Source organism: Pipra filicauda, unplaced genomic scaffold, assembly GCF_003945595.2.
Source record: "Pipra filicauda isolate LSUMZ 115617 unplaced genomic scaffold, ASM394559v2 scaffold14_size4853619_pilon, whole genome shotgun sequence".
Lineage (NCBI taxonomy): Eukaryota > Metazoa > Chordata > Aves > Passeriformes > Pipridae > Pipra > Pipra filicauda.
This window is the reverse complement of record NW_024103985.1, coordinates 3289505-4442937: the sequence shown is the minus strand read 5'-3', so window position 1 is coordinate 4442937 and position 1153433 is coordinate 3289505. Positions and strand designations below refer to the sequence as shown.

At 45.0% G+C, this 1153433-nt stretch overlaps 10 protein-coding genes, 8 long non-coding RNA genes and 1 other non-coding gene across 37 annotated transcripts in view; 12 read left to right on the top strand and 7 right to left on the bottom strand.

Moving 5' to 3' along the window:
* The window catches only part of DGCR8 (DGCR8 microprocessor complex subunit), a 25034-nt gene extending 6759 nt beyond the window's left edge, over nucleotides 1–18275 (top strand). The window contains exons 2-14 of one of the 2 annotated variants that reach the window (XM_027733087.2): nucleotides 2701–3707; nucleotides 4136–4298; nucleotides 5476–5618; nucleotides 6315–6597; nucleotides 8175–8372; nucleotides 9752–9853; nucleotides 10396–10494; nucleotides 11479–11561; nucleotides 12461–12561; nucleotides 12933–13039; nucleotides 13342–13469; nucleotides 13858–13971; nucleotides 14310–18275. In XM_027733087.2, the coding sequence (XP_027588888.1) occupies nucleotides 2985–3707; nucleotides 4136–4298; nucleotides 5476–5618; nucleotides 6315–6597; nucleotides 8175–8372; nucleotides 9752–9853; nucleotides 10396–10494; nucleotides 11479–11561; nucleotides 12461–12561; nucleotides 12933–13039; nucleotides 13342–13469; nucleotides 13858–13971; nucleotides 14310–14393 (2328 nt within the window). In that variant the 5' untranslated portion in view covers nucleotides 2701–2984 and the 3' untranslated portion in view covers nucleotides 14394–18275. The remainder of the gene's footprint in view (nucleotides 1–2700; nucleotides 3708–4135; nucleotides 4299–5475; nucleotides 5619–6314; nucleotides 6598–8174; nucleotides 8373–9751; nucleotides 9854–10395; nucleotides 10495–11478; nucleotides 11562–12460; nucleotides 12562–12932; nucleotides 13040–13341; nucleotides 13470–13857; nucleotides 13972–14309) is intronic. The other variant, XM_039378919.1, reaches the window with a different exon arrangement.
* A 374-nt stretch (nucleotides 18276–18649) lies between these two features.
* LOC120322758 lies at nucleotides 18650–19680 on the top strand. Its single transcript, XR_005562651.1, has 3 exons — nucleotides 18650–18791; nucleotides 18910–19323; nucleotides 19523–19680. It is a non-coding gene; the product is annotated as an uncharacterized LOC120322758 (long non-coding RNA).
* Nucleotides 19681–19940: 260 nt separating this feature from the next.
* On the bottom strand, nucleotides 19941–27103 carry TRMT2A (tRNA methyltransferase 2 homolog A). The gene is made up of 11 exons (XM_027733094.2): nucleotides 26132–27103; nucleotides 25324–25432; nucleotides 24655–24836; nucleotides 23649–23763; nucleotides 23282–23397; nucleotides 22582–22693; nucleotides 21999–22121; nucleotides 21355–21430; nucleotides 20764–20880; nucleotides 20464–20560; nucleotides 19941–20313 (listed from the first exon to the last, which is right to left on the bottom strand). Exons 1-11 carry the CDS (start codon nucleotides 26722–26724, stop codon nucleotides 20097–20099), a joined length of 1857 nt encoding a protein of 618 aa, XP_027588895.1. The 5' UTR covers nucleotides 26725–27103; the 3' UTR covers nucleotides 19941–20096.
* A 63-nt stretch (nucleotides 27104–27166) lies between these two features.
* RANBP1 (RAN binding protein 1) lies at nucleotides 27167–37827 on the top strand. Of its 2 annotated transcripts, none has more exons than XM_027733096.2 (6): nucleotides 27167–27271; nucleotides 28954–29090; nucleotides 30853–31010; nucleotides 32903–33031; nucleotides 34935–35000; nucleotides 35952–37827. In XM_027733096.2, the coding sequence occupies exons 1-6, from the start codon at nucleotides 27257–27259 to the stop codon at nucleotides 36074–36076; spliced, it is 630 nt and encodes a 209-aa protein (XP_027588897.1). In that variant the 5' UTR covers nucleotides 27167–27256; the 3' UTR covers nucleotides 36077–37827. The 2 variants fall into 2 exon arrangements, with proteins under 2 accessions (XP_027588897.1, XP_027588896.1); XM_027733095.2 differs by lacking the exon at nucleotides 27167–27271 and adding an exon at nucleotides 27430–27736 and having other exon boundaries at nucleotides 35952–36107.
* LOC113994297 lies at nucleotides 35064–35194 on the top strand. The gene has a single exon (XR_003543008.1). It is a non-coding gene; the product is annotated as a small nucleolar RNA SNORA77 (small nucleolar RNA).
* A 625-nt stretch (nucleotides 37828–38452) lies between the features above and the next one.
* On the top strand, nucleotides 38453–43165 carry LOC120322757. The gene is made up of 3 exons (XR_005562650.1): nucleotides 38453–38600; nucleotides 42522–42633; nucleotides 43135–43165. It is a non-coding gene; the product is annotated as an uncharacterized LOC120322757 (long non-coding RNA).
* Nucleotides 43166–44177: 1012 nt separating this feature from the next.
* ZDHHC8 (zinc finger DHHC-type palmitoyltransferase 8) lies at nucleotides 44178–152261 on the top strand. Its single transcript, XM_027733088.2, has 11 exons — nucleotides 44178–44364; nucleotides 124020–124141; nucleotides 128330–128487; nucleotides 131569–131741; nucleotides 132683–132785; nucleotides 136086–136177; nucleotides 137839–137971; nucleotides 138842–138959; nucleotides 139550–139659; nucleotides 142531–143567; nucleotides 145970–152261. Exons 1-11 carry the CDS (start codon nucleotides 44261–44263, stop codon nucleotides 146139–146141), a joined length of 2322 nt encoding a protein of 773 aa, XP_027588889.1. The 5' UTR covers nucleotides 44178–44260; the 3' UTR covers nucleotides 146142–152261.
* On the top strand, nucleotides 99273–100390 carry LOC113994248. The gene is made up of 3 exons (XR_003542986.2): nucleotides 99273–99321; nucleotides 99411–99438; nucleotides 99946–100390. It is a non-coding gene; the product is annotated as an uncharacterized LOC113994248 (long non-coding RNA).
* A 10257-nt stretch (nucleotides 152262–162518) lies between the features above and the next one.
* PGAM5 (PGAM family member 5, mitochondrial serine/threonine protein phosphatase) lies at nucleotides 162519–171918 on the top strand. Of its 2 annotated transcripts, none has more exons than XM_039378905.1 (6): nucleotides 162519–162807; nucleotides 165841–166019; nucleotides 166917–167042; nucleotides 167491–167579; nucleotides 167863–167993; nucleotides 169828–171918. In XM_039378905.1, exons 1-6 carry the CDS (start codon nucleotides 162548–162550, stop codon nucleotides 169976–169978), a joined length of 936 nt encoding a protein of 311 aa, XP_039234839.1. In that variant the 5' UTR covers nucleotides 162519–162547; the 3' UTR covers nucleotides 169979–171918. The 2 variants fall into 2 exon arrangements, with proteins under 2 accessions (XP_039234839.1, XP_027588939.1); XM_027733138.2 differs by having other exon boundaries at nucleotides 167860–167993.
* Nucleotides 171919–172113: 195 nt separating this feature from the next.
* Nucleotides 172114–189092, bottom strand: ANKLE2 (ankyrin repeat and LEM domain containing 2). 2 transcript variants are annotated; one of them, XM_027733137.2, is made up of 13 exons: nucleotides 188970–189092; nucleotides 185189–185632; nucleotides 183976–184167; nucleotides 183040–183233; nucleotides 181957–182145; nucleotides 181549–181671; nucleotides 181132–181198; nucleotides 180374–180555; nucleotides 178875–178981; nucleotides 177811–178004; nucleotides 176267–176930; nucleotides 175724–175855; nucleotides 172114–175064 (listed from the first exon to the last, which is right to left on the bottom strand). In XM_027733137.2, exons 2-13 carry the CDS (start codon nucleotides 185619–185621, stop codon nucleotides 174827–174829), a joined length of 2715 nt encoding a protein of 904 aa, XP_027588938.2. In that variant the 5' UTR covers nucleotides 185622–185632; nucleotides 188970–189092; the 3' UTR covers nucleotides 172114–174826. The 2 variants fall into 2 exon arrangements, with proteins under 2 accessions (XP_027588938.2, XP_027588937.2); XM_027733136.2 differs by lacking the exon at nucleotides 188970–189092 and adding an exon at nucleotides 188570–188872.
* Nucleotides 189093–189753: 661 nt separating this feature from the next.
* GOLGA3 (golgin A3) lies at nucleotides 189754–217895 on the bottom strand. Of its 2 annotated transcripts, none has more exons than XM_027733134.2 (24): nucleotides 217646–217895; nucleotides 215523–215875; nucleotides 211907–212188; nucleotides 210906–211018; nucleotides 209736–210421; nucleotides 209152–209263; nucleotides 207494–207800; nucleotides 206698–206900; nucleotides 205807–205944; nucleotides 204716–204877; nucleotides 203588–203956; nucleotides 202409–202486; nucleotides 201184–201447; nucleotides 200634–200728; nucleotides 199752–199968; nucleotides 198898–199041; nucleotides 198071–198268; nucleotides 197442–197558; nucleotides 196826–196965; nucleotides 195924–196056; nucleotides 195595–195717; nucleotides 195287–195451; nucleotides 194930–195093; nucleotides 189754–193979 (listed from the first exon to the last, which is right to left on the bottom strand). In XM_027733134.2, exons 2-24 carry the CDS (start codon nucleotides 215650–215652, stop codon nucleotides 193772–193774), a joined length of 4548 nt encoding a protein of 1515 aa, XP_027588935.2. In that variant the 5' UTR covers nucleotides 215653–215875; nucleotides 217646–217895; the 3' UTR covers nucleotides 189754–193771. The 2 variants fall into 2 exon arrangements, with proteins under 2 accessions (XP_027588935.2, XP_027588936.2); XM_027733135.2 differs by having other exon boundaries at nucleotides 212030–212188; nucleotides 217646–217893.
* A 3939-nt stretch (nucleotides 217896–221834) lies between these two features.
* Nucleotides 221835–223527, bottom strand: LOC120322746. The gene is made up of 2 exons (XR_005562633.1): nucleotides 223333–223527; nucleotides 221835–221960 (listed from the first exon to the last, which is right to left on the bottom strand). It is a non-coding gene; the product is annotated as an uncharacterized LOC120322746 (long non-coding RNA).
* A 536-nt stretch (nucleotides 223528–224063) lies between these two features.
* On the top strand, nucleotides 224064–256515 carry LOC113994249. Its single transcript, XM_027733097.2, has 7 exons — nucleotides 224064–224157; nucleotides 241401–242398; nucleotides 248114–248165; nucleotides 248266–248368; nucleotides 249166–249329; nucleotides 253098–253340; nucleotides 253912–256515. The coding sequence occupies exons 1-7, from the start codon at nucleotides 224080–224082 to the stop codon at nucleotides 254638–254640; spliced, it is 2367 nt and encodes a 788-aa protein (XP_027588898.2). The 5' UTR covers nucleotides 224064–224079; the 3' UTR covers nucleotides 254641–256515.
* Nucleotides 256516–259877: 3362 nt separating this feature from the next.
* On the bottom strand, nucleotides 259878–282382 carry CHFR (checkpoint with forkhead and ring finger domains). Of its 2 annotated transcripts, XM_027733098.2 has the most exons (18): nucleotides 282364–282382; nucleotides 281824–281968; nucleotides 279648–279747; nucleotides 274422–274531; nucleotides 272822–272881; nucleotides 272456–272668; nucleotides 271759–271974; nucleotides 271306–271462; nucleotides 270922–271076; nucleotides 270253–270412; nucleotides 269212–269354; nucleotides 268740–268859; nucleotides 268346–268429; nucleotides 267559–267629; nucleotides 266564–266651; nucleotides 266279–266386; nucleotides 265126–265198; nucleotides 259878–262961 (listed from the first exon to the last, which is right to left on the bottom strand). In XM_027733098.2, exons 2-18 carry the CDS (start codon nucleotides 281954–281956, stop codon nucleotides 262919–262921), a joined length of 2034 nt encoding a protein of 677 aa, XP_027588899.1. In that variant the 5' UTR covers nucleotides 281957–281968; nucleotides 282364–282382; the 3' UTR covers nucleotides 259878–262918. The 2 variants fall into 2 exon arrangements, with proteins under 2 accessions (XP_027588899.1, XP_027588900.1); XM_027733099.2 differs by lacking the exon at nucleotides 282364–282382 and having other exon boundaries at nucleotides 281824–282291.
* A 17842-nt stretch (nucleotides 282383–300224) lies between these two features.
* LOC113994291 lies at nucleotides 300225–305217 on the top strand. Its single transcript, XR_003543002.2, has 2 exons — nucleotides 300225–300324; nucleotides 304740–305217. It is a non-coding gene; the product is annotated as an uncharacterized LOC113994291 (long non-coding RNA).
* A 10626-nt stretch (nucleotides 305218–315843) lies between these two features.
* FBRSL1 (fibrosin like 1) lies at nucleotides 315844–825283 on the bottom strand. 13 transcript variants are annotated; one of them, XM_039378903.1, is made up of 21 exons: nucleotides 825103–825283; nucleotides 824618–824890; nucleotides 688059–688256; nucleotides 601857–601958; nucleotides 590818–590853; nucleotides 488979–489008; nucleotides 411823–411876; nucleotides 372170–372215; nucleotides 342922–343318; nucleotides 341174–341427; nucleotides 336715–336950; nucleotides 334534–334584; nucleotides 333525–333620; nucleotides 330113–330184; nucleotides 329506–329544; nucleotides 328587–328658; nucleotides 327175–327307; nucleotides 323985–324062; nucleotides 322158–322241; nucleotides 320922–321156; nucleotides 315844–318898 (listed from the first exon to the last, which is right to left on the bottom strand). In XM_039378903.1, the coding sequence occupies exons 3-21, from the start codon at nucleotides 688248–688250 to the stop codon at nucleotides 317665–317667; spliced, it is 3441 nt and encodes a 1146-aa protein (XP_039234837.1). In that variant the 5' UTR covers nucleotides 688251–688256; nucleotides 824618–824890; nucleotides 825103–825283; the 3' UTR covers nucleotides 315844–317664. The 13 variants fall into 13 exon arrangements, with proteins under 13 accessions (XP_039234837.1, XP_027588867.1, XP_027588873.1 ...); XM_027733066.2 differs by lacking the exon at nucleotides 825103–825283 and having other exon boundaries at nucleotides 336715–337202; nucleotides 824618–824989; XM_027733072.2 differs by lacking the exons at nucleotides 336715–336950; nucleotides 825103–825283 and adding an exon at nucleotides 337042–337202 and having other exon boundaries at nucleotides 824618–824989.
* Nucleotides 825284–826138: 855 nt separating this feature from the next.
* Nucleotides 826139–827585, top strand: LOC113994266. Its single transcript, XR_005562638.1, has 2 exons — nucleotides 826139–826175; nucleotides 827093–827585. It is a non-coding gene; the product is annotated as an uncharacterized LOC113994266 (long non-coding RNA).
* A 220871-nt stretch (nucleotides 827586–1048456) lies between these two features.
* Nucleotides 1048457–1097699, top strand: LOC120322749. Its single transcript, XR_005562637.1, has 2 exons — nucleotides 1048457–1048523; nucleotides 1097504–1097699. It is a non-coding gene; the product is annotated as an uncharacterized LOC120322749 (long non-coding RNA).
* Nucleotides 1097700–1132020: 34321 nt separating this feature from the next.
* On the bottom strand, nucleotides 1132021–1132588 carry LOC120322748. Its single transcript, XR_005562636.1, has 3 exons — nucleotides 1132499–1132588; nucleotides 1132292–1132404; nucleotides 1132021–1132127 (listed from the first exon to the last, which is right to left on the bottom strand). It is a non-coding gene; the product is annotated as an uncharacterized LOC120322748 (long non-coding RNA).
* Between the last annotated feature and the right edge of the window lie 20845 nt (nucleotides 1132589–1153433).

The window sequence follows — 1153433 nt, the reverse complement described above, 5'->3', positions numbered from 1 at the left end:
TTTGTATGTGCCAGTTGTGTTCTTTTGATCTAAGGTCTGTTTGGCTGTTTGTAACCTACCAGCTTATCCAACTCATCCTTTCAGGTTTCATCCCTTCTGTCTGTCTTTGAAATACCTGATAGCTCAGGGAAAATCCTTACTGGTTTTGTTGTGGGATCTTTTTTCCCAGCCCCTGATATAAAGGGCATATTGTAGTGCCAGTTGGCAGGAAAGTCAGTGGGATTTGGACCTGTGTTACTCTGCTTCTCCCTGGCTTTTTATAGCTTATAGGAAGGTATTGTAGCCCACTGTAGCTGTAGAGCTACCAGGCTGTTATCTTATCCTGGGGATGTGGCAGGTTTATGGCTAGAAGTGGAAAAGCTCCTTTAAACTCCCCTTGGTTTAGTACTTTTCCTGACCACAGTATCTGTACCAAGTAGTCAACAATCCCTGGCAGTGATTTGGTATTCAGCTATTCATCATTTCCAGGCCAACAAGAAAGGGAAGAGAACAGGAATTTGTTAACAGTACTTGAAATAGAATAACAAGACATCTTTCCTGCAAAAAGCAGAGATGTTCTGTCAGTGAACTACCAAATCTAGGCAGGTGAAGTTCTCCTGTTTTGACATCGGTGGTAAGACACCCCTTGGTGCAGGAGCAGGACATGTCTCGGGGTGCAAAGGGCATCCACAGCATGGCTTGTGCCTTGGCAACATTAGTCTTTCTGCTTGGACCAGGTAGCAACACATGGGAAGGTATTACTCTTTCAAATTCTAGAATGCTGATTTCAGTACTGCGTTTCTGTGTGAATTGCTCGTTTGTTCTGTTCAGGAGTCTTTAAAAGACTCTTAGGGTGGAAAAATTAGATGACTTAGGTATTTAATTTCCAGGAGTTAGTGAACTCATGCTGTGACTTTTTGATTCTTTTGTTCAGAATTAACAATTAAGACACTAATGATTTACTGTGAAGAACTTTAATCATTTGTCATTCACTTTTTTTCTTTTTTAATCTGAAGATGAGGAAGGTTATTAGAGAATTATATTTCTAGAGGTGTTCTGTATAATGGTAGATGTTTGAGAACTTGCTGAAATAAGAAGCAATTGTTTGCTGCTGGGGTCACTGTGTGTTCATCCTGTAGGATGAATGTATAGAACTGCTTGTCTTACTGGTGAATGAGCCATTTTTCAATCTGAAAAGCAACACATTTGTATCAGAGAAGGCGGGATTGTTTTAGAGCTCTTATCAAATTGGAGCCTTTTTCCTTAGTGACTCTACAATGCATGTCAAGCTCAGCATGTTGAATGTGTCACAACCTTGAGTATGTTTAAAAAATGACCACGAAATATGAACTGCTCTGCTGCCCCAGCAGAACTTCTTTTATTGCCAAATCACTAATATAAGAGTTTGCTCTGTTGGATATTATGCTTTCTTCCAGTTTCCAGGTAGGTGGCTTGTGTATGTTGTTGAATTTTAATTGATCCCATTATAACTTCTTATTCCCAGCTTCCTGCCTTGCCCCAGTTGGTGTTTGGATTTTGCTGTTGGTTTGTTCCTCCTGGGCTGGCCTAGAGATACATGAGGCAATTATATTTGGTTTCTCCATAAGTCCCTCCTGACAACCCAGACGTTCTGCCCTGCTGCCTTCAGTGTTACACAGCAACCCGAAGGACCCGGAGCTTTCTTCCCACAGTACTTGGGTAGACTTTCTCTGCTGCTTTGAACAGAGCAGGCTGAGCCAGCTGCCTTGGGCAGAGGGACACTGCTTCATTTCTAGCTGGTTGGAAGATTTAAGCCTAGTTTGGGCTGGCATGGAGGGACTTGGAGAAACCAAAATAATCAGGTAAGAAATTATGCTTCCTTTCCCAGGTGCTTGTGGTCCTGCACAGATGACAAAAGTATAGTTGAAGAAGGCATCATAGACATGGTAGAAAGAACCCAGTTAACGTAAAAAATAAACAAGCCCTAAACACACACTCTCCATCTCCTGTAAAATTTCCTAGAGCAATTGAATATTTCTTCCAATTTAAATTACCTAAAACATTGGCTTCTAAATACCTTCCAAAATTATTTTGAGCTGCAGTGATATGTATCTGGACCTGAATTCCTTGGACATAACAAATAAATAGGTCTCTAGTAGTACAAAATACAAGATCAAATGTCTAATATCTGACTGTCTAGAGAGTAATTTTCTGTGAGATTTTAGTGAATTATGAGATTTCCTGTTAAAACATCCTGTGAGTTTTCAAAAATACCTAATGACTTAAACTTTGAAAAGCCATGTGTGTTACAGACCAGAGTTGTTAAAAACCTCTTGGTTTTGCAGATTGTCTTAAACTGTAAGCTAATTATCTTTTCTGCTGTGTGGGTAAGTATGGCTTGAGTACCAGGTTGTTTTAAATTATGGGAGAACCTCCCCAAAATGCACAGTTTTTAGTCTGTCGTGCTTAATGCCCTGCCTGCTAATCAAGCAGAGATAGTCAACTAATCATAACACAGGGCAGCTGTGTTAGCAAATTCCTGTGCTGGTGTACAGCTCGAGCAGTAAAACCAATGGAATTCCAGCCTCATTCAAAATGGGCTCTGGGTACCCTGCATTTTTTCACTGTAAAAATGTCGCTCTTCTGCTTGAAATTTATGCCAGGAGTTACGTGTTTTCTTTCTGCCTGGGATCATATTTCCATTTTTTCCTGTGACAAAATTTTTTTTTCTTCTTCTTGTAGGTTGAAAGAAGAAAAGGAGACCTGCTTGTCCAATGAAGATGCAGTCTTAGTCTTCAGCTATTTAAGCTGAATGCATTGTGATTTCCAATAATTGAGACAGTGATTCTGAAAGCTGTCTACATTAATGAAAAGAACAATGTAGTCAGCTTAACTGAATCATCAGTGTTGCATATTGAATAGAACACGATAAACCAATCCCGATGGACTCGTGCATGTTAGGAGTATAGATATAAACATTTATTAAAGCGTTGGTTTGTTTTTTTTAAGAGACAGTAGTTTTAAAGATGGAGAACTATGAAGGTGTACCACCCCTCCCTAAAGAACCCGCGAGAGAAATGAATGTGGAGAACCAGAGTTGTCCCCCACCTCTGCCGCCCAACGAACAGCCTCCACCACCTCCCCTGCAAACGTCCAGTGACGCAGAGGTAATGGACGTTGGCTCTGGTGGTGATGGACAGTCAGATAGCCCTGCTGGGGACACGCCCGGGCTCTGCAGGACTCAGCTGCTCACCAAGGGATCTGCCTGCTACAAGAGCCGCCTCATCGTAGACCCCGCCGGCGGCGACCAAAGCCCCAGGACCGCTCGTCACGCCCCGTCGGTCCGCAAGTTCACCCCAGATCTTAAGCTGCTGAAGGATGTGAAGATTAGTGTTAGCTTTACAGAGAGCTGCAAGAGCAAAGACAGGAAAGTTCTGTACACTGGAGTTGAGCAGGATTATAAGGCAGACGCAGAGTTTGGTGTTAATAATGTCAATGGGGATTTGCATGTTTGTCCTTTCGGTGGTAGTAATGGTAAAGCTGTAGGAATAGGGGGAGACAGTGAGGACAAGAAGGATGATGAAAATGATATTGATCAGGAAAAGAGAGTGGAATATGCAGTTCTGGATGAGCTAGAAGACTTTACCGACAATTTGATGGAAATAGATGAAGAAGGAGGAGGGTTCACATCTAAAGCAATCGTTCAAAGAGATAAAGTGGATGAAGAAACTTTGAATTTCTCATATGAGGTAAGCAAATCCACAGGGTTTTGGTGGGTAAGAGGTTTCCAAGTGGCTAGAAAAAAATACACAAAGAAACAGTCTCTTCTAGAAGTGTGCAGTATGTGAGTCAAAAATGCAGAATTTTCAGAGTCAGAGCTTTGGCTGAAAATTTCTTTAAACTATTTTGGTTAAACTCCTGAGATGTGTGGCAGCTTCTGTAGTTTGTTTAAAAATGACATTTAAAAGTCTTTTCACACAGTTGCAACTCATTTTATCATAAAAAATACAGCTCTCACAAAAACTTATTTTCTTATTTTTCAGTCTTTTTACTGGAATCATTGGAAGTGTCTAGTTTCTCTATGGAAGTGCATATCAAAAATGTGTACTTTCTCTTTGCAAGGGAAAAGGGAGGTTGGTAGACCCAGAAGGATAGTGTCTGATGAAGTCTCTTTCAGGATGACTTTGATAATGATGTGGATGCTCTGCTGGAAGAGGGTCTTCGAGCACCCAAAACAAGGAGACTAGATAATGAGAAATATGGTGGTGAGAGTGATCACCAGTCTGATGGAGAAACGAGTGTGCAGCCAATGATGACCAAAATTAAAACTGTCCTGAAGAGTAAGTTGATGTTCATTAAATAACTGTAGTTCTTGTATATGGCTTGTGTCTGTAGAACAAAAGTATATCAGCAAGCAGAGTGTGGGATAGCAATTCTCATGGAATTGTTAATGTGTTGGAGAATTTTATTGTTTGGAGCCAGCTTACTGTGGGATTTTTCGTGTTCCTAAACAGTGAAGTTGGTTTTTGCTTTTGATCTGTTTTATGTAATAAGAATGCATTTTAGTGTGTGGATTTGTGAAAAAGAATGAAGAATGTTACCTCAGTGGCAGGGAGGTGAACAAGGATGTTTGGGGCTTTTGTCTCCAATACCATGAATCAGCTGAAGACTTTGTGGGCATTGTGGACTTCTTCCCACTTCAACAACTCTGCTGTTGAAATGGCTCCATGTGAAGTCTATGCAGGCAATACTAGGTTACAAGTAATGACTAGAAAAGTCAGTGGCTTACATTTATCTAGTTTCATTGTGTAAATGTTAGAAACTACTAATAAAGAAGAGCTGAGAATATGAACCAAGCCAGAAGAATTTACCTGAAAATATTCTGAATTAGCATTAAAATTTGAACATGCTCTAGAGGAATACTTTACAGCTTCAGTATGTTTTGAAATAGGAAATCAAGCAGTTTTCCCCTCCAAAATTGTGTACTAACGCAGGATTGCCAGGAGGCTTCCAGCAAAGGTGAATGGTCTCTGATTTCTGGTGTACAGAGGAGTGAGACCTTGGCTTACAAAGGAACTCCTTGCTGGCTGTTTGGATCTGTAGGGTCTGGTGGTGACTCAATGCAAATTTATTCCCAGGTGTCAAGTGAAAAATTTTTTAATGGAAAATTCAGTTGTTTCTAAAGCAAGTGTGACTTCTCCAGTAAATATAGTGGTGCTTAAATACATTAAAAAGACTAGTGAGGAAATCCAGTGAAGAAACAAACAAAGCAGTCTGTATAAAACTTAGTTCTTTTGCCTTTCACCTGAGAACATAATGGAATCTGTAATTTTTCAGGATTTAGTGTGGGTTAGAAGCATATACCTTGTTATTAAAACAACTTCTCTCTAAAAAACATCTTTAATCTTGTTGCAGTGCAGTTTTATTCTTTGAGACAGAAAAGGCAATAAATAAAAACCTGGATTCTTGTTCTTTTAAGCAGTCTGTGCAAGTTTAAAGCCATTCTTTGCTTTCAAGGTCGTGGCCGCCCTCCTACAGAGCCTTTGCCAGATGGATGGATCATGACATTCCATAACTCGGGCATTCCTGTATATCTGCACAGAGAATCCAGAGTTGTTACCTGGTCTAGACCTTATTTCTTGGGAACAGGAAGCATAAGGGTGAGAGCTGTCAATTACTTACATACTTACTAAGATTTAAACATCAGGTGTGTTCCTGCAAGCAGTTGAATATTTTTCTACTTTAGTGGGCTTTTTTCCAGTGTTAAAACTAAGGTCCTTGAAAAGTAAACTCTTCTCTTTCTGAAAATTTGATATGATTTTTCTTAGGTGCTTGGGTTTTCTGTTTGGGCAGTTAAAGAGAATGGGATGATCTTGTTTGGTGCCTTTGTTTTTCTAGCATATGGCTGAAAACTTCTAGTTTTATTCCACTATGCAATATATATGCATCACTTATTTGTGGCTGTAAACTAGTCTGAGCTGTGGCTTATGGTCCACATTTGTAGAAGTAAGGATGTGACAGTCATGAACCCAAGGAATCTGCAGAAACTGGATTTAATGCCATGGGCTCATGCCCCAAGGAAGCTGGGTGGATTTTATGAAAGCATGTAGTGTGTGCATATAAGTGACCAGAATGTAGTTTGGATCCAAAGCAGCCAACACTCTCAGCAGGTTTGTGTCAGGGTACCACAGGAGGGACCCCACTCAGCTCTTGAGTAGAATGAGGTTGCTGACCAAAGAAGCCAGAGCCTGCACTGAGGAAAAGTAACTTCCATCTTAATTGCATCTCTTGGGTTTGACTCTTGCTTTTGGTGACCTTGAGATACTGATACCTTCTGTATTATTTTATATTTGCAGAAACATGATCCTCCCCTTAGTAGCATTCCTTGCTTTCATTACAAAAAAATGAAGGAAAATGAGGAAAGGGAACAAAACAATGACATAACCCCAAACGGGGAGGTATCACCCGTAAAGCATCTAGAGAAATCCTCAGAACTGGACTGCCAAACGGAAGAACCAGATTCCACTGCTGCTGATTCTGGGCCTTTAGATGACAAAGACCCCTCTGGGGGAGATGCAGCACAAGGAGCCTTGGGACAAGTTAAGGCCAAAGTTGAAGTATGTAAAGATGAATCTGTAGGTATGTATGGCAGATGGAGTCTTTTCTTGCCTGGAGTTGGGGTAATGACATTTGGGAGGCTTTATTCCTGACTTGGCAGCTGAGTGGTATCTTGCCTGAGATCAGGTGATCAGTTATCAGGCTGCATGCTCTGAGATCTGGAGAAACACATCCAGTATTAGAAATCAATTTTGATTTTAACAGAAAAGAAATACACAGTGAAGAATTTTGCTGAAGCCTTGAGAGTCCACACGGAAAGGTTTTACACAAAAAATGTGAATGTTTTGGAAGTTAGTCCTGTAGACTTTATCTCAGTTTAACGTCAGTTAAGTCAATGTATACATTTGAATTGCTGTTGTCAGGTGTGCTAGTGTGACTTCTTTAACTAGGCTTTTCTAGGCAGCCTCTGTGTTGGCTGAATTGTATCTATTTTCAGTATCAGCTCTTTAAGAAACTATATTTCCTTATTTGCACAACTCTATCAAAATAAGTCATGCAAATATAATTGGATGCATATGAAGGGGGTGATGCTTCGTTATTTTATTTGTACAAGTCTGATAGCCTTTGCACAAAAAGTTGGCTGAAGAAGTCATGCTAAAATTACTGCCTAACTTAGAGGAACTTGGAGAGGAAGCTCATGTGCCACGTACCACATCTGCATACCTGAGAGGCCCATCCATGTAAATTAATGCTCCTCAGAATATTGATATGGATCATAGGCTGCCACTTGCCTTTAGTATTCAAACATAAAACTTGCCCTTGACATTACGTGTGTCCTGTTCACTCAGAAAAACACGCCAAAAGATTTTAAAAAACCCAAATCACCAGTATTTAGCAGCAAAACTAAAACCAGTGAGCACTTACTTTTGTACGTGAAGTTCACCTCTGTATCTCTTTCTTCAAATAGGATCTGTGAGTGATCAAGCATAAGCATGACTTGCATATGGAGTTCCTTGTGGAAGGAAACAATACCAGCAGCTTGCTTTTGTTTGTTTACATCTGTGGATGCTACTCTTTATTTTTGCTGATTATATCTGCAGAAGTATCCTAGAAAGGAGAAGCAGCTGTATTTCAGCGGGGGAGTCTTTTAGTGCTCTGTGCGTGAAATGAATGTGTTAAATCGTGCTTAGAGGCTGCAGACACTCCTGGAGGACATGCAGCATCATTGTACAGAGTCTGATGGTTCACTGCTGAATAAATAGGCAGTGATAGTTGGGCTCAGGAAGCTGAGGCTGGAAGCAGAACTGTGCCCACTGTGTGCCTCGCTTCAGGGACAGGAAGGTGAACAGGTGTTGAAGCAGAACAATTGCCAGTGTTTGTTACAAACTGGGTTGGGTATTGTGCTAGATAGGACTTCCTAGAATCTTCAAGTGACAGAATAAAATGGTCTTTTGTTTTGTTTTCCAGTTTGCACAAATGTTTTGCATTTGACCCAGTAACAGGAAAACTTGTAATTAGTTCTGTTAGTGTAAAATAGCATCTTAACCTTTGGCTGCTGCTCTAAGACTGTAATTATAGCCTGTTTAAACAGTGGAAATAGAGAACTTACTGCTTGCTCAGTGGTCAAGAGGAGAGAGTAACTTGCCTGTGTTCCTCAGATCTGGAAGATTTCCGGCGCTACCTGGAGAAGCGTTTTGACTTCGAGCAGGTGACGGTGAAGAAGTTCCGGACGTGGGCGGAGCGGCGCCAGTTCAACCGCGAGATGAAGCGCAAGCAGGCCGAGGCCGAGCGGCCCATCCTGCCTGCCAACCAGAAACTCATCACCCTCTCCGTGCAGGATGCACCTATCAAGAAAGGTTGGCTTATCTGCCTGCAGTTCAAACGTTCTGCCTTCAACACTAATAGCAGCTCTAAGCTTGGCTGAAAATAAATCCTCCAATAAGTTCATTTTGTGTTCTTTGATCCGTCATATTACATAGTAAAGGGAAAATATTGTCCAAATGTGCTTCCTATTGAAAAGATAATTCCTAAATTAAAAGATTTTTATTTTATTTAAGGTTACAGTCCTGGTTACCAGTGACTACCTTCAGCTATACTTACTGTTGGCTGTTGCTAAAACCCTCCTGCCTTGTCACTCAGTGCTACTGCCTTCTCAGTTCTGTACCAGTTCTAATTGGTCCCAAATTAGGGATTGGTTACAAATGCCATATTAATCCAGATTAAAACCTCCTTTTAAAAGGAGGTTTTGTATTTAAAAATTGTATTTAAATATTGTATTTAAAAATACAAATGTGTGTGCAGTTGTGTCCTGTGGTATGATGAGTGGATATTGTATCTGACAAGAAGCTGGAGTGTTCCCTTGTGTATATTGGCTGTGTATCCATAATAGCACATCTGACTGCAGTCTGATGTTTAGAATGTCCATTAGACTTGTGATTTGGATTCTGGTTTTATTTTGTACATTGTCATGTTTCTGAGTTTCTTTAGCAGAATTAAAGCTCATGAGTTATAGGGAGGTACAGCTGAATTTTCACTTAATACATTTTTATCTTCAAGTGTAGCTTTAGAGCCCCATTGAAACTGTCTAAATTAAAGACGTATTTGCACTTTATCTATCTAATCTTGACTTTCTCCCCCATATTGCCATAGTGCCTGCTGAGCCAGGGTTTGTGCTCTTGACTAATGATACTGTTGCAGGGGATAAATCCCATCCAACCAAAAAATAATCTTTCCAATAAAAAGAGCACAGTCATGGCAAGGGAGCAGTGCCCTGGTCTGTGGCTTGCTAAACAGGGGTTTTGTGTGGGAGGGAAGGGAGAATGATTCTGGTTTTTGGATTTGAAGTCTATGTGCCCGTTGTTGTGTCTCCCTTCTGATGTGTTTGGAGCAAATTAGAGGATCTCTAATTGATGTTCGCTGCCAAAAATGCTGTGTCTAGAGGTCCAGAGGCCATGGGACTGCAAACATTGAAAGAATGTTTGACTTGGCTCATAATTAGTGCACTTCTAGTTGTTGATAGAAACATCTCACTCACACCTCAATACTTTGTCAATGAAAATGGCCTGGAAGGTCTTAATTACCTGCACCAGATTCAACAACAGCACATTTCATTTGAGCAAGCACTTATCCCTCGGAGCTTCTAATTTATTGATTGATTTATTTGTAGTAGAAATTGTCTTTTAAAGACTGGAACTACTTAGCTTCTTCCCCTCTCTTTGTCTTTTTTTCTTTGCAGAATTTGTCATTAATCCCAATGGGAAGTCTGAAGTTTGCATACTGCATGAATATATGCAACGAGTCCTGAAGGTTCGCCCTGTTTACAATTTCTTTGAATGTGGTAAGTCTGTTACGTTTTCTTAAAATATACCTGCAATCAAATTAACGTTGGGCTTTGTTTCCTGAAGTGCTATGATTAATGTTCCCTTAATTCTTACTGTTGCTGTTTTGTGTTTTTTTGGGGTTTTTTTGAGGGCACCTTATAATTTTTCAGAATTATGTTATTCCTATGTATTATTACATAATCTACCTGAATTTTCAATATCAGAATGTGTAGCTCTTGTATTCACACTGGGATATGGAAACTTTGGTGTTAATACTTGAATTCTGGCAGATTACCAGGGATCTCTTAAAATGTTCTTTATTTGGAAGAAGGAGTATATGGTGGTAAGTCTGTTAATGGAAAACTCTTGTTAGTCTTTCTTATACTGAAGTAAGCAATTTTGCAGTCTTTATGAAGAATAAACAATTTCCATCCCTCTTGAAGTTGAAATGAAGAAGAAAAGAAAGCCTTGACAGTGGTGGTATTTCATGTTCATGGTGAGTGTATTTTACACTGAGAGTTCTGCAAAGCTTTCTTTTACTTTCTTCCTCTGTTTCCAGAGAACCCAAGTGAACCTTTTGGAGCCTCAGTTATTATTGATGGAGTAACTTATGGGGCAGGAACTGCCAGCAGCAAAAAACTTGCCAAGAATAAAGCTGGTAACGTTTTTTCTTTCTTAATAACGACTCCTGATTTGTTTATCTGTTTTCATTTCTGCTTTGGAAATTACATATTTGCCATAGTAAGTGGGAATAATTTTGTTAACAGTCAAAGAAAATGTGTATATGGCCCTTTGGCAAAATTGATAAATGCTGGTGCAGAGACTTTGCTGACAAGCAAAGGTTCAGCAATGGACTGGGACAGAAAACCATGAAGAAACTTGCTCTGTTGACTTCCATGCAGACTCTTGATGTGCACTGGGCAGCAGTGTGAGAGTCTGTCTCTAATGATCACACCAGTAAGAACTTGTTGGTGGTTTTATGTCTCTGCTGTCACCTGCTGTATAAACACCTGGGGATGGATTGTAGCAAAATGAAAATATTTGCCTGTCTTTAAAAAAAAAAAAAAAAAGAAAAAATCCCTCCAGCTTTTGTTTGTATTGGTTTTCTTTCTGAAAATAAAACAGTTGCATTGAACTATGTGATTGTTGATTTCTAAGTACTTGTCTTCATTATCCCAATTGTGTAAGTCTGTAATAAATGTGCAAGTAGTTCTAGATGGGAATGTCTTGCCACATCTGCTATCTTAGGACTCCTCACTGAGCTCCAGGTTTCAATCTCTTTAGCACAAGGCTCAGGAAAAACCCCTCAGCACGTAAAGATGTATAACATCCATGTGGTGCTTTCTGCACGTGAGAATTCCATCAGTGCAGCCAAATCCCCAAAAAGCAGCCTGGGATTGTCTGTGCATGAGGAAAAGGGATTTTGCTGTGAAGGTTTAGGCAGATCCTGGGGGTGCTTTTTGTACCATGCTGGGGTTTGAATGCCCTGGGGATGCAGCACCAGGGCTCAGCTCTAACAACTGAGGGGCACAACTCTGATTTTTGCTGCTAAGGGCTCTGTGTCACTTACTAGAGGAGATTATTTTCTTTACAATCATTGTTTAAAGTAAACTTAACCAAGATGTTTAATCACTTTCTGCAGCTCGAGCTACACTGGAAATCCTTATTCCCGACTTTGTTAAACAGACCTCTGAGGAGAAGCCCAAAGACAGTCAAGAACTTGAGGTACTGAGCTTTTGCTTCCTGGCTGTCATTATTGGAGTCTGTTTTTAAAAACATTGCACCTTCAGTGTCAGAAATACAATGGAAAGTTCATAAGGTTGTTTTCTCAGTCAAAGGGAAATGTGAAATTCTTCCTTTAGAGGAAGATCTGTGGCAATGAAAATACCTTTTTTTAATTGGAATTGATCAGAAGATTTAATGTGATGCAGAGAACTAGTTCCTTACTGATTGTATCAGGTCACTTACTGAAGACCTGAAATGTTCCAAGATACCAGACTGCCTGTACTGTCCTGGCTTCCAAAATCCTCTGGTTGATGCTGTGAAAAGTTCAGAGTGAGGTGCTGTCTGGTTTTGTGTGATCATCTTAGGACACCAACAAAGAACTGAAAAGTGCTCAGGCTTCTGAGGCGTTTTTACCTACCTGTAAATCTCAGGCAGTGACATTTGAGAAAATCAAAGGAAAAGTTTCTTTAAGTGGAGAATATGTGCTATATTTTCAGGTACTGGAAGTATGAAATAGTTTGTTGATCAGTGGTACTTCTCACAGACCATCAGTGAGGAGTAAAGGACAAATCAGTGATCAGAAGATTAGTTGTTTGTACCTTTGCTTTAGCTTAAAACTGTGTTGTATCCCCTACACTACTGAAATGGTCATTAGGAAAATGCAAACCATTTTTTCCGTTGTTTTGCAATACAAAATGTGCCAATAGCTGTGTGATTAGGTGTGGCAGTTTTAAGGATGTTGATAAATACCTCCCATTATGGATTTAAAAGCCTTTTTTAAAGTATTAAGCACAGAGCAGCAGATCTTATAGAATGTTGCAAAAGAGAAATGAGAGTTAAGGACAGTTTTAGGGCCTTACTTGCACAAAGCACAATGACCCTTCTCAATTCCTTTGTAGTATTTTAACCATATCAGTATTGAGGACTCACGGGTATATGAACTCACCAGTAAAGCTGGACTCTTGTCTCCATATCAGATTCTCCATGAGTGCCTTAAAAGGTAAGGCTGCAGCAGGAGGGCAGTTTGGGGGCACAGTGTCCCTGCAGTGTTGGGCAGTGCCTGGGCACTGCTGGGCTGGCTGAGCTCCCTGTGCTTTGGGGGCACTCAGCTGGGCAATGCTGAGGCACTTTGAATTCATATTTGCTGTTTATGCCTCTTCTGAGATCAGAATTTAGTTGTGGGACAAATATTTGGTTTTCCTTCATACAGGCTTGCCTTTTCAAGTTACTGATCTAAAATACCCTTTTCATTAAAGAATGTTTTGGAATTTATTAACGTCTAATTTCATTGCAATTACTCTCAAAGATAACTGCAACCACTTCAGTTGTTTGTAGTTTTACTTAGTATGTGATCTTGATTTTGTGCTTAAGAAACCACGGAATGGGAGATACATCCATCAAGTTTGAAGTGATTCCTGGGAAAAATCAGAAGAGTGAATACGTGATGACGTGTGGGAAGCACACGGTGCGAGGCTGGTGTAAGTACAGGGCTGGGCAGTTCTGCCCTGCCTGGCTCCTGGGGGCTGGGGAGCCTTCACTGCTCTGCTGTCCCAGTTCTCACTGACACAAGGCAATGTTTGGGGTGCTGGCTCAGCTGGGGAATGTCCCTCTGCTCTGCTGTCCCAGTTCTCACTGACACAAGGCAATGTTTGGGGTGCTGGCTCAGCTGGGAGCTGTCACTGCTCTGCTGTCCCCGTTCTCACTGACACAAGGGAACATTTGTGTTCATCTCACTACATGATGGTCCAGAACTGACACACTGCCATGACTGTTTTTACAGGCAAAAATAAGAGAGTGGGGAAGCAATTGGCTTCCCAGAAAATCCTGCAGCTCCTGCACCCCCACGTGAAGAACTGGGGCTCTCTCTTGCGGATGTACGGGAGGGAGAACAGCAAGCTGGTTAAACAGGTGACTGTGCTCTTGTGTTGGTCATAACCTACCCTGGGACTGGAGTTTGGCCTTTGGGTCTTTCTGGGGGTTTAAATTTAACCCCAGCAAAGCTTTAGGCTGTCTGCTTTGGTGTGCTGGTCCCTGCTGGTAAAGGCAGTGCCCCTTTGGGGAGCAGTTCTCAGTTCAGAAGGGATCCTGGACCTTGCTGTTGCCAGAACACGAGAGGAGTGATTGCACTGGCAGGAATCACTGTTAATCTTGCATCTTCCAGATCAAAATTATATAACCTGGTAAATATTTAACATTGACCTGACTTGTGGAAATAGATGTTATTACTTAAGGAAGTACAACTATTGCTTCATGTACATTATTTTGATCAGCTGTTGCTTGTGGTTCTGTTGAATAGGAAACCTCTGATAGAAGTGTGATAGAGCTTCAGCAGTATGCCAAAAAGAACAAGCCAAATCTGCACATCCTGAACAAGTTACAGGAAGAAATGAAAAAACTGGCACAGGAAAGAGTGAGTAAATGTTGTTGTGGATTTACAAAGAGCACAAGTGCCACAGTTCACCTGTACCAATGGTCAGATGGTTTTGCTTGTTTTACCCGGTATCTCAAAATCTGAGCTCTTCAAAACTTGACTGGGGGGCGACTTCTAGAGAGATTTTCATCCTCTCTTTTAAACTGTCTTATAACTTAATTGTACCTACTTCAGTAAATTTGTTTTCAACATCAGCCCAAGTTAGCCTTTCACAACGATTGACAGAAGTTTGGCTAAAATTGTACAGAATTGGGATGGTGTTTATGATTACCTTCTCTTTATGACTGTGTGGTGGGGGCTGTTTCATATTTTTGTAGGAGGAAACACGAAAGAAACCCAAGATGACAATAGTGGAGTCGGCTCAGCCTGGGAGTGAACCTCTCTGCACTGTTGATGTGTGAGGAGAAAATGCAAGTGGGGAGCAATAACACAAATGGAGGAACTAGATTCTCAACAATTATTTAAAAATTGTTTGCTGCAGAATGCAAGATAACTTTTAAAATCCAAGCTGCTTCAGTTATGCATTGTTCTTTTTGCATCATCAGGGCAATATTACTTTTTCCTAGTTTCTTTTTCTTTGGTTAGGTATTTTTCCTTTTTTAATACCTCTGAGATATGTACGTTTAAAGGATCGATCATAAAGGTCTCTTACTTGGCAAATGCACAGAGCACAGGCATGTTCACACAGGATAAAATCAATCAAGCACTTTTCCCTGGAAAGCCATCCATGTTGTTTGAAATGGATGTATTTTAAGTATGAAATTCAGAATATCTATGTACAGGTTGAAGCCGATATTATATATATACACATTCATATATATGTATATATAAAAGAAATATATGTACATCTTCTTGTATGAACATGCCTAAAACTATTTTTGTGAAAAGTTTTGTTGCATTTCAGCACATAATAATATGCACTGATAAGACACTTTGGTGACAAATACAGGAAAGTGATGAGCAATGTTCCTAATGCCATAGGATTAGGCCAGTAATGCTGTTTTTGTTTTGCTTTTTGTCTCCTGCCAGGCTTAGTTATTTGAGAGCACAGGATACAGATTTTTTTACTACTTGAAAAGAACAAGTACACCTGGTAGTGTTAAGAGTAACAGGTTGGATATCCAAAATTACTGGACTTTATTTGAAATAAAAAGAGCCTGTGTTAGTTTACAGATCACTTGAACGGGGAAAATATGGCCCTAGTTGTATGATTAAAATAAAAACTGTAGTTTGAAAGGGTGTTTTCAAAGCTTGGAGCCAAAATGCAGCTGATGATGGTTGATAGTCTAAATATACTTTGCCAATGATGTGTTTAAAGACTTTCCACTCCCTTCTCCCAGCAATAAAACAATTTCCTATTTGTTTGGTGTCAGATTACATCTGACTTGATCAATTAAGTCTTAATTAATTTGCATCATAAAAGCAAGAATTTAAAAAAGAATCAACACAACCCTAAAATCTGAAATAACTGCAGCAATTTAGGTTTTTTTTAAGAAGCCTTTGTTTTTACTTTTTTTAATTACATTTTTAGTTTTTAAAGACAATGTGTAACTTCTGCAAACTAGAATGTAGATTTGGGTTATGACATAGAGTAATGAGTAGAATGAGACCATAACTGGCTATGCTCCTAACTAAGGAAGTCACAAATATGCAAAGTGTTCTCAGCTGCAGCCCAGGCAGTGTGGGCAGGAGGTGTTGGCAGCACAGCACAGGAGGAGCTGTGGCTGCAGCCAAGGCCCCGCTCGTGGGCTTTGTTCTTCACTGGGCTTCTCTGGGGCACTGCAGTGTCTGCCCTGGGAACCATCCCTGGGGGCTCTGGCACTGCAGTGTCTGCCCTGGGAACCATCCCTGGGGGCTCTGGCACTGCAGTGTCTGCCCTGGGAACCATCCCTGGGGTCTCTGGCACTGCAGTGTCTGCCCTGGGAACCATCCCTGGGGTCTCTGGCACTGCAGTGTCTGCCCTGGGAACTGCTCTGTGTTGGCTCTGCGAGGGGAGAGTGAAAGCTGAGCTGGTGCTTCAGTGACTCCTGGAGGAGCTGCTCTGCTCTGTCCTACCCTCCTGCTCTGGGGAGTGACCCAGCTCACTCCTCTGCACCTGCTGCAGCTCCTGCCCCTTACCTGGACAGGGACCTGGGGGCTCGAGGGGTTGTTTGCTTTGGTTTTTCTTTTGATTTTTGCTGGGGGGTTTTTGATTTCCTGTGTTACATGGAGAGTGCTGCAGTATATTGAATTTAGTGCCTACTGGATTTTAACAATGTTGGCATCAGTATTGTAAGACCTCCTTTTACATCATGCATTACTTTGGAAATACGTGGAGTTTAATTTATATTTCAAGCTGATGTTCTCTCACGTGTTGCATATGATGTTTGAGGTTAAACAGGAGGAGTCTTGGAGTCTCACCTGTTTCTGTGTTTGAGTGATACCCTCGGAGGTCTCTGCAAATACAAATCCATCCATTTTTTTATTACTGTATTTAGCTTTTTAGTTCCACGAGTTGTAATCCTGGTACAACAGGATACGGGTAGTTGGAAGACTATACATGAACTTATTATTTAAAGAAGTGGCCTGTCTTAAAAAAAAAAAAAAGAAACAAAAAACACTGCCTCTGCTTTTTTTTGTATAGCTTTAATAAATCTCCATCTTTTGAAGGGTATATAATATTGGTGCAGCAGTGACAAGCAGTGATTGCTGTTTGTCTCTTTGTTTTTATTGGATTTTTTTGTTGTTGTTTATTTTCCTAAAGACAGGGCTTATATCTTCTATGCCTAAATAGATAGGTTTTATTTCAGCTTCTCTGTTTTCAGCAGAAAAATCTGTACTTGGATGGCACTGTAAAAGACAAATCACCCTTGTAGATCTTTTTATTTTTCTGAAACCAGAATGTCAATGCATTTGCAGGTCACCTGCAGAATATCCATAGATGCCTCGCTTACCAATTTGTTTTCATTAATTTTAAGAGGATTGCTGTATTACCTCACTCTGCCACTATCAGATTCACAAGGTGACCATTGCCCTTAATAAACACCCAGAGATTTCATTGTGAACCAAAGCCTAGAACGTGTATTATGCATTCTAAACAAAAACCAACCACCACGATGGTATCAGACCTTGCTGCAGCCTTTAACTGGAGAGATGTCCAGGAACCCGCAATAACTGCTGGAACAAACAAGGAACTGCTGTTTATGTCTGTGGAGTATTCTTGTGTTTTAATGTTTACTATTGTTTGGAGTGTAACAGTCTTGCATTTGCACATAAGCACGAGCTGCTGTGATAGAGGATAGATCATTGCATTAACTTCAGCTTCTGCATGAACACTTACAGTGTGATTCAAGATGTATCCTAAACTTGTCTTGTAACTTGTGTGTTTTCTAGGTAATCGGCTGTAAAGGTTTAGATCTGATTGTATGAATGCATAAAACAACTGCTGCTTTTGTCACTGATACTTGTTATTTATCCCTTCTATATCCAGAGGAAGATGGGTATTTTTATAGGGATGGAGTGTATTTTTAAGAACTGTTCCATCCTTTGGGGATTAGACAGTTTTGCTTTGCATATTATGTGCTTCTTGACAAAAGTGTGGTTTATTGACTTTAAGGATTCAATTAGTGTGCATTCAAATCTTCATGGTACTGACAGAAAACTTACTGTGACTTGCAGTGACTAGTCAGATGCTACCTACTGAAACACCAGTCATCAGCTTTTTTACATATTTATTAGGCAGAACTGATGAATTAGTTGGGTACTCAGAAGTTTGGAAAGACTATTATGCATAAACTTAACTGTTGTATGTAAACTTCCATTCTCCTGTGATGCTGTTAGGCTTTATACAAATATATTTGTAACATCCAAGTATTTAAAAGCATCATGATTATCTTATTAATTCTCTAAACTGTACTTTGGTCCTGGAGTGAAGTTGAGGAAGTGATATCCTCCTGACTTTCCGTGGGAAGGAATGTGAAGTGCAAGAAGCCATGCTGTTATTAACCAAATAAATGATCAGTTGCAGTATTCCAGTGTGTATCTGGAGGTGGGAAAACAAAACAAACCAGAGTCCATCCGTACTGCCCGAGCAGGTAACAATGGTTGCTCTTTGAGTTGTGGTGGGTGCAGTTGCTTGATGCCAGTGCTAAATTGGTACAACTATAAAGCCTCATTTTCACTGAGCCTCTGCTTGCTTTTTTTCTGCACAATCATGTAATCCTCTGTGTTTGGTCTTTGAGTACTACATGTGTATTTTTCAGACAATTAGTTTTGAGCAATAAAGTTTGATATTATAAAATGCACCAGTGTGATCAGTATTACCATGGCTTAAGCATATCTAGAAAAAGGAACTTTTTTATTCCTTGAGTCCTGTAGGTGTTTTTAATAGAAAATTAAATTAGTGCAGGCTCTAACTTCTTGGTTAGGGAAGTACTTGATCCCCTTCTTGGTAAGGAATTGAATGTTTAAATGGTTAAACCCTTGGAATTAAATTACAGTGTTTTCTTGAACTGGGATTTGTATTTTTACTTAAATGATGTCAAGGTTGGGAGTGTCTCAGCCCAAAGTGCTGCTTTTGGTACCTGCTGTCACTGGACAGGTGGGGTGTCAGCACAGCTGTGGGCTGTTGTTGTTCAGGCCACATTAAATGTGTATCAGAAGTATGTTTGGTAACTTGAGATTTAAGATGGTTTTTCCTTCTCCCAGTCGGTGCTCTGTCTGCTCTGGAGTGTGGATCACAGTCTGTTCATGGCAGCTGCTGAGATCTGGAGAGTGACTGCCTGGAGAGCACCTCGGGCCGGGCTGGGACTCTCAGCCAGGTTTGTCTCCACGCACGGGAAGTGCAGCTGCAGGTGCTCAGTGGGGCCACTGTCCTGGTGTGTGTCTGTGCTGGGGGTTTGTCTCAAACACCAACTGCCTTTGTCTCCTGCTGCACAGGGCTACGCTAAAACAGCTGGGAAGATACCTGAGGAAAGATCCTTTGGAGCCCAGGGCAGAGGTTTGGGACAGAGCACCAGGATCCAGAAGTATTTCAGCTATAACTCAAACACTGAAGGAGATGAGGCTGTGCTCCTTGTTTTCTCATTCCTCAGTGATCCCTGAATTACACAGCTCTTCCAGAAATACACTTTCTGTGAGGCCAAGGTTACCTTTTCAGAGCTCCTGCAGGATCAGAACACTTCAGTGGGGCTACAGAAGTTCCTGGAGATCACTGTGCCAGGGGAGGTACTCGACTGAAGGCACCCCCTGAGCAGCCTCACTGACACTGAGAGGAGGAGGAGGAGCCTCTTGACCAAAAATGACAAGTGTCTTCCCTCTCCTGCCATGGCCTGACTGGGGGCAGTTTGCAGGGTGAGGGCCTGGCTCTGAGGTTTAGGACACTCAAGCGTTGATTGTCCCGTCCGTGCTGCTCCAGCCTGGTCAGACTGACTGTGGCTGAGGGGAGGGGGGCACTGAGGTTGGACTGAGCTCGTCACTTCCTAGGGAAAAGTCAGCAGTGAAATGATCTGTGGAAGGTTTAAGGTTGCTCCATCTTCACTTGCCTCCTCAGACAGGGTGTGGTTCTGACAGGCTGGCAGAGCCCAGGGGAGCAGTGGCAGTGGCAGTGACACCCTCCGGAGTGCCTGCTGTTGGCTGGGGTGAGTAGCAGCTGTTCACTAAGGGTGGGGTGTCACACTCACGGGAAGGGGGGGTGGTGCATTAAAAATCAGCCCAGGTTTCAAGTAGTTGTATCTGCACAGAGTTGTGGAATACTTTATTTAAAGCCACTTCAAAGAGGGAGACCACTATGGGCATGAGGAGAAAAGTAGATTTTGGGCTTAATAGTACCTAATGCCCCATCTCTGGAAGTGTCCGAGGCCAGGTTGGACGGGGCTCTGAGCAACCTGGTCTAGTGGAAGGTGTCCTTGCCCACGGCAGGGGGCTTGGTATGAGATGATCTTTAAGGTCCTTTCCAAAACAAACCATTCTGTGGTTCCACAATAATGAAATTTAATTCATGAGTATGATAAAAGAACTCAAAGCCTTGCACCTACTCTGCTGTACAGAGATTTATTCCCTGGGTGTTACAGACACGATGTTATGGACGCAGCTGGCAAGGCAGTGGTTTGTGCAGTGTCTCTGAGTCAGGGTGACTCTCCATGGCCAGCAGCTGCCTGGCTCCCTGAGGGGACCCCTCCCGCCGTGGGCTGAGCTGCTGCTGAGCTGCCATTGGGGTATTCCACGCGCTCGAAGCAGAGCAGTAACTCACAGTGCCTGGTCTGGGGGAACAGATCCACGGCCATGGCTCGCACGGGGCGGAAGGAGGCTCCTTTCACCCTGTTGGACGGGGCCCGGCAAAGGCTGAACGGGAAAGGACAGAAAGGGGAGGAAGAAATTAATCCGTGTTTTAGTCTGCTCATCACCACTGCTGTTCTTCTAAGAGCTCCCTCTCCCCAGCAAGCACAATTTGTCTTCTTAAGATTAAGTCAACCTAATGCAAGAAACACTCACTCTACAAAGTTGTTCATCGCGGCTCTGGGATTGCAGGAGACATAAATGAGCTTCTTCAGATGTTCTGCTCTTCTAATGGCAAGAATTACCTTGGAATCTGGATGATCAAAACCAAGACAGCTGTTTAGTGGCTCTGTGTGCAGCAACAGACTGGCAAAGAAATTCCAGGAACAAACTGCTGCAATACCCTGCTGGTCCAGGCCGTCCCTGCAGCCTCCACCTCATTTGTGTCCCGCTGGTGTTCCCTTGGGTTCCCCACCCAGCACCCCTGAGGAGAACAGCCCCAGCTGGGGAACTTACGCAGCCCTGCCCGTGGGGGATCCACAATAGTGACCAGGTTCTGAGGAGCCAAGACGTTCATCAGGGAAGGGACAACATCTTCTGCCTTCCCACAATAAAATTCAATATTGTTCAGTTCTGTAAGAACAAGAAGGGATGTCAGAGTACTTACCAAAGCATTTTCAGTACACTACATTGGATATTAAGTTCTGATGCCTTAGAAACTACAAATTGTTTAGTCTACCATGAAATCAGTGTCATTGAAACAATCACTGTTATTTCAGATCATTTAAACAACAGTAATTTGAGCATTTTCCATTATTTGGACAAAAGCAAAACCCCACAGCCAACAGCTACTGTTAATGTTTTATTTAGGAGGATAACTGGTTTCATTTCACTTCTACACTTGAAGAAGGAAAAAAAGCTAGCTTTTAGTCAATGGGCGAATTGATCTTGTGGGTTAACATGGTATTTGTTTTCAAGAGAGATTAAGTGTTTAAAATGGACAAGATCACTATCAACAACATGTAATTCCAGGCTGCTCAGATAAGGTAAAGAGCAACTGGCTGTACAACTACTGCTTAACAAACAGGGCACTTCAGCTCAACTCACCGTTGATCTGGGCATTGGCTTTGGCATCCTGCACAGCTTCTTGGCACAGCTCAATTCCAATCACCTTCTTCACTTTCTACAGAATCAAGGGGAAAAGCTCCCTCTGTGTAAGTTTAACCACTTTTCATAGCATCAGCAATTAACAGGAACTTTGCCCAGTACCTGGTCACGGAATTATTGCCTTGCAGGCAGAAAAAGGCTGAGAAGGGACTGTGCAAATCCATAGTGACTTTTTCAACTGAAATTGTGGGATGAACACCCTTTATCCCAACCTGTACGGGACAGACAGACTCCAGTTATGCTGGCATCTTTCTTTTTCGGGGGCCAGACTTCCTTACATGCTCTAGCAAACTCCACTCTACCCAGATGTAAGAAATGTTGGTTATTCATATCCAGAGCTTGCTGAGAAAGTCCAGACTAAATTAGTTTCAGAATAATTCAGGCTGCTCAACACAAGGGTGAGCTTCCATAATGACTTGGTAAAACAGCTGCAGGCAGTTTAATGAGACATTGTTTGAAAAAAATTAAGATCCAATGTGCTGCATTTCAGATGTATCGAGTATTTTCTTTCATTGTAACCACCCTTAAGATTAGCTAAGACAGGCAGTTACCCCAGCTTGTCCCCGGGAGGAGCAGGGGCTCACCTTGGCCAGGGAGATGCCGATGGTTCCTGTGCCACAGCAGATGTCCAGCACGGTGCTGTCGGGGCTCAGCTGGGCCCAGTCCCCGATGGCCGCGTACAGAACCTCTGCAGCCGCCGTGTTCACCTGCAGAGGGAGTTCCAAGGGATACACTTCCTCAGCAACAGGAAATGTGCTTGAGTGAGCCTTAGCAAAGCACCTTTTCTTGTTCTTAGGACACAACTTCACGTGTAAGTTAAAAACACACATTTAAAGTGCTGGAAGGCTCGAAATAAGTTTTGGAAAAGCAAACAAAAATGAGTCCTGCAAGATTCCCAAACCATCCACTGCATGTTCAGTGTTACCAAAAGCCTGCCATGGAACAGGAGGCAAACAAAACGAACTCGTATAAAGAAAAAGTTGTCTTCAGTGTGCTCCCATCGAGTTTACACTCCTTCACTGCTTTTACAGCCAAGAGAGATATTTAATCACACTAAATATAAAAGATTAAATCACTAGATATATAATATCTTGTTCCACAGCATTAGTCAAGCTCAGGGGCATTAATGCAAATCCAGTGAAATTAGGAACTTCACATCATCCTTACTTGAAAAAATGCATGAGGAGAAATTCTAAATTTTAGGCCAAGAAGTTCTTCATATATGTACTTGTCACCAGCCACATGCTCCAAAGGCAAGTCTTCTAGGTTGGGAGATTTCCTGAGGGTGGGGGAAGAATGGGGAGACAAAATAGGGGAGAAACAAAAAAAAGACAAACGTGTTTGTTACAATTTTTACCAAAGCTGTAGTCACCCCAAAAATTGTAGTGCTGCATCCTAAGCAGTAACATTTATCATCTCTTAGAGACTCTTCTTGGTCATTTAGCCCTGCAGTGTGCAATTGTTCCACTGCTGGTTGCTGTAGGACCTACCCTATCTCTGGATGAAGATGGTGTGAGCCTTGTGCTCTAGGAGGGAGGATGGGGAGATTAAAAGAATCACAGAAATAGGGAAGAAAGGATGTAGAAGTTACTTGATAATAATAAACCTCCATCTACTGCAGTAAACACCTCCACAGCTTGACAGCCAGCAACAACTGGTGGGTTCACCCACTGAAACTCTACCTGCCTTCATCCAGAGAATGGGGAATTCCAACAGTCCCTTGTGGAAAAGGTAAGTGACTTGCAGAAATGAGTAACACTGATGCTACTTCTCTGAAATAGCCCAAACAAGGCTGTGCAAGTGCTACCTGCTGTTCTGCAAACACAAAACATGCACCACCGTCCCCCAGAGACATCAACCCCCTCACCTTTGTCCTTCCTCCACAAAGTACAGAGAGGTGACACCACTGCTCCGTCCCAGCCCTTCTGTGAAGTATTTCGCCAGAGAGCTTTTCAGGTCAGTGAGCTCTTCTTTACCTAATTTCTACAGGTTTCATTGGAAAGAAGGGAGAATAATCACGGGAGTGACTTGGAGATGGGATTTAGTGTGTACTGTTTATAACATAGGAACGACTTGTTCGTTTCCAGGTATCAGTCTAAAGAGAATGGAGTAGCAGTGCAAGGCAGGCTACAGCAAGCAGTGGTTGTATTTCCTTCTGCCTGCACAGATCACAGACTCAGATGTAAGCACCTCAGAGCTGTGTGTGGGCTGCACCCCTGCCTGCAGGGCAGTACCTGGGGGTTGAAGTAGGCGATGGCCATGAGGTGGCCGCTCCTGCTGGTGCGCACAGTGAGCTGCTTCCAGTGCCCCTCGTAGGTCTCGGGGCTGTAAACCGAGTAGGGAGTTGACCTGCAATTTGCAGAAGCTCCATTACTTATACACAGAATTATTTGTTTTGCATAACATTAAACAGTTCATGGACACAAAAGAACATCACTATCCAAAGCGATGGAAAAAATGTTAAGTACAAACAGAGGCTGCACTGATTTGTCAAGAAAGGAATGACTCCCACACCTCAACTAAGAGAAAAGAACAAAAAGGACTGATGAAGAGATAACATCTCCTAAAGCAAAATAATGTGTGCCTAGTTCTCAAAATCCTTTTACCCATTTTAACCCATCTAAAATTACAGAGAGGCAACAGGCAGCTTCTTATCACGTTCAGAGAATAACACCACCCTTTATATCATTAGCTTCTCTGCTTCATACCAATTTCAAACCTTCCACCTTCATGATTCTTCTGAGGTTTCCATTTTTGAAGATTTAATTGCTTTTTAAAGAAAGCACTCATTTTTCTAAAAAAGTATTGCTGCTTAAATGTACAACTTCTGTTTTATTCCTTGCTGCAGGATGATTCTCTTCCTCCCAGGAAGCAGTGGACCTTTGTTATTCAAATTTCTCCTTTTAAAAGCATTTCTTTGCAGTTAGTGGAAGAAGCTCACAACTAACACACACTTTTTATTGTAGACTTACACGTCCCACTGCTTGCAATAAAACTGTGTCCAGTTTGTACCTGTCCCCCCATCTCAGAGCAGCCCAGAAAGAGCAAGGGAAAAATACCCCGTGAGCCCGTGATCCAGGCACAAGGTGGAAAGAAAGAATCACTGAAAATTGAGGCTGGTACATCTTAGGTCTTTGAGCTCAGAACAAACACTAAGCTTTTCATAATATTTCATTTTACAGATAATTTTTGAGTAAGATATCAAAGCCTTTACGGATAACTCATTTTACTTATGCTCACCTTATGAAGTCTTGGAAAGCTTTTACTACTTTTTTGGCAATAGCAGGAATGTGAACAGTATCAAATGGCTCCACTACAGCACATGTACCACCCTTATATTTGCCAAGACGACAACCCACAGTTTTGTCTTCTTGATTTACACCAATCCCAATCAAGAACTCACATTTGTTGCGATATTCAGTCTAGATTCAAAATAAAGTTATGTAAGATATTTATATAGCATTTATTTGTACATGCCAAGTTTCTCCTGAAACAAATCTCATATGGTTAAATGCATTTGCAAATGGACACAGGACATTTAGTTCATATGGAAGATACTTATGGATTTTGATGTGTGTGAACTAAGAGTAACACTGAAAAGCATTAGTAAGTCTTGTTATCTAAAGAGCAAACTATTGCCTCTGCTGAAGAATGTATTAGCTTACAGCACAGGCTTGCAGGGACAGCATATTCATTTTAAAGTTAGAATATCCAGTTAATTGTGTCTATTTTCTGCTTCCTATAAATATGTCCACACAGTATTTACATGAAAGGCAACAACGTCTAAAATTCATCATTTATTATTACAAGAAGTCGAATACTCACTGTCCACTGTCTCCTAAGGCCAAATAAGGAACGAACCCCTCAGCTCATGAACCCCAGCCCACACGTTACCTGGGCTGACGTTACCTGTAATGGTGACGCTTTCACTCCCTCCACCGGGCAACACAGTTTATTAAACTTCTGCTTCTGCAGGAACAACCAAGGTAATAAAGCTCTGTTGTTATTTCCTATTTCCCTGCCCAAATCAAAAACAAAAAGTATAAAGCACGCAGTTAGAAAAGTTGATGTCAACAGTTGCACAAAACATTTTCTTGTACAGGGCACAAAAACGCATCACATTATCACATGGAAGAGTATTTCTTCCAGAATTTTTTAACAGGCAAACCCTCTCCAACTTTATAAGAGTTGACCTGAAAAAATAAGGGTTAAATGTAGTTACTATGGTATTTACTGGATTTATCAATGTACCCATGCATGAAAAGAATGCCAATTTTATCCACGTAAGGCAAGAGACAGAAGTGATACTTTGATCTACAAAGACAGGTCATAAAATTTTGAGGGGATTTTAAAAGAGAAAAGCCCAATAGTAATTTACCATCTCTACAGATTGATTATCTCTTATACCCTTTGACAATGCCATTTTTTTAAGGGCACAAACATCCTCCTGCTTATGGAACAACAGACTTTAAAACCAATTCCCCTTCATTTAGCAATTTTTTGAAGCTGACCGAGAACAGCAAGTTTTGTCAACTAGAACAGCTTTTAGGCCCTACCATCGCAGGTTAATCTTCTATTTACTTTGACAGGGGATGTGAGTTTTGACCTACCTCTAACTCACTTCATTTTAGAGGTAGCAATTGGTGTGAATTTAGCTACATCCCATCACAAGGCCAAGTCCCGTACACACTACAGTAGCGTTACAAACAGGAATTACTTTGTCAGCTTCTGCAGCACTTGCTCGCACTCCTGCAGCTTCTGTGCCAGCTGCTCCTCGTAGGGCACGTTCCACAGCGGGGTCACCACGTCCGCGATCCGCTTGCTCAGGGGCTCGTCCCCCGCGGGAGCCGCGCGCTTCGCCTCCCCCGGCTCCGCGTCCTCCTCCTGCCGCCTCTTCTTGGCGATGGGGTCGGCTTTGGGCTTGGCGAGGCGCACGCTGAGCCGGCGGCTCTTCCAGAGCGCGCCCTGCAGCACCCGCACGGCCTTGTCCCGCTCCTCCTCGCTCTTGAACGTCACGAAGGAGAACGTCTGCTTCCCGAAGAGTTTGATCTTGTGCGGGTTGAGCCCGTACTTGGCGAGGAACTTTTTCACGTCGTTAAACCCGATGTACTTGGGCAGGTTCTGTATCTCTACTTTGTAGATCTCGGAGGTGAACAGGTCTCCCTTGATGTATCTGTACACGTCGGGGCTCTCAGCGGAGTCTCCCCCGGCCCGGCTCTCCGGCTCAGCGCCATCTCCAGCCCCATCTCCAGCCCCCTCCGCCGGCGCCGTGAGGCCGCCGGGCTCGCAGGGACCGCGTTCCTCCGCCATGCCCTCAGCCAGCCCCGCGCACCGCCCGGGGCGGGGCCGCGGCGTCACGGCCGGGCCGCTGCGAGGGGAACGGCGGCAGAGGGACGATCGGGCCGGTTTTTAATCTCTGCCCCTCGGCGCGGCCGCGGCCCTCAGACACCACAATGAAAGGACCGGCCCGGCCGCCGCCTCCCCCCTCACGCGGGCGCGCGCCATCTTGAGCCCCCCTCCCTGCCGCGGGCGGGCGCCGCCATGGCGCGGGGGGCGCCGGGAAAAGCGCCGGGGAACGGGGACGACGAAAACGCTTCTCGGGGGGACGGCGACACGGGGATGGCCGGCGGGGGCCGGTGACACGGGGAGCGGCGCCGGGGCGGGCTGCGGGGCCGGCGCGGCGGGGCCGGGCGGGCGGCGCGGTGGCCGCACCGGGGCGGGGCTGAGGGCAGCGGGCGTTTCCCATCGTGCCTCGCGGCGGCGCGGCGCGGGCTGCGGGAATGAGGTAAAGGCGGGCGGGGCGCGCGCAGGAAGCGGCGAGCGGAGCGCGGACAGCGGGGCCATGGCCGACACCGCGGTGAGGGACGGGCGGCGGGGCCGGGGGGCGGCGGGGCCGGGGGGAGAGGAGAGCGGGGAAACAGGTGGGGCCCGGGGCGGGGGGCCGGGGTCGGGCAGGGCCCGGGACGAGCGCTGGGCCGCGCCGGGGGCCGCGCGGGGCCGGGGCGTTGCGGCCGTTCCGCCCCACCCGCCGCGGCCGTTCCCCCGGGCGCTCTCGGGTGATCCCTCTCCCCCGTCTCCTTCCTTTCTTCTCCTCCTCCAACTTCTCCCTGTCCCGCCCCTCCCCCGGCCCGGCCGGACCCCTCGTGCCGCAGCCGCTCCCCCACGTGCTCCGTGTCGCGGGTATCGTGATAGCGGGACCCGCGTTCTCACGTGTGCTCCTGTGCATGGTGCCTTTCTCATGCCTTCTGTAACTAATCGCTCGGGCGCAGGATGGACGATGAATTGCCCGGCGGCATGTGCTGCTCACACAGGACAGGACAATGTATAAAAGTTTGGCTAATGCTTCTTTTCCTGTTTTTTGAAAACAGATGTGACGTAACGCCTTTCTTGCTTTTTTCCCCCCATTCTGGAACGCTGGGGACATAAAACTAACGATACCTCGTTTGATGTTGTTGATACAACTGGATTTTACTTTGCAACATTTCTTACCTCGTTCTCCTCCCTCTCCCCCCCCTTTTTTTTTCCCACTATTTAGTAGAAATAGGCTGCTTTATTTCAGTCGCTTTATGTACGTGTGGTGTATACCTGCACTGTAAAGGATGTTGTGCACAGAGCCTGTAAGAGTGGACTCCTTCATCTGTAAAGTAAAAGTAGGATTTAAGTGTCCCCAATGTACAGACTGTTTTTCCTTTTTCTATAATTCAAGAAGAAACAAAAAAAGCCAAACTCGAATCAGTTCCCTTGTCCCGAGATAGCTGTCTTGTGGCTTCATTAAACTTGCACATGAATCTCCCTTCTAGGCTTGCGTAGTGAGTGCTTCTCAGCAGCCCGTAGGTATGAAGCACTGGAGATGTTTATCACTTGCCTACTAGTCACACAGTAAAAACTGTTCTTAAGCTTAATGAATGCTATGACAGATTCCTAAAGAACTTAAATAGGCAGTAGCAATTTGGCCATTTACCAATAACCTAAAGTTCCTTGAAGAGTATTAAAGCAAAAAACTTAAATTATTGCATGAGGTTTAGAGCTGTGCCTCAAAAATATCTCTGGCTGTTGGTGATTCTAATACATAAAACAGAATGCTGAACTTGGGATGCAGTGTGTCCCTTAAGCTGGGTTAGGTGGTTGGTTTGGTGGTGTGGGGGATTTTTTTCTATTTTTCCCAGTAGTGATGGGTCATTAGACTCTAAGAAATAGTAGGGTTTTAGTAGCATAAAACACATTATATAGGAGAAATGGCTGAAGAAATTACTTTTCCATAACCAAGAGTTATTGCTCCAAGGCCAAGCCTCTGCACAATTCATGAGTGGTAGGATTAAAACATCCAGCACTGCATGAGCACCTTTTTTTTCATACTTTAACCATATGTTGACTTGAAAGCCACTTGTTTTCAGTTTTTCTTTACTGTTACAGGGTATTTCAGTTAATAAGATCTAATTGCTGAAAAGTCATAAAGGTTTTAATTTTAAATACAGGTATAAGTACTCCAGGCTTTAGGTTCACAGCATAGTTATTTGTTTGTGTTCTCTTTCTCCTCAGGAAGCACACGAGGAGCATGATACTTCTACTGAAAACACAGATGATTCTAACCACGACCCTCACTTTGAGCCCATAGTTTCCCTTCCTGAGCAAGAAATAAAAACTCTGGAAGAGGATGAGGAAGAACTCTTCAAGATGTAAGTGCAATAATTCTGTCTGTTATCTGAATGCTTATTATGCTTTAACTTGACTGTTTATAAAAAGCTGTATGAAGCTGTAATGCAATTTGGTTGGTGTTTACTGTGATGGCAGAGATTGACTGGGGGGTGACTGATAATAATGCCCCAAGAAACTGAAGTTTGGAACAATAGAAGGGAGCTGATAGTGCAGATCTGTCTTTAGAACTGTTTAGCATGAAACAAAACAGTAATTTGAATAATAATAAGAGGCTTGAAGCTGTGTGATCACAATGTAAAACAAGTGTCTTGTGAGGAAAGAAAGGAGATGTATATGGAGTTGCTGCCATGTATCCCCAGGTAGAGGGTGATGCACAATGTACTGAAATAATAAAAGCAATAGATGCAGCATTGGGGCATTTGTGGCAGTACCTCTTTCTTGTCTAAAACATAGTTTTATCCCTAGATTGGGCTTAGTGTCAAATCAGGATAGCTTGATCTGCCTGAAGAAAAGTGTAGCCTAAAGGCTTAAGAAGTGTTTTGAGTTTGATCCCTGATGTGCTTGATTTAAATAGCTTTAAAAAATACTGGTTTTACTTAATCACAGAATGGTATTGCTCATCTGGAAAAGAGGTTTGAGTTCTCCTTACACAGATGCTGGTAATAACTCAAGTGCTGGTCAGGTTCTGACAGGTACACGGTGAGATCTCTGACCCTTTGGCCTCTCTGCTTGTCAGGGCCAGCGTCACATGGAAGGATTTTTTAAAGAATTATTTTATTTTAAAAGATCGTGGTAGTGAAATAACAGTGTAAGTTCTGGTGTTCTGTAGGTTAATTTTCATGTCTGCAAAGGGGTGATGGAGGAAAGGAGTCCTTTTTTTTGTGAATGCTGGTGGTTCTGATAGTTAAACTTGGGGAATAACCTGCTGAATGCCAGCTGGCCTTGGAAGGAATGACTTGCTTTGGTCCAAGTAGTTAATGTGAGTCAGAGCCTCTGTCAGAGTAGCTTGCTCCAGCATCTGACACTTTCTCTTGAAGCCCCTGGTTTAGTACAAGTGCCTCTCCCTTGCATTTGTGTATCTGCCCTGCAGTGTGAGCAGGTGCCTCCTGTGCTATACCACTGTCTTAAACTCCTCACTAGCAGAGCTCAGGCTGTGTCTTGGCTCAGTTTTGACCAGTATCCCAAACTCCTCCTGTTTCTCCTCTGGCACACTGGCATCTTGGAAGGTTCAGCAGTGATGTTCTGAAGCAGACATGTTCCACTTTATTCCTGATTGAAGGAGAGCAGCAAGTAGGCTTTTGGAGTTAAAGGGAAATGAGTGACTCTAGAGGGTGAGGCACTTAAACAGCTGATCAAACACTGGGCTTGGAATTTTACAAGAGTCTCTACTTAGCATTAAGCTGCTAAAGTTTGTGAATTACTATTGCTGGGAAGATGAAGCAGTTGTACCTATATGTAAGAACTCTGGCTATAGCAACATCTGTTAATTAGCTCCCTGAATTTAAAAGGTTACCTAAACCAAATGTGTTTGTCATCTCAAAGAGTGTCCAGAACCTGTCGGATTTTAATATAGTCATTACATCATTTCTAATAGCTTATTATTAAAGTTTAATTTATCCCATCAGTTTCTAAATCTGTGCGATGAATTGGAACAGAGACCCTTATAAAAGGAATTGTTTTCTTCTGATGTGTGGCTTTCAAAACCACTGTGCTGTTCAGTCAGCTGTGAGGTTTCAGCAAATGTTTCTGCATGCAGAGTAATTAAACTGTCTCTTCCTGCAGGCGAGCGAAGCTGTTCCGGTTCGCATCCGAGAACGAGCATCCCGAGTGGAAGGAGCGAGGGACCGGTGATGTGAAACTCCTGAAACACAAGGAGAAGGGAACAATTCGCCTCCTCATGCGGAGGGATAAAACTCTCAAAATCTGTGCAAACCATTATAGTGAGTTCTACACCACAGTACTTCTTAGTTGGGTTTTAAACAATGGCTCTGCAGAATTGTACAGTGGAGGTTAAGAACTCCGTGGGGTTTTAGTAGCAGCTACAGAGGTGCTGTACATCTTTTGAACAGACATCAAATTTATATTAGACTGTAAATACAGTTGTCTCTTGCTCTTCACACAAGGCCACAAGCATCAAAAACCATTAGGGCTTATTTTTGTTAATGGAAGGAAGGTGCAATTTTTTTCCTTCGGACTCTGATACTGCTCTAAGACTAACTGAAGTCACTTTAAAATTTAGCTGGGATAGACAGGCATTATGTAACTTCCAGTTGTGTGTAGTTTACTTTAATGATTGATAGAGTATAGAAAATGCAGGCCTTAATACTGTTTGGGATAAGAATTTAGTGTATACTGGCTTGCTTTTGTAAAAGGGTGAGAAAACCCATCATGTAATAATTTACTACTTAGAGCTAAGTCTTGGAACTGCTAGAACCAATCCCTTAACCATCAGAAAACAGATACTGAGGTGCCAAACTAATCTCTGTCTGCCCTTCCCTGCTTGTGAAATAAACTGAAATGAATGTGGTACATTGGGCTGACTCACTCAAAAAAGAATCCTCTTTGAATAAAAAGAACATGAAAGTGCAGGACATACTTGAAAGTCAGCATAAATTGCAACAAGTAGATTAATTTGATAATACTTTGTTGCTTGCTTTGGTAACAGATTTTTATAGGAGGAGTATATAGTGGTCTGTGGAGTTAAACTACATTTAGATAACTTATATTAAGAAGTAGCTTAATACAAACCTCAAGTCAGAAGCAGTAATTCTTGTTTTCTTGGGGTAGATCCTTCAGAAAGTCAGACTGTTCAGAGGACACAGGTGTTCCTGTTTAGTAAATGAAATGGCAAATATGAAAGCAGTGCAGTCACCAACCAGCAAGAAAAAACCTTTTGTTTAAGGAAATAAATGTGCATATACAAAACAGAACTGATAAATTTATAATATTCATGTCAAATTTTGTTTGAGTTTTTTTCCTGGCAAAGCTGCTCTCAGTATAGATTTGTTCAATGAAGTTATGCTGACTCACAGGCAGACAAAAGGACTCTCTTCATTTTTGCAAAATACTGAATGGAACAAAATGTAATTTGATCTCTAGATTTTAAAAATGCAAGGGAGGGAGTAGACTCTTCAGATTTCTCCTGAACTAAACAGGACCCAAGGGATCAAGGATAAAAAAAACCCTCCCTAAACTTTGCATGTCTGGAATGCACCAAGTCTTAGAGCAGTGTGAGAACTTCTCCAGTCAGTCAGGTGAAGTAATTGGAGCATCTTGGAGGGAAAGGGCTCCATTTACTGGGAGGGAACAAAGGGATTGAAATACACTGTGCACACCTTGCAGGGCTGCAGAACTCTGTCATACCTTGTACTACAGCTTTAAATTGATGGCAGAGAAGTTAACTCAATTTGATGATTAATTGAAGGAATAATGCTTTTTTTTTTAACTAATTTTGGTAGTATTTTCAGTGTGTAAAGGAAGAATGAATGCTGTTTGTCGGTCTGGATACCTTTTCCTCCTAAATCATTTGCCTTCAAAGTTGTGCTTAATGACTGCATCTCAGTATCACAGTCATCTGTTTTAAACAAAAAATTGAATCAAACCCTCCGTTTTTTAACAGTAGGGAACCCTCTTACACAGTGATGGTGCATTGTTTTATTTGGTGATGTAAGGAAAATGATATATGGGCACCACTGTCTTTTATTTATCCAGAGTAACTTGTGTGAAGTGCTCTACATAACCACTGCAGGCTGTTGCCAGTGAGATTTCTGGAGGCTGGTGTGGAAAACCTTTCCTGTTGTGCTCTGTACATCTTCCAATGCTTTCCTTTCAGTCACACCCTTAATGGAGCTGAAGCCCAACGCCGGGAGCGACAGGGCCTGGGTCTGGAACACACACGCTGACTTTGCAGATGAGTGCCCCAAGCCTGAACTCCTGGCAATCCGCTTTCTAAACGCAGAGAGTGAGTGGATGGCACTGAACTTACCCTGCTTGTAAACTGTTGTGTCACACTGCCTGTCTGAACTGCTGTAAATCACTGCTGTAGGTACACTGTCCCACCATGCATGGCAGTGTTAGCTAATTACTTCTTTATCTGAGAGGAGTCTGGTAATCACTAAACATGTGTGTTGACAAACACTGTAGTAATTAGGCCTTTAGGAATATTTGTTCAATCTCTGCCCTAGGCACTTTTTTTAATCTAAGCCATTTTGTGCAAGTGCAATGCCAATTAGAATAAAACTAAAAGCAGTTTAGAGGCTCACATGCAGCTTGTGTTCATTTATCTCAGGTGCTGAATTGTAGTTAAGATATTTGCATTAGAAGCAGGGAAATCCTGATCTGATATTTCTGGTCCATCTGCATTAGCAGAACATCTACGTGTTTGTTGGGGTTTTTTTAAATGAAGTATGTAGTATCTTCTGTGTTTTGATTAAGTGGATCTCTCAGTGAGAAGTGCCAGTCAAACCCATCATACTAGTTTGTGTTTTTTTCTGGAGTAACTACACTGAGTACCACAACACCAAAGTAACTCTAATTATGGATCAGCTAGGATGAAATCAAAGTAGTGTCTGGGTGGGGGAGGGTTTATGTTGGTTTGGTTTGTTGTTTTTTGTTGGTTTTTTTAAAGAAGTGAAATGAAAAAGTGTTGCATTTCCTGCTTCACAATTTGCCACACCAGTTTAGTGTGTTAGCTTTCTTTTGTCCCCACATGTTAGATGGATCATAAAGTGTATTCTAAAACTAGATGAATTTGCCTACATCTGGGAAGAACTTAGTGTATCGTGCTTATGTCCAACATCATTGTTTAGCCAAACAAATCTCTGATCCACTTGCTTAGTGCTTGCTTCATGATCAAAAAGGAAATTAAAAGGGTTTGGTAATTATTTGCTCATCTTCTTTGAAAAGTCCCTCTTTCTGGTGGAGGCTGTTCAGCCTTTTGAATGTTGTGTCCTGGGGGAGAATTCCTGTCCTGCTGTTTGCCCTTTGCAGTACTGACTAAGGAGATGACAGGTGAACAGACAGAAGTGTGTCCTTCAAGTGTCTCCTCTGTTTGAGGTGCTTGAAAAGGAATCGATCCAAGCTCTTCCTGGGCTAGTTCCATAGTGCTTTCAGAATTCCTGTGGGGCAACAGTGACCTCGTGTGGGCAGCCAGCCCAGCCTGGCACGGGAAATTACCTCCCTTGTTGCTCTGGGGTTAGGAAGCACCGTGCCCATTCCTCTTTTGTCTCTTGTGCTGGTTATTACTTGTGTAGAAACATCAGTGTAACTAAATCAGCTGGTTGGAGTGAATTGAGTGGTGGCTTAGACCAAAACATCCTGACAGTTGTGCATTCTTAGCTCTTGTCTCAGGAGCAGCTGGAGTGCAGCCCTTGGGCCAGAGTGTGGGTGCTGTACTAATGGAACAGGCATTGGCTGCCCTTGTTCATGCTAAGAACCCAAGTCATGGGAAGGTTGTGGAAGACTCCTGGTGTATAACATAGCTCACAAAGATAGTAGTTCAGAGCTAATCTTCAGTCTTTTGCATACAGATAGTTGTGTGAGCAGTCTCTGACATCATGTTCCTATTCCTGTAGGCCAGAGACGGCTGGGAGTTGCAATAACTACAAAACAGCTCCTGCTGGCATTACATTTTGATTATTTTGCAAAATAAACTGCTTCAGTAGACTTGCTGAAGAAAATAAACTGCTTTTGCACAAAGATGTGATTGAAGAATTTTGCATCCTGTGTGATTTACTAGATTACTTCAGAGGTCCCTACAAAAGTTGTTTACACAGCTTCTCGTTGGGTGTCTTTCCTCAGGATCAGAAGTATTCAATGTTGTGAGGCAGCAAAACTAATGAAAAAATATTTTATCATTGAAACAGATGCACAGAAATTCAAGGCAAAATTTGAAGAATGCAGGAATGAAGTAGGCAAGAAAGCAAAGAAAGGTAAGGTGGTCTCAGTTTTCCAGCTGTGTGAGTGGTGACAGTGCCCTGGAGTGTCGTGTTCCAGCAGACTCACTCTGTGCTGAACTGCAGCCTTCAGTTCAGGTGCTTTTCTGTCTGCAAGAGTAAAGCTCACTCCAGTGACCATGGCCTTCTTTGCTGTAGAAGGCTGTTACAGTTGCTGTTGGGACATTGCTTCTTTTGAAAGCATACCAGGGAAGTATTTATGGTTTATGGTACACAAATGAACTGTGAACACTGCAACCACGGTCTTGTTTCTTCCTCCCAGTTCCCTTTCCCAAATTCCACAAAAATATAATCATGCAAGTATTATATTTAATGTTTTGTATAGTTGTTAATGTGTATGAAGTCATAGCATTTATTCACAGGTCTCTTAATAGATTGTTGCACCATCTTATAGAATTGCCTGTGTGCCAAGATGTGTCACCATATCAAATAAACAATTCCAGCTTTTCTAAGTACAGGCTACTTGTGGTCTGCATCAACATTATTCAAGGTATTTAGACTGGGCTTTGCCAGTCTTAAGAACTCCTGTTCCTTAGTTTCAGACTGGGGAACTTGACTTCTGGTTGTTGTGGTTCAGATGAGAAGAAGCTGGGTCTTGTCTGGACACTTGTGTGGAGCTTGTCATTGGCAGCAGCACAGCTGGCCAGTTGTTACACAGTTCTCAGTCCCTGTAATAGGCCCTCATGTGGTGATTAACATATGCAAGTGGTATTTCTTGAACTCTGACATCTGAGATAATAATTACCAGAGGAAAAGAAATGGAATGAGTCACTCCAGTGGTCGGTGGAGAATGTCTTTATTTTTGTTCACATTCTGAATACCAGCTGTCTGTCCCTTCCCCTCACCCTCCACTTCTCTACTCTTTCCCCTGTAACAGGAAAATCCATTACTGCCTCTATGTAACACTTTTCCTAATCAATCTTTTAGCAGGCACAGACAAAAATGATAGTGCTGATAAAGTTGCTGAAAAACTAGAAGAGCTTTCTGTAAAGGAAGAAAGCAGAGAATCTGAGAAGAAGGAGACCAAGGAAAAAACTGAAGAAAAGCAATAAAATCATCCTGGGCCTTGCAGTTTTTCCTTTACTTTTTTCTTTCTTTTCCTTTTTTTTTTTTTTTTTTGTTTTGTTTTGTTGGTTTTTTGGTTTTGGTTTTTTTAAATTTTTTTTACAAGGGACTTTATAAGGAACACAGATCAACATTCAGGTTGTTTTTTTCTAAGCTTTTGCCCTTTGGAAGGTGTCTTCAGAAAAATCCATTCCCCAGTCATGAAAATGTACTGTGCTAACTTTCTTTTCCATAGTGGAAACACTTATTTATAGTCATCCAAAAGAGTGAATAAAACAAACGTGAAAACAGCATCGGGGCAGAACTGTAAAGGCTTGTGAATGCACTTGTTTCCTTGGGTGTGAAGCTACATATCATCATTCCTGTGGATTTAGCAGGTTAACAGACTTTTACCAGCAGGGAAGGTCAGGATGCATTCATGGTTCTTGTCTGGCTTCTCCAAGTGTGATGTAGCAGAGCTTTCCCTGTGCTGTGTGTGTGCTGGGCAGGGATGTGCCAGGGAATGGGGCACCGAGAGCCTTCCTGGCACACTTGGTGCTGAGCCATCAGACAGGGAAAATGAAGGTGGGGGAGAAAATGCATTATGTGAGGTTTGTCAAGGATTTTCCTCTTAAGAAACAAAACCTGTGCTTCCCCCCTGCCCCAAATTTGCTAATACTACAAAGGCTTGATTCCAGCAGAAAGCTGCTGCTGTTGTCCCAGATCTTCCACGCCGTGCTCCTCGCTGGCTGAAGGCACAGCAGCCTGTTCTGCCGAGGTGTGTGTGCAAAGGAATCCAAACTGTGTGAGTACCTTCCCGTGAGATTCCCCGTGTCAGCAGATCCTGGCAGTTGTAGGCTAAAATCGAAAAGCTTTTTTTTCCCCAGGGCTTTGGAGCTCACATTGTTCTTACAAACCGGAGGAGTTCTGAACTCCTCAGATGCTTGGTAGGGAGGCTGTCCCTCTTGGAGAGTGGCAGTCACTTTGGAACAGTTAATGAAGTTGTACAAGCTTGAGGGACACTCTCCTTGCCAGAATGGGCAAATTGGATTAACAACAAACATGTGCAGTGAGGAGACTTGACCGATTTCAAGGTAGTGCTAGAGTAAGAAGATAAACTGTAGTAAGCAATAAAATCAACACAATTAAGTCTGATAGATGAAATGAACTTCGTTGTTGAACACTAATACAAGGATTGTGTTAGGATAGTGATGAAATTTTGTAATAGTTTCCAAAATAATTAATGAATACCAGACAAAAACTGCTAAACTGTAAGACTGAGTGATGTTAATGTTGGATAGCAAGACCTTTTTATCTTCATGAAGAGGCTTTTAACTTGGTCAGGTTCTGCAGCCTACTTGAGGAAAATATATTTTTTAAAAAATCATGTTTTAGCACTGTCTTTTAATGCTACCATGAATGAGTCTTAAATCTGGAACTGTAATTAAGGTACTCACTTCATTCAAACAGAGTAATTCCTTTGGTGTTTTGCACATTCCCCTTCAAGTACAGCAGATATCAAAAGTCTGTTAATTAACAAAGGTGGTTGAAAGGCAAAATGAAATGCTCCTTAGTGTTTCTGGTTTGGAAATAACAAGACAAAGCTACTCTGAAGTATTTAACATTTGAATGTAAAAGCCAAATCTTTATCCATGAGTCACTGTAAATTCTCTGATCTGATAATGTCAAACAGTGTGTCTAAATTGATAGAAATGACATTTTAAAAATTCAAAATAAACTTAAATTTTCATTTAAAGGATTTGCTTGTTGTTTTAAGAACTCTTCCTGGGAATGCATTTTTAATCTACAGGGGCAAAGTGATGAAGGCAGCAAAATGGGTGAGTTGGATTTCACTGTCAGACACTGGACAGGAGAGGGGAGGCAACACCTGAATTACTTAATTTGTCTTGATATTAGATATTGATGATTCCTGCTTAATGTTATTACCCTCTTCTTCCCCTCTTTTTTTATGCATGCTTAAATGATTTCAAGACATTTCCATTCCTGTTTAGGTTGATTGATCCATGTTTACAGCTCATGGATTGGAGCCATCCTTGCAGGTCTGCAGTCTCAAAGAGCAAAGTTATGAGAGACCACTAAGTGAACTGATTTCTCTGGATAACATTTGGCTGAAGAATGTTCTAGTCCCCTAAAGTAAAGGATGGTCAGGCAAAGTTCTGCTCACTTTAGAAGCCATAGGTGTGCTGTTCTACACCTTAAAAAGCAGTAAGTATTTTTAAAATTGATCTCAGAGAAACAGGACTTCCGTGCAAGTCGTTCTAATGATCAGCTTTCTTATATGTAAAGTAAACCAGCACGAGGAGTCCTTGAAATGTTTTTGTAGCTTGCTCTGTACTGAGTATTCTCCAGTTCCAGCTGATGCAGTGTTGTCTCGTCCCCCTGCCCAGGTCACCAGGGATTCATGGTTTCCCCCATCTTCACTGTTGACAGGGATATTGAGCTGACAGAACCTGCCCTGCCTTGTCAGGCAGTAACTTGGCTCCAGAACTGCAGTAGTCCTTTGACAGAAAGGTAGGCTTGTAGTGCAAAAGCTCCCTCTGGAATTTGTGGGCGCAAATACATCAGTTGCCTTATACTTGTTTCTGAAATGGCAATAACTTCAGTGTGATTAATGTCTGAACCTGTTTGAAAGTCTTGTGTCAGTAAAAATAGATCACACAGAAATTGCTCTAATTCACTGTTCAGACACAGCACAGAAATTCAACTAATTTCTGCAGTTCAGAGGAGTGTGGTGAGACTCTGTCTCTAGGATTTTAGAGGCAAATTTGATTCTAGGCTGTTTTAACACCTGCAGTTCAACAGTGGCAACTTTCTTTTTTACTCCCAGTGAGGCAAGGTAACTCATAGCATGTTTAAACTAAAATAGTGGGGAATATAGCTTTGTTGATGCAGCTGGATAGAGAATAAAGTCCTTTTAAGCATTTCCAACTTCAGTAACGGCGTTATTGAGAATATGAATCTTACAAAAGGTACAACTGCAGATTTTTTAAAGGTTTTAATCTATTTTCAGTAAAGAAGGCAAATACAGAGGGTTCATAAAGCATTGGCAGGTGCTAAAGTCTGCAATTTGTAAAAATCCTCTGCTTGAGAGGCTTAGAAAGATGCTTTCCAGGCCAGGCTTAGTGCCCCAGCCTTTAGAGCTACTGATGGGTTTGTTTGCACAAAGCTGGATGGGTGAGTATCTGAGGACACCTCAGTAATGAATGTAACCTTGAAATCAGTAAATTTTGACAAGCGTCAAAATAGTATCTTCTTAGCAGGTAGTTAAAGAAGCCTACTTACAGCAGTGAATTCAAACCAGTTCCCTCTAAATCCCATGGTAATGATTTTCAAGTCTACACTAATGTGTTGGGTCCTTTTCTTTTTTTCCCTCCAGGAATAAGCTTGTATTAGTGGTCCTGAATGTCCCATTAAGAAATTGCCAACACCACAGTTTGTTGTGTTTTAATACTGTAAATGACATTTTTTTTCCCTGGGTGATGAGGATATTTCTCAAGACTACCCAGTATAATTCAAGTTCCATTGCTTCATAGAAGCAGTGCTTATCAGTTTGAATATCTTGTTTGCTGGTATATGAACACTGTTGGCTTCCAGAGTTTCAGCAGCATCATTTAGAGGGATAGTTCATTCTAGTGGAGGACAATTACACTTAAGTAACGGTTTTAAACGGGATGGTTGGTGAATCTTCAAAACTGTTTGGAGGCTCCGGATTTTTCCGGAGTATGGAATGGGGGAAAACGCGGACTGGATTTTGGCCGGAGTACGGAATGGAGTGGGGAAAGGGGAAACCCGGACTGGATTTTGGTCAGAGTATGGAATGGAGTGGGAAGGGGGAAACCCGGACTGGATTTTGGCCGGAGTATGAAATGGAGTGGGGGAAGGGAAAACCCGGACTGGATTTTCTGGAGTACAGAATGGAGTGTGATGAAAACCCGGACTGGATTTTTCCAGAGTATGGAATGGGGGAAAACCCGGACTGGATTTAAAAAAAAAAAATTAAAAAAAAGTGAAGGGTTGGACTTGATGATCTCAGAGGTCCTTTCCAACCTGGCTGATTCTCTGATCATTGTGGTGTAAGTAGTTTCTTGTGGGGATCATTTAGGAATCAGTCTGTAGAGTTTCAAAGTCTCACAGTAAATGCAATCAGTGCCCCATCAGTGCAGTTGGGAAATTCTGCACAAATGCTATTCCATGGAAAATATCTATTGGAAGACTCTAGAAAACTTTGTGGGATATCTGTTTAGGCCACTGAAAAGGCATTATTAGGCAATAATTTCTTTATTTGCCTGGTAAGAAATGAACAACTAAATGAAAATTGTCATATTGAAGTTCCAGTGGGTAACTTAGTAGGTCTGGCTTGTACCCAGAACTATCTGGCCCTGCTTGGACTTTTTGGCAGGACTGGGCAGCACAAGATGATCCAAATGTTCTGAGCACTGCAAATTTGATGGAAAAATAGCTTTTCCTAACCAACTAGTTGCTGATCCTTGAGGGTTCTCCCAGCGACCCTGAACAGTTTGCAGGTCACCAGTACTATGTGGGCTGACAAATGCATTTAATGTAGTAAGCAAATCCAGTAAGAAAACTACAGTTATTTATTGTGGTCAGTGTTTAACGACAACAGCAAATATGAGCTAGGAGCTAAATTGCATAGTGACTGATATAATATTCCAGGGATTTTCAGTACTTTCAAGTGTGCAAAATAAAAGAATTTTCTTAACCGTGTAGCTAAGATTTCCAGCTAATACTAGTACCATGATTTGATATGAAAATTGCATGGCAATCAAGCTCTCCTGATGCTTGCTCTGCTGGGAGTTCCCTTTCATCTGCCCAGCTCTGGGTGGTGCCCTGCCACGTGGCTCCAGCACAGCTTCTGTGGTTGGCCCTTTCTCATTTGGGGTAAAACCTCAGAGTAAAATCTTGAAAGAAGACATGCAATTACTAGCCATGCTCTGCCAGATTATTTTTAGATTGCTCTTTGTAGCTGTATTTGTTCTTTGTGTAGTCATTAAATCTTTCCCTAGCTCATGCTGCCATTGCTGTTTACCTCAGTGCTGCCAAAACCTTCTGGCACGCCGATAAGGTAGTGTGAATCCAGAAACTGCAGTCCTTGAAATAAAGGTGTTCCAGGAGAGCAACTCTGAGACATGTCTGTTCTGCTTTAGTCAAGTCCTCCTCAGACATCCCCACACTTTGACTGGTAAAGTCATCTCATGGCTTTAAATACACTTGGCTTGTAACACTGAGATTGAGTGTTGCTCAGCAGTGCTTTATGCTGTCTTGAAAACAGACTTTCTCCAGAGCTGGAGTGTTAGTGGGAAGGAAAGGAGGTGAACTGCTGGACACCAAATTAACTATCAGAAGGCAATAATTTTCTGTAATCTGTGATGTGCAGCAGAAAAAAGTCATCTCAGCATAAGTAATGTTCAGCATAGCCCTGTAGACCTGTAACAGAGACTGTCTCAGCCCCCTCCTGGCAGTGCTGGTCCTGCACCGTGCACAGCACAAGTGTTGGGATCCACAGGATGGTTGTGCAGCCCAGCCCAGGCTGGCACAGTGTTCTTCAAGATCAGTTGAAGTTTGGAGAAGTTCCCCCTCTTGTTGCTGTGAAAGCTACAATTCTTTGTGCCCTGGCTCCACGTACTCACACAGTTTTATCTTTAGTCTCCATCTATAGAACTGTTGTGTGCTTAGGAGATAAAAAAAAGACCCAAGTGGCTGCTGAGAACCTCCTTTCAGAACGGGAGTGGCTTGAAAGACTGACCCCCCAAATAGGGGCAGATACAGCAAGAGCAGCATTAGTGTGTCAGAGTGAAGGGGAATCCATTCTGAAGGGTGGAACGAGCAGAAGCCCTGAATCCTCCCCACCTGCAAAGCTGCCTCTGACAGACTTTCTAGACAGGGAGGAATCCTAGTGGGAAAAGACAACTGAAAGTGTGGATTAGGCATAGTCTTAAGAATAACTCCTGTATTCACATGGAGGAATGTTACTGTCCCAGAAGGGCTTTGACAGATAATGAAATCTAAAATCATCAAACTTCAAATATGTATCTTAAAATGAGCTTGTGCTTATTGCTTCCCAACTCCTGCTAGAAACTTGGCAGGATGCTTATGTGGCTCACCTAGAAAGGAAATGGGCATGTCCATGCTAAAAATGCAGATATGACTTTTCTCTTGGGAGAGAAGTTTTTCAAGCCCTAAGAAATGCATTTGAGTAATTCTCGTACTGTCCATTACAGGATGCTGACCAAACATCAAAACTGGTCTATAATGCTGCTTAGGATAATATTTTCCAGTTTAAAATATCAGTGGAAAATTAATCAGAGTTCTGTTTGCAACTAAAATTCTTCACTAAGACTGTTGCTTGAGTGGGAAGGAGGAAGGGGCTTGAACTGATTTAAGTGATAAAGTCTCTGCTTTTTGTCATGCAAGTGGTGCTAAAGTAACTCCTGACCTGAGTGCTCCTGAGATGGATCTTCCAGCCTAGTTTTGAAGAGGAACCCAGTCCCTTCTTGGAGATCTCTCAGCAATACCATCAAACCTGGTAAGTGACAGACATTGAGAGACTTGCTTCCCAAGGATGCTTTTGATCCAGCTCCTGGAGCTAACTGTGCCTCAAGGCTTTCGGATTATTATTATGCAGAGCCTGGTTCTGTGTGAAATTGTTGACCTTTTGATTAGTTACACGGATTTTAAGAATAATTAATTTCAATAAGCTGGCATGACAAGGAGTAGTGAAGCATAGGAAACATTCAATGTCCCCCAAGCATTTAAAAATAACTTGGTTAGATGTTGTCCCTCCCTATCCTCATAAATCTAAGTCTGGTGTTCATTTTCAGTTGACATTTTTAAAGTTATTCTAGAGGGCTAGAGAATATATTTTTTTCCTCTGGTGGTTTGGTTTTTGGTTTTTTTCTGAAGTGGGGCAGTTGTTAGCAAAAGCTGAGATTTCACACAGCCATATGTCCTAGGCTGGAACTGGCTGGCTTTGTTAATGCTGATGCTCACAATTTTTTTTTTTTTTTTTTTTTTTTTCAAACTGCAGAGTTGAGGACCCCTATGGCTTTTTGGTTGGGTTTTACTTGTTCAGTTCTTAAGACCGCTAGAACAGGGGAACTAATCGAGTCTCTTGAAATGAGAAATGGTAACGTCCTTTCAGAAGAGAACCGCAGTGGATACCTTCTATACCTTCTGGGGCGAGCTTGCTTTTAACAACCAGCAGACACTGCAAATGTGGCTTTTGTTGTCTTACGAAGTGGTTACTTTATCTGCGTGTTGGCAGCTGCCAAAGGGGGATTAGCTGAGGGAGGGAGCAAGCTGCAGCTCCTGGTCTGGATTTCTAAACTTCCCGGTGGCCTTGGACCACTCTCCCTATGTGATGGTTTCCTCCTGACCAAGGCGAGCTGCTGGGTGGTGCCCCGAGCCTGAACAGAGGAGCCATTCACACACTGCTCTCGAGAATGCTGATTCGGTGAACTTCCTGATGTTACCTTAAATTACCTCTTCTGTCTGCCTCCTGATGCTAATGGATAGATTTAAAAAGCACAGAGCATAGTGCCATTTCAGTTATGCTCGCGCTCAGTTATTAATTTTGGAATCGGTTAAATTTGGCAGAGTGCAGCAGTCCCCCTAATACCGTGACTCCGTGTTTGGCAGAATGAAAAGCAGGGTTTATTGGCAGAGCTGCAGCGCACGGTCTGTGCCGAGCCGGCCCCGTCCCGCAGGGACCCCCCGGCCCCGCTCCCCGCCGGCCCCGCGGTGCTGCAGCGGCTGCACCGCCTCCTCCCTGTGCAGGGAGCTCTGCGAGGGCTGTCGTGTCCCGCACAGGGAGCTCCATACATCGCCTTTTTTTCTTGTAACAAGGAGAGAGCCGGCCCCGCGCTGTCCGCAGGGGCTGCCCCGCTGCGGGAGGGCGGCGGCTCGGCCGCCCCGGGAGCTCCCGCAGCCCCGCTCGCCGTCTCCCCGCAGCGCTACCTTAAGGGGCTGGTTGACATCAGCTGAGTGGGCTGGGCGGTGTGGGTGGGATTTCCTGTGCTGGAGGTCAGCTGCTCCCGTCCCTCTCCCGTCCCTCCCTGCCGCCCGGGTCCCGCTCTCCCCGCGCCGGAGGGACCCGCATCCTCCCGGCGCCCTCCTCTCGGGTTGGATTTACACAGTGATGTGTAAGCTACAGGATGCCCAGCAGCACTGGAAAGAGGTTTAAACCTACTAAATACATCCCGGTCTCCACTGCAGCTGCCTTATTAGTGGGTTCGACTACTTTATTTTTTGTTTTCACGTAAGTACGGCTCTGGCGGAGGGGGGGCCGTGCTGGGGCCGCCCGGCCCGGCGGGGAGAGGCGGCGGGGCTTGACAGCCCTGCGGGCCCTGCCGCTGCCGGTCCCGCTCCCCGCCCGCTCCCCCTGCCCGGCTGCGCTTTGCAGGGGCTCACGATCGCTCCGTATCGTGAAATGTGCCTGACAGGCAGATCCACCATTTCATGGCACACAAACCCCGTCCGCCTCCCGCCCTGCCGGCGGTGTGCGGCGGAGCTGCCGGAGCCCCTCGGAGCAGCCCCTCGGAGCGGGCAGGGCTGGGGAGGTGCAGCCCAGCCCGGGGCTCAGCCGGCCGGAGTCTCTGTGCTCCGGGAGGCAGCGCCGGCCTCCTCCCTCAGTCTCAGGGTTCATCCGGCAAAGCCTCTCCAAGTGGAAGGAATCCTATTCTAGGCATTACCCATTCTACATATTTTTATGTAACTGTTCCTGAAAGGCTGAGGATCTAATGAACAAATTTACATTTGCTTGAAGGAGAGACGGGGAAACTTTTTTTTCCCCCCCTTTCTGTTTCCTCTTCTCTCATTGCCTTCTCCCTTAAATGCGGGATTGGGCTCTGGCGGGCGGCTCGCAGCTCTCCAGTAGTTCCATTAATATGTGAGTGCTGTAGTGCTTCGGCTGTTTCCTCTCCCTTTCCATACACTGGAGTTCTGTCGCTCGTAAACCCTTCCTGTGCGGGGGTATCGGCAGCCTCCCTGCAGAGGTGTCAGTGTTTCCAGAGAGATGCTCTGAAAGGAGCCTTGACCAAGCTGCCTTTTGGGAAGGTGGAAAGACGGCTATTGCATATTGAGATTTATTGTTTCGCTTATTTTGAAGTTTTATTATTTCCGTTTTCCTTGTTTTGCCGTTGCTATTTTTTCACCGAGCTCAGTGAAGCTGTTGGAAGCAGAAGGCTCTGTAAGAGTGGGAGTTATGTGTCTATGTCATTATCCTTCGTGGTTTGGCTGTGATATGATTCTTGATGTTTCAAAATGCTGGTGTGGTAATCGCAATGTAGGATTTCAGAATAAATGTGGATGTTGTTTTGTCTAACAGTTTCTTAAATCAGAACAGATTTTGACACTGAGTAACGCTCTTGACTTGATGTGCCTTTATTTCTCATTGCTTGTTTTCAATGCATTTGATATGAAGTAGTGGTGACTCCTTTCAGGATATTATACTGTGTCAAGAACTGGTCAAGCCTCAAGAACTGGTACAAGTATCTCCCTATCGTTCATCATTTGGGCATCTAATTATAGTTTGGTGCTTGCAGGCAAACACAGGACAGAAGTTGGCTTTTGTGATGAACTTGGTTAACACTGGTGTGGGGAATATTAAATGGTTGCACAGTCGAAAAGAAAAGGGGATCTTAATGCCGGCATTTATTTTTCCTGCTGCCTGAGGAATGGATGTGTGCTGAGGCTGTTTTGGAAGCTGGATGCTTGTTTTCGTATGATACTTCCAGTGTAGAGCTACAAATTGCTTAGTGATGTAAGACTTTCCTGGTAACACAGTTGTTGTTGAAACATCCTTTTGGCAGCAGGACATCAACAGAGATGTTGGTTTTACAATTTGTTACTGCACGAAAGAGGCAATTGGCTTTAATTCATCACCGAATCTCAAACTTCACTCTGCTCCCTCTGTTATCAGTGAGTAATTACATGCAAAATGAACTATTTTAAGGATCTCTCCATATTGTAACTTGGCCTGTGTATCTTGAAGTGTTAGTAAATTTTTTGAGGACTGTCCCAGACATACGTTCTCTGCTGCTGCCAAGTCTTGTGTGTAATAAAAGTAACACATAATTGAGCAACTGTTGCCAGGCAGGATCTGAAGTCCTGTCCATTCAAAAATACTCAGATGAATTTGTATGGAATTGTTGTTTTTCATGCTGAGCAGTTTTAGTAAAATCTGTCTATGTTGTACCATCACAGCAAGCAGTACTCATGACATTAGTGTCTGTTGTGTGGTGGTGGGTTTGTTCCCCTTTTCCTGAGCATTTCCATTTTTATCTTTTTTCCACAGGCAGGGTTTTGTGTCTTGATCTTGTTGCTGTCATATGTTATTAAAGGCTGAGATAGATCTGAATTTTCAGGTGTGTTGACTTGCACAACTTGTTTGATGTTGGATAAATCTCTGATAATGCAGCAGTTGAAATGCTGGCCTAAAAATGCTTTTGATACAATCCATGCTTGCTTGTCAGAGCACAAGAACTTAATCAAATGAAGATTTACATGTGTGTTTATTACCTCCTTATTTGTGTTAATTATCTGTAAGGCTGCTGTGTCTATAATGAAGTAACCTGTGTATAAATACATGAAACCAAGGATGGATGGAACTCATATCAAATTTTGGATGCAGATCAGCTCAGTGGGATATCAGGGATTTGAGCAACTTCAGTGTGGTGAAACAGAATAACAGAGGTTAAAATATGTGGAAAAATGGAATAATAACTATTTTTAAACCACTAACTGAATAGAAAAAAAATCCTTTTAGGGCACTGGAAACATTTCTGAATAAATGTATGAAAACAGAGGACCTGACTTGGCTTTCTCCCTAGACACGTTTGTGGGCTCAAGCCACGTGTTATGAGTGTCTTCTGCTGAATGAAAAGCTCTTTGAACTTGAAGGGCAGAGTTTGCTTTTTTGCAGTGTGGTCTTTATTTTTAGCTTTTGTCCAAACACCTTTGCTAAAAAGCATCACATAAAGACTGGAATACACAGTGTCCACTATTAGTTCACGGTGGTGTTGATCAGTGCTACTGTTAAGCTTTGGGAAAATTCCATTATAGGTTCTCCTTTATTTTTTTTCCTCAGCTAACTATTTAGGATTCTCTGTTATATTCCTTCTGGTTTTATGAGGGGGAACTAAACTGTTTAGCTATCAAGATTATTGCCTGGAAAGGCAACTGAATATTGCAGTTGTATTACCACAGGCTTTTAGCACTCCATGTGTGTTCCTTCAGTAATAAATACAGTGTCTGAGTAGGTGGTCTAATTTGTCACAGTGAGAGAGTAAACAAGCATTAACTCTAAGCATTATGAAGGAACATATCAATAATGTTTTATAGAATGATTAGGTTAATTTACTTATATGAACAAATCAAATGGCATAATGAAGGAAGAACCAATTCTTCTTAACACTGAGAATCCAGAGCGAGTCAGTTCTAGCAGACATGAACTCTTCTACCAAAACCTTTTTTTCTTGGTATTTCTCATCAGGCTTTTTGTTAGAGATAACAACCTATTTCAGTGGAGTCTGCCTTGGACTCCCAATGGCTGTGATGGAAACCTGAGGGGGATCATTCAAAGACCCTGAGTTTCAAGAACTTGCCACCTTATTTTAGGCTGTGTAACTTCAGTATTAGTAGAGAATGCAACTTAATTATCAGTAAGCATAATGTTACCCAGTGAAAGGTTGGAATCAATGATCTGAAAGGACTTTTCCAACCTAAATGGTTCTGTAACTATTCTGGAGCTAATAGTTCTCTTCACCTGTTTAAATTGGCTACTTGCTGTAGTTGTTAGTGCTGAGAACCCCGGGGTTAGTTCAGCAGCTGCAGTGCTGTAGATTACACAGCAAGCTAAAAGCATATGGGTTTAAGGGAAAACTGTGGCTCATTTTAGTAAGGAGAAAAAAGCTTGTCATTCTCCCTGAATACTGCAGACTAGAAGTTTCTGATAAAATACCCATTTTCAGACTGTAATTTCTGCAGCATGCAGCATCTCTGAAGTACAGTAGAAACATGGAGCCCATGACAAAGGTCCAGGTGCCACTACTTTTTTGATATAATGGTAGTAACACTGCTGTATATTATTCCTTTAAATAGGATAATAAAATGGGTAATTTTCTCAGTGAAGTGAAAGCACAAATAAGGCGAAAACTCATTCAGTCAGTACTGAAAATGAGACTTCAACTTAGTTCTTAACAGTCATAATGGGAGATAATCATAGGTGTGCCCCACAGACAGCTGCAGTTGGCACTCTAATGCAGGCTGTGCCACGGGGAGTTTGATACCAATAACCTGCAGGAAATGACTGAGGAGTGATAAACTGGTGTAGAAGAGCAACTGAAGTTGCAGTAGGGATGGAAAGGCAATAGAAAAATAACCTGTACTTGTGCTGTTCCCATGGCTGGCAGACTGTGCTCTAGAGCAGGCCTGGGGGATTTACCTTAACAGGAAGGAAAGCTTGGCTTCAATTCATCAGTTTACAGAAAAATTGATATTCTCCCCACATTTGTATGTCATGTTTTACTGTATTTTATGAACTAGAAAGACTCAGCATTTCTGTAGCTGTGTATGAATTCAGGTACACTTGAGATAAATGCACCTCTTAAATCATAAGCACTACCCTGCTCCTGCAATTATCTGATCCTGCACTGGAACAGCCTTAAAATAAATATGTAACAGCACTTTAAAGTTCAAAACTGTAGTTACCATCCTGGATGGTAGTTAATGGAAATATAATTATATATGTACCTAGAGTTCTTGAACTATCTGTTGGATCTTTTCCTCCCATGACTTGCAAATGCTCACAGATCAAAAAAGGGAAGGTATCATCTGCTTTTTTGACTTGAGTTTGTTTAGTCACTAGCAAAGGTCAAGCTAATAGAAGATTATCTTTGCTTTAGTGAATTTGATTTGCATCCAAAATGTTTTTCTTACCTGAAGTATTTTAAAGCCTTCTGTAAACTCCAATTCCAGCTGTTCAGATGTTCACTTCTGCCAGTTCAGTGTTCTGATTTCAGTTAGAACAAATGATAAAATGTGATTTAAAATGAACTTTAAGGCTGACTTCACAAGCACACACTGATTTCAAGCAGTGCAGCTTAGCCTCCTGCGATATCTTAACATTTTCCATGTTAGATGCATCTTTAATGGCAGGCTTTTCCTGTCCACTCTACCTGGGGTTCAGAAGAGGGGACGCTTCCTCGGTTGACCTGAGTCATCTCAGCTGTCACGTCCATCAGCTTCTGTAAAATATTTACTTTTGTTATGACAAAGAAATGTCCTTTTAAGCTGTGGCAATTTCATCTTGCTATATAATTTTTGTAAATAGAATCTAGACAAACTTGTCATGCAACATAAGACAGGCAGTCTCAACAGGAAAACAGATTTCACTGAAGTGTGAAAAGTTTTTTTGTTTGCTGAGGGTTTTTTTTTATGCTCTAAGAAGCCTCAGTTTTACTGCTTTTAACTAGTTGATTCTATGATCTTTGCTTCCAAGGGCACCAGCCAGGTTGGCAATACAGGACATTTCTGAAAGCTATTAAATATCGTCCCTTTAGAAAAAAACCTTGATATTTATTATCAACAGGAATATTGGAGAAAGGGAGAAGGAGGATCATCTTTGGTGGTGGCAGCAAGTGGCTGGCCCTGTTGAGCTCTCTGTGTGCAGCCACTGCAGGGGCGTTTCAGTGCTCACTGTAAATCCTGGTTTAAAAAGGCAGAAGAGCTGCTGCAATGAAAGTTATTCCTGTACGTGGGCCACAGCTGTAGTCAGTGTGTGATTTATGCCAGGAGCAGCCTCCTTTCTATTTTACCTAATAAACAGAGATTAAGGTCATCTGGAAATAGGAATAAGTGTGTCTCAATTAGATCAGGGTGGGCCTCAGCCTTTGTACATGAATATATAAGCAATTTTTCTATTTTTGTTTAAAGTTCTTTTCAAGATGCTAATATAAATACTCTCCATGTTTGTCCAAGTATGCCACACGTGTATCCTCTTATAAATAGAACCAATCTCTGCAAAATTGTTCAAGCTCAGTTGGTTGGTTAGTAATGTATAAACTAAGGGATGTTACTGCTCAAAACACAAAACTTAAATTGAGAGGCAGATACATGTGGTGCCCTTGGAGATCTGATTTTTGAGGTTCATTACCTGGGGTGGTTGCTAATTATACACATAACATTGTTGTGTAAACAATTTATTCTGCTGCTGCTCTCTTCTCAGCTAGAGTGAGGTGTAGAACCCCGTGGTGTGGGGATCTCTGTAAGACCTGGGAGGGGTGGCCTGGGACGGGTTTTCTGGGCTTACTTTACTTAGAGTATAACCTACAAGGAAACTTTGCAAGGCCTACAGAGGGAAACCATGAGTGTTGTTTAGCTTGCTCTGGAAGATGTCAGGAATTCAGCAATAAGGTGGTGCAAGGCGATTTAGAGCACAAAGGAGGTGTAAACTGGAGGGGGGGAGAAGTATCCTAAAAGCCACCAGAGCAAAAGTGGAACTCTGATTTACTGTCCTTTGATTCGAGCCAGTAGATACAAGACTTATTTCTCTCTAATGCCAGAGTAATGTTCAATTTGGCTGCACTGGTACAGAGCTGCTCTGAGTTGCTCGTTTGTCAGTGGGAGCAGCTGATGACATGGAGAGGCAGGAGCGTGGGGGCTGAGGCAGCAATGCTGCAGCTTTTAATGGGAATTCTGTATTATTCCTTTGCAAAAAATACCATACACTGGAAAAACCTAGTCAGCCTGCATCTTATTTTACCGTGGAGGTTTTGGGGATCCTTGCTTGGTGATTGCAACAATTAATTCAAATGAGTACACCACAGTGTAGTGTATACTACATAAATCTTCAGCCAGTAATCTGTATCCAGAAAGAGGATTTAATTAGTCACTGATTGTTCTTATGCAATTACTAATGCAATTTAGCTAGTCTTGCTTCAAAAGCTGTCCAAAGTGCCTAAAATTCTGAGCTCTAAACCTATTATACAAACACTAGTGGGTACTTGATTCTTTGTTTTTCTCAGCATGGATATAATGGAATAAACTTTATGGTAACCCATACTTAGACACTGCGGTAGTTACCATGGTTTTCTGTTTGTCAAAGTGTAAACACAGAATTTGTGGATTTCAAATGTGGAATCCTTATGAAATACCTGTACTCTGCTGCTGTGTGTTGAGATCATCCAGTAACAAAGGACAGTGGAGCCAGGTGCAGTTCAAGTACCCCTTGAATTTTAGCTCCAGACCCCAAGGCAGCTGTCTGTGTGCACACCTGCACCGTTCTGGTGGGTACTTCAGTGTCACGTGAAGTACATCATCAGGAAATGCCCTTTGTTGCTCTGTAGAGCAAGGCAGGCAATATGAAGATGGGAATACATGAAATACAGATTTTTGTCAAGCCACATGTAGAATGATGTCATTTTCTGATGAAGGGAGGCGTTCATAGAGGCAGACTGCTCAGTCATTCCCATGGAAATAAGGTCTGTATGTGCCACTTTGAAGTGTCTGCTCTCCAGAAAACCCTGGTACTCACTCAGACTAAACTAATCACAGAATAGTCTTAAATGAGCAAATTATTTTTTAAGTTGGAAGCCCAACAAAGCAAGCTCGGGACTGCTTAAATATATAAGGGCTTTCATAAATAAAGTCAGACAAAGCCTTACTCTCTCAAGATTCTTAAAACTAAATGGGCATTTACATTAGCTCTTATTCATGTCTTCAGGGAAATAATCCAATGTAATATCAATATCAACACAATTTAAGTACAGTGCTGGGAATAAGGAAAGCTTGGACATTTCTATAAACAAGCATAATTTTAATTTAAACTTGGGTCAATCACAGAACTGCTTCAAAATGGAAAAGTTCAGCTTAAAACTTTTCTGTCTACTCTGCTCCCAGTCAGCTAGGAGAGGCAGGTATTTTCTTATGGAAAAACACTTCCAGTCCCCCTTCTCAGCCAGCTCAGTTTCAAAAGTTATTTAGGATTATTTTCATTGTGAATAACCTCCCTTTCAGTTCTTTCTCGTGAGCAAGATCTCATTCTGCATGTTTAGCTTTCTCTGAGGATTGATGTTTGCCCCAGCAATCAGACTCTCCAGATGTGTTGTGATCTAATAATGCTGTGGTTAACCCCTGTCTGCTGTCAGCAGCTGCTGAGCCACCTCCTGTGTTTTCCCAGCAGGCAGCATTTGCTGGGGTGGTTTCCTGGCTCCAGCAGGACCAGCAGTTGGGAGGTGGGTGTGCTCTCCCTCCAGGGGGTTTGTGTCTGGCGTTGGGCTCAGGAGCCACTGCCTGGAGACTTCCCTGGGGAACCACACTGTTAACTTGGCTTCTCTCCAACATTCCAAGGTACAACGAGGGAACAGGTACTTGTGGATGTCTGTATGATCGTCCTCGTGGTCAAACCTGTGACTTTGACCAGTAACTCTGGGTTCTTGTCTTGTTTTAAATGATCAGCTCATTTCTCCATTGTCTGGTGCATAAGTCTCACATCTTGCTTTTCTCTTTGAAGATCTTGCTGCAACCCCTGCCTTATCACCTGGCCACGTGCAAGCAATTACTGTTCCAAAGGGTCTCTCCTTGAATGGACAAAGTATGCCAATTACTCTGCAAAGAACCAAGTACAGGCTTGTGTAGTAAAGCAGCTCTAAAGAGACATTTCATAGTATGTATATAGTTTTTAAGTTGATCAGTGCACAAGTAGGCTGGCTTAGCACATGCTGCATCTTGTGTAAATGGCTAATGAGTCCGTGGCAAAAACAATAAAACCATCAACAGACACTGGATTTTTTTTTTTAATGACCAAGTTTTGCTCATTCCGTAGGAAGATGTGTATAAAATGGCTGCTTTCTGACATATAGTCAAATAGATATTAAGCCACTGAGTCTAATGAGGTGACTTCTAATTCATGTGCAGAAGTTGTAGCATCTGCAGCAGCAAAGGGGATTAATATTTGCCACAGAAATTTCACATTACAGGAATAAAATAACAGGACACTTAAATCTGCATGAATGTATGAGTGTGGAGGTATATGTACTAAAGCTTCATTGTCTCTCTTGAAAAGTTTAATGGTAACATTGTAGTCTTTAAACTTTTATTTGTATGTGATTCCACAATGACTAATTACTTTTGCCAAGTAATTTTTCTTGCATTGTATTACAAATGCTAGTGGGATAGAGCTAAACATGATATCTGTGGTTTGAGAACTGAAAAATTAATGATTCCTTCTCTAGCCTGCTGTGTTTGATTTATAATTCATCTCTGGTAAGAGACGTGCTCTTCTGAGCCCGCTGCCATCTCTCCATTTACTATCTAGGTGGGCGTTTTTTAATTCTTGCCATGGTGGATGTTGGGGAGTTGTGAATTCTGGGCTTAGAGTGCTCCTGAAGAAGTAGGTTTCCAGACCCACATTTTCTTCACCTCTCATTTCTCCTCTGTGGGATCTGGCCCCAGGACTTGTGTTGACCCCAAACCTCTCAGCTGCCGTTGCTGCCATGACCCTTGATTTCGAGCATAGCCCAAGTACATGGTTCACCTTTCAGAGGCCCTTGACAGCAGGAGGGAATGGAGAACTGCAGGGGTTCTGAGTGTCCTGAGTAGCTGCTCACAGCCACTCTCCATCTCGAGGAGTGCCACAGCTCTGAACTCAGCACTAACCCTTCACACAACACCTCTCACTCCTCTGTTTGGTCTTTAGTCACTCTGGATCTTCCTGGGCTATTTGGCTGCCTCTTATCTGCCTCTTACACTGGCTTTTTTGCTGTTCTCTGCCTCTCCTGGCAGGTGACCTCCAGGTCAGTCTGTTCAGGTGGTTAAGGCCTTTTGCCCAATACACACAGCATAGGGTGATCCACTGTTTACCTTCTGAAATGCCAGAATAGAGGCATTACAAGGTGCAATTCAAAATCTAATCCCATCTGTTGAGCTGGAGTGGCTTTTATGAGTTGATGAAACAACTCTTCTGTATTGAAACTGTAAGTGCTCTCTGTGGGCCACTGTCTTTACTGTGACTCACACACACTTGGCATCCTCTCCAGAGAAGCTGACCAACATTTCCATCTTCTTCCCCACTGAGAAGTTCTGTACTCTTAGGCTGTGAATTTATTTGCTCCAGAACAGTGACCTGAGTTGCAGCTGGTCCAGAGGGAAAGAGATGTCTTGCAATTTGCCAGTTCCACGGTCCTCTTCTGAGCACGGGAGAGCCCTGTTTAGTGGATTGAGGCACTGATCCTGCATTTTTGTGATTAATATGCTTTGTGCTTTTGTTTGCATCTCTCAGAGTGGCGTTATTTATTTTTGTTGTTCATCTGCTTTGGAAATGAGAAAAGGTTATTTTAAGTGCAGTATCAACTTGGCATCATTAAAAAAAAGTGTCTCTTCTTGCCAGTTTTTTTCCTGGTTCCCCTAGAAATGCATTCCTGTTGGGCTGCTTCTGCCACTGTGTGTTGTGCTGTGTCTCCAGAGCAGCATACTCTGCATGTGTGATGCTGGCATGTCTGAGGAGGGATTGATTCCCCCAGGCATGTGAGTCCTGCCAACTCCTCAGTTAGAAAACTTAAGGTTTTAATATACATTGTGCTTTTAGTCCCAGTTTGGCCCCTTCTTTTGGAAGGCATTTTTTCGGAGCAAGGAATGATATACTGCATTTTGTTGTGGTCTGTTTTGTTTGTTTGGGTTTTTTTTAATTAAAAAAAGAGTTTATGGTTATGTTCAAGTAGTTAATCAAAGTCTGCACCTCATTCAGACCTCTCCCCTCAATTCCCTTCTCACTCTTTCTTACCATGCCTGCTTCAATAATCTGAGCTGCATGGGAATTACTGAGATGGGATCCAAAGCTAGAATCTGAATCTGATCTCCTGACATGCCCATTAAAATCTCACTGCAAAATGATTATTCCAGGGTATCCAAGTGGCTGCATGCTTGGTTTAAATCCCTTGGAGGGCTGTTGGTCCTCCTGGCTGATTGTGTTACTTCAGCTGCCTTTATGATCCACATGTCCTGGGCCTTACCCTTCTGAAAGAGGACTGTCTGTGGCCCAAGGACAAGATCCTGTTCTGTAGCTCTGAAGTGATGAGCTTTTCAACAGGAAAAAAAAAATAACATTCTTCAGCTTCCTCTTGGAAATGTCTGAATCATTTTGGTTAAAGCCTTAAGTGGGACAGATACTTTGCTTGAAGGGCAGAGCTGGCAGAAAGACTGCAGCCTAACAGTTAATTTGGCAGAGTGATTCAGAATGGAAAATATGCAGCGGTGCTGTGTACCTGTGCCCTCTCAGTCCCATCAACAGAACACATTCCCATCAGCTTTTCCAGTGGCTGTTAGTCTGCAGATGCTTCTCTTCACTCCTCACTTTTCAAGTTGAACTTTATAAATTTCAGTAAATACTGAGCTCTCTCTCTGAAAGTCAGTCTTCTTAAATCTGCTTCTTCCCTAGGGTGACAGTCTTAAAAATGTATTGTTTGCCTTTTTTTTCTTTTCTGAGTTCAGAAAACAGTGATTTAAAGTAAATTATCTCTTAGAAGACACTTAGCCAATTTACAGTCTGTGCCCATTTAAGTGGTAGGGGGCAGGATGGAAAGACAGGAGAGTATAAATTGTGCTGTTGTGAATTATTGTGCCATAGCAAGGGTTTCTTTCGTTTTCCCCCCATCTTAACATTTAGTCAGAGGAAATGTAACTAAGGAAGAAGTTGCAGTGTGGGAAGGGATGTTCTGATTTCCATGGCAGTAACACAGGAGGTTTTTTTATATATATACAAACACTTCACTATCACTTCCCTGATATTACCTGTGATATTTTGAAGGCTGTTGGAGGGAAGGTACATCAAGGGAGGCCTAGTCTGTGTCACTGCTGATTCTTGCTCTGTACTCTTGTAGCCTTCACTGGGTCCATGTTCAGAAAGCAGAAACCTGTCAAAGTCAATATATCTACACTGAATATCCAAATTATTAGTAGTGTTCTACATGCAGATTAGCTTTTTTTTTGTGCTTATTTAACTGAATCTTGGAAGTAGCCTTCTAAAAATGTTATCCATAAATGAACACAGGATGAGTGCTGTGCTAGGCACACTTAAAATGCTCTCGTGTCTTTGAAATCTAAAATTCTTTATTTTGAACTGAAGAAAATAGAAAGAAAAAGTCAGAATCCCTAAGGGGAAAGTACTGCATGTTCAGATCTCTTGTCATGGCCTATTTGATTTATAAATATAAAAAAACCTGTTTGTGTTCTAGAGCTGGGGCTGGTCCAGCGTTCTCTGTTGTTCTCCCACAGTGTGACAATCATCCAGAAAGCTTCCATGAGGATACGGCAGGATTTTGGGTGCATTATGGTATAAATGTATCTCTGGCTATAAACTGTCAATCTCCATTTTTGGGTGAGCCTTAAAGGAAGATTCAGGCACAAGGAAACAGACTTGTTTGGTGACAGTTCAGCATCGCTTCACTTGCCATGTATGATCACCCTCTCAAGAACTGCATCCTGCTGCGATGACAGTTTGCTGGAAGCTCTCCACAGATTCATTGGAAGTTGGCTGAGCCCCAGCTCCACAAATTACTGGTCAGAAGAGAGTGTTTGTAGGGCACAAATCTATCCAATTTGTAGTGTTGATTTGATTCTTTTTTTAATTAACACTTTAAAAAGTGTGTCAGCAGAGTGCCAAAAAGACAAGAAATGATCAGCTAAAACATTTTATTGCAGCATATGATGCTGTTTTATATTATCATAGGAACATGGCACTTAGATATGGCAATATTTTTTTTCTGTTACTTTTGTTCATTTTATGGTCAGCAGCAATTTGAAATAGTCTTCAGAACAAATGCTGGGGTTTTGCCCTTTCTTCTTTTTACTTTTTCTCCTCAAATCTTATCTCCTTTCTCTGAATTTCCATTAAGTCCAGTATCTTGCTGAATTTAAAGCTAATAAGTTGAGATTTTTTCCCCTCTTTTTAATTTTTTTCACTGTAAGAGTGCTTTCTGTCTGGTGTTTCTGGCTTAAAGAGGTGATTGGCAGCTATTATGTAAAGAAGTACACTAGTCTGTAGTCCTCTGGAGATCCGGCAAGTACTGTCAGGATTAATAAAATCTGGCTGGCTGATTTTTTGATGAAATCATCTTTCTTCTTCTTTTTTGCTTTGAAGCATAATTTTTTCCTTTTTTTTTTTTTTTTAACTGCTGTTTCCTCAGTGCTCTGTGTGAGACCTGTAACTCCTCCATCCAGTCCTTCAGTGTAGGACTATGAGGGTAGCGAACGTCGGGGTGAAAGATCAGAGCTCGTGTTGACAGCAGTTTAAACGTACCCTTGCTTATGTTTCCTGCTGTAATGTTTCCCATAGAGTTGCCAGTTTATAGCTTCAGATTTTGGAAATACTCTGTGCGGGGAGGCTGTGCCAGGTGCTGGAGCCACCACTACAAAGCAGTGTCAGTGCCGTGTAAGGACTTGGTGCTGCTCCCAGCCCAGCGAATTCCCATTCAGAGCTCTCCCTCTGCCCTGCCCTTCCCAGGTGACCTCTGTTGGCTGGATGCCCACCCAGCCACTCTGGCACTCCTCCCCTCAACAGGACAGCAGAAAATAGACTGAAAAACCTCGTGGGTTGAGATAAAGACAGGGACATTGCTTACCAGTTCCCATCAGTCATGGACAAAACAGACTCAACTCGGGGAAAATTAATGTGTTGCCAATTAAAACACATTCGGATGGTGAAGAACAAAGATAAAACCTAAACGCCTTTTCCCCCATACCTTTTTTTTTTTTTCCTTTTTGCAAGCTCAGCTTCGTTCCTTTATTCCCAACTTCTCTACTTCTTCCTGCCCCCTGAGCGGTGCCGAGGGAATGGGGGCTGTGGTCGGTCCATGACAGGCCCTCTCTGCTGCTCCTTCCCCCCAGCGTGGGCTCTCCCCGGGTGCAGTTCCCTCAGGAGACCTGCTCCACACGGGCTCCTCTCACCGGCCACGTTCCCTCAGGAAATGTCCCCCTGCTCCTCCGGGGGTCTGCCCTGTGATGGCTGCAGGGGAAGCTGCCTCAGCCTCCCCCTGCTCAGCCCCAGCTGCTCTCAGGGACATTTCTCACACTTTCCCCCTCACTCCGTGCAGGTTTTGCTCTTCCCTGAGGTGCCCCGGCCTGGCTGAGGGCTCGGCTGGGCCCCCCTCACAGAGCCCCGGCAGCCCCCAGCGCCTGGGCACGGGCACCCAAAACCCCCCAAAATAAACATTTCTACATAGGTGTTCCAGCACTTCTACATTTATGTGATTCTTTACAAGCAGGAGAAGGAGACTGTGACCAAAAAAAGCCCTTTTGACCTTCGTCATCCCACAGCTGCACCACAAGGTCAGTCAAACAAGTGGGGAGGCAAATGGATTTTGGGGTTTTTTTCTGCATACAATCTAGTTGGTTTTTAGGAGCTCTTAACGATTTCTCTTCAGGAGAATTATCTAATGTCAGAGTGCAGCAGTGGCTCACTCTGATTTGTGAAATCCCTCAGAATTTCCACTGTGATTCTGTGAGTCACACTAACGTGGCTCCTTCAGCTGTGACTTGTGTGCTCCATTTCCAGACTCCGTCACAGCTTCTCTCTCATGGTCCTGGGGTTGTCAGAGGCCGAGCTGGGGGTTTTATTTGAGCACAGGGCACGGAGTACATCAGCTCTCGTGTTCTGTGAGCTGCTGGTGCAGGGGGGTCACTGGTGGAAGGTTGTGGCTGCACAGATGTGCCCCCACAGGGGCTGGCAGGTGCCCTGTGTACCCTCAGACATCACGGCACTGCTGCTGACCCACAGCCTGAACGCCTTGTGCTCCTGCTGACCTCTCAGAAAACCTGACGGGTTTAGTTTTAACCCCTGTTGAATGCTGGGTTTTGGTTACGGGGCTGAGATTTTTAGTGGAAACTTTCCAGAGAATTGCTGCCTCTGCTCTGAGGACGAGAAAAGGTTTGAAGATATGGAGGCTGCACACACTAAACACCCACTTAGTAGAAGGACAAAATGTGAAACATTTAGCAGGGATGTGTTTGGGTAACTTTGATGGCTGTACCCTGTTATTGGAAAGTATCCAGGAAGTGACAAGGAGGAATAATAATCATCTGTCAGTGTCAGGAAAAGTGACTAGGTCAAAAGCACCGTGAAAAATGAAGTTTCCAGAGCAGAAATACTGAAGCTTCAGCCTAGTTCACAGTTTCTTCTCTTCCTATCCTGAAGCACTCCATCATAATTGCCTTTGCTCATACTACACCTGTCAAGAGATGACACTGTTATGCATTAAACTTGGTAGGTGTGACAGCAGTGTGTTTTGCCCTGCCAGAACAGAGGCGGCTTGTGTCCATCTTTTAGTACTCGCCCAGGTCTACTACTTTTTTTTTTCCTAATCTAGAAATAACACCAAACAGTAACACATAGCATGTAAACTAAATAAACTGTCCTTCCTGGGCCCCTTTAAAAATACTGGAGAGCTGCTTTTAATGCCTCTGTTTATTTTGGTACAGTATCCAGACTGCTGGAAGTATGTTTATAGCATAGTCTAATGAGCTGAGGCTCCTCTCTAAGATTTCAGTGCCTGGATAGAAAAAGCTGATGCTCTCTAAATATGTATGCAAGACTCTGGCTTGCAGTAATAGTTCATGCCATGAGAAACTGCCTATTTAATGCCACCTGAGCTAAGTTTGAGCAGCAATTGTTCCTCAGCATATGACACAGTGATCCTCGTTACTGCAGCTTCATTTGCTTCTGCAGTAGTCAGACATAGCAACACCTGTGTTGTGAACAGCACCACTTACATTAGGTCATCTGTATTTAAGCTTGATGACTTCATGGGAAGCCATTTTAATTTGCTCTCTACCTGTGGAGCATGAATTCCAGGTCAACTTTGAAATCCGATTAATGATTTAGATGCAAGAAATGCAAGTATATGAAAATATTGTTCTTTATATTGAACTGAAGTTATAGTTCTGCTATGAGTGCCTGGAGCACATTTAAGTGAGGTATAAGCTGCTCTTTACTGTGCTAAGGCTGACTGGAGAAGAGAATTGATATGGAATATAGAATAGCTTTTCTGTCAGTGTTTTGGCCAGCCCTGCTTAGTAGGGGCAGTAGTTAAATCTTTCTGAACTTCAACAGAATTTAGGCATTTAAATGATTTACAGATTTTTAAAAACATTGTTATCATACCATGACAGCATTTTAATGAACTACTTTTTTAAATTACAACTGGAACTAATATCTGCTGGAGTAGTAGCTCCTTCAGTACATAGCAGAGTTGTTGCCAGGAATATATTGAATATTTGAAGCCCAAATTGGATGTAGTGAGTGAGTCTAGTTGGCTCATTCAATAACTTGTTAGCAAAGCACAAAAATTCTACTGGAGCAAACTCATCTTATGCTTTCGAAGAACATTCCTGTTCTTTATTAACAGATTGAAGATTGCTTAAGCAGTCTGGGGGTTTTGGGGGGGAATGTCCTTGTGTGTGCCTGCTACCTGGCTCTGATAGCCCACTGTGGGGTTGGGGTTTCCCAGTGCCCCGCTGTGCAAAGTGCTTGCCTTCCTCCCCACGCTCCTTCCTTCCCCTTTTCCATGCAGGAATAGCTGAGGGAGCAGCAGCCCCCCGGGGGCACAGCCCTGGCTGGCACCTGCAGCACCTGCTGAAAGGCAGGATGCTGTTGCTCAGGGATGACTCACAGGCACCTTAAACCCGCTCTGTCAGCAGCAGCAATCGCAGCTTCCTGAGGCAGCCAAACGTGATCCGTGTGTTCCACCTCAGGCTGCTGCCCTTCCCTGAGCACCTGGCAGGGCACGAGGCTGTTGTCTCACTCTGGGCTGCACTGCCCCTGCTATTCACCTGAGCAGGTTTTGCTTCAGCAGGTGAGGCCCAAATGAATGTTTTTTTTTGGGGAAAAGTGACTGTGAGCCCCTGGTATTTAATCTGTGTAATTTGTTTCATCAATGAGCTAACAGTGCTGTTCCTCACAGCAGGTTTTTTTGCTGGCTTGTAGGACAAACCTGCACAGGAGGGAGGAGGAGCGAGAGGTAACGTCAATCTGAGTGCTTTGGTCACTGTTCTGGGCTTTCATTTGGCACTGGCAATTTCAGAAGGGTGCTCAGGGGGTTGGCAGGGAGAGACCTTCCTTTGAAGTCCTTGGGCAGCAAGAGCACAAGCCTGTCCTGCTGCATCCTGTTTTGTTTCTGGGGTGAAATGTGATCCAGAGTGACCAGAGACAGGTGGACTCTGTCAGAGGTCCAAAAGAAGAGGCTAATAAAAAATCAGATCCTAGGCTTAAGTGTTTTTTACACATGTGCCAAGCTATATAAAAAACCTGTCCTGCATTAGCTATTTTAGCACACATTAGAAAAATTAAGTGACTCTGGTATATCATTTGGTGACTTCAGTTCTTTCTGTATACAAGCAGTTCCATTGATTTAAGGTAGTGCAAAGGAGTATTTGGAAATTTAGTGGAACTGATGCGTTTCTTTGTGTCATACTGAAAGAATTATAAGTTCTTGAAGGAGCAAATGATGCAAAGGACTGAAGTTGTCATGATGTTTAATTTGAAAGAAAAGAAGAGACCTAGTTACAATATGGCTTTTTTATATACCTGGTCCATCACTGAACAGCACATATGTACAGAAGAAATTAATATTTTTTTAATATTTGGCCCATATTCTTGCATCTGCAGTACAACAAAGAAATTTTAAGTGATAAGCTGCACTACAGTGATTACTAGTGTCATTCCTCTAGCTGTGTGAACAACTAATCTTCTTAAGTGGGTGCTGGTATGGATGGAGACCAGGACTGGGGATTTCAGGGTTGTAATTTGCAGCTTCTTCGATCAGTGGTGTGTACTGCATGATTTTTATATTCTACTTAGAAAATATGAAAAGGCACATCCTCAGAAAGTCATGTTCTTAATGAAAAGTACAATTTACTTGGCTGGAAGTTTGTTCTTTTATCTGCTTTGTGGTGAAAGGGAGTGAGTACTTGGCCTTGATAAGCTCTTGTGCCAAGCGTTCTTTTGGAAACAAAAACATATTATGGCCTGTAGTTATTTTCAGCTGAGCCTTGTTTGGGAAGCAAATAGAACTTCAGATTAAATAATTGCTCTCCATAGATTGAAGACATGTGGGTTTCTTCTCCACTATATGCTGCCTACTTGCTCAGTGCTTCAGTCTTACACTAAAATCTTAAGAGCCAGGATGCTCCTGGGTTAATCAATGAAAATGGTTTTCATTGATTGCTGTGGAAGGAAAATAACTAACTGGTTTAATTAACCCACTGTCGTGTATATCTAGAAGAGTGCTTATTGATTTGCATGTGTTTAATTAAAACAAAAAACTTGCAGTTTTTGCAGCCCTTGTCTCCTCACTCTCTGCTCTGGGTAGGACTTCCCCAAGTGCTGGTGTGCCCTGCACAGCAGCTCCTCTTGCTTCCCTCAAGCTGCAGCACCTGGGACTGGCACAAGGGCACAGGGAGCAGACACAGAGCTCCAGCTGGGCCTCAGAGCCACGGCAGCTGCAAGGGACACTTGAATTTTCTGCCCTTTGTTCTCCTGTCTGAGCAGCAAGCTTGGCTGGAATCAGATGACTAAAGCTGCAGGAAGCCACTATTTGTGCCATGTACTACGTTGTTTAGGACTGGCAGAAGGTGACTTACCCTGTGCTGCTTCTGAAAAAGGTGCCAGGCCTCCTCCCCTGTGGTGCCCCTTCACTCCCACTGTGCCAGCACCAGTCACTGTGGCACAGTGATGGTTTCCACCCAGATGTGTTGTCCTCGTCCAGTTTGCTGTGTAGCCAGTAGCAGAGAAGGTCCCTCTGCTCTCTCTGCAGTTGTCACTGATATTGGCATCAAGTTTTCATAGAGCAATGCCCTTAGCCTCCCTTGTGCATGGAAATCACCATTTTGAAATTTAAATTACAGGTTGCAGTGGCAGGCTACCTTAATGGTAATTAATTATCCCCAACACTTCCATTCTAAGACCTTATTTTTAATTCTGTGAAACGAGCCATTTGGGTGAAGAAATGTGCTTCACGCCGAGGGATTCTGTGTGTGCTTAGGCTAAAACAGAGTGATTTTAAGAAAAAATGTTTTTCCTGTCAGAATCTTCAAGTTCAGCCAGATGAAACCGTAGGGACTTGAAATGGGGCAAAAGGATCGCTTTTGTGCTTGGCTTTTTTTCTGTCCTCACAAAGATCTTCCTAAACTTGGCCAAGTTTTTAAATCTCTCAGAACAGTGGGGTTTGTGTCCGGTGGCTCTTCGTGCTTCACGCTCCCAGAGCATGAGGTGCTGCCTTGGAGGAGGAGGCTCTGCACACTGGAGATGTGGGGCAGGGAGGACAGGGCTCAGCTGGGGCTCTTTGCCCAGGCTTTGGAGCTTGCAACCAGCAGAAGTGAGAGCAGAAACACTTCACGTGTCTTCTCAGTGCTTCTAAGGTGGGAGTCAGGGAACCAGGCAAGGGATGGGGGGAAGGCAAAGAGCCTGGAAGTACCTGGGTGAGCTCTTGTCAGATCAATGCACAGTGACTGCAGTCTTGGTTTTTTTGAAAGAGCAATGTAATCCTGGGACTTCCAGCTCTGAGTGCTGCCAACTTCATGTTATGTTTGCATCGCAGCTTTCCCTGACTGCCAAATGCCAGGGTCCCTGAAGAGTCAGGTTCTGGGGGGCACACACCATTGTGGGTTCCCATCTGCAAAATCAGCCTAAGATGGAGAGATGGTAACAACTCCTAGGGTGTTCAAATGATAAATGCTGATGTGAGCAGAATCTTCATATGAAGTTAATTCTAACAGAACATCCCAGCAGGAGAACAATTCTCTACTGAGTCCAGAATGTGCAGGGCACGCAGCAGATACGGCCTGAGGCCACGTGTGACAGGGTACAGGTACCTGCTCAGTGAGCTTAGGGCAGCAGCCCTTTAGGGAACACAGGCAATAAAGAGATTAAATTTGGCCCTCTTGTTACATGCAAGTGACTTTAAAGATTCATGGACAGTTTTATTCCAGCAGTCCCAATGTTCTGAGCGCTTGCTCTTACGCCAGTGCTGTCACTTTAATACATTTTAAAAATATGATGGTGAATGTGAACTTTCAGTGTCGAGTTGCAAAAACAAGTGCTGGGCTTGGGGCTGTTTTTTCTTTTCCTCAGTCAATTATTAGGCTGAGGAAGGTGAGAAATCCAATATTGTATTTATCAAGTGGAAAAACTTAAAGGTTGTAAGCAGTTAGAGTTGCCTTGGATTGATCTGAGTTTTTTCAGTGCGTTTTTCCCGTATTGTCAAATCATCACAGCTGATCTTGGAGCAAGTACCAGATGTTACTGCATGCAGAAATACTGGGAAAAATGCTTGCTTCCCCAGGAATTACAGTAAAGTCTAATAATCTTAGCACACAGCCTATTTTTACAAATAGAATTATGGGTTTCAGTTTGTTGTGGTCACATTTCTGCAAGACTATCCTGGATAGTTCCATCTCTCACTTCTGAAAAGGGGCTCGTGTGGTGTATTAAGCAGTAAGCAGCATCATAAATTTAAGTCTTATATTTTAAGAACAAAACCTTAGACCTCCTTGCATTCCCCATGATGTTTAATATTTCACAAGTTTGATTCTTTTGCAATCCTTCATGACTTTATAATTGTGGTTTTATGGATTTGAGTTCAAAAACTGATTTTTTTTTTTATAACTTCAAATAGATTGGATGAAAGTAATTATTATTCTTTGAAATAATTACAAGCATAGCAACTATTTGAGACAGAAATAACTGGGATTTCAAATTCTTGCAGGCAAAGCTATTCACCCACCAAATAAATCAGTCCTGATGGAAAGGGGGAGAGGAGTAATCACCGTGGTTTTGTGGCACAAGAAAACAAGGAGGATATTGTGTCCTAAAAGTCCTACTGCACAGATTTAAGATACCTTTTTTCTCCTAGTACTTTTAGCTAAGGATTAGGGGGAAAAAAAAAAAAAGAGGTCAACTCTGTCTCTCAGGCTGTGAGATAAGGATAAATAATTTCTTGTCTCAGTGTAATTCCCCCCTTTCTCTAAAAATCTTCACAATGGTTTTTAGAATAAAAAGTGTATTGTGTATGAGAAGGCTAAACAGATTAAAACTTTGGTAAAACTTTGGTTTCCATGAAATTCCAATTTTTAAAAATGACAAGAAAGGGGCTTTCTCCCTACAGGAGTCAAACTGGAGTTGGCAGCAGCAGTGGGAAGGGGGGACAGGAGTAGAATGGGAGGACTTGCTGCTGGGAAAGTGGTTACCACTCCAGTCTGGAAGAGTATAATCAAAATTTCTTAATTCCGTTGCAAGAAAGAGCTTGGGAAGAAAAGAAATGCAGTGGGTTTATATTTAGACTGGTGTATGTGCTGCTGTTTGTTGGTTTGCATTAGGGAGCTGTGGGTTGCTGTGGGTATTGACAGCTGTCGCCTCCCTGTCTCCCGGCTGCGTGAGCAACCAGCCAGCTCCTCACAGCTTCTGAACCCCCAGGGACAGGAGGAAACCTTTGGACCGTTTCTTTTGGAAGGTAATTATTGCTCTAAGCAACCCCTCAAAGTTGATGCTTAAAATTGACACTATTACACTGATTTGAGCGTAAACATATGAAAAATGTTATGATACTGAAAAAGAACATTTAGACTAAGAATGTGTGTTGTGAAACAGTCACAAGTTTGAAATCATTCTTGCTCTTGTAGGAGTCCCGTTTCTTTTCTCTGTAGGAATATGGGTATAGAGGTCAGATTTTGATTGTTTGAACTCGAGCTAGAGGAACAGTTCAGGCAAGGATAGTTCTACTGTGGGACAACACTGAAGGTTTCAAAATTTGCTTTTGTTTTCTTGGGAAGCAAACGTTGGGAGTGAAGCACAATATTCTGTAAGATTCCAAGCCACCCTTGCAATAGTCGTGGGATTTTTCAATTCGACTCCTGCATGTCTGGAGTTTGGTCTTAATATAAATTTCATATAAACTTTAAACCTGGTTTTGCTTTTGCAAAAAAAGCATAACTAGATTTGGTCGATGTTGAGATGATCTCCAATACCAAAGTAAGCATTGCCTTGACTTCAGGAGGGCTTATAATAGTTCTCATGTTTATTGCTTGCCCTCCTCCCTCTCATGTAATTTATTTGTTGAAATGTAAAAGCCCGGTAAGTGTTGAATCATCTCATCAAATAAAAGCTATTCTGACCTCTTTTGACAGGGGAAGAGGAGGAAAGGGGGAAGAAAAAAATCTGCATATTCTGCACTTAGGAAAGGATTCTCTGAGAAACTCTGTACGTTCTCAAACAAATGCAACCATGCAGGTGGATCCTCCTGTCAGAGTCCTTGTCCTTCCCTCTTGGTTCTGTGTGTGCAGGGTTGTTTTAAAGTTCAGCTCTGCTGGACCCTCCCTGCCCCCAGTTATGCTTTTCTTCATTAAGTAATAATTCACAACAGGATGCGAGGATGTTGTCCAGTCTGGCCACACCTAATCTGTGCTGGGACACACTGACTTCATTCACTGGGAGGTGTGGTGATTATTAGACAGTTTGTCACCGCACCCTGGAGTGTTTTATTGCAATCATAAAGTGCTTCAGCTGAAGGAAACCTCGCTCTTTCTAGCGGAAAAACTGGGAACTTTCTGCTTCTAAAAGAACTCGTTCCAGGAATGTGTAGTGTAAAAATTTCACAGCCTGGAATAATCATTGAGCTTGTACCAAATATATAAAGAATTACATGGCTTTTTCCATTGAGTAACAGCATACCTCAATATTTTAAAATAATTATCTTGGTTTGTATGGTTCAGAATTTTCATCAAATCCTGTGTGGAGTGGCTGAAGGGGAGGGCTCACATTTCCCTCCCTCCTCTGGCACACAGAAAGGCTCATTTTATTGTGTGAACCTCTTTGTGGGCAATCCAGAAGGGAAACTGCCAAGCCTTGGAAGTGGAAATACTTTACTTTTTGGCTGGTAAGTTGTTCATGACAGAGTAACATTGGAGGGTAAGAATAAATAGAGTTATGTGTATTTCTGGTGCATATTGATGTTAATTGGGTTTTGAACATCAGATCAGTTTACAAAACTTTTTTGCCTGCTGTTAAAAGAGGCCTCTAACTTAATCAGAACTGATAAAAAGAAGATGCTGTCCCTTGCAGAGCACCAGAAATGCAGCTGATGAATGACCAGACTGAGGTATTTTTAAATTCCGGCTTGCTGGAGGGAACTGAACTTCAAGTCACTTCCAAGTAATTAAATCAGGAGGAACAACCTTTTTAGAATAGTGCAAGGGATGATCCATGCACCACGTGCTGGTTTCTTGGTGTGAAGGCAACTACACTGCTGAAATGATTTCCTGTGGTTCTAACTAGGGAAATTGGGTAAAAATAAGCAGCTGGAGGTGTGATTGCCTGTGTAAGTAGGAAAGGACATAAAATTCAGTCCAAAGCTGATTTGTGAACTTGAGGAAAACAAGATGAGACAAATGATAGAATTTCAGGAAGTGAAGAGATTCTCATGCCAACCACGTGGCCACCCACAAAGGATGGTTTCCTGTATCTTTTACTCCCTGGGCTTCATCCCATCTTGTTGTAAGTCAGTGCTGAGATTCCAGGAGAGTGCAGGGAGCTGGGCACCAAGAGGCTCAGTCTCCCTGAAGGACACTTACTGGATCTCTACCTGCCTGAGTTTAAGGCATGATAGTCAGCTAGTTAGGGATAGAGGCACATCTAATAAAATAAAACCAACCTGATAGTCCCATGTTTGTAGAAGAGGAATGAGAAGGGAATAGTTCTGTGACACAAAGCTGAGCTGTGATGCTGGTCTTCCTGTGAAATTTTCTGTCTTTTGTAACAATTTTCAGAAGCTGCTGACAGCTTCAAAGATGGGAAAATCTTTCATTTCACATATTGCTGTTGTCAAAAATCTGCTTCTGTTGATGCTATGCTGAATATCCTTTCCTGAGTCCTTACGTCTCCTTTCCCAAAAAAGTTTACACCAGAGGGAGAACAGGTTAACATGGACTGTCTTGCTGTTTGTCGCAGATCGGTTCCATTTCCTCATTTTTTGCCCATAAAATGAAATGTAGAAGCCAAATATGTTTGCCATGCACATTTGGCATGGTTAAAAGGCTGCTTTTGTTCCGAGGGGAGGAGCATTAAGAAATCGTGATGGAAAACATGGAGAGGCAGCACCACTGGAGCTGCTTTGAGGCCAAGGAGTAGCATTTATGTGCTGTTGATTCCTCTGCATTTATACATTGTCACTGAGGGAGTGGTCTGAGTTATTTATCTCCATTTATACATTCTAATTCAGGGAGTGGTCTCAGTTATTTGTCTCCATTTATACATTGTCATTGAGGGAGTGGTCTCAGTTATTGATCACCACCACTGGAAAGTCTCCTCTTCCTTGCAGTTAGTTTTTTCCAGTTGCCAAGCTGTTTCATGTGTCCCTATCCACGGGAAATCCCTGTTCCTAGGAAGGGAATGTATAAGCAGCCAAGATCTCCTCCCCTTTCTTCCAGCCTGAGAGGGTGTCCAGCTCCTCTGCTGCACTTCTTCCATCAGGAGAGGGCAGTTCCTTTCTCCCTGTGAGTGTGCCAGGCAGAGTCTGTGCAGGAGCACAGTGCAGGACCCCAGGCAGCCTTTCCCTGGCCACTTTTGTTTTCAGGAATCTTGAGAGGCTAGAGGAATTAAGCAAAAGATGCTTGCATGCCTCTGGAAGATAAGATCTGCTGGGTGCTGTGTAGTATTTTGGATGACTGCCACTCTCTAATGCTGGAGGTCCTGTAGTGCCTGAGCTTCAGGCAGTTTGATTATAAAATTGACTCTTGGCTCTCTCCACATCAAGTGTTTGGGCTACCTAACTGTAAATAATAGACATTTCCTGAGCTACTAGCATTTAGGGTAATTCATAACTGTCACTTCTCTTTTTATTTTATTTTATTTTATTTTATGTTTTTAATCATTTTGTACATCTGATTTCTCCATCAGTGTAAAAATACTGTCTGGAGAGCAATAAAAAAATTAGGAGCCTCACTGTGCTTGTATACAGCAAGGCAGGAAATGGACCTCCTAAAAGTGTGTGCAGGTGTGGCCATAAAAATGCTAGAGTGCTGTTGTTCATTGGAAAGGAGTTGTTCTGGTGAAAACCCTGGAGTGCTGAAATGTTCTGGAACCAAGAAAAAGAGAAACTAGACACAGTTGTGCTTTCCAGACCCCACAGCCCACACCCCATCCCTTCTGGAGCTGTTTGTGCTCAGGGGTTGTCTGAGGCAGCTTTTTCCCCCTGAGTTACTGAAAGTGTTGTGGACCAAAGAGAGCTTATCTTGCCTTGCCACTTGTGAATTTGCCTTATTAGGAGGCATTGTTCAGGTAAGGAACTCTCCCTCTTTTTGAGGCTAAGACTGAATATTTTGTCCAAGGGAACAACAGCTTTATAGCAAGAGCAGTTTCTCTGGCAGAGCTGTAGAAATAAGGCAGCTTAACAACACAGTTTTTTAGAAAGTATACTTTCTAAAACGTTTTCTGGAGGGAAACTTCACATCAACAGTTATTTATCTTCTTCTAGGGGAAGGAATAGAGGTAGTGCAACACTTTGCTGTTTGATATCCAGTGGCAGAAATGGCTTGACTTTCATACTGATGATGTTGTGTTGGTATCACTGAGGGCACACACCTCTGTGCCAGCCAGTCCACTGGGCTAAGTTCATTGTGGGTTCTTATGGAAGCTAAACAGTGTTTTCTTTTTGGGGAGAATATTTTTGTCTGGTCTTTGGCACTTCCCTTTGTGTTGGAAACATAACAGTTCCTTCCTAGGGCATGCATGATTTACAGTAATACCCTATTATTTAGGCATGGAGCACAAGGAATGTGTTTGCAGGAAAAGACCCTGCTTTTTAGTAGGACTGTAAATGAAGTGAAAAGGTGCATTATGGGGAGGCTGTTTTTTCAAGATTTCCAACAGACCATAGTTGTAAAGCTTTCTAAACAAATAAAAAGAAAACCACTCTATGTAAGTGGAGCCTTTTGTCCAAGTTACAGCTTGGAGAAATGTTTCATTGGGATGCTAATTTTAAAGGATTTTTACAATTTTAGGTTTTCAAAAATTTTATTTGTATTAATAACTTCCTAATTATTGCTTCAATTTGATGGCAGTGGTACAGTAAATACTCTTAAATAACAGATACACAAAGATTTTTTTGTGTGTTGTCAGGCTATAGTTAGAGCACCAATGAATCAGCCAACAATTGCTTTGGTTGTTGCTTTCACAATAAGAACTTTGAGATTTAAAAATTGTCTGCCCTTACCAAGAAAATGACGTACTTTGAAAGCTCTTGTTGAGCTTTGGTTTTGATCAGCAAACGGTGAGTTTGCTTTTGGCCCAGCTGAAGATCTGATCCAAAGCCTGTTGAATCTCACTGGAGTGATGCCAGTGGTTCTAAAGAAGTGCTGGATCTGGCCCATATTTTGAGCAAAGAGATGATGAAGGGCAGTAGTTAAACATCTGTCAGTTCTTTCCAGCAAGGCCACATCTGGTTTCTTTTGTAGCTTGCTTCTCCTTTATCTTAGAGTTCAGTCCCACTCCTGTGGGCCAGGAGCCCAAACTTGTATTGTTTTTCATGCTCCCATCCTCCCCCTCCTCTTGAACACCCAGGGTGAAGCAAGCAGGACAAAGTACCGGTGTATAAAACATAAGTTCTTCCAGACTTTGCATGGTTTGGATTTCTTTGTGTGTTTTCCCAAGTTTGTTTTTGAGAACATCTGCCTCCCGTGTCTCTCACATATTTGCTGTTTTTCTGAGATACTGGAGGAGCGTTTGTAACAAAGAACACCATGGATATAGCTACAAAACTGGCAATTTATTTCCTTGCTGGAAAAAAGCTCTGAAACAGTCTGCTCAGTTAGGATGTTAAGGGAATGATTTATCCTTTTCCTTCATACCAGGTTGTTTTGAAAGTATAGTGTAAGTGGGAGTGTGTGTTTACAACCCATGTTTTAGGAAAACATTTTCTTGTCTGTGTGGGCCTGACTGACCAGGCCAGTTTGACACTCCTGAGAGTTTCTTTGCAGTCAGGTAGGTTTGGGTCTGAATTAGTTCATGTCTTCAGTGTACGTCTGAAAATTACCATTTCATAAGCTTTGAGTTGTCTCAGAGGCGATGCTGGAATCCTGGTGTGTATTGTCACACGTGTCATGACTCTTTATTTAAGCAGTCTTGGGTGTAAAATTAGCTTAGAGATGTGTTGGACTGGGGAGTCGAGAGCCTCTGATGCCTCACTCTGCTGGCAGGCCTTGTACCACTGTGCTTGTGCAGTGCTCTGGAGGGGACACTGCTGCTGAACACCTCTGTGTCACCTGGCTGAAGGTTTCTGCTTCTGTCCTGAGTAACCTGCCTGAGGCTCTGTTAAGTAGAGTGGAAATGTGGCTTTGGGATACACTTGTTCAGCTGCTGGGATGTTCAGAGCACTCAGGGGAAGGAATGCAGAAAAGATCAGAAAATACTGCAGGGAAAAATTGCTGCAAAATTCCTAACTGTCAAAAACTGCCAGAAACTGTCAAAACCTTTAAATAGCTTGCTGGGCCAATAAAACATCAGTAGAAATACATTGCTGGAGAGCTCAGTTCCAGGCAGCCTCAGTGTTACTAAGAAATGAGGAGTTATCCTGTCTCCCATTTTGTCACTGGTACCTTAAAAAAGATTGCTGGATCCATTGATTGAGGTTTAAATGGGCTATAAATAGAGCCCACTTCCTTGTGTTAATGTTTCTGCAGTTAGAACGCTTAAGAAACTGTCATTTGGGGTGCCTTCCAGTTTCCTGGGACTGGGAAGGTGCTTCAGTAAGGGTTTAAGGTGACTGGGTAGGGAAGCAGGAAAATCAGCTTCTCTCTATAGTGTTTCCAATGGTTTATGCAGCACTAACATACATACATGCATACAAAAAATATATATACATACAATAGATATGTACTATATTTGTAATTATATATAATTATATAATATATATAAAAATATACATATATTTATTCTGTATATGTACAAATACAGACATCCAGGAAACCCATGACAGAAGTAGGACAATCATAGTTTGTTCAGAAGAGTCAGCAGTTCAATTTTTTCCTCATCCCTTGCAGTTTTAAACCCATCAAGCAGGACCTGCATTTCTCTCCACTTTCTTTCTGTTTCTCCCTCGCTGTTTGACCCAGCACAGTTTGTTGTTCCCTCCTCCTGCTGCACCTGAATGTTTTTCTAAATAATTTGCATATGAGGGAGATGTGAGTGAAAACCATGTCCAAACAGGAGAAAATGTTTTGAACATTTCAGGTGTCGGACCAGGGTATTGAAACTACTCCAGGATTTTGTTTGGTTTGGAAAAGGCAACTGTGGGGTTTTTTTTCTCTTAGTAATAAACTCTCCAAGGTGAATTGGAATGGCTGAGATCTGTTTCTTCTGAATTTAAGCATCCAGCATGTGTACCTGAGATATGCCAAGGCAACTGGAACTACTGTGATTGATCCCATGGAAAATGGAACCCCCTTCTTTATAGGAGTGAGGCCATGCCAGAGTGTTCCAGGTATCCTCAGGGGCTCGTGCTTTGTACTGTACTGTTTGACTCTGGTCCAAAGGACTACAAGAAGATGTGGATGTCTGAACAATATACTGGATAGGACACTTGGCTAAGAAAGCTCCAACAGCATCATGATGTTACTGGACACGGCCAGTGATTGTTTTTGGTTTGGGTCATGCTACAAATGACTCATTCTTTTTTGAGCTGAGCTAATTGGATCACAGAATGAGAAGGATATAGGGAGAAAGGAGAAATAACTAAAAATACTCCAGATGGCACGTGCTGTGAACTTGCTGTGTGGTTGAGGAAAGGCTCAAGGGCTGGGTGTGCACGAAGCTGTGCAGCAGTGGCTGGGAGCTGGGTAACTGCTCACCCAGGAGCTGCTGGCTCGGGGGCTGCAGCCTCCACTTGGCAACCGGATTCTGGACAAGAATGGGACTCGATCCTTCCTGTGTCCTTGAGGAGTGACACATGCTGTTTATCATGGCTATGCTGTACAAACACTGAGAAATCAATTCTGAAGGAGGAGAAAGAAATTTTAGCAGTCATGAGCATGTAGTGGAAGTGTAGGAACTCCATCTAATGTAAAAGAAAAACTAGAGGAAAGTGTGCACCTGGAACACTGTTAGTGCTGGTCTTGGTCAGGTAACTGTGCACTCTGACCTCTCAGCAAGTGCCATGGCCTTGTGTTTTCTCTGTGCTGTACTTGGTGAAAAGGCAGCACTTTGGCCAGACACTGAGCAGGAGCACAGTGAGACAGAGCGGTCTGGGCTGTGCTGCTGGGGGGAATCTTCTCCTGCTGCAAGGAAGAGTTTGCTCAGCTCTACTCTGAAATGGGCTGCCTGTAGGTGTGGAAGGAATAATTCATAGTGAGAGGGGGTCTGGGAACAAGACAGTTTAAACTCCTAAGCTATTCTTGTCCTATCCATGAGAAAGTGATATCCAAGCTTCTGCAAGAATTGAAATTACCTATAAATAATGGGATAGGGTGGCTTGAATCAGAACATGTATTTCTGTGCTGGCAATACACGGCATCTGCTTCTGCTTTAAGCAAGGACTGAAGAGACTTGGCAGAAACAGCCTTTGGCATCACATGCACAGGGAGCTAATAAAAGGCTATAAATCGAGCAAATATATGGGCCTCTTCACACTGACAGTTCCCTTTGAGAAAGTAATTAGGGATGGGGATGAAATCTTAAAGAAAACACATGCACTGGGAGACTCTGAGTGGATCTCAAACAACAGAAGAACAAAGAATGTATCAGTACTTTCTTGTGGAGTATAAAATAACTAGTCTTCAGAGACTGAGCTGGAAGTCAGAAGTTGTGCCCCAGACTCTGCTGCCTTCTTGACGAATGGCTTAGCCTATGGTGTGTCTTCCATTTCTGATGGACCTTTGAAGTGAACTGTGTTGCTGGATAGAACACATGGCATTTATGTTTTGACAGCAAAACAGATACCATGTATTCATATGCTTGGACACTAATCTTTTGAAGAGAAAAACAAAACCCAAACTCAACCATGATAAAATCTTGGCAGCAGAGTAGACCCAGATGAACTGCATTTTGTATGCAGTACAAAACAGCTCCAGTTTCTTCTTCCCCTTCCCTGGCTGAGGAGCCTGAACGCTTTCCAGTGGATTGTTTGCAGTCGCTTCCAGGTCCTTTTGCCAGCTGTAGTTAGCTTTGTGCTTATATTCCATATTCTATCTGTGAGAAAATTCCCCTGATGATTGTAAGGAGAGTCCATGCATGTGAGAAGCTACAGGACAACTAAGCAATGGAATTTTTAAAAGAATCACTCTTGGCTACGATTCAAACTGTTTGAAGTGTGTCCTAAAGCATGAACACTGTTCATGCTTCTACAGTGCATTTCTCAAAAGGATATTGCTTCCTGAGTAGTAATTTTAGGTGGAACTGCAGTGGAAGTGGTTATACTACACAAAGTTATAGTTAGAGAAAAATGTGCAAGATTGACTTTTCTGCTCTGGCAAGAGTGTTTTTATTCAATAAGTATCTGAAATAGTATTGAGCAAATTTGAAATACTCAAGGTCTGTGGGGAGAAAAGGCAGACAGTGGGAAATGGCTCAAAACCACCATGTGTTCTTTCCTGTATATCCCTGATACAGTCAAGGCTTTGAGCTGAAGTCTCGATTTCTAGAGGTGGGAGTTGTTCTAGAGGTCTTGTTCTATAGTGAGCTTTTTAGATTGCCATGGAAAGCTGATGACATCCTCAGAAAAAAACCCTGCATTAAAGGAAGGCATCAGCAGTACTTGTGCTGCTTTTAAAATCTGGGTTCAGTTTGCTTAACTCTTGGCCGTGCTTTAGAGCCATTAATTTCCGTGGGATTTAAGTAGCTCTTCAGTGTGACACAGGGCAGGCTCGCTGGCCTTTGGTGAGCAAAGCAGCAGTTGAATGAATCCCTTTTCTGGCAGTGTGCAAAGTACCCAGAGAGTTTGTACAGACATAACAGTAAATGACTGGTAATTACTCTGCCTTCCTAACCCAGCAGAGACCTCCATGCTGCATTAATCCCTGCCTGAGGAGTGACACAGAAAGGTGGCAGGCTGTGAAGGCTGCCATGTGCAAAGCTGGAAGCAAATCTCAGTCAGGAGATGATCATAACCAGCTGCTGCCTTTTGATCCAAGGAAACATGGGACTTGATTGACTCAATAGCAGGAAATAGATGCTCTCATTAGGTACCAAGTAATGTTGTTTCTTCAGTGGATTTCTGTAGAAGTTTGCAGTTTACTCTGCCCAGTACTGAAGGACTGGCTCAGGGGAGAGACAGGACTCCTGTATTTTTGGACAGCACTAGTCTGGGCTGCCACTCCATAGAGATCTTTAAAAAGGAGCTGTTTGGAAAGGCTGTCTTCTGGTGACAAAGTTCTGCAGAAGAGCACAGGAAGGTGTATTATGTATTTGGTTTAGGACTGCTGACCAGCTTTCCAATGTTTCAGGCTTCAGTGTTCAAGAAATCAAATGTCTGCTTTATGATTCAGCACAATAGAAGTTGTATATAATTTTAGAATACGCCATGTAGTAGAGGAACGGAAGGTTTTACCTACAGGGAGTGCTATGCTTAAAATAAGGGCTTTTAGTGAAATTTAGTACTTTGAAACATATCTGTGGATACTTTTTATACCATGCAGTTGTGCTGGGCAGGTCCCTCGCTGGCCGGGGTGTTCCAGCTGACACGTTCAGGATGGTTGGCAGTGCTCGGTGTGAACTGCCTAGATGCTGCAGGGCTGTGCTTTATTGCCCAGCTCTCACTGCTCAGTGTGAACTGCCTAGATGCTGCAGGGCTGTGCTTTATTGCCCAGCTCTCACTGCTCAGTGTGAACTGCCCGGATGCTGCAGGGCTGTGCTTCATTGCCCAGCTCTCACTGCTCAGTGTGAACTGCTGCATGGCTGTGGGGCTGTGCTTTATTGCACATCCCTCCCTGGGGCTGCTCTCCCTGCTACCAGGGGCGTGGCAGTGGTTCTGTTGTTAAAGTTGCTAGTAAAAGTCCTGGAACGTGTTTTGGCCCACTAGAAAGTATTTGACAATCTCATCCAAGAAACAGAATAGTGCAATCTGTTATTTTTGTGGGATGGTGGGTGGATTTACAATGTGGTTGAACAAAATAAGATCATGCATAGGCTTCTGAGGCTCTGTAGTGATTCTGCTTCTTTGAGAGCTCAGCTTTTATTTTGTCTTTTTGTAAACCATCTCAAACAGTACAGATTTAAATCTGTTTCTGGAATTGAAATGATCAATTTAGATCTGGGAAAAGCTGATCAGACAGTAAATTGCTGTCAGCCACAGCTGATGTGTTCAGACCAAAGGCTCTGACTTCTTGTTTGCCTGCAGAGACCTAGAGCACAGGGTAATCCCCAGTGCTGCAGAGCTGAATCAGTGATACATGGAAGTCATAACTCCCAAATGGCTGCTTATTTAGCTAGTTGTACTTATAAATAAAGAGATTGACCCTTTGAAAGCAGATTAGAGTGCATTTTTAGGCCATTTTTCAGTGCTATTTACCAGGATGGCTGGGCAAGATTCTATGGAATGTTGTATGTGCATTTGGGTGAAGATGACAAAAATCTTGTGTTTTCATACTTCCTCCCCTCTCTCCCTACTCACTGGACTTGAAATGTGGAAAAGGGCTAAATAAATCCTCTTTAACATCTCAAATGCTCTGAAACAGTCCCAAATTCTGTGCTTCAGTCTTGTGGAATACCCACAGCATGCATCAGCTTCCCCAGAGAGGATCTGGATCTCTGTACTTCATTCCTAAAAGGCTGTAAATCTGTTACTAAAACCCACAAAATCCCCGATGGGCTTTCTCAGACACTAAATATCGATCACACACGTAATCGAATATTCTATTTTTGGAGTTCATACCTGAACTAGTGTAGAACAGACAGCCTTAATTTAGCATTCAAGTATTGAAAACCTGGCCTATATTTTGAAACTGCAGGCCTTACTTCCCTAGTATTTCCCACAAAAGAATGCAATAATTTGGAGTTTTAAAGCCTGTGTGATATAAGCTGGGATCAGAATCAGTCTGCCCAGCTCCTGCTTCCTGAGCCCAGCTGTTTCCTTTCAGGGACAGCGTGGGAGGATACTGGTGGACCTGATTTCTCCTTCCCAAGAAGTGTGCCTGCAAAGTACAAAACTTTCCACGTTAGGTGAGCTGTACCTTGCTGATCTCTTGCCAGCAATGTCTAAATGTAAAGTCAGAAATGGGGAATTTAGTGAGTCTTACTGGCTGAAAGCTGAAGTTTGGTTTTCTGTTAATAAAGTGGGCTATGCTCAACAGAAAATTAGCTGTTACCACGTGTGCGACTTTTGAAGGAAATGCTTCTGGTAATTGATGTTGATGTTCTGCAATATTGTTCTGCTTTTATCCCTCTGAAAGTACAGGAGTGAAAGGTGTGGAAAGGGAAGCAGTGTTTAATGAGGGGGACAGAATTCACAGGATAGATGCTGTAAATGGAAGGAAACATGAGAGGCAAACACCTGAAAGCTCTTCAGGTGATTTACATGGGTCCAGTAGGTGCTAGCAAATTGTTGTTTTGAGCACAGATGAGTAGTAAAAACAGTTCTTACTACTTCTCACCTGTTTTTTAGGCGATTTTCCTTCCTTCCTCCTTCCACTGCAGGAAAAAACCCAATCCCTTATTGATGAAAGTATAGGAAATAGGAAGCATTATTACCCCAGGGGTTTTCCAGGGGGTGATTTGCTAATGAGCAAAAAACCCCCAAGCTGTCTGGATTGCAGATTTACCCAGATCCCAGGGTGCAGTTCAGTCTTCATTTTGATCTGTAAAGAAAAGCAGTCTCTTGTGGAGTGGTTTGGGAGACATCCTGCCTTGCATGGTCTTTCATAAGAATTGGGATGCATTTGAAATACAAAACAGATGCATTTGAAATACAAAACATTCTCTCTTCAAAGTATCTTTTCAGCTATGGATAAAAGTCAGACCTGCTGGGGTGGATTAGCTTTATCTGGGGTGAGATTCACTCTTCAGCTTAAATGCTAGAGTTCTTCTGCTCTGGATTTCTGGGCTTGCAGCTGAACTCGGGAGGATTTTGTAGAGGTGGCTGGTGATTTATTTCACCTCTGGAGCCAAGTGTCACCCTGCACACCGAAGTGGATGGGAAGTGCCTGGTGAATTGATTGTAATGGGATGTTTTTCTGCTCTCTAATCTTTCCTCTGTGCCTGTGCAAGGCAACCAGGCATGCAAGTGTTCAGAACATGTAACTCCTAAATTCCATGGGGCACGGGGCAGCCAAGGAAATAGTTCCTAAACCTACCCAGTGATTTGTGTCCCTGCTTAAACTGAAATCTCGGTGTTAAGCCTTTTAGCTGGAGGGTGATCAGAAACCCCTTTGTTTCCCTGTCAGGTTACAGTTTCAGTCTCACAGAACTACGCATTTTCACCCTTAAACTGCAGGTGCTGTTCGTATTGACTTATATTTGAATTAATTACTTCCATTTGTCATATATTGTCTATATAAGTCAACCAAAAAAAAAGCTAAAAGGACCTGTCCAAAATCTTTAGGGAGCTCATTTAATGTCTCACATAAATATTGACTTACAGAAAGGCTTGTCTTTTACGTTAAAGGATGAATATAAAATAACCAATAAACCATTTTCTGGATTTGTGATTCAGTGGCCATTTAAAAGAGCGTAAGATTTTCGTAGAGCTTGACCTGCTGCATCACAGGAGCTGAGGATCCCAGGGGCTGGGTTACATGTTGTCTCTGCTTGGACAGTGAGAGGGTAAAACAGAGAAACAGTGTGAAAGAAATACCAGTAGCTCATGAAAATTTAGAAATGGGCTAAACTTTTGAGGGCCTGAATTTGACATTGTTGATATAATATGTACAATAGGTGGGATTTGAAGATGTACAAAGCACTGCAGATACAATGAAAAGTGCATCTGCATAAGAAGCAACGTGATGAAAGCAATTTGCACCAGCAGATCCCAATGGTCAGAACCTGCCCCTCACTAAAAGTGCTGGTCTGGAGGCTCCAGAGCAGTGGTGCCACTGACCCTGAGGGTGCTGAGATTTCAAGGTTCAGGATACAAGAGGAATGGAAGAAAGAAACCCCTTCTTTATAGGAGGAGTGAAAGTAGCTTAATAAGCAAAGCAGCTGCCAAAACAAGATCCGTGATCGCCTGCTGCACGCTTGACTGCAGGTAAAAGGCAGCTCAGAGAGGGTTTCAGAGAACAGTAAGATCTTTGGATATTTTTAGTTGTCATAAATGGTCTTCAAGTGTGGTAGAACTGAGGGGGAAGAAGCCGAAATGAAAGGATGTTCCAGACAATTTTGAGCAGTGTGTAGATGGTTAAGGCTGTGGGACAGACACTGAGAGGCTGAGAACAAAGACTTGGTGGTGGCTTGAGTGCTTGAAAACCTGGGGGGGGGGGAAGCAGCTGTGTGTATGTGTTGGAATTGTTTATTAAGTAGAAACTGGCTGTTTGCAGTTAATAGTACCTCTCTGCTTCCCAAAGACCTAAAGGCCATTGGAGCTTGGAGCATATGTCATTCTGGGAGTTGGGAGCATTAGAGAGCAGTTGGAAGAGAGTTTTGTCTGGGAGCCTGGGCAGAAGGAGGTCAGACTTGTGTTAGTCCCTCTCAGCGTGATCCAGCTGCAATTGCTGTCTCTTTTCCACTGGATCCCATCCCTGGGCTGGGTGGCCCAGGGCTGTGCACACAGTGCTTCTCTGTGATTCCAGGATCAGCACTCTTTTTAAAGCTGAAGGCAGAGAAGAGTGAATCCTGCTCCAGATGGGAACTGACAAGTTTGAAAACGTGTCAGCATGTGTATATTTTTAATTTCAAAGGCGTCACGCTAGCGTTAGAGAGTTGCTTTAGTTCTAGAAGCAGCTTTGTAGAACTAAACAATTCCTAAACATCTCTACCATAGCACAGGCATGTTGGCACAACCACTAGCCTCTGTTGGCCACTTAATCTGTAATCAAGGGAAAATATTCTTATTCTGGTCTTTTGGACTGATCCACCACTTGATGAGGATGTTGTTCTTTGGATTAATCCCGACATTACACCAATTGCACAAAACTAGGGAGGAAAAATCTGTAATGGATAGCTGTGTAATCCTGACTCTTGGAGTTCAGTCCGTGGAGTTTGGTAAGGTTGTAACTGAAGATTAATCTAAACAGATTCTATTAATAGTGATGCTGCTAGGAGACTGAGCCTGAATTCTCGCTGCAACAGCTGATGTGTGCTCTGAAACGTGTTTGGTGTTGGTGCTTGAGATGTAGATTTGGAGGTGGGAAAGATTCTTAGTGCAAAGTTTCATCACATGAGGATTATTTTATTTCCTGGCTGATGACAAAATGACATTGGCCTCCAAGGCCATCCTTTGTCAGCAGGGGTGCTCAAAGGGGATGGAGGGTGTGCCTCCACTTTTGATCATGGGAGTCAAAATAGGGGACTATTTACAAGTGCTTCCCACTTCCACTGCAGGACCGAAGGGACAAACAGCAGCTCTGCAGGTCACGTCTGTGCCTGGGCTGTTGGCAGGAAGGCAGTGAAAGGCAGGATTGAGTGCTCAGTGTCTGTGGGTATTTGAGACCTTTAGGAATGCCAAAATGGAGGTTACAGTGAGGTACCAAACAGACCCGTGGGCTCAAACTTCCCTTCACGTCTACACCTGACTTGCTGAGTTGTGAGCTAAAGTGGAGTCTGAGTGTCTGATGCATTCCTTCACAACTTCTCTCCTGAGTATGCATCTTCATGAAATAAAAAGCTGGAAATATTTGGTATTGTTAAACAGTATCCTAATTCATGGCAGAAAACAAGATTTTTTTTCACTTTGCATTCATAGAGAAGCAACTTGTGTTGCTTCATCATGGGCTAAGAATGATTTTTGTTTCTTTGCTGTAGTTTGTCAGTGTATCTGTATCATTATATTTTTTTCACATGCTATATCAATAAGCCTCAGAAACCTGAAAAATGGTTCTAATTTTTCAGAAAAAGTTCTAATCCTGTGACTACAGAAAAGATTGAACCCAAATTTCCCTTAAAAGACAATTGAAACTGTTCCTGTATTAGGTTGGGTTTGAAATGGCTCACTGAGGTGGGGCAGGCTGTGTCCAGGTGGATACCCTTTGACACTGAGGACTAACCTGCCGGAGGAGAACACCACGAAATGTCATGGTTGGAGCTTGGATGCTGCTTGAATGATTCAGATGTTAGTATTTCCTAACTTCTCAGATATCTGCAAGTGTTAAATTCCTAGTTGCTGCTTTTAAAAAGACGTTTCTACTGAGCAACTTCTTATCTCTCTTTACTATTTTCGGTATTCAAACCGAAGATGCCCAGATTGAATCTGAGTACTATATAAGGCTCTTTCCTCTTTTTAGACTGCTTCCTAAGGAAATGCCAGGCTTTTGCAATGGCCCTCTCAGCTGAATAACTTCTGAATTCAATGGTCAGCTTTAACCACATTCAAAAGAGAGCTGTGAGCCTGGCAGGGTGACACAACTGAGCATTTCTGCTCAGGAAGAAGCACGGTGTGGGCAGCACTCAGCTGCTGCACATCACTGACAGGAGCTGCCCCGTGCACTGGCCAGTGTGGACAGAGGGTCACTCCACATCCACACTGCTCCTGCCTGCTGGGGCCATGTGCTGTCCTCTGCCTGCTGGAATTGCTGTAGAGAGGGGGGGTGTTGGAAGGAAGGGATGAATTGGCGAGAGGATAAAGGATGAAAATAGGAAATTAACCTCCTTCTGTGTCTGTGAATTAGTTTGTGCAGTTTGTTTTCCCTATTACCTGAGTAAATAATGCATTTTCTTCTGTGGTGTCTAACAGAGCATGGTCACGACGTGAGGTTACTGACAGAACCTGCTCAGGAAAGTTGCATGGGGAAAGATCTTTCATTTTTTCATCTACGTGTAATTTTCGAGTCAGAAGTTGTTTCACACATCTTTCAAAACCAACTTCTAGGAAACCTGGTTCTGACCACCCATGAACAGACTAATTTCTACAACCATTACTGATTATTGGTTCATTAGCAGTATCTTCTAGTTCATACAACCTTTGCACACTACAGGACATACAGTATCTTTTCCCTTTAATGCTTGGCCTTTGCTTAGATTTTTCTCTTTATATATGAGCTATATAAATGTATACTTATAAAATAGTGTGTGGAAAGAGCTGTAAGAAATACCTGAGAATATCAAATGGGACTAAATGGCAGAGAGAAGACACTACCTCAAACCTGAAACAAATTTCCTCTGAAATATAGCTGTGATCCTCAGGTTGTTTTTCTTTGGGGCTCATCTCACTGCTTGAAGTCAAAGAAAATGAAGTGCTTGTGTGCTTTGATATTATTGCAGGGAGGAACTTCATGGATCATCAAATTCATCCTATGAAAAAAATGCATTCAACCAAAAGCACAGTTGATAGATGTACCTGCCCTTCATCCTGTGTCTTGAACCGCTTCAAATTTCTGATAGCTCAGATGTCTTGCTTTGAATGGGAATGGAGGATTTGATGTTGGTGCTAAATTATGAGCTTGCCAGCTCTGTCTGCCCTGAGCTTTCCCATCAGTGGTGCAAGAATGCTGGAATAGATAAGATGTGATGAATGAGTAGTTCTTGGGGTTTTTTTCCTAAGCTGTTGGCCACTGTCAGAGATGGGAGGCTGAGCCTGCTGAACGTGTGCTCTGCTATCATACAAATGTTATTTACTGCAGAATTCTGAAAATCCTCTGTCCCTTTGAAGCAGAGGAGAGGAAGGAGCGGGGTCCTGCATGACTGGGCTGCTGTAATGTGTCCTGTGTGGGCTGCAGTTTCTAAACAAAGCATTCGTGTGGCCTCCCTTCCCCAAAGGACTGATGGTTGCACATTGTTCTTGTCTCCCTCCCACCACTGTCCCCTGCACTTACTCAGGCAAACAGCTTTGGCACATGTTTGCTTCCTCCATGGTGCTCATGTATCAGAGAATACCTGTGGAAATGAGGGGCTGTTGGAACTGGAAACTGTTCATAACACACCACCTTTGAAACAAAATGTTTATTCTTGTCTTTAACTTTTCAGAACTAGCTGCATCTTAGCCAGACTGTGGTTTCTACTTAAGAGGCATGATGGATGTGAGAAAGACTGAATTGGGACTTATGTGTACAAAATTTAAGACTGTAAATTATTAAATCTACCATCTATCTAATATCTGAGTTTCTCAGGGGATCTCTAGATTTCACGTGCACAAATGTGACCATTTTGAACATCTGAAATTGCAAATAAACAAGTGAAGCTTGGTGCTGTGAATAACAATGTTTTCACCATAAATAGTTTCTGAGTTTGCCGGTTCATTGTTTCACTGCCCTTCCTCCCTCCTGGATTAATGTGAATTTCTGAAATGTCCTGCCTTTAACATGTATGAATTTAAAAAGCTTGATCTTACAAACACATACACACATACAGGTCACTTTATCTTTTCACAGTAAAGCTTTGTGAGCAGTAAAAAAGTTGACATAATCTTAGTGCATTTGTTTCTAACTGGCTGATGAGTCCACTTCTGATTTAATAAGGCAATAGAGTAAAGCAGTGTTTTGCATCTGAACATCCACATGATAGATACACGTGAAATAATCTCTCAGTTAAACTTTTAATTGTTTTTTCCTTTGTAAATGTTCCAATTTAGTAGGCTTGAGTCTTGAACTCTTCCACTGCTCCTTGAGGGATCGTGTTGGATGAGCCTTGCACAAGGAACATGTGATGATCTCTAATATTGACAGGTCTTAAAAGCTCCTGAATAGAATAAATGTCTTTTACCTTCTTAGAAATGGCCTTTTTGCCCATTTTAGAGTTTGCATCTAATCCAGGAAAAGGCAAGAAATTACCTCAGCCACAAAAAAAACCTGCCTGCTTGCTCCTGAATCATGAATTGAAACCTCACATAATGGTAATTTGAGGCCCAGTAGTCTAAACAGAAAAGTGGCCTTGCTGTGTTTTTTTGCATGAGTGCAGGTAGTTTTGCTGGGGTTTTTTCTGCATGGCTTTTGCCTCCCTTCCTGTTTCATTCTTACTTGTTTTAATACCTGATTGTAGGCATACAATGGATAGAGCAAAAACATAATTGAGAGGCTGTGGTACAGGAAGCTTTCCAACTGCTGTAAAATTTGGAAAACATAGCTATTTAACTTCATGTTTAAAGGTACAGTGGGATAAGGGTTAAGGGAATGACTGCAAGATTATTTAAATGTGTATATAATACCAAACTAGCTTTTATACCATTTTTTCCCTATAATGTTCATGGGAGATTGTAATATTGATTTAGTATTCCCAAGAGCTAATTTTGGCTAGAAAATGTCAATATTAATTTAGTTACTTAATGTTTCGGTCCATCTCATCATCATAGCCTCAATCCTTTCTTTTTTCTCCAGTCTCAGATTTAATATTGAAGTAACTCAATTTTACCCCATCTCCAACCCTTAGAATGATAGGGTCCTGCATGCCCACAGGTGTCCCTGGAAGGACTTGTAGGATGTGACACAGATGTAAGAAAGGTACAGCAAGAAGGAATAAGCAATCATCTTGTTCCACCAGCTGTAACCCATGGGCATTACCATTATCCTTGTTGATTAAAGGACATTTTTCTGAAAAGCTGATAGTTTTGGTCTAATGACACCAAGTAAAGGATCTGCTGAATCACTTCTTCAGTTTTGTTCAGTAACTAGTTGGCCTCACCCATTAATTACTATCATATTTCTAATTTATCTTGCTTGAACTGTGCAGCAGCTTCTGGGACTGAGCCCCATTGTGCCTACTAGTAAAGAGTCCTGTAGGTCCTCCACAGGATTCCTTTTTGGTGTTTGTCTCTTCCCAGCAGATAGAGTGTTTAAGATCTCTTACAGAAACCTTTTATTTGAACCCTCAGATTTTTTTTCATGGTGGCTTCTTTTCTGCCACCTTCAATTTTCCGATGCAAATGTAAAAATTTGGATACCCAGATTTGAATGTAATACATGAGTGGTGCCACGGAATCGTGGCCTGACTTTCTGTTTGAGGTTGCTGAAGGCTGGGTTAGTCCTTTACCCACCGTGCTGCGGCAGTGACACAGCAAACTGCCCCTGCATCACCTGCCAGGATGCTGAAGTTCCAGACTCTTCCTCTCTCCTGGCAGTTGTCTGTTGTCTGTAGTGACAGAGCAAAATGCCCTGAAGTCACCTGCGGGATGCTGAAGTTCCATTCTCCTGTGTTACCAGAGGTGTAGCTCTGTCTCTGGCTTTCCCTGGTTTAGCTGATGTCACCTGACTGCACACTTCTGCTCTTCTTTGTATTTTGGTTTTTTATATCGCTCTGCCAGTCTGTGTTAGCAGAATATTTCCTCCAAGGAATTCGTTATATCTGGATTTCAGCAGTTTTCTGTATCTGGATGAGCATCTGTGTAGCTCTGATTAATGCAAAACCAAACTGAAGCAATTTCATTCCCCAGTGACTTTAGACTGTCAGCTACTTTGAGATCTGTCAGTTGGCCAACTCTTAATCCATTTAATATGTCCTTTATTGACACGTGAGCCAAATTTGTAGTCAGAATATCGTGTGGTGTAAGTCACGTTCCTTGAAAATCTTAACTACTCAACCAACTGTACCAGCCAAGCAAGAGATTTCAAATTCCGAAATCAGGTTTGTTTGAATACCAGTCTCATAAACCCCTTGAAATTGTCATTGGTTGCACTCCCATCTTTTGATAGAAACCTATTTGAATTTTTCACTTTCGGGCCAGTCTTGGTCTTGGAGAAACAAGGCTGCGGTGGCCAAGGCATGAAGTCAGCAGTCATTTCTTCTGGGAACCATGGAGAATTGCATCCAGGGAGATTTACTTTTAAAAATGAACTAATTACAGGCTGAGTGTCTGTTAATGCTGTTAAATACTGCAAACAGACTGGAGAATATGGAGCTGATACAACAAGTGTTGGGTGAGGAGTGTTTCAGATGGATCACAGGCTGTTGGCTTCCCTCAAGACATCGGTGACTCTTGTAATTGTGTTTCTGTGTTCCAAGTCCCAGTCAGGGGTCAGCAGCTCTGGGAAAGCCTGTTTGTACTTGATGTCATTGTTTATACTTTGATTCACAACTCTGGCTGCTTCTTGTGTTTTCTTCAGTGGAAAGAGATGTCAGTAAATGTTTCCAGATAGGAATGCTCATCCACAGCTTAGCTAAACTTAACATGCATTTGTTAAATCTTTGAACTCTGTGACAAGTGAAGAAACTGGCCTGGCCTTGCCTTGTAGCCAAAAGTTAAAGTGGGGGTACTGCAGGTTTCTGCTTGATCTCTTGCTTTAGATCCTGGGTTTAGTGGCTGTTGCAGCAGCTTCCCAGGACCCAGAATCCTGGGGAGGGGACCTCACTGTTCGCATCACACACCTTGAGGGTTGAGGAGCAGAAGCACAATTGATTTGATGAGATGGCTTTTACTGCTTGGAAGGTAATATTGAAGAGACTCCAGAATATTCAAGGGTTTGCCTCTTTGCAAATTTATATCATGAAACTGTAGTTTCAAAAGAATCTCTTACAATGAGGGAAGAGCAGCATGGAGTTTAAAATCAAGTCTATTTTAGTTTTGCATAAATCCATCCTTACTAATCTTAATCTGCCTTTACTAATCTTGCTGGCCTTCTGCAGAATTGGAAAAGGCTGGTCTGAAATCAAAATAGTGCCAACTCATGTCAGAAACCACCTCCTGAAGCCAGCTGGTCTGCAGGCAACACCCTTTACATACTTGTGATGGAGGTTCTGATAACTCGAGTTATCCATGGCTGATGTCTTTATCCCAGTGGTCATGGTGTAAGGTAGGGAGAGCCATCTGCTCCCAGCAGGATTAATCCAGCTGCTGGCCCCTGAGCGTGCTGCTGCTCCCTGATCTGCCTCTGTGAGCCATGGGAGTGGCTGTGGCTGTCACAGCACTGCAGAGACACGCACGGGGCCCACTGCTCTTGAAAGAATTCCCCCAGGATGCCCAATCGTTTGTTTTCTACACCAACAGCAAAAGAAACACTTGTTCTGGGTGTTTTCGTCTACTGGTTGTACTGCTGGAAAACAAGGATGGAACTAAAATGCACAGTAGGCTCAGTATTACTTTAAAACTGAACCATGGATTAAATCTTATTTTGCATAAGGAGTGCAATAAATATTTATTTTGGGGAAATGGGAATGTCAGCAGAAGACATAAATACAAAAAATAGTTTGAGATTTCTTTTTCTTCCTTTTAGTTCCTTTGAGTTTTTCCTTTAGGGTTTCATAATTAACAATGAAATAACAAACCTGCTCAAGGGCAGAATGTGCTCTGAGAATCATAAGTGTGGTTATAAAAACAATTTTTTCTCTCCATAGTACACCAGATAGCTTAAATTTTAACCCTGTAAAGCAGGATCCTTGACTTGGGCCATGTGAATTTTTGCTGATAAGGTTTTGAATTAATCCCATTTGTACAGACCTGTGCTTGCAGAAGCTTAAGGAAATTCATCACAGTTGCAGATTGTTTTCCAAGTAATATCCTCATGGACTACGAAGCCCATCATTTTATGGTAAATGTATAAAGATTTTGCTTAACTTCATTTTTGAGCCACTGCCTCTGTAATCTCCGTTGCTCAGTTTTCCAGCAGGCTTTGGCAGCCTGGCTGGAATTGCACAGGATCATGGGGGGGTGGGGATGGTAGGGGAGGTTCACTGCAGACACAAGCTTGGATTTTGCCTCCCCTTTGATACAGCTGAAACTCTTCCTTCCTGCACAGACAGGCAGTCAGTGTGATTTTTGAATATTTGGGTAGAGGATGATGTACAGCAAAGTAATTCAACTGTAATCCTAAGGGGGGATAACAAATAACATCCCTGCTCTACAGGCAGCTGCAATGATTCAGGAGGTGTAAAGGGGCTTTAATGTTGTGAGGAGCTGCCTCTCTAGGGTTCCTTTGAGCAGGCACATCTGTAGCTCTGCAGATGAAGTCCCTGGCAGGCCCAGGCGTGGCTGGGGTGGGTTTGCTCTGGGGAGGGGGTGGCTGAGCATCTGCACCCCCGAGATGTGCTCAGAGCTGCAGGGGGGCTGCCCAGGCCACTCTGGGAAACGGGCATTCACTTGCAGTCCTCAGGGCATTGATGTTACTGCTCATTCCAGAACAGTCATTGTTGATAAGATTACAGCATTAAGGTAATATTTTTATATCAGTGTGATTATTTGTTAATCTGACTAGGTAAGGGGGGAACAACAATACCTCAAGGAGGAGCTTCAGTGGAGAACTGTCTGTGGAGTGTTTGGCACAGCCATTCAGGTGGGTGTTACCGGGGTGAAGCACTTGGGCCAGCATTTATACTGCCAAAATCTGGCCAAAGCATGAATGGCTTTGCAAATCAACATTTCCATTTCAGATGCAGTTCCGTCTTACTTAATAGCAGCAGACACTAAAGTTTGAATTTCTCCTGATTGAACAACTGTCTGGAGATAACTGAGAAGGGGTTATGTGAGGGGATACCAATACACTGTCCTTGTCTGTGAGTACCCCTGAACAGAGAACCATCCAAACATTTTTTGTGTCACTTACCTGTCTCTGAGGCTGGTATATGCAGATGAAAGGCTTTCACTAAAAAAGACCAAGCCCAAAACTTAAAACTCACCCTCTGTAGCTCCATCCAAGGTAGTGTTTGTTAAAATGACTCTTAGTTGTAAAGAAGTGTGATGGCCTGTTCCTTGTTTGGTAGTTTGAATTTTACAGCCTGTGGTGTGGTGTTAAGCCATGGCAGAAGGGGGGCTGTGGGAGTGTGGGAATCCTGTGCACAGGCACAGTGTTGGCACAGAGATGAGCTCCATTTCCAATCCATTCACAATCAGATGGCCCAAACTCACCCCAGGTTCATTCATATTTCTACAGGTTTCCATTTAATTCCTTACTTCCTGCTGCCATCTAAGTTATTGTGATCACAGAACGGAGGCTGAGATGACAAATGGCAATGAAATGAAGTCATGTGCAAGTGGGTGCTGATAATTTCAGTTGTAGTCATTGAAAGGCTTTGAAGAAATTCAAAGGTTTGGTGTTGGTTGGTTTGTTTGTTGGGGTTTTTTTCCTGAGAAGATATAAATGAAAAGTGCACCTCTTAAACAGAATGATGTGTGAATGATGAGGAGGTAATCTGATCCATAAATATAAATGGAGTTTTGTCTACTTCTGGCTTCAAGCCAAAAAGCATTAGGTTAAAAATAACTTTAAATTAAACCCTCCTGCTGTAACTTGAAAATAGTTTTCCCTCTGAATGGAATATTTCATAGTGAATGACCAATTCTCATCTCTTGATGAGAATTGCTTTTCAACTGAGCATCTCTGTCAGGTAGATCTGAAAGTCGCAGCATGCTCAGCCTCTACCCTCATTGCCAAAGTTCTGCAGGCCAAATTGTTCCCAGTGTGACACCTAAAACAACTCATCTGTGTTGATGTGTGTGTCCTCTCACAGTGCTGTTCTTGCAGCTCTGGCTTCAGCTGGACTGGGTGCACAGAGCCCTCGATCCTTGTCTTTGGCTGTAGCCAGTGGCAGTTGCCTGAAGAGGGGCATTGGAACAAGCCAGATGAGATGCTTGGCCGAAATATTCTCCCTGATTCCTACAGCTGCAGTCCAGAGTGCTCTTAAATCAGCAGTGGTGTCTTTGCACAGTGTCAAGCAGGGATGGTGGAACATGTTGCAGGGAGTGCCCCAGCAGGAAGGCTCGTGCCAGGGCCAGGTCTGCCAGCACTGGGCTGCTCCTGGAGCCAGGAGGGCCAGCCCCGGGTGTCTCCATGGAGAAGGGCTAGTCCTGGGAGGGACAGTCTGCTCAGGCGAGCCTGTGGCTCCTCAGCATCACAGTCCCACACCACAGCCACTCAGAGCAGGCCTGGGAAGAGGATTTGCTTTTCTGAGCTCAAGCAGTAATATGTTTTGGGCATAATTGAAGAATAATGGACTCTTAATCTAAATAACTTATTTAGCCTTATTACAAAAATTAACTCCACCTTCTGTAGCCAAAAAACTATTCAGCTAAACTGGAGGGTTGAAATATGCAGAGCAGAAACCTCCTCCAGAAAAGCAAAGAGGCAGCAGATGTTATTAGGGTGTGTTTTGCTAACACAGGAGTGCTGATCTCCACTCTCCATTACATATTTAGGCTGTTGCTTTTCTTCCTGAGGAGGGTGTGGGGGTCATATGAACTGTGCTTCCTGCTGACAGCCCCACTGTTGAAAACTTAAGAGAGCTTTTCAATTTGCCAGACTTGTGGTGAAAGCCTCTGATCTGCACTAAACAATCGGGCCTCAGTTCCCGCCCGTCGTGGAGGCCAGAGCCTGGTAACGTGTGGGCAGCTCCAGCTGCCTCTGAGGAGGTTTTGTTCAGTGTGGGCCTCTGCTCGGCCCGTCGGGCCCTTGTGTTTTGCAAAATGTTAAGTGTTCAACTTTGCTCCAGTGCATTATCTGACAGATCTGCTATTGTTTGGCCCTTTTCTGAAGAGCACTTTGTGTGTGGTGGCAGGAACGGGGGCCAAGCTGTATCTGCAGTGCACGCAAAGGTGCTCTGGGCTTGAGCTGGTGCCACCCAGCCTGGGGTGGTGGAGCCCTGCTTGAGTCAGGGGTGCTTTGGACTTGTTCTTCTTGGCCTAAACTTGTGAATGAAAGCATAAAGTACCATGGCTTTGTTCAACGGGGACAAGCAGTGATAGGTCCATAACACTGCTATTCCTGGAGCTGTCAGATGGAAGGGAGCTAATGTGATAACCCATAATGCTTTGTCTTCTGTGATCTGGAGACATAACTGTGCCTGAGCGTCTCATTTCCAATGGAGAGGCTTGGAGGAAAGTGAAACAATCCCCGTTGAGGCTGCGATGCAGTCTGGCCAAGCTGCAGAGCTGTCATCAAAAGCAGGAAGCAGCTGGACCGGCACAACTGCAGGAGGTGCTGCAGCTTCCCTGGGAAAGCTCCCCAGGCCGGTGCTGCAAAGAGCACATCAGCACAGTGCTGCTGCTCTCCAAGGGCTCTGCCTGGTGCCACTGGGTGCAGAGGCTGCACAGCCCATGGTGCTCAGGGAGGTGCCTTTTCAGGGAGGAACCTGCCTGCTGTTCCTTCCAGCTCCCAGTGGTGTAGCTTGCCTGTTTTCCAGGATCTGCTCACTGCAGGAGAAGAAAAATGTGTCAAAAACTTATCAGTGTTTCTAAGTCTTGCCTCTCTGAAGGATGCTGTGCACCCTGTCCTGGGAAGCTTACCCTTCCAGGAGCACCTCACTGCTCTGTCTCCCTGCTGAACTCTCCACTTGGGAGTGGCCAGTTGAATGATGAAGCGGTCTTGTAGCTTGGTGGGCTCTCAGAGGCAGCCAGAGAACCTCTGGGATGCCCTGGGGTGATGTTTCTTACGTTCTTGAGACAGAAAAGGAAAGAGGGTCCAGTGGCCAAGCTGCATCCTCGGTCTCTGCCCAGCCACTCCCACAGAGCCATCGTTGCTCCAGTGAGAAATGAGTCAGTGCACGTTGTTTGTCTGGCACCTACAGTCCTTGACTCCTCATATTTACTTGAAAGGTGCAAATATTTAGATCTGTTCCAGAGCAAATCTGTGTTATTGTTATTTAGGAGGTTTCTTTTCTAAAACAGTTCAGTAATTTTTCTTCTTTTGTGTAGGCTTTGGCAAAATTAAAGACTTTTCCAAGGAAGGAGCCCATGTAAGCACAACTGTGTAGTGGGGGGAACATTTCTCAGCTTGCTTTCCCTTTTCTAAAGACAAAAGAGCCTTATTGAAATGTGCTTCCTTTCTGACTGCTAATGGGTTTTCCTTCCTTCCTCCTTGAAATGAGCTTAACATTCTCCCATCCTGTTGGGTAGAAATTTCAGCCGGGACTGTTTTCCCTGTTGAGGTGTTGAGTCACTGGCCTTGAATGGGAACCTGTGGTGAGATAGGGAGAAGTGAGGGCTTGGGAAGGAAGAGGTTTCCCAGCAGTTTGGTGGTACATGGGGTGGATTTTTAGAAAACAAGGATAAGGTGCTATTCATTCTAGCCTGGTGCTGCTCATATACTTTTTTTGTGGTTTTATTTCTGGATGCTTTCTTATGTTGGATCTGGATAAATTCCAGGACATCATACACAAAATACTTAGAGGAAGAGCTGGTTCCTGCTCAATAACAATGTTCCATTTTAAGCTGTCTCATGTTAAAGGGGGAAAAAATAGTACCATGTCACTGGAATTCATTTGTCTCCTGGAGGAAAGATGCTGAAATCTTGCTTCAAAGGCTCTGTGTGGAAATTATATCCTGAAACCTGGATATTCTCCAAGGCTTAATTGAGCTTATTCATAGAAACTCTAAACTTTATGAACTGGACAGCAGACCTCTCAATTTGGCTCTAACCGCAGAGAGGGTGTTGTTTTTGCACACTCTGATTGACAACACTGAGCACAGGCATACATTTTGGAATAATTAGGAAAATGGACAGGAATTAAAGCAGCCTTTGCTCTGACAACAGCCCAGGTGAGCTAAACAGGTCATCTTCCTGTCTGCATTTCTCCCTCTGAAGTAAGGTTTCATTTTGTGTGGTGTTGGGTTGTGTCCTGTGGGTGTATCTCTCTCTCTCTCCCCCCTCAGAACTTCTTTCTGGTCTAAAGTCTTCAGTGGCAGATTTGAGATAAAAATCTGCATCTCCTCCCCTACTACCTTGCTCTGCAAGATGAAGAACACAAGAGTGAGCAATGCCATTAAACCACCAAGAGTGAGATTGGGTTAGTGCCTCGCATACACTTTTGCCAGTCTCAATTTATTACTAATATTGTCTGTGTTCTGGAGGTTTCTCTTGCCTTCCTCCCCCCAGGCAACAGAGCTGAGAAATTAACTTCTAAAGAACAAACCTCAAATTATTATTGGGATTACTGTAAGCAATCTGAGCTTGTGTGAAAACAAACTATTGTTCAGTTGGCTTCAGCAAAAAAAGGGGCTTTTTCATTTGGCAGAAAAGCAGGTAAGACTTCAAAGCCAGTTGAAACCAATGTGGACTTCTTTATTTGCAGTCCTACCTCTGGAGAGCCAGGAGTGCAAGAGGGTCCCAAAGGTGGTTTAGAGGGCATTTGTATTGCTGTTTGGGTCTGTGATTGGTTTTTTGTTTGTTTGTTTTATCATTCTGCATTAATTGCTGATCGGTTTATAAGGGATAAGACTCTTTAGTAATATTTCCTTTTTAGAAAGCTCCTGTATGAGTGAAAGGGAAGGCTTTGCTTGGGGGGTTTTTAAGAGCTCTACCTTGAAGGAGAATTTCCTTATTTCCAGTGTTACTTGGGATTCATGTATCCAGAGATTTTTTTCTATATAGGCTTTCTCACAGCATCTTAGGTAAGTGTGTAAAAAAGCTGAACAGAAGGATCATTTGGACAAAACAAGTTCTGTGCTTTGCTTTTGTCACAGTTTAGTCAGTGTTGGGGCAAACTGGGAAAGGTGTACTGTTCAGAGTTTTGTCCACCCAGCATTGCACTGCAGATTAATTTTGAAACTTGCTGCTCAAGAGAATTTAACAAAAAATATCCTATGTAAAACTTAAAAATTTTTTGGGAGTGTTAACAGACAGAGATGTTGAGTGACTTATTTTTTTAATGGAAGTCAAAGCATTTAGACATGTAAGAATATAACTGCTTTTTAAAATGTGAAATATCTCCATGAGACTACTTAGCTATCCATACATGACATCCTCTAGGCTGCTTAACTCCTGGTTGCTTTGCCAGGGAGATGAAACAGGGACTCGAGAATGAAGGATAGTCATGGTGTGGAAGAGCAGTTGTTGTCAGTGAACTTTGTTTCTTGGAAAACCAGGACCCCTGAGCTGGTAACTTTGCTTTGGCACATGGAAGCCCACGTTCAGGCAGGTGAGCAGGGCCAGTGATGATCAAGGGTCACTCTGGATTTCAGTGAGCTGGTTCAATTCCCATCCTCCTTGGAAGTGTGCACCTTCTTCCTGGCTGGGCTGGAATAATCAGGAAAGAATCAGAGGCTGGGAAGCAGTTAAACTAATGCAGATTAGAGAGGCAGCACTTGGGGGTAGCTGAGGTCTCCTCACTCTGGCAACCGCCTGCCCAAGTGTGGAGGCTGATAAAGTGTCATTACAGGATTCACAAGTGACCTGAGATTGGAGCTGCTGACCTGATACTGGAAGATTTTAATCTAACAGAGAACAAGTATCATCATCATCATCTTTCATATCTCTGAAAGCAGCAGTGTGCACTGTATCTTTATGTTTGATTCTCGCAGGCACTGTGAGTGCATCTCTCCTGCCCTGTATCCGCATTGGAGTTTGCAGTGCAGTATCACACACTTCATCTCTCAGTGAAAGAGCCCCTTTAGGATGAAGCCTGGTGAAAACCTCAGGGTTACACTCTCCATCTGAACTGCTTTAGAGATCAACCCAGCTGAATTCTAATTTAGAGAAAAAAGCTTCCCCTGCTGCATTTGCACTGTGCACATTTAGGGAAGTTTGTAAGAGTTGATCTTGAAGTGTCATTTAGGCTGATTGTTCTGTTTTTATGAAAATTTTGCCTGTGAGAGCCCTTGAACACACACTAGTGAGGAAAGAGGTGAATAGAAGTGGACCACAGAATTCTGAATCCATGTTGTATCATGTATCAGGAGGCTTTGTAATAAATGTACTGAACAGCTCTATCCAAGCCTCTTCACAGTTCAAATTTGAATTTCAATAGTGTGGTGCCCATCTTGAATCATGTGTCCATCAAAAAAATAAGGTCAGGTGGCCCAGAACTACCAATCACTTCCTTTTTGGTTGGAAATGCTTGTAAGATGGCTCTTATTTTTAGTATCTGATGTTGGAGATTGGAACTGGAGTGAGTGGGGGGATGGAGGTCCTTGCAAGAAGGATCAGACTGAGTGACAGTGCTGTTCCATCCCTGAATAAGGACCCGGTGGTGGACAGCTGGCACACAGTCCTGCAGAGCTGCCAGCTCAGCAGTGTCTGAGTCAACACCAATGCTGAGGTGTTCCCCTCCTGTACCTTTTTATTAAGCACAATTCTTTGAACAGCAGTAATTTCAGCAAATCTAGGAGGATTTGGGAACTTTCCCCTTCCCTGCCCTTTGGCTTAAGGCTGCAGTTACCTGAAAACTGAAAAGACCATCATAAAAACCCCAAATCCAGCCGTCTGTGACAGGTCACCTGTCTGTCTGTAAGGAGTTGGCTGTGTGTGAGGGGGACACGGCCTGTGGTCTGGGCAGGCAGCAGGAGGGGGCTGGGAGGGCTCATGGTCGTGGGTAGTGGCAGCTCCTGAGCTGTCAGGCTCATTAGGGAAGTGCTGCTAATTTGGGCAGGCAGGCGCTGCCAGGCTGCATTGTTGGGGTTAAGCAGTGTGAATAGAGCCCGTAAGCAAAGCTGCTGGGATCTGCTTTGTGCTCCCTTTGGATGGCTGGCCTCTGCTCTTGGCTTCTTTTCCAGTTCCAAGTGGCCACGTGGAGTTCTGGCACTGTGAGTGCTGTCTGTAGATTAGTTATAGATTGCAGAAGAAATCAAACTTGTGCCGAGAGGAGTTACCCTGCTCCTCTTCTCAGCTCTATTTTTGCATACGTACATTTAGCCAGAGTGTCAGTTCACTACTTCATGTGACTTAATTAGAAATGGATTAAGCCCTCTCTCTTTAAAACCCCCTTTGAACTGCTATAGGTATTTTCCTTATCATCCCTGCTCACATGTGCTAAGCACTAGCTATATAGCAATTAAAGTTTGTGTTTCTTTTCTACTGTCAAAAGATAACCTTTCTCCCCTTCCCTCAGCCACAGTCCTGCAGGTGGGTTTGGAGGTCTGACAGTCTTTGCCTTCCAAATCCACTGCAGTCCCCAGGAGAGCTGGAGGAGAGCTGGGAGGTGATGGGCTGACCCTTGGGGCAGGGAAGAGGGGGCTCAGGGTGGGCGAAGCTGCCCAGTGCAGCCTGGCTGGGTGGGCTGTGCTGGCTCCATGTGTGCCCAGCTGGAGCAGTTCCTCCTGGGATTACTGGAAAAGGTTGAGCAAGGAGAAGAGATTGTTTTCATCTCATAAAGGCAACAACCAGATTGTCTCAGTGCTGTCTGTCCCCGGCGTGCGTCAGAACATACTGTTAATTTGGGAGTTGGAACCAGTGGAGGATTTGCTGATTCTCTACCATGTGTTTGCCTTTGTGACTCCAGTTTCTCTCTCATCCTTTGGGGGTGTTTTTCCCTGAGATCTTCAGTCTTACTAAAACTTACTTTTGTTTCTGCCAGAGAAAATGCTGAAATGAGTAATTTTCTGGTAATCATTTTCTACATTTTCACCCGATTGATCTGATTATGTTAAGGCTGAGTCAAATACTCCATTAAGAGTTTCAGATGCTATCAGAGCCGAAGCAGGAAGGTTTCCCAGGAGATTGACTGTGTGTGCTTGTGTGGAACAGACCTGGTGGGGAATTGGCCTGCACAGTCACCTGGCAGCTCCAGCACTTCTGTCACACCCAGGTCTGCCCTCCCCTCCAGAAACGAGGGGAATTCATGTCTCTGCCTGTTCATGTGCAGGGGGATCTATTTAATGCAGTGCCCCATTTTAGAAAGTAAAGTAGTGTTTTTCCAAGGGTGGAAAAATGTATGCTGTGTGGGAGGGAATCCTTCCTGCAAACAAGCACTGAATTTCCTCATCTTACTTTGCTAGGGATGTCTGTTAGCATAAGGCTGGAGGGGACTTTTGAAATGATTCTGGGAAGCTTTGACTCAGGAAAGGAGAATGATTCATATTATTACTGTTATTTATTAAGGAGAACAGACCATTGAATCTGACCTTTTACTTATCCTTCTCTTTGAAAACTTAAAGCACTTATGCAGTGACCCCAGAAGAGTTTGTGGGTTTGAACCCAAGGTCTTTCAGCATAAAAGCATAAATCCCAACTGTGGGAGCTAGCCTGCAATCATGTTAATAACATAAGGTAGTCAAAAGGTGTACATTAGAAAGAAATTTTGAAGTTTCAGCTCAACATAATACTAAGAACTGTGACTTACATTTGATTTTGTATTATGCTACAGTGCAGAAAAGATCAGTGCAACCTAAACTATATTTTAATCATAATTTGGCAAGAGAATTTAAACGAAGGAAAAATCAAAACTTGACTCAGTGTGTGTCACAACTGTAATTTCATTCTTGCACTTCTGGAGGTAATACAACTTAGTTGTTTAGGTAATTCCCCAGGTCAGTTCTTTAAAGAATCAATCAAACAAGATTCTGTCCATTTTATGAAGGTGGAAAGGCACCTGACCATGGCCACACGCTCTTGTCTTTTCCACTTATAGTATCCATCTTCATTATCCTTCTGAAAAATCCTGTTAGCAGTTTCCTCATATCTGAGCTACTGGCTTGAATTTTGCTCGTAGTGTCTGTTAAAGTGCAGCAGCTTCATCTCAGCAGAGATTGAGGAGCCATTCAAAGACTCTTCTGGTGAGGAAAAATGTACAGAAAGGGCAAAGTCCGTTGTCACAGCAAGTATAGAAGGTTGAATTTAAATCTGTATTTTACTGCACTGGGGAAGGCAGAAGTCCTCAGCTTCCAGAACTGTGAAGCAAACATTTCTGACCAACTCAACACCTATCCCAGAAAGATTTCCTTATAGGCTCAAGAAAACAGATTTTTGTCAGTAGCTGCAATAAACACATTGTGCAAAGTTAAGAAGTCTCCAGGGCTTTGGATTATCAACAGAAATCTTAATTATGTTCAACCTCAGATAAGAATTTATCAGTAATTACAGACATTTAGTTGACAGTCCTCTAAGATCACCAAAATCATTTCTTGGTTCATTCCTATTAATGCAGTTGAAAGTTTTCTTTGCTTAAAGGTCCAAAGTAATGTCAGCCACATGGCAGTGGAAGAGATGTGATAAGGCATCAAAAATCCATCAGTGGTTTCTTCATTAAGCTGCAAAATAAACTCATTGAACTCCTGTGGTCAGTGTATGGCTGGAATGAACTTATCCCATGTCCTGCCAGAGAATCTGAGTAACTGCTCTGGTAGAAATGAGATCTCTGTTAGGATTGTGAGAACCTCCCAAAACTGAACTCAAATGTGGGCTGTGCACTCAGGCCTTGGGGTCTGCGGGTGGAATTCTGAGGAGAGGCTGTGAAGAACAAACACATGTCAAACATGGGGTACAGGCTGTGAAGAACAAACACATGTCAAACATGGGGTACAGGCTGTGAAGAACAAACACATGTCAAACATGGGCTTGGATTTTGTAGCTCCCTTGTGTTGCCAGAATTAAACACGAGACACAGTTTGTGGCTGTTGTGTCATTTCTGAGTGCAGTGTATGATGTACAGATCATATATTGCAGCAAAATGTGGGCATCTGGAGTTACCCTACCAAGTGACCCGCCTCCTGTCCTTGGTTTGATCCCTGGTGTTCTCCTTGGCTGTCCTGAGCTCCTTCTCCAGATTAGCAATCTCTGTATAAAGAAAATGAGCATCAAGATCATTCCCAGCAAGACACATCCTCAAGATGAGACTAAAGGCTCCATTTCATGGGAAGATCTGGAGAGTCCACATGCTAAAATCCCCAGCCCAGGCAGTACATCCAGCCCAGGCAGATCATTATTAAGGAGTGTGGTTAAAAACTATTTCCCTGGGAGTGATTTTGCTGCTCGGGCAAATCTCTCCCAGGTGCAGTCCATTAGGAAGGCCAGACCACTTCCTATAAACAAGCAAGCAAGAATGATCCAAAGAATAGCAGGGATGTGTTGCCTTGCCAGCTGGGAAAGTCCGAGAGGAGACTGCAGATTTTAGTGGAGGTAGAATTTGGGTGGAAAAAATCCATAGCCTATAATGGGATTTTTGAAAAGAACTGTTTATTCTGTACAAAATGGTCAACTCAGTAGAACTGGTAGTTTTAATTAACAAGCAGAAGTACCCAAGGAAAAACTCAAGCAACCTAACCTGGTTATTGAATTGAATGCTGCCCTCTTTTTGGGTAGTACAGGTGGGACTGATAAAAGAGATTTAAGTCACCTGCTGTGCACCATGATTTGCTTTGCCATGGCCAATTTGAACTGCAGCAGCCAACACTGCTTGTTCAGGTTGGGCAACTCCAGCATTTGCAATCTGAGCTGCAGCTCCCTTTTTTTTTTTTTTTTTTTTTTTTTTTTTTTTTTGAAGATGATCAAAAGAGTCCAAATTACAGGGACCTTCCTCACCTGAGAGGCAGAGAGTTAGGTAAGTAGATCTTTTTGCAAATTCTCTTAAGAACATCCTCCAGCTTCAGCCTGGCAATACAACACTGATATGTTCCTCTTCTCTCCTAGGAATGAGAATTCAAGATCCAGCAAGAAGGTAAGCTGTATACTGAGTTATAACAAATTCACATCCATTCCAAAAAGATTTTTTTCCTAGAAATCCTTTGAATATGAAATTCAAATACTAATTGAAGTCAGTTGTCTTGGAAAATTTTCTGGTCCTTTTTTAATTTTTTTCCCCCTGTTCATGTAGAATGTGGTAATTTATTCTTTTGTTTCCCTGGCTAAGGGGAGTTCAGTGTGTAGTTTTGCTTTACCCCACTAGTTTGAGTGATTCATTTTGCCTTCCAGAATGATTACATGTCCATCAATCCAACCGCAACCCCTTTTTGAAAACTCCTTGCTGCTGTTGTATCTAGTGAATAAATGGCAGCCAGACTATCTCAAATGTATTGTTTCTGGGGCACAGTGAAATGATTGCAGGGATTATGGCTGGCTGTAGCTAGAACTGAGAGCAAATAAACCAAACAAACTTCCCATTGCCCACCCCCTCCCTGAAGCCTCTGGGCAGTGTGTATAACCAGTGTTTCACCTTTTCCTGCAGCATCCAGAGGAGCCTGTGGAAGCACCACCTGGAAGAGCTCCTCCCTGGTTTCCACCTGCAGCCTCACGTGCCTTTGGGCTTCCTCCTGCCCCTCAGTCTGCAGGATGTTCAGCACTCTCCCCTCTGGGTTTGGCTCCCCCACGGATTCCTCCTGGATCCTGGAAGGGGTGATCAGCTGTGAAGGAAAAGGACCCGACTGGAGCAGAATACAGTTTGAAGAGTCTCCCACATGTTGCTAAATCCTGGGAGCCTCCCTTCAGGATCAGTGGTTGCTCAGATGCTTCGCTGGCCAGGGCTGGCAGTGCTCTGGTGGGCAGAGCAGCTCTCAGGTGGCCTCCTTGGCTCTCGTTTGCCTCAGGTTGTCTTCACTTCTCAGAGCTGTCTTTCCTCCTCAGCTCCTCTTCTTCCTCTCTTACTCTTACACTCAACAATGGGTGTTGCTCTTCAAGTGCAAATACACATCATTTAAATCATGGTTGCTCTGGCTCCACCTTCCACTCTTTGAGTATTACATATCACTTTATTTTATATCAAACCATATCACATTTCTTTTTGGGGTCACAGAAGCATGTTTGACGTGTTTAAGTTGCCACTGTGATGTTCTTCTCCAAACAGAATTCAAACCATTATGTTGCAGTCTGTACCAGAGCCTCTCTAGCAGCTGTGTTTATACAGCTCCTAGTAAAATGGGTCCCTGATTAGGATTTTTGAATAGCTCATTCACTGAAAAAATGGTGTTTTGAACCAGCTAAAGCTATTTAAAAAATTGGGATAATATATGATTAAAAGTTTTGGTTTGAGGGAATGTCAGTGGCAACACCCTGCCAAATTTTAGGCCCAAAACATCATCACCATTAGTATCACAAAGATTAAGTTACTGGAATTTAACTGGGCAAGAAGTGCTTTTCTTTTGCTTGTTTAAAAAAGTAGCTGAAAAATTTCGTGCTGTGGACACTGGCACTGTCCAAAACCAGTAAGTGCACGTTAAGGCAGGAAACACAAGTGCTGCTCCTGCTCCATTAAACTGGAACACAGGATTAAAGGACCAAAGCTACTTCGACTGACAGAGTCCATATTTAAATGTTTTCTAGATCGTAAACTAAGGGCAAAGATTTATAAGTTTGTGTCGTGACCCATAAATCCAGATCTCCTCTTGTCCTTTGACTCTAGACAAATGGCTTGTAGAGGAATTTGTAGTGGTTTGGATAAATCTAGGTTTCAGCAGTCAGACATGTAAGAAACATCTGTAATTGTCTGAGGAATTTGGCAGACAATCTGGTACTTAAATCACATTTTCCCCTTTGAAAGTTGGAAATGTCCATGTATAAATCAGACACACAAGCCACATACCTCTGCACTTGTGGAATTAGACAAGGTATCAACCCTCTGTTACCTTTGCAAATCCTACTGCAAGGTAAGAGCAAGTTGATACCTTGCTGTAGTAAAAGAGACCAGCTTAAGGTTCTTTAAAACTGTTTACCTTTTTTGAGGCCCAGAATAAAATCTTAACAGCTTTAAGGGGAGTTGCTGTAAAATGGCAGGGCTACTTTAGTGTTCAGAATTTGCCACTTAGCCAGAAGACTAAGACTGAAATCAAAAGGTTCTTTGAGTAAAATTATACAAACCTTCCTTTCCAGGCAGAATTGCTCAGTTACGTGCAGAGTTGTCACATGCTGGGCCTCTGAGTACATTTAGCATGCAGTTGTGCAGAGTAGTCTGTCTAGAATCATCTCATCCTGTAATGAGATCATGTGAATTCAAAGCATATTAAACTTAATCCTAGTTCCCAGGATTATACCCTGCAAATTTAAAATTGCAGTGTATAAGAAAGGCATAATGTTCCTGACTGCTAATGATAAAAAATGAGGCCCAGCTCACTGTGAACCAGCTTTGGTTTTGCCACTGAAAGCAGAATTTGGTAAAGGGACTCCAGTGAGAGATTCAAGCTGATGCCTGGTGACCTTTGTCAAGCAGAACAAATGATTGCTATGTGTGCTAGAACTGTGTTAGTGCTGGATGCTTCTGGTACAGCCTGAGCAAACAGAGTTTAAAAGTCTGGCTGTCTATCAGCAAACTTTGCCTTTTGCTCGAGTCTCCAAATGCTGTAACGTGAACCCTCCAGGCAGGAATTTGAGGCTCTGCTTTATTTGATGCCAGGTCCTTTAATAGTTTCAGAAAGTGACTTTGCTTGTAGTAGAAAAGCATGATGAAAACAGACATGATCCTGAATAATGTGTTAAAATCAATTCCCGTGTGTCAGATTCCTGCAGAGCATGTCCTTTGGTGGGCACAGGAATTGTCTGAGCAACCGAGGGAGAGGCTGTCCCACAGATGCTGCATGAAGGCTGCACCTCTGTGCATTCCAGCTCAGGGATGATAAAGCAGAGCTACCAACTATTTAAGCTTAGCCCAGCTTGTAGTGGACAAAGAGCTAAAATTAGACAAGAAAAACCCCCACAAAAAAAAAGAAGAGCCAAAATTTGCAACTAGTCATTATCTTTTTGTATTAATAACCTCTAAGAGCTAAAGGCTACGTAATTCTGACCTTGACCACCAAAATGCTGTAAGTTTGCTGTGGAAGTACCCCTGGTAGCTTTAAGGTTGAGGATGTACTAGAGTTCTTGGCAGCATTCAGTGACCTGTCTGGTGGGATGGCAGGCCCTTCCATGTTCAGCTCCCTGTTTCACCCTAAAGACAAGTGGAGTTGGTTGTCAATAGTCCTTCTGAGGCAGAGGTTTTTACTGTGCCTGACTGAGCAGCATCAACTAAAGGGAATGAAGGTGGAAGAATTGTGTCCCATGAAGCCATTTCTGGAACAAAAAATACCTGCCCTGGCTCCAGTATGTCACTACTGTTGCACTGTGGAAAACAGACTTACTGTTTCCTTGCAACACTTTCTGTCACCTCTTTTACTCCAGCTTTCCTCTCTGACCTCTCTACTTTTGCCTTGCTGCTCTCTCTTCTACATCCAGTCTCTCTCTCCGTTTTCACTCACTGTTCCTTTACACACCTAATCCAAGGCAATCAGTTCTAAGTGGGGTTTTTTCCTTTGCTCCCTGGGAAACATCTACATCCTTTCTGTTGCCTTCCCAGGGTGTGTTTTGTGCCAGCTCTGGCAGGTCTCAGCCAGCTGCAAATTTCCCTTCTCCTCCAGCGGGTAAGAAGTTGATGGCAACAAGTGTGTGAGCCTGCAGGTCTCAGCTGAGCAACTCCCCTTTGGGGTGTTCCTGGTGGCTGCTGCCACACCCACCACAGCAGGGCCCAGCTTCTCTGGCCATGGTGGGGGTGGCAGGGAGTGTTGGCACAGAAGGGGTACAGCAACCTGGCATCTTCCACAGCTGCAGTTTTCTGCCCCTTGAAGAATACAGGTTTCCTTTTCAGGAAGACCAGCCTGTTTGGAAGATATTTTTTGCATCTAATTACAGTGGTTCTCTTGCAAGCCTCTCTGAAGCACTTCAGGAAGCTGCAGTGAGTTGGAGCTGATTGGCAGGTGTCAGACACATCAGCAGTGTTTTTCTTAGGCTGAATTGCCTGACACAGCTCTCTGGAATGTAGCAGGAGGCAGTGCAGTATTTTCATTTAATTGCTCATGGAGATAGCTGCAGGATTGTGGTGTCAGAAAATATTGCTAAATCTCAGGGGATTTCTTGGCATTTTGTTGCCACAATAGAGTCATAGTTGTCAAAGTGGCTTAGTACAACCACAGAATATATGTGCACTTATTTATGCAGCCTGGAAATGGGGTGTAATAATAAAATACTCTATTTACATTTCTGCGACTTGCATTCATTTGAGTCATCTAATGCTACTTTTGTCCTTTGCTGTATTGTTTAAATGCATATTTCTTATATTTGAAATTTATGTAGATGTTAAGAAGAATTATATGCTGTCAGTCTGGTCACATTTTGCAACCAGTCTGAAACATGATCCTACTAGTGGTTTTGTGTCTCTGTGCTGTCTTTATTACCTAGGCATTTCAGTTTTGGAAATCCATATTTATAAGGAATTTGCTCCACAGTAGAACTGCCATCACATTGTTAATACTGAGATGACAAGCAGCCTGAAAATGAGGTGTCGAGCAAACATGAGCAGTTTCCACTCGAGTTTTTTGGACTGTCCTGAAGCCCAGCGAGTCCAGGTTGTGGAGCATTTGCAAAGTAAGATTAATGCTGTGCAGAACTGCTGCTGAGTTACAGGAAGGCAGTCACCTGAGACCAAAAAATTGAAGTTCCTGTGTCTCCAGCTCTCCCCTGGCAGGTCAAAAGCTTGCTTGCCTTCAGGATGTAAAGGTATCTGCTTTGCTGTGTGTCACAGTTGAAATCTCCTTGTTCAGGGTTATGTTCACTATATGCAAAATATTGTCCTGCAGAAGGGGTGGGTTTTGTCTGTAGAAATTATCTTAGTTGCACAGGTGTAAAAAATACCTTCTCTGTATTGTGTTTTTGGAGATCCTTTTCTCACACACTGTTTGTGTCTATTCCTTTTGTCTCCAGTGAGATGTTTCAGCTAAAGCATTATGATTAAGTCAGGAGAGCATCCAGCCTGTAAGCAGCATGAAGAATGCTCCAATTACCTCCTTACCTGTGTCTGTGGGGTTAGACCATGAACTCTTTAGCTGGAAACATCCCTGGCAGGTTGCTCACGTGCACAGTTGTTCTGGCCCAAGCAGAATTGCTTACAGAAGTAAAAAATTCAGTGTGATCTTGCAGCGCTACTTAACAAAGTCATAGGCACACTGGTCATGGTAGAGTGGTACTGGAAGAGCTTTCTTGATGCTTATCTGTGCTTTTACTCCTTCCATTTGTCATGACCTTGCTGCCTCTCACTTCTGGCTTTATTTTGTAGCAGGAGCTTTGTTTCTCTGTTATGATACATTTGCAAATTCACTGCTTTTTCCCCCACGTTTAAGCTGGAGAGAGATTTTTAGTATGTCTTGCAGAACAGATCTGAAATCCAAGCTAATCAAACTAATCTGATAAAATAGGTTTTAGAATTAATCTAACACCAATCTGCTGCTCTGTGAAAAAGCATACATAAGCAGTATTTATTGTCTGTAGCCACAAGAGGGGGGGGGAAGCCTAAATGCATTCAGCTTCTGCAGAAGCAAGGAATGTCCTTAGAACAGTGAACATGATAATCACATTGTTAGCCTGAACTTGCTAGTAAAGGTTAGTGCACAGACCCAGCTGCTCTGAGAAAGGGAAAACTGAGCTGAAAATCATCCCTGGAAACCTGTCGGATTTGTAAAGGGAACAAGGAGAAGAGGAGATAAAATACGATTTTGGGGCTGTAATGAAAGATGGCTTTGGAGGACGAGGGTGTGTGCAGGGAGCCTGAGGGAGGAAGGCGAAGGTGGAAAATGCTGAACCCTGACAGGTCACTGGGCTGTGCTGAACGGTCTGACAGCACCTTCTCACCAGCTCCAGCAACAGCCAGGCTGTCCATCACCTGCAGAGTCAGAGCATTCATTAGGCAGCACAACTTTTCTATCAACACATAGTTTTTCCTGCCTGGTGAGCTGAAGAAAAGCTTCTTATAGTTACTTCAGCAGGGGAAGCACACAAACGGGCAGGTCGTACTCTGTGTCAGATTATGGGATTTATGTCTCAGAACTATTTTAGTCTGCCACAACCATTTGAAGCCTGGAACATGGATTCCAGAAACTGATATTTTGCTGTTCATCATCAAAGGTTTGGTCAAAGGTTTCTTCTGATCAAATTATTTATGTCTTTGCAACCCCTTCAGTTTTCACTAAGTATATTTGCATATCTGAATTTCCCCAAGAGAGACATTCTAAGCAGTGTTTAATTTAAACTTCAGCATTTGGCAGAATAAAAATGATCATTGTATAACTGATCACAAAAACTGCAGTTTTTGCAAGTATCAGAGAGGCCTTTGGCATAACTAACACAGTACCCTATGCAAATATTCCTAGTTGAAAAGGAATTAATCTCTTTCCAAAGGGTCAGCACGAATCTTTCAATGGCACATAAGCCTGCTTTTGAGGGAGCAGGTTCTTAGCAAGCCCTGAGGATTCAGATTGCCAAACTGTACACTGCACTGACACATATGCAAATACCTTGTTCTCTTACAAATATACCATAAATTCTGTATTTTGTGAATTTAGCTGTAACTTACATGGCATGCAGGAATTCTGTAAGAGCAGGATCATCTCAGTCTGGAACTGGACAATGTCAGCTGTAAGCTGGGATAGAACAAAGCTGGAATTGATGGTTGGCCAGGTCCCTTTGCCAAGCTACTCGTTTTCATCATTCATAGCAAGAGAGCCTTATTTTGTACAAATCCTTTTGTTGGTGGAGACAGCAGACAGGTTCCGTTCTGTCCTCGGAGAAGGTGGCTCGGTGCCAGCGCCAGCAGCCAGCAATCCAAAGTGTTGTGTTTAATCACCAGATTAATTTTTCCTTTTATTGGCTTTTCCTTTCAATAGCACCAAGCATGACATGTTGTAAAACAGCAACACTGGTTGCACAAGGGCTGGCGAGCATGTCTGAGCCCCCTGGCTGTGGTGATAGCTGAGTGAACACTTGGCTCCATGTGCAGCCAGTGGAGACTCCCAGGAAAGCAAACTGGGAACACCCCCTCGTGTCCGTGACTGAGCCGTGTGCTGGGGAAGGGTGAGGGGAGAGGAGGCACCTGCTCCTGGGTGGGAGAGCTGAGCTGGGGCTCACCTGCCTTCCCTCCTTCAACATCTCACGCAGCTGAAGGTTCAGTAGCATGGTGGATGCCTGAGCTCTCCTGCTCTATATCCAGTCCAGGAATGGTCTGTGCTTTCATTGGGATGTATTTATTTTAGCCTTAGTGTGTCCATATGCAAGTTATCTTCTAAAAGGAAATGGTGGTAGACCCAAAGCACGTTAAAGATTCGTGCTCATCCCACTGAACACAAGAGATTGTGCCTTGCATTGAATATAGGAAAAAAATGAATTTATTTTTTTCCCAGGAGGATGATGTTAGATTCAAAATTTCTTTATCCTCAGAGTTTTCAGCAATGACTACGTGACCATCCATGGTGTTCTGTGCCATCGAGCACAAATCTGGTCATGGGTGGGAATGCTTATGGTGGAGAGGTTTGGTCTGTCTGCTCCTATATCTGCCTTTCATCTTCATTCAAGGAACTCTGGTGGCCTTGGAATAGAAAGTTTAGCAGAGTTTGGTGTGAGTGCAAGAATGAATAACTCTCTGCTTGGCAAAGAGTTGTCAGCTTCCAGAACCCTGCACTTTGATGGTTATTAAACATTTTAAAACTTAAATTAATAGACTTCTGTCTTTCCACAGTCTATATTGTAACCTATGAATAGTATGTTCCAAATGGTCTGTGCTGCCAGAGACAGATGATAGAACTTTATTGTGCACAGAGGAAGGTAAGTGTACCTTCAGTGTAATGTCCCTTTAAATTAAGATTTCTGGGTTTGGATTGGACTCGTTTTACTGATATCTTCAGCTTAAAGGCACAGATTTGCATGTACCTTTTCCAGCCAAAGTTGTGTTTATTAGCTTTTCACGATCAATAGGTAGGGCAAACAGTAATGTTAATCTACTGTATGAGTAATACAGCTGCTGAAAGATCAGGGACCACTTCATGGTACAGACAGATGCTGGCTGTAGTTTGTCAAGGTTGGGTTCCCCTGAAAGCAGAGGTTAAAGAATGCAGCCCTGACTTGTGGTTGTTCCTATTTCCCATGTTTTACAGGAGCTGCTCTTGTCAATTCTTTCTTCTGCTGGAGATCCTTGTTCAATGAAAGTGTTCTGTGATTGATAATCTTGTGAAGTAAAAATCCACAAATGTCACTTTTTCAAACAGACACCATGTGGCAGCTCTCAAGGAAGTGGCCTAACCTTTTGTTTCAAGGATTAAACTTCTAAGCCCCTCTTTCCATCCCTGTGCCTGCTCTCTTGGGGGGCTGAGACTTGGGGGTGGGGGGATTATGGACGGTTATGCATTTATGTAAATATGAAACATTGACTGGAAATGGAAGGGGGGGAGACTGCAACCAAACAGCTGTCTTTGCAAACTTAGTATTTATTGCAGAGTTAAACAAAATGCCTTATTGTTTAGAGCACTTTTTGCCTTGGGCATTGGCTTAGACAGTCGGCGTTGGCTGAAAAGAATTTCCTAACTCCCTTTTCCACACAACAGAAGATTAAGTAGATAACAGCAACAATTGGCTGTTTGGATCTGGCCTTGACATATGTTCCAAGCATCTACTTCATGATCCAACAACAGTATTTTTCTCTTTCATGGCTCCAGCACTTCACTCCTCTTCTACCATCGCTGCCACTTATGTGCCAGCAGGGGCTTCTTTCTGAGCCTTCTTTCTGGTCAAAAGTGAACAACTATAAAGGAGTCTTGCTGCATAGTATGTAAATTCTTTATGCACAGGGAATATTCCTGTCACATTATTAGTATGCAAAGTCTTTCAGAGTTGCAAAAAAGCTCCATTACAGGAAACAAGTTCAAAGCAAAAGTGAGAGGAATTGCATGAAGAAGCTTTAGTATTCTTGGTAGTCAAAAGCCCAGAAGAGTTGGGATACTACCTGGTGATGGTACTGAAAGTTGGAGACAATGAACTGCAGGATATTTCTGTGGAGAGCTTTCCCCTCAGATTTCACTGGCTGTTCTCATGCTCTGTCCCACCTCCTGGTAGGAAAAGGCTTCTGATCAGCGGTGTAAGTGGGTCACACAAGTTTCCTGCATCTTGCCAGGCCCCCAGGCAGCTCTGATCAAACCTTTGTCGAAATGCTTACTTGGTTTCTGACCAGAATTTATCAGCTGGCATGGAGCAGTGTTTAACTGCTTCACTCCCTGATGCAGTTGGATGTTGTAGGAAGAGCTGCAGAAGTCCAGCTTTCCTCTCTGCCTGCTGCTGGGTGGAAGGGGCCCTCTGGTACAGCGAGGTGCTGGGACAGTGTTGCTGGCCATCTTCTCTAGAAGGCAAAGATTTGAGGCTTCTGTCTGCCCTTTTTACCAGAGTCAAGGCTGGTGCTCAGTTCCAGCTGTGCTGGCAGGTAGTTCCTTGATTCCTGTACTTGGCACTGCAGTCCTGTTCCTGTCAGAAGGAAGGGATGCACTTATACAGAGGAAAAATGATCTTCCTGTGTGTTAGGTGAAAATGTCGGTCTATTAGTCTGTTTTATATTACCAATAAATTGCCAAGCCCACATTATAATTGGCTTAAAAGTAAATAGGGAATGGACCTGGAGCCTGACACAGTGGAGTTGCAGCTGCTGGTTGCCAAAGGTTTCAGGGGCTGCAGTTCTCAGCCACGTTAAGACAGAGCAGAACTGGGAGTGTCTGGGAGCTGACGTGTGTCTTTCCTCGAACCACTTTCCTCTCCCACAGCTGTAGTGGTGGGGGATGAGGGAGCACTAAAGGATCATAACACCCACAGCACTGTGTTTCTTTATGCTTATTTAGTTGCTGTGTGTGACTCTCAGCAGTCTGCACACACTGCAGGCACGAGCACTGTCACTGTTTCAAACACCAGTTTCAACACACAGACCACCCAGGGACCAAGAATTAAGGTCAGTTATGCAGAGTCTGACACAGGGTGGAAGGTGCTGAGCAACAAACTGGTAGAGCTGCTTCAGTTATTGCAATTAAAATACTGAAGTGAACTGAGTAAATAGGCTTCTGCATCTGCATTGCAGATTTGCACTGCCCTGGCAGATCGATGTTAGGCTTGGCTGTGCTAATTCAAATTTTCTCCCAGCCTGCAGTTAATTACCCGGTGCTGGCTGGCAGCCCCCACGTGTGAGGGTGCAGCTCCTCTGCAGACAGGGGATGCTTCAGGAGCAAAGCAGTGCAAGGTGACTCTCCCAGCCTGGCCTCCACTCGGGAGCGGTGTGATACGGGAAAGTTCACACAGCGCTGGAGGCAACTCAGCCCCAACTGATTGGCTGAAATGGGACAGTGAGGGAACTAAGAATGAAGAGGCAGGTAAAGGAACACAGCATTGTAGGGTTGGCTTTCACTGAGTATAGAGAAAACATTGTCATAAAAGACAAATTTAAAACATGCTTTTCTAGTCACTAGAAAAAAAAGAATTTGTGCCTACTGAAAAGTCCAGAAATTTCCAAAATTCAGAAGTTGCCAGAGAAAGAATGAGCAAATGAATGTGCCCTTTCTGCAAACCTTTTTCAATCCAGGGGATGCAGTTCTTATTTTGCCTGTTTGTCTTTTGTGAACGTCTGTGGAGTCCCACTGCAGTAAACTAGGTGAGAAGCCAAACACGACTGACTGTAATATTGGTTGCACACAAAGCAAGGTGTGGTGTTAGAAGTCATTTTCAACCCAAAAGCAAATGACAAACAATAGATTTCAGTAGTGGAAAAAAAAGTGTTGGATTGTTCAGCCAACAACTTTACTAGTTAAAAAAAAAAAGGCCTGAACAAACCATGTACTTTCCAATGGAGGGTATCCAACAAATCTTTCACAATTTTTATCAGTCTGCAAATCAACTTGACAGAGGCATTGGTTCCTAAAATTTGAGCTCAGGTGGTCACTGCTGGACTCTGGGTTGCTCAGGACCCCGAGCACAGCCCCTCGGGCTGGCCCTGTCCCCTGGGCACGGCTGTGCCAGGCAGAGCAGGGCATTTCCTCTGCTCTGGAGTCACAGCTGAGGAACCCTTAATCCAAAATGAATGCTGGAAATTGTCCCCTGTGGACCTGGCAAAGTCATCCGAGCTGGAGACAGATGGGAAATTACAACAATTTGCAAGAGAGATGTTCCAGAGAGGTTCTGCTCTTCGTGCTTTGTGCTCCTAACTCGGGGAGGGGGAGCTGGGGGTTTGACTCTCTTGCAGACAACTGTGGGCCTGTGTGAGAGTTCTGCTGGACTTTCCCGAGCTTGTGTGGGGTGTGTGCATCATGGGCTGGGGGAAAAACAAATCACACATTCTCCAGCCTGTCACCACGGGCTTTCTTCCTGTTTGGAGGGAGCTGAGCCCTTTAAGTTCTCTTCTTTGTCCCTGGTTGTGCTGTGGTAAATGAGCCACACAAGATTCGGTGTAATTTGAACAGCCGTGTGTTTGCAAAGGCGGGTGTTAGGAATCCAGTCAAACACGCAGGAAACAAAATCCTGGTGGAAAGGGAATCTGTTTCTCCTTGGCTGCTCCTCCCCAGCGCTGCCCAGGCAGCCCTTCTGCCAGAAGTGCACACCCACACTGGGTTTTAGGAAGGCGCAGCTTTGCTGAAATGGTTGAACTGCACAGATGCCTCAGCCCGTGGGGAGAGTGGGACAGAGCCTGTGGGAGCACACTCTGGGCACTCTCTGCTTTTTCTGCATCTCTTGAAGAGGTTCTGAATTCACTTTAACCCCTGCCTTGTCTTGCTGGCACAAACTGTGAATAATTGAAAACATTTCCAGTAGAAGGCAGGGTTCTGCTGCTTTGGCATCTGTTACTGTTCAGAATGAGGATACTTGCATTTTCTTGCTGGCCATGTTTACTGTATCTTTAGCATAACCATATCATTATCTCTAGCCTTTTTTATTCCAACATTAACAAAAAGTCCCTGGGAAGCTAAGCCATGGTTCTGTGAATGCAAGAGAAGCAAGGAATACTAAAGGAGCTTCTGTGTGTTAGTTACTAAAGGCACAAGGCAGATGTGTCCTCTTGTCTTGCACACTTAAGACAACTAACATGGAGCTTTTATTTTCTTTTTAATAACCTTTTGAAGGAGGGCTGTGTTCTCTATAGCCTTTGCAAGCATGGAGTTTTGCAATTCAGAAATACTAACAAGTCTTAAATATTTATTAATTCAGCAAAGCTGGTTGCTTTTGTTCGTGGCAGGAAGGGATGCATTCAGACCACAACCTTCAGATGTCCCAGGGACTGTGGTTTGCCTTGAGCTGTCATGGGGAAGGAGAAGAGAGAAGGTGAGACTTTAGAAAGTAAAGACAGAGTTAAACTGCCTGTATTGGCAGTGCTCCATTTTGAGGGAAAAGGCAGGATCCAAACAATCTTTTGTTTAATTACAAAAAATCAAAGCAAAGCACCATGAAAAGCAAACAGATTTGTTAACTTGTCAATGACTTGACTGATTGTAAAAAAAACAAAACCTGCTGATATCTATGTTTAATGTTGAACAGCAAATGTTGAAGAGCTGATAAAATGAGTGTGTCACTCATGCCTGAGGAATAAGCAATGTCAGAGGCTCTTTTCCTCTCTGTAGTGTGTGGACACAGGCCTGGATGCATGTCAGAAAATTCCTATCACAAGTGAGCAGCTCTGGGAGGGCTGCTGTGATGGGAGTGAGGAAGAGGATGGGCCCCACTCCTCGCCTGCATCTCCATGCCCAACGTGCAGCTGTGGAAATCTCTTGTTTGAGGCTTTACTGCTCTGTTGCTGATAATCACTGATTTCAGCTGCTCTTCCAGTGAACTTGAGTCTGTCCCTAGCTGGTGAACTTCTCTTGAGATGGACTATAACACTTCCCAATTAATATTTATTGACATATCTTTGTGTATTGTTTTAAAAGGAAAACTTCCCAAAGCTGCTGAAGGAGGGCAGTTAATGTTAAAGGTGAGGTGTTTCCAGAGAAACAATTTGCTGAATTGTGGAATATATAAACAAACTGGTGAAAAAAATAACCCGCAACCAGATCACTCCAACTGCTTGACTGTGTTCTTCAGGTAAATGAACAAGAGCCTTTTTTTAGTCCAGTGGGTGACTGAGAAAAATATTATTTGGAGAATTCAAATATGCCTCCTGGAATTAAGACATGAAAAAGGGACTCTTTTGGCTCTAAAAAAGAAATTGCTTTTCATATTCACCCAAGGGTACTTCAGGGATTCAACTTCCCAGAGCACGGTTGGTTTTTACCTTGTTATTGCCCTTTGGAATCAGGGACAGGGTACTGCATTTTGAGAAATTACAAGTATTCTTCAAAGTTTCCTTCACAATATGAATTATAACTCTGTGCTTGGATTTTCTGATTACTTTGATTTTATTTTTTTTTTATTTTCTCCCCCCAGTCAAAGGAGATGATGGCACGGTTTTAGCTTTGCAAGCTTTGCTTGTGTCTCTGTGGTTGTTCTGCTGTGAAGTGCAGCTCCACACTTCCCCTAACCACGATGGTAGACTTGTCTGCTGGTGAAGAGGAATGTAAAGGAAAGTAGAGTACCCCAGAGTTTAGGAAGTTTCCTAGTATAAGCCAAAACTAGTTTGCTTGCGGCATATGATTTTCAGCAAATATTCAGGGGAAAGGCCAGGAGAGATAAGGGGTTCATTCAGGAAAGCTGAAGGGTAAATTATTTTCATTACACTGTTACAGCTGTTCAGCAAGAAGTAAATATTAATTTTTTTTTCTGAAAAGCAGAATGATGGTCTCTACCCTTTAAATTAAATCAAGATGGAAAAGCATGAATTGGGAATTTTAACAAAGTTCAGGAGCAACTGGGTATTTAAAAAGGGCACACGCTAATGCCAGCTATTGCCATTGGAAGGAATGGCAGAACTCCACAGACACAACATCCCACAGTTCAGATCTGTATCCAAACCTCTCGCTTGAAAATTTGGCCTGGAAATTTCTCAGCAGTTAAATCATCAGATGCTTAACGCTCCTCATTCTGGTCCCAGCTGGGAATCTGGAAAGTGTAATGTTTAAGCTGAATATTCGCTTTCATTCTTGGAAATGGGAACGAGTTTCATCAGGAAACTGTTTCTTTTTTTATTTTCCTTTTCTTTTCCTTCCCTGAATTGCTTTGCCTGTTGCATTTCGTTAGCAGATGGTGACACAAATGTCATTTCCATAGTCTTCTGTTTTGGCACAGGAGCTGCTAATTGTCCCATTTGGGCTTGGGAGTATTGAGCTTTGTTAATGCATCTCAGGTAACTGTAACTGGCTTATGTGCCTGAATTATGGCCACAGAGTCAGAAGATTTTTAGTTCATCAGGCCCAGTGCATAATTGTGTGTTTTCTGGGTACTCTGTGGTTCTTCCAAAAAATGAACCACACCCCAAAATGACAAAACCCATAGACTTTTAGTGAACAGTGAGGTATTAGTAGGAAAACAGCTCCCCTGTGTCCACTGCAGTGTGTGAGCAAGCTGCTCTTCTGCCTTCAGGAGTTGTGGGTTTGGGGATACAGTAAATAATACCCAGGTAAAGCAGTGAAACTCCCCCTGCCCCCATGGCTGCTGGCACATCTTCGCCTTGTGCACTTTGGAGGGGAATTGCCAAGAAGCAAACCTGTGTACCAGGCTGAATCCCATTTCCCTGTCTCTGTAATTAAGATGCTATCATCTCTTAGGATGTTTTCTAAGCAAAGTAATTTTGTTTTCTGTCAACCTGAATTGAATACCTGTGCACCAGCACAAATATTTTGTCCAAGCTGACAGACCCAGGATGGTGATGCTGCGTTTCATCATTTAAATAAAAACAATCCCTGTTACTGTGACAGTCACTGTGGGTTGTTTTAGGTTTTTATTGCTCCCCAAAAGCCTTTGGGTTTTTGATAGGTTCTGTAATAAGATTTTCCCTGCAGGAGAAGCTGTCTCCAGCAGCCTGCCCTAATCCTGTTAGATGAGAGCAGAGATGTTGCAGTCGTTGGCGTGCAGACAGGGAAGTCCTGGGACATGGTTTGTGCTGATACAGTTGGAAATGCTTGATCTAAGCCAGGGGGTAACAGTCATTTAATAGTTTGAGAAGGCTGTGACTGTGCTGTTACCTCAGTGACCTTCTGGGTGTTTGTTGAGGGAGTGCATGGGAACAGCCACGAGTCTCCTTTGCCTCTGAGCCTGGGACATCTGCCCAGGGGTGTGTCCAGGGGCTTCCAGAGCCGTGGAGGCACCTGAGGATGCCTTGGCATGGCCAAATGACAGCAGCCATTGCTGGGTGTTCCTCTGCTGCAGGAGGAGGGGGATGTCACTGCTCAGGCATTTGATTTAGCAACAGGACAAGGGGAGACAGAGAAGAGGAAACAGAGCCTGAAAGTCTGGGAGACTCAAGGAAAGGAGACCAGTTCCAAGACAGATTTCTGGTATGGATGTTCATAAAATGGCTGTTCTGCCCCTGCAGCTGCCCGGGGGTGTCCCTTCCCCAAATGAGAAAGGGGAATGAAGCTGGTGTTGTTACTGGGGAAGGGTGGAGATGATGAGAACGAGCTGGGTTTGATGTTTCCTCATTTGGCGAATGCAAACAGAGGACAGGGTTCAGTTTTGTAACATTCCCACCAGGCTGTGCCATTGTGGTTTTGCACCCTTGGTTTTGTTGGAACTGCCTCTGTCTCTTGCTTGCAATGTAATCCTATGTTGGTTTGCTGGCTTGTGTGTCCCACTACCCTCTGCTGGAAGAAATGAGGATTTTTCAGCTGTGTCTTTGTGCCCCAAAGCAGTCCCAGTCCTCCAGCAGAAACAGCCTGGGAGCCTGTTTGGGAGCACCCCGTTCTGCTTGGCTGTTGCTGAACATCCCTCCTGCAGAGAAGAGATGTGGGGTCTATAATATTGCTGGGTTTGAGGGCAGTGCCCGGCCAGCTGAGCTGGTGCTCGTGGGGTGTGATAGCAGGAGGCTGAACTGGGTGACGTGTCCTGTTCTTATTTGTTACTTTGGCCATAGTTGTTAGGTCTGTTCCAGTTTATGATTAGAGGTGTTGCCAAAATAGGCTGAATCACTGATTGTCCTCTGGTGTCCTGTCTTCAGAGGTGACTGGTACCAGCTGGTGGCTTGAGAAGGGGTAAAATGTCCCAAAGCAGGTGGCCACAGGAGCATGTTCTTTCCAAGTGCAGAGTTTGTTTTATATGTTGAAACATGAGGGTCTCTTATATTTTTATTTTCTTAAATCAGCAAAAGTAGTTTTGATTTTTTTATTCCCTGCTTAAAATCTTAACATGTTAGGCCCCTTTATACCAGCTATGCAAATGTTCTTTTACAGTGTAGTGAGAAATAAGGTATATGAATGTCATGCTCCCAGTTCAGGTTTCTGTCAAACTCTGTCAGGAGGATATTCCAGAGGGAAATTAAAGATGGGATCCTAAGAGAGGATTTTGGCTTATTATTATATATTTGCTCCAATACTTGATATGTGAGAATGTTTACACTTTCTACCCTATCTTCTGTATCTATTTGCTATAGAGGTACCTCTATCTCTGTTCCGTTCCTCTCTTCTATAAAATATGAAGTCCCTAATCTTTTTGCTTCACATGGGGAAACCTTGCAATAACTGCAGTAATTTTGCTGCACCATATGTCTAGAAATCTTCAAACAAGAGAGTTCAGATTAGAACTGGCTTCCTTTCCCTGGACAAGCAAGCTATTGCGGAGATAAAAGAGCTCGTGTGGCAGCTCTGAAGCGTGTTATTCAGGCCACAGACAGGTATTGTTTCCAGATTTCAAAGGCAATACATGATCCAGACAAGTCTGCAAGAACCTCTGGTCTCAATTAGTTGTAATTTTCCTGAACAGCGCTCTCCAGTCATGGCAGAAATGTCATTGCTGTCACCAACCTCGCAGGATTTTGCTTCCCCTCCTGTGGACGGGTCTCTCTGTGCCCCAGCACTGCAAAGAGCAGCTGGCAGAGCTGGCAGAGCCAGCGGGGTGTGGGGTGTGCCCTCCCCAACACCGGCGTTGTGGGGGCAGTGTCAGACCTCCCCTGCTGCTGGATGGTCCCTCCTGTCCTTCTGGCTGCTCACTGCCAGGCATGGAGCGAGTGGCACGTGTGGCAGAGAGGTGAGATCCTCTGAGGAGAGGTTTCCACTACTCCAGGCAGCCCCTGCAGCTCTGTTGCAGTGCAGAATTCTAACAAGGCAACTTGCTCCCTGAAGCAGCCCCTGACAGGGGCCCTGACACCCAGGCTGCCCAGGGCTGAGCTCAGACTGCTGGGCTGTCTCTGCTGGTGTCCCCTGCTTTCCTGCTTTCTCCCTGCATCTTTGTTACCCCATTCTCTTCTAACCCACCAAGGACACGATCACAAAGTTCAGAGCTCATACTGAACGTTTCTAATGCATATGGGCTCATTGGTAATTTAGGTGGTACGTAACTTAATCTAATAGATGCTGTCTTTAAATTAGGTAATTGCTCCAGGAGCTGTAAAGGGATGGTATCCTGTGAATTTAATTTCTTTCTACTGAGCTCCTGTGGAAAAGGAATATCTAAAAAATCAAATTAACTTTACAGCAAGGATAATATAAACTGTATCTTTTCACTGATGGCACCACCCCCCTTCTTATCTCATAATATTTCTTTACCTGTTTCTCTCTCTCATCACCACATACTTAAAATGAGCTGCCTTGCTTCCACTGCACCACTATCTCATGAGTTCAGGCACTGGGTGTGTACTGGATGTGTTCTGCCAGGATGTGGTTGGGGAATACAGCAAGCAAAGTGTGCAGATCCTTCTGTGCCAGGAGCTGGGATCACCTCAAGTGTGTCTGTGCTGATAATTTGACCTTGTTTTAAAAAGCAGCTCTGTGGGAGCAGCTCACCTCAGCTGCATTGCTGATTCATGCATGCATTGACAAGGATGGAGGCAACAGGGAAAACAGGAGAACAGCCCTCAGGCAGGGAGGAGCTATCCTGTGCTTTTTTCCCATCTTGGAATCTGGCAAATGCAATTCCATCTGTCCAACAAAAACTTGTGTTACAGATTGCTGAGAGGTCTGGAAGGTCACAAGGGTCACTAGTGGTGACCAAATAACCCGTGTTCCTTGTTACTCAGATGGGACTCTGGGGGACTCAGGATGAGGGGCTGTCTCTTTCTGGCACTGCTGCAGTAGATGTGGCATTAATTTAATAGTTCTGATGTTTGTACATTAGAAGCACGAGTTCTCATTCCACATGGTGTCTTCGAAAATGCTCAGAGAACCTCAGCTGTGCAGTGTGTGTGTATCCCTTTCGGACGCTGTGAATATCCTTTGGCCTCCCTGGCCACCACCAGGCTGGGCAGCTGGACTGTGACTGTTGCTGGAAGTGGTGCACATGGGAGCACAGACAGGGCAGTGCAGCCACAGGCACTGACAGCTCCGCTGGGTGAGGAATTATTGGTTCATACAGCATCCTTTGGAGGTAATTCAGCGAGGTTTCTGTGGCTGGGAAGTCATTCAGCTGTTGCAGCAGTGATGCTGGTGGCCAGCCATACACAGACAGAACTGCAAAGGAATTTCACTGGGCAGCAGTTCCTTCTTTTTCCAACCAAATGGATTTAAACCTCTCGATGTGACAGGGCAACTGGTGTCTCTCCTGCTGGGGTTGTTTTGCAGTGACTCCTCACTGCCCTCCTGTTCTGTCGTGACCCAATGACCACCCATACCCTCAGCTCTCTTTTCAGCTGCTGAAGGAGTGGGGTTCACTTCCAGCTGCTCAGCATGGTGCTGATAAAGGGTTGGTGCTTGGCTGAGAAGCCCTGCACACTACGCTTGGCCTTGCCTCTCCCAGGCTTTGCAAAGTCCAGGGCTGAGAAAGGAAACCAAGGGGGTTTGTCTGTGGATCTTTGCACTGCCTCTGTGTACCTGCACTTAAAATCTGCTCTGACTTACCCTGCACTGGCCATCGGCTCCTTCCCTGGGGCACTGGGGCATTTACTGCTGCTCTGGGTGACACTGCTCGTGCCCATCAGACACTGGAAGTGCTGTGAAGACCTTCTGCCTCTGATGTGAGCATCATCCTTCCCCTGATACAAACACGTTGTTGTGTCCTCTGAAATCCAGCCTGTCTATCCCTCACAGTCAGTGTGCAATGAATGCCTTCCATGGGAGGTGCAAGTAAAGAGCTGGGCATTTTGAGTGATGAATAATTGCACCTGAAAACTCAGGGTGGATGTTTTGATAGCTCCCATTTATGGCCAGCGTGAGCTGCTCCATGGAGCACTCAGCTCTCACAATTTACTGCTTTTCAGGGATAAATTTCCCTGTGTTTACTTGTCCTTCCCCCAGTTTTTGGTAACGTTTGTATTTGTTATCCTTTTCCTTGGTATCACTTTCTCTCAGTGGTGCTGTGCTCACAGTGACAGTGGAATGCTATGGCAACGATATATTATCTGCAGTCTTGCCAGTGAGTAAGATGTGCTGCAGAAATTAGTTCATTTATCAAAATCTGATGTGCAGAGCTGAGCAAAGGACTTGGCTATCCAGAACCTCCTGCTACTTTCACAAGACCTGCTGTTCTGCTTCCCATTGGTTATGGCACTCAGATAAATTCTCTCCTGACTGTTTCCAGTGATGCCTTGTTAAACCTACAGATGTCTCAGCACCTTGGAAAGTATTTTTGGATGTACAGTAATCTCCAAGCTATCTTTGGTGGTGACAAAAAATGGAAAAATGAGCAATTTTTTTTTCCCCTTCTGTTACTATTCCAGAAAGGTACTTTTCTGTGATTTCAGGGTAGGAAAGAGCATATAAATGGAAAAATCTCACCCAGATTGGGAAATGTGAGAAATGTGTTAGATTTGCACTGCTGAAGACTAAAAGAGCTCTGCCCTTCCCTGCTCCATGCTGCAGACTGGGCCATGTAGAGCCTTCAGGATGCTGTCTGGCACCTTCTCTGTCCCACATACACACTGGTGGAACGGCCTTTAGGTGCAATGTTGGCATCTAATTCCAAATTCCTCTCCAGTGTGGGTGTTCAGAGTCAGTCAGTTGACAGCCCTGGCATTTCTGGTCCTGTTGGCACGTGCTGGGTGAGGAGGACTCTGCTCTCTGTGCCTGTCCCTCCTGTGCTGTCCCTCCCAGCCATCCTGACTGCTGGGCCTGACAGGGCAGGGCAGCTTTTGAGCAGCCCAGGGCCAGGGCCAGCTCCCAGGGTTGCTGGGTCTGGGGTTGACATTAGAAATGTTAAACCTTTGGTCAGATGTTCAGAAACTGTTTACATGGGTTTTACAGTACTCACATGTTCTTAATAGTCAGGGTTTGGCCAGAAACTCCTGGAGAGGAATCAAGCCAGGACAGGCTGCTGCAGACTTATGGACATTGTCCTAAAGTTTCCAGGGAAATCAGTACTCTTGCTTAGTCAAATTATGTTTGCTTGTTGACCCCTCTTATCTAATTAGTCTGTACTTCACTGAGCTGCTTCTCCTTGCATGCACTGAAGCAATTATTTCACTTTACTGTTTTACCACTGTAATAATGGAAGAAGTTGAATTAAGAGATGCTTTCTTTTCCATGTTATAACCCCATGCCTTGTGATTTGTGCAGAAATGAATTGTTTTGTTGCACATCTGTCATCTGTTTGAGGTGAGGGGAGGATGTGTGAGCTGAGCAGCCAATTAGACAATCCTTGGGGGCTTCTTATTAGGTGTGGATAAGTATCCAAAGCTTGGATGCCCATCTGTAGTCTTGAGGTTCCCACATCTTCTCTGGGCACTGCACAAGCAGCTTCAAGAAAGGCAAGGGGCAGTAGTTTGGTCTCATTTGCAAAATGTGTAACTGGGCTGGGGAAGGAAGCAGATGGATTTTGGTTCCTCTGCAAGCCCATGTCAGAGCCAAGACTAAAACCTGGTTGTTGAAATCCCAGACTCCATCCTCTGTGGCCTGCTGCCTCTCTAAGCATGTGTACGGTTTTAATGAAAAACACCAATCTTAATTTAGAGCAGGATTCAAGGGAACTGTCCTATTCAGTTACTTAATTATAGGTGAACTATAATTACAAGACACAAACATGTCTTGCTACAAAGCACCAAGCAAAAGAGCAGAAAGGATTATTTGTTGTTTAATTTAGCAGAGGAAGGCAGCTGATCATGCTAAGTCTCTCTGACACCCAGCAAGTTGTGTGATCCTATTTGTTAATCTTTTTAACTTTCTGTTTTATTAGGATAGGGTTTCAGGAGCAAATAGGATAAATGAGATTAAATCTGTCACCCTGAATTACTCTCCTCTGACTTATGAACAGAGTCGCTCTATGTAAGAGAAGTATAATTATGAGGGAGATGCTGCCTGTGTAATTGTGTACTTCCTTGAGAAGAATTTGAGATCCCTAATTATCTCTGGGATTGCTCTGTGCTGGCCCTGAGTTTCCAAGGTAAACAAAGCCAAGGGAAGTTCCTCTGCTGAGCAGTTCCTGATGTAGCATGGCTTGTACCTGAACAGTAGCAACATTACCCTTCAGGTCTTCTGGTTCAAGTGAAGGATCCAAACTAACTTGGAGTAGGAGACACACACATATATATAAAATAACTGTTTTGGGTTCACCAACCAAAAAAAGCTTTGGATCCTATGTGTTGTTTATCTGAATTCACAGCAAGTTCTGTTAGGAAAAAGCAAATGAAAAGTTCAGCTGGATTTGTCCCATGGATAGGCATAATTGCTGCTGGAAGATCTCCTGGAGAAGGGATATGCACAAAGTAAAAAGAAACTCACTACAGGTCCCACTCAAACATTTCTGCAGATTCTTTCTTGAGGCAGAGGGGCAGAATCCAGATTTACATAATGGATTAGTGATAAAACAACCTGCTAGCCTTGGATTAGAGTTTCTGTTATTTTGCCTAAAACTGTGTGTGCATTAGTGGAGAGGATGCATCATTTTTGTGAATCCTAGTATCAGTTTTATTTTCTTTTTCAGACCTTTTTACAGTTACAAGCCAGGACTTGATCTCCACATCTGTTTTTATTGGCCAGCCTAGTTCACAAATGAGGCCCCTTTTGTTCCATCTAATTTTATGTAGTCTGTGATGCTGCATAAAGATTCTGGGAAGAAGAGATGGAAGGATTGTGAGCTGACCTTGTGGCTAGTATGTACAGTGACTCACTCTGTCCTGTATTTCAAGTTCCATGAAGTCTTTTCAGATACGCTGTTCAGCCATTAAATGAGCTGTTCAGTTTAGCTTATGGCTAAAGTTTTTCTTAATATTTTGATGTATTTGTTGTGAACATGACAAAGTAAATCACAAAGGAGAATGTTAACAAATGCTTGCATTAATCATCTGAGACAGTCTCTCTCGTTATAATCTCATTCAGAGTAACTAGTTGTCTGTAAGAAAGGGTTTCCTGTCCTTTAGTTTGCCAACTTATGTGACTCTACTGCCAAGGAAATCTCTCCTCCATGCTTGACAAGCAATGGGGAACTTCATCATCTTTCTCTGTGTAGGCAGCTTCTTCAAGGGAAGAAATTAAGTCAGTCATGCCCATTACTGAATCTAATTTTACTATAATTTAGAGGGAAGAACCCTTCCCTGAGTAGAATTGATTCTATAACCGCTTACTTAAGGATTTATTTTGCTTTCCTCCGAAGGATGTGGCAGAAACTGTTGTTAGTGACAGTGCCTGGCAAGGTCACTGCAGCACATTCCCTGCCAAGGGAGGAACTTCTGCCTTGCTTTGGTTTGCAGTCACTGGCAGCTGCTCTGAGGCAAACTGAGCGTGGCAGCAGGTCAGCAGGACTCAGGTCAGCAGGACTCAGGTCAGCAGGACTCAGGTCAGCAGGACTCGCTGCTTGTTGAAGTTCCACCTCTGGGGCATGGAAGGGTCTTAGGGTACCTGGTGGTGTCAAGCTGTCTTCAGCTGATTTGGTTTGTCCTTCTGCCCTAGTCAGCCTGGAGGTTTGGCCCTGGCCACAGAGGTTTCTTACTCTTGGCTTTACAGTTCATTCACCCTGAGTAGGACTTGTCCATCTTTTCCTCACTGCAGGTGGAGCTGATTGAAGCACACACAGGGAAAGGTCCTTTTGAAGGCAGTTTGCAGCAGTGTTAAAAGCCCAGCTACAAAGAGGAAGGGAGCACAAAACAGTCTTTTCCCTTACTGCTCACCAAGAAATGGGAGAAGAAAGTGTGGTGCCCTTCTATTAGTGGCCACAAGAGCATGTTTAACAGTGTCCCTTCAAGGTCAACAACGCCATTCTCAGCTGTTCAGAACAGCCTCTCAGTAGCAGGCCCAGTGAGAATTAGATCTGGAAGAAGGCTGCTTGTCTGTTGTTTTTTCCTTCTTTCCGCAGCCCTCAGCCTGGCAGACAACCAGGTTCAACTGTGGATGTAATTCAGGCAAAATACCATCCAGAAGACGTGGGCCAGGGTAGGATTTGTGCTAATGGCAGCAAGGCATTGCTGCTGAGTGGCTGCTTGGCAGCTTTGGAGGAGTCCCTGCCTGGCAAGGCAGGTGGAAATCTGAGGAGAAAGTCAGGGGTCTTTTTTCAAAGACATACTTGGTCCTACGTTATTCCTTATTTATATTTGCAAAATTCATGAGATTGATCAGATTTTTTCCTTCTGCAACCCTGTAACACCAAACCTCCTCCTGCAGACAAGAGCGGTGGCTTTGGTGTGGTGTTTGGAGAGGCTGTGAATGGCTGAGTGAATGCAACTCTGCTTTTTGTTGGGAGAAGCTCCCTGCAAGGCAGGCTCTTTGCTGCCTCGCTCCTGCCCTTCTCTGCTGCTGGGAAGTGTTCTTTCTTTGCAGTTAGAACAATTTTCCTATAACTGACAGCCATTTCTCCACACTCTTCCCAAAGTCTCCTATTTTTTCCTCCTTCACCCTTTGTCTTCAGTTCCTCTCAGTTCTCACCAGGTGAGCAACAGGTCTTTCTGGTGTTTCTGAAAATTGCTCATTTGTGGGATGCCATCCACTTTCATTTTGATATTACATTTTTATATTCTGCTGACACCTGCAAAGCCCCTGCTTGGTCTGACAAAGCTTTCCCCCAAGGAGAGGTTTTGTAGCGCTGGTTCTGAGTGTTGCAAACCAGTCCTGGAAGCTTAGTGAGAAGGGAGTGTGATTCTCTTTGCCCCTGCTCTGGGGATCAGTGATTTGAATCCTGTTCTGCTTTACCCCAGTGAAAATTGAAAGTAACACCAACTGCAACAAGGCTGTAGGGAAGGTGACAGAAATGCAACAATGGGATGAAGCTTTACACAGAGTAGCAAAACTCTGAGTAGCCAGGTTGCAAATGAGGCAATAGGGGGAAAGGCCTGTGAGCCCTGTGAACAATGGTTCACAGCTTTCTGTGCTCTGGAACAAAGCAGCTTTACAGAGGGTGTTGCAGTGATCACTGGAAGTGGCTCTGTGGAAATTTCTGTTCCCTTGCAGACCCAGCCTTGCTGCATGGCTGTGGGGAGGCCTGAGGGGAGATGGTGGTGAGCGGGCAGAACTCCGTGGTACAGCTGAAAGAGCCCTGACCCAAAACTTTTCTTCTCCACAGGTGCCCCTGGTTGACAAAAGCCATCTCCCCAGCCATCCCAGTATACAATGGGCTCGTGTTCTTGTTTGTACTGGCAAACTTCAGCATGGCAACTTTCATGGACCCTGGAGTATTCCCCCGAGGTAACAGAGAATGGGACTGGTGCGTGTGTGAGGGGGTGGGTTTGAAAATCCAAGCCAAGGGAGGAGCCAGGTATCCAAACACACTAGTTGCTAACTAATCCCCCTTTGTTTTTCTTATATTCTTTCTTATTCTGTTATTCTCAGCTGGCAGTAGAGGTGGGATGGCAGTGAAGTGCTGGGTACCCTCCAACTCTCTTCTGAGCTCAGAGGTGTCAGTTGGCCTTGCACTTGCTCAGACTGGCAGTCGGGGGCACAGGGTTGCTTCGGATGGTTCTCCTTGAGTAGCTCTCCTGAGGGATGTGATTTTGATTGCTATCCCCTGTGTCATGCTGGCACATTGGATTTAAGTCACTGTCTTCACAATAGGTAGCAGAGCATGGCAGAGGGGAGAGGCTAAACTTTAATCAAAGCAGATTTTCCAGGATACCTTAAAAGAAATGCAAAAGCACTGAGCACTAAAAAGATAATGATTAAGGCTTGCCTTAGAGTGTCTAAAAATGCATACATTTAGAAATATATTCCTGCTTAAATTAGTACTGATTCACAGCTGATTAAATAGGATAAAGATCGCTTGGCTTTTGTAGTGGGAGCCACAGTGCAGCTATCTCCTTTAACACATCCTAATGAGAGAATTATCACCTCATTTTATCTATCTTCCAATAATTATTCTCATGCAGTTTGCAGCAGAGACTGCTCTAGGCAGTCTCTATAAACCAATGGGTCTGTGCTATCTGCAAGCTGTGCTTTTTCACCTCTATTCACTGAATTCAATATCTATTTTGAATTACTACCTGACAAGAACGAGGTACTTGTCCTGCTGGCTTCCCTGAATAGCAAGTGCCAGGTTTCACCAGGTAGCCGAGTCTAATGATAAGCATCTGTCTGCCATTCCTTTCAGCTGAAGCTTCTGAACTCCTGATTAAGTGTTGCAGCACTCCAGTTAAGCAAATAATTGTATGTAAAGGCAAACTCAGGCAAAGGCAAGATTCAGTCACTTGTGCAAGATCAAGGTATTCAGTGTATAGGTACTTCAAGGTACAAATGCTAGTGAGTTTGAAGAGAACTCAAGCACACAGAGCTTTTAAGGAGTTTCCTGGACTTTTTAGTTTCTTCCTCTCAGCAGGGATAGCAGGTGTTAATTAAACCTGTGTGGGATGTGAGGTTATTAAAGGCATCAGTGCTCTTTGCCTTTGGTAGGAGGAAAGATTAAATAAAGATGTTCAGTTCTGAAGATCTCTGGCTGAGAATGCAGCATCTGTGTGCAGGGCAGTTCCCTCTGAGCAGAGCCTGCAGCCAGACATCCCCCTGCCCTGGGAGTGAGCAGGGCTGGGGGTCTTGGCAGTTCAGACCTTCCTTTGCACTTCTCCAGCTCCCTTTTGCAAACAGGTTCTTCATTTTGGGCTTTGTGTTTAAAGAAGAAACACCCAGGGAGATCAAGTAGAAACTCCCTCATCACCTTCCCTCCCTTCCACCTGCCTTCACACAAGGGAGCAAAGCAGGAAGAGAAGGAACTCCTGGAGCTCACCACTCTTGTGGCTCTTTCTCTTCCCTTGTGGCCTTGGCCTTTTTATCTCTGTGCTGTGCCTGTGCTTTGTGTGGAAGGTGCTGGAAACAAGGGGACTGGGGAAAGGACGAGGAAGGGGGTGCATTCTTCCTGGAAGAAAGTGATGGAGTAGGAGTTTAGATGTGTGAAGGAAGCAAACTGATAAGGGAAAAGATGGAAAAGACTATAAATACTAGTGCTGGGAAGGAAGAGGAGAAGATGTTATTTCAGATCACAAGTGTGCATGTGAAGAAAGCTTATCACCACCCCCTGCCACCCGCAGGGCTGCCAGTGCCAGGAGTTCAGGGGTTGTAGGAGTGATTCAAAATGAATATACAATCCGTCTGTTTGCTTTCTGGTTTTGAAATTAGGTTTAGTCTTGTTGGTTTTCAAACTTCTTAGCACATTTCTAATAGTTAGGAATTTACTTCAAAACCAACACAACAAGTGGGCAATACAAAAGCTGAGATTCTAATGAAATCACAGGGTTCCTTTAAGGAAGCCACCACAAATCCTAAGGTATGTTATAAAAACATGAGCTTTGTCTGCTCTGTGTCAGTGGATCCAAGTATGAGAATCTGTGTAGTAAGATACATTCCTCTGTCAGTGTATTCTTCTGCTCAGGTCCCTGAAAACTGGAAATAAGCCCATTTCTGGCTGTGTCATATGAGCTTGCAGGTTCTCTGCAGATAGAACTTGGCTGTGGGGGGAAATGATAGAACTTGGGCTGTGGTGACCCAGCCTGTTGAAGAGGGCCTCATTCAAACTCCAAGAGCCATTACTCATTTTTGGATATTTTTAATTTGGTGGCTCTCTGAATGTTTCTGGTGTGAATCAGGACTGGCTCTGTGAGTGAATTGCTCCAAATACACCAAAATGAACGAGAAGGAAAGGAAGTGTGAAGTGACTGAAATTGGGGCTGCCCTGACAAATCTGATTTACAGTCTAGGTTGAGACTGGCAGTGTTCAGTGCTGGCTAATTATACCCACTACAAAGTGGCTTTCAGTATTTTTGATGTGAATCTGTTTTACACAAACTCTTGAACCGTGTGTGAATCCTGCGAGAGCAACGTGTTTAAATGCACACAGGTATATGGAATGTACAGACTTTTTGTCTGCATAGTCAGGTTTTTTACAAAGAGCTTAAATGGTTTGACTGTTCCAATGTCTTGTTTTCATCTGCCCACATGTATTACACAGTATGGGTAGGTTTATAATGGTATTGAAGAACCTACAGACTGTATTTATAGAAGTGCCTCAGGGATTTAGAGTCTAGCTCTCTCTGAGTCCCACTGCCTAGTTATGAAGGAAAATTATAGGGAATGGTGCCAGTACAGCACTCTGCTTCCACACACAAACGTTAATCCAGAGAATACTCCTGCAAGATAAATACTGTAGCTGAGCCAGATCCCAAGCTCGTCTAAGTGAAGGGAGAAATTCCCTCTGAAGTCAATGGAAATTGGATCATGATAACACATCTAGAGAAGATTTAATATAGAAGTGAGTGACAGTAATTGATGCCCCGCTGGGACAATATTATCAAATTCCACCTAATTTGGAGCCAGTCAACCAATGCCAGCTGCACTATAATGTTTAACCAGGTGTTAAATAGAAGTGAGCTTCTTAGATTTTCTCTGTCAAGAGGAAACAAATAAAGATCACAGGAATCTAAAATAAAAGATGAACTTTCATGAACATCATTCTCATATTTTTTATCTTCTTCCCAATAATTGTCTATTACAGACAATCTTTTATTTTGTGCATTTATTTTTAAATGGACTCTTTTCTTAAACAGGGCAGTGCTTGGCTGAGATGATAAACCATGTGCCCTCTGCATTGTCCCTAATGAGGTGACTGTGATAATGTCATCCTCATCTTACTAATGGCAAAGAGAGGCTAAACGAGTAGCTCAGGGCCACAGGGGGAGAAAATTAAAATACAGGACTTCCTGAGTGCCACTGCTGTGCTCAGATCAGTAAACTGTGCTGCCTTTGAGAGAGGTGGGATCTTCCCAGTTCCTTACTGTTCCTGAAGCACGAGTGTTCCAGGTGGGCAGTGTGGAGGTGAGCACAGGCCATGCTGTACAGGAGTAAGCACTGATGCATGGGCACGTGGCTATCCCACTGTGGCCTCACACTCCCTGGAACAACAGGTCTTTGGGATGATTGAGGGTCATCTGGGTTGATTTTGGGGGTTTGAGCTAGCACAACATTCTTCTAATATATGCCTCTGTAATTTGTTTCCCATTATGTGCTGATGAGCTAGCACGTAGGCTGGCATTGAACTAATCCCAAATGGATGCAGCAGAACTTCTCACAGCCAGGGCTGGGGTGGTTTCTGCCCCCTCCTTGAGTCTGTGCTGCACCTCATCTTACTCATTCAGGTTGTAAATGCTGGCTAAGGTAGGACTCAGACCCCTCTCTCTGCCCAGATACTGGTGGTCAGGCTGCACAGCCCCCTGGGGGGGTGCCCACATGAGCCCTGCTCACTGGGGGGTTCTGACAGCCCATCACTCCCCACTCTGGGATTGCTCTGACAAGCCACGGAGCCCGGGCAGTGCCCCTGCATCCAGGGTACAGACAGGATGAGCTCTTTTCCCTTTGCTCCCTTTTATTTCCACTAACTTTTAGTTTTGCCTTGAGCAGCAGATGAAGATGAGGACAAAGATGACGACTTCCGAGCTCCGCTCTACAAGAACGTGGAGATCAAAGGGATCCAAGTTCGGATGAAGTGGTGCGCGACCTGCCACTTCTACCGCCCCCCGCGCTGCTCCCACTGCAGCGTCTGCGACAACTGCGTCGAGGTAACACCGGGCACTGGGCGTGCAGCTGGGGGCTTCCCCCAGCAGCCCAGTTCTTGGAGCTTCACAGCTGTAACCTTGTTGCTGGACTCCTCCTAGGTGGTGCCCTTTGAAGCACAGCCCTCAGCTGTGTGTGCTACATACACAGCTCGATGGCAGCTTTGTCACCAGGGCTAATCAGAATGAACATTTATAATGCTGGCTGTGTCTTCCTTGAAGTAGCCGTGGGATTGTGAATGTAAAGCAAGGGGTGAATGGGAGAGTCAGTTCAGAGGCAGGGTTCAGGAGAGCAGGAAATTCAGGGTGAACCGTTGTAACTTGTCTGTGTGAGCTTAGGGCTCATCATTTAACTGGGAGCAAACTGGTGACTGCATTAGTGGACAAACAGAGAAGCAAGAACAGTGTGTGAGCTTTAGGAAAACCAAACTTGGGATTCAGGGAGTGGTTCTCCAGTCACTGGAAGGAGCCCATTGTTTCAGCACCCCAGCTCAGACTATGAACTCATTCATGTTTCTAATGTTGGTTGCTCTGAATTATGGGACTTTCCTGATTCTCGATACCCTTAAGGTCTGGGTGAGTCACAGGGATTTTTAAAAAAGAACCCCTGACAGTAAATGTGCTTCTGGGCTACAGAATCTCCCAAACATGTAAGTGCAGAGCCCTGTACTCACTGCAGTGTATTGCCAGGGGACACTTTTTATTGCTGAGCTAAAAATTTCACTTCTTAAGGATCATTTCTGCTGCAAGGTCTATTTTTTTTTTTAATAGAAAGATGAAATCTTTAATATGTCTAAAATATATTCAGCTGTGCCATTAAAATGAAAGGAATTGCTAATCAGAGAAGGAAAAAATCCCCGAGTCAGCTGGAATGCTGTACACACTACCTTTGTCCTAATCCTCTTTGCCATAAGCAAGGGAATAGTCCCAAAGAAAGCAGCACAGTTACATGTGAGAGAAAGGCTGCCTGGATTTATCTTGTGTCAGTCGTTTTCTCCTTCAGGGCAATATATATCTAAGTTATAATTATCTGGAAGCAGTGCTGTGCCTGGGAACCATCGATAAATAGGACAAGGCTGTCCTGTTCTGGAAGGCTTTGGAAGGATGTGGGATTTCAGAAGCCTGAGAGGAAGGGCTGCCAAGGTCCCCGGGTAGAGGGGAATAGCCACAGCTATTCATAAGTGGTGACACACAATTTGTTTAGGCTGCTGTGAATTGTTGAATAGAGCTGGATTTTTTTGTAGAAAACTTGAATCATGTATTCCTGGTTTTAAAACAGAAATGCTCTCACTAATTCTTGATCCTGAGGATTGTTTAGATGATGGTAAATTCTCAGTTGTCCCGTGGAATTTCTTCCTTCCGCCTTCCCCAGTGGCTCGGCATAAAAATTCATTTGCAACAAATGAAGTTTTCTGAGGAAAAGATTACTCAAAACTCAGTGGTATAAACACTTAAGTTTCATGCTGCCATAAAGCCTCCATGGAGTCAGTTCTGCAGCAGCAATGAACAGGGGAGAGAATCCAAAATAGCAGAAGGCAAGGTGACTCTGGGTAGCCCTCCAGAAATTCTATTGATAGTCAGGTCAGTTGAACATTCCCTGCTATTCTGGGGCACAAGTAAGAAGCTCTGCTTGTAATTTAATTATGACTGCTGTGGAGGAATATAGGCAAAAAGCATTAATGACTTCTGAATCAATAAATCATGGTCTTAAACAGCATGTTTTATTGATTCTTGTGATGCTTATTTTCCACTCACCTGTCTATTTTAGGCCAGCACTGAGATGGCAGTGGGAGCCTCTCTGCTGATGTTCCCATGGAACCCACTCAGGGTTGTAATTCTTGTGTTTTCAGTTTCAGCCTAGAATGTACAATAAAAATTCTTTTCCCAAATATAAAACTTTTGAACTAATTTGATAAAAATGCACAAACAACAAAAGCAGACAACACTTGCAGCAATAAAAACAGTTAAAGCCTAAAGCCTGCTGTTACCAGAGGGAGCCAAAAATGGATCTCTGACAGAAGTAGTCAGATTTTTGTTTTCTTTACTGAAATGTTTGCAGTGGGTACTTATAGTTTCATACTCCATAGGTATTTTGGGCTGCATACAACCAGATTTGCTTAGCAGACAGATGTTGTGTCAGCATTTCAGATACAGCCTGAAATGATCTTTATTAAATTGCCCCTGCCATTTTTTAATGTGCTTTGAGAAAGCTCTAATCCATATTCTTGTATTTTGTAAATTTTTGGCAAATACATTGTGCAAAACTTAGAAATATCAAACCATCATTGAGCAGTGTTTAAAAACAGCATTACCACAAAGCAAATAAACAGTTCTCTTGCTTGATGCAGGGAGAGTGTAATGTCTGTTCTGCAGAACACAGAGGTAAGAAGGGGTTATTTCTTGCACCTGATCTTGTCCTCACGTCAAGAATAATCCCATTGAAGACAGTGGATTTACATGCTTACAGAACTCTGTAAAGGCCCCTGAAAGGTGTCTCTGGCTTGCCCTCATTATTAAATCTCCTGTTAAAAGGCATTTGGTCTTTTGTCTGAGACAAGTAGTCAGGTTTGGGTTCATAACTGTAAATGAACATGTGCAGAACTTTGCCTGTGTCTGATCCAGCTGTTGCTTTTCTTTGTGGATCTGCTTGGTAAAAAAGTATATTTGGTCATGTCCATTGTTTAGAGTGGATTAATTCAGTGATATCTAAATACTGAAATGTGGGGCAGGGAATTCTGCAGCAGTATTGCATCTTGAAACCATTCTAGGTTATAATAACTTCATTGTAATTGACTCGTGCTAAGGATGATAAAAAATTAGGGCTTCTGCTGCTAGCAGATAAATAGACTGTCTTTTTTTAATATATCCTCTCTTCAAACCCCATAAACACTCAAGTACCTCTCCATCCATAGACAGTGAAACAACTTGGTCCTAAAAAGAGTCTTACAAAGATAGTCAAGCATTTTGTAAAGCTGCAGAACTAGTCTGATGTAATTTTACATGACAGTGGTTTAGATTCATCTCTAAGACAATGTATTTTCTTTCACTGTTTGGATATTTTTCCCTGTGTCTCCCTTTCTTTACAAGGACTTTGACCATCACTGCCCATGGGTCAACAATTGCATAGGACGGAGGAACTACCGCTATTTTTTTCTCTTCTTGCTGTCCTTAAGTACACACATGGTTGGAGTGTTCACCTTCGGGCTCATCTTCGTGCTGAACCACATGGAAAAGCTGGGAGCAGCCCACACCACCATCACGTATCCTTCTTTCTGCTCTTCCAAGACTCCCGGTGACTGAGGAAAATGGGAAAGAAAGACTCTGAGGATTTGTCCTCCTGGAGCTGCTGGGGCCTCTCCTGATCCCCCTGTGCTCCTCTCCTGGAAATGCCCAGTGCAGGTTTCCCTCTGTCCTCATCGCGCTGTGTTCACATCCTTTACCCCAGAAACTGTGGCTGACCTTTTGTCTGTCTCAGTCTTTGTCATGCAGAAGGATATGCTGCCTCCCTGAATTTTACTCACAGTCAGGTGTGACTCAGAGCTGCTGGGTGCTGTTTACTGTGTTTAAAACTCCATCACTGTATTCTAGAGCAGAGTTTGCTCTGGGAGCAGCCCCTGCCTGCTGGTGTAGTGCTCTGAGGGGTGTCACTGCTCTTACTGGAGCAGTGCAGAACATTCCTTACAGGATGGTCAGAGCCAGACTCAATGAGTTCACAGTAGTACTTTTTACCAACTCAAGGGTAAGGACCCAGACTAGGAGCAGATGGACTTAACCTTGAGATAAAGTTTAGTTACCCTTGCTTAAAAGGGCTACAGGAGAGCTGGGGAGGGACTTTGGTTAAGGGCCTGGAGTGACAAGACAAGGGAGAGCAGGCATAGATTAGATATGAGGAAGAAATTCTTCACTATGAGGGTGGTGAGGCCCTGGCACAGGTTGCCCAGAGAAGCTGTGGCTGCTCCATCCCTGGGAGTGTCCAAGGCCAGGTTGGACAGGACTTGGAGCAACCTGGGATAGTGGGAGGTGTCCCTGCCCATGGCAGGGGGTGGAATGAGATGATCTTTAAGGTCCCTTCCAACCCACCCCATTCTGTGACTCTGACACTCTCCTTGTTTCCAATATTCGTTCTCTCCTTTTCCTCTCTCTGTCTTTCACAGCCTCTTTTGCCCTCAGTCATCCCAGTTTCTTTAACTCTTGGATGCAGGATGGCTGTCATGTGTGTGGCTGGGTTGTTCTTTATCCCAGTCATTGGTCTCACTGGCTTCCACATAGTTCTGGTGGCCCGAGGGCGCACAACGAATGAACAGGTAAGAAGCAACCCCTTCTCTGTGTTTGTGGCTGAGCTGTGGAGTTGGGAAGGAAAGTCAGCAAGTCAGCTTGGGTAAAGCAAAAAAAATGATCCAAATCTTAGCAGTAACACTCTTACTGGAGCTTTTGTGAAGATCTAGGAAGATTGCCAATTTTTTTTTATTTTCAGATATTTTTTTTTTTAATGCACTACAGGCAAAGATTTCCCCTTTCTAGCCACAGAGAATCATCCCAGGCTTATTTATCATTTAGAATCCACTCATGGCCTTGAAATAGGTTTTATGTGGTGAATACCATCCACCCCAGAAGTTCAAACTTTATGAGTCAGACTGAACAATCCATGAGACTGAGTGAAAGAAAGAAAGGAAAAGATTAAATCATGCCTTTGCCCTGTCTCCTGATATTTTGAACTCCCCCAGCAAGCCCACACTGCACATAATAAGGTCTGAGTTAGCTCTTTGTCTCTCTCTTGTTGTCCTGTGTATGAGCACACACACACTCGGCGCGATTGTGCCCAACTTGTTTTGCTTCTCCAAACCAAGTGCCAACACGGCATCTTGTGCCAAACAGGCTGTAAAACCTGAGTTCCCCTGCAGGTCCTGCAGTGTCCATGATGCACAGCCCCTGTGGGGGTGATCCAGACCCACATGTGCACATGGATGGCTCGATGTGGGTGACAGATCTAGTCTGGGGTCAGTGGCAGGTCCTGGCTGTTCCTGAGGGCACCCTTTGCCCTGGGGCAGGCACTGCCAGCCAGCTCACACAGCCCTTCCAGCCACGTTCCTCAGGCTCAGTAACTGTGTGCATTCTGGCGCCTTACCCTGCCACAGCTCCAGCTCCAAAGCACCCCTCACATCGGGGCTTTTTTCACCTTTTGTGCCCCATCATACTTCCTTTCCCTTGTGGTTTGTTTCTTTTTCAGATGTGTTTTTGCTGCCCTTGCAGCCATGGGTGCTCTGCAGCTCATCCTGAGCTGTCCTGGCAGTCCTGGGGGCTGCTGGCTTCCTGCCTGTGGAGCTGCAGGGCTGCCACTGGAGACATCTGTCTGAGGCCAGGCCCTGTAAACTGAGATGGCATTGTGTCCTGTCCCACCAGAGACAATAAAAACTCTTATCCACAATAGTGGGGGAGGTTTACATAAGCAAAGAGTCTGAAGTCATCCTGAACGGTTGCCTGACATGGCCTTTGAACAAAGCAGGCTTCCATAGCTGTCATCTCCAAATGCTTCTCTCTGTCCTGCTCAGAATCATCTGCTCTTCATTTTAAAATTGATTTTGGCCAAGTATTAGGCTTGATAGTGCTTACGATAGTAGCATGAAACTCAGGGCGTTTTGGACTCCTGGCCCACATCGTGGTTTGCCTTAGGCTTGTCTTTGTGCAGAGATGAAAATTTTAGGCTGAGGAAGAAGGAAAAATTTAACTTCAAAAAACCTAAAATTTAACTTCTTGTCTTTGTGGCTGCAGTAACATTTGGGAAGGTTGAGAATTTCTCATTTAACTTGATTGAAACAACTGTTAGAAAATGTATCCTAGCTTGGATTGGTTTCCCGAGCTACCAAACCACTTGAGATTTAATTTATCTTCCCATGCCATTCTGAAAATTAAATATGATCTGGTCTTAATTTCTGTTTAGTCATATGTAGTGGCTATCTGTAACTGAAAGATGGATGTTCCCAGCCTTCAGGTCCCTTTCAAAGGAAGTATATCTAAGTAATTAGAGCACCAGACCAGGAGTGATGGATATGAGATCTGCTCCTGGATTTGCCACTGTTCTAAAATATTCACTTTTTTCCTACAGCCAGTGTTGATTCTCTTTTCTTGCACTGGTAGTTATTTGTTGTCAGCTTTCCAGTTGCAATATGCTCTGTTTCACTTGTCCTCTTTTCCCAGTACATTTTATAGGCCAGTGGTACAGACATTTTTGGGTTTTTGTGCAAATTTTTGGTATTTGTTCATTCCAGAGTTTCTTCTGAGCATTCATAGTAGGCAGACTGTGATTTAAATGTGCATAGTGGCTGAGTTTAGATGTTTGTGAGCTTTCTGAATGCCTCCGAAATTCTTTTATGGAATCAAAATAACCCATAGTCCAACATCTGCTTATATCCTGGTATTTTTAGTTTCTGAATAGAGTAAATAAATATCCTTCCTTCTGAGACTGCTTTCTATCAGTGGATTTCAAACTACTTTAGAAACCAAATTGATATAATTAGTACTGTAATCTGTGAGTTAGAGAAATTTTATTTTTATTGTGTTTGAGAAAATGAGCACAGAGAGATAAAATGCTTTGCCAGCATCTGGCACAATTCAGCTTAAGCCTAGGATTGAATGCAGATGTGCCAAAGAGCCCAGGCCCACGTTTTAGTCATCAGGTTCTCTTCCAACTCTCAGAACTTTCAACATATCTCTCTTGGCCTTTTCAAGAGTTTTATGTTATATCAACAATGCCAGCAGAATATATTGCAAAGTCACTTAATTGTGAAAGTGACTTAATTGTGTTATTTCATGTGAAAGTAATTAAAGTATTTCTGGTACTCTGTAAACTTGTTGCTCCATCAGAACTACGAGCTGATTAAAAAGCCTTACATGCAAACAGCAACAGTAATGCTTTTAGAGGCAACCACTATTAATCTCCCTGGCTTTGTTGGGATCTGTCCCCATATGATTACTTTCAAGTATCTCTCTGTAGAGTACAAACTCTTTATAATGCTTGTGGAGCCTTGGATGGATCCCTCCCGTCTAACGAGGCGTGGCTTTTATTAAACGTGCTCATTTCCAAGCAAACATTGTAATCACCGGGGAGTTCTGGCACCCTCCTGCATAAAGCAGTGATTTGTACTGATTGCTGCTAGGGAGGGGATCTGAGAGAGAGGAAACATTGCTCTCATCCAGCATTACAAACGTGGATTTGACATTCCTGTTGGTTTGGAGAGGACTTGCCAAGGCAGAGGAGTGGAAGTGACGGGAATGAAAGGAGCCAAAACGGGCTGTTTGGCTGAGAGCAGGCACAAATCCAGGCAGGAGCAGCATGGAGAAGTGAACATATGCACTTTGAAACCCAGTCACATTGAGCACACTGTCCTTTTGGGAAGGATCTTCATTTGAGTGCCTCCTGGCTGAATTAGCTGACGGAGGTGATGTGTTAGAGCTGGAGAGAGGAAGTGCAGCATTCAAAGTAACATGATCTGTTTGGGAAGGACAGAAGGGTCAGAGCAAGGCAGACTTGTTCTTGGCTTGCTGAGGGTTGGATGATGACTTTGATATAAGCAGAGGTTTGAGCACTGTCCTGACTGTGTTTCCAGGTGACAGGTAAATTCCGCGGGGGAGTGAATCCTTTCACCCGAGGATGCTGTGGGAACGTGGAACACGTGCTCTGCAGCCCCTTGGCTCCCAGGTAGGAGAAACACTGGCAACTGGGAGTGAGGGAGGCAGAGCAGTTGTTGGGACAGAGGAAGAAAATGTGCTTGGTTGGGCTCACAAGCCAAAGATCATTGATGAAATAAGAGAAAAGTAAAGCGAAACAGTCCCGAAGGCAGAGCTCTGTGGTGGCTCTTCCCTCTTGCATGGCTGTGACCTGTCCAAGCTTTCTTCGTGTAATTCACAACCCTTATCCCAGAAATACTTATTTGGAATGAGCATGTCAAATTATGTCAGGAGCTGATACCTTTGTCTTCAATAACTTGTTTGTCCATATCAGTAACAAGGGAGGTTTCCATATGTTGTCATATTCCCCACATGACTTCTTACACTGTGCAGTCAAGGTCCGGTCTGCTGGAGAAAAGGAAGGAAGCTAAAATCAGCCTTTCTCCTTAAGACTTAAATCTAATTTAAGTCTTCTGTGGTTTTCAATCTCACTGGCACTTTCATTATCATAAAACAGATCATCAGTGAGGTCTACATCACGGAACTTGGGATTTTATTAATGGCTTTCTATTTTTGGGGAAATGGATTTATCGTGTCACATTTTGAAATCAGGATCTTAATGCAGGCGATCAGATGGACTATAAATATCCTAGGTGCTGGGCTGTCCAGCCTGCAAACGTGTTAATAATCTTACTACAAGACTTATTTGAGCCTTTTCAGGGTATTGAGCAGTTCCAGACCCTGACACTGTTATCTGCCTTTTTCCCCCCCCTTTATTATGCAACAGGTAAGTCCTAAAGGATTGCTACATGTGTTAATGTAAAGACACTGAAGTAGCTGCTTCTCAAACTTATCAAAACATGAAAATCAGGTCAAGATACATTAGAAGAGCCAGATATTAGAAATTGTGAGGCACTCCTATTAAGAGAGGGGTGTAAGTACCATCATTGTGGCTATTCACAGAATTGTAGCAAGCAGGACTTTAGTGTTTGGTGAAGACCTGTTCACATTGTCCTGCATATTGAAATCACTGAGCCATCACTACTAGAATGTCCTGTTCGCTACAAAACCCAGAGAAAGTTGGTGTGTGTCTTGATGTTTAAGCATTGTACAGCCACTGGCCACTTTCACTTACAGAATTCTGTTCCAATGGGAAGAAATTAGAGATCTGAAGTCAGCCATTTCCCTTTAGATTTCTTGCTTCCTACAGACCTGTCTGCCTCTGTTACCTCCATTTATTTGAACACTAAACATGCCTCAGAAACAAGTCACCACGTGGTAAGTTAGAACTGGCAGCACATCATCTTCTCCATGGTAACTCCCCACATGCTGGGTCTTATTCCCCCAGTCCTGGACTCCCATTGCAGGGCAGCTGGTTCATGTTCACTGGGTGAGATCTGGTCAGTCACTTCTGTTGGTGATAGGCCTCTCTTGCTCTCTTCATGCTCTTGTCCACCAGTGCTTTAAAAATTGTGCTTTTTACTGCATCCTCTCCTTTTGCTCACTAAAAAAGCCCCATTGATCTTTTTACTGCTGTTCAGTTATCACATCTGTTGAAATAAATGGAGGTTGCTTACCTAGATTCTGACACATTCTTAAATCATAACCTGGAAGCAGGAAGATTTGCTTGTCTCTAAGCCTCCTTCTTAGATTATTGTTTATTTTAATGATGACTGTTGCCCAATGAATCAGGTACGTAGTGGAGCCCAAGAAGAAGCAAGCTGTGAGTGTGAAGCCTCCTTTCCTCAGACCTGATTTATCTGAGCGACAGATCACAGTGAAGATCAGTGACAATGGGATCCAAGCCAACCTCAACCGGAGCAAGGTGAGGCAGCCTTCAGGAGCTGCTTTGGAAGGGCAGGGCTTATCAAGGGATATGGGAATGAGTCTGTCATTGACAAATCTCTTTGAGATGATGATGCATTTCTTGGAGAAGGTGACAGAGGTTGAGTCTTGTCATACACTTCATCCTCTGAAGGTAACCCAGGTTCAGCAGCAGCAGCTCTTGATCCAGGAGCAGTCGGTAACAGGCAGCTCTAGAATGGAAAGCCTCTGGGTTTCTCTTGGCAGAGGTGGCTGTTCTTTGCAGTGGTTGTTTTCTGTCCCAAGAGTTGTCATCTCTTGATGTTCAAATTAATTTTAATGAAACCCTGTACCATCAGGTCAGCTTTTCTGTTTCAAAGAATGTTCTGAGCTTCCAGGCTGCAGGAACACTTGTGGTCCAGTGAAAGCTGAGTTCTCTTATCTCCTCTTCTTTCTTCACTTTCTTCTGGCATGAAATAGAGAGAAGGATTTGTTTAGTCCTGTAGAAAGCAGTGGATTCAAAAGAAGCCAACTTGCAAGATTATTGTGGATAGTTACTTCTTACGGTCTTTGGAAAGTTGCTTGCTGAGAGCTACCTGGAAAGCTGCTGAAAAATGCTAGAAAACACCATTATCTTCTACCACATATGAACTAGTGTGATGATAATGGTATTTAGCATGCCAAGTAGACCAGCATAGTGCAGTTAAAATTATACTGGCTTGTTATGACAGTGCTGATTTGACATGTCCTTGTCTGCAGTGGATGCTAAATCCTGCTTGTCATTACAGGTATGGGTAGTTCTTGTTCTGTGATACATCCAGCACTCTGACACATGCTGTTGTTTAACCAAGTTTCATGCAATGATTGATTTTTTTTTTTTAATCATTTTCAGTCTAAAATTAGCCTGGAAGGTCTGGAGGATAAAAGTATGGAGGGCCAACCACCTCTCCCACCCAAAGGAGATCCAAGCAAGTACTCAGAGCTAAAAGGGCAGCTGGGTGCCAGTGAAGGTACAGTTGCATGATCAGTGTTTTATTTTTATTAATAAGAAAATATTTCAGCCTCTTTAAAAAGCCTATGGTATTCTTTCAAAACATTAACGGGACCTGGGTGAAGGGTTTTTTTCTATTTATAGGAGTTCCAAGCTAGGGAAATTTACAGCAGGAAAGGGAGAGAAAAGTCAGCTCGAAGTGGTTAATTCAAACCTAGGTTGGATATTTCTATCAGTTTTACTTAACACCTTGATGCTATTAGAAAAACCTTTTTTTTTTTTTTTTCAGATAAATCCAGTAGCTGATTTCAGCCCTAAGATCTAGTATTTCGAATTAGGCTAAATTACTACTCACCAAAATATGTCACCCCACTTAACATACTATACCTTGTTTCTTCTTCCCATTACCTTGCTGTTCTGGCAGCAATGTGCTGTTACTTCCACAGGGGCTCCTTGATTTTTGTGGAATTCTGCATAAAAGTACTGCGAGTTTTGTTCTTCCCGGAGCAGATCTGTTTGTGGAGGACCATGGATAGGGAGGAATGATGGATGGTAGCTTTCTGTGCACACCCATTCTAACAGAAAGTCCTTTTTTTTTTTCTTTTGCAGAAGGTGGCCTTTCACCCAAACTCATCAGCCCCCCCACCCCTGCCATGTACAAGTACCGACCCGCTTTCAGCAACAACCCCAAAGTTCACTACCACGCCACGGCCGAGCAGGTGAGTGAGCCTGGCAGTGGCTGCTCCCAGCCAGGGCAGTGTGGAGCTGGGGATGAACTCCTGCCGGGCCCCAGTGAGTGTCAGAGTGTCAGAGTTTTAATCAGGACCCGTGGCACTGTTGTGTGACGCTGCATTATTGTCACTGTGCTCCCCATGAACACAGGGCTGATGTCACAGCTCTCCTCTACCGAGCGTGACACGCCTGTCCTGCTGCTGGGCCAGTGTCTGGGCCTGATCCTGAGATGCTGACAAGTGTCACCTCCCACTGGCTTCTCCTGACACAGGTGCCACCCCACATTCCCCTCAGAGGAGCTGGGCATGCTGAGCACTCCTCTGGATCAGACCCCTCAGCCAGCAGTCACTATGCTCATGGATTCCTTAAGATGGCAGCTTGCAAAACAGAAAGAACTTTTAAAACATCGCAAGAGATATTTTAGTTAAAATTAGTGGAAGACTCCTCATATTTGACCTTCCTTAGTACCTTTTCAACACAGTTGGGTTATATGGAAAAAAACCGCCTTCCTAACACTTGGCATCATTTTCTCCTACAAAAAAAACTGAGGCCCAAAGAATGAGAGAGCTATGCTCTGGATTTTCGACAGTTTTCTCCTTTTTTAGGAGTTTTGGAGCATATTTTCTCATGGATTTATTGAAAATATTCCTTGGCTCCCAGGACCTGAGAACAGGAGTTTGAAAATCACTGGTCTAACTTGTATATTTGCACTACATATCCAAGTCTTCACCCACCAGTGGAGATGCCCTTAAAACACACACACCACACACAGTGCAGTTTTCTTACCATTAATTTCATCGACCCCTCCAGTGTCACCCCTGGAATAACAAGAAGGGGTGATAGGGAGGAGTGCTTTGAATAAGTAAGGAGAGGAAGATATGGTAGAGAAATATAATTGTCTGCAGCAACACTGTAGTGAGAAGAATGTTCCTTAAATGGTGAGGAAAGCTTTTTGTGAATGCTTCCCATTTTGAAAAGAAAGATGGTGATAGATGGTGGAATTCCAGCTACCACCATGTTCAAGTTTTAGTCTTACTGCAGGAATGGTAAATCTTATTCTCTGGACTTGTCCACTTAGTGCAGAAAAGATTGGCTTGTGAAAGGGAACTCAAAAACAACAGTGTGTTTCTGCATCCTAAAAGTTTAATATCCTATCATTTTCACTTTATTACATGAAAAATGGCTTGACATCCAATTGAAAATATTCTATTTACAGGCATCATCTAGCAATTTTGAGCTGTGTAAGCCACGACATTCTGAGTCATAATGCCAAAAGTCAGAGAGCCAAGGAAGGCAGGCTTGTTTTATTCATTCAGCCCAGAGCCAGAGATGCAATATAGATCCAGGAGAGGATCTGGTTAGGCCAGGAGCCTGGGCAGTGCTGGGAAGTGATAGCAGGGCCCAGCACCTTCACTCTGAGTTGCTGTTTCAATCCTGACCTACAACAGTGTTGTTGCTGTGGGCTGACTGGTGTGAATACAACCAGCTCTGGGGACTTGTTCAATTTTGTAGCAGTCACAACTGTCTGGTAGTCAAGCGGGAATATCCTGAAGTGGAGTTCACTTGGCAAGCTGATGGGAGGGCATGCCTTTGTCTGCCAAGCCTGAGCAGGGCACAGAGGGAAGGATGAGGTGAGGGATGCCCTGGTGTCTGTTCTGTGGCACTTCTTCACCTGTCACTGTGATTCTGCTTTTGAGCAGTGAAAGCTGGTAGGAAACAGGGATCGGGACAGAAGAATAAGTAGCACAAATAAATCACGTCCTTGCTCTCTCATCCTCCTCTACAGGCTGCCACTTGGTCTCCTTTTTCCAGAGAAGGCCAAATTTAGCACCATGCTCTGGAAGAGAGTGAGCTGTTTTGCATATTTCTCTATCTTCTAACTCAAAGAAAAAAACCTTTAAAAGCTTCACAAGAAAAGAGATTTTTATAATTTAGCTTTTTCTTTATAGCTTTCCTTTGAAAGAAACTAGATAAAGAATAACCTGTGTTGACTGCATTTGTGATTAAATATGTGACTGATAATAATTCCTGTTTGCAGAACCAGTGTAGCCAATTTATTGTGCATTATGGTAAACTCTTCTTCAAAAATAACAGCAAAAATTATTTGCTTAGCACAGAATGGCATTTTAAGTGAACAGAACTGTAAGCAATTTTCACAGAGTAAAACAAAGTGAAGTCCTATCTGTTTTCATTGCATAAATAAATTATGGCCTCTGATTCCTTCTCTGATGTGGCCACTTTCTCCTGCACAGGCAATAAAAAAGAGAAAATTGCTTCATTTTGTTGTCTAAATGGTAGGAAGGAGCCTCTCTGCTTTAATTAAACTTATGTGCCTAATTTTGAAGACCTATGACCAGAAATTCAGAATTACTGAATATTCATAGCACAGAGTAAAGTGGATAAGAGTGTTCTGGTCCCCAGTGTGTTGAAATGAAGCAGAACGTATTTCTGGCTCAGCACACAAAACCAGACATCCCTCAACTCAAGAGCTATTTGTAGAAAACTCTAAGTGCAGCGGTTTTTCCAAGGGCAGTATTATCAGATTACAATCTGATTTACCTTGACTGAGACTTGAGTCTCAGTTTAGGTCTCACATTCAGTGTTTTCAGTGTCCATGTATTAGCTTATCTATTACTGTCAATATTATTTAGCACTTAGTATGAATAGCTCCTCCTTGCTTCTAAGGTGCTAATCCAGGTGCTAAACAGGACTGAGGAGACTCCTTGTAATGAACCTGTGTCATAGCTGGGATCTGAGAGAAGACCTCCAGCTCTTTCCTTCCCCTGCACTCCCTGTGCAGAGCAAGCCTGTACTGACGTGACACTGGCTTCTGTTTCTCCTCTTCACCTCTGTTTTAGATCACCCTGCAGGAGGGACACAGCCAAGGGGCTTTGATAGAAGAGGATGGCAGGAGCCTTGATTACCAGTCCGAACCCAGCCTGGACATCCCCAGCTACAGGAAGAGCTCCCTCCACAAGACCTATCAGTCTTCCCCACTGCAGATAGATTCCTTTGCCATCAACTCACGATCCCTGAGCCTGAAATCTGCTGGCAGGAGAGGGACAGACAAAGTGCCCCTTCATCCCATAAAGTCTGAAGGGGCGGCTTCCACCCCTTACAAAAGCATCTTTTCTCCCAATTCCCTGTCCAACAGAAACGGGAGCCTTTCCTATGACAGTTTGCTGAACCCCATGTCCCCCTCGGGGAGGAAGTGCATGGCCCACTCTGCAGTGAGCTCTGTTGGGTACCACTCCCCGTATCTGTCAGCCAAAATGTGCCACCTGCGGGGCAGTGACCTGCAGCGCCAGCCCCCCCAGAGCTTCAGCCCCGTGCTGGGGGCTCCGGCTCCGCACCAGCGAGACCCCTCCCCGGTGCGCTACGACAACCTTTCCAAGACAATTATGGCATCCATCCAGGAAAGGAAGGAGATGGAAGAGAGGGAGAAGCTCCTCCACTCGCACCCCGACTCGGTGTTTGCAGACTCGGGTGTCTATGACACCCCCAGCTCCTACAGCCTGCAGCAGGTCAGCACGCTGTCCGAGGACCCGCGCGGCATGGCCATGAGATACGGGTCCAGGGACAATCTGATGGCCGCCACCAGCTTTAGCACAAGGAACCCTATACTGCAGTCCTCAGTGTCTTCACTCTCAAGTGCAATGACAAGAGCACCAAGGACTTCCACAACCTCTCTGCAAGCTGATTTAGCCAATAATAACGTGCAGTCCCATCAGGCGCTGCAGGGCAGGGTGAGCAATGGCTCCTACAAATCCCCGGGCCACCAGGTCCCGTCGTCCCCCACAGGGATGCCCAGGTCACCCTCCTACGGAGGCCCGAAGGCTGTGTCCTTTGTGAACACTGTGGAAATCACGGAGGTGCAAGCAGTGGGAGCACAGAGGTACGTACTGCCCCAGGGGTGCTTGGCCATGGCAACCTGCCCTTGGCTGGAGGCACGACCCAGGTGACACGTTTGCTGTAGGCCACGAGGGTGGGGGGTTGTGGGTGCTCTTCAGTTCCGTGACACCCCCACAGCAACGTCATCATGACAAAATGTTAGCACATGTGCTGTAGCTTGAACTGCAGGTGGTTGAGTCAGTTGTATAAGTCATAGTGAATTGTAGTCATAAAGATTATTTGTCTAAAGATTATTTGGAAGATCTAACTTTCAGGAGGCAGACAGCCATTTTCTCCTCTTCATATGTGTTTAAAAAATGAGCCTGTTTCAGCGAAAGAAGACCTGTGGACTTTCCTTTGCCTCTCTGCCCTCTGTTTGAGACCTGGCTGTGTCAGCTGCTGCTCTAGGAAAGATGATGACAGGAAAAGCTGTTTGCTTTTTCTCAGTCTCTGGTTCTTGGTTCTGTCGCTGCTTTTACACTGTGTTTGTTTAAAAGGTAGAGCCTGTAAATTCACTTCAATTCAGCTCTTTGAGGTTATGAAGAATACAATGTCTGGCAAAAGTGGTCTAGCTATTAAAATAGCTACAGGTCCCATCGGGTGTTAAAGAAAGTGGCAGACATATGAGAACATTGCAGAGGATCTTTTTTACTGAAGTTCCTAAAGTCAAGTACCTAGATTAATAAATAAATAGCTTAATAAACTAGTGAAGTAAACCTCCCACAAGCATTCTGTGCTTTGTAAACCTGGCACATTTTCTCTGGCAGTAACACTACAAATGACTTTCCCCTCTCTCCTTTCCCCTAAGATTCCCAAGCTCCTTCGTGCCTCATTTCAGGAGGCAGACTGTGTTCTTCAGGAGATTTCAGCACTAAACTAGGGCTTTGATAATACTCTGTTGAGGCAAATTTAGCATTTGGTCCCTACATATTTCAGCTGTTTGGGGACACAGCAGTGTTTTATGAAATCACGCCATTAGTTCCATCTCTGTCTGTGTGTTTTGCTGGTTCAGATGCCCACAGCTCCATTCTCTGGTGGAAGCACAGCTCAGCCACGTCGGGCTGGTGGGAGCGGATGGACCTGCTGCTCCAGCTCCAGGAGACAGCTGTCAGACCAGATTGCCACAGAAAAAGTGGCAAAAACTCCAAAACCCTCTGGCCTCCAGGAAAAGTCAGGGTGGTCTGAAATAGCTGGGACTGCCTCTGTCTGCAGGCAGCAGAAAGTGTTCCGTCCTGGAAGGGACGTCAGCCCCCGGTCACTGCTGTTGGCAGGAGCTGCTCTTAAACTTGAGAGTGAGGCAAAGCCCTGCAGACATCATCCAGCCCTGTGCAGGAGTGAGGCAAAGCCCTGCAGACATCATCCATCCCTGTGCAGGAGTGAGGCAAAGCCCTGCAGACATCATCCAGCCCTGTGCAGGAGTGAGGCAAAGCCCAGCAGACATCATCCAGCCCTGTGCAGGAGTGAGGCAAAGCCCAGCAGACATCATCCAGCCCTGTGCAGGAGTGAGGCAAAGCCCAGCAGACATCATCCAGCCCTGTGCAGGAGTGAGGCAAAGCTCATCCAGCCCTGTGCAGGAGTGAGGCAAAGCCCAGCAGACATCATCCAGCCCTGTGCAGGAGTGAGGCAAAGCCCAGCAGACATCATCCAGCCCTGTGCAGGAGGACACTGAGGACACAGCAGCCCCCAGTCATGCTGATACTTCCAGAACATACACAAGTTCTTTTGTAGGTTTTTATCTAATTACTTCAAGAATCCTGGGGAAGAGACACATTATGCTTTAGTGTGTAGTAGCCTGGATTTAGAAGATCTTTTGAGGAGAGCCTGTTGTCCATGCTCCATGGCAATAGGTCAGAAAAAAGGAAATTATTTTAAAGAGTCCGTCTGGATTATGGTCTTTAATTACAGGCATCCTAGAATACTTCCTGACTTGATTCAGTTTGTGTCTTCTGTCACAAAGAAGTCTTACCAATCCACCTGTCTTACGTGTTTTAGATATGAGCAACATAATTTTATCTCAATATTTAGCTAGGAAATGTTTTTTTCTGAATATTTTCTTTCTGATTGTAAGACACAATTTGGCTTAAGGTCAGTAGCGGTGACAGTTAAACCCTCCCGCATCCTACAGATGTTTATGCAATTAATTTAAATCAACAAAGCATTTAAGCAAGTAATTAAATGAACAAATATTACTGGGGTCTTATCCACTAGCCTAATGGTCAAATAAATTCTCTCATTTCAGTGGCTTTTCATCCAGTGCATTGGCTTCAACCAGCTTGCTCCCAGGCTTGAATATTTTGCAATCCTGGGACTCAGGGTAACAGGGGTAATTGTTTATCCTGAGCGAAGCCATTCTGCTATCACACTTTGTCACTAACATTGCATCTTTTGATGTTTCCTTTGATGCAGGGATGACATGCAGTTGAAGACACCTCACAGTAAAATCAATGGACAGCCAAAAGGAATAGTCAGGTTGGGCTCCACATCAAGTTCCCAGGGGACGCCTGTCAGCCCTGCTAGACACTCAAATGTTAAGAAGGTGTCTGGAGTTGGTGGAACAACCTATGAAATTTCAGTGTAAAATAAAATTAGTTAAAAATAAAGAGCCATCCACTCAGCCAGCCATGAAGCTAGGAGCACTGTGAAGACTCAAATAACAACAAAGAAGGAGCAGCAGCAGCCGGCCACTCTCCTTTTCTTGTTTTGGGTTTGTTCTGTTTTCATCTTTCTCTTCTGGCCAAAAACCAGCTGCAGCCTTATTCTTGAGGGAATGAAATTGTACAGTCTATCAGACTCTTCCTGAAGAGGGAAGGAACTGGCAGGAACTGGCTACGACCTGACACCAGGGCCCCGAGGGTTCCCTTCCTGCGGGGGAGCGCTGAAGCCATCGCGCGTCTGTCCAGCGAGTCTGTCGTGTACCAGTTGTGCTGTGACGGTCAGTCCGGGGTCATTCAGCTTTTCCCATGCCTGTTCCCAGTTCTCCTGGCCAGTGATGTGTCCAGCAGGAGCCAGAGGACCACCTGCTGTTTTCCTGCTGCCGTGGAAAGCAGGTTTCCTGTGTGAGAACTGCCCCGCGTCCCCCCGGCGCTGCCGCTTGGGTTCCTTCTCCTGGGAAGGAGCAAGGCAAGGGCACTTGGGCTGCAAACACCGTGTCGTCTTCAAAAACCTCCCTGGTCCTGGATGGGAGCAGGAGAAAGGATCTCAACAGCTTCTCACTGTCTGCCAGTCTCCTCCCTGTGTGTGACACTGTGTGTGTGTCTGTCTCTCGTGGAAAAGGACCAGGAAGGATCTTCCACTGACCTCTCGCTCCCTCTGGGTTCTAAAGGCTTCTCTGACTCGGAAGCAAAACCAAGCAGATAAGAAAGGAAATGTTTGGATGGGAACATACTTTAAACAGCCGTCAGCTGCTTTCCCTGCACCCTCCCTGTTCCCCGTTGGATTTAGGCAATAACCTGGTTTACTGCCCTGCCCTGGTGCCGTCTGTGTAATCCCACAACAAGGTTGTCATGAGCTGTTGAATTTACAGTGTGTGTAACTGAGCCAAGTGTACATCTAAAGGATATAAATTTTCTGTCTGCCTAATTACTAGCACATTCCCTTTGGTCTTCAATACTGTTAGACAAAGGATTTTCCATTTGGGTTTTTTCCCCGGGGAACAACTTTTTAAAATAGTATCAATCAAATCTATTTAACATTCTGAGGTTTCCTTTCGTGTCTCCAGAAAAGTACATTTACTTTGTTGGATTTAAAGACAACTTTACTATAAAAAAAACAAGAAAGGGGTGCATTACTTTTATCACAAATATGAGGACTCTGGCAAAGCTAATTTTGGGACAAATGGATTTTTATTTCTCTGTTCCTTATCTCCTTTTCCTTCCCATGCAGTTACCACCTCAGAAGTCAATAGTACTGAGATCTGGACCAATGCTAACTAGCCAGATCACGTGTGCAATTAAGAATATCCTGAGCGACTGTTGCCAAAGTCACTAAAAATTATTCTTTTATCACTGAGCCAGTCAGCATATGAAACCTCGACTTCCCACCTGGTTCTCCTGGTGAATGGTTTTGACTAGAGAGCTAAATCCATCATTTTTCAGGATATTTGTTTCAAGGGGTTAAATCCTTTTCAATCCTTGACTATAATGAGGAGCTCTCCAGGTATTTGGTAGCAATTCAGAATGTGTTGATAACATCTTATTTGTTTTCATGTATGTTGAGATTAATTGTTCTAGAAGGCAAATACTGACCTTAGTTTTGCCTGGTTAAAATTTATATTTTGATTTGATGAATCTTGACATCTGCTGCAATACATGGTTATTATGTCCCTTGTATATCACATTATTTTTTGGGGACAAAGGTTGAAGAGAACATAAGAAAGTTAATCATCTCTCTGTGGAATGCTCTGTGTTGCCTGAAGGGAGAAACCTGGAAAGCAATGCACCTGCAATAGGCCGAAGTTCTGAGAGAGGGAAGTAGAAGTCAGTGATATTTTCAGTGCCTACTGTAGGGACATTGCAGAGCAGAGAAGCAATAGTCCTTCTATGCAGATTTGCTCACTGGCATGTAGAATATTGTCTTTAGTTGGAGGCACCACGGTACCAGAAAGATGCTGGCAAACTGGATCAGGTACACATGGAGCAATATGTATTAAAGGACGGGCTGGGCTGGCTAATGAGATGATTTAAAGGGCTAAAATGTGCCACTGGCGAGGCAATGAAGGGGAAATCAAGTATCATAATTGTACAAATATGTTAATTAAAAGTTGCAAAACCAAAGGTAAATCAAAGGGTTGTCACTGGTAACCAATGGTCTCCATTTAGAAGGGGGCACAGAAGCTGGAGGAGAAGGGGCAGTGGAATAGTCTTCCAAGGCAGAGTTTTGGAGCCAAAGTATTCAGGACAGTCAAACTATATTTGGACAAGTCATTAAAAGAATTTCTGTGAGAGGTGAGCCTGTGGGGACAAGAGGCTAGACCAGATGGCCTTATAGATTTCTTCCATCTTTAACTGTTACTAATCTGCCATCTACCCTGATGTTAACTCCTCAGGAGGATGCAGTACTTCCTTAAGGACTGGAATTCACTCTGGTGCATAGAGTATCACAAGAATTACTTGTTTTTAAAGTATCACCTATGCCATATGTAAGCCCTGAAAAAGAGGGGATATGAGACACAGGGAGTTTGGGCTTGGGAGCTGGACAAGGGCACATCTGATCATGTATCTTTGAATACCTACATGAAATTCATGCAAGCAAGGCTGAAAATTTGCACCAGTGTAACATTTGAGATTTGCATCCCAGTGATGCTCCACTTTGATCGTTCTTTCTCTTGCATTTATAAATGAAAAAGCTACTGAGGAACTTGAAGGGCCAAAGAGCCTTTGAAGTTAACTACATTAGTTCATGAGAGAATTTCTCAGTAAGACTAAACACAGTATTGTGTGTATAAAGCACTAATATCCAGGGTTATTTTGACATAGTTCACAAGGGGTAAGGGAGGGAAAAATGAATGCACTGTGTCAGTACAGGTTCAGAAGTAAGGATTATGTATTTTGTGAGTAGTTTTGCCCACAGTTGAGAGACATTCAACTTCTTCATAGGTTTACAATGGTACCAAAGTCTTTTTTTTTTTCCTCTTGAGGTTTGCATTTAGTTCAGTGCACATAGCCTGGAGTAAATGATTCAAATTTTCTGAAAGAATAATCTAAGCAGAACTGTTAACAGGAGATTGCATGCAGCAAATCCAGCCTCATTTTCATCCAAGGCACTGAGCCTGCAGTTATTTTCTCATAAATCTAAGTGTCTGTTTCTATAGTTCCTGTTGTGGGACTGGGGACCTATTTATTAAATCCAGTTTTTGAGCAGATCCAGCCCATGTTAAAGTATAGTTCTTTAAGCAGTTTACAGATTAGCAGCAAGGTTCTTCTGCCCAGATAGCCTATTTTTACAGACACTGCAGGCCAAATCTTCAGCTGGTATAAATTGGTGTGGCTCCATCAAAGCTCATTTAATTGATGCTAATTTGTAGTAGGTGGGGATCAGCCATGAAAATCCAGCACGAGTTAACACATCCTGTAAAGTAGCTTCTTTATTTTTGTCATGCTTATTTCACGTGTCAGAAGTCTTAAATATTGTCAACATGTTTTTATTTGTAGCTGTGGATTGTATTACCTATTTAAAAAACAGCAATAGTTTTTGTTTAGTTTATGCATCAGTTTTCATTGCATATTGCATTTTATTAGCAGTTTGTTCCCTGTTCATACGCTCCCATTTAGCCTCCAGGTTTTCATTGTAGTACAACCTGCCTTGAAAAGTTGGATCTCTGTATCTTTAATTGTATAATATATTGAGTATTATGAAATTAAATGTACCTTACTACATGGGTGGGAGAGAGAGGAAATATTTTTACTTGAAGCCTTAATATTTTCTTTTTTTACTACTTTGTTTGTTGACCTCATAGGAAAGTCTGAATAGCAAAGACTTTGAAACTCCGGGCCAAATACTGCACTGACAGACAACCAGCATTTGGCCCCCATGTCAAAACTGGATGCAGACATAACCTGAAGTGAACAAGGGAAAAGCCTCAGGGTGGCATATCTTCCTGAAGATCATTGATACAGTCTCAAAATACGTCTGTAAGCAAGTACATTAAAGAATTCTTCAAGTCTTGAATTTTAAAGGAAGGTGATAGCAGGAACTGCCCTAATATCTTACATTTGCTTTTTTATTTATTTTTTTTTTTAAATTAAGCAAAACAAATGTATTTACTCAGTTTGGTTGAAGGCAGCTCTGAGGGTTGCACAGAGCTGTGTGTCAGTGGCCACGTGCAGCAAATGAGCTGGGCTGTGTTGCTGCTCTAATTGCTAACCAAGCATAACGTTGGGGCAGCTTGGCCTGAGAGAATCCCCTCCTGGGCGTTCCCGTGGACGTTCCTACTCTCCTGCAAGCCTAATGTGGAAATTGCAATGTGGTTTTCTTTGGACTATATCTGTGGGCCAGACTAGAGATATATAGAGAGATATATATATATAGTCAATATTTTTTTGTGTGTGTGGGAAAGATGGGGTCAAGCTTGCTGTCTCTGACAGTCTGGGAAGTTGATGTCGAACCGTTTTTATGGTCTGTATTTCACCTGTTCTGCCACCTTGAATTGTTGGAATGTATCCGTGCAGGCTTTGTGGAGCTCTGTCTGTAACCTTTTTTGTGGCTCTCGTAATACATATATATTTTTTAAACCTTTGAGTCACTTCAGTATTTTCGAGTGTCCGTTTCTGCCCCGGTGCATTCGTTTGCTGAGCTGGCTCGTGGTGCTCTGCCCTTCCTCACTTCCACTGGTGCACAACGTGCACTGAAAGAGTAGAACTGGAAAGGCCAGTTCCAGTGCAAAGTCTGCAAGTGACAAAACATTAAAAGAAGTGACTGCAGGTTAAATCTCATTTTCAAGATGCTTATGGTAGAGTAGGAAATATGCTCTGTCTTTAAAAGTGTCTCCTGGTTGTGACCAATGAACCGTGTTTGTGAGGTCACAGCAAGTGGTCCATGAAACAACACTAAGTTTTCTGTACTGTTTTTAATTCCAGTTGTGGGGTTAATAGGGATCCTGTGGTCCAGGACAATTGCAAATCATTGCTACAGAGCCACTGGAAAAAAATGTTATAATGGTATTTGCTGCAATGTTCTGTCCAGATCCTCTGGGTTTATAAATCCCAAAGATGTACAGTTCTTAGTCTATCTTCATCTGCCTGTTTCTGGTCTTTGAAAATATGTCCATTTGATCTGTCAGGCTGGCTTACAACACGCACAGTTGCCAAGCCCTGCAGCTGCTGCAGGATTTCTGATGCCATAATTTGCATATATAGGCTAATTGCATTAAGCAAGGATCCATTCAAGCATGTTCATCATAAATGCCAGTCATATTTGTGTGCTGTTGTGTCTTCACGTGGCAGACATTACCTTCTATATGAAATGGCCCAAACCGTAATCACCAGACCCCACTGATGTTGGCGACATCAAAGAGGATTATATTAGCTCATGATCTGTTTTAATACATTTTATTTAAAGATATCTTGGCTTACAGCAATCTTGGCTTTCTTCCCTCTAAGTGATGGATAAATCATCCAAGTTTGTATTCGTTTCTTCATTATTGTTATTTTTTATTCTGCAGGACAAGTTTAAGTTCACATTTTGGAACATAATAAGGAGAGACAAAGGAAACTATTTATACAGGTGAATATATCTTTTAAGAGAGAAGCAGTTTTATAATAAATAGATTAGAATTACTACTAGAATAGGTTTTGTTCATCTTGTCACAATAACTTGAAATTTAAAGCAAGGCTTATTTCACAGCTGATATCTCCAGCCCTGAAACATTTTTAAAATGTCTTGGTTAGACATTTCAAATTATGTGAAGAAATATGATCTACTTTTACAGATTAAAACAGTCCTAGAGAAGTGATGGTACATTTTCCAGTGCCTTATATATATGTGTATATATTTATATGTATATATATAATGCCTATATGTATATAATGTATATGTAATTGTGTACATATATTCAAGTAAAACTAGTTACAGGTGTCCTAATCTGGTGTATTTTAAATAGAACTGATCTGTGTTGATAAAAAAAAAGGTTGTGTCAGCAGCAAAATACAAAACGGAAATCACTTACTAAAATGTAAGCAAATAAAATAGACTGGAAACAGTGTTTCTGCCGGTGGTTATGTTCCAGGCCGTGGGAGACGCCATTTTAAGGAATGTCCAGAGAGAAGGGAAAGCAGTGCTGGAAGCTGGGAGGACGTGGAGAACTCCCTCGGTGCTCAGCCCTGTGAAGGGGGTGCAGGGGAGGGGACAGGAGGGTTTCAGGGGCCTCAGATGGACCATCAGAACCTGCCTCAAACAAGTGGCCTTGAGAGCTCCGGCTCTTGGCCTGCCAGGGATGTCACAGCCCCACAGGCGTGGGTGGGACTGTGGCAGTTCTTTCCAACAGGCAAATTGATTCCTCTCCCCCAGGGGGTCGGGTTTTTCTGCCCACAGGGATGCAATCCTGGGGACTCTGTCTACATACAGAACAGGGACCTTTCCAAAGCTTCAGGCAGTGGATCTGATCCAGAGAGAGAAAAGTGGCTGCTGTGGAAAAGACTCATCTCCTGACTGTAAGGAAGCTGATTCATGTTTCTTTGCCTTACAAGTTATTTCATGTTGTGTTGCCATCCTGTTCACCTTTTACACATGCATCCCTTGTGTGGATATTTCAGACAGTAATTTTGCCATTTATTTCCCAGGAATATGAAGCACTGACATAGCCTGTCCATGTGGTACTAGATCTAGAACACACCTGGCCTGGGATGGACAGTGTATGAGACCATGTGAGCACTGTGGGCACTGCTGAGGTTTACCAGTATTCCTGGACTGTGTTAAGATATTCTGTCCCTCCACTCCTCATTAATGAAAGTCATTTCTGCATTTGTGGGCATGGCCAGTTTGCTCAGACTACATGGCAGAAGTGCACAACATGACTTAGGCAGCAGATTCTGCCAGATCATGAGCTTTTCTAGGGGTTTAGTTGGATTTTTGAATAAAGGGGTACCACAGGTAAGTCTGGTATTTTAAAAATGCCCCCTTTCTTAAATAAAACAATTTGAGAAACATAAGTAATTCAAACCCCTTTCTTTCAGCAGACTTTATGCCCTGTAAAAGCCATAAGGGCCATATCCTACCTTCTGAGTGTGATTTCACACCTTTTAACTCCCAGCCTGCGCTGGGGCTTGGACTGTCCATCTATTCCTTCAATATGAGGTAAGAACAGGATTTTCAGGGATTTATTTGAGCATTGTATGTATGTGTGAAACCCTCCCATTGAGCTCAGTGAGAACTGAAAGAGATGATGGGAAGGCTAAGTCTGGTTGGCAATGCCTGAAAGTCTTTAAGGGAACAGTAGCCCTCCATACAAGTGAGGGCTGTCCTTTATTTAGCACAGTTGGTTTGGAACTGAAGGCTGGCTGTGAGTTTGGCTTCAGTAGATCATGTCATTGCACACAGTCAGCAGTGGGGACTCAGTGTAGGGCTTTCAACACCAAAATCACAGGCTTCGAATACCTTGGGTGAACACCTAAAGTGAGAATCCCTGTTTTCAGAATGGCACATAAGCTCATGAATGCTATTCCTAGCTCATGCTGAAACCTTAGTTCCTCTGAAATCAGTGGTAGTTTTTCCTTTAATAGTAATGGTGCCTCATTATACTTGATGTGCCTTTGGAAGTGGACTGTGGAAGCTCATAAAATTGCATTATAATCTGGTTCTAGTCCTGGGCACAGGTGGCTTAGCAGAATACAGCTTTGCTGTCAGCTTTTTCTCTTGTACAGTCATTGGAACAGATGGTAGAAGGGTTTTTGTTGATTTTTTTTTTTAAATACAAACCAATGCTACTTTTTCTTAGGAAAAGCTCATCTTGTAGAAACTGCAGTGTCTGAGTAAATTCAATGAGTAACAGCATGATCCAGTTTTTGCAGCCTGAATATTATGGATCCATCTGGCCCTGGGATCAGCCCTTGCTGTCTCATTGACAGTTATCTAAAATAACAGACTTAAAAACAAGAGAAGTAAGTAATTATAAATAGGTAGTACTTGGTTATGACTAATTTTTCAGGCACACTATGACATAGTGGAGACAAACTGCTCTGTTGTTGGCCACAATCTCCTACATCAACAAGCACGTGCTTTGCGCTGCTCTTGGTGGCAGCTCTGCAGCACTGAGCCGGAATTCCCAGTAAGAGAGGGACCAGTTGGACATTCTGCTGGAAACACGAGCTGCACTTAAGGCCCAGGAATGGGCTTCAGGCACTCTGGTAGCGGGTCCTGACTCCAGTGCAGATTCCTGCTGACTCCTGTGTCTGTCGGTGCCTCCTCGCTCCGTGTCAGGGGGAATTGTGACTTCCCGACCTCCCAAATGTGTTGTGTTTGTGGGAGGCTCCAGCCCTGTCGTTCTGGGACCAGCTGTGTAGCTGGAGCCAAGCAGATTCCTCCCGTAGGTCTTCAGGAGCAATAGGGCAGATTTGGGGCATATTTAACCTCAACTGAAAGCATAACTGAGGTCATGTACTTGGGGAGGAAGTTTTTGTGTGTTTGTGATGGGTGTTGCTGACAATAATCTCCCTCTTTCACACTGACTTAGGAAAGCTGTTTTAGTAAATACCTGAGAGGCATTTCTGCGTTGACACTTCCCTTGACCCCCAGCATATTTCCCTATAATGCAAACCCTCTGCACAATACCCACACTGCACAATCCTCATTCCAAGAGACCATATGCTTCATTGCCTTAAGCAGTTCTGCTCTTCCCTGCTTGCTTATTGGAATAGTTGTTCATGTAGATATAATAATAACTCAAATGACTGAGCAGAAATACAGTAAAAGAAATACATATATATATATTTATGCAAAAATACAGTAAAAAAATAGCTGTAGGTTGAGAGTGACCTCAAAAAGGGGGACACTGCAATGTGCTATTGAGGCACAAAACACGTTGACATGTCATGGGCAGCTGAGGAAATCCAGCCTTTTACATCTTCTCTTGAGAGCAAGGACTGAGCTGCTGTGTTGCCATGAGAAAACTGCTAATAATTCCTGTCTTTTTTTGTGTCTGTTTTACTTCTGTGCAGAAGTACATATCTGTTTATCTACAGCTCCTTATTCACAGCACATGAAGCTTGTTGAAGAAGGAATAACATTGTCTGTTACTGCACTAATTCTAGAGATATCTGTGCAGCTTCTCTTCATGTATCCCTAAAGCCTGGGTGGTGCAGGACTGCATTACAGCCCCATGTCACAAATGATGGAGAGACATTTATGGGTACAAGAGGCTTGGGATGTCCTCTCTGGTTTTGGTCTAGTTATATATATGTAAAAATATATATATGTAAAAATATACATACTGTCATTAGCAGTGCCCTGCGTGGGGCTGCGAAAGCAATGCTCTCCTTTAGCCTGGGTTGGCATGACTTGATTTTTGAAGCCTAGTTCCTTGGATGCTCCATGACTGTGCTTAAGGGTAAATTCATCACTTGAATCCTACAGCTGGTGACTTGAATAAATTAAAGCTAATGTGGTGGTCAGACTAGCACAGTACAGTGGGCTGATTTTCACCTGAAGGTCCTTAAAATTCCCCTAGGAAATGCATGAATACATTGGCAGAAATTCGACTGAATGAGCTCAGTAACATCATTTGGAAAAGAGAAAAAGCCACGATGCCATTTTGCCTGATCCATATGTAGAGCAATTTACAAATTGCTACACACACATATATATATACACATACATTTACATGCATATGTATGTGCAAAGATATTTATAAAACCAACCACAGCCTTTCAATTGTGTGTGCTGTGATTCATCAGCAGCAATAGTTTTTGGCAGGGACATAATTTCAAATCTTCTGCTGAGGATGCCTGCCAAAACATTGTTGGACAGAGATAGGACGAGAAAAGTTATTTATAAATGGGGATAATTAGGTCCTGTGGTTATTAGTGTAGGGAACGAGACAGAGAGACGACATGTGCAGTAATGAGTATTGTAATATGAAGAGATGCTCTCCATGATTTTCTATTTGATGACTGAAAAAATAAAAAAAATCAAAATCTCTCAGGTGAAATAACATGTGGTGCTCTCAGCTGGGAGAGTCATACTGTGGGACTGTGTGTGTCACGCAGGTCTCAGACTAATGGAAGCTTGGAATCCTTCCACAGGATCCAGGTGCTGACTGTCATAACTGAGGTTGGACTCTGTTTCCTCGGTCCTGGACTTTGCATTTTGTGTTCAGGGAAAAATAAACCCTGATCAGACATAGGAACTGTACTAATTCCTCTTATTTGGAAGCAGTGTCAGGGGAGAGCAGTGCTGGGGGTGATGCTCATCGTCTCTGCCAGCAGAGTCAGTCATGCACGTTACACCCCTTTGTTCTTCAGAAATACTGTCACTGGGACAAATTCATCTTTGCACTGGCCTTCTCCCTAGAGGTACAAATCCAGTGACCACAGAGTGCAGTTCATCCCCACAGGGTGTGAAAGGAGCCCGTGCTCACACCCAGGACAATGCTCGCAGGACATTCACTGCACAGGAGTTGGTCACATGGTGAGTCAAGAGAATGGCAACTAATATTAAAGAATTCTTAGCTCCTGGCTTTATCCCAAGCTTACTAGGTAGTGTGATTAACGTGCAGTAGACACTTAAGCACACCTCTGCATTTGAACAGTTGAATATCCCATTAACTTTTCTTACTTCCAAGCTACTTGGCCTGACCTCACAATGCTTGGGATTTTTAAGGCCCCAAGCTCCTGAAGTCTCAGTAAATGCTTGCTTATGGGGGCAGGTTTCTGAGTTTTTCACTAGAGGTGAGGGGAAAAGACATCTTCAGCATCGCAGAGAAGCTTGAAATACAAAAATGGTGTCTCTCCAAAGGTCATTATTCCTCCTGCAAAGTGTGGGGTTTTAATCGCTGGCACAATACTGAGGAGTTCCCTGCCCTCAGGAGGGTTATCCCAGTATTCAGAGGTGGGTGCAGTGTGAGCAAGTGCTGGGCTGGGGCCGGGCCGGTGTCTCTGGGGCGGGGGTGGTGCTGGGCCAGCTCGTCTGGCTCGGGCGGAGCCGCAGCTGCTGCTCCTGCCCCGTTGCCAGGGGAGAATGGCACGGATGGGGCTGAATACCCCACAGCTCCTCCGGGCCTGGAGGGAGCGGCACTTCCCCAAAACTATTTCATCCCAGGGTTGTGCCCACACATCCTCAATGCAGCTTGTATGTGAAAACACTGCATTTAAATGCTGCTTCCAGAAAAAGAAACAGCCTGTGCCAAGCTCATCCCTAGGGTGACTTTTTTTGAAGTTGCAAAGCAGGGAATATCTGAAACAGCTACTGAGAGGAAAGGATATTTTGGGGGAGCTAGAATTTTCCCTTTGTACTTCTTGTAAAGCATTACATGGATCCTTAAAACGAGAAATCTCCTGAAGTGTGTAATTATGTACGTCACGGTGCCTCAGATGGCTCTGCCAGCAGAGCACTCTCTCCTGGTAAGTGAATTTGGCAGCACAGGTCTTTCAGTGGTTTGCAAGTGCACCTAAAAGCAGTGCTGGGTTTATAGGGCATAGACTGCAGTGCCTAAGTATTAAGTGCTCAGTAATGACTGCAACAGAATCCAACACTGTCAAGACCATAACAACTGCAAATTTATTTTTTTTCTTTCTGAAACAGAAAAAAAAAATGGTGCAAAGAGAGATCAGTTGAACTTTGTCAAGGCAGCAAATGCTGTTGCAAAAGCAAATTCTCACCTGCTAATCAGGATTAGGAGAAGTGCCTGGGTTCTGTTTGGTTGTTGGGAGCTCTCAGCAGCACCTGTGCTTCATTATCAAAATCAAGGTTTACTGTTATCTAAGACAAAAACGTTGGGAGGGGGGGTGCTCCTTGAGGCAGTAATATCAAATCCCCTTTTGTTTCCTGGAGAATGATTACAGTGAAATACTTTGCTTATGTTTCCATTCCCTAGACCATCTGTTTCAAATTAAACCCTTCTGGCGTGATACATCATTATTTATTAGAGCATTACATTAGATAATGCAGTGTTAGTATTGCTGTTATAAACCCTTAGTTTCACAAGTGTGACCCCAGGGGCAGAACTAGATGTGTTTACTTAATGAAAGGGCCAGAGACTGTTAATAAAACTAGTTTTCCAGTTCACAAATTACCCTTTTTTTAGGTCTTTCACAACTACATTTTTGGTGTGTCTTTCAATTGCAGCTCTGACTGTGTTTGGTAGAGAGAAAACTTCTGGTTTTAGATGACTGAAGGTGAAAGTACCGAGGACTTGTTAGTGATAAACTATGAGGCAAAATTTAAGAAGTACAAGACTTTGCAAGGAGACTTTTTTTTTAGTTTTCAGTCCCAGTGTGTTAAAGAGCCTCACTCGATCCTTACTGGAGGAGTAAGGAAAGAGACTGAGACACAGCAAAGCAAATCACAGCTCTGTTTGAGATACTCCAGTTTACCAGTGATGCCCAGTGTTAGTAAAAATATTTCTTTCAATCTACTTCAGTTAGAAGGATGGTGACTGTGAGGAATGGATTAATCATTCCTGATGGAAAGACTGTGTATGCTTTAGATAAGACAAAGCCTACTTTTAATGTGCTTAGAGAGAGTGTGTCTGGGGAAGAGGACAAGTCTTTTATCTTAAATGAGCTTCTCTTTTTCTGGTCAAGGGAGATCTGAAGAATCCTCTAGTGGGTGATTCACAACACCTAGATTAAATTCAAGATCTGAATCACTGCTAAAATAGATAAATGCAGGCTTGCTTTCATGGCAAAATCTCCCAAAATTTTGTGCTGCATTTAACTGACGCAGAACTTGTGTAGTTCTGCTCACCCTTCAGTGAAGAGTCAGATACAGTCAGGAAGCCAGGATCCCCTAAAAAATATTTTCTTTTTTTTCTTTTTTTTTTTAATTGGTCAAATCATACCAACCAAAGTTGCTTAGAAGCAGTATTCTCTCTTGCTCTATAAAAAAAAATTGTATTAAGTGAGCTTAAGTAGCATAATTTTATAACCTGAAAGTTTAATCTAGTGTATCATTTAAATTTTGCAGGGTCTGAGGCAGGCCAGGATGACATCAATATTTCCTTTAAGAAAGCCAACAGTAAATCCTCAGTGTGTGTCTGAATACATGTGGATCAAATGACATAATGTTAACTTTTCTCTCTCTCTGTTTCTCTTTTGAAAATAAACTTGCACTTTTTTTTTTTTATGGGGAAGGTGATACATGGTGAGTAAATACTTTAAGGGTCATGGAAGAGGCTTTTCAAAACCACATTTTCCTGGTTTCAAATGTCCTTTTATTAGTCTGTTTTGTCTAAAAAAAATGCCTGAAAGTTCATAAGTTTTGCTTGCCAGTTGTAGGCTGGAGACCTGCCCTTGCTGTGCCTGTAGCTAATGGTAAAACATCCAAACACTGACTCATCCCCGCAGGATCCAGGGCCCAGCCAGAGCTGAGTTGTTTGTTTTCCCGGGGCAGTTCACCCCGAGGGTTGCCACGGACCTGCTGCTGCCACAGGGATTTCCTGCCTGCCAGGGAAAGCAGCACCATTTGTCAGGCCCCATTTGTGCTGACCTTTCTGCCAACCCTGCTGGCTTTCTGACTTCTCCTTGTGCTGGTCACAGCACAGTGAAGAGGCCACCCTAACCTTGGGCACCCTCCTTGAAGGTGTCTCTGCATCCAACCACAGAAATGGGATAACCCCCTGGGAATCATCCCCGAGTACTGGACCTATGGCATCAGTAGCACGAGCATTTACTGTTTTAGCTAACAGAATAATTCCATTAGTGGGTACTGTCAGTAGGTTGTTATCCTCTTAGGTGGATTTTCTGCTCACAGATGAAATACAACACAATAAAACTGGATTACAATAGCAGCAATATAAATATATATAAAAAGAACAAAGCTAGAGGTTAAGAAGTTCTTGATGAGATGCAGGACTGTATGTTCAAGCTAGTGGTAACTTTCAGTAAATTATTTTTAGAGTTTTTTTTTTTTAACGTGATTGAATTACAAGTTTTACAAAATAGTAAACATAATCTAATTAAAAATAACATTTTTGGACTTACTGAGTAAAATCTAAGGTAATCTCGAAAGACTTTTGCACATGAATTGTATAAGTGTATTAGTACCTAATCCAAGCAGAAACAAGCTGCAGAATGTGAGCACAGGCACAGGAGATTCCTAATGGTGAAGTGTTAGCACAGGAGAATGACATCCAAAATGCAGCACTGAGGCAAACAATCAATATTATCCATTTTCATTTTCTGGTGCAATGGGGTTACCCAGATGTTCAGCAATACTTTTTTTGCTGAGGAAACAGTTTTGACTGTTGCTTAACAACAGCCTCAAACTTTTCTGGTGGTGAGCAGAGCCCAGCCCTGGTATAAGTTGGTGACACCGGGAGACTGAGACCTGGGGAAAAGGGACTGTGCTATTTATGAGGAACTGTATGTGAGGTTTTGAAACTAAACTTTTTCCTTCTGGGCTCTTGGTAAGAAAGCACATACACTGCATAAATACATACACCTGCCTCTATGATAAGGGCTAACACTTCCAAGATAAATCTAAAGAAAAATAATAACAATTTAAAGCTATGTAAGAATAAACAGAAAGCTGAGTATCTTAAATACAGAGAATGAACAGGCAAGAAGGATAAAAGGAGAGAAAAATCATCTACTCTCTAGCAAATTTTCATCAAGGTCTGATTTACGTGAGTGGCCCCTGGGAGCCACTGTTGGTCTGTGAAATGCCCAAGAGCCAAAGGACCTGTGCTACAGTGAGAGCTGTATCTCCTCCGCACCATATGTGTGTGAGACAGAGACACAGAGCGGTGGACAGGGGAAAGACACTCCACTGGAAAGTGGTTTAACTTTAGCAGAAAGACCATTTCTTGTGGGCAGGCACAGCGTCCTTGTAGCCCTGCTGTCAGTGCCCAAGGCTCCGGGGGACAGGGGCTCGGGGGAACAGGCTTTGTTCTCAATTGCTCTGGGTCACTCACATGGCTGGAAATCTGGCTCTTGGAAACTGTCCTGCTGGCATATTGGTGGAATAACAGGAATAGTATTGGAGAATTTGTAGTGTGGGGAATGTGGTTATGGAGGTGAAGCTTGAACAGGTGGACAGGAATGGTAAGAATGCATAATGAAATATGTAAAGGCTGGATAATGGAATCTGTAAAATCTAAGGGCATCCCAAGGTCCACATTCAGCAGCATTTCTGTCACCATTTGCAAACTGCTGAATCTAACAGATAGAAACTGTTGAATTTGGGATGTCAGCTCAGAAAAAGGTGGCTCTGTTCTGCTTCTCTTTCCCCAGGGCCTCTGTTGTGAGGTTGTTAATTGTGCCATTGCCCATATACAGGTAATTAATGTTCCAGTTCAACCACAGAATGTATTCTGCACAAGGCAATGCCATGCAGCTGTGATGAGCTCTGGCTTCTGAAGGAAGTTCAGGCACAAGAGGTGGGATGGGAATGCCCGGGCAGTGCTGCCGCCTGGAGCAGATGACACAGGAACGTGTCCAGGTGGGTTTGGAACGTCTCCAGAGAGGGACACTCCACGACCTCCCTGGATACCCTGTTCCAGTGCTCTGCCACCCTCAATGTAAAGAACTTCTTCCTCATGTTGAGGTAAAAGTTCTTGTACTTCAGTTTATGGCCATTGCTCCTTGTCCTGTCACTGGCCACCACTGAATAGTCTGGCACCGTCCTCTTGGCACTCACTTTTGAGGTATTTATATGGATTGATGAGATCCCCTCTCAGTTTTCTCTAGACTAAGCAGGCCCAGCTCCCACAGCCTGTGTCATGAGAGAGAAGCTCCAGTCTCATCATCTTTGTGACCCTCTCGAGCAGCTCCTTGTCTTTCCTGTACTCAGGAGCCCAGAGCTGGACACAGTGGTGTGGCTCAGGGATTATAACTAAATACGATGGACCTGGCAGCGCTGGGTTACTGGTTGGACTCGATGATCTTACAGGTCTCTTCCAACCTAAAGGACTCTCTGACGCTCGCTTTACCCACGAAACCCGCACCCCGAGCGCTCACACCGGCACCGCGATAGGCAGGGCCGCAGGGGCTCCCGGTGCCCCGGGAAATGGTTGTGGGGCGGAAAATGGTTTTGGACCGGCTGGGCAGGAGCAGTCCCTTCTCCCTCCCTCGAGCCCGCGCAGCCCCGTCCTGAGGCGGGCGCAGGTCCGCGGGCACCGCGGCTGAGGGGAGAGGGGCCCGGGCCGGGTCCGTGAGGGTCTGTGGGACCCGGTGGGGGTCCGTGAGGGTCTATAGGGGTCCGCGGGGGTCCATGGGGGTCTGTGCCGCCCCGTCCTCCCCGTTCGCAGAGGAATCTTGCCCCGCGCCGCGCTCCGTCCGGGGCGGGGCGGGCGGCGCGGGGCGGGCTCGGCGCTGAGGGGCACGCGGCCGCCCCGCCATGTCGCTCCGCCGCGCCCTGGCGCTCGCCGCCTGCGGGCTGGCGGGCGGCTCCGTCCTGCTCTCCGCCGTCGTCGTGGGCAAGCAGCCGGCCCGCGGCGGTGAGGGCGAGCCGCGCCCGCCGGGTTCCGCCGTGCCCGCCGCCTCCGCCGCGCCGCCCGGCTTGCTGCTGCTGCCGCCCGCAGCCTCCTGCCCGCCGGCCGCCGGCTGGATCGAGAGACCCGCCGGCAGCGGCGGCTACTGGGACAGCAACTGGGACAGGTGGGCCCGGCGGTGGGGGGGCCGTGCGGGGTCGGGGTGCCCCCGAGCAGCCCCCGGCCCGGGCTGACAGGGCACCCCCGGGGCGAGGCGGGCCCGGGAACCCGCTCCGGGGGAACTCCGGGGGTGACTGCTCGGGGCACGGTGTCGGGGAGTTCCTGAGCACCCGGGAAACGCTGGAGTGCTCCGGAGGGATGTGCCAGCGCCGGGGTTTGTTTCAGACAGCTCGGAGACTTTCCCCTGGGCAGGTAGAGCCCTTTATTGTGATGCTGCTCAGCCTCGGGTTTGTGATACTGTGAGCACTGGGGAGAAGACGTGCGGGGTTTTTATGTTGGTTTGGTTTTTTGGTTTTGATTTTTGTGGTTTTTTTAGTCCATTTCTCACTGTTCTGTATCTGCAGCGAGGTTTCTCGGCTCGGTGGCAGTGCCCGTGTGGGTGCCAAGCGCTCTCAGGTGCTGGGTGTGCCCCGGGCCTGCTGCTCATGAGACTGCCAGGTACTGCTTTTAAATCCTGGTAAAGGTAATGGTGCTTTGAACCCGACTCAGTCGTGTTCTTCAGTGTTGAAACACATTCACACAAGGGTTAACTGCATTTTTTTATCGTTCTTTAATTAGAACGTGCAGATATCTGTACTGAGCTTTGGCTCATTTAGCTTCTGTCTGGTAGAATTATCTCCCTGGGGAGACTTATGTCAGGCTCCAGTTTAATCATGGTAAATCCAAACTTAAGCACTAACAGGTTTTTATTTTATAATGCATCCAGTTTTGGTTTCTGAGAGGCTACAGGATCAAATGGTCGTATAAGTAGGGCTATGTACACCACAGTGATAAAAATAAAACCTTTATTAAATAAGATTATATCTGGTTACACAGTTACATTGAGGGAGGTACTAAACCTGCTTGTTTAACTGTGGCTCCAGGCCTTCCTGCTTCTGCTGAAGGGTTGATTTTCTTCAGGGATTCTAAGCTACTTTCAGATTCCTTTTTTTTTTTTTTTAACCAAATCGGGAAGTAGGGGTTGTGCTATAAGCAATGGAGCTGTTGCAATTGCCTGAACAAATACAGCAGATGATACTGCATAGCAGTCGATGACAGTGCACAGTGTCACCATTTGTCATGGCATGCAAACAGTGGAAGTGTTAATATATTACCACAGATCAATTTTAGTTTTTTCTGCTTGGTGCCTACCAGTTGGTGTGCTGTGGCTTTGGCTGTGCCCTCTTGTAATCTCAGTTTTGATTTTTGGATGTTGTTGGCAGAAGCAACAGGAAAACGTGAACAATGTGCAAAGTTGTTGAATGGCTTATAAACACCCGGGGCATCTGACCACTCCCCTCTGGGGGCAGGGAGTGTTTACAAAGTCAAGTCGTGAGCAGACAACCAGGTATTACAATGTTCTTAGCAACTGATGGCTTTGCAAGTTTGAAACAGAAGAGTTGCAGGATATTTTGCATTTCAGACGTGCTGGTGGTGTGGATACCACGCCTGGAGTGTTGCACTGGTCTGTGCTCCCTGCACAGGAATTGTACAGCTCAGTTCGTGGAGAAGACTAGATACAGGTTTCATTCATGTGAAAAACAGCCATCAGATGAGTTAGTCCCTTTACTGCTTTACAGATGTGCTTGAATTTATTTTAAACCCTTCTTTTTGTTCTCCTAATGTGTCTTTCCAGCAGTATGGTTTCCACTGAATCAAAAGAAGCATCCTATGAAATAGGAATGGAATGTCTTGTTATTGGACTCTTGTTTTTAATGCCTTGCTGAACTTTAACAGCTTAAGAAATGTGTTGAGCCTCATTGTTTAGTGGAAATCTTGTGTTCACTAAAAGAAAATGGAGGCAGCAGGGCTTTTCAAAGTCAGTCTTGCTGTGAGCTGTAGAAATAGGTACAGGAAGCAGCAATTTTCTATTACTAGATTACTTTGTCTCAAACTGAATAAAAGTTGTATTTTTTATTTTAAAAAATCTATCAACAAATAAACAAGTTTAATGGAAGAAGTGAAATCTAGTATGAATTAAATGACCTAACTGGTTTTTAGGTATGAGATCAAGGGAAAGATTTACACTGTGAGGTGTGAACGTAGCAAAAGGACTTGTATCAGTGGGGTAAAGGATCAGTGCAGGGAGGGGCCCGGGCTCGTCTGTGGGAGGTTTGGGCAGGGGTGGTGGTGCCAGGGCAGTGTGGGTGTCGGTGGCACTCAGCTGAGACACCAGGGCACAGAGGGGAAGATCCTCCCTGTCCTCGGGAGGAACCAGGTCAGCTGTCTGGGTGAGGTGCACTGTGCCAAGGGGAAGAAAGATTAAAGTGGCACGAGGGGCAAGAGTAATGAAAAAGATGAAAGGATGAGTAACACACTTCAGGCTGACAGATAAAGTTACTGCAGAGACCTGAGGTGACCTGGTTTAAAGCAGAAGATAATTCTCAATGTGCACTGCAGAAGGTTGGAGCCTTTCTAGGATATTGTTGGGGGGATGGTTTTTCAGTCATTTGATGTAAATGTGATTGATAAAGTGCAGATTTTCTGAGTGTTATCACAGGGATATGGAACACTTTCTTTTCTTTATGATCAGTCAACACCTTTTCCTCTTTTCCCGGGTATCCTTCCTGATTAGTTAGTCACAAACCCTACTGTTACACCTGTGACTGAAAATCTCAAGAACAACTACTGAATCATCAGGAATTGAAATATAAAGTCTCTGCTAGTGTTTATAATCTTCTTGTCCAGACAGACTGTGGTTTTAGTGTACATGATTTCTTGGCGTTGGGATTTAACCTTTTCTGTTATGTTTTTGCTTTTATTTTCCAAGAATTAATTCAGAGGTGGCTTTTACTAAACAGCAAATTTATCTAAGTCGTTACACCTTTTAACCTATATTTATTTATACCTCTCACACAAAGGTTTGTGATACAAATGGCTAAATTGTCAATGTTAGTGTTTCAGTTATATCTGGACATAAGGCAAGGGTATCTACCTGTAAAATTCCTCTACCTTTTAGTCTCCCCTACCCAAAAATGACACTTTAAATGTGTTTGTTTAGACGTGAACCACTGGCTCTTATCAACCTCAAAAAGAAAAATGACGAAACTGGGGAAGAAGAACTTTCCTCTCGCTTGGATCACTGCAAAGCAAAAGCCACCAGGCACATATTCCTTATCCGTCATTCCCAGTATAACTTGGATGGCCGGGCTGACAAAGACAGAACTCTGACCCCACTCGGTACGTGTCACTCACAGCACCAGGCTTTGGAGTGTTTTATAATTAAATACATTTCACTTTTGCTACTGTCACTGTTTCTAGCAGTGCTGCTAATCAGGTAGTTGAACTGAGGATAACCTCTGTCTGTGTTAATTCATTGATCCTGTGAGTAGGTCTCAAATGCTAATTGGTATTACTTTTAGTAGTGTACTTTAAAAGCAGTGGATGCTTTTTTGATTATATATATGTCAACACTGTTTTGAGAGGGCAAAAAATTGTCCTTGTGGTGGTGTTTTCCTCCCAAACCTTAATTACCGGTGTGCAAACAGGAGTGAAACGCTAATTTGAGGCCTCAGGTGCTATCTTAAACTGGTAACAAAGTCTAATCTTAATCCTGTCTCATCCTGTGCCTTAAGTAAATGACTTAACCTGTCTGTTGTGTTTTCACCTGGGAGATGGGATGGAGCCTTTCCCGAGGGTGCCGTGACCTCTGGAGCTGGTGCTGCCCTGATGAGCAGGGCACTGTCAGGCCTGGGAGGGTCTGTCTGACACAGTCACTCTGTGCTCCCCAGACAGGAGGCTTGGCTTAGCACTGCCTTTTATTGGAAGTGACTTCCTTGGGATGGGGCTGGCAGGGATACTGAAGATTTCAGTGAAAGTTGTTCAATAAGTTTTGATTTTTTTTTTCCCCTAATTAAAAAAAGAATTTTTTTGTGCCAATGGAAATACAACTTGAAATCCAGCCAATAAGCTTGGTCTGAGTAAGTAGTGACTCTGGTAAAAATGATTTCCAGTTGCTTTTTGAAAGGAAGGACCCTGCCATCGATGGAGCCTTTCCTGTCTGCTGGACACCTTTTGTTGTGCTTTGTGTGAGACCCGAGAGTGTCCCCAGTTTATGTAATGAATATCCTTTTTAAGGTCGAGAGCAGGCTGAGCTGACTGGACACAGGCTGGCAAGCTTGGGATTAAAATTTGATCAGATTATCCACTCCTCCATGACTAGAGCAACTGAAACAACTGAAATTATAAGCAAACATCTCCCAGGTAAGACACTTCCCTTAATTTTTCATTGTCTTCTGATCCTTAAAAGTGCTTCCAGTAGAATTTTAAGCTTGTCCTTAAGGTTGAGGTGTTATTTAGCCATTTTCCAGCCCTATGTGAATATGTCTGTAATAAAGAAACCTACAACTGTAATTCTGCCTGTTTGCAGTATATCTTTAGAAGTACAAGTACACGTTTTCAAAGTGCAGCAGTCTGGGAAGACTCAGCTTGCTGTGCCAAGCTGGTCTGGCTGTTCTCAGCTGAAATAAACTTTGTCTTGCTGATGGCAAAACAGTTGTGTTGGAGAGATAGACTAAAATGGACTTTAGGATGGAGAGGAAGCTCCCTGGAAGAAAGACTATGAAAAATGCATTGATTGTAGAGTTGTGGGGCTGTTTGTAGTAGCATGTAAAGTAACAGCTCCTTTCTGAATGTGTATTTGATATTTCAGGAGTCAAAAAAATTAGTACTGATCTGCTGAGAGAGGGAGCCCCTATAGAACCAGACCCTCCAGTCTCCCACTGGAAACCAGAAGCTGTGGTAACTGTTTCTTTAAAGATTTTTTGTTGTTGTTTGTGATTTTTTTCAGTATACTCTGTATGGGCAGTAGTGATAACTTGCAGTGTCTGAGCTGATGGTTTTTAATCATAGGCTTTAGATAATTGCATGCTCTCCTCCTGCCCAGTGAGTGTACAGAGCAGTTAAAATCCCTTCAGTGTTAGTTCAGGCTCGTGTGCCTCCCCAGAAGGAAGAGCTGTGGGGCAGGTGAGGCCCTCTGGCAGTGCAGGGGGCTCTGAGCTGTGTGTGACTCTGCCCTCAGCAGTATTACGAAGATGGAGCTCGAATTGAGGCAGCTTTTCGGAACTTCATCCATAGAGCTGATGCCAAGCAGGAGGAGGACAGCTACGAGATCTTCGTGTGCCACGCCAACGTCATCCGCTACATCGTCTGCAGGTACGGCCGGGGCTGCAGGGCCAGCTCTGCCTCGCAGGGGGGCTTTACTGAGGTGCTGGGGGTTCTGGCTCCACTGAGGTGGGAGATGGGTTGGTTTGCCTTGTTTGAAGGGGTTGGAGATCGGTGCCTGCATTGTGAGCAGCTGCTTCTGCAACTTCATCGCGGGATTCATTTGCAGATACAAGATACACTTGAAAATTAGAACAATTTCATTCTAAGTCTAAAGCAAAAATGGCTAAATTGGTGAGACTTAACTTTTTGGTACATCTGAACATTTACTCTAATACCATGTGCTGCTGCTTCCAGTGCCTGTGCGACTGTTGGAAAAGACAACAAATAGAGCATCTGACTGGATGTGTCTCCTTGAGGTGACATGAATTTGATCTCACATAATGAAAGATTGATTTAGTTTGGGGAATTCTTTACTATTGGAGATTTTTGAGTTATGTTCAAGTTGCATTAGTGTGTTTTTGCAGTAACATCCAGTACTGGATTACGGGGAGAGTGGATCTTTCCGATAACATCAGGGTTGTTCACGAAGGAGAAAACAGTTCTGGATCCTTGCCTGTCTCTGTGTCCAGCCAGCTGAGTCTGTTTTATTCCTCTTCCCTCTCAACAAAGCACTGTCTGTAAGATCATTTGTCGTGAGCAGGACAGATGTGATTAAACTTTAATCTGATCAATACCTACAACAACTTCAGTTAGCTTTCTTTAGCTGAGCTAGTTAAGTGCTATCCTTTCTGCTCTCTTGGCTGCTTTAGAGCTCTTCAAAATTGCTGTACTTAAAATTATCGATCAGGTAAACAGAATATTCTTTCCTGTGCCAAAAAATATCATGTTGCTCCTACGGAGGCTTTTTCTGAAATACTTACATACTTTTTCTCTTTGCTGTTCCTTCCCTCTTCATTTTAACGTTTCTTCTGTGCCTCCTATTCCAGGCTGGCTGATAGCACAGTTGAACATGACCCATGTAACATTCCCTTTGGATCTAGCTTGGCTGGAGCTGGTATTTAATTTCTTGGGCTTTCTACAAGACTGTCATAAGAGCCAAAACCAAGTTATTCCTCAGTATCTGAGGCAAAAGGTGTTTGGGACAGTGTGGTGTTTTTTCCAACTGTTTAATCCAAGGGATGGGGGCTCCTGTTGGGTCAGGAATTTCAGAATAGCTGGGGACCAGCTGTGATACTGTGTTTCTATAGAAGGCACAAGGTACTTTTTCTTGCCCGTCACAGGGAATGATGTAGCTGAGGGAAAGGAGTTGGGTGAACTTATTCCAGAGACACCCTGAGGCCCCTGGAGTGAGCCTGTCTGTGTGCTCTGGTTGTTGCACCCCTGCCCGTGTTGGTGCCATGGTGTGTAACAAGCAGTACCCACCCACGCCCGGGCTCTGTGCAGGTGGCCCTTGGGGTGCTGAGCCTGCTGTCCACCTGTCCCCACCTGCCCAGGGTGTTGTGGTGCTGCAGCTGCCTCGGGCACAGCCTGGGCTGTGCTCTGCACTGTCCTGTCTGTGCTGAGGTCGCTGGGAGCGCCCCCGGCAACCTGCCTGGTTCAGCTCCTGCCTTCTGCCGGCCTGAACTAATCCTGTCAGCACTAATCACCCCCATCTGCTGGACTCTGCTTATCCCAGGGCACTGTTGGCCCCAGTCCAGTTGCCAACGCTGTGGTTTTACATCAATTCCACAAGAAGAGGATTTTTCTGAGGCTGGCTGGGAGCATTGACATGGAAACTGCAGAATGCCCAACCATTTATTTTTTTTCCTTCCCCCCTTATGTGGGGCAGAAGGCGATGCTGTGAAGGCACGTTACAGTAATACCTGTGTCTGTTTTTCCCCAGGGCACTGCAGTTCCCCCCAGAAGGCTGGCTGAGACTGTCCCTCAACAATGGCAGCATCACTCACCTGGTGATCCGTCCCAACGGGAGAGTGGCCCTGCGGACACTGGGGGACACGGGCTTCATGCCCCCAGACAAGATCACTCGCACCTGAAGGAGCAGACAGGATGGCTGTCCAGGAGCTGCCTCAGCCTCTTTGCACTAGCACGTTCTGCCACAGTACCACTAGAGTTTTTGTTACCTTGGGGTGTGATGCTGTCTTAAAATGTCCTTTAGCCCCTTGCCTCCTTCATATTCATATCTGCCTTTCAGTCCAGAAAAGAAGAAACCTTTGTAAGCCTGAAGCTGTCCAGTCCTTAAGTATTCCCCAGAACTCAAAGCTGAGCTGTGGAATACTGAGATTGAATGTCTGCTCAGCAGTTGCAAGAGCACTGACTTTTTCCCCACCCTGCCGTGAATTTCTCTAACCAAAGCTTGCTCCTGTGGATATTTTTCTTGTGCAGGAAAGTGATTGGTGTGGGAACAGCCTCTTATCTCACTGCAGCTAAAACAAAAGACAAGCCAGCTTGTTACAGCTCCTGCAGAAGAAGTGACAAACAGGGTATTCTGCTGTTCAAAGGACAAAGGGATAAAGCTTCAGTTTTGTAAGCTCTTAAGTGTGTATATTTATGTTGTGTCATTGTTCTCCTCTGCCCCCAAAAAGCCCATGTCAACTGTGCCTGGAGGTTATGAGCATAAAGCAGAGGGTAAAAACCCCATTTGCCTCAGAGCTGTGGTGCTAGAATTAACTGCTGCTTATATTAAGTGTTCTGCCATCCTCAGGATGTCCTTTAAGGTATTCTGAACGACGTTTTTCAGTTTTGTAAAGCCTTTAACTAAAACGTGGTCTGGAGAAGGCTGTAGAGGTGAGTCTGTAGCAGTAAGATGGAAGGAACACAGCAATCTTCTGAAAGTGCTTTCAGTTGCTGAGTGCCCTCTCCCACTGATTTGTGTTTGTTGATACCTTACCTTGACAGCAGAGAAATGGCACCCCTGCGCTGCAGGAGTGGTGCTGCAGGTCAGAGGCTCTGCAGTGCTGCAGTTGCTGCAGGGGTGCACAGGTGTCCCCGGGATGGCATTTCTAGGCTGATGTGTGGGACAGGCCTGGGGCAGAATGCTCCAAGTGCCTCCTTCCTACAGCTCTGACACTGTTGAGGGGAGGGCTCAGCACCATTCCAGCTCTTTGCTGGGCACCTGAACCCCTGGAGGAACTTGGCTCAGGTAAAAGCTGCAGTCTTGCAAAATTTCACTATATGCACAGTCTGCCTTGGGGACAGCAAACACAACTGACTTGTCTCACAGGTTCTCTTATCAATAAGGATGTTGGTTAGAGCCTGAACTCACTCCTGTCAGAGCTGTATGAAGCATAATCGGGGCACACAACCTCTGGAGACAGGGTTTGGGGCTTGTTTGATCCCACACTGCTACAGCAGGACGAGTTTGGGGAACTGGGGCCAGGAGGGAACAAACCACGATCGTTGTGTAGTGCAGGGTGTGGGGGCAAGAAGAAACCATCATGACGTATCTCTCATTGATGCAATGAGAATAATTTATCAGTTTTTGTCTATTAACTTTTTAAAAGTTTTGAATAAAATACTTGGTCTGTCTTTCTTTCCTGTCTCTTCAGCCGAGTGGCTGCATGAGCAGCTGTAGCACGTGTGGCTGCACAGGGAGTGTCCCAGGCTGCTGAGGGCAACACTTCACCTGCCAACTTTGTTCTTTTAGCTCCAACCATCTGAAATATAAACTTGGGATAGGAGCCAGCACCGAGGGAACTGCTGGAGCCTAAGCCCAGGGCTGTGTCACTTACCCCACGTGGAACAGGAGCACCAACACCAGTAAGATGAATGTGCTGGGTATTTTTATCTGTGTGTGTGGGTGTACACATACTCTCTCTCACACCCCCCTTACACTCCCTATGTCAGGCTCGTGGTGGGCAACCAGAAGACACACAACACCTCTCTGCACAAGTACACAAATTAATGAGTTTTGGTGACAGTTAAGGTGGAGGGGAAAGTATGAAATTTAAAATTAAATATATATTTTTTTACCAAATTCTGAGTTCCTGTCTCTTCAACACTAAGGCAGTCCTTTAAGCTCTGGGGATGTAGTGCAGTGTCACTGTGCACACACAGAGATGCAGGCAGTTGTGTGAACAAGGCCTGGACCAGCCAGGGAGTCACCCTGTCGTGGCATCAACCCAGCTCCTGCTCCCCTTGTCCCACACACTGAACACAGGGTGACACTTCCAGCTGTTCATTTGGTTTTTAATAGAAAGTGGGGTTGTTCTGCATTTTTAACATGACACTTTGCTAATTAAAAAACAACCAACAAAAACCACAGCTAATCTTTTGCACCTTTAAAAGTGAACTTTTGGCCAAGAAAACACAATTCAAGCACTATCACTCTGATTTAAAGTGTCTCCACAGGCTCAGTGTCCAAGGGCTTTCTTCACAATCACAAATGATCCAATCGCTACATAAATTGCTATTTCTGTCATAGCTGAAGTAACACACGGTTAGAAAAATGAGCTCTGCAGTACAACTGGACTAATGCACATTATAGAACACAGTTAAAAAAAATACTCGAGTGAACCAAACCAAAATTACAAAGTGAAAGGGAGGGGTGGGTGTGTGGAGGGGGGTGTGGAGGTGTCTGGCTACATGTACATACCAGTACCATACATTTAAATATTAAAAAAATGAAAGTAAAGCATAACAACAGTAAAAAGGACAAAGAACTAGAGTGTTAGTATCAGTCTCCTGGCTCAGTAACAAACTCTTAGCTCAGAAGGACCAGGGTGGAGAAGAGCAGCTGCCCCTGCAGCAACTTACCTGTCAGTGTGGCTGGAACAGGGGCTGAGCTGAGCTGTTTCTCCAGAATGATAAAGACGTAACTTATTAATGTTAAATTATTTAAAAAAAACCCAAACCAACTAACCAACTCCCCCCAAAAGAACCCAAACCAACCCCAACCCTCTCAAGGTAAAACTGTAGGTATGTGGGACCTTAAAATGTTTTAGACCATGGAGCTTGCTGCATCAAAAAAACAAATTAAAAAACAAACAAAAAAAACTACCAACAAAAAATACCTGTATAAAAAAAGTCAGTTAATGTAACAGCAGGTTATCTTTGTGAGTTGTATTTTGTTTTTAAATGTCTCTTAAAGCATGACACCCACCCAAGCCCCTGCTTGGTGTCTGGAATATGACTGAATGAGAAGCATTTATATAAAGTAGCTCTTTCTAATGTCCAGCTCAATGGAACTAGGCTTACTTTTAACAAAAGAGCAAAATGAGCCTGTTGGGTTTTTTTTAAGAATTTCTAGAAGAGGAGTCTCTCCCCCAGTGGAGAGCTATCGCACCAGATAATCAGACTTAAGAGACATTAAAAGACATCCTGTTCAGAAAGCCCAGAGAAAAACTGTGTTTTATCTGCCCAGAGTAAGTGGATGCCACTTTTTTTTTTTTTTCCAACTTCTAAAAGAACAAAAATTTAATTAAAAAAATATATTACAAAAGGCACTACTGAACTTGCCAAAGCATTAAGTGCAGTGTTGTAGTCTGTCCTACGGAGGGTGCACGGTTGGTGTACGAACAGTCACTGCCGTGTGAGCAGCCGGGGGGGCTGGAATCAGCCCCGGGACTGGGGGGACCCTCGAGGGGCAGCTGGGCCGACCCCTCCTGCCTCCCTCTGTGTTTTTAACCTGGTGCACTTCCCTGACAGCTCCAAGGTGCTTCCTCACAGCCTGTGGGGCACCAATGCTCCCTGATCCGTCCCTTCGTACCAGCACAGCTGTGCCAGAGCCTCACCTTCTCATACATTAATTTTTTTTTTACCTCAGAGCTCTGTTTCTGGAAGCCTTTCATGCAACATTACAACCATTAGGCTTGATATGGAAAACTCTGGAGTTTTGAAAAGCTTTCTTCACTCCCAGCATTGTGCTGTCCAAACAAGTCATTCTTACAGAAGGCTGAAGAATAAAACTATCGACTGCTGTAACAGAAACTCATTACCGTGTCAAGGCTGGAGACACAGTAAAAGCTTAGATTTCAAGAAAAATATTTATAGTCCTCACTCCTCTCTCTTCGCAGTTGGGAAATAAGGAGCCACCTCCTGGGCCACTGGCTACCACACTAACATATTACAAACTAGACCATTAAGGTATCTTGCTGGTAAATTTGCTGAGATTATTGCTCATGTGCTTTTGTGCAATAACTATTAAAATCTGTTAATGTTAAAAGCTTCTGTGGGGGAGGGAAAAATCAGCTAATTTTTATGGGTTTTTTTTTTCCTTAATCGACACAACCATGGAAAGGAATCCCAGCAGTTTCTACAGCACTGGGTTGATCCTGGTGTTGGTAACAAGCAAAGAGTCACATTCCCTGTGCACAGACACACGGACAGACAGGGGAGTGTGGGGAAGAACTGCCCAGCCCAGGCTGCTGCTACAAACACTTTGGTTCTGCACAGGGTTTCACAGCCCCGTTCCCTACTGGGAAGTTGTCCTTGCATTACCCAGACAGGTTTTGGCCTTTTCGCTCTCAGAGCTCCTGCTGCAAGCAGGAGAACATTTCCCTTCCTGCCATCTCTTTCCTCTCCTAAGGTTCTCTTTGCTGCTGCTGATTTTTCTGGCCTGTTCAAGGTAAAGAAAGGCAGTTGAGGGCCGTGTGTTCATTACAATAACAATAACTAGTGCTAGCAAATCCCACCATTGCTGCAACAAGGGTTAAATTGTAGCTACTGGATAACTGCGCTGTCACGAACTTCTTGCATGTCACCAGTAATGATCTATCTCCTATGTGGCATTAAGACATATATTCCATTTTTTTAAACATACAGTTGTCCTCAATTGAGGAAAAATAAATAGCCAAGTACAAACCTCCTGTCACTTCAGTAACATTGCAGTTTTCCCCCCAATCAAAGAGTGAGAACACAGGTGCAGTCTGGGCCATGCCTGGTGTTTAGTGGGCAGGGGGCTCTGCCAGGTAGCGCAGTTTGAGCAGGGCCTGGTGCACAGAGGCGGGGCTGTAGCGCCCGGGGCTGCCCGGCTCTGCAGGGAACGAGGTGGCACTGCCGTGTTTTCCTGGACTTCCGGGGATGGGACTGTTTCTTCCTGAACTGGGATACACTGAAGCATTTGGAAGGCCAGCAGCGGTGGTTTGGGACCGGAATTTTGCCTTCAGAGCTGGACTGGGCCAACTGAAAGAAACAAGAAGTGAGGTTGCATTTTTTAAGGAAGGCTGCAGTAAGGAGAGCAGCACTTTAACTCATCGTGACTGTGTATAAACTGTTGGCTGTCTAAGCAAGGGACTCCTCAGTGTTCTGGCCAGTGTCTGCCACAATGGAAATAAATCTTTATGTCAGTAAAATTACCACGGGGAGCCACTTGTGTGAAAAACTGTCACTTTGGGTCCCCAAAACCAGCAATATTAAAAATAAAACATATAAAGAGCATAATATGTCTTCAGGCCTCCCAACAGAGGCAGCCTATGTCCATTATTTGTGTGGCAAAACATGACATTCTCTCAAAAAACTTAACACACACCATCCTTCACACGAACAATTCCTTTAGACTGGGGTAATGAAGGGTAAAAATAAAAACAGTCATAAAAAAATGGCTGAACATAATAATTCACCTTAATATTGCTCTGCCCAAGCTAAGTACTGCAGAGCAATACAGAGTTCCTGCACTGCATCCACAACAGGGATGAACTACCAACCAACAGCACAACTACTGGCTGTGAACAGACACCAGCCAAAAGGGCCTGGTGATTAACTTCAGAAACACAGCAACAGTTAACACAGTTGAGTATTTAAAACAAGGTTTTGTGAGCATTTGACTGCATTTGCAGCAATACCTTTGCCTGTCAGAAGAGGAGTAGGACTGCACTGCGAGCTTCCACCTGGAAACCATCGGGTATTTCTGAGCATCGATCTCTGCTCCTTCCAGAGCTGCCAGGACATCCCCATCCAGCTTCGAGGGCTGCTCCCTACAACAGAAACAAAACTGCCTGAAAAGAGAACTGTGGATTTGTTTAGGCAATAAACACCCCAATTCCAAAACACTTGGTTTTTATCTAAGCAAAGAGATTACTGTGCTCCTCTACAAACACAGCTTCCTCATGAGCTCTGTGCAGCAGCCCCCCCACGAATGACTGTCTGTAATTACACAGAAGTCTCAGAATAAACTTCTCCCTTCTGTTTTATGGTCAGGTAATGAGGTGCAAGAGAACTGCACAGCTTCTGTACAAGCACTGGGGCCCTTTCAGATGACTGTTCAAGCCTGACTGCAATCAGTGGTGTTAAGTGTCACATCACCTCAACCTTTTGTCAAAAGCATCTTGTGTTTCCAAACAGAAACCCAAGGAAAAATAAGTGTTCAATATTAAGACAATTCTTACCCAAGCAGGAATAACTTAGAATTGTCATTTGTGGGTAAAGGCTTCAAGAGAAACTTCTGGGAAGAAAGTTCTTGACCGTGTTGTGCCTCCTTAGTCAGGATCCCAGATTGCCTGGACAGCCTCTCCTTTTCCAATGGCATTTTGTGTTCTGTCCTTAACTTGGCCTCTCCAGATTTTCCTGTAACACTTGGCTCAGAAGAACTTGCCAGTGACCCTGCACAGCAGGCCTTGTCCAGAATCCCCTCGTTCTCAGTTTTTTCAGTGATTTGATGAGACCCTCCTGCAAGCTCCTGTTCCTGGAAGGACAGGCTTTCGAACTCCGACATCAAATTGGAGACGGGCGACAGGAGATGTTCCTCCCCATCGTGCAGCTGCTTCCTGTCCCTGATGATCCTCTCACTGGACACGGGGCTGCAGAACCCGTTTTTGCTGGGGGCAGCCTCCTTGCCGCGGTGCGGGGCCGTGGGCAGGATGTTTGCCGCGCGCCCCACGGCCAGGATGTCGCGCTCGGCGATGTCGCCCGCGGGCTCCCGGGACGCCGCCGCGGGGCTGACGTTCCGCGCCGCGTTCTGCCTGTTTTTGATTTCCTCTAAGCTCATGTCATCCTCATCCTCGTCCAAAAATGCACCCACGGAAATGGAATTGCAGGATTTTTTGCTCTTCCCTGTAAAGCAGTTTTAGTAAGAGCAACACATAAGAAGACTTTCAATGGAGTATCGAGTAGACAAACTAGCAGCAAATACCCAATTTTTGTGCCTTATTCTATCTCCTGAAGCCCTCTCTAATTTTATTTATGTAACAACAGCATGAACTAACCTGACTAAAGCTACGAATGCAAAATGACAACATTATTGCTGTGTATTTTTTGCAAATAACCTTTCCTATCCTAGTCATTAGAGAACTGCATTTCCTCCACCCCCCCATTTCAACCATTAACCAGCAACAAAGGACAAGCTCAGGATAAAGCAGAATAGGGCAGGTAAATGTTACTAATACAGAACAGCCTATGTTTTCATCTCTTCCAAAGCACAAAGCCTTATGACTAGTCCAATGACTACCCCTCAGGGCCTTAGGCCAGGTTTATCCCAGCACCAGAGCCCTTCTGGATCTATAACTGCCCAGAAAAGGAGGAAGGAGCACAAAGATTTGGGACTAGTGTTGGCTTCCATGAACACATGGCAAGTAGTGGCCTAAGAAGGTATAAAAGCTTTCTTGGATTTTGCTCCTTGTCTTTCACCCTCAACTTACTGTAAAAAGTTATTTATTCTATACCCGTGGATTACAAAAGGTTTTCTCATAGGGATTTCATTTGGGGGCTATAATCAAATAAAGTACTTCATATGAAAGATAAAGAACATCTAATAAAGCCTGTTGTACTTCTCTTACATTCACAGTGTTGTTGGCTACTTTTCCAGACTGTTTGGATAACAGATTAACAATAGCAACCACAACAGGTGAATATGACTTCCCCTGGGCACCAAGCTTTTTCTCTCCCTCTTGTCCCTTGGCACAACGTGTTGTTTGCAGCTTTGCTCTTTCCTTACCCGAGGGCTGGGGTGTTTTATATCTGTTGCAGGTTTCATTTTCCCCTGTCTCCTGCTGAGCCTTTGCGCTCATTTCACGATGACTCAGGTACTCTTCTAATTTTCGCAGCCCCTCCTGGGAAGACAGATCAACAAAACAGCCCAGAAATTCCCAGTATTCAACCCACGGGAACCCCAGTTCATGAGCTAACTCCCTGCAATAAATAAAATAAAACGAATCATTTGTGAAGACAGAAATATCAGTTTGACAATAACGTTTCTGATCACATTCTATCAGCTACGAACAGGAGCACAAACGTGCAACTAGGCAACACAATTCTGCAACAATCAACAGTCTGCAAAAGCACAGAATACCCTCAGCAAACAAAGTATCATCTCATTCATTCTAGAGTATTTTTCAAATTTAATCTACTATTTTACAGTTTGCAGCACAAACATTGCCACCTTTAAGCTGACTGTACCTAGACATCAGATGGAGATGAACTCCCACTGATGGAGACCAAATTTGAATGATATTGCATTCAACAGCTTGTTCTATTTGGGAATGGGAGAGGCAGGAGGAAACGAGGGATTATTTTAAAGAATGAAATCTAGTCAGCTTTTAACAAAGTATGTTTTTTCCATATGTTGCTGATAGAAGGTATTTTAACAGCAAGGACACCCCCCCCCCCAGCTTTTATAAAGCAGCACATTTGTATTAGGATCTTTTCATTCTGCTCCCTTTTAACAATCCCTCACTTTCCCAGAACAAGCAGGCTGTAATTTTACATCTTCTGAAATATTCAGCAAGTCAATGTTTGAGAAAAGCATTCCATATATACCATCAATAACAGTTCAACTGTCTCTAATGCCAAAGCTAAGAAAGCCAGGTCTCACATTTTAGCTATTGTGTTTAGCATTGTGTTTACACAAAAATAAAAATCCAACTACAATATACCTCATTAAACATTTCTGCAGTAACTTCTGCCCCAACATGTTGTTCAGTAATAACTGTACTCTCAGCACAGTCTTTTGCTTTTAATTGCTCTATGATTAATTTTTTATACTGGTAGTCTTTTAGATACCTTCCAACTCTTTCAACACCTCTCTCCAGATCAGATTTCCTGACATTGTGAAAGAAGCCAGCTCTCTCTCGAGGTGGAGTTTTCCAAAGCCTGCGAAATTCTTCAGCCTTTAAAAAACAGAAATAATTTAAAAAACTACCCCCCACCACATGAAGCAACTCAGTCCTGGCTAAATATCTACCACTAGGTGTAGAAGACATTCAGCTGTTTGCTGTCCACAGGCAAAGAACTCAAGTTCTGCCACAGGTATTGCTCAACTCCAGCCATGAAGGATAAAGCTACTCCTCCCAGGATTATTTACCTCTGATCTCCTAACTGCTCATGACAAGAGAGGGACCATAACATGCAATCAACACTGTACAGATACCAGGTCTGCCTGGTTTTAATTTGTGTGCAGCAGGAAACAGAACTGTCTTGTAATTTTGCCACATCACTATAATTTTATTTAATTTCAAATGCCCTCCGGGTCACTGGTTTCTAGGATTTTTATATGCACAGAATCACTACAACTACTAGAATATATTCTTGCTATTTTGAAGTTGGAATGCCTCAAGGGAATTTTTTTGTACAATCCCACACTTTTTGACTTTATATGACAAAAATCACAACGATGACTAAGAATTACATTCAGACATTAAAAATATCTGTCAGCAATCAAAATGATGAACTGTTTACCCCCTAAAGTAATAGTTTTCAGAGTATAAATGGTATTTAAATTTCTGTCAGCTGAACAGAAAAATGATCATTTAGAAGAAAAAACATTAAGCATCTTGGTAAAACTCAGTCTTGAAAAATTCAAGCATCAGATGACACAGAGTCCTCCATTGTATTTATTCACCATTTTTAAAGCTGTCATACTTCCAGCACATTCCTGTTAGATAAATGAGTCAAAGAAATTCCTATAACTTTATAATATATTTAACAGGTATTTAAGTATTCCTCCTGAAAACTAAAGACTTTGCTTTTCTACTATACAATCAATACTTCTCCAAAACTATCCCAACACCTACTACTTGGTTGTCAGTTTTTCCACCTAGAAAAATATATAAATGTTAATTCAACAAGCAAAGGTGACAAACTGCTTCTAACATCCAGTGGCAATTTCTGGAAATTATATAAAGAGATAGTTTTTTCAACCTGATTCATAGCTGCATTGAAAGGCTTTGCTCCGTGTTAGAAAGTTACAGCAATTATCTGTAAGAAATGAAAGGTCTGACAAAGGTGCTCTTCAAAGAGATTCCAAGAGGAAGAAGAAAACTTTCTTTTGACTGAACTTCCATTCTTCTTCTTTACACCACATTCTGTTTTCAGCAATAAAAAATATGTACAGGCTTGTGTGCTTCTCCATGGAGGAAGAACAATCTCCTCAAGAAAAAGAGCCACAATCTGTACCAGGAGCAAGTTACACCACACAAGGAACTGTGCAGGATCTTCTAATGGTTCTTCACTCAGAAAGAGGAAAAAATAGGCATTAAAGTGGTATAAAGTTCTCTCCTTACCTTTGAGGGGCTCATGGGGCCTGCAAAAGCTCTTATGGACAACACTGGATCTTTGGGGTTGCCAGGGTATTTAAATAAAGTCCTCTGGGGACCATCATCCATCTGATCCGGTGACCAGGGCGCTCCAATGACAGGAGCTGAGGAATTGTCTTCTGCTCTCAAGAGTGGCACATAGTATCGGCCTAAAATAAAGAATACAAAGCTTTCTTAAGATGTTTATGTTACATCAGCCTGCTGCTTCTTCCTGGGGTATCAATGCACCCAGACACTTAACCACCTGACTTCATCTCATTAGTAAATTCAGTTGTAATTCAAACTCACTGTTTCAGTATTTATTGCCTGCTAACAGACGGGATGTGAGCAAGGATACACAGAGGCCTTCCCTCAGGATCTCCGACAAATTTCAAAACCTCCTTTTGCAACCCCCTGAACACACATGTGACAAGACAGAGAAAGTGCTGTGTCCAAGAAATGACAGGAGTCCCCAGGGTGACAGATCCACCTCCTGCCCTGCACAGGGCTTTGTTCCTTCCGGATTAAACGCTCTGCTCCAGGCTGGTTGAATGAGTCCAGAGCTGGGAGGGTAACCTTGTGATCCACACTAAGAGTTCTGACCACAGCACTTAAAACACAGCAAGTTTTCTGTTCCTGCTCAGTTTTGGTTTCCTTTTCACAGCACTGTACAGCAGCACACAGGACAGGACACAGCAAAGAGCCAGAATACATCTCTGATATAGCACAAAACTCTGCATACAGACCTTTCAAGTACTCTCTTAGCTTTTCTTTCAATTCTGCAGATTTATTCTTGCTTCTTTCACAAATTACCTGTTAATATAATTTTAGCTGTTAGTCAAGCATAAGACCCCATTTTCAAATCAACTGCAATGTGTCTTCTTGAACAGTCACAGTATTGGCCTCTCTCCATCTCACTCTGTACTTCTAATTCACAGAAGACCAAACCACTAAAACACATCCACATCTACAAAATCTAAAACTTTTCCACGGATACAGTCAACATAAAATACTTCTAATGTTATCAAAAATTTACACTTAAATCATAATACTAGTACCTTACTACAAGCCCTCTATCTACAGCACTTACTAAATGTCTGAACGTGAAAAATATTGATCAGGCATAACATTTTTGTGTTTGTTGAGGACATGGAGAGACTCACTTCTGCTGGAGTTTGATCATATTTGTTTCTTGGATTTTTCACAATAGCTGGGTGTGAGGTAAGCACGTTAACAACATCCAAATTCCCAAACTTGCAGGCAAAATGCAATGGAGTATCAAATCCCTGCAGTGGGAAAAGGGGAAAAATTCATATGCATTGAGAAAGATGATAAGGTCAATACCACACATTTGATTCTGAAACTAGGAAAATTAAATAAATGTCATGACTAATCATCCAGGTTCCTGATAAATCTTTTTCCACCATACTGCGGAATAATGATTATTAAGACCCACAAAATTCATGAATAGTTCATTTTGCTACAAGTGTCCCCTTCTGTCTTTCCATCTCACTTACACATCCTTAACACCTTCCATTACTATGACAACCAGGTCACCACCCAAATCTTACCATTTTATCTGGTGTGTTAAGGTAAAGGTCAACAATATATTGGATGCGGTTCTTCAGCATGGCATCGTTATCATCGGGGTACATGAGCCTCATAAACTCAGGATTTTCCAACGTGTCCAGCAGCAGCTGGCAGATCCCAGGTTGATTCTCCTTGGCAGCAACATGCATGACATTGTACCTACACCCTTCCTGGAAAAAAACCATCACCATTGGAATGAACCAAAATCTAAACAGCTCTCTCACACCCATACATGTAACTGACTTCACTGTGAAAATATAAAGGTTCCCACACTGAGTCTTATACTAATATTTTTGTAAAGACTAATGCATCTCTACACCCACATTATTCTCATAATTAATCCAATTGTTCTTATACTCAGCTATGGTCTTTTTCTACGTGCAGGGCAAAACTGTGGCAAAGAAGATATACTTAGATATCACAATAAAAGGAGGCAGGAAGTTGAGTGTATAAAAAGAGCAAGAAAATGTATATATATGTATACACACATATATATATAAAATTCAGCTGTGCTTTGTTGTATTACACAGAAAACTTTAACAGCTTCACAAAGCTGGTCTGACAGAAGGCATTTGTTAGCTAAGACTGTCAGTGTTTGCTAAATGGCACCTTATACATGGTTTTGAAATTTAATAGTGGTGCTTAGGTAAGCAGTGCTGTAGGAACAACTAATTACAGCCTGGGCCCTACCCTGGTCTTTAAAATCAGTCTATTTTTAAAAAGATTGCAATTATTTGGAGGAGACCAATACTATATGAAGACAAGACCATTCTGTCACTACGGAATAAAACTGTTCTTCACCTGCAGAACTGCACACAGTGCCTTTAGCTCTTCTGGAGCAGAGAACTCTCAGCCATCATGGGCGACTTACACAGGACAGAGAACTGCCTGGCTTCTCTTCATTTTCAGCTACTATCAACAAACACTGAGAAACCTTGCACTAGTTGAAACAAGACCTCTTGAAGGAAAGGTAGGAAACATTCCTTCCAGCTCTGCTATCACGCCTCAAAAGCTACACCACTGAACAGGAATGTGGATTTTCCTACTTTGTTGGGTTTTTTCACCTGTACAACCGTTGGATTGTCTCCTGACCCGATCAGGTAGCGAGGGTTACTCCAAATAAGTTCTGAAAACGTTGCTGTGTCTCCCTTCTCGACAGCTTTCCGAAGTTTAGCCGTGAGATCTTGAGTCCGTGGACTTTTATAGCTGTTGGCTCTCTCCTTATTAGCAGTTTCGGTCTCAGGGGAGCACAAGCCATCTATAAAACACAATCACTTGTTTCTAGATACATTCTTTTCAGTGATCACTGTCTTCAGACCCAGGCCATGAAAAGCTTTTAATCTAAACTCGATATTAACTTTGCATCTTTAATGTACAGGAGTAAGACACAGAGATCAATAACAAGACATTTAAGTACACTAGTAGTTAATAATAGGGAGGCAGAGGAAAATGATTAATCATCTTATAAAACTGTTTCAGGCTTTAATAGCTACTGGTAAATTCTATAATTACCAGTCTACTCCCATCCAAACTTAAAAGCAAAATTCAGCAAGAGGTAACAATCGCTTTTGCAGTTCTGTGACTCCTGGATCCCTTTAATCTAGCAACTGGGAACACTGGGAAGTATGATCAGTGCTTACCATTTTACTTCTGAACTTATAAATATACTTAACAATTAAATATAGTTTTAATATACTGTGCAATTTTATCAGTGTCTTATTAAACCTGAAAATCCTGAAGTCCATGAGTAAAACAAATATGACCAGGGACTACTAAGCAACATATTTATGCAGATCATGACCCACATTTCAGCTTTAGAAGAGTAGCAATGTTTTTTTCATTTAAAACAAATGTTGTTTTAAACTTCAGCTTATTAAGGTGCTTCACCCTTTGAGTTTTTCCTGTTATTAGTGTATTGGTAGTGCAGTCGTTGCTTCTTCTGTCACAAAAAAAATGAACAGACTATATAACATCTACTGTACAGAGATGAACCTCCTCACCTCTATTAAATGATCCCATTTTCACTGGTGACAAACATAAGGAAGACTTGCTTGGAGATGGGAAATAATCACAGATTCCTTTAGCAAATTTCTCAGCATCTTCTCTGTTTGTAAAAGCCTTAAAACGGGAACCCTTAATCATCTTAACAGCTTGGAGAGCTTCCTTTTTATCTTCATAAACATGTACTCTCTCTGCAGCAAAGAACAACCAAAGTTACATTACTTCAATAATCTCAGTTTTGATCCTAGAAACAGGTTACCAAATTCTCAGATTATCCTTCCAGCTTTGGTCTCAAACTGCTTCTCTTCCAAACCAAAAGAACCAAAAACCCCTTTCAATCTTCTCTCTCAGAAACTAAACAGAAGACTCTGCACACTCCTCACATCAGGGGACACGTGCACAGGGTTTGACCATTCCTACCAATCAATACCTGAACATCCTTTTTAATGGGCCAGCTTCAACAAGCATTTCACATCCAGACTGCAATGTAAACTCAAGTTTATTCACCCTGCATTACTTTTGATGTTCTCTTGTTCAGAAAGTCCAACTTTGTGGCTGTCACAACTTTACATCTCTACACAGAACCTCAGATATTAATCAAATCCTTCCCCTTCCTCCCCTTTTAATGATAATTTGTTCAAATTCCATTGTTCATAATATGTGAATATTCACTTTTTAACAGAAAGAAACTACTGTCTCAGAGTAAATAATTTAGTAATTCCTTACTACAGTCTTCATAAATAAAATGTGAAGAATGACTGATGCTTCCAGATACAATTTGGCATTTAATACCATTTGGCATTAAAATAGAAAGAAAATGTGAAAACTTTTAGACAAGATGCTTTAAACTTCAACTGATGAAAGTATAAATAGTTTTTTGATTGTTTATTTATAGGATTACTTTTTATTCTTGAGAGGCACAATATGGGCCCAAGAGTAGCAATAGGAAATCATTTTCTTCATCTGAGCTACACTAGGTAGAGGACCCTCGTGAGTAGGAACTACTATAGCAGAACACCTGGGATCTCTTATAACTGTGTTTCTATGCCTCAGAAGATCAAAGAAATACCGTTTACAGAAACAAAAAAATCTTTTCAGCAATGCTTACAAAACCAATGCAGTGGTGTTCATATCCCCTGCTACACAGAAAAGGTCTATTTAGACATGACTGTAAAATACTTATCACTGGAAATAAGGGAAATGAGTATTTACCATTCCTGGCCAGTATGTCATCATAAACTGGACAGACACCGTAGAACAGTGGAGGATCTCTGGATGGTGTCTGAGCACTGCTTTGTGAATCAACATTTCCTGCTCCACAGGCTGCAGCTGAACAGTTCATGTGTGTCACAGCATCTTCTTCTGGAGGGTTCAGACCCACACAGTACCCAAAGTCTGGCTCCTCAGCAGCACTTCCATGGCCGTTGTGATTTGCTGCCAAGACATTTCCAGCAGCCTCCTCTGGCAGAGCAGATCCTGGTTCCTCCAGTGCTCCTTGCTGCTCCAACAACGCCTGAGCCAACTTCTTTTCAAAAATAAACCTGGTAGTTGCAGTAATGGGGCCACATTTCAGTCCTGCTCTCACAATCTCTTCTCTAAGCTCATCCGGGCCAAGCTTCTTCAGTCGGGATAGTATTGTATCCATTGTTAGTTCTCCTGTAGGGAAGGTAAAAAAGACAGCAGAGAAACTGTTAAAAAACAGCACAACTTTTTTTCTGCTATTTAAAACCTGTATTAAAGCCAAGGAAAAAAGGGTCTCCTAACTATTTCTCTGATTTTTATGAGATTCTCACAGTGCAGAGAAGACAATTCAAAGCATTTAAAACATTTTTAAGCTGTCAGATCTATACCAAGTTTACTTCCTCCTCTCTCAACTACTTAACAGTACAGCCTACAGTTTATTCTCACTTGTCCTTTTCAAATTTCTTCTGGAGTGAAAATTCAATCCAGAATAATATTTGATTCCTGTCAAGAAAGGCACAACCTACGTGTGCAATGCAATACAAGGACATGGCAACCAGTCAACCCCAGGAAGAGGGGCAGCACCTACTGCTAGAAGCACAGCACTATTTCCATTATTTCCTTAAGAATTTCTACCTGACAAAAGCTTAAGGCATAAGTGTGATGCAGCAACCAGGGGAGGCTTTCACTGGCCATGATGCAAGGCTGGACTTATGTGCACAACATGTTGTTTCCCAGGCCCTGTTTGGAGAGCAAACAGCCAGAAGACAAAAACAACTGATCTTTTCAGATCTCCCTCTCCAAGAACAAGCAGAAGCTGGAAGAATTTCTCCCTTTCCAAAGGAAAATCCTTCTCTCTGCTATGATAATACACTTCCCTCCATGTAATCCACACTGACAGCTTCTGCACTGCTCAGTGAGAAGTGCAACATGATACCAATACAAATTTCTTGCTGCGAAAACCACAACTGAGGGAAATACTATGAAAATATACTTAATGCCAAACTTAAGTAGACTTTCAATTATTACAACTTGACAGTCATGCGAGTTTGACGGTTGCTTCCCTTGAGGGCTCTTTCCTTGGAGAGTTGTTTGTTTTTTATGAATGTCTGATTTTGAATGTCAGTGGTTAGAGAACATACCTCTGTTCCTGAACATTTCAAATATTAACTGGAACCTTGCTGAAACGATGGGAAATGAGAGTATTTCCGCTTAACAAACCCACCACACTGCACCAAAGCCACAGCTGGTGCTGCTGAGCCACCTCCCCAAAGGATTCCAGTTCCCTGAGGACTCCTGAGCCTCCAAGCAACCTCATTGTTTCGATTATCTGACTCGGCCACAAGATTGCAAAGACTGATGTGAAAGATCTTCTCACTTGTTTCCAATTCTTAATTGTCTATTTTTTTAAATAAATGTGGTGCCATTGTGTTTTAATCAAAGAATAAAATGCAGGCTTCAGGCAAAATAATATAAAAACTTGCCGTTCCAAGGATTTTCTTTTTGAGACTGCATAACTGAAAAAAACACAGTAAAGATGAAAACTCAGATGTGAGGAAGGTTATTGCAAAATCAACTCAATGAAAACACTTTAAAGAGTCAACGTAATCCTTAAAGAATTAACTCAGAAAGGCTCCTATTTTTAGGTTTCAGAACTAGCACAATCATTCTGCAGAAGAGCAGACCTGTACATATATATAATTCATGTATGGAAAACAGGCAGGAACACACAAAAATCCTTCCTCTCACCTTGTGGTTAAACAACCAAAAGTGTTGGGAAGGAGTGAATTCTCTGATTTCTTATGTGTTGATAGAACTTGGCACCTAAAATTTAATGCTCAAAATTTGCTTTCTCATTATGTAAAAGAAAGTATTTTGTGTGCCCATTACAACTCTGGCACAACTAAACCAAAGCAAAATGGCAAAGCAGACCAACAGTGAAGAAACCAATCTTTGGTTTAAGATCTTCTGTTAGGATGAAGCTTGCTGTGGAACGACAACACAGAACTCCCATGAAATCTGTATTTGACAGGATGATTTCAGCTACCCTGGGTAAGCATTCATTGATTTTTACCTGCATCACCTATTTTGATCTGCCCAAAACAGAAGGTGTGACTTGCAAACCTGAGAAACAGCAACTGCCTGTTTTAAGATAATCCTTCAATCGTTTTCTACATGCAGGTGCAAAAGGGGATTATCTGAACCTTAAAATGCATTTTATGTAACTACAAACGATCCAGAGTACAGCCAGTGCTGACGCAGCTCCCTCCTGCAGTTCAGCACACAAGCCCATGCAAGTTACCTCTACTAATAGGAATAACTGCTTTAACGACCGCGTGTTCGAGGGTTCTTCCAAAGCAACCAAAACCTGAAAGAATGGCCAGGAACTGTATTTTCCCTTGTCTCATTGCATCAGCATGAAACGACCAGAATCTGTTTCCAAAAAAAATTAAGACCAGTCCCACGGCAGAATGAACGACTGACTTTTAAGGATCACAGTATTATTGTACTCCACTACTCATTAAATCCTTCAATAAATTAGTAACGTAAGAAAACAGGGAGTTTTTTGTTTGTTTGTCTGTAGAGGCAGGAATCGAGACTCACATCCTGTCTTTGGCTGTACCGGGATTTGCACATGGCAGCGCAACCGTGGCTATGCCACGGGGTGGGGGTTTTGTCTGTACTGCCTGTGGCCAAATGAGCCAGCAGCAGTTCCGAACTACGCGGCTGAAAGAGAACCGAAAACAAACTCGGAATAAGCCACGGGAAAACAAGAAGGAGGGGGGGGGAATAAGAACAATTTCTCACGAAGGAAAACCGCGGGTCTGTGTGCAGCCCGGGGAGCGGGTGGGGCAGCGCCGGGGACCGGCCGGGACAAAGCGGGACCGGGACGGCGGGGCCGGGCCCGGCGGGGCCTGCGGGCGGTCCCCGAGCTCCGCCCGGGGCTGCAGCGCCGGGAGGCGGGAAGGGCCCCGGGAAGGGCCGCGGGAAGAGCGGCGGGAAGGGAAGGGCCGCGGAAAAGAAAGGGCCGAGGAAAGGAAAGGGCCGCGCGGCCTCGGCGGGCGGTGCCCGGTGCCGGCCCTCCCGCGGGCCGAGGGGCCGCGCCACCCCCGACCTGCCCGAGTGTCTCACCTGGGCGGGTCCCGCTGCAGCGCCGGCTCCCCGCGGCGGCGGTGGGAGCGGGGGAGGCGGCGGGAGCCGGGCACGGGGCGATGGCCGCCGCTCGGCGGCCGCCCGGCCTCCTGTCCCGCAGCCGCAGCAGCCAGCCCACGGCGCCGATGACGGCGCAGGCGGCCAGGAGCTCCCAGCACGGCCATCGGCCCCAGCCGGCTCCCCACAGCGAGCCCCAGCCGCCGGCGGCCCCGGCCCAGCGCTCCATGCCCGGCCCGCGGCCCCGGGCACGGACGGTACCGACGGTACCTCGGCGGCCTCGCGGCTTCCGCCTCCCCCGCCCCGCGCCCGCCCCCCCCCGCGGGCACCGCGGCGGCTCCGCCCGGCGCTGACGGGGCCCGGCCGCCTCCTCGCGCCTCACCGGGACAGCGGGCAGGGCCCTGGGGAGCCGGGGCGGGCGCGGCGCTGCCGCTCCGGCGGGACACGCGGCGGAGCTCCGAGCGGGGCCGGGCTGCCCTCGGCTGCGCTGCGGGCGGCGCTGAGGGCGCCCAGAGCGCCCGGGCCTGGCGGGCACGGCCTGAACTGCAGCCGCTCGTCCCTCGGGCAGCGCGCGGCTCGGCACAGGCACTTGGAGAGGCCTCCTTAGAAAGGAGGGCTCAGCCCAAGCAGTAAGCTCGAAATGCTGCCGTAGTCCCGGATAAGCCGGCAGAGAGGGAAAGCCATGAAGAAGGAAGCCTCTAATGCAGGAGAGGGGAAGCAGTCCCCTCACGGGTAAGAACCGGCCATCCCCTCAGGCACAACATTCCTGCCTCTCGTACCTGCACCGCGAGCAGCGCGGTCACGTGCTGGGTTAAGAGCCTGTCCTTAAAGAAGAAAATAACATCCCTTTAACTCACACAAATATCGCAGGCAAGGTAGAATAATTTCTCTCCTCATCACTGCAGTTGGCTAAACTGGAATCAAGGTGACATTTCTGCACTGTTCCATTTTGTACACTCAAGAAGTTAGCAAATTCAGGCCAGGGAATTTCGTTTTTCCCTGATGCGTTCAGCTGACTGGGAAAAAAAATAAATGCAATACAAATGCAACCACAAGGAAGTTTAGATGTGTGAAAAAACAGCGAAAACAGTGAAAAATTAATAAACATAAAAATTACTGCCCAAAACCAAATCGAAGATGGTAACTCTTAAAGGAGAAACAACATGGAGCCCTTTACCAAAAATAGTTTATTGCACAAAACTTTTAAAGGAATTCCCTATGCACATAATTTTTATAATCAACATGCTTTGTATGATCATAAACATTAAATGTACATAGTGTAACTCCTCCAGCCCCTGGGTTATCCATTCAAGAACATGAAATGATTAATTTCTATCTTTTACAAATACAGGCTAAGCAGACATTACTGAATGTCATATATGAAACAGAACCATTTCATTTACAATATCCAGAACATCCTTCCCTTCCTTAGAAATCTGTGCATCTGCATTGGAAATGAGGCTGCCCAAGACTCAAGTGTTACACATAAGTAAGAGACAGAGAGATGCTGATGAGCATTAGTAATTCCTTTGGACTGTAATTCCTTTCACATGAAATTATTTAAAGGCTCTGGTCACAATAAGTCACATGCAACTATTCCCACTTTCCCCACAAGGTTAATAAACGTACATCACAATCTTCTGCATCACCAGGAGTGAATCTGTCATCTTTAAGTTAAACTTACATTGATAATAGTCTGTCCCCAGCACACCTTTGATGTTGTCACAGCTAGCACTGAAGCACCCATGCCACTGCAGTTCTCTCCTCTAAGGAGAAATACATAATCCATGAAATTACGAACACCAGAACTTTCATCCCTGATATTACTTTACACATGTGAAAGTCTCACCGATTTCAGCTAGGATATTGCCTGAATAAAGTATGGGATCATTATATGAGTGGATAAGGGGCTCAGCTGATCCCAAATACAGTGCACAAATATTTCCAAGAAATCTGGAAGACAACAGAATGGAGCATTATGCAATGTTCAGCAACGCCAGAGACTCAGTAACATTTTTCACCACTGTAGGGTTTGCTGGTCTTTGTTGTGATTTTTTTTTTGAATACACAGTTACTCAAGAGTCCTCAAAAACTCAACAGCATCTGAAAAAGTAACACTGCAGCATTTACCAGCTTTCAGCACTTGGGAACATTCTCACTTTGCAGTGACATTTTTCCTTCATCAGTAAGACCTAGTTTAGTAGGTAGCAACTACTGAAGAGACAGACACAGGAAATACATTCTGTTGCAGTGCTTGAATAGGGAAAATAAAAAATCTTTAAGATATTATTCTTCAGATTCTCCTCTGATGTATTTGGCAGTGCTGTGACAGGCAGAGGGGGGAGGCAGTTTTCCTTTCTACAACTAGTTTGTTTTATTGCCTAGACAGGAGAGACCTGAAGCTTTGCAGACCAAGCATGCTCGGGGTGAGGCTTTTTAATAAAACAGCAACTACTGCTCTGGATAATTAGGAAACTTAAATGATGAGCTTCAAAGAAAAGGCCTTGCTATTATCACATGCTGCTGCTCCTTCTAGAAGACTTCCTAATGACTTAGTACCTCACCAGATTTAGACCCTCAAGTCTCACTGTCTGTCCTTCATTAAAGTAAATGACATGGTGCTTTTGTTTAGAGAAAAAACCACAGGCTGAATATAACACAAAAATACCCAGTGTCCATCCAGGTACTTCCAGAAGCAGGTGGGTCACTGTGGGAATCTAATCTGTGCACAACAGCTCCCTCATCTTGACAAGGGAAACACATCTAAGGGAACTGGACTGTACAAGCTCAGATGGCTTCAGGAGCTAGTGAGAAATGCAGCAGAGTGCAGAACTGATACAAAAAGGAGAGCAGACATTCAGAACAACTATGCAAGTTTATAACAATTCTGGCTTCTTTGATACCAGATAAAACCTTTATCCATACAACTGCTGCCAAACTTAACAGATTAAAACATAACAGATTCTTAACTGTAGCAATGTATTTAATAAAGTGAACAGCAACATTAACGCTGCACAAGTATTATTTTAAATCCTGGACATTTGGTAGTTTTTTGTCCTGAATATATTATTCATTAAATAGTTTTAATTTTTTCTTTAACAATACTGAGGTTTTTTTTTCTTCTTTGAGTTTAATATACAGGTAACTTCAAGAACATGACAACAGTGAGATAATCAGTACCATTTACTCTACAAAGTAGACTGCATCAGTATGCAGACACTACCATGTCTAAGCTAGTCAGTAAAGCTTTTGACTTCTCTTTGAATTGTTTGGTAGATCTGTAGGATGGGCACCAAATGCCACACAAATGCATTTCTTCCTTCAGTTCCAAACCCCTGACTGTCAGCACCACTTGACTTTGATCCCAATAAAATATAAGTCAAAATCCATAGCTGAAGGGCATGAAATCATTCAGTATAAACACTTTAAGTACAAAGTGTTCAACTGGACTAGAGCTTAAACTGGTAATTATAAGAAATCGGACTTTAGATAAATATAAGTGGGTTTGGGTTTTTCTTTGTTTGCTTATTTTTTGTCTTACTGCTAAACAAACTGCAATATCCTTCCCATTCCTCCACAATAACCAAACCCCTCCAAAAGCAGAAAGAGTCTCTTTGGAAAAATACATGAACTACAGTTTTTTTTCCCCCAGCCACTGAATCCACTTGTACTTTAACTAGATTATTTTTTTTTTGCAAACATCAAACTATAGTGGATATAACTAACCTGTTTTCTTTATGTTTTAAAGACAAAAACATTCTAGTACAGGAGTGGCTACTAAATCTTCCAAATGATGTCCCATGTATTTTGATTTGTGCTTTAGAACTCAGCACACTTGGCGAAGCAGGACCCTTCCACTGGATTTTTGAATGAGGAGAGCGTGGGCTTATCACTCACTACAAACCACTTGGAGAACGGGACCAAAGGGGAAGGAATCTGAAATGAGCTGCTTTAAAAATCACCTGGTCAAGGTGCTCTGCAGAGGGGCTGCCACAGTACCAACACTTCCATTCATGGTCGACACCTTGTAATAGAGGGTGCAAAAAGTAGGGCAAGAGTGTGTGGGGGAAGATAAAGCTATTAAAAATAATATTTTTATAGGCATTATAATTATGTCTTTTAAAGTAAAAATAATTACATTTCTGAAAGCTCTGGCTTTAGGAGCCAATTTCCGTAAGACATTTGTACAGTTATGTCGAAAAAGAGCAAACTTAAATGTAACATTAAAACAATGACAGTAACAAAAACCCTCACGTCAGCCTTAACTTACAGTATATAAGCATATTATACCAGATATTCAAAGTCAGAAAATTATGATCTTTTTCTTATATATATATATATACTTTTTTTTTTACACGCATACTTTTTTAAGGGTGTCTGTCTACTTCAAAACTTGAACTAAAAAGGTGCAAAGTGTTTGTGCAGTGAAGCAAAGCTCACTACTGGCCTGCAACTGTAAGGGAAAAACCAGTACTTCAGAAAACATCCCAGGCAAATCTGCCACAGACACCAACTGCTCTGCATGGCTCGTCTTTACAGTCTTGTTTCTTTTGCTATAGGTCAGAGGTCATCTTCATAACTGGAAATAGCTTACAATGAGGGTTTTTTTCTCTTTAAATACAGATATCTATAATCTGAACTTTGAGATTACAGGAGGGAAGAGAGAGGATGCTCAGCATATCCAGTTCTCAACCACTGCTAACGGCTGGACATGAGAACTTGTTGGAATTTGGCCATAACCAAAGATGGGAGAAAACAACACATCCCTCTCCCCCCCCAAATAAAAATAGAAAAAACCAAACACAAAAACCTAGATGTTACAAAATTAACAGTAGTTCCTCAATAAAATCACCTAGATTGAAAAAAATACAGACCTGGAACCAGATGCTCCTCTTGACCTCATTTTAAACCTTCATGTGAATCTCTTACTAAACCCACAACTGAGCTAGATTCAGCACTTGGCAGTCCCCAGCATGACAGAATTATTATGGCAAGGTTTCAAACAAACCCTTGGAATAGCACGTTCTGCATTTACTATTACCTCAGTTTCTCAAATCTGTGCCTTTTGCTTCTACAGGCAAAAGCACAACTCTGAACACCATTTAAAAAAATGAAATAAATAATTTTTATAAAGATTTGTTTATATACTTAAAGCAGTAGGAAGAAGGACAGCTGATGAGGAGGTTATAGTGTCAAACCTTCCTTGTCATTAACACTACAATTCTCTTTCTTTTCATCTACAGTAGGAATCTCCTGCTGGTCCGATGCAGGTGCAGGACGGGTAGAACCAAGGTCCATTAACTTCCCCTCAATCTGAGTCCACGAAGACATGGATTCATGTACTGTGATGGTGTGTTCCTCCATCTGACGCTGAAGGCTGTCCATTTCTTGCCTTTGAAAGTATTGAGAACAAAAAAGCAAAAATTAACAAGCAGAAAACTAAAAGCTACATGCACGATCAAAAGTTTACCTCTCTGATTCCTGATACCTACTCCAAGACGACCTGAGATACAGCTGATAACAAGAGAAAGAAATCCACAGGAAGCTTAGGAATTGTCTCCTTTAATTTAGAGCAAAACAAATACAATGTGCTTAATTCCAAAGTAAGGGCCAGCAATGCAGCAGCTCCTTTGCTGCACGTACTCATTGCCAGGGATGGTGAGCACCATTTCCTCAGGAAAGGCACTTAGTGACTGCAACCTGAACCACGGTGCTCCTGCAGGTATGGAACAACAACACCATGGGAGGCAGAGGGGAGGAAAGCAGCATGGAAAATGCTCTCAGGCACCTGGTGTGATTCTTGGGGTTGCCCTGTACAGGGCCAGGAGCTGGACTCGATGCTTGTGGGTCCCTCGCTCCCTCAGACATCAACTGAGGTGGTAAGAGTGGCTCAGTTCTCCTAATAACCTCAACTCCCCATCTCCCTGAAGTTGTAGCTTTCCTGTACCTTGCCTCACATATTTTTGCACAGACAGTAGAGACTTATTACCACACCCACTGCCTGGGCTCCCACTGCAAGCAGCCTTTCTGATGCTGGCAAGAGAGAAACACCAGCTTTTCCACCAGCAAAAACTAGAAATAGTTGTTTCTGGTTTGTTCTGCTGTGTACAATTTAGGATGGACTTTTTGTCTAGTTTATTGTAAAGTCTTTTTTTGCCATGGTAATGGCCATATAAGCAAGCACTTACAATGACAGAACATCCTACTGTCCTAAATATAGTCCTAATAAAATAATTCATTTTCCAAATCCTTTTTTCCCTTAGGCTGGCAGCTGGTTTCCTGGAAGCATTTTTAAGGTTATGGTTGAAAATAACACAAATAAATAACTAACTAAGGTCCTACTTTAATTGCTGGAGACAGCTGTTCAGGTTTTTCAAAGGCTCCTTGCTCACAGCTGTCGATGGTTTCAGCAGTTCTTCCAGCAAGGCAGCAGGCACTGGACAATCAGGAATCTTGACTGGAGTCACAGGATTGGAAGAGTTATTCTCTCCTTTGAGTTCCTTCCTCTGGTTAAAGGAAAAAAGTCAGAAATACAATTAAGTTATTTCATTAATGTAATTTTTACTACCTAGAAAGAGTCTCACATCACACTACTGGTACATATCTGCATTACAGAGCAGGAACCACAGGCACATTCATGGTAGGTAATTTAGGAGCATTAACAGAGTATTTGCCTGTGTGTTCTTCCTATTTAAATACCTTCTTCATCTTGCCATGCTTCAGGTCCTGCTTCAGTTGCTGGTTCTGCTGCAGCAGTGACTTCATGCTGTTCTTCAGTTCAGTCACTTTGGCCTGCAGCATAAACTTATCCTTTTGAGTCACTGACAGGTCTTCCCTCACCATCTCCAACTCAGTCTTGATATTCTAAGTGGGAGGAAAATCAATGTAAGATAGAGAAACAGTATAAAAATTCCAGCCAATGATTGGTTTTATAATTTATTTTTTTTCCAGTTTTCAGGGGAAAACCATAATTCCATCAGAATCTCCACTGGTTGCACATTAAGTACCTGCAAGACAACTTGCATCCCTTCTAACTCCTTGTGGCTGCGCTGTTCAGTCATGTCCAACTGCTGCTTAAGTGTTTCAATTTCTCTTTCTTTCTGTTCTACTTCCCACTTGAGATCTTCCACCTACCAGGGCAGATAAAAAAGAAAGTATCTTTAGAATTATCTACAGGTGCAATCAACCACAAAATCTAAAATATATTTTTATGTCTCATGAACCATTCCTGGTTCTAGGAAAACCTATCAAAACTTCATTAAAAATGCTGAATTAAAGATAAAGTCATACAGTGCAATATAAATAGGGGTGAACACAATCAGTGTTCACTTTTTACCTCTTGGCTTACTAGAGGCTGTTCACTAAGCTTGTCATCCAGGTTCTTCTGCAGAAGTTGGAGCTGAGCCCTGGCTTCTGCCAGCTCTTGCTGAAACTGTGATACCTCCTGGGAATGTTTTTCATCCTCTGCCCTGCACAGCAGGATCAACAGACACAGCAGTTACTCAACCTGTCCTTTAAAACAAGTACTTCACTGGGTTAGCCTTGTAAGTGCCATGACAGTGCATGGAACTGGTTAGTTATAGCTTTGACTGAAGACTTTGCCAACACATTCACAGCAAGAGTTAAATCACAAGAAGACTTTATGAAACAGATAATTAAATATTGAAAAAAAATTTTAAAGACTCCTCGACCACTGGTAATAGTCCAGTTACAAACAACAGATTATGCAGTAAAAAAATCAAAACAAAAACCTGTCAGCAATTTTGCTTGGTTTTAGGAGGAATAGGGTTAACCTTATATCCATTCTCATGTAGGTCTGAAAACTTCTTACAATTTAAGAAAACATCTTCTGTACAAGCAAACAAATTGAATTGTAATTTTTGTGGAATACAGTCAACAATCTAATTAATCCTCTATGTAGTTTGTCAGGGATGTGAAAGAGATAATAATAAATAGGATATATATGAAATGCTAATCCTTACTGGTAACATGAAATAGTACAAGTCTGTGTCGAAAGTAGAATAAAGCAGATGGTGAAGCCTAAATACAGTTCACTTCATCATTCAGTGGACTGATAAAGGGAGAAAAATGCAGTTCAAAAAGCATCTCACAGTCAGGCTCTGAACATTCAACATAACCCACTCCAGAGGGGCAAAGCCGAAAATTCACTAAGGTGTGGCTTTCTCCAGAGGATTTAATTACTGTTCTCTAAGAACCTTGTCCAAGAACTTTACTTACTGCAGTTTGTCCACTTCAGCCTGCAGGGCCTGGACGAGCAGGTCCTTGGCGTGGAGCTCCTTCTGCACCTCGCTGAGCTCCAGCATGGCCGCCCTGTGGTGCCGCCGGTTGTGCGCCGCGTCCGCCTTGGCCGCTGCCTCCTGCAGGGAAAAAAAACCAAAGAGGCAGTTTTATTTTGGTTTATCACTGTAGGTGACATAGACTAAAGCAGTACAAAACCAATCAAGAAGGAAACTGTGCAGCTGTTGACATTTTCTGTCTGAAAAACTTAAGCGCCGGTGTCTTTATTAATGCTAATGGCGATTAATGACGATCTGTAATTATAATGGAAGAAGCCTGTTTGCCAGACTGCTGCTTCATTGTGAATTTTTGGATGGTGTATCATCACTTCAAGAGGTCTCATGCATTCCAAGTCATAATGGAACTTTCTGGATAGTCAATGAGTATGACTAACACAGGGCACAACAGAGAAGACATCCCTGACCTTTCAGCCACTATCCATCATGACAAAGACCCTGCAAGCAGCAGTCTGTTATAAAGCATAGATTTTGTAAGATGCTTTTAAAATACATTTAAATCACCTTCTAAGCAAATAAATCAAAAGATAAGCCATTACCTGCTTCTGAAGGTCTTTAACTTTTAACTTTTCTTTCTCTAAGGAAGCCTGTAAAGCTTGAATAAGTTGTTGCATTTGCTGATCCTCTTCCTCTTTCCGCTTTAGAACTGCCTGAACCTGTAGCACATCATCACAAAAATCAATGCACATTTTGTGTGGGCTCACTGGAAGAAGAGGCAATACAAACACAAGCCAATGCAGGGATTGCAAAACCAACTTTCTGTCTCTCTGCTGTTCACTGATCACTCTTTCCACATGGTCCCCTTTAACCTTAAAGCTGCTGTGGTTAAATGGCAGCTCGTTGCCTACGTTCCCATTTGCTTATACCCCGTGAATACACTACTATTGGTATAAAAATTGTCCATCTCAATGAATCTGTAAGTAACACAGTCTGTATGTTCCAACTACCTAAAGTGAGCCACACTTTCACTACTGCAAATATTATAGTGCCATTCTGATAATTTTTTTTTCAAAGGAAACAAAGTCCCATCTCTGATCTCTGGTTTAGCCCCCCCCATATTGCTGCTGTTGCACAACACACGGGGGACCCAGAGCTGGAGAAAATGCACCAACATTGTATCATAAAAACTAGTTCCTTTCTTAAGTTGTTAGGTCAGAAAGTCAAATACCTGCAGATTCAGCTGCACCAAGTCTGCCTCTCTCTTTGCCAAAGCTGTTTCGAGGATATTATTGTGCTCCCGCAGAGCAGCGTTGGACTGACTGAGACCTGTAAGTTTGCCACGTTCATGCTCCAGTTCAAGGGCCAACTTCTTATTAATTTCTTCTAAACGTTTTATCTTCTTCCTGAAGCCTCTAGATTCCTGAAGCTACAGTCAAAGAAAAACACAAACCAAACAAACATAACCAAATCACTCCAGTCTACTACATAAAATAGTTGTGAGTTAAACTCATTAAATGTCTTGCTTTTCCAGAATGGGATTTCTTTTCTCTTTTCTTTTTAAATTTTTTTAATGAACATTAAATATAAGTTCACTTTGATATTTTTTTTGTGTTGGAAGACTAAAATGCTTGCTAGAAAGCAGAGTCCAGGAGTACTGTTTAGGTGCAGATCAAGAGTAGTCGATATATATAATTTTTTTGTGTAAACTCTACAATTGAACACCACTACCCTGCCCTCAAAATCACTGGGGATCCATGACTCCAGATAGTTCCAAAAGGTAATGATTCACGCATCCTCACTGTCTCATGACCAGACACAGCTGGTATCTAATACAGGAACTATTTTTTTCTCTCATCCTTTTTCCCTATACGACAATGACTCATGAAACCACAAAGAGCCAGCACAAGGCAGCAAAATCTGCAAGTATCCCTGACATGATGTTTCCTATCTAAGATTCTGATTTCCTGCACTGTTGGAATAAAATCACAGTACTAAAATTTCTCCCTGTCTCCCGGGCACTTTATGCTCATCTACCAAGCAAATTCAAGCAATCACCTCATCCTCAAGTTCCAGCACTTTCTCTCTGTACTCTTCAAGCTCCTGGCTGGTGAGTGAAATCACTTCTTGCAACTCCTTTTCCAGCATCAACTTACTGCTGCTCACAGCTCGCAATTCTGCCTTCAGAGCTTGAATCTTTTCCTAAAGACAAAGGGATCACATGTGTGGTTAGTGCCTCACCCATCTACAGGATTTTTGCTTTGGTTAAAAGCCCACTTCCCTAGCAAATATGAAATGAAGTGCTAGTGTTTAATTTAAAGGTCTTGCTCAGAGCTTTCCACTCCTGCATCCAGCTACTGCTGTTAGTGTATTTGATATCTTGCTCCACTGGTCCAAGGAATTGGAGCTTCCCCCAGCAAATTAATTTTCTTATCACAGCCATAACATATATGAATAAGTTATGGTTACCTTGAAAAACTTTTAACTCAATGAGTTAAATAAGAAAAAAGCAGTAATACTTAGAATTTTGGAAAATCTTCAGATACTGATCCTTTTAAAAAACCCAAAAAACCTCACCAAAAAAAAACAAAACCTAAAACCAAATCAACAATAAAAATTAATCAGGAAATCTAGCACAAAGGCTCATGATCCTCTTGAGGTCAGATTATAATTGGCAATCTGAAAGATACAAATAAAATATAAAAAAAACCCCACCAACCAAACCAAAGCCTGCCAAATCACCTCTCTCCAATGTAGTTAAATTCTCAGTGCTCAGAACACTGACACCATGTTATGATCTAGCCTTATATTGCAAATGTTTTCATCACTTCAGGGTAAAACAGTATTTCAAGACTTATATTCAATAACAAGATAGCCCTGTCTCTGCACAGTGTCACGGGACACCTGCACACCTGAGCAATCTGGTCGTTTCCACCATCAGTGATCTGTGCCCTGAGCTTGCTCAGCTCTGCCTCAGCAGATTCCTTGGCAGTGAGGGACTCCTGGAGCCGCCGGCTCAGGATGCCGACGGCGTTCTCGTAGGCTTTGTGCTTGGCTTTCATCTCCTTCTGAGCACTCGTCAGGTCCGACCCCAGGCGCTTCATCTTCTGCTTCTGCTCAGTAATGGCCCTGCAGTGAAAGGACAGAAACCACCAGGTGAAAACAGAAGCTGCTTGAAAAACAGCACTAAAAGATAATTTTTTTCACACGGCCCAACAAAACCCAACGTTCACTTCTCTCCCTTTGTCCCAGAGTCACCCCCCTCATCAGAGAAAGCCATCAGGTTGGCAAGACAGTACCTGAAAACTCTTGACAGCATTCTAAGAAAATACGTATGGGTAATTAAGAGGTCTTTGTCAGAGTTATTAAAACGCCAACATGAAGAAATATATTACTATCTCTAAAAATAACACTGAATTTAGAGTAAGAATCCAATCTAATCTATGATTCTTGATGGATATCATAAAAACCCTGTGATCACCAGTGGGGAAAAAAAAAAAGAATGATTCTCATTAATGCCAACATTCTAGCCAGTCAAGGCTAAAATTCAGTGAATGGTAATTAGGATTAGCTCCAATCTGTATGTTGTATGGCAGAGACTGCTGGTTAAAAGCATAAGTGAATCACAGAAGATGCAACTCCTGTGTACTGTACAGCCACCATTTTGCCATGAGTCTGACTATGTGAATTTCCCAAAGGAGAGAGTAGGGAATAAGAAAAGAGTGATTGCTAGAAAGGTGAATATATGAAAAACAAATGCTGTAGTTATTTGTCTGTGCTGAAAGAACACTTACTTTTTTGCTTCTTCTTGCATTTGTTCTACTTGTTGTTTTAATGCCTGATTTGCCTCAGCAAGAGATTCCATTTGTTCCTTATCAAACTGCAAAGACTTAAGAGGAAGGAAAAGAGCACCCATGAGAGTTAGAACAAAAGCATGTTTGCTATATGTTGGATAATAAAAGAGTAAGCATGAAATTTCAAAATCACTTTAATCTCTAAATATAAATTGTTCCACAGTTCTCCATGTTCTTTCCCTTTCATTTCTTCTTTTAACTCTTCCCTGTGAGGGCACCACCATAACATGTATGAACAGAGTTCTAGTCTGGTTTTTGCTCTCAAATGGGAGTTCACTTTGGGACCAAGGAAACTACTTCCACATCACACCTCTATCATTCCTGCGGTCAAGCAGTCGTGTCTTTACAGAATTTTGGTAGGTAAGTGTTCAAATGTCTAGAGAATATTAAGTATGTAACCAAGAACCTTATCTTGTAGGTGATCATTGTGCTTATTTCTAAAGTTAACAGAAGTAACACTCTCCAGAGCAAAGCTTTACACCTCCCATACCTGCAGGCGCGTTTCCAGATCGTCTCGTTCTCTCTGCACTGACTGAAGATGATTCTCTATTTCCACCATCTGCTGGTGAACCTGAGATACTTCCTTCTGTAGCTTTGAATGTTCGGATTCGAGCGACTGTTTTTCAACTTGCATTTTCAGCATCTCTTTTTTTATCTCCTTCAGTTCCGAGTCCAGCCGCTTCTTTGTAGCTTTCAGTTCGCTGATCAGCTGGTCCTTGGAACTGGCGTCTCTCCGATAAGCCTCCACCATGACCTTGGGCACAGGAGTTACAAGAGGACAATGTCACCTCTGTTACAGCCTTACAAATTTATGACAAATTTAGTGGAAAGTATTTAGTGATATTCCTTTAGTTTGGGGGAGGTGTGTCATACAAACCAGCGTTAGATGCTGTAACGTATTTACTCTGGTTCAAAGACTTTTGTGTAGGCTCAGATATCAAATAACACTCTGTACTAGGAGTTCATGAAAAACCCCCACCTCTGAGTGTTCATGGCAGTTTGGGATACTCTTCTTCACATTCTTTATGGAAGTGCACTAATTAGGTGTCATTTCTAAAAACTAAACTGTCAAAAATTAACCATCCTGTGCACACCACTAATAACTTTTGCCATGAGAAGAGGGCTTAACTGTGACTGACAGTTTAAACACCCTTCCCAAACTTAAACCTAACAAGCTAAACCAAACTTTGACACTAGGTTAATAAGCAATCAAGCAGTAAATTAATGGTGCCACCCCATAAATAAGACACATATATGTGCAATGCTAATGAAATACAAATTTTAAATGAATGTTTCAAAACTGTGCAAATTCAAAATAAAATTTTAAATAAAGCACTTAATTTCCATCTAATTACTGAAGCAACTACCACTTTTCAATGCTGCAAAGAAATGACAACACTTGAAGATTTTCATGAGTGCTTTGGCAAAAGCAAACCTAATCAACAAACTAGAGAGAGATTTTCTATGGTGGATCATTTGGCAAACTCCCAGAAGTTCTATCAAAACATGAACTGGTTGGTGGATCAGCTTTTACTTTAGTTACAGATAGAAGTTCAACTGTATATTATGCAGTTTCTTTATTTCAATGTCACATAGTTCTGTGATAAAGAATAGATTCAAATATTCTCACACTCCCCTAGAAGTACATGCCTTCACTGTAAAAAGAAGTATATTCCTTGGTTTTATGTCTGTGAAATTTCTTTGATTTTGCTTACCTTCTGCTGCAGGAACTGTTCCTTCACTTTTTGAACTTGTTTTTTGAGATTGGCATTTTCTTGTTGCAGATTTTCCACCTGCCAAAGGGGAAAAAAAGCAAACATTGCTTTACATGCCAAATGTCATATTCTACGTGACTTCTGCAGTGACAGCATCTGTGCCTTGTACCAACTGCCCAATCTAACAAGGATCCTGTTTCTGACTAAGTGTCTCAGTGGTTGATAACACAACATTTTATACAGAAATACATTCACACAGGTAGTGAGCCTTGTTAACCCTCAGGGATGTACATGTCATTAGTGTACAGATGTTGTATCTGGATGGCATCTGTTCACACATTCATGATCAAATGAAGAAACCAGCTGGTTCTTTGAAAGAAAAAAAACACGTTAAATATACTGTTATTGTTTTTCAATAATTCCATGGGTAATACTATCAAGTCCCATTATTATCTTCAAAAGAAATCTCTAAAGATTACCAGGAACTCATCACTACCAGTATTCAATAAGAAAGCTCTTCCTATGAAGCTTTGATGCTCTAAAAGACACAGAGCATACACAACTACAAAACTAGAGTGTGAACAGAAGACTCCCCATAATTTAAAGCAGATAGAAAAAAAAAATACAGATATGCTTTAGGCTTGTCCTTGTTCAATGACTAGAAAAAAGCCTTGGTTGGCTTTGAGAAAACAAGCCCTGATGAAAAGGCATAATTAAACGTGACCCAATTACTGCATAGGAAGGATGTTTGGCTTACAGTGCCACAGAAGAAGAGAACAATAAAAAATTACTTCCTGAACTGTCACCTGTACTCAAAATTTTTGTGTTTTAAAACTGATAGATTTCAGAAAGATGGTGGCTCTTGAAAACAGACAAAACAAGACTGATTAACCTCAGCTTCCCATCTCGTGCTACACAAATGCACAAGCACATACAGGTACCATGGGATATTAAACCCTAAGGTCACCAGTGATGTAACAGGATGCAAAGTGTCACTCTACAAACAAAGAAAATGATGGAACTGATTAAAATATTCCCCTTAGCTGAATCCCACAAGTACACAGGGACACAAACTCACACGTACCAATTTCCTCTCATGTAACTGGCTCTACCATGTGTCTGTGGCAATCCTTCCCTGCAACAGCTACTTTAAATAAGGTACCTTTAGGGATGCACTACCTGGCTTGTCTTGACTGCCATTTCTTGCTTCAGTTGGTCCAGGATCTGCGACGTGGCTTCTGTGTCTTCTCCAAGGCGCGCGGCTCCTTCGTCCAGCTGCTCTTTACTGGCCTTTGCTGCCTGCAGAGCTACTTCCAAGACAATCTTCTCGTTTTGCAAATACTGGATGGTGTCATCTTTAGAAGTAGCATCACTTTGGAACTCTTCTAATCTGGCCTTCAGTTCGTCATACTGTGTTTGCAGGTCATCCAGGGACTGCTCTTTGGTGTGCAGTGTCTCTTGGGCGAGGGTCAGTTGCTTCATCAGTTCCAGGTGCTCTTGCTGTAAAGATTCAAGCTGCAGATCCCGCTGATGCAAAGTCAACTTGACCTGAGAAGAAGTATTTTAAGATTAAATTAATACAAAGCCAAGGTTATCTTTGCAAATGACTCCAATCAAAGTCAAGTATTTTAATCAATATTTTAGCTTCTAGGAGAAAATAGCAGGAGGTGAAAATAGTTTTTAACTTTCCTAGGGCACTTCTATTTTCTCTATTAATTGCATTGATTGCCTTCTGCAGCATCTGTTATCTTCAAAATATTCACTGTATTCAAAATTTTTAGTTGCAAGACATGTCCACAGTAGATATTCAGGTAAATTCAGCATTATTAATGATCATTACATGGAATGTTGTACTGAGCTGTCATGTCGTTCATCTCATTCCAGCCCTTGACATGCTGCCATGTTACAAGGTTGAAGCAGGACTCTGTAGTGAAGTGCAGATTTATCCTGCTGTAAGTGTAAATGTATATAATGATATCTTGATTGCCTAACAACTTTGAACATGGATATATGGTTCTGGTCTATACTTATAATAATCACACACTGAATTCACTAAAAAACCCCAGCACCTGCAAGACAGTAGTTCTGAAATTTAAAAAAGGTACTGTTACTGAGATGGTTGGGAAAAAAAAAAAAAAAAAAGGCTTTTCACCTGAAATGGAGTGACTTTGATGTGGACTTCAGTTTTGCAGCCATCTTTCAGGTTTTAAAAAGGAGTTTAGAGCTCAGCATCTATTTACTATTGCTTTTTCAGCCAAACAAGTATTTCCCTTGAAACCCTTAGGAAGTTGATTAACAACAGTCTACCTGTCCCAGCTCTTGTTCCAATGTTGCTGCAGAATCAGCCATTTTCTGAAGCTGTTCTTTCTCATCCTCAAACTCCTCTAGTTTTCTCTGCAAGTCTTCTTCCACCATGGTTTTAGCCTCCTGGATCTGCATGAAGGCAGCTTCTTGATCTAACATGTCAGCCTGCACAGAAAAAGCAAGGAATCAACTTCTACAGTTTCAATGGAGGGGGAAGAGTGGGAAAAAGAAAAAAAAATAGGAAAAGAAAAAAATAAATTATCAAGAAAATTTGTAGAGGAAAGACACAAGCACAGATAATTCTGATGTCTGCCTTACACACCTGTATCCTCTTACTAAAGTCACCCATTCATATTCTTAAGACACCTCACAATAACAGTGAATGTCTTGCATATTTGTGACAATCTGAATTCCTATTAAATAACGCCATGTCCTTTCTCAATTGATGAAACAAGACAAAGAAAAGGAATCTTTATTAAAATTAAGCTGTTTGGAAAAATTCTAAAGCAAAAGGGATTCCTGGGATGCTGCAGCTACTCAGTGTAGCGACTGAGAGGACACAAACTCCTGTCATTTACACAACGTATCAGGAACGCTGGCCATGGGGTGCTCCCACTAACCTGCTGCTTTACTGCCCTTTCAGACTCAGGAGCAGGAATGTCACTGAAAAATCAGTGGAATTTAAGGTTCTAAGAGCTCTGAAAGTGATTTTACCCCACTTTTCTTACTGGAGGGCAAGAAGGACAAACCTGATTACTGAGCAACTTCACACACTTAAAAAGCACATTACTGATTTAGATTAACTTCCAGTTAAGCTTTCTCTTGAAAACATTCATGAATGGGCAAATGACAACATTTACATCTGAAAATGCAAGTATCACCACTGAATGGGTAATATATGGCCTTTCTCCCTCTTATTATTCATAATGCCATGCAAATTTATTTGTTCTGAAATATCTTCTGGTTTTATAATGCAGCATCTGAACCTGTTCATAAGAATTCTATGTTACTTTGTTGGAATAGCCTCGAGTTTGCAAAACATAAATACACAGCCTAGACAGAACAGAACTCAGGAAAACCATCCACGACCATACCTCAATATTTTGCAGCTGTGCTGCAATGCGTTCCTTCTCTTTAATGGATCTGTGCTGGGTTTCAGTCAGCTGCTGAGACAGTGCCACATTCTCTAGTTTGAGATGTTCCAACATACCTGCCTGAGTCATTTGCCCAGCCTAAAGGAAGGAAAAAAAAAGTCACAGATTAACACCAACGGCCAGAGTTTCAGAAAAAACAAAAAAATCACACTGAATCCATGTGTGCCTTATTTCAGGCACTTCTCATCCACAAAGGTAAGTGCTCTGGTTAAATCTATGCCTCATCATTAATGTGAACTAACATCTCAGGATGAAGAACAAAACATGACCTGGCCCCTTCTCTTGCCACCTGAAGAACACACAGGTTGATCCCCCAGCCTGTGCTGACCCCAGGGTTGCCCCAAGCCAGGTGCAGCACCTTGCCCTTGGCTTCCTCAAACCTCAGGAGGTTCCCATGGGCCCACTTCTCGAGCTCGTCCAGGCCCCCCGGACGGCATCTTGTCCTTCAGGTGTGTCAGCAGCACCACTCAGCTTGGGGGCACCTGCAAACTTGGAGGGTGCACTTGATCCCCTCCCTGGTCCCACTGCAGACCCCTGAGGGGCACCAATGTCCATCGGGACACTGAGCTGTTGATCACCACCCTCTGGATGTGACTGTCCAGCCAACTCCTTATCCACCAATACTGAATCCTTCTCTCTCCAATGCAGAGAGAAGGATGCTGTGGGGGACCATGTCAAAGGCTTTACAGAAGTCTAGTTAGATGACACCCATAGCCCTCCCCTTGCCCTGGTGCAGTCAGTCCATTGCAGAAGGCCACCAGGTTGTCCTCTGGATAAAAACACAGAAAAGAACAGACTCGCAGTTCTCCAGGTGCAAGTGAATCATAATACCTGTATATTGGCCATCTCACTCTGCAGCCTGACCCGGGCCTCCTGTGCCAGAACGAGCTGCTGCTGGTACCAGTGCCGCACATTTTGGAGGGACGTGATTTCTGTCTCAGATGCCTTCAGCTTGTTGGTCAGTGTGGTCCGTTCCAGCTGCACCTTCTGAAGCTGGTTCTGTAAGGAAGCCAACTGCTGTCGCAGATCATGAACTGGAGAAACAAAAAGAGAGAACTTGGACTAGAGCATCCACTGCTCTATTTTCCTGCACAAATTTCCAAGGATTATTGCCGTGTTCACAGCTTCTTTTTCTTTTCTTTTCGAACAAAAGCATATCTGCCTAATTACATGAAGACTGGCTTTTCCTGCAAAAGTGTTAGAATCTGAAGTATCAGGTCATAAGCAGAAATAAAATTAAACTAAATGAATCACTTCTGTAAGCATTCATTGTTCCTTAGAGGCAGAAAATATGAACTAATTAAACATCAGGAAGTAGGTGTCCTGTAGAGTCATCCTTACAAATCACTATTTGTACAATTTTCTAAGAAAACAATTAGGGCACTGTCAAACAGTGACTGGACTAAATATTTATGCCTCCAAGCTGGCAGTGGCAGTTTGCAAACTGTGGCACATCTGTGACACAAAATAAAAAAACAATCATCTTAAAATTCATACCATTTTAGTAGTATGACATCAATTAAACATGACTTAAAATTTCTTCCTCTTCCTGGACTTCAGAATTATGTTGAAAGAAAATGATTTATGGAACAACAAATTTTAAAGACTGACATTTACATCATCCCACCTGTGCTGTCTCTGGTGAGAACATTTTTTTGCATATCTTCAACCTTCTGCAGGAGTCTTTGGTACTGCTCCTCTGCTAACTGCAAATCATTATTTGAAGAAGCCAAACTGGCATTCTTTGCTTCCAAGGCATTTTGCAGGTCAGCCATTGCTCGTTCCAGATCCCAGCAAGACTGCTTTAATGTGGCCACTTCTGAGCTCAGAGATTCCTGCTTCTGCTGGCTGGTTTGGCTGTGCTCCATCTGCGCCTGAAGCTTCATGTTCAAAGCTGCAAGTTGGGCTTGTAGCTCAGTCTTCTCTTTGAGAGCCTGAATGTGTCCAGAAAATCAAAACAGAGAAGTCATAAGAGAAAATACACTAATGGCTGACTAAAAAAGATGCTAAGGCAAAGACCTTACTTCTTGTAAGAAGTTCTTTTTTAAATTGACATCTCACCTATCAGATATTTCAAATACCTGAAAAGTCAAAATACAGAGGAAAGCACAGACAAGACATACAGCGTTGTATGACAGTAATCACATCAGGATTTTTAATAATACACATATGTCTACACTTTAAGGAAGAATGCTTTCTAATATGTGTTATACCATCAATTAAAACAAAGAGAAAATACAGTTACATAGACATTGCCAGCATTGCTCCAGATTTATCATCTCTTTCAATTTGACTTTTTAAAAAAACATAAAAAAACCACCACTTTTTTTTTTTTTTAAGTAACCTTTGAAGGCTTTACAACTTTATATTTACCCTCTTCAGCATCTGCATTGGGTTTGCATGGCAAGGTTTTGGCAGTGGGGTTCTACAGGGGTGGTCTCTGTGAGAAGCTGCCAGAAGCTTCCCCCATGTCCAACAAAGCCAATGCCAGCTGGCTCCAAAATGGACCTGCCACTGGCCAAAGCTGAGCCCATCAGTGACAGTGGTAGTGCCTCTGGTATAAAGGATTTAAGAAAGTGAGAAAAAAATTGCAGAAGAACAATAGCAAAGATAAGAGCGAAAATATGTGAGAGAAACAGCCCTGCAGACACCAAGGTCAGTGCACAGAGGAGGAGGAGGTGCTCTGGGCAGTCATGGAAGACTGACTCCCATGGGAGGAACCCCATGCTGGAGCAGAGGAAGAGTTTAAGGAGTCCTTTCCATGAGAAGAAAGGAGCAGCAGAGACAACTTGTGATGAACTGACAGCAACTCCCATTCCCCGTTTCCCTGCACTGCTGAGGGGGAAGGAGGGAGAGAATTCAGGAGCAAAGTTGAGGCTGGGGAAAAAGAGGGGTGGGGGGAAAGGTGTTTTTAAGATTAGTTTTTCTTTCTCATTACCCTACTCTGATTTGATCAGTAATAAATTAAACTCATTTCCCCAGGTCGAGTCTCTCTTGCCTGTGATGGGAACTGGTGAGTGATCTCTCTGTCCTCATCTCAGTCAGAAGCCTTTCACTGTATTTCTTCTCTCCCCTGTCCAGCTGAGGAAGGGACTGACAGAGCAGCTCTGGTGGACATCTGGCATCCAGCCAGGGTCAGCCCACCACAGCATCCTTGTGAAGTGCCTTATTGAACAATGTTTTTACAAAACACAATTCCACGAGTAATGAGAAGGAGGCTCTTGAAAATTAATTTGAACTATTAATGTGATTTGCTAAACACAGAATTTCAAATTCATTTTCTACCTGATTAGCTTCTAGTGAGAGTGCCTCTAGTTGTCCTTCAAGTCTCATCTTCTCCTTCAGAACCTGCAGCATTTCATCATGAGTTCCTGCGACAGAGCTTTCCATAGAAACACTGGAGACAGAGACAGCACATACACAGTGACAGGGTTAGAATACAACACTCATCTGGTTGAAGAAAAGTTTAACTGAAATTAAGAGGGACTAAAGACTATCTGTGTGACCTAGACTGTAGGACATTTTTTCTGGCTTTATACACAGACCACAGTGTAACAACCTTAGTTACAAAGAGATAAAAAAATTATATTCATGCTAAGGTTTTATACTTTAGTCTTGTGTATTTGCAGCAACTAGAATCTAGTGTATTTGTTTTTTAGCAGTGCAATGGTTGACTTCATTAAATTCTGTATCTGCATATCCCATTTTAAGCAGATAAGCTGACATCCTGGGAGCACAAAACCTCCACAATTATTGTCCACAACTGTCTGCTTCAATGTGCCCAAAAAATACCAACAGCTACTGCAAAAGAAGGAAGAACAGGTATTTGGTGTAATGGCTAACAAAGGCCTCCCTGGGATCACTCTTACCTGCTAGAAATACTGTCTCTCCTGCTCCGTACTTCCCCGTTAACTTCTTGCTCTTGGGCTTGATGCTCCACTGCCGCAGCCTGCAGCACCTCCCTGATGGAAGGGAACTGCCCCATGGCTTCAGGGTGTATCTTCTGGCCATTTATTGTATATGGAGTATCCTGTTTGCTTTCTGAGCTCTGTAAACTGCTGTACAGCCCTTTCCCTGACACGCTGCTGTAGGTAGAGCTGTCACTCTCATTTCCATCCAGCCTCATTGCCACTTCACTCCCGTCAATCTCTGAAATGCTGTCTCCTGCCAAGGAGGAACTCTCTATTCGATCATCCACGTCAGAGGGCAGACTAATCTCAGAAACAATTGATGTTGGACCACTTCTGCTTTGCTTCAGAGTCCCACCAGATAAATCAGTAAAATTCCCAGCAGTGTTTCTGGTGTCTGAATCTTCAGTTCTGTAGTCAGCCAAGGACCGGATCTTACTGGACTTAGATTTTGAACTTTTCCTCTCTTTTGAGGACGCTGGAAGTCCCAAGCTACCCAGTTTTGGCCCCCTGGGGACACTGGTCCGCAAAAAGGAGTATTCTTTTGTCATTGCTACAGTGCTAGCTCTCGGCAGGATCTCTGGGTTTAACATCAGCTCAGGATCCAGGGTGCTGGAGGGCCGGTTTTTGGATGTGGACTGACTTGACTAAAAGAAGCAAAGAGACAACAATAAATTCCAGAATGTTAACTTTGAAGTAGCATCAAAGCCTTATTTTGCTCTCACTTAAGATGTAAAGCTCTTACATTTCTACACTGATATTAGATATACAGGTCCTTTTGTAAACAAGGTAAATTACACCAGCAATCAACCCTATCAAGGTTCTGTATATCATGTTGAAAATGTTCAAGGTACACTCCAAAAGCTAACTGAAAAATACAGGCAAAATGGAACATTTAGGTCACTTAAGTTTTGTGTTTGGTTTTGTCCCCCCTATTTTAAGTAGCACAAAATGGTATGTTACTGATGAGGTAAGAGAACCAAATTTTGCCTGTCAACAAGAAAAAAAAAAACCTGCTTTCTCTCATTTGAGAAAACTACTGAATGGTTTCATTCAAAGCACAGAAAGGGTAAAGTTTTCAAGCTTCTCCACAAAACACTGAATCTAGAAGATCTGTTGTGTGGTACTCACTCTTTCTTGATGTCTCTTCACTCTGTATTGTTTGAGCTGCTCCTCTAGACGCCTTCTTGCCTGAAGTCTGATTTGTTCTTCTTTCTCCAATGGCAGTGAAGACTCTACTGAGCCTGCAAGTGAAAGGTTTTCTTTACAGTCAAACAGAAAATGCCAACACAGGCAAGTGTGATGCAAAAGCTAAAAGCCCCTTCTACCATCAGCAACATGCATCATGCTTAAGCAAGGAAAGAAAGGAAAGCCCATTGACATGCACCTCAAACTACCCCCTTCAAATACAGACTTGTGTAAGCACTGATAAAGCTTGTGGACTTCCACTGCTCAGTTTGCAAATGCTGTAGTTTCCCCACACATATATGACAAGAAATTATACAGGAAGAAAAAAAATATTGCTGTCATTTAATCTCACCTGTCCTGCATTTCTGACAGTACTAAAATTATAAAACTAAGCAAGACCTATGCAGTCCACTCATTCCCTACAAGTCAGGGAAGGATGTTCCCTAAATACATTTGCTTACCTTTGGTTAACTCACATTAAATCTTTCCCATAGTAAAGTTTTTTAAAAACACTATTTCAGGAAACACCCACAGCATTAGACACCTTATTATAAAGGCTTCCCCTTCATTGCTCTTCCCTCTTTATTACTTAGCTTAAAATCCCCTGGTTCTGCTGTTCTGGTTTTTGTTTGTTTGTTTGTTTGTTTGTTTTTAATGTCACCTGTTACTCCTAATAATCAGGAAGATTAGAAAAGCTTCAGCCCTAGAAAGCATGAGCTCCCCTCAGCATAAGAGCCATCTTCAAATGGTAAGGCACATGCCTTAGCTGCAGCAGAGGGTGGTTTACTGAAAGAAAATGAATTGTAGTTCTAAGTAAAAGCTTACTGCAAAAATGAAGTTTAGTTCAAGCTTAAATGATGTTAGAGGAGTCCAGAGCCAGGCTCAGAGTAAACAGCTTTATGGAGCAAGAGAAAGCAGGGGCACCACCGTAAACAGATGCTTACACAATTCAGTTTCTTGCATGGGAAGACTTAGTTTGAGAGACTGCAAAGCTTCTTTTCTAAGAACTATGCCCTCAGCACTAGTTCCCTGAGACTTCCTTAGGCTGTCATGGAAACCAGTCACACCTGGGCATGACTCTTCACCCTGCTCACAGTTGGTGGGGTCAAAAGACACAGGAGAGTCAGGGAAGAGCGACTCTGGCCCATTCTGGCAGGCGTCCACTGTGCTGTTCTTCTCCAGACCTCCCTCCTCATTTGGCACTTCGTTGATGTTATTACAGGTAGCTGGAAAAGAAAGTTTTATTGAGCCACCCCTTAAGCCACCCCATTTATCTCCACGCCTCCACCCAAATACAATGCTACTGTTATTGCCTTTAAACTGTAAGAACATGGAAATCACTACTGACAGCAACTGGCAGGAGAAATTTTATAAAGACCAGAACAAGTACCTTTCACTGCTTTACCATGCTGCCTTCAATCAGGACCTCAAAAGTGATCATATAAAAATATCTTCAAAACTTCACACAGGTTCTTAAATCTTATTAGGTCTAGAAGCACGAAACACCGAGTGCAAGTAACTCTGAGGGGCAACCTACTACAAATTAGACTCACAACTGCAGGCCTGTGCTGAATGATTCAGCTGTTTGATATTCTGCTGGGCACTGGGCAGAAAACATCCACCATCCTGACTTCCAGCCTGAGCCAAGCAGTTTTTCAATTTTAAACTGAGTTTACATTTTTTCAAATGGGATGTCTTCATCAAAAATACAGCAGCAAAGCTCACATGGATCAAAATAATAGATCTACCAATTAAAATCTACAATTAAAATCTACCAAGTAAAATGCAATTCAAAAACCACTTTAACGCCAATTTTATCCCCACTTACTAATACTAGATTTTTCTTTTCCATCAGGAAAAAATGCATACTCAAAACCAGTTAAACATTTCACAGGTTTATACTTTGGATTTCTCACACATTTCTACTTTGCTTGGCTGGTGACTACTTACATTTATGAACCTGCTGTTGCAAAAAAACTGTGTATCTAAATTAATTACTATAGATCTCAAATGAGCAGAGTACTGAAATAGCCACTGCCTTTCTGTTCATTCCCACACTGTGTATCACTGGAGTAACTGGAACTCACTGGAATAACATGTAAGACTTCATTATTTTTTCTAAAAGATGTTTGAAAATATTTGACATTTATGATCACAAAGTATTTGCAAGTGCAAAAATCAAGTTTTCTGTTCCAATTTTTCATCTCCTCTCAGAGCTATAGACTTGAATAAGCAGTTTGCATTTTTTTAAAGTCTGCTCAAGGAAGATATGACAGGAAAGAAAAAACCCAAACTAGAACTGAGAAACATATCCTCCCAAAACAAAGTGTTTCTATGATGATGTTCTGTAGCCAGAAAGTTGATTACAAAGATTCAGTAAAACTTTAATTATTAATTTAGACTAGCCCACTAACCTATTGCTATTAAACTTTTTCTCCCCATATAATGAATCACTGCAAACTTCTGAAAGCAAAATCACCACTAAAAAATAAAGCTATTATCAATCAATGATGTATGTGGAGAACATTAAAGTGCACCCTGAAATTAAATGAGCCATATGGAAAAAAGTACAAGTAGAGGGGGTAAGATCTTTTCATTGTTTTCCCTTTCCTTATTGAAGAAAGCAGAAGGTTTCCTTTGAAGTGCAGTCAAATTTCACTGCAGAGTAATTTGAAGAGGAAAAGACAAATTCCCACCCCTGAGCATTTGTTCCCACCTCTGCAGTGCCTCCTCCCTTCAGCAGCACAGCTGTTTGTACAGTGACCCAGAATGAGGAAACCCAGTGGGGGTAAAAATAAAAAGCTTTCAGTCTTGGGCTGCCAAAACCCATAAACTCGCTAAGATTTGAATCAAAACACTTTTGAGTATCTGATTTGTCATGCAGACAACATTTTCAGGCCACTGTAGCCTGAATCAGTTCTCTGATTGAGATTATCGTGTCACAAAAACACTTACAGGCACAATGGAAAGGGAGGGTGCACCGAGTACGTAAAGGAGGACAGAGGACAAGACTGCTTAGTAATGACTAACATTTTCAAACTAAAAGATTGTCAAAACCAAATTTGACATAGAGGTCAGTGCTAAGAATAGCCACAAGAAACCAAAAATAAGAAGACAGCTCACACATTCAGAAATATCATTTCTGCCCATGTCTCAGAAAGTGCAGCCAGTGCTGCATCTGGTTTAATCTTTATTTACATTTTGTTCTTCACTACTGTCAGTGGTATACATATACAAAAGAGATGCTGGAGCAAAATTCTGGAGGAATGGTTTCCTGGCAACTTCCTGAGGCCACAAGACACTCAGAATCTAAACACTACTTGAACCAAAGTAATTTAATTGCAGTAGAGTCAATACAGCTGCGGTCTTTTTAGAACAGTGGAGATGCAATTAGAATAAAAGCAGTAGGAAGACACACTACCTATTTGTAAGCCACAATTCAATTGTCCAACACAAGAGAAAGCAGGAACACGTGATCTCCAAGTTCATAAAAGATGAATGAATCATCACATAACTCCACTCTGCCAGTCTGGTAATGGGCAGTGTAAGAAATGTAAATAAACTCTCAGGCATCCACTCTCTCCACTGGGACTGGATGACAAACCTGTGGAAGGCTGCAACTTCCTCCCGTCACCTCCCTTCACACAAGGAACCTTTTGTGTATCCACACAGCCACAGGGAAAACACCCCCTCCACCCACCACCACCACGGCCTCGTTACCAACATACCCTCACACTCCGGCCAGGGAAACAGGGAGACTCCAACTCATCCCAAGGAAAATGTGTACACAATGAAAGCACCTGAACACTGCAATGGGTAGAGAGGCTGTTGAACCTCCCTCTGCAGAGACTTCCAGAATTCAACAGGACAAGGCCCTGAGCAACCTGATCTTGCTCCAGAACCAGGTCTGCCCTGTGCCTGAGGCTGGACTAGACAACCCACAGAGCTCCCCTCCACCTCAAGTTTGATTCTATAACCTACTCAGATCAGTGGTCTCTCAAATTTCTTGTAAGCAGCTGCATGATGATTTTATTATAGAGCTCGTCTACATATAAAAGTTATTTTGAGATAATTTGGAGAGTACATGCCAGCATCTCTCTTCCATAAAGGGAAGTTTAGGGAGACTTTTAAAGTACATTTTGTTTTTTGCCTAAGACACTTACTTTATTAGGAAAATTTCTTTTGCCAGAATAAATTACTCCAGTCATGAGCTTCCTCTACAACAATCATTTCAGAACTGCTGGTTCTAGATAATTTCAGGTTTACCCTTTTGGAAACACTATCAGAAGACAGAGTAACACCCTGAAGAACAAATACTCAACTGACAGCAAACAGTACTTAAGTTAATAGTTGGGTTTTGCTTTCGAAAGAACAAGTTCTACAACAAAAATAATTTTCCTCATATAAAGAACCTTCACCAAACTCGCTTAAAACTGCTGTACAAGAAATTCCTGACCTCAAGGAAAAAAAGTCCTTCAGCATCACCTGAACAATAAAATGTGACTGTATAAACGCCTGAGTTAGTCTAGGAAATTATTTGGCGCATGTGAAATAACTTACCATTAATTTCATCTGTAATAACTGCCTGTGACTTGGCTTTACAATCCAGAAGTTCTTCAGAGCTGCCAGGAGCCCCATTACTGCTCCTGTTCCCCAGGTGAACATCCTGCTGGACAGATGAGGAGTCCATGGTAAAAACGATCCAGATCCCTGGAAAGTTTTTCTTCTGAATAATTTGCCACCAAGTGAACTACCAAGTCCTGTTTCTCTCCATCAGCAACAACGGCATCAAGGTGTTCCAGAGGAGCACAGTTCTGGGCTGTACAGCTGGTGGTGTGCAGCAGGCAGCTGCTAACCCCAGATCAGGAGAACAGCTCGCAGCCAAAGTCGTAATCACCAAGGACCTGCATCCTCTAGAAACAAAATTTACAAACATTTATTAGAGCTTTGAAAATATGAGATAAAAATAAAACAGTGCCCACAGACGGCTCTGCAGCTCAGCTTTGACACACGGAACCAGGATGTGGGGTAATAACAGAGCCAATGAAATACACCCAAGAATCCAGCTTTGGGGATAAAAAGTGATCTGTTTAACAGGTTTTTTTAAGGTCACTTTTTTTTTTTAGTAGCATTGATACACCGCATAACAATGCATGAAGATAATATTTAGCAAGACAGCTCATTTAAGATCACTGTCTCTTTTAATGGAAATGCCTCTCTGGCCTCTGCTTTAAGAAGCAAGCCAGTATTCAGAGCAGCATTTTGCTCTGTATATGACAGTCTGGACTTTCATACCATATATTTCATTTTAAGGACCTACTCCCATTTCAGTTCAGCTAGAATACAGTACAGAATTCAGAGGTTTTTTTAAATTAAATTACATCATTACTGTTTACTTGGCTGCAGAATGAGAAGTATGTATCACTGCACAGAACCTGAACTACTCATTACAGCACACACTGGCAGTCAGAACGTGGGCTGGGCTGCAGTTCAACACTGCCTTCTCCTATGACCACTCAAGAGGAAGATTTCCAAACACAGTTTATAGAATTTTCTATTTATTTTCCAGGCATGCAGATCTAACCCGTGGGTAATTATCCAGCCAACTAATAAAATCTGACAGAAACTGTTGTATTGTACACAGTCCCTTCAAGTATATAAATTTTGTTCAAGTAGTTACTGACAGATGAATTCATATTACAAAATGTCATGGTTCTTAATTACTAAAGAAATCTAAGAAATCCCTGGTTAAAAAAAAAAAAAAAAGAGGGAGCTGTGGGGAGAATGTCAAGTCAGGAATATTTTGATTGCATTTTTACATGAACACAAACACTCTGACCAACATTCCTTCCATATTTCCAGAGAGTACTTGTGTAACTGCTGCTGTGCCACCCTGCCCCGGTCACCCAAAACACCACCACCATCTCCCAAACGTTACTGAAGCTGCAAACAGCTCAGGGCACACAGGAGAACACGGTGATGTAGGTGAGCTGTGAAGGAGCCAGAAACCTGGAGAGCATTTCCAAAGGAGAAATCTCCACAAACAGAAAAAGATTTAACACCTTCACTGCGATTTGTTATTGATTTTTAAAGACTTTCAGTATAATAAATCTTACAATAAAACTTCTAGAAGGACTGCTGCTGTAGAGCAAATAGACACCACATGACAGGTCACCAGGAGGAATTACAGACAAAAGGCAACCAAGATTTTAACTGCTCACACCTCGGGAGAACCCCACCAGCACGAGATGGTTTGTTATCCTTGTCATAAAACACGTTTTAATAAGCGGGTGATGGAGAACAGCTTTCACCTGAACATCCCACTCCCGATACCAAAAGCTCGAGTATTTCGGCTTCAGAGTCCTTTTGTATCCCTGTGTTGCGCACAGACAGACAGACAGACATAGATGCAGGCACGCCAACCTCACGGGAGGGGAGATGCACGAAACCCACCGATTTTGCTTAAAAGCCCCCAAACCAAGAGAGCACCGGGGCTCGGTCACGGCCCAGCGGGCGCCCCGGGAGTGCCCGGCGGGGGCAGCGGGAGGCCCGGGGCCCGCAGCGCCCGGAGCCGGACCGGCGGCTCCCGCTCCCCGCCAGCCCCGACCGCCCCCGGGCCTCAGCCGGCCCCGGCCCCCCCAGCCGCCCCCGCCGCCCCCCGCCCCGGCCAGACCCCCGCGGACCTGGGGCCGCCCGCCCGGCGCCGGCTCCTGCCCGAGACGTGGCGCTGCCTCCGCCGGGAAGGGGAGGGAGGGAGGGAGGGAGGGCGCGGCGGTGCAACGCGGTTCTGCCTCCCCCGCCAGCCGGGCGCTGCCGCCGCCGCCGCGGGCCCGGGTGCGCGGCCCCTCCGCCCCGCGGTTCTCCCGCCCCGGCGCCCTCGAGGGGCCCGCGGCGCTCGGCGGGCACGGCAGCGGCTCCGCGCCGGGCGCTCCGGGGCAGCGGCAGCACCGCCGGGCCCGGGCACGGGCGGCGGCTTTTCCGGACGGACCCTTCCGGCAGCGCGGGGAGGGACGGACGGAGGGACGGACGGAGGGAGGGAACGGAGGGAGGGGCCGCGGCGCTCCCACCCCCTCAGGGCCGGGCCGCCCCCAGCGCGGCCCCTCCGTCCGCCCCGCGGGACCCCGCGCTGGCGCCTCCTCGCGTGAATTAAACTTAAGTGGTGCATAAATTAAACATTGACTCTGCCTGTGGGAGCGGTGCGCCCCTCGCAGCCTTCTGTGCCTGCGTTATTCATGTTCTTGCGTTAGTGTCTGCATTTACTGGGGAGTCCAGTGACATGTCCTGTTAATGTCATGTTTCCAGCATTCCCGATGGCCCTTTTCTCATAAATCAGTTCGTACAGTTTTCAGCATCTTTCTGGTTCTGGGCATCCAAGAAGTCCTGTGGGTACTGGGAGCCCCTCATTTCATAATGAAAACGCCTGCTGACATCGCACTGTCACACTAAATACAACTGCCAGGTAAACACACTTAGTCTGCTTTTCCAGGTATTCCTCTTTTATCGGCCTGTCCAAATTATCCTTATTATGAACATGAATCCCCGGAGCTGTTTCTCTAGGAAGATGTGAGGCTGTTCCACAAGTCAGGAGAGTTGATAAACCCAAACCACCAGCGAGTCTACATTGTTTAAACTGCAAACCTGTTAACCGAGCTCCTGGCACATGGATAATGCCAATGGATAATGGGTGTTTTCCTGTGCACACTGTGCAGCCCTCGAGGCGTGATTTGGAAGAGAACATTACTCTACAAACTAATTCAGGAAGAGGACTATTTTCAAGTGCAAATGCATGGATGTGAGAGAGGCTCCCAGCCTGATGATCAGAGGTAGGGACTAAATGAGCTTGATCAAGGAGGACTCCGTAGGGTGCACCTCAGTGCAATCTATTCTTAGAGATCTACTGAATGAAATCCTTTGCTGTTCACAAATTCACAAACATAATAAGGGATCTGAACAAGTATCCAGAGAAGGTACATCTGGATTCATGGAGCAGCAGCCTCCTGCTGTTCTGCTGCCTGAGCCAGATGCCTGTGTGAGTGGGCAGTCCCAGGCTGTGGCTCACCAATGTGAACTGAAGTTTGATCTTCTTGGCTGGATGCACATGCTCAGCACTGAGCTTGTAAACCATATGTGGGACTTGAATGGGTGAGGGAGAGCTGAGTGAAAGGGATGTTAACAGAGTGAGCCTCTGCTGAGATTTGAGAGGAAACCCTGGGAATGTTCTGTGTGTGTGTGTGTGTTTCAAATTCTTTAATAGTGACCTTCACTGGATACTCTTCCACAGAAGATGTCAAGAACATGAGGAAGACTTGAATGCATAATCTTCATTTGATCTGGGTTTGATTTTCTTTTAAGAATGTAAAAAGCTGGAACCATGCCTCTCGCAGAGAACTCAATAACTGTTGAGTCACTAAAGTAGCTGTTCTGTTCAGTTGGGAGTATTTGTCTATATTTGCTTCTTGACTTTGATCCCATCTCTCTAGAACAATGCAATGCTTGGGTAAAGCTCCAAAGTATCTCTTTTTAGTTTATTAGTCTGCTACATGGCATCAAGGCCCCAGCTACAGGAATAACCCCTTGTTTGGAGACTCGCCCAAGCTTGGCACAAAGCTGTAGCAGGCTTAAACAGGCTGCCTGAGAGAGAGAATCCTTCATACTGCAAGAGATCTATCATCAGCAATGTAAGTTTTAGCACAACAGAGGAATGTCGTGGTAGTTTTTTAAAAAGCCATAAAAATATGTCAAACAGCATTACAAATTAGGCCTTAAAGTGAAGGGATTGCTGTAAATTTGCAGGAGACTTGTTTGTGTAAACTGCAGTCTCTGTCTCCAGCAGAGAAAGAGCCCATGGCTTATCCCAAAGTCTGAGTTCTTCTTGCAGAGCTCTCTTTTGTTCTTCAAATAGAAAGATCAGAAGGTACCACAAGTCCTTTAACCACAGCCAGCTGCAGCATTCTCTCACCCTGCAACTAGACTGCATACAGGAGCCCTCGTGCTGCCTTCTCTCCAAGCGAGCTCGCTCAGACCTTAATAGGAACTGTCTTTTTCAGGAACCCACAGGGCCTTGCCCCTAAAAGGGGAAGGGAAATTTATTCATCTTGGCTCTGAGCGAAAAAAAGAGAAGGCATATAATGCCAAATTAAAGAGCTGACCTAACAAAATTACCAGGGAATGACAGACCATTTGCAGAGTTGCCTATCCGGGTGGGTAATTTTGTAACTCACTGCCTGTGTGAGAATTGCACTAGTGAAAGAGGAAGAGTCAGGTAAGAGGGAAAGGCTCCATTCTCTGCAGGAGCAGAGGGTGGCACTCTCTGCACAGCACAAAGCCTGTGCGTGGTGCTTTCCAGTTACAGCTTTTATAGCTACAAAGGCATTTTTCTAAATATTTCCGTAGGGATGTTCTTGTTCTCTAACCACTGACAGCACCATGTTCCAATTGCCTGTGCTTATTGCATGTTTTTCTGCTTGCATATTTCTATTATTTGGTGTCACTCAGTCTGCAAAACCTTCATTAAAAAAGAAACCCATGCTAACTACATATAAATAGCTCTATTACTGGCAGACTGAAATCAGGCTCAGGCATCCAGCTCGCCTCTCACAGCCACTGAGGAAAAAAATTTTGTATTAAATACAGATTATGGAACTAGAATTCAGGTCTTCAGAAATGGGCTTTGTTAAAGACTGCCTTAATATTTTATTTGCCTATAAATTTTATTTATATGTGTGAAACATTTTTACAGCATTCTACCTAAGCAATTTTTAGCATGTCTGTTCTAGCATGGATAAGTATTTAAAGTGTTACTTTCCTGACTCATTTCTATAAACAGAGGAGACAGATGCAACTGTGGTGTATCTGATATAACAACATAGCTCAGAATGGATTTAAGCAGCCTCTACTCTACATAAGAGAAGGCTGGAAAAGCATAAAAAGCCACATTGTGTAACCATAAGGTCTGCAGATGAGAGCTCTTGCGTACAGAGAATAAACTAAGATTTAAGGCCTTGTAACTGAAAGTATCTTGCCAATGCCCTCCTCCTGTTTAAATCTGGATTCAGTTTGGTCACACCAGCTGTTTTGAAAAACAGAAACTGCTAAGAGCTGCATTCATTTCTGTGGGACATTCCACAAGAGTCTCCATGGGCAAGGAGGGTTACTTTTGGTATCAGGATGCCTTACATATTCAGGGAAATTAATTCAGAAAGTTCTCTTCCCATCTATCTGTGTGTGTTTGTATCTTCCCATGTATCTGTGTATGTGTGTGTGTGTGGTAGAGAGAGAGTTGATGGAAATGACTGGGTTTTAGTGGTTTCAGGCTTAGCTTTCCCACAATAAATGATTTTTACTGCCAGTCTGGAAGCAGTAGGTTTCTGAATCTTTTTTTTTTTCCTGGAATTCCTCTCCCAGCCTGGGGCTACTGGTTAAGAAAGTGCTGCCATTATACACACAAGTCCTATCCACTAACTTCATAAATGTCACTATTTCACTGATATTTGGTGCTTGCTTCAGCATTTCAAGAGCCCTCAAAATGGCATAGTATAGTAGGTAACACTGGCCCTAGAATTCCACGCTGCCTGGTGTGGGAAGTTGTTCTAGCCCATACAGGGTCCTGCTGCCTGCTCACAGAGCGAGATCATATACATAAAACATAATCCTTGCTAAAAATATGGTTTGAAGGTGTCGCCAACCTGAGCTGAAAATACTTCTGAGCAGACTACTGTATGTCTGATCCTTAATTCTAGATGCGAAGTCATTGCTAATCCATAGTGATGAAGTGTGGTGTGGACAGGTCCTGCCAGCAAAGGGATGCTGGGATAAGGGATCAAAGACATACTGACAGAATTTGCTGGGCCAAGAACAGAGCAAACACCAACATGAGAAGTCGGCATACATTTGCATCTGTACCTCATGCTCAAGGTCTACAGCTTGGAATGGCAGCAGAGCCCACACAGCAGCCTCTTCGCCTCCAAAGGATTACAGGTGCCTGCACTCAGATGACCCCTGGAAAGGAATCCAAATGACAGGGGTGTAAGATCCTTAAAAAGAGAGCTGCATTGCTAGACTTGGACTGGTTCTCTCTCATTCAGATTTTCTTATATTATTATTCCAGTGCTGTCCAAGCAAAGATAAAAAACCACTTTTTGAATACCCTTTTCTGCCAGCTAGTCCTTGACTTATGTCCTCAACAACTGTGCATCAACATAAGGAAACAGCAGATGGAATCTGATCGTTTACTTCTGTCACACTGAGCCTCATGTAGAAAAAAGTAGATTTCTTGTTTCAGGGATTTTTCAAAGCTTACCATACATTTATGGTGACATCGCCCTGAGATTTAACTGTGAGTGTTAAGAAAAGCAATGTGCCACAGTGCTGTGCTACAGAGACCAGACTGCCCTTCAGGCAGAAGTGTTCTGCTTAGAAAAACCCTCCTGCCAAAGATGCCAAGTGTCTTGGGTTTTGTGTTTATTCAGAACGGATATAATGTAGTTATATATTCTATGATATATGCTTTTTCTGTTGACAGCTAACTCAAAGAAATATTACCCAGGAGGAGTGAAATGTAAATTTGAACATGAGCAGTCACAGTAAATAACTGACAAGGTCAGAGCCCAGGAACACCATTTACACAGAATTAGCCCTGAAAAAAGAAGGGTGAAATAAGGAGTGACCACACAAAGAATTATTTGCATCTTCCGCTTTCAGTGCAAGAAGTATAAACAACCCAATTAAGCTATTGAGACATTCCTTCTGTGCCCTTCCATGCAAGGGCTATTTCTGCATTAGCAGATGCAGATTTCCCAGGGAGCCAGCGTGGTCCCAGTGGGCAGTGAGCAGTCGGAGTCCCGGCCCTTCAGTCTCCCTCAGCCTTAGGCTAATCCTGTTGTTACGTTTTGTAGGTGTCCAATAAAGGAAAACAGGCACCTTCATCTCAGGAGCACTGCAAGGATTAGGTGGAGATCAACTTCGCCTCTCTGGGAGTCAACCATGACTTTCTATAGACAGGACATCAAACCCATGGCGTAGGTGAATGGCCCTGGATTACACATGAGCTCAGTGCCAGGGTGCCTTCAACACAATACTGCTGCCTCGGTGCCTGTGCCCACCTTCATTACAAAGTGTAAAATCAAGATGTTACTTCTGATTTACACAATGAAATGACAGTATGGAACGTCAAATACAAAGTACATCCATGCACTTCTGAAAAAGAAAATTGTTTTCTTTGACACTAGTTCTCCAAGTTCATGCTTACTATATGCACCCACCTGGACACCACCTGAAGGTACTAACCACTGTTTCCCATTGATTACGTTGTTGCCTGGCACTCAGGCAGGATGTGGTGTGAGTGGATGGGGTACAGGAGAGTGTGTCTCACCTGGAAAACCAGAAAGCTGCCTCAGAAATGAGGAGTGTTCCTTGCCTTCCCATGTTATCCAGAGAGGTTAAGTGACTGCTGTACCCTGACTGCTAGTTTTTGTGCAGCTCTTGCTCTTTGGGGTCCCGAGGATGCCCGGGAATGCTCCTTTTCTGTCCTTTGCTTCGTGCTCAGATGTAGCTGGGGTGATTTTTCCTCCTTGGAAAGACCCGAGCCGCTTTCCTATTTCGCATTCCTCTGACAGTTCACTCCCCTGACCGTGCTGCAGGGTCTGGCAGGTGACCGGAGCAGCGGCCGGGTGCGCTGTCCAGGGCAGCTGCCCCGCCGGTGCCAACACACCGGCCCCTCCATCTCCCACCGACCGCAGGAGACGCTTCCCCCGCAGAGCCCGCTCCCGACGGCTGCTCGGAGGGGCTGGGCTGCCTCCAGCCCGGCGCTTCCCGAGCCCGGAGAGGATGCACCCCGGGGCATCCCCACGGGGGGGCTCGGACCGGGCACCCCCCGCTCCCCTCCGGAGCTCCGCGCCGCAGGTGACCCCCCGGGGGAGGGCAGGGGCCGGGGGAGGGGGCGAGGGGCGGGGAGGCCGCGCTCGGGGGGTCGTTGTCAGCGGCGCCCGCTCGGGGCACGGCTCGGCGCGGCAGCTCCGCTCGCTCGGCGCGGCGGCAGCGCGGCTCGGCTCGGCTCGGCTCGGCTCGGCTCGGCTTGGCACGGCTCGGGCACGGCACGGCACGGCTCGCCCGGCTCGCCATGCAACGGAGCGGCCCCGGCGCGGGGCTCGTCCTGGCGGCGGCCGCCGCGCTCTGCCTCGGCGGGGCGGGAGCCAAGGTAACCCCGCGGCACCGCCGGCACCGGGCAGGGCAGGGCTGCCCCGGGAGCCTCCCCGGGAGGAGGGAAGGCACTGCGAGTCCCCAGGGGAGAGGGGTGCAGCGGAGCTGCCGGGAGTCCCGGGTGCGGGGGTGCTCCCGGGACGAAGGATGCGCCGCGGCCGCCGGGAGCGGGGATGCAGCGGGGCGGCCGGGCCGGGGCGGCTGCGGGTCCCTCTCGGCCCCTGCCCCTCGGCGGCGGGGTTTGGGGTGTCGGGCTGGCCGGTGACTCGCCTCGGAGTCCGAAAGGCACCGGGAGACAGGATGCTCCGGGAGTGTGACTCCGGGTCACCCTCCCCGCATCGATACAGCCGGACCCGAAATCCGGTGCAAGCCCCGTGGAAACCGATAGACCAGCGCCTACAGCCGAAATGAGAGCATTCCCCAAGGCACCCCGACCACGGCAGTGCCTGGCATGAGGAGTCCAAACAAACCACCTCGTGCTGTATTAGAGTCCCACGCCCTCCGCTCTTGAGCACCGGGGAGCAGGCAAACAGTGCCAGTGACAGGTACAGCTCCCAGGGCAGGGATCCTGGCAGAGCTGGGAGCCACTGGGTGAGCAGCGACGGAAAGGCAGACGAGGAAGCACAGAGCACCCCAAAACTAGGGGCAGCTACAGAGCAGACAGTCACTCTGAGCTTTAGGAAGGCTGAGCGTTCCTGGTCCTGCTGAAGTGAAGGGGACTGATCCTATGGACCCTGATAGGACCAAGGTTTGACACTTCTGGTAGAGATTATCAGATCTATAAAACATGAGCCACTACAGTATAAGAAAATTATACTCCATACATTTATGTCTTTTGTTACATATATATATATATGCATATACATATGCATATATATAAAGGTTTGGGGTTGCTTTCCCTGGTGAGAAACAACATTATAACTCTGCCTGATAAACCAAATCCCTGCCACAGCACATACACACAGCAATGGCTGTGGTTGAAATGAAGATGTTTTATCTCACTCTGGTATCCTGGTGAAGACAGCTATGATGAGAACTTAATTAAGCCACATTTCTGGCACTGAAATACTAAGTATTAACTTTACCAAGATCTATTGAATTGTATGGTTCTGGGGTTTTGTCTTTGGTTTCTCTTTTAAGTCAGAATTCAAACGCAGAACCTGCAAGCTTACCCTCACCCAGCTGCATACCTCTCTTATTAAACTACATAACTTCCTTGCTTCCCTGAATTATTGCATCCTTCCTGTGCTGTTTCTGTTCTAACTTTGCTTGTACAGTCATGAGGAGCAAGTACTGGCTGTGTGCTGTGCCTTTGGGCATGAGAGGCAATGGTGGGACACTGAATGCATCAGCAAGCTTGATTTGTCTTTTTTTTCTGTGTTTTCTAGTCAACTTCTGCTTTTCTCTAACTCTGAAATCAAGAGTGTTTGATTTCCCACCAGGCAGTATCTGAACTAAAGTATTGACCAACAGCACTACAGAAAAGAAACTGGCTCCTTAATGAAGAAGCAGCAGCCTCCTGCCTGGCTTCCTGACTTGACTTCTTACTGTGTCAATTATTCTTTTGATCACATGTTGTTTATAGGCTCTTAACACACTGGACAATTTCTTTGGCAGAATGAAACAAGCATTTTCTGTTGCTTTTCTTCCTAAATGTGGCAGGGAATTCTGTCCAAACAGACGTGTGTGTACATCTCTTGCTCCCTGTTTTTGTTATTTTTTGGAGTAAGTTGCACTTGCTTTTCACTCATCAAGGACTGCACTATGCTGCGTAGGCTTCACTATTTTTATCTCTTTTGGCTACACTGATAGTGTTGCTATGCTAGTAAAAAAATACACATCCCACTCTAAGTTACTTGCTCAAATGTAGTTCAATTCAGCAGCTGAACAAAGGTATTCAGAGATTTATGAGAAATTATTTGTCTCCTGGCTTAGAGTTAACAATATGAAAACATAACAGAAACTCCCTTGGCAAGGGCAAAGTCTGCATGAGGTACAGGGAACTGAACTGATCTTTTCATCCAGGGAGGTGGTCTCTGCCAGTCGGAGCTGAGAAACTCTGGGATGCTGTGAGGTAGCGTGGATGTTTGAAACATGTTTTGTGGCAAACTAGAGCTCTGTCTGGAATCCTTCACCTGGCACTACAGCAATTTAAAAATAGGAGTTAGATCAAATGAAAGAAAATTTGAGGATAAGGTGAATGATGCTTCCTCCCGCGTGTCTGTATCAGATGATGGAACAAGATGTGCAGATAAGTGGCTTGTTTATCCTGAAGGAAGAATGTAAGCCTGATGAAAGAGTAACACAGTCAAAATTATGTCTCTGTATGTCCATAAAATATTATCTGTTTAATCAAATCCCTGTGGAGGAGGTCGCTATGCCAGTGCCATCCTTCATCTGGTATTCTTCTGTTCACTTGCTGGCTTGAAGAAAAAAACAAGCCTTTCTTGTTCCTTTTAAGAGAAGAAATCTTAGCAATCCAAGACCCTCTAGTGAGAGTCCTAGCCCTGTTCCCAGCAAGAGCTATGGCAAAATTCCTGCTGGTTTCAGAGGAAGCAGGATCCTTCCCAAGATCAGTGAAAGATTAAAAAAAAATCAACTACTAAAATATGCACCTCAATTAGCAAAGAATGTGGCCTGATTAGTAAAGTGTATGAAATTTCAGCTATTAAATTCTACGACCCTGATCAACAAAGCACACTGCACAGTTGGCAATGTATCCAGAATCTCAACTGCTGTACTAGTCTCCTACCAGACCAACCAAGCATGCAGCTGAATCAGTAAATTATGCAACTGGAGCAGCAAAATATGCACTTCTGATTGGGGCGGGAGGACAGGGAAGTTCTCAAATGTTTTAAATTGGCACACAGTAGGTCTGCTAGTGGTCAGCCTCTGCCTTAAGAAAAGAGGAGGCAAAATGCCTTACTTCTACCAAGACTTTGCAGAAAATTGCTGGATTGGAAAAGTGTGTTCCTCCAGTGGCTCGGTGTTTGTTAGCAGCAGTCCCATTCCTCACCAGATGTGCTGCACATCTGGTTCCAATCCCAGCTGCTGCCAGGTGCGGGGGTTATTTTAGTAACACTTCCATGGGATTTTTAGGTCCAGGTAGCTTTTGCTTTATTAGTCACTGTAAAGCACACCAGGCTGTATTTCTGTCTCGAGAAATTAAGCCAGTCAAGTCAAACAAGACACCTTCAAAGAACCTGACAGTTTTGTTGCAATGAGCTTAATAGCTATTAATCTGTTTGTGAAAGTACTTTGGGCTTGAGGAGCAGAGAAATGATAAGTCTTTCCTATTTTCTTTGTATCTTGATTAATTGCCATAGCTGCATCCTGTTGTGTTTACAGTGCATCTTGGCAGATCAGATGTTTACTGTGAGGACAGTTTGGATGTCTGGGCAATTTGGGGAGCAGCTATATTAGTATATTCTGAAGCAGAGCTGTTTCTCCCTAGCTTCTGTTTATGAGCTTTAAAAATCCAGTCACAGTATCTGTTTCTGATCTTCAGAATTTGTTTTTGCTTTAAATTATTATTATTTTTGGTTTCTACAGAAGAGCTACAGGTTGTCCTATTTTAATAAAGATGCAGTTTCAGGGTTTCTATAAACTGTTGGTTTGGGTGTTTTTTGTAATGTCTGGAATTAAACTGTGTTACAGTGCTCAAGGAAGGCATGAGAATTGCTTTGTTTTATTGCACTTCTCACTTTAGCACCCAGGAGTCTGAAACATTATTTGAATCTAGGAAGTATCTGGGGTTGGGTTTTTTTTCTGGTTTTGGTTTGATTTTTGTTTTTATTTTTTTAATCCACTGCATTTGGTTCATAAAGCTGGCTTGCATTGAGCTTCTTATTTACCAAATTTCTGCCTCATTTCCAGGTCAGTTCAATGAATGATCCTATTTAGTTCTTTTTCCTGTTTAAAATATTTCCTACTGAGTCCAGAGCAGTGCCCTTAAAACATAATTGATTTGGGTCATTGAACCCTTATTTTTCATGCATGTTAGTTTACATCCCGCCACTGGTCTGACTGGTATTTAAATGAGAAAATTGGAGGCAGATTTCTTGTTGAGGCTAAAGTTCACGTGGAGTCCCTGGCAAAATAAGATCCTGGAGTACATATCCCTGGAACTGGGCAATGATTTGTAATTTTTTTTTAATTCTCTGTCTGGCCAGAGTGTTGTAAATCTGGCGCTCCCTTGTTAGCTTCACGCTAAGCAGCAAGAATGTCCACAGTGTTTTAGTCCTGATAATTCTAATTACTGAAGCACTGAAGAAGCTGAAAGCTGAGAAGATGGACAAGGCTGGCCTCAAGTCCTGCACAGCACATGGGACACTTTCTTTTTAGAGCTGAACCATAATTCTCTCGTTTGCCAAGGCTGGCAAAGGAAGCAGAAGCCAAGGTAAGAGAAACAAGCCCGTGGCAGAGGATTTCTGGAATGATGTGGGTAATCTTTCTGCAGAAGGAGCTAAAAGAGAGCAGTGCCTCTAGAGATGCCAACCTTCCTTGGGGTGGAAATGCTGAAATAATTTGTTTGTTTTTTTTTACTGTCTGTCAAATCCTGTTGCACTGGTAAAATATTCAGGTCTCTTTCTTCCTGCCTCCCTTTCCTCTTAAAAAAAGGAGCTCAGGGCATATTTGGTATCAGAGAGTGGCTACCCAGCACTAGTGTAGCTAGACCAGGTCTGGTAAAGCAATTCTACCCATTACACACTATTATTATTATGCACTGATATCTCAGACCTGTAAATAATAAATATTCAGCTTGGTGTTTAGATACTTCCTTGAGTATGGGGAGTACTAAATTAAAAAAATATTCCTCTTGTACAGATTCATGGCAGGAGGAGGGTGGAGTAGGGAAAGAGCACTGCACAGTCTTGCATTAGTGTGCATTCCTCTTACAAGCTCTCAGCAGCAAATGGCTTTATGGTTCATTTTGAATATCCTTACATCATTCCCAATGAAAAGGAGGTTCCAATTTTGAGAGGAGCAAAGGCTAATTCACCTATATTTCCTTTCTTGAATTGTTGGAGCCCTGCTGGAACTCACAAAAGTCATGTGGGATTTCAGGAAAACTTAAATCAGGCCACTAAATACTGCTGGTTTGGATTAGTAATGGTGTACATTGAGGACAACCTCTGTATTTTGGTTTGGGTGGAGCCCTTTCACGGTAGAAGAGTCGGTAATACTTCCAGAGCACCTTTCATCAGAGGATTTCAGAGTTTCACAAATATCTAATTACAGAAACTATTAAACTCTGTTAAATCCTTGGTCCTGGGGGAGTACAGGCAGTACCATTATGCTCCAATAGAAAGCAGGGGTGGGTGGTGTTCAAAGTGGCAAAACAAAAGCAAAATTTTCACATGCAAGCCATAACCTGCTGCACTATCTCATTTCCATCCAGTATTTTATTCCTCTCATTTCTTTATATTAGCAGCCAGGTTTCACCACCAAACCAGCTAAACAAAATGGGCTGGCACAAGCCTCCATTCAGAACTCCCTCCAGCCCTGAGGAAGGACTTTCAGCTGTTCATCAGTCTCTTCCTGATTTGTTTCTGTACTGTTTGGGTTTCTTTATTCTGTTAAGGAGTAGCAGGACTGTAGGCAGGGTCAGGTGCCAAGGATGGCAATAAGGGCAGCGTCCTGATTACAGGACATGTGGGATGAAATGCCTCTGGAAGTCCAGCCTGATCCAAATCCCAGGAAGCTGATTGCTCAGCCTCTCCGAGGAGGGTGTGCCTGCTCTGTAGTGTAGTTAATTTGGGGTTAGCAGTGGGAGATCTAATCCACCTGTTCTACCTAAATCCAGCTCCCTCCTAGTTTTAGGTTAGTAAATATTCCACTGTTTTGAGTGACTGTTTTTCTTAAAGGGATTTTTTTTCTGTATTTGACTGAAAACTTGGAGCCTTTACTGTTAGCATTGAGGGTTGAAGTCCAGGCTGCCCATGCCTTTGACTTCCTCCAGTGTCACAGATCTACATGGGTGGGCAGTTCAGGTGAATCTGAGACCTCACTATTTGAATACAAGGGCCCCAAGCAGTTGCTCATCAAGACTAACTTTAAATGCAAGCTTAGCAGGCTGAACACTTTGATTTGCCTCTAAAATCAACAGTAACTTATTCCAGGTTTCCTGGTTGAAACTTGAATGGGGAGGAAGAAAGGATGTCTGCAAAGCAGATTTATTTGGAAAAACAAACTGCTCACTGGTTGGGACCCTGTAACAACAAACCCAGGGCTTAGCTTTTCCTCTGTCTGCAGTATCTGTGATGTCTTTTTTCTGCTTTCTCCCAACACTCCCTGCTGTGCCCTCATGCTCTCTCCTTATGGGTAGGCAATAAAGTAAAATTTACAAGCATCCTGCTCTCTGAAATCCTGACAAAGGTGGAATCTTGGAAATTTCCCTTTTCAGAGTGTACAAGGGGAGACTAATCCTGCAAGAACGAGGTGGAGAGAAGTGCTGCTGTTTGTGTACCAACCAAAACTAAGGATGAGTGCTCAGACCACAACAGACTTCTGAAGGCCAGCCTCAGCTGCAGCAATGGCTCATTCAGAAGTCTAGTGAAAAATATTACATGAAAGGGAGGGGGTTTTCCTTTACTTGCATTTTAAGGATCACTGTCCATGTCTTCTGCATAAGCCTCCTCACCTGCTAGTGACATTTAGTGACACAACAACCTGGTTCCCAGGGATAACAGCTCTGCAGCAGGGCAGTGACAGCACAAAATATTTGCAGGTTTTGGCTTTCACAGGTGGAATGTTTCCTTCTCCATGTGTCTGCACAATAGACTTGCAACATGTGAAACATCTGAAGTGTCTGAATGAAACAATAGGGTCATGTAGCTGGAAAACCAAGCACAGAGAGCTTGCTTCTTTTGTCAGGCCAGTTTATGTGTGTATGTGTTGTGTTTTGTTTGCTTTTAAAGATCCAAATTTATTTCCCAGGAAGTGCCCAGCAAAATCTGCATGGGATTGCTTTTCAGTCTTCCTTTCTCCTGTTTCTGGTACTTTCAAAACAGAACAAAGCAATTTTGGGCACCTAAGCTGCATATGGATTTCATTATGTAAATCCCCCCCCCACATTTGGGAGGTGATATATATAAAGTTAATTTGGGAACATTAGTTTTACAGATTCCTATGGACATACTTGCTCAATGGACTTTTACACTGAACTCTACAAGCAAACAAACTTTTTCTGCAGGGCTATAGCTTTTGTTTTGTTATACCATCTGGCTACCAAGTAGTAGAAAACAATCTGACCATGTTTTCTACTCTTTAATTTGAGCTGCTTTAGCCTGTTCAGTTTGTAGAAAATGAAAACCAGATTGATCTTCTGGAAACTGCCTCATCACCCCTGTTAGTTCCCACCAACCCTAGAGTTTACTGTTAATTTTTCTATGGTGTGTTGAGTACACTTTGTTAATGAGAACTTGCTCTAGTGGAGAAAAGACCTATGTGACCTATTAAAGCCCTGAAGCAAATGGCCATGGCATCTTGAACTCTTCATTACACTGCCTTACTTTTATTTACGGTGGTCCCATCATATTCATGATTATTTGCCTGAGGAGACACTCTAAATGATGCCTTTGTTTCTCTTTCTAAGGCTTTACATTTTTTTGTATGTTTGAATGAGGGTATTTTCTGAAAAAGGAACCCAACAAACTAGAACATGGATAACAGCTTTGTATAGATGTAGGATCTTATTTGGTATGGCATCTTGCATCTTTGTTGGAGAATCTCTATTTGTCTGCTGAGTGTCCAGTCACAAGAGCTAGCTCTTTTTTTTTTCCTCCCTGCAAGGATTAGTCTGAAAAGTCTACAAGAAAAGGCTGGTTGTTGTTGGGAATTCCAGCACTCCCTGGTGGATGTTATGTTAAATATGCTGTATGCTTCCTTGGCCATAAAAGCTAATACTGGGATGAAAGGGGAATGCCAGTGTTCAGACTGCCCTCATATTGACATGACTCACGTGCATCTGTTGCATGAGCACGGCACAATAAATTTGTGAGACACTTATGAGAGGTTTCTGCTCAAAATAGTTCGACTTTGTGGGTGTAATAGTCACAGTCCCCAAGGGAGCACTGCCTAGTCAAGTGGGTCTTTCCAAGCACTAGATTTGCATATTTTATGTAGATTTTTAAAATCATTTGATAGAAAAACAGTCTGGCTTTTGTCCCTTTCAGAACCAAGGTGAGAAGAAGGAAATGAATATTGTAATGTGGGACTGTAGTGAAAGATGGAGAAGAGTTCAGAATGAGACCTTAGTTTCTAGTAAAAGCACCTGGATGTGAGTCAATTAAAAGAAAAAAAATGTCCTCTGCCTTAGCCTAGGCCTCTTCCAGAGCATTTCTATCTGGTTTTCACACTTGTACCAACATTTACGCACTTCATAAGCATATCTGCACCTTGGCATGCAACAGCTACTGGGCAATCAGTGAATGCCAGGCTTACTCCTGTGGTGGTAACTTCAAACTGGGAAAGTAATAGGCAGCAAATGCACCCATAAACTGCCAAGCCCAGAGAAAAACTATTCATCATAAGCATTTCTAGTCCTGAGGATCTAAATCACAGAAAGAACTGAATAAGGAGAGAGAACTCTGCTTGGCAAGACTTATGCACTGCAACTTGTAGGACATCTTGTAGGTAAATCCAACTCCATCTTAATTAAAGAAAGGGGAGAACTAAAAGTTCTGCCTATTTATGATATGGGGGTTTATAAACTAGCATGGGTTTATTCTCTTTTCAATGTTCTGAGACTTCACCTCTGAGGTTTTAGGTAGCTGAGTTAGCAATAAGCCTCCTGCAGTCCCACCTTTGCTGAAAGGAGAGGACATATTCTTTCAGAGGGCTGTTAAGACCATCTCGATTTCTCTGAAGTTCCCTCTGCAGGAAACAACCCTGGCTTCTGCCTGCAGAGGAAGGTGAGCCAAATCAGCCAGTGAAACCTTGCACCAGAGCTGGGTGATCTTTGTCTTGCATAGGAATCTGGCATCAGGTACTCATAAGTCTGTGGCTGCTGCACAGAATTCTGCCCACTGCTCATAACTGCAGTGGAGGTTGGCATCTCTGACCTGCTCAGGATGGACTGCTTTTCCTTCTCACCTGAGCCTCCCAAAGCAGAAGAGCACTCGCCTGCCTTTCCTCTGGGTGCTCTGAAGGCAACTACAGGATGTCAATGTATGCCTGGAGTGCATATGCTGCTGCTCATGCTATGGAAAGCTGGGCTGTTCCATGGGGGATTGTTTGGAAAACAGCCCCTGCTTGTGTCGCCGGGAACAAGCATTTTTTTGTTGTTTGGGAACAAGCATCTCTGGAGTTAAATGAGGAGGGCTGTTGTTCTCCACAGAGGCTGGAGTGCCCGTGTTTGTTTTTTTGTGATTTTCCTTTTCTCCACCTCCTGTTCTCAGGGAGGATCAAGGAGGAGGGATGGTGACCTCATGGTGCAGTTATGCAATCTGCCAGGGCCAGGTATCAAAACACACTGCAGCTGTGGGGCTGGGACCTCTGTGGCTGGGGGCCCTGGCCTCCTGGCTCTAATGAGATCACTGACCTTCTCCTGCCACTTCTCCTGCAGCTGCTTTGATTCCCAGGGATTTGTTGTGGCCATGCCTGCCTAACGGTTTGGCAGACTGCCTCAGGGAATGCTGCAGCCACAGCCAGGCACTGGGAAGTGGCCCCGGAGACCCAGAGCAGGTGAGAATATCCTGAGCCCTGCCAGCCTCTTTCCATCCTAACAGAGCTTATTTGCCTTCCTCCAAGGGTATGCAAACGTTACTGCCCTCCCTGATTATTCTTTTTTTCACAGGGAGTGAGGGGAATGTTGCCTGTTCTCCAGTGAAATAAAGCAGTGCCTGCCCAGCAATCTGGTTGTGATGTTTGAGCCCAGGGCTCAGCTGCAGCCCAGTCACATGTGGGAAGGATAAGAGAGAATAGCATGTCTGCAGTCTGAGGCATATTTGGGCCTCCAAGTCCTCAAGTCTCATTCAGACTTTTCATTCTTTGCTCTAATTGCTGAACTGCATTCCCATTTCCCTCCTCTACTCTTCTGACTGTATTTTTATTTCCCTTGTCTCCTACAGTAACAAGCTTTCACAGTCCCCTTCCTACCTGCATATTTGTTCTCTTCAAATGTCCTGCAAATCACGAAAAACAATAGAAAAGTTGGAGATAAGTGTGAAAACAGGGCCCCATGAAGCTGTCTAGTGTGTGCCAAGAAGGAATATAAGACAAGTTGGTTTCCTGGAAATGGAATTTACAGACTGGAAATGTCACATCCAGGATCGCTTTCATGTGGTGGAGCTGTTGCTGCCCACCACTGAAATAACAGAGCATCTGTTCAAAAATGTGGGTTTGGGGTTGCTTAAATCCAGCAGGTTGCACTCACTCCAATAAGTGTTAGATCCTTGTTTAAAAACAGGAGTGCAAATGCTCTGGTACCATAAATGTACTAAAAGCAAATGTATGCTTGGCCCAGCTTGAGAGTCCCACACTGAACCTGTTCAGAGCTTGTTTGTGTGAATGACTCAGGGAGTGAGGAGAGCACACGAGTGTGGGCAGCTTGAGAGTGGGTTTGTGTTGGGACAGGGATATGGGGAGGGCAAGGGAGAGCCCTCAGCAAGCAGGATGCTCTCAGAAGTGATGGGAACTCTTTTGAGATAAATCTGAAAATAATCACATTAAAGGCTGAAAAAGAGGAGGCAGGGAAAACTCTCTCCTAATAACTAAGCAAAGTGTCAGCAATTTTTGTTACACTCTGTCAGTCCCATGTCTGATCTGCTGCTGCTTTCAATCATCCAGAGATACTTGAAGAGTTGCCCTAATACAGGATAAGAGACTGTCCTTTTGCTCGTTCCTCATGCTTTACAGCAAAGGCAATTTGGCAAAGAGGGAAATGGTGATTCCAAGGCATTTCCAGGAATTTTTGTACTGCCAGGTGGAAATAATAGGTTAGATGTGCTGCAGCTGAATTTGGTTCATGCTAATGAAAGAAAACAAACGTTGCACGCAAAGATGAGCTGGAAATGCAAAATTAAACATAGCAGTATTTTTCTAAAGTCTCTGATCAACCTTGTCCTCTGCTTGGAAAAAGTCCTACCAGCTTTGATCTCTAGATCAGTCGGCTGGTGAAGTAAATGTGGTCATTTCTTAAACCAGCAGACTGGAGTTTTCTATCCTGCTCTTGGGATAGTGTTTCCTGAGATCCTGGATTTGACGAGCATCCAAAAAGTTCAGACTTCCCTAACTTGGAAATACCGTGAGAGGAGAACTTGGGGCTTGTGCTGGGAACCACAAGAATTGTATTTCTGGTGGCTTTGCAGCCAGTTCCAGCTATGTCAGCAAGTCAAGACTTTTATCTATATGATGTTTTTCCCCTGTAAGCTGGGGAATGAGAACGTTCCCTTTTTCCTTCTCGTTTTCTTTCTAAAACCCTGAGTTTGGCATTTTCTCTCTGCTCTGGCTGAATGTTTGGGCCACTTCATATTTCATCCAGGTGGCTGGCTCTGTTCAAATGTCCTCAGGAGTCCAAGGGATCTTTAGCTTGGAATGAACCTCCCATGTTTGGAGGGGAGAAGGGGGCAGTACTGAGATGCCTCCCTGTGTTTTGAGCAAAGATGTTGGTGTAGCCAGGGCTTTACAGAGGTCCCTGGGGCAGAATAAATGTGCAGGAGCTGGTGAGGCACCTCAAAGCACTGCCAGCTCTTTGAAGGAAACACACGTGTGTGCACGGAAGATGTTTTTAATTTTGGAGGGGTGAGAGATCCCAAACAATTTTCATCCCACTGATGCTACAGTGAGCTCAGATCGTTAAATTTAATCACCCAGGCTGAACAATCTTGGATTCTAGGACTGCATCCATCTCTGTGCAGAAACCCATTGCACACCCCTGGGACAGGATAAGGCTACTGTGGAATGCCCATACCCTGCCTGCAGTCCTGTTTTGGCACCAGGCAGCTGCAGTGGATTTTGATTTTTAAATTAAGCAAAAAAAAAATCTTCCTGCTGAGGGGTTCTTTCTTTTTTTTATGTAGTGGGGCTATTTTACCAGAAGGGACAAAACCTAAAATAATTACCATCAAAATCACAGGTTCATAACCAAGTATTTTGACTTCAGAGTGATTTTTGTTAGGGGCCTAATGTCTGCATAAAGAGCTTCTATCCTCACCTCCACTCATTACTCTAGTATTAAATTTTTCTGGTACAGTCTTTAGCAAAGACCAAAAAGTCCTTTAGCTTGGATAGGGAGTTAATACATGTCTGTTCCTGAAAGGACTAATAAATGCAGCACTTCTTAAATATTCAGTCAGTTTGAAATACAGTGGATTATTCCTTCTCTCATTTCTAAAAAGAAGTGGAAGTGACATTTTTAAATCTGCCTGAGACTTTAAACACATGTTGAGAAATGCACAGAAGTTGAGATGTGCATGAAGCATTAATGGTGGGTTATGAACCATAAAGTGGGTTATGAACTTTGCACATCATTTCCTTGCAAGCCTGCAACTGGGTCTCTCTATCAGGTGTGTGTGACTTGGCCCCTGAGGGTGTCTTGGAAATCCAGTGGCTCAGCTGTGTGTCTCCAGCTTCCTCTGCTGAGCTTTCACTCTGACTCTGGGTGTGCACCACAAGAACTTGCTATTTCTTGGGTATTTTATAAAAGAACACAAGCTACATTGGACAGGTCCCAAGCCAGAGAATCTGAGGTTATGCTCATAGAGGAATATCAAATATCAAGACAGGATGTCCTCTTTCCCCTTCTTTGAAATAAATACACTTAAAAAATAAACAGTCTTTGGGATGCAAGAGAGATGTGTCCTCTAAGATGTGGAAAACAGCAGCTCCTCATAACCAGCATTAGCATGAACAAAGAAAATGTACACTACCTTTTTGAGCTTCAGCAAAAACTAGGAACACAAATGGGCTGAGGGTTTCCTTGGCCAAGGCCTCACATCACTTTGTTTCCACTTCTCTTCAGCAGGGCTTGTATCTTTACAGGCTGAACCACACACTCATGTCCCTTTCTCTCACCAGCTACGTGTCAAAGCATCCCCCCCACGTTCCCTCACGGCTCCCGGTGTCACCTCGTGCCAGGAGCATTTCTCTTTTGGAGGCAAGACAGAGAAGATTGAGAAACAGCCCTGCCAGCTTCCAGTGGTGCAGGGAGAGGCTGAGACCCATCACCCAGCTAAAGGCTGCCACCACTTGCCATTTGTGGCATTCTGCAAGACCATCCTGCAGGTTTTGAGCGTGGCTTTGCTCTGGTGGGAGCAGCCAGGAGGGTTTGATGCAAAGTGCCACAAGAGCTTGTCCTGTCCTGGCAAAGCAAAGAGCTTGGTTCTGTGTGTGCCCCGGTCATAACTAAATTATTCTCAGAGAGAGTGGGATTCCTTTAGAATGTGTTGACTCCCTGAAAATGCTCCTACAGGAATAATGCAGGTGCTCCAGAGCTACATTTGTAGGTGTTGTGTAAGTGGAGAGCAGAGTTAGGGGTTATATTACCCTCAGATGATGACAACCACTCTTCCCTGTGCATATAATTGGTTGGGCCTTATAATAAACACCCACCTGGCCAAAACAATAATTCTCCCTTTTCTGCATGGAAATTCTGCTTTTCCTCAGGGCCTCCTGCTCAAAGAGCTCTTTGATGTGCAGTGTCCAGTGGGAAGAAATGACAGTAAGAAAAACTCCCAGGCTCTCTACAACTGCATCATACATGGGTTTGCTGCAAACATACACTTCAGAGGGCAGCAGAGCATTCTTACCACCACCCACTGCCAGAATCATCCATGAGGGACTAGCACAGGGTCATCCTTGTACTCCTTAGCCCTGTGTTTCCTGGTGTAGAGGCCTTATGACTCCTTACATATGTGTATCTTAATGGCATAGCTCAAAGCTGATGCCAACATCAAGTACTCGTTTCTAGAGAGTCCAAACACCATCACAGGAGGAGGTAAGTGCATGACAATGGGGCATGTTTCAGTAAAACAGATTTAAGCTGCTGAGTGGGCTGTGGAGTGTGAAAAGGGGAAATGCAACATCTTGGCTTGTTCTGAAACAGCCAAACAGTGTGGTAGTGGGCAAGCAGCAATAGCTGGGATTTGAGTTCCTTCTAAACCTACTAAATGCTGTTCCCCATTACCCTAATTCAGAAGACAGGTAGGATGTGTCTGACCATGATGGGCTGAAGGTTCAGTTCAACACAGTTGTTGGAAACATTTGGGGCTCCTGGCCAGAGAGGGAAGAACTGAAAAGCAGATGAACAGGACCAGTAATCTGGTTCTCCCTGCTCGTAATTGACCTAATTGGTGTGGGCATATATCAAGTGTTGTTTTTAAAAAGACAAAACCTATCATTTGCAAAGATTAAAAACGTGCTGAAGTTTTTACGTGCCTCTGTCAAAAGCACACGAGTCTATAACTTGCTGCAGAAGGGAACATCTGTGTCTAATTGGTGAAACTCAGGGTTTATAATGGATGATTCAAATGAACTAAACCATTTTGTCAGTCATTCAGTTGTGGATTATAAATTAATCAGAAACTCTTCCCCCCCCCCCTCCGATCTGTCTTGCATTTCCTGTCCCTTGTGGTTTGTTTTTTTCCCTCATCTCAGAGCAAGTCTTGAATCTTTTTGGTCTCACAAGCCATAATAAATGAACAATTTCCTCACTGCCATGACCTTTCAGCCGTAACTCTGGAATTCACACACGGCACTTCCCCCTGTGCCCGGGTTTGGGGGTGCAGGTTTGGGGTTCCACTCGATATTGTCCATTGGGGAACAAGGGACACCCGAGTTTGGGCACATCTAAGGAGTCTTGGATTCAGAGTGTGCAGGATATTTCCCTTCAAACTGTGACAGATTCAAGTGAAAATGAAGGCAGGAAAGGGAGCCTATCCCGAGGGCAGGGGAGAGATTTTTGGGGGGATGCACTCACCCGTTGAGCACTTTGGTGAATGATGCCACAGGACCCGCTGATCCGATGCTTTTGGGTGTTAACAAAGTCTTCTGGTAGTAGAGGTGGGGCTGTGAACGCCCCCCATCCCCCTCTCAGAGTCTGAAAAGAGACACACAGATCAGTCACATATTCCTCAAAATAAAACCTCACCCTTGATCACTGCTAATTTAGAGAGGCTTGAGCCAATCTGAAACCCTCCCACAGCCAGGGGTACCACCCTGGAACAGCAGCAGTGCTGGTGCACACTCTGCCTCCAAAACTGGGCACATATTTTAGTTGAAAAGTTAGTTATTTACTGTTTCTTGCTATGCAAATATATTATTTAAAAGTGAGCTCAAAAGATTAACAGGGAACAGAGGGAAGACTGCACTGATGTGCTGGGATGGAGGGAAGCGATAAAAGAAAAGTCACAGAAAATCCCTTTTTCCTTCTTCCAAGTGTAGGAGCCACCCATTCCCTGAGGAAAGTGGAGCATATTCACTGAAAACCAGCTAGTTTTCAATAGAATCCAAGTGGCAACAAATGTGTCTGTAATTCTGATATGAATTAGTAAATGGATCTAAATGTTAGGATCTGTAGCCTCTCAAATTGACATAAAGTTTTGCTATTTTTGCCTGGATTTTCACCATGAATTAACTAATCCAGACTAAGCCCCAAAATTTTACTTCCTAGAGAAAAGGTCACTAAATTTCTATTAATTTATTTTTGTATTGTGTGCTGTGGGACTCCTAAGGCATTAAGCAGAGAATAATATGTATGTGGCAGATGAATGTGGTTTCTTTTCCACTTCAAGCCACAGTTCAGCCCAGGTGCCTTAAATGAGAAGCCTGTAGATTATTCCACTGTAATTAACATAAGCTTTGATTTAAATGACATTTTTACAAATCAAGAACTGGATTTCAAGTTGAATACAGAACACAGTTTCCAGCCACATCGCTGTTTTGGTCCTTTCCTGTGGCCATCCTGCATCCATCCTGAAATCCCTCAGAATATGAGCAGCACCTGCTGGAAAACACAGGTTGTGCCTCTCAGAACAGGTCTGGCTTTTTGTTTCTATTTAGGGGCTTCTAACATTTGGCATTGCATTTTTTTTATTTCCATTTCAATATGAGCCAAGGGGAGGGACCAAGAGGAAAAAAATCTGGAGTATTTTGATCTTTGTGGCTTTATATGGATTTCACAAGCTTCGTTTGTTCTACTGCCAAGCTTCCTTTGTGTTTAAATAGATAACAGACCAAGACAACTAATCATTTCCAATAAAAAACCACACCAAACCCAAAGCATTCCCTTTCTTTTCCAATTAATTATTGTAAACCCATGCTCCTAGACAGGGTCTTGTGACCTAAGCACTTAGGATTTTTTTTCCCCCCCACTTTTCCAAAAAAATTGCCCAAGGCACAGTCAGAGCTCTGTGCTCTGCAAATTTATGAAGGGAGCTTGGAAAAAGACTCAGAGAGCATCTCTGGGAGAAGGCAGTTGTAAACATGATGTGCAAAAGCAGCCTTCTGTACCTTTAGAGAAGCAGCAGCGTGGGGGTTTGTGCCACCATTCATGGGCTTCCTTCCTCTTTGGAGGCTGAGAGGCTATTTCTGGAGAACGAAGGAATAGCACATTTCCCATGGAACTGTGGCTGTGTTCTGTAAAATGCATGTTGATTGCTGGTTTACTAGAGAGCTGTTATCTGCTATCACTATTTTGAGAGGCGATGAATTTGAAGAAGAGAAAAACCATCCAAAAAATCAAAACCACCCAGATTTTACTGCTTATTGAAGTAAAAAAGGCTGAATGTTCTTGAAACAGAAGATGAGTTGGGTGGATGAATCATGGGTAATCATCAATGCAAAGGTTCTTTTTTACATTAGCATGGTTTTCTAGTGAAAATAACACAGAGCTCGAGCTGCTGTGGTAACACATTTTTTCTTTAGCTTCTTAAGATTTTTGTCACACAACCAAATGTTTAGAGCAACACATTTGTGTGGTCAAAAAGTTGTATATTTGCCAACAGTGGAAATGATCAGTAGTAGGAAGTGAGAATTATGTGAATTACTTTTTTGGGTTATATTTCCGTGGAGGCTGACCATTCAATATACACTTCCATAGTCTCTAAGAGTGGCTTTCCATATTAGACATATCAGATTGATGCTGCACAAAAGTAGGAGTTAGACTTGCACAAGCTGAATGAACTTCCCTGCCTTATCTCTGAAGGGAAAGAAAAGAGCAGGACCTTCCAGAGGTCCAGCAGAACTGCATCCTGTGTATAATCTCTGGCAATCTGTAAGATGATTTGTTTTATTTCCCAGGTGTATTATTCCTGTGGTGCAGTGGTGCAATCGATGGAAAGAGGTCTGATTTTATCCCCAGGTTTTCCAAACAACTACTACCCAGGGATACACTGTGTTTGGCAGTTTTTCGTTCCCATGAGAACCCATCTCATCTTGGAAATTTTTGACTTCGACATTTTTGAGAGCTCTGGTGACACTCCAACCCCCTGGGATGGCTTTTCAGCCTCTGCTACAACAGGAAACAGTGACACATCTTCCTCTGAGGAAAACCTGGACTTTGCTCTCCATACTACAAAACCCTCTCTCCAGACCTGGATGTCAAAGGCAGCTCAGAATCTGAGCAGCACCAGAGATGAGTCAAAGGACCTTGCTGGTCACCTGGATGAACTTCCAGGAATCACCTCAAAAAAAGACGAAGCCAAACAAGCGGCTGAAGAAAACCAGTCAAAGCAGGTAAAGGAACCCAAAGTGATCACCAAGGCTCAAGCAGAGGAGCTGCCATTCCCAGTGGCTGGCAGTGCCACAGTGCAGAGGGAAAGTACCAGTGGCCTGGAAGCAGGAGATGATTTGGAAGGGAAAATCTTGCTTGCCCACCTAGCTGCTGCTAGTGAGAGAGATGAAGTTCCAGCAGAGAGCTGGACCCTTCCCTCAACAGCACTGCCCGTGGAAATCTCCTCCAGCCCTCAGCCAGCAGTGGATATCTGTCCCCACGATGTACTCTATGTTTCCGATCTCATCACATTTTCCTCTCGCTTCTGTGGACCAAATTCCCCTTTAAACAAGACCATGGTCTTTGGTTCCTCCTTGGAAATGGTGGAGGTCATCATGGAGCTGATCACCACCACGGACCGGGGCCGAGGCTTCGCGATGCTCTTCGAGTACAGGAACATCACAGAGCCCAGTGCTGTCGATGCTGTGAGGCAGGAGAGGAAGGAGAACATGATGCTGCTGGCAATTGTAACAGGGATCGTTGTCTTTGCACTTGCTTTGCTCTCTGCCCTCTGCATACTTTGCAGGTAAGGTGATACATATCAGAGCCTTTGAAGCCTGTGATATAATCCATAGGGAAAAGACCAGAAAACAGTTGTGTTTCCTTTGCTCCACTAATGTTTGCTGTCCTTCAAATGTAGTGAAGTGTGTGGGTACAGAGGAGGTCAGTGCCAGTCACTGCTCCTGCCCCAGGCTCCTCAGATTTCTATTTCTAAAGCTCCTGTTCCTCAGATGTATTTTCTTTTTCCAGCAGAAATACCTGAAAGGTCAGGACTTTCCTGGACATTCTTTCATTTCAGTGGCAGTGGTGCCTTTGGACCTCAGTTTTGGGACAATAACTGGCCAATGAACAAAAGCAGGACAGAGAGATCATCCTTCCCCGAGTCTCCCAAGCAGACTGAGCTGACAGGCACTGCATCTTTTCCCAGAGATCCCAGTTTGACTCTAACTAACCATCACTAACACCCTGCAGAAGAGTAAATAATAGCCAAAGTACTACCACTTAGAATTAAGATTAAAAGTTGTTTTCCATTCTGTAGCATATTTTATCCAAGAGCCTGTGCAGACATTCTAACTCCAATGCATTCAGTGTGCTCAGAAGTCATCTGCACAGCCCTGTGATGCTGGGGAGGAGCTGAGAGCCACGCTGCAGTGCCTCTCATTGTTCCCAAATGGGATCCAAAATGATACAGTCAAGGGATCTGATGGCCAGGCTGGGTTGCTCATTTCCAGGTCCTGGTGCTAACTAGTTAAATGGCTAAAACCAGACAGTTACAAAAGCATACCTCTCCAGTCAAGTGCTTTTATTTCATATGTTTCTTTCCTCTATATTTATCCAAAAAACACTTCTCCGCCCCCCAGCATATGTTTGCATTTTTCTTTCTAACTCCCTAGGGAAAACATTTTTGTAGAAACAGTGATTTTTTTCCCCCCCTTCCAACAAATTCAAAACAGAGACCGAGCTCCCCAGGTTTTTGTCAAAATAAAGAGCACCTTTCCAACGTTTGGGTTTCAATGAAAACATGGGGTAACCTGAAGCAAACCCTGTCCCTTGCAGGGTGGTGGCTGGGCACTGGCAGGAGCCTTCATTTCCCAGAGCCAGCAGGCAACTGGCCTGTCCTCCCTGTTCCTGCATCCCCTGCCTCAGTCACTGTGCATCCTCCAACCCAAAAGGTCTCAGGATTGCCCAGACACTCCTGGTCACTGAGGGTGGTTTGTTAGAGGAACTTCATTTTCCTTCTCCTTGTGGGGGCTGCATTTCTAGCTCTGGCTAAATAAATACAAAATATGGGCCATCCCACTGGGTATCAGAGAACACAGGCACAGTGGTGAAACTTAAATATAATCTCTCTTGCTGTATGTATAAAAATTCCTGCCTTCAGAGTCTGAGGTCTTCACAGTTGTAAGAGTTAAACTTGCATGTGTTACATCTAACTAACCTTTTTCCTTTTTTAAAGAGCTTGCAGAACACTAATTTAGACCACAATTTTTTTGCTAGCTCTAAAGGAAAACGTCTGGTGGAAAATGTCTTCCAGATACCAAATACTTTATTTTTATACCCTTGCCAATCTTCAAAAGAGGCAGAAACAGTCTCCCTTCACTATGGCAGCAGTCTGGGCTGATACACATGTTGAGTAGGCTGTTCTTGCTCCAACACTCCTATTTAATTTCACTGTAACCATCCATGAAGCACAGGATTATTCAAACCAAAAAGAACATGGACAATCTGAGGTTCCACTGGCTGAGGTTCACTCTGCACAGCCTGTTTAGAAAGTCAGGCCATGCTGCTCACGTTCACAGTTTGGCTTTTTGCTTGTCAGATGTTTACAAAATAATGTTCTGCTCTTGCTGACCAACAGAGAAAAAAGTGCACACGATTTCAGCCCCCCCCCCAAATGTTTGTGTGTTCTGGAAATACATCCTACCAAGAGCCCTATGGCACAGGGTCAGGATTAGACTCACTTCTTTTAACACTGGTGTTTATGTCTTTTGATTGCTCTACAACTCTTTTTTATTATTTTTTTTTTTTACAAGAAGATATCTATACCTCAGTCAGCTATTGACTGGATATAAATAGAGATTATCCCTACTCCTTTAGCCTCCTGAAAGGGCATTTACTATCCCAGCTGCCTGAATTCCCTGCGTGCTATTCCAGAAAGGTCTTGATTATAACACTGTATTTCTTGTCAGACTTAAAGCATTTAAGTGAGAGCTGACCCAGGTGGAAGCAGTGCCATGACCTGTGCTGAGTTACCTCACTGGTATTGCACTGGAAGAGCCTTTTTTTCCTCTTTGCTGTGCTCACTGCTTTGAGGATTTTGGTCTCTGGCCCCAGAACCACTGGCAGTGTTTGGAGCTTGCCTACCCCTCCCAGCTGTGGGGTTTTAATGCAGCTCAGAATAAGACTGCAGAGACCACTGAGCACATCTAAACTTCTCTCAGATTGAGCCCATCAAGCTCTGTTTTATGCTTCTTGCCCTGAGAAATCAGGTGTCAAATGTGTATCAGCCACAGCCTGTCCTCACTGCAGGAAATGTCAGGGTGGCAGGGGTGGGCTGACAATGTTTTAACAGGGCAGCACAAGCAAAACTGGCACCAGCTCCCTGAGGCACAGTGACACTCATCCTGGCCAGGCTGTGCCATTGCAGAGGATGCCAACAGTCACCTTGAAGCTCTTGTAAACTTGCCTTCCACTTTCTTTTCTCTTCATACTTGATTTGTTCCTCTGGTACCAGGTTTAGCTGTTGATTTTTTTTCCCCCCCATTTCTATCTGCTGCTCTTGCTCAGCTAAAAGTAGCAGGCTCTGCCTTGCCAGGAGTAGAAATGGCCTGGGATGGGCTTGGCATCCCCTGCCCCTCCAATGCACCAAGTCATCAGCAGTATCTGCTTGGGCTCATTGCATTCAGCCAGGGCAAAGCTCTCTGGGGAAACTCCAAGTCTCTGCCACACTGCAGCTTTTGTTTGCTACTTGGGGAAGGAATGAAAGCTTCAGTTGTTAGTTGGCCAATAATTCTAATTACTTTTGGCCATGAGGCCTGGCTCGAGTAATGGGGTATTTTTTATTTTCTTTCCCAAGCCCCCAGAACAACAGATATGTCCACCTTATTTAGTTCTAATCCTGTCCCATGCAGTCAAACCTTTGCTCTGTGGTTGCAACCCATGGATTGCAACTGCATTTTACATCTGCACAGCCTGCCAAGGACCTGTTCCCCATCACAGCCCTACAGGGACAGGGATGTGATCAAACCATCGCGTGCTGCCCTCTCTGCCCTGCCAGTCACTGCCTGCCACGCTGGCACCTGAGGATGAGAATGTGCCTTTGTCTTGTAATGCCCTCCTAGAGAATCCTCAGCACTTCTGGGCTAAAAGCAGACCTTTCCTCTGCCATCCTTGTGTTGGGCACAATGCAGACACCCCTTCCTGCCTGCTGGAGCTGTGTCCTCTGCTTCTCTCCTCCACACATCAGACTGATTTACTTAGACACCTGTCTGGAGCTGCCTGCTGGGGAGCACAGGCAATTTTCACAAAGCTTCCAAAAGACTTAATTTTTTGTTGTTGTTGTTTACTCAAGAATTTTGAAGCAACTTTTTTTTTTCTTTAATTACGTTTTCTTTTAAATTCTAGAAATTGGTCTGTTTTCACATTGGCTGTTTTATGTTCATGAGCTGTGCACTGATCCAAATCTCTGGTCTCCTTGGTGGAGAGGTCCTCAGTGGACCACAGAGCTGCAGTCCAGCTGGAGAATGAGCTAGAGAAACATTAAGTTCTCCAGCCCTGCAAACTAGAGCGTGTCTGTGTTGGTTTTTAGCAGTAAATACAACTGTTCAGTGAAAATCAGACTCTCAATACCCAAAGCATGATGAGGGAAGAAAAATTAAAACAGTGATATTTCAGCCAGTTACCATTTTCCAATCCTAATTTAAACTTTGTAAAGAACAGGACTCTCTCTCTCTTATTCTACCATACTCACACAGGAAACATCTTTGCTGGGGGCACCTTACTCTCCCTTTGGTTCATGCTGCCAAACTGCAGTGTGGTTTGCAGGTTAGTTATGGTGTCTGCTAAATTTATAAAGGGAAGGAGCCAAAAGAATGTGAGGTATTTCAGTTTCTTAAGGCAGAATTTGCCCGGTCTATCCACAGTTTAAATTTTTCTATGGGTTTTGACAGGGAAGAGCTGGGAGGAGAGGAAGATAATAAAAAAAAATACTTCCATGTGGACAAACAGGGGAGTTACACAGAGTTCTCCCACCATCTACCTGAACGCCTTGACCACCACACTAATTCATTTTTTTGGGTATGCTTGGCCAGGTCACTCCTGCTGAAATGATTCTGGTGGCCAAAAAGAGCTTCTGGGGGGGTGTGTGTGTTGAATATTGACATACACATTTTCTAGTCTGAAATATTTCCTGTGTTGTTTGATCTTGCTTGATAAGGCAACACTAATTCCAACTGGAAGCCTTTCCCTGCTCCCCCTTCCTGAATCAGTGCATTAAAAAAGAGCCTTCCCTGCTTCAGCCTTGAGTTTCCCTGAGAAGCCCAAGCAGTGGCTGTGCCTCCTGGAGTAACAGCTATCTGTCTGGATCTCCTCTGGATTAAATTCCCAAGTGCCAACTTGCTCTCCTCTTTTTTCTGTAATCCCCTCTGTATTCAGCAGGAATAGCATATGGGGTTTTTTCTCCCTCAATTCACTTGTCAGTCAATGAGCATTTTTTAAGAGATCCAATGACACGGTGCAGGAATGAAACCCATCATGCCCAAGACAGAGCAGACACTGGCTCACAGCCACCTCCTTAGGTGGTCCCTGAGCCCCTATTCTTACGAACAAACAGTAATGAAATGGTGACTGAAAACTCGACATCTTGGCTTCAACTCATAACTACCAAAAACACTTGCATGGAGGAGATTAAATGCCTTAAACCAACCCCCACAACAAGAAGCACAACAGCCAGCAGCACAGAGAGTAGGGAAAACAGTAACACTGGTTGCATCCCATCTGGTCAGTGCCTTAATGCTCCCATGTGTCTACTGTCCCACAGAGAACCACTGAACACAAAGGCAAAATATACTTGCCTCAGTCATTGTAACATTCATTAGTGCCAGTGGTATCTTTGAGTCTTATCCATCCAAAAGTTAATAACACTAGTTGTTTCATAGTCTCAGTTTTACAAAAATGTGAAAAAATGGTTGAGAACACGCGTGTGCCTCCCTTCAGCCAAGGGGCACATTCACCCCACAATGATCTGCCTCTTAGTGAAAGGGTCACACAAATGAGCAGCATCTGATGCTCTCTGCTTGCTAAAAATAGCCCAGCACACAGAATTAGCTCTGCAGATGAAATGTCCTGTCTAACAGGATCAGAGGGATGTCACTGCCCAGACTCAGGCAGGATCTCAGCCCCACTATTCCATTACTGATGGGGAAGAGCAGCTGGCAGGGGGAGCCTGGTGGGACTTGGCAGAGGTCTGAACTCTGTCCCTGCTTTTGCAGTGATCACGGGAAGAAGATGACAGGCTCTCCTCTTCTTCAGCTGGCTTCCCACCACATGAGCATATAATTTTCTCCCCTGGTTTGCAGGCCTTGCTGCCTTAGCCTTGGCAAGTATTTTGGCTGCTCCTGTAGGTGGGAGAGCTCACAACCTGCTGGGTTCCCCTCGCGGGATGAGCACAGCCGAGACCTTCCCCTCGGACCTTTCACTCACTTGTGGGCTGGTTGTTGTTGTCGCTGTCTCTCCTTTTCAGGCAGAGAACGTGCCCCAAAAGGAGCTCATCCAACGCATGCAGTGACCAGGAGGTTAGTGCTAATGGCTTCAGCAATTTCTGTTTCTCTCTTTCATATTGGCTGTTGCACTGTTTATCTGACGATGTTTACTGGGGCATGTTCTGAGTTGTAGAACAGGATCCAGAACTCCACTGTCGATATCAATGAGCTCCAGCTGGTGGTGCCAAGCCGGGAGAATGAGAACAACAACCACTCTGTGAGCCGGGAGCAGGCGGGTAAGCGCGGGGCAGCGGCGGAGCAGGTCAGGGCACCCGGAGCCCTGGGCCAGTTAATCGGATAGTTCCTTCCTTGCAATCCTCCTCTCTGTCTTGCCCGTGCACAGCTGGAGAGCTGCTTCACAGCAGAAAGCCTTTGTTGTGGGGACTCTCCCTTGCTGCTCTCCCCCCTCCCTGGGAGGGTGATTCCCCTGGCAAGGAGCACACACAAGCACAGCTCCAGCGTGCTGCCAACACAAGCTGTGACAGCACATGGCATTGCAGAGACACTGGGTTAGCAGAGCAGAGATGTTGGGTTCAGGCTGCTACAGATCCATGATCCTGTGCCTAACCTTGTCCAGAAAGGACCAGTCTTACAGTGCTCAGAGGGGCTCTGGTCAGCTCCAGCTCCTGGAGCTTACTGTTTTTTGTGGGTCTATGTGGAACTGCTTTGGGTGACTGCTCCCAGTATTAGCAGGGATGAGTAAATACAAATAAATGATGAGTTGAGAAGGCTGCAAGTTTCTGATCTGCAGCACAACCTTGTTTGTGTTTAATACAAAGGATTTCAGTTTACCTCTGTCTTTATTAGAAAGCAGACCCAAGGGTGTTCCTCCTCTCCTCTTCTGTTTCTAAAAACTTGCAGTTGCAGGAGAACAAACTGCTGGCTTGAATTTTGTTCTGGCTGGTGCGACAGGCAGCCAAAGCCTGCTCTAGATTGCCTGGGGAGGGAGGGAGGAGGGTTTGTCATGGAGGAGTTGGAAACAGATGTTTTGGACTCTTGCAAGCAGCCTTTATTGATTTTCTTCCTTTGTCAGTCCCTTCCTGCAGGGGCAGCACGGAACGGTCCCCTCAGGACACTGACCCAGACGTGCCCTCCTCCATCTCCGCCGTGACCACCGAGACCGGGAGCGACGAAGTGTTTATCATTTCTGCTGGACCTGGGGCCAGTGGGCTGAGCTTTACCACCTACAGGATACAGGTAGGAGTGCTCTCTAGCAAGCCACAACATGTCCCTCTCGGACAGCACCTGTCATATCTGTCCATGTACGACTACCACCCACTTTCTAAGCAGGGCAGTGGCTGAGCCGGGCAGTTCTCCCAACCCTCAAGCTGAGCTGCCATCGAATGCTGTGGGCTGGGATCCCCCAAGACAGTGCCTTCCCAGTTTTGGGAAGAGTAAGTACAGAAGTCTACCTTGAATCTGATAGCCAATAATGCAGATGTCTGCTGACAGGCAGTAGAACCAGCTCTCTGAAATATGTTAGTTGGCAAAGATGATGTTCCATTAAAAATATCACCTTAAAGACCTGGGAGTGAGACCTGCTCCTGCCCACCACTCCCAAGAGATCAGGGAAGGTACTCGGCTCCTCAGCTTGGCAGAAAGTTCACCAGGCTGATGTGAAAATTAACAGTGTAGGCTCCAAAAAAATCAAGTGCTTCAAGTGGAAGCTCTGGAGCCCTTTCAAATTCAGGCAGAAACCTGAATCAATTCAGCAAGTTCTTATTTTAGCCCTTTCCCCTGCACTCCTGGTCCTTTATCTGTTTAGGAACAGATGATGGCTCGGAAGCCTCAGGTCTGGCTGTCACCTCTTCAGCCTTGAGTGAGTGCAGACGGGGCACATCCATTACCAGTGTGTGCTAAAGCCTTTCCCAGGTCAATGTTCTCTTCTCCAGTGCCCTCTCTTTTTCCCACAAGAGGATAAACAAGCAGCACAAGGAACTCACATGCCCAGGACAGTCTGTGTAATACTTCTGTCACAGTTTACAAAACAAAAGCATTCTGTATCCCCGCACTTGATTAGGAAGTTAGCCAGGAGGCCACGCTGGTCAGGATTTTCCTACCCTGGTGTAAGACACGTGCTGAGCTTTTCCTCCAGTTGGCCACACTGACTAACAGGAAGAGAGAAAGAAGGGAAAACAGCTCTGGTGCCTTCCCTTGCCTAAACATTACCTTCTGTGGAGCAGGGAGGGCACTGTGAGCTGCACCCAAACTGGGCACCCTCGAGCACCTGAACTCCCTGGTCCTTCTTCCCAGGGCAGAGAGCTTCACCTGGTGACAGTCACATACACACACACCTTCTAGGCAGAGGGGAAACCCTCTTTCCTGCCTCTGTTCCTCACCCTAGTCAGGAAGACTCACAATCCCCATTTCTACTCTGCCATCACTTCTGCAAGCATCTTCAGAGGAGATTTATATTTAAAAAAAAATAAAATGAAAGAGTTAGTGCTAAAAGAGTGAAGGTAACCCAAGAATAAAAGTGACTTGCCTCATTATTGACTCGGGAGGCGTCTCCTCCTCAGTGATGTCCGTGCTGCACACAGATGAGTCCACACTCCCAACCAAATCCCCCAACGAGCAGAAAAACAGCCCAGAAACCATCGTAGGGCCTCTTTGAAAGCTCTGGGTCTCTCCCCACAGCTGAAGACTATCATCTCAGGGGAGTGAAAATCAAGCACAGCTGGCTAATTACAGACCTGCCATCATTGGGCCACTTCATACTCAGAGTTCCTGAATATTAAACATGCTCACAGTTTAATTTTTAAACGTGTATTTTTAGGGTGTAAAATGCAGCTGAGCAGCCAGCCCCTGAGCTCTGCAGAGGGGATGGTGCAGAGCTTTGGTGGCCCAGCACTAGGGAAGTGGGATGAGTTACCCACTGGAGCAGAGCCTGTTTCTTGGCAGGGATCCTCCTGCAGTTATCCTCTGTGAAAAGATGTGTGAAATCCTGAGCCTTCACGGTGCAGAAAATAACACCAGCAGACTCACCTCACCCAAAATGCTCCGCTAGACAAAGCCAGATATAAGGAGCTTTCATTAAATAAATTATCCCAATCTTTTCACTGAGCAATGGTGTCTGGCTGCTTGGCCCTGTGCCACCCAGCAAGTGTGAGCCCTGCTCTGCTGGGCCTGAGCCAGTGATGAACCAGCTTCTGCTTCTCAGCTCCTAAAACCTACTGGAAGACACCAGTCCCCTGTCAGGAGGAAGGAGCTGGGAGAGCAAACACGTGTCTCTGTGTGTGACCAGTGAGAGGAAACAGGGGGCAGGATGACTTTTGGGTGGCTTTTCCAGGAGATCACAGCTCCATAAGTCCCGTTTGTTTTAAGGCATCATTCAGCCTTTGGCCAACCTTTAACTGTGATCTTTGACTTCTGATCAGACATTGCAAGTTTCAGATGCAAAGGTTTCAGTAAAGAGAACGATCGTGGAGGTTTAAGAAACATTTTTTTCCCAAAACATTTTCCACAATGTATAAAATATATTATTCATCTTCACAGTTACTTCCAGTATATCTATCTCAAAACCAGTGGCTAATTTTTACATCAATTTGGAGGTATTTATAGTAACATTAGAATAATAAATCCCAAGACAGCCTGAAGGGGCTTCTGAGGAGAAGACAGCTGGCTTATAAATTTATAAAGATTGTTGCTTTAACCAAATCTGAGACTAGGAGCTTAATATTGAAACAAACTTATCCCGAACCTCTCCTGGCTTCCTACTGAGTTTTTTTTCTACTGTAGTAGCTAATTTCTTGCCTCTCTGCCCATCCATTTCCAATATGACATTTTCACTAAATAGTTTCTTTGATTTGCAGAAACTTGAAAGATTCAGTTTCTCAGAAATAACAAATGACAAGTTTCTGGTTTCTCAGGACTTTTAAATCCAGGACAGTGTGGGATTTATTTCAGACCCTTTTTAATGACTGTGTAAACTTTGGGAATGTGGATTTGGCATTCTTCTCATGACAACCATATCTGCACAGCTGAAAATTAAAAATATGTATAGAGTTGTGTAACAGGAGGCTTATATAAATAACAGGTGAAGTATTAGTGAGAATGAAAGGAAATTCACAGGACTGTCAGGGATTCTTTAACTTTAAACCCATATCAATATTAAGGACAAAAATTGTGATTTTAAATGCAACATCAGAACTTATAAAGTATGGAAGAGATCTTTGTCTGTAGTTCATTCCCGTGTCTGATCAGCTCTGCTTATGCACAGGGCTGGTGACAACATTTAATGTGGTCTCACCTTCTGATGATGCCAATTTTACCCCTGTCTGGATGTCTTGTTCTGCTGCTGAAGCACGTTTTCCACCTGAAGAGAATTTTTTATGCAAAATGAAAATCTCCTTGGCTCCAGTCCAGTCCCTGTGCTTCTTGTTCCATTCAGCACAGACACCGAGAACAGATTATTCCCTTTCTCTTTATTTTTAATTATTTTTCTTAATTCTTCCCTTACATAGAACAAAGAGCACTACTTCATCCTTTTCTCCTGAACTGTGCATTTTTCAGACTCCCGATTCTCTTGTTTCTTGCTTCTGGATTTCTTTCAGCAGGCCCCATCCCCCCTGAAGTTTCATTTCCCCAGACAGGCACACCTGGAGCCTTCCAAGAGCCAAGCTCAGTGGAAGAATTCCGTTTTACACAGAGAATTTTACTACTCTGATCTGTCACATATCTCCAGTAAAATTAAGCTGTAGGTATTTCATGTGTTTGGTTAGTGAGAGCGGTGTGATTGCTTATATAACTGAAATTTCCCAGTGATAAACCCAAAACTGGGGAAGCAAGGTAAAGGGGAAGGCAGCAAACTTCAGGCTGGAAGAGCAACGAGAAGTTGCATTCCCGTGTCCCCTGAGAACGACTGAGTAACTCAGCCTCTTGCACCAACAGCGTATTTTCTTTAAGTGTTTTAAAAGCGTCCCGATGAGAGACGCTGTAAACGATCTTTATTTTTACTCTTTTCAGGACAAAAACCTGAAGAGAAGCGTGACCAGCCCCGGCTCCGTGTGCGAGTGGCTGAGCTCGAACCCCGCGGGAGCCGCCGAGAGGGGGAACGTGCAGCTGGAGAACCCAAACCCCTGTCCCCGGCAGCGCACCTGGAGCGCCCGCACCTTCCACGACCTCCTGGCCCCCATCCCACAGCTGCAGAAGAAATGGTGCAGCTGGACCACCACCACCAGCCCCTTCACCAAGCTGGTTGACAGTGGCGTGAGTCCTGCGGGGAGGGGAGGGCGTGGTGGTCAGAGCCTGTGCCCCAGCACTGCTGCCAGGACATGTTTTCTCCTTGGCCACTGCTGTGCCTCTCCATCCTGCAATTCCACACGTTTCAGTCTGTCTTCCTCAGTGGATGGGAAATCCTTTTGCCCAACTGTACTGTAATTTAGCCAAGCTTTCCCCAAATGTTAAGAAGCCGTATTTTCCAGCAGTTAAGAAATTACCCCAGTCCTGAAAAAACATTAAAAAAATGCCTTCAGGCAAGATCATCTCCCTGAGTGTTCTGATATGTGCCTTTTCCCCTGGTTATGCCTTAAACTTAGTATAACTGATGTATTATTATTGCACTGCAAGAGCCCGTGGGTGTGGGAGGGATATCTAGGTCTCCTTGACTGTAACCATCAAACCAACAGCTTGTTACAAAGCTAATAGAGGATGTTTCTTCTTTTTGAGGTAGTAACATGGGTTTTTGCCAAAGAATGCATCTTACCTCTAACATAGCCAGGAATTTTAACTTTTAGTCCCCTTGGGATCAAAGTTTCTAATTTTGTGTTATTTTGTGCAGGGTTTTTCTACAGCTGCAAGATCCCAAGGTGTCCCAACCAGAAAGGTAATCTCAGCCACTGAGATAGAGGGAGCATCAGAGACCATTTACTCTGATTCATCTGCCAGTAACGCCTCCTACCCCCTCACTCAGTCTGCACAAAGGCAGCGCAAGCTAACCTCCTGCAATTTGAAGAAATCCAGATTTGGGAACTCTTATTTTGGATTTTTAGCCAGTTCCCCTGACAGCAAACCTGTGAGGTCCTTGGATCCCTCAAGACATCTAGGGGCAGCATCTCCAGTCAACAGCCAAAGCCCCAAAAACCTTCTAGAGAGCTCCAACCCACTGAAAATCAACTTGGTCAACGGTTCAAAAACAAAGGAGCTTCTGGTAGAAACAGATAAAAACAAACCTGTTTTTGTTATTTCTGAAGAAGGGGATGATCAGCAGCCTCTGGTCCTCGCAGAACATCTCAGTCAGTGTGGAGATCTGTCAGAGCAAAGTGCTGTGTATGCAGTGCCAGACAAACAGCCCGTGGCTCTGACTGTGGAGGGGAACAGTTCCACCACTTTCACATCCAATCTTCCCCTTTGGGCAAAATCTCCTGCTTTATACAAAGGTCACACAAAGGCCCCCGGCCCCTCCAGGGACCAGCAGAGCTCAGCAGGTGTAGATGCCAACACCACTGAGACCTCACAGGACTGTGACAGCCCAGCTGCTCCTACACTATGCCAAGCTTCAGTCCAGTGATGCCCTTGGAAAGACTGGAACATCAGTTCACCAAAACAGAGGGAACAGGGACTTGACCAGAGCAGAAGCTGTGCCAAGCAGTTGAGTGCAGCTTTGTTAAGAGCAGCCTTTGCTTCCCACACGCTGGGACTGAGATTATGAGGATACAAACCACAGCACAGCACAAATGCCATCGTCCCTTATGCTCACTGACCTCCTCTCTATTCTTTTGCATGAAATTTTGAAGTGGTTTGTACAAGAAAGCATCCTCTGAAAAGGCACTTCAGGCTGCAGAAACCCTGATCTGGAGTAGGAATGAAAGTCATCTGGGATGGTCACAGCGTGGTTTATATCTGAAATGTAAATCAGTCCCCTGTCCCTGTGGTGTCACTTGAGTCTTTCTGTTGGGAGCTCTGAGTTATCTATGCCTGTACAATCCAAGCCTTGCCAAGCCAAGGGTAAGAATTCAATCATGCATGTTTGCATACAGTTTTGTAAACTTAATTTTAAGCATTTCATAACTTCTGCACTCTAGCACAAAGCTTACCAAGCATTAGCATCTCTATTATCAAAGACCATGATTAGCTCATATCCTAACTCTTTAGAGGAGTGTACAGACGAGCTGAGCAACCCAACACCAGATGCTTGTTCTATAAAAGTCTGATGTAGCTTTATCTTTGTTAGATCTACATAGGCTTAGAACACCTCAGTCCACTACATTAAGTGACTCCTCATGGCAACAGGAGCATGTGTACAAAAACACTGAAATACTAGGAATAGTCTTCAGCATCCAACCCTTGGATATTTGCAGCTGCTCTGATCCTACATCCACCAGCTATTTATTGCTGGTAACGCACATTGACTGCAGAACTGTTTCCCTTCCTTTAGCAGGCAGGACTTAAAAGACAAAATTAAGTGGGGCAAACTTTGAGTGCTTTCTTTGGAAATTAACTCCTAAGTGGCTGTGCCTCCCTGAGTACAAAGCCAGGGCATTCAATGGAACACTGAACCAAAGGGAAGCCTGCTAGTCTCATTGCCTTTAATAACCCCATCAGTATTTTAATTGCCTCCTGGTGATATTTTCCTATCTCTGCAAGACTCCTGCATGTTTGGCCCACAATTTAGAATTATTTTCCTTTCTTAAATGAAAAAAATTCCTTCTGAAGCTGTATTTTGCAGCTGACACAGCACATTGTTTTGAAGCAATAGTATGTCATATAACAGGTGTCAGAAGGAAATCTTCCACCCGAGTCTTCCCCTGCATTGGCTACAGTGTGCACCCAGTTATTTTAATCCTTCTGTGTGAAGGCATTAAGACTGATTCCTGAAATATTTAACTGAATTATTTATGATTTCACCTGCTATTACAGCTTCCACTTGCCACCTATTAATGTCTAAGATATGCAGCACAAGTAGGTTTTGCCTTATATTTTGTGTGTGTGTTTACATGTCTACACAGACATAGAAGCCTCGCAGCAATGGAAGCAAAAACACATATGCCCTTTAGCAGTTGACTCGAACATGAACAGCAAACAAATCTCTGCATCTATTACTACCAGACTGTGTTGAGTAGTTTTGAAGTGCAGAAGTCTGGCTCCACGTTGGTTGCTTCTTTTTTGTGGGGTATTTTTTTGTTGTTTAAATTAATGCTACTTGATTCAAAGGGAAGAGTTAATATATTTATGATTTTAAAAATATTTAGAAGTCTTCAGCACTCTAACAATAACTCCCACTGCATTGTAATTCAGAGTCAGTGTTCTGTTACTTATTACATTTCTAAAGATTGAAGTACTAAAATCTACTTTTGACAAGTCCTTATGTTCAGTTATTGACAATAGCTACATTTGAAGGGCTGGAAAAAGTGGCTTTTTCAATAAAAGCATGTTTAACTATTAATTTGCACGGTGTAACAACACTTACTTTGTTTATTTTGCTGAAGGCCTGAGTTGCCTGGGCAGTGGCTCAGGGCAGAGGAGCCTCGGGGGGGTACCCCGGGACAGCAGCCGCGGGAGCAGCTGCACTGGGAGGAGCACGGGAGCAAACCCTCGAGGATTAGACCTCTCTCAACTTCTCCTCAGTAACTGAGCCAGATTTCAGGAGCTGGTTGTTTACACTGACCTCCCCTCCTACCTGTTGTGCAACCAAAGAGCAGATTTGGCTAAGTAGGTGCAGGTTCTGCCGGGGGGGTTCTGGGGGAGTTGGCTTTTCTTTCATATCCTGCTTGTCTGAACCCTGCGTGCCCCTTCCACCACTGCAGCAGCACAGGGCCAACTCCAGAGACATCAGACTGTGCACTGTCCACAGATCCGTGTGCAGAGAGCCCTCCTCCTGATGAATATGCAATATTGATGAATATTGCAATATGCAATATGCTGCCTGTTCCCAGAACAGACGGGGCTGATTTACCAACTGTTCCAAGGTGATGCCTTCTGGCACCAGGAGATGCTGAAGCCCAATGCCTGCAGGTGCTGCAGGTACACAGAGACCCCCCTGCCAGGTCAGCCCTGGAGAGCCCCCAGGGGAGACTCCAGTTCCTGACTTGCCTTTTGAAGTTTGGGGTTTTTTTTCCTTTGGCAGATCACAACTGCTAAAGAGGTAGTTGTGTTTTATTTTGAACCTCCAAAGACCGTATAAAATATTTTCTTCCTCTTACAGCTAAAGCAACACGTTCTCATGTTTTTCTCCCCCACCCAGGAACACAAACGGCTTCCACCCAAACTCTTCAAGAAAGTCACAGTGCAGAGTTAAGACATTCTGAAAGTGGAATAAAGTGCTCTAATACTCTCAGCTGTAAATATTGACTGGGATTACTTTTTAAATAGTATTACTTATGGCATTTGTTTTGTTCCTGACAGCTATTATTATTTCAGAGAGTTCTGCTGCCACTTGCAATGACAGAAATCCTCATCCCTCATGCAGGGGCTCAGGTTCAGTTTGAGCTTTGTGCAGGGCAGTCAGTTTGCTGTGCAATTCTGCATATTGTAACCAAGCAGCAAATGGGATAAACATGCTGAACACTCACTGAAGAGGAGGAAAGTCATTTCAATCACAACAAAATGTCACAAAAATGTTATGGAGCTAACAAAGAGAAGTATTCTTTTCAGCAAAACTGTGTTTGAATAGTGTGCACCTTTTTCTAAAAAAATTATTATTTTGGAATGTGCTAGGCAATCCCTCTAGATAATGTGTTAGGTAGATTAAATAGGATAAAAATATGCAGGCATTCCCTATGTTTTCATTTTTCAAACACAGTTTCAAAATAAAAGCTTGAAGTATACAGGCTGACAAGAATCCTGTGTGCCAGGCTCCTTACTGTCAGGTACTTAAAATGGTTGGGAAATGGAGGCTCAAAGGGCAAACAATCCAGTGGATTTAGCATGCAGGTAATACATCCTAACTTGGAGTATTCAGAGTAGCATTCAGCAAGAAAAATCCACTTATAACTTATTAGCGAATCATGAACTGAGGTTTCCTTTCAGAAAATTAACTTTCCTTTAGGAGCAGTTGCTTACAAAGCTTTCTACTCAAAACTCCTTTGGTTTTTTTTTTCCTCATGAGGGCAGCACATGAGCACTAACAAAACACATTTGACTCAAATAGTCCAGTCAGTCGATTTTATTCTAAACAATTAAAGATTAATTTGGATTGCAAGGAATAAAAAAAAGTTAAGTCCTAAGCCAACACTTACCTAACGAAAGCAAGTGAAACTCAGCAGCACTGAAAAGGATACCCAACAGAGACCAAATATAGCTTCAACATATATTCATGGTCTGTCTAGAAATGTCTTTGATGTTAAACCTCATATGGCACACTTAGCATTTTTTATAATTCATTTCCTATGGAAACTAATGAGCTTAAGGGTGAAATTACCTCATTGAAAGTCAAAATGGAAGTGTGAAGAAAAGAGGGATGACCTGGAAAGCAGATTTAGAAGCAATCTTTGCATATTAAGCATTGCTGTGGGAAATAGTATAATTAGTTTTCTTCAGAAGTTATTCCTTGGAATTGTGTAAGTGGTATTTCAGCTCCCAAACATCATGAAGAAAGAATGTTAGACAAAATAGGTGGAAAAAATGCAAAATCCCCACATGTTCAAGAGATCCTCTTCCTACCTTCCAGTGACTGTTGATTTACTTTTAAGAGGGCAGACTGTACAAAATAAGGCCCCTTTCCAGCAGAAGGTTCTCAGGGGCCACAGGAAACCTGATTTTCTGAGCATAATTTGGAATTAAGCATTCTCCTCCCAAATTCCTAAGTCCTTTTGCTTGAATCAACTTATGTCCCTCAGCTCTTGCTGCAGGCTAAGCCATCTGCCCTCCCCGGCTCTGCTGAAGACCAGACATTGATACAAAATGGATGTGTTCTGTTTGCTGAATGAAGAGCTAATGATTAACCCTGGAGTGCCAAATATCAATATTTTCCTATCAAATTCAATGAAAACAGTATCAGAGTTCAAACAAATTATCCTCTAAAAGTGCTGCTTCAACTGCTTGAGCCACCCCGAGGGCTCTGGGATTGCCCCGGACTGTTGGGATCAGCCCGGGGGCAGCTGCCAAGGGCCAGACCTTGAACTGCCTCTCCCATCACACCACCACCCTTCCTCATTCTGCACAGGGGAAGAGCTTGTGCTGTGCCAGAACAGATCACTCAACAGAGCATCAATCCAAAACCGGCAGCGTCCTCAAACCAAAGTAGTTACAGGTCATTTGTTGATATAATGGAGCATAAAACATTTAAACCCACCAATGGAAGTGCAGGACAAGCCCAAACTACCAGTTTTAAGGTCTATCAGCTTGACTTCATGGTGCACAGAACGCAGTGTTCTCACTTTTATGTTACTTGAATTTCATTTAAATTTAGTCTGAAGAACAAATGACTGCTGGTTTAAGAGCAGTAACACAGATTAGCCACAAACATTAAATGGTTTCCAGCTTCAAGTATGGGAATGGCAGCAGCACAAAAATCCTGGGATGCTGAACTGCAATTTGAAGCTTAACAACCCTGGCATCAGTCTTCCACCTCAGATACAACAGGGTGCAGACAAGTCCTCCTATTTACTCAGCAAGGGAAAAGTTCTACTCAGAAAAAGTTCTATTAACAATAGCCATTTGAAACCTTATAATTTATACAAATTAGATGGTTGCAAATATGAACACAATATGGCAATCATTTCCTCTAGCCTGCTGTTAAGTCCACAGTGGTATAATGCTTGTCACTTCAGAGTTCATGGTGTTGCAAGAAATTAAAATAGCATCTACTTTTTAAGAAGTAGTAAACCTTTTTATTTGTTAGCATCTTGAAGCCATCTTAATTTTGCTTATTCATTATAAATCTTGTAGAGACAACTGATGACCCTTTGCATTATCATGTGACACAAACTCCTGTAATTTTCAGTAACTACAAGTTCAGGGATGATATTCACTTGTAAAACCCCAGCATTCAAATAACTAACATGCTCATGACCAGGCATTAGCAAAGTGCTGCCTACATCCATTTCTGTGGGGAGGGGGCAGACACAAGAGAAACAGAAACAGACAACTTTTTTTTTTTTTTTAATTAATAAGTTCTTAGTTCAGGAAAAAAATAAATCACAAAAGAGAACTGGAAGAACTACTCTCCACCTTCTTTATAAAAGAACTTCCTCAAAGAGAGAGACTATATATACCTTGTTCACCACTATGTCAAATCCTATCAGAAGCACCTCGGTTTCCACAGCTATTCTACCACGTTTCATGCTCAGCTTCCAAACATCTCTTATAAAGGAGGTGGGGATGTGCTTTAGACAGGTTAAAAATATGCTGCACCTTTACAGTATTTAAACAATTACACCAAGCATAGTTCATACATTTATCACATTAACTATCACCTGGTAAACATACATTTGAAAAGGTCTAATGTAGAGTATGTAATACCCATGACAGATACTCTTACTTACTTAAGAGCATATAAAGATCAGGATTTATTCACCCTCCCTATCTGCAAGTTAATTTCTGATCTCTTCCTGGTACAATATAAATGAAAAAAAAATAAAAGAATCCCTTCATTCCATTGCACTACCGCAACCCTAAATGCATAGAAAGGCAGATTAATGACCTGTGACAGGGAAAAGGAAGAGGGGTTTATAAAAGGAATCTGAAGAGCATCTACTGCACAGGTAGTTTAGATGTTAAGCACAAGTTCTGTTGGTTGGTTTTCCCCCCCAGTTTTTTTTTCTTACAGTCACACAAAACACCCCAGTACAAACACAGCTCGAATAAGTGCAAGGCAGGTTGTACATTGTACTGCAGACACATTACTCTGGACCAACAAAGAAACTTCAGCACAAGAGGCCTGAACACTAGAACAGGGACAAGCCTATGCTGAAAGCCCATCTGGGGTGTGGGAGTGGTGAATGGGAATGCAAAGCACATTTCTGCACATAATGTGCAAAGGCTTGATCTCCACAACTGCACTCAATTTGCTACATGCACAGCCAGAGATGAAAATGAGATCAAAACCAGCTGGGAATGGTTGTCCTGAGAAGATACAATAACCATTAAAAAATCTAAACATAAAATACAAATACAGAAGCAACAGAACATTGTTAATAATACTAAAAGACAGAAACACACTTGTTGTTGTTAAAAGAAGTTTCAAGTAATATTCCAGATCCAACTTCAATCCTACTCACAGGAGAAAATGCCCAGAGATTAGGAAAAGAAGTCCATGCCAAAGTGTATTTTAATAGCATACAGGCATGGTCAACAGACCCATCCTTGCAACAGCTATTTTAAAAAATAAAAATCTGAACAGAAAGACGTAATTCTAATTAGCATTCATATTAACATGTGCATTGCTGGAAATAGTTGTTTAATTCACTGCGACCAGCAGACACGATGTGCTGCATCATTTGTGCTCCGTTATATCACAAGATATCGTGTGTGCACTTTTTAACACCCAAGTATAAATCCTGCTCATAAAATAAGGCATACTCAAAAACAACATGGTATCTACAGAGGTAACTTTGTATGCTTTCTTCTCATTCTGCTTCACTCTTCTAGGCGTGATGTAAAAGGAAAAATTGGTCCCAGTTGAGGCTTGTCAACATTATAAATCAGATTATGATGAACCAGATTAGATCATATCAATTTGGGGGGAGGGGGAGGAGGGGGATTTTTCTTATTTTTAATGACACTTGGGACATCTCCTGAATGAGCTCTGCAGAAGGCATGAAAAAAAATATCTACATTTATTATGTCAGTGACACCAGTGTTCCCCTTCATCATCCCTATCTCTACCCCTATCCAGAAATGCCTCCATATTGCTACAATTTGTCCAAACTGACTTATTTTGTGTAAGATTGTTCCTTCCAGTAAAGCTGCTATATTCTGTTTTAAATTATAGCTTTTTCTACATTTTCACCAGTGTATGCATGCTAGAGAACAGCTGCATTGCAGAGGTACATATTTATAGCACACGGTATCAAACCAAAAAAGAAATACAAAAAAAGGAACCAGTGTGTCCTACTGGCTGCTCTATGTCAAAAGCACTGTTTGGTCTTCTGATATAAAACAATACAGAAGTAATAGTAGCAGAAGTCTGTTCTGCTTCAAGTATTACCCCAACTTTAAACGTGATTTTCAAACTTTTGTGCAATTCTTTTTGTAATTTCATGTGAATAAAAACATCAACATGTCTAAACTAAGAAAAGAAACTGTCCTACTTCCACTGTAACACTGCACATATGGTAGGAGCTTTAAGTTGAAACAGCTGTTTAATGGATGGATTTTTTTGAATGAGCATTCATGTGGTTTCCAGCCCAAATGCAATGGGCAGCAATGAAAGATCAGACTACCACAAAATGCAGTTACAAATATCCACCGACAATTTCCTTCTTAAATATTAATGGCTCTTGAAATACCCATCAGATACTTTTACAAAACTTCTCTCTTTTAAGTCTAACGATTTTCCTTAGTTTCTCCACAAGTAGTGCAAATACACTCCTTATTCTTAGGTCATCCCAAGATATGGCTGGGTTTTGTGTGGGTGATTTCTGTTCGTGTTCTTCACTGAAGTGACACAGGGACACTGTAGTCATGAGGATGGAATGCAATGCCTGCTGGACTATCTTGGGAAAAAAAAAAATCTACCTTATTCATGTACAGCTGTAAAATTCTACAAATTAAAAATTTCACATCAGACTACCTGATGCAAAAATCATTGATTCCCTGCTATGGGGGAACTGAGAAGATCCCCTGAAACCTTAAACTGTACAAGCAGTGTAAGAGGTTTTTGTCCCCCCTCTACAGACTACAGGTATTCAGTTCTTGAATCGTGTTTGCTCACAAATGTGATTGAATTTCCTGAAAATAAAATAAAAACAACAAGTATTAAAATGTAACAAAAGTTCTCAGAAGTCAGGCAACAAAAGCAAGTCATCATCTTTCACAGGATATTTTAAATATTAAACAGTTTAAAGCAGAACATTCACACACTAAAATACCTGTTTTTCAGAACCTGATTATGTTGTACTCTATTACCATGTTATGTGTAACAGGATTTTCAACATCTCTCGTGCCCAACCCTTGTTAGTTTTCTTGTGCACACAAAAACCCTGTTATTAAACATTCCCCTATACTTCTGCATACTTAAACCCAGAAGGCAACTAAAACAGGAGTTGGTGAGTTAATTTTCCCCTGCAAGGTATTAGCAATTTTTAGCAGACAGCATTACACCAGTCACTAAGAACTGGCATTAACCAGGCTAAGGATACATTTCAACACAAATGTGTTCTCTCAGTGGCTCAGAATCTTCTGGAGAGAAGTTTTTCTCAGCCTGTATTATGTAAGTTTTATGGGAATGGCAAGCCTGTCTTCAGGGATTAAACAGATAACACAGTTTTTGTACAAGGCACTTCTCCCCAGTTCTCAAAAACCTCTCACTGTTCATTCTTTGTTTTTCTCTGACTGGGGTTTTGTGTCCCCTGACACACAAGTGAAACAGAAGTGGGGTGCTGAGTGTGTGTGTACCTGGGGAGGAGATGATGTCAAGGGGACCATGAATTTTCCCCCTCTTGCTGAATTAGACCAAAGATTACAAAAACCTTGCTGACATAACAAAACTACTCAGCAAAACAGTTTAGCTCAATTAAAAAAAACTTAACCGGGTATTTAGGAGTAGTATGACAAGACTGTTTGCTTTTGTGGATTTTAGGAAATAAGAGCAGCAGCCAGTAGAGTTCTAGGAACAACTGATGCTTGAAAGAAAAGATAAATTAAAAAAAAGAGAAGAAGAAAAAGGAAAGAAAAACCCTGAGTCATTTCTATTCTAGATGAAATTATCCCCCACAATATGACCAAAGACACACAGTGAGTACTTTGATATCGAATTAACTCCAACATTTCAAAACAGAATCTCCTCTGGGAACACAGACAGTCCTGTAATGTGAACTTACAGATAGCTGTGGTACTTCAAATTACATCTGCAACTTAAATCCAAAATTATTTTTGAAAGCTATTTGGTAAAACCCTCTGAATTTGTAAGAGACTGCCGATGAATATTTTACAAGTCTGTCTTATGATCTGCTTGCCTGAGATGTACAGACTGGTTATTTTCAACCCACAGTACCTGAAATATTAAAGGAATTATGCTAAGTGTGTATGTACATTGCAACATTAGAAAGATACTGCAGAATCTACTATTCATTAGGGCAATTTCTCAATAAGGGATAATTGCTCCTCTATCTTAAATTGCACTGAGCATTTAGAGAATTATTCATAAAGCAAGAAGGATTTTTCAACCCTCCCTGGAACCAGTTGGCTCCTAGGTAGAAAATTTTTGTTTTGGTTTTACGAGTCTTTAATATTTGTCAGTCCACATGTGCATCTTTTCATAAGAATAAAACTGCATTGGTCACCAGTGGCCTTGATTTTTTTTTTTTAATCAAGAAGCTTGATTTATTTTGGAAAAACATTTCTCATAAGTGACCAGATACCAAGAGTCCAAGTGCCCTTGAAAAGCAGAGGGTTAATCTCTCTTCAGGCTCAGTATTTCATTTTTAACACATGCCAGATTCCTTGGGTCAGGGTTGTAAGACCTAGAAACTCCTCCAAAACCAGGAACTGCTTAGGAACCTGCTGTGGTTTATGTTACCTGTTCTAAGCTTCTCTTGCTGCTAATTATTCCCACCAATTTATCCCTTCAATGTAAGCTGCACTTCACTAAAAAGAGGCACTCCTTCCACTCCAGTGGGTGCAAAAGTAGACTCAAGAAGTGTCAGCAATGGGTTACATCAACTTACAAGTGCTGGCAGTGCCCTTCTGACATGCACAAAGGGCTCACTTCAAAGCTGTGCTAAAAACAAAAATGACAACAAAATCCCCAAAGCTCACCCAGTTCTGCCTTATGCTGCAACAGTGTTACTCACACAATTCCTGGCACGTCAAAGGTTGCTTTTTGGGTTGTTGTTGGTGGTTTTTTTTTTAAAGAAACACAAACCAAACTCACTCTGTGCAGTGTCTGACTTACATGGCATGATGTGCTTTGACCTGAGTTCGGCAGTTGCGCCCCCAGTAGCAGTCGGGACGGGACGTGACAGTCACTGCAGGGAGAGAAATGAAAGGCTACATTTATTAAAAAAGTCATTCAGGAGGTGATCTATATTATTAAGCCACTGCTAATGGAGGTTACTCATCAGAGCAGGCTTTGTAGAGAAACAAGGCAGGATTGGCATAAAACACAACTATATTGGTTCACCTTACTGGGAACAAAGCAAACACTCTGTGAGGGACAAAAAACTAATTTTGAATATTAAACTCATGCAGACTTATGATGAAAGGATTTGGTTCTCAGTGCTGTCAACTGAAGTTTTACCATTCAGTTTAAGAGAGACTGACCTGACAGTTAAAGACACTGGGCATTTGTCTAGATACATTTCCATACAAGAGAAAAATTATTAATTTAGGTAGTTTGTTGCTTTCCCCCTACTTTCACATGCCTTACAACTCAGCTGTCCAACAGGTTGTTACTCTAAACTGAAAAGCAACATTAAGGAGAAACCAGGTTGTTGCTCATTCTGCACAGCAGCAGAAGCAGAGTTCTCAACAGCTGAAGACAGGGAAGCTGTTGTTAACAACAGGAACTACATGGACAAAATAATACTTGAAAGCAAACTGTTGGAATAGCTTCTGTTCCAAATGATTTAGGTCTGAAGGAGGAACACCTGGCTGCATGCTATTTTATACTAAAACTGTAAATGCAAACAGATTTAGAATTAGTTAATGAAAGCATTCTTGTTCCTAGTTGAGAGCTGGTAAAATGTGGAATTGTTCAAGAGGTGCATCATTTTATATATTTAAATGGGAAAATAAATTGTTACAGCAACTGGTTCCTGTTGACTATATCCTGGATTTTACTGACTTCCTCTTTTCGCTCTGCAGGTACACTTATCCTACAGATGAGAAATCACACTGAGAGAAAAGGTTCCATTCAGGAGTCTGACAACAACTACACACAGGCTTAGCAGCTGACAAGTAAAGCAATCAGCAAGAGATATTAGCCCTGTAAGGAGATTTGCACTGGGCTACATGAAAGGGCCAAGAGAACACGGATACAAACATAAAACTGATGCTACTTAACTTTAAGTGACTTTTCCCCCCTTACTGTGCAAAACAATCCCCACCTGGCAGTTCAGCAGCAGGAATATTCTGCCTGTACTGGTAGGCGAGTTCTCGGAAGCTGCGAAGGCCACAACAGTAGCAAAGCACTGTGTTCCCAGTAATTCTGTAATCTGGGGGCAAAACCAGTTTGTACAGAGTGTCAGTGTAAGGCTTGAGAAATCAGATGGAACTGAAGAGGCTGGACAGTACTTGCCATGCACACAGAGGTCCAAACCTCCTGGTAACATTACACTAGAGTTATGTACAAACAAGGAGTTACACACATGCAAACTGAACACAGCACGTACCTGACAACATAAAAACTCCTCTTTGAAGAGCTAAGAGGCTTTCATTTAACATGTTTTTCCATGTCAGACCCCTGGATGCCAGGTAATCCTGAAAAGAGCAACTTCAGTGCTTACTCTAGAAAAACCTTCAACCTTAAAGAGTAACCAAGCCATTTATTCTCAAATATTTCCACACCTAGATCTAACTAGGTTTTCAAAATGGGTTGATGCTGACTACAAGTAAATATTAAATATATTTAACTTAATTATCAAGATACTTTCAGACCACCAATAAAACCTTCTACTACCTTTTTTTTTTTTTTTCAGGAACAACCCCCACTTCTGCCAGAAGTTTGCAAATAGATTCACATCAGTCACACTTTCCTTTACCCCAAATCAAGATTTCACACAGCTTACATAACTTAGGTAACCCTGCTATGGTATAAGTAAAATCTTTCCCATGCAACTTAGCATGAAATTTTGTCTGGGACAGAACGTTTAACAAGCCTTGCTTTCCTGGAATATTTTTAGTGAATTGTTTTTCTCTTAACTAATATTTTGGATGTTACACCTTAGACTTTGGAAACTGGCTTCCCCAACAATAACAACTAAACATATCTGGACTCTACAGTGTGTCTACCAGTCATTTAAAGTCAAATTCAGAACCAGGTCTAGAATTTTGGCCTTCTTGGAAACTGTCAGGCATACACATTGGAGAAAATAAACACCAGGATTCCAGGGAAGTGATTTTTGCTGTTGCTAACTGATGCCCTCTTACACAGACAGGTGTGACAGAGACACTCCAAGATACTTCCAAAGCAGACACAGGAAACTGTGACTTTGCTCCAGCTGATCGCTTGGGGCTCATTTAATCTGCCTTTTAGAATCAGGTTCTGCAGGTGACACAAAGCTGCCACTGCAACTGTTGGGCAGCACAACAACCTTCATTTCATCAGTGAGTACATCTTAAACCTTGTACACTTGTAATTATCACACACAATGATTTTTAAACTTACCTTTAGGATATCTGACTCGTAGTGGTTGTTATTTAGGACTCCATCTAAACACTTATCACCAAGATTTATTTCTAATTAGAAAAAGAAGAAGAAAAGTTACTATTTCTTCCCCCCACCCCCGTGGCCCTCACACATTTTCTGAAGGTTCTTCTGTTGCCTGAAATAACGTGCACAGGCTCATGTGAGCACCAAGCACAGGACTACATTCAACATTTGCATGTGATATGTAACTTCCATTGGCAAAGATAAGACATTGACATTTTACAATTTCACCTTTAGTCCACAAACACTACAACTAAGCTGCATAAATTAACAGTGCTACTAAAGCATATTTTATTAGCCTCAAACTGCAGCCAAACCATTCCAGCTGTTCCAATTTAGTTCTGGAAAAAATGTCTAAAACCTTAAGTTTTAGAAGTCTGCATGTTTAAGAGGGCGAGGCTCTTTTCTAATCAGTTAACATGAGATGTTCAGTGCTCCTGCACTGATTTGTATGATTCTCTTCCTAGGCTGAAATAAACCATATTTTTAATATGGAAAAGCATTTTGCTTAACGAGTGTAGTTTCTAAGCCCAATCTGGTATGAAGACACAAAGTTGAACCCTCTGAGTTAGGACACATACCACTTGAATTTTTTGTGTTTGTGCTGTGAGGACACAGCTCTTGTTTCTTTTTGCATGACTGTGCTACAAATAAATGTATATTTCTTAAATTACCTAAAATTCAAGACAGACAGACATTATTGCAAAGTGAGCAGGCTCATAAGAAACAGATTATTCCACAATACCACAGAATGGTGCCAAACAGCCAAAACATGCCATCCGAGTGCAGCCCCAGTACAAGTGACAGAAGGGTTGCAGACAAACTGTACCTGTAAAATAACAAAGAAAATCCCTGTAAGGACCTCCACACAACAAAACTCAACAGTTACTTTTCTTTTAATCAATAACAACAGAGCCCTGATAAACTTGGCTTAAAAAAGGTACAACTTTCTCATTTAAAATACATTCTATAGAGAAATAAAATTCTACAAAACAAGATTCTTTTACTCTGTCTCTACAAGAGTTCAGATATAGAATACTCATCTAAAAAACAGTCTTCAAAGTAAATTTAATAAAAAGTAAGGAGAGAGTTAGTTCTGCAGCCAAGATTTAAAACAGTAAGATGAAAAATGTACACACACTGCTGAGGAGCAACATGAGGATTCTGCTCACGCTCTGCTCTGCGGTCAGGCATGGGCTGGAAGCAGCAGGTGCATATTACATGACTTCCTTGAGCAGGACACACATATTCCTGGACAGCTAGACGGGTTCAAAAGGGAAAAAAAAGATAGACTCAACAAGTTACACAACTGCAATCTGGACTAGAAGTCTTAGTGAATATTAACAACATAAAAATCTCAAAACTAGAGTCAAATGTCATGATATTTGCAAAGACACTGGTGTGATGGTGTTACCCTCAGTACCACGAGAGTGACCTTGATTAGTTCATAACTTAGCACAGGGTTATAACACAGCTCATTGCTCAGTTCAGGGGAGTTGGAGACAATCTTTGAGGCTGCCTTCCAACCCAAACCATTCTGTGATTCTGTAACAGTTATATGAGTTGTAGTGTTTCAGTCCCACACTCCTGGGATGATGCTGTGACACTGACCTGCAGGGAAGTTGGCAGATGTTGATGGTGCATCCCCCAGTGCCTGCATTCCTCCTGCCTCTGTCTCCTGGCCTGTGCCAGGCACAGTTGGAACAGAGTGTCTTCGATACCCTGGGCACTGTCTGCACACTATATATGGTTGACTGAAAAAATAAAATAAAGTCACAGGAAATCACACTGAACAAACACACATATAACTTACATCTGTATTCTAGATAAGGTTGGTCAGACTCTCAAAGTTTAAATTTGGAACTTCCTCATTCAGTAACAGATGGAAGTTTACATAACTCAGTACCTCACAGCTGTGAAGACTGCTGCAGTTGGACAGATAAGAATTTGGGGGTTTATAGTAGCAGTTTTAAAAAAGAGGGGGGGGAAAAAAAGCGCTCAATGTGACCGAAAGTGAGATGAACAAAAGACAGAGGTACAAAGATGGAATAATTATCTACATGAAGAATTCTTCTGTTCCCCTCCAGACATTGAGCAAAAAGTGTTTGCTGCTGGAAATAAAGAGGAGATATTTTGGTACTTGGGAATCTCCATCAGCTGCCTCAGTATCTTACACCCAGTGAAGGCAGCATTCCAGACACATAAAAAAGTACAACCATTGCAGCTGCACTCACAGGGCACAGACTGCTTTACCTCCTGACAAGATCTTAGCCAGAAACCTGTCTTCTCTACAGCAACAGTCAATTTGTAAGTGGAAAAGGTAATTTCATGTATCTCACATGAAGCTGTTGCACAGTTCAGGATAGAACTGATGGTCACAAACTGAATCTTGCTGAACTTCTGGGAAGTTCTAATTTTAATTATTTATTTTTTTTTGACTGCTCAGGGTTCAGTAGGATGGCCAGTAGAACTGCCAAGATAATTACTGCTAAGAATGAACTTACCTGAAAACAAAAAACTCAGATTCATTCTGACAATCAACACAGGAACACTACCAGCAATAACAGCACTACCAGCAGTAATAGCTCAGCCTGTGGGCTTATCCAAACATAAGTACATCTAATTTGGAACACAACCTAAAAGTAGACATACCTGATATCTGAAGATTCACTGTCTACATCTGACAACTCCAGTAAGTCTTCAGAACTTCCCTCCTCTGAAAAAGACCTGCGCACCTTGGGCTGCAACATGTCTTGAGTGATTTTGTTTCTCGCGTCCATGCTGCGAACATCGTCCTCGTTGCGACACTTATCTGGCACCAGAACCAAACCCACAGTTCAACAAAAACACCACCTCTCATCCTTTACCTGCACCCTACTTTGTTAACACAGCTCTGTTTACTGTGTTTCCATTTCCATAAAACTTAGTTCTGTATTACAGAGTTCTAGAAGACCTTAGTTAAACTCCCCTCTCTGTTAACGAAATGTACTATCAGGCAACCTAAGTTTTGTTTTCAAGAGGCCATGATCGAAGTTAATCACAAGAAGGATATCAGATACTTCTGAAAAATATACTTGAACGTGGATTTAATTAAGTAACAAATTAAAATGAAGAATTCTTAGATACTCAGTTATAGTATTATATCACTTTCCCTGAGTCATTATGTCACGTTAACTATGCTTCCTTTCTTACAGCCATGTCAGAGAAAACAGCAGAGTGGTAAAACACACAGGTATTGTACAGACAAGTGTGAGCATGTATCAGTTATGCAGCTCATGTGTGAAACACAAGCGATTCTGCCACACACACTGTTCAACTTGCCTGGATGCTGAATCAGATAAGCTTCAACCAAGTTGTTCAATATGTGATTTTTACAAATACGTTCTACTGGACAACGACAAGTTGGGCATAGGGAAGATCTTTCCATCCACCCTGAGTAGCAGGCAGCACAAAAAGTATGCATACAGGGCTGCAAGCTGGAAAAGAAACAAATGGAGTCAAAACATAAATATTTAATTTTTTCAGATCCATTCGGAACACTCAAAAAAACCTGTTTGGCATTGATTTGACTATATAGATGAGGTGGGGGACAGGGGACTCAGAAGGGCTTGTGAAAATGCTCATTATCCTGACCTCCTCAAACAGTTGTCACTGAATTTCAGGCATTATTACCACATGATTACAGCTTTTGTCACTCTTACATACCTTACACAGTCATGCAGCAGTTCTTGGCAGATAATGCAAGTTAATGTTTCTTCCATCTTATCTGGTTTCACATTTGATGTTTTTGCATCTTCAGAGCCAATTTTAATTATACATTCACTTGGAGGTGCTGGTGAAAGATCTGGACAAGTGTCTTCATCTACAAAGACAGAAGATTCCACAGGATATAGTTTTTGAAGCTTTTAATAAGTTACTTATTTTTATTCAAGTACTTAAAAAAAGACCTGAAAGATATACACTGATTCACTGTTCACTGGTAATGGTCCCACTAGAGGTTCTTGCTTTACACACAACAGCTTCTGCTACTGAAGACATTATTTTCACTGGACCAGAAACCAGAAGAAGCAAGAAACAAACTGAAGGACTGATGACAGTTGCTCTAATTCAGTCTGGAGGGGGTGGGGGTTAGGTTGCACAATACTGTAGTATACTTGCCTCCTTTTAGTTTCTTCTTTGCAGGTTCCAAACCTTCCTCCTCCCTTGTTCTTTGAGAATCCAATTCTGCTTCTTCTTTGTCAGTGATTTCTGAAGGGATTGCAGAAGTTTCAACATTCATATCCAGCTTTTCGTGTTTGTTGTGCAGTGCTCTTACACACCCAGATTCTGAGATGGAGAAAGCAGGCACAGGAGTGACAACTGGGGATTGTGAGCCTATAAAATAACAACAGAAACATGGACATGGCTTAATAGCAATACAGGACACGTGAAACCAAAAGGTACTCGAACCCTGATGAGGCACATGCATCAATCCAAACATCTGAACAGGAAAAAGGGCAGCAGAAAAGCAATGTCTGCATAACTTACTAAATGCATTCTGAACCAATCTCACTAATTGCAAGACCTGGGGAGAAACAACCTATTAGTTGTGTAACCCTACTTAAAATCCCCAATCATCTTTAAATTGTAGAGTATTTATTCTTAAGACTCACAATTGCTTTACTCATCCATTAGGATTTACCCCTGCCTGCTCATAGAAAGTTAAAATGCACTTATCCACCTGGTATTTTCACTGGAACTTTACAAAGCAAATGCTAAAGACCAAGAGAGGAGTAATAGATCATTCTATTAAAATTCAAAACTGGAGCAACAGTTGATGGGATATCAAACTTTCAGTACTTGACAAAATTCTTACCAGATGTAGATGGATTATCCTGCTGAACAGATGCAGACTCAATAAGAGAGGTAGAAGAAGCATTAAAGAGGTTAGATGTAGAAGTAGATGGCTGTGGTTCCTCATAGCAAGACTGAGTAGATGACTGTGATGAGGTAATTGGGGTCTCATCATTACTTCTTCCTGTACTTGAGGTATCTTTGGTCACATGGCATTGGTTTTCTACATTAACTTCTACAGTTGGAAGGGGGGAAAGGAAAGAAAAATATCTGTGTGACAGTCACCATATCATGCCTTCAAAATTCCAAGGAATCAAACTCTCTCAAGAGGGTTACATTAGTCATTGGAGCTTAACTCCTCTTCATGGATCTTGAATTACTTCCTTACCTACTGGTTCTTGAGTTGCATCACCTTTTGTGTTTAAGGATTCATAAAGATAAGCAACATCTGAAAGAGACAAGATAATATTTATCACAATCTTTAAACAAAAATTTGCTAACCCCCACATAAACAACTCACATAAACAACTTCTATTCACTAGTGGCTGCTTCCCCAAAGTGTCTGACAACGGAAGAGGCAAAAGAGGGGTCACCTCAACAGCACCATGTTAATACTCCTACTTAGGAGTCAATTAGGAGCTGCACAGCGAGATCTTTTCTTCTCAGGAAACCAGGCAGAGCAGTTTTTGTTTGATGTTTAACTTGTGCCAGCCATGGAACCAGAGGCTTAATCATTTCTTAAACCTAAAATCTGCTCTGTATCTGAACAAACTGTATTTTTACTCATAACGAATCAAAGTTCTTCGAAGAAGCTCGTTATTTCTGAGCTCAATTCTCATCTTCTTCAATCAGTATTATTTCATTTCTTTGTGAGATACATGAACTCAAAAATACAGATTAGGACATGCCATAAGATTTACCCAGAAACTAATTTAGAATCTATCAATAAAATTAACTCCATAATATCTTTTTCTTCTCCATCTTACTTCATATTGTTCCAAAGATTCCCCTAACTTGCTATTTTTTGCATCTCCAACCACCTCCAAGCAAGAAAGGCTCTCTTAGTTTGCAGCAACCCCTTTTCTGATCAAAAGTTAGAATATTGTCTCCTTCAGAACTACTCAGAATGGCCAAATAGGCACTTCAAATCTGAACTCTTCTCTGTCTTCGAAGATGAAAAAGCAAAACAGGAGGCTTGGTAATTCAAACACTTGTTAACCCACACAGAAGTCAGTGATTCAGTTCATTACAAAGTGCCTGGAAAATCGGTTAAGTGATTTCATCTAAGTAGCATCAAGTGCAATGGTGCCAACTTAGAAAGGATCTGTGAGATAAACAAGTCATACAGACAGAAACATAAGCTTAGCACTGCTTCATGTAACATTTGCATCAGACAGCAGAAATCTGTCTGATCTGTCTATATATAAATTAACAGCAACTTCAGAAAGGAAGTATTTCAGGGTATGTATGTATCTAGAATATTTTTCCAGGTTTACTAATTCTACTTACAGTGTAGGGCTTTCCCCACCTCCCCCTGGCTATTTTGCCTCTTCCCTCTTTGAAACAAAAAAACACAACACACCCAAAAACCCCCCAAAAACCACACACAAAACAAAAAGCTTTTGGAGCTTTTCCTTCTGGTGCCAAAAATTGCTTCACTGGGATATATAAAGTATCACTAAGTACCCCAGCAATTTGACTTCTAAAAGAAGCACTGGACATGTGATCAGAAGCTCATTAGTTACCACTCCATGCATTAGTTATACCAAAACTACTTCTAGGCACATTTCAATTTCAGACAGTTGCTCAGACTTGTCTCTGTAAAAATTGGCACATCTATGACCTCTTCTCTAGAGAATTGTTTTTAAACATTAGCAAATTATTTCTCGTATAATTGAGTAATTCTGTTTTAATTACACTGATATTTCTTTTCTCTCATGACTCAAAAGAAAATGACTCAGTATACCATTTAACAAATATTCACTTACTGTTCTCTGGCTCATTTTTTCTGTAAACAACATAGATCACATCTCCAGTCTGTAATGGGTATGTCTGCTTCTTAACCACTTTCTGTTTATTAATTACTGTTCCATTAGTACTGTAAAGATAAAGAAAAGATAACAGCATAAATGTTCCTGTAATTACATGGGAGAAGGAAGGGAAAACACTAGATACTTTCAAAGAAGAAAAACTATTGGCTACCCCCCAAAAAGTAAGTGGATTAAAAAAAAAAAAAAAGTCCAGAAACAAAGAAATTCTCCTAAAGACAGAAATGCAGAGCTACTGAAACTTCAAAGCTCATTTTCAGCTACTGGTAAAGAGGTGATAGTTGGCAGACAAAAGACCCCTGATATTTGGCACCCCTCTCAAAACAATTAGAGGATTGTTTCTGTACAATAGTCTCCACCCTTTAAGTATAAAACCCTAAGGGGCAATAGGAGTTCTATTCAAAAAGTTCTGGGCTATGTTTTCCAATTAACACTGGGAATCTCCTAAAACATCCCGTGACAAAGGAACTTTTCCTGTGCACTTAGGGATGCCACTCAGCATTATTTTTTCTCCCCTCTTCCTTCAAATAGTGAAAAAACTAAAATTCTGAGGTTACTTGGACTGTTTGCAACTCAAAACTGAGAAGTCAGTAAGGTGGAAAAAAGTTATGCATATTAAAAAATGAGTTGGAATTAATTATTTTGATACTAATAAAAAAATCAAAAACTTGTAGAAGAAATTAAACTGGGGAAGAGGAAAACGCAGAGCATTGACGATTATTTTCTTTACCTCCTTTACTGTGGGTGATGTTGTCCACACAAGCTACTAATGTTTTATAACCAAGTTATTCAAGTACTGAATAATTCCAGCTCGCTTGCAATAAGCCTCCTTCTGGGCTGCAGCACTTTCGAGTTTCAGACTTCAGCCATTCAAAATCTCAGCAAGTGGTACCAAATATAAACCTAATAAAAATATCTGCTTTTCCCCCTCGGCAGAGCTGCAGCACGAAATAACAGCAAACCTGTGCTGCCACCTCCTGGAGGCACCACCTGAGCCCAGGACACGGCAGTGCCTCCCTAGACAGGGATGCTTATTTAGAAATAAAGTGCCTTCCCTTCTCATTGTTTCTTCTTTTAAAAAGCAAACTGGAAAATTCTCTTCTCGTTTAGTAACATGAGCAGAGAAAGAAAACTAGAACTTTGTATTGTTGACTTTTTTTTGGACACAGAGTCAAAATCATGACATTAAAAAGCAAAGGGAAAGCAAGCCCTTTGGAATCACTACTACAAGTCCTGACCTAGGTATTAGTTCTTGGCATTAGTGCTGCAATTGCTTTCACCATCCACTGTCTTTCACTATCTACCTGGTTGCATCAACTAGTCCAACATAAAGGATCACAAAAAAAAATAGAAATGCTACTTTAAACATCAAGAAACAAACAAAAATCTTTGGGTCATATTGGTATTTGCTCTATTAAAGAAACTTCAAGCTTCTCCCACAAGCAAGAAAACTATTTTAAGCTTGTCTTTTAGCCTCAGGCATACAGATGTTGACTTGCCTGAAAGATATGAGGAGCAAAGAACCAGCAGAGCAGAGAAATCACTAAATGAATATCAAAGTTTAGCAATTAAGAGGAAAAAAGAATTTTAGCCAGTCTGTTAGGAACTACACTCATTTTTAATTTCACATTGATGATAGTGATAATATATTAAAAAGCTTATGTTGAAGTGAAGATTTTGCCTCCTTCAATCGCCAAAGAAGCAGCAAAGCTTACACCAACCCCTAGAACCTGTCAGAGGTCCTTTAACAAAACTAGGAAACATCATATCTGACCTCCTTTCCAGAAGGCACAACAAAGCATGAATCTCCTATATGCCCTAAGAGTTCTAGATGTAATCAGACAGCTAAACTCAAGTAACAAGACTTGTCTCTTACTGAGGTTTAGCTTCTACAGGCAATTCCGAGCCCAAATATTTCACTAAGCACAGGGGAAATATGTCACAATGATGTATCTTATGAAATCTCTCTGTCATGACTGCAAAGTTCCAAGATGGTTATGGGGGACAATAACTCAACTAAGGTATTCTTGGAAAAAGAAAAGAAAAAAACCCCAAAACATCACACATCTAGTGACCACTCAGGCTTGGCTTCACAAAGCAAGCTGCAGAAATAACTACACAACACCCTAAACCATCAACTGACTACAAATAGGCAAATGTTTTCAGTTCTGCACTACACAGACTCCAGTGAGAGCTGCCTAATGAATTACTTGGCACACACAGACCCAAATGAAGTAGGAACAAACTGATATCACCTAACACAGAAAACCATAAGCTTTTCTTCATTACATTAGCAGACTGAATCAGCTGTATTTATAGCTCAGCCAATAATCAAAGGGGAAAAAATTATCCAACTGCACCAGATAATTATATTGGCTTTTTATTTCCAGTTTCAGGCTTTAGCATGGGGCTTTTAACAGATATGGTGACATTTCAGATTAATGTTGTGGGTATTTTTCAACCAGACACACATGATAAATTGTGACATTTGCACATTCCTCTGATGTTTCAAATTAAGGTTCCCATAAAATAAGTAGAAACTACAATGAGAATCCCAAATATGAAGGCCATTCATTAGGAATTAATATTGAATTGAGGCCAACTGGCTGTACAATTTTTCAAGAGGAGATGAAAAACAGCACTATCAGATATAAATCATCTGTGCTGTGAAACAACGTCACAAAAGGTCCCAATGTCACTTTTCTAAAGAGTGGAAGAAAAAAAAAAGTCTGGCCTTGACTCAATTCCAATGTGGTTGGTGACTCTACAGTTTCATTAATGAACCATAAATTCCCTTTACTTCCCAATCTCAACTGCTGTGTAGAATTGATGTGAACACTCAGAACAGGCTCACTTTTGAAGTAGGTGAATTACCCATGTGTTGCAAAATACCTTGGTATCCTTCCAAGAAAAATGCCAGTCTGTAACTTTTTCATAATTACTCTCATCCAGGAAAAGATTGTGATTTATGTTAAAGCTTCTGGGTTAATAGTTTCAATAGTTATCAGCTATTTAAATATATATTATCCTGAACACACTGTAAACTTAAATGAGTTTTGAAGTCTTTTAAGGTACAGAATTCTGTCTGTACTGTAATTCTCCATTCTTTTAACATTCATGGATATAGTTTTGACTGGTAGGGTGAGAAGAATTCAGTAGCAGAAAGGACACCAACTGCAGATCAACCTCCAATTTACCCACAGAAAGGAAATATCAGCCTTGGGTAAATAATTTTCTGTTCTGAAACATCACTTACTACTTACAATCCTTAAAAAAAATTCCTAGAAGATAAAAAGAGGAGGTCTTTAAAAATAAATTACATTAGTTGCCTTCAAAATTTCTTTTTCAAAATGGAGAATCTTACAATTGCTTTTACTTGGGGCAAGCCAACTGCTGCCTCCACTGTGTTAGGACAGCTTGTATAATTTGTTTTCTTCCAAGAAGAATAAAGCAACCAGTGCATGGTTTGGAAAATAAAGCAGAAACATATCCCAAAAAAGGGCGAGTCTGGGAGTATATTATTGTACTATTTGCTAACTCTTGGCTTCTGTTACTTCCAAACTTCTATTTGCTCAACAATTTTGAGTTCTCTACACACTTTCTTTCACCTGCAAATTTATTGTAATTCTTTCCAGAGTAGATTCAAGAACTCACTATGCTAACAGGGAGATAGAAACCAATGCTGCCTGTCTCCATATATCTGATTATACTCTCTGGGTTAGCTACAGTACAGAAACAAAGTCCACTCAGTCCCACTGTCCCACACCCGCTGCCTCCTTCAATGCATTCCTCTTCACCAGAAAAATCTGAGCTTGACCACAGCAATTTTCCAAGCTGTTTTCCACTTCAGAGAAGAAAAAGCTGACATTGCAGTATTTTTCTGGGACTCTGGGCATCTGTACTGCCAACCTAAACATTCAAAAATCATCTTCTTTCAGCCTGCTTGATTTTTTGGAACTCATCTGATATTTGGCACAAACATTGCAAGACCCAGAAGAGTCTTGTGCAGGTTTGGTTTCTCGATTCAGCAAATGGCAGCCACACTTCACACCAACTCACAGGAGGCAGAACACAGGATCTTACTCCTCTTTGTTGTATGTACAGAGGTGTACCAGGCACCAGCAGCTCCCTGGCAACATTCAATGGGTGCAGCCTTTCTGCTACACTATCTGGTAACGAGCCTCACCTTTTCATGAATATACCACAGAAAATTAACTTTAATTTGGCTTTGTTAGTTTTCTACTAGCTGCACTTTCTGCCTTGGGGGGTGGGCAGGGGGATAAAAAAAAAAAACAAAAAACTAGGCAGGAATGTTTCTGCATTATGCACAACTTATTTAGCTTGTTTTATTCTACTGTTGGTCTAAACCAATTCTACCACGGACAGTTTCTCAAGCTTAGATTTACAGCTACACTCTGAGACTGTCATGATAGCCAATATGGCTTGATTTGTTGCTTGAAACATCTTGAAATTTAGGATTGTATAGGAGAATGACAATTATAAGCCATTTCCTAGATATCCCAGCTAGACCTTCTATTTGTCCCAAAAACTTAGCATTCTGTCCCACAGCTTCTTGGAGTATAATCCCTCCAGGAATCTATCCAGGATATCCTGGGCGTACCTGTAGCTACAACCTTGAAGAGGAGAGGAAATACACCCTCATCGAGTTTGTGGATGACAAGAAAGCAGGGGCAGGGCTGGGCTGCCCCCAGGGGCACTTTGGCCAAAGGAATGGGCAGATGGGAATGTCATGACATTCCACACAGACAAACTCCAAGTCCTGCACCTGGGACAGAATAACCACATGCAGGTTAGAGACTGCCCAGAGAGGGCTCCTGGTGGATCTTATGACTAAGCACAAGATCTCACCCCCTGGACTTCTGCCTAGGCTTAAGTCAGCAGCCTGCCCTGGCAGGGGTGAAGGCCTACAGCACACTGGGCTGGATTAACAGGAGTGCAGTCTGAACCTCAAGCAAAGTGGTTATTATTCCCCTTTACTTGGAATTCACTAGTCGACATCTAAATATCACATCTAGTTTTGGGTCACCTGGTACAAGGAAGGTCTTGATAAATTTGAGCAAGGCCAGCTATTGATGCTTCAAGCAACAAGATTTTTCTTCACAGACTAAAAGGAAGACAAGATTAGAAGCTCACAGAAGAACCAACCTTGTATCTTCCAATGACACTCGACCAGATTCTTCATCCACTATGATTTTACAGTGATCTCCAGACACCAACTTGTTGCCGGGGAAAGATAAGTCACAACCTTAAAAAGAAAGGAGATTTTTCCAGTGTGCTTAAAAATACACATTACGCAGTCAGATCAGCATTCTACATGGCTATAAATGCAACACAAACTGACTCATGTACATCTGCAATAGTTCAAAACTTCTCCTGTCACATAGGCAGCAACACAGTCTACTGTGTGATACAGGAATACAAGTGGTGAGATAGACCCATGTGCTGATATAAACTTATTTCAAACTTCTGAAGATGTTTCAGTTCCCTCCCCCCCCCAGATGTAGCCCTCACAGGTGGAAAACAAATTATAATAACTCTTTCTAGACTTGTACAGAAATAAACTCACAAACATTGGAAGTGTTCAATCCAAATCCTAAAGGCACACATCACAGAGCACCCAGCTCTTTTCTCACACCACTGTGATACTGTTTCATTGGATTTAACTTCTGTTTCATTTTGGTATACTGGGGGGAGTAGTAGGAACCAAGAACTGATAAACAGAAAAGTATCACTTTCTTATCTTACAGCCTTTTTCTTTTGTTTGTGTTTAAATAGGAAAATTTTCCTCATTGCTGTTGACAACACTATTATGTTAATAAAGTTGAAAAGAATCTCAAATCCAGGGCTAAGATTTACGGATACACAGGAGAAGTGTCATGACAATGTTGATGTGATATAAACCTTCCTACCTACGACTCCAGGGCTCTGACCAGATCTTGTCTTTTTACTTCACTTTAATGCTGAATGTTCAAGGCAACACTCAATTTTCCCACCGATCTCTCTCACAAATTACTCAAAGCACTTGCTTACACAAGAATTACAGTTAACAACCATGGTTCCCTTCCACCTATTCACACTGTGGGTGCACTGATCTCAGCCTTCCCAAACGTGTCCAGAAGGAAAGCAGCAGCCACTACACGTGCAGGGAATGGTTCATCACCAGTCTGCTCATACTATTCAAGGAAGAAGCAACAACTACTGTTCCCACACAACTTGTGATGCTGGGAAACCCACTGAAAGCAAGCAGATTAAATCTGATTCAGGAACATGCCACCATTTCCATTCTATTTTACAGAGTTAGACTGTCACATGGCAGCAGAAGGACAAAATGCTCTGAACAAGCAATTCTAATGCTCCTGAAGGTTTTATAAGCAGAACTTATGACCCAAAATTTGTAACCATTCATTTTATGAATACATTAGCTAATAGTTACAAAAGCAAAAGAAAATGCAAAAATTCATCTTTTTTTTTCTGCAAGATCACTCTCAACTAGACAACAATTTGAAGAATTTACCAACGGCTTAATGATAAGCAATCTCAATATCTATCACCAAATGTAAACTGGCAAAATGTTTTTCTTACAATACACTATCTGAACTTCTAACAGAGCTGTAGCATCAGGTGTTTGTTCAAGACTATTTACAGGATATGACTGATCAGCCAAATTGCTTGAACTGATAAACAGGAAAAAGAAAATTACTCCAGCCAGGGCAGAGTAAAAAACTTAAAACACTTCAATGATTGTTTCATATACAGTAAGCACGAAATCCTTTAAAATAAAGGCACACAGTAAAAGCCTTAGACTCTGGGAATAAAGCTTTCAAATCCACTCTCACAGAAACTTTCAGTACTTGCTGGCAGCCTTTATATGGCCAAAAGAATTAAGGGCTTTTATGTGGGTGTTTTCTTTTCTGTGAAGCAGAAGCATTTTGCATGGTAGTTCCAACTTATTTTAACCACAGAAACGAAATGAGAACGTAAACAGGGCTGGTGCACAGAAACCCTCTTGAATCAACAACCATTTTTCCTTATTTGTACAAAGAGCCACAGCCAGCCAAGCTAAAAGGCGTATTCACTTTAAACGTACCAGTGTCCCAAGCTAGTGAAAAAGGAAAGGTCGGCATGAAACTACTTCTTCACATAACCAAGAAAAACTACTTCACACAACCAAGAAGTAAATTAGGAATATGGGATGGCCTGGCAAGCACCTCCAAGAGCCGAAAGCACCAAACCCAGCTAGTTTCAGAGCACCTTCCTGTGTTTTAAAGGCCAGGAGGGGGTATCCCTGCTGTCCCCCGAACACCTCTCTTCCCTGTCCCACCTTTCTTCCTCCCGATGGTCCATTCCCTTTTCAGCAGTAGGACGTGCGGCTCTGCCCCCTCAGCGCCCAGCCGGGTCAGCTTCCCCCAGGGCTGCGGCTGCTGGCTCTGCTCGCCTCCTTCCGACCGCTCCATTTGGATTCACATCTGACAAAAACACAAACAAAGCCAACCCACGCCCCACCATCACGCAGCGCCCGGGGAGGGCTCAGGGAGGGGCCGGGCCCCCCGCGCCGCTGCCCCGCACCCCCGGGGGCTGCCCCGGCCCCTGCCCGGCCGCTTCCTTTTGTGCGGGGCTGGAAATCCTTCCCTCCCTCCCCTCGGCCCCCGCAGCCAGCCCGCCGCCTTCCCTGCGCCCCCACCCCGCTGGGCCGCTCCCTGCCCGGGGGGGGGCGAGCTGAGCCGGCTCCGTCTGTCTGTCCGTCTGTCTGTCTGTCTGTCTGTCTGTCTGTCTGTCCCTCCGCTCCCTCCCCCGCGGGGCAGGGGCGATGCCCGGGGGCGCGGCGCCCCCGCTCCCTCCCCGTTCCCGTCCCCGCTCTCACTCCAGCGCCGGGCCCGGGCGGCTCCTGTCAACAGACGGCGCCCCATCAGCTGATGCGCGCGGGGCGGGGCCAGCGCGCCCATTGGCCAGCGCGCCCCGAAGGGGCGGGCTTTCCGCCGCCTACCACCGAGACGCGCCGGCTGGAGCGGCTCTGCGTCCGGTGAGGCCGCGCTGCGCCGCCGCCCGTAGGAGAAAGCGGGCCCGCCGAGGGGCCGAGGCGGCGGGGACGCCCCGGCGGACATGTTGGGTCAGGGCAGGCTCGCAGGCGGGACAAGGCGCTCGCCGCCATCTTTGCTGCGGGCACGTGGATTCCTTCACAGAGGATGATGTGTGCCGGCAGCCGCCTGTCCCCCAAAAGCGGGGTCACATATCACCACGTGCAGCAAATTTAGTTCAGATCCTCGATGTTGAAGAGTTATTAGTTTATCAGCAGCGGCTACATTAAAGGAACATACTTGGTGTTCCAGGGACGGGCTTTAGAAAGCAAGATCCCTCTGAGGCGGGATCAGTGCCTGCTGATGGGGTTCATGCTCGGACAGCCCCAGTTTCACTCAGGGGGCTCTTCCAAACCCAAACCTGCCGTTACTGCGGAAAACAGCAGGCGACAGAGCTTTCTGCACCTTCACTTTACTCTTTGTTGCCCCATCAACCACCTCATTTCAACATCCTCATCCTCATCTTCAGTAGTTGGAAAGTAGCTTTGAAAAGACCCAAAACAGCAAGAAACCCACCCAAACCAGCAAACATACGCAGAAACAAAAGAGGTCCTTTCCCCTTTGTGTAAAACGCCATCATCCACTACTACCCACTGATTGATCTGCTTGTTTCTCTGTATTGGTTTGGGTTTTTTTCCTTGGGACATTTGTATCACCTGTACCATCATTTTTTAGGCGAATTAGCGCTCCACATAAAGTGGCTCTTTAACCAAACAAATTGTGATCCTTTTGCACACTATCACTAGCAACATTCCAGTTGTGAATTCCTTTACCGTATTCATCTGAAGGCCTCAAGCAGTGTTAAGTTCATCAAAACAGAGAAGGGAGAGTCTGAGCTCTCCTGGATGTCCCTACTGGTTGCTGGTTCTCTTCTTAATTAGTTACCTAACCTACAGAGAAAGTGAACCCTTTTTTCCCCTCCTTCACCCAAATGATTTTGAAGTCTGGATTAAACGAGAAAACAGAAGACATGAAAAGGGAAACAGAATACTGAAACCAAAACCACTTGCAATTCTTGGCATTGATACTCCTACTTGGTTCACAGGCCTGAGCTCTCAGATTTTGGTTTTACCTTAACCTTTCCTGGAAGCCCTGTAGATCCCCTCAGCCACACAAATCTCACAATAACTCCAGGCTGTGCAAGAGAGCTGCACGGCACCACTGATAAAGCAAAATTATTCAAATACAGCAGTGTTTGGGTCTGCAGTTTTAACTGATATCTAACACACAGTATTGCTCAGTTCTCAATTGCATGGGCCTCAGGTCAGGAAAAAAAAGCAGGCAGACATGTAAGTCAAAATTGATACATGTTCTTAAGAGCTTTGTGTTATTGACCTTAGCCTATAACTCTTCCCTTAGTAACAATACTGTGAAAAAAATGGTTCTTTGAGACCTAACTGTCTGCATTCCTCCAAAAGAATTTGTCTGTAAAATACCCTGCTTGCTTTCAACTTTGTCCTCACTGAGGAATTGTGCCTTTTATACATTCGAGGAGAGGCACATCAGTGGAAGTTACAATCACTCAAAAGCATTGTCATGGTGCTTCATTTTTATTACTGCTCACAGTGACTGGTAATTGTTATCTCTGAGTGGCAGAGGAAAATACCAGCACATGGGAGATGCAACTAACAGCCCAACAACCAAATCTTTTGTGTAAACTGTAGCATTAGCTAAGGGAGGAAGTTGTTTTGTTATATTGTGGCATTGAGAAAACGTATTTTCCAAATATTCCTGCCAAGAGATCCCTCTGCAATCGTACCAAGGAATTACTGCACCTCGGCGATAGCACAGAGCAAGCAAACGATTGGTCCAGCTCCTGCAGCTCTCCCACAGTATCCATGTAAAAAGACAGCAAGTGAAACATACAGCTGGCTTAACGAGTCCTGTGTGGATAGGAGACTCAATTAAAATTAAATTATACAACAAATTAGGTTTTAAATGCTGCGCTGCTTAGCCAGCCAGACAAATAATAATTAGAGATGTACTGATCTGCTGCTGTGTGCAGTTGACTGCTGTAACTGCTCTCTGTGTGCACTCACGACACTTCCCTCCCAGAGCAGGGTAGTTTTGTACCAGCTTCCAAGAAATCCATCCCTCACCAGGCCCATTTTGTACTTGTCACCCTCCTGAGCTGGGCAGAATGTACAGGATCTCTTTCTGGAGAACATCTTTCCCACCTGTTCCCTCAGTTAATATTTCTTTAGCAATATACCTCCCCCTCTTCTTTGTTTCTAGAATCCAGGTCACTCTAGATGGAATTAATTTTCAAGTTCTGAATTGTGTAGGTATACATACATTAGATTCAGGAGAAACAAAAGCTACAAATATTATTTCTTTTATAGCGATACACATACTAGCAGTTTGAAAATACTCCACCCTAGACAGATGGACACGAGCCAGAAACTGTCACCTCTAACATGGGTTCTGGCAAAAGAAATTTAGGATTCCTTATAAAGTACAACATTAAAATCAATTGGGTTTAAAAGGACCTGAAGGCAGCTACCCAAATCCTACTGTACATTTTCAAATGTATTTGTATTGCATAAATATCTGTTATAGAGAACATTCAGAAAGACTGATACTGTTTAATTTTCTCCTCAATTTTTCTTCACCTCTGGAGAAAGTAATATTAAATTCTTAATATCAGATCTGGCAAAAGCAACTTGGAAACCATGTTTCATGATTAAACTAATAATTATGTGTCCTGCATGGAAAATAAAGTATTTAAAACCATCCTAAGCCAGCAAGAATAGTGTTATCATACAGCCATCTTCAGCTCTGGTTTCTGACTGCTGGCTGCTTGTCTGTGGGTAAGGAAAAACAACTTTGTAGTGCAAAAGAAAACATACCAAGGACAACCTTTTACTCTAGCATTTTTCCAAATATTGATAGCCCAGTCCAGCAGAAATTCTATGTTCCTGCCATGCTGTAAATGAGAATACACCAGTAATGTGAAGGGTTTTCCAAATCAGGCAGCCAGCCCTAGATTTCTTCCTAATTATGTGGTAGAGAAAGGAAAACAGCCAGAGATGTCACATGAGGAGGAAACAAGAGAAGAATCATTTATGCCCTTTTTTTTTTACGCTGTTAATCCAGACATCCATTACAGGCCACTGCCAGTGTTTGGGAAATTTTTAGACTAGGGGAAAGCAGCATGTTCCTGTGTCATGACTCTCCATATCAGTCCCATGCAAAGCCTTGGAATTACCCGTGGGTTACAAGGTTAAGCAGCAGTGAGTTTAAGTACCTTAAAAGGAAGAACTCCCTGGGAATTCAGAGGACCTTCGAGGAAAACAAACCAAAGTGATACACCAAAATCATGCCCAAGGGAGCTGGTGGAGCAATGCAGTTCCCAGGAAGAAGTTCCTTTCAGCAGAATCGTGGCTGAGCTGTGTTGCTGGGGGAGGAAAAATGAGGAGAGACTGCTCTGTGCCCAGCTGGCAAACACAGATCAAAAGTAATGCCATTATTGTCCACATTTCCCAGGTTGGCTTCACTGGATGCAGCACATTTCCAGTTGTTTTTGAAACCACTTTGCATCCAGGTATTTCCCAGAGAGAGCTAATGATAATAATTTAAAAGAAAACTTGTTGACATTACTTTTTAGAAATTGCTAACATCCAACTATTTTGTTACGTTCAAATGGAATTTTAAAGCAGTATAAATACACTTTTTGGCATTATTTACATCCTTCTTTTCTTGCAGCCTGGAGGGAGAAAGCAGTTTAAATTTTTGCCTTTGGCACTTTTTGCTTTTCAAAGATCAAACTCTGTAAGTAGCTTGCAAGCCCAGCAGATGGTCTTCTCTGTCTAATAAAGAGAGCAATTCCACTTGATTAGCAGAATGGAAGTATTTTTAATAGCCTTAGGTTTTCTAAGACGTGGGTTTGTTTTGTTTTGTAGATCCAGGTACAGCCCTACAGGAAGGCCTTTCCCCATCTTACCTGGCATGAGCCCACCCCAGCCAGGAGCATAAGGATGTGTACTGATTCTCATATTTCTTGGACCAGATTCAAACAGACCTCTTCAGTGGTTTTTCTTGTCATTTATAGGTGACGTTCCAAGTTTTCTTTTTGATCATTGAATTCATGATGCTAAAGAAATCCTCCAGCACTTCCCCAGTCATCCTTAGAATGACATGTTTAGTCTGAGGAAGAAAAAAAATTGCATATGTTATCTCAGGACGAAAAACTGCCTACAGAAAAATTACATTAATATTTCTGCAAAGATTCTATAGAAAATTGGGAAAATTTACAGTCTAGTTAAAGAATCGATTGCATCAAAGGGGATTTTTAAAATATTTCCTTATTTTGAGTGTTTTGAAACATGCTTCCTCCAGGGGGTGCCAAGTTAACACCACTGGAAAATAAAAGTGTGTAAATTATCCCCACCAAGGACAGAACTGTCCATCCTGTCCATTCCACTGGTCCTCGTGAGGGATGCACCCCTCCAGTCTGGGCCAAAGGCACCAATCTAGGGTGACATTTCTCAGCTGTTCACCTGTGGAACTCTCTTGAAGTCAGAAACAGTGCTGACTGGTCCTGCAATAATGTCACACACATGATCTGCTGAGTTGGACAGGACACAGCCCTCGGAAAAGAGCTTTAAGAGCGTCTGTGTGGAGAAATGCATCCATCTCAGCCTCTGAAAGACAGAGACTCTGGGGAGGGAAGGAGTAACAAATGCAGTGACAGCTGTGTGGAACTAACTTCAACCAGCTTAAGGGTAGAAGTAACCAGAGTAAGGGCAGAAACCTGGACACGAGAACTAAAATGACATAAAAGCTGAAGAACACATGGTCAGGAGTGTCAGCAGGTTTTCTGTAGGTCTGTAGGGAATGTCAGCCCCGAGTAGGATGTCTGTAAATGTCATTAGAGCAGAGGAGAAGTTTCACTGGCTCAGAAAATAGAGATCTGTCCCTTAAAACAGAGACTTTGCTTTGAACAAGTGACACTTTACTCTTAGGGAAATCAATTTAATCACTGTTTCCAGACAAAGGAGCAAGAGAAAAAGAAAATGTTGAGAAGTAATATAAAAATATCTATACCTTTTCCACTTTTCAATGCCCATGTTTTTCTTTTATCTACACAGCAGCTAAAATAATCACAGTCAAGCCATTCTGGATCCTGAAAGAGTGCCTGGTTGTCTTCCACTTGACAGTAAAATCTCCACTGGATAATTATTTAAGTAGAAAACTTCTGTAAGACTCCAATAGTAAAAGACAAAATCTTTACTGTGTACGTAATTTGTCGTCTCATTCCAAAAGGCAAGTTTACTTTTCCTACTTGGAGATTAGCAACGACAGCCCACGCTTGCAGTGAAAACCAACATAATAAATCTGTAACATCATATTAGTGTGGACATTGACAGAATGGAAGAAGGGCCTGAATATTGTATTAATCCATTATTAGGGTGATCTCAGCCCCGGGGCTGTCAGTTAACACTGTACGGAAAAGATGCTCATTATCCCGAAAAAGTCACCTCTCTGAATTCTCAGCTGCATGTAACAGTGGAGCCCCACTGCAGCCCCTGAGCAGCAACTTCACATCAGATAAAAATGTGATCACTTGTCTGGACTCTGAAATGCTGTGGAAGCACAATGAGTCCATGAACCAAAACCTTGAGCACTGGGAGTGATTTCTGTGACCACGTAGGGAGCAATGGGCTCCAGAGGGAAGGCTTTCCCAGCTGTGCCCCTGGAGAGTAGGTGCTGAAAATTGTCAGCATCTTTGGGGAAAGGAGAGCACAACTTTGGTGGAGTTCAGGTGCAGCTCAGCCATGCAGGTGCTCTGCCTTGCAGATCCCCTCTCAGCTGAACATCTTGGCAATGCATTGTGTGTTTGCTACGCAACAACCCCAGGAAATGCTGTCCCTGGTACATGGGAGACAAATATCTTTCAAGCTGAGTGTGCTGAAAGGGAATTTAGAGGCAGAAAAGGCAAATAAAGGAAGTGAGAATGAAAGGCAACCAAAGGAAATGGGCTGCGTACAGTTCCTCCTCCCAAGCTGTTGAAGTAGGTATTTAAATCACAGCCTGGTAGCAGGCTGAGCAACACACAGTCAAGATGTTTAATGAGATTAATTTTTATTTTACATATTGCACAGTGTAATGATCTGTAAATTGACTGGTGTAGGCAATGAACCAGAGACAAGCAGATAAGAATTAGATATCACCTGCAGTACATACCTGGAAGCCTAGTCATTGGTTTTGTAAATGATAACATGCCCTAAATTGCATCATCTTCAGACTAGACACTGGGATTAATGAAACATTTTACCTTGTTCCTTACTTTCTCCCATGCCATATTCTAGAGATGCATCGATATTTTTGTTTTGCATTACCTTTGGAGATGCAGGCTTGCACACTAACCTGGTTGATGCTGAACTGTCTCCTGAGAAAGGCAAGAGTCTGTCTGCTACACCCTGTGCAAAAACAAAAGGTCCCATAAAACCTTGCCTGGATTATTACTGGCAGGGAGTCAGATCTGTCAGCCCTGAGAGATGTGGCAACATTTTTTATTTTTTTATTTGATTAGTTAAAAATCCCTGCTGTGGATATTAAGAGGAAATCGGCCATAATTCAGGAGCAGTAGTTCTGATGAACACTGAAATGGAAGCTTTCATATTAAAGCCTTAGGAGGCCAACAAGAAAATTGGAAATCTGGAGGTATTGGCTGATGGGCACTATACTTTCATTATAGAGAACACCAAGCTCTATAAACCTCTTGGCGGGAGGGATAAAGGCAGAATCAAAACAGTGACCTTGAGATCAGTGTCAGGCTGAAGAATGGCAGGTTTACAACAGGGGCCACATAAAGGAGAGGAAGAGAAAGCACAAGCCAAGACATCATCTTCAACTTGGACCTTGTTCTGGGCACTCCTGGTCAAAAAATGTCCACATTCTTTCAGTAAACCAAAACAGATACATAATATTTTCTTTCCATCCATGCAACTGGAACTCTTAACTCGGTTCTCTTTGCTTTGCATCTTCACTGCTGCATTATTCTCTCCTCTGCTTTTGTCATTTGATGCCTTGCCCCATTCCTTTCCCTGGCCAGTGCCCTGCTTTGACCAGATCCCTTTCTGTTTATGTCCCTCCTTTGATTCACCATTCTCCAGTGCAGCAAGGAAAAAGCTATTGGATTCATTTCCAAGACCTTTTTTGACCCATGTCTATTCCAGCCTATAATTTTAATTAACTTTTAGGAGTCAAAGCTCACCTCTTCCTAATCACATTGCCAGTCTGTATCACCTCTGTTACATTTTCTCACATTTCCTTCTAAGCCTGACCTCAGTCTAAAGACATCATATTGTAGACTCTTATTTGGGTTAGGCTTTGAGGAGCCAAAAGGCATATATCATTTGCTAGTTAACCCTGGAGGCAACTGGCTATGATTTATGGGGGTGTTGGAACACCCACAGCTCAGCATCCAAAGCCACTGAGAGCACAGGACAATGTGAGTGTTGGCTCACCATCACCATGTGCTTTTTCACATGTGAACACTGGTTACTTAAACACCCTGCATTCAGGTTTGACAGACTGTAAAGTACTGAAAGTCACAATATCCCCAAAACATTGCTCTTGATGTCTCTCATTTTATGGCATTCTCATCTTTTATAGCAGTGTATGCCTGGAGAAGTAATGGTTCAAGGGCTCACCTAAATCATTGGTTTCCAGTTTATGGTCTGCAGAGCCTGGCAAGCCCATGAAAAAACTTCTAAAGAGTCTGCAAAAAAGTGATTGAGAAAAAGAAAATTCATATGTGCCAGACAGCAATCTACATATGTGAAATTCCTAAAGGAGTCTGCACTACTGCTGGAAATTTTTTTAGGGGTCCACAAATCAAAAAAGGTTGAAAAACCACTGACCTAAATCTTCTCTTGCAACAGCAAATGGCCTAGAACTGCAGCAATATGAGAACTTGGCACTAAGAAATAGCATGACAGCTCAGCAGCACAAAACCTCTGCAACTTCTCACAGATGTAAGTGGAAGCAAACAGGACAGACACGTATCTGTTTTGCTTTTGTAAGTATTTGTTCAGGGATTAGTGTTAAAACAGACGCAGAGAACAAAAAGGGCAGCCCACTTGAGTGCTAACTAAGTAATCTTGACCACAGATTACTGTATGCAACAAACCTGGAGATGGATGTATTCCTTATAGAGATTGGTCATTTCAAAGGCCGAACTTTCACTAATTAAAAAGAAAAAGAATCAGACAAGGACAATCCCTATGAAGGCATCATGTAGTTATTTCAGGAGGTTCTCTGGAAATAAGCTTGTTTCTGTGCTAATTTTTCTTCTGGCAGAACCAATTCAATCTTGGCCTTTACAAGCTGGTCTTTTACATTTGCTTCAAAATTGGATTTGGGCCTCTGGAGATATCTGATGTCAGCCTTCCTAATGTAGTGTCAACAAGAAGACACAAAGAGATAAAAAGTCAGTTGCACTTAGAGATTCCTTTTGCCAGGGTCTAAGCTGGATTTTTCACTCTCTTTCACTTTTGCACTCTGGATCACTGCATCTTCTTGTCATGAGTCACATTAAGCAAGAGGGCAAGAGTGTGCTTAGCCAACCTCCTTGGTTTATAGGCAGGGTCACTAACACAGCTGGAACACATACTTATGCTTCATGATATCACCTCATAAAACGATCACATAGCAGACAAATTTTAAGTGCATATTTGAAAAGCAGAAACTCTGGGGTCAGGGTGGCGCAGACTGGAGGAAGGGTAAATGCGGGCTACAATGAGAAATAATGAGACTCCCTTTGCTGGAGGAAATGGTCAAACATTAGCATTTCAATAGAAGAGGTCAAACCATTTCATCCAATACAGGATGTCATTCCCTGCAGACCAAGTTAATACAACCCATAACATCTGTACTCTGCACCACACTTTTTAAATATGACATCCAAACTGTAGGTTACTCCCCACAAAGACTTACATTATCCCTCCTGCCTCCCTCCCTGGCCCAGCGTGCAGTCTGTGCTCATCTGGATCGTATGAACTAACCTACTGAAAATGGGACACAAAGGAAAAAGAGCAAGAACACAGAATATCTCAAAGATATTAAGGAGAACTGTGTAGGCACACAGCTCAGGATTTTCATAACACTCACAGAGAAAGACTGAATTACGATTCCTTGGACAACCTGAGTTCTGGACTTCCCTCACACATATATGACTTTGCAACAACAATGGTTGTGTCATTCCTTAGGGCAATAATATACATTATTTATTATTATTTATAAAATGAAGATATCCAATCCAGGCAGACTCCTAAACTCTTTTCCTGGAAGTGTGAAAATGCTGTGACCGAAAAGAAAAAAAGAAAAACAGAAAAACCCAAACCAAACAAACCCCCACAAAACACAAAAAAACAACCAAAAAAACCCCAACAAAACTAACCCAGAAACAAACTAACCTCCTCTTCCCACTGCATTTCCCAATCTGCAGCAGTTTCATGGTCCAAACACCTACAGAGTCAAACTTTTGCTACCACTGCCACAGAGCAGAAAGTGAAGCTGCTTTGTGCAATGCCCTGCTTAGCATGTTGTATTTCACAAAGGCACTAGAGAAGGTATTTTGTTCCAGGCCTCATACATGGCAATTGGGACAGGATTTTGGGCCACAGGTAGAACATCATCGCTGTGCCATATTGCTTACCTTCTTAAAAAGGTAAGGGAAACCCTCATGTTCAGATGAGCTGTACAGCTGTTCAGTTCTGCAGATCTGTGAATTTGCCTTGATGCTGTTTCTCCTCTGCTTACACCTCTGTGTCATTTAACCCCCCCATTTCACTGTTTTCTCGGCAGTCAGGGCCCAGCAGCACATCCTCCCGTCAGCCCCAGCCAGGAGCATGTTAAACGTTTGATTGGATTCAGCTGGATCTTCCTGCATTGTGGGAAGAGCAGACAAGCATTTGAATAGAGTTCCTGGGTGTTGGTCTGGTTATCCAGATCAATCCCTTGCCAGAAAGAGAAAAAGCAGCATCACATTTTTCATAGTGCTTTTCTTAAATGACATTTCCTTCCTTCCATTAAGCCAATGTCCAGGGGAGACAAATGAATTGCTTTGTGTATCTAGAGGATCTTTGAAATCCTTGATCTAGGCTAAGTGTGCAAGAATGAGAAAAATAACAGGGAGCAGAATGGAGGAAGGAGATTTAAACACAAACTTCCAGACTGAAAAAAAAAAAAAAAAGCTAGAAAATGGAGGCATGGCGCAAGAAAATAACTGAGACATAGGGATGCTCCAAATAACACAGCTGCTAGAGGAGAATAAAACCAACACAAAAGAACCTCACGCAGTAAAGGGAGAGCTGATGTTCAGCAGCGCTCAGAAATTTTAATACTGATGTGTAAAATTAAACCATGACAGCAGAACAGGCTTATCTGCAAGCGTCACGTTACTTCCCCTGGGATCACTACCTTCCCACTGGTGCTTCTGTCATCTTCTCCTCCCCCCTCCAAATCTCACTTGACCTGAATTCTCATGATTTGACTCCATAATCCTCTGGTTTCCACTGTATGCACACAAAAGATTATTGTACAAAAGCGAATTCCCAGGGCCTTGGGCTTTGCTTTCCATTTAGTTAAAGAATTATCTTACAGTAGTTTAGGTGCTGGGAAACTTGTCCTGTAGATTATTGCCTACAGGGCAAATGCTGAGGAGGCTGCTAACGAGAGAACAGATGTTCAGTGGCTTATGAGCCTTGCTGAATGTAAATATCTTCAGCACACTGCCTGTCAATAAGCCTCTGCCTAAGAATGGCCAACCTGATGGACAAAATTCACCCCCCGTGTAAATGCATGGGCTTAGGCAGAATTACACTCAGGAAGAAGCTGTTCCTTCATCTGCACCAGAGAGCCAGAGTTTAAAAGCTTGTATAGAAATTGAGATGAAATGTCATGAAAAGTTAATATTTTTAAACAAACCTTGTCTCTTTCCAAGAGAAAATGCAGCTCTTGGATCTGTTATGACACAGCAGGCCTAAAATAAACAGATTTCACTGAGACATTGATATTAGGGGTGAAAGATCTTACAGTGACTGGATCTCTAAAATTTTGCTTGTGTCCATAAAAGGATGTTCTGTTTACAGGGCTTCAGTGGTGATGTCTTTCCTGGCAGCAGCAATTTAAGGGGGGTGGGCAGCCCTGGACACCCCTGAGCATCACTGCCCATCCCTGCACACACCTCCCTGTAACACTACAAGACCTTAGGTGGTCTTCTAGGCAAAACATGGAAAGAATTTAAGCCCCCTCTTACAGTCCTCTGAACACAAACTTTCAGCTACCAAAGCAGTCCATTTGCTCCCCATTCCCTGAGGAGTGACCTCCAGAGCACAGACACGGAGTGAGGGCCGATTGCAGCTCATTGATGCTTCTGACTGGCTTTTTTTTTTATGAGGTTTCTTGACAGAAGACCAAGATATGCAAGGAGGGCACTTGCCCTCAAGCTTTACCCCTCCCAGCCACCCTTCCTGGGGCAAGGGCAGGCTGACCTTGCTCTACACCTCACCTTTGCCACGGCAAAGCTCAGTTGTACCAGAACTGCTGGAAAGCCACGAGCTCTGCTTGGTCTCAGGTTGCCACTTCACTGCTGAAGTTCAGTAGCTGCACTCTGTTGTCAAGTTGCTTGGTACAATTTTCAGGATTCACTAATGAATCCTTCCAGCCAAGTGTGCCAGATCTCTGTGTCTTTACCAAGTGGTGCTCAAAGTTCCCAGTTATGGCATGACAAGGGCAGGCAGGTGGGCAGGGGCTCTCTTCATTGAGCCTATGAAACCACGAAGGGGCTGCTTTTTTCTGGGAGCCCTCTGTTACAAGGGCATAACCACAGTCTGAAAAATAAACAAACTCCACCATGTACAATATTTAACTGAAAAGACTGGCTGGCAAGCTGAAACCTGGGAAACCTGGGTCAGCTACTGAACTATTTTATGATGTGGAACAAATCATTGTGCTTGTGTCATTCCTCTGTCCCATCCCAACCAGACTGCCAGCTTTGCACAGACAAGACTTGAGTTTTATTAAACATGTATACTCTACTGAGCACAGTGCAACACTTGTCTCACCTGAGGCTTCTAGGTGTTCTTGTAGCACACATAATAATAACACTTAACAGTTCAATCTCTTATGGTGGGAAGTCCCACCATCTATTAATACCCAGCCAAAGTCCTCTGCAGCACCTGATGATGCCCCTGTGGACACTAAACCTGCACCCACCCAGCTGTGCTCAGCACCGGGGGCACAGCAGGGCCACAGCAGCCAGGCTGAAGGTGTGGAGGTAAGAGGAACATCAGCACACAGACCTCCATGGAAATAGAGAACTGTGAGGTACTTCAGTCCCTGCAGAACCTTGCTTGAGTCGCACCGTTGTTAGGATGAGGTCTTCATAGCTGTAATAGCTCTTAAGCAAAGCTATCTGCATGTTTCTAAAGCCCTTTAGTATCCGTGGGACAAAGCAGGATCTATGGCAGGGCTGCACACGACTTACTGGGTTTTGGCAGAACAGCAGAACATTTACTTCCCCTCCTTGAGCTTCCACAGCGAAAGGAGTGACCGGTTCCAGAGCGAGCGGCCGGGCCGGCGCTGGAGCAGGAGCAGGAACGGGAGCAGGAACGGGAACAGGAGCAGGAGCAGGAGCAGGAGCAGGAGCAGGAGCAGGGAGGCGATGCCTCCCGGCTGTCCTTGTGCTCCAGAGGCGCTAGATGGCAATGTGGGTCTTCAGCAGCCGTGGGAAGGCAACCTTGGGGGAGCCCGGGGGTGGGTACCCCTGGGTACCCCTGAGCATCCCTGCACGCCCCTCTGCATCCCTCCCGCAAGACCTCAGGCGGTCTCCTAGGCAAAGTGGAAAAAAATGCTCCTCGGTGGCTGTCATTGCCCTCTGCCTCCAGCAACTGCCTCTCTTCCCAGATTGGAATTTATCCGTGTCTGGAAATAAAAGCTGCAGCTCGCGGCAGGGCTGGTTCGTGCTTGCTGCAACACGTGTTCTGGGGACAGGGAGCGTTATATCACTGCCCAGCTTAACCTGCTACTGCTGGGACCCACGGTATCCACGGGACACCAGGGCAGGAAACCTCATCTGCAGGCAGCACATGTGCCAGCAATGCATTTGTGTGCCCAGGCTGCTGTGAGACCACACACCCTGCAGCCCTGCAGGCAGTGCTGGTAGGGGCACACCAGCCTGGGCACCGCCAGGCACTGCCATCACTAGCTGCCTTCTGCAGCCTTTCTGCCCAGAAAAGATTAGCATTTCCTTTTCTGAGTACAGAATAATATTTCTGAGGGTTTGTTTCTGGACATTTTATTAATTACCCTCAATCCAGTGATTTTTTTTCTTAAGAAGGGAGCATTTTTCTTAATAAAAACTCACAGACAGAGCATTTTCTGTGGTTGCCTTTGGATGGAGTTTAATCTAGAAGTCACGGGCACGTTTTTAAGAGGAAATTTTAAAATTAATGACACCCTTAACTTGGCAACACAGATGATCTGCCACTGGGTTTCTGGTTTCTGTTTAGTTTTTTTAACCTGCCATATGATGGTATATTTAATATTTCAGTTTCAGAACTAACAGGCTTATCTCCTGTCTTACACCTTCCCTCAGTGGTGAAGTGTGTTACACGAGCTGCTTCCTCCAAGCTTGTCATAATTCTGTTGTACTTCTTAGTGTTGCCTCCTCTTCAAGCTCCCTGTGCCCATCACACAGATAGAATCAGTGTTTCACAGCAAGAGCTGCACTCCCCAGGACTGGGTGGTGAGCACTGGACTGGCAGTCCATGCACACAAGCTCCCCAGCCTGATTTGTGCTGCCTGTTGCACTGGGGACTTACCATTAACTCTGTTGTCATTCCTTGTCTGCTTTAACATGATTGCTTTCAAGATTTCTCTCTCCAGGAAAACATCTGTGTTTTGGATTAGTTTTCCCTAGACAGATTTACTTACCGCTTTTCCACATTAAATCTCCCCATTTTGTTGCTTTCTAGTCTATCTAGGTCCTTTTTCTGTTATTGTTCCTCCAGGTGCATTCAAAAATCTCCCCATTTAGTGGAGTCAGCAGAGTGCTCTGGTATCCCAATTTACTCTTTGTATTCGACTATGAATGAATCACACATTCCTGGATGTCCTTCTGTAGCACAGTCCATTCACTTCCTGCAGTCCTTTGTTTACAGTTCATGCTTTTGTCATCTGCATGATTGTGCCAATACCCAAAAGGATTTAAATTACTGTTCCCACCAGACACATGTGAAAAAGCTATAAAAACCAGAATAACTCCCCTGATTGTTCTGCTTATCAGCCATAGTTACATTATCTTCTGCACATTACAAGGCTTTCCTCTTAGTGTCTGTTTTATTTTATAAAATATAAGCTTGCAGTAACCTCCAGATGACTATTGATTTCTATTTGAAAATTGTTTGAAAATTTACTTTTTACCTTGTTTTCTGACAGTATAATATCAGTTGTCTGTTGCTTAGTTGTAACTAGCAGAAAATATTTCATCTTTTAATTCACGGATATAACACTATAAATAGGCCCATGAAAGAAATAAAAATTTTTGAATGGTAGCAACCTTGTCTCAAAACAGAATAAAATGAACCGGTGAGTGAATTTAAAGAGTGTACTTTTCTGCCCTTTGTTTTACCCACGTATTGAATTCAGGGTGAAAGCATGTGTAGACTGTGTCCCCAAAACACACATCCCCTTGTCAGCATTCCTGTATTTCATCCAGATATGCTTTTCTTTTTGACCCTCGTGCTCTGAGGTCAAACACTACACAACCTGTCTCGAAAAAACAGCAGAGCTGGAGGCTGTAGCTGTGGCAACAACCGGGGCTGTGCCGGCCCTGCAGCTCTCCCTTGAACACATGGGGGAAAGGACATGCAGGTGGCAGAGCTGCCCAGAGAGCTGTGGCAGTGCAGTGCCAGTGCACCCCAGAGACTGCTGGAAACAGGCCCTGGTTCTGCTCAGCACAGCTCCCCTTGGCCAAGAAGGGAGCAGAGGAAGGAGGCTCAGAGCTCACGTGCTGTGCTCCCCGCTGGTGGAGCAACGAGCAAAGCACAGCTCGCTCACCTTATTTTCTACTTTGTGTCCCAGCCTTGCTTCCAGTGAGAGCTGCTTCCATTTCCCTCTGCTCCTTTCTTAATACAGAGCCAGATACTCCATCCTGTGCTCACTCTTATTCCTGGTAGGTTTGCAATTTGAGCACTGCAGTGATTTACTCCAAGGTCTTGTTCTCTCAGGCATTTCATTGCTCTTTTCTCTTGAATGCACTTGAGAACCAGGACACAAGGACTGTATCCTTCTGATGAGTCACAGTAAGAGGATCTTCACCTCTACAGCTGGCCTATTGACCTATCAGGTCCTCAAAGCAACCACAGCCAAGACTATACAGGTTTGCACTCCATTGCTTCACTGTCACTCCCTCACCACTCCAGCAGGGCTTTTTAAATGTTCCTAAGATTCATTTGTTCATTATTATTTTAAAGCTGAGCACAGGACCAAGCAGCTCAGTCCTCAGTGTGCTTTTTAGATGACGTGGCTAAGCCACTGGTCACACACTGCCTTCCTCTGCCTGCCACAGACTGTGAATACGCCCTTCGTGTGGGAGAGGATGGCAACCTGTACCTAAAGACCTTGCTTGTTAGCCTGATACTGATCTTCGAGGCCCCTGTGCTTTGCCTTAAGTCCACTCGCAAGACCCTCCCACCCTTGCCCCCTTTATCTTCACAGAAGATGACAGCAAAGTGTGGGCACAGTGGGAGTTGAAGATTCACTGTAATCATTTGCAACAGCAATTAGTAAACGCCTGTGCTCACCTGAGGCCTCCATGGCGTGACAGAGTGTAGCACATGTCCTTCAAATCCCACCCCTGCTCCAGGCTGTGCAAAGTCCTGTAGGATCAGAACTCCCGGCTTAGCACTGCTGACAGGCAGACAAAGGCAGAGACAGACAGCCCTCCTCCCTCACCCTTATTCTGCTGTCCCTCCTCCTTCTCCTCCTCCCACCTGTGAGCCTTTTGCTGTTAGAGCTTAGTGCATTCAGCTGTCTTCCACCTCCATCATTGCTTTGATAACTGATAGCAGGGAAGGTATTACTTAAAGAATCTGGGTGACTGTTAGCAAAATAAACAGGAGATGAAAGATAAGGCAGTCTCCTTGGTGCGTAATTACCTTAAATGAAGGTCTGTTTGCTAATACTGTTGTTTTGATGTGCTAAATAGCTTGGGCTTAACGCCCCAGCAGATACTAAAACTAACTAATTCCCGATGATGTCATGCCACGATTACAGAGGCTGGGGAGGCAGGAGTTAGGGGAGGAGTGTGCACAGGGCAGCGGTGTGTGAGGAGTGCTCCCAAATCGCCCGACGTGGCGGGTGGGAGGCTCGTCCTCGCAGGCAGCTCTGCTGTCAGCGCAGCAAAACCCCCCAGGTGATGCCCCCAGGCAGGCGAGTGGCTCTCTCCAAGCCACCTCCTGCCTTCCCACCAGCCTGCTCCTGAGGACACGCTGGCAGGCGTGTGCCAAGGAGAGCCCTTCGCGTTCTCTCTGCGGAGCTCTGCAGGGCAGCGGTCGCTCCCCAGTTCTTGCTGCGAGGGGGACACTCTCCCTCCGCTCAGAGCTGGGCTGGAAAAGCTGCAGCTGGTCTGGAGGCAGCCGGGTTACCTGCGTGTGTGCACAGTGCGAGCTGTGTGGGATCGCAGGGTTCCTCTCTTTTATTCGATTGTCTGCCTGGGAGCATCCTCCGACCTATTTATGCCCGCAGTTGTGTCCCTTGGCCCGTCCCTCGTGCCCAGTGGCACCCCACGGGCAGGGTGCCCTGTGCCCATGCTGCACACAGCGGGGCTAAGGGAGACTGACAGTGGGCACCGGCTTTTTTAAGGCTGAGAAGTTTCCTGGGGTGTTAACTAATCCCCTAGAGGTGCCATTAGCTTATGATAACCACACCTTTGAAATTGTTTTATTGCTTTAATAATGTGGTGATGATGGAAAACGGGGAACATGCCACATTTATTATTTATGCTGGTAAAAGATGAAAGTTAGCAATTAGAAGCTTTAAACCACAGGTTCAGCAGAACTGCATGACTTACATTTATTCATTTTTGGACCTGTGCACCCCAGCACTGGAATGCCCTTACTGTCCAGGTTTGTTATGTTGAGCTGCCTACAGAAACCATGGCAAAGTGGCAGGGCCAGCACAATTAATGTTGTAAGATGGATACACATCTTACTGCAGGGATGGGTGGAGATTTCCTAGTGGGGAGCTGTTGGAAGTGGAACAGTGCTTTATGATATCTGAACTAATCTTGTGCTATGATAATTCTGTCTTGCTTAAGTGCTTGCAGCCTCTCTGTGCTGTAGTCATGCTGTGGCAGCTGCTGCGTGCATCTGATCCAAACTCGCTGCTTCCCCACACACTTAATTGGCAAAATTGCCACCTATTGTTTATAAAAAAGCATGGAAAGAGTGAGCAGAATCTTGGTCCCCAAGACTGTAGAGCAGTGGCTCTGCTGCCACACGGCTGGGAATCACACTCTGTCATCTCAAGGCAACACAGAGACGATGTATGTTGTACCATATGTGTTGTGACATCGCATCTGGATGGAGCAGCTCTAGTGAAATAAAAGAAGCTGGTGCAGCTCGTGGTAAAGCACAACATCAGGCCCTTCAAGGCTGCCGTGCTTCCAAAGCGTGGGGTTTTAACCTGAGCATCCAGAGAAAGGCACCAACACACCAGCAGGACTGAAGGGAAAGGTAGGAAAGTTAGGCTTGTTGTAAAAGAAACGTGCCAAGACAGGATATGTCCATCCTTGGAGCTGTAATGGAAGCGATTTCACTAATCTGCCTTGCAGCCCACTTTCTTATTCCGTGTGATCCTTCTGTGAGCCTGCAAGCTCGTTTGATCGCTTCACCTTAGGATCAAATAAGCAGAGGGCTGACTGGCTGTTTTATCTGCAGTTGGCAGAAAATGGAGGTGAGGGAGAGCAAGCGAGTTTCTATTAAAAATAGAGAGATTAATGCACCCAAATTTAATTGGAATTGCATGAGCAGGAGAGAGGTGTCAAGCTCTGAGTTCATGCATAGATTGTGTGGGTGTCCTATGTACTACATTTCAAACATTGGCAGCATGACTATCTCTGCCTTGTACTTTGGTACTTGCTACGAGCTTTCATGTGGGTTAGTGGTGTTGTACATCCTTATTTCCACTGTACCTCCTTCTGCCCTTTGCCTCATTGCACAACATCACTCCCACTGACGGGCTGTGTGCAGGCAGAGGTGACCCAGGACCTTGTCCATGACTTGGTTTCTCCTTGGCTCCAACATCCTCAGTGTTATCAGTGTCACACCCATGCCCTTACCACAGCCCTTCCCTGATGCAAAGCCTGAAGCAAACCTAGGCCAACTGCAGCCCATGTCCAAAGCCTGGTGTTGTGAGTGAGCAGTGCTGAAGTGCAGGGCAAAGTGGGACCCCTGAAGTCATTAACATGCTCCTAATGAGCATGGGCACTCTTACACCAGTGTGTTGTTAATTGGGACCCATGCTTCTCCTTTGGAAGGCTGGTTCAATGGCTTTACCCAGGAAGGTTGCACTTACATGAGTCACTGGCACCCACATCACCCAGGCAAGAAGCAGCCCTGTACACAGCCTGGGTTCCCAGCCTTCATCCCACACCTGACAAGGTCTCACTTTGCAGGACCTGCTGCACTTTGGTTGGAGAAAAACAGGCACCCACAAAGTCCTAGTGGCTGCACATGCCTTGCTGAAGAAATGACACACGATTCCAGGCAGGCTGCTGAGGGGTTGAAGCTGGTGCAGTCCGCACTGCGAGCGTGGGCTGCTGCCACTGACGGAGTGGAGTGGGTTTAGGCCCATCCGGCGCCTTCTCACACGAACACCACCCTTTGACAGAGCCCATGCTCTTGGTTCAGGTCATTCCTGTGAGGCTGGAGCTCAGCAATGGCAATGGGCTAAGCCTGGCCTGGGCATGGGCTTTGTTTCTTCTCCTCAAGGCTGCTGCCAGCCTTGGCCGTGCTCAGGGACCCTCGCTCAGAGGATTGTGCTGTGCTAGGAAAAATGTTTCTGGCTCTTCTCATGTGTATTTGGGGCAGAAAGAAGGTGTAGTTTAGATTAGAGCACTGCAGCTTTATCAGTGTTTATCAGTGTAGGAGTTCTGCTCCGTGTAGCATAACAGCCTCAAGTCCTTTTAAACCCTGACATCAATATGTGGTGATAAGATAACACTGGTTATCCTGTACTGGTTGCTCTAGATAAGATAAACCCTTTTATGCTTTAAAACAGGACTCAAAGTTTCTGCTATGTTTTCTTTTCCTTTTAATGTAGCAAACTCCAGAAACATTTTATTTCTAAGGGAGTTGTATTTGTTAAGAGCAGATAAAAACAGTACATATCATAAATAAGACTTTCCAAACTTGCCTAAGAAGCATGAAACATTTTCTTTCAAAGACTAAATAGAAATGAGCTAGTAGGAGGTAGATTTCAATGTCTTAGAAATTTGTTGGATTAATTAGAAGCTAAAATTATTCCAAGTAAATGGTCATGCCTACATTTATTTCATCAGAAGTGTGTCCACACAGTGATATTGCAGCAACACTGGATGTTAATTTTAAGGTGGTTACTTTTAATTAACATGAAATAACTTCTGTAGGAATATTGCTTGAGACAGCAGTATTTTGCATTTAAAGCTGGGACAGAATATCTCTGTACAAGCCAGTATATCCATTAATCTACAGCACTGACTCTTCAAGTAGAGACTATATCTTCTGAGAATTTAGCCATATCCATTCATTAGTGAGTTAAAATTAATAACTAGGTCCTTTATGAAATTTAGCACTTTAGTCTTGTTTGTCCCAAATGATTTTAACAATGGAATAACAGACTCTTCACATTTTCTGTATAATTAAAATTAATTGAAATGATGTGCATTAGTTGTAATTAAGCTATGCAGCTAAGAGTGGTTGTATCTAATTGCTATGATTATATAGGCTACAAACAAGCTAAAGGAATGAAAGTGGAGTTACTGTGACAGGAGAACTCAGGCTCTCCCCACACCTTCCTGTGACTGATGGTCTGCATCAGTCTGCATCATGGGATGAGGCAGTGCTCAGGAGCGGGATATGCTCAGCAGGTAGCTGAGCTGGCTCAGCTGGCCCCGTTTTTAAGCTCATTCTAGTGCCCCAAACCTGATCATTTAAGGTTGCCATTGCACCCTTTGTTCAGCTTTAGTGTAGCACTAGTGGGGAGAGAGGAACTACAATGGGAATGCAGCCCCTGTAAAGCACAGAAGCCTTTGGTGCAGTGTCTAGCACAGCCCATAAATCACTGCATTAGCTGCAAATTTAGCTCCATGTTCACCAATTCAGCCCAGTTACATCAGGCATCCCCTTATCCCAGCACCAGCTGCCCCTCAGGAACTGTACAGCTCACAGAAGGTGACCCTGGAACAGTGCAAGCAAACTCCTGGTTTTAACTCTGATGATTTCCACGTCCCTGTGGAAATGTTTTGTGGCTGCAAAGCACCTCTGGGCCACTTTGTCCAGCTGCTTCGCACCAAAACTGCCCACAGCAGTGCCACAAAGGGGAAAGCAAACCAAACAAAACACCCCCTCCCTGCTCCATTAGCTCAGGAAGGCTCAGTTTGATGTAATCAGGCCTAAACCACAAATCTGTGGTCATTCTGTAGGTCACTGCAGGGTCAGGCTGAGGTTGCTGGGGATGTCAGACCCATGCAATTATTTTTTTTTTGTGTGTGTGCTCTGCTTAAGCTTTCTGAGCAGTGTCTTGAAAGTGCAGCTCAAATTGTGGGTTTCTACATTCATAATGCATGGTCTGGGGAATAACAAGTGCCTTATATTATAATTTATTTTAGGGTTGGGGTTTTTTTGTTTGTTTGTTTGGGCTTTTTTGCTTTTCACCGCCCTGGGAATATTGAACTTCATTTCATGGAAAACCCAGGGAAAAATTTGGCTTATTCCCATGCCAGAAAAGCCTACAAACAAAGATTTGCAGTGATGCTGTTGTAATCTGCCCTCTCGCCACCTGCAGCTGGCTTGTGCATGACAGGCCCCAGAATGCAGGGCTGTGTCATGTCTTGCAGGGTGTTAGAAAAATGAACATTTCAGCAAGGTTTCAGCCTCTCCAGCACACGGGAGTGGGAGGGACATGGCTTAGCTTTGCCAGCTGTTCACGTGCCACCCCCACCACAAAGCAAAACAGCCCCCAGAGCACTCCCCTGGTGCATCAGCAGATGCAAAAGCCTGTGCTCAATGCACAGCAGGCAACAAAGATTTATAAACAGCCCAAATTTCCCTCCTTAGAGTGCATTGGGAATGACTGACAGGGCTGCCAAGCAAAGCCTCTCGGAATGTACAGCACATGGAAACCTTCCTGCTAATTAGTGGGAGATGGTGCTTTGGGCAAGTGATCCCAAAGTCTCTCTCCCACCCTGTATCTGTCCCTAACTCAGGGCTGGTCTCTGCCAAGGAAGCTCTGTTTATTCCCATGCTCCAAACACTCCAGAGGAGGATGTAACCATCAGTCATCCACTTTGGCCAAAACCTCTGGGCATGCTTCATTCTGCTTCTCCATAAAATCCCAAGAATCCACTTTTTGCAGTGCTGCTTCATAGCCCAGCATTGTAATTTCAGTTTTATCCTGCAAAGACTCAGCTGTCTACCTTCAGGCTTAGCAGTGTGATTGCAAGAAAATATTTATTTACACAGAGGTGTAAATTAGTGACCCTCTCTCACACAGATGTGGCAATCTGGCTGACTTCCCTCTTATCATTTCTTTGATAATCTGCATCCTGTGAAATTTAGGGTAGTGATTTAGGCAGCCCAGGGTAACCACATGGCCCATGTGTGCCAGCACTAAAGGAGCTGCACTGGTATTATGGTGGGGAAGCAGAGCCTTTAAAAAAAAATCGCCCCAAAACCAGGGTGGACAGACCACAATATTTGTTGGGGGTGGGTGGAAGAGCACACGAAAGTGAGAGGATCCATTAACATTTTGCACCATTAGTCAGGAGCCTGGGGACCAGCTATAGCAAATAAAAACTCTACATAATTTAGTCAAGGAAATTCAGCTAAAAAAAATTAGAAGTTTCATTTTTTTTTCCATGTAATAACTTTTTACTCCATTTAATCTCCAGTTCAGCCAGCTGAACAGATAATAGAAAAGTACTGTGAGCTAGGGAATAATCAGAACCGAGGAGAGGAGAGAAAAAAAATCCTCAGAAACATCCAGGCATGTTCACAAACAAGAGTCATCCAAGATATCAGAGAAACCAGGAAGCAAGTAAATCAGGACAAAACTAGATCTTCTTACCCCATCCCAGGAAACACAAGGAACCTGCTGTGCACTTCCATCTGGCAGCAGTGCAGACCAGCACAGGAGCTGTGTACACAAGATTCCATCAGCAGGCTCAGTAACCCAGTCTCCAGCTATTGCTGTGGGAAAGATGAAGTCACAAACTCACCAATGGGTTTTATTTTAATTTATTTTTTTCTGTTTAAAAGTTAAAATACTAGCTTCTGTACAACTTGCGGCTGTACTCCTCTGACACCTTTGCTAATAAATATCTTGAAATGGACAATGACTAAAAAGAAAAGCCCAGCAGTTGCCTCCCAGTTGCTCCTGTTGTGTACTCATTTAGTATTGGATAGCAATTTTTTTTTTCAAAGAAGTAGCTTTGATTAATGCTCTTTAAAGGCTGTATGGTGTTTTTGCTCCAGAAAGAATTTCACCTGAACAATGTAGTTTTTCAACATTCCCTAGTTAAGATGTTTAGGCCTTTGGTATCCAGGCTTTCTACAAACAAATAGTTCCTATCTTCCTCATGATACTTCCTTATCCTCTTCAAAACACTGAACACATCTTAAGAGTAATCAAGAAGCTACAGCAACTGCTCCTGGCAGGAAGCTGCCAAGCTGTTATCCAGAAGCCTGACCAGCATTATTTGGAACAGATGCTCTTTCGGCTTTGTAATTTTCAGCCAAAAACAATGGCAGTAAGTGAAAGTAAAGCTGTGGGTCAAAGGAAGGCTAAAACTGTATGAGAATCACATGAAAATATTTTTGATTTCATACATCCTCTCATTTACAGCATATGCTTCTGAACCGGTCTGTGAACACTAAAGCTGCAGGTTTGACCCTCATGTCCGTGACCTGGACTTGCCAACAGCTGAGACTCACTGGGAGCACAGGGTCACGTCCTGCTGGAGCCCTGGGCACACACTCACTGGGAGCACAGGGTCACGTCCTGCTGGAGCCCTGGGCACAAGCTGTGCCCCAGGAGGAAGCCCCTGTGCCTCTCTGACCTGGGGAGATGGGTCAGACCCAAGGCTCTGTTCTCCCTGTAACCCCTCCCAGCCCTTGAGGAGGCACTGCCTGGCCCTGGGGCTGAGCAGGGGGTGTCACTGCAGCCAGCAGTGTCTGCCTGAGTAAAACCTTCACCCTGTCCATGAGCCAAGAGCAGTCACAGATGCAGACAGAGGTGTCACCCTGCTCACCTGCCCGGCCATCCCAGCCCCCCGGGGCTCGTGTGCCCCATCCTCAGGGGCTCCCAGGGCTGCCCAGCGCAGGGCACAGCACAAGGGCTGCAAAGCAGAGCAAAACTTTCAGTCACTAGGGCCAGGCAGGCAAACTGTGCCCTCCCCAGCTGTGTGAAGGGTCCACTGGGCTCATGCTGTTCCTTCCTTTGCTAGGCAAGCTCAGTTTAACAGAGCTCAAGAAACAAGCAGGTCTCAGGAAATAAATGTTTTCAGTCTCTCTTTTTTATTGCCTGTAAAATAGCAGGAGGCTTTCAAAGCAACAGCAAATCCTGTTAAAAAAAGTAGAGAAAATTAAAGAAATGTTTCTTGTCTCAGATCCAGCCCTTTTCACCTTAACTTTCCATCATGGTACATAAAATTTTGTATGTTTTGGCAGAGCAGAGAAATAACTTTTCCCCCTTCTCTTCCTTGCACAGCCCAGGAGCTCTGAGTGAGCTTTAAACCAGTTTTGCACAAACACAGAACGGCCAAATAATAGAGCAAGAAAACAGCATTAAACTTTGTAGACAATCAACTTTATTCTGTGCACAGCAGCTAGTTTCTCCTGCTCTCAGCAGAAATAAAAAATTTACAAGTGTTCTGGGAAAACATTAAAAACCAAACACATCCAGACAAAGTCTAGTGCAAACTACTTGGAAATAGATCTGTGCATCACCTTCTGAAAGGCTCATTCCAGCTGTGCTGCTGTAGCCAAGCTGGTGGTGTCCAAAACAAATACACCCTGTGAGTTCAGGACAGGATTTGAGGGTTGAGATTTGGGTACCCGTCATCCGTGTCTCCCAGAGAGGCAGTCGCAGTTCTCTGCTGGTGAGAATCTCCTCATCAAAGAGGTTTTCTGCTTCTTTCCTTGCACGCTGCCACAGAGCAAGGGTGCCTACGTATTTGGGAGAAAATGGAACCTCCAGCACCAGGAGGAAAAAATCCAGCTACTGCAGAGAAGGGATCAAAGATAAGAGGGTAGGATGCATTCACAGGCACACACCCCAGCCCTTTCCACAGGGACCACATTAGGTTTGCTGTACACTGTTATTGCACTGAATGTCATCTTCCAAGCATAGCAAATAACATTTTCATAAAGCACTGCTTTTAATCAAGCACAACCCTCACATCCCCAAAGGAGCTATCTGGAGTCTATCCTTTTTCTCTACTGTTCTTTTTTGCCCCCTTTTAACTCCTTCCCTCAGAGGCTTGTGCCTCCAGCAAGGAGGGCTCCATGTGGTTCCCTTCGGAGCTCATTAACACGAGTCCATCCATCAGGCCACGAGTCTGAGTGCGTGGTGCCAGGATCCCAGGGGGTCCTGCACACGGCCTGAGCACAGGGCTGGGCTGTCACACAGCAGAGCATTAATAACCCCGGTGCTTACGTGGAAACACAGTGTGGTACCTGATTATACAGCCCCCTGCATGCTGGGACACTTAAGCAGGATGCCAGTCTTGATGGAGCAGTGGGATCCAGCAAGCCTTGTACTTATGCAGTATATTAAAAACACTAATTATACTTCAGTGTCATCCAAACAGAGTGGGTTATTTGCATACCCAGTCACTGTTGCAGCTGGGGTCTGGTTTGAAACTGCCTAAAATGCATTTCAGAACATCAAAATAATATTTTCATTACAACAGTAATGAAGACCAGTCCCTTCCCAAGCCCCAGCTCCATGACCTCCTGTGTGATCACCATTTGACTGGTGAGCAGCTTGTGTGGGTGAGAGTGAGACCATCTTCCCAGAGTCAGATGGTTATTTCCTGCATGGCAAATGCTTTCCACCCAATGCAAAGCGAAAAGCCTTCCAAGTATGTTTGCTTCTGCAGCAAACTAATGCTTGGGGCAAAGGGTCGAATCCCTTTTCATGCAGTCTGCAGAGCCACTGGTACAGAGCATAGGACTGGTGGCTGGTGAGAGTGGCCAAGGAGCACAGATATAAGCACATTTTTACCTAAACATGTAGCACTGCTGGTCAGATTTACCTGCCCTCATGGCTGGCTCCAGGCAGAACCCATCGAATGGTGGAGCAGGAGGACTGATCGGAAATGTAGGAGACTGAAGGCTTTTGCTCTCGGGTGCAAATGGCTCATTATGGCCTTTTTCAGACGGTGCTGATGAGAGGAATCATTCTTCATTGATGAGAAATCCTGCATTTTCTTCTCCAGGAGAACACAGCTTTGTTCCCTTCCCCATTTAATAACGCACAATTTATCAGGCTAAATTGGTGAGCCTGGTAGCAAGTGATTCAAATCAGCTTCAGCGGCTATGAGCAATCACATGTACTTGAAGAAACCCACTTATACCACTTTCTGCAAAACCTGAGGAAAGCTGGCTATGAATGCACTACTGCAGCCTATTAATGCTCAAGAAAACCCATTTAAATGAACCTCTAATGGCTGATTGAGACTTCTATAATGAAACCCCATAAAGAGTCAGCTCCTTCCTTCAGGCTCCTTCCAAGTGCCTCCTAGCTCTCCCTGTCTCTCTTGTTAGGTGTGGGTAGGAAAAGCAAATGCATGGAAGGACAACTGTGTTGTGGGCACGGAAAGAAGGGAAGGCTCCTGGCTTTTCAAGGGTTGACACTCTCAGCCTCACCAAGAAGGTCACAGAGCAGTGAGTCTCACCTGTGTCTGCTGGTACTGTAGCAAAGAGTTTATCAGTGGTGGTCACCGTGCCCCGAAGCGCTGATCACACCTTTCCCCTGCACAGAGCACAAGTGAGAAAGAGCTCCTGTTCCCTCCCCATCCCTATAAGTGCTTCAGGCTCCTGATGTTTCCCAGGTGCTTCTGTTCTGGGCAGATTGGCCTTGCCAGCAGCTGGGGGGTTTGGTTTGCCAGGCGCTGTGCCTGTGGGCAGCTGGCAGTGGGACCTGGAAAGCCTGGGTGCAGCATGAGCCTCCTCCCAAGTCTGGTCTTCCTGAGCCCCCTGCCTGGGCAACAACCAGCCCCGGTGGTCCCGGAGGACTCCCCTCACCCTGCTGGAGCTGTGGGTGGTCACCAGGACAGAGATGGGCACTGTGATCAGCGTGCCGGGCCCTAGAGCCTGCAAAGGCCACCGCTGCCTCCGGAAAAAGGGGACTGTCCTTCCATCCCTGCTTTTGTAGTAGCAACTGCTGCACCGAGATAAAAGCTTTTGTTTGCCTTTTTTCTCTTACATTCCTAATCTCCCTCTGTGCTGGTCTCCCCTATAGTCCATCAAGCACTTTTAATCTCTAATTGCATATGACTGATGAGCCTGAACTCCATACACAGCGTTGCCAAGAACCACTTTTTTCGGAGCCTGCTTTAGCTCTTTAGGCCAGTCATAACACACTGCAGGACCATTTAGAGTTTATAGTTTGTATACATAACACCCTGGGAGTACCAGAAGGTGGTTTATCCAAACAGAAAAGAATTGAGATGAATGAATGCAGAAATGACTTTTGGCCAGGAAATACTTTAATTTTAATTAGGGGGGAAGGGGGCGAGAGAGGAATGAAGAGGCTTTCTTCTCTCACAAAAGACAAGACTAATGAGTTTACAGCTGCAGGCGCTGACCTTGGAGCATCCCGAATAATGCTAGTGCTGAAATGTTTGGATGTGATGTTAGACCTGATAACCTCACTTCTAAAAGGAAGAAATAAAGGGAAATGGCTGAATGGGGAGGGGTTCATTTCAGGGGGATGTAGGGACGTATTTATTTATTTTTCCCCCTCTCACGTTCCCGTTCAGCTCCTTTGGGGACACAGCCGCTCACCCAGCTGCTGAGCCTCCCGTGGGCCTCATCTGCTCTGCAGAAAGCGTGAGCCAGGTCCGGCAGTTTTCCAGTGTTTAGGACCCTCCCTCATCCCAGAGCTGCTCTTGCAAGTCCCCACCTGTCTGGAGCCTGTGGCTGGAGGGAACGGGGTGCCAGGGCCAAGGGGAGCCCCGTGCACATTTTCATGTGCCACCCGAGCACGAGGGAAGATGCAGCTGGGGATCCTGAGGCAGTGCCTTGAAACAGGCTGAAAGGGGGTCGTCTTGGTGACTGGCTGGTGGTGTCTGAGCCCGTGCCAGCACCCACTGCAGTGCTGGGCTCCTGGTTGTCCCCAGCCCAGGAGGCTCCTGCCCCTGCCCTGGCAGTGTCACAGCGGGTCCCCCGTCCAGGCGAGGAGCAGGAGCGGAGCCGCCGTCCCGCCGGGCTGGGAGCTGACACCAGTTGGCAGTGGGGTCTTCCTGGGGCACATACTGGGGCAGCAGTAGCATGTCCCTGAACAGCCCTGGGCCTGCTGGGCTCCCCCTCCTGCCTGGGGACACGGCCGCTGGGAGATCCGGGCTGATCTTGCACCTCCATCCCTTGGCAAAGGGTGTGGCTTGCACGTCTTCCAAAAACTGCAGAGCTGCTGCTCCCACCTCCCTGCCCAGCCTGTTCCTTCTGGGCTGGGGACATCGGCCACAGTCTCCCAGCAGCCTCCAGGCACCCTGGCATCTCCTTCCTCGCCTGGAGCTCTTTCTGTGGCCCTGTAAAGCATCATCCGTGGATCCTCCCATGGGTGCTGCCACGCTACAGCCACGGTGATTGTTAAACTCTCGCACTGCTGTGAGCTGCTGTGGCTCTGAAGGCAGCTTTGCCTCCAGGGGACCAGCACCCCCTGCCCTGTGAGCTGGCAGCCAGACGGGCTGGAACAATAGTGCAACTTAGCGGAGCAAAACAACCATCGGTGTTTCCTATTAAAAGTATTTTTATGATGATGATGATTATTAATATTATATAGGGGCTGTAATTTTCTTCCGACTCACTCCAACATCTCACAAAATAAACAGTTGCTGTATTATCCCCTTGTAAATGAGACCACAGGATTGTAAACTTTAATTTGTTACTTTTGGCTGCTCTCAGGTTTGGCAGACAATTAAACCAATTCATTAGTTCACAGAGGCACATTTTTGGCCATGTCTGGCAGCGTGAAGTCATCCAGTGAACACACTGGAGACAGGGTGCGGAAAAACTGTTCCGTGCCTTTGCCACAGGATCTGTCAGTGACGGTCCAGACAGGCTGGGGTGGCTTTTGCAGACCCAGGTGGGAGGGGGATCTGCTTCCTCCTGTCACTCTGCTGTGCCCTGGGCATGGGCCATTGGCAGCCCAGTGCCCCGATGTGTCGGTATTGATTCTCTATCTGACCAGAAAGTAGTTATGTCGTGCCTGAGGCTTAACCTTTAAATTCTGCAGAGTTGGACTAGTGAAACTCCATAGGACATGGCAGAAAATGCTGAGCTCTGGGAAAGGCTGATCTGGCCGAGCGTGACCTCCAGAGCCAGCCCCAGCAGCTGAATTAATTCCTTCAATAGCTGGGCTGCTTTCAATCCCTGCTTTCCCAGCTGCAGATGCATGGCTAGCCTGCAGAGCCCCATGACAGCAATGCACAGCTTTTAGGCTTTTCAGGGCCACCAGTGGTATGTGCTGAGAGGTAAGGTGGGTTTCTTTGAAATGGAAGCCATAACAGTATGTTTTATGGCACTACCACCTCCCCTGACCAAAGGGCCTTTGTGCAAATCACCCCTCAGATGAGGTTCCCTTGTCAGACATTTTTCACTCTCAGTACTTTCTTAGATGTCCATTAACAAACCAAAAATCCTGAACCACCTCAGTTTTGGAAAAAGCCCCATAAAATTAATCCCTTTTCCTTTGTTCCCTCCACAGGAGGAGGCTTTTTTATAGCACTCGAAAAGAAAGAGTTTTGAATAATGAAACCTGAAAGCTTCCCCAAACTAGTTCCCCAACGCTGTGTTTCTCACTGGCCAGCACTTTGAGTTTGGATTTGCAGAGTTCTTCTGCTTTGCAATTTCCTTTGAGTGATCCCACCACCTCCAGCGTGTCTGGGGAGCATTGCTGGGCTCTGGTTCTCCATCGGCTGGGAATGCTGGAGAGAAGGGGAGGCTGCGGTAGGGAGAGGAGCATTTTTGAAAAGCTGGTCACTTCCTTCAGCGTCTTGTTTTTCCTTTTCTTGAAATAATAATAATATTTATTAACAAAAGTGTTTGGATAAAACTGTGAGCAAACGCTGCAGAAGAGCTAATTACAACTTTGTGTGTTACAACAACTCTGGAGAGCAGCTGCAGGACCCTGCCTGCCCTCGCTGAGCAGTGCTTTTCTTCCAGGGTTCCTCCTGCCACTGGTGTGAGGTGTGAGCTGGGTCCCGGCTCCTTTGGGTGTCAAACACATCCTCTGCCCCCCACCCTGCCGTGGGGGGAGATGGAGGCCTTCACCCCGCTGCGGGCAGCTGCAGTTCGCTGCGTGAGTTCCTATCAGGAGCCGGAGGAGGAGGATGAAGCTGGCTGGGTTTTGAGTAGAAAAATAAGCCCTGTATTTTTCTCCTTTCAGCTGTTTATCAAGGCTCGGGCAAAGGGCCTGACACGGCCGGCGCAGCCGTGATGTGTGTGACACACGGGCGGTAATGAGGGACCTGCTGCTGAACGGCCAATTGAGCAGCGGAGCTGCCTGGCGGGAGGGACGGCGGGGGTATCTCTATTTTGACACATCCTCGCTGAGTGAGGAAGAGAACAAGCAGAAAATGGCTGATGATAAATGCAGCAATTAGGGAAGCTTAATGGAGCAGAAGGTTTTTTGTGAGAAGACAAAGAAATTGCCACGCCGACACCTGCAAGGAGGTCCCAGCCGCTGCGAGGGAGCCTCCAGCTGTGCCGCAGCAGCAGGGGCTGGGATGAGGGGAGACGACCTTTATACTTCACACACGCATCCCTCAAAGGCCTTGGAAAAATATTTTCCAAGTTAAACTTCAAAACATCATTTGATTTTTCTTTTCGCCCATTATGTTCAGAAACGGGAGCCTGTAATTTAGGCCCGCTTGCAGCCTTCTCCCGCTCCCTGCTTTTCATTCTGCTTCACATAATACTCTGCGCTGCTGGGAAAGGCATTTTCCTGACAAAGTATTGATCTCGGTGGTATGAAAGAGCTGGGGCCTCAGCAGGGGGGTGCCATCTCGCTGGGCACAGATGGACATGAAGCAGAAGCTCTGGACACGGCTGCCGTGCCCACAGTGACACCCTGTTAAAGGCTGAGCCCGGCGCCTGCCGCATTATCTCCAAAGCACCACGTTCCTGAGCTAAGCCCTGGGCTACCACCTCCCCAGGATTTGGACAAAAGTGCTGAATTTGCTTGCCAAAGCCCCATTTATTTCCTTAGGCTCTCCCCAAAGCAAACTGCACGTGCAGAGGGGCACCAAGAAGCACTGAGGAGAGCTCTGTAAGGGGTGCTGGCGTGGGGACGCCCAGGTTTTGGCGACGGGTGATGCCATTTTGGTCTCTCACAAGACCATTACCAAAATTCCCCAACACTGCAGCGCAACTGTTTTCCTAAGACTTTGGCAAAAGGAATCTCCTGAAGGATGTAAGGGAAAGGTTTCCCTTTTTTTTGCTTGGCACAAGCCAAAGAAAACACAAACCCTGTTTTCCCCACCACCAAAGGCTTCCCGGCTCCAGCCTGAGCTGCACACCCCTGCTCTACCTCTGCTCCCACTCTGGCACTTGCTGGCCTGGCCGAAGCACAGCTGGTGTGTCTCACTCTTCCCTAAGCTCTCAGGATATTGCATTCCTGACTAGTTGGCTTCTTGTCTTTCCCTCCTCTGGGCCGGGGTGATGTTGGCGCTGCAGACCTGGAGGTGGAAGCTCAGCCTGCTGCCGAGTCCTTGGGCTCCCTGCACCAACCCTCTGTCTAACTCCAGGTCACCAACAGCTAACTCTAAATATTTATGGTATGGACATGAATGGACAATTCCCATATGCTTATTTTAGGCAATAAAGCTGGCTTTTTAGGGAAGCACTAGAACTTTTTGTCAAGGAACAGTTAATATTTTTGACAGGTGATCTGAGGGTTTGTTACAGCTTTACAGACTGGCTTTTTCCCTCACTCCATGATATCCTGGCTATTTGTTTATTTTATTGACTTGTCCAAGACTGGTTCCCATTAACTGAGGTGGCTGCACACATCTCCTTCCACCGAGCTGCAGTGGCCCGTGGCATTTTGGACAAAAATAATGCAAGTGCATGCACTAGTCTCCCTCCTTATGGCTTCCTGAGTATCTTTTTAAAAGCAGGTTGCCTAAGGCAAGCAATGAGCCTTCCAAATCCCATCCTCTTCCTCCCGCCATCATTTGTTTGCTAAATTCCACCCTTCCTCTGTGACTGAGGGAAGTCTCTAGGGAGACAGCCAAAAGTCAAATAAAAATGGTAAAAACGGCACAAAATGAAAGCTGAACAGTGGTAGAAATGCCTAAAACCCAGGAAGTCCTTCTGTATCAGTTCTTTTAGCAGAAGGCAGCTCAGCTGGGGTGGCTTAAAGGAATAAGGCTGAATTAATTAGTTTCTCTGTTTAGGTAATAATACCATTAATCACGATGAACCATTTTGTGAGAAGGCTGATACTCGACACTGCGTAATTCCACAGGAATCCCACTGTAGTGCAGCATTATTGATGGGTCATCCTCCACAGGCGTGAGGGCAATGCCTCCTAATACAGCAACTGGCAAACCGCTGATTTTCTTTTAATATTCAGACCACCACCACATCAGTCATGATGAATTCTTCTGGCACCGGGGTGGTTGCAATAAGCAATCCTTCAGGAATGCCAGGGGAGCATGGCATTGATTTAATGCTCACTTTTTAAATCGTACACAGACCAAATGCTTCCAAAAGGTACAGTTCACTTTTTTTTTTTTTTAAGTGTGCAGTAACAACCTCCTTGCTCACACTTATCCACATCAGGAAGATGCAGCTATGGACTCTAACAGAGGTTAGGGAGGCTCATTTATGCAGGTCCGTGTTAGTGGTGGTGTCAGGAAAGATCCCATGTTGGACACAGGCACTGGGAGAATTACAACCCCCCTGAGCCAGCATTATGAATATCTTTCTGCTGAGTCCAACACGCTTTTCACATCCACCATGTGTTCTATGTTCCTCCAATTTCAGCTGGGAGAGCAGGTGCTGATTTTTAATGCCTATTTTGTTTTAAGCCTCCTTTCATGAGATTAAGGACCCTGCTATTTTATTTCATTTTATTTTTTTATGCTCAGTAATTTAGTCACACGCAAACTTACAACCAGAAGCTGTAACATGCTGTTAAAGCACAGTCACCCACCGTTAAATCAGTCCCTGAGCACGAGGGGGGCTTGGGGCACTGTTCCATCCCCCTGCAGATGGCTGCTCTCAGCCTACGGGAAAAGCTGGGGAAGCAAATGGGAAGGCAAGTGGAGAACAGCGCTCGAGGCGAGAACCTTCCCGGAGCGATGCCGGCAGCGCCATCCCTTCAAACGAGCTGCTCACAGGGGCTCTGCTTCCTTTTCTGTCCTTCTTCCCCCCGGCAGCAGACGTGGGATCAGCCCACGGTGTGCAGAGCCTGAGGTGCCCCAGTGTCGTGGGGTGAGGAGCTGCAGAGCCAGGGGAGCACTGCCCCGCTCCCCAAATCCTGATCGCCACAGCGGCGGCCTCCGGGCATCCGATGGGCCACGGTCCTTCTGCCGGGAAAGATTCACAAGCAGAACCAAAACCCCTCTCCCAGCACCAGGGAAAAAAGATTCACAAGCAGAACCAAAACCCCTCTCCCAGCACCAGGGAAAAAAGATTCACAAGCAGAACCAAAACCCCTCTCCCAGCACCAGCCCCTCCTGCCAGCTGCCTCCTCCCAGCCGTCAATAAACCATTAGCCTCGAGTCAACAGCGCTGGCTACGACACACAAACACTCAACTGCCTTTTTCATCCAAAATCAATGTTGTATTTATCTTCATTGATCTACAAGGAAACTGAATGTTTAAAATTACAGGGGGTGCAGGGGGGAGGATGGGGAGGGGGGGGAAACAAGAGTTACAGAGCCAAGAAAATAGTAGCGGATGGCTGAATTAACTAGAGAGAAAAAGCCCAGGATATATAAAACATGGACACTGAAAAATAAAATAAGGGAAGGGGGGATGGTACAGCAAGTAAAACATGGCAAAATTTACATATGGATGAAAAGTAAAATTGGAAATAAAAAATAAATCATGCCAAAAAGCAGTTCAAGGCAGAACCACACTGAAACAAACATTTGCTTATGGTCTTCATGTACTATAGATAATATATCAGAATTTCTTTTTTTTTTAATCAACCATTAGACTTTTTTTTTTTGCACTCCTAAAATTCTACTTTGTCTTGTATACAGATTCCAATAAGAACACTGCACAATTAGCACAAGGGGTCCACGGAAAATTGTCCTTGCTTGCCAGCGATCCTGCCCACAACACAAAAAAAGAGAAAAAAAAAAGGAAAAAAAAATAAGGAAAGGGTCTGCCGCATGGTACTGTGCCAGTTCCATCTGCTTTTGCCAGCTTGAAAAGTAGGAAACCAAAATTCCCTTCCAGGAGCGTGTGTCTCTCTCTTTCCTTGACGAACTGTCCCTTGTGTTTGTACAAAAAAATTCAGTCTCTCTCTTTTTTTTTTTTTTTTTTTTTTTTGTTAAACACAAGCATCCTTCTTCCTGTTCACATGCCATTGCCATTCTGTCTCCAGAGTTGCGAGTTGGTTGTTTTTGGGTTGTTTTTTTTTTTATTATTTTTTTTAAAACCTTCCTCCCCCCAACATCCACTAAGACCTGCCTCCGAGTTCTTGCATAGTTGAAGTATATATGCCGTACTTAGCTTTCTGAGTGTGAATTTCTGACTGTGACAAGAGTATGAGTTGTAACCATGTTAAGAAATAACCAGAGTGGTTCTAGAAACCATTTTTATAAAGTTCTACCTATGTTAAGAATTTAATATTGGTGTACATTTATATTAACAGAATATTTACAGTTTGTTTTCTTTTTTTTTTCTTTTTTTGTTTAAAACAAGAAGTCAAAAAAAATTCATCTTAAATTTCTGCATAATATAATAAGGCAAAAAACAAACAGTTTTGTACATTATTATTATTATTAATATTTTAATATATATCTGTAACTTCGGTTCCAAAGTACCAAGGTAAGTGATCAATTGGCCTCAGAAGGGAACCTCACAGTGGACTGTAAAACTACAGTATTTCCATAAATAATACTTTTAAGAAACCCTGGGTATTTTTTTCTTAAGGATCTGAGGCCTTTAAAATGCAAATTTAACTAAAAACAAAAGCAAAATTTCTTCTCTTTTTTTAAGTGAATAAAGAGCACAAAATTAAAAAAAATACAAATCCATTAAAAATGTTTCTCACATTTGGGAAAAAATGTACAAACTTGATATTCTCAACTCATTTTTTTTTTTTTAGCACAGAAACAAAAAACAAAACCAAAAATCAATACCTATATATTAAATTCCCATTCTCAGCAACCTTCTTGTTGGAAAGTCCCCAACCCCGTTATTTATGGAAATGTGCTTAACTTCTACAAATTTTACATTAAAAAAAAAAGTTTACAGCAGTGCATTTTGTAAAAGGTTTGTTGGTTTTTTTTTTTTTGTTGATTTTTTTTTCCCTGTTTGTGGGGTTTTTTTTTGTTTGTTTGTTTGTTTGTTTGCTTGCTTGCTTGTTTTGTTTTATGTACAGGTGAGTTTAAAATTCAATGTCGGGGACTATCGTGCCTCTACTTCTTTGGGGTTCCTAGAGGGGGAGTAGTCCCTGGACTCTGAGTTTGTGAGTGGGGTAGTCCTGCGTGGGGAGGCAGGTCTGGTGCTGCTGGCTGGTACGAGAGGCGGTGGCGCGCTCAGCGCTGCGGTCGGCGGGTTCCTGTTTAAAATCCCGTTGTGCATGGCAGTGGATGGACTCAGTCTGGGGTAATGCATCCCGCTTAAATGAGGCATGAAGGATGGCACGTGTGCCAGGTGGCTTTCGATGGGGGACGAGTGCAAGTGGTGCATTCTGGCACGCTCAAGTTCTTCCCGTAAGTGCAAGCGCTCCCGCTCCTCCACTTGCCGCAACCGCTCCTGCTCTCGGCGGGCTTCAAGAAGGTTCTCGTGGTTGTAGTCGTGTGGTTCCCTGTCTCTGTAGGATCGCTCGTGGTCATAAAAGCCAGAGGTGGTAGGAAACCTATGGATAGGATCCGTCCGGAGCTGGAAGTCCATTCGACGGTGCAGGTCTAAGCTCCGGTAGGCATCTCGCAACGGGTCCCGCATCGGGTCCCAGGAAAATCCAGGATGTGGCAGCCTCTCTCTTCCTGACAAAGGGTTCATGCCTATAAGCGGGGTCATCATCCTGCTGCGGTCCAGGACGTTCATGTTGTTCATCTGGTGCACGCTGCCCATGGAGATGGGCATGGAGGCAGCCATTGAGTGAGGCAATGATAATCCATGGAGAGTAGGTGGTGGGGGATGCTCCACTGATCGGGAGTGCTGTGAAGGCTCAGACCCTACCACCAGCACGTCACTGTCTTCCTTCCTCTCCTCTTTGACTTTGATGTCATTCTTAATCTTCTGGAGGTCGCTGGGAAGCTCTGTCTTTCTCTCCATATCCTTGCTCATTAGATTGGTAAGCTTCAGGCTCTCACTTAGTGCAGGTTTGCTGTATGGGGATACAGACTGGATCACTGGCTTTGTGTTGTCCTCAGAGGGTCTCTTTTCATGGCTTGGAGTTTCCTTCACTGGGGAACGGCTCTCTTTGATCTTGTGTTCTGCTATGGGCGGCTCTCGCAGCCGCTCCGGGTGCTCCCGCTCGGGTTCCTTGGACCTTTCCCTCTCCCCGAGGCTGACCTGCCTGATGGGATCGCTGGAGGTCTGGCTGTTGCTGCGGATGAGATTGCTTATCTGATGTGTCACTGGAGCTGATGCCGGCGAGGATCTGTTTGAATGTCTGTTTTTATCCATGAGGTCTCTGCAAAAAGAGAGAGAAGGTACGTCCTTGGTTTTGTGTGAACAAACACACCCGCGATGTGGGACATGCACAGTGCTGTGTCCAGCTGTAAACTTCCCAAATTGCTTAGAAAATGATTTGGAAAGCTCTGCTAGCATCACCTATAGCTGTGATGCTACACCAAAGGACATGCACTACCTGCCTTTACATACTACATAGGAAAAAAAAAGTCAAATGTCCACAAATTTGGGACTAGACTGGGGATGTGTTTGAAAGAATACTATATTCATCCCAAGAGAAAGACCACTTCACTGGGAAATGGAGAGAAAAAAGGAATTCTAGACAGCTTATTTTAACTTTAAAAATGCCTATTGTGTGTTCATGTATACATCTTGCTGCCAGACAATGATCTTCTCAGCTGTAGAACTCTGAACTCAGGTTTCTTTCCTAAAACACAGATCCAGGCACACAAACCAGGAGCCTACAGAGATGTACGCAGGTCCTTCCCAAGACAGCCATGGCCACTGGAAGCACCCATAAGATGAGGCTTATTTTCCCTGGGAGCTGCAGGAGTTTCTGCTGTTGGAAAACCAGGTAAACCAGGTGCTTCAGGAGAAACATCCATGAACCTGAATAACTGACCTCTGTTTCAAGAGGACCTGCCAGGATGAACAAGGGGTTTGATGACAACGTCCCCAGTTCAGAGAAGCACGAGGGTCTACGTTTCTACTGCACCTCTGTCTCTGAGCAAGCCAATTAGTCACAGTTAATCCCACCTCTTTAAGAGGGGAATAAATAAAGTTCACCTTCTAAAAGCACTTTGCTCTGAATGAGAGACACTTTAAATGCAAAATATGATGGCGTGATTGAGAAAACTGCATTATGCAGCTGAGAGGCTCACTGACACCTAAGTTTTAAGCTGGGTTTGCTTTCCAGAGCTGTAAGACCTGAGAACTGAAAGCTGGAGGTGTTTTGAAAGTACATAAATACTGTGTAAGTATTTATCTCTTATGATTACATTTGCTAACCCAGATTTCTTTCTCTGCGGACGTCCTGATTGCTGGTCAAGGATGTGGTCTATGAAAACCACGACCAAACAGGGATGCTGGGGACAGCTTAAGCTGAATTAAGAGAAATGTAATAGAGCTGTTAACCCCTAGGTGAGCACTCTTGAGAGTAAAGTAACCTTGGTTTGCAAATGAATTCCACTAGAGCCAAGAAGGGAGCTTCCTATCCGTGCAAGGAGTGTCAGAGAATTTAACATTTGAAGCAAGATGATTTTCAGCCTATTGCTTCCGTGTAATCTTGTTCACAAGTACTGCCTGAAGATCTCATTAAAAGCACTCCAGGCAAGCTATGAACCCCCTAACACCAGTCAAGCACACACATCTAAGACTTGCAGGCTGTTATTGCCTACAAAGAAGTAGCCTGTTGGAGACAACTGGGCTCTGAAATATAAAGGGCTTCACAGCTTTAAAATCATATAACTGGAAGCTAATGAAGTAACTATAGCCCAGGTGATACAGTCCTGTCATTGTTAATAAGGGTTTGCCTACAATGCAATTTTTAAGATCAGTTTTGCTAATGGATTCATGCACACTGCTCCAGATACAGGCATTTGCATTTTTATCTCGTTAATGTCCAGCTAACATTTGAATTCATCAGCATATCTGTACATTAATGAGAACTATGACTGTCTCCAAAGGACCCATCACAATGCTACCCTTCATGATTTCAGAATACACAGCAATCCTAAAGCAGCTGCATTGAAAACAGCCAAGTATCCCCTGAAAACACAGCAACACACTCAATTCCTCAGCCTGGTGCTTTTTATTAACCTACTGGCAGGGACTGGCTTATTTCCACAGAGGAAAAATCCTAAAAGGCAAAGAGGTTTTTTTTTTTCTTTGTGTGTTGCTTGTGCTTATCTGAGGAAAAGGCCTATCAGCTGCTTTTAAGGACAAGCAACACTTTAGAAAAATTAGAAAAAACACAGAGTAAAAGCAGTCCCAGAAGGAAGTGCTCAGAAGCCCAGGCTGCTCACCTCTCTTTGTCTCTGTCGTCCTTGCTCAGAGAGAGATCCCTCTTCTCAGGCTCCCGCTCCCTGTCCCTGTCATGGTTTGTCACCGAGGAGCTTCGCTCCGAATCCGTGGGCTTGGGCCACTGGGGAGGTGTTGGGAAGGACGGCGGGGTCCGGTGGAGTCTGTTCCATGGCTCGTGGGGATTGTTGAAATTCTGCAGGTTTGGGCCATCTTTGTGGGTAAAAATGTTGTTGTGAGCTGGAACAGCGGTAGGGGGGAGGAAGAGTTAAAAACAATTCAAAGCCAGTGATTACAAAGACATTTTTCACAACACTAATCACAACCAGAAGTGTCCTTTCAAGACTTTTTAATGGTGAGGGGGAGCTTCTGGCAAGTGGACACAGATAATGCCAACAGTGGGTATAAGATCCACCAGCTCTTTTAAGGCTGTTGGTGGAGGAAGCTCTAACCATACATCTCAGTAACTCACAGGCGACTGAAAATGCCCAGCTTTTCTTCTCCCCCCACCCCAGGCAAGGGTTCCAGCACAAAAGCAGTATTTTTCCTCAGCTCCTCTCACTGCAGAAACTTTAATTTCTGGGTAGTTACAAGCAATCAGCTGCCTGCAGCTGAGGATTCAGGGACGATTTTGTTAACGAAACCAGACTATTTGGTGGTATGTATGCGTGTGTATAAACATAGAACTTGGCTGTAAGGCTTTTCAGAACAGTCACTTGATTTTCCTCCATCCATCTTCAGCTGATTCCTGTTGCACCATGAGATGCATAAGCATACTCTCTTATGTGTGGCTCTCAAGCATGTTTTGCCTACAGGTAACATGTTTTTGAAGTAAAATTATTTTATACAGGCAATTTAAACTTCAGACAGTGGTTACAGAGGAGGTCTGTGTGCTGAATGAGTATCAGTAGCTGTTCCACTATGCGTCTTCGCTGCTGAAGGGTGTGACTTTAGGTGCCCACAGGGCCTCAGAGCTCAGGGTCTTGCAGCTCCAGCACCTCTGCAAGCACACAAGGTACCAGCCTTCAGCAGAGAGGAGACAGAGCACAGCTACTCATCTCTGTGACATGCAGAAAAGCTCCCATCGCAGAGACCTGGAAATCTTAGGTGCAGTGTTTTCAGATAGGAGAATGGAGGTTAGGAATTAAACTTCTTTAAAAACTACCACCAGCTGCTGTAAATATTAGCATGTGGCTTTTCTGGAAGGGATGTTTGTCTGCAGTAACCCAGCCAGTACTTACTCAGAGCATGACTGCCTAATCCTCCAAAGGCATTGCTGCCTAAGTTCCCAAGGCCGCTGAAGGTGCTTGACCTGCTAAATGGATCTGGAAAGGCAAACAGGGATTTAGCAGGCATTTAGCCAAGAATGTTGGAGAATGAAACGCACCCCTCCCCTTCTTAACGGTCTGAATCCAAGTAGGATTAGGCCAGACTTTAAGCTGATCCTTCTCATTGCAAGGTTCTTTGCACAGAAAATTCCCATCATGTTAAAATGGAGAAGGGATTCAGTGCTCACTCTGCAAACAGGTGCTGTAATAAACTTTTGTATGCCAGTCAGAAGCGAGCTAGAAAATAAGGTCTAATAGCTGAAATTAGGGTGGCTGCTGCTGAGCTATAACTCTCCTTTCTTATCAGAATTAACAGCAGAAGCATTGCAATTGCCTCGAAAGAAGAATCTCAGCAGGCGCCTCGGCCAGCACTTGAGGGGATGCATTGTCTTGTTTCTGCAAACAATTCCCTACTCTTTTTGTAATATTGCATAGAGACAGTTCTAAGCTAATTGCTAATGACATCCATCCTAATGCCAACTAACTTTGTCCTGTTTGTGCCAAAATCCTCTCCCATAACAGCTTCATTCATCCCAGTGGTGGTGGGAATAACAGCACAGTCTTAGAATCTACTGTGATAAAGGAATGGGAGGTTTGTATCCTTCGAGGCAGAAGATTTATCTTGCCTTTCCTAGCCAAGTATCTGACTATTTGGCTACTGTCACTTTATTAACAGTCCTGCCTTCTTTTTCCCCCCCAGTAAATGTGCCCATCACCAGAAGAGGTTTCTCCAGAGACAGCTATGGGTTAAATCTTACCACTGTACTTGTTTTCTTTCCTACTGCTCTCTAAACAACTCCTCCTTCTGCCCACTGGCTTTCTGACTGCCCCTTTAAGGTCTTTAATTTGCCATGTTAGAGGAGATGTGTTGCTCTCCACTTCCTCACAGGTATCATGATATTTAAAATATCAAGGCAAATGGCACGAATAGCTTGGATCTTTGAGCAAACAGCTATTTGCTTATTTACTTATTTTAAAATAGATGTTCTTGCCCTTCCTCTTTGATATTAAGTATTTGAGTGACTCGGTAGAGATAGTTAATTTTGACAGAATGTTCAGGAATTGATGTAAATCTGGGTATTTGCAACAGAAAAAAAGTCTACTAGGTCATGTGGCATGCCACATTTACTGATTGGATGAGTGTTACTAAAACATTAATCAACAGAGCTTGAACTTTAATTGGCAATGAGCTGCTTGCGAGCTTCTAAAATGAGGAAATTTGAGAAAATCAGGCTCTACTTACTGCCAATTAGGAAACTGAAAGGCTGGCAAAATGTGCAGAACAGCTATTTGCCAGGAACTGTTCCCTGAACTCTTTTAAAGAGCATAGCCAAGAACTTTCATCGGTGGGAAATGGTAGGGGAGGAGCCCAGTTGAGGCTGCAGCTTGTCTGAGGTACCTTTGCATAAATTTCCCCCATTTCCTTGGCCATATTCAGCAGCACAGAAGGGCTCTGCAGCTCCCATTTTGGCTGCTGTGCAGTGCCCCAGCAGTGACAGAGGTGACTGCTCTGCAATGCCCTCTTCTCTCGCAGGAGAAGGTCTGCCAATCCTGCCCCTCTCCTCTGGGGGAGAGCAGGGGGATGTGCTGGGAGCTGGCAGGGGTGAGGAGCTGGCCAGCTTCTGGATCCTGAGGCAGTCTAAGCCCTTCCCTCCCGCAGTGCTACAGTGCAGGACCACGCTGGAGAGCCAGGAATGGGTCAGAGGTAGAGAGGTGAAGGCAGGGTTTACTTACACTTACCTGCCAAGTGGTTCGTAGGCAGGAAACTGCTGTGGTGAGGGGAAGGACCAAAAGGGGTGGTGGCTGGATGTGTCGCACCTGTGAGAACAAGGTCCCTTTTTAGTTCAGGGGCAAAACTCCTCGCACACACAGAGGTCCTGACATTCAGGAACTGGATGCAACGGTCAGATTTAAACACAGCAAAGGCAGAGGAAGACCCCAAACACCAGCTGAGCAAGCAACAGGCAGGATTTCTCCAAGAGCCCTATGGAGGAGCCCGTGGGCAGTAGGAGGCAGGAGGAGACCTTGCACTGAGTGCTGCTGCTCACCTGTAGTAAGGAGGAAGCGAATCTCTTTGTCTGACATTTTCAGTTACTCTGTGTTTACATTAAAAAGGGTCACCTCAGGTTATGGGCCCAGACAGAAGATGCTTGGAAGTGACTGATTAGAGTCTATATGAAACACCAGTTAATGACAGGCACGCAGGGAACATCAATCATGCCTCTCCCATGGGAGCTCCATCCACGCTCTCACATCTGTCTCTGCATCCACAGGCTCCCCCTGTGGTATTTTTTTCCCTTTCCCAGACACTGCTCATTGCCACGGTGCTGTGCTTCCTCGTGGGAAAGGAACACCACTGCTGAGCAAACCTTCAGATGCTGCCTGGATGCAAACACAACTTCTGCCTCCCTCGCAGAAATCAAGACCTGCCATACCTGTGCACTAACTGTCTCATTTTGTTAGAAACTAGTAATTCCACATAATGGCAGAAGCAGCGTTTTCCAGAGGACATGTTAAGTCATGTGCAAAATAGACCAATGTCTACATAAAGCTTTATAGTGCTTGTCTCATATACTTTGTTGGTAAAAAGTTAACTTCCCTTAATACTGGGAAGAATAACAGGTAAAATCTAGCAAACATGAGCAGCCACGTGTCCAGAACATGAGCAGGCTATGAAACTGGAGAAGGAGACAGAGCTCTGTGTCCCTCACCAGCTTGGGCACCTCAAACCTAAGCAGCCAGAAAATGAGTTGAGGAAACTTAAGAGAGACCCCAGCAACGAGGCCTATCTAGTACCTATCTATAAACATTCTGACTGCTCCAGTGCTTCAAGACGGATGGAGACTGTCATCTTTCTAATCCTTTAAGATTTCAGAAGGTGTATAATGGATGGGAGATTTCTTCAAAGGAGACGGCTTACAAACTCAACTACATGGGCTGATAATAAAAAATCCTCTGGAGGAAGCCGGGAGCAGCACTGCAGGCTGTCAGGCAGTTATTAAATGTAGCGTCTGCCAGGCAGCCCAACATCCGTCCTGGAGACAGGTGGCCCTAAGATAACTTATGTCTCCCACAGTAACCAGGCAATGCAGCAGAACCAATGATTCACACCAACTGCACACGTGCTCGATAAGGTGAAAAGAATGCCTCGGATATTGCAGAGTAAAAGATTTATTCATCTCTCTATTACAGCTGCAGTGTTTGCTCACGTTGATAGTGCTCTTTACCCAGATTTACCGTGTGATGGCTCTTGTGATTAATACGCTCACGGACAAGTTGCTGTAAGGTTGTTTATCTCTAGTGAAAGTTTTCTATTAATTTGCTTTCTCTAATGTTTCTCTTCCATGCTATTTCCCCTCTTGCTTTTGTGAATGAAAAGCTTGCATCTTTTAAGAGAAAAAATTCCAGATACCAACTGGACTGGTGGTTTTCTGCCTGTCAGGGTAAACTCTGCCCAGAGTAGCAAAACCAGGCATGAAATAAGGTCCTTGTAATGACAACACAGGACAGACTGAGGACAGTGATAAGGACGCACCTGCCATGAGAAAACAGCCAGGGGTTTGTAAATAAGCTGTGCTTATGCATCCAAGTAGGTGCAATAAATATCTTGGACCCGTACTATCAAAGTACCTTTATAGAGACCAAAATACAGCGTAGCACCCTAGGATGTAGAGCTGGCACCAGCACTGATTATATCTCCTAGAAATGTGCATTTGATGCTTAAGAATTTCCATGCACAGACAGAGCAGAAAGACAGACTGAAGCACTGGTGGAGCTCCCGACAGCTATCTGACATCTGTATTTGAAACTCAGTTCTCACAGAAATTTCAGTTTGATCCTCCTCTGCTGCTCTCCTGCCATGTTTGGGACAGAATTCTAACCTCATTCATCTCAACAGCTTGAACCAAGGCTGCATATGACCATGTCTGCACTCACGGTGATTGTGCAATACTGCATCATAAAACCAGAGTAGCACTAGGGAAGAAAATGTCATTATTTGCCAATAAATTACATACATAAAGAGCTAAGTTACATCTCATCAACTGATACAGCTCATTCAGAACACAGACTTTAGCATCTCAAGCACAGAAAAAAAAATAAGGAAGTCGAGGGGGATAGTTAAGCCTGAGAACAGAATGAAATCAACACTTGGCATTTGGTAGACAGATATCCAAGTGAATCCACAGTGACCTCCTAAACCAGAATGTCAGAGTTGCAGCCTCCCATGGTCAGAGCCAGTGAGAACAGCACAGTGAAGCTTACTGCCCTTTGGTAACTGCATAATTGTAATTACTTCTCCGACGGATTGGAAAGCAATTGATCAATGTGAACTGTATTTAATTCTCTGTTGGTTTTTTTTTTTAAATTCAATATATACCATTTTAAGCCCTAGAGTTTGCTGGACTTTGTAACACATAGGGGAATTTTCTATTTAAAAACCAAACACTTCACAAATACACCTTCTGTGATATTTTCAATGCTGTTATTGAAGTTTTCCTTTTACAAAAACCCCCTTGTTTTCAGAAAACAAACAGAAACTTGGTGAGTGGAGGAGCTGAGAAGAACATGGCAAATATAAAAGCAAGAAAGAGACTGGGGCCACTTCCAATCCTGTGCAATGGAAACATTTTCAAGTGTTTTGTCAAAATCGCTTTTAAAAATCACTCCATAGCCTATTAATCAGGCACATAAGAACCAGCTGCACAGACATGAATGTAAGCCAAGTGCTGCAGCTCAGTGACGTGCAGAGGATCCTGCACTGGAGGTGGTGGCAGAGCTCTGGTCACAGCGGTGGCCAGAGCGTCCACACCCCTCTGAACCAACCTTGCCTGCTCCTATTTCTGAGGCATGTGTAGCTGTAGGGACACACATGACATATACTGACTGTTTGTTGGGTATTTTTTTTCAACAAGTAACGATCTTCCCTTACCTGTGGTAGAAAACAGAGGCCTGGCAAGATCTTGTGGGTAATGGAAGCCTGGAAACACTCCAGGGGCGGGAGGTCTGCTGAACAGGTCAAGTTTACCACCTATCTCTAGCTTGTGGGGATCCAGCTGCATTTGCTGTCAAACGATATAAAAACAATCTCGTTACACACTTCCTTTTTTATGGGAGAAAAAGAGAGGGAGTTAAGGCTCACTCCTCCTTGGCCCTGCCAGGGAGAGTTAGTGAGAGTGACAGCCGTGTCTGGGGTCACACAGCCGTGCTCTGACAGCATCTGTGGGGCCATTTCGCTCCGCAGCCTCTCAGCTGCCGGCCCCATCCACACGGATAAGGTCTGAAGTGATCCCAGCCCCTCAGCACACACTGGAGCACAAAACATGATACACCAAGTGTTCTGCACCCCAGGATCAGTCGGTGCTCTCAGCCTGACAAAAATTGCTCTGCGGGCAGAAAGCTGCCGACACGAGTCTGGAGAGCTGGGTGATGGACTCGTCTGTTTTGCTTCTCCAGTTTGAAAGAGAGAGATGTGCCCACGCTGTGCCCTTCCTGCAGCTAGTACAGCTCAGTATGCAGGCAAGGGGCAAAGGAGAAAGAAAGCCATGAGGTCCTCCAGAGGCTATTTTTATCCTTGCCCCGTAGAAGTGAGCACGGCCAGGACCGCACCTAAGTCACACAAGTCTCTCAGTAGCCTAAAGATTATATATTTGCTTATAAAAATACATGGACATACCCCACTTGCAGAAGCACTGCTGACAGTGCACCTACTTAAGCACTGAGTAGTCTTCATTAATGGGACAAAAAAACTACAGCAGGGGCTATGAAAAAATAAAACCTACACAAACTCCCTTATCAGCTACTCCTCCTGCCACAGGAGCCTGTAACAGCACACCAACGTACCTGTGTCCTGTGACCTCTTGAATTTTAACCCCCTCCCTCTGCCCAACATCACAGCAGTGCAGGAAGCCCCACAACCTCTAACACTGGAGCCATCAATCTCCTCCCCTGCTCTGTGCTTTGTTAATGTGTTCTTCACTGTATCAGCCATTTCATTACCTCCTCCACGGGAGGTACTGGTACAGAAGGGAAATGACATTAAACGTGTGTGCTTTGTAAAAAAGATGGACTTGGGGAAATATTACTCTCTCCCTCACTTTCTTTGTCTCTTTCTGGCCGTGCACTTCGTATCTACTGCTCATTCTGCCACCCTCCAACCCAGCTCCTCTGCCCTTATATAAACTTTATGGTTGCTACAATAAATGTTAAAAGAGTGTAAGTATTAGTTAATCGATACAGGCAAGCTTGAGAATCACCACAGTAACTGTTTCCTGCCCATTACTCACTAAAATACAATCTGTAAGCTAAAAGACTTGGCTTTGTTCCAGAGACTGTCTGAATTACCTTCATCTTTTGCTGGTGATGGTAGATCTGCCAGGCGATCTGTACGTGAACCGCACACCACTTCCCGGGTTTCTGCAATGGAAAGCACAAGAATTTAGATTAATTTATACGTTAGCAATCTACATCAGACAGAACATTTCATTTCCCTCACTGTCAACCAGGCAGCTAAGCAATGAGAAAGGCTGATTACTGAAACAGCACAATGGGTGATCAACATCTTCTTCTGCACTGCAGCAGATGATGTTTAAATTAAGAAGGAAACAGGAAGAATGTGGGCTATCTTCCTCATCTCATGGACATCTGAGATCCCTGCCTTGTTCTTTCCTACTTGTGCTCCCCACATCATGAACTGAAATGAATGGCAGCAAAGAACAGTATGCCATGCTTAAGAGAAAGCAACTAATAGTTCACAGTTCTGCTTCTGAAAAGAGCCCTGTTCATTCATCCCTGCTGCACTGCAGGCTAAGTCATGCGTGGTTATTATGGCTACTTGCTTTTGGGGAGGAAAAGGGTTCAGACAAACAATCACCAGGATGAGCAGTGCCACAGCTGAACAAGTCACTGTTTTCTGCTGAGCTGTGGTGCTCACTGTAGGGTGTTTATGTGGAACATCAGAGGCACATTGACCTAAGCCACCATGAATCTGCTCACTGGTGAATGTCTGCCCATGGCACAGTCATTTATTTCTGTGACCCTTATTTCATACCGTGAACTATTAATGCACATAAATAGATGCAAAATAAGGCTGGGATTCAACCTAAATGTTATTAATCAGAAGCAGTGAAGAGCTAACGATGACATTTTGCTTTAAGTGAAGGATTAGCGTGAAATTTTCTACTGGACATGTGAAATTTCAAAAGCACATGCACAATACTCAAAGCATCTGTGTATAAATATGTATATAAAATCCCCCACAAACCTTACTTACTCTTACTGGAGGCCTATAAGGGTCTGACACCTATGGAAAAAGCAGAAATAAAACAATCAGTCTTTCTAAAACTAGCCAATGTACAGAAAGGTGGGGAACTTCCTTCCTCTGAACAAGTAAAAGCATTTAGAAAGCAATGTTCCACAGAAGTCCCCTGTGACATGGGAAACCCAAAAGGCTTAAAGAAGGCTTAAAACTTCTCTTTCATTCCTTGAACCAAACTCAGCAGAATTTTATGATAAACAAAGCAGCTTCATGCCAGCAACTGAACAGTGCCAGTGCTTTTCTGAACCTTGTAATCGTTCTGAAATGGAGCACATAAAACTACTCTCCAAGCAGTGCTTAGGGGAAAAGATATTGAAGGGGTTTCCTGCCCCATTTCCCTGTGACTTTGTTTAAAGAAGCCAATACATCCCTTTGAATTCATGACTGGTGGAGGCTACTGTCTCACCAGAAAAAGAAACTTCTGTCCTGACTGCATGTTCCAAGTCTGGAGGCCAATTTGCTCACCAGCTTGCCCTCCCTTTTCTTATGAGCAATCCCTCTGTTTACTGTAAAGCCAGATAAGCTGAAATGAAGGTTATATATTGTTGCCTACCCCTGGAGTCTTCTGCAGCAGCGTATGGTGGACTGTGCCTGGTCTACCTGCTACATCAATAGGGTTTGAAGTCTGAAAGACAAGAATAGAGCGTGAATAATACTGTATCACACCAGCAGTACATTTAACATCTCTATCTGATGTTAACAGCATTAATTAGGCCATGTTTGCACTGTGCTCTGAGCACGCATGTTGCTACATTAGTGCTAAATGTTATCTCTTACTGACAGCCAACAGCATTTAACCACCATGTCATCTGATATTATTGAGCAGCAGCAACAGTATTCCAGTAGCACCCCTAAGCCCCACTGAAATCACACCCCGTTGTGCTATGCAGTGTGCAAGTGCATGGGAAGAGACAGTCCCTGCCCCAGAAGCTTATTCTTTAGACAAAACAGGTAGGAGGTAGGAGAGAGGACGAGAGAGGTGGCCTGCCTCCCTCCATGTGTCAGGCAGCAACCAGTACAGCAGTCAGGAACAGAACAACTCGGGCATCCTAGTCCCATGAATATTCCACCCACTGGACCATGGCCCCTCTCTGACTCGGGCCAGGTAACACAATGCCTAAACCAGCAACAGCCCATCTATTTGCTTGGACAAGGCAAAATGAGAAACCTTAGAAGGTGCTTGTGGGTCTTTTATAGCTTTGCATTGTTTATCCCATCATTTTCCAGCGAGAATTAAACACCTCATTGAACGAATCCCTGTTCCTCCTCCTCCGGATCCCACCTGTTGCCCTGTCCTAGATGATCCCCAAGAACTCATTTATCTTCTCCCCCTGGCATTCATCCATCTCCCACTCCCAGAGCTCCTGCACCTGGTGCCTCCACACAGCTGAGTGTGGAGGGTTAAACCTCATCCCCCAGGAGATTACTCTGCTCACATTTTAGGTCAAATTATAGTAGATTTCAAACAGTGCAAGGCATGAGTATAATCATGGGCGTGGGAGGGAAGATAGGTTTTCATTTGTCTAAGGCTGGTAACTTCCAGACTCATTAAGAACAGAATTCTCGTGTGTGTGTGAGTGTGTGTAGGTAAGTCAATGCACTCCCCAGGCAGAGCTGAGCTCTCAGGGCCTCTCTGACAGCTGAGGTATATATAAGGTGGCAAATAAGTTACAGCTATCATACAGGCAAGAGCTTTAAGATCACAACATGTTAATAGCACGGTGTCATCCTGTCCCTTTGTCCCCCGGAGAAAGACGTGAATGCTTCCTCCAGCAAAGTAAACGGAATACTTCTGACCTTTTCAAGTTCTTAGCTCGTGAGAAATGGCCTTTGGGAAACTCACTGAGAATTCACCGTCAGCCTGGATTTATGTGCAGTGGACTTGCACAGCTGTAGGCAACGGACACGGGAAGGGGAAAAACAAAACCAAGACCTCTGCTTTGGAAAGCGAGAAGTGCAGGACTCAGCGTGCCAAAACCAAGTCATCAGGTCTGTAGTGATCAGGAAGGCTTTAGTCAAACAGCTTGGGAGGGAGAGAGCGTGGAAAAAGGATGCAGTAACAATAACTGGAGTGGCTCTGCCTAGCAGTTGAGCTCTGTCTCCTCTAGGAAACTGTAAAATAATGTGCCAAAGTGGCAGATCCACTTTTTAAGTTATCCCTCTCTTTTTCAAATGTTAGATTGTATGTAAATACAGCACAGTCCAGAGATCAAGTGATGTCAGTGATTAACCACAGCACCAGTGTGACCTTGCACTGCTTAAACTCAAGCTAGCAAATGTTGGAGGTATCTATCATTAAAATGAGTGAAAAGCTAGTTATAACACAGCACTAGGAACTGCTTAAAAATGTAAAGGGTCTGTGCTCACTTTTCCTTTCTTGCTATGTTAACTGCTTCTCCTTGGCCTAATGGTATTTTACAGTGAGGTGGAATCTGAGCAGCTCTGTAATGAAGATGGAGAGCAGAAGACCATGCCATCGGTGTACCAGCAGCTCCTCATCAAGAGGAAGCAGCCTTATGGCAAAACACAGCCCTAGCTGCCTGCTAGCAGAATTTGGCACTTCCACCTTATTTGTGCAACTCCTTTTCTTGGAAGATCGAGTTCACACCCTGACAACTCGGGGTCTGTAGGGATTCCCTGGCATCCCTTGCAAGAATAACAACAATTAACACTGGCAGACAAACTCCATCAAAGGATGGATGTGTTCTGTCCCTCTTCCTCTCTCTCCTTTGATGAACTGATCCTTTTCTAGGCCTGCGGCCACTACACACAGAACTCCCATTCGGGGGCACTGAGGAAATGCTCCAGCTTCCATTAAAAACATTAAGTTAAGGGGAGAGGTTGTAAGAAGCCTTATTTGCAGCAGTTGCTAATTACTGACTTGCACTGACATCAGGGAGACTGCTGAGGGAAGCACATCCCACAGACCTGCCTGGCATGGTTATGGAAACCACCTTCCAAATGCAAACAGGAATGGCCCGGCTACTGTGCTGGTCCTTCAAGCCTTCTAACACAGCAGCAGAGCTCTATGGAAATGCAGTCCAAGATAAGAAATCTCTAAAATCACAGCATGTGAGGAAGCTAAACATGTCACCTGACAAAGGAAGTAAGTGCTTCATTTTCAAACAAATACTGTGCAGATAAAGCCCGTTTTTTCCTTGTTTGGAGAAATTTAACAGTTCCGCACATTTATAAATAGTTAATAAAAAGAACATGTCTGGGAGGGGGAAAAAAAGCAGTGCACACCACAGAATTCGCCAAAAATGGGGGTTATCATGGCAACATTTCCAAATGCCAATCAGTGCTAGTTGTAATGACATGTTACAGCTGCAATGCACCTTTCAAACACATTATCTCAAAGAAGCTTGCAGGCATTAATCAACCCTTATAAAACCCACTGCAAGATAACTTTATAGATGAGGAAGCTGAGGAACAGAAGGTTTAAGCGACTTGCCCAAGGTCAGACAGTGTTGGAGCTGGGAATAAAAATTCAGCTCCTTCAAATTGCTCTACCCATTTAGAGCAGTCTCTCCCTATTGTTCCCACACTTATGTAGTCAAATTCTCATTGCTTTTTTTCTGGGAATAAACACAGTTTATCTTTTGCAATCTCAGACCATTAGATTTATAAAATGATTTGGGACTCATCGGTCTATTACGAGCTGTAAATGTTTCAATCAAATAATGCACTTGACTGTGTGCTTCTCCTCCAGTTTCAGCTGACCTCCCAAGTGAACCACTATATCCTTTTCCAAGGAAGGATCTGTAGTGCCAAGAGAAAATTTCTGCTAAAGTGTTGGCTGCTTTGTGCAGAGGATGCTCCCAGTTCTGTGGGGTGATCGCTTCCAACCCTGGGCTGCGTTTCTGCGGGTTAAATCATGCGCTACAAAATCACCAGAGACACCACTCTGAACACAGTTTCTCTCCCAGCAAAAGAACAAAGCCTTCAGAAGAAGAAGTTTGTACCTTCGGTTGAAATGCTCCCTGAAGTGACCCAAAGGGACCTGAATGTGGAAGCATGGGTGGCATTCCAGGCATTGCTGGAGGATAGGTTGGAAAGAACTACAAAAGAAAAAGAGATGCTTATGTCACAGGATGACTTGAACAATAATGGAGGTAGGTGCCAAGCCTGGCACATACAAAAATAGTACTGTGCTGAGCAAGTGCCACAGTGAAAATACACGCTAAATTTGCTTTCAAAATTTTTCAGAGCAAAGCCAAAACTTGGAAAATGCACTCATCTGATGAATTTTCTAGATAGTGCTGAACGAGTGTGCCTTTAGAAATTGTGGACTATTGCAGGAAGCACAGAGCATAATTTGGGGTTTATGTTCCTTTTCGTTAACTTTGCATTTTTCTGCAGTTGCAAACAAATCGATCCTGTTTTGAAATGTGACTTGCTTTAATTTTCAAAGCAAAAAAGAACCACAAGATGCTGCACTGCACTCTAACCACAGGCAACATGCACACCACCTTGTAGTTGTGTAGGCTGGGTTAAATTTTGCTTAGGCCTCTCCTGAGCACATACAGCAGTTTTACAAGTCCCAAAACATGTAGTTTTTGTGCTTTGGAGCAGTGGGGAGCACCAGGAAGAAACCACCAGTCTGACTTACTCCTGTGACCTGAGCAAAACCTTGTGAAAGAGCCATGCACTCCGGGCTGCTGCACTGGGAGAAGCACCAGCTGCAAAGATACTGCAATGACCACTGATTGAGCAATTCCTGCGCATTCCCTGCCATCCCAGGCACAGCCATACAGAGCCACAGCAGCAAAAATGCAGTAGACAAGAGATTTAAAAAAAAAAATTTAAAAAGCCCAAAGGAAATTTCGTACCTTAAAAAGATAAAAATCAAGACGGGGAAAAAAGAGCTTTAGGAATGAATGAACCAAAACACGACTCATCAACTGAAAACAAGCAAAAGAAGAGCAAGCAGAACCACTAACAAAGAAACCAACTGGAAAGGTGGGCACTCACGTTGGAATGTCGAAAGTAGGGGTTGTCTAATTTGGGAGCGTACTTGTCAAACTGGAAAGAAAAGAGAAAAAAAAACAGAAAAGAGGTGAGTTTGGTTTTGGCAGTAGCAGACACATCAGCATTTCAACACAGACAAATAATCACGGCCCGTGTGCACAGCATTGAACAGAGCAGAACTGACTGGTTATTCCACACTCGCTCATCGGGGAGCTCACTGACTTCCCAAAGCTAACAGAGGAGCCCCTGGGTCTCGCTGGGTGCTGCCAAGGCTCACTGCAGAACCCTGTCTCAGGCACTGCATGAAGAGCTTCCTTCACTGGGAAGAGAGCAGTCCTGACACCTGCAGCACAGCAAAATGTGGGGAGGTTCAGCTCCAGGTCTAGATCTGGGATCTGCCCCTGGATCACTGAACTAGGTCACAGACTAGCAGGTGAGGAACATTTTCCATTAGACCCCAACATCTACTGTGGGGCAGCCAATACCAATTCCTCTTTTTCTGGGTTCCTGTAAGAACCAAAATTGTTTGGGTAAGGGCTTAATTGCTTTAGATGCACAAATCTTGATATATTCCCCTTCCCCTGCAAAAGGGAGAGTGTCCCAGAGAAAAGGTGATTGCTAACCTTTCCCATTCCAGCATGGGGTTTTACCACCTCCATGTGTGTAGTCTGTGCCCCATTTGTCTTGTACCATCTCAGAAGCAAAACCAAAGCACAAACACATTGCATTTCTGAACAGTATGCACATTCTGCTGGGGAGGAGGGAGCGGGAAAGAAGGCAGGGAAGGGAGCTGTAGGACCCCATGAAAAGCTGCTTATTTGGCAAGTCAGCTGCTGTTTCACACTCCTCTATGTGCAGGAGAGTAGATTTGTAATTTCATTAATTACAGTTATTACTGGAGCCATGTCCCCTCCAGTGTAAATACCATAAATTACCAAACACATGCAGCTGTAAATTTCAACACTCCTCTCTGGTGTTGGGATTAGCAGCCCTGATCTAGTGGAATATAAGAAGATGTGAGTGAAATATAACAAAAGAGCCTTGCAAGTTGTTTTTGGTCTGAAGGCTGACATCAACGGGCACGGGTGGGAGGGAGGGAGCTGTTCGCAGGCTCGGGTATCAGAGTTCTTAAATAACACAGGAGACTTCTGAGAAAAGATTCAGGATTGTTTTACACAGCCCGAGAAAAGAAGGGAAGGTGTTTACACATGAGTACATTGAGCAAACACCTGGGGCTGGATTTTGGGTGGATGATATTGCTTTTAATTGTCTCACTGCTAAGCAGATTACAACCCAAGAATGTCATCGGGCAGTCAGCAGTGGGAAAGTGAGAAACATTATGCTCCTTGAGTCCTTGGTAGTTCTTCCCAAATGCTGCTTTGGCTGTTGCTCCTGGCATTTGCCAGCCTTAGCAGAACAGGGTTATTTCTGCATTTTGGACACAGTGTGAAACTGAGAGGGGGGGAAAAAGCTAAATCTTGTGCTTTCAATCTCACAAAGTAATTGCCAGAAATGGGGAGAGAGTGCATTTTAAAGTACTGACAAAATCCATTTGTAGCAGATCTCTAACAATTTTGTAACAGCTGCAGCAAAGTCCTGTTGTGTTACAAGCAAATTCAGTGACAAAATACTTATTACACTGTCAGGAGGATCTCTCCCACTAGAACCAGCCACACACAAATTAGTGGTTGTTGATGTAATCAAGTAATAAAATGCCAAAATCGATACAGATTAGAAATCAGGAGGAAGAGGGACAAAACTCGTATCGGATGAGATGCTGCACTGTGGTGAGAGCTCTAGGTGAGCCAGCACAGTCTGCCTGCACTGAGCAGTTGTGGGGACCGTGTCTGGGACTGGAAGCCACCCATCTTGTGGCATCCTTGTTGGTGTCTTTTGGTGTGTCACGGCAGCTGGCTCTGGGAAAGGGGGAATAGAAATACACACCACGACACATGAAAAGGAAACTAAAGGGACTCTGGACTTGTCTCGTGGGTGCTGTATCTGCTCATGGGTAGCAGCATGGGGGACCCAGAGGCTTGGTGTGGAGGCTGTGGATGGAAAGGAGGTCCCTTCAGGAGTGCTGAAGGGTGGGGACAGCACGCCTGGCTGAAATGAAGAGGGCTGGGTTTTGTTTGACAAGAGCGGGTTAGGCTTTTTGACCAGAGATGCTCTACTTATCCTCACATTTTGGGCTGGGGTACGCACCATGGGAGGTGCAGAGGGCGGCATGAGCGGCGTCTGGGGCAAGCTGGATGGAAAAGGAGTGAATGTGTGCTGGTGGGTGTGTTGGTGCTGATGCGTGTGTTGGTGCTGGTGAAACTCCGCTCTCAGCAGCGGCACCGGGCCAAGTGAGGCAGCGGCCCGGTCCGAACTCTGAACCAAAAACCGGTTGTTCAGCTCTTGCCTGAGCAGTTCGTGATCTAGAGGAGAGAGAGAGAGAAAAAAAAAAGACACAGAGGCCCGTGGGCCTGTGAGTACCACAAAGACGGAGGAGAAAGAGTCAATATTCACCTGGCATTCCCTGTTTCTGCAGGTCATGCTGTGGTGGTTTTCTACGTGAGGACTCATTGGTGGAGGTAAGAGAGATGCCTGTGACAAAGTACCAATCAGAATCCCCGAATGAGGCTGGCAATACATGATTGGTTGGTTGAATGATATCAACAGGCTGGTATCTAAAGGCAAGAGAGAACACCATGAGTCATCACAGCAGAAAACAAAACACGAGAACACCGTGAGGCAGCACAGCAGAAAACACGAGAACGCCGTGAGGCAGCACGGCAGGAAACACCGCGGGGCACGACCTCCGCCCGGCCCCGCCCGCGCACCCCGCCCCACCCCGCCCCAGGACACTCCTCCTCCTCCTCCTCCTCCCCGGCACCGAGGGGTCTCTGTGATCACACCTCGGAGCTCCGGTCTCACGCCGCGGTGGCCGGGCCTTCCCGCACCAGTGAGGTGCTGGGGATCCTCGCCCCGCCTGGAGGCCAAGAGCTCGCTCTGAAATGAGCCATACTGACCTGCTTCCGCCGGAGGGGAGACCCGCAGGCAAACACACACACACTGGTAATGGATGCTGGGCCTAACACGTGTGTTATGTGTGCATGTCAGGCCCCCTAAATGTACATACTTAAGAGGTAAAATTCTGACAAGATCTACAAGTGAGGTAACCATGGATTTGGGCGGCTGGAAACTACCTGCTCGGACAGCCATTCCTCAACAGATCCTCCCCCTCTCCTCAGCCCCAAGACATGCACACAGTGACCAGAAACATCCATCAAAATCGAGGCCTTCTTTGCAATAAGCGTTTTTTGAGATCTTAAATACCAAGCAGCCCTTTCCTCAATTTCTAACAGGCTGTAATTCTCATTTTCTGTCATCGCCTCCAGGATTTTCTCCTGTGAGAAAATACAAAGGAGGAATCAGTGGGAAGAGGAGAAACATTGAACTGGCTCAAGATGTCATGAGGGTTGCAATGACTGCTGAAACAAAATGTTCCATCATATGACGTGGCCTCTTCTCAGCATCTTCCTCTGGAATAAAAACTTCTACTGAATGTGAATGTGGTTTAGGGCAGTGGAAGATACCAGCACTTTAGAAATTATGTGACTGAAGACAATAAGGACCACTGTCTACTTGCCAAAAATGTCTGCTGGTATCAATTAAATCCATCTGTGGCTTTGCCTAAGAACTTCAAACAGGGATCAGCATTTAACGTTATATATTTTCTAAGCAAAGAGCAACCTGTGCCCAAAGCTGTGGATGACATACACCCAGTCCTGACTGACCTACTTGCTTCTGAATTTACATGAATCCACTTATTTCAGTGTAACAACCCTTTCAAACTACAGCTCTGAATACAAAGGGGCAAAAGAACACCTGCACTTTAAAGTTTTATTTCATGTTTTGCAGGGGTTTCTTTAAGTTCAATTTTTTACAGTAACATTAGAAATGTCTAAATCAATCACTTTCTGAAGTGATGTGGTTAAGATCTTTAAAAACAGGCACGCTGATGGGGAACTTCAAGGTCTCTACTACCACTTAGAAGCCTACATCCAATTGAAAGTCACATTTCAAAGCAAATTTTGGGTGCCTAAGTCATTTGCTTTTCAGTAATAAATGTACTGCTAAGAGTAGGTACTGTGTACTGCTACAATCATTATAATAATTCAAAAGCAGAAAGTATATATACTTGTGATACTGAGCCTAAGGCACTGAGCAAAACAGTCTATAATGGGTTCTCCTTGGATTGAGCAAATAAGAAAAAAACCCCACAGGCTGAAAGCACTTAGGTCCAAAACCTAACCTCTTTAGAGAATATGAGTATGATTTCATGTGTGCGTGTGTTTACGCATTTAAATCTGGCATGACTTAAAGAAACTGAATCCTTCTCTTAGCATCAAGATAATCCACTTCTCTGGAGGGAGAGATAAAAGCGAGTTGGCAGTTCTAAGTGCTCTGATATCCAATTTCTTTAAGAGACTTGAAGTCAGACTGATAGATTTGCAGCTGGCTCCAGCCCATAGCCCTGTACCACAGCTTTGGCCTCTGTCAGCAAAAGGAAAGGCCTGGAGATGTCTGGAGAAGCGGTGTGGCACTCGGAGGAGTGGCTGCTTCACAGGAAGGACGGGATGGCCAAGGAATAACCCAGCTCTGTGTGGGGCTCTGAGCAATGTCAGGGTCAGAACTAAGTTCTTGTATCTGCCAGTGATGCCTCATCCATCAGGTCCAGTCATGTAACAACACAACCAGGAGCAGAGAGCCTGAGCAGCCCTCTGGATGCCCAGACACCCCTGCTGTGTGTGCGCACGTGAGGCGGGCATGGCCCCAAAACGTCAGTCCTGCTCACGGTGCCCTCGCATTCTGAAGAGAAGAGACACAGACCACTGTTCCTCCGTGTATCCTACATCAGAGCAGCCTTGGTGCCCTTGAGCAGAGGGCAGAAACCCACGCAAGGGTTGCTCCTGTGTTACTTGTATTAGCTTTAGGTTTCAAAGGGAAGAAATGCCACCAGAAGCGCATTCCTGTCTCGCTCTTCAGGGCTGCTCAGAAGTATTGTTTGCTTTTAAGAAACTTTTATGTGAATGACAACAGAAGCTCCTGGCTCTGCAGCACTCTGTATTGATTTTATGATGTGCCACTTTGCAGGCATTTCATATAGTGCAGACAAGAGGCATTTCACTGTCTGCAGGGTTAGACGCCCAGACCTTTCCCTCCACTAACTTAGGCTTCTCCTACTTAAATTGCAGGAGAAATCCTTTTAGTAGGAGCAAGACTGTTACTGTTTCCTGGCAAGCTGCTGAATGTGAATAGGTCACTTGATCTTGCACCTCCTGAAGTTAATGGTGAAAACATACTTGCTTTCAGTGACTGCAATATCATGCTTTTAGTGAGCGCTTTGCTATTTCCTTTTGCAATGCTTTCAAAGTCTCCATCACAGTAGTCCTTTGCCTTAAACAGGGGAAGCAATGAATAGGTCTCCCACAGCGCTGCCAACATCTTCCCAGCCATGTGGTTGAAATTCTAGATGGTGCCAGGGCCCGTGAAAGCCGCCAGCTTTGGCCTATGTGGTCCTGCCTCTGGCTAGGAACCCACAGCACTTTTGGCTATCACGGTTCTGAGAGCTCACTTTGGACCAATTCATGTTTTTTCTTTCACTTAAAGAAGCAGTTATAAATAATGAGACATTATTTAGCTACTGGAAGAAAAAAAAGGGGTGCAAGGCCATCAGATTTTTCCACAGCAAATCTGCCCTTTCCTTATTCCTTTAACTGACTTCATAGGAAACACAGGGTGCGTTTTTTGCAAAATGCTTGTCCTGTTTAATCCCTGCTGAGTTAGTTGTGGAGTCAAATGCCAGATCAAAAGGAGGCCCCAGCAAGTGAAAGTTGCTGGGAAGTCTCCAGCTGCCAGGGTCTCTTCCAGGGACAGCTGCAGGCTAATGGATAAGCCATAAACAGGGCGTTCAGGGCAGAAGTGACAATATAATGGGGGCCAGGGTGAACAAAGGAAACTTTTTAAAAGGACGCAAAGATTGTGAGAGTTGAACAGCAGAGCTTGTCAGCTGAGCTGCCCCTGACTCGGACAGAAAGGCCATGGAGCCGTGGACACAGAGCACTGGTGCTGCTGCAGGCAGAGGATCCTGCTCTGCCAGCAGGATGTGCTGCTGGTTGAAGGATCAGAGCAGGGGATTCAGTCAGATTCAAGTGTTCAGTTACAACAACTGTCTGGGACAATTAGAAACAGTATTTTCACATCAGTTCCAACAGTAGCAGCTTTCATTAGAGTGGGGAGAGAGGAGAAGGGGAGAATGGCAAACTCCACATCAGTTCCCTCTTAATCTAAAAAATGCCTGATGACTGGAATGCCACTCTGCACAATTCACACCCTAAAAGGGACCTTTTTCTTTTTTAAATTTTTGTTCTGAAGACTTCTTATAGGAAGCTACAGTGCTGTGTCTACAATCCCTCATCTGGTGAAGCACGTGCAGGTGTCCTACCTGTTTCACGAGCGCTGCCCCAGTCGCAGCGCTCGCTGCCCGCGGAGGGCTCTGTGCCACGGGGTTGTACCTGCCCACCAGCCAGCCCATCTCTCCACACCCTCCAGCGCATGCACGGCACATCAGCCCTGGCAGAAGAAGGGAACCTACCCGCAGGGTGCCCTGGTATCACGAGGCTGTTGGTGGGTAACGCTGGTGGCGGTGGCAGCGTGGGTGGGGTGGCGAACATGGCCGGATGGTGCTGGTGCTGGGTCTGCGATCTGAGAGAGAAGTGCGAGGTAGCAAGATTGGAGATGGAGAGGGGCAGAGCCGGGCCGGAGGAATGGTGAGGAGGAATCTGGGGCGACAGGGGAAGGTGTTTCGGGAGGCTGATGCTTGTTGCACTGCTAGCACTGCTGCTCCGGCTGCAGAGAGAAAAAGATGGGAGGGAGAGGGGGGAGAGAGACAATGTTACCATACAAGACTGAAACAGTGTAAGAATAAACTGGCAGGAACACCACAACTATGAACACCCATCTCCCTAAGCTATGCTTTTGCTTGTCTTAATGGCAATGGAGGCAGTTAACGAATCTTAATGAACTTCTCCAACGAAGCAGGACGGGCCTGGGGCCCTCAGGAGTGATGTTTCCTCTGGTGCTTCAGCCCTCGTGGCTATCTTTGAGATGCTGGTGATGGCCACAGAGGCAGCTGGATTTTGCACCTTTCTTTAGCCTCTGATGACCTTGCAGTGGCCATGGATGTCCTTAAGATCACGTGATGCAATGATTCAGATCCCTTTTTCTGTTGCTCTGGGTGTGCAGAGCTGCACAGTGCCAGTGACTCTGGGACCACGTTGTATCTGCTGTGCAGCTGCAGTCACACAAACATGTAAAGGCACACCATGCTAATAGTTTTTCTCATAATAATGTGCATTTTACATCTTCTTCTATTATTATTACTACACTGCAAATGATCTAAGTTTTGTGGGCTGAAACACACTATCACTGCAGTTAATAGTTGTGTAATTCCCACAATACTGATTATTTGTTCCAATCTAAACTTCTGAGAGATCTTGAATAGTCTGAAATATTATTCACCATTTATACTGTGGTGGCATTTACACGGTAAAACCACAACAGACCTTAAGTATGCAGGATACTATGAAATACACATTAATGGCAGCTCTCTGTATTCATATTCTGACCTTTGTGCAGCCAAATATTATGCTTTAAATCAGTTTTCTCATCTTGTTTAAACAAGCTTAGTTAGCTCTTGTTTGGGAAGCAAGGCATGTTTTCTGTACCAGCAAAAAGACTATACAGGTTCCAGTTGACTGACTAAACTCTTTTCTCTAGAAATGTTTTATCCATACCATTTTGCCCATCCCACTTACTGGATGGAGGCAACTTAAACAGCAGAGCTAAGCCTCCTGTTAGATCTGGACATGTTAGATGGAAGCAGATTTCTCAGCCCACGTTCGATGGGACACAGCCTTCTCCAATCCAGGTATCCCTCTTTTGATGCTGGTGAACCAAAAAAACTGATAACTAAGAACACACGTACTTCAATGGAAGTACTTCTGAATATGAAACAAGAGTGTTTTGCTCAAACTGAAACCACCTTAAATTTCTAAGGCGAGAATTGGCCAGCTCTCCCGAGACAGTGCAAAATTCCTCTAGAAACTGGACTGAAAAGAACATGTGCCTTTCTCCCAGAACAGGAGCATTTATCACATGTTTCAAATGCACTGATCCACCACTGCTGGAAAATCCAGCCTGTGGAGTGAGCCCACAAAGCCCAACATCCAAACATGGACCATCTTACCCAGACGAGCGCTCGTCTCACCTATTCCTACCCCAGGTGAAACAAGCTCGAGCCCAGCAGCAGCACGAGGACGACACGAGTGTCCCTTCCCCTACCTGATATTGTTGAGTCCGTTGTGGGCCACCTGGTGATGCACTTGGTAGTTGAGAGGCGGAGGGATGTGGCTCGGAGGCTGGCTCCGAAGGTCTGGGATTAGCTGAGGCTGCGACTGCGGCCGAGGTTGAGGTTGTGACTGTGGCCGAGGCTGCGGCTGAGGCGTGAGCCTTGGTGGTGCTGGTGCTGAAATCACTGGCTCCTTCTTCAACAGTGGGCTTGCTCTGGCACTTGATGTGGGCGCTGAGGAAGTAGAAGTCACAACGGCAGCTACTGGCTGGGGGCTGGGGATGGGCAGGGCGAAGGGCACGTCGGTGCTCAGTTCCCGGCTCCGCTCTAGCCCAGACACCTTTGGGACATTGGCTGCTTTCGCTTCTGGCTTGTCATTCAAGGTGGGACCTGATGGAGCAACGAGAAAGAGAACAAAGTGCACGATGAAAGGTTTGCATTTCGTTCCCTGCTTGGTGGAACACATGCCTGGGAAAAAACAAGTCATGTTGGAGCTCGTGGGAGCGTCGTGGGAGCTCTGCTGCCACAAGATGGATGTGTGTTTGTGTCTGTCCTTCCGCTGTCCTTGACTGGCCAGTCTACAGTACTTTCAGCATGTGTGTGAGAGACTTAGCTGTCATTAAATGAATGCATACTACAGAGAACATCCAGCTCCGTGACTCCTTCCGAGTCCCAAGGCTGGGTACAGCAGGAGTGTGAACGTGTCTCAGGTTACTGCTACAGTATTTCCTGCTCCATGAAGTTTTAAGGCTGATAATGAACTCATGAACACAAGCCTGACCATTATAACATTTCACTTTCTCAACGCTCTTTCAGGGTAACCCATGTTGCATTTAGGCTCAGCTCCAGCTATGACACACTGACCCAAGCACTAACCATTAGTGATAACCCCACCTGCCTTCTGGGGAGGAGACTACCTGGGATGTCTGCGTGGGAAGTTCAGTGAGCACCCAAGTGTAGTCCTGCTCACCCTAAGTAGTGCACGCTGTAAGCATGGCATGCCAAAACACCAGGAATACTGTGACCTTGTAAAATGCACAGTGGGAATTCCATACGGAATTACTCCTTCTCTGATGCCAAATACTGCTGTTTTTCATAATTAAGTTAAACAAAGCAGCCCAAAGGGTTAAAAGGCTGGAAAGGGAAAAGGGAGGAAAGGAGAGATATTTCAGATCAAGCAGTATCCAAAAGGTCAAAGACAACTGAAAAGACCAACATGAAAGCAATTCAACTCCCACTGTAACTCCCTTTTCGACCTAATCTGTGTATCCAAGAAAAGCTCTTCAAGGGTTACAAGAACTGATGCTGTGGATGTGTTTCACATGCACACGTCCCACCCTGCACACACAGCTCTTCTGACTGTTAGGATACGTGGTTTTGTGACCCACCAAAATGTGCTGGGGGCTGTTTGCATTCTGCTGGCTTGTAGACATGCGAGAGATGATACCCACTCTCATTAACATGCTCCCAACACCCTCACAAACAAATTCCACCTTTGAAACTTTCCCATCTCATCAAAGGACTGAGCCAGTTCCTGATGTAGGAGGTGGAAATAACACACAACACACACCACGAGCTAATTCTGGCCGTGCAGATGCTCTGACCAGGCGTTTGTGAACCAGCCCAGGCAAGGCCAGCGCCCTCAGTGCTGCTCTGAGGACATGAGCACCCTCGTGCCCGTGGCAGATGAGAGGAGGACAGCGATGAATCAGAGCCTGCAGCACACCAGCTCGTGTTCTGTACCCAAAGTGCCCACATGGGGATGGCATCTCCTTCCCTGAGATAAAAGACAGCTTCCCACACTGCTTCTGGCTCTGCTTGCACTCTCACCATAGCACCATTTCCTTCAGCCCTCAATCAATCAAGTCATCATTACATATGTATAAATTCAGAACATGAGAAGATGAATGGAAACATATGAACCATATTTATCAGTTGAAAACGTCTGAGGTCTTGTGGCCTCAAACCCACAAATAACAGGAAAAGAAGCCTTTCTAAACACCAGTGTTTTGGCTGGCAAGAACTACTATCAACCCTGTACTTTACAGCACCTTATACATCTTTACAGGTTTGACACAATGTCTGGAGGTCCTACATTATTCTCTACAATAAATATAAGGCTAACTCTCATTTCAGTGAATTTGTTTTTCAAATATGAGTTCATGCATCACAGGTACCCTGGTTGTGAGATGTAACTAGACTTGGTTCCAGTGCTACTTAGAATTTATTTCTAAAATCAAATTCTCATCGCTCTTGTGCATTATTTTTTTAATGCCACCTATGTTTGTAAATGTTCCTCAGATTTTGTTACTAACAATTGAAAAATTGTCATTGCCTAGTCAAGCCAGGGCTCCCCACACTGCTTTTTGGAGAAAGTGTATTCCCAGCTGTAGATCCCACTGTTTTTCAGGAGCTACCCATTAAAAGCAACTGGGTTTCATTCCAGAGCAGAGGCTTCCTCAGAGCCCATTAGCTCTTTCTACCCAACAGGCCTCCTCCTACAGAGTTAAACTTCATATTGGGTAATTATGGGCAATGTAGACTAATGGTGTATATTCAAAACACACTGGCACCACAAAAGTTAGTTGAGTAAAAAGTCAATTAGATCCAAAACAAATCAATGAAGTCCCACATTAAAAGCAGCTGTTTGACCAGTTTTATGTACAACTATCGATTCCCTGTGGTTTCAGCATTAGTTCTCATTTGCAATTTTCTCAAAGCAAAAGCTCAGGCTCCCTTGCTGACTGAATTGACCAGCCAGCCTGGTTGTGTTTGTTAGTTCTAGGGGTACATGACTAATTTCTGCTGCCAACTCCCATCTCTCAGGCTGCAGGACTGCAATGTTTTTGTGCTTCATTCAAGACAACAATGAAAATATCCACATGCTTGTTTTCCCCCTTTCCCAGAAAAGCCGCAGGCACGAGTGTGAGTATCTTCTCTCCTGCTGCTGCACAAAAGCAGGAGCACTGAGAAGGGAAAGACATGGTGGGAATTCATGGGCAAGGGTGGAGAAACATTTGAGCCAGGGGAATCCCCAAGCCTTCTCAGCCACCACCCAGGAATGGGCAAAGCCCCGCTTTTTTGGTGACTTGCCATTTCTCTTTCTGATGGCTGTGATGTACACATGGAAGTCTCTGAGCTACCTTGCCTGGAATCCCTCAGAAAGTTAATGGTTTTAATGAGAGATGTTGCCCGTTCTGATCAGGGTCTCAAACTCTGCAGTTTCTCCACAGGATGCCTGAATATCCCTCCTAAGGGAACTACACTCTTGTGTGCCCAAGCTGTGACCAGGCTGAGTGCTGCTCACATATGGAGATGTCCCAAGGAAAGCAATCAAATATTTGCTTTTGTGCAAGGTGGATCAGATTGCATTGAGATCCTTTCAGAAATTTCTGTTCTTGGGCTCCTCATTGAGCCCTTCTGAGCAGATGGACCCATGGAGCTGAGCAGAACTGCCCCAACAAAAACACAGGCCCACCCGACCATGCCACAGCGTTCTAGAGGCAAAAATGTGTTTATTTTTACCAAGTCCTAGAGTAATTTTCATGCTTAATGATAACAGGCTGAGCCAATTTGACAGTCAGCTCCAATAATTCAACCTTAATTAAACCTGAACGCATGTCAGTTCAGCTTGTCCCTTCACAGGAAATCTGACATTTGTAATGATTCATGTTTCAGCCATGCTATGGGAAGGCTGGATCACATCTGCCATTCTCCACCATGCAGAGCGCTACCCCTTTTCAGCATGCCAACTTTTGTTTATTTTCTAACCAAACACTTTGGACTTCTTCCATTGAGAGGTTTTCTTAAATGCACAGACAGTGAAACATGTCTTGATCTCGGGGATGAATGATGACTGAGTGCGAGAGACAGGGGAGGGAGGGCTGAAACTGCTCTAACAAGAAAAATAACAACAACCTGGGATTAGTAATTCTTGCCTCCTTGATCAACTAATTTGTTCATTTGGAGCGTTGCAAAATGTTAACCTTCCTACGTCTTGGGCTACATCCAATTCCAGCTTAGGCTGGCAAAGATGAAAACTTCACAATTTTTAAAAGCACAGAGAGCTTTCGCTAGTGCTGGTGTAAATCTGTGGGAATCAGAGGTGAAGTTTAAGGGAAACCCTAAAGTCAACTACAGTTTAAATTGCTGTATAAAGAGGGTTTCAGAAGGAGTCACCTGAACCTGAAAGACCATCAGCCAATACCCCATGTGAAACTTGCCTGAATTCAGAATCTGTGACTGGAATAACCATGCACTGCCCATCCCCGGGGCTGTACAGGGTGACTTGCCTGCCAGTGTGTAACTACATGGCATCGCAGGCTAAACACAATACAGAAAGTCCCAGACACAAATTAAACCTTTCTGTTACAGGAATTTGCTTTCAAGCTGATTAAGAGTAGCTCAAGTGCAAGGGATTAAACATGTAAAAGCTGCTTTGAGAACTCCAATAAGCAGTTGCTGTGTTATACAAACAGTACTTAGGGCAACAGCAGTTCCAGCCCTGCCTCTTGCTCTTTGCAAGCTGCTGGTTGCTGCTGAAAGGAGACTGTCAACACACGTACAATGTGATTGGAAATAATCTAATCTTGCTTGCACGCCTTTCCTTTGTCTCTCGAAAAAAAGAAAAGTGGAGTCATTCAGACGGCTTTCTGCAGTCTCCCTGCAGCCTCCCTCGTTGCATTCAAACAGCAAGGGTGACGGGGTGATGTGAGAAAGAAATTCCTCTCCTACATCCATCAATGACATCTTTACCAATGGCAATTTCCCAAGAAACACAACAAGCACCATCTGCAGCCCATCTATCCACCCCGTACACATCCCTAAAAACAGACACAGGCCAGGCTGGCTATGATGAACCCTGCTCCATATTATAATTCCAGCAAGAAACGCTGCAAAAGCATCACCACAGGAATTATATGTGGCAAGAAGCTGAGTATTTCAGAGCGTGTTGATGAGTCCCAGAGAAGAGTTTGGAAGCATCAGCAAGGGGAACTAGTAAAGAAAAGCATGACTTTACAGCAGTAGGTCAAAACAAAGAAGTAACTAAAGGAGTGTATTCAGTGAACATCAGTAAACATTTAGTGTTTTATTATATTTTATATTGAATTTTAAGACTGCTGCATAATGTATTGTGGATATGCAACACAACATAAGCACAAGATTGCATTGGCAGCGATAACACTGACACTGCTAGAGTGCTTACAAGTGAAAATCAATATTTAAGTGCTAATTCTTTATCCCTAGCTGGCTTTTGCTTTTATATAGATGGCTTTTTCATTGCATTTTAGGAGGGTAGCACTACTTAAGACATTAAATGATTAGGCTGGTTTGCAAAGGCAAGGCAAGCAGAGCTACAATACAGAAGCACCCAACACATGGGGCACAGAATTCCTCCAGCTATTTTAACACAAATCAGCTCAAGATAAAAAATAAAGACCTGGGACTTGCACATCTAACTACTGTCTGGAAGGATCCATGGTGTGTAAAGCGAATGATTTTTAGCATTGAGAAGCAAAGGCCAAGTTGCCATCGTGACAGCAGAACTACACCCGTTAGGCTGCAGCAAAGCAACGTTCTCCTGTGACATGGGCTCCTCTGAACACCACGGGCTGCTGGTGGGCTCTCCACGAATAATTACAGTGTTTTCTCACTGAGAAAAGTAAGCTGAGTCCGAGCACAAACCCTCACACCTGGCTCTGAGCCTGCACTGCCGAGCTGGCCTTTGTTCCTGGCACTGCTCCCCCAGCCCATCCCTGAGACCCAGCGCTGCCTTGGCTTCCAGCGGGAAGCTCCTTCCCAGCCCGCTCTGGATTCGGCCCCTATCACTCAGTTCATTTGTACAGAGCTGTCTGTCAAGTCACATCGCTTTGCTGCAATCTGAAACACCCTCCCAACAGCTGCCACTATCAATTACTCTCCCAGACAGCCCTGACTATCAGGAAGAGAACTGGAGCGAGCACTTGCCAGTTTTAATAAACTGTGTTGCCCAAGTCATTTAACCTGCTAGATTGCTGTATGCTGGGGCTGTAACAAGCCTTCAGCTTTTCAACCCAGAAGAAAGCAGCAATGGCAAAAAGCTGTCAGCTTGGTCCTCAGAATTAACTTCCAAGGGTGTCTTCCCCCAGCCTCCCTTCCAAAGCGCCCGAGTTTAAAAGTGAAATATCTTCAAGTTATTTTCATAATGTCAGGACACGGAAAGCAGCTCACATTTTTAACAGAACCAGCAACTCCTGGGAGTGAAGGGCTGACATGCTCCACGACTTTCATGTTAGGAGCACTCCTGAGCAGAGAGAGCTCCTCTCACACCCACATGGACATGACCTGTGGGCACTCCCCAGTGCTGGCTCTGCACGTATCCCTCACCACCATCCCAGCCAGGGGCTCCAGGATGCCCTGACCACCTCCAGTTACAGTTTCTCTCCCCATCAAAAACTCAAACTTGGCAAATTCACATTTACTTCGGTTCTTTCAGGACCAGTAGGAAAGATTTCCTACAGAAACATTTATTTAAAATCAAAACACTTCCAATCCAGATCAGTGTTTTCAGTTTGTGGCTCACATATATACCAAGATGTGAACGTTAATCAAAAAGAAAAGGTCTACCATCATTAGGATTAAATTAACACACAGGAATCTGCACATCCACCAGAAAGTTTACTGGACTCTGCAAATCAAAAAGAAGATTCAGACTCACTATGCTAAATGTTTTCCTTGGCCAGCTCCAGAGATAAGAGCCTTTGTTGTGAAAGCTTGCAGCACAGAAAGGTTTCACCCCCTCCCCCAGAAACGGAGAGCATCAGCATCAGGACCTACGGACTTGACGCCGATTTGCTGCTTTATGGTTCTTTAATGGGATGTTTTATTCCTGGAGATTTGGGAGCTTTCCATGCTCTATCGAGGCGTGTTAGCTGTAAGCACACATGATGACACACCAAGGCTGCAGGAGCCGAATGAAAATGGGTGCCAAACACCAGGATTGGGGCCACAGCACAAAGAAGGAGGATCACCATTCAAATCCCCCCGAAGTAAGTCACACTGCATTTCTCCAGCAATGCTGCTTCTGGCAAGGTCTCAATGCAAAGCTGAAACTGGATTTGCAGCTAAAGCACCTACTGTAGATGCTGGCACTGTAATGAGATTGAAAGTTTCATACAGGCTTTTTAATCCAGGGCTATAATGGTGGATCAAATGGGTTGAATCTCCTCAGCGCTGCTCCTAAGCAGATGCTGAGTGCCTACAAACCAGTGACGTAGGAGCCACTCTATTTCCCTGGCCAGAAGACATTGCTAAAGCTTCTTGTAGTTACCAAAGGTGTGTTTGTCTTGTTTGGTTCTGGTTTTTTTGCCTGTGATGGCACATTGTGCCCCTCATCCAAGTGACAGACACGCAACACGGTAAATAAGCTGTTTAGAAAGACACCCCTCCAAAGATGAAAGCGAGCAAGCACACATCCTCAGCTCCAGATGGAAGCTTTTAAACAGACAGAACTGCTACGTACCAAGGAATCTTATGATTTTAATTAGGCAAACAAGGGCAAATAATAAACCATCAACTACCACATTACAGGAGAAAATGTACTACTTTTGCTGTTTGGAATCCTTATTGATTCCCATCTAGCCTGCGAGTGAGTTATTAATCACTCCAATTAAATCATGAACACAGGTCTTTACACTGAAATTGAACCCCCAACAATAGATCAATAACTCAAACCTCCAAGAGCAATTACTGCTCAGCATAATAGAGCAGCCTGTTACAGAGAGCTCCATGCAGACCACAATTCCCTCTGTCATATCCTTCACAGGCAGTGCAAACAAACTGGGAAAAGAAAGATTTTATAACTATTATTTTCAAAATAAACAGACATCTGCTTAGAGTTACCTAATCTCTCTCACATCACAGAGGCAGATCTGCCAAGGTCACATTGGAGACATGATTACATTTTTTCACAATTTGTTATTCTAGCAAAGCCCTGATAAGATTGAACTATTGAAGTTCACACTCTGGTTTAATTTCAAGAGGTTAAATGCCAAATCCTTTTCTTATTGCTACAAGGAAGGGATCTGCCAGGCTGCATAATACCCTGTGTGGGCTAAGACAACAATTTTGTTTCATCTGCACAGTCTTATGAAGGTTTTGACTTTATTTTTTTTTTAAATGACATCAGAGAACTCCAAACTCCCAAAGAATGATTTAAAGTAAAATCAGAAAGTGAGATTATTCCGGAGGAGCGTGAATGACCTTTCAGATCGTCCAGCCTGGAGAAGTTAAGTCAACGTCTGGCTGAGAAAGCACACTTGCTAACCAAAACCAGAAAAAGGCAGGAAAGAACATTCTGAAACACCAGATCATCTCTGCTGGGAACAGGAGATGATTGTCCTAACCAGCCAAGCGTATGCAGGGTCACAAAAATTCCCATCTCTGCCTTGGAAGACAACTGATGCTTGTCCTGATGTGAGGAAAAGAGGAACCATCCTCACTCAGGCTCTCCAGTGCCATTTAACTCCCTGTCCTTTCCAGGTGAGAGTCGTTTTTCTGCACACATCCTTGCTTTGACAGGCTGGCTCCTTCCAGCAGGCCCCTGAGCCCAATCCATCACCCTTCCTCAGGGGAGCTATCGGCAGCCAATGAAGTGGTGATGGACCCACACCACGGAGCTAATCAAGATGAGTTCATACCCTACCCTCCAGCCTAAGGGCACTGGCTCCTGTCCACCATGGGTGTCACATTACTGCTGCTTCCCTTGTCACTCACCATTGGATATGCTGGAACAGCCTTGGACAAGGCTCAGCACACACATGGAAAAATGACACCAGATCAGGCAACGCAAGAACAGGAGCAGGTAAGGGGGCAGACAGGTAAAGGCCAACAGACTGCAGCAAATGTCAGCAACAGTGAAGAGCGTTTCAACCAAAGGCTGCTGCAGGTTCTGCTAGAGGCAGGTCCTCATTCATGGAAACACAGTGGCATCAAGCTGGCTGTGCAGCCCTGGAAGCCAGCAAAACATCCACAGGACCAGCAGGAGGGATGTGCAGGGAACACACAGAGCACAGAGGACTGAAGATGCCATGGAAGAAAACTCACCTGGAGATCTTTGCTGAAGAGCCACAAAACCTGCCCATTCCCCACATGCTTGTGCCTTCCAGACCCACTGTTACAGCACATTGTTTAGGAGGCTCTGTGCTACATTCTGCCATTTAAATTTTTAGGGATAACAAGGACAGCAGCGATAATTTCTGCTGGATTTCAGTCTGCAGTGGTCCTTGCTAGTTGTCAGACTGCAGAGGACCCACTGCATGCAACGTGTGCAGTCAGTATGTGAAGTGCCAAAGCTGCTTTTCTGGCCCAGGGAAGCCAAACCTCAAAGACACAAAAGGGTGGAAAACAGATCTGTTTAGAAATGGCCTCAGTAACTTCACTAAGGTCCACACCTGATGTTATGGCTAGAGTTCTGAGAATGGAAAATTCTGCTGCAAGGTCACACAGTGTCTGCTGAACAGGCACTGAGGGGAGGGAATGACCATGCACAAACAAGCAAAATCCCATCTCGTTTATTTGTTATGTCCAGCCCTCACAGTTCAGTAACTGCTGTCACATTAGTGCTAATACACTTATAATTTGTGAAAACAACACTTGAGATCGAGTGCTTGTCAAGTGGGGCCACTGCCTTCCAGCCAGCAGCTCCTCATACCCTGTAGTCTCCCACTGCCCTCCCTCCGCATTCCCAGGCTCCAGGAGGCACCTTCCAGGGAGATCCCTCCCCTGGATTTAGCAGCAGCACATCACTACTCTAAATCAACATGTTTAGCTGTTACCAAATTGCCTCCATTTTGCTGGCAGTTGTGCAGTAGCACCTCTTTCCATTAACTTGGTTGAGAATCTAGGGTCAAGATGAAGAGAAACTGGAAGAATTTCCCTGCAAGTTCAGGAGCAATAAGCTCTCTCATCTCACACCTCTTGGCATGGTCAAAATCCAGCTCCAGACCTGCTTGAATGGCATCTTAAGAAAAAACTGAGATATTGAAATTAACAGACTGAATACATTAACAACATTTCCAGTTGCATCATGGATAATTAAAATATTTAAGGGACAAGCTGCAAGTTGTTAATCAAGGAACGTTTACTTGAATGGTGTGTGCCCTTTGGATTTGGTCCCTATGGCAACCAAATATTCACTCCAAAAGGATGAGCTGGAAGAAGGATGTCAGGAGCTGCCTCAACATTTTAATTCACACAGTGAGCAATGAATAAATACAGCTACTGACAGCACAGCACAGGCAAAAAAGGTTCATAAACAGCATCAGGAAGCCACAGATGGCCTTTTGCTTTTTTTTTAAGACTAAAAAAGTTCACTCTTCCTTTAAACACACCCACTGCAAAGATCAAGAAAATTGGACTGTGTTGCACGTGAATCACACGTATTAGCTACTGATAACAAAAGGGCTACAAGAGAGGAGCTTTTCTTGATTTTTCCTTGATTTTTTTCAGTTTTGTTTCCACTGCCCACACCGGAAGACGTCGTGTCTTCAGAAAAATCTTTTCCGTCCCACCTGGTTCCACAGGAACCACATTTTGAGAACACAACAGCATGTGAAGGATGCCTTTGCAGGATGCTTGGAAAGAAAAATGTGAGGGATGATTGGTTTTTCCTTCTAAACAGGAAGAGAGGTTTGGTATGCAATAAAGGAACAGAACACTTCACTGCACTGCAGAAGGCAAACTCCTTCAGCATGATCTCAGTGTGTGAAGTGCAGCTGCAAAGCTCCTTCCAGCTTTCTCCTTTGATGAAGTGTGAATTCTTCAATGGGCAGTAGAAATTTTGGAAATACTTCAGTGATGGATAGGCTGGAGGATAATGTATGATCTGGCATCTAATAAGACCTAAGAGAGGAACACTGTGTCGTGCATTGCAATGGAATCACACCTTATTAATGGAAAGGTGCTCTTGAATCTCTTCTTGTGTGAGGGTTTATGGCTGTGGAAAAAAGTCTTTCAAGGCTGGAGAGTGCAAGGCTGCATGGATTGCTGAAATGCCAGCCAGAATGAGCAAAAAGCCTTAAACAGGACCTCAGGACTTGCAAACCCACATATTTGCTCTACACTCTTCCTCCCACTGACTCCTTGGAGTCCCTTTACACCCACTGCAGTGGCCCTGCAATGAGCATCGGGCATAAGCACAACAATTTCTACAAGGCTGCTGCATGGAATCTGCTGCAGGTTGTCACAGCCATGGAAGGCCCTTGTGACTCTGCCATGCAGAAGGCTCCTCACTGCAGTGAGGGACAGTCACTCAGGACAGCCCTCACTGCCCTACTGACTGAGGTATTTGGCTTTCTTGGTGCCAGGGGTTTGCAGGGAGCCCCTGCAGCACATGGCTCTGTCCTGTCCCACTCCCCAGGCAGAGCCACAGCTCTCACAAACCCCACGTTACCCTCTGAGCTGGATTTGGGCAGGCACTGCCACAGCACTAAACCTCTGTCTTGGGCAACAAACAAGTACAGGCTCAGACTCCTGTAAGGATAATCACAGCAATGGCCTCACATGAAACTGCTGCACGTTTTTATTTCTGTATTGGGTGAAAGGAAGAGAGAAGTATTTGGGCTTAGCCTGCAGGTACTTTTCCAAGACAGTAATTGCTGCATAATTCATATTCTTGTTTTCACATGTTTGCCATGTGTACCAACAATTCCACTGAATTCACTCTAAGTTTTTCCCTCAAGTTCTCTCCATGTCACAGTTTTTCCAAACTGCAGAAACACAAACAAGCCAAAATCCAGCACTAAGCAGCAACTCGGGTTTGGCAAATTCCTGTAATCCCAGATTCTTGCATATTAGGAGGGGACAGTGGGGTCCAAGATAATTCTTGAGTTTCCACTCCCCATTAGCACAGCAGACAACATCTTTCACTCATTAGATCTGTATTTTCCTGCAAGCAGTTCTCTGTGATGTCAGAATTGAGTCTTTGTATGTCTACCCAAAGCCACCTGCTCCCCATCAACTCCAGATCCCACAGGCTGGAGGAGTGCTGCCCTCTACATGAGGGAAGGCTCAGAAATAATAAGTATTTGTGACTGATAGGAAATCTCAGCACAGTAAGAAGCAATTTATAGCTTCCGCAGCAAGGAGGCTCACAGAGAAGTGGCAGCAACGATGCAGGTCCTCAACTCAGCCCCTCAGCAATGGTTTGAGGCACCTTTACTCATATTAAATTGGAGATGACATCCTAGATCCTTGCAGGGAGGGGAAGTGCATTTGTTCTAAAGGACTCCAAATGGTTAATCAATCCAACAATTACAAATGAAACGCCTCATCTCTCCAGGGGCAGAATCCAAGTTGTGGTGCCACTGGTTTTGAGGACACAATATGGTTTTGTTTTTGAGGACACCACTCCAAACTGCCAGCGGTTAGTTGCAGGGAACCACCTCCTCCCACATTAACATATTCATTTGCAAAATCTATCACATATGTTGCGTGCAAACCGGCTGAGAGTTGATTCAGCTCTGACAGCATGAGAGCCTCTAGCCTAAATATCTGAAAGTAATAAAATCCACACCATCCTCCTGATTCCTCACCCTAACAGTGAAATGACCTATATTTGCTTTGCACTGTCAGTAGTGGGAAACCCACACAGATCCGTGCCCACAACCACAGACAAAATGAAGGGGCACCAGCTTCTAATATGCCTCCATTTTAGCTTCCTCCTCCCTGGCTTGCACTAAGGATGCTAATCTTTAATCTAGCACTTTGTCTGTCCACTAATTGTCTGCTGTAACAAGGAGAGAAATGGTAAGCCTTGGTCACCCCCCGATACAACTGTAACAAGGTGCCCCGATGGAGCTGGAGGCCCCAGGGTCCTCACACCAGAGTGACACAGGACTGGGACACTTCATAGTGGAAGAGAGCAAACGTGCCTGGCTGGTCTGCTGGGTCTGTAACACCCCGGGGCATCCTCAAGCCTCTGCCCAGCCTGCTTCCTTTCCTGGCCATTCCACTTAGGTTTTCTTGGGTACCTATCCAAATGGAGCAGCATCTCTTCATCCCACAGAGGCTTGTGCTTATTCCCAAAAGACAGGAAACAGTAGCACTGGTCCATTCTGGGGTTGAGGACCTCACAGTGGGTTAATTATCACAAGAAAAACACAAGCAACAGTGCTTTTGTTACAGACTATGGTCATGGCTAACGGCAATGCTGGGCTATCACAACCTACCTTGTGGTCAGTTCACAAATGGAAATTAGGCCAGGAAGGACAGAGCACCCATTATTTTATATATAGAGGTGGGAAGCAAGGACAATTATGGAACAATCTCTTGCAGACAGCAGGTGTTGCTGTGTTTTTAAAAGAGTTCTCCCATCCCTTTGTTTTGCAGGCAGGCTGGCTCTGAGCTGGGCTGTTCCCACAGAGCTCTCAGCCTGCCCGAGGCTCGGAGGACCTGCTCTGAATGAGAGTTTCTTCCCATTAATTTGTTAAAACCAAAGCCAGATTCCCTGTACATTAGGTGCTGCACGCTTCTGAAAAATCCTGGCCTCTTTTAAGACCGAACACAAGCAAGAGTGGCAGGAAGGAAAAAAGAATATTCCCCATCATGAAAGGAGGAAAAAGGCACCGAGGGAGCAGTCAGCCTCTCCTATGCCATACCACATCTCTGGGGACTAAAGCTTTGCTGCATCCACAAGATAAATCCACCTTCCCTCCCTGTTCCCACAGCAGCCCAGAGCAACTCCCCAGTTACCAGTGCTGGATGCTGGTAAAGGTCTCCCTTTTCTTCCCTGTGTAAGGCATTTCCCTCCCCTTCATTTTATAAATTACCAGAACAGACATTTAAATGTTCATGAGTAATCTGAACAGAGCATTCATGCCTTGGGCATTTTCATGCTCTACAAGGAGAGAAACAAAAGGGCCTCATTTAATACCTCCCTACAGCATTCCCTGTTCCTGCTCTTCCCTTGTGAATCTCCAAAGGCAAACTCTCAGTGGTTCAAGGCTTCTGCAATACCCCAGCCCTCCCTTCTCCCTTTTTAAGATGAGCTTCTAAAGCAAATCTCTCTGGCTGACTGGAACAGGTGGTAGGAATCCTTCAAAGGAGAGAAAAATCATTTGTAACTAATAAAAAGAGAAGAAAAGTCTGATTCCCGTGGTTTTACTAAGCACCCGCGGGACTCATTCGGATGGCAGGCACATCTGCTCCTTCTGTGGCCCCCCTGGCACTGCAGCCTGGGAGCTGCAGGACAGGGAGGATGAACAGTACCTGCACCCACCCAGGACAGGGAGGATGAACAGCCTCCCAGGATGCCAAGGAATGGGGTGGCTCTCTCTGCTTTACGGGGGATTTTAGGAATGCTGTATCAGTTCCAGAGCCTGATGGGCCAGGCTAAGGGCTGAGCCTGTCTTCTGCCCTGGATTTTGAGATCTAGCTTTACAAAATCAGCAAAAGCCTCTATCCTTTCCAACATACAGAAACCATCCACTGTTTGAACAAAGTTTTGTGCTAGATCAAAAAGCCAGACCTGCAAAACTGTCCTTGGGGCTTTGCTTTTATTCTTTAGCAAAACTCTCCTCTACAGTAACTTTCTGATCTGCTGCCTTGGAGAGAAACATCACAATACACAGAGATGAACAATATACCTTAATCTCTTGCCTTATACTTGACAGGTAAAGAAGTCTGACTTGGGAAGGACCCCCAGGGCATGGTTGGCAAAGGCTGGGCTTGCTGTGTGGTGCTTGGATACAGCAGTTCTCCTGGAAAGAAGTGCAGCCCCGGGACAGCAGCTCGCTCCCCACCTCCCCTCTCCAGCCGTGCCATCGGCCTTTCTTCTCCCCTTATTGTCAAAACTGATGAGGGGAGAGGTGACAAGCTGGAAAGGCTTGGCCAAGACTTAAGAGCGAGAATTCAAAGCACCCCTGCTGCGTTCCAAAGTGCTGTTATGGCTGCTCCCTGTGTGCAGGGAATTAGGATATGGTCTCCAATCGAGCTACAAGCCAAGGAGGCAGAGGAATAGATGTGCTTTCTGCAGAGACCTCAGGTACTGCTCCTTTCCTGTGTTTACTGGCAAGCACAAGGTACAGAAACATCCATGAGCAAGAGCAAATGCTGGAATCCAGGTTTATCTGGATGTGATCTAAAGGACACTTTGTTATGATGTGGCCGAAGCAGTTGTTTGTTCAAGAGTTAAAAGGAAGGGATATTTCTTCCCATGGAGGAGGATCAGGAAATTAAACCTGGACTCAACTCAGATCTTCCTCCTTTCTCATACGGGTTTCTCTCCACAAAGAGGGGGTGGCAGTGGGCTCAAATATTCTCCAAATATGATTTCCCTCTCTTCTACAAGAAATTTACAGAGAAAACAGTCTGAAATCCCTGCAGTCTTCTACAGATATGCCACATGCTGAAGCTCTGGGCTTCTCCCATACCAATTTTCTCTGGTTCTCCATATCAATTTTGCCTGTTCACAACCCGCACTGCAGTCACGTCGAGATCCATGTGCCCACCCCAGCCCATGCACAGCAGCTGGTCACGTCTGCACGTGTGTTTGGTGACACGCTACCAGTGACCAGCTCTTCAGCAGCCAGTCCCACAGCAGCGACAGAAAGTCTGTTCAGTTTGTAAGCCTGCAAAACCTGGCACACACCTTTACAGAGTCTGGAACGGCACTGCAGTATTTACATCCCTTCCAAAGAACCACAGAAACATTCATCACTGTATGGTCACGCTCTACTTGTCACACACCAGCACTGGCGTCCTGGAGAGAACTGTATCCCAAACAAGTACCCACCTCAGAAGTACCTTTGGGGTATTCAGTTCGTTGTGGCTGCACTGAACTGGTTTCTGACCAGAAAGGACAACACTTTCTTCAATCACCCTGTAGAAATGTTTTCTTCACGGCCAAACTTCAGAAATATTCACCACCCAATACTGAGGTTGGTTTTTCTAAGAGCTAAGGATCGTAAAGTAGCCACGTGTTTAAACAAGAGGTCATTATCCACCAGCTTCAGGGTTCAGTGCAAGCTTCTAAGCAAAGAGCAATTTGAAAATAGAGCTGTTAAAGCACTAACAGTAATTTAGAGTAGTTTAAGTTTCTGTTTTACTGATTTTTCTGGCTAAGATTCATAGGGCTATCAAATTAGCATCTGCGTATCTTGTTGAGTGGAGTGAAGTCAATAATCTAACAGGCCCATTTCGCTTCTCTTTACTGCTGCAATTGTGTGACTTCATCGATACTGAGACCTGAAGGCAAAGGACACAAAGCCAATGCCCTGCAGCAGATGGCAATCCCCTGTTCTGAGTGTCACTCAGCACAGTCCACCAGATGAGATCTGAGATGCTGCAATCAGAGGAAACTGTTCCTGCTCAAGATGCCATAATACCAAAGGTTTAACACTAACTTACTGGTTCCCAACACAACCATAGGAAGGGAGATTTCTCAAAGGCACCAAGTCAGCAAGAGATTGAGAATTTGACCCAAACCTTTAAAAGCTTTCTAACCACACCGTTCACCTGCACCATAACCTGGAAGCTTTTAAGGACCAACAACAGCAGCAAATAACATTTGTTATTTAAATAAATGTGCTCTATTAATTCTTTGCAGAGAAATCTGCATTATCCAATACCGACCTCCTCAGTCTCTCCAGCTTCATCTACCCAATGTGGTATGAAAAGAAGCTCTTCCACACCCTTCCTTCCTCTCCCTCTCCTCCATCTCCGGACAGCAAATCATTTTCAGCATTGGTCTGTGCTGCCCTCAGCGCTCCACGCTGCCAGACTGGTCAAACCCACAGATGGAGGGAAAGATGCCTTTCCAAGCCCACCTCTGGAAAGACATAGATGTGGTAGGAAAAGCCCTGCAAGCTCCCCTTGTTCCCTTTGAAACCCGAGGAGAACAGATGAGCAGCACATTTGAAATTAATTACAGCAAAACCTACTGCATTGTTCTCTCCTCCCCTTCCTTTTCCCCTGACCCCCTCATCGCAGAGCTCTCACTGGAACCTCTGTGGAGTGTATATTTTCCTAAAGTCGCCAGGGCCAGAGCGGTACAGCTGAGACATTCACAGAAGTCAAAGAAAGTGCAGGCCCAGGTTAGTGCACAGGGGCACAATAGTTCCTTAAGAGCGAGCGTCTCCCCCGCCGCCGCCCCCCTCCTCCCAAACCTTCCATCTCTAATGAACCTTTGGTGTCTGTCCACAAAAAACAAACATCAATCAGGCAACAGGCTGTTCCTTTTCCCCTGTTGCTAGTCTGAAATAACAGTCATCCCCCGCTGGGCTGGGAACGCCACTTCCCTCTCCAGCACACATACGGGATAATAAGGGGGAGACGAAGGAGGGAGGAAAACCCGCTCCGAGGTGCCAGAATACACAGCGAGCCGTGCCTTTCAGAGCCAGAGAAAACTTGGGAACACAACAGCTTTTGATTCCTCCTGCCCCACTGGGTACGTTAATTATTTAATAGTTGGCCTGTGAATTGGTGGTGGTGGTAGGAACAGGGTGGAAGGGAAATCAGGCTTTTCCTCCCTGCCCCCAGCCCCCTCCTTGTGCTGGCAGAATGGTGTGTGCACACACACGTGTGTGTGTGTGTGTGTACGAGGTTTTGGGCACGCCTGGGACCCTGCTCTGGCTGTGTCCTCCCTCCCCACCCACACAAGACCCTCCTTGTTGGCCTGTGACCACAGCGGCCGTGGACAGCACGGGACAGCATCTGGATGGAACGAGTTATGGGGCAGAGAAACGCACCCTGCCTGCTCTCCCTCTGCAGGAGGATATTTTTCACGTATTATGCTTGGGGGAAGGGCACTTCGGAGTTTATATTGGATTTCGACAGAGCTGGAAATGGAGCTGCAAATCAAACAGAGATCAGCTTATGATTTGCAACCAGGGCTTTCTAGGTGTCTGAGGCAACACTTTGGAAGGAGCGTAGGGAAAAGGAGAATGTAACTACATCTCATTTGGATGGAGAGGACTCACAGATGTTAGGAATATTTTTGATCAACAGCTTTCCTGGCACCGACTGTGGTGGAATCCACAACCTTGACGGCTAGCTGAGTAAGAAAGTGCTGGCAAGCTCCTGACTGCATGCAGGCAATTTGCAATGCTGCCAGTCAATATTTCAGTGAAAACAAAATTGCAGGGATCATATTAAAAAGAGAGGAAAACAGAAAATAAAACAAAACAAAACCCAGCCTGCCCTTTAAGAGAAACTCTGATACAACCTGATGGGACAGACCCTTCCAAATCCAAATGCACTCTTTGTTTAAAATGAACACACTGTGATGGGGGCCCTGCCGTGAGCATGCAAAGGAAAGCCCGCCAGCAGCAACAGAAGCAGACACAGCAAGAAGTGGCTTTACACCGAGACACCTGGGTGGCATGTTTAGTACACGCCTGCAGGAAATGATGCAGAAAGAGGTTTATAGTTGTGTCCATTTGGTGGAGGAAATGTATGCAGCAGGCACGGGCCTGAGCCAAAAACCTGGATCCACCCCTCTTCAGTCTTTGAGAGGAGAGGAAAAGTGATGGGAAGACAGGGGAGAGCTCCTCGGGCAGTATTTTCAAATTCTGGGTCTGCCATGCTGGCCTATTCTTAGTCTAAGCAATGGTATTACTGGGGAGACTGCCAGCAGTGTAGCCCAGGCAGTATTTCTCTCTGGACCAGCCTTGAGATAACTGACACAGGCTCCTGGGGGCATTTAAGCTGGTACAGCACACACCACCATTTGGAGTATCTTCAGAGTACCTCTGAATTACCCCCACCTGCACGGCTGGCAAAAGGGTGCTCTGCTGCTCACAGGCACTGAGTCAGGCCCTTTCCTGCCCTGGCCTCAGGACTAAGCTTGGCTGACTGGGTTGCCAGTCAGTGGGGGGTCCCCAGATGTCTGCTGAAGGCTGCTTTACAGCATGTACTGCTGGAATGACATGAACAGCCCAGAGACTGGCCTGCAACACAAAAGTATTTCAGGCCAAAAGGTACATTATGCTCAGAGAACTCTTTTGTTGATCTAAAGAAAAGTATAAAATAATCTGCTCCACTTAGGTTATTAAATTGATTGGTACAGAATGTGATGGACATATTCTAGTTGCTGGTTTCAGGTTTCTAGCTCGGTTTTAAAGACTGATTCAATAATAAAAATAATGACATGTTCATTATTGTATAAACATTCAATGCTCACACTGTAAATTTCTTCCTCCAGCGACTCAGCCTGTATTAGAGCAGGTTGTCTGTGCAGAGCTTGCACTGTGAGCGCCTCTCCTGCACCCAGAGAAGGCCAACCATGGAGGAAAGCAGCTGGCTGGGGATAGCTCAGCTGTTTGGAAGCCAAATCACAGAGTACTGAGAAAATGAAATGTTGGCTGCTTCATCCAACAAGGCTGGCCCTTCCCTGCCACCCTGCCTTCCTCGATTCCCAGGGAGCAGCCTCTGGCTTTGCTTCTGCAGTTTAACATTCACAAGCCAACACAGCTTGAGGTCAGTTTGCAAACTCTGATGTGAATTTTAGCGATGCTGCCTGGTCCTACACGTCCCAAGATGTCAGAAGGACAAGGACTCATGGGACTGAAGGGACAAACTCTTCTTCCACAGGTTTTGCACTACAAGACAAGGAGCATTCAGGAGACGGATCTCTCCCAGAACTGGATTGTCAATAAATATGGAAATACAGAACAAACTTAGCAGACACCAGCAGCAGATGCAGGTTCATAGATGTCTGCTTATTACCAAACCTCACTCCAGCTGAGACTTAAATAGCCTCCTTTATGCACAACGGGAGGGGGAGTGCAACGAAGGAAACTGGCAATTACACATTTTATTTCCCTCCCAGCCCATTCGCTGTTCATCAGGTGGCTCCGCACCCCTAGGAAAGGTGCTTGTGAGCACTAAGTTAAGCACAAAGCCAGCTTGATACTTTCCTTTCACTGGGAGGAAGTTTCTATGTGCTTTTCTGGATGTGGTGTAAAAGCACAGTGAACACATTGTTTTATATTATTTTGAAAGCACTGTGAGTGCCTGAGACACAGGGACTTCCAGCCTGCACTGTCTCTCTTTTCCAAGGCTGCAACCTCTCCTGAACACGATGGTGCTCAGAAACAGGGTCTAATACCACACAGGGATTTATCTGTAGAGATGCATCTGCAATCTTCTTCTTCCTCACCTTTCAAAACAAACTTCTCCTTTCTAAAATCTCCACCCAAACTCCAGTAGGCTGACCAGCAAAACACCAGCTCACAGTGCTCCATGATGTACTTGGGTGTAATCAGGCTTTCCCAGCTTTGCTGCTCACCTCTTAAGAATGGATCTTCAAATGTTACTGTCCATTTCATTGGAGAAAGATCTGGAACTCTTGACTATTCCCTTATGGATAAGCCTTTAAGAATTTATTAGTGATGAAACTAGTATGTTTCTTCAGAAACTTAATAGGGCTCCATAAAATTACTTCAATAACTTTTAAAATTTAATGGTGAGCAAGAACCTTTCCCCAGGCTTTTTGAACTGTCCGACAGAATCCCAGAGCGGAGATATAATTCTGCAATAAATTTTGCAGGATGGTTAAAAGAAATATAAAAAGATTTTAATTTCCTATTACCTCCTGTAAGACTTTGCCATCAGTTTAAAGCAAATACAGGAACTAAAAGCACCGTAGTCACTTTCCTCTCCCAGTGATTCACAGGAAAATATTTACTGTTTGGGGAAAAAAACCCAACAAACTAGAACAAATATCCTTTTCAGAAACACAGACACGCAAACATAAACACTCTGCCAAGTCCTGCTCTTATCCATTGGTGTAAACCCAAATAAACGCAGGGAAGTCAATGGAGTCAGTATGGCTTTACCTGGCTGAACAGAGCCCGCGAGCCAGGGCTGAGCACAGCAGAGGTGGAAGGAAAGCCTCACACTGTGAGTCCCTGGGCAGCTCGGCAGCAACATTAACAGGCTCCACAGGGAACGTGTTCAGCCCTTGTTAGCAGGAAGGATGGCCAGCGAAGCACGGAGCTGAGGGAAGCGGTGAGCACATGCATGACTAGCACAGTTATTAAGGAAAATGCCAGGAGCCCCACGGCTGAAAGCAAGCCCTGAGCCTGGCCTCCCTCCTCCCCTCCCACGGGACAGGAGCACAGAGCTCCACCACTTCCAGCACTGATTTCAAATGAAGCTAATAGAAACAGAAAAACCAAACCAGAAACATGGCACGAACTGCTGACTGGGACAGTGGGGATGTGTCATCAGCCCCAGCCCTGTCCTGGGAGGAAGGCCTTGGGGGCTCGGGAGGGGCAGTGAGAGGAGCAGGGACAGGCTGACAGCATCCTCTTTTACAGCATCCTCTTTTCCTGAAGTCTCTCACTGGGACTTACAGACCTCACCAGCACTGCACACAAAAGAGTAACCAGACCCATTTGCAATTAAACAGCACACCTTGGTCTCATTGATCACTGCCACTGATTGCCCAGAAGGAAACACCAGCCGAGCCAGGGTCAGATCCAGCTCCCCCAGCACCCGCACCCGGCACTGCCCTGTCAAACCCCCTGTGGATGGGGACCTGCAGAGTCCCCAGTGGGCTATTCCACAGCACAGCTGCCCACGGGTAACCCGTCAAACTGCTCCACCACAGAGACACAGAGCTCTGGGTGGAGGGTGGCCCTGAAAGGAGCATCGGAGAGCTGGAAAAACCAGCACAAGCCTGTGGCACACCCCTCCAGCACAGCTCAGGAGGATGCAGAGAACAAGGACTTCCCTTCAGGAGGAGCAAGCCTGGTTTAAATAGGGCTGTGGTGGGCACAGCTCAGACCTGTACAGGACACCCAGACACTTCCCCTCATGCCTGTCCATGTGAAGAGGGAATCAGGTTTACACCCAGCATTTAATTTTCTAAGAAGCCGAAACTTTACAAAATCTTCCATGAATAAAACATGTCTCTGAGGTATTTTAAAAGCAGAACTGAGAAGACCCAACAGTTCTGTGGGGATTGCAACTGCTGCTCTTAACATCAGCGCCCTACAGCATCCTTCTGGTGCTGAGACACAACCGGCATCCTGCGAGCAGGGAGCGCAGCTGGAGACAGCACCGAGACCTACCCGCTGGCTTCTGCTACTCCAGAAAAAAGAAAAACAAACTATAAACAAGGAGTAAAAAGATGGTATCTTTCAAGCGTCCTTTAAAAGCCTAGGCAAGGTAAACTGCTAAATGCACTTGGAAGGAGTTTCTGTTTTTCTCCCCTTCTGATTTACAGTTTGATGGTCCTTTTATCTACTCTCACATGAACCGAGAAAAGCTAGAATGCGCCTACTCAATCAACATGAGTTTGTGCTGGCCCATTCAGGATATATAATATTTTGCTTTTATAGTTTATTTTAAATAAAAAGTATAATTAAAGAAAATAAACCACCCACTTCATAACATTTATACAATGAGGACTTTATTTATTTTATTTACGTTTTGGTGGGCAAGGCACAGCATGCAGTTAGCTTTCCGTGATACTTAACAAAGCCGCATTTGAAATTTAAAATCTTTAAGGAAATGAACAAATTCTGCGGAGGAAGGGCAGTTGAGCAAAGAGACTTCTTACATTACCCTAGGTAATTGTGCATATATATGTTTCTGTGAGTCTCTCTCTACTCCAAAAACATATCCATGACTTGGATGCTTTAAATCAAAAAGCAATTTCAGTCTGTAATTCTCGAATAAATAATTAAACACATTTTATCTCCTACAGTATTGCTTCTATTCATTTTAATCTCACTGACAGGAATGCAGCAACATACCCCACATCCTTAAAATAACAAAACAAAACACAAGATACCAACCAGAAGGCCTGGAAATGTTTATAATTCAACTTTTCAACTCTCTTGGCTGCAGCCTGGAGCTACAAAGAAAGCTCTATGCTGGCTCCCTCGAAGGAGAGAAGCCTGGGGGTCGCTGTGCAAACCACACGGGCAACGGTGCAAGCAAAGCCTGCCCGCCTGCACGGGGCAGCTCTCACTTTGGGAGGCACACAACGCTCAGTCTGTGTCAAAGGTAATAAATTATCCACTTCTGCAGCCTGAGTTTTACAGAACCAACCGGACAGCGTGGTTAAGTGAATGGTCTCTCTTGCTTGTCCATCATAATTTCACAGACAGCTGCCGTGGATAGGGATGGTTATGGCCTGAATAATAAATGCACACAACACAGCTTACAGGGGACAGAGAGTACATTCCCATTCCCAAAGAGAAGGCTGAGCTTTCCAGAGCCTAGCCTGCAAAATCAGGAAACTACAAGACTGAAAGACTGCACTATTTTGTGTGTTTAGTTTTGGTCTGAACGTGGATAACTGGCTGTGACTTGGGTGATTATCTCAGTTATCCACAGTGTTTGAAAATCAAAGTCCTCCTCCTTCTCAGGCCACTTTATAATTCCATATATGCCTATGCAAGACCGCTAATGTAGTCATCCAGGCAGTGGCAAAATTAGATAGAACTTTTCAAAAAGAGGATGCTGGGACTCACACGCTGCATTTAGCATCAGTTCAGGGTATCCAGCACTGCCAACCCCCAAGCATTTAGAAATCACAAACTATCTTTAAAATGAGGTTAAAACCAAAGTATTTGGGCTTCTCTGTGACTGCCTGCTGGCTGTGAGGCACAGAAGAGTCAAGAGTTCCAGGCTCTTCTCTGCAGACAGGAAGACTAAACTCTTGCTTAAAAAATGAAATTAAAGCTTAGATTTTGGTACAATCCTCTGAGGGCCTGGGTTTCATGAAAAACACAGAATATTGTAAGCTTGTGATAAAATCACAAGAGATGTGGCATGGAGAGCAGAGCAGCTGCAAAGAATCCTGAGCACTGTATAAATCATAGCAATATGGCTGCTATCTAAATAAGTGCATTACTTAATTTTATCTATTATTACAGATGCTTCTGTGGAAATTTTTGCATGCCTGTAATCATGGTGGACTCCCGTCCAAAGATTCAGCTGTAAATTATCACCCCCCTCTCAAGTTCCCTGACTGTGAAGGTAATCACACACAAGATGGTGACCTCATCAAAATGTAACCAGAACCTGGGGATAAAACTGAGATCAAGAGACAGGATGCAGCATCTCAGATCCCGCTGTGGACCCCACGCAAGAAAACTGGGAAGATTTATGACCTCTCTCCTGACCTGCATTCATGTAAAACACAGCTAATTGCCTCAGCGGGTGCTGTGGGACGTGTTTGCTCTGTCTGGGCAGATCTTCCCATGATGGAAAGCTCTCCCTCCCAGCACAGTGAGGTAAAGCCCTGAAGGAGAGGTGGGCTTGATTACAGGAGGTGCTGTCCCAGCCCAGACAGGGAGTCTCTGACCCTGACAACTGGAGATAGAGTGCCGGGGGACAGGACCAAGGCATGCAGGCAGCACAGCAAGCCCAGGAGACACCGGGCTCCTGATTCCCCTGTCAGTGCTGAGACTATTGAGCTGTGCTGCTGCAAACTGTGCCAGGCACAGTGTCTTGAGCTCAGCTGCATTCAGGTTGTTTTCTGCTTCACCAGGCACTCACAGGTTCCTCCTGGAGAGCTGACTTGCTGCTCTCCCATCCTGCCCCTGCCCCTCCTTTCCCCTCTCACCCCATCTCACAGTAATAACCATCAGTTTTTAACAGCATGTCCTACACTGGAGGTTTTGTAGTTCCAGCCTTTAAAATGATTTAGTGTGACAGTTTACTGCTGAATTAAAAAAAAAAAAAAAAAAAAAAAAAAAAAAAGGAAAAGAAAAAGGAAGAGAAGAAGCAGAGAGAAAAAGGAGAGACAGTCCCCTTAAGGCAACAACATTATGGAGCAGTGATCTCAGAGGAACAAGGGTTCTTCTCTGGTTCAGATGTGCTTGTCAGAGCTCAGTGTCGTCTCTGAACAAGAAATCTCTCTTGCTGGCCCAAGGCACAGTTTTGTGGTCAAGAGGACAGAAAATAAAGGGAGGGAACTTCAAAGAAGCAAAAGCTGCATTAGCCCGCTGGGGCGGGTGGCTGCGGCACATCCCATGGCTGACAATTACGACCTGCATGCCGAGAAAGCTTGCCTCCCTCTTGTCAGAGGGATAAGACACAGGCTGTGAGCTTTAGAGCTTTGAGGATGTGTACAGTTCATGATGAAAGATAGCACTTCAAAGCCCTTTGCCTAGAAACCCAGGGAGAAGCGAGAGCAGAGGGTAAGCAATCTTTTTTCCTGGGGGGTGCATATGCGGGGGAAGGATAAGACTTACTTTCACTGTCATTTATTATTGCCATGAAAATGAAGCCTTGCACTGTTTATGGAATCTCTCATTAAAAGGATCTCTTGATAAATCGCTTGACAAACATTCATTAATTAAGTCTCTGAGCACACTTGGCTGACAGGCATTAGTCTTCATTTTGCAGGAGGGGGGATCAAGGCGTGGGGCTCAGCAAGCCCCCAACAGCCAGGGCAGGGCTGGGGCCCGGCCAGACACCCTGTGCCACCAGACAGATGGATTACACTGCTCCCTCCGTGCCCAGCTTGATTCTCATCCAAAGACAGGAGCAACACACTCCAAAGCCCTTGTGCCCCCACTGCTGCTCAGGGCCCCCCGGGGCTGCAGGGCAGACGTGGCTGTGCAGGTCTGGCTCCTCCATGGGTGCCTCTTGCCCTGGGGGCTCCTGGACACCCCCTTCATCTCACAGGCACCTCCTCACCCACAGCCAGCCCAGGGCTAGGAATGGAGACACCTTAGCTGCTGCCCAGGCTCCACTTAACTCTGCCATGGAGATTTTCCTCCTCGGGGCCCTTGACCTACCAAGCCCTTCGGGAAACAGCTACCTTAAGAGGCCCATTTCACCCTAACCCTGCCAGTGGCCCTGGGTTCAAATGCTGGGGACTCAGCAGGTCACCTGGGCTGCAGCTGCAAGGCTGTTGTGGTGGAAAAGGAACCACCTCTCCAGCTTTCCCTGGCATACAGCAGGTCTGGAGCAAAGAGTGGTGGGAGAAAGCTCACCCACCTCCAGCCAGACCCCTCAGAGAAGCCCACTGACAGAGGGAGCCAGCAGTGAGGACCCAACACCCAAGTCTTTAAAATACAAACTATCCTACATCACACACTTCAAAACATGATCACAGTAGGCAGGAGGAGGTCCTTGCAGTGACTCAGGGGTGACCATCCCTCTCACCTCCTCAGTCCCACAACACATGTGCCCTCCTATCCATCACTGTCATCCCTCTGCCTCATCCTCCCGCCTGGAGACAGAGGGACAGATTTGGCTTTCGCCTACGCCTCCCCTGCCCTTCCTGGCACTTGCCCTTCAGAAAAAACAAGCACTGGCTGGGAGATTCCTGTGAGAAAGGAGCTGCATGAGAGAGCAAACAGACCTTTATTATTTGCTTATTGATTTATTCTCCAGGAGGATGTAACACCCGGCCCTCGGCAGCAAATGCCCTTGTAACTCTGTGCTGCAGCGACAAGTTGGCCAAACAAACGCTTTACTGAGTCAGAAAACAAAGACTGTCAGCAGAGCAGATCAGGGCTTCTCCCCTCTTACTTTTAATTATTATTTCCTTACACAGAGGATTTAATCTCCTCTTCTCCTGGAAGCTCAAAGTGCCCCATTCAGCCCATTTCACAGCTGTGACTGCCGAGGTCACCCCGGGTCAGGACACCTCTCCCTGCAGCACAGTAGTGACTGGTCCCCAAGTGGATGTCCACGCCGTGCATCTGTTGTTGCAGATGAACTGGTGTCAGGAGGAGGAGCACGGCCACCACTGCGGCCCCGGCGGGGAGGGGGCAAAGGCAAACCCTACCCAGAGAGCCCCAGACAAAAGACGCTGCTCCTCCGGCCCTTTGTGCAGCCCTCAAATACGGTCAAAGGTGACATTTTACAGCTGTTCCAGCCTCAAATAAGTAAAACCCGTCTATCTTAATACTTAATTGCATTGCTAAGCTGCTGATAAACTGGGACGGCATAAAACAAATATGCAGGGCCAAACGCATCCCCAGGGGAAGTTTGTGGGGACAGGGGGAGCTGCACAGACAATGAACTGGGAACGGGGACAGTTGCACCAGACAATGAATCCACTTCATGTGTTTTAAAAGCCTGGTTACCTTCAATAAAGGCTGTAGCACGGATGCTGCACATTTGCTAGCTAATATCTCTCCAAAAAGGCCGCAAATGTTTACAAAAGAAGGGCACAATGCAAATGCCCACGGGAGAGGATGAGCACGTGCCACGCCACGCATGTGCCCATCAGGAAACCGTGTTAAGCTAATCCCCTCCCCACACAGCCACCACGGCTCCAGCCCCGGAGAACACGGCCTTAAATCAACGCTCTTATCTCACAAAAGGAATTTAAGTGCAGCGCTTTGAAAGTCACTTTCTCGCGGCCATATGGCAGCCCCGAGCCCGGTCCTGTTCATTTGCATGTGCGAGAGACAAATCCGGCTCCTGCGTTTCGGGAGCGATAACAGGGCGAGGGGTAAAACTTAGCACTGTTTGGGTTTCTGCATAAAATCTTGCTGAGGCAAATTTCTCTCACCTCTCAAGGCAAGTGCCAAAAGCTGAGGCAGCCCCCAGGAGAGCTTGCCCACGATGGCAGCCCATACTGATCACGAGGCACACCGGTACAGGACCAGGGTAAAAGAGGAGTCTGAGACAAAAGCCATCATCTGAACCCAAAGCTGGCAATGTCTACACCCACATTACACCAAACAGGAACAGGCTGAAGTTACAGGGATATAAACAGCACTGAACACAAACTTCAAGACAGCAAATTCGCAAGCGTTCGCACATTTAACTTCCTGATAGGGAGGTATTTTGAAAACTCATGTTGCTGAGCTGCTCCATGAAATGAAGGGGTGGGGGATCTTGGGCTTCAGCACAAGGAGGAGCCAACAAAGCTGCTAACGCTTCAACATAAGCCTCTCCAGCAGATCTCTGTGCCAGGCATTATGCAGGATGGCAAGATTTTTGTTTTGCCGAGGCAGTGCCGTATGGGCAATCTGGTTTGCCTTATCAGCGAGCCAAGTGAGAGGAGAGAAATGCTCTTCCCCACCATTTGTTTAAACTTCCCTTTTCCCCCCAGATAAAGCTGCATACTTTTGTAAAAATATCTGCAAATGTAATAACATAATAGGCTTGTCATCGGTTCCCACATTTGGCATTGAAAATCTGCAAAGCTTGGAAAGAAAGAGAATTCCTAATAGTTACTGCTGCTGAAGAGCCCAGCTATAAACTGGGCCTGGATCCAGGTGATGGAGCACACAACCACCAAAATGCCTTTCCGTGTCCAGCACCTACTCCTACACAACTGCAAATCGTTCCTTTCCTGGCCCCACTGAAATAAGGCAAGAAGGTTTATTTCATCACTTCTTATTGATGGGCCTCATCTCCCCTCTTTGGGGTATTTGCGTGCCCCTAACATTCATTACTGCTCTGAAGCCATTTCATTGTGCAGCTCAATGCTGAGCACGCTGCAAACAGCCACATGCCCCGACAACCCATTCGGAGCCACACAAACCCCCTCGCACGGTGATGTGGAACCATTCCCAGCCCAAGGCTTTCCATCATGGACCACAGTTTGCCCTCTCCAAGGCCGTTTCTTCGGTATTTTTGCCCAGCATCCATCTCAGTGAGATTATCCCTGGGAACACATGAAACTAGAGCAGCCCTGCTTTATGGCTGCACCGAGCCCTCAGAGGAGGGCTTGGCGTATTTAGAGATATGTCACCGTGCCTCCCAAGGGGAATGTGAACGGCACAGTCTCTTAGCAACACCCAGTGCCTATCACAGGTAACTCTCATTAACAGGAATAGTGGGAGCTCTGAGCTGAAACCCTGCAATGTGCCGATCACCTTCCCCCGCGCTGGGAGAACCCGGACGGACAGGCAGGAACGCTCCGTGGGCACAGGGGGAGAGGGATGGGCAAGCCCTTGGAGAAGGATACAGGCAGCACCAAAATATTGATTTGATTAAAAGAAACGAGGATTTGATTGTGTTAGAGAGAAAAGCATATCCCCTATGCTTCAAGTCAGCAAGGACTGATTTCTCCTTTGTCAGTAAACCCTCTCTCCAAGACATTTATTACAAATCTTACTGGAAGGGAAGAAATCCCACCCCACACTGAGACAATGCAGCTCTAAATTTCAACTTAATCATCACAAGCCTGTAAAGCTGATCTTTATGACAATGTGTGTGGCCAAACTAAAGGCTCTGGCAAAACTGATGTCTTGCTATTCTCACAATACAGATTTCACAACCCGAATCTCTTGCTGTAAGATAAGGAAAGTGTTTCTCCAGGTCACTTACCTTTATTTGCTGCAGGAGAGAACAGCTTCTCAGAGCCTACAGAAGCCTGAAAAAGGAAGAGAAAAAGAGGGTGAATAATACTGAAGGAGAAATTCGGAAGGCTTGCTCACAAAAACACAGCTCATAAAACAAGTCGATTATCTGTAGACCTGCAGTTGCACATTGCACCTGGAGGGTGCAATGTTGTGCCATTAAAGAACAAGCATGCATCCTGAGGAGATGAGAGCAAAGCGTATACACGAGTACTGTCCTGATCTCACCCAACTATATCCTCTTGTCTCGTTTATTTAGGCAACCATGCAATGCACAGCTAATTTTATCCATGATTCCTCGTATAAAAACAAAACCAGTGAAACTGCTATCAAGCTGAAGGAAAAGAAAACCAAAAAAAAAAACCAAAACACACTTCAAAGGCTCTCTCGTTGAAAATAAGCTCATTTCTTGCTGAACATGCAAAATGTAATTTGTGTATTGGAAACACAAGTTGCAACTGAACACATCCGTATGAAGGAGGGTGTTATTTAATATTATGCCAAATGATTGGTACATGCTGCTATGCACTTAGTTGAGTATGAAATAAAACGTCTTCCTCTTGGAGACTGGGTTGCACTATGCTCTGAACTCCACAGCAGTGGATTTGTGCTCCTCACAGCTCTGGGAAATAGTTAAAGAAATCCAATTAACCTAAACCTTGTAAACAGCTTCATGATAATCAGGGTCACTGGGTTACAGACAAGATGATAATGACAGAGAGGGAAAAAAAGTCCGTTCATCGTAAATAAAGCTTTTTATGAGTTAATTTGATGGCTTCCTTCCCCCCCCAACGGATATCAAACAGTCAACCTATTTCAGCATAAGCTTTTCCTCCTCGCCATCAGATAAAATAACAAGTAGCCTCCCCAGAATCAAAGCTGGTCTGGGAGCAGGAGCACGATCAGCATTACTACATTACTACCATCTACAAGATAGCTGAAAGTATTGCCAACGTGTTGGCACTGACTGCTGCATGAATAAAATGGGGTGAAGTACAAAGCTGACGAGCAAAAGATACTAGAAGTGAAAAACGCCTTTTTCCCCTGACTCTGCTTTAAAAACAATGAATTAATTCAACCCACGGCTGAACTAAGCTGATTTTATTTTTGATTTTATTGATTTTATTCTAAGGTGCCTTGGGAGATTTGCATGATAAAGAGCACTATGAATTGTATTACATTGCTATATATTTTAAATGACGACTCAGAAGGAAAAAAAACAAATAGTAAAATGCAAGAAGATCTGCATGGGATATAGTAAGAAGCAAGAGTGATCTTTTAATGTTATTTCCAAGAAAAGTGGCACTGCAAGCACTGAATGTCTTACTTAATGCAAATGTATAAAAAAGAGAGGGAAAACAACATGAAAAATAGGTTGAGGCTGAGACACATAAGAAAGAAATTCTGAATTATGTCCACAACAAAGCTGCACGTGTAGCTGTGGCATGTATGATCATTACACAGCTCAGCAAAAGGATCCTAAAATCTTAGGGAAAATCAGTTACCTGCACGATCCCTTCACTGCATGGATTAAAAAGAGGAAGAACCAGGATTAAACAAGGTTTTGCCTAGGCTGGTTTGCAAAGAAAGTCTAACAGTGTCACACAGCAGCAACAACAGTGGTGCATAAAACGTTTGACAGCCAACTCTGAATTTACAACCCATTGTTAGGAGATTTTTCACTCATAATCAACACAAAGTCAGCACGGACGCAGAACACATCTGCAGGCCCTGGGAACTCACCCACACTAACACAGCTCACACAAAGCCAGGGCCCGTCTCAAAGCACTCCCTAAGCACTCGGACACGTGGCAGGTGGATAAATAAGATTCCCCCATTTTACAGGCAGTGAAACTTCACCATGGCTTGCACTAAAGCCCAGGCAGTAAACTGGCTGCTGAGCCACAAATCCTAAGTGCCGGGTCCTGCTGCTGGGGTGTGGGGTCTCCAGCAGCCTGCTGGGAGAGCTGCCCTTCCCTGGGAGCCGTCAGGAGCAGGCCATGGCTGCAGGACGTGCCACCCCAGCTGGGAGAAGCTTTGTGCTTCTGGTCTGGAGAGCTGGGTCCCACCAACACACGGCAGCCACCAGCTCACTCCCCTTTACCAGGGGCTAAATACAGACTGGCACTGTTGAACTGTGAGCTAAAGATCTCAGTGCTACAGGTCCAGACTATACAAAACAGTGTTTAAGGAACTCAGGCCAGAAAACTCACTTTTAAGAGAAAGTAAAGCACCCGGATTATTGCTCAGTCCTCTGCTATCAGCACGTGCCACCGCCTTCCACAATCAGAGTCAACATTTACAGAGCAGCGTTTTCAACATCACAGCTTCAGTTCACAGACACAAACCTTCACACCTAGAGTTTACTGTAACTTTTGCTCTCGTTTCTGGTGATTTCTAGCTCCAGATCTGAGCAGTTTTTGGCATCAGCACCATTCTGAAACAGGGAATGCCTGTGCTATAGGATATTCTACAAGCTGCTGTAAAGGCAGGAGGGAAGCTGGGGGAGGAAGAGCCTGAATTCATCATTCAACCCTACCAGTCACCCTTTAAAGGAAGCATACAATAAAACCTATGTGTCTGAGGGAACCCACTAGTGAGTGAAAAAATCCAGCAAACCAACCCATCTGCTAAAACAAGTCCCCTCCCAAAATTTCTGCTGTTCCAAGCAAGTAATTTGCATATATTTAAGAGATTTTAAAAAAACACCAAAAAAAAGTGGAATTTTTCCCCTGTGAAAAAAACCCAGGCATTTGGAGTCTTTTATGTATAAATTCAAGCCATCCCAGGAAATCACACATTCCTTGATGCAAAATGAAACAAGAAATTTCCTTTTTTCCCCACTATTGTTGCTTCCTGCCTGTCTCCATCTGAAGGACCACCTCGAGGACAACCCAAATTACTTTTTGTTGCTGCATAAGGCAAAGAGACATCCCCAGCCTGAGGCTCACAGACAGAAGACATCTCTACCCTTCCTTGTTCACTTGCTGCTCATCTCCCTCCCGCTGCAGCACGGTCACAGAGCCCACCAAGGCCTGTGCTCATAAAAGCTGCTGCTTGCACAGTCCCACCCTCGCCCCCAGTAACCACCTTGGCATTTTAAGCACATCTAACATCTGTGCCCAAACACACCCAAATGATTTCAGAGAGCAGCAGTTTCTGAGGCAGCCTCGCACTGATGGAACGTTTCAGACCCAGCACTCTTTCAATGACACCAAGACTTGCAGGTCCCATTTGTGGCTTATTCAACAAAGTTACCAATCCCCTGTCTCATTTTGAGTTTCTTTCTTTTCTACACCAGGCCTAAAGGGGAGAGTGCCTCCACCCATTTCTGTGAGTCTGAGACCAGGCTGAATACACTGTAGAAGAAAACAACATTTCTGCCCTTTTCTGCTGTGCAGAAAGCAAACAGGAGTGGTGCTCCCGTCCCTCACCCTTCCTCCCCTTGAGCCCAGCACACATCAACACCGATTCAATTTGCAGCACTAAAAACTCAGCAAAGGCAGCTTTTTCCTCAAAATGTGAGGTGGTAACCACAAAGGATGTAGCACACTCTCTGCTCTGAAGGTGAGCAGTGAGGGATAATGAAGTCCATGCCTCATCCATCCCGGTTCCCACTAACCCAAGGCAGCTGAAAGGTGTAAGAGCTCTTACAGATTAATAATTTAACGATTAGATATAACAGAACAGCATCATCTGACAGAGACAGCATTATAAACTATGTCAGGGCTTGCAGTAATTACTTTTTCCCCCCTTTCTCTGTAGCCAATAAAATGGCTAAGAGGGAATAAACCCATTCCTTATCACCAACAGCAGAGGCTCTGTGGACCCTCTCGCCGTCTCCTGGAGCACTGAATGCCAGATCCAAGCCGGATACTTCAGGAGCCTGATAGCAAGACATGGGGAAATTGCTAATAAGGCTCCAGTTCTGGTTCACAAGGAGCAAGGGAAGTGGTGTTAGGGACTGGGTATGTATGTCATGCACAGGGCAAAAGCCAGGCACTGCCTCCAAATGAGTCCAGCACGGTAGGCAGAAGGCAAAGGAGACAGTAAAATACAGTTTAAATTTTATTTCTGGATTGCTGCCTATCTTCTAGACAGCCAAGAGCCAGCCTCAAGAGAGACTGTTTGCACAGTTACTGAACTTAGTAAGCACTAAAAAGCTCACAAGAAAACTCTTCTCTGGGAGATTTTCAAACTAGAAGTGCTGGATACGCTTACAGAAACTTTCAGCATAAAGCACAGACCAATTTTGGATCAATTTTCATCCTTCCCTTTGATCTGTTTCCCCTGCTTTTACTGACCACTCCGATGCCACTCGACTGCTCGTCCAGCAGAGAATTTCAGCACTTCAGCACTGCTTTACCAGCTTCCATTTCACTCTGCAAGTCATTCACACCAGACCCTTCATCCAGTAATATGAGAACACTAACTAAAACAGGAAGGTATTGTTTGGGTTGTGATTCTTCTATAGGAAATGGAAACTGATACATATGGAAAGGTGCAAGAGGAACCTGGAAATCACACACATGCACACAAAAAACCAAACTAAAAATCCCCCTTAAGACCAAGAAAGTACTCAACACATTTCAGAATATAGAAGGAACCCATGGGCAACACTGCTTGCATTGTGAAGGGATGTTTCAAGGGAACCTATAGTGTTTCCAAAACCTGCACTATTTCTGGAGGGAAATCACAGCTCCATTAAGAAGACAAAAGAAAAGTCAGACCTGCAAGTCAGTCATTTCATGCATTGTCACAGGAAAATAAAGCTGGAATAAGCAGTACATGAACTACCTTCTTGTGAACCTTCTAGGAAAATCCAGCTTTGTGGTACACAGCTGGCTGGGACACAGCACAGCCCAGCTGTGTGAGGGATTAAGCAAGAAGGAACAGGACTTCTACAAATCCACACTGTGATTATCTTCACACAGAATTTATAGACTGGGCTTTCAAGAGGGCTCAGCACTCAGCAGCTGCCTTTGGGGCACCAATCTGAATGGAGCTACTGGGTACAAAGCATTCTCAAAAATCCATTTAGATATTTAAATGGTGACCAGGTTGTTCTGAAAATCTGGCTACAGCGGATAGTTGAGTTCACTTAGAAAATTCTGGCTGTTGATCTCCAGTGCAAATAAGGACTAATAACAAATAATATTTTCTAATCAAGAATGGTTCTCCACCTTTCTAGCAACAATCCTAAAAACCAGTTGTACTTTTAGTTACACCATAACACATCACAGTGAAACACACAGCAAAACCACCCCGAAAAGGCAACGACTTATTGAAATAGCAGTGCCTGAAATGCCGCAGATACTCCTAGTTCAATTATTATTCAAGGCCCTGTGTGGGAAGTAGTGATGGGTCTTCCATATCTTTCATGAGAATTTACTCTACAGAAGGTCCATTAGAAACAAAAAGTTTCTACACAGTAACACACTTGTTTAGGTTCCCACTCACAGTTGTTTAGCACACAGTCCAGTACTGCTCTGGTCCTGGAAGGGCCTGTCCCCATGCACTTGTCTCTCGTCACTTTTTCTTCCAAGAACACTTATTTACCTCAGCAGTTTACATAACCATGACACATGCCACAGCCCCTCTGAGAAGCCAGCACGAGACTGGGAACACAGGATTAAATTAGGCCATAGAGAGCCCAGAAGCAGAGATCACTGGTCCCAATTCACCACTGAATTACACTGACTTTACATGATGGAAAACAGAACGTGAGGTGAAGTGGATGAGGACTGGAAGGCACCAAAGGAAATGCAGTCCAGTCTGATTCAGTTAGAGCAGGGCAATGAGGAGCCAAGCTCATTGCCTCTCCGCAAGCCCGACGTTTTGGTTTGGACCTTCCCTTTTGGCAAGACAGTGATAAGCTTAAATTAACACTGTTTTGAACCCTGAGCATGTTCCTCATTGTTTTACAGCTGTTGTGGGATTGAACAAACTACTTCAAATTAAGCAGCAACAGCCATTCTTAAACGTGCCCTGCCCTGCTCTGCTGCTCATCGCACAGACACCTCTGCCCTGACAAAGGGGGACTGACACCCGTGGGACTCTGACCCTGGCACGGCTGCCATCAGAGCCTCGGGGCACAGGCCTGCTAACCCCTCTTCCCTCTCTCCTCAAACCATCCCTCCAGCCCCCAGAGAACAGCTATAGCCCAGAGCTCTCCCCTTCCTACCCTCTCCATTAGTGATGCTTTAGGATTCATCTTCCTTGGAGCAGTTGCTGTCTCCCAAAGGAAAAGATCAAACTCCCTCTCCTTCCCAGCTCAGCTCCAATAAATAAATAAGTACATGCACTGAAAAAAATTCAGTAAAGGAGGAGAAGGGAGGAAATGGGAGAGTTTCTGGACCTCACCAAGGCCGGTAATACAGCTGCAAAAGGTCCCTCAACCGTTTCCAGAGTCACTGACCAGAAAAGAACATTTCCAGCTGACCCTCATTAAATCAGCCAAAATACTTGCTTAATGTCAGTGTGCCCGCGTGTCCTAATTTAAATTAAGGAGCACCTGGTCCTTATCTAAGTATATTCCTCCTTCAAACCTCAGCTCCCAATAGCTACCAAATCCACCTTGATTTTACAGTCCTGGCTATTTTTCACTCTAATCAGCACTGATTTCCCTTTACTACGTGTTTAAATGCTCCTGGATGTTCTGGTCTATGAATGGCATCCAGAGGACAGTCCTGTGCCCCCGGATCAGGCTGCACCTCTCCCTGTAGGTTGGAGGCAACAATGTTAAGGCCAACTGATACACACCACGGTCAGGAAAACACAATTCCCCACGATACACTTGGAAAAAGGCTTTGTGTGGTCTGTTTTTAAACATCTCAAACATCAGGGCCCCCATGCCTTTTCCTGAGAGCTGATCCCCCCTCCCAAAGAGGCTTTTCAGCCTGCACTTCCACATGCAAAATTTTTCCATTGCCCAGACATCGGTCTTAGGCAAGCACAGATTTGATTACTGCTTTAGCTCTTGATAAAAATGTAAGGGAAAACCTACCTGTGAGTAGGAGAGGTTGGGAACGCTGCGAACATACCACCAGAGTAGTTTGTATTACTGTCATTACAGCTTGAAACTATCTCGCCAGCCTATCTATTTGGCTGGGGTATGGCTTTTTATTTGCACTAAATCAAACGGAATGGTGAGTGCTCTTTGCAGAACTACCTAAAACTTCTTATAATTCAAAGGCTGCACTGCAGGAAGAGTGATGGGAGAGAGCAGGGACTGTGCTGGGAATGACAGGTGGCAGACTGTTGTTTGGTACCTACCAAATTACTCTGCTGCTCCCAGGGCTGCCTTGGCATTTCATTATCCCAACTCTCTCCTGGAAGGATGCGGACATAAATTCACACCTCATGTCCTGGTTTCCGTCAAACTGAGTAAGAGTGCAAATGCTGGCACCAACTGGGAATGCCAAGCAGGGCTTGGCATGCTAGAACAAACTCTCAGCTGTGGTCTTTGCCAGCTACCTGCATTTATCATTGTAATGGCCTGCCAGACAGGACTTGGCAAGCGACAGAGGAGGGCGGGAGGAGGAGGGCCAGGCTCTGCACTGCCAAGCAATTCATTCCTGTAGCTCCTGCCATCACTGTACCAGCAGGGCAACCTTCATTTTATTTTATCTTTTAACCAATTATGTGTCACCCAAATCCCACCTGCAGCTTTCTCCAACACAAACGGCTATAAATCACAGTTCAGAGACCGAGAGGGTTTTGCAAGACATTTGATTTCATAAAAAGGTCACTGTCTGTCTGAGGATTGCTGCAGTTCAAAAATAACTGAATAACAACCTGCATTGGCAGACAGGGAAGGAACCGCTTCCATGGTCTGTTGCATGTTGTCAGATAATATTAGAACAATTAGGGAGGCCAACAATGGCAGAACCATTAGGATCCAGCTAAACCAAAGTGCTGATACAAACTCAGTGAAATATCTCCTCCTTCCAATTTTTGAATAAAACATAATCAATTCAATAAGAAAGGGAAAAATGCATGAGCACACCAGAAACATTCAACATAACCACCTTGAGCAGACAAACAGAATACATGCCTGTCATCACTGCAGCCTGCTCCAATCTGCTTGGGTATTCCCCAGCTTAACCCCAAGCTCTGCTAATTCTCAGAGCACTGCAATACTCTGAGGCCTCAGAGCACTCAGGATGGTCTCTTTAGGGGAAATGCTGTCTTCCCTAATCCATACACTGGATATGTAGCAGACCCTGGATGGACCTTTCTGTGAACCATATCACAGAGAAAACATTTGAGGACACTCCAAAATCATTTGACACCGATGCTGTTCTGAATGCCCTTAGTGTCCACCTCTCTCTTGCAGGTGACATGTCAAGCCAGACAGTGTCAAACTCTCCGAAAAACATCAGGTTAACTGCAATAAATACATGAGACACAGAGAAGGTTGCATCATCCTCCTAGCCCGGACCATGACATATGGCACATGGACATCCCTCTGACAGAATTCCCCAGTGACGGATGCAATCCTGACATGGCCCTTTCCTGGGCCTGGGGAGGTCAGGGAGCTTATCAGGAAGGCAGCTCTTGTCCACTGCCATTGAAACTTGCTGTCTTACCCACAGCAACCTCAGAGGAGTGCCTGTGCAGAAGGCTCTTTTGTTGTTGTTGTTTCTAATTCACTGCTCCAAAATATTTCTTGGCGGCATCCCAGGGCTGGAGCCTTATCTGCCCATCCCCCAGGCAGACACACAGCAGCTGTGGAGGCTTATCACGGTTGCCTGTCCACTGAGTTTACAAATTAACACCCTATCGAGGCTGCACGAGGGCTGATTAATCAGAGAGAGGCAGTCTGAGGGCCTTTATCACCGTAAGCGGCTGCTGGGAGAGAAGTCACAAATCTCTCAGGAGGCCAGAGATGCCTTACAAATGAAAGAGCAGGAGGCCAGAGAGGAGGAGGGCACAGTGGTACAGGAAGCAGATATTTTAGAGATAGTGGTGGTGGAGGTAATGGAGTAGGGGAGGGGGGAGCTGCAAGAAAACACCAGTACATTATGACAGCTAAAAAAAAAAAAAAAAAAGAAGATAATTAACAGCCTATACCTCATGATTCTAGCTTTCCCTCCCCGGGCTATAATTTAGCCTATTGCTCCTTTGCTCCAGAGGACAATAAACATTTATTATGTTAAACACATAACTGTGCTGCACAAAAGCACCGTTCTTTCCCAGGTCCACTCCTTGCACAGCTGTGCAGCCCAGGAGGATGGGGCTGCTGAAGTGGGCTCCCCTTTTATGCAGAAAATTACTTGGTTTGGACACAAAACACATCCCTGGCTTCCCCCAGAGTTGCAGTGTGCTGGATGCATTCATACTGAATGTGAAGGCAAATCCCAAGAGGCTGAGAGCTCTTGGATGGGTCCTCTGGCCCACCAGCATCTGCCACGCAGCGTTAGGATGTGCCCGGGTGTGGGAGCATTGGCAGGCAGGAGCAGCTCCTGCAGAGCTTCACCACCTAAGAAGTATCTCCTCTTTGTAATTCAGCAGCCTTGCTAAGAGGTTTACTGGGAAATGTTCAATCCCTCCAGAATTATGTGTAGGAGACATTCTTATTACAAGATGAATATTACAGTGGTGTGCGCTGCACTGGAGCAGTGCCGTCCCTGCCCCCTCCAAGCACTTCAGCCTCTGTAAGAGCACAGTGATTTAGGGGATTTGCCTGCCACTGGACTATAGTTCAGGCACTGCTCTCCTGTACCTCAGTGCCAGTACCTGCTGCAGCCCTCCAGCTTTGTGCTTGTGTCAGGACAATGCAAAATAATTATAAAGACCATGGGGACCCACACTGAAGAGATTTAAAATCTAATACATCTTTAGAGGAAACCAAATCAGGCATCTGTCTGCATTTGTCAACGTTCACTTCTGATTTTAAGTTTTCAAGTTTAATCCTTGCGACCAAGACACACAGCTGGATTTTTCCTTTGAAGTGTACTATGTATGTAAGCTGAGATTCCCACGCAGTAACATGGCTCCAGAAGGTACAACTTTAATAAAAATGTTACCAACACGAAGACATTCGTAAGCAAACACGGCAACCACCTCCTGTCCAGTGCTTTCTGTTAACACACCAGCAAAGAATTCAATAAATAACCTCTGGATAAAAATGTCATTCACTGCAGCTTTACCACCAACAGCGCCGTGTGTGGGCGTGATCCTGGGGAAGGGCCATTCCCATCTTGCCCATGGAAACTGCAGAAATAGAGCACTCACACAGCCTAACTGAACATCTCCAGGCCAGCTCTTTTCAGGCAGCACCGGGAAACAGAATCAAACAAAAATGAATGATCATCTGCCCTCCCCCCCTCTCCTGATCCAACGAGAAAACTATTTCCCAAACCACCTGGATTATTGGTCTACCAACCCTCGCAGATGCCCAGTTTTAACAGTATCCATTAGGTTAATTAGCATTGGGCAAGGAGATGCTGTGTATTACTCCAGGAAAGGAATGACAGCTTTTTTATTGGAGGAGTCCCTGCCAGGCTCTCTGAAGCAAACAGCTGTGGAAGGTCTTCTCACAGCCCTTCCCTGCCAACAGACACCAGATTAATCTGAGCTGGGCTGGACCCCCACGTGTGATGTTCAGCAGACCCATGGGTAAGCAGGGCAATGATACCTCCCGTCACCTCAATGAGATAACAGCAACTCTATATGTGAAGGAAACATCAAATATTCATCAAGTAAACAATACGAATGCGGTAATCCCAAAACACGGGGAAATTGTAGAAGCTGTCTCTCTGGTGTTTATCAGATTGACTCTTTAAACTTCATTATCGAGTCTGCCCATCAACCCTTCTCCCTCTCTCTCTCTCAGGTCTTGTGTTTCTACATTTTAGGGAAAGGATGTCTCTGCTGGATTAGCTGCTCCCCACAGCTCTGTTCCCACACACGGACACCCTCACTCTAACAGAAAGCTCACTGCAGGGTGCACGAGGATTTAAAGACCCATCAGACGGGATTAGGAACACCTAAAAAAAGGGAACCAGGACAGCGTATAAATTTCCCTACAAACAGAGGCTGTGGAGGAAAAAATATGGAGGGAAGACTCTGGTTCACATCTGCAAAGCATCTGGTTTCCCATCCCTCACTCGTCCAAGGGCAGTGAAGTGCACTCGCCTACTTTTTACAGGAAAGAGTCACCAAGCATTTCTCCTGTGCTATACAATAAGTCAAGAAAGAAGCTCTCATTGTTGCACCTTGGTTAAATATGGCATTAACTGACCTCATCTTCTGCATAAAAAGGTGGTGAAGGGGGCAGTCCCCCATTTTCCAACATATAATCTGTCTTCTCCAATTAGATATGCTTTGCAACAAGTGTGGTGGATCCATTTATTTCCATACTGCAATAATGCAGATAAATCCAACTTTGGCTCCAGTCCCACAGCTTTCAAAGCTGGGGCTCTGCATTTCCAATCCTTGCCCTTTTTTTTTTTTTTTTTTTCCCTTTCTGCTGCAAAATGTCACCAATTTACTTTAGCCTGGGGGCCCATTTCGAGTTTTACCGCTAATATACGAGAAATGCATTTTTCAAGCTGTTACCACTTAACTGTACTGATATCAGCCACTCAGGGGACACAATATTGTTTACACATCCTGCTCTATGGAATAAGCACGGATGCCAAAACTCTGCCTGGGTTGTGAAGGAGACGTTTACTCTCTGTTTTATGAGATTTCCTCGATTTGTGGCTGCCTCAATGGTCGTAAAAACAGCTGTAAATCAAAAGAGCACCACAAAATTGCAATAACAACTGTCGAACTCGGCTCTAAAAAGCATAACTCCCAGCAACAGAAGGTGGAAGGCTTTTTCCTGATTTAATACCAGGTATGGGGGAGCCCTAGTAAGCCTACGTGCAGCACCGTGTCTGCCCACAGTCACCCACACACGGGCTCAGCCAAACCCCTGTGTTTTGGCCGCTCCCCTATCGCTCGCCCCGACTCTGCCCCACGTAGTTCCTTCCGGCCTCTTTCCTCCTCTTTTCTGGAAAACAGAAGTCTTTTTCAAACGCCTGGAGAACGCTTATACAAATAACTGCTGAATGCACAGCCCTGTTTAAAGCATTAAAACAGACAGAGAGTCAGCCCAACATTCAGGCACGGCCGTGCTCCCAGCTGAGGCTGCTCTGCAGAACGGCAATGGCTTTAGCAGATGACCCCAGCCAGGGCTTGTCACCTTGCTCCTGGCCTACCCGGGACAACCCAAATTCCTGCACAGTCTCTCAGCCCAGTTTTTAGGGAGTGGAGTGAAGGAGGAGAGGGCTGGTGGGATGTGAGTTATTAACAACCATCTTCTGGGAGCTGATTCCAGCTAAAATGGTTCCAGAACAGGCAGCTCCATTTGCCCTGACAGTCTCCAGCCAGGACTGGCCAAGCAGCAGATGCACGAATTCAAAAGTTTCTGTTACTCTGTGCCGCTGGCTACAGTCCAAACCAAAGAGAGAGTTTCACCCGTGGGTAAAAGAGCCTTCCTGGATTTTTCCATGCCCCATTCCAGTTGCTTTCACAAACAATCTTCTCATCCTTGTCTCCGAAATTACTAAAAGACTCTCAGTTCCTGCATCTCGCCACCTCACCCCCCCCAATCTGAGATGAACTCGGCCAACAACAAACTCCCTTCACCACCTCCCAGCTATGAGAAACCAGCTGTGGCACCGAGAGCCACACCATAAACCCTGGGCCAGCAGAGCTACCCAGCCTCCTCGTGCCCCCTTGTCCAAAGCACAAAAAGCTTTCCTGGCCTCACTGGCCAGGTCTTCATTCTCTTTTTCAAATTTCCTCTTACTTCGAATTTCTTTCGTGGCATTTAATTAGCCCAGCGTTCTCCATTACAGAAGGAGGTTTGTATGTGCACAGGCCAAAGTATGTGAAGAAATGGTGAGAGAAAGTTCATGGGAAGTCAGTTTAGACAGTGCTCATCTTAGTTTTTCTGTCTGCAGTAGACTAAAATACACTTGAGTTCCAGTGTGTTACTGTATCTGTGCCTGGCAGTGTGTTTTTCCAGATGCATATCCTAATTATGCTCTTCAAGCAAATGCCCCGTGGAGCAAGGTAGTAGAAGAGAAAACCTCTTTACAGTCACCACCATGCTGTGATCCATTCTGGACAGGAACTCCCCCCTGCATTGAGAGGACAATTTAATTTCCATGGACCACTTGATGTGAAGGGAAAAGGATCTATATTCTTTTGTCTGAACCCCACAAAGTGTCAGCCCTTCTTTTCCCATTCTTCTGGTAGATGTGTACATTCACATTCTTGAGAAAATCCCCAATAGACGGGAACGGTCTTTCACTTCCAACACATTATGCCTCCCTGCTACAATCTTTTCCTTCTTGTACAATGCCTCTTGACTTTCCTTTGGCTCTTTTCTTTGCAATTTTTCCTTTATGAATGCAATCAGAGAGACAAAACAAAAAAAATCCCCCCAAACCCAAATGAACAAAAAATGTCATTCAGAGCCTTTGCCAATGATGTTACTGGCAATTCCAGTTGAGAAACCATCTGTACAGACGTGAACTGATCTGACGTAGGGAACAGCTAGTTTTATTTCAAAAAGCTCTGTGTTCCCAATGTTCTGGGTACAGGAACTCTACAAGCCAGCTGAAGCTAATAGGGTGAATATGTGATCAGCTACACCCATGCAGCAATTCCAGATTTATTTCTTTTGTACTACAGTGAGTATCTGGGTGGGGTTGCAAAAACTATTAAAGCAGTCAAATACATACCATGCCAACTGCTGACCACAAAAACAGGCCATTTCCTCACGCACAAACTATAAGAAACATCTCCCAGTAACTGGCTTCTATCAGTAACCAGCTATTTCCAACAAAAACATGGTTCTGCTCCATTTGGAGTCTGGCACGTCTCAAGAAGGATGGAAGGCTGAAGTGTAAACGCGTGACTCGTACTGGGAAGGTGGTGTACTGCAGCAGGACAGGCCATCTAACAGCAGTTGTTATGATAAGGCATAATTGCAGGGCAATTACCAGGTTTATTTTCCATATACACCAATAGGATTTTGCCCATGAAGTTCTGTTTGCTCGTGGTGAATGGCAGATGTCTGCCAGAGGTTCTGTGTTCTAAAAGTCTCTACTGTGTTTGCTCACGGACCTGTGAATGTGCAGAGCACCACTGATCTGGCTTTGCTCCTCTCCCTTTGTGGTGATGTCTTGGGGGGGACGTTTTCTGAGTCACTGGCCAATGCCTGCCATGCTCAGCCACCAACTGGAGTTTCCAGCACAGCCACACACGTGACCTGCCCAAGGGCCCTGTCTCTGGGCAGGGGAAAGCTGCCCAGCTGGAGGGGGAACACCACTGGTGTGTGTTCAACCACCAGCTTTGCACAGGAGATGCTTTTGGAAGAGCTGTACTTCACCTCTCTTTGGCTAACTATGTGCTCACTTCCCAAGGCATCAACAATTCTACTCAGCTGTCAGGTCATTCACCCCTCTGGACAGCTGCACCTCCAGGAGCTGAGTGCTGGGCTCCCCTGGCTTGGTCCTGGCTCTTCTCCCTTTGGACTCTTTGTGGCAAGGGCTGAAGCCACTGCCCTTTTCCTGCCTCTCTTCAAAAGTCCCACATCAGCTACCAGCTCATTTCACTGGCGTTTATTTCTTGGAGTCACAAATGTAGTGTTATAAGAAACCTTTGTGACTTTAGCCCTGATGTGACTGTGCCTGCTCAGTAAGGAGATGAAAAGCTTACAGTGAAGAAAGAGGCAGAATAATCCTGCATGTTAATACACAGTGACTAACACCTTCCTGGTGACAATCTCCTTGTACTCTCTGCAGAGGGATGTGTGTAAAGATCCTCCAAAGACACTATCTTGAAAATGCACAGAAGGCTCTGATCAGACTTCAGCATCTCCCGATTAGCTGAGCGAGAGCAGTGGAAGGGACATCAATTTTCTAGGAAGTGCATTCAGAAAAGCACTTGATCAAATGCTCAGCACCATGGATGGATGTGCTTAATCTCACTGCAGCCCAAGCACTTTCCTAAACCAACGCCTTTGCTTGTTCCTTCTGCGAAAAATAAAATGGTGGAAAGGCCTCCAAGACCAAAACCACAGACCTGAACAGTCAGGTTTAGGAGAATTCTGATGAGGCTCCGAATTTCTGTGGCTTTCAGCTCATCTGTAAAACAATCTGGAAGTGCTGACTCTGGCAAATTAGAGGAGGAAATAAATAGAAAATAAAGAGAAACAGCCAAAGTGGATGAAGCTGCTGTCTTATCGTAAACACAGCCTAGGTTAGTCCAAAGGAAATATATATATCTTTTGCTGGGTATACCCTTCCTGGGATTTTAATTTTTTTTTCCTTTCCTAAAACAAGAGCAGATACACCTTGACAACCCCGGCATGCTGCAGCCAATCCATCAGCTTCTCTACATTGGGCAGACTGCAGAAAATGGAATTTTTCTTTCCCGTTTGCCTCCTGGTCTTGTTGCTGCTGCTCTCCACTAATAGACTCACAGCCCCTTCCCCTGCACCCTGGCTGGTGACTGATTGCTGGACTTGGAGCAGATGGCTCATGGAGCTGGGACTGCTGTTTCCTATGCACTTCAGCAGTTCCAATCAGACCTTGGGGTCTCCTGCCTAGCTCTGCAAGAACACAAAGCAAAAGGTGCAGCAGTTCTATATCCAATGAGCCAAAGCCACTTTTTAAGCTCATTTAAAATATCTATCTGACTAGATATTTCTCAAAATAGGCACCTGCGAGCACAAGCTAAGTAAGAGGAGCAAAAAATAATCTAAGACACTTAAAAACTTTGGATTTTTAATCTTCCCCCCGAACATGTCTATTCCAACTTTGTTATTTTGGACAACACAATTTTGTGCAAGACCATATGCACAACTCTACCAGACTGACTGAGCTCCCTGACTGATCTCCCAAGGAAATGTCTGGTTTTCTATGTCCAATCCAAGCTTTCAGGTCCCAAGACTTACTGCTGTATCTCACGGGAAGAGAAATTCAACAAAGGTGATCCCTATGCCTCTGCCTTAATCTCCAGACAAGTAATTCCAGAGCCCCAAGTCCTCCTCCAGCAACACAGAGCAGCCTGAAGCGTGTTCTGAGCTGGGTATGCACAAAGAACCACTGTGTGTTCTGTTGTCTTTATTACGAACACTTCAGGGCAATGACCACCTTTAATTTGTGCCTTCCATAACATCAAACATGATATTAAAACCTTAGAAATAGTTGTGCTTGTGCACGATATCCCGAAGGCTTTTTTTCTCTAAACCACTTCCAGCATGTACAGACAAAAGAAATAATGTCATCCTGCCCCCAACACTCCCAGCCATCAGAGGGTACGTTAACCACAACTTTGCTTCTGCTCTACATAAATGTTTCTGTGCATTACAAATAAGCACCTCATTCAAAGATCTCTCCCCAATTTATTTCACTCCAAAAAAAGGAGACAGATGGCAGAAGACAGAGGGTTTTACAGTAAGAGGGGTTGGATTTTTTTTCCTCTTCATTTGTTCCCTACGCTGTTTCTTATCCTTGGGGACCTGGAGTTTCTTTTGATAGCACTGTGCTGCCTAATAAACAGGCACACAAGCACAGTCACAAGTATACATCTATCATCAAAGAGCCCTTCTTGTCTCCACTCCCCACAAAGTTGATTAATGATTACGTGTTTAACACATACATTATACATGGGAGGGGGAGACGAAGAGGGTAAATCCAAGCCCTTGTATACATTTACATATATTTACATACACACATATAAAAAGCAGGGAAGCAAAAGAGGGCCATTCCCATTGGGACAAAAATCCATTTTGGTAAACATACCTCCTAGCTCTCCTTTGTAAAAATACAAAGAGAAGGCTGTACCTGGCCTAAGGAAAAAACTGAAGTGTGAGCAGCCTTGTTTGGTTCCTGCAGTTCTATCCTGACACAAAACTGGTAAATCAGCAGTCACATTACTTATGGTTTGCAAATGTGATCTAACAGCTGCTGCACAGCTTGGGAGAAAGGAAAGGGGTTTAAGTTTTAAGGGTGCTCCTGGTTTGTATTATTAATTCATACAGCTAAAATCCCAGTTCATCTGGCAATAAATGAGATAATTAATACAATTAAACGACCCCTTTATGCAGAAAGAAAAAAAATATCTATCTTGCCACATCAGTCAATACGCAGAGGTACTGGGAGCATTTCATGGACTGCAACCTGGGGTGACTACAGATAACCACAGAGCCAGGCCTGACCCTTAAAGGCAGATGAAGAAGAGATGTAGTGCGGAAGGGTTCAATATGGCAAACTTCCTTTTACATCCTCCCAGGCCGAGCCAATCCCTGGACCTGGAGAGCTGCCTGTGTAAAAGAAAGCTGCCTGAAGGCTGCTTTAATCATGCTGACTGCCAGTGGTCTTGAGCAATTGTTCCAGCAGCTGGGGGAGCAGTGCCATGGCAAAGGACTCCCCTGACAAAGTCCCTTCTGGCAGCGGGGACAAAGCTGGCACTGAAACTGCTATTGTGGCTCTGGCTCTCCAAAGTGTCCCCGTGCAGAGTTAATCTTCCAGCCACCCGCTCTGCTGCTTTCCAAACATCTTTGCGAGGCTGGGATTTACACTGTTCCGTTTGCACCAGCGGTGTTGGGTTTTAACCTCTGCTGAACTGGTCCTCACCAGCTTTCTGGGAGATCAACTGAGGAAATGTTAACAAAGAAAACCTTCCATATACAGGGCTGGTTACAGTCCTTTTCTTTTTTTCACTTCTTTTTCACCCATAACCTTTCGACTCTGAGTCATGATCACTGACCCCTATGACTTCACTCTTTTTCTTTCAGTAAAGCTCAGGGCCTGCACTAAAGAAGTCACTTTCTTCCACCTGCTCATCCCTTATTTCAAATATAAATGTTTTCTTTAGCTTTACAAGAGTGGAAGAGATTTGCCTTGAGTTTTGCAAACAGAGAAATTCACAACTGTTTGGGAAGCTGCAGCGGGAGGTCACCACGTATCACCACCAGCTGCAGGGCCAGGGCTTGCTTCAGCTCAGCACACGTTTTATCATCACCTCATGGAAACCCAAGCATATTTCTTTTGCATTGTTACTGCAGTGTTTTGTGGTGGATATTTCAGATCTACCTGGGCTACAGTCAGGAGATCTATTCTTTGTAACAGTAAAGTAATTAATAAATAAATGCAGCCCTATCAAAGCACTCCTGGTTCACTTCCACTAGTACAAACGTATACCTGATCTCACCCAGTGCTTATTTGTTTAGAAACCCAAAAAACATCTCCACACAATGGAAAGACAAGCAGATAACAAACACGAAGCCATCCTTTCCCAATTTAGAAGTCTTTAAGCTATATCTGCTTGTGTGAGTTGGTATTTAGTCAGCCTCCAAACCAGAGAGCCAGGTTTCTGAGACAAGAGGCAAGAATTTAGACAGTTTTGACTCTGAGAAAGGGAAAACGATCACATTAAAGATGTCCTGGATCAAGTGAGACATCAGTGTCATGTCCCTTCTACCCCTCCTTGGCAGATATCCCAGTGGAAGTCCCAGTGCTGTCTCCCAAAAGCAGCAGTGGCTCATGCCCATGTTTATGAGCTCAGTGAAATGGGTTATGGTGTCAAACACCGGCTGGGTGAGCTGGGGCTGAACGTGCTCCTGCTTCATTGTCTTGCCTGTGTCCAGGGGTTTGAAAAGTGCTATAACCAAATTCACTTTTATCTTCACCACTTCCAGATTTCAAGTTCTTTTATTTCAAACTGACAAAATGAGCAGGACACTCACTCGAGACTGTTCAACACTGCACAACCAAAGCCTCAAGACTGTCCGCTGTCTCCTGAGGAAAACCTCTTGCACAACTGTGCCAGCAGAAAAATGACTCAACTTGCAGACTCTGGGGACTTTGGGGTTGAAGCAACTGCCAAACCATGCATGAAAACACCGTGATGGCTCTTTGCACCTTTTAAAGCAGGGAGGTATCACAGAACAAAACCCGAAGAGCCAACGAGGGACTCTCGCTACCCGAAGGGTGTGTGGCACAAGGAAAGCACCAGCACTGCTGAACGGGTACCAGCACTCCTGCACCTGGGCTCAAGACAAGGTCACAGCCCCAGCTCAAGCAAGATGACATTTTTAAATCAAAGAGATTTTGAACTATCTTAGGCCACAGATGCCATGAAAATATGAGGCATGACTGGAAGATCTCCAAATACCATTGGAAACAAAGATTTTGCTCTCTACAGTGATTTTAAGGCAGTTGATATCTTTGTTGTGCCATCTTGCCAAAATATGAAAGTCATATAAAACTGTAAGTGGGATAAGGGTCATCTTCAACCTGCTGTCGGGTAGGTAGCCAGGAATGATGCCCCACAGTAACCACACCTAAGACATCTTTGAAGAAGCAGCAGTGAAAAGCAGGACATGAGAAAGCAAATGCGTACGCCAAGCTGATGCACAGAAAAAAATGGGGCTACTGGATTCAAGGTCTGGGATTATTTCACCTTACCCAGAGAAAGAGGCTTATGAGTTCACATTAAACACACACACAAGGGGAGAGAGTGATCCATCAGTGGTTTGGGATCTTGTTTTGGAGGGACCAACGTGGGTGAGCACAGGGTGACCAAAAGAGAAGCAGATTCAACTCCCCCCCCAGTGCCCAAGCCAGTGCTTTGGAGGGAATGACAACAAATGCACAGGAATAATGTGTTGTGCTGCCAGTGTGGCTGCATCACTGCTCTCTTCAGCCACACTAAGCAGAGCCCCAAAGATTGCTGCAGGTACCCTCCTCACTACACAAACTGAATACATGAAAACATGGGAGGGGAAAAACATGAAAATCACATTAGACAGGAGGAGCAGGAGTTTCCGTGCTGCCAGTGCCTTGGGTGGGCAGCAAATCCAGTGCTACACATCAGAATACAATGAAGGCAAACTAGTAAGAAATAAGAAGCATACAACAGAGCACTGCAACTGAGATGTTCAAGAGACTGAGCAAGGTTTAAAGCTCCCAGATTACAGCAGAGCATAACATGACAAGGTTGGCAAGGTACTCCAGCGCAGAGGTGACTCAAACCTTGACATTTTGACTTTGAAATTTCTGTTCAAATACGAGTTTCTCTACAGCTACAAAAGCAATAAAAAAACTCCATAGCCACATCTCAAAAAAACCCTATCTGCAGCACAGAATCCTTTTTTCCCCTCCATGTTTGTGCAGCACCCAGTGTGGTGAAGCCCTGGTCTGTCACTCAGGCTTTCAGGTACTACTGGAATGCAAAGAGTAATAAAAACATCCACCCTTGAAATAGCAGTCTTGAAAAAACCGCTGCCCTTGGTGCTGCAGATACCCCTGTAATAATCTCCACCGCAAATTGAAAATGTTGCCATCGCACCAAGAAGTGCTGGAAATATTTAGTGCTCCTGTTATCAACCTGGGTTCAGTTTCATTAGTAGTCCAGACGTGTGGTAATGAAGAACCCATTCAATTCCCTATCTCTGCTAGTGGTACACTTCATGGGCTCGTGGAAAGCACACATAAACCCCGTTATCTCTGACAGGGATGGACACATGTGTGCATGTCCCAGATTTGGAAACTGCACTGCAGCGAATGCAGCCTTCACGTCACTCAGCTGCATAGCTTAGAATTTTACATTTTAATTTTTTTGATGTCTGGGGAGATTAAAATGAGAACTGGCAGCATGTGCAAGGGATACTGCACTTTGAATGTCTTATCTATAGTGATTCAGGCTTCCCGGAGCTCCAGATGAAGCAGGTTTTTCACGATGGAAGAAACCACATTACACTGCTCCCTAGGAAGTGAAACAAAACAATAAAGGACGGTTAATCTCTTCTCTAATTCTGCTCTGTGGGACAACTCCTTCAGCAAGCAGCGCCTGGCTGTATCTACCTGGGAGGGGGTCATTTTACTTCGGCTTCCTCTTCTGCTTCCCTCTGTCCCTGGGAGCGCTCTGTCTCCCCGCTGCATCTTTCAATGGCTTTATCAGAGCTTGCACCAACTCAAGCGTGAGAAGTAGCTCTGGGCCCAGCGGGGAGAGGTGGGGGAGTGTGTCTGTGTGTGCTGCGGGGGGGGGGGAGAGGGGAAGACGAGGGAGGAAATGTTATTCTGTCCTTTGTCTTTTCAACAATTTCTTTTTAATGCAACTTGCAGAGCAGCATATAATTAGGGGTCTTGCGGAGCGGGCTTAAACTCAGGAGTAACCCTTCTAACGACCTCAGCAACGGATAATCAGGTAGCGGCTGTGGGGCGCAGCACGGCTCCCCACCCGCCGCGCCGCTCGGCCTCGTAATTAGAAGCCTCCACACTCCGCTGCATAAAGGCAGATTGCAAGGACAGCGTGAAGCCCTTGTTTGAAGCTGGGGGCACAAAGATTGCAGTGCCTGTGATGGATGGAGACAAAGACTCCGATACTGGAACGCTTCCAGCAAGCCTCCGAATCCTCGCTGCGTTTCTGATGGACATTTTCAGGATTTCTTAGAGCGGCAAAGGTTTATTCTCCCGCTCCCCCCCCCTCCCCAGCTCCCCCTCAGAATTCCTCCACAGCTCCCTAAGCCAGGGATGTGGATGTGGCGCTGTGGATGAAGCATCTCTGGAGATGCTTCCATGGTTTTACCATTAGAAAAATGCGTTGCCCTCTTTCCCCCATCTATTTCTGTTAGCTCTCATTCCTGATGGGAGAGACATGTTGACACTCGAAAATACCTTGTGCTCAGGACACGGGGTTCAATCCAGGCCCCTCAGAAACTCCCCAGCCAGAACAGTGTTTTAGCTGACTACGTTCACACCACTCTGAAACTGCTGTAGCAAGTACTGTGTTTAAGCTGTAGCTGGTGTTAGCGTAATTCCCCTCAACACTTCAGCATGAATAAAAAAAAAAATCCCCTTCTTAAAATCACACGTAAACCCCATCTCTCTTTGCTGATTGAAACTTGTTTTTCTCTATTTACATAACCTGAGGCACAGGAGCAAATGAAAACTGACACTGTAGTGGACCCCAGCTACAGGAGGGAAAGAGGAAGAAATGGATGGAGGACAGGAGCTTTGGGTGAGAAAAACCTAAGAGAGTGAAGGAAGGGTCAGTCATGTAGCCTCTTATAAAACAGTCACTGACTTCTATTTTACCCCAATTTCACCACCTTTCTGCATCTTCTGGGCTGCCACTGTGGCTTGTTTGTGGGTTGTTTGTGGGTTACTCTGCACCCTGCAGAGCTGCAGCTTCTCATCCCCACAGCAGCAGCAAAGCAAACGGGAGAAAAACAAACAGCTCAGGCAACTTGAGCACAGCACAGGAATGCACTGACAAAAAGCAGCAAAGCCAAAAGTGCTTGAATAATAAAACAGAGGAAGAAAAACCACCAGAGCCATCCAGAAGCTGTCAACTGCCAGACAGACAAGCTCCCTTGGAAAGAGCACTGAAGGCAGGTTCAGGGAAGAGCAATATCCATAAGGCAACATAGTGCCAGTGGTTTTTTTCCTCAGTTTATAATGACAAGTTAACAGGGGCTGGAAGAGAACAAAACATGGAAGATTTTCATAGGAGAAATCAGGACACCCTGCCAAGGACGGCTGCCCTGAACTCGAGTTATCCCTGAACTCACATTTGTAGGCACTTAAAACCTTAGCAAGATCATTAACAAGCTAATAAGAACCACCAGCAAAAGGAGCATAACCTGGACTCGCTAATGTGTTTTGTTCTGAATGATGAAAGGGCAAAAGCATTCAGACACTCAGTTGCTGCAGCTAAAAAAAAATAACAAAAGATGCTGCCATTCGCATTGTCTCCTACCCTGCTCTTTCCAATGCTGCTACATTAAAGTGGTCTCCATCCTATCTTCCAGTCTGTCTGCCTTGTGTTCTCCCCGCTGTTCAAAAAGCACAGTAATTCCTTAAGTGCTACGACATCCTCCAGAAAAATGGACTGTAACATATGCTGTACAGCTCAGCTTAAGAATTTCCTTTGTCTCTGCACGGACCCGTTGAACCCCTGAGCTCCACGAGCAGCCCACTCTTCCCTGGAAATCAGCAGATTCAACAGCGTCACAGGAGCAAAGCAACCTCACTGTGTTGGATCTGCAAGGACATTCTCTCCAGACTCACGACTATTTCCCATTCACCAGGGTTTGAGGGGATAAAGGGTAGTCCTGCTTTGGCAGTCCATGCCAACCTTGAACTCCCTAGTCTTGGTTTTGCTCTGGTTGGCTGCATTCAGGGAAAAACCTGTTTATGCCTTCCCTCTGAAATGATTTCAGAAGCTTCAGATCCACTTTTATGCTGGTTGTATCACATATTTCAGCAAAGAGGAGCATGGTTTCATCACACAGCAGATCTGCTCTACTTTTTCTGCAGCAAGACGTGTAGTCACCTGAACAAAATCTTTTCACCAGCTCTTTCTGGGGAATGGATGATGAATATAAATTTGGGGAACTACAAAGAGGCAAGCTGTAGGGAGCTTTTCAATGTTTAAAAGCTGATCCAAATCTGTGACATTTAGAAAGTACACAAAACCACTTTCACTTCTTTCAACTTCCCATGCAACACGCTTGCTTGAAAACAAGTGTTTGCACAAGCTGCTTCCTAGATCTTAAATTTATTTAAGAAAGCACCTCTGCCAGCACCTTTCCTCCAGCCCAATTCACTCCCTACAGCTCAGCTCCCAGGAGGACATGCACTGAATCCCATCAGTGCAGTGGGGGAGCACAGCCTGACCATGGAGCACACAGCCCGTTTCGGCACGGCCACGAGAAAGGCTCCTGCCCAGGGTGGAGGAGGAGCAATCCCTTTCTCCTAAGGCCTGGCCCGTGGTCTCCCAGGCTCCCAGAAGAGCAGGCCTTCCCATTTCCCTGCCTGTGCTGCCAGCAGTGAAGCCATGCAGACAGAGCTGGCACGGCTCCTGGTGACCCTGGAGATGTGGCTCCTCGCTGCAAACGGCATCAGGCGGAGCTGGATGAGATCAGACATGGAGGGGAACAGAAAGGGAACAAGAGATTCCAGAGGGCTCCTCTGCCTCTGAGTCGTGTTACTGTTGACTCCTTTATTGTGATTAACTCCTTGACATCCTCCTTCCGTGACAAGTGGGGGAGGACAGACTGAACTTGGTGATTAATTTATCAGTGAATTACCTCCTTCCCTTTCAAACCTCGCCCCCACTGATGATCTTTATGGCTTAGCTCTATCTTATGAGAGGGTTTACAGCTAGATACAGGTTTGACAGTTTTCATTTCATCACTGAGAAACTCTGTTTGGAGCATGCCATGTTCCTTACACAGACGTGGTGGTAACACCATCTGCAAGCTTCAGCCCACCCCACAAGCCCTGTATGAGGAAAAGAAATCCTCTCCTCCTCAACCTCTTGCTCAAATGACAGTAATTAGGGAACCTCATCACTCTAGACCTGGAGAGGGAGGTGAGGTTCACGGTAATTGGAGACATTACATGAAGCCACACTGTGCTTATAAAAAAAAAGAAAGAAAAACCACACAGAGAAAAAACAAGCCCCTTTCCCCCCAACCTGGTTGGCATTTCCTAAATAAACTGCCTTTTTTCAGGCACATTGTGTGATTTTTAATACTGGAGACTACTGGAAGGACTCCTGCAGCCCGATTAAGTGTAATGCAGTGTAAGAAAAATAGGAAGGAGGGGGAAAACCCTCGGAAAGGCAATCAAAGGGAAAAATCTATCAACAGCACAGGGGCTCCAGTGGAGCCAGGAGTCCTGTTCTGAACACACTCCAACTTCCCAGTCGTTTGCTCTGCTGGACACTCCGGGGACCCCAGCACAGCAAACTACAATTTCTAGTAAATATATCCCAGGGACACAATTAGTTTTTCAGCTGGGGGCATGATAAATTGGTCATGCATAATTCAAGGCCAGCACAGGCTGGAGTATAAACTGCTCCATGGCAGCTTCCAGCTCCCTGACAGGGGAATGCAAATGGGCTGCTGGCGCAGGGGCTGCTGGACCCACTAACGCTGCACCTCCCTGCCTGCTCCCCTGTCCACCTACATGCCTGGCAACCACCACCCCAGCCTTTCCTTCTGTGCCTCTCTCGGTGATTTTAATTTCCCAGCGATGTATCCATCACTGTCCGATGGCCTTCTGGGACCCAACACACATTGTTATCACAACAAATACCACTCTCCGCTCCATCTACTCTGTTTTTTCCATATGCAGACACAAGAGAATGGTTTTGGCACAGAAAGAGGCTGAGGGACTGTGTGGTCTATTGTCAGCATTAGAAGGCCTAGGGCAAGTAATTTCCAATCTGCCTCAGTGTTCCCATCGACAAAATGGAGATAATTCCAACCACACAACTGCAGAGTTAGCAAGACACACTCAGTTTGGGGTTTGATAAAGGTCTGAGAGGTGGCTGAGGATATGCAGCCCACCCAAACAACAGTCTCAAGTTCTCCAACCTTATTTTAGGTATTTATTTAAATACATCTACCTGCTCAAAGCAGGAGAACGAGAGAACTTGCTGCTTTGCAGTTGGCCAAGTGATGGATGAAGTGAAAACTCCAAGGAAACTTTGGGAATCCTTCAAAATGACGTCCCCAAGTTTCTCAGTGCATGCCCTACAGCCTCCCAGCCAGGGAGAGATACACAGTGTACACACTGGAAAACTCTGCCAGAAAAATCACTGCAAGTACATTCTCTGTACAGCCACATCACTGAAGGCTGACAGCTCCTTTCACCAGCTACAGTTTTGCTATCTTCCAAAATCCTGAAACCACTTCTCAGGATGCATTGCCATTTTCTGCTCCTCGGGAACAGAATAAGCATTTTAAGTCCAGTCTGTGTGAAATATTCTTAAGAAGCAGGCTGAGGCAGAGCAGGGCATTAATAAAGGAAAGTTTTGGCAGTGTATCTGCAGATATAGCAGCCCTTTCATTTCATGGTCAGTTCCACATACCCCAGGAGGTGACTTTGGTTTGCCTAGTAGAGAAAATAATCCAGGTTTGTCTGTTTTTTTTACCAGGAATACTGTTGTGGGTTTTTTTCCTGAGTATGACTCTCTTGCACAGGGCTGTGTGTTCCTTGAATGAGATCAAATAAAATTCAAGCAGAGAAATCTAGGGAGCACAGATGTTAACCTGGATAAGTCTGAACACAAGTACTTCTTAACCAAGGAGTCAGGACCCTTTTGGCAAGACCATCCCAGAGGAGATCTCAATGTTCAATTCACTGCATACCCTGCTTTGAAAGGGCCAATGCCCTCTATCAGCTTCTTGCAACAGATGCTCTCTGAGCTAAATGTGTCCCTTGTTACCAAACAACATGCCACCTTCTGACATCCTTTATGGAGAGGGTACAAGTCTAATGGAGAGAAACATTTCTTTTCCTAACTAAGCTCGTGGGCGCACACACACACACACACAAATAATTATCTGCAAAACTGTTACAAGAGTAAGTAGGCCAGCCCAAATTTCCTTTTGGACTAGATTAATTAAATTAGTGCTTCAAAAATAAACCACATATTTAACTGAACTTGCACAGTTTCATACAATTCAGCAAGTCTGTCTCGTGGAGACACCTTCACCCCAGGAGGAGGTCTGTCCGTGCCAAACCAGAGTGCATCCACAGGGCTGTCTGACAGGGATGGGGATGGTGCCCCTGAGGCCCAGGCGTCGGCAGGACTGAATCTGGAGACTGCATTTTGGTCCCAGAAGGTCTTTTGATCCCAAAGAATATGAAGCTCTGACAGCTCTGATGTTTGTCAGCAGACTGTTGAGGAGCTGGTGAGTGCAACAGCAACAATTTCACCAACAACTTCAAGTGATGCCAAGCTAAATTCTGGGCCATTACAGAGCAGGAGCTGAGGGTGAACTAAAGGATCAAATCACTCACTCTTGGCAAGAATTGTATTTCCTCCAAGACACCAAGCCTCTTCCTTTCCCAATTAAACAAAAAAAATATACAACCCTTTTAAAATTTAAATAGGGTTTCAAAGGTCAGCTCTGTTCACATCAGCCCACAGGGATTACATTAAAAAACCTCCACCACGAACAAAATTTTTTTACTTAGTGAAAACAGCAGGGACAAAATTGTGCTAATGAGGATTATTCTTTTCATGCACATTGGTAGGCTTTTTATCTTCACACATGAAAGTCTTCTCCATTAAAACAAAATTTCCTGACACACATGGTGCACTAATTGTTGTCCCAGCTATCAGGGCTCTCTGCCTCTCAGCAACTCATAGAATCACAGAATGGTTTGGGTTGGAAGGGACTTTAAAGCTTATCTAGTTCCATGGGCAGGGACAGCTCCCACCAGACCAGGTTGTTCAAAGCCCCATCCAGCCCGGCCTTGAACACTTCATTCCACTTGTGGAGAACATTTGGGGAAAACCCCCACCACAATTTCACTTGTGAAAAAAATATTGCTGCAAGGCTTAAGTGTAAGTACAGCCAGAACATCCAAGTCAATCCACAACTGCACCACACCAAAAGATGGTTAGAAAAAAGTCACAAGAGGAATCATATCAAGAAGAGAAAATTGTGGATGGTCACGTATGAAAACATCTAGGTGCAAAGTGAAAAGATGTTTAAAATCCAATATCAGAAACACGACCATGACTGATGAGTGTCAGGGAACCCACATAAAGGAGGCTTCACAACTCATCCACTTAAAGAAAAATCAGCCTGTGCCTTTCCACAAAGGCAAAAAGAATGAACAAACCCTGGCCAGCGAGCACTGGCTCTGAGGGACCAAGGTGTAAGAGGCAATGGTGGCCTGGGGGGCCCTCTGTGGAGAACTCGTTGCTGAGGTGACAGTCAAGAGCCTGTGAAGCCTCCTGGCCCAGGTGCTCTCAGCTGGAAAGGTGAAAAGGAGCAAGGAGGAAGCTTCAAGATGCTACAGCAACACAGCACTCCCCTGGGACAACCAGCACAGGAGGCTCTCCATAAATACAGCTCCACCTCTGTAGTGGCAGCCCCGTGCACACAGCCAGAGTTCAGGGATGGTGATGTGTGGAGGAGCAATATCTGTGTAGTCACCGTCCTGCAGACAGAACTCTGCATTCTATTTACACAGCACACCCTCGGCAGAGCCTCCCAGGCATTTACAAGGCTAGAAAATTAAAACCCCAGTTCGGTCAGAAATACTGAAAAGCCTTGGTGGTTCCACCAAGCCAACAGCCCCTGATGGAGGCTGAACCAGCAATTCCTCCCTGGGCTTGCACTGGAAAAAAGATTAGAAGCACATTAGATATAATATACCCATATGCTTTGTTTTGCTTGCTTTTTGTTTTGCCTTTTAGGAAAAGAAGAGCGAGAGAGAAACTTCCCCTCCAGAATATTAAAAGTAACAAATTTTAAAATTTTTTTAACAAACACTAACCTCAGATCATTAGCCAACCTGGCAACAGACCAGAGAAAATTTATAGCCGACGTGCAACATCAGCTTTCATCCAGAAATGCTAATTTCAGTAAAATGAATAGTGTGTGGGCTTTTCATACTGCTTTGCATTTGGCTCCTCACAGCCCTGTTTAAAGCCTGGGAACCGGCCATATAGTTAAACTGCACAGATGTTCAACAATCTGTACTTGTGTTAATTACCCTAATGTGAGCAGAAACTCAACAGATCCCTGCTAATGAAGGAGAAAGTTTTCCAGTGTGACTACCGTATGTTTCATTGTCACTGTATTACCAAGCTTCTCCCCCTCCTTCCTCTGCCCCCCCAGCTCCCATTCTCTCCAGCTCCTTTGCATTCACATCACCCTCCTACCTCAGCATGCATGAATTGGACCAACTAATGACTGTGTATTCGCAACATGGCAGACACCATTAGGCTGATCGGAGGTGCAGCTGCTGAATTTTAACAGGCAATTTTAAACAAGGTAAGAAAAACAGATTCATCATGCTCCTGATTCTCTCATCCCCACCCATCTGCCATACTTCTGCCCTTGCCACAGCTCGAAAACACTCGCGAAGTGCAAATACACTTCCCCCTCCATAAAAGGCAGCAGCGTACAAAGCAATGCAAATAGATGTTGCCGGGCAATTACTGGGGATGGGAGCGGAGAGCCGGGAGCATCCGGGAGGACGGGCTAGCGGGGAGCTCCGAAGGAAGGCTGGAGTGCGGTCCTGGGGAGGGAGCACAGCACGGAACCGGGACGGGTGTGGGTGACCCTGCCTGCTGCCCCCTGCCCAGCACTGAGAGCTGCCCAATGTCACTGCGGGAGCCACAGGAGCAGCAAGCAGTTACGTTCAGCTGCGAATGGGAGGTGAGACAGGGTTCTAAAGGGCACAGCGGGAAGGGTAAGGCAACGCTCAAGTGATCAGTGCTGCCAGTAGCAATGAACCAATACTGCTGCACAACTTAACCCAGCATTAAAACGAACGCGACCTCCCAAGAACTTCCTCTCCCACTGAGGATCTCGCTTCCTCTTCCCGGGTCTGTCTGCCCTGCTCCCTGCTGCCAATCATCACTTCCAGCCACTTCTCTCAAAGCACTCTGCTCAGCAAGCAGCAGGCAAAGGGGGACAAGGAAGGGCAACTGGCTCACCCCAGTGAGCCCCAGGTGACCTCTGAATGATACCAGCCCTGGCCTCAGCCAGAGTTCACCTCTCCCAGGTGCCACCACTTCACAGCCAGGCCAGTCTTCACCAGCAAATTGTATTACAATGACCCTCATGGGAACAAATGCACTTGCCTGTGCTTGACTTGACTGGCAGACTCCCCCCCACAGAGGAAGGGGGGTAAGCAGTCAACTTTGCTCATTTATTGCATCCATCCTGCTAGGTCAGCCTCCTTTGTTGGTCACAGAGCCAACAACTTGCAAACTCAGAGATGGGGCAGCAGCAGCTGCCTATCGGAGAACATTTCATCCACATCATGCCACTCCTCTGCTCAGGACTGGGCACTCTCTGCCAGCCCTCCACAGGAAAAAGCTCAAGTTGACTCTCAAAAACCTCTTTCTTCATGAATTGAGGAGAGATGGGGGAGAAACGTCACACAAAGAGGTGGGGAGGGGATCCAGCAGAACCCAGAAAGAGTTGAAAATTATTTAGAGAGCACTTGGCTCTTTTCTCCTACCTCTTCATCATTAGCACTGGAAGCAACACAGCTGTCTAATGGCAACTTCAGACACCCATGGGCCAGCAAAGCGACATTTTCCACACTTAAATAACACTGAGCTGATTTAATTACTGCACTTAATAGTAACAAAAGATGTCTCAATTTAATCTTCAAATGGCCCTCCAAGATCAAAACACAGCTGGCTGGATAACAAGATGGCCTAGGCCAGCAAACAAGTAGGTCCAATTTGTTGAAGAGCCGCATCCACTCCTGGGTATGAAAGGCCAAGGAACACTTGTGTGCCTAGCGAATCAAAGGCAGCAGCTCCCCTCACCCCCTCCCTGCCCGACTTTTGTGACAGGGAAAAAAATAAAAAGGCAGCTGATTCAGGGATAAAGAAATGCAACACGATAAAAGAAAACCATGGTGTTTGGGAGAGAAAGAAGTAAGAACCACGATTTAACAGGTTTTGCTTTTATAATCCTTCAAGATGATTAGGAATGAATGAAACAGATTAAAATCTCATGGAGACAAAGGAAAGTCTCGAACTCTTTTGTTTTTCTTTCCATACTGGACAGGAGATGGCTCATTAAGGAAAGCCTTCGAGACACAGCTACAGTGAGGAACAACTAGGCTTCTTTTTTGGGCAAGAAAAACTTAGGGGAAAGTAACCATTTACTTCTAATGTTCTTTAATTGTCTCTACTGGGTTGTGACTGTTACTTTTTGCAAACTATTCTAAGAAATGTCCCTCTCTTGAGCAGCTTTCAACACATACTCCTGCTGACAGAATGGCTGGGCCTCTCCAGGTACTTTCAAGAAATTTTTAAGGTTTTGCACATTCCATTGCAGCTAAACATGGAAAAGTTACAGCCAATCTTTCAGCCACTGCAGCATTTCTGCGATCCCCTGAGCAGCAGAGAAGCCTAAATAAGCTTTCATGCTGTACCCTGGCTGTAGCTTTCCAACTCCCCCTTCCAACTACTGATAGTTACACGAATGACACGCAGCCCACATTTTAAATCTAATCTCTACTAGCATTAACTAAAAACAAGTTTGCTAGAAATCAGTTTGTTGAGCTTCATGGCGTTACTTTGGATCAACAAGAGTCTGTGGGATATTGTTGCTGAAAGCTTAGAAGGTTTTTTTCTAGTAATTTTTCCTTAACTTTTTCTCTTGATGGAGAACTACGAGGTGGTAACTGAAGTGTGCCAATTTTCTTGGAGCCCTGGATCATGTTTTTTGGGATTATGGTTTCTTTGGTTTTTGTTTTTTTCATTATATACAGAGCTTGCTCCGTCAACAGCAGTTCTTAAACAATAGATGATGTCAGTGACCACTGCACCATGAATGTGGAAGACTGAGGACAGGGGAATTCACTACAACTCTGGTAACTCCCCCTCTCCTCTCCCTGGACTGTGACATGACAAAGGAAGATAATGTCCACGTTCACAAAAATCAGAGCCAGACAAACCAGTGGTTTTCTCAAATACCCTGGGCAAGGATGAGACATCCAACCAGAGCCACTGCAGACAGGGGTCATGTAGCCCAGTGTCCTCCCCAACATCCATGTTCAGGTGGGTTTTGAAAGGCCCTGGTTAGTTGGGTCTGCATTTAAGTTTCAGACTCATTCCCTCACTGTTCATTTAAGCATCTTCCTTTCTCAGTGAATGTGACCCTGGATAAACCTGTACTTTCAAACCCCAAGAGACTGATGAAGAAACACTCATTGCTTCAATTTACAACCTCCCTCTACTGATCTGAGTTCAAGCTCAGAGACCGAACCGTCACACTTCAAACTAGCTGGGTCTAGACATCTGAATGGCAATGAGGAATAAAACTTCCCATCTCTCTGCCCAATAAGCATGACTGAACCTCCCCTTAAAGCCCCTTTCCCAACCAGTTTAAGTTCTAGATCAGTAACAGGAGATCTCGAGGAGGCACTCGCTGCGCGAGCTCGAGCATGTTTCCAGTTTGCATGTTTGTTTAAGTAAGTGACAAAGATGGAGGGACCAAAAGCAATTCCCTTAACTAGAATTCACAAGTGCAACCAAGTAGAAAATCTCCCGCCTGCTCGAGAGGAGGGAGTCAGAGTTTCTGAAAGGCTGAAAGACAGCTCTGCTCAATGCCCACAGCGGGCACAAAGCGCCAAGCGCGGAGTCCTGACCCCGCTGAAGTCAGCGGCAAAATTCCCAGAGATTTCCTCAGGGCCAGGATGTTCAAACCTGTTCAGACAATTCATAAACCACCGTTTCAAGGGCACACCTTTGCATGAGATTCCCAAGGGCCTTTTGAGTTTTGACTTAAATGCCTGGATTATTTTTACAATCCCGGTTATGGGTTCTTTGTTCGCAGGGAGTTAGGCAATACAAAGAACACAGCGAGAGAACAATGAAGGTATTACCATGCATGATTTGTCTTAAAAAAAATTCTCTTTCTTTTCATGAAGTTATAGATCCAATTTCAGTCTTTATTATCACTTTGCCATGTGAGAAAGTGGTTCTTAATTTTAATAAAGGAAGGGAGATTCATATTTCAACAAGAGCTAAAACGCTTCCTGCGATACAGGAGGTGGAAAGCTCTTTTACTAACAGCTACTGCAGGCCAGATTCAGGGAGGGAAATGGAAATAATCTGCCCACACCAAGTCAATAAATCCTGTCTAGGACATACCTAACAGTGGGCAGTAGCCCAAAGACATCTTGTCCAATGAGATCATTTCTGCCCCTTCCATTTTAAGGGAAATTAAGAGCTCGCCCTGCCAAGCACATGTTAACACTTCACTTATCACCAAACTTGGGGCTCAAGCTACTGCAGCCTGTGCTGCACAACTGGACTGATAAGAATCTTTCCACCATGTTAACCCATCTGGAGAAAGAACCGTATCTGCAGCTTCGGAACCTTTCCCTAGGATTTCAAAGTAATTTTCTCCCTCAAATCTACTTTCCCCTTAAAAAGGAGTCTGTGGGATATTTAAGGAGGTTCTCATCTAAAACTTAACTGTATTCAGTGTGAAGAATGACAAGTTAAACCCAACCCACAAACCAAAATTAGGTGCCCCCAATTCACAAAGGCCTGTGTAGTTTATCTGTGAAAAAAGACTACTAGAGACCCACCACTCCCATTTTGTGCTACTAGAGACATTTTAAATCAGGAATGCTAGTTGTGTTTGGCCAGTCAAACCTTCAGATGTATTCTAGTTTGAAATGTATTATAGAAATTTCTTTTTCTCCAAAGATAGTCCTATTATTTTACAGTCTTTCCCATTAGACCCTGTTTACATTAGAGCTGGAGCCATAGGACCAAAATCCATCTTTAAATATGGTCCTCACTGGTAAAAAAGTGAACATAGTTTTGTAAAATTATATTTAATATTGTTTTATCTCTGTTCTGGCAAAGGAAATGAAGGCAGTTGTAACCTCAGTACCAAGTGGTTTAAACACAGCCCACGTGGGAAGTGAAACAAAGATTTGATGCAACATACATTAATTAGCTGATCTGCAACCTAACTGGGGCTGTGACCAGAAGACCTAACTTGGGCTGCACCTACATGCTCATCCAAACAGGACTGTGTCCACTGCCAGTACTCTCATTTTCCACTTAAGAACTTGAGATGCACAGGCAGACGAGGTGTTTTGCCCACCAAGGGCATGCTGGAGAGGGGCACACAGCACGGGTCTCCTCCCCTGGGTGCCCCAGTCACTGGGACGTGCCACCTGGGTGCTTTACAGAGCTGCAGGAGTGTAGAGAGGGACAATGTGTTATTCATTGTTTTTAACTCCATACTCTGAATCTCAGTGGAGGGGGGAAAAAAATAACCCCAAGAAACTGGGACTCGTGAATGGAACACATTCCCACTGAAAGAGGACTAACAAGAAAGTCAGCAAAACTCCTCCTGACAAATTTCAAGCCAAAGACAACAATGGAGAAAACAAAGCAGTAGCAGCATTTTTATCTTCCAACTCTGTTGCATACAATTCCCAGCAAAGGGATTTAGCTGTGATAAACAGGGCTGCAAGATCCTGAAGCGAGATTCGGTGGGTTTACGATTCTTTTCAGGTAGCTGAGCACAAAATCCCTGCCCTTCCCTCTCCTTGGGCCATTCATCTTCCGCAGGTGATGGAAAGCCCCTCTCCCAGCGGGTGGTCCTGCTCTCGCAGACCTTAACGCTTAATTGCCACAAATCAATCCCAACCCTGATGCTCAGGCTGCTGCTACCCCGTCCCCCCTTTCCACCCCTTTCTCCTTGCACCGATTGCAGCCCAGGATCCTCTTGTGTTACTAAATCCATCTGTGGACACACCACCCGGGCGAAACAAAGCACCAGCTCAGACACTGCCGGCCGCGGCCGGCGCCGTGAGCCGACCTTACGCAACGAGGCCGGCCTCGAAAACAAGTCACCTCCGTGTCTGTGTGCACGTGTGCACGCACACATGCCTCCTATTTTATTTTTTTGTTCAACTGGAATTAATCAGGGACCATAAACACTGTTTGTTTCCTGAAAGCAGCAGTGGGGGGACGAAATACGCCTCTTAAGCTTATCAGCTTCAGTGCCACTGAAGAGAAAGCTGGCTTCTAAGCCCAGGGATAATGGGCTGTCCTTTCAGGAAGGTATCAGAGGTCTCAGGAGAGGGAGACAGCACAATGGTGTGACCTTCAGCTAATAAAGCCCACCCTAGAGTCCAAAGAAGCTTGGGGAATATTGACAAAAGTTCATATTTACAACAGCCTGGACCCTTTCCAGATACCATTACCAGTCTAGAGAGCTGCAGCCTCTGTACATACACTCACACAGGCTTTTATTCTGCCTGCTCCTTTCTTTCTTTGTTCCCATGCTGGCAAAAAAAAAAAAAAAATTAGTCAGAAAATGGCAATTCTTCTGCTAACAAGGCCCCACCAGCATCTTTTTTAATGAAGAGAGTTATTTGAAATTTCAATTTCAACCTCAGCACTATCCTCTACTTGAAGGAGATTCAAGGCCTCTTGCAAGGATTCTTGGTGCGTCATCGTGCTCATCAGGAAGAAAGCATATGTGTTTTTGTGGAAAATCTGCTGATTTATTTATAATTCTTTAAACAAAAAGGCAGCCAACATATTGTAAAATGAGAACGTTGTTGGTTTTTTTGCACTGGCAATCAACACAGCCCATCAGAAATACAAACCCAAAGCGTTTTCAGGCAGAAACTGATCCCCCCCAGTCTGCGTTGTGGTTGGCAAAATGACGTTTAGCCCATAACTAGAGTGCACAGGCATGACTGAAATACAAATAATAATAATATTTTAAAAATTGTTCATACAGTGAAAAAAGCCAATTTCAAAACATAAAAACTGTTTGAAGCTGAAGTTTCATTTTTCTGACTCCCAAAATAGTTCCAAAACAAATACATAAAAATAAAGGTTTGGAGGAAATCTGTTTTCAAGGGTAATTTCACTGAAACCAATATTAAATCTCAAAACATTTAATGGAAATAACATCTTCAGTGACAGAACTGTTCTGACCGCACTTTTCAATCCAGCCATGCCAGTGTGCCATTTTTATTTATCTGCCTCATAATTCATCTTTGCCATCCTGAAACTAATCCTGCTGGGGCTCAAAAGGGATCCAAAAGCTGGAATAGGTTAGAATTTCTCCCAATAACATCTTCTAAAAGATGCCTCTGTATCGTGGTGGTCTCGTTTCCCGTGCCAGTATTTAACAGGCAGGAAGAAGGCTGAACAGGCCTCTACGAAGACCACACATTTCTCACTTCTGCAGCTTTTCTTTCCAGTGAAGAACCCGTTTCCACCCACTGCTACAGTTACATCAGCTACACGGGCTCACCAGCAGTTTTCCAGTTTCCTAGTTTTGGCCCAAGCAGGCTTTTTATTCTTTCTCCTCACCCCATCCAGCCACACTCGCTGTCAGAAGAGCCCAGGTGATTGATTACAGCCTGTCTGAATCCAAAGTAGTCAAATTAGATATTAATGTTGTGCTTAATGTGCTCACACAAACAAGGTCATTGGTTGCATCAAGACTAATAGGAGATGACACACACTGGGACTGCACCACCCAGGGTGTTCCTCCATCACCTCAGGACAGAGATGCCATTGCCTCGACTGCAGCCCCATTTCCATCACGGCCAAGGCTTCCCACCCTTCATCCTTGTTCCCAAAAGCAGCTGCAAATTGCACTTGTCCTCCCTCTTGGGGTGAGCTACAAAATCAATCAGCAATACTGAAATCAGGAAGTGGTGTAAAGTATCAGAAGAGAAATAAAAAGAGTCAATAGTGCCATCAGAAAGATAAACCCAAGTTCATCTTGGAAAAATATCAACTAATCCACCTGTGGGGAAGTAACACTGGACCACGATACTCTGCGAGAAAACTGGAGAAGTGAAAGGTATTGGGCTCCTCCAGCAGGAATCTGGAGCTCTGCTTGGAAAGCTGGAGCCCAGTAGGGTAAAATAGCCATTATCAGCCTACCCGAGGTCATGGAGATGCAGAAAAGGCTGCTGAAACAAAGTAAACCACATTTTTCTATGGATAAGAGAAGGCACTACAAATGATAACACTTAATACTTGGAATCAGTGTGCAGGACCATTTCTCTACTCACTGTTCCAAGGATGAGAGGTTACGTCTCCTGGCTGCCACCAGGGCCCCAGCTAAGTGCTTTTCATTGCCTAAACCTTTAAACCAGCATTGTTTTATTTATAATAACAGTGAGTTCCTACTGAGAAGCTCCAGAGACAACTGTGCCTGGCAGTAATTTTATACCTGTTTTCCATGGCAGAACCCCCTGGCTCTCAGGAAACCATGGGGTATTAAGTGTATCCCAGAGGAACAGGCAGATCCAGGACACATCCTCTGCTGTGGTGGATGGGCAACTGCTCCCAATTTCTGCCCTCTTTACTTCCACAAACCACAAACACTCAGAAAGTCTTGCTCTTAGGGTATGATTTTAATAATGAATATTGGAGTTAAAAGGCTGAAAAAGCAAGCAAGGTCCATTCTGAGAGGGTGTGATAATCCCACCTGTGGCTGTCCCCAGCACGCTCCCCTGCACCCTGCCTTTGAGCACAAAAATGGGAGACCTAAATGGCCTGCTCGTGATGCTGCACAACCTGGTGCAAGGCTTTGTCTTCCTTGAGTGAAGAGGCAAAAAAAAAAAAAAAAGAAAAGAAATCAGGTTTTGAAACCACACAGAATTAAGACTCAGTATCAGCCAAGCTGGCGACTGGATCTTGGGGGCCCGTTTCCCTCTGAATTTCTCCCTGCTGCTGTGACGTGCTCACACTGAAAATTTTCCCTTGAGCAACTGCCTGACTAAAATACAGCACACCCTTACCATAAAGCCCTTTGTTAAAACATCTTTGCCATAAAGCTGCAAAACCTTGGCTCCCAAGTACATTAAATCCTTATAAACCTGCCTTCATTTTAACCGCGCAGTATTTCAAAACACAAAGCGCTTCTTCTGAGAGATAGCACTTTAATGAGGAGAGGGGTAAAATATATAAACCAAACCTCATTATAGCATAATTTCTAGGAGACAAGCATGCTGCTATAAAGAGAAGCCATGGAAATTGCACTTCACATAGCTTGAAGATTTAATACTTTTAAAAAGCCACTGCTACTTCCAGCCTTTGGTGGTGGTTTGTTTTGAACATAACAGAAACAAGCAGAATTATGGGTCCACTGTCAGCTATGTATTTTATATTCTGCAAATTGTTGCAAATGGTAGATTCAACCCTACCACCTGCTCACAGAATGTAATGTGCCAGTAAGAGCCTGAGTACAAGTTACTATTGTATACTATTGTATACTTTTACCTTTAAACCTCTGCATTCTTCAAGGTTGTTGCTTTAAACATGATGATGTAGCACGGATATGGTAGATCACCCAAACCAGATCCAATTCATACTGGATTGAAAGTGCTTGTAATGATACAGCTTGTTCACGTGCTAACAACAAAGCCAAAGAAACCTACCAAAAACCACGCTACAAGAAAAATCTAGAGTATGGACACACAAATGAAAGCAATGGATATAATGCCATTTAGTACCACCCATCAGATAAATCAAGGTAACTGGCACACCAAAGGGACTGCAATTAGTTTCCAAAAATGAGAATGCTGTTTTTTTTTTTTTTAATCTGAAACTCGATTGCTTTCTACAAAATGACAAGTGGATCAACCTCCCTCAGCCAACAAGAAAAATGTTACTGGAAAAAACTGTTCTCCCTAAGAGCAAATTATCTATCAAAGGAGCATCCTGAATTACATTGGTCTACAAGACTTTTAAACTTAATCTAATAAAAAAAATAAGCCATTATTGATTACAGTTCTTCGACATTAGTCTTCCAGTTGTAACTTCTGAAATGAAAGCTTAGCAATTATTAGGTATTTACTACAATCAGTAGAGAAAAATAGTGAAAAAAGATGAGCATAAAGGCCACCAAAGAAACAACGTACTTTGGAGGAGGGAAACAAAACAAGCAGAAAACCCCAACCCCCCCCAAATAACCCCACCCTGAGCCCAACAACAGCAAGGGGAGATGCACTTCATGGCAGCTTTGACTTGAAGCACATGTAACACTGATTGATGGATACTGCAAGCGAAGACACCAGTGGAAAATTAACTCCAACCAAGCACCAAAACTGGGACAGGTTTTTTGTGTTCCTTGCTCCTACTTTAGAAAATTACGCAAGAATGGTCAGAATTTCAGGAAAGGATCGTTCCAGCTACTGTCACAGATCTGGGTCAACAGCAGGGTAACAGGTGACCTGTAACTGATGCCTATAACCTGGTTAGGATAAGCATTTCCTCTTATCTCTTTGTTGTGGTTTATAATGAATGATATTCTGGGCTGAAGGGTGCTTATTCTCCCTGATTACCAGAAGGTTCAACACTCACTACACGGCTACGCCGATGGAGTGGCACTTCTGAGTGCAGTTCTCAGAGAGGACATCTGAAGAGAACACAATACACCAAACCCTTTTTCTAAACACAGAATAAATGATTTTGCTTTGGGGTCCTGTTTCTGAGACGCTTTTTACAATTTTCGTTTTTACTGACGTGACTCTTCTCTCCAGGTTTACATTAAATGGATAACAGGTTCCTCCTTCACCATCATCACTCTCTTATGAGTCACAAGAGACTTTTTCAGCTCTTACCAACTTTACCACGGGAGAAGAGAGCAGGCTGGACAAATCTGAGGCAGCACATCAGCACACAAATTACCACAGGATGTCTGGTGTTAAGGTAACTCAGCCTAGCACGTGCCTTCCCTTAACTTTAATGTTTTTCTGCTTGGCTGTGCAACTAAACCTCGAGGAAGAAGACAGGTGCAAGCAAGTGCACATGCTACTTTCGTTTTACAACCTTCCCACTTCCTCCCTTAATAACTGAGGGTTTGGGGTGCTAGAAACAAGAAGCCTTATGACAAATGTGCAATGAGACCCTGAGCTAACAGGTTAGCTGACATGGAACTGTTAACAGTGAATTGGCTTGGAGACAGTGGGGGGGGAGGGAAAAATAAAAAGGGGAGACAGAGTGAGAGAGACAGACAGCAACCAATTCAGCTGCAAGAAATCAAGCTAAATCAGTCCCAAGTGCCCATGTTGGAGAGACTTGATCTCATACCTTGCTTGTTATCAAGGCACTCCTGATACGAGTCAGCTCCAGTTCCGTTGCGGTCTACAGACAAAACAAAAAGTTTCATTCATATCAAACATAAATATTAGAAACTTCTCAAACGGCAGCCGTGCTGGAGCAACACGTTACGTGCAAACAGTGCTAGTGCTTTTGGAGGCCAGGCTGGTTCGCTGACAGAACCTGTGACTGGTCACAAACAGGCTACAACAGACTGACACAACCCACTGTGAGAAAATTCTTCTAGTCTGGGCCAGTGCTTTGCTCCCAGCCCTGCCCACCTGTCTCCACACTGCTGAGGGCACAGGGAAGGGGAGTAGAGCCACAGCTGCCCTGAGCAAGTTCCTTAAGCACATGGAAGTTAAATCCACTGTTGCACTGTTCTCTGTAGGCTCTACAAGGCGCTGGTTTGAACCAGCGGAACGCAAACTACCGAACAGACTTCTCGGGGTTCTGTGGTCCCGTTGGCTTTTTGGTTGCTACATTGTATTAAAGACAACTGAAAAGACAAGAACATACTTTCCAAACATTACTTTTCCACGGAAGCAATGTTACTGTAGTTACTGTTGGGGTTATCTGACCCAGCAGCAGGAGAGGAGCCGGTCTGTGCCACAAAAATGGGCAGAAGCTGAGGCTCCTGTACTCTGAGTGCTCCACACGAGGAACAAACCAGACAGCTCCCAAACACAGGTGTGGTCATGCAAGTGGCCTCTCGCATCCAGCATGGGCATCACCTAACAAAACCCTTCATCTGCACTAGAGGTTCAATTATATCTCCCTGCCTGAGCGTAAAAATGGTTTAACCTGTAGGTTTGCATAATCTGGTTACAGTGTGGCTTGGACCTCAAAAGCAAACCAAAGAATGTTCCAGCATGGCTTCTGCTCCTGGCTTTACAATTCAGTTCAACCACAAAAACTGTCAGGATGGTCCTTGAGAAAAAAATGTTAAATACATCTGTAAACCCTGGGTAAACGAATGTCCTTTCAGCAGCTCACATGCACCTTACACACCTTGCTACCTATGAGGAGTAGAGCAACTGAGCCCACCAGACAGGTGTGTGCACAACCTCAAAAAGTGACATTTTGTAAAGTGACATTTTGTACATCACACATCTAAGAATGCACATGGTGCTAAAATCAGCCCTGTGTTTAACTACCAAACCATTTGATCAGGTCACCCGTGGCATGTACTCCTACCATACCAACTCCAATGGCACTGGACACAGTTTTATCCATGTGGTGATCACAGCTAATAAAGAAGCCACTCATCTAGGCTGAACTGGGTGGCCAAGGCATCCTGTAATAGCATTTCAGTCTCACCATCGAGAGAACCAGAACAGCAGCAATGTGTTAATTTCTTTGTAAAGATGCTGTTCAGAGCCCAAAGTTTATAAATATTGTTCACAACAGGAAAAACAGAGGTCCAGGAGAACCTTCCCACCCAGGCACCTGCAAACAAATGCATTTCTGTCCCTCCAACAAGCCACTGGTCCCTGACTATGACGGCTTTCTGGCATTGCTCACGTGTGGCAAACGCATTCCCACATCAGATGCCCTTTCATCTTTGCTCAACCATGAGCTGGTGATGGCTTCTTGAAGACGAAGAGATCCAGATCCAAGTTAAAAGGCCTCACATTCAGCAATAGTATTTAATGAACAAAGAAGCAAAAATTGAAGTTGCCCCAGTGTTTGTGTTGTGTAAATCACAGATAATAGATCTCCCTAATCCTAATGAGGCCTTCCTATTAAAATCTTTATTAGCTTTCAGCTCTGCAGATTGCCCAAAGGCTCATCAGTTTCCCTATCTCGCAGTACCAAGATCTGCTTTAACTTTTACAAATAGCTCTAAGATATTTCTCAGCTTATCAGCATTGCCAAGCAGCCTGTCTTATCATTACTATTGCAGATAAAATAAATGAGCTCACGATGATATGAATAATGGCATTTTCTGTAGGCTGGTTTCCCATTACATTTTCAACAGATTGTAGATTTAAACTTAAGCACAAAAGAAAAAAAAAAAAGGAATCCGGGGGGGGGAGGAAGGCAAAGGGTGGCTATTTTTTCCTTCCCATTTACCTTCAGTGTCTCAGAGCCCAGGCTTCGTTTTTAAGCTCACCTGATGAGAGCTAGTAATTACTTTTGAAAGGGAGCAGAAACACCTCAGCTCTGCTTTCTCTGAAGACCAAAAGCCCAGTTACTTCTGGGATGTTTTTTCAGCTGCATTTGCTGGAGAGAAGCAAGGGCTAAACCGCGCTCTGCCTAATGAAGCCATCTTCATTAGCTTGCTCCCTTCCCCAGCAGCCCAGGAACACCAGTCAGATTGGGAATTGAAATCATGAAAAGCAACAGAACTGCATTTGAATTAAAAGGCTAAGCTACAAAGGTCTCCGACGGCTGCTCCGGGCTGATTAGCACGAGGCGCGTGTGGCACCATTGCGGCACAGAGCGAGTTTTCCGGAGCACGTTCCTGGATAAAGGCAGCGCGGCCGCGGGAGACGGGGAGGCTGCAGGACTGACACGGCTCTGCCTTTCCCTCCCGGCGAGCAGGGAGGTCATGTTCTGGCAACCATTTTCTGCCTGGGCCCCGCAGCAATCACTACAGGGTTAAACGCTTTTCCGCTCCCCAAATTCCTCGCCCTGTCACCGTATCAAGGTTATCTATTATTGGCAGTGACAGGTGAAAATTAATCTCCTAATTATTTCTTGCTGCGTAATCTGCACTGAAGGAGTAACGTAAAAGGATTACAGTACACCCTCTACGGAAGGCTTTGCTAGAGAGCCAATCATCCAGGGAGATAGAGGGGATGTGGGAAAGAGATATTTATGACAGATTTCCAACCATTTTGAAGGCAGACTGTACCATAACTTTATAACCAACAGCTCTGGAGTGAGGATGTTCTTGCAGGTATCTTAACAGCCTAAATGCTTTTTATTGTTGATTCTTCCAGGAAAAAAACCTCCAAGATTTATACCCATCATGACCCGTCTATGTACAGATGTTTTTTACCCCCCAGAGAAACCTTATGGCAAAAAATGTATCCAGCCTGCTTCCACTCAGTATTAGAAATCTCGTAGCTACCTTCCACAGCAATTTCACTACAACATTTTTTCCACGAGATCACGAGCTAGACTGAGTACTTTCAAAAATAAAAGTATTTTTTAAAAAAACTTCATTTTGTAAGCAAGCTAGAAATATCTTTGGTAACAACACAAACAGGCACCTTGAAATGCTGGCTTTGTGTAAACTCTAACTCTCCTCCTACCATTCACCAGAAAGTAAGGTTTATTTTTACAGTATTAAAGAACACCCATTTTATTTATCTTTAACCCTTTCCACGCAGCTATACAAGGTACAAATGGATGATCTGGAGAACCTATTTTTCTATATCCATGTCAACAGCACCATCGTAGTTGAAGTTTAGAAGAACAAGCAATCAAAGGTGGTGTTTCAAATTACACTGGCTACCTTGAACGATGCTGTTGTGCGAACCCATGCCTTGAGATGGTTAATGCGGGGGTCACCGTGAAACCCTGGCAGGTAACGGGACAGGGCAGCAAGGAAGATCACAACCCGTAATGAAGTCCTGCCACCAGCATCAGTCACATTTATTTTCCATTTCCTTGATGGCAACCTTTCTAGACGGTGCAGAAACGCGACCAGCTCCTTTATGCAAACTCTCAGTGCTTAAATCCAGCGCCACGTTCCCCTTTGCTGGACAGCCAAGCCCTGACACGAACTCTGACAGGGGTCAGCAGTGACGGGCCATCGCTCTGGCTCGCGTTCCCACCGGCCGGGACGTCCCAGCGGAGCCCGCCGCGGGTGAAGCGGGACAGGTGAGCGCAGCATCCCGAGCGAGGCGCGGTCCAGGACGGCGGAGCCGGGGCCGTGCCGGGAGCGCAGTGCGCGCCCGCGGCCACGCGGTGGCGCGCGCAGAGAGCACGGCGAGCGCTCCCGCTCCGCGCCGGGGCCGCGCCAGGCGCGCTCCCGAACCCAGCGCGGGCCGCGCCAACCTCCGCCGGCGCGGCCGCCGTCAGGGGTCACTGCGCCTCCGCGGAGCTGGGACCGCGCACGGCAGGGACCCGCCGGGCTGGAACGCGTTTGCGGCTCCAGGGACGGCAGCTGGACTGAGCCGCCCGAAAGGCTGCTGAAAGCACCGGCGCTCGGGTTTTTAAACGAGCAGCTCAAATTAGGCGAATTCCCCAGCAGTGACAGAGGTGTTAAGGTTGTTCGCCTTCCCCTCTGTTGGTTTTAACACCTCTGGGCCAGGCGCTGTGGCCGCCCGGCTCCCGGAGCCTCCCGGACTGCGAGCATCGACAGTGCTGAAGGGCAGCTGTGTGGAAATGAATGATTTTCCTCTTTAAGGCAACTGCTACTAAAAAACTAAGGCTGTATTTCAGTAATTTTTAACAAGCGCCTGCTTCTCCATCCGAAAGGCAGCTCCTAAGTGATCCTTAGGATATCACAAGGACTCTGAAAACACATAATCAGCTACTAAGTTTCACTGAATCCACACATCACCTATATACATTTCTATATATTCCATTTGCACCAGCACGAAGATAAGACAATTCGTGTTTACATCATTGAGGCTAGAGATTTTCTTCTCCTCAGGACCTATTTTCAACAAATAAACAGAAATAATTTAACAAAGCCTGGACGAGAACATAAGCTCTTAATGGTTTACCCTTGGAGTTAAGTAAATGAGGAAATTATTCACTGGCATCTCTCATTTTGTGGACGTTTCAATCCTACTATAGTTACCTGATCTCTTGCATAGTAGTTATGAGAACAAAAGAAATGTGTATAGAGGCAAAGCACCCACCTACTAACATATCAGTGCTACTTCTAACAAGCCTGTTTTCCAGTAATATGTTTCCCTTATGGAAATCTGAAGAACAAATTCCTATCCATAGGCATTTTCCCCAAATGCTCCATCATCAACCTCATTATGCGATACAGAAATTCTCCCAAGGGATATTATGTAATGGCAATCCCTCCTTCCTCCCCCTAAGGAGCATATTTCTCATTACATCTCCTAGTAATTGATCAGTCTAGGAAATAATTTCTGGTAAAACCATATGTTTCTTTACCTAGTTTAGAAATTCCATCTTTATTCAGAAGGATAAAAGACTACAAGAGACCCTAGAATTTCCATTTCTGATGTAGGATGCCAATCTTTGCTCAAACATGCTATTAAGCAAGGAGCAACATATTCTTATACCTGCCTGACTTTAGATCTTGCAAACTAATAAAGTCATTAAAATGAACCATTAACAAATAATTTTACTTGACTGAATCTTCTGTAATGGCTAAAGACTGCTTCATATTCCATATTCTGCCACATCCAGACACCACAATCCCTAGATATCATGGGCCATTCAACACAAGGATGTTGGGAGTCAAGGAATAAAAAAAAAAAAAAAAAAAAAAAAAAGAAAGAAAGAAAATATTTAAGGCAGAAAATGACATACACATCTGTGCTTTCCAAAAGTACCATACAGCCCAGACTGGGCAGCTGAAGAATGCACCCTTTTCACTGCCCCTTCTGTCAACACATCACCACTGAACATCATACCAGGTTTTATTTTAAAAAGCAACAACTGCAAACACTAATATTTGTACCCCTTACTGAAAGTTAACACTTCAAATTGCACATCCTTGCAAAAACAGGGCAAAATAAATATCAACTACTGCTAAATATCTGTAGTTTATCACTGGAATTCAAATCATACCGCAGTCCCTTTTTTAACTGTAAAATACCAGAGCTACGTGTGTCACTGGTATTTGATTTAGCCAGCCCAGGCCACAAGGTCCAACAGATGACTGCATGTCCTGATAGAATAACACCAGGATATATTTTGCTCCTTCGTTTGTTTATGAGAACAGACTGCCCCTCTCTGATAAACAAGGCTTAAGGTTTCACTCAGAATAGCCCACCTTCAAAAACAAAAATAAATAAATAAATAAATAAAATCACTGTGTACTAGTGAAAACTCAGTATTCAGCTAAATAAAATACTGCCTGCCTTGTCTTATACCATTAATCTCCTCTGGAAAAGAAAATCAGGCAGCCCGAGCTAGTGCCTTTTGGCTTTAGCACATGGCAGTTTAAGGGAACTGCTGTGAGCAAAGAAGAAAATTCTTGAAGAGAGCATTAGGAGTCTGCCACTTGTGGGAAGTTAATGCTGTGTGTATAATTCAAGCAGCTCGCCCTTGTAAGTCTGTATGTGGGGAAAATCGGATTTATACATAAACATAAACCTCTGAAGTAAATTCTGATCAGGGATGACCAGAGATTTAACTCTCTAGAAAGAAGAATGGGAAGACTCTATTTTCCTGTAATACCTTGGCAGCCTTTTCCAGTTGAGCGAGGCTTGCTTTCAAGCATTGATAACGAAGTAAATAATTCCAGTTTCTGCGGCACAGGGGAGACCAGTTAAGGACGCTCTCCAAGACCCAAAGCAATCATTCAGAACAGTAACTTACATAACAAGAAATTATCTTTGTTACAAAATTAGGTTAAAAGGACCTCAGATACTGTAATGTTACAAAAAATCAGGACATGCCTTGAGAAGATTAGCTGGCAAGCAGCCTCCTGAGATGAATGCACAACTTCAAGAAGATTTTACAAGCCTAAAAACCAGTTTAAATTCCAGAGAGACGCACAAGCCTCTGCCATTTAAAAAGGTCCTTCTTTCCTTCCCTCTGCCCTCGCCTTATTCCCGAGCTCTTTTTCCAAACCATCTTTAGTTAACCAGTGACCTGGAAATCTTATTTCGCCTCCTCCCTCCCCTTTTCAAATTTGTCGCTTTAAACACACAAGGTTTAATTTCTTAATTGGATTAAATTTTTCTTTCAGGCTGAGCAGAGGGGCCCCGCAGCAGCCGCGGGAGGGGAGCTGCCCCCGGCAGCCCCGCACCCCGCGATCCCGCCTGGCCCGCACAACCTGCCCGGCTCGGGAGCGGCGGGGGCTTTCTCAGGCCAAAAGACACACGGGGAAAAAAAAATAAATAAAAAAGATTCACGATGACCATTTTCCGACTCGCTATTCCTTGTGGAGTGAGAGGCGCTGTTTAACCCCGAAAGGGTTAAACCGCCGGGCACGGATTTTTGAGTTTTGTTACCGTTTTCAACAGCCAGAAATCCCAGACCAACACCGGCCTCATCCGGCGGCCGGCTACAGCGCCAGCCTGCCAGCAACACCCGGCACAGCCAAGTCGCGATATTCCGCTCGAGGGGACCACCGAGACGCCCCCGGAGCCGGGCTGTGGGGCCGCCACGGCCACCCGCGGGTGGGTGGTGGGAGCAGCCGGGTCCGCCGGGCTCACCCCGCGGTGCCCCGGCTCCCTCTGGCCCCACTCCTGCCCGGGGGAGGCAGACGTTCAATATTTATTATTCTCCCTCCCCGCTCCCGCGAGGGTGGGAAGGGGGATGCGGTCGCACTGGAGGAATGTGCGAAATAGGGTGAAAACAAAAAAGCAGCTCGGGAGCGCATCGCATCCCGGCAGCTCCGCGCCGCTGCGCCTCGTCCTTGTCTTTTATTTTATTTAAACACACCCAGTTTCTCCCGCAAAAAAACCCCAAAACCATAATTCCGCACGGAGAGCTCCTCGGTTCGCCTCCGGGAACGGGCAACGACCGGCTCCTGCCCCTCCGCATCCCGAGCCTCGCATCCCTACCCCTGCTCGGGAGAACGCGGCGCGAACCGCCCCGAAAAGCCACCGGGGCCGGCTGGAAAACCGAACCAACCTCGTCGGCCGCGCCGAAAACGGCACGAGAGGAGAGAAAGAAAAAGAAACACACAGAGCCCGCACGCACGGAGCCACCGCACCGGCGGGAAGCGCGGCCACTTCCTCCTCCCGCCCGACCGCAAAGCCGCCAGCGCTCCCCGGCTGGAAAACGCTTCCCCCGCCGAGGGAACGGGGGGTCTGGGAAAGGGACGAGAAGCCCCCGGGGGTGGGTGCGGGGTCCCGCCCGCCCGGCGCTACTCACCGCGCGGCGCGCAGACCATGGCGAGCCCCGCCGGCCCGCGGGGCCCCCGCGGGACGATCCTCCGGGCGCGGCCGGGCGGGAGCGGGGCCGGAGCCGCTCGGGGCCCCCCCGCAGCGGCACAACGCGGCTCCCGGCCCGGAGCTGCCCCGGGGGTCCCGCCGGCCCCCGCCGCCTACTCCCGCCGCGCTCCTCCGCTGCTTCCCTCCGCTCCTTCTGGCGCTGCAGACACCGCGGCTCCGCTCTTTTTTTGCTTCCTTTTTCTTTTCCCCCTTGGGTTTTTTGCCTTTTCTCCCCCCCGGCCGAACCCGGGGCTCAAAGTTTGCGCCCCCGCGCCCGCTCAGCCCCGCAGCCGCCGCGCAAACGGCGCTACGGGTCCATCACCCGCGGGGGCCAAAAACCACGCGAGGGGGGCGAAAAGCCCACGGACGCACCAAAAAAAAAAAAAAAAAAAAAAAAAAAAAAAAAAAAAAAGGTAAAAAAACAGTAAAAAAGAAAAAGCGACCCAGGCGGCGGCTCCAGCCGGCATCCGAGGAGGGGAGCAGGGGAACGCTCAGCCCCGCAGGCAGCGCCGGCACGGCCCCATCCACGGGCTTCCCCCGGCGGCGGCGGCGGGTTTCTTTCTCTCTTTCTTTCTCTCTTTCTTTTCGCGGTTCACGCCTCGGTAGCCATTATTCCCAAGCATGGACGGGGAGGCTCCGCGCCGAGCCCGCTCCGCTCCGCGGCGGCGGTGCCGCTCCCCGGGCGCTCCGCGGCGCGACTGCTCCGCGCGGCCGCGGCCGCCGCGCCCCGCCCCGCCCCGCCCGCGCGCGCGCGCCCGCGCCCGCCAATCCCGCCGCGAGACGCGGAGCCCGGCGCGGCTCCCGCTCCCCCCGCGCGCCCCCGCCCGCGCCCCCTCGCGCGCGCCCGCGCGCCCGCCGCCCCGCCCCGCCGCGGGGGCGCGCGCGCGCGGGACACCCGCCGTCGGGGCAGCGGGAGCGCGCAGGGGGTGGAGGTGAGAGGAGTGTGAGAGAGAGAGTGTGTGTGTGTGAGAGCGAGTGTGTGTATGACTGTGTGTGTATGACTGTGTGTGTATGACTGTGTGTGTGAGAATGCGTGTGAGTGCTTGTGAGTGAGTGCGTGTGGGTGTGAGTGTGCACAGGACTGTCTGGGCCCGTGCCCTGTGCATTGTCTGGGTGTGCACAGGTGTGCACGGCCCAAACCCAGGTGCAGGGGGTGTGTCTGTGCATGGCAGGTGTGCGTGAGCCAGGTGTGCCACCTGTGTGTGTGTGTGTGTGCATGGTCTCTGTGTGTACTCTGCGTGTGTGCACATCCTCTGTGTGTGTGCATGGTCTCTCTGTGTACTGTGTGCCTGTACATGCTCTCTGTGTGCCCCGGGTGTGTGTGCACAGCCCATGTGTGTGTATGCACAGACTACAGCTTCGTGCAGTCTGTGCCTGAGCTCTGTCTGTGAGCACGGTCAGCACATGCACAGCTTGTGCCTGCAGAGTGTGTGTGTGTGTGTGCCCAGCATCTGTGTGCGTGCACAGCATCCGTGTGTGTGCACAGCATCTGTGTGGATGTGTGTGGCCCGTGTGTGTGTATGTGGTCTGTGTGTACATGCACACAGCCGGTGTCTGGGTGTTCACAGTGATGTGTGTGTGTGGTTTCTGTGAGCACAGTGCACGTGTGCACATGGTTGAAGGGTGGATGAAGCGTGTCAGAGCTCTCCGAAGGCACAGGCGTGTGCACGCCTGGTGTGTGCGTGTGTGCGCACGCTTCCTCCCCCACTCCACTGTGTTGAAGGGCTGAGGTTGGGCTCCTTTCCCTCTATTTTCCATGTTAGTTGCAGCCTTGTGTGTCCCTGAGGTGCATTTGGACCCCCAGGGGATTTGGATCCGGGTGGAGGGAGAAAAGCAAAGGAAACATTTAATCGTGATTAACCTTCCCCACTGCAAAACAGTTGTTAGTAGGTATGTTTAAAATATAATTACTATTGCTGTGATTCATAGGTGCTTTAATAAATGGTTAATCAATGGCCACAGGGCCGACGATCCCGCTGCCTGACATGCCTGGTTAGCGCCTGCCGCAGTAAACGTGATTCATACGGACGGGGCCAGCCCTGCCCTCCTCTCCCCTGTGGGAGGGGGGTGTTGCACCCACAGAGCCTTCAGCACGGCCTCCTCCCCACTCAGCAGCCCCCAACACCCCGTTCTGCATCCCAACACCCCACTCTGCACCCCAAAACCCTGTTCTGCACCCCAACACCCCACTCTGCACCCCAAAATCCCCCTCTCTGCACGACACCTTGCTCTGCACCCCAGCACCCTGCTCTGCACCCCAAAATCCCCCTCTCTGCACGACAGCCTGCTCTGCACCCCAACACCCCCCTCTGCACCACCGGCCCTCACTCGGCACCTCACTTGGGGTGCCCACACGTGCCCCCGGCACTGCCCCTGCCTCTCGGGTGGTGGAATGGAACTACCCCAGGCTTGGTTTTCAGCTGGCCTGGAGAAATTATCTGAAAATCTTCAGGAAGAAAGGCGGTAAACATCTGTATACTATTAGATCCATTAGATGTGTTCATTATTTTATATTGATTGGTATATCACTACACAAAGTTAATATATTATGATTATTAGTATATTGTTAAATCATTAAATACGACAGCAGACGGAATAAATAATTTCCGGGGATGTCGGCTGACATTTAGAAATTGATGGGTATGTTTTTCCCTTTGCATCCTGGCTGGCTGCGGGACTGCAGCGACGCTCTGGCTGCTCTGACTGATCTCCTTCCCCTGCTTTCCTCTGCAAGTGAAGGCAGTGGGGAGAGCCTGCTCCGCCATGCCCAAGTTTGCATTTTAAAAGATGAAGCTGAATTAATACAAGCTCCAAAGAAACCTGTTGGACGAGGATATCCAAACCACTCGCATCAAATGGGGAGCCACAAGAAGGATCTGCACCGGAGGCTGTATCTTGGTGTTGCTCAGGGAGAAGAACACCCTCTTGCAACACTGACAGGATTTTTGGGTGAAAACTCAAGAATGGAGCTGCCCTCCCACCAGCAGCACTGCCACCTGCCTCCCGCAGGTACCCATCCCCCCGGGGAGCACAGGAGCACAAGCATCCCCAGACCCCCAGCCCAGGCTCCAGGTCACCAGGGTTTGTGGATTTATGGCACAGCTCCTCACGGAACAGCAGATGTTGGAGAGCGTGCACATCTGTATCTTTACAGCAGGGGAGCTGGATGCCAATCAGGGTTAACTCGGGATAAATTTACAAGAGCACACAGCATGACCCAAGGTACCTCTTTATTGGCCTACTACAGGCCTGCTAAATGCATTGGCCGACTACTGCACATTAAAGCCACATGAGCTTATATGTTCAAAATGAATTTTACAGGAAGACACAGGGATAGAAAAAGGAGGAGAGCCTGTGTCACAAATGACATCCAGATGTGAAAACACTGTAAATACAAACATCAAAAGGCTCACCCCTCCACCTTCTGCAAAGACAACACTGGAGAAAGGACTTGCTGCATTTAAACAAATATTCTCGGCAAGGAAGCCAAGGAGCCTGCTGTCCCCAGTGCACAGCAAACCCCCACGGATCCGAGTGGGAATTAGCCATTTGTCAAGGCAAATATGCAGCAAATATTATGCCATCCTCTAGACAGTTCAACCTTGGATCAGGGGCAATGAAACGGGATGGAAGAGAAGGTGTTTTGCTAAGAAAACCAGAATTTTAAATATAATAACTCAAATCTGAAAACTGCACTCCAGAAAGCATGTGATTATTTAGATAAAGTCTCCAGGGCTATGACATACTTCTTACTAGAATCGATATCATTCAGGGACAGCTCTTAAGCCTTGCCAGTTGTATGAAATAACTAAATAAATAGGTGCCTTTTACAGCCTTGGTATTTGCCGCAGTGAAGATATGACTAGAGTGATATCCTAAAAAATCTGGGATATCTGGTGAACCACTCAGTAACTTTGTTTTAAGATGTGGGAAATGACAGGCCATTCCATTCCTCTGAAAGGGCTCCAAAATCTCCACTCTCCTGGACCTACAGAGGAACTGTCAGCGAGTCACCGCCAGTGAGGGGCAAGTGTTCCTGGAGCCAAGGACTCATCCCATCAGTCACCTGTCACACTGTCCCTTTCCCTTCTCGCCTACTTCTGTCTGCAGTCAAACACAGTGGGGGACAAAGCTGGTTTGAAGCAGCACAGAATAAACCTAAAGCAGCATCAACGGCAGGGGAAAGCACTTAACACCCTACCAGAAAGGCGGGGATTGGTGGGTAAGCGGTGCACAGGGTGCAGTATCAGATGTTTATTTCATGCTCTCGGTTCAGCTCAGCATGTGCAAACCACGATGACAACATTGGGTGTTACTTGCTTGAACTCTCCTCTCGGAGCAGCATGGCCAGGCATCGGGCTGGGGCAACGTGAAAGCGAAGCTTAGACAGGGTGTATTCTTGTTTTCTCATCTTTTCAAGATGCTATCTGACCACCAACACCTGACAGGCGGTGTGAGCACACCACAGCAGGGACTCCATACCGAGCTGGCGCTAATCTCCTGAAGGTGCTGGGACGCCAGGGTGTGGGGGCAGCCTGAGATGAGGCTCTCAGAGATGAGATAAGATGAGATGTGGTAGGCTGTGGCTACTGTTTTCACTCAGGTCTGACTCAAGGCTGCAGGATCACAGCCATCCACTCTACCAGTGATATCTGTCCCAAGCGCAGAGCCCTCCCTTGAGACGACTGCATCAGACCAGAGTGGTGCTTGAAGAGGGCACGTACTCGCCTCACCCTGAGCCAGACCATGCTTCTTATTTTGGAGCTAAAAGCTTCAAGCAGTTTGAGACTGACAACAGAAGGAGAAAGCACTTAACTGTTGTGTTGCATAAAGATATCATGAGAAAATCAGGATTTTACAGTAGAGAGAGTAGAAAAACACTCCGGAAGAGCTTGGATAAACTCAGGGTGAGATTCAATAACAGACGCCGTCGCCTCCTGCATTGCGTGTCCCCACCTGGGCTTCTGCTGGAGAGGAGCTTTATTGAATCTGTTATTGAACCTGTCCCCAGGCTGGAGCTGTGCTAGGGTACCCTCACAGGGCTTAAAACAGAAATGAAGTGACACAGGAATTTGCAGTGAAACTGTTAAAATATGCTGTGCTCTGATTTGCTTTAAAAGCCTGCATGCACTGGGGGGGGAGCAGGCGGGAGCCAGCGTCGTGTCCAGCTGCCCGCCAGGCACCCGGAGCTGCAGACAGCACTGGAGCAGGACTGCAGCTCCCCATCCATCCATCCATCCATCCATCCATCCATCCATCCATCCATCCATCCATCCATCCATCCATCCCTCCCTGTGCCTGCTGCTGACTGCACAGCTCTGCTCCTGGGCCTAACAACTAGGCTGCAAAACTACTCAGCCATCGGAGGATCACATTACATGCAAAATCTACAGCTCCTCAAGAGCTTAATTTTGACATACAATTTTCGCTCGCTGAGCAGAAAAGGGAGGGGAAGTCTGAAACTGTCTAAACAAAAGAATGTTTTTTTCCACTGCACTTTCAAATGTTCATAAACTGAACAGAATACAGTTAGAGACGGCCCTTCGCCTCAGGGCATCCAAGGCTATGGCTCCAATTAAAGAGAACAAGGATACAGGAGGTGGTACCTCCAGTCTGATTGCTCTCGCCTGGGGCAGCTAAGCCTCATGAATAAACACTGTTGACTCTAACTCTCAACAAAACAATTACTCGTTTGTTTTTGGAATACATTTTCTTAGCCTTTCCACTTGCAATTTTTGCTACTATAAACTAGCCAGGACAAGAATAAATACCTTTGTGATTCTCTAAACATCCTTGTAATTGCAGTGCTTCACTCATGAATGTCTATTTCAACATTAGAAAAGATCCTGAGCGATATGAAGGAATGTTTCTTTGAAGTAACTTTTCAGAATTAGATGCAAAATATTTACAGCTAATTATTACTGCAAGAACTCCTGTACACACTGCCAGGCACAGGAGTGAAAACCTTCCGTGCAAATCCAGTGAACTTTGAAGAATTAAAACACAAGGAGACGGGTGAGACTTGTATTTTTTTGGGCTCCTGCCAGGTGTGGTGCAGCCCCTGGTGCCCCCCATCTCCCCATGGAGCTGTCAGCCCCCCCAGCACCTCCCTCCTGGCAAACCCCACTGCAATCCATCCCCAGAGGGATGTTCCTGAGAGATGAGGGTACTTCTACAACGTCAAAAGTGCTGGCTCAGCTATCTCCTGGATGCAAATGAAAGGAGTGGTAGGATTTCTATGGCTGGGGAGAGTCTAAACAGAACAGGTAGTGGATGAGTCCAAGCGAAAGTATAACTTTGGTTTGACTTCCTCCCAGCCACTGTTAGACTGTCCAGGACAACCTGGAGCTTTCCTGAGGACAGAAGACAGCTCCAGCTCACCCTTACTGGCTCTGGTATCTCGTAAAGGTGGGTGCAGAAGTAAAGCCGAGGACAGTGGTGGAAGGAAAAGAATAATTTACACAATTTTTTAATGCTTTTTCCCAGAAAACCAACCTACTGCTGCAAAGCTGAGCAGCCAACCCCCTGCCACCATTTCAAACCAGCAAGCCTTAAACTGCAGGATTGCAGACTCTTTGCTTAGCACAAAAGGTTTTGGCCAATAAATACACTTATTTTTTCCCTCTTAGAAATGCTTCCAAGCTGGATTATTATCCCCCTTCTCACTGTTAGTGTAAGGATGAGAAAATTTGGGAAGGGAAAGTAACGGAGAGCCCGCTACCCTGAACGGGCTGTGGATTTGGGAGCGACTGAGCTTATCCTTAACGATACTTGTTCCACGTTCAAAGTCAGACAAGTGATGTTGCCTGCTCCTACATGTTATTTATATATTGTGTTAAGCAACAACGTGCAAATGAGCTCGAGTACAACACGTCAGACGCGGCAAAGATGTTTCGGCGCGGGTACAACAGCACAACACAGAGAAGTGACTCTCCGTATGGGGCCCTGCATCCTCCCAGTGTTTATACTTGACTGGATAATTGGGACCACAGCCAGCTCATCCTAAAATATACAGCATGAGCACGGTTAGGCATTGCATCTGTAACATATACAACTTTAGATGTCAAAGCATCTTTGTTTGAAGTCAACAGCAATAAAAACTGCATTTGTACGAGAGCTTAGCATGTGGGAATACATATTGCTAAACCAGGATGTTAACACATGGCCCTCCTCAGTTGGCTGCTGCCAAAAGTATGCCTTTCAGAATTGGGATGAGCATGCCAATAATCTGTAGGATATTTTAAAACTTGGAGAAATCTGCAGCAATCATCCAGCACTGGAGAAAACTGTTTTTGGGAACATTTACCTTTGGCAGAAACTGGCAAAACTCCTACTTGGAAAGATTTGGGTCCTTTGCATATATGGACATGTTATGTGTAAAAAAAAATCCACAGAAGGATTTTTCTGTCCTGTTTCATTTTGCAGAAACTTTGCTTAGTCACTTAGTGACAAATTATTCACTCGTGTAAGTGAAACTTTCAAATGTACACAAACTTTCAAATGAATACAAACCTGTCTTTTAAGGTTGCTGTCTTGATATTATTACATTAAGGCACACAGAAATTACAGCAGAACTGTGTTAAGCTTATGGGATTTCTGTGAATTTCCTTTCTGGATATTAAACTTTAAACAAATATTATGATTGTATTCCAAAGGCTTGAATGGGCTGATGATTTTGAAAGTGCTACTTTGGCATCATTGTACAGCTCCATTCTTTCATGTATGTTTTGTTAAAACACAAAGAAGCTCTATTTATGAAAAGCCAGTCTTAAATCTATAGTTTGTGAAGCCATAATTTGTGGTTGCAATTGTGGTTAATTTAACAAAGCAAGCCTTTTGCTTCACAGTGCACCATACTTACTATTTTTCATAAACTATCTGAGCAAAAAAAACCCCCTTCAACATGTCAGATATATGATGATCCAGCAATGTTGCAATTTTCCAACTCCTATTTTGTGGTATACCATATTATATGCACAGGAATGCTACATCATTTATTCTGGAGCACAGCCCTGTAATTATTGCTGGCAAACTACTAATTACATACCGCCATCAAATCTAACCATTTTCCCAATAAAAACCCCCTACTTTCGTGCGGAATACAGCAAATACAGCCACGAGTGAATGCATGTTTTCATTTTAACAGGCATGCCATATGGTATATATTTGTCACCTAAAATATCTGTCCTGACAATGGGACAGGCTTTGCACTGTGCTACGAGGCCATGGGGCAGGAGAGGTCTCAGCTCCGGTTCTGAACCAGCATCCCTCTCCCTTCTGAGGGCCAAACCCCTCAGCTCACATGATTTCTGGCTTGGCCTAATTAAGATTCAGGCCCTGCAACAAAACAGGGGTCTAGATCTTGAGTTCCCCAAACTCCAGGACTGTTGTGTTTGGAATTTTGTCATTGCTTCATCTTTAGAAGCTACAATACGGCTCTACTTGTGAGTCCTCGCCCCGAGACCAATGGTTGGCACTGCAGAGAAAGCCTGTCAGCTGGCCACAAACCTGCTCCCTGCATCCCAAGGTACTCTAAGAGCCACAGCACATTTCAATTGCAGAACTGCACAGCTTTGAGTTGCTTCTGGGAAAAAAAAGAGGGATTGTGGGGAAGAGGGAGCACGCAACAAAAATTCCCCAAAGATAATGCCCTACATACACTGACATTTCCAGAAATTGGCCACAGATTCGACAGTTTGGAGCATCCCCACTGTTCCCATGCAGCACAGGAGGAGCATGGCCAGAAAAGCAGCAGAGACATATTGAAAGCTGTAAATGCTTCCACCCAAGGCTGCTGTGTCCAGCACACCTGGGGGCTTTAATGCACACCTGTCCTGTGCCCAGGGCACGTGCCAGGGCACCACAGAAGGAGCAGTGCTGCCATCTCCCAGGGAAAATGCAGGGTGAGGTGGGAGCTGTGGCGCTGCAGGGAGCCAATTATGGATCTGAGGCTCCAGAATGCTCGCATGCAGCACCTGCCTGAGTGGCTGTGGGGCTCCTCCTGTGATGGCAGAACAGCAGCAGGGTCACCTGCAGGGATGTGGGACATGGGGAGCAGGGTCACCTGCAGGGATGTGGGAGATGGGCAGCAGGGTCACCTGCAGGGAAGTGGCTGATACTGGCAGAGCTCACAGCACTGGGCACAGGGCAGATGGGGCTGGTGGCTGTAGGAGACACTCTCCCCAGCAGCATTTACAGCCCTGGAGAGCATCCCTAGGGCTCTGGGCTGTCCTGGTAGCCAAGGGCAGGGGGAGAAGCCCAAACCATCATCAGCTCCTACTGCATCATTTTTCTTCATTCACAGAACCCCCTCCTGGCTCGGGGGGCTATTCAGGCAGGCAGAGGCAAGGGAACAGAGGTACCAATGTTCCCCGACATGACTGCCCCTGGACTCCATCCTCCTGAGCTCTGTGTTTCTGACTTGGCAATCAAAACATCTGTGAGACTCGTTCCCTTTTAAAACCATGACAAGCAGCGTAGGTATGCGAGACAATTTTCTTAATCTTTCTCAATTTTCTCCTATTTCAAAATTGCAGTTAAAATCGGCTGCGGAGCAAAACCCTCTCCTGCTTGTCTGAAGGTGTGGAGCACTGTAAGGAGCTTGTTGCACACTTTGATGCTAACGTGTGAAATGAAGCAGCCAGGGGCGCTTGGGAAGGATGTCAGAAAAATCCCACTGGAGTACAGTAACCTCAGCACCTCTGTGGCAGCACAGGGCACGGGCTGCCAGCCCAAAGCTGCACAGAGCTGCAAAATCTGGCCCAGTTCTGGTAAAACATGGACTATTTGCTTAAGTTTCTGGCATTTGCTGCTCAGTATCCCTAGCAGCTTTAACGAGAATAAAGCATGCTTTGCATGCCAAGCAAGTTGGCTGATCTTAGTCACGGCCTTGGTCAAACACAAGGATTTGCTTGACAAGAAAGAACTGCCACTAAAAGCATTAAAAAATGTTAACAGAACTTGCAGCTTGCGAGTTTAGTGTTGTATCTGAAGCCTGAAGGTCTTTGGGAATTACCCTCAACATTCATCTCAGCAGGAGTTTCCAGGCACCAACACTCCTTTTCCTCTTTATATCCCTGCTCTTATTTATTTCACAACTACAGAAATGGTCTGTTAAAAAAAAATAAAAAGTGACAGGTATAAAGCTCAGCTCATATGGATAACCCTGGTGGAAGAGATTTTCCTCACTGAGACTACTTTCAGGTTTGCTGCTATCAGCCAAGGATTAGTCAGCTAACATGGCATCTCTGTTGACACACATTTTCTCCCCACAGCTAAGACAGCTTAACTACTTTATATACCAGAATATGCAATGGTTAACCAGATACTTTCAAAAATAAAAGTATCTCCTACTTATTCATTTATGATTCTGCTTTTAGTATTGAACTAGAATCCACAGACAAAGAAATAAGCACACAAACACCCTTGTGCCTCTAAAATATGCTCATATGAAAAGCTTGAATTATGGTTAGATAAATAAATGAAGTTACTTGACCATTCTCTCAAGAGCAGAGAATCCATTCAAAATCTTGCATAAGTTTTCTTCTTCAGCACATACAAGGATTAAACAGAAAGGGAAACTTACAGCTTTAGACACACTTTGTGTTTCAATACCAACTGCAGCCCCAGCTTCTCTGTAAGGATTATCAAGGCTACAGCCCCATGCAGCTGTCAGTCCCTGGGGCTGTAATTCAGCTATCCTGCTCTCACTCTATCCATCACATTTACACAAATCCCCAAGGTGGACTGCCTTCTAAATGTCTTTACCTTGTGCATTATCCTGGGGCTTAACAATCCAATATTGGTGCAGCCAAGGATAATTACTCTCCATTGATGATAAAACACCCTGAATCCTGTCAGGCATGGCAATTTGCATCTTACAGTGCTGAGGATCAATAGATACAACAAAGGAGTGAAACCTGATTAGATCCTGCTGCCTCTCAATGGAAAGGGAAGAGCTGATTGTTTTGCAGGGTTGAAGTCCTGGTTAAAAGGGAAACGCAGGTCTCCCATTACAACACACTCCCCAAACCTGCTGTTTGCCTGGAAACTGCTGCAGGGAGTTTGAGACTAAAGGAGAAAGTAGATGAACAAACAACCAGCTCTTACAGACTCCTGGTAAAGGAGGAGAGGTATTTACTTGTGCCAGCGTGGCTCCTGCACTTTCACTGTAACCCAAGGGAATACAGTGGATGTGAACTGTCTGGAGCTCCAGGAGGTTCTGCTTTTCCCCTGATTTTACAGATTTACAGTATAAAGAGGACAAGTAACTAGTTCACAATCACACACTGCTTCAGTACTGTGCCTGGAAACTGGCTACTGGCTCTCCAAATGGATCTCCTTCTGGAGCATCCTCTGAGAGTGCAGCCCAGCCAAGAGCTCCTGCCCTGTCGAGGCAACAGGAATGTCATATATATTTAAAGTAAGGGATTGCAGGATTTTCCAACCACAATAAACCAGGTAAGCAGATGCATGAAGGTGGAGGTGGAATAAAGAATTATCCCAACTCATTCGACAGTCTTCTAACATTAATCTAACACTGAATCTGATGGAAGATAAGAAGCGCAGTGGGTGAACTTCAGTTCCCACATTTAATCTAGAGAGACATCACAAGCTTCCGCCTCTTCAAGTCTTTATTTGGAGGCCAGTAACACATTGACAGAAACCCGTGGTTTGGCTGACAGCACTGCTGGGCTGCAGGCAGGGAATGCATTCCCGTTTGGACGTGATTCTCCGCCGCTGACACTCCCTGGGCTCAGCTGTGCCCATCTCCCACAGCCTGCCCAGATTAGTGATACCAAAGCTCAGCCCTGGGCTGCACACCAAGAGCTCCCAGACAGGATGTAGCAAACTGTGTTAAATATGGATTTTTATTTGGTTTCTGGTGGCAGAGCTACATTAAACAGGGACTGCATGTCTCCATGCTCTTGCCCGACTGAAAGAAATGCAGACTTTTCTTCCAGGGAAATTCATCACCAAGGGAAATGCTGAATTTGGGGGATTCCCAACCATGTGAAGGACAACATTTTAAAGAAGGCCTCAAAACATGCAGAAAATAAAACGTCAAGAAAAGAGTCTGGGCACATCTTTTCAGAATGCATGCTCTGAGCCTGATGAAGGGCTCAAAGCAAGAGAGGAGGAAAGCAGAGAAGAAGAGAAAAACTCTTCAGAAACCAGCTGGGAATGGTCTGTTCTTATCAAAACATGTTGCTGACACAGACCTGTCACGGAGCCAACATCTGCTCCCAACCTGCAGAGTCAGTGCAAGGCTTGCTGAGTGTCTCCTGCACAGGAACACCAAGAGTTGACTTGGCACAGTGGACATAAATGAGAAGAGCTTCTGAAAGCACCAGTGAGCAGAACGGGAAGGAAACTTTGCTCCTTTGATGAAAACCCTTTTTATTTTGACCTACAGGCAAACTGGCAGATTTTCTTCTGCAGAAAGGCATCTCTTCCAACACGGGAAATGGAAAAAAAGCGCCTGATTCTGGACATCTGACATATATGGTAGTGTCTACTGAAGACAATGGGGGGTTGCATACGTCAAGCCTGGAAAACTGAGGCTCGTTAACATTACAGCATAGGATTATCTGCATCTTATGCTCATAAGGATCTGCTCTTTCATCCTGATTGGCTGCATAGTGATGGTTGATTCAGGTGCCCCATATTGATGCCTAAGAGTAAATTTAATATTGGTGAGAAGTACCAAGCCCACGTCTAAAATCCTTTGTCTCCTTCACTTGTGCAGTGGAGTAGAAACATGCTTTCCCACCCTGATCTCCTATTACCCTGAAATCTATCCCAGCCTTTAAAGGCTTTCACTCCCCTCGCCTTCTTCGATCCCCAGCATTTTTGGGGTCCTGGAGAGGATTTGCAAACAGTCTGAGACACCACCACTGTAGAACAGATGGCAACTATCCCACCTAGGGTGAGACACCAAGCAACATCCGTTGGATTCTCACATGAGCATCCAGCTCCTGGCACTGCCTGTGCCTCTGCAGCGGCACTTCGGATCCCTCCTGCGCCGTGGGAACCCATCACTCATCGAGAAGAAAGGGATGTTATTGTGGTTTTCCATCTGTCACTACAAACTGAAATGTAACTTTGTATTGGGATCTCCACTCTGCACTCAGGCATGGAAGATTTAGAGCTTGCTGCTCCGTATTTGAAATGGGAAATTGGAGTGGAGCTGCTGAGTCATGAGAACAGGGGCCAGTATCACCAGCCTTTTCTCCCTGGGGAAAACCACTAATCCTCTCTGATGCACCTGGGTGTGATTGATTCCTCAGGATTCCCGCACACTCACACAGTCTTTGACTGTCAGAGGTGCATTGATTTGTTCAGCAGCAGAGAACAGAATGGATATAATGGAGGTGATTTTTAAGGTGATGATTGCTATGGGTGGGCGAAAATAAAACTGTGTTAAATAAGCAGCCATTAGAGCTTAAAACTGATCAGCTCAGCTGCTTCTGCCCTCTGAAAGGAGGAGGATAACACTGCCATGTGCTCTGAACACAGGTGAGCAGGAGCATAATGAATTCACAGGGTGTAATAAACCTGGTGGAAACCAGCTCTAAATAAACTTGTAATAATGCATCCTCTCGCACCACAGTGCACTCAAGGACATTGTTCTCATCCAAATGACGTTACGTACGGTGGAAAAAAACAGAAGGAGAGCATAAATGTAGAGACCTCATAAATGGCCATGACCAAGTCTCAGATAAGAGCATCCTATTGAAGACAATGCTGCTGAACCCTTGAAAACAAATGTACATCAGCAAAACCGCGCGTCAGAGTTTGCCAGGAAAGTTTCTGGTCATGGTTAACTGCTCCACGCAATTGGGAGGGAGAGGAAAAGGGTCAGGATAAAGACCTATTTCCCTATCATTTCATCACATCGCTCTTCATATAAGCACCCCGCTGACCAACCTTCTCCCAGAACTTCTCAGCGATTAGCACCATGCTGTTCCTGACTGTGAATTCGAACAAGAGTAGCACAAAGCTATCAGCAGGGACTTCAGTGATCAGAAACTGCTCAGCCAATTTTCACTATCATTTTTTCTATGTCAAACAAATGCCTATTGTCACCGGGCCTGCTCCTGTGGCATGTTGAGAGCTTCTGCAAATTGCAGAGACCCCTTTCTCTGATTTTAAATCCCTAAAATGTCAGCTCTCACCTTATAGACTAACAGATGAGCAAAGGACAGGGAGCCAGGAGCTGCTGGTGGTAATTCCAGCTATTGATGTGCAGCATAAGTATCCCAGGTACCCTGCCCCTGCCTCAACCTTCCCTGCCTGCACAATAGGGATGGAAAATAACAGTATCTCCCCTGACAAAGGGAATCTAAGTTTTTTAAGATAACTTAGTGCTAATTACTAGTGTTCAGACTGCAGGTCTTGGCACCAAAATTAGAAGTAGCAGAACTATGTGAGCTGATGTTACAGCCCCCAAATACAACAGACCTGCAACAGAGACTTCACCTTGATGAAAAGGGGGGGGATTTTATTCAGCTGTTTCACAGAAAGGTTTCACTTGAAACAAAAGCTGTGCCACTTCTGACAAGCTTTCTCCTTGAATGGGAACCTACTCTACCTGCAGCCCTGTCCAACCCTGCAGTGCAGCTCTGATCCTGTCCTTATGGGATCACCATGAGCTGGGATGGGAGTGCTGCACAGGATGTGATGTGATGTGATATCATTCAGCCATATGACTCTGGTGGAAGTGGAAAGAGAAGGAGCAGACAGGCTGTGAAGTGTATAACCCCGATTTAATGTCATTAATGCAATTAGATAATTAGCAGAGGTGTTACAGGCCCTACAGGAAAACAAGGGAAAGAGAAATGCATTTGGGCAAATATAGGATATATTTTAGAGCTTCTTCCAGCCTGCAGATTTCTTTTCAACACCTCATATATTGCATTTTTTCTTAAAACAGCCACTCTAGAGGCCAGGGCATTGTATAACAAGAAGAATGGTCAAACACAATTTTAATGTGTCTAGTAAGGCAGAGTGCAATACTTATATATATCAGAACAAGCAATGTGCCAAAGTGCCTGATGATAAGGAAGAAATGTGTCCTCGATCAAGAAAAACCAGTTTAATGTGCACACTGGGAGCAGAGTATTACACAGATACCTCTTTCTCCTGGCCATGTGAATTTAAGGAACCCCTGCTGGTAACTGAGATTCCTTGCAGACAATCAGACCAGAAGCAAAATGTTATAAATTCTTAAGGTACTGCACGACGTGAGATACATCCTCACACTTTATACAAAACCAGGAAGGGAAAGATAGCATGTAAGCATCTGAACTCCCATACAACAAATGCCATTTCAAGCATCATTTATTATGCTGCCTTTCACAGACTTTTACAATCGTCAATATGGTTGGCAATTTCAGCTGACTCATAAAGCGGTTTTAAAATTCATCACTGAAAAGAATGTTTATCTCCGTGTTTTCTCCAGTTCGAGAGTAAAATTAGACTCTTAAAACCTGGGGATGGTGTGTCTTTAATTTTGTTTAGAACAGAAAATAACTGCGATATGAAAGGTTTAATGAGGTTAGAAATCTAAAAGGAAATGGAGTGGGAATAGATTATCAAGAGAAATAAAGCCGACCGCTGGAGAGTACACTAATATTAAATATTAGGTTTCTAAACCAAATATATATAATCCATTTAGGGACTTAATGGTGGTTCTCAGAAGCACATTTATCTACAGCTTATGGTTCAACAACCAATATTATAACTCCATTTGTCATTGTTAGGTGAGGGGGATGGATGTCAGGGAGGCGAGGGTCAGCAGACGAGGAGGAGCTCGGAGGAGACGCCGGCACCGCCTCACAGACGGGCCCTCGGAGGGAAGAGCTCACCTGCACATTCCTGGCTCCACTCTGGAGACCTGCCCTGAAAACACCTCCTTACAAAAATGCTCCTCCTTTCATTTTCTTCATGGAGAACAAAGGCAACACATTCAAGCAGGGATTTGTCTTAAATTAGGCTTTATACCCATTTTTCATTTAGAAAGATACTCACACGTGTGCCTAACTAAATGTGGGATTATGCACTTGATTAAAATTAGCGACATGCTTAAACTACTTGATGAATTGGGTCATTAGATACCTAAGTCAATATGAGATAAGGAGCTCTGAAAATCAAGACAAATTGAAAACTCAAAAATGGATTTTGGTTCTTAGCTTTTCACACCTATACTAACGAATTTACAGTATAGGCAAAGATTTAACTAAACCTCTTGATATTAATGCCCAAAATGAAATCCTTGCTTAGGAAACACCTGCTCCCTGTCTGGATCTGTTGGACACCAGGGCAGTGAGGTGACCAGCTGAGGGACAGCTCTGCCCTTTGCAACTCCACTCATCTTCAAGTAGCTGCACAATAAAACTTTCACTATTAAAAAAAAGACTAGGACATGAAATATTTAGGGGAAGAATATGGAAAGATGCACATGTCTATTTTAGAAAAAGCCAAAAGAGCCCTGTGTGGAGACACCAGCTACCTGGCAATATGAAGGAAGAGCCACTGGATAACCTGCAATTCCTGATTGCTTTAACCCCTCTGTACCACCACAAGCACAGGGTGAGGTTTATAAGCAGGGGTAATTATTTTTATTACAATAAATGGTTGGATAGAACCCACAAATGCCAAGTGCTGAAGAAGCCTCTGCAGTGACCTTTCTGTGAGGGCCCTGTGCCAGAACACTTGTCCTTTTGCCGCAGTTCCATCTGCCGGCCAAGCCCCAGGCACCCTCTGCCTCCCTCCACATCCTGCCTTGCTGCAGCCCATCGAGGGAGAAGGAGACTGATGCTCCATTTCACACTTGGGATCGCTGTGTTATTTTGGTTATTCCTCGTGTTTTCCCTGTCTTTTTCTTCCTGAAAGGATGCCTTCTGTCAGGGACCCACCACTTCCAAGCGAGCGCTCTGCCTGCCAGCTCCAGGCTTCTGGACGCAGCCGGCAGCTCGCTGAGGACTCCCAGACATGCTTCCTTTCTGTTTTCACAGGAGAGGAGGGAAGCTGAGCTGGGAGGATGACACACAGTAGGAAACAGAAGTGTGCTCCTTTCTCTTGAAAGGCTCCAAATCTGCTCCCTCTCCAGCCCCAAAGTACTTCTTGGGCCAATTCTTGGTTGGCTGAAATCTTGAAATGTCACCAAGAACTGGAGCAAGCCAAAGCAACATGCTCGTTTGAAGTGGTCAAAATGAAGTAAAACATACTCCACTACAAATAACGCTTGGCTACTTGCAGCATGAATGCTTTTTGCTATCAATGAAATTCTGAGGAAACTCAGGGACTTCAGGCAGTGCCATATGTTGGCTATCACTCTGCTCAGGCTGGGTATTAGTGGGTTTTTGCTACTAACACCATCAATAACAGCAACTGAATTAGCTGTAAGAGTCACAAATCTATCCTCTGAGTGGTATGACCAAATTCTTTCACATAATTTGCCTGAGTGACAGAAAAATATGTTGCTAGTGTCAAACAAGTCTGGAAACTTAAAATGTTTCTAATTCTGCACAAAAATAATGCAGAGCTTCTTCCTGACTTCAGAGAGCTTTGAATCCAGACCTCACTTCAGAAAAGTGCTAATTTTGATGTTTAGTTTGTACTCAAATCAGTTTTGCTGAATGAAACCTGCAAACTTTTTTTTTTTACAGCAAACACAAGGAAGCAGTTTTTCCATATGACATGTCATTAAATCGTGGAATTCACTACCACAGGATGTTGCAGAGGCCAAAAATATAAACGAGTTCAAAAAAAGATTAGAGAAATTCACGGGGGATAAGTCCACCAGTGGCAATTAAACACAATGGTCTGGATATGACCTCTGGCTCAGGAAGTTCCCAAAGTGCCGACTGCCAGACGTGGGGAGGATAAGACTGGGGAAAGGTTCACCCTGTACAATCCTGTTCCTCATATTCCTTCCCAAGCATCTCCTGTTGACCACTGATGGAGCAGGGATTTCTGTGCTAGACAAGCCGTCCCCATATGTTAATTCCTCTGATCTCCACAACATTTGGATCCAAACAAAGCTCTCGAATTTGTTGCAAAGCAGGGAATTGGGTAACATGCAGGATGCTGCTATCTTTTTTCCCATCTTGAAAGGTTTTCCGTGGTTTTCTCCATAAAAAGCAAGCTTTACTAATCATTTCAGTGACAAAGTATCCTGCTCTTCTTGCCACCCCCATTTAAAACGGAGATTCAAAGAAGATACTAAACATAACAGAATAAATTGTTTATTCCTATGGGTATCATGCAGCTGTACTATTACTGTGATCAAATTCTGGTGAAACAGCTGAACGCATTCAGCAGAGTTTCTTGACTCTTATTCCTTTAAGTAATTTAAACAATGCTGTGTCCAAATGTCTTGCAAAAGTAGAATTATTAAGGCATTTTATGCAGGAGGAGTTTGCTTCAATAGGGTGCAGATGAACAGGGACATAACTGAGGTCTAGAGCTCCTTCTCAGACTCATATTTACAGTGCAATTCTTAAGTTTTATGATTGTTGGTGCTTTTCTTGAAGCCCATCTCTAAGTGTAATTCTGTGGGAATCTTGGTGTTCAATGAAACAGGAAATGATAAATTTCTAGCACTATGAAGCTTAAAAATGTGATCTAAATGCATTTCCTCATCGCCCAAAGGCTGGGGGAAGGCAGAGAAAAAGAGCTCATTTAAAAACTAAGACCTCCCCTTTAAAAACAAAACACTTTATGAGAAATGTGATATTTGATGAAGTGACTCAAATCTGTTTATCAGACACAACCAAGTCCCAAATTGCAACCACCCAGATGTAGCCTAAATTTCATATTCTGTGAGCCCCAAAATAGCACAAGTTCTTAATCACATTCTTTAGTCTCATATCTCAATTACAAAGCAAGGCACAGATTTGGAATTAACCTGTATGAGTTTCCTGCAAGACATAACAAAAATGTCATGATCCCAAATCCTTGGCTAACAGTTAGCCAGAGACATCTAATTAATAAAATAGCCTAATTCACAATAACATCCTGTCTGTGTACAACTTTCCACTGGTTTAAAAAACAATTTTGCTAATGCTTGGCAAAACTTATATCAGCTGTTTCAAATCCATTTGATTTAAGCCCAGTCAAATTTAAATTAAGATCAAGATAAATCTATTTAATCCTGGTTTAAAAGTGAAGGAGAATGTCCATGCTGAGTTTTGCACAGTTTAAGCTCCGTGATTTGAATCATGTCCTTAGTCACTGACTAGCACAACTGTGAATACAAACAGTACCTGGGTCAGGATGTATTTTACTTCTCACCACTTGTAAAAGTAATTCTTAGAAAAGACTTTTCTAAAAAAGTGTTCTTTTGTGCTTTTCTTGTTACCTTGTGCTGTCACAAATACCTTCCAGAATGTTTTTAACATGTATATACCTACTGAGATTTTATCCACTGTACTTCCAACACAGGAATCTTGAGCAGCAGAAAGCCTAAACAGCTTGGGTAAAAATATTTTCTTCTTTCAAGCTTTCCATCTGATTATTATTAAGGGACATGTAATTCTGTGGATTCCATAAGTCCTCAAGAGTCAGCTGGACAATGCAGGACTAGATGTCTAGCAGAAAACCACCAAGATTTACAGACCAAACAAACCCCTTAACTTCCCTAGTCAGCCCTTAGCTTTCTTTATAAATCACAGGAAAATACTTAAGCCTCTTTTTTTCCTTTTTAAAGCTACCACCTACAGACAACACAACCATTTGTTTCTTTCAGTTTCTATTAATCACAAATTTTGCAAAATTAAAGAAAAGGCACGAGCAGGACCTGAGTATGGAAGCCAGTTTGAAGACAGACATCAAGATGAATGCTAACACAGCACAGAGTTCCACAGCATCAGCATATTCTTTAACTAGGTCTAAATTATTTTTCAGTGCTGTTTTATTCAATTTGTTGAATCAGGTTCAGTTGTTTTCAGGTCAGATACCAGCAGCCATTTGGTAATTGAACACCTCCTTAATTTCAATCAGAGCCATGCTATGCTAATGCAATTCTAGCTGGTTTAATTTCTGTTGTTTTTCCCTAATTTGCTTTTAGTCTTCTAGTCCCACAAAAAGTCTGTAAGGCATTAACGTTTCTGCTCATCCCTGTCAGTTGGGAACACACTGGAAGCTGTGAGAAGTTCCCCACACTGAGCTGAAAAGCATCAGAGATCAGTGTGGTGACCCCAGCAAAAGCCAAGCAGTGGCAGTGGTCCCCACTTCCAAACCTCTCCCTCTGGTTTTCTCTTTTTTCTTATCCCTTTGTGGGGTACTTTTCTCCCATTTATTTGGAGGCAACGGGAAGGCAGGAAGAGGGTTCTTTGGTGACTTTTTTAGGCAAAGTTTTGTTTCTAACCCATGGCAGCTTCTATTAGGAGAGAAACAAAGAGAATGAGCAGATCCCGTTGTGGTGACGTAAAGCCTAAGAGATATTTCAGGGTCACCAGCTATCTTATATAGACAACATCTGGCAAAACCATCCAGCAGCAATATGGATACCAGCCCCAGGAAACACTAGTACACATAGCCAGAAAAAAAAAATAATACAGTATTCTGGGTTTTATATTTTAAAAAGTCCTTTTCTGTCAAGAAGAAAAAAGTGACATGTCCACAAACAGCAGCGGAGACTCGCCGGCGCAGGCAGTGATAGATGAGGACTTTTGCTCGCTCTCGGATGCACGGAAGAGAATAGTTTTTTGTGCTAAGAGATCATTACAGCCTCAGCCCTCCTACTGCACTGTTTCCTCTGAAATCAGGGGCAAGATTAAATCTGTTGTAGCCGAGCGCTCCGTAATGGCTCTGACAGACGTTGTTTTTCCTCGGCCTCACATCTGGGAGTTACCCAGCAGAGCGCTTGAAACCAGGCAGGTCAGCTCTTTAGTTGAGTTTCGTGTCTAATCAGCCAGGAAGGCTGAGGCCTCAGGTCACACATGGAAATCACTAGAGCTATTTAAGTCGCCAGAGGTTATTAATAAATCTCCCACTATTTCCTTAAGTAAATAATTGGAGGCCCATCTTTCAAACAAGTTATGTCTGGCCATGTTATGGTACCAATTTTATCCTTCCTTTTTTCCCCTCACCAAGCAGGAAGAACAAATCTCTGGTGACAACAATGGCAAAACTGTGAATTATAAACATCCATGTGTCTCTCATTTGAATGCCTCCTCAAGTTTCCTTGACAGCTGGGGGAGAGAGAGGCTCCTATTCTTTCCACCAGGGCCTGAGCCACTGAAACCGCTCCCACACCAGCAGAGACTTTAGGGAAGCCACGCAGCTCTGGCTGCCGGGTGAAACCAGAGCCCTGCTCTCTCCATTAGGTGCTGTTTAGTAGCTGAGTTCAGGTCCTTCTGGGCTGCCACCAGAGAAATGAGGGAGAAAGCCTGACCATGAAACACAGCCAAAGCCAGGGCTCTGGGGGCTCTGGAAAGGAAGAAAGGTGCTGGGGGAGCTTGTGATGCTGCATCCTCCCTTCAAGTCATGCACAGGCTTCCCCGAGGGCAGGGGGGCAACACCCTGACACAGGCAGGTCCTGTGAGACAGCAACCACTTGACCCACAGCCAAATTCATCCACACCACAAATGACAAGCCCTGGATTACCAGAGTCCCAGTCCTTCCCACATATGTTACTCTTCCAGCTTTGGAAATAACAGATAGCTTGCACTAAGGTAGATACACATGTGCTCACACGTAGAGAAATTAATACCAGCCCTGGCCACTGCCCATCGTCAAATCCACCAGGAATCCTCCGCTGGTGCACCCTGGAGGGAGAGCCGGGGTGAGATCCGAGAGGATCCCGAGCCCTCCAGCTGCAGGGCCGGAGGACACAGCAGGATGTTTCATATCCCTCCTGCTCACCCCGGCTCCAACAGACAAATTCCACACGAGATGGCTCCTGCCTGCCCCTCCTGCCCCTGTGCATGCCAAGCCACCACATCAAGCTCCTTGCAGGTCTCAGAGATATTTATGGCAGCTGTGATAACCCCAACACATCTTCCAGCTGCCAGATCCCTTCCACTGCTGTGCTGAGCTACAAGTTGTCTTTGTTTGAACTTCTCTCAAGATGATGCAGAGCCTCAGGCATTAGGAGTACAGAATGGGTGCTTTCAACGAAGCCAAAGTCCACATACAAACATACATCTTGTGCATAAACGTGTATATAAATATATCCCTTCCTTTACAACAACTAGTCTAAAATTTGCCTCTAAACAAAGAACAGCAGCTGCATCCTTCAAATCACATCAGCAACCAGCAGGTTAATACTCATCAGAACCTTCGCACACATGGGAATATTTTTATTTTGCAATAAAGACCTTTTTTCCGCATTTTTTAGAAAATGGAGGATCTGCTCCTTCTCATGACAACACACTGCCTTTTATTTGTGATATAAAAAATTTTCATACTTGAATCACATTTTTTCTTTTTTTTTCCTCTCACTCTTGCAGAGATTAATGCCTCCAATCCAAACCCCAGCCTTCCTGGAGGAGGATTCTCCTCACACGATCATTGCTTTGCGGCATTTCTAACAGGGGCTATCGACTTAATTAACTCTAACTTCAGGTCTGAATCTCCCAACGGAAGGCAAATGTGAGCTGGAGCTACGTACTGCTTCAGCCAGGCAGTGTCTTTCAAGCAAGTGATACTGAAATATAACCCTCCTGTGCCTGCAAAAAAGGTGGAGGGAAAGGCAGCGCTGCCTTTGGGGCGCGCTCGGGCTGCAGGAGGGGCACGCCAGGGGTGGCCCCAGGAGTCCTTGGGCAGGCTGGCAGGGATCTCGGGCCACTGGCAGCAAAGCTTTGTTCAAAAAGCGACATATTGAGCCTGTGTGTGTGTGTGTGTGACCGTGTGGGTGGGGGAAGATGGGGGAGAGGTGGAGGTAGAGCAGCGCTCTGGCACCGGGGCTGTCGCCCAGGCATCACTGATGTGGGCACTGGAGGGAGTTGCTTGCCAATCCTTCTGGCAGAGGGAAAATTGCTACAGATGGCAACTGCCAGCAGGGAACGAACAGCAAAAACAGAGGAATTCATGACTGAAATTACGGAGAGAAAGAGAAAAAAAGCTTTTCCAATGTACCCGTTTCATCTTTTTAGTTAAAGGGAAACCTGTTATCAAGAGCCCAAATGAGCAGCTCCACTAAAACTGAGGGTGGGAATCACTGCAGGGCCATCAGAGCCATGGAGTACCTTCAATTAAAAATCCACCATGTGCTCACAGAGGCAGCACACACACCTAATCTGCATATTTGCTTGTAGAGAGGTGCGTGCACTTAAATGAGCGACATTATTTATGCACATACATATTTTTGTGTCTGTGGCTCAGGAACTAGGCTGAAGACAAGCAAAATCTGTGGAATTTGCACATCTTTCCTTTTGGTGTGACAGAAGGTGCCAGATGAAGATATTTCCTGTCCTATCCACTTAAGAGAGCAAAACTAAGGAGCAGGAAAGGAAAAAAAAAGAAGGAAAAAAAATACAGCAAGCAGAAACACTTAAAATGAGTTACTATGTCTGGTCACTCAATCCTTTAAGCCCTGCCAACACTTTTCTGTGATTAGTTAGTAAATCTGACAAGGCCTGCGTTTGTTCACAGCTTATTGACAGAACTGTATTGATAAAGCAATATCCAAGCCTGGGGAAAGAAAGCCCACAATCTCATTTTACTTTCTCAAGTCTTTATTGCACAAAGGTGTTTTTCCTGGATGAATTCATTTTCCTGAAACTAAAGTTTGAATTTTCTGAGAGTGCAGCTCTTATATCATTGCTTAATAATTATTTATTGACTGGGTAGCCATTAAACATGGGAGAGGAAAAACATGTCACACGAATTCATTTGTGCAGATTTCTGACCTGACAATGCAGGGACGTTTGTTTGGAGATCATGAGACAGAACAATGGTAGCTGTGGGGGTGATAATTTTTCCATCCCCCAGAGATATCTCATGCTTTCCTGTTCCCCGTGCCCCCATTCATCCCAAGCTACTTCCTAAAACCTGCCTCTGTCTCCCCTGGAGGTTTGTGTCATGGCCATCCGTCCTGGATGAGACCACTGATGGGGTCCCTTGGGGACCCATTAGTGTTGCTCATAAATTAGCCAGATGGGGTTTGCTCTGACCAAGCTGCAGCAGGTTTGGTCTGGAGGGGAACCCAAGGCTCCCACCCCGTGCAGGGGGAACTACGTTTCCAAAGACTGGGAGCACTGAGATATGAAAAAGCAGGAATGGACAGGAATAAACCAGAGATGATTTCATGTTAAAACCACATATATTACTAAAGCCTAATTGCAGCATTTCACATCCAGTTGAATTTTATGAGCTGGATGAATCCAGAGTGTCAATGAAGAAGTGACAGAGTGGGATTGTTCAGTGACTGCAAACCCAAACGAGGGGAAATGGGTTCAGTAACAACCGCAGGATATGGGCACCATTTGTGAGCAAGAAGTGGTGCAACAGCTTTGCTCCAAGAGGCTGGAGAAGGCATCAAACACTTATTTTTATGTGCTCCCATTGGAGACTGTTCAGTTTAAAGAGATCTAACAGCCACTGCTTAAGCTGGCAGTTAAAAGAAATTGTTGAAAAAACCCTATTTGTTGATGTTTCATTTACTGTTTCTCTTTCTGTGTTCTGTGGGTAGTGGAAATTGGCAGATAGAAGCCAGCGAAGAAGTGGAACATCATCACCAAAACACAGAGCGATAGGGAAAATCCCTTTATCATTTAAGTTAAAACCATCACTAGATATCAATGAATCATATCACAAAAGCCTATTTAGTCTTCCTTGGCATTACAAATCCAGAGTGTCCTCTGGGCTCTTCTGCAATCACTATTGATTATGACTTTAAAACCAAAAAGTCCTCCTTCCTAACAATAAAAAATCACTTGTTCTAAACACAAAAAAAGGCATTTTTCAAAAATGGGCTGCAAAAAGGTGCACACATATCTTCAAAGGCTATTTTCACTATTGCAAGCATGCAGGTAGTAAGTCTTCTAAAATTTATGAAGGAAAGAATAAGTAGGAGAAATTATAACCAGTTGAAAAATGGGCTGTGCTAGGAAGAGGCTAATAAAGTATATATACTTCAAGGGCTGACATGTTTATTACTAATAATCTATAACAACATTGTCCCCTTATTCACCAGTGTTGTACTAATAAGGAAAGTAGTTAAGAACCTACAGATGTTACATGTGTTTTGAAAGGGTTAGTTCATGTACCAATGACTTCCTGACACAGTGGAGGTGCTGCCACAGCTCTAACACCCTGGGCTGCTGCAGCTCCGGTTCGACAGCGAAATGGGAGAAAGGAACCACCTCTCAATGTGCGTTCACAGGGAGTGCTGAGACGTGGCAGAGCCCAGCACAGCTCTCCCTCCCCAGGTATTGCTTCCCTAGGGACAGATTCCCTTCTGTCTGACCGCTGAGACCTGCTGACACCACCCGAGGAGAGGTCCCGCTCAGACAGTGTCTGTCAGGAGAGCGGTCGTGGCAGGCTGGAGACACGACTTGGCCGTGTAGGTTCTTACTGGTTCCCTCATTAATACAACACTGGTGGGATGTCACAGCTCTTGCTCAAGGCCAGACGGGTTGCAGGCTCACAATTCTCATTTCCACTGTAAACAAAGAGCCCGGCCCTCTGTGGCAAGGATCTGGACATGACTTATTGTTAGAGCTGGATGTTGGAAATTACTGCTGTGGCAATACTTTGTTCTGCATCGAATGCCACTTCACAACCTAATCATCTCATCCCCACCACAAACACGGATGATGCTCCATTCAGGAGAGATCACAGCAGGATGGAGTGCTCAACAACTCTAGCACTTAGTATTTCAGAGGACAGTTCTTGAAAATCAATCTCTGTACCTCGTTTGCATCATATGTTCCATGGCAATGCTCACAGAGGGCATGATACAAGGTTTACTATGTCACTAATACCTAAGAAGCAGATCTATGCTTTACAAATCTTCAATTACTGAACAGTGGCATGATCCCACTGTTTCCAGTAGAAGCAAAACCATCCCCACAGGTGATGATCTACTCTGCAGTCGTACATCCTGCTCTCCAACCCGTGGCTGTAAGTACAGTTTGGTGGAATGACAACTAAGGTGGGATGTTTATGTGCAGTGCACACATGATGGGAGTAAGGCAAGATGAAATGAAGAACAGGACAGCTTAGGCTCTGCTGGTCTTATCTGTATTTATGTTCAGGCCACCCAATACTATTCTGGTTGCACAGGAGAATGTAACATGAGCACAAGTACAGTTTCTGCTATATGTTATCTCACAGGGCCACAGCAGGTATGAATGACCTTCAGTTTAAGTGCGAATCAGGCTTTGCATGCAGAAGAGCTGTGTGTTTGACTCTGAGAGCTATTGGGTCCTGTAACAAACTCCTCCATGGAGCTGAAGAAGCTGTCATTCAGTACATGTAAGGCCGAACTGGACAAGAACTGGAAAATACATGTAAATAGAAAATACTGTCTTGTCAGCATGAGTGATGCAGTGATCAAACACATGTTCTCCAACCCTAATTTCTATGAACACCTGCACCTTAGACCTTGCATGTGCTGAGAAAGGTCTACCAAGAAAGCTTTTGCTGAAGATGGAGACTCAGCTTCTGCTCACTGGAGAACACTAGTTTCCTAAAAATCCAAACAAGCTGAACCTTTGGCCGGATTTGTTGATAAAATTGTATCTATGCTAGTGTCTGGTCTTTCTTTTTTTATTTGTTGAAAATCCCTGTCTTTCACTACATTCTTTGTTGACACACCTATGCCATCCTAAAACTTCAGTAGTTCAATCTCTAACTAGAGTGTATCTACACCCCAGACCAAACAGACACAGGCAATGCACACCTGCTACTGCAAAGCACATCCAATGGAATGTGCCAAGCCACTGTCATTATATGCTCAACTACAAGCTCTGCTTATAACAATAAATATTCACTAATTGGTAACACGGTTATTCCAAATGTGAGGAGGAGGAGAGCTGCAGAGGGGAAAGATGTGCCCCTTTTATTTTGCCAGTCTCTCTGAAGCCATGACATGTCTGTGTAGAATGCATTTTCCTGCCACATGCGCTGATCTAGAACTAAGGAAGAGATGGATGCTGAAGAGAGCCATTTTCATCATCCCTGGAGAGATTTGTAAAACAAGAGAGAGGGTTTTTCATTCCCCTCTCACTGAAAGAGGCATTGGCTCCTTTCCACTTCCAATTTCACCATGGCTGCACACGACTAAACATCCATTTTGACACTAATGCGGAGCAGTGCTCTCTGCTAGGCTGGGTCAGCCAGCTCTCCTGCCTGACTGGCCAAGTGATTGTAAAATCAGTAATGGTGTATTTTACACCCCATATTTTTTAAAAAACATAATTACTAGGGAAATTATTCTTCTTTTACTCTAGGAATATTTTTTCTTTTACCTTTTTTTTTTCCCGAAGACACATGTGCTCACTCTCTCATAACAGTCAAAATGAGGTCAGAAACTTGAACATATGTGCCTGTGTGTGCTTTCTCCTCCAACCAGAAATGACAAAGTCGAGTTTGGCAAGGCAATAAAGGAATGGCCACAAATCAGCCAGGATTATCTGACTTCCTTTAAGAAAGCCATAAATTGTTTACAGCAGCATTGGTCTTTAATGGCAGAATGGGGGGTGATGGAGGGGAAAGCTTTAATCTAACAATTTCAACACATTGCCAAAGTCCTTTCCTGTAGTTTACAATAAAAGAACCTCCAAAGCATCTAACTTATGTTGGCTGGACTTCTTATTTTCGGGGAAAAGATCCTTCCCATGCTCCCTCCTCCTTCAATACAGAAATAGACTGGAGCGTAATGAGGTTAAGTTTTAAAGCATTAAGCATTTGACAAAAATGCTTGCAAAGATTTTAGCACCAGAAAACCTCTAGAGAAACTGGACAGAGCCTGGGATAATACACAACAGGCTCCTCCAAGTTTAATGCACTGGGAATTGGAAGTGCATTAGGATTTTGGCTGCAGCTGGGCTTTTTACGGCCACTGGATTCTCGGCACCACTGCTGCTAATAATCCATAGGTGAGGGGACGTGGAGACAGACACCCTGCTGTGATTGCTGCTCACCATACACCACAAACCAGTTCCAAATAGGAAAAAGCAGCAGTTAAAAAAAATACTTTAGAAACGGAGCCAATCTGCACAATTCCTATATATGAATTCCCAACACTTCTGCCTTCCCCCTCCAGTGAAATTCTACATTCAAAGTTGCTTGGTTTTATCCTTTTGTTCTTACTTATCCTAGAGGGCAATTGTGAAATTCAGAACCATCACTGGAATCTGGACAATGAGTATTTGTAAAGTTGGAGGGTGCCCACAGTGAGATTTCTAGAGACAGGGTCTATGTCTCCTGTATTTCTTTGTATATTTTGCCCTTCAGGGCCATTTCCCAGATGGCACTGCAGTGCAACACACATCTAGCACAAACAATGCAAGCATCTCCTCTGCCTGCTATGGAAATTCCCAAAATCCTTCCCTGCTGGGATCATCCTTGCTGTTGTACTGTACTTCTTCAGTCACATACCATTTCAGGAAAATGCATTTCTACTGAAAAAATGATGTAAATAAATACAGCACAGCTCACATGGTTTGAAGGGTTTGTCAACAGAAAACATTCATTCCAGACTACTGGCTTCTGAGAACTGGAATGTTTCCAAATCTATTTATCTCATCACTTTATAGAAGCTCTTTCCTCCCTCCTCTTGATATTTCAGAAATTTATTTGCCTCCCATTATAAAAATAAATACAAGTGCTCTCCCTCCCCAATGCCCAAACAGCAATTAGTTATAATGATTGTTATTTATGTTGTGGCAGTGCCTTGGAGCCTCAGACACAGGCTGGGACCTGATATGGTTACATGTTTATAATCCCTCCTCTACATGCTACTTGACAGCACGTTGCTCGAAAGCCAGTAAAAGCAAATTCTTCAAGTATCACAACAGAGACTGCCAGCAAAGTTTCCCCAAAGCTTTGGATAAAAATCCCATGAAGCTGAGTGGTTCCCCAGACTGCAAACTCCAGCTCTAGTGAGAGTCGGTCATCCTAAGCTGAATTTTTTGTTTGGCTGAAAACAAACTCACAAGGCTGAAGAACAAAAAGGCAAATGTACAGTGTTTCCAGGGCAAGAGGGAAACCATTCACTTACTGGAAAGCTTTTCTTTAATAATTAGAGCTGAAAAATTACTTGTATTTTCCCATGCACTGATGAGAAAGTTATAGGAAGGAAGGAAACACAGGAAGATCCTAACAGCTCAGAAGCATAGGATGAAGTACTTTTATGGATAATTGCCATGAAACTCTCTGTTTTGTTCCTGGTGCTTAGATATTATTAAGTAAAACTAATTAGAAAGGCAATAGATAAATGTACATGGAAATCTTCATATCCTCTAAGTGGTTCCAATACCACCCATCAGGGACTCTGTGTTTGCTGGGTAGGTAAATGATTTTCTCATAAAAAGCTGGACGACTCTTACCATGGCTCATTTTCTCCTTTAACCTGCTCTATTACTGCTCCTCCTCTCCTCCTCCTCCAAAGTGAAATATAATCTCCATCAGTGTAGTAATGATTCCTGAACTATAGATGCAAGTAAAAAGCAAAGTCCCCTCCCCAAGCCCTCAGCACAGAAGGCTTGATGAGCACAGCTAGTTAGCCCTGTCTCTAATTAATGCATTTTGCTTTTCCTGCCAGGTGTGGCCCCATTTCTCACTCGCTGGTTTCCCTCCCTGACAATTTATTCTTCAAAAGCAGAAACAAGCGATGGAAACAGAACTTGTAAAATATAAATAATAGAGCAAATCAGTGTTGTTGTTTTGTTTTTTTTCTTCCTGCTCAAGAACTTTAAAGAGGTTTGGGGGGGGAAAGAAAACCAACAACAAAAAACCCCAACCAAAACAAAAACCTTTCCACTAAGTAATTGAGTCTGCACTCTTGTATCAGACATTCAATGCTAATTTGGAGTCCTGTCTTATCGCATTACAGACAAACACAGGGCCCCTTACATCAAGTGCAACAAAATAGCTACACTCGGCATTATTAATGAAGTAGATGGATTAATTTCCTATTTATGAGAAGCTAACCAACTGGCTAGCTTGCTGACAGCACTATTAATGATCCTTAATGCCCCACAGGCGGTAATGGGTCCCGCTGGGAGATCTAGGAGCGCTGCAATTTGTATTGAGGATTTAGACATAACAAAAAAAAAAAAAAAAAAAAGCCCTCCTGGGAGCAGGCAGTTGATCAGCGGGCGCCCCGGCGGAACACAGCAGACAAATAATAAATGACAGCCTTGCGATTAAATCAAACCTTCTACTTTAAGTGTTAAAGTGTCTGACTGTCACTAACAATCTAGTGGTTGTTAAAGCCTCCCGGGGCCTCCAGGAACAGACGCAGTGAGCTGGAAGGTAAAAGGGGGGGTGAGCGGCCACGGCGGCAGCGGGAGCCTCGCTGCCTGCAGAAGGGAGCCTGCTCCAAGGCAGCAACTCAAACAACCACCTCTGCTCTTTGAGCTACCCTGGCCCAGGCCACGGGACCCCCAAAAGTTTACAAGAGCCTTAAAGGAAAGATTTTACCCGGAGAATGCAACAACCTGAAGTTGCCCTAATCCCAGCTCTCCAGCCCTGCAATCCTGCTTAGGGCACTTCCCAGCCCTGTGTGAGTGGGACACCCATATGGGAGATCACGTTTTGGGTAAATGAACGTCTTGCCTGCTGCTATCTAGGAATTCCAGTTTCCATTCCTATGTCTGTGCTTGCAGGATTGAAACCAGAGGGCCGTGTTTCTAGATTCAAAAGGGACAGGTTGAGGTGTGAACAGAAGTCCTGGAGGCAACACGGATTTCATTCACTTAGTCTTCTTGATAAATACAGCCATAAACACTCTGTCTTCCTTATATTTACTTTCCTTGCTGCCCTAGACTGATCACATCCTGAAGCTGGGTGACAGCTTGGAGAAATCCCAATGCTTTCTCTTCTGGAGATCAGTGTTCAGAGATAGAGATGAAACGGGCAAGTGGGTGAGATGAAAATAAGCACTGAAATGGTCCTTTGCCCGTCACCCTCTATCAGAACACCAAAGCAAGAGCCGAGGCTCAATGAGTTAAGGAGGCACAAAGCCAACATTTTGTACTGACTGGGAAAATAAGTCTCCTTTCTCTTTGTCACCCTCTGTCTGTGCCATGACCAAGTGTATGCTTCTGTCTTAGATCTTCTCCCACCCCATTTTAAAAGCCCAGTGCTACATATAATTGAAGGTGCATAATGTGAAGGTTTCAAACAAGCTTAATCTATCTTTAAAGAAACATTTAGAAAATAAAGGGGAGCTGGACACTGTGTACCTGCCATCAGCAGTAATAAAAATACACTCCTGTAATGCAACTCGGGTAGTGTCAAACTCACTCAAGTGTCTCTCAAAGCAGATGCCCAGACTGGTGGATGATGAACCTTTGTATCTTCCAGCACAAACCAATACTATTCAATCTGCTGGTAAGATTTCTATGCATGAGGACTGTATGTATCATTTACAGATGTTCTTAAAAAAAAGAATCTGAGAACAAAGACTAGCAAAAAAATAAAGAGAAACTTGCCCAAGCATTCCCATGCAAGTCAACAGCAGGAGAGTCCCAGTTCAGTGCCCTACTCATGTTACTTTTCACTGAAAACTTCAGATCTAATATAAATTTTGAAGGAAAACCTACTGATGTCGTGATCATACCTTGATACTGCAGCCTGGGAAGAGACCCATAAATAGTCATCTCAGCTCACATATATCAGTTTATTCTATCACCAATCCATGTGTGTTTTCTGGCAGAATTAGTATTTTCTCTTTTCAATCATACAACTTAACAACAGGTCACTGAAGAGAACCCACTGGAAAACACAGCAGCCAGTTGGAGTTTCTTCCTCTTATGTGAGCTTCAGTAAAGGACATACAATGGAAAATATTACAGTGCATGATGGGGAGCTCTGGTGAGCACTGGCTGCCAAGAAGGTAGCATCAACAGAACCACACTTATTTATCTATCTTTCAGTTCATACAAGCTGCTCTGTTATAGCCTCTGGGTGGGGAGGCATCGATTTTTAAACATCACAAGCTAAAGAACAACTGATCTGACAAAATGTCAGTGTGGAACAGAGCCCTCCTGATGCAGGGAAGGCAATGCACTACCTTTGCCCTCAGGCAGAAGCCTCAGTCCAAAGGGTGACAGATGTGCCCAGAGGCACCTGAGGGCGAGGGGAGGCTGCTGGGTGCTGCAGTTCCCCATCAGAGCACTCTCAGGGTTTAACTATGGGAACAGCAAGCAGGGGTGGCTGTTTCTTTGCTTGCCTGGCTCCATGTCAGATACCACCTGAACTAATGTCATGACCCGAAGAGCACAGGCAGGAGCACTGGAGGGTAATGGCCTCTGAGTGGCTGTAGCGAGGACCCAAGGTCTGGATAAGGGTCAACAACTGCACACCAGCTTTATGAGCCTAATTAGGAGCTCCAGTTTCTCCTGGTAAGACTGCCAAATTCTGCTTTGGCTCGTGGTCATCACCTTTGGTCAAGTGGATCACAAAAGGTAGGGCGGCACATATGTCAGATGACAACAACGTTGCTATGAACAGAGAAAATGCTCTTCATAAGGCACCTTTCTCCCACTCATCACACAAAGACAGTGCTAATTTCTCCAGCCTGTCCCCTCCTGTCTTCCTCACGCTGGCATAAAATTGGATCCTGAGCCTTGTTTGCTTGATCACACTTCCCCTCCTCCAACCTGTCCTCACCCCTGGCACCTCCCACCACTTTGCCCCCACCACCCTCTCTCGGATGGGGAAGGCAAAAAATAATAGTGACAGCCCCCACGGGAAAGCCAAGAGGCCCCTGCAAAGAGCACGGCGAGAAGGAGCGCGCCTGCTCACTCATCACATTTCGCATTCGTTCTGCCACTCGCTGTCAAATTAAAACGTGGCCAACAACTCATTTCTCCTGCTCTCACAGTTACAAATTAGTCCATTAAGCTGTCTGCAGCAAGCCTTTTTTCCTCTTCCCAGTAATGGCCTCCGAGAATTCCTTCATAATCGCCAAGTCCTCCTGGGATGCCCACCGAAAGCAGATGGAGAAGCTCCTGGGTAATACGAGGCACTTTCTAATGACACAACATGCTGTGGGTCTTTTTTTCATTTTCTGAGGGTTTTTTTAATGTCCCTGTCCTCCCTTCATCATCTTTCCCCCTTCCCTGCTTTCTTCCATCAGGATGATTAGGAATTATAAAAAAAATAAATAAAAGAGAAGCGGGGATGGAGCGGCGCGGATGCTCCTGCGCGGAGGCTGACAGCTACAGGAAGGGGTGGGGGGAAATCAGCTTCAACTCCCTAATTAAAACCTCCTAATTGAATTATCTTTATTGAAAAATTAGATCTTCTATTGGAAGCGCAGAGATCTGGGAAGACAGACGATCAAGTCCTCCTGCAGATGACTAATCTGTTTCATTTATCGTGTCTCCTCCTCCCCAGGCAGAGGCTGCACAGACGACGAGCGTCTCTTCCGCGGGCCAGACCTGTCGCAGAGCGAATCGCTCCTGACAGAACAAGTTGCTTAATGCAGAATCCCCTCTCTTAAGGGATGTTTTGGAGAGCCAAAAGGACTTGAGTGTTATTAGCAAGTAAAGGGCTAGTATCTGCTGGGAGTTGTCTTTATTTATTTAAAAGAGCGTCTTATAAAGTGAGGCTGTTCCAGCAGCCTGTTCGTGCAGGTGGTACAGGGAAGGGCTGCCGACCCCAGCGTTGGTGAGGGCTCTGGAACCCCCACAAAGCTGCTGTGTATAGAAACATGGCATTTGAAATAAGGCAAACGTTTTCTGTACATTGATGATGCACAGGAAAAAAGAAATATCCTGACTAAATACAGCCAGCTGGTATCCACGCTGTACTTCAAATAATAGCAACTCCAGAGAAATCTTTCTGGTCCACCTGTTAACCCAAACCCTGGAGATGCTGCTGGAGAGCAGCACCACTCACCCACAGCCCATGCAGCAGATGATGATCTGGTGAGCACCTGCACCAGAGCATAGCTGTGCCAAGCTGGGACCTGTTCTGAGCTGCCATGGGCTCCCCCTCCCAACACAGGGCTCAGCAGTCTCTGCCCCTGATCACAGCAACAAGCACAGCTCTGAGGGGCATCACCTTCCACACCACCCTGCACTGAAGGGGCTGGCCAGGAGGACGTGTGGCTTTATACAGTGCAATAAGAAAAATCACCATTTTGGGAACTAGTAGTGGACTTGGTCCTTCCTTTCCAGAAGTAACCTTTCAGGTTACTGACAGAAATTGAGTTCAGCCTCTGTTTGATGCTTACTTGGGGGTCACAAGAGGAAGAGGCTGGATCTGCCCCACATGTGGTGTTCACCTCACAAAATCACAGCTGGCCTTTGCTGGAAGCCTCTGGAGACAGAGGTAATATTAGTGGGGTCTGGGAAAATTCTCTCTCATTTATTTTTTTTTACTTTTTCAAAGCAAGTAGGAAAAACTCTTCCTAATGAAACTACCAGAGTCATACACATTGGCAATTCTTGTTTCCAATGAACAGCCAAAGGGTAGGAAACACAAATCAATCTTTGCCCATTTGTCTTCCTCCCTCTCTCCCCAACAAATCAGAAAATTGGCTTCAAACCCATAAGATGAAAACCTAATTATATAAATACAGTGTGCATTCCTTTTCTTTGCTTGCTGACTTTGCAGAGGGGTGACTCCTATTGCCAAGTCTCCTTAGTGACCGCACGGGTTAATTTATCTTCTGTATGGAAGTCAAAATTCCTTATCTCATAGCAGAATTCCAGGAGCTGTGCCTTTAAGGAAACATTCTGCAGCAAAATTATAAGATTCAGTGACACTACAGTAGTCCCTCTTCAGCCTCCTCCCACACCAAATAAAATTCAGCGACTCGGCTGTCACCCCGCCGCTCTCCGCGCTCTGCCGTGAGTGACAGGCATGCTGTGCTCACACTATCCTGGGGAACAGCCAAAGTATTCATGGATCTTATTGCTAGACAGGCTGTGATAAGGCTGTTTTCATGGCTACACATCCTACAGACAGGCATAAAGAGAAACAAGAAGGCGGCAGTGGAGAGTAAAGTCCTCTCAACACCTTTAGGAGATGCCTTGTGCTGGAGGGCGAGAGAAGCTTTTTCATGGGCAGGAGCTGTGTTGTGAATGTATGTATTTGGAGGTGGGGAGGGGAAGGAATAAACCAGTTTCCTGGAAGTGAAGAAAAATTGGCTGTCTTTGCAAGTCTGAGGCCAGCTGGGAAGACAGAGGCGTGATTCAACTTTTTGTTAAAAGAAAACCCACTCCAATTGGCAGAAATATCCACAAAAAACCATAGCCAGCCCCAGCCCCAAACCCCTCAGTCCTGTACTAGGAGAAGGAAAAACACAATTCTTTCTAAGCACAGACAAGTCAATGTGAATAAAAAGTATCCTTCATGTATCATAAATTATTACTTTAGGAAGAAACCAGTCAGTTTTTCTTTGAACAGTAATATACAAATATTCCCACTGGCAGAACAAAAAAAAGGGAGGAAGACTGCAAGTAGATCACTGCACCCTTGGATTTTGTTACCACTATCTGCTCATTTATCCTCTTTTCACAACATAAAGGCTTCCTGATTGTATTATATTTATAGCAAATATGAGACAACCTCCCTGGGCTTTTTCGTACTGTTCTTTTCTGGTTTTTTTACAATAAATTCTGTGAAAGGAAAGAACTCACCTTTCATCTTCCCTATTTACATGCACGCTCTAGACAAAGATAACAGCTAGAAGAAATCAGCCAGTAGTAAGAAATTCCACAGTGCTTAAGGTGAAGGAAATAGGTACATGTAGGCTTGGATGTAACCAGGAGAACATCCATCCATGTGGGCTCTGATTTTGGTGCACATAATTCGCTAAAGAAGGTTTGGCCAGCATTAAAACAAACTGAATGGTATTTGCAAGGAGGTCTGCTAACCCTTCCCTACTTCTGTTGCACTGTTGTCCCAAAATATAATGAGAAGGGACATGCTATTGGAAATGCTAGTTCAAATAAAAAGAAACCTCAATCACTGACACTAGGGTTGAACAGATGCTCTTTTTAACGTTCCTGCCATATTCAAAATTGCACAAAAAATCACAGTTAATCAGCTGAAGCCCCACTCACATTCTGCAGGAGTCAAGTCAACACCTTTGCCTTGGCCAAGCAGGAGAGGTTTGGGTTTAGCTGTTTGTGACAGCAATCTACCTCGTACACAGCTCGACAGCAATTGTGCACACTGATCTGTTGCACACACATCTTTTCGACTGGCTCACTGCTCTGTTTAAAACATTTCCTTGAAACAACCTTGAACCTACAGCACGTGCAGTCTGCATGCACAGATAAAAATGCATATGAAAGTTCAGTGTTACAATTATAAAAATACTGCAGTAGAGTAATGCTTCACTTGAGCATCAAAACTCTGTAGTTTATAATTTTACTTCATTAGTTGGGGTAATTTCTGAGAAATACTTTAGCATTTTTATCAGTACATATACTAGAGACCATCTACACCACTGCTGGCTGCTGGTTTCCATAAATCTTTCAAAACCAATATTTATACTCCCATGAAGGAGTGCTGCCTGCTTATTTTCCATCTCCGCAAAAGTGGCCAGATCAATAGCTCTGTGTATGTTACTTGGAAACATGTCACAGCAGCCCCTAAAACCTCTTTTTCCTTTGTCTGAAATCAATTTCTGTAATATGCAAATATTAAGAAAAAGGAAGCTTTAAGTTTCCTCTTAGGATCCTTTGTGAATCCTTCGGTATCCAGACACCACGACGGAAAATTAAAACCCTGCCAGCAGTTTAGCGTCTCCCCTGAGCGCCAGCCGTGCTGTGATCCTGACACTTCGCTCCAAGCTATGAAATTCCACAATTTGCATATCCTTCACTTCGGGATTGTTTCGGCAAAAAGGTAAAACACGGCGGAGCTGCCTGCCCGCAAAACCACCCTCTCCTCCCACAGCCTTCCTGCTCCTGGAGATGACAAAAGAGGAGCAGGAGGATTTCCACTGCTCCTCCATGCCAGTGGAAAGATAACACCACTCATTCTCTTGCTTTAGATGTTGCTGCACACCCAATTTTTTTAGTTAATATGCAGGATCAGGAAAATTAAACTTGCGTTATGGACTCCTACTTTGAGAAAGAGCAAAGAGATGTGCTATTCACTGGAGCTTTTTCTGAGAGATTTTATCCCCCCCTTTTTCTTTCCTGCACAGTTTGAGCCCTGAAGCTTTTATTAAAAAAAATAAAAAAGGGAAAAAAACCCCCCAAACCAAGCAGTGTACAAAAGTGGGGGGAGTAGAGGAGGTTTAACAAGCTCCAAGTCATAGATTATAAGCCGCTGCTAAAAATTTATGGCTGTTTGGATCTTTGCCACACTGAACAGATTGGCAAGCTGATCAGAATCGCAGCAGGCTGCCTAATGAGTCCCACACAATTTTTCACCCCATATTTTTCCAATAAAAAAGCAGTTAAATACCAACCGCAGCCACAGCAGAGCCTGCCATCTGGCTGCTTTTTTCTCCAGCCATCATTAAAATGGTTCTTGGCAGTTTACACCTCGCTTTTTTTTCTGTACAGATGTGGAACGAATTTTCTGACAACCCTTGGATGAAACAGGGGGCTTTATTGAGCTTTACAGATTAACTGCCTAACTTCTGGTCCCAATTTTAGGTGTCTTAGCACACCGGAGGCATCATTTTAAGTGAGCTAATTGTACATATCTGAGCCCACCAGCAACATTTGGTTGAGTTAAAGTGAGATTGGAAATCAACGTTTGGAGGAGCTGTGTAACCCACGCCACCACGGCCACCAACATCCGGCCCATGCTGGGAGTTCACAGGGATTAAAAATAATAACTATAAAGCACAGTGCTTGAAAGTGTCTGCAGAGGAAACCAAAGAATTATGGTTTAGACCCACTTGCTGCAGCCAAATGAGTATGAGCAGCTTTATTTCTTGTTCTTTGCTTGGCAGCAGTTTGGTCAGCCAGGGAGTGAGGGAGCCCCATATCTGTGGTTACCCCACTGACCCGGCACAGCAGAGTGAAGCTGCAGCCCTGAGTACCTGGGCAGATGTGCTCAAGCTGCCTGAAAGGTGCTACACTTGCCTCTCTGTCACTGGAAGGTGATGGTGAGCAGAGGGAGAAGAAAGCTGACTTTATGCACGGAGTATCTATTTTTTACAGTCAATGTTTGAAAACAGAAAATGAGAAGGTCTTTTAGAAACATCAAAATATAGACAAGAAGCACACTGAAAAACTGCTCATGGGCCAAACAGAAGCAGGACAGGCTGGAGATGGATGCAACTGGCTGAATGTCTACGGACAGCTTTGATTAACTAGTCTGCAAGCCCAGGCAGTTTGGGGGATGGGAACAGGGGGGCAGCCAGCTGAAGTGCAGTTAAGATGCTTTGAAAACAGCGTTTCGGTCTTTCCCTAATGACTTGTCAAGACCACAAAAGAAGCAGTGGAAGTGCAGGGCCTGGAGCCCAGGTCCTCTGAGGGCAAAGCTGGAGGGCTGTCAGACCCCTCTTTCTCCCGAAAAGATGACAAACAGCAGCAGAACATCAAGGAGGCTTTTTATCATTTCGGTTTCCTTCGCATCCCTAACACAGATTATTACTTATGCCAATCATTTTATAATGACCAGTGGATTTAAAAAATGAATAATTTATAGGAATGTTGATAACATTTATTTGTTTTCAGCAAGGACTTCAGAGAATCATAGAAATGCAGTGCAGAAAGGGACTCATAAAAGGTCATTCTAGACCCCCTGCTCTGAAAGAGATTATGTGCATAATAATGTAAATGACCCTATAACTGTACTCCAGAACCAACATTTTGATTAAGAAATATATTGCCCTTGTAATCCTACTGGTTGGGTAGATAACCTTTGAGCACAACGTGACTCAACCACAGCAATCCAGGCCTGGAAACAGGCAGGAACGGTGAGCCTGAGACAGCACCAGTGGGCATTTATTCAGAAACCTGCCAAGCACAGGCTGGAGATGAACACAACTGGCTGACTGTGTAACGAGAGCTTTAATTAATCCATGCTTCTATGACTGTCCAAAAAGGGTGGCAGTTTTGGGGGAACAAGAGCAGCAGAGCAGTCAGGTGCAGCTGCCAGTTGCTGCGTTGGAGATAAAGGGTTCCACATTCGTGCTCTGCTCTTGAAGTCATCCTCGGCCCCCAAACTGTGATGTGTCCTATCCCCATTACTGGAAGTGGCTGTGCAAATTGCTGACAAAAAAGAGGAAAAAAATTACCTCCATCTCTTTAGTCTTTAGTGGGTGCTGAAAGCTCCAATTTATCTCCTACCGATCGACCTAAAACACCAGTTCACCCTAAAAGCACTGATGTACTTTCAATGCACAACCCTGCAGCTCGCTGCAAACCTCATGGCAGTAATAAAAACAATTGACTTGAGCATCAGTAGTCAGGTCAGACAGTTCTGGGGTTCTAAACTCTATAATTTGGGCCCAGTGTGCAGGGTAGTGTAAAGGACCTTGTTTTATAGCAAAGTAAATTAAAGACCAACCAAATCTGCCAGAGTAACATTTTGTACTCTTTACACTTCTGGTAAATTTTGCTTCTAAGAACTATTACTGTACGAAGAGTTATTCACACACACACACACTGCCTTGACATTTGCACTTTTTTATATAAACATTTTTACAATATTCCATTACCACAGAACGCACCAGCTAATAGCCAAATCCCTAAAGCTGCTAACAATCAAGCCTGGCTCTGAGTTGCCTCTGAATAACTTCCATTTCTTCAATGCTTTTGCACAGCAGGATTGCTAATAAACAACCGGGCAGTAAAACTACAAGTCAACCAGTACTGCCTCTGTCTTCTCCAGTTCAGGGAATTGCTCTAATACAATGTGGAAACATATCCTGTGACCAAGCAGCCTCTGGGAATTCTTACATTTCAGGTTGGGTTGTCTTCATTTGGGTTATTTTGGGATATCCACAAAAATGAGTCCCAATTCCCTTTCCCTTGCTCTCTACCCCCCACAGTCATACACTCCACCAAGCAAAACATTCTAGCTACTTAAAATGTGGTCAGGGAATAAACTATTTCAGGAAAAAAAAAAAAACCCAAGCAAAAACCCAGTCTCATCTTAAATGGTTTCTATCCAATCAAACTATTTAGCCCAGCAGCTAAAATGATTTAGCCCTTACACAAGTCTCACACAATGGTGTTTGCACAAGTTACTCAGGCTCTCTCTGTCTGCCCCACAGGGAGTTCCCAGCCCACGGAGAAGACACAAAGGTAACTGGGCTTTTATTTAGGACTAAATAAAATTGAAGGTCCAGTAGGTTACGTGAGTAACCTGCCCTGGGCTCTGCAGCCCTGGCTGCCTTTTCCAGCAGTGGGGCCAATGAAGAGCACGAGCAACAGCTTCCAAACAAAGGATGGGGCAAGGTGCTGAGCAGCAGGTGTATCCTCATGCACAAACCCTGAACACAGCAGCCCTGGTCAGCCAAACCACTATGGAACGTTCTGAAATTCACATTCCAGGCTTTCACGCTTGTTTCAGCCTTGCAGTGTGTTTTATTTTTATTGCTTATTATTGCTAAGTCAGTGTAACCAACATGCTGCCTTTACAGATAACGTTCTTATGGTGAGCCTCAAAACTACTTTTAAGGTTGTTAGTGATCCTTTCCTCCTCACCATTTTTAAGGGTTTACAGGTTAAATTTGAGATTTCAGCTGTAGGCAGAAATATGGTGCAAACTGATCCTAGAATTTTTGCCCTTGATCCTATTAAAAATAAATTCCCTTTACTGCAATGGTAAAATAAAATTCGCAGTGAAAAAGGTAGGAAATGGATTAGGAGTATTTTCAAATAATTCACTTCCACTCAAAAAATAATAAATTTAAACAACATTTTCTTCCTAAGAAAGAAAATGCTCTTGGTATTACAAAATCTCAGCACTTCAAATCCATGGGACACATGCAAAAAAAAAAAAAAAAGGAAAGTAAATAAGCAGAAGGGCTCTGGAGTTCCAAACAGAAAAGCTGGGCTTGGAATCCTACAGCCAGTCATTTGGATGTCTTGGGGTTATACAGTTTGAATTCTGCATTTATAGGCATCAGCAGGAGTTTTGCCAATGACTTAACTGACTTTTATGCTATAAAGCTAGAATGATCCGTTTTGATTAACTGCTCTGACCTCCTGCATAACACAGGCTTACAGCACAGGGCCAAGATTTCATCCCAAATCTGGACAGAAGAGAGATGCACAACATATGAGTCAGCGGGACAAGCACAACAATTTTAATTTTAAAATGCCAGATCGTGCTGGCAGGGGAAAACAGGGCGGATGATGGACAGTCCTGGATACTGAGAGGTTTCCTGAGTTATTGGGAGATACTTGGCTATGTCAAGCGAGCTGACTGAGCTAGCTTTCATCTCTTGCTTTTAATTATCTTTACCCTTTTATAATTTCCTTGTTGTGCTAAAAGTTGTCCTGGTGCAAGACTCCTCCCCAGATCTAATCTTTTTGCTTGAGGCAAGCGGGGCAGGGTTATTTTGACACGCAAACGAACAGGACATATGTTGCATGCAAATGAGAGGGCCACAGCTCGGAGCAGACAGATTTCTTTTTCTTTCCCCCCTGCCCCAGGCACTTCTGTTGTTGCTTAACAGGATTTCCTGGGGATCTAGATCAACACTTTCACATCAGGGTCTCCATCCCGGGGCAGGCTGGGGAGCAGGGCAGGCTCCCCTGGGTGCTGTGCGGGCACAGCCCAGCTGTGGTTCCTGTCTTTGGAGGGGGAGGAAGTGGGTGCTGGTGGCTGCAAAGGCTCAGGAATAAGTTCACCTTGAGCCAGGCTGACTTCAGAGACCTGCCTGGGGAAAAGCTGGCCCGAGGCCACCAGCCCAGCCAGTCTCGCTCGCTATTTGTTGTTCTCAGGTATTAACATTGGAAAATTGGCTACTGTGTACTGGCAGTAACTTCTTAATGTTATTTAATACATGTTATTGTATTCACATTGTAAAGGGCCCACACCCTGTTCTGATTCAAGACCTAGATACAGAGTCATTATGGTGCTATAAACACCACTTTTAAAAGCCTGACTTTGTATTGACACAGTTTTTAGTATGTGCAGAACAGACTCTCAAAACCACTCTCAAACGTTGTGATGACATTTTACACCAGGCTCATGTGTCCCCAGGATGGCATTAATTGAAATAGGACCGTGAAACATATGAAACAGCAAAATCTGTGCAAAATAATCCTACTTTGGAGATAAGAAGTCAAGGCAATTTGGAGAGGAGGCCAGATTCTGTGCTTGATATGTCATCTTTGCCTCCAAGATTGTAACAGACATCTAAGACTGAATGTCACCAGGGGAAACGCTTGAGAACTTGCCTTTTGCTACCAAGAAAGGCGCTTAAATTTCAAAATAGCTAAAAGGTAGGCTACCCATCCCCAGACAAAAGTACTGAATACATGAATATTTAAAAAAAAAAAAGAAAGAAAAAAAGGGAAAAAAAAAGATAGTCTCAGAACACTTGGCACAAATCACACCATTCATTGTAAGGAATCACTTCTGGCCAAGCTATCCCCATGGGCTTAGAGGGCTGTCAGCAAACAGCACAACCAGAATGAACTTGCAGGTCCCTCCCTTTGGCGGGTCTGCTCCAGCCGGGACGGGACTGCTGACTGCCAGGGATGGGGGCTGGCTCTTCCAGGATTAACTAATTATATCAGAATACTTGTCCACCGCCCTCAATAAGGCAGATTTGGAACAGAACAGAGGAAGAAAGTCTTACAGATGGTACTGCCACTCGGCAGCTTACAACAAGGGCTTGGGTGCCCTCCTGACCTTTGCCGGCTCTCCCCGGAGAGCAGCCCCACAGGCACAGGCAAGAGCAAGTCAGATGGGGTCAACAGATGGCTGAGAATATGGTGCACATTAACACACATTCTTCATGAGCCTGTCTCTGGCCCAGGAGCAACCAGGAGAGAGATTTGGCCCCAGTGCATTCAGCAAAGCCATGGTCAATGCTGCCCTGAACCCTCTGCTGGCACCCCCAAGGTAGACAAGCAATCCCTGCCAGAGTTAAATATCTCATTCTTAATGCACTACGGCGTTGCTTTTGTGGTTTTGAGAAAGGCACATTAAATTCTCTTAAAATGTGTTAGGAAAACCCCTGATGCATGATTTCTGTACAAATGGATGCTGTGGTGTTGTGCCTGTCAAACTGTGCATATGGGGAACTCGATAATCGTATAATTTGCCCTGACGCCTCTCTAAGAAGACATCATTGTCCTTCTAATTTTGATTCCTTGTAAATAATCAATCAATCAATTAGCTAATCTGCTCAAATGCTCCCCCCACCCCTTTATGTTTTCAATTAAAAGTGTGAAAGGCAAGTGCAGACAGATTTACATGACATTCCAGAGGCAAGAGCCTGCAATGGGTATTTTTTCACTGATCTTATCAGGTGCCCTTTAAGTACACTTGGGGTTTCTTGTGATCTTGACTGCTAAGCAATTCTGAGCATTCATTTTTTTCCTGACGGAAGACATGTCCTTATGGGGTTGTCATTTGGGAAATTCCTCATACTGAATATCCAGTAAATTACTTAGGAAATAGCATTTTCCTTTTAAAAGCCTACCTGTGTTTTCCTGAAACCCTTAGAACATGCAAACTGATCCTTTTAGGAATATTCTGACTTGGCAGGACCTGATGCAACTCTTGCAGAGATAGTAAAAGGCATATGTCTTACACAGGTCTAACTCCTGGCCAAGTTTCACATCCTTGCTTCAAAGTATGGAAGTATGCAAGTTTCTTAGCAAACCACTTGCAAGTGCCTCAACCAAACCAATTTATTTTCCTCCCATCTTATTTTTTGAGGGAGCCAAATCTTTTTATTTGAACTTTCAAAGAAAAGGAAATCAGCTGCAGGCAGACACACGACATGGAAAATTTCAGCTCCAACAGCTAAAGTTTGGCAAAGCTACAGGCAATTGTCAACAGCCCCACAAGGGGAAGTGCCAGACAATCCCCACATCTGGCTCAGCTTCCAGCTCCACCTGCAGCCTGGCCAGAAAGGCATGGACACTGTGCCCTCTCCCAGGCAGCTATTTTTAAGGAGTCAGGAGAAGTGATTTATGGTGTGTATTGTGAGTGGATTGCTAATAACATGGAGGCTGAAATGTAAGAAGGCACAGTCTTACAAGTGAGGAGCTTTATAGCAGGGGAAGATGGATCAGCCACAGCTACTCCATAACACTTGAAAGACTCACCCATTATTCATACGGATTTGGAGTCTGCTTTAGATATTGCAGGTGACACTTGCTGCAATACAATTTTTACATATAATGTTAAATTACATCTTCAATCAAAAGGAAATGGAAATTCCTCGAACTGCAAAATAACAAGTCAGGATCTTGCCAAGATAAAAATCAAACAAAGAAAGTGAATTAGAACAACACACAACCGAGCAGCGACTGGGAAGGCACAACCCCTTCCCCCAGGCCAAAGCCTTACTCATGTGTATCGTATAAAATATTCTTTCAGAAACAAGCCAAAGATCTTTTTTTTTTTTTTAAATTGAACACAATCAAGCTTATTAATAAATTTTATCCTTCTGTAAGTGGTAAGGATGTATTTGTTAGCATAAAGCATTAGCAATCACACTTATCTCTGTTTTTCAGATGAGAGGTAGCATTGCCCCGTGGACTAAAAATGGCAAAGCAGGTATGGCATTCACATCCCTGTGGGGTTACTAATTCCTGAGAGCACTGAGGCAATGCCATACTCACTTATTTCTGCTACATAACTACCTTAACATCCTTTCTGTGACACAATCACTGCACTGGAGAAAAAAGAGTGCCACTACTATTTTCAGAGCAACAGCCAGCCATCTCAGTTATTTCAAGTGAAAATGTAGTTGGGGGGGGGGGTCTGTAAGAATTTTGCTGTCAATTTTAATGCTCCAGGATCTCACCTTTGGCATCATTTCCCCCTAATAAACAGGGATGATCACACTTGCAGATCCATTGGAGTGGGACAACGACAAGTTAATGTGCGTTCCGCATTCTGAATGTGTAGCATAATAAGTGCATGAATTATTTATGTGTATAAATTTAAACTCTTTGATTGAAATGTAAGACTGGCTGATTAGAAATAAACTTCCTTCATCTTTGATACCTAGGTGCTCTGCCAAGGGAGCTTAAAACACCGTGGGCTCCCTGGTTGCATGTTCTCATCCCCTCCTCAGTGCCAGCGCTGGGATTCATGGAGTGACACAGAAATCCAGAACTGTCTCAGCTGAAGGGAAGTCCAGTACCTGCAAAGTACCCCCAACTTTTCAGCTAGATGAGTTTACTGATCAGCTCACTGCACAGAGGGGGGTAGTGCCAGGGGGAACACGTGGCTGAGACTGAGGGGCCACCATAGCACCAGCTTAGATCAGCCTCAGTTGCCACCAAACCTCACATCAGCTTAAACACCAGTCACTATTACATCTATCTCCTCCTAGAAATATTTGGTTTTTCTTGAAAATATATCTCTGTATCTCTGGTTATCTCTCCCTGTAGTACAGTAGCTTAACAGAGGCCCCTCGGTGATCTCCTGCACTTAATGTTTAAACCGCCTCATTTAATCATCTGAAGAAAGGAAAAAGTCTCAGACAATTAAGTGACACAGTGATTTGTTATCAGGGGGTCCCAAAGGTAGGGCTTCAAGAATAATAAATATGTATTGAGAAAATAAAGTCACACATCCAACAATGCTCTGTGCAGATAAGGCCTCTCAATCAAATGTGTTCTCTTGCGGATGTGGATTAAAGTCAGAGCTTTCACTGCTCTTTGCTCCAGACACCAACTAAAATGTGGCTTTCTGTAAGAAAATCATAACCCCTAATCTGAAAAAGTGACCTCTTGTTACCCCTTGGTTCCATCATTATCAACTAGGGCTCTCTGTCAGTGGGCAGAAAGTTTTCCAGCAACTTCAGATCCTGTTGATACAATTTATGTCCTCAGAACAGCACTAAAAGCAGACCTGAGTACTCGTCCCATCCTGCCAGAGCAGCACGCTCAGTGAAGGAATACAAGCAATTTTGTAATTTTGCCCATTTTAGTTGCAGATGCTGAGTGGGAAGTTTGTATATAATACGAAAAGGGGTAAGGGAACATCAATTATTAATGCAGCCTCATGAAGAAATTAATTTGCCGGATCATTAACTTCCCATCTACACAGGAATTCTAAAATCCCACAGCAGAAAAACGCTGGTCTGAGTATGGCTGAAGTCACTTCTGTGTGGGGCAGTCTCCAAAGCCCAAGCCCAAGAATCTGTAGTGAGCCTGGTGCTATGAACCAGCATGAATTGTACCACGTTTACTCCAGGAGATCTGCATGACCACCTCAGTGGAGATCACCATCCATCACTCCTCTGCTTTGCTTACAACTTTCCTCATTAAGCTCAATGCATATTCAATTCCAGTTCTCTCAGTCCATGCTTTACACTGACCAGGAACGTTCACCTTTCATTTCCAAATTACATCTGCTCACTGTTTTTAAGCAACACAGGTGGCCTTTGTGCACAAGGACACCAGACTGGACTTCTAGTACACGTGAAGTCTTTCAGAACAGCCCTGCAGCACAGCGGACACCCCTCAGAGCTGCTGGATAGATGTGGCAGTTGAAATACCCATTTTTTTTAAACTATTTTTCCAAAAAATCATGGCTTTCCCGCTTTCTTTGACACAAGGTAAGCCATGCTGGTTTCCCTCCACCTCAGGCAGCCTCCCCTCGCAGCCATTCCCAATAATCACCGTTCCAGCAGACTGATGCACGTTGCTGCCTGGCTTTGCCGCATGAAGTCCCTCTCTGCTGGAAGAGGCATTAATTATAAGCAGGCAAGAAGAAACTTCTGCAGCATTCATGGCTGCTCTGCTGGGTGCTTTTCCTTGTACTAAGCTTGTTTTCATTAACTTTCCAAATGCGCGATAAAAGGCACAGGCGTGGGCAAGAGAAAGACAAACCCGTGATCAATGGAGGAGCTGGCTGGTGTCCTCTGTGGGGACGAGGGAGCACTGTTCAGATCTGTGCAAGTCCATATACACACAGGCTTTCCTGCAGAGCAGTTTAACTAAGCCAGCCATCAGTATAAAATATTAGCTCACTGCAAACTTGAGCACTTGGCTCCCTCTCGGTATCATGGTTCCAAGCTAAACCCAAACTTGCTTAAGTTCTGCCCACAGACTGGGTAAAAACCAGTCAACAAAGAGGTGAATCAATGCACTCTGTTCTTACTGAGATGCAACGCTGACAACTCTCAGGATTTTAATATGAAATACTGATGACTGTTATATTGATGATTATGTTGATTAAAATTGTGGTTATTAGTTGTGTTGATCAATTATCACATTTTATATACATGTAGGTGTTCAGAGCATGGGACAGAAAAGAGACTTCCCTACAAGTGCTGTCCAGAGTATCTGACAGGAGTTCTGCTTTAAAAGTTGCAGGTTTATAAGTTTTAAAGGAGTGCTGTGCTTGAGCAGGAGTCACAGCTTTCACTGGCAACTGAAAACTAATCTTCCAGACCTCACAGATAGGTTAAAAAAAGCCTGAAGAGCATCCATCAGCAGAAATGTTAAAAGGAAAATTAAAAAACATCCCCCAATCCAATGCGTTGTTCTGAGTAATGATTTTAAAGAAAACTTACATTGTTTTCTGGAGCCTGACTCATGATTTTTAAACGTCTGGGGTTTGGCAAACTGCTGGTATAAATCTGGAACTGCTCCACTGACGCCACTGAAACTGCACCAATGTAAAAATGGCATCAGGGAGAACAGAAACAGGCTGAGAGAATTGGACAGCTGTGACCACTAACACAGGCTGCATATTAGGAAAGATCAAAGACTAATTTTTACAAAACACTTTGGCTTGTTTTTTGTTTTACCGAATTAGGGTAAAACACAGCCCACATTTGCTCTCAGTAGCTTGACAGGCTAAAGATTCTTCCCTGACTTTTGGGCACAGCATAATACCAGTGGCTATTTAGTCAGCTATTCTTTTGAGAGGTATTTTTATCTCTTGTTAGGAGGCTTCAGTCACTTGAAATACAAGATTATTTTTCCTCCCAACTGCACTACTGTGGTGAGGATGCCACAGCAGATAAACACAACCCTCAGGTTTGAAGTCCCACCGTGCTCCCAGATTTCATTACTCAGAAGCATCCCCATCCTCTTGGCAAGGGGAACAGAGACCAACAGGAATGCCTCCAAAGGTTAAACACATGAACCTTCCGTCACGTCGAAAAAGGGGAGGAAAAAAGAGCACAGGCATTGGAGAGCACTACAAATCAGGGCAGCTGACTGCTCAGCAGAAACAGAGGGCAAAGGGTGGGCGCACCATTATCCGGCAGGGAATGTGCTCTCCAGAGCCACCGTTCACACCCGGTTGCAGAGAAAAGAGAAAACAATCGTCATCATCCAAACCCCTTCAGAGCCGGCGATTCCCTTCAGGCCCAGGCTCTGCACCAGGAAACGCCGGATCCGGCAGCAGGAGCGTTGCTGATGGGAACGATAAACCAGCAGGGTTATACGAACGTGTCTATCTCCAAGGCCAGAAGAAAAGAAAAGCTAAAATCTCCAAGGCCCTTTTCAAAGAATAATCATAAAAGCTGCAGACTGCATTTCCCGGGGTTTTTTGTATCGTGATTAAATCTGTTTCTAGCATTACACCTTTAAGAAAGATCAAAGGGAGGCAGCCAGAGAAGGAGGTGCACGCTGACTTCCACTAATTGAAGCAAGCTGAAGCCTCCAGCACCTTCTGGGTTTTCCAAAGTTTCCCTCTCTATCTCAGCATTTCCTCTGCCCTCCCCTGCGGCCTCCCTGCCCCAGCCTTTGCAGAAGTGAGTGCATCCAGATGACTGACACAACAGAGATGCCTTTTATAGCTGCCTGGGTACAGAAGCAGGAATAAAACCATCCCAAATCTCAACACAATCACTGGCAGAAACTCACTGCAGTTTTTCCATTGTTTTATTTCTGTGCCTCATTTTTTCTGTCTTTAAGAAAGGACTTCTGTGCCTCATTTTTGTGTCTTTAAGAAAGGACATCAAGGTTTAGGAACTGCTAACAACATTTGTGCATCAATGCCAGTAACAGTGAAGCGCTGCATACAACTCATCCCAGTAACAAAACCTATCAAAGTAAAGCTGTGCTGGGAAAAAACTAGTTTCTCAGCATAACTGTATGTGCAGCACGGGCTTTTGCCAATCTCCTCCTAGTCCAGACCAACCTAATTAAGCTGCTAGAACCTGTGGTGTAAAGATAACCATGGCATCCCACGTGGGGCTGCGTAATAACCTGACTGACTCAGGCGTGATAACGCCGAGAGCATCGTGGATTCTGCACTCAGCTAAACAAGCGCTCTTGGAAACCTCTATTTCTACCATTTACCTTCTTCAGTGTCTCTACTTCCTCCCCTCCTATATCTGTGCCTCCATTATAAGCTCTTGGGGAACTCCTGGGAGGTGCTGGCTTCACCAGAGAGGCTGCTAGTCAGGGTCTGCACCAGCCCCTGTGGAGGCCACAGTTTCCATCCAGCCTTCCCACAGCATTTGTGTATGAACAGGGAAGAGAATTCCTTGTAAATGCCTCCAAGGGTCAAGCACAACTTTGCCTTTGATGCTTAATAAAGTTTTGAAATCAAAACCACCATGTAAATGTTGTTCTTATTATCAGGTAGGTGTGCTCTGGTTTTCTTCCAAGAGAGCTCAGCTGCTCAAAGTGGCTGGTACTGGAAGCAGGTCTTGGATGTTCGGCATTCAGCTTTGCAGGGAGAAGACTGACATAAAAGCTTGGCACACAGCAGTGAAAGAGGATGCAATCTGATTTGGCAAATTAGCCCCTGGGATGATGCAGTTGCCATATGTACCTAGGTGCCAAATTTCAAATGGAGCAGAGTGACCTGACCCTGACCTTTGGCTCTGAGCGCTAAATTCCCTCTCCAGGGAGCCTCTCTAGCCCGGAGCGTGTTTCAAAGCTGTGAAGAGAATAAATGTATTCACCTGGGGGATATTTACAGCAGAACATTTGTTTTCACTTATGCTGAAATCTAAGGAGAGTTTTGGTAGAGTCCTTGCATGTCATTCATTCCAATAACAGGTTTTGCAACTCTTCTTATGCAGGTGTCTGAGGCCTGGGCAAATCTCTCTGGCTGACCACAAGTATCTGATGAAATCTCCGCTCTAGCCAATAATTTGCCCAATTTGGGATTTTTCAAACAAAAGCAAACATTGTCTTCTTTCTCACTGCTTACCAAAGACAGTGCAGGACAAGATAAGGAGGCTACAAGCTACATGGCTTTTAATAAATACACTTAAGGAGTTTACAAGAAGCATTGTAAATAACTTTACCTACACTTTCGAGAAGCCAAATGTTTTGTGTAGTTTTTTTTTTAATTCTTGCATTGCAAGCTAGTAGTTAGCTTGCTAATTAAAAACAATTGCTTAATGGGTCATCAGACAGTTAGTTAGACAGGTTAGAAGGAAGAAGGGATGTTAACTAGAGGCAACACTCAGCCTTCTGAGCTTCAGACTAGTATTATGATACCCAAAATACAGGCACAATAAAGAAAAGCAAAGGAAGACAGGCAAAGGTTCAACGATAAGGCAGATCAGTTAAAATAGTTCTACAACCCCAAAACAACTTCAGACCTTTACAGACCAGCTCAGTAACGAAATATCACGAAAGGCATTCTCCACATGGACATGCTTTCACTTGGCTTTTGGCTTTATCATTTTAGTTGGCTTGCATTCATTTTTCTGAGTATTCTGATCTGAACACAAAGCCAGAGACAATCTCAAACATGCCTGCCCTTCTGGAAAGCAGCATCAGTCCTAGAAACAACTGCCTTCTTTTTTTCCAGCCCAAATATCAGTGGTTTGAAAACCTATCCAAAAACTCTTTCAGATTCAAGTTGTCCTTGAAAGAGATTGTGGAAGTATTCAGAGAAAAGCTGAGAGAAGAAGTGAATGCAGCATCATGGACCATGCAGTAGGCTTTGGGAAAGGCAGCAGTATAGATGAACCAGGCCTCCATTCAGTCAGCTAGCAGAAATACATCTTCATTTTAAGGAACTGAGTCACTTCTGAAATGCATCATTTGTTTAAATTACAGGAAATAAAGGTTTACAACCAGGGACGAGCTTGGCAGAACCTTGTTAAGGAAAAACAATGGTTTGTATGATCTGCAGAACCTGATCCCTGGAAGGCTGATACATCCCTAAAAGCAGCAGCAAAAGGCAAGAGAAGGTTTTGCTAAACTGTGTTTCTATCCAAGTTTCACATAGAGAACATCTGTTTGCACCCTAAAACGTACACAGGCATTTGATAAACACTTTCTTTCTTCTCACTTTAGGATGGCTCTTTGGCTCACACAAAACATAACACTGCTTTTTATACAGTCTCACTCATTTCAAGTGCCATAAAACCAGGCATGCAAAAAAGAAGAAATGCTTAAAGATGCAAAGTAAAGCATTTAAAAAAAAAATTGGGGAAAAAAATACTTAGGGCTGTCCACACAACCTTAGTTTGCTCTCCTTTGCACACATGCTTTAGTTTTGTAGTAAAACCCTTTTTGTTTTCGAAATCTGGTTCCCACATTTCCTCAGCAACCCCTTCACAGGCTCTGGTTCCCCACCACCACATCAAGCCCACACCTCCACCCTGCAGCACCTGTCATCTTCTTCCACACTGCTGGATGCCAACAGCAAAAGCTGTAAGTGTAAACGGATGTGCTTTTGCCATCTACCATATTCTCTGCTCCAGAACTTTGCTGGCTGCAAGGAGGAGAAGTAAGTGGAAGATCACCCTGTGCTGAAGTGTTTCAGCTGAAATCCACCCAAATAATTCAGTCTGAATAAGATTCTCAACAAGGAAATTCCCAATGACGAAGTCTGGCCAGGCTTAAGCACGTGAAAGCAGGGCCTCATGGTATAAATTGTAAGAAAACCTTGACATGTGGCTTTCTTTCCTGTCCTGTTTACGGGAGGGTGGGAAAAACCTCTATGTTTTGTGACTTCGAGAAGCATGAAGAGAAGATGTCTCCCCAGCTACTCCAAAATAAACAAGGATAATTTGCGTATCCAGGATGACAGCAAAGCTTGCCAGTGAGAAGCTTCTAGCAGAGAATGAAGTCAGCTGCACATGACAGAGACAAATGCCATTTCAAGGAAAAAAATTGTGCTGAGATTGGACAGGATTTTCCATACTCATCTTGCCTTTAGAAAATAACCCTGAACTTTAAACCTATAAGAACAGGCTGAGAGACAAGCATCTTTTACCTTGCCTTGGCAGCTTCAGAACGCTAGGAATAAATCATAGGAACAAACAAAATACTCATAAAAAAATCCCTTGCTGCCTGACACAAACTAGAGCAGAGGGTGCACTGATTCATGAGCAATACCCCTGAACCTGTTTTGTGTCATTTCCCAACACCTCCCCATTCCTACCAGCAGGCTAAAGCAGCAATTAAAGCAGTGGGAGTGCTCTGCAAGCCTTCCCTGTCTGTAACAGGCCCACGTCCAGCTCTTTATTAGGTAATCCAATTACTATGATGTGACCTTCCTCCATGCACAAATGTCTACTCAGAACTACAGGACAGCCTATCAACCTGGGTGTTTTTCTTAGGAAGCAAGCCTCTGTTCCTCTAATAACAGGTGGTATCACAAAACACAGCTACTGCACAAAACATTGCATCTCCTTTGCTTCTCCCCTTCTCTCATCGTTTTCCAGTTCTTTGGAGAGCAACCACATGCCCAACTACAACGGAGAACAGGTTGAGACCAGTCTCCTGCACACACTTCTTGGGCCATGCTTTCCTCCAGCCTCCCCTCAAACCTAGGAGGAGATCCCCACTAACACCTACAGACCTGCCTCATTATTCTCCTCAAAAGTTTCCTTCACGGTGACCCCAGTGAGGCCTCTCGGGTCTGAGGAGGCCACTGCTTCCCATGTTGGCTTACGGGACCTCTTTAGAGCACACACATCCTCTCAGTTGCTTTTCTCCTGGAAGATGAACTCCCTGGAGGGGAGAGTCTCCTGTGAACCATGTATCCTATGGATATGGTCCTTGGCTGGAGCTCCTGGGGGCTTTGACACAACACATAATACGTGGGTCACCTCCAGCATCACCAGAAATCAGTGATGACATTGCAAGACTGACTATCAGGACCCATGAAAGAAACGCTGAAGAACTTGGATTCCTGGCCAATGCATGAGGCAAATCCCAATTTATACTCCATTTGAAAAAGGCTTTTTCCAGGGGTGCAGGGCTTCTGCTTGGAAATATGCCAAGGGAGGACCTTGGGCTGTATCCATTGACCTCTGATGACAGAGATTAGATAACAAGTGAATGGAAGTGCTTTCAGTGGTGGTGCTGTGTGCTGAGAGACATAATAGAGAGAATGTATCGTGGCAATACTCAGCATATAAAATTCCCTGGAGAGATTACCCAGCAAGAAAAAAAGGCTTTGGTATGTCCTTGTTTGTTACACGGATTTTCCTGACCTTCCTTTCCAGCTCACTCCTGCTCTGAAAAACACTGCAGCCACTGCCAACTCCAGAAGAAACTTGCAGTTCTTGATGCTCAAGGGTCGCTTCTAAACATTCTTTATTTCCTTCTAGTCAATGTTTTTCACACTATGCTTTGACATGAAACATCTGATAAAATAAGACCCAAAAGTGAGGACACAGGAGAGGAAGACATGCAGGTAGAAGAGCGGGCAGACCTATGGTCATGCAAAAATGGTAAATAAAACCAAAACCAATAAGGGAATTTGTAAATGCAAAGGATCACAGTAGTCTGTCTAGAAGCTTATCAGGCAAGGGTTCACAGGCAAGATTTCTCATTAAAACAACTGGTTTATTTTTTTGGCACTATTGTATGACACAGCCCCTAAAATCTGTGCAAGAGCTAAAATTTTGAGGGACAGACACTTCGTCAGTTTGTGCTTCCCAACACACTTTTGGCTGTTCTGGTGCAATATCAGTAACTCAGTAATCCCTGCTGCTGAACTCCCCAGTGAAGCTGGCAAACCAGATACTGGGCTGTACTAGTGAGAAACAGGGATCCCAGGCAGGGGTCACTTCAAACACACACAATTCCCTGTGCCAAACACAAAGCTGAGCAGAACCTAAGAGACTTGTTTTATTACCTAAAGCTTTTGATCAACTACAGGTAGAGGAAACACCAAAGTGCTTGTAATAACACGGAGATCTTGTCATGCCTCTGCCCAAGTCTGTCCAGTTCTATGCTCCTTTCTTCACAAGTAAAATGACACCTTTGGGCTTGGGATTGTCTCTAGCTGTGTAACTTCACACTTTCACCTTGCTCTGTCTTAATGTCTCTCTTTCAAGGTCCTTGCCCAGGCCAAAGATTTGTATAAATCTCTGCCCATGACAAAGCCCATGCTCAGGAGCTTCTACAGAAGCAGAAACTCCTGTCTGTCTCCTCTGTGCCTGGTGATGCTGCTGGATGCAGGGTCTGCTACAAGCCAGACACCGCCCAAGCCACAGGCACCAGCCAGGTACAGCATCCAAGGCTCTTCTCCCTGCTCTGTCTCCTTCACCCTGGGCAGGCAGAGGCAGCTGCTGTGAGGAAAGAGGAATGCCTCTTCCCTGTGCAAGGCTTTACTGACCCCATGAAACATCACAGCTGCCTCGTGGGGCAGCTGATCTGGACAGGAATCCCAGCCATGAAACCACAGCAGTGGCTTCACTGCGATCCCCCCGCGCTGCACGAGAGGCCACGGCCGGGACTGCCCAGGACGGGTTAATCACGTGTGAAAACAGCTGCAGAGCTTTATGGGGTTTTAGGGCTGTTGTCGTTCTTTGGACAGGAGGAGGGAAAGGAGAGGGAGTCAGACATGGGGGGAGCTGCCTGGGAATGACCTGTGATGGCAGGGAAGCACACTGTCACACACACGAGCAGGAGACCAAGGACTGATACACACAAAGCTGGTTTTTCTCCAAGGGTTTGCTTTTCATGACTTGTCACCTGGAACGGGGTCAGTGTGACCTGCTCTGCCTCCCACACCCCTAGACCATGAGAGACGACCGCTCATTTCCTGCACACACCTTCTTCACCCACCAAAAGCCTGCTTTGCCACTGTTTACCTGAGCATCCACGGTAAAAGACCACGGTGGCCTAAGGGGCAGTGAGGTGTATTCTTGCTGACATTAGGTGAAACCTTGGTCATATTTAAATTAAACAGAATTTTATTACTGCCTTTGAACAGGCCAGAGAATACAGTGTCTGGAGAAGGTAACAAGGTCCAAGGAAAAACTATACGTTATCTTTTAAACCACCTTGTCTGAGATACTCAGCCCTCCTTGATTCCATTAAAAGGTCCCCCTGCCTTGTAAAATATCTGTAAAGGAAAACAAACCACCACAGAGAATACTTCACTTGGTATTACTTTCCTAAGGCACGATGAGAGCTCATCAATGCAGTCTGTAAGCTGGTTGATTTAAGGACTCAACCAAACATGCCTCACACAAGAATTACAATACATGTGGTATTTGTTTGCTTTTGTTTTTATTTCAATTTTATTTCTGGATTCTACTTTGCTTTGTAAGTTATTTTTCTTGCATGACAAGCAATATCCAGTTATTCATGCACTGCCTTTTTTGTTTTGTTTTAGGTTGACATTTTGCCCAAACTTGAGACCACAAGATGCTTACTAGAGGCTCTCCTGGCTTCATCGAGGTCTCTCATACTTCTGGCTTTTAAAAGCTAGTACATGCTAAACCTAATACACATAAAAACAAGGCACACAAAACATCAGCCACAATTTCCCCCCCCGCATGTGTGTGTGTATGTTCTCTGTCTATGCACAGTGGTGTTTCCAACCTGAAAACAATGCATTCAAGGAAAAAAACATGGGTTTGTGTGATGGGATTTCCAATGGAGCCTGAAGGACTTTGGTATCCCCAGACTATAAAGAAAGTCCAGAGAACAGAATACTTAACATCTCCAGCCTCCTTTGAATTCCCAGCCTTGCTGAACGAAGAATAAAGAAAGCAGGAATCCACTAATTAAAAGAGAAATGGGTCTTATTTGTCTTGGTTTCTGAAGTCACAGTTTTCCACTTCTGAAAACACAAGTTTCTCACCAGTTCTTTTCTGCCCTAGGGCTGTGACCTAAGCAGCTTAAATGATACACAGATTTTGGTCAAAATCTGCTCCTTATTTACTGGACTTCAAATGTGCAAGCAATTACTGAATGGGTCTCGTTTATTGAATAAAAGTATTTAGGCATTATGTTTACAAAGGCCTAGAAACATTAAAATCTAGTGAAAAACAATTATTTTTACAGAATACATCTGCAAGCAATATGAAGTCATTTTGTTTTTGTAAATTTCTCCGTAATAGACTTATTGTTGATGTGGAAAATGTTCACATTGCAGCAGTGAATTATTTTGAAATGCCAAATTTAATAAAGGAGAAATTATTGCAAATAATATCACAGCCCTTAAAGAAAAAAAAAAAAAAGCCAGAATACCAGTGGTTTCCTGACTAGTCAATCCTCTTCAGATTGGCAGACCCCTTCAGACTAATCAGGAAGAGTTAGACAAATAGTTACTTTATTACGGAGGCTGTCAAATAAATCAGAATCTGGCAAGCAACTGTTTCTGAGCCCTGCAGCCGGCCTGGCTGCTTTTCCTGTAAACCCAAGGCAGTTAAAACAGACCCACGGCTGTGTGTGTTTGTCTGCAGAGCAACGTGTAGGCTTCAGGCCTCTAAACAAAACTTATTCCAAATCTGGGCCAGCATTTTTCTTGGCTTCCCCAGGTTTTGTTGTGGAACATGGCTGAGAGAAGAAATGTTTTCTAACCAATTAATTCAAGTCACTGCTGTTATTTTTAATGGAGAGCTCTGAAGCTCAGCTCACAAAGGGTAATGAGAAAATAATGTTTTAAACAACATCATCAGAGGAATTAGGCCATGGACTTGCACTACATTATCCAGCTCTCGCTGCAGAGTTATTTTGCCCCCCCCAATGTTTGCTCTTTACAATGGCACGATGAATGGGAATTTTGCCTAAGGTACAAGCCTAAGACACAGCCACAACTGAAGGTCACAGAACAGCGAGTTTCAGCACTCAGCCACAAGGAATGGTCTCTTGTGCCGCTGCAGCCCCGACTCCAAACACGCTCCCAACGCCCCTGGGCTTTGTGTGTTTGGGAACGGGGGAAAACCGAGCTCTGGTTTCAGCAGGGCACTGGGGCACGTTCAATCTGCTGTCTCACAGCACTTCAGTGAGCATTTAAACTGGTGCAGAGGAGACTCAGGTACACAACCAGACTTGAGCCTTACTGGGTCATTCTGCTGAGCAGAGGGAAGAAGAGTGCTGCCTTAAGAGGTAACAACATCACCTTTTGTACCTCCACTCCATCCTTTTGGTGCTGTTTATCTGCACTGGGCAGGACGGATTTGAAAGGCAACCATCGGGTAGAAGGAAGGTAAAAAGGAGACAGGGCAGGGAGGGAGGAGAAAGTTTGAGAGCACAGCCCAGAACGAATCCAATGAACACTGGGGCTTACAGGCCTGTGTGAAATGTTTTCAAGCACTGCTACTGTACTGAATATATTCACCAGCTGAACAGCCAAGAGCTATTGTTGGAAACTGTAAGACTGCCCAGGCAAGAAGTGTACTTCTTCCTGCCTCCTTTGCATCCACGGCAATGCAAACTGGCAGCACTGACAAATCAATTCAACACTGGTGATCACAGAGACTTGCTGAGAAGATGGGATATAATAACTTTTGAAACTAATAAGATGGCTTAAAAACATCCTCTTTTTTGCACTGGACCACATTAAAATCAGGCAGCACAGATGGACTTTCACCTGCTTCCAGATGGAAGTGGTGGCTAGTGCAGTGCTATTCTTAATATGAATTAACTTTTAATACAGATCTGCCTTAGTTCTAATTGACTTTACAGTACCACTAAAAATAACTATCATCTAGCTGGCAGGCATACTTCTCCCCTTCCCCATGCCTCAGGATGGGCTCTCTGTCTTATGGATTCTAAAATATAACACTCGCAGTAAATACAGGCAACCACTAAATGCACACCATCCTATATATAACATTAGGTAGGTTTTGAGGGGAAGAGCCACAGATTTGTCCTTGAAGGCAGCCTGTCTCATGGAGAAAACCACCAAGGAGAGATTGGCAGCTTCCAGCCCAGGGCCAGCAGCACGGGCAGAGCAGAGGAGGTGTCAGAGATGCCGTCAGACAAAAACTGAGAGATGGGAAAAGGTGGCGTGGTGCAGGATCTTGAAAAGTAGGACAAGAAACTCCCACTTCACAGAAAAGGGGAACTAAAAATACAAGGATGGGAGGAAGACTTTTTTGATGGGATATATGTCTTTTTATGGGGAAAAGCTCAATAACCACGATACAAGAAATCCTACTTTCTTCAACTTCACCTTCTGCAGGTAGGGTGAGGTTATCTACAGATTTAAAGAGGGTAAAAGTGGCTGCAGTCACTCAGTAACCAGGATCTGAGAGTCCCTAATATACAGAGATGTGTAACACACAGTGGTCACTTCAGCTACCTTTGTGGCAACAACAAAAAGAACAGACACTTTAATATCTTTGTTAGTTACCAAAGGTTACTCTGCACTTTTATCCTTGCATGATACCTCAATTCAGTTTACATATGAATGGAATCCCTTTCAATTTTAGGCTAATGTTCTTTTATATTTATAATATTCAGGATAGCTACACATGCTTGATTACCTTTTAAACACTTTTCACGATTCCATTTAAAAATAAATGAATCCCATTTAATAGTGACTTGTCCCCATCTTCCAGTATTTATGGACAAGGACATATGGGGCTGATTTCCCTCATTATTAAGAAGCATGTCTGAGGCTTAAGCTATTTAAATTATTCATTGACAGCAACTGGGCTTCTTATACAAACTCCCACTTACACAAGGAGTCCCAGTGATAGACCAGTCAAGTGGGGAAAGATGGTTGAACAGATTTTGGGATGCTCTGAGCACCCACAGACACTGCTGACTTTGATTAGGGTGAGGAGTACTTTTGAAAAATTGGGCCCCAACTTCACTAATAAATATAATTTAACTGGGACTTTCAACATGGTTGTTCTGAATGACTTTTTCTTCACAGGTCACCACAACTGAGGTTCTGAGTGGTCCAAATCACAAAGGCTGTAAGCATTTAAAATTCTGCTATAAAGAGACTTTCCAGCCCATCACAGACTACCCTCTGACCACCTCAGTGGTGGAAGACCTTGAGCCTGTCAGTGTGCTTCCAACCATGGAGTCAGAGTGAGAGAACAAGAATCATCCTTCATGGAAAAACAGTTGTGGTTATTCTCTGCAACGTTTTATTTTTAATTAAAAAGACATGTTTCTTGCTCTCCTCAGAATGAGCCAAAGGAACATTTGCACTCATTTTCAGGTCATATCATATTGCACATATTGCACCTGATTTCACAGCTATGTAGGCAAATTACTATTTTTCTGCACAAGTAAATAATTATCAAGGTAACGGACAGTGAGCATCACCAACACCCAGAGGTTAAAATCCACTTTAGGAAAACATGGTCTAACTCCTGGAAAGGACACTTTCGTGTTTCAACTGTTTCTCTCTTCCTCGCCCAGCCCCAACTCCAAGCCCCAGCATGCCTCAGACTTTGTTCCTATATGTGATCTGGATGGTAAAGATTTTGTTTTGTTTCTGTTTCCCCTAAGAAAGGCAGAAAGGTTAGTAAGTCTTTAAACTCCCTGTTCTTAGGGCTGTTAATATTTCACATTGCCAGCAGGGAAAGGAATTAAAACTGCCAGTAGCTATCCAGATAGATTTTAAAATCCCCTTCCCTCCCCCTTCTCTCTGCCTCCCTCAGCTTCAGAGGATATTTTCCCCGCAAATTGGTTTTAAATTAAGGAAGGTGATGAAGGCAATGTGCCGTCTCAGCATTTTCCCAGGTGCACTTAATCTAATTTCATTAAGGAGATCAGGACAGATGATCGCTACAGTCGAAACATTAAGTCTGTCCATTTTTGTATAAAAAAACCATTAAGTCTGTCAAAGTGTCGGCGGGTGGGCTGTTTATTATTGGAGATGAAGGCGCGCTTTGCTTCCCCAATAAACTGTCAGGAGTAGTAAACCACAAATTGAGTCAGCTGCTGCCAAAGATTTGGGTAAAGATCTCCAACTAATTTTGACACAGGTGTGGGAAAGGCCAAGGAAAGGCTTGGAAACCAAGCCTTCTGTGTGTGTGTGAGATATTCCAACCTGACCATCGAGGAGTGGAAGTCTGGGCATCAGTGGATCTGATGAGGCAGAACTGCTGATGTCTCTGACACTCTGGACACAGTGTTGACAGGAGCTGAGCAGCAGCATGTCCTGCAGAGCCCAAGCTGCAGATTCACCTCTGCTTTAGCCTGCACTCATCCTGCCACGCTCATCATCTTGTCTTACACAGACAAGAACTCAGAAAAGCTTCATCCAACCCCTGCTCCGTTCTGAACTCGTGCACAGCTCTGACTGAAATGTAAAATCACATTCCTCAGACAGTCACATGGATATCAAACAAAATTAGAGGAAACTCACCAAAATACAGAAACTTTGGAAGACCAAGAGCCATGACAGAAATCAAGTGGAACTTTCAGATACTACAAAACCAAACATGAGTCATTTGCAAAGGAGAACATTTTCCTTCTTAAGAAAAATGCAGCTGGGTAAACTGCAGCTGGTAAACTACCATCATCTTGATGGTAAAATACCATCAAGAAATGTTAAAAAGTACAAAATACTAACTTGAATTAGACAGTCTTAAAGTACATACAGAGAAACTAATAATAATTAATATGGAATCAGAAGTGATATGCTAACTTGAATTTTGTGATGAGGGAAAACTGTTGTGTTTGTAGGTAACGTGCTATGGGCTGCTCCGAGCATCAAGGGTGGGCAGAGCAGAGGAAGGTTCAATTCCCCATCCCAGGAGCAGCCAGGGCAGGAACAGAGCCCAGTCTGCTGGCAGAGGCTTCCACAGTGCAGCAGGGATCAAAAGGAAGATGTGGGAGAGGGGGCAGGAAGCCAGATCACAGCATGAAAAATGACTGGCTCACTCCTGGTCTACACCTGGAGCTGAGGGCTCACAGGTGACTGACAGACAAGGACTGTTCCTTGCTGCCTGGGAAGAACTGTGTGAGCCCACGTCTGTACTGCAGCCAGAGCTGGAACTGAGGGGTGATCCTGCAGGGAGGGGAGAGAGGCTTTTTTACAAACATATTTGTAAATATTTTAACCTGTCTTGCTTGGAGTTTTCTCTGTAAAGCATTTCTGGGGAAAGCCAGGACTCCTGTCCCTGAGGCTGCACAGCAAAGGCTGGGCAGCACCAGCTGAAGCATCTCCTCACACAGGGTGCCATGACAAGCCTCTTACTGATCTGGCAGACAAAAGAAGCAGTTGATAAGCAGCTGATAAGTGAAAACAGCAGCTGATAAGAGATAGAAGACTCACCTTGGCAACAGAACACCCATTTCAAGCACCATGCTTTCAGTAAGGGTGAATTCCCAAGCAAGGCCAGGTAGGCATCACTTCTAGTCTTTACTACTGATAAAAATGTTGTTACTGCCTCTTACATATCTGGAAAACTCCTGTGAAACCTTGTTTGGATTTTGTTGCATATGAGACCCAGAAGCAAGAACTGCTGGAAAGCTACAAAACCCAAAGCTGGCTCATGGGCCATCCTTGAGCTGTATCCTTCACACCTGCACAGGGGACACAGTGCTGCACACTGTGCTCTTCTGCATTAACCTGGTAAACAATCCTGGAACACGTGAGAAACTCTGCAAGCCAAGTGAGGGCCTGCAACTGCAGCTGTTGGAGTAGGCATCCTCCAAAATTCTCATCTTCTTGGCATCTTTACGGTTAATTATATCATTCGATTTAATTAATGGAATTGCCTAACTCAACTGTCAATTCCTATCACCTGCCTACTCTGTTCTGTTCTTTCTGATCACCTTCCAAGGAGTTACTGCCATTGCCTTTGGATTTAAGGCTGTGTTATAATGGTGTTTCTTGATGTGGGCAGACAGCTGTACAGGATTGCTCTCTTCCCTGATGCCTCAACTCTTAAAAGTTTCTTCACAAGGTCCCTGGTAAGATAAGAAAATGCTGGATGGGGAACTGAGACAGGGAGATGTTAAACAATGGAGAAAGCAGAGAGTTAGGGACATGCTGACTGCCAGCAGCAGAACTGGAATTATCCTGCCATGCCCAAGAGCTCTCCATAAGATCTCTTCAGTTCTTTTATGCAAGTTAATGATGGATTTTTGTCAGCAAACTCGAAGGCTCTTCTCATTGTTTGCTCTGAAATTTTTTTTTCTCTACATTTTCAAGAATGAACATGGGCACCACAGACTGTGATGACTCAGCTTTTTAGATACAGAATAATGTATTTAAAATTTGAGGTTTTGTCTGGACAAGAAGAAAACACAAAATCTCAGTGGGAGGGGAGAACATTGGTGCTGAAGTTTTGACTCATTTTCTCAGCTGCACTTTTGCTTTATTTAAATACAAAGGTCAAGGAGGGCCATTATTATTAATATTATTTACTGGAGTTGCAGCTGAGAAGCACAACTTGGAAGGCTCTTCTCCCTCTGGAAGGGCTTCAACTGCCCCAAGTCTCAGTGGGAACCTTTGTGTCTGCTCCCTGCACATGGTGGGTGGAACGATGGAAGTTGAGGGCATGCCAAGTCTCTCTCCCATCTGGCATTTCCCAAAGAGCAACTGAGTGAACTGGGAATGCAGTGGGCTTAGAGGATGCTATTTTGCTGGTAAATCTGTTCATGGAGAACGATGAAATAACATAAATTCACTGAGTGGTGAATTTTTGTCTTCCTGTACTGGCAACAACATTACATTTGCCTGTTTATAGCACCCAAATCTTTCAAGGGCTACAAGGTTATTTTAAATTCAATATTTTGATATTGTTTAAAAAGCAGATCTGTTCTTAATAACAACATGCAGCTTGTCTGTAAAACAGAGCCTTTCTTCCATTAGGAGAATTAACCATCTTTGCCCAGTTACTACTACATGGGAGTCAGCTTTCTCACTAGTTTTCACTCTGTATCACTGGGCTTTCAGTCTGTAAGAATTAAAGCTTAGAAGGAGCACTGCTGCTGTGCATGTGTGTGCATGCACATGTACATATGCAACACTACTGAGAAGATGCTAAGCCTGCAGCACAGCCCAGGCACAGGGTTCCACAGCAGCATTCAGCACTGCTGAATGGACATCTTATGGTAAAAGGACCACTGAAATCCTGTCTGAGAACCCAGCTGGGAAGTAACTGGCAAATGGAGACTCCTCATTATTAGCCACAGCTGAAAACTGTCACAGACTGAAGTGTAATGCTAACAGAAGTGCAAATACTGCCATGTGAAAGCCCTCGGTTCAATTCCATGTTTGATCTTTCCCTTCTGCTGCAGCCAGTAAGAATCTGAATTTCTGGAAAAGTACCAAGTTTAATTTTTCAGAAAAAAGGACATTTGAATGATGGACAAAACCAGTTTGAGGACCTTGGCTCGGGTAGGGTTCAAAACCAGCAAATTACAGATTACCTGAAGTGGAAACTAAACTTCCAGCCTCATGGAAACAACAGACTTATCAGATGGAACCCACTTTTTCCATTGCTAGATAAAATGTAAGGAGCAGGGGAAGAGAAGCTTCCAGAAAAAGTGCTGGTGGGGGCTTTATCTTATTGCTGGGTTATCTCATACACAGAGTGACCATTCCTACTAGAGCAACTCCTAGACCTCTCTCCATTTAATTACATCCCTTTCTCCTGCTGCTTAAACTATGATTTTTCCTGTGGGATTGAGGATACCCTTTCAAGGTCAACACAGCTGAAACAGCAGTGACAGTTTCATCTCCCAGATCTTCCACACAGTTTATTCTTCTCATTGCTTCCACTCTTATCACCTCCATCTCTCACTCAAGCCCACAGTTCTCATCACTGTCTTTGACTTCCAACACTGTGATATTCAACCCATGTTTAAGTCCTGTATATCCTTGTTCTCTATAACATAATGACCATCCTCTGTTCATCCACACAACTAAGCTCTTGATCAAGCTCTCACTACCTCACCTTTCATCTACCATTTTAACCTTTCCCCTGGTGACAGCTGATGTACCTATGTCCTTGTGCCAAGGAAAAGCTGCTGCAAGATCATTTTCCTAGTCTGTGGCTTTGCTTGCTACACAGCTTCCCACTTCCCAAATGCCAAACTGTCACTCTTCATGTTTTGACTCTTTCACAGCTTACCTCTTCTTCCCAACGCTGACATTCAGCATTGCTGTAAACTTCCATCTCTCACTGGTCTGACTTGATCACCCCCTTGTTAAACTTTCAAATAAGCACCTCCTTACTACTTGCCACTGTGCCTTTTGCTGCAGAGAATATCCTCCCATTCACGGCCATAAAGCTCCCTGACTTGCCCTCTCAAATGCCTCCTAAAACCTAAACACCTACAAATCCCCCCTTCACCTTATTACCTGCAAAATCAAAGCTGGACAACAAGGAGGCTGCTGTTGTGCTGAGACACAGCTGCTGTTGACAGTGTCCCCCCATTTACCTGAGCCCCTTCCCTGTGATCTCCCCCTTGGGCCATGAGCTGTTCTGCATCTGCACCACACGTGGCAGGATAGAACCCAGCCTGGGCTGGAGCGACCACAGCACCTCCTCCTCCCATCCATCCAGGGCTGAACTGCACCTCCTCTTGTGCTGCTGACACTTCAGGCACCTCCTGGGACTCAGGAATGAGCACAGCAAACTCCAGCACGGCAAGGCTGATTCACACTGCCCAAAGCAGGGCCTAATAAACTCACTGGGCTGCTGCAGAAAGTCATGTGAAAACACTGATTTAGAAACCTGACCTCAAAACTTTTTGTTTCCATCTTGGATGTAACTTCACCTGTCTCTGAGGTTGCTTACTACAGCTAAAACACAAAGCACAAAACCAATACACGGTAAATGCTGATTCAACTCAGAAATGCAGTTGTACATCTTTTGTACATCTTACTTAGCACCACATTAAGTGAAGAATGCTGGATACCCTGGTTTGGAGAGCTCGCTTACACTGCAGGGCCACGTAATTAAGCTGACAAGCCACAGTTTTGCACACAGCAGAGACAAATCCAAGACTGAAAGAAGATGAACATGGAATTACTTTTAAAGAAAGAAATAGCCTTTTTTTTTTAATGCAATCTTGAACACTGTTATTAAAAAAATGAGAGCAACGTTTTGGAGTAACAAGCAGAGATTACTCATTCCCTTGTTTTACACAAGTTGACTTTTGGCTTTCTGCAGAACACCATTTAACAGAGCACATTACCAAGCTGCTAGCCACTTTTCACAGTGATGCTAAAGCAGGTAAGAGACAATAAGTGGAACTGTTGATGGTTTATATTACTCTATTATGTTAATGTTCACTAAAGTATGCCATAAGCTCTCTCATTACATGTGTATAAACCAATTCTCTGTGGTGTTATTCCTGTGCTAAATGCTATAACTACATAAATCTTGAATTAATGGAGACTTTATAGTTCCTGAAAATGAAGGGTAATTGCTATCTGTTAATGCTGTTGTTGCTATTAAAGGAAGTATATATTTTCAGTAACAATGTTTATGGACCGTGAGCTTCACATCGCAGCTATTGCACAGAGCAGAGACAGTGTAATACAACCATCAGACTGACTCCCTTTCTCTCCCTCTTCCCTCACAAAAAGCACAGTATTGTTTTCGCAGCTTCGACAAACCACTCTACAACCCTCCTAACAGCTGCAGAGTCCAACCCAATGTCCTTCACTGAACATGCAGAACCAGGATTTGCATTTCCATCTCTCAGAACGCATGACTTGCTAAGTTTCTCGCTTGGTTAAATGGCTGGACAGCTCACTTTATTAGCCTGGGTATCTCAAACAGTTCTTTGAGAAGTGCGTGGTGACAGAATGATAGGTGTGAGAAAGTATCATCCCACTTACTTCCTTTGAGATTTCAGCAGTGATGCAGAAGTGAAAGGCTATACTTGGCCAGAGACAGTTCTCAGAAAGTAGATGGGATAGACAAGTCCCCAGCCTTGAGCTCCTCTTCTCTGATTATTAAAAACAGCAGTGCACTGGTTGGAAACACTCTCACAATCTGCTGTGGAACTGTACCTTGCACTAAAGTAATGGCTCCTTGGTTCTGAGACACCGTACGTGTGACTGACTATGCTCAATTACTTTCCTCCCCTGGAGTCCTGCACAACACTGCACAAGACAAAAACCCAAACCATCAGGAGTGTGTTTATATTTTACAATGCAGCGAGGGTAAAACCTCAATTTTACTCTAATGTCTGTGTTTGAAAACATTAAGAGCTCAATAGCCCATATACCTACGAACTAAATAAATAGTGGATAATTACTAGCACTGTACAGAGAGAGAAGTAGGAGGTGGAAAATTTCAGTTTTGCTTCTACCTCTGTTGCTGACTCAGTTTGTACTTGTACATGAACTTCTTTCTTTGTCTGCTTTCCTCGTGAGTTACACTCAGACGACAGTGATCCACTGTTTATGACTGACAAAAAATGTTATGCAAATCAGAAGCACATTAGTAATTCCTGCCCTGCCCTTCATTAGTGTCAGTGTGTGTAGGTGTACCTAGGAAAAGCTGCTCCTTGCTGACCAAGCAGGAAAGCAGGACTGTTCTGTAGCACTGGGAAATGCAGCCGACCCATCACGGAATTCGGGAGCCTGACGCTGGGCTGGGCAGGAGGGCGAATTCTCCACCTGGCTGCAATAGCCAGGGAGTGTTAACAGGAGAGACGTTTTGCCAACACATGGAAGGGGGAAAACGAGTGTAATCCCTCCGGATATCCACACCAATATTTTTATAGCTCCTTGTTGCATCAGGCAGGTTAAGTTTTAGACAGACACTGGATGAGTTTCCAGAGGAGTGTAGTATGCCAGGTACCAACACAGCAAGTCAGGCTGCCCTTCCGTTCCCCAACTGGAAGGCAATGTTGCACTTACATTATCCCTATGAAAGGTTTGAAGCATCTTCACTTCAACCCTGGTGAGTTTACATGCATGTGCCCACGTCTTTGCTGACAGGAAAAGAAACCCCACTTAATTCCAGAGACCTGTTTAATAGAACTGTGTCATGTCTCATGTCTCTACAGATCAGGCAAGAGATAGAAAGATGATGATCTTGTGCTGCTCTCCTTATGAAGAAAAGAAATGTTGTTATTAAGGCGAAGTCACCTTAAGGAGAAGGCAGCTGGGAAATACGTGAGCCTAGAAGGTCAAATTGCAGTTACAGATATGTAAAGAAATGCCATATTAATGGGAGGGAACACTATAACAGCCTTTCATTTGCCGTAAAGGACAGTAAGCTACCAGCCAAACACAATGCAGCTTCCTCTGAAGGTAACCTCAGATCCCACATTCTGAAAGCTAATCAATGTTGTTCAGATTTCAATTTCTTCTCTACAAGGTGAAGTCAAACCTAATCTAACAAACGTCAGTCTCAGATGTAATGCCGCTAGCTGGGTCTACCAGTGTAATTTAGATAATCATTAATAGCATAGCTGTATAATAAAACTACATGTCACTTACAACTTCATCTGAGGTTTGACTGGCAGATCTTTAAACAGTTTTCTAAGTGATTGCTTTTACTTTCTTTGATTGGGCAGTCTAAGAAATGTTTTAACCCCGTGGTATCTAAGCTTTTAGGGAATAATTTTTTACCCTCACCACCCCTGCTGTCAGCTCTGCTGCTGTGTAACCTTGTAAGAAACAGAACTCGGGGGGGGTGGTTTCAGGGAGTGACTTTTTTCATATATACACATATATATATATATATAAATTAAAACAGAATAATATAAAATAAAATATGCACAGTATCTTTCATTCAACACGTATATTTAAATGTTTCTCTTCAATCAAGCCTTCATCTCAAAACACAGCTTTTGCCACATTCCAGGGATATTTAGTATATAATGGGATTTTTAAAAGAAGAAGTTGAAGAAACCTTAATGCTCCTAAGCCTCTAACAATACTAACAGAAAGACTTAAGCAGAGGAAGCTTTTAGTGTAGTCTCCTGAACTCGTGGTAACCTCTGATGCAGGGCTGCAGCCGGGGGTGCTGCTGAGGAGACAGGGCTGCTGAAGTCAGCCTTCACTTCTGTAATGCTGATCCAGGAGAAGCCTCCACGCCACAGCTTCTCATGAATGAATGCAAGAGGTTGGACAGCCAAAATACAATAAAGGTTTGATGAAGATCTAACCTGAGACTGCCAAGTTTGATCTGCCAGAAGAGAAGCCAGCAAGGAATACTCAAGTCTTTTATACATTTGATGCTCAAAAGCGTGGTGCAACTGGTGCCACGTTGTGGGACTTCTCTGTTTTCCTTGCAAAGGTGAAACAAGAAATCCCCATACACAAACACACGACTACAACCTTTCAGTGACCAACCTCTGTATTCAAAAGAAGGTCAGAAAAACCATTGCTCTGTGATAAATATGCATGCAACATGACAAAACGCTCCTTGACAGTTACCACACTGCCTTGGAGGGCAGGTACCAGTTGTCCCATCTTCTAAACTGGTTACAAAATCGACATCTTCAAAGGTTACTATAAATAAAATATGGGCTCCTGACAAGTTATCAGAGGAAACTTCCTCTGAAACAGCTCTAACACCGTGAGTCAAGACTCACCAAATGCTCACATAATAATCAAGAAAGACTATTATGTTGACAGGGGTTTCTCTCCTGCAAACAACAAAAGCTAGATCACAGAGTACCCGCTCCGATGTTTTCTCATTCAATTATGCATATTTTTAGATTTGACATGAAGACTGGAGGAAACACGTTATTTTCAAATTCATTCTTATTTTGGCTACCAGGGAATTTCCAAGCATGTGAAAGAAGAAAATTCAGTCTTACCTTATCGTCTATATCGCTCTCGCTGTCACACTGTGGATTAGAGAGAGAAAAAAAGATTTTGAGAAACACCTTTATGTACAGGGATCTTTTGCATCATCCTCTTAAATCTTTAGGATAGCTGTTTATGATGTTCACAGTTCAATGAAACACACTTCTGATATGTGCAGTAATGCTTTTTACATTGCTGGCATAAACCAGACAAAGCCAGATTCTCTCTTATACAAATTTATGGTGTACTCTTACTTGGATGGGAGAAAGTGAGCTTTAAACAAAAAAGACAATCAGTGCTGCATTATAACAACCACCGTAACATGAGTACCACAACAAAAAGCATGCCATTTTATCATCCCAAATTGTGGAATATATAGTAACAGTTTTGCATTGCTTCACCTTGATAAGCACTTTGTCATCTAACAAGGAAACTGTGAAACTGGCAATCAATTTCTAATTTAATGAGTGGTACCAAGAATAGTAATTAAAATACATCATAAATTCTGGTACATTTTTTAGTTTGAATGAGATCACGATCCCAGGAGGAAGTGTTTACTCAGAGACTTTTGGAGTGTAATCTCTTACAGGCTCTGAAAATGAAATGCTCTATTTTCACAGCTCAAATGATGGAGAGATAACTTGAGCACTGAACGTTTCAGGACATGCACATCTTACTGGCTGGAGCTCAGAGAGATTTACAATTGGGAACAAAAATAAATCTCTCGGTGTCTGTTGACAGAAAGGGGCCAGGGTGTTTTGTAGCCTTGGTGCCCAAGAGGAATTGTCTCCTTCAGCTCATGGGGATGGCCCGGGTGGGTGTCCATAACTGGCAGCACCCTACTGAGTTCCCTGGGTCAACATGAGGGAACTCAGGAAGCCAGCAGGGATGAGCTCTGAGTGTGGAAATGGTCCATGAGATGTACATGCTTTGGTATCATGAATGTAAAAGAGGAAATGGATCTGTTGGGTCATTTTGTCCAGAACTTCCTCATGGAGCAGGGAAGGGAAATCTTTCCTGTCACATCCTTTTACCCTAAAGTCACATAGCAGAAATTTTCAGCTGTTACATTGTTAGTTTTCTGCTGATTTTTGAGAGAATATTTAATCTCTTCTTCTTTTATTTGGCACATGAAATGATTGACCCCAAATACTTGAGGAACCTTTTACTCTTAAACTCTCTGAAACACAGTGAGCACATGAAGAGCCTCAATACAGCAGAGGGGTCTCCCACAGTGACTTTGCAGTGAAAACTGCTCAGCTGGATCCTTATTCCCATTTAATTGCAGTGAAAATGCCTGATTTAAAGAACTTGTTTTTCTACAGTCTTGACTAGGTAGATCTCTTTTTCTTTCAAAATGAAACCATATTACACCACCCCACCTGATCCACAGCATGTTTTTCTCAGAGCAATCCAACTGTTTAGTAGGATGTGCACAGATTTAATTGTATGTGTGACCGTTCAGGGGAAAAAAGAACCTAAAGAAAAATGGAAGGAATGACAGGAAGGCAGGACACTGCTCTGCAGGGGCCAGGAGCTGTGGGTGGGCAAGTCCTATGGGAATACCCAGTGTTAATGCCAGCAAACTGCATGAAGTCCCAGCCAATTCCTTTGTAGTAGACAAGAACATTAGATAGCCATGTCTTTAGTAAACACCTTCCCACAAGCCGTTTGTGCCTTTTTTGGAGACTTTTATTCTGTGGCTGAACTTTATGAAAATTATTACAAGGAAACACAGTTTCTGTTTTTCACGAACCAAATGTGAAATCAGTCCTGATAAATCACCACCATGTGCTGACTTCCCCAAACCCGTGTCACGCAGCCACAAACAATGAGAAGTCTCTGCTCTGGGCCTGGAACGGGACTAATTGTCCATCCCACCGAGACAGGCTGGAACAGGTTTGCTGGGCAAAGGCTGCCCCAGTACCTGCTGCATTTGTGCTTGCTCAAGACAGCGATAATTCAGGCTGACAAAGCAACACATTCATCACAACCAAGGTGGGGGGTGGGGGAAGATGCAGTCACAGCAGTCCACTTCTTATTTACAGGCTCCTGAGAAGCACTGGCTGACTCGAGGGAGGCCTTTCACCTCCACCCCGAGGGGCTCCAATCAAGCTCTAATGCTACAGGGACTGTGCAGTCCCCCAAACCACCACCACAGCAGAGTGGGTCACACAGACCTTCTATTTTACCCTTCAAACCTGGCCTGTGCAAAAGTATCCTAAGTCATAATTTTAGTCTCATTCAACGTGCACACTCATATTTTAGAGGCAGAGGATTTTGATGACGTGATTCGACTGGCATGGTTCAGACTAAAGCATGTCACAACGGAATTACACCTATCATAAGGGTGGCATAAAAATAAGTTAGTGCACTCAGCCAAGAGTTCCTTAAAATTGTATGCTCAGGCAATATCGACACAAATTTTAATTCTTACAGGGTCTTAAAGAATGATACACTGCCGTAAAGTAACCAAATAAATAAAACTCAGAAATCTGTTGACTAGAAAACATTCAAAATTATCATTAAAACTCAGACACTTTTGCCTATGAATCCTGGTTTAATAAAACCTCAGTATCGTAAACATTAATAAATTTCGCCTAAAAATATTTTGACAGCAGATGTAAACAATTTTTTTGAACTTCAGTAACTGTTACTATTCAAACACAAGTTAGTGTTTTAGCCCTCTGTTTTTTTACTTGTCTTCCTATTTCTTACTGCATTATGATATTTAAAAAAAGAAAGAGGTCAGGCTTTTTATTGTTGAAAACAGATATGATCTCCAAAATTTAAATGTCTATAATGAGTATAAAACCCTATTACAGATGGTTTGCATTACTAAAAGGTGCAGAATTGCTTCATTTAGATGTCTAATTTTGCTTTGTACCAATATGCAACTTTGTCTCATGTAGATAAGTGAAAGTTGCAAAAAGCCAGTGAACCATCAAATCCACATGCTAAATTTTATAAACAGACACACGAATGAAGCAAACATCTGCTCTCTGAGGATACATTTTCCCCCATTCAGGATCTGTAAAGACTTCATAATTAATTGCTTTTAAAATGGAAGAGACAGCAAAGAATTTTGTTTCATTTTAGCTTACATCTTCTTTACTTTAATCATGATTGCATCAGTCTCGCAACTGCAGAAGCCAGCGGGGCTGGGGATGGGGGTCCACACGTGGACACAGAGCCCTCCACGCAGCTGGGACTGCAAGATGGGTGCTTCAAACACTGCATTTGTGACAGAGAGTTGCCTGACTTCGTGTTTGCCTTATGAAAGCAATTCCTCTCCCACCTCTCCAGCCGTGTAGGGTCACTCACACACACAAACTGACCCTATATTGATTCCTACCGTGCGGCCTTAAACCACCAAAATAACACATCTCAACCCACGTCAGAATAAAGTCCTAAACTGGCCCCAAGCTGCTAATAGTCTGTGTGATGGGAGATCATGGGGGAAGAATTAACCCACCGATATTTATAAAATCTGGACTTCGGCTTAACATACACGAAAATGGAAAGGTCGAGATTCATGGCTACCAACCCACCTACTCCTGAAGGAAATACAGCCAAGCTTCGGTGGAAAAGGCCCCACGTTTCGGAATTCCCGTAGGTTTTCTTCTTTTCACGTTAAAGAAACAGCCTCCCACATTCTCATCGAGAAACAGGAACCCACAGGCTGCTGAACAAGCAACAGCACCGAAAAACTGACGACAGCAAAACCAAACCTGCCCTGACAGACCTGTGAAAAGCAGAACCACCGCTGACCCCTTCCCTTCCCTCCGCTGGGGGTGCGTGCGAGCCAAACCCCACGGCTGCAGTGGGCTGGGTGGGCTCTGTGGTCACGGCCTTCGGCCTCCTCCTCCTCGCCTCCATCGCCCGCCCCGGCCAGCCCCGGCCCAGCGCAGAGACACTGAGGTGGCATCACAGGGATGCTGAAATGAATAATGAAGTCACAGGAGAAACTTCGGTTTGTCCACAGAGGATTTAATATGTCTTAAGAGCCAACGTGCGAGGAGGAGGAGGAGGAGGCCAAGGCGCTCCCCTCGAAGGCCGAGACCACCACCCGGCAGGGCCTCACCTCCCACGCAGCTGTTGTTGAGGGACAAAAGCCCTCGTCAAAACAAAAAAAAAAGTTAAAGAAATTGTGGAGAATGGCAACTGTTGAAAGCAACGGGGGCTCATTGAAAGACAAAAGCTTCAATTACCTGGATTTTTCTAAAGGCCTGTTAACACTCCTGGTCTATAAGCGGGACTGTAAACACGCATTGTGCTGGGTTCATAAAGGCTCCTAAAGGGATTATTCACTGGGTTGTGCCAATTGCCTCTCAATTCCACCAAGAATGTTTGCAAAGCCGACCCCTAATTGTGCTCCTTTTTGGAAACAATTTCTTGCAGTGACAGATTCCAGGCAGAAGAAAGCCTCCCACGAGGTTGGTTCGGCAGAGACAACACATAACTCAGGTAGAATTGGCTCCATGCACTGCAAAAAGGCCTCGTTCCTCCGTCCTCCTCCTTGCTCTGCCCTGCACAGGAGGATGACACAACTCCTGCAGGGTGACCCAGCGCCAAAAAGCCTCTGCTGAACTTCCATGGGTTCACCAGGGCAGGACACAATCTGGGGGCTGGTGCTGATGGACTGTGCTCCAGGCTGAGGGTTCAGGCTCTGGATGGCACAGGGAGCAGAGCAGTAAGAAAATCTGGTGCTTTCCTAATCTTCACCTCAGCAACTGCAGCACCTCCACCATCTCCTCCATTCCACCTGCTCCCTTACTGCATTCTAAAGACCGGAGGAATCACAGGCAGAGCTCCCACATGTGTAGACCACGCCCTGTGGCTTCTGATTCTTTTTGATACTGAGGTGGAATCTTACTTTTCAAGACCCCCCCCCTCCATCGTGGCTTTCCCACCAGGCAAGGAGTTCTAATTCATTCCATCACCTTCTTGTACAAACCACCTCAACAGGGGCAAAGATGGATTTATGGCTACTGCTAAACAGGCCACAGCATATTTGGCAAAGGACATTCTCTTACCATTACGCTGGCACTGGGCTCCTTGCAAGATGTATTAAAACTGTTTGTATTGTGATTCTGGTTGTTTTCTGTTGAGTTTAAGAACCATGAAAACATCCTTCGACTTTTCTTACCCCTGGTGTTTTAACTTCCAGATCATCCAGTTTTTCTTCACATCGTAAAAGCGCTACATTGATTTATGTGAAATCAGATAGTCATATCAACTGTCTCATGCCAGGAATAAGAGCTCCAAGAAACAAACTCAAAACCAACTCAGCTCTCATAAGACTTCAACAAGATTGGCAACACTTAGGTGTTACATCATAGGTTAGGTGCAGAGAAACACTGTTATTTCAAATAGAGCCACTTCCTCCAAGCCTTTGAGAACTGCACAGAAGTCACCTCAGCTTATCAACATCAACTTGGTTATCTCCTTTTTCACCCAAACCCAGTTTATGATTCAGGTTGTGCCTACACAGCCTCAAGGCTTTGGGCCCCATTGTGCCAGACACTGTACAGCACAGGAGCTACAGGTTCCTGCCCAGACAGCTGACAGAAAGGCTTGTTTTTTCCTCTGCACAAACACACATACCTACAGATATTATTTACATTATGATTAAGCAGTGGGTGATAGACATCTAAGCTAGTCATGTGAAGAAACAGATCCCAGCCTGGAGGGACATGTAATCTAACCAGTCTACCTGCAACTACAAATGTCTGGGGAAGCGCAAGGCTGAGGGAAGAGGAGGCAAAAATATTAAATACACAGTCTATAATAGTACCATGCAAGATGGCAGGGTACAATACATATGTAAAAAGTTGCATAGAATATATGAACAGTGAAGATACCTATGGAGCTTGCACACCCACTCACAGCCCCAGAGGGTGGCCATGTTACCGCTACCTTATTATTTCCAACCATACTTAGTTACTGAATTTTCTTTTAATAGCGAGGCTCCGGGAAGAATGAGGTTTAAATCCCAGGTTGTCAACGTCTCTTTTAAAGGAAGAAGTAAAATCAAGCCTATTTTTAAGAGCCCTCCCCTCTCCATGCCCTCTGAGCTCACTTCCCGGGAGCAGCTCTCGGTGCAGCGCGTAGGGATGCGCTCGTGTGTGCAGGGGGAGGGTGTTGTTTCCTATTAAGTCTGGCATCGGATTCATGTCTGCAGGGGCTTGCTTAAGATGATAGGAAGAGAGAGTTTTATCATGAGCCAGACTGACAGAAAAGCTTGCTAATGGGACTTGAGGCATACACAGGAAAGAAAGTGCCAAAACATTAAGCTACCGCCAAGTGTCAGAGGGCCACTGATTTATTGCAGCAATTTTGCCACTGTGTCCTTTATAAGGTCCCACAAGTCCTTCCTCCTGGCAAGAAGCTGTGAGCTGCTGCAGCTCGGGGAGAAGTTTAGATCCAGAGCACAGAAAGTGTCCAAGCGAAAGGCGGGGGCCGGGGGGAGGACGGAAATCGAATGTTGACTTGAACTTGCCCCAGGCAGCAGAGTCCTCTTAGCTCCACTGCCTCCCTGACAGCTTGATGAAATGAGTCAGGGCCTCCCCATGGCTAGACCAGCTCAGGCTTCCAAGTGCCGGGGTAGAGCTGTAAGAAACAGATTGAGCCTCAGGGCAGCAATTTTTTTTTTCCCTTTCTCTCCTCAGCATTTGGCTGGGGGAAGGGGGAGGTTATGAGCACTACAGATGTATAGGCTGAGCCTTTGTCTGCGGAGGGGGAGGGCGAGGGGGAGAGAGAAGAACAGCAAGAGAGTATTAGCTATGGCAGCCAAGAATAGCCCTGAGCACTATAACTAATTTTGAGGGGCAGTGATGCATTGTACTGGCTATGTGCTGTTTGGTCTGAGGGGGCCCCTGTTGTGAAGCAGCAATCAAGAGGACATTTTGTTAAGTGACCAACAGCTGTCATCTGCAAGCCCAGAGTGGGGAAGGAGGGAGCAAGGGGAAGGGAAAAGGGAAAAGAAAAAAAAAAGAGCATTTGTCCCTTGGAGGCAGAGCACATTAATCCACCAATCTGCCACAGCTTTAACTCTAAACGTGCTCGGTGCCTCCGAAGAGTGGAGCTTCACTCCAGCAGCCACCCGGAGAGATGGGTTCCTCTCGCCCTGCTCCAGCCTGGCGGATGCAGGGAGCTTCCCCACCTCTGCGGGTCGAGAAACCGACGCTAAAAATACTGTTTAAGTCTCTTTTCATTCCATAAAATTGAGTTGATCTGCTGCAGCTTAGGGTCAATCCCTCAAGGACTGTTTTTTCCCCCCTTCCCTTTTCCTTAGCACTCATAAATTAATCAGGAAGACCCTGACTAAGTCATTTCATGCTGTACAACATAAAAGAAAGTCCCCTGATGATCCATGCAAGGATCTATTAAAAGCGGGAGGAGGGAGGGAGGAAGGGTTAGGGAAGAAGGAGAAAAGGGAGAGGGGGGGAAGGAAAAAAATCTCAACCTTTTTGATATTTTAGGATAAAAGCTGGAGGACTTTGTTACGAATTCTAGCCAACATCAAAACACCTTAAATAATTCAAAGAACATGTTAAAGGGAAGAAACTGAATGTTGCTCTGATGTTCAGTTGATGCAACGCAGAATATTACCCAAAACAGCACAGCCTGTTAAGGGAGACAGCAGCCTTGAGCATTTCAGTTCTTTAGAAAAATGTCAGAACCTGTAAAAATCATAATTTCCAGCAACTTTTTTTTTTTTTTTTTGCATGATATAAACTCAGCGAGACTGAAATGTAGGTTTCTGACAAGCTGTTAACAAGACAACTTTAGAAATCTGTCTGGAGCTCTCAGGGAGATGGGCTGCCATTTCACTGCTTCGAAGAAGTTCATGACATGACAAGCAAAAATCAGGGAACAGAGACCTAAAAACCACGGTGTAATTTTCATTTGCTTCTGTCGTGAAAGAATTCAAGCAGAAATATTAGAAGGCTGCACAACTAAAAAAGCCAGCAACTGGAAAATCATTGCTGTGGTTTGACAAGCACATCTTTTATGCTGAAAACGGTTTCTTTATTATTATACCTATATACAGGAAAGCACTTTTAGAGAAAAAGGGATAATCACAAATTATTCCTTGAGATCTACAAAGTAAGATCTACAGCCACCTACTTACAAACCAAGTCTAAAAATGACCTCGTTCGAGGGAGAGAGTGACCAACCCATCTTGGAAAAGCTGTAAGAGCCACCAGATTTCTCTTGGTTTCCCACATCCCTTCCCCCCCCATAGGAAAGGTAGAAATATCTTTCCATAATGCAGTCTTTTACTGGAGCTTACACGGATGACTATTGCTATGTAAGTGTTTAATTCATTAAAAACTAAAAAGCCAGCATCCAATGCCATCGACACAGCAATGTTTGTCCCACGGTCAGGAGAGGCTTTCTAGTTCGTGTACTATGCTATACCTCCTACTTTAGGCTTTAATATACCAGTAGAACTCTTTGCCATAATTTTTGGATGATTTAATGATGTCTTTTCCAGAATCAATTCTCCTCTGTCGTTAGAAAAAAGTAGATCAATAGATCTATCTATCTATCTATCTACCTATCTCCATATATCTCTTTCAATATATAGTCTTCCTCCCTCTCTCTCTCACTATTTTGACTCATTATAAGTATTTAATGGTAGGTTGATGAAGGTGTCTTGAAGTCAATTTACTGACTGTGATTGACTCGTTACATCTACGGTTGGAGAATCTCGGCACTCTTGGGACAAATGCTCTGGGAAACCCAACACACAATCTCATGCTTAATTTCAGCCCATATTTGCCTAGAAAGAGAGAGACTGGACAATGCAGGAGGTCACTGTCCCAAGTAATGCCTATGATTACACCGAGGGGTGATGTGAATTATGGACCACACTTAGCCCAGCATTTGCAAGGACCACATGAACAATGAACTGAAGCTTTTCCACCTCATTCCTATTTTGAATTGTTTCCCCCTGGCTCCGGGGGTGACATCCCCTGGAGTAATTGAAAGGACAGTGTAGGTAGAGCTGAATGGCTGACACTGCATTTCACCCAGTTACAGAACAGAGGAGACTGACAAGAAAAGAGGTGCAGTCTGCTTCTCTTCTGAAGTGCTCACAAGTTGTTTTCACTCTTCCCTTGCTTGGGCATTGTGTCACCTGTCACTCATTTTCTTTTCATTAGACAGACACTCTTGGAGACATTACAGCTTCAGTGCTGTAGATGGGTTTTCACTCAGGAACCAGAGAAACACCCATTACTTTCTAATTCTGTAGTTTGAAGCTATGACTAATGCCATTTGCTTGCAAGGGACATCTTGCCTTGCTGCCTCCCCTTGACCACGAGCCTTCTGGCTTGGAGTTCCCTGCCCCAGCTGCTTTGGTCCCTCATGCTCTCCTGGGGAAAGCAGAAACCAAGAGTGAATTTGCAGTGACTCACTGCACAGAGCAACTCTAATTTTGTTTAATGCAAGGATGCCTAGACGATATGCCCAACAGAAGAAAAATGGCTCAAAGCCATTATTTACAACAGTGAGAGGCTGCTGCAGTTTGGAGAGGGGGTTATAAGCTTTCTCTAAAATTAAGGAGGAGTTTAGGACTTAATATGGATATAGTCAAAAGTCACTTTAGCCATAATGATCTGTCTGGTAATTCCCCATTTACTATAAACATCAGCTTTCTTTTTCTATTTGGACTGCAAATCTAGTCCATTACTATGCCATGCCCACGTCACTACAGAGTCACCAAAAGGTCCTGGACCAGTACAGAGTAACAGAATTTGTTAAAGTACCCCTGCTCCAAGGGAAAGCATTTAGTTATCCTCAGCTCTGACCCCATGGTATGTGACTCTGATTGGAAGCTTCATTTACATATTTGTTTAGTAGAGAACATGCATGGCTGTCTTCCCTCAGTGCAGAACCATTATTAGCTGCAGGAAGCTATCAGGGGGGATTTCAGCACAGAACTCAGGAGCAAAGGCATTTCTTAATACCTCCCTATCCTGCTTAATAACAGCCACCCTCTGGAATGAGGGTGATGGATTTCTGGTTATGAAACTTGCTGTGGTTTCTTACAGCTGATTCACATGAATGTGTATTTTATTCCATTTATACAGTTCATTTTTAAAATATGTATTTACACACACACAATTCTTCTCATGCTGCCAAATTCCTTTTTCCTTACTTCTCCCTGTAAGTCCAAGTAGGCTGACCAGCTACACACCTTGGAACACACCTCTGTGATGCTACGTGGAATATTTTAGCACACTGTTCAATTAGGAACTTTGGACGTGGAAAACAATCTAAAGCACCTACTGTGTTCTCAACATATATTAATTCAGTAAAGAGAAGTACAGTTAATTCTTCATTTAATGATTATTGGAAGGTTATGTGAATTGCCTGCTTTGTTTTGTTGAATGCCTTTAGCCACTAAAAGTCCCTGTTGCTGTCAGGAACGAGATTTACAACACTTATATATAATTAATATAATAATTAATGTTATTTAATTCCACTGCTATTTAACTCTTAGGAAGGTTTATGTTGTTGTGGCTAAAAAATATGAAGCTTGCCATAACTACCATTAATGTTTGCATTATTGAACATTAAAATTGAAATCTGGTAAAATATTCAGCACAGCAATTGAGACAGCTACAGAAGACCTATTCCTCCAAGGAAACTCAGAGCATGTGCTTGCAGATTTCAACCAGTGCTTTTAAAATAAACCTTAAGGGATGGATGCCCCACTTGCCACAGGCAAGATACCCTGGAACAAAGAAATTCACCAAGAGAGAAATAAAAAAGATGTAAAAAAATATTAAAACTAAAACCACCTCTGCAGCACCCCCAGCCCCCTGATCTCCAGTAGCTGTCATTAACATTAATACAATGCAAATTAAACCTTCTCTTTTCCCTTTCATGCCATTTAGATCTTAAAAATATTAAAGTGGGTAAGTCTTGGAAGTGAAGGACAAGTACTGCCTAGGGCATACATTTGGGTGTCTTCAACATAATCTAAGGAAAAAGCTAATCCGATAAGAAAATAACATAGTTGGTTATTCACTCTTACAGAATTATGCCCTGACAGAGCTAAACATGAAAGCTTCAAGACCTATGCCATTACCTGGAAAACAGTTCTTTGCACCACTAAATGATGAACCTTTAAACACCAAGCGATTTTAAAAACATATATTTCATATTTCAGGTGAAATTGTAAAGGCTCTGCGCTACCTCAGTACATCTGCTCCTCTCTTCCGACGCCCCTGGACACTCATTTGTTCTTGTCAGCGCCCAAAATGTCAATGATTGATGTCAATGTAATGACTTCCAAGATGGAGCCTCCCACCTCACTGCTCTGCTTTCAGACTGCAAAGGTGCTCTGACCAGCACTGACCTCAGAGACTGTACAACAAGGGCTGGTTGTACATGCTGGAAGATGGGAATGTGAGTATCCTGAGCTAAACCACCCTGAAACTTTCTGAACAGGCCTGAGGAGATCTGCTTTTTGTTGTCACAACAGATTTTGTTATTAATTTGTATTTTTCTTCCAGGGCTGAGGAGGAAATGTTCAGCTCTGTGGATAGAAGTCATTTCTGAATAGAAGCTCCAACATGTCAAAGTGTTTCCTTGGCAGTGACGACCCCCTGTATGGCTAATCCAGACTGGAGCAATTAGAGAATAAAAGAAAGAGAAAACATCTCAACAGGAGGGGAAAGAAGGGAAAAAGAATAGAAGACTGAGAAGCAAAAATGGAAAAAACAACTTACTGCTCTGTGAACCAGTAATGAGATGGGGCTACAAACACTGTCTGTTTGGGAATGACCTCTATCACCTTTCATTAGCACAATGAGAAAATAATAATTAGATGAAACAAACTATTATGCATTTATCGTGGAGTGAGAATACAGTGAATGATACAAACGCTTTCTTTTCCACTAGGTTATGATGAACAAAGGTGATTGTGAATTGTTTGAAGAACTGGAAAATGGTTTGCCCACAACAGTTGAACCCCTCTCGGTTTGTGTGCACTGGCACTGTGAAGCAGACAGGTTTTCCTGCTCCAAGGGGAGCTGTGGCACAGTCAGCCATTCTTTTTTCCCTCGGGATTTTTGCTGTGTCAGCTGTGATACACCAACCACCTCACGTGTGGTTTGCAGCCACACACAGCCATAAAATGCATAAACAGCAGCTCATGATAATGCTATTATTAGTATGTGCCACCACTGCACACAGAATAACAACAGGGGTTTTCATGGACTGCAGAGTAATTAGGTGTCTTAAAATATGCTTTATTTAAAGTCTGTTCATGGAGCAAGTGAGGGGAGGTTCTTCCCAGCTTTTGTGCAAAGTACTTGCACAGGTAACTGAAGGCTCAAGAGCTTCTGGCCAGCTTTTAGCAGCACAGGTGGAGAATGAGAGGGTCTCATGCTAATCAATGTACATCAAAAAATATTCTTTTAAATTCACACCTAACATTTGTTTATGAAGCAGAAACAGCATTCAAAACAAACCACTGTGTTAGCTCAGCTGGCTAATGCAAAATTGCCACAGTTACGAAAACAAATCTTTGTTTTCAATTTTCAGTAAGCAGAGCTTTAGAAGAACAAGCTGCTCTTGAAAGCATAATAGTTTTTTCCCTAAAAAAGGAAAGAAAGAAATCCTTCCAAGCAACTGCAATTATGATACTTTCATGTCAAATGAATTATATTACTGAAAATAAATCTTTCTAAGATGCACAAGAGGGTTATCTGGCTCCAGTCAGACTTATGCATTACTGGTTTTATATGTTGTACTCTACTTGATTAATATAGGTAATCAAATTATATTGCCTTCCACTGTGCTCTCAAATTCAAGGCTATAATGTTTTCAATGACAAAGTTCATAGAGTTGTATAAAAATGTACCTCATGCTGTACCAGCCCTTTATTGCTGTAGTAAAACACCATTTTCAATTTAGTAATAAGTGATATAAACCAGAGTGTCTTGATTGGCAGGGTCGGATTCATTATGCGGTGTCCTACGACCCAGCACCGCTCCGGATGGAAACTTAGGGACAGAATCCACCACAACCTCAGAGCTTGATACTTGAGGGAGTAAAATGATTCCTTTCTTTTGAGACTTTACTAAGGAATGGCAAGAAACTGGACACAAACATGCACACCTATTACACACACACACACACATGGATGGAAGGAAGAAAGGGGCAGGAAGAGACTCATCACAGCACGATCCTACTCCATGCAGGTTCTTCTGCACTGGAGCCAATCCTATACTACTGCTTCCCACAGAATAGGAAATGAAATGGGAAGATTACAGAAAAAGAGGAAGTACGACACTCAGGATAGAAGCAAACACTGGAGAACTATTTGTGGCTCTGTCACTGGCCTGACTTGTGACCAGAGGAAGCGATTCCGAGTGTTTAACTTGAGGTGCCTTAATGAAGTTGTGTTATCAAGTGCTCTTCACTTCATGAACATCAGGATTCTCTGAAGAGCTGTAAATGAGACTGTCAAAACCGGTAACATCTTAACTTTGCAGCTACCTTTGAATATGTAAATCCTAAACCTTCCATCTTTTCCCTTCCACGAATCAGGAATAATGTTTACCTTATTCATAAACCATTAAAGCAACCAATCTGTGGGTTCTATAGAGACCAAGTATTCCAGTGAGCCTTGTCATCACTATGAACACTATCTAGAAGAGCAAGAATTATAAAGCTATTTTCTGTTGAACTAAATGGCAGATATATTGTTAGCTGGTATCTTTTCTAAGCATGTACGTTGAGCAAATGATCTGATCAGGAAAGACAACTCTTGGACTCAGGAATTAATAATGTTATCTTAGTTTTGTTTCCTTGGCAACTTGACCTTTCATAATTTGCCCAAAGGCAAAATATGGGCAGCATATCCCTTTCAAATCATAGCTCAATAATCTTGTGATTAAAAGCATCACCAGAATGTGGCCTTGCTGTAAGATGGAGAATTAACGACTCTCTACTAAATGATCCACTGATGTTGAATCTAATTTAAGTAGCCTTGCAAGAATATTTAACACTTAATGATAGGCTCTGTATTAGAGTAGGTTTAATCTAGGATGCAGCCACAGATGTCATAAGGAGGAATTAATCAGCATTGCTTCCACTAAAACAGAAATGCAAAATTGCTGAACAGAATGTATTAGAAACAGATTAAAGAACTGGGACTTCAACATAAAAGAAACAGAGCTGATGCCACCCTCAGAGAGCTAATTTTAAATACAGGAAAACTTAATTTGCCTTTAACTGTAGAATTGGGGTGTTTGAAGTTACTAAAGAGAAGCTTGCATTATCAAGAAGGAAAGAAAGGCAGATAGTCTTTTCCCTCATCTATTAAAAATGAAAGTCCAACCCAAATATTAATGTCTGCCTCAAAATCCCAACAAAATGAAGTTATCGATGCTCTAGGGACCATTGCTGCATCCCACACGAAGCTCTGTACTCAATGAAGTGCTGTGGAAGTTTCATTGATTTGGAAAACTCCTGCCTAATTTAGATAAGTTACCTTTCAGAAAAGCACATCTTGGAAATAGAGAAATAGAGCCTATGGTTATTGAAATGCCTGCAGTGGGGGAAAACAGGGAACATGGTATTTGCAGGTTCACTCTAAGCAGCCTACACTGAGAGAACTTGACCATCCAAAGGTTTGTGTAAAGATCTACATCACAATTAGTCCTTGTTGCTTCCTTCAGTTTATCTTCTCCCCTGTTCTTTGAGCACCTCGTGCTGCCCAGCCTCTCTCATGAAGGAAGACATAGTTAGAGTATGAAGGCAGGAGAGCATTCATACAGCACAGGGCATCGAATTCCAACCAGTAACTCTCCTCCATTCTTGATCTGAAGATACTGAGTGTGAATCCCCTCGTATGAATCCTTGGAAACACGTGTCATGCATTAAATACTGCCTTCTTAAAATTTTTTAGTCATAGTTAATGCTCCTGGTAATGAGGAGGACAACCTCAGTTTAGCATGATGATATTTCTAGGAATGTGCTGAATACTCCGATGGCCTGATTCAACAAGTCCAACTCCTGATTTACTGTCACTGCTATTAAAAGGTGTTTGACTGAGTTGAGTGGCTCTTCCTTGAAAAATTACAGGACAATCTAGCTTTTGTCCCAGTTTTCATTGACAGCCTAATAGAACATACAAATCATCTTAGTGCTTGTTCCCAAATTAATGAAAAACTTATATAAAGCTTTGATCTTGATGGAAGAATCCATCAAGACTTCCCATTTGTCTCCCTAATTACTTGCTTTGATGCTCAGGGCTTGCAATCACTGCATAAGTTAATGTCCTGAGGTTGCCATAGCTACCACTCCTGAAGCACAATGAGACAGGGCTCTCCACATCAGACACCTTTGCTGGAGCTTTGCTTTGCCCTGGCTGCTCCTCCACCAGCAGTGGTGGAAGGGTACTCCTGTACTGTGCCAGAAGTTAATAAAATACTTCCCATTTGTTTTATTACAATTGTTACAATTCACTTTGTCTTTCTCTCTGCTGCTCATACCTTGGATATTTGGAAAGCAGTGAAGTGGTTAGAAAAGTGCAAGTAAGGACTGGGCTCACTTCCTAACTTGAACCACAGGTTGCTGTGTGATTCTGTACTTCAGTTTTCTCAACTCCTGAAGGATAACAGTGATGCATCTTTCATCACACAGTCCTGTTCTGAGAACACAGTGCTAAGAACTGATGAAGAAAAGGTGCAATAATAATCACTTTTCATAAAAAATTTGCTTGAAGTAAGTTGCTCCTATTTCTACAACTTTCTGCTAATCTAAAAACCTTTCATTAAACCTCTACGCTTCTTTTTTAATAAAGGACTCTGAACAAGTAATGACCCATAATATACTTCAACATTACAAGTAATTGCTCATTGAAAATAAGAAATGAGAAATCACTTTCTTATTTGCTTATCTGATGACCTCTAAGGACAATGACGTGCATGATAAATGCACAGTGTGCTGTATTTCCTCATTTACTGCATTGATCTGACTTAATGCGATGTCAAGAAATGCAGCACTAAGCCATTAAGTGTCAACAAAAGGTATATTTTGCTCTGAAGTGTATTTGTGACTGTCGTCCACACACAAATTTTTGTACTCTGTGCAATTAGTTCATGGAAGTTTTCAGCACAGTCTGTTCTGAGAAATTTCCATTCTGAGAAGGATGACAAACAAACGAAATATCTGAGTGGGAACCATCGTCCCACCACATTTCAAATAACTAACCAAGGTTGACTGAAAAATTTCTACAGCAACAGCACAATACCGCTTATTTTAGTTATTAGGAAGATATATTGCTTCAATATTCTGTTCCTAAGTTTTATGCATTCTTTTTAGTGTATGAACTCTAAATCTTTTTTGTTCTGAATGCAGTGTTTTCCTCTGGGAGGTATAGTACATGGTAAGTATGAAAAGTTAACATGTAATTAGCATGGTAATGTCTAAGCAAATTACATCATGCTAGAGTTAATAAAGGTTCAGATCAGAAATAATCCTCTGAGCACAGGCAACACGAATTACAAGTTTCTATAGTGCTCAGTCACCTGAAAACCCTCAGGATCCTGAAGCACCAACCAAACACTGGCACCTTGGATCCTCTGCTGCTCCTTCCTGACCTGGGGTGTTCAGCACAGCTCCACAGGACCTGCCTGAAGTTTGGAAATCATCTGGGCACAGCTTTTGCAACGAGTAAATGGTTGGTGGGGTGGCGGGAAATGATGGAACTCGCATCCCACAGGACCAGGTTCTAAATGTTTACCCGCAGTATGAGACCAGGACACTTTTATTAGATGCTGTCTTGCTAATTTTCTTCATGATTAAATTTGCTTATTTTCCTCGAGGAGTGACTAGTGAAAATAAACCTGCTGTGTTTTTATTTCTGGTGGATCCTGTAGCTAAGTCATGCCTGACAAGATGCAAATCAGAACCATTCAGGAGCAACAGGGTTGCATTTGGAACAGGCAGCCCAGCACAGTGCCAAGGCACTCACTGAACCACCCAGTACTGGTATTCTAACAACTTCTTACTATTTCATTTAGAAACAAATAGCAAGGAGCAAGAGGGAGATTCCAAATTAATTAAATGGGCTTAGGGAAGAAGAAGAATCAATTTTGTCACAAACACTACATGTTATTTTTTTAAATTAAACCAATACTACATGCTGCTTAGCAATTCTGGGACCCACGAAATGACAGAACACCGTTCAGTGAATCAACAATCAAAAGAAGCAGAAATCAGAGTGAACAGATTAAAGCAATCATAATTGGACAATCCATAGAAATAAGGATAGTCATTGTTCAAATGACTACTGATAGAACCAAATGTTAAAGAAAAGGAAGAAAAGCACGAGGAGCTATTTTGAGACAATTGCCTTTCTTCTGAAGAACACAATGCTGAAGAGCTTGGATTCATCTCTCCAATACTGTGGCTCATAATATGACAGGTTGTAATGCACAGCACATAAGAGAGAATGCATAAGCCAACATAAAATTCAGAATGATTAATATATGATTAGTTCACGTTTGTACAATGCTTTGAAGATGTAAAGTGCTAATTAAAATTTCTGGATTAGGCTGGTTGATGCCCCAATGCAATCCAGATCAGTAAATAAGAAACTGCAGAAGTTTAAACTAGCTGCCCAAAGATTGAAGAACCCATGAGACATGAAGAGATGCTTTAAATTTCAAGTTGATAAACAAATGTATAAAAGAGAGAGAGAGAGAAGGAGAATTCAATGCCCCAGTGAAGATATTTAAGATAGACAGATGAAGATACTTAAGACAGAAAGATATAGCTGATAGTTATTTGAAAAACACTGTTTCACCCCCCTCTACTGTCACCAGAAATACTCCCATTGGCTTGTGAGCTATAGAGATAGCTCAGGAACCAGTGAATATTTGCTGAACCAAAGCTTCCAAATATAGTGGCCTTAGTGGAATATAAACAAATATCTTCCCAAGAGTTGTTCTGCGGTAATGAGAATGAAAAAAAAATATTTAGTCTGACATGTGCAAGGAAAAAAAAATAGATGTACCCTCAGAAGGGACAGTGGAAAAACAGAGAAAAAAGAAGAAATTCCTGTCCAGCTTCCATCAGGAATTTTGGAACTGGGCTTCAGTATGGTGGGAGAGAATGAAACCTGCAGCAGATGAACAGTATGTGGCTCACAGCACCCGAATTTTTCTTATTAGAGAGCAGAATATGTAAAATCATTTACAGCAAAAAGGCTACAATACATCACTCGCACGGGACCAACACAGAGCCCGGGATCAAACCAGAATGCATCCCACAGAGAGATGTTGACTCTGCTACTGATCTGGCCTTTTCCTGCTTAATTAAAGCCACCGAACACTTGAGCTGGAAAACTGTAATCCCCATTAAAGTGTCATTTTAGCGGTAGGTGATCAGACCTTTCAAGCTACACTAAGTAATTATGCTTGCAGGGACCATGTGTAGTATTAATGTGACCACAGGAAGACTCTTAATGCACAGCCTGGTAACCTGCTCAGGATTACCAGGCTAACTAGTACTTGCAGCTCCAGCCGTGCCTGAATCCAGACCCAAGGCCAGGAGGCAGCCGAGTCCAGTGCCCTGCAGGGCAGATGTGAGGCTCTAACCCTACCTAAGTACTGGGTAAGGTTGGGTAACTGTGTCTGTGGGGGCAGGCACTGCAGGTCGTGTTTAAACCCAACAAACACGAAATGTACCAAAACAGCAGACAAAAAATATTCACTTTTCATCTCTGTGATGATGCAGAAGCAGACGTGGAGGCCTAGAGGCCAAAAATTGGTTGGGTTTTATGGAACAAGAAACGTGACCGAGGAAAAGTCCCAGTAACACAAAAAACATGCAGAATTAAAGCCACTACAGATGCAACACAGTTGCACTCCAAGCTTGGCAAATTCTCTGTGATCTGATGTCAAAAACACTATTTGGGGGCCAGGGAAAGTGGGGTCCCCTGGAGATGCCCCGTGGGTAGAAGGCAAACTGTCAGGATGCAGAAACCACATTAAACCACTCATTCTCCAATGCCTGAATTGCTGGAAAGAACTGAGACAGAAGAAAGACAAAACAAAGTAAACCTTCTAATTGCTGTTAAAATGAAACAAACACATTTTCTTATTATACAGGATGTACATTTGTCTGTAGTGGGCTCTTGTAGAGGTCTAGGACTATCACTCACATAATGTATGAAAGGATCTAATCCCTAGGTATATACAAATCTTTGCCAAGTGTTTTTAAAGCCAGCGTCTGTAGCAACACATATTTTGCAGCAAATATTTAGAATGAAATATTTCATAAAGTACTTCAGCACTTCTTTGAGTGTTTAATTTATCTGACATAAAAGAACAAGAGTGTATAGCATTTTCCTGTAAGTGGATGTAAAATACGCGTCGCATGGATCCCTATAATTAAAAAAACAGCAAATCATTGTCATTAATGCACAAGCAAGATCATAAATGAATACATTATTAAGTCCTACTGAATTAATGTTTAACTGCAATAGAGTTGAAATTGAATGAGGCAATTAATCAGAGGAAGAACTGGGGGGGTGTGGGGGGGAAAAAGCCACATCTGTCTCACTTTGAATGCATCGAGCAAAACGACCTTCAGAGCGGCGCCGCCAATCACACCCCGCCACCCACCCACTGCCAGCCCCGCTGCCACCACAGAGAGAAAGTTTAGTCAGTGTAACAGATACAAGCCTTCCATCTGAGTCACTTCATGGGTACATCTCGCCCCGAGGGAATAAAACATTCTGTCTCAGGGGTCTTATTTCATAAAATCATGAATGTTCAGATGGCGAAGATCACGCCGGTTATAAACGCGAACTACATCTGCTAGAAAATGAAACTGGGGGAGTTGACACACATTAAGGATAATTTTTAAGGGCTTAATGCTCTTCAACATCCAGGGGAAGCTAAAAAAATTGCGTTCAGAAGCTTTTGTTCTGCGGATTGTGCTTTGATCAACTAAAACATGTTAATTTAAATTTCTCCTCATAAGTTTTCAACTCTGTAGTGGAATTTTCTTTAACGGGTTAATTAAACTCCATCAGGTTCCTAACTGTTGAAAAGTCTTACTTCAATTTATTTCAGAGTTTAAGGAGGAGTAAAATGATAATATTAATGATGATAATGACCCTTATCCTAGCTAAAGCTTTTTGCACTTCCCATGTAAAACAGTATCTATTGTTCACCAGTCCTACCTTTGACAGATTGGTAGGGATATGTACTTTTCTTCGGTGTAACATATTATGAATATTAAACAATATTTAAAAAGAAAATTCCAATGGTATTTTTGTAGCAAGTTCTTAAGCAATAATTATCTTTGAATAAAGAATTTTTTTTTTCTTAATGCAAATGAACTGCACATTTTCCAAACCGTAATTGTTTTACTACATTGAATTGATGGAGCGACTGGCATGCAGGTAATCAGCATACTCATTTCCCTTTTAGCAGCACTAAGGACTAGATTCAGGATTTTTCACTTAAAAAAAAGAAAAAAAAAAGGATTTTTCCGATATTCACTGATAAAACATCTAATAATTAGGGGTTAGGAAAGTTTGCCAGAGAGCTGAATAGTGGTTAGCCTGTTCCTACACTCCTGCTACCATATCAACGAGTGCATTAAAGCCATTGTGCTACTTTACAACACACAATAATTTGTCATTTGTGCACAACACCTCACGTTTTGCACCAAAAAAAAGCCAAGTCAGGCTATACAGTTATCTTTCCACTAACACTTGCAATCACACATTTGCCCACGGTGCATAAAATGGGGACTGGAGATCAGCAGGAGTGGGTTTGTACAGCCCACACCACCTCAGCTCATGGGGGAGAGACGGGGTCTCAAAGTCACTGTCACAGGCTGAGGAAGGTGAGAAAAACACAAAGTTCATTTCAGCTGCTGGAGAAATCCAGAGCTCGTGTGCCTCCTCTCGGGAGCACAGATCAGAGCAGGGCAGGACCTGAGGCTGAATCCTGACCTGGCCATAGCCAAGGGTCTACATTGGGTTGACTTCCATGAGACCAATATTGGGATCTGTACTAGGAAGGGTGAGCGAGGAAGAAGGAAGAAAAAGAAGAGAGCACCGAGTGGGGGCTTCACTGACACACACAAACCCAAAAAGATAAAATCAACACGGCAATTAAGCTTCAACAGAAACAAGACAGTCCTTTTTGTTTTGTTTTGGGTTGGTTTTTTTTCCAGTGTGAATGTTAATTACCGTGCCTCACAGCAGAGATAACGAGAGGGTTTTACTGCCGAGCATTTTTCAAACAAAGACATGAAAAATTCATGAGCAGGGAAGACCTTGGTGTTGAGCTTCAGTTTTCTTGTCAAATATTTCAGCTCCGGAGGTCCTTGGGAAGGTTACACAGCAATATTCAAGTCTAAAGGATGCCTGTCAGCTGGATCTAAAAGGAACAGGAGTTTTATAGGCTACATGTGACCTTGTCAACGTATTTTCACTGGCCAGCAGTGTCTTCCAGCATCATTCACCCAGTTTACAACAGAACTGAACACTAAAATGATTGTCCTGCTAAGGACACAGCACTCACAACACCAACCTGTCCATAACACAGGAACTGTGACAGTTCCCCTGGTGCCATGAAATGCTGATGTCTGCACATCGCTCCAAAAATGGTCCAAAAATGCACCTTTGTGCTGACAGTCAGATACTGGGAAAACTCTGTCGGTCCCAGAAAATTTATCAGGACTCTATGCAGCCCAAAATGTCACCCTTTAACTGGGAAGCAAGATGCCACTATGTCTGGCATGGCTCCTAAGAAGATCTAAAATCTCTTTTCAAGTAACTGGCTTTAGATACGTGAATGCTTTGCAAGTTGGCTGCACCTTTATTAGAACTCAGCTGAGGGGTTTTTTTAAGATTACAAAAGGAATTGCTGTTTGCTGACATGTAGGTCAGGCACAGATCAAGTGTGAGCAGAACAAGGCTGTTTAGTGGACTAACAAGAAACAAGTGTAACACAAAAGCTTTTGGGATCATGTGAAACTCCTTCCCTTCCCTAATCAAATTCACCATAGCAGAAGCAGGAATTTGATGAGGCCTTCAAAGTCTGAACTGCTCAATGTTTTCTTTCCTTGTTAGTTTAATAAAGAGAAACCCCTCAGGTGAGTCACTAAGAATCACTCTTCAAATCAAAAACTTCCTTAGTCTGTGTCCTCATGCTTTTAAAAATTATTCTGCATCAAAATTCTCAACATACCACCTCTTCCAGAAGAGACTATTGGACAAAGATAACAGTCTTTGATGGTCTGTGTGCTCCATCTGCATCAATCTCACACAAACACAGTACCTCAGTAGCATGGAACATGCTGCAAGAAGAGATGCATGAATTGAGAATTTGAGGTAATTTTTTAATTAATCTCACTTCCCAGAAAGCTTTTTTGGCAAGTAGGCAGATTTAACATATGCTTAAGTCTCTGAACTTAAGGAAGAACCTTCAGCTAAAAGTATTACCACACAACAAAAAAACCCTCTCCTAATCATGGCAGTGTTAAAGGAGCTGAAAGTTCACACACGTATACTGATTCTCACAGCACTGTTTTGAAATTAGACCAAAAATTTCCTGGTCTGAATGGTTTGCAGGTGTTTCCTATACCTGTGTTTGGCTCACAGAGCTTAGTTTCATGTGTTACACCACGTTGCTGCTTGTCACTCAAGGTGCTTCTCTTGCCAGTGTTGGTATCACTAAACCCGGAAAGGTTTTGGCACTCACAGAGGTACTTATCAGAATTTTCTAATAATGACACTGGAAGTGGAAGGCAACTTTTGATTAGGTTTCCCAGGACTAAGCCTGCAGGACTAAACCTGCAGCCCATCAATTAGAGCAGAAGACTCTGAACACTCAAGGGTGATGCAGTCAAATCTGTAGCCAGGGCTCTTTTCCCCAAAAGTGTCTGCCACCAAAATCAGGAAGTTCTAAGTTTCCAAGAACTACAAACCCTTACAAGCAGCAAATCCTTCAGTCAAAATACTTTCTCCTTCACATCTGCTGAGATTTCACTCAACTGTTGCCACCACTTCCCTGCCCAGAAAAGAAATGGGATTCAGCTTCTACTTTGAAAGCAAGAAGTCATTAAGAATACTATGTCTTTGTTTTACAATCAAGTGACAGGAAAGAATGCTAGCAGCTTCTTTCTCTTCTTTTATAAACTGTTGCTGATGAATGCCATCCTGGTCTTTGAAAGATAATCTGTTGATGTTTACAGGAAACATGGTAAACAAGAGCCGAAAAGTCGAAGGCAAAGTAAATAAACACCCTGGTTTCATCAGTTCTGTATCTTTGGTGATAAAGAAAGGTGCAGTGCATTTAACCTCCACATGCTCCCCTCAAGTACCCACATCATCCTGTGTGCTTGTGACCTCACACACTCCCAGCTACCCACACTCAGCTCTCCCCTCCCTGCACCAAGGCTTTCTCAGCCAGCCCCTCTCAGCTCTTCCAAGTGCAACAAGGCACAATATTGCTCTTCCCAGCTGTTCTTCTCCATACTTTGCTCCCTGGCTGCACTTCTCCGAGCAAACGATCTCCTCCTGCTTGGGACACATATTTTTGTTGCAGGAAATATCTGTCAGAGATTTGCCTTTCTGGCAAATTGTGAGGATGGATTCTCAGCTGCACTCTAACTCTGCTGGGAACAGCTGATGTAAAGATACTGATTTGACTGTCCTAAGGCTGACACTCACTGTGTCTTTTGGACAGCCTACACTCACAAACCCCATCCACAGGCAGCTTGGTGGACATGTGGAGAATTCAGCACTGGCTGTGGGGCATTTTGGAAGTCGGATTTCTGGTCCCAGTCTGAGCCCAACTCCAGAATGACCCAAGCAGAACAGCACTTTCTGACTCCTAAGAAAACACCTGATCTGTTAAAAAACCAGGTGACCCCCACACAAAAAAGAAAAAAGAAATATATCTCTGTAATAATTTCTGACTCTGCACTGGGGAACAACAGAGTAGAGTTCAGGTGTCAATCCTTCACTGAGGCCGAGTTTACTGAGATCCTGACCAGCTTCCTCCTGGAATGAGTGTCTGGGCTCCACCACTCATTTGCAGTATCAGTGAGCGTGAATCCTTCACAAACCGTTTTATTTCAGTCTTCACTCCTGCCAAGTGCCTCCTTTTTCTGTTTGCTTTACACCCAGCAAAGCTGTCTGTCTCTCCCCCTGCCTGTCCTTCCCCTGCAGTCCTGCCTGTCCCTGCCGTGGTGGGAAGCACCGTCTTCCATCTCAGATCCCCGCAAAGCTGCAGGTGAAATCTGTTGGACCACAGAGCAGCTCAGGCACGGAGGAGAAGTTCTGACTGGAGAAAAGTGCCCTGTAGATTTTCATATCAGTACCTCAGGAGGACCAATTTGTAGCTGGTTTGTGCCCTGGAGCTCCTCACTGAGAACATTATGGGGCAAACCAGGGCAGGTTTTGTGCATTGTTGCTGGCCCAAAACATTTATCAACGTGGAGCTGCAGACACAGCAACTGCACCAATTCGTTCCAGTTCTAAGTACCAAAGTGTCTCTGTGTGAGTCACCAGTGCTACCAGCATGACCAATTTGGTTTCTACTTTACCAGACATCCTGTAACTAAACCTCCAAGGGAGAAGACAGGCCTAATGTGTATAACTTACACATTCAAAGAGTGGCTCCCTCATGTTTTTCCCAGATAGTCCTGGAAATGCAGAGTTTGAGCTCAAACAGTGCTGGAAATGGCTTTGCAAAAATTAAAATGTTCCAGTATTCAAAAAGTAAACGGGGAACTTAAAGCTGGCCTTTAAGTTTAAGGCATTTACCTTAGGTATAAGGGGAACTTCCATGGGACCAAACTGCAGGCACTCCATCTCCCCTTATACCTTGAGACATCTCTGCTTGTGTATTTTTAAATTATTACACAGCGTATTTATTTTCCAGGTTTGGGTCCAATCTGCAAGATAAAGTCTGATTGAAGAGATACAACTCGGAAAAGGACAAATCCTTCACCAAAGAGAAGCTTTAAAGCATGCCTGTTCCCAGAATTCCTTCACGTAAGAGGTTTATTTCTGTTTATTACTTACTAATATGTTTAAACCGCGCCAATATCTAATCTTGACATTTTAAAGATCTAGGTTTAAAAAAAATGATCTGCTGCTACCAGTAATGCAAATAAGACTCAGAGTCACAGATTCATCTCCGGGGAAGCGCGGCGGTGTCCCCAAAACACGAGACACCTCGGTCCCAGGAGGCCACAGCGGGTGCAGCTGGACCCTAAATAGCTGGGGTGGTTTCAGGTCTGATCCGGGGGGACGAGCAGAGCTCTGGCTGGGCGGCCCAGCAGCACCTGCACGGCCCATGCTCGGCTACCGCTCACGCTCTCGCTTTCATGAGAACCAAAACCCGGCCTCCTACACACCCACCACAAAGAGGAAACTCTGCCGGCGCAGCCAAAGCGAGCGTGGCCGGTGGTTAAGAGGAGGGGAGCACGGCCAGGCAAAGCCACCAGAGCAGTGACTGATCTGCTGGGTGACCTCCACCATGGCCAATCTCCACCACGTTCATCTCTGAAATCACGGCAGCCTCCAGCCAGAGCTCATTCGCCTGAGAAAATAACGGGGTCAGTTTTATCACGGCTTAAGCTCTTTTCCTGCTGAGCTTCATAAAAGATGGAGAGCACTCAAGTGATTGAGGCGTCTCTTACAGTGGGTTAGTGACTCATCTGGGTTTAGAAAGAATTCAGGGTTTTTCCTTGCTCACAGGCCTATATTTCAAAGTGTTTTTCTTTTGACTATTCCTGTTTTCATTTCATCTGGTTTCCATTGAGTAAAATTAGAAGCATAAAGTTTAAACTATATTGTGGACTGATGAAACATTCAAACACACAGAGGAGTTTATATTGAATGCAGGCCATTTGCTGAGGCTCATTATCAGCTAAGCATCCACTAACGAAGGCTGCCAGATTAACTGTCCTCAGCCATGCAACAGTAGAACATTTCCTTTGTCTCCAGCTGACTATCCAGGATTTTTTTCATTCATGGATGTGCCTTATTGCACAGAGACCACTAGACATAAGTGGGCTGCTCTGGTTGTACTGAATGTAATCCTGAAGGAATTTTTGAACATGTAAGTCTGATACTTGCTATTCACCATTATCAGAAACATGGCAAGGCACAGGTGACACAAAAAGAAAGTGTATTTGGTGATAAAAGTAAAGAAAAAAGATAAGGAAAAAAGTAGATTTGGTTTCAACATAATGAAAAATAAAGTGACTTCACAGAGTTTAGAGAGAGACAGTTCCCTAAAATCCAGCTGACAGATCATCTTCAGTTCATCCCCACATTCAGATGCTAGATCCTAAACCCTAATCCAGGTCATTCATGGGGTTAAGAACATAGGAAAAGACAGCAAAAAAGACTTTAACTGCAGGCACTATCCAGTCTTACTGCCTAACTCGTGTTAAGCATTGCTCTGTAACCTCTGAATACAAACTTTCAAGCAAACTCATTTGAGGGTTTATCAAGCTGTTGAAAGCCTGCACTCTACTGAATTACTTCAGGCTCCTATTAATGAAAAAATGGCTGAAAATTGGATTCATTAAGCCCTGTAGGGTGCAGAAAACTCTTGTCATTGAAAGAACTCTGTGCTGTTGGAGGTAACCACGTACCCATCTGGGAAAAGACAGTAAAGCCAAAGAAGAAACCCAACAGGACTGCTCAGATGTGTGACTCAGCCATGGCAGCACTCTGCAGGATTTGCCCAGCAATCCAGTGCCTGGCAGTGCCCAAAAAAAACCTTGTGAGAGAGCACCTGGGATGGTTCAATCAGGGGTTTTTTGCTCATTTTCCTCTTACATTATTATCGACACCACAAACCTGGAACTGCTAGTAGTGGGAGTTGCTCTTTTACCAAAATATGGTATCATTTCTGACGTTAGCAGTATGGGAATTCACTGTAACAGTGATCTGTATTCCCATGCTGCTTTCAGATTGGGTTAGCAAATAGAATGTGTGAATGCTGAACTATTACAACAAATATATCTACCATTCCCACTCTTCTGAGAACAACAGAAAAAATTTTACAGGCAGGCAGGCAAAATCCTATATTTTCTATATGAAAAAAAAACATTTATTTTTAAAGGCTCTGGACTAAGTCTCATTTAAAAATCAGGCCTATCAACACACTGTAAAAACTCCTGTCAATTAGGAAAAAGTTCTTATCTGCTTGAAGAGAACTAAACCTGTGGTCCACATTATCACACTATTGTGCCACGATTCCTACATGGGAATGCTTTTTTTTTTTTTTAATAACACCACAACACTTCTTTGAAATGGTATGACAAGTGTCATGGCTCTTAACAACACTTTGTTATCTGAGCAGCTGGCTTTTAAAACGAGATGTGGCACAAGAAACTTCAGAGGCAGGAGCAGGCTGTCAATCACGGGCACATCCCGCAGCCATCACTCCATCTTCGACATAACTCGCCTTTGCCCTATTTTGGAAGAAAGCAAAGGACTGGAATCTGTTATTTAGATGCTATCTGACAAGTCTGTTTAACATTCACACTGTTCTCCAGGGAATTAGTGCTTTGGGATCTGCCACAGCCGTTGGCTGCTGGTTCCAGGGTCCCGGGCCGGCCGCTCGCCGGGATCGTGGCTCTGCCTTGGCCACAGATTGAGAGGAGCCAAGTGCAGGCATACAGCTGAACTCATTATTATATTTTAAATGTTTCAGGAACCTCAAAAACAGATTAAGTAATGCAATAATAAAACTCTCAGTGAACCTGTGCAATAAAATCCATCAACAGAGGAGATGGGTAATATAATCTCTTTAGGAAAAAAAAAAAATCCTCTGCTCTGTGCCTGAATTATCTTGTGCACCACAAGACAGAGGATTTAGACTATGGCAACGGACTGAAATCTCTCTTCGGGGACATCCTTCTCATAATTGTACATTCATGCCTCTCTCCCCAGTAGTAGCCTAAATACAATTTACCGTTGCACACATTTTTATAGGGTTTCTGCAAATCCGCCACTTTATTACCACCCCGGTTATAAGGGGCCACACGGCAATTCCTAAGGGTTCACTAACTGAGCAAGATATTAAGCTTGAATAAAAAGAATCAAAAACGTCTATCTACAATTTATAGTTCTCCATAAAGGACCTTGGGGAACCGCAATTTGAAGGTGAAAAGTAAATGGAAAGCAGATTTCAGCTGAAAAATTCCATATGATCGATGGAAGACTTACGGGGAATTATCCAGAGAGGTTTTTAAGGTGTGCTAGAGGTAAAAACATCCAACTCCAAATTACACACAAGGCACACAACATCCCGCTGTGGATACATCTGATTAATCAGGTCTATTCAGAGCTTGGTAACAGCTGCCTTCTTTATGCTCATTTCGCGAAAACAACCCTGTTTTACACCTTTCTTCAGAGGCAAGAAAGGTAAAAAGAAGATCAGTAAACCTCTGAGAAGGCCCAGAGTACCTATCACCTTCCCAGTTTGTCTGAGAGATGCTGAGGTCCAGAGGTGAGACCTGTGCTTCAAACCAAGCCACAGGTCACCTGAGCCTCACTCTCCTGGTGGGGAGTGAGGGGGTTTCAGATCATTCACCACTGCTGTGTTTTCTGAAACTGGAATGAAAATGTCACAGAAATAAATGCTATTATTTCAGTGAGTTTTGTCTTCCTAAAGTTATAAAAACAGTAACATAAAGTCACTGTGATATCATCTCATTACAACTAGCAAAAATGGAGAGAGAAACTATGCAGCTAATTATAACTACCTACAGAAATTAGGAAACAAATTAAAGTATTAATATGAGCAGAGAGAAGTGAAGAGTAGCTGATGTGGCAAATGCATGCTCCTGCCAAACTCAGAAGGTCTGAATGTGGCAGTCCATCACTAACACCATAATACCTTGTCACACTTGAAAATCAAGATCGGATGTTTTAGTGAAAGATAAACTATCTCTAGTGCTCCAACACCCCTTCATGTTTGGCTGCCTGCAGACCCCCCGGGGCACATGAGGAACCAGGCAATGGAGTCATGATAAATGGGTCTTACTCCTGAAGAGAGGGGCCAAAACCTCTGCTGTCTTATTTCTCAGCTGTAAAGCATCCAGTGACGAGTTTGGCCCCCTGAATCTGTGGAATGGAATATGCCTACAGGAATGAGCCTGTTCTCAAATGGGTTTTTTTCCTGATCCCAAGAGTGTGGTGCAATGCCCAGCCATTGCTCCAGTACAGGATCTCCTGTGCTGCAGGGATGGAATATTTCCAGGCAGTGAACTTTCTTGTTGACGAGAAGCAAAATATTTATCTCTGAATCTTCGGCAATTTTTGAATAGTGTCATAATCCCCAGAATCTGTGGAATCTGAAACACTGACATATGGTAATTAACCCTCTTTTCATCTCTTTTTGATTCAATTGCACAGGATAAGTATAGTAATGCATAACAGGTGGGAAAATCTGTATTTTATTTATTTATTTTTGCTTCGAGGTGATGGAGATAAAAATCGTAGACTGTATTTGATGCAGAACCAAATGAAGGCGTGGTGCATTCAGGCTGCTGTGTATCCACTACTGCCATGATGTTTTTATCAGTTCTCCTCCTAAGGCTACTGCTAAGTCCAGGAATAACAGCTCAGAAACTGAGCTGTGAAGGTGACACTCTTCTGCATGGGCTGTGACCTTCTTTATGCCGGTGCTCTGGACAGCAGCACAGCTCCACCAACTCACTTCCCATTATTTATGACATTTCAATTTGAGCCTTAACAAATCATGCTCAGAGACAGTGTGATTTCCTAGCTAAAGAAATGCATACAAGGAGGAGGTGGGTGCAAGCGAATGCCTTGGGAATCCGTGGATGGTGGGCTATTAGAGGAAGATGTGTGGGGAGGCAACCTTGCTTTTACACTGGCAGACTTTCAGTGGAGCTCTTTTCCGGAAATCACATCCCCTGTTGGTGCTTAGTTCGTCATCCAACCCCCCTTCCTCCACCTCCTCTCCCATACTCCTTCCCCCTTCAGCTCTTGAGAAGGCTCTTGGCAGAGCCTGTCTCTAATATGTGCTTGCATATGGCAGAACATCCATCTCGACTGAGGCAACTACGCACTAAAGTACAACACAAATAATGAACAATGATTCAGCTCAACAGCCTTGATAGGAAGGGCTGCTTTTTTCAAATCTGGGCCTCAGTAAAGCTTTGAAGGATAATTTCCACTAAAAATTGGATCAACTCCACCAAGAAGAACACAAATCCCTGTTTCCTCCAGATTGTTTCACTCGATTCACTAAAATGTTTATTCTACACTCAGAAAAAAGTTGCTGGAATTTCTAAACTGCATTAAAATTAATCCTTTGCTTCTTTACAGTTGCCTTTTTCAGTGCTTCCTTTGTTCCAAGCTGGTGCTTACAGGAGCTTTCATAACCAGCAGGCAATCACATACATCCTTCCTGTTTGCAGTTTTTACTGTACTTTACACAAACAAAAGATGTGGAACAGTCCAAAGTGCATCTCAGCCATCTGAGAAAGAAGGTGATAGATGTTGCTAACAGTTCTCAGCAGAAGACAAGAAGCAGATAAAGCCACCTAGGCTTTGAAATGGAACTGCCTTATTAACTCGTGTCTACCTTGCAAAAATAAGCACAAGGGATAACCCAGCAAAACTCAGATAACCCCATAATGCTCTTAAAGCACAGATCTGCTCCGAAGGGACCATTTGAACACCAGGACAGTGGTCTTAAAATGAGAGGTGGAAATTAGCACACAGAAAGCCCATGTCAGGTCATAAAAGCAACTGGGAAAGGACAGGGCTTGCCCTGCAGCATCTATAACAAATTAACATGCAAAATACCAGAAGTCTGCTCTCCCTGCAGTGCTGTTCAGCTACCTGGCCCATATTAGGCTCTAATTCCAACTGAGTTTTAATTAAGGACTCTTTCCAGTGCGTAACTCCAGCAGGTTGGAATAGCTTGATTTCAAGGTAACGGTCAGCCCTGAAAAATGCTCAGTGGCCAGTGACACTTTTCAGTCCCTCTACTTAAAACATGCAGACGAGATACAACGATTGAGCAATGAGTCCAACACAGGTCAACAAACAAACCCTCTTCCCCGTCAGCTGACGCTGAAAACAGACACCCACCTCTGCAGAAGGCACTCCAGCGTGGTTAACAAACCCTTACTACCTTTTGTGAACCTGCCTCTCATCAAAATTTAAACAGACACGTTGTCACACTTCAAAAACATCCTATTTCCTGCCAATGGAACAGCGAATTGCTGCTTAATGTCCTCTGGTGGTGTCTGTTCTAGACCCAGGGGCCGGGTCTCTGCAGCCTCTGGCACATGGCAAAACAGACTCATCTTCCAGCAGCCCTGCATCTGAAAACAGACAGGGCTCAGGTGTTTTTACTGCAGTGTCATGAAAAAAACTTGCGAGCGCACTGAGAAAATAGGCCTTGTCTACACGAGCAGTTGATTTTTGTTAGCCCTGGTGCAGCTGCACTGCTGCTGGAAACAGGACAGAATACTCGAGCGTACACGGGCCTTTGAGGAAGAAAGATGTTCTGTGGTTTTATGCACCTACCTGACACACATCAGTGGGGAAGGACCTTCTAATTGCTACTCCTTGAAACGGAGGAAATATTTTTAGTTGCATCTTTATTCATATATCTGCCGACCCACCTATCTAACTATCTGATGATACGGCAGGAAAAAATAATTCTCCATCATTTACCCTTCCCCAAGCTTTGGCTTAGGTGCCCCACCAACATATCACAAAAGATATTTGCTGCTCCAAAGCTAAAGAAGCAGCAGGGAATGGCCATGCCCAGCGTTGCAGAAGCTTTGGAAGCGGAGCTGAAGGCAAAGTCCTGCACTTGGAGCAGACCCACCACCACTTCATGCCTAAGGCTCATGGCTGAGTGCTTCAGGGATGGCTGTTTATTCTTTCTGACACAATGCCACAAACTACAGAGGGGTGGAAGGAAGCTTAATCCCATATTGTACTAAGCACATGGATGGAAAGCAGCATTAGAGGGCAAAACTGCCTTTGGTCTCACAGCAAAGGTATCTCTGAAATTACTGTCCCACCAATGTACAGGGTTTGCTGTCACACAGCTACTGCTTGACCATCAGCCAGGTGCTGGTAACATGCTTTACTCTCTTTAACTCTCTTTACAGGAGGAGAACAATCCTTTAATTATGGAAAATAACAGTTATAACGTCTTTGCAAAAATAGGGGAATAATAATAACGATGAGTACATGTATGAGACATTACATAGTAGCAATGGATTAGAGACAGTCCTTTGCCAAGAGGCTGCAGTGGGAAAATCATGTAGCCTGGATGCTTTTTTTTTTGTTTATTGCTTGAATGAATGATGTTCATAAGGCTTCCCACAGCCATACAGAGTAGTGACTGATATCAGTGCCAGCCACACAGGTCAATAAAGAGAATTTCTCTATTATCACAGTGATTCATGAAAGTGATTACTCCCACTTTGACTTGCTTCCCAAAAAAATCTGCATGTAGCAATACACTTGCCAAATGCTCCACGAGCTCTTGGTGAGCATCCTGGAACTGCTGCAGACATGGTTTTTGCGAAACAGGACTGGAAAGACTGAGAAATGTGGAGGACACGGAGCACATGCGATCTCTAAGAATAACTTTCACGCTGCTGGGCTGACCCAGCCACACAGTGGGGTTTAACAGCTTCCCACTCCATCACACCTCCTGCCACGAGGAATACGGAGAGATGGGATGAAATCAAGTGCCTCTGAGGAGCTTTTGGCTCCGTCTCCAGCCCTGCTTCAGGATTTCACTGAGAAAAACCATCTCTACAGCTGGAACCCAGACCTACCCACCACACCCAGCATCTCTCTGTCCGTCTCTCTCTCACACACTCAGGCTTACTTTCTTTTTTCCTGCTAGCAAGAGACGCCTTATCTAGAAGGTTATGCATTACTGTGATACATTTGCTTTTGAAGTACTGAGTGGCTTTTAGACTCTGGCATTTTGAACTTTCAGGAGGAAGAATGTTACTCTCACAACAAACTTTGAAGTCTGTTTCCTGAACGCGTTAACTGTTTACTCTCTTCTTCTCTCTCTTGGACACTTTAACTTCTCTAGAGTAAACACAGTCCTCACACCCCAAAAATCTCATTGTCTAGGCATCAAATAATATCCCAAACATGAGAAATCAACACATCTATTTAAAACACAAGGAGTCTGAGAGAGGAATGATGCCACATCCATAATGGAGTCCACGGACTCCTCTTCACATCCCTGTCATTTACACTGTATGAATGTGGCATCTTTTGCCATTTCTGTATGTACATCACGAGAAGGAAAAGCAATCACCAAATATTCCTCCTTTTCCAAATCTCAACACAAGCAAATCTGGATCTCAACTATTCTTTCAAGGGCAAGTACTTGGTTCCTAATCCTCACCTTTGTCCTGCAGATTTTTAACAGAAGCTTAGTTGTGTTTTTAAAAACTACATCTGCAAAAAAAAAAAAGAAAAAAAAAGACCACATCAAAGAAATCTTTGGCTGTATTTATGTATTCTACCACTTCCAAAGGACTAGGTCATAATTTCATATTCAGTTATGTAATCATCAAATCCAGCAATGACTACAGAAGAACCTGATCCTGTAATTTATTCTATTCCAAACATACGCTCAGGATAACAAAGATTCAGCCTGATAACTTCCCCCATTTAATGCAATTCTTTGTCATGAAAACAGAAACAAAAGCAAGTTCTTTGCGTTAGGCTGTGCTGTCAGTTTAAATACCTTTGAAAAGACTTTTGCGGTTGAGTGACCTGGGCTGGCTACGTGCTCAAAACAACCAACCCTCCATTTAAGAACAAAGAAAAGTGTGCTTTTAATCTGATAAACTTACATCCTGATCTTAATGGGTAAGACCATTTTGCAAAATTCGACTCCTTTCGCATTAAAGGAACAAAATTTCTGACTAATGTCGGGTTGTTTAATTAAAACTGGCAGTTTGGAAGATAATAACGTCAACAAACATAAACCCCCAAAACTCCACCCAACACAGACAGTGGAGTTTTGTCAGTGAGTCACCCTTTCCTCCTTAGCCGCAATTAAAATATATATTGATTCTTTAGCTTCTTTGCAGTAAAACACATTCAAAGCCAGAGTTAATAAACATTTCTCGGTTCCTGCTTCGACCTGATCGTCTGCTTCTTTGTCATCCTTCTAAGAAACAGGAGGAGGAAACTTGCTCAACTCTCTGAGAAGAAATGGCTTTTGCATAACTAACTTCAAGAGCGAGCCAGTGACACAACCAGCCCGCAGCAGCCCAGGAGGTGATGTAAGCCAGGCGGTTTCAAAGCACAACCTCTCGTGCTGCAGTGATGTCTGAGCTGAGGAGCTGACAAAAAAGGTGCACTGGGGGAGCACAGTAGAGAAGACACAAGCCCACCTTGCTCACACTCGTTCCCCTTTCTTCCTCTGTCACCCAAGTGCACCCAAGGAAAATTTATTGGGAAAATGCATCTTGTACCGAAGAGCTCCCTCTCTAGTGCCTTGATCTGAAGAGTACATTCCTTCCACATGTGTATCTCCTCAATCTTACCATATTATTTTCCCTGTGAAAGCTTATGAGAACATTCTGTGCCTTCTTTTTGCTCCCACCCTTCCCAGGGAAAGAGAGATCCAAGAATCTCACAGCTTTTGAGTTCATACTTGCCCTCCAAATTTGGGCGGAATCCCTGCTGATGATTCAGGAGCTCCAGAGGATGGAAACTCGAGTTACATATCTTTTCATAAGCTGGACACAAGGGCTTCTTTGCTTTAAGCTACAGCTAGGGCCACAAGGATTATAAACCCTTCCCTGGGTTTGAAGAGATTTATTGCTTATCTAATAGTTTTTATCCCTCGACCATCAGAGAACACAACAAGAAGAAATGGTGGGATGCTAAAACTGGACAAATTCAGAAATCTGGCGCAAGATGTTGAGTCATTGCTGCTGCTGAAATATGGAAAAAAAAGCTGTGATATGCAGTATGTGTAGGAAAGGAGGCCAAGAGGTATCTGTTCAGCTTTTCCCCCATAGGTGTCCCTCAGAGCACGCCCTGCCCCAGTCCCTGGCTTAGGTGCTACAGTAAATCACTACTCAGGGTCTTCTGATCCAGACTAGGAGACCTGAGTGTGATGTGAACTGGTCAAACAAAAGTTACTGGGCTCACTACAAGACTGAAAGAATAAAATTACCTGGCTTGGGTTACACATAAGGTGTGGAAGGAACTGGTTCCATCTGGCCTCAAAAACTACTTTTCTTAATGAAAGAATATTCTGTACTTTACTATGTTGGCTTAAAACTCCCTAAAGCTTTTAGCCACCTGTATTTGATCACCTGCAGCCTGACTGCGAGGTGGCTGCTCATCCAAACGCCTTCCCCCTGCTCAGCCTGCTCTCACACCCACACACCTCCCGTTTCACACCTCCACGGCTGCTCTCTGAGTCACAAGGACCGCTTGTGTCCTTCAGTTTAAACATTCTCTTGAGAAACCAGGGCACGAAAAAAATGATGAAAAGAAATAACTAAAAATTGGCTCGAAAACCCAGGATTTTACACTTGCGAATTCTGTGCTGGCTTGCTTTGTTTTTCTTAAGAAATCATCCCTTCTGCCCCTAGAATGTGCTTTTCCGTAGAAGGAGACTTGGAGGGCTCTCTTTCCTTTTCCAAAACCCCAGTGCTGGCTGGTGCCTGCTGCTCCTCTGTGAGGGGATGGGCCCTTCCCCTGCACTGCCTCAGACACTGCTGTGCTCAGCCTTGTCTGCCTCTGGCCTAGAACCTGCTCTCTGCCTCCTGCCTGCCATTTGGCATGTCTTCTCTATTTTTGTTTTAACTCTTTTTCCTTTCTTAGATGGTTTTTCAGGTTGGGAGATTCAACCAGAGGCTGCCCCCAGTGGCTTGGCTGCCAGCAGGGAGGTTTGCCAGCCTGGAGCTGGCAGGGTGAGAATTGGATGCTTCTGCTCCCATCTTGTGCCCCCAGTTCAGCCTGGGCACTGCTGCAAAGGCACTGAGAATCTGGGGTGTCTCTGCTTCCCCATTTTCCCCAGGGAACACAACCAGGACTCCTGTTTTCCAGTAACTTGGCTATTCCAGTCAACAACAGCAGTTCACAAACTTTGAGGTGCAAGGGGAAAACGCATTCAAGAAAGATTGGACACGTTCTCATCCCTGCACAAATACACTTAATTTAATGATGAGGGCTCTTTTCCTGAAGAGGCAGTTGAAGACCCATCACCATTAAATGAGCTCAGTATCAAGAAGGTGGAAATAAATCCAAAAGGTCCCCATGGCTCATCCCTTCACCCCCAAGTCGCCACCACTTTGGTGTTTTTGCTGACACAGAAGGGTTGGAAACTTCATACATGAATAGCTCTCTCTTCCTATGAAAGATCTACAAAAGGTAAAAATCCAGGGTGGAATGAAGGCAGTGCCAAAGGACACGATAAGCTGGACTGCAGTTCCAATGCTGCCATGTACTGACAGCACGTTAGGCATGAAGTGTACAGGACTCAAAAACCCTAAGTAATATAAAATATTGGAATTTGTTCCTTTGGCAAGAGAACTTAACTGTAAGAGCATAAAAATCTTCACGTCTGAAACAAAGTTTCCATACAATTTTGAATCGAGTTCAAAGCCTTAGACCTTATTGCTACGGCACTCCCCGGCTTACATCCAAGTGATCTGAGAGATTATTGAGTGTTCTGGGATGTCAAAGAAAACGCTGGCATATTTACAGTTAGCTTTTCTATAACTTTTAAGTTATAGAATCGATGTCTGGTATCTGCAGACAATGTGCATGATACAAACACTGAGAAAAGAAGGTATTTGCTCGTTTGCTCCTTAGACCTTTCACTGCAAGCATCCACGATATAAATAAAGGCTACAAATATTATCTCACTCCCAATACAATTATTTATGTTCCCCTACACAGCCTAATAACAAACATATTTCTTCTGGGGAAGAGAGATCTCAAGTGGTTTAAGGACTGTGCTGCCTTTATCAGAATGGCAAAATGACCCGCGGCCGTGCCGTGGTGCAGACCCAGTCAGGACAACCCAGCGGGTTATTAGAGGAGTTATAAATATGTTTAGGCCACACAAAATCCACGGGTGTGTGTATTTTTTCTTTTTGAAGGAGAGAAGTCTTGACAATAACCTTTGAATGCTCGAGATCAGAACTGAGCTTTCTTTCCTGTGACTGAGACAACCCAGCAGAGCGAGTGGGTCCATCAGGAGGGGCTCGTGCCCGGGGACAGGGCAGCTCACCCTGACACCACTGCACCTCCTGTGCTTCCAACACACTCACCTGTGAAGGACTGCCCTCGGGAAAACCCTGGGGAGGCACTGCTGGCCCTCCTGCAACTGCTCCCTGGTAGGGGTGTCTTTTCCACAGGGAAAGGTGACATTTCCACCTCCTGCAGGCACAGCAGGAGACCTGGAACAACCTCCAGCAGACACGTGGGCATTTCGTGTCCCCACACGTGGTGACATTAGAGAGCATTTGCTCAGCTCTGTGCTGCTTCCATCAGCTCACACGGAAGGACAAGCCAAGGCTGGCTAAGTATTGCAACACATGAAGAAAATACTGCTTTTTCTGCCTAAGCCATGAGCTGTCTCCAGTCTTGTCTTAACTGTATCTGTGTGAGGCGCAAGAGAATTTAAAAGAAATTATTTAAAAGCTTTTTACTTTTCTAAAAAAACGCCAAAACAAAAAACCCCAAACACTAACAGTATGACAGCAAGAATAACCTCCAGTTCAGTGTCAGACTTAATGGAAGAGAAAACATAAGGAAACATTTTCATTTTGAAGCTCCCAAGAGACTCTTCCAAACAATACCAAGAAAAAACATTGCAGAAGTGCCAAGAATCAGGGGAGCGCTCCATTTACTTATTTTTATGGTCAGTCACTGATCATGCTGATATTTGACTTTGGCTCTGAAAGCTTAGCTGTGTTAAAACAAAGATAATACACAACTCAGGGTAAATCCACTGACAAACCAAGACGTCCACAGGACTTGAACAGAACTACTGTTGCCATCTGTAAATGCAAATCTGTAGGTAGTATTTTATATTTTTACCTTACAGATTTCTAGGACAGTGACATCCTTTTGTAATACATTCCATGCAGTGGATCATTTGCTGTTAAGATTTCCACAGGACTTTGTAGGCAAGTAGCTAAAAAACTTACTCTTTCACCAGAAGAAGAAATCTGAATTTATATATTTAAATTATCACAATGCTAATCATAAGTTTTAAGACTCTCAGTGGCATCAAAAGCTTTCAATAGAAGTATAGGGTGCTACAAAACAGAAAAAATAAAGGCAAGTGTCCAGATAAAAAAACCCTCCAGACTTTCCATATGCTCCTTCAGACTATGGCAATTACGTCTCTTCAGACAATGGCCAACACTGAAATCACCTTTGAGGTGATTTCATGTCTCACATGCTCAAGCCTCTACAAACATTCCACCTCTGCAGTGCCTGGGAAAGCCACCAGCTCTGGGATGGTGGCCAACAGCCCACGTGAACCCTGCAGAGCCCACGGGCTGAACGGATCACAGAGGCGAGACCTGTCACAACAAATGTGCTCTCCCACAGTACCTAGTCATGTATTATACAAAAGTCACAATTTCTACTGTATTTTTGTCCCTTGGAGCAACAGGGAAAACCTACCAATTCTCAGATTAGTTACCACCCACTGAACAAAGCACTCAAGGTTGCTCACAGATGGATTCAAGGGTGGAGCTCTATTCTGATTTTACAACCTCCCTCAGACGAAGCATCTCATGGTGTCTCAGTGACCGTATCTGGGTTTGGTTGATGCTGCCAAATTTCCTCCTCCAATCCCGTCTCTCTCCTCTCTCACTGGCCCCCGTATTAATGAGACTGAGCTAACAGATTGTGGCATGTCAACATGCTGAGCTGACATCCTGCTGCCCCCTCTGTGCCTGTCTGACTTTTAAGCTTTTTCTTTCCATTTCCCTTCTGGATTATGTGTAACATGCTCTGTAGTCCAGGAATGCCTCTTGCTTTGGCTGCCTTGTCTCTCTTTTTGGCATGCTCACGGAGCCAGAGGGAATCTTGCTGAGGCCGCCCAAGTCACATGTTTGCCCTTTAATGAACATTAAAAAGAAAGCAGAAGCTCTGCCATTTTGATGTTTCTATTAATACAGGCCACAAGAAAGCGCAGGTTCCTGCTACAGAGATCACAGAAAAACAAAGGCATCTGTAGCAGCTGATGCACAGAAGGGCTTGATCATATTGCAAAGAAAAGATCAATTATTAGGCAGTACAAGCCACGTGCCCTTAGTTTAAATTTGTTCAGCACAGCAATTTGGTAAATTTTGCTGTCACTTTCTGGCATTTGTGAGCTTCCTCTTGAATGACCTTTACTTAAGGATTTATTTTCACTCACTGAACTAAAGGTGTTCAACACAATGGAAAGGCATTTTCGGGAAGTCACCTTACGGGACACATCCTGAGGCTGGGAGCTGAAACACTGATGTTCTTTCACAACCCTTTCCTCCCCTCTCTTGGACCCAGCAAAGGTGGAGAACACTTGGGGTGTTATAAGTTGTTTTTCCATAGATGCCCCACACAGCAGGGTCTTTTGGAGAACAAATGCAGGTGTGCAAAGACCAGGGGGAGGCAGGCAGGGGGAAGGACAACACACCCAGCACCACAATTTCAAGTTCAGCTACAAACCCGTCCAGGAAACTCAGAGTCAGGTTCCCAAACAGTGATTTGCTGTGTCAAAAGCAACCACCAAACCAGAAATAAGACGGCGTTCAGCCAGAGTGACCTTTGCAAGAAATCTAGGGGAAAAGAAAAGAGCAGAATCTTTCCTTCCTAGGGAGGATTGTGAATTGTCTCCCAACTGCACTCCTGAGCGTGAATCAATTTTCTTCCAGTCGATAACTAGCGCAAAGGTTCTAACCTTCATTTGTGCTCCAAATACTCAATCGGGGATGTAGAACACATACCAATTAAGCAATTCAGCTAAAATAAGAAGGCCGTGAACCAACATCGTTGCTGCAGCTGCCCCTGAGGGATCGAGGGTTAGCAGCTTGGGGAAAAGGTAATTTATTGAGCTTAATACTCTGCGAAATGTTCTCATGATAATAAGATTGTAAGATCGTTTTAATATCTGAAGTCATGTTGAAAAGGTCATTTCTCACTTTTTACGCCTACCTAAGTCATGTAAATTAGAGCTACTCAAACAGAGTCGAGGATGTTTGCAGCCTAAGTTTTTCTACATTTCTGGATGATGGAGAAAAAATGTCAGTAATCCCAAGTGCTGGACACAACCAGCCAGTGCCCAGGAGTTTTAGAATAGCAACAGTAATGGATGCAGCTACTTTTGGCTGTGCATTAGGCCAGTATTTCACCTTTGACCTAGTAGATTTTATTCAGACTTCAGTCCTCCTTTTTAATGTTGTGATTTGTTAAAAAATTATCTCAAACACACTACATGTAATCTTAAAGGGGAGGGGAATGCAGCTGATGTATTTGCCAGAAGTTTTATAACCCAGGGAAACGGGACATTGGCAATTCCACAAAGTACTTGCCTCTTTTCCAACGTGTTTCTTTTCCACAAGAGAATTGACTTGGGAGATTTCTTTCTTTCCTTTTTTTTTTTTTTTTTTTAAAAAACGCTTTCTAGGCAGAAACTTTGTAGACTTTGCCTCCACATCTCCCAGCCAACACTCCTAAATCACAGCTTGCAGCTGCCCTTGCTATTGCAGCCTCGGAGCCTCCATTTGGCAGAGCACCAGCATCATGCCAGGATGTGATGTTCCTCTGATGTGCACAACTACCCAACGGGGACGGAGCAGAGATCTCCAAACGCATTTCACTAAGGCCCCTGAATCATATTTGAAACCAAGTCTTCAAAATTTATAGCAGCATTAGGCTACCTGGGCCCTTAGTTTCATTTATGTTTTGAAGCTTCAAATCCATCATGCAACTGAGCTAAACGAGGGCATTATTCAGAGCAGTAATGCACTTGATCCCATGGAGGCTAAATGATAGAAATCCCCTCCTGCTCTTCCTTCTATTTTCCGGCATCTTCTTCCCTCCTCATCTTTCAGCCCCAGCTCTTGTCCTTTACCACAGCCACTATAAAAAACAACCCTCCCAGGAAAACCTTCTTTGCTGTCCCCCTTCCTAATAATTTTTCCATATCCTCTGTCCTGAACCACTGCCTCATTTGTGACTCCTCACTGGTCAGGCCACAAGGCTTTTTAGAGGAAAAGTCATCCCTTTTTTTCCGCTTGGCAGTGTGCTCCAAAGGTGCTATGCAAACGATTTATTATAACAGATTACGGCCCAGAGTAATTTAATAGACTGGAAAGCCCAGCTGAGAAGAGCTGGTGATCCAGCATTCACAGAGCATGCCATGCTTGTATTTTTCAATGCATAACACATAAATCTCTCTGCTGCTGTGGCTCTGTTTGCAGATTTGCTGGGGTTTGTATGTGAAAATTTTCCGACTATTTATCAGTTTGATCTTCTCTGTCAGCCTTTATCATCCCTTACAGTCCTCCTGAAAACTCCCTGAAACAGAGAGATCCAGGCAGCTGCCAAACAATGTCATGGCCTTCCAGGGCTGGGACTCTGCAGAGGGCTGAATCCCCCCACAACAAGACTATCACCCTTATTGTTATCCCAGCAATAATAATGATGATAACATCAAGCTGAACCACTCTATCACAGCAGAAAAGCTGGGAGGGAGAAGAAATGTCTGCATGCTTGTCTTTTGACTTCCCTGGTTAGGACCAAAGGATTGAGGGGAAGATGCTTGAAAAGCAAGAATCCACCCCCGTGACATCTGGGGGATTTACTGTGACAGCTCCTCCACGGTAATGCTGCACCTCATTGTGGTGTCTCTGGTTTTGTAACTAAATGGCCACATCTAACAACAAGCCAGCCAGGAACTTCACCAATTCCCAGGAGAGCACTTTGCTGACAAGAAGCTCATGCCAGCTCCCAGGTAACAATTCTCCCCCCTCCGCTCTATCAATGCTCACTTTGCTTTTCAAGCTCACTTTTGCCAAGGAACCCACGGCACTCAGCTAGAAAGTTCTTCCACTACCAACTGTGCTTTCAAGGAGGGTGATTCACAAATGAAAAATGGAAAATATAATCCCGAAAAACAAAGAAAATGGGAGTAGCAACAAAGATCCCGAGCAAAAGCAAGGAGACTTCATTTGGCCAGTGGATTACAGGTTAAACCTGAAACCTGCCTTTCATTGGGTTAGATATGTGTTCAAGGTGCATTTGTATGCCAGGTAAAAAGCACAGGAAGCTTCATTTCTGACGACTGTCTTCACTGGAGAGGTTCTAATTCGATGTTGACTGCTCCTAATAGACTATCACACCACGAGAGATGATGAGCACTGGTGCTCACCGGGTTGTCTCCTCCTTTCCCCACCTCCCCAACAGGCTACTGAGCAAGCGAAGTTTCCAAAACACAAGCAGAACTTACGAAACTGTGAAACAATAAATCACGTTTGCCTCACTCCAGCAGCTCGTCTGCTCTGCAAATTTTGCACCCTGCTTGGGATGAACGTGGCTGTAGGTATTTCATGGGCACAGGGAAGCAGCGGTTGGTTAACAGGAAACCTGCTGTCTGCTCCTTACAGTGCATGCCAGGCCCCGAATATTAATGGATGATAAATCATTATTGGGGAGAAATATATATTTTACACATAGCTTAATACACGTTCATAAAGAGAGGCTGAAACTTGTTAATTCCAGGCATTTATACCTTTGGCCAATTTAAAAAAATTCCAGCACAGTTTTGGAGGAGCCAATATTTCATTGCAGGCTGGAAAAATCTTCTGCAAAAGGGAAAAATAACCCTCGAAGTACATGAATAGTACAAATTACAGAATACATTTTCTGCAATTCTCCAAAACTTATCTGGAATGCTGCTTAAAAAAAAAAAAAGGGTGAAGGTATAAGATTACATGGAAAAAATTACGCACCTTTCACACTTTTTTAAAGTCGGCATTTTTGTAGGGAATTTTGCAGCATACATAATAAAAGTGCAGAGAGAGGCAACGTATCTCAAATAGCCTCAATTTTTTCATTAGGATCACTCATTCCTTTCTCCCCTAATTCTTTTCATAACCACAGCAAGTCTCCTTCCTGAGTTTTGCAGGTTTTGTACGGCCCAGTCTCTCAAGAAGTAAAAACAATAAGTGATGGTCTAGTGGACTTACTGCAGTCAACAAAAAAAGGAGTGTTTATTGCTCAATTAGTGACTTCAAGAAATGCCAGGTCTCTAGGAGACAATCAAGACAGGATTCATCTGGCTATTGTAACTCCAGGCGCCGAGTTCCTAAACCCAGCCAGTCCTTCCTTTTACTTCAGCCCCACTCACGGTCAATAAACAGACTGTGCCGTACTCAGCCAGTGTTCTGAACTCTGGAAAACCACAGCCACACCACCACAGCCACACCACCAGCCAACCACTGTCATGCTCCAATCCCTTACAACGCAGCAGCATCTACGTGGCAAACTTCTGCACGTTACAGACAGATGGGTTTTAAATAAAAGCACACCCCAAACCAGATCTCTGAGAGACCCAGAGCCAACCTACGACGCTGGGGGGAACTGCCTGGTGCTCCCCTTCACAGACCACTCAGCCAAGAAAGCAACCTGCTGAATCTGGAAAATGTGAGGCATGAAAGAAGCGTTTTTAACTTCACATATTCCACCAGATCAAAGATCTCCAGCTTCAACTTTCTACGCATCAAACTTCGCAGCTGTTCCCTTTATCGGCTCACCAGGAAAAAGTCTCCGTGGACTGGTGCCATTCTTTGTAAAACCCCAATTGCTCTGCAATAAAAGAGGTCTAATTTTTACAGTACGGTTCTGCTTATATTTAGTATCAACATCTGACCACAAGTGCCAAATATAAAAGTTACTGGGACTCGCTTTAATTGCGCTTTGTGCTCTCTTTGTGCGCCAAATCCTTCAGCCTTACTCAGTGCATGCTCAGGCAACTGACATTAGCTTCTACCAGGAAATACTGAACTTCCCTTCAATGGGGAAATCCAGCATTAACTCCCATTGCTTTAGACTGGATCCAAAATGTTCTTTACATGTGAAATTCTACACACGATATTACACCGCAAGAGTAATATTTTACCTCAGTTGTCCTTGTAAAATTTTCTCTAAAGCGAGAATAAATATAATAAAATATGCAGCAAATCCTTTCTCTCCTGTTCTCCTCCTCTTGAGGGGTTCTCAAAGCCAATTAAGACATTATTAAACAGTCAGGCCCAGCAATGTAAGGCAGAGCACCGTGGAGCACCTACAGCACGGCTGCAGCCGCTCGTTAGAGCAAAGGCCGTCATCCCAATTAAGGACGCTCACTGTTTAAGCAGCACAAGCAATTGCAACCCTTTTGGCATTGAAGACTGTGTGACCCTGGCAGGGATGAGGGGGTTGCAATCCTGTTTGGGAGTGCAAATTAAGCCTCCAATACTGGGTGCAAACGGGTTTTCCATTAACTTTTTCCTTTTCCAATATTTAGCTTAACTACCTGTGTGAAAGCCAGGAGGGCCATTTTCTCCTAAGAACATTCATTTGCAGGCCCATCTCTTGCCCAAATACCTAAAGCAGCACGGCAATAGTTTCGTGTTAACGCACATCTTGGTTAAATAAACCAGTTTTCCAGGCTGCTGGGTTTTCATTTACATTTCTGGTAGATTAGTCCGAGCTAGGGAACTGAACGCCCCATATACCGGGAAATGGGAAGAGGTAAATGAGTCCTTTCTTGCATAACTTCCCACCTAAGAGCCACCTGGCTCCACCAGGTCCCAGCCACTGGAGTTGCCCATGAATGTCTCTGCTCCTGTGGGGAGAGAGGTGAGAGCAGTGTTGGGATCAGCAGGCTGGGCTGTGCACAAACCACCCTTCACCAAGGAATACAGGTACCAGCATCAGCTAATGAGATGTTCTTGGGGCACCTTCCTTGGGGCTTGAACTGGGATGTTCACCCAACCTACCTGAGGCAGGCACTAGGAGGGGGAAAAAAAAGAAAAAAGGAACGATAATAAAAGGTTGATTAATTATGTGCAATAACTGGGACAGCATATCATGAAAATTCCATTCTTGTTTACTCAGCTAATTCACTTTTTATGAGTGTTTAGGCTTTAAAGCAAAACAAAGCACTAATTACCCAATTAACGAGCAATTAAGTTACTGCAGCCTAATAGCCTGTACAGTGGCTGCCTTTATGAGTCTGATGGTGAGTTAGAGACCCATTAAACAAATTTATACACAGCTGTAGCAAACATTACATTTCCAGAGATGTTACATTACATGCTAATATTTTCACAGCCCTGAAACATCATTCACTGGTTTAGTGAAGAGAGTTTGCCAGTTTACTCAGCCGAGCTCTGACAAAGGGAAGGTCTCTCACGTTGTACCAGCTGCTATTACCCAGGGATGGATGAGAAGTCAAGCTCTGTATTTCAAAGCCTTCTTGAAAAATCAGGTGACTTTTAACCAAGGTGAGTAACATTTACCTTAGAACTTTTTAAATTTTGCCTTAATTTAGGAAGAAAGCACAGTCCAGTAATGTTCAACAAATAAATGTACTTATTTGCAGGAGTCTGAGGTGCTCTCTGCAGCAGGTAACATTGTACTGGACGTGTTAGGTTGGCAGTTGGGTGGTGAAGGGGAGGGCATTTTACTGTGTGGAAAGATAAGGTGTTTTTGTAAGCTCCTCTAGGCAGATGGGATTACCTGAGAGGGTGCACGATATCCCTGAATGATGGTCCAGTATCAGAAGTGGGTTCTCCCTTCCTAAACACTGAGCAGCACCAAGGCACAGTGGCAGGAAAGCTAAGGGAGAGTTTCGGTCTCAACTCCTGTGCTCTCTTCCCTTCAATGACTACATCAAACCCACAATATTATATCTGTATTTCAATGTGGTTCAATTTTCATATCAATAATGGGTGTATCCTTCAGTGCAATTTTGACTGCATGGAGAAAAGTTTATTTTTTTAAAGCAAGCATTTCGTCTTAGTTTAAGAAAAAAATATTTTTTTCTGAGACCAATCGAAACTCAAAACAGATAATTTCTTTCTGCCAATAAAAGACAGGTTTCCATTTATCTAGCACACATAAAATCTTAGGTCACCTCTTTCACAGGCATAGTATTACTTCAAAGCATAGGCTGCACTATGTAAATAAGGAATGTCCTGTAGTCCAAAATTGTGTAAGCAGTGCAGTATTTCCCTGCCAGGCTGGTGCATTTCCCAAGGAACTCCATGGAAATGTGCTGTAAGGAGTAAAGATTATTGGGTATATTGGGTGTATTTAACCTGGTGTTAAAGATAAGCCATTATTTGGAAGTCCAGGAGCTGGAAGTATATATTTTTTCAAGTTGGACACACACAGCAAACCTCCGAGCTGGTGTCACCCCAGTCCCACTGAATTCCATGAACTGCACTGATTTACAGCAGTCACCAGGTTCATTAATAAACACAAAGACACACCTGTGTTAATGAATTCAAAAGCATGAGGAGATCTCATCAGTCTTATGGATAAACAGAGTCCTGCTCACATCCTGTCCCCAGACACCTCCCCAGGCAGAATTGCTAACAACGCCCTGTTGCCTTTGGCCTGTGCTTAGAGTTTCCTCTTCTGCAAATTCTCTGTTATCTAATAAGGCATAAGCTTAAGCTTCAACATCTTCCCTACTGGGAATACTGAAGATGAGTTCTTTTCTTTCCCCCCCCCCCCCCCCCCCCCCCCCCACAAACACTGCAAGGTTTACTGGGTTGGAGGCATTTATTGTTCCATCAAATTTGATGGACCAACTGGCTGATAGGCTTAAAAAATTATTAGAATGGGGGAAGCATGGACAGACTCACAAGGACATGTGATTGCACAGATCTAGTTTTCTTAGGAAAGGTTAAAGGAGAAAAGTAACCATTTCCTTTTGTGGTAGATGGCTGCAGGGGAGCGTATCAAGGTAGGTTTTGTAAGGTATTCAAACCCAGCATGGCATAGAAAAGGTACTGAAAAACATCAGGCAATAACAGCACAAAGCCAGAACAACCCTTATTTGGAGACTGTGAGCAGTGTAGGAAGGTAAATGGTCAGCCAAGATGAAAAACGTGGAAAACAAACCTCAGGGCAACAAACAAGATTCAAAGCAACTACATCTCACCTAAAAAGTGACATCTTTTAATCATGTCTATATTAACGCTATCTTACAAACTTCATCACCAATCAGCCAGTCAAACTTGCAACCCAGCAGCATCTGTTTTTGATGGAATAATGTCTCCCAATTCTATCTTTAGTCTTTCATTTTTTAATTTTAGTTTTTATTTAAGAAAAGGTCTTACCTGGCCTGTTTTGTATTGTTCTCTCTGCTCTCTTTTTTTTTCAATCTAAAGTAATTTCAAAGAGTGAGCGTCAGATATCAAACCCAATATCCTTTTTCTCATTAGCACTTTTCCCGTGCAGACCTTCAAATGTGGTAATAATTAATGAGTCTGTGTCAGAAAATGAATAAAAGATGGCTCAGATGCTTCACTGTTCAGGGCTGACCTTTAGCTGAGTCTACTGTATTAATATATTCTTGTGTTGTCAGACTCAAAGAGCTAACTGCCTTATGAATTATTTATCAACACAAAAAGTCTTAACCAGAAACAGTGTTAACATTAATTTCTAACCCTCTGTGTCACAGCAAAGCCTGCCTGCACTGCATAATTGAATTTTAGTTTTAGACAAGCAATCAAAGCACAAGTCGCTGTTGTTGTAAGTGTGGCTGCCTATGATAGCAAGAGGAACGGCTGCTCTTTTTGCACATCTGGTGCATTACAGGCAGTTCAGGTTTCTGTGAGCAACGAGCCCGACTGGAGACAAATGTGGAATGGGTTTGCAGCGATGAGAAGAGCTGTGGCTCCCTCCTCCCCAAAACAATTCTAGATGCTGAACTGTCTGCTACTCTGCTATTGCTGTTTCTTAGTGGGGCTGCTTTCAACACACAGAGGGGGCTGCCTGGTACACCTGCACCGCGGGGATGAGGCTGGGAAGACTGTCCAAAGGCTCTGGCCCTTGGTTCTGCCTTTCCATCAGTCTCTCCCCCATGAGAGTCCATGCCTGCTCCCCAAACGCAGGAGCTTCTGCGACTCCACCGTTTGCAGCCGTGATACAAGCGGGTTTCAGCTGCTATCCCCAGCCAATTCTGAGTAATTGTCAAATTGATTTACAGGTTAGGCTTAATTTGTATCACACTAATCCTACCAAGGCATAAGATTCAAGGGTTCAGTTAGGACTTAACACAACTGTTCCCTCCAGAAGGCTCTTGGGAAATGATGCCTGTGCTGGACCAAGAGCAGAGATGTAACGACACAGGCGTAGGAGGGCGATGACTCTGTTCCCTGGTGGAATATCAGCCCCTGTTCACAGCTCCTGGCAAAGAAGCACCAGCCTAGTAGTTTTTTCTTCAGTTCACACTCAGTGACTGAGGTTTGTTCATCCCTGAAGAAACAGTTCAGAGATTACCAACAGAGCATGAGGGCCCTGTATAAGTGAGACATGGCTTTAGGCTCTAAATCCTGCAACAACTCAGCCAAACAGCAGCTTTGGTAGTTTTCTCCTTCCATTCTCAGAGTCAGCAAGGGCAAAGAGAGAAGAGTTAAATCCCTCTGGCTCTTTCCCATCTAAGACTGAAATGGGAACTTTTCAGTCTTGCAAAGATGTCTTCTCTTACTCTTCCTGGGAGCTTAAACCCAGAGGCTGAATGAGAACCAAGAGAGCCCAGCATAGGGAGAGGCTGCTGCTGACAGACCTCCAGGGGAACTCAGGTCTGAACAGAGATGACAGAGAAGCACCAAGAGCACGGACAAGTAGCCTTGAGGAGGGAAAGACAGACACCCTGTGAAGCACAAATGCTGCAGCTCCTTCAACTCCTTCTAGGGAGAGTAACCCTACCCAAAGAAAAAAGGAGGGGGGGGGAAGAAGAAAAACCCCCCTGCCATTCAGCTGTGCATCATCTCGGTGCCAGAAAGAGGGAAGGAGATGGACTATGTTTGCAAAAGATCTTGTGGTCTCACGCTGAACCCTTCGGGAGCTACAACTCCTGCTGGGGATACTGGGATCCAGAACAAAACCCCTGAACTACAGGTACACTGACTGTGAGGGAGGGAAGCAATTTTTACAAAGCTAACACGAGGATCTGGATGCTTAAATTCAAGTTAATGGAAACTGGGTGCCTTAATCCCCAGAGGGCTTTGAGAAATTTTAACAGAGAATATCTCCACTGTCTCCCAAGTGAGGAGTGAGCGTTACCCCTTACCTAGGGGCTGACCTGGCAGCCCAAGGTTGGCTCTTCCCAGGAGCCGTGTGTCTCACGCCTTTGCAACAAGAAAGCAGACGACTTCCAGCATTTTAATCCGAGCTGAAAAGCGCTGAGCTTTGCGGGTGTTAGGCTGTGTGATTCTGGGCTTTCCATCCAGCATTGCCAGCCAAGTTTCAATGGAAAACAAGACACGACATTTTTCAACACTCTGCTAACTCTTCTTAAGACTAATCTTTTATAGGCACTGGGATCTTCAGAGCAGATTATTTTCTGTAGTTGTTTTTATTTTTACTCTGGAGCCTATGATGGAATAAATCAGTCTTTGCCAAACCAGATACTTTTCTTTGGCAGACATTTGCATATTAAATCTAAAATTGTTTGCCATGACACAGTGAAAAGCAATTCCTGAAAGCCACTTCACATCCTTCCTGCAAGATCTCACTAGCACCTCTGTAAGTAACGCCAACCTGTTTTTTTGGAGGCCCGATAACCTGGCACACTCAGCTGTTCCTTGTGCCGTTAGTGCTCCGAGCAAAATCGATGATCAAAGGTCTGGAAGACACGCACTCCTGCAGTAAATCCCTAAGACAGCTCAAGTCTCCCTCCAATTTGGTATTTATTAGTTTTTTCCCCAAACACATCAGAAGATGGTGACGACTAATTCCCATCTGTACACGCCTGCTCCCAAGCTATGGAAAATGACTGTCTAGGCCAACTGGAAGCTGAACAGTTTATCCACGAGCCAAACAAGTGAGGTTTAAGGATGAGTGATACACTGGGATTGACTCTTTGCCCCGCTGAAGGCTCACAGAGGGTATATCCTATGCAACACCCGGCAATGTTGGTAAACAGATAAAAATAGCTCCCTGCTTTATGGCTGCTGCACCAGCACGGTGACCTGCTCCACATCCCACTGCTTTCCACGGCCCAAACTCTCTCTGTCGGTTGTGTAAAATATGTTACAATTGGGGATATATATATTTTTTTAATCTTCCACTTCAATATACCAGACTAAGCTAGTAAAAAAATGAGACGGTCATGCTCTTTTAAAATAACAAAACACCCACCCTGGCAGTTATGACATAACCCGGCAGATTTTTCTTGTTACTTTGCTGTTTTAAGTGCCTCACTCAATGTGAATCCAATTACCAAGGCCTTTGTTTTCCCTAACAAAGGGACTGTGTTTCGGGGCTCCAACTCATCTGGCTTTAATCACCCCTCATGAGGGGAGCTCACTAACAACCACCTTGGGATACCTTTTATGACAGATTTGGGGAGGCGCACGAAAGAAGGGGTGGTTTGAAGAAAGAGGAGATGAGGTAGATCCCCCCACCGCTCTTTTTTGTTGTTTTTTTTGACAAGTGCACAGGCTTTCCACAGTGCTCCAGTAAACCCGGCTATGACATACCCCCGGCCACGGCTGGAAGTGATTTTGGAGTGGCTATTTTTTTGGACTCAGCCGTGGCTTGTTTCAGAAGTCTCCAAAGTCTTCTGAAAGAAGGAAGGAAAAAAGCCCAGCTCTGCATCTTCCCTGGCCCATGTGGCCGAAAATTACCCGTTTTACTACTACTCAGGCCTGTGCCAGTTGGCCAGCCCAGACAGACATGTTTTCTTTTCCCTTTTAGGCTTATTCTATAACAGATTTTTCCTCATAAAAGTTACAACTGGTGCGGCTCTTCTCGAGTTCGAAAGGCAAAACTTTTGAAATCAGTAGGACTCAATTACTGTGGCCAAGCACCACAGATCCCTCAAGTGACACAAGGAAAGGGACTTTGCTCTGCTACAAATGGGAATTTCAGTCTCTCCCTCCTTTCTTTGCAGGAGGCAATCAGGGTTGCTCAAGTCACGCTTTAGAAGTAATCATTTCAATACCAGACTAGTAAACAAAGTCTTATTGCATCCTGAAATGTTGTATTTAAAAGGGAAAACCCTTCCCCAAAGCAATGTTTCCCTGCTAATTGCAGTGTAAAAGACCATCAAACATACTGTTGGTATTATTTTCTCAATGTTGCATGGAAAATTTACGGTGCAATTTCCATTGTATTCAATAACCAGCACAAGGACTAGTGCTAAGCCTAGAAAAGCTTGTTTTAATCACATATTAATATCAGTTGTTTTGCTTTTATTCAGTTTATTAATTTTTTTCACAGGGCCATAAGCAGGCTACAGCAGTTCCCAAATACCTGATGGGGAAAAGTACTTAAGGTTTCTGGGTCAATCCTTTTTCACTGCATGTGACAAGGACAGGAATCTGCCAATTATCCCTTCTCTCAACATTTTGGTAACCCCAGTAAATAGCCTACAGTTACACCAAGTCTTCTGAAGACTGGTCTGTTGTCTCAAAGGTTCCTGCCTGCTGCAGCACTTGCTCTCAGAGGCCATCCCCTTGTGTACTGGGAAATAGAAATCCTCAAACAGTTGCAACAAAAAAACCCTCTTTTTAAATTATTTTTTAGAAAGGGAGTACAGTAGAGAACTGTCCAACCTTTGATGACAATCCCAAATGTTTCCTGAGGGCCCACAAAATTAGAAAAACGAGGCAAACAGTGAGAAGTAGCAGCCTCCAGGCTCTGCCATCCAGTTCTGGCTTCTGAGTAGTTAAACTGGGATTTTTGGGAAGAACTTCACCCTGCAGAGTTCACAGCATCCCAGCTCTGGGTAGGACCATCTAGTCCCTCCTTTCTCTTAGCAGGATCATCCATCCCCTGCTAAATGCTGGAAGGATGGTGATCCAACCCAGCACCTCTGCCCACACCTCTGGAAAGTTTTTCATGTAGTTCTGTGCTCAGTTTGGTTCTGCCTTCGAACAGTCATTTTAGATGAATAAAACCATTCTCCAAACACAAGGGAAAAGTTCTGCTCTGGTCCAGCCTATTCCCCATTTCTTTTTGGGTTGGCAAACGAGGCACAAACCGGTGTCAGGCACAGCACTGCACTGACAACCCCACACAAATCACAAGAGCTACTGTGTTAGGCTAATGTGGGCAATGACCCAGGCAACATGATTTACCAGTACAGTAACTATCATACATTTCATGTTGATTTACTAAGTCCTTACGTGAGCGCTGGAACTAAAACTTATGCCGGACTTTGCAGAACTCAAATGATAATTGTTTGGGTTTACTCAGAGCACAGGGGCAACCCCAGGGCAGTGGCAGGTCTCCAGCTGAGCTGGACCACAGGCACGGCTGTAGAAGCCCCTCCAGATCCTATCTCCTACTGATCCCAAATGCCCACCCAACAGCATGGAACACACAGGGCCATGCAAAGGCAGCTGAGGAAATCCCACTGGACAGTGGAACCATCTGGGCACAAGGAAGTCATGCCTTGGTTTTGTGTTTTTATTACTATACAGAAAGATCAATGCAGTTTTCCCACAAAACACTAACCATTCTAACTCTCACTATGAATAATTAAGAGCATTAATCATATTTCAGGCAAATATTTCCATGCAGTCTATTAATATATCCCAATCAGATCAGAAAGACTCAAGCCCAGCAATAACTGAGATTCTAAGCCCTGCTAAAAGCAGCTTTTTAAGACATACTGTGGTTCCAGATGTTTTGCACAGCTATTTATTTAGCTTGTAAACAAGCCACCAAAAACATTCCACATAATGACAGGAGAACCGCAATTACATTGTTGTGGGGATTTACAAAGAGCTCAGCATACTTTTGTGATTTAGAGAAGAGAAATCTCTCATTCTTCCTGAGAGCTGATTTCCAGATTTATGTCTGTGCTGTGAAGCGCCCTGGGAATCATTAAAATGGTGACAAAGAAAAGTGATTTTCTTTATTAAAAGAGGAATGAAGGAGGGGAGGGTGAAATAAGAGAAGCCTCCCTGTTCTCCCTCACAACAGATTCCTTTCCCTCTTGTCAGAGAATTCATGTGGAGTCAAATGAACATGGGGTACCACTGATACTCTTTTGTTCCAATTTTTAAGCATATTTATTAACAACAAATTGCTAGAATAGCAGCACTTCAGTCTATCCTACAACGAGCTCCATCCTCTGCCTTACCAAACCCTGCTCAAGGAGTGGCACCACCCACACCACAGCCTACTGCCCACATGGAGTGCTCAACAGCCACTAGGCAGCTGGTTTTAACTGATTCTCATTTGAGCTGGCCAATGGAAATGGAAATCTCTCTATCCCACCAGCAGTTCTCTGAGCTGGGGAGACCCCATGATCACCTTATCTTGTTCTGTGATTTGTAATAAAAGCCAATTGCTCCAAGCCAAACTGGGTTCCGCCTTTATCTCCAGATATTCTCTTTGGTCTTGCAAAGGGTCACTCCAGTTCAGTGTTCAAGTTTTATTCTACTTCTACAGCACAAAAGAAATAACCATATATTCCTCTACAGAAAAAAGACCAAAGAACCAAACCACCATTTTCAGCACTTCACAGATTTGCTGCCTTCATTCAAATCCAGCCCAATGGCTGTGACTCCATCCTCCAGAAACAGATCCTGTTTCTGCTCCAAGTGACACCCGGTGTGGCCAGGGGGGCACAGCTCACCTTTGTGCTGTGGCTGACCCTGCCTGGCACTGCCACCAACGGGGACAGTGTGTCCCCAAACCTTGCCCCGGGGTCAGGATCCAAAGGCAGCCACCTACAAGGCTTAAACCTGCCTACAAGGACACAAAGGTGCCCTTTTGAGTCTAATTTTTTTGAGCTGTTTCAGTGAAATAGTTTTATGGCTTTATACTGCTGGGTATGTGGTTATTACAGCGGAAGATCAAGATTTCCATCTTGATGAGGGTACAGAGCCCCTTAGGGCACTATGAGCCCTAAGCTGCAGGTGACCTCCTCCCACAGATGGGGATGAGTGGTGCCTGGTGCCCTCCAAACCATGCCCCGTGTCCCACTGCTCCCCAGCCAGCACTCACTGCACAGGTAAATCCTGAGCCTGCTGCGGTAAATTAATGAAGAAGTGACATCCTCACCATAATTCCTAGGGAGAGAGTGATGAGAGGCCTTAAACGTGATTGCTTTCCATCTGTATATGTGCTTAAAGACTGTAAAATAAATTAATGGGGAAATCTAAAACATAATGATAAGGATTCCCCACTGAACAGGTGTTTTTTCCATCCATGAAATTACAAGTTGCCAGGAAAAGACACAGGCCCAGCTCAGCTTTATTTCAGTCTCAGCTCCTTCCGTTAAAATAATAACAGGCTTTATGTTTCTGAAGCTGTAATTAAACAAGTGCTTTGCAAGGAAGACCTACAGCTTGTTGTACTGGAAATAAAAAGGAAGCTCCAGCAGACTGCTCAGATTGGTCATTCCCACTTCTCCTTCTCCCCGCCTCCTGTTACGACTTTCTAGACCAAGCTCTCATTTCATGCTGTTGGGTTTATTGTTTTGTCTTCATATAGTTCCCCCCCTCCTTCTTTAATTGAAAATATGTAATCATTAAAGTACATTTAAAATCTAGTCAGAAATCACAAACTAGAAATAAAGTAGGTCCTCCAAGAGCTGCACAGACAGTCTTTGCCTCCAGTATCTGACAGGGACACCCAAACAACTTGTGCACTGAGCATCCTTCCAGTCACTCAGAGTGTAAATGATGAATTCTGCTCTCAAACATGTAACATAATGCATGGTGTGAAAAAAGAGAAAACCCACGAGTGCTCTCACTGCATATTTATGATATAAAATAAGAATTAGCATATGGGAGAGCTCTAAAGGGAAAACAGAGCACAATTTTCTTCAAATTTAGGACAATTGAATCAGTTTTAGATTCCCAGACTTCCAAGAGAAATATGCATTTTTACTAAGTCAGGAGTCAGTTAACCTCTCTACAAACCCTTTAAATAAAAGATTCGCCCTTCAGCGTGCACGACAGGAGAACAATAATGTAAGGTAAAGATGCAGCTTAACTGATGGTTTTCAGTTTTAAAATATAATTTGGGGAAGAAGAAAGGGAGGATTTTCTGACTCCCCTGCCCATCCACTTTTCTAAATGGCGAAACATAATTATGAAGCAATGATAAAATGCTTAGAGAGAACACAGGATATGTGGTGATGATAATTACTAATAAGCAGCTACAGTGAATCCTTCACTTGCATGCTGAGTGCAGAGCAGCACATTTTAAAATCAGACACGTTTATGAGTGATACTCTCTCCTAATACGTGCAGCTGACCTACAAACACCTCGCTCAACAAGGACGCTAATTACCAAGGTTTACATGGTTTAGCAATACAATTGGAATACAGAACAATTTAACACTGTGGGAAGAAAGTGGCTCTGGCAGACAGGTCCTGAAATACTGGGAGCCCATGGCTGTGGAAGGAAGAGGCCCCTCTAGAGGCACAGGCCAGGCTAAACCCCCAGGGAGGACTGACACCCACCTCCATTGTGGTTCAAAGGCTTGGGTGTGAATTTTCCGCAGCCCCTTTTGCCAATATCCCAGGGATGGAAGCAGAGACCTTGCACCCAACAGCACTCACTGCTGCAGCACAAGCACAGCCAGGGCTCCTCCGGGGATGGAAAGGAGCACACCCACTGCAGACTCCAGCTAAGGGAAAACCATGACAGGCAGAAAAACCATCACCAACCCAGGACTGGTCACAGCCACTTCCACGACTGTTGTGCAGGTTTTCTTCAGTACTGGGCAAAAGACAGAGAGTGAGCCCTTGAGCTAGACAATGTACCTTGGGCACATATAAATGTCCTAGTCCTACAGGCACACAGGAATGTCTGTACAGACTTCAGTAAAACACTGGTGAAATGAGCCCTACCTGCTTGCTGCACCTCTTTGCTGCTTCAGCTGCAGAGTGCCCAGAAAACCACTGCAAGTTTGAAAAAAATTATCTTCTGGTGCTTCCTTAAGGACTCACTGCATGAGGAATTTCCCCCCCTCTTACTGTATCTTAATTGTTGCCCAAATTGTTTCCTAACAGATATCTGCATGCAAATGTAGTGTTTTGGTTTTATCTTTCAGCTTCAAGATTAGGCTTCAAATTAAAAGGGAAGGGTTGTGTTCCAGACTTCAAGAAGTGAGGTATAAATAACGGTGGGTTAATTAGCAGGGTGCTGATAGGTGTCGGCACCACAAAGACAACCCTCCTGCATTCTGTGTCTGTGCAAGAGCTTGTCTGCTGCCCAGAGCACTGTGCTTCCCACCAGCCCAGAGTGGGGCACTGATACAGGGCGTATGTGGGAGGGTTACAACAGGGTAGATGTGAACAAAGGTCCCATGTGTTGATAAATGCTCAATACCACGGAAGAAAACGTGGCCTCAGGAGGCCAACAGTGAATTTATCAAAGGCCTGTGCAAGCTTTGCCCACAGCACACAACGTGGAAAGGCAGGGCAGGCTCTTGCCAGATGGGAGGAGAAGAGGAGAGCTACTCCAACTCTGTAATTTAATGTTGTCTTTTCCAATAAAAGTTAAAGATACTTGGAAGCCCAGGGTACATAAATGCTGGAATTTATAGCTGTCTCAGAGACAGCTGCATGATATACAGTTCAAAGGGAAGGCCACCACAATTAGCCTGGTTTCCAGGATGATTTTATTGGAGGAAGGGGGTGATAGGCACTGTTTAGAAAGCGGGAAGTAACAGTGAACAAAGTCTGTCTTCAGAATGATTTTACGAGCACACGCAAGTATAAGGTACACACACGGGCCCGTTTGTGCAGGGAGGGTCCCTTGGAGAGCGTGACTCCAGGATCCAGACAAGGGAGGGAATGCAATATGGACTTGTCTTTCTAAAAAACACAGTTTGCTGCTGCAGGATTATCACTCCTTTCTTGTGTTGCCCATGATACTGTAAGGACCTGCACTGCCTAACTCTCCTGGGAGGGTCAGACACAGCACAGACACACGTCCCTCTCCTGGTGCTTCACAGGGAACACAATGTCCCTCAAGGTGTTTAGGAGTCTTTGGACCATAGGAGCACAATGTACAAATAAAAGCATGTAGGTCACATAAAATAACTAATTGCTAGAAACTTGTCCTCGTAAAGCTCCCTTTAAAAAAAAAAAGCACTTTGCAAATACTGTCAGCTTGTGTATAGGAGGTAATCAACAGTGAGTACCCTGTCTGAGATCACACTGGGAAGATTTTATAGTGTTTGCAACCAGGGGAACACAGAAGTGAACATGAAGATAAAGACTGTGTATGTAGGACTGGGTGTTTGACTGGTTTGCATGTTCAACTTTCTTTTATTGATTTTCATAATTCCATTAAATTGATATTCTATTATGCATCCAGCTATACACCCTTAATGCACTGTAATGGAGTGCTGCCTGCATTAGGTTCAGTACTCCAGTACAGATCCCACACCAGCAGTGAGGGGAGGAAGAAGCTATCACAGGCAGGGAGGAGTGTGGTCAAAAGGCATTTCTCTGGGAAAACAGGTATTTCAGCATGCAAAGCAGGTACTTCCTGTCACTTAACACTAAGCCACTTCCCTGTCCATGCTAAGATAATTATTCTGTTCTCATGAAGAGCTGATCCCTCACAGATTGAGGCCGAGTGGAGAGAGTTCTGAGCGATGTGGTACACATTTTGCCCAGTGTTTGCCTGAAATACCTGGTGCCTTCTGAGACAATATAACCACCCAGCAAGAGAAAAACATATCATGAGCCTCCACATGATGAATTAAGCTGGATTTTCTTCTGCTTCTCCATACTTTTTTTTTCATAATAAGACTAGAGGTGCTTGAAGAACACAATAAGCTCATCCCATTCACCTGTTCCCAAGCTGTACTCAGCAGGAAGTCTGACACTTCTGCTCCAGACCTAGAAAGGGGCTTGTCTGTCTTCTCCAACTACAGCAGTCTGCCCAATAAAAGATTGTCTGGGTATCTCACCTCTTCTATAACCTTTCCTGAGAAAGCTTTTTACTGACATCTCAATGGCAGGTAAAGTGAGAAAAGGATAAAGCTACAGCTACTGACTTTTAGAGGAAATAATTGCACAATCATTTTTAGGGGGGGGGAAAAGGTCAGGATTAAGCTGGAAGGGCTTCAAATGCAAGAGCTGATGTGGTTAAACATTATCATCAAGCGAAGGTGACAGGTAAGATGGTCTGTCCTCTGAGTGGAGAAGTGTCACAGCCCTGGCTCACCCTCAGCTGGCACCAAGGCCATCCCTGTCATGCTGATCTTCCTTACTTTAACTCAATTTTCCATAATAATGAGATACATGTAAGAATAACTCACTTTGTCCATAAAACGAGATTAATCTGATCATCTAACTGATGTGACAATATTTGTAGCATGTTTTGTCTCATTACCTGTAAAGGTGAGTAAGAAACCAGGGTGCTTGAGGCCAGTTCCCAGCACCAATGATTTTTGGTTTTCCCACAAAAGAAGCACTGGCAGAAATTTCACTCAGCTCAAGTGAAACTTGGGGGAGGAGTAAATGAATTGCTCTTTTATCATCTCTTATTAAGAATGCTCAGTATATAATCCATTCTTCAAATTATGCTCTGTTGAAACAGTCAGATAATCATATTAAAAAGGTGAATGGAAGAGGAGAGCAGCACACTTAGTACCTGTCACTTCAGTAAAAGCAGATGTAGGCTTGCATAATACATTTGTTTCTTAACCAGGACTCTAAAATAGTATATTTTAGAGCCTTACATTTCACTCTAATATACATCACAGCATACTCTCTCACCCTCTCTACTCTAATATCCATTACAGTAATACCATGTACTGAGATAATACACAGTGACATTCCTCAAACAAAAACTAGAGCTCTTAAATATGTAAGAAAAAATCAGCTACGATATTGCAGCAGCATTTCTTCAACCCCCCACCCCAGATCACTACAATATGAGGGAGGCAAGAAGGCACTGGGGGAGAGAAAGCAGCTCACAGAAGGTCACATGAATGCAATGGCACCACGGAGAAAGCACTTCCAGCCACTTGCAAACAGAAATTTTGAAGCTGGAATAAAACATCTTCACCTTTCACTGATATACAAGTATCATACAGTAAAGTACATCTACATAATATGTATTATGCAGTTTTATTTTTATCACAGGCTTCTTCTAGCTGAATGCACAAACTACTTTGACTCTGCTGTCATGATTTATTTTATCACCCCAAAACCCCCCATAAAAGGGAACGTTTTATCTGCACTTTGACAAGCCATGGGCTCGATTTATCTCACACCACAGCACAGTGCAAGGATGTTGAGTTGTTCCTCTGTGTTGGAGACCCAAGCTGAGCTTTGTGACTCTCCTGTCTCTTCTGCCATTCCCATTTCTGCATTTCTCCATCTGAACACCTGCCATGGTCCTACCAACTGCTCTGTGATGCTCTGCTCAGAGGCAGCAGGAAGGTCACAAGCGACTTCACCACTCCTGTCTTTCCCCAACAGATGACCTCAGTCGTGCTCTTTACCCAGCTGGCTAATGAAGAGCTACATTACACTGAGGTGCTGGATCTTTTTAACAAGAAAACACAAGCAAACTTCACATATTGGCTAAAACCCTCCTTACTGTGCAACACCACAGCTCTCGCTGTGTAAGTGAAGATTTTACAACGTGATTTCTCACCTACGTCCTCAAAACATCTGGTTTAGGAAGCAAGTGTACTTTCCAGTGCTTACAGGAATGTTCTGACTCCAAAGGGAAAAACAACTGCTCCCTTATGAAAGCTAAGGACTTCTCAGATTTTTGAATTTCTCACTTAGCACGTTCCATCCAGGCTTTCCTTATGTCTCTGCACCTTCCAGCATCAGAGTTCCCTCTCCCACACTTCGATTCTGAACGAGGCACCACTCGTTTCTTTTTCTACTTCAAGAACTTCCTTAAATGGTCACTGAATCATGAAATATTCTGCTTTTTCCAGCCCTGGGTCCTTCACTGTAGTGTTCCCACCAGATTTGCTTATCAAAGGTCATAAACTTTACACTGCTGCTAATAACAGCAGCAGCTCTGTGCTATTGTTCCGTAAATTTCTGTACGCAGCTGCTGGCTGCACTTAAACTTCTGATCCCACTTAGAGGAGAGAACAACGTGATACCATTGCACCTGGAAACAGCTGTTCAAGTGCTGATGTTTTGGGGTAACTTTTTTTTTTGGTTGTTGTTGTTTAGCTTCTTTCTCTTTCCCAAAACTAAAAGCTTCTTTAGTTACAGCTCTGAAGTGGGAGTCAGGAATTTCGGTTCCTACTCCAGAGCTGCTCAAATCACAGTTTTCCATGCTAAGAACCTGTGGTTGTGGCACTAAGGCCACCTACATACAAAATACATGCATTATCACGTGGATTTGACACGTGCTAGTATAACTGTGTGAATGAACAGAGACACACAAAGCTGGCAGGTTAGAAACAAAGCTATTTGGAATTTGTCTTTTTTGTCTAAATCACTGACAAACCTCCTTAAGAAGTTGCCAGTAAGGCAAGTAAGCTAATCAGTCCACTGCTAGTATTAAGTCTAAAACAATCTCCAGCTGAAATGTGATTAATCCATGCATGACAGCTTAAAGGTCAAAGCTAGAATGCAGAGCTTCTTGACTGCAAAGAAAGAACTGACTTATTTTTATCTCTTCTTTAAAAATTACAGCAGCCATGAAGTGGCTCAAGGAGCAGAGTAATGAACGTCATAAACCTGCCTCATAAAAATGGCATTCATGCAGTAATACAGCAGGTCAGATGAGCAGGGAACATTTCATTAAAAATTCTCCTTCTTGCCTACCCAAGAGAGACTTAAAACTAATCATATAAAATGGCTGAGTGACACCATTAACGAGCATTAATATTTTAAAGCTTTAATAGTACAACAGAGCTAGGCTGTTATATCAAAATTATACAACCTTATTAGACAGTGCACTTGGCTGCATTGTACTTGAACTGTCACTATCCCTGATTGGAAATATTAAGGTGGCCATGAACCACAGCACAAACACCTTGTTGTTTGTCTGTGCTTTGAAGGTTTGGTAGTTTCCCGACATGTGGCAAATTCTGGACAATTTTGTGAAGAACAAGCTGATTTACCTCACCCATACCAAAGGAGGGAGACCTTTACTGTGAGAAATGGGAGAGGCTGCCTTCAGAAAGCTAGTAATTTTAAAAGATGCTAATTAGAATTCAGATTTTTGTGATCTGGATGACCATTTTGCACAAAATCAGCACAATCATGTGGGCAGAAAGACATCTTCTAAACTTTCCTTCAGCAGCAAGACATGAGAGGAAAGACTGGAGAGAGCAGAGAGAGTAGCATGGGAGACAAAGGCAAATGTCACCCATACTACTCTTCTGGAGACAGCTAAGGATCTGGTTGACAAGATCAGCTAAAACCTTCCCTGGGGATTACACACAAATCCCTCGAGTTACAACCACTCACTTCACAAACAACAGTTTCCAACTCTGTCCCTTCTCCCTGTGGCAAAAATCAACCCTCAGTCGCAGTTCCTGGCCATGAAACACATGAAAGGGAACTAGAGGAGGAGATACAGACAAACAGACAAACACAGGGTTTAAAGTGTGAGGTTTATCAAAACTCCCTGGGAGTGCTGCAGATCCTGTCAAACCCCCCAAATGTATGAAATGCTCACTGCCTCCATTGTTGCTCTCTTCCACGATGTCGCACTTCAAAACACACACAAAGCTAGTTCCAACTAGCACTGCTCCTGTTTTAAAATTTAATGACTTGTAGGACAGTAATTAACCAACTGTGACCAATAATGTAGCCTGTGCACTGCAGTCCTAGCAGGCAGCCTACTTTAGGAACATCCAAAAGATCAGCGAAGTTATCATTTAAGAGAACCTGTTAATTACTCTGGCATTATAATGAATGTTTCTCATAGGCACCCAGCTGTTTTGTTTCCTCTTGCATAGAGGCAGAGAAATGAATTGCTCAACAAGTGCCTGAGTGATAAGACACTGGTATTCTTAAGATTGAAGAGATAATGTTGATGACTGTGAGCTGTTTCCCTCTCCTAAATGCTATAATTTTAGTGAGCAATTTAAGAAGGGTTTTCTCAAACAAAAGAGGAATGGAAAGAGTTGGCTCAGTGTTGGTTACTTAGGCAATGTTTATAGTAAATTGATGCTATGATTTTCAAGGAGAAAAGAGATTTAAGAAAACTGCAGTAATCCAGTACTTGACAGCCTTGTCTTTGCTAAATACGGCACACAGTTTTCAACAGCACTGCTTTCTGCATTTCATAAATGAAGAACTTGAGAGAAATAATAATATCTCACATTTGTGAATGCTATTAGGTCAGGTAACGAATTTTCTTGGCCGTATGTAATGACAGATGACCAGTTTTTGAGTAAGTTGAAGGAACTACATCTAATAGCATCCCTCCCAAAATGCAGGAGCATCTGACAACATGACAATTCCTGGGGTCAAGTCATAAAATGATGCAGAACCAAAAATGCTGCAACAAACTTTCCCTCAAAAGACAGGAGACAGTGAAACCACAAGGTGGGCAGTGGTAAAGGTTGGTTAAAACATGGAAGGGTTTATATTCAGTCCCACATTCTCAGCACATACACAGCCTTGCAATATTCTGTTCCTTTGCTCATCCAGAACAAATAAGCCATTTGACATATACAAGTAATGCTGCAATATTTCTGTCTCCAGTTGCCAAATCACAAGCATTAACATCAGTCTTAGTTAAGACTATCTGGTTGGGTCATACATTTTCAGTTCAATACCCTGATTTAAAAAACTTACAGTAATGATGTATCACTGTGGTGTGTGACCAGGCACTACATGACAGAGAAGGAGAGAATCCATCATTTCGTGTCTAACAGCTTTGACACTGCTTGAAGACCACGGTCAGCAACAGACCTTCCTGAATTACAATGATGTTACTCAACTGGAGAGAATCAAACAGCAAAAATAATTAGGGAACTGAAGCAATCTGTTCATGACTTATGACAGACTGAATGGAGCAAGAAGGCCTTGACGGCGACAGCCACGCAAGGATGTCGTGCTGGAGTGGGTGTTGTCATCAAACCATGGCAAGAAAAACTACAACTAACAATACACTGAAACACAGACACCTAAAAAGGGTCAACATTAAGGCTGTCACTTTGAGTTGTGTGCAATAGAAAAATAAGGAGATTCATTAAATAAAAGACAATTTAGAGTGACTGTAGGAGTTCTGCAGCATTCCCAGGGACATGCAGAAGGGCTGCTGCTGCTTTGGCCACCAGCAGCCAGGCTGCATGTGCATGGCAGGGCACAGTCTGACTACCTGCAACGGGACAAACTCAGACAAACTGTCTTTTCCATCTCTATTTTCCATGATCATTTGAAATTCAAATCTGACCTGCCTGTAAATAAACCTCTCTGCCAGGCAGAAAATAAAATATCATAGAAAACAGAACTTTTCATTTATGACCGCTTTAGGATTCAGACTCCCCTGGGCTTCTTGTACTTGGTTACACAAGAAAGCTGCAAAAGCAAAGAGAAGCTGCTGCAAAGGGAGCTGAGAGTAGCTCCACTCAAACGTCAAAAGGAACATAATTGATAGGACTGTTTGGAAGCACACAGGTTGAGAAGTATCTCCGACAACTGAAACTGTGTTAGAAATATGTAGTAATTTGCCAGATAGAGTTTACGACCCATAATCATTTCAGAAGTTCCTCTCTTTCAATAGATCTTGACTGAAAATTAGCACGAGACCCGCGGGGAGCAAACATCCATTACTGGTAGCACGTAAGTGCCCGGTAATTGCCACAAAGCAGGTGCATGGCTGCTCTGAACTGCAGGAAGGGATGAGGTAGGTGGGGTGGGACACCTCAATTCAGGAACCAGTGCAAAATGCCCGGCTTTAAATATGACATTTCAGCCCCTGCCAAGCTTGCCCTGTGTCACTGATGGATTTGGTCAAGCAGCTGCTCTCACACTTCTCCTCCAAACCCTCCAGGTTCTCTGTGCCCTGACTGGTAAAGAAGAAATGGGAAATCAGAAAGAGAACAAGGGGGCAGCACAGAAGACAGGCAAACATAAAAATGCCAGGGCTTTCATCAAGTCTGCAGACCTGGGGAATCATGGCATCCCACAGACTGCTCTGGAAGGCCTCAGCACATTCCTTGTCACACTAATGCAGAATAATTTTGAATGTTGTCATGGGGGCACAGTCTCCCTTGCACTTCAAGATCTTTACAGAATAATACAGAAAGAGAAATCTTTCCCTCTCCTCTTTTTACCTTTTTAAATTACCCATCAGGTTAACTGAGGAAAGCTGTACTTCAATCTGATGTACATCCTAACAAGGAGTAAAAAAAAAAGGGGGAGACAAAGTCATCGCCTCCTGCTGTCAACCAGCTCCAGTTTGCCTCATTTCCAGCTAAAGCCTGGAAATGTTTGTTTTACACCAGATATTCTGAAAGGTCTCCAACACCTCTCCTTCCCAATTTCACCTTTGCTTCTCTTGCTTTGTTCTTAAACCAAGTGAGGAGAAAACACAAGGATGATATCAGTGATAAAATCATTATGGATAGCAATGTTAAAAGAAAAAAAAGAAAAAAGTGCTGAACTGTTCACTTGCCCAAATAATTACTGAGGATGCAGAATCCCCTTCGTGGGATCTCTTGTCTGTGGTGCTGAGGATGGGAGGCAGAAACAGTCTATCAATCAAGTCAGACAGAAAGCATCTGTCTTTTTTATTCAAGAAGGATTTTGCATTTCCAAGAGTGTTGCTCCAGTGTAATGAAACAAGTGGCTGCGAGCTCCCATGTAGCACTCCAGCTCTGTGCAAGGACATGCAAAGCCTTCCAGCCTTTTACACAATTTATTTCTTTATCTAATAAATCAAGTCAGGCCTTTTTGAGTAAAGCATCGCTCCTCGTGAAGGAGTGAAGAACCGCCTCATTTGACAGTGCAAGGAAGGGGAAAAAACCTAATGGGGGAGCCAGCTTCATTTCAAGGTGACACTAAGCAGAGGAGGAGGAGAGGCAGCAGATTGGTATTCCGTGAGACTCCACACAGGCGTTGGACAAGAGATTCCTCTGAATTGAGGGAGTCTCACTCCATTAATTCAAAAACCGATCGAGGTGGAGGGAAAGTAGAGCAATATGCATTATGTATTTGTTACAAAACTATTGTGTCAAAGCAATATTTAGTGGTAAATTATGGCACTATCAGGAGTAGGATGCCATATACATAAATCAATTTGTCTCCTCTGCTGGCAGGAGTGTGACAAAAAGATAAGAGCTCATCAGTGCCATTATTTCCCTGGGCTGGAGGAGGAGAAGGGACGAGGGGGTGGGCAGAGCCCAACATCCCATTGATTGTAAGTGACAAAAGGAGGAAGGCCTTTAACTTTGAGGAGCAGAGTTAAGATGCTATCGCCAAGTTAAAACAAAGAAACCAAACCCCTGCTAAGGAAAGGTTGTTCAGTACAAACTTGTCTCTTCCCCGCAGGAGAGGGAAGGGGAGGACAGAGACAGACTACTCGCTCATCCTCATTTATTTTCCTAAAGTCAGCTTGAAAAATTGATAAAGATTGGAACAGTAATATTTTCTGTGGCAGAAGAGTGGGAAAAAAAAGAAGTGAGGCTTTATTAGAATAAAGGGAAGTACAACTATCACCCTGCTAAATGGTAATTATGCCTTTATGGAAATATCCTGTTAATTACTAGGTCATTTTTTGTTTTACAATTGAGTTGTCAATTTGCAGTTAATTTAGGCCGTGCCAGTCTAATAGCTATTTACAGATCACACAATTGCCTATACAGGAGGAGCATGTGGCCTCTGGGCAACAGATGCCATTTTGGGAGAGCTGGAGGTAAAGTATCACTGAACAAACCAACCCATCAACCCAGGGCGGCTCCGGCGGGGGGGATGTGGCACAATAACAATAAACACAGCAGTGGAATAACAGAGAGGCTTCTCCACCTCGCTCAGTGCTCACTTTATGGTAATAAGATAGAGCAGCATGTTAGAGGAGCCATTAAATAAAATCATAATTATCCCTCTCTTTAACAGTTGTTAGCTCTTCTCTAACCATAACGCGCCTGAAGTTACAAACCCAGAGGAAAAGACCTAAGAGCTACTGAAACAGCACCAGTATCCAAAGGGGGATCTTTGCATAAGCCTGGCCCTGAGACAGCTGAAAGCATCTCTGCTCCTGGCACCTTCTCAGCACAGGTGCCTTCCCCCCGGGGTAAAGGGCACAGCACGGAACAGGGTGAACCATGGAAAGGAGAGCCAGAGATGGGGTGTGAGAGGGGAAGAGGTGAAACAGCCCAGAACAGATGCCAGCCAGGCCACCTTGGAATACTGGGCCAAGTGACCAATTTGTCACGGTACCAGGGAGCATCACCACCACTGAGGAGTAACAGTTCTTGGCTGTGGAATAAAGTGCATATAAAGTATCTCCAGAAACTGCTTTCCTCTCTGAAAATACAAAGATCCACAGGGATTACATCTACAGGCCATTTAGAAATGTAAAATACAAACCCCATATTTGATGCTTTTCAAGATGTTTGTTTGTTTGCTCCCAAATACGGCTTTAGGTATTTCAAAGGATAAACTGCTACCCTGTGTCCACACAATGACTGGAAACAAAAAAGCCCAGGATTATTGTCTTGTCTTGAACTTCAAGGAAGCCCAAGAGCTCCTCCTGAAGTTCCCTTCCTCAATGTCTTTGAAGGACAATGGAAATGCTTTCTTCCTCAGTCCCAGCCTTCATATTTTAGGAATTTAAGGGAGGTGAAGTCAGAGGGCTTCCCACCAACATCTGTTTGAATATAACTAAACTAATGGTACGAGGGATCTTATGCACCACATTTCACATGGAGATCTTTTCTTAAGACCTCCTGAGGAGCTGTCATGTATATTAAAAGTTAAAGCCCTGGTTTGGTTTGATGAAGTGAAGTAAGAGGCTCTATTCTTAGTAACATGTTGAGACAATGACATGAATAGTCTTGACAAGCAATTCTACTTTCAGCTTAGTCCAAAGCATGATATCAACTTCCCATAATAACTACAAATGGAAGTAATGAAGGGCAAAGAGGAAAAATACAAAATAAAATACAACAAACAACTCAAGCAGATTAGCAGGCACTTTATGAAATTATCAGTTTGCAACAGTATAAACAATTTTAAGTCAATTTATAAAAAATATTCCCAGAAGGCAATCAAGTAAATCAGGTAATTATATCCTGTAAAGGGAGATAACATCAGGAAAATTAGAAACACTTCTGCACATAAATCAGAGGAAGGAAAGCCTTCACACTTCATTTACTCATTATCACATTTTATGTATTTCTCTGCAGAAGACAGGGAGCTGGCATGGTTAATGTTGGCTGCTGGGTGCCCCGATTATCATCTGTGCTTATGGAAATGGCTTGGGGTTAGTTTACATAATGTTGTCAATCAACAAAACATGGAAAATTTGACAGACACATGATGGAGGGAAGTGACAAGACTTTATTCCATAGAAGTAGAAATTCACGCCGTGAAAACTGGCATTGGGAGAGAGCCCAAAGTGGAGCCTTGCTAAGACAGGACTAAAGGGACCCAAGGCTTTGGAGGAGCCTGGGATTTCAGCTCTGGGGTCAGGCTTCAACAAGCTCAGACATCTGTTGCTGCAGGAATTCTACTGACCAGCGAGCACCCTCCAGTAAATACAGAAGTCACAGGTCCAAGACAAGGTTTTTCTGGTTTCTTGTCTAGAAAGCCTAGACTTTCACTGTCATGGCTAAAGGCTTTCTGAAGTCTTGGCTTGGACCACTGACTGACCTTTAGATAAAGCTGTTCCAGCACAGCTCTCTGCTGGTTGCATGTTTAGGATCATATCTACCTATCACAGCTTTATCTGCCTTAGGATGGAAACAGCAAATACCCTCACAGGTGGATCGAAAGGTGGAGTCTCATTTCACTTCAGCTCCTGTCAGCAGCACATGGGCTATGGCATTTTGCTCCCTCTACCTCCAGTCAATCATGACACATCTCAGTGTCTTTCAGTAATCACATCTATCAGGAATGTTTCTCTTTTCACCAGAAAAAGAACACCAGTGTCACGTACCTCAAATGCAGCACACTCCACTCAGCTGAGCTCTTAGGCATCTATTTAAAGTTAGGCACATGCTTAAATTTCATTAAAATTAACAGGACTTAAAGAAAGTGCCTGGAGCTAAGCATGTTTTAAGTGCTTTGTTGAACAAGAATGTACTTAAGCAAACGCTTAAATGCTTCCCTGAGTTGGTGTCAAACTTATATTAAATCAGGGTCCTTGCTGTTTTTACACCAGTATGTCACGAGCCATAAAGAAGAGATGGTATTTAACCAAATCTTCCATTTTTTTCCTTAGGATATGTAAGAGTTGTCCTTTTTCCTACTGCAAGCAAAATATGTAAGAAAATGTCAATGGGGAATTGCTAGTTGCTGAAGCATCTCTAAGATATTATGGAAGATAAGCCTTTTAGTAGTTAATATTCGTCCCCAGCCACATCCCTGCTTTATAGATTATAATTTCTCTTTAATAAAGGAAAACCCTAAATCCCGCAGCTTCAGCTGGAGATGGATTTTCATTTATTTGGTTGCAAGAAACCAAATTAAGAAAATTACTTTCTAACTAATTTTACAGTACTAAAGAACATCTGATGATATGCTGGGGAAAAGCTTCAAGCTTTCTGGATGAAGCCGTTAAGACATGAGTAATAATTGGAAATTTACTGTGCATAAATCTTGATGAAATTAAACTGCATTTAAGTATGTTCTATGAAAAGCAGGTCAAACGGCAAATGACGGATGCCCTGTGTCACTCGGCGTGGGGAAAGGTACTGCAGGAAACCAGAATAATTAATTCCTCTGAGCACTAAGCACGGGCAGAACTTTTTTCTTTATCTCGTGTACAAGAAATCCAAGCATAAAATTGCCGAATTTTGCTCTGTCATTCCTGACTCAGCCTCGGCTCCGGAGGGAAGTGGCTGGAGCTGCACGTGGCACAGCAGGACAGGAGACACAGCCTCCTCAACAGCACAGTCACCACCATCACCCTGCTCTCCAACAGCCTTCACCAAACCAGCCCCAGTGCTTTTGGCACAGAGGTGGGATCATGTTACACCGAAATTCTTCCACAACCATTTTCATAGGTTGGTCCAGATTCTTAAATGGTGTGAAATAGAGACAGTACAGCCCAGTTATCCCAGCTGCTGACCTGGTCTGCTGAACAAACATCCAAACCTCCCAAGGATTCCCACATGACTGGGTGTTACTTGCAGACAATGCACTGGTGCAGTGCAAACCAAAACCCACTCGCTTGTGGTAGTGTTTTAAAGTGACAGCTACAAAGGAGAAGGTGCTGTTCAACTCTGATGGCACTAGGATTTTATCAGCATTTGCAATACAAAACAAACACTGAACACAGAGATACCTCTCCTTAAGAGAGTAAAAAATAGCGAAATTTAAAAAAAAGGACAAAAAGGTAATTCAACCATGAGCTACCATCATTCTAAAGACTGTCACAGCACATTAGAACAACAGAAAACTACAAATGTGCTAATCAAATGTTTTTATAAGTTGATAATTTCAGCTTATAGGACCGATTTTTCACTGGTGAAAGCTGCCATACTTGGTTGGAATCAATGGAGCTATGACAATTTACTCCAGCTAAAGGTCTGGCCCATTGGTTTTCGAAATTCAAGCAGAATTGGAGGAAGAAAGCATAAATTTACAAGCAAAAAAGACAGAGAGGCAATGAACCATCCTGACCTTTACTTTCTAAGTCACACACCAGAGAGCACAGCCCAGAATAAGGCAATGGGGAAAAAACTGTGCTCTTCATTTACTTCACTTGCATTGGTTGCACCGTCAGATTCGGTTCAGCATCATAAGTTATAAAAGCATCCCTCTAGAAATCTTCAGCTGGAATGATGGGAGCCAGGACATGGGAATATCAGAAAGAGAGAGTGGGCACAGGGAAAGAAAATCAACTTTTTGATGGAAAAGACAATGAAGCTGTGACAGCACCTTCCTCAGTGATGGCAAACACAGACAGAGGGCAGAGAGGGGACAGGCCCAGGACATGGCTCAGGGACTGACCTGGCTTTGTGTCACATGTGGCCCCACCTGCGCTTGGGGCTGAGCTGCACGGGGAGGGAGGAGGGCTTGGAAAATTTCATGGACACATCTCAGACTTCAGCATGGAACAAAAATACTATAATTCACCATGAAAGGCAAAGTTGCTTCCTAAGGAAACCATCCACACTGCCCTTCTATGGGATTATGCAGCAACTATCTGCTCGTAGGTGTGTATTAAACACCACCAGTTTTTCCTTCACAATACATTGCATTTACTATTGTGCAGTTAAAAACAAAACCCCTGCTGATCCAAACCCTTTCAAGTAACATTTGTTACGTTTCTTGCTGTCACTATTTGTCCAGTAATACTTTGCTCCAGAAGTCAGGCAAACTTGTGATGGGAAGTGTTTGGAAGCCCCCACAGAGCCCCGTCCCTGCCCTCACACCAGCTCGGGTGCCCCCAAACTGCAAGACACTATTGTTTTAATCTAGAGAAAAGGAAGATAGGGCTGATGTTATTGATCAGCCCAACAGACCATCAAGACCTACCAGATATGGCTGCTACTAATCCATACTTTGTGGTTCATGGGAAGGTAACTGCACATGACGCACGTGCCATTCATCTCTGATAACGCGCCGACAATAATTAGCTCGTGACGTTTCTTTGTTCCAACTTATCTTTGTATCTCTGCCTATCTCTGTCTCCTCTTCTGAGACATCCTTTCAGACTACCCTATTCCTGATATTTATTTGCCATGAGCACACCATTGGCAGGCATTGTTAACTTTAAGGCACCAAGAAGAAAGAGCTTTGTGCTATCTGAATTATTTGTAGTGTTTCCCGGCTGAATGTGGCTGTTTAAAAAAAATATATTTCAGAGCATCAAACAGGAGAGAGAAGGATGAGTTACCTGAAAAGACTTTATAAAGGGCTTGGGATAGACTGATTTAGTAACATCTTCTCACGAGGAGACTGCAGATCTTTTAGGGAAAGTTGCAAAGCAGCAGCCAAGCCTGTGAATTGCACATTATACCCTCCTGAATACAGACAGCTTTGTGGAAACAGAACAACCTGTCAGGGCGGCTATTTGACAGCCTCAGGTAGCACTTGCTAACAAGGACAAGCTTTATTTATTTATTTTTAAAGAAAACTCATTTTTATGATTACTCCAAACCAAAGGGAGATTTTGGGATTGAGTTTGAGAACTGTTATCAAATGCTGCACAAATGCAGGGACTCCTGGAAGGTCACGGCTCAGCAAAACAGGGAACCAATTATACACCTGCTCCCCCAGTGTGTGCTCAGGCTGCACAGACATAAAGTGATGGTTTCCTCTTGTAAAGACTGGGGATAAATCAGATCTGGGAACAAAAATCACCATCCCTTTAGACAAACAGGGTTGCAGTTCCCTGGACTGAACTCCTCAAATCTTGTTTTCTTTAGAGGAAAGGATGGGTCCTGCAGCTTCCCCTGGGGCCAGTGTTGCTGCAGCCCCAGGAGAGAAAAGGATGCTCACAGGAATACACAGCTCTTACTGCACCAGTGAGAAAATGGCTCCAGCTTCAGACTGAAACCTGTCTCTGTGACATGAAACGGCAGCACTCGCTGCCTTCTGCCCAATTATTCTTCAGCACCTACCACCAACCGAGCCGGTCAAAGGCTGCCTCCGACTGTTTGTTGTCCTCCAAGAAGTCAGCAGCAGGACGCCGCTTTTACACTCCAGGTTAGGTTTCCTCTCCCATCTGGCCTCTGCTATGTCTTCAGAGAGAAGATTTCATTTACAGGCTGTTTGCCATGAAGGAAGGAAACTGCCTGCTACTCCTGTTCTCTGCAGGGATGGTGATCCAGCATGCCTGTGTGCCTGCTCTGCTAACTATCTGCTACGGCTCCGTGGCACACACAGAAAACGCCTATTGACTGCCACTGCCTAGCAAAACACTCCTGAGAAAAACAACTTTTGCTCTTCCCCCCATAAATATGCTGCTCTTGAGTTCTTACTTGGATTAAATTGGCATTTTCAGAGGCAGCACAATGGGATGGCCAATGGGAATGGAGAAATACAGGACTCACTGTTACTTGCAATTCAGCTTTATATGGAAGAGATGAACACAAGTTTTGCCTCGTGTTCTCTTCAGTCATCAAGTCCAAGGGACTCCAGCATGTTCAAGAAGACAAATGCTGCTGCTCTTTCTTCTTCATACCTGGTTTTTATTTCCTCTTAAAAATACATTTAATCAGGATGCTGCAAGCCAGTACCCTGGAGAGGAGGAAGGGGAGGAGAGAAGATCTCTTGCCAGTGAAGGTCTTGTGCATGTGGCACTGCCCCATCATAAATCTCCCAAGGAACTGGCATGATCTCCCTATTGACCTCAGACAACTACGATTCTCTCCTGCCCTTTTCAGTTCAGAGTGTGTGAAAATCAGAGCTACACTGCAGCCTACCAAGGCAACATTCCCATCACACACAGCTGAGGCTGAGCACTGCCCTGCCCAGGCCCTGGGAGGGATCGCTGGGCGAGATGGGGCACACTGGGATAGCACGGGAATTAAACCTGGTGGAACAAGGGCTGGAGAGGGCACTGAGTCACCTGTCCTGTCAGCTGTGCCAGAGGAGCTCAGGAAAGGAGCCAGCCAGGTCCCTGCAGACCGGAGTGCAGGAGCAAAGTGATGGGAAGGGTGGTGGGGACAGCTGGGGGAGCCACAAATGACACACAGGACCAACCCCCCCCCTCAGCCACAGCTCCCCACGGCTCTGACCCACAGAACCGAACCCACACACGCATCCTGCTCGCACTGAAGACAAAGGGATTTTAATGATTAAAATTGCAAGAACGTAACAAAGGATCTTAATCGTTTTCCCAAGAACCTGAGCCAGAAAATCTAACACTTACTGTCTGAGTTCAGGTTTGGGCTTGTGGATTTTCTTAGCCCTCCCTCAGGCCTGAAACCCTCCAACAGTCCTGTTATCCCCAGCTCAGCTGAGGTGCCTGCAATAAGCCATCAGTTCCCTCCTCCTTCCACTTCCACTGTCTCCTTTTAATCATACCAAATCCCTTTGGCACTCGTCTCGGGGTAGTACATAACTCTGCAGGAATTCCATTGTCATGTAGCATTAATTTAATGTCCACTTATTATAAAGTGTTATGGAGAAATAATACACTGTTCCTGGATGAATTAGAAACCTGACTGCATAATGAAGATGCCGTTCTGCAAGGTGCTGCCTATTGTTCAGCCTCTTATGCTCTGCAGAAGGAAAGTGCTGCTTGTTTTGACAAGCAACTGAAATTTCCGTTTGCTGCTTTAACAGCAATGTTTTAACTGTCATTCTGCGAGGATAGAAATGTTCTGTAGTTCAAAACATTTTTCAAGGATTGATTTGGACATACTCACTTGCCTGTTTATATATATTTTTAAATGTCAAATTAGCTTGGAAGTCTAATTTTCTTGTCCTGGTTGATAAAGCATTTCAGGGTACGGGACCCAGTGGCATTTCAGAGCAGACCTGTTGTACGACTAAAGGGCAATTTGCAGCTCTCAGTTTGATTTTACTTCAAAAGAAAAAACCCAGCTACTGAAGACAAGAGCTCCCACCATCAGTTTTTAATAAACATTTTAATCTACTTAGTCGGAACAGATAACTGTGAGAGTGCATAGCTGTGCTACGGGATAATTATCTACTGATACAGAGCTGCAGTTAAACTAAGATGCTCGTTTCCAAAACAGAGCACGTGGCTCAGAGGGGAGCAGGGCTGTGACCCTGTGCCCCCCCAGCTGTGAGTGCAGGACAGCCCTGCCACCACCACACACCTCTCCCATACCCAGCACCCTCAGCCTCAGCTCCTCCTCTGCTGGCAGAAACGAGCTGCCCCCTCGGGGGGTGCAGGTCCCCCCAGCAGGGTTGGAAGAACTGCTCTGGATCGCTTCTGAACCGGACCTGCTGTGGGCTGGAGGTGATTTGGTTCCTGGATGACACTAATTCTAACTTCTCACCTGTGCCCCACCTGCACTGGCACGAGAAAAGCAAATACTGATACTTCTATAATGATAAGCACATAAACAATTGTTAAAAGGTGCTAATGACTTTGGCAGCCAGTTTGAAAAATGAGAGGATGACCAGAGGCTGAAGTTCAGCAGAACTGAACGGGACAAAGCAGTCCTGAACAACACAGGACACAGCAGTCAGTGCAAACGCAATCCTTCCCCTTTGCCACAATCAACACAATGACTAAAAACAACAGGAACATAAAAATAAACAAATCCACAGGCAACGTCTAAATAAATACAACTGAGGGAACACTGAAGTGGCTGGAACAATGCTCCTTCATCCCATATTTTCCTGGTTTTATTTGCAATATTGCAACGATGTGAATTTCCCAACAGCAGGCAGGAGACTGTGATTCTGCCAGTTAGAAGATTTCAATTATTGATGTTGTGAGACATAACCAAGGCACGAGCTTTCTGCAAGAAGATTCCTGAGTTTGAAAGCTAAATGTGCTTTTCTAAGGCAAAGATCTTTTAGTGACCAGCATTTCAGGATGTCACGGGACGATGGACATCAATAATCACATGGCAAACTCACCACACTGCTTTCAATGTCCCCTTTTGTGCCTATCAACTCTTTGGTTTAGTCTCAAAGCTACGGAACAGAAATGAAAAACTACGAGCAGAAGAAGCAGGAACTAATCTAATGTCAATTTGTATTTAACCCCACAGGTCAGTGCAGAGGAGGGGAGACTGCACGTAACACAGCTGTCTGTCTGCAGCAGGGATGTGTGGCTTGGTGGCACTTTGGCCATTTTGCTTCCAAAAAATTAGGAATAATTTTTCTCTTGTTCCAAAGATCACAATTTCAGACATAATACTGCGGTGTTTTAACTTAATGAAGTCGGTGGTGTGAATAATTAAAATTACCCGATAAAACAAAAATCAAAAAACACTTTCCTCCCAAGTTTAAAACAGTTACAGGATATTAATTAAAAAGTAACCAGAGGGAAAAAAAAAGAAAAACACTGCGCTCAGATAAAACTCCCTGAAAATGAAGGGCTGAAGTGTAACTTAGTGGATCCAGGCAAGACAACACAATAGGCAGGTGGCCCTTTCCAGTTTCTCCAGAACAGTTTTTGGACGGTAAAAGGAAGTGCTGGAAATGAAGTGCCTGCAACTTCCCTGATGCCATGACAGTGGCAAAGAGCTTATGTCAATACTGATGGTAAATAGGTGGTTGTCTGAACAATGAAATCAGGGGCAATCACTACCAAACCCACTGCCAAAGGTGAAGCAGAAGGAGACAGACGTGGTGGCCTCTCTCAGCACTGCCCTCCCCGGTTCTGCTGGGCAGACACAACTCCCCTGCAGTGCAGCCCTGGCAGAGAGCAGAGACAACCCCATGGCATGAAGCCTGGCTGCAACCTGCCACGGGCCTCTCCTCTTGCTGCTCCTCCAGCCTTCCTCCAACTCAGGCACTTGACCATGGAAGCAAACTCCTGCCCAGATCCCCGCCAGCATCACTGCAAGGTCTGACAGCAGCCCAGTCATCCCTGCCCACCAGCAGCACACTGAGCCAAGGCAAAGCCTCGTCCCTGGGGAAGGCAGGGGCATCCAGGCAGGCTTCCAGGCTCACCCAGCAGCAGGACTGGGAAGGAGCGGCTCGACTGACAGCTTCAGACGCTCCCTGACAACTCACAGTGGCGTGTGGCAACGATCCACCGGCACAAACCCGGCACTGCAACTTATCACGACTATTTAAAGATGAGTGGCAGCCAGGAGAGCTCCCAGCAGAAGGGAGGAGGTAAGGGGAGGTTCGACAATGAGAGAGAAAACACAAGATGGGGAAACAGAAAAGGAAAACAAGAACCTATTCCAATCTGTTTTTTGCTCTGTTACGACTGATACCTCTTCCTTCTAAAAATGCAGCAGGCTGTCAGAGGATGAAGGCTCATCACTTATTTGGTCTGAGGAAACTGAGGGAGCTCTGTGTAAGCTTTTGCTACCACTGAGTGAATCAAACCACACGGGAGCGGGAGAGAACTGGAGGAGCAGCAAAGCTGAGGGCAGTGGCTGTGACCAGCAGCCACAGAGACAGGGGGGTTCTGCCTCACCTTACCATTACTCTCACCTTACTCTGCTGTTATTGAAGGACTGTGTACATCACACATGCCTCGCTCTGCCAGTTGTACCTTGGCAACACACAATTCACACTCTTTTTAAAGGTCAGCCTCTAACTGTGCAGCTGCACAGCTGTAACTGTAATGGTGCACAGAAGGTCCACAGTGTTCTCCAATGGGAGTAAATAGCAGCCAAACCTGAATATTTTAGAGTTCAAAATAAATTATCTTCTTCCATGCTCACTGGGCTACAGTCCAGTAAAGTCTTTTTCAACTTGAATTTAATGCAAGACTCTGCAGTGGCTTTTTCAGCACATCTTGAAAGCACACGGGTACTTGCCAGAGCAGGCTGCTTGCATCCATTCCCCATATACCAATTTCTTTCTAGTATAGGTCGCCCCATAAATGTATTTTTCAGTGCTACAAGGCAAGATTCCGATCTCAGTCACGCTGGTGTAAATCTATTATAATTCCATAATCTAGCCTTTAGCATTTTTAATTTCTAAGAAGGCCACTGGGGTATATTTACGTCCTATTTTTCTACAGCCTGTTAGGTGAGAATTATAGTCACGTTGTCCAAAGCACACTCTAATCTTATATGCATCCATTAGTGGCTTAAGAAAAATAATCAGACTGTCCAATCAGGCTAAGAGATAACACACAAGCCATCATTTACATGTTATCCCTCTCCGCAATATTGTGATTTCCACTTGGCCCCAGGGTAATACACTATCGGTATTAGCAATTTTCCTTGTAAATTAATCAGAACCACCTAGCAAATAATTACAAACTTCTCTTCCAAATCTATTATCTTCAAGTTTAAATGTGGGCAGATGGTAGGCCTTAGGGCATGTTTTATTCCAGGTATGGAATTAATTGATGATTTCTCACATTATAAACAGAGAACTGCAAATTATTGTTGAACCTCTAATTTTTTTCCCTCTCATCCTATTAATGTTCATCCTAGGTAAATGTCTGGCAGCAATGAAATGTGGATTTTAAATACATGGCCAATTTTGATTCAGGTCTGGGAATCACAAGGTTCCTTCTCACTAGCACACTGATATTCAAAGCTTCTCTGTAACACTCATCCTCTGATGGGTAAAAATTAATTTATTCCTCAGGCTGCCTGCCCTTGAGTGGAGTTGGACACTTTTCTAAATAGGACTTTGACACGCACAGTAGTTTCAGAATATAAATAGTCCAAGACATTTCGGTTTGAAAATCAATTTTTCCTTCAAATTGATACCCTAGAGCTGAGAACTGATTACTCATTAATTAATTACGCTTTCAAAGAGCACAGGATCTTTGGAAGCCCAGACAAGGGGGAGGGGAGCTCCTGGAGTGCCTGGTCCAACGCACACGTGGAATATCTAACCTTTATGATTTAGAAGGCCTCTTCTCATTAAGCCAATGAACTGAGATACCACCACCCTTAAAATCAGGATGTAAAGAGAGGTTCATGCAAAAGGCTTCCCTTTCCTGTTCAACGGGTTCTGAATCTCAGGCCTGGAAACCCAGGGACCCGGGAGTCTCCACTCAATCTGAACACCCACCTGTTACAGAATTCCACCAGTGCCAAGGTTTGCCTTGAAGGCAATAGCTGCAGTTGTACTGCACCATTTAAACCCACCATGTCAACTAAAACAGCTTTGTAATTAAGAATGTATTTCGTGCTCAATACCTCTTCCTCAGAATGGTGTGGTACTTGCTATTCTTCACTCCTCATAAAAAGGGGATATTCCAAACCCAAAACTATTGCCTTCTGCCCACAGTTTGAGCACTGGTGCTATTGTCAGCTCAGAGATACCTGTTGTATCTTAAATAAAATGAATGTGAGTCAATCATAGGCAGCCAGGGGCCAGTATGGACAAAGAAATACTTTAAATATTATTATTATTATTTGTCTTACTCTATGCAGACAGAGATGGAATTCCTTCTGTAAGAAATAAATAAATACCTCTTTATAAATCACAGCCACACAACAAAGCACTGGGAGTTGAATTCATTGCTTCCTTCCTTTATTATTTTTCTTTATGACTTCCTCATTTGGAACTTCTCCTATTTCATCACTCACATGAATAAAAACAAGCTTATGCAATCATACATCACGCTTCCTTCTCTTTCCTGGAAGGAGGGGGAGGAAACCAGCTCAAAACAACTGGAACCACCAGGGACATTTTCCCAGTTGGGACAAGTGATGAACATGGAGCCGGCACAGTGTCCCTCTCACTGTCATGTCCCTACAACAGCCCATCAGCACTGCCCCCTGGGAATCCTAAACTCCTGCTACAGCCAAGGAAAACCCCAGCAGAACAGCTATGAAAGAGCATTTGTTTTTAGACGTTCCCAAAACTTTGTCAGTACTAACACAGAGCCTGGGTAACAGAGATGGTTCCAGTGCAGAGCTTTGTTCTGGCTTCTCACTCGAGGAATGTCTGTTCTTTGTCAGCAATTCATGATCAGCAAAACGAAATCAGAACAACTAACTGGGTAAAAGACACAAAGACAAACAGCTTTTAATAATGTATAAAGTCGATCACGGTGCATTCCCAAGACTGAGATCCAGTGGCAGTACCCAGCAAACAAACCAGCCTGATTGCATTAACACAGGATGCCTGATGCACAAGGAACATGATTAATTTTAAACAAATAACTTCACTGGCCAAGGTTCTCAGGAGCAGTGAATCACATCACAACACCCAACCTTTCCCCCACCCTGTCTACAGCTCGAGATGCTTTAAAAGAAGCCCTAATTTCAGAATATGAAGATTATCTTGAAGCATCTCGAGCTGTAGGTGGGAGGGAGGGGGTGTTTGGCATTCCATATTATTACTGGTAGCCAAAACAAGCTTTCCATGCAAATGGCAGGCACTGGGTCCCATGGGGAGGGCACTGAAGAAGCACACCCATCATGCTGCTCAAAGCAAGAGCCTGAAGTTGCACGACCAGACAAATCTCCCATTACAGTGAGAGTGGTGATGAATTCTGTGCTGGGAAATGTGGTCTCAAATAATTACTTACCAAGCTGACTGTGTATCCTAAGGGGCTGGAGGAAGGATGTTTAAAGAACTGGAGTTTAAGAAGCAGGCAAGCAAGAAGATCAGGGTTTCCATAGAACAAATTCAACTTCCTTGAACAGGAAAAAGATTGGTTTTGTTTATCAAAGTAAGGAAGCCTCTACTATCCCTCTCGGCCTCTTCACTGGTCAGAATTGTTTAGGTAATGCTTGGAAAGGGAGACAGATATAACCAGGAACCGTGAACTGCATTCTCTCAGCAACACATTAGGCTCTTTGAATAAAAACAGGAATATTCAATACTACGGTTTTAAATTAAAAAGAAGGATGGATGTAACTTAATTCCATAATTAAAGGGTTAATTATATGCATGATAAAAATAAGTTTTATGTTTTACCATGCACACCCAATCCCTATAATCTGGTCATAAATAAAAGGGCTGGTGATAAGGAAAGCTGCAGGCAGGAGAGCAACTCACCATCTTTAATGGGCAGTTATATGACATGCTGCTAGTACATTGGCAGTAAATCAGCAGAAACATCTTTTATAGAGTTCTAGTTTTTATGATGTCATTAACTTTCCTCCTTATACTTAAGGGATAATGAAATAAAGTCATGAGGAGGGATCAAAGGATGAGCCCGAACTGTGTAGTTTGAAACAGCCACAGGGGAATGAATTTTGCCCACGCTTTCCTGCAGACATTTTCAGGGCAGAGAGGAGTGAAGAGTAGAGGAGGCAAGGCAGACCACAAAACTTTTGGCAAACCCTGAATAGCACACATATTAATGAGCTGTTTTATGAGAGGAGTTCTTCAAGCAATATTCCTGTGGCTTCAAAACACTGCGATTTAGCAATAATTTAAGCACACGAGGTGGTGGGATCAACACCACGCTCACAGGACTGGGAAGGCAGGCTGCAGCACCAGCACAGCCCTACTGCAAAATGACAGGTACAACAGCATCTTCTGGTCCTCCTGAATAACTGGAAATGCTGAGCAGGACAGGGATCAGCAGGGAATGCACAGCACCCAGCAACCAGCAGACACTTCTGAGCTAAGGCAGTGACACTGGGATGTTATGACAGCTACGAACCATTCGGGTCAAGTCAGGCCTCAATCTAACACAAATGGAAGAAAATGCTGCCAGCGGATCTGGATCTAATTAAAACAATTAAAGTAAAGCTCCCCCCTGCCTGGCAGCAGTCACTGTGATTAAAGTCATGCCTTTAGGGTTCCTATCAGACAAGCCTTAAAAAGCAGGATGAAGGTTCTAGGTTTTGCTGGTCTCTAGAAGCAGCTTTCAGAGGGCTCCCAGAAGGAGCTGGCCCTGCACTCCCTTTCCACAGTACATCCTCTGTGACAAATAAACTGAATCAATATGGGGTGGGGGTCAGAGCACACTTTTGAGCAACACCTACAACAGGTCTGTCAATAATAGACTATGTCAACACATATTAGCTGCTGTTTATAACTCAAAATGCTAGTCAAAAGTCACAGCCTAGTTTGTGTAGAACCCCAAGGAATGGCATCCTATTAAGGGACAAGGATAGCATGTTTTATTCCAGTATTACAGAGTATGCATCTTATATACTAGCCATTTTTTCAACACCTCATGACTGCTTACAGTTGTAGACCTCAGGTATGACCCCCAGCCCTGTGACATGCAAAGCCTGCAACGAGCAACTGGAAGATGCCATCAGACAGCAAGGCACGACAGCTTCCTGAGTCCAGGTGAGCATTTCCTCCACCTGCCCACCTGAGTGATTTGTTCAGCTTCAGAGGAACTATTTCCAGAAGTACCATCCACTAGATCTGGCCCAAACAAGACTCCATGCTAAGTCTGGATTAAAACTACTGCTGTCAGCTTGCTAAGGGCAAGTAAAATTTTAAAAATGTCATTACTACTAAAGAATTAGAGCCTCAATTTCATAAAATGACATCCAAATCTGAAAACTGATAGCAAGAACAATGTCTTGACTTCATGATCATTCCTTACTGTTTATTGTACTCTCATATATACCCGTTAAAGAGGAAATTTTGTGTATTCCCATTGAAGGGAGATACCCAGTGTTGGCTGTTTCTTAACACACAAATTATATGCAGGCCGGGTCTCCTCCTCCTTGCAGCCTGATGTTTTCCTTCCCTTGTTTTGCATAACTCTGTTCAGAGGATTTTGCCAAGGAAATGAAGACGGAGAAGTTAATTAGCCCATCTTAGGGATCTGCACGAGCACGTGGGAAGCGCTAGGTCAGCGCATCTGTCTGCAAACACAGCGGTCAATTAGCACGAGGAAGGTTTATCAACAAGTGCCGTCACATTTCCCACAAGCAACCTTTCAGCAGGACACCAGCCATGTTGGACAGAGAGGCTCAGACGTGGTAGTTAAGATTCTGGAGGCCCCTCTCCCCAGCATCTCACAGCAAAGTCCCGACTCCACTCATCTGCCCACTCCAGTGGAAACTGTCTCCTGGCTGATTTATGCAGGCAGTGGTGCGAGGGAAGAGCAGCCATCCTGTCTGCCACGGAATAATAATGGCTGTGTCAACCTCCCTGTCCATCTCCTGCCTGAGGAGCTCTCACGTGCTCCCCCATCCTCCCTGCAACTGCAGCTCCCTGGAAAGTTCAACCCTGACAAGGCAGATTTAGAGAGGGAGGGAAGCTCCTCCCTGGTGTTATTAAAAGGAAGGGGAGGGAACGGAGGAGCTAATTGCACACATTACAACTCTTTCTAAAAATAAGAAACTGAGTTATCACAGTGTTTCTTATGGGGCTTTATGCATTCAAACTCCTCTAAATGAGGGACTACACCATGCACTGCATATCGTCAGAGATGATTGTACACCATTACCCAAAATTGAACTGAGTCTGTTCAACCTACCCTGCACTCCAATTTGTCACAGAAACAGTTTCCCTGGCCCATTCACGTAATGAATGTGGATATGAAGTTAATGCCAAGGAAGATAAGCACCCTCAGGGTTATTTAAGCCTACCCTTCTCTGTCATTCCCTGCATTATTTCTTAGGCAGCATTATATAGGAGTTCAAAAAAAAGAAGCAGAAGTGGAAACAGGGTAGGGGCACATCATTCAGATCTGATGCCAGCATTTACAGTGACCTTGCTGGGTGAAAAATATTTTACTGTTCCCTATTTCAAAATCCAACAGGATCAATCTTAAAATCTGTTTTGTTTTCAGAAGATAACAAAGGACATAGCACACAAGCATATTTTGTTAGGTTAATGTCTCTCCTGTTTCTACAGAAAACTTCTCAAATTCTTCAAATAAATCACATTAATCCAGTGAAGTATGAAATACAGCCCAGGTTCCACAAAGCAACAAGTCATATCTCACAAGCTCAGCGCTTTGTTAGGGCACTCTGGGTGAAGTCCTGTCCAGGTGAAAGGAAAGGCTCAGCTCCCATTAACACCAGTCAGGTGAGAATTTAACTCTTTTTAGTTGTCCCTTTTAGCTCAAACGCAGCCATACAAGTAATAAGGCAAAGTAAACCAAAGTAAAGGGACTGCAGCAAACTCAGAGAGGAATCACTGTTCAGCCAACATTTCCAGCTGTTGTTGAAGTCCATCATCACATCCCACCAACAGATATTGCCTATTCTACAAAGTTTTGCAAGATTCTTTGTCACTGAGCAGCAGCAGTGCCCATGTGCTGGATCGAGGCTGTACTTGGAAGACAGAAGCAGGATGGAGGTGCCTTGAGATGCAAGGCTTGTAAGCTGGGAAGTTAAAAGCAGCATTAGAGAATTAGGTGTCCAATTCCCACTGAGAACTCCTGGTAATTAGTATCTACAATAATACAAAGGCCCATGCAATTAGTATGCAAAGATGCTTGTGCAGAAGGGCAGGCTGGCTGAGATTTAATTTTTAGGGTTTCCACAGCAATTTTATTTGCGACCTAAAACTTGATTTTACCTTCAGCATTCCACTATATCCCACCTACCCTATCCTTACAGCACAAGCCAGCAAGATTACAAAGCAGGGCTTATCTACAGAGAGCTGTTTCCCTGCTATGGAGCCTGTGATATCCCTCAATTTAAATTGCAATGGTTTCTTCTTTGAAGAATTGCTAAGTGGCAAGAACAAAACCTATGACTGTCAGGCTCTAAGCATCACAATTTCTTATGGCTTTACAGCAGAACATTAGGACAGGATGAAGAATTAGCTGTGTCAAGGAGAAAATTTGCTACTGTCAAATTTGTTTAGTTATTCCGAGTTACAAATATGATTTGCTGCTACCAAAAAATCAACTAGGCTGTATTAAAAGTGTAATTAGATACCCGGCTATAAATCTCTTTAATAAAGGTGTGGTGGAAATGATGTTATCCATATATAAAGATTAATCTCTATTTAAATATATATAAATTCAGGAAGCTGAACGATGCCAAAGCCGAAAGGCATCTCCTAAAGTGTGGAAGGTGCTTTGTTACTCCCGGTAAACGCTAATTCTTTTTGCCGCCGCTCAGTTGTATTTTACATTTAACCACACAGTTTTTATTTATTATTCTCACTCCAAACTTCCACGGCATCCCTTTCATCAGTTAAATTCCCCCTTTTGAAACAAACATCTATTTGAACAAAAACAGTCTTTAAAAAAAAAAAAAAAAAGAAAAGAAAAAGGGAGAAGAAGAAGAAGAAGAATCAAAGCATTTTTAGTGAAATGAAGTTTTCTGGACTGAATTACCCAGCCTACACCATAGCATGCTCAGCCACTGGAAATTATTTAGGAACAACCGAAGGATGGGGCCAAAGGCCCGAGGCCTTTATCTGGGCGGATGATTGATGTGCTGCGGGCCCCGCTGTGGCGAACAGCGATTTTTATCTGTTGCCAGCAGCAACAGTCAGGGGCGCAGCGTGGGGCCCGCAGCCGGCCCGGCCGCCCCACCGGCCGCACACACCGACACACAAACGGGCTTTTCAGCCGGACAGGTCTCGTGGGGGGCTCTGACATAAAGGGCCCTTTGGAAAGGCTGGAATTGTCAGCCCTTTGATGGCCGCATGCTGGGCCATTAGCTTCTGTTACTAATTTGCGGTGCATGTGAGAGGGCAGAGCGGCGGGAACACCTGCGAGCGGCTCGGCCGCATTGTGGGACGGGTTTTGTCGGGAGAGACGAGGAATAAAGGACGAGGCATAACCCTTCCATCTAAAGGGCAGATGACACAGGCTATTATCGGTTCCAGCCATCAAAAGGACGGGCTCTGAAGTAACATCAAGCCGTCGTCTAACTCAAACCTGGCAAAAGCGAAGGAACCGGGGAAACTCGGAGTTAATGAGGGGCCATCTGTGACACCGCTGTGCCAGGCTGGGTGGGTACCCTCACACACTGGGATACCCAAGAAGAACATGTGGAATTCAAGGATAAATCATCACCTGTGGTCTTACTGATTCTGAAACTCCCCATCTCCCCGAGCCTTTGTGTGCAAAATTCGTAAGACAAGGGTAAAATAATACCAAAGATGAGGGTGTTCACGGCAGGTGCCAGCCCTGGCCACAAGAGGAAGAAATGCCATTTTTAACTGGTGGGGTAACATCTAAACCCGTGGATTCCTGCACTCTGAACACAATATCGCGTTTTTCCACCAGCAGATCCCACAGACCATTAAAGCCTTCGCACAGCTGGGCCTGTCCATGGGCCCTGAAGGTCTCCCTGCCCCACGCCTGAGGTAACTGAGGCACAGCAAACAGCACGCCCCAGATCCCAGAGCAAGATTACGGGAGAGCTGGGAATACAGCACAGACCTCCTGTCTCCTCCTCCTGGCTTTGAACACAAAACCACGCTTCCTTTGTTGGTTAATATTCAGGATGCCGGAATTATAAGCATTCAAGGCTGCGACTTTAAAGATTAATATAAAAGCAACTTTTGTATTACATTTGTGCAAGCAACCAGAAAAGTACATATTGTAAAATAATCCACAAGTTGTACTACTGTAGGCCCGCTGCAGTGACTAATGAACATGTTAACTTTCAGGCTGAGTTTCACTGGAGAGCAATTTTTCCAACCAAATTATAAAGCCTACTTGAGTAACAGAATTATTTACAACTCTCACAGCACCACGGTGTCGCAAAAATACCACTCCAACAAAATCAAATAGGCGTCAGAGAGCACCACAGTATCCAAACAAATCCAACCCCTACTCCAGTCAGAAGGAAGAAAAGCAACTGCAGTAGACAGAGTCTGCACTGATGCTGAAGATACACTTTTATTGAACAAAATTTCTGTAAAACCTGGTTTGTACAGTCTATTCACACTACAGGAGAGCCAGGAACCAGAAACAGGGCCCCACGGCATCAAGCCACTGGGTCACCAGACCTCCAGCTTTGCTGAGTACTTTTTAAATGAGCTGTAAAAAGGTAGCTAAGAAAAGCAAGCCTGTGGTCAAGATGGCTTTGCGTTCAAAATATAGAGCTCTGCAACTTTAGTGGTGTTTTTCTTAGGTTGTTTGCAAATTGGAAGAGGTTGAAAACCACCAACAAGACTCCAAGTGAGGTATGAGAGAAACCTACCCTTATAAAAGAGGTTTGGGTAAAACAGCAACAGACTTTGACCAGATTGAAACCCAAAAAAATATTAAAAGCACATTACTGCAAGTCTGAAATCACAAAATGCCATCAGCAAGGCTCTGTGAAGTTCTGACCCTGGCTCATTGCAATGCAACTTTAATTATGAGTTCTTCCCACCTGTGCCTCCAGCTTCACAGCAATTGAACACATTTAAATGTCTGAAAACCTCAAATCACAAGATCTTGATCAAACCATTGTAAGCTTATTTTCAATGACATGTTTGCCTTAGGTTTCACAACCACCGATAAAAATTCCTTTCTTTTAAAGCAAATTCTGACAAAATCAATCAGCCTGAGAAGGTTCTGGTGAGTGAAGAACAACACGCTCAATAAAGCCACAAGTCACAGCCACGCTGAGGTCCTGCTGAGCTGCTGAAGACCCACTCCCTCTCCAGGCTGGGTTTTCTTGGGATTCCTGCAACTTTCTACTGCTGTCATTGACAGAGATGAAAATCCTACTGTTCTCCCACTCATTGTCCAAGGCCAGTGAGGTAAAGAGCTACCTGAACAGAATACCCACAAGGATGTTTGCCCAAGGCAAAGACAGATCAGAGATAAGGTTTTGATCAGATCAGGTGTAAAACATCCCTGAGGTGGAGCAGAAAGTAGTCCTATTGAGGATATTCTTTCAAATTCCTTTCCTCAAGTAAAACAAAGGAAAAAACTCCAAAATCTCCTTCCTTGCCCCCCCCAACCTCTAGATAAAACCAGGAGGTAGTGCCAAATGTACTGTTCAGAGGCTGAACCATTCGCCCCAGAGCTGGCAGGCAGCCCCAAAGGAGCTTTGTTTCTGCACATTTCAACATCACTCAACCCTTCCACCCAACCATCTTCTACCCACTTTCCCTGGCTGTCCAACAAGGAAAATTAATGTGAAACTGCAAACTGCCCTTCTAATTTTTCTCTCTCTTTTGAGAACCCGCCCTCCCTTTTGATCTCCCCATGAGCCTGTTTTGATGGCTGACCCAACCACCTGAGCAGGAACTTTAAAGGGAAGTCACTGAGACACTGTGTGTCAGAGCACTTTGGGCCAACAAGATGGGCACCGTTTGGATAAAAAGATGCCAAACTCCCCCCATTCCTAAATACCAATTAATCTAAAGTTCATTTGCATAGTTCTTCATGCATGTTTGAACACATACACTTCATTTAAACTGCATTGCCTGCAACAACTTCCACTATTTTTCCCATTCAATGCTGCAATAGTACTGGAAGCTTTTGAGGAACTCTTTTCTTTTACATTTGCAAGACTATTCAAATTTCAGCAGCCAGCTCCAAAAGCCAACGATCACATGGATTCTGCCAACCCTCAGCAGCTCTCTGGCCATCATTCAACTGAGGAGCTCAACAGAAACCCTTTCCAAAAGCCCTGGGTTGTGTTGATGTTCCCCCCTTCCCCCAAGATGCTTTAAAACCCACTGAGCTGACAGATGAGGTGGGGCCTGACAGGCCACGCTGCCCACAGCACTTGTGCCCCCTGCACCAACCACAGGGCAGCCCATCAGCAATGCAGAGACCACGGGTCAGCTTGTGCCAACATCCTTCAGATCAAACCATCACCTTCACACATCATTCGTTGGCCTTTATACAAAGAAAAGCGCTGAAATAAAACACTGCTGCACAATCAAGTTCTTCTGGTGTTGATAATGAGGCCTTGGCTTTTATTCCCACATTAATGTGTCGGTTTTTTTTCCAGAAAGGAAGAAATAAGGGAAAAAAGGAAGGGAAAAAAAGGAAGGGAAAAAAAGGAAGGGAAAAAAAGGAAGGGAAAAAAAGGAAGGGAAAAAAAGGAAGGGAAAAAAAGGAAGGGAAAAAAGCAAGGGAAAAAAAGCAAGGGAAAAAAAGCAAGGGAAAAAAAGGAAGGGAAAAAAAGGAAGGGAAAAAAAGGAAGGGAAAAAGGAAGGGAAAAAGGAAGGGAAAAAGGAAGGAAAAAAAAAGGAAGGAAGTAACTATTTTAATTTCCTTGGAATACTAACCGATTCTTACCCTCTCTTCTCACATGGGACCAGATACAGTATCTGTAGAAATAAGAAATAGCCCATTTAATTCCCTCCCTGCAAATGCTCTAAATAGGATCCATAAATAGGATTCATATAATGAGGCTGATTCTGGCACGCCTGAAAAAGTTGTACTTGTTAAGAAAAATATTTGAAGAATGATAGATTGTGAGAAGTATCATTGTTTGTGTGTTCTGAAATGCAAATATGCAAATATGGACACAGTGTTTTTTTAAAAATAATGGAAGTCTTAAATAGCTGCCCAAAAATAATGCAGCCAAGCTTGAAAAATAGATGTAGATAAAAAAGTCATAATTATTTAGCAGTAGGACTAATCCAAAGAAGTTGTTTGGAAATAGAAGAAGAATGAAAACAAGGGAAATGATAAACACACGAGACGCAGCATTTGGTTTCAATGTGGGCCAGGTGCCTTCCTTGGCACTTGGGCAGCAGAGGATATTTCAGACTCTCAGCACATTCCAAAGGCAGGGAAGCTGCCTGCCCCGGCCCCAGCCTGTTGGGTGGGCAAAGGTTCAGGGATCAGGCTCATTGTCCCTCAGAGCAGCTGCACTTCCCCACTGATGCCTGGGCTGGAAGGCAACTGCAGAGACCTTCACACCACCGTGCACCCTGGCAAACCTGGGCAACAACTACTGCCACTGAATTACACATCTGACACTCCAGTTCTTCTACTCATCACACAATTGCCAGTGAGTCAGACTCCCTGAGCTGGGATGTGCCTCAGGTCAGACTGAGCCATGGTAGTACCTGGAGAGAGTCACCAGGACACCAGAGAGCAAGGCACAAGGGAGATGCCAACAGGCATTTGGTTCTGCAACTTCACAGAGGCATGTCCTGTTTTCACCAGAGCTGATGACTCTTAGTCCTGCCTAATGCCAGAGCTTTGCCCTTTGAGCTCCACTCCACACCATCACAGCCCTGGGAGCACACTGTGGGTCACAGCTCTCCTGGACCAGAAGGCAATTTTGGATATGGGCAGTCCCTGTGGCTTCCAACTTATATGAACAGGAAAGGTCACTGACCTGATCTTATCCCAGACAAAGGGGTGGGAAGAGAAAAGAAAGGGGAACTAAAAAAACCCCACAAATGTTCAGTTTATGGGTAGTGCTTTAAGAATGAAATATTTTCGGCTAGTCCCTTCAGGTGCCCGCCATCCCACAGCCTCCAAACAGGCATGTGATGCTGCAGGAATGTGCTTCACAAGGTCTGGCATTCTGGGAAGGGCAGCAGTTTATCCACCTCCTCAGTGTTCTGCACCACAATTAATAGGAGCTTCACCGCTATACATCCAAGATGTGGTCTGGCCCTGGATAAGATTTTATAGCAACTCTTAAAAGGGATGAGTTAAAGGTATTTATCAGGAAAAAAAGCAACAGCTTAACATCAACAAAACCTGCAAAAAATAAAGCACAAGAAACCAACCACACAGGCACAAGCACAAGCTTCCAGACATTTAATTACAAAATAAATGCATATGACAGACATCAACAAGCCTACAGGAAGATTCCTGCTTCAGTATTCAATGCAGCCTCAATAAATATTTCAAGGTTTCAAATGGATGCTTTGCAATAGCACAGTTTCCATTTGCACAAGTGCCAGAAGGAAGAATTCAACACAGGCTTAAAGCAAAACCAGAGTATTTTCCTGTAAAACTTTAATTGGGAAACCGACACTATATAATCTGTACATCATTGCCTCCGAGCTGTTGTTAAAAAATTAAAGCTGTATCAAAAGAACTGCTTTGTTAAATTAACACGTTATGCATACCAGACATAATCTGCACCAGGAAGGGAAATAGCTTTGAGTCCAAAATACACTGATTGCTGTGGTCGTTATTGACAGAGGCTGAGCCAAGCAATGTCAGCACACTAAAGCATCTCTCAGGCCTCCAGTACAGACACACACCCTTACAAACGCCCAGCCTTGATTTAAAAACCTGAATAAAACCAGCAGACGAGCAGGATTTCATTATAGTGACGGTTACAGCTACAAATCACACACCAGATTGGCCACAGGGGCCTCTCACCCATGGACATAAGACATCCCAGCCCTTTGCCCAGCGGGAAGCACTCCCTTCCCCACGCTTGCTCAGCAGCATCTGCAGGATCCCAGCACTGCCAGGACAGTGCAGCCTGGGGGGCAGAAGCTGAGAGGCCTGGTTTGAGGAGAGAGATGGTCAGATGGGGACACGGGACAAGCAGCACAGAGTTCCTTATACTCTAGGCACAAGATACAAAAATGAGCTGGATCTTCTGTTTAGAACTACCTCACCCATTTTAGTAAATACTCAGTAAAACTCTCCCATCTATACATCTCAACAAAAGACATGAGTACCACTACCCCATTTTAAGGCCAGAGGAACTCAGGCACTGACACTCAGAGCAACCCCCCCAAGGCCTCTTTGAAAGTACTCATTTAAAACCTCATTTGCTCAGGGTTCCTCTCTGAAACTTGTCCATTCTGACCCTGAGGTTTGCTCAGCAAACACAGGACAAAACCAAACCAAGTGCCCCAAGTGGTCCCAAGTCTATGACCACCTCCTCCATTGAACCTTTGCAAGCCCATGTCACACTCACCATCAGCTTGACTTTAGACCAGTGGGGGCTCATCAGACAGGCCACGCTTTGAAATGTGACTCATCACTTTGTGTGCCCAAACTCCTGACAACGCGACAGCCTCAAAGAGGTCAAGTTTCCTAAAAATACAGCGCATGCTCCCTCCGAAGAGCCTGCTTCCTCTCTTATGTTTCAAGCTGTTCACCTCCGAATTTGAAGTGCCGAAGCAATTTTGGGAGATCTGAATGATAACCTTTGCTCAGTAAGATATTACAGCCCTGCACGTGACGGGCTGTAGCTTCATTGCGTGCCCCGAGAGTCTGAGGCACTGCTGTGGTCTGCAGCGGTGAAGGCGGGTTAACAGTTTTGAGGCTTTTAAGATAAGCAAAATTTCCCTTGACGTTGTAAACTCTTCAGGTGGTTAGAGAGAACAGTTTCTGGTTTTTTGATGTCTTCTCAGAAAAGAGCTCACACAATTTTATCAGTCTCTGGGGTGACCATCAGATAACCAAGCTATTCCTGTCGGAACCACTCAATGCATCTCCCCCTTCCTGTCACTGGCAATCCACAAGACGACCAGGGGATTCGAGCTAACCACAGGGCTCACAACTTAACTGATTAAGTAGGTGGGAACTGATGCCAGCTCAGCTCAAAGTGCCTCTCTTGCTAACCAGAAGCTCGCCGCAAGCTGTGGAGGGGAATGACCACAGATAACACACTGATACCGAAACCGTTTGGTGAAGCTGCAGCTTCCTGTTCGAGGGCTCTCACAATCTCTCAGAAATGAATCTTCAGCAGGAAACTGGCTGCAGTTAAACAGGCTGTCTGGGTCGTCATGTGGTGTGTATTACTGCCTCTTGTTTTCAAGGGACCATTTATTATTCTCTCCTGCTCTCTGCTCCCTGGCTCTCTAGAAATGAACAGAATTAGGACTCCCCAGAGAACAGTGAGTCCTCAGGGGGAAGGAAAGATGCTCAGACAAAGTCTGTGATCACCCTCCACCTGTTACAACTCCATGCCTGCCAGTCACACAGTGTTTAGTGGCCTTGGGCATCTTCACTGGGATATTCTAATCTTCATGATTCGAGCTCTTTTTCTCTTAAACCAGTGTGCTACTAGATGCTATTAAGCAGCTTTGGAAGAGACTTGAATACATGGGGAAAACGTGTTCTGGGAACTGGAATGGAGGTTTGATCTGACTTTGATCACAAGCCTTACAACCACGCTTGTGTCAACACCTGCTTGTGCTTTGCTATGAGGAATGCTTACAGAGAAAAGCCTTTTAGACAAGTGATTTTTGAGATCAGATTTTGAATCTTTGGTTCATTACAAGTATCCCACTAAGTTTAGCTTCTTAGCTGTTCATGCTGCTGCTGCTGCACAGAGCCTGAAGGTCCCAGCCCTTAGTTCTAGTCCCTTCCTCCTAGTAAGAAATTTTTCCCACTGATACCATTTGTTGCCCTTACCTAGGTGGCAGGAAGACAGGCATGTGGCTTTGGGCCCACACTGGGACATCGCTTTTGGAGTTCTAGTAGTTGTCACAACGATGTGATGATATACAGAAACAGGTTCACCGAGAAGAATTCTGAAGAAAAGTTAATATTCAACCATATTCTGCAACTGAAGGTAGGTGAACCCACCAGTCAAAGCAGTTAACCACTGCAGGAGATGGCAGAATTCCATCCATCTTGTAAAACAGGTATATGTTTTACCCACCTTAAATGCAACAACTTTTTCCTTTGGTGACTACCAACTGGTCTGAGCACGCTGCTCTAAGAGTTCAAAGCACACACCATGCAGTCTATACCATCCCTCATCTATAGCACTCTAATTGCTACAGGATGTCCAAAAATTGTCCTGTGCTTTGATTAGCTGATTTCAAGAGTAGCATGAACCATTTCAGCCATGTCCAGAAAACCCAAACTCCACACTAGATAGCTTCCCAATCAAACCCAAAACTTCCTAATGGTTACAAACAGCAAAGTACCACTCCAAAAAAACTGACCTGAGGTTTACAAACACCCAGCATCTACATCTAACGTGCTTCCCAAAAACTGCCGGCGTCATGAGGCTTTCTGGTGAACACATGTGGGGAACTAATCAGACAAGAAAATTCCTGAGGATACTACAGATCTAGGCCATAAGTGCTCAGGCACACAAAGTCTTATCCATCATATAGCACAGAGATGAAAGGACAGCAAAGGTATGAATCAGGCTACACTCCTGTAGAAAACCACTGCAGCCCTGTCCACAGTGAGGTAACTGTATGATAAATGTTCCATCACCTCATTGCAAACCTCTGAATATTCACCACCAGAAACACAGCAATTCATCTGGAAAGAATGTATAAATAAAGCAGCTAATTCCATTAAATCCTGGATGTGATACCATTGGAGTGTGGAACTCAGCAGCACCGTGTAAGGACCACTAGTGCTTGCTGGATTTTTTATTATTTTTTTGAGACACATACTAACTCTATAATCAAAAGCAATTTTGAGCTTAAAACTGACCTCGAGGTTACCAGACTCTATGGCAGACTGTTCCCTTTCATTGGGAGTACAGTGCACAGCCAAGACGTGAGCACACACACACCGGATGGGCCACAGGGCTAATTAAAAAGCGGCTTTGGTGGTTGTGTCTGTTCCAAGAGCAGGTTAGTAAACCAAACTTTATGAAAAGTAATGAAACCGAAGGTGCTACAGACGCAGACAATTCCCACAAAAACAAAGCAGAGCTCAGAGTGATGAACAGTTGTTTTACTCAACCTTAATACCTTTGAGTTTCTGACCTGTGATGAGCTGGAAAAAAGAGAGAACAGCTCAAGTCACTTGAAAACTAAGTTGAAACACAGGGTATTCTGAACTGGAAGTTAAAAATTTCTTCATGAAATTAAGTATCATTGATCAAAGGGATTTAAAACAACTTTGGGATACAGCAATGCCTGAATTTCAAAATTACACCACTGCCTCCATAAAGCTATTTAACAAAACAAAAAGACAAGGAAAAAGCAGAGAGTACTTGGCCTTACCAGTTGCCAAATGGAATTGATTCCTCTCACACCCAAGTTGTGCACAATGGATTCATTTACATTTCTGCCCTTGCCCTGAATTCCCTGGCTTTCTACAACTGCAGTTGGTTCTTCAGCATCACAAAAGTCTCTTACAGTTTCATTTATTTATTTTCTGTAAAAAGGAGAAAGGAAACCTTTCTAAAATGTTACCAGCAGGTCACGGTGGCTGGGGCAAGTGCTGACCACAAGGAACCGTGATGCTGACACACTGAGGCAGCAGGAAGTGCAAACACTGACCCTGTGCAGACAACACCTCACACGGCTGAACCAGGGCTTCCATCTGAGTGCTCCTCTTCCAGCAAAGCAAGAGCTGCAGATGAGAAATCTGGTCTCTGCAGCAACCATCTCACTCTTGGATCAGGAGCTGAACAGTTCCTGGAGAGGCAGCCCAAGGCTCCTCCCTGAGCTCCTGCATGCAGGCACAGGCACGGTGCCACCCCGCTCTCTGCCCCTCAGGGACAGGGGAGTGCTGCCTTCCCACTGCAGCCCAACTACACCCCCGGTATATTTACATTTTAGCAGCCAGCTCCACGGCAGCCAGGCTGAAATACAAAGTGAGAACGAGAGAAACCTCAGCCTACAGCAGATTTCCACCCCTTGGCAGCTTTCACAGCAGAGCTGCCACACCTTCAGCAAGTTACCAAAAGCTTTCTTCCGTGTGAGAGCTGACTTAGGGTTGCATCTGTTGTTTTGCTAAATTAAAGTTGCATCTTGGTCTTCTGTCAGGACAGGGAAGAAAATGAAGATCTCTCTCTTGCCTTTAATAACATATCCCAGTGTAAAAAAAAAGATGACATGGAGGAAATACAAGCAGTGAAACTGAGTAAAGACCACTGACCTACAGGACTTAGAGGAAACCCTTCCTTACACTCTGGATGTGCAGTGTTTTATCATCACCCAAATAACACACCCTCTAGAATATTTCAGTGCAGTTTAACATAGGGAAAACCATTTGGGGACTGACAGGAAATCAAGATATTCCACTGAGTTGCACAATTAAATATTTTAAATCTCATGATGCTTCAAGACAACGGACAGTGTTCCCTCGTGCCAACAACACCCCCAAGGTTGATGCACCCAATCCCTTTTCTTTAATCTCTCTTGTTCACTTACTATCGAGGCCAAAAAACCATGTTCATCTTTTATTTCTAGAGGAGCATTCTGCAGCAGCACTGTTATTTCCTCAGCTGCTCCCCTTACACGCCGTGGTTTTGGGTGCAGGTTTCTGCAAGGGCACAGTGAGATACGAGATAAAACAAGAAAGTGTGAACCCCTGTTACACCTCCACGAATTTCCTCCGAGGAACTCACCACAGCACCCAGCACAGCAAACACCAGTGCGCTCCAGCAGCCCTCACAAATGGGCTATTTTAACCCTCTCTTAAGTTATAAAACCCCAGCACTGCCCCATTCTCACTGCACAGGACTATCGGAGAATTAAAGAAAAATCAAAGGCAAATCCCCCAAGAGGCCCCACGCTTAACCCCTGTTCAATGTGCTCATCAGGTAAGGAGCCCTGATTCTAATCTAATCAACTGTCTGCTTTAATCATCTTTTTTTGGCTTTGGTAAAGGGAAAGGAAAGAGAGTTAAAACAAGGCAATGGATTCTAAGGAAAGAGAGCCATGAGAGCAAATAACAACGCAAAACCAGCTGAGACAGACAGGCAAACACCCCTGCCCTGTTACACAAAGAACGCTACAGCATATATACGACACAACTGCCTCAGGACAGTCTTAATCAAAATGGTCCAGAAATAAAGACCAGATATTCTCAAAGTCCTTTGCCTTTCCTCTTCAGCAGGATGTAATCCTTTCCAGGCTGGTGAATTCAAGATGGGTTTAGGACAACTTTTCATTTTAGCGTGCAAGGCCAGCGAACAGTGAGGTTATCCTACCCCAAAAGCCAAGGAGCACTGGGAATTCGGGGGATGTGTCTGTTTAACAATAGAGCCTTTCTAGTCAGATTAGAGATCTGTTCACCCCTCCCACTCCGAGCCAGGGGCAACAGCGGGGAGATAAAAAATCATGGGCAAAAATCACAGGCCAGTCACAGGGCCCATCCCTCGCGGGGCTGGCGGTGTCAGCCGGCTGTGCCCCCACCAGCTGGGGAGTTATGGGCATCACCAGCATCCCAACCCATCCCATCCCACAAAGGGGCACCACTGGTTGGGCTGGGAGCCTCCAAGGCCACCCCTGTGCCAAGGGCACTGTGCAGGCAGAGGGCAGCTCAGCAGAGAGGGCCCTTTGTGCTTGCTTACGGCCGTGGAGACGAGCGCAAATTTATGGGACTTTTCATCCTAATTAAAAGCAGAGGTCATCTAAGAAGAAACAGACTTTCAGAAAAGGGAACTTCTAAAGGAAAATGTGCTGTAAGGAAGTTCGTGGACTCCAATATTTGTAAAGCTGAAGTATGTAGTTTATTTATGTTTGTACTTCTGCTTATGCTTTTCATGGGACGTTTCAAAAACCCTCAGAAGAGCTCCCACGGATCTGGAATAATATGTGCACTAATTACTCAGCTCAATTTGAGCTCATGGCTTTTGGGACAGCCCCTGGAGCCAAGGGGCCAGCTCCTCAGCTGGCTTACAGCAACCTGGCTCCATCCCACACGGCACTCAGAGCAAACAAACTCTCCATTTATTCAGAGAACTCAGCCTGTCTAGGTGAATTCAAGCATGGGGATAGTTTTTGTAAAGTGAGGCTATTTAGGAACTCATGAAAATAAAAAACAGCAGAAGTTAAATGCTTTGGATTGACACCCACCATTTTATGCCTGGCTTTCTAAAATTCCCGACAGCTTAAAGGGAAAACTCCCTTCAAAATCCTTTATATTTCTATTATGCATTATTATTTTTCTTTTTTTTCTTTCTATCTGTTGTGCTGTCATTGCTCCTGCAGGCCACGTCACTTTACTACAGTCCCTTTTTCTTTTCTCTTTCTTACTGTCTTCAAAGAAGACAGAGTATTGCTCCACCAGAAGGAGACCTATCTGCCATTCTTTTTCTTGTCCAGAAAAAAAAGACAATTACAGTCCCCCTTTTATGCTTGGCATCATGGCAAAAGGAGATTGATACTTGTTTTGGAATTATTATTCCCCTATTCATAAATCTTGTCCAGAGAGTCTAGCTCACAATGCCAGCCTACAGGCACACTACTGGAGGAGATACTTATTAAATTCAGTTTTATCATTTAACTTTGGCTCCAGCTCAAGGAATTTTAGATTCATAACAAGAGCCCTGTTTCCAATATTGATTTTTGGCAAGGAAAAATGCTAATTTATCAGAGGTTCTAAAATACAGTGAATTTTCCAGCCCAGCCTGGAAACGTTACCTACCTAGAGAAGAGATTTTTCATGAGTGTGTCACAGAGTGGCAGGTGGAGAAACCCCGTTAGTTACAATCCCAGTGTGCCTCTGGCCACTGAGTGTGCTTCCACTCCAGGAGCTGCAGCACACTCAGGAACTCCCAACCACAAGTATTACATGCTTCACTGCAATAATATTGCTGATCTTTATGTAGAAATTTATCCTTCTCCAGACAACAGTTTCTCCACGGCCACCTCAGAGATGTCAAGGTACATAATCATGCCCTGGGGTCTTGGACCATGCTCCCTGTAGGAAGTGGTTCTGACTTAAGGTCTGTACAGAAAAGATGATGTTGAAGGTACTTTTCCAAATCCGATAATTTGGTCCCAACCTAAGAGGCCAAGAGCATCCTTGAAGCACAGAGGGGATCAGGGGAGTGCTGCTGGCATGATCTTCAGTGAGCCTCTGTAACCACTACCCTGAAACCACGAACCTGCTCCTGCACCAAGGATTCCTGGCGTGGCAACAGTCTACTTAGAGGGGACCATCTGCTTCAGGGTCTCACAGAACTGCACTGAGCTGGCACAAAACTGAAACAGGCCACGAAAAGAGCTTTACAGGGTGTATAAACCTGCAAAGAGTCAATAGTTCCTCAGCAGGTGATTGCCCAGCACTTTGCAGTCCTCCTTCCCGCTTTGTTTGCTCTGCTGGTCTCTGCCTCAGTGCTGCAAAGCAGCTCAACTCCAGTTCAGAGCTGGCTGTCCTGGCAACTGTGCTCATGGGCACGAGCTCAAGAGGTCTGAGCGGGGTAAGAGGGTTGTGGGCAGCTGTGTTGGGCAACAGACCACTGTGCAGCAACATCAAATGCACAGCACAGGAGAGGGGTCCCAGAGGGCTGTAAGGATCTTTGCTAGCAACTGGAAAGCCAGTTCCAAAAATCAACAAGATAATTTGAGAGGGACTAGTCAGGAAGGGGCGGACTGGGGTACAGGCAGGTTCAGGGTGCTCAAAGCCTACCCAGTGCTTGCCTGGGCCACCTCAGGTTCAGCTTCACCTGGGGGATGAGAGAACCATTCTCCAGCTCCGTCACCAAGCAGGAGGAATGAAGGTTGCAGATAGCACCGAGCTGACTCTGGGTGACCCAAGAGTCTCTGCAAGCCCTGTGGTGTTACCACATTTCTTTCTATCCATGGGCTCCAGCCTGAGTTATCTGAGACACCGGTTTCCGGCACTCAACAAGGAAGATGTAAAATCAACAGAATTTGATGAGCTGCCAGGGATTTGACTAGGCTACAAAGACTTTGATATTTTACAGAAGCTCAGAATGAAAATCAGCTGCTGCTGTTGCCAAGTGTATGTTACTGTTTTTATTTTAAAAAACAAAAAATCTTTCAAGAACAAATAAAACCAAACAAAGACGTCTCATCCTCCTGTACTTTGGTTCCAAGGCACACTCAGACAGGTTGGCTCACTGGCTATCCATTTGCCATATGCTTTCAAGTTTATTCTTTTATTCACTCCCACATTTTAGCCCCTTCCATTTCAGAAGAGGAACAGCTGCACAGACGCTCTATAAATAAACTACATAATTTATTGGAAGAGGTTTTTTGTTTATTTTTTTTTAAGCTGCCATATATTCCCTAGCTCTATCCTTTTCCATGCTCTCTACAAAACCCAGTCAAGTTCAACTGCAGCTTGGGTTCGTCCATACAGTGTGCTCAACCTGATAAACAACTGCAACTTTTTATCTATTAATAACAAACTGTATGTACTGATCTTATGTTCATTGTAACTACTTTCTATGTTAAGAACTACTTTCTATGTTTAGAACTTAACTGTCAGAACTTAACTATCATGACTAAACTATCGGAAATAAATTTGAGAAACGGTCCACAGGGTGGATGTGTATCGGTGAGACACAGAAATCTCAACACACAGCTAATTTCTGGTTCTCTGTGTGCTTTTTAACAAATCAGTGAATTTTCGGGTAGACAGGCCTCTCATCCTGTTACCAAGAAGAAAATCTGTTTTGTCTGCTCGGAGGACAGACAGACCTCTCTGACTAAGATCACTAATCTCATCTGTGTGTGCAGGAAGTGTGACAAATGGCTGGAGTAGTTTATCACACGAATGTAACCATCGAGTCATAAAAGGAATAAGATATTAACCTCCATAAACAAACTAGTGTTCTATTTCTCAGCACAGAGGAAGTATACATTGAACAAGATAAGGGTATGAAACACATGCTATTGATGAGATAAGGAGCTTGCAGAAACAGTACAGACATAGATATGTCTCATGCTATCCGAGTAAAAGTAAATGCCATTCCAAACTTTACTTTGGGGAAATAGATTTTTAAGAAATTTTGTCCACAATATGTACAGAGACTGTAAAACCAGCAGGGACACTCTGCAGTGGCATCTCCACTGTGCACCCTGGAGCACTGTGTTTTTATCATGCTTTCACCATCTCTGGCAAACAACCTGTTTGATGTGAACAGGGGGCACAGCCAAAGTAGTAACTCAGTGTTTCGTATACAGCTGTTTCCCTGAGAAAATGAAAGCTGCTACAAGATATTATGGACAACTCCTGGTGGGGGGCCAGTTGTCTTGAACTGGGGGTTTGAACATCTCTGTGCCACCGGGGAGAATCGGCTTCCAACGCGAGTTTGGGCCAGCAGGGCCTGGCAGGGCTGCAAGTGACAGTCTCTGCCTCATGCTAAATCAATTTAGAGCAGCATCAGAGTCTTGAGGGACATGGGCAACCTCAACAGCTGGTACACGGTGAGGTAGAAGGCAGTTTAACAGGGAGAATGACAATCCATACAGAAAAGCAACCCCAGTTCACGCTATTTGTGATCTCAAAACACTGCCTTGGCACACAGAAAGCTCTCACCTCCCTCGAGAAGTTATGGGGTGGTGAAATAAAAGAACCCTGTCCCCACACATGCAACAGAGAAGGAGCTGGAAATTTTCTCAAAATCATTTATCTGAGAAACAGAAGTAAATTTCTGAAGAGCCAGCAATAGAAGAAAACAGTCCTGTGATTTATTAGCCTCGAGACTCTGAAAAGAATTCTTTGGCCTTTTTCCATTAAGATTTTGCAACCTATGTTACAGCCAGTGGGAAATTGTTTAGTTCCCAAACCATGCCCTCAGTCATAAAATCTGTGAAGCTGATTCATTACTATTTATGTGTTGCCATGGGCGTGCATGGCATTTTACAGACAAAGAGAAGATACAGCCTCTGCCTTTAGAAGCTCAGGTGAATCCAACTGTCCACGTGTATGGGAAGCAGCACTCAGTGTCCTAGAGCACACATTCCTCATCACTCAGTGAGTTAAGTATTGATACTCACCTGGGATGCTGGGAAGATTTAGACAGGAGGATACTTAGAAGACATGTAATTACTGTCTAAAAATTTGTGGCATTATTTCATTGAAACTGTAAGAGTTTTCAAGTCATGTTATTTTGTAATGGCTTTATAATGAATTATGAATTTCTGATAATAGGTATGATAGCATGAAGCAGTGTCACTACGAGATCAGACCAGAAATTCTGCACTGCCTACCAGTTTCTTCTCTTTCTGCACAGTTGAGGGTAAAAACTCACAAGTTCCATCATACACCTCCAAACATACAACATAAATTACTGAAAGAAAATAATTAAATAATTTCTGTGATTATTGTTAAAAAAACCCAAAAGTGTACCAAGTCTCCAAATCAACTTCCTGAAGTACATAAAATCCTTTTCTGGCCTGTGTAGAGTGAGCAGTTACAGCTCTCAGTAAGAAACAGTCTGGGACCACTCACCTAGAAGGCAAAACTTCATCATGGCAGAGGTTGTGAAAACAGCAATTACTGTCGATAAGTGTAGGCAGGACCTGTTTGCTGGACTGAGACACTCACATTCAGATTTGCACACAGGATTAGCACACACCTTCATCTACAACCTTTGCACTGGTAATAAGGGTACATGTGACTAATTGGCTGGACAAGCAGGGTATCATATCTCCACACCATACATTTGTTATGAGAGTCAGATATAATGTGACTCCAGGAATTTTCATGTTGACACTGCTAAGCCTCTCACACCCTCTCCTATTTCCCTATTACTCTACACAAGCCTGTCTGTGCCTGCCCTTTTGGACAGCTGAGCAGCAAATGTACCCAAAATAAACAAATTATACCACCTCTACATGAAGAAATGTCATTATTGCACATACAAATAAGGTACATGTGAACAGAATGGACAATTAAACAAGGTTGGTGCATGTCATACACAGGCAGACGTGTCCTGGCCCTGTAACACCACCCCAGAACACTGGTACCTACAGCACTTCTGTGAAGAAAACACCAGCAACGCCCTCCTCTGAAAGCAAGGGAGCTTGTCTTATAACTCAAAGACTGTAAAAAAGGGAATACTGACTTCTTTTTTTTGTTCACAATGGTGAGGGTCACAATTCCTCTTAAAATGGGAGCAATTGTGTACTTGATTCTTGTATTTAACACACAAATGAAAAGCTGTATGGGGGAGGGAGGAGAGGAGGGAAGCATCTCCCACTGGTGTTGAAAACTCTCCCCCCATTCAGGTCTTTTAATTCTCCAGAGGTGACTATCTAGCTGAAATACACTATAAACTAACAAAAAACACCCCCTCTCTATAAATATGATATTAAATTAAGAAGCCCCCAGGCTCTTAATGCTTTCTCACATGTCAGGGCTGTCCCCTGGCAGGTGCATGACAGCCCTGTGCTCCAGCCCTACTTATGTTCAGCATTTCTTTCATGTCAGTGGCTGTGCAATAGGTGGTGGAAACCTCTGCAATCAACATCAACAGAAGTGAAAGAATTAGCTGTAAAATGACTTACGGAGTAGCCTCTTCCTGAAAGCGATTGAGCAGAACTCTGTGGGAGGAAACAATATGCCACAGTAAGTAATGCAAGAGACTGTGTGTAATGTAAGATAAGAATCATTTCGAGATTCCCTCCCCCAGCCCAGTATTCCTCAGAGGGAAACCTCACAGCCAGAGCACCTCAAAGGAGCTCCTGATATTCTGTGGTGCTGCCACGGGAGGAGTAGCCAAGGAGCACCTCCAGGTGAGGGCTCCGAGGCTGCCCCAGCCAAGGGTTTGAGGAGCCAGAGCAGGGCTCTGACAGCTCCTCCCGACCGAGGGAACAACTCCGGGCGTGCCAGAGGCCTTCCCAGCAGCGGGGAACACATTTGGAGCCGTCCCTCTCCGGTGTGGTGGCAGCTTCCCGGGAACAGCACACACGTGTAAGGACGCGCTCCCGAGTCAGGGCTGTCCATTTTGCCTCATCAGCTCCAACTCTCAATCATGTAACCACATATCCCACTTTCCATTCCCCTCTACGAATCCGTGAGCCTCCAGCCTTCACTGCTGCAGCATTACCACATGACAACTCTATCTGAAACAACAATAGCAGCAAAGCACTAATTCATCATCTCTCAGAGCTTTAATAAGCATTCTGTCCCTTTTGAATAAGTTAAATTACATTGTTTACTCCTGCTCTTCATTTCAGCTCCTCCTGCTCCTTTCTCTACCACATCCTTACCTCTTTCACATGCTGCCAAATCATTTGGTTCTTTTCCTTCTCATTACACCAGCTCCAGTCACTTGGATCCCTTTCCCCTCTCTACGACCCAACACTGTTGAGCTGCTGTTTTTTGCTGGCAGTGGCTTTCTCGGAGCAGCTGAATGAATTCCACTTCCAGCTCCAGCTGCTGCTATATGCCTTCTTTTCGGAAATTAAAAATAAGCCGGGAACAGTGGTGGCACATGACACCACATGACCCAGCAAGGACTCTGCAGGCCAATTTCCAAGTGTGATTTATAATCACGATGCCCTCGCTACGTGATTTTATTAAACAAGATCCAGGGAGTCTCAGCAGTCCTGTTTCCAAGACTGATGTTCTAGTGGGTACCAAAGCCTGACCAAAAATACTGAATTGTTGCAGGCTGATCTTGAGGATTGTTTGTCTTTTTGCACCAGTGCCAGAAGTTATCGTGTTAATAAATCAGCACAACAGCACAACACCCCAACGAGATTGATGCAAACCGATTGCAAACACTTGTAATTTTCCACCAGTCCCTTCGTAATACCAGTTTGCAAACCTTTTGATCAGAGGATACCAAGATACACACAGAAACCTTTCCAGAGTCCTGCCCTCAGTGAAGACTCAATTGCCTCATCCCTCTGCCCATGCAGCTCAGTGCCACTGCCTTGCACCTGCCCCAGACAGGCAATTTGCCAGACAAGTGCCCACAGAGGAAAGTTTCCAAAGCCAAGAACAGGCAACAGCTAAATCCTACAACTGAGTGAGTGTGCTGCTGGAGGCAGGAGGGTTCCCTGTTCAGCCCATCACCAGCTGGCACAGGAACCAGGGTGCCAGATGGAAGGAAAGATGTGACACAGCTCTCACACACAGCTCTGCAGCCCAGAGGTGACTGGGTGCCAGTCCCCACCCCTGCCATGCTACTCCTGCTCCTCTGTCCTGATGTAGCTCCAAAGACCTCTGCACTGCAGGGAAAGGACAGCTTTCACAGGGGAACCTGAGACAGCAGTAACACACCAACAAGAGCATTTAACTTCCCACCTTCTGCCTGTTGCACGTGGATTTGGCATCTGCCCTCAAACGCTACAAAAAAAAGTAGGGAGTTATTTATAAACCTCTTTAATGTAAACTGCCCAGAAATAAAGCTGTAGACTGGTGAAATGAAGGGCAGTAGCATTTACATCTGCTTTTGAGAAACCATGGGAAACCTACCCCACCCTCTAAGTACTTTTTACCCCAAAGTACTCGTGAAATTCAGCCTTGTACAGAAAATGGGTTAATAACAATGTCCTGCTATCTGTGTAAGTCTGTCCAACAGCTGAACACAATTATCTGTTCCAACACTTTGGAGAGCTTGATCAGGCAGTTCACCTAAAGTAAACACAGAAATGAGGAGGGGGCAAATTACCTGCTTGGAGAGACAGGAGGAGAGAAGGAGAAAGGGTGGAAGTTCTCACTCCACCCCCTCCATCAACTCAGATTTAACCAAGAATGACAAGGTCTAACTAATTGGAAATAATAACGAAAAACAGAAACAAGAGGTTTCATTAGAAGCTTCTCTCTAGGGAAAGAGCCTCTCAGAGCATTTTCAGTCTAACAGTTACTTTCAATCTTTGAGTCTTGTGCACACATAAAATATTTTCCCGGCATGGAGCAGACCCTTGGACAAGGAACTCAAATGCACCAACAACAAACCTGCTTTTCTTAAGATAACTTTAAGGCATCTCAAGCTGTCCAAGAACCCCAGGAATCTGCAGACCACTGATTTAAAACCACCAAGTAGAAAACAATAAAAACAGTTGCTGAATAAAGTGTTACATCAGAAATAATTAAAACTGAATGGCAGTTAATTCTGGCATTTTTCACATCCATGAACTTCTTTCTCCCTTAGAAGCTCTAACATTAAATTCCCTGAAAATCAGGGGGGAGGAAGGAGGAAGGGTGGGGTTTTTCCCCCTCCCTCAGAATTTTTATTGCATGCATAAAGTTAGTAACTGGTGAATTCTCTGGATTCGACTTGTAAAATCCTCTCCAACGATGAGGTTTATGCACAGCCAAGCCCCACACTCTCCAGAGCTCTTTGTATGCTTTTTTTCTGTGCATCTAACAAACCACTGTTGCTTTCTTGCTTAGCTGGGAACACTGGGACTCTTTAGGAGGATCCACACCAACTGCCACATGTAGAAGTTTTGAAAACCCCCAGCTAATATCAGCTACGAGTGCCAGAGCAGAACAGTTTGCGTGCAACTGTGATGGATGTTCCCAAAGAAAAAAATCTTTGGGGGTTAATATAAACATAGCTCAATCCGTATGTCTCTATATCAAGATCAAATAATGAGAAAAGTAATCAATCGTGGCTGCAAATATAAGAAATCTTAGTGGAAGTTTAACTTGGCATCTGCCCAAAGCTGAAGAAACCTCCTTTGACTGTGAATGAGGGCTTGTCTGGCAAGAGCAGTTACTGGGGCAAGTCTTCAGCTGGAATGACTTACCCAGGCTCTTACCTACAGGACAGGAGCACTCACATGGAGGGCTGTCAGAAAATCCTTATTCTCAAAATAGTGTATTTGCTGTTTGGGTCCGTTTTCTCCCCGTTGGAAGGTCCTCAGGCAGCAGGGGACAATGGTCACCATGGTACCCAGCCAGCCACATCCCTGCTAGTGCTGCACCCACCCCAAACCCAAACCAGCCCTTACTGCTGCAACCCAGGCACCCCAGACAGCTCGTCCTGGCCCTCAGACAGTGCCTGCAGAAAGCTCTGCTGGCAGGGGAGGGGCTGACAGACACCCAGCTCAGAGACACCACTGTCACCCCACCTGGCCAGCGCTCTGCAGCCAGAGGCAGAACAGCTGCCACATCATCCTGCCCTTCCCAAAGCCTTTGGATCTGCAAACCCCAGCACGGCACAGAGAAGTGGGAGATGGGGAGCATGGAATGCCAGCCCTCCGAGTATGGAATGCCAGAGTATGGAATGCCAGCCCTATGTGAGAGCAACCCCAAGCACTCCCTGGGGAGGGCAGGGGCCCTCCCTGCCCGGTTTGAGCCCTGCCTTTGTGCCTCTTCCAGTGCTCTTTGGAATACCCAGGGTTTCTGAGGGAGGCTGTTACTAGTTAGGGGCAAAATGAGTGTGGTCTGTGCATTTAATGACGCATAAGTGGAGCTGCACTGCTAGATGGCATTTGTGCTCAAAGATAAATGGCTTATAATATTTTGCAGATGATGTGCCTCTTTTACAACTAAAGATTTTTGGTTCCTTTTAAGCCCAAGGTTAAAAACAAAACCAGACAGCACAGACATTTCAGTTATGTCACAGAGTGAATTATTTCTACCCTGGGATAGCTCTCGTGTTAATTACACTGGATATAAAAAAATACACCTTTCTGGCAGCAAAGGCAAAATCTGACTGCTGAAAGACTCTACTATCCCCCCCCACTGATGCCCTTGAGAGTTTGAGTTATACTGCAACCTGCAACTGTATTTAAAAAATTTCTTCCTTTATTTTTGATTAAAATGGTGATTGCAATTTAGAAAAAAAGAAAATCATGACAAAATCTCACCAATAACCTGCAGCAGGTTTTCCAAGATTGTCTATTAAACTGACAGGAAAAGTTATTTCCCTTGTATAAATAAAAGCATGGCCTTCCACTGCGCTCATGATGCAAAGGAAATCAAGACACCCTCTGTTCACTTTCTTAAATCCATCGGGTTACTTATTGAACTAGAAAGACAGCAGGAAGGGCTTTAAAATCCAGTAATAATCACAGTAATAGGGCACCTCAAGCCAATTCCCCTCTCTCAATGGGTCAGGCAGGTTTCAACTTGGATCTTTTGTATCCTTGATATAAAAACTAACTATAAGGGGATTACGTTAAAAGCAGGTGATGGCAGCACAACCACAAAATTAACTTGTTTGTAGTGTTTTCTTCCCTCCTCTTTGGCAAAAGACCTAAATTAACATATTCCAGAAATGTCGGGAGTTCATTCCTGCTTTTCTGACATGTGCCACTTTCGTTGGCTGAAACCTAAAGTGTATCAAGTACCTCCCAGTCAGGTGTTTTCAGCCAACAGCTATTCCTATGTGGGCACAGGACAGTCCCCAAAAAGTGCCTCCTACCACTGCTGTTAATCCCATCCTAGAACATGCCCAGTGTCCCCCGAGGAGCCCCCAGCAGAGGAGGGAACTGAGGCAGATTTCCCAGCTCCTACTTAGTGCCCAATCCTGCCTTGCCAAATCACAGGCATAAAGTTACCATAGAGCCCAGTGCTACAAGCCTGATTGGCTTGATTATCACTCAGCTGAGTTAAGCAACAGCATGTACAGAGATGTGATTTTTAATTCTGTTTTATAGCATTTGTTCAGGATGAAACTCAGCTCAGCTGTACCCACCCTCCACTCTTCCTTGGTGACCCCAACCCCGCAGCCAGGGAGGACTGAGACACGTGGAAGTGTGGGTGTTTACCCTCCACTCAGTCATTTATGGAAAGTGCAACAACAGAATATGGGTTCAGCTTTGAACACCAGAGAAGTCTTGTATTTCCTTTCCAAGCAAGTCCCTTATAAAACTCAAATGTCTTGGAATGGCAGGAGTAAGTGGGGAGGAGGGCAAAAAGGGCTAAGGGCAGAAGATATCCCAGACCTTAACACAGAGTCTCTTAATGCAATTAATTTCCATAGCCACACTCCTGTCTGCTGATACAATGAGTTCAATCGACTTGGCAAAGGTCACACAGTGCATCTGATGTTCACTGAGATTAGAAACCCAGACCTGACAAGATAACCACAACACATGATGAATGATTTGGATGTTGTGCAAAACTTGAATGTGTTCCTTTCTTAATTCACTTACTTTATTATGTTGGCTAAACAAAGAGAGTTATGCTTAGAAACACTGCAAAACCAGTTCAGTAAGATATCCAACTACACGAGGTCTGAACCTCTGTAAGTGGTTTGATAAGCTACAGAACAGCTTCCAACCAAGACACTTGGATACCTACAGCTGGTGGTCACAGACAGCAGAAGGAAAGATGGTCACTGACCAGGAACAAAGAACTGGGTACAGTCAGTCAGGATCAACATAAAAAGACCTCACCCTTCTGAAACACAGAAGCTACATGAGTGCTGCTCCCACTCCAACCATCGCCCTCTGCCAACTTACCAAAGCCTTCTCCAGACCTTCTTCCTTCCCAGCTATGTTTCACTACCTGAAGCTTCATGCAAGTCATTACAACTTTGCTTGTCATTTCTGCAGTAGCAGTTTTCATGCGAGCAGTTGGTATTTTGAGGGCCACTCAAGATAAAAGCAGACAGAACGCTGAAGGGACAGGAACTTCTGCCTCCAGAAGAATGTGACTTGCAAGTTGTCATGATCCTTCCGTGTATATTCAAACCAGTTTCCCAAGACTCATGTTTTGAGGAGGGGGTCTTAGAACTATCCTGTTGCTACCTCTGTTTTGCTAAGCTCTGTGATGCTCTTATTCCACTCTTCCAACTGCGGGTCAGATTCCAGCATTACACACGGGGAACGATGCACAGCACGTGCCACAAAGAGTTTGCAGCCCACATGTTGCTACCCCAGGCTTTCCAAAAACCTCCTTCAATCCACTCAGTAACATCCCTGATCGTGGCACTGAGACCTTCCCGACCTGAGACACGCCAAGCTCTGCTGTGGCACTGCCACCCTGCCCGGAGCCAAGAGCAGGCACCGCACACGCACCAGAGTTCACAAAGGGGATAAACACGGAGCTGTGGAGCGACTGTGGCCCAACTCTCACTTCAGAGGCTCATTTGATTGTGCTTCTGGCAAGGTACTTCAGCCTGAGGCACAGGGAAGGGACCTGCAGCTTCGTACCCTGCTGCTGCTCTAATCCCCGTGCCCCAGGAGGGGAAGCGTGGCACGGAAAGCAGGAGGGAAGGGGGGAGACAGCGCCTGTGATGGCACACAAAGAAAAGCAGATCACAGGGAACTGCTTGAATCAGAAATCACAGAAGTTATTTTGTATTCATCTACCAGAGAGAGAATTTTATATCTAGCCTATACAATATGCTAAACGCTTATCAAAGAACATTTAGAGAGAGGAAGATCTCTGCATTTCCTAAAAGACCGCTTTTCGTTTATTATGTTTAAAGAAAAACAAACAAACATATGAGGATAGGATGATGGAAAATTAGAAAAGATAGCCTGGGGGATGAGAGGTAAAGGTTCTGAACAACTTAGTAGCAACGCTTGCTGGTTTTATGCACAGCTGAAGCCAATCCCTTGAAAAGGAGAGTTTTGACTCTTAAGTGGCCAGCACCTCTTGCAACATATTTCCTAATCAGCCAGTATTTATGGTCGATATTTTATATTTCCAATTTCCCCCTAAGGGCTCGTGAGAAAGCAGCACACCTGCCAACCTTTTCAGCTGGGCCAATAATTGCCAATTTGCTCTTTGCCTTAGTATATCACTCAATTTAGCCCTGGCTGTGCCCTGCATACATCCTCATTCATCTCTGTGCCCCCATGACAATTAGAGTGTTAGCTTCAGCTAACTAGGGCAACTATTCTACTAGGGTTGGAAGACAATTATTAGTCTATTTTCCCATCTTGTGGCAACAAAATTGAGAATCCATGACAATTACATTCAGCAATTCTGCACTCTGCCGCCTGTTCCCCCTCCTTGCCCCCACCTTCCGAATATTTCAAATTATCACAGCTCTACTACCACATTCAAATTTTCCATGTTCACAGGGAGTGAGGCTTCTATTTAAATGATAATGAGGGACGATCCATTCAATTTAGTGAGGGAGAAAATCCATTAAAAAGCAGGCAGTTCTTAAGCTGATGGGTCAAGAAAAAGATAAAAACCTTTTTTTCAAGCCATTATACAAGGCTCTGTGTGGATTTTTGGACTGTTCAGGACATCAGAAAAGATTAGGACAATTACGGAACATGGGGAAAACCCAAAACAAAATGCCCAAGCCTTCCACTTTTACTTGGGTCAACACAACAAAATAGCAATATGGCTTATCCAGCTCTTAATTCTCTGGCAACTTCCAATTACCTCACTATGAAAGACAGCAGAGGAAAACCCCATTTTGGAAGAAGGCTGTTGACTCTGTGTTGGTTGAGAGTACATGTGTAATAGGGATGTCAGCTTTATAGTAGTTTTTAAGGGAATTTTATATCAACACTGGGAACATAAACAAGTGGCAGGTTCCCGTCCCCTCTCCACACCATAAAACCTGGGCTAAAACTTCACTGTTTTCCTGCTCTGAAGTTTCATCATCCCAAAGAAGAGCCCAGCCTCAACAAATCAAACCTCTGCAGCCAGAGATGATTTCACTAGATCATAATAAGCGCTTTTTTTCCCCCGATGACCCATAATAAATGGCACTCAGTGTAATGTCTGGAAAGACTTACTACATGAGCCAGACAATTACTGTCTTAGTATGAAATTGTATCATTCTCTCCCCACAGAAGTTTCACTTGTGGCAAAGGAGCAGCAGGATGCTCTGGGGTTTGTGGTGGACAGACTGATGGCTGTTTGTGTGTGCACAGAACCAATCCTCTGCTTCAGTTTTCTTTGGAGGGCAATTATTTCACGACAGACCAGGCCACCTCTTGACTTCATGGTCCATTAGAGACTAATGACGTGCACTAATGTAAATAAAGAACAACTTGCTGGCATCCCACTGAACGAGTCACCTGAGGAACAAACAGCAGAGGGGAGCTGAGCTGCTCGGGATGGAGCCTTCGGAATGGGGAAGGACAGCGGAGCCGGAGGGAGGACTCCCACACTCCTGAGGTGGCAACGCTGAATGCTGTAGGTGACACTTGCACACACACACATTCCCACCACACCTGCTGTGTGCTACCACCCAGCAGCCAAACCTGCCACCTCCTGCCTCATTTACCCCTTTGTTCACACAAGTTAATGGGGAAAGAGATGGGAGGGAAAGGCAGCGTAAAAAAACAGGCCAAATGCACCAAGGAACAGCAGGAGAGTGAGAAACAGCCCAGGTGCCTCCTGCTGCAGAGCATCCATCTGCAGGGACACTGCCATGTGCTGGAGCCCTGCTTGGAACCACTAACCACAAGGAAACACTGTCCCTGTCTCCCCTTTTTGCCTTCACTGCCCTGGGGCTTTCTGATCCTCAGTGCCACATGTAAGGAGTTGTGCCAGTCCAGTGGCACCCCAGCTATATAAACAGCGTGCTGGGACTTGCAGCTCCAGGGCCAACAGGGACCAGGCACGGCTGGACAGAAATCCCGAAGGAATTGGCACTCAGGACAACGTCATCATCTCTGCCTTCCCCTGCTCCCTCTCTACAAGACAACAAGTCTGCTACCTTATCCCTTTGCACAGAAATGGGGAAAACCATCTGATTGCACCCGTGGGACTTTCTAAGGCTTTCAGACAGTCGCTAAATAGGCTACAGAACATGTACCAGTACGCAAGGCAGCTTTATACGTAATTAAAGTTAAATTGCACTCATCGAATAATGAACGAAGAGCATTCTGTGATTCATGAACCTTACTTTTCAAACTGTTTAATTACTAATTTGAAAAATCCTCATTTGCAATGGGTCACCAGGTCACGAGAGCAGCTCCAGTGAAGCCCTGAAGTGTGCCCCGGCCTCCGGGCACTGCCCAACTGTCCCCGCTGACTAAAAAAGAACAGAGTGCCTATTCCCCCCTGAACTGCACTGGCTGCTGAACAGGATTTGAAGATTTTGCAGGAATTAGGCCCTCAGACTCAATTCCTACAGGCTCAGCCTGCAACTTTGGGGGGCAGAGGGAAAGGAGGAGAAAAAACCGGGAGTGCATCAGCTTAACAAGGGAAGTCTCCAAGACCACTTAACGCTTTGACCTGCGCTAATCGCCACGTGGGAACGTGGGAACGTGTCATTCCTTCCCTGTGGCCCCACGTCACAGCACAGCCACACTGCCAGGAGCCCCTGCTCACACACCCACTGAGAGCAGCCCAGGGGAGGGGAAGGAGAGAATCACACCACTGTATGCAGATATAAAATTACGATCATTATCGACCCACAGCCCGGCCAGAGACGCCCCGCAGGCAGAGGGGGTTTGTCCCCGGGTCCCCCCCTGCTGCCGTGCCCCCACCACGGCGCGTGGGTTCCCAGTCCTGGAAGCAGATCACAGGACATGTTATTTTTCTCTTCCTCCCACCGCGTCAGCTGTTTACAGCGCCCCATTCACACTCCAAACATGTAGAGAGAATTTTCCCCCATCACATTTCCCTGTCAGAGCTGTCAAGCCGAATCCCGCTTTAATCTGCCAAAAGCACTTTTCTGCTGACATTTTTAATAAATACTTTCAGCTTTTAAACACATTTGTGGGAGCCATTTTTTCCCCTTTTTCTCCCTTTTCCTCCTGTAGAATGGGCTCTGAAAGCCTTAATAGCAAATACATTATACTTATCAAAGGCCTTCCCCCTCTCCCCTTTGCATCCTGAAGCGGAGGTAGTGTTTTCAATTTTAAAGCTAAATTAACTGTCCAATTGAATTTAGCTGGTGTGAGCCGTTTTCTGTGACAGGTTTTAGTTATGAAGCATATTTTACATTAATAGAACTCAACATGAAAACCACTCGCTCTGGGATTTCTGTGGCTTGCCATTGAAATGGCAAATTTAATATTTCAGACATGCTCGTGCCAGCGTTTGATTATTGTTCTTCATTTAAATCTCTCCTAACGGGAAAGGTCCTAATTAGTAAAAAATCATGTTTTAATGAAGGCGAAATGCTAATTGCTAACACAAAAAGCCTTCATATAAAATTATCCCAGCACTGCCATTGATTTCTTGGTGACTCAAAAGCCCATTTGTGTGTTTACACACTAGGGCACCGTTTGCTTTTGTTTTATCATAACATTTCACTCAACGTAACATCGAATTTCCTGAGAGAAAGACAGCTTTCCCCCAAAAAACCTCTCATATCTCGGAGGCAGGAAGCATAAAATTAGATGAACTGACTTTGCACCCAAACTATGTGATTACGTGCAGCAGCTAAACCCAAAGATACTGCAAAAAGCTTTTTAACACAACTTCTTTAGGAAAACAAAACAAAACATCAAGCCACTCTTCCCCGAGGAATAACAATTCCATTTTGTTTTCCCATCTCTGATCTTTCGCTTATCATATTATTTGCACCATGATTATAGTGTTTGCAAGGCAGCTCAACCACTTATGCCGTAACACTCAATCATGACATAAAAAAAAGTTATTACACAGTGACCTCTGGATGCCAACATTTGTTCAGCAAGATTTATGAAAAGCCATGTCAGCAGCGGGAATTGCTGCAATGAAGCGATGCTTTCTCCTGAATGGTACTTACATCACTGAGACGGTCCCTTGAGCTGCTCCGCTGAGAGCTTGTGGCCTCCCTGATGCTGTCTTCCTCGCTATTTCTGCCACTTCTGCTTGTAGGGACCTTCATCTAGAGGGAGAAGAAGGAGGGGGAAAAAGGAGATTTTCAAGCACTGCTCTGCCACCTGTTCCCGAGGTCGCCGACAGCAGTTTAGTCACAGTTTCACTCCTACGCCCACGGCACAGAGGAGAGCACGCCTGTGAATGCACGGGGCTTCTCTGCAGCTGTGCTTGACCACGGGTGTCCATATTCCTTTCCACTAACATGTGAGGGAAGTGGTGCTTTTGGCACTCCTGGAGGTGGGCAAGGCTGTGCCAAAGTCCTTGGGCTGAGGTGAGAGGGGAGCGGACGGACAAACCCCGTCCCTCTGCTCCCAGCACTCCATGGCTGTGACACTGGGGTTCCACTGGTGCCTCCTGCTGCTGGGCCACTGCTGACCCCACAGCCAGGTCACTGCTGACCCCACAGCCAGGTCACTGTTCCCCAGCCCACAGATGTGCCCTGGGGCCACCCCAGTGACTGCACCAAGAGGTTGGGACTGGCACAGCAGCCAGCGAGAGACACCAGCCTGAAACAACTTGCTTGAGATACCACACGGAATTCGAACTAATGCAGGATTAACTCTTACAGCCAAGGCTTGTTCTCTAACTGCTACATCATCCTACTTCCTTCACCTGAAGTTGAACTCGTTTTTGGATTGAAGTGAGAGAGGCAATGTTTGAAATCACAGCAACTTCCCGCTTACATCTGCAAAGAGTGTTACAGGGGGAGGAGAGGGGTAGGATAGATGTCATTCACAGCTTCATTCCTGGGCTCATTTACTAACAAATTATTCTGCTAATTCCCTTGTGAAATATTGGGTGGAAAGAAGTGTTTAATTTATTAATAGGTTCTATTCATATCAGTTTGGTTCCATTTAAATTACACTATTTAAAATGTCGGCTTGTACAAATTGGTATGTTTAATGGTAATAAAATCCCTTTGTTTCTTTCTGTCCCATTTCCTGGCGGTGTCAGTGGCCAGCAGGGCTTGCTCGTGGTGCTGATATAACCCCCCCAGCCCTGCCCCTGTGGCACAAGGCACCAGGCTGGCTGGGCACACTGCCACAACGTGGGCACTGCAGCCCGAGCCCTGGGAGCACACTGATCCCTGCACTGCCATGGATGTTCGACAGCACTGCCAGCCAAGTGCCCCACAGCCTCTTCATATTTGAATACAATGTTCAGGGCACTACATGGAGAGTGAACTTCACTACTCATCCAGAGTACACAGCCCTGTATAGGCTTGGGCAGCAGAAGACAGGGAAAGTACTGTGCTCATGTCCAAGCAACAGTAAATTGCTGATGGAAGTCCTTACTCTGCATGCCTTTCTGCCACTTTACACCTCACCAATTCGCTTTCCTCCGCAGGATAAGACTTTTAGACTCAGATACATCAAAGCCCTAGAAGCAAACATTTGCTCATGGTCACCCCATCACACAACCACCACTCCCAGCACAGTGCCCTGTCTTGCTCATCGTAAGCCACCTTTCCAATACGCTGCCCAGCTGCAAACTTTTATCAAGACCAGTATTTCATCTTTGCTCCTACATCAAAATGTTCCAGCAGCACAGCAATGAGAGCTGAACCCTCCTGCGAGCTGCTGGAAGTGTTTCCAGCCAGCACTGAGTTTGCATTTGCAACCACCAGCACCACACATTTCTCTGCAGGAAATAACCCACTCGAAACGCACCGTGTTCAGTCCGTGCTCTCTGTTTCCTTAATAAATAGGTCAACAACGTCCAACACAGAAATCTAACTAGGCTACATCAATATTGGCCATTATCCATCAAATTTTTAATTCCACATATAATTAAGGAAATTTGGTGAGATTTTTTTTTCCCCTAAGTATAAAATTATTGTCATTCACTTACTTTATTCTTTTTTAGGTCTTTATTAACCAATTATTACTTCAGCTACCCCATTATCTCGCCTAGGATTGACGCCAAGTCAATAAGACAAGTGGTAATATCCCCTTAATTACAGCCTTTCAAAAACACTGGCACACCAGCTTTCTTCTGTCATCTGGGTCTTCCTACACTTCATCAAAACCCAACTCCACTGGTTCTCAGCCATCAGCCAGCTCTTCTGAAACTCTTGGCTGTAAAGGATCTGACCTGCCAATCTCAATGCTTCCGGGCAGCAGGTGCTTAGTTTCTGCCTCAAACAGGAACCACTTAACCATTACAGAACAGAATTACAATTTCCCTAATACAGTGCAGAAATCCTATTGAATTCTGTGGCTTTCTGATTTCTGATCCATAACCTTAACCCTCCCACCTAGGAACACATCAAAGCCTGTCAAGATTATTACACTTCTGACCTAAACAACTCCTAGAAGGTTGCAAATTAAAGGAAAAATAAATTACACCATTCCAAATCCTTTCACCTTCCCGAGCACAAACGGTCACCAGAATTAATTCAAAAGGACTAAACTGCCAGCTGTTTAAAGTTAGCAAAGACTCACCCAACCTGTTACCAGACTGGAACCTTTTGCTGTTTTTCTTGAGTTACAGTCAGCTCCAAACACCACCTGTTTCTTTTCTCCAAATTTCATTAAAGGAAAACTACACCTACACCCACAGTAACAAATTGAGACAATTTGACCTGACAAGGTCTTGCACGGGCAAGCAAATTAGAAGCATCACTGCTGCCATTAACCTTTCCAAGTAAATATCAATTATTAAACTTGCTGCACTACCTCTGTCCCCAGTTTGCTGCTGTGAATTAAGAGGGTCATCAGCCTTTTTGACAGATCTTGTTCATTTACACCTGCTGCCTGCCAGCAGGGGAGCCCGCACACCCGCAGCCCCAGCGCTCAGCCAAGCTGCCTTAATTCATCAGTAATTACCCTAATGAGCCGCATGCAGGACCCAACGAGGAGGACAAGTTGTTCTGCTAAATGGATGCATCGGTTTCAGGGGCACTCTCAGCAGACCCGGGTATGAGCGAACTGGACAAAAGCTGCTTTCCCAAAGCTGCCACTGACTCTGCTGCTTGATTTCTAGTGATTTTCTGTGGGTGTTCTTGCTTGAGTTCCAGAAATTCCTCCTAACCACGTTCCCTGATTGAGTTTTACTACAAAAACTAGTATTCCTCTCCCTTGGAAAAGGTCATTACTGTTTCAGAGACTGCAGTGGCTCTGTGAACCAGGGGCGAGGTGGGTTCCCAGCCTTGCTCCCAGCCCAGGGATGTCACAGCTGCCTCAGCACAACCAACTCCCCAAGTTCATACACAAAACATAATCCTCTCCTAGCACACACTTACAGAGACAGAGACACAGGCATTACTGCAACACCCACCCCCGAGGTTAAACACCTCAGGCAGAGGAGCCAAATATCCTATGGAAACACAGGGCCACCTGGGAGAAGCTGCCTTCCCAACCTGGACAATGTCTCAAAATACTCCCAATGCCCAAAGCTCAGCAAAGAGGGGCTTGGAAAGGTGCTCTTTAGACTTGTCTCCTGAGGGCTGGGGGTGGGAGGGGATCTGTTTGTAAATCCAGGCTGACTTCTGAGTCACTTCAGGAAAGCTAAGCTGGAACAAAATAAAAAAGGCACAAGGAGACAATTACTGATAATTTATCTCTTCCAAAGCCCAAATCCTGTCTTCATCCAAACACTAAGGCAGCAAGACATTCATGTCCATATATACTTATTGAAACATTGAATAGGTGCTGAAGTTTTACTCAAGCAGAGCCTGTTTCATCACTGAAGTTAAGGGAATTCTCCAAGAGCATTAATTAAACCCAAGGCTGCTTAAAAACCAGACCAATGCAGTCTCCCACAAGATAAATAACACCCCTGACCCACCACACGCTGCAGAAGAAAGCTGGCAGCAGGCAATCCTGGCTCTCTGCAACAGCTACAATCCAGCTTTTACCAGGAATGACAGATCTTTGTTTGAGAAAGTGGAAGAGAGTTTCCAGCTCCGTGGGAGCAGGCCAGCACTGCAGACAGGGCTGGCTCGGTGGGGAAGGACTGGGGGCAAGGCACAGAGGGTTTGTAAGGCCAGGATCAATCTGAATGCTGCAGGTGCTCCTGGACAGTCCCACACCACGTTCAGAGCCAAGAATTATGAACCTTGCGCTGTTGGACATCATGTAGCATGATTAAATATCATAACTCATCCTGGTAATAACTCCAGCTCTCATTAAAGTCCAGTTCTGCTATCCTGGAATGCTGCTGCCTTTCCATCTCTCCCATCCAACCTCCCCCTCCCTATTTTTGCCCGTGGAGCAGGGGTGGAGGGAATATGTGAATGGGCAGAATGGGTCTTGCTTCCCCCTAAAAGGGCTTTTTCATTACCTCTACGCTGGCTCTCAGCCCCTGCTTTTTAATCATAATAGATCAGCCTGCTCTCCATTTACTTAAGCTCTTCCCATGTCAGAGGAAGGCACGTTTTTATTCGCCGCACCTATTTTCCCATCACGGGCACGCCGCCCCTGCTCATTATTAATAAATACACTTCGATTTATCACAAGCTCCATTTGAGTGCCACGGGGAGCCCGGGGCAAGAGGAGACAAATTCTTTTCTTAAGTTGTTCTGAAAGGTGCTGGGCTGCCCGACCCTCACCCCCATTAACCCAGCACAGCTCGCGCGCTCCTACTGGGAGCTCCACGCCTTGCGCGGCGGCAAACTCGGACTGATCTTGTGCCATCTCAATATATTTGTTCATTATCTTGCGCACACACAGAAGCATTTGGAAATGTACTCGGGGCACAGGCCAAATTGAATCATCTGCCTTCATTTTCCACACGATCTGAAGCTACAGCTGCTACAACAGGCTGTGGGATTTTTATTTTCCTTCCTTAACAGGGTTGGGTTTTTTTTTTTCCCCTCGCTCTTAAAGTCGCAGCGGTCTCATTTTAAACCCCTTGCTGTTGGCTTGGGTTTGTGTCTGTTTTATACAAAGCGGGTCTTGCATACGCACAGGGTGGGAAAAGAAATTCCCAGCAACCTCCCTCTGTGCTGTTCTGAAGGAAAGACAGAAAGCAGCAGCCTCAGGGAGAGACGTAATTGAAATATTCATCTCTGAGATGCCTGTTCTGGTAGCTCAGATGGGTCTATTAATCCACAAATCCTCTCACCTCTGCCAGTGGACAGGCACCAGCAGGAATGGCACCCACCTGCTTTGTGCTACACTTTGGAGCCAGGAATGGTTCCATGAAAAGAAAGCAGCCCTTCCAGATCAGATGGGGCACAGAGCTCCACGCAGCACTGAGCCAAGCTGTCTCCTTTCAGGAACACGTTAACTTCTGAGAAAGAACCGTAATTCCTTTTCAAAGCTTTTGAAGATCAATTTTCATTTGTCTTGAGAGAAAGGACAGACCAAACACAATCTCTGGATTTGGGATTTTACTGACTTCACGGCAAATGTATTTTGGCAGAAGCCACTTGGAGATAAGTGGGCACAGCTGAGAGGCATCCAAGTCTCAGAGTTTAGGTCCAAGCTTTCAGATCACCAGCGACAGGGATGAATCAACCTTATCATGCTCATCTATCTAAACTAATGCTGCTGAACACCACTTTACATCTCATCAGCGTGTAATGACTTTATCATCTGCTCTGCCAAAGGACCCTTTTCCAACTGTTTTCTACAGGGTCAATCTAAGGAAGAAAAATTTTCTGCGGGTAACATTTCCTTCCAACACAGACCACGATTTCACATGGCTACAAGAGTTGTTAAGGGCAACTGTTCCAAACACTTATCAAAGCTAATTGTACGGCCTGCCTCCTTCCCAGCAAACAAGAAAATTATGCTTCAACAGTATTTTGTGAAGACTTTTTTTGCTAACATATGCTTGCATTTTATTATCGACTCCCAGATAAGCTCATGTTTCTCTGATAGACTATCAGGGGTAGCAACTTTCTGCAGCACAAGCCAGTGAACTGCCTTAATAAATACAAATGGACAATTTAATTAAAATATATTGGAGACTTGGAAAAAGTACTATTTGTGGACAAAACAGTCTGTTAAGGGATTGCATTCAAGACTAGTTCAGTGGTGCTTTAAGCAGGCAACAATAAGTGGCAGTCAAACATACTGCACAGAGCTCTACCCCAATGACTAAAGACCACGCCAAAATTATAAACGTCTGTTTTCCAGAAAGGGGGAAAAAAAGTCACCCGGTTGCCTCTGGTTTTAATGCTTGAAGCAAAACAAACCATTTGGCTTTAAAAATGTACTTCTTTAAACCTGAAAAGACCCATGTATCAAAACAAGGTGGAATCAGCTAAACACATTACTTCTGATTTGTTTCCTTGAAAATCCAGCCTTAATGCATTCTAACAAAATTTATCTATCCCAAGCATACCTCATAATGAGATCAACTGGGAAAAATATCAGGCTTGTTTGTATATTTTATACTTGCTCTAACTTGGCAGTTTGGAGATTATGTATTCCCCAGGTCCCTCCTTAAATCGTTTCACACGCTGCAATTTGATTTTCTTTGCTTGCCCTTTTCCACAATTTTTTTGATACATTTTATTGAGCTCTGGCTCAGAGGGAAACGTTTCCATTGAATTAAGGGTGCAATCATTTTTTTCCCCCTCTAAATAAGGACATATGGCGTAGAAAGCAATGCTATGGTCCAAGTATTTTATGATTGAAGTAGGACTCATTTTAAAAAATGACAGTAGCATCAGGTTGGATTAGAGTAGTTTTTCTAATTGGGTGGTGCTGTTGTAGAGGCTGTGATGGGCTATCTTGGCCATAAGTCATTTTAAATATGACGTGTCCATTTTTACTCACTGTGATGAAGAAGAAAACAGCAGCAGTGTTATGATACTGAGGGAAAACTACTTTTTTTTAGCATTCACTCAGAAAGTTCCATGACTTTCCCAACGCTGCTGTTTATACATTTACCTGCTAGGCAGACTTCTGGTGTCCAACCCTGGTTTACCAGTTTCCTCTGCCTAAGTTACTTCAGTATGCCAGTCGAGCAGTCTGTAACACAGTGGTTAATTTTGACCTCTCCCTGGGATGCAGAGAGCTTGAATTAATGGTAGCAAAGGATTCCTGTGCTCAGACTGTCCAAGTCAGATGCTACAGCAAGGCAAGTACAACAACTCAGTGAAGAATCAAAATATTTAAAAGCTAATGATAGTTTCTCAGCTACTGGAGCAACACTGACTATTCACCAACAACCTAACTTTGCATCTTAAAGCTTGCAACTAAACATGAGGGTCACCTTCCATTTCTGAGACCAAATGAACCCCAAATTCCTTTGGTAGGGGCAGCTACCTTTGCAGTTTTTGGAAGGACTGCTGCATGGTGCTGTGATTAGCCAGGGCAACATCCTGCACTGAGCTCAGCTTCAGCTCCCCAAGAGACACTTCTGCAGGTCTGGTGCCGCTTCTAACGAGGGAGTTTGATCTCACAGTTCTTGAGAGGCGCAGTCCAAAAGGGTTGGCCAGTGCCCTCAGGGCTTGGGGAAGCCTTTCCCCCAGTGCCCAGCACCGAGGGGCTGTACGGAGCAGCAGGGCTGGCTTTTCTGCAGCCCTGGAACCGCTGCAATGATTTTTCACAGCTCCTGGGCTGGCAGGTGGCCCCGGCTGAGGAGCAGAGCCGGTCCCGCTCCCCGCACGGCCCGCGCTCCCGGGATCAGGAGCCTTGCTGAGACGCGAGAGCTAATGCTTATTTTGGAAAAAAGCTGGTGCTTAAGCAGGCAAAACTGCTCGATTTTACAGCTGCCATCAGGCCTGCATAGCAAACTGCACTCTGCATGCCCCCAGCCGCACTTGGCAGATGGCAGCAGACAGCTGGGGAAATCTGGGTTTGACATTCGTCAGTGATAAACTGTGTCAGCGCAGCCCTGCCTGGGCTGCAGCGAGAACGTGTGTGCAGGAGTGGGACTGGGACTGCTGAAGGGGAAAGAGCATTCCCAGCCAATTTAACTAAATCCTGCCTTCCACAACAGGGTAGGCAGACGGCACCTCCGAGCCCTCGGGGCTGGATGGAGAGGCAGGCAAGGCAACAGAGGGGGAAGGTACTGGGCTTGCGTGGCAAGGTTTTGGTAGCAGGGTGCCTTCTGTGAGAAGCTGCCAGAAGCTCCCCCTGTGTCCAATGCAGCCAATGCCAGCTGGCTCCCAGACGGATCTGCTGCTGGCCAAAGCCGAGCCCATCAATGACAGTGGCAGCACCTCTGGAATAACTTGGTTAAGAAAGGGAAAAAGTTGCTGCACAGGAACAATTGCAGCTGGAGAGGGGTGAGAATATGTGAGAGAAACAGCCCTGCAGACATCAAGGTCAGTGAAGGAGGAGAAGGAGGAGGTGCTCCAGGTGCTGGAGCAGAGGTTCCCTGCAGCCTGTGAAGACCATGGTGAGGTGACAGGTATCGAGGAGTAGCATCCAACAAATACTCCATGAGAGAGCTGAAAACCTCCGAGCCTCTTACAAAATAAGATCTGTGACTTCAGGTTTCCCATAAAGATGATTTGAACCTGTGGTTCTCATTTATAAAATGCCATCCAATATGCATCAAATGGGAAGTTGGTTTGGCAGGTTTTTTGGCGATGGGAAAGAAATGGATCAGCTCAGAACAGATCATCAGAATGAGCTCAGAACAGACACATCAAGTGTCACCAACACCAGTGCAGGGGACCACAGTGAAGGGATCCCTGCAAGGGAAGCAGGATGGAGGTGTGATTGACTGAGCAACCACTCAGCAAGGAGAGAGCTGCTTTCAGCTGGAGCCAATGGACTAAATTAGGCTGAGCTTACACAATGCTTTTAAACACCATGTAGGAGGCAATCAGAACTGACAGCTTTAACACTGCTGCCATCTACGCACACAGATACCGTCTATTAAAGGCTAATATCAACAGCTGTGATGTTCAAAGCAAAAGCAGATTTAATATACATATTAAATTGTCCAAAGCTGCAGGAGATGTTTCAAAATATATTAGGAAATTCAGCCAAGAAGAACATCTCTGTATATCACAGTATTTCTCTTCTGGTAACACTACTCACCAAAATCAAGGGGTTTGATTTGAATACAAAAGGTGATGATAACCTTCAAAAATGATTTTAGTAAAAGAAGATCCCAAAAAACAAGGTAAACACATTACTAATTATGTCAGACAGGCAAAACATTCAATGCAGTTCTGCTTCAACCTTGAGAAGAAAACAGACTCAGTCTTCTGATAGCTAAAGGAAGATATCAGACAACATTTGCTAGAAACAAAGTCCAGACTGTTGCACAAGCTATAGGATGGGAGATCACGTCACACAGATGTTTCAACCAATCTTGGAATAGCCAGTGAGAAAAGAGAAAAAAGACAAGTATTGGAGACATATTTCAAAGGAGCCAGTAGAGCTGGCTGGGCAGCTATAGGCACATTGCTGTGACACCAGGCTTGAGCAGGAGAAGGAAAAAAACCCAGAACTGGATTGAAGTGACGGAATTGAACTATTTCAGCAAGGTTTTCTGGAAAACTAATCTTCTTGAATACTCCTGGTTTCATTTCTTTGGTAAGCCTGGTCGAAAAGGAGACTGGATAAATATGACAGATTTAGGATTCTTCATGCACTCAATACTGCAAGACATTCTGATAAAAATTAGCACTATATAAATATCAATAAAGCGTGTTTTAAGTGGGGAACATATCAGCTGAGTTCTCAAAAAGTAGTGTCAATAAATAACTATTAATGTTTGCTACAGAAGGTACAAGGATTTAAACAAGATTTGCAGTTATTCAACAGTCCCATCAATATCTGAAAAAAATATTATCAAAGCCACTGCAGATAAAATTCATGTATGGAAATAACACCTATTTAGATTAAATAAGGAAGAGGAGGGGAAGGCAGTTTTAGGCAGTAGCTTGGATTCTTTGGAAAACAGACCCCAATAGGAAAAACATATCCCAAAGCAGAGCTGTGACTATGAGGGATGAAGGTGGTCACCTGCAGCTCCTGCAGGAGAGAGACTGTGCTGCCACACAGAGCCGGTTGGGAAGAGCTGGGAGGTGGCAGTGGACAAGCATCTCCATGTGATCTTCCTGTGCTACAACCAAAGGGAACTAATCCAACCCCTCAGCAAGGGAAGGGAGGCCACTTTCTCCTGGATACAGCATCAACAGCAATGATTGTGCAAAGCCTCCCCAGCACCACGGCAAGGCACAGCTCTGCTGAACTGACAGGCCACAGCCCAACCTGGGGGGCAAACTTGGACAGGTGTCCTGAATTGCTCCAAATCCTTCTTATGGGGACCACAGAGATCAACCAAACCACCATCAGAAGAAGCAAAAGTTGCCAGCAGCTCTCCAGGTGTGATGCACTGCAGGGCTCTCCTCACCTAGAGCTGGGCACAGGAGCTGTCCCCCTGCTGCTGATCAACAGGGAAGGAAATTCTGGAATGGCAGCCTTCAAACCCGGGGGGTCCTTGCCCGTGGTTAAAGGCAGAGACAAAAGCACCCACATTCTTGCTCAACAATTCACTGAACCCCTCCAAGAGTCCCATGTGAAAAAGCTGTGCTTAGTACAGCCAGGCTTCAAACTCATTACTAGGACTGTGAGGCACCACAATAACACAATTAAAACACCACCAGATGTGTGTCATATAATACATGTTAAAAAAAGAAAAGACATACTGTGTGCAGATACAACAACAATTTGCTGTTCAAATTAATTCAGGAATCAGTACCATCCCTATAAACCCAATATATAAAACATATGCTACTGTAGGCATGCATAAATGGCATGCAATTTTTTCCAGATAAAGCCACACGTGCAACTAATAAAGTAAAGCGAAAAAAGAAAAGAAACCAAGTAAATAAATAAATACAAAGGCTGCCCAGGGAATAATGGATTTTGCAGAAACTGCTGTCAAAGATCACAGTGCTGAGCCGAGCCCCAGCCGTGAGCTGGTCCCCTACCCCCAGCAGCACAGTCCCACCCTGGCCTTGGGCCACTGCAGCAGGGAACTCCCATGGAGTGGGAATGGACACCAAACAGAGACCCAGGCAGGTTTTTTGCCCAGTGCTGGGACGAGGTTAAGCTGCAGTGGCACAGGTCAAACCACAGAGGCCCCACCTGACATCGCGTGTGTTCAGCGCTCCCCAAACCAGCCCCCGGTCACGTCCCTCCGTATCTGAGAGCCCGTAAAACCCGGGGAGGCTCCAGTGTCACAGCAGCTGGGGGAAATGCTGCATTAAAGGCACAAGAACCAGCACTTCAATGCAGAGGGAACTGATGGCTGGCAGGCACGAGCTGTGTTGTGATGTGGGTTTAGCAAAGCAGAGACAACCCCCGCGCACGTCACCATGAGTGGTTTTATTCCAACTTCTACCTTGTTCTAGTCAGACCCACAATTTGCTTTTAGTACTAACTCAAACTCTACAAAGCCACTCTCTGAACTCTGTCTAGACTTCCCGGGATCTGTCCTTTCCCTGGCAGAGGTCTTCACCCCCCAGCCAGCTGTGTCTCATCTCTCACAGGCAATGGAGAGCTTCAGTTCAGTCCCAACAAGAGCCAGGGCTGTTTTCCCCAGGCTCCCTGCACCAGCAGATGAACCAAGCCACTCTGGCAAAAGTTAGAGCAAACCTCACACCTCTGCAGGTCTGGAAAGCAGGTCCCTGGCTCTGCACTTGAAGCAGAGGCAACCTGACACATCAGTGCTGTCTGGTTGTGATCACCCATTGCGATCAGTCAAGACATTAGTGTTGTCAAGGAAACTTCCAGTAAGCCCATGAGCTCCTACACCACCAGGGCAAGTTTCTGATTTGAGAAAAGCATTATAACTACCAGAGCAAGCACAGCCAGCTCCACAAAGAAACACAGAAGCAATTTCCTCTAAATGCCCAGGGGACATCCTGTTTGCTGTTTGACATCCTGAAGAAAACAAAAATCCAAGAATAATTAGAGCTGAAGCAACTAAGGTGAAACCCTTTGGTTATTTTCAGCCCTGAGTAACTATAAAGGGGTGGCAATTATTTTAGTTAATGATCACTGAACTTTGAGATTAATGTTCACAGCTGAGGAAGGGGAAGCAGCTCTTCAGGAGGAAGCACTGCTGTCAGGCTGAGCCCAGAGCTCCTTGAAAGAGCTGATGATACTTGCTACCATCAAGGGACACAGGGCACTACCCAAGGATTTAAGGAGCTAAAGCAAGCACAGAAAGCTCAGTGCAGATGGACTGGAATCCTGCCCTATCTTCTTCCTACAGATTCCAGTGGTTTAGGGCGGAGGAAAATCCTTGTTGTTGGCCCAGACTGTACTCTCATGATGGGCAGCACAAGAGTGGCTTGGCAGTAAACTATATATTCCCTATCCCAAATCTTCGTTCGCGAAGCCTAGCCATGAATGATATATTCCCTAAAACTGTGGGGTTTAAAATTTCACACTCACAAAAGGACTGTCTGAAACCCTGTGGCTTTGATACAGCTCAAAGGGCAAACTGCAGAGGTAACCACCAGGCAGGTACTGAAGGTTATCCAGCTGGTCTGAACTGCTCCCAGTGAGGTGAGGCATCCTCTCCTCACCGATTCTGGAGAGAAAAACGTCACTGGAGCCTTCCAGAAAGGAGTCAGGCTGTGCTGGGGGATGAGCTGAGTCCAGAGCAGGGGAAAGCTGCTCTCAGCAGGCCCAGAGAAATGTGACCCATTGCACCTGCACTGCTGCACAGAGGGCACAAAGGCTTGTCAAGCCCCAAAATAAACAAGTCCACTAATTCAACTAAAAGCCTGTTTTGAAGTTGATTTAGACCACTGTAAATGCTTGTCAAGTTTTAAGCCAAACCTTCGTTTTGTTCAGGTTAAATAAGTTATCAATCAGTCTAACTTGAACTGGAACAAGCAGCTTCTGAAGCAAAATTAAAGTAACAGCCCGGTTAATTGAGCCTGCTGCAGTCCTTCCCAGAAGGATAGTCTTAGCTTCAGGAACTACTCATCTTCCTTGTCACATTTGGTGCTGAGAGGTATTTTTAACAGTAATAAGCATCTGCTCTCCCTACTTGTTCAGTGGGAAAGTCTAGAATTATATACACAGCACCTTAGAGGACACAGTAATAGCAAGATGCATTTATTAATGATCCTACTAATATTTCCTGAGAGCATCTCCAAATACTCTGCAAATGCCCATCAAATTTAAACAGCAAGGAGGCACAGTGGGTACTTTTATCATCCCTTCTTGGAAGGAGTGAAAAGACCAGGTGGCTTTGGGAACATCAAGCAATGGACCTGGAATAAGACTAGGACTACGACTATGAAGAAAACCGGATGGCTCAAAGCACTGCAGCTTTTAATAGCAACCATCCTGCATTTGAACCACAGATCATTCTCCACGGGTGACACGTAAACAAATATTTCTTAGAATGAAAGTATAAATGTTAACGGAGTAGAGCTTGCTGAGAAGGCAAAACAAAGGAATTGCTGCTTTTTTGGATGCTGCATGGAAACCCTGAACCTCCACAGGAAATATTTTAGTTAAAAGGAGACACAGAGACACAGCATGAAAAAAATGAAGCCATCAGGTAAGGCAGGTTTTGTGGAACAGGGGTGAGGGAGAAAGCCTTTGTGGGGAGATTGAGGACTGCTCTTGATTCACGGGTCAGTGAGGTTTTACTGTGGGGAGAGGGACCTGTGTGTGAGTGCTGCCCAAAGGCAGGAGGCTTTGAAGGGCCTTGGAGACAGATTTGGGAAATGACCAAGGTCTGTCATGCCACGGGATCTTTACAAGCAGCAGTGGGCCCCAGACCTGCTGTAACCAGGGAGAACAAAACTGAGAGCTCAATCCAAAATTCAGCAGAAGGACTTCTCTGAACTGTATATTTTCCTGTAAGAGCGGGCGTGGGAGAAGGAACAAAGCCCAAAATAACAAAATTCACCAAGGCAGAACTACGGGTAGAGCTAAATAACCAAGTAATTACCCACATCTTTAACGGTCCTTTGTTGCTGCCTGCAGATGAGCAGCAAGAGAACAATAGAAGTAGCAAGTGGGAATGGCCAAAGCCTCTAAAATATTGATACAAAAATTGAACATGTCTCCTGGAGATGTGAAACTGGTCTCACATGGAGTTTTTGTGCTAATAACTGTCTCAGTCGACATGCAAAGTCTTTATAACAGCACATGTCTAGATACCACTGCAGTATCCTTGCTCAAAACACTTCACCTTACTGCTACTCACCCTGTACCTGACAGCTTCCTATTTAAAACACTATTTCTGCTAAAGGAAACCATTAACAGAGGGCTAAAAGAAACAATCTTATTCGCTGAACCAACACTGTTGTCTCAGCAAAACAAAGCAATTAACATCTGAGTTCACAGGAAAATATATTAGCACAACAGATGCATGTGCATGTATTTCGGCCCTTTGGTAAAATGCGCTGTTTTGGGGCCAGATGTTTCTGCTCCTGCCAAAGAAGAATCCAGCTGCATCAAGCTGTGAATATTTCTTCTGATCTGTCAAAATCTGCTATGAACTAGAAGAGAAAAAAACAGAACTGAAGTTTGAAATAGAAGCCTGTTTTCCACTGGGGATTTTACCACCATCTGTATTTTAAAAGCTTTAGTACGACTTGACAGAGTCAGAAAAAGTTTGCAGCACAATAGGTAAAGCACATTGAAATACCATTCAAGAAAGGTTTCTGGTAGAGTTGAAACATATGGTAAAATACTAGTTTTGTGCATTTTTCCCCTTAAAAATCAATTTATACTTATTAGTTGGATTTACAACATGTTTAAATTGTATGGCCTTTTTTGTAATGTGCTGCCATTATGAGCTGAACTCTCATTATTGAGATGATAGAGCAATATTGAATTACTGGGCAAACAAGGTCCTTTTTCAAAAACACCACAGCGATTGCTTTTCTCACGGTTTCTAAAACCAGGTGTTGTTTTTTCTTTCATTAATAGAATTACTATGGATTTGCACTGATGCAAGAGTAAAATCATATCCTTTTCCTGAAACCATAAAAAAGGAGCCAAAATGGAAACAGAATAGCTAAGCAGAAAACATGAAAGCACCTCGTAACGCCGCTGAGTTCACAAACTGCGCCACGTTTGTCAACGCTTGGTGCCGTCCTTCCTAAAAATCCTCCACCCAGCAGGAGCAGCACGCTCCCACCTCCCATGGAAAAGCCTGGAACTCGTCTCACAGACACCTCTGTTGTTTTATTCCTGCCCCAGGGAGAGCACAGCAGCAGGAGCAGGTTCAAACAGCGACTCGAGTGAGTGGTTGCACCATCATCTTCTGGCGAGTCCTAGAGCCGAGATTTTCTGAAGTGCCTCCCATAACTTGGCTCCTAAAGGCGCTGAGATTCCAGTCTCTCGTGTTCTATCCTCAACATTTCAGCCTTAAAAAAACCCAACAAACCAACAAAAGAGCTCCTAACCCAGACAAACGCACGTGGTACGGCACAAATGAAGCAGAACACAGCTGGGTTTATCTGCGCTCAGCTCGGTTTCCAGCCTGTTCTCCTCAGCCATCGCCTGCTCTCCACGCTGCACTCAGGCAGCTGTGCTGCCTTCCAGGTGTGCCCCTGACAGGGTTATCTGTCTCTCCAAGAATTATGCCGGCAGGGAAAAATCACAGCGGAATTGTTTGGAAAGAAGCAAAGCCTCGGACGGACAATTCGGGTTTCACAGAAGCTGAAAGAGAGGATTTGCAGGTTCAAATTATTAATCAACACCCTGCCAGGCGGGGGCCAAGAGCAATCTGCCGGCGATGAGTTCTCCTGGACTTAAGAGCGTAAAATCTGGATTTTAGATTGACTCGGGGAAGAGAGGGGGTTCTGCACCTACAGCCCCTTCCTTCTGCAGCATCCAGGCAGAATGGAGACCTGGCTTTTAGGGGCAAGTGTGAACTTATCAACGGTGGGGCAAGTTCTTTCAGGAAATTAGGGATTAGGAGCTTTCTGAGCCAGTGGACACGCTGCACATGCCAAGGTTACTTCCCTGTTGTTAAAGTCATGTTCCAGCTGTAACAAGACAGTATAAACTGCACATGGGGCCTGTCTTTTGTTAGCAAGAGACATGAAAAAAAGGCCAGAAAAAGGGGTGCTCTTTGAGAATCCAGCCTATTGCTGCAACAGCATCAGCTCTCCCCTGTGCCAACCATGACGACACAGGCTGCTGGGGGAAGGAAGAATTTAATTGTAATAAGCAGCTAGCATAGTGTTAATCACAGGGAAGCACACAGTGGGGGCCTCTGGTCACATCAGGCTTAGCTTCAGCATCCTTTTGCTTGACCTTTCAAAACTCTGCAGGGCCAAACTTATGAGAAAAAGGGGGGGGGGGGAAGGAGACCAAAACAAAGAGGAAAAAAGGGAAATTCTTCACAAACAGTTTTAAAGAAAACGTTAACTGATGCTCTTCTGCAAACAAAAATGTAAAGCAGGTAGAGGGGCACTAGTTGCTGCCTATTTCTACAAACCTCCTCACAATCTCCGGGGAACTGTCCCTGACACTAGTGAGGGAACACTGAGCACTGAGGCAGGAGAAGCACTAGCAGGGGTTTGACACGTGCCCCAGCCATGGCAAAATGAATGGTTCCCATGAAAACTGGGAGCTTGAGGCCAAAATCAAACCAGAAAGAATGGGACGCACTCCCACAGACCTGGATTGAAACCAGTGATTTATTTTTGCTTTATTTTTACCCCAAGTGTCTCTCGGAGAGGCTGTCCAGGGGAGTGTCCCACCGCTGCTCCTGTTGCACCATATTATAATACTACTTGTTTCCTCTTGCCAGCTACTCATCAAGGATTACCACCAGCACAGCCCTCTGTTCTTTCAGATCTAGTCAGAAGGCAAATTAGTTGCAGCCTGATGGGGGAGTGCTAATTTTTTCATTACAATCTTTCTCCGGAGGTTTGGTGTTTAATAATTTGTACTGTATAAAATTTCACATATGGGAAAACACGGCCCAACACAGCCTCTCCAGATGCCTTTTTTTTTTTTTTTCTTGCTGCTAATCATGTGAGCCCCCCAGCTAAAGGAGTGGATTTAGGGCATAATTAAAGCTTTATAGTTTAATAGTAATATGGGTAAAGCTCAATTTTGTTTTTGAGAAGAACATGCCACATTTGTAAATTCCCATTTCACCCAGAATCAATTTTCACACAGGCTTTGTACCCAGGCTGCTTTGTTGCTGATATACCATGGAACATAAACCATGTAAGCAGCTCGTGGTGCTCTGAGACATGCACACACCCCTGCTAGGCCACTGCAGAGGCTCTTTAATTCCTTGTGATCAATCCAGGAGCAGTGGTGGCTGAGCAGGGCACGGCTGTGAGGAGCCTTGACATCATCTGCTCTGCTTCTCATCACATCATTTGGCAGGGGAGTCTCTCAGATTGGTCACATGAACTTCAAACCTCTGGAAGTTTTAAGCTGCAGCCCCAAGCAGGGCTGAAGTGATTTAACTTTGCTGCTGCTCTCCCAAACCTCCCCCCAGTCACCAGCCTTCTTCCTTCCCCACAGTCCGGAAACCTGCTGTCACACATGGGAATGCTGAGCCTTTCCCATCTTCCCACCATTGCTTTCTCCCTGTGTTTCTGATGAGAACAACAACCTGGAACACACTTTTGGGATTAACTACAGCTGCACACAGAGGACCAGCACAAGGTTCACACACCAGCACCCCGAAAGCCTCACTGTAAAGGCTGCAGTGGGACTCAAGTAGGGGACAGGGTCTGCAGAAGGTCCTTCACAGATGTGACTCATCCTGTGACCTGAGTCCTGCTGGAACCTGCCACGTGCCACATCCTCCCTCATCCCCAGGCATTTTTACCCAGGTCTTCCAGAATCCTTTTATCTCCTCAGCAGCATCCTGCAGTGCAGGACAGAGAGGAGGTAGGTGAAAGGGAAGAAGGTTTGCTGGCAGAAAGGCAGGAGGCTTCCTTGCATGGCTGAGACAGGAATAGTTATGTCATGGTCAGCGTTCTGAGGACTAAATTTTAATTATTTGAAATTATTTGATGAATTCTGGAGTACAGGTCCCTTAAAGAAAGCAGCACCTCAGTGATTATGTTCCCAGGGTGATGACTTACAACGCCAAGTTCTTCCCCTCTTCTCCTAAACATCCTCCTATGTAAAGTCAGAAAATGCACAGAGCAGAACAATGACCACCTTTTACAATATGGTTTTAATTCAGAACAAGTTTCTCCCATCTGCTCAAGAGAGCCACAGACTGCCTTAAAATTTGGTGCTATCATGGATTTCTGATTTCCCATAGAGAAATCAGGGGATGAAGTGCCAGTTTGAACGAGCATGGTAAAAATCTACAGTGTTCTTTGACAAACCTAATGCTTCAACAGCAAGGAGAGATTCCAGCTTTGCCTTTAAGCATCTCTGTGCCCCTGCATTGTGGTTGAAAGCTGGGTTTTACTCTACCAAGCAGCAGCAATACTGGGTAAAGTAAAACTGTTACCATGGATAAGCAGCTACTCGGCTCTCAGAGCCTGCAGTGTGCTGGCAAATAAATCAAATAACCTGAACTGAGAAATAATGACCTTGAAAGTGAGAGCTTATTTCTGGTTTTATCCATCTTTAATATCACAGCTTAAACTAAATCAACCATGCATTTTAAGATCTATATTGTATCCTTCCAAATCCATCTGAGAATGCTGAAGTCTTGAAATGCTATTTGTTGAAGTGCAGAGCTTATTACAGGTCAAAATTTTACTTGCCTTCTAACTGGTTATGTGTGTTACTTAAGTCAGTACAACCAACACAGGACAGACAGTTCCCCAAACTTAGTGAACCTTGTTAGCAGCCATGAAACTACTGAGATAAAACTGTGGTAATGAAATTTAAATACAGGAAAAGAATTTAAGTACTTCAAAGTGTTTTCTAAATGTCTTTGAGTTCCTGTTTCACTGGCATGTCTGGGTCCTGCTGGGTGAAGACTCTCAGCTCTGTGATCCCCATGTTTTCCACCAGGTAGCTTTAGGAAGACCTGACTGGTGCCCAGTTAAAGTGGCAGAGTAAATACCTGCTCACAGAGCAAAGTGACCTTGAGGAGCTTCATCCATCCCAATGCCTAGCACTCATTTCCATGAAATCCCTGGGCAGGAAAATACACATATGGAGCGATAATAGAGGCAAAGCCTCCATGTCAGAGAGCAGTTTGGACTCTTGCCATCAGGCCCACGACAGCAATCCCTAATTCTCCAGGACATCTGCTTATCCAGCAAAACACAGGCCGTCTGTCCAGCAGCCAGGCCAGCACAGGGACTGGCAAACACGACAGAGTCAAGTCCCACCCCAGCTCTGACACGAGGCACGTTTATCTCTGCTACTGCCCTGCCCCCCTCCTTTTTCCCTAAATAGAAACCAGTTATACATAATGTCATTATGCTCAGCTTGTGAGGCTGAGTTTATCTGCGACTGCCAAAAGCACTGTAATCTTCAGCACCAAGTATGATTGCTCTGTCATCGTGCATCTCCACAGATAGCAATGCTCCTGGTATCCTCAGAGCAGGAAGAGGTCAAACCACTGCTGTTAAACCCGTGAGGCCTGAGAGCTAAAGGACGAGCTGCAGTATCAGCTTTTGCCAGAGGAAACTCATCCATGTTCTGATTTGGCGGGAGAAGGATTTATATCAACTTACACCAGATAAGGAACATGGGAAATAAATACCTAAGTCAGAACTTACTAATGGGTATTATTTCTCAGATAGGAGCAAGTTAATGCTATATAGCTAGGCAACAAAGCCATCCCATCCTTGATAAAGGTATAAACACATTATAGGAATAATCCCTGTGTGACAGGAGGTTACTTGTGCATTCATAAATTTTTCACTGCTTCTGCCAGCACTGCCTTTTAAAAATCACTGCTCTGCCCCAGCTTGATCAAACCCTGCAGCCCATGATTTGCTTCCCCTTCAGTATGCACAAACATGCAGAGAATCCCATTATAAATCCTTTTTTAAAGGATAAATAGACGCCTCCCATATCACAGACAAGCCAGCAGCTTGACCTAATATCGGTGGTTCCACGTTATTTCCAGTATCAAGTTATCTACAAGTTACACCCTGCCACGAAAACACCAGGGTCCTGCTTTGCTGCCAGGCCCTGTGTCAAGGGAGGAACTGTGGGAAGCAAAGCCCCATCCTGGCACTGGCCATTGACCTGCCCCTGCCCAATGAAGCTGTAGATGCTTGAATTTACACATATTGGCTGTTCAGTCCTGCTCCCCTCAAGTTATAGATCGTATTCCTATTCAACAGAGGCAGTAATTCAACACTAAGGAAAGGGTTAAGAACAAATTTGTTTTCCATTATCATAACAGGTCCCTTTTTTTTATTAGTTGCCTTTGAAGAAAGCACAGATTACCAAGTCCATCCCATGCAGCAGACCCTGCTGAAAACAAGCACTGCTGCAAGCTGACATGCTATGGACTAGAAGAGGGGCTGCTGCTCTTTAACTTGTGAAAATAACAAGCTAATGAAGAAAGAAATGATGATCTGATCCTCCATCAAAGAATCCAGCTTGAATCAACTCAATAGTTTGTGATCTTTCTCTTCCCCTTACAAAAATGCCCACGACAAAACCTCTTAAGATAAGGTAACTCATTAAAAACATTTACTGGGGAATAATTTCAGATTCTTAGCTCAACGCCCAGGTTTTATTAGAATTTCACCATTCTGGTGTGCAGTCTCTGGGTATTCTGATTAACGGATAGATCCATCAAAATTTTGTCAGCATTGCTTTCCTTCTGCAGAAAGACAATTTGGGGGTTCCTCACCAGTCATCTTAGACTTCCCAGTGCAGACAAGATCAGCATCAGAACACAAACTAATGAAAACTGTTGTTCAAAAGAAACCTTTTTTCAGGACACTGAGAAAACTTGCAGTGAGATCCAAACTACAATTCTCAAGATAAACCAGTGTAAGCTACTCTTCTTCAAACTAGAATTAAGGCCATAACTATGGTTCATTATAGAAATACATAATTTAGCACAATAAGACCTCTTGAAGGCACCTCTTGTTACACTAAACTTCAGTTTAACCAGACAGTTAAAAAAGTGAGTGTTTCCAAGGCTTAGGCTCCAGATACACTCATTATTTATTTGGAAAATATCGAATCGCTTCATTACTGGCATGCACATCTGAAAATAAACACTCTGCTTCCTTAAAAGTTCAAAAAAGCCACACTTGAGTAATAAGCCAAGATTCACACATCAGAATATGAGTTGTCAGAGCTCTGCTTACATCGTTAAAGCTCTGACTGATTCAATTACACAGAGGGACAGCAATGAAAGGAGAAGCCAAAACAAGTGATCATCCTGGAACACTGAGTATGAAATCACAATAGGATTACACAGATGAACGTTATTTTGAAACACCTTTTTTTTTCTCTAAGTATGATTAATAAAAAATAAAAATAGAGAAACTAATCTTGCATCTGTCTGTATGCCAAATGGAGGGAGGAGAAAAAAGGCTACGGTTGAAAAAAGTGGGAATCCTCTGGTGTTGCCATCTCCAACTGCAATCTTTTCACTTCCCTGAAAACGATAATATCTTGGGGCAAAAGAGAAACTTCTGTTGAAATTTCACAGCAAATGGTTTTACAAGCTCCACGTTGTTTTATCAGCCATTAGCGAATCACTTTAATGGGAAAATTTACCCCAACTTGGATGAACTGCCACGTTTTAGGCAAGCTCTGAATGAAAGTGGTTTACTAAACAGAAAACGTAAGTGATCTAATGTTAAATATACCTCCCTCTTCCAATGAATAAGTAGCAAAAAACAAAACAGTGATGCCAATTTGTAAGATGTAATGAATATGCAGGCTGTTAAATTAATAGACTATGCCCCAGAGCTGATCATTTAGAATGCTGCTGTTATAATAAAATTAGGTAAGTGTCCAATGAAAGCTCAGGACCCTGGGCTGGAGCCATCTAATTGAAGTTTACAACTTTACTGGAGATTCCTTGCATCTTCTATATTTGCTTTGCAGAGTTTAATAGCTGGTGGCCTTGGCTCTAAGTTAATTCCAAATCAGAAAGGAAGGTTGTGGCAGCACGATAACATTTGGCTGAGCTGAAATGCCGGTTTCAGGCATGTTTCACCTGTTCCCATCCTAATTTAAGTGGACCAATAGGTCCTAATCACACAGAACAAATGGGTCTTTAGTGTGAAGATATCAAAAGAAGGGCCAGGTCTGCAGCTTTCACGTTTGTTTTTCCACGCCATAACAATAACCCAATGGAAAGAGTTGATTGGCAGACGCCAAGTAAAACACTTCAAGGAGATTAAAAAAGCCACGGGAAAGCAAGACTATATAACTTTGTAAAAGATAAGATGGAGTGTGTTCACTGTAAACAAAACCAGCTCCACATCCCACGTACACAGACCCACACTGTGCTGCAGTCCATTAACACACGGAGCGTTCCAGTGATTAAAAAGAAAGTTTAATACATCTGTCGGAACACAGAGACAGAATAAATACCCTTATCGTTCCAGTTACTGTAAATAATACTTAAGTGCAAGTCAAATATTAGCTATATTCAGCACAGCATCATAACAAAACAGGCACTGCCAACGTTATGGTCCCAAACTGTGTTACTCTTAATTAACAACTGACAGATATCTGCTTTTGCAATCACCCATTACTGATTAAATGACAAGGCACAATGTCAGATGCATAATCTCATTGGTTAGTACTCAGTTACCAAGGTGTTACATTTGGAAATTGCCTGTGAATTGATTTCTTTTATTGAATTAATAAGTGTTATCATACTGTACAGAAGGTAAAATTGCTACTGAATGTGAGCGATAACATATAATTACAGAAAATCAAATCCTAATCTGCAGAGCCAAGCCAGGTGTCAACATTTTAATTGTAGTTGGGGAAGCACAGTAACACCACAGAGCAGGGGGAGGATGGGAAGAGATCTCTCAAGTGTAGGAAGAAATATATTGCATAAAAAAAACAACTTTAGTTAGGCATGATAGCAACCTTGAGGAATGCCAACCACTCATGTGTGCAGAAAAATTAGACTTAATTTTTCATTTTAGACTATAATCTCACATGCTGGGACACCTGACTGTCATGCAGACCTGAATCTATCTCTCAGAGTCTTAAGATTTCCATTTTTGGGTGAACATTTCTGGAAGATTTTAGGAGATGCAAGCGGAAACCACAGAAATTGTGCACTTCTCTATTCTTTTCTTTAAATAAAAAAGAAAGGATCAATATCCCTTCTTTCCCTAGAAAGAGCAAGTCCCTTTGAGTTCACACCACAAGTTTCTGTATATATTTATATTGTTATAAATAGAAATTCAAAGGTTTTATTAATTTTATTAGCTTCACACACTTCTTTCAGTGAAAAATGCCTTTTCAAGCCCTCTCCTAGTTGCTCTCCCCGTTAGTCTGCAAACACCACACTAATGCAACTACTGGCACCTAAATTGATGATGTTAAATTGGCGTAACCCCCGTGCACGGACACTCTCAAATTAGCTGGTTCCAATACATTTGATCTATATCAGCCACTCTTAAACCAATTTGGTTGTTCATGCTAACAGACTCCACCAGTTTAACTATGTGTGCTCAGAAAATGATGCTGCTAAATTGCTGCAATTTCTTTGGATTAAGGAGGCCGAGGAGAGCCCTGGATTCCTCCTGGTGCTGCACGAGGCAGGAGCCATTCAAGCCACTGGAACCCACTTGGTAGACTTTGATTCTCACTCAGGGCATGGCCAAAACCTTTCCATATCACCCCTCCATCCAGGAAACACTGTGCAATTCCAGGTCCACCCCTTCCTCCTCCCCACTGCTGCCTTCCCACCATCAGTACCAAGCTGCCACCTCCCACTGCCGCCCCCAAGCACTGAGATGCTGCTTCCCCCAACCTCCTGAGGGCAAAACACAACTGTTCACGGGCAGGCACAATCTGTCAGCTTTTCCTGGCAGGGATTTCTCTAGTTTTGGAATCTGTGCTCTCTGTCCTTTGGAAAAAGACCTGGCTAGGCACAAGAGCACAGACAGAAGCACCAGGGGCAAATGGCAAAGCTTGGTTCAAAGACCACATCGCTTCCCTGCTGCACCACGAGCCAGCTCCCAATTTGCAAAACATCTGTTCAAATCATCAGCTTTTTCTTTTGTTCAGGGATAAAGAGGAAGAGGTTAAGTCATCTTGTTGGCATAGAGAGAGAGAAGTTAAAACCCGTGCTACTACCACCCAGCTGGCAAGGTATCTTGGCAGCAGGATGGCATATAAAAATTCTACATGAAGCTCTTTCCAAATTAATTCCTTTTATGCTTCTGTTTTCAGGGTAATAGCAAAAGTTTCATTCTTGAATTGCAAACCCCTGGGCTTAGCTGAGAGACCACCAGGCCCACATAAGCATCTTATCAGCACAGTTACACTAGGAAGTAATGCTGGTCATGGCCTTGTGTCTCAAGAACTATGAGTGCATCTGGCACATGCAGCTGTCCAGGGCGGTGAAAAACAGGAAAAACAGCAACCTAGGCAAGGGTATGCATGACAAGGTGGGGTGCCCAGGCAAGCAAAATTGTGGCTGGGTTTAAACAAGCCACTGCTGCATAGAGAAGGGAGAGAACAGCACCTCTCCAGTCTGAGTGCATCTTAATTCTGTACATTGGCTGCTCTTCTAGACAGAAAGTTGTTGGAAGAAAAAACAACAAACACTTATTGCTGGAGCTGAAGTAACATATTTTTAGAAGCAAATTTCTACAACATGAGATATATAACTTGGCTCTGCAGTGATCACTGTGGGGAAAATAACTGGTAGCAGTTGCTATATGCCTGAAGAATGTGAACTCTGGAGAGCGGGAGGAATCAGACTCACGGGAGAAGGCTGAGCTATTATAACAGGGAAAAACCAGCCATACAGAAGGGAGGCCTTCTCTCAAATAATTTTTTGTCTACATTTAAAGGTAGTTCTGGGGAACATGACTGCAGGAGAGCGAAAGCCTGTATTGATTGAGATGAACTGCACCAACCTGGAGGCCTTTTGCTGTGATGAACACCAGCATGACCCCCACGCAGGAGCTCCGGAAAAACGACAAGCAGCTAATTGGGTTTCCTTTCCAGTCACTCAATTTACAGCTACTTCCTGACCTCGGCTTCACAATGCTTGGAGCCTTGGGGGTTTAATGAGCTAAAATTCAGGCTTTTTCACAAACAGAACCTGGCCAGGTACGTTTCTGTGTCTCTTCTAGGCTGTGGCCACTGCAGTGCAGCAGCAGCAGGTGCCCGTCGCTCCCTGACCAACCCATTCTTTCGGAAGGCCGTGGGAAGGAGCTGCCTCCGGTGCTCCTTTGCTGAAAGAGGCCATGGCAGGCAGGTGGTGACAGTGTTGGAGCACAGGGGATGGTCAGACAGAGTGGCACCACGGAGCAGGAGTGGGCTGTGAGCTGCCACAGGAACTCCTGACGCGTTTCTTCCACCCCGAGGAGACGGAGCCGCCGCAGCCCAGACGTGACAGTCCCACGGCAGCTTTAGCTGCTGCAGGTTATTAGCTCACCAATTCCCACCCTTCTCTTTGCCCCCAGCCCCAGAGCTGTATGTTCCCACCTCCTCTCTTGCACCAGTACCTTTATGACTAAGTGGTGAGACAATTCAGGAAATTAGCCCGAAAGAAAGTAATTTCTTTTTTTTTTTTTAATCATGAGTTTTTGGCTGGTTGGGCGCTCTGCAGCAGTTATGAACACACACACCAGTGGCTGGGGGGAAAGGGAACATGTGGTTAGAGGCACTGGGGAGGGAGCTGGAAACCCTCTCCCTGTAATGGGGCCATACTGGAAGCACAGCAAAGGGCAAGCTCTGCCTGCCTGGTTTTTTGGGGACCTTCAGAAGTTCAAAGGAGGATGAGGCTGGAACCCACCCTGGCTGTTTTAAAGGCATGATGTCAAACTGAAAGGTAGGTTTATTTCTGCAATAATTACTTTGAATTTTGCTGTGCAAAACCACAGTTACAGCTCTCCCAGATCCTGCTGTTCTGTGGGAGAGATTCCCAGGATGCAGCTTCCTCCAATAATCTCCTGTATATTGCTGCACTGACTTGGGCACCTACTTAATCTGTGACCTTACAGCTCCTGTCAACCAGACTGTGACCCCCTCTAGACTTGTATTATCCATTACTAAATTTTCATTTTTATTAAGCTCAGCAGAGACTTCTTTCCTTCTCCTCTAGGAAGCATGAATTCTCTTTTGTCATTTATTCCACAAATGATTTATACCAAGAGCCTGTCAACTACAGGAGGTACTTGCTTGTGCTTACTACACCTGCAAGTAGCTCTGTCCTTTCCGGGTCATTACTAATAAAGCACTTATCCCTCATACAAGCACAAATGCCTCCCTGTGCTCTCATAGGTATTTATCTGAGCACTTCAGAGGCCTCAGTGGATTTATCCTCACAGTGCTCTGGCGGGCTGGGCATTGACATGATTTCTGTTACACAGAGAAAGAACAAGGCTTGGAGACTGAATTCAGCTCTTTGCTGCTTCGAGGAGACTTAATGTCCTGAATCAGGATGTTGTAACCACTGACCATTCCTCCTTACTCCCCTTGGAACGTCAGGAAACTACTGGTGGTTCATCCCAAACTCCCTGCTTTATCAGCCAGCCCCACACCAGCAGAATATTGTTGCTCCAACCTGCAGAAGAGAAGGCTTCCTCCCCTGGCCATTTCTTACCGTTGAAGTGCTCATGAAAGAGAGCATCAAAACCCCCACGCCCCAGCCTTCACGACCCAAATCATCACCCTCCATCCAGCTCCCCGCTCACAAATGACTCATGAGATGGAGTCTCCCTGCTGCTCAGCACCACTGGCTCTGCAGCCAGCCACATTTCAGGAACAACAGTAAAACAAATAGATTTGTCTCACAGCCACGGCGCCAAGACAAGCAAGGAGCGAAGCTGGAGGCCAACTGTAACACCACAGATTTTGGCAGTCAGCCCTCTTTCCAGCTCCTTATATATATATATATATATGTTTTTGTCCCAACTTTCCACCTAGGTCTCCCTCTTCTCAGTGTTTCTGGGCAGATCATAACACCCACCAAAGAGCAACAAACGGCTGCGTGGCTGAGTGCTTGCCCTTGATGAATAAGTGCTTGCCCTTGATGAATAAGTGCTTGCCCTTGATGAATTAAGGCACCTCCACACTCTCTCCCCTCCCACTCTTTCCAGCATCACTTTATCACAGGCGATGCTGAGGAAACCCGTTGCTGCTGTTTCTCTTTCAAATCCTAAAGCCAACTGGCAAACTAGAATTTAACCTCACAGCTGCTGAATACAGTTAGATTAATACATGGTGGCCAAACAAAACACTGCTTTTAAAATGCAATTTGTGCTTGGCACTGAACACACTGGGAGAATTCAGAGCAATCTGCACCACAGACCAGCTCATAACCCTATGCAGAAAGTGCTTTGATGCCCCCAATTTACATCTGACAGCCTTAATGCATTTTGGAAAGAGGCACTAGAGTAGAAAGCCCCTGCACTAATCACAAGTGATGTAAGAAAACTGAAAACACTTCATTATTTCTACTTTGTTGTAAAATTCTATGTGTGCACACACCCTGCTTTCCAAAATCTAAAAAAAAAAAAATCACAGCAAGATGGTGGAAAAAAATGGAGGAATTCTGGCAAGTTATAATGACCCTTTCAGCCTGAAAATCCTCCTTTATTGATCCAAAATATAGCTGGCAGTTTATTTCTGGTGCCATGGGGGGAAAGAAAGGCGTAACAAAAAGCTTTCACCTGCTATTATCTTGCCTGACCCTCGTGCAGCTCCATCCTGCTGCACCAAGCTGCAGCTGCACTCATCTGCACAGGTATTTATGGTCAGCCTCTTGCAGACAGAATGCATATTTCCCCACCACAATAAAAGTCAGATCAAAGCAGGCTGCTCTCATTGAAGTCCATGGGAGATTTTTTCCTCCCATCAGTTTAGGCAGGGGTTGGGCCCGTTGAGACAGTTCGCTTCAGGAAAAATCCTCACTTGTTGATTAACGCTCAGCAGGAATAAACACAAAGAATTGCTTATTTTCATTGATTATGCCCATTCCCCAAATAATTTGAAATTAATCCTCCAATTTAATTTCAAGCTGCCTTCCTGCTGCGCTTGGTTGCTGAAGGGGAAAGGATTCTGGGGAAAGCGGCGCAGGTGAATCACATTTGCTCAACATTTTCAGCATTAAATAACCTGCACATAACTCAGGCTCGCTGGAATGGCACACTGCACTGACCCCACATAAAACACAGCTCTGCTCAGCCAAAAAAGATAAAACAGGGATACCTTCATATTTAAAGGAGAAACAGTGAAGGATTTCAGATTTTAATGAGATACAGATGCCGACCACTGAATGAATCACTCTGCCCATAATTAAAGAGTCTTCTGATGTCTGAAGACTCTTCCTGTCATGAAAACTCTTGGATGCCATTTCATCTCCATCCTAAGCCTGATTTCAGACTGAAAGAGGGGAATCCAAATGTTGATGTCACCCCAGACACCACTTATATTCTCCATTTCCCTTTTGAAGAACTTGGTATTAATTTCTGTCTATTTGGGGTTTATGTTTTTATAGGTCTTCAGGCACCCTTGGAGCTAGACAGGAGATATGAAAAAATCCACAGTGGACCAAGGAATTTCCAGGCACCACACTTTAGCATTTCATGCAGACCAGCAGTATTTAAATCAGGGACCTTTCTCGCTAACATTCAAACCACAGCATAAAATTAGAAAATTTCACTTTTGTGTACAAGAACATTCTACAGTTCTGCTGATGCTTCAACTCTAACAATCCAAGGGTCCCAGGCAACTGAAATCACAGGGACAAGTTGGACCTTTATTATTATTCTCCAGTTGGGCTACCTGGGGGCAAAAAAAAAAAAAAAAAAAAAAAGGAAAGAGCAGCTTCCAGGTACACAGCCTTTTCATGGGATGGCCAAAAGCTCATGTCTTATCTGCTTACTTGCATGTCCAAAAAGCTCCTCTTTTTTTTTTCAATTAGGTTGGAATCCTGTCTTTTCATTTACTTACCACTACTACTCCCTGGGCATGAATAAATCTCTCAGCTTTTCTGCTACGAGGTAAAAGAAAGCTTTAAAAAACAATAAATAAATCTTATCTTGGGCTGAAATATCACCCCAGGGTGCTCCTGCTTCACTGCAGCTGCAGCCTCCCCAGGGAAGGTCCCCATGCTGAACCAGCCCTCATTACCCATGTCTCTCTCCTGACAGGCAGTATCCTCCCTGAGAGGGGATGTTCAGAATGAAGCACTCACCCCTAGAACTGAATAAACTGAACAAAAGGCCTTGCATATTTTATAGTAAACCATATTTCTATGTCTTGATGACTTTTTTCTCCCCTGTAAGAAGATGCCACTGCAGATCTCAGAGTAGCAGTGATCCTGTAACCCAAACCCCTCCACTCACACCTTTTATCACATCTGGTAGAACAGGGACCTGACCAGTTCTGGTTTTTTACAGCTCATCCCTTCTTTGCTTAGCACTGCTAAGCTGTAACCTACTTTTTTCAGACCTTTTCTATTATTTCAGGTCCCCTGAATCCTAGTCCTGAACTTGGCTGTGCTTGTACCTGTCTCAGCTTGGCAAGATCTGCAGAGTGAGTGCCTGTTCTCTCTCGTGTGTCATCCAAGTGTTAATGGAAGCAGCGACTGCTGTGGGAGCTGCAGGTCTCCACCCCTTCCAGGGACTGCTTCCTTCTACGTGCTTAGAAACAACGGGATCACCTTTATCATACTTTTCTGAAACAAAATTCCCTAGGCATTACAAGCTTCCCAGCTTAGAGCTCCTCCTCTTCTCCCTTTTTGAAAGATATCCCATTAAATTTGCTTTTCCGCAGTCTTCTCAAGCCTCATTTGTCCTCCACAGATTTTCCAAGATTACCACTAATGGCACTGAAATCACTTCAGCCAGTTTTCTAACTATCTGGAGCTGAATTCCTCCAGGCTCTGCTAACTTAAGTATTCAAACCTATTCTTCCCCTCTTTCCTGAGAGCATGCTGGCTGCAGCTGACCCCCTCAGGAAGAACAGAAGGGATAAAAAAGTCATTTGGCACTTCTGCTTTCTCACTTCCATCTTCTGAGAGCTTTTCCTTTCCACTGAGCAATGGACTAACTCATTCCCTGGCCCAGCTCTTGCTGCAAACACATTCACAGAAACCCCTCTGGCTGCCCTTTTTGTCTTTTGCCAATTGTAGCTCATTTGGACCTTGGCTTCTCATTTTTCTTTGCATGTTCATGATAAAATTATTCTCAATAGTTCGACCTACTCTCCAATTTTTTTATGTTGCTTTTGAGTTTTCAGGTCGTTAAAGAGCCCGTGATTTAGCTAAAGTAATCTCTTACTCTGTTTCCCATCTGTCCTCTCCATTAAGGGAGTTCTACGTGGGCATTAAATTTGCTTCTCTAAGAAACTTTCAACTCTCCCAAACTTCCTCTTCACTTGGAGCAGCTTGCCAAGACTGCAGCTCTGAGCTGACTGAAATCCACTTCCTTGAAGCCCATTGTCTTCCCCATGCTGCTCTCCCCTCTTTTCTTCTTAATAATCAGCAGTCTGGCAATCCAGAAATGTTTTTATTTTAGAAAAGCTATTCTGCCCTGGTAGACTCATTCTCTAAATTTCCCAAGGACTGAATTTCAGTTACAGATCAGTTTGCATCTGTTCTGCCTTGGGCTCTGGAGATGGAACAAGGGTGTACTTCAAGCACTTTAAAGAAATTTTCCCTGCCAAAGTCTCGCAGCCAAACCTGTCCTGCTACAAAGCATCACCAAAGAATGAAGGGGGGGGATTAAAAGAATTTCAGATTTTCTGGCAGGACAGACACATCCTCCAAAGCCTCTGAATCCCTAGCTCAGTGTCCTTAGGAAAGGCTGCAGAATCCGCCTTGCTGCTGGCACAAGATATAATGAAGGATTTAAGTACAGGTTGTAAAATGCTATGTGCTGTCCTAGATAATTTACACCTTTCCAAATGATGCCTCTCCATTCCTCAAATACGGGAGATCACCCTCGAGGAGGCAGCCCTGACCCCGGTCCTTTCAACATCCTCTCTCTGCACAGGGGATACTTATATCTGCAGCCCTGCTTTGCTGCTCAGTAGCAGTCGACAGGGAAGAGAGACTTAGACAGAGGAGCTCAGAAAGAACAAATGTTTTTAGAGCAGCCCCCTAATACTTGGAGTAGGGAAGGAAGACAACAGCATGTACAAGGGAGCCATTGAGAACAGCACTGCTCCTGACATGTGCTTCGGAAGATATCTGTTATCTGGGGGCTGCCAGCTGGCTCCTGTGTGCACAAGATCACACTGCCTTTAACTCTGTTTGCTTTGCCCTTCCCACAAAGGCACTCTTTGCCCTGCAGAAAAACCCCGTCCTGCTGTCTGCTGAGATTAGCTGGCCCCAAAGAGCTCCCATCACCCCAGGCTGCAGCAGGGTCCCCCTGCCCCCCTTGCCCCCAGGGAGCTGCCAGCACCCTGGCTAAGTCCCTGATGCTCTCCTGAGGAGGCCTAAGGAGAAATGCATTTCAGGTCCTCCAAATCCCCCTCACCCCTACGACTGTCACCCTTCACCTCCTGTTACAGCAAAAAAATACATTCTGGGTAAAATCCCCAAACAATCCCCCAACAGGTGAACAGAACATGCCCTGCACTAAGAAGGGAACAAACCCTCTACCCAGAGTCTGTGTTAGTCCCACCTTCCCTCCCAACACCAAATCTGTCAGCAGTTGACTTCTGCAACTACACACTGAGCATCACTGGGAGGACCAGCACCTCCAGCTCCAGCTCCAATCCCTCAGTGAAGGGGATTCTCCTGCCCCCACTCATCACCAAGAAGAAATCTGCCTTGGCTCTTGCAGAGAAGCAGGACACGTCAGCCACAGGATTAACAGAGCATAAGTGTGGTGCAAACAATGAGTTATCCACAGCTTGATCCACATTACCAGCTTAATTTCTGGCTGTTTACCCTATTGGCCATACAGCTTCTTCTGTAAATGCTTCAAGCTTCATCTTAGAACAATTCAGGTCCTTGCTCCCGTGACAATCCTTGGCCAAATCCTGCTCCTGAGGACATCTGGTCACTGTTGGTATGCCCTCTCACAGAAATTAAGAGTACAATGTTCTCTTACAGCAGCTGTATCTCTCCTATTAATTTGCTTTTACCCGACTATTTGCACCGCCATCAAACATCCTAAGCTGTCTGTATCAATATTTGGGTTGCTGGTTTATTTTTCTTTCTAGCTTGTTTCCATTTATGGTGTGCTTCTCCATTTAATATTAAATCGACAGTGACAGATCATCACCCTTTTTCTAAATTCACTAAATGGTTTAATAATATAATTTTGAGAAACAGATTTGTGGCTCGCACGCGCACACACACCAAGGCAAAATAAAAATGACAGCACATTTGAACAAGGCAGCAATAAAACAGTGATAGTAATAAAGAATAAAACTGCTATATCAGGTTGCCATGGGAACCAGCATTCAAGGACTCCAGGTAACGTTGTAAAACATGCCACTGAGCATAAAGCAGCTAAGCAGGTTAAGAGGTTATTTATTAGGCTGCGACACGTTGTGCAGTGCCCTCTGGTGAGAGCGCAAGAGAGGCACAAACGGGCTCCAAATGAGGCAGAAGATCCAAGAATTTGTGCCCCAGGAGCATCACCTGGGAACTGCCAGCTTGGCAGCTGCACCACTGGGAAGGGACGGCGCGGGCCACAGGTAGGGCTGGGGGCAGAGCCAGGGAGAGGTGACGCCGGGACATGCACCCACAGCCACTTTAATCTCCCTCCCACTGGAGCCAAGAGCACCACAGCACACAAAGGGAGCCATCGAGGGCTCCGGGAAACATCTCAGTAGGTGGGATCTGCCAACCTCTCAAAGTGTTGCTTTTCCTGCCCAGGGTAATGGGACCAGCTAAGATGAAAGCTGCTGTGATTAAGCCAGTAAACCCAATCCTTGGTCACAGCGTGTTTTTTTAAGGACTGAAAGTGTAACTTGTTCCATGCCCAGAAATTTCACTAAAATTAGCAGCAGTTCCCCACTTAGAGGAGTTGCAAAACCAGGCTCAGAGTCCCTGGAGCCCTGGGGCACCTCATGCTGCCTGTCCACAGAGGAGCATAGAGAAACAACTCAAGGAGCTAAGAGCCCATGTGCAAACAACAAAAAAGCAATTCAGTAATTCGATTCAACTCCAGGTAAAACCACCCTAAACTGTCTTGTCCTACACAAGGTTCTGTTCCTATACAGAGATACCAATCCAAGACGAGATGCTCTTGAGCATCTTGACAAGGAAGAACCTTCCCGCGATAGCACAGCCTCACGCACAGCAGAGGATGCTGCAAAGCCTTCTGAGTGCAATATCTGCACCCTCACCATGACACTCAGGCTCATGGGGAGGTGTGTGGCTGATGGCCACGTCTACATCTGCAAACAGCACACACCCAAGCCTCTTCCCAGGTATCACCAGTTCACATGAAGCATTTACATGGGGGAGCAGAATGGGTTGCTCATGAATATCACAGCACAGGATTTTCTTTTTTCCCCACAGGCCTTCCTGTAGGGAAATCAATAGAAAATCTAGTTAAATGATTTTGAATAAACACTGTTAACATTCTGTATTGATTGGCTCCTCCAAAACTGGATCAGAGTTAACACCATCCTGATCCATCATCCTTCCCATTACACATAAAATAACGGAAATCCTAACAGAGAGAGGATGATTTTTAAGCCTGCCAAAACCTGCTAAACACAAGGCATGGCTGGATTAGCTTTTTCTATCAGCAAAGCCAGCCTATTTAGCCTAATATTCAGCAGGGCTTTCCATGCAGCTTTCCTGTTGGGATGAGGGTCAGTGCGTGCCCAGCCTGCCAGCACTACTCTGCCAACAGCCAACTCCAGAGCCCACTGCAGCTCGGTGGCTAGCAGCAGATCTGGATTTGTCTTTAAACTGCAGAAATACTGCTGGGAGGTGGAGGGGGGCTGGAACACGAAACCCATCTCTCCTTGTTTTCCCCTGCACCGTTAAAGCTGTCAATTCAATTCTCCTCCCACTAAGTGGCACCAATGCACCGCAAACCACAACGAAAACATCTGTACAGACAGCTTATAAATAAATATTCCCCTGTTTTCCCGAGCCTGGCCCACAGCGGGGGAAACCAAACCAGTGGGGTGTGGGAAGGGGCGGCGGGGCTGCCTCGGGCCGGCTGTGCCGCCAGCACCGCCCCAGCACCACGGCCTCAGCCCCCTGCCACGGCTCTCCCCCTCAGGAACACTTGGATTATGTTTCCACGAAGGAATTGCAGCTTCCAGGGATACGAGAGAAAAAGGCAAAGAGGCAATGCTTGTTAATTGTACACCCAGCAGATGCTCCGGCTTTGAGAAGGGGTGCAGGGACAGCAGCAGACACAGACCCACGAAGCTTTGGGCCGAGCCCAGCCCGGACTCCCCACAGCTGAACTGCACATAATCTACACCACAAATCACCCCCCGAATGCCAGGCACTGCTGTTTTTCCTCCAGACAGCCCTTGGGAGGCCCTTTTGTTAGGCGAGCTGTAAGCACTACCCTGAGCTCCCGGCTGAACCACCCCAGGCTCTGCCCACCCAACACTTGTGGTACTGGAGAGCAGATATGTGGGGTGGGGACAGCTCTCCTGTAAATCAAATCTGCTGTAAGAAACCCAAATCTATAGCTCAAACTTACTGTAGCTGGGAAAAGGCTGTGAAATAACAAACCCCATTTTTGCTGACCATCACCCAAGAGCAGAAGCTAACAGGGAAAAACGTCTAGGAACTGTCTTTTCACCGGTGCTCTTGAGAGAAGGGATAATTAGCCAAAAATACCAATATAAATGGCAACAATGAGCAGTTTGGGACATCAGTTTCCCTTGTCACAGCCTGCCATTTGGAAGAGTGATGCTGTTGGCCCCTGCTAAGTGGGGAAACAAGGCCGTGTGTTGAGCAAAGAGCAAAGGATGCCTTGTTCAAACTGGCAGGTCACCTCTGTATTAACATATGAAAATTAGCAATATGCAATGGCCACAGAGCAATAACTTGCCTTCATCTACAGCAGAGCTGAAGAGACACAATCACCACCTTTTTAACTACAGCAAATCTGAGCAGTTATCCCTGAGGGGAGGAAAATATCCCTAAGGGGCGGAAGAAAGAGTTCATAGGCACCTCCTGAGTTTGTTTGTTTTCAAAACAACACTCACAGATGTAGTACTGACACTAAGCCTCCTGTGCACTGAAACCAAAACAGGGAATAAAAGAATCCCCCTGGTCTTGAGGCATTACAACCATCCTACACTGAGAACCAGGGCATCATGTCCCTGGCCATGGATGTTGAGTTGCTTCTTTATGCTCCCTCCACCTTCCCCCATGCAATATCCAACAACTGATTATTCTGTTGTTTGCAGTAGACTGAAGTAATTAAGCTTAACCCTAGTCCCGTGGGAGTCCCAGAGAAGGTTACTGATCCACAGGCATGACATGCTGTTATTTATAGCTGATTAAGTTCTATTTATCTACATTTAAATGTTGCAGGAGATGGGAAGAGATCCCAAAACACATCTGTGTCTTATTAGAAACACCAGCTGTGTGTGGTAGCTTAAAGTTTGCCTTTCTTGAGAGGTTATAAGGAAAAAAAAACCCAACCCTAAATAATTCAAATTCTTCACTGTAGCTAAATAAATTGGTGTGGTTTAGTCATAATCTTCAAGATGTAAGCCTGCCATCCCATGCAACTGACCTGCTTCTGGGGTCAAACTCAACTCCAAAATTAGCCAGGCCACTTTGAAGCTGTTCTGGGCACTGCAATTGCATTTAGTTTTTACTGTAAGACTGTTCATGTCTTAAGAGACATGAGAAAGGTGACCAGCAGGTCACAAACCAGATCTTTAGAGGCCTAACTTCTGAGCCTCTATGCATTTTGTAACAGCACTGTGGTTTCACTAGTTAGTCTTCATATATATGCTCTATTTCCCCCCCCACACACACACAGAGGAAGATGAGCAAACTGAGGGGATGCAGTTCTGTCACCACCTGTTCCTTTGGAGAGATGAGGTGCCAGGGCCCACAGGAACAACTGAGCCTGGTATTAAAACCCTTGTGTAACTTCAATTACTGCATTTTTGGTGGCAGAGAACAGCAATAAAAATACTTGCATATAGGAGATACGAATAGTTTCTAGAATAGTATAATAATAACAGCTCAAAGTCAGGCTCGAGAGGAAGGGACACCACTGCCCTGTCACTATTAGCACCAAATCACAAGAGGTACTGCAGAGTTTACCCCCTAATTGCCAAAGCAGAAAGTAATGAAGGAAATGGTAAGTTGGTATCTCCTTCTGTAAGAAGTCCTGGTCGAAGCATCCAGACAGTAACAGTGGGATAGAGCAGGAATGTCTGGGTCTTGTGGCTGCAGAACTGCAACTCTCCATAAGACACTCCTTAAGAACCAGAAGAATGATCTGTCATCTCCTTCCTTATCCCACTGCTTTGAGTGCAAGCCATGTGAGAGTTGTGAGACCTTCCCTGGCGACTGTTCCAGCCCAGAAGAGCTGGTTGAGTTTCACTTTTAGCATCACCTGAAATGGAGCTGAGATTCAAAATGAAACTTTAAAGGTAAAAAGCAAAACCTCTGGGTTTTGCAAAGAACACTTTGAAATGCCTCACCATGGCTTTGATACCTCCTTCTCGCACAGGAATCGGTGAGACTGTACCCACAGGAGCTCTGTGAAACTGTGCATCTCGAAGGGAAGGCACCCACAGGGACTACTTTCACCCACTGCAACCTCCTGATGGACGATTACCCAGCTGTCAGTCACCCCACCACAGCTCAAAGTGCCAGCAGCCAGCTCACGTTAGGCTTCCTTGGCAATGCTGGCAATGCTCACACACACTCTGACCTGGGTGGCAAAAGCCACCCCACTTTCCTTGGGCAAGTTCTCCTCAAGCTCCTGGCTCTGCCCATGCCCATCCAATGCCAAGGCCAGAGACTCCTTGCTCTGCCCAGCCCCTGCCCACATCCACTGCAGTGATGCAGCTGTGGGCTGATATCAACAGAGCGTTAAACCTCAAATTAGAGCACGGCTGGAGCGAGCCTGGGATGTTTCCAGTTTCCCCCAGGAAGGCAATGCTGCCAGCTCTTTGTTTTGTTGCGAGGCATGTGATAATTTGGCATCATCCTCTACGTTCTGAAATTTGCTGGAACAAAAGAAATGTTGAGCTTTCATTAAGAGGAAAAAACAGAGTGTACAGTCTCAAGTCATAAACACAGACTTGAAAATACAGCCCATGAACGCCTGAACACAATTAAGAAGACTCTAAATCAGTACTCATTAAGTATCTCGGTTGCTGGGTAGCTTATTTGTTCATTCTTATTATTTGATTAGATTTGGTAACTCAAATAGTTTGGAGTTGTATTTCTGCTGTGGTTCATCTTTTGCTTAATTACTCTTTCACAGGCCTTCTGTACAACCCTAAGGAAATCCAGTGGTCACCCAACAGCTCAGTCCAGTATTTCTAAAAATAGAGTCTGATCTTTTTTTTTCTTCCAACTTTGATTGCCCTACTTAGGGCTAGAGATGATTTCCACTGTGCCTCTCCAAATGTGTCCACTATTGGTACCTAAGTAGCACAAAACCCAACAACCATCACATCATAAAACCAACCTCCACAGTCTCAATAACTAATCTGTTCTCAGACAGAACCAGAACTCAACACAAATTCTGCCCCATTAACAACCTGTCACGCATATGCTCTCATCCACATATAATGAAAAAAGTGATCTTTTAAAACTGATGTTTTGAGATATAACCAATATACAGAGCTATAATCGCTTAAATTTCTCTTACTGGTGCTTTTAGATGACATCTTTCAGCAGTTGCAAGCGTACATGGGCGTACATTCAGTGAGTCAACTGCCAAAAAGGTCCCTCCCATATTACAGGAAAAATAGAAAACATTTCAGTTTAAAAACAAAGGAAAAACAACAAAAAACCAAAACCAACGATGAAGCAAAGTCTGGTTATTCCAGAGTACAGTTTCCCCCTGGTACTTTGTGTTGCAATTATTTACATATCCCCAGATAGTCAAACTCATGTGGTCCAAAGTTTTGTTGTGGACTTTGTGGAACACGCTGTGCCTGAGCCAACTGGAGCAGCCTCAGTGTGTTATCAGCTGACCCATGGAACAGGGGATACACTGCATTTGCTGCCAAAGGGAGAACAACCAAAACCCACTGAGCTACACAAACCACAACAGAATGCAAACACAAATGCAAGCCCACTAGAAGAAACAGGTTTGAAGAAATCCACCACACTGGTTTCCGTCACCGTTTCTCCCATTCATGACACGCACACATGGGATGAGTTCAGCCAGAGGCTTGTTACCAGCCTCTATCTAAAAAAAAAACCTTATAAGATCACAACCCCAAAAAGATAACACAGTGGAAAATAGTAAAAAACAACACAAATGTACTGCCACGAACACCAGGTAGATTTTTCAAGGGCCGGTATTTTACATCCCCATTAAATGAACTGCTGTAAACCAATGGATTACTACAGGAACTTTTGGGAGGTACCAGGAGAAAGCTCCCAAGCGTGCTGAACGACCCAGCCTCCTGTGTCCTCATGGATTCTGCAGCTGTGTACAGCTCAGATGGCAAGAGGTGCAGCAGTACCTGGCTGATGTTCTTCCCTCAGCATTCACCTCCACTCCTCAGCAGGTCCCTCCTCCAGCACATGCACCGCTTCCCAAGAGCGCTCAAAATAACGAGGATCTAAAACAAGAGCTTAAAGCACTTAAACAAAAACACGAAACAAAAGGAGAGAAGGGGGGCGGAGGGGGAAAAAAAAGAAAAAAAAGTAGTGGAATAAATCCAACCGCAGCTCTCGCAGCTCAGAGCCCCCAGCAAGTGCCAGCGGTTTCAAAAGAGCTGTAATCTCTAAACTGTTATCAGGGTTTTATCGCACTCCAGTTCTTATCTAAACCAAACAATCACTAGAACAGCAGCTGATAAGGCATCCTGACAAGGTAATTTCAGCAATTTAAATCCACTGCTACAGCCATCATACACCGAGAATATTTTTAACACCCTTTCCAGTTTAACCTCTAATCTCTCTTCCTCTGTTCTTTCCAAACACGGGGCCGGTTTTTCTCCCTGGCAGGCAGGCAACACTTCCTGCCATCACCGGTGTCATGGGCAGGTGCCCTTTGAGCTCTGCCTTTGGCTGCACAGCCTGTCCACCAACACCAGCTTGCTTAATCAAAAGGATCATTATTTCCCCCCTGAATTCAAGTGGCCATTTTGCCCGGGCTTGACAAAGGTCCATCGTTCAAAGCGGTGGCTCCATCTGTCACAAGCTGCTGTGTGGGAGAGGAGGGAACTCAGAGGCAGCAAACCCGAGGCAGGATCAGCCCCAGCCCTGGTGTAACTGGGTGTAACACAACAGAAGTATGTTCTCTGTAGCCCTGGGGGATTTTCACCTAGAACATCTCACCCACATGTCACAAGGCAGGATTAGCTCAGTGTCTCATCTTCCAGAATCATTCACTGGCCAGAAAATCCAGCATCTTTTTCTACTTTTTTTCTTGCAACAGGCTTTTTACAGCAGCCCAGGCTTTGATTTAGGGGACATCTGAAAACACTTATTCATGCTAAATGTAGCTGGCAAGTGACATACAAAACCAAACCAAAACCAGCCACCTCAAGTGGACAGAAGCATCAGGCCATCTGATGCAATTTCCTCTGGACACCAGACACCGCCTTGACACAATTCCTAATTATTTCTATCCTTATGCTGGAGCAGAAAACTGACTATTAAACTGCTAAGACATTCCTATGTCTCCAAAGCCAAGTAGCAACTTTCCTGTATCACATAACGTTTATGTACACAGGACAGGGCAGAGCAGCTTTAGAAGCAAAGGAGTGATCCCCATGGATCTCCACAGCTCCTGTGAGGCCTGGGAGCCAAGCACAGCTCTTGTGCAACCACCCCGGGCACACCCAGCACCTGCAAGTGCATCAGAAAGAGCAGCCAGAGCCCTCAGCCCTGCTCAATTCCCTCAGGTTGAACTTTCCAAAGCAGGAAAGGGAATTCAATTCTTGGCATATGCACACAAGGGAGGGAAAGAAACCACCAAAAAACCCAACCAGATACTGCAAAACCCAAGAAATCCCTTCACTAAAGATGGAAAATTCCTTTAGACCCTATTTCAAAACCTTTCTTCAATCAAAAGTTAATGAATCAAGAGACAAACCAAATACAAACTCCCATTTTCCTCTATAAATCAGTGTCTGACATGTGAAATGCAAACTAATTTGTTTAAATTACAAGACTTAAATGTGGTTATAGAAATAATAGAGTGTCTTCGGATTTTAATCAGAAAAAAATATATCCTGAGTTTCAGAAAAATTACCCAGCACAAGTAGGAACAGAACTATAAATACACCATGGTAGCCTCTGCTCACCCAAAGAGAGATGAGTTATTTCCTTTCTCTTAAGAGTCTGAAGACCAATAATTTTTTCATCCCTGAATACCTCCTGTTGGAACAGCACTGGGTCTCTGGCACCATGGAAACCTACCAGTTGTTAACTGATTTATTGGGTATGAAAATCTTGATGTGTATGAATATTGCTCTAAAGGAGGTGACATCAAGATCCAGACAGCATGAGTGTGTAACATGAAGGAAGAAAGCAACCATCTAGTTCTAAAAGGCATGCAGTTTGTATTAAAATATGCATTACCTCTGTGTATTAAAATATGCATTATCTTTGTGTTTCTCCTTCCTGGCTTTTTTGAGAGGTTATTTGGGCTGGATGTTGTATTCAAAGGGGTTTCTATTGTACAATGTTTGCACAGATTGTGCATTACCCTGGGTGCAACTGCTCTGCTCCAAGAACAAATGGACATTACAGTTTCTTCAACCAACAGGAGTGCACAGCAGACTCGCCTGTGAAAGCACAGTTATGATCCATCCACTCAGCATTTAGAATATCCAATCCAACCCACCATAAACTGTCACTTCAGGCATTTATGGCAGACAGTAAACACATGCTTATCAGAGAACAACTGCACCCTGTGAACTCAGCCAATGGAGCAGTATTTCTTATCAAATCAATGGCTTATCAGGGACCTTAACAAAAATAAAGGTTACACCATATGGTCTCCTCCTTTTTACCTCTGCTCCATCAAGATGTACAACTTCAATTAAAGCCACGTTGCTCAGGCTTTGTAAGATTTGCTTCCTCCTTGTCTGCCCTTGAAAGCAAAAGCCTACCTTTGGAGCAAGGCACATGGGAATGATCCCCATCAGAAGCTGTGCTGAGCTGGACAAACAGTGCATTGCCCCAGCTTTTGCCATCAGGGGCCCCCAGAGGTGCCACTGCCCTGCACAGATCAATGCCCAGCGTGGCAGTGGGTACTGCCCGTCCCTGCCCCTGCTCTGCAGCCACAACACCGAGGTCGAGAGGCACCAGGAGTGAGGCAGCACCTCTGCCAGGGGCTGGCAGGAATGTCTGCACAGCCACTGGAGTCACGGGGAGACCACTGCTGCTGCTGCTGTTGCTGCTTTGGTTATCCCAATTAACAGATGAAAACAAACACGGCGTAACAAAACAGAACACAACTGGCATTCCCTTATGCCTGCCTCTCATCAGGAGCTGTCTGAAAATGTTAGGTCTAGATCTACCTCATCTGATGTAAATTAACCTGAAAAATGGAATTAGCCTGTAAAGTGGCCTGTTCTTTTCCTTTACTTTTTACAAGATCTAAGAATAAAACATTTGGGGTCTATAATCTGTTCCTGACAACACTTGATTTTGCTGACTTGTACAGTGTCAAACAAGAGACATTCATTTGTACTTGAGAAAGATTTTAATCAGTATTATTCAAATTGCTGCAGTGATATTCACAAGGTTTTGAGAGCATCAAACTCACTTCTCTCTGTGCCATCACCAAAAGCAATCAGCACAATATTTTTCTTACAAGCTGAAAAGACATCTTCCCACGATTCTGCTGCCATGTTGCCAACACACACCCTTCTCCAGGGCTTTGCTAAGCCCAAAATGCAATTTGGCCACTGCTGCTCACAATTCTTACAGCCTACCACAGATGGCAATGACTCCAAACTGCAGCAGGCTATGAATCTATATGTGTGATATTCCTTTCAGATAAGGAGCCTTTCCCAGCTCACTTTATTACACTGAATTGAGGTAAACTGCTGAGAGAGCCACGGGGTGAAGCTCTTTTGGTTCATTTCCTCCTTGTAAACAAGGCCCACAAATCTGGGGGCTGCTGAAAACGCTGCATGGGATAACAGCCCTGCCCTGAAGAGCATCCTACCACCTCAGCTTCCTGGTACCACACCTCCTTCCCGTGCTGCAGCCTGAGCTCCTCCTTGCATGACTAGGAATACCCCCCATTTAGAAGAGCTTTCCTTTTGATTAGCTGTTAGCTGGTTTGGTTGTGTGCTTGTTTGTTGTTTTTTTCATTAAAATCTTTAAAAATTGCTGCTCATCTATTTTTTTCAATACTACTGACAACTTCTTTGCCAAGAAAAAAAATTACAGCACGTACAATTTATTATTTTTTTAAGCATCGTTGCCATTGTCATATTGTTCATAAATCTATCCTGTCTTCTCGGATTACCTGTGTGTGCTGTTCTTACCAAGCCAGGTTAAATTTAGTCCTAATGTAATGCACTTACTACTCAGAGAACTCATAAACACAAACCCTCCTTGATAAGCAAGCAATAAAAACCTGTTCTTTATTGCCACCAAGGTAATTCATACTTTAATATATCTATTATTTCAGTACTAAGATTATTTTGCTGCAGCAAATTGAATTCGTCATGAAGGAAATAAAAGAAAATGCATGAGAAATGCTGAAACAAAACTCAGATTCTGTGAGAGACTAGGGAACAAAAAATTTCAGAGAAACTGAAGTTAGTACTGATATTACAAGGGAGGATAACTTACAATAACATTATTTCTCATAGTGTTGCTGGGATAATTTGAAGAATGTCAAGACTAAGCATTTCTATACAGCACTTCATCTGAGACTATCAGAGAACAGGCATTAAACAGTTCACTTCACTGCTACCTCAAGGACAGGATTCCCAGCTTCCAGCAAACCAACCTGCCGTAGGCAAAATGCTGCAAGAGGTCTTATTTCTGACTCATGCTTTCTCACTGTTGCAAAATCCTTCCTTTTCCACAGCCTAGATCTGATTTGCAAATTATTATTCTTTTCCTGGTGCGCAAAAAAAAACTGGGAGTGGGTTGAAAGATCATGGGCAGTCCTGAGAATTCACTCCATTTGTGCAAAGATTTAGAAGGCAAGTTAACCATCTGCTGCATGTTAGAACAGCTGAGACTCAGAACTCTTGTTCCCGTTTGTGATCTTAACTCCACAGGCTCCAGAAATGTTTTCATTAACACCAATTTTTTGTATTGAGAGGATCAGACACCACACTCATCATCCCAAACCCCCGCTTGACGCTTTGTACCACACAACAATTTTTGATCAATACTAATGTGATTCACAAATTGAGAGCGGATTTGGAAGTACGGTTTCTATTTCATTCCTTCAGAGTAAAACCTTAATTACAGGGAGGTTAAAATCTTCTTTTTTTTTTCCCCAAGAGGAGGATGGCAACTGGTTCATTTCTATTCACCAGGCAATGTCACAGAACCGGTATTTCAGTAAGGAAGTTTTATTACACTTTAATGTGAGACTGGAATCAAGCAGCTCAACACGAGCTACAGCCAACACAAGCCAAACTCTTCCCACTCCAGGCAGGTGTTGCAGTGTGAGGTGAGTTGCTCCCCAGTCCATGGCAGACAGATGTGCTGTGTCCACACCCTCTCCCACCACCACACTGCCCAAGGGCTGCATCAGGAGCTCAGGCAGAGAACAGCCCCCTGAGAGCCCCAAGCACAGGGAGAGGGAGGAACAGCTTCCACAGGGGAATTCAGAAAGACTGCAAAGGAAACTAAAGCAGTATCTGCTTCAATTTGAGGAGGAACATTTCCCCAGGCATTAAAAACATGAGGTACAACACTTGTCTGGTGCTCAGTAATGGGCAGGACACCTGGGAAGGAAGAACAGGGCTGATGTTTGCACTCGGCAGATGCCAGATGAGAAAGATGGACTTAACCAGTGTTGTTAAAAATGAAGGATCCTTTTTCTATGCATATTACTACAGTGCAGGATCTCCCACTGGAGCATGAGGCTGTTGTCATTGAGCACTTCAAGCTTCTCCTTCAGGTGGAGATCTGCTGTGTGCAAACACCTGGTTCTAATCAATTAAAGGAATTTGCAGTGTATTTTCACCTTCCAGCGAGGTAACTGGAGTGTTTCTCAGTAACAGCACAGCATTGTATACAACAACTACTACCCTACCAAAACCAAAATAAGTTGGAAAATAAAAATAATAAATAAACAAACAAACAAACATATCAATCAAAGTACTTCTACCTTCCAGCACCCCACCAAACTGAGACCAAGCAGTCTCAACGTGCTGGCTGCACCCACACAACAGAGCAACTGAAGAGGAAGGTAGGACCAGACCCATTTCCCTCCTACCTCCTGCCTTCAGCTACAGGCAGCCACAGCTCCCCAGCTCTGTCTTCCCTGCCTGCCACAGGAAGCCCATCTTGCACAGGCACAGTCTGGCTGAAGTTCCCACAGCATCAGTCTGGGATTATTTGGGCTGACACAACCCTGCACGGGCCACCACAGCCAGTGGAAGTTTGTTCTTGACTACGATGAGAACAAGAAACGCTGAAACTCGGGAAGATGAACAACGAAAGAAAAACATAAAATCAAAGAAGTGAAATCTACAGTATAGGACAGTTAGAGAGGCAGGTTAATTATTAACATTATTAACATTGAGGACATCCCCTAAATCTTTAAAAAATGTTTAACTAGCAGAGCCACAGTAAGGAAAGCATGTGGTCAAGACATCTTTCCATTTTGCAGAGATGAGGAATGAGCCCCTAAAGACATTGTGAAAGGCACAGCAACCTGAATAAAACATGTCTGCCTTCTAATCCTGGCTGTTAGATTTAAAGTTCTCTGCTCTGGTTTATTCTCTTCTAAACCTTGATCAGGGAAGTAGAAATTAGTATCTTTTAAGTAGCAACATTCTTATTTGTTAACTGAAATCACTTGCTACAAGGGACAAAAAAAACCCCCAAAGCTCTGACCTTTGACATTTTTGAAAGCTCAATAAATGACAATAGGAAGCAAAATTGTATCGTGCACCAATAAACTATATATTATTTTATGATATGAGAGGTTACTTAATCTAAAACTATAACTATTAAGGAGAGTGATAAGAGATAAGGAAGGTAAAGACTCAGGGACTTTTCAGTTTCATATCTTATCACTTCTGGTGTAATATTAACCAGTTTGATTCTCAATATCCCAGTCACTTTGTGATCTTTCCACAGTTGGAAACAATTACCAAATGCGAAGTATCCAGAACTTTGTTCAGTTGTGCCACTAAAACAATACAATCTTGTTTTCAAGCCACAGTAGCACCAATGCAGGGAGATGTAAATCCTGCAGATTTTTTTTTTTCCTTAAACCTGTGTAAACTTTATTTTGATTTTACTCTGAAAAGGACAGCATGAACACTTACTCTCCAGCCAACGTACTTTTTAATCCACTTTGCAAAGATCAGTAAACTGCTCTCTAACATATTGCTTTGACACCTCTCTAACCAGTTAGGTGATGTTTTCTGGCAGGCACTGATTTATGTTACAAGCCTACAAGAACAGTCACATTAATAAAGCTGATTGTGTCTCTCACCACAGAAATTATTTAATGACGGAGGTACTGTCATGCACGTTCACCTGTACCCAAAGGAAATCAATTTACCAGCTAAACCACCCACCTGCTGTTAAATCTTTTATTTAGCTTGCATCGCTATTGATTTTAATTGAAGAAGTCACGACTTGTCATAGCTTGTACTGCCTGAGAACTAAAAACTCTTTAATGTGCTGTTAAAATTGCAGGTGGTTTTGTCCACAGTGAAAGAGTATTGCTCAACTAAATCCCCATATCACAAACCTGCAATCACACACTGCAGCTATGATTGTTTTAGCTCTTGTAAACCCTTGCTGCTGGATAAGGCAGCTCTGAGCAGGATAGTGGGGCTTGCTGGTTGGAGAGAGAGATACGTATCATTTTATTCAATATAATTTATCCTCTTCTCCTCTAAATCCTCTATCCTGCCAGGACTTATTCATATCAATAATCTCTCAACTTCAGGAGGTTAATGAGCGTAAAATATTGGCGTGTACTGCAACGTTAGGGACATAATTTCACATATACTTCAACACGACACAAACCTACACAGAGGCCAGAAATGTGGAACCTTCCCCAGGTCACTGCTGCACCTCAGCAAAAGTGATGGTGCACATCAGGAAACCAGCGAGGCTGAAAAACTCCCAGTATATGGAAGACAAATACAAACCAAAAACCAAACCACCAATAAAAACCGCAGTGGGACTCTGATCCTAACCCGGAGTTGTCCTGCCACGAGGGAGCAGTGGGCATTAGGAAGAAAGCCAGCTGGAAAGAGGCAGAAGTGCTGCTTCGAGCAGTGCCAGCTCAGTGCCTGTATAAAACCTTGCTCCAGAAGTATCTGCAGTAAGTGCCCCCCATGCAGCATTAAGGAGCAAACTCTTCCTGGAGGTGGCTGTCAGGTGGCTATTTTTGGCCAACGAAACAAGAATGTTTCTCTGGTGACAAGAAACCTACGCTAAAGAAAAAGGCCAGACAAATAAAATTCAATTCCAGCGCAGAGCTGTCTCCAGCCATTTCTCATCTGGCAGTGACTTGGCTGCTCCTCACCCTCACTGCCCAAAATGAGGTGTTTCAACACATGCTTATGTTGCAAACAACATCCAAAAGCTTTTCCTTTTGTTGCGACACTGACCCAAACCAAACTTTGAAATCTCAGAAGCTTCACCAAAACAGGTTTGTGGTTCCCCCCAGCCAGCTTTAATTCTCACCCCAGAGGAGCCCGAAGGCAGAGCCACAGACACTTCCCACTCAGGGCTGCAGGAGCTGTGCCTCAAACAGTTCCCTCACACTGTGCCACTAAGAGCCTCTAACACAGGCAGATGGGTGAGGCCTCCAGCACTTGATATTTTTCAAGGGAAAATAATATCCTGTTTTTCCCCACTGGAGGGTAAATGGGGAAAAACAAGCTGGGAAGGCAGTTTGCAGCCACCGTTACACGCACAGAGGCACAAACACTTCCCACCCACAGAGCTCACCCTCAACCCGGGTCCTGAGCAATTCCCCCATTTATCTGCTTTGAGTAGTTACCCTGCCTTTTATTACACAGGGAGGGTAATACCTCATTAGATTGAGAATAGATATTTTATAAAAAACATTTTTAATGCAGCTGCAGAGCAGGTAGAGGGATGAGAATCGACCTGCTCAAAATACTGCTGCCCCCCCCAGCTGACTCCCTGCTACCTTTAGCTCTGCATGGTAATAACCATCACACCTACTTCTCTCTCTCTCCCCCTCTTGGTATAAATACGAACTTAAACCCAAAAGCCCAGTCAGATTTGAGCTGCTGTTATAAAACTTTTCATTTGACACAACACGCCTTGTCGAAGACGGGCTTTTCTTCTTGACAACAAACCTACGAGCTCTGTGTGGGAAATTACAGAACCACCCCACCTTTGATCAGCCACGTAACATCAGAAGAAACAATTCTCTGTCAGGCATTTCACTGAGCTACCACCAGGATCCTCTCCCTGGAATTCCCAGGACAGCAGGGAGGCAGTAACCCTGAAAAGCTGTGTCAGCTCGGAACACTGAACGCTCTCTGACAACCCCTGCCTGGAGCAAGTGGCTGTAAATAAGAGGGTAGGAGACATTCTTCAGCTCAGAAAGAAACAAGGGGAAAACAGAGCTGGAAGTGTCCCTAGGCTTTCTAAAATGTAAGAAAAAAATAAAAATTAAAAAAAAAAAGACTCCAGCTCTAAAGAACTGAAGGATGGAAATCTCCCAGCATCCTGCAGCAGCAGCCAGATGGTGTTTCTTCACTTCTTGAGGCCCACAAGAGCCATCTGAGCTAGAGGGCAAAGACAAACACGCTGCTGTAATCACACAACTTACCAGCACCTGGCAGATAATAAATGCTACCACTTAACAAACCTACAGAATAAGCTGCACTGGGCTCAAGGGCCTCAGCTAAAGGTAGTTCAAGGGTGCCAGCCTGTAACAGCAGCTCAGGACATCACTCTTCCATATTCCTTCCCTTGGATGAGGAAACAACTGGGAGGCAAAAGTCCTCCAAAAAACCACCAAAGTTAAGGATTCAGTCAGGAATCTTCTCTTAAAAATGTAACCAATTCAGGACAGGAAATAAATATTTACCCTTCCTGTAATGCCCCTAGCTCCGTTTTTTGAGCTTGCATGGCTTGAATGCTACCCAGTATCAAAGCACACGTGATGTCCTTTCATCCCTCAGTACAACCCAAGGTAACCAGGAAAAATAAAAATGCAAGCAGAGAAGGGAAAGACTGGGAATTAAGGGTCACATAGGAGCAAGCTGGACTAGCAGGAGACAGCAATAAGAACATAATCCAAAATAAGCAACAGAGAGAGAACAGGAAGTTTCCTTTTCCTCTTCTGTCCCTTCCATCCCATGTATTTCTTGTTACCACCTCCCACTGCATGTGACTTACTGAAATCTGGTTACCTTGTCCTCTGACTTTGATTATGGGAACCCTTCCCTCTTTCTCTGTTTCTGCAGCAAAGGCAAAGCCTTTACTAGAGGTGATCAACCCCACAGGCCATTCCATTCTGGTACAGGACACCACTGCATCCAGGAGTTTCAGAGAAACTGGCCCTGCTCTTGCACAGATGCTCCAGGATGCTGCAGTTGTATTTACACACAGAAGACCACAGTAGGAGATGTGAAGGTGTGAACTTTCCTAAATACACCAGTGTGCCTCTGCACTGACCCAGCAGCAGCTCCTCTAAGGGTCAGACTTCAGCTTAATTCTCTCTGCTGAATGAATCACTGGTTTCTCAGTCAGCACTGCCAAAAGCAAACTGGAGCCAAGGAGTGCAGATGCTGGCACTCTGGGAGCTGGACCAGCTCCACCATCTCGTTTTGTACAGTCACTGCACAGCTGTCAGACAGAACAGTCATGGCCATTACCAAGCAGGGAGAAGAATGGAGCCAGATACCCACACAGAAACGTCTGTATTTTATAATCAACTTGGAGCCATATGCTGGGATTTACTCCACAAAAGCATCCAGAGATACCCTAGCGTGGAAACATAAATCAGCAAACTTAAAATACTTCTTTGAGACTCATTTTTCATATATGTTATTTACTTACACAGGAACATACCCAGCAAAATGATGCTGAAACTTCCCCTAACTCTGTTCCCAACAGCAAAGTAAGTAACTTGAAGCAGGGATGAACTGATCCACAGCTGATCTAGAAAGTTACTAATTCACTGATCTCTAGTTCAACCTCTCCAAAGCCAAGATTAAAACCAGCTCTGCCCCTGAGGCAGAGGGGTTCTTGGCCATGCACTGGGATGCTGGGAGCAGAGCGGGGACACAGCCCATGTTTTATTAAAATGTGGGTTTCTGGCATTAAAACATCAGAGTACAAGCACTTGACGTTGCCAGTTTACCTCCATCCACCAGTTGTGCAGAATCCAGGGAACACACAGGACAGTTGGAAGGCTTTTTACTTTTTGATTCATCCCGACATTAGGAAATCCACAGCATCCCCTCAGTGTCCCTCACCTGTGCAGCACATTTGCTTTTATGGCAGAAATCATTTCCCTGGTTAGATGCTGCTTGAAATAGCCCTGTATTTTATGCTCCTAATTCAGAGCTGCATTTCCTCTGGGTTTCTACGTGCTCACAACTGGCAACAAGTATTGATCACTGCAAACATTGTCCTTTCCTTTACCACTGCTTAAACAAATGGAGAAAAATCCTAGACACCATTTCTCAAAAAAGAAGTTTTTTTTTCTTCCCTCCCTGTTTTCAAGGCCCACAGCTGAACGTGGGCACAGCCTCACCTCAGCTGGGGCACGGCTGTAACTGAGCTTTACTTAAAAACAAACAACCAACAAGGAAAAACCCACTTTGGAAGGACAGAAGATTACAGGTAAAGAGCAATGTGCTTATTTATTTAAGTCCAACACAAATACAGCAGAAGCTTATGGACAAGACAGCTGAGACAAAACGACTCTGCACACATTTGAAAAACCTTATGAACTCTCTTCCTTTCTATGCAATCAGCCTAATTACACTTGTGTAGAAGTCTAATTACACCTCTGCATTAGCTACCAGTGAAGTGTTTCTTGGGTTATTTCTGAGGAGCCTACAATTAAATGAGCCTCATCCATTAACTGACACTTTGTGTGTGTAGTCTCACTGCTCCAATTATGTACCTTGAATCAGCCCCTGAAAATCCTCCTTGCTGCCAAAGATATCCTGGTGAAAAATGAAGGACACTGGAGGTGGCTTGAAAAATACTGCCAACATTAAAAACAAATGCTGTTATGCAAAGCCCTGCATTTTATTTAAATTTGTGCTGCTTGAGATGCAAACAAGATTCATTTCGCTACACGGTTGTGCTATCCATTTATTAACTATTCTGCATGAAATCCATTTCTAAATGATTTCACTAAAGTTCTTGAGCCATTTTAAAACTCAGAAACTGATGAAAAAGGAAATGATCCTGCAGTTACAAACCTTGAACTAGAAGCCTGATGGAAACAATTTTATTTCTTAATTTAAACAGCATGTGAAATTGGATTCAATCCCAAAATCATTACATGCTCTTTTTAATTAAAACTTATGAAGGTTATAGCAAGTGGTTATACTTTCAGAAGGAAGGAGCTGATTTTACTGCTGTTGTAGCCTATGACTAACATTTGGCAAGAGCCAACAAATGAGGCAAATAGAACAAGGTTTCCACATTTTTACTTTGGCGATACAAGCTTTGATACCCAAACCCTGGTATTAACAAGCACTGTGACTTCAGCTGGTGACAGCTCAGCTTTCTCCTCTATTTTCTAGGCATCAGTAGTTCATGTAAACAAGAAAAAAACCCCCTGCAATAGGCTGCAATTTGCTCAGTGTCATCAGCTCCCACCCCTTAGGGGGGTTCTGATACACCACCTATAAATAACACTGACATTAACAGGTTTTCCAGGGTGAGGTATTTTTTATACATTTATTTATTTATTTATTATCAACCTCGCCCACTCTATTCAAGCAGGTTCCTGAGCAAAACAAAGCACAAATGTTCTCACACACTCAGATGCCCAGATCTGAGTTTATAAGGAACAAATGATTCTCCAGGCTCTTCCCAGAGGGGGTAAGAGGGGAGAGCTCTGTTCCTCCCAGGGCTCAATAGGGCACTTGAACCACCACTTGTGGTAGAAGAGACACGTTTGTGCCTTGCCTAGGTAAGCAAGAGAGCTGCACTGTGTCTTTGTGTGCCCTGTAAATCCAAAAGGATGACTCCAAAGTTAGCTCAGAGCACCATGCACTGCTCACACAGTGCTGCCATCCCAAAGGTTTGTCCTCCTCTGCATCCTTCCTGGCCACTCAAGGCCAGCACCAGCCTGTCCACAAGCAGAGCATTGTTTTCAGCTGAAGACCCACATTGTATGCCCTTAACCACGGTGGTTTTGGAACAATTCTGCTCCTCTGTGCTCTCTCTTTCCTTTCCACACAGGTGAGCCCTTGCCCAGCACTGCTCTGGGCAGTGTGTGGCCACCTCAGTGCCACTGACCTGCCCTGGCACTGCAGGGCTGCTGCACAGCTCCCTGTGACCTCCCTGCTCCGAGCAGAGCATCCCTCAGTGCCTCCAACACTCAACATTTCCAACCACACCAAACCTGAACAGCTTCTTTCCACTTTCAACACCTCCTCAGTGTCCCCATAACCCCCTCAGCTCTCACACCCAGGCAGGGCCCTGTCTGCCAGCGTGGACTCGTTCATGTTTTAAAAACCCAAATCACACCATCACCCAGGGCAGGTGTTGGAAAAGACCCCCAGTCACAACATGGTGCAGTTATTCCACGTTATCTCCCTTTCTGTGCTGCACTTAGAGAGCAGGAGGATGCCACAGTGCTAATCCCCTCTCTGAAAGAAGTTAATGACAAGTGAACCAGCACATTCCTGTGCTGCTCACTGAGCTGCAGCTGAGGGCAGCGCTGCTCTGGGCAGCTCAGGAGGAAACATCCATCAGCCAAAAAGCAACGGAAGACTCAGCCTTGCACCCTTTTTTAAGCAAGTCCTCTATTCTATATGCAAATCAAATCCAACTGAAGATATCACTACAACGTTAATGAAACCCTAAGTGCTGAAAAAATCAGCGTCCAGGGAGCGTAAATGTGCATTTTGAAACCACAGTTTGCTGTTACAGAAAATATCTCATGACTGCCACGGTCACCTTCACCCACCAGGCTCTGCACAGCACAGAAACGTTTGCCAGCTGCAGAATTACTGAACAGGCATGTTCTCATCGCTCTGTTAAAAACCAAAGTTCTACTTGTTTGGGTCAATAAGACAGCTGCTTAAAACCGTATCATGCCTCCAGAAATAGAGATTCTCTCAAGACCTGGTTTCTTGAAGTATCTCCTGATTCATCTATGAATGAGCAGCTGGCTGTAGACCAAAGCCAGCACTGCCAGTTCCCTTTTGCAGGATGCTCCATTTTGTATCTGGATCTGCAGGGAGTAGATTTAAAGATGATCCTGATCTTACATCAGCACTTCACTTTATACACCATCAGTAGTCCCACTGAAATTACTGCTTGGAAGTTAAACTGTAGAGTAACTTCTGCAAGAATTCAATGCTCAACAAGAAGCTTCACTGGCCAGGACTGCTGGAACACTGCCAGAAACAGAGGGACTTTCCTTAAACTCTTGGTTTGACTTAACACGCACTGAAGGCTCCACTCCTGTCAACTCTGAAGGGTGTAGGGTCATGCACCCGCCTCAAAATGCAAAAAGTGGGCCTCTCGTGAGATACTTATAGCTACCTTCCACCTTAGATATGCTGAATGACTGTATTTGAAACTTTCAGGGTGAATGTAATGGATAAATCAAATCCCAGAAGTGATCTTTGTGTAACCTTGGACCTCTGTGATATAATATGAGGATTATTATACAATCCAAGTCAGGGAGCTGATTAGAGTGAAATATAGAAGACAGTTGTTTGCAAACTAATTCAGCTTTTGTAGTTGAGGCTTTCCAGCTACTAAATATGTGACAATAATGCTTCTTTTACAGCCAGTTTTGCACCCTCCTATGCTTCATACCCTGCTTTCTTTATAAAATGTCCTAAGCTGTGCTCTTCCACCTCACTAACGGTGCAACTTACCTTGCAAACCCCCCCGGAGAACAAGGATCAGCATTTTAGTAGCTTCTTCATTCTAATGCAGCACAAAATGATCCAAAACAAACACCAGCACATTTGCCTTTCAGCGTGACAGCAGCGATCTCAACAGCAGCCCTGCTGAGCATGAACAACTAGGTTTGTTTTCAGGTTTGGACAAGTACTGTAAAACACCTCTGCAAAATCATGACTTTACAGGAACTTTGCTTTTAGGACAAAATCTCCATAAAACGTGCAACCTGGGTACAAATGGCAAGTGGGAACACGCAGGACTCTTCCCTCTCTTCCCTGCTTGACCTCATTATCTGCTCAGAGGCCACTTAGCAGCTCAGCCTAACCACTGAAATCTCACAAATTAATAACACTTACAAGAGTGCATGAACCATAAGTCACCTGGGGCAACCTTCCAACGAAAAGGAGCTGCCACAAAGTCTCACAGCGGGGCCTGAAATGAGGTTATTCTAACAGCAAGGAAAAAAAACTCTCCCAGAAATCTTTTCCCAGTTCTTACCAGCACCAATTTAAAACAAAGTTATTCGGTTAAAATTAAGGGAGAAAACAAGTCTGGTTTAGCATTCTAATAGGTTTCTTGAGCTCAGGTTTCTGTTCAGTAATCAGCAGCTTTAGAAGGGTTTAAGCATCTTGTTTTAACCCTGTCCTGACAGCGAGGATCCTGCCCCAGTCGCTGCTTAAGCACTTCACCAGTGTGCTGTAGGTCCAAGGCAGCAGTTTTCCCCTCTGGAGAGCAAAGCTCTGCAAATCTCAACGCTGCTAATCCTTGAATGTTTGCAAATACCAGTCCAACCAGCAGGAAAACAAATCCCCAGCTGGACTGGTTCTCACCAGCACTTCACATTGAACAGTAAACAAGGCCCCAGAGCCAGGCAAGGGCAGGAGCAGAGGATGCTCATCCACATAGATATCAATGGATAAAATGTTAGCCCAGAAACACCTGGCTCAGGTTATGCTTACAAATCAACTCAAGATAAGTTCCTTTCGTGGTTTCACAGTCAAACATGCTTAAACTTAATGTTATATTTGCTGCTTTCTTCATTTCTCTTTCCAGGATTCGTCGGGTAAATGTTCCCCGTCCCCCAGACCATGAGCTTCCTGCACACATGACAACTCCAGGGCACTCCATCAGACTCCTGTTCCACTGACACTGGATGACAGGGCTTCATCCACAGTAGTTGGTGACACACTCTGATGTTCATCAGACCCTTCATTTCTCAAAGGGCTTGAGAAAGGAGAAGCCAGGGAGCAGAGCTGGGAGCAGTGGGGATGAGCTCGGGGCAATGGGCAGCCACGAGGGAGAGAGAGGGTCAGGAGTGCAGAGACAGAGCTGTGTGTCTGCACAGAGCAGTGCAGCTTAGCAGGAGGAGACCTACAGTGCATTATGCCAAACTTCTCGTTCTGCTCATTTTTGAATGTCCAAACCAAAAAGATCATCACAGCCTTTAGGATGCTACCTCAATATCTCAAAGCAATCAAAAATCTCCATCTTCCTTCTCTCTGCCTCCCCATCTTCCTGTTTTGCTGCAGACCAGTGGACATGTGCTGGGGTGAAAACTCCTGAGGAGGAGTGGGAAATTGCTGCTATTTGGAATGCTCTGTCACAAGCAAAACCTGTTATTTCACCATAAGAGGAAATTCCTAAAATTCAACTTCCTGTTTAAGTTTATTTTTAATGACCAAACACTATCAAACATCATGTACATGGTAGGATTTCTTATTAGGAAAAAAACCCTTTGAAAATACTCATGATCAGAATAATGAAGGCTGCTGCATGAATTTTTATTTTCCTTTTTAAAGCGCTACTGAAATATGACAAAAAGTTCAACAGTCTTTTTTTAAAAACAAACAAACCAGACACACTGAGAGTATGTGGCATTCCTTTCTATCAGGATGGCTTCATTTAATCAGGAACTGGAAAGAGGAAAAGCACTGGAAGGAAGAGACAAGAAAGCCTGACCTCAGCAAGTGCACAGGCTGCCCTCGCTTCCCTGGAGAGGGGCAGGGACAGCGGCACATCCCTCTTGAGTTTTCGGGGTTTTTGAAACTCGGAAGTTCTTTGAGGAGGAATCCTGTGCTGAAATACTGACAAAAGAGCAACTGAGTGTTGCTTTGTGACCTGCTACTTTCTACACTGAGGCAAGCAGTTGTTTCTCCAAGCAGAAATACAGGAGTGAGGTGTGAAGATGAGAAACACCAGTGGAACAACTGTCTTCAGGGACTGCTTGTGCAGAGGGAATTTTGTTTGTTCTGTCACCAACATGTGGAACAATAGGAAGGGAATACTCTGCATTACATACAGCCCCCCCATCTTGCTAATGAGACAAATTAGCAAGAGGAGTAATTTCACAGATCTCATTTCACACGTCGGACCCATGCTGAGACTGCAAGGCAGTTCTCTCAGCTGAGCTTCCTTCGATTTGCCAACTAAACACACACTCAGAGGCACTGGATCCATCCCTGGAAATGTATCTCCTTGCACTAAGGTGTTAGGAAAGCAATGTGCTGCTTCTCCAGATGAGAAGAACTGTGCATGTTGCCATCACCGGGTGCAGATCTCCACTTGGATGCCTTTGATTGGAAGCACTCCCTGTACCTTTTCCCAGGAAACTCCGCTGTGGACTAAGAAACCAAATTCCATTATGGCACGGGCACATCAGCAGCCTCTGAGGCTGTTTGTGTGATGCCATTCCTCTGCATCTTCACCACTTGGCTCTCTCCCCATGCAAAGCCACCCCCAAGCACACCCAATTACCCTTAATTGAGGGCACTGAGCTGCTGGAGCTCTGCCTGTGCCAGGAGGGGCAGGAACTGGGGCACAGGCCGGGATTGCCCCTCAGGCACTGCCAGCTGCTCTGGTTTTCCCTTTCCAGGGCGGATGTGACTCATCTATCTTGCATGCACCAACAGGACCATCCAGAAAGTTTCCACGGGGAGGAGAAAGGGCAGTGTGGTCCCAGGACACCACGGTGGAGGGGCTTTCTGCACCAGGCACCTTTTTACAGAAACCCAGCATAAGCCTCTCCATTAAAAGACAACCATATCCTGGCTCTGAACTGAGCACCAAATCCCTCTGGAAACATTACTGTCACTCTTGCAAATATACCAAATACTACTTACAAAGAAGCAATACATTATTACAACATGGGGCTTTTCCTCTTTTCCTTTTTTTTTTTAATCTCAGTTTTCTGATTCATATTCACTACCTCGAAGGGGGAAGTTCTATGTCAGAAGTAAACCCCACCCTGGGAAGTGTGCAGGGAAAGGGAAGAAGAAACTGGGGTGGATTAAAAAGTAACTACTAGAAAAATCACTTAAATTCCCCACTTCTGAAGGAAGCCAATTACAGAAATCCTGCATTCATGGCATTTGACCTCGTGTTTTGTCTGCAGCACGTCTCTCCATTCCTACAGCTCCTAAAAGGACACTCAGGAATGTCTGCATCCAAAAGTCATTGACAGCATTAAGTGCCAATACAGTCCAACAAACACCCAGTAACTAAGAAACCAAATGCCATTAAGAGCATATGTATAATCTAAATACTTCCTGTACAATCTACATTTGGCTCCAGTCCACCATCTTACCCAGCACATCATGCACTTTAACAGGTAATATGACATGTAACTGCCAGTAGGTTTCAGAGATAACAGCTCTCTACACCAAACAGAGGCACTTCCCAGAGATTAAAACTCCCATTTCTCGCTGTAAATAGAAACAAGACAGAAATCACCCAGTCAATTCAATAAATTATTAGAACTGGGCACCAAACCCCTGTTCCCGAATTTACAAGTATTATGGATGACGAGACTCAGCTCTGCATTTCTTCTGAAATCAAATCTGAAAACAAGCCAAATGATTGCTGTGCACCTGAAACATCAGCCAAATTTACTAAGAAATCCACTCAAAGTGCAGGCAGGAGCATTAGGTGGTAATTCAATGGAATTGGGAGAAAGAAAGGAATGAATAATTTACTGGGTTTAGACAGTCAAAACTTACCACTTTTGGTGAACTTTACCTCTGAGATTTTAGATTCATTCAAACCCAAACCACAGCTCAGCAGGTGCAAATTCATAAAAGCACAGAGTTTGCATGACTCACTTTTAACTGAAACCACCATCTTTTTGCAAAGCAGCAGCTGTGGCAAGCGCTCGAAGAGAATAAATATTTATTCCTCCTTAAATAAAGCTGCCTTCCCACCCACGAGCACAGGCAGAACAATCAAAGGCTTCTCAAGGACAATTATAGGAAAAACTCCTGCCTGCCAAAGTCAACCAGTGCCAGCAGAGTGAAACCTGGGACACAAGCTCCACAGCTCCTTTGACGAAAAAGGCTTCCGTTACAAATCCCACAGGATTTCAAGCTTGTTTCATAGCCACAAGGATTATTTCCCTCCTTTCCTGGCCAGCTCTCCCTTCAGAATTCATCAATATCACTCCTTGCTGCTGTATAACGTCAACATGATGCATCCTACAGCAGCTTCTCTTCCCAAGGGGCACAAACACCAGACCAGTGCTAACTGTATTTTTAAGTTCAGTTTATCTATTTGCTCTGATTTCTGCTGTTTTTATATCTCTGACTATTCATCTTCTAAAACAGTCTTTTGTGATGACAAATAACAAGACAGATCAATTCCTTTTTGCTCCAGATGTTTAGATAAATTACTTCAGATAAGAAACAGCCCTTGTCGCTGAAATTGCTACAGAAGCTCAGAACAGAGTACTAACAGCTGAAACCTTATACACTTAGATTGATGTTTTTAATTGGATTTTTATTGTTCTCTGTTGATTTTTCTTGTTTGTGCTTCTGTGCACTTATGGATTGGAACAGCAACATCTAGCTGGAGAAGGCAAGCAGTTGAACTTACAGCAAGGATCTAACTGCTGAGAGTTGTATTTTTGCATACAAATAGTTCATTTCACAGAGTCAGGGGTTTGTACCACAGGACCTGCATGTAGATGCAGCCTGGACTCCTCCTAAATTGGAAGGATGTCCCAGTTGCAGGCAGCTTTGCAAGAGCCATGCTGGCAGGAGGGCTGGACACCCACAGAACCTCGTGATACCCACAGGGAACGTCCAAGCTCTTCCCTCCTGACTTGCTTTATGGTCACTCACACCAATTTACTCCCCACAGCCCTTCCTTCCCCGCCCTTCGAGCCTGCTCTGTACAGCCCCACGGAGGAGCCGAAGCAAGAACCCCTGGACTGACTGGCAGAGATCACAGGAGCATTCCTGCAGTGGCAACCAAAGCTCTGGCAGGCTCAGACTGGGACAGTGCCTGTGCCAGAGGTCTGGAGCCTCAGAACAACAAGGGCTCGCTGCAGGGGTGTGTAGTTTGGCACTGACACCACACGTTTCATCAATGCTGCTCACGTAAAACAAATAAGAATTAAATCAGGGCTACTGAAGGCTCCTTCCCGGCTCCATCCCATTTTATGCCAGGGGTGATGTTATCTGCACGGCATTCGCATCCAGATCCTTATCCTTCATGTGGCAATACTGCAAATGCAAATTCCTTCCTTCTGTTCACAAGGAACAGAGCAGTGACTGAGCAACCACGCACACGTGATGTCAAACCCTAATGAAATCACAGCCTGCCCCAGTGCCCAGTGGCATGTTCAAACTGCAATCCCGACTGGGCATGTAATGGCAAAGGCAACTGCTGAGAGCATCCTGGATCACATCCAGCCTCTTCCCCAGCAAAAGAGGGTAATTAGGCTTTCGGGTGTCGTCTGGAAACGCTCCCTCATGCAGGATTTTCCCAGCAGAGGGCACTTTTGATTCACAGACCACTTCAGAAGCTGCTTTTTGTTATTCTCCATCACCACCTCAGAGAGCTGAAGCAGAGGTGGTGCTGTCTGCTTAAAAATAAAGACATTGCTGCTTTAGCTCCACTTTCCTGCCTCCCTCTCCCCCCCAACAAGTTTTATTAAGTTCTCATCTTTAATTCATGCCTGCAGCAGAGCTGATGTCACTTTTTTTTTGCTATTAAAAAAATGCTCCACAAAGCACAAGCCAAGCTTGCAGTGGTATCTCACCTACTTCTCCTTCTCTATTTTTATTTTCACTTCCAGTGATTTGTTAACACTCATTATCCTCAAAAACTGAAAACCTATTCCAACAGAAACACAACCACAGCACTTGGGAAGGAAAGCAAACAAACCACCTATTAGATTACATGCTCCGTCCCCTGCAAAGGTAGGGCACAACCCACCAGAGACATCTCACAAATTAAACCCTCCAGTTGCCTGCAGGAAATTGCAGGGTGTTAGGGACCAGGGAAATAAACAGCTTAGCAACCACTAAGGTGAATTCCCCTTCGGGAAACTGTCGTTTCACAGTGGCTGCAAAGTGAGAATGAGGGAGGATGTGTGATAAGAGCGCGTGTGGGGGAGAAGTTTCCAGCAAAAGCCCTGGGAATTGAGATGTTTTTAACTGCTAGAATCAAAAGCAATAACGAAAAAAAGGATGTTTGAATCAACTAATGCACACATCTGTCCTAAGTTAAAGCACTGGGATGACCAATCCCTGCAGTTTTGCTGTAGTTTTGCTTCGTTTGCATACAGCTGGGATGTGGGGTTTAGGTTGGCAGCACCGTGGAGCTGACTGAAGGCCAGACAGCCTATTTTAGGACAGTAAGGATGCCAGGAGTCCTCTCCATGGGCTTCTTGCTGTGAAATCCTATGCCTGTGCCTACTGGGGCACCATCCTGGAGACCAACAACTCCCACCAGCACCTGGACCCAGCAGCCCCCACATGGGGCATTCCGGCCTCTCCCACCGGCCCCGAGGACACAGGTGGGTGACAGGAATCCTGCAGAGCAGATCCATGTCCCACTGCAGATGAGGAGAAGCTCACTCAGCAGCGAGCAGCCCAACCCAACAAGTCATTTCCTCCCCAAGTTATGTAATTCCGAATCGCTCCGGTTCCTCTTGGCTCGGGGATGAACAGCTTTGTTTTTTCAGAAGTCGGAGCAGCGGGTGGTGTGGTCGTGTTGTGTAAGATAATACAGAGAGCAGAACAATTACTGCCAAAGGAAAAGACACTGTATCACAGGCTTTGTGTTGCTCTGTGGAGTGGGACTTGCAGAATCACTTGCTTGTTTGTGACAAGTTTTACTGGAACGCACGTTGTGACCAACCATCTCTCCAAGCCAGGAGAAGTTGTCATAAACACGCTTAAATAAAGAGCAAGAAAGCAACTCAAGAACAAAGGGATTGTGCAAGATTTGTGTGATGGCACACTGGGGAGGAGGGGTATTAAAAAAAAAATCCCAAATCCCACAGACTGTTGCTTTTGAAACAACAAAGGGTGAACCCCAAATCCATTAATGGTTCTGCTGAAATCAAGACAGCTAAGCCAGCTGACACAGTAATTCCCCAGATATTTTATTCACCTGTTGCAGGGAAGGGACACATTATTCAGCCCATGGAAGGGTGCAAGAGGAGCTGTACAGGGCAGCCAACTATAATGTTAACTGTTGAATTTTGGGCTCCAAAGCAAAAAAAAAAAAAAAAAAAAAGTGGAATTAGGCCCTTTCTATGATTCTGTACTTTGCCTTCAGGGCTTATAATAGGATATTTAATTACATGATTTTGTAATATCTTTTCTATTATTTTACAGAAGCTGTAACTGTCGATAACAGATACTTGTAGTTACACCACACATCAACCCCTTTCTGTGGAAAGCCCAGCACTGAAACATCTCCCCACATGAGCACCAGCTTGCAAATAATTAACAATTTTGGGAAAAGAGGATATTTCCCTGCTGGCTGTTAATCAGTAGCAGGCCTGAACATATATCCAGTAGCAATCATGTTAAGAAAAATACATGAAATCTGCAATAAAATGATGTTTGGCTGGATTCCAAATCCTACATAGTTCACAGGCACCTTTCTGCTGCCTTCAGCACGCTCTGAACCACACAGCACTACAGGCTGTATTGTGGTCCTTACAAAAACAAAAACCACCCAGAAAACCCTCACAGCCACCAGCTTCACACACAACACACAGCTATGAATATCCAAGCTATGGCTTTCAATAAAATATGAGTCCATACCTTGAATTCTGGAATTCAGACCAATAAGGTAACAAGGAACAAACTGGTCCCAGGATTCATGGCAAAAATATGAATATCTTAATACACACATGGCTGTCAACTGTGCGGCCCCATAAACTGCTCTGTCATCATCCCTGAGGGCACACTAGAAACTACCAGTATTGGCACTATGGCCAAAAGGAATTTTTATCATACTACAGGCTCCTGGAATGACAATAATAACAACAACAACAAAGTTTGCAAACACATTTTGTGCAGTGAAAAAGTTTTCAGCAAATCTTTTAACACAACCTTCTGCCCCAAGCCCAATCCTCCCGCTTTATTCTCCTTTTCCCTTAAAACAGGGCTTATTCCACCAGCCAGTGGTGCAGATTTATCACAAGGAGAAACACATCTGACTCCCAGCTCCTGCAGGACTGCAGCAGCCCAGAGACTTCAGCTGCTTCCACCTACCAGTGGCTTCCCAAGTGAAGGGAGAATGAAGGGATTGTTTGCATCTCTCCACAGCCCTGAAAAGCTTCGTGCCACCGCTGAGCTTTTGCTGAACAGACACGGTGCCAGGAAGTCAGTGCCTGTGAGCTCCTGCTTGTTTTCAAGCCTGGCAGTGATGGATTACGTACAACCACAAGTTGGGCACAAACCAGCTGTCTCTCTGTCTTTTCCAAACATCTTGCTTCAGTTTCTGTATTATAGAGGTGCCAATGCCTTGTTTTAGGATGCCTACTGCATAAAGAACACATATTTCTCTGAATATTTTACTGTCACACAGAGGGACTGGACTTTTTTTTTTTTTAATGCTGTTGCTCCTTCTCCAGCACATTCCCCACAATAAAAGTCTCTCTGTTCCCAGAGGCCTGCAGCTGAAAAGACAAACTGCACTACAGCTTTTCTCTGCACAGAAACCCACCACGTGCAGATCCTGCTGGCACACGAGAAACCTGTGCCCCACACCCCCAACCCTCCTGCCAGGGCACTGTGTCTGGAACAGCAGAACCCTTGAACTGCAGGGGGTTCCATCACGAACCAGAGGGGAAAAAAAGGAGAAAATACAGCTTTGCAAAGAGCTAACCCTGCTCCATGCAAGGCTGTGTACAACCCTCTGTGGGAACGTACACAGACACTACGTGTTCAAGCACGCACACAAACTCATGTGGGATTCAGTTACTCCAAAGGATGTCTGGGGGAAAGGGCTGTGAACAGCATCCACCTTGGGAGGGGGAAATAAAAATTACTAGTTATTGAATTTGGGTCTGTCAACCACCAGAATTAAACACTGAAGACACTCTGAAGAGCCTTCCAGTTTTGTGGCAAAAGCCATGGTAACACCACTGTGCTGTCCAGCAAAGCCAGAGCAATTCCCAGGGAACAGCCTGGGTCTGGCTGCAGCACTGCCTACATGGCGAAAACAAAACACACAAAACACAGATGAAAGATGTTTCCCCTCTTCTCTCCCTGAAGGAAAAAAAAAAAAAAAAAAAAACCCAAAAAGAAAAAAAACAAACCCATCCTTCTTAGGTTGAAAAGGAGATCACAGGGAGGGAAACACGTAGGAGTCCAGACGAGTGATAGAGCTGTAGACCAGGCACCGCTGCATCTGCTCCAGCTACACACACTTGTCTAAGAAAAGCATTATGAATTTTTCTCTCTCTTCAGATGTCTTGCCTGGATGCTTTAAAGCAGCCTCAGAGGAATGTGCTCTTGGGTCTGAATCCCGTAGGAAATTATCCTTTGTGGTGGATGGTCTCCCCTTGGGGCCTGTCTGTGTGTTTTGCTTTCATGTAATCCTCCCACCTTGGTTTTCTAATGTAATGCTATCCACATTATTATAGCTCTTTGAAACTCTCAAATGGTACTTACTCAGGCTGTCATATTTTCAGCTCTCCTAGACTGGGTCTGACTGGCCTGGATGGCCTGTGGTTCATGCCATAAATATTTAGCTAAGTCACCAAAAGATATCACGGAGCAGTTGCATGCCACTGACAGACACCATGGACAGGAGTCTGGGCCCTGTGCCCCTTCCAAGTGGGATGTGCTGGGATGTGCTCTACAAGAACAACAGAAACCTAACAGCAGCACCACTCTGTCAGGGTTGCTCACAGGGGCCAACTAGTCTTTTGTTCTACTTCCCCTTTTCTTTCTACAATTTCTGCTCCAAGAAAATTCATCAGATTACATGCAAACTTTTAAGATGGTTCTTGTGGTTTAGATCAATTTTACCAAGAGTCCAGCAGGTCCAGCATCCTGACCTGCAGCCAGGACTCCCTCTACACTGCCTGCCACTGAAGCTTTCTCAGAAGACATGAATCTTCACTGCCACCACTGCTCTCATTTGCACTGAGAGCAGGGTTTTGTGGTTTCCTTCCCAGTTCCTCTGCATCACACAACCTCAGTATTTGGTTTGCATCAAGTTCATTGTCTCACCGATGCACCACGGGAATCTAACCATAAAGCAAGCCCTCCACTTGGAGCGTTCTCTTTTCTTCACTCTGGCATGAATTTACACCCTGACAAGTCGGATCTTTAATATCCCTCCCACACGCACGCAGAGAGACAACTTCAGTGCCTCCCCGCCCGCACAGCGGATCCCCTCAAACACATGAATCAACGTTTACCCGCAGCTTCCCTCCCGTGCTGTCCAACTGCCAGCACTTATCACCGGGGGGAGGAACACACTCAGACACCACTGCATGGCTGACTGAGAGCGTGGCTGACTGCTCTGCTGGGGTTTGGCTCTTCAAAGTTATCTCCACTTGTAACGGGGAGGAGATGCAGCCCATGGAGTGACTGAATAGAGGGGACCTGCACTCTGCTCCTAATCCTCCTGTTTGCTTGCTGGATGTCCACAACTAACCCAGCACTCATCACCAGCCTTGCCTTCGGTCTCCCCAGTTGCAACACTGCAATAATGATTCTGAACTTTTCTGCAGAGGACTAAGGAATCAATGACAAGAGGTGAATTTTGTAGCTAGTTGATTATTACCAAGAATTATGTGCTGCACTCAAGCTTCAAGCTTTTCATCTAATGCAGGGAAGTATTTCATGGACACAAGGCTGATAAACTTCCCAGCACGTGTGAAGAGGTTGGTAAGCATGTCCATTAATGACACTTGCCCTTAAATTTTGAAGGTTTCTCTGAAGAAGAAACTCAACCTTGGCTGAAAAAACCTCTGACTACATCCCAATTAAGTTGGCCCGTTGCTATACAAGCTTCACTGCTGCAGCTACATGAATTTCTGCCCTGAATTGCTCAAGCATTAAAAGATGTGGAGAAGAAATGCCAGGTCCTTGTCACTGCCCACCCCTCCCTCCCTTTTATTATATTTTAGAATATATAATATATTCTTGTTATATTAGATAGATTATTATTTTAATTAAATAACATATTAGTGCACAGCAATAGGAGTTAAGCAAAACCTTTCTTGTATTTTCCTCCCTCGTTTCCCTAAGGAAGGTTGATACAAAGGAGAAACGTTCAGTTCCATTTACAATTTCTGTCCTGAGCTGGTGCTCAAACCACCTGTGTGGTAACAGTCCTCAGGCCATTTCACCAGAGAAGTGCTCCTGCAGCAGCAGCACAGCAATTCTGCTTTGTCTTACTGTCAACTGTGTTGAAAAGCAGCAAAGTAGGAAGGTTTTGCTTCACTCTCCACTGCACAGCAATAAATTGACACAGCACAGCTGCAGCCTGCTCGAGCTGAAGGAAGGAAGAAAACAATTTGGGGCTCACATCTGTGCAGCAACTATTAAGAAAAACTACCCATCTCTGTTCCACCAAAGCACTGACCCAGCTATGCAGTTCACTTCTGCTGATGACATTAGCTTTAGGAAATGCTCAGCATGTTTATTTTGCAAACAGCGTTTTGCTTGGAAATTACAAAAGAATCAGAAGTGCCACTTGCTGTTAGACAACATTATAATGCAAAATGAAGCACAACCATTGTGATGGGAGAACACATTCATTAACTCAAGAGAGTTGGCAGTCTTCTGATATTTAGTAGATTTTTCTCAAATTCGACCCCCTGGAGTCATGGGACCTGAAAAATCTAAATTTTCTTCCTTTAATAGAGCCTTTTTAGCAGCCCTCATAACTGCAGGAGTGGAAAGTTACTTACTTAAAGGGTGAATATAAAGATTTTTAAAAAAATTGTGTTGAAGTATCATCTGTTTTGAGGAGAATATTATGATTCTGGACATCAGGTTCAGTAGCTCTGAAAAACCAGCATAGAGGAGTTCTTTAGATCAAAACCTAAATCACTCATTGGCTTATCTTTTAAAGGCAATTTATGACTGCTTACAAAACAAAGACACAGGAATCCTCAAAGCCATGGGCCTAACTCTAATTTTTGTTAGAGCTGCACAATTGTGATGACTTGCAAACGGTTGTGATTGATGTTAGAATAATGCAGCAACTGCAATCAATTGATTCTTACATGATATAATGGTATTTTTAAATCCATCTTTGATCTGAAAATACCTCTGTGCTTGGAGGTTATTAACAAGAGGGGTGTGTGTTACTGTAAAAGTACCCAGCAGTATTCTTGAAAAATTCCCTGTCTGGAAAATGTGCTTGCCAAAAAGGCCCCTGAGAAGAACACAGATGGATCTATGCAAAGCCTGGCACTTCTGTAAGAAACAAAACAGGACATGTCGAGGTGCAGAGGAACAAAAGGAGATGGCCACAGCCTGCAAGGTGCATTAGCAAAAAACACTGAAGAAGAAACAAGTTTGGCTATCACTTATTGTCTTCATGCATCACTTACAGAACGAACCAACAGCTCAGGAAAAGTCAAAGATAATGAGAAAAGAAAAAAAAAAAAAAGCCAAAGGAAAAAATCCAAGAGCTCCTGCCTGGCAGCATATGTGGAGCACCCACCCTGTGCACTGGTGCCCCTGTTTTATGCAGCATATGGAGTATCCTCCCTGGCCAGGCCTCTGACGGGAAACATCAGCAAGCTGACAGGACTGAGATGAATGAAACTTAATGACAAATGGGGAAAAAGGTCAGAACAACATGGAATCTGGTTTCCCTCTGCCTTGCCCAGCTGCACAGCCCGTGGAGCCACAGCCCTGTCAGTGCTGCTCGCACTAATTACATCTGCACAGCTAGAATGGAATGTATTAAGGTTTAAAAAAAAAATTACCCTCTGAACCCACCAGTACATATCCAGAGGAACTATTCATTTAAACTTCAACTTAAATACGTATTTATCTTTGTGCCCTGAAGTCCGACATACCTCATTTTCCATTTAACCTCTCCTCTTTTATGCTTTGTAGAAGTTGTACAAGATCATTTATGCGAAGACTTGATATTTATTAAAAAAAAAAAAAAAAATCAAGCAATTGGAAGAGCCAAACACTTCAAAGGGTCAGCAATCGATGCACACAACCCCTGTAGCTTGTCCAGCTGGGGAGATACAGGCACAAACTGTCAAGTGCAGGTTAGGAAATGTTCCTTGTTTCACATCCCTGGCACAGCGTGGGGAGGGAGAGCTGCCCACAGGGGGACACGGGTCAGACCCTCTGGGAATGCAAACTGCAGGAATAACTGTGAGCCAGCTCACAAACACTCCCTGCAGTCACTGGGGCAGCTCACAAGGCAGAGCAGTGCTGAGGAGGAGAAGGAGGAGGCAGATATGAAGCCAAGGTTGGGAAATGCAGCATCCAAAGCCCAGAACCAGAATGGAGACCTGCCATGCACAGCTTCCCTGGAGCTTCATCTCCATGTGCTTGATCCCTGCCATGCACAGCTTCCCTGGAGCTTCATCTCCATGTGCTTGATCCCTGCCATGCTGCACTTCCCTGCCCAAGAAGTACCACTCACCAGAGAGGGCACAGCTCAGTGTGTGTCAGGCTGAGGGACCTAACCCCCTACGTTTTTTAAATTTTTTTTTTAAGAGCAGATCAGGGGATCCATCACCCAGAGGTATCTTTCAAGCACAGACAAAAGCACCTAACCTTCCTGCAGGCTGCATTGAGCCCCTGGATGCAGTTGGGAAGTCACCACCTCTCCTTTGTGAGCCAGCACAGAGTAATTCAAAGCAGAAGCCCAGCGTGAAATCCCCAAACAAACTTATCTAACAAGATGCTCTCAAAACCTTCATTTTTTTCCGAGCTGGATTTTATAACGCTTTCAAAGGGTCCAGAGACCGTCATCTGAACCCTTTATCCACCACCACCTTTTTTTTTTAATCTAACATGTAGATTTAATAGCTTTATATTGGGTCTGTTCTGAAGGGAGTCTCCGAAAGTCAAGTTCCTCCTACTTGCACATGGAAGGTTATAGTGGTTCCTTTTATGGGCTATCCCAGCCTCAGCAATATTAGAATCCCTAATGGTCACAAAATGTCAGCTTACAACTTCTGTGTCTGATAGGAATTATGCCTGGTTTTAGACATGAAGCAGTAAGGAGCAAAGTACCTTAAATGACCTGCTGAAGGTCATCTGTGGATCTAGAGATGAGCCATGCACCTTTTGTACCTCGCTCAAAAAAACCACCTTTCTTCCTTCTATGACTTGTGTTCGGGGATTTTTATGTACTATAAATTAGGATGAAGCATTTCTTTCCACTGGAAAGACCCCAAAACTACAAGTACACAGAAACATCAGCTCTTAATCATTTCAAGAAGCCTTATTCAGAGGTAATATTTCAGCCACTTACTTATGGTAGTAAGACGCAGTGAATCTATGCAGTAGAACAAAATTACTTTAAGGAGAAAAGCGGCACGTGGCATTCAGAGTGCTTGCCTCAAAATTAGAGATAAAACCATTTCAACCTGACAAACTAAATGGTAGAATTATAATTTACCAAAAGCTTTCTTGATTTCTTTGCATCGACCAAAATTGTCTCCCCTCTCCTTCATTCCTTCTCTTTTCTACACCACCTCAAGGAACTCTTCTGTGCTAATATCCCCAGAGAGCTGAAAATTCTCAATGAAAGCCCAACAGAAAAATGGAACAAATATAACGTGATATTCAAACGCAAATTTTAAGTACTAGTATGTAACAGCTTTTTTTTTTTCCTTGTTGGGATTGACACTGAGTTTCCATCCATTCCCCTTCCTGAAGGTTTAACCACACCAAGGGGGCTCCCAACATCTTATTTGACAGCCAGCCTAAGTTAATGAAAGACAGTAAGTTTATAATGCAAGTAGTCAATCTTAAAGCTCTTTTCCAACCTAAATGATTCTGTGAGTAAAGAAAAATGAAAGCAATATGCTCATTTTGTCTGAGGCAGGGATGCAGTGCAGCAGCTCCCGGTGCCGGGTAGCACACGTGAAGCCCAGAGCTTACTGAGGCTTTGCAGATGAGAGATAAGCAATACTTTGTATTTCACTCAGATGTAGATTATGAGCCAGGGAAAAGCAAGCTTAAAAGGTGAATGGCTTCTTTTGGCATTAGCTGAAATCTCTGTATAGTCTCCAAAGCAAGCCGACAGCGGGGTCAGGCTACAGTATGGGAATTCTATAGTCAATAAAAAGCCCTGTTTTTAAAGCTCTGAGTCGGAAAAATTCAATGTGGATGACCACTTATTGAAAGGGTCATCATCCAACAGAGAGAAAATTGCTAGAGCAACAAAGAGCCCAGAAGTATTCCTCAGTTTATAGAAACCACAGAGAAGGGTGAATTCTAAATCCCTCTCCTCCTAGTATTAATCTAGTTTGCCTCCAAGGATCAATTTATCCAGTAGAAACCGCATTGTGATGGTGCAGTCAAGCCCCTTCTTCGCTGAAATCTGAACTTGAACCATAAAACAAGACTTGTTTTTTGGCTGCACACTGACATTTCAGTATTTCTCTAGCACTGAGAGCACAGCTCCAGCCCTGCACTGACAGGCAGGAAGGACAGATGGGGGCTCTCACCCCAAGCTGGTTTGTTCAGTTTCCATCCACGGAGCAACTTTATTTTTGCTATACTCCAGGTGACATTCTCAGGATGTTTATTATAGAATCAGGGCTTAGGAAGAACATTTACAGACTTCCCTCCAGCTCCCAAGGCCCTGAGTATTCCCCTCTCAGGGAGGAGTTTGCAGCACACCTGTGTAATGACGCTGCGCCTGCACCGGGGCTGCCGGAGAAATATTGATCCTAACGCAGCACTAACCCTGCCCAGCTGCTCTCAGAGCAGGAGCATCAAAGCAGTGCTTGAACAGGCTCCTCATGGATCCTGTAGCAGGACTTCTCATGCATTAAACGACTCACTGTGAAACAAGGCCAGCTCCATGAGTCTTGCAGCAGAATGTCCCACTGCAGCGCAAAGAAAAACCTTTTATACCTGAAGGGAGAAATCCCTCCCCCACGAGACCAACTTTCTGCAACTGCTTCCCTTTCTGATCCTCCTTCTTAAACCAGCTGTATCCTCCTGCTCACACTGGTGCTCCCAAAGCAAGGAATTTGGTTTGCTAATTAGCGCCGTTAGGGAAGTTGGGGAACGTGAAGCAGAGATTAAAAAATTGCTCAGGCTGGGTTCTAAGCACTTCACCCCTGTGATATATCCGTGTCGTAAGCTCTGCACTGAACAGCACTTGACTCAGCCTCAGTTTGCAGTGGGGAGAAATTAATTGCAATCTAATAGGATTCAAATTGGTACAAGGGATCCCATCATTACAGGACAAGAAAGAGTAAAACCACAGTACATTAGCAGCCAGCAAAGGGCTTCGGTCAATGCAGTGGAACAGGCAACACCATGGCTGAGACATGATGAATTGATACCTCGATAATTGTAATTTATTAGTCACTGGTGCTGAACTAGCATACGAACCAGGTGGGAACAGCCTGAACCCTACGCAGCGTTTGCAGAAGGAATGACATTCCCTTTGCAAGGTCTAACTTGAAATAATTTTACACTGAAGTGAAGATGTGTCACAGCTTAATTCAAGCAGCAGTTATGTGTACTGGAGGATGAAAGTGTAAATCAGCAGCAGACTGGGAAACAGAAGGCTCCTGGTATCAAATGTCAGTGGAGTTGCTCCCTCACTCTGCAACCTTTGACAAGTCACTTGACCCCCCCAGTGCTTCAGTCAAGGCAGCTACAGCACCAGGTCAGGAGCAAGGTTCCCATCACAGGCCACACTCACCCTCTGTGCTCAGACCTGGGGTAACTGCAGCCCTTACCTCACTGTATTTAAAACTGGCACTGGAATTAGTCCCTGAGACTGGCCCGTGGATATTTAAAGTCACGTGTGACAAACAGGCTTTATGTAATGAATTACAGTTAAGCTGCAAGAGTAAACTTGACAGACATGCACATGCATTCCCGTTCACACAAAGCCCAACTGTCCCACTTCCACATGAGCAGCTCCAAGGGAACATCTACAGAGCAAAATAAAGGTTCAGTTGTGGCATGGATGAATGCACCAACAAGGCTTTCCTTCCAGGTAGCACACACAGCCAGGGTGGTAGAGCCCAAGGCAGTAGAGGTGAACAAGCTGGGATCCCCATGGGCTCACATCCCTGCTCCTCCTCTCTGCTCAAGCCCATGCCACTGAATACTCATAACTTGTTGCTAAATTAAGCAATCATTCACAGGGCTAGTAATGCCTCACTCCCCCCGGATTCTGCTGGGCAGGCAGAATTTTAGGAATTTGGAATATTCTCCAGTTAATTTCAGAAAACAGAATGTAAGCCACCAACACTGGAGGTGCCAACACAGCCCACCGGCAGCTGCTACTTCCCTCCCATCTTGTGTTAGGGAAAATCTTTTGGATGCCAAACCCCCCTGAAGCACAGATCTGCCACCCTCACACCCGGCTGGAACTTCACAACTCCTTCTGCCTCCTCCCACCCGAGGTCAGCGAGGAGAAGCAAAGGGCTCCCAGGCATCACTCCAGGGAGGATCAGATCATCACGTGAGAGGTGAAGGCCTGGGTCTCTGAGCTAAGGGCAATACAGAAACAAACCCCACTGCTGGGAAGAATAAAAGGGATGAATTAATACTGAATTGCTGAGAGTTTTTTTCTTGGCAAGCCATTTTAGCCCATTGCGATCAGCTTTATGTACATTTATACTCTAAGCTGCATAATCAAGTGGGGCTATTTCAGAGTAATAGATACCTCCTTTTTCAAGCTTCCATAAGTGGATCTATTCCTTCCTAAAGCTACCCGAGAAGCCAGTTACTAAAGACAGAAAACCACAAAATTACACATTCAGTACTTCTAACCAGCTCTTCACCCCAGAAGACCTTTGGAGGGTTTATAATTAAGAAAAAGAAAATGCTTAGGCTTAAAAACTGGTCCAGCGAGTTTGCTATCAAGATTCCCTGGATTTGTACTGTGGAAACACCCTCAATACTCACACCTAGTTCTCAATCATGAGGTGATGATTAATACCAGCATTAGATCATCCTCGGCAATTGCCAGAGCCTTCTGCAAGGTTCTTGCTGGATTAGATCACGGAATGGGGCTCAGCACCTCTCAGCAAACTCTTGAAACCTGAAGCTGGCATCCATCCTGGGCACCTGGCACATCCACATGGCGTGATGCAGGAATACCAGCTTGGATGGAGTCACTTCTCTCACGTCCTCCACCTGAACCGGTTCTCTGTGCTTTGGGTCACTCTGAGCTGAGGTGTCAGTGCTGCTCCCAAACCCAGCCTAGTCTGTGTCTGATGTTGCACAGCTTAAGGCTGGTCCCTTACACCTTCTTAGCAAGAGCAAGACTCCCACAGCAGTGACCTCCTCCCTTCCTTTGTCAGGTCAAAAACACAGCCTTGTATTTTCCTGTATGGTAATAAAATAACCAGCATGTCCCCTGCTATTTTCTTTCTGTGTATTGCAAGCACTTTAAAAAGTAAGTAAAAATTATTTCCTCCAGGTTACAGATAAGCAACCAGACAAAGGATGGCCAAGCAATTCACCAGGAATAATTTACCCAATAATCTAGTGGCAGAACTTGGTAGTAGAAATCCTTCTACCTCAACAACTTCATCCATTAGCCCTACTGGTAAGAATATGGCCTCTCCTCCTCTCCCACAGTGATTTTTTGAGGAGGAGGAGAAAGGTTTTCAAGTTCTGTGTCTGCAGTGTCTGGAAACAGAAAAAAAAAAAACCCAACTCAGACACTAACTACCATTGTGCCAGAGATCAGGATTCCTATTCTACACAGAAGCAAAAATATCACATAGCAGTTGATTCCTTTTGGAGTGACTACCAGGCAAAAGCCAGCATAGTGATAAAGACTGTACCACTTGTTTCATTTTTATTTTAACATACACAGTTCAGCATCGGAAACAGCTCATTTTTTGGACAGGTAGAAAGAAAAGATTGACTTTTACTGATTAAATCCTAATCCTGTCAGAACAAGCTTCAAGTCAACAAGTACAGTCAATACTTAACTAGGAATTAACTAAGGGCTCCCATTTGTGTAGTTGCATTAACAGCCTTTGCTGCATAAAATGACTAAAAAAGCCTTTCAGCTAAGCTGGTTTAGCAGATACACCTTAGGCCATGACAGCACTGGAACACTCTCATAGAAAAATAATCATTAGTGATGACCAGTTATCACAGGACCCTAAATAAATTCTTACTCTTGCAGTACACTGGAAGGTCAGTAAATGCTGAGATGCAGAGCAGTGATAACTGCATAACTGAGGAAAAGTTAAGAAAAAAAAATTCAATTCAAGCAGCAAGGACTTAAAAGCTGCAAGAATAGAAATGGGTTTTTGAAAGAAATCATCTTTACAAAGCTACATGATAGTTGGACGAACACAAAGCACTATAAAAATAGCCAATTCCTGAAAAATAGTATTTCCCTGTTCCTTGGGTCAGTAAATCCCCTATTAACTACCAAAACCTCTGCTTTTGGCTTTGCCTTAGGCTTATGCCTATTTGAGGTGACCCAAGGTTGTCAGACAACAATTCAGTTCCTACTAAATAACACACACACACACACAAAAGCCCCAAACAAAACAAAACAAAATCCACAAAACATACTGCTTTTTTTTCTCTGGGACAATTCTGGCTTTATTACATCTGCTATTACAACGTGCCTATAACAACGCTCTCTAACAAGCAGCCCTAAGGTCAAATATGTCCCTTGATCAATTTACTAGAGGTCCCTGGTGCTGCTGCTGCTGCTCTGGAGAGACTGTCTGGGGAAAAAAAAAATAATCCCTTTATTCCTCTGCTTCACTGTAAGGGAAAAAAAAAAAAAAAAAGCTGTCACAAAGACATTTTTCTTCTCCCTCTGCTCTTGACAAGCCAGGTAAACAAGGGAGGGGGGGATATCCAGCTGCAAAGGATTGTAAGAGACCACCATTTGTACAGGCATATTAAACCACAGGTTATTTACTCAGCTACTCAACACACCAGGATGATTCAGAACAAGGCTAAGGGGATTGGGAAGATGTCTTAGCAAAACACCTGCAGCATTTTGCATGAGGACAAATAAAAGGCACTCTGGGTGTGAGTGTCCTGTGGTCGTCTTTGTACAGGAATTGAACAGCACATTGCTGCAGCCCAAGCACTCTGCTGAGCAGTAACACTAATTCAGAGATGCCCTGAGCAGCACAGTCATCACGAAAACCCACTCCTAGTTTGTCAGTAAAGCTGTGACTGTTTGTCTGGTTTTGCTCAACACATCAGTATCCAGTAATAAAATCCATCAGTATTAAGTAACAGCTATACCCAGAAAAGCAGACTTGATACTGGCAGACTTGCTACAGAAATCGCTCCGGGCTTGTAGTCAAGCAGCAGGGAAGGAGTTAAACTCGTCTGCCACAATGCCCCAGTACCACTCTGACTCATGCCTGACTGCATGACTTTTGTTTCACATGTTGTGATTTATTTTCATCTCTACCTGCGGGTTTTAGTCACAGACTGGCACCGACCCTAACCCTTTAACGGGAACTGCCCCATCCAGCCCGGAAACCTGGAGCTCCAGGTGCCTCCAGCTATTAGTAGACAATTCTAGGGATTGTCTTTGCTTATTCCCTATGCCCTGATTCCCATCACTTCTGGTTAAATATGGTAATTCCTGCAAGCAGCCCCTTTAAAAGATCCCCCTCCTCCCCCCCAAAAATTACCCTTTGCTAATGACCTATAATGGATCTAAATAAAGCCTGAGCTGTTCCTTACTCATGCATAACTTCATTGCTTCTGTTCCCTACACACCCTGCCCACTTGGCGTAATTTGCAGAAGGGTTTTGGCATGGACAATTGAAACACCCACATGCTGCCTGAACTGAAAAGCTTAATCCCCGAGTCCCTTTCTTCCTGTGTGATAGCTAAACGTGGTTTTTATTTTGATAACACAGGTCCCATCTGCACTGCCGGTTTCAACCCACGAAGACTGAACTCCAACCACGTTCCCAGATTAGGACAGCTACAGCCTACAGCATCTCACCCCACACGATGGCTGGAGAAGGCTTAAAACCTGGCAAAACTCCAACCTTCACATTTCACATGCCCAGAATAAAATTCCCCCTAAATTAGCAGACTCCATCTCCAAAAACCCAGAAGTCACCGCAGATGGTAATCAATTGGCACACACCTTGGTGTGGTCCACAGTCAAAGACAAGGACAAAGAAAGAGCACAGGCCACAAGGAACAGTTGCCAGCTTCTTCCAAGAGCACGAATTCCCATTCGGGTGCCATGCCCTGAAACAATTCCAATCCATCTTTCTCTTTAAGCAGAGACAGCACCGCCACCGACGATGATCCGACAGTGACAAAGGAGGGCTGAAATTCAGGCCCAAATTGTTATTCCCCTCAGCTAGGCAGTTATGCACAAGAAACACTGCTTGTAAACACTTCTTTGTCAAACACTCAATTACAAGCTGCTTTATGAACAAAACGAGCCAGTCGCGAGGAAAGCGAGAGACGAAAACGGGGAAGCAAATCTCCAGTGGCACGGAGCCAACCCCACTGCCAGCCCCTGCGACAGGAGGGCACGGACACACCCGGGAACACCCCCAACCCAGCTCTGCAGGATGGCTCCTCTGCAGCTCAACTTTGTCCTCTGCTGTTATGATTATTTCCTACGTGGTAAGCAAAGGATAACAGGTTTATTTTTGTGTTGTTGGTTTTTGCAGTCTGCACCCGGGAGAAAAAGAGCCCATGTACAAATGTGGAACAAGTTCAAAGCCCTCAATTCAGGCAACACTTGCAATACGACCCTCTTTCTTCTGTGTCATCCCCATTTACACCTTTACACACTGAAATTGCTCCATATGAGCTGAAATATAGCTGGAAACTGGAACATTCATTTTTTTTCATGTTGAAGCTGCAGATGTACTCCACAACAGAGCAGCTGAGCCACCTCTATCTCCAATCCTACACAGACTGTGGCACTAACTCCAAAAAGATGCCTATGACTGACACTACAGCAATAAACGTCATGTTAAAGTAAAAAATATTTCCCTATGACCACTCAAAAGTTTTGAGAACCAACGGAAAGACAACTTTATGAGATCCAGCACCACCTTCCAAGAGGCTGCAGTGTTACAGCATCAGAGGGCTATTCATATTCATCACAGCACTGTTTTTCTGGCTTCCCTGGACAGCGTCCACTACTTGATCCATTACACCTCCTCCTTGGATTCTTTTAGCAGTATTATTCCAGTGGATAAGATTTCCCCTGGAAAGGGTTTTTTCCTTGTTTTTACTATTCGGTGTCAATGAGTCAAGCAGAGCTGTAAGAGGAAACACTGGAGAGAGTAAAATGAAACCTGTTGCTAGTCTTTAGCTTTAAATGGCAATGGATCTGCAGCTGAAGGAAGAATCCAGCCTGTGCTCCTTTCCCTAGTGCCAAAATGAAACCCTTTAACCAGAAGAAAGTGGAACGTGGAAGAGTGAAGATGAAAGATTTGTTTTTAAATTAAAAAACCCACATATTTGCATAACTGACTTTAGACACCAACATTCAGAATCCAGCAGCTACCCAAAGAATACTTTGTTTTTTTAATCTCAACAACTCCGGCTCCAAAGAAAGAAAATTGAGAGAAAGCCACCAGAAAGAAAAAAAAAGCAGCCCTAACTTTTGCATGTAATGATAGTAAGAGTTTACAAATACAATTCCTAAACTATCCTCCTCGCTGGGATCTTTTTTAAAGAAATTAATTTCAAGGCTCAAAAAATTTTAGAATCAATTTAGAGTGCTAACAGCTGGAAAAACCTACATACAGACAGAGCATATTTCAAATCTTGAGTTAAAAGAGACATACACGCCTGACTATGCCTAAGGACTCCCTCAACCGGTAAGTTTGGAAGAGCTTTAAATCTATCACAACCCCCTTCTGGCTTTACTTCATTCTTAAGTTTCTTTTACAGAAAACAATAGAGAAAATAGACTGACTTTGCCCAAACAATGGTGCAGCAGCATTCACCTGAACAGCCACTAATAACCTGGCTTGAAGGACTAAAGCAAAAATGCAAGTGCTTATTTTACCTAAGAGATGTCTTCAAACCAAAGCTGTGCTTGCTCAGGCTGTGAATGTTCCCAACAGCTCATGCAAACCACCCCCCAGGCAGGAGCATGGAAACATCTCCCTCAAGGACTCAGACAGGAGGCCAGGGGATGTGGGTAACACCACCCCAGGCTGCAGTTTGTGAGGCAAGAGCAACTGAGGGGTGGAAAACAGCCCCATCTCTGATCCACTTCCACGAGGAAAGCCAAGGGAGCTGGACCAGTGCCACTGAATGACTTCAGGCAAAGACTGGCAGCTGCCAAAGCAATCCTGCTGCAGCTCCTGGCACACTGATCCCAGCAGGGCTCCAGCAGCAGCAGGCACCCAGGGCCAGCTGTGAGCAAGGACAAGTTCTGCATGTGGACAGTAACAGCATCTCATGAAGAAGGTATTCATCCTGCCTCAACCACGAGTGACATTGGGATGTCATTCTGTTTGTTTTAAATCAGCTCAGATTTAGACTGCAGCAGCACAGATGGTTTAGATATTACACTGGTAAGTGTGCTAGAGGAAGAATATTGGCTGTCTGCACCTACTAGGCTTATTTCACACTGAAAAAAAAATACCTGTGATCATCCCAAAAATTACAGGGATGATGATAAGGAACTACACTGTACCTGCCACCATTCAGAGGCCTTGTATTGCACTGCAGACGTAGTACAAGCCTGAGAACAGGAGCTACAATTAGGTAACAGATCCCAACCTCTTCTCCAAAGTTAGCTAAAATATTAGGCAACTAGTGCTTTAATCAAGATGAAGTAACCATTGAGACACCTCTCATCCAAATCAGAAAAACAACATCCAAAAAGACTGTGGCTTCTTCGGGGTCCTCACCCCTCCTGCAGCATCAGCACTGAACCCGGGAAAAAGGGCTCTTCACACCTCAGAGGACACCTGGAACAAGTCCTGTCTCAGTGCCCTGAAGAGATGTACAAGAAGAACCTCCAGCCAAGGCTCAGAATCTCTTCAAACAGCCCACACTGCTCCATTGTTTAACTTGCTAAAATCACGAGATACAACAAAAGTGCTCCATCTTGGTGCCTTCTCTTCTCCAAAAGAAATAAACAAATAAAACAAAAAAAAAGAGAGGAGGGAAGAAGGAAAAGAAAGAGGACTTTGTGCATTGTGTCAACCAATTAAATTCAACAGAGAAAGATACAAGCGGTTATAGCTTCCTGTAAATTACTTCATGTAATTAAATCCCCTTCTTTAAATTACAAACCATTTAGCTCTTCTTTTATAACAATGTAACCAATGACCACCAACAACCTTTTTTATAGTGTCTAATGCCACATAAGTTGACAGCAATGAAATTTCCTTTTTATTTCTCCCTTTCAAAAGAAGCCGCTGGAACGAGATTCATTCACAGCTACTTACAGACTGTCAGCCGAGAAGAGGGGATCGCTTTGTTTCCCTTTATTCTGCTCCTGTCTGAGGCTGCATTTAAGCAAATGTGACCTAAAGTCCTTATCAGTCATCTAACTACAGGCAGAGAAGTTAAAGGTGACCCGAGCTTATACCTGGTTTGACTGTTCACACACATACAACATCACTTCCTTACACTGTACCAGTGGGGCTTAACTGTCTTCCTACTGCTTGAGTTTTCTGACCTTTTTTAACTCTGAAACCTCCAGGAATGTCGGATCAAGGCTTGTTTGCAAGTCCCCGTTTGCTGGGGACGAGTCTGGCCCAGTGAGAGCTGCTCTGAGAGGCTTCCTCTGGATTGCTCTGCTTAGGCAATGCCTGTGTGTGTCTCCAGGTACAGAGGTCTGTTTGGCCACACTTCACTGGGGCTGCAGCCACCACATCCCCTCCGAGGGGGAGCTCCGATGGAGACAAAAGGCCCCCACAGACACCACGGTTCAGCTCCACTGCAGGTGGTGCAAGAAGTCCCAGCACAGAACGCACTGGTAGCATCCAGTGCTTTCACCACTGTGCTCTCTAAACCTGCTCCAACACATCTTAAAAATGCCAGCAGCCATCTGGAGGCCTGAACACATCACTGCTGCCCAGATGCTGTGAAGTGGGAGAGGGGAGTGGGAACAGTGGAATTTTGGAGAAGAGGAGAAGCAGGGACAAAGAAGGCAGAAGGCAGTGCCGCAGGCTAAGCTGTGGGGTCCAGTTGTGAACCCGGCAGGGTCGATGCCATAACAGCAACAATATGATCCTTATATACAAAGCAGGGAGCAGAGTGCACGTGGCAAGACACTGCACCCCCATCCTCCATGGCCACCCAACCCCTGCTGGCTCTGACACCCACCCCAGCAAAGCCCGTGGCAGCAGGAAGGTGCCGGCCAGGGGAGAAGGCTCTGCCCAGCCCAGCATGGGCACACCGAGGAGCTGCACTCACAGGCAGCTGAGCCTCTCTGGGAGAACCAGGAGAGCCCTACAAAAGCAGGGACAAGTGGGGCACATGGAGCAGCAATACTGGCAAGGGAGGGTCAGCTACAAAAGGGGAACTCTGAGGTCCAGATGAGCAAGTATTTCACTACTCACTGAGACAGACAAAGCCACAATCTCCTACACAGAACATTTTCATCAGCCAAAACATGCTTTACATCACTCTGTTGAGAAAATAATATTTGTGGTGTAGTAAAATCCAGCATATGCTTCTGTTTCATGCTTCAGCATTAGTCTAAAAATAGTTGGACACCCCCCAATTCTAATAAGCGTGATCTCTTCAATTTATGCTTCCCTACCAGAACTGCAGAAGGTTTTGAAATACATTTTTTCCAGCTTAAGCAAAGGCTGCCTCCTGTCGTAGTTCCCAGAGGGTTTATGGTGTTATTTTGCACTAGTCCTGAAGCACAGTGTGTTACAGAGGTCCATTATGGAAGCTGTGCTGTAGCTCTAAGAAGGTGGCTGCAATCCCATGATGAAGTTACCTGTGTCACAGCTATAATGCAGACTTTAATGGCCTAATGTTCCTGCAGCATTTTAAACAAACTGAACACACTGCAAAGTTCTCCCTCTGCTGCAGAGTGGGCTCTAAGGCCACTTCAAGAATCTTGATGAATTCCTGGATAAATTTAGCAAAAACAACAGCACTTCTTCGTAACAGCAGGGTTTCATTTGGGAAATAAACATCCACTTTTTATTTACAAAGGATTTTTCCTCCTCCTGCCACTGCTGTGCTATGCCCACTGCTTCCCCTCTACTTTGATCCAGAAAACAGAATACCAAGTGCCTAACCAGGACTTAAAGCAGATTTTTAAATTAGTTCCTGACAGTGCAAACAGATTGCTATTGATTGAAATGAGGCTGATTTTAGGCCTTGGATTAGCAAACCTAATGCCTAAATGCCGTGTTGCCCATTTCAGTACTTTGCACCGTCGCTCCCCAGTGGTTTCCCAGGCAGCTGGGAAGTCTCTGCTCCTGCAGATTAGAGGGAGGGAGCCAGGCAGGGCCATCTGCGCTGTGCCGGAAAGAAGGACCCCTCCGAAATCCCCCAGGACAGGGCCCGGCCCCACAACCTCGTTAGGAGCTCTGGAGCCAGAGACACCTCTCCCAGGGGCAGGAGCCAGTCTGTCCTCGGGGAGGCTCTGCTGGAGCCCAGCACCACAACCTGCAAGCTGGAGGGAACCAAAGGTCCAGGTGAAGGCACCTCCCGGGCTTCCAGCCAGCCTGGCCACACTGGCACAGAGGCTCCAGGCAGGGAATGGCACTGCCCTAACAGCCCTGCTCTCCCAGCCATCAGGAATGCCCACCTCAAACTAACCTGTGCAGAGCTTCCATGGCCAGACTGTAAATTCTTGTACTTACAAAGGTAGAAATGGCCCCTGGTTTTAAGCAATACACCAAGCAAACGTTTTCCTGATTAAAAGAAAACTGACTGTTTTTCCTTTTTGCTTTGTTGTTTAGTTTCAAAGGACGTTTAAATAACAATATCTGCTAACAAAAAGGGTAACATCAATTAGAAACAGAGACAAGTTTGTATAATTTCAGTGTTCAAAAGCAGTGCAATGCAAACACCAAAGCAGCACACACCAAACCAAACCAATCCCCAAAACCCACATTAAAGGCAACCTCTCTTTTCTTTCTCTCTTTAATTTTTTTTTTGTAAGCTGCCTAGAATTCATTTGCTTTCAGTAGCCTGAGATACTGAAGGTAACAGAATAACCTTCTTAGACACAATTCAGCTTCCAAACACCACATTAGTAAGACACAGAAGGACAGGCATATCCATGTCCTTTGGCCTACAGACAAAGATTCCAAGGGTTATTTTTCAGACTCACTCTCCTACGTGGCTGCTGAGCCTCAGCTAAGAAAGGGACATTTCAGTCTCTGAACTCTGAACTCAAGCAGCTACATGCTCCTATTGCCCAACCATCAGCATGAGCAACGTGATGCCAAAGGAAATTTTCCACACCAAACACCTCATTAGCCAGACAGGCTTCTAGACTGTTTCTCTCTACCTTGGGAAAGGCCCCACAGCCTTTGGGTACCACCACCCCACACAAACGGGGCCAAGGGTATGTAAGTGGTTTGAAGATGAGCTATCAATTTTCACCGAGACATCAGAGGAACGGTGAGAATCCTGGACGAAAATGAGTCAGTGTATCGCCTTCAGCTCGGCTTGAACCCAGAGCACTGTTCCCCTTGGGGCAGGGAGGGTGTTATATCCATCACTGAATGTTGGATAACGAGATGATGAGCATCACAGAGAAACCACATGAATAGGTAATCAAACTTGTTAATGCAATTTAGCAGTTCCAGTCCAGCAAGAGCCACAGCAACAATATACATTAATCATCAATAATGCTCAGCAGTTTGACGAAGGCCGGGGAGTGAATGAGACAGGGGAATTAGCTCTGCTTTCCCTCCCTCCAGGAAGATCTGCTGAAGTCACAGAGATGTCACACCTCCAGAGCAACACGACCCCGTCAGCTTCCCTGCCCTTTCCTCCCATGCTCCAAACCCAACAGGCTATTTATGAGCACTAAATACGTGCTACACCACCCTGTTTTCCTCAGCTTCTCTGAGACTCTTCCTCATCTCGGGTGATTTAAACAGTGGGTGAGAAAAGGAAGGAGGAGGTGTAAGACACTAATCTTCGTGACAAATGACTATTTGCAGAACAGAGTGCTACTGCAGCCACATTTAACATCTAAATATATTCAACACACCCTGATGCTCCCAAACTGACTAACCACGGAGCCTGAGGTTCAGGTAACTGGAAATACCAGCAACTCTTTCCTATTAGCCCCAACTCTTTTCAGGTAGAAAGATCAATGGGTCCTGGAACTCAGAAAAAAAAAAATTAGAAAATAATTTAAAAAACCCCAATCAAAAAAACCAACAAACCCCCCAACTGTTCTACATCCACTGTGCTCAGACGTTCAGAGGATTAAGCAACTCCAAAAATGACACCAAGAAAGAGAAGAACAGCCCAGATAAGGCTAATCAAAGGCTGACTCCAAGTTCAAGGGGTGACTTCTCCAAAAACTAGCAGAACAACAGAGGACACACAAGGAAGCACTGGAACTAAAATGCTTCATTTTATACCTACTTCTTACTTAATCTAAACGATTTATACCCCCAACCATAGAGGAGCCCTTCCAAAGAGGTGAAGGGCTGCTCTCCCCCACCAGCACTGTCTGCAGCTGTGGTGAGGATTCCCTTCCACAAACCACAGGCTTAGCCCTGGACATGTCTTTTTGAAAAGGCATTGACTTAATTTCCAAGAAATATTCCTGTGTTGGAGGCAGTTACAGACTGTCAGAGGGCTTGGCTTTCCTGTAGGCCACTCTGGCTACAGGAAAATCCACCCCAGCTTCCAACACTTCCCCATTCCTTGACCCAGCTGATGGCTGCAGGAGGTTTTGTTGATCCTCATTGCAGAGCAGCAGTTTCAGATCAGCACCTTTCCCTGTGTGCATGTGTTGAGAGCAGCCCCAACAAATCCTGACAAATCTTTGACCAGAGGACCTGTAACTATTTGAAATGCCCTTTTCTCCCTCTGCTGGGTTACAGCAGGAGATAAACGTGTTTGAATGATTTCTATACACGGCTGGGAGTAATAGGCTGGAAAGGACAGATTGGTTCTCACAGCCCTCTCCCCACAGCCTGAGGTACAGAACTACCAAATATTCAGGAGCAAACGGCAATCTGGATGCTTTGTCAAATGCAGTGAAGTATTAATCTAATTTTCTAAACAAAGCAGACAACCTGGCACTCAAATCAGCTTACCACTTTGCACCTCTCTACAAGGATTAGCAGAATACCATAATTATAATGCCCAATTTGATTTATTAGAGGAGGCTGCGTAGAAGAGATGACAATTCAGTAGCATTGTGAAAGAAGGGATGAGAGTATAAGGAAAGCTTCAAATTGAACAGTAATTTCTAAGCAACATCCCAATATAATTAGCATTAATTACAATAAGCTTTCCAAATGAGGTATAAACCTATGTTTAATAACCCTGAATTGCAAAAATCATCCCTCAAATTCCAGGAAACTTAATATTACAGCCAATTTGTCTAGACAGCTTGGCAGGAAATGCCAGAATTCTAGGTGTGAACTTTGTGGTTACTAAAAAAAAAGGAAAAATTATTGAACTTGTCTATATCATTTGCATAATTAGTTTGAACTAAGAATAGCCTAGTTTATGTAGGTTAGATTTGGCTGCTACTTTCATCAACCTTACAGACCCCCAGACTTGTCTGGTTTTCAGAACTGTACCAGCTAGGATAATAGAAGGTATTTTAAAAAACCTCCCTTTTCAATAAAAGATAAATTCTAAGTGTGACTCCTTTAGAGAGGCACGGTGTATTAATGAGTCACTCATCACAGCTTTTATTTCATACGCTTTGTGCAAGCTCCTTGCTCTTTTTAGAGTTTGTTACTTATCCTCACAGGGGAAAACAAAAAGATTAAACAATGAAAGACGAATTCAGGTTTTTATGAATGTGGCAGCAAACCCCCTATTTAATCACTCATGGCAGCCAAATACTAGCCAGAAGAAACAGATAACCATGTCCTCATTTTTCAAAGCTGAAATACCAACAATCTAAATTGTTTGGTAAACTAAAGCAGCAGCGTATAATGAAAGAAATTGGAGCTTGCCAATGGAACAAAAACTCCTACCCCCAAAGGTTTCTGAAGAAGTGTCATGAAATCCCTAGTGGCCAGAACTACATGAAACTGAGTTTTAAATTTCATGTAGATGTCACTGCTAACAACCCTTTCCTCCTGCAGGAACAGGGAACCTCCCCCCTGCCTCTCACATCCCCAGCAGTGCAAACCCCTGCCATGCACTGAAGTCCTGCAGCGTAATTTTAGACCAGAAGAAGCAACTCCAATCAGTAGAAAAGCAGCATTTACTGCAGCCAAGCTTCCATGTGAGGGAGATTTTGGTGGCAACTGAGACCTAATGAGCTCCTTTGTGCTCCCTGTCCCCATAATCTGTTCCACTCCCAGTTGCATCAACATGAGCATTTGTTTTGTTACTCTGGGGAGCAGAGTGGCAGGGGAGACAGCTTTATGGATACTCCAAGGGTTGCTGGAGTGGTGTTTGGGGCCTTTTCACTTAAATATAAAACCTGACACAGCAGCAGCTTTACAGAGGCAGAGGAGCTGAGGAAGCACAATGCCAGAATCCTGGTGTAAGTGTCAGGCAGGAATACCATCCAGCACTCTTGCTTCTGAATATTTTATATCAAAGCCAGGCACTTCTGGTGAAATACATGCTTGGGTTTGTGGGTTTGGAAGCCAAGAAAAACATCCTAGTTGTTCAGACTTTCATGGAAACTAAAATGTGCCTCTATTCATCCATAATCAGAAACCATTTCAGTTGGCACAGAGCACAGTTTGTGCACAAGCTCACTGCACCTGTAACCAGGGGGGAATTGAAATCCTATCACTCAACTAGTACCAAAACCAATCAAGAAACTTGATATATCTTAACTACACAGACACTGATGAGTCTAAAACCAAAACATTTGGTATCACTATGGGGAGTTAAAAGAAAACAAACCTGGCAAATATTTTCCTGGGAGTGCATGATTACATGATTTGCTACCCAAATGTTTGCAAGCAGAAAAAGTACTAACATCTTTACATAAATTATTTGTACTGAATTATTCCAACTATTTTTTTTTAATCAAAAGGAAGAAAACAAAAGTCTGCTTTAAAGACAACAATTAGCCACCACAAGAGCAGGGTCATGAGTAGACCATGAGAATTTCTAACTTTATATGTGATGAGCCCTTCTGAACCAATATGCTAAAACGTAATCCCAAAAGACTGTGTGTGGTGGAGAATTATGTGGGGGGTTACATTAGATAACCTTAATGATTCTTTCAAATCCTACAATATTGCAAGTCTGAAAAAACAATTCCAGTAACTGGACAATTCAATCTTTCCCTGTCTGGCACAGGTACAGGATCACTTCCACAAAACAAAAGCTGTGCCTGGGTTAAACAGCTCTTTTTCTCTGCATCACAGAGAATAAAAACCAGTTTTTCATTGCAGTGTGCTTCCTAGCTCAGGACAAATGCTGGAAGGACACTGGTGTTCCCACTGGCTCCCACTTATGGACAACTGGGAAAGTGTCCACAGATAGATGCTGCTGTGCCACGGGGATTGCAAACCAAGGAATGCTCACAGAGTCACCAGCAAACCTCCCTGCTGAGCAGCAGTGAGGTGATGAAGAGCCTGCCAGCCCCAGTGCCTCTTCTTTGTCACCTCTGGGCTCTGCAGGTGCTGTGGCTCAGACAGGAGTCTCTGCAATCATCCCCTCCCACATGACAACTCCTGATTCATTCATGCTCCACCACATTGTAGAAGGGCACAGAGAAAAGACAGCCCACAGCAAGCTCTCTCCAAACTGACTCTCCACTTCTAAAATACTTGAATAGTCTCTCCTCCTCAACACACTGTTCTGGGGGTACTTGATTCCTGAGATGGACATAGCCATGTCAACTTCCAGGTGCACATTAACAAGCACACCTTCCCCAAAGGAGGTTGTGATCCAGCTGATGATTTCTCTTTGTGTCTCAGACTGTAAGAGCCACAAACCTATGGTATGAATCACCACACTGCCTCAAAGCTGCAGGATACAAGGGAGGTCTGCTCCTTCCTACATTACCCAGGACACCTGATCTTCCATTTCAGCTTATGAAACCTGCCCTCAACACAGGGTTTGTGCTCTTGGCCAAGAGTCTTCGAAGAGACGTTGTTTTCACCAGCACAAGTTACCAGAGAAGCCATTTACATTAACAACCTCAGCCTACCAGCAAGGACAACATTTCACAGTGGCCAGTGCCATGACATGGTCACTTCAGAGGAGAAGTGATCTCCTACCTGTTTGGACTTCAGGGGGAGTTTCTTCTTCATCCGCTCTTTGCCTCTCTCTGCCTCTCTCTCAGAGCTCCCAGCATCATTGTTATGGCCATTTTCACTCGGCTCAGCAGACACACAGTTTTCAGATTCTCTGGGTTTCTTTCCTGGATGCCTCTCCCATTTCTCCTTCCTCTCCTGAGGCTTTAGCGACATGTCCTTCTGTAAAGGAGGAAAAAAACAGAATCGTAAGTTCTTCAAGTTCTTTAAGGCTACTTTTAAGCATTAAGCCGTACAAATATTGAATAAAAACACAAACAAGCCAGCGTGTTCCTTCCAGAGATGACTTAGGATGAATAATTAGGCACGCACAATGCAAACAGTAATTTTAAATTAGATTAGGATGAATACTCTCCAGGCTATGTGTTTGATTCATTTCAGAGATGCTGGAACTGGTTATGAAAATGAGTTCGCTCCAGATTAATTCAGAAACCACACGTCAACAGCACATGACCAAGTCAGGATCCTGAAGGGAAGCCTTTAACTGTTCAACTGAAACAGAGGTGGGTTTTATTTTGTTTTGTTTCTGATCTCAGAACGAAACACATCAGACCCCCCCTTGGGGCTGACTGTGTCTGATTTGCAGCAGCATTCATATGGAGAAAGGCACTTCTAAAGCCTTACCACATTCCCTGAGCCAGAGAGATCAATGGCATCCAAACACACAACAGAGGTTGAACACTTCTAAGTGTTAAGTGTCTGCCCTGAATCAGGGCTGTAACACACAATCCAAGCACAGTTTAAAAGCGGGTATGTCGTGTCATAATGATTAACATCAGAAAGTGAGATCAGAGGAGGGAATTACTCCTGCTATCCCTGGCATCTCTGAGGACTGAAAGCTAAACTCCCAGTGACAATGTACCAAACTCTCTCCCCACACACACCGCATGGAAAAGGAGTTAAAGAAATAATATGTCAAATCACTATGACATTAGTTCACTACAGCTAGATAAATTTTTCCCCAATGTCTTTTATTAACTGCTCAAGGATAAAAACTGAACTCTTACGGGAATGTTTTGCAGAATCTCTATTCCAATTAATTTTTTATGTGAGGTAAATACATCAGATTAGGATATACCTTAAAAGCACTGCTTACTATGCCAAAATTTGTCAACTTCACCCACCGATATTTCTCTAAATGCCTTGCTTCCAACTCAAGCAATTACATCAGGGATATTTGTATCCTGTGTGAAGGGAGCTCACAGTGCAACTGCTCACATCAATGCATGCACCTTCAGTACTGCAAAAGAGCTCATGAAAATCATTAGCTCTCTACTCTTTCAAAAACTGAAGCCCAACAAAAAAGAAAATTAGGAACTGGGATGAAATGCCCTGCTGATTGCTCCAGATTACTTCCTCCCCCTCTCCTTTAATTAGTGAATTGACTGCCTCAGTGTGCAACATGCTGATTCCACTCCAAATCACTCACTTGTTTAAAGTTACCCTTCCCTGGGAAGGGAGATGATGTGCTGACACTTTGGGGTCACAGAGACATTGAAATCAGAACCACAGCAATAAAATACTTCGAGCTATGTCCAATTCCAACCCAGGCTCTGACACAATTAGCCAGCACCCAACCTCTGTACACCTTGCACAGGGGTCCTGTGGGGCTGGAGCCTCCTCTTAAAGCACACACAGAGACAGCAAGTTGCAAAACCACCGAGGATACAACCCCTCCACCAAAATTAAAATAACTAGCACTGTCTTGGAAGCCCTAGAACACACCAGAACACAGCTCAGCTTGCCAAGCCCATAACTGGGGAAAGAGCAAGGAAAATGACTGTCTGGCATTATTCTCCATGAATGGTAGAACGAGGAACATAAAATAGTGTTTAGCTGCTCAGTTTGGTTTTAGTTTAAAGGTAACACTTTAAAGCAGCAGTTCAAGATGCCACTTAAAGGTCACACTGTCCTGTTTGCTGGGAAGCTACTGAGACAAAAATCAAAATGCTAATCTTTAGCAACTGATCAAAACCTAGTGACATAGAAATGATATCTGTTAACTGATACCCAGCAAAATACTAGAAACAGAAGTCACCACAAGCGTACACTTCTTCACAATTCAGATGCAGGTAAGACGTGACAGCAGGCACATGGAAGATGCTGCATGAGGTGACATGGGCCCTGCTGAGGGAGAAAGGAGGCTGGGGCAGGGAAATGCCACCACCTGAGAGCACCAGCAAATCTTGTACTCCTGGCTCGGGGTGCAATATTCACTCTGAAGGATGCCTTCAAAGCCACTAATTGACCGTTTTGGTTTAAACTCATGGTGATCGGGCCCCTGTTAATACTTAAGGGGAAGTCTTCCCTCAGTACCCACAGCACGTTCACTGCAGTTTTAGATGATTCACTTCACCACAGAACCAGTCTGGAAATCTGTGTTTTTCTCCTGACCGAATCCTACAAAAAACTCCCTACTTGGAAATTTAGCCTTTTATCCCTGTTCCGTTCGGAGATTTAAGGTTTGTCTCACCACCGAGCTACCAGCAAAATTAATTCAGGGAATACAGTTATACCTGGATCAAAGCCAAGGAAATAATTCATTCACTTGTAGTGCCACTTGGGTGCAGGAATCTCGAGCACTTCTCAGACAGCCGTGGATGAAGCCTCAGGCCCAGGCAGGGGAGGAGGGCAGGGGAGGCCTCAGCTCCACCACACACCTGGGGCAGCCCCGGGGGGAAAAAAGCCAAGTTTCTCAACCCATGACAAGAAAACTACTACTGCTACTCCACAGTCCTGCTCCTCCCCAGTCCAGCAGAGGATGCAGCTCACAGGGCTTTATTCTGGGAAGGCAGGACACTGAACTCAGCACCTCCCTGCTGGCAGAGGGGGACAGCGGGGCTGTTCTTTGTGCTGCTCAATGCAGACCTCTGCAGCCTCAGGCAGAGAGCAGGAGGGGGCTAATGGGGTTTCTGTTCTTGCCTCCTTTGTCTCCTTTCTATTTACCCTGCTAAAAGAGCCTTCCCAGTGATTGCTCTTTTGCTAAAGTTTATGACCTCCAAGTTGGGGACCTCACTTAGCACAAGAGCTTGCTATTTTTGGATGTGCATCTCTGCTCGTGCTGGAAATCCAGAACATCACAAGAGTGAATGTTTATTGATGCACCTTGACTGACTTCAATCCCGAAATCCCAGCTGGCAGGAGAGACTGGCCTCCTGACAAACTGCCCCACTGGAGCCTTCTCCCCAGGCAAGCCCAGACCAGCAGATATTTTCACCTTTGCACATCACACAAAGCTCAGGGATTCACACAGTGATAATATCTCAAGTCAAGGCACCACAGTCAAAAGGTCTCCACATCCACCCTTGAGAGTTCTGTCCAACCCAGACCTGACTACCTTTGCTGTCACAGGGCCAGTAAATCCCTTCTCCAGGGAAGGCTGGTGGATCCAGGCCCTTTCTCTCTTCTCTGTTCCAGAAAGGAGACTGCTAAATCTTTTCCCGGAATATAGAAAATTATTTTGTTCCTTACTACTCACTGCTTCCAGGGCTGTCTCCTACCTGTCCTCACTTAGGAATTTCTCTCACACCTTCCAGGGCAGGCTGCAGCCTCTCCATCTGCAGCCCCTTGTCTGTCTGGGCTGCAGACGGAGAGCAGATGGTTCTAATTGGCTGCATGGTTACAGATAAGGAAGAATTAGGCCTTTCTTCAGAGCCTCCTTCCTGGCAGTTACTCCATGAAACACACAGATTCTATCTCCTCATTTGTTTATTTGGATGTACAGACACCAGAGAACACTTCAACTGAAAATGGGATCAAGGGGCCTCCTCTGGCTCCACCCGAAATACCTCCCACAGGAGTGGCCGTGAAGATCCACTGGCAAAAGACCTTGGCACAGGCTGGCAGGGTCTGCAACACGTTTTGGGGGTCCATAATAAAAACCTGTGTGATTTTTTTTCCACCACTATTCAGCCTGAGCTAGTTAAAGTTATGCAACTGCACCTCTGCTCGTGGCGGAGCTGGTGGCGTCCTTAATCACTCGGAACACTCCTTCCGGAAAAGCCATTTTTCTTCTGTCACCAAGGCACAGCTGCAATCTCCAAAGGCACTCAAGGTGCACAGCGCTCAGTTTATAAATAAAGCTGGGAATAGCAGGGGTGCACTGCCCTCAGTTCTGGAATGAGACTCTTCTTAGCCCCAAAATGCCACAGCAAGAGCCTTCTGCACAACGGACTCCACATTTTGATCAGGAAATAATGATCAGCCCTGGAGGACCCTGGCACGAGCTCAGATCCACAGCCATCCTCTGGCTGGAGTTATCACTGCCTGTTTGCTCAGCCCAGCTCAAACTCTGCCTTAATCCTCTGAATTTACACAGCTCTGAGATCTCAGGAAGCATAGAGGGGAAGGCTCTGGTTGTAAATACCTGTCAGACACAGGGAACACTTTAAGAACCTGAAGGAAATGTCCAAACCCCACATGGCCAGATGAAAACCCTCAAGTGTGCTGCTGGGATGCAGAGGGCGAAAATAACACCTACAGTTAATAAAATAACTACTCTCAGCCCTCAAGCATCAGTTCAAAACGCAGCCCTGGTGCGAAATCGAGTCCATTGCAATCCCCTGTCCCCAGGGCCCATCGGACACTGCAAGGCTCAGCCAAGGACTGGTTACACTCTGCTCCTGCCAGACTGCCTCTGCCGACTTCAGGAGATTATATGGGCTGATTTCCCAGAAGGGAAACAGCCTCCAGCTTTTCTCTCCACAGCTCGTCACTGCAGCACTCATTCCCTTAAGCTGGGGAACACGAAATATCGCCCTGAACATCAAACAGGAGAAGGATCCACTCAAAGGAAATAAAAGCCACGGCTGTCTCTGAAAATGCCCCTGCTCGTCCCTGTTTCTGCCTCCAGCTTCTCTCAAAAAATTGCAATGGAAAAGCCTCCAAGGATCTGAGCACCATCTATCCTTATATCAACTTTATCATGCCATTAGCAGCAGGGTTGTCAAATGTGTTTGTTGTTCAGGGAGAGATCCTGGCTCAGAGAGCAATTGAAAGAGATTTATTTTTAATTAGGTTACTTTTAAAATATTTCTATTGACCTGATACTCGGTTTGTAAAACAGCAACGCAGAAAGAATCGCTGACAACGTTCTCATACTTTCTGAGTAGACAAAGCACATTACAAATACAGACAGGACCACTACTACAGCAAATCTACCATCCATTTAAGTTGCATAAAGGTGACACAGGAGGCAGTAATTCAAATGGAAGGATAATATTGGAGATATACATGAGAAAAGTACACGAAAGACTAACTTTAAAGCAGGGATTTGAAGATGGGTCCGTAGAGAGAGAAACCACTGCAAGAACAGGAGCCTGCACAAGAAAAGATGAATAGCCAACAGGCAAATAAATTAGGTGAATAATAAGGAAAGAAATAAAAGGGATGAAAACGGAATGGGATAAGAGACAACTCCACTGAAGGGTATCAGGTAAAACTATACCCAGGTGACTGAATTTGAACTCAACAGCCCCCAGGCCTCTCAGCCAAAGCCACCAAAGCCGTTTCAAAAGGTAAAAACAAGAGTCTAGATTTGAAGTGACTTTCTTGCTTTGACCCTACATTCAAGCAACACAATCAATATCAATTAAAATGATTGCAAATGAAATCCTTGTTTGTTTAACCTTGGACTGCAATTCTCCTTTCGCAGCTGACATATTCCAGATGAATCTGGGTCTTGCTTTTTAAAATGCATCACATTTGCTCTGACCCCGTCACATGTTGAGCTCGAGAATAAGATGACTTTTTGACAAGACAGCTTTGGAAATGTTAAGACATTTGAAGCTGACACTGGTTTACAGGTTTATGATACATGATTTAACTTAAAAATACAAGTGGATGAACCAAGAAACTCACTGTAATTGAAACAGTCAAATTTATTACCAGAGGCTGCATTCCTGTCACCTAGGAATAGCTGAAGAGCAAGCTGCTGTACTCTGCTAAATGTCCACTTGTTATGTCCCAAGAATTAAGACCTTTGCTGCCAGGACCTTGAAGGCACCATACCAAGTAGAGATCCCTTGGACAAATGTTACCTCAACACAACATAGCCAAACACTACAAAAGAGAAGGTCAGTTCACTCTACTTTTAAATGCATTTCAATCCACACTGAATTTACAAGGCTTTGATTGCTCTTTTTCCCTGCACGAGACCTGAATAAATAATGATACAGTGCTGAGCAGTAATTATTTCAAAAAGCTGCGGAGAAAGGGGCTGGTGCTGTTCCCTTCCTTCTCAATTACTTGAGGGAGAAAAATAGTCCTCTCCCTCCATGGTAGTACCAAGCACCTGGAAACAGCGTTTAACAGTCACTCAGGGCACAATGAAAGTAAGAATGCACACAGCAAACACCTTCACTTTAGTGAGAGGTCAAGGAAATCTGCACCAGTGTGAGCATACGGTTGACCATGTTTTTGGCATAAACCATTCTCCACCATCACCCATTGGGGAGGTGGATACACAAAATCTCCTGTTGTGAGCTCCCCAGGAAGGCAGCCGTGGCTTTCTCCCTCTCCCCCAGTTTCCTCTTCAGAGCTGCACTGCAGAGAACTGCACCCGTCTTCCCTGCTACCTACTCAGAGACACTGCACAGCTATTAGAACTCTCACAGGTGCTTGCTGTCCATCAGAAAGGAAATGATCCCACTTTAAGCCATCAGTATTTCCTCCAGTGATGGCAGTAAATGCCCGACGAGCGCTCACAGAATTACTGTCAGCGGAAAGTGTGTCAGAGAGCAAGGGAGCTGAAATGATTGAAGGGAAGCTGGGGCACCATTTCAGGTGGAGGAAATGAGGTGTATTGCAAGCCCAGCCTGTCCAGCGTGTGCAGGCTGCAGGAGTGCTCCAAGGTGCTGCTGTCCCTGCACTGCCAGCCCATCCTGCCCAGCCCTCGCTGCAGATAAAAGCACGTTTCGGCTGAAGCTGCTTTCAGCCAGGACTGGGAGCTCAGCATGCTCAGTTTATGTGGTGTGTGAAGGAGCTGGGAAGAGCTTGTGCCTGTCTGACAGCACCTACTTGAGCTGATTTGAGTGGCAGTGCTGCACTTGCCGGGTGTGAATGCTGAGCACAGAGCTTGGCCCTCCTGCAAATTCCCAACCTCCCAAGGGAACGATTAGGAAAGGCAGCAGCACCACACACTGCCCAGCATCTCACAAGTGACAGACTGTGCATAAACATCTCCATCTTAAAGAATGTGACCCGGGGCCATCAATCTCAACTAACTTCCAAAAGTATCCAGCAAGTAAGCGGCAAGGTCAGGCACATGCTCCAGGTCCAGTGCTTTGGGAAGACATTCCTCAAGTGTGCCAATATTCAGGGACGCTGCTTAGCCCACGCTGCTGATAGCCAGCAATCACAAGCTTCTTTACAGAGCAGCCTTTAAACACTGAATCTGAACTAATTTTTCCTCTCCCCAGATTATTCAAACAGGCACTCACATTGAAATCAAACATTTCCCATCGAGTGGCAGAATTAGGACCTGAAGAAGCAGCTCCTACCCTGAAGCCAGATGTGGCTGTTCCATCACACATTTCCAACCTTGCCAGGAAGGTAACACAGCCCCCAGTCTCCAGCTGCACCAGCTGGCCCCAAGCTGCCAAAGGAAAAGGCACAAGGGTCCTGCCAGCACAAACTGATACATCAGCTGGATGCTTTCACCATCACCAATTTTCAGCTAAACTAGTTAGAAACAACAGGAAGACAATGCTGAGTAAAAATGCCCCCAGCCTATTTGTCACTATAGACAGGAATGCTTAGAAATACTCCCTCTCTCTTTAAAATTAATAACAAAAGGAGAAGACACACCTGTTTCCACTTCTGCTGGGAGGGGGATGTCACGCTTCCATGAGCTGGACTCTGGAAACAGAGTTGAGCCAAGCTTAGGCTGGGCAGATGGACTGGACACATGGTTCATTTACTATAGGCAAGGGCCTAAATTGCTCTCCTCCATCTATACATCTGCATTTAAAATTTTGATCTTCATAGTGCAAAGTACACAACAGCCACAGTATGATTGTACTGACTACCCTGTGAATAGCTTCATCTTGAGACTGAAGAAACACAGCTACAGCCTTAGGTAGCTTGGTCATGAATTAAAGAACCTCAGCCTGATTTCTTAAGTAGTTCAAAGCCTCCACCAGCTAAATACGAAGTTTTACTGTATTTTTTAGGATTCAACCACACGTGTTGTCTCCACTCACTTCATGGCACGTACTTTTAAAACACAGCCATGAAAAATGTACAGCTCTTCAGGCAGTGGCACCCACAGCATGAAAGTTCCAGACGAATCTCCCACGTGGTGACAGCCTCAAACACGTTCACTCTACAAGTAGCTGTGGGTGTTGAGACTCTGCTTCCAGCCTACACTCTTTATTACCACCCTCCAAGGAAGGGTTCCCAACGCTGCTGCAGAACAGAGGGATGACTGTTCTCCAGCACCAGCAGAGCAGGCTGCAAGCTCCGCTTCGCCTGCAGTTTGACACAGCTTGCACAAAGCCAACTATGCTGAGCCGAAGGGGACAAATGCTCACAAATTCACTCCTACCAACTCTACTGCAGGGGTGAGAGTCTCCAGAAGAAAAAACAGCCATATTTTGATCCCTGGTGCTGCGTTGTAAATTAATTTATGTTTTAAACACTATGACACTAGAGGCATTTTTTACCAACTCTGCAGTTGCCCTCAGTGGTAGGCAACAATTTTCAGCTCAGCTGTCAGGAAGTCTAGAATGTGTATTCAATAATTAGTCCTCTGGTAGTTTCTTTTGGCCGGGAAACAAATGACAAGAAATATAAATGGTTCGACAAACAAGAAATATGTAAAAGGCAGCCTCCTCCAGAACCAGCTGCCCACAGCACATTACTTCAACCTGAGGGGAAAGCTCTGAGCGAGAGGACTGCTGGCAGGAGAGAAACTCCTTTTTAAATACCTCAATGCCACATGCACTGATGAAGAGCCCAGGACAGTGCATCTGTGCCACCCTCACCACCCCTGCTCCTCCTCAGAGGAGAGATGTCCTGTGCCACGGAGGTGCCAGCCTCGCCAGCAGTGATGAGCTCTCACACCAGGGGCTGAGCACACCACGGGCTCGGCAGCAGCTCATCTATAACTGCTGTGCTAGAACAAACAACGAGCAACCAAATGTCTCACTGTATCCTTGGGGCTTCCCAGAATAGTTCCAAATAGTCAGATATCCGTGTCAGGAGCAAAACATTCATTTATATCCTAGGCAATTGCTGAGAAATGGGAAACGTGCACGACAGTAGCAGGCAATGTTAATGTATTCTATGTTACAAAACATTTTCAGTCAGAGAGCTCAAAGGTCATTAATAGATTTTCATATGTTTACAGACAGCAGCAATTTCAAGCTCTGTAATTTTAAAACTGCATGTCAGTCTCTCAACTTCCAGCTGTTATTTCAACATTAGATAATGAACACAATGCAAAGGTTACACAATCACTTGAACCAGCTTAGGCAGTAGATCCAGTCACACAAATCATTATTAAATTCTAATTACACATATATTATTTTATAACTCTTATTAGAACAGCAGGGCAAATCCTCTTTTATAAAGAGATCAACTGTTTAGAAAAAGAGGCCAGAAAGGTTATTCTTTTAATGTTACAGAGTTGGTCTCTCTCCATCACCTAAAGCACTGCTGATTTATGAGTCTGAAACAACACTGCACCTTGTTAACACCTCACCAGCCACCAGCCCCTGTTTTGCTTAAATCCTTTATAGATCCTTAACACAGATACTGATGCCTACTTAAAATAATTATCTTCAATAAGAGGGACAAAACAGCATTTAGTGGTTACCCAGTGTCCTGGCTAAATATGCTCCTGCTTTTTCTTTATACAGATATTTTGAAACTGAGAAGACACCCTCCAAAACTTGGAGATTTCTCCTGAGGAGAGTGCTGTTATCTAAGCTAAAGTTTTGCAAGACATCAGGCTTCCCTACCGTAGATTTTTATTTAATTTTAATTTTGTACCAGAAGAAATAATTGTAATCATCTGATCTGACTCTTTTATCATGCAGCAAAATGAGCAAAATCGCCCAACTGTGAAGTGGTCTTACTGCAATTTTGGATGTGCACTAGAAAACTATCCTCTTACCACCTAATCAGCAAATTATGTTTTGCTCTTGTCTGGCTTTACTTTTTCTCCCTCTCTGTTCCCAGGCAGGGCAAAGCGTTCCTCGCTCTGGTTTATTCCGCCCAAATCCAGCTGTCAGTCACACAGCGTGTAACCTCAATGGGAATTGAGGAATCTCATCCCAAGGATTTAGCTTTGAAGCAGGACAGAGCAGCACTGTCCCTTTGTGCGGGTGAGGGCTCCTGCAGTGACAGCAACGCTGCCCTGGCAAAGTGATGTCTCTCTAATCCCCAGCGCATCCTTAGCCAGCCATGAATTTCACACTGGGAAATTCCATGCTTTGACATTAAATAATTCCAGCTGGGATTTTTCAAAGGATAAGAGATAGGCGCCCAATCCCATCACATTCCAGCAGGAAGCCCTTAAGGTTTGGTTTATTTTCTTTTTAAAAAGGAAACCCATATTTCCTTCTTCTTTCCATCCCAGTTTCCTCCGGGAGATGGAACTGAAAGCCAGAAACAGAGGGCGAGTGCAGTGCTGAAGGGAAGAGAGGTTGCTGAGAGTGGCAGACAACACCACCAATTCCTGGGGACATCAGTGTGCAGCGTGTGACACGAGGAGGAGCAGACAAATCAGCACATCCATTCCTGTTCCTGAGAGACAGGAGGCTCTGCACTTTGCCTGGTTAGTCTCACTCGCCACGAGGGAAGAAGTAACCAAGCAAACACCCACCAGGGCAGCAGACAATTAAAGCTCGAGAGTGAACAAACCCAGCAAGCTCCCAGCAAGGGGAGAACATGTGCAGAATCAGAATTACGTGATCCCCTCACCCCAGCATGTCAAATAAGGCCTGGGGCAGGCAGGGCTGCCAGGACAACGACCCACTGCAGGGACAGACCTCAGCAGAGCAGGTGCTGCCACTCACTCTGGGCTGCCCCACCAAACCCAGTGACTGCAAGTTTTCATTGGCTTTGCCGCTCTCTTTCCACTACATTTGGAGGATCTAGGTCTTCCCTCATCCAAGTGGTGATAAGTTGGGCCTAAATTACCCACGCTAAATTATGAGTTTCTCTTAATGCTGAGTTTTCAGATACAGAAACCTCTATCTGCACTTCCCAGACCTGAAGCTGAAGGCTGGCTTGCTTGTAGGACATTTTTCTTCCTATCTGGAACAAGGCTTTACCAGTCAGAGACTAGAGAAAGGAGCATTCATGCAAATTCTTCCACTTGCTGCCAGCCCTCAATGTTGAAATGCAACAGGGAATTAAAACATGATACAGAGCAGCAACTTTCATCACTGTTGACCCCCTCAAATTAGTTAAGAGCCCTTGTACATCTCCTGATTCATGTGTCTGAGAGTTTAACTTTGCCTCTTGTCTACTGTTCACAGCACCTTGTCAACAGTAAACCTCACAGATTGAGAAATACAGATGCAGCACACAGCATTTCTTTGTTCAGATGGGCAAAACCCGTTGGCAAGAACCAAAAAATCCAGTCAACATGAGAAGGGTTAAGACAGAACAGATGCAACCAGAGACTCTGGGGAACAGCCTGCATGGAAGCAGGGCTTCTTGTGATTACTTCTGTCTTGTAGTTCCTAATAAGCCACATCACAGCTGACATCTCCACCAGCTATCTGCTGCCTCATGTAGATAACCAGAAACAGAAAAGCTGACACGGCAATTATATTGTACACACACACACAGACACACCACCTAACAACTCTCACTGCTACAGCAGCACGAGCAGCAAAGCACAAGCACATCCTGAACTCTCATCCAGGCTCAGACACCAATCCTCAATGCAACCACACGTGAGATGCCTGCTCTAAAAACTGTTTTAAAAAGCGTCCATAAAATCAGGTAGAAGTGGCAGCACAGATCAAATGTGCAACCACACAAAGAACTTTCAAGATGAGAAAGAGCTATAAAAGTATTTTGCAACTACTGTTCATTAGTAAAGCTCTCATCTCCAGCCCAGTTGTAACCCAGAGGACTCCTGGTGCCCACCTATTCCCATGGCACACCTCAGGATGCCAGGCACAAGTAAGGAGACGCCAGGCAGCAGAGCAGGGAGATGCTCAGACAGGGCAGGGGGATCCTGAGGTGCAGCAGGCCCAGGAAAGGCCAAGGGCAAAGGGAATCAGCATCCTCTGAGCCACCTCTGCCTTGGGAGGCTGTTGCTAAGAGACGAAGCCCCGCGGATGTCTGGAAATCCTGCGGCTCTGCCCCATCCCCAAACACGGCACCCACGGTCCCGGCGTCCCTCCTGCAGGCCTGGGATAATCCTGCTTTTGTGTGTAAAGCAGCTCCTGTCAAGGAATTCGGGGAGCCCTGTGCTAGTGAAAACTGCTGATAAAAAGATGATATCAAGAATACTCCATTTCAAAAAGCTGACAGAAGGGCAGAAGGGGAAATTTTACACATCGGACCAGAAGTGCTCGCTAAAGCAGAACGGGGTTTAAAAACCCAGGGGTTTTGAGGTATTTGTTTCCAGTGAAGGATCTAGATTTCCCAAATTCCCCACTGTGACCGAGCAAAATTGTAAGCATTAGTTCTCAGGTTTCAGCAGAATCTGTAAAAGCAGGTGACTGAGAAACCAGCATCTTTTTGCAATGCTACCAGAGGCAAATGTATTCTGAAACCTCACAGAAAGAGAGTGACTGTAAAGGCTTTAAAAACCAGAAAGACCAGCTTCAACATGCACCCATCCCACAGAAGGCAGCAACTGGAAGAGTGCAGGGCCATGTTAATTAACATGCACTTAACGGCACTTAATTCCCCGTCTCTCTCCACCTTATTGATACAGATGAGGTTTGTGGCTTTCACATCCCATTAGCAAAAGTCTTCCTCTAGGAAAAAAGGACCAATAAAGCGTGCCGAGGAGGTGAGGGAAAGTTCTTTAACAATTTGTAAATAATATCACCATTTGACTTTTATCAAGCTTTTCTCATTAGCAATTCTTAAAACACAACACGAAGGGAATCAGAATTTTGACCTCTGTTTTGCAGACTGAGACATTAACAAATGCAGAGCTACTTGCCCCAAATCAAGCAACAGCCCTCTGGTAAATCTAGGATGAGATCTACGTCTCCCAGCTCCTAATCGTGCTGTGTTCCAGGAGAACCAACAGTCAAACACCACTGAAATCTCCTTCTGGCACTGGAGAGGGTTTCTTGTTGGTGGTAGAGAGCAGATTTTTCTAACACACATAATATATGCAAAAGCAGGTATTAGCTATGGAGTGGGCAACAGGTGGGATCTGTACAGCTTCAACCTCATACCCCTTTGAGTGTCTGAGATGAAATCAGCTTGAGGATAGCAAGGACAACATGATCAATATATTGAGTCAAGCTGTTTGTTACCAGAAGAGCAGAACTGGCAGCACTTCTTGGCTTTTGAAATATGACACATAACCTGGCCTTTCTAATGCTCTCCTTTGGATGGCACCCAAATCCAGCACCATCTGGCCAGCATGGGCATGTGTGTACAAAGAGGACAGAAGAGACTCCTGGCTGACAGATAAAGTGACATATCAGTGCAGCAACAAGGACTCCAAATCTCTTCAGCATTTGCAAAGCCAGCTCAGCACACTGGAAACACAGGGCCAGCTAAGAGACTTCAGGGCAATAACGGGGTGAGAAGTTCTTGCACGCATGAGAACCAGGTAAATATTTGTTTTGTTTGTAGAAATCAGTGCCAACGGTACAAAAAAACCCCCCAAACCACAAAATGCTTTTCCTGGGGTAGATTTGAAGCAGAGGGTATCTCATTTCTTCCCCTGCCCCAAAACTAATCCCTATGTTCAAAAGCCTGATTTGTCCACCTCTGTTTTAACATTCACTCTTGCATGACACTCCCCTGGCATCACATGGCAGACAAAACCAACATGTTATTCCATGGCTTAGAACTTCTCAAAGCTTGGCTTCCCAGCTATGGCACAGGCCACTCCTTCCTTCTCTCCTGCACTGGATTCTTTTAGTTTCAATTTCTAGCATTTCAGGGATGATTTGGCAGTAAGGAAGTGAGAATACTTAGGTAACAGCATGAATTGCAATCTGTCCAAGAGAACAAGTGGGATGTCTCATATCACACCTACCATCCAACTCTGCATTCACCTACATGGTTTCATGCAGCTGTGAACTCCACTGAGACAAGGAAAGTCACAGTGGTGAAGAGAGAACAATCAGAAGCTCAGTTTATGCCAACTCAAAAAAACCCTCCAGGAATCACCAAGGAATGGTGCAAAATGGTTATTACAGTTTAAGAAAACACAGACAACCCATCCACCTGCTAAATACCCAGTATTTTACACAGAGGAGTCAAATCTTGTTCTGAGCCTGACCTGTTTCTCATTGCCAGAGATCAGCTGGCTTTACAAAACCAGTCAATCAGTTTTGCAGTTTTCCCAGTGCAGTGCCTTCTCTCAGCTCCAGCCCCTGCTCTCTGGATTCAGAATCCACCACCTGCCTCAAGCTTGAGCCATGACATGTGCTTTGGTGGTGCTTCCTTCAGAGCCAGCAGCCCCTGCTCCCATCCAGCTCGCCCCAGGCAAAGGTTTCATTCAGACAACTTCCACTGGCTCTCAGCACACACTTGCTACCTCCCCTTATCTAATCTTACTTTCTGGTACTTGACAGTGTCACAGGTCTGGCATTTAAAACATTTGGAAGAAAAACAGCCTGCAGAAGCACCCGGGGAGATTAGAATTAGGGCGCTAATTGTCTTTGCAAGGAGGTGCAAGGGCCAGCGCTCTGCAAGACTTGCCCGGTCCCCATCCCTGCTGCCCATCCCAGCTGTGCCTGGACCTGCTGAGAATGACCTTGAGAAAGCCCTTTTCCTTCCTTCCCAGATGAAGGAGTGAGGGAGTCACCCGTGGGACAAATCCAAATTACTTTAGCGGTCCCTGCCGCTGCAGCAGCACAAACATCTGGGCAGCAGCTCGGGGAACTGGACCAGTTTGCTGACCCAGTTCACCAGGCAGCAGCACTGACACCACACAGAGGAACTTGAGAAGTGGAGGACAAGCTGTCCCTGACTGCCCCAGTCAAAGGCACCGACAAGTTTTCAGACAAATAATACCCCGAGCTTGAGTTGAAACACACAGTGTGATGAAGGAACAGAGAGACAACAAAGAGGAACCGAAAAAGAAGCAGTAAACCCCTCCTCCCCTTAGCACAGCAAAATAATAAAAAGAAAATATTTAAGATTTTAAGAGGATGCAAGGGATCCACAAGGAAAAAGACCCAAACAAAACAAAAAGAACACAAACCAAACCACTACATTCTATTCAGGTTTTGCACTTCTAAAACTTGGTAGGTCAGGCTACTGATATAAAAATACTCCCGATTTATTAAACTCAAATAAGTCATCACAAAGCCCTTTACTTGCATGAAACCAACCCCTATTGCCTTCTGTATCTTTACACATCTAAAATAATGCACTTCAGTAATAGAGGATTTTAAACTCCAGTGTCATCAATGAAATACCAATTCCCAGGACCCACTTTAATTTTTTGTTTCTGAAGAACCACTAATTCTCTAGAGCACTCCCATTCTTTGACATACCTTCCTCAGCTGGTTTCCCTGTCCTTTTCTATTTACTGCATTACAAACAGTTTGGAGGATTGGAAAGCACAGTATTTAACATTTTATAGCAACATCTGCCAACAGAGCTGCTAAACACTCTTGTAAGAGAGACAGAGATGTTTATTTAGACATGCTGCTGACGTTTCCTGTTGCATTTTGATCCTGAGGCATATGTAGTCCTTCCAAACAATTTAGCATGTACTGTGGAAGCACAGTTCTCAGGGAAGTGCAGCTGAAAGTAACTGAGATTGAAATTCCAGGACCATCCCAGGAAAACCATTACCAAGGCTCCTCCCAAGGCTCCAGGGAGAAGGTGCACCTGGCACAAAGGCAGGCACGAGGCTTCTGGAGCACAAGCCCAGTCTGGGGCTCTGTCATGACTGGCTCGAGCAATGTTTGTTACCCTGGCTGGTACCACAGGACTGCGAAGGGCAGTGACCTCCTTTCAAGGTGGGCATCCCCTCCACGGCCACAGGACACCACCCCAGCAGCCTGGGGGACACAAGGTGCACAATTCACACGGAAAACTGACACCTCTGTGGCACCGCAGCAGCCATGCAGGTGCCCTGAACTGGGGGTTACTGCCACGGGCAAGCCACTGGTCAGCACAGAGCCAGCTGGGGGATGCCCTCTGCCACGGGAACCTTGGCACTGAGGGATGGGTGATGCCCTCTGCCACGGGAACCTCGGCACTGAGGGATGGGTGATGCCCTCTGCCACAGGAACCTCGGCACTGAGGGATGGGTGATGCCCTCAGCCACAGGAACCTCGGCACTGAGGGATGGGTGATGCCCTCAGCCATGGGAACCTTGGCACTGAGGGATGGGTGATGCCCTCAGCCATGGGAACCTTGGCACTGAGGGATGGATGGGTGATGCCCTCAGCCATGGGAACCTCGGCACTGAGGGATGGGTGATGCCCTCTGCCACGGGAACCTCGGCACTGAGGGATGGATGGGTGATGCCCTCAGCCATGGGAACCTCAGGGATGCCCAGGTGTGTTCTTAATGCTCTGGCTCTGTGACCTCACTGAGATTTACTGACAGAGGCTGGAGAGCTCTCATCTGACTCCTCCCTGCCCTTCTGCTGGAATTTCCCACTCCACAGGCACAGCTGACAGCAGAGAGCTCACCCAGCCCAAGGCCCCTGCAGTTCATAATCTGGTGGATTACTGTAAACTATCCATTGATCACAGTTAAATCACCTTCAGAATCCCACGGGGACAATGAATCTGCATCCCTTGTCTCTCTGCCTTTACTTCTTCTGTGTTAAAACAAGAGAAACTCTTCATTATGAACTTAAAACCATTATGTTGGGTTACAGAGTTTTCAAACAGGCTGTTTAAGTGCTTAAGCAACAGACTGATTTACACCAATGAAGAAAAAAACCCCACAGATACAGCAATCTGAAGAAAAAGAGAGAATCCCAAACTCTCTGCTTTAGACATCTGATCCCTGGAAGCAAAGGATAATACTTGCAACAACAGATTATTTATCTGTGTATACAGAAAGGATTAATGCAGCTTGTTGGTTACAGAGATGAAGGAAATGTAAAAAAAAAAAAAAACAAGGGTAGAAAAGGAGAACTGTGAATTCAAGCTAACCACACAAAAATTAAGGGTTTATTATGGGTTGCAGACTTTAGCAAGCAAGCAAAGTACTGGTGTGAAGCAAAGGAAGAGGAAATAATCTACTCCAGCTGAATTTACTCACTGAGAAGTATGGATTTCATTCTCCCCCCAAAGAACACTTTTGCAGAAGTAGCTGATTTACCTTGTGCTTGGGCCTAGAAAACAGCATTTCGCTCTTTTAGGACCCCTGTAACCTCTTCATGGAGGGAAAAAAGGATCTTTGCCTGCAAAGATTAATCCTGCACAGTAATGCATATGCCAACCCTGTCTTTTCTTGTGATGCAAGTTATTTGTGTAAATAACCATGCTGGTTACCCCCACCTGGCTTCCAGAGGGTAGCATTTTAACTGTGAAGAAAATAAAAGACAAAAACTGGTATATTGTGAAAACTGAATTTTCTGCAACCACTTTCAACAAGAACCACCCCAGGAATTTTTCTTTCCCTTGAGCCTCCTTTAACAGTGCTCAGATCTGCACGGATTCATATAGAGCACATTACTCCAATTAAAAAAAGAAATGGCACTGCCAGATCTATCTATATACACTTATAATTTCTCTGAAAGAAGTAGATTTTTTTTGATTCTTCTTTTGGGTCCAGAGGTTTTAAATTCTTCATAAAGGTCAAACCATCTCATTCAGAAATGATGATGAAGTTCCACCAGAGTTTGACTGAAAAAAGGTCACCAAATCCAAACGCTCTCATATTCTTTAAATAAACTCACAGGCCTTTGCTCAAGTGTTAAGGATATTTAAGGACACTGCAGTATGAATGCATATGCTTTATTTCCAGTCACTCTTATCAGTCAGAGGTTGCATTAAGTGGCTAGAAATCTGAATAAGAAACTCCTATCCCTGCAACTTTTTACAAGTTCCATTTATGAAAAGGAACCAAAAAATCCTAATGTTCTGAATATGCTACGGTGACTTATGATTTCGGTGAACAGAAAAACGTTCATTTTAAGGGGGGATAGAAGAACAACAAACAGAACTCCATGTCTGAATCTCTTCATAACAGATTAAAAGGATTAACTAATATATTAGAACAAACTCAGAGGTTCATAGCAATAACTAAACACGCTGGTTTAGAAGCAACAGATACACTTGTTGTACAACAGCTGATGCACTTGCCTTTACATTATTCAGTTCAGATATACTCCTGTGTTTTCCTTTTTTTGATCCCAGACACCACCCCAAATAGACAAATCCATGGAGAATAAATGATCTGTTAAATAAATGAACCAGTTGGTATCCAAGCTCAAGAAACACGGGCCTCAAATTCATTCTATCCAACAACCACAAGAAAAAACCCAAGCAGGTCAGTTCCTAAAGTTCACTGACACACAACTGAGGTGAACCTTTGCCACAAAGACTTGCAAAGACTCAAGGCAGCAGGCACAAAGGACAAGGTCAGAAATCAGTGATATTAAAAGGTCACAAATTAAACCTGACTGAACATCAGCTTCAGATGACCCTGATCCCAGCACAGAGCCCGAGTGAAGCAGTTGCAAAACTGCAACTCGAAGTTGCCCACAAGCCACTTCCAACATCTGCTTTTTTTCTTCCTCCCTGTCCAGCACCAAGTGTCTGAACTCACAGGACAAGGTTAATTTACCAAGTGACATCGTGACAACAGCTCTGGGGTCACCTCTCTGCAGCAGGGGTGGTGGTACCTCAGAATTTTGAACAAGTTACTCAGTCAGTCAGTCCAACATACCCTCCCCTTCCCTTCTTCCCTTCCCTTGCTGCTTGACCCCGAATATTTCATTCAGGACCTTTTATAATATTGAAGTATATAACTTGAGGCTGCCTGTACAGTCACACACACAGAGTTCATCTCAACCTTCAGCCAAGGTAGAAATGGGTAAGTCCCATCACCTCTGCAAGGAGGGGTAGCAGCAGCCCTGCAGCTCAAGGTCTCAAACATTTCTTGTCCCAAAAGCTCTCTCTGGCACGAATTATTTTAGGCACAATTCAAATACCTTCCTCTGAAATCACTTCCAACAATTCAGAACCAAAAAGCCCCAAGCAGGCTCTCAGATAACCCACCCAATTTTAAAGAGTGAGAGGAAGCACAAGGTCCCTGCCAGCTGAATTATTTCAGAGCCATGTGCACAGGACTTTCAAGCCTTAGTTATTGCTGCTGGTGCAGCCCCTTCACCTTCAGGACAGACAACTCGGTGTCTGGCTCAGATTGACACAGAAAGAAAGACGCCTTTGTGCTAGAACAGAGTCTCTCTCACGGGGCAAAATTCAGGAGCTGAAGAGCAGAAATACAATACTATATATAACAAACAAGATGGCACAAACACCATTATAGGCTCGTGATGAGAGACTGATTTCTTTTACAGCAAATTATAAATATACCACTGCTAACAGCTTGTGTCCTCCCCCCCTCTTTTTTTTTCATAATTTCTGCCAAACTTAGTGTTCATAAAAACAAGTGATGCAAAATTGTTCAGCCCTTCATCCAGACACATTTCCCCACTAAGCCTTATTAAAGCACATTCTCTAACTCAGCCTTTACTCCAGGAAGGTTTCTGAGTGCCAGATGAGCCACACATCATTGTTATGTGGACAAAAATCCACTAAGAATTAGTCTAAAACCAAACTCATTTCCTCTTCAGGCTTGGGCCAAGATTGCATCAAGGTCCCTGGAGGCGAAAAGCCCACAGCACTCCAGAGCATCACTGGCTGCCTGTTTGCCTTCCCTGCCTTCCTTGAAATCCACATCTGCATAACATTAAAAAATTAGTGGCATATTTCAGACTATAATTCAAGAGACAAGAGCAAATGGTTGCTTTGAAGGCCTGTGAACTAAAACTTTTGTACTGTTTGCTTTCGCCAGTGGATTTGTCATAAAACAAAACAAAAAAATCCTGAAATTAATTAATAGTCTTTTAGTCATGGTAGCTTTGATTCACCTCTCAGTCACAAACCAAAGGCATGTCACAATTCTGTATTTTGAAGACTTACAAAACATTGAAATTCCCAGATAATACGCTTTTATTTCACTAACTGAACAAGTAATATCACTAAGAAAATAGTCACAGGTATAGTTTCACATCTCTATATATTGTGTTTATAGGAGGGAGGGCACTTGCCAATATTAGCAAAGCAAGTCCTTTTTTTTTTTTTTAAGGTTCAAAACTACCCAGGATATACACTAGATAATAAATTTTAATAGTTTAATCACTTCATGCATTAATCTCACACCTTTCCTTTATCCTGTAGTTTCTGATAGAACTGAATCACACAGTCAGACTACACATGAAGTTGGTAGGCAAGTCAAACCCAGAATCACAGTTTGCATCTTCCAGCCTTGTTCCTTGGGGCATTCTCTCTGCCAAAACTTGGCTTACATTTTATCTGTCCTATCAACCTCAGGACAGAGGGCCACCATCAGCAACAAAACAAAGCTCAGCAATTGTTCTGCCTGGAGGAAGCTGCTGAAGTGAGGATGATGTATAAAACACTGCTGAGGGGACGCAAGGAAAGGCCCCGGTGAGTTCCCAGGAAGGATGGCCAGGAAGGATGGCCAGGAAGGATGGCCAGGAAGGATGGCCAGGAAGGATGGCAGCACTGGGATGGGCCTCAGGAGACAGGGTGGCAAACGGCAAATCAAACCCCAGCCAAGGCCAAAGTCCTCCCCGTGATCCCAGCGCTTCCCAAGCTGATCCCAGCGCTTCCCAAGCTGATCCCAGCGCTTCCCAAGCTGATCCCAGCGCTTCCCAAGCTGATCCCAGCGCTTCCCAAGCTGATCCCAGCGCTTCCCAAGCGCTTCCCAAGCTGTCAGGGACGGGGCTGCTGCTGTCACTCCCCCCTCCCTCTCCCATCAGACACTGATAACACGCCTGTCACAGCCATCGCCGAGCGGGAGGCAGAGATGACAAATCACAGGGAATACGTGTCAACACAATCAACTGGCCTGAAGACAGACAGCTGGTGTGCAAATTCCACCACAGACAGTATCGCTGGTGAAATCAGTCCAAGGCATTTTTAGCAATCGCGAGCTCTCAACAACAGCCCTGACTGCTAAAAATAGCCCGCTGAAGACTCCAGCATTAATAACAGCGCTGGCTAAATTTGAGTCATGACCCACTTGGTGGCATGTAAGCAAAACAAGCACAAACCTAATAAAGCAGTAAGAGATTAGAGTGCCTAGGGCCCCAGCAATTTTAATGCACCTCTGTCACAGTGTCTTCTCCACATCATCAATGTCAGTCGCTCGTATATTCCCCCCAAAACGCCGGATAGGGAGGGAAGCAGCCAAGACCCTCGGCAGTCAGGTAAAAAGCAAAGGCTCAGCAAACTCTTCAGCACAAAACATCAGTGTAGTTCGACACAAACCCTCCTCACTGCAAACAAAAGGGACCAATGCATCAAAGGTGCCAGGTGCCCCCGCCTCTCCCATCTCAAAAGTTCCTACTGAGCATCCATCAGCTTACAAAACATAACTGCAATCTCCTGGAAAAAAACCCCAGCAAACGCTGCTTCCCCAGGGGTGTTGAATCTTGAGAAGTAGCAGCATGACAGGGAAATAAATCCATTTCCCTTTGGTGTACAACTGAAAAATGCACTAGCAAGAGCTGTGGCAGCACCTGCAAGCTGGAACCACCCAAGATCTTTGAGAAAAATGTAGAAAAATGGTAAGGGCACAAAGAACTCTTAAAACTCACACACTCAGGCAGCAGCATTGTCTCTTTGGGTATAAATAAGGAGTGAATTAATTCCCAGAGTGTTTTAACAAAAAAAACCTACTGTCTCAAAACTCCTCATTTCAGGTACGCTGCCACAACACAGGCCACCAGACTTGTCTGATTTAATCCCAGACTGAAACACAGTTTAGAAAGATTCAGTTCAGAGACACACAGAGATGAAGGAGTCATCACAACCCTCGGTAAACTGCTACAGTCATTAATTATTCACCCCAGTAAAATTTTGCAGCTTATCTCTCTCGTCTAAAAGTATCAGTGTTAGAGCCTTCCAGCCACTGGATCTCCTTACGGTTTTGACTGGCACACAGAAGAGTTCTCTGTTATCAAATTTCTCTTCCCTACACAGGCTGTTATAAATTGGAGCCATGTCACCCCTTGCCCTCCTACAATAAAACAGGCAGAGCTCCTGGAGCCCTTCCCTGCCAGACAGATTTTCTGATTCTTTAACAGTTCTCATGACACTTTTCTTGAAGTCTCTCCAATTTTTAACCAACGTTCTTGAACTGCAAGCACCAGGATGGGATAGAGAAGTCAGGTTACACTTGTGTCAATGCCAAATATAGGGCTAGAACCACCTTGGACCTACTCAGCTCAATAGTTCCCTGTCTACACATTCAAGGATTTCATCCTGGGGACAGCTAGGCTGTGAAATCTCCAGTTCAGATGGTTATCTGCCTTGACACCCAAGCCTCTTCCAGCATAGCCATTTCCCAGGAGACAGCTATCTTTCTTCCATCTCCTCATTGACCAGAAGGGCCCTCATTCTGTCTCCAAAGTATGGCATTTTATTGCATCAGAACACATTGTTCATGGAGCAACCCCAGTCATTCAGCTCCTGCCTTATCTTGCCCTCCACCTAATCTCCCTGTTATCTGAGGCTTTTATGAGTAACCATTTTATTTTTTCTCCTCCAGGTCACTGATTAAAAGAAGTTAAATAGTGCTATGCTAAGGATCCAGTACAAACATACCTCTGGAAGCTACTTTTTTTTTGCCTGCCTGAATTTGAAACCCTCCAGTTGGACAGTTTGGAATCCAGCTCTCCTGCTGCTTCTGTTCAATATCTGCATTCACAAATAACAGAGCTGGGACAAAACCCCTCAACTTCAAAATACACTGAACAAGTATCTGGGGCTGCCACAGCTGATTGCAGCAGATCTCAGCGAAAAACAGAGCTACCAACTATCACACAGATGGCTCCAAGCTTATTTGAAGTGTCTAAGGGTCCACATCCATCTGCCCACAGTCCCTCTAAGCTGCACATCTGGGGGTGCAACAAACCTGCCACATTCATGGGCCTGGGAGGAGCATTGTCAGCACACCCAGCAGAGGAAGGGAAAGCTCCTGCTCCCAGAAGAAAATCCTCAGGGTTATGTAGGGTGGCCTTCTCTAGATTAGAGAAACCAGGGTTGTGCCTTTGAAGCACAGAGCAGCTGGTCCCTCTTAACTCCCCTCAGGGGGGTCCCCTAATCCCAACATGACAGAATTAGATTATCTGTAATAGAAGGAGAATTAAGTGCAATGAGAAGCAGGATCTCCAAACCAGCAGAGCTCCAAGGCCATGCACGACGTGCTCCATCTCCTGCACAGCTCAGCCAGTTCCACCCAGCAGCTCCCAGCCTCACCCACCCACAGCAGGGCACAGGACAGCCACGCTCTGCAGCCCTGCTGGAAGGAAATTAGGTGTTCTGAGAGTATTCTTGCTGATCTGAAATACTACAAGTTATTTTAAGGGGTTATTCCATTGCTTCTTCTAAATCTTGGAAAACTGGAACAGGAGGTCATCCAGACTAGATGGTGAGACCCAGTGATGAAATGCACTCCCCTCCTTCTACATGTCCACAAAACCATCTCTCAGAAGATCAGCTGGTACCTCCACTTGCCACCAACTAGACCTCCCACTCCCCAGTTTGTGCTTAAGGTGCATTTCTCTATATCACAGCACCATAACTGCAAACTCTTTTGGCTGCTCTGCAGTCTTAGAAGAGCCACAACCACAGTCCACACCGTGTTTCTACAAGCCATGCTAGAGGGAAGTCCCTGACAGACAGGCAGACAGGAGAAGAGGGATGTGAGGAATGCTCTGAAGAAACAGCACAATATCTAAACACACACAGCTGAACCCCCTGGGTCTAAAACTCAGACTTCATCCCCATGACAGCAGTGCCTGCCCCTGCTGTGCTCCCAGCAGCACCACCACACTTGCACAGCACAGAAGGCCATGCAAAGTTCTACCATTTGTCTCTTACATCACTGCTAGTTCTCAATCAAAGCCAGTTTTATTCTTTCAGAAGTGCTCCTGATGGCATAAAATCACACATAGCTTAACCTCTCAAATAACTCTGATCTCGAGCCACTCCAAGCCTAAGATCTGGAAACCACACACTTGTAATGCTGCCAAAAAGCCAGTGCAAGGAAAAAAGTGAAATGTATTTTTGCTGCCTCTGTGTTCTACATAGAAAGATGCCCATTTTCCACACTAGTGAGACATTTTTAAAAGGATTGCTGGTCCACTGTGAAGTCTCACCTGCACTCAAAGACAGGGATGACTCAGGAGAGAAGCACATCCTTTGTCTTAATGGGGTTTGTCCTTCCTTGTGATGACTGATGACCCAAACTGGGTCCCTGGATACTTACAGTTAACAACCCAATTCTTCAGTAGCTTTACAGCACAACACAAAACCCCATCTGATACAGAATCCAGCTGTAGAAATGTTGTGCCTTTGAAGGGTGAAGTATTACACTTTCAAGGTAACGTTAAAGAATCAATGACACCAACAAAAACAAAAGCAACTTCACCTACAAAATAGTGAGGTCGTGACTGACTGCTCCTTGTCAGTGCTGAGATTCTGTACTAAGGATGAAAATAAAAGGCACAGAATTAAATTTAAGCAGGAAGAAAACCTAAGATTAGCTGCAGAACAGGTGTCTCTAATTCCCCCACATCTAGAGAAATTAAATCCCTGCTTAGATTCCCCTTCTCACTTCCCAAAGCACTATAAAGATAGCCCTGGATAAACTTCCCAGGGGTGACAATCTGGAATTTCCCACAAGAACAGCATGCTAAAGCTGTTAATGATAAATTCATGCAGAGGTGTAGGAAATCAATATAAAATGGCAGTTTCATGGGCAGCACTGCCTATTACACAGCAGGGAGAGCCTGAACAGCACCTCATCCCCACCACTGAGCACACCCTGAAGGAGGGTGTTGCTTTTCTCTGTACTTGGCAGGAGCAGCCCGGGGTGAGGCAGCGACCCTGGGCCAGCAGGGACTGGGAGCTCTACCAGGACACCCAGCCCAGAGAGGCTGACAGCTCTCCTGTCAGTCCCACACAGCTCTGCAAGGAGCTTCTCTGCTCACCACAGACTTCTCCTCCTTCCATTTGCTCCACCAGGACACCGAGGGAAGCGCTTGGCAAATTCGGCTGTGTCATTTTTGAGTGGGTTTTGTGTCACTGGAGCTGACAGGCCCCTTATCCTGCCTGCCAGGAACAACCACGAGGGCTTCTTGAAGTGAGTCTGCAATGCAGACCAGGCACAGCTCCTCATTTTCCTTTTAGCTCCAGTAACAGCTCTGGAAGTGCCACAACTGCACACCTGCCCCATGCAAAGTTTTTGTTTAAACACTCCCGCAACGATGATTTGATTCATTTTGCAAAATGAGGTTCTAAATATATTCATAAGACTTATCACAAAAATTATATAAATGAGCTTTCTTGATGCTTGCCAATGTTTTTAGCCACGTCAGTGTAAAGCCTGTATCTTGTCTAGCAAAAGCTGGCAGGTTAAACCCAGCCTAGAGACTTGAGGCTGCACAAATGACTGCTGCCAGTCAAGAAGCCAAATCATCAAATCACTCAGGGCAAACATTCTCTCTCTTAGTCATTTAACACTTCAAGGCAAACAATCACTGTGCCTCATTTCCCCACAAATGTCTCCCTGAAACTTCACAGGAATTTGGACTAAAATAGTCATAATTTCATTTTCAAAGGATCTTCCTTTCCCCTCCATCATCAACAGACTTTCTGCTTCCCTCAATGCCTTTTTATCATTCACTTGTTTCACAAGAAGAAAACTACCCAGGTCAAAGAGTCCTCTCCCCTCATACTACTTTATTGTGTAGATCCACAATAAATTGAAATCCACACAGTAAATTGAAAATATACTGTGTGGTGAGAGTAGCATATTATCTACATAGCATAGGGAAAATCCATGAATAGAAAACTTACTCTGAAGAGAAGCAAGGGAAAAGAGTATCAAAAGCAGATAAAGTACAGCTCAAACAAGAAATACAATCTATTCAAACTTTGGAAGAGAATGGGAATGGCCATAAATATATAGCTAATGAGGGCTTTAATGGGATCTGTGCTCCTGACTCCTTCAAACTGCTACAAAAAAAATAATCTCTGAATGTCAATAGTGCCAAAATCTTCAAGAATTTTATATTTGCCCTGCTTGTACAAACCCCAGAAATTCTTACAGCCATCTATTCCCTTTGCTCATAAATATTTATCTAGTTGGAGCCAAGTGCATAAATGAACCTTCCATCCTGCTTATGGCTGTTCTCCCTTTAATCCTTAATCCCTTTGCACTATCTTTCTTGTCTCTAACCTGCAGAGGACTCTGACTGTTTGCATTTAATTCTTCTTACACATGCCCTGGAGCACAAATGGCTTGTCAGGTTAAAGATAAAGCAAACATGTACTGCCACCAGTAGAGTAACCAGCCTTTTTGATATCAGAACACCTGCAGCCAAGGCAGGCCAGGAACCAAGGAATGAATAAATGATTTGGCTGAGATCTGCCCACTCAGCAAATACACTGACTTTTCTAGGACAAACCTCCTGCCCACTACTCACCCTCACTGATTCTGAGGGTGGTCCCTTTCCTCTTTTTAATCCATTGCAGCAATGCCAGGGATGGCACAGCCAGAGAAGAGCCAGAGAGATTATGTCTAATTTGCATCTTGAACAACTGTGCACAGAGAGCAGAGAAAGGAAGGGTATAAAATCTAAGCCAAAGAGGTCAGCAATGAGAGGCTTGAAGCCATCTAGAGATGAGAAAGACCTGGACAGTGTTTCATCAACACAGGCAGAGAGGTCAAGTCACGGGGGGCACTTGGAAGAAACACCAGTGTTTAGGCACGGAGAGGGTCAGTGGAACAAAAAGGCAAGGCTTTGTCAGAGTCAAGAGCTTTGGTTCCTGAACAACTCCTTTCCATTCTCCTACTGATTCACACTTCCAACCACAAAAGCCCTCCACTTTTTTGGAGCCACACTTAAATTAGTCCCGAATTTTAAACCAAAGGCACAAATGAAACCCCAACAGTTTTGTTCAGGAATAACCCCCTCTCATTAGTGCTGAGGACTTCGAGGCTACTCACCTTCTTCTTCCCTTCCTGCAAAGCCTCCCCTGCACTGTGAGCAATGACTGTGCATTCTGCCAGCCAGAGCTGCTGCTGCTGCCTCTGGAACCCTGACAGACCCCTGCCCCTGGCAGCTCGGGGGGAGGATGCTGCCAAAGGGAAAAGTTGCCAAGGCCCTGCCCACACTCACTCCTGGAACTGAGAGAGCATGGAATTTTTTAATGGGTGTTTCTCTCTGTTGTTCTTTCCAATCAACTTGTTACCACTGTTCCTTCAGAACAGGAAAATTTAAGGTCTTGGAAAATGTATCTAAGCAGGCAAGTGCATCATCTGGCAGATCAGGCATTTCAGGGCAAAGATAACGTTACATAGATCGCTGTGATGAGCCTGTGGAAGCACAATGTTTCCGTCCTGCTTCTATCCTGAAATGTCAGATTGACAAAAAATGTATCAGATTTTGACATAATTTGGAAAATATTTATCGTTATTTCTTTCCAAAATCCTCCTTTAAATCATCACACCCCCACCACCGCCCCTTCAGCCACAGAGAACACCAACCAAAACAAGACAAAAAGAGGGAAAAGTGGTGATGGAAAAAGTGAAACCCCTTCAGTAGCATTGTATTTGCAAACAACACCCCCCAGTCAGTCTGAGAGCTCTCAACTGGAGATCTGCAGTGAACAGACACTGTTGAGTCTTTGATATAATTAACATTGTTTGTCTCAGCATCAGTAAAAACAGGCTTTTGCCTGCTAGTAAGATTTTTGGCTGTGCCCACTATTGTTTACTTGAATGGAAGGCTAAAGAGCTAACTCAAGCTTTTTTCCCCCCTCTGTTGTGAAAATTTCAAATACTGCGGAAAAAGTATCACTTCGTGAACAAACCTTGTGAATGGACAAATACAAACCATATCCCTTATAAAAATAAACAAAATCCCACAAAACCAAACCCGATCTAATTATTTTCTTCCAACATTTCTCAAAGACTTCAAAACAAAGCACACAGCTGTCGCTCAACATCTACTTAAAAAGTATTTTTAAACTTTTTATGAAAACCTATCGATTTACCACAGTATTACTGTACATTATTACTGTATATACAATACAATCCAGTATTGTATATTTACATGCCTTCTTGGAAGCCTTAACCTTGAATAAATAAATACATGAAAATGTCCTATTTTGGCAGAAATGCTTCCTGGTGGTTCAGCTGTAACAGGAAGATTAAGCTGTGATCCACTGCTAGCAGGTAGCAGGGAGGGACAGAGAGGTGATGCCCACAGCAGGTAAGGCAAAGGCTCCAGGGAGCTCTGCAGACTGGTAAATATGTGCTAGAGCAGGAGGGTGTGTGTTCCTCTGATTGCTGCAACAAATCCACTAAAAACTGCTAGAGGTGACCCAAGAGCTGCCTGTGCTCCCCAAACCTGGGTAAGGACCTGGATACAAACGTGCTGAGTTTTAACTTCCTCTTTTCTTGAACTTCTGTTTGACAGCTGCTTCCTACAGGACCAGAGAAACCAGGATGAGAAATGGCTCAGGAAGTCCCAGTGAGCACAGGCAATGGATCAAGTGCTCTGCAATCCCGCTGCTCACAGCAGAGTTTATCACCCCAAGGAAGAACAAGAGCAGCAAACCCTCCCTGCAGTGCCCCCGGGGCTTGCAGGACTGGCACTGAAGTGCCCAGGCTAAGCCCTGTCTCCTGTCTGACGCTGACGGGCAGCATCAGAACCCCAGTGGCATCCCCTGCAAGCTGCAGTGGTTGATGGGCAGGCAGAAGCAGTCGGGTTTTTTTTTATAGAGGCAGGACCTGCATGGAGAGAGATTCTAAAAGTTGGTAGTTCGGGAAAGAAAAATACCCACAGAGCAAAAGTGGGATTTTGCAGAGGCCTTCTTTCTTCTTTAATGCAGTATTTGAAGTTACCAGTAACAAAATCAAAACAAGGGAGGACTGCTCAAAGCTTATTATAAACCCTGACTTCACACAACTATGCAGCCTCTAAATCCTCTAACGTTTTCTAGTGGAGTAAATACAAAGCAGTAACTAACTCCTCTCTTTTCCTCGTGCCTCAGACAGCTGACACTGGAGTTCTCAGAGTTTAAGCTTCCTCTCACATAGCCATGGCCCAAGTTTGGAGGGGGTGGGGAGGGTTTACACTGTTTTTTTCCCCCCCTCAAGGAAGAAATACTTTGCAAAAACACACGTCAAATAACCCCAGTGAGCATCCCCTCCCCGACACTTCATTATGGGCTGAAACAGTCTGAGGATGGCCCGGCTACAAAGTGACAGGACAAAGCTCTGCTGCTTTACCTACTCCCCCAGACTGGTTATTAGAACTCCCAAAAGCTGAGAACACAAAGGTCCCAGGACACTGCCTGCCCATGGGAGCAGCCAGTCTTTATGTGTTTCAACACCCTGCTTTCCACTTCATGCCTCCACCAGCTGCTTTCATTTACATGCAGGTCACATTCACACAGACTAGAAAGCACCACAGACCCGTACAAATTGCTAACATGGGAATTCAGGTCCTTGAAACTCCTGCACTGCAGCCAATGGACAGTCTATCATTTCTCCATTAAATATTTAAACAATACTAACAATACTGCTATTAATAAATGGAGTGCCCTTCTTTTTTAGTACAGGTTCCTGATGCCTAGGATAGCTCTCCTATAGATTTTTTTAATATTTATTTTGAACAGACTGAAAAATCTATTTAAGTGGCCATAGAATAATAAAGTTCAGTCTTCTGAGGAGACATGAATTTTCTTGTCAGTCCAGCAGTCATACTTCAGACATGCCTGCAACATTTCAGGAGTGGGGGAAGGAAATCTGGGGAAGAGCATCACTTGAAACTGGTTTCCAATGGCAGACCAGAGAGCACACAAGGCAGCAGCAGAGAAACATATGTTTGAATCCAAGCCAAAAATCTGGCTTCCTTAAGAAGTGTAGGATGACAAGCCTCTTGTAGCAGTAATAGCAGGCTGAAAAGAGGGGGTGGAAAAATTCCCTCTCTTCATGCAGAAGGCAAATTCTGTAACATCTACCTAACAGTATTTAATTTAGAACAGCTGGGGTTTGGAGAAAGCCATCAAAATGACCCATTAAAGACAGTCAAAAGCTTCACACTTTATGCTATCACTGTCTCTTCACTCACCACCACTTTATGAGATATTTGGGGAATGGTAAATAACACATTGGTTTCAAAAATCTAAAACACTTTGCAGAACAGACACCTGTACATTACTTGGTTGAGAGCTGATAAATGTCTGTGCCTTTGCTACCCTACATTAACATTTCCATGGAATTAGGCACATAAAAATTGATGGTGATCAAACCTTAATTACAGTGTTTTTGTCAAAAATCAAAAGAGCAGAACAATGACTTTTAGTTTGGGTATTCCCTTCACCAGGCTCAGCTACTTCCAGCAAGAGAGACTCCCAGGGAACAGCCTTTGCTCTCACCAGCAGGACTGATGGTCTGGTCTGTTCTGTCCACAGTTCACAGGAGACTAATGGTACCAAGCCTACAGCTCAAAAATATATTTATGATAGCAGTCCCTCTGTTATCACCAACAGAAACTCTGGGTGCACCTGAGTACTGGAAAACTGTATAGTCAGAAAAATATGTGAAAAAATATTCCAGGGGAAAAAAATCCCCAAACCCAGAAAAAACCCACTGCCTCAAGTTCCAATGTTTCAGATGGCTGCAATTCCCCAGAGGGCCAACACAAACTTTGGCTGAGGGCGTGTCTCACATCTGTAGACTCAGTAAAAGTTACTGCTTTGGGTTTTTTTCTGCTGTACGTCCTCGTCGTCCTCCTCCTCCTCCTCGAAATAGGCTCTGCTGATTTATCAGTTTTGTGCCATTCGATGAAAAGATACTCCAGTAACTGGCTCGCATAGCTGCTTATCCAGCAGCAAATACCATGTTTGTGGAGTACACGAGAGCAGAAAGACATCTGCCTGCCTGCCTGCAGTAGGTACAAGTGGCTCATTCTTCGGGACACTCTTTGCTTTCTCTGCTCGAGCGTTCGCTGCCTGCGCTGCCTTGTCTCGGGTGGTTGAACCCAACCCGCTCCCTCTTTGCATATCAAAGGGCCGATTTGAGCAGCAGTGCGGGCGATGCTCAGAGGCGGCTGTCCAAGCCTCGGGAGATGCTCCTTTGCACCTGCACACAAACTGTTTGCTGCCACAAATGAACACGAGGAGTATCCACATTCCGGTTCTTTTAACTGCTCACACATCCACACAATTTCTGAAGGGACTTCAGAGCAAAAAATAGTCCCAGTTCTTTTAAGAAAAAACTAGTGGATTACAGCCACCTCTCCAGTCCTGAATCCAGTTGCAGCTGTTGTGGTTTGTCATGGATTAGCATCCTCAGGAAAAAAAAAAACACTGAAAGCCTAGAACAAGCAGCTCCTCGGGTGGGAGGCAGTGTCCCGAGGAGAACACACTGCTCCTCCATCCCAAGGATCATTGAGCAAGGGAAAGAGCTGCCTCGAGTCTGCTTCCCTGCCTGTACATTCCTATGTCATCAGCCTGAGCCACGTGAAATCCAAAGATATGCTTTCTTAAATATGAACATGTTACTGGCTCACTGTTCCTTGGAAGCTGCTGCTCCGTGTGCCTTGAAGAACAAGCAGCACCAATCTCTACCTCCAGTTCAACACTGCCCCCAAAAGCAGACGAGTTCTCCAGAGGGAAAGATTCTGTTTTCGTGTTAGCACTCATGGACATAAACAAGTAAATGGAGATAAATGCAGAACTTTTATTTTTTTCTAGATAGTAAAGCTTTCCACAAAGTGTGAGCAGTACTGGGGGTTTGAAGGCTGTTGGGGAAAAAAAAAAAAAGGCAAAAAACCCCAAGCCCTTCTTAACACGTTTCTTCTTGGTCTCAGTGAAAACACACATGCAAAATGAGCCCAGAACTAAGCTTGTCAGTGGTTTTTCTCCATCCAAAAGATGACCAGATTGGAGTCTGAAAATTAAGTCTTCATAAAGGAGCATTTTCCAAACCTGCCAATTCCCACTACTTCACATGACAGCAGCTCTGACAAAGAAAACACTATTCTGCTTTCCTCGTAGGCAGAGCTACTGCCAAGAATCAAGAGAACTCCTTTTTCTGACATTAAAACATTTCGGCTCCTCATGGTTTGTCTGGGAGCGAAGGGAACGCAAAGAGAAGGTGGGTGAGGAGTAAGAGCACTACTTTTTACTCAGGTTTTTTCTTTCTTTTTTTTTCTGACATAAAGGCAATACTTCTGGGTACAAAATATGTATGGACTGATTCTTAGAGGGTCCTTCTGCCCAAGAGCAGTGCAAGGAAAGCTAATTTACCTGGGGTTTGGGTGTGTTTTTCTTTTTAAACACATAACATTTCATCTGAATTTCAGCTTGCAAAGCTCAACTGCTGAATAATCCATGGATTTAAGTGTCCCTAAATACACAGTGAAAAGATGGATTACCCATTAGGATAAAATAATATACACAAGCCCCTAAATACACATGTACACTGTAATACACATTTTAAATAGTGTGTGAATTTGAATGATAATATGCATGCTAAAAAGTTTCAAAAGACATCTTTACAAAGAAGCCATTACCACTGTGTAAATAATACATCATTTAAAATAAATTCTCTGAACTCCCATGAAAGATTCTTTTTTGGTCAACATAAAAAAAGAGTAAAAGAAATGAACACGTATATAAAATACAAATAGCACTATGGGTTCAGTTTAAATCTGTAACAGAGTTCACGTGTGAGGGGAGGGGGTTATTTAGCTCCTAACACAGCATATTTCATATTCAAAACTTCAAGACTGGTCCCATGGTCCTGACACAACCCCAACCAGAAGTGGCATGTGCTTTTCCAAGTCAAGAAGGCACTTGCCAGGAGATGTGCCTGTTCCTGCTGAAAGCTTAAGCCTGCAACTGTTTTGCTTCATTTCCCCCGACTGCTCTCAAGTTAGCTTTTGATTCTGCCCTTCCAAAATTGGTCTAAAGGAGAATAATACCAATAGAAGCAGACAAGAGTTGATGTACCTTCTTCCAAGTGAAGCTAAAGACTGAAGGTACAAACCCTATATTCTAAATAATGCCTTCCACAATCTGCACTCTAAATTCTCCAGGATAAGTTTCTGTGGTGTAACTCCAGCCTATGCCCCACACCCTCCACTTGCTGTCAGCAACTCCCTCTGCCACTACCAGAGTAACCACCAGAAGTTACTCACATTTCCCATGGGTTGAGGGTGGAATCAGGGCAGTCCCACCTGACCCAGGATCAGCATTATTTGCCCAGAGCTCCCCAAAGGGCTGCAGCACCCCAGAGCTTGGGGGGGAGACAGCAGAATCCAGCCCACTGAGAAAGGCCCTATTTCCAGGGGTAACCAAGGATGCCTTCCCTGCTGCCCAGGTGAGACAGATTCACTTAAACACATGCTAATATAACGTGGCCTAATAGTCAGCTATTGATTTTTTTAAGTTGACCTCTCCTGAGTGCTCAGCCAGAGGAAGACTTGTGTTCTCAAAAGGCAACGCTAAAAAGTAAAAAAACAACAAAAACCACACCCAAAGACCCAGAAAACTTGGAGAGTGGCAATAGGAAAAACTGACACAAAGTGTCTGCTCTGCGAATTATTTCTTCCACTAGACATTTCCCCCTGCCCCTCCCTGAAGCCTCCCATCCAGTCGGCTGCTGTTTGGGTTACTGGAGGAGCCAAGGAGCCCCGTTCGAGGACCTGGTCCTGGCCGTGCTCTGCCCCACAGCCAGGATGATGTAGCTGTCTGGGCTTCTGCAACCAGCCCTCCAACCTGGGACAGAGACACACAGCTCAGAAAAATACTTTATTCATAAAAAGCACGTATTTACATCCCTAAGGAAGCTCTCTAAAAGAATGTCTTTGCCCACACAGTGCCTGAGAGGCACGCAAGGAAGTGATTTTAAGAGCTCTTTAAACTGGAATGTAGATGTACCAAAGGTGAGCTCAGGCCTTAGATTCAAGAAGCTGCTGCTCCACTCTTCGCTCTTGACAGTTTGGCCTGAAACAATTCCAGGCAATTCCTCTAAACCTCGAGCCCAATTACTTTATGACATCTTGCTTTGAGCTGATTAAGGTTGAGGAAACTTAGAGCTTCACTTCAGGCTCATTCCAGAGGGGAACAGTCAGCTCTCCAAGTTCCCTATCAGCACATGTGTGGGGTGGGGGAAGGAGCAACCTCATCCCCTTTGGTGTTCCTGCTGCTGAGCTGGGAACAAAGTGCTTTCCTCGCCTGAGCAGGGAGGATAAAACTGCTGCACGAGGCCTCTGCCACACACCAGGCAAACTTTGCACCTTCTGGCACTACAAGCACTGGAAAAGTGAAACCTTTCTTAGGGGTAAAAGGGCAAATGCAGAGTAAACTATTACAAACAAGATTAGAAAGTAAAAGGAAAAACAGATGCCTTAAACCTTCACCTACGTTAGGTCATGAGCTTCAGCAATATTTTTGTCCATTGAAAATCAACCTCTTTATATATTGAAAATCAACCTCTTTATATATTAGAACCTCTTTATATATTAGAACCTCAAAGTTCTAATATATATCATTCATATTCTAGACACTACCCCATGTGCTTCTAATACTGTGATAGCTCAAAAACAAAAAGCTGATTCTTTTGACAAAGCAGCATTCCCCAAGAAATTCACATTTTAATCAGGTTCTTTCCTTCTTTTGCTATTATTCAAGTGTAATAACAAACTTCTGTAATTCAACTTTAAAAAAAAAAAAGACAACACAAATTTGGTAAATGAACTAAAAAAACCATTAAGGAGATCTCTAAATTCCTATTTAATGAAGCATAATAGATTGGGGGTGTGTCCGTTCTTGGCTTTTTCATAAGGCAAAAGTGAGTTTTGTTTTTTACAGTTTTTCTGTAATTTTTAACACAGCAAAGATTTACACGGAAAAACTCAGACTCCCAGAGCATTCAAATTGCTACTTTAGCTGATTAAAACCTGAAGTGCGTGGGCCTCACGTTCTCCCACCCTGCACTGCCAGGACCAGCCTGGCTCTGTCCTGGCCTGCAGCCCCCCAAGGGATGGGTGGGGACAGGGGTGACCCCTGGGAGCCTCTCCTGGGGCACAGCTGCTGTTCCTTCTTAGGAGGAAGCTCTAAAAAAATCCTTATTCCCTCCCTCTGCCTTCCATTAATGTCTGTGCAGGCAGAGCAGAAGAATAGAGTTATCTCAGTGTCACAGCTAAAGACCTCAGAGGATGCCATATGGCTGCTCCTGAAATCACTTTGGTCACCAGTTTGCATTAAGAGATGATGCCAACCTGCAGCATTTCAGCTAAAGCACAACTCCTGCTGCAGCTCTAGAAGCACATATTGCAATTGTGAAATTAGTAATAAACTGAATAAGGGGGGGAGCAGGCTACACATTGCTCTACAAGCAGTATTATTTAAATAATTATTTTTTTAAAAATCATACTTTAAGTATTACATACTTTTGTTATGGAAAACTCAAACAGTTTCTGCAGCCAAACTGGTGAGTTGATAAAACTAATAAATCATGAGCAGGCTGAAGCTCCAGCCTACAGGACAAAAATTATTTTCATTTTCCATGAAGACAGGAATTTGCCATCTCTCCTCTCCAGCAATTTTGACTTTTGTTTAGCATTGAAAAAAAAATCTCACTCTATATTCTACTGTCAGTCTTTGGCACTCAAAATTAACCTGCTGGGTTTGCTTTCTTGCAGCAAGTGTTTGTATGGATGCTTCCCTCTTTTGAATGGAAAGCACATAAGAAACTCACTTGATTCAGAGCTTGTCTTGTGCTGCTTTTCTTTATCCCTGGAGTAATGTATTGGTTTTTTAAGCAAAGCAAACAGAGAGGATTTAGAGGAATACAATTTCTTTTGTTTTATTGCTCCATTAATTTTATTTATGTTCAAATATGTTGCTTTTATCAATTTGGTATGAGGGAGAGAGATGCATCAGGAGGAAGGAACATGATTCTACTTCAAAATGAGGCATTGGGCAGAAGAGGAGCAGGAGACGCCTGAGCCACCTTGCATGATCAGTCATATTAATGCAACACAGCTTTGATAGGTAGCAATTACAGGGTAACAGATAGTCCAAGCATTATTCTGAAGTCTACTGCAATCATATGTTTAGAACTCTGCCTTTACATTCTTTCCTGCAGATATACATGACAGCTGTCATTATTCAAGGCGAAAAAGAAAACCAAAACAAACCTTTCTCAGCAGTATACTTGGGGTTTTCTAGCCCGTGTCTCTTTAAAGTGACCCGGTTCCCCAGAGTTAAATCCTTACACTGTTCATTTCTGATCACTCAGCTGTGCCTCAGTCAGCAAAGCAATAAATACTCAAGAAATTGTAACCATGATAACACCTCAACAAAACCTAACTGAAGACTAACTAAAAAAATTTCAGAATTACAAGATGCTCTTGCTGACTGAACTCACTACACAGAGTACTTCTGGATTAACAGAGTTTTTTCTTATGTGATACAAAGGACAAGGTGTTTGTTTTTTTTTTTTTTACAGCAGCATCCTTTACAGTGTGAATTGGATAGAAAAGGCAAAGCACTTGGCTACAAGAAATGAATGATGATGGAGACCCCACAAAAGGCCTTTCCTAATGACAAGATATTACTCCACCGGTTAATGAAAACCAAATACCAATTTAACATGCTAACCTTTGAGCAAATTGAGTTCAACTAATCAAGAGCCCTCCAAAAGGGTATTTTGAGCTAAGAGAAAAGACTGGAAAAATCATTTACATAAGATGGCTGGTAATGGTGCATTTAATGGCATTGGTGATAGGGAATTATACTAAGAAAATGAACACATCATGTACGACCTATTCCCTAAAGCATTTAATAGGATGTCTCCAAAGAGCCAAATTCTGCCCACTGGTAGTGAAGCACAATTCCTGTTAACAAGGAAGGCAATAACAGGCTCTTCCTCAGGACACCTCTCCCTCAGAACTTTAAAGAGAAATAATATCCACCATTGAACCCACACTGGGCAACTTCACTGCATAAAGGACTCTCTACATCAATTTTGATAACTAAAGGACAGTCCACCTCTGAACTGGAACTCCTCCAGCAGAGAAGGATATTTATCACCCATGAACTGCTATTTCTTTATGGACCCTGTAAGGAGGATGTGACACCAATCTCTGAGTACCTCTGCCTGAAGACTACTGGGTAAATAAATCCATACTTCTTTTTAAGAGATTACCCTGACAAACATACTTGCAAAATGTCCTGAGTTTGTGCAGGTACACACACAAGGCTCTTACATACCTGCCCTCACCTTGCCCCAGGAACCTCCAGAAGCTATTTTTTATGCTCACTTAGCAGGGCTCAAGTGCAAGAAAACAAACCTCGGTGATCCCTCTCTAAAATCAAAGGCAGTGCAATTCTTAGGCTCAAGCAAAAGAAAACAAACCTCCCTCATCCCTCTCTAAAACTGAAGGCAGTGCAACTCTTAGAAATTCATACAGACAGCTAAACAAAAAGTGGTATTATCTTAGGTAACAAAAAAGTAACTCCCATAAAGGTGCAAAGAGGCAGCTGGCCTTCCAGCCCCTCTGCACACACACGGGAATGGCACTAAGATTTTTCCTCTGTTGTTTCTCTCCTGCCCCCAACCAAGTCCCACAGCCCTCAAAAACAGGTTGGAAAGTCTGCTTTGCAGCACCACCTCCACACACTCTAAAGATTACTGGAAACAATCCAGCAGTCCCCAGCTAAGCACCACACCTGTGATTTATCACTTACCACTCACACCGTGGCAACTGTGAGCTACGTATTGGTGTTTGTCAAACAAAACAGCATCAAATTACACGGTTGGGAATGTGTCCAGCATCTCATAACAATTCCGGGTCTTGATGGATGCAAGACATTAAGTTTCAATAAAATTGGGACACATCATCTTTAGGAAATGTGCTTTAGAAGGAAATTAAGCTCTTCAATATATTATTTTTGATAGTATCAGACAACGCAGCGCTTTTTGAGGAGGAAGAGGAGCAGGCATTTCTCTCCCAAAAAATTCCAATACAGCAGGGAATAGCTGGCAGCTAACAAATGCTTGCTTTGGCAAAGCATGTAAGGCTGCTGGTTTGTACATTTGCTAATATTTCCAAACTCTTTAAAATGACCTAACCCAGCAGGCACCTCTGGCCTTGCTGCACATCACTGCTTTCCTCAAGCACTCTCAGTCTGCCCAGATAACTGCCCAGTGGGAAGACAGAGACTGTCACCTAGATGAACATTAAAACAGCACATTACAGGAAATAACCTGTACAAATATAAGGGAGGCTACTCTAATCGAGCACATTTAGTGAGACAATACGAGGCCTTTACCCAGGAAAGCATCAGTGAACAATGGGCCTTAAAGCTACGACAAAAGCACTGCAGATACTCCACCCAGCAGGCACTGTGACCACAGTTCAGTGACACTCCCGGCTAGGGTGGCAACTCACTACATTTTAAGCCTTTAATAAACTGGATTTTTTTTCCAATTTTAAAAATGTCATGTGCTGACTTTCACTTTGGAGAAGTCCTGAACTATTATAACAGCCACCTAATGGACGCACTTTAGGCTTTCTTGAATTAAAGATATTCAGAAAAGTCATTAAAAAAAAAAGACACTAGTCACAGGCACATTAAACTACTTAAATCATCCACTTTAGTTTCAATATATCATGCTGTAAGTTTATAAGTCAGACATCCTCCTCCCTTTCAGTTCAGCTTAAGTTTAAGTACTGTGGTTCTTGATGACTACACTGAAAGACCAACTCAAGATTTTTTTGGCCAACAGCTGCCCTTCAATCCTTTCATTCTTCTCTTCATTACTCGTTCCTGTTTCTCCCTCTGAACGATAAGAATCACATTATGAATCTAAAGTTTTCCAATACTGGGAACCCTTCCATTCATTTGAAAAAAAGATCCCGTGGAAATATGTCTCCCGTTCAGAAATGACCCAAACCTTTTGTGGAACTATACCTTGCAGTTAAGGGATTCCATAATTAGAACGTAATTAATGAGCCATATAATGTGTCAAATTATGGAGAATGATTATTTGTAAAACTACAGATAAAGAGAAGAATGAATAAATCTGGAGCCTCAGATAAAAACAATTAAACTGAAGTCCTTCCCTTCAGCATTCCTCTAACACTTTGGAGACCATCTCTGTACCCAGGACTAGTTTACATGCACAACTGCTGTGATAAAACTTTTACACTATATACACAGCATAAATCCCAGTAGTAAATAATTCAGCACAAGAAACGGCTGCAAAGAGGGACAGCTGGTGCTGACAACACTATCAGCATCTCTGCTACTACATGACACACAGTCAGTTAGGAGTGGAGTAAGACTATGGAGAAGACAACACAAATTTCAGGTTAAGCTTGGAGTTGTTAAGGGATTTCACTTATTAGTTGAATGGGAGCCAGCATCCTTTAAAGCACTGTTCAAAATGAAATACCTGTCTTCAGAATACACTGCCAAGGTCTTTGCATACAAATTCAAAGCATGCAAACAGCACACCACAAACACGCCCAGAAAGACACCACTCATCTTTGTTTGGTGTAAATCCTAAAACTCAGCTATTGCAGAGATCACAATCTGACTAATTCAGTCAAACCTACCTGCTAATACATGGAAGGGTACAGGAGAGGGCAGGAGCTCACAGAGGCGACCCTGGTGCCCTGCAGGGTGAGTCAGTACCACAGACACCTCCTGCACCAGCTCAACTGCAGCTTCCCCTAAAGGCACTGCCTGCCCTCAAAGTTCCAGCAGGCCTCAGCAGAGTGAGGACATCCAGGAAAGCTCAGCAGAAACAATAAGGTATGATAAGAACAAAAGCTTTAGAAACAGTCCCAGAGGAAGCACTTATTTCAGATGAAAAGCCATGCACGCTCTGTCTGCACACGGTTTAAATCATCACCCCTTCGTTGTTCTGCTTTTCCAGTTCAGGGATTTCACCCCATAAGAGCTTTCCCACCTGGACATTTGGAATTAGAGTTTTTTATTGGACTTCCTTGCAAGGGCACCTCTATTTTTTTCCTGCTCCCCCGAAGCTCATTCAGTCACAATGAGAAAATACCATTTTTGCTGCTTGGTTATGCACGGGGCAAAGCTTTCCCTCCCCCACTAGAGCAGAGTCACCAAGGATTCTTGGTACTACAAACAAAACTCAGACCCCAGGTCACCTGCTTTTCTCTGCCCCTTCAAAACACAACAGTACCACTCTTGCCTCAACACTTCAGCAATGCACAATCCTTCCACAAACTGAAGGGTGACCCATAAGAACATATTCTGTAAGGCACAGGCAGAAATCAAGAAAGGATTTAGGTAAAGTACACCAAGAACACAGCTAGTGATAAATTAGGGATCCACCATCTAAATCAGGTACCAATAATTACATTCTCTCAAAGAAACTGAGGTGTAAGAGGCACTAATGTCATCTTTTCCTGTACAATAATATAATATTGACTTTTTTAACCAAAAGAAAGCACACTGTCTGACCACACCAGAAGATGAATTATGGCCACTTTAGAGGCCCTGAATGTAACATCAGGCCACACTGCTCACACTGTGGCAAATTTAAACAGAGATAAATCCATTCAATGTAATCTTTTAACTGAGCTGTAGGATTGGGAATCAATGGAAAAGGCTCCTAGTCTCAGCACCTGACCCAGAGGCCTAATAAGCAATATTTATCTAACTTACCAAACAAAACAAAAATATTGTGTAAAATATATGTATGCAAAATCTAAAGTTTTATCAATATCGCTTCTGTGAAAGATATCAATTCATCGGTATTTAAGAGGTTATACTGACATTTCAATTGGAGAAAACCTATGGGAACCTCTCAAAAAATCTGAATCTGCATTATCATAACACTGATCTAACAGCGACAGGAAGCTTCAAAGACATATTCAAAGTGAGAAAATAAGAACCCACTTGTGCAATAAATGTCCAAACTAGCCAGAAGAAAAGAAATCACTGAAAGCAAAGAACTCCAGCCTTTAAATCCCTATCACAGGAATGAAACTCTCCCGATGTAGGATCCATTAGTCCCTGTACCACCACGGGCTGACTCCTCCAAGGCAGCAGCTGCAGGACAAGCCCCTGTGGAAGGGGCTCATGGGAGCAGTTCTGCTGCTCCTGACAGACCCCACACCCCACTGGAGTCACTGCCAGAGCCCTACGGCTGTACAAGGGGCATTAAACCCTCATTGCTAAGGAAAATTAAAAGCCCTTTATAGAAATGTTAAATATAAAACCGGATTTTTTTTCATCTCCTGCTAAGGAGGCATTTGACTGCCGCTCTGGTGACCACTGCCACCTTCCCACACCCAAAACCACCAGCAGAGATTCTTGTTTTCAGAGAACAATTGCAGCTCCAGAACTGACAAACAGCATGGGACATGTTATGAAATGCTGAATAATTTCCAGTTACTTCTAAAGAACCTTAGAAAACTCGTGTATCCAGGGCCATAAAAATGCACTTCTCATCATTCTGGTTAGTACATCATCAAAATACCATTTGCCTTTTTACAAGCCCAATTAGCCCCCAGATCCCTCTAATGACTCTCGCTTTCTTTGGCTGGTATCAGAAATCATTATGTTGAAATCTGATCAGTTCAGAAGGAAACCAGAATGGCTGAATTTTTATATTTATTATTGTACAGAGACACCAGTACCTCAGCAGCACATAGTTATCTAAGATTATCTGTTATCCTTATGCAGAATGCAAGTCTGCACTATACCAGAAGTGTCCAAACTGCTGCTGAAATTCACATTTCGATATTTCACTTAATGTGAGAAAAGCAGTGTGCTACAAACTAAAACAGTTAAATGTCTATTACACAACTTGTGCCATAATATAGTATCAAATTCAACAGCGCTGAGCACACCCATCCAAGCTTGATTTATTGCAGCTAATTGCTAATTAGGGTTATTTTTGAAGCACTGCTGTTTGCATTGCACCAGATTTGCACTTGGGGAGAAAACAGGATTTACAAGGTCAGAATGAAGTTTAAACATTTGTATACAGACTGTTTCCCTCCCCTCAGTATTGCTGAAAGGTCTCAGCAATCTGAAGACAACAGTATTTACACATGTGATGTTATTAAAACCGGGCACTCCCAACTCCGTACAAAGCGGTTATTAACATGCAAAAATTCAAAGTAGGATTGCAATGGTTGCCCAGACAACTTTCTAATTAAATAATGGCAGTAATATCACTATGCTTCCATGTACTACATTAAAAATTGAACAGTGCCTCACTAATAATGCATTGGCCATTTGCATAATCTGAAGGCCCTGGCTGCCGTACCAGCTATGGACCATCACACCATTAACCACCAACACCCACAGCCCCCTCCACGGCCAGCAATCCTGAAGGTAAACACAGCAGGAATTCCTGGGGGCTCCTGTTTCCAACTCCTCGTGTTCAGACCCATTTAAGCACTCGTGGCAGTAGGATGATCATCAGGATCAAAACTTGGCCATTTCTCTCAGCTATCAAACCCCCCGTAGGCTGTACTATCCCCGATTTTAGAATCAATCTTCTCATTCCCCTAGCAGATTTCTGACTGGTGTTTCAGGCACCACAGGAGCATGTCTCCACCCAAAACACCCTCACAGTAACTACAGGCCAAGCAGCCAGCCTGCTGTGCTGGATGGATTGCCCAGTGCCTCTGCCACGTTCATCTGTGCTGCACGAGAGCTGTGCTGGGTAAGCTATAACAAAGTGAGGAAGTCTAATCCACCTTTCAAGATTCAACTACAGCTGTCAGTAACTATAAAAGTAGACTGTCAAGAGTGCTACAAAATATAATCCCTTGACAAATAAGGCTTCAGTTGGGTTAGACCAGATACAAGACACTAACCTGCAGGCTGGACAGAATTAACTGATTACAGGGAGAAAGTATGAAGGCTGAGTGACCTCTAATCAAGAAAGCATGACATGCCTAGGCTTACCAAAGGTTCCTCTTGAATTATTACCTCAGTTCAGATTTATTTTTATGATTTCCTATAACTCTTTCCAAATCTTCTCTAATCATTAGCTGTATCAGCAGTATGAGAGCCCTATGAAAAATAGCACACTGTTATTTTTGGTTTCAAGAGACCAATTGCATTTCCAAATATACTGCTAACATAATCCAGCCAGGCTGTGGTTTCATAAATCCAGAGAGTTTTCCTGGTATATTATCCCAGAGCTGAAGACAGCTAGTAGAAAACCTCAGGGGAGTGGGGATTCACAGCTTTGGCTTCATGAACTGTAGCACAGGGTCACGCTTAAATGTTAAAAGAAGAAACAAAAATGTGGTTCTTTCTATGCCTGCCCAAGGAGACAGTTCAGAGAATGTGTTTTCAGTAGGAATGAAGAACTTGAGTCTTTCCTATGCCCCTGGAAATATATTCATATTTTGGCTGCATACAGGAGCCTGAATGAAGGGGCTCGCAAAGAAGTGTGATATGGAAACAGGATAAAGACACTTTTCCAGCCCCAAAGCATGTACACTACAGCATGGGCTCTTCCCTGAGTGTGGATACATCGTTCCCAATTGTGTCTTAGTGGAAAATATATCTGCATCAGTAGACAGCTGCTTACAGACCAGCTGCTCCTTCCTGTCCTCCACTTTGTTTTTAAAGGAAAGCTGCACTTCTCCTTCCTATCCTCCCCCCAGACTTGTGCAAGCACAAAAGGAATGCAGCACACGCCAAGGGTCAGACCTCTTCAGCACTGGCTGACAGGAAGGGACTGGATGCTGCAGGACTTGGTGTTTTCCTCTGTATCACACCACATACAATACAGACACGTTGCTATTTTGAACAATCCCCTCTCGTTCCAAGATGCTCCCAGAAGAACTCTGCAATACAGCAAATTTGGCCTCCACACTCTTCACAAGGTGTTTTGCATCAGTAACTGCAGCTATTTCCAACGTTGATCAGGAGCTCAAGGCAGAGGGATCCACAGGCATCCTCAACAGGCCAAGCCCCACAGTCTCCATCACAACCACACCGCCCTGAGGTGGCTTTGGACACCCTGTGGGCAGGGGGAGCCCAATCCTCCCCTGAAATGCAGAGCGTGGTTTCAGCCCACTCTCAACATGGAGAAGAACTGACTCAGTGGATTACCCAGAGGAAGTACTAGGAGGTGGGACAGGTAGAGAAATACATTGTAAGAAACAGTTACTCTCTGGACTCAAAGAAAAAAATCCAGCTCTGTTTGGAACTTTAAGGAAGATCTTAAAACTCATTCATTTTTGCTCACTCCACCCCATTGTCATGTACTGTTTCACCACTGCAAATACCATCCCTGAGACAGGCTGCACATGTTCACACAGCATCCAGAAGCACGGACCTTTTTTAAATCTTGCGGGCTTTGCTACAACGTAAATGTTCAGACTCGGAGCAATTACTTCTGACTGCACTAATGAGACAAGCATGCTGTTTCTGTACTATATATATACATTATACACAAATTTCATTTAACAACTATCTTGGCTGTGATGTAAACCCATCCCTACTTAATTTATGTTTGCAAACACTTGGACTGAAAATTAAAATTAATAGAAAGCTAAAATAAATAAAAGAGCTCCTGCTGCTCTGTGTGAACACTCAAAAAAGCAAAGTGCTGAAAAACTGCTTTCCCCCCCAACCCTAGCACAGGGTTTGTTGATTCCTGATTACTGAACAGCCCTGTCAGACACCACTGACTGACTTGGCGTGGGGGGTGACACAAGGGGTGCACAGAACAGAGGAATTTTCTCCATTCATCGGGCAGTCTTCCCCTCTCCGTACAGAGTGGGGACTAGGGCACGTAAATCCCTGGTTCATCAAGAAGTGAATAGACCTTTTGTTGGAGTCTGTTACAGTTATAAAGATTCTGGCCACGCTTCTCTTACCACCACCATCCCCTCCACCAAAATGAAAGGTAGGGCTTAAAAACACAGGAACAGATCAGGATTCCAAACACGCCAGAACAGCCCGGCTGCCCCAAGAAGAATCAAAAAAAGCCTGCTGGCCCCCCTTTCAGGGCCTTACGACACCACTTTTGAGAAGTTTTGCTCAGGCAGCTGACATCCAGTTTTCCTCTTCTACTGCAGATGTGCGGCTTTCCTGCACAATAGGCGCCTGCAGCCCTGGCTCTCTTCCAGGTCCCACTGTGTGACAGTAACAAAAGGCGAAGCTGGAAGCCCTCAGCTACAGCACAGCTCTAAATGATTTAGTGACCACAGCGTCCAGACCTTGGCAGCAGCTGCTGCTTTAAAGGGACATTACCCGAGGAGTCAGTAAAGCACAGAGGCAGGCGGTTTTTCACACTGGATTTGAAAAGTTCTGTTCAAAACTGAAACGGCCCTGCCGTATTTCTTTAAGAACCCAAAGCAAAGAGCAGGGAGATGGGAGAGGACAGGCAGGGATCGTTGTCAGATGTTGTTAATGCAACACCACAAAGCCTAAAGACCATCCCTTATAGTATCCTCCACTTGAGGATTTCAAGGCACTCTGCAAAAATTAGTGATGGCAACCTTCCACCTCTACGGCCGTGTATTATTTTCACTTGAGAGGTAGAAAAATAAAGCTGTGAGATTAAACCAGCCACTAGTGACCAGGACAACTTACACCCAGCATCACACTACATGGACACCTTTTCTCCAAAGTGTGTGGAGAAAATCACCTCTTCACATGTTAACACCACAGGAATTATGGATTTCCATTTTTTTTGGTGCGCAGTTGTACACCACCACATGCCCTAAAAGGGCTTTTACAGAGAATTTTCCACTGAATGCCATCTCCAGTTTGTGGAGAACCATATTGTCAGTCTCCTGCCAAACTCCACAGCAGTTTTTGAGCTCCTCTTCCAGAAAGGTACGGGCTGGAAGAGCTGGGTTGTTTTTTTACACGGTACAAGACCCAACCAAATCCACAAATCCCTTCGAGCCCCGTGAGATATTTCACTTGCTCTCCAAGCTGTAGAATAGCTGAGCTTTTGCTACAAAACTTCTCACGTGCATCAGAGGATTAATGAACCATGCCACTGCAAGCTTCCAAAAACACCCAGTGAACACAAGGAGTGCTGTGCTCAGCATTTAAGTCCTTCTGCCCATCATTTCTTTTCTACCTTCTGATAACACACCGGGCTGAGGCCCTGACAAAAATGAGTCCCTGTTTAGATCTGCAGACATGTTCTGCCACCTTCTTTCTTCGAGCCCTCCTTGCAGCCATGCTGGGTACAGTCACATTATGTTCCTCATCAAGGGCTGCTGCTCCAAAACTCTGTTGGGTGGAGCTCCAGAAACAGGTGACCCCATTTTATTCCCAGAGCTCAGCTCTCCTGCTTCTGTACCCTAAGTACTGCCTATGGGAACCCTGCAAGCAAATGGAGGGCAAATGACTGACCAAATGTCTGGTTGCAAGAGAAATCAGTAGCCAGCTGTGCTAACTTAGTACAAGAAATAAACATGTAAATTAAAGTAAAAAGAAAAATTTATATGAACAGTAACTACTGTGCAGCAAATACTCAAAATAATTTCTGTCAACAGAGCACTAATTAAGATGGATAAACACTCATTTCACTAATCTTCCTCCTCCCCCCAAAGTAATTTAGTTGCCCAGAGGGAAAAAAATGTACAAGAAGAGACTGGTAAAAGAAACCTATCAAAAACGTGCACGTAGTTCTACATGGCAGAAGCAAGTAACACAGCACTGCTAGAGCTCTATTGGAAGGGGAAAAGGTGCAATTTTATATTTCTTCGTGGAGTCTGAGAGTAATTTTAAAAGGATCTTTTAAAGCCATCCTTCACCACCTGCAGTCAAGTGGTCATTAGAGAAGACATGCTGTAATCAAAGCACCCACTAACTGCTGAGAAACACTATTAATCCAGCGAGCAGCGCTGCTCCAGCCATTCCCTCCGCAGCCATTCCGAGCGAGTAAAACAAAGCTCCGCTCGCTCGGGTGGGTTTTCAGCTCCTGTGAGAGCGCCGATGGTGAGAGGGGGAAGTGAAGCCGTTCCTGTGCGAACCCACAAACAACGGCAGGTTTCAGGGGCACCCGGGACGGCTCCCGTGGGTTCCACCTCTGGCCAGCTGCCCTGCCCCACATTTTGGGCTGCTGAGACAGCAGTGCATGAACAGGGTTCAGTTCTGCATTCCAGCTCTGCCAGTTTTCAGTCCTCAATATTGAAGTGGTGTCTTTTTCAACGACTTTAACGTGCAGGGAAGGGAAACGAGCAGGAGCTGTTACATGTTCTGTTGGATCTTTCCCGCTTAGAACGGGAGGGAGGGAGGGAGGGAGGAAATACCATTGCAAAACATATGGTTTGAGCTAGTAGGGGCAGTAAGTGCTTTGCTCTCCCAGCGTGCTGCTACACACCAGAAGACATCAGTGAGAGGCGGGCAGCACAGGAGCAAATCTGGTACTAGGAAATGTTGTGCAATATCAAACACGTCGAACAAAAGAATAATTTCCTACTCCCCCAATGGAATGTGGTCCTATCTAGCCTTACATTGTGCTCTAAACCACGACAGCTGCCTGATCAACCCAAACAACATAAACTTGGTGGGATTAGAGCTGTTTTTTCCACCTCACTGTAACAAAGCTCAGGTAAATGGGAGCAGCAAGACCAGGAACACCAAGCTGGAAATTAGAAATCACTGCCTCCTGCTCACCAGATGCATCAGGAATGTAAGCAATGGAGAGCTGGAATGGGGGAAGGGAGAAGGAAAGGAGAAGGATTCACAGCAGTTACTGGGCAGTGATTTGTCTTTTAACAGTTCTGGATGTGGTGTTGACTGACCACGTCAAAGAGGGTGCTCCCCTAAGCTGGAGAGGCACTAAGCCCTAGGAACAGTGCAAGAAATCAAGAGCAAGGAAAAAATAACCCAGATGAGAAACAGCAATTCTTCCTTGCTATATGAAGTAATTTTTCTGTTGCACAGGTGCCTGGGACTTCAGGTGGCCCATCTGGGTGAGGATCCAGCCTGATGCTCTTAAGTGGCAGTGCTTGCAGCAGTGCTGACAGCAAAGCTGCTCCCTGCAACACATGGGCCAGATCACCCAGTTGTCCGGGCGGGCTGAGCCTGTGGGAGGAAAACACTGCTGACCATTTGGATCACGGACACTGCCCACCTGCTTCCAGCCCCCCCCGCTGTTTGATGGGCAGTGTGGAACAGCAGGGACATCCCTGGGATTTCTGCGCAACATGAGGCAACAGACAGGTTTATCCAGGATAATTTCACAGCATTCTCTTGCTCCATTTCCTGGTTGTTTTCCAGGTCCATTTTGTTATGCTGTAAAAGCATTATTACGTGCCTGTGATCGTGGTGACAAGACATACCCTGATGGTAGTGCAGCTCAAGGCAGCAGGCTCTGCAAAAACAAGCAGACAGGTCTGCTTTGTTCTCAGCAGTCAGCTCCAAGTCCACACAACCAAGAGACAAAACAGGGGTATCCAGGGATGGGGTTCTGGGTATCCCGTGTCTTGCCAGTGACTCAGTTATATGTTAAAAGAAAAATCACTATCTGCTTTGCACCACATTTACCCTTGGTTTGCAAATGCAAAACTGGTTCTGAGGCCCTTCATGTTTACATGGAGAAAGGTAGAAGAGGCTTGTTTTAAGAGACTTTGAGCTCTTCAGGTAGAAAGACCATGACTGCTCCTGGTCTACAATATTACGAAACTCCCAGATTTCTAGCACTTGCAAGGATCCCAGCCTGACTGCAACAGCTTAAACCCAACCTGGAACACATGCAGAGACTCTCAACTCACCACCCACTCCCCGAGCTGAAAGGAGTGAGGACTCCAAAAGGTTGAACTGTAGCAGGCAAATGTATTTTTAACAAATTCTGTTTCTATAAATATTACAAAGCTTTCTGCTCTTTGGAGGCTGCTCTGCTCCCAGTGCTGCTGACATTACGGTGACATTTAGGAGGCCTTCACGTTGCCTTCCTGCCTTTCGTATGCTGGTTTTGTTCGAGGGATCAGAGAGACATACGAAGACACAAGGGCTGCTTATTCAAACTCTGCTCACTCGCTGACCTGCTGCTCGGGAGCACAAAGGGGCTCTCCATGTCAAGTGTGCTGGCTGCCGCTGTCTCCACCGCTCTGGAATGCATATAAATGCAAAGGACACTAACCCCGAGGTGCCACCAACAAGGCACAGGGGTGAAGGGATGGGGAATTCATTTCTGAGGCAGCATTAGTGCTCCACGTAGTCCCAGCCAGTACTGTACCCTGTCCACACAACATCAGGATTCCCCTCCATTTATTAATGCCTGCATTCGCTCTCTCCTCTCCTCTATTTCCAAAGTTATTTTTCCTGCATTCCTTGTCCTCCCCCTCTATTTCTTCACTTTCTTGCCCTCTCTCTGGGGACCGCTGCCAGCACACAGCATGAATGGCACTGAGCTGGCACAGGCCCCAGATGCTGACATCACCTCCTCTCCTGCCCTCAGCTCCAGATCCCACACCCAAACCCCTGAGCATCTAATGCACTGATTGCTGCTTTCACCAGCTCCATCAGCAGCCCTTCTGTTGTTAAAAAAATAGGGTGGTTACACAGCAAGACACAACATATATATGTATATATATATATATGTATATATATCATATATATATGTATATATATATAAAATAAAGAAAAAAGGGGTCACAACATATATATGTGTGTGTGTGTGTATATATATATATATATAAAAAAAAAAAAGGGAAAAAAGGGGTCTTCCCAAATCAGGCTAAAAGAGACAGTAACACTTGGGTTAGGATCCTTTAGATACCATTTCACAGACACTCCAGGCCAAGAAGCACCCCTCCAATAAGGTGGGAAATGACTCCTTCATACCTGAACAGGTGCTAAGTGAGCAGTTACCAAGATTGTATCTGTACATCAGCACATTTTTTAAAAAATGCTGCAACTATTAAAAATCCAGCTAAGAAAAGGTAGGTAAATAAATAAATAACAGAAACTGTTAGTTATCTCCAGAATTCAGCTGTTCAGTCTCATTCAGGGTGAGCTGCAACTGGAATATCCAGTAACACTTTCAATTAAATTTAAGACTACACGATCTCCCCATCACAAAAAAATCTAATATCACGTACACACTGTACTTTCACCTTCTGGTTATTCTGAACAGAAATTACAGTGATACTTAAGGTGCAGAACCCTTGTTCTCACTTAAGTAGGTGCTTAATTTCAGGGACAGAGAAAGCTCTTAAACAAGCACAACAGATCCAGGACTCACTGTACTGTGTGTTCTTTGGACTGTGTTTTATTTTACAGAGATATCTAATGTTTTCTTAACGGGAAACTTCCACAGACTTTCTTTTCTCCTTAGAGGATATGAAAGCCTTGACAATGGTGGTGTTACAGCTCCACCAGAATTCTCCCAGGAAAAATAACACACCTCGCTTCAGTTTGCACCTGCAAAAATGGTCTGAAGATTTGTTTGAACATGTAACAAGCAGGTTTTGGCCTCTGCTGACATTTAACATAGGTACTGTCACGCTAAGAGGATCGTGATTCACAAGAACTGCATCCTTGAATAGGATCATTCCACAGAAATTTCCGTCCACCCCAGAAAATTGCCCATCGCTTTTTGCAATTCAAACCCCGAGCACAACCGTAGTTATTTAACCTTTCATCAGAAACTGTGAATATCTGATAATAATAAGTACAATCTATAAAGGCTTCAAGTCAACACTTTTTATAAGCAGATTTGTAAGGTAATAAATTTTCCATGACTTAACGATCAGCTTTGCCTATGAAAGCCAATGTTGTAATTCCCAATTGATTGTAGATGTTAATCTCACAAGACTCTTGTTCTTACGCTGTGATTTATTAGCTGAATTAATGACAGATTGCACTGTTTAAAACAAGCTGCTGTTTTACACCCTAACCCAGGAAGCTCTGTCCAACTGAGTCACTGCAAGGATGGGAGGAGGGTGGTGTGCAAGGTGAAACTGCTCACCATACCTGAGCTAATTTGTCTTATTTTCTTTGAAATGCAGCACTAATTGTTTAACAATTAACCCTATGACTGAACACCAGCAGAGCTGAATGGCAGCAGCTATTCAGGCTCTCTGCAGTTTGGGATTCACATCCAGTCTCTGCAATTCATTTACATTGAGACATTCTGCTTTCTCATGGAAAACAAGAGAAGATTCCCCCAACTCACCCCCCCCACCAAACACTCCTCTGGGTTTGAAGACACTGGAAAAGAAAAATCCCACGTGCTTTCTGTACATATGTATGTGACTAGAAAAGGAAAACTACAGAATAAGGACAGACCCAATTCCTCGGGCCTTATCTCACTGCTACCACAAAGCAAGTGCCACTATGTGTGATAAAAGTCAGACTCTTCTCTCCAGATTATTCATTCTCTACCTCTTCAGCAACAATTCTGGTGTAGTAGAGAATGTGCCACAAACATGCTGGAACAATGCAGTCACACAGAGCCAGCACTGGAGTGCAAACAATGCCAGTTCCTCGGATGGTCTGAGTCTGCAGGTTTTATGAACTGCAATGCTGTAATAAACTCAGACCTTTTCCTGTCAACTCTGCCATCGAGACACAACACAGGAGATGCAAGCAGGAGCTCGGAATTGGGGGGGACGTGACACGGGGACCAAACCCTGTTATCCCAGGGCAAGTACTCAGAGTGATTTAATCCTGCTGCAGGAGCCCCATGTTCTGCAGCAAATGGCTTCCCCCTTCATTTGCTTTTTAAAAGCTTGCCTCTGAAGGGATCCCTCTGTTTTGCTACGAATTTGAACTTGCTTCTGTGCTTTTTCGCAAGTGCCTCGGTGACGGGAGGCACTTCCTGAGCTGAGTGCTGCCAATTCCCATGGAGCCAGTGCTTGCAGCTCCAGAGCCTCTCGCTCTTCCCTGCTCCTCCCTGCCTGGCGACAGCAGCGGCATATGCTGCTCTGTGGTGCGGCTTCGGAGGTGAGCAGGGATTCCAAAATAAATAAGTAAACTCAAATAAAGGAACCCAAAGGATGGAGCCTTGTGTGGCTGCCTCTGGACAGGTGTAATTCCCACGGTCACCTCAGAAGAGTCACCCCGGATCCTGGGACCACTGCTTTTCAAACCTGGCCCCAGCCATCTGCTGGTGGTCAAGCTCCATGATGTGGCAATCAATTACAGCTGTTATCTTGTCCCAGCTTTGACAGATGTTCCTCTCTTTCATTGTACAGTAATTACTAGTGAGCTGCCAGCAGGCTTCACACTTTAATTGTGGCGCTAATTTGAGACAAAGAGAGGAAAAAATAGGGAGAGACAGACAGGGAAAGGCAAAAGCTAAGACAGCTGTGGCAACTGGAGCACCCATGCATTAAACATTTCTTTACAAACAATAGGTGAAGGCAACCAGTTACCACAGTAAGACTTTAGAAAGCTACACAAGCACCATCCAACCACACCATAGCCTACAGTCCTTCCTTTCTCAAGGGGAAAGAGGGACATGTCTCCTTCCTTGCCAAACAGGCTATACTAAAAATACCTGCCAGCCTTCTGGCAATGCAGGGCTTCCCACTGCCACGCAGCGTGGTGCCAACCACCTCACAGTAGTGAAAATTGGATGGATAAAGACGCAGGGTGGGGTTTTGATCTGGAGAGGGGGTGTGCGTGTCAAATCTTCTTGGAGAACAAGGAGCCTACTTAAATTAAAACACAGATGAATTACTACTGCAAAACACAAGCAAAAGCACTCCACTGCCTTGCTAGAGAGCGAGAGTCACATAGCACCTGCTCTGCAATCTGGTGTTCGTGGAGAGCCTTTGGAGATGGGCAGGAGAGAACAAGTGTTGATGAGACCAGGAGCCAGCAAGGTAGGAAACCTGGCGACTCATTTCTTATGTAACCCAGGGCTCTAAAAAGTCTCCAGAAAAAGGACTCAACAAGGTTTATCCTTTTCTTCCTGCCTGGTTTAGATGCAGCATTTCAGTGTAATTCCTAAAGCCACAACTTGTCTTAGATTCTGTACACTCCCCAGTGATGTACACCCCGTTTCTGTACAGCCCCTAACGATGCATACCCCACAGCCCCATGAAAGGACTCTACAATGGTCATAACCACAGGCAAAGCCCCACAGTAAAATCCTCAGGAGCTGTTTTTTAATGACAATAGTTTAAGAAGTGCTTATCTCCTCTGTATAGACTGCAATGGAATTTTTTAATTTAAGGTGTTAAATAGTCAAAAGACTCTCTTTAAACAGGTTACAGAAACCAAATATCAAACTTCCACCGGAAGTCTGAACAATAAGCAGAAAAACATTCAGTTGCTACAAGCAATTCTGCAGCAAGCTACAGGCACCCTCCTACCGGATGTCCAAATCTGAATTAACTATTTTCTTTTCAATTTAATTCACAATGGACATATTTCTTCTGTTGAATATTTATTGAATCCTTCAGTAGCACTTACGCTGCGGTCTGGTGATGTGCTTGGCTGTAACAGTGGCTTACAGCAGTTCCTGTCACGCTCTCTGCCTTTCCTCTACTGCCCACCCCATGCCCAGCCTCACGCCACTGTGTGCTCCCTGCTGCAAGCTGTGGCAGCTCAGCTATTTCAACATCCATTCAGACCAGGAAACGGAGAATGGCACAAGGAATTAACACCCTCATTTCACGTTAAAAAAAAAAAAGAAGAAAAAAAAATGGGAGGAGGAGACTGTCTTGTGCTGGCACAACTGACGCTGAGCAAAACAGCTCACGGCCACCCAAAGATCAACCAACTGCCTGAACTGGCGAAGGGGAGGGAACCAGAGAGCTTCCATCGGTGTGGAAGAGCTCAGCCATCTTAGAAACCTTGTACAGCACATCACAACACGTGTGCAGGAGTGAGAAACGCAAAACCGCTCATACCGGTACGACTGAGGACTCCTTCCCGAGGAGACGTGCCCCTGGTTTAATTGGACACAGTCAACTGCAGGCATCTGGACTGGAGCTCAGATTTCTGGCGAGTTCAAATCCACTGACGTTTTCTGTCCAAAAACTTGTCCGTTTTTACGTGCTCTCAGATTTTACATTTTAATGCCTCTTACTGACCTTTTCCATTTTTTTTAAATTTTTTTGTCACGACCTCAAGCGGTGTTTGTTGATTTCATATTTTATTATTACTTTGTTGTTTAGAGAACTTCTGAAATAAAACGGTCGGAAAAACATACGAGGTTTTGGTGGTTGCTGAACACAACCAGCCAGCTCCTGCCAATAATGGCAGCACAAGTTAACTGTCTGGGATCACCACACAGCAGCTGGCAAGGGAAAAGAGGGGAAGGGACAAAGCTGTACATTTTTAACATGTTTCTAACATTGCAAATAGCAGAAGCTGTGGTTTTACAGAAGCAGAACTATGTGGTTCACTGACCAATGATTTGAAATGGCTTCTCTGCAGGAGCTGCCATTTATCTGGATTACTGCTTTTAGAAAAGGGACTTTGGGACAGTGCTGTAAACATCTGCCAGGCAGTGAGATGTTATGCAGATGGACAAGAAAAGCAGGCTGACCAAAACCCACTAGAGTCTTGCTACCTGATCAAGTAAAGTCAATGACTTGGAAAATAGTATCACAGGAAACATAACTGTACCTGGAATAAGCTTCATCATCTGCTTACCAACTCATCTTACTACTCGACTTCTACATGTCCTACAGGCAAACTGTCCTTTCCCTTTTGTTTCAGTGCACTGGTACCTCCTCTTCAGAGGCATATTTGGGAGAGAGCTTACAAAACATGTTCCCTATTAGCTGGAATTCTGGATTATATCCCCCATGTTACTTTCCCAAATATGAGCAAATATCACCTTTAAATCTCCAAGTAATCCGAGACATCAACTGACCATGACCCCATTATGATTTCTGCTGGATGTATTTCCTATGATGATGTTCTAGCCAAGCAGCCAGTTAGGATCACACAGGGTCCCACCACTGCCATTCTTCCACAGGACACCACAGCAGTACAACAATCAATACCAGTTAAACCACACTGCTGTCCCCCTCTGTATCCCCCAAAAGAGAGACACATGTTCCCCGGGGAATGGATCCCTGGAGTCAGAGGGTGCTGACCTCTCGGCTCTGTCTCCACCAGAGAAGCCTCCTTAAATGCAAGGCAACCTCTCAACTGTCCTCTGTGCTAAACAGGCAATTACTATGCTGACTGATTGATTACAGTTCCCCATCTAAATTATATCAGGAGAGAAGGCAAATCACTCTGAAAACTAGAAATATCACGGCCTAAGCTCAGGCAAGTGCTGAGAAGGGTTTTTAGTAGTACGAATAACAAGCAGGGGGACTGGAGTCAAATCGTTGCCCTGAGCAAACAGTCCTGCAAGCAGAAGAATCCACAGCCCCCCTGAGCAGGGAAAGGATGGGCACGGATCACAAATCAGCCGTGACCACGTCAGAACATGACCTTTCGTGGGGAAATAACCGGAGGAAAAAAAGAAAATAAAAAGGTTTCCTGAGCCTGATGATCCCCAAGTACCACAGGCGTACTTACTGCTGTGGAAGCAGCGCCACTCCAAAAGGGACAACACCTTCTCCCTCTCTTGGCTGCATTTCTTTCCCGTCTTCTCTTTTTTCCACATGGTACCAGTGACCCGAGTGCCCTTGTGCTTTCGTTTTATCAACCGTGTCTTAGCACCCCTGGTCAGCAGCTGGCACGGGTGTGTGACACAGGGTCCAAACCTGCTCCCTGTTGGGAGGCAGCACAGCCTCCTGAACCCACATGGGACCCCACCAGCTCCCAGACGAGCTGTCCTGCTGGGTCTCTGCCAGGGGCACTGCAGCCGCCTGGCCCCGTGTTCTTGGCAGGGCCTCACCTCACGCTCCCACCTCCACGTGCCCCCCGCCACGTTTCCAGGCCTTCCCCTCACGCTCCCACCTCCACGTGCCCCCCGCCACTTCCTTGGGCCTTCACTTCTCAGCACTGCACACCGTCCTGCAGGCACGTCCATGTTCCAAGTGCCATCCTCAAACGCCACCTGGCAGTTTTCCCTCACGGACTCCTTGTTCCGCGTCAGACACGGTCCCAGCGCACCTCCTGCCTGCTTCCTGCCCACCGCTGTCCTCAGCTCTCCGCAGGTGAGGGGGACCCCGGAGCCGCGGCACTGCCAGGACACGGGATGGCCAGGGGTGAGGGATGGGAGTGCTGGGGAGGTAAAGCCCCGTTTGCTGGGGACGGGGACCCACGGGCCACCCTCCGGAGCCAGGCTGGGGCACTGCTGCTGACGATCGGAGATGAGGGTCAGGCTGAGCCCTCGGCCTCGTCCCCGGTCCAAACTGATGCAGAGCTGTGCAGACCCCGTCTGGAGAGGTTTCCTCAGCCCCTCTCTGCCTGGGCACAGCTGGGAGGGCTCAGCCCAGGCTTTTCCTCCTCTTTAGACACACTGGTCCTGCTGGGTGCCCAGCCAAGCTAACCGGACCATCAGAGCCCTCCTCCCATCACCAGACACAAATGCTGAAGAAAACATGTATTGAGCGAGCCCTTGGGGCCTTTCTACTAATCCTTTCCTCATTCGAACACCACCTAAAGGGGCAACAATAAGGGGACAGGGCACCCCCTCCTCCCCTTCCCCAGCGCCCGCCATTGCACATTTCCCCCCCAAAACCCCACAACTGGCTTTTGAGCTGTGTCCAGAGAGAGAATAAGCTTTCAGTTCTTATTAAGGGCTCCCTCACACGCAGCAGGGAATTCTGTTACAGCTGCTTCACCACAGGGCACTGCCACTGCCACTCGCCCTGGCGCCGCTCAGCCCCGGCCACCCCGCGCCCACCCAGTGCCAGGGATGCTGCAGACAGGGATTGTGGCCACAGCTCCACAGAGGAGCGTTTTCTGGGGGAGGGAGGGAAGGAAGGAGCAGTGGATGAAGCCCAGCTGCCAAAACTTTTAATTCCTTCTCACAGGATCAAGGCTGAAATGTTTGAAACAATTTCTTAACAAAAACAAAAGAGGCTGTAGAAAAGAATAACATTATGACAGCTGCTGGGAAAGTCACCAGTGGGTGAACACCAGTCACCACCGGCCGATCCTGTCCCTGCACCACTGCTTACAGGAAGGAAGGGATTTTTATATCCTGAGCTGCAGTCTGCACTTTTTATTTACTTTCCCCTTTCTCCCAAAGCCACCTTGGCTCAAGCTCACTGCTGTCCTGTTTCCAGCCTACAGGATGGCTTTTACAAGTTGGAAAGGAGACAAATTTGGCAGCTATGATGCTATGTTTGTACTTCAGCATGACCACCCAGTGGCCACAGGAGACAGGCACGGAGGGGCTGGCCTGCACCCCTTACCTTGCACAGGCTCTGGCAGCAAACCCCAGACATATGATCTGTTCAAGTCCCTTTAAAGTATTGCTACGTGAATGGGAAGTTTGATGGGATCAGACAAACTCTGTGACACGAAGAAATCTTTCCTGCCAAAAACATGTTATCAAGTAGAAGGTGTTTTCTTCAGAAATCTTCACCCTCTTTTCAAGGCCAAAAGCTTTGCTGCTCTTACATTCCAGGGCAGACTCGCTTGCTCCACGTATACTCCTCAACAAAGTTTCCCCACAGAAAACCAGCCCGTGCGTCATTATAAGAAATTAAACAGAGTTTCAAATGAAATTAAGTTAATTATGTACACTTAATGACAGGTATGTGCTTTTAAAACAACAGATGTTGCACAGATGTGGTTCGAGGTAAAAACAACAAAAGCTCTCCTGGTGCTGTAGAAAATGTTTCCACAGAGCACCCTGCATTGCACCACCTGTGTCTTTAACCAGCTGTCAGAGTTTGTTTCTTAACCAGGTACAGCAAAACCTCCCTTGCCCAACACACACACACCACCTTGCTTAGGTCTGTCTGTCTGGGGGGTGGAGGTGTTTGCTTTTAAAGAGGCAGCACTGACAGATTTCCAAAAGATAATTCCCTGATCATCCCCACTGCCGAAGCTGCCTCCAAGGTTATTCTACAAGCTTCTCCTGCCTCATCACCATCCACCTTGTGCACAGAAAGCAGAACATGTCAGAAATCTCTATCCTGCCTTGCATTTCCCCTTGGTCAGATATTTTTCAGGAAGTAGTTGATCTGGCCTGCAGGATATGAAAACCAAGGTCAACCACATCACTAGATGGCTGGTAAGAAAAGAAAATAATAGCATGTCTGAAAGGGGGCCAAGAGAATTAATTTGAAGGGGAAGTTATTTAGGATGAAGCTTTACAAAATGGGAAAAGCAGCGCTATTATGTCTCACAAGACCATTGTCAGAATGAAAGACACTGTGGCACTAAGATACACGCTAACAAGGGACATACACATTCCTAATAAACACATTTACATACTGTTGCATGTGATAATTGCTTTTATTCTACAGTCACTGGCTACATTTCCGGATCCTTTTGATTTCTGTCCAACACAAAAACCTAGCTTGCCCTTGCTCATGAATTTTGGAAGCCAGCATGAAAATATTCCAATATGCAGAACAGGAGCTTGTACAAACGTGCCAGCAAAACGTAGCTCTGTGTGATCTGACGCAATTATGAACATAATGCTTGCATTTTTTTCATGCACAGGAGCACAAGGTCACTTCATGAATCACAGGAGAAGGAAGAATAAAGAGGAGGAAATACTGAGGGTGAGAGCCTTAGAAGTCTGTAGTTCTAAAAAAAAGGATTTGAGAAACATTGCAACATTTTAACTTGCATTTGGCAAGATCAAGTTTGATTTCAGTTTATAGCAGCTCTCAGCAGTGCACTGGGAAAAACAGAGCCAACTGCTAGCAGGTGAAGAGGAGCAAAAGAACAACATATCAGGGCTGTAACTCTCCCCACTGTATCACAACTCTTCTGTCTCCCCACTGTTTCAGTTCCCTGCTCTGCCTGACTCAATAAATTAATCAAGGGGCCCAGGCTCTAATCCTGCAGGAGCTCTGGGCCCTGAGGACCATCTTCACCCCACATCACCCAGACACCCTCCAGAAGATCAGGCAGCACCAGGTTTGGAACAACGTGCTGGAATGTGTGTGAGGAGGAGCTCCATCCCTGCTCAGTCTCCCACCCCGATCAGAACAAGTCTCTCGCCAGACCCTGGCTGAAGTTTGGCACCTTTGCCTCTTCACACACAGCACAGATGGCAGGATAGACGCGCCTGCTGGCGCAGGAAAGCTGTGCCAGTTCTCGGGAGGTGGCAGGGAGGGAAGGTGTTTGCAGGGAAGGGTCAACCAAGATCAGTGCTCGCTTCCCTGATCTCTGCCTCCTTCGAGAGACTGCTGGAAAGACTTGGGAAGGGGGGGTGGTCTCTTACTGGGTGACACTATCCAAGTACTTAAAAGATCTCCCCACAAATCATGTGTCCTGCTTGATGAACTGCTTTTTATCTCCTCTCTGAACAGCTGTTTATCTATTACTCCTTTCCCTGTCCATTCCTGTTAATTAATTCTCCTCTCCACATTCTCCAAGGAAACTAATGGCTTTGGTGGTCACTGAGAGGTGCTGAGTAATTTGCATGGCCATTTCCAGTTGAGATTCTTTGGAATCTGCTGTCAGTCAGCCTTGTTTTACAACAAATTACTGAGGCACGTGAAAACGTTCAGCTACTGGGATGCAAATAGTCCAAATGTGCAATCAGGAAGAGATGACACCCTTCCTCCAACACCACTGGTACTGCACGGCCTGCAGTCCTACACCACACTCTTGTTCCACCAGAACACAAATTAGACTGCAGTACAAATAAACAGAAAAGCTCCACATATTTTCCTTTGTTTAGCAACAGAAAGACCAGGCTTTGGTTTTGACTGAGATACCAGAAGTCCTTCAGATGGGAGGGGGATCAAGCAAGGGGAAATCAGGTTTTAAGGCACAATAAACATGTCTTCATGAGACACTATAAACCTTCGCAGAATCAAAATAAATGTTCGTGTAAACCAAACACCAGACATGGTGCATCTCATCAGCTGCAGGCTCGCATGCCCAGGAGAAAAAAAACATGTGATCCTATGGAGTATCAGACTGGGTGTTCAGGCAAGGCAGTTGCTATTTGTGCCTCCATTCCCCAGCCTTGCTGGAAATGAAAATTACCCCTTCTTTTTCTCTCCCCACTCCCCGTCCTAAACAACTATTTCCCAGCTCCCATTCCCTCCTCCTGTCTGTAAAATGAGGAAAATTAAACCAAATCCTTACAAAGTCTCAACACCCAGAGACAAAACACACCAGTAAGAACCAGGTATTATCATACAAAGTAAGCTTGTTTAGGTGCTCCAGGATTATTTTTGTGTAGATACAGTCACATATCAAAAGCAGTCTTAAGAGAGCCTTACACTGCACACGTGCTGTGAATCTGTAAACTTTTAAGTAGCCATTTGCACATAAAAAAGCATGTTTTAAAAGTCCTTGAAGATCAAAGCACATCAGAACAGAGTTTTCAGATAAAAGGGAAGATAACATGGTGTAGAGATCCCCAGAGTCAGCCCAGCGGTTTTCATGACATTTTAGTCGCATCCTTATTCCTTTCTATCTCAAAAACCCCAAAGGTCAATTTATTTAAATTGGTCAAAGATCAGCTGGAAAGTGAGAAAGACTAGAAATAAACAGGGATTGACACACAGTCCACCTAAAACATGCTTTTCAGAGAAAATACTTTTTCCTGTATTTGTCAAGCACGTCGTACACTTGGGGCACTAAATACTATTTCAAATAATTACTCAGGTAGGTTAGTAGAAGTCAGTTCAGGTGCAGCAGTGACCAAGTGCTGCAAATGAGCCTTCCTTGCTCTGTGATAGCGTGGAAAATTGCTCACATGAAGCAGAACTCTCACTTCATAGTGGAACCAGAGCATCCTCATGCCCAATATCCAAGGCCATCATTCAGTAGAAACAGCTTCCAGCAAAACAATTCTCAAGAACTACAGAAATTACACCTATACACACAAAATTTGACTGCAGCCATGCAACTGTATAACGACATGCAAAGATGACATTTCAGCACGTTCTTGGTGCTCTATACTTGCTTAAAGTAAGCACAATTCTCTGTCTAATCTGTTTTAATAGAGAATACTGTCAGTTTACCAAAATTAGTTTATTGAGCTCTTTAGAAAATCACGAAGTTCCTTAGGAATCCAGACCTTCTACTTCCTTAACAATTAACTTTGCTGCACTGAAGACAGAATTACTACCTCAGTCTGGTAAAATAGAAAGTAAAATCACCATGACTTCCAACATATTTGGCCAAGACACAAAAGATACACCAAGAAAGTTCAGACATATACACTGCAAATCATAAACTGAACAGACCCATCAGCTGAGGATGCAGTGTTTAAGAAAGCTATTTTAAACACCAGCTGGCTATTTTCACCAGTTTTAAACCTTCTCTTTGGCCCTTTTTATAATCTGGGATCCAATTTACTGAAAATTCTTCCTATGTAGATCAGCTTCCTAAAATGCATCACAAATTGACCACCTAAATAAAATGCATGTGTTTGTGAACCATCTGTCACGGTCACAGGTCACTTCACAGTACTGGGTAGGACTTCAGAAAGCAGATGCCTGGAGGTCAAGAGAGGAGCTATTGAAACAGGGCTGGGGAAGGCCCCAGACATGGCAGTAGGAACTATCTGTGTATATTTAGGCTTGTAAGCCTCGAGGTGGAGGCAGCAGGAGAGACCTCTGTGCAGTTTGCAGAATGTAATCCACTGTACGTATCATCAGCCATCTCCTGGCTGTTAGCCACCTTGCATTTTGGTTTTTTACTGCAGTAAGTAATACTTAATTCTGACCAGATGTTCATTCATCAATATCCCCAGAGGCTGCTTCAAACACATTCGCTTCTCCCTTCGCCTTTTCAAACCAGTGAAGTCTATCAGCAACCCTTTGATCCCTCCCAGCCTGGTCACAAACCCAAAGCTGGGATGGATGAAAAGATGGCAGGGACAGCCTATCCCTTTCCTGAAAGTACCAAAGCCATGTCACTGCAGCAGTCATCCAAATTTCTACAGTTTGTAGTATTTTGATTACTTCTAGAAGAGTCTGTAAAAGATAACTACGAGCAACACGAGCCAATCACCAAGAAAGGCTCAATTCCCTCCACTGGGGACCAGCACCCCAGTGATTTCTTTTTACCTTATTTTTCTTAAGGGAACACAAGAAAAAAGTTGAAAGCGATTCTGTTGTAAAAGAAATTTCAGGAGGGCAGTTCTGCAGTCCCACAGGAGAGACTACAAAAGACAGACCACACGAACCCTTTTCCTCTCCCTGGTTGTAAAGGTAAAGTGGATGAACACACAGTGTTTCTCTTGGAAGTAAGACCAGTTGGCTCAAACTCTCCAAACATAAAATTACTGAGCTTGCTTGGGAAATCTATGCAAGTTGTACTATGACTTCAAATGCTAACAAGATGGCTGGGGTACTGCAAGCCAAGTGTGTGGGTCATGAGGCACTTTTATTTGCTAATGAACATTGAGGGTGGGTTGGCCCTGGGAACAAAAATCTGAGAAGCATCATAACTTGGCTCTCAGCTTGTTCTGATAAATGCTGGGAATATGTATTTTAAAAGTCTGCCTGGAATAAAACTCCTTCTCATACCAGCAAGTCAGGCAGAGTTTTTTTTCCACCTACTAACCTTTTGAAACTGGGGTACAGTTTCTATTTGCAAGCTCATTTAAGAAATTGGCCCTCCCCAGCACATATGGAAGTCAGGATCTTTGCAGCCCTCAGGAGGCAGGGGATGCACCAGAACACACAGGCTTTCTCCCAGGGAGGCATCAATTATTGCCACAGCAGCTAAACAGCTTTGCTAAGTCTGAAACCTCTGTTTTGCTGCCTGGGCTGGGCACACAACAATTCCCCCCCACCTTGGACTGTCAGACCTTCACGTCTGTGCTGCTAAGTTCACATTCTCACCCTCCAATCCCTTCACTGCACCCTTCCCTCTTTCAACCTAATTTTTTTTTTTAAAACTACAAAAGGTTTTTTCAAACAGACACTCCTGGCCTCAAAGATATTTTATCTTTTCCCCCCCCACTCCCTCCTTTTGCCCTTTTCCCAGCAGAAATCACCCTCACACGTAGTGTTTGTTCCACAGAGAGGAATATCCCTCTGTCCTGGCTCATCCCTTCCCTTCAGGGCTTCAAATCACGGGTTTTATGCTGCCCCTTGCACTGCAGCCAAGACTGAAGAAAGGAGGATCAAAGCAGCTGTGAATAAATAACATTAATAGCAATGGTGGTGTTATGAACGTTCATTATTAATACATTTTATTTCTAAACCACCATGACAGTCTAGACCACCCTGCAAAAGATGAGGTACATCTGTTACACACTCTCTTCCCTGAAAGCAGCGCTAGAGGAGTTTGGGAATTTGAGAGACTTGAATGGTGTCAGCAGACAGAAAATACCCCACTTTAGATAAACTCAACAGGTTAACATCCCAGCAGCCAGCAACTGGTTCAGGCAGTTCAGAGTCCAGTAAATAAAAAAGCTTCCTCCAAAGCATGGGGGTTCTGAGTGCTCTCTGAACTGAGAAAACACATTAAGTCTGTAAGAACAAAAATTTAGGCAGATGTCACTAGCCTAGTTTTGCTCCACTGCCGTACACAAATACGTGACTCTGCTGTTAATGTTTTCAAGAGATACTTAAACTGTGAGTGTTAACATTTCAGAGCTTTCAAATACTCCTGTAGGTAGATCAGGCACGAAAGGTGAGGCAGGAAAGCCCTGTGATGGCAAGGCTGATAATTTTAAGGCCTCGCTGCTCTTTCCACAAGGGGTTAACCACAACCAGGTCTCAGCACCCTGGGGTACCCTGTTCCTGCTCTCCTGGCTGCACCTCAACACTGAGCAGCTTTGTGGCAAAACCAGAGCACCTGAGGGCACATTGGACACAAGTCTGTGTCAAAGTTGAAAAGAATATGGATTCAAACTCAAAAAGAATATGGATTCAAACCCAACCACGGTGTTTCTGGGCTCAGGGCATGCCCACTGCTGGCAGGGATTTGCCTGCCAGAGGTTCAGCTTCCACTGCTGTCCTTCAACACTTGTGTCTCTCTCGTGACTAATCCCCACGTGTGTGCAGCTACAGACTCAAGGAGAAGGGCTATTTTGCATTTTCCTCTTCAGTGCCAGAAACTGCCTCCTCCACTAGGGATTCCAGAACCAGGACTTAACAGCCCTGGGTTCTTTGCAAGGAATATCTACTGGGAAGGAAGGAAGCAACTCCACTCTTGCCTTTAGAGCTGAGGCAGGTCTGGGCTTCCAAGTCTCACTCAGACACTCCTAACAGGCAAAAAAACCTCAAACAAAAGCGAGAATGAAGGCCCCAGGAACATGCAAATGTGTAAGCTGTTGGGAAAAGCTGTGATGTTAGTCATCACCTTACACTTAATTTACAGAGAGGCAAACTGACATTTAAAAATAAAGTCTATACAGGCAGAATAAATTAGATAGAAAATATCTTTAACACTGTTTATACCAAACATTAAAGGAAATGTTTTTCAGCACAATTTTAAAAACACCTCTACTCTTATAGAGAAGCAATTAAGTTGTATCTTCCTTCTCTACAATTCAAAGTTAAAGACTGCTAAATTGATTTTCCTGAATTTTTTTGATCTGTGACTCGTCAGTCAATTATCAATGGAGATGGTGAAAATGCTTCATATATCTGTAGGACAAGAAGCCTTTTCTCAAGTACCAGAGACAAAACAAATCCCAAAGAGCTTCAGACTCTAACTTCGTTTGGACACAGGCATTCCTGACAGGTGGAGGATAACTATGAGGTGAACAAGGTGGGGGCAGTAGGGGGAAACTAGTGTTAAATTTCAGTAATTTGGTGTAACAGTTGATTCCAGTGACATCATCTTCTGGCTCTTTTTGAGCAACAGGCTTTCACCAGAAGGAAAATTAAAATATCTGTGTGGAGAACAACAGTGGAAGCAGCCATCAGACTTTTTTTAATTGTGAATTCTGTTCACTGAAATCTTACCTGAACGCACAAGGCTCCTGCTAAGAGACAGAAAGTCTTGTACTCAGTGTAAATATCACTGTTGTGTCAGTGGATGTTTGAAAATTATGTTACCTAAACTAAACTTTCTATCACTGAATATTAAAGACGGTTAAAATGAAATCTGCTTGTTCAGCACACACACACTCCCGACTGCACGAAAATATTTCCCTGTCCTTTCAGAGCATCCCATGGCCTGTGCTTATGGCCAGCTCAGTAGCTGCTTTTAATCATCTTTACCCTTCTAGGCAGTGCTCACACTAACTCAAAGCACACTATCTTCTTCACTGCCTTTTCAAGGGCAGCAAGAGGGATCCAGACAAGAACGGTTAAAATATGAAACAGATGCTTTAATGTTTGTGATACTTAATGTTTCTGAGTTTTCACTACCATGTAATTTTAAGGGCTAATTATGAAATTACTGTCTATGTTCAAAAGAATTCTCCTCCAAACCAACATGCAAGTTCCTTTACCAACATCCAAGTCACCCACAGAGACATTCTAGCAGGGGTAACAGCTCCATGTTGAGAGGGCTTCTTGGCTAACCCTTCTCCCCATATCTCAGCCCCAAAAGTACGATGGTTTTTTTGGTAATTTTCAATCACTAAAGCTGAAACAAAACAGATGCCAGCCCGTGTTAGCATTACAGTAACTGTTATAACCCCAAACACATCACAGCAATAATGTAGTAGATGACACTGGCTTCTCTTCCTGATGCTCACATTTGAAGAAACCAAACTAAATAAAAATCCTCTTTTTTTAAAATGGAACTTGACAGCCTGAGTTTTCCTGACTGGTCTCATCTTGCACTTTGTGGAGACACAGTTTATGAGTCCATGCCAAGGGAGGCAGTGGAATGATTCACAGTCAGGGGGAGCAAAGGGAAGCAAATTAAGTTTTATTTTCAAGAAAGGTGGGACATAGAAAAGCTTGGAGTGGAGGGGACAAAGAACCTGGCCTGCAACTTCACTTTGGGCTAAAAGACAGTTCATTTGACTTGTATGCTCTCCTTGAGCACTCCCACACGCTCCACTGCCTGCCCTCGAGTTGTGATTTACTAAAGGCTTTACACCAACATTTATCAGCCTTCAGCTGCAGATGAATGATCCCACTAAGAAATGCTCAAAATCAAACTGTTCTGATTAGGGACATATTTATTGCCCTTTTAGTCAACTCTTAGAACCAGTTTGTGATCCGTACTCATAGTCTTCAGCTAAAAGTTTTCTCTCTCAAAATACTTTTAACACCTCTGCTTTAACTAGTACAGCTACCAAGTTAGCCAGGTATTTGATACCACAGTCTTCACATTTCTGCCATTGAACCCAAAAGGCCATTAATGCAGGTATAGTCCAAAGATAATAACTTAAAAGTGCACAAACCACTCTGTGATTCTAGAAACGTAACGAAGCCAGCCATTCTGAATCCTCATGTAAGTAAAATAAGCTTGGGGATTGTCACAGGCACCCCTACAGAGCAGAGCTCTGCAGAAATAAAGACTCCTTGGTCAAGTTCACTATTACAATCTTCTTTGGGGCTCTGAGGCTGCTCTGTAATTACATTCCACCAGACCTGCGTAGCTTCACCATCACACTCACCCTGCGAACCAGCTAATTGTGTCAACAGAGATAAAGCTCATTCCCAGCCCTGGAGAGCTCTCACAAATACAGACTGATGGAAGGGGGTGAGGGGAGAAAAGCTCTGAAAGCTCAAAAAGTAAATGAATTTAGAAAAAGCACACTTCCCAGTCTCAGGATGCGTGGCAACCCACGAAAACACGTTTAAAAATTCAGCCAAACACACTGAGAGGGGAGCAAAACTCACCCAGGTAAGGCAATGTGTCAGAAAATGACTAATGGTACCACTAAGACTCAACTGACAGCAAAACGACGACAAGCAAAATATATTACTTCATTTCATTTTTCCCTCATGCTCCCTCAATAAATCTGAGGCAGGGAAAACAAGCTTTGAAAGCGTGGAGTGGGAACAGAAAACAATGAAAAAAAAAAACAAACCAGTAAAACCAGAGGAAAACACACAACAGAGCGATGGAAATGAATGTCACTTCTATCTCTGCAAGCCCACGGTTGTCTTCAGAAGGATGCTGTGCCCACTTCTGCTTGCCCAGGGAAAACACCACCAGTACATCCATCATCACATGGCTGTGAATGTCCTCCCCAAAGCCAGGCTGGCTGATCTCTGCAGCTGGGGAGGATGGACAGGCTTCCCCGTGCTCACTGCACACAGCTGGTTATGGAATGGGAGAACTGTTGAGGTTGGAAGAGACCTTTAAGATATCACTGGTATTTTCCAAGTTCATGCCCCAACTTGTTCCGTGTTGATTTACTCACATTCCTGTGTCTCAAGTTTCTTCTTCCCCTTCTCCCTGACAGGATATTTATGATCACTGGTCAGTTTTTGCTCCATTAGAGCCCCAAATTATTTGCCTTTCAGATAGATTACTCTCTTTCCCACCCCATCCCAAGGATGGGGTTGTCCCAGTGAGGTATCTACGTGCTGCTCTTTCCATTACAATTCTATTAAAACTTTGAGGAACACACACAGCAGAGTTGGGAAGACAGTCACCTGTGGTTAGTCACGTATCAAACTTCTCTTTGCCACTCCTGTTGCTTTAAAATATTAAAAAAGCTGCTCTTGCACAGTCTGCCACGTAGAATAGGGAGGGAAAAAACCACACGGAGCTTTTCAATGGAAATTGTTTCAGCGGATTTGGCACGCAATGTTTTTGAAAGGGTCACAAAACAGAGCTAATCCATTGATTTCAACTTCAGTCTAAATGTTTCTGTAACAAATGAGTGGTGGTTGAAACTCCACAGGAGTTCAGAAGTTAGGAGTCCAAACTGCAGGCACTACAGTGTCATTTACTTCCACTCCAGCCCAAAGGACGAACACCCTCGACCGCTTTGGCAAAAAGCAGTGAAAATGCCACGTGTGTTTCCCAGGAGTGGTTAACTGAAAAGGTTTGTGCTCCTCTGTTTTCTCTCAATCTCTAGCAGCAAGGGGAAAAAAAAAAAATCCAACCTTTTACCTGTTCATCAATTCAATAAAATGTCAAAAACACACAGGATCACTTGAGCATGTGGATTTGACTCCATTATTATACCATATAATTTCAACAGCCTGTGGTTTTATTGTCCACAAAAAGCAATAACTTACTGAAGTGAAAACAAGAGCGGTATTGCATTTGTGGTGCAACACCACAACACACTCACAACCTTAAAGCTGAAACTTGTTTGTATTTCCTCAAGTGCAGAAGTCATCAAGGCTTTTTAAGACAAACTTTTTTTCCCTTTAAAAAAGTGAATAAGTGACAATACAGGTTTATATTGAGTTAAATAAAAATGTAAAGTCATCATACACATTACAAGAATTGCTTTATCTCAAATGACTCAGCTATGACCTGTTAGAGGCCAGCCAGCACTGATACTGCTGCATCAAAGCCAGATTTCATTCTTTACCTTCCCCGTCCACATCTCTCTAATATTTACGGGCAGTCTGGTAATGGAGATTAGGCTACGACTTATCAAGCTGCAATAAGACATGTTAACATGGAATTATGGCCCTTTAGCATAACCAGTAATGATGGGTAATGTTATTTACCTGAAGAAAGAAACATCGCTGTCACAGCTGCAGCTCATTCTACTGAGTCTAATTTAGTTCAATCATTTATAAATGCCTGCCTTGCCTATGCTTTCCATTTTAATTTCCTTGTACTCCTTTAGCACTCCTTGTACTAAATCTCGCCATATTCAGGAAGACAGTTTGGATGTCCTACATAATCACCTATGAAGGTAACCAAAAGGAAAGCCTGACACGCTCCATTACTTTGCCAGAGTGGGTTCCATTAACCACTCACGGTAGTGGAAGAGTGACCCCGCAAACGCAGCCGGGCACAGCCGGCCCTGCCACGCCGGGACCCGCCCGCTCGCCAGTGTTTGGAGAACAGATGGAGACCCAACGCGTGTAAATAGGTCTGAGGTCACACTTCAGGTCCCCGAGATTTTTTTCCATCTCTCCCCCTTCCCTGGCACAGCCAAGCGACGCGGCTCAAGCTGCGCGGGATCCTGCAGCAACAGCAACAACCCCCCGCCCCGCTGCACACCAACCCTGCCTGCTCTCACTCCTATCCCTGAGCTAAACTCAAGACTCCACGTTCTGCTCATCCCTCACAAAAGCAGTGAACCACCACTAGCAGAGAAGACATTCCCCAGCAGGTACAAGAGCTGCTAAGTCAGCCTCCCTCTTTTCCAATGGATGGTTTCCCTGGGCCTGATTTGCAAAACGAGACAATCACGGCAAATCACAATGAAACAATTATGTTTCTAACAAGAATCACGATCCCCCTCACTCCTGTGGATTTCTTCTTCTCAGGCAACACCAACGATTAAACAAATCCTACTTATGTTTCCACAGCAAGCACTGGGGGCTGCCCCGCGGCACGGCCAGGAGGGAGATGTGCAGGGCGGGCAGGCAGGCCACAAAGAACTTGTAATTCTCTGGCATGATTAATACAGCAATGCCACAAACACCTCTGAAGAGTTGACTATATTTTACTTAACCTGAGCAGCCCTCAAGACTGCAAACTGTCAAGCTGCTATGTGCATTTAGCCAGCGGATTTGAGGCCCAGCACGAGGGAGTTCACGGGAGGAACAGGTGGACCACACGGAGCTCTTACATGAAAAAAGCATCCTGATGATGAGTAAAAGGTGATAAAAATTCTGAAAAACATCCATTTGATTTTTCTTTCAAGCCTTTAAGCTCTCTGACCAATTTTGCCGGTGATTAACAAAAGAAGTCCTTCAAAAGGCTGCTCATTCACCAGCCCACTCATTTATTCTCTGTATGCATGATGTGATCTTGGCACGTACGTAGACACTTGAGAAGAGATTATTTTCATCCGCCAATATAGTTATGACTTTGCTAATATGTCTTCCCAGTCCAGGATATTTTTAAGCAATCTGAAGACTAATGAATCATAAGGAAGAGGAATGTTACTGGGCAGAATACGTGAGGCATGAAAAAAAAAGGATGACGGACATCTGAACAATTAATTTTCGATTACAATTAAGTGAGGACATTTTCTGAGAACATTTGCTCAAAAAAGACATCCCAGGGACTTTAGTCACTTTGTGTGACACGAGCAACATCCCTCAAACTCGGCAGGTTCATGCAAACAGAAAATATCTAGTGAATTTACAGACTAAGCAAGTTAATCTTGCACATAAAATATGAACATGCAGAGAAGAACACTTAATTCTTAAAGCTGAATTAATTGCAGACCTTAAAGCATGGGTATAAGTGTCTGAGCTCGAGCTGCTCATTCCATAGGCCTATTCTGCTAAAGCATAATTATCATCATACACTATCATCTCATGGGATTGCCCTGATATGTTCTCAAAGTGGTTACTAAAACTCTGGCTGTGCTAAATCATTTTCAAATTGGTGCTACTCTTACTTCTAAAAATACTGAATCAATAACTTATCCTCTGTTTGGAGAAGGGGAAAGTCAGATGGGTCTATGTGACAATTTCCCATTTTGCTTCAGTTAATACACGGAGAAAAGGACAATTCAAAAGCCAACCAATTTTAAAGAAAACAAAAACTGGATTACACCCATGAGATATTTAAAAGACAATACTGGACTTTAAGCTCAGAATTGCAACATTCAAAGAAAAGAGGGCTGGAATAGACTGGGAAAAAAACAACCATGAGCCATCAAGTCAGAAGTAGCAGAGGAAAAAAACCCAACATTTCAGAGAGCTTTTCAATTACAAGTATTAATCTCTATTAACTAGGGTGAGTTTATTTTTTTTTTTACTGAAGTGCAACACGGTGTATAAAATATTGTCCAACAAGGCTACTCTTGGGGGGCAGGGAGGGGCAAGTTCTGAATAAGGAAAGAAAACACCTGTGTGCAATCTGCCAGGTTATCCCAGGCTGTTACTGTGTTTCAGTCCCCAGCCCTGGTGAACAGGTACCTGCTACAACACCAGGAAATGGAGACCCAGTGGCTCTGCTGATGAGCTTATGCAGGAGAAATAAGCTTTACAGAAAGGTACTGTCTTAGCTGAAAATAAATTCCTCATAAATGGGAAAGCTGCTAACTTGGGATGAGAGCTCTGCACTACCTGGCAATGCTGCACCCAGGCTTTACAAGTCCGCATATGAGAGGACAAGCTCTCCTCATTGCAACCTTAATTATACAAGATGGAGGGTAAAGATGCTCCTAAAAGAGAGGAGTAAACACCCACAGGAGAAGGGGCATTAGCAGATTTTTTTTTTTTATTATTGTTATAGGAAGAGACTTTCAGCTACTGAGGAGTTAATTCATCTGCTTTATGCATTCAATTTATTCACATACACATCATGTTTGTTCATTATACCACTGTTTCAAACCACGCACATACACACAAAATTCATTTGGAGCCTGAAACAACCCACCTCTGAGCAGATGCAAGACTTGTAAAAGATTAATAGGCACAACAAGCAATCCTGGCTGCAGGGGGAAAAATATCCTAGTTAAATATTTCAGTGCTTTCATCAAACATCTGTCCCCTGTGCCAGGCTTGACAGGATGGTGAGGGAGCTTCTCACTGCGCTGGGTTTGTGAGGTGAGGTTTCAGTAGCAGGGAGGGGTCTGGGGGGCTTGCAGGGGGGCTACAGGATGGTCTCTGTGAGAAGCTGCCAGAGGCTTCCCCCTGTGCAATGGAGCCAATGCAGACAGCTCCAAGGGGGACCCACTCCTGGCCAAAGCCAAGCCCATCAGTGATGCTGGCAGTGCCTCTGGGATAACAGATTTAAGAAGAAGGGGAAAACTGGGCAGGTGTTTTTAAGATTTGGTTTTATTTCTCACTACCCTACTCTGATTGGATTGGTAATAAATCAAACGAATTCCCCCAGTCAAGTCTGTTCTGCCTGTGATGGTAACTGGTGAGTGATCTCTTCTCTTGACCCACAAGCCTTTTCCCTTCCCTGTCCAGCTGAGAAAGGGAGGGATAGAGTGACTTTAGTGGACACCTGGCACCCAGCCAAGATTGGCCCACTACAGTCACAAAGATTAACAAACATCTGCTCAACCAAAACCAGCTTGTTGGTGGAATGCTGGCCAAGCACCCAGAGCAGCACCTTGGAGTAACTGCACGTCCCGCCTGTGAGCCCGTGATGACGTTCCAGTATCAGCCACCTGCAAAATGCCTCCCTCAGAAGGGAACAGCACGGGTGGGGCTTTATTTAATACAAAATCAGCTGGCAAAATACATGCAAACTACACTAGCAGCCTGCTTCCCAAGGGTGGGAGGCAAAGGGAGACAAACATCCAGAGCTGCGGACGGGACGGCTCACTCCTTGCTTTCAGAGTCACTTGTGAAGGCAGCAAAGAGACTTACTGCAAACCACAGTAAGTCTCAGTGCCAGACAAATAAGATTGCTTGGAAATGGCAGTGGCTTGTTTTTACTCCCCTCTCTCCCGACTCCTCATTACAGAAAGAAGAGGCGAGTTTTGAAACACTTTACACACATTCCAGTAAAAGGGAGATAGGGAAGGACGTTGACATTGGAGGGAGAGGCTGCAGGACGTATTTTACACTTGAAACAAGTACAAAGGGATCACCACTCGAGCAGTTTTGCTCTGCAAGAGGTTTTTGGGCAGCACACAGGCTGCCACTGCAATCCATCCTCTGTCCTGTGAGGATGTCTGCTCACACCATGCCCATCTGCCTTTAGCACAGCAACACTCCCAAATATCTCCCAACCCCATCACACTGGGAGTGCTCAGGACTACCCCATGCCCCCAAAATACCTGCAAATACTAACCAGCTCCTCACCCAGAGTCCCTGGGCAATGCCAGCCCCACTGCACACTGTGTGAGCTGGAGGGCAGCCAGGGGCTTCTGGGGCATGGCCTCTGGTAGCTCCATTCACAACCTGACCCAGAATAAACTAGGAGCAAAATAAATAAAAACCTAAGAAAAGCTCTAACCTCTTCTACTTGAAAGACAATTAATGCTGCACTGCAGATGTCAAACAGCCTTGGGGCCTGACAGGCTGCCAGGGCATCCTCAAAGAAATCACCAGACCTGGGGTTTCTAACTCACCTCGCCTCGCACAGAGCACCAGGGGAAGGTTAAACGCTCTGCACTTCCACTCCCAAACCAGGCAGAGGTCACATCCACGTCCCAAGGGCAGCCAGCTGCACCATCCCCCCCTCCAGCAACAACTCCTCCTCAGCCCCACACACAAACCTCTTCAGTGCTACAACCCCACACAGAGTCAGCTCTTCAAACAACCACACCTTCCAGGGTTTTTTTTAAAACGTGTGTCACGGGCTGAACTGAGATCCCAGGCACCTGCCTGAGAGAAGCAAGAACAGGGAGACACGAGGCACACACACCTGCAGGCCATTGGAAGTGCCAGGGGGGATCCTTACAAAGCAGCCTCTGCCATCCAAGGGTTGGACCTACCAGCCAGAGAACTAAAAAGCTGTTAAAACTTGTCAGGACCACTTCTCCCTGCTCCAGTGACTTCTTGTGGCACCTTGTGACACTTCCAGCACCCATCAGTCAGATGCTGCATCGTGGTACAGCTTTGGTTTGGGAGGAACATTCAAAGCCAAAGATTACCAACACACATCTTCATCCCCCGGTGCCTCTTCCCAAGCACAGACTGAAGGGATTTCCCTGAAGCTGTGAGCAGCACAGGAGTACAATTATCCTAACAGCAACCTGCCTCTCAGAAGAATCTACCTGCTTTTCAACAGGCACTAAAAATGAAAATAATTTTTAAATGAGGCACCCAGTGAACAAGCAGACTTTTTTCTCAAATGAGAGCAATGAAGTACTTAAAGTGTGTAACATTTAATAATATTTAAGACATAGTGGCAATAGCCAGGCTTTAACAGCTCAGAGCTGCCATTAAAATTAATAGGGCTACCTACTAATTACCTCTGAGGATCAGACCACTGGGTGCCTTGAGGATTTGCACTCCTCCAGTTAGAAACAATGGCTTAATCTCTGTTCAGTCTCCCTCACCTTATTTTAAATAAGCATACAGCATACAACATAATGCTCTTTCTTTGCCTTTTTTTGTTTTTAAGCAGCTATATATTTCATATTGCCATCCATGAAACAAAGAAATAGGACCACAAATTTCACGCTGGCTGGACAAACAGCAAGTCAGTAAGTCACCAGCCACAGTGATGTCTGGTGCAGAGACCAGCATCAGGTTACATCAAAGGCCTCACAAGGACTCTTCCTGGAAGCTCAACCTGTGTGAATATTCAAGCACTGCTCCTCTCCCATCCCCCTGCAGGAAGCTTGAGAGCCCACTTCATTAACTGCATCAAACCCAGAGCATTTCCTCAAGCAACACCCGGAGGTTGCTGGAGACAGCAGGTCTGAGCAGCAAGAGCATCCCCAGAGTGGTGAAAAGGTGCAGTATGTTCATATAAAACAACTTCAAAATCAAAGAACGTCCCTCCCCAACCCTGACAAACCACACTGCCAGCTCCAGAGGAAGGCTGTTGAAGGGGGAACCTTCCAGCACAGCCACAAAGGTTGGTGGTGCCAGCCCTGCACACGGCACAGAACTCACAATTCACAGCTCATGCAACTCAACACGTAACAAGCGTCTCAGTGCCAGAGTGCAGACAGGTTCCCTTCTCTGGGAACTTTCAGAAGAGGTTCCATACTTCACTCTGAGCAATTTCACTGAAAATTTAATTATATCTTTATCTAGTTAAGGTCTGGCACTTCATCTACATGGAAGCCATATGTCAAAATACCCTGTTGAAAGTTCCCCACAGAAACAGTATGCAAAATGGATTGCTTCACATCTGAGTGGCTCTCCTCCTGTTCAGGAGAGGGCTATCATGTTTTCCATAACTCGCTCAGTTTATTGTCTGCAGTCAGACAGCACTGCTAGCATTGTTAGTGCCAAGTAAACCATGATATTATTATTCTCCCGAGAGTTAATCCACAACCCACTGAAGACAATGGGAAGCCGCCCCTTCGCTTTTCCAGGCTGCTCATCAGCTCCCTCAGCCACGCTGCTGCTTAAGTACACACTGAGACATGAAAGGCCTCTCTAACACCAGCCAGGAGAGGTTTGGACACCCCAGCACCCAGCCCCGAATGCAGCTTCGTGCTGCTCCCCCAGCCCACCCATGGATTTCTGTCAGGCGCAAAAACTACGAGCTCCCTCTCTTCACAGCAGTGATATTTGAGCATTTTCAGCTCTCACACATCAAAGCAGGCCCCTCAGCCAACTGAAGGCCTGTGGGTTACCCTGTGGAGCACTTGTCAGGGCTGTCCCACCCAGGGAGGGAGGACTCTGCACCCTCCTGGGGACCAAATGGCTCGGGGTGTCCCCAGAGGAGCACCACAGGCATTTAGCAGCATCACTGGATTCATTAATTAAAGCCTTTGTGAAGATTCACAGGAGAGCAAAAATATAACCTTCCAAATTTTGCCACTGCTGCTCACTTTTGTCCTGCTGAGAGGTGTCCTGTTTGAAGTGACCAGGGAATATGCATATTAGCACCCCAAACCCTTTCCTGGCCATGTCTCTCTCTTCAGAGCCACTTTTGTTCTACCAACCATCTTAAAAGCAGAGAAACATAAGCTTTCCCTTTCAAACACAAGGGCCAGATGTCCCTATATCTGAAATACACTTTCTTCTGACTTTTCCTACTATGTAAAAAAGGAGCAAGGAAACATTTAAAAGGCAGAAAACTAAAGACTGCTAAAGGAAAAACTTAATCACCCAATGCAAAGCAAGCCCATGAGATCTGATTCAGAGCCCAGAAAGTTTAGTAAAAAATTCTTTAAAGGCCAAATATTTATATCAACAAGAGCATCCAGATTTATAGCGGCAGGAAGAAAAGAAGAGGGGAACAGTATGGAGCAAGGCTTGGAAGGGACATAAATCTGCCTTCTTCAAGAGCAATTTAAGCTCTGAACTGTTATATAAATATAACAGTTGGAAACTTTCTGTGTCAACACAGTCACTCCCTTCCCTCAGTTGGTTTTATTTCTCCTTCAAACAGCATGCAGCAGAGCTGTCCCTCCTCTTCTGCAGTCCCTGCAGATGCTCACACCCACCCAGGGGGTCCAGGGGATCCAGGGGACCCCAGCTCCAAGCCCCAGTGCTGGCCCAGGACACCCCAGGCTCGGACCTGCAGCAGTTTCAAGCTGGCAGCAAAGCTGCAGGGTCAGGGCAATTTTAGCCCAAGCTGTGATTAACCCTGGGCACACAACAGCCAAGGGTCTGTAACCCCAAGTTCAGCACGGAGAGGGAAGGAGTGATGGCATTTCAGAAAAATACAACCATGCAAAACGTAGCAAACCTACTGACATTGGCACCACCCAAAGGTGGGCACATCAGTGCCCTCTGGCAGGGAGGCAGCAGGGCAAACACCAAGGAAATGTCCCTGCTGCCCAGAGTCTGATTATCAATACAGCAACTTCAGGGCCAACACCTCCACACTGCATCATCATCATCATCATCATCATCATCTATTTAGTCCAGTCACAGATAAGAACTACCACTGCCAAGACTTCCTAACCTGGAAACTAGGACATGAGAGACTTACCAGAGACATTATGTTTTATAACAGCAGGGACTTCCCAATATTTAAAAAAAAAAAAATTAAATTTTAAAAACATTTATTAAAAAAAAGAGGTCCTTCTTCAAGCCCCACCATCAGACCTACAGCCACTGCCCCTCCACACACACACCTGTACACTGTACAAGGCTGTGTACCTGCAGATGCAACTTTCCAGAAAATTCAGTAACACTGCAATGAAAGGATCGTTTTCAAAGCTTCAAATCCAGGTGCTTAGAGTTAATTAACTCCATTATTTGACTTCAAAGGGAAAAAATATATTAAAAAAAATCAAAACGAAAATTATTTTCTTTCCACAGCTAAAGCGCTACAAAATCCATTTTATCTTTACATATCCACATCCTCTTTACAATGCTTTTGAATGCTGTGCATGAAATCCTATTAATTTATAGGTATTATTAAAGGCATCTGAATTTAATATTCAAATGGCCAAGTCTTTTCTTTCCCTTTTTGTATCTTAGCATAAAGCAAAAGCTTCTCTCATCATGTGTGCCTAGTGAAGAAACACAGCTAAGGAAGGCCAGTATCCATCTAGCACTTTTTGGGATACTTAAACATCCCTGACAATGTTCCATGAACCCTGAAAATTCATATCATCTCTGCCTTAACCACCTCCTTTACTGAGCCATGCAGTTGATTATCTTTCCCAGGGAAGCCAAGCTGCTTCCCAGAACCTCCTCCATGCTCCCTAAGCAAGAGGTCCAGGTTTCCATGTCCCACTGTGGCTCAGCTGCTCCACACCATGGATCAGCCCTTTCTCCCTCCCAGGAAAAGCTGAATCTCCCTCTCCCAGCTGAGCACCACGGCTGAATTCCCCATGACCCATGGATCCTAAATTCCTGTACTACCCCGTGACTGTATAATTATTGAGAGAAGATAGATGGTAAAAGGAACCCATAAATATTTCATTTTTCTCAGGAAAATGAAAAACAACTGCAGGCAAAGTTTCCACTGATGTTTTGGTTGCTTCATTGAAAGCAACTGTGTGTTTTCTTCAGACAGTTGTCTTGCATGATTCATTGTGAGGCCATTAAAAAACTGCACTCTTGCATTTGCAGGCCATTTGTGCTACCACACATAACCATTCCCACTTTCTTCTCTCTGCTCAGCACCAACCTCAGCCCTCTACCTTACTTGTGCCTGAAGAATGAAAGAAAATGAGGCACAGGAGAAAAAGCATCCATACTGTCCCACCCATGAATCAGCCTGGCAGGATGTGATTCTCACAAGGCAAGGAAGGGAGGGGGGAAAATTCAGCTGCTGGCAAATTTTCAGCAGCCAATATTCCTTAGAAACATATAGATTTGATTAAAAACGTTTGTTTTCTGTCCAAATCTGGTAGGAGAAAATGAATGGTGCTCTTTGTTAGCCATCAATCTTCCCCACTTGTCCGTGTGCCAGATGGCACCGCACTTCATAGGAGGAGGAACAATAAGCAAAGAGTCAGTTGTGCTGTAAGTTTGCTTATAATCATTTAATCTCAAAGAAACAAAAAGGAGAATAAAGATGGAAAAAGGGAACGGAAAATATTAACTCAGCATTCATTCACTTTATTTCTTTTTTTTTAATAAATGAACCCCCACTCCTGACAATGCTAATTGTTTGGTGACATTTCTGAAATTTTTTATTCCCCCCTTGGCGGATTTTGCATTTTTAAGAGGGTTTTGAATGGAGCGTGACCAACTTGTTATGATATAGGGAAATGGAAATATTATAACCTGCAAGGGCAGCCTGACTCCTGTGGCACTGACAAACACCCCTGGGCCAGGGGGCACAACCGAGACACCGAGAGGGCAGGAGAGGAGCTCTGAGCAACGACAGCAGCCAGAAACCTCCCCCAGCCCTGCTGACACGTCCCTCAAAACCAAACCCAGCTACATCAGCTCATCCAGATGACTTAAAAACAAAACTCAAAAACAAACCAGCAGCATCTTTTACTCTTTTTAAGAGAGAACTCCACGTGTGAGTCCCTGAGACACCCGGGAGGAGCCCCACGGTGCCATTTCACAGAGTCTCACTTCAGAGCAGAGCTGCGCCTCGAGATTTCCTACTGCTCAACAGCATCTGCTGGTATTGTGCCAATAGCATATGCTGGGAGCAGATATGGAGCCCAACGCCAGCAACAATATATATTTTAAACCTCGCTACAGAACAACAGAGCAAGGGGAGCAGCAAAGGCTCCTCGAGCGAGAAGCACAGCCTGGATAAACTCCCACAGCCCAAACTCGAGCTGCAGGTTGATGATTAACAGCGAAGCAGTGCCATGGAAAGCTACATCATGATCGGCTCCCCAGGAGCTCCGAGGGAGTGGAAACTGCGGCGCTCTGCCCGAGCACAGGCAGCGGGAGAGAGGGAAGTTTCCTGGCTCTCACCACCCCACAGGATGCACAACTGGCTGCCTCCACTGCTGATAAAGCTGCAGAGCTCCAAACCCACTGCTGCTCTTCCTAGACCTGCTGCAGAAGACCACCGAGGGGATGGGAAAAGCAGCCAGCACCCTGAGCTGGGGTTCAGCAACAGTTCAAGGCTCAGTGAACTAGATCTCAAGTGAGCAAAGAAACATTTTGGTTTTGCTCTTTATTATAGCAGTAGGTATCCCAAAGATGACACGTGTCAGATTCCAGCCTGAACCACCTGGAAAGTGCTGGACATACACTCACTCTCTCTCCAAGGATCTCGTTCAAAGTCACCCACACGTTGCAGCAAAAAAAAAAAAAATTAAAATAAAATAAAATAAAACCCTTGAAAATTTTGGCCCTGTCATTCCTGGCAGATGAAATAATCCTAGGGGAAACATTATTGCCTCGGCTCTAACAGATCGGATTTAGACAGCCTGGATTCATTCTTTTGGCTCTGCTGTTGACCTGCTGCTTGAGCCTATTCATCTCCCCTCTGTACTTCTGTTTGCTCATCTGCAAAATGAGCAAGATACTAATCTCCTGTTCAAAGCATTTTAAAACTGTGATGGAATAGCTAAGTGCTGCTGGTGTGAAGAATCACATCCCTTGCAACCTTTTTTCCAGCTGTTAAGTAGTTAATTGCTCGATCTGAAGCGATCAGATGGTTTCCTTCTCTAACCAGTCCTTTCTATCAAACTGAGATCTTGATATATCACTAAAAACATCTTGTGGAATTATTGGTCTAATTTCTCTACCAAATGTATTCATTCCTCATCTGACAGTTTGGTGAGGTACAAAGCCAGGCAGAGAAAGAAGCTCCAGAAAAAAAAGAAATACGTAGCAGTAATAGCACACACACACGCACACCAAAAAAAACCCCACAAAACCACCAAAAAAACCCACAGAAACCAACCCACTGGAACACCAAAATGTCAAGAGAAATTACATCTGCCTAATACATTAAAGACACTGGTGACAGCCCCATGGCTACTGTCTCATCCAGCACCAAACAATGTCATGCTCTGCAACTACATCCCGGGGGGGGGGGAAAGTCACAGTGAGTCTTGGCAACATCTGGTGAAAACCAGCCCGAGCTACAAGGCGGGAGCTGTTCTCCTTCAAAGTAACCTAATCTTGTAATTCGGGTGTGTGCTTTAAATGCCCAGGGGGAAGGAGCTTTGAGGCATTATCTGCCTCCTGCAGTGGATCCGGGGTAAGCAACACTTGGCTGAGCACAGGGCCGGTCCAGGCTGGCAACAGCTGGACAGAGAGTCACCTGAGACCGAGGGGCAACGTTTTGTGCTGCCTTACACAGGTTCAAATAAATCGGTACGTGCCCGAATTTTAGGGATGTGAAGGTTGACTCGGCTCCCAGGCTCGTCGTACACGGTGTGCAGATGCACTCAGTGAAAACACACAGATAAACATACACACAGAGCACTGCTGGGTTCAAACATCTTAAATGGAACAGGCGGGACACACGCGAGTGGCAGAATAAGTTTTTGTTATTCCTGCTGAAAACCTTGGGAGGGGAGGCACAGGGAGGTTAACCTGGGAAACATCAGAGCTGAGAAGCGTTTCTAAAGTCCCAGTCCTGTGCATGTAACCAATTTATCTCCAGTCTGTTGAGTCTGAAACTGAGAAGTGCTCAACACAGATCATGAGAGAGATTCGGTTTCCCAAGATACCAACTCATTTTCTATCCTCACACCAACAAAGCAGCAGCATCTCAGGCTTTCATGAGAGTTGCAAGCATTCCCATGAAGGGGAAACTTTTTTCTTTTTTATACTAATTTGGTTTTAATGAGCTCAGTTCCCACTTCGGTTGCTCTGCAAGACACAAAGCTATCACAGGAGGCCTGGTAAATTATGCACCTTTAAGGATGAGGTGAACTTCAGACTTTATCTGGGTTCAAGATTATTTTATTTTTTTTTAAAGCATTTTGCAGAGAAGAACTGCTGAAGACATTTAGTGTTACAGTGGGACCCCCTCCCTCCTCCTGGAGTGTGAAAAGGGAAGTATCAAAGAGTGACAAACAGAGAAGAAAGGGAGTGTGCCTATCAGGCTGTCAATCTGCCAATAAATCCCAGCGCTGTGCTAATGCCTTCAGTTCCCAGACACGTCTCACACTGTTTAAAGACACTGTGATGTGCACTCTGAAGAATTCAAGGAGGTGGAAGCAAAGCCCAAGGCCTTTATGCTTAACTGTTGAGGAAGAAAAGGGAAGAGAAGAAAACCCTCCGCTACAAGGGTTTCATAGACTGCAGCGCTGGAAGTGCACCTGCAGCCTCTCCTATTTATCACCTGCCTCTGTAATTTAGAGATTTGCACTTTATGCTGATATCCAGCCTGACACTGGAATATCTGTGCAGGGCTCAGGCTGAAGGAGGCAGAGAAGAACATCTGGCTGCCCAATATTCACCACCTCGCGAAACAAAAAGAGGTGATGAAAAAAGCCACCGTTGCACCACGAATTAAAAATTCGGTTTTATTTTTCCCTTGAGTAGAACAAAACGCATCAGATCCCAAAGCACTGAACCCTTGGGGTGAAGCACTGCCTTGTGTAGATGACAGATCCAGAAGGTGGCTTCAAAAGCCCCCCAGCTCAACCAAGCAGATTTACACAGAACCTGCACCACAGCATTCCTGCTGTTCCTCTGTATCCCCACAGCTGGCTCACAGTGCCCAGAGAGGTCTTTCATAGCATATGTTAACTATCATACATACTATATTTCTTTGGATTCTTAACTAACTTTTAAGAATCTTGGGAAATATTTTGGATTTTTAAATTTATTTTCCCTTTTTCTGTATTTTGAAGTTGTATTTATGTTACTGTTATTCAACTTAAAATTTATTTATTTTTCTTTTTTATTTATTTATAATTTTTAAAGCTGGTTATTGACAGCCACCGTGCACAACTCAGGCTGTTTAAAACGTGTGCCATGCTGTGGATTCTGCTCTTCACCTCCCTGAGCACAGAGGCATTTCCTGCACCACTTCTCCAGCAGCTGATTGCTTCCCCTGCACACTGCAATCAGCACTGCTGGAATGTTCTCTTAAGTGCAACCCAAGTTCTGCCATGGAAAGTCTCCAGAGCAAGAAAAGCCAGGCAGTGATCAAACATCATTACAGCCAGACCCTTTGATATTTGCGCTCTGTATCGAAGCCAAAGAACAATTCATTTAAAAATATTCACCACAGGCTATTTTAAATTAAATTTTAAATTTATAAAACCACGATAATAAATTGAGATTTCCATTTTATGAGGTGTTTTTAAAAGTCATGGAAGCTGGGGAGGGGTAGGGAGAAGAAATGTCTCCATTTTAATAAGGAGACAACTGTAACTGCCAGAAATGCATTGCATTTGCCTGATGAGTCTCAGAGCAACCCTTAACCATCCTGCCCTTCCCGACATTGATGGATTGTGTAATTCCAGGAAGTAAAATATAATTATGGAGACAGATGAACAGACACCCAAGAAACAGCATAAAAAGGTATTGCATAGCCATAAAAAGCCATACTTCATATATAACATTATTAAAACTAAGAAAACGTTATCTAAGAAAGTCTTATCTGCATGAAGACTCTGCCTATTTAAACTCATGAGGAATAGATTGAATTTTGTTCCAAGTATGGTCTACCCAGAATTTATTTGTAGTCATTTTAGAGCAGTATTTTAAGATGCCTGTATCATTATGCAGGTACACTGTAAGAACTTCAAAAATATAATACACGGCAAAGTTCCAGCCCACATCAGAACATCTTCTGTATCACCAACCTGAAAAGGTGATCAGGGTCCAATTTCCAACACTGAGTAGCTGCTTTAACCACCAAAAGGGTGGAGGTTGGATGGGACTCTCTGGACACCATCCAGTCCCAGCCCCACTGGACACAGCGTTGGCCAGAGCAGGGACCACGTCCCCTCAGGTTACCCTGATGGGTTAGTCAAGTTACACACAGCTGTGTCTCCCAATTAGTCAAATACTGCTCAAGAATCTGACAGTAATTAAGATACCATTTAGGATCAAGTGGCATTTTAAAATGTTTTTATTTCTAGGGCTAATGCATGAAGAGATGCCACTTCCTTTCCATCCCTAATTCATTCGCACAGTGTGGCTTTTTCAATCCATTTTCCCCACTCTATATCAACAGTTCATCAACCAAAAGCCCTCCAAAAAAAACCCAAAAAACCTTCCTCCAGTTTTCTTCACCTAAAAAACCATGGACTGAGCCCTTTGCAGATCAAAACATTCACAACAAAAGCTCTCCCTGTGCCCCGAGGGTCAGCACAGAGCCCACTCAGGACACAGAGGGGGAAACAACTCCAGGGGCTGAGGCTGATCCACGAGGACAGATTATGCCTTGTAAAAAACAGGAAAGCCCATGGGGAGCACATCTCAGGCTACAGACACCTCCCAAAGGTAATTCCTGAGCTAATTTCTAAGCGATGGCACACATTCCTTGGCAAGGCAGAGCACAAACATTTCCTGCGTGCCCGAACTGCCGGGAGCCACCGGCAGCCTCCTGCTGCTCACGGTGGAGTTTACCGACCTTTCATCCAGACTGTGAGCACTTTAAAACACAGACAGTATTTGTTGCTCTTTTCCACTCCTTAACACAATAGGGCTAATCCTTGTTCAACATTTAAGGGTGCTTCCAAGAGGAATAATCTCCTCCTCAAAGCTCGGTTGATTTTTACCCTAACACTGGAGTTGTTCACTGTAAGCAGAAAGAAAATTCCGTTTCCTTACTGAAGAATTGGTCTAAAAGGCTGAACTGCAAAATGCATTTTGCTGTCTATGTTTTTTAAAGCCTTTAATAACTAAAGGGTGGAGGACCACCAAAGAAGAAAAAAAACTTTAAACCAAAAGACCCAAGCAGCAAACCAAGCAACATGCACATATATCTTACATACACAGAGTCTCCCTTCAAATCACTTAAGAAAAATGGTTTCTAGACAGATGGTGTTTTCCCTGTCTTGACTCCAGTTCAAATCTCCTTTTTGGAGAGACCAAGTTTTCCACTGAACTGCACATTATACACCAACAAAGAATAAATAGGCTAAATATAGCTTGCAGCCAAATTGCTGCAGTCTTGCAATGCAGCATATTTTGGAGTCCTTTGAGGACAGCCAGCATGCTGGCAATGCAGCCTGCACTAAGTTTAGGTTCTCCACTTTATAAATCATTACCTTCACATCAGTCAGTGCCATCCCCTTCAGAGCTCACTTGAAGCACACTGCTCTCCAACTGCAGAAGTACTGGGATATGGAGCCATCCCTCTGTAAGCTGCTGGTTCCTCTGTTATGTTCTCCCAGTCAGCAGGGATTAAAATTCTTTATCCCACCGTTGCTCTTGAGCAAGTTGTATGGAGTGGCTAGTAGGGCTCTACACCATCGGGAGGCCCCTCCTCTTTTGAGGAGACATCCCACTGACGGGGTGATGAGCTGAAGGTGGGGAAGGCAGCTGCTGCTGATCTCACCTCTCAAAGCATCTGAGTAGTGACAGCTGAGGCTGCCAGACACCAAGGATCAGCACTGCTGCTGAGAACAGAAGACAAATCCCCAAACAACCACTGCATACACTCCAAACCACTGTTGAGGGAAATGCCGAGTGTCCGTGGGCTTTTTGTGATGCTCCCCAAGAGGTGTGTGTTTTTCTCCCCCCTCAGGAAGCACTGCTGAATTTGTGCCTTCCAAAACACAGCACTTCTGCTCCACAAACAGCACACTGGGACATTCAGAGGTTTGCCCCCCTTGGCAGGACACGGGGTGCCCTGCAGGATCCAGGACTTGGGCTCCACCAGCCCCAGGGGGAGAACATCAGAGTGCATGGTCATATTTAGCTCTCCTGGCACCAAAACCCCCTTTGACAGGGAAGCAATTTGGGGCTGGGAAAGCCCTATCACTGTTTTTCAGGAAATCTCTTAGCAAAACTCACTCCATTTTATGTGCCTGCTGCTGCACAGGCTCCATGACGTGTTACCCTCAGCAGGAGAGGAGCCAAAACGCAGAAGAAAGATTCAGTGTTCAGGCTCCTGGGGCACTCAGGGGAGACCTGCCGTGGGAGCTGCCCCTCTCAGGCTGCAGCTGAGCCCAGAGGCACAGTGAGGGTTTGGTTTTTTTGGGAAGCAAAGCCTGTTACCCGACCCACTGAGAGCCACCTGGCCCCAGGTGAGCTGCTGCCTGTCTGCACATTGATTTAGGTTTTATTTCGGCGGGCGAGCTCCCTGTCGCTGCAGCAACGCGGGAAAGGCTTATTGTTTTACATGTTTACAAACAGCCCCTTCAGATCTCCCTTCCCTCCCTGTCCCCCGAGGTAACGTGCATTGTAATAAATTCATAATTCGCATTACGATGATTTAAACAGCTTTGGAGTGGCATGTTTTAGTGCCCTGATTCAATTGTCTGCCTCGCAAACTGACAGCCAGCTCGCTGCAGCTCCCACTCACAAACAGGGATAAACATGCAGGGACAGTCACACCTTCCAGGAAAGGAATTAGTAACAACATCTTTTTCAGCCCTTCACCAAGGAGATGGGATGAATGCTGCTGGCTCGCCCCGAGCGCATCACTGGGCTGCAAAGCTTTCTTTGGGGCTGCTTTTGGACAGTGACACTAAAGAGCAGCTTTTTATCACATTTATTATAAAGTCCTTAGCAGGCTTATTCCCACCAAACCTCCTTCAATCCGTACAACATCTTGCCATGCACGTAAAGGAAGGAGGGCTGGATCTCTGCAAGGGAGGAGATCAAACTGTGTGTCAGAGGGGAACAGCCCAGGAGTCCCTCGCTCTGTTTAAGCATCTTTAGCAACGAAAATCCACCTACAAGACACCAGCGCTTCTGCTGCTGTCACAACACATGGGAATTATCCCACAATGTGACAGCAGAAGTCAGCTTTTAAATATTATAAGGACTGGCTTGAAAGGTGGGCAGCTCCATGCAAATCCATAATGGACCTTGGATAACTGCTCAGTGTTTTCACCTTGTACCAACCCCAAACCACTCTCGTAAGTATTCACCAGCTGTTAGTCACTACCTGCTTTTCCTACAGATGCAAGAATATGCAGATGAACAACAAAAGGATAAAAATCAATGTCATAGCTTTGCTTTGATGTTTTTAAAACTGCAAAACTTAGTACACCTCCTTTCTATATTCATATCACAATTTTTTTAAACATGCTGGTGAAAGCATCAAAGCATCAGCAATTACAGTTATGACAGGAGAACCATTATAAAAGGGTCACACTGTGATTAAAGTATATTTTGCTATCGCAATCTGGATGTCTTTTTTTGTTGTTTTTAATTAGGTGCATTCTAGTTAAGACAAAAAAAAACCCACTAATTTTGTTTTCTTTTCCTAGCACCAAACACAGAGGATGCTGTAAGGTGCAGTTGTTGACAGACTTGTTGGACTCAATGATCCTGAAGGTCCTTTCCCACCTAAATCATTCTATGATACCATGATACCTACTTGAAGAAACCGAATCATGAGGCTCATTAATACTTGGGGTTAGAAGTGCCATGTTCCAGCTGCAATCTCCCAGCCCAGATACTGCCTGGTGGCATTTGCTGTCTTTCCCACATCCCTGCTATCCCAGAGGAATAGCCATCCCTGATCCACTACCACCACATCCCTTTCTGTCTTTGCCCCAATTGTAATTCCTCAGTTTGTTTCTGTTTTCAAGCTCTAATCACAGCAATTGGTGCTCTTATGTTTTACCCTATTTCTGGTGCACTTCTCTCCTCCAGATCAAACTGTAACTTCAAACAGCAACAGCAACAAAATTACTTATTGTATTGCAATCAACCAACTACACAAAGACAAAACTAATCATTTATTGAGTCATCCCAGGGATTTTTTCCCTCTGTAGGAAAGGGCAGCAAGATACGAGATCACCAATTAATCAGGCTCTAAGACATCTTCATCTTTGCTCCTCCTCTTTCAACCACAAAAGTCTTTAGAACAGCAACAAATTTTTCATCCTCATATCTCTCACAAAATGCAAGAGCTTAGACAGGGTAGACACTGTATTTTAGCACAATCCTCCAAACCCTGCAGCAGACTGTCAAACCATATTAGTACAGATCTGTCTCATAACTCACTTGGGATGCACTTTTTAAAAATTCAAACCTCAGAACACATGTACCCATTGAGATAGAGCATAAAATAAAATAAATAAAAAAATTCAACAGAAAAGTCAACAACAGTTTATAAAGAAGGATTATGGATGCAAAGAGATTTGCATCTGATATATAACCAAATCCCAGTGATCTGGATTAAAAGCAGGAAAGCCTACTTCAGACACCCAGAAAGTCAGGAAAAAAAAAAATTAAAATTCTACAGGGGCATAATTTAGTCCCTAATTCAAAACACAGTTTCATCATTCCAGAATGAAATGCAGTGGACATAATGACTCCCACCAGTTTGAAAAAGGTGCTTGGAAATGCCAGGAAATGAGAATCGGTTTATGCAAAGCAAATTGAGGAGATTATACACGAGGTTGGGGAAAAAGGAGAGGCCACACAGTCCTTTCTCCTTCCACCTCCTGGCATCTTTCATTCCCAGAAAATCAAGCCACAGCAGTGCAGAGGGTAGGGAAGAAACGGCCCTAAATCATTCCGACTGGAGCATTCCACCACAAATGTCAGCTTTTCTCAAAAGCTGCTTTTTAGGCAATTTCTGCACTAAAAATTCAGTCAGGGTGGTCAGACAGCCCAGCAGAAGGAGGGCCGGGACCAGCAAAGCTCCCCAGCCCATGGCTGGCAGCAGAGCCCGACCTGAGCAGAGCTTTGCTAAGGAAACACGACGGCACTCACCACCACCAGCTCCTACAGCAAAGGGATGTTTTAATTAACACAGTGTCAGGCAACAGAGAAAAAGCATATTTCGGCCTGGATCAGCATATGCTTCACTCAACAACAATCACTGCGTTCCCAAAGAGCTTGACAGCTGAAGCACACACTGATCCGGGTCTAAACAAGCTTCTGACATCAGCAAAAAAGGTATGAATTAAGAAAAATATTGTCTGTAGCTGACTTCAGTGCCTTTTAAAATCATGTAGTTCCTATATCCTATGGAGAAGAGCTCTCCTATCCAACTCTTGTGGTGCAGACCAAGACAAGCCCTCACTTCCCTTTAACAAACTGCATGTTCTCTGTGACAACTGGGGTTTTTTGTTTCCTAAACAGAATAAAACTAGTTCCATCTGCACTTTAATGAAGAAAAGACTGAAGAGTTGTTATCCAAGGATGTTAATGGAGACTTTTTAAAGACACAAGGCCCTCACCCTTCTCCAGTGCCTGAAGAGGACAGAGCTGTACGGGCCAGCCGAAGCAAACCTGAGCAGCCTGAGCTCCAAATGCTCCCCACTGCTTGACCCAGTACTTGGTTACCAACCAATTCACGAGCACAGTGAACTTACAGAAAGGAAATACACTTATTTTCAGCTTGGCCAGACAGTGAATTGGAGAAGAGTTAGAAGTTATTTGATAATGGCAGCAACCAGTGCAACACTCAACCACTGTCAGGAGGTAGCCAAGTAAGCACCTGAAACAGGGAAATTCCCAATTCCTCACAGAGGAGAGGGGAGGGGAAAAAAAAAAAAAAATCAATCACAAGCTGTCATGATATCCCATTGTTCAGCACTGTTAGCATTAGAAAACAGTCGCTAGGGATGAAGCCAGCAGAGTGTGTAGTAGTTGCTGACTGGTAAGCAAACGCAGGCTGCCTGGTAACACCCGGCACGGCCGCGATTAATCATTACGTGCGACAGAAGGCAACCACTGCGAGATAATGTCAGGAACTGAACTGTGCCCTGCCTCTAATGACAAGTTGCTTATCCTAACATACTGCACATTTGTATGACTAAGAAAGCATCCCCCAGCTTGCTTATTGCCTTCTGACCCACGGCCAAAGACTGCAGGATGCAGCCAGGGTGGGTGGAACGCTCAGGGTTCGATGCTTGCAGGGACCTGCACTAAAAGCATCTTTGATGGGAGCTGGTGGAAAGTGTTCCTCCAGGAAAGCACTGAAAACCATCACCTTTTACACCCACATCACACCACTAAAGGGGGTCCTCTGGATTTACAGCAAAAGGTTTTTTCTAGATGAACTGCAATCCATGGCAGTCTGTGGTGAAAACAAAGCTGACATTTTTTAAATCTGTTTTATATATTACCAAAAAAAAATATCAAGAAGGAACCTAAGCTTCAGAACTTCCAGGAACCAATGTCCACCTTCACAAAATATCTTACGAAAACACTTTCCCTGATATTAATTGAAACTAAAATTTGAGTGACCTCTGAAAACTGTGCAGGTGGTTCAATCTATTCCCAGAATTGATTTTGTTTTGTTTTGCTTGTGTCTTAAACACAAGAAAAATTCAAAAGCTCTGTACCATCAGCAAGGGAAGGAAGGAGAACCTACTGCATCCTTCATCCTGCCCACTGCTGTGGGCCATTAGTGAAGTTCTACACTGCATTAAACAGTATTTCATGGGAACAATTATTTATTGAGGGTATGGACAATAGCATTGATTGTTACAAGTTTGATTGATTAAACAGACAAATTGGCACAGTTTCTCCCTCCCTGCCTGCCATATGTTTCTTCTTAAACATCTGGTAAAGTCTTTGTTTTTCCTTGAGTAACCTAACAGGTGTTGAACCAAATCCTTAATGCTTCAGTTTTCCCATTGGAAGCAGATGGGTGAAGGAGACAGGAGAATATTGCATTTCCAACATCTCTCCTTCCTCCTCCTCTGTGGTGGCCTCACTAAAAGCCTGAGGTTAAAAATAGTAAAGAGAATTTCAATTCATCATTGAAGTGCTCTTTTGATGTGGAGAAGACTCTTTACATTGAGACAAGGATGTCAGACCTTGCTCCATTGCTCCTAACAGTTTTTCCCCTGTTACTTTTCACAGCACAAAGGATAGGGGGAAAAAAAAGACTTTTACGTCAGCCCTTCACATTCCTGTAATTAAAAATATTTAACATTCTGCCTCCCATCTGCAGGGGGTTATTTGTACCTTGTGCTTGGACCACTGAAAGCCGTGGTCCCCTTTCCTGTGCTGCTGGACTGGCACAGGATATGCCAAGTCATATGTTGGGCACTGCACCAAATATGTAATTCTAGCTGAAAGCACAGAAACACAGGTGCCTAACACCGAGAGGGCACTCTTTATTTTGAAAAACGCAGCACCACTTTAGCTAATTAGGTCTTATCTGTTTAAAGCTACAGGATAGTTTGATAACAATTAGGAAGGACTCCCAACAGGCTGCTGGGATCAAAGGCCCTTTCTGCTACGACGTTTAACAAGGAAATTAACACTTTTGCCAAGTAATTTGCACATGCTGCCAAAGTTGTTTTAACTTGCCGTAATATTTTAGTTTTAAATATGTACCTGCAGAGATGCTGCTTTAATTCAAGTGTTCTGTGTGCCAGCTACGGGCTCCCTACCACACCACCAGCTCCCATTTACTGCTGGAGGGGAGCCTCCACAAACTGGCTATCTCAAGTGTTGGCTTCCAGTCACTTAAAGAAACAAAAAAAGAAAACAAAAAAAAGAGTTTGGAGGCAAAAATTCCCTCGCTGTTTTTTAATGCATGGAAACCAAATTTTTCCAAAAGACTACCTGTGGGGATCCCAAGCCTCAGTGTCACAAAAATTAATGAGAACTGTGATGCTAAGATGCCATGCACGCTTAGGAAATTCCAACTGGACTCTTCTGATGGGCTTTTAATATTTGAGACTGGGGAGCACTCACAGCTCCAGAGAGCTGTAATGATGAATGGCTGGGGGACAGTGAATGTAATAAGAGAAAACACAAATTGAACAGCTGTATTTCATAAAGAAACAATAAAACCACGCATAGCAGTTTTTCTTTTTTAATTCAGTGCAATGTTTAAAGAGACCTTCTGATACCCAGTAAATTATGCTCACATATCCTCTGCTGATTACTCTTCAATAAAATCAAGCTTCCAGCAGAGCAGGGTACTTGTCTGCTGGTTCCCTGGGATGCAGGGCACGGCTAAGCAGCAGCACTCCCAGCTGGGCTCTCCTGTTCCTCCCAGTCCAGCCCTCTGCACCCTGACAGAGTCACCCTGTCATGCCCTGAACCACAAACGTGCCACAGCCACTGCACTCTGTGCTGCTAAACAAACTGCAGGATCAATCCTGGAAGCAGAGGCCTTCCCCAGCTGCTGCTGCACAGAGATGATTCATTCAGCATTACTCAGCTCAGGTTAGCAGCCAAGAAGCCAGAGTTTATTGAGTGCACCAACTCAAAGCCGAAATTACATTTATTTCTTACAGTAAATCAAGAGCAGACTCAACTAAGAGAGAGAAAAGCACTGTGGCCAAAGCCAAGCAGTGAAATTTGGAGGGCTAGGGACAGCCTGACATTGCTTTACTTCAATGTCCTTCAACAAGGAGGGCAGTGGTGGCTTTCACTGAGTGGTGATGGCCAGTGCTGAACAGGACAGTGGCCTCCAGCCTTCACCATCACCTCACCCACGGCTACAGCATCACCCACCCAGCTTCTGGACAGAGACCAGGCTGCCCAGCCACCGAGATTTCAGCTACCCATTGCTCCTAATTAAACACTGCTGCTATTTCATTGTAATTAATGTGTGGATTTGCCCCCACCACTCCCTCGGTGCCCCTGGGCCTGCCCTGTGGCACTGCCAGCCCTGAGCCGGCAGTGGGTGGTGAGAGCCAGGAGGAGCGCACCATCAGTTTACAGAGGGAAGATGAAGTGCCATCCTTGGATCTGGAGGCAGAGGATAAACTGTTTTTAAATCTGGAACCACTAAGTACAGACTCTCACCGTGCAAACGCACCACTCTCACAGGCTGGACACCAGCGAAAAGCACTTTATTTTTACCAGTGCTTCTTTTGTTCTCTTCAGCAACTCAACCACATCAGTCAGTGACCCACTGCAGCACTGTGCAAAAATACCCAGGGCAAACCCAGCCGCCTGTGACTCAGTCAGACACTCGCTGTGCCGAGAAAGCCGCGCGACGGTTGGAGCTGCAGAGGCCAGGTAGGACCAGCACAGAACCACATCCTGCCCTGCAGCAAACCCCACGGCACTGCCACAGGCTCGGCCCCTGCTGCCAGCAACCAGCCTTTCAAAGCCACCTTCAGATTTTATGGCCCTTCAAAGAAAGCCTCAAGTTTTCTAGCACTTTTAATTAGAGCTCGCCAAGTGCAGCAGGTTCTCGAGTTTTTAATCACATAAGCTTTGAGAATTTATTAGCACGGCAGCAGACAGCATCAGACAGCAGGAGAAAAGGAATTAAGAGTATTTGTAATCCTTTTTGCTACTTCTGTTCAAATGTTGATCGTTACATGCCAAGAGAATCCAAGGGCTCAGCGTTACCATGTTACAGGAGCTCCTGTACTCTCAAATCAAAGGCTAAAGGCTTAAATCAAAAATCAGAGTGCTAGGTGCTGTAAAAAGGTTGGGGAAAAAGACCAGCTTCTGACAAGTTCTAAGCAGACACTGCCAGCAAAGAATAAGGAGACATCAGTAGCTGTCACCTATTTGTTATTTGACCTCAGGCAAATTGTTTACTTTTTGCCTCCATTTCCTATCTGTAAAATCTAACTGATAATACTGACTGCAGCCAGAGCTCCCAAGCTACCAGCCTTAGCCAATACACTCAGTTTCTAAAGATGAAAGATGTTTCAGTCGAATAGTTATTCCTATTCTTGGATATGAAAATATCTGCTGATTAGTCACTTCAGGGTAATTCTTGAAGCATAAATCAGTGTTTTGTTAGAAGGATTTTCTCCTTCAATTTAATTATTCAACTGGACATACTAACCAAAATTAATATCTTAATTCAGAAGTTACATTTACTATTGCATATGAAGTGCAGGTACCTTCCCCAATCATTAAATACAGCTGCATCTCTGACAAAACCAGTGTGCCTCAATCTGCTATTATACAGAAAAAGCTGCACTTCTAGATTTGGCTCAATACATAACATCAGGAGACAGGGACTCAAATCACCAGGAACCTCACTCTTCAGATGGTTTGCTGGATTTCTGAAACTGAAGAGCTTTTTCTGGCTCACACATGTAGTAAGCAAAGTACAGCCAGGAAATTACTCACTTTTGAGGACAGGTCTTTTTTAACCCAAGCCAGAGGAGGTTTGGAGCCTTATTTCAGATGACAAGCAATTAAAATCCAAACCAAAAACCAAACCATCCCTCCCTTCCTCGACAGTAACAAGAAGCCAACCCCAGAACCCCAGTAACTGGAGCCAGTCTTGCAAGATGCTTTCTGAAAGGTGGAAATTTGGTTATGTTCCCAATCTAAGTTTTTCCCCAAGTGCTCATATTATAACTGCAGGGCCAGCCAGAGGGGTGCCCCCACCCTTGCAGGGGAAGGTCATCTCCAACTCCTTGCACAGATACATAAGTCTACAGTTAAATTAGCAAATTCACTCCTCTTCAGTTTTCTCTTGCTTCACTCAGACAGTTCCCAATAGTTTCTCTGACATCCAGAACCACATTACAGAAAACATCTCCTTGCAGCCCTTCCAAATTAAGGATTTTGTGCAGGCATTAATTACTGTCATGGACAGCCAAGATGGGTCCAGATAAAGCCACCACAGGGCAGACTCACAGGTCACCTGCTGAAGTGGTCACAGGCCCCTTCAGGGCAAAGATTAGAGTCAGTCAGTCAGAGGAGGATAAAGGTTGTCCAAAGTGAGTTTGACATTCTCCTTAAAAATCCTGGCTTAATGCCAATGTTGAAAATAGCCTGGATTAATATAACAGAACTGTTTGAGTCAGGTGTACTAACAAAAACAGTTCAGATTTAACAGGGTAAGGAATACTCAGGTACAGTCAAGTCCCACAGACTTCCTGAACCCATCAGTGGAGACTGAGCAATCAGGTTCAGCCAGCTTTGGAAGCAGGATCCAGCAGCACGAGGTTTTGAACCTCACCTTCCACTGACTGTGAAAGGGGAAAGCTGCAAAGCCACACAGAAAACAGACTTCAGGAATAAAAAGGCAGTGGGGAATCCTTCTCCCCCTGCCAAGCACCTCTGCTTTCCCAGCTAACCAGAGCCACGAGCATCCCAAACAGCTCCAACTCTTCCCTGCCGCGCTCCCACCCCGTTTCAGATAAGTGCCCTGTTACTGCTCCAAGAAACACAAGGAAGTTTTACAAGCACGAGAGTGGTGGCAGGCAACGGAGCAAAGTGAAAAGCTGCTGTCGTGAGGCCCACCAGGCCCCTCAGCCTTTCAATTTGTGCCCGTGTGCCAGAAAAAATAAGAGTGTAGACGAGCAGGCTTGGTGTGGTCATTAATCACGGTCACCGGCCGAGCAGGTTCCACACCAGAGGGACAACCAGCGAGGCAGAGGGGGAATTGCACTTGGGGAGAAAGGGACTGCTCAGACTGAGAGAGCAAGGAGGTGCGAGGCAATGTGAGTAACTGAAATGCAAGTGTCACGTGAAAAAGAAAGCTCAACAAAAATGCAAAGCCCAACAGAAAATATAAAAGCGCATTTTGAGCTGGCAAGACCACAGAATGGAGCTGAAGGACTGTGCGCCTTGTTTTCTGCTCGATACAGAAACACACGACTCATCCCTGCATCTGACCTGTGCAGCATTACTTTAAAACCGCTCCCACCAGTTAATTCTACAGCCAAAATCTCACCAGCCTGTTCTAATCCTTTTAAATGGTGGGGGATTTCGGCTGATCTTCTATATCTAGGGATCAAACCAGCAAAGCAGGAACAGGAGAGGGAAAAAAACTGAGTTTAGTTTGATTTAGCACTGGGATATTTTGAATTGAGCAATGAAGTAAATGTGACATAGCTTTAAAATAAAATCCATAATGCTCTTCACTGCAAGCAACTTGGGAAGCTTCCCCTAAGCATTAATAAGAGCAAAAGGATCTTATTTTCCAGACCTTTCACTTTAATATTTCCTAACTCAGGCTTACACCTGCTTAGGAAATCCCTGCTGCAGACTTGGATAAAAGGTCTCTCCTTTTCACGCCATCTTCTACCAAGAAATGGTGCTGCCACATAAACAAACCCATTCTACTTCTATTTACAGTTATGAACACCTCAGAACATGACGCTCTAAGGAACATGACGCTGCCTGCCCGGGGCTGGGCAGGCTGCAAAGGGGCAGGTTCCAGCACTGGTCATGGTAGTTTCATCGTAGACATTTTAGCACCAGATGCAGCAGAAACAAAGCCAAGTCTCTCCCCTTAAATTCCTCTAGGATTTTAATTCTAGACTGGGCTTTTTTTGCAGAGATCTCTGGTGCACTGAAATGTCAAAATTGAAAATAATTGAGACCATGTGAAATAAGTAGGATTTAATAACAACTGTCAAGAGAACAAAATTAATAGTCTTCCATTTTCACATTTCTATAACAAAAACTTTAATTTCTGGAAGACCAGAGCATCCCTGGTGTATTTGATCTGCTTCCTTAGCTGCCAGTTCGGGATCGATGAGATCAGCCCATGGCAGGTTTTGTTATTTAAAGATGTGAATCAACACAGCAGAGGATGGTCCTCGGGTGGCTACAAGAACTCTGAGATCCCAGGCACAGGAAAACACACATTAAGCTGCAACTCCACACACTTGTCTCGTGGGACATTTGGGTCATGCTGGTGACGCAAGCTCGGCTGGGGCTGTACTTTGCCACTGACGGTTCAAAAGCCGACTGCCAAGTCACTCCTGAGCTTTATTGACACTGCAAACTCGAGTGAAATCTGATGTAGAAACTCAGCAAGTTGGGGATACACTCTTAAGTAATTACACAAACAAGCCCATGGACTGAATCTAAAATTCAGCTCCACGGTCTGAATAAGTTTTTTTTTTTAAAAAATACAGTTCCAAGAGCATGAGGAGTTTGATGCAATTCAGCTGTGAGGGACAGCATGCCAGCAAAATACATCTGTCACTAATAAAAATAACAAAATGGAGCCTGGGTAAGGCCTATCTGTACTACTGCATCAACTTCCACTCATTCCAACCAAGTTAGACTATTAATAGCACCATCAATGCAGCAATAAACTAAATACTTTTAATGGCTGTACTAGAAAGTTTACCAAACAAGTAACAAACTGTGCAAGAGCAGCAGCCCACACTAATACCCCAGAGCTGCAGAAAGAAGCCTCAGAAAACACACATATTGCTGTGCTACTAACTCTTGTGTCTTTCTTGTCATTAACACAGCTCCTTCCATCACCGAAATCAGCCTTGTGATGGTCTGGGAAGCTCACTCTCCCTGTTTCAGGTGTGAAGACTGCAGAAAGACAGGCTGGACCAAAGGGACAGTCCTGGGCTGAGTGAAGCCAAAGCTCTGAGCCATCATGGGGCTGCAGCAGCCAAAATCCCCTCTCTGAGATCCAGCAGGAATAGAAACACTGGGGATGTTATTCATGAGCAGCAACCTTTCATGGGCTTTACTGTGGCTGCAGTCAAGAGGGCTCACCATGTCTAACCTTTGGGGGAAAAAGGCCAAGTTTCTCACCCACTCTCCCTCTAACCAGGCTGTGGGATCAAGGCAACACAGGGCAGGGAAGTGTGGAGGTGCAGGAGGGGGTTGGAGGCTGTCACACGGAACAGGACTGCTCGTGGATTCCAAATCGATTCCTGATCCGCAGCCCCTCCTCTGACATTTCAAATCCTTATTTTTGCATTGTGTGAAAAAGGCCAGTGATTGCACAAGGGATGCTTCTCAAGAACTGTGGGCATGGCAGGAAAATCAATTAAAATTTTCTTGTTTCACTTAGGGAAAAAGGGTCATCTCCTTTAACCATGAGTGAATGCAGAAACCAAACTAAACCAAGCAGGACAGACTGCCTTTAGGACATGCTGATAGCACAACACAGCTGCCACCCAAAGCACTCCCAATGGACATTTATTTTCTTGTAAAGAGGTTTGGTAGCACACAAACTGCCAAAACATCACCTTCTGCATCCATAACAATTATTTTTTGTGTCTGTGAGCCGGATTCCCAAGTTCCCACATCAGACTGATTTACACACAGTAAATCTAAACAGGCTGAGACTCATGCCTGACAATTCCATTTGCCCTCTCAATCTCTATCCCTTGTGATAGTCTTACTTCACAAGAAATACCACGTCTCTCAGGCACACTTCCACCAATTTAGCTTCTTCACCATGAACTGCAAGCAAAGAAGTACATTCACTCCCATCTGAAAGCAAAAATATACTCTAAGAGTTGGTGGTGGGGTTTTGTTTGGTTTCTGTGCACACACAGGTAATCAGGCCATAAACAAGAGATCAGGTTCAAGCCTCTGGGAAGCCCTTCACACAGCTTTAGAAAACTGTCCCCTGCACACTGAGGACCTGAAGCACAACTCCTGCAGTTTGGGTTTAATCATCTTTCATTGCTTTTTGTCCACCACCTTTGCTCTTCAGACCCTTGGGACACAGCTCTTGGGGCAGTTGAGTAAAACAGGACTCAGTCAGCGGGATTTAGCACAGCACTAACCTCAGTGGGATCTCCCTGTGCAACAAAATACTACAGTGTTTATTTATCCACTTACATGTGCGTTTTGAGCCAGCATCTGCTTTAAGAGGTATACACATATGTAAGTCAGCAGCAGGAAATTGGGTCTTCTGGGAGATCATTATCTCCTGATGCTGGCAGAGAGAGGATCCCTTTGAGAAAAGCACCAGCTCCTACAGCACTGTGCCAAGCTCTGATGGTCCTGGGGATGCACCTACAAAAGGTGCCTCGTTCCACCTGCACAGCTGTGATGTGGGGTAACTAATGCAGGCTGCCCCCAATCCCATGTAAACATCTCCTCCTCCCCAGGCTCCACACTCAGGATTCATTATCTGTGTGGAAACAGCTCCCTTCTCTCCCACTGCTTTGGATACAGGAACTGACTCATCCATAGGGTTTTTTTTTTTTCCCTTTTCCTCATTCCAATGCAGATATGAAAAATAATAGTCTTCATTTCAATATTTAATCATATGCTTCATTTAATAATGAGTCCAAGAATAATTTAATCCTGGCTATCAACCTAAAAGAGATATTGTTCCCTTCGCTTGACTGTACGAAAATAAAACCCCTCTCTGCTCTCTGGCTCCTCACAGGCCTGGGCTTTGCTCATTCTAACTTGAAATGTAAGCACAAATTACGTTGCAGATTTGATTACACACACGAGACCTTGACCCACACTAGGAGGGGGCACGGGATGCTCCTCCCAGCAATCCCACCTGCCTAATTACAAATGCTGCCTTCCCCCTGCAGTGAACAAACTTGCTTATGAAACAGGGAGGGAGCTGACATTTCATGGCACATCACCTCGTGCCTCGGTGAAGAAAAACACATCACGTGCCACAGATCTCTGGAAGCATCACTGCTCCCTTATGGTACGTGAGCTCCTGCCAGGAATAAATAGGACAGAGTCCAGCACTGGAATCTCACACAACATTTGGCTCACACATCGTTTTTCTGTTATTGTGTGTTATTATACTAAATGCACTGCTCAGGTACTGACCACTCTGGAAAAATCTCACCGGCTATGAAAAACTTGGACTTAAGTAAAAGGTGATTAATAATCTGAAATGTCTTGCTTCAATGCCTGGTGTAAAACTTGAAGAGAGTCCAAATCTCTGAAAAGGGCAAGTGCTTTTGCACATTACCTTTATGTGATTTAAATGATGCCCCAAAATGTGGGCTCTTTTGTGGGCAAATGGTGCTTGTTTTCTACATATTTGTTAATGCTTTTGGAATATCTCCAAGCATTTTGTCCATCTATAAAGCAAAATAATGAAAATGCTGTTATTTTACATTAAAATATTTTAACATAAAATTACTTACAACTTGGCAATATTCATGCATTTAAACTCTCTGCTTTTGTTTTTCTCTAGAAACCTTTAATTTCAGCTCCTCCATCTTTTTCCACCTAAAACATTTCTCCTCAGTATTACATGTGTGCACTCCCACACTCAAATCCTTCTTCCTTCTTTATTTCTCATTGTGCATACTTCCTTTGGAAACATTAAGTAAAATTTATCACTTATGTCTGGAAAAAGAAAAGAGTTTAAAATTTGAATACAAGCATCCCAGGTTAAATCTAATGAAGTCCAGGGGAATTCTATGCAAGTGATGAGCTGCCTGCTAATATGTCAATGCTTTAGGGAAGAAAAATATCAATTAAATTTCATAGCATGCAACCACATACTGACCTTGAAAGCTATCTGTAACTTAGTTTAAACTGGAAAATTCAAAGTCTAAGTCAGAACTTCTGCCCTAATTGGTTTTAATGTCGCTCAAGAATGGCACAGCTCTGCAGAGACTACAGAAAAATTAAGAGAATCATTCTGGAGTGAAAAAAATTCCCCCAGATATTACTAAGTATTTAACTAGGACATTTGTATGTCCATCTGGTCTCCCCACACTGGGTTTCGGCCATTGCTTCCAGAGATACTACTGGTTCTTTTCTCTTTCAGCCTTCTGAGACTGCTAAAGAAAAACCCCAAAAGTCAACAGTCACGACAGGCACAGTTGCAGCTCCACGTCACTCCGGTCTGTGGGGAGGTTTCTGTGATGGAGCAATTTATTACTGAGATATGGACACCAAGGGCAAGGCAGGGGAAGAAAATCCACTGTTATCAACTGCTCCACAGGTCAAAGGAAACCCAGAAGGTAAAACTCTCACCTGATCTTAAAAGCCTCTCCCACAGCAATGCCCTTCACTAAGCAAGCTACAGTTCAGATTGTGCCAGTCTCCCACTGCAATTCTTGTGGCAGGAGGTTGTTTGGGGGGTTTTTAATTACGATTTTTATCTGCACTGAACTTATCTTCTGAATCTAGCTGAGATTTCACCATCAGAAAGAAATGAGAGTACAGTGTGCACCCACCTTTCCTACTACAGAGTTCAAGCAATATACTTATTCAGAATAAATATACTTAATTTCATCAGGTATGTACAAGCTGGACATCCAAGCCACCAAACAAAAAGGAGAATGAAGTCATACTTTGTATTTCTTGAACATGTCTAGAAAAGCTCCTTATTACTACAATCCAACTTGCCTTCTGCAGATGTTTCCAGACCACAAGCAGCAACAGCAGGTCCCAGTGCACGTCTCATTGTTAGAGAACAGCCACACGTGCCTTCTCACTGAAGCTCTTCTACCAGTAACAGAAGATTTCAAAATTTCTCCAACATTCCTTGGAGGTTGAATTAAAATTTGTGATGCCTGAGCTGATGGAAGAGCAGAATGTTGAAGCAGCACTGCTCCTTCCTCCTCAGCTAAAAGCAATTATTCTGAGCAGATTCAGGTGGGATCCATTTACTTTGCCTGAGAATTAACTGGTAACTCTTTTCAGGTGAGAGGCTCATTTACACAATGACTGGCAGCTGGTCAGAACACCAGGTCAAGTAAGCCAATAGTCAGAGTCATTAACCCCATCAGTTAACTCTTACAAGGGTGGTTTCCTTCACCTTGCAGCAAGAGGAATATAAACCCCTGCTCAATTAAAGAGTTGTCCAAGCCAGCTCCGAAATCCAGAGCTCTCTGAAATCAAACTCACCTGATTTTAAAGTTAAAAGAGGTGAGAAAATACAAGGTTTCTTTTGATCATTTTGATCTTCAGACCCATTTATCTGAAACACTCTGCACACCAGCTCAGCCTGTAGCTCAACAAACCTCTACCTGCAACTTTGCCAGCACCAGACTGTGGCAAATTCTGCAGCAGCCCGAGGCACCTGGGGCATCCACATCCCCTCAGACCCACAGCTATACACATACAAACACACACACACCTCTTTCCTCTGCTTTGAAACATCCTGCAGGAGCCAAAGCATGAACTACTCCTGCAGAACAGCCTGGGCTCTGTGTAACACATGAGGTTCCTTCATCACGAAATTTGCACTCAGGCTTCTTAGAGTCTGAGTAATTATTTGAAGAGCCAAAGACAAATCAGACAGCTCCCAGCATCGGGTTAAGGATCCCAGGCAACACAGCAGCTCTTTATTCCTGGAGCACGAGCACCGGGGCTCAGCTCAGAGGGAAGCTTGTGAGCAGACAGAGCAGGAACCCATTTGACTGGAAAGAAACGCCAGAAGTCCCCACCAGAGGCTCGGGCAGATCCTCCCAGAGCACCCCTCCAGCCCAGCCCCGTGCTCCTGCAGCACTCAGATGGCTGGATCTTTCTTAAGTCTCTGTATAACGGGATAAAATGAGATGCTGAGGTTCAGTGACACAGACCGAAGGGAATTAAGGTCTGACACGTCCCTGCTTAGAGGGGATAGAGATAAGCCTGGAGAGAACTCTTACCTAGAGCAACACCAACAGGCAAAGCTCCTGCCCACGCTTTTGGATTGCTGCAGCACTTCAGAAACAGGAATATTTAAGGTGAGCAGGACTGGGGTGGACACCCAGCCGGGCTCTCCTGCTGAGTCACGCCTTGCTCCCCAGGGATTTGCCCAGAGACCTGCATCCTTCAGGCTGACAGCAAGAACACACTTATTGTCACATGGGTGTTCCCTCCAAAAGTCCCCCCTGGCAGCTCAGTGACGATGGAGTCCAGCTCTGCTGCCCTTCCAAGCTGATGTGCTGCAACCAGCTGCAAATCCAGAGGGGAAAGCAGCAAGCCTGGAGAGGAAGGGGGTGCTGAGCACCAACAACCCCAGCATAAGCTATGTTTGTGACAAAAATTCTTACAATAAATTATCTAATCATCTAGAGCTTCCATTCCAGGATTGTTTCCACTGCCTCTGGCTCCAGGGAACTAACATGGCTTTGCTCCATTGCATGGACCATTAGCTTCCATGCAAAGTTCATTCCCTCCTACTCCAAAATTGCTATCAGGAGGGAATTTCACAACCTCCCCAAGGCACCCACCAAGTGGATCAAAAACCAAAAGCCTCCCTGCAGCAGGAACTGGGTAAATTACACCGGGTTTCTTACACAGCTGCTTGTGTCTGGGATCAGACACTGGCATCTCCAAGGGGACATTTCCTTGGAGACCATTTAACTCTTTGGAAGGGCTTTGGTCCAGGATGTCTGGGTTGCCCTCATCCAGGGTTTCCCTCAAAAGGTACCAGCCTCACGTACTTTTCTGGACTCTACACAGCCCAGGAGGGGACGGACCCGGACCCAGCTCCTCAGCACTTCAGAAGTACCACTTTCACCTCAGCAATAACACATCAAAAGTCTGGGTGCTTCTAATAAACTTATTCAAGTTCCAACCCCTTCCCCAATTTCCCCAATCACATTAACAGTTTTACCACAACAGGAAAAAAAAAAAGGCCACCAAAAAAAAAAAACAAAAACCCCTTTGAGCATTTCATAACTGGGTGGGGGTTTAGTATCACTAAAGCCTCTCACTGGTTTTCAATACAGCTTTATTTTAAGAAAGCATCTATTATATGAAGCTTGGGCTTTGGCAGGCACAGCAGAAGCCTGGCCAGTGCAGAGAAAGAGGACAATACTCAAAGTGCACTATTATTGTGTCACTTTTTCACATTTCTTAAAATCAACTTAGTGAAAAAGTTTACTACTTACTGGAAGTTATTTATTGTATGACTTCTGCATTATTCTACAGTCAGGATACAGCCTCTCCCTTTCTATCCTCCTACACAGATTTAGTAGAAGAAACATTTTCTAGCAGTTAATCTGAGCCAGCTATTTAGTTTTTGCTTGGCAATATTTTCAACTAGAGGCAGGTCCAGCCTCCAGGAAAACAAGTTATGCAGCAAGAGGGTGGGACACTATCAGAGAACACATAATAAAGTAAATACCAACCATGACCCATGAAAGGAAAACTAAGAGATCTTGTTTCCATAATATTGTAAATTACAAATCATTACACTGATGTAAAATGTGAAATTCCTTATGGGTTGTTTTTCATTCTTTGGCCCTAGAGGTGGAAGGCCAGAATCAATTCCAAAAGAAAGTACACTGTGAGAGGCCAACACCAAACCCAGCCATGACCCAACATCAAAACAGCAGCCCAGAAGGATTAAGGAAAAGATCCTCAACCCAGCTCGTAAACCTTCCACCAAGTCTCTGAGGAAGAAAAATTCCATAGCGTTTTCCCTCTGCTGCACTCAGAGTCCAGTGGACCTAAAACAGCTTCTTCATCAACCAGGGTCCTGCCTGGTATGGATGGAAAGATATTGCTGTGCATCTATTGATTAACTTCAACACAGCATTTTCCAGTTGCCTGAGAATCAATTTAATATCATTGCTGAAAGCAATAAGGATAAAAAAATCCTGATGGATACCTTTGATCTACACAGTTTTACCAGGCACCAGCAGCTAAAGCATTGCTGAGACTCTCCTTAAGAATTTTCCCCTCCTCAGAATTATTTTGCTGCTCATTCAATAAAGCAGCAAAACAATTTCCTGACAAACTAGGAAATGAGTGTTGGACCGAATTCAAGAACTTCAGAAAATATTAGAAACAGAGATTTAACAGAAAGCACTTGGATCCCACTGACCTTACAGACAACTCAGACTGTCATTTCCTCAGCCATCAAACCCAACCTGCACAAAGACTGGTGGGAGGGAAATAATCCTGGCTGCAAGGCACGTTCCACTGCCTTCCACCTGAGACACACTTCCAAATGCAAGTCTGGAGGAGTCACATACATGACAAACCTCACCCACTACGACTCTGCCATAGTATTCTGCTGCAAAAATAATGCAACTGATGAAAAAAAAAATGTATTAAAAAGTCCAAGTTGTGCAGGAAAGTCACCGTGGAGCAGGTGGGCAGGGAAATCCCAACACCAAGTTCAATCTGCAGTGGCAGGCAAGTTACTTCAAGTCCGTGCCTTCACTCTCCTTCTGGAAGCAAGGGCAGGAACAGCAGCTCACCCACACACTGCAGGCTCCTCAGGGGAGAAGCTGCCCCGTCTTCAGCAGCAGAACAAGCACAGCAAGGCCTCACTCACTGCTCCAGTGGTGCAAATAATAGTTGCACTTCCCTGCCTCGGCCCGACACCCTCTGGTTTCCCGAACACGTTGTACCATCCATGTGTAGTAAGATGCCCTCCATAAACAGCTCAGTCAAAAGCAAAGCTGGGGAAGTTCCTCAATTATTAATGCTCCCTATCACTTCTCCACAATGCACACCACTGACACCAAAAGAAAATCCCCTACAAAAACCAAAACAAGAACCCAAGTGAGAGTGGTCGAAGCTCTGTTCTACCTGCTGCAAATTAAAAATAACTGCTCGTCCTTATTTCAGCTCTAACAGCTCAATTCCAACCTACTTCTGACTCGGAGCAGTGCCAGACAAAGCAGCATTTCAGTGCCACACAGGCTGGTTTGGATTTAATGCCCGATTACGAGGTTGGGGTTTTGCTCCTACGTAGCTGTTGGACGTGTCCCTGCAGTCGTGGCATGTAACCCTCCAACCCAGAAATGTGAGAGAGCTCGAGTTCACCAGGGTTCACTGCTCCAGAACTGGGATCTCTGCTAAGGGAACGAGGTGAGGTGCTCACAGAAAATGCAGAACGTCATTGTGTGTTCCCTGCCAACAAACTGCACCATTTCTTAAAGCCTTAATTCCACTCTGAAAAGGCCCAAGAGTGCTTTGAGCAGTGGCCAGCACAAACCCTCCCCGAGCCTTGCTGGGCAATCTCCCATCTGCTCCAAGGAGTGGGTGAAGCTCACTGAAGGGAATGAAAAGATTACACGGGCTCGTTTATAGGATGTAATATCGCAGGATGGTTTATTTCCCTTCACAGAATAACTGCAATATATGGCAAATTGAATTTTTTTATTTCTTTTTTTTAAAAAGCTGGCACCTCCTGAAGGCTGCACTCTAGACTTTGTGCAGGAGGATGGGGAAACTCCTGACTCAGCCCAGACGAGCAGAGATGAGATCTGGTACAACACCCACACAGGGAGAACAGGCGGCTGCACGGTGACACTTCGGGGTCAGCTGGTGCAGGGACACCGTGGTCACCCATCCAAACACTGGGTAAAGCAAATTCTTGTGTTGTCTCACTAGCAAGGTTTATATTAGCAGCAGTGAAATGGGAGCCATTTCAACAGCTTACCAGAAAATCTAGGAATTGCTCCAGGGTCTCGTGAATAAGAAATCAACTAAAAGCACTGCTGTACAGTTTTCTTGCAAATTTTAGGGGACTTTGGGCTAGGAAAATATTAGTAGAACTTAAAAAAAAAAAAGTAATACAGCATTAGCCTTGATCTAGCAGAGAGCCACAGCATGTTTCCAAGTATTTCCCCCAACTTCCCTTGGGACTTCCCGTTTCCTTAACTGTAAACATGTGAGAAGTCTCTGCACCACTGAACTAAAAGTAGTACATCTGCTTTCTCAACAGTTACACTTGCCCATTAAAATTTAAACTCAGCTCCTAAGTACGTGAATATTCGTGTGCCCACTTAGAGGAGCATCAGATTCCCTCACAAGGCCTTTTTCCCGGACAGAAGCTCCAAGAGGAACAAATGCAGCTACTGGGAAACTGCTCAGCAGACTGGGTTTTTCCAGAAACACACACCAACCATTTCCGCCCAGAGCCTCAAAGTTTCCTTTAAAAAGGAAATAACCCAAGATTTTTTTCCCCTAGAAGTGAAGAGCGGTTGTTTCAATATTTAAATTCTCAAGTCAGTGTTTCATCCCACCACCTGGGGGGCACTGCCAATGTGTTCAAATTAAGGGAATCAACTCGATGAGCTGCAGCTATTGGAAACTCATCTCTGGCACAGGTATGTGTATTGAAGGGCTAACTCAGCAGTGCTGTGAGCACCCAGAGACTACAAGGAGATAATTTAATCAAACACCAGTTTCGTAGGAAGAGGGTCATTATTGATTCTCATCAGACACAGCCAGGCAGACAAAGAGAATAACTTGAGCCAAATACATCCTTAATTTTCCCCCCACTGAGATAAAATTACAATATCCTTCCAATCTCTAGCTGCTCTCTTTTGCGAGAGTTGCACATATGTGCTTTTTATTAGTTTTGGGCTTAGCAATTAGATGGGTTTTCAGTTACTTCCAGAAACGTTGCAGGATGACTGAGCTGCAGCTAATCTTTGCGTCTCGGTAAATGGGAATATGAAAAATGCAGCAGGGCTCTCCAGCACTACAGCCAATGCATCTCAATTCTGCCCTTCCACACAGAAATGGAACGCTGTATTTCGCAGCTGAACTCTTGCACGGCAGCCAAAAAGGGAACCATAACACAAGGAGAAAACTGGTTATAATCATTGATTTGTAGGGAGGAGAAAGAAAAATAACACGGATGGACGTTCCCTGCCAGGAGATGACCAATTTTCCAATAGTTCTGCCACACAGAAAACAACTTTGTAGAGATGTGGGCTTTTTTTTCTTTTTTTTTTTTTTTTTTTTTTAAAGCCATTAAAACAAAACAGAAGATTACAGCTGCAACAAGCTATCCATTAACTCTAATTAGCAAGTATTTGTTGTCTGGATTTAAAACTTCCCAACTTGGTGTTAATGAACTGTAACACTGTAGCAAAAGGTATTAATAAAAACACCAGACTGTGGGCTAGATAACAGATCTCTGCTCGCAGTTCAGAGGATGCTGGTGGGGGGATTTTCTTTACTGCTTCAATCCAGAAACTGCAAAACGGGGAATACAAGTATTTAAAGTGGTTGCACTGGAAGACTGAGGGAAACTATTTACCTTGCAAAATGATATTTAAACAACTACTCCATATTCTGTTTTGAGACAAGTGAAGTCTCTTCTAACCTACAAACATACACAAATTATGCTTTGGGTTTTTCCCTCCTTGAAAGAAAACAAGCAATAGAGGAGTTGAAGGGAGGGAGACAACATGAAACTTAGTTTCAATATCGTTTGGGGTTTTTTTTTGTTGTTGTTTGTGGGTGTTTGAGTTTGTTTGCTTGGGTTTGGGAGGAGAGTTGGTTATTTTTTTGTTGTGGAGTTGTTTTTTCAGTTTGCCTTTTATCTCCTTTTAAGATTCCAGAGAGGAGCAAACCAGAGTGACTTGGAAACTGCTGCATCCTGTGGTAATCTTAGAGACCTTGTCCTGGAGGTCAAGTCCTTCTGTCTTGACAGCAACACACCTGGTGTCAGGTCCTCACCTGGTGTCAGGTCCTCACCTGGCCAAGCCCACAGGGTCCAAAGGTTGCCCTGTCCCCACTGCCCACCCCAGCCATCCACACAGGATCCCCCACACAGCTGGGGTAAGGGATCCCTGTGCAACCCCAAACTCAGCATCCTGGAAAGTCAAACCTGGCCAACGAGAATAAAGCCACCTTCAGAGAGCTGCAGAGGAAAAGAGCTGTTCTCCCAATGCAATGGGATGCAACAGCTTCGCCCCTTATTTTAGGTTTACATCTGCAGGTGCTTCTGGCTGTGCTTCTTCAAAGGCCACCCAAGATTTGGCCAACTGTAACAACTGCAGTAAAACCCCCTGAGAGCCCTTCCTGGTGTAGCACTGTCCTAGACACCCCAGGATACCCTTCCTGCACTGGGACACTTTAAAAATGACAGGCAACTGCAAACCTGGGTGGAAGAGAGCTCATAGTACAGCCTGAAATAATGCATTTGGGCCAGCTGCAGAAATGGGAACAATCACTCCCAGTGCAGAAAAGGTATCCAGCCCTCACGTTCTGATGCGAGGAACCAGCTCTGGGGTGGGATTAAAGTTCTTGCATCACTCTTGGTTCAATTTTGCTCCATGTAAAGCAAGGACCCCTGAGCCGCCACAGGTAACAGAGAGGTGAGAGGCACCACTGGTGCAGAATATACACAGGGAAAGGAAGGGGCTCTTTCCACCCACCAGCAAATGCATTTTCTCTCTCCCACCAGATCTTTCCAATTGTTTTTCTCTATTTATCTTTCAACAGGGTAATTCACTCCTATCAAAAGCCTTCATTTCTACACATTGCTGTGATCAAACTCTGCCATTACAAGACATGACCTGTTTAATATTCTGTATGCATGCTGACTGTGTACCTGCCAGCCTGATCTCTGCACAGACTCTGCATCTCACTGCCCATCCAGCACCGTTCAGTCACTGCTAGAAGCCATTTCAGCAGCTCCTGCCCCCTCTGCCAGAGCTGTACTGGCCTATTTAACTGTACTGGCCCAGTTTGGCTCTCCCTGTAAAGTTTGGTGCTGCAATGCTTTGAAATACAAGCAGCACCCTCGGTGTCAGGATCAGCACAACAGGCATATTCACATCCCTTGCCAATGTGCAATAGCTACTAAGCTGCTGGGTTTATTGGAAATGATTTCACCACCCCAACATCTTCCTCTTAGGGCAGCCAGGGCCTGGGAGGAACAGAGAAGTCCTCCAAAGGTCTGTGCAAAAGGAGGGGAAGGGGAAGAAATGAGCAGAGAGGAAAAGGGAAACCGTTTACTGGTCACTGAATCCGAGCAGTAACCTGACCCCGGCTGCGTCCTGCCACCGACAGCATTAACTACAAGCAGCTTCCATTCAGCAGCTCCTGCCAAAAATAAACAGTGCCGGCTTTCCTGGCTGCTTGCTTGGGTTTGCTCTCAATGTTTTTCTTCTTGCCTCTTCTGGCTAATTGGGATACGCTACGTTTCCTCCAAGTAGTTTCTTAGTTTGTTCCTACCCACTACATTACTAAAATTGGAGCAGTTTCCCACAGCACAGAATGAAAATTAAAGCTGTTGGATCAAAGATGGACACAGCAGGCTGCCTGGTGTTTTAGGGGAGACATAAGAGGGGTTAGAACAAGCACACAGCAACATCCCCCTGAAAGCACTGCCACTGCCATTGTCACTGTTACTCTCCCCCTGAGGCTCTCCCCTTTTTACTGGGGAATCATCTATTTACAAACAATGTTGGCAGCTTTTTTTAATATGGGCCAAAATATTCAAGTCACCCATCTTCATCAGGTACTAGTGGCTTTTTTTGGGGGGTGGCATTGCTTTTTATCTCATTATACAATCCACACAAACACAGGTGAACCTCAAATCACCTCCAGCCTGCAGGTACCTACACTGCTCAATGACACTCAGGTCCCATAAATTAAGGGCTCTCTCCCTGTTTCCTTTGCAGACTGCCAGGCATCACTCTTGCTGATATCATCCTGAACCCCTTATCTCCTTCAGCTCTGCATAAACCTCTTTCCCCCCAGCTCCCTGTGCCAACAATGGCATCTCACCAGTTTTGGTAGGACACCTCCTGCAAGGCCCCAGAGCCAGCAGAACTGGCATGTCTTGGTGAACAAACCCCCTCCTCACACTTGCTCTACACTTTTAAAATTAGCAATAGGTATCAGTGGACAGAGGTAGAATTGGGTAACTGAATAAAACCAGCAATGACAAACTGAACTACAAACTGCTGAAGGTGGTGAGGATGCTCTGAAGGTGTTACACCAACACATTTACAAGCACACACTGGACCTGTTTTGAATTGCAGCTGGCAAAAGGATTTAATAACCACCATGGCAAGAATTAAGCAATACACGACCAGTGCTAAAAGTGCTAAAGAACATTTAGGAAACCCCAACAACAAACCCAACTGATTTAAGCTTTTGGACGAGCTTGCTTATATAAGATCTCCTTTCTTGCTTCCCCTAGACCCAGCAATGCAAGCAAACTAAAGAGGAATGGGTAGTTTTGTCAAGCTAAGCAGCATGTGTCTGACCCAGCCTCTGAAAAATAAGTTCAAAGGCCCTTTAAAACTGTCCTATTTTAATGTGCTGTAAGAAGCACTCTCTGCCTTCTAATTTGTTCAGTTCTTTTAAACACCTAATTTCCTCTGCACTGTCACCACACAGCACTCTGAAGCCTCATGGAGCCCTGCCACTTGATTCAACACCAACAGTCACATTTCAATAGGCAATTCCACTTGAAAGGCTATAAATGAAGGGAAAAAAAGATGTCTTCAAACCAGATAATGCAATGCAACACCATTTATTTATATCCAAGTCCCCTTTTCTGTTGCTGGCTACTGTAGGCAGGCACCAGAGAAGGGGAGCTTTAAAGCCTAGATAATTAATTCTAAGTGGTTTTAAAATGGCTAGAGATTTAAGGTAGACAAGATGCAACACTGGAATTAGAGTCAAGCTGCTGTGCTCTTTGCTCTGCTCTGGAATGCACTGTTTACTCTGGCACCACATAAAATACATAATTGATTTCTCAAGGAAAAGAAGCGAGAAAAAAACAGCCCCATAAGCCTCATTATTCTATAGAACAAAAGTAAAAAGGTGTGTTACAGGCCAAATCACAGTTGTATTTCAACGGGGTAAGAGAATTGCAACAGAATCATAATTTCGTATTTATTAAAATTCATTTACCACAATTGCCATCAACAGGACCCCCAGGCTGTTAACAGGAACCTCCCCAGAGTCAGAAGCATCAAATTCTACAAGCATATACATATTTAAAGAAAAATTAAATTAAAAATAAATTTAATAATATTACTTTGGAGAACATTCATCATTCCTGAGTGTGGGGTTGGTTTTTTTTCCCCCCTTTCCAAACTTCCTTATTAAGATTTTGTGAAATTATAATGAAACTTGACAATAAACCACATGGTGCCTGAGTACACTCCCAAATTAGTCAGTTGGTAATTCCACCAGCTGCACAGCAACTATTTGTGTGTCTTCAGACAGCAAATGCTACCCTTCTTCCAAAGGCTGAGCCAGACTCCAGGGGTTTCAGAACATTCCTGAGACAGAGACAGTGCAAAACACCAGAGAGTTTCTCTGCACCATCCCACTGCTCAGGGGAGCATTTTCCACACTTCCTGTGAGCCAAGGAAATGGTATTTAAGATGGAGCAGTGAATTATAGGCAACTTGCCCAAAAGTGAAAGACTAAAGTGTCCAGAATAAGCCTTCCAGCTCCATCCATCATTCCTCCTTTCTGTTTCTGATTCCAAAGCTTAAGGGGTTTGGTCATCCTTTGCCAGCAAAGCAAATACAGGGGAAAAAATGACTTTTGGGGCAAGAAATGCACCATGCTGTTCAAGCTGGACAAAAAGAGCAAATAGCTGGTGGCACTCTGAGCCACGGGCAGGGTGGCAGCAGCCAGAAATCTTCTCTTTCTGCTGCACATCTGACACACCACCACCACCTCTGCAGTCCCAGCAAAAGGCAGAAGGGCTGAATTCTGCCCTGACAGGAGCTGGAGCCCGAGGCCATCACAGGCACAGCCTGGAGAGGGGCTGATCCCTCTGGTTTGGGGCACAGCTCCCACTCATGCTGCCACCACTCAGTGTACCACCTCCAAAGCCTCCCAGGGACTGGGCAGCCGGCTGGGCATCTCACTCAGGTTTGTCATAGAAACTCTCTCGTGGTTTTCAGAAGAGACCCACACACCACCGGGGGACCAGTGACACAGGAAGAGTGATGGGCACCATCCACATCTTTGTCCCTAAAGTTTCCACCATCAGCAAGTGACAAGTCCAAACGACAGGCTTGGCTTTCTCCATCCCACAAACAAACAAACAAACAGAACAAAACCCACAAACAAACAAACAAAAAAGAGAGAAAAAAAATAAACACACTCTCAGGACTCAGTGAAGGCCCTGCACCTGGAGGCCACGTACCTGTTGGGTCCCTCCAGACCCAAGGGAGGAAGGGCAGCTTATAAAGAAGGTGAGGGACCCCACAAACTACCCCACAAGAAAGCTGGGACCCAATCTGCTCTGCTTTCACAAACAGAGCAAGAAAAATCAGAGTCTGTCCCTCAGCTGAGCCTCAGCACTATGAAGTGAGCCAGGGTCTTCAAACATTCAAAGAAGAAAAGAAAGATCTGTGAAAAATGCAACCAAAGAAATGCCACCAAAAACCCTACTACAGTAAATTAAAAACCAAATAAAACCCACAAATAAATGCAATTAAAATACAAAGTAACTACAATGCTAGCAAAGGGGGAGGGCTGATGAGGAGAGGGACTTGTCACCAATTCAGAGATAACAGTCTTTGTTTTTCTCATGTGTTCAGGAATAATAAAGGCAGAACACAATGAGATCCAATTTGTCACACAACACCTGCAATCAGCTGAGCGAGAAAAACTACATCAATAAAACTCCAAACCAAAATTCCCACTGTTTAACTCCTGCATTGCAAAGCATACTTCATGATTGTTTAATTAAAGTCATTTTTAGCGTTGCATGGCTGCAATCACCAAACATTGTCTCCCTGTCAGCCTTTGAGGGGCTAACATACTGTTGCCAACAATTAGGACAAATCTGTCTGACATTGTTTTCTCTAAAAATAAACCATGCATGTTAAGCAGCTTGAGAACAAACATGAAAACAAGATTTTAGGATAACATTTTCCTTCTCAGTGGAAATGCAGTCCTGCAGGAAGCCCAAGTAATCACTCCAGGACCTACTCAACCACCCCCACACCTTTGCTGCTGGCAAAGTACCACCAGGACATAAACTGGGGGTTCTGCACACCTGTGATTAACAAACCTTTCTACACAGAGGGAAAACATTAAGTCCAGTCTCCTGAACAAAATCCATTTGGGAAAATTCCCAACTTCCCTTCTTTACCAGCAACGGTCTGAGCGTGGGCATCACTGCAAAAGAAGAGTGTGCAAGAAAACAGCCTCTGGGAATTTCTTTCCTTTTGGAAAACTGACTTGTCTCTAACTTGGCCCATCAGGAAGAAAATCCAACAACACTGGAATAACACCACAAGCATGCAAGTCACTCGGCTTGGGAAGGGTGCAGTCCCCTGAATCAGGAGCATCCCAGAAGCAAACATGCCTGCACTTCCCAGGGCTGCTTTGTTTGCCACCCATCTACAGTTTCAGGACCCAGCTTTCACCCATGTCACGCCCCACCCCAGATGTGGTTGCCCAACAAAGATGGTTAAATGTGACTCAGAGAACAGAGATGACTCTAATTCTCCTAAAGAAAATACTGTATTTAAATACAGACTGAAACTGCCCAAAAGGGAAGAAAACAGTTTCTTATTGTTTACAGCCAGGACTGTTTGAACTCCTACACCGACAGTGGAAATCATGAACCTAATCCGAGGATTAGAAGCAGACACATACTCCAGTTTTGAAGCCAATCCATCTTTCCAGCCCTCACATGACACATGGATTAGAAGTAAAGGCAGCCTTGGGTGGCACAGGAATAGGCAGGGGCCTCATCCACACTGACTATTCCCTCTCACACCAAATACACTATGCCATTACAAAACTAACACTGGGAACCCTTAACCAAACTGAAGAAGTTAACATTTTCTACTCAGTGGATAGCAAGTCTATAACTGCTCATTTTATACCCTGTTCTCATCTCTGAAGGCTTTTATTCTCCAGAGCAAATTAATCAGGCAGCTTGCATTATATGTTCTTTCTCCAGGCCTGGCTCCCCTCGGCATCTCTATTGATCTTCACTCAGTAAGCCATTAGCAAGAGGTTTTGAAAATTTGCTGGTTTTACAGTTCTCAGAGAAAGCCAAGTCCAATTTAGAGGGATTGCCAGATTCAGGTTTGAGAGCTCAGTCCTTCAGGGGAAAGATCATCATCTCTCAACAACGTTCGGATCCTATTCTGCCATTCCCTCCCATGTGCCTGTGTTTCTGCTGCTCAGTGCTCCTGTCTGCCCAAGGAGGGCTTTTTCAGATGTCCAAAGAGAACAGAATTGAGAGAATGGACAAGTACCACATACCTACAGTCAGCAAATAAGACGGGGAAAGCAATCTACGAGATTGATGCACAAAAACAACAGGAGGAAGACGTGAAGAGAGGGGTAGAAAGGTGACAACTTCTAATACATAACCGTAAGCTTTTGGACAAATCCTTTTTCCTTTGGACTCCACAAGGTCATCTCTCCAATATACCTCCCTCAGGTTCCCATTTCCTCTCTAAATCAAATAAAGCCATAGTGGTAAAGAAAAGTGGTGCAACTGCAATGCATTTTTGCCACACTTTTCGGTGCATGTGCAAGACGACCTTTGTTCCACCTCCTTTTGTAAATTGTTTTCTCTACATATGCACGAAAGCAACTTCGACTAAAATTGATCATCCCTCCTTCCCATAAAATATTCTATTAGATCCTGCACACGTGCTGACTCGAATGAACTGACGTGGACTTGCTGAAGTGTGCCTGACCCCCACCCAGGAGGGCAAGGGCCACACCAGAAGAGGCACAGGCAGGCAGCAGCACTGGCTGTCCCGAGGGCTCCACGCACCACGTGCGTGTGCACACTGCAATTCTGTTGTGTCAAGTCTCCAGCTGACTTTCACACTGTGCAGACATTATCCCCTGGCAAACAATGGTGCTCATTCTCCCCCAGCCAGCAGTACACCGTGTGTCCTGCTGCACCCAGGGAACACAAATGCCAGCCTGGTGTAACGTTACCCCCAAAGCCGGGCTGGCTGCTCAGCCAGGGCCTGTTACACGAGCTGAGCCCAGCTGGGCATTCCCACACGCATGGAGGGAGCCAAGCAGTGGAATGAGAGAAAAGAAGATTCTGCAACGAAAGAAATCCTCAGTTTTAGACCTGAACTAGCCCAAAGTCCAGGCATGCAGGGATTTAAACCAACAAGTAAATTTACTTTTAATTATTTGCCCTTAGAGACCGTGCACATCTGGGATTATCACACTGAAGACAACCTGCTATGTTACACCTGTGCCAGCTGCTCCTCTTTCCCCTGTATCGTACCCCAGTCCTGAGTGCTGTTTTGAAAAGTGCACAATTCTAAAACACAGCCTCAAATTTGAGGTTTAATTCCTTTACAGCTGCTGCAACAGCAACAGGAGGGCCAGACCTGTGTACCCCAGCCAGCCAAGCCCAGCAGCACAGCCGTGCCCCCAGCTCAGCCCCCTGGTGCCCACCCACCCCAACCTCTCACACTGAAACTTCTTTGAGGCCACAGCGCCAAGAAACCAGGACACACAGCCAGAGGAGAGACTGACTGACTGACTGCCAGCACTGAGCCACACACTGCAGACAGAACCACTCGCCTACAGCCCAGCCCAGCCCAAGGCACAGTGGCTGAAGGGCCATGGGGTGCCCAGCCCTCTCCTTGGCTCACTGGAGCTCACAGAACTCCAGCTGAACAACTGGCTGGCACCGTGCTCCCGCTGGGAGGGCAGGCCAGAAGCTTCCTTGGAGCACGACCAGCTCCCCTTCTGCTTTTAGCCTGCAGTTGGAATGTTTTATTCAGGCTCCTTCTTCTCCATCCTGCTCCCTGGCAGTGGGAACCAGAGGTGAGTCAGTCCTCCTGCAGGCCCTGACCTCAGGGCAAAGGCGGTGACGGTGGGGGGGTGAAGCACAGCTACTTCTCTAGTCTTCCAATATTGACTCTAGTTCTGCTCCCTGCCCTTGTTTTCAGTCCTGGTGGGTCCATGGGTGCCCCAGTACACCCACCCATCTCTGAAGCCAGCACAGCCCTGGGGGAGGTGATGGGGAGGCAGCAGTGGATGGAGGAAGGGCAGCCCTGCTTTTTCCTGCACTTTGCTAACCTGCAGCTGCACAGCCCGGGCTGGGGCACAACCCCACGGCACAGCCTGGCCAGCCCCGGGCTGGGGAGGCAGCACTGCAGCTCCTGCACCCAAGACAGGAAATCCCAGCCACAGCTAAACCGTGTTTTTTCCAGCTCTCCTGAGAGCAAATAGCCTGGGCTGTGATGCAAGCCCTGATCAGTCTGGTCGTGCTGCAGGGGTGGTGACTGGCCCTGGCTGGTCAGCTCTGGAGAGAGGCCAAGTGGTGTCACAAGCAATTAATGTGGTCCAGAAACACCTCTGCTCTGCACCTACTCTTCCACTGAAAGAAGGGAAAAAGAAATAAATAATAAAGGAAGAAAGAAATAAAAAGGGAAAATATACTCCCTGTCCTCGCTGCAGGCAGCTCCCCCCGGGGCGGTCACCGGGTGGGAAGGAAAGGCAGAATCAGTCCCCTTCTCAGGGGTATCCAAACTCACTTGACAGCGGAGACAAATCTGTACCCAGGAGGAAATCAAGCTCTCTCCACTACAGACCCAACATAGATTGTGTAATGAGGTGCTTCCTTGCCCACACCACCACAAACACAAGCCACCCGCATGCAGAAAAATAAGTGCATATAGTTTTCTTTAGAAATCCACCAACCATTTCACCTCCCCCTCACTTCAAGCAGTGAAAACAACTTCTGTCCAACTGTCACGTGAGATTTAAGCAGAAATGACAAGAAAGGCAGCTTTGTACAACTCTCCCTGCAATTTTCCCATCTATGATGTACATGGAAAGCAGAGAGAGATATGGAGGATTCAACAACATGCAGAGGACAAATAAAATGACCAATAGCAATATACTGCACATATACACACCTTCCCACTGACAGCCATCACTGCTTGCTTCTCTGTATCTGGGCATTCTGCTGCTCTTCATTGCAATTTATTAAAAAGGTACTGGCAAAATAACAGGGAAAAAGTCCCAAAGAAAATTTTCCCCTGCCACTGCAGGATTCCCTGTTCAGGCAGTGATCTGGAGCTCTGGCAGGGTCTAGAGACAGTGCCCTAGCCCAGACTCACCCTGGTTTGATGCAGACATGTTAATACCATGCTAGGGATGTAATTTTCTTATGAGGGATGCAGACCAGCCCTGGCAGCAATTATTATAGTAGTTCCATGCATAACTCCCCTGGTTGTTCCAGCTACAACCCATTAATATGGCCCTCTGCTCTTTTTAAAGTAGCCTTTCACACATCTGCCTAAACTATAATTTGCTCATTTCGCAAGATCTAAGGCCTGTGCTAGCACAACCTCTCTTATGTGTATTTAACCCACATCATGGGTTAAACACTGCACCAGTGTGAATTCTGGGAAAGCAAACTGCTCACAATCCTAATTACATTCATTACGCAATTTGGGTGGGTTTGGGGTTGGGTGTTACTGGTTTTCTGAACTTTAAGTTTTGATCCACCATTGAAAAGCTTTCCAGGACATCTGCCCCCAGCAGTCCCACTATTATTAAAAAAATCCCCCAAGCAGGTATGAAAAACTTTTGAGGGCTGGGAATGAAGAGCAACCCACAGATACACATCCAGAAATATCCAAATGTACAGTCTGGAGGAGAAATGGTCTTTGAAGAGACATCTCCAGCTATTAGTTATAATATCATATCCCAAGGCCACCAAGAGCAAATTTCCCCCTCCAAAAATCCTTCAGCATTCTCGCAAACCTCACCCCCCTCCAATATTCCCAATATTTACGCAAGATCCAGACGAGCTGGGGGTGGGAGAAAAGCCAAAGTAAAGCCCTGTGCACGTACAGCAGGGTTTCCACTGCACTTGGCAGAGCTCTGGAAGATGAGAGGCAGAAATCCCAAGGGCAGGATGCACGGGAAGGGATCTGCTCTGGGCAGCTCTGCAGGGCACTCTCACGTGCCTCAGCATTCCCAGCGTGCTTCCAGAGCTGCTGGGGAGGAAGGCTGAAACCATGAGCATTTCACAGAACCAAGCAGAGGCAGGGAACAGTTACTGGGGAAATATTATCTTTGAGAGCAACCCACTGCCTTGCTGAGCTGCTGTCTGCACTTTCCAACTGATTAAGCCGAAGGATTGGGGGGAATTTCACAAACTAAATCCTGAGAATATAGAAAAAGGAGGGGGAGGAGAGAACACCAATGGCTGATGGACATCCAGCAGCAAAAGATGCTTTTTCCTACCAGAGTAGCAAAAATTCACAGTCACTAAACAAGTGGAGAGAGGACCCTTTAACAGGAACAGCTGAGAGATTGATTTGAGAATGAGAAAAAGACCGTTTTTACAGAGTGAAAAGCTCTACCCCATGCAGCTATTTGTAGCAGCTAGAATACACTGGATTTCTTGCCTTTATCACCACAAACAAGAGGCTGTTTGTATTGTAAAGCTGCAAGTTACACGGCCAGTACCAGTGTCTGTTCCTTTATACTTCATCTCCCAATTTTATCATAAACAAACATGCAGCTTACGGTTGCCTATAAATTTCATCCTCAAACTCTTCAGAACAAAACACCGTGTACTTTAATCTTAATGTACTTCCTATCAAAAAGATCCTGCTTGCAGGGTTTACAACTACTAAGCAGTAAAGTACTGTGAGATAAGTTATCCTTATTTTACAGAAGAAACAGAGGGACGGAGATTAAATAACTTATCTAGACAGGGGGAAAAGTGACATGCCCCAATTTTCAACTCTGATTTTTCCAGCCCCACCCCAAGCTGTGCTGAAAGTACTTTGGAGGGGCTCTTGACTGCGAAGAAAATTATTCGCAAGAATTAAATTTCCCAGCCAGTTTTAATAAAACTTCCACACTGATACATGAAAAAACTCACAGGTTTAAACAGCTCAGAGAACTTAAAACTAGGTGCCTGTGAACCTGTAATTATTTGAACAGAAGGCTTTATGCAAGACCAGGACACTTCACAGGTGCTGCTCTGCTCAAAATAAATATAACAGTGCCATCAGTGCTCAGTCCAAAAGAACAGGCAAAGGAATGAGCAGTTTACAAGAAATCTAAGACAGGTCCAACTATTTTAGGCAGATGGAAAAAACACATATGCTCCCACATGGATGTGCACATACATACACTTTATCCCAGCCAGTATATGCTCAGTATATGATGGAAAACAAGAACCCCCTTCAGCTCCCAATGAAGGGGATGACACCAGGCAGGTGGATACAGCTGCCTCCCTGGAACCCACCCTCTAATGAACACACCAGTTTAACATGAACCTGTCACAAGAAAATAAACACATAATTTCCTTAAAATACTTCTTAACATACAATCTTCAATCCCTGAATCCTAAAGGCTGCTGAATGATTGGCAAGGCATTGTTCCACAGACCCTTGAAAAGGTTATGTTTATAAAGACTTCTACCTCTCACCAAAAGAGGAAACACTTCAGCAGTTTAAATTTGGTGTAGCAAGAAACTTGCATACAGATGAGCCAATTTATTTATAATGATGTTGCGAGATACTGTTTTATTAGCTTAATTTGTCTTTAGCAGTGCTGGAGACCAAGGTAACTACAGCTGCATTGCTGGAGCCTGCATGAAGAAAAACCAGCTTTTGAAAAAGTATCTTCTTATTCTGGTACTTGCAACTTGGTTTTGTTTGTTTGTTTTTTTAAAAAGGTTGGCTTATTTGAAGCAAATGAAGCTTTTAAAAAGCTCGCTGGCTGTTGGCAAATATTTTATACCATTTCTCCACTTCAAAGACTGTTCATATCAGAGATTCTGCAAAGTCCACAGCATGCTAAATTGACACAAATCCCTGACAGAAACAGCTTACATGTAACCTACCAGCAAAATTCAGCTACTTGAATAATTAATATTCTTCAAATTAAGACTTCACTTAGCTCTCTAGGTGTATAATATTAAACCTATTACCATTTGTTAATATTCAGACTATCAGTGGAGTTAAGATCAAAACTGGAGAGCAGACATGGAAACTTGGAGCCAGCAAGGACAGAGTTTTGCCACTGCCTTCATCGAGGCACCATTTCACCTTTGGTCACTTCTTGCTGCTTCAGTTTACTTTTCCTTGTTTCCTCCAGCTTTTTTTTTTATTATTTTTCTCCTTTCATGTCTCTTCTGAAATACACTGCAGCTCCAGTGAGTTCCCACCCCTCAAATGTTGTGTCCTCAAACTGCACAGCCAAGAACACCAATACAAATGAAATCCGCTGCAGCTTCTGTGGAGCTGAGACCACCTCACATTGTCCTGCCTGATATTAAAAAAAAAAAAAAAGACCACAAGAGTGAGCCACCTTGTTTCCTTCAAGCCTGAAGAGGCTTTAAGAATGAAAAAACACAAAGCAGCTCACAGTAAGCACTTACACAGAATCCCTCATCCGTGCGTTTCGCTTCCAGGGAGCACCAAGACACAACACAACATCAGATCCACGTGAAATTCTGCACCTAATCTGCAAACCAGTTACCATGACTGCACATGCAAATTGGTCAGATAAAAGCCAGTCAGAGAAATAATTGGCTATTTGGAGGTACAAAATGACTAATTTATCACAGCCACCACATAAGTGTTTTTTTCCTCTGCTTCATAATTGCGCCACTTAATCCTCCGAGTCCAACCTAGCATTTCAGATGCAATATGGTACAGTAAGTACTGAAACAAAGTGAGAAGCAGAGAACCCAGGCTCCATCCAGAGGCCCAGCACTCCTGTGACACAGGTCCAGACTTTCATTTGTGCCCCACAGCTCCTGGCAGGACGTCAAGGCACAACTTCTAAAGGTGACTGTAAAAACACGCCTGTTCCCAGCAGTCTTGAACACATCTCAGTAGGAACTGTGTAACCTCTGAAGAAGTCTCAGAAGCCACCAGCACTGAAAATCCCAGCGTGGGTTGCACCTCTGTAGTGTGTGTCACCAATGCCACTTGTGAGCCCAAACCTCCTGAACAGAGAACCTTCAACGACCGACCTTCAGCATCGTTTTCCTGACACTGTTCAGACAGTACTTTCTATAAATCATAACTTCACACAACTCTCACATTTTCCTGACAAGTAAAAACTTAGCACAACTATCAAAACCCATCACCATTTAGTCTTCTAGTAACTACAACCAACTACAGCTTCATTTTAGGTTCTCACAACGAAGGTTGGAGCAAAGCATTAGTCATTTCTCCCCTCATCCAGGAGGCAACAGGCATCAGTGACAAATGATGTCCCTTATTGGCAAATACAAAGACTAGACAGCTTCAACTTCAATGCCACTTTTGCCTACTAAGATAACAACTGCTGGAAGCATTGATAATTTTCTTTTAATACCTTCTTTGTGGGGCATGAAATTAATTCAACTAAGGCAGAATTGTAGAGGAATACAGGAGGCAAAGCAGAACAGGTCTGTATAAAATCCTCACACTCCAGTGCTTAGATTTCCAGGATGCCATGCCAGCAAGCTTTCTAATAAACCCTTTATTCAAGCAGGAAAGCCATCCTTAAATATTCTCTCTTCTAGGCACATGGCAAATAGATCCATTGCTAGTAACTATCTGTTTTTTCTTCCACTCCATACATTACCATCTGTGAAATGGGTCTAGTATCTTCACACAGTATAGTGAAGCCCTACATAGGAGCTGATATACCAGTGCCATCTCATTTCTTCTGAGACTTATAATGTCATCCCCTCTGTCTATTTTCAGCCCAGTAAATAAGCACATCAGCCTCCCTCCTGCACAAAGCTGCACCTGGTCATACCAAACCAACAGCTGTAGGCAGGATGTAAAAGTACATTTGTATGTGAGAAACTGTATGGGAAATGTAGGCAAAAAGACAGTTCTGTGTCTAAAACTATCTAATTATGAGATTACCAAGGGAAGCTGGTATGTTCTTCCAGTGAAATTTCAAGTCCACCTTCTCACTGGAGCTGGGAGTCCACGGTGCAGCCAACTGCTCTTTCTCCTGCAACTGGGGTCACGAAAGCCCCTGGCTCCAGACAGGTTTATCCCCTGCATTTCTGGCAGGTGCTCTCCCATCTTCTCGCTCCTTGTGCTCTCTGATGGGTCCACATGCGCTGCTGGAGATGGGATCTGGCATCCATGCTCAGAAGTAAAAACCCTCTGCCCAGATGTGCTAATCCCCTGTGGCAACCCACTTCACCACACATGACCTCCAGTGGCATGATTTGACAAGGTCAATGACTACTGTGCCACAGAGGTTACTTATGCTCACTGAAGTCTCCCATGTGCACACAAGAGAGGGGGCCCTCCCCCTCTTTTAGCGCAATTAAATGCTTTTTATTTAGAAATCTGCACAATTTACACGCAATTTTCTCCCCACACAACCAGGCTCCATTAAAGCCATTTTCGCACAGCAGAGCCAGCGTTTAGCTGGGCTCAAACACTGATCTTATCCTCCCAACACTTTCTTCAGTCCCTCTGTGGGATTACAGCTGGGGAAATGACACTGATGAGAAGAGCTGCTTCTTCCCCCACTCTCTGGGTTTAATACCCAACACAGGCTTCTCCTTTATACAACACACGCACAGGATACAGCACAGAAAGAAAGACAGGAGGAGAAAAAAACAACAGGAGGCTAAAAAGAAGGAATTTTTGAGTGAACAGAGCTACAAATGCTATTTACAGACTGAACTGTTTTTAACTTTCTGCCATCAAGAGGGTTAGATACCTCATCCCCTCCGAGCACTCAACCAAGCACAAAAAAGCTTGTCTCTTCTTTCTCCCTGTCACATTGAAACTAATCAGTGAAAACAAGGTAGAAACGGGGTTCTCAGAGCAATTAAATTGCAAGTGAAGTTTTATCTTTCCCAGTAATCCCTCCTACCCTCAGACTACCCCCATTACCCCATATACAACCACATCATCCCAACTTCATGAGCTTAACCAAGACCAGAGTCACTCCAGCACAATCATCATTTTACACCGGGCCCCTCGACTTAGATGACCTAAAACACAAAGAACATGTAGCTCTAATCCTGCTACAAAGGCTCAGGCCATATTTGCAGGGTTTCTTTAATCAATACACATCTGCTCTGCATCCCCCACTCCCCTGTATCCTGCCTCCCCTGTGCCAGAAGGGCATTTGCATGGCTGTGCAGTGAGCCAGATCAGGGAACCAGGGAATTAGTTTTCCTGGCAGCACAAATGCTAGTCCTGGCACAAGGGAGGTAATCAGGACAAGCAGCCAGGGCAGGAAAGGACCATCCCCTTCAGCAAAAACACGTACTTATGTCAGATTAAAGTGGTCACAGCCCCAGCTCCCTGCTCACTCTCTCCCTATTTCTTCAAGCGTGGGAATTACCCAGCAGCACGGAAGATCAAGTTGTTTAGCTTTGCAAAAGGGTGTCCATCTAAACACAGAGCTATTTTCACAGCTTGCTTCTTCTCTCACCAGCTTCCCCTTCCTTTAAAATGAAAAAAAAAAATTGACTAAAGGGATTTGGATGCCATCAGTCACAGGGCAGGGAGCGAAGGACACAGCGCTGGGTTGCAAGGGACTGAGGACAGAAGCCCTGGGCTCCTAAATGGAAGGGTGCTAACATTTTCCTCTGGCAAGGTAAACAAACCCGGCAGTACAAAGATTGAATGACTCCACGGAACAAAAGGGAAAATAAGGTCAAACCAGAAAAAAAAAAAAAAAAAAAGAAAAGAAACAAGAAGCAGCTGAAATGAGAGAGATATGACAGATACAAACACACAGACCAGAACCCCCAAGAGGCTGCTCGTTAGCTCTGAAGCTGAGCACATGGAAAAAGAGAAGAATTTACTTCTTCCTCAACTGGAATGTTTGCATAATTGTCGCTTTCAATTCTACATAATTCCCTTTTCTACACATTTGTTTCGTGCCTAGGCCACCATGCATGAAATAAATCCCTGTCTCGGAGCACGGCCTGTCTGAGTGACTCAGGGTGCTAAGCAGATTGGGTTTCCCGTTTATTCCTGTATTACATTCCAAGAAGGTGTGAACAATGCTTCATCAGACTTAAAATAATATCGACCAAACAGATACCCACCCTGGCCAGGAGGAGTTTGCCCAGGCACATTTTTCTAAAACCACAACTCTTAAGTGTGTGGTATTACTGAAGCACTAATTAAACACCATTTCCCCCCCCTTCCCTCCATGGGACACACTAAACACAGGACATGCACTTAACCAACAAATAATTTAGTCTGAAGTTTTAGGGTTGTTTCTTTCCCCATCCCCAATTAAAATTATATGCATTCACTTTGGGGATTGGTTCAATTTTCTTCACATTTAGTGCTGATACCCAGGTGCCCTATTAAAAAAGCTAAGTTATAAGCCCAGATATTGAAATATCAACACTAATCAGGTCTTTGTGAACACGTTTTCAGATGCTGTTTAGAAAACCTACATTTAAAAGAGTGGGGGCAAAGGATGAACTTTCAAAATTAAAAGGAGTAGCTGTGGGTAATTAGGCACCCAAATTCTCATTCTTTTTTAACAATAGAGACAAACCATTTCAGTGACCATGGTCTAAAAGAGAACACAAAACTATTTCTTTTTTTCAGGCTGAAGAAAACAGAAAACACAGAGTTTAAATGCTGTTAAACAGAGGTGATATTTAAAGTTCATTAAACTTTACAGTTTCACAAAACATATCATTAGAAGAACTAGAAAGTCTAAAAAAAAAAAAAATTTCTGTCCATCACAGCAAAGGCTTCACTCTGTAATTCAGCTGCTACCCAAATTCTGACCTTCTTGAAAAGGTACCTGCAGCCCCCAGACAAAGACAATGGAGTGTTTCTGGTTTGGCAGCTGCCTGGGAAGCCTGAGCAGTGGGATGGGGATTCACCACCACAGGGGAAACCTTCACAGCCTATTTCTGCTCCTTGCACCAGCATCAGGAATCCACTGCAAGGCACCAGAATTTATTCTTTTCGACAAGGCTCGATCACCATGAAGACACCAAGCCATAGTTTTTCCACTTCCAGCCCTGCTTCCAGAAGCACACCAGTTAAACTGCTCTGCTGGGAACTGTCACTCTCCCCAGAGAGAGCTTCCCACAGTGGAAGGGGGACCCCCACACTCTCTCCACCTTCAGCTCCCTGACATCAGAAATGCCAGTCACACACCATGATTAATCTCCTCCTAACCTCAAAGTAAGCACAAGGATGCTCCAGTAAAATCGGTAAAAGAAGCTACACTTTGCAATTTTCCCCCATGTCTGTACTCTTATTGACATGCTTTATGTGTCTGAGTTTGTGCTTTAGGCACAGACTCATTATTCCTACAGTATTCAGCAGAGACTCAGTGAATAATCACATTTTGCTTACGTTTGGAACATCACAAAGGTAATACCAGGAAAAACACCAGTGACTTCATCTGCTAAACATTCATAAACAGGGAATGGGAATTTTAACACACACATGCACAAAAAAAAAGGAGAGAGACGTAGAAGAACAAGAAGAATTCACCTACTGCTGGAGACAAAACTCTATTCCCTCTCTCAGTAGCTTCCTCTTTTTGCCCAGGTAATCGCACCAGAGCAGTGAAAAGTCAGTTATTGTTAATTAGCAGAAAATCAGAAGTACATAAAAACCAAGCCAAGGAACACCCCAAGGTGACAAGGGAAGACAAGCTTTATTTGCTTGCAGGAAACACCACCAGAAGCCGCCCATTCAGCAGCCCCAATGCTGACACACACTCCACGTTACAGCTTCTCAGGACCACCCCACCCTGCTGCCACCCGGGACGGGCGTGACAGGGAGGGAGGTGCCCACCCAGAGGTGGGGTGTCACCCGAGGTGACACAGTGCTGGGGACAGCCAGACCTCCTCAGCTCCTGGCACCCCAGCAACACAGTCCTCCAGCAGCCTCCTGATGGTTTTTGCAGCCTGTTTCCACCCAGCCCAGATCCAGCACTTCCTGAAAACCAGACTCGGTTAAGTCTGAGCCCAGCCTGGGAGTTTACCCGTTTCACTGCAGTAACTCCACGTTATTTGATCACTTCCCAGTGCTGCCACACATGAAGGAGTTGTCTTTCTGTCCTGCTGGTACAGTACATGAACCTCTCCTCTCCAAGCAACCACAGCAAGCAGTGGCAATAAAATCTGCCAAGAAAAATCTGTAAGTCTTAAAAAGAAAGGACCCATCTTTCCAGCAACACACACACAAACCATTGAGCAAACCAAATTAACTTGATTTTGGATGACCAACACGCTGCACTTAAGACAGATAAACACTTGCAGCTTATACTCTGTCCTTTTTCAGGTCAAAAATATCCTTACAGGTTGTATCGAGCTTACAAAGAGAAGTATCATCAAACATGCCCGTTTGGGCCACAGAGCTTTATGCCAAAACTACACCAAAAACAGGCAACCAGATGTGGGGTATGAATGCAAACAACATATTAGCAAACAGCTATTTAGTAGCAGTCACAGCTAGCTGACCTTCAGGCAGAAACTCAGTAACCTGATGATGATGACATTCCTGGCCCTGGATTGTCTGCAGCATTTATTTTGGCAGTGGGAAAGAAAATCCACGGATATGTTTTGACCAGGAAGCGCTGATCAGGAAACCAGAGACCCCACTCCTGCCCAACAGGGAGGCTTGAACACCCTGCCCTGGAAACCCACACACCCCTGCTTCATCTGAGCAACAAACTGAGCCCAATAACCAAGGGAAACAATATTAAGCTCTTACAACCCAGTAGCGTGGCTTGCCTGGAAACTGCAGCACAAGAGCAACACCTATTTAGAGACCAGCAACTTTGTAAACCCAGAGATGATAATCCTGAGCTCCTCCTGGGCAGGAGGAGCACACCCAGAGACTTCACAACCCATTTATGTGTTTCTCAGGGCGCAACAAAGCTGAAGTTAAGAAGGGAAAGATGCTCTCTCTGGAAACAGCTTGTGTAAGCTGTTTGTTTGTGGGTTTGGTTTTTTGTTTGCTTGTTTGTTTTTCTCTAAAAAGTAAGATCAACTTCAGAAATAATTCTTGGGAACCTGCCAAGAGAGCAAACTGCATATAGCTGTTTATCTGAGGTATCACCTGGGAGTTTACACCAATTTACAGAAGCCCCACTGCAGCAGTTCATAACCTCTGGTTTGGAAATGGCATGTCCAACACCTGTCAAAACACAAGGCCATTTTCCAACCAAGCCAATTGAGTTTGGTGGTAACAGGGGGCTCCAGACAACCTCTATCCAACAGCTGCTAAAAAAATCATCTTTTCTTGCAACATGCCTAAAACTTGCACAAATAACATAGTAATGAGCATGGGAATCTTTTCTGACCGAGTCCTGCGAGCACTTGTGCCCAGATGCAGCTAAAATTTTAATTTCTAAGTCATATACCCTATGTGACTTAGTGTCACCCAGTGATGTGGAAGAAAAGTCATGAGCTGTGTGAAATCAAGTTACAGACCATGTGCAGCCCAGAGGCTCTCATTTCTGTTTCATTAACCCTCTTCCCAACACAAACAGCATCGGAAATGCCAGTGCCTGGATCAAAGTCATCTCAAAATGGCTCTCCCCACACAAGTTACATCGACCCCACAGATGCAGCACCTCCACAGCAATGGGCAGGATCTGAGAAAGCAGCTCAACCCACCAAGTTCCTGCAGGGACAGGCTGCAAACAAATCCCCCACTGTCAAACCCATACCAGGGGCTGCCCAGAGGATGATAATAGGGCTTGAACAGGGTTATCAGTTTGTCTGATGTAATCAACAACATTACCATGTGCACATTATAACAAACACACAGACATCTGCAGAGTTTGATGGATGAGCTGATAGCAGGCGAGTTATAAAATCCATCTGGTTGGAAAACCATTGTCATTTTCAGCTAAAAATCACATTAGCAACTCATATCACAACTTGGTACTATTTAATGTCAAACTACAATACCAGAGTAAATGGTGTTGTTCTTTCCTGAGGAGATCTTGCAAAATATTCAGTAACTCAACACTAACACCACCGTGATGGATTTTTCCCCCCCCCTTTTTTTTTTTTTAAATGCACCAAGTGCTTTAGTTAAGCCTGAGAAAAAAAAAAGGAAGGAGGTTTTTGCCTACCTTGCAACAAAACCTCTCTTGAGATACAGGTCTGTTCTGCATCAGGAGAGCTTCCTAATAAGTGCCTGAACGAGTGCTTCTGTGAGAAGCAAGATGTCCCAGGGTTGAGACTCAGCTCCCTTGTGTCAGAGGGATGACTGAGTTTCCCTGAGAAGTAAATCCAGCCTCCCATCAGGTACCCAAACAACGGCACTGGCAGCTGAGGTGACACAGGCAGCGATGAAAGGACTTGCCAAGAGCTCAGAGAGGAAACTTGTGGTGGAGTCAGAAAGAAAACCCCGTTATCTCAACTTCCGGACCCCTCTGCAAACCGCCAGACCACAAAACACTTTTATTGTAGGATAACATTTCAACAAATAGCTGTTTTCTCTTAGCAGAAAAACCCACTTTGCAGTTCTACTTTTAAAAATTCCATTTTTACTCCAGCTCTGTAGGACTGCAAGCCAGCCCTTTGACGCGGCATAAACAATTTCTCCCTCCTTTGCATGCCCCAGTTTTATTAAGTAATCCCCATAAAAGCAATTACCGAGCTTTGGACGGAAAAATAACTAGAGAAAAAAAAAAAAAGAGAGAGAGAGACAGCAAATTCTGTGTATCTTCATTTGCATACGGATTCCCTCCCTCCCCCTTTCTAAGGTTTTTGCCATGAGGTCTTTTATGTCTCTTTCAATAATCATATAATTATATGATTCCTAAAGTACACGCTGGCAACACTTCAGGGGATTTTAGTCATTACAGGTGACAAGACTTTTCTCTCATGTCTAATGCTCGCTAGGATTTCCTTCCACTTCATTCACAGATAAGATGAAGAACCGAGTGACACCCAAAACACTCTCACAGACAGATTTTGGAGGAATCAGCCCTTTTCCTTCTCCATTACAGACACAGGGAAGTGGGCAGAACTGAACTGCAATGAACTTCAACTGGAACGAAGCACTTTTTCAATTAAGCCACCCATAATTTTTCCCAGGCACCGCGTCCAACTCTTTTAATGGCTTTCACATTTTTTCTTTAATTTTACAGTCTGAAAGAAATGCCAAGGTTCCATCAAGGACCAAGAATGCCATAATTCCATTTCTTCCAATGGCTGCAAGTTATTAACAAGCTGTCAAAACATCATAATTATTTTATATCAAGTTTGACTGATTCCATAAACATCTCTTAGCTGCATATTATCTTGAGTCTCGCTCCCCTTGAGTGCAGGTATGTGCTCAGACTAAGTGGAGTAAAGAGGCTGCACGTCCTCTTTCACAGCAGTGCAAGAGACATTTATGAGCCACCAAAACATCATCAGCAGTAATGCATTCATTATCTGATGCACTTGATGTCATTGTAAGGTTTGAGACACTGCTTCCCCTGTAATTCTTCGGGGATTTTGCTCCTCTACAAATAAGAGCTCCCAGGAAAGAAACTGCAGCCTCACCAACCAACAGGAGGGGTTAAAGAAATGAGCTTGGTGCCTGGCAGCAGCCACCCAACAGCCAGAAGCTCTGAATTATCATTTGTTTCCCAACTTGGGCTGCACACTTCCTCCTAACTTAAGCATCTTGTCACTAAGTACAGGCTAGATCCAGGATACCCTAGCATCAGAGTAAATTCATCTATATTTAAAATTGGGGGGAAAAAAAGAAAACCACCAAACAATTATAGTCATATTTTTATGAAGCTGGAAGGAACATCTGTTGGAGAGGAAAATTATGTGATGATATCCAGCCACAAACACCATAAAGTTCACATTTAGACTACAGGCATTAGTGCATTATACATATTTTCTTAATCCCTTTCTATCACAACCTGTGCAGAACAGAGAGCAAGCAAGGGAGAGGAGAGGAGCCCAAGCACAGCTCCCTTGCCCTGCCAACAATGCACAGCAGTCCTCAAAATAGAACATTTAACTTCAAATTGCCATGTTTGTGTGGCACAACTATAGATAGCCAGCACAAGATTAAAAAAGCTTTGCTCTGAGCACAAAGGGAGAGACAGGAATGGTGCCATAAGCCCATGTTTTGCAGCCAGTAGCGCAGGGAAATAATTTTGATCCCTTCAATCCCCTTATCCATGCCAACCACTGACCTTGCAGATGCAACTTTTTGTTCAACTTCAGCCCCTTTTTGGCTTGAAGGAAGGCAGAGCTACAAAGGAAACCGTCCCCACTCATCCTGGATGGTGCCAGCGCCGTGCACACGCTGCCCCTGTGCTCCTGTTCACCAGGTACTTCCGAGCTTCACGTCCAGTCACTCTGGACAAAACAATTAAGCTACAAAAATTGACAGTACACCTCTCTGCCTGTCAGCAGGGCTCCACACATGTGTGGGCTGGGCCGGAGCAAGTGGGGGAGCCCCGCAGTGCCGTCCGTACCTGCCCAGCTTTCACAATCCCTGGCACCAGAGGAACTGGACCGACGACTCCGCGCAGGTCGGTTGTGCCCGGGCGGCTCGGAGGCTGCTCAACCCTCTCCTCCATTTTAAACGTTTCAGATTAATAGCAAAGACTGATTCTTCTTTTCAGCATCAGAGAAGTATTCTTGATAGTTCATTAGTTTTGGAAAAGAGCTTATTTCTCAAGGAGACGGACCGGGGCCGGTAGCACAGTGCTTCAACTCTTTTTTTCGCTATGAAGAGCGAGGCTGGAGCAGTCACAGCCCCCATTGTGCTGAACACAGCAGAGCCAGAAGATATTTAAACAGCCAGAGCCACTTCACCTACATAAAACTCTTTTATACCTTTACAGTGATAAACTGGAGGCATTAAAGTGCAGTGAATTGGAAATTGTTCTCACTTACAACTGGATGTTCACCTACAACTGGTACCAAGATGCACACCCCACGCACTGTATTTCAAATCTTTATTTCTAAAAAAACTTGCATCGAGCAGGAAACAGCGTTTCAGTTCTGCTGATACTGTTTGCTCTCGAGTACTTGCTGCAGCACTGCAGACAAACCACACGATATTCCCACAACCTGCATCACCAGGACAAAGACCAGACACTGAAGAAGCTGAAGCAATAAGCACATGCCGGGAACACTCGCTCCAGCCAAGGTGCACACAGGTTTGGGATCTGTGTGCATGCAAAGCCCAGCAGGTCTAGTAAGCCTGATGCAAGGGGAGCAGCTGCCCTGGCTGTGCCTGGAGAATTTCACACCTCACCCGAAGAAAGCAGGAGAGCAGGAGGATACCAAAAGGGAAAGAAAACAAACCACCCCAAAGCATTTCTATTGATGTGTCTCCAGCCTGTAGTGTATCTCTGCACCTATAGGAATTTTTACAGGGGTGCAGTTGTGTGACCATCAGCTCTCCTGCAGAGCAAGCGAGGACCTACCAAAGAAACAATGGGAAATACTTCAGGCTCATCTCACCCCGCCCAGCTCCCTTCTTCGCTGCTGTTTGCCCAGAAAGTAACACTGTGATAGTTAGTCTAATTCTGTGAAATAACTGAGATAAACAATAAAAAGTGCATCTTGTCAGCACACTGAGAGGACAGTAAGATTTTCTGTTCTTACTAGACAGGAAGTCAAATGCACTACTGCAAGAAAGCATTAATTTGGATACAATACAATTTAATAGCGGGGTGAAATGGAACACTACTTTTATTTTATGCCTTTTATTAAAAAAATCTTACCTGTGCAATACAGAGTACCTTATACTTCTTAAATGTTATGGATTATAATTAATTAAAAAATTGAATATATCTTCTGAATTTCTCTGTGGTGGTTGTTCCACTTGACATTTCAGCAAACTCATGTTTTACCCCAGGTTTCATAGTGCTGAAGAAAGACTGAGTAGTTATACTACAGGAAACCAGTTTGGAAGAATTGGTAAAATATTAAGAGGTATTTCAAAAAACCCAGACAGACTTGGTCAAGTGCAGTTTGAGTTAAAAATGAGACCTCAGGCAGGGATGAGGGTGACCCCTGAGCTCCTCCCTGTTCCTGGCCCAGCTGAGCAGATACTTCAGGCTTTCCAGAGCTCACCCCTCTGCTTCAGCTCTGCATTAACCATCTCTGATTCCTCAACAACAACAAAAATACTTTAAGTACCTGCTTCAGACAAAATGGAAAAAAAAAAAAAATCAACAGCTCAGAGAACAAATCAATGGAGAGTAGCAAGCCTCCAGGAAAACCAGAAGGAATTTAGAGCCTTTAGAGCATCATCCAGAAAATCATTAGCTTTCCTGAGGTTAAATGCACTTTTTAAAAGGAATAACTGGCCATCAGAAACACTAGCTTGATACACCATCACCTGACAATCAAGTGGAAGGAAAAGAATACTTAAATATCTAGAAACTTGTTTTAAAATGTAAGAATAGCTATAGAAAAAACTAAGCTGCACAGTACATATAGAGAGAGATGATGACAAATCAGAAGTTACATAGCTAGGTCAGTGGAACTAGCACAAAACCTTTGGAGCAGGAAGCTGCAGCTAAATACACTGGTTTTCTTATCAATGAGAGATCAGAGCAACAGTAACAGGACAGTGCACAGCACACATGTGAAAACAGCCTTATCAAGATGACAGCTGGAGAACTTATGGATTTTGTCCAGAAGTCTCCTATCACCAACAGGCTTTCTGAACTCTGCTACACTCAGGCACAAACAGCAGAGAAGGGACTGGGAGTCAGCACTGCCAGAGCCCTGGGTGTGAACACAAGTGAGAGTGGGCAAAGCTTTCATCTCCTCAGGGTCTGCCACCAGGCACAGCTGGGCCCCAGCTCAGCTTGGGAGGGCAGCACCTCCACTTCTCCACCACGTGCACCCAGCCAAGGTCTGACTCCTTCCAGCTTGGGGATCCACTTCTACACAACACATCACGCACATCCGAGCACGGATCCTCCAATATGTTCCATAAACAGGTTAAACATTGCTAAAAAACCCATACACACGCACACAATCATGAAAGTTAAAATTTCCATTCAGAGCTCCAAAGCTTTGCTGGAATCTGTAAAAATGATAAACAACCGCCAAAAAGAAAACACAACCCCTTGTCTTTTCAACTACTTTGGGAGAACAATTGCTCTCAAAGATCGCATTCATTAACATTCTGATGAAGTTCCCTTTTAGCGCTGTTTTTCATACTTGAAAGGAACAGCTATGATCAGAGAGAGCCCTCAACTACCGACTCACTCATTTAGATTCTCTCGCTCTGATTCACCAATCACCTTCAAGAATAATTAGCAGCTTCATCTGAACGTAATGAATATACACACATGCTCCCATCCATACCATTCATCTCGGGAGGCCGGCAGAAATCCCCCGGCTCTCAGCCCAGCCAGCTTTCCTGACTCCTGGCACAGGGACCATCTCCTGGGCAGCACCATGTCCTGATGGTTTTCCAGGAGCTGCCCATCTCGCCGACCACCTCAAGCCAACAGCTCAGAGCAAACCAAGTTCCCAGGTTAAGTCCAAAGTCGTGATCAGCAACTGGATATGAAAAACCTAAAACACCACTACACACACCTCAGCTTTAACCTGTGTGAAACCTGAGCTGGATTTATACATGAAGATCCAAGGGAAGGAAGGGAAAGGGGAAGTTTTAACTTCTTATGCACAGAAAGAGGCTGTTGCTTGTTTGTCTGTGGGCTTTTTTATTCTTTTTTCCTTAATTTAAAATATATATATAATCAACTCAGTCTTTATTTGGAAGATGGTAGGATCAAAGATACATAAGTCAAGTCACAAGTAAGGCCAAAACAAGAAACATGATTCTCAGATGACAACTGCCAAAGTAAACATTGCCACATGAGTTAAAACAAAATCCAAAATGCTTGAAATTCTCACCAAAGAGCTAACAGAGATCTCAAAGCCATCCCTCAGGCTTAACTGCCCACACTTCCAGGTCAACACAAATGAAGAATATATGTATTTATTCTATAAAGCACCCTTTATTTACAGGAACACCAGCAGTGAGAATTTGCTTCAGTAGGGAAGGGGAATTCACAATATTTTGAGATATAAAGAGAAACAAACCAAAAACCACCTTACCTCTCCCAAATGATTCTACCCTTAAGTTCTACTTAAATATTGACAAATTTAATTTCCAAGGGGAAGCCCAAAGCTTAGTCTATTGCACGTAATCACAGATCACTGTAACATCAAGCAACAAAACAACCTAGAACACCACAATGAACCACCACATAAGCAACAAAAGCTCCTTTTAGGATTAAAAAGTTAAATAAAACACTTTCTTCATTCAGTACTGTCCTTAGGTTGTGTACTCACTTTTATACTTTCTCTCCCCTCATGAACACAGAAGGCTTCAATTCTTATTTATTTTTAAAATATCATTACAGCAGATTTTAAGTCCTCTTAAAAAACAAATACACACCAAAATACAGATTTCCTCCAAAGCAGAAGAAAACCACCTGTTGCCCTCAAGTTCGCCAGAGAACACAGCTCCACACGACAAAAAATGACCTTGCAATTTTGGTTATTTACATGGGCATATACTGCTTTAAAGTAATTCTGCCGTAACAATTCCCTTCCCTTGTTGCTGCATCACACCAGCCAGACATCGCCCATGGTCCAAGGCAGCACTGCATGGACAAATCCACACAACGCTAAGCATTTTCTTCTTTCTAGTGTTAGAGGGGTTTAGGGAATGCACATGGTTGTTAGGACTCGCCAAGAATACAACAACCTCGAATACAACACACCCAGCTGGTGTGAAAGAGGTGAATTCTGCTCACACTTCTCGCTCTGAGGTGCCAACATCGCCCCAGATGCTGAGGTGCACGTGTTCACTTGCATGGTGGCAAATACAGTAGAAATCGGTCAATGGCAGGTGATACTCAAGTATTTTGCAACAGTTGAAAGCAGATTGTTTTGTGGATTTTTGTTTTTAAAGAAAAACCAGAAGTGCTTCCACAGCTAGAAGTACCTTGGGGTGGCAGAAGTTTAAGGTCACAAGGGTAGAAGCCCTTGTGAGCCTTATTATCAAGGTTACGGTTTGGGTGATTCAATAACAAGGCTCATCCCACTTGAAAAGGCCAGAGTTTTCCCCATCAGCCTGGAGGGACTGCACTATCATTTGAATTCTATTTCCTGATGATGTGCTCATCATGGTAGAAAAATTCGGCAGGAAGATGAATTTTACTTTCTTCACTGACAGCTCAGCAGAGACTCAGGGGTTTAATTGGACTTATCTACTGATGCATATTTGACTAAGAGCATGCCCAAGAAAAAAAAAATAGCAATATACAGACAGGTCTAGGGCTTGGCTTAGAGGCACATGAAAGCAGATTGCTTGCTCATTATCAGTTCTGCATGGACAAAGTAGTTGGCTTTCCTGTTAGGACAACACCCCGCAAAAAGCCAGGGAACAGCCATGGTCAAGCCAACACAAACCATTTCCCCCTCTGGTACCTGCACACCCAGGGCTGCTCAGGGACCACTGGACTAAATGCCCCTTCTGAGCAGGTCCTGACACGTCAGCAGCCGGCCAAGGCCACCGCTGACACCCCTGTGGGCACACAGGGACCATCTCTGGGACTCTGAGAGGTCAGTTCTACAGGTGAAAAACTCCAGATAACCACGATGCCACCAGAGGCCTGCAGGGCAGGAGGGGTGGGCTGGAGAGCAGCAAAGCCCTCAAACAAAATGGGACCTCAAAGTCTGAGCCAAAGACATTAAAGATCCCAGGGCAAATCTGAGACTATTCATTAGCCTGAGCAGAACTCTTCACTACTGTACCACAGGTTTATAGACACGCAGGTGGCAGAAAATCCAAAGTAGGGAGAGCACCCAAAACTTTGCCCACGTTTTTATCACAGTGTGTCAAGGAAAGTGGGCAAAGGCACCAGCATTGCTCATATTGACTGGGAATTCAAGTTATTACACCCATCAAGCAACTTGTTAGATGCTTCCTCTCGACAACTCACTTCTTCCCCTTCTACACAAACAAAACAAAAATCAAAAGCCAAAGTCATAGTTTGTCAATGCCCCTCTGAAAATATTAAATTTCCTGCTCTGCTTAACTTAGCTCAGACAAGGCAGGCAGTATTTGCTCAGCAAATATTGTTTGTAATAAGTTAGACAAGCAATATTTTTTGCCAGCCTATTAACACCAGAAAAATATGTACAGTCAACAAGAGATGAAGAATTTGTTCAATTACTTCAAAAATGGGAATTACAACCGAGGGATTATTATCCATTTAAACATCTCTTTTCCACAAAATGTCAAACACTAGCCATTTGCTAACAATCTCCGGAGACAGATAAAGTAACATTTTGGCAACGCAAACACAAACTCCCGAGCTGGAGGAGGGGGGAGCGGGAGGAAGGAGGGCGGGAGGTGGGGGGGGAAGCTCCGCCATTCACAACAATGCCGGACCATCCCAACACGCCAGGAATATTTTGCAGCCAATTAAAACCCCAAACAAACATTCGACTTGCCCGAAGTGAAGGCGAAACACCGACCGGGCAGAGGAGGGGGCCGGGGGAGGGAAGGAGCAAAAGGGATGGGGGGGGCACCAAGTTGCCCGCGGAGCCGCGAGCACCCGGGACCCCCCCCCGGGGGGCTCAGCACCACGATTAATGCACCTTAATTGCCATTTGCAAAATTCAGCAGCCGCGCGCTTCCTTTCTCAATTTTATTTTATTTTTTCCCTCCTCTTCTCCTTCCATCAGCCCCCCCCCCCATCCCTCCCTCCCCGCCCCAGCCCCCGCCCCGCGGGGAGGGCAGAGCCCCCCGTGGCCCCCCGCCGCTCTTACCTCCAGCGCTTCCAGGGTGTTGAAGCTGGCGATGGCGAAGCCATCGATCAGATCCTCTTCCTGGGAGCTGGACTCGCGGCGGCGGCGGCGCGGGGGCCGCGCGGCGCGGGCGGTGGGCGGCGGGCCCCGCGGGGCGGTGCAGTTCTGGCCGCCGTTCTCCTTCCCGGGGCTCGGCTCCTTCTCGGAGCCCGACGACGGGCTCTGGTTCCGCGGGTCGCGGGCCGCCGCCTCCCGCCGCCGCACGCGGTCCCGCTGCGACCTCGACCTCCGGCTCTGCCGGATTTTCCCATCCATCGCCGAAGAAGAAGCAAATTAAAAAAAATTTAAAAAATAATAATAATAATAATAATAAAAAAAATTAAAAATTAAAAAAAAAAAGGAGGTGGGGGGAGAAGGCCGGGGGGGGGGGGGGTGGGGGGGTGTAGAGGGGTGGGAGTGGGGGGGCGCGGGGGGGGTAGAGAAAAGTCGCCCCCCCTCCAACTCACCGCTTCCCCTCTCCAAACCCCGGAGCCCTTAAAAAATAATAATAATAATTTAAAAAAAAAATCAACAACAACAACAAAAAAAATCCTGCTGTTCAGAGCCTCGGATCCAGGGCGATGATAATCCACAGAGCAAGGCTGGGTGGCGGTGGCGGTGGGGCGAGCGGCACACACACACAAAAAATATTAAATCCACGGAATGACCTTGACAAATTTCCACCCCCCGCCCCCCCCACCCCCCAAAAAAAGCAGCGACGGGAAGAGGAGGGGGAAAAAAAAAAAAAAAAAAAAAAAGAGAGAAGGGGGGGTAGATCTATCTGGATCAGGACGAGGACACCTCGGATTCACTCGGCGCGGAGGAGAGAGGCAGATCCAGGAGGCTCGACCCAGCTCGGGATAATCCAGGCGCGGCGCCCCCTCCCCGGGGGCAGCGCCGCTCCGGGGCCCCGCTCCGGCCGCCGCGCACCGCCGGGGGGGCCGCCGCCGCCGCCGCGCTCGCCGCCCAACTTTCTTGCCGCGGAGCGAGCGAGACAATCCCTGGGCAGCCCCCGCCGCCCGCCGCCGCCGCCGCCGCCGCCGCCGCCGCCGCCGCCCGCCGACCCCTCCTCGCCGGGCGCCGCCGGCGGCTCGCAGCCCCCCGCCGGCGCGGCGCGGCGCCCCCGCCGCCGCCGCCCGCTGCCGGATGGCGCTCGCCCGCCCGCCCCAGCCCGGCCGCCCGCGGCGCGGCGCAGCCCCGGCCCCCAGAAGCCGCTCAGTCGACGCTGCCCGGATGCCGCCCCATTCTCCCCGAGCTGGGACGCGGCGCTAGCACCGCCCGGCCGGCCGCGCATGAGCAGGGCTGCCAGCTGCGCGTCATTCCCCGGCGCAGGCCCGGCCGTGCCCCCGGCCCCCCCTCCTTCCCCCTCCTTCTTTTCCTCCTTCCCCTCCTCCTCCTTCCCCTCCTCCTCCTTCCCGCCCCGCCGCCGCCTCGCCTCCTCTCAGCCCGGGCCGGGGGCGCCGCCGCCCGCCATCGCCCTCGGGAAAAGTTTCTCCCGGCCCCGGGACCCCCCTGCCCCGCTCTCGGCCGGCGGGGCCGGGTGAGCCCCGGGGGATGGAGCGGGGGCACCGCCGGCTGCCCCGCGGGGCGGGAGAGGGGCTGGCCGGGGGCGAGGGGCGAGCGGTGGGACCAGGGACCAGGGATGGGCTGGGATTGAAACGCTGAGCCGAGGGGCGAGGAGTGAGCTGAGGGACAGGCTGGGGGTCAGAGGGTGACCCAAGGACAGGGAACGAGCTGCGGGATGAGGGTTAAACGATGAACTGAGGTATCAGGGGTGGGCAGAGGGACGAGTTGGGGGTTCAGGGAGAGATAAGAAGAGCTGAGGGATGTAGCAAAAGCTAGGGACGAGCCGGGGAGCAATCTATGGGTCAGGGGCCAAGTTAGGGGACAGTCAGGGGATGAGCTGGTGATGAGAGTGCAGAGCAGGGGGGCTGAGCAGCCAGAGCTATAGGTGGGACATGGAGCAGTGTAAGGCGACCAAGGGTTAAGACTCATGGAGGTGGAGGCAGGAGACCCTGTTCAGTACCTCCTGCTCACCATCCATCCATCTCACTGAGGTTTCATTTGGGCTCCGCAATGCAGGAAGGGACTGTAGTTTCCTTCTTGTTTCCCTGCATTTTCAGGCTCTTTCCTCTGTCCAGGGTCACCTCGACCAATACTTGGTTCCTGGGCACTCACCTGGGACAGGGGCCAGCTTGGTGGCCAGCCAAGTAGCTGTGCAGTGCCCAGTCCCAGGGACAGCACCGAGGAAGGTGTGCCAGGATCAGGGCCCCAGCACCAAGCACTGACCATCCTATGTATCACAATGGTAGCAGGACTTAATCCTCCTGTTATCATCTTTTATTGCACACAGTCAGATATTGCAGCATGTTACCATCACTTCTGGGTTCTCCCTTCCTTGTGTGGGGCTGGCTTTGCTCCACTGGACTAACTTGGCTTAATTTCTTATGTCTTCAGCTGCTCTCTCTCTACCCTGGGGAGTAGCCTCCAGTTCTGGATGTGAGAGACATTAGAAGGATGTTGTGAAATAAAACCTAAAGAAGTCCACCGAGATTCATCAATAAAGGAAGGAATCCATGGAGGAGCTTCAGTGTTACTGGGAGCCGTGGAAGTGAGGGAAGCCAAAAAGTCTCCTGCCACCTGCTCCCACTTGTGTTGCAGTTCAGTCCACCAGGGATGGTGGCTTCCTCGGGCTGGTGCCTCCAGCAGTGGCAGGCTGGAGTGGTGTCTAACACACCCGTCAAAGGCTTTGGCGTGGGCACTTCAGTGTCCACCTTTCCTCTGTTTTTCCGTGTTCCTGATCTAATCGCACCAACAGAGCAGTCAAAAATTAACCTCCTTCCACCTGGCCCAAACAGGCTCTTTTAGAAGAGTTTCTGGTGTCTGGCATCAGCTTTGCCCTACCTTACATAGACAAGTGCTAAAATAAATATCATCCTCTTAAAATGTAGCACAGAAACGTCATTTAAATTTAAGCCATTTAAAACCAAAGGTAGAAATCCCATGTGTGGTGCAAAGCCTCTTAATGCAAATAGTCAGTCATGCATTGCATGCCTCAATCACACTCGTATCGGTGTCATTTGTGTCCTAATAAAATCCTATAATCTTTTGCGTGCCAATTAAAGAAGGAAGATAGCTAAGTCTAGCTGCTTCCTCGGGTAATTACAGGCTAGCAGGGAGTCAGGCAGTTATCTGCCCTGGGTTTGCTGGACTGGGGATTACCAAAGGGTATTTTCTCTCCCGTTTCTCTAAGGGACAGTACAATGTTTTTTTTTAACTGCATGGTGTTTTAAAGGCATAACCAGGATCCAGGCAATGGTTGTTAATGAAAGATCTAGAGTTTAGATACACCCAGTTAAACAATGGATTGAGCTTAACAATTGTATTTGCTTTACCAATATTTTAAGAGTCACTTTTTAGAAAGAAGCATTTATATTGAGTTCAGTAAGTTATTTTTACATTTGAGCCTGTCCTTTAATTTAAAAGGTAATTTCTCTGTTTCTTATAAGTAAATCACAAGGGTAAATCATTAAAAAACTGTGGCATTTTTAACAATTTCTCTTGGTAGTGCTCGTCTCGGTCCCATTGTGCTTTAGGCCCTCCATCATTAATATGCATTTCTAGTTCTCTTTTTTTCATTCACTTCCAAATTTGCTGACCAACAAGGACAGTGGAAATTGCCTGTAAAGTGCCTTTCTTTATTTCCCATCAGCAGGGTCATCAAGATTCTCATCCCGCTTAGGTGTTTACGTACAGGAGTTTAATGTCACTGTGAACATAAACCAAAGGTGCCTTCTGGGGAAAGTTGTGAATACTATTATTTTTTTGAATCAACTCCACAAATTCATCAGCGCTGTGATTGTCCATAGCTATCCTCATTTTTGTATATATGTATATTTCATTTCAAGATTCGGCAGAAGGGTCATCCAAAGGAATTAACAAAATCAAGCAGTCCACGTGGGAAAGGATGCCTCTGCTTGGAACAGCATCTCGGAATCAATCATGCCTTTCCTTCCACCGAGGCAATTTCACGTTTTCAATAGAAGGCAGACCTGCAGTGGGTTTTTTTCCCCCCCCAGCATCAAATGGCATTCCACACAATGATATTCATCATGTTATAACTCTAGGTGAATGATAATGGATCAGAGGGAATGAAAACAGATGGATGTTAAAACAGACAATTCCCCGCCACAAACCTGGGAGCCCTCCTCTGCTGCCTAGTCCATTCATTCAGTGGATAATTGTATTAGACATTCCAACAATAGAGAGGCCTTCTTCATTAATCCTGAATTTACTGAAAAGAAGCTTTGCAGACTATAGCTCTTTTGGTGCTTAGACAACACCGGGCAAAATTTACCACAGGCTTAAATGTCTAAAACTCAGCTAGATAGGAACTAGCACAGAAAATTCCAAAAGCAGGAGGGGTGGGTGGGTGAGGGCAGGGCACAGGACAGCCCAGCAGCAGCGCTGCAGGTGGGCAGGAGACACTCGAGTGCCTTTGCTGCAGCTCAGGTGATTCCAGGGAAGTGTATCGGAAAGCTCTCCTCTCGCTGGAGTGCAGGCGCAGCTGAACTTATCAATATTGTGCCTGGGTTTGATCTGATTGTCCCTTTCCAGCCTCCAGCTCACCACATGAGCCAGTGAATGCCAATCCCTGCCATGTGATGGGGCACAACCGTTCCCTAACCCTGGTGTGCATCAGGTGACCGGGGCTAAGCAATACAGATCAAGTCTCTTACCAGCTGTCCTGTGAGTCAGCCCCTTGATTACAATATTGACATTAACATTTTAATCACATGCATGCTGCTGCAGATTTTAATGACCGAGTTGCTGTGCCTTTGCTTTTTGAGGATCAGAAATTAGACCCTTGTTCGTAGCTGGAGCAAGAGCAGCATCAGAGCAGCAGCTTCCGTAGCAGTAAACATGGCACTGCTCTTGCCACGAGCCTGCCCCTGGACATTAACCTTGCTGGCACTGAACACCTCACTGGAATGGGGACTTTGTTCTCCTTTACTGTGTTCCTGTGTTTGGGGCAGGACTGGAAGTTGTGAAAAGAGGAGAAAGGCGGTGCTTTCGTGTTCTCCGCAGCCTGAGGCGATGTGAAAATCTAACCAATCCCTGCAGAACTGTCATTTTCGATTCCCAGGTACTTTAATCAGGGCAGAGTAAGCCAGGGACATTTCCTTCATCCTGCACCTTTCTGTACCTTTTCTGCCCTGTGCCATCAGAGGCAGGCGAAAACTTCAGTGCAAATGAGAATCAGCCCCCAAATTTGCATTGTTCCTCTCACCCCAAACGTACTCCACAATCTGTTGCAAATGCTGCAAGCTGAGTCTGCAAGGCTTTGCTCTGTTAAAGACTGTCATGTCCAAGGTGGAAGGACAAGCAAAAGGTCGGAATAAATAAACCGAATACAGAATTGCTTAAGGCAATAAAAAGAGACCACAGGCTTTCATTGCAGCTCGGACATGCACCAGAACACACTTTAGGACATTAAATAAACTGGTTTGTGTGTCACTGAGCTTAGTTGTTTTCTGTTGTTTCTACCCCTGCTACCCCAATACTTTGCTAAAATGATCAGGCCTTAAATGCTTGGTATCCCTTCCACAAACATGGGCTGCCTTTATCACTTGCTTCATCGTGGTCATTTGCACTGAAAATACATAATCACTGTCAGAGTACAAAGAATCATTACGAATAATTAGTTACTTCCAATATGGCAAGTCAGTCTCATAAATCTTGAATATTTGGCTTTGGTTTTGGAAAGAGATTCCTTAATGGCTACACTTGTGAGACTCTGTTAATTGATATAAAATTGTATTCAAAATTAAATTTGTTTTAACAGATCTAAATCACCCCAATAAATCAGCTTCAGCCTATCGGCTCTAAGGGTTCAAGTACACTTTTTTTTTCTTTTGCCTTTGGGAGAAAGGGTGCGTTTGCAATCGATGCACGGAGGGCTGGATCTGCCCCTCCCCTCGTTGACTAACTGCTTCCACATGGGCTGATTTTGCTGGTCTGAGAAGTCATAAGGGAGGGGGCAGAGGGCACAACCTCCCTCCCCAGCCCAGCAGTGGAGCTCTGGGGCTCTCAGCCCTCCTGCCTGCATCCCAACTCAGCTCACAGCCTCAGCTGTGGTGCAGCCAGGGAGTAAGAAAGGAACTGCCTGTCTGTGTTCCGAGTGGGCAAAGGAGAGGTTATTTTAATGAGAAAGAGAAGGAGTTCAAGTCCATCTGTAATAGTCAGATATTGAGGGTTTATGTTATTATGGGTAATAGCAGTGTGAATGGTAGTTCTTATGATGCTTTTTTTTTTTTCTTCAGAGAAACCGTCTTTTTCATCTGATATCACAGGTGAGAGAAGGTGACAGTAACAATAGCTTAATTTTACTTGACTGTGTATACTCTATTTAGCTCCTGAAATTGTTTCAGGACAGGATGTTATTATCTTTATCCTTATTTTAAACTGTAGAAATGGAGCCGCAGAGACAAAAGCCCAGTATTCCTCTCCCATAATGTCTTCAGTAGGCTGTCTTCCTCACCTAGGCAGTGGTGAGCCCAAATGCTTCCTGAGATTCTGTGTGGTAAAAATCTGTTGGAAGAATTCCCCGTTTTCATCCTGTCTGCTGCTACTGTCTGTTATCTTAAATCTCTCTCTGATTCTTTTTTTTTTCTCCCCCAGAGATTCTTTCTTGCCTACTTCATCTCAGTAAAACTCTCCCCGCCCTTCTCCTGCCTGGGTTGTTGCCTGTATTTTTGCCTGTCTGATCTCCCTCAGGTTCTAGCTGTCGAACTTGTTCCACGTGGGCAGGCTCTGACTCCTGCCTGCAGCCCTGGGAAGTGGGATGCTCCCTGCCCGCGATTTGCATGGCGTGGGGTGGATTTTGGGAGGCTCGGAGCCTCGCAGGGTTTGTACTGCCTCCTGCTTCCGACGGGTAAAGCCTGAAAACTGCCTACCTGTCGTCGGGCCCTGCAGCATAATGATCTCTGGCTGCTGCTGTGTCTTGCTTGACTAGGTGTGCTTAAATCCTGTTGGACTCAGTGATTCTTTTACTTGCTTTTAGAACGTTGCTGGTGCATAGCCTCCATCTCCAGTGCTCAGGGTGTCGTGTGGTGCAGGGTGTTTAGGGGTGAATAAAAGTGAAAATCTTCTCAATCAGCTTTATTAGGTGCAACTGTTACAAATGTTGGAAATTTTCCTTGGATAGCAGTTGCTTCTGTTTCCAAGTGTCTTGTAGGCTGTGCTCAATTTACTATTAAATCTGTTAAAGTAATACAGTTCATTTTAATCCCTCAGTGTATATTATCAATCAGCTAATACTTCAAAGAAGAAATATAATTGAAAAAAAAAAACCTATGCAAACAACAAAATCCTCGCCTACCCACTCTGGGAAACCTGAAGATTAGGACTGTAAATATATTTTCTGTTCTAAGTTTGGAAAGTGAGGGAAAAGCTAGTGAAAACTAACTCAGAGAAGATATATTTGGCAGTCTACAACTTGCAGAGCTCTCCTAATAAAGGCTGGCGGGGTGTGCAAATGGAATTTAATACATGGTCATGATAAACAGGTGCTAAAACATTTCTGCAGTGTTTCTTCCATTAATATTTTGTCTCTTTAAAGCAACCATCAGGAAGATGTGTCATCTTAATTACAGTATCTGGAAGCAAGGACTGTACTAGTAGCTGTGTAACTTGCTAATAAAAGCTTGCCTGCAGTGGGGATTTTTGCTCTCTCTGTACCAGCAGCAGGCTGAGCACTAACATAGGCTGGCAAAATCACAGTGATGCATAATTTACACTGGGTCAAGTTACCCTTCGTGGCAAGTAGATGAGCTGGACAAGTGTTAAACAGGGCTTCACCCTCACTGCTGTCTGTGCTTACAATGGGAAATTTATTCTCAGAATGGACAAGGCTTAACAAATTACTGCATGATTGTGTCTTAGTGTCTCTGGGTGGTTCAGACCAGCTTTGCACGAGCCAAATCAGAAGTGGACTCAAAGCTAGTTAGGAGACTGTAATAGTCAAAAACGTGACTGCCTGGAATGACTTGGCAAAGAGAAAAGCAGAATGGAAGCTAAATAAAAAGCAAACAGGAAAGGTGGGAATGGATCACTCTCTGTTAAGAGTGAGTGTGTAATAAGGACTGAATTATTCTCAACACAGAGGATTATTTTTCACATGCACCTCATGCTATTGCTAATCTTTTGTTTTTCTTCATCTGATTCACTGATTTAATTTTGCTTCTGCAAAAGAGGCAAGGAGCCTCAATTAATTGAGGGGGCTGTGAGGGCCTTTGGAAGGGGATGTATTGAATTTCAGAAAGCATTTTACAAGAAGGTGCCCGCCACGGTCTTGTGCTATAGGACTTCCTTTGGAAGCATATATTTCTCCCCCATAAGTCTTTTGAACAGTTTTATACCACACATGTTTCAAGAGAATTAAATCAATAACAATCTGTACCTTTCTAACCTGAAATGCAAGCTCTGCACGGCAGGAGATCAAGCTATGCAATTAACTGTTGTCCTTTCAAAGGAATTCTGACAGATATTTATAGTTTACTGTATTCCATTCTCCTGCCATTGGAATATAACAGTACAACTGAATGCAGCTGACTGGAACTATGAAATAATTATAGCAATAACTGTTTCCTTCTCTACTGGGGAAATCTTGTAAAGTGCTGAATGTGGGAACTGCTGATGTTCTTGCCCCTCAAAATCTGGTCCTTACCTTGGGTTTATTGTGCATCCCCAGCTAAGTCACCCAAGAGAGAATTTTTGTTCCATTACCTGCAGCTTTTTTAATATCATGTTCCAAATCTCACGTTCGTCTTGATGTGGAATGAATCAACACTGTACAAATAAATGCACTTTAAAAAGCTTTCTATATTTGGACACGGACAGTGTATGAAGTAGAAAGACTTCTCTGTAGTAAAATAAGTCATATCTTTGTGTGGGAGTTTGGAGCAGTCTGTTAAGAGGAAACTATGCAATATTACCAGAAGTGAATAGATTGGCATTTGACTGCTAAGCACTTTGCAAATTTCAATATAAAGGCACTTATTTCATACCCTGAGCTGTCACTGTAACTTATGTGCTCATGCTGGTGACTTAGTAGCATAATGACAGGCCATTGTTACTAAGCTAATTAATTTTAAGCAATCTTTCCTAACAGTATACTTGGAAATGACATTCATTTGCTGCAAACTTAGGAGACATTGATACATCAGGAAAATAGTGATGCTGAATCTTTGAGCTACCTCTCTTGCTGGCTCAGTACAGGTGTCTTACCAGGGGATAGTTGCTGCGTTGGGCACTTTAGCTGCCTCTTGCTGATAATAATATCCTCAGCTCCTTAGCTTTAGGGCTGTAAACCTGCAGAGGAACACTGTAGGTTCCAACCACCTGTTAGCTTTGCCACAGCACCATTTTTCATCACTTGGGCTTGAATGCCTGCAGATGCTCACCAGGACCTTGCAAGCTGCAAACCAGGATCAGGTACAGCTGTTGCTCGACTGAGGTGCTTTGAGGAGCAGTGTGGTAGGGGGTTATGGTGTGATTTAAAAAAAAAAATCCAAAAGTTCAGATTAAGCTAAGTAGAAATGTCTTTTGAAATGAAAAAAAGTACTGGATTATTTTCCTAACAGTGTTCACCGAGGGGTGGAAAAGAAGAAATGTCCAGGTGCCCTCGACCTTTACCCACATAGACTGGGTATGAAGTTAAACCCTTCCTCCAACATGAAAAGAATGAGAATAGGGAAGAGAAACTATTCTCACTTTATTCTCACAGGAGGTACAGATAGCTTGTGGCTGTTGAGTAATACTGTATTGTGCAGCTGCCTCAGAAAGTGGTGGTACTGAGTCATCCCTAGGTAATAATTTTGTTTTGGAGTCCCCCCAGCTTGTATGAAGACTGGATGAATAAGTGGTGGTACTGCAACAGGAGGAAAAAGTGAAAAAGCAGCATCTCCCAAGTTTACATTTCCTGGGAGTGCTGTCAGAAATGTCAAGTCCACTAGAAGGAAAGGAGTTAAGGAAATGCAGAATGTCTTCTAAATTACCCAGATCTGGAAACTCCCCATCATCAGTGTTTTTCCATGTGAGGCTCTAGAATGCAGCAGCCTGGCTGCTGGACCCTCTGGTGCAGCAAAGCACCCCAACCTGTGTGACTCAGCTTCTGGGACTTCACTTGTGTGCAGAAAGGGGAGATCTGGGTTTTCTGCGAGCTGGTGTGTGCCTGTGGATCAATAGTGGAGCTGAGAATGCTCCTCCTGAGAGGTCTGCAACAAACAGTACATTATTTATGTGCTCTTCTCGTGTTTCCCTGCGTGTTATGTAAATACTAATCAAGGTGAAATTGGACTCAGCCATGGCTAATTTTGACTTTGGTTTATTTTGGCAATTTCCAAGCAGAAATCAGTCTAATGGTCTTCTAAGAGGGGCCCTGAGGTTTTCTAAGGCTTTGCGTGGGTTTAAGGCAGAATCCCTGTGTAGACTCATAACTGACTGTTGGAATCCCAAGAGCTGGTGCTCTGTTGTTCCCAAGCCTTGCCCTCTCCTTTGCTCACAGCAGGAATGTGAAAATACCACGTCCTGTCCAGCCATTGCCCTTTGACCGCAGCTGGTGTTACTCACTCTGATAAGCAGCAGCACGTTTTATTCCATTTATTCAACGTTTTGTTAGCTCTGCATCCTCTCCCCCCCCATCCTTGAGTTTTTCTGCTTTCTGTTTATGACTCTCTCAGTGTGTTTTTATTCCAGTTGAACTGGGAGCAGGGGATTTCTTCGGGAATATTTCATACTTTTCAATTTGTTTTGTGGTTTCAGGAGCCTACTGCTGGTTGTTTTATTTACTTACTTATAACATCACTATATTTTTTTTCACCTGACTGTAGATCTGGGAAAAAAGGTGCTGTGCTGACAGTGTTGCTAACCAAAGTGTCTGGCTCACGTGTGGTGAGAGCTGGTGCCTGGGTGTGCCTGCTGAGCAGGGCGGCTCTGAGCGCTGTGCATGGGGATGGTTTCTGTGATGAGCACGACTTTCCCTGTTGGGAAATGAACTGTGAACACCTACTCGTTTTTCATAGGCCAAATTACAGTGATGTCTCAGCTCTCTGAATTGCCTACACCTCAAAAAGGACGTCCCTAGGACCCTTTAGTGCAAAAGTAATGAAATGGCTGGGGCTGAGCAGCTGCTCTGTTAGCAGAAACCACCTCTAGGAATTTAGCCATTTGCTTTCTGCCTGACAGATTTCTGATGGACTAAATGTACTTCTTCGGCCTTTTATTTTTTTTTTATACTTGAGGTTGAGGTAGCCCTTGTGTGCTTGTTGCTCAAGCTTCTTTAACTGTGATTAAACCAAAGGAAGAGGTTTTGGAGTCAGTGAAATTTTGCTTAAACTTCTGTGTTACACTGAGCAGCATGAAGGCAGCAGATTAGAGAAAACAAATTAAAGAAGACATTACTATGGGAAGGGGAAAAGCATCACCAGTAGCATTACTGCTAAAACAGATAGTAGAAATTCAGACCTTGGAAACAAAGGAGCCCAAACTCTCAAAGAATTTAGTCCGAAGTTGGAATTCAGATGATTCCACACTTGTATCTTTGGATGATCATTAAATTCTGTTTGTGCTTCCTAATCTAAGAGTTCCCCAGTGCTACTTAACAGCTCAATTATTTGTGCCTGAGAATTTTGTTTTCTTTCCCTCTCCTCCAGTTTTGGGGTTATTCCCAATTTGGCCCAGCAGAAAATAAAGATGCTTTAGTGGAGCTTTTGACTCTCAAAATAGCAGGACATGGCCAGTAATAAACTTGTAATGGAGCAGTGCCCAGCAGATGGAGAGGACAGGGCCCTTGATGAAATGGGAGCTGTGGGACCTGTCTCATCAAGCAGCTGTCACAGCTGTCTTCCTCCTCTAGGATGGCCATGGAGGATTCATGCCAGTGCATTAACTGCTCCCAGTGAATCAGGTGTGTGTCTGCATACAAAGATAACTTCAGTCTATCTCTGATTTTTCCTGACGTGACATCACAGCGTGTGTGTGTACACAGCTGTCTTTTGTTGTCTTCAGGAAATAAAAAATCCATTTTTCCTCAGTGAAGAGCTCTTTATGTCCTGAGATTTGGGCACCGTGGACAAAACAATGAAAGATTTTCCTTAAAAATCAAGCTTTCCAATGCTGCAGGACAGAAAGAACACTGCCAGACAGTCAATTTGAGCTTCAGAGCTGTGCAGGTACTTAGAAGTGCAATCCTTCAGGTCCTCTGATCTACAAGTCTGGCTGAAATCTTGCAGCCGTCAGCACGACATTGCTCCCAGTCACATCGAGTGTGACGAATCGCCGAGAGGTGTTTTGAAAGGAGGGCTTAAGTTAGCTTCCCAAAATTCACCTCAGGAATACAGGATCTGTCTACAGCTTGGATGTTAAGGTGTGATTTCAGTCCATTTTTATAAATCACTAATACCTGGGGATTTTGTTTCTTCCCCCCCCCCCAAGCTGCCATTTTAACTTGCATTTAGCTTGGCCGTTAAACAATCCTGTGTTCTGCTGTAGCAAACAGAGTGTGTTGGCAGGTGACTAAGATCAGAAGGAAAACTAGATACATTTCTTTTTTTCTTGGTGGCTGTGGCTTTCAGTTCAGAGCAAAGGCAGGCGTTTAAAAGCATGTAATGAGGATGCTATAGGATGTGTGTGGGTCTCACGTCAACTCTGATTAACTTCGCTTACACATATAGTTCAAAGTAAACTGCCACGTGACCAGCAAAATGAACTCAACCATTCAGTCATCCTGAGAAGTAAAAAAGAGTGTGTACTGATTCTGGATTCCTTCTGAGAGTGCAAAGGATGTTCATAACATGTTTCCTCAAAGCAGAAAGAATTCGAGTCGGCATCTGCTGAGCGCAGAGGTTTTCACTGAGACAAACTTTCCCAGCTTTATCTTCAGAAGCCATCCCTGGAAAAAAAAAAAAAGAGGAAAAGAAATTGCTGATGAAAAGGGTGATCCTCCAATAAGCAAAAGGAATATGGAAAAGCATATTACCGGAGAAGGTGGGTGTAGGGATTGAGCTACATGGCTGTGTTACGTACGTTACTCATGGCCCAGACTTGGGTTCCAAGCAAGTGTGCCCAAAAGTCTGCGTGTCCATTATATGTCAGTTGTTTACTTGCCTCAGTTGTCTTTTTCCCCTCATTTGGACTGTCAGTTCAGCAGGGAGCTGCCTTAGGGACAGCAGGACAGAGTGCTGGAACTCGTTGGTAAGTACCTGTTTTATGCTCTGCCAGAGCAGCTGGAGAGAAGGGATAAATTACCATAAATTGCCAGTCTATGCAAAAAGGTGTTTGCATAAATTATTGGAGAGCCCACTTGAACTTGTTGAGCAGTGCTCCCACCAGCATTAAGAGGTCACTTAACCCTCTGTGCGGCCCTGCTGCGGAGCCCAGTCATGCGTCGCGGAATTAAATGAGTTCCACCATTTTTCTTCTGAGCGTTGCCCAGAACTGATGCAAAGTGACATCTGACAGCACAGGCAAAGCAGTGACAATGCTCTGAGACACTAATAATAGCTGTAGAGCCGGAGCAGTTTTCCTCTATCCTTATTTTTTATTAGATTCTCCCCCCTTCGGTGAGGAAATGTTGTCATCCCTGGCACACTTTATCCTTGGAAACCACCTTTGCTGAGCCATTTAATCGCAGGGCTGGCTGCACGGTGGAGTCAATGTGCTAGGAATGCTCCCACCATAATCTCTTTAAAGAACAGCTGATACCTCATTGAGAACTTCGGAGAAAAAAAAAAAAAGCAACCCACATTCCTCTCGGATGATCCTTGCCAGAAGTTGGGAGCAGCGAGGGGTGCTGACGGGGAGAGGCTGAATCATCTCTGGAACAGCGAGGCAGCAAACACCCCAGCAAGGCAGGCTGCAGATCCTGTACAGACTCCTTCTCTTCCCCCCTCCTTTTCCTTTGTTACTAAGGAGATTTACATTGAAACAAGCTCTGCAGGAATCCTCAGGTTCCTTGCAAGGGGATCTTAATATTTCTACTCCTTTATAATTAGTTAAGGAGAGAAGATATTAGAAAAGATTCCTGTGAGGGATTCTTGGGGCCAAATTACAGTAAAAAGGGAAAAACCCTCAACTGTGTGGCTGTGGTCAATTTGATGGGAACCCAAAGGCAATCTCAGGGTCAGAGCAGTGATGTGATTTGCCTCACTAGGACAGAAGTAGATCAATCTTTGCTATTGTATTTGTATTTTTGTTTCATGATCTCCTGCTGTAGTTGTTTGTTCCTTGCACTGTTGCCCGTTTCTGTAGGTTGTTTATCCTCGTGTTTATTTATCTGTTGTTTGTCTTCTGTTTAACTGTTGGACTCGATCTTAAGGGCCTTTTCCAACCTAAACAATTCTATGATTTTATGATATCACCCTGTTGTATTGGAGTCAGATGTGAGACTGTGAAGAGCAAGTGGGGTTCTAGGATGCCTGGATTTATTCAGGTGATCAGGTATTTTTAACCAGTGCTCCATGGATAGGGAAGAGAAGGAGCAGTGATTTTTTTTTTTTTTTTTTTTTTTTTTTTTTGAGTGCTGGAATTACAGGAAGGAATGGATGCCTAAGGAGGACCTTACAGAAGAACTTAGGCACCTAAATCCTAAAGGATAATCCTCACTGCTCCCGCCTACCTCTGCAAGCGGCTGAGTATCACCACCAAGAGGGTTCCTGAGGTACTTAGAGCCCTTCTCTGTGTGTGTAGAATTATCCAGGTCTTGTTGATGCCGAACTGTTCAAATCTGATCTCTCTCCTAAGCTCTGTCAAGAGCAACAAACTGGAATTTCTCCTGCCTGCCTCCTGAGAGGCCCTGCTGGTAGCACAGGCAGGGCACGGCTGTACCACCAAAACACAGAGCTGCTGTGTATGTCCCAGAGCAGAGGAAGAGTCAGGGATGTTCTGTGCTGGAAAATAGCACTGAATATTATATGGTAAGAGAGCAGTGGGGGTTTGTCCAACCTGTGTGCTCCTCCACTGCAGCAACCTCGGCAGACTTCTCATTTTTCCTTTGTGATATCCTCAGCTCTCCCACCTTCCCTACAACCCTTCTGTCACTTCCCTTTGCCTCTGACATGTTTATGTATCTCTGCCACATTCCTGGCCTCTTCCCAGGGCCCCTTTGTTTAGCCATGTCATAGCTGCTGCTTTCTCCCCTGTGTTCTGCCCTCTTGCTGGGAGGGATAAAACCCAAAGCATAAAACCCAGAGGCTTGAGGGGTGGGTTGTTGGGAGCAGTACCTGTGCTGGGCAGTTTGGTATCATGTGTGTGTTAATTAGAGAAATTCTGCAAGAAAGTGAGTGCTGAGCATCTTCCTGAGTCCACCCAGCAATGGAAGGTCTGGAGTTTCTTTACAATCGAGCAGTCTAAAGTAATTTTGATGCGAGGCATAAATTGACAAAATTTAGTGCATATGGTGGACAACATGAAAAATGGTTTGAGAAGGGAACTGTTAGAGATTGTTCAGTGTGAAAGTGAATGGAGAGGAAGCACAGAGAAGGGAGGAATTGGTAGGTTCCTGTAAAAGAGTAGCTGAAACTTTAGAAAGATAGTTCCCTCATTTCAACCCCCACCTCATCTGCTGGTGTCTTCGTGTGTGTTCAGCAGGCTGACAGCATCAGGTCCTCTTTCACCTTGGCAGCACCACTGGTGATACTATTATACACCTCTATGGTTACTGATTCTTTTTTCCAGCTCTTCCACGCCAGTGTTTTTTTCCCATGTTGATTATGAAGAATCTTCTGACCTTTAGAAATACGGCCCTTCTGGCTGCTGCAGTGGGAACCAGCCTTTCCGTTTACATCCCTCCTCAATTCCCAGGGCACTGCTATGAAACACTCCCCCTGCCCCCAATATATTATATTCTTGTGGACTTAACCCTCAGGAAATCAACATCTGGTACCAATTATTGTTCCTTAGCTGAGGTGGCAGAATCTCCTGCCTTACAGCAGTGAGGGTCTAGAATTCCTTTACCCTGGGAGTGCACGGACACCATCAGGAAAGGCAGAAGCTTTTTGTGAGATGAGGATGTTGGCATGCTGCCCAGCACCTGTTGGGAGCACAAAAGTGTGTGTTACAGGCTGGGCTGGACAATCCCATGGTAAAGAAACACTATGAGGCCATTAAACACCCACTTTAAATTGCACCTTTGATCAAATTCCTGACCAAAGGCAGCGTTGCTGTGTAGTCCTGTGTTCCTGCTTTGCAAATTACATCCCCAGATGTATGAGATCTCTGGAGACCAAAGGGGAAGGAATGTCATGCACACAATAGAGCTGGAAAAACCTTCTGTCTTAATGGTGTCCCATCAATTCTTATCTGATAATCTCTCCTTTTGAAGGTATGTGGAAAGCCAAAAATAAGAACAAAGCAAACCATAGATGTAGACTTGCCCTGACCTGTCTTCTAGACTGTATCTCTGTGGAGCTCTGCTTGCTTGCTATACTTGTCTTGCTGTGACCTCTCTCTCATCTTGCTATCAAGCTCACTTGCTGGTGTGAGAAGCTCCCCCCCTTCCTCCTTTCCCTCTTTCCAACCTCTCCTGTTTGTAACAGCCTCCTTGTGCTTGTCTGCCTTATCCACTTTGTCTTATATTTTCAGCAAAGATTAGAAATATCTTTTCTTCCGAGTCTCAAAGTTCTGAATTCCTCTATCTTCCTGCCACTGCTTATCTTGCTGCTATATTTTTAAACTCTAATACACTCCAGGATATGGTTGTCACCAGGGACACTTGAACAAAGTAAGAGTAGTGCAGCAACCTTCCAAAATTCTCAGCAAAAGTGCTTTGTCAAAAGACGAAAGTTCAAGGCGTAAAAATCTGTATCTATATTTTTTAGTTGTTGAATAGTGACTACACGTGATAGCAGAATGCTTTTGGAGCATGTTAACTGCACTCAACCCCCCGTGTGAGATATCTACAGCTGCTTTTGTGGTAAAACCCATTTGGCTCTGACCTGTCATGTGCTGTATCACTTCTAGTTCAGGGCCTGCAAGTGGGAAGCTGCAGTAGCCAATTCCAAGCAGTCTGGAAGGCAAAGGATGACTGTTAGCACAGTCCCTCTGGCTGCACAGATGGAATGTCCAGGCAGGAGTGGATCCAAGGAAGTGTGACTCACAGCTGGTTGCAGACCAGGGAAATGGGCCATCCTTCCTCTCTCCCGTGGTTCCCTCCAAATGTGTCTTGGAAGGTGTGAGAACAACTTTACCTTACCTGGTGAATAGATTTGTATCTAGGGGTTCCAAACCCACTATCAGTGACTCTCTTGAACCCTTTCAGCTTAATGAAACACCCCAGTTTTCAGAGCCAGAAGAAGTACCAGATGGTGTTGTCCTTGACCTGGGGAGGCTGGAAACAAGCTGTCTGCCAGGCTCTTGGAAGCTCTGGCCTGAAACCTTGGGCTGACACCCCTGTGGCCCAGGAAGCCCTTACTGAATGCAGCCACAGGTACTTTCCATTTGAAACTTTCTCTTTGGCCTGTAAGATACCTTTGCACACTTTACCTTAAACAAGGGGCTGTCAGGCATTGTGGAGATAGCAACTAACACTTTCCTCTCTTACTGCTGCCCACCTGGGATCACAAGTTGCCATATTCTGGACAAGGAGCTGTTTCTCTGTGGTTAAACTTTCTTCTCTTCAGTTTGCTGAATTACACTTGCCCTGAAGGCAACTTTAAGATACATATCTAGCTTTTCAAACGATGCCCTTGCAGTCTCTGACATTCATTATCACTGTATTCTATATCACTGTATATATTGCAGTGTCCATCCCTGTTTTCAGGAGCCCTGTTGTTTGCTGGGATTGGAGCATCAGCAGTGTGCAGGACACCATCTCCACTGTGAGTTGTTTACAAGACCATCTTACTGTCCCCTCTATGTCTTGTGCTCTTTGTGGGTTCATCTCTCCCCATTTCTGGAGGGACAATCACCTTCTCTGTGGAAGGAAAACACTCAAAGATATGAAACTTGACTATCAGAGAATTGCAACAAGGTTGTGGCCTCTGTGGTGTCTGGGCACCCAGAAAGCACTTCCTTTCCTCGGGGGAGGAAGATGCCCAGAGCCTGCTCCAGAACTGGCAGTTCCTATTCGAACCAGAGGCAAACTTCCACCTGATGTTAACCCTGTAGGACCAATGAGATAATTCAACAAATTACATCTAATGCTGCATGGATTTACTAGGAAGTTAATTACATATATTTTTTTCTAGCTGGTTTTGTTTTAGGGACAGTAAGTTGTTGCTTTGCTGTAGGGTAAAAAAAAAAAGTCAAAAGAAATGGCACAAGATTTCTGCTTCTTCTGAAATCTTGGTTTTGTTATGCTGAATAGCTGCAAACCATTTGCATTACAAAGTAGTGTAAATAAGAGATGCCACCAACTGAAGTGTAAACTGAGCAAAATGTGGGGATCTTTCCGTACAACCTAAGTCAAGTGGTTTGAGGTGAGACGGGACAGAACTCCAAAGTGAGAACACAAGGTGCTGTCCTTTGGGTCTCAGACAAGCCCTGTGGTCAGAAAAAGCCCTAACCCTAAGATGCCCAGATAATCTTAATTTTCAATATAAGTAACATAATGTGTGTGGCATAGATGCCAAAAATGTCAGGATAAGAGGACAGGAGGGTGTATGAAACCCTGCAGAACAGGATTAGGCAGGATTAAAGTCTGAAAGTATCATACTGCACTGGGTAGCAGATATTGCCACAACCAACTCGGTAAAACTCAGTGGGACACTTGACATTGCACATTTTCAAGCAGCAAGTCATAAATCTATATTCATGTGAAATCTTCTGCACTCAGCCTGGTGGGAACAGAAACACAGCACAGCTTCAGGTGCTGGCTTAGGGGAATAAAGCACAGGTTGCTGCCTTGCAGGGACACATCTCTGCTAGGAAAAATGGAAAGGAACTTGAATGATGTATGTAATTATGTTTGTTTGCAGGGCTATGTAATTTCTTAAATCCCACTGAGAATCCTTAAAACCTGAGATTAAAACCAGCTATAGATACATTTTTAACAACAGTTGTCTATATATAATTATATGTACGTACATAGCAGTTGGTGTAATAGTTGCCAGTTCAACAGTCCAAAGCACGTAAACATTAACTTACCTTTATAAATTAAACCACGTACTTAAGTGCTTAGCTGGACAGGGATGTGCTTAAGTGTTTTGCTTAAATGTTGGGCTGAGTCAGGTCAGAATGAATTTGTGTTCTTCTTGCCTCGGTGTTGGTGTGAACCCACTCACCTCAGGGCTGACCTGTGCCTTGAAGGCCAGTGTCAAAAGGGTGTGACAGAGGTGTGTTCTTGCCCCAGCGTGGTGTATCATTAACTCCACGGCCATGGTGCACATCCTGCTGGAGCTCTGGCAGCGTGGGAGCACCGGGACACGGGATCCAGGGCTGGTTGCAACCTGGAGCTCTTTGATTAACCCGCTGCACTTCAGGCTTTGGATCAAATAGATCTTTGAACTGCTGCAGACTTCAACCCCACCAGCCTCTAACCATGAGGTAACCCTTTGCTAGGTCCAATGTGAGTCATAGATGGGGAGGATATTTCTGGTTTCCAATTAAAAAAAAAAATGGTGGAGCTCATAATCATGAGCAAAAGGTCTCTGTGCAGTAATGGGAACCAGCTGGTGCAGCAGGGCCACTGCAGGCTGAAATCTGCCTTTGTTCAAAATGTGGCCCCACCATTATCACGGTTGGAAACAATCCTTGGTGCTGACACAGTAATGACAGCTTCATGTTTTAGACACATCTAATGGCACTAAGTCCTGATCTTAGCCGGCATTTATCAAGATAAGTGAGCCAGTCAGGCAAGAGCATGGTGGGCTGACTGTACTCCTTTAGATAACGACGAGCGTGTTTCCTCTCCTGGAAGAATAATGAACAGAATATGACTGTCAAAATATTTCTCTCTGGAGAGATTCCAAAATAACTGACACTTAGACGAGCTCAGTGCCATCAGCACTGTGAGCTTCCTCACAAACCTGGAAGAAGTGGAGCTGTGACCAAGAGATGGGAGGATTTCTCAAAACAAATCAAAGCCTGGGAGAATTGTTTTCTCACAGCTCCCTGCAGTTCTTACCTGCAATTGGACCTCTCCCGGGAGCAGCTTTGCTATCGTGGACACTAAATGAGGTAGTACAGTACGTCCTTTAGGTCTTTTGAAGTTGATGGACAGATCCTGGTGATCTCAGTGAGGTTGGTTCTCATGTAGCATTGTCTTACACTTGCTTTATCTGAAATTTTCACTAGATTTATCCAAACCAGCAGAGAATCAGGCCCTGCAAGTTCAACTTTATAATTCTTGTTTTTTCCTCTTGATCTAACTGCAAAATAGCTCAGCTAATGCCTTGTCTGCAAAACAAAGTGCATGCACAGGCTCATGCAGAGCTTGATGCGCTTGCCTGGCGTAGCCCCCCTCCAGCTCCTTGCCTTTGAGAATTCTGGGAGACACATCTCACCAGCAAAGAGGCTGCTTCTGGGAGCTGTTGTTGTTTTAGGGAGGACCCATTAAAAAAGGCAGAGCTGGGAATTTGAAAGGCATTATTGAGAGTGCTGGTGAGCTTCTGTCTAACCAAAGGAGGAGTGTGGTGGAGGTGGCTGGAGGGAGCCAGCGCTGCTTGGAGCGAGCTAATGGCCTGTGCCCACGGGATCCACTGCTCCTGAGGCAGAGGAGTGAGCTGTAACGGTAGAGTAAAGCCCAGCAATGCTGCAGCACAGGTCAGGGCTGGAATGTGCACAGAAAGGGCTCTCCCTGTAGAACAGGTCAGGTCGTGCTGCTGATTAAACGCGTCCTGCAAAGGTGTCATAACACTCTCCAGTCTGGGCAGCTGGGAATTGTGAGAGCAGGGTTTGTAAGACTGGGTCACTTTTAATTCTTTCAAATGTGGGTTTCTCCCCGTTGAGTTAAGCTGTGATGAACTTAGCTTTTGCTGTCAGCAAAGGGCTGAGACTCTGTGCTGATGGAGTGACTCTTGTATTTTTGCTGACCTCTGTTCCATGCTATTCACTGCAGGTTTCCTGAATTTTCTGTATGGGCAGCCAAGAAAATGTCTTATTGCTGTGGGTAGGAGTTGTGTGGGGGGATGTGTCTCTGTGTATCTCTGTCAACTTTTCAGCTGCAAAGATCCCCCTTTTCCCAAGTGTTTCTGGGTTGTCTTGGGGGTGCTGAAGGTGATTGGGACAGTAGCATCTCTGATGCAGGATCTGCTGTTCATCCAACTTCAAGATGGACAAAAGGCTGCCTCCTGTAGATCTTTGGTGAAATCAGGTAGGAAAGGTCTTTTAGTCTCCACAGGAACCCAAACTTATCCCTGTGTTCTTTGACACCGGTGTAAGATGCTGGCACAGGAATTGCTCTTTGTGAAATGTCCCATTCCCACAAAAAGCAGGGAGAGGAGACAGCAGGTGCGGTTTGGAGTGGGTGGGAACAAAACCTCAACATTTTTCAGTGTTTGTTTTTTAACAATTGATATTTGTAGCAAAGTCCGACCTCTCCCTCCAAACAAATGCTTTTACACGAGATGGTTTTACCAAGAAAGCATAGTAAAATTCAGCAGTAAAATAATATTTATAGGGCTACTTGTTTGTGAGAGCAACTGTGGTTTTCTAGGTAAATGGTTGCTGGATTACACAAAATGCTCTGTATGTCCATCAAAGTCCTCGTGTCACGGGGAATATCTCCCACACAGTTTCACAGAGAACCTCTTTTTAACTGCTGGTGGTAAACCTGTAATGCTACATTAGTTTGGTTTTTTTTTATAGCTTGCAAAGGTCCCTGATTGATTTTTCACACCTTTATTTCCACAGCAATAAGGTTTTACATACTGAGACACGGGAAGGAAATAAAGAGAAATATTCACAGGATGTTGAACATGTTTCAAAACCTGTGCCTGAACAGAACAGAAGAGAACACCTGATGGGCCACGAGTGACAGTCATGGCCCAGAACCCACCCTAGGAATTGTCCTGCCAGGTTAAATTTCAGGAACCTGCAGAGCCTTCATGAAGCTTGCTAGGCTGTAAGTGTTTTGTCATTTGTGCAGCAGACATGGTTATTGGGGATATTTCCTCCCATATTTCACAGCAACTTGTCCAAAGACTGGAGTCCAGCCTGGCTCTTCCAGAGCTTCTGAGTAAACAAACAAGTAATGCATCCTGCTTAAAAAAAAACCAGACTGGCAATTAAAAAAGACATCTCTCATTGTGCAAACAGAAGGGGCTGTAAAACACACTTTGTGGGGAGTTGGTGGAAGTGTATTCAGTCTGGTTTATAATCACAGCACAATGAAATACCCCGAACATAAATAGCAAGAAATCAATTTTCTTTAGAAAAAGTAAAATAAAGAACATTAAATGATCATTTGACTAGATAACTGCAGTTTACTCGGTGGTATAACTGTCAGCTTGCCTGTGCACAATAATGGAATTAATGCAGAGGGGGTATGGTTTAGATGTCTCCTTCTTTACAGTGACAATAACTCCCTTGTTTTCTCTAGTGAGTAGATGTTTATATTCTAATTTTGTCTCTGCAGGCTACACAGAGCCTTAAACTTGCAAAAGGGATTTGTGAGCAGCTTGCTTGTCAAGAACAAATACTAGTCAAAAGAAAGGCATGACTTATTGACCTTGGGTTCACTGAACCTTCATCTTGATGCTTCCGCACCGCGAAGGAATCGGCTCCTCCAAAAATTAAAGTTCCCAGATTAGAATAGAAGCTTCAACAAAGGACCTGCATGGCTTTACAAGTACAGTTGATTAGAGGACTTTAAAAGAGCTTTGTTAGAAAAGTGGGATTATGGAAAGCAAATGTTTGAGAGGCAGAGAAACCAATTGAGGTCAAAGTTGATGAAAACCAGACTTTTGAAAATATGGAATTCCTACTTGACATTTTGGCTAAAAATCTTTATTCTTTATCCTTACCTGTTAGGTTATTCATTTGGAGATATAGGGACAGTATCTGGCTGCCTCAGTCATCTTGTCAAGATGATGATTTGCTGTGGGAAGAGATGATGACTTTCAGGAATACCCGGTATTTATTTTGTGTTATCTAATTCAAATTGGTTTTTTGCATCTTCCAAGTTTTTGTAAGTTTTTAAGGAAGCTTACAGAAATATTTCAAATCCATACTCTTACTGTCTGTGTTTAATAACTACATAACCATGGCACCTTTTTTTTTTTTTTTTTTTTTGTTCCTGTAGAAACATCTCTCCAAAAATCAGCTCAAAGATTTCTATGCAGTGTTAGGGCTAAATGAAACTTTAATAGTTTTAACTTGGTGCTCAAACTTCTGGAAGTTTCAGAATTGCACTTCTTTTCGAGGCACCAATATGAGTCTTTATGCTGAGATGAAATTTAGGACAGATGAGTAGTTCCTATACAGAACCACACAGAGGAAGTGCATTCTTGCACTGCAGAACAGTGTATTTGTGCACAGGTGTGACCGTGATGTGGATGTGTGAAATAGTTCTGTTATGTGTGTACATGTCCACAAAATCAGAAAGAATTTTATTTAGAAGCATATACATAATAAAATTGCACATGCTTTTCATGTGCTCAGGAAACATCTTCTGTGTGGACAGTAGTTAGATTTTAAAAAATAATTTACTACATTGGTTCCAACATTTTAACTCCTCTCTAGTTTACCTGTCTAACTACAAAGATATTTGTGTGGTGAGAAAACTCAGAAAACTGAGAACTTGTTTTGCTTACCCTATAATCTGCAGTTTGCTTTGATGATAGTATGTCATAATTCCTCCTGGGTGCCAGTCAAAACAAAGACTTTGCCCTGTACACAAGCAGTTCTTGTTTGGATAGTTCTGGTATTTTGAAATGTGGAGTAAAATCCAAGACAGATTATTTCCCTTCCCACAGCTGAATGAGGATAAGGCTGAAAGTGTGAAGAATCTTCAGGCTTAAAGTAACAGAGGATTCAATCCCCTTAACACAGTGCCACTGTGACACTGTGCTGCATCATGGACACTTTAGAAGCAAAAGCAGGAGGAAAGAAAATCTTGAAGCTTTTCAAACTGTCAACTTTTGCTGAAAGGGGATTTTTCAAATGCTGTTATCAATGAAACTGGATGGAAAAAAATATTTCTTTAATATTTTGAAGTTTCCAGAGTTAGAGCACATTTTAGAAGCACTCATACTTTCTACAATATTTTCATATTTCTTTTTCTACTACCTTACCCCACTGACCTGAATTAATAGGGTACTGCTTTTGGCCAGCTATCAGTGGTTTACTGTGATGGCACTGTTGGATGATGTGACCTAAGTTACAGTTGTTGAACTTACGTGTGCTCACTGATATTTTTCTGCCTAGAGGAAAGCTCGAATTTTACTTTTGAAACTTAGAGAGATGGACAGAACAAAGCATTCCATGAAATCCTGTGTAACAAAACCCAACAGTCAGCACTGTGGAACACCACACCACTTCCATGCCTTGTCTGTGGCTCTGGCTCCCTGCTGGAGCTGGATCCTGCCTGGCTTTGTGTTCCTGCTGCAGGATCAGTTGGCTGAGCCTGAGATTATGCTCGTGTTTAAAGACGAGCTCAAGGCTGCTGATTTGGGATATCAATTAGAAGCCAGGGAGCAGGGAAACGTGTTTAGCTGCAAACTTGGAGAGCAGCCACTTGCTGCCTGCTCATGTTTGCAGAGCTCTGCAGGGCAGGGGCAGCTCCAGCCCTGCCCAGGGTGGGTCACAGAAGGGCAACCAGACCCGGGGCTTTACGCTGTGGTCTTTCTCCTTTGTCTTATTGCAGATTCCCTCAGCCAGCAGCTGAAGGTTCTGTGTCATTCCTCAAAAGTCAGTCACTTTGGTTGTCTTTTCCCATCTGGAAAATTGGAACAACAACTCAGTTCTGGAATTTGTTGAAAAGGCTTCGTAGTTACTGCCATTAGCAACCCTTTTAGTGAGTCTGGTTTTGGTGTTACTGAACCAAAACCATTCAGTCTCTTGCTTTGCTCTTGAGTTCAGAAATTGCTGAGAATTAATTTTTAGGCCGAGAGAGAATTTTACAGCTATCTAGTAATCTGAACTAAGGCAATCTACTGTCTCAAGTAGAAAATAACAAGGAGAATAGTGAATGGTCTCACACAAGACAGACAGTGAAGCTTCCAGCAAAGTTCCTGAGGTACCTTGGGAGAGTTCATCATATCCCTGCAGCACCTCTTGGTGTCAAACTCCTGTTTGCCATGCATTGATGGAGGGACTGCACCCACCACAGAGGTGATAAACAGGGCAGAGCATCAGCTCTCCTGATGACCAGCAACCCCTGCTGTACCCAGGGCTGTGCAGGGCCTTTGTAATGCAGGTTGTTCCAGCTGGAGGTTCAAAATGTGTCAAAAGCAATGCAAATGCAATATTTTTGAATAATCCAAGTGGAGGGCAAATCCCAGGAGCTGTTAAAAATACCAGCGCAGAAGAAACTTCTGTTAATCCTTTTCCTTTGGGACCACTGTCATTTCCAGACTATATATTTTTTTTTCCCCAGGTTGGATTTCAAGCAGAGAACAGCTCTGTTTTAAAGATGGCACAGTGTCTGGTTGAATGCTGGTGGGCACACAGAAATCAGCTGCAGTTTGAGCTGCCCGAGGTACCCAGGAACTGCACTGGCTGTGAATCTTGCAACCAGGCAGGGGTGAAAAAAGGTCAAGAAGAATCTTGCTGTTCCCAGTGTCTGTCAGTAAGTAATCATGCAGATAAAAATCACACCACACCCTCAGCTCAACAAAAAATTTCTTTCTCTATCTGTATATCCATATAACATTACAATACAAGCCTCAGGGCATCTTTTGTCCTTATCTAAACAAAAGTCTTCTCTGAAAACCTTAGTCATGCAAGTTATGGCATGAAATCACCCTTTCAGCAGAAAAATGGTAATTTTACATCTGGAGTCAAAGGAGGACTGGCTTGGTGTACAAAGCTATTATGTTTCTCAGATCCAATCACACTTAGTAATTTGGGAGCAATCCACAGATCAGTCTGTAAGGGTTTTGTTCAGTACAGGTACACATCCCCCTGTGTACCTGGGTTTTTCTTGGGGTCCTTCTGACACAGGATTTCTATGTAGTGCTATCTGCCTTGGGTGCAGAAGGCATAAGAAAAATGACAGATGACAGAAATTAAAATTCAATGACCTGGTGACTAAATGCAAGCCCACAACACTGGATCGTTGTGCTGTGACTTAAAGTGAGGAGAAGAGAAGGGGTTTTCTAGGGAAAAGCAGGAGTTTGCACATGGTGCAGTTTTTGTGAAAGCCCTGCCAGTTGTCACGGTGGGTAACCTAAAAATGAAAACCCCTGTTGTATGGGATTATCCGTTGCCACTTTTTTGTTTTCCAGATTTGGTGCAAAGTAACAGATGTATCCTCTGTCTGTGCTGTGTTGGGTGACTCTTCTGCTCCACGATCCCAGTTGTCTGTGGGCAAACACACCAAACCACCAAGAGGAGGAGGGAGCTGTTGCCCTGTTTGGGTGGTGTGTGCACAGTTCTGGGTGGGCTGTGGAGGATGCAGGTGGGTAACCAGACACAGCTATCTCCTGGGAAACAAATCTCTCTGCAAGAATCCTTTTCCAGACAGAGAAACCTCTGTGGGTTCCTCACTTTGTGTAGCATTAACTCGCACGGTTCACGCTGAAAAGGATGTTAAAACAGTTCTTAAAAATAATTACACATAATGATCCTTTTCTCTGTCTTCGTGCTTTAAAAATAATTTATTTGCCCTGATTAGTTCATGTACAACTCAGAACTGAGCCGAGTCTTCCTTTAAATGATCCTGCTCCCAGGTGGATGCATTGTTCACCCCAGTCTGTGTGACAGGCACTTTAAAGGCTTGGTTTTCCTTCCTGATATAATTTAAATGAAGCCTGGAGCCTCCCCCCATGCGGGGGGGTGAGATGCTGGGCAGAGGTGGCCAGCTGTGGGGAGGGGGCTGTGCCCAGGGCTTGCTCCCAGGAGAGAAGGAGTAAACCCTTCTGACTGGCTGGAAAAGGGAAGGAAAACAGAGCATGACCCACGGGGTGGATGTTGTTGTCTGCAATGGCTCTTTTACTTTTTTTTTTTCCTTCCTGATACTTCTGCAGTGTGCATTACTCTGTGGAAGAGATCCTATAGCATTGGCTCCCTCCCTGCTCCAGACAGATGGTAACTGGTAAGCTTTGATTTCTTTCCTTAATTATAGTGTCTCGGTGCAAAACTTCAAGAAGATCTTTAAAACACTGCTGATTATTAAGAACTGCACTCCCTGCTTGCAATGTCATTTCTTGACATTACTCTGACTTGCCTTTTTTCCTGCCTGGAGAGGTGAATAAAGCAAGCTTTTGTAGTTTTCCTCTTTAGACTTTAAATAATCCTGTGTTGTTCCTGCTTTGGTTTTACGTGTTTGCTTTCCCTCTCACAGGAGACCTGGTCTCCCACCCCCTCCTGTGGTCCCCAAATGCAGTGGGGGTTTGGAAAGTGCTGTTTGTTCTTCTCACTTCACTGTTTATGATGCTGGGCAGTGATGCATTCAGATTATCACAGCACGGGTAAAATAATACCCACTTCTTCACTTACATCCTATTACTGCCCCTCAGAGAGCCCTGTCACTTAGATTTCTCAGGGGAGAGCCAATGACATACGGTCTTCTGATTTCAAATACAAACTGTTGTGTGGAGATTTAAAAGATACCCTAATTTATTTTGAAATGGCCTGTAATGTGCTGCTACTTTTCTGATTGGTTTATTGGGCTGTGATTTTTCCATCTAGCTCCTATTCCCAAAGCCAACCAAATGATCATGATTTACTTAGGACATCTGTTAAATGCTGGGCTGTCTGGGGAACAAAGCAAGGGAGCTGCAGTCCTGATGGGAATATTGAAGGAAAGCAGCGAAACCAACTGTGATCTCCCAACAATAGAGCAGTTTGAGCCACAACCTCAGTGTATTTCTTCTGGTTTGCATGGCTTTTGCACATAAATGTGTACATCTCTGAAAATGCTATGATTAACTGCTGTTATTTAATATATTTATCTCAAGACTGCCTCAAGCCTTTTAGATCTATTGCTTTGATTTTTTTTTTTTTTCTCTAACAGGAGCAAATCTGGAGCACAAGCAGGAGCGCTGACAGGATGCTGGGACCTGTTTGATTCCCCCACCCACAAATGGTGGGATATTTCTGTTTTCAGCTGTCACTATTAGTGTACTCTCAGTTCTCCTCCCCTCCACCCCCAGTTGAGACCAGTGCTGAGAAGGTTTTTTGATTCTTTCCTAGCAGTTGAAGCAAACCCTGCTGCACTTCAGCTTCCTCCTGCAGGACAGATTTACTCTCTGTGGTTACCCTGTGGTTGCCACATGTTAGTTACATTAAAGGCAGTGCTTCCATATCTAATGAAACAGAAATCCATGAGATGTATGAAAACCTTCTACTGTTTTCAAGAACATTTCCTGTTCTCCCCTCTCTGCCCCCCCTAGTTTCATGAATATGGGTTCAGTCTGTTGGAAGGGAGCTTTCAGTGTCAGGCTGAGTTGTTAAAATATATCCTCCTCGTTTGGCTTCTGGCAGTTGCAATAAGCAGGAGAACAGAGGTGATATTCCTATTTGAAGAAGTGTGATGGGTATTTATCTGTGAAAGATGAGCCACTATCCAGGGTTCTTAATTGTTTGATGGCATTGCAAAAAGCACACCGAGAGTCAATAAGAGTTCTACCTGTGCAAAGATGATTGAAATCCATACAGAGATGTGCTCTGAAGGGGACGGGGTTTGATACCATTAAATACGTGGCCAGAGACAGTGAAATCTGCTCTGTTTGTCTGTTTGTATCTGAAGAACAAACTATAACCTGAATTGAGGGCTAGAAAAAAGTATTCAAACAATTTCTAGGTGTGTTAAAACACCAATTCTCATGAAGTGTTGAAAAAGCAGCAGATGTTTAGACACCTCAGCCAGAAAACAAACAGTACTGACTCTCAGAGACTTGAAATGGTCTGTGCTTTTGCATTCACTAGTTCTGTTGTCATAATAGGAAGTTAAAGAGCACACAGGGCAGGAAAAAAAGCTTTTTTTGGTTTTTTTTTTGTTGTTTTTTTTTTGGCTTATAGTTTTTCAAGTGGATGGATCACTGTGTAGGAGGGCTCAAATGACTCTGAGAGCTGGGAACTGGAGCTGGGAGTGCTGGCTCCCTCCAACTCTTTGAACTCTCCACAGAGTCAGATCACTTTGTCTCTGGGATTCAGTATAAGGTTTAGTCAGAGATGACGGCAACAGAACTCCTTCATGAGTCATCTGCTTAATCCCACTCCAGACAGAGGGCTCTTCCTTTTGCTCCATTAGTCTGCCTGTAGCTCTGCTGTCTTGCTATTAGATGTGTTGGTTATTGCTGGTTTGGGTTCTTTTCTTTTCTTTTCTTTTCTTTTTTTTTCAGTCTAAATTAGGTTCTTTTTTCTGTGCTTTCAGTTCTTACAGTGGTGGCATTTTCAGCCATTGCAAGGATTTTTTTACCCCTCCAGGGTAGCCCTGGCTTGTGCCATGCTCAAAGAGATTACTTCCAGTCCTGAAGGGAAAACTGTCTGGGAGGTTTCCCATGAAGAAGCTGATCTAATCCATTTGAGCTGGTAAAAGACTTCTGTGAGCTTTGCAATGTGCCAGACTCTGCCTTACAAGTAATACATGTCACTTCTATAGCAAGGCAACAATCATTTAAAGTGAGGGTGATATCTAGAGGTCTGTAGGTCTGTGACCCAAGAGAAGCTCTCCTGGCAGCAGCTGGAAATTTCTCCAATGAAATCCCAAACCCTTTGGGAGATTCCAGGCTTTGCTGCCAACCTGAAACCCGAGTTAGGGTTTGGTAGGTCTATGAAACTTTCAAGAGAGCAGTGGCCAGTTTTTTATTTCAGTTGAGTTTCACAGCGGTGCCACAGGTTCATTTAAATGCTGAATATGTGGAAATGAGCTCCTCTCCTTCCATGTGAATGTTAATTTAGTGCACTTTGTTTAGCTGCGATGGCAACACAGTTTTTGGAAACGTTCTGTGTGCATTAGTCATCAATATCCCAGCGATGTTTCTATTGTGCTCATCCGCCAATGGTCCTAAAAAGCATCAGCAATTCATCTGTTCCAGCTGGGACAAGAAAGCCTGACAAACTGCAGTGCTGCATTGAAAAGCAACTAAAAATGGAATCATAGGGCATGTTTATTGTATTTTCATGACTGCAGCAGTCAGGGACTGATTTTCTAGCATACTGCAGCATTTGGGATTACCACTGTGGGCTGTCCTGTTTCATCCCACGAGATGACTCAGTTGGAAGTCAACTCTTGTGCAGGATTGGCCTCTGATTGGTACTGATGAGGGGGAGGGAGCTGTATTCCCATCCAGCTACCTGGCATGGCGCTAGTTTTACTTTGACAACCTGGTGCTAGGATGACAATCCCCCATAGTGTTGAAGAGCTTGTGCAGCACTGAATACTTACAGGTTCAGACTAAGAGGATTATGTCAGGAGGTTCAACTGAGGTCCTGAGCTAGAACCTCCTGGATCCAGGTTTGACTTCTGCTGCGAGAGCATTGCCTGACCTTGTGCTCAAAGTGTTACCAGAGGTTTAGTTTCTCTCTGCAGGGTGAATATGTTATTTCTCCATCTGCCTGTCCTTTGTTTCTCTACTTAAATGATGAGTGAGGAGGGGTCTTAATCAATGAAACAAGAGAGGGGTCTCACAAGCTGACTTCATATGCCTGGTATTAGTGTCTGTGTCCAATAGGCTCTTCCAGAGGCTGAATCAGAGCTGCTAAATGGCAATTCCTGTTCTGAATTGCCTTGGTTAAAGCTGGCCTTTGTGAATCCCCCCTTTTCCATCACACTTACATCAACTGCCCTGTCCACCAGGGACACCAGAAATACCATTGCATTTTTGCCATCTGTTTTCAGGACAGTCACCTTGGAGAGAGGTGTCTCTTCCCCACTGCAGCCTTGCCCTGTGTGGTGCTCCTACACTGATCCCTGTGCTGCTGTACCTGGAAAACAAGGCATAAGAAAATTCTGCAGAGCAATGGTGCCCTGCATCTCCTCCTGGCTAGAAATGCCCTAACTGGCTCCTCCATATGCTTATGAGCAGGGGGACTGGGACTGGAAGGTTTTTAAGGTCAGCACCATCTATTCAGAACAAGAGGAGAAGGTGTGACCTTTCTCAAATGGTAAGCTTTGTCAGTGTTCCCATTGGGATTTTCCCCCAGGTGATTGCTTAAATGTCACTTGTGATAAGCCAGGGGATTGGAAGGAAGCACTGTGAACTTCCCTTTCTCCTTGGTGAGGCAGCATGGGGAGATTCTAATTGAGGTTCTGTGTTTTCCTAAAGTTGAAAACATCAGAGAAGCGACTAGAAATGTATTTTTCATACGGTGTCTGTTTTGTAAAAGCCGTAGTTCTTGAAGATGTCTGTTTCTTTAGCAATGAAAAAAAAAACAACCTGTATAGCTGCAATTAACACTGCAGCAATAACTCAGTGGCATACATTCCTCGTGTTTATTGATTAGTGAACAAGCCCCCTGGGGTTTACATTGCTTCCAACACATTTGGTTCCAGCTGAATACCTGCAGTGTGCATTGATCTAAGCATGTGATTTCTCCTAAATATCAGCCATCCTATTGCACCACAGCTATGTATGTGCTGGTGTGGCAAAACCAAGTGGCTGAAAATGAAAAATCATCATGTGAAAAATGAAAGGGCACCTGTTCCAGTCTCTGTTGACGTCCATGAGCCCTCTCTGTCACATTGAGGTTACACCTGCGTAATTCACTTGGCTTCAATAGAGCAACTTCTGATTTATATTTGCATGTGTGAGAAGAAACTGAAATCCCTCAGGGGCTCTGGCAGCTCAGTTCTTCAAAGAATCAGCTCCCTGCTGCAGAGGAGGACCAGATACCGAAGTTCAAAATGCATGGATGCTTATTTCTTTACAACTCTTGTTTTCTTTGTGAGCGTGAACTACAGATCATTGCACAGGCATTTCCAGTATAGGCGTGGCTGCAGTAATTGCTGCTCATCCTTTTGAAGGAACCTGTGCTTACAAAACAGAGCAGGATATGAAAGCAGATGAACATGCTGTCCAAAAGGACCCAGTGTGGCCAGCTGGAGTTCAGAGGTTAGGAAGAGAGGGCGAGTTGCTGGGCAGGAGAAAGGCTGGGTGTGGTGGGTCACTGAAGGTGTAGCTGAGCACCCTGCTATGGCTCAGGCTGTGCTCTGATGCTGAAGGGACAGTGCAAGTGGTGGACACAGGCAAAGGGCAGATGGATATGAAGGAGGGGAAGGCTACAGGGAGAGAGAGCAGTGCTAGTGCTGTAGGAGTAACAAGCTGGATGTGTTTCAGCTCATCAGCCGCTCGTCTATTTTGAAGTTGATATTAAAGGATGAAATAGCGTGTGGCAAGCAGGATGGAGGTACAGACAAGCTCTCAAATCAGCGTCGAGGTGCAGGGTAATTCTGCATTTCTATTCATAGTTGTGTAGCAGAAAAAGCACAGGAGGCATGTGGAAGAGTGAGAAGAGCCTGATAAGCAAATGAGGGAGCATTAATACACCAGGAATGGGGAATTTTTTCTCTCGGCTGCATGAAGTGTTGGTTCTTACCAAGCATGGAGATGCCACACATACAGTGCTGCCCTTGCTTTCATCTGCCACAGCCTCCCCCAAAACTTGCCAGGAAGGGTCGTGCTGGGAGGACTCTGGCTGTGCTGCCCAGACATGGACTGGACTGGTTCTACAAACTGCAGAGCAGCTCTGTCAGGGCTCTGGTACTTGAGCTCCCCTTGCTGTAGCCTAACAGGGATGAGACATTGACCTCTCAGGTTCCCTCCCAAAACTACTTCTCTGTAATCCAAGAAGAAGTGTCCCTCTTCCTTTGCTCTAGGGGACTTGATCTGGCCACGATTTTCTGCAAAGACCCGAAGAAATGTCTTTTTTCTGAAATGTGGGATTTTTTTACATGCAGCTTTTCTTTATCTTGTGCTGTGTTTTAATGAACGCTGCAGCAGCAGGAGTGAAGAAGGCTGTGGCAGGACTGCAGATGAGGGTCTGAGGATGTCACTCTTGTTAAAAGCCAGGGCTGAGGCTCTGGTGGCAGGAGGCTGGGACGCAGAAAGCGAGGAGGGCTTCACCCTGAGCTCGCTCAGAGCAATCGTGGCTGTTGCTCTGGACTGTGCAATAAGGAGCAGCCTTGGAGGTTCATTAGGCCCTCGCCTATTAAGGGCTTTAAAAACCGGGGTCAGGACCTTGAAAGAGATCTGCAGGCTGGGAGTGAGCGCAGTGTGTGCTCTGTCTGTGCAGCCAGGGGAGCGTTCTGGGTCAGCTCCACGTGGAGCAGTGCCTGTGGTACAAAACCACCTGGAATTAATTGAAAACACTGGTGGCCATTTTCAGCAGAGAGGCAGCAGCAGACCGGGAGACTGGGAACACACTGCCCTGATCCCCTGGTTACGCTGGTGGAGGCACGTGTGGGAGGTTTAGGCTGACACTTCCCACGCTGTGTGTGCTTTGTGAACTTTCATCTCCGGGGCTGTCAAGGAAAAACCTTTCATTGTAGTTTTATTTGCTTGTAGTGTAGTTACACGCATTTATTTTGGATGTAAGAAAGAACTTTCTTAAAATGGGTGTGGTAAAGCACTGGAACGTGTTGCCCAGATTGGTAGTGGATGCCCCATCCATGGAAACATTCCATGTCAGGTTGGATGGGTCTCTGAGCAGCCTGATCTCATTGAGGATGTCCCTGGTCGTTGCAGAGGGGTTGGACTACATGACCTCTCAACATCTAATCCAACAAATTCTATGATTTATTTTCACTCTAACCATACTGTCCTGAAAAGAAGGCACTGCTTAGAATGAAGACAGCTTCTTAAATTCAAATGTGGCTTTTCTGCTCTTAGGTACCTCTCTTTCCACAGGCCACGTGCATGGCAGAGTAACTGTGGGATACAGGACTCTACTTGTCAAGCCCACGGAGATAAGGCTCACCAGAAAACTGCCTCAAGTTTGGCCAGGAATTTTAGGTGAATTCCAAATGTCATTAGGAGGATTTATTGGTTTGTATCTGATGAACAGTGTCCTTTGTTTCCTTTCTATTCTTTGGCTTATGAATGTGAAAGAATATCTAGTGGAAAGAATGCTTGTTCACAGCTGGTGGCTTTTGGTGGTCCCTCAAGGGAGGCTCTGTGCTCTTTGCTGATGAGGCCACTGGTATTTTAGCACACAGAACAAAGTTAGGATGCTCTGAATACTTATCAGTGTAATCAAGGAGAATTACCCAGATGTCCTGTACTTCATTTGGGAAGTACAACTAGATATAAATAATAAAATCAGTGCATTGCAACATTGATTTTTGTTGGCCTCAGAATCCTGGAGGAGATGAGGGACTTCCTGCTACAGGAGAGTCACAACTGGAAACCGGGTGGGACTGTAGCTGCAAGTCTGAGGAGTATAAGGCAGAGAAAGGATGCTCTAGTCAGTGTATAAGAGGAATGGATTGTAACTGGCATTAGAAAAGTAAATTGAAGACTGACCTGTGCTGAGATGTAACTCCTGTTGTGTGCCTTGGTTGTGGCAAAACAGGGTTTATTGTGCCAGTGGCAGAAGAAAGAAGCCTCTTGGTTCCAGCTCTCTTGACAGTCTATTCTGCTCCAGATTTTCAGTTCTTTCTCCTGCTCTTTCCTTCCAGCATCTTCCCTGGCTTTCTGTCAGGCCATGTTGTCCTGCAGGAGAATTTTGCTTCACTGTTCCCCTGTGGAGCTGGGCCTCTCCCCTCTGCCCTCCACCTTTGGCAGGTCTTGCAGAACACCCCTGGTACCCCCCAACTTTCTGACCAGGAGAGAGATCTGTTGGCCCCTGGTCCAGCCAGTTTTCCCAGTGCTATTTCAATTAGTGCAGGTCTTCCATGCTCAGTATTTCATCCAGTGTTCTGGATGAAATCTGAGGCTGCAGCTCATACATACACAGAGAGAGCTGCTGGACCAGTATTTCCTCTGTCTCCTTTTCAGCTTATAGAGTCATAGCTATAAACTGAATCTCAGAAAACTGAGGTTCCAGGTCCTGGAAGTAGGGCAATGATTTGGAATTGGTTTTTTCTCCTGCTGTGTGTTGTTCCACCCAGGTGTGGTGGCTTTCTCCTTGCTGCAGAGGAGGTAGGGGCTTGTGTTCTTCAAGGGGAAATTCCTGTTTGGGGTAATGCAAATGAAAACACCATGTGTGTCCTTTTTCATTCAAATTACATACAAAAAAATTGGTGATATGAGACATGAGCAAAGGCAGAACAGAGCCTAGAGTCTTTAATCTTTAAAATCTATTTTACATGATTAAAAGGATCCTGCCTAGAGAAAAGCAAGACTGGCTATTTATATCTCCATTCTTCTCCCCACTGCTCCCCCTTTTTTTCCCAGAAAATACTGCACAGTCTTTCACATCTGAAAGACCACGGCTGGCTGCCATTAATTTTAATGCTAAATCCTCATCAGCATTTCAAAACATCACGAAAATGTCTAAGAAACTGTCTTCTAGTAGCTTGAAAATATCGCAGGCAGCAACCTAAATAATACTGTAAGTGCCCTGGTAAGTACAAGAGCACATGCTGGAAAGGAAAAGAGAAAAATAAAAGGCTTTAGACCACCAAGCAAACGTCAGTTCTACAAAGCAGGCATAAATGGATTGCAGGATTTCATGGATGCTGAGAGTTTGAATTACTGACTGAGCTACACCTCACTTACAGAAAATGTGGTTTTCTTTTTTAGAGAATGCATCAAATATTGAATGCTGGTTTGCTGTGCAGTCTGCTCCGTGGACAAGTAGATAAATAACCTTACATGGAGGGTCCTGTTTAGGCTGACAAATGCAATGAAATGAATGGAATATGGCCAGGACCCCCATATTAGTGCTCTGTTACCCTGCATTGGTGAGGATGATGGATGCCCATTAGATTGAAATGAATGGTCATAGGTTAAACAAATGATGACTCTGATCAAAGCACCCCTCCGTCAGCAAGGCGTTCAACCTGTCCTAAACTTCAACACGTGGGTTTAAGTCCTGCTTAAAATCGAGCCTAAGTAATTCCCTGCTTGGGGAAGGGCTGGGCCACACATTTTTGGGTTTATTTTTTTTTTAGTTTGCAGTATCCATGCTTACCTAGTGCTCTGTGCAGAGGTTCCATTGAGAGGGTTCTGCATGTGCCAAATTTCTTTGGGGTTTCAGGACCTGCTATTGCTGTCTCATGCTCCTTTGTGTTTCTAGTGCTCCAGTAGTTCTGGGGAACTGGGGAAGGATTTCAAAAGCTCGTGCTATTTCTGCTTTCACTGCTGGTGCTTTCACTGCAGTGTTGCCCTGCACTGGGCTGGCAGCAGAGGGCTGATGAGTGGTCCTTCTTTGGTACCAAGTGGGATGTTGCCAGTTGAAGATGATTGTCCATATTGTTAGTTTTGCAATAGTGATTTTTTTTTCCCCTTAGTGAATATTCTTAACTATTGCCAAGTCTTTCTGGTTTTGTAAGTCTTAAAATGAGTTTTTTATCCTTCTCTTTCTAAGAGATCTGCAAATTTACGGCCCCATTTTAATAATAATTAAAAATAAATAAAAAAAAGACACGATTTATCAAGAACAGGGATGGGATAAACCCTATTGTTTTTCTCCAGTTTGTATAGGAACTGGGAGAAGAACTTTCTCCAAGCAAATAGTCAAAATGTCAGCTTAGCTGGGAAATCCCAGGGTTTGGGGGAAGTGTAGAGTTAAAAACAAAGGCAGAGATGGGAAACTTCCTTCAGCTGCTGTGCTGCTTTTTCTCTCTTTGATTAAACATCAGGTTTAAGTATCATCAACAGTGTGAATTCTGAAGAATACAAGAGAATGCACTTCAGGTTAGAAAGCTTGTCTTTTATTCAGGTATTTAAAAAAAGCAGCCACTAGACTATTCTTGAAATAAATCACTGAGAGGGTTAGGCAGAGGCTGGAGGTGCACACTGCATTTTTCATCGCCAGCTCCTTGTAGCCAAGGTATGTTGTCAAGACTAACCTTGGAAAAGCACTTCTCTCTCCTCCCTGTGCAGCTCTCCATGGTGACATCATTAATGTTGATGGCTATAATTGACCACAAAGCACAGACCTTTAGTCCCTACCTGATCTCTCCCAGTGTTTATACACTGCTGGCCTGACCACACAGCAGACTAATGAGCATTACACTTGACAAATATTGTCATGCCTAAACAGGAGATAGTGATTCTGCTAAGACAAGCAGCAAGCCTGGGGGCACGTCACGCTCAAATAGGAAAGTTAGGAATTAATATTAATTCTCTTCCGCTCACCAGGGGCCTGATCCAGATCCCTGATGTCAGTTCAGTCTTTTCCACTCTGAGCTTCACTTACCCGAAATGAAGGAGCCCCTTAAAACAAAATACAATCAAGTAGAATAATAATAAATTTGACACTAATGGCAGATGTTGCAAACTGTTTTTTAACTGGGATCAGGGCTGTTCCAGTAGCTGAACAAGGTAGTGATTTGAGATGGAAAAAACCCAGGTCCTAATTCCTTCTAGATTTAACTATCTGGAGCCTTGATAAGTGTTGGATAGTATTCCAAATTTTATGTACTAGAGCAAGACATGGTGAACAATTTAGAAGAAATGGGAACCTGTGATTCTGTTTGCTTTGAGCCTGTTATGTAAAGCTCTGTGTGGCTGCTGGATACAGTCTGTGTGCAGAGTTTTGGGAAAACTCCCCTCTCCCCATACCAAGGCTGCTCATAAATCCCTGGGAATTGTAGTATCCATGCTGCTGAGTTGCCTTCTCTCTGCTACCCATTCATTTTTCCTGATTAGAAAGAGCATCAAAAGTTTTAATGACTTCTTGAGGTTCTCTTTCCAGGTGCCATAGTGTGTTTTTATTTTATATAATTTAAAATAGAGAGCAATTCTTGTGAAGTGAAGTCCTTTGGAGGATTGTCCTGTTGACAGGAGATGATTTATTGGGATACATGTCTGGGGCCAAGTCAAACTGAGCCAACTGATGCAAGTGGATCTCGGTGTAGGTCAGGCCTAAATGCAGCCCAGAGGGTTTTGCCTGCTGTGGCTGCAAGCAGCACATCAGCTGCTGGGGCAGACGTGCTCAGAAGTTTGAGGGCACAGTCCTGAGGCCCAGGGAGCACCCAGGACTGCCAGCACTGCCTGGGGTGTGCAGGGGTTCCCTGGCATCCCTGCCTCAAGCATGTCCCGTGTGCTCAGCCAATCCCCTCTGGATCAGATGTGACCCTTTGCATCAGGATCTGCTAACTTAGCCTTTTGGGCTAAACGGAGGGGAAAAAAAATTAGTTTATAATCTGAAAGAGCGAGGACTCTTTTTCCTTGCAGTGCTGGAAAGCAGGTGCAGGGAATGTTTTCCTCCAGCCTTGCTTACTCTCCCCATGGGGAGGACACGCTCGGTGCACCCACACAGCCCCCAGATCCCTGGGACACGTGGCCAGGCCCTCAAACCACGCTCAGGGTGAGCAGTGAGCAGTAATTGAGCTGTGCATCGTCTGAGGACTGCCTTGATCCGTGATGTTTGCTGTCAGCAGGGTCCCACTGGGAACTGCTGCAGACGTGTCGATGTTCTGCTTCCTCTGCAGAGAGGCCCTGAGCTGCCAGGGCAGCTTTTTATCTCAATATCACCTCGTTGCTTTCACCTGTGTGCTATTAAACTGCTAATATATCGGGGGGAAAAAACTCATCCAGGAGACTGTACCAGGAATACATAAATGAGGTAGCTGTGTTATCCTCAGCAAAATATTATTGTTATTAAAGGTTCCCACCAGATACTCGGGCAGCTTGTGTTACAAAGGCAAAGCTAACATTTCATTATAGCAAGATATATATCCATAATGGATTGCAATTTACCAAAATACACAGAGGGGCCCAGATTTGTCAGTGTGCATTTGCTCTGCAAGAAATGCATCTCACTAAAAACCAGATGTCAGAATTAACAGTGGAGCTTTCACAGTGTAGGGAAGAAAGCTGACATTTCCGAGCTGGCAGTCCAGCTGTGTTAACGGTGTCAGGGAGCCTTTGTGTCCTTAAGCACAGTGTTTAGCAGTAGAACTGCATTAGGAGTTTATTTAAATTATAAGTGGAGGGAAATCGCTACGCTGTGTTGGTGGCAACAAGTGCCATCAAGGGAGATCCTGGATCCCCTCTTCCCCCCTTCAATATTTTCTCTCTTTCCATTCACTTGCCGTGGTCCTGTCTAGCAAAATTGCAAGAGGTTGTAAGAATTACTTCAGTTCTGAGGAAATTGCTGGTGATGATTGTCAGGGTCAAGATTTGGAAGGGGATGAGGGAGTCAGGCATTTGAAAGCTCTTGCAAATGTCTGAGTAATTGTTCTGAGACATAAATTATTGATTCGTACTCTCCTGTTTTCTAATGTGCTTTATCTTCCTGGTAATTTAACCTACTTTCCAGAGTATTTTTATCTGTAATTTTCTAGAACCTGTATTACCCGTGTATTTTATCTCTTTCTCCTGTTCTTAGATGTTAGGTAGTGAGTCAGGGCACTGATTAGCTTGACTAATTTGTTGGCATAGCTTTGGCAGGGGAAAAAGGATGTACATTTTTAAAAGTAAAGATAATTAACTGTTGGAACAACACAAGCACCAGTGGATTCTCCAGTACTAGCAATCATAATGCATGTTCTCCTAAGAAATGTCTCTAGTTTTCCACTGGCACTAATTTTTGGAAGCTCTATGGCCTGTACTATATGGAAGATGGACAATCTTGATGGTCCATCATGTCTTGGGACTTCCCAGACCTGGTGCTTGGGCACTGTATTTTAGCTCAGTTCCTACTTGCAGGAGAGGATGGGAGGAAGGGTTTGGCCATGGGCAAGGTCCAGGCCTTGAGGAGCCTGTCCTGCTGCAGATCTCTATCTCAGGTCACATCAGACTAAGGGCCATGAGTTACTTGTGAAGTGGTGGGGAATCTTGGCTCCTGGAAGGCCCCTGGGGTCTCTAATCACTGGTTGAAATGCGAATTGCAATCTCCCAGGGCCTCTGATGGTATTTGCTAGAGCAGATGCTGCATCAAAGGGTGCTGATATGGGATTGCCTGCTCCCTGGGGACCCTCCCTGGGGATACTGCTGGATGCAGGGGTGCAGCATCCTGGGAGAGCATCCCCTCCCTGCTGGGCTGAGGGGCAGGACAGGGCCAGGCAACCAGAAAAAGAGGGAGTAGAAACATGGGAGAGATGCTCTCAGGAAACACTGTGTTGACATCCCACTGATAACAAGGGTTGGTGTGTTTATCTGCAGGCGCTGTCCTGGTCCTGGCCACTGGTATTTGAGGAGCCCAGAGGAGCTGGGTGTGGCTGTGCCGGGTTGGGAGCAGCATTCCATGGCACAGGCAGGAGGAAGTGCTCACCCACCTGTGGAAAAGGGAGAGATTCAATTTCAGGGCAAGATCATATTTCCTCTTTAAAATCCAGAGAGATAGAGATTGCTGTTGACCCCAGCAGCATTATGTGACCTTATCTACCACACAGATACTTTCCTGAGGATTTCTATTAGAGAGGCGGGCCTGGGGCTCGAGGGGCGAGTGTGGGGGCGATGCTGAGGTTTGAACCCCCCTCCCACGCTGAGCAGAGGTGGCTGGTGGGGCAGCACGAGGTGCTCTGCGTGGCTGACTGGCTGAAATAAGGGGAGGATCATCTGGAGGGAAACATCTCCCTAAAGCCAGTGCAGAAATGTTCAGTAAATCACTTGAGCGTGATCTCGAGCATCTCTTGAAATGTTTTGCTGAAGGGGGGCCCGGCAGAGGAAGAAGTCCTTGGGCAAACTGCAGTGTATAAATACCTCTGCTGTGAGTGTAACTAAGGCCACAGTGCTGTCACACAATGCAGTCAGCAATAAATAGGTTCCTGAATTAGAGAGAATCTCTGCTGTATTTCAGATGTGACTGTTTGAGCTAAACGTATAAAATGGCCTTTCTAATAGCAGCCGTGTCTGCGTTATCTTCCTCTGAGAGATAAGCAATTATGAGAATGTTATAATGATTTCTTTAAAAAAAAATTGGGTCTCAACAGCGATTGCTTTTCCGTGCAGGAGATATTTAAACATCAGTACCTTGAATTGATTAAAAAGCTGTACTGATAATGCAATTTTGTAGCTTGTGATTTGCGCTGAGCGGTGCAGTGAATCACGATGAAAGGCTGCAGAGGAGATGTCCGGTGGGACCTTTGGCCACTTCGGTGGCTCTGAGATGGTGTGTTCATCTCACAAAGGAAGCTGCACTTGTATCTAAATTCTCATTGATAGGGAATTGATGCTCACGTGTATTTAGTGAGCACGTGTTCTTGTTCATTAACAGTGACCATGGGAATACCTTGCTTTGCTGAAGGGCCTTTAGGAGAGCTGTGTTTCTACTCTCTATTCCTCTGCACTCTGAGGTCTTCTGTACTTCTACTTGAAGGATTTTGAATATCACACTCTTGCAATTTGCATTTCTCTTGACTGTTTATTAGTCTGAGCAATTACATGTATTTTTCAGACTTTCCCAAGTGCAAAATAGATTCTTTTCACTTGGATAGCTAACTGCTAGGAAACAAAATCTCCCAAATAACAGAGACAATCACTGAATTCTTGGATCATAGAAGAATTTGTATCTGCTCCTTGAATCACCTTGAATCAGGGCCTTATTTATTCAAGCCCTCTTGGAGTCTGTTCCCTTGTGGCACATAACTCTAGTGCTGGTTTATGAGTAAGGCTAGAAGAGAGATGCTGATGGTTTAAGTGTGTTCATGTTAAGGGCAGGGTCAGGATGCACACTGCTGTAAGCAGATGGAGCAGTTACCATGCTGAGCAGGACTCTGTCACTCTCTTCTTTTAATTCCTTTTCGCACTGTGTGTAAAAACCAAAACAAGAACAAAGAAACAACAGAAGGGGGGGTCAGTCCGGTGTGCCTCTGAGCTGCAGTTTGAGCATCATTAATTTCACTTCTGCTTGAGGTGACACTTAGGCCTAGAATCCTTCTGTACCCTACCTACCTCCTGTAATTAGTCTGCTACCCCCTCCACGGGGTCTCAACCATCTAAATCCGTGTCTCCGAGCAAGTACTGACAGCCCCCTCGTGTTAAGTTTTGTAAACACTAATTTGTGACATCTCCCGTGGCTTGAATCAAAGCGCTCGAGTAAAAGTAATAATGCGACTGTTAAGGCGAATGTTACAGAAGCAAACTCCTGTCACCTGACGCTAAACGGATGTGACACCGAGTGCGTTTCGGGAGACGCTTCTAATGAGGAGGCACAGCCGCTCGCACAGCCCCGGCGCTGTCACGGCTCCTGCCTGGCACGGGGGGGAATACTGCTTGTTTTGAGCCTGGTTTGCGTTTTGCTCAGGTGCACACAATAAAAGGAGGAGAATGACCTGGTTGCTGCAAGTCTCTGTGTGAATGGCGGCTGTGAGATCCATCGGTGCATCTGATCACGGAGACCAAAACCCCATTTCTGCCCCGTGTTGGACACAAAAGTGTCTCCCAGTCCCGTAAAACTTACAGTTTAGCAACCAGAGACATCGTGCTGTGTGAATTCCTATCCCATGAGAGGAGCAGGGAACAGGAGGAAATGCCTGAAGGTGTTGAGTGTGTATGATCTCCAGGCTGGGAGGGGATGGGTGTCACTGCTGAGGGGTGGGTGCCCACTGGGTCTCACCAGCATGAAAACTTGACTGGTAGGCAGTGGTCTTGTGCTGAGTTGTCCGAATCTGCACAATGCAGCGATTGTGTGGAGAGCAAAACCTGAGTGGTAGGGAGAGAATGGTGACAGGAGGAGAGGTGATGCCCAAAGAACAGTCTGCACAACTCAGCTGGGGCTGAAGGTAAGAGGTGAAGGCAGGAATGCAAGAAACATCTCTGCATCTTTGGTGTAGAAGGAGGTGGTTGTTTTGCTTCTTTGACCCATGAGTGGACTTGGGCCTCCTGGAGACTCCAGTGGGCAGTAAGTAATTGCACAGAGGTGCTGGGTAAGTGGGATGCACCAGGCCCTGGGAGGTAATGTCTCCTTCTGCTCCTTCCCCCAGGCTGCCTGACGGGTGCTGTGGGGACCCAGCTGCCCCTCTTGCCCTGATGCCCTGCACTGGGAGGAAGTGACTGTTTGTGGGGCTGGTGGAAAGGTGCCAGTGCTCCCCAGCTGCAGCCCTGGCCCCACTGAGCAGGTGTCAGGGAGAGCTGCCACAGAGCACGAGGGCAGGGGCACAGCTGGCCCCGGGGGCATGATGGCAGCTCCGCTGGTGGATCCACAGCAGCTCCCTCGGGTCATCCCAACCACACCAATCCCCATTAGTGAGTGGATTTGACCTTGCAGGGCAACTCATGAACCCAGTGGTTAAAGTCTGGTTCTGGTGCAGAAGGCAGCAGTGCTATGCACTGGCCAGCTCTTCCCATTTCTAGTGCTCAGTAATCCTTTATTATTATAGAATCATAAAATTATTAAGGTTGGAATAAATCTTAATAAACCTTTTCGGGTGCTCTTCCATCAAGAATGTTTCCATTTTCTTTCTTTTATTTCCTTTGTAATTTAATTTAACTGAAAAATGCACTTTTCTGATTTCTCTATTCATTTATGATTAGGGGAAACCCCATGTAGTAAGTCTGAATGCTTCTACCATGGAAATATTTAGTACCAGCTCTGGCATATTTATGTTGGCTCCCTGATTAGACAATGTGCCAAGCTGTCCTTCGTGGCCTTAATTATCGCAACTTCAGGCCAGCATTGGCTGCTTACAACATAATCCCACGGCCTAGAGTGAACCCTGAAAATGCTTAATTAAATGACATTCCACAACAGATTAAGGAGTCAGAAGCCCAAGATAAAGAAAAAGGGAGACTGTGACCATAGGAGTGGCAGGTGCTCTTCCCATTCAGGATAATGCTCCTGACACGGACTGTTTCATTTTGAGCACGTTAAAAAAACAACATTAATTGGTAACAGTTTAGGGTTTGCGCTTGGCTTCTCCCATTTTCAGTGGAGAGCGATTCAGAGAGATCCTGTCTCGGGCTGGAGTGTGAATGGCGCTGTGGACTCTCACTAATTTTGCCCCAGCTGGGGCTGTGCTCGGGCAGTTTGCCTGTCCCTGTAACTGTGTGTGAGTTATGGCTCGAGCAGAGCCCACTTGTGTGAGCAGGCACTGCCAGCTCGGCCACAGAACGTGGCAGAGCTGTGCCAGCTTCCCCCAGCCTGCCTGGCTGTGCCAGGGAAGGGCTGCAGGACAGACACCCTCGAGCAGCTTTTACAGCAGTGGCCAGAGACTTTGTGCACTTTGTTTTAGGTACCTGGATAAGGCCCTTTGCCAAAGTCAGCCTTTGGATGCTTTTGCTGCTTTGCAGTTCTGAAATCCAGGGTGAACACCCTGAATCAGGGTCGGACACCAAAAATCTGTTGCTTTTTTTTTTAAAAATTATTTTTAAAAAGGGAAAACAATACCTTTTCTCCATGTAAAAACTAGTGTGCAGTTATTTGGAACAGACAGGATCACACTGTGTCTGGGAGCCCTGCATGAGCCAAAGCCCACGTGTAACACAAGATCAGCACACAAATACAAACACTGAGATAATGTCACAGTGCACAGATTAGGGCTCAAATCTTCAGCAAATCTGTTCAGAGCTAGGAAATGGCAGTGCACAGGGCACATGCAGCACACTGAGCGTGGCTCGTTCAGAGGCCCATCAGTAAAGGCAGTTATTGCTAATATTGTATTTTATCATATTATTCCTAAATTATTTGCTCCAACAACTCTCTTGTCTTGGCTGAACACTCTGGCTGTGCAGAAGCTGACCTGACGTGATTTCTTCTTTGCAAAGAGAAGCAGATTGTGGTGGAGTGTTGTCATGTTTCCAGGGGTTTGGTTTGTAGAATTTATGTCCTTCTCCAGCCCTACAATATAATTCCAACAATTAAACTCCAGGAGGAGGGAGTGAGTTAAAGGTCCCTGCTAACACAGAGAAAGCCATCAGGGGCAAACAAAACGCAGAGGTCCGAGCAAGGATCGTCCCTGGCTGGTGACTCTGGTCCAGGGGAGGTGGAGCAGTCCCAGCCTAATCCCCAGTGGGCACGTGTTGCCCCCAGTACAAAATATACCACATGCTTTGACACAGCTGGAAGCTTTGGGTGCACAGAGAAAAGGATTCTTGTATATTTGATAGCAGCAGCAAGGCAGATTATTCCTAAACCGCATCAGCTAAGCTGTGCGAGGGAGCGTAGCACATCAGTGCCCTATCTCGGAAATGGAGAAGGTTTTTTTGCTGAGCAGGGCTATTCAAGTGATGAGTTTTTAGCAGGAGGGAGGTCCTCACTGCAGCTCAGAGGATACACATGCTTAACCCCTACCCTGTGGCCAGTCATGATGGGGTGCAGAGCAGCAACCTGGAGCGTGCACCAGCATCAAACCAGCCCTAAGCCTCATCTCCTCTCCTCTGAAATGCTTTTACAGAGCCATCATCTGCCTGAATACTCCATGGCTTTACCCAGCACTGTGCATTTACCAACATTAACATTTATCATCTTCTCTGGCAGCTTTCCTTTTTGCAAATGAAAAGTGAAAGAGTTTAAGAGAAGCAAGTGAAATCTGACAGCAAAAACCTCTTTTTAAGTACTCTGTGGAGGATTAACCCAGGGCAATATGTGCAGCATAGGAATTTTTATTTACCTACAGGTATTCTGTGCTTGGAGTCAGCAAGTCTGCAGTGATTCCTGTTCAGAACTTTATACGTGATAAAAAGCATCGTCTCAGATTTGTTTTCTTTATTGTATGTGTACTATTGCTCTTCAAACTGAAAATTCACCTTGTTCCAGGCTGAAGACGCAGTTCTGCAGGCGTTAGAGCATCCTTAGGTTCTCCCATGACATCTCCAAGTCATCCAGCAACATGAAGCCCTTGGATGATTTGCTCTCCAACTGGGCAGAATCAAAGCCCAGCTTAGTCTTCGTGAGGCTTGTGTGTCTCTCTCTCTGTGTGTGTGTGTGTGTGCAAACGGGGACTCCCCTCAGCAGCAGCAGAGCTCTGTGGGGGTGAAGGCCCAGCCTGAGCAGAGCACATTGCCCAGGGCCCAGCTGAAGGTCTCCTTTGTGGCTGGAGCACTATAAAAGTCTTCAGATCCAGTCTTCAGCCTTGAAAGTGCTCCTTTGAAGTCTCTGGGCCTTCACTTGTCCTCCAGGCTTTCATTTAGTGCACTGTTTTATATTTTGGTAGGGTTCTTTTTTTTTTAAGATTTCAGGTAAGATTTCAACTAGCTGGGGTTGTAATCAAAGTATAAAATACTTTGCTTGAGTCTTAATCAATCCAAACTGTTCTCTTAAGAAGGAAAAATAAAGTCTGTTAAAGCAGGCCAGGCACTTACAAGGCAGCAGATGTTTCTCTTTATTGTCAGAACAGCAATCTTTATTAAATACCAAAGAAAGCCCTCTAAATCCAGGAAGGCAGTTGAGTCTATGCTGAGGACACCTCTTCTTCAGGCCAAACAGTCTTTTCTGAGTAATTTGTTTTTCCTGCTGATCTTTCAGTGGTGTTTCCATGACATGAAAGCAAAAGGGAAAATGAATATTTAGCTGTGGAAACGACCCGATAGTTTGAGCTTAAAAACAGAACATGGGAAGAAGGGAAAGACCTGGGATGATGCCTTTCACACCCATGCTGAGTTCTCCTTGGCACCAGGACTGATCCAGGGCAGTCCTGGAGATGCCCCAGCTTCAGCAGTGAGCTGGTTTGTCTGGTCACGACACAGTTAATGGCCAGGCACGTCTTGTCCCAAGAACATGTCTGACAGGGAGCAAACAACACGTTCCCATTGCCTGGGAATTGCAGAGTGAGGTCTCCCAAGGATGGAGGGAGCTCTTTCGGGGCTGTCTGGAGAGCACCGGGGTGTAATGAGCCTGGGAGTTTTCATTAGCATTGCTAATGGCATCTTCCACTTCTGAGAAATAACAACAAGGTTTCACGAATTAATAAAAGGAAGATTGTGATTGACTGAACAAAGGGTGTGCCAGTCTGTGCAGCTGGGTTGTTTTAGCTGGGTAATGTCCATAGATACGGCGTTAATTTAATTCTCAGTTGAAATACTCCAGAGGAAATGTCAGATCAATAATGCAGAAAAGGGCAAAGATTTGCTAAGCCTGGCTGGCTTGTGTATGTTAACTACAGTGAGATAGATATGGATAAATGCTGAACATTAGGGTGAGTAATCACAACTGTCTTGGGTGTCTGAAAAATTTTTCTGCATAAACACTGCACAAAACAAACATGTTTCAGGGAAGGAGCTGGGTGTTAAGGTAACAGGTTGTTATTTCACACACAGCTCTGCAGTTAATATCCATGGGTTTGCTTTTTCTCTGGAAGAGGATAAAAAGCCTCATTTCAAGCACTTTCCCATCCTCCCTAGTTGCTGCTGAGGGTCCCTGTGCCTATCCCTACTCTGGGGTCCTGCACCAGCACATCTTCAAGCCTGCACGCGTGTGTACCAGCACCAGCTCTTGTTTTTAAATCTTGGTTTGTATCTGGATTTTACCTGTTTTGCCACCCTGACAGATGGGTTGGTCCCACATGACTTGTGAGGCTTTCACTAGACTGGGTAGCAAAGGTACTCCAGAAGCAAATCCCACCTTTCCTTGTCAAGAAGGACTTCTGTTCTCAGCAGCTGTGCTCAGCTGTGGTCATGGCTGGCACGCTTTCCTTGCAAAGAAGACAAGAACAGACAAGTTTCTCGGCCTTTGGGCCTGAATCTTGACTATTTGACAGTTGCACAGTCATTTTTGCACGCAGCCTTTGCTAAACCACTCAGAAACCTTGAGGATTTTTTTAATTTCAATAGCACTGTCCCTTCCGGCACTGAGAGTGAGAGCTCTCCCAGAACCAGTGTGTGTGTGCACAGCCTGTGTGAACACTGTGATTTCAGAATTGCCAAAACAAACAACAGGTGCCTGTGTTATTTTGCAAGGAGGAGCTCCTCAAATATCAAACTTGGGCAGAGGAGAAGCTTCCTTACCACACTGATCTTCTTACCTCAAAGGCCTCTGGGAGCCTGGGTGGTGTATTTATGCTAAACGATGTCGAGCTGGAAAATATTTTGAAATCACCTTTGATGAAGAAGCCTTTAAAGTGCCTTCCCAGCTACTTGTTCATCTGCTTAATTTCTGCTTTCAAAAAGAGTATGGATCAGTATCAGGTTTAAGTACAACTGCAGAAGGCACAGGGTGACTCAGAGAACCCATAATAGCCTTTTTCCTGGGGGCTTGGCTCACCTACTCTGGAGAATTGAACATGGGTGTAGCTACACTGAGGTCTGTACCAGTATAAACCTGTGGTTCAGAAACATGGTGAGATTGGAAAAAAATGCTTACACCAATGCAATGAGCTCTCCTCCAGGAGCTGGGCAGGTTGCATGGGTGTCCGAGCAGAGTTTGTCACGGTGGTGACTAACAGTGGATGTGCTGCAGCAGAGTGAGACTGTGCAGAGCACTCTTCAGGTGGGGCTTCTTCACTTACAGTACCAGCTGCTGACTTTTTTGGGGAGCTAGTAAAATCAAGGCCCCCCTCAAAGACCCAGCTCATGCCTCAGGAGCCATCCACCCATTACTTGCCGTATCACAGTGCTTGTTTTCCAACAAGGTGACAATGGACGGGATCTGTCCCTGGATGGGGGGTCCTGTGGTGGGGATGTGTGTTGCTGCTTCCCATGGTGTTCTCTGGGGATGTGGGGGCTTTGGAGAGAGCTGTGAGCAGGCCGGTGCCTCCATCCCCAGTGTCAACCGGCCTCTTACTGGGCTGCTCCCAGCTGTGTTTTAAAAGGAGGAAAGAAAAGAGCTGACAGAGCTGGAACTGCTTTAAGGTGGAACTGAAACAATAGCTTGTGGCTGTCTGAATCAGTTCCCTTGTTCCATGAATTTGACTCAGAGCTGAGTATTTCGGAGCCTCAGAAAGAAAAGGCTTATTTCAATTTTGGTTCTACTAATGGGCAAAGGTCACGGCAGCTGGGAGGAGAGGGGAAATGAAAGGCACGGGCTTGGCTGTTTTCTCCGAACCAGCTTCACCCGTTCCTGGTTACGATCTCAGCAGAATAATAGCTGATACTGAGCAAAGCCAAGAAATGAAATTAGCACATGCAAAATTGCATTAGAGCCGTGTCAGGAGTCCTGCTGCCCGGCAGCGGGAGCGAGGTGTCCTGGGGCAGAGGAACAAGGACAGCGAGGGAAGGCTGAGGCTGGGAGCGGAGCACCTCGCCCTGCCACGCACAGCCCACACCTACATCTCTCTGCACCGAGGCCAAGGCACCTGCAGCTCTGCCCATGGGGCTGCAGAGATGCTCTGCTAGATGTGCACCCACAGCTCAGCCTTTCACAGTGCTTGCATGTGCTGTAAATCCATAAGAACTTGCCAGCAGGCTGAAGGCTGACACCTGAGCTTCTCCGGGGACTTGCCAAACTTTCAAGAGCAGATCATGGCACACCATGAGCGCTGCCAGGGAGGAGCAGCCAGGACCCCTGGCAGTGTGGGCTCACAGCTGCCAGTCTCTGTGGCCAGGCTTCACCTGCCAACACAGCAAAGGGCTCCACCTGCCATCAGTCTTCTCAGGGCTCCAAATCCCAGTTTTGATCTCAGAGATGTTGCAGATCTCTGCTCCCTCTCAAGGTTATCTGTAGCCTGTTCTCTATGTGTCCATCCCAGAGTGAATGCTTTCTTTTCCAAAGTGTCATCCCTAGGGATTGTCCCTGAGGTTTCTGACAACAGTTTGTCTTGCAAACTCATTCACCTGAGGATGGTGGCCAGGGAAACCAAGAGCTTACTGCCCTTGCCAAACGTCCCAGAGTTCCTGCTGGAGGTGCTGCACGTCCCTCTATACCTGTGCAGGGAATGCACAAAACATGGGATGATGTTTGGAACAAGGAATGGCACAGAAGGAATGTGTTTTATGTACATTAATAACAGCAGTGAACCTCCCAAGGAACAGTTATATCTGGGGAGGTTAGAAGAGCTGTTGGGATGCAATAGCCATGGAAACCTCTTTTGCTTCTCAGCAGCAACAGCATCGCCTCACTGGGTTCGTGCCACATCAAACCAGTTGTCAGCACTGGGATGTGTCCTCCACAGTGTGAGAGGAGCCCCCAGGGAGCTGTGCAGTGTGGTCGTGACCCCAAGCCTCCAGCACAGTGGTGGGCACGGTGCCACTCCACCAGTGCCCATGCCTGCTGCCACCAGCACTGCAGAGCTTGTCACGGCCATGTCTTGGCACTGCCTGGGTGTACATACAGACAGCAACAGCAAATGTGGGCTGGAAACCTGGATGACAGGGAGTCCTGGGCAGAGCTGTGGAGGGCAGCAGGGGGGTGGTGCTGGAGCTGTGCAGGAGATGCTGCCCGTGCCCTGGGCTGAGCTCTCAGCATGGACATGTTGTGCCTGGGTACCAGCAGAGCCCAGGCTGTGTGCCTTCCATCCCGTCTTTCCTGAGCCCTCCCGCTGGGGCACACCTCACCCTGGGGACACAGACACTCACCTGGAGGTGCCACGGGTCCTCTGACCCTTGTGCAACACCTTCCACACTTTCTCTGCAGAAAACCAGCTTTTTGAGGGTCTTTTCCTTAAAAGAAAAAAAAACAAAACAAAGGAAAAACGGGTTTTCCGTGTGCTCTCTCTGTGTGAAGCCTCAGGGGAATAACCCAGCAGCAGGCATTTCTCCAGCTCTGACCCCCTGATCCAAGTTTATCACGGAGGGTGGAGGCTCATCCCCCAGGTCCATGTGCCCAACCGCCTTGGCTCTGCTGGGATGGAAACGCAGTGTCTGGCAGGAGCCTGGCAGGGCTGAGGAGATGCTGGCAGGTGGTGAGGCAAGTGCTGGCTGTGGGGAGCCCTGGCCAGGATCTCCCTGCTGCTGCTCCTGCATTTGCAGCTCGGCGGGAGCCAGCGGCAGGGTCCGGCCTCACAGCTCGTCCTGCTGCTGTACCGGCAGCTGGGAGCTGCTAAAAATGTGCCAACACACCCACTTTGGCACCTGTGGCTCTGGTGTAGAAGGCAGGTTTGCACAGAGACAGGAGATTAATACGAGTATTCCCATGATGTGGTTAACGACATCATTTACTTCGGAGGCTCTTGGGACGGCGCTGACACTCGCTTTAGCAGCTGAAGTGTTTAATGTGTTCTCCAAGGCACTCTCTAAACACAGATAGGGCTGAGCGACACAAATGTATTTGCAGAATGTTTTAGGGTTAGCACGCTCCAGAGCCACGCAGGAGAATGGTGGGGAGTGCTAGGAACAGTTCTTTGAGAGGATCATGAGGGGTCGTGATTATTAAATACATCACAAATCTCCCCCTCTGTGTTTTTCATACCTTTTTCTCAAAGTATTACTCATATAATTTTCCCTCTGAAAGTTATTAAGGGTGACTCACCTTCAGCTCGAGTGAGCAAACATGACCAAGTGTTTATTCTGTTCACAGCTGAGCAATTTTAAGCCCAGATCCTGACCTTAAGAATGTATCTGAGCAAGGCTGGTGGGTAAGGCAGTACACCACTGGTCCCTGGAGCATCGTGACTCAGAGGCATATTTCTTATTAAAATGCTTCTGCTTTTAACTCGAGGCAGTCACATCTTGCTGACCAACGTCCACTGAGAATTTCCCATCCCACCCCGAGCAAGTGTTGGGCTGAGCTCCCAACAGCTCCCCAGATGCCTGCTGCTGCCAAGGGGACATCAGCCTGGGGCCTTTGCTGCTGTCCCACCCAAGTGCTGGAGGAAAACGAGATGGGAAATGCTTATTTTCTTCCATAAGCAATTAATATAAGTCAGAATGGGTCCACTTGTTGCTTCAGGGGGTAAATAAAAGTGAGCATCCCTGGGGCAATGGGAGAATGGGGAGCAGGGGCTCAGCTTCTCAGCACGGCTGCTGCCAGAGAGAGCAGCCCTGGCTCTGCCAGCCCCCCACTCCTGCCCCAGCTGAAGGCCAGTTTGGATTTTCTCTTTGGATCAAGCTCTTTTTTTTCTTCCTCAGCACTTGAGATCAGCAAATTCATTTTGCAGTGACAGCTAAGGGAGGGCAGAGTGTGTGCCACCAGCCTGCCTGTGAAAGCCTCCTTGTCTCCTGCTGTTAATCTGAGCAGTTTTGAAGGCTCTCACTGCTTTTGTCTTGAGTTTTGTTTTCGGTTTGGGTCTCGTCACCAATCCCACATGGTTTCCTGGCTGGCAGAATAATCTCTAAGCTTAGCAAACAGAAGGCTTGTAGCCTGTCAGATGAGCAGGCGAGGGAAACCTCACACCCTGCAAGAGTCCTGCAGAGAAAAGGAAAAAAAAAGGCAGTGCAAAGGCTGGTGTCACAAACCTTCTTCCGGGCAACTTGCAGAGAGGAAGGGACTTTGGCAGGGGCCCAAGAACTCTGGGTTCTTGTACTGGGGTTTATTGCAGCAAGGGGAGACAAGGGGAGAGCAGAGACTGAGGTGTGCACTGGGCTGGGGACATCACAGCCCCTGTGTCACCCATCGCCCCAGAGCTCTGAGAAGGGGGCCAGAGACGTGGAGACAAAAACGTATCCTGTACTGAAATTCATGTGAAACTGGCTGGGAGGAGGTTCAGGCTTGGGAACTGGTGCCCTAAAAACTTCTGAGCCCTGGAAGTGAGGTTTAATTATTAGTTAATTGTCTGGGATTGTATCTCATTTGTCACAAACAAAGGGAGGGAGGAAGGGTGGGAGGCTGTGGTTGGTGGAAGTGGAGCTGGTAAACTCCTATTTAAACTGGCATAAGGAGTTGCCAGCCTGGTCTGTAGGAGGTAAAACAGTGGGCTTTCTGGCACGGTGGTGCCTTGCTCAGGTGTGTGTCCATGAGAAGTGGAGGATGTGACCTGCAAGCTGTCACAGACCAGGCTTTCCTGCTCGTGGACAAGGCTTGGTGCTCCATGGGCTAATGCTCCCAGGAAGACAGCAGTAAGGTAATGTGTGTTGCACTTTAAGTGGCTTTATAACCTGGGAAATTGCCTTCTGAGAGGGTCAGAGGGGGAATAAAGCAGAGTAACTAATGCTCTGAGCCTTAAACACTATGGCAAAGCTGCTGCGAGGAGACTGAGAATTTTTGTCTGGAAAATATGAGTAAGTCTTAATCTCTCATTGCCTTCTTTTATAATGTGTGGTTTAAAAACATGTTAGTGTTATCTTTACATGATATAGGAAGCAACCATGTAATACTGTCTCTTTGAAGGTTGTATTAGAGCTCCCTATCTCTGCTCAAGTAGCTAAAAGGTCAAATCCCAGCTGATATCTCAGAGGAATTGTAGAACAGCTGAACAGATGTTAAATTGAGCCTCTGATTTGGGGTGTCCCTCCCCTGGCAGCGCCATAGATGCTTGTGATAGCAGCCAACCAAATTAATTTGTGCTCCTCTTCTGGCTTGTGAAATTAGAATAACAGCAGTTTGTTATCTTGTAGATCCTGCATAGATCAGCCCAGTAAAAGTCATGAGGGAGTGATGATGGCATCCACATCAGAGCTCAGGGGAAGATGAGGGGCAAAGAAATCAGTAGGATTGAGTTTAGGGCTGAAATGCAGCGATTTGGGGTTCAACATTTGTAATTCTCTGGGAAAAACTACTCTGGTAGTTTTGATGTTGCACCTTGCTGAGCAGAAGTGTTTCAGTGAGGGTGCTAAAATGTAATTAGCAGAACTATTCCAGTTGAACTGGCTTTGCCACTGCCTCCCAGAGCTGCTTCCCTGTGTTGTGTGCTCCGGACATGCTGCTGGGAAGGTGTGGAGCCCTGAAGCTCCCACTTGCCTCCCTGCTCCCCAAATCAGGCTGTGTCAGTCCTTGGCACTTGGTGTGAAATGTTGGCCTCATTTGCTAAGGGCTTTGGTCCATCCATATCTGAGACAGGATTATTAATATGCTTTTACCTCCCAGGATGACTGAGGTTAATTGAGATTTGTGAGGTGCTGAGATCCTGCAGCAATGAGCGTGGTAGAGAGTGGAGGCAGCAGACGTGTTGGTATTTGTTGGCAGATTTTTTAAAAGGGAGTCTGGAAATCATCAGAAAATATATCTTCAAAAAGGAAAAGAAAAATTGCTCTCACTTTTTATAACTAGAAAATTTTAAAAGTAATTATTGGGGGAAGAAAATTTTTGTACCCTTTTTAACAAAAAGCCACTCTGCTTTCACTCTTATCTGATGGCAAAGCAGATCAAACAGAACACTTTCTGATAAGGGTCGTGTATTTGCCAATTGTTTAAACAAACACCTGCAAGCCTTACCTTCAATATTTGCCTTTAGAGGTGGCTGGGGACAGTGGCTGCCAGTGCCCAGGAGCCCTGCAAACCTTGGGGAAGGGAAATGCTCTGGGTGTGCATCTACGTGGAGTTAACTTTCTGGCAGTGATGCTACAAACCCCTGAAATGGGGCCTGTTGGGTTGGAGGAAACACAACCAGTCTCCAGGAGGCTGGTGGAAGATGGGACACATTTAAAATACCAGTGGGTGTTACATGAGGCTTTGCAGGAAGGGGTTTTTCCCCAGGAGGTCTGTGTCTCCCTGACAGGGGTTATTCAGGATGGTCCCCAGTGCTGCCCTGCTGCTCCTCCTGACCCTTGGGTCAGCAGAGTAAATCCTCCAGTGAGTCTGAGGGTGACTTTCTGCTGCTCAAGTCCTAATCCTGAAAGAAGCCTGAGGTGGGCCTGGAGCACTGGTGGCTTTGTCTGCTCATCCCCAGCTCGGGAGCAGCATCTTCACTGTGGCTTTTGGGTTTGCTTGCTTGGCTTGCTTTTTGTGTTGTTTTTGGAAGGTTTGGATTCCTTTGGTTTGGAACACAGAAAAAGGTGTGGGAATGAAAGGTTTGCTCCTGATAAAATGCATTGAGAACAGCATGGGGAGAGAACAGTGTGTGCTTGAGCTGCTGATGTCAGATGTTTGACATGTTCTCCAGGATGGCAAGGCTGAGGATGTGTTTGCACACACTGGGATTTGTCTGCCTCTGGTTTGCTTTTCATGAGAGGTGAGATGAGATGGAAAGGCAAAATGGCAACTGGGACAATTGAAGCTTGTGTAATTAAAGTGCCAGTCCTTCTGCCATAATCTAATGGAAACCAGCATTGCAGTTGATGTCAGCAGATAAAACTTCTTGTCCTGGCCCTGCTGCAGACCAGCTGGGTAACTTTGATAGACGTGTCACTGTTCCATCCTTCTGCCTCTGCTCCTGCTGTGGTTTTGTGCCAGTTTCTGACCTGGTGCAGCTGTTTCTGTGGGGAAGGGGGGATCCCCTCATGATGTGCAGAGGCTCTCATCACAGTCCCTGTCCCACCTTACATCCCCAGCCCAGCTTCATCCTAGCCAGGGGCAGAGGTGCTCTTGTATCCTGGTTACAGTGGTGATGTGCAGGGAGCAGCACGAGTGCTGAGGTGCCCCTGGACACCAGGGACTGATGTCAGGAGCCCCCCAGCCACCCTGTGCACCGACAGTTTGGTTCTGCATTGCTGACCCTGTACAGCTCTGCAAGGGGGACACAGGGCTGGTGGTCCTTGGTCACAAATGGGGCAAAGCTGGGATGAGCCCCTGGACCTTGGATCCCCTGCAAGTGCCTGGCTGGCCAAGGAGCACCACCTGCCCTGGGGCTTGGGGCACCCCACGCTCCAGGACAGGCATGGGATGTGTTTGGTCACCTTGAGGCAGCTCAGCAAAGGGTGAGCCCACCGTGTCCCTGTGGGTTTCCCTGGGGTGGCACTGCCAGGAGAACATCAGGCTTTGCAGCAAGGACTGGTGTTGGCAGCAGCGGGGTCTGCGGGGCCGCCCAGCCAGACTCATCTCATCCCCATTTCCTCCTCTTCAGTAGCACAAAATGAATCCCTCAGAAGCGGAGTTAACTAAATAAACAAATATGGAGCTATTTATTTTCTATTGTCATAGAAATGCTGTGGGCTCAGGCAGGATTTTGTATTCACTGTTCACATCTGCAGCCCTGCTGTGCTCGGGGTGGGGGGAAAGACTATCCCTTTTATTTGCTCTAGCCTTGCCAGTAAATCGGATGGGAAGGATCCCACCCTGCAGCCACCCTTCTCCAAACATTCTTCCCTTTCTCTCCAGTCCTGAGGGAGTGGAGCCGCACCATCCGCATGGTAAACACCGGTCATAAGAAAAACAAACACTTTTTCCTCTCTGGGTCGGAGGGAGGGGGAGAAGAGAGAAGAAAAAGGCATTAGCAATGTCGTTTTTCCCTCCGAGCTAAAATAACACAGCAGTGAGAGCTGAGGATGCAGCTGTGGTTCAGAGGGGGTTTATTTTTATTTTTTTAATACACCACTGGGAGTTCAAACAACGTGTCAGTGATACATTGCCTTTTGTAGAGAGCAGCTTCTTTGTCTCCACCCTCTTTTTTTTTTTTTTTTTTTTTTTTTTTTTCTTTTCTTGAAGCATTTTAGTCATCCTGTTGAACACATAGCTCATCTGGATAAAAGCCTCTGCTGTGACATCCACAGCCTGGATCTGCAGAGTTGTTTGTTTCAAAGCAGTAGTCTGGGAGAATTTATTGAACTGGCATCTCCTTCCCCCCCAACTCCCGTGTAGATTAATGAAATGCATGTTCTGTGGCACTTGTTAAAGAGCAATAAATCCTCTCTTGCATTTATTGCTTTGAAGGTAAGGAAAAGAGATGATTTAGTCTTGAGGTAGGATGGCTGGAGACACTGTGCTTCTCCTGGAGCTCTGCCTCAAAGGCAAAGTGCTTTGCTCTGGCAGCTGAAGCAGCCTGAGAACCCCAAGATGTCCCTGAACCACAGAGGGCTGTCCCTGAACCATGGAGGGCTGACCCTGTGGGCTCCCACCCGGCTGAAGCCCCATCCCAGGTGAATTCCAATCCCACGCATTCTTCTGGAGGCACAGCACCTCCTGGTAAATCCAGGCTCCCAGAGGTACTCCAGAAGCAGTGGAACAGGGGGGCTTTTGTAGGCTGAGTGCCTCTCCATGTCTACAGGCAGCTCTGTACATCTTGACACTCAGTGATTAGTGTGGGAGATGTTGGTCTGCACTTAACAGTGCTGGAGTATCTCTCAGTGCTCTGCAAATCCTGATTAAACAAACCCTAGTTAATGGCTTTTTAATTTTTTATTTTTTTTTTTTTTTTAAATCCCCATATTGCCAGGATGTGGTAAAGCCACTTTCTTAATCTCTGAATCTGCTGAATCCAACGGCAGTGCTGCAAACAGAGCCCTTGGGCTGATCACTGCCCGTGGCCACAGCACCAGGGCTGGGTGGCTCCTGTCCCTCTCCCCCAGGGCTTGGCCTGAGCTGCCCGTGGAGGGGGGCTGATGTGGGTGAGCAGTGATCTGGGCTTGTCTCTCTTCTCCAGGTTGGCAAAGGACTGGCAACTCTCCCAGGGCAGGGGAGAGGTGGGAACCCACCCCTGCAGCCCTCCTGGGTTCATCCTGTGACAGAGCAGTCTGATGGAGGCTCCTCCTGGGTGCCAGGAGCACCTCTGCAGGGCACACACACGCGTGGGGAGCAGGAGCAGGGCTGCTGGCTCCTGGTGCAGTGTGAATTTAAAGTCAGCTCTTATGTCTTTGAGAACACTCAGCAGGCTGAGGGAGTAAGTACAGGGCAGAAACAGAATGGTAGGAAGGACGACTTTGTGGCCACAAGCACAGCTTCTGCCTCTCCTGTGGCCTCTGCTGCACTGCCAGCCTGAATCTCAGAAAAATCAGGGCAGAAGGAGTTATTCCTCCCTCTGTCCTCCTTAACCTGACCACCTCTCTTCTCTTAGTCTTTGACTTAAACTTCTTCCTGGCTGATTGACCACAGTCAAGTGCAGTTTCAGGGGCTGAGCCCAAGGGATGACTTGGAGAACAATGGTGATATTGGACCTTCACAGTGGGGGAGGAAAAGAAAGTGTTGGGGGCAGCAGTCCCTGCAGCATCCTGAGCCAGCCTGAGCCTGGGGTGAGACCTCGCTGTGAGGTTTACATGTATTGAACTCCATCAGGAATGGGGAGCAGGAATGACTGTGAGGATGTGGTCAATAGGCACTTAAAGTGCTTCCTTTGAAACCACAAATCCCCGGGTTTGTTTGTTTGTTTGTCTTCCGGAATAATGCAAAACTGACCTGGCTTGTGGCATTTTCTGCCAATCAAACTGAATTAAGGAGTGGCTGTGCATGCCACAAAGGCTGGTGGGGGGTTCAGATGCTGGACTTGGAGGTGGTTTTTTTTTTTTTGGAGTGCTGCAGGTTTTTCTCATTCCAGCTGCTCTTGTGGCTCCGAAGAAAGCAGAACCAGAGTGACCCAGGCAGGGCATACTGGGCTTTCTCAGTTTAGCCCAGAGTGGGTCCAGTGGAGTGGCAGGAGCCTTGTCACACATTAGATTAGACAGTGAAAATAGATTAATTTCTTACTGGTGCATGCAGCATATTTTGCAACTGGGTTTCAAGTCTTCCTGTTGCAAAGTGTGCTTGGCTCTGCAAAAATGTACATATGTGCTCAAACGGAAGAGACCAGACCAAATGTCACCCTCTCACCACCATCAATGCAGTTGGCATCAACATTTGGCAGTGAGCATCCTCAGCAGAGGCTTCTACAAACTTGGGCTTTGTGCTCATAAGGGTCTGAGTTTTCTGTTTAGATCTGGTGATTAGGAAAGTAGTTGCTCACCAGAGGAAGCCTCTTAATCCATGTTTCCCTGCAATGGAACACCTACCAGACGGGATTTTCTTTCCCTCTCTGCATCAGAGAAGGCCTTAAATGGCCATGTGAACTGCATGCTGTCTTTCCCTGCCAATAACCCCCTGATAGTAATCACAGCCACGTGGTCAGTGTCCTTGATCCCAAATTTGTCATCGCGCCTTACGGCTCACAAAGCCTTGGCTCTGCCTTTCAGCTGGAGCACTGAGCCTGATGACAGATGCCAGCTCTCCCAGCTCCAATTGTGGTCCCTGGAGGGAGTGGGATTGTGAATGCTTTGTCAGCTAAATAAGGACTTCAGTGTAGTGCTGGGGAGAGGCGATGTCTGCTCTGCCCAGATGTGAGTGCAGCGTGAGGAGGGGCTTTGGCATTTGGTGGTGGCTGGAGCAGTTGATGTGCAGATACAAGGCTGTGCAGGGGGGACTCCTTGGCCCTTGAACTGAGGATCTGAGCACCAAACCCTGCTTGGCTCCTGGGGTCAGAGTACCTGTTGCCCTTGGAGACCCCAGGCAGGATATCTCGGCAGGATTTGTCCCTCTTTAGGGATGCTTTATACCCAGCAATGAAAAGTGACTTTTTTTTTTCTTTACCTTGTTTATTTACTCTGGGGAAAGACCCATTCCTTGTATTTTTATGGAACAATGGAGGCCAATTCTAAGTGCCTGAGGCTTTAGAGTAAAATAAAAAAATTAAAAAAGAAGGAAAGGTTTAATTCTGTTTGCAAAACATCCCTGTGTTTAATTCAGCAACATTAGCATACCTCTTGACTCTTTCTGAGAAACAAATTATTACCTGGTAACAGCAGGGAAAACAATTTCAAAATCTTTTCCAGCTATCCAGAAAGTCACAAAGCAGTTACAGCCTGAAAGTTAAACCCCAAACCACTTCTGAGTGGCAGGTTTAAAAGCAGCTGGGGTGAGATGATGCCTGAACATGCATATTTTGTAGGTGGATAAGCAGCAATGAAGTGTGGCATTTCCTGCCTTTTGGAAGGTTTTTAGTGGGTTGGCTGATCCTGATCTCCCAAGGTAATGAACAACGATGGGAAATGGTGCCTGCAGCTCCAGGGAAGGAGAGGGGAGAAAGGAGGCAGGAGGAGAAATAAATTAACAGGGATTAGAGACTAGAGGTGCGTGGCTCCTGTGGTCAAAGGACTGGGTAGGAGGTTACCTCTGCTGATCTGATGGTGTTGTGCAGGTGCTCCAGAGTCCATCCCATGCCTGTTACCATCAGGAACCCAGGGACAATTGAAACTTAAAGCTCTGGTTTTAAACCAACCAAGCAATACTGGCCCAATGCTTTTTCAAGTTTTTCTCCAAGGTGTAAAAGAGCCCTGAAGGTAATATTTTTCTCATTTGTGGCCCAAGAGCATGGGAGGAGGAGCCTGCTTTCCTCTTCTCTCCTTTGCTATAGGGGGCCCAGAATTGTTCCAGCCTGATGCCGTTTGCTCCAAGAATCCCCAAGTCCTGAACAAACTTCTGATAGCTTCCCTCTGAAGCCCAAGCCTAAGATAATCTTTACTGATTGTCCTATGATGTGTCAACTTTTGGGGGGCTGAGGCACAGAGGTGGCAGGACCTCCCTCCCCTCAGCCAGGAAGGGTAACACCAAATGTTTTCTCGGAGCCTTTCCCTGGCAGCCAGGGCTCATGTCTGATGGAGACCCTTGAGCTTGCACTTGACTAAACATTAAAGCCTCACCTCTTTTGAAGTAAGAATCCTTCCTCCCTCCCTCTAGCTGAGGAGATTGATAGCCTGGCTCAGGGCTGCCTGTGATGCTGTGATGTCATGGGGTGTGATGAGATCTGTGCTGTGCTGCCCAGCACTCACCCCGAGCCCTTCCTGCACACAAACAGACCCTGGGTATTAAACCAGCAAAAGGTGTCAAACCCAGCTGAGCTGCTGTGATGTACAGCCCTGTCAAACTCCTCCTCATGCTACATTTCCTGACCTTGGTCACTTGGCTGGTGCTGCAACATGGACTGCAAAGTCCAGCAGTGCTGGATTTATAGTGGGCACAGTGATGTGCAGTGCACGTGTCTCCCTGGAGGAAACATTCCCAGGGGAGAAATAAAACATAACTTTCTGATCTGTTTGTCTCCAGCATCTTTGGTCTTTTATTTTCTGATGTGAAGTTTGAGCTGTAGAAATAAATTTAACTCTGAGGTTCATTTGGGTTTCTTTGGGTTTTCCCCTCATCTCTTTTGCTTTTGGAGTGAGGGAGAACTGGATGATTTGCCAAGAGAGATGGACACTTGACTTCTTGTGTCCTGTCCCTTGGGAGCCATTGATGAGACTTGGGAATCAATGCCTTTGAACCCTGGGAATTAATGCCTCTGAGCTGTTCAGAGCATAGATCAGCCCTTAGATTGCATGTTTTAACTAAATTGGTTACAAAGCAGATCTGTCTAAACTGGTGTGAGCCCCTTTGTGTGGACGCTCCTAAATCAGTTTAAGAGTGGCTGGTATTGATTTTAACTTAATGTGGTTTGTTACTGAAGTAAGCTGGATCAATAGTGCTAAATAGGTGCCATTTCTTGTGTTGACTATGGTATGGAAAACTTTCATAGAAAAGATGAGCAGAAAGGGAAACAGATTGAGTTTGTTCTCTTGTTGCTTCCCAGTGATCATTTATCATTTTTTACTGCCAGTTTTGGGATTTTCCCCCCAGAAGGTACCACTCTAAATGGCACTTTTCAGGTGGTAATGAAGAATCTTGAACCCAAATTGACCCTAATATGGCATTTCTGGGAATGCAAAGCTTTGTTTTGCTTATTTATGACCTTTTACCTTTGAGCCAGGAACCCATGCAGGGAACCAGCACCAAGGATGCTCTGTTGTTTGTTGAGTGCCTGGAGCTGTGCTTTGCCATACCCTTTCTGCATGGCAGTGGGAAAGCTGCAAGGACCCTCAGACTATTTTACCCATGACTACTGATGGCTGTGTAGGATGTGTAGAGATTTTCTTGCACTGATGAAATTAGGAGGAGGGAACAGAAGCCCCTTTGAGGATTCCCTGTGTGCAGGCTTATAACCCTCCTGCCAAAAGATCCCTGCACTTCACAGAATCACAGAATATGCGGAGTTGGAAGGGACTCACAAGATTCATTGAGTCCAACTCCTGGCCCTGCACAGGACCATCCCCACAGGCCCTCAGGTGAGCAAGAGGAGCAGGATCTGGGGTCCCATCAGGAAAGATGGAGTGGAGGATCATGTAATGAGGATGAGCTGTCCTGTCTCCTCATTAGGACTCAGACTCCATTTAATCCCATGAGGATCTCTGCCTTCAACCTCTCTGTAAGCAGCATTTAGTCCTTGCTGTCAGTGGGTCTCCCCCTCATGCATCACGCACCAGCTTTGCCTCTCCTTGCCTTTGCAGCACTGCTGGGTTCAGTGTTGTTGTCATAACCCTTGGAGTTTAGCTGCTAAATTTCATTTATTATAACTGTCAATTCTGGATCCATGCTGACCATCAGAGCCTTGTGTGGAGTCCCTCCTGGCCTCTGTGAAGCAAGTGCTTCCCTGCCCCTTTGGCTGGACAATACCTACAGTGCTCCAAGGCTGCTCCCAGCCTCTGGTGGGCACAGGAGCCAGCCTGGCTGTCACTTCACACCCCTCCTGCTCCCACAGCCCATGCAGCAGGAGAAATCTAAATACCTACTCTATTGCACCTACTGACAGAACAGCTGTGTGTGAACCTTTGGGTTCCAACAGGTCTTGAACAGGTTTCCCATTTCCCCCTCTCCTAAATCTCATCCCTGAAAGACAGTGATGGAGATCCCCTCTCACACTCTGCTCATTGCCATGCACACTGCACTCAAAATCTCATTTTCATTCCAGAAACAAAAGGTCTGTCAACTCGTTTAACTGCACAGAAAACACCAAACAAGAAATAAAGCCCAATTAAGAATAAGGAGAAGGAAGAGGCTCAGTATAATAGATTGTTTTGGTAAGTGGTTTCGTCAGCTCCATTTGCAAGCTGTTGCTATGTGAACCTGAGGCTGGAGAGGGCTGGCAGGGCAGGCAGCTGTCCTGGGGGGCTGCTGGCTCAGAGCTCTGGGGGCAGTGGAGGGGTGAATCATCTGCCCAGGAGAGGCTGTGCCACCAGACCCCAAGTGCCCCATTTCTCCTGCCAGGAGCTGGGCTGCTGCTCTCTGCCATCACCTTGTTTGGCAGAGGCAGCTCCGTGGAGAGCTGCTGTTGGATCTGCTTGGGATGCTTTGAAGGCTCTGCCCCAGCAGCAGCAAGGCAGCAGGTGGAGGAGGCCACTGTCACCACGGCTGGTGACCTCCCTGCAGACACCACAGGCTGTTCCTGGGGACAGCCCCGTGCTTACAGGTTTCTCACAAGTTTTCCCTCGACTTCTCTCTTCCCCTCAAGAGATGACCACTTCAAACAACGGTTCTGCTTTCTGATGCATTAAGACTTGGAAATCTGCCATCCATCACAGCTGTGTGTTTGAGCCTGTGTGATTATTTTGGGAAGTGAACCATGGTGATTTGTGTGTATGTGCTTTATTGGCGGGCAGGATGTTCCCTATCTACCTCTCCGTGGCTGTCTGCATTTGCATTGGCTAATAAAATGTCTGATGTTCAATGACTTTCTGATGGGTGAACAAGATTTGGCATACAGGATGCAGTAGTTTTTCATGAAGGCTAAAATTTCATCCTGGGAGACTGAACCCTCTGTGGCAGCCATACACAATCCATACTAACAGAAGCTTTTAACCCATCCGTAATTGCTTTCATATAGAAAATGATTGCTGTAAGTTAACTTCATAATTCTAAATCAGTGGCTCTCAGTAGGAGTTCAGATGCTTTAATTTGCCCCAAATTATCTTTAACTCTCAGGCAGTTCATCTATGCTCTTTTCTGATTATGTTCCTTGTCACTTTGACCCAAACTTTGTCTATTTAATTTTTGTCTCCTCTTTCTGAAAGTAGGCCAATTTCCAGAGATATTTCACCAGTGGTGATGATGCTGGCTGGGGAGAGCAGTGGATGAGGTGCTCTCACCCATGGAACCCACGGCCCACCCTGGGAACGTGTCGTGTCCCTGACCTGGTTGGGAGGGACCCAGCTGGGGTCCTCCCGCTGGGTTGAAGGTCTGGGTACCTATCAGTGGGGTGGGAGAGCACCCCAAGTAGGGCCATCACAGTGGTGACTTCTGGGTTGGTTGATGCCATGATTGCTTTTCTTTGGCTGTGAGGGGAAGGACATTGTGGGTGTCTGCATGTGTGCCCAGCACGTGGAGGTCTCCTGGGCACAGCACTAGATGTGCTGTGATGGCACATACAGCACAAACGTGGTGGCAGTCTGGGGGTACCACCCTAATGAGGACAAAGCTCATGGCTGGGTTGTTTGACAGTCCCAAAGGAGCAGAGAGGCCACACCTCCCCTTATGGCAGCAGCCAGCCTGTGTGATTTTGAGTGACAGCAGATGAAGGGATTGCATTACAGCTTGTCTCTAGAACTGCACATCTGTGTCAGCTCTTTGCTAAATCAATAAACAGGATGCTGAAGGAAAAGCACTTTCGGGCTTCTAATGTCTTTATGCATCAAACTGATTGGGCAAGGAGAAGCTTGGGTGGCAGCAGGATTGTGGTATGGCTGGGCTGAGGAACATTTGGTCAAATCACAGGTAAGGGCTGAGCCTTGGAAGGGGCTGGAATGTTGCTCCCCAGGAGGAGAAGGTGGTCGTGTGGATTCCTTCTCAGTGGTAGTTAGTTACTATGCAATTTGGATAGGAATCTTCAACAGAGGAGCTTAAGGTACAGCACCTTAGAAGAAGTGGAGGAAAATCACTTTGCATGTTCCAACAGACTAACAAATTACCTATGGAAATACACTTGAGAATATTCCTCAGTAATTGGATTTCAGCTGTTGTTTCAGTGTATGTGCCCCCAGGCTGTGGAGGTAAAAGGACTCCACTGAAATGCTTTGAAATGTTCTCTGGCACCTATAAAATGTGTTTACTATTAAAAAGTGAAACCTGCAAGTCAGAACGCTGCTAAGTGCAGTTTAAAAACAAAATTGCACCCCTGCAGCATAGCTGAGGGTGCTGAAGTATCTGGTTTATCCAGACAGTCTCTACCCAGAAACATTCCTGTGACTTGAGTGGAGAAGTCCTGTCTGTGTCTTCTGCCAGGCTTAACACAGGCACCTCTGCTTTGTGCAGCAGGATGTAGAGCAGGAACCCTTGAACAACTGCTGGTTTGAGCAGAGGAGTCCGTGGGACCTGGAGGAGGCTAAGAAACACATAGCAGGCTTTGAAGGATGAGCTCTCCTAGATTTGGCACCTCTTGGATGCGCTGGTCCTACCTCTGGAAACAAAAGTGCTCTTTACAGGCTTGAAATACATGGAATTCGCTGCTTTTGCAGAGCAGGGGGAGCAGTGGCTCCCTAAAGTATCTGCAGTGTGTGTGGTGCACTGACCCTGGATGTTGGTGCCTTTTCCTTGAAATACTGGTGACATCTCTGATCCTGGTCTTGATGCTGAAACCATAAATGAAATAGGATGGAATAAGCTGTCACTGCACATCACATGGTGACCATTGAGTTTGACGTGGTAAAGGGGGACAATTTGAAGTGACAACAAGTTGGATAGAATTGAGTCTGAGTGCTGAGAAAAAATTCTTGAATTTGGGAGCAGAAGGGAAGCAAAGGTTTCTTCCTCAATCATACATGTGTCATACAGTTAGAGATGTGGCAGGGTTTTTTGGTTTGGTTTATTTAAATAGTGGTCCCATTTGTCCAAATTCTGATTCTCAGTGGCCACATACTGCAGTTGTCTGCTCACACTGGGCATCACTCAGTCTGTGTCAGTGGAGGTGTATGCTGAGATGGAAAGGACTACACTTGCACCCTAAGAGCTGTATGTACAGTTCCAAATCTAACCAGGGGCTTAAAACATGGTATCCTGAAAAGATGCTGGTTTTGAAATGGGAGGGCTCCCTTGGGGATCCCTCTTCAGGGGTCACCTTCAACTTGTTTTGCACAGAGAGACGTTTTCAGAATTCTATAGAGCAACAAAACCCAGATATCCCTAACCTTTGAAAAAGCAGAACTTTTCCCCCCCACCAAGGTTTTTGAGCGTAAAACACAAGTTATTATGTGTGTTGAAGAGCTGGGAAATCAGATTTTTCCCCTCCTTTAAGATAGCGTTCAGACAGGTGACTTTCAGAGCTTGCAGGCTGAAGAAGAGACAGCTGAAAAACACAATCTTTCCCCCACAGACTTTTTTTTTTTGTTTTTTTTTTCTGAAGACACCTTTCAGATCCCTCTGCCCTTTGGAAGGAGCCGAAAGCAAACTCGGCCCCGGTTTGCTTTGCGGGAGCCACACGGAGGGGAAATAAATCTGCTCTGCCGACTGAGGCAACTAGTTCTGTGGGTTTATAAATGCTGCAATTGAGTGTTTTGACACGGCAGTCAGATATAGTTAATCTTTCCCTTGACCTCCCGACGCCGGAGCGCGAGGCTGAAACCGCTAGTTAAGCACGTCCGTCTCCTGTTGTAGCATTCGCGCTCCAGCGCTCGGCCTAATCAAGTGTAATATATCTCTGGGTAAAACACACACAGTGCTTTTCACAGCTATTTAAACAAAAAACAGGCCCCGGCGCATTAGTTACACACAGGAGCCACGCGGAACTGCTGCTCCTGTGGTTGAGGGAGAAGGTGGATGGGCTGGGTTAGTTCCGGGGAGGAGGAGGTGTGGGAAAGGTGTGGGAAAGGCTCGCTTCCATCTGCCAAAATATGTAAAAAAAACCCCTAACTTGGTGTCCTCCCAAAGGCTGTGAATCCTGAGAGGTGGATGGTTTTATGTCTGAATATGAAAAATACCTGCTTGGTGTCATCCCAAAGGTTGTGAATCCTGAGGGGTGGATGGTTGTGTGCCCACGGTCCTGGATAAAGATTTAGGGAAGGTGGGCTGGCTCTGAGTGAGATCAGGAGGATCTTGTACAGAGGCTGCACAAATGATCTGGTCTTAGTCTGGTAGTGATGTCTTTCCTGCAGCAAAGGGTAGCTCAGGAAATAGTTAAATTTGGGCAGGATTAGAGGCATAGTATTTATTTAAATTACTGGGCTTTTCTGTTTGACAGCACAGTTGGATCTGTAAAATGTGCTGTCCACAGAAGTCTGAGGACGACTCTGATATCTCAGAGCAGTCTTTCTTTGCTAACCTAGTAAGATCAATTTGCTTTTGTTAGACTTACTCATCCCAACCATGATCAGAAGAAAGTGGGAATGTTTTGACAAGAGGTATATTAAGAGGTATATGATGTTTTTAAAATCTTATAAGAGAGAATGTCCCTGTGTAGTGCCTGCAGAGGTGAGGCAGGCAAACCACAGGAGCCCTGAACTGGGATGGTGGGGTGAGGTGTGGGATGGAGCAGAGGAGACGACAGGGAGGTCGCTGAAGGGAATGGCACTTTGTCTTGGGCTGTGTGGATGGCTTTGATGGCATCTGTGATTTTGGCCAGGTGTTCACAGGACATCCCAGGGTAGCTCATAAGACAACCAGAAAGACATAAATTATGTAGGAATTGAAAAAACAAAATGAGAGAGGAAAAAACCTGTTTCAGCATTGGTCCAAATATTGGTTAGGTTTGCAAGTAAGGTTGTTGTGCCAGCAGTACACAAAGTAGTCTGTGGCTTCCAGATTAAGGAGCTAAGTGATTTTTAAAGGTTGATAAACACTGGACTGGATGACCTCTTCATACCCAATCAAGCTTTATATTTTCCTGTGATACTTTGATGGTTTTCCCCCAAAGGATCCCAGATGCTTTCTCCTGTAATTTTTCTAGCCTCCTGTTTGATCTCCCTTGGATATCAGTGGGGATTCATTGATGTGCCTCTGTTAAAATTCAACAAAGCTTCTGCTCGAGAGCTCTGTTTTACAGAGCGGCTCATCCTGTTGGATATTGAGAAATTACACAGCTCAGGATGAAATACATCCTAACCCACCAGAAGCCTCGCACGCCGAAGCACGAGGTTCCTCCGGGCAGTACAATGTATAAGCCCCATATAAATGTCTGTGTGAAAATAAGATACTTAAATCTCCTTTGAATCCCGGCTCTCCCGAGCCCATCACAAAGCCTTGTCCGTGACCTCCGCGCCCGCCTCCCTTCTCCGGGAAGCAGAGCTGAGCTCTCCTCGGGGAGACAGGGGTGAGACCTGCCGAGCTAATGTTTGTAAAGCCCTTTGAAGGTGAGTGTCAGCGCGTACCTGCGGCAGCAGCCCGGCTTCTGGGAGCTGATTATCATGCAGGGCATGCTCGGAGAGCAGCTCTGTGGCGCTGCGTTAACTGCACTGATAAATCTCGTGTAAAAACAACACTCCGCCGCCCCGTTAAAGCTCCTTCCACCTGGGAACATCAAAGCCCGACACGAGCACGGCTTGATCCTCACGGCAGCCGTGCTGCAGACAGGGCTGTGGGGACACCCTTGATTCTGGCAAGAGAAAGGCAGTTTCTTGGGGTCTCTCTGTGCCACAACAATGACCTGACCCCAAGTTTTTATATATATGCTGCTGGGAGCTCGCTGGTGCTCCCAGGAAGAGGGCAACCTGCAAATCACTACAGGCAAATTAGCAATTAGAAAAAAAATATATCATAGGATACTTTTCAAGTCTGCCTTTTATGCTACGGAAGGTAATTGGATGCCACTATAAAATCAAATTGCAATGGATATGAAAGCAGTTATGCCAGCAGTTAAACTGGGTGCCTGTCTTGTGCAGAGTGCTACAGGATTGCAACCTGTGCCTGCCTTTAAAGGCTCCAACGTCTTTTAAATATATTTACCTCCCCTAAAGCTTTGAATCCAAAGCAGCTTCAAAACAGGAGGTACCTGTTATTAAACTTTCTTTTTCGTGTGACTTGCAATAAGTTAGTTCTGCTAAAATGATGGAAAATTTCTGTTAGGGAAAAATCACCAGATCAAAGAATAATTTAGGTTGCAAGGGACCTTGAGAGTCCCAAGTCCAACCTCCTGCTCAGAGCGGGGCTGACCTCAAAGTTAGATTGGGTTGTGATTTAAATGTGGTGACATTTATTTATATAGTGATAATCATATAACACTTGAGTGTGTCAGTTTATATTCAGTCTGGCTCTCCTAAGTAGAGGGATAACTGGAGAAAATGGACTGGGATTTCTGAGATTAGTGTCTGGATAATAATTCAACCATCACTGCCTTGGGATAAGTTTTTCCCAGACAAGCCAGGACCTGAAGGATGCTGTGTAGGGCAGGAGCAGCCCAGCCTGGGGTGGGTGCCAGATGTGGATGTGGCTCTTGGGAGCCAAGGAGGGTCCTGAGGTCACCCACGAGCCCATCCCATGGGTACCCCTGTGCCAGGTTCAGCTGTCTGCACTGCCCTTGGCAAAGCAAGGTGTACCCTCAACCTGAGCACAGTGACCTCAGCCCAGCTCCTGCAGCTCTGCTGTGTCCCCCTCCTCTCCCAGCCATTGAGGAGGACCTGAGGGAGAACACAGACAGGAAAGTTTTAGTTCTGCAAATCCATAAATCATTTCATTTGATTATTTATGCACTAGACCACAAGCTTATGACAGTGGCTCTTAAGAAAGAGTTCCTGGCTGCCAAGCAGTTGGCATAGTTGTCCTCTGAGGGCATCAAATATGCATTTGCACAGGTAACTGCGGCTTCTTCCATTAAGCCATGGTTTACAGTTTTCAGCTATTACTGCACTTTTTATGCAAAAACACGCTAATACTTCATAATTCTCCCCTAGATAATTCATCAGGAGTGCAGTGCCCTCTTGCTGAGGTGTGACAAAGGTCCTGCCTTGGTTGGATTTATGTTGCCAGTGTTGTCCTTCCTCCACCCAGTGCTCCTGCCTTGCTTGTCTGAAAGCCTTTTCCCTCAAGCTGTGTTTGGGACTTGGGGATGGAGACTTCTGCACTGGGGCAGGACCAATGCAAGTTGCTGATCTTTGTTGCCAGTAAGGCAGCAAAACATGACCCTCCTGCTGTCCTTGCTGCTCCTGCCATCCCTGGAATGTTTTTCAAGGATTTTTTTTACTGGGCTGATGCCAGAAGAGGGATCCTCCTGGTGCAACACTCCTTGTCCCCCTGTCAGGAAAGGATCCTGCAGCCCTGCACACTCACCCAGTTGCTCAGTGAGGATCAAGTAGCCAGGATGCACAAGCAGAGTGTGAACATGAGGGGTTAAGGTTGAATGAAAAAGAGCCACAAGGGTTCCACTGCAGCTCTTGGGCAGGTTTGGCACCGTCACTTCATGGTGTCACTTGACAGTTAAAGCGAATGCAAGTGATGTTGCAGAGAACAAATTAATTGGATTTGACAATAAGAGTGGGAAACAACTCCCTCTGTTTTGAGAGAGGAAAGTATTTAATTGTTTGCTTCTTGGCTTTCTCTTTAAAACCAGACACAGATTTCCAGTTCTTGTGTGGGAGTAGTTGTCTTTCTTAATAACAGTTTGCCTAAGTGAGTGTTTTAGGTACCACTGCTGTGGAACTTGTCACTCAGTATGAACTGGGGGAAAGTTGTTGGGTTCCTGTAATATTTAAGAATCCTGTAAAAAATTTCCCCTCTAATCTGGGAAGTTGGGTGGATTTGAGGAGCAAGGGTGCCTGGGAAGTGCCTGCCTTCCTGCCTCTCTCCTGCTACACAGCTTGGTACTGTTGTGGGTTTTACTTTTGCCTTCAACTGGGTTTGATACAGAAGCATCTGGTTCCCACAGAAAGTTTGGGAGAATTTATTGCACTTAAATCCAGGGGTTGTTCTTCTCTGGGACCATTTTGCAGCTGTTGGTTACAGAAATACACTGCTAATTTCCAGTACTTCTAGTAAGGTGGGCACACCCCCTGCTGCTGTATCTTGTCCAGCTACAGCTCCCCAGGTCTGCTGTCACCTCTCCTACATCTGTAAAATCTTAAAGGGACTCAGGATAAAATCCATTTGAAACCTAAAAATCCTCTTCATTTCCTTCTTTTATCAAGAGCCTCACCCTAACGTGCAAGCTTTTATGCAATTTGGTTTATCATGTGGGTCCACTAATACGGACCACAGCCCCAGTCTCCTCTGCTGTTGAATATTAGCATTTATTAATTATATAGTGCAAAGAATGTGCTAAGCTTAGTGTAATTGTCTTAGTTACAGGTGATATAAAAGTCTGTTATTTTTGTGGCTTCATAAATGCAGCACTTCTGGTGCTCCAGTTATCCACCTTTGACACATGGAACTGCAATGCTTTGGCAGTTTTTGCTACAGGTGGGAAACTCAGTTGGTGGATTTCTGGACGACTGTAGCTGAGTCCCTGTGCCTGTATGATAGACTGGAATGACACAGTTGTAGCACTTATGTGCATTTCTTGGGGATGAAGGATTAACAAATGATGGATTAGGCAAATTAATCTATGGTTTGTCAGGACTACGTTACACAAGGTTCAATTTAGTTTGATGGATTAATTATTTATTATTTATTATTTGCTGTTGTGTGTCAGTAAGTGTCTCTTCCTAACATGATGATGTATGGGAGCAGCCCATGCCTGAGCTGCTGTATATAAAGGTCATCGTTTCCGTAATTAACCCCATTTTTCATGGACTTTTAATGCCAATACATTAATTTGTGCTGGTCTGGAATGTGACAAAGAAATGCATTTCCTTGAGATAGGTTTCCTTAAACTGAAGGGCTCCAAACCATAGGAGCATGAGCACAGTCTTTTGGGATACAAGCACACACATCCTTCAGCCAGGCTGCCTGTGGCTAAATTTCTCTGACCTGTGAATATTTGCAGGGAGAGAGGGAGGATTAGGTGCCTACAGTGCCAGTTTTAAAAAGAGAGATGGACTGTGGGACTTGAGGGTGATAGAGAAGCATAAACCCTGCAGTGAGGGGTGAGATCAGGACCAGAGCTGCTCTTGAATTTTTCTCTCCTTAGGGCCCCACTGAACTACTGCAAACAGATCTTTGCAGCAGAGCAATATCCAGGTCTTATGGGCTGCAGGGCTGTGCCTGGAGATACCAACAGCTATTTATCAGTGGCTTTTTTTAAGGTGTAATCCTATTTTCCACCCTTTGAGCTACCTGATTCCTCTCCTGCAGCCTGTTCATCCCTGCTGAGCTGGGTTTTCAGGATGTGTTTTGGGACAGCAGGTTTTTTTGGGGGCACCTCCTTGGGTCCTGCCCAAGGCTTTAGAATCTGCTACTTCCATCTCACAGCCTACCTCACAGCCAGAGAGGGAGCTTAGAGGTGAGGTCACTGAGCTGCTCCAGGTGGGAGCTATGCCCTTGCCTGGGTACCAGTGTTCATATTCCCCAAACTTGCCAGGCAGCAGGAAAATGCTCTGTTTTTCCCCCTCCCGGTGCAGGAATTGGGGCCAGAATCTCCTGCAGAGCTGAGGCTGCATTTGCAGCCCCATCTGCCTGCAAGGGCAGGGAGGTGGCAGGGTCCTGCCTGTCTGGCTGCTCCATGAGGGCAGCAGCAGGTTTTGCTCTGAATTTCCCCGTCTTTGTGGCTCAAATCAGAGCCTTGCAGCTGGCAGAGTGCCTGCTTAATGATACCACGGGCTAATCATTTACAGCAGAATGCAAAGGCAGAGGAGTGTGTTTTTAATCTTTATAAATGTATCTAGATAAGCCAGAAGACAGACTTATCTTTTGTGTTACAAGAATGGAGGGTAAAAAATCCACACCGAGGAACATTGCTGTACCATCCTTGGCCTTTTCTTCAGCCTTTGTCTTTCCCTCTGTATCTTGTGCTGTTGAATTAATGGGATATGAACTCTGAATACTTAAGTGATCTATTCATTTTAATTAGCTCCCTAATAGCTTCTGGACAGTGATCGAACATCACGTTGGGGACTGTGCTGTTTACCTCCCAAAGTGCAGGGCACTGTGAGGTGCCTGCTAGTGCAGGGTTCCTGCCCTGCCTGAGGAGCTTTGGGCAGGTTGCACTGATGGAGGCTGTGAGTGCGAGGGGGTGGAGAAACACAGCTGCGTGTTGTGGTGACTGGAAGTGCTGCTTCCTCTTGGGAGGCTCCACATCCCCGGCACTGAGCACGGCTGGGATGTCTTGTCTGCCTGGGGCCGAGCAGCCCCGGAGCAAGGTCGGCTCTCGCCAATGGGATGGTCAGGATTGCAGGAATCACACCTGAGCTCCTCTGGTGGGTGGATGCAGAGGACAGCCAGTGCTCCTCACTGCCTGGCCACCTCGGTCCACAACCCCTGAGACCCCGACTGGGGGAGTGCTCCCACCAGATGGGCCCGTCTGGATTCTGGCTGCATCCTCAGCAGGAAGCACACGGTGGGAGCTGTGGGTGTGGAGGGGGGGAATCCAGCCACGCTCCGAGGGGAGGAATCCAGCCACGCTCCGAGGGGAGGAATCCAGCCACGCTCCGAGGGGAGGAATCCAGCCACGCTCCGAGGGGAGGAATCCAGCCACGCTCCCCACTGCGCACACGGAGCTGTGAATGGGAGAGGAGTGGGGGAGCTCTGGAGCAGCCAAGTCTGGGGGCAGAGACATTCTCACCGTTCCAGTTTACCGAAGCTGTGAAGGATGTGATAGATGAATCACTTTTGCAGCAGCCTTCCCTGCCTGAGATGTTCAGCCTCGCTGTACACAGCGTGTACTTGAGGAAAAGATAGAAGGGATGTTCTCTGAATCAAGGGAGAGTCTGACGCACAGAGACATTTTCAGGGGAATAATTTACATATGCATTCCCTTTCTAAAAATATCAGTCGCAGCGTTGCCTCTATTTTTGCATGCAAGGCTCTCTAGGCTGGTAGATGGATAGAACTGGGAATCTGCACTTCCACGGATCCAAATACCAAAGGACCATTGGGATGACAGCATGGGATGCCTCCTGCTTTGCTCAGGAGGAGAGCATGGAGTTGGCTAAGCTCCATATGGGGGTAAAAATGGATTTATTCAGGCTGGCAATGCCCCAGGTGTTATCCACACGTGGTCTTATGAGTGTGGCCTGATGGACAGGGGTGGAAGTTGGTCTCTGTCTGATCCCTTCTGGAGAGGGAAGGTGGCATGGCTGAGCAGAAGGAAATGAGCCTCTCTGGGAGGAGCAGAGAAATATGTAGGAAAGTTTCATTTCCTTGGTTGATGGCTAAGAGAGGTGGTGACAAACAGCATGTAACACATGACAGTGATTGTCCTGGAGGCTGGTGGGTAGACATGGTCAGCTGAAGGGCCTTTCCCATCACTCCTGCTCATGTATCACTCCATCCTCACATCTGCTCATGTGGAAGCCCTATGGCCTGAGCCCCATGACAAGGGAGTGGAGGAATGTCAAGGTTGCTGGGGTTTCATCTTGTTGAGGAAAGGATGACATGGGGTTGGAGCATACCCTGTAATTTCTTCATTTGAAGTGGTCCTTTCCTGTGTGTCTGGGGATCCCAACCAAAGAGTCACGGAGTCTAAAGAGGCAGGACTGTCCCTAGTGTCCATCCTGGGGTCCAGGTGGAACTGCTGGATAAGAACACCCTCCTCCTGAGATGCTTAAGGCAGAACCTGTGTCTTGGCTTCATAATAAATTAAGTAGCTCAATAGAAACACACCTTTATCTTGAGCTTCTATCATGTAAAATGCTACAGAAACAAAATGCTTTGATGTCACTCCAACAGCCTTTTCCACCCCTGGGTCTCCCATCTGGAATTTACCTTAACCTTTGCCTTGGGCCTGTTAGGGACTGGTGAGTAAAGAAAGGAGTAGAAAAGGAGGAGGGGAAACAAAGGTAGAAACTTGCCATTAATACATGTAAGCTGGAAAGAAAACAGGTAATGCTGCTGCTGGAGGGGTGAGGTTATAAAACAGCTGTGCAGCAACACTGTCTGAGTGTAGGTGTGGAGACTGCATGGTTTTATGATGGAGGCTGAGAAATTTATGGGATTATACAGTCCAGACTTTGTGTTAGCAGGGACAGGCCACTTTGGACAAACTGCTAGGAATTTTGTGAAACGAGAGCTACACTGATATAAAAACTGTCTTTGCAGTAAAGATACGGCCGAGGATGGGTTTTTCTCAGGGTTACAATGACTGATCTGAACCAGGGCAGATTCTCTCCAGCAGTGTCACAGCATCCTCCCCAGATTGGGCACACGGGGCTCTGACTAATGGGGACAGGAGAGAGCACACAAGGCCACGGCTGAAATACCAGGGAAAATTTGTGAAGCGTTTTTTCTCTTTTTCTCTGTGGGTTTCGTTGCTACTCTCAGGAAGTCCCATTAACGCCCACTCACTCCAGTAACACACATCATTTTGCACCTTATTGTGTCTTCTATGAAAAGCTGGTACTGAGGAAGCAGTCTTGTGCTTCTTTGAAATCGTCTGTCAGGAAAAAACATCACCCGGAACAAACAAACAAGCGGCACAATCCCCGAGCACACCGAGGCTGATTTGTAGCACTTTTCTCCCCCCACCTCCTCTGTGCAGAAATGTTTTGGCAAGCCGTGAAAAATCAGAGCCCCTTGCTGTCAAATGCAATCTATTTGTGAGGGAGCTGCACTGAGGGCTCCAGGTGGATCCGAGGGCTCTGCCAAGGAGCTGAACAATTCCCACTGAAGGGATGCTTGTCCGGGGAGTGTTTTGCAGCCTGTGAAGGAGGACAGGAGAGGGACGAGGAGAGCGTGGTGTGCGGGCTGCAGAGAGAGCTCCGGGAAAGAGATGCCACACCAAATGTAACACAAATGGGAGACAACCTGCCTACTCATTCATATCTAGTATTTTTCTAAGCGTTGCTGTTTTTTTCTGCATCCCGTTAAGCTTTTTGATTTGTTTCCATCTGTTCAGTATAGATCACTTCTGCAGTTTACTTAAAACACTAATACCCTTTATGAATCTCTACAGATGGTTTTCAAAGACTTATAGAAAGACAAAGATAAGATCAAGAAAATCTTGAGTGTTCGCCTCAGGGGAAAAAAATGGGACAGTCGCTTTGCCTTGCAGCTGCAAGCCACGTCAAATCAGACACTTTGATATGTTTCATTTTCTGTCTGAAGTCTACATCTGAAAGGCAGCCTGGCTTATTTCAGTCAATGCGCAATTTTGGTTAGTCGGGGCTCTTTCTCAGCTTCTAAAAAAGATGCTCATTTGCATCCTCGAACAAAAGCAGCACTTTCCCCCCCCCCCCCCCACATTCAGTGGGTCTTCGCCAAAAACTAATCACGCTGCAAAGTGTGTGTGTGGGTGTGTGTGTGTGTGCGTGTGTGTGGGGGTGTTCTTTGAGTGGTTCTCTCCTGCCTCCTCGGCTCAAGCTGCCGCAGGGCCGGGTGCTCACCCTCTCCATGGTGAGGTCTGTTGTCTTTGTGCTGGTGCCGGTTCACAGGAGCTCGGGCAGGACCCCCAGAGCAGAGTTGGGTTGTGCAGAGCCAGTTGGCAGGTGATGGTGCAGCCCTTGGCACCCTCTGCCTCCCCAGGGCTGGGAGAGGGGGTGGGTGTGCAGGAGGCACAGGGGCTGTGCCAGTGCCCTGCAGGATGGGATTGGAACCCTCAGAGCAGTGAGCAATGCGAGGTGCAGATGACAGGAGAAGATGCTGCTGGAGGACCATGCTCTGCTTGGGCAGTTTCAGCTGCTCTTTGCATTAACTTCTCCTCAGGCCGAGGCTGTGACTGCATTCACTCTGCTGGCCTCAGCAGATGCTAAAGCCTGCCTCTGAATAATGCACTGCTTGTTTGTTCAAAAAAAAGCTAAATCATTTCTCAGAGAAACCACATGAAGTAGGGTAACTGCTAATTTTTTTTCTACTCTGCTATTCTGCTTTAGTCTCCTTGCTTGGGAGGGAGGGAGGGACTCACATTTCTTGTCTTTTCTTTTTAGCACTGTTGGGTCCACCCAAAGCCACTTGACATCAAAGGGACTCTCCCCGTGGGCTTCACTGGACATTAATGTGACTCTTGAAGACTGGCCTAAGAGTCAAAATCTTTGCAAAAATCTGACTATTTGCACTGCAGGCAGAGAAGCTTCAAAAAGAGAGCACATCCACCTTAAATGCACAGCATTACTTAGGGCTGGTTAAAAAAAACAAGCCAAACGACCAACTTGCAGGAGACATGCACGTTAGCACTGGACTTTATGTGCAGAGACAAGGTGTGTATTGTTTGCCCAATTAAAGAGATAAAACCTGTAGACCACAGTCAGGGAAATGAGCTGTGAAATGAGTGATGACTGGCTGAACGGGCAGGTGCAGGCACACAGAGGCGTATGCAAACGGTTCTACTTATCTAAAGACAGTTTTATTGCCCGATCATCAATTTGCACGGAGGTTGCTTGGGAGCTGCCTCTGTGCTGGGCTCTCAGAGGAGTGGGACAAGCAGCAGCATCCTCTGTGCTTTTCTTGCCTTTTGGAGCAGGAATGGTCGTCAAGGGCAGAAAGGAGGTAAGAGAAGAATGGGAGGGCAGGGGTTGTGCTGGGGCACTCTGGTGGCACCAGTGGCAGTGCCCAGCCTGGGGCTGGTTCAGTGATGTTTGTGCTGCTGAGTGAGTTCCTTCCTGAGCGTGTCCTCCACTGGGAGAAATGCGTCTGGCCCTGAAATGTGGGATATGAAGGGAATGCCTTTTGAAGGAACTAAATTAGGGAGGCACAGGTGAGCAGTTCAGCTGTTTTGTCTTGACCCCAGCAGAGAGATTTGAGAGTGAAGTGTGTAAAAATTACAATCCCTATCCCATATGGATCCAGCCTGCCTTCTGTAAACGTGTGTGCTTGTAACAAAGAACTGGAGAGGTGAAGTTTGCAAACATGGCACTGAACTTGGATTTGGGGCAGCTGCAGTCATCTCAAGCTTTGTCAGTGTTTCTTTGCAGGAACTGCTCACCCCAGAGCTCATTGTCTGGGGCTGTGAGCACCCAGGAGAGAGGCATCTCCTGTGTATGCTGTGAGAGCAAGAGGTGGCATGAGCTAAAATAGTGAATTTAAACCTTGTTAAGATAGGAATATCAGCAAGTTCTGTATAAACATACACAGTGTGTCTTGGTATGATGATGTTAAAAACTTCCCTGGTTTTGCAGGGAAGTCAGAAGACAAGTATGTCACCCTCAGTCCAGCACACTGAATTTGCAAATGAAGCAGGTTCCTCTTTCCATCTTTCTTTGTAACTCAAAGACTGTATGCTTCCTGCAAGAGTTTTACAACCATATAAATTAAGCCTTTCCCAAGGCATGTGTGGCTCAGGGATCTAGGATTTGCCTCAAATGGATAATTTTATAGTTTGCATTAGAAGTCTGTGTTTCTAGAGATTAATGAGTCTCATAGGCTCAGATGTGAGACTTCAACAGAAGACAAGTTTGGGTTTGTTACTGAACGTTTACACCTGGAAATTATAACCATATTAGATTATTTTGTATCCAGACAGTGAGTCTGTGAACCAAATAATTGTTGGAAAATTTCAAACTGCTTGAATGGAGCATGTATTCCACAATGAATAACTTCATCTGATGAAACTTCCCAGGAAATAAGAAACTTCTCAATAAATAATTATGACTTGGTTGTTAGCTGCCGAGTTCACCACTCCTGATCTGGAGTAATAGAGACACATGCTTTGAACCATGAGATTTCAGGAAATCCCAAGTTCATAAAGCAAACACATCTGGTGGCTGTGCTTGTGATGGATTTCACACTCCAGCCCAGCTCACTGACATTTGTCTCCAAAGAACATTAATTTCAAAAGCAAGGGTGAGAGCATGGCTGAGACAAATTGGTTATCAAATTAGACTGATTACAGATTTTTTTCTTTTTTGTAACACCCATTCTGTGAAATTTCCTTTTCTCAGTCCTTAGAGAGACTCAAAGCTTCAGATCTAAGCCCTGCAAATTTTTTCAGTTCAGCCCCCTCTCAATTCAAGGGAACTGTGGTTTCCTCCTAAAGAGACCCTCACCTAAAGCAGGGCAGCAGAGCTGCTGGAAGCAACTGCACTTTTGAGACAGGGAGGAGAAAGAGGGATAATCAGCCAAGTTGAAATTCCAGGGTTTTGTCCTTTGGCTTGCTGAACAAAGTTTTATCGTGGGTCAAAGAGACTCCTGGCCACAGCTTGTAAGGCTTTTCAACTGGAGTGGATCAAACAGGAGTTATTTTAGGCAGATGAGTGTGTGCACGTGTGCACATGTGCACAGTGCAGGGGAGCTCTCCAGAGACTGATATCATAGAAAAGAGGGGAAATACAAGATATTGATTGCCAAGTTAATGCCAACATTTAGTTGCTGTATGATGGAAAAGAGAAAGCATTGCCATTGCCCTGTCAAGGCTGCTGTACCATCACCTCCCTGTCCCTCTCAGCACTCAGCTGGAGGTGCCACATGGTGATCCCTGTGGGTGGGGACACAGCCCTCGGAGTCCCCAGAGGGTCTCTGCCTGGGTACATGGATGGAGGAGGACTCAGCAAGGCCTTAGTTCACTGAAATAGGTGGAAATATGTCATGGGTTGTACCAAGGCTGTATGAGGTCAGTTGTGACACCTTTATGTGTCACTCCAGATAGAATGGTGTTTTTGTGAAGTTTGCTTTATACAGGATTGATCTCATTATCCCAAGGTAACAGCTGCTAAAGCACATGGGCTGTCAGGACTCACTCCTTGTTTCCAACATGTCTCTGATGCTGCACACAGTTGTTTTTTGAGGGTAGAGGAAAGGATAGAGAAGAGGGAAGACAAGAGGGACTGAGTGTGGTACAGCTCTGTGGCAACAAACACATCCTGGAACTGCTCAGTGTGGGAACAGTCACTGATGTAACACACCCCACAGGTACATCACGAGCACTGACCTTGCACTTTCAGGGCCATTTGCTAGTTGTTATATATTTTTTTTATTTTATCCATATTCAAAAGATTCTCTGCTTTTGGTATGTCAAAGGTGCCATTAAGAAAAGGAAGCCCCCGACTTTATTTTCAACTTTGCATGTACTTGCCTGTAGCCTTACACTGCACAACATTCCTTGGAAAAGCAATGTGTCATTGCTATTGCTCGTTCCTGGCCACTGCAGGTTCTTGATGGAGCTGAGTACCAGAGTAGACCCAGGGGAGGATGAGCAGAGTGTGCATCCAGGCCTGCCTGGAGGATGGAGATGACCTTGTGTGATGCAGAGGATGTTTATTTTCTCAGCAATTACAAATGAAAGGGGGACAGGGAGGATTTGGGGGCAGGCAGCAATTTTGGCTGCAGTTAAGTGTTAACTGATGGCAAGATATTCACACAGGGAGGCAATCTGTGAGCTGAGATTTTAATTTTTGCCTTTCTATTCCTGACCTCTGCTCTGGGGAATTGAACAGAGCAGTCATCACTTCACCCCTCCACGTGCAAGAAACGCAGTTCTCAAAATCTATCCTTAGCTTTTAGGACCTCTGGGGAGTCCTCACAGCAGTGTTTGAAACAAATCCCTCATGCATAAAATAATCAGGTTTTTCCACTCACCTTTTAGAAGCCCCTGTGAGCTCCCCACTGAGTTGGGGTGCTCTGCTGAGGGACTGTGCCCCAGGAGGGAGGGTGAGCACAGTGATAACACAGCTCTGCTGGGATCACCCTCTCCTCCTTTATCAGGTATGAACCCACTTGTTCACCCCGTATAGAGGGACTACCAGCCTTCAGGGAAAAAAAAAGAAATGAAATTGGGTCCCAGTGGTGTAGAGAAATCAGCACAGGGGTTTGGCTTTGATGAATAAAAAATTTGCCAGCTAAAAAATGGGGCTTGGGATACACGTTCACTGCAATAGTGAAAAAAGGGGAAATGTGTGGCATGTGTATTTATTTTCAAGAAAGCAATAAAGTACCTTGAAAGAAATGTTTTAAAATGTGCCAAAAATCCACCAGCTGTTTGCAATTTTGCTCAACTGCTAGAAGTAAAATGCCAGTTGCACAGCACACTGCCATAAGGAGTTAGCTCCTTCACATGTCCTTCTGAGTCTTGATGTGGGCTTATTCAACAGCCACCTTTGGCTGAAATATCTCTAACTTGAAAGATCATTTCCCCACCTGTTGCTAAACACCAGAATAACCTCTCACAGCATAAGTCTCCTCTCCCACAGATGAGCTCAGTAGCTATTCCCTGTGCTCAGATTTTCCTGGAATTTCATCTCTAACCTGAGTTCCTGGGTGATTTGTTGCAGGTCTCTTGATATCTGTCCTGGAAATGCTTTGGTGAGATGCAGTTGGAAGAGAGATTGCTGTTTTCAGAGAGTTAGCTCCAGCTGACCCACTGGAAGAGCTCACACTGCCCGTTTTGTTATTTTGCCTCCAGCAGTTCGTTTTATTGCAAGCTCTCGAAAAAATTCTCATCCCTAGCAAACATCTCCATTGGGTCAGACAGCAACTGAGCCTCATCCCAGCCATGTAAAACAGGGCTGTGCTTGCTCACGTGGTAGGATGGTGGCTGAGTGGCCCTGGGAGCCCCCTGCCCCACTCTGGGCAGCCCCAGCAGAGCGGTGCCCACCCGACACGGGGAGCCTGGCTGTGCACTGTGGATGGAAGCAGCAGGATTTTCCTCAGGGTGAGCTTTCCCTTGCACTCAGACAGGCACTGCAGGAGCTGGGCAGGGCCCTGGGACTGAGGTGACCTCGCTCCAGCAGCTTTTCCAGATGATGTAACGATACCCCAGTTGCACAAGAAGCATTATTAGGAAGACATGGTTTCCATCACTGTGTTATGAAACAAGAACAGAGTTGGGTGTTTTTTTTCAGAAGCTTTTAAGGTGGTTGGTCCTGCCAAAGCCTCCTTGTTACAAGCTAAAAACCCAAAGATGACTGTCATGTTTGCCTGGGACCTTTAACTGCTGCAAGGGAAGCTGCAGCCCACCAAGGCTCCATCCAGATAGAGGTGGTGTCATGGGTGAGGGCTGGTGTATCCCTGGGTCTCATACCAGCCTGATGCTGGCCCCAGGTGACCCTGGGCAAACTGCTCTTGGTTTCTGATGTGCCAGGTCTCTGCCACAGCCCTGGTTCTGCACGCAGACTTCAGGGTTTCTCTCCCAAACCTTTTCATGTGAATAAGCAAGACGAAAATAGTTTGATGTGAGCATTTCTCAACTCAAAAGATGCATTTTTTTTTTTCCCCCAGCCTGAATCACAGGGGAAAAAAAACTGTCAGCATTTCAGCTACAAAGGATATAAAGCTGATATTATACCTCATAAAACAAGTGGTGCAAACTAGAGCTGTGTATAACGCTGAGTGGGCAACTCTGCAGCTAAAGCACAATAGATTAGCTCAGGCTCGAGCAGTGAGGACCATCAGTCATGTGGTTTCCAAGAAACTGAAGATTTAGACAGAGAAATGACTTGCAGAGAAAAACTGTGATTAAATCGGGGGAAAAAAGTGCATTTAGGCTGAGATCTGCTAACTAACATGGTCTGGGCAACATACTTCTAAAATATATCTTTTTTTCAGTCTTCCTTGGGAACCAAATCTGTGTGGTTTATCTAAATTCCTGTCTTGCCTCCAAAGTTTCTGTGACGGATAATGAGCGAAAAGCAAGACAAAACCAGGTTGTAAGTGGCTGCCTTACAGGATTCCCAGGGCTCTGGGGCCCTTTGGCTCACTACCATCCCTCCTTTCCCCTTGCAGAGCCAGGCTGCTCAGCACAGCAGAGCAGAAGAAAGGCTTTTGCCCTAAAAAAAATAATTTGTGTGACAAGATGTGGCACAAAGAAAAAAAAAGCAGCAGAAGAAAGGAGGTTTCCTTTGTTGCTTGTTTATTCTTGAAACGCGCTCTGTGCACCTGACACGTTTGCTGGCTTCGTTCTGGATCTAATGCAAGAAATTGGCACAGTCTGACTGCTGTGGTTAATTTTAAATGCAACAAGATCACGCTCGGGTACTTGACACATCTCTAAGAGCAACATCATGACACTGTTGACACTGAATGTTCGCTAATGGCACCCGCTGCCAAACTCCGATGTAAAATGAGCGGGATAACAACAGCAGCATTTAAAAAACTTCATTCAAGGGAGCATTTAAAATTTTATCAGGTCTAACTGGCATGGTGGATTTGCAAACGTGGAGAATATCCAGTTTCCCTTGCTTGCTCATGAGCTTCCATGTGCGAGCCAAGCACAGCTCCATCCCCCGAGGCAGGGAAATGCAGAGGTACATCCCAGAGCACATCCCAGCCTCTGTCCTCACAGCACGGGGTGTCTGGCTGGACTAAATCAAGGACCTTGCTCCTTCTTCTTCTTCTAAGGAAAAAAAGGGATTTTTTTCCTCTAAAGAAAAGCTTAGTTATCAGATTATTAATGTTCTTAAAACAGTTGCATAGACATTTCAGAACGTATCACTTCAGCTTTTCAGTCAATAAAATAAAATGTAATAAGATAAGATGAAAATCAAAGTTCTATAAATAAATATGGCTGAGTTACTCATTAGCTAATGATCTGTTGGTGAGGATGTAAGCAGAAAAGAATTACTTGTTTTCTGTGTGATTGCTGTGAATGTTTCTGGGTGTGGATGCAATTATATTGGCTTAAATGTTATACTAATATAACTTTATTCACACTTTTGCTAACACAAGCTACCTTCCTAACAGGTACTCTTATTTAAATATTTATACAAAAAATTGGTGGGTTTTAAAACGCATCCTTAGTTTGGACACTGTCAGTCACTCATTTAAGTCAGCAGGACTGGGTGTAAGCAGGGCTCCTGTTTTTGGTGAGAAAAGAATTGTAGGGAAAGATATTTTTTTGTGCCGATATTTCAAATTCTGCTTCCTCCCAGTAGGGAAGCGTGGTAGAACTAATCAACATGTTTGAGTCCCAGTGGGTTTCCAGTATCTGTATATCAATGGCATTTGAAATTTAAACATTATGTGTGTTGAAATTTTTATTTGGGGGGAAGGCTATGGTTTAAATTTTTTTTTAAGTGGTTCTACTCACAGAAATAGGGTTTGCAGGACTTTAAGTACTCTGGGGCCAAAGCATAACAAGAGAAAGGAAGTCTATTATTCTCCCTGTACAGTCTGCAGTGGGAATCCTGAGTGGGGCTTTGCTGCACAACCTCAATTCAGTGATGATGATAATAAGTTCCTCCAGTTGTTAAGTACGGCTAATAAAGTTGAAAAACACCTTTTGAAAAATGATTAGCTAGATAATAAAGTATGTCAACTTGAAAATATGCATTCTTCATGTGATGACTGGAGATAGTTTATCACTTTATGAGTGACACATCCATTTATAAATATTTATTCTCTCCAGTGGTACTGATAAATCTTTTGAGCCTATAAGCCCATTGATACATACACAGTAATATCATTTGTCTTTCCAATGCATTTTATTTATTATTGACTAATTGCCTGCCAGATTGTAAATATGATAGGGGTGGCATTGTGCTTTGATTAACTGTATGTTAAAGTACCCAGAGGAATTTAGATCTAGCTCTGAGCAAAGACATCCAAGGCAATAAATTGTATATTTTGAAATCAGCTATGCAGTATGGAGCTGCAGCACTAGTTAAACAAGCTGAGCAGAGGCATTTTCCAGAGCAGTTTATTTTGATTAATGGGTTCCCAAAAGCCTCTTGCTGCTGTTTACAATGGATTTGCTGTAATATTTACAATAAACTGGGGTAAGTCAAGAGAGTTTTAATGTACTTCGGCAGGTTACTTGCACTTCAGAAACCCGGGGCCAGGAGCAGAGTACAAAGTCAAACGGGTCAATGTTTTGTCCTTCTCTTTTTGGCACACACGTGGGGTGTTTTTCTTCTGTCTCCTCCTTCACCTCCCCTCTCAGCCATTTTCTTAACCAAATGTTTAAAGCCGGCTTAACACATCTCGAACCATCTCTGTGATGACTGGAGATAATCTATCACATTAGAGCTGACACACCATTTATAAATATTTATTCTCTGCGGTGGCACTGATAAATGGGCTGAGCACCGGGGCCGCCGGCAGAGGCTCATGGCACTGCTGCCTCCGCCTCGTCCTCCCAGTACAAACCAGTCTGGCACCAGCACCATCCTGGGCCGGCGAGGAGCGTGGGGAGGGCAGTGGTACCCCTTGATTAACCCCATCAGAACACTGCAAATTAGGACATGCAAGGCCTCTGCTAACCAGCTGCTCTCAAACGTCTCCCTGCAGCGAAATTCGAGTTTTTTTCGTGGCACAAAAGCTGTCACAGCAGGAGGTTTGTGATCCGGGCGGCTCCTGACACCCACCACAAACACAAGAGTGCTCGCTCACCTCTTTGTTTTCGTATCTTGGAACCGTAAAGGACAAATGTTATCGTGCTGCCCAAATAAACCCCCTGCTTGCCTGAACCATGGCACAGGATGGGTGATGTGCTAAGGTTTGAGATGCCTGCAGGCACTGCCAGCCCCACTGCTCACCCCCTCCTCCCTAAAAATTGAACCAGCTTGTCAGGCCGTAGTTATGCACCGTGTAATTCGACAGAAATTCTATTGTAATTAGCACCCGCTAATCACTGTCAGTAACGTTAGTTAGCTAATTGTACCTTGGGCAGTGAAAGGCAAAGCAAACCCAAACCTCGCACATCATTTTGTCGGAAGAGATGAAACAGCAGAACGTGTGTGTTGTGAGGGGTGTGGCCGGGGAGATGGTGACATGGGCTGTGGTCTCCTTTTGAGTCCTGCACAAACATCTCCCTTGAGGACCTTCTGGACCTTCCCCACAGGTCTGGTGACCTGAACCTGTGGGGTTGTGTGTGGATGCTGCTCTGTAAGGGGGCAGGAGGAGGGTGAACTTTGCAGGACTGGTGCAAGAGATCCTCAGGATTAGAGAGCTCCAGAGACAGGAATGAAAGCAGGAGCCAGGGACAGGCCAAGTCAAGGAGAGGTTTGGCATTTCCAGCTAGGGGAAATGACCTTGTTCAGGTTTTTTTTGTTGTTCTTCACAGTTATTTCTTTACACTTAAGGAAACAGGGAGTGCCATCACCCAGAGCTGTGCAGCAGCCTTTCCTCCATGGATGCAGGATAACCTAGCTCTCTTTGATTTCCCTTATGCTTTCCAGTGGATCTGAGATGTAATTAATTAATTGATTTTTGCTGCCAGTCCCCTAATTAACACTAAATAAAAATTCATGCCAGGGTTAATAGCTATAAAGGTTGGAGGCAGGAGCTTCTGGTACTCAGGTCCATTGCCCGTTCAGCAGTGTATTTGGGTTATATTCCCTGCCATGCCTGTAATTCCTAATCAATTGAAAGTTAATTTTGTTCTTAACAGAAAGGGAGCCAGAAATGGGTTACTGTTACACAACTGGTTTTGTTTTATGGCCTTACAGAGCAATGTTCACAGCAGTTATAGCACCACTGGGCAAACTGGGATATCGTGGCAAGGACATGATCCTGGTGTAACACACTCCCCCAAACCCGTGAGATTTACACCTTGTGCTCCCAATACTTCCTGTAAAGGCTGTGTTCTTTGCTCTCTAGTGTACTGGAAAATTACCATGTGGATCCAATACTTAGTATTTGTATGATGCTTTGAAGCTTTGAAGTGCTGGTTAATATTATGTGTTGCCAGTGGAATTTTGCTTACAAAAGGTCAGGTTGTTTTTATCCATTATCTCTTACTAGACAATAAAATGACAACAAACTAGACAGAATTAATGAAAATATTGCTTTATGTGTTGGTAAAATGAATTACCTGAACAATCTCACTCCCTCATGGGAGCAGGAATGTTGAAATGCCTCTGAGACCCAGACCGAGCCTGGGAAAGGTGGCCAGTCCCCACAGTACTAAGTAGGGCCCCTGGATCTTGGTGAGCCATTAAACCCTTGAAAATGTCCCTGTGTAAATGATGAGAAAAATTATAAACACTCTTTAGTTCTCTTAAAATATGAAAGAGAAATAAGAACGAGATTTTCTATCTGACTGCTGCTTTCACTTTTATGCCCCCGTGACCATTTGGCTCAACACCTTCCCTTCCCTGGCCATACATGGTGCAATCACTGAAGCTCATTCTAAAGTATATCAGGAAATATTGAGAGCCAACATTATGAGCAGTGAAATAGGGCCCTGTTTGACAAACTGATGTTTGTTAAAAAGACCTCTGCAGGGTGGCCATGAGATGGTGTATTTATGTTCTTTTCTATCAATTAAGAATTGAGTTTATGAAGCGGAATTGAAGCAGTTCAGGCATGAATGTGTATGTCCAAGGCAATTACCATATCATTCCAATTGTTTTTCACTGTGCTTGGGCAAACACCTGAGAATGTCCAGTCCATCCCTTCTGGGCTTTAAAAGTTTACGGTTTTTTTTAAGCTATAAGGTGCTGCAAGTTGCAAGCTGCTTCCCAGGGTGTAGCAAGCTCTGTGTCAGTTGGGATCACTATAGCTAATCCCCAAACATTCAGCTCTGATTTTATCTTTTTGTTATCAACTTTGTTCTTTGATCCAAGTAGAGTATCAGTTCCATGCTCTTACTTTAATGATCTGCTGCTCATTTGCTGCTCTGTGCAAATCCTGTGCTCTGGATGCTGCCAGCCTTTTGCCCTGGCCATACTAATACATAATGCAGATGATAAAAGCCAGTGTAACAGAAAAGAGGTCCCAGGGAGAATACAAACCATGACAAAATAAGAAGGAAGCAGATGGTTAGGTATTAAACTGCAGTAATAAAATAACATCTGGCAGAAGATCACACACACACGCACTGATGCCCATCTGAAGAGTGCACTGATTTAAGTAATATGTTTCTCATTTTGGTGCAATTAACACCAAAATTTGCATAGCAAACAGTGGCAGAGCACACAGAAGCTTCTTTTGAAAAATGCAGTCCAAATATGTCTTTTCTACAAGGAGACTGGGCATAGCAGATGCTGATGGATTTCTATACTGTGGTGTAAAGCAATTAATGAGTCATACCTTCCTGCTGGCCAGAGAACCCATTACTCTGTTTACATGCAGCCTGGCAGATGTACTTGTTTGCAGGGCTGAAAATTAAAAGATAAAGGGGGAATAGCATTTTGACCACGTGGGAACGTCGCTCCTCCCTGTGCTGTAGAGAGAAAGATGCTGTACAGACTAGGTAAACCCCTGCAACCCTGGGGAGGCAAATCTGAGTGCCTCAGTTCCTCTCCCAAATTTCCCTCTGTGCAAGCTGGGGAAAGAGAAACCTTGGGGCTGGGTTTTTCAAGGGAAGTTGGAGGGAAGATGAAATCCCCGCCCGGTTCAGCGAGCCACAGGCAGCACCAGACACCCTGCAGGCAGTGAGGTGGTGCCTTCCACAAGCTCTGACCTGCCCACAAACCAAGCCCAGGGCCAGCCCAGCCCGATGAAAAAAACATTTCATTTGTGTTGCTGAGCACGTGGGGTGCTGGCAAAGGGATGTGCTGGGAAAGCTGCTGGTGGGAGCACTGGGGAGCCACAGGGTGGTGGGGATGGAGCTGACCATGGGTGCAGGGCTGTCTGAGCTGTGTCCTCCCAGGCCATTAGCAGGGAATGGAGCTGCTCCAAGGTGGAGCTCACAGGTCCCTTCACCACCAGCTTTCAGAACACCTCGAGGACTGAATGCACGGGAACATCACGGTGGGGAGGCTGGAGATGAGCTGTGTGAGGGCTCCCAGGGGACCCTCCTGCTGTAGACACCCACCCAGCAGTGACAGCCTTGGGGCAGAGCCTCAGCCACCCGCTCACCACACCCTCCACTGCCCAGCTGCATTTGCAGTTCAGGGACAGAGAGCTTCTGCACCTCCTGCGTGCTGGAAGGTGTGTCTGGAGCGCTTTGGGGTGTCCCTTTCTCCACAGCAGGATGTGGTGCCTTAACCTGAGCAGCTTCAGCAGGAGCACACAGTGGCAGTGCCCTGTGGAAGCAAGTGCCTGGAACAGTTGGCAGTGGTTCATTCATAAAAAGCCCATGCAAATAACAGCAGGTTGCAGATGTGTGATGGGCTGTGGGACAGAAAAGGTGCCCTGTGCTCTGCTCCAGCTAAGGAAGTGCCAGATTTCTGCTGCTGAGGGCTGGGCTGCACTGGAGCCTGGCATGTGTTTCAGCTCAAATGACATTTCCACTGGGAAACTTCCAGTGTAGCTTGGAATAAAAACAACTTTGTTTTGGAATTCCCTGGGAAGTAGAGCTCTGCAAAAGAAGAGCATGGGAAGAGCTTGGCCTCCATGTACCTGCTTGTCCCTAGGAGCACAGGAGGGATATGGATGGCAAACATCAACCCACAGCTCTGCCATGGCACGGGGAAAGGCTCTGCCATCCAGAGAGATTTGACCATCTGAGCTGGGTCTGGCTGCTGGAAAATCCCATACATTGAATTTTCTCAGTGTAATTGGCTTTTGTGATGTCCCAACGTGCTGCAGCTGGCACTGCTGCCTTTGCAGAGCAGCCAGGCCAGCTGAGCAGCCACAGTATTCCAGGGAAGGGAAAGTGTATTTCTTTCTGTTTTGGTGTGTTCAGTGAAAGGCCTGATCTTGCTTCTTTTGAAAATGGTCACAATAGTCCCATTGATTTCCCTGGAAGAAAGGAGTGGGAACACGTCTAAAGTTCTTCTTCTTTCAGCAAAATGGAATAAAAGGGGCGCTTTCAACGCACCTTTATTCCAATTCCTTCTGCCTTTTGTATAGGGGTTATCTGCTGGAAGTCTGTGTTGCCCCATGCACAGAGAGATCCAGATTTTGACATGAGCCTGAATGCCATCACATTTTAAGTGAGAATGTAGTGATTTACTTCCATCAATACAGCGTTTAGATCATGTGGTATCTACTTTCCTATGACAATCTTTACAAGCAGAAATAATAAGGAATGCTTTCCTGGTACATGCTCTTCTTAGAGCAGCAGCAGTAGCAGATCTAGGACACTAACAGAAAAAAGTTGAGGGGTGAAAGCTACAGGGATATTTATGGTGGAAAGGGTTATTTGTATTAACAGAAATATGCACTACTGCAGCATCTCTGAGGAATAACAGGCAGAATTTTGCAGTTTCAGGGATTGTGATGTGAACAGCAAGCTTTTCGCAGTATTTAATTGTCTTGAAATCTGATTTCCGAAGGTAGCAGCCTTAATTTCATTTGTCCTTTACTGGGGATCCCATGGGAGTGTGAGCTTCAGTCTCCAATAAATCAGGAGATCACCACGTGCTGTGGGCTCAGGCTCAGGCTCCCTGGGAATCTCTCTCTCCTCGCCGGGCTTTGGGTGTAGCCTTTGACTCTAAAATGGGTATTATTACAACAGCCTTAGTTCTTATTTCTAAGGAAATAGAGCATTTAAGGAAGTACTGCTGCCCAAACCAGGGAATGAATGTGTGCTGTGCAGTCTGCCTGCTCCTGCCCCACCTCCTCCCTCTGCCAGCCTGCAGTCCTGGGGCACAGGGCAGCTCTGACCTCTGTGAGCCACTGCCCATGGCTCAGGGTATCGTGGTCCCACATATTCCCAAAACACACCCCTGCACAGGCAGAGCCACTGAGAACAAGCCAACATCCTTCCCAGAATAACTCCAACCGAATCTGTACAAGCAAATCTCTGACCCAGGGACCCCTGGAGTCACTGAGCTCTTCTGGCTGCGAAAATCTCACACTGAGCACATAACCTTTACTTTTGATGGGTTTCTGCTGGGTTTAACCACTCCACTGTAGTGCAAAATGGGGCTCTGATGGTGGCTGAGGAGCAGGCAAAGGGGTCAGTGTGGAAACATTTGCAGAAAAATTGCCTGTTCCAGCCAGTTTTACTTTGGTTTTGCGTTTCCCCGGGTTACTTTCTGAAGATGGTTTAATTTCCTATGTGCTGCCTGTACTTTGCTTGTATTTCTTCTCTTCAGCCTCCCTCAATGATATCCTGGTGCCTGCCTTCTCAGTAATAATAGCTGCAATATATTTAATAGCTACTCACTGCCAGCCTCTCTCAGCCTTCTCCATGGATTCCCCAAGGTACCAGATGCATAATGCATTTCCCAGCTAGAAATCAGACTCTCTGGGATCTGCCCTCTTGAAAAAACTCCTTCCTGGCAGGTTCCCTGGCTCTGTGGGAATTAGTGTGTGCAGAGGCACCGGGAGAGGTGATTTTCTTTCTCTGTCTGGGTGTGAAGTACAAGGCTTGGAGCTACATCAGCTGCTGCTGACAAACAAGGTCACCTTATTCACCCAAAGCAGTGCCAAAATTACGTGTCCTCTCTGCAGGGTCACTGATGGGACATGTTGTCCTGTCCCCAGCCATCCAAGCCACTGAGGAGTGGAGGTGCAGGGATGGAGCTGGGTGATAAGATGGAGATTTTGGCATGAGAGACAGGAAAACGCAGAAACCAGTGTAGCAAGAGCCCAAATAAAGAAAATGTGTTAAATCTTCCTGCGGTGAACTCAGCCCAACTAACCCAGGCTGACCAAAAGCAACTTGGTGTGGCCAACCTGGCTTGTCAAAGGCACCTGGTCTGACCAGCCTCTCACTCTATCCTAAAAAAATTGCTGGCTATGAGGGCCATGGGGGGGGGTTACATTTACCTTGAAGTTTAATTTCTTCAGGACAAAGAAACTAATTTTATCATTTATTGGCTATATGCAATCAAAGAATGATTTAAAGCAATTTGCTCAGTTGAATTTCCGCACCTTCTGGTGTCCTTCAGGACAGGCTTGTTTTCAGAGGAGAAACTCATCAAATGAATCGATGAAGATTTAATAAAAAAAAAAAAAAAGGAAAAGAAAAGGCTTTGGTAGAGCTGGGAAATGAACCCAGGAATGTTGGCTTTGAACTACATGAAACCAGTTGCACTACAGTAGCATGCTTGGTACTTTAGCTTGGTTTTCAGCCACAGCTTTAAAGTTTTGGCCAACAAAGTTAAGAAGTCAGGAGGGGGGTAATTTCTATTCTTCAGATGAGAAGACTGAGAAATCTAAAAGCCTGGTGCTCACAATAACTTATTATTGCTCTTTATTTGATGGAGTGACTCATATAGCACATAGCTTCAGGAGCAGGTTTGGGGAGAGCTATAGCTGAAAACACAGCCAGCTGTAAAAAGCTAGCCATTTCCTACACAGCATCTACTTCAAAAGAATAAAATAGATGTCTTCTTTTTTCTGTCCAAAAAGTCACTGCAGAAGCAGCTTTCTTTTGTTATCTCCCAATAAATGTGTCTCTGTAATAGAGGAATTTACTGCTGGGGGTGTGTGTTTCTCACCAGTGCTTCCCCTTACAAAAGGAGCTAATCTATCTTGTGCTGGGAGAAGGCAAATGATGTCATGTTTCCTGTATTTCAGCCTACTTTCCAGCTGCTGCAGAAAGGCAGGGCTCTAGGTAAACATCTCACTCTGCAAGAGCAGGGCAGGAGCTGCTGCCTCTGGCTGGGCCGGGGCTGGGCTGGGTTGGAGCTCCAGGAGCGGGACGACGGTCACGGAACTTCTGACACCTCCAGCCCGGCCTGGATTGGCTTTTCCCACTGGGCTGCCTGACTTCACCCCTCGATGGGCAGCCCAAGCACAGGGGATGAACCAGGCTGGGCTGCAGCATTGGGGGACCAGCATTCCTGCCCCATATGCCCTGCCCTGGTGGGGCAGGAGCTTGGCAAGTCGGGGCGCTCTGCCTTGGCACAGCCCGGTGCCCAAAGGTTGCAGAGCACCGCCTGGACTAGTTCTACTTCCAGCAAGAGAGTCCTTGACATTCATTAAGGCTGAATTCACTCTCACATTTTAATCAATGAAATGGAAAAACAACAAAACAGGAATGCATAAGCAAGCCTGACTTCTTTTTTTTTTTCCTCTCCCTTTATATCAGCAGTTTAACAAGCCCAGGATAACACCCTCCTGCGTGCCGGGTTCGCCCAGGCAATTATCACAAATGCAGATTGAATAATTACACATGCAAAGACCCGTCTGGTACCTGCCACATGCAATGACTCAATCCCTGGGCAGGTGCAGGGCTCTGCCTCCTGCCCACGCCACCGCCCGCTCCTCCTGCACAGGGAGGGGCTGCCGGGACCCGGGAGGGATCCGGCCCTTCCCATCATATCACCTCCTCGTCCCTCCAAGGACTGCTGAGTGCACAGGGCAGACATCATCCCCTCAGCCTTTGAGCCATCAGCAGGGTGCCAGGAGGGTGCTGGGACCCTCTGTGTTGGCGTGGGGTGCTGGGGGGCTGCTGCTGCACCCTGCTTGCTTCTAACCCCATCTTGGAGGCACAGTAAGGATTGCACAGGGATGCAATCCTCACCCTGTCCTTCCCCCATTCCTTTGACAACAGGCCTTCCTCGGTGGATTTGCTCCCTTCCTCAGGATTGCTGCCTGCAGCTTTGCCTCTCTGTAATTCTGTCCCTTCGCCTGTGCAGCAGCAGAACACGACTTTCCTTATATATTATACCTTGAGTGCAATACAAGAAAATAAAAATGAGTAACAGCTTGTTTCCTAGCCCTGGATGGAGCAAAAATTTTGATGAATGGGCAGACTACTTGCATGAAAAAGGGCATGAATAATTTGCAATGAATAATATTCAAGTGTTACCTTTTTTTTCCACTCATAAATTGCTTGCAAATTTTTTTCCCTTGAGCTGTTAGTCACCAGAGCAAATACAGAGCAGCTTGTTGGGAGCATTTGTTTTCTGCTTCTCTGAGCTGTGGTTAGATGTGCTGGTCACTCTGATGGATGGGGAAACTCATCCTGGCATGTTTCTTCAGTAGACACCTCATGACTCCTGGGGCTTTGCATGTATTTTTTTCATAAGCAATGACAGATGCAGAAAAAGTGGTTTGTTTGCTACTGTTCGTAATTTATAAATTACTGCTTCTGCAGGTCTCAGCCAATACTGGAGCTTGACAGAGACCCACGTTAAGAATGAATTATTTTATGAAAAATATATGTAGATCTTTAAGCTGCTACAGAGTCACAGTTCACCATTTCCCCCCATTTCTCTGGAGCTTTGCTGTTGAAAAATAACATCCCTCTCTTTGTGGAGAAGTTCTGGGGAGGTGGAGGGTGAGGAAGGGAGTGAGGGGTCATGGGTGAGGCTATTCCTCATCCCTGCCACTGTTTGTCCTGCCTATATTAATACAGCAGGTTGCCATTTCTGACCTGCTCCCACGAGGGACAGCTGGGAATTTGATTTCACCCTCTCACTCCCCTGCCTTTCATCACCTTTGCTGAGGGACACATCACCTCCCCCACGGGTAAGCTCTGTCTCTCTCACCCTTTCACCTTCCCTTGCACAGGGATGGGTGTCCTGGGCAGGGTGTGCAGTGGGGACAGGCTGTGGGAAGGGTGGAGGTGGGAGAGGTGTTTCCCCTCTGTCCCCTGTCCCTGTGCATCCCTGCCCCATGCCAGCAGCTCAGCCCTGGGGAAGGACAGAGGCCAGCCCCTGACCAGTGGATGGTTATTTGCATGTGAGCTGCATCTCACCTGATGTTTTTCACCTTGAAAAAAAACCCCTGTGCATGCCTGTGCAAGTTGGTGTGTAACCCTGCCCTGCCTTCACTGGCTCCTCTGGGTAAGCTGAGGCCAGGAGAGGGTAAGGAACGTGCCAGAGGTCATTGTGTCATGACCCAATTGCCCTGCTCCTGGCTCTGGGCATCACGTGGACACTGCTGTCTAAGTTATTTTGGAATTTCTTCCCCATCTCTCCCATTTTCTATTCCTTTTCCATGGACATATTCTAATCAGCTGAGATACTTTCCTCTTTTCTTCTGTTCCTTGAACTCTAAGCAGTGTGAAGGAATGACCTCTCTTTCATGCACATGATTGCATTTTAAACTTTAATAGCTTCCATACCCTTTCCTAGGAGGTGCTCTGCTCAGCTGAAGGACTGTACATTGCACTCACATTCAGGGAGCAGCCAGAAGATGATGGAAAAGTACAGTCTCTGTCTCAGATCTCCTTCTGCATGATGGGCACTTCAAATTTAAGCTACACTTCCTTCTAAGCTGAACATATGTGAGGTTGATGTTCATCTGACAGAGCATTTATTGACATCATGCAGCTGTAAAGAAATCTGGTTTGCCTATGAAAAAATCAGAGCGTGATGTAGCTAACGCTAATTAAGAGATATCTTAATAATGTGCAGTGATTTCTTAATAGATGCCAAGAGAACAGGCTTAAGGGGAGGTAGGGTAACACACCCACAAACCTGCTTTTGCTCTGTCACAATCCCTCCTCTGAAGTGCAGGGGAATGTTTGATTTCTGGGTGTGTGCGTCTGGCAACGGAAACCAAAGCAATTGAGGCTGCAACGTTCTGCTTATCCTAAAATGAATATGGTGGGGGTTTTTTTAATGTTTTGAGGTTAATGACTGATTTCCTCTTAGCACCTCGTTTTCACTAACCGTGGCCTTTCTCTCAGCAAAGGGAGATGACTGGGATACACGAGGAACGGCTGAGGAGGAGTGGTTTCTTTACATGGATCCTAGAAGGGAGAAGTTAAAGCCCAAATTGCTTCCTGGTTGTGAGAAATGTGATTTGCTCCCGGGTGGAAAGCTCTGTTATGAACTTTGATGTTATGAACTTTGATGTGACAGTAGCTGTTCAAAGGGGTGGGAAAAGGACGTGTGAGAAGTCTGCAAAAATCAGAATAAGGGCTTTTAGCTTATAGATGCTGTCTTTTTCTCTCTTGGTGGAGTTGTCTCTTCTCAGAGGCAATTTACATCTAGGACAGGGATCAGCTGAGGTTTCTTCTTTGCTGCTCTTGCAGGAAGAGTCTAAATTGCCAGGTTATGAAAGAGAATTGAAGTGTAAAAAGTGAAGGAGACATTGGACCAGAAGTTTAGACCATTCCTAACGTCACAGGAAAAGCAAGTGAACACCCCCCCTGAAAAACAATTTATTGCCTGAAGCAATTGCCATATTTTTAAATTGCCTTTATTCATTCCACTAAGGCTGTGGTGAAAACTCACCATTGAAAAATTCATTGCCAGGCAGTTCTTCTGCTACTGAACCTGGGATTTCTAGACCCTGGTGTTTCCCACCACCTTGGGAAGGAGCCCCTGTGGGGTGGGAAGGACACCCAGCAGGCATTGGTACTCTGAGGGTGAGGGCATAGGAGGCGTGGGCATGCCGAGATCCTTGTCACCTCTAGGCAGCTCCCCCTGTTTTCTGACCATCCTAGGAGGGGTTTGAAGACTTCACACTTGGTTGTGGAGCAGAAGACAAGAGCAGAGGCTGGAATCCAACTTGCAGTGGATAAAATGCTGGAGTGGTGGCCTGGTCCCCACAACCCCCTCCAGACCACCTCTAAGGTGCAGCTGGCTTTGTTTCCAGTCCCAGCTGAGAGGAATGGCATTCCAGAGGTCACCAGCAGCCCACTGCTGCTTCTCCTTTCACAGCTGTTCCCTGCTCCCATGGAGCAGTTCAGCCCCTTGCGTTTGCTTTTGATGTAAATCCAGCCGGGAGGGTGTGTTGGGGTGGGAAGTGAGGATGTGAGCTGGAACCCCACCTGCCACTGTGAAAGTGTGGTGGAGGGTCAGCAGCAGCAAATAGTGTCTCTGTGACCTGTGCTTCCTCTGCCATGAGAGTTTGCATTGTGGAGCACTGAATGCATAATTCATTCCCACCCACCAGGGAAATGCCCTGGCAGCACAGCACAGACATCCTCAGCACGGGATTGCAGGAAGAGAGGAGGTGGCCATACAAGGTTTAAAGACACACAGCCCTATAGGAGGAACGTGGGAGGTGGATTCTGAGTGGCAATGGAACAATGGTTTCCCCACATATTAACCTTAAAATGTCTAATGTGAAATTTCTTCCTTTTTCCTCTGCAGACTGGAAAGCAGAAGGGCTGAGTCACCCCTCAAGAAGACATTTCCCACAGCAGATGTTCCACCATGTGATCCTGATACCTCTTGTTGTTCTTGCTCCTGTGTCACTCCCAGGCCTGGGTGAAGATGACCCAGTCCCATTCCTCCACTCTCGTTGCTGCAGCAAAGATAAACTCCCCGGGCAGTGTTTGCTGCAGAACAAGTGAATCCTCTCTGTTTGGAACCATCCCTGTCTGTACTGAGACCTTGCCTTTGAAAGGTGATAATGTGAAAAACATCCTGCTACGTTTTCAACAGAGATCTATTTGCATCTGTTATCTGGGAGCCATCCATCATTTCTAACACTGTGGCTTCTGGGTGACTCTTCCCTGCTCCTCCCTGGCACTGTGTGCCAGCTTTATGCCAATAATCTTGGATGACAGTTATGGAGGTCTGAATTCATGCCCCATTTCTGTTATATATTGCCTGTGATTTAGAGCCACTTTAATATATATTATCTGTGATATAAAGTCACTTAATTGTCTTGTTCCTCATCTGTAACATAATACTGCATTTTTCCTCCCTGTCATCTGCCTGCTCTCCGTGGATCAGGTGGTGGTCCAGGCAGGGCTCTCTTGGGTGCAGGTGTCTCAGCAGACTTTGGAACAAATAAAGTACTCTGGGTCATTAACTTCTGAATTTGGAACTAAAGATATTTCAGTTTCCCCCAGTTCACTGCTAACCAGACTGCGAGCTGCGTGAGATTTTCTGCAGTATTTAAATCCCAACTTCTTGACTTCACTGATTATGTGAAAATCTTGGCTCCTGGGTTTTCTGGATTCTTTTTGTCTTGTCTTTTAAAAGTACATCACTAGCACCACTGCAAAGAAGACCCAGAGAGTGATGTCCCCAGAGGGCTGGAATCTGTTATTTCTTCAAATACAAAGAAGTTTGGGCAAATGTCATGACTCTCCCCAGGCTCAGCATATCAGTCTTTGCATGGGGATGGACCTGTGCAGAACCAGCACTGGAGCCAGGAGAGAAGCAGCTGAAACCCACAGAAATCCATTCAACACACAGCAGAGGCAAAAAAAAAAAAAAGAGTCATCAATGACCCAACCAAGCAAAGCAAAGTCCTGCCAAAAGCACCAAACCCCAAGGCCTGGGAGGAGGTGCTGGGGGATGTGCTTGGGGCACACACACAGCAATCAGCACCCAGGGGCTGGGAGCACAGAGTTCCTTGGAGCTGACACTATCCATATGGAAACCCAACCCCATCACTTCCCTTTCCTGCTGCTGTGGAGTATGGACCTTAATAAATGTTTCTCTCTTGTTACCTGCTGACACAATGCATGTATTTGGTATTAAGAAATTGCATCTGGGAAAAATAATATATACATATTTAATGGAAGCATTTTAGAGCCAAGAAAAGTCAAACCTCCCTGCTCAGGCTTCCCTCTGCGTGCTCCAAAACAGCCACAAGAGTTAAAGTAAGTGATGTATATGTGATCTCCTATATTAAAGGAGCTACATTCATATCTTTCATTCTCAGCCTCCACCTCCTCCTATTCAATTTACAGTCTAGACTGTTTAAAAATACCTTGTTACTGGTTTTCTTTTTCCTGTGGGGAAAGGGCACTTGTGAGACAATGCTCTCCACTGGAGACTACACAGATTTGTTGCATGTTGCTGCATGATAACAGGAGAGGTTCTAGCAGGCTCCAATATGTAATAAACTGCAAAGGCATAAATTGCATATGATTAAACCTTTGATGGTGGGCTGTTAGGAATTCCCAGTGCAACGTGCCACGCTGCCTTTTACATCAGCCCTAACAATGGCACTCCCAGACTTGTTGGCTCCAAGGGGTTAATTATACATCATGGATTAAAACAATGCAAGGATGCTTGTTAATACTCCAACCATTGCACGGTAACCCTGTGTGACTCCCTCGCTGCTGCTGCCAATTTGCAACACTCACCTGGGGCAAGATAGGAAAAGCTTGTCATTTCTCACCCCTGCCACTCTCTTCCCCTCCTCCTCGCTGGTTTTTTTTTTCCCCGTCTCCAACATCAATTTGCTTGTCAAGGCAGCTGGCAGGTGAAAAGCCTACCTGATGATTGGAACTGTAAGGTCAAAAGGAATTGAACCCACCTGCTGTGGGGGTGGTTTCCAGGCAGTGCTGGGATGAGGGGCAGGTGAGGCAGGCAAAGGACCTTGGGAGTGATAAAGCAGGGGGTGATAAAGAGGGTCAGGGAGGAGGTTCTGGTTCCTTTCCTGGGGATGAGGGGCCTCGTGCCTTGGTTCTCAGCCAAAGCATTGACTGGGGAAGCTGAGTGATGTCCTCTGAGGCACCAAGGAGCTGTTGATTGTTCCTCCCTCCTTTTGCTGTCCCGGCTCCAGAAGCCTAAGTGCCTTTTTATCTGCCAGAAACCAGCACTTACATCGGAGAGGTAAGCTGAGATAAGGTGTCTATCTAAATATTAGAAACGAAGTGGAGATGTCATGCCATGCCATAAGAAGCACTTCTAGAACTTTTGAGTTCTCTTTTGTTGCAAAAGACTTTAACAAGGTGAATTAACATCCATAAACCTGGACTCAAGTTATGCTTTCAGCAATTGCAGGCTTTGTACTTTTGTCCTTCTAAAAATAGCTTGAATGAAATGAAACTCTAGAAGCTCTACTCTCAGCTTCCTCTCCTTTTCTGGGTGAAACCTGCCCTGCTGTGTGATCACAAATCCAAACCTGTTCTCTCTCTGTTCATGCTGATAAACTTCCCTGCCTGCAGCCTGAAGGTACCAGTGTGTCTGAGCTGGTGAGGACCTCTGAACACTCTCTCCAGCAGACTTAGTGCTGGGTAGGTCTGGGATGCTCAACAGGAAGCTGGAGCTGGGCAGTTGAGCCACGTAGAAAACTTTGATAACAGATGTTGCATCCAAGGGTTTTTTTTTTTTTTTTTTTCTGCTAGAATGGTGTGAGATTTGTCTGGAAATGTCCTGCCCTGGCCCTGCAGAGCCCCTCTGCTGTCAGTGGGCAGGAGGCTCTGCTTGGGCTGATGTCTGCTGGCTCTGAACATGAGTGGTTTGGTTTATATAGTTTAAAAAATTCTTCTGTCCTGGTGCCTGTGTTGGTTCAGCAAGAGTGACTCAAGCACCAGTGTGTGTGAGCATCCCAGTGAGTAGCTGGGGAGCCAGTATTCATCTTCTGGAAGTTGAGCTAATTGAGCAGTGCTTAGTGTGTCTGTGTCCACATCCTCATGCACCAACTAATCCCTGCCAAAATCCTGGCAGAGCCTCCTTATAGTCTTTTTCCAGACTGAAGGAATGTTTGATGGTTTAAGGAAGGGGGGGGGGGGGAAGACTGGAGGGCAGCATATAGTAAATAAGACTTTGACCTTATCTGAAGCATTCCTGAGCACTGAATCTAGCCAAGGACTCTTGAATAAAACAAACTTGAAGTTTCTAGGCCAAGCAGGTTTTGAGATATGGCTCTTCGATAAATTGTTAGAGGAATATTTCAAAGGCTGAATTGCACCTCATTTTTCAAAGTCCCATATCTCACAAACACCTTGTCTGATCTGCCACAAACTTTGTCAATAAATTATCCCCTGGCTACTGATTGCATATGCAAAGTTGTGAGCAAAAAAAGCCACACAAATCTTCACTCTTATCCTAAACACCTCCCTTCTAGAATACAGCCCCTCCTCCCCTAAATATTGGCAGAGCTTTTGGGTGTTACTTAACAAAAAAAAAAAAAATCCATAAAACCTGAAGTGGTTGGTGCTGAATGGAAAGGCATACAGCTTGCTATTTTCAAATTCTTAATTATGAGGAACTTGGATAAAATAGGAAGTTTGAAATTAAGTGCTTTTAGGTTTCTTTATTTTGTGGGTGAATAAGCCAGGAGAGTGAAAGTAGAGCAAAGGAAAAGGCAAGGGGATTTGAAACAGGAGCAACAAATAAGTCTAAAACAGCAACTGAGCAGAGAGTAAATAGTGCTTACTGTCATCCTCCATAATTTTTATTCACAATTATTAATCTCAGGGCATTATGGCTCTCTGGCAAATGCATTCTTAGAAAAAGGGCTTGATAAATCTGTGCTTCTACTTTAGAGGTGTGGATAAACACTTTTTTTGTTTCTTCCCATTCGTACACGTGCAAAGATAAAGCCTTTTCCTGTATCTGCACCTGGATCCACGAGGAAGTTGTTACCTGCACTGGAGCACTATCCAGCAGCAATGGGACCCTGTACTGATAGTAATTTGGTGCGTGATATTATAAGGATTCAAATTATTCAGTCATTTCATAACAGACTAAAGAATGCCTGTGCTTATGACGTTTACTTCTCTCTGCACTGCTTGCTTCTAGTCCTCCTTTGGTTCCTAAGGAAGTACAGGAATCATAGATTTTACTTTTCCCCATAGCTGGATCCTGTCTGGAGCCCCTCAGTTTTTCAGTGGTAAAAATTTCAATTAAGCTTCCTAAAATGAACAACTTCTCAGGCTTAGGTATTTAATCCACACTTTCGTGTGTGTGGCACTTGTAAATAAGTTTACAAAGACATCACTCCACTGAAACGTGAAGGAGGGATTTGGGATGTTCTCTTTTAAGACCTCAGTGATCTGTTAACATGTTTCAAGTCAACATTTTCTAAAGAACCAAAAGTAACTGAGTCGGGGAAGCATTTTCATCTCCAATCCATTATTTCAGCAATTGTGTTAACTCTCAAATTGAAATCCTATCCATCCTCATTACACAGATATAATCAATATCAGTAATTTAGAAGTTAGGGAGTATCTTCATTAATATCCCCTGCTAAGTGGGGTTTAAAAGTCATTGCATTATTATCCAGCTATTATTTTGTCACAGTATGAGATTTAAAAGTAATTTTTCAGCATGCTGATATGCCTTGCTAGCACATACCAAGCTGATAAACACCTAAGAAATCAGTGAATAAGCAAGCACCACTTAAAATGCTTTTTCATCAGACACTGGGTTTTTTTTTTCAAGCTGCTGCCTAATAGCAGCACTTTTGAGCAGAGCCATCACTCTGCATTTATTGAAAGTACCGCTGTGGGTTGTTTTTAAAGTGCATTTCCCTTGCTCCCAGCTGAAGCTGCTGGGCTGTGCCTGCCCCTGCTCCCCCTCTCGGTGCTGCTGCAGTGTGGGGAGGTGACGTTCTGGGTCTGCAGGTGGGACACAAACAGCAGCTGCTGGGGATGCTGTGGAGCAGATGCAGGATGTGAAGCTGTGCTGGTGAGGTGTCTGTGCAGGAGGCTGGGCTGGAACAAATGTGGGGGGCTCTGATGAGGGGGCTCTGCTCTGTGCTGCTGTGCTGCAGGACTAGACCCTCCCAGGAGAGGAGGAGTGTGAGTAGAGGGGGAGGATTGCTCGTGAGAGCTTTGAGCAGCACACTGAGGTTTGCTGCTCCCTCCTGAAGAGTCCCATCTGGTTCCCCTTTGGCTACAACAGTCACAGAATGACCACACGTGGTAGCAGAGGGGACCACACTGTTGGCAGGGTGTATCTGGAAGCTTACATGGGAAACTGTCCTACACCGTGTGAGATCCAAGAAAACCCCTGATGGAGTGAGTGTGTGGTTTTCATGGAAATCTGTGCATGATGGGACTCCAGTGTTGGCCCCATCCATCACAAGTCATGGCTCTTATCTCTGCAATGCATAGAAGATATGGTTTATGAAAAAGCTCTAGGTGATTATTTGTTTTTCTTCTCCTCTGCATGTGTCAGGAGTTGCTTAGAGCAAGCTTTGTGTCTGTTGGTGGCATGTGAAACAATATCTTCCAGGAAACTTCAGAATTATTTTATGAAGTGTAGTAATAAAAATATCCATGTGGTGCAGCCCATGCAAAACAACACTTTTGACTTGGAGCAGTATGTACAGTTTCTGTAGTGCACAGTGCTTCCACGAGAAACCCTTGCAGATGGATTTCATCTCTCTGATATTTTAATGTCCATTTCTCAACCCCAAGAAGCTTTTCTCGGGTGGTTGTAGAAGCGGCTGTGTGTGACAGACCTTTCCAGCTCGGATCAGGGCTGGTTTGCTCTGGGTTGGCCCAGCCAGGTTGCACCCAGCACAGTGCTCCTGGGGAGACCCCAGAAGCTGTGCTGAACCCACTGCCTGGGAGCTGTGGGGCCCATCTGCAGGGCTGGAGCTCTGGGGGTGGGTGGTGGTGCTCCCGACGGGACGTGCAGGGCTGAGGCCGTGGGAAACCACTCGAGGGGTGGTGGGAAAATCCTGCAAGGGAGGCTTTGCTTCCTGGGAGGACTCTGCCAGAGGGATGGTCTGGACCACCTTTGAAGAGAAAAAGATTAGAATACACTCAAGATCTATCAGCTAACTAATAGAACTCAGGTAGGGGTTTTGCTTTGTAGCTTCTGCTGCTGTGCTCTGTGAGGAGTTTGCTACATGCTCAATAAGGATCCTCCTGTGGCAGCAAGGACCTGATCTTTTGAGGTCTACAAGGTTTTACAGGATATGAGCAAGGCTAGTATGCCCAAAGGACAAACTGGGCAGTTGTTCAGGGTTGGCATTTCTAGATCTGATCAGGGATTGCATGCAAATTACCCCTAATGAATGCTAATTACTGGGAGAATATGTATTTTGCTTGATTCCTTTTTGGCAACTTGGGCAACTGTGTTTTTGTATACCTGATACTTGAAATGTTTGATTTAAAAGAATAACAATCCTCTGTAATTACAACTGCTATATTAAAAGTTGCAGGGCTTATATGATCTCCGTAGTAAAACTTTATGAATTCTTCTATCTTGACAGTGATCTCCTGGCTCTTGCTCCGAAAGAGCAGTGCAGGGTTTGCTAACCACTCGTGGATTTATTTGCCAGCCTTTCCCAGTTTCGATTGCATGATTCCTAGTGACTGGAGATCATGAGGACTGAGTATTTTGCCCAGGATGTCTGTGGGTGGAAGCCCAGCTGTCATCTTGACTTGGTCCTGATGATCACACTGGAGGGAGCTTCCCTCTGCACAGCTCAGCTTCCCATGATTTGCCTCATGAGCAGCTTGGACATCAGCTGAGTTTGCTCTGCAGTGGAGATTTCCCCTGGTCCTGGGCATGGCAAGGCAGGGAGGTGAATCCCCAAGATGCAGAGACGGGAAGGACCTCCCGCTCTTGGTGTGGTGGGGGGCAGGAGGAGCACTGGAGGAAGGTCTGGATCTGAGCTGCCTGGGGTACCTTAAGCTCTAGCAGGTGCCAGGGTGTTGTTCCAGCCCTGGTTTCATGAGCTCTGTGGCAGTCCCAAGCTCTGCTGTAAGAGAGCTGGGATGACTCAGCTGGCCAGAGAAGATGCCCCGCAGTCAAAGCCCTTTTGTGCCCAGACTCGGAAGGATGAGGAGGCTCAGGGTACCCTTTGCTGCCTGTTTGGGAACCACTGATGTATATTATCACCTCAGCACTGTGGGTGGGCAGGAGGAAAGTTCTGCTCTCAGAAAAAGTTCTGCTCCCAGACTTTCAGTGCAGCCCCTTCTAAAAAACCTGCGCCCCAAAGTCTCGCTGTTTTTCTGTTTAACTCTGTGACCCGAGAGAGCCCCAGCTGCGCTGGCTTAACCGGGCTTATTTCTGTGGTCTGTTTGAGCAGTTAGGCTTCCTTTTCATAACTCATCCGGAGGAACATCTGACTTTCTGGAGCTCTCCGTGGTGAGTTTGCCCTGCCCGGCTCTGCAGACGGGTCACGCGTTGGGTTTGGCAGCGCCGGCGACGAACAGCAATTCAGAGCCCTCCTGCCCACTGCCACTGCAGCTACAATCACTGGCTCTCTGACAAGTTTCCTGCCCTGACTCATAGTTGCTGAGTAATTTTGAATTTTATCTCCTTCTGAAGGGAAATGGTCTTTTTGGTCTCAGATTTCTTTTGTTATTCATTTTAGCATATCGCAAGGTTTAATAGCTTTTTGGTTCACACTTTATTTTTGCTATTAACACTCTCCCAGTTTCAGGCTGGCTGCTGCAACAGCAGAATTGTGTGTTAGGCTGTGAGCTGGAGTAATTTGTTGAAATAGTTGGAATAACTATTGGAGTGTTTGGATATAGCAGTTCCTGTCTGTCTTTCCTCATCTCTGGTCTATGATAGAAAAAGTATGCTCTGGGAAGAGGTATAAAACCTACACAATGGATCTATCCCAAATGTACACGTGAAGGAAGCTTTTTTCCCCACAGCAGGAGGTTGTGTGTCCCTTATGTGCTTTTGTGCTTGTTAATCACACTGGTGATTTTTGATTATTTTTTTTTTTTTTGCATTTTAGCAACATTGAAAACTTGTACAGATTTGCTCTTAAATGAATTATCCAGCTCATGCACGGGATCTTCAATGTGCTTTGATTTATAACAGTACTGATGGTGAACGGGCTTCTCTGTTGTCAGTTGGGTGGAAGAAAGCAGTAAAACCCTGTTCAGATGAGTCTTGCCTGGTGATTTGGGGCACTGTCTTTCCAAGATGCTGTGTTACTGCCAGAGGATACAGAGCAAGTATTCTTGCTGGAGCTCAGCGAGTGGAAACACTTTCTTGGTTCAGTGAACCCTGCATCAGGCACATAAAGCTCAGTCACTTCAGGAAACCACTGTGGAATGTACCTCTGTAGTTCAACATGGTGTATTTTTCAAATGGCAGCAGTTTTCTTCTTTTTGTTAGTGTTGGAGTCATATGGCACTGAATTCTCACTCCCTTTGGGCTTGTAGCTGAGATAAGGTGGGTAGGTTTCACTGTTGCTCTCAGATAGCAGGTAAACTGCTCGAGATGTTTAAATTGGGAATATGCTAAGCATTCAGGAGTGAAGAGCTCTGAGCTCAAGGGAAAGTGCTTGGGAAGTGGAATATTTCAGCGTGTGGCAGAGCCAGAGGCTGAGCTCTGCCCCGGCTTTACCACAACGCTGTCTGAGGGGAGGGTGAGAAGGAATGGTACAAACAGCAGATGGAAGGAAAGTGGCAGTCCCAAGCAGGGACTGCAGGCCAAGGTGAGGGCATGTGGGGGTGAAGACCTCCTCACTCTCTACAACTATCTGACAGGAAGGTTGTAGCCAGGGGGGTTGGTCTCTTTTCCCAGGCAACGATCAGCAAGACAAGAGGGCTCGGTCTCAAGCTGTGCCAGGGGAGGTTTAGGTTGGACATTAAAAAGAATTTCTTGCCAGAGAGGGTGCTCAGCCATTGGAATGGGCTGCCCAGGGAAGTGGTGGATTCTCCATCCCTGGAGGTTTTTAAGAAGAGACTGGATGTGGCATCAGTGCCATGGGCTGGGAACCACAGCGGGGTTGGATCAAGGGTTGGACTTGATCTCGGAGGTCCCTTCCAACCCAGCTGATTCTATGATTCTATGAAAAGGACAGCCTGGCTCAAGCCCGAGGGATTTGGGTGCCTCCCAGACTACCCAAAGTCGCTAAAAGCTTGGCTTGGCTGCCGGCTCCCCTCTGCCTCGCTCCGGGGAGGCACAAGGCTGGTGGGTGGGAGCAGGATGAGCCCCTCTCCTGGCGGAGATCGCCTCCTGGGGGTGGGGGAGCCCCGCGCCCTCCCCACGCCGGGGCTGCGATGCTCGGCAGCGCTGCTGAGAGGCTCGCACAGCGCCTGGCACCCGGCCAGCAGCTGCAGCAGCTTTTTCTTTCCTGGCTAATCGCTGATAAAACAGGAAGACCTTGATCATCCCTTTTGACATGAATAACGATGTTATCTCCTGTGATGTATGACCCAGAGCCAGATAACGTCCTCTGGCAGGCCTTTTTTCTCATGAGATGTAAAATACAATGATTATGTTACAAGGGGGAGATAAAGTGGCACAATCTTCACTAGTTCAAATAACTAATTGAAGCAGGAACTAGTGGAAATGGCTTCCTTTGTTCCCCAGCCATTGTTGATATAACAGTGCTTATAATGAAAGCTGAAACTGTTGCCCTCTTTTTCTTTTTTTTTTTTTTCCTTCTCTATTTTTTTTCCCTTTTCAACTCAAGTGCCTTCACTTCTGCTTCCCTCTCCATGTTTCCCTGGGAGAGCCAAGGATAGCGGTGATTTCTAGCAAGGGATCCTCTTTTCCAGCAAGTCTTGTGTGTGAGTGTCAGGAGGATGAAATCAATAAGCAGTGCTCATTCTTTGTTTCCCTAGAGGACTTTTGAGAACAGAAATATTGAGACCAGTGCTCTCTAAACCATAATTACACTTTTTTTTTTTTTATTTTATTTGCTTTCTTTTTTTTTTTTTCCTTTTTTGAAAGCAACAAACCTAATTACCTGGCAGGAATGGTCACCAGGGGTATATTGGTATTTCAGTGAGTGTACAATACTTATCACAATTGAGTTCAAATATTAAGAAAAAAAAAGCCCCCCAGCCCCCAAGCAGGTTGGTGTAAAGAGCAGGAGGGGTAACAGCACAGCTTCACACAGGGAGTGATGCTGCACAGGTGTGGGACATAATGATTAAAGGTGTTGGGAGGCTTGATGCTGCAGAGCTTGGTTTGATCACTAGGAAAGGTGTGATGCTTTTCCTCCCAGGTGGGGCAAATAAGTCTTTTTGAACCAAAATTAGCTTCACAAGTGAAACAAGAACTCCTTGCTTTAAAAAGAAACCCCGAAAGTATTCCTTAAGATGATTTAGTAATGTCTACACTCCACAGAGCCAGCATTAAATACGAGCTCTCTGCTGAAGGCTTTCTGCTGGGGGCTTCACAGCTGGGTGGGTGTTGCACTGCTGAGGAACAGGCTGTGCTCTGATGACTTGATAACCTGCACAGATGAAGTCAATAGAGATGTAACCTATCCTGTGGCAGAGAGACACAGAGAATTTAAGACTTGCTCATATTCCTAGATGGCTACACCAATTTCATAATGAAATTAGACTTCAGCTCTTGTGATCCCAGTACAGCATCAAAGGCCTATCTGATGTTTGTCAGTCACCAAACTTTAATCTTACCAGCATTCATGTTGTGGCACTTTTGGTAAAACATCTCACTTGTGTGATGCAGACCCAGTCCAGCTCTTTGCCCTTGGATTGTAGACTCTGCAAAGCCAGAGGGTCTGCAGCTGGTGCTTTCTTCTTTCCTGGGGTCCAGCCCTGTAAAGTTCAACTCTCACAAGCTCCCACAGCTAGAGAGCCCAGTAATCTTGCCTTGAGCCCAAGCAGGTGAGGAAAAGGTGACCCTCAACAGGCTGAGAATCTTTAACTGAGTGCCTGGGCTTCACAAGGCATTTGAGTGACCCAATTTTGTATTTTATTGATCATAGAATTACAGAATGGTTTGGGTTGGAAGGGACCTTAAAGGCAGTCCAGTTCCAACCCCTGTACCATGGGCAGGGACACCTTCCCCTAGACCAGTTGGTGGAAGCTGGTCCCATCCAACCTGGCCTGGGTTATAGGTGTAAAAGTCTCACAGGTTCACCCAAGTGCTGGGAAGCTTTTGCCTACAGGTTGTATGACAGTGGAGTCTTTTATCTGACAACTGGAGCGGTGGCCTCTTTGGTAGGAGGTATTTTTGTTAGAGCTGTAGAGGGATGTTTTGACTTGCAGATTCCACCTCAGTTCATCCTCTTTCAGATGCCCCTCTTGATGCACTTTCTTTGGACTCATGTAGGGGACCCTGACAGAACAAGCAGCAGCCCCCTCATGAGCATGAGCTGCTTTGATGTCCATCAGCCTCCCTGCTGCAGAGACTGTGGTGTTTGCTGTGTGTTGCCATGTTTGTGTTGTCATGTTGCTTGTTGCATCTCACTCAGTGCCTGTTTCCTGCTTGTCTCCTTACCCCAGTGCTGGTGAGGAGATCCCTGTGCCTGGCTCCACCAGCTGAGGACCAAGAGGTGGCAGGAGGGTGATGAACCACAGGGCACACCATGGTTCAGAGCAGGCTTGGGTGAAGGGGTGGATGAAGCAGATGCAGGACAGGCCAAACACTGAGTGGGTTCAAAACCTGTTTGCAGCTGAAGCTGTGCTCCCAAAATACTGCTGAAGCAGTGTGAGGAAGCTCAGAGTTGGGTGAGAGCAGGGCACTGGGTGCTATTTATGACTGAGCTACTGTGTGATCTTGAGCAGCTCCCTGCACCTCTGAGCCACAGCTCTGCCTCCCCAGCCGAGTGAGTGGGACAATAACACCTACCTCGTTTGCAGGGGTATCGTGTGGTGCAATTTTGCAATTAATTGAATGTAGAAAAATGTGGGTTTTTTTCTGTCATATAAAGGCTACACTGCAATAGTCTGACCCTCCCAGTGCTTGCATGCAGGCTGGGAGTGTGGCTGAGCTCGCTGCCTTCCAGAGGGTGCTTTGTTCCCCGTAAGTGCAGGAGGAAATATTTGCAGGATTGGGACTCCTGCGAGAAGTTTTATGAGTTACCACATGGCCACTGTGCAAATCAATTACTGTAGTAGGTCTGTAATGAGACTGACTCACAAAACAGTCACTGATTCTACAGCAACTTGAGCAGATGCCAAAAAATGTGGCCAGTAATTAGTGACGGCCTGACGGATCCAGGGCTCCTCGGCAGCTCAGCGCTGGTTCCTGACCCAGCTGATTCTGGAGATGGTCCTGCTTGTGAGGTCAGATTAGCTGTTGTTTTTTAAAATATTTGGTTTGTGTCAGTCTTTGTTAGAAACCCGGTCTAAACCCTTTCAGGTGTAAGTATAAAGCTTAAAAGCTTTTCCACAGCTCCACCCTTAAGAATGGGTTTAATCCTTTTAACAAAGCTCTGATCTGACAGTTTATTTCGCTCTAGGCTTTAGCTTCAGTGGTTGCAGCCAAAACCTGACAAGTTCTTCTTGTTAATTCTGAATGTATTATCCAGTGACAAATGTATCTCCCACTTATATGTGACACTGAGAATGAAATGCATATGATCAAATTTCTTATAGCTGGAGTGGGGCTGGTTGTTAAGAACATCTCCATATCTTTACAGTATGACAGTCGATCTAAACCCATTCTTTTTCAGCAGCATATCTCAGCCTAGTTTGGGACACTCATGATGGGTTGCAATCTGCTGCCATACTCTGCAAAGATTAAAGAAAGGCTAAAAATAAACCTGTCACTTTCCCTGGACACTTTCTTGTGAAATGCAAAGAGATACGTCACTAGAATGCAAAATAAATTCATATAGAATTTTTTATGCTGTGGTTTGTTTTTTTTTTATGGACAGATGGAGTCAGTGTCATTTCTGATTTCTCATTTCTAAATACAGTGGTGTTATGTACAGCCTTCCACCTGAAAGCTTGTCTTGGAAGCCAAAAGAGAATAAAATGGATTTTTACAATAAAGCCAAAAAAGTTCTTAATTCTTATAAGTTTGCCAATATACAGGATACAGATAATGTATTTGATGAACTCAGCCTCCCTCTCCGCTCATAAAGTATTGGCATGATGATGAAATATATTTTCTGGAGTATGGTCTGTCACGAGGTTGGGGTTCCTCTTTATTTCCGTAGGACTGATCTTTTGGTAGTGCACTGACACCTCAGGAGGATGATGACTGTGTGCCAGATCTCTGCCCACAGACTGTGTCACCCTGTCCTGCACTTCATCTCTCTTAAACTGATCTCCTTGTGCTGCACATCTCGAGTGTTTGGCTGGAGCCATAACCCACTGCTGTGACAGGGAAAGCCAACTTCCTGTAAAACGAGTGGGCTGTTTCTCTAAGGAAGGTGGAATTTTAATGGAAGTGCTTATTAATGGATGAGCCCAGAGGGAAGGGGGTTTGTGGTAAGGGCCAAACTTTACAGGGAAAGCCTTACCTCGTAAAAGGCCACAAAAGATGCTTACAGGACTGAACTCGGTCTGCTCGGGAATCGACTGCTTGTACAGAGGGACAGTCTTCCTTTTCCCATAAAACATGCATTAAGGGTGCCAACTAAGTTGGTTCTCTTTTATATCAGTCACAAAAACAGTGGGAGGTTTAGTTCCTGTCAAACTTTATGGGCCATTTATGAGGAGGCCTTCCCCAAAGTATTTCACAGGCCAAATAAAAATAAATGGCACTGAAAAATTTTATAACACAATGCACGAACTGTTGTGGCAGTGGGGAGAACATGTGCTCAGGACCTCTTCTCCCTCCCCTGTGCAGAGGAATTAGAATGGAATTTTAATTATTGTACCTTTTACAGGCTTTTTCATTTTCAAGCAATAATGTAGTCTCATGGTTACCTTTGGAAGGGAGAGACTGTGACCTTTATATAGAGATGAGAAAATGTGGAGGCAGAGGTGCAGCTTCACGGCCCTAGTGAGGGGCATCTGCTCTGCAGAGATATGAGGAAAACCATGGGAGGGGGTGGGTGTAAGGAGGGGTGGGTTGAGGGGGCTGTTGGACCTGGGTTTGTCTGATGTGCTCGGACATCCTGTCTAAGTGCTTGAGGATGAACAGAGAGGGGCAGACATGAGTGCCTGTTGAGCTCATAAATTTGACTTCTCTAAAAAATCTTGGCTTAAAGTGGAGGTTTGCTTCATGCTGATGTGGCTGTGCTGCTGCTGGGGAGGTATTTCACCCTGTTACTTCATTTTTCTATTTAAAACAGGAGGACAAAAGGAAGGAGCCAATTTTCTTCAGTGTTAGGAACAGATAAAGTACTTGGAGAGGAACAGTGTGGCTCAACTTACAGTGAGAAGCCTGTTAACAGGAGTAGCTGAAGTTCCCAGTTGTACTTTAGGGAGGAAAGCAGCACCTAAACACCCATGTGGAGAGGGGCAGCTCTGGGGAAGGTTTTTAATAGAAGTGGGCTGAGCAGTCACTTCTGCTGAAGCTGTCTCTGCTTCACAGCTCCCTCTGTGAACTGCTGAACTCTGCATCTCCAGGCTGGATTTACCATTCCAACAGCTTTACTGGAGGAGTGAAACAACAGCTTGCTTCTAGGGGAAGGGAGAGAAACAACCTAGCCCTGAGCAACCAAATGGGCAGCAAAGATACTCTTGGAAGAGTTTCTCTTCCCCTCTGGTGCACGTGTTCTCAGCAGAGGTCGGGGGTTCAGGCAGTAATGAAGTTACACCTTTGCTTCTTCAGATTGCCCAATTGATAAAAAATTAACAGTTAAATCCTTTTGCTGACCTTACAGTATTAGAACTGCTGTTATTTTGTTAATTATTTTTCCCCGTGAGGCTGGTCAAACACCTGAGCTGGGGCCCAGAGGGGATGTGGGATCCTCAGCCATACTCAGTCTGCGTTTGTGTTTGCTGTGATGCTGTGTCAGTTCTGGTTCAGAGCCAAGTTACCAAACAACAGGACAGGGCATTGAAATAAGCCCCTGGGGTAAACAGAGCTATATACCAGTGATCTCAAGAATTTTGCTTAACAATGACAATATTGCCCCTCCTCAAATACCTGTGACTTCATGATTTTGAGTCAAAGCTTTCAGACAGGGTTGCACTAATGCAGAAGATCTGAATGCTGTAAAACACACAAGTATCCAATTGCTTTCTAGTTTGGGTGTCAGGCTACAAGAAAAAGTACCAACTAGTAATGTAACACAAAAGGCATTGTGCTTGAGAAATGACTAACTAGATTCATTTAATTTTTAATTTGTTCTGGGTAACATCAAAGTAGCAAAAAAAAGCTGTTAATCTTCCTGCTCTGAATAAGCTGTCTGCTAACAGGGAGGTGTGAGGGAGGGAGATGCCTATTAAAAGATTTTAATTAAGTGAAAGTGGCAGTATTACCCAGGGAGAAAGTACTGCCTTTTATTCTCTCTTAAGTGGTGTCTGGTTGGAGACACTCAGTAACGCCCTGTCTGCCTGAGCCCTTCCCTGAGCTGCAGGAGTTGGGAGGTGTTGGTTAAGGGGTGTTTGCAGAGGCGTTGGGACTGCAGTGTGTTGTTTAATGCTGCAGAAGTGTGTCATGTTTGGGGGCCTGTTTGGATCCTGAACCCCACTGGAGTCAAAAACCCTTCCACTCCCTGCAGGTGTGAGGAGACAGGGATGTCTGTTATCCTGCTGCTTTCTGTTTCCTCTTAAGCTCATCATCTCTCTGGCACTGAAAGGCAGAAGGAGGACATTTTCCATTCTCCAGGATGGTCAGTTTTAACAATAGACAAGAATTTAGGACCTTCCTGCCATGCCCATGGAGCCCCACCGACAAAAAAGGGCTGTGAGAAGAGTTGGAACCAAACCTGCAAGAATTGACTGGATGGGGAAGTTGTTTTCCTCTTCCTTACTGTCCATATGCATCTGTGGGAGAAGACTGATGGTTCTGCCTGGTTTTACAGCCCTGCCTGCTTCTGGCCAGTGCTTTTACCACAGCAGCAACTGGGGATTTTTTTCTAATTTACAGCATAAATGAATGGAGGATAAATGAATATTGTGACCTAGCAGATTTCCCAGTGAATACTTTTCCTCCAGGCCACATTGGCTGGGTTCCCCCGGGGCTTGAGGTGGACCTTTTACAGCATTTTCCTCTTGGGAAAAAATAGCCCTCTTTGACTGTGGTGTGTTTTGCTGAAAGGGACCAAGTAACTCAAGGACCTTAATTTTGCAATCTTTGCTCTCATAGTTAGCTTAGTAATTAAAGTGAGTCCAACAGAGTTTAAAAAAAAAACAAAAAACAAACAAAAACAAATGAAGAAACCCCAAACAAAACCCAGCTCAAAATCCAACCAACCCAACCCTCCGCAAACCAAACTGCTGCCTTTACACAGGAGTTATTTTTAACTGTATTTTCATTTTGCTGGAGTGTCTGGCAAAAATATTTGCTTGTCAGTAAATTGCTGAAAAGTGGTTCTATGCTGGCAGAGTGAATTTACTTTTGTCTGTGCGTGTGTATATATTTAAACAAACATTTGGAGAGAAAAGTTGCGATTTTTAACGAAGTACAGATTTTTACTGAAGAAAGTTATTCTCCTCACAAACACCTCTAGAATTTGACAGCGTTTGATTGCTCAGCATGTATATCAGGCTCAGTGTCTACTCATATGAAGTATGGGTCATAGGGTCAGGTCTTCCTCTGTGACTCATCTCTCCTGCCCACAAGAAGCAAAACCTTTGAGACTTGTGCCCAGCTGGGCAAGATCTGAGTAGGATTTTTTTGTGCTGCTACAAAAAAAAAAATAAATAAATATTGGAAGCTAATTTAAATTAATATAATCTCAGCAATCACTGGATTTATTGCCCAGGAAAAAAAAACTTAAGACCTTTCAGGCTCTTGGTTCAGCCAAAAGCTGAGATCATGGTTTGTGAACTTTGCTGCTTTGCAGGTGCTAATCATTCCCACACAGCTGAGCCACAGTTTGCTGGCCTGCTCTGTAAAACATTCCAGCCTTGCACAGTGCCCTCTTACGTGTGCTGCTTTACAAGGAAACTGTAAATTACAATTAAACCAGCGTGCAATATATTATTAGTTGATAGCAGATTGCTTTATGGGGGGAGCATATTAACAGGAGGTGCCTGGAGGTATATGTGGTTGGAGTGTCCAGCCCTTCAGTGGTTCAGGTTATGCACAGGCATGAACACGAAACCCCCATTGATAATCAGGCTGCAAAGGGCTCTGTTGAGTAATTGCAGCATTAGTCTTCTCTAACTGAAGCTTCAAAGTAATTTCAGCTTTTTATAATTACAGAGCTAGTGGACTGTAACAATTTCCAAATGTTTTGGAGCTGATTTTAAAGCTGATCTGCATCATGTAGTTCAGATAAGTCTCAAAGGCCCAGATCCTAAAGAAATGCTTTGACAGGTAGGCTAGGACACTTTTTTTGTTGTTTTCTATTAAGTAAAACCTCTTGGGAAAATCTTCACTGATGTATATAAGATTTACGCTGACCACAAACTGGCCTGGATAAAGCAGCACTGCTTAATGAGTTAGAGGAGGAAAGAGGGAGAGGAGGTACAGAGAGGATACATAGACATGACCAAACTTGTGATACTAGGAATGACATTTTGATGCAAGCTTTATTAGAAAAATATATTTTTTCCTTTTGTTTTTCAAGCATCAGTCTAGACCTTAACGTGTCTCAGCGGATGATTCTGAAGTGAGGCTGTTCCATTGATTAGAAACACCTCCTTGTCTGGGAAGTTTGGGTGGCTTATGGGGTTTCTGTGTTCCATATGCAAGGAAGAGCTTGTGGATTGAGGTTTCAGAGGCAGTGGAGTGCTTATAGCTGGTGATGAGTACCTTGAGGGGATTCTCAAAAGCACCAGAGCGTGTTGACTCAGTCATTCATTCTTGGTATTTGTACATAAATAAGCTTGAAAACTGTGCCTGAGGGACACAGAAGATGGCCATCACCTCAGCTGTCTCATCCTAGTGACCTACTCTTAATGTCTTTCCCAGCAAAGCTTTTCATGGCTGAATGTAAGGCTGGATATATATTAATGCACTTGACATTCATCCAGTGAATAACCCTCAACTACTTTTCAGGAATGTAAGACTTCAATTACTGCGTCTAGGATTATAAAAAATAGATCATGATCCCCATTGTTTCTCAGAGTAGCTGTAGGAAATATTCTGGGAGAGAGCTTAGGAACTGTTAGAAGAATACCTGGAAAAGAAGGGGGAAAAATGATGTAACTGATTCTGGCCTGGCAGTTATTTAAATTAAGAGTCTGACATGTGGTGTGGGGAGGGAATTGAGGAGGCTCCTGGCCAGCTCGAGGGAACAAGATCAGGTTAAAAACCTTCTCACTGGCAATAAAACATAGGAGTGGGCTGAAGGAGTAAGGTGCAGATGGCAGCTGGCTACAGAGCTAAACAGAACCAGCAAAAGTTTGCTTTCTTCTTTCCCATTTTGATGGTATTTTATCAGGGCTTGGGCCTGCTCTTTGCATCTAGCCTTTCAAGGAGCTGAAGCACGTGAGTGTTACTGCAGAAGTCGTGAGGAAAGCACCCCTGCGGGAGGTGTGGGGGCTCCCTGGCTGGGCAGGGGCTCCATCAGCAGCCTCTTGGCTCATTTAAAGTGGGTGAGGGCTCTCTGCAGCAAATATTGCTCTAGTAGTGGGGGCACTAACTTTCTGCAAATATGAGGTTCTCAAACAGAGGTTTGAAATGCAGATTTACACAGGTAAAAGTCTTCAGGGATCTCAACAAGAGCAGCAGTGCCAGTGGTACCTCATGGCCTTCCATCTCCAGACTGTGCCTGTAAGTAAGATGGATGATGAGCTGTGCTCATTAAGTTCATGAGGGACAAGTGTGCAAGGTTTGACCAAGGCAGAGCTGTTGAGTTTGGTTTCTCCTGCTTTGTGCATAACACCTTGAAAATCAAGTGCAGAGTGCCTTTGCCTCCCTCCCTGCAAGCCTCCCTTGCCCACTGCATCATCTTGAGATTGGAACTCTGGGATATAATCTTGCCTCTGTGTATATATTTGCAATGTGGAGAGCAACTTTTATTGGAAACAAGAGCCTTATTTAAAATAAGAGAGAGAGCAAAGAATTTTTATGCTTTCGTGAAGTTGATCCAAACCTTCAAAGTGTTTTTGTAATTGTGTTTATGGCTAAAAGATTGATTATTTAAGTCTGTGTTAGAGTATACTTTTTAGTATGAAGTAATGGCTCATGACAAACCAGCTCAGGAATGCTTTTGAGTTTTTCAGGAATTTTTTTAAGCTGGATGAGGAGGGAAGAGTGTGAGGCACTAAGTTTAGCATTTCAAAACATCTGGATCTGCTCTATGGTTTATTTTTTAATGTGTTTTCCATGAGTCTAGTTAAACAACCACATGGCTTGATGGCAAAATGAATGCAAGTGTAGTGTTTGGAAGGGGACCCTGGATAAAAGTTCTCTTGCTAAGCAGAGTCAAGTGATCCACTCTTGTTTCTGGTTAGGTTGTGTGGATTCACAGAGAGCCCATCTTGGCTGCTGCTGTTCCTTTTCTCTGCCAAAAGCTGCTAAACATAAAGCAGGCAAAGGAAGTACTAAATTACAGAACACCTAATCTTTAGTCCTTTGTTTAATCTCAAATGAGTCTCCCAGATCTCATAAACTAGAAATGAGGCCAATGCACGAGGCCAAGCAGAAGATGCTCCAGAACCTGCACTTGAGCAAAGGGTCTCCTGTGGCTGCAGGGGCAGGAGCAGAGAGGGATGATTCTGCTAAAGGCTTTTTTAGACTGTGCTATTACAGTGCTGCTCAGAGCTGTTCTTCTGGTGGGCTGCCAACATACCTGCAAAGGGCAGCAAGAACTGGTCCCTATTTAGCTGCTATTAATTTTGGGCACACTGAGGGGTTGGGTTTTTTTCCTGTTTTGTCAGTAGAAAAATAGATATGGTTGTGTTGCTATGAAATTCATAAGGACCTCATTGCTGATAGATGCTGGCAGAAGTAATGACTCAGCTTAGCTCTGCTTAGGAGTGATCTTGAACCACTGCTCTTTGCCCTTCTGTCAGGTATCCTTTTTATCATACCTGTTTTCCCACCTTTTCTCTCTTCCAAGCACGGGTTTGTCTTCTGTTGCTGTTTTCAGCTTGGCCCAAATGCTGTTTAGGCCTCAGTCCCACATTAGGAGAGTGGGGCTGGCTGAGGTACAGCTGGGGGCAGCTCTGGAGGACTGAGGGGGTCCATCTCCACAGGAGTTTTAGAGCCTTCCCTAAAAATCCCTGTCACTCATTGCCATTCTGTCTTAACAGTGACATGCAGTGGCAGCACGATGCAACAGAGGCAGCTGCAGGCATCAGACAAGCTTGTGACTATATCACTTTTTCCCACTGACATGTGAACACCTTGGAGGATCTTGGTGCATCCTGTGCCTCTGCATTGGTTCTCTGGGAGGGTTTTGCTGAGGTCATTCTGAAAAACCCCTGTTTCCCCAAAAAAGACTGGAAATTGTGTTGAACTGATCTGCAGACAATCAATCCCTTGCAAAATGTTTGCAGGAAAGCCTGGATGGCAGGGTTTGTACAGGCAGCCAGGAGAAAAGATGGATCCTTCAGGAAGGGAGAGGAGGGAGCCCCAAAGGAACAAATTGAAGGATATTGAGGGAGGGGTAGGCTGCAGAAGGGTAGAGAAAGTCATGTGTTGGTACTTCAGGATACTTCTTTAAGGGAATCTTCTGTAATTCAGGGTTGCATCTAGTCAGTGTGCATGGAAAATAAGGGATATTAGTGTGTGGATGTAAAAAGGATGCTGGAGATGGAACCAAGGGTAGTGCTATTTGTCTTCAGTGACTTGTACAGATTCCTGAGCTGAGGAGTAGAAGGGTTAACCACTCTGTGTATTAAGGCTACAAAAAGCTTTTCAACCAGGAACATAAATTACTGAAGCTGCTATTCACAAAGACACGTATCAGACATAAAACAACTGCCACAGCTTTTCACATGTCTTATTGTACTTCATCTCATGGTGATGACTGGAGTGCTCTGGGACTACTTTTCAAAGTATTCTCCTTTGTATCTCAAGAATACACAATGGCTCAGCCTTGACATCCATCTTCATATGTAAGGACACTGACAGGTCACCAGTGACATAGCTGCAAACATGTTATCAAGCATCTTCTGATTGCCTCCAAGCAAGTGTTCTTGTCCTGCATCAGACAGACAGCATTCAGATGTTCCCTTCCTGAATATCTTACTAGATTTTTATATACTATGAATTATGGGAAGAACGAACACTATACACTTTTTTTCTGCCTTTTGATTTTCAGGGAGTCAGTGTTTCCAGAGGCCACTGGATTCTCTCATTCCCAGGACAGTCCCACTCTGAAGTGAATATGCAGAAATCCCAATCCTAGAGACCTGCTGAGGTCCAGATCAGGAGGGATAATACTCAACTAATCAGATATTCATGTACTTCTTTCCCCTCTGTTTAGAAGCAGCCAGATGTTGCCATGGTCTTTATTGAACTGAAATAAACAAATAAGGAATTAATGTTGTTAGACCAGGATTTTTTTTTTCCCTTCCCAGTTGCTGTGGGCAGGGGCTGTTAAGCCATCTAACCACAGCAATCAAAAACTTGCCAGCCTTCTGCATGTCTTGTATTTATGCTTGGGAAGTTGCAAAACTGGTATGTGTGTGCATGCAAAGCTGTTCATCATCAAGCTTAGATCTGCTGGAAAATGAGCTGTGGGAAACCTTATGCCAAGAGGAAAAATACCTCGGTGACTTTCATTTTTAGTGCTTAGCTAAATAGCTCAGATTTCCTCTCATGCCTCTGAGCTGCAAAAAAGCCCAGTCTCCTTTGGAAAGTGAAGTTAAAAGGCAGGGCAGGGCTCCTGTTTGTGCTGTGGCAGAGGCATTCTGTGTGCTTTGGTTAGCATCAATAGGCAAAAGTTGTTGGCTTCACCTCTAGGTGTTTATCTCCTCTGTGCAGGTTGTGTTTTGCTCTTCTTGTCTGGGAGAGCTGAGAGAAATTTGGGATCTGGAGCAAGCTGGCTCTGGGGACCCTCCTGAGCCTGGTGTGGGCACAGGGATGGGCCAGAGTAGAGACCTGCAGTGCTGGGCTGGGGGACATGAAGTTAAGCAGGTGAAAACTTGCATGTAAATATTTGCCTTCTCAAGCCAGCAGCTCTGCAAGAAACAGCTCCCAGAGCACAGAAAAGCATCCAGCCCTTCCCAGCCACTGCAGCTCCGAGGCTGGTTGGGTCCAGCAATGCCCAGTTGTGCTTGTACTAATAAATATTAAATATGAACAGTAGGATTTCACCACCCTCATCCCTCAGGCTAGCTCTGTTTTTCAACAGCTCTACAATGAACTGTCTTTCCCCCAGTCTTTTTTTTTTTCCCCCCCTTGCCATAAACTAAACTCAAATCTGGGGTTAGCCACAGCTAAGTGACCATGAAATGCTCACAAGTTAGTCCTTGGGCCCTGGTCCTTTCAGGCACTAGCCCTGCTGTGACTCTGTAGCAATCTCTTCTAGCTCTGCAGTTTTTCAAAATTGCCTTGCCTGTGTCCAAACCCTGGATCAGAAAAGGTGCATTTACCCCCCTATCAGTTCTCTCAGTCAACTTCTGTGTATCTGGATGAACCAGGAAACAAATCTCCCTCTTCCACTGTGGTCCCCAAAGTTTTGTCTGGCTCAGAAGTGCAGTAGGATAATGCCTGCTGACACAGATAGGCATCCAACATTTTGAGCCCATGAATGCAGCAGAGAACTACCAGCTTTGCCAGCCCCAAAACCTGGATTCAAAGGAACCTAGTCTGGAGCATGGACAGATGACCTCTCCCTGCACTGCAAAATAAGTCTTTTAACTTCCATGTATTACTTCCTGTCTTATGTGCTGATATTGCTCAGGCACAACCTTAACTCTTAAATCCTGACACTTCACAAGGGTCAGTTTGAAATCTGTGTTTGTCATAATCCTGGAGAGATTAGCTGCTTGTTCACACTGGGAACACACCTGCTCCCACAGTGCTGGGAGCAGAGCTGATTTTGGAGGTCTCTGCCCAGAGACACTCAGTTCCAGCAGGTTTTCCATGCCCTGCAGTGCTGGGTGGTGAATTCAGCCTCTGTTTCTCCCAATCTCTGATGAAACAGTCAGTCTGAAACCGTGACTAAAAGCTCAGATGTGAGATTTCCACTGTGGTGTTTGGGGGGAAAAACCCTTGGGGATGGTTTTTGTCTTATATTGGAGGGTTTTCACTGAAGTGCAAAATCACAATGGTACCATAAATTAATAATGCTTTGCTATAGCTCTCATTAGGAGTTTGACTAATTGTCCAGCAGGCTCCAAGGAGACTGCCAGCTGCTGTCTGGGAGGAGTTTGAGGTTAAATAACATTGAGATGGGGCAGCACAGTGGTGGTGTGGGATGGGGAAGGCTTTCTCACTTCCACAGCCAAGTGAGATGCTCCCTGTCTGCAGGGGTGACTGGTTCTCCTGGAGAGTGGTAGAACTCCATGTGTGGTGAGGGATCACTGCTGTGGAGCTTTTATGGAGGCTGCTGAGCTAAGGATCAAGTCACTCTGAAATCCAGGGAGCATTTCCATGAAGCTGAGCACTGAGTTGAGATGGCTTTTGGGACAGGCTCAGCTGGCTCAGATGAGCAGCTGGTAATATGAGAAGGTGATGAAAATAAACAAGGTATTGTGTGGAGATTTGGTTAGGCAGTTGAAAGACAATTCACCCACAATTCACCTGCTGTGTTTGTGACAGGTGAATAAAACAAAATAGCTTGGGAAAGAGCTCGAGGTCAGTTTTTTTCCTGGGGTGGAGCGACTAAATCAGAAGACTGCACCTTTCATGGAAGGCAGTCAAGCTCTTTTTCACCAAACATTTGGATGTCAACACGAGCAGCTTGAGCCTATGTAAGATTATAGACTTTTTCACGTGTCAGTCAAAATATCCTGGGGAGAAAAATGTCACATTCCTCCTCTCTGTTACTGGCACTCATGTTTTGTAAAACACATAGCTTTTTTATTTAAAATAGATCTGCAGATATAAAAGCCGAACACAAAATATCAGGAAGTTGGCTGGTCTCTAGAAGGGATGCCTGCTGAGAATGTAAAATTAATTTGCTGCATGTGAAAAATGCTGGCTGTGGGGACAGATGACAGGGAAGGTTTCTGAAGGAGAATAGCATGGGTATGCTTCCTCTGTCTTGCAAAGCAAAATGGTCCAGTTCTGTTCATAAAGGACTGTTCCTTGGGTAAGCTGGGAACCTGATCTTTATTCCTTTCACAGCGGTTTACTCCTTTCCCAGTCTCTCTGTGCAGCACAAAACACTTTTTTATATCTTACATAGGAGAACAGAGGGTCCTGGTCTTTGCCAGTGACAGGTGCCTCAGTCAGCTGGTGAATGATATTGGTGGTTTCTGTAAGATGCTCAGGGCCTTTTGATGACATGTTTGTCCACGCTTCCCCCCTCAGAAGAACTGTTAGGACTTGGTTCATAGATCCATCTTAACAGAAACAATAAAAAAAATGGATGTTCTTGGGGTGAATTACTTGTTCCCCTGGTTAAATAAACTAAAGCATCAACATTTTTCCACGTTTATAAGAAAACTGCATAAGATGTTCCAAATATGCCAGGCCCAAGAGCATTGCAGAACCAGAATGGACCATTTCTCTCAACTGGCTGTGACATCTGGACTACCTTCCCTGTTTCTCTGGCACCCAACTATATTTCCATCAGAGGAAGGGCTCTGGTGACAGCAGACCCAGGGGTGCAGGCTGCCTTTCAGGACATGGTTTGACTGCTAGTCATGTGATGTTTGGTGTAAGAAGATAAAGCTCTGTGGTGCTCAGCTGAATTTCACTCCTGGGTTAGAGCAAGCCACGATTTTCCTGGTCTGTACTAGATTTACACTTACACGGAAAGTGTGGAGAGCGATAGGTGCTTAATTGCCAATTTGAGACAAGAACAAATAAGGAAAAATACATCCCTATTTCTGTTTTCAGAAGATTTGAGGTGCATGCTTCAACCTACCTCCATCATTAACACCTATGAGGTCTTGCCTGGAGGCGAGGAACCAGAAGATCCAAACTGTAGTTTCAGGATCCTTAAGGCTTCTTGGTTGAACTGAACGTTTGCTTCAAATTGATTGTTAAATCAGGGAGTGTGGGTGTAGCTCATTCCATTATAATCCCCACAAATTGCTTTGTAATCGAAAGCTTTTGTTCCAGTGTCAAGTGGTTAAGCACCAAGTAAGAAGATCTATTTTACAAGACTAGACAAGATCTGACAGACAGCGGAAACTTAACTTTCAACAAATATAACAATCAACATGAGAGAACCAAAAGGTCCTCATTAAGCACTGCTGTTTTTAATTAATTGGTCCTTCAGATTTACTTCTTTAAAGCTGCTAACAGCCTTAAGCCTTTCCTAGATTAATTACAAAAGACGAGCAAATCACAATAATTAGTTTAGCCTCAGGCTCTTGCAAGGCCTCTGACCTATGTGTGTAGGTTTGCTCCGTGCTGTGTAGACTGGGGGAAGCAATTTGCCTTCTTGTCTTGTTTCTGAATCAGAATTTCTGGCAGGAAGTGGTTTTTTATTTTCTTCAGTTGTTGAAAAGTGTGATTTTCCTTCCCCTAATATATTCTTGTCACTTAGTCTAAAATGATCCCTCTGCTGTAACGACTCCCACTTGGGCTGGAAACCCTCCTTCACCAACAACAGCTCAGTCAGTGATGATGACTTTCAAGGCTTGTAATTCTTGGCTTATGGGGCCTACAGACTCGGGGAAGTATCATTAAAAATGAATCATGCTGCTCCCCTGGGGACGTGCCTGCTTCCCGGGATGCACATTAATGTGAATCCATCACCCCTCCCTCGCCGCACAGGGCTGGGAAAGTCAACAGTGCAATGTAAGAATGGATTTCAGAGAGGAACATCTATGTTTACCTATTCATAGAGGGAGAGAGACTTTCTGTACGTGCCTGCAACAGGCAGACCCATCACTGCACCAAGCAGCTGGTGCTCTTTAGCTCTTTCCTGGTCTGATCCATGCTTTCATCTGTAACCTAACGCAGGCTTTTGGGGCCATCTCCATTCCCTTCAATCATGACACAAATTCTCCCATTTCAGCAGTTTCCCCCTTGGATTTGATGAGTCTGTTGACAGTGTAATGGGAAAGCTTTCTTCTCTTTGCTTGAAAATTCTGTGCCTCAGTTTCCCTACCTGTAGAGTGGGCACAGTACCATCCCTTGGAGATCAGCTACATGTCTTGACTCACTCATTCTGTAAATTGCTTTGAGATCTAGGCTGATGAGGAGATAAGGGAAAATTATTGCAGTTTGTGCTCTTGATTAGATAATCATCTGCTTAATTTCCTGTGAGTTCAATGAGGCACCTAAGAATTATGCTAAACTGTGGTTTGAGGAGTGACATCATTCCAGTGCTGTACTGTTTGACAAACCCGAGTGTAACCATGGATAACCACTAAAAAATGCTGAGCTGAGGTACCTGCTGTGCCCTTCCATGGTGCCCTTCCCAGCAGTGGGGTGGGAGGTCCTGGGGTGAGGGCACATGGTCTGCCTGCTCCCTGTGCCCTGCAGGCAGAAGGCTCCCATCACTCCTCAACACCTTAGCCCAGAAGCAAGGTGCAGCCCTGCTTCCAGGAGGAGAATCCACTGCAAAAGTGCTTTCTAAGCACAGCAGTGCTGTTGTGTCAGCACGATGGACTGCTGGGTATTTTCTTCCTGAAAATGAAAGGAACTTACATTTTTCATTGAAGCTTTTGGGTTCTCTCTTCCCACCTACCTGCCCTCTGTCTCACTGCTGCTGGATGCAGGCTTGAAAGATGTATTGTTATTTATTTATTTATTTTTATGCTATTAAGATGTTTTCTTTCAGGCCAGAACAGACACAGCTGAGCTCCTGTGTGCTGAACTGCTGGGCATTGCTTTATTGTTACCTGGGAGCTGTAGAGTAGCATCAGCTCATTGCTGAGCCTCAGCTAATAAATCTGCAATTTTTTTTCTAGAAAATTCCCACCTTGTCTGGAAAAAGTGTTAGAAACCAATGATTTTTTTTTTCACCTTAAATAGTGAGTAGCTACACTGAGGTGCATCCCCATCTGGAAGGGGCTTTGCTCACTTCTGGGACAGTTGGCATCATTAATGCCTCAGTGGGACATCAGGAGGGAGTCAGACAACCCAAGCTGGCTGCTTTCCCCCTCCCTCTGGGTCCACGAGGAAAATCCTGGCCAACACAGCTAATCCACTTCCCTTTTATTGCTCTGACAAAAAGAAAAGGATCCTTATCTCTCTAAACTAGAAGTGTAATGGGAAGCAAGCAAGGGCCTTCCCCTTCCTTCTACTTATCATCTCTTTGTCCCTCTAAATTTGTCTCTGTCCCTGGACCTTAACCTCCCACTCCAAGGGCAGGACAGGGCAGGCTGATAAGCCCTCTCTGAAACCACTGGTATTGAGGCAATTATTCAGCAGCTGCAGCCCTTTGCAGCTGAGCAGAGATTACCATCTCTGTTCATGGGAACACTGTCCTTGTGCCTCCTTAATGCATCCTGCCCTCCAGACCTTATTTATGGCACCTTCTGGCTGAGTTACCAAAGCCATGCAGCTCGGGGATCTTTACTGCGCTTTCTTTGGACTCTGTCCTCAAAACCGAGGTACCTTAGTATTTTTTTCCTTCCCTGTCTACAGCTGCTCGTGCTTAATCCTGTTCACGGGCCAGGAATACTCTTCCTCCCTCCAGAGAGCTGGTCCTGTGTGTTGCTGTCCTTTGAGAACATGTGCAGTGTGACACAGGCAGGTGAACTCTGCCCACGTGTGTGCTCATATTGCCTCAGTTAACAGCTTCCATTCATGGCAGTCGGGGAAATGTGCCCACAACATTTCTATGGATCTCTAAAATGATCTGTCTGTAGCTTCTAGGCACGAATCATTGCAAAAAGCAGATTTTTACACTTCAAGTTTTGCCAACTTAGCCCAGAAGTGTGATCAGTCCCCAAGACTGGGAGTGCAACCTCGAATACTTGTATTTGCCTTCATTTCAGAGATGGAAAAATCTCTAGGAATTACGAAATTGTCACCCATTTTAAGTACTGAGGTCTTGAAAGTTTTGATGTGCAGTCCAAAAGTTAAAAGCAGAAATGAGGGTCAGCTTTTTTGGGGTGTTTTTTTCAGTATGTATTGACTGGTACTTTGCCAACAGCTTCCACCATGGGTGCACTCAGACAAGAAATAAGAGAACTCACAATAGGTCTTTTCACTCTGTGAATTGATGCTTAATATGCAATGGGAGCTGTGATACAGCAATGTGCTGCCTGCTCCAGCTCTCCCTCCTGGTTCTGCATGGCTTTAAGGTCTTACCTCTGTACACTTCATCACATTTGTTTTATGCTGCAATTTCATTATTAAGCTGCTGGGATGGGAAGGAGGTGATGAGGAGTGTGAGGAGGCTGCACGAGCAGAAAAAGGCAAGACAAAGATCACATCAAAATTTTTTGGGTGTTAGTTTCTTCTGCTTGAGGAAAGAAAAGCCCTATAGGATTATGAAACATTTGAGCAAAGACATTAAGAATAAAAATATATTCAGCAGAGAGTCAAAAAAACTCCCAAAAAACTGTTAAAACCAAAGCCCCCAGTGGTAACAGTGGTGGAGCTGCTTGCAAGGTACAACTGGCACAGAGGAAAAGAGGGTTTGGAATTTAAAAAACAACAACAGCAACAAAAAAAGGCAGTTGAATGACCTTAAATCAGCCTTCAGTCTTCTGCTTTCATTTGCACCTGGCATGACCCAGACCTGTACCTCTTCCAGTGCTGCTCCTCTGGAAGTGTGGGAGCAGGGGAGTGGGAGGATCAGGTCTTTTTTCTGAGTTATGGATTTAGCAATAAACAATAACGATTTCCCCTTTAAATAAGCACCAGTAGGGGAAAAAAACACAAACCCTCTGCCTCATTTCCTGTTGTGTTTTGAGGTTTTTTACCAACACTGAAAACCACAGTTCATTACGGGAAGTTTTAGTGGTCTGGGTCTGTCAGTGTTTTAAATCACTATTTGGCATCAGCAAATGAGACACTTTTCCCTTGAAGTTGGAGGGGAATTTCACTCTTTTATGTGTGTTTTGTTTGAGAAATTGTGCATTCGCGTTTCTTGTCAAGTTCCTCATTTATAAGCACTGTGTTAAGCTACAAAAGTAACAAAAGCAGCAATGTTTTGAACGGTTTTCCTTCAAGTTGGATGAATAACATCTCCCCATTAACCTGCAGCTTGCAGGGGGCTGGGGTGTGTGGCAGTCCCCGGTCTGCTGTCAGCTGGGTTTTATGTCACGACTTCTTTGTAGAGTTTTCATCAGTGACGTTGTTCTGGAGAGAGTTATGAGCTTGAGATGCTGGTAAATTTTTATGGAGTGAGCAGGCTTATGTTTTACGCCATCTGGGAGGCTGGGATTCTGTGAGGTGCTGTACACAACTCTGGGTAACAGTGTCTCCTCAAAACCCATTGTAGACTGGAGGAGGTAGCAGGGAAATGAAACACAACTTTTTAGGATGAGTGAAAATTTCTTCACAATTAATGGGAAGAGGCAATCAAGTAGAAGCTCCTATTTACCTTCAGTTTGCTCTCTGAATGCAGGGTGTTGCAGTGGTTTTGCCAGTGGGATGGGAGGCTGTGGTTGGGAGTACATGGGCTGGAGGAAACCCCTCTCAGTGGGGCTGAGCCTGAACTGAGCCCTGTCTTTTTCACCACTTGTGTCTCAGGAGAACTCTGCAGCTCTTTTCTCCCTAGTTTCCAGTCTTCAAAAACAGTGGGACTGGTGGTATTAATCTGATTTTGTGGAATATCTCAGGATGCTCAGATGAGAATAAGCATAAGGAGGCAGTGATGCCATCAGGTTCCCTGACTGGCCGTGTCCCTCCCTGGTTGTGTGCTCCTCTCTGGGCAGCCAGACTTCAAGCTAAGCCAAGCCCCTCTCCCAGGCTCCTGTGAGAGGTTTGCACTGCAAGGAAGCCTGTTTTTATAGTATTATCCATATGAACTGACCTGCTCCCAATTTAATGTACACAGGCCTGCAGAAGTCCACCAGCAGGGCTGTGACTGGGAGGGCCCACATCCCTCTGGGGGGTTGTTGGCTGTGCCACCAGAAGGCTGCTGAAAGGCCATCCCAGTTTAACTCATGTGTGGGCCATACAGAGGTGGATGTCTCCATTTGTTACTTGGCTTTTCCCATGGCCAGTACTCCAACCATCAATATGCAGTTGGAAGTTCTTCAGGTACACCATCCCAAAGGACAGCCTCAGACAAAGCTGTCTCTGGGTCAAATACAGAAATACCTACAGAATCTACAGAATCTACAGAAATACAGAGCTGTTTAAAGAAGATGGAAATGAGTGTTGTCTCCCCAGCTCTTTGGAGGAGCAGGCTATGGAGCGAGGTGGCTTCACCACTGTCCTGTCTCTCTGTGGAGACTGTGGGAGTCCCCAGGGAATGTGCTCCTGTGCTACAGGTCAAGTGTTATAAAATGTGGGAGGCATGAAACAAACGGGCTGAGCGTTCCCATGTGTCACCAAGATCCATTTAATTGGGTAGCATAGAGAGGACTGTACTTAGGCACCCTCCACCAGCTGCTTGGAGAAGGGATTAACAGGGCATTTAATTAATAAGCATAGTGACTTTTTTTTTTAATTTTATTTCTTTTTTTTTTTTCCTTTTCTTTTTATTTTTTTTTTTCGTTTGGCACAGCATGTCCTACCTGGACATTGTCCTTCGTGGTGTTCAGGCTCACAGCCTGAACCTGGGCACAGGGAAAGCCACACTGAGCCCTGTGTAGCCATGGCATGTAAAGGTGCGAGCACAGGGTCCAACAATCCCACCTCACCTCCTGAAATGGATGTGGCCAGCAGATAGATGAGCAAGGCAGCAGGTTTTAGAAAGGAGGAGGGAAAGGTCACACTTTCAACCTCATGCTGCCTGTGATACTTTCCTTTGATCCCTTTGCTTTAAAAGGGAATCATGCAAAATCATTACCTCTAACACCCCTTGAAGCCTCAGCGGGCTGAAGAGCCCCGGGAGTTTTCCAGCTGAAACCTGTAACGCCCTCGGGTTTTGTGCCAGGTCACACGTTGCTGTGCCACACGCTGCCAAGGCAGCCCAGCACTCCGAGTGCAGGGGCACTAAAGATGCCACACAGAAGGCTCTGCGTGGTTGCTGTGTTTTTCCATAGCAACAAACACGCCTGATTACAGCACATTCATATGCTCCGTATAATGAGTATCCCATAGGAAATTTGTCACCGCGCATCCTGCATGGTAATTAGAAATCAGGCTGGGGCGACCGAAACCAATCCCCCGGGGGCAGGATGTGGGACGTGCTCGGCACGGAGAGGGCAGTGGGGAGCAGAGAGGGGAGGGAGCAGCAGCTCTGCCCGGCTCCAACGCTTGTTGCCAAATTTCACAGCTAATTCTGAAATGCTTGTGCTGTCCCTCCTGGCAGAGTCTGTGTGTGTGTGAGAGAGATGAGGTGGTTTTGAGGTTTTTCTTTTCTCTTGTTTAAAAATAAATAAATAAAAAAAGCCACCCCAAGTTTTCCAGCCTCATTTCTCTTCTGCTCCCCTCCGGCAGAGAGAAATTGGAACCAGCAGCATTCAGAGTTCAGTTCCATAGGAAAAGCAGGTTCTCCTGGAGGGTTTCTGCTGTGGCCTGGTCCAATTGTTACTGCTGTATCACTTACAATATTCTTAACTACTTCAGACAAATTCAGCGGTGCTTTAATGAAAAAATAAAACACACAGGCAAACTTTCAAGCAGGAAAATTTAATAAAGAATTTTATTCACCTGACAAATCTAATCAATTTTCACCAAATAAGGCAACATTTAGCCTCAAGGCTAGGGGTTCACTGCATGTGCAGTGTATGCATCTTTCCAGGTTCAAAAGACTTGGGTTTTGTGGCTAGTGCTGAGTTCAAAATGAAATGTTACTGGCAGGTCAAAAGCTGTTTTGTAGCACAGCAATTGTGTTAGGTATTCACACGGTTCAGTCAGTGATGATAGCTATTAAGGTATCTACTTATATTTGCCATCAACACTGCATTAAGGTTTTTTCTTATATGATAAGGTCTGTTCAGATTCAGGTAATGAAATTATCTTTCTTCTCCATTAACCTGTGTCACTTCAATTTATGAACAAATGCTGCCCTTGACTACAGTCTGGTCTGAGCCCACAGGCTTTCACCCAACCTCCAAGGACAGACTTTGGTCACTATTGGTCAGGAGAAATACAAAGGGGAGGCACAGGTATATGCAGTATTGAAGCCATACTTATATATAGATTGTTTAATGTTTATTGTGACTTTGTTGAATCAACTGCCAGTTGAATCAATTGTCTTGGTACCAAGAGGTAATTTTCTGAGGCTTCTGTGAGCCCACGGTCAGAAGTGGTTGGGAATTGTGCAGAGGAGGGATTTTGCATACTGAGATTTATCATGTTACATCACCTGCTGTTGCAGGGGCATGTGGGAGTGAATCAGGTGTCCCAATGTAGGTGTCCTGTGACATTTAGATGCTCTGGAGCATTTGAGACATGGCCACACATTTGGAATCTGGGATACAGGGGACCTGTGCCCATTACAGCAGGCACAGCTGGATGTCAGAGTGGCAATAGATGCTTGTCATCTACTTGAACTGCTCCCTTCTACATAGGAATAATGATATTTATTCAATAAATGGGCTAATTTAATGCCCCAGAGACTGAGCTGACTGTAGGCACGATAATTTACATTTCAGTGAGATTATTTAGGATGGGCTTACAAAAGTTCACGAGGCTGCTAGTTTTGCCTTTCTGTGCTAAAAAAACCAGGGCAAACCACATGCTGCCAGACTGAACTGCATTATCCTCGTGTAATGACTCTAAGTGATGCTGTTACAGCATTGTGGAAGTGTAACGTTTCAGGCCATTGCTGTTGAACAATGCACTCTGTGTGTGTGTCAAGCAATCCCTGAGACTTGCTCAACCTCAATTTTCCCCCTCACCCCTCTGCTCAGACGTAAATCAGGTTTGGATTTGGGGCATGAGAAGGGCAGCCTGCACCCAACCTTTGTAACGACATAAAAATTGTTGTGGCCACTTCATTATTTCCTGGGTGCTTGAGTGCATGCAGAGCTCACTTGCAGGTTGCTGTCATCAGGTTGCTGTCCTCCTGGAGGGTTCAGGGCTGGAGGCCATAGAGGAAAGCTTGACCTAATTGTGACTGTCATTGCAGTAATCGTCTTGGAAATGACTGATTCGTGTGGCTGTGTAAGGTAAAAGAAAGCAGTGCTGGGTTTCTGGGTCTGACATTGCAAATGCTCTGCTAAATTCACTGTGTTTCATTTGTTATCAACTGGGTCTCTTAACTTAGACTTGCTTTGCTGATAAACCTGCCCTATCACAACAAGCACAGCACGTCGTTCCCATATTCTCCACTTTGGAACAAGGAAAATGAAGTAAGGCTCTTTTCTCCATTCCAGGAGAATGCCAACATTTGTCCCAGTCCCACAGCTCCATGGCACTAATGAAATCACTGCCTGGTGTACTATGAATTGAAGTGGCCAAAACCCTCTGCTGTGCCCTTTGTATTAAGTGCTGCTCATCCCAGCCCGGAGGTGAGGCAGCTGGACAAACAGCCTGGCAACCAGCCCAGATGCCTGGGGGCACTTGCTGGGAACCAAATGGCCACGTGTGCTCTGTGTCCAAATGTTCTGGCTGCAAAAGGCCCTGTTTCACAGTGCCTGCTCCTGAGGAAGCATCCTTCTGTCTCAGCAGAGGATGCTGCAGCAGTTTCTGTGCTGTTTGTTACCTGCCTTCTCCCCAAAGTGGCCAGGTCAGGCAGAAGTGAGTTTTTACCAGGAGGAGACACTGCAGAAAGCACTGATGTCTTGTTTGGCAAGGGTAGAAAAGCATTTCTTGTTTCTCCCTGCTTACAGGTTCTCAGGAAAGGGACAATGGTTAGTAAATGGCTGTCATGTGGAGGGGAACAGTAATTTTCACCCTCAGCTTGTTTCTCATCATGGGGGGCCCAACAGGCTCCCTGTTGCTTGATGCCAAATCTTGCTGTGATTTATTGTAACTAAGAGTACACAGCTCTGAAAGTTCCTCTTTCCACAATGCTATGCAGCTGCAAGTAAATTTTATTCATTTTCAGGGGATTTTCTTGATTACAGACAACAAAAAGTCCATTCCTGTGGGTTGGCACCCTTCCTGATGAAGATCCAGGCAGCGAGACAGATCCCCAGGGGCTTTTCCAGTCTGTGCTGCAATTTGATCTGCTGAACCTGCAGTGACCGAGGGATTATTGTCCCTGGTGCTCCCGGGGTTAGGTTTTCCTTTGGAAGCCAGGTGGTGTTCTTCTCAATAAAGCATGGCCAGGGCAGAGTGTTAAAGTGGCATCCTGTGTTGGTTTAGGGTGACTGGATTGACAGAGTGAATCCTCTGGCACTTATTGCAATGTCCATCAGGGCAGCAGGGCAGGTTTTGAAACCATCTACACATTAAAAAGTGTAGCAAGAATAGATCAGAGCAGGAAAAAGAGACATGAGTAAGGAGGAGGGAATGGGAAATAGATTGATGTGTCTTTGGAGGGAGGAAGAGGAATGTGTAAAACAGACATAGAAGCAGCAGATCAAAGTAGCCCAGCAGGAAGAGGAGAAAGAGCAAACTGGTTATTGCATGAACAAAAATATCATCATGGATGAGACATGAAAGAAGTGACAGGAGGAAAAGAACAGAGATTGAGAGTAAAAAGAAACATCTTCCTCTTAGAAGAGTAATAAAGGACAGGAGTGGGAGGTGAAAGGGAATTAGATGAAGAGGAGGAAGGCTGGAAATAAAGACATACTAAAATGGTGTCTGTCTGACCCCAGGGGAAAAGCAGCAGCTTGGAGATGTATCTCGAAATTCACTTTGGGTAGCACATCATGAAGCTCAGCTCAGGCAGGAGCTTTTTTCCTTTGGGGAAAGAAGAATCCGTGCCCCCACGAACGTCGGGGTGGTGCTGACGCAGGGGGGGCTGCAGAAGCGAGGGTGTGGCTGGAGCCCTGCAAGGGGGAGCTGGGTCTTGTTTAAGGGAAAGAAACGAGTCCAGGGAAGCACAACCAAGCTGCTGTGGTTCAGTGAACCAGACAGCGTGTGATGACATTTCCCTTCAATGCCTGCCTCGTGATTAGCTTGCTCCAGGGTAAGCCAAGGCACTGGCAGCTCAGAGCGGAGCAGCGCCGGCTGCACAGCGCCCTGCGGGACACGCCTGTGCTGCCTGGCTCCCTGCCCGATGAGCCTTCACTGAAGCTTTCATACAGACTCAGTTCTAGCAGCTCCTGCCTGGCTCTGCCTGCCTCGGGCTGCCTGCTCAGGGTGGCCAGAGCCTGCCCTTTTGGCAGCTGGGGATGCTCCTCCTCGTGCTGCCCATCTCCCGTGGGCAGCGCTGGGATGTGTCCCTCGGTCCTTATCCACGGTGCCCATTGCTCAGTGGACCATCCTGCTCCCTCCCCAGCTGGAAGTGGCATTGTTAGTTCTTTGGCTCTAATAATCTTCATTTGAAGCTCTAATGGATATCCACACAGATAACATGCTAATTTATTAGTTCAGCTCAACTGGGCTGCAGGATGAAAAATGATTGCGGAAGACTTTTAATAAAATTCAAAGGGATTTTATAGGTCTCAAGCCACTTTTAAAATGCAAAAGAAAGCCAAGAGTATTACTTTGTTAACCCACATAATTCTATTCTGCCTAATGAGGTCTGGAGCTAATCTTCAGCGCTCTGCCCTGGGATCAGAATTACTGGAGCAGGTAAACACTGCTAAGTACCACTCTGCATCCCTGAGTTGGGTTGCATTGTCACTGTGACTTTCTGTTCCTTCCCTTTTATGAACTTTTCGTAAAGCTCAGAATAGAGATGATTATGTAAAAAGAAAGAGCTGGCTTCCTGTAGTGACTTGCATGCAACAGCCTCCTCTCCTCTCTGCTGCTGGGGTTTAGGCAGCCAAGGGAAGCACAGTGTGTTGGCTTGGGGGGGAGCACCAGCCTTTGCTCTCAGACTGCTTTTCCAAAGGGACATGGGGAGATCAGTCCACGATGGCACATTACTCAGCTGTGAAACTCATGCTACAAGCTCAGTTTAGGCAATGTATTTTTCATGACAACTTCACATTTCTTACTCATTTTTGCAGAGCTCTTCTGTGGCTGGGGGGATGGGGAGTGGGATAGAAATACAGGAGGGAAATGATCTGCTAACCTGAATGTGGAAGGACTGTTTATTCTCTCCCAATCAATGAACTTTGACAGAGTCAGTGTCAAAGAGGGCAGAAAATACAGAGTAAGACTGCCAATTACTATAAACTGGTGACCCCACTTGATTCAGTGGAGTTGCTCATCTACACTGTCTCAGAACCTGCTTCCCATCTGAGAAGCCATAATAAACTTTGTTTTATTTGCTTATTACAAATCATAAATATTTCAGCTCAGACTTTGCCACTGAAACCAAACAAAGCATTGAATGAGTCAATCTTGTCAAAGGTACCGCAAGCTGCCCATGCAGTTCCCCCCAGCTGTATAGGCTGTGATGGAAAGTATTTAGGTCTGAGTTAAAAACAAGGCAACTGAACCCCAGTTCTTAGAATGGCTTGGAGAAGTTTATCTCGTTTCCAGAAAATTGCACCTTGTCACTGTAGGCTCCACTTTGCTGGCTTCATGACATGTACAACACCACAACCAACAAGAAAGCAAACACATGTGAGCGTGGAGTTCATCATTATGCTTTCTTGTCTGATACATCAGCGTGTGTCCTGTGTTCAGGGCAAGTCTTGCTCAGATTTTCAAGAGTTATGACATCAGTAATTGTTTTCCCGAGTGTGTAAGCAGTGCCTGTCACAGTCACCAGCAAAGCCCAGTCACATATGTGGTTTGGATGCTGGAGGGTTTTGTTGAACCAGTGACCTCACGATTCACTTTGCTCCCATTACTCAGTGATTACAGTGTGACCTGGGGAATATTAGCCACAGTCACAGCAGAGGAGGTTAAGGTGACCACTTACTGGGAAAATGTAGTTTTCAGGGTATAATCTGTTTACAAGCATTTAATTGCAGTAAATGAGCCAGGCAGAAGGTGAGGAAGATCTGAAACACAGAGGAATAATAAATTGACTCATGTTTATTTAAGCATTTATATCTTCTGAAGCTGGGCTTAGTTTGAGGATGCACAGGGATTAAGGCATGCTTGCAAAGCCCCTTGTCATCCTCTGCATCCCACTTTTCCCCTATAATGCCAAATCCTCTATCCCTTTCCAGTGGGGTCTCTGCACTTATACATCGTTTTCTTTGCTTAGAGTATTTTCCCCTGTCATCTCCACTGTTCAGTCCTGTACATCTCACTCCCTCTCCCAGCCTATTCTTTGTGTGTCAGCAAATGCTGTTCTTTCAGGCTGGTGTATCCTCTCCCACCTTCCTTCAATGTGAGTGTAGAATTATCTCTCTCAATGCTTGAATGTGTAAACTGGGTTGTATCACTTCAGGCCAGCTGAAAACTGTACTTTCAGAAGGGTTCAATTAATTAAACAAATCCCAACCACAATTTAATTTTGACCTAAGTTCTAAAATGCTTGACATAAAATGGGTGATTTTCTTGAGTTTTGCTATTGATGAATCCACATTTAACATTAAACAAAAATCTGAACTCGGGTTTTTTTTCCCTTGCAAAATAGCAACATTTTCATTTTGAAAAAATGTTGCAACAAAACATTCTGACACCTTGGAAAATCCATTTCCTCCCATACCAATTTTCCTTCCAAAAACCTATCATTAATTTTTTTATTCATAAAAATAACCTCATCAGTAGCTGTAGTAGAGCTGTTCATCTCCCTTTAGTCACACTGGCCATGGGATTGCAGACCCACTTGGGTTTTTGGATTGCCCCTGGAATGGAAGCCTGAGCAGGGTGCAGTAGGACATGCTAAATGGGAGAAGTGGCTGCCCTGCCTTTTACCCCTTGGGGCAAGAGCCTTTGTTTCCCTGAGCATTGAATTGGTGCTTGAGTCCTAGAAAATACTCCTGACCAACAACTGAAGACCCACAGAAATACTTTATCTGTCCAGGCAAGGAATTATTGTTATCCTTGCTTTATGGATGCAGACAGGAAGCACATTTTCCCAGCTCTTGCTGATTTTTAGCAGTTTCCTTCATTTTTATGACTTGTTACAATTCTCACTTTCTGGTTATGGTCAAGGAATGTGCTTTGCCCATCACAACCCCCCCCAGCTGAACAGGCCAGCAAGGGCTGTGCTGCACTATCCTGCCCCTTTCCCTCTGTTGCACACTTCCCACACGGGCTCCTGCCGTGCCTGGAGGTTTCCTGTGCCGGGTCCCTCGCTGCAGTGCAGGACACGACACAGCAACTTGTTTTACAGTGCACTACAAAAGGCATATTTGCTGCCCAGCAAACCCCAGTAACACCTCTGAGGCTGCAAGGACATGTCATGGGCTCCTCATTCCAGCTCCAAGTGCCCTTTCCCGCCCGCTGCGCGACACGAAAGGAGAGCGAGCAGGGAAAGCTGTCGGGCGGGTTAGTTATGATTTGGTTAGCCCTATTTATGATCTCATGATTCAGGTCTCTGGTGTGGAGAGCAGAGGTGCTCCTGGGCTTGTTTTAACCAGCTCCTGCAAGGGTGGCTGCTGGAGGCACCGGCACCAGCGAGGTGAAAGCCTGGCAGGAGCAGCGGCTGCCGAGGGAGCCGAGCAAGGTGACCTGCCAGGTGTCTGCTCCCTGTGATTTATCCCAGACCTGGGCTGACTTTCTCCCTCGGCATTGTCTCCTGTAGTTTATGCTTTCTCTGCACGGGGGGTGAGGCTGGGAGGGCACACACTGCCCAGGAGGTGTCCTGGTCTCTGCTGTCACATGAGAGGCTGAGGGGCTGCAGCCTGCGAGGGGTTCACACGTGGGGTGTGTGACACAAAGTGCCAGACCCAGCACACCCTGCAATGTGGCACCTGTGAAACGTGCACTGCACTTGTGGGGGTGTGTGCATGTCCTGTGTGTCTTCATTTATGGATTCACTTGAGAGGCAGCCACAGTAATGAACCCCCCCAGCCCCTGGGACAGTCTGTTGGGTTTGGCTTGGGTTATATGTGCCCCATGAGCAGCTGTGCAGACCAGCCAGGGCCAGGGATGCAAAAGGTCCATCACTGCAGTCCATTTCTTGTGTCTCAAGCCAGGGACTGTTCCAATGTCTTGAGTTATCCCAGCATTTAGTTCAGTTCCTGTCAAAGCTCAGGAAAAGATTCCCATAGGTTTCTGTTGCAACTGGACTTGCTCGCTTGACTTTTGCTTTCTGGAGAACGGATTTATTGCACGGGATCTGCAGTGGAAAACTCAGCTGTGCCAAAAAATGCAGACAGCCTTGGAACAACTTGTAAAGCCACCTGAAATGGAAATAGTTTTCCTCATTTTGAGTAGTTATTTTTTTCAAGTTAATCTGCAAATGAAGAAAAAACGTTGTGGTGTTAAAAGGGGGTGTTCTTTGGCTCAGGCTGTGATTTCAGTGGGTTTAAGATTATTTAAGTGTGGGCTGCTGGTGAAGGGAAACTGTGTGCCCTGTTTTGTGCAGGGTTTGGTTCTTGTGTTGCTCCTTTGGAGTCTGCTGTGCTCAGACAGGATGGCAGCCATCAGCCTCCATGGGGTGGTTTCCTACTGGGGATGGAAATGGGGAAAAGATCTCTCTGGAGCACAGTAACTTAGATGTGTTCCTGTAGGTCAGCATGCTTGCCACACAGAAAGGACACTGCTTATACAGGGAATTATCTGAGAAAGAGTAAAGCAGTGAATTTCAGACCACTTTGGATGTTCTCTGCTTTACCTCCTATGGATGCTCCTGAAAAGCCCTGGGGCCAGGCAGGCACTGAGGTATGCCTGCACTGCTGGGCTGGCTGCAGAAGTGACCCCAGCCTGCCTGGCTGCTGGCTCCTGAGTGCTCCTGAGGTCTCCTGGGTGCTGAAGTCCAGACAGGAGGTCTGCAGTGTCAAGGAGTAGGACAGGGAAGGGAAGTGAAACAAGAAAAACAGAAGCTGAGGGAGTATTTTAAAAAAATAGGTGACTCCCTCATGCTGCAAGAGGCCATGACCAGACTCAAGGCAGTGCCCTGCTCTGATTTCCCTGATTCCAGGACTGACTTCTTTCAGTTCCTTCCAAACACTTGAAAATAAGGAAGAGTGAATAAGGGCTGCAGTGGGCTGTGAATTCACCTTCAGGAACAACTGCTTGGCCCAATCTGGTAAGAAGTGCCCCTGCTGGATGCACCTGCCCTGCTGCCCAGGAAGCAGGAACTTTTCAAACAGGAAAAAAGGTGATCTGAACTGCACAAGGCCCTGGGAAGACCATATGTCTAAGCCAGGCAATAATTTCCCACTGCCTTACAGGGAGCGTGGGTGTGCTAGAGTTCATTTTTTAGACCGCAGGGAGGGTCATTTGGTGGGGTTTTAATTCCTCTGGCAAGCAAAGCCCCACAGGAGCACATGGGGAAACTCAGCTGTGCTGCCTGGCAGAGCAGGACTGTGACTTGGTCTCCCCATTTGTGAAATAAAGGATATCCTTCACCAAGGGCTGTGTAAGAACTGGGCATTTTGTTACTTCTGAGTGTGTTTGAGAAAAGGAGGCAGCATTTGCTCCCTCTCCTGTAGAGCCTTTGAGGGTGGTAGATACTTATTTAAGATAGGGAGGAGGATCTTTTATATCTTTAGCTATCTCTGCAGAGAAGTAGCAGGAGTAGCCCAGTGAACAAGGACAAAATCGTCATCTCTCTTAGCAGACATCCAGCTTGCCTTGAAGTATTCCCCCAGCATGTCCATTTCTCCCTTTCTTATTTATTTATTTTTGTTTATTGCCTGCCTAATGGTTTCAGCCTTATCACACAGTGTGATAGCAGCACATCACTGAAGGAGAGCCTGCAGTTGCCATTGCAGGCACAAGTAAGTGGTAAAACAGCCCATTCAGAAAAAATAAATGCTGACTTTTATCAGTCTGTCCATGGCACCCATATGTCCAATTTGGGATTGATCACTCATGCAGAAAAGCTAATAATGCTAAGTACTGTGCTTTTAGACTCCATAGACAGAGATAGGGTATGTGACCTCTGTTTGCCCCACAAGCCTGGTATTGTGCTGCTTCATCCATTGCCAAATTTTGTTTGTTTTTAGGGAGGCAGCAGATGTGGAGCACAATGAAGGGAACAGGATAAAGAATTTCAGGCCTGGTTAAGAGAACCCTAAATGTGAGGAGAGCCAGCTTTCACCTCATAAAGGCCAGGCTAGGCACAATTCCTCTTCAGGACCCTTGTGTTGGACTGAGGAAGAGAACAAACACTTTTGGCCTGGAGGAAATAAAGAAAACCAAAAATCCTGTCGCGCAGAGCTCCCAAATTTTGGCTGTGTAAAGTGCATTGTGAGAACAAGAACACCTACAATATCTGACCCTGGCTCTTCTGAGGAGAAGCTGTACCTTCTGAATATTGGAACAAAAGGTTAAAAAACCCCTGCCCAGGATCTTTTTTTGATTTTACTAGGAAGGGAGAGGTTTCAACACCCAGATGTTTGCTGTTTGGAGCAAGGAGTGGTGGTTGATCAGAGGTTTCTGTCTGCTGTCACAGGCAGGGGCTTTCATAGCCCTGGGCTGTCCAGAACCCTCTGATATGTTTCTTGTTCCTTCAATTCATTCACATGGAGGTTTTGGATTAGGGTATTTTTGAGCTCTAAACTGACATGTGAGTCAGGTGGAAATTTATGCTGTGGTATTTAAAGGGAAAAAAGAAAAAAATCTACTTTCAGCACTGCTAGAAATTACAGTAAATGATACACCTGTATCAGCAGTTTGTTTGACAACACACCTACAGATGGGTGACAACTGTTTGGAAAAAAAAAGAAAGGAAAAGGGAAAAACCCCATTTTAGTTATATGTTAGCATCTCTAGGAATTAGAATAAGAAAAAAAAAGGACTAAGAAAGAAGATATAGCCTGGATCTATGTTCTGTAACAGCACAGGGCTAAAATCCTCCACTAAGATACTTGAAACCCAGGATCTCATTGTGTTTATTGTAATGATGTGCCAGTGCTGGGAATAGGAAAATTCAGAGTGACAGTCTATTCATAGCTCTGCAAGGACCAGAGTGCTGTGGGAGGAGGAGGAGGCACAAAGGCACACGGGGTGTGTTAAGGATCTGAGTGCTGCTACCAGGTGTATTAATGTCCCTGGAATTTTACAACGTGTAGAACAGTTTGTGGGATTAACAGAGCTCCTAACAGTCTCTGAGCTTGCTGTGTGCTATCAAACAGGGGGGGAAAATGAAACCAAGCATAATATTCTAATTATAATGAGAAAGACTGTTACTGGGGGTTGGCCTGCCCTTTCTCTGGGCTGGGGGAACCACCCCCAGCGGGAAGAGCAGCGGGATCTTCAGGAGCTGGAACAGACATTGCTAAACTGAGTGGTTTTCTGGTGGGAAAAGCTGTATATTTTGGCTCTTCCAGGGGTGTGTTGGAGTTGTGGAGACCTCCCTGTGCAGGGAGAAAGCCCTGCCAGCCCCTGGCTGCCATGAGCATCCATTTATAGACCTGAAATCCCAGCTTAATTCCATAAGGGTGAGTGTAAGATATTTTCAATTGATCCATTCTGGACAACTTTTTGCTGCTGAAGTGTACAGAAGTGCTTTGTAGAGGTTTATAATAGCTCTCAACCTAAGTGTTTCTATTGGATTCAAAAAGCTAATTATCTCTTTAAAATGCCTTTCCAAAATTGTCTGCAGACTCTTCCTCCATTACAGCTGATCCCAAATTTGAGTGTCTCATGCATTTCTAACAAATGGCACAGCAAACCTGTTCACCTTCTGAAAAAGAACCACCAGCCAACAGCTGATACCACAAAGATGTCACGGTCAAAGGCAGCATCTTAGGATATTTAGAGTATTTTTTGGCTGTTTTCTATTCTGGTAACACGGTGTTTCCCTTAGGCTCTCTTGGTTTGTTTTCCAGTGGACTAAATGGCTTGGATGTACCAAGGATCTGGCCTTCTTTGTATGAAAAAGAAAGATTTAGTGCAAAGATTTATCTTCATGAGCTAGGGGAAAATGTCCTGCTTTTTGATGGACCCAGCCCTCTAAAGCCTCTGAAAGGAAACCAAATATCTTTAATTCCCAGGAGATATCTCAGAGGATCAGAGCTAAAACATTACTCTCTGAACTATCAGATACAGAGACCTCTGCATGACCCTTTGTGTTTCAGAGTCTCAGGGCTGTGGATTCTCCAGAAGAACCTATTTCTTCTATAACCAGGGGCTGAACAAGAGTGCACTGTTATAGAAGTTTAAATAAACCACATAAGGTCAGCTGCTGCTTCAATCCTTGCTGCCAGGTCTGTAGATATTTTTGCTTTGTTTCTAGGCAAGCTGAGAATCCTGGTGCCAAAGGGCAACATGTAAATTGTGCTGTTATTCTGAAGCATGCAAGGTAATAAATGGTGCTGTCAATTGTTTTCAGTCAAGTGACAGATTTATTCCCTTCAAAATGAATGACCAGGAATGGCTATTATTGCAAAAAATTCACTATGTATCATCCTGTGCCTGTTGTTTAACAAATAATGCTAAGTCTAATTGCCTTCCTCTGTGGCCAAGTATCTATGAGTTAATGTTTTTTTATTGAAGATGTGTAATTTACCATTGCTTTTGATGTGCCATCTGATTGAATGTCTCTGTGAATCACATCTGCAATCTAGCACTATGTGTCCCAAAGGAATACCCCTTATCCCATTGTTTTCTAGTGATCCAGGCAAAAGCAGTCTTTATTTTATTTTTAACACAAACTGTTAAGCTTCTGTTTCCCAATTTCCAGGTTGAAATTCCAGTTCCTGCCAGATGCACTGAAGTTTAATAAATCATTTGCATGTGGGAATGTATGATGTTTTATAGTACTAGAAAGAGTGCTTTTAAATCTCAATAGCACTTTTTCCAGAGTAAGCCTGGAATTAGCCTGGAATTAGCCTGGAATCTGATCCTGCAGCTCTGCCCAAACCCCCCTGGAATCTGACTGCAGCCCTTCTAATAGCACCTTGTTTTTCAATAAGAAAATGCTGCAGCTGGCAAACAAACCACTTCAGCATACAAACATCACTTTTTAAAGATTCTTTTGTGATTCAGCAATGCCCTTTTTTCTGTAAGCCTGTGTTCCATTTTTTTTCCAGTCAACACTGCAATCTTTGTCATGTTTTAGGAGGTTAGAAAATAGCATCTAAAACTGTAAAGCTTGCATAAAGCCTGTGCTTCAACAACATATTTTGGAAGAGCTGATGGCAGACAAATGTTGAAGTTAACCTGTGGGCTCTCCACTACTGTGCCACTCCAGGCAGTGCATTTCAAGCTTCCTCTCTTACCAAGATTTGTAGAAATGCAAGTTTTGTTGCTGGTGTGATGGGCTGAATTAGGCACGCAGTGATTTATTCTAAAGTTGTTCTGAATGCTCATATCAACAAGTTGAAATCTCCTCCAGATAAAGATGGCTGATACTACTAAAGTAGGTATTTGTTGCTTTCAGTTGTGTTTTTATGACAGTATCAAACTATATTAGTCATCCTGGTGTAAGGTACAACAGAGTGACTTTTCCATGGCCACGCTTAAGGCCAGGGCTTGTACTTGAATTTTTTTAATTATAATAATGCTCCATTAATGGGCTTTCTCAAGCAGCAAAAGCCAAGGTCTGGTTTGTAAGTAGATGGGTGTTAAAAAGGGGACATGAGATGTGGAAATAGAAACCAGGGATACGAGTAGGACAGGAACTGTGACTTGCAGTACAGTCACTCAGAAGTCAGGGGAAGCACTGAGGGCAGTCCCTGAGCTGGTGTGCCAGCACTGTTATCCTGGGGGGCTGGGGGTGGAGCATCAGGGATGCCTGAAACCCCAGCAGTGGGAGAGGAGACCCCAGCTTGCCAGGAGCAGCGTCCCTGGGGGTGTTCTGTTGAGGATGCTCGCTCAGCACACTGTTATTCTTCAGTTAAAGCAATTTGCCAGCAAAACCCAAGCACAGATTGCTTTGTTCTGTTAAAACAAATATTCAGGAAATTCAGCCACAAACTCCTGCTATCACTCAGCTCTTATCTCGCTCTATTGCAATAACTACTTGATGACCTCAACAGAGGCCTTGAATCCAGTAATCAGTTCTTCGAGTTTGCAACAAAATCCATTCTTTTTTTCTAAACAACTACAAGTAACTAGAGGTTGTCTTGACCTTTTATCTGTTTTGACAAACGAGGGCCCAGGCCTCCTCCTCTGCATGCTGATCTGCTCTTCCAGGCTCTGGGTGGAGGATGTGGCTTGGCTCTCCAGACTCCTGCCTCAGCTGGGACTCGCCATCTCTGGCAAAGCAAAGGAGGGAACGATATTCCCAGCCAGGCAACACAGGCTGGGTGGTTTTGTCTGGGCTGCCACCAAGAATTTCAGCTGGTTGGTTTGCACAGATCATTTTTAGCTCCCGTTTAGCCTGAACGAGGAGGGAGTTGGAGAGTCAATGATCCGAATGATTCACTCAAGGAGATGTTCACCTCGATGTTTTAGCACCGAGAAGCCAGTGATGCTGGTACCTTTTGGTTCCAGCTCTGTAAGTCTCTGTTTGGTGTGCAATGGGTTAAATTGCGGCCAGTGACTGTAAAGCATTTGTCTGAGGACCGGGATGGTTCTTATCTTTACAGTGAAATATTATTCCTTCATGAGCAAACCTGCTCATTGTGGAAGCAGTTTGGCATAATTAGCTGGTTAAAGAAGTCTGCCTATTGATTAACTGAACTAAATGACCCATAATTAAGAGCCCAACTGTGGAGCTAAGCTGTTTGGTGGTGTTTTCCTTCCCCTTCCAGATTTGGAAGCTGCAGGCCTGTTGGTTGTTAGGGGCTGGGTTGATGAGGAGCCCACATGGGCACTAATTGAGTCGCCGTTCCCCGCGGGGCTCTAACATGCACCCCGATGGGTTGTAAGGGCCTGCTGGCACATCACTCTCCTCTCCTGGACCACAGAGGTACCAGCGTGAGCCCTGCTGGCTCTGGGAAGGTTTGTTGCCTTTCTGAGAGGTCACAGGAGCGACCAGCTCCAGATCCCCCTGGATTTATGGGGGCCTGGGGGAGTCAACCTCAGCCCTGCAAACATCCACACAGGGGTGGCCGTTGTGAGAGGTCCCCATGTGCTGCAAGGGGACCCAGGCCATGAGAAAGACAAAGCTGGGGCCGAAGTTGTGGGAAGCCATTTGTTTGGTTACTTTGCAGTGTTATTTCCTTGCTAAAAGTTGCCTATTTTTAGCTGTAATTTATGTCTCGCGTGATGCATCGTCTCTATAAAGTGCATTCAGACTGAAGTTTAATTTTGACAGTTTGGAGGGGCTCCTGTTTACACCCGAATATTATTGAATCTCTCATTACTGTCTCTGTAAAATGCTGCTTTCTTCTCGTACTTTTTTTCATATATATTGTTGAGGATTGTGCCAGAATGAGTTCATTGCTTTTCCCTCCCTTTGATGCAGCGCTGTAAAAACTGAAAGAGTTGCTCTCAGGTGGTGAGACGAGCCAGCCTGCACAGTGCTAGCTGGCACCATGACTGCCCCCGGCCAAGGGACTGATAACATTAAGCTACAGTTTCAAATTGTCACAAAGAAAGCAATTTTTTTTTTTTTTTTTTTTTTTTTTTGAAACTCAGCTCTTATCTGCCTCTTCTTCCCAATCAATCGCCCAGAAAAACACAGAAGTAGCAATCTGAACAGATTGGCTCTTGGGGAGTTTAGGGTTAAAGGACTTCTTAAGCACTGCTCTTTCCTCTGCTGGGCTCACTGAAATAACCAGAAAATATTTGCACTGACTTTACTGGGTGTTAGAATAGGCCCCCCAAATCCTCATCCTCCTCCTGCATTGTGAAAAGCTTTTGGCTCTGTGTGTTTCTGGCACAGAAAGGAGATTCTTTCTCCATGTTATTTCCTTTAGGCTCTAAAAAATTCCAGCCATCTGCAGTGGAAGCTGCTGGTGGCTGTTTGCTCTGCCATGTCCTCAGCCTGAACCAGTGAAGGGGCAACTCAAGAAATAAAGACTGAGATCTTTGTTCTTGCTCTCGTCCCACAATAGTGAGTGAGGTATCTGCTGATATGTGGAAGTTGCTGGAAGCTCCCTGGCCATACAACATCCCCTGGAGACCCTCAGAGCAGCACCCAGGGTTCGAGGCGATTTTTTGGCACAGCTGGAGCCCATGGGAGGCCAGGGAGAGGCAGAGCTGCCTCCTGCCAGCTGAGAGCTGTGCCGGGACCAGAGGTGCCTGGTGAACAGTGTGGGGGATAGAGATACCCCTTCTTTGGACTGGGGACTTTGTACCCTTCACTTCATCTCCATTTTGCTTCAGGTCTTAAAGTTTCTGGGTCAAAATGGCCTCAAGTTTGGAGGACTCTGATGGACTGAGTTGTGTGGTTGGAAGCTGGACTTTTGTCTCAGCTCTAAAGCAGCTCTGTATGTATCTGCCAGGGAATGGCCTTACCTCAAAGGTGGTCCATGAGAGCTGTGCAAGCAGTATAGCTGGAGCTCCAGAAAAATGTTCTAAGCAGTTACAAGAGAGCTTGTAAGTGAACTTGACTGAGGATAAAACCCTACAGCTGCCTTTTAAACTTGATTTTATCTCATTTTGTCCTTTCATCCTGCCTTTCATACACATTGCCATGAGGGAATAGTTATCTCCTATTAATATCTCAACACCTTCATGCAATGTCTGAACAGCAGAACTGGGTCCAGCTGAGCATCTGACCATGATGCAGGAGGTTGCTTTGATCGTGGTGGTGGGAAGCAGGGAGAGACAGCAGGCTCTTTTCTTCCCCCAGCTGCAAGAAAGCCATGGTGCCATCCATATCACTTGGCTCCCCTGTAGCTGGAAACCCCTGGAGCAGCTCACACCTTTGCCTACCTGTGAAGCCCTTTAAAAGGCAGGGAATTAGCTCTCTGCAAAGATGCCAGAGACAGCTTAGAGCTGCATGAAACCTCACCAGGCTTCCCTTATCTGCGTAGGTCCAAACCCCTCAGGCAGGGGATCGGACCCTGGGAAGGCAGGGATCACTGAAATGCCTGGGCTGGCCTGCTGCCAGCCAGTAAGGCAGTGCTCAGTGTAATGCTGGGAAGAGATGAGATGTCTCCTCTCCCCTTTTTACTAGAGTGGTACTTCTTGCAGTATTTGGTGCTTTTTAAAAGTTTGGATTTGTTCAGTACAGTGGAAGTGTTTTGGCTTTGGCAGTGAGAGAGCAGCTGCTTTCAGGAGCTTGCAGATCCCCCAGCAAGCCTTGAGCTTGAAAGTTTCTATTCTTTATTTATATATATATAACTTATTGTATTTATATATAATACATAGTTATACAATGTACAGATTTTTAAAGAGGCTGTGACTCTTTAAGCAATCACTTCTTAGCAGATCACCTTATACTTCATGTATCACCATACAGCACACAGGTAATCTGAAGAGTGCCTTGCTTGCACACCAGAGCTTTAATAGCTGTAACAAGGTAATTAGTACATCGTTCCACTTGAACTTTAACGTGGTAATTGGCAGTAAGTAATCCCCCTCTGATGTGATACACAGCCCGAGCTGAGAAGAAATATCAGAGCAGCCCTGTGCATGAAAGGGAAAACAAAAGTCACGGCTGTTGACTGTGGCCAAGGGAGTGGATTTTGGGTTGATGTTCCGCAGTGACAGATGTGGTGTGGATGTTGGATGTGGCCCAGGGGCAGTGTGGGGACTCCCACTGGATGTGACATCCTGACCTGCTGTGTCTCTGTGAGACTCTGGATGAGCAGGATGTATTGCACAGTGCCCCAGGGGAGGGGACAGATTTATCCCCAGGTGTGGTACTGAGAGCTGCAGAAGAGACTCTTCCTTCATCCTCCCTGCCCAGAGAGAGATTGGCTTTGAAAAAGAGATATTTAGGTCACAGAGATACTTTTTGGTATGCAATGAATCGGAGCCTTGGGAGAGGCCAGCAGAGCAGGGAGCAGAACAATGATTGCCTCTTTCTCAGCACGGAGCACCCGACCCCAAACTCTTCTGAAATTCCAAATGTGTTTCTGATCCTCTCTTGCAGTGAGGTCAGTAGGGAAATACAGGCTGTAATGTAGCTTTGTGATTTGAGGTCCAATGTCCAAATTTTGCTCTATTCTGTCAGGGAAAAGCCTTTTTTACTGTGGTGGATCAAGTGGATGCCAGCAGACTGCTCCTGCTGAGCCCCGCTGCCTGTGCATGGTCCTGGTTTTCTGGGAAAAACACTGCTTGTGTCAGGAAAGCTCTTCCAGGCTGCCCTAATGATGTTCACATGAAAAGAAAAGGAAGGGGGAGGGAGGAAACATCTTAACCCATGTCTTGTGTGATCTCTCCTGTGATCACATCCTGTCTGATCCTCCCTTCTGGGTCTCTGAAGCGTAGGTGGTTGGTGTGTGTTTGCGAGCAGCTTTGTGTTCAGCTCTGTGCAACGCATGGGTACAAAAGGCTGCTCACCATGGGAGTTTGTGATCTGGAGGAAACAGGAAATGACATTTTGGGCAGTACTACAGAAGATGGGTTTTCCTTGACCCCATGTTTTTGAGAGGAATCCTTTGCAGTACCGTCTGGGATCAGATGCATAACTAACTTGCAGATTGACGTGGACGTCGTAAAACCGAGGAAGACAAGGAATATGTTTCCCAAACATCTGAGGTGACACTCAATTTCTGATTTGAGTTAGGATTAGAGAAAGCTTCCCATAGCACTGTTATGTGACATGCACATCACGGAAATGCCGATGGGAAGCTGAGTCCCCAGTGCTGGGTGTCGAGGCTGGAGCATGAGGGGTGACTCTCTCTTCTGCTTGGTGCTGAGTGGGGACAGTTGCTCAAGCCCCAGTGTAGGGGAAGGTGTTGATATTTGGGTGACAGGAGCCGTGGAGTCCCAGGACATCACACCCAAGTCCAGCCTTGCCCCTCATGAGGAGGTTCTCTGCTGCACCAACTCTGAGAAGAGCAAAATTCCTCCTCCAGCACAGGCAGGCCTGGATGGAGAGGGTGTCTCCGTTTTGCCAAGGCCCTGGCTGGATGCAGCATTGCTGTGTCCTGGGGCAGTGCTTTAGTGCAGTACATCCTTCCCTCCTCACCAGAGTGGCCCATGCTGTGCTTGGCCATGCCAGCACGCCCTGTGGCCCCACGGTGGCAGATTGATACCCTGGCTGTGCTCCTGCCATGTGCCTTGGACAAAAAACAGTGATTAATTTAAATATTCCCCATCCAGGCATGGCAGGACCCACTGTGCTTGGTGGCAGGTCTGGGAGTGGACATCAGGTGCAACAGTGAGCAGGGGAATGGGAAGAGAAACATGTTGGGAGCTCCAGGCACTGCTCTCCTTCCACCCAAATTCCTTTGGCAGCTGGATCTCCCACCGCTCCTGTTCATAAAAAGCAAATGACTTTTCAGATTTATTAGTTACCTCCAGGTGCAATTTATCAATCCCAGGCTGGGCTCTGCCCAGGCAGCTGGGAAGAAGCTTGTGTCTTTGATTAATGTGCTATCCCCCACAATGGTGGCAGATTTCTTACTGGGGTTTAATTCTAACAGATTCTTAAAAATAACAAGAACCATATTCAGTGAGCTGTTTAAAAGGATGCAGAGCTGAAGCACAGTTCATTCTCTAAAGCTTTGAAGTATTTACAGAAGGGGTAGAAGGAACCTTCATGGAAGCTGGGAGGGTGAAGGAGGAACTTGTGGGATGAATTGGAAAGAGCAGAAAAAGGGAACAATTACAATAGATCATAATGGAACTAGGAGACTGAGGGTTTTCGAGATAGAAGTGAAACAGTGGGAGTGAGATCTCAATGAGAATAAACAAAAGAGGTGAAGGATCAGGCTCTTGCAAACAGAAGGGATTCCTCTAAGCAACATAATTTTTGTGTCTGAAATTGTTGTGAAAGGGCAGATGGACATTCAGTGGAAAAAAATCAGAAAAACTAGGAAGATGGAGGAAAACGAGAAGCCCCCAAACCTTGGGCTGTAATATGAAAACCCTCATGCTCCAATGCAGCCATTCCCCTAATGCATCAAGACTTTTTGCATCTTTATTTTCTTCACCTTTTAGCCACAGCTCAGAATGAAAACATTACATACAGACCTGCCTTTTGGAGACTGAGCCAAGAGGAGCTCTTGATCCTTTGACTTTTTTTTTCACAGATGGAAATATATTAACTTTCCCCTGCTTTTCAATGATGCCAAACCCATTTTCTCACAGTTCAGTGTCTGTGCTGGAAAGCAAGACAGGCCCACACCAAGGCAAAGGCAGGGCAGTTTGCAGTTTTCCAGTGGGGCGAGGATGCTGAACCAGGATGGTTTGCAAAATCTCCACCAGCATCATCTTGTCCCCTGTGTGCTTGGCTCTGCTGCTGACAGCCCTCCTAGGTGCAGTGGTTTAGATTTCAGTGTGACAGAGTGTTTTCACACCCCTGGTAAGGAGGAACATCGTAACCCAGTTAAAGGGCAGGATGCTCCAAGCTTTCAATGCATATTTATGCCGTCTATTTTAGGTATCTGCTTCCAGATCTTTCTATATGGTCAGTGCAAAAAAAGATCCACGTCTCTGGAAGGTGACTCACAACACCTAAAATAGACTCCTGTTCCCAGACATCCTCTCTCCACACTAATTATAGAAGGAGGCTGGAGATGTTTAGCTCCCAGCCTCAGCACGTGAAGGTTGATGTGTGCAGCAGAGAGCACTGACACCCACTTTGTTTTCCCTGATACTGGCAGTGAGCTGGCTGGAGTGAGTGTGTGCAGGTTACCTGCAGCCCATTTCCCTGGTTTAGAGCCTCCCTGCCCTGCTTCCTTTTGCTCCAGAGAAGGGTGTTGAAGCCCACGCAGCTCCTCACAGGCTCGTTCAGGCTGATGATCTGCTCTGCTGCTGGACATGCTGGAACCCCCCAGGCACAGTGGATGCAGTGCCCCTGGCAGTGGTGGCAGTCTGGTCACAGTGCCCGCCCAGGTGACACTGGCACTGCTGCAGGAGGTGTGCTCAGATGCCTGGCTCCATGCCTCTCCCTCAGAAAGACCTTTGGAAGGCAAAGCCACTGTGGTCTCTCCTTGTGTCACAGCCCTCTCTTCTCAGCTGTGCAGAGCAAAGTTGGCTTTGAGAAGGGTACACAACATTAGCATGTGGGATTTAACCTGAGACTTGCTTTCCTGCTGATGGAAAAAACCCTAAGTGGTGTGACTGTGGGCAAGGACACAGGAGCATGGGGCAGATTTGCTCCATCCTGTTCATCCTTCAGGGAAGGGATGCTCAGAGCGGCACAGCCTGGAGTTTCTCCCTCCCCTCACTCCCACTTTGCACAGCCATCTTTGGAGCCACAGTTGAAAATTAAGCCCAGAGTCAGCCATTTGTAAACCGAGCTGACAGGAAATTGCTGGCTTTGTGCTGAAGAAGTCATTACCTTAAGCTTTATTGCCATGTGCAGAGTTTACTTGTGACAAAGTAAATGTGCAGAGATGTCTGTAAATAGGGCTGGGATATTGCTGTGCTAACAGCTCCTGGTAAGCCATCCATCAGCACAACAGTGTGCAAGAAACCATTAAAAGCCACCGTTGCGAACGCAGAGGCTCCCGCGCGCGCATGCGTGGGAGATCTGCAACCCACGGGCAGGTCCTTCCACTGCTTCCCTGCCTGAGCAAACCCAACTCTTTTGGGTTTTAGAGGATGCTTTGCAGCCCTGATGTGCCATCAGACAGTGGTGCCATGCGGGAGCAGAGGGAATCAGGGAGCGCTGGGCCGAGGGACCCGTCTGAAAGAGCTCGACTGGCTGAGGTGGGATCTTTGGTCCCCCTGTCACTTTGGCTGGAACAGCACAGAGCTGGTGAGAGAGCCTGGTACTTTTTGGGGTTTTGGTTCTGACCATGAATGTTATAGCTGTGAAGGGGAGACAGGTTTGTTAATGTAATACCAGCATAAATCTCGTTTGAAATAAATGAGGTAGCAAAGTGCACCGCTTGTGCTGCTTGAACCGCAGGAGAAGCTGTGCTGCAGGGGAAACAGGTGTATTGAAAATAAGTTAATGTCTGATTGGTGTGTGTCTAAATGATCTAGGTGGTGCCTTGAATGAGCTTGTCTTCTCCAGTCACTGTTCTCCTGGCACTGGTGAGGAGTTTCTGGCAAGGAGACAGCTCTGGCTGCAGAGCAGCTGAGTTGTCCTCCAGTTCACAGGGCTCTGGCAAGCAGGGGGTGGGGGTTTCTGGCTTATCTGTGTTTTCTCAGGGTGGCCAACAGCCTGCCTTAGTCATCTGAGCACTTCAGGATGTCTGGAACTTTTTATGTGCTTCTTCCCTTGGAGTCAGCCCCCTGCTCCTGATGCTGTTTTGTTTTTTTGCCAAAACTGTGGCAGCCCAGTGCAAGCACATATTTCTGGTCTTTCCTGGCTTCTGCCACTTGTGGGAGTGATAAAGTCAGACAGGGAATAAGAACTCATCACTTGGGGGTCACCAGAGGGGCAGTGCAGAGGAATTTTCCAGGCACTGGCTGTGCAGGGCTGGATTGCAGCACTATGGCAAGGGGCAGCCACCGAGGGGGACAGAGCCCTGTGCCTGCCATTTACAGCCACAGCTTCCTCTGGGGCAGCAGAGCTGTCCAGGGGTTTCTACAGGTGCTGCAGCTTGGGGTGGTGTGGGAAGGGAAAGCGAGGGTTGAGAGGTGACAACAGAAATCAGGTGATGCTGCAGATTCCCTCTCTCTCAGTCCTCTTCTCACAGCTCCTGCCTCTGCAGTGCCCAGGAGTTGTGAGGTTTGTACAGGCTGAAAAACCAGTGTTTCCCCATAATGAACTCCTGATGCTGGCCTGAGAGATGCGATGCCACTCCCCCCACTTGAGCCAGGAGGGGAAGATGCAGAGCTGTGTTTTCTGCTGGCTCCCAACCTTGGCTTGGAAGTGCCCATGGCTCTGTTTGGTGCTGTGGAAGAGATTAATTTTTTCACTCCCTCTTCAGCTGCCCTTTTCCTGCAGGCAAGTCCCTTTGGCATGCCACCCTGCATGAGGAGTACCCAGCTGTAACTCAGTGTTGATTCCCTCCATCCCTGGGCTCTGGGAGCACTTACAGCCAGGCACTGGGCTCCGGCTGGGAAGTGAGCCATGGAGAACTTGGCCCAGAGTGTGCAAAGTTCCTGCTGACACGGAGCTTTTCCTTTTCATCCACAGCCATGGCAACTCTACGAGTCCAATTAGCCTGAGTCCCATGGTGCCAACCTGAGAGCTGCATCCCCCTTCCAGCTTCTCCTCTCTGCATGACTCCCTGGCCCCTACCCGAGTCCATGGATGTGGTGCCAGCAGCCCTCCTGTCTGCTCACCCCTTATCAGAGGGAAGCAAGAGGGCTCCCCAGGGCCTATGCTCAGCTGTGAGGGGTCTCCTCCAGTCGCTGCAAATTGTTCTCAGAGCACACAGGGAGCTCTGAGGGACCCAAAGCAGAGCTGAAGCTTGGTAGCACTGGGAACCAGGTGACAATCTCCCAGCTTGCCCTGCTCAGCAGGATATGGGAAGGACAGCCAGCAGCTCCTGGATCCCCACCCAGGGCAGGGACATTGGCTTGCTGGTGCCAGCAGCAAGGGCTGCAGTGTGCTCCCTGCCCAGGCTTGGCAGGGATGGTGCCTCCCTGGGAAATGCTGCCAAGGAAGCGTTGCCCCAAGGGACACGATGGCAGGAGCTGTAGGGGAACCTTCCCACTGCACACCTAAAATCAGAAAATGCTTACCTATGTCCACCTTTCCCCTCCAAAACTGAATTACATGATATAAGTATCCTGATTTTACACATTTAAAACTGCAGTTGTAACATTAGAACTGAACTGCTTTTTTAAATTTGAGATGACTTTGTGTGCTGAAAGTTCAGCTGATTGTTACCAAAAGCACTTGGAGAATAACCCTGGGGCTGCTGGGTTAAACTAAGCCTGGTTTACTCTGGAACCATGTGTCTGGGTTGCTGAGGAGGTCAGGAAAACTGTCCCCAGGGTTGGAGCCCAAGGGATCTACAATGGCTCTTTTCCTTGTGGACTCCCTAGTGCTGAGTCTCAAGGCTGAGTGCACGTTGCAGTCTTTTGTTCAGTTGAGGTTACTCATAACATCTCTCTCCTTTACGTGGACATTTATTTTTGTGAACCTTTGAGGAAGTGAATTGTCTCTGAAGCTGTTATCTCTCTGTCAAATTGGGCTGAAATTGCTCAATGAGTTCAAAGTTGTTGAGGGAGACACAGCCAGTGTGAATGGATGAGCCATAGGAAATCAGACTGACAGGCTGAAATGAGAAACACTTTAAAACTGTCAAAACAAAGTCTTCCTAGTGGTCTGACCTGACTTTTTGTCCAGATTATTGGTTCCTAAAGCCTCACAAGATCCTGCCAGCTATCCCCAGCCCCAAGGGGCTTCTGAGAGCCCCACGTTGGAAAGCATAGCATCGGCTCTGCTGACAGTAGAAAAGACCCTTGGGATTAGCAAAGGATTTGCCACCAGCTTTTCTTGAGGCCTCTCAAGTCTGGGAGATTGGAAGCCCATGGCCCAGATGCACATCTGTACCACTACCAAGCCACCCCACGAGGAGATCGTATGCCAGACTCATTCCATTTGTGTTTCCTTTCACCAAATGACTTTGATTGAAAAGGATCTGACACCAGTTAATTAGACGTAGGTGCAGGTTAGAAAAATAGTTGCAATAATGAATCTCCTTTTACTGGTCCCTGCTGCTGCTCCAGTAGTGCTTTCACAGCCATTCACAGGATGGTTAATCTTTTAGCAAGTGCTTTAAGCGTTTTGTGCAGGGAGCTCCGCACCATCAAAGAGAATGAATGACCCTGTTTCTCTTCCCTATCGTGGCTATCAACCAGAGCTGTCTTTGGCAGAGCTTGTAGGTTGATTTCTGGTTGAACATTAGAGGCAGAATTCATCTGTCCAAACGTAGACATCTAATTGTGAATGTCTACATCTGAGTTACTTGTCTAGACTCTTGTTTATAGGAAAGAAATGGGCACCCCAAGGACATGAGTCATTGTATGCTAGAGTAAATGTCTAAAATAGGTCAGATGAATCATTCTGTAAGTGGGCCTTTCTCTCTCCTGTGACTATAAAGGGAGCCCAGTCACCATGCAGGGGGAACAGAGAGAAGCCTCTACAGTACAGTGAGATGCATCCCATCTCAGACTTGCTTCTGGGTATGCATAGGCAGCTGCTCTTCTGTTTGCACATCCTCCTGACGTCCTCTCTCTGCTTCTTCTGGTTCTTCCCATTATAAATTAACCTGGAACTGAGATGCCATTTTATTCTTGTAGCTTTTGCTGCAGGACAAGTCCCAAGTACCTGTTTTTCCCTTCTCCTCGGGGTCATCAGGCTGAGTCACCTTTATCCCAAACCTCTGTCTGGGCCTGGAGCTCTGCTTTATCCTCTCGTGCATCCCTCCTTTCCCTCTCCAGTGAAAGGCTGCTGGGGATCTGCTTTCTCTTCAGCCAGGTACATGCCCTGGTTTGTCCCTCCACAGGAGCCACCTGCAAACATCTCAGGTGTCTCTGTGTTCCCTAGGCCGGCACAATCTGCTTTCATTTACTCAAATTTTCCTTAACTTCTGGTGAGCAGCCAGAGTCCCCTCCTGGGTTTTGATTATTGCCTTTTCCCATCCTTGTTGTATCTGCTCTGTGTGGGCACTGGCACCTGACTGAGAGGGACTCAGAGCAGCTCAGAGCCACCCCTGCTCTGAGAACTGCCATCACCGACCCTGTCGGTGCACGATCTCAGCTGGGGGGCCAGGGGGATCAGCCTGAAGCTCCTTCACAGATTTACTCCTATTTTATTCCTGTTTGCTGAACAAAAGAAACGTGTAATGCTTCCAAATCCTTCCAAATAGGCTTGGAGCCTAGTTCTAGATGTAGCATTATTTTAACAAAACCAGTGCTGTGCTGATAAATGGGATAGTGGGAGGAGGGAAAGAAACTATTCATAATACAGTGCAGGAGATGAGGGAGGGAAGAAAACTGAAGAGTGCAGATAAGATTTTTGCTGCAGGTGTTTTCTCAAATTTTGGCTTGGAGACAAAGGGAAACCCACAGACCATCCAGATAAGCCCATTAGTCAGGTTAGCTGAGCACTGTTTCATTACTCAGTAGTGTTATCTAGGCCCTCTGGCCTCAACAAAATCCCAACTTTATTCTTTCCTCAAATACTATTTTATTAAAAAAATCATCTCTGTGTCAGAGGACTTTTAAAAAAATGTATTTTAAGGAATATATTAGAACGTGGGAATACTTTAAAATACTGACAAGCTGCACCCTTGTGTGAGCAAGAATAGGACACAATGTGCCTGCTGTCTCCTGGCTCGGTGTTGTTGAGACTTTCCTTTTCCTTTTTAGTTTGTGAGATCAAGGCCTGGATCCACGTGTTGGGCTCTGACCCTGGGGGGGAAACTCGGGAGCTGCTGGGGGCTGAGGGATGTGGGACCAGATCAGGGGCCATGTGAGTGGCTCCTGAGGAGAGAAGAGGTTGCCTTTCTCCTGGGGACCTGGGAAGGTTGTGAGGCAGCGACTGCTGCCCTCAGCATGGGAAGCAGCTGGGATGGGGAGCTGGTGAGTGAGCTGAACAGCCCTCCTGAGCAGGTCAGCTGAGTGCTGCATGGGGAACCCAGCAGACCTGCCTGCCAGAGAAGCTAAATTATGCATCACAACACATATATTCCTGAGAACCGGGCACGCAGGAGCACTTGCTGGAGATGAAAGCTGATGGAACACGCCAAGTGAAACCACAGAGAGCCTCGCTCTGCTCTGAACTGTTTCCCACCAGAAAGCTCCTCTCTGAGCCGCCAGCCTGCCTGTTTGCTCTGCAAAGCACCGGCCATTTCCATGTGCCCCTGTGGCAGGAGGCACTCCAGGAGGCTGCTCCCTTCTCAGCACTCACTGCTGACAGTAAACAGAGCTGGGATGACTCAGAGGTGCTTTCCCTTCCACCACAGAGGTTCCAGATCAGACCATGTTAGTAATGAGTGAATGTCCTCAGCGTTCCTCTCGTGGGGTTCAGTGCTCTGATGAGTTGCCAGTTCCTGTTTGGTTCCCAGCAGGCTGACACCTCTGACACCTACTCTGTAGAGAGGCCTGTTCTGACACTCTGGCCAGAAAGTTTGATGTTTGACTGCAGTAGCTGCCCAGCATAAGGTCATACCTCCCTCTGGATAATGATGCTCATCAGGACAGATCTTTGCTCTTCCACCGTTCCACACCTCTTTGTCCAACCCAACTCTTCTGATACCTCAGAGTCCCTCTGTGTTTTCTTCCTATATCCAGAGTTAACCTCACAACTAAAGCTCAGCAAATCTCTTTAAATCCTGTAAGCTTTCTCCCTGCAATGATACCTGTGTGTGCTGTTGTCCTGAAAATAGTGAGTTAGAGATTTTCACTGATGCTAAAAGATGTCATTACTAAAACTGAAGCAGATGGTAGAGTGGGATTGAAGTAATATTACAGAGATTCTCCATAGATGTCATATGTTTTCTGCAATTATGAAGCACTCAAATGGCTTGCCTGAGGAGGCTACAAGACCTCCATCTTGGGAAGGTTTTTTAAAAAAGTGAACATTTGCCAGGGATGACTTTGTTACCCAGTCTTTCCCTGGGAAAGGAGATGAACTGTGTGCTTTCCTGAGGTCCAGTCCCAGGAAACCCAACCAAGAAACTTGTTGGATGCTGAAAGTGCTCATAAGGTTTAGCAACAGAGAGGAAATGTTCAAAGAAAAGAACATATCTCAGATTCAGAGTCGATTTCTCTGCAGTACTGCTGAGTTTGATTAGAACAAATCCTGCCACATGTGGCATTTGAAATGCTTGAGCAACAAATGATACTTCTCAGGGCAGGAGGAAATCAGAGTGCAGTCTCCTTGGGGCAGAGCATGTGGGAGTTTCCTTTGTATTCTGTCAGACTCACACTGGGGCCAAGTATAAACAACAACTGAAATTTGCTCCCAGCATTTAGATGCTTCTGAAAAACAAAAACGATACTAGATGGGGAGCAGTGGTTAGGCTCAATCTAATCCCAGGGTAATTTGCATTAAGTGGTTCCCAGTTCTTTCTTTAACACTGTTCTCATGCCTAGCCTGTGTGCTGCTCATTTCCTCTGCTGGAGAAGTGAGAGGCACACGCAGCGGAAACCGAGCCAGCCAATAGAAGTGATGTGGCAGAGGGAAAGAGAGGAATGTTACAAACAATCCCTGTTTTGGCTGATAAAGGCATCCTCAGGAAGCCTGCATGCCATAGGAGTCTGTCATTCTGCTGGGCTGGGGAGAGGAATGGAAGGAAAATATATGCATAAAATAAGCATTTCCCCTTTTGATTCAATTTCCATAATATTTTAGTACTTATTCTACTTTTGCACAATGTGAGGAAGAGATTTAGGTCTCCTCGTCCAGGTCTCCTGTTGCTTTCACACGGATTCAGGACTTCCAGTCTCCTCCTACTGTGGTCTCCAGCTGTGGAAAGCTGACCTGGAGTGGAGTGGGGGAGGAAGAGGCTCCTGCAGTTGGTGTTACCTTATTTTCCAGATGGCTGTACTTCCCCAGACCGAGTGCCATGCTATCAGAGGGATGTCCTGTCTGATCCTGTGACGTTGTTTAGCAGGCACAGACCGACGTGGTCGGTGAAGTCACACCCTGGAGCGTCACGCTGGGCACCACAGCCACGTGCTGCCGAGCCAAGCGGCCACCAGTGGAGTTCCCTGCCCAGCCCGCCGGTGCCAGGCTGGCCCCAGGCCCTCGCTGGATGCCAAGCCCTCGGAGGGCAGGCCGCTGTGTCAGGCTGAGTGGTTTTCACCCACTTCAAAGAGCGTCAGTGGCGACGCCGCGTGTAGTGACACGGCATCGGAAATCCCCGACACGCCACCGCGCGAGGAGGTCAGGGCTCAGCCCGAGCAGCACATTAAACATTAAACGCTCCATTTATACGCGCTAGTGGCGTCATGCCAAGATGAATCCGAAATGATTAAATCTCCAGCCGTGTCGGTTCCTTTCACAGCAACATAAAACATTTTGCTCCGCTAGTCAAGGCGATGATGTGGTGCCGGGGACGGCGGACTCGGGCTCTGAGCTGTGCTCATCTCCCGGATTTGTCATTAAAATGCATCTCTGGCTTCCCGGAGGTTCAAGCTGCCACTTGGTGAAGATGCACAGCAGTCTCCAGTGGCCAGATGACTCACCTCAGCCTCTCTTGTCACCCGAGCGAGACAATGGCAATTGGAAGGCGGGGAAGAAAATAACAAACCGTTGACCACATCGTAAATCCAAAGATGTGGCAACAACGGGGCTAAGCTCATTCACGCAGGAAATATTGTAGAGGAAACCAACAGTGTTTGGATACAGTGTCTGCTGAGAAGGAAATCTCTTTTGGTAGCTTGCACCTGCTACTTATAAAAAAAAAGAAAGGGACTGGATTTCTTAATTTTGCAGGAATCTATTTTTTTCCTCAAAAGCCAGCACATTTATAACTCTAGTAAAACTGCAAAACTGGTAAATAAAAAGGATCCTACAAGAAGAAGAAATTGATTTCTGGATCTGATCAGAGCAAAGCTCTTAATCTTTGCTCCTCTTCTATAGAATTGCTGCCTGGACACCTCCTCTATAGGCCCTAGACCTAATGCCTTTTTCAGTCCATGCTGAATGGAAAACTGTCAGGAAAGGGAAAGAATCTTAACTTCTTTTCTCTTCCCTTGATTAAAAAAAAAGAAAAAAAAAGAAAAAGAGATATTCAGATCAATTGTTTTGCTTTATTTTTTGTGCTCCTCAGGTGACAGAAGCAAGTGAAGACTGTCTTGTAACCCCTTAACCAGGCATTTCATAACAACAGTCCTCAGAGAGGACTCAGGTGGGTCCAGGTGTGCAGAGATCTGAGCAGCTGACCTTCGTGCAGCACACAGAGCTCTTTTTACAAATCAGTCCACTTGCTCTGTGATGTGAACACATAGCAGAAGGAATCCTGCTTCATCTATAACTCAAAGGCCTTGGGGTTTTAAGGAGCAGCAGAAACAAGTTCTATAAAAGGCTCTGGAGGCACCTTCTGAATCCCCTGTGACGGCACCGACTCAGACAGAGGCTTTGAAGACGACCTGCTCCATCTTCAGCTGAGGTCCCCAACGAAGATTGAGGAGCTTAAAGAAAAAAAATCCAAACAAACAATTGGACCAGGTTTCTTAGAATAAAACCAGGGGTATTAAACTTTGCAAACCGAACCAATAGAAAGCGGCTGCTTCTGCCTTCCCTGCCCAGGTCTTTGCTTCCAGAACTGGTTTTAACTCAACAACCATCTGAGCTGCACCAGGTGCCAGAGAGCTTCCCTGCATGGCAGGTATGGGCCAGCTGCCTGTTCTTGGCAGCCTCTGAGTGCTCTGGTGTCGCACAGAACTTCTTCCCAGGGCCTGTCACCCTCCTGGACCGGCCGGCCTCTTCTTCACAAAGTAGAAAAGTCCTGTCAGCAGCAAGGAAGGCAAATGCCTCATACCAACCCCACAGTGCTGCAGGGCAGAGCTCCTGACAGGAAACGGGTACCACGATGGCACACTCAGGAGTGGAGTGTCTAGAAGTGTGGCAGGAAAACTTCTCTTCAGCCTGGCATGCAATCAGAAGACAGCCAGGCAAGCACCAGGAGAAGGGAAATGAACACCCAGGTTTGATTTCTGTGGCTGGAGGGGAGTCAGCCTGGTATGGTGCTCATTTCTCTGCCTCAACGCTGGAGGAGCAATGCTCTGTGCTCTTGCCTCTCTCCTGGCACCCAGGTCTCCCAGGTGTCTCCAGCAGTGCCTCTGTGTTTCACATTCCTATCTGTTACTAAGGCTAGATGCTTTGAAAGGTCCTGTCTGACCTAATCCCTATTGATCACAGAGCCTTGATGTGAAGGAATTCTAAATTTCCAGCTGCCGACTGTTTAACAACTCCTGACTTCAAAAGCTCTGGGAGCCTCCTCCTTTTAAATGCACTTTGCACTTAAGGAAAATACGGTCAGTCCCTCATTAATGTGTATTCCCATAATTACAACAAGTGATTGGAGTGCAAACGCTCGGTTCTCTGTGCCACGTGCACATTCTTCATCCAGGAAATCAATAGGCAGTAAGCAACATCCAGTTCTGATCTTTGTAGAAGTTCCTTGCTGCAAGGGCAACTTTTACTCAGTTTGACAACGTAGATGTAAAGTAGATGATCTTTAAAAACACACAAGTCTCCTCAGCCGACAGCTCATTGTCCACAAACGAACCAGCACGTATTTTCCAGTATGAGGTGCATAAAATCCCAGGAGAGGTTTTTTTCCCTCTGGGCTGGTCCCTGTGCTGTCCATGCCAGGGGGGTGTTCCACAGTGTTCCGCACTGTTCCTGCTGCCAGCCCTGCAAGCGAGGGGCTCCTGGGGCAATGCTGGGGGCCAGCAGGCTGACCTCTGTCTCCAGGAGGTTTCTGTTCTTGGGGTTCTTGTGTGCAGAGCTCCTGTCCTGGAGCTTGGAGGGCACCACTGCTCCAAGGCACCCGCGTGGCCCCGGCACCTCCTCCCTCCCACCAGGAACAGGGAGCTGCTGGTCAGACAGAGCTGCCAATGGGGCCTCTCAGGCACAGAGAGTGACAGCCTGAGTTACAGCCCTGAGCCAGGGAGCATGAAGGAAGCTGGAAGTGATTATGGAGCATACGGGGGAGCTTGAGCAGTGCAGAGACTGCAGAAACCACTCTAATCCCCCGGGGAACTCAGGCTGTACAATTTACACAGGTTTATGCCTGAACTTACCTTTACAGTCATGCTCTTGGAGGAGAGTTTGCTTAAAAGGGAGGGGATACATAAATCTCTGGGGCTGAAAGAGCAGCTGAGCAGAGCCAGGTTTATAGGTGTAGATTTGCATGCCTTCAAAGTCACACAGCCTTCCTGCATGGCTGGCATGGCAGCAGTGAGGGGCAGGCAAGGCTGGCAGCCCTGTCCTGCACTGGCTGAGCACCCTGTGCCAGGAGGGGCTGTGACTGCAGGGGTCTCAGGGCATGTTGGGAGGTGGTACTTAGTGGTGCTCAGTGGAATTTGGTGTGAGCAGGTGTCGTAGCCTCCAGGAGAGTTATTCTGGATGCAAATGCTTGGGGGAGCTTTGTGGAAGTTCTTGCATAAAAGGGAGACTTGGTACTTCTGAGGGTTTGGGGATTTTTCCTAGTTTTATCAAAAAGAAGAGAATGAAAAATTCTCCCCCTCTCCATGGCTCTCCTTCCCAGACCATGAGGGCAACTGAAGAAAGTAAACTAAAAATACATGCAAAGCATAACATGGATGTTCCGGCTTCTGAAGCTGCTGGAGCAGGGGTCCCAGACACAAGAGCTTTCTTCACCTGCCAGCTCGGACTCACCCTCACTCTAGAGAAGCCATGAGACACAGTGAATCCTCACAGTCTCAAACTGTTTACAAAATGTGCGGGAAGGCACTAGTCCCACTGACTCAATACTGTCTTTGGGTACTGAGGCACACTCAGCTGTGCAGCCCGAGACAGAAAACCAAACTCGGTGGGTGGAGTGAACTGGGAAGCTGCACCAAGCTGCCCAAAGCTGCCTGGGACCACCAATGGGCAGGAATCTCCAGTGACCTCAAATGACTCTTTTCCTTGAAGGTGTCAAACAGAACTGGCACTGAGCTGATACTCAGTTTTTTTCCTCTGATTACACTATTTTCAGACACGTGTGACCAAAAGGCAGTGGGACACAATCCAGAAGGTCTTCACCTCAGCCAGATGCTGTGGTTCAGGATGAAATGGTTGCAGTGCTTGCTTTCAGACACACAGGAGAAGAGGCTTCTCTGCAGTCTATTGCAGGGGTAGAAACCTGGAGCTACACTCATGCTGGATTGTATCCTCAGTGTGCAGGGGACTGGCAGCTCCAGTGACAGTCCCTGCAGGGACCAGGCTGTTTGTGTGCACAGCTCCTGCACTGCTGCTGAGCTGCTCTGCCCTCAAGGTCAAGTGTTCTTCTATCATGCAGCATTTTAATGGCCTTTGGATATCTTTCTAAACCTGAGCTTGTGTCTTGATGAAACTTTTGACAGGCAGTGAATAACAGGGGCATTATTAATTCATGTCAGATGGGACTGAAGCATTTCTTGTTTATCCTGCCAAAACTGTAAATGAAAAAATGGACTTTCTCTTTGACCTTGCTTTTGGTTTGTGCTGTAGATCCCCAAAGAAGAAAATATTTCTGTAGTAAGTGTCTTATTAACAGAAAGCATCTGCAGAAGGAAGAACAATGAGTTCTGGCCCAAACCTGCAGCTGTGCACACCAGCTGCGACAGCCCTGTTATTCCAGCTCTGTCTTTACTACATTATTTCAGAGGTAGCTTTAAAGAAGGGAGAGGAGAACCCAGGGGATTCTGGCTTAGAAATAATCTGCTGCAATCTACAGAAAATCTTTTGGGTCTGTGAAGAACAGCAGCAGCCCAGGGGATAACCTGGTGCTTGGCTCCAGGGCCCTTGCAGGTGAGCCAGGGAATGTGAGAAGGTCTGGGGATCTGGTGAGTGGAGATGCATTTAGTAGCAGGAATGAAGCGTGGGCCTTCCAATCACATAAATTATATAAAGGCTTTGGCCAGGCTCTAGACATCCCACTGGAGATCATTACTGTTCTCTTTCTGTAACTTTGGGTCTTTCATACTTCAGCTGGATTTTAGACATTGGGAAGCGTTCAGAGGTCCTTGGCATGGATCTTGTATGGCCATTTCCTAAATAACTGTCTGCTCTTCAGGGTGTCTGTGACTGCTGGGGGCTTGTGCTCTGGGTATTTCTGTCCAGTCCTGCCCTCTGAAGCAAGGACTGCACAGAGCATTCAGCACCTACTGCACACAGGAACATCATCTTACTGTATGCTGCTGATTTGCCTGACCCACTCCTCTGCTTTGTTCACATGCTGTTGATTCTCCTCTTGGGAGCTAATTCAAAGCATGTATCAGGAAATTCTGCTCTACTGTGGTCTCTACACACCCTTTGGACTGCAGCTGCTCTTTACAGAGTTTGGGTGTTGTTTTGTTTGTGAGCTGGTCCTCGAATGTTCTTAGAATAAAACATAATATCATACAAATAAGTGCAAACAAACACATGTGCCTCACCTCCACTCACGGAAAACCTGCTGTGTACAGCTTTCTCTTACATAACCCACCTGACTCCAAGAACAAATGTCCCTAATTTCTTCTGGATGATAGGCTTTGTGGAGATTTAAAGGGCGATTTCTCTCTCTTTTTCTTAGCTCTCACGAAGTATTACAATAAGGAACTGCAGTGACAGACAATACTTAACGGCATGGTTTAGAAGTGATTCATCTGTGAAACACGGTGTAGCATATTTTATTGCATTTTAGCTAGTAAAAGCTGTGCCTTCTAGCCCAGCTCTGTCATGCTGCATGGTAAATTACACTTAGAGGAATCCCAGCCACACAGCTGAAAATAAGCACCCTCTATACAAGAGTTAATGCGGTAGATTTGTACTTAGACATGTATTTGTAAAATATTTAAGCTGCACGGAAAGGGCGTCTGCAGGAAGATACGATTGCAGGATCACAGCGGTGCAGCACTCTGCTGTCAGATTTTAAGGTTAAAGAGCAATCCTTAGGCTTTGGTGGCTGACACTGCAGAGGTGGAGGAAGGGAGCCCTTTCAAAGGCAAAGTGGGGCAGGAGAGAACCAGGAACACCCCGAGTCTTGCCCCAGCTGCAAGGTGGCCCCAGCTTGAAGGACAGCTTTTCCTCTTGTATCTTCATCTCATGGCAGGAGAAGAGAGCTCTAGGAAATGCCTTCCCCTGGCACACGTTTTCCTGGCAGAAAAGCACAGCTGATCAGGGGATGCTCTTCTCAGCTTTATAGCACTAACTTGTCATTCCAAGGCTGTGAGTGCTTTCCAAATGCACACAGCACTTTTACAAGCTCTTCAGCACACCTGGGCAGCGCCTTGTAGCCTCTTGGCACAAAAGCAGTTCAGTCTTTAGTGCAACAGCTCTCAGGAAACCAGGGTATTGGTCCTTATTGCACAGGGGCTGCCTTGGTCCCGCAGAGAGAAACACACACCTCTGCACCGTGACTGCAAAGCCAGACTTGAATCTTCTGTAGTCTGGAGTCTTACTTATCTATTTGCACAGTGACAGCAGTTTTCCAGCCAAAAGGAAAGGAAGACATGTTCGGGTACTATGGTACGAGGGAAAGTATTGGAGATTTTTGATTTCTGATGCCTCATCTTAAATCACACCCAACCTAAATTAGCTCCAATTCACTGAAGTGCTTTAGCAGCCTTCCACTGACTTCACTGAGCTCTAAGCAGATGTTTAAAACTTAAGTGCATGCTGGAGTTTTGCTGAATCATACAGCAAATAAAATATGCAGAGCTGGTCTTTAATGTAACATACTGATTCATGTGAAAACTACACATTTCCCGCAAAGCCTACTTTGAGTTAATTAATGAGCATTAAGGACTCACATTTTTCTAGCGAAGAAGGGCCCCAAGGGATCACAGCAATTTGTGTTCATACCCTGAACGATACCAGTGCAATCTTCCCATGAAGACAAAGCCCCGAGCACTCCCCCTGTGATAACCAAGCACTTACATCTGATGGATGGGTTTGAGCTGCCTCTGACACCCCACGGGTCAGGCAGGAGGACCCGGCCTCTGACCCGGCCCTTTCATCCCCTCTGGCTGGAAGCGTGCCCGCTGCCTCGCTGATTTTGGGGGGGACAAGGGCAGTGTGTGCCCTGGGAAAGCCAGGAGGGGAGGGCAGGGGAGGGGCTGCCTTCTGGAACAGGAGTTCCCAACAGTTTCCTCGTTTGCACCAACCCCCTTGCTGTTGTTCCAGCCTTCTCCACAAGCTCGACACAAGGGGCCCGTGATCCGTGTCCACAGAACACGCCGACCACAGGAAACCCTGGCTACTAATTTATGTTGGTAGCAGAGCCAGATGAATCGGAGCAGTTGGGTGTGACTGAGTGCCACTGGAGTCAGGGACTGCCAGCCCTGTACCAAAGCATCCCAGGGCATTGCTTAGGTGGGTCTAGTGCAGCCCCCGCCACAGGAAGGGTGGGGGCACTGCTTCAGGACATTAAGACACAGATTCCCAAAGTGCCAGGAGCAGGGCTGGGAGCTGTGCTGCAATGCAATTTTCTTGATTACCACTCTGGTGTCCCAGCTTTGTTCGCTTGGCAGCCAAGGCTTTAAAGAAATGAACCTTGGCAGCTGTGAGCTGTGCAGCTCAGGGCTTTCAAGGAAGTCAGACGGAGCACCAGGCTGGAGACACTGCCTCCATCAGCAGGTCTGATCCCGTGGGGCCCAGGCAGCCACCCCTATAGATTGATCAAGCTCCATCTTAAAACTGCATGTGTTGGCTGAGGGGATTTTTATCCTTGATTTTTACCCCCTGCTGCTGCTCTCCCAGGCCTGCTCCAGAAGCTTCCTCTGCTGGTGAGAAACTGTTTAATTTCCACTCAGACTTCTGTCAACATTGCCTGGTAGCTATTTCCCTTCTTTCTCTTTATCCTCCTAGAAATCATTGCTCAGCCCCATTCCCATCCCTGTGTGGTCCTCCTTCAGCTGGAAAAGCAGGGGAAAAGGAGGAGATTGTTATGGGAAACACTGGAGCAATAAAATCCGTGTGGAAGATGTTTAGGAGGAGTGAGCCCAGCAAGGACACACACTTGGGATGCTGGTGGCAAGCAGGGCTAGGGGAGAGGGTTGTCTGAGGGAAAGGAGTTGTTTGTCCTCACTGGGTGAGGCCACCTTAGGCTTGGTCTCCAACCAACTGCTTCTGCAAAGGACATAAGGATGCTCCATGTGTCTGCAGTTGTGAGGAGCAATAAGACAAGGTTGGTCAGGAGGAGAATTACTAAGATATTTCATGAGGGTTGTGAAGCACTTGAGCTGGACTTGAAACACAGAAATATGTTCACCAGTTGTCAACTATTTGGCCCGAGGAGTGGCATGTTTCACCCTCTTTGTCCCCACCTGTGAAAAACAGGGTAATAATAGCCAGTCACCTCTCCCCAGGGCACTGGGGAGGGTCAACGTCTGTAAAGGGTGTGGACCATTTAAAGTAATAAAGAAATGCAAAGTATCATTATTATTAACCTTCCTGTGCCTCGGTTCCCCATTTGTAAACTCTCACCTAGTACACTTTGACCACTGTTTCCTCACGGAGCTCTACCCAAGGAGGTCTCAGCTGGAGATGAGCTTTCCAGCTGCTGCCACGTGCAAACATGGCCCACTTGCCAAGGACCCTGGGAAGTGCTGACAAGCCAAAGTTTTGATGTTTTGGAGGGTTTAATCTTATTTATTAGACAGACTGTTACTAATGTTGTGTGTTGACATCATCATTGCAGAAGAAAACAAAGCTACTGACCCACTGGGTGCAGACACATCAGTGTGTAGGTATCCAGTGTGTATGGACCCCTTGGGTGACCAGAGAGGTGTTTGCAGCAGAGATTACCTGTACTAGAAATTAACTGCACATTAGTTTAATTCCCCTTAAAATAACCCAAGTCCATCAGTTTGTTTTGCCTGACATGGATCATTTGATGATTTAGTTCATGCTATTGAACACCTTCTGGAAGGGGGTCTGGTGAGATTTGCCTGCAGCAAGAATGAAGCAGATCCCAAACAGCTGTTGAACCTCTGCCAGCTCCTAAGGAGAGCCCACACCCTCTGCCTGTCAGCTGGAAGCAATGGTCTTCTCACCTGTGTGGTCTCTCCTGCTGCAGGGTGTCCCAGAACAGGCATCACTTTTCCATTTAAAAGGAAGTCCTCAAACAGCTGGGGCTCTTCTTTGTTCTAGTTGTGTGCTCAGGTCCTGGGTGGTGTTTCTGGCTAAGAGTGGGCTCACAGGGCTGTGTCTACAAGCACGTGCCTCCAGTGTGGCCGGGAGCACAGCCAAAGGGCTGGAGGACACCAAAGGAGTGTGAACTATGTGGTAAGAATGGGAAAGATAACAACAGGATTTCTGAGACTGTCTGAGCTGGAGGAACTGGGAATACTCCTGTGCTGGGAGAACACTTTGCTGTTTTCTGTTCTCTGGTGAGTCCTAGTTTTCCTGGGACCACAACACATTCCTATTTTGAACCAGATCAAAATGTGACACTGATTTTGAATCTTCACAGGGATTTATTTTTTGTCCTGTTATTTCTGAATTCTTATTTTTGCAATGCCCTTCTATTACTTCTCTTTATTTTCCAGCTGGTTTCTTTATGCAGTTCAAGAAAAATTACTTGGAATGTTAAGGGAGTGCCTTGTAGAGGGTGTAATTTCTCCCATCTCTGCAGTGACATATCCCATCCTTCAGGACAGCAGAGGTGAACCTCCTCTTTCAGCACAAAATCTAGGTAACCACCTCCAAGCCACTGGGTCAGAAGGACAAGAAATGCCAGGCTAAAGGAGCAGCTTCATGAGATACAAACCCATGGACAGAAAGCTGAGTAACAGCACAGGTTTGCAGCTGGATGCTGATTTGCATGTCTGCTTTGGGCTGCTGTAAGGAGGTGCAACTTTGCTTCTGCACATTTCTTAAAAATGTGGTGTTATTGACTTTGTGGTGCGGAAAGGGTCTGTGGGTTTTGAGTCTGGACACTCATGTGCCTCATGTGCAGCCTGACTGCTCCCTTACAGTAAAATGAGCCCTCTGTCTGGTGAGCCATGTGTCACTTCAGTTCTTCCAGATACCTCCCTGCTGTCATAATCCAGCAAAGTTGTTTTTCCTGACCTTGGTTTGTTTGTCAAGTGAAGCATCATACTTTGCCTGGAGTCAGGATGAAACTCTTGAAACCCAATAGTTTACATGCTGCTTCTTCTGGAAGCTCAATTTACTTGGGATGAGTTATTCTGAAGTAATATTTTTCTTTCCTGTTTATTTTTTCTGACAGATCTTCTGCTTCCCCCATGCCCTGTCACATTAAACCATTTATGCACAAAGTAAGCAGTTTGGGTTTGCCCTTGTGACTTTACTTTATTCCTATCACGATTCTGCCAGCAAGGGCTTCAGCAGAAGAAATGATAACCTACCCACTGCAGCCACTGCATTTCAGTGCAGAGTTGTAAGTGAAATCACATCTGCATTTTAGGTCAGTGGTTTGGATATATGAATGCTGAAAGCTCTCTGAGTTTCATCTTGTGAAATGCTGCAGTGTCCAGAGCGAGGTGCAAGCTCTGCAGTGGTGTGTCTTTCCCCAGGGGCTCACGAGGGTGGTGTCTGCACTGACAAAAACACAACATGCACCCAGCCAGGGAAGAAAAGCAAATACTGAAATCCAGCCAGCTCGTGGCTGAGGCTGCCCCCTCTGTCATTCTTCCACAGGCTCACAGAAACATTTATTTCTTACTTTGAAGCATTCTCTGAACAACAGTTTCCCTTCACTTTCACAACACTAGAAATGACTGGAACACAAGGTTTCCTTCACAATTGGTTGCTTTGTTTGTTTTTTTTTTCTGGACTGCCATATCTAAATGTCTCTTCAATCTATTAGATCTTAACACTTAAGCAAAAAATTACTCATGGGATTTTTTTTTTTTGTCTTGAAGGCAGTCCCTGTTACTTCACAGCATGGAAACCAAGTGGGAAAGTAATCTATGCAAATTACATGTGCTTTTCTGGTTGAATCACGCTCCCTGCACTCATGGTAATGAGTCACTCGGCACAAAGTGGACTGTTACTATGAATGGAGAGAGCACATCAGGGCTCTACTTCTCAAGACTTATTTCCACTTGCTGAATCTCATTTTGGCCTGGAACCACAAGGGGTGAGACTCTGCTGTTCACTTCTCTGGGCTTGAGGGACTGTAGTTATTCAGATCTTCACTGGTCCAAGACTCTTGTTGACTCTTAGGGCTGAGGGTGATGGCTCATGGGCCATCAAAGCTGTTCCCAAACACTGGCCACGGACTCTTTCCTGTAGTAATACTGAGACTAAACCAAGAACTGGCCTTGGTGAAGAGGAAGGCAGAAGTGAGTCCCATCCCATATGTGGTGTCTGAGAAGCTGACTGCTCAAAATGCAGCCTGTCTGGCTGAGGGGCTGATTCCTGCCAAGTCAGCTGCCACCTCAAAACCGGTCCTGTTTGTATCAGACCTCAAACAGAGCAACCTCAATCAAATTATCGCTCTGGAAAATCTTTTTTCTTGTTTTTTTTTCCTATATAGTAATTAACCCAATGACCAGATGGTGAGGTCTGGTGCTTAAGACTAAAAGCATGGGTGCCAGAGAGCTTGGATTTCCTGCTCTCGGCTTCATAAGCACTACAGCAAAAGCAACTCCCATGGGCATGACATGTTACGCCTCCCCTGACCTTACACAGGCTTACATTGCTTTTTCTTCCCTAGAATACATAATTCTTATTTATTTATTGTAATGGAAACAGACAACTGACACTGAAGTATTATGACACTCCTGATTGATAGTTGAATGACAAGCTGCAATGTCACGTTCTTAAGAGAACAACTATCCTGAATTACAAGGGTAGTGAATTGAAACACATCCTTTAGAAAGATGCCTAATCCCATTTTTAAAGCTCTGAGTGATGGTGAGCCCACTGTCTTGTCAAGTAAGGTCTTTAATTGCCCTTACTGCGAGGATAGCACATCTTATATCAAGTTTGGGTTTAATCTAATGGCATTGACTTGCCTTGTGACCTTGGACGAGAAGGGATGGATCAGTTGTTTAAGGCTAAATTGATCTTGGAATTTATGTAGTAATATACCCACTCTGGAGAGCCTCCAGAGCTGTTTTGAGCAGATGAACCCTGGATGGAGTTTCAAGATCGTAATTTTGCGTGTGGTTTGTGGGTATCACTTTCCATTATCACTGGCCTGGGGTTTAAGCTTTGTTCAGCAGGTGGCCTGGGCTCGGTCTGTGCAATGGCAGGCAGGACACTTGGTCAGGCCTGTGTCCTTTCTGTGGCAATGTTGCTTCCTGAGCTTTAGGAGGAGCAGTGTGGATGAACCCCTGTGTACTTTTGAAGCTGCAATGCCAAGTGAACACCTGTAAAGGAGAACAAATGCCACAGTTCTGGTTTCACTGGAGCAGTGCTCTGGTTAGAATACCCAGTGAGAAGAAATAAGTACAGTCTGAGTGACAGCCCAGGTGAACTGTTGCACATCTGTCATCAGAGCAGCATTTAACTAATTAGGAGATAAATGACGATGCCGTTATGAGTGTATTGAGATCAGTGAAAAATGTTCCAATGTTGATAGAAATCACATAAAATAACAGTCAGTGAAATAGATTGTCAGGTCTGCGCTGCTTTCGACATGTTACTTAACATGGGGGAGCCCCCAAGCTTTAAAGAAGCATCTCTCTACCCTGTTCTAGACAAATTACTTTTGTACCTTGATCTAAACAAACTCTGATCTCTTTGCTGCCATTGAACTCACCTTGTCTGAAACCTAATCTGACTACTTTATTCTACCTCTGTGCTGGGAATTCACTCTATCATTAGCATTTCAATCTATTTAATTCACTGAGGGTCGCCCGAGCAATGTAACCGAATCCATGCTAAGCTACTACTGGCAATTTAGCTGTCAGACAGTCTCACCTTCTATTTTTAGTTGCACTCAAATTCCTTGCTTAAGGGGGTGCACACTGAATTTCTGGATTAGCTTCCCCCTGACCCCTCTATTGTATCACTGTCAGTCACGTTTGAGTCCTGTTTACATTGTTCTGCTATACTAATTACAGCTTGTCCAAGGTATGGACAGTGTTCTTGGACACTTTGTTGACAAGCCAGTAGCCCTGGGATTAAGCCCTTGTGTTTCGAGCTGAGAAGTCTATATTAGTGCAGTGAAGAAAGTCTTTGCTAAGTAAGTCAACACCTCCACAATCTTAAACCCTAATTCTTTAGGCTGGATGTTCAGTCTCATCTTTGGCTCTCCATAAGGTGCTCTATAATGCCACGTCCTTGTACTTGGGCAGGGCAGGAACAGCATTGCTCAGGTTCATACCTTCAGAGGAAGGGGGTTAGGACAAGGCATGCAGCTGCACCGTTTCTTTTTTAAAGAATTATTTTAAGCAGCTGTGCTCCCTGGCCTTTTCTGTCTTTCAGTTCTTTTTTTCTTGCACAGATTCCCCTAAATCTTATTTTTATACTTATTTTCTCCTGGCACAGCACTCTCCCCCAGCTCTATAGTCTAATGACCTTCTTAGCAAGTACATATGCTGTGATGTATATTTAGTTTTGAACCAGCTTATGGCCCTTCTTAGGTGCAATTTAGGGCAGGAAGCAATTTGTTCCTGTTAACAGAGCTGTGCACACATGCATGCTCTGCCTGTGTTGGTTACCTTTGGTTCCTTGTTGAACTTGCTTTAGCTCTGTATCCCAGTTACCTTGAAGTGGAATTCAAAAATTAAGCAATATATGCGTATATTAAGCTTTAAAGAAGCATCTCTCTACCCTGATCTAGACAAATTACTTTGGTACCTTGATCTAACACACTGATCTCTTTGCTGCCAATCCAGTATGTGTATACAGGCAGAAAGCAGGCTTTACTGGGGGAAAAACAGCCAGGCTGGGCATTTATGCTGTAAAATTCATCAGTAAGTTTAATAAATTATATTCTCTCACTGATTATGTCTGTTGCACTTTGGAGATCAGGTTTCTTTATCTTTTCCAGCGTAAGCGTGGTATGAACTGGTCTGAGCTCAGTAGATTGAGCTTTATGGGAAAGTGAGAGACTGCAGCCTTTTAGGGTAAGTGCAGGAAGGTGGGAGCATATAACAGAATATTTAACTATAAAGTCAGAGCCTTGGCTCCACTAGCTCTATTGCTGATCTGTCCTGTGACTCTGTGGTCACTTCTCTTATCTTCTTCAGGCTTCAGCTCCCAGGCAGCCTTCGGGTCCTGGCGCTGTTTCCTGTGATAGATGCCCCGTACTCGCCCCAGTGAGCCCTGCTCCGGGCTGGGCTGCTCCTGGGAGGCTCAGCAGGCTGCTCTGGGGGCTGATGCTCAGAGTTAGGGGACACCAGACTGCCCTGCTCCCTCTGATCCCACCTCTACCTGCCACCAAGTAAATATTTTCCTGTGCAAGTGCTGTGCAAAGGTGAGTAAAGAGCTGTGGCTGCTCCCTGTGAGGGTCATTGCTGGGGATGAGACCGGAATATTCATCGGGAGCCTCAATAATATCCAATTCAGATTCCTGATGAATACATCCTGGCTTTGGCCACATATCTCCTGTTAATACTAATGGGAATGTCACACATGAATACTGGAGAATATTGCCCATTATTTTTGGTCTCAGAGCTCTGAGCTGAGAGATTCCTCGAGAAAAATGGCCATTTGCTGTATGTTGCAGGCTGCAATTCATTATATACAGTGCATGGTGACTGTTATTTACCTTACAGAACTGTAATGTGATAAGGAGTCTATGTAAGCCACTTAATGGTCTGTCTACCTTAAAGAAAATGTGTACCTGATCAGGCTCTGATTTATGCCACTTTCACCCCAGTGCAACTCTATTGGCTCCACTGGTGTTATCCCTGATTTATGCTAGTCTTAGTTGGACTTCATGAGTTTATGTGCTTTATATGACTCATGTACACGAGGAGAATATAGTCTAATAAAATACCTGGCTGTGCATCGTAGCTGCAGGTTCTTTGCAGAAGTGTTAACAGGGGTACTACAAACCCACGCTCTGCTCCTCTGCAGTGCCTATATATTTCAAGGGGTTATATCCCATATCTACAGAGATGTAACTTTATGGTTTCATACTTGACTAATGTGCTGCCTCATTGGCACGGTGCAGTGTTGGAGCCAGGCAGCAGGCAGCACAGACCTGTAGAATGAGAAAAAGAACTTGAAACTTGACTGTGGTAATTGGGGCAATTTTTTTTTCACTTGGCAGATCAAGTTCCTCACCTAGAAACAAAGAACTTCCCACAGATTGTCCCTTCACTCTGAAAACAACTGTTCTTATCTCAATCATCTTGCTGCATCAGCACTTATCGTCTGGCTTTGGGGTAGGAAAACAGTCATTTTATGATGTTTATATTGCAGTAACAGCCAGGACACGTAGTCTTAGATGGAGGACTCCTTGTTCTAAAAAATGTGTAAATAGACCAGGAAACTGCTCTCTGGCTCAATGATCTTGTGCTGTTTTAATAAGGGTTCCTCTGATCACCATGGGAGCTTTCATCACCTGGCCTTGTCTGCAAGGGAAGTGATCATTCCTCAAACCTCTGGAGCTGGAGCATCAGCCTGAGCTCTGGTGAAGTTGTTGGAGCAATATCCATTACCACTGCTGGATTCCAGGTCAGCTCACCTTCTCTGGCTGCTGACGGTCAGAGCTGACACTTGAGACCACTCTGTAGTTGATCCTTGTTTCCTTCTCTGCCTTTCCTTTTAAACTTTGCCTGCTTTCCTATTAAGCTCTCAGGCACATTTTATCTAATGAATGAGTGACAGGCACACTCAGGTGTCAGGTGTAAAACAGAGGCTGGGTGAAGCTCTCAGGGAAAATGTCGAGAACTCTTTGCAATTTGTTCTGTACTGAAGGGACACCATGATACGTATTTAAGCCCCAGAAAGGTGAATTTTGGAGACACTAGTAATCCCTAACTAGTATCCTAGTCTGCATAAGTCTGTGGACAGCCTTTGCCAAGTAGTGTGATGGTAAATGAGAAACCTTCAAGTTTTGTTGCAGTATTTCATCAACTACATTGGCTTGTTCCATTAAAAAAAAAAATTAAAGCTGCTAAGTTCTTAAAATGGAAAGTGCATCTTTCTTGGCATGGTAAAACAGCAAGCTGAAGGCTTGCTCTGCCTGTACATAACTGTAATTTATGTTTCTGCTCTCGTAAAGGGTCTGCTTGCCCTTGATGCATGTGCCTAAGTCCCATTAACATTAATAGGAGCTGAACCCAAGCAGGGAGGTTTAGATAAAATATTAAGAAAAATTTCTTCACTGAAAGGGTTGTCAAACTTTGGATCAGGCTGCCCAGGGACATGGTGGAGTCACCACCCCTGGAGGGATTTAAAAGATGTGTAGATGTGGTGCTTAAGGACAAGGCTTAGTGATGGGCTTGGCAACGGGTTAGACCTGATGATTAAAGGTCTTTTCTAACCTAAATGATTCTATGATTAGCTGACACTAAATTCCCTGAATGATGCCTTGAGCTCTAAAGCCAAGACTGGGTCGCTGTCTCTGCAGCAGATCAGTGCCTCACCACCCAGAGCTGCTCCACTCCTCTCTGGCCACACAGCAGCCAAAGAAGCCTTTTTTCCAGGGCTGGAGCCCTGCAGTCATCCCCCTGTTAGTCAGGCTGAGGGCTGTGCACAGGGGTGGCTGGTGGGAGGTGTCCGGCTTCCTCGGAAAAGCACGGCGGGAAGGAGACTCATCAGCAAGGGATGTTTTCTGCTGAGCTCACACTGTAATGAGCTCAAGTCCCCGGGTGGAGAAAAGAGAGGTGACAGGAGGAGATGGGGAGACGGGAGGGAAACAACTTGTTTCAGGCAACAAATCAGTTGCTAACTCTGCTCCAAAGCCATTTGCATGGATGATGTTGGCCCACGGTGTGTTAGAAATATAAGGCATTCTGTAGACAGCTGCCCAAGGGAATGCTAATTAGCTGGCAGGCAATTAATAATTAATCAGACTTTTGTTCATTGTGAAGACAGTGTTTTCTTTGGCAGCTTTATAATGTTCTGAGTTTGCCTTGCTTTTCTTTCACAGGCTGATATCATCGTGCTGGAACCAGGTTCTGTGGCGACATGCTTCTCCCTCCCTCCTTTGCCCTGTCCACATGTGCAGCCCAGGCCACGACCTCAGCCTTGGCTGGGCTCTGACGGCCCATTTAACAGTCAAAGGCTGGAAAGGGAGTTGCTGCTGAGCTATTTTTAACCAGCTGGACAGTTTAATAATTCAGAGGCAGACACACACAGAGTGGTCTGGGCTGTGCCTGAGCTCCGAGAGAGGAGAAGAGCATTGCATCGCCCCTGCTAGGCTTGCTTGACCTTATCAAGCATGGGTTCCCAGGCTCTTTAACACCAACACAAAGCAAAACCCAAGCTTCCCGAAGTGAAATCCCTGCCCCACTGACGTCAGTGGGACTCCTGGCTCTGACTGCAGTGGAGCCTGGATCACACTTAGCTGCAAGGCATGAATTATTATTTCCTTGCTTTCTCATGCTGCATAACTCTTTTTCCATGATAATAAAACCCAGTTATGGTGAGTAGAGTCCAGAATGGGGAGTGTCAAAATTTCTGGGGAAAAAGGGGGATTAATGTCAAGAAATCTCTTCAGAGAATGCCACATGTACGGCTACTCCCCTTGATTTTGGACTAAGAAGAGAGACTAATGGAAAAACAGTTCCTCCTGTCTCTCCAGCCCGATCCTCTCCCCAGCTGTCCTGTGGAGTGGTACATAACTCAATGAAAAGCTGTCCCTCTCAGGGATGCCAAGAAGAGCACAAGTCCTGCCAGCAAACCTGCTCCAGGGTGGGCTCCTCTCTCCACTGGGCCACAGGTCCTGCCAGGACCCTGCTCCAATGCAGACTTCTCATGGGGTCCCAGCCTCCTTTGGGCATCCCCCTGCTCTGCCATGGGGTCTTCCACAGGTGAGTATCTGCTCCACTGTGGACCTTTTGGGGCTGCATGTGAACAGCCTGCCTCACCATGGTCTTCATCATGGGCTGCAGGGGAATCTCTGCTCTGGTACCTGGAGCACCTCCTCCTCCTCCTCCTCCTCCTCCTTTTTCACTGACCTTGGCATCTGCAGGGTTGTTTTTCTCACATGTTCTCACTCCTTTCTCCAGCTGCAGTTGCACAGGCATTTCCACCCCCCCTCCACACCTTCTCAAATCTGTTATCCCAGAGGCACTACCACCACTGCTGATGGGATGGGCTCAGCCTTGGCCAGTGGTGGGTCTGGCTTGGAGCTGGCTGGCACTGACTGTTAGACATAGGGGAAGCTTCTGGCAACTTCTCACAGACACCACCTCTGTAACCCCCCTGCCACCAAAACCTTGCCATGCAAGCCCAGTACGCTTGTCCATCAAAGAAAAGGCACAAACTCAGTCTTTAGGCGTGAGGGAATCCACAGAGGAGCTCAACTTTGAAAGACAAATGCACAGCAAACCAGGCTTCACTGATCCTGCTGTTAATAGGGCTGCTCGTTTCCTTTGATTCCTGTGTGTTAGCTCAGCTGTGTTTTGGGACTGAACAAGATCTTTCCACTAGTTCAGTTTCAAACACGTGGTAAATGACTCTGTGCCTGAAGCACCCAAGGTTCCCGGGTGGTCTCTGTGCAGAGACCAGAGTTGTTTCTGCTGCCGAGATCAGGCAAAACACAGCTCCCTGTTCAGCACCACCAGTGCCCGCTGCACTGTCAGAACCCAGCTGATGTGAGGAGGAGGAGGAGGAGGTTGTGAGTCCCTGGTGCATTCCAGGTTTGAGGCTCTCCCTGTGCCTCCATGACCCAAATCGTGACATTTACTCACAGAGGCGTGTGAAGTCTTGCTACAAGAATGTGGCTTGTGATGATCCTCGGTGGCTTTAATGAATCATTTGTGGCCAGGGTGACTCAGCCAGAGCAGGCTGGCAGCCAGCAGCTGGGCAGAGGAGCCCGTTGGAGGCAGGGGCTGACAGCACATACAGTGTGTGCTCAGAGCAGGGATTTTTTAAAGGCCAGCTGTAACCCGTGTGAGGCCTGCACAGTTCTGAAAGCCCGTCAGTAGAATGCCAGGAGGGAGAAGGAATTTGGCCTCAGAGTGGTATTTTTCTAGCCAGAAGTATAGGCAAGTGGGTGGGAAAGGCTGCATATCCAGAGTTCACATTTGCAAGTGGAACAGATAGTGCACTTGAAAAATGCAACTCTAGGCTTACCAAATCCCACTTCTTTTCCTACAGCCGCATGATGCCCGTCCATCCTTCCCCCTGAGCTGCAAGAACACATTCCCCTGGGAGGCAAAAGCCCTGTGTGTTTGAGAGTGCAGGCAAAATAGGATGCTATGCCCTGTATGGTGCAGAAGTTCAATTTTCAGATAATACAGAATTGGGATGTCTTATCTAATACTGCTGGCAGGCTCTCCTGAGAGTCTGCAAAATTCACCTGCTTAGTATGGTGAATTTAAATCGCCAGAGCCACACAGACAAAACTCCCCTGTGCAGAACCTCATTCTGGGCTAAAGTCCTTGAGTAATTATCCAGTAATAAAGTCACTTAAATTTTAGAATAGAGTGTCCATGTGGAGAAGTTATGCAGGCACAGCTATAACAGGATAATTATTTTGTTATAGCTATGCCAGTCAATTTCTCAAGGCATCAGTCACATGGGAAAGTTGAAATGATGTATTTTTTACAGTCTCCAGCAATTCTTTATTTTTTAATGTCCATTAGTGCTTGACTAATGCTGAATGATAATGGAAATTCTCCAGGACAAAGACAGTTTCCTCGTGGTTATCAAAGGAATTTGGATCTATCCTGTTAAAACTAATATGTAATGAATTGCCAGTGATTGGGGGTTTAAAGCCGAATTGACTGGGAATTATGAAGATGCTGTTTACTAAATTCAATTGAAATGGTTGAAATTTGTAAGAAAACAGAAATTTGTAAAGTCCTTATTTATGTGTTAAAAATCCTCAAGATTTTTTAAGAGTGCACACCTAACCAGATTAAGATACAAAATTCTCTTATTCTCACACAGTATTGGAGGTTTGATATTTCAACATAGGACTTTATGGCTAATCACACCAATTTTGGGGGTGTCCTAAACAGTTTAGTTCCTGAGAAAGTTGTTGCAAAGTATATGTGTTATGATTCATTATTAATTGGGGTGAAAATAGTCCTTTAGGGTAAAACTGCCCCTGTCAAAGGACAATGGCACATATGAGATTTCTATGGAGATACACCAGAGCTAGCTTGAGTCTGGGAATTAAAGCAGAGTAAGAACTAGGAGCCTGGCTCCCCTCAGAGCTGTCTCTTGAAATGCTGGATGTAGCAAACAGGTGCCAACTGAATTTGTCGCAGTTGGATTTGAATCCAAATTGAAGAGTTACCAGAACAGGGAAGGCCAAAAATCTCAGTGCACATGAATGCACCGTGTGGTTCCTGCACGCCAGGCTGGGCACACAGAGAGCTGCCTGGGGAGCTGAGGCTCCTGCACAAGGAAGCAGACCTGATAAGTGCTTAATAGAAAGTATGAATCAAAATGAAACCTGCCTATGGCTATCAGTTGTCTTACAGCTAAATGTTCCTTAATTACATGCATAACATCTCCCTTCTTGGAAAAAGGGTTGGGTTTGAGGTAGAGGATGCCAATATCCAAGTGGAGGTGCCAGCTGGGATGTACACAAGGGCAAGAGCAGAGTGTGGCCTGGGGGGTCACAGCTGCACCACTGGGGTGGATGTATGGCTGCTTGGACCCATCAGTGTCTCCCTGGGCACATCCTGCTGTGTACCAAGGATGTTCCTTTGTCAACCTCTCCCACTATCACCGTGCTGGAATGAAAGATGCTCTCCTAGCTCAGCACTTCTCGTTGTCCCACAAGCCCTACTAGATCAAGGAGGGTAAACCACTCAGTTCTGATTTCAGTTTGCCTCCATATGCTCCCCTCTTTGGTTCTTTATCTGAATTTGGGTTTTTTATGCTGGAGGGGGAGACCCATTTTGCATTGGGCACAGCACAAGGACAAAAAAAAGGACATGTTTCCAGGGCTGCGATGCAAAGGCTTAATCATGTTTCAGAATAACTGGAGTTATAAACTGATGGGGCATTTAAAATGTTGTCTAGTTCCAAACATCAAGTGTTCAAATTCTGCCTTAAGGGGACATTAGCTCATTATCAAATCACAATGAGATTCTTATAACTTTATTTTAATAAACAGTTTTCATAAATGTTAACATTTTAATGGATGATTACACTCACATTTAGCTAGCAGATGCATTCATGTTGATTGATGTTATTTCCACGAGTAGCAAAGGAATTAAATAATGATTTGTCACTTATGGTAAAAAGCTGCTCAAATATCTTTTAAATCAACAACGTTATTTGCGGCGTTCGATCAGCCGGCGATGCCGGGGTCAGCTGTGAGTGTGTATGGGGGGGGAACTGCCCGGCAGAGACCCCGCACCAACACCCCAGCACTGGGGGCACAGCGGGGAGCAGGGGACACTCCTCTTGCCGTGTGATCTAATCCTGGGCACAGCTGAGGGGCCAGCGCAGGTGGGGAAAAGCCGGGAGGAGCGCGGGCGGGCGGGAGCATCCCCGGTGTGCCCGGTGGGGCGGGCGGGGGGCGATGGCGGCCCGGCCCAGTGCGGTGCTCTGTCCCCCTCTGGTGGCCGCCGGCGAGCCCGGTGGCCGAGCGGGGCCCGGCACGGCCGGGGCTGGGTGTGCGGGACCCCCCTCCGTCCCTGCCCCGCGGTCACCCCTCGGCACCCGCCGCCTGTGGCCCCGCAGTGCGGGCGAGGAGCACATGGGAGGCACCTGTGGCCGTACCAGGAGCCGAGCTGCCCGGCGGGCACAGGTGTACCCAATAAAGAGCAGATTTGGGTTGGGTGGGGCTGGGCAGGGCACGGCAGCGGCGGCCCGAGCACGGCCGGAGTGGGGAGCATTTATCGGGAGCCCCGGTGGCACAGAGGGGTCCGGACCCTGCCACGAGGGAGCTCCACATGTGCGGGACCCGTCGTGCGGGACTCTCTACAACGCCCTGAAAGGGGGTTGTAGCCAGGTGGGGCTGGGTCTCTTTTTCCAGAGGATTGGTGTGTGCTTAGCAGTAGGCCAACGGGAAACCTCCTGGATCAGCAAGACAAGAGGGCTCGGTCTCAAGCTGTGCCAGAGGAGGTTTAGGTTAGACATTAGAAAGAATTTCTTTCCAGAGAGGGTAATCAGCCATTGGAATGGGCTGCCCAGGGAAGTAGTGGATTCTCTGTCCCTGGAGGCTTTTAAGAAGAGACTGGATGTGGCATCAGTGCCATGGCCTAGTAACTGCAGTGGTAGTGGATTAAGGGTTGGACTTGATGATCTCTGAGGTCCCTTTGAACCCAGCTGATTCTATGATTCTGATTCTATGTAAGGGAGCTGCGTTGTTGTGGAACTCCTTGAGGACTCATTGTGATGAAGGCGCGTGGAACCCGTCGTGAGGGAGCTGCGTTGTGACAAAGTGTGCACAGCTCCTTGAGGATGAAGGCCTGCAGAGCCTGCTGCGAGGTAGTTCCTTGGGGATGAAGGACTGTGGAACGTCGTGAGGGAGTTCCACCGGGATGAAGCCTGCAGAGCCCCACCACGAGGTATGTGGCGTCCGGGCTGTTGGCTCCCAGGGCCCTGGGGAGCCCGAGGTTTTGCGGTGCTGTGTGGGGTGAGCTGGCGTGGTGGGTGAAGAGCTGTGCCGGAGATGACCTCTCTTTCTAGGGTCGGTTCTTGGTGGCTGACTTTTGGATGGCTCGCCAGGAGAGCCTCTTGGAGTTTTATCCTTCTGTAATTCCTGATGACTGAGTTTTTTAAAAGAGCCCTGAAGCAAACCTTTGATGCCCTGTAGCCCTTTTGGTGCTTGGTTGTTCCTGTGTGCTCACAGTGAGATGAGAGGCTGTGTCTTTAAGGGGCACAATTAAGCAAGCATGTTTTTCTCCTGCTTTCCAGAAGTAGTTACTAGGTTTGAGGGATCGGTTATCGGATCCAGCATGACAGATGGATGCAATGTTGTTGTCTGTGACTAAACCTATAGAGTTTGCATAAATAACTTGGAGGTAAATGTTCTGGTTTCATTGTGTGTTTATAGGTAGGTGTGTATATACTTAAAAAAAAAGCAAAACCAAAAATCTCCCTGGCAATCTGGTGATCCTCTGCCATAAACGGCTTGATAACCTTTCCCCTTTTATATCTGTGTCCTGATTTCTCTTGAGTAACTCTTGCTAACAAAGCTGTGAGTTTAGCCTGCTGTCCATGAACTGTCTGAGACTTTCTGGAAGGCAGCTTCAAGCTGATTCCAGCCTGTTGTCTGCAGAGGTCCGGGAGAGCTTTGAGTGCCAGCAGTGATGGTTGTTGTCCCAGGGTGGGAGGGTGACTCATGTTCCTCTCCCTGGCTGGCAGAACCCAATATCTGGTATCCAGTTCTCTGGTGCAAATAGCTCATGTTTACTAATGGAGCTTGCAGAAGGTATTCAAATACTGCTCAAATGCCTCAAGTCGAAGATACAGCTTTGCATACACGGAAAGTACCCGGAGCTATCTGATAACTACTGGTTACATTGTCCTGGTTAGCAGCCCTGTCTGGGCAGCAGCAGGTTTGCTTCCTATGGGGTTTTATTTTGCCTAACTGTGGACCTGTGTATCTCTTGCTTTTGAGCATTTGAGTGCTGTCCTGTATTTCTCTGCAGTTACACTCGTATTATGTCTTTTCCTGGTAATCCACCGTGGCATTTCAGCTGCTTGCTGAACTTAGGCACTGCAGGTAGTGGCTGGATGTGAAGCTGTGGGCTTCAGAGGATTGGTGTGTGCTTAACAGTAGGCCAACGGGAAACCTCCTGGATCAGCAGGAAATCCTGGGCTGTTGTTGTCTGCTGTAATGAGCAAAGGTGCCTGCTGAGACCCCTGCTGAAAGCAGCCTGCCCTAAAGCGTGGTTCAACGCTGAAGTGCCCCTGGGAGGAACTGCAGACGTCCAGAATCACTGGAGCAGTTCTTAACCTACTCAAGATCTTATCTAATGCCTGCAGGCTACAATTGCTGTGTGGCAACTGCATTTCTGCAGAGGGAGGGGTGTCTTGGGGAACTTAAATGTCCTTGCTAAAAGGTTCCCAGGCTGACTTCTGGGAGCATTTTTGCCATTGCCTTTTTTTCTTTTGTAAACAATCACCTAAACTGCTTGTTGGTTGAGTTGCATTGCACTTGGAGCTAATTTATAAACAAATACCGGTTGAAATACAAAAAGGAATTACTGTTTATAAAATAGTTCGCCTGTGAAACCAGTTCCTATGTAAACAGTTTTTACATAGATTCTTGTGATGTCGATGTCACAGGGCATCAGTGGAGATCTTTACCAGAGTCACTAACAAGCCTTGACTGCTCATTTTAAATGGCTGCATTTAGCCATAAGGAAGGATAGGCTTTTTAACAGCTAATCTGGGCTGTCAATATGGTGTATGTGTTGTGATTTGTGTGTTTGGGCTTTGTTTGTTTTGCCCCTGATGACTGTGTCCAAAACCAACCAGTGATACTGGATGGGGGAGAAGAATTGTTCAAGAGAGGTGCCCATACTGGCCACCCACGATTTCCAGCAGGCATGGATATGAGCTTTCTTGGGCGGTGGACAGAGTAAATTTTACACCCAAGACAATCAGAATAAATTGCAAACTGAACTCCAACCTTCTAAAGGAAATCCAGCATTAAAAGAGAGAAACAAACAAAATCCCAACCAAAAATCACAGGTCCCATAGGTATGAGGAGCATGGTGAAGATAAAATCCTGATGCTACAATCTGCTGTGAACAATTTGGCTGTGCTCGTGGTGTACTTTTGAGGTTAGCAGGTGCCATTTTGCTCTCAGACTTTCTCTGTAAAAGCAAACATTATTAATCAAACACTGGCCTATATTTCTCCCATGCAGAACTGGTTACGTTTTGGGCTCTCCAGAATGTCCACATGGCAGATCTGTCGATGCCTTGGAGCCATTTCTGATGGAAGGCTTTATAAAAGCCAACTGCAGAACTCCAAACTATTTCCCACACACTTGAGGGGGATTAGCTAATGCTTCAGTGATGAAGAACAATGTTGTCATATTGTTGGCAGAGTTAGCCTTGGACTGGAAAATCCATTGAGCAAGGATATTATTGGCTCTTGGCTCTGCTGTACCATTTCATGGGTACTCTTAGGCAATGGTTGGTTGTAAGAGGGGATCCATAAAGGATTTATACAGCATGGACTTCCAGCTGCAGTCCTCAAGACCTCTGCTTAGCTTCTGGCTGCTCCTTGAGGTGCTGACACAAAGTGGTCTGTGGCTGGAAAGTGTGTACAAAGTCTTCACGCTAAGAAATGCCTGTTTTCAACTCTCTGACCAGCTTTGTGCTGAGCCCCAACCTAAGGAACCTGAAAAAGTGAACCAATTCCAGTCCTTTTACAGAGACTTACACGTATTGAGCAGTAGCTGAAAGGAGGGTGGCAGGAAAAGTGGCTGACTAAGCACAGAGCCTGCTGGGAACTGAATTTTGCACAGATAAGATAGAAAACAGGAGGAGAGGAGTTACCATCCTGCACTGTAGCAGTTGTTAAGCAGAGCAGGGGTCCCAGGAGCTGGCTCCTAAGCCCTGCCAGGTCTGGAGCAGTGGGCTGATGATGAGCTTGCAGGGTTTAGCACCTTTGATTATCTCCGTGACCTCCTTTTTGTCCCTGCTGGGATCCAATGTGACCTGTTAACCCAGGATTTGTTACTTGGGAGCTAAAACTGGCTGGCACACAGGTCTCTGGGCTCCATGAGCTCTGTGTCACAGGGTGTAGGAGCGAGTGAACCACTGCTGGTGCCAACAATAAAACAAGAAGCAACGTGCACCCGGTGATAAAGATGAACCAGTTCTGCAGACTAGTTGTATGTCTGTGGAGGTTACGTGGGGCCAGCCAAGAGAATGGAAAATCAGGTGTTTGGAGGGGTAGCAGTAGATATTAATGCCTTAGACACTAGAGATGTTCACAGACCTATGAGAAGCCTCTGTTCTCTCTCTGCTCTCTGTGAAGCAGACTGTGATCCAGCTGACTCGTGCCAGGTCCCTTCCACCTCCCATCATCTGTGACTTGCTTCATCTCTGGAGTTTGTGTCGGCTGTTTTGGACATATTTCATGCTGGGAACTCCTCAACTCGTGGTGGCCAGAGGTTAACTCAGCTGAGAGCTGGCTTCCACTGAAATGTGCCTACTTTCTCAAGACTAGGTTTGTGCTTTTAACAGATGTCTAATTCTCTTTTCCCTCTAGGCCAGGGAGGTTAATTGGAGGAAAGTGACTGTACATCGGGCCCAAGAGCCTCCTACAGAGATACTTGGCACAAATAAATCAGCCTATTTTTGATGAATAACAAGGCCCCAAAGGCTCTAGTTCTTGCTGCCTGCACAAATTGCAGGTATAAATTTCACAGCTGATCACAGGGACTCCAGAATTCAATTAACTCTCAGCTCATTTGAAAAAAAAAACGCTGCCTGCCTATTTAATTATGAGTGTCACTGATACTACACATGCTGTTCAGGAAAACTCCAATTAATAAAGCATTGCATCATTAATATGAGTGACAGCATGAAGCCTGTGACTCTCTGAGGATTCTGGCTTGACCCTCTACAATGACAGACTTGGGATTTATTTGAAATGGGAACCCTTTTCTTCAGGTTTGGGTGATGCTGAGGGAGCTCTGAGATTGTCTCCATGCTTTGCAGGCTGTTCTGGATGCCCTGTTTTGGGTGGTGCTTGGGATGTAATGTAGTGCTGGCCACTGATTTAGACCTTCTGGTACCCGGGGAACCTTGTAGGGTCTCTGATTTTGGGGATGGGGCTGCACAGAGAAGCATGAGGCAAAAATCCACAGAGATGAACATGTGTAAGGCACGGTGAGAAAAAGGCAGCAACATTGTTCTTGTACTGCCTTTACCACATTAAAGCTCATTTCACTGCCAGGAAGGGTGTTAACCAAAGCTATACAAATAACCACATCTCTGCAGAATGTTTCATTTTCAAGTGTTCTTGATTTAAATTTAGCTCAGTCTCAAAGATCTATCAATAAACAGACACGTTTCGTTTTGACTTTCTAACGTGTCTTTCATTTTAAGCCCAAATTGATCTGATCTGGTCATTCCATGCCTCTGCTTGTGCCCATCCTGCTTCTCCCTTGACTTCACACCTTGCAGGTTGTGTTACTGGAAGTGGTCTGTATTTCTGCAGCTGCATCCTTTCCAACCCTTCCTTTAGGAGGGTGTCTGTGCCAAATGGCTTTGAGCACAACTGGAGTGTCAGAATGACAAAAGAAAGGTATTTGGGCTGTTCTCCCTAAATTGTGTCCCTCCTTCCTTAATCACTATGTTTAACCCATGAGGATCACAGTGTAGCATTGTCTTTACTCCTTCTTCAGACAATGTCCAGTTTGTACCTCAGCTTTCTGAATAATACTGAATTCTGCTTTCTCTTCACACCACTACTTTTTTCTTCCCTGAGCAGCTCTGTCCCTGACTACAGCAACCTTCTTTCCAGCAGTGGCAAAAACAATCTCGCTGCTCTAGCCAGAGGCAGATGTCACCCCAGATTAGATGTCATGGCTCCATCTCTGCTCCAGTTCCCTGCATCCTTTGGGATTTTCACATTAGTCACCAATGCATTCAGGAAGCGTGTGTCCAGATGTTGCTGCAAAAAGCTGGTGGTCCTTTTGATTGCCTCAACTTTCTCCAGTCCTTACATAACCAGACCTTGTTGCCCCTGTTCTCCGTGCTGCTGTTCCCTGTTGTTGGTCAGAGCTGCAGCTTTCACTGCCTGTTTGTCACATTTGAGTGGAACATCTTCACCGTTCGCTTTCAGGCACGGGCTTGTCATCCAACAGATGCCTGTAGGACCACCTCTCTTGTCCACAGGATTATCTTAAAGCCAAAACCAGAAGAAAAGCTCTCTCGTGGCTCTGCATTTCTGGTCCATCTCTAGCAGCTACTGTAGTGCTGGAAGAGGGAGTGGGTGTTTTGTTCGAGTTTATTTTTGCAGTGAGGAGCTGCTCAAGCCTCAGATTTGTTCAAGGGTTGTAGTTACACCAGTATTTCTGACACTAGTGAGAGTTCAGATTTAAACCCGTTCTTGAGCTGATGCAATCTGCAAACAAGTGGCTGCTATCCTAGGACTGCTCCTTTTGTACTACCCACTTTCACCTTGTAGTTTGTTCCCCTGGTGCTTCATCTTTAGCTGAAATAATGTTTGTCCTGGGCCTGGAGCTACATGTCTGTCTCATACTTGTACAGCCTGAGGCTTAACAGGACTCTTATTGATGACACGAGGCCCTGGGCATTGCTGAACCACAGCTCCTGGATTCAAACTCTGTTGCTTGCCCTACACAGCTGGCTGTGACCAAACTCTCCTGAGACTTGGGTGAAAAAACTGTGTTAAGTGACTAACTCACTTGAATCAGCAGGGCATGGTGGTAGCTGCTACAGCCCTTGGGTGGCAACTTCTAATTCTGCTGCTCCAACTGTGCAAGCTCTGGAGACGAATTCATGCCTCACTTTCTGAGCTAGGACTTGGTGGCTGTAGAAGAACAGTGCTCATCGTGGAGAAAGTGGTTAAAAGTTGATGGAGACAAGGGGGTTGGATGGGTGATGGAAAGGCTGAGGTAGTTCTTGTTTTCATTCTCTGTGTAGGTCTTCACACAGCTCACTATCTTCTAACTATTGGCTTTCATCTGCAAAGTAAGGATAGCCCTGTAACCCTCAAGAATACTTGAACTTTAATTGTGAATAGTGAGCCTAGTATGTATAGTAGTTGTCAGTGATGTAGCAGAATTGGGCTCCAGTCGTTGTTTTGACACAAGTGTGATATTTAGGCTGCCTGTGGGAGGTTTTGCCAACTCTAGAACCTGATCAAACTGTTTTGCAAAGTTGTGATTGTTATAAAATGAAACTGCAGTGGAAGAAACACGTGGTCACGCTTCCTGACCAGCTGCAGCTGGGCATGGAGGTTGTTGCCATTACTTGTCTTATCATGACTACAAGGCCAGAGCACTGGCTTTCCTGCTGTCTTGTCATCTTCTGGCTGCCTGTGGGAGCAGAGGGACAAGTTAGGGTTGTGAGCCACTTTGATATGTGCCCCTGGAGCAGGTCTGAGGTAGCTAGTGGAGCTGTGATGTTTGTCCAGCCTTCCTGCACATCCGTGTTTCTGAAAGCACTGCTCATCTGCAGTGAAATTCCTTGTAATGCTGGAGGAAATGGAATGTGAGCCTGCAGTACAGTGATGTGCAGATAACAGGACCTCCCCCTGTGAAAGGCTGAAACCCTCTAGAATTCCTGCCTCTAGCTTTCCTGGCTTTGAAGTTGGACTCCTGGGTGCCAGCCTTGGGAAGGTCTCAATTTCATCCTGAAAGCGGATTTCCCGTGCTTAAAAGCCTCCTTTTGGCTGCTTCTTTGAAAAGCTCAAACCCCCGTGCAGCTGGCACCCACACTGACTGGGGCTGTGTCTTGCCCTGGCAAGGAGTGCTGGTCCAATCTGTGGTGGCAGCTGGGCACAAGGTGCTGCCCCTCAGCTGAGGTTGTTCCCTGACTGGGGTGCCAAGTCCTGCAGCCCTCTTGGTATGACCCCGAGCTGCCTTGTTCCCTGCATCTGTCAGCCTCAGGGCAGCTTGTTCGCTTTGCAAGGCACAGCCCTTTTATCAGCACAGCCCACGGGCAAAAGGCATAACTGTTTTATTTGTCTGAGAGTGGGGAAAAAAAAAAGCTCTTTGTTCTCTGTGTAATAAGCCTTGGCCCGAGGGAATTCAGGAGCCAGCTTTTGGCACTCATAGCACCTTTTAGGTATTAGTGAGCTGTTGGTGCAGGGACACCCTGCTCACTTTCTCAGTTTTATTGAATATTAGGTGGGTGTTTCACACTGGTTTATTCCCTTCACCCTTTCACGTCCTCTGAAAATCTTCTAAACTCTTCCAGAGGATGAGGAATCCTCCAGGGGGCTTCACAGCCATGAAACTGCTGTGTACTCCTCTCGTGGGACCCGTGCTGTAAGGGATGTGTGGCCACTGGAGATTTGCAGTCTCCTGTTTGGAAACCTTCCCTGTACAGTGTGTGGAGTGTGTGGCTCAGCAGGGAATTGAGACCTGCAGCATCCTGGGATTTCCCAGTTTGTGCTGCTGTGGAAATATTTCCTCAGCACTGAACAGAATATTCAGCCCTGGCTTTAAGGGAACAACAGTAACACTTGCCATACCAAGATCAGGTTGTACCCTTTAACAGGTGTTAAAGGGAGGAGATACATGCTGCACATCAGGTACTTTTTCCCTTTGGTTTGATGCTATTTACTACTCCAGGTGTAATTTAAATAACACCAGCTCTGAGTACTATTGACCAAGTTCCACCAGAGCAACCCCTGTATGACTACATGTATGACTACAGCTGATAAGCACCACAGTATGATAATCTAGACTTGAGCTATCCCAGAAACCTGGAATTCTGCTTTGGTTTGGCATCAAATGCAGAGGCTGATCTGAACCTGGAGGATTGAAATCCAAAGCATGTGAGCCCTGGCTGTCCTGGGGGGCTCCTAAAACTTCTGCTCCTGTGTTGAGACTGAACTCCAGGTACTCACTTTTATTTTCAGCATCGTGTTCTGATCCCAACCTGAAATCAGAAGGTCTGAGGGGTTGAAGCCTGACCTCTGTGTTCCCTGAGTAGCTGCACACTTGAACTGTGTATATGTTTTTTTAATTTACATATCTGCTTATTCTAATTAGGATCAACCTCTAGATGAAATAAAACTGACTTGAGTACTTGCCCAAACTGTGAGGATTTGGGGGTTGAGTTTTGATGAAGTGTGGTGCATTTCTCTTTAACATTTCTGCAGCTCTGTGGTATCTGGCTTCAACTGGGATCAATAGCAAAGGTGCCAAAATAAAGCAGGAGTGGCCGTTTTTGGGCTTTTCCAAGCCTAACAAAGAAAAGAGGAAAGTAAGAGGGCCTGTTGTTAGCTGGAGTGTTCTCTTACCTCACTGTGTAACAATCTGCCTTGAAGGAATCCAGTGGTCCAGATGAGCACAGAGCATCTTTTTCATCCAGCCCCTTTGGGAAACTCTGTGGGGATTATCAGGGGACTTTATCTGAAATATTAACCTCTGTATTTGAGGCATTTGACCCCTTAGATAAAATGCTGAGGAGGGCACACATTGACTTTCCCCCCCCCCCCCCTTCTTTTCTTGTCTCTGGAGAGTCTCTGAAATAGCCACTGAGTCATTCTGCTTTGAAAGAGATGTCACCCATCCTGGCTCCCAAGAAAGATCCCAGCTCATAGAGACGTGGCTCAGGAGAAACCTAAATAATAATTATTGGCATTTGAGAAGCATGCATCACTGCATTACTAGAGTGTTTGCCAACAAAAGTGCCATGAAGTCTCAGAAGAAAAGCTGCATTTCTCTGAGTTAAATTGTAACAGCATTCATTGATGCGCAGGCAGCTGACTTTGTTTTGTTGGTTTCTTTTAGTCCAGTGCTTAGACTTAAAAAGACCTTTCAGCTTCTTCATTCCCTTTTTCCTGGGCTGTAAGCAGACTTCCCCTCCACTGCCCTGGCTGGGCCTTGACTAGTGTTACCCAAAGAGTCCTGTGTTGGGAAGCTGGGTTTGTGTGCAAATTCTCCTTGATGGACCAAATAATCGAAATCCATCACACTGCTCTCTATTTGGCCTGTTTCTGGAGCTTACTAAACAGTCCCTAAAGATTGCAAATAAATAAACTCTGTCAGGGCCTTATCTTGAACAAACTTGACTTTTCTCCTTTGCAGAAATTGCTGTAGTGTCAGCTCTGCAGGGGATGAGAGAAACCAGAATCCCAAATTACCACGGCTCGTGGCTAATTCAAGCATTTCACTGTCAGCTGAAGCTGAATTTCCTCATATTCTAATTAGAAATCTTAGCTGGCTGGAGGATGGGATGGTTTCAGTGGAAGCATTGGCAATGCACCTAAATAAGCAGATTTTACATCCTGCTGTTTCCCCCCATAGAATTTTGTTAGTTATTGTGCTAATATATAGGGGATGGAGAAATGGACTGTCTTGCCACAGCTGCAGATGTAGGAAGCTGGGTTGTGCTGCAGGCTGGGATCTGCTGTCCTGCCTCCTGTAGGGTTGGGCTGCTGGGGTTTGGGGCTCACAGGCTTGTTTGGGGTTCCTGCAGAAGTTGGAGTGAGTCAGCACCCTGCCTTTGAAATGACTGTTCATGTTAAATACATTGATTTAGAAATACCTTGTGATATGGAGCACAAAGGGGGGTGGCACTCTCTATATTTCTCCATAGCTTTCCTCCTCTGAAGGTTTTTCCTTTCTTGTTCCAAAAGGAATGTGAACTTTGCCATGTACAACCAGAAATACTGGTTCAGCATAAGCTGCTGGGTTTTACTAGACTCTGGTTTTCTCACACCAAGTCCAAGAGGTTGACCTTTCTTATAGAAGTCTCAGCTTGTATTATTTTGACAGATTAAATGTGTAGATGACTTTGTGATCCAGGTTAGGTGCTCTGGTTCTTAAATTCATTGAACGCTGCAATATCTTGGTTTGATGGTCATACATACTTTTTTCTTCTTCCCATACAGTTTCTCCTCACAGACAGAGGCCAGTCATGCAGCCTTTAAAGGTGCATTGATTTCTGTAAGACCTTTGTAGAGAGTCTATTAAATCAAATTACTTTGCTAAGCAAGGCTGTTCATCCACACATACCAAGATGGGCACGGGAAGGAATATCTGGAGGTGCACAGGAGGTGCAGGGAGTTGCTGTAGCTCACTCACAGCAAAGTTGGGGTGGAAACACCAGTCTGCTGGGAATGATGGATGTTCCTGCCAGACACAGTAGAGTGAGTATCTGGTTGAATGACACAATATCTGGCTCAGTCATGCTGGTGGTGTTGCAAGCATATTCTTGAAAGCTGGACTTGGCACTGCTTGTTACCACCTCACCAGCGTGACTTTGTGTGCTCTGGCTCTTGGCACTGCTGCTGGAAACAGGGTGGAATAATGCTGTGCAGCAAATCTTTTATAGCCTGGTAAATGCAGGAGGTGGAAAGGTCTTTAAATGGCTGATTGAACTTGTCTGGAACAGTCCTGAAATTCTGCTTGGAGCCAGGGCAGGGTAAATAGCCTAGGTGTCCCTTCTTCTCCCTCATTCACATGTGTTTCTGGAGGGGAAAATAATTCGGAAATCTTTCAGACTAAACAAAGCTCTTTGACCTCTTGTTACAGCCTTTCTTCTCCCCTTAAAAAAAAAAGCTAACAATTTGGCTATGCAATCATTCACAAAAGCTTTTGGCCCTGCCACAATTGTACACTCCACCCCCTGCTCCCCAAATTCACTCTGCTCCATTTAGTAGAGTTTGTTGGCAAAGACAATCTGACTTCATGCTGTGGAGAATATTTGTTTCTTAATAGAAGATGGAGCAGAAGTGGAATTGTGCTGGTTGTGTATATTTTGCTTTCTCAAGATTAGCCCCAAGCAATTATCTGAGTATGGCCTGTGCCAGAAAAACACAACAGAACAATTTTAGCAGTGCCAACGAAAACTCCAGAATGCGCTGCACTCAAGAGTGTAATTTTAGATTCTGTTTTCAAGTAGTATTTCTGTGACATCATTGACTTTAGGAAAAATAATACCCCAGGGCTTGTTTTACAAACAGGATGGAGCTTTATGATTTGGCAGCTTTCTGTAGGCAGGAAGACAAATGTTCATCACTTACAAACCTCTGTATGACAACAGGCTTTGCTTCCTATCAGCAGTTAAAAGTAATGAGAAAAAGTAAAAACTGCTGTGGAAAAGGAGTTGGTAGGCACTCATCTGCTGCCCTGAGGGCAGGGATGCTCAGATCACCTCCAGGAGAACCTGACTTGTATGAAAATTTGTTCTAGGACTGAGAGCACTTCTGACTAAATCCCGCGTGTGGAGTTGCCCCAGGCAAGATTTGGGAAATACAATTGTTTCTGCTTGTGCTGCCTCTGGTCTCTGTTCGTGACATAGATGTACTCAAATCTGGTGACAGGCTGGGAAGGCTCTGCTGATCCCCTGAGCAGACTCCAGCTGCCTCCTGGAGCTCTGTCATTCGGATGCAGCCTGTCTGGTACGTGCCTGAGAGATGTGGATGTAGCGGTGACACTCCCCGTGCGCCTGACCCAGAGCTCTATCATCAGGAAATGTTTTGAATTTCTTCTTTTCAGGAGTTCTCTGTTGTTTGTAGGACTGGAAGGGACCCCAAGTAACTGTCTGGTCCTTTTCCCAGCTGGTGTGGAGCCATGTGCTCTTGGACAATGCTTTGCAGACCTCCAAAGCTGAGGTGTCACGGTCTTTCCTAGTCACAGATTTAGTTTTTTGTGGTAGAAGGGGTTTTCTTCATTCTAATCAGCATTTTCCTTTCTGTATTTGTAAGTCTATCACTTCTCTGTTCTGCACACTCATTGCAGACAGGATAAGGACATTCCAGCCTGCAGAAGGCTGTTATACCTTTGACCCCTATAGGGCCTTCCATTCTTCCCCTACCCATCCTGGTCCTTCCCTTAGGAAGGATTTAATAGCCGTTGTGGGTTTTTCCCCCCTTCCCTTCTATTTTATAGGCAGTTATTTTAGAAAACTCTCATAGTATCTGCACCAGACACTTCCAGGCAAATCCAAAATGAATGAAAGATAATGTCTATATGAGCCTTTTTCATTCTAGAAGGTTCTGTAAGCTCAATGGGTGCCTTTGGGTCAGTGAAATAACTTGTTTCTCTGCAGTAAATATTTTTTTTTAATGAAAAAAGACTGTTGTCTGGCTCTGGTTTCCTTGACCATGTGCCTCCCAGCACAACCAAGTGGAAAACAGGTTACGTTAACTGGGATGAATCAGTTGTGACTTGAAGGAGAAGTGATGACACCAGCTCTGTCGGCAGCTGGTTGATTCAGTGCACTCTCAGGAATTCAGTAAGTTCATAAAATCAGTCAGATTACACACAAATTTCTTTCACAACCAGCTCCAGTGCCCAGCTCCGGTGGAGTTGCTCCCGGGGGTGTTGGTGCATCTGGCACAGCCACGGCTCTCCTGTTGGGCAAGTTTGGGCACAGCAACCATCATGTGAATGAGTAGGCTCATTGTTTGCTGGAGTGGCCAGACATGAGCATCAGGTTGCCTCTGATTGTGTGAACTAATAGCTTTATTCCAGAAAAACACGTGTAACTCGTGCTGATTTCCATGAAAGTGAATAATTTGCTATGAGCACAAACCCTGTCAGGGAGGGGCTGCCTCTTCCCCTGAATGTGCACAATGTCCCAAAATCTTGGGCACCACTATAATATAAATAACAGATCCTCATAGTCTCATCAGCTCCTAGACTCCCTGGGGGAGCTTTGCATTCTTCTGTAAATATGAGCTTTGTGGGAGAAGTCTGATGCTACACAAGCATGTGAGAATTTCCTTCCCAGTTGGCATGAAAAGACTATAAATCTGTGGAGACATAAGCCCTTCCCCCTACCCGTTTCTATAAAATTAATGGGTGTTCAGTTAAGCCAAAACAAAGAGTGGTTTCCCTCAGGCCAAGTTGTCTTAAAAAAAAAAAAAAAAAGCCTTTTTAACATACAGATAGAAAACCTTGTTTAAATCCATGTTTAATAATGCAATCAGTGTCCAGGGAAAGGAATTGTGTTTCTTGCACTGCTTTGGGCTTTCAACTTCCTGGGAGTAAAGGTTGGAAAATAAACAAGGGCTGATGCTAACGGAGATTAAGGGTGACCTTGGCCTGTGGGGTGACTTGTATGACCCTGTATGGATTGAGTTGTTGGATAATGGAGACTTCCAGACTACCTCTGTCAGGCAGGGAGGTCAGCTGTGTCACTTGGACTGCAGTTTTTCTCCCTCCTCTCTTCCTACCTCCACGTGGTAAAGATGTTTTCAGGGATAGTGTCAGAGAGCTAATCACAGAAAGTCATTAAAAATTCACTTCTTCTCTAAAATCCCTTTGGGCAAAGTGGTGGCAAGTGCCAGCATAGCAGTGTGATTTTTTTTTTTTTTTTTTTCTGGTCAAATCCTGAAGAAGGTCATGGGAGGATGGGGAGGTAATGGCCTGGTCTGCTCCTGCCTGGCATCATCTCAAACTCATCTGGCTTTGAATCCATCCTACTACTAAATTCCAGAGGAGAAACTATGTGTGTAATTCTTCCTTTCCACTGTACCTGGTTTCATATATCTCGGAGTCTTGGAAGAAAACAAAAGATAGAGATCTCACTGGTTAGAAACTGGATGAGGCTGGTAGCCCCCAGAACAAAAAAAAAAGGCAATTGAGGAATATGTGAAGTTTGTATCACTGCTTAGCAAACTAGTCAATGATGGCTGTCTCCAGCTTTGGTAGCAATGTGAAGCCTGCAAAATACAACCCACGCTGGCAGCCGAGATGCAAAATGCCTGGATGCAAAAAGCATATCAGGACATGGAAATGGTAGGAATTGTGAGCCGTTTCTCACGGTGTGGGTTTGTGTTTAACATCACAAGGAATTTTTTAAGACGTTGTGTAAATTCTGTTTGGTTTTTGGAATATTCAGGATGTTCTCTGAGGGAAAGGGGTTTTATTTATTTACTTACTTTGGATAGGCGAAATAATAAGCCTTCCAGGGCTTCAGATACTGCTAAATAATTTACAGCAATGTAGAGGTGCAAACAATTTCCTAATAGCACTAAAGGCAGCTTTAGGGCAGGCAGGAGCACGGTGTACGAGGAGGTAACTGCACCCAGAGGATCAGAGGCACAGCTGCTTTTTATGCTTGGTAATGCCCCAGGGATGTGATTATCTCTTGATAACAAAACTCCCGAGTGCCTCTCTGCCTGGCAAGGGTTGGGGAGGTGCTGGAATAGCTCTTTAGTGAGCAGGTTTCCCTGCAGAGGATCCTTTTGAGAGCATTTGGGAACCTGAAGCAGCTTTTTGCTGTCTGGAGAGCCGGACAAGGGCAGGCACAGTGCTGGAAAGCCCAGGCTGTGACCCTGCTGCCTCTGTTCTGTGTAGGGGGGAGAACAAGGCCATGGGGGGCTGCCTCATTCTCTTGCCTTCTCCCTTTTCTCCTGGTTGTGACAGGAGAAGCTTGTCTGTTGTGCCTGGAGCAAGACAACTCCATTTTGCTTATATGGTTGCCCTCGAGCCATTTCAGTTCAGAAACCCTCTCTGGGTGGAGTGTGTGTGATGATTTCCCTCTCTCTCCATTTGCTCTGCAGCTGCTCTAAATGCAGCCCGCTGCTGGAAGTAGTTGCTGAGAGCAGCCTAATACAGCAAGGGTTTCATTTTTGGGTTTTCATTTTTGCCATAACCTTCTGTACCTTGCTACTGATGGAGTTCTGATGTGTTTGACTGGAAGTATGGGACTCTTCACCTTCAGGCACCAGTCCTGCTGGATCCCAAATGTGCTAATGCTCATTTACAGCAACATCAATTGGCACATTGCAACTGAGCTTTGATCCTACAGCAAGGGCTTATCTGCTAAATGACTGCAAGGGTGTTAGTGTCCCCAAGGGTTAGGCTCAGCATATGTTTGCACAGGAAAAGGGCAGCTCTCTGAGAACGTTTTTCGGCATTTTCTTGGGTAGGTGAAGAGGGGAGACAATATTAAATACTGCCTTTGGAAGAAAAGAAAACCCTTAAGCTCTCCATCTGTAACCCAAGGTTTTTGAAGCCTGTTGCGCGTTCCCTTTTTAGACAGTTCTGCTCTTGATCCTGGGAGAGGAAGCAAAAGGTAAGGTCGTCTGCCTAATTTTTCTCTTTTGTCAAGCTCTTGCAGTGAGTTTTTGCACAAGGCTGCAGACAGAGGGAAGAGCTGGGTGGGTGGTGATGAAACAATCATCACTTAAAACTATTTGCTGATAATGAGTCACTCTTCATGGAGTCCCAATCTGTTCTCCCTTCTGTCAAATACTGAATGCAGCAAGTCTGCTTGCTTTGCTGCAGAGTTTTACTGTTGGTTTGTGTTTTTTATTTTTTTATTTTCCTGAAGGATGGATTCTAGCAGGAGGGTTTGGCGAGAAGGACGAAAGAAAGAAATGTGTTTGCGGGTGAATTTTAATCAAGAGGCGCCTTTTTGTGCCAAACCTGAGGATGAACCTCCTGGCAGCTCAGCGAGGAGCTGTGAGGGTTATCAGCAGTCTCTAAGCTCCATTCTCTCTCTGGCACAAGTCTCACCAAATCCCCATGGCCGTTACTCCTCAGCTGACAGTGCAAAGCCTTCAGGTCGGGTGGTGGGACTCAAGGTTTCTCCTGTTGACGGGATGGTATTTAAAAAGAATTAAGAGAATTATTGAAGACAAATCTAGGGATGACCCAGCACAAAGTAAAATAAGGCCTGCACAGTCCCAACAGGCACTTAGGCCTTGCCTTCTCTTGCAGTTCCACTTGCAGTGATTTTTAGTTGGATAAATGCCATCCGGTGTGTTAAGTGCTGTCTGGCTTGTGTTGTGTCAGGATGACTGTGAGGCCCTCCCTGCCATGGCTCTGCAGTAATGGGCCAGTCCTGCAGATTTCGATGAAAACTCAATTTTCTTGTAACAAGGTTTAACAGGAAGTTTATTGGAGTATTGATAATGCAGAACACAGTAGACACGTGTCCCACAGGTAATATACTGTGAGACATGAAAGCATACAGTGCATGTTTATCACTGTCAAATCCAATTAAGGTTTTAATTTTAAATAAAAAGACTTGGTCACTCAAGCACGGGAAATTATGTGCAAGGGAAGGGGTGAACATAGGTGCTGGGTCAGGTGGGACTGAGAAGGGCTGAAATGGAGAGAATTAAGAGAGTTTGGCATTTTTTCCAAGAACTGCATGGATCTCTGTTATAGACTCAGGCATAGGTTTCGTTCAGTAACCTGTCAAGTGAGTTGGGGGCTGGCAGTGAAGTGAACCTGTGCCACATGCTGGAATCATCTCCAGGAGGTCCAGGGCCACCTTGTGATCTGTGAATACAGTGTTGTCGATGCCTGTGATACACAGCTCTCCAACTGCCCCGTGACAAATCCAGTGAAACCTTCCACCGGCGTATTACTGCTTTTCAGTTCATCCCGATTGTACTCAGCCCACTTCAAACACAATAATCCTTCTTGCAGATCAGATATACTGTAATCCTCCTTTACAAGTGAGAGCACAATGGGCCTCTGCCGTCAGACATGATGTAATCCTGCTGCATCAGATAGAGAATTTCTTCCCTGCATCCCGTGAAACACTGTCCTCTGTCTTTTTGTACTGGACTGCAGACTTTTCTCATCAGATGACTTTCACATCCATGCACTGTGGTTCTTTAGGCTCCAAGCAATAAATTCCCATGTTTCCTTATCATGCTCTGTCAGAGCTTATGTCCCTAGGAATGGTAGCAATGGGTAAAACGAGAATCTCTAAGTTGCATGTGGTGTAGTCTGAGGGGGCACTGCTCCTGTCTTCTGTTTGTGCAGGACTTGGTGCAGTTAGTTGGGTGTTAGGGGAATATCCAAGCCAGCTGACTGCAGGCTGTCTTGCTGGCAATTCCCTGCACTGTTCAGGCCTCTGAAAAATTGTGAAGCCTGTCTTGAAGCTCTGCTAAAAACAGGTGCTGTAGTCTTACCCTAGACACTGTGCAAATGGTTGCTGCCTGGCACGGAGCAGCTGGCAGCTCCTCCAGCTGCACCTCCTCTCCTCCTGGTAGCTCAGGGCTGTTTGCCCTGTCTTGCACAGGCTGTTTTATAATCCTGCTGCTGGGGATGATACCGGAGAGTTGTCTTTGTATGCATGTTCTCTCTAACCTTTCTCTAATCCTTCTTGTGGGTCCTGAGCATTGCAAATCCTCTTCTCTTTAAGTACAGCCTCTGCTAGCTGCTTGACTGGGGAGGGGAGAAGAGTGAGATGCTGTCATGTGGAAGGAAAGCCTGTATTCTATTGCTCTCTTAATCCTCCAGTCTGTTAGAAAGCAGCCACACATCCTGCCTGATTGAATACCTGCCTCGTAATTCAATCCGGGGGCTCCGCTGCCGTTCGTAAACAGATTACATTGCTGTGCTGCGGGGCTGAGCAGGGCTGCTGTGCTCCACCGGGCACTGCAGAGCAGGGGGTTTTCCCCTCTGCTGGAGGGAAGGGAAGCATCCGAGCAGGAAGCTGAGTTGGGGTGTTGGAGGGCAGGGGTTGTCAACTTGCTTGGCTTTAGAGCGTGTGTCAGGACTTGGTCAGGATTCTGGGGGATGAAGAAGCACCAGGGAGAGCTGGTAGGAGGGCAGTGGCAGCGGTTTCTCAGGGGTATCAGTGGGTTGGTGTGGCTTTACTGCTGGGTGGGTGGGTGACAGCAGCACAGCCGATGACCTGAGAGCAGCTGAGCCAGCACCTCTGTGCTGCTGCACGATGGGGGTCTGTGAGCTGTGTGAGGCTCTGAGGGAGCTCTTGTCACAGAGGAATGCAGAGAAAGGTGACAGCATTTAGGGTGTGCTGGTGCAGGTCTGGATATTTAGGTATGGATGATGACATGGCTGCTGCCTGTATCTGCTTTTAAATTTGTCCTGTTAACTAGGTGTTTGGTGACTTGGACAGTGCTGACCTGCTTGCCCAGAAGTGGCTGCACAGTGAAAAGTGGCTCAGCTCTTGTGCTCTTCTACCTTGATATGCAGTGCAGGGTCTATCAGTACTGACTGGCACTTTTTTGGTACCATCAGCACACGCTTTCTGAGCTAGTGGGACAGAGGATAACGGGTTTCTCACACGTGGACAACCTCCACCTCAGATTGCATGGTGCCAGTAAGCACTTTGAGACACAAAGTGATCCGTGTTTGCCAAGTGCATGTCTGTAAAGCTGAGACCAAGAAAATGAAATTCAGAGCTGATAGGTAAGAATCAGATAAGTTTAGAAACCAAAGAAACTTTTCAGTGTTTCGCTGGGACCATGAAGACCATGAAATGGTGGTTTTGGACTCCTCATGTGTCTTCAGGATCTTGTGCTGTTCTAGGCTCATGGCACACTGCATCTGGGGAACTGAACAGGGGCAGCTGGTTATGTGATGGTTATGTGGTGCTCGCTTCATGCTTCTTGTAACATGGGTGATGCTCACTCCTTGAGCAGAAACCCGGTGGTTCCTTCTCAAGAAAATTCTTCCAAGGCACCTTTTTGAGCAGAGTGAATGGATCTGGCTGCAGTGTTATTTTTTTCCTGCTCCTTTTCTGTTCATTAAATGATATATATTCACATGGAGGCTCTAAAATAAATTGTTGTTGCAGAAGCACCTTTTAAAACTTGTCAGCTGTGGGTTTTTTCCCCAGTACCTTTGCCTCTGAGGACCATAAATGGCTTCCTAAAGCAGGGGAAAACCATTATTAATTACACTGCCTAATGAACTCATTTGGCTTTCTGCCCGGCTTCCAAAAACAGCAGTAGCACCAGGCTGGATACTGTTGTCTCACTGTAATTATGTTTATATGGAAAGTTAATTTTTGTTTTCATAAATTGATTTGAGGCTTCTGGAAGCTATTTGGAGATAATTAACTCTGCCCACACAGACCTATATAAGGGCGTTTGTTTACAAGGTAGCACTTGGTGCTGGAGCATGGAGGTACGTTCCTGGGTTCATCTGGAAATATTCAGATAGCAGCTCAGGGCAGCTGTTTTCAGACTCAATCCCCTCATTTTGGACAGCAATAGCAAGCAAACACCATAGCCTTGGGATTTTTCAGGCTGGTAACAACCATCAAGGTGGACCTGCAGTCCCTTGCTGCAATCCAAATGAGCTGAAATCCAAATAATTCAAGCACTGCCAAAGCTACTGCTACAATCACAAACTCCCCGAACGTGAACGACAAACGTGACAGTCCCAAATGGAAAAGGCGTGTAAGGAATGAGACCAGAGCTCCACAAATAAGCAGTTGTGAAGGCAAAAGCAGTTCCCATATATCTTTTATAATGGTGGGGATGGAGAGCAAGCAGCAGAAGTGCAAGGTGATTTAATGGGGCCTTCACCAGCAGGACTCACGATGTGATATTGCAGAAGTGACTTATTTGTTCAGTCACAGGCGTGTGTCTTTGGGTTCCTGGCCCCTGCAGTGAACTCTTCCTTCAAATCAATTCATTAATGAGCTAATTTATTATGCATGGGGATCCATTAGAGAAATGTGTAATAACCTCGGGATGCAGAGCCCTGCTCCCAGCACGTGGCTACTGAAGAACAAAAGAGGGAGGGAGAAGCCAGGGCTCTTTGGCAGCTCTGAGTCTGTTTGGGAGCTCTTGTCTGACCCCTTTAAAATGCAGGGGAACACACTGAGCACTCTGGGTCGTGTCTAACAGAGCAGTGGATGGGCTGGCTGAGGGCTGAGTGGAGCAGTGTGTGTAGGTCAGTGCCCAGGGAGCTCTTTTTTAAAGCTGCATTTTTTTAAGTTCCTATTTCAGTGCACCGTGAGCTTTCTTCTTTAAGAAAAAAAATTGTTCCCCAAGGGTCTGAAAATGTACTAATTTCTTTTTGCACACTTCAAAACCATGGACAAAGCTGCATCAGAAGGCCTTCAGGCTAGGTTGGCATAAGATGTGCCTCTGCTTTTGTTGGTGGAGGGGCTGGGTGGTATTGAGAATTCATAGTTTTGGGTCTACAGATGATCCTGTCTGTTCTGGTCTGTCTTGATCATAACAAAGAATGACTTTTCTCAGCCCTTGCAGAAGAGTGATGTCCATACTGTAGCCAGACTGTCAGCAAGCCCATAAATTCCAACTTTTCCTGTTTGAGTCTTGGCATTCCTGCCTCTTGAGCAAATCCCCAGGGGTCAGTGTTTTGAAAGTTTTTATCTAGTGCTTCGATCGGGATCAGGAAACTTCTACAGATTGAAGGTCAGCGTGCTGGAACAACAGCCCTGGATGAGATCAGGGGAAAAAAAAAAACCCACAAAACAACCAAAAATCTAAAAAAGAACTTCCAGAAGATGCTCGTGGTGTTGTTGTAAAAGAAAAGGCAGAGTGTTAATAGAGAAGTTACAGGTTTCCTAAGGTCCTTCACCAACTTCCTCCTCTTCCTTTCCCCACACTTCCCCTCTTATGCAGAAGCAGGGTTGTACATTTTATTCCTGATTTTCTGCTGCACTTTCTGTCAGTTAGACTTGGGGTCCAACTATTCTTAATGTATATCTGACTCTGAGAAAAAGAAGTATTTTTCTATAGAGGCAACTTGCCCTTTCCCTTTTTATTGATAAATATTTGGAGATGTCTTAGTAAAGGGAAACTAACTTTGTGCTAGAAAGGTGGATAAGGTGAAGAACAGGATCTGCACCAGCAAAGCAGCACCTGAGTGGCTTTCCCAGTTATTGGGACACCACCATTTTTGGTATTTACTGCTTCCACTTCCCCTGCATGCATGTGTGGTGTCTGGCAGTGGCTGTCAGGTCTGTCACCTCTGGATGGGCTGTCTCATGTCACCTCATAAACATGTGGCTGGATGGTGTTGTGTGAGGTGCTGTTTGCCCAGCTGGCCAGGTAAGATCCCACCGTGGATGTGGTGATGGATGCACCTGTGGTTACGGATCAGATGCACGGCCTTTGCTGATCCAGCAGCTTAACCGATGCTGGTTCTTGCTTTGCTTGTTCAGAAGGTGAGCCAAACAGGTATTTGTATATCTCCTTAAGCTACACAAGCACCTCTGTTGACTAGAATAGAACTATCTGTGCTTAATTAGGGGCCTGAGTGTCCACTGTCAGAAAGCAGCTTTCGGATTGTGTTGATGGCTCTCACAAAGAATCCTATGGAATACTGACCATCTAATCCTGCCCCTGCAGGCCAACCCTCTTCTCAAATTCTGTCCTAGGATTAACCAGCACCTTCAGAGATGTGGCAATTCAAGGCTGACAGCAGCTAAGGTGGAACTTCCTTTCAGGTCCCTGTGGTTTAGACACTGGATGGTGAAATGGGTCAAGTACATGTGTGCACTTAAAGCAGTCATGTTAAAACAAAAGTCCTGGAAGCAGATGTTTCTGGCATGGATGGAGAAGTGTGAATTTGAAAGGGCTGCTCTTTCTTCCTCCAGTTGCTGAACTCTCCCAGTGTTAGGTGAAGGGTTTACCCTTCATCTCCCCAGTTATTTGCTTCTGTATTTTATGGAGACTGTTTACTGTGCACTCCAGGCTGCTCTAGAGCTGTGTTCCCATGCCAACCATCCTGCAGTATGGTGTACACGCTTAGTGAAACAAAGCAACTTTAATCCTCAACCTTTGGATGTCTCCTGCCCATCGGGGCCAAGCCTCCACAGAGGAACCCTGCTGCTTACAAAGTGGTGCTCCAGGTTCCAGTTAATTGGGCCCAGTCATTAAAGGAAGTTCAGTTTATGTCTACTGGGACTGTGAAGGGAGTGGGCTTTTTAATAGCAAATATCTACAGTGTGTATTGGTTATCCTCAGGTTAAAAAAAAAAGCAAACTCTCAGCAGAGAAGAAGTAATTCTAATTGCTTGCCTTTGGCAGAATGGCTGCCCTGCTCTTTAGAATCTGTATTTATATCCTGTAAGAACCAGCTCATTAGCTCTATTGCTTACACAGATAATCAACAACATAATTAATAATTATTTATATGATACCTGTGGCAGAGGGCTTGGGATCACATAACAAAACATCATTTCCTTCTGATCATTCAGGCATTTCTAACCGTGTCTTTTGTCTTTTTTCTGTCTGTTCTTGACTTTCTCTGGCTTTTTGTGCCGGTTTTTGATGTTTGGCATGGGTTTTTTGTTAAACTTTCCACCAAGTGTTCTTCTCTATAATAAACCTCTCTCAAGTCCCACTTGATCTACAGTTTTTCCAAGTGCCAGAACTTTGTCACCATGTAGAGCAGTCTGGATTGGCATGAACAGTCATAGTTCTGTGGACTTCAGCTGCATCTGTTTGTCCTGATTTTTGGACTGATCCCTGTCTGCACTTGAATGTCAAAAAGCAGGATTTCTCTTGGTCAGGTTCTTCACCTGTTCTGCATTTTCCCAGGCCACAGTGGGGCTGTGGGGTGCCATGTTTGGGCTACACCTGGAACGTCTATGCTGGGGTGAGGATTTTTGAGCAAAGTGTTCAGATGTTTTTCCTTAGGTGGGGTTTTATCTATTTTAATCCAAGATTTTCTTTTCAAACTCAGCCAATCCTCTGCTGGGTTTCCCTGGAGTGCTTTGACTTGTGTTGTGCAGGACAGCTCTGATGCCCTGACCTGCTGGGTGACCCACAGGGCAGCTTTCACTGTGCTTTGCTAATTCTGTGAATTCCTGCAGCATCAATGGTGACATGCATCAGAAATCCTGCAGCCAGGTCCCATCAAGCCCCTTTCTCTGCAGTGCTGTCAGCCTGTGCTGTGCCTCCCCTGGGGAGCAGGATACTGGTGTGGGACAACACAAGTGAGCCTCATTCCTTGCCTAGCACAGCAGAGGACTACGGGAAAGAGATGTAAAGGTGCTCCAAGCTGAGCACTTGGGGACAGGCTGACACTGGGAATGGTGAAGGGGCTTGCTGGGAGGTGGGAAGGAGGAGAACATGGAATCGGGGAGCAGTCCAGTAATGGGGCATTTGCAAGGTCTGGCTCATCCTACAGAGACTCATTTCTTCTGAGCTTTGGAGAGCAGGTCAGGTGTCAAAATGCATTTGGGAAAATCTGAACACGTGTTTTGGATCTGGTCAGTGGGGAGGGGAGGGAGAAGGTAGTGTCTGGCTAGAGATGTTGCTCCTGTGCTCTGGGAAAGGTGTGTTTGCTCCTTGCACCGCAGAGGAAGAGGGTGCATCTGAGTGTAATTCCGGGAGATATGAGATCATAAAGCAGAGATTGTTGCTGAGTGAAGCTGTCGAAAGGGAAAGACAGGCGTGCCCTGCTGATGGCACTGCCTGCTGTGGGAAGGCCCCTCTTGCCCTACCCCCTCTCTGAACGCCTGTCTTTGGAGTTGGGAACCCAACGTGCCTTTGCCATATCTGCAAACCTCTCAGCCTGAGGCTTGGAAACAGTGTTTGCTGGCACCATGTGTTGCTAAGCAGATGGGCCTCTGCGTTTGTACCCGCTCGAGTTTTTCGGAGAGGGTGGCTTTGGTGTGGCATTTCAGTAATTGTTGCCAGCACAGAAAAGCAGAAGGAAAAGCATCTCCAGTTCTTCACCACCTGCTTCTCTTTCCTCTTTGTGGCCCCCATCCAACACCTAAGCAGGTACTTGCCCACAAAATGCATTGGGGGGAAAATGGGAGAAGAAAAAGCCCCACCCAGGCTGTGATTGCAAGGTGCAACAGGTGAAATTCTGGTGTGAGGAAACAGCAGAAAAGTCTTACCTAAGCATGCTAAAAATACAGGAGAGTAGGGCATCTGAGTCACTCAGAGGGGAGACTTGAACTACTGAAGGAGACTGCCCGTGTTTTGAGGCATTTGCTGTTCCCTTTCCCCGAGGGCAGGTACCAGCTGGGGTGTGTAGCTGATGGCAGCACTGTGGGATGTGCCACCCAGCCCTTGGCCCATGGAGCTGGCAGCTGGCTGGCTTTTCTATGCCATTTTCCTTCTTCCTGGCATTTCTTCTTGGCTTGACCTGATGAACCTGATTGTTCTTCCAGTGTTTGTGGTGGTTTTTTTGTTTGTTTTTGTTTGTTTGTTTGTTTTCAAAAACTGCTAACCACACCCAGAACAAGGCAAGGGTTCAGTCTGTTCCCGTGTTCTGGTTCTGAGTTTTTGTAACAGATGACATTTAGTGGTGACTTTTTTTGGTTAACTGCAAGGGGTCCATTGAAGTGTGATATAGCAGTGAAGCTGTAACATGTCTGTGCTGTCCTGTGCTTTTTGAATGGAGTGAAAGAGTTGAGAGAAGAACAACCTTTTGGAGTTTAAAAAAAAAAAAATCACCTGAAACATTTTGAAAATTCTTGCCTTCCCCCATTGAGTTTTCACCTCCTTGGTACTTGTGGCTTCTCCCTCCCTGTTGAAGGGATTATTGCCCCTGAAAAATACATTTTGACAGAGTGCCTGGGCCCCACTGGCAGGTCGGATACAAGCTGACTCATTTCTCTGTTCCAGTGAGAGATCCATCTCTCTTACCCATTGATTTTTCTGTCCTTGTGTCTTGAGATTTATGGAACTAGATGTATCAAAGCACAAACGCTGTTCCCAAACCCTTGAAAGATCAAAGTGGTTAGTATTTCATGTCTCCAGCACCACCTTCTTCTCTGTTCAGTAAAGTAAACCATTATGCATTAAAAACTAATTACATGGAGCAACAGATTTCTTCATCACTGGCAGGCTCTGCCCACCAAAAGTGGGCTTTGTCGCCCTTCTGTGTGTCCATCCACCCCTCACCATGGCTGGTAACACACTTCCATGGTTTGTGAGCTAACAGGCACTGAGCAGATGGGAGAGTTGGGAGTTACATAATTTTACTTTTTTTTTTTTTTTCCCAAATGTAAATTCTTTTTTTTTTTACCAGATCTCTTGCTGATGAAGAAAGAGACATATTGGGAAAGAAGGTGTGGGTGAAACAAGGACAACATTATCCTTGTGCTTGGCCACATGGGTTGGTTTGTTTTTTGGAACGCCCTCTCTTGCAGATGATCTGCCCATAAGTATCTGTTGCGCTTTTTGGTGATATTTCCTCCCCAGCATTGTTTTTCCTGCCTCTAACGCAAAAATGTTATGGCTTTTTTTTTGTGTGTGTGTGTGATCCACATTAAGCATTTGGATCTTTACTTCCAAAGTGGGAACAGAAAGATATTTTCTCCTTCATCCTTTGTTGTGACTACTTCTGATTATAGCACTAGGGTGGAGATTTTTTTGCTGTGTTGGCAAACAGGACCCCCGTGTCATTCCAGATGTTGCTAAGAAAGAGGCTGATTTAAGATCTATTTTAGAAAGTAAGTTCTGCCTGAGAAATACCAATATATTTCTGCTGCCTCTGGTAAATTTAGCTGCTGCTGCTGCTGGAGGAGTGAATGCACACCCATTATCTGATCTCCACTTCACCCTTCCTCAGTCCTTTGTGGCAGCATCAAGTGTACACTCTATGCATAGCTGATGTCTGATATGTTCTGTTGGAAAGCTGAATGATGCATTATATTGTTCAGCAAAACCAGTTGGTGTGTTTATCTGGCTTTGTCGTGAGCGTTTGGAGAAACGAAATCAATAAGGTTTATGTAACACTCCTGTCACCCGCCTCAGCCTCTCCCTCGCCGCCGCTCGTGCTTTTCCTGAGACGAGTAATGAAATGGTTTTATTTGTGTGCTATGATGGCCACAGGACAGCAGCTCCAAAGCTGCTCTGATCACCCCAACGTACAGTAAATACTTCAGCGGTTCTCACGTGCAGATGGGCATAAGTTAGTGCAGTGTCTTGTTTGTAAATGAGCACGAAGAGCTGGGCTGGTTTCATATTTTTACTGTCAAGATTATTATCCCTCTGGAGGCATCAAGCCTCTTGTTGCAGCTGTTTTACTGTGCATCCTGCAGAGAAGGTCCCTGGCTGAGCAGAGCAATCCTGTTGTCACTGAGATCATGGTGTGGCTTCAGTAAATTGGATTGTTTTCCACTCTTCTACAGGCCTCGTTGGGCTGGTAAGCACTGCAGAAACCTTCAGCTGCACTGAGTCTTACTGGTTTATAAGGTTATTGAAAGCTGTCTCTTCTTTATTAATTTACATGCACTTAATCTGCCTGATGGTGCAGATTGGCATCTCTCACTCAGAGTTTTACACACCCTTTCTTGTGCTAGCCCTAAGTGAATACAGACCACTTAGGGTGAATTGTGGCTCCAAAAACTGAAGATGCAGACCTTCCTGTAGCAAGGTGACTGCTTTCTGCTGCACATCCCTGGCTCCAGAATAATGTCCAGCTCAGGAGGCTGCTGGCAACTCCCCCAGCAGAGAGTAGAGGAGGAGAAACTTGAAGAAATATTGGAGCTTGGTTGAAAGCTTGAGAAAAGCCTCGTGTCCTCAGTGTCTTGTGCTTGCTTTGTGTTTGAAGCAACCTAAGGGCCTGGAGAGGGAAATGCTGGGATCTGCTCACAGGCTTGTGCTTGGTCATGGGCCTCTGTGAGACTTTGAAGGCTGGGATGAGTGTGAAACGTGTGTCCTGCAGGACATCCAGCCCTCTTTTGAGCTCACTCCTCTTGTGAAGGTTCTCTGATGTCCCTCCTGGGGTGGCTGCATCTCTCTGAACATGGTGATTCCCTTGCATCTCTGTGAAGATGATATAGTTTTCTGTCTCCTTTTAACAGAATGTCAGTGTGCTCAAGGGGTGGGATGATTGCTCATTTCTGGAGAGGGATGGGACAAAAGCATCCACCAGTCTGTGATGATGAATGAATGTCCCATTTTCTGCTTGGGGATGAGCCACAGATTGCAGGCTCTATTTTATGCCTCTTCATTTGTGATTTTATCTCTCCTGAAATAAAGGTAGAACCTCAGTAAGACCAAAACTGAGTACTTTATGCTAGTTACTTTATTGTTGTTTATTCTAATTTAGCTTCCAACAGAAGTTTCTTTACATTAAAAAACATGATTAGAAATTTGTTTCAATCTCAGGTGTGTGTTTGGCACTGCAGATAGTGGGGAGTGGATATTCAGGCCATAGTGGATTTTTTTTCCTCTAGAATAAGTAGATCACCTGTCTAGACTAAATTTGTTTTTCACTGACCTGTAACAAAGTGAAACTCCTTCATAAATGAGCTAAGGGGTTGGTGTAGGTCACTGATGTAGGCCTGTAATGAATCTCAGCCTGCCCATCAGCTTGCTCTTCTTGGCTTGCTCAGAAGTGATCTGTGTACCCCAACCTGAGAGCCACTGGGGAGATGACCCTGAGGTCCGGGGACAGGTCAAAGAAGGCAAAGGGGCAGGGATGAAATCAGATGGCAAATATTCTGGGCAGTACTCTCAGCTCTTTAAAGAGATTGATGCTCGTCTCTTTACTGTTCATTCTGTCTTCTGCTCCTGATTGCAGTGTAGGAGCACCTGATTATTATAGAAAAGATGTGGGATATAGTGAAGGAACTGAAACAGTGGAACTTGTTCTTGGCATGATGCAAAGCCTTTTAAAGCTGGTAACAATCTCTGCTTTCGTTGCTCAGCCTTTCATAACTGTGTCCTCCATAAGAAACACTGTGTTGGAACATCTGAAGAGTCTGGTGGGTGCGTGTAAAGAGCCCCAGGCTAAACAAGTCTGTGCAGTATTTACCAGAGGCACTGAAGCTCCTTGTGTGATGTTATTGCAGCCAGCCTGGCAGGAAGCAGTGTGCTTCCCTCACTCTGCTGGATCAGCTGGGCACCGTCCTGTGCTTCAGCTGGGGGGAACTGGTGCTGAGAGAGGGGAGCAGTGCAGGATCACAGGCACATGGGATGTGCTGAGCATCTGAGTCCGGTGGGGTCCAGCCAAAATGTACTGCTTGTAGTCCAGACAGTTTCTGGATTCCCTGGCTTGGGTAGCTGTGGTCAGAAGGCTGGGTGACAGCAGTCCTGTGGCTGGTGAGGCTGGAGAAGTGCTGGAATGCTTTCCCTGATTGCAGGCTGCAGCACCCAATGAAGGGACTGTGTAGGAGATGGAGCTCTGTATCCTGTCTCTGCAGCTTCAGCCTCAGGCTCATGGCATTTTCCTTAGCAATGGCCTTAATCAGTTCCCAGGGTACTTTTTTCTTCTTTTCCCTTCCCTTCATGCTGAAGGTTATGTGCTCGGGAGGCAGCTTGCTTTTAAGTGGGTTATGCTGAGAGTTTATCCCATCTGACTCAGCTCTATCCACTGCTTGGTCCCTTGATCTGTTCTGATTCAGTCCTTTCCTAGGACTCCTGTCATCATTATTGCTGTAAAAGACAGCAATCTGGACAAAGCTGGCAGCTTTAGACTTGGAGTCATCTTATCAGGGCTCCGAATCCAGCAGGGTGGGAACCTGTGCCAGATGTTGGGATCTGCCCAGTGATGACAGCAAGGAGCTCAGCATGACTTGGGAACCCTGCTTGGGTTGCAGGGATAGCCTTTACTGAGCCCCTTCTTGCTGCTGGTGGGTGTCCCAGCTCAGGATGTGTCTGTGTGTTCAGTGGCCAGGGCTGGGCTGGAGATCCAGGTCTGCTGAAGTGCCCTGGACTTGAAGGGCCACCTCCACAGGGGTTTTGTGAGAGGTCATGGGACTGTGAAGGATATTTGAGGCTGTGTGTGCTACAAGCTAAACCAGCCTGTGCTCACATTGCTGCATTAGCTGGAGCACCGGAGGTGGCTTCTGCACCATCTGTGGGAGGACAGGCTGGGCTGGTCTGAGGCCAGAGGTACAGTCAGCATGTCACCATCACCCTGGGCCAGCAAGGTGAGTGTGTCCTGGCTCAGCAGAACAAGCGGAGCAGGGCTGAGCTAACAAAATCCCTGAAAGAACTACCTTGCCCTGTGGGGAACTGAGCAGTCCTTGGCATTATTTTATACAAAACACTGATCATGACAGCTCCTAACTGCAGGGGATTTTCAGAAGCCTCTGGGGATTTTGTGTGAACATCTGTTTTTGGTAAAGCTGCTCCTTCTAAGAGAACAGCCATGCAAACAAGTTATTCATGAGTGTGTAGGATTATACCACTTAAACTGCATTTGCCAAGTAAGATCCTCCTCTTGTATATGGGCACTGAAGAACACCTTTCAGGTATTTCTTTCCTGCAATCTTCTTTGTTCTTGCTTGGATCCACATTTTCCTGCTCCCCTTAGCTGTCTGACACGTTATAGACTGTCACCTTAGATTTTCCCTAATAAAGATGTTCTTTGCCTGTTTGCTCATGGGTCTTCCCTGCCACTCCAGGGGTTTAAAAGAAAGAATGAGTTCAGGTTAAATTACATTAATGTGCAAATATGTACTGATTCCATCTACAGAGCACTCTTACAGCTTCCCCCATAAAGCTGTACAAACAGCAGTAATCCTTACCTCCCTGGACCTCATCAGTCACCCACCAGGTCCAACATTTTCAGGCTGAGCCCCTTTCTGTGACACTGGAAAATCTTGCCCTTGGGTGTGTAATGCTCTGTTACTGGTGCAGCAGAGGTAGGTGTGAGGTGTAGGGTGCTGGAAAAAATCTCGTTCTGTGTATCCCAGGCTTGCCCTCATCTGCTCACTGAACAACAACAACTGTGTGGCTTGGTGTTCACTCCTCCTCTCCAGGGAGGAGGGCAGAGCTCGGTTTACCTGGTGGGAGAGGTAGACAGCTTGCATTTCATCCAAGGGTTTTGGCATATAGGAAAGGAAAGGAGTAGCACCCCAAGGACACCACTGCAACACGGTTTTCCTGCTGTGGTCTTTCGAAGCTGGGAGCTGCGAGCTAATTTACTGTGACTCTCTTTCCCCATGCTGCTCACCATCTGGCAAGGAACCCCTCTGCTCCTCCTGGCAACCCACAACAGGCAGGCACATTAAATCCAGACTTCTACAGAAGCAGGATCAGGTCCTTACTGAATGTGTGTTAACAACAAGGCTCTGTCTGGGGTTTGTAGCAGAGATGGGCTTTCCTGAAGCACAAGGCTGTGAGTAAAATTGGGACAGCAGTGGACATGATCACAAAGCACCTCCCCTTTGCTGTGGAACTTGCTAAGGCTGTGCTTGCCAAGGCACAGACCTTGCTGTTGATCTCTGCAGAACCTGTTTATGCCCTGGAGGCCTTTCATGTGTCTGTTTAATATTGCAATTACACTTGTGTCTCTGCAGGTGAAGGCCAGGGGCTTGCTGCATTGAACTTAATTATCCTAGTACATGATTTCTCTTTTCTAAGCCTTCTTTAAAGATGACTATGTGTTTATTCCTTGGTGCCTGAGAAAAAGGACTGTCTGCTAAAGATGTTTTTAGTGATGGAGGTGGGCAGTTCTTTAACAAGACTTCCTTGCTGAGACACTAACACTGGTGACAGATGTTGGTGGGTACCACCTCTGCTCTGGCTCAGGCAGCCAAGCCAGTGAAATGAGCTTTGCAGACTTTAAATCGTGGTTTCTTCTTAGAAGGTCACACTTTCTGTCTTGCTTTCGTCTTGTGCATGTGTTTGCAAGCCAGTGTAGTGATAAATCTCTTAAGAGGGAAAGCTGTAGGAGAGGATTGCCTGAAGCCTGAGCTGTGTGGAATCCAGGATGAGGTATTTGTTTAAGCATCTCTGCTGTATTTCTTGTGACCCCTGACTTCCTCAGTGCTGTGGGTGACCCTGGTGAGTACGAAAAGCCATTTAGTGAAGAAGTGCATTTCTGGAGAGCAACACTAAGATTTCTTCACAGTTTGGCTCTTGTATCTCTGCACTATCTGTAAGCTGGATAAAAGCCTCAGAGGAATGATTGTCTGAGCAAGATTGAATCTGGAAGAGAGGCTCATGGATCCCAGGAAGAAACAGGCTGTCAGAATGTAGTATTGACTTGAAGAAAGCAAGTCCTTGGAGGCACTATTGACTGTCATTACTGATGTAGTGGAGACTGTCTAAAGTGCCATTTCTTGAGAGTGGCATCATTTTTTTGCTGTGCTTCTTTCTTTTTTTTTTTTTTTTGGCTTCTCCCTTTTGCTTTTGAAGAGGGTTGGCAGAGAGGCAACACTAGCACGTGTCACGAGTGAAATGACAGTACGTGCTGAGCTGGAGCCTGCTGAGGGACTTGTTTCAAAATGAAGGGCAGAGAGGGGGTCCTGAGGGACTGGTTCCCCTCAGCACGTACTCAGGCTGGAACTGAAAGTGTTTCCAGCCCTTTTTTGCAGAGAGCAAACTCTCCCCTATATTCACCTAAAGGCAGCTGCCTCACAGCAGGAGCTATGAGGCTTTTTCTTTCACCTGCCCATATTAGATTTTGCCCTCAAAAGTGGGGCTTCTTCCATTTAGGAGATGCAGTGCCAGGTCACAGCCAGCTTGGGAGAAACCTGGTGTCTGTGATAGAAAATGTGGAGGGAGGAGGGTGAAGGATCTCAGTATTATTTTAAGACTTGGCAGAAATAGCCTTAGGGGAAAGTGAATACAGCTGCTTCCCTCCTGCTTGTCACTGGTACTCCTCCACTTGCTCTCTCTCGATGCTGAGCCTAAAACAACAGGGGAAAGAGCTCGTGGCCCTTTGGGAATGTTGGCTGTTTCCAACTCCTAGGCTGGGCAGAGCAGCACTAATTGAAACAACGCTCTCCCAGCCCAAGGGGCCATCTTGGTGCTTGGGGTGGAGATTTCAAAGCCACTTGGCGGGCACGGACTTTTCTTTTCAGTTGGTTTTTGGTTGGTTGGGGGGATTTTTTGGTGGAGCAGTGGGGTTTTTTTTCTCTCCAGGGAAGCCCATCCCCGTGGCTTTGGTGGCATGCAAAATGTGAGGTTTAGGTTCTCTGGCTTCAGTAATGCATTTTCTGAATTTCAAAAATCCCTCTTTGCAAACACTAGTATTTTTGGTTAGCGTTCTGTTTTCATTTGTCTGCTTTCAGACAACTCAACAACTGCTTCAGAACATAATGAATTTGGGCTATACATTCCACAAAGCTCTAGCCAAAAAGTCCTTGAGAAGCACATGGATATCTATTGAAGCCATACAGCAAAATTCCAGTTTCTCATGTACTCTCTTAATGGCACAGCCTGAGGATAAGGAAAGGAATAATGTAATAGGCTTGTGCATGTTAATGCTTTCCTTATCCAGCATTTAACTTTGTACTAAATAAGTTCTGAAGTCCTTTACCACTTAATGTGGTGCCTTTGGGCACAATGAGTATTAGTAGCCTACTGACCTGTTCTGGTGTCCTCATCTAAAATTGGGGTAGGATGGCAATATCTAATCAGCTTCTAACCTGTTCACACAGACAATTATTCTTAGGATGTTAGATAAAAACAGACATGCCCTGCTCCCAAGGTAATGTGGGAGGGATGGGGAAGAGATGCTGCCCAGGCTGTTGGAGATGGTGGGTACTGTGAGGATGAAAAGGCAAGAGAGAGAGAAAGAGATTGAGAAAGGGTGAGGCAACATCCCACCTCTTATCCAGGGATCCTCACTCTGACTGGCATTGCCCTGAAGGGACTGTGCCCCAGGAGGGTGTCTGGCATTGTGGGGTGTCCCAGCTGAGTGTCTGGTTTTTCTCCCTCAAGGACACATTGGCTGGGATACTGAAGTGACTCAGTGTTTGGATGTCTGGACGTTGTTTCAGGCAGAGGATTTGTGTTGTCCTTGGCAGAGGTGGTTTTGGATAGCCCTGTTGTCCAGCTGGTTAAGACTGAGATGTAGGTAGTCCTTGGTTTGTTCATGTAAGGAGGTGAAGGAAGCTTTTTGAGGAGACTGTTAAAATTGTGTTCTTGATTTGAGATGTTTTTTCGCTTTTCTTTCTTGCAAAAGGAAGATGCTTTTTTGGAAGTGGTTTTAGTGCTCATCCTTGAAATCTCTCTTCCCTTTATTTCCCCAGCTGGATGCAGTTAGACTTTACATCCTCTTCCCTGTGACTCAGCGTGCCTCTGTGGCCTCAACCCCCAGGGCTCTGCTCCAGGGCTCCCTTGGAAGCACCATCCCTATAGGGTGTGTCTTCCTGGCTGCTGTGATTTGGCTTGGGAAACTGGGTCTCCCTGGCTTCAGCAACTCCATCTTATCTTCAAGGCGTACCTCCCAAGGTTTTAACTCAAAGCCTTTGAAGTGGTCTGAGATCCAAGTTATCTGCAGAACTGCCTCTGCTGCCATGGCAGCTGAGATCAGCTGCAAAGTTTAGCTGGACAGGATTAAAAAAAAAAAAAAAAAGGAGAGCAAAACTATTTTGGTCCTAATTAGAAACACTGAGGAAAAATAATTGAGGAATATTTGTTAAAAACTTCTTAAAAACTTAACCAGCTCTGCTCATGGCCTGTCAGGAGCCAGGGTGATAGTGAGTCAAAAGGCTCTTGGGTCTCAAATTCACTTGCTCCCTGGCAGGGGCTGTGGTGACTGGCCCAAGCTGTGTGTGGGTAGGAGGCAGAGTGGGGGAGTGACTCCGTGGGAGAGGAAACCAGGGCACCTCAGTCAAAAGGAGTCTGTCAAGGTCGTGGGGTGGATTAGTGGCACAACTTGAACTGACTCATCTGGAGCCCTTGCTTGGGGGGAGGTGGAGAATCAATCAGTTCTAAAGGTGTAAGAGAGCACACAAAGCATCTCATGGTGCCTCAGTCCTGGCCCTGGTGGCAGAGGCTGAGTCTTGGTGCCCAGCTGAGGAGGAGCTGCTCAGATGTTTAACAGCCCCCTGATACCAGGCACTTGATTCCCAGAGGAGGTTGCCAGAATCCTGGCAATGACTGAAGGTAGGAGTGGAAGTAGTGACAGGGTTGTTTAAAAGACCTCTGTTCTTGACTTCTGGAGAAGGGGGATGGAGTAGACATTTGTGGGAACTGGATACTTGACTCCCCTTTGTGACTTAAAAAAAAAATGTCCATCCTGGATTCCTTTTTCCCCTGAAGGGGAGAGCTTTGTGCTAGGCTGTCCCATTATAGTGCAGCAGACATGGAGATCTAGTTAATTTAAGTGCCTCTTACTTCAGCTGAAACATATTTGCAATTGGAATACCATTCCTGCTCACTGAGCAGAGTCCTGGAAGCCACAGGCTTTTGTGTGAGAGATCCAATTAAAATACAAAAAGAGAGATGAGGTGAGTAAAACTCTCCCCACAAACTCAGGGAGGGATTTTCTGCATGAGGCCAGTCTTGACCTTGAGCATTCCCAAGTCCTTTCCCTGGGATGCTGACCCAGTATTCATAAGTCATTTGAAGCATGAAGTGATCTTTTTACTTAATAAATAATAAAAAAAAAAGTAATTGGATTGACATAAATTAAAGCTGAGTTAACCTGTCTGGAATAATTGGATTGGTAATAATGGGCAGCAGTGTGGATTGAAGTAGGTCACAGTTTAACCCGGAGGCCTGCAGAGGCTATTTCCCCCCCTTCCCCCTCTGCCTTTTTTCCTTTTTTTTTTTTTTCCCCCTCTGAGAGCACAAAGAAATGTGGTGGGAGGGAGATCACCAGTGTGTGCCATGTGCATGGGGCTGCTGTGGCTGGGGAATTGCTTTAGGGGAACTCCCAATTCCAAACTTGGATGTTCCTGGGAATAACATTCCCAGGTTCATTGCTGGGAAGCGGTGGACAAACTGTGACAAAAGCTGTGTTGTACGTGGTTGCAGTGATAAATCATTTCACAGGGATTATACCTGCATCCTTTCTGTATTGTCCTCACATAACACTGATGAGGAACAGGCTGGAGGAGCTGCTCTTGCACTGGGGCTTTCCAGTGGCAATGAGATGTGTGATCACTGGGATTTGGGGTTGCTCTCTTCTTTCATTAGCATGTCTGTAAATGTCCCCCTAGGTATTCTCTGTATTTCAGTTTGAATGGACTCTTCTTGTGTCCTCAGGGAATAGCAACAGTGATAAATTACCCACAGTGTTGAATAAAATCAGGAAGTTTTATCTCAAAGTAGCTTAGAGACAGTTTACATTGCTCTGGTTCTGACTTGAGACCTTCAACACTCTTTAACTACTGGTTAGAAATTATGAGTACTGCTGAAGTGCATCCAAAAGGAGTGAATCCTCCAACCCCCTGAAAAATATCCCAGGCTTGGGAAGTAATTTTAGGATATTGCTTCAAAGCAGTTGCATGGTCCTCTCCCAGGATCTCGATTGGAAGCACTGCTGTGTTTGACACCACATCCTTCACTCCAGTGAAACCCAAATCCATCCAGGCACAGATGTTATGCTGAGCACATGAGGAATCTTGTCCCCACTGGGGCAAAAACATTTCCAAAGGAGACCCTTCCCTCAGAGTGGCAAGAGTCCAAGAGTAACACTCAGGCAGTTGAAAAATGAGCTGTGTAGAAATCCTCTTGAGATGAAACCCTCCTCTGATCCTGAAGCAAGCAGGATATAAGGAAAATGTGCTAAGGAAAGGCTCATGTCCCTGTGGTGTGCCCAGGGAAGCGCTGGAGAAGTGGACATGGTGCAAACCACCTGGAGGTGTGGAGCCAAGCAGGGATGAGGGGGCATTGCAGAGAGGCCAGCCCTCCTCTTTGCTTCTCACCAGGACCATTCAGGTCTTTTCTGCTTTATTCTGTAAAAAATCAATGATGTTTCTGTGGTTGCAACAGTTGCTTTGTGAGGTGAAGTTAACTGGACTGTCTTCAGTTCCCGTAGCTAAATCCCGCTGCCTTTTCAGAATTGCCTCAGTAGTTCTCATTGTCATATTAAAACCACTTGCTGTGAGCAGCTGATTTGCAACAGTGGTCTGTGTAAAACATGTTCTCAGTCGTGCTGTATCACCTGCTTGGCAGGGAAAATAGGCTTTGAAGAACTACACTGCCAATCTCCAGCTTTCTGTCTGATCTCTGTGGCCACGCCCTGATGCTGCTGGGTTCAAATTCCCTGGGTTTTTGGTGGGACACTTGGCACAAGCAACATTTTGCTGTGAGCACACAAGTGCATGGATGGCAGGGAGCAGCTGGAGCATGGGCTGCCTGTCCATGCTGTGCTGGGACTGGTCCCTCTCTGCCCTGTTGCACCCTGTGCTGGGACAGCTCCCGGGGGGAAGGATCACCAGTCCCAAAGAGGCCTGTTCCTTCCAGGGCAGGGGAGGACTGAAGAAAAGAGAATGCTTCTGAGTCACCATCTGCTCAGGGGTAGTCCAGCTAGACGCTTTTCTTTGCTTAGAGCTTATGATAAAGTCACAGCGTGGACTTAAATAATTAGGAGATGCCTGGCTTCGGAGCAGAGAGTCAGTTCTTTCCCTGCTGACCTTGGCTGATTAGCAAATATTTGGTATCATTTGTAGAATCCTATCAAAGCAGCTCGGAGGTATTCACGTGCTTAAAAGCCTCTGGGAGATCTCTTTCCCCCATGGGGGTACTGCCCATCCTTGCTCTTCAAAGCAGGTTTTTTGATTAGCTGACGGGAGATGCATGTTTAAGATCTTGTGGGTTTTTTGATGCCTTTTTTTTCTCCCCACCCCCTTTCAAAGAAGGGAGAAACTTAACATCACACTAGTCCCTTTGTGGCAGTTTGGAAGTTAAATTTACCAGGACCATTATCTTTAACAGCTGCTGCTGTCTGACAGATTGAGTTTATAGTCGGTCTTATAGGCTCTAAAATCACTTTTATCCTTGTGGGTCCAATTTCAGAGCTATTCAATTTATTATCTCTAAGAGCTTAACAGCTGTTCTCCCCACTCCCTCGTACCCCTCTGCCCCTCACTCCCTCTGGCTCCCCAAAGCTCAAACCTGGGGGTCACCCCTTAATCCTGGAGGCAGAAGCAGGGATGTGCACATGCTCTTCCAGCAACATGTGGAGCTTTCCTGTAGACAGGCAGCTTCCCCTGATGGAGGAGTGCCCTGCTCTGACAGTTTTTTCTAAGTACAGCATCAAGCCAAGGTTGGGTTGTCTTGGCAACCTCAGAGGAGCTGTTCCTTTCTCTGGACCTTGGCAGAGGTACCAGAGGAATCTCCCAGTCTGTGCCTCAGTTCCCTCTGAGAGAGAGATGTTAAAGCTTTGTCTCTGTGACTGGTGAGGCCACCATGCACCATGGCAGCAATTAGTTAGCTGTGTTAATGGACCAAAGGGGAGCTTGTTCTTGCTGCAGTTCCTTCCTGCTCAGCAATGGCACACGTTTTCTCTGCCACCTTTCTCACCCGCCCCATCCCCTCATTTTTCTCGCAGCTCTGCAGGAGCATTGATTTATTGTGTGAGTAGACACTGTGATGATGAGATATATTGTGAAGAATCGCTGAAAATTAGTAGCAAGGATTCTAAGATGGATTTCACTTATTCCCCTGTAATGGTGGTACATGATCTATTACACCTTGGCTGGGGCTAAGTTTCCCTGAAGTTAATGGGAGGCTTCCTGTTGACACATGGAGTCTTTGGATCAGACTTGCGGAGTTTTGGCACTTGTCAAATGACAGCAAAATCTCAGCAAGTCTTGTGGCACAAAGGAGACTATTCAGACCTGTCACTGAGAGTCTGTTTCATTCTTTTCATCTTCTCCTCGGTTCTGTTCGAGTTCTTAGGCTGCTCTTGTTCCAGTGGTGCCCGAGTGCCCTCCAATGGTGCTAATGCTCCCACAAAGAGATAATAATGATACCCGGCTGCTTCAGAGAGTCCCTTTCTGCTCTGCTTCATTTCCCTTCCACCTCGCAGTCTGATGATACCCCGTGGCTATTCCTACTCTCTTGTCAGCTTCAGAAAGGAAGAAAGAAGTCATTAGAAACCAACGAAAATGTTAATTGTGTCATAAATCTCTGAACAGAGCGGCATTTCAGCAGTTTATTCTGATTTGCGTGTGTGGCACTGCAGCTAAATCTGCTTTTCTTTTTCCTGTAAGTCACTAGAAAGCTCAGAAAAGATGGAGGAGACGGTCTGGTTTGGCAAAGCTATGTGCAGCATCAACCAGGGGTGCACAGTTTCAGCATTTAAGTCTTAGATGTAATGTAGAAGCAATATTTGAGGAAGTACTGAATAAATTCTGTATGGTTTTCCTTTTTATTAGGCTGGAGGAAGTGTTTACATGCTTTTTATTTTGGTGTGTGTTTCAAGAATGGCTTTACAAGCCTATGAGACTGAGAGTACCTCCAGCACAGTGGCCTCTCTTTTGAAGTGATGCATCTCCCTAAGAGAGGAAAGGAATCAGTAACAGTGTGGCCATGTGGCCACTGGAATTATTGTGCCAAAGAAACTGCAGAACTGTATTTAGAAACAAAAAAAAAGTCTGGAACTATAGCAAGGAACACTGGACCTGGAAGAAAGGCTCAGAGCAGAGGGTGCTGCCAGCTCCCCTTGCAAAGGCTACTGGAGCAGGTCATTAAAACGAGCTACTGACCCCGGAGAGACTGTCATCAGTGTGGGAGGGGTGTAAGCTGGGCTGTCATCAAGGGAAATCGCTGAAGCCATTTCAAGCTCCAGGAGTGCTGTTTGCTGTTAGCAGTGTGATTATGGAAGTAGAGGATGCCTTTCTTTCAGGCGGGTGTCCATGCAGAGCTCCCACCCATGCTGGGACTCCCCTGCTCTCTGTGCCAGCACACTCGGGTCTGGCTGTGCTGGGCAGCCCCACGTCCAGCCTGTGCTGCACTGCCCAAGGCACCTGCTGACTGATTCCTTCAGCACGAACTTGGCAGAGCCAGGAGGGTCTCAGGTCCCAGGAGTGGCTCCCCCCTTGCAGGCAGGCGGGTGGCAGCAGGAGGATGGGGACTGTGAGGTCTGTGGAGAGGCACATCCACTGCTTTGCCTTCCCATCAGGTTCTGCTGAGTTCAAGTCCGGCTGTTCCCCACCACGCTCATGGGTCTGTGCATGTGCTTCAATCCTTTTTGCTTCCCTCCCTATTTCAATCCAGTTTGACTGTGGCCAGCTCCTGGTAGAGGGAAGAGGAGGGTTAATCCAATCCTTTTATCTTGCCCTTTGTCTAATTAAAACCACAACAAATGGCACAGTTTAGGTTTAAATGTAATTGTGTTTAATGAAACATTAAGGGCAATTAAAGGAGTTACCGTGGCAGCCTCTCTATACCCTCCAGGGTTATAATGGTCTGATGAAGTGCTCTTACTGGCTCTCTTGGCAGGGGGCTGTTAATTGCATTAGAAACTGATAGTGGTTTTCTTTTAACTGAAGTTTCTCTGGTTATCCATCTCGAAGGCACGGGCTTGTGATCCTTTGCTGGAAGGTGGGAAGCAGCAGAGGGGCATGGTGACTGCCCAGGAGGGTGGATGGGGCAGTGGGAGGCTGCTGAGGTGGCCCCTGAGCTTTGGTCTGGACAGTCACTGGGACTGGAGGCACTCAGTGAAGCCCTGAGGTCTGAGTGCCCCTCGGCCTAATTATTGTTACCCTGCCTTTATTGCTAAAGGGAGGCAATGTCTTATGTTTTTTGCCTGGGAAAGGTCATCTTGATATACATGAAGTTAGTTTGAGAGTTGTCAGCAAAAGGGAAACATATTGTGAAAACTGAGATGATTCACTCTTGTAAATATTGTATAGTTGCTATCAATCTCAGACTTTTAAAAGAAATTCTCAGCACCTAGAGGTCACTGCTGGAGATTTCACAAACACAGAAAACTGGCACCTTCCTCTTTTAAATGCAGCCTGAATTTAAAGCCAGCTCCTCACATTTTAAGACTTTGACTCATGCCTGACTCATGCTGTTTTTAAAAATGCTAAGATGGGAGTTGGCAAGAGTGAGATAAACTGAGGCACAGAGGGAGGGTGAGGGCAGCCCCTAAGGTCAGCCTTCCCCCCCACTATCCCCAAAGGTAACCCAGGGGGAACCAGGAGCAGAGCTGGGAACAGGATGCCCAGCTCTAATCGCTTTCCTGCATCTTGAAGCAATAAGCACTGCCAGAGCAGCAAAATAAATACCAGGGGAAAAAACTGGTGGTATAAGTACACAGCAAGTAGTCCCCTTGCAGAAGCAGCTTGAAGTGGGGCAGACTGGACTCTGCCTCTGCTGCCTCTCTAGGCAGAAACTGTGGCTTGAAAACAAGGTTAACTGCTGCCTCCTGAACGTGGGGCATGCTTGACAGCAGCTCTGTGGCAGCAAGGCTACCCTCACATCCCTGACAGGATGACTGCTCTGTAAATCTCAGTAAAAGATGTCACAGCAACACGTGTCCCCCAGAGACTGGGAGGGGAAGGGAATGATATATGAGTGAAACCTGCCTCTAGAGTCCTGCCATCTATTTCTCAAGTCTTAAGAAAATGCTGCCACTGTGCTGCCTCCATTTATCTCAAGTAAATATGGAGAGAAACTTCTAAAATAAGAGGCCTTTAAATATTTTTTTTTTTTATCGCAGAGGTTATTTTTTAACACAAAAGACATTTCCCCCCCAGCACATTTTCCAGTTGCTTTCACAAATAAATAACTTACTGCACCTCCTTGTCTCCACCTGCTTCCTGCCTTATTCACCAAGTGCTTCCTGAGGCCGTGGGGAGTTATCTTGACCTCCAGCAGATCCTGGGGATCCTCTGGCCTTGCCACAGCCGTGAGGGGTAACAAATGGACTCTTATCTCCATCTTGCAGCCAAGGAACCAAAGCCTGTGGAGATCTGGGACTTACTCATGCTCACACAGGAAGCTTGTGGTTGATCAGAGCTAAATCCTGTTCACTTTTTTTGGGGAGGGAATTGTGACATCAAAACAACTGTATTTTTGGGTTGTGGCTTCCCCAAGCAGCCGTTGTGGACTGACCCACTCTGCAGGGTTGTTTCCCTGGGGTGTGTCTGTGGGGCTGTTTGTGCCTCAGGTGCCACAGAGCTCGTGGCAGGCTGAGTGTGCTGATGAGCTGGCATTCCCTTGCCCTGGTCCTTAGTGATGGGATGCAGTGGAAGGATCATGGCATCCTTCCTCTCTCCTGGTGTTGAGGTGTTTTTCCCCAAGACCAAGAGTATTCTGCAAGTGTTTCTACCCAAGACTTGTGTTACTTCTTTTCCAGAGTTTGTGGCTGCCAGGTGCCCAGACTTATGCCTGCTTGTCCCTAGCAGCAAGAAATCAAGGAAAACAGAAGTGTTAACCTGAGGTTATCCTGCCATGGCCCCTGGGGTGCCCATGGTCTGCCCATGCCATGAGGAGGTGTTTTGCATAGGAATATGAAGAGTTTTTGCCTCCTGTTTCCTCATCCCTTCATGCCTGAAGAGGTCTGTGGCAGCAGGGAACTGTCTCTAAGGAGGACTGATCTTGCCCTTCATAGGGATTAAGGGCCTCTGCTTGGTCTGGGATGAACTCCCCTGCTCCCAGGGAAGCTGCAGGGACTGCTGTGTTTCACTGTGATTATTATTTTCTTTTCTTCCTCCTTTTGTGGAGCCAGAAGGCCGTTCCACAAATCCCTCACGCTTTGTGCTCCGAGATCCCTCAATCCACTTTCCCCAGCTTTTCCTTGGACCATTGCTTTCCTTATGGTACCAGCCTATAGAACAGTGGCCATGTGGGAAGGGGAAGGGGAGGACAAATGAGATCCCCCCACGGTGGATGGGCTGAGCTCATCATCTCAGCTACCCCATCCCAGGCCATAAACCCTTTGTGCTGTGGCTGCTGCCGTGGTGCTGTGGGAGCAGGGACAGGGCGTTCACACTGCTTAAGTAAAACATCATGATTTAAGTTTTATTTAATTTAAACAGTAAAATGGCCATTAAACAAGTTATGCATTGACCACCTTACCATGCCCTCTAGCGCTAATCCTGATTAAGTGTCTTTATTACTTGGCTCAGTTGGCCTTTTTTAAATGACAACGAAACACTTGATAGCACGAGTGCAAACTCCTTCCCTCTTGGCAATTATCTCCCTTCCTACTGAGTTTTGCAGGAGGAAGGAGAGGGGGAAGAGGGAAGAAGGGGAGAGTGGGTTGGCCAGGGGAGAAATCCAGCGGCACCTGATCCGTTTATCACACAGATACGCCATAGTGGAGGCTTAATGGAGATTTAAATAATTCAGAGCACTCAGCCCCGCTAAAGCTGTATAATGAGCCTTCTGCACTGTGAGCCACTGCTCGGCTGAGCACACGAGCAGGGAGGTCGTGTGGTTTTTCCATGCATAATTAAAGGGATAAAAGGGGATTTAGAGCAACAGTGTTACAATGAAGCATGCGGACAGAGGCTTCGCTTTTATTTAACTTGGAAATGCCAAACTGTTTTGGACTTGCAGAATAAGCTTCCCTCTTACTTTTTCTTTCTTTCTTTTTTTTTTTTTTTAAATAAATGCTTTTTTCTTTCCCCTGTTCCTTGCTGACCTGTCCCTGCTCCCCTCTGTCCCTTGAGCACAGGGTTGTCTCTGGAGAGGGTTCACGGTGATTCTGGTTTCACACTGGGACAGCAGCTCTCTGCCCTGTGGCTGTTCAAGGTCTTTGCTGGGACGAGCAGGCATGAGCTGAGAAGCCTTTTCCAGCATGTTCATGTTCCCTTTGTTTCTGCCAAAGGGAAGGGCTCCAGATGAAAAGAATGAAAAGGAAGGTGGGAAGAATACTGGGGCTCCCTTTAACTCTTGGGACTTACCATTTGCTGCTGTGTTGCCCAGGTGTGCAGCAGGCAGGTACCCACATCCCCACGACATGTTGGGCCAGGAATACTGTTTCCCACACTGCCCTTCATCGACTTGCTGTACCTGATCTGCCCCTGAGCCTGTGCTGTTGACAGGAGGAGGAAATGGCTTTGCATTATCCTCCTCCTCAGAAATGGAGCAGCATGTTTTTGTGCTGAAAGTTGTTCCCAACCACGTCTCAAAACCTGTGCAGGTCTAGGGTGGTGCTGGTGGTAATTAACACGTCTTTCATTAACCCCTTATCACAGGCTTAATCTGCTGTGGGAGAGCTTCTCAAAGCAAACAGGTTTGGTTTCATCACCGCTCTTCTGAGCTTGAGTGGATCCCCCTGCATCCCTCTGAAATGTGGGGGTAAGCTGGAGAGAGCTTCAGTGGTCTGAGGGGCCCTGAGAAGGTTGGGGAAGGGCAAGCATAAACTCACCTGTAATAGGACGTGCTAAAAACTGTGCTGCTCCATGGTTTTGGTCTGCCATGCAGCCTGAACCAGTTGTAGTGTAAAGTAGACTTGCATCCCTCCCTTCACTGCCATAGCCACTCATGAAACTGGGGATTGTCAGGTTGCAGAGAAGACTTATCAAAGGAGGGTCTATGCCACTGCAAATCTGAAATGTGTTCACTGTGGTGTTACTGTTAGAAGCAAAGATGTTTTATGCTGCTGTAGAAAGATGTTGCCCCAGGTAACGAAGACAGATGAGCTCAGTTTGGCCTGGCTGCAAAATGAAGTTTTTGTTGTGGGTAAAGGTTTAAGAGACTGGGGTATTCAGACTAGCAAAGCAGAGGTTGAGCAGGGTTGCAGCTGCTCCTTGTACATATGGTAGAGGATGAATGTCCATGGTGGAGAATGATTCCTGCAGGTCAAGATCAAGACAAAACATGGAGTGGTGAAAGTGCTCAGTGAGAGTGGTGGGGTCTGAAAACCAAACTGGTTTTAAGGGGATGTTTTAAGGTGATAACTTGGAGAAAGGGATTCTGTGATGTTTCTGCCTGCAGCGTACATGGATCACTAAATCAGGAGGTCCTTTCTGGTCTTTAACCCTTAATAACCACTTGGCCCAGGGGCTCATGGATGACTCCCTGCTCAAATGTGTGTGTGTGTTCCTCAGGGCTCTCCTGCCCTCCCCACCTTCTCCAGGCAGAGCTTCAGAGCTGCTTGTCACTGTGATGTACAGCCTACAGCACAAGCTACTGCCACACTTAATCCCTAAAATTAATTCCTTATTTTCCTTTAGATAAAGAAAACAAGAAGGAATCTGTGGCCACCGTATTCACCTTAATGCCATGTGTCTGTCAGTCATTTGTTGCTGTGTGGGAAGCGGGGTCGGTGTGACATCCTGCACAGTCACTGTAATGGAAACATCCATCTTGTCTCCCTCAATGCACACTCTCCATTTAGGAATTTCGAAAACACTTCTGTCAAATATCACTCTCTGCACAATCCTGTTAGCAGGGCTGACGAATGGAGTCTCAAATTAAGACCGATCCCTCTGATAACCACAGTGCTGTAGGAGAGTCATCTGCTCAGTCAGGGCTATTTATTATATTTGATTAGCTGGGATGGCAATCTTCACAACCCACTGTAAATTCTATTAGGGGCACTCTGAGGCCCAGAAACGCAAATTACGCTTCCCAACACACATATGCATATATATCGCCTCTCTTAGCAAATGGGTAATTTCCTCACATTTATTTCAGTGTTGTTTCAGGAGAGACGTTGGTGCCTTCCCTTTGCCAGGAGGGGAGGGAGAGGGATGAGGGGAATGCTATTGGGGAGCCCCATGTTCTCTTTGCTCTTCCTTGTGAGACCCTGCATGGCAGCTGCTCCAGCAGGAATGTGCTGTGAGCTCTCCCGCTCTCCAGCTCCCATCAGCCCATATCCTACAGGTATTCCCATCCAAATGGGTGCTCAGGAGCAGAAGTCTCCTGTAGTGACAGACCTCATGGTAGACTGGCCTGTGGTGAAGCTCTAAAGATAGGAAAGGCTCTTCACTCTTTATTTTTTTGTTTTTCCTTTATAATTTGGTTCAGCAGGCCCCTGGCCCCTCCAGCTGGCTGTGGGACATGAAGTCAGGTAGGAAGCTCAGGGCAAGCTCTCCTCTGGCACAGCCATGGCAGCAGGAGCAGGATAAGATAGGATTGCTGTGCAGCTCCATTGATGATTATTGATCATGTGCTCTGAGACTTGTGCTAAAAGGTACATTTTAATCAGATTGTTCTTGATGATGTCAGTGACTGAGGTGCCTTTGACTCCCGTGGAGTTGGCATTAGTGGGTGCTTTCAGGGAAGGAAGATGCCTGTCCCAGAGGCTGCTCACAGAATAGGGCATCCAGAAGTTTCCTTTATTTGTGCTGATTAATTCTGCCAAGAACTGGAATGGTTTATTAAGGGCAAACAAAGCAAAGATTATTTGTGAGCAGCACTTTTGGTGGTTTACTTTCTTCTCCTGGTCATATTTTATTTTAAGAATCATTTTCGTAATGGCTCATTAATTTCTGCATTACATGGTCATTTACCAATATACACTAGTGGGGTAGTGTCCATTGATCCGAGGGTTAGGATCGTCACAACTGGTTATTCTGCAATTAATGGGTTTTTAATAAACCCTTTTTAAAGCGTGACTAAACCTCTTAAAGAATAACACTGACATAAAATCTGAGTTTTATCTTTTCCCCACCTTTATGTCTTGTACCTGTTCGATAGGATGCTTACAACATCTGTGGCCCTTTGATGCACTTCCTATTGTATGTGTTTCCCTAGGATTTTTATTGAGGCAAGCTGCTGCAACGATGCATGGCTGAAAGAAAATCCTTACAGAGCTGGAGGTACCTGGCAGTGTATTTGAATCTTCTTAAGCAGTTAAAAAAGAATAATTCCCAACACAGTGAATGAAAATCTTATCTGGGCATGATAAGGATCCCTTGGTCCCTGTAATATAATGTAGTTTGTTTCTTCCAGCCTCACAAATGCTTTTGTTATCTTTGCTTTGATTTTTTTTTTTCTTCCTCCCCTCTGTATTGCTTTGATTTTTTTTTCCCCCCTTCCCTTTTCTCTTTCATCATTGTTGCTTGTAAATCCTTCCCCTGGTAGAGATTAGAGCAGGAATGAGTGATAGATGCTGTCAGTAACAGGAGCTAATTTTACCCCTGATAATGGCTCTGTGGTTTATACAGACTTCACTCTGCCGGGCGCAGACACACCTCGGGGCCTGTCCTGTCTGTGCCCTGCTCACAGCTTGGCAGTGGGGTCTGAGCTGCTGGGGAGGGTGCTGCCAAATCCTTACCCTGGGAAGAGTCTCTGTGAATGCTTCTCACTAGTGAAGGATTCCCTCCAAGCACACAACTAAAGCAGCAGCAGTTGTTGGTTTTTCCATGAAGAGTGTTTTGCCCTCTGCAGAAGTGTGTGCATGTGGTCGGGGTGAGCTGGGTTGGGTTCAGACCCCTTGTCTGGAGAGAGGATTTCTCTGGTACCCACTCAGCTCCCAGCCCAGCAGGGAGGACTTTGGGTACAGCAGGTGGGTACCATGGCAGTGGCACTCAGAGGTTTGTGTAACACCACCAAACGTTTCCCTGGGAGGTACCACACCCTGCTGGGACCTCCTTTTGGAGTTGGGACCTGTACATGGCTAGGGTGGTGTGATGGCAGCTCTCACTGTGAGCCACTGAGGACTAGGGGCTCATCTGCCACCAGAGTGGCTCAGTGCTCTATGGATTCACTCCTTCTTGCTGCTGCTTTGTGCCCATCTTGTGCTGTCAGAAGGGAGGGGGAGTGCCAGGCCATGCACAGCCCACGCATGAGGAAGGAGCAGAGCTAGGAAGGAAGAGGGCAGCAGTGGTGCTCAGCTCTTCTCTCAGTTACACAGTGGGGGAAGCAGCACTGCTGGCCTGGCTCACCAGTGTCTTTGACTTCTCTCTGGCCATGCTCTGCATGGAGGACACTGTTGGATTTGGCCCCGCTCTTTGCCTGCAGTTAAGTCAACACTCAGCAGTTCATTTTTCCCTTACAAGGGACTGAGCTCTGGGAGGGGATTGGCAAAGCAGAAAGCGAAGATGGCTGGGAGGGTGTTGGAAGTCTGAAGGAGTCTCGAAGCGCAGCTGTCACAGCCAGGCTCCAATGCAGAGGGGTGTGCTCTGCTCATTTCAAATTGCACCTGCAGGTTCCGTGAGGGATGTTTGCTCCTCTGGCCTTTGCTGCTGAGTTTGATTGCTCTGGGTCACGTTCCCACAAAAGGGTTGTGGTCATCTTGGTTAACTGCTTGTCCTTGGATAAAGAGTGAAATATCCTCTGCTATTTATTTTCTTGGATACCCTTGTTTACTGAGTTGGGTTTTTTTTCCGGGTAGTTTTCCATGGTCTTGGTGTGCATGTGTGTGAACACATGGTACTCTCCCTCACCATCTTTTTTTTGGTGTGACACAGTCACATCAAGCCTCTCTATTCACATTACAAAGTACAGAAGGGAGAAACAACTATTTTAAAGCCTCTGTTTACAGATGACAGTGTGTTTCTTCGGTCACTATTAGTGCTTCTAGTACTTTATCTACTATAATTTGATTCCCTTTGGCAACTGGCTTCCTTCAGTTTGTCTTCCTTACATATGGAATAGCCCTGAGATAGCTTTAGTACACTGCTTGTTTTACTTGAGTCCTTATTAATATCTTTAGATGTCACATATCCCTTCCCTTTTTAACTCAAGCAGTAATTGAGGGAGATCCTGGAGTATGAGGTGATGTGTCCTGCAGAGTGGGTTGCATTGCTGAGACTCTTTTTCTCCTACCTTTTTGGCTTTTCACCTTCAAATGCCTGATTTTTCTCCCTAGGTATGTGATTTTCTCCCCGGGTATCTCCCCTGCACCAGTGCTGACAGTTCACACCTCATCTCCTCCTACAGGTGGTATTTTATGACCTGTAGCAGTGACTGAATGGATCCATAATGGATCCCTGTGGCACTGTCCCCTCTTTGCTGCTGACAAAGCAGAGCCAGGGCACTCCTTTATTTTGAAATATTTTAGGGATAGCAAGGTTTATTCTTCATGAAGCTGTTACTGGTTAGAGAGGTGGAGGAAAGATAATGGTAAAAAGCTGTGACACAGCTGTTCCAGCCCCGATCCAATATGGGCTGGGAGCAGCTGATGGCCTCTGATTGCTGGTGATTTTCTTAATTATGCTTGGAAAGAACCAGGGGGTGGATAGAGAGCAGATGCCATCTGTGAGGCCAAGTCTTCTGCTACTTGCAGAGTCTATGGTAGAAGAGCTCCACTATGAAATAGTCAGTGCCTATTGAGAGTGTTTGGGTGCTAATTCAGTGTAGCTTTGCTGCCTTTTGATGGGGTAATGGTAATCTGTGTAATTACAGGATAGTTTCTCATTAATAACTGCTCCAGTTGTTTCTCCCTCCTGCCTTCCCCACCAGTTTCTTGTCTTCTGTAACTCAGGCTGATGTTACTCATAGAATCGTAAGTATTTGTTTTGTCTAATGGAAATAAATGCAGTGGTCGCTTTGGACCCAAACTTAGAATCATAGAATCATTTAGGTTGAAAAAGCCCTATAGGATCACCAAGTCCCACTGTTAATCCAGCACTGCCAAGTCTTTTATTAAGAGGAACACAATTTTTTGCCTCCTCGGCTATGCAGGCTCTTTCCTCCTGTGTAATGTTCTGTCCTTCATCTCCTTTCTGTTTTTTTTAATGGTGTCTTTGCATTTTTCAATCATATCTTCACAGTGAACTAAAAAGAAAATCAAGAATCTGCCAAAACATTCATCATGTCTTTTCTTTTCAAAATAGCATCAGAATTCAGGCCTGTTTCAGGGCTGTGCTTTGAAAATTATGCAACCCAGAGATGGGAAATTGAAAAGTCCTGTGAACATTGGTTTGAATTTTTAACCAAATTCCTGTCAGCTGCATTTCTTCCTTTTATATGTTTTCCTTCTATTAATATTCCAGGGAATGAGTTTACAAGAAACAATGAATTTTAAACAAAGCATGGAGGACTTTTCCCGAGAATGAATTTCAAGCCATAAATGTGAATATTCTCGCTGGGCTCTGGGAGGAACTGCCCTTTGCAGAACAGAGATGTGACATTGGTTCTTACATCCAAAATCAGCCCGAATGTCCTGTATTTTGAACACATCCAGCAAACAGCTTAGGAGGAGATGAGCATCTTCTTCTCTTGTTTGGCACCAGTAAGACGAAAAGAGAAGTGGGGACAGAATTAACTGAATCACTTATGGGGAAGAGATTTTCACCCAGCTCAATTTTTGTCATGAAAAAAGCACTCTCAATGTCCTGACAGATTCTGAAAGGGCTTTCTGTTCCAGGAGGGAATGGTAGGGTGCCTTTCTCAAGGAACATCTGGCCTGTATTTGTGAGCTCCTGGGTGACTTAAAAAAACAAAAGCACGTTGTCTTCAGAGGTGCTCTGTACCTGCAGCTCCTCCTGGAGCTGGTGTGAATCAGGCTGGTGGCACAGACTCTGCTGTCACCTTGAGGGATATCCTTTCTTCGCTTCTTTCTGGTTGCCTCCTGACGAGCTCGGGAGTGTGTGGTTAGATTTTGCTGCTTGGTTTTCATTTCCTTTCTGCAGAGGAACAGTTTGTGGGTTCCACATCCTGTCTCTTCACCGCAGGTTTGTAACAGATTGGTGTGGGGAGCCAGCAGCCCCAAAAGCAGGGCTGAAAGAGCCCGAGGCTGCTGTGGTGGTCCTGGCTCAGGGACGTTTCAGCCATCCCCAGGCTTTTTTAGTTTTCCAAACATCTCTGAAGGTAATTATATCTTTCCCTAAGGCTGAAGGTGTCTGAAAGGATTAGAGGTGAGACTTGTTAGGGAAGAAGAGCTGCTAAAAGCCATCTCCTTCAGCAGGAGGGCTGAGGTCGCCTGCTGGGAGGCAGGGCAGTGGGGCAGCCTTCCCCACAGCTCTGTGCCCTCTGCCTGAGCTGGAGACAAAATAAGATGCCTTCAGCAGGACCCTGACCTTCTCCAGTACAAACTCACATAGACCCAGCCCACGGGATCCAGGGTGAAAGGGTGATGAGGAGAAGCAATTATGTCCTGACACAATGACAAGCTGGGAGCAGGCAGAGGTGGAATTACTCAGTTCCAGTATCCCAGTGCACCAATTCACACTGAGACGTTCAGGCCACTCAAGTTTCCATCAGGGAGCACTCATATCGTGGTGCTGTGAGGTGGTAGCCTGAGGTTGCTTGGTGATAGACATTCACAGTTCATCTCTTCCATGGAAGAAGCTGGGGGTGAACAGTTTGGATATTTCCCCAGAGTCCTTTGAGGGTCTCTGGGCTGCAGGAGGTGCAGGTTTTACCTCTTCTCCCCATTGCTTTCCCAGGCTGCTGTTGATTTCTTGAAAACAGAAGCAGCTGAGGAGTGAGAGAAAGTTGTGTGGGACGAGACCTTTCCTTTGCTTGAGGGATGAGCTGCCGTGAATCTGTACGAAACCAACTCTTTCTGGCTCACGTGGGTGCATTTGGGCAACCCCAGTTCCCTTCTGCAGTAACCCCAGCCTGCTTCCTGCTGAGCCAGCCAGGACCAAATGCTTCATCCTCCCCCTGTGCTAATCCAGCCTGTGCTAACCTTCATCCAGCCTGTGCTAATGGGATGCAGGTCCCACACTGCTGCTCCACTGCTGTTCCATTCCATTTGCAGGGAGCCTCGCTGCTTTGAAGGCAGCCCTTGTGTTATCGTGTCAGAAGGTAATTAAATAGACCCCAATTCTTTTAATTACTGCTCTCTCCTCGGTACATGGCTGCACACAGGGGTGAAGTGAAGGATGTGGAAATAATCACTGACAGATCACAGCTGGAAATCCGTGGCACCTTGGATAAACATTGAAGTGAAGGCACTGCGTGCAGCCCGGGCGTCTTGGCTCTACAATTACTGTGAAATCTGTCTAAAGAGATTGGGGCATGGAATTGGAAAACACGGCAGGCTCCCTGCTCCAGGGAGGGGGATGTAACACAGGGCTGGGTGATTGGGATCAGAAGCATCCCTAATACACAGAACAGGGTTTGTTGTTGGCAGGAAACTTCAGGCAGAGGTGAGGGGAAATAAGCAGATCAGTGTGATGCTGCTCAGTAGACAGGGGCAGCAAGGTGAAGGAATGCTGAGACCTTGCAGCTAATTAGAGATACAGGTCAGTGTTACATCCCTTGTCATTGTTGTGCTCTAATTCTGAGGAGGTGGATAAGCCCTGGTTTGGGTGTAATAGTGCTTTCTCTGCCTGGAGACCATAGCTGGAATGAGACAGAAGTGACATCAGATCCTCCCGTGTGCTGTCCTTTATGCCAAGTCATAGGAGCTGGTAGGAACATCCTTGGCTTGCACCTGTGCAGCTGTTTCTCACATAAGGGGAAAATGTTGCTGCCTTTGAAGTTGTTGGAGGTTTTCCTCCTGAAAGTTGGAGGGGGGTGGTGTTTCTTTGACAGTCCAGCTCCTGGTGAGGTGTTTAGAAGTGTTGGATCACAGAGATGTGAGTTTTGTGGGCAAGGCACAAGTGCTCCCAAAATGTCTTGCTGCAGACAACATGGTGTGTTGCTTCTTGTTCCCTTGTGTTCATGCTGCAGTCTTTAGGAGCCCATCAGCTGCTGGTGTCTGAGTGCATTGCTCTGGCAGGGCTGGTGCAGACAAGGCGGCAGAGTCACAGCTCAAATGAATGGGACTGAAAGCATCTTCCTGGGGAGTAAAGCTTGGTTGTTTTGAGAGCCAATTCTGCCTTATTACCTTTCCCTTTATCTGCCATTCTGGTTCTAAAAAAGGTCTCCTAATGCCTCGTGGGGTTAATAAACCGGGAGTGGAGGCAGGAGACTTAATTTTGAGTCCTGTGCGATTGATGGGCTGGGGAAGTTGCTGCTTGCCAGGCGTCCGGAAGGCAGCACAGCAAACGATGCCAGCGAGGGGCTGCACGCAGCTCGTCTGCTCTGCTCTGGCACCAGGCACACAGGAGGCCAAAGACATGTCTGGTGAGGTTAGAGAGGTAAATGAATAGGAAAGATGGGAGATTGTTTTCCCCCCCACACACTTTCCTGTTGTTTGGTATAAAGGATCAGGCCCTGATAAAACCCTCTCTAATCTCTTGCCCTCTGCGGTGAAGCAGTTTCCTGCTTTGGAAGATAAAAAAGCCCATTTTGAGCTCTGGGGCTCGTGGGGTTAAAATAGGGTAATATCTGAGAGCCAGTGGTGCCAGAACAGGACATGAGGTTTAGCTCCTGAACCTGCTGACCAGCCTTGCTTGCCCAGCTCAGTTGGCCAAGGTCAGGGGCAGCAAACAGCTCAAACTCTCACCTTTGGGCTGGTACCAAAGTACCTACCTTGGACAGCTGGTACCAACCTGGCTACCCATGGGTAGAGCTGCTGGTGTTCACGGATCGTGCTGGCAAAGGCAGGGCTCTGCTCTGTGGGATACTGCTCTGCTCCCAGTGTTTCACAGGAGATGCTTTCCTTCCCTGTGCTGCAGTTGCACTGCCTTTTATTCTTCTGGGACTGGTGTTACTCATGTCCTCAGAATCCACTTCCAGGCAAAGCACATGGGGCACTTCTGCAGAAAATTGTTCCATTTTTTTGACTTATTTTTTTATTGTGGTGATAGTATTCTCTCCAGTGTTGTTTGCTTGTGGCCACTGAAATAAAGTACCTGAGCCTAAGGGAAGGATATCAAGGACAGAGTTGTCTAATTCCCATGGGAAGTCAGCTGCATATTACGCCTTGGAATCCTGCTAATCTTGATGATCTCTCTGGGCTTAACCTGATCTGATCAGATCAGGCCTTCTGCAGGTCACTGATGCTTTGTGCATAGCAGGGGCCTCCTTCACAAACCACCCCTGCTTTTTGAACCTGCACCCATGCCCACCCCAGTACATGCTCCCCGAGGGGCCTGCTGCCTCCTTGGAGGTTTTTCCTCCCTCAGGAGATCTTCTGTGATCAGGCTGAAGAATTCTGAAGCATGAAGAGTCACGAAAGCAGACCCCATTTCTTTCCCCTAAGGGAGACCAAATTTTTTAAATAAAGCCCTTTTTGAAGCAGGGCTTCTGACTCAAGTCAGTTGGGATTACACCGGTAGCTATGGCAAGAGAAGGAATCCTGCATTTTCCTCCTTTTTGCCACCACACCTGCCTGGTTTTCAGTCTGAAGGAAACAGATGCATGACAGTCTGACAGAGCGCTGGTCCCAGCTTACAGGTGACCCTGAGCACCTTGGCAGTGTTGAAAGCAGAGTGTCATGGCATGGAGGTAGCATGGAAACTAAAAACAGGAAATAGCTTTAGTCTGGTCTGACCCCACACCCTCTGTCTAATTTTCATGGGTATTATTTACTGCTGCAAAATATTACATGCTTAAGGTATAAGCTGATTTTAAATCAAGGCAATTCCATGGCCATCTATGGAACTACATCAATTTACACCTGCTGGTGATCTCAGCCAGTGTTTATATACCTTCTTAAGTTCCATAAAAAATGATTTTTTCAGAAGCTGACTTGTTAGCTAAAGAAGCAGCGATGATCTTTTAACAAGGCTATTATGCTGTTCAATACAGCGTTTTTATTGATCACTGTCCTTAACGGATGGCTCCAGTTTTTCATTACTTCTGTGTGTTCAGCCTGGCTGAATACACACACTTTGGTGTGTGGCAAAGCACTCTTGCTTAGCGGTTGCAATAAAGTCCTCTTCCCTTACCAGTGAAAGAGGAAAAGTGTTTGGGATAAGTAAAATAGGAGCTGATCATTTTGGGCTGCCGTTTCAGAGGTGATCAGTTTTCAGCAGAAGGATTGTTTATCCTATCTGGGCCTCCATCTACACACCAGCTAAACGAGTTTGATAATGGCTCCAGAAAGGTCCTTATAGCACTGTGATGCTTTCAGAGAGCTTTGAGGTCTTCACGGGAACACACAGCGTGGGAACAAAGTGCTACTGCCTTGTGGCCACTAAACCACTTCTGTGTTTGGCTCCAAGGACTCTCAGTTATTGCAGGAGGCTGAGATGGGAGGGTGTTCTGGTTCAGTGCATTGCATGTGGACATCAGATATCCTCTTGTGTCAGGGCAAGAGGTTGTAGACAGCAATACCCCTGAAAGGCAGTACTGCCTATCCTCTCCAGGTACAAATCTCAGGGAAGCAGGTCTGTGCTTTGGGTTGGAGGCTGTGATTAGAGTGTAATGAGGCCTTCCACTCTAGCAGTGCACTGGAGTGATGCTGAATTTAATGGATTCCTTGGGATCTTTGAATTCTTTTTGCAAACATTTCCTCCTCAGCCAGACATTCTGAAAGCACTGTGTGTTTCCTCCATCCCCTTCCTGCTCTGCAAGTGTGATTTTTATATGGTTTTGATGGGTTTGGCTTAATGTTCTTTTTCATGCTGTTTAAAGGATTTTTGCGCCTTGGGTTACTATATGTTAGTGTTGTCATAGATCTGTAGCAAAAGGATTTTTGTTCTCAACCCTGGCCTTTAGGAAGCCTCTCTGAGTAACTCTCAATGGTCTCTGGTGTGTCATTGGCAAACAAGCTCTTCTGACTCCTCCAGCTCTGAGTTGGACACCAAAGTAACAGCACCTTGTGGTAAGGCTGGTCCTGTTATGGGGCAGCACGTTCTTACATGGAGACTTAACCCTCCAGTTAGTGAAATACTGGCAGTGATTACAGAATACCATGTAACTTGAGATGGTGAATGTGTGCTTACAGGGACAGCAGCCAAGTTCCTGAGGTACCTGTGGTAACACAGCCTCTCTCGAGCAGAGAACTTGACTGCCCACCTGCCAGCACATCTTGCAACACTGGCAGAGCCTATCTGTTTTACTTCTCTTTCGTCTCACCTTGTTCTACTTCCTCCTCTCCTCTCAAATTTTCATCTCTCTGCAGGGAAAGCATGAGCTGGTGCTGGAAGTGCCAGCTGATACTCCACAGGGTGTCTCTTCCTCCAGTAGCTCTGCTGTAATGCCGAGGAACATTTGCCTGCAGGTTGGGTGGTGATGTGCAGACCCATTAAGACTTGTCTGTTATCTCATGGCAGCACTTAAGGCTGTTTCTTCATGTAGAAAAGGGATACTGAGTGCTGAAGGGACTGAGGCAAAAACACTGAACCCAAAAGTTACAGACAGATTTCAGAAAATCTTGTATCTGTAAGAGTCATCCATGGTCTCCTTGCCTCCGGCAGCAGAGCTGAGATTCTCTTTCCTTTGCCACCTGCTGACAGATGCAAATGGGAACTGGGTAGAAATAGCCTGGGGAATGGTAATCTTATATTTCTGCTCCAGATCTTGCAGAAAAGCTCTTGGATGACGATCAGGGATTAGCTACCCTTGTCATCCATCTGTCCTTAGAGCAATAACAAATCTAAGCCTTGCTCTGACCAACCTTGTTTATAAACTGCAGGAGTGGCACTGCTCTCTAGATCAGCTGCTGGGACAACCACAAGGATCCAGAGGAAGATGATGGGCTGGGAAGATGATTGTTGTTCTTAGAGCCAGAGATACAGTCCTATTAGAGTCTGTCTTCTTCCATCCAGCCCTCCTGGATACATGTAAAGATGGGATTGACTTTGCAGTTGTGATCCGATAGGTGTTGGAGAACCTCTGCTACAGATTGTAGTCTTGGGGAAATCAAAAGGCAAATGTCCCTCTTTCGTTTCAGGTATTGCCACTGGAAGGCAAACAAAGCAAGAGAGAGTAAAGTGACAGACTTGCCTCTCTCTGCCTGGAGGCAGGCCTGTGTCCTGAGGTGTGGGAGCATCTCCTGTCAGTTGATACTGATGGTGAGGAGAGGTGGCTGTGGTCCAGTGATAAATCCAAACTGGTGTCTTTTGGGTTATTTGATTTGCCATGAAGTCAGGAGCCCCTCTGAAGCCAGAGGCTGACCCAGGGGTATGCAAATGGATGGAAAAAGGCTTGCAAAGTGGAGACAGTTTCTGGACAAAGGCAGCGTGCAGTGATCCCTGGGGAGCGAATGGAAAAACAGATTACGTTTGTTCTCAGCTCTGTTCAATAATGGAGCAGCAGGCAGCTGCTGGCTGGCGTCCCCCGGGTCCCTCCAGGAGCAGACAGCCACTACATTATTAATTGTCTGCTGCTGGCAGGCCAGTGGGATGCAGCGTGGCTGCTGGAGAGTGGCCTGGTGCTTTGGGGAACAGCCCCTTCCTCCTGCCTCCAGGGTTCTTTTTAGAAATGAGTCTCTTCCCCCAGAAACTCTTCATAGTGCTGTGCCCACAGGGGCACAAGCACATGTAGCCTCAAGGCAGGGAGTTTGCTCAGTGTTCTTGCCTCACTGTGGCACCTCTCCCCTGTGCCATGGTGCCCACTGTGGAAGGCACTCTGTGCCTCAGAGAGCAACGGGACAAAGCAAAGGCTGTCACCTCAGTCCTGTGAGTGGGGAAACTGAGGCACAGGGTTACACTATCACCTGGATACAAAGGCCATGGAAGTGCAACACATCTTCTCCCAGTGTTTCTTTTCATTAGAGCTTGTCCTGGTCACTGGGATGAAGTCTGTTGGTGGTCACTGTCCCAGTTTGTTCTTTAGCAGGGATGCACCAAGGCCCACTTTTTGCACTGCTTCAGTTTTAAACTGGAAGGTGTTTCCCTGCTCATGGCTCCAGGTCTCTATCAGCCTAAAGAGCTCGTTCTTTGGCTAGTGCTTTTTCTCTTGTCACCTCAGTTTTCTACTCCATCTTTTGCTCTTATGCCCAATATTTAGTGGATCGTTTGGCTGCACAGGTAATTCTTGGTCTGACCTGCAGTGTGGTTGTGTCTCAGGTGAAGGACAGTTTATTTCAAATCTCCAGTCTGTAATGAACAGTAATTGCTTTGTCTGTTTACCTTGAAACAGTCATTGCTGATCTTCCAACCAAGGAGTGTGCCTTGGCCTCTGCCCTGACCCTTTGTGGGACCGACTGTGTGCTCACCTGATTTAAAAGCTCACTTGTTTTAACCACGTACATAAAGTCACACAGTGGAGCTTGTGACCCCAACATGAGCTTAATCATTGAATTAAAGGTCAAAACACACATTTAGAGACTTTTACACTGTGCTCCCAAACAAAGTAAAAGCTTTACTGGGAGATGTCCAAACAGAACAGTGAAAAACAGCCGTAAAAACTGGGAGTGTTCTTTGACTTTTTCTCTTCTTGTGTCCCTTTTTGCTTTTGCACATTCCCTGAGCTGACAGCAGTGGTGTATTTGTGTGAGGAACTCTGAAATTCCTTTCCACAAAATCTCACCTGCCAACACTGCTTTCCTTTTTTTTTTTTCTTTTTCAATATAACATCGCCTCACAGTGGCTTGCTTGATAATTTTTGCATGAAACCGTGGAAGGTACCTCCTGTAAAAGTTGGCTTTGTTTCAAGAAACTGCCTTGTTCCGTTCTGTTTGGTTTTCTTTTGTTTGTTTGTTTTTTTAAAGTGAAACCAACAAAAGAAATTATCTTCTCCTGTAGCACTTGGTGTAATTGGAATGTTTCTGTGTTTGTGGTGGCATGTGGTCTACCTTGGATTACAACTATACCCACATGTGTTTTTGACTGCTTCTCACCTGAGCAGTAGCTCACATTTAGAAAGCTTCAGTGACAAGCACCCTTGGATTTTTTCCAGCTGGAAAAAATTAGTTTTCTTCTTTTGTCTTTTTAAATTGAGAAGATTTTGCCTTTGGACAGGGATTTTCTTTCCTTGTGCTCCTCTCTCATCATGAAGTGACAAAACATATCCTGCTGCCTGTAGCAGAACTGCAGCCACAGGGGAATCTGTTGGGAGTGGGTAGCAGTGGAGGAGGGATTACCCAAAGAAAGGTGGTGGAAACCAAGTTATTGATGCCACTCTGACAGACTCAGTGGGGCAGGGTTTTGTAATCTGCAGTGTCTCAGGATTAAACCTCAGGCTGCAGGACACATCCCACCAGGATACGACAGTCAGACCAGTGTCCATGTGCCATGTCCATGTCACACCACACCTATGGGAGTGGTGTGACCTCAGAAGAAAATCACTTCACACCTTGGGAATCTGAGAGTTACCAGACAAGATTTTATCTGCTCTTTATTTTTGTAAGCAGCTATTTTTTCTCTTGTTTCCTTGTTTCTTCCTTTTTTTCTCCAGTCTGCCACCAGTCTCTTGTATCTGCAGCTTCCCTGCAGTGGAGGGGGAGATAGTCAGGCTCTTTTTATTGGAAGGGGGAAGAGATCACTGGCACTGTAAGGATGCTTGTGTGCATGAAAGGGCTGTGCAAACCCAGGAATAACCCTGGACCTGAGAGCTGGGCAATCCATACTCCTTTTTATTCTTTACTGGAAGGGTGTAGAGTTCAGAAATGGAAGTCAGAGCAGTTATACTCACCGAACAAAAATAATCTTCTGATAAGCACTACATTAATGATATGATAAGAAAGCAAGGGCCACTCATTATTTTCAGCTCTGCTTCCGTCCTGGACAGATTACTGGGCCTAAGCAGGGACTTTTTATGAGCAGAATGATTTTTACATGGCTCCTGCTTAACCTGGTGATGGGGAAGGGAAGAGGGAGGCAACTCAAACGCTCAGCTTTCTGCTGTGCACCTCCAGGGAGAAACAGTTAAATGGAGATGTGAGAACTTGCCTTGCTTCACAAGGAAATAGTCTCTTTTATGTGTGTCTTGCCTGTGTTGATATTTGAAAGCTATTTTGGGCCACAACAGCAAATTTAATCCACAGTTTGTTCTCTCTCTAAAGTATTGTACCGTAAAAACTCAGATCAATTTTGACAGCTCCAACTATTTAGATTGGAGAGAAAAGCCAAACAATGAATCACTCTGAATATTTACAGTTGAATTCATCCCAAGGTACCTGTACCCACCTCACTGAAATGAAAGTGTTATCTGAGATATGAGCAAAGGCTTAGAGGCTCCCAGCTATTTTCCCAGTTTGTGTGAAGTGGTGTAGCTGTACTGCCAGGGCTGGGATGTGAGGAGCAATCCAGGGATAATGTTGCAGAGGGGTCAATGAGTTCAGAGTGGTCCATCCACTCCCCTTGGAAGGCTTGGAGACTTGAGCTACGCTTGCTCTGCTGAGAGTCAAAGCACTTGAACCACAGTAAATATAGCTTTCTCACCTCCTTGGAGCCGACTGCAAATGTGGGAAAGATGTGTTCACAAGTGATTATACAGTGGTCAATTTTCAACAGTCCACAGGGGGAAAAAAAGTCACAGCAAAACAAAAACCCTCACAGTAAGTTATTGAATGAATTCCCTTGGATATCTTATCATGTTATAGCCTATGGCCATGGCTTGATATGCAGGAATCAGTGTTCAATTCTCAGCCCACTCCTTTCCTCCTGTGGTCTTTACCTGAGATGCTCCATTTTCCCCCTGTCTCAGCTGGAAAATCTCTTTTCAGGTTTTTGCCTGTTGCCCTTCACCACAGCATCTTCTCCATTAAATTGATGGCAATTGCAAAGTCCTTTGCAGCTTTTATGGGCTTCATAATACTTCCTCACAGGGAACTCAACAGTCTGTATTGGCTATCACTGTCATCCTCTGAAATATTGCTGTCATTCACATATGTAATGTCCCCAGTCCCAAAGGATCTGCAGCCACCATGCTAACTGCAAATAAGTGCAGGGATTGCTTTGCTGTTAAAGTGCAGAGAAGGAGCTGCATGGCCGAGTGAGCAGCAAACAGCTTTTTGCCCGTTTCTTGGGGGGAGATGACCAGCTTTTGGTCAGAGACAGGAGAAACATCTCCTTTTATAGGCTTTCAATCCTTAATGCACACTGTGAGCTGGTACAGAGAAGGGCCTTCAGAAGAAAGAAGTGTGTGTGTAGAGCTCTTAACCCCATTTTCTCCCTCTCCTTTTTAACTGGCCGTTGGTCCCCATCACTGACCCCAGTGCAGTCCCACAGCTCTGGCTCAGCCCCCTGTGCCCACGTGTTGGCTGCAGCCCTGGGATTCCTGAGACTGGGATTTGGGAAATAACATTTCTTTCTCCTCAAGTCACCTTCATGTTGAAGGAAGGATACAAGTAATGCTTCCTGGGCCAACGTGCAGAGGAAAGACAAATCCTACCTGCTGGTATTTTCAGGGTTACTTCTCCTGAGACAACCCCACAGTTCAGTGGGAGAACTGCAGCAGCCTGATTAGTGTTGACCATGAGCAGAAGGGGTTTTGCCTGCAAGGGCCATGTCCAAAGACCCTCTGCAGAGGGAGGAGGAGGCAGCCATCCCAGTGTTGGTGTTAACTCCCACTGTCCACAGCACCCTCCTGGGAGGCTGCACAGCCCTTCTTGCCTCTGGCAAGGCAGAAAGCCTCTGCCTCTGGTCCCCCAACTGCCTGTGCAAGAGCCATTTGTTTCTCTGGTAACAACCTGTTCTGGCAGTGAGGTACAGCCATGTGTGCATCTCATCTGCTGCCTGTAGCACTGGCTGATGGGACTCCTGGTGCTTGACTTTGGGAGGGTTTTGTTCCATCACCAAACGAGAGCGGGATATGGTGATGTGCTGATTTTTGACCAGGCTGTCAGGACTGGGGCTGGGATGTTGTAGCCCTGACTTGCTCTGTGAATTGCTTCCCCTCCTCATTTTTCTGCTTGTTTTTCCCTCCCAGCCTGTCCCTGTGTGAGTCAGTACAGTGCCTCTTTGGGGTTACCCTTGTTGGTGTCAGTGCAGTGTCTCATACCACCCGAGTGCTGTTCAGCTCTGGCATAAAGCAGTCATGTGAGATCCTTCAGACTTGTCTCCTGTGTGACTGGAGATGCATCTGACCCAAAAGCAGGGATTATAATGGTTAAACTGTGTAGAGATAGACCGTGAGACAGACAATAGTAGCAAAGCTCCTGACGTGCTTTTCCCTTAATCCAGTACTTGCCTGAAAATGCCATGGACAGCACAGGCAGGGGAAGGGGGGAGTGGGGCACTGGGAGGGAGGGTGAGAGTGGCAGCTCAGATAAAAGGAAAAGGGGGGGGGAGTCCCTGAAAGTACAGGTGAGTTACTGCTCTGCTTATTCTGCACCGTTTATGTGGGGAGAGGGACTTGTTTGACTTCTTGGTGTTGGTGGTTTATAGGAGTTCAAGTCTCACCTCTGCACTAAACTGCCAAAAGGGAGACATACACACGTTACCAGGAAGTCATAAAAAGCACCAATAAAGGTCTTATTGCTCACACGTTGTGAGGGTGGGAGCGAGGGGAGGCATCAATACGCTGTGGGTTGGACCGGGGCTGAAGGTGTTTGGATGGGGAATGGGCCAAGGTGAGGGCACTGGTCCCATGAAGAGCTGGGAGCAGAAGCAGGGTGTGATCCTGCTTTGCAGGCAGAGGGTCTGTGACAATGTCTGGGCCAGCTGGGATGTGGCTGGAGGATCAGGCTCATTGGCACTGGTGTTAGGGGTGTTGGTGGTGGACATTACACAGATGAATCCCTCCCTGGCCAGGGAGTGGCTCATGCCAACCCCTGTGCCACTGACAGCTGGGAGTGGAGGCAGTGGGAGATGCAGACTCCATCTCCTCTATTTATCCTCTTTCTGATGCTTGGAGCGTCCCTGCTCCTTCTGGTGGGGTTGGGGTGGTGGTGAGAGAGTTGCTTGTCTGTCACAGCCTCAGCAAACACAGCGAGTGACCCTGGGACTCGTTGGCAGAAGCGTGTCCCCTTTTGCCTTTCCACTTGCCTCTCTGTTGTGTGCATGGGGATCCTGTGTGCTTTCCTGTCACCTCCCAGGGCAGCTGGAGAGAGGCAGGGAAGTGACAGACTATCACTGTCCCTGGGAGGACCCTGACACATGCCTGAGCCATCAGCAGGGGCTGATTGCCCGGAGCAGAGCAGGACAGGAGCAGTCCTGTGGGTGGGTGTCTCCATGTCACAGCACCTCGTGGGGTGGCACAGCTCAGTGTGCCAGGCAGCTCCCCTGGGCATGGATGGGGCTGGATAGGATGAAATTATAGGGCGTTGCATCCAGGGAAGAGCCTTGCAGTGTGGGGAGTAAACAAAATGCTTAATTTACAGCCATTGATTTATTGTGCTGTTTGCTGAAATGATATTACAGTTGGCTGCAAACTGTTTGCCATCCTCTGATAGTGAGCTCCCACCACACTGGTGTTGCAGAAGCTGTTGCTGCCCACCAAGAGCAGTGCCAGGGGGAGGCTGAGGAATGCCAGCTGCAACTGAGAAGGAGGGGTCACATGCCAGGGTACCATCACACCAGTTGGCATTTGCCCAGACCTGGTGTTCTGGTGTGGTGAGAAGTCCTCTGTGCTAGCATGACACACTTGCAGGCTGTACCGAGAAAATTGAGTGTAGCTCCTTTTTGTTGATGAATGTTGAAGGAAAATAATTGTCCTTGATGCAAAGAGATCTGGGGCAAGAGGCATTTGCATTTCTTTTGTGTGATAGTGCGGAGGGTTTTGTTCAGTGGAGGTTCTCTTTTTAAGGTTCATGGAGGGACTTGCTTAGTCCATGCCTGTTCCTTGTTCTGCCTGCTCTGTATTTCCAGTTCAGCCTGTACATCATTGAGGGAAGGACTCCATGGGCAGCACTTTTTGTTTCTAGTGCCCTCATCCCTGTGGAACCCTCAACCTCTTGGTCACCCTGTGCATACAAATTAAATAAGAAAAAAAGCAATCCACTGTGTGTGGCTGGTGATCAAAGGTAGGGAGCTCGCAGCCAGCCAGACGTTTAAAACAACACTTGAAATTCTTGTTGATCTTTTATCATTGCTGGCTGCGCCTTCCAACTCTTTGGAAAGCTGTGGTCTGTGTATTACATTTATTGTGGCTCCATTTGTGACAGCTTCTTGGAGACAGACAGGGAGCTCGTGGGGCAAGCACTGGATGGTGGCCAAAGAAAGGCAATATACACCAGGAAGATGCTACAACTCATTCAGTATAATTGTAACAGCAGAAAGACAATGATAGTGGGAGAAAAGCTTGCTGAGGTCAGTGATGAGAGATGACTTGGCACACACGGTCCAATTTGGAGGCGGTTTCTTCTCCCCCTCCCTATGTGAGCAGCTGCCCAGGTGTGTGGATCTCTGGAACATGACGGATTTGCTTTGGATAGCTCTGTAATGGGCTACCTTGGAGAAAAATGACATTACCCTTGGAAGCACACAAGGCTGGATTGCTCAAGGAAAGTCCTCGAGTTGCAGCTGCTCTCGCCGAGCATCCTCCAGGCAGGTGGGCAGAGCTGCCCTCGTGTGAGTGAAACAGGGGGGCTGGTTGATCAGAATCCCCTGCCAGCAACACAAACTGGTGACAGCTCAGTGCCAACAGACTGAGCCCAGGTGTAACCGTGTCCTGCTGCCTTTTTATGAGCCTGGTAAAACGGGAAGCCCCCAAGGAACTGACAGAGAATAACACCTGAGCATTAGGGTATCCTTGGTAACTGGAGGGGGCTGGAGGGCAGGCAGACCCCTTCCCTTCCTGCCTGCCTCTTGCCTCTAGTCTGTGCAGCGTGCTGAATCCAGGTGTGGGTGGATTTATCAGCTGGGCATGATGCTGCCTTGGCATTTAGTCCTGCAAACCTCAACGAGATAAATCACCCCAGTGCCTGTCCCTGGTGGCCACGTCCCGGTCGCTGCATGGGGGAGCAGAGAGGCAGTGAAGTGTCTCCTGGCCCCTGGAAAAGGGCTGCTGTGAGCCAGCACCAGCAGGCCTCCAGAAACCCACTCCCCCCTTGATGCCTTTTCCCTCCTCAGGGGAGGCAGGTTCATTAAGTGAAGAAGCTTTGTGGCAGCAGGGAGTCTGGCTGCTGCAGGGAGAGGATTGCCTGGCGCTCGGCTGCGCCGCGCAGGCGGCTGCTCTTAAATCTCTGCCCTGTTAAACGGGATTGGCTTGTCTTGGAGCAGGCAGAATGCCCTCCCAGCACATGGGCATTAGTTGTGAGCGGGTGAAGCTGCCAAGACATCGTTGCTGATCATTAAGTGTGTTTATAAAGGCAAGGCCAGGAGCCAGGCGGGCCCTGCTGATCCAGCCCCGCTGCTGCAGCAGAGCCAGTGGCAGGGCATGCAGCCTGGCTAATTCTTCCCCCAACTAGATTAATTTATAAACTGAAAAAGCCCGATGCCAGACAGGTCCAAGCACTGGCTGTGTGCCTCGCTGGACACGATGTGGTGATGATCCAGAGTGTTGTCCCCCTTCCCCTCAGAGTCATTATTTTCTAGTTTTTTTGAGTACCAGCCAGCAGCAGAAATGCTGAAAATACTGCAAGGTGAGAAGTTGGGTCTTAGCACCACAGGAGGCAGAAGGAATTAAGAATCCATGTCTGAGGAACATCTGCTTTTGTCAAGCTGACCTTTAGCTACCCTAAAGCTGTTACTAAAGAACAATCAGTGTTTGCTGCTTTGCTGAGCTTGTGGCATAAGTAATGGAATAACTTGTGTTCCTGTTAGGACCAAATGCTAAATGGAAAGCAGTCTTATGGAAAGGACTCTGCCTGTTTTTTCCTTCTAATGCTAATTCCCAGATTTCCCAGTCTCTCTTTTCCTGGATGTGGTCTGGGTGGCCTACTTAGGAATGACTGGATTGCTGTAGCTGTTCAAAATTATTGTGTCTTGGCTCTTTGCCAGCCTGAGCAAAATAATCCCCTGTTACTTTGGTAAAGGACATGAGTGTTTATGGCAACCTGCTGATGCTGAATCCCCTGGAGCCCAGAATGATTGCAATATCCCTTGCCGAGCTCCTGAAGAGTGCTGGCCATCACCAGCGAGGGGACAAGTGTCCTGGTGTCCCTATGAGGACATGGCTGTTCCTACAGCACCCACCAGGTATAGGGTGTAGCAGAGAGGTGCCTTTAGCCAGTGCAGAGATCCTCTGCATGCCCACTATGCTGCACATTCCAAGTGCAAAGCAATTTCTTAACTCATTGGAAAATGGGAGGAAAAGGGGCTTGTTTCCCTCTGTGACTGGCAGTGGAAATCAAATGCTCCACGGTGAGGAGGCAGTGTGGCTCTGTGCTGAACATCTGGGGGTGATGGATGGCACTTGGAGAAAAGGTGTTGCAACCCATAACATGCCTGAGTCGTGGCAACAAAGGGTTTGTTCTTCCATGCCTGTCTTGGCTGCTCTGGCAGTGCCTGCACACATCGTTCCTGAGGTTGAGATCATTCATGCTGGAATAACTTACAAAGCATCAGTGTTCCATGAGGATTTAAAGTTCTCTTCCTCCTCAGCCTTAAAAGGAAGGAGCTAAAGACAGGATACACAAACTGATGAAAAATACTGATTTTTATTCCCTATTTTTACCACACATTTTTCCCTAATAAAATTGTGTCTGGGCGATTTAATAATCTTGAAGTATTCTGGGTGGGGAGGCAGGGCTGAAATGCAGTCAGCACTTTGGAGAACCAAGCTCTATTTCTGGTGTCTAGGGACTGGTTTAGGATTGTAACCTTAGCTGGTTAGCCAGTTGGCTCCAACACATTGCTCCTATCTCATTTCTTCACGTTTTTCATAGCAGGTTTTTTTCTGCAAGCAGAATGTAAGCAGGTTGTATTATGCTGGTTACCAAGGAGTGGACCTGCAGAAATGAGACTGGAGCACAGTGGTCTTTCCCCATCCCTGCCTGAGCAGTCAAGGGACAGTATTTGCTGTACTTGGAGCATCTGGGGACTGAACAACTTTCCTGGCAAAGTGGATTTTTTTCTGTTAGAGCCTAGTGGGATGCCAGGATCTAACTAAAGCTGTAGATCTCCTAATTTGTGTTAAAAGAAATAGATAGGAAAATAAACTCTGAGTCAGATCCTGCTGCTGCCCGAGGCTGGACTGGATGGGAGGTTTCAGGTAAATGGGCTAATGAATTGGGAATCCAAGACAGGTGAGCAGCCCAGCTTTGTGGGCTCACAGTCCAAACCTGAGTTACTATTTCTTCATTCCTGTTGCCTGTGCTGTTTTGTCACTGCCAAGCAGTGTTAAATGCTGCTGCTTCAGAGTGAGTGGCTTGGCCTCTGCAGGGGGCAGGGAAAATATATGTTCTTCAAGGCACACTTGCTGCCAGCTGCCTTCCCTGAAGCTGGACGTTTGTTATTATCCCAGGAAGGTGAAGGATGTGCTGCTGTAGGATGTAATTCACCCCAGCAGAGGCCTCCTGCCAGAGCCACCATCCCTGCAGTGCAGCAGGGGAAGGAGCACAGTCCTTGGCTGTGAATAATTGGACTGAACTGACAGCCTCCTCTCTTCTGGGTGGCATCAAAACAGGGCAGTGCCCACAGGTTGGCTCCATGCTGGCAGATGGTGAGGGCTGGCTTTGGCTGAGGTGACAGGAACCAGGGGTGTACCCTGATCTGCCTGGTTGGTTCTCAGAGCCAACCCCGCTGTCACCGGAGCAGGGACGTGCCGTGGATGACAGCAACTGAAAACCTTCAGGTCAGGTTTCATTGGGAACCATTCCCACATGTCTAAATTGCATTTCTAAAGTGTGGCTTAGGTGAATAACACCTAGGCACTGTTGTTCCATGGTAATCACCATGTCTGCTCAATTAGTGGATGGAAAAATGATTAACCAGGAGATAATTTCCCATCATTTGGGTGATTTTTTTGTTTGTTTTGGTTTTTTCAAGTCTGAGCCAGTGGATTATCCTGGCTCTCTCAAGGGCAAGCAGTTTCTCATGTCCTTGAGAGTAAATGCCAAACTGCTCGGGCTTGGCTGCAGCATTGGCTTTATTTGCCAAGGACTTCAGAGTGTGCCTGAAGAACAGAGCAAGAGGGAAAAGGGAAAACAGACAAGTAATTCTGACACACTTTAGTATTCCTGGCGGTGCTGCTGCCATCAGCTGTTCTATCAGCTTTCACAGCCCATGCTATAATTAAGATCTGTCAACACTGATAAAAGGGAGAACATTCAGTCAACTAATTAAGTATCGCTTTAATACTCTAATATTTAAATTCAGGTTCCTAAATCAGCAGAATAATAAAATGTTTTATGTCTGCTTAAATGGCAAGGGAACAGAATGTGAATATCTCAGTAGTGGATTTAATTATCAATCTGCCTTTCCCCTGCGGAGCTGAGCAGATCCCGGTGCAGCGGAACCAGGAGCCCTGGCAGGAGCACGTGGGTGTGGGAGTGCAGAGCTGGCAGGAGAGGGGGCCCTGAGCCTGAGGGAGCCTGGTAACCCCAGCAGCATGGCTGGGGTGGAGAGGGCTTAAAACAAACCTGAGGATGCTCTGGGAGAAGGGAGGTGGGCTTGGTAAGCAGGGGAAGGGCAGTGGCTGCTGGCACTAGGAGGAAGGTGGGAGCCTTACCCTCTGGATGTGCAGCCTGCAGTTCTACACTGCTGCTCTTCGTTTGTCTGCAATGGCTCAGAGCATCGAGGGGAGCATCTGGGAGCTGGGGTGCTTTGTGTATTGTCCATGGCTCCAAATATGTGAGAACAGCTGAGCAGGGAGAGCTGTGCCTGAGCTGGAGCAGGTATTAAGCTGAGCAAATGCTTCAGCAGGCCTGGCTTCAATATTACCTTTACTTTGTCCTTTTTGTGTTAGCTTGCTGTGAATATTTTAGTGAGCACGTTTACCGGCAGGAGTGTTCATGGAGAAGGGAAATATTTGTTCGATTAATCTCCAAGAGGACTGCAAACCGTGATATTTTGAAGTATTTGCACTAGAAACTTGATGGTGAGTGCTGTACTCGTCCTGGCAAGAAGCACAGGCAGCCATGGAGCTCGTGCACCATTAAACAGAGTGGGGGAATCGTGGTTGTAATGAGTGGGCTGCTGGCTCAGGTCTGGCAGGGAGCTCTGGGCAGGCAAGGATGCAGGGTCTGGAGTTTTTCTGAGGCTTAGATTTGTTCTGAGAAATTACACGGGGAAAAAAAAAATCAATTTGGACAATCCCGCTCTGTTCACACGTAATTTGCAAACTGAAAAAGAGGTGAAATTCATCAAGGAAATGAATCGTTACAAATGATTTGTTGGGCTGCTGTAGGGAGACGATTTATGAATATTGATCTGTTTGTAATTGTGAGTCGCTCCTGGTGGAAGTTGTGTGCTGTGGCAGTGTTGGGTATCCAAAATCGACCCAGCTGCAGTTACTCCAAAGGGCTTTAGCCAAGATTGCAGCCTCCTCGTGCTGCACTTTGCAGAGTTACTGCATGAAGGAACGCTAGGCCAAAGAGTTTTCAGACAATACCATAGCTTCCATTTCACAGCAGGGCCCCTGGAATACAAAATGACTCGCCCGAGGTCAATTAGAACCTGTAGCAGACTTTGGGAAAGAATCACAGTTTATTTTGGTTTGCTTTGGTTTGTGTGAAATAGTCCCAGAGCAGGAACTGTTGGCGTATCTGCTGTGGAAACCCAACTTTGCAAAACTGAGGGTTTTTATCAGAACTCTGGAGTTTGGAGGAGGTGGTGTGAAATCCTGTGTAATTCCCTTGCTCTGTAGGAAATGGAGTGTGGTTCACCCCCAGAAGGCAGCTCAGCTGCCAGGGAAGTGTGGGAAGGTGGGATGGATGCCCTAATCCATCTCTCCCTGAGGGTAGGCATGGGCACCTGCAGGAGTGATTTTGAACTGAGCAGCTCAGGAGAAAACATCTCTGAAAGAGAAATACTGCAGGGGATGTACAATACAGCACTGGTGTGCAGCTCAGGGGTTGTTATCCTTTCTCCTTCTCCTGGAAGCTTCTCATTGCAATTATTCTGTGGGTGGGCTGTGGGGGCTGTTCCTGTGTGACTCTGTGCTTTGCAGCAGGTGATTTTCTGTACTGCCCAGTGTTTCAGTCCTGAGAATGCCACTTGCTAAGTGGAAAGGAATGACCAGCAGAAGTGTGGGTTATTTGTTTTAAAATAGAGAAATGTGGCAATTTCATACCCTGCAGTTCCTTCCTGACAGCTCATCCTCCCGCATCACACTGCAGTGAGTGACAGCAACCAGAGGCTATTCATAAGGGTGGCATCTCAGCATGTAATAATCATAATTACATGAAATAATAACTATCTGAAGGGCAGCACAGTGAGTGACAAGCCAGAGAATATACCTTGACACCTGCCAAAGATGTACTAAACACACAGAGAAATTTTCTCTAGGATCCTGTCACTTTGTCAACTAACAGAAGCAGCCAGAGTTAATAAAATTACTCCAACAAAGTCAGGCAGGGCTTTTTCCCTTGCTGTCAGAGGCTCAGGTTCAGAGAATCATCGAGGAGCCTGGTCTAGGTCTGGCAGCGCTTTGTTGTCACTATTTCTGGCTGTAATTAATTGGAGAAGTTCCTCTGCATGGAGTTTAATCTGATAATTTTTAAAGATAATAATTGATAAACTGCAGGTGACAGCAGGCTTGAGGGACCTGGCTGAAAAAAAAAACCATGGAAAGATTTGACATTTCCTTTGCTGCCATTCCTTCTGATATTTAATTCTACCTGTGTGTAAGGGCTAGACCTCGGGATGAGAAGTCCTGTGTGGCAGCTGGTAGCACTTACAGATTTTATCCTGAGGTGCAGCAGCAGGTGATCTTACACTGTGCAGTGTCTAACCCTTTGTGTAAAGCAAACATGGAAACTGTCTGGACAGGCCCCATTCCCTGACAGGATGGTTGTGGAAAGACAGGAGAGGGCGGGTGGGAGAAGATAATGTGTGTAGGTAAAAGATGGACCACTACAACTAGAGTTAAGGGTATGGTGTGTCCCCCACAGGGCTTGATTTTTTAAAAGTCATCTGCAAGTTATCCCAATTAAAATTAAACCAAAACATTTGGCTGAGTGCTGGCCTTGCTGCCCAAGCTCCCTGGCCTGTGTCGTGGGTGGGTTTGCAGCAGACATTCCCAATCATGAGTATGTAACAGGAGTCATAACAGTGAAGATGGGATTGTGCTCCTCTTCCAGAGTGTGGGGAGCACTGCAGGAATGGGAGATGCAGGGCTAGTTTTTGCATGGCTCCTTGCAATCAGATTATGTGCATTTTGAGTGTCTCTTTAGTGCTATTCTTTGACTCCTGAATAACAATTAAAATTGCTGGAAGGGCTATTTTTGTTCTGTGTGGCTGTGAGATGTGGTGTTTGACCACGTGTTACATTCCCTGGTACAGTCTCTCATTTCCTTGGGCTCCCTCTGCCTGTGTGTCCTCTCCTTGGCTTGGATTTGGGTACAGGGGGGACGAGCACTGTGTCAGTGCCCTGCAAACACACAGGCAGCCGTGTCCCTGAACACAGGTGTCAGACATCACACGTGTGGAACAGCTCACAAGGATGAAGTTCACATGAGAGGCTTATTTATACTCCTGGATGCACCAGTGGTTTCCATGGGAATGGGAAGGGCTGCACAGTAGGACGGCTGCTCTTATTGCACATGATAGAGAGCTAATGGCGAGGGCTGCAGCCTCCTTGTGCCCTCATTAATCCAGCCCCCTGCCAGCTTTTCCTGGCCATCCACACCTCTGTCCCACGCAGTGCCCGAGGCAGGGACTGCTGAGGGGGGATCATGGCTCACGGTGCCAGAGATGTGATTTTTAGGAGACAAGGGCTTGTTCCCCTGGCAGCGAAGGGATAAAAATAAAACTTGTGTGCGGCCTTTTGGTGATTATTGTTTGGGAGAGCAGAGGTGAGGTTTGTTTGTTTATTTTTATTCTCATAATGAGAGTGCCAGGGGGAAAAGCAGAACTGCGGGGTCTGCTTGGCTATCACCGGGTCTCGTTCCTGTGTGGCTGCCTGGAAAATCCAGGGGGAGAACACAGGTGAATTGGGCATTGGTTGCTGTGTGCTGGTGGGAGCTGTCTCCCCTCTAGAGCAGATGCCAGACATATCCTGCTCCTGGGGCACCTTCCCTGCAGGCGTTTTCCAGATCTGCCCCATGCTTGGTTTTGCAGGGAAAGCATCCTAGAGGGAAGAGGTTGTCCTATGTTGCCATGAGTGTTCCTGCATCCCCTCCTCTTAATGAAGTGGTTGTATCACCTCTTCTCTTGGTTGTCTTGGTAGCTTTTGAAGGACAGTACAGAATTCACCCCGCTCCACCCTCCCTTGCAGTGACACACCATCCCATGGCTCAGGCTGGGCTCCATGGAGGGGTTGGGGTGACTGCACATCACCCACATGAGTCCAGCACCCTCTTGGCAGGGGGGAGCTGCAACCCCAGATCTTCCCTGGATAGTCCTGGAGGGCTCTTAGGCTTAGCATCCCCGAGGTGGTGTCAGCCAGAGACAAAACCTCACTTACCCCATGGTTTGCTGGGAGGGCAGGGATCTCTGGGAGCACGTGGCTTTCCTGGGAGCTGCTGAGTGCCATCTGCTGGGAGAGGGACTTTGGTCCGGGGGCTGTGGCATGCAGGGAAAACATCCACGGGGAAACAGAGATTGGCAGGGAGAGGCCAAGGGCTGTTAATAACACAGTAGGTAAGGGAAAGCAGAGGATAGAACACACCCAAAATTGCATTCAGACAACACAGATGACAGTTATTTTGATTTGTAAATGTCTACCTAGTTGGAAAAGCTGCCATAAATAATACCCAGCTGTCAGGCTGTCCTGATCCACGGGCTGTGTGCTCAGGCGTGCTGCTGATGGGGGGCTATATTTTTCTCGGTGTATGTACAGGATAAACATACACTCTGCTTGCACATGTTTGTCATTGAGAAATCCCTGCTGCACCTGCACTATGTCATTACCGTGTTCAGTCACTTGAGTCTTCAGAGACAGAGTGTTGTTGGATTTAATTTTTTTTTTTTTATACGATTTTCCTTCTTGTCCCTCAGCTAAGGCAAGAAAATCCCTCATCCCACAGCTCTGTTCTTGTTGTAAGACAAATTGGCTGCTCACTTTGTATTTGCTGTAGCAGTCAGCAGCAGTGGCAGGGCCAGGTGACAATCTCTGGGTGCCCAGAGCTGCACTGCTCCGTGGATTTCTTCTCCCCAGGCTGGGAAAGCACATAAACCTGAGCCGTTTGCAGGAAGACACTTGGCTGTTGCCAAGATTTCACCTGTTTTTTGGATAAACAGAGCACTTCAGGGCTATCAATATTTATAGATTAATCTGTTTGAAGGCCAGGAGGGAGCGTTTATCATTATCCACTCTGCCCTCAGTGGGCTGTGGAACAGCCTCAGCCCCACCTGGAGCCCGGCCCCTCCGCTGGTGCCTGTAGGCAGTGCAAACAAAATCGGACCTGCTGTCGATCCTGACTGCAGTTCAGGCTGTAGGGATCGATTCTTCATCAGAGCAGGAACCAGCAACAAGGGCATGTGTTTCCTTCGCGGGATTTGCTGGAATTTAAGGTGCCTGCTAGCCCTTGGTGTGAAAGCAAGCTGCCTCCCGACATCACCCCACACCAGCACCACAACCACCCATCAAACACTGCTCTGAGCTGCCAAATTTTCTCCCAGGCAGCAGCACCAACCTGCAGGAAAACAAAGCTTCTGCCTTGTGAGGACACTCTCCATTCTTTCATCCGTCTGTTCCTGCACCATGTACTGGCTCTCTGCTCTGTTTGGGGCTGGAAAACATGTCCAAGCTCCCACTTCTCTTGTCCAGGGCAGCAAGAGCTGAGCCAAAAGGCTGTGAGTGCACCGGTGCTGTGGGAGGTCTGTGCCCAGGGAAAGCCAATGCCATGTACCCCTTGTTAGCCTATGGCCACTTCTGCTTCAGGCTTCATATTTCGGCTGCTGCCAACCCTTTCCCTCAGCAGATGATACATGTGGGAGCTGTTGGGTGTCTCTACAATGCACACAGTCGAGTCATGTTGTACTGTGTTGTGTTAAAGGGAAATTTCAGCCTCTTCTAGTTGTTGTGTTGTCCAACAACATCAAGTGGTTCCTGAAATTGCCTCCTGAAGGCACTGATCAGTGAGCTGCATTTATGGTCAGGAAATTGGAGAGAAGGAAGAGAGAGTGAGGAGAATATTTGCTTTTCCCCATCACTTCTGAAAATGGGTCAGGAACAAGCCCAGCACCTGAGCTCAGCTGTGTCCTGTGTTTGGAATCCCATAAATAAGTAGCTGAAAAGTCCCCTGAAGGTTTGGGAAACCTTTGGGGGCAAACCTGGGTGGATTTATAGCTTCCCATCAAGAACCACATGGAATTCATGGCTATGTGTGGCTTTGCCTGGATAGTTGACTGAATTCTGCTTTGCATTCTGGGCTCAGACGGATTTGCAAGAGAAATTAGGGGGAGACAAAGTCTGCAGCTTGAACTGTGCACAGTGTTCACATGCCCTGGGGAAGCAAAGCTTCTGGGTGTTTTGCACAGCTGTGACCTCCAGACTAATATGGAAATTTTGCTGTTAAAGATGCACAAATCTTGTAACAGTCCCTTGGCTGAAGGTACAAACTGCTACCAGGAAATGCCACATCCTGAAAATACATTTTGCACTGAGGTTGGCTTTTGTGCCCTGTTGCAGCTGGCCAACCTTCCTGGGATTGCCAAGCAGAATTTGCTGTTAAAGCAAAGCGCCTTTGTGTTTTCTTTGCTCCGTGATTGATCTATCTCATCGTGTCACAGAACTAAATATAGCTTCTCCCTACCAGGCCATGTAGTGGCTGCTCCTGGCCATGTCACCTCAGGTCAGATTAATTAACCCTGACATCATCCATTTTCATGGACAGAGATCCCATTCCCTGCTGCTTGTCAGCAGAAGCAGCTCCCAGAGCGGGTGCAGGCTGGAGGCAGGGGGGAGGCTGCGTGAACACCGTCGGGCTGCGCTGAGCCAAGGCACTGCCAGTGCCTCCTAAAAAGAGCAGAAGCCAACTTTTCATCTCCTTGTTTTTCCTAGGGCTTAGCAAGGAACCAGTAAGTTTGCAGCAGCTCTGATTACAAATATTTGCTCTTTTCTTTGGCCCCTGATGACTCTGCTGTTGGCTTGGTGACAGCGTTTATCCGGTGCCGGTGCTCCAGCCGTCCCGCAGCGCTCTCGGAGTGCTGAGCTGTCCCCGGTGCCTTGTAAGAACTGCAGGGCTGGGGTTTCCTCTGTAGGGACTGATTAGAGTGCAGTGTAGGGCAGGGAAGTGGGGGGTGAGGAGCCAGGAGCAGGCAGTCGCTGTGGGTTCAGCCACCAGCTCTGAAAGGCTGTAATTGCTCGCCCAAATTTTCTTCAGGAGTTAAAGCCAGAGGACACGGACAAGGGGCTGCTCCAGCTCTGTAACACTCCTTTGTCATTAGGGTCTCCTAATGACTCCCTGGAGTTTGCAGCACTGCTGCTGTGCCTCGTGGTTCACATGTTCCCAAACTTGTGCTGCTCATCTGTGCTGGCATCGGGTGGCCTCTTTTGGGAGCAAAAGAAAACCTGTGCAGTTGCAGGGGGGAAATTGCTTCAAAGATGAGCTTCAGGTGACCATTGGTCTCATGTGTCCAAATATTTAGGAAGAGCATTTCCTTTCCTCCTCTCTCTCCTTCCCCCTCTTGTCCCCAGTTCTCATTTCCCTGCTGTATCTCCCAAGCCAACAGCCTCATCCCCATCTTCCCCAATCCCTCTGGCCAGGAATAGCCCTTGCTCTTGCAGAGCCCATCCTGCTGTGGGTGCTGGTGTGCTGGGGCTTGGTGCTCCAAGGCAGCTGTTGGGGAGAGCCTTCAGTCAGAGGTGGGAGCACTGGTGGGATCTGGTTGCACTAAACAAAGTGCCTTAATGAGCTGGAGGAAAGTCTGGGGGATTTTTCGAGCTCCTACTGTGACCTACTGAGAGTTGAATCGATTGGAAATCTCTGCAAAGTGTGTCTCATTTCTTAGATGTGGACTTTCATGCCAGCCAGCGAACTGGTGATGGCTGGAAGGTGGGATTTTCTGCAGACTAGCACATGTTCCCATCCACTCAAAGCCAACAGGATTTTCTGTTGATTCCTGTGGGACCAATTTTCATGTTATGACTGAGCCTTGTACGTGATATCCCATATTTCTGCTCAGCTTTTTAGAACTTACTTTTCGCTAATATTTCTGGAGCTGAACATACGGATGTGAGGGAGCAAACCCAGTTCTCTGTCTTCAGGGCCCTGCAGCTAAACTTTACCGCTTTGGAAAGAGGCCCTGTCTGAGTAAAGAGTGAAAACAGCGTGTTCTTTCACTGCTTTGTTTGCTGCATTTTGGGACCCCACAGTCTGAGACCTGTTTATGCTGCTCTAGTTTGCGGAGTAGCCCAGGAGGGCTTGCAAATTAATGCTCGATGCATGAGCACACTCTGTTCCCCCTTGCACAGAGGCTTTTGTGAGCCCAGCCCTTTGCAGGCTGATGCATTGCAACATGCACAAGACCAAACACAAAGGGCTGTTCCTCCTCAGGTTCAGGGTCTTCTCCATTCCTCCCCTGTGATTTTTTTCTTCCTTCCCTGTCTCATTGGTGTCATTCCTGCTGGGAGCTGGCGAGTGAGCCAGCAGTGAGTCAGTGGGAGGGGGTGGCAGCTGGGCTGAGACTTGCTGGATCGGTTCCTCCTGAAGTTGTGAATGTGCCAGTGCCTCTGCAGGATGGCTCAGAGGTCACCCCTGTTTGGGGATGGTGGCAAGGATGATGATTTCCCAGGCTAGTAGGTCTGGTGGTGCAGGATGTGTGAAGGAGCAGCAGGCTGTAGGTGGGGACAGGAAGGACACAGCAAGGGGAGTGGGACAGACGCTTCTGGAGAGAGCATCCTGCTGCACTGCTGCCATCCCTGAGCATCCTGTGAGCCACCTGGGTTTGCATGGCTCTGGCCTCCAGGGATGGAAGGGGGCAGACAGCCCAAGTGCCAGCAAAACTTGTCCTGCAGCGAGCCCTTGACAGATGTTAAAAAGTCAGACTGAGACAGAGTTTTTATAAGCTCAAGCAAGTGGAGCTGGTGTTTAGATCTGGGTTGGTTTGCTGACTTGGCCCTGGCTTGCCTGGGTGACCTCGGGATAACTCCTGTAGCTGACCCTGGTGCTGGTGTTACTGAGCTCTGGCTTGAGAGTTTCAAAAATAAGCATTGTGAGTTTTTTTTATTTGGAACCCTTACTGATGGAAGCACAAGTGCTTCCATTTTATTAGGAAATACTGCTGAAGGATGGCAGGGGGAGAGAGCATGAGAGATTAAGTCTACTCAGGGACTGGATCAGAGTACAATATTTTGTCTCCCACTGTGTTACCAGCTGTATAAGAGGAAAATGTCAGAAATCCTGCAGCAGGCAATTAAGTGAGACGGGGGCTGCTCCCTGCCTGACCTCGGGGAGCTCGGGCTTGGTTCATATCCTGAAACAAGGAGTCTTTCTCCCAAAAGCTCTTTGCCTTCTGCTGTGTTGTTAAAAGTCTGACCTGCCTTTGTGTCCCTCACTATGACCCATGGAAAAGCTGGGGGTAGTGGGGAGAAGGGAAGAGCTCAGCAGCAGTGCTGTGCTGGCCCTTGGAGAACAAGGGCTTGTGTCGGCTCAGTGTTCCCCTTACTGTGCCTCACCAACATCCTCCTTTTCCTCAGTCTGTTGCACGTGAAATTTATTTCTCCAGCCTCCACGGTCTGCATTAGCTCTGCCTTTTTTTTTGACTGGAATATCATTTTGCTTCTTCATGCTGATGTTTTGTGAACTTCACCAGGCCCGTTATTTTTCTTTGATTTCTCTTTGCAACGCTTTCCATTCTGGAATGATCTGAACTTAATTCATGTGCCATTTGCTCTGTGCTCTACTTTCAGCACATTAATAAAAATAATTTAAATTTTATTAGGCTACAGACAAATCCCTGTGGTATCCCCTGAGTATCTCCCTTCAAGCTGATGCGTTTCTGGTCCTTATTTTTCCTTAGTTCATTGTGCTTTAGGCGGCTTTAAACAGGGATGGAGGTGTGTGTAGCTGAGCCAAACTGGAAGCTGATGAGTAATAAAAGATTGCTCTACATTTGTGAAGTGAGGAGTAGAGAAAAATAGCCTAAGGTGAAAACAGCTATGAGGAGAGGGGATGGCTGAAGGGCCTTACGAGCGTGTATGTTTTGTCTTCTTTTTGTTTTTAAATGGATCCTGCAGAATAAAAACATGCATATTTTAATCAAGCACTTCCCTGCACGGATCTGTTTCGGTTTAAAACATTGTGTGTTCCTTTAGTGGATCAACATTATTTTGCTGCTCTTCTGATGGGGTGCCAGTAATGTTTATTTTCTTAGCTGCAATTATTTCCTCAGCAGATTTGCTTTTGAAAGGACACTGCTCTGTGCATATCTTGTTCAGACCTAAGCTCCTCTGGCTACTGTTCTGCTCTTCCAATAGACATCTTGTGGATAGGGAACAATGTTATTGGAAGGCAAATGCTCATTTCCAGGCCATCTCAGAAGTACATCAAAATTTATATGAATCAGACGTGAAGCAAATGAACTCTAACATCCTGGGTTTGATTATCTCAGAGAATCCCTGCTGAAACTAATAAAGCAGCATCATATGCAAAAGACATTCCAGGCTCAGTGTTACCAAATATTAATTATTGTTATCTCTCTGCTAGCTGATAGCAGTGGTTGCAGCCCTGCAATTTAGCTTTCCAGCAAAAAGAATGGTATTGGAACAAAGCTAAAAAATAAAGCTCGAGGTAAACATACCAGACCTGAAACAAAAGCCATTTGCAGTCGTGGTGCAGTGTGGTTCCTGCACAGCATGCCTCTGCTTCAGACTGCCTTCAAAACCTCCCAGAGAGCAAACTGCTGCTGCTCCCTCTGTAGAACCTTTTCTTGAGCTGCTGAGAGTAAGGAGAGGCCAGAGGTTGGATGAGGGGAAAGCTGGAGGTGTCTTTCCAGGTCTGCCACGTGCTCTCCAAGAAATGCATCTTGGATGACTTTGTACAACAGTGACATCTGGTGATACCCATCAATATTTACTGTTTTCACTCCGGTTTTTAAGAGGGTGGAGTTAAAGTCTGTGAGTTCCTTATTACTTGAGAAGTAAGTTAGAGCAAAGCAGTTGACTGGACTGCTCCTGGCAGCCAGCTTGCCCTGTATGGCTTGGGAATGTCGGTGCTGCAGCCTGCTGATGGTTCACAGGGAAAGGCTGGATGCAGGGAGGGGTCACTGGCAGGGAAGGGAACTGTGCCCCTGTGTGTGAGGTGGACTGAGTGCCAAGCTGCCCTGTGCCACTCAGGTGAGAAGAAGGAACATGAATTCCATGACTCCTCTTGAGGCCGTCTCACATCTCCCATTAATGCATCTCCATGGGCAGGGACTGTGATCCCTGCTGGAAGTGTGTGATTCCCATGGCAGACCTTCAGGCGTGGCTAGGCCTTACTTTTATCCAAACTTCTTCAGCCTTTCTAATTATTTGTGTAAAACTTTAAATGAGATGGAAGGTGCTCTGTATTGATGAGGAATATTTTGCAGATCTCGCTGTCAATGATCCAGAGTGTTGGTGGGAGGACTGTGGTTAAAGCCATGGTTTGGTCCTTCCCCCATCAGGGGAGCTGGCACAGGCAGGCTGTCTGCTGACCACAGCCACCTTGCACAGGAGAGAGATGAAGAACCACCATCCCTTCTGGCTTCCCTTCTCCCTTCCTGAATGTCCCATAGGAGGTGATAATGTACCTTTCCTCTTTCCTCGCTGAATGTGATCTGTCTCTGCCTTGTTGCTTAGCTGGCACTGGAGGGGCATGTGGTGGTGTTAAACCTGCTTTGCCAAAACCTTTGCTGATGATCCCTTGAGTGACCTAAACCACTCATTTGCCACCAAATGGGGGTGGAGGGTGCTTGCTGACTTGTCTGTCCTCACCTGGAGGGCTACATGTCATGGAGTTGTATGCTGCCTCTTCTCCTCCCTCCTCACTAGTATTTGTGCAAATTCAGAAAAAAGAGGATTCTGTGGGCTGATTCAAATATATAGAATGTTGGAAAGAAATCAGGTTATTCTCCCCTTCAAGGGACTCTGAGTGGCATCTGGACCACCTCCCAGGCTCAGTGCTCACCTGAACACTTGGTGCCTGCTGTTACATCTCTGGAAAAAAGAGGGAGCCGTGCTCCTGAGGGCAGGGACTGGGAACTCTGCTGTGCTGCATCAAGCACTTAAATGATGCTTAACAAGAACTAATAAGAAAAATGATGGTTTGGATGTGCACACATGGGGGACAGCAGGAGAGGCCTGCAGTGAGGCTGAACTCCATTTCCTTAATATTAGATATTATACATGCACTATAAGCAGGCTCGGTGTGATTATTCCATACCTATTTCTTTCCAAAGGATGGAATAGGAGCTAAATCACCCCTTGGAGAGCAATAGAAAGATAATGTTTTCACACCATTAGTCAGATGCTAAGATACCAAGGCAGTTTTTCTTTTCCCTGGTAGTATAAATCTAGAAACAACAATCAAACAGAAAGGTAACACCTCATATGCTGCCTTAGAAGGTTTTTTCCAGTTCTGGGAACTTTGATTTGTTGAAAGCTGCAGACACTGTACATTTGTTTCCAGAAAGTCCCGGTTCCTTGAAGGAATCTACTTACAGATGGACTCCCCATAGGGATTCCCCATAGAGGCTTTTCAGGGAGTTTTCTGCAAGGACCAGAAACCTTCAGGCTGCTTAGATGAAAATGGGGCGAAAATTGATGCAGCCTCTTCCAAGAAACTGCTCATGTATGAGAAGTCTATCCTGCTGTGAGCTCTGGAACGTCCCCTTGACTCAGGTTTATCTCACTGGCTCCAGTTCAGCTTTACTGAGCTGGGGTTGAGGTGCTTTGGCAGAGTTGCCCCAAAGAGCTCACAGCCCTCTGCAGCACCAAGGGACTTGTTTTCCCCTCTTTCCGCCAGTAACCCTCATATCTGGGTTTCCTCTGAAGCTGCTTCTGCTCCTGGGAAGCTGGGCCTGTCCTGCACCCTGTGCATCCCTGTATTTTGTCTCCCTAAACCCACCGTTGTGCTGGAAACCAAAAGTTCCCTCATAGTCCCTCAGGGATCCTTATTGACTTTTATGGTCTTTAAAAAGACCTCTGCGTGGATTTGTAATCATTCTACATGTACACCGAGAAACACTAACATAACTGGTAATTAATTTGTTTTAATTGTTTTTATATAATCCCCGCGAGCGACCTCATGTTTTGTTTTGCATCTGTTATGTTTCTGACTCAAATTTTAATGCCTTAATGGGAACAGTGCCAACTGCTGTTACACTGAGCTATGAGCAATCTCCTGGCACACTTCCAGTCCTTTATTGTGGAACTAACTATACAGCACTGTAATTTAACTAGCAAAATGTGGCAAATCACTATTATTAATAACAATAAATCTATTTCTGCAGGTTGACAGCATTAAAATAACAAATTACTCTGCAAAGAAAGCTGGTAATTTTGGGTGCTTTCCACTGTGATCATTGCAGAAGTATAATATCCATTATTAAGAGCCTTTTGGTGTCTCATGAAGGAGCTGTTTGCACATGACAGTGCATCATGGTGCTTACTACGGGGGAGGATACGGAGGCCTTGACCGTGGCTATTTCAGTAATTCATCATTTCAATTTAAATATTAATGGCAGGAGGGGGCAGGTCAGGGAAAATTGCTTGCCTCCCCTGCTTCCCATCCCCGCTTTTTTAATAATCTTGTCTCATTCAGTTAGTCAGATCTTAATGCCCAAGATCTTAATTTCTCCTCCTCTCTTCCCCCCTCTTCACTCTCTGCTGCAGTCCTCATTCCCAAACCCGCAGTGCCCTGCAGTGGGCAGGTCCCCTGAGCTTTAGCCCAGTGCCTGATTAGTGCAGGGTTTGCACCCTGAGAGCAGTGCCCACCAGACACTCGTATTTCTGGAAGGGTTGGCAGTGAACTCCTGCAGAGTGCAGGGTCCAGAACTTGGGTCACCACATGTTTGCCTCTGCACCAAACTCAGTGAGTGTGGAGCCAGGGTTCTGGGAAGTCTTGGATGAGCAGGAGACTGGCACAGCTTGCTAAGTGGTGTTTGAGCAGAGCAGGAGTGAGTGTGAAGAAGTAGCTGAAACACCTGAAAATCTACTCGTTGGTGCAGCTGAAGAAGTCACTGTGGGGTGGTTTGCAGAGCTGTCATCCTCCTGCTCAACTCCTGGCGTGTGAAAGAAGTGGCTTGGAGCTGCTGCAGCGTTTGGATCGGTGGTTTTCCTTGTTTTTCTAGTTTCGGGGGGAATTAGGAAGGGGACAGACTGTCAGTTAGTTTGACACTTCGTGCTTGTTAAAGATGGAGGGGATTGGTTTCCTCCCCCAGCTGGCTGCAGTAGGATGGAGCTGGAGCCTGCCTGCTGCTGCACAGAAACCCTCATCCACGTGTGGATGGTGGCTGAAAGCTCCTCTTGCAGAGCCCGAGCTCACAGGCTTGTCCTGCGGTCGCTCGAGTGCTCAGCCACTTCTCTCAGAGATTTAAGTCTCTCCCAGGTAGCTGAGTGGGCTGGGCAGGGTTTAATCCCCGGCTCTGTGAAGCCAAGGTACCTGCTGGGCCAACAAGATGTTTGGAGAGATGCAGCCCCACGTCAGGACTGAGAGTCAAACAGGGCTTTGAGCCCTTATCCCGCCTAAGCTGCTGCTCAGACTGTGATAATTCAAGCTTAGCCAGTCCGACACCAGCTGCTGCTCTCCCAGACAAGTGCCTACAGCCCCCAGGGTGGCAGCAGGGATGGGGTTCTGAAGGGGGTTGTGAGCCCCCATTCCACTTAAAAAAAAGTTCAGAAAATCCTCATTTATTCTCTGCTATTTCTATTCTTTGCATCTCACCCTTTGCTTTCAGCCAAAGATCTCGTGGCACTTGACAAACAAGAGGAAGGCACTTGACCTTTCTGAGTGTTTTCATCCTGTTGATTTGCAAAGCAACCAAATTCTTGGTCCACTGGCGGGCAGTGCTGACATCCCCAAGCCTTGTTCCACCATTGGAGCACTCCCCAGATTTGCTAGTCTTTGGAGACTCATGAAAACTTTAAAGCACTTTTTTTGCAACAAGAGCCTGGCTTTGGTGACCTACCTGATGTTTTCCCGTTTTGCTCCTTTTAGTCTGTCCCTGCCATTCACAGGCAGCACTAGGCATGGGCAAAATAGGCAGCTGCCTTGGCAGGGAGCTGTAAACCCTCCTTTTTTTCTTATAAAGTCTGGAAAAGCATCAGGCAGAAGCATGTCTGTGAGTAAGCCTATACTGGGAGACCTATTTTTCTTCACCCAAGTCCCCCACTGTGTGAACTCCAGTTTCCCACCGAGCACCTCACACTGTCTGCATGAATAATATTCTGCAGATGTTGTCTGTGAGGACAGATGTAGTTATTGACCTCAACTCTCAGTTCCTTTGTCCCTGACCTCTAAGGATGTAAATAGTGATTTTATAAGGCTCACTGTCCGGTATTGCAGAGCTTCAACTTCTGGGAAGCAGGTTCAAGAAAGCAGTAGGTCATAGACATGGTGAGAGCTCTGCTGTCTGCAGGAGAACAGGGGTCATGTAGATCTGAAGGCATTCCCACCATTTTGTTCTGTGGACTTCTGTTTTCTGCAGAGGCAGACATACAGAGGAGACGTGCACTGCTGTGGAACTGCACTGAACAGAAAGCTGGTGGGTCAGAAGTGGTGTAATTTAAGTGGTGTCATTTTGTCTTCAAAATAATGTTTCACAGTGATTAAACAAAACCAACCAAACAAAAAGACTTTCTCTTAACTTAAAAGGGAGAACCCAATGATATTGGAGAGAGAAGGCTTTGGCTTCTGTGACCAGAAGTTATCTGCAAATCAGCAACTGATGCTGCTGTTTGTGACAACATAACAAAATGTTAAAATAATGACCCAAAATGCAGACTACCTGGAGCTGATTCCAAATGCTAAAAGCTCCACTCTTAAAGATCTTTTTCCTTGCTCCATCTGCAGGGGGAATTTGAAGCAGGATTGAGCATCTCAGATGTCCACTGTGCAGAAGAGAAGGGTCTTTGCCAAGGGGAGTATTTGTGAGATCTGCTTTGCACGGTGCCAGCTCAGCCCGCGCTGTCCCCTCACCAGCAGCAGGCTGAGGGTGGGCTCAGTCTTTCCATGCACACGGTGTTCTGGATCCAGTTGTGCAGGAGACACACTAACTGCATGGTTTTTAAGAATTAGGAGCTGGCAGCCAGAACTCTACCTTTTCTGGGAGGGCTTTTTCCTTGTTAAATTTAGTTTCTGTTGCATGTGATCAGAACAAAAAACCACTATGGAAATTGTCCTTTTTTAACTTTGTTTGAGGCCGCTCTGAGGGTGCAGGACATGGTCATAAACAGACTGTTAGACCTGAAACTACCTTTTGGAGAAAGAGCACAAATGTGCAGTGGTGAGAAATGAACCACTGATCTACAACTGTCTGGGAGTAGTTGCCTTGGGTTGAAGCGGGCTGGTTGAAAGTGGAGGGGTGAGAGAGCTATCTAAGTGATTAAAGTCTGGACTCTTTCATCTGTAGATGCTTGAAGAACTTTCCATTACTTTAAATTGGGTTGCAGATGAACATCCCCTTTGATCTATAATGGGACTTGCCAATCAGTGAGTCCTGAGCTCAAAACATGAAAAGCAGTTTACATTGATGAGACTAGTAGAAGGATCTGAATCCTGATGAACAACCTGCTCCAGCATTGTCTGGAGGCAAAGGAAAAGTGGAAGTGGATCTTTGGGAGCCAGGAGGGGCCGAGGGTCAGAGAAGTGATGTGGATTGCCCAAAGGCAGAGACACCACTGTGGGTACTGAAGCACTGAACTTGGTCACACCACCCTCATTCCAGGTCTAAATCCCTGGTGAGAGGGTCTTAACCAGTCTCCTGATTTGAATGATGAGAGTGTTTTGGGTGGACAGAGTGGCAGTTTTGTGGGTGGGGGCAGAGCACTGGGTTGGGTGTATTTACTGCTCCTGTTTGCATTAGGGGACTACTCATGCAGAACCAAAACAGGAAAAAAAATAACTGATTTCTGCAGATACTTACAACATATTGACTCAATTTAAAAACATCTGAGTCTGTAAATAGTGTGGTTTATTTTGTTGGTTGGTTAATATCTAGAGGATAGTCCTTATCAGCTTTGACAGGTCAACTTCTTGGCCTGAGTTACTTATCAGCGTCTCTTTAATGCTGAATTCCCAGGTTTTGCTGGTCTGTCCCATAGCCGGGGTGTTACCCAGCACACGGAATTTGATTTATTTCTGTGCTGGCACGTCCAGAGTCATCCGTGTAAAGAAAACAAACCGCGTGTCCCCCTCCACCGGAGATCTTGGCTGCTCGTTCTCTCCCCACTAAGAGCTTTATGGCTCAGCCTTGTTATCGCCACACTAAAGGGAACACTCAGAGCTCAGCGGCTTAACGAGACCAGAACTCGCTCTGCGGTTGATGCGGTTCCTGCCGGTGGTACCCGGGGCGCTGCTCCCTCCCTGCCGGCGGACAGAGCCTGGGAGCGGGATGGGTGTTGGAGCTTTAGCACTGCCCTGAGGGAGGGGGAAGCATCCCGTGGTTCGTATCCAAACCAGAGCCACCCGCCTGGCTCTGTGTCTGCAGTTCTCCATTTAAAGTGCTGTCCAGTGCAAGGGGGTTTTCCAGTTCAAAGGGAGGGACTGGGATTCCCCTCCTCACGCCACGCCTTGAAAATAATCCCAAAGGGTATTTTCTGCCGCGAGTAATGGTTGTCTGGTGCTGTCTGAAATGTGCAAATTTAGGAAACTTCTCTTTTTGGGAGGTTGTGACTTTGGGTACAAGGGGAAGGCAGATGTGTGGATTCCCACTTGCTATAGCTTCAAAAGTACTTGATTTCCAGTGTGTCCTCCTCCCAGAGGTCAGGTTTTACTCCTCAGGATCACATCAAAACACACACACTTCTCCTGAAATACTACTGGAGTAAATTTGCATGTATAGCCCTGAGAGGCTTTTCATGGATCTTCTACAACTTCTTAATATATCTTGGTTTTATTTAAAGTATAAAAAGACAATAATTAGACAGATCTACAGACGGTGCCCAAAGGCAGCTTTCTATTTTAAACCCAGGAAACAGGATGCATTATATTTTGTCTTTTCTGATGCTGTTTGATTCAGTGATCAGGAGGGATCTGATTGTTACAAGAGCACAGTCAGTCCCTCTTTCTCCTTCCCAAAACTTCCTGGACATGGCTCCCTCGTGATATATTTTTCAACCCTCCTTGCCTCTTTTTGTTGTTGCTGTTAATATTCCACTTTTATTTCTTCCTTTCTCATTGTTACACTTTGTTCTCTCTCTTTTTTATACTGAAGGATGAGCTGTCCTCCCACAGTGCAAACAAATTTACTATGCTGAGGCTCTTTGCTTAGACAAGGCACCCATTTTTAACCAAATGTTTTGTAAGCAAAAAGAATATTCGTTTTTCCAGGACACTGCTAACGAGGACATTTTTGTGGTTGTCATTGCTCACTGACTTAACATCAGCTGGAATTGCTGTGAGCCAAAAGATAGGCCAGTGTACTAGTTCCTTCCCTTACCAGCTCTTGTGTTTTAACCCTGTTGCTCCTGCTAACACACAAAGAGCACACAAATGTGCTAAAATAGCAGTTTCCAGAGCACAGTTCCATCCCAATAGCTGGGGCAATCTTTCACTCACCAAATGCTTAGGCCTGTTCCTAAAGGTTCTGTTGTGGAAGGAGTAATAACCAACTAACCAGTATTACTGGTGTTTGCAGAGAAGGCAGTGTGTGTGCTCTAAGCATCAGGAGCAGGTGTTGCAGGTAGGAGGAAAGGAATATTGATGAACAACCTCTTGAATCTTCTGCTTTGTGACCTGTCTGGGAGCTTTGAGGATTTATTAGTGCAGCCATTAATCATCTGCTAATGCTTTAGATTACGCTGCCCTATATAAACAGTTAATGAAGTGTATTCAAGTGTTTTGTTATGGCTCCCATGGAATGTTGTGACCCTCCTCAACCCCTTCACATGTGGGGTGTCCCTGGTGGGCTTCTCAAGCTCTGTGTGCGATGCCTGGAGTCACAACCTAATCCCTGGGATGGTTACAGGACAGCATCATCCCATGTGCGAGACCTTTGGAATTACCCTGTGTTCCATGTCAGACTGCCCCTCCGTCCACTCAGAGAGGTACAGTGGGTGTGTTGAGAGCTTTAGGGTCCTAAAAACACTGGTTGATAAGTTATGAAGGAAGACATGTGCCTGCATAATCATGAGCCAGTTTGAGAGGGAGCACCTTTCTAACTCTGGTCGGTCCATCCAGCACCCATTCCTTCCTAGGGATGCAGGTGAGGAGCTGCTGAAGAGCTGCTGTTCCTAACCCTGCCCAGAACCCTCCCCAGCAGTGTCCTCATGCTGACCAGGCCTGATGGCATCACACATGAGGAGCAGGGGTAGTTCAGGGGGTGAGGTGCTCTGCTCATTGCTTGTGGCTCCAAAATCCACAGTCACAGGCCAGTCCTGCCAGGGACGTGCTCTCCACATCAGTGTCTCCAGTTCATACATTATGCAAAGTGTTTGCAATAGTGAGATGCTTAAACAGCTGAAAAGATTTGAGTTCTGTGCAAAATGTACACTTTGCATTACCTACGCTGATAGCAGTGTATCATCTTTTAATTAAATAAGCATGGAATGTAAATTTTAATAGTAGTTGGTTTGCAATATTTATGTAAGCCTCACATTCTGTAAGTATTTGAATTTCTTTTTTTTGCTTTGGACACATTTTTCTACATGTCCAGTGAAGCTTGTCTCACTGATTGAAAACTCAGAAGTGGTCTCTGTCCACATTTAGAGTGGCCTTTGGCAAGGCCTGATACTCCAGGGGTTGAGGTTCATTTATCAAACCTACAACTGAGACCTTAATATGTCCCTTGTGCTTAGCTAAATTTTCTGTTTCAAGGTACCATCAGCTAGTTAGGCTGAGCTTGAGCATGGCTGTAAATTCTGTGGTTGATCTGAGCCCAGTTCCAGCTCCCATCTCCTGCCCAGTGGAGGAGCACTCGAGGAGCCCCTCAAGGCACCCTCTTCCCCTGTGCTTCACTCCCAGCCCACTCAGGGCCTCGAGGAGCTCCTGCAGTGCAGTGTGATGTATTCAGGTGGTGGTGAAGGTCTGGGAGTGCCTGGTGGGGTGTCAGGAGGAGTTTTGAGTCAGAATTTGAGTGTTTAATAAAATGGATGTCTCAGGACAAAAAAAAAAAAAAAAAAAAAAAAAAAAAAGGGAGGGGGAGAAAGGCAGCCAAAAATAATATAGTGAAATAATTGCTATCTCTGGAAATTTCAATTATCAGTCAAAATATCCTGAAATCAAAACCTTGCTGACATTCAGCCTCAATTATATAAAAACCACTGGGGACATGGAATATGTTCATATAAATGAGGTCTCTGATAACTGAGGGAATTTTCAATGTACTTAATGGATGTCAAGAGACTTGACCCTGTTTTGAATACCAAGGAGTTTTGGATAATTGAAGTTTGGATAATCTAGGTTGAACTGTAGAATTTAGCAAATTAAGATAACATTGAGAGCTCGTGTGAGTTAATTTTAGTTCTGACAAATGAAACCAGTTTAACTCGCTTGGAGACTGAAGCCAGCAGACAACACACAGTGTGCCACGAGCTGCAATTACCCAGGCACCACGGACAACCTCATTAACACCCTCCTGCCCGGCCTCTGGAAGGGTCCCTGTGCAGGATGAAGGATGATTTAATTTCTCTGGGTTGTGTGTAGCTGTTGGTTGGCATGAGCATGACTTCTGTGGGGAGGATTGTGTCTGCTTGGGAGTGAGCAGGGCACAGTGAGCAGCAGCTGGCTGTGCTGGGGCTGTTGCTGATCAAGCCCTGGCTGATGAGAGAGCAGTGCAAGACAGAAGAGTGCAGTTCTCCCCAGGCTGCAGTTCCCGGCATTGTCTGATGTCCCCAGTGCACATGTGCTCATCCTCCTCTCCTCTCTTCCCCCGTTCCTCAACATAACATACTTCAAATGAATATTTTAGTGTATTTCTAGATTTCCAGGAAGGGGGAGGAATAAATTATTAAAAACGAACTGCAGTGGTTTAGGGATATAAGAGCTGTAAGGTTTGTGGGGAAACCTTCCTTCCTGTGTTAAATCAGCTGACAGCACTTACCCAAATCTGACAGGCTCACAAAAACATCTTTATCTGGCAGGTCTGAACAGACTCCGTGCCTGGAAGTTTGTTTGTTTTCTCTTCTCTTGTCATAACAAGAAGCAATACCTCTCTCTTTAACACCTTTGGTTTGAGTACTAGATCCTGAAATATTTAAACAGAGAGCTGCCTGGGGGCAGGAGGGATGCCCTTGAAGTGACAGTCCAGGGCACTCCTGGGGGCTGTTACCAGTTTCTTCCTTAGCTGCAGCTCTTGGGGACAAGGCAGCTGACATCAGGAGGAGTTGCCCCCTAAACTTTCCAGCAATCTGGGTTTTACTGTAACTTTGACTGTGTTATTGAGGTGTTAGTTCTTCCTTTACTGGCTGCAGAGGGAAAAACATTAGACAGGGTAGTGTATAGGGAGTATTTAATGTGGGTTATACGAGAGGCAGTGGAGGAATTTTTCACAGAGATATATATTAAGTATTTGGCCAGTACATTGTGCATCACTAAATCTCCTTCTCATCTTTCAAAAATATGTTCTCTTTCTTCGTATAAGCCCCTTTGGCAGTAGCAGGGTAGTGACAACGTGGTAAGCAGTGAAAGTGTTCTTTGTGAACATTCTGGCTTGACACAGGCTCCGTCTGTCTGCAGGGCTGTTTATCAGAAGGCATAACTGCTCCATAGCAGCAGTGGGAGGATGCCCTGCAAGTGTTCTGTGTTAGTTTTATTACACCAGCAGCTGGACACCCCAGATCACCCAGGGCTCCACTGTGCTGGGCTTTGTATAACCCCTGCCTTCTTAAAAAGAAGAAAAAAAAAGGTTAGAATAAATAAAGGATTGTCCTCTTTTCTAGGTGGGAATGGAAGCCGTGCTGTTGTCAAGTGACACACCTAAGGTTAAACAAGAAACTCTAGAGAAAATTAATCTCCCCAGCTCTGATCTAGGGGTTTAAACTTGTTACTGTCCTCCTCACTTTTGGAAGCCCAGTATGTTAGAGTGGATGGAGAATGAACTAAGAAGGGTTATCTAATCCTGCACTGGAAGAGCAAAAAAATGCTCAGTTATAGAGACTCTGAAAGATAAGACACAGCAGAACTTCAAACAAGTGCTCTGGAGGATACTAGCCAGATATCAGAGACGTGCTGGAGAACTGATAGGAGAGCAGAGTGAATTGGAGCACAGGAGGAGACACGAGGCTGGTTTGGATCAAGCGTTAAGGGGGGCTGTTTTAGAGAAGAAAAGGAGAAATGAAAGAAGCTGTATTAATCTGTAGGGGTGCGATAGCTGGAAAGATATTCCCACCCTTACAGCTTTATTAGGGGTAGCTTTCCTTGCCCACACCACCAAAAAAGGAGAGCAGCCAATGCCAGCTATTCTCTACAGCAGAATTGCTCTGTAGAGAACCACAGGGAAATGCCTGAGACCGCCAACTGTAAACAAGCTGAGCCACTGTCAGGCTTAAAAAAATCAATGTTTTTTTAAAGTGTATGTTAAAACCAACTTTGTTTACTTAATTGCAATAGAACATTGTATTTTCCTTAAGAGAAAATTGAGAAAACCTGGAGGGTGATTCAGTGGTTTGCAATAAATAAACATAAATGTGAAACCGAACACTACCCGAATTACAACAGCTAAGTGCATGGAACACCCCCAGTGCAGACTTGTCACTCAAGTGCCAACTGTCAAGGGTTGGATACTTTTCATAAAGCATAGTTTTAGCCTTTATCTTAATGTCAGTGCTTTGTTATGATTGACCTTCTTCTGGCTGGAAGCCCACTTAAACTAAACAATGCTATTCTGTTCTGAAGAGGGTGAATAGAGAAAGCATTGTTACTTGGTAAAATGCCTTTGGACTGAATCCCAGATGGGAAGGAAGTGCTGTAATTACTGTACTCAATACACAGCACTGGAGGGGCACGTAAGGCAACCAGTCTGCAACAAGTGAGGAGCAATCCTACACCTCTGCTGACTGGGAGGCTCTATTAACCGAGCAATTTTCATATTACTGTTTTATTTGTTCTGCTTAAGCAAAAAAATCTGCACTTGATCTCTTGGAAATTAAAAATTCAAACCAGGCTCCCTAAGCAAATAGGAGAAAAAACCATAAGAGCCTGCTCAGCCCCCAGTGCCTGTTTGGCAATGGGGAGCACAGTCAAACTAAGCTGGTTTTGGTTCTTCTTTGCCTGTAGAAGGTAATCCGTATTCTGTTCCAAATCCCACAAATTTTTCTTGTGATTACAACTCCCTTAAATGTATTCTGTGCTCTGAAACGTGTCTGGTTCCACAGCTAGAATCTCTGTTTTTGAACTTGTCACAAAGTAACATATAAATGTCATTTTAACGTGTATTTATTAGATAGGCATTTCCCTGAACGCTGTCTTCATAAAATAGCATAGGAAGCACATTCATTACAAAGCTTTACTGTGCTGTGATGAGAGACTTCTAAGTGGAAAATGAACTCTGTTATGCTGTTGTGATTCAGTTTTATCTTAAAAGCATCTCAGCAGAGAAGTGGGGAAGGTGAATTATTCCAGATGCTTTATCTCCCACCCATTGTGAGAGGTGCTCTTTGCCATGCACAGCTCAGTCTTAACAGAAGTGGTCCAAGGACATGGCAGGAATTATTATTGCTGTCTTACAGAGAAGCAGCACTGACATACAATTACTCTCAGTCTCTTGGGAGGCTTGACACAACCAGGAACTGAGATGCAATCCAGGTGCTTTCCTCCCCAGAAAAGCTCCATTTTGGACAAAGGCTCCATTGTGCTGAGTGCCACCCAAAAATGAGACACAGGCGAGGTCCCCCGTCCCAGCAGACCCCCCTGGGACAGAAGACTGCGAAGCACTGTGTGAGGATTTGATTTGATCTGAGGTGCTCTGCCTGGTGCTGTGAGCCGTATGAAACGGAACTTGAGGGACATGAAGTGCAGCCTGTTCAGGACTAGTCTGAGTATCTAGGGAAGTTAGTAAATGCACTTAGGACATGCCTTTGCCTGGTCTTATGGGGCTTGATTCAGTTGAAAAGCTAAAATAGGGGCTTCCCTTTAGCCCCTAACTTAGATTTTTTGGTGTTCTGGTTAGTACTTTTGCTGCTGGTTTGTACCAACCCTGTGGTGTCTCACGCCGGTGTTCTTGGTGTGGCTGATGGACTTGGGTGGTTCTGTTGATCACATGCATTAATGTTTATCTTATGTTAACACCAGGGTCTAGTTAGCCTTAAAAAACACATAAAAGGTGGTTTGTACCCCTTACCTATCTCTGGAATCAGGTGCTTCCCCTATTCCATAAGTCTTTCACACCCTTCTGGTTGGAAGCAAAACCTGCAGGGGCTTTGCTCTGTTTTTGTGCAGTGTTCCTAAAGATCTCCTTGATCTTGAAGCAAAGTACAGCCTGAAGGGGTTATCTGCACAGAGAATGTGACCCAGCCGAACAGAGTTTCCCAACCAAAATACCTTTAATCTGACTGCAAAAAGGGTTTGGACCTTGTGAACACCTTCCTAGGGCAAAAGCCAAGTGGTCACAACCCAAATTGGGAGGACACTCTGCAGTGGGTTCACGGTGTGACACATCTTCCCTCCTTTCTCATGCTGAATCCTTCAGGCTTTGAAGAGGAAAACCACGGGTTTCTCATTAAAAAAAAAAAAAAAAAAAAAAAAAAAAAAGCTCCCTGGGTCCCCTTTGTTTTTCCTGCAACTTTATCCTCTGGAAGTAACACGATAAAACGGGAAGTGCCATGTTTTGAAAGGATGCTTTGTTTCAATGTGAAAGAGGCAGCTCCAGCAGTTTTCTGGATCCCTGATGTGTTTTTGAATGGCATCCAAAGTTTGGGTCAGGATAGACAGGAAGCCAGATGGGGATGTTTCTGTATTTTCTGAGTCAAATTGCTTCCCATGCTCTAAGGAGTTCCAGTCTCTGGAGAACCCAGCTGTGATGGAGTTGGAGCTTTTAATTCCTGTAATGCTGACAGATCTACCAGCCCCTGTGCTGAAGGCATGTTCTTGCCTGGTGGAGCAGACAGTGGTATCCTGCATGTTGGGATGGGAGTTCATTCCTGGAAAACTTCTGGGAAGACAAATGTGTGGTCCAGCAGGAGTGAAGGGTTCGGTGCCATATGCAGAAAGATGTATGTTTTCATGCATATGGTGATTATTTGAGACAATCACTGGCTTAGTGCTTAGTTTTCCTCGGGGACCATTTTTTCATGATATCTGGTATTTTCTAAAGGCCTGTGCACTTAGAGGAGCTGGAAGTTAGCCATGGTGATCCAAATGAAATGGAAAAAAGATGCAGGTTTTTCAGATTTATTTTTTTAGGATATTTATTTAACTGTAACAGTTTCACAGAGGTCGTTGCTGATGTGCACAGAGTCATTTTAGCAAGAAAGCATTCTGCCAGCATGGCTGTGTTTTATTGCTGGTGGAATTATGATTAGATTAGGGAGAAGATTGGAGCCACAGGAGGGGGAGTGCAGTGGGAGCTGGAATTTGGATGGATCTGAAGGGGAAGGCTCATTGCTTGAATTGCTGCTGGGAATGAAAGTGCTTTTGAGCATTCAGAGGGAGCTGCTGGCCTCTGATGGGCCCTGCAGTGCTCAGATTGCTCTTGGATGAAGATGAGGAACCCAAAAGGCTCCATCCTCGTTGTTTTTGCTTAGGCTGGGTTAAAACACGCAGAAAGGATGTTCTCAGTAGCAACACTTTGGGGCACTGAACACTTCAATGGCAAATTCTGTCACCCAAAACTGTGATGGAATCGACTGGAAACACTGAAGATGGGGAGGATTTGGTGTGTGTCGTGCCTGTCCTTTGCATTGCCATGGTGAGGCTGCTGCTGCCAGCTCTGCTCCTCTGTGCCCACCGGGTCCTGCTTCACCTGGGGCTGCCCAGCCCAGCAGGGGCACTGCCCTGGGTGTCTGCTGTGGGGAGCAGTGCTGGCTTGGGGCAGGAGTCACCAGGTGCTGTGGGTGAGAGGAGCAGCTGAGGACTCGCCCTCCTTGGGGTGCCAAGGGCTCTGGCAAATCTTCAGAGTGATGGAGGCTGAAAGCACCAATTCAGTGAAGGCTTTCCAGAGCTTTGGAATGCCACCTCCTGCTGCCTGACTGTGGCTTGTGAGTGCTTTGAGCTCTCAAAGCTGAGTGGATCCTCTGGGAAACAGGCCAGCACTCCCTGAGCCGGCTCTGGAGCCCTGGGAGCTGTGGGCAGCAGTTTTCCAGGTGTCTTGTTGGAGGGAGAGCCAGACACACCTTTGGGTGACCTGCTCCAACCCAAGGTACAGCTTTGCCATACATGTTCCAGACAGAGCAACACTCTGCAGTTTGGGCAGGAAGCTGAAGGGTTGGGTCCAACAACTTGGAAAACATTCTATCTCTTGCTGGCACAGTCTCATGCAACAAAAATGAGGTTTTAATCACTGCCCCTCTTTCCATACTTAGAAGCCCCTTACAAGCAGCTAACTCCTTTTGAATGGAGAGCATTGCAGTGTGAATATATTTTTCTTCTTCTTTTTTCTCCCCCCTAACCTACTTAACTAATTTTCAGGATGCTGGCAATTGCCATGCATTATTTATACTGCTGCAAACCTTGTATTTGGGATGAGAAATCCTACTGTCAGGCTTCCTGCTTCTAATAAGCATTCCTTTCAGTGCATTATCTCCCTGCACAGCCCAGGGCTGCTCTTGCCAGGGACCCAGCTGGTGTGACTCGATGGCTTTGTGGCGTGGGGAGCCTGACTGGTGCAGCGGATCCCTGAGCTCCTGTGTTGCTCATCAGCAGAGAGACACAGGCTCCTGCTCCAGCAAAAGGAGGGGGATGAGCAGAGGCAGGAACCACCGTGGGATTGAGTGACAGAAGTCCTGATTTTCCATGACCCGCTGTCTTGTGTTGCTACTCGAACCTGTGCAACCTGAATTTAAAATGCTTCCATCTTCCTCCCCTGCCACCCAGTCTGGATGAAAACAGAAGGTGAAACAGGAGGACAGCCAGTGCAGCCCCTGGAACAAAATGCTTTGAGGTTCCTAAATCTGTCTCTGTCACACTGGATCAGTTGCCAGGGCCTGTGCCGCCACCTCTCTTTGTTCATTTGGAAGATAACTCATTCCTTAACAGCTGAAATGGCTTCTGACAAACCTTCCCTTTGAAAATCGTGCTCAAGGACACTGCTCTTCCACTGTTTGCACAGGCAAAAATATTCTGGGGAGGATTTTTTTCCCCCCTCTCTTTTATCTGAGGCAGCATAATAAAATACCTTAGATAAACAAATTTATTCTTGGAGGGATGTTTATTAGGCGCTGGCAATCCCTATGATAAATAATTTCTCTGGGAGGGAAGAAAAAAAAAATAAAAAAACTAAATAGAAAGTAGGGCAAGGCAATGATGTGAGTGCCGGGATGAGGCAGAGGGAGAGGAGGATGTGGAGGCTCCTCTCGGCTCGTGGGGGTCTCAGATGCTCCCGCAGTGCCACCTGCAGGGGAACCCACGGGGGCCTGGGGCAGGAGAGGCTCCCCCATCGTGTCGTGCTCGTTTTCTGAGGATTTGGGAAAAGCAGAGACAGGATGTGGCAGCGAATCCCCCCGTGGGAGACACTTTACACACACCTGGTAGGGGGGCACAAACAGCTGGGGCTGTTGGTTGGTGCCAGAAATCAAACAATAACGTGTGAGAACTGGTGTTTTCTGTTAGTGCAGAGATTGAAGACGGGTTCCAAGGTGGGATGTGTGAGGGGAAAGTGTCAGTTTGAGACGTATTTTTGTTTTCTGTTTTTTTTCAGTAAAATCGAAACCGCGAGACTTTCATTTTGGGTCAGCCTGAAATGTCAGTTAGATCCAAAATGAAACATTCTGTTTTGATTTGGGGTTGTTTAACTCCTGCTTTTCCTCTGAATTTAGGTGACTTTTAATGTGAGGAAAAAACTCGCTGCAAACTAAAAAGTCAAGATGTTTCTTTCTGAAAATGTTGAAGGGATGCATTTCTTCCTTGCCAAAACAAGGCCTTTGATTTTAACAATTTTAACTGAAATTCAGTATCTTGAACTCTTTTTTTTTTTTTTAGATTATTGTCCTAGCACCAACCTGCCAGCTCCTCACCCTCTTTGCTACAGCAACAACTACCTGCCAGGTTCATCTGCCATTCAGTTACATCTCTTTAAAGATCAGTTTCTCAGCAAATTTATTATCTGTCGAACCTCTGATCTCTTTGCTTGAACAAATACAATATTTTACTAATAAAGAAGTGAGTTACAAAGTGACCTGTCCTGAATAACATTAAAAAATGTGTGGTGATCCCCCTGAGACTTGGCCCTCCATCCTACCTTCCCACAGCCCCTCTTTCCCCAGGAGCTTCCAGTGCCTGTGTGAGCTGATGTGTAATAAAAGCCAGCTGTCATGTTCAGGGCTGCACAAGGATGGGACACTCTGGCTGTGGGAGGAAATAGGGTGAATTATGTCTTCTCTGAGAGGTGACTGATAAATATTTGCTGCACAGCAGAGGTCAGCTCTGGTCACGGCTGAGATTCAGGGAAGTTCTGGAATGTGAGAGGTGAAGATCCTTTCAGCATTACTCTGGTGACTAATTTTGAGGATTCTGTGCAGGCTGCAGGTACAGAAAGCTTCAAGGAGGTGTTTTGACCCGTGCATAGGAGAGATTGGTTAAATTTGGTACAGAAGGTGTGAACTTCAAGAAGACTGAGATGAGCAGAAACATGGCAGCACTAGGATGTGGTTTCTCTGTGCACTTGGGGTTTTCAAAAGGGCTGATGGGATACCAGACCCCCACTGAAATTTATTCCTGCAGCTGGAGTAGATCTTCCTGGACATTGTTCCACAGAACTTGATTGGAGCTTCTCACAGGTTTCTCTGAAGCTCTGCCTTTGCTGGGTGTGGGGAAGCACACAGGCAGTTCCTGTTCAAGGTGTTGCCTCAGTACTCTTTGGCCCTCTGGCAGCTCTGGAATTGGTCAGTACAAACTGGGCAGTCCCTGACTGCAGTCTGAGCATCACTGCTCTGAGTCCTCCACCCATGATGAGGTTCTTGGATCACCTCATTTTCTAAGGAAGAAGTCTGGGTGTAACACCAGTTACACCAGGCAATCCGAAGAGCCACTGCAGGCAAGAATGGACAGAAAAGTTCTTCTGACTCTGGTTAAAGATCTACCTCAGCTTAAAGTACAAAAGGGAAGTGGTTTGGGGCAGAGGGAAAATCCAACTTGTCAAGGAAAGGAGATGAAGGTAGAATGCTTGTAACTGAGAGCAACAGGGCCATGGACTGACTGCTCGTGAGTGCATTTCAAATACAGAGCAATTTGCTTTATACAAATGGTATCTGGGGGTTCCTGTAGGTCAGCCTGGGTCAGGTCCTCGTGAAGGTGCAGAAGCAGCTCCTCCTGGTGAGTGGGCACTGGGCCAGGGGGCATCTCAAGATGCTGAAAATGTTGCTGGACACTCTTGGAAGAGGGTTTTCGCATGTAGATGTGAAGCAGTGGGAGGCTGTTATTGCTGCTGAGGCACTGCAAGCAATCTCAGTTCTGGGAGTGTTTTGAACCTTCAGGTATTGAGGTGGAGCGGGAAGGGGGAGAATCAGAAATGGAAGGAGATTAATTCTTGAAGCCTGTCTGCATTTTTTTACATAAATTCTGCTCTGCATCCAGACATGTAAGGCACAGGCTGCAAAAATCCCTACTTCTGCTGTAGGCAGAGCAGAGGATAAATATATATGGATGAATAAACAAGGCAAGTAATCCAATCTCATTGCTAGTATTCAGTTCCTGCACTGTTGCTCTAGGCAACCAGCTTGAGTGGGGATATTGTCTATAACCTTAAAAACTGATTATAGGCTACTTCACTGCCTCATACGGTCTTAAAGAGGATTAGAAGAGAGTGTAAAGCTGGCTTAGGCACTATGTTAACAAAGCCTCAAAGGCATCTGCAGATTTCCTTGTTCATGAAGTGATTAACTTATTTAGTAACTGTGAAAAAATGTGAACATTGGGGGAGCCAGGCTGGTAATAATTAAGAGATGTAACTCTGCCATCCAGAGCCGCGCCCGGGCTGACAACTGTCTGTGCCTCCCAGCACCACACCCGGCCGTGCCCAGAGCCCTGGAGTGGGTCTGTGCTCAGGCTCATGCAGGTCTCCTCCATGGCGTACAGCTGGAGGGGAAGGAGTGTTCACAGTGGGGAGGAGGAAGGCCCCACCTGGCAGCGGTGCCTTTCAGCGCTCCAGAGGGTTGTCCTGCATCCTGATGGGATCCCGTCGGGATCCCGTGTGTCACTGCAGGACAGCGTGGCTGAGGCATTTTGGGCGAGCTGGAGCAGGGCTGGTGACCCACACCCATCACTTTGCTTCCTCCTTCACCTGCTTTTAAACTAAAGAATGAAAAGGGCAGTGAAGAACAACACCCTTATCCTGAACTGAAGCGTGCTGGCTGGGGCAAACACCCAGAAGCCAAAGTCAGGGTGTCAAGTGATTGTAAATGGAAGGTGAAGCCAATCCTGGTTTTGTTTCTTCACAGTTTGACAGCAAATTGTTTTCTTTGATGATAATGAAGGCAGCAAGCCCACCAGGGAGGGCTCTGATGGGGCCCCCATCTCAGAGGATGCCCAGCTGGATCTCCTGATGTCACAAGTGTTGAGCATCCTGTCTCTGACAAATAAGGCTTTCTAGAACTGAAAACATGCAAAAATGTTGGGTAATGCTGGATATCTTGGCTTGTATCTGTCCTGAAAGTAAAACAAGTAGAAGTGGTTTGAAATAATGCCAAAACCAAGTCTTTGACTTCAGTGTGTTTTCCGTTTGTGAAAATCCTCAGACATCACAAGGATGAAAGAGGAGATGTTGAAAACAAAGATAAACAGCATCAGCAGTGTGTGGTGGATCTGATGTGGATCCTTCAGTTTTGTCAGGCTTGATCTGGATGAGCTGTAAGAACTCTTTATTGATGCACAGCCCATACTTCACTGAACATTTCTAACTTTCATTTCCCCCTCCAGGTCAATGTGTTGTGGTTTAATGAGGCGATTTCATAAATCCATACAGAAGTTCCATGAAAATCCAGATTAATGATGGAAAAAATGAGGAGATAAGATAATTCCCTGTGTATTTATAACACACTGTGGTTAAAACTCAAGCTCTTTACCATCCCAAGTTTTACATGTGTGTAAAGCAACGGGAAGATGAGAATATGCCTTGTGAAGGGAAAACAGACCCTCTGAAGAAGTAACTTAAAAACAGTTAAAAGTCAGGAAGATTTAAATAGAGGGAATTAAATTCTACATATTTATCAATATGGGAAGGTGCATGAGGCCTGTAAATAGTCCACAAGCTTTCTGTTAGTGCATGGGGACACATTTTGATCTTGGCAGAGTGGAATGGCACTTTGTGTCTTCCATCTCTCCACTTGTTTTCCTGTCATTGCTTCAGCCCCAGGTAATGAATGGGATTTTCAAAGTCACACAGCCTTGACCTGTTTTCTTTGTCGCCAAATTCAACTAAAAAAAAAAATTCTGCCTGCCTTTCTATTTCTGGCTTTCTCAGAAGAGGGGAATTCAGGGGAATAAATGGACAGGCAGTACTATTGGCTTAAGGAAAACCATTAGAGACCTGTGTGTGCCTCCCCACTTAGCTCCTTGCAGGAAAATAGGTGCTGTTGAATGCTGCTCTTGTGTTAACAGCTCTTCTGAGTCTGCCATTGTAGGTACCTGTGTTCCATTCAGCATCTTAGGAAGAAACCAAAGTAGCATCTTATGGATGAAAAATCTCCATTTTAACCTCTACAGATGTCAATTGTTCTAAACCTATATGCAGCACCTGGCATCAGGGCTTACTCACCAGTTATTGACAGCATCCCTTGCAACACTTGAAAATACATTCTCAATACATGTTGGCTGGAAAACAGCTTAAGTGCTCAGTAGTTGTTCCAGTCCTATCTGCTTTCTACACCTCCTCACCTCTTTCTTGAACCACTGTGCATTAACAGTTTTCCCATAATGATGTAATTTTATCCACTTTCCAGCAGACCAGAAATACTTAATATGTTTAGTGGCTCCCAGGGTATAGCATGAATTCATCTGGGTTAGTAGATCTTCATCTTTAAAAACCTTGTGGTAGGCAGGGTGTCAGATTTTTCTCTCTTGATTCACAGGACCTGTATTTACGTGCAGCAAAGACTGGTCTGCTCCTTTCACGAGTGTCTGGACAATGTCAAAAGGCAGTTTCTATTCTGGTTTGGTCTAAGAGGTGATGGGGCCAAGAAAGACTTCATGTCTCATGATCTGTTTGTGTAAGTCATGTCCCTTAAGTTAATTTGCTGAGGATGCTGCTGGCAGTGGGTACTGGCATGGGAGTTAGTGGAAGGAATCCTTACATCAGGTAAGGTCCTCCACATGTTGCCTGAGGAAATGGCTTCACACTTCAGCCCAGTACTTGTCATTTTTAGGGAAACTCCTGTGGGTATGTGGAGACCTCCCTAAGGAGAGAAACCTAACTGAGGAATTAGATATCCAGGAAACGTGCTGCAGTTCCATTCTCCACGTACCTAATGGTGTGTGGCTCCTGCTGTGACCTATCCCAGTGGGGCTGGATTGGAATCTGCCAGAGAGGGTGTTTCTCTGGGTGTGCACTGGTGTGAGTCACACAGGGAGGCTCCTGTCGAAGGGCAGCAGCCCCAGAGCTCCAGGGCTGCTCGGCAGAGTGGAGGAGCAGCAAGTGGCCCTTACGTGTTTCATTATGAGAGCCCTGGAATAACACTTTAGGCCTGGTTCAAAGCCACATTTTAAATCAATGAGTAATCCTTTCTCCTCCTCTCTTTCCAAACTTTTGGCTCCTCGAAACCTGAAGGGGAAAGGCAGGGAAGTTATTTCTCTTCCAGCCAGGGGCTGAGCAGTGGATCCAGAGTGGGAGGTTGGCAGGTTGAATATGTCACCAGCCACTTGGGCAGGGAGGGAGATCCTGCTCCTTCCCTCTGAGAAAAAGAGACGTGCTCCCTCTACCTGCAAGAACCCCAACGTGAATCACTTCATCCCGTGCTCCTCCCGAGGGTCATTGACACTGAGTGTTGAAGCCATTCCATGGCTGAAACTCAACCAACCATCAGCGCTCTCCTTTGGCTGTGCACGGAGCTGTGGGGGGAACTGGATGCCTTCCAGAGCAAACAGCCCATTCCCGTGGTCCAGCCAGGCTGCAGCAGCTGTGGCAGGAGAGGGGGAATGTTAAACACATCAAACTGGGTTTTGATTTCAGGGATGAACTGGTGCTCCTCCAGGTACAACCACTGCGTGGTGTGGCATGTGGGAAGTGGTCAAACAAGATACACCCCACGGACTGGGTACAAATATCACCACACTGGTGGCTGTGACATCTCTCTGCCTTTGGGCTGTTCCTGATGTCCCCATTCCACCTGCAGGGAGTGGCTGTGGGGTGCCTTGGGCTGACCCTCCACCTCAGGCCTGGGGGTGGTCTTGCAGCAGAAGTCACGGGAGCTTTTCCTCATTGAAATAGCTGAACAGAATGGTGCAGTATGAAAAACACTCTTTCTGTGGAAAAAAGTTGTGTAAACTGCTTGGGTGACTTGCAGGAATGCTTATGTTCATTTGCACAGACTGTAAAATGTGTTTTCACAGCAACATTAGCCTGAAATGGATCCCTTTGGTCATGAAATCTGATTCCTTTGCTGCTGTGCAAAGTCTCTCTTAGGAACTCACAACAGAGTGAATTCCTGCATTTTTTCTTGAATGTTCCATGGGAAAGAGATGCAGTAGGAATAATTAGGTGGCGTGTTCTCTTTTAGCCATCCTTTCACCTCATGTGCACGCTCTATCTGTTCAGTATTCCTTGAAATCTTTATACTAAGTCACTTATAAGCTGTGGCTAGTCCCCAAGGAAACAAGTTATTTCAGTAGCTGGGGTGTACTTTGTGGCTGTGTTCAGGAACACTGAGGCCCAGGGCCTTCAGGCTGGGAGAGTTGCCCATCCTCTGTGAGCAGGTGGAAAAACCTACTTTGATGCCCCAAGTGCGTAGGGAAGGAGGTCTGGATTTTTTTCCATCAATAACAGCCTTTTCACGTGTCATTGGGCCAGTCATTCAAACTCTCTTTACAACATTTCACCACCCTGCAGTGTCTCTTACAATCTCTATCTGTTTTTGTCAGCTAAGAACATTGAGGACAGGGGAGTTCTCCCTATGTTTATGTGTCATCGTGTTATAATTAGGTCTCTGGGTATTGCCTTAATTCCCACTGGAACATCACCAAATTATACTTGAATAAATTACACATCGCGGGTATTGAATGCTCAGCTCAGTTTCAGCGCAAAATGAAAAGCCCAAATGATGGTAACTTAAACTGGCAATAAAATAGCCAGCACTGCGCCTGTAAATACTTAATTTGCAAATGTTTAGAGAATTGGGCACCTGCTATAAATCCTCATTGTGGGCCCTGCACCCTGCTGGCAGTCGGTGAGCTGTGTCTCACTTCATTATGCACGAACGTGTAATTTTCCAAAAGCATAAACGTGGCCTCCAAGGGCAGGCACATTAATAGCGTTGGAATGAACCAATTTGTTTCCTACCCAACGTGTTTATCTTCCAGCTCTTCCTTGCCAGTGCCAGTGGAAAGGTTAATGGCTCCAGATCCCTGGCAAGGGATGCCCTGGTTTAACCTCCGCCGTGTCGGGAGTTTGCGTTGCTGGAAGTGAACAGCTGCACCCTGTGCTCTAGCTGGGATGTAAGAGGGTCTGCTTTAAATTACTGCACGTGTCCAGGATGAAATGGGCTCCTGTTTCCCCTCTTGCCTGTTGTGGCCCTGATTCACTGGGGACACGACGCTCTGGGAGCACTGCTTGTTTCAGCAGAGCCTCCGTGCCTTTTTTTAAACACACAAAGAGCCACCAGAGCAGCTGGGGCTGGTCACCTGCCAAAAGTCAAGCAGCTTTTAGCTGAATTCATGCACAACATTCCCAAGTGGAAATACCTGGGCAGGAGTGAAAGGAATATACAGCATAGTCTAATGGAATGTTCTGTGGGGCAAGGGATGTGCTTTCATTGCTGTCAGAACCCCTGGGCTGTACAACTGTTTCAGTTTATGCTAAAGTTTGGAAAGTTTCAGTGTTAACCAGGCTCAGTTTTGACAAACTGGTGGCCAAACCATGTGCTTGGGAAAAAAAAAAAGAAATAATTGTCTGAATTTCACTTGATTCAGATGAAAAAATCAAACAAAATGTGCCTTTTTTCCCATGAAGATATTGGTGCTTGGAAACACCAATGTTATGGAAACATGGATAAAGGGAAATGAAACATGCAAACATCATCTCCAGATAGAAAGAGTCAATATCCTCATATGCAGATGTGAAGAAAGCCATCTAACTGAGAATATACGCTTGAAGATGGGTAGAAGTTGTCCTGATGCTCACAGGTGTCAGACTCGAGCTCTAATGACATTTATTTTCATCCTCTCCAAAAATGAAGACTTTTTTTTTAGGTGCTTAAATACAACTGGAAGTGTGGCATCTTCAAGGCAACTCCAATGAATTCGGGGCAGAGCCACACTCAATGATAACACACCTCCTTAGGCACCCAGATTTGAAAACTACAACCCAATTAGAAATGCTCCAATTACTACTATTATTTGCTACTTAACAGTTATCATTGAAGGCTCAAGACAGCTTTTTGCTGCATGCTATGAATACCCAGAAGAAGAAGAAAGAGAAATAACCTGAAGGCTCTTAAAATCTCTTCCTGAAGGACGATGAATGGATACAACTGGCTGGGAAGCCAGAGGTGGTGGGAAGATAGCTGTGGAGCATTTCAGCAAGTCTCAAAAGAATTCACTGTTGTCTAAATCTGGACTCTGAGCTATTACAGTGAATAAGTAGCATTAAGGAGGCAGGAATGGCTGTCTCCGAGCAGAAGGAATATTTATTTCTAAGCTTGAGTAATAGTTACCGTGGTGAAGTCAATGAGTTTTAAAGGAAATAATTAGGCCACAATTGCTGGGGTGGGATGAAAAACCAAACCATGCAAGCTCCCTCTCCCTCCACAAACCTTTCCCTTTCTTTCCCTGTTGTCCACTTGCTGCATTACTCTGGAATTGGAGTGAAAATTTAAGTGTATCTAAATGCAGCCTTGCCCCTGGGAGAGGGAGTGGATCTGTCATCAGGGATCTGTCAGAGTCAATAACATTCCCCCTGCAGCCCCGAGCCGTGCCTCGAGATCTAACATTTCTGTCTGAATTATCAGCTAATGCTCTGACAAATTGCCTGTGATTTTCTTTTTTTCTCCCTGAGTGGATGTGCCTGGTCTGCAGATGAGGAGAACACGCCTGGCCCTGGTGTGGAGCCTGGCTGGTGGTTTCCAGGCAGGCATTTGTGTCCCTTTGGGAAGGCAGAGAGGTGCCCACACTGGCTGTGGGTGCTCTCTGGGGCTCTATAGCTGAAACCCCATTTTAGGAGATCCCCACCAACCCTGACAGGGAGGAGTGATGGACTGGGAAGATCAGCACCTGACAGAGACTTTGAGCAGCAGGGCTGCAAGCAAGGCTTTGCTCCAACTGTGTAAAAAGGGGGTGAGTTGTGGCATGAACTGTGTTGCTCAAATGGGCAGCAGTGCTGGATTTTTTTTAAATTCCTGCAGAAGGAAACAGCGATTGGTGGCTTAGTCCTCAGGCACTGGGGTCATCAAAACCGCCAGGTGATTTTGCACTTGTAAAATGAAGTCATCCTCAAGAGGAAAAGCTATGGAAAACAGCACAGAGAGGGGTTTGTTCCTCTGGCCACGAGACTCAGACACCTCTGGAAGGAAGGAAGCCATCACCATCACCTGCCTCTTGTCTGGCTGTGTGAGATCCAAGGAGTCTCTCTGTGTACTTGCTGTAGAAGTGATTTTCCTTGAAGCATGAGCTGGTTTTTAAACACTGTGGGTGCAGTGACGGCCTCTAATACTGATCATGAAATAAGATGGTGAATGAGGGAGAGGCAGGAGAAATTCTCATCCGAGCTGTCATCGCTGAGATTTACATCAGCTGTTGGAAGTCTCTTCTCGGTACCTCAGGTGGATATACATTCCCTCCCTGGCCTTTTCCCCATTCCTCTGATGCAGACTCCAGGCACTTGTAACACCCTTTGCTCCTGCCTGGAACAGCCTCCCAGCCCCTCTGCAGAAAGGGTTTTCCAGTGCATTTCAAATTCCAGCTGAAAACATGAAAACAGCCCTTCCCCTTGCTAGTTATTAAGTAACATATTATTGGCTCTGCTATGAAATATTTGGGAATTCATCAACACTGCAATCTTCCTTTAGCCCGAGAGTACCATCAGTAGGATTTGGGTGCTGAATTCCCTAAGGTTCCCTTTGCAAATTCCAGTCTTTTGCAGGACTGTGGAGTGGTAGAAGCACTTTAGGATATGTGGCATTTTCTGCTGCCTTCTCCAAGGGTGCATCTACAGGAAAATAAAACCTCTGGGAGGACAGGAGCTGGGACTAGAGACATGCACACCGTAAAGTCACTGAGGTGCCTGACTGATGAGCAGTGGCACCAACTAGAAATATTCCTGTATAGTTCTAGGAAGCCAAACAACTAAAAGGTAGAGATATTTATAATATTTCTCAGATGTCCATGTAAACATGTGCAGCAGCCAGGAATAGAAATGTAGTTCTGGATTCTTCCTGAGGAATCTCAGGCTAGGCATGCTGCTTTTGTATTACAGGCACTGCAAAGATTTAAAGAGGGGTGGATTGAAGAGGAAGGAGAGACAAAGGGCTTTAAAATCTAGAGTATTCCCACTTAATTATTAGTGTGTCACTGTGGTGGGAGTGAAGGTTACTTAGAAAAAGCTCTGAGCTGGGTTGTTTGTTTTTTTCTTTGAAGAAAATGGTGCCTTTTGCTTGGCTAGAATTATCCCTGTCTAGGGGAAGGCAGAGGTGCTGGGTGAGGATGGGAACTGAGTCAAAAGGTAGGTGCCAGTGTTGGTAAGCAGTGCTGTTCCCGTCCCTGAATCCAAGCATGGACCAACAGGGGTAACACAGCACCAGTACCCAGGCTTTTAAAGTAGAGAAGCCTTACAAAAACTGAGTTGTGAACGTTTAAATGAAATCTTTTCTTGATTGTGCTAACCACTTTCCCATTAAGTTCGTGCAGGCAGGAATGCAATAAAGAATTTGCCAGCTGTGTTACATTAAGGGTATTTCTCTTGCCATTAAAGTTTCATGTAGAAGTTCCACAGACAGGTCTTGGTCCTATTTATAGGCATCTTTCTTGCTTTCAACAATATTATTAAACTCTTTTGTTATAGAAAGCCAGTCAGAAAATGAGCTGGTCTGGTAAATAAAACAACACTTGCTTTTGCCAGTGTTCTTATCTCCACAGAGCAATATCCCCAAGAATATTTTGCCCATATGTTTTTGTCACCGTGTTATTGCATATGCCTATTTAAGCAGTTTTAATACATTCCCAGAGCACTTGCTTTTCCTGTCAGTTTGAGGTGGGGATTATGGAAGTCATGAGCAGGCAGCACTGTGGAATTCCCGACCCCAAAATCCAGTGGGAACAGGCAAGGGAGAGGGGAAATTTATATCCCATATATTTGTAGGCAGGCCAGAGACTGAAGTTATTTCTGCGCTTCACCAGCTTTGCTGGACAAGATATATTATTGCTTCAACCACACCCCAAATCTTTGTCCACTTCCAAGAGTCAACCTACAGTATCTACTACAATTAAACACGCTACCAAAAAGAAATTACTTCAAATATTTGTTAATTATTTTGTTAAATGTGGTTTTCTGCTCCGTGTTGTTAACAAGGCAAATTAAAGCAGGACTCTGTGATTCCCACAGAACATCTGCTCAACAAAAATGAAACACTGAACAAAAGAGCCCCCCCTCTGTGGCTTGTTTTCATCCAGCTGTGCCTGTTTCGGGATGGTCTGGGGAGGCTGTCCCTGCTCCTGGTGCGAGCACTGACGTGGTGTGTCTGTAGCTAGAGTAAAAAAATCTCCATGTAGAAAATCCCAGTAATTCTGAGTACTTGTGACCCTAATTTCTGTACTCTTCTGAAAGTTTTTCCACAAATATGCATGAAAATATATCTTTAGTCGAGTCCACAGCCCTTAAAAGACAGACTTTTATCATCTCGTCCAACTTTTTACAAGGGGAAAGTATTTTGGATACTTTTGATGTAAGAAACCATTAGGAATTTTTGATATTTTGCTGTGTTTATAATATGCATTTAGTAACTCTCTCCAAGATGTTTGAAAATCAAATTCTTCCTCTGCTTATTAAGCTCTTTCCTTATCTGACAAAGTGTGGATAGTTTGCTCTCTTAGCAGCTTCAGGAAGCCCGATGGAGTATGTTCATTCCAGAGTTACTGGAATGGAACCAGATGGAATAAAGTTCACAAAATACCATGAAGTACCTTTCAAGATAACCCCACAGCTGGCAAATAAGAGCTGTCTGGGGCTGTGAGAGGCTTTAGTCAGGCCCTTGCTCTGAGTACTGGCTGATGGGTTGTTGGGTTGGACCTGGGAAATGGTGATGCTGCTCTGCAAAACTTCAGTGAATTAATGTTCTGTGTAGAAATGGCATTTTCTTAACGGAAGAAGGTGTGTGAGGAGCTTGAACTTGGCCCCAGAGGGGTCCAAAGGAATTAAATGTGTGGCTCACCCAGAAGTATTTCTGGATTTACGGCTTTTCACAGCCCCTCTGCTTGAGGGGGTGAAGCAAGAACCGAAGAGTGTTCTGCAAGAGCTCCCTTACTGCAGTGAGTGCACTTCCAGATGTGGGTAGAGACAAGTACAACCATTAGAGTTATAAAAAGAACCCATGACAGTGTCTAATCTAAATCAGATTGTGAAAGATCAATCAGTGATTGTCCCTGTCATCAGTGATAACATTGTCTCACTCGAAGTTGCTTTGATGCCAGGGATAAGCCTGACATAAGAACCACAGATCTGAATTCAAATGGGGGAATCAAGAAGTTATTTCTTGCTTGATTTTTTTCCCCTCAGCCTGAGCCATGGATACCTTTATTAGAAACTTGCTCCTGGCTTCCTTGATGGTAACTCAAAGCTCCCACTGACTTGGTGTGCTCTGTGCCTCTTGCTAGAAATTGGCCTTTAGAAGGTTCACCAACCAGGTATTTTTATCTGGGAAGATTAAAACAACAAAATAATCCCATCAGAGATCCCTGGGTTGCCTGCTTACATGGGCCCAGCCTCCTTGTTGGAAGGGAGCCCCTTTCCAGGCCATGTGCTGCTCTCTTGCCCTGAGGATGCACTGCAGTACCAAGCACCCAGGGACACCCATCACAAGCAGCCCCCCACAGCCCCTCTCACCCAGCCAGGCTCTCCCCTTGTCTCCCTGGTCACAAACTGCACCAGGCTGCCCTCAGCACTCTCCTGTCCTCGGGGGGTCCTAAAAGAGAAAAAGTGAATATATCACCACAAGCACAAAAAACCCCACCGAGTGCCTGTGCTGTTGTTTATACATTTAGATACTGTGATTAAATTACATACATAATGCATAGTGTTTGTAATACATTATTAATAATAATAATGCTGTCTTGTGTTATTTGGCTGGAAGAGACATGCTCCGAGTGATGGTTCATTGGTCTATTCACACACAATTTTCATACATCTCTAAAGATTACCATTTTAACAGCCTTCTGTATGGATACTGCCAGGCAGTTACATTTAACAGTGCATAAATCTAATTCCCTCCGCACTCAATTTTCTCAGGCAGCAGAATCAATTTGAATCTGTCAGGATTTTATTCTAAAGTCTATTAATGCCTCCTGCCTTTTTCTGTATTTCCTCCTCTCTCTCTGTCTCTCACTTAACAATCTCACTCTTTCATGAATTCATTGAGCTGCAGAAAAAGATGCCCCACTGATACAAACACTCCTTTATCTCTTTACAACAGAAACCTAATTAGGTGTGAAGGAGACACAAGGAAGGTCACAATTAGCCCTCCGGCAGTAAAGGTTAGCAGTTGTGAAATCCCATAATAATGCTGTTGAACTTTGTTATTATCAATGATGACGGCCTTTGACAAGGTCAAGTTCATTATTCTTAACAGCTATCGCTGAGCTGCTGAACATCCCTCACCGTGCCCAGCTCGGCTGCTCTGCAGCCCATCCCTTCCCCTGCACCCTCCTGCCACGGCACCTGCTCACACCTCAGCTCCAGCGCTTTGACCCGCCGAGCACGTCTCAAGGCACCCTTTAACACTTTTTGTATCGAGCTGTGCTGAAGGATCACTCGCTGAGCCTTTTAATTATTGGTTAAGGAAAAAAAAAAATCCGCCTGTGGGGTTGTTTTCTCTGCGCGAATGAGTGGAATGATTCTGCCTAATTAAGAACTTAAATGGAAGTGGTAATAGGAAAGGAATAGGAAATGTGTCCTGGTAACACAGCGTTTTGGAGTGGAGTAGAAGCTGTTACGTGCCTCGCCGTTAAGAGCCAGTGGATCTGTGACATCTTCAGGAGGCTTCTGGGGAACAAACATTTTGCCGATGTTTGGGTACCTGCTGTATCTGAAACCACCCTTCAATCCACAGAAAGAAATGGCTTGTAAACCAACCCCATGAAATGACTCCTCAGGGGTTTGCTTTTATGCCTGTTGAAGGCTTCCCAGGAACCTGAATCCACCAGAGATGGTAATCTCTGCTCTTTTTTAGTTGGGCTCTTCAAGAAGCAGGATCACATCCCTGACTGCTCAACCTGTCACTTAGCTCTCAAGTTTCTTTTACACTGAAAATGTGGTTCCACGGTCATTAATATCAGATCTGTGCCCTGCCAGGTCACCTTACCCCAGTCAGGTGTGGGCATGTGATCTCATTATCTTTTGAAGAAGTGGAGCACGTGATGGGTATTTAATGCCAGCTTCCCTCTTCCATGCCTCAGGTTTCAGTTGGGATGATCCCTCGTGTGGTGGCAACTACCCAGGTACAAAGTGGAGGAACAGAGCAAGAAGTCATTTGGGCCATGTGACAACTTTGCTTTGGGTCTGTTATGTCAGATTTACAGCCTGAGGTGTTAGAAAAATCCCAGAGTTTTAGTTTGCTGTTGTTTCTGTGTGTTCACTTGATTCTGAGATATATACTGAGGTAAAAATGCTTCCTCTTGGTGCACTGAGGAAAACAAATAAACCATGTATTAAGGGTGAAGGGCTGGAAATAGCAAATATTTGAGGTACATGTTAAAAAAGAAGTTCCAGGTGAACACAGATGTTTAGTTCTCCCAGTTTTACTGCCTCTCAAGGCAGATTCTTGTCTTCTCAAGTCACAGAGCGTTGTATCATGCTGCCTCCTGGTAGGTCTCCAGATAGTGCTCCATTTGGACTTTTACTGGCACAAAGCCATATCTCAGTCGGTATTTAAAAAAATAAAATAATTTTTAAAAATAATAATTTTCAAAATACTCTATCTGACCAGCCTGCAGGAAAAACTATCAGTAAACTAGGATGTTCCTGGGATTATTTATGCCTTCTAGGGAGGACTGGGTGCTGGCACAGACAGTTGCACAGTTTCAGAGGCTTGTGTGAGCAGCAAGCTCAAGCACCGGAGTGTAACAGCATCTGTGCCCCGCAAACCCCAGGGTTCAGGCAGTGCTTGACAGGAGAAAAACATGTGCTGGGAATAGCCCTTAATTCATGGCTCAAGGCTGAAGTTCAGACAGCATTTTCAGAGAGTGCAGGCACAGATCACTGGACTCCTTAAGGATGTTCTTCAGTTATCCTGCTTCGTTGGCTCCCTGCTCCCCAGTGCACAGCGCTCAGGAGCCCGTTTGGAGCTGGCACAGCTCCTCTGACACTGCAAAGCTGGGCTGATTTACACCAGCTCAGGGTCTGGCTGAAGGAAAATAAATACCTGGATGTGCAGACCGTGGGAAAAGGGGAGAACAGAGGCCAAAGCTGCTGAACAACTAAAACAAATGCCAGCACCTGTCCTGTTACTAAATTTTAAAGAAAAGGAATTAACAACCTGCTAGGAAAACCTAATTTACAATTTGATACACCCATCTGAAATGGTGGCAGTCGTTTTTCTTGGATGTAAAATTTGGTAATGTGGCCCTTGATGCTTTTAATTTCCAGTTCTGAGAACAGCAGAATCTTGCACCCCAAGCACATTAAGTGGTGAGAATCCTCCTGTCCACGCAGCTGCTCAGACATCCCTGTCAGATGTACCTTACACACGGCTGCACTTCCTGCTCCCCTCCCTCTGACAGAGCATAAAATATGGAAAAACTTGCGGAAAGGACATGTTACAGCAGAAAATTGTGACTCTTATTTGTTAAGTGGTTCAGCCCTAGGAGGAAGATTAAGCCCTTTAGCTTCCCCGTTGTCCTCAGAGCACTCACTGGGCGTTTATCTTGCTAATGTTTCTGTATTGCTGTTACTATCCAGTTGGTAGGAACTTCTATTTGTATAAGGCAGCAGATTTTTTATTTATGAAGCCAAGGATGCATCCTTGTGTTCAGGAAGAAGTTTATTGGCTGATTGACATTAAATGCCAATTTTATCAAAATATTGATTGGAAAAATTCTTATGCTTCCATTGTATCCTATAGCTGTATCTAATCACAGCTTTATCCAGCCAGTGCAATATGTTGCTTGCCAGACTAGAAAATGATGTATGAGCCATCTGGGCAATGGGCCCAACCCTGGGCAAGATTAGTGCTTCAATTAGCTGCTGATAGCATTCCATTAGAATATTGGTTTCAGAGAGCACTAAACAAGAATGTTGTGCTTTGATTTTCAGATTTAATTACTTCCATCAGGGCTATAAATGAACTCATTAGTCTTAGTGGCTCTCAAACCTGGAGACAATGGACCGTTCTTGCTATTGTTCCTGTGGTTTGGGCAAGCACGACTTTCCAAAGCCACTGGGAGCAGGGATCAGCCTCCTCTCCCTCCCTGACCCTGCCGAGCTGCTCTGCACTAAACCTGAGCTCTGGTTCAGGTTTAAACCTGAGCCTGCTCACAAATGGCAGCGTTGTTTGGGGGGGTCACTGCATACCAAGAAACTTAAAACTGTGGATTAAACTCACACCTTGGCTGCTTTTCTTGTCAAAGTTATTTTTATGTTCTCTGTTTCTTCCTCTTTCCCTCTACCTCACATTTGGTTTTAAGGTTGGCCAGAGCTTCTAAGAATTCTTGAGGCTTCTTTTTTTTTTTAATCCACTGCATCAGGATTTCATTACCCCTTTCCCCCCAGTTTTGCAAAATAATATCCCTTTTTGTTTAATTTTATTGTCTTTGCCTTTTCCTCTTGACCTAAGCGGGCCGTGTGCTCTGTTCCACAAACACTGGGTTCTTCTTTCAATACGATTCTTGCCCTATTCCTTCCAAAACAGAAGGGAAAATAGTGAATGGAGAAGGGGAATGCAGATGCTGACAGTCACTGCCACTGTCTGAAAGCCCCTGAGCTGAGCAGTTTTTCCCTGGTTAAGAAACCTTGTCCCCGGCTGTCCCTGAGGTGAGCATTGCTTTGGGCAAGGCCACAAAGTCCCAAGGTCCTTCCAAACTAAACTGGACGATAATTGTGGGAGGAAAGAGGCAAAATGAACATTCAGCTGTGGTGGGGAAGGGGCAGTGCAGGGTTACTGAATCAGAACCTTGGTGTCTCTTGAAACTAAAAACCCCAAACAGTGTTGCCCTTAGTCCAGCAGGGTATCATGTGGTTTGTTAAAATCCTCAATTTTCCAGAGCTTTCTTTAATCTGAGATGAATTTCACTTGGTAAAAGTCCTTTGGGTTTTTTTCTGGTTTCCTTCTTCTGTGGAGGAAGGATACCATGTGTAAATAAAGGATATGATGCTCTGCACCACTGACTTTTATTAAATTAAAGCTGTAATCAGTACAGTATGTCTAAACCATAATATTAATGCAGTAAACCAGTAAATGCTCTCGTGTTTAAAGCCCAACACCTGTTTTGTATTAGCATCTGGATAGTTATTTCATTTTTCATTTTAATAGAATATTCTTTGATGAAATCCATAACTCAGCTGTAATTTTTAGCTCCCAAGCCTGCATAAATCCCAGACCATGATTGAAAAAGCCTACTCTCACATCTTAAATAAGTTTCTTCTAAATTTTGCCAGGCTGTTGTGATAATTATAGGAGTTTAGGAAAGTGAATAAAAATGCTGAATCCTTTGACATCACTCAGAATTTTGCCCTTGATTTCCAGCACATCCTCTGCAGTTCAGAACAGCAGTGTAAGTTCATCCTTTCGAGGCTTCTGCTGATCACACACTTCTTCCCCCTTCCCTCTCTCCTCTTTTGCTCTGCCCTGCAGTTTGCTGGGAATCTGCAGCAGGAATGCCAATGTCCATAGGGCTTGGAGGGCAAGTGAAGGAGAAGGGGTCAGCAGCTGGAAAAGGGAGCTGTGGTGGTGTGTGGGGCACAGGGGTGAGGTGGTGGGGAGGAGCAGAGGGCAGGTTGGGCAGTGCAGCAAGCCCCTCTCTGCTCTCAGTTGGGCCTGGCTGGGGACATGAGCCAGCCCAGGGAGAGGGAAAGAAAACATCCCTGCCCAGTCTGCTCGAGGGCAAAGCCCACAGTGGAGTCACTCAGAGTTTGGATGTGTACTTGGGTGATTATTTTTTTTTTTCTAAGTGCTTCCCATGCCATTCTCAGTACTTCTGGAGCCATTCTCAAGTGTTTAAAAATAGAACACAGTCTCTCTCTCTTTTCCTCTCTCCCTCCCTTCTTGCATTTCCCATCTTCAGGGGAACGGTCTGATGGATGCATTTGTTTTTCTGGATCTGTTACGCTGAAGAGACATGAGTGAGAGTTTTCCTCCATGGCCATTGTTTTGTCTAATCAACTTTCTCTTCTCTAGGGCCAGCTCCCATAAAAGCTAAACTACTCCTATTTTTAAGACTATTTGGACTAGGGAAAATCAGGCAGATTATACACAGTTGTCAGAGTTTCTGTCAGCAGATGGAAGCAAGATCACTGCTGGCTTCTGGCAAGTATTTGTGACCTGATCCTGGTTTTCTGCTGCTGCTTTCCTGGAGTATCCTGCCCCAGTGGTGCTCCTGCAGTCAGACCTCACAAGGTTCTCATCTCCCACTGTGTGCATGTCCTGGGGTGAGAGTGCAATGAAGAGCAGGGAATGGTCGCACTGGGATGCCAGGAGGGATTTGTCTTCCTCGTGAGCCCAAGCCCAAAAAGTTCTTGCAGCTGGCTGGTGCTCACAGAGGGTTTCATGTCTAGCACATAACAAGCAGAAGGGAGACGTTGTGCTACCAGTGTGTAAGGTGTGATCCCCCCAAGGAGTGGGAGAGGACCATGGGCACGATGCAAATACCCAAGTCCTGTGCTTTGGCTTTGCTGACATTAATAGGACAGGCCTCCTTCCCATCACTCCGCTCAGCCTGGCTGCTAATCCTGGCCTTGAAGGTTGACACAAGTTTAACGGAGTGAATGAATTAGCAGAGCTCCTGCATAACTCATCAGAGACCTCAGATTTAGTGTTACCAGCCACAGGCTTGGGCAGCGTTATCGTAAAAACCCCGTGATAAATTAGACCGAGCCCGGGCTCTGAGGGGTTGTCACGTTTGATATACAGATTGTCCAAACACCGCTTGCTTTCAGTTTGTCACAAATCATGCGAGACTGAGGAATAAACAACAGATGTTGAGAATGAGGGATCTTTCCTCGGCAGTCTGCTGCCTCCAGCCGCTGTGCTGCCGCTCCCGGGCCCGTTCAGCCGGAGGGCCGGGCTGTGCCCCCGCTCCGACCGGGATTGCGGCTCCGGGACCTCTCCAGCCAAATCACTCAAGAGCTCCTGTTTCCTAACGACAGCACAGCAGTGGTTTATTTGAAGGCTGGGCCGACTTTGTGTCAAAGCCAAATATGTCTGGCTTGGCACCACGAGCCAGCAGCGGAGCCAAGCAGCTGGAGCAGACTGTACGTGTGTTTAAAAGGAACAAAACCAGAGAGTCTCTTAAGTTATCTCCTCCAAGAGGTCAGTCAGAGTGCCAGACTGCAGTGCCAGGTTTTGCATCAGGCTTTCTCTGGTCTTTCCCCGTATACCTACAGACCCCACTCCCAGACTTGACTCTCCTCTGATTTCCCACCTCTCCTGGCCTCCTTCTTGTGGTCTGCTGAGTGCAGGAATTGCAGCCCTGTCAAGTGTTAGGATCTTCCCCCTACACCCACCTTTTTTCTTCTTAGGGCCAGGTCCAGTTCTTGTTCTTTGCAATCCACACACCAAAAAGCACTCTAGGGGTTTTCTGCAGGGACTTGTCTCAAAGCTGAGTCTGTCTGAGCACTAAGGGGTGACTTTTCCCATCACACAAAGAAGCAGAAGTTGGTCTGTGGCTTCAAGATTCCAGTCACATTCTGTCAGTCAGGGATCTGCTGCTGGTCCACCCGCTCCTTTAAATGATGGGTTATGGGATAATTTAGGATTATTAAGGCTGTGGCTGCCCCAGCTGACTGCGGGGAGAGAGGCTGTGCTCCCTAAGCTCGAGTTAGTTGGCTGCTGATGGTCTGCTGCATCCAGCATGTGGAGAACCGTCCTCCCCCAAAAACTGGACACACTTCAAGAGCAGAGAGGGCCGTAATGGGGATGCTCACGAGCTCCAGATCTCGCCTGTGCTGCTGCTGGGCTCACCTGCCCTGCCCAGCCATTCGTGGAGCAGCTGCTGAGGTGTTACGTTACACGGGACAGCATCTTGAGGCCACACTCCAACATCCTGAGCAAAGCTGTGCCATTGCCTGAGGGACATTTTAGGCATGTTTTTTCCATTGTAGAGTAGGGATAAGCACAATTACTTTGGGCTGTTTTTAGTCCTTCAGTCACGTGCTAGTTTTCTACTATAGCCTTTTGACACTGGGGCAGAGGAGTCAGGATGTCTTCCCAGTCACATCCAAGAGGTTGAAGCTGTCTTGTGAGACACCTGCCCTATTGAGAAATTCAGGTTTTCTTAGTTAGAAGCATTTAAATTTGAGTGAAACTGAAACGGCTTGCTTTCATTCAGGGTGTAATTCATCACTGATTTAATCTCTTTTTCTTGAACTACAGTATGTTCAGATGCTGAGCAAGATGGACCCTCTTCCCCCCTGAGCCCCAGAAATGCTTCAGGTCTCTTTGTCTGAACCACAGACTGAGAGTGAGGAGGATTCACAAGAAATTAGGAACTCAAGGCACACTTCTTCTTGTCTAATTACCAATTTTACCCATGATATTAAGTCCATATGTGCTCATAGCTCACCACAAATGAGAAATCTGGAAGCTCATTTTCAGAACACTTTCCATTATGCAAGTAGCAGGAGAGGTACTGTAATTTTTAAGTAAATTGATTGTTAAATTGTTTTCTCTCTCATCTTTACTGCTATGACAAAAGAAAAAAACATTTTAGTTTTGGGTCTCGAATTTTTGGGGGGGATTTGTTTCCTTATTTATGCTCCTACCCATTAGCTTCAATTAAGGAAATACAATAGATGAACATGTTTGACCTGCAAACAACTGCATGAATAAAGAGTAAAGCCTGTTTACTGAAGTAAATCTTGGAGAGATTCTGGTGAATTGTCATGTCCAGTGGTCATTCATAATCTTGCTTCAACACGTGTGACTCCTGAAACTGCCCTTGATTTTGTTCAAAATGCCTTGGGAAGTGCTCAGCTGCCTGCTCATTCCTTGCCCTGAATTCTGAAAGGAATTGAGGTGCAGCCCAGTTAGAGGTAATTACCTCTAACCGGTTTCTGTGCTCTCTGAATTGCCTGTGAGATTCACAGCCCTTGAAATGAGAAATCTGAGACCTTTGCACAAAATGTTTGTTCAGGACTCTTTATAAATGAGGGAATGTGATTGAATTGGAGCCCTGGTGAAGGTGGGCTGATTTCAGTGGCAGTGCATTAATTCAGCATCAGATGAAACCCTCACTCCTTGCTGCTGCTGGAGAGTTCATGTCCCCTGCAGCCCAGACAGACATGGAACGAGTGACTCGGCCTCAGCTTCATTAGGGACCAGCCTGGGGCTCTTGGCCATTTCTGCAGAGATGATGTGCAGGCAAGGAGGAGAAGCAGTGGTGACTGAAGACATCATTTCTGCTAAGGCAGCTTGAGTCCTGCCCCTCTCACACTCCCCTTTCCAGGTCAGAGGATGTGCCAGGGCAGGAGACCTGCAGTGGTTGCACAGGGAAGCACCAATAATGCCAGTCCAGCTGTGGGGGGCTGGACACACAGCTCAGGCTGATGGCCCAGGGACACAGCCCAAGTTTTTAAGCAAAAGGAGGTGGCTACTGTGGAAGAAGAGAATTGTTGCCAGCAAAGACTGAGCTGGGGCTTTAGCTGGGCATTACACTGTGTTAACGGGTGGAAGCTCACAGGGAACAGGAAAGCTTTCTCCTTCAGACCTCTTGGTCAGGGCTTCTTGGCACAGCTGGACACCACAGGATGAGCAGCAGGATCAGACCTTTTCTTTGATGAGTTAACTGCCTGGTGTCACCAGGGGCAGCTTCTGTGTGGCTTCAGGTGTTCCTCTTACCAGGAGTGCTTGCCCTGGCTGGTGCAGAGCAGAGCTGCTGGGGCTCCAGTCTGCACAGGGCACGTGTCTGCCCTTGCACCCGAGGCAGGAATGGAGGACAGGTTTGGGGAGCACCTTATGGGGGTTATCCCTGGTGTTTGTAAAGCCTGTGGGATCCTCGGTTTTGCTCTGGCACCCCTGTTCAAACTGGGTGCAGCGTCCAGGTTTTTTAACAAACTCACATCAGGAGAGATCCAGCTCTGGGGCTGGGGGAGTGGCTGGACCTGCATCTCTCATTGTGCTCATTTGAAGCACAGTCTTAAGATTGTTACCTTGGAAGGTAACAATGTCACCAGCCTCAGCTATGGCACTCATGGGGTAAAATACCCTTTCAAGGTTCCTTACTCTGCCAACAGTGGGATTTTAATGATCACGTAGACCAGCATGGGAAAATAGAGGAAGAATGTGTGTACAGTGGGTGTCGGGTCTATTATCTAAATATAAGTAGCATTGTGTGTATTATCTCTGTTTGTTTAGCCAGAGTAAGATGGGCATTAACATTCTGTTTCAGTCTTAATTAGTGGCTGATAAAAGCACAAGGTAATACTTAACAGTCTTGACAGTGTAATTTATCTAAAATTTCCTAATAATATGGTTACAGCAGTCTAGGAAGGGCTGATTTAATGACTTTCACACACTTAAGGTTTGGTACCAACAATATCCAATATGTTGGTTGCTTAGGAGACAAAACTAAACAAAGCTGAACACGTTTATTTCTCTGCTTTTTTACTGCACAGAGGATTATCTTACTGCAATATTTTTCTCTATTAAATGCCTAAGCTTTAGGTGTTTATATGAATGAAAAAAAACCAACCAAACCAACCTAATAATCCTGGTCCCCTATTAAATCAGCAGATGGCTCCTGGAGCCAAATTAGGGACCTGTGATAGAGCAATAAAAGCTCTGCTTTATACAGTGCACATGTTCAGAGCTGGCAGTGTTAAATGAGACCTCCACACAATCTGCTCTGAGAAGGAGCCTTACTGGCACTGACCCCTTTCCTTTGTATAATTCAACTCTGTGTCATCAACTGCAATTGCACAGACGGCTCTGCAAGTTAGCAGACCTTGTATGGACTGACTTGCCCAATATTTGTTTAAGATGAACTGTATAAACTTGTTATTAGTAGCCTGCCAGAGTAAGGGAGATAAACAGTGTTTGCATTAGGCTGTACATAAAGTACAGCACCTGGGCAAGGTGCACCAAGCATGTTCCCAGCAAATGTTCTTGTTTCAGGGTCTTCTGCTGATCCTGATGAAGGCAGAAGTGAAGCTCCCAACAGCTAAAGTTAGGGCAAGACCATGTCGTGCCTAGGTTGGGCAGAGATTCTGAGCTTGTATGGCTGAGTTATTTAATGTTCTGATTTTAAAAAGTCTCTGAATTCACCTGAGCAATGCAGAAAGCAGAACAAGGCTGCAGTGGGACCTGATTGATCTCATCTCAGTTCTGTATTGTACAGTTCTACTGATTTCATCGTGTCTTAGTCCTGCCGTTCAGTGCTGATGTGACACAGGGACACAGCCCTTCTGGAGGGTCCCAGCTCTGCCTCTCTGTGCTGCCATCTGCCCCTGCAGCACCACAACAGTGGTCTCTGCTTGCTCTGGGAAATACTCTGAGGTGGATAAATAATGTCCCTGGAAAGTTGCTTCCCAGCCAGAGGGTTGCCTCCTGCAGGGATCTCCTTCTTGGGAAATAACTGGAGTAGGTAAAATGGATGTTGGATGGGGAGTCACTAATATGGGCACCTGGAGCTTCCAATCAGAGGTCTAAACATTATGGAAGGCTTTCTTCAGCAGTGAAATTAATTTTCACTGAGTTTCCAAACCCAGCCTTAGCTTAAGGGAGGGGAAAAACACTCCCCTTATTAAAACCACATTGTTTGTACAGTTGATCAGAACAAAATGTCTGCTTTTCCCTCCTGCACAAAATGCCTGGGATAGAGAGGAGTGAGGGAAAGGCCTTGGAACAGCAAGGCTGATGGTAGCAAATATATGGGCACTATTTCATTTTTCATTGAGTTTGCCTTTCCTTCCCCTGCTCTCTCTTCCTCCCCGCAGTATCTCTGCATTGATTTTTCACTCTGTCTGTTTATAAATGTTTATAAAGCATTTAGGGAGCCTGGGGAAGAAAAGGTCTCCAAGTACTTAGTGGAGGAAGAACTTAAACACTGGGCTGCTGTATTCTTGCTGACACTGGGCAGTATTTCATGCCCCTCAGAGCCCTGCTCCTTGGATGTGGTGCTTCTTGGGTGGGAATGGCAGCCAGTGCTGCAGAGAGCAGGAGGACTTGCAACAGCACTGCCATTGGCAGCTTGAGCAAAACCAACACAGCAGCAGATGATAAAGGAAACAAGCACACATTATTCCACATTTACTGTTTGCTTTGGGCAATGAACTTTATTTTCACATGAAATACTAAATGACCTTCTTGATTTCCCACCCACTGGGCGAAGTCTTGGTGAAATAGGGATGGAGATGTTATCAGGCCAATAAAACTGGTGCTGTCATGCTACTCATTAGAGAAATGAGACAGATCAGGATCTTCATTTAACTCAGAGAAAGACACAGGAATCCATCTCCCAGGCATCCCAGTGTTTCTGATCCCTGGAGCATTAGCACAGCTGCAGTCCTGCACCTTCACACTGGTATTTCTCTCTGCCTGCAACATTGTTGTGTGTTGCTAATTCCACGTCCGCCTGGGCAACCTCACAGCACCTGTGTCCTTAATGCTGATGGAAAATTGCCCATGCAGAGGTGGAGATCAGCTCTGCCTGCCCCAGGTGCAGGAGGTTCCACCAAGTGCCCCAGGAGCTTGGGGCCATCTCTTGTGCATCAGACACTAATTGCAGTATAAGCTTTTAGCATTGTTGAAAGGTAAAGCATTCACTGCTTGAAAAGGGCTGAGGAATGAGGGAAATCATGAAAAGTTATTTCTTGAATTTTATATCCCTGTTTCCCCCTCATTATCCTTCTTAAACATATCAAATGGGGCATCTTTGAAACCACTGAGGGTTGGCTGATGCTCCATTCCCCACCCCTTCTCACACAGCTGCATCCAATTCCTCCTCCACTGGCCCAGCAGTTAATTAGGGATTCCTGCCTCTCCCTCCTGTTTGGTGCTGCTGCCCTGCATTGCTGCTCTGGTGTGTGCTTACCTGGGCCCTCTGGTTGTGGATTTTAGCGGGGTAGGAATGAGGAAAACAGCCAGACATCCGTGCTGGCGTTGAGGGGAGTGAAAGGCTGTGGGTGAGACTGCGAGGTCAAGTTCTTCCTGCTCCTCTAATCCTGCCTGGAGTGTGGTCCCTGCACAGCCTGACTGGAGCTGGGTAAGTTGTGTTTTGAACCTTGGCCAGGGTGGGATTTCAAAGGGATTGGGGGTGTCTTCACAAGGCAGGAAACTAAAATGAAGCCTACACCAGTTTCCTTCTGTTGCTCTGTGTTGAATGCTTTTTTTTATTATTATTATTCTTGAGGGTTTAACTTTAGCAAGGTGTTGTTTTTCTAACTTCTGCTGATTCCTCTGCTTGAATGTTCTGAAGTTCCAGTCTTTAGAGTGCTGTGTTTTATTGGAGTTTGGAGGCTGAAGATGCCCAAATAATTATACTGCTCCAGCTGGGGGCTGACAGGGGAGGCACAACTGAACCCCAGTGGGTGATTGTGTGTCATGGATCTGCTTTAAGTGTTCTGGGGGGGGAGTTAACAGAGTTGATATGTTTTACAATGCAATTTCCCGAAGGAAGCTCCTTTTCTCTGCAATTGAAATGTTTTGCATGAAGGTGCCTATTTCAAAGACGTTTTGGCAGGCAAGTTTGGAAAGGAATGTTTGTTTTGACTCCTTTGTTTTGTTTGAGCTGTTTTTTTCAGAGCTTCAGTGAAGTGGTTGCTTGTTTCTGAATGGGAATTTCTGTTTTGAAGTTTCTGTTGAGCAGAATGACTTGAGGTGTTGAGGTTTTGTTCTAATTCAGAGTAGCAGCAACCTTGGAAGTGTCAAGATACCCCGTAGGTTTAGGATTCATCCACCACCAGGTAGGATAGGACATCTTTTTGTGTAAAGTTTGTAATTGCTTCTGCTCTCACCTCTGTAGGTCTTTAGCTTGGGCTTCAGCTGTGAGAATATGTTTGCCAGTGTGCCTGTAGGAAGGGCCTTCTGACCTGGGAATTGCACAGGTTTAGTTATTTATGCAATTAAGAGTTTTGCTTGGAAAAGATCAAGTTTTATGAAATGTAGTACTCAAAAGATTTTGGTAGGCTAGTGCTGGGCTGAGCTTTTAAACTGTGACTCTGAATGGCTTGGTTTGCTCTCAACAGAAGAGATCCAAGAGGTCTGACACCCACAGCACAGGGAGGACCTGGGGGCTGGGAATGCTGGTGCAGGAGGGAGTTTCTGATTCCAGAGCATGAAGGGCTCCATCCAAGGTGGAGCAGCAGGGGTACACATCATGTACCCAGGCCAAGAGTTTGTGCTTTAAATGGATGAGGTTGGCTCTTTTCCACACTCATACCTTGGAGAGGAGATCCTTGCATGGGCATGGGCTGAGCCTGGTGGGGGGTGATGCTCAATTCAGGCAGTTCTCCTGGACTGCTCTGCTGTCTGCTCACAGCAGCTGTCACTGCCACTGTGGAGAAGTCCCTCTTTTCATGACAGAAATGACAGGAGCTGGTGTTCTGGTGAGTGGGACTGGGAAAGCCCTGCTGGCAGGAGGCAGAGAAGGGCTTGCTGTCCCCGGCCACTGGTGACCAGATACAGCCCCTCAGAGATTCCAGGTGCTCCTTAGAATTTCATAACTTTACTGTGTTTTGATAAACCTGTAAAGCTCAGAATTATTTTGATTTAGGCAGGTCAAAAACTTGAAAACAGCTAGACTTACACAGTCAATAAACCAAAACTGTCTCTTCAGCACTGCACTGACAAGGCTCAGAAGACAGACACGCAGAGAACCTCTCCACTAATATTCAACTGATTTGGCCATTTTTATTCTATAAAGGAGGCTGGTTATGAGATTTAAAAAGACTCATATATCATGCTGCCTCATTAATTTTCCATTTGGGCTCAGCTGTCAGAGGATACCATATTAAACTGCTGCCTGGAGTAGTCTTCAGTGGCAGAGAAATGATGTTTGATACCCTTTGCATTTCACACAGTCTGTATAAAAGGTCTCCTTGATTTGCCATCCCTATTATTTTCTGTCAGAGAGCCCTGCACGGCCTCTCCAAAATAATATCACCTCTCCAAAACCCTGAAGGTCTATTTGTGGTTTCCATGGTGACAAAATGACCCATAATATTCTTTGACTACTTCAGTAAATGAAGGACACAACTGGGCCTTTGAAGAATAATAGATTTTTTCTTTTCCTTAAGAAAAGATGTACTTGTGAGCTCAAAGAGGGGACGGGGGAAAGGATGAAAAAGATATTAAGGGAAGAGATTTAGCATGTAACTCAAAGGACTTGCTGCAAGTGTAGCAGACAGCACTTGTTGAAAAATAGACCTTGAGCCATCTGGTACCAAAACAGGAGTGGGATAGAGCCCTTGTGATGACTGAGATGAAGGAGCTTTTGCTGTAACTCATTTTTACAATAGCTGTGCTACTTAATTCTGGATCGGGTGCCAGGCAGGGCCGGGTGATGCAGGTGCAAGTGTGTGGTTAAAACATCTTCCTCCAGGAACTGCCAAAACCCCGCTCGGGGCTGCGTGGGAGGGAGGGAGGATGGGATTTTCCAGCAGAGCTGGCCTGGGGGAGGAGTGGGTGGGAAGGAAGCAGCGAGGCTTTTCTCAGGCTGTTTGTAGAGCCTGTGGAAAAGCCAGGCTTCCAGTTCCAGCCCTGTGGCTGACCTGCCCTCAGGGCAGAGCCTGTGCTGGGGGTGCTCAGGGTGTGAGTGTTGGAGCTGCTGATCTGCTGCCCCTCCTGCCCCTGTGGGACCGTCCAGGCTCTTCTGCCTGCAGCCTCCCTAGGGTGGAAGGCATCCCTTACTGTGGGATGAACTGCAAGGTCCATGTCTCTTGGCTACTTTGCATAAAACCAGTAAAAGATCTGTAACCTCCTTAGTCCTGTGAGAGCTGCTGCCCCAGGAGCATCCACAGCACGCTCTGGGAATGCTTTTAAACCAAACCACATCTTGCAGGGGAAGAAACTGAGACATAAAGCAGGTACCTGAGCTCAGCAGAGCACTGCAGAGTCTCAGTGGGAATGCTGGGCTGGAGGATGCTGGGCTGATTGTTCCTTCCCCAGGGATACTCTGGGGAACACTCTTTGGGATAAAACTCTTTCCTTAGATGAACTGCAATTCAATTTTCTTTAGTACATTTTCCCAGCCTGCCCATTGATGTTGTCCATGATGGTGAGCTGCTGTTCTCATCATGTGTTGGGTCAGAACTGGTGCACTGGGTCTGACTGGGTAGACATTAGGTCAGACATAGGGAGAAGGGATGGCTAAAATGCCTCAGAATAATGACTGTGAGATTCCTGGGTTGCAGGAACAGGCACTTCCAGGTGTTTCAGGTTAGCCTGGGTAGTAAAAATCCAGCAGCTGGATTATTGGAGCATTGAGGGGGCTGCACCACGAGCAGAAAAACTCGTGACGTTCCCAAGAGCCTGTCAGTAATTCCTGCTTCTGGAGTTATCCAGCTTTTCTTGTGGTGTTTTCTTTCAGGTCTATTCTAGCACTTTACCTCCCAGTTCTGGAAGAAACAGGGAAGTACAAAGATAACTAGAACTTGAAATCTAATTCCAGAGTGTCCTGGTGGTTTGCAGATGTCACTGAAATGACTTTAACAGCTCTTTCCACCTCTGAGTGTGACAGTGCTGTAAGAGGGGACCAAAGTCTGGTGTTATTAGTTACTCTCTATTTACCCTGCATTTTGGTGGTTTTCTAGTTTGAGTGTGTTTTTTGGCCTAAAAATAAATTAATAACACCAAAACAAACAAAAACATTTGTGTGATTGGCTGCTTACTTAATACAGGAGTGTAATGAGGCAACTTAAATAATATAAACAGAGGAAGAAATGAGGGTAAGATTAAGCCAAAAACCAGTCTAAAACCACATTTACCACCAACCTGGACAACCTGAGGCAAAATCTTTCTTGATTCCTCTGTGCCTCACATGTGCATGCCTTTGGCAAGGATGATTAAAGTCTGTGCTGCTTCCCCTCTAATGTGAACAAAGCCCTTCAGAGCCCTATTCTAGTTTCCTCTTAGCATCGTGTTTGGCTTCCTTTGGGACTGACCTTTTACTGCCCACAGCCCACCTCCATCCTGTTAGAGGGCCTGCAGAGAGTTACTAAGTTAAACATCATAAATCCCACTATAAATGATTACACAGAGCTTTTCACTAACAATCTTCTGTGGGGATATCAAGCTTGATAGAAGCATAAATCATTTAAAGAACATCTGCCTAATGAGGGGTAACCTGGAACTGCTTCCCTGAGCCTGAGTGTACCAAGGGAGAAAAAAACTGTAGGCAGTTGGCCTATTTTAACTGGTGCCTGCTGGGTGCAGGTTGATTTCTGTTGTCACAACTGGCTTTGCTGGACACATGGGACTTTCCCACTTGCTCTGCCTGCATCCTATGGCACAGAGAATTAGGGATGTAGGCTAATCTGTGTGTGGTTGTAGAGAAAGGCTAATCATGTGTCTAGACAAAGAGTTCTACAGAGGCAGATGAGTTAGAAGAGGAAACTTAAACAGGTGGTTGAAAGGCAACCTGAGCAAAGATGTGCTGTGGGTCTGGGAGATCTGGTTTATGAAATGGGAACAGAACTGGGGAGGCTGAGAACGGGAGCAGTGATTTAGGAGGTGGGTACAGAATGTATCTGGACTTACCTGATCAAGATCTTGCTTGAAATGTTGTGGCTGAACATGTAGAACCTGTTATGGGAATACAGGAGGGTGCTGAACACAGGGCTCATCATCAATGCAATGGTTGGATTTGTCAGGGAAAGAACAAGGTGAATTTGAAGGAGGGAGTCTGATAAAGTTAAGAATCACAGTGTGACTGGTAGATAAGGAAACTGCTGATAAATACAAGGATTGAGTTTCTGAGCCAGCCTGATGCATTCCTTAGGGCTCATCAAGTGTGAGTCAGGGCTAACAAGTCTGTTTACAGATAATCCTGCAGGCAGAGAACAAACTTGGCACTTGAAAAGTCCTTTCTGTCTGTTCATTAGGTGTGATGGAAAGAGTCTGAGTTTCCTGTTGTCAGTCACAGTTAAGCCAAGCTGTGACTTTGACCATCTGAAAGACACCTGACTGTCAAAGTGATGATGGGAGGATTAGTGGGTGAGGAGTAGCAAATGGAAGCTTTTCCATTTCAAAATCACTGGATCCTCAGGAAAGCTGTAAATAAGCAGCAGCAGTAACCTTGGAATGAAGTCGAATCTCTCCTGCCACGCCAATTTGGCTGCCAGATGCTCATGGCAAGTCTTCAGTGCGTGGTTTAAAGCTGCTGCTCCCTGGTGATAGATTTAACAGAGATGAGCAGCAAGGAGCAGGATAATTGTTTTTAAAACCAAAGTTCTTGTCACACAGAACTGGTCATGAGATTCCAGGAAACCCTCTGTGCATAAATAAACTTGCTGGATGTGTGAGTTGTCCGTCACCTCCCGGTGGGGTCATCGCTGGGTGTTACTTCTCTCCATGACCTGCCTTGGATCTCACTGCTGTGATTAGAACCAAGACAGGGAGGTCAGGAATAGTTCAGTCTTTTCCATGTGCTGTTGAGGATGAAGTCAATAGGAAGTAAATATTATTGACTGCTGTTTTCATTCAAAAATCAAGATTCATTGAGGTGAATATGAGGTCAATAGAAGCTCTCACGGGGGAGGAGACCAATAAATCATGACACGGAATAAAACAATATTTGTAATGCAGATAATTTTGGATATTGAACATTATTTGATCTAGTGTGTTTTCTTGTGTGTGTGTGTGGTTTTTTTATTTTAATTGTCCTGTTAAGTGAATTGGTAGGTTGTACCATTTAAAAAGACTTCTACTCTTCCTCCAATTATGTACTCTTTAACTACAGTGGATTGAATTTCTTTATAAAGAAATTGTAGAGTAATTTCTGTTGGAAGAGAACTTTGGAGTTTTCCTGGTCCAACCCCTGCTTGGGCCATGGCCAGTTTTCAATTAAAACTCAGTATTTTTGTGTTGTGATGATACCAACCATGGGCACTTTTCTGCAGTCTTGTCCCAGGGAAATTTTTCATCTTTCCTTAAGCCTTGGACCTAAAGAAGCAACCAGGACAACATGTGTGAGTAAAGCATAAGAACAGCTTTTAAACAAATGAATCTGCTTTGGATTCATCATTACATTTTAGCTTTGGGGTTGGAATGAACACGTGCAGATAAAACAATGCTGAGGCTCAATAACTGGTACTTCTGAAGAAAATATGTGAGGACAAAGCTTATGTTGTATATTTGTTCTGTCCTTGGTAGTGTGGGACTGTGGATACATTTAGGGTCATAAAATCTATAAGAAAGTGCCATGCAGTGTGTTAACGTGGTGATGGGCTGTCCAGGTTCCTGCTGGAAGGTGGAGTATTTAGTCCTGCCTTTGGGCACAACAGAACTCTACACATTTGATGTTTGCTGAGGATTTGAGGTGGTTTGAGGAAGCCTTATATTCCAGAAATGCTAGAGACACTTCTGAAAATCAAGGCACCCAAACACATTGTGAGGGAGGCAAACCAAAGCTCACTAGACTGTGAAATGCTGATCATCTTATGCATCTTCATGAAAGGGGCTGAGGACATGGCTGTAAAGCACAGATTGCCACAGGGAATTCCAGCTAGTTTTTCATGATCTGGCTTGGATACTAAAAGCAGAGGAGCTGAAATTCCACAAAGTTCAGGTAGGAGGGCTAATTAGTCTTGGTTGATTTACTTCCCTGGATGGAGCTCTTTCTCCACTTGAACCTCACTTGGGTGTAGGTGAGTTCTCTTTATGGAGTTGCTTTGTGCCATGTGAGCATATTCAGGTAGGATGTGTGTACAGGAGATCAGATTTATTCTGGGGAAGGGAGCACAAGAGAAGTGGAGGAGGAAGTGCTTAAAGTAGAGCTTGGCAAGTATGAGTCTTTTATAGCATCTTTAAGTGAATCAGACAATATGAGTTAGACAGCATTCTCACTGAAGATTTGACAACTCCTTTTGGACAGTTTCTTTTTTTCCTCCTTGTGTGTTCATGGCCTTAATTGATGTGGCTGCATCCTGCAGTTGGGAGCTGTGTACCTTCTCTCAGCCCAAGGCAGGGCCATTTGATTAGATTGTCAGCTGGTCAAAATAGCTGTTGCTCCACAGAAGTCAGTGGAGTCATGCCAGGTTATACCAGCTGAGAATGTGACCATCATTTTTATGGAGTCACATTTCTAACCCTTGCCGTGCTCCTGAATTCCTGAGCTGCAGCCAGGCTCTGTGATAGCTGCAGGGTAGGATTATCAGAAGCATCCAGCCTTGGCCTCACTCCACTCCCTCTGCAGCAGAGGGATGTTTGTTGTGTTACTGCATCCAGCCCCAGAGTCTAATGGCTTGGATTCAATTAGGCTGCTGCTGGAATGCTGAGGATCTGCTCCTCCACTGAAGCATGCCAGCTGCAATCCATGGAAAGCAGCAAGGCTGGGATGTTCCACAGCTGCCCAAGGATCGGGCCTTGAGTCTGCTGCTTGTTGTACTCACAAAAAGAGGTTGGTAAATGGTAGGGAAAGCAGCCTCCTTTATGTCAACAGGGCATTTCCTTCCCTACCTGGAGATGTTTGGGTCTGGCATCCCCTGGGATGGCTGTTGAGAAGCAGCAAGTGCTCAAGGAGTAAGCATTGCCTCCTGGCTGGTCTTCCAGTGGCCTGGCAGGTGTTGGCATGGCCCTGCCATGTGCTACTGGAGCTCCTGGGTGTGCAGGGACTGACCTGTGGGCACATGGCAGCCCTTGGGTAGTGAGTAGCATTTCAGCCCTTCTGCAGATGGTCAGCTGCCCACTGCTGCCCCGTGTCCATGGGAAGAACAGGGCAGGCTGCCTTGGTGCCTGAGAGCTGCTCTCTCTGGCCAGATACTGTGCTTCTAGGAATGCAGATCCTAGTCCTGTTTTTCGCTTTTTTGTATATCCAGAGGCTGTTTAGTGTTTGGATGTGTTACTGCCAGTCACACAAAGCAGGAGGACGGAGGAAGGGACAGCCTCTGGTTGGGTCTCACTGAGGCGTTTGCTGCAGGATTGCCAACTCCAGCAGGGATTTCGGAGGAGGAAATCATTATCTGCACTCCTCTTCCTCAAATCTGCCTCCTACCCTAACATTAGAGAGCATCTCAAAGTAGCTGCCAGAGCAGCTGCCGTGCCAAGTACAGCATTCCCCAGGGGGGCCCTCCTCCAGGAGCAAGCTTCAGCCCGTGGTGGGAATGAAGGCCAGAGATAAGGTGGCTGTGTTGACTGACTTGCCACTATTCTTCCAGCTGGCTAAATGGAAATACCTCCCTTGCCAGCCCCTGCATAACTCATGTCTTCCCCTTTCCCCAAAGTGTGATGTGGCTTTTCCCTTTTTCCCCCTCTGTGCCCTCACCTGCTGTGCCCCAGAGAGCTGGAGGTGCCAGCACAGCTCTGCCTCTGGCTCGGTGCCCTCAGCTCTGCCTGGCAGGGCTGGCAGCTCCCCAGCCCTGTCGTGGCTCTTGCAGTGTGAGATCCGAGTGGGTAAATTCCAGCTGCTCCCGTGGAAGATGGGAGTGGCTCCTCTGTGACCAGGGAGGGCTGTGGGTGCCTGAGGGCACCACCAAGCTCCAGAGAGTTAGTGGAAAACTTGGCATGCAGCTGTATATAACACACACTGGTTCTTGTGGTGTCTGGGAATTTGTGTGTCACTGGGAATCCCAGTGTCCTTGTCCATGGATAAATCCTGTCCTGTTGTGCTCCATGAGCTGACCCTACAAGGTTTTGCAGGTCAAGGTTTGTGCTACTTTAAATTTTGTGAATTCCAGAGTTCTGTGTTTGTTTCATTACTCTTTTCCAGTGTTTCAGATTAAGGACTGATACTTGCTGAAGGCTTTAGAACGGCCAAAGACTTATAATTGTTTTTATATTGCCTAATTCTGTGTGAACTGGGGCAACATAAGAAAACAGGAAAAGCCCTGAGATAAAGAATACATTTAAGATGCTTTTTCTGTTCTATAATTGCCAAGCCCTCTGACCTGGGGTTGGATCTTGGAGTGAATCAGATCTAGGGCACTGTTTCAGCAAGTTTTTTCTTGAAGTGTTGTGTCCCTCACTCCAGCAGTTCAGTTCATTTTAGGCTGCAAGGCACCCAGCCTTGTTCTGCCACTGTTTGAATCCATGGGACATCTGCTGTACAACAAGTGTGCTGGGTTTGGGCCCTGCTCTGACTCAAGCAGGGCTCAGTAGATCCAGAAAAGAACAAAGATTCTTCTCCTAGGAGATAACTGAAGAGGGTATCATTGGGGGCTGTGAAATCCTGAGTGAAACAAGAAAACTGGATAGGGAATGCCCTTGCATTTTCTCTTCCAGGATGTGATTTAAGGGGCATCAAATGTAGCAATGAGATGGCAGACCCCAATCAAAAGGACATCCTTCCTCACACAGGGCACTGACTGCCCTGCCATGAGGGTTGTACATGTTGAGTTTCTGTGTGTCTCAAAAAGCAGTTGGATGAATTGAAGGAAGAAATGTCCACTGAGAGCTATTAAATGTAAAAGCTTTCATCAGCTGTGGCCACAGCGTGGGCTCACAGCACAGGCACATGGTTAACGGGTTCCTGCAAAAAGGGCTTTGGGAACTGCTCTGATCATCTCAGCTCACTTCTTCAGGTATCTGTCAGACCACTGAGAAACATTTCCAGTGCTAACCTACATGTTGTACCAGTGACCCACCACTCCTGCTCCCTTTGCTGCCTGCATAAAGGTCAAAGATAATGATTAAAAATAAATAAATAACCGAAGAAACCCCCACTGCTTCCCTCTCGGGTTACTCAAGCTTGAAATAAATCACCTTTCTATTTCTGAAGGCACAGATGACTTAAGCCAAATTGCATTTGGAGCCATTATCCTCACACTTATTTATGCTGTCGTGTCTTGTGCTAACACTTTGTGAAATATTTATTTGCTCCTGGCCTCCCGCAGCGTAGCTCTGGATTCATGAGGCTCCCGTGTTATGTCTCTATTCTGTGCAGCTGCATTCTGTCAAGGAAGGAGAACATGAAGATTGCAATCTATATTTTACATTATAACAACATCCTGCACATCACTCTGGGTGATGCCATTCAACAGGTGGATGTTTTGTTTGCAGGTGTCGGGCACGTGGGTTGTGTCAGAGGAACTAAATGTGCCTGTGGGCACCAAACCTCGTTGTCTGATGAACAATTCTTCTATATTTCCTTCCCAAGCCTGCCCTTGTGCTTGCTCTGCAGGGCCCAGGTAACTTGCATGAGAGAGTTTGAGAGGAAATGGGAATATTCTAAAAGACACCAACACACAAGTTAATGCTTCAAGAGGTGCAGCAATTACAAATTTCAGATTCTGTCCATATGAAATGCTGTAAATACCTTTACCTCCTATTCTGTGGTCAGAATCAACCCAGTAAGCATCTGAAATGGCTTCTCCAGGCACAGTGCCAGCTTCCCTTCCCTCGTCTGGAGGTGAAATGGGCTGTGGCAGTGCTCTCTGCAGCTCCTCTGCAGACTGCAGGCCTGGAAAGATGAGATCTGTCTGCTGGGCTTCCTTCCTCTTCCCTCCCCTCATCAGAAGACACAGTGCACGTATCTGTTTGGATCTCTGCGAGAAGACAGACTGTGTTTGCTGTGTTGGGATCAGGGTATCAGCTGATTTAAGATGCTGAGGTGCAGCTCCAACCTTGGCTGAGGCAGCAGAAGTCTGGTACAGAGAAACTGTCCTCTTGTTTCCAGCTCCCAGCTAAAATCCAGGCTAGCAGTGACTGTCATTTGCATAGAATGGCCAGTGATTAGTATAGAATGTGCAAACCATTTTCAGTCCAGTTATGGACAAATTTATCCAGTCTGAGAACCAATGGCAGAGTTGGCCCCTCATCTGAGCAGAGCTGCCAGTGACTGAGCCAGTGCTGCCTGTGAACTGCCTGTGAACTGCCTGCATCTGTAGGAATGGGGTCTAAAAAGCCTCAGGGTTGTGGCACATGACTGTACCATGTCGATTTTGGTGCTGTAAAATCGAACTTGCCAGTCTGATGTCACCACTAGAAAACCTTCCACGGGCTAAATCCCATTTTAGCTAAATATATTTTCATATATACACGTGTATATGGGGAAAGAGCTGCTAAACTGCTGGTGGTGTTTCTCGGTGAATCACACCAACAGGCTCCTTCTGGTGTTGGCTTTAAGTGACATTTGCTGTGTAAATGACACTGACATTCAAGCTGAGATGCTGGCTCTCCCAGCAGCTTGCTGGTTGTGCCCAGGAGAAGGGCCTGCAGCAAAGAGCTGGGGCTGTTTGGGGAGGAGAGCCTTGTTCTCACTTCAGCGCCTCCTCCTTGCTTTTGTGTCTCCAGGAGACCTGGGGACACGTTGATTTAGTGGCTGTGTCTCTGCAGGCAGTGACAGTGAGTGCAGCACAGGATGTGCACAGGGACAAGTGCCTTTTGCTGAACACTCAGCCCAGGTCGATGGGGTGTGTTTAAAGGAGTGATCACTTGAGATACCAAAAATTGCTGTACAGTGTGTGTGCACTGCTCCCCTGAAGGATGAGAAATCTGTATTAGGTGATGAATAGCTTTACTGGAAGAAATTGGGATTTATTTATTTATTTTTAACCAGAGGACAAGCTTTAAAAGCTGCAAACAGAGCTTTTCAAAGGACAAGTGGGAGTTAGTTGCCTAATTCACATTGACTTTCGGGGAGATCTGGTTGCTGAACTGCTCTTTATGCGTTTCAGAAATCTCCCCTTAGTCCACATAATCTCTCTGTAACCCCTTTTTAATTAGCTTGTCTTTCTGGAAGAAGAGGCCAAGAAGTCACATTCAAAGATTATTGCTCTATCTAGCAGCTGCTGGAATAGCTCAGTTAATGCTGCAAAATCTTACTGCAGGTCCCAGCAGCATGTCTGGTCTGCCTCCCCATTCTAATTTGGCTGAGGGATGTAAACTGCCCCCAAACTATTATGCAAACCCATTTCCAGCCAGTGATACTCTGTGCTGTAGCACCAGCTGGCCATTTATCCAGATAGCCTGGCTTTGAATCCTCTTGGCAGAGCAAAATATTTGAAAAGGAGAGAAATGACAGGCTGGGGGTGCTGCAGAAGATGGATGCCAAGAGCATGTGTGTGCCAAACAGGAGATAACAGTGCTACCTTCACTGTCCCAGGCTCTCCACCTGCAGTTCCTGCCACAGCTCTGCTCCTGCTGTCGGGGATCAAGAGGAAAATGTCAGTCCTGCAGGCAGAGTTTGAAGATGCAGCCTAAATCAAAGTCTTCTTAAGGGGAAGTTAGGTTTCCTCAGTGAATTTGGGAGGGGGACAAGGAGAGGTTTTTGACGCTGCTTAATTTGGTTTTTGCATCTATAATAAGAAATTCAACTCTGAATTTGTGTAATGAAATATAAACATTGAAGGAGCCGGGTGAATTTGGACGCTTGAGGGAAAATGTATGGTATTGTCATGAGGAGACAATTCCCTAAAGCAGAGGGGGGAAAGCCTCCCAGGGGCTGGGGGAGGCTAAGAAGGAAGGGACTGATGAACTAGTGACTGGGAAAAATACTGGATATTGCATTGTGGAGAAAAAGCTGATTTCTGTGTGCTGAAGTTTTAAGACTCAGTTCCTTACTTGATGTGTTTTCCAGCACAGACAAAGGTCAGTCTGTATAAGATCAAACCCTACAGTGGTTGACCCTTCGACCAGGGGGCTCTGGGAGCTGCAGTGGTGTTTGGTGTTGTCTCTAGAAGTAGCAGCTCTGCTGTTGGGGACCTGGGTCAACCTCGTCCCTGACGTGTTTAGGAAGCATTTTTAGATCCTTAAATGAAAGGCACAGTACAGCTGTAACGTAGGTCACAAAAAAAAAAGTTAACTTTTTAGTTCTTCTAATATAAAAATATTGAAGAGGAGGTTTGGTTCTGTCAGTGACCACCCTAAAGAGACCCTTCAGGCTGAACTGGCTACTGTCAGGCTACTCTGAGGGGAAAAATAAACTCTCCTATATCCTTGCTCTCAGCAAGTCCTTTAAAACATCACCGCATCCGAAGCACATGAGCTAGAAAAACAGCTGCCTGCTCTACTCCTTCCCTGCCTGATGAGGTTAATAATAACTTTGAATGCATATGTACAGCATTAGCTTTCATGGTAACATGCATAATTCAAATCCCCTAAAGAACAGTAGAGCTTTGAGGAAGCAAACTTCCTTAATGTACTGGGCAAGGATCCAGCTTTTACCAGCTGTTGAGGGTTGATGTACAATTTTTGGTTAAGTGAATAATTTATCATGGATATTATCTGTAGTGTATCACATGCCCACAGTTTGTAGGCCTGTGCATATGGCTCTTGAGATGCCACAACACTGCCATATGCTTCATGGCCCATTACCACTTCAAACTCCCTTAAGATGTTTTCCCCTGTGCTGAGAATGTTAGAAGTACAGTGGGACCACTGGCTCAGTGCAAACGCTGGCTGGGTTTCCCCCCCACACACACCCCCTCTGCATTTAAAAAAATCAACAGGAGAAAGGAAAGAAGGATTGTTCAGGCTCTCCACAGCCTTGTCATTTTAAATAAGCTGCCTGCTGCTTCACGGTCCAGATGTGGATTATAAATTCCACAGAACACCTGTCCTGAACTCATCCCCAGCTACCCCTTGTAATGTGGTTGTGTTGTGCTAGTACAAATCTATTTATTGTAGTTCCAGTCTACTCTCTGCATAAATCAAGGCTACTTTAATCAGGCAGTGAGGCCGCTCTGCCCCTTGTCCTTGCAGCACCAAAGCAGAACTGGGATGTACTGACAGCCTCCAAGAGAGGTATGTAATGCTGTGTCCCAAATTCCAACTGCAGATGTCCTATTTCTTGGTCAGGGGAAGGAATGCTGAAGCTGAAGAACTTCCTAGTTTATGTAGCTGCTACAGTGCAGGAGAGGGAGCAAACATCTGGGTTGTTTGTCAGGTTGATTGCTTATATAGGAAGCAGCTTCATGTGATAAAAAAGACTGAGTCAAGATGAGAACAGGCAGCTGCTTAGCTGTAATTACAGCTGTGTGTCCATCATGGGGATGGCTGCAGCTTCTTCAGCTACAGTGTGTGGGTTTAAGTTCAGTGACTTCATGCCCAGGAGAAATATCTTTGCTCTGTTGCATCTTGAACTCTTCTGTGGTGCTGCTGGTCGGTGCTCACCAGGCTCTCCATGGCTGATGGCTGGAGCTTGCCATAAATGAAATAATCCCTGCCAGTTGTCTCACTTCTGAACGTGTCTCAGGAGAATAAGTGCTAGAGCGGGATCTTTCACTGATGCTGGATGGATCATTTCAAGTTCAGTGTTACGTGTGATTTTCCTTCAGTAAAAATCCTACTCCCTTTCCAAACAAATTGCATTTTTAGATCTGTTTATTACCCTGCAGTTGTTTCCCTGGGTAAAGACTGTGCTCAGCTTTCCCTTGTGAGTCTGTTGCAGTCAGGTTGCTTTGCTTGTGCGAGTTGCTCTTTTTTTCCTATTTCCTGACTAGATTAGAATTTTTATGTTTTCAATATTTTTCCTTTCTTAGCGAGAGTATTGGTCTTTAGATCATCACTTCCAGGTGCTTAAGTATTAGAGAGATTGTAGGAATTGGAACAAGAAAGGGGTGTTTGTGAGGACCAGCAAAAATGTGCTGGGTTTCAGGTGAGTGGAGCACATCTGCTGTTCTGCTGTCACCAGGCACCCTCGGGTCCTGGTGGCGACGGGAACCCTCCTCCCTCTGCACCGGAGTGGGAGGAAGGCACTTCACCTTCTGCATGTTGATGATGCTCTCCTGTCAGTGAGGCAAGGAGAGCAGGGAGGGCTGGGATCAGTGAACTCCTGCCTGGCTGCAGAGAGGAGAAAAGGACCCCAAGGAATGAATCCCAGCTGGAGGAGCTGGCACTGGGGGCAGCTCTGTGGCCCTCTCCCTAAAAGAACTGACTGTGGGTACATTGCAAAGTGAGAGACTGGGTTCATCCTGCCAGGATTGAAACCTGTGCTTTGCTGAGATCTGGTCGTGTCAGAGCTGCTGCCTGGGCAAGGGAGGCTGTGCCTCGTGGAGCAGTGACCTTTCCTGGCTGGGATCAGCTCGGAGGGCACGGCGCTCCCTGGCTAAGTGCACTTGCTGCTAGCAAGGGAATGTTTATCCAGTGCTTTGATTAATCAACCTTGAAAAAGGGTCAGATGGATTTACTCAAGCATCTAAGTAACCTTCATAGCAGAAAATATAAGCTTGTGTGTGTGACAGGGCTGTCTGCAGCCCTGGACTTGGAATAATGCTGTCTGGAGTCTTGAGCTGCTACAGCATCACGGGCTGGGTCAGACACCAGAACACTTTTTGGTTCTGAGTACACTCCAGTTCTGTCATGGTGTTCACCATGGCCATACGTAGGTGTCTTTCCTGAGGAATCCTGCTGCTGGCAATTCAAAGAGTTTGTTTTCTCAATTTCCCTTTAACCTGGTGTCCTGCATTGCTGTGCTCTGTTCCCACTGCACTCCTGCTCCTCTTTCACCCTGCTGTGTAATGCCTCTCAATTCCACCCCTCATGTTGTTCCCTCTTCCCGAGGAGAAATTTTAAGGATTTTACAATGTGGTTAGTGGTGCACTTTGCCTCCATGAGAGTTTCCTTAAAATCACGAGAACTCCAGAAACAAAATTTCATTTTCACCTCTTGCTTTGGCAAATAGAAGATGACCAAAAAAAATCTGCAAATAAATAGAACCCCCGCCACAGTGAGGTGCTGCTTTCCTCTGACGTTTCTAGAGGGATTAAACAATGCTGAGGATAGGATCAGTATTTAAACAAGAAGTTCTTGAAGTTGGTGTTCCTCTTAAGAAAATCATGTATTGAGCTGAATTATGAGCAGACCAGTTCCCGTCTCATACGGGAGAATTTTGGCCTGTGTCTTCTCCCATAAACATTAAACCCAATATATTCTTCTGGAACGATCATATTAAATTAAGATGTAAAATCGTGGCAAGGTTTTCATTCCTTGTGGCAACTGGCATAACACCTCGACGAAGAAAATGCAACCCAAACAATTGTTTCAACTGAAAGTCCAAGAATGACATCTAGTGGCATCAAGTGAGACTTCTGGGATAATCTTGTGTAAGAACAGTTTAAAGGAGTGTCAGTTCCTATGCTAGAGATCCAACTCCTAATTTTCAATCACTGCCACCTACCCATTTTAAAAAATACTGCAACCTGAATGCCTGTTCTTCAGGTTTGTTTTGTTGTGGCTGGTTTTGGTGATCACAACTTCAGTTAAGTTTCAGTAAGGCTGAGAAGCTTACAAACACTTCTTGCTCTGTGGCTAAACAAATGCCTCTGCACCACAGAGCTCAACTAATATTTGTGTTTGCTTAGCTTCTTTAAGTAAAAGTAAAGGCAATAACTGTGGGATTTCCAGCACCAGATTTATCTGATGAGAGCAGAAGTAATAATAGGCAGAAGAGCTCTTAGACAGTGGAAGGAGCAGAAAAATGCCCATTCTGCGGGTTCCCAGCGAGCCTGCCCTGACTGCTTTCAGTGATTGGAACTAAAAAGTGGAACTTCAGGTAAAGCATTTCTTACAGGCATCAGTGCATCTCTTTTAGGTTGTGAGAGTCAATTATTTGGCAAAAGGTAGAACTCAGAGGATGGATAAAATAGGACTTGGCATTTGTGATCTTCTTGCTTCAAGACAATGGGGAGGTTTGGCTCACAGGTTCATCTGAGAGTGAGACAAGCAGCTGGCAGAGCTGGCTGATCCAGACCTGGAGGTATTTCATAAGTACCTGTGGCCCTCCAGAGGAGGTGTTTGTATAAATAGCTCAGGATGATGTTTGAGAGTGTTCCTGTCTTCTCTGTGTGCAGGGGAGAATCAAATGCTCTGAGGACAATGACAGCATGTCTGACCTTCCTGCATTTGAAAGCCCACAGGATCTGAGGAGGGTTGTGTGATATATTCATCACAGCAAACTTGGTGATCCCCACGTGGCGCAGTTAATCTTGGCTGTTTAATTTGTGTTGTACATGTCTGCTTTGGAATTAAGACTCCACCTTTTCTTGTGCTGTTCCACTTGTAAATATAGTTCTGTCCTCCTCTGCTGGAATGAAGACTTTGCAGTCTCATTAGCAATTGATTGCACTCCCTCTCTTAGAGCAAGAAACAAGAGAATGGATTTTAGCTGCTTGCTTTAAACTCAGAGCACATACCTGGCTATAACACCACATAATGAGGTAAATAGTTGCTGGCATAAATGCTCTGGCTCCCTTTATTAAGAGAGAGTTTAAATTGACACAAGTGGAGCCCTTTTATCTTTTTACCCAGCAGGCAGCAAATGAAGTGGGTTAATACCTGGGGGGGGGGGGGGGGGCAAACTGTGTTATAAAGGGAAATTTTGATGAGGATATAAAGCTAAAAGGAAAGAGGGACTGCTAGAACAGTGAGATGAATGGCAATGAGATGAAAGAAAAACCCCAAAACTCAAAACTAGGCAGATATCTTGACAGCAAAGGCTCACTTTAAAACAGAAACTTGATGCAACACATCAAAACTCGTAAGTGTTGTGACTTCCATATAACACTCCTAGTCCTTGCTCTTTCCTCATCCGGGCTCCAAATGCCACCGAGAGGGATTACAAAAGAAAGACAAAATATAAAACTATATAGCAAAAATTCATTACTTTGCTAATGCTTCCCTCAGCTGTGACAGGAGGCAGCCCCACTGCTAAGCATCCTCTGGAAGAAAGGCCCAGTGTTCAGGAGCCTGGAGGCACAGCTTGGTGATAGTATTGTCTTGGGAACAGAGAGGGAAATTGGAAGAAGGCAGGAGAGTTGACTTGAAGGAGTTAAGTGTTGGAGAAGAGCTGATGAACATAAGGAATGAGATCTGGGCACAGACCTAAACACTGATTCAGGAGTAGTTGCAGCCCTTGGTGGTTTTACTTTTTTCTCCCAAAAGAGGATTTAGTGATGGATTAGTGTCACTGCAAGTTCCTTGCTCTGGCTTTATTAGGCAGCTTTATTTTGAAGAGGGCAGCTTTATTTTGAACTGGGGATCTCTAAGGCTGGTGTACTGTGGCAGCTTTAATTAGACAAAAGCCTCCAGGTACGTGTGTCAGTTATTTCCCAGCCTGAACTCTTCACCCGTACTGGAGTCTTTCTATTGATTGCCAAAAAGAAATATCTGAGACTTAATAGGTGGGGTTATGGTAGGGGCAACTGTCCCTGAAAAACTACTGTCTCAAAGTGCAGCGGGAACCGTTCTCTGGGATGGAGGGGATGAGAGAGCCGAGTGACCCTCTCGGGGGGGTCCACCCAGGGGACTCAGAGCAGTGTGGTACCGGATTAGAGGGGCCCTGTGTGCTCCCAGAGCAGGAGCAGTTGGTGGCAGAGCTCTGCCGTGGTAGCAGATGCCCACTAGATGACGGTGCTGTCCCACAGACTCGCTCCCTGGGCTGGGAACCGGCTCTTCTGGGGACGGGCAGGCTCTGCTAAAGGAAGAGCAATAACCATCACCTCCACCCTCCTTGGGGTTCTTGTTCTGTTTTTATATTCCCCTCTGAAATGAGAGACAGTTTTCACAGCAAACACTAAACAGGAGGGTGCTTGTTTTCGGTTCCTTCATTGTGTTTAATTTGGGATGCCGAGCCTGCATCACTTCAGAGAAATGAGGGTGCCAAAGTTGAGGCACCAGTGCTGAGGACGTATTTTGGGTGCCTTCACTGAGTTTCATTATTAGTAATTATACCAGGTGTTTGAACCATGAAAACTTGTTTGGAATAACATGCAATGCTCCCTGCATATAAAGATGTTTAGTACATAGCTCTGTCTTCATGGTGGCCCTCAGCCATCTCCTTTGATGGGCAAGTATGAGACAAGGTACCCCCTGTTTATTATTGCCTGTCAGCAGCTCATTGCAAACCCAAGGTTTTGGGTTGTTTATGCTATTTGGCTACTTCTTAACTGTGTCTGTGGGAACAATCTCCTATAGGCTCTCAGCACTTTGTGTCAGATCATCCAATGTTGTATCTTCTCTCCTCAGCATCAGTGTGGTTACAGTTGGGATTCCTCAGCTGTTGCAGGAAAAACAGTAGTCCAGAAAAACATTCCTGTTTCTCTTGAGATCTCTAAATCCCCTGGCAGTGTTGCAGGGCTTTTGGTGTGTTAATTCAATTTACAACCACAATAAGGCACCAGCAAGTTTTAAGAGGGTTGTAAAGTATTCTTTCTACAACTGGGTCTTTGTAGAGATCCCACTGCAGGGATTTGGCAGGGTTTGCTCAAGAGACTATTTTGGTTTTTTTTAGTCATTAGTATTAATCAGGAAGAGAGTGCTGAATTTCATAGCTCGGTGTTTCCTCTACATGATACCCTCCCCACCAGGCTGGATAACACGCTGATTAACATGGAGTGATGAAATGGAAGCTCGAGCAGGACAATCCTTCCAGGGTATCTGCTGGCAGGACTTCCCTCCAGCTCCAGCCAGATGGGCTGAGTGGATATCACAGTTCGGGCTCGCAAACAAACCCGACTCCATCTGGCTCAGAGATGGATTTCATTCCCAGCTAACGTAATTCTCACACCAATCTCCCTTTCTGTGATCCATCCTTCTCTTGGGTGTGCACACGCTCTTTCTTTCACTGACTTGGGAGTAGTAGAAGAGTTTTGCTGGAAAGCCCCATCCTGCCCCTGCTCCCCCTGGTCAGGACTTCCCTGTGGCCCCAGGGCTGGAGGGAAGGCAGAGTTTGTGCTGCCCACGAATCCCTTGCAGCTCAAAGCCTTTTGTTTTGCCGATTTTTCTAACAGGAGCCTGACTTTAAAAATCTTATTTTATTTTTTTTTTGGTTCTTCTTTCATCGTTAAAGTGTTGCCACAGGAGGATTAACTTGAACTGGGCACAGCCTGCCTTTTGCTGAAGTCCAAGTGAACCAAATTAAAGGGGATTCACCCCAATATATACGAGTAGAGTGGGCAGTGGGAATGAGCCTGGAGTTAAGAGTTTGCACAATTAACTTTTCCAGCAGTAGAGCCATAACCCTAAAGAGGTGCCAATACCTTCAGAGACAGAAAAGCAGCTTTTTCTTCAGTAAAGCTGGTCCTGGCTATGTTGACTGCCTCCTTTGGGCTTTTACTCAAATCTCTTATTTCATACAGCCTTTTGTTTATATCATTTTTTTCCCCTCATTTGTTCCCTGCAGCATTAAATATTTACCTCTTGTTCAGCTGAGAGCACAATTTGGGCATGCTGGGACTCATGTCAAACTTCTAAATTGCCACTGGTGAAACAGCTCTGGCATTAAAACACAATGCCTTGCATCTGTTTGTGGCTATCTGTAGCCTTTTAATTATCTGGCTAACATATTCCATGGGAGAGAGCTGGTCTGCCTGGAGCAAGGTTAAAAATTATTTGGTGTTCTGTCTTGAAGCAGCAGATTCCAGAATGGAGAAATGGAATGCACTGTTATGACCTCAGCTTCTCAGCTCATACACTGGATCCATCAACTGGCACTGGTAGTGCCCCTGGTCTAACTCAGCATGTATTTAATGAAATGCCATATAAATTATTTAAGATTGATTTTAATTAAAGCCAGACCTCTGACAAGGCAGAAGTCATATGTACTGTATGAGCTAGATGGAAGCTACTTGTGGATTCATCGCTATGTTTTGCTCAGTACCCCTTAGTTCAGCTGAGCCCCCATCTGCATCAACTTGGGAAGAGAAAATGCAACAAAATTCTTCTCAAATTTGCTTCTAAGCTCAGTCATGTTCCTTCTGAAGCCAACAGGAGCTCTGTCCCTGCTCTCAGCACCCTGGTGCTCGTGGCCTTCTGGCTTCCCTGTGACACCTGCTGTTTGCTGGCTGGAGCAGGGTGTGCCTGCTGCTCCACCTCCGCAGTTCCTGCTCCAGAGACTTGTGCTCTTGGGTTTACTTCCTTGATGCTTTCCCTGATAAATATCTCTGTTCTCCTCTGGCTAGAAATCCTCAGTTTCTGTGAGAGCAGACAGACCTACTTCCTTCATTCCAAGTGGGAATTCTCGGAAGGAAGGTACTTCTGTTCCACTGCTGAGGGAGGGCATCCCTATCTGTGACAGTGTGGATTGTGGCTTGGGATCTGTGCACATCTCTACCAGAGGATAATTTTGGAGTTTATTTCCAAACAGTTTGCTTTGACATGCTTCATGCAAAGGTCAGTGTTAGCTCCCAGAAAACCGGGGCTTTGGTCTTTGTAGTACCAGCTCTGGATCTCAGAACAGCACTTGACTTCCCAGGGGATCCAGTAATGTCCTAATGCTGGCAGAGGTAGAAGATGGCAGGATATCTCTGCAGGCATCTCTTGCAGTGCTCCCTGGTGTAGGCAGCACTTGTATAACCCTTTGGACCTCTGGGAAGTTTCCAAAGCAGCTGCAGAGGTGGGAGAAGGTTTGGGGCTGTGTCTGTTCCCTGAGGAGCCAGCACCTCGTTCCCCTGCTGGTGTTTGCTGTGTGGCTGTTCCCTTTTCCACTGGAGTAGGGAACGTGTTCTTGCAGTGACCTGACAGAATCAATCACTGCGTTTGAAGGAGTAATATATATATTTATGTAACACAGAGAAAAGCATTTCAGTTCAAAGCTTAGCATAAATAATACATTAGGTTTCCTGCCTAAGCTGTGGTTTACCATCATGCTGAGACACAAATGTAAGAGGGGGGGAAAAAAAACCCCTATTATACAGAGCTCAGCAGGCTTCTGTCTTGTTACTTATACATAAACTGAGGGTAAGTTGCCCCTCTATTGACATTATGAGGTGATTAGCATGTTGTTTAACATCAATTATGCATGTTCCATGTTTACAGGCATGTTAAATTATGCAAGCTGTAGTCTTTAGACTTTTTATTTAATTTGTTAAGAGGGGGGGGAAAAAAGCCAAGAGCAAAACAAAGCTTTTTAGTTTGATGGCCTTCCCTCCCTTTCCCATTTGCACCCTGGCTTTTATAGTCTGAGCAAGGGAAGTAAATGAGAAGCTCCCCCATTTCTCTTTGTCATTCTCCATCATTTGGGGACACGTGGTGTGGATGGCACCCGAGATCAGTGGCAGTTGCAACAGCAAAAGGTCCCTCTGGAAAATGTATCTTGTAGCAAAATAAAGGCACCTGGGAGGCAAGTTTTTTCTCTCCTTTTCTTTACAGTAAGTGTTGTTTTGGGGGAAAAAAAAAAGAGCATAGATGGTTCCAGAAATGGTTGCTTAACAACACTCACCTCGAGTACCAGGCACAGGCTGGATCTTCCCTTTCTAGGGCAGGCAGGTTCAGTGTTTTGAAGCGTGGAATACTTGGAACTTAAATATGGTGTCAAGCACTCGAGCCCTGTGCTGTATTTAATGATTCTCTCTCAGTTCTTTCATGAGTACCTTCCTGCAGGTATTGTCAGGAATGCCAAGATGCAGCGTTGTGGGCTGACACTTTAACCTTGCTGTGCTTAGATCTGCTGAAGTGGGCACCTGACCTGTCCTCCAGTACATGGCTGCTTTTGAGCTGTTGTATATGTTTCCTTGATGATGAAGGGATATTTGCTGGTCATCCTGGCGTTTCATCTGCAGGGAGAGGAATGCTCACTTCCTAGAAAAACATGTTGGTCTGCAGATTCCCAGAAGGAGTGTTTTTTCTTTTCAGCTCTTTACTCCAACTGACTGTCTGTCAACTTTCCAAAAGACAAGTTTGGAAAGAGACTGGAGTGGGGGTAAATGCAGAGCCCAAAAGAATCCATCCTCCATGGCTTCTCATAGTCATAAAGCACAAAATACCCCCCTGCACAAATTTAAGACTTGAGGTAAAAATCACTGTGCGTAAGAAGAGAGCAGGAGTGCCTGAAGGCAGGCTGAAGGTCGTAGGTCCCTGCAGTAGCAGAAGCTTAGCGAGATGGAATTCTCAGCTGAGGACCTAAGAAGAGAAACACATCCTCTGTTATGAAAAATCACCAAAGGGCAGGAAAATGCACAAAATTTGGTGATGTGTTTTAACCCTTAGTGTGCAGTGCATGCACCCTGCTTCATGGTGTTGGGGTGCTTGTGTGTGATGCTTCTGTGAAACAAGAGCTTTATGTACATTCTCTTCAAACCCTAGCCAAAAAAAAACCTGACAAGTACAGTGCTGTGAAGACATAATGTGGTGGCTACAGGCAGACAGCACTGCCTGTGGGACCAGTGGTTTGAGCAGGAGATACCTGGCTGCTGCTCTCTTCAGCTAACTCAAGTTCCCAAAGCCATCCCAAGAACATAAAAATAAGCTGTGGGTTTGCATCCTGTGCTTATTGCAGTCACAAAGCAGCCCTTGCAGCTGGATCTTGCTCCTGAGGCTTTATACGACTGCTGAGCTGCTGCCCAGAGTGTGGCAGGGCTGGTTTCAGACCCCAGGAACCAGGGACATGTCAGTATGAGGCTCTTTGTTACTGTTACGGACACTAATGATTTTTCTTTTTCTTTTTAAAGAGGTGGAGGAACCATTTTATTCACGGCCAACCCCAGGACCTTTATGTAACATGCAGCTCCCCAAGGCACTAATACCAAACAGGAGGGTTGGGCAGTGCAGTCAAATTGCTTACTCAATATTTCAATATTGCATGTTTTTGGCAGACAGATGAAAAGGAACGTGATGCTAACAGCCTGCTTTACAATCAGCATTAAAATCCACAGTAGCAATGGGTCAAAAATGGAGTCCTTGTGCACACAAAGAGTTCGTAATCTCCAGACAATCTGTGTAGCACCGGGGAGAGATGATGTGGTGCAGGCTGTGGTTCAGTGAGGAGAAGCCTGAGTGTCCAACACGATTCATCATGCTCAACAGATATTAAATGGGGAGCAGGATCAGCAGTGAAGCAGCTTCAGAATCTCATTTTACAGCATCGTGGCAGCAGCTCCTGACAGGCTGTGCAGTCAGCAAACATACACCTGTCTGGGTAACAGCTCGAGAGAGAGGGATGCACACACAGAACATGCACACACATCTCAGAAACAGATGGGCAGGCTCATAAAGTAAGTTTATGGAAAGGCAAGATTAAGCTGGAGAGGCAACAAAATGCTCCAGGAACTTAAATGAGAAATATATGTTGGCAATGGGACAGTGCTTAGAAAGAAGAGAAAAATCAATTATTGTTTAGCTGCAGTAGAGGATATGGATCATTTAGCAAGGGCTTGTAGAAAATATCCCAAGAATAGTAACACTGCTTCCAAGGACCTTGAATAAGCCAGTTATTCCATGAGTTACAGTTCCCAGTGACATACACCACCTGCCACGTTGTGCAGAGGGTGAACCAAATTGGAGAGGGATTAAAATATACCAGAGTTTATTTTACTAAGTGAGATGCCGACAGTGAGGCATGGAGATCTAGGATCCTGGAATTTGTACTGTATCCCCCCTGTTTTGCAAATGATTTTAAATACGAAACAGCTTTTTGAGGAAAAAAGTCTTATTTTATGAGAGCTGCGTCTTCAAGACACACTTCTGTGACATCTATAAATCAATTGCTGGTAATTTTAGTGTATTGAGCAAAGTTTGGAGCTTTCATTTTTCAGAGGAAGTGAGAGTTCAAGTGATTTTAGGTTGTGATCTGTACCAATAAGTACCACCTACCTGCATGATGTTCTTGACATGTCTGTCACAGAGGCTCTTTACCCTCGATTGTGTTTATATCACCTTGAACCTCTTCATTAGAACTGGACTGTGAGGGACTCAGGAAGTTTTACACGCTGTAGGACTGTGCAGGGTCTCTCTTATTCAACACCACCCCAGTGCTGCTGCTGTAGAAGCAAATAAGAGCTGTAATGGTGCAGAATTACTGCTGTGAATGACCCGTGGGGATGTGTTTGGGTGGTGTGTGCAAACCAGATTATCAGAGGACAAGAAACTTTCGAGATTTTCACACTGCTCTGAGAAAAGCACATCTTAAACTTGAGTCAAGTGTTTGTGAAGTAAAAGAAAAAAAACCTCGAGTCTGTGTGCTTTTGATAAGCAGCAAGATTTCTTTATTTTTGTCTGTGTCCCTTGACTGAATTTGTTTTGGAAATTTGTGTCTATGGAACTGAAAATATCAGTGGTAGCCCAGCCTCTGCTTTATGTTAAACTGTTCAAATAGTAGAACTCTGTTTTCAGTTTGCTCCCCAAGAGTGTTGTGCTGCTCTCTAGTCCTTTCAGCTCCTCACTCCTACCTGAGCTGACAGAAGTCAGTTCTCTTTCTCCAGTCTCTTTTCATGCATTTGCTTTTGACCAGAGCCCTGCAGGACATCATCCAAGTCACTCAGTGAGTTGTGAGTCTCTGTACCTTCTCACACTGCTACATTTTTATCAAATACTGTAGATGCTGATTATCTGTGTTCTTACAGAATTGGGCAATAGCATTTTGCTAGCAACAAATTCCCACGTGCACCTGGAGAAAAGGAGCACATCCAGGCAAGGTTTTGCCTGATCCAGGTTATAAATCAAAAATAGGCTTATTGAAGTGGTTAACCAGTTCTTCATGGAATACTGGTGGGAGTGCTGCGTGATGTTCCATCTCAGCAGGATGTCACACAGCATTTACACTTGAAGTTTATCATCTGTGGTCATGAGACTGTTTCCACTCAAAATAATCTTGCAACATAGTAAAGAACGTTATGTTAACATTTATGATGTTTTTGGAGACGTGCCTGAGCCTCTGAGGTGCAAATGCTGTGGATTCTGGGACAAGAGGTCCTTATTTGATATTTAAATTCATAGTTATAAAAATGTTTTCTCCTGGTTTTTAATATAGTTCCTAGTTTGGTTTCAAACTTTAAAATTCAGATTTGATCCATGTACAAATGTGGTTATGTAGGAATACATGTGTACCTGTGGAGGGCACGTAAGAATGTCCATCATAATGTCTCTGTAGCTGTTCACTGGAGAACCATGACAACTGCACTACTAAATGACATAGTGAGAACTTGCTTTGGTTTTATTTCCAGTGTCTGCATAAGTTACCCTGTGTATTTACATTTTAATGGTGCATCTCTTACTTTGCTGCCCCCTTTTCCAAGCATTTAACCTCCCTCAGATTCTGCTCCAGTAAGACTTTGTTCCTGGTTGATCTGCCTTTGCTCAAAGGCACCTCTGCTCTGAGAAAAACCTCCCAATAAAGCAAGAAGCAGAGGAGTTGGATTTAGGTATTACTGAGAGCAAAAGGTGCTTCAGAGTGATAAATGTATGGGGGTTTTTTTGTGGCTCTCATGTTTTCTAATTGACATTTACCAAATGTCTTTGCACTCAATCCAGACTTTTTAAACTGCCTTTCTCTAATCTGTAGTTTTTGGTTACTGGATTGTGAGCTATTCAAGAACTTTTCAGTAATTGTTGGTAGAACTGAAGGGGAAACGGAGACAAAGAAAAGGGGCAGAATCAGAGGGTTGAATGAAAATTATCAGTGTGTTGGGGCTGTATGGCTGAGGATCATGGCTCAAGGTCATCCAGAATGAATGAAACCTCTGGCTTGTCTCTTCAAGACTTAAATGGATCTGTATTTGAAGATGCAGCCATAGCTTTTTCAGGTGTGTGAGTGTGTGGTGATGCTTCATTCAGGAGAGTAGGGGGTCACTGTAGTACAGATTTATGGTATAACACAGCTGCTGGCTCCTGTTTACCCTTACCTAATTCAGTGTAAAATGCACTTTCTACTGCTGATCAGTCCTGTTTAACCTTTCCTATATAACACATGCTGCTTCAAATTAGGAACAATGTAATATAGTGAGAAGTTCTCTAGCCTAAGGATGAGCCAAGATCCCTTTGGGGACTCATCTCCACAATTGCTCTTTGTCTTTGAAGTACAAGTAGTGCTGATTTCTGAGATCTCAAAGAAATGGGAGTCAGGAAATTTTAAGGAGAGGCTGTTTCTGCTTATGGCTCACAAGAAATTCTGCCTCTGAATGTGTTGTGTCTTGACTGGAGCAGAGAAAGAGGCAGCTGGTTTTTGAGTGTACACTGGTCACAGTGACTCTCTTAACAGCAGTGGGACTGAAAGCAGTTCCTGCAGATCCATTCCTATGCCCAGCCCTAGAGTGTCTCTCTTGTATGGGTCTGCTCTGCCAGGAAGGAGCAAAACCTGTATCTTAATTTGTTTAATATACCCCAAAACACAGGTGACTCCTTTGTAAAAAACATATAAAAATTCGAGTATAGAACAACGAAAGTAAGCAGTAGGCCAAGTTCGAAGTGTTCTTGATGAAAACACAGGAGAGTTGATCTACGAGTACGATATTGCTGGGTTTCTCCTCAGACAGCAAAATACACCACTGAGTTCCTGTTTTAGAGCTTTCTCCCATTTCCTCTGTTCTCTGTGAGGTAATTGCCATCTGTAGCATGCAGCAATAGACTTTGCCTCCCAGTGGATTATCCTTAGGCAAGACAAATTTTAACTGTCTCATTTTTGAGTCTCACACACTGTAGTATTGCTCCCTGCTGTAAAATGGCTCCTGGCTTAGCTTTGCATGTCATTGTTTCCTTGCTGTTCCGACGTCCTTGGGATCTGCTGCTGATTCCTCAAGACGGTGTGAGAAGGAAAACCATGCCTTGCATGTGGAGTCTCTGCTGTTCTTTTTGTTTGCGCTGCTGACACTCTGATTGTTGAAACCTGCCTTGAATCTTGTGTGGGCACTTGGTGAGTGTGTGTGACATGTGCCTGTTGTGATCCCACCAGACCTGCCCAGGTTTTGTTCCACACCCGTGACTGAATCCTCACCCAGGGAGCTGTTGTTGTGTCACTGTGAGTGACCACTTGTATACTGATATAAAACCGTGTGAATTATGCCAGAATAAACCGAGTTAGGGCCTTAGTGAATCTGACCTTTGTGGCTTGGTGGCCTGAGGGAACAGCAGCTGAGCTCCTACAGGTATCTCAGTAGTCACCACAATTTTCCATTCCCTTTTTCTTTGGGAGAGAGGGAAGGGGAGTCTGAGGCTATTTGAAAAATGAAGCCTATAGGAGAAACAAACAAACTGCCTGCTTTGGTATTAGAGTCATCAATCTTGGTCAGGCATTATTGCCAAAGGAGAACTGGGCTGGAGAAATATGCCTGTCAGTATTCAATCATTACGTCCATTAGATACTGGTCGGTGTTGATACATATTAAATAAAGAAGTGTGAGTTGTAGCTGCTCCAGTTTTCTCTGTGTGGAACACCCAATACAGTGATAACAGGCTCTCAGCAGCTTATTTATTTATGTGTACATGGAAGGGGGGGTTGGCAGCTGGACAGACTTTAACACTGCAAAGATGGAATTTGGTCGTGTGCCAGGAGATCTACAGTCACAACCAACACCTTCTGAAGGATTCAGCTGGGGAAGAACTGAGGCCAGTAGAAGCATTTGCCAAGTTGCAGGAGCAATATTTTTTTTCATATTAAGGAGAGAAACAGTGATGAATCCTGTTGCCTTAGAAGTCAATTGGAGGCTTAGAAACTCATAGGAGGAAGTTAATAGCTATTGATAAAGCTCCATAGGAATTACACCTGCAGATTTGAGCTTGAAGGGAATGATGATGCCACAGATGTAGTGGGAGCCAGGATGGGATTGGTCTAAGCAAGAAAAGAACCAAGTTAATGGGCTCAGCTCTCTTTTGCTCTGAAACTCTTAGAGCAATGGGAACAAAGAGTGCCAGCAGTCGCCGTTACGTGACGGTGCAGAGCAGCAAGCAGGGCCAGCAGTGACAGGAGAGAAGGCTGCAAGCTGAATTGCATGTACCCAGGGTGGACTTGCTTTCCCACCAACAAAGCAAATTTTATAATAATGTGGTGACTGCTCCAAAGAAATGTCGTTCTGGCATCTGCATTGTAGCCAGTTTAGAAATAGATACAGAGACGCAGGAATCTGTGTTTGCCAGCAGAATTGCTCCCTTCCAGGGAACACAGCTCTCATTGGTGATAGATACAGCAAAGGTGACCTGCCTCCTTCACAGCATGTTGCAAGGCTTTAAAAGTGCAGTATTGCCTTTCAAAAGCTTCCCATGGCTTCCTTGATGCTGCAGCTCAGGGTGATAGGAATCCTTGGCTAGAGAAAGGCAAAGGTCTGAGCACAGCTGTTCCTCTCCATCGAGCAGACTGAAAACGCTGCAGTTAAAAAGCAAAACTTTCCTTTTGAAAAATGGAAGAAAACATTTCTGAAGTCCTGATCGCCCTGAACAGAAATACCTCATTCCTGCAGAGCCAGGTGGAAGCTGTGCTTTGAAGCCTTGTGCTTCTTTCTCTCTTACAGACTGCAGTTCTCTCATCGTGTTGTGTCTCAGCCCAGCCAAGGGCTGAAGAAATCAAAGTAGGGATGGGATCCTGCACAGCAAAAGCAGCACATCCTCAGACAGAGCCAGGCAGTACATACCTTAAAGTGAGGCTTTTCTATTAACATCAGCAGTGTCCCTGTCTCTCATCATGACACGGTGGGGCATCACTAGGCAGCTGTGTCTCAGGAGCTGGGTGTCTCAGTGTGGAGCTCTTCAGTGCTCAGGATCCCAATTTGATTTCAGCAGATTCTCCATCTAGGTTGGCAGGGTCTCACTAAAAGTGACAGTGCAGTGGATGTTAGTTGTGCAAATGAATTTACTGAGCAACAACTGTGCTAGCCACATTTTGTTACTCTGAACTTCAATCTTCTTTTAAAAGGCTGTTTTCTCGAGCCCAGCAATGTTCGTGATTCTTCCATGCTCACTTTGTTGCTGTACCTCAATGTAGCTCTCCCTTCATTTGTTTTCATATCCTATGGCACATTAAGCTTCATTTGTCAGACCTAAAATGTACATATAGCAGGTGATAACACTGTTACCCAACAACACACTCTCTGCTGTTCCCACTGACCAGCAGGAGCATTGGTTCCTCCATTACTTGTGCATTCTGTGTAAAGGCTAATGTACCTCTTCACCTAAAACCATGTTCTAACATTAAAAAAAAAAAATTCTGTTTCACAAAGCACAATTTTCCCTCTTTAATCTGGTTTATAGTACGGCTTTTATTCTTCTTTCTACTTTCCATTCCATAGTTTGGGAGCTTTGCAAACAGACAGAATTAGTTTACTCTGACAAAGGGGAGGTTTGGAAATGCCTCTGAAGACTGAACTGGGGACAATTTCATTCCACACAAGTGTGTTTTGACTGTACTTCCTGACAGTGGGGTGTCAGGGAAGCCTAAGCCAAAACTGGTTATTAGAACTGTATTTCCCTACTGCAAGTCTGTCAAGGAGATACCAGATGTGTTCACTTCTACTGTTAATGGTCCTCATGTTCGGCCCTTAGCAGCAATAGAACCATATAGGTTGTGAACATGATGGGGTGGGGCCAAGGATGCTGTTACTTTGTTCTTATTTTTGCCCTGCACACCCCCACAGAGCCAGGCACAATTTGCTCTTTGATCTCTGTAAAACATCCTGAGATCGCAGGATGGAAATTTCTCCGGTGCACTTTACCACTGTCTCCCTTATTTTCCCCGATTTCAGAAAGCCTTCATCATGTAAACCCCCTATCTGCAATAAATGAGAATAAGCAGGAGATTTTGATACATACTGGGGGTGGGCTGACCCTCAGCCAGTTGCCTGCTCGGCTGTTCCCTCGCTCCCTGTCAGCAGGACCGTGGTAGGGAGAAAATAAGATAGAAAATCTTCTGGATCGAGACAAATGGTAGTTACAGCCATGGACAAAAATTGCTAGTTACAATAGGTTTAGTTAGTGGTAAACAAATAAATTACAGCAATACTCGCAGGGAGTGGAGTGTTTCTCCTCCGTTCTCCCGGCTCTGCTGCTCCATCCTGTGAGATGCTCGAATTGGACAACTGTTACAGACTCTCTTTGGATCAGGCTCCCCAACAGCAATCAAGGGATCTTTGGATACTGAAGAAACAACTTCTGCCTGCACTCAGCGCCAAGCACTGTTTAAGTGACAGCTGGAAGGAAGCGCTAAGTCCGAGTGCGTAAACTCCTCAGGCCCCTGGGAATCCGTTTCATATCTCCTTCCAGTTCCATTTCAGAACGCACGGCTCAAATTTCTCATGTTGTCCTCGAGATCAGAGTGGAAGAGTCCGTCTCCTCTGATTCGAGGCAGTGCAGGCTGATTTGTCAGGCTCCCTCCCTGCCGGGGGTTGTTCTCCAGCTGTCAGACGCCGCAAATGCCAAGCGCTGCCCGCGCCGAGCGTCGGGAAGGACAGGCACGGAGGCTCCTGCTGTCAATACCACTCAGTGTCCTACAGTGCTTCTCTGACGTGCTGGAGTTGTGCTGATACTTGAGGTAAATCCCATTCTGCCCACGGTGGGGATTTATGATCCATCAGACTCGAGTGACTTGCGCCGTCAGGAAGGTGAACGGTCTTTACTGACTGAAA

Excerpts from the sequence above, each read along its gene's own strand:
- TRMT2A (XM_027733094.2), bottom strand. The coding sequence starts at position 26,724 with ATGGCGGAGGAACGCGGTCCCTGCGAGCCCGGCGGCCTCACGGCGCCG. Across the intron at positions 22,694-23,281 it reads TTTGTGGAGGAAGGACAAAG|GAAATCTCCCAACCTAGAAG; the intron begins GTGAGGGGGTTG and ends CCCCACCCTCAG. Across the intron at positions 20,561-20,763 it reads TCCCCCACGGGCAGGGCTGC|ATTCCAAGGTAATTCTTGCC; the intron begins GTAAGTTCCCCA and ends TTGATCATCCAG.
- RANBP1 (XM_027733095.2), top strand. The coding sequence starts at position 27,653 with ATGCCTTCTGTAACTAATCGCTCGGGCGCAGGATGGACGATGAATTGC. Across the intron at positions 27,737-28,953 it reads CTCACACAGGACAGGACAAT|GAAGCACACGAGGAGCATGA; the intron begins GTATAAAAGTTT and ends CTTTCTCCTCAG. Across the intron at positions 29,091-30,852 it reads GAGGAAGAACTCTTCAAGAT|GCGAGCGAAGCTGTTCCGGT; the intron begins GTAAGTGCAATA and ends CTCTTCCTGCAG.
- ZDHHC8 (XM_027733088.2), top strand. The coding sequence starts at position 44,261 with ATGCCCAGCAGCACTGGAAAGAGGTTTAAACCTACTAAATACATCCCG. Across the intron at positions 138,960-139,549 it reads GCAGCTGGGTGCCAGTGAAG|AAGGTGGCCTTTCACCCAAA; the intron begins GTACAGTTGCAT and ends TTTCTTTTGCAG. Across the intron at positions 139,660-142,530 it reads ACCACGCCACGGCCGAGCAG|ATCACCCTGCAGGAGGGACA; the intron begins GTGAGTGAGCCT and ends CCTCTGTTTTAG.
- PGAM5 (XM_027733138.2), top strand. The coding sequence starts at position 162,548 with ATGTCGCTCCGCCGCGCCCTGGCGCTCGCCGCCTGCGGGCTGGCGGGC. Across the intron at positions 167,043-167,490 it reads TATAAGCAAACATCTCCCAG|GAGTCAAAAAAATTAGTACT; the intron begins GTAAGACACTTC and ends TTGATATTTCAG. Across the intron at positions 167,580-167,859 it reads ACTGGAAACCAGAAGCTGTG|CAGTATTACGAAGATGGAGC; the intron begins GTAACTGTTTCT and ends CTCTGCCCTCAG.
- ANKLE2 (XM_027733136.2), bottom strand. The coding sequence starts at position 188,816 with ATGGAGCGCTGGGCCGGGGCCGCCGGCGGCTGGGGCTCGCTGTGGGGA. Across the intron at positions 181,199-181,548 it reads ATGATCAAACTCCAGCAGAA|GTAATTTGTGAAAGAAGCAA; the intron begins GTGAGTCTCTCC and ends TTATATTAACAG. Across the intron at positions 176,931-177,810 it reads TAAAACACCCCAGCCCTCGG|GGAAGAGCAAAAAATCCTGC; the intron begins GTAAGGAAAGAG and ends ACTGCTTTACAG.
- GOLGA3 (XM_027733134.2), bottom strand. The coding sequence starts at position 215,652 with ATGGACTCCTCATCTGTCCAGCAGGATGTTCACCTGGGGAACAGGAGC. Across the intron at positions 210,422-210,905 it reads TGAAGAGACATCAAGAAAGA|TCAAGTCAGTCCACATCCAA; the intron begins GTGAGTACCACA and ends TGCTTCTTTTAG. Across the intron at positions 206,901-207,493 it reads TCTCACCAGAGACAGCACAG|TTCATGATCTGCGACAGCAG; the intron begins GTGGGATGATGT and ends TTGTTTCTCCAG.
- LOC113994249 (XM_027733097.2), top strand. The coding sequence starts at position 224,080 with ATGCAACGGAGCGGCCCCGGCGCGGGGCTCGTCCTGGCGGCGGCCGCC. Across the intron at positions 224,158-241,400 it reads TCGGCGGGGCGGGAGCCAAG|GTGTATTATTCCTGTGGTGC; the intron begins GTAACCCCGCGG and ends TTTATTTCCCAG. Across the intron at positions 248,369-249,165 it reads TGTGAGCCGGGAGCAGGCGG|TCCCTTCCTGCAGGGGCAGC; the intron begins GTAAGCGCGGGG and ends TTCCTTTGTCAG.
- CHFR (XM_027733098.2), bottom strand. The coding sequence starts at position 281,956 with ATGGAGCGGTCGGAAGGAGGCGAGCAGAGCCAGCAGCCGCAGCCCTGG. Across the intron at positions 271,463-271,758 it reads AAAGAAGAAACTAAAAGGAG|ATGAAGACACTTGTCCAGAT; the intron begins GCAAGTATACTA and ends CTGTCTTTGTAG. Across the intron at positions 267,630-268,345 it reads CTGTTTGGCACCATTCTGTG|AAATAAATCTTGGTGATAAG; the intron begins GTATTGTGGAAT and ends TTTTCTAATTAG.
- FBRSL1 (XM_027733066.2), bottom strand. The coding sequence starts at position 824,911 with ATGGATGGGAAAATCCGGCAGAGCCGGAGGTCGAGGTCGCAGCGGGAC. Across the intron at positions 688,257-824,617 it reads ACACCCTGGAAGCGCTGGAG|AAGGACATGTCGCTAAAGCC; the intron begins GTAAGAGCGGCG and ends CCTCCTTTACAG. Across the intron at positions 321,157-322,157 it reads ATTAGGCAGTCATGCTCTGA|CTCACAACAACATTTTTACC; the intron begins GTAAGTACTGGC and ends CCGCTGTTCCAG.